Source organism: Choloepus didactylus, chromosome 1 (assembly GCF_015220235.1).
Source record: "Choloepus didactylus isolate mChoDid1 chromosome 1, mChoDid1.pri, whole genome shotgun sequence".
Taxonomy (NCBI): domain Eukaryota; kingdom Metazoa; phylum Chordata; class Mammalia; order Pilosa; family Megalonychidae; genus Choloepus; species Choloepus didactylus.
In genome coordinates this window covers 188,740,653-189,894,085 of record NC_051307.1, presented here as the reverse complement: position 1 = coordinate 189,894,085, position 1,153,433 = coordinate 188,740,653, and the positions used below count along the sequence as shown (strand labels likewise).

At 39.7% G+C, this 1,153,433-nt stretch overlaps 11 protein-coding genes, 1 long non-coding RNA gene and 6 pseudogenes across 36 annotated transcripts in view; 9 read left to right on the top strand and 9 right to left on the bottom strand.

Moving 5' to 3' along the window:
- Positions 1 to 61,040, bottom strand: part of ITGA9 (integrin subunit alpha 9) — a 398,613-nt gene extending 337,573 nt beyond the window's left edge. Inside the window, exons 1-6 of the mRNA XM_037847329.1 lie at positions 60,856 to 61,040; positions 43,972 to 44,099; positions 42,579 to 42,685; positions 34,494 to 34,617; positions 14,155 to 14,222; positions 7,312 to 7,441 (exon numbers count right to left, since the gene is read on the bottom strand). Coding sequence (XP_037703257.1) covers positions 7,312 to 7,441; positions 14,155 to 14,222; positions 34,494 to 34,617; positions 42,579 to 42,685; positions 43,972 to 44,099; positions 60,856 to 61,040 — 742 coding nt within the window. The remainder of the gene's footprint in view (positions 1 to 7,311; positions 7,442 to 14,154; positions 14,223 to 34,493; positions 34,618 to 42,578; positions 42,686 to 43,971; positions 44,100 to 60,855) is intronic.
- Positions 31,140 to 31,979, bottom strand: LOC119542522 (40S ribosomal protein S6-like). The gene has a single exon (XM_037847332.1). It carries the CDS (start codon positions 31,932 to 31,934, stop codon positions 31,185 to 31,187), a length of 750 nt encoding a protein of 249 aa, XP_037703260.1. The 5' UTR covers positions 31,935 to 31,979; the 3' UTR covers positions 31,140 to 31,184.
- Positions 61,041 to 71,888: 10,848 nt separating the features above from the next.
- On the top strand, positions 71,889 to 72,672 carry LOC119528058 (annotated as a pseudogene).
- Positions 72,673 to 95,459: 22,787 nt separating this feature from the next.
- C1H3orf35 (chromosome 1 C3orf35 homolog) lies at positions 95,460 to 96,005 on the bottom strand. The gene is given in 3 exon segments (XM_037825784.1): positions 95,460 to 95,666; positions 95,668 to 95,744; positions 95,747 to 96,005. Coding segments are annotated over 3 exon segments (405 nt in total). The 5' UTR covers positions 95,868 to 96,005.
- Positions 96,006 to 126,430: 30,425 nt separating this feature from the next.
- Positions 126,431 to 250,673, bottom strand: GOLGA4 (golgin A4). 9 transcript variants are annotated; one of them, XM_037847247.1, is made up of 26 exons: positions 250,376 to 250,673; positions 239,700 to 239,789; positions 232,829 to 232,927; positions 228,967 to 229,032; positions 223,842 to 224,156; positions 221,313 to 221,360; positions 219,127 to 219,183; positions 204,274 to 204,372; positions 203,808 to 203,925; positions 202,485 to 202,675; positions 202,089 to 202,172; positions 199,718 to 199,865; positions 189,024 to 189,202; positions 173,563 to 173,694; positions 171,579 to 171,734; positions 165,894 to 170,134; positions 165,204 to 165,325; positions 164,634 to 164,764; positions 159,157 to 159,270; positions 157,230 to 157,250; positions 156,996 to 157,064; positions 154,853 to 154,928; positions 140,145 to 140,248; positions 133,359 to 133,445; positions 128,755 to 128,819; positions 126,431 to 127,141 (listed from the first exon to the last, which is right to left on the bottom strand). In XM_037847247.1, the coding sequence occupies exons 1-25, from the start codon at positions 250,445 to 250,447 to the stop codon at positions 128,790 to 128,792; spliced, it is 6,849 nt and encodes a 2,282-aa protein (XP_037703175.1). In that variant the 5' UTR covers positions 250,448 to 250,673; the 3' UTR covers positions 126,431 to 127,141; positions 128,755 to 128,789. The 9 variants fall into 9 exon arrangements, with proteins under 9 accessions (XP_037703175.1, XP_037703183.1, XP_037703191.1 ...); XM_037847255.1 differs by having other exon boundaries at positions 202,485 to 202,672; XM_037847263.1 differs by lacking the exon at positions 128,755 to 128,819.
- On the top strand, positions 249,653 to 254,515 carry LOC119542504. The gene is made up of 3 exons (XR_005218486.1): positions 249,653 to 249,972; positions 250,323 to 250,487; positions 251,333 to 254,515. It is a non-coding gene; the product is annotated as an uncharacterized LOC119542504 (long non-coding RNA).
- Positions 254,516 to 267,309: 12,794 nt separating this feature from the next.
- LOC119528052 lies at positions 267,310 to 268,417 on the top strand (annotated as a pseudogene).
- A 6,045-nt stretch (positions 268,418 to 274,462) lies between these two features.
- Positions 274,463 to 275,264, top strand: LOC119526564 (annotated as a pseudogene).
- A 51,565-nt stretch (positions 275,265 to 326,829) lies between these two features.
- On the top strand, positions 326,830 to 453,680 carry LRRFIP2 (LRR binding FLII interacting protein 2). 6 transcript variants are annotated; one of them, XM_037847237.1, is made up of 27 exons: positions 326,830 to 327,116; positions 356,765 to 356,910; positions 386,105 to 386,191; positions 387,798 to 387,848; positions 394,427 to 394,483; positions 394,582 to 394,626; positions 397,198 to 397,266; positions 400,568 to 400,633; positions 402,188 to 402,262; positions 403,583 to 403,630; positions 404,583 to 404,630; positions 405,064 to 405,120; positions 407,309 to 407,377; positions 409,571 to 409,660; positions 415,736 to 415,780; positions 417,069 to 417,185; positions 420,729 to 420,800; positions 428,325 to 428,495; positions 435,213 to 435,305; positions 437,585 to 437,677; positions 442,208 to 442,309; positions 442,569 to 442,701; positions 444,299 to 444,348; positions 445,823 to 445,943; positions 448,831 to 448,910; positions 449,512 to 449,616; positions 453,347 to 453,680. In XM_037847237.1, the coding sequence occupies exons 2-27, from the start codon at positions 356,821 to 356,823 to the stop codon at positions 453,455 to 453,457; spliced, it is 2,145 nt and encodes a 714-aa protein (XP_037703165.1). In that variant the 5' UTR covers positions 326,830 to 327,116; positions 356,765 to 356,820; the 3' UTR covers positions 453,458 to 453,680. The 6 variants fall into 6 exon arrangements, with proteins under 6 accessions (XP_037703165.1, XP_037703126.1, XP_037703133.1 ...); XM_037847198.1 differs by lacking the exons at positions 387,798 to 387,848; positions 394,427 to 394,483; positions 397,198 to 397,266; XM_037847205.1 differs by lacking the exons at positions 387,798 to 387,848; positions 394,427 to 394,483; positions 394,582 to 394,626; ... (6 more) ...; positions 407,309 to 407,377; positions 409,571 to 409,660.
- LOC119510110 lies at positions 368,519 to 371,258 on the top strand (annotated as a pseudogene).
- A 1,421-nt stretch (positions 453,681 to 455,101) lies between the features above and the next one.
- Positions 455,102 to 513,055, bottom strand: MLH1 (mutL homolog 1). Of its 2 annotated transcripts, XM_037847179.1 has the most exons (19): positions 512,878 to 513,055; positions 510,338 to 510,428; positions 507,673 to 507,771; positions 503,411 to 503,484; positions 501,683 to 501,755; positions 500,439 to 500,530; positions 499,005 to 499,047; positions 498,770 to 498,858; positions 496,719 to 496,831; positions 492,113 to 492,206; positions 488,701 to 488,854; positions 485,400 to 485,773; positions 483,559 to 483,707; positions 465,534 to 465,642; positions 464,001 to 464,064; positions 458,523 to 458,687; positions 457,825 to 457,917; positions 457,443 to 457,556; positions 455,102 to 456,129 (listed from the first exon to the last, which is right to left on the bottom strand). In XM_037847179.1, exons 1-19 carry the CDS (start codon positions 512,991 to 512,993, stop codon positions 455,962 to 455,964), a joined length of 2,274 nt encoding a protein of 757 aa, XP_037703107.1. In that variant the 5' UTR covers positions 512,994 to 513,055; the 3' UTR covers positions 455,102 to 455,961. The 2 variants fall into 2 exon arrangements, with proteins under 2 accessions (XP_037703107.1, XP_037703116.1); XM_037847188.1 differs by lacking the exons at positions 498,770 to 498,858; positions 499,005 to 499,047; positions 500,439 to 500,530; ... (3 more) ...; positions 510,338 to 510,428; positions 512,878 to 513,055 and having other exon boundaries at positions 488,701 to 488,849; positions 496,719 to 496,829.
- A 301-nt stretch (positions 513,056 to 513,356) lies between these two features.
- On the top strand, positions 513,357 to 592,626 carry EPM2AIP1 (EPM2A interacting protein 1). 5 transcript variants are annotated; one of them, XM_037847125.1, is made up of 4 exons: positions 513,357 to 519,273; positions 540,037 to 540,090; positions 567,811 to 567,951; positions 568,128 to 568,209. In XM_037847125.1, the coding sequence occupies exon 1, from the start codon at positions 513,368 to 513,370 to the stop codon at positions 515,294 to 515,296; it is 1,929 nt and encodes a 642-aa protein (XP_037703053.1). In that variant the 5' UTR covers positions 513,357 to 513,367; the 3' UTR covers positions 515,297 to 519,273; positions 540,037 to 540,090; positions 567,811 to 567,951; positions 568,128 to 568,209. The 5 variants fall into 5 exon arrangements, with proteins under 5 accessions (XP_037703053.1, XP_037703079.1, XP_037703044.1 ...); XM_037847151.1 differs by lacking the exons at positions 540,037 to 540,090; positions 567,811 to 567,951; positions 568,128 to 568,209 and adding an exon at positions 519,363 to 520,214 and having other exon boundaries at positions 513,357 to 516,160; positions 519,214 to 519,273; XM_037847116.1 differs by lacking the exons at positions 540,037 to 540,090; positions 567,811 to 567,951; positions 568,128 to 568,209 and adding an exon at positions 591,993 to 592,626.
- LOC119542404 lies at positions 545,523 to 546,204 on the bottom strand (annotated as a pseudogene).
- TRANK1 (tetratricopeptide repeat and ankyrin repeat containing 1) lies at positions 568,369 to 789,059 on the top strand. Of its 5 annotated transcripts, none has more exons than XR_005218462.1 (27): positions 568,369 to 568,676; positions 609,310 to 609,441; positions 613,846 to 613,972; positions 616,702 to 616,852; positions 618,900 to 619,018; positions 621,508 to 621,591; positions 621,808 to 621,946; positions 623,698 to 623,829; positions 637,873 to 638,043; positions 645,617 to 645,778; positions 648,430 to 648,684; positions 650,343 to 650,519; positions 651,199 to 654,093; positions 669,518 to 669,717; positions 670,022 to 670,159; positions 674,315 to 674,461; positions 683,941 to 684,097; positions 687,173 to 687,261; positions 688,826 to 688,929; positions 689,044 to 689,176; positions 693,198 to 693,343; positions 695,391 to 698,440; positions 700,738 to 700,836; positions 710,536 to 710,722; positions 714,735 to 714,886; positions 717,968 to 718,079; positions 788,927 to 789,059. XR_005218462.1 is itself a non-coding variant. In XM_037847084.1 (24 exons), the coding sequence occupies exons 1-24, from the start codon at positions 568,654 to 568,656 to the stop codon at positions 710,634 to 710,636; spliced, it is 8,931 nt and encodes a 2,976-aa protein (XP_037703012.1). In that variant the 5' UTR covers positions 568,369 to 568,653; the 3' UTR covers positions 710,637 to 712,035. The 5 variants fall into 5 exon arrangements, 1 of the variants encoding a protein (XP_037703012.1); XR_005218461.1 differs by lacking the exon at positions 788,927 to 789,059 and adding an exon at positions 720,497 to 724,292; XR_005218468.1 differs by lacking the exons at positions 568,369 to 568,676; positions 788,927 to 789,059 and adding exons at positions 611,671 to 611,842; positions 720,497 to 724,292 and having other exon boundaries at positions 609,305 to 609,441.
- Positions 601,838 to 602,366, bottom strand: LOC119542415 (annotated as a pseudogene).
- On the top strand, positions 765,077 to 823,180 carry DCLK3 (doublecortin like kinase 3). Its single transcript, XM_037847101.1, has 5 exons — positions 765,077 to 765,463; positions 788,927 to 790,803; positions 818,803 to 818,935; positions 820,793 to 820,960; positions 822,589 to 823,180. Exons 1-5 carry the CDS (start codon positions 765,382 to 765,384, stop codon positions 822,744 to 822,746), a joined length of 2,418 nt encoding a protein of 805 aa, XP_037703029.1. The 5' UTR covers positions 765,077 to 765,381; the 3' UTR covers positions 822,747 to 823,180.
- A 29,221-nt stretch (positions 823,181 to 852,401) lies between these two features.
- LOC119526558 (synaptosomal-associated protein 23-like) lies at positions 852,402 to 853,852 on the bottom strand. The gene is made up of 2 exons (XM_037825757.1): positions 853,766 to 853,852; positions 852,402 to 853,007 (listed from the first exon to the last, which is right to left on the bottom strand). The coding sequence occupies exons 1-2, from the start codon at positions 853,850 to 853,852 to the stop codon at positions 852,402 to 852,404; spliced, it is 693 nt and encodes a 230-aa protein (XP_037681685.1).
- Positions 853,853 to 922,215: 68,363 nt separating this feature from the next.
- Positions 922,216 to 1,054,366, bottom strand: STAC (SH3 and cysteine rich domain). Of its 3 annotated transcripts, none has more exons than XM_037847045.1 (11): positions 1,054,016 to 1,054,366; positions 996,792 to 997,074; positions 963,498 to 963,598; positions 961,951 to 962,032; positions 960,767 to 960,882; positions 954,289 to 954,367; positions 946,090 to 946,154; positions 944,615 to 944,703; positions 929,139 to 929,190; positions 928,907 to 929,044; positions 922,216 to 924,006 (listed from the first exon to the last, which is right to left on the bottom strand). In XM_037847045.1, the coding sequence occupies exons 1-11, from the start codon at positions 1,054,124 to 1,054,126 to the stop codon at positions 923,908 to 923,910; spliced, it is 1,215 nt and encodes a 404-aa protein (XP_037702973.1). In that variant the 5' UTR covers positions 1,054,127 to 1,054,366; the 3' UTR covers positions 922,216 to 923,907. The 3 variants fall into 3 exon arrangements, with proteins under 3 accessions (XP_037702973.1, XP_037702981.1, XP_037702990.1); XM_037847053.1 differs by having other exon boundaries at positions 996,792 to 997,041; XM_037847062.1 differs by lacking the exon at positions 922,216 to 924,006 and adding an exon at positions 924,882 to 925,592.
- Positions 1,054,367 to 1,153,433: the final 99,067 nt, after the last annotated feature.

Below are 1,153,433 nucleotides of genomic sequence, written 5' to 3'. Positions count from 1 at the left end.
CTTATTTCATTCAACACTGTGTCTTCAAGTTTCATCCATGCTGTCACATGTCTCAGGACTTCCTTCCTTTTTACAGCTGAATAATATCCCATTATATGTATATACCACATTTTATTTATCCAGTCATCGGTTGATGGACACTTGAGTTGCTTCTGTATTATAGCAGTTGTGAATAATGCCACTATGAACTTCAGGGTGCAAATATCTGTTCAAGTACCTGCTTTCAAATATTGTGGGTATATAGCTAGTAGTGGGATTGCTAGGACACATGGTAGCTCTATACTTAGCTTTCTAGGGAACCACAAAACCATCTTCCACAGTGAATGCACCATTTTTCATTGCCACCAGCAATGAATGAAAGTTCCTACTTCTCCACATCCTCGTCAACACTTGTTATTTTCCATTTTTTAATAGCAGCCATTCTAATGGGAATGAAATGATATCTCATCATGGTTTTGATTTGCACTTCCCTGATGGCTAATGATGTTGAGCATCTTTTCATGTGCTTTTTGGCCATTTGTATATATTCTTTGGAGAAATGTCTATTCAAATCTTTTGCTCATTTTTAAAATTAGGTTATTTGGTTTTTTTCTTGTTAAGTTGAAGGATTTCTTTATATATTCTGTATATTAAACCTTTATTGGATATATGGTTTCCAAATATTTTCTCCCATTGTGTAAGCTGTCATTTTACTTTCATGATAAAGTCCATTAATGTGCAAGAGTTTTTAATTTTGATGAGGTCCCATTTATCTATTTTTTTTTCTTTTATTGCTTGTGCTTTGAGTGTAAAGTCTAAGAAACCATTACCTAACATGAAGTCCTGAAGATGCTTCCCTACATTTCCTTCTAGAAGTTTTATAGCTATGGCTCTAGTTTAATCCATCTGAGTTGATTTTTTTTAACGTGGTGTGAGGTAAGGGTCTCCTTTTTCTGCAACTGGAAATCCAGTTTTCCCAGCACCATTTGTTGAAAAGACTATTCTTTCCCAATTGAGCAATCTTTACTGCCTTATCAAAAATCAGTTAGCCATAAATATGAGGGCTGATTTCTGAACTCTCAATCATTTCTGATTTTAATTATTTGTGACCTGTCTCTTTTTTTACTCATCAGCCTAGCTAAAGGTTTGTCAATTTTATTGATCATTTCAAAGAACCAACTTTTGGTCTTGTTGATTCTATTTTTTTAATTCCTCTTTAATTTATCTCTGCTCTAATCTTTGTTATTTCCTTCCTTCTGTTCCTTTTGGCTTTGGTTTGCTCTTTTTCTATTTCTCCAGTTTTGCAATTATGTCTCTGATTTGAAAGCTTTCTTCTTTTTTAATGTATGCATTAAAGGCTATAAATTTCCCTCTTAGCACTGCCTTTGATGCATGCCATAAGTCTACATATGTGTCTTTTCATTTTCACTTCCTCAAGATATTTGCTAACTTCCCTTGCACTTTCCTCTTTAACCCATACAAGAGTATGTTGTTAGTTTCCACGTATTTTTGAATTTACATTTCTCCCTCTGTTATTGATTTCTAGCATCATTCTGTGTGGTTGGAGAAGACATAGTGTATGATTTTGATATTTTTGAGTTTACTGAGATTTGTTTTGTGACATAAGATGTGGTCTATAATGGATAATGATCCACGCACACTAGAGAAGAATGTGTATTCTGTTGCTGTTGGATGGAGGGTTTTATATATGTCTGTTAGCCCCAACTGGTTTAGAATATCATTCAAGTCTTCTATGTCCCTATTGATCTTCTGTCTAGATGTTCTGTCCATTATTGAAAGTGGTGCATTAAAGTCTTCTACACTAAAGTAGAACCATCTATTTCTCCTTTCAAATCTGTCAATACTTGCTTCACATATTTGGGGGCTCTGCTGTTAGGTGTGTATATACTTACAATTATATCTTTTGGTTGAATTGATCATTTTATCAGAATATAATGACCTTCTTTGTTCCTTGTAACATTTTTTTTACTTAAATTCTATTTTATCTGATATTAGTATAGCTACCCCAGCTCTCTTTTGGTTACTACTTACATGGAATATTTTTTCCACCCTTTCACTTTCAACCTACTCATGTCTTTGAATTTAAGATGAGTTGCTTGTAAACAGCATATAGTTGGGTCATGCCTTTTCATCCATTCTGTCAACCTCTACCTTTTGACTGGAGAGTTTAATCCATTTACATCTAGTGTAACAAATGATAATGCAGGATTTTCTTCTGCCATTTTACTATTTAGTCTTTGTAAGTCTTTTATCTTTTTTTGGTCCCACAATTCTGCCATTAATGCCTACTTTTATATTTATTTGATTTTTTTTTGTACAGTACCATATTGAATTCCTTCTCATTTCTTTCTGGATATATTTTTCATATATTTTCTTTGTGATTACCAGGTGGTTAGCTTTTAATATTCTAAATATATAGCCATCATATTTGATTATATACCAATTTGACTTCAACAGCATATACATATGCTATTCCTACACTCCTACAATGTAAACTCCTACATCCCCCACCTTTTATTGTACTATTGTACTTGTTACAAATTATATATTTACACATTGCATGTATAAAAACATAGATTTAACATTACTTTCATGCATTTGCATTTTAGCAACTGAAAGAAGTAAGAGGTGGAGTTACATACCAACAAATACAATAGTACTGGTATTTATAATTACCCATATGGTTACCTTTAATAGGACCTTCCTTTCAGGCTGAAATATTCCCTTAACATGCTTATAGGGAAGGTTTAGTAGTGATGAAGTCCCTCAGCTTTTGTTTATTTAGGAAAGACTTAATATCTCCCTCATTTTTAAAAGAAAGTCTCACTGGATATAAAATTCTTGGTTGGCAATTCTTGGTTGGAAGGTTATGCCTTCTTGCCTCCATCGTTTCTGATGATAAATTGATACTTAATGTAATTGGGACTCACTCGCATATAACACTTGCTTTTCTCTTGCAGTTTTCAGAACTCTCCTTGTTCTTTGCATTCAACAGTTTGACCAGGGCAGGGCATATTTCTCTTCCAGTTTACCCTGTTTGGTATTCTCTGGGGGTTTTTGATGGGCATATTCACATATTTTGCTAAGTTTGGGTAGTTTTCTGCCATTATTTCTTTAAATATTCCTTCTGCCACTTTCTCTTTCTCCTCTTCCTGAGACTCACAATGCAAATATTGATACACCTGATGGTGTCCCATAGATCTTTAGACTATTTTTGCTTTTTATAATTTTTTTTATTTTCTGTGTGGTTCACAGACTGACTCATTTCAATTGTTTTGTCTTTGAGTTCACCAATTCTTTCTTCTGCTGGTGAAACCCTCCTGGGTATTTTTCATTTCAGTCATTGTGGTCTTCAACTCCAGTAGTTCTGTTTGGTTGCTTTTTAAGATTTCTCTTTATTGAGAGTCTCATATTGTTCATTCATTGCTTTCCTGATACCCTTTAGTTCTTTCTCTGTATTCTTCATCTCCTTGAACATAATGAGGATCATTTTTTTAAAGTCTTTATCTATATGTACACAGTGTGGTCTTCTTCATTGATGGTTTCTGGATTTCCATCCTCTTCTTTTGGATGGGCCATCTTTTCCTGTTTCTTCATTTGTCTTGTAATCTTTTGCACACCGTATATTTTAATATTTTAAAATGTTAACTCTGTGACTTATTCCTGAGATCTCTGTTTCTTGAGTTTGTGTCCAGCTAAAGAGTATCAGGAGCTTACAAACCAAGCAAATCTAAGCAAAAAATGCCTTTACAGTCTTTGCTACTTGGCTTTGTGCTGGCTGAGGCTCTCCTTCAGAGTTTAGCCTCCTATCAAGGTCAGCCCAAGACATATACAAAGTGCAGGATCCTCCCTGAGCTGTGCTCAGTGCTTGGACCATATACCCCTGGATCTTGGAGAACTGGATCTTTATGTTCTACCCTGGCACCAGCAGGCTGTGCCAGTACCTTACTGCTGCCTGCTGCAAGGTTGGGGGGTGGACAATGGTTGCCACCCCAGAGTTCAATTCACTGGTATTTACTGCAATTCACCAGCCTCTTCCTCCCGCTCTTCCCTGGATGCTACACTGTGTTCTACTGGCTCTGCAGTTTTGAATAGTTGATTCAGATAGTTCCTGCCTGTTAATACTTATTCTGATGGAGGGATTGATTCTGGGAGCTTCTTACTCTGTCATCTTCATATACTCTGCCTATCATTTTCTCTTTGGGATATAATTTTCACACAGAAAAATACACCATCTAAAGTACAGCAATTGATGAATGTCTACACATATACCTACCCATGCAACCACTACCCAGATCAAGAAAATGAATATAACCATACCCCCAGAAGATTACCTCATGCCCTTTCTCAGTCAATACGCCACACTCACTTTCTGATCTCTATCACTAATTATTAGGTTTGCCGATTCTAGAATGTCACTTAACATAATATCTGTGACATTCACCCATGTTGTTGTGTAACTGAGTAGTAGTTCATTCTTTTTATTGCTCAGTTGTGTTCCATCATGAGTATAGAATACTATCCTTATTCTCCAGTAGTTGTTTCTAGTTTGAAGTTATTATGAATACAACTGCTACGAAGATTTGTAACAGAGTAATTAAGAATTAACAAATGATTATGATTTCTGAATCATTATATAGATGTTTTTTCTGTCTATATTATAGAATAGCCAAAAGTTAACACCTGAAATTCCTGAAATTCAACTAGTCTCAGCCATGTTTATACTTACTATTATAATAGTTATTCTAACCTAGCCTCAGCCCTGTTTATACTTTTGTAATTGTTATCCTAGCCTGGTCTCAGCCTTATTTATTCCTACTATTGTAATGGTTATTCTAGCCTAGGCTCACTGTGCTTATAGTTGATATTGTAATGGCAAAACAACTCCATCTCCCTTTGTCTGAATCCATAAAGACTCTCAACTGCTGAGACTTGAGGAGACAGACTTTTGGGCCATCTGATCTCCTGCTTTGCACTTAGCAATAAATGGTTTCTCCTTTGAAACCTTGGTGTCATAGATTAGCTGTTAAGAGCATCCAACAGAACCCCTGCATTTGTTTGGTATCACATTCTTGTACATGTTTTATCTCTTGTAATCTCACAATTCTCTGAGGAAAGTACCATTATTGTTACTTCCATTTTAAAGATGTGGAAACTGAAACTAAAAAGTGGTTAAGCAGTATGCCCAAGGTCACACAGTGTGGTTCAAATGCAATCTGTGTGTTTCTAAAACCCTTGTTGCTAACCATTATACCACATGCTCTCCTAGGAGAAGGCAGAAAGAAGCTGACAGTGAATGGATGGATGGATGGATGGGCAGATGGATGGATGGATGGATGGCCAAAGAATGCAAAAAAGAATCTAGAAACAATAAGCAGTTTGGGTTTTGTGGTAATACCATATCAGATCAATTCTAATTTACCATGTGGCTGATTTCTTTCAGACTGGGGCTCAAATTGTCTGAGAGTAACGAGCAATTTCAAAGCCTCAACTGACCTTTGCCAATGCCTGCAGTATATAAGACCCTCTGTTTTGTATACAGAGAGAAACCACAGACTCTAAGGGTCAAATGGTCCATCCATCCTAGACCCTAAAGCCACTGTCCAAACAGGGCTCTCCTGCCTTGCCTTCATTCTCTGACTTAATATCCACTCCTTGAGTCCCTACTATGTACCAGGGACATATACCAGGTTCTGGAAATGTGAGACAAAACCTTCAAGGGGCTCCCAGCCTAACGTGGGGTACAGCAGTGGTGATCCGCGCTGTCTCTGCAGCACACAGGGGAAGCTGCTCGGCATTGAGACTTGGGTCAGAAACCAAGGGTTTAAAGCCCAACTTTGCTACTTACAGCCATGTGACCTTGGCAAATTACATAAGTGCTTTGGGCCTCAGTTTCTTTATTTATAAAATGAAGATACAACTACCTCCTAAAGCTGTTTTGAAAATTAAAAAAAATAATATAGAGGGTCCAACATAAAGAAAATGCTCAATAAACTACAGCATTAAGCAGCAGGGAGGGCAAAATAGCAAAACCCTGAAGGCTCAGAGTAAAAATCTTGGGCAAAAACCCTGTATTTAGAGGGGAAAAGGAAAGTCGGCAACTCTGCCTCCATCTAACAAGAAATTTCCAGTGAATCCCCAGGCAAAATGAGGGTCAGCAGCTTCCCCTGACATGGAAGCAAATACTTCTCTACTACTACTCAAGGAAATTATATTTTTACATGGTAAAATCAAACTATTAAAATTTAAATTACATATCATGAATGTAAAAGAGTATTGTTTTACAGAACTTCCTAAATTTAGCTTCATTTTCAGTCCTGAATTATAGCTTTTTAGGGCAAGGATTAAAGAAAAGAACCTTGTAACTGTCATTTACACAAGAAAAGACAGCCTATCTTTGTTCTTAAATAGGCACAGCCTTGTCCTAGTGTCATTTTTACCTTGTGGCTGCTGATTTAAATTGCATCTCTCTGCTTTCTAGAACATTATAAGAGCTGAGAAAATAAAAGAAACTTTTCTGAGGCTCTAATTATACCTTAGCATTAGGTTGCCATCGTTCATGATAATTTCAGGTTATAATTATTTCATTTTACAACAGTTTTGTGACCAGGAAACAGAAATCCCATCTAACAGGATCCAATTGCACTTTTTGCACCTGACCATTGAATCTGAGTAATTGCTAAAATAAAAAATAAAATGTTTGTTTCCCTAGAGGCTCAACTGTTGGCTTCTAAATTAACTCACATAGTTTTGATTCAGTCCCCTCCTTTCTTCTCTTCTCTACCTTCCATGTGGGGTGTACGTGTTAATTTGAACTGGTTAAAACTATAACTAACTAGAACATTAGATACAGAAGCCAATGAAGGCTTCTTTCCACCAGTAAAGCAGTAACTCATGAGCTTGGTGGTAATCTTGTAATGGAGAAATTAAGAATTAACAAATGATTATGATTACTGAATCATTAAATAGGTTTTTTTTCTTTCTATACTGTAGAATAGCCAAGAAGTAACACCTGAAATTACTGAAACTCAGCTAGTCTCAGCCATGGGTATACGTGATATTGTAATGGTAACAACTCCATCTCCCCTTGTTTGAATCCATAAAAACCCTGAACTCCTTATCTGGGGAGACAGATTTTGGGGCCAATAGGCCATCTAATCTCCCGCTTGATGCTCAGTAATAAACTCTTTCTCTCTGAGACCCCCGTGTCATGGATTGGCTGGCGTGCGCACTGGGCAGAGAACCCCACATGTGTTAGGTATCAAGCGCTCCCAATTCCCCTTTTTCACCTCGTCTCTCTGGGCTACTCACCCAGGTAAGTGTAGCGCCTGTTCATGATCGCGTCATCATTCAGCTTGAAATAGGTGTTGTCCGTGAGGTTCAGCACCTTGACTGTCCCAGCCCAATAGAAGGACCCCGGGGCGCCCATCACCACCAGCTCCTAGAGAAGAGAAATCCAATGGTAAACCAGAAAGGAAGCTGAAGAGAGAATTAGGGGATACAATAAGAATCATGGTCACAACATGAGAACTCAGAATTACATTTAAAATACCTTACCACGGACTTTTTTCACCTAAGCAATTAAAAAAAATTTTTTTTTCAACAGATTCCATGACACTATGGAATCTATTGTACAGATGGGACTCTCAGGATGTGAGATACTGAGCAAAGTGACAACGAGTCAACTAGGATCAAACAAGGAAATGGCAAACAACTGATATTGTCCAAAATCAGAATTCCAGGGAACCATGCTCACGAGCAGACAGCAACACCTCACCCAGCCTGGACTCTAGCCTCATCCTCCAGCAACTCCATCTGCTAGAATCATGCCAAGACAGTACCAACATCAGCTTCGCAAAACTCATGTACTAATCCTCCATGGAAATCCCCTCTTCTAGGGATGGTTCCAAAGCTTGGTTTTCTGGTCCTTACAGCCCAATGCAAACTCAGAACAACAAAAAGAAGAGTCAAGAATGGCCAATGAAGGGAAGGACATAGACTGGGAAGAGAAAGGTCCACAGACAGCAAGAAACAGTAGCACTAGTAAAAGCAGATGCAAGGACACAAAAGACCCAGCCGCCTTCAGCATTTGGATTAGGGACAAATGGTCCTGCACCCCTCAACAGGCCTCAGTACATGTCCGTGTTACAAAACTATCTGATGATAATACCAACGATAATTCCAAGGGCTCAAACATGAGTCAGTCACCTAAGGAAGTGGATATCTCGTCTCACCCACAAGAAGATGCATCATTACTGTGTTAATAAAAGCTGGAAACAACCTAAAAGTCTAACAATTTGGGATACAAAATTATAGTATATCCATTTAACAAAATTCTTCACAGTATTGGAAATACTGTAGAAGATCTAATGACACTGATACAGAGTCACAAAGTGCTATTGAGTAAAAAAAGGTATGCCAAACAATATGCACTTCATCCTGTTTTGTAAAAGAAAACAAGGCATGTATTCACAGAGAAACAGACAGAGCCCAGAAGGACATGTCCCCAGATGTTTATGTTTTCTTCCACTGGGTGATAGACCTATGAGAACCTCTTCTTTTTGATTATCGTATTGTTTAAGGTATGCTGTAATAAGAAATAATAGAAGTGATTTTTCTAGCAAAATCATTCATTTTTCAGTCAACATATTTATGGAGTACCTACTATTATGTATCAGAGATAATGCCAGCTACAAAGATGAAGTCCCTTTGTAGAAAATTCTCAAGATAAAGCAGCCTAGAAATGTGAAAGATATTTTACAAAAAAAAAAATCTATCAGAAAGGGTTAAAATGAACACAATTTCTGGAGGAAACTCCTCAGCTGTGCACAAAATCCCAAGGGTACAGGCCACACAGGCTCCTGGGGCTCCTGAAGGCTGCAGAGGTCCTGCTTCTCATTACTGAAAACACATCCAGCCCCCCACCCCCCCCACCCCGTGCAAGGCCGTTAAAAGTCCCACATGTGCTGTCACATCTCAGAAGCAGATCCTCCCAGGCTGACCCCCTCTCTCTGCAGAGCTGGCCTCACGCTCGGTCACAGCTGCTGGTTTCTGACAAGTCCCTGAAGGTTAGATCCTGCCACAAACATTCTGAAGTTCTGATGACAGTTCAAAAGGTCACAGCTGAATTCCCAGGGTGCAAGGGTCTGCAAAAGCCAGAAACATCTAAAGAGAAAAATTAGAGAAAAGAGAGAGTGTGGGGGAGACACACCAAGAATGGGACGGCAATGGGATGAGAACAATGCTTCAAACAACATCAATTTGGGGAAGAAACTTAAACAAAGAGGAAGGTGTGAGCACAGATGGAACAAAAGCCACCAGATTCCTGCCTGCACGATTTGCTTTGGATAACTGAGGAAGGGGGGGTAAGGATGATGGCTGAGGAATGGTTCATTTAAGGTTCCGAGACCCTATCCCCTGAAAGGAAGCTGCCAATGATAAGCCAGATTCTGTAAGTGGTATCTCACTGTTTTATAAAAATAAACCACTTTTTACACTCAGGACTCAACACAGGGAAAACACTGGTGGTACACGTGTGTATACAATCATTCATCCATCCATCCATTGATTCCCCTTACACTTATCTGTTTTAAGGGACTATGTTAGCTCTAGAAGGGACATGAGAAAGACAGATGATCGGTTCATCAGGAGAGAAGAGGTTTTTTTTTTTCTTCCGGCCTTGAGCTTGGAAAGGGATTTGTAATCAGTGTTCAAATACAAAGGGCACTGAACAACATCGTGAACAGGATCACGCTGTGTACATGGTATAGAGCCCTCTCCAGCTGCAGCTTTTTATAAGTTAAAGCAGCAAGCATCAGCACCAGCCTGGACAGGCTCCTCAGGACACCAGGTGACAGATATGTTGCTTTCCGACAACCTAGCTTAACCCAGGAAAAAAGTTGAAAATTGTATGTTTAGCATATCCTTGCATCTCCTCTCTCAAACATTTTAAAGAGGGTAAGAAAAAATAATCCCTCTCCCCGAATACCTTTAAAAACAAAAGCTCTTCTCTCTTTTTTTAATTTCCTTCTCTTTTTAGTGCCAGCACCCTCTTCCATTCAGTTCAAATTAAACAAACAGGAGCCAAGCCTGAGACTCTCAGAGGTCTGTGTTTCTGAAAATCCCTTGTATTTGGATTTTTCTATTCCCTTTGGATGATGCTTGTGCCCTTTTGGCACTATTCAAAGTGCCAGGAAAATGTATTCAAAGCTTAACCCCCCACCACCTAGGAACAACCAACGCAGATGTCACACACATAAAGACAAGCCTCTCCATAAGCCATAGGCCACCACTGCTTAAATCACGTTTGTGGAATCCTAGCAGTAAACAGTGCAAGCCTTTTCCAAAGATGCACTTACTACTGGGGCATCTGCCTGAAAGCAGGCATGGGCCTTTCTCTGCATGCCACAAGTTGGCATGAGTAGGAGGACAAAAGAGGCTCAGGCTTAGCAACAGAAGTCCATGCTGAACAAACTTCAGCCCAGATGCCTCCACACTTCCACAGGGTGCTCGGATGCTCCAGTTTCCCCAGCTGACATACGGGCAGGGCTCACAAACTGATGTTCTAAGCAGACGAGGAACAATGTCTTCTCTTGCTGCTTAGAAGTATCTATGACCTCTTTTACCCTAATCTACAAAAATAAATAAAGATCCTGAGAAATTCTCCCTTATCCTCAGTGACAGGCTAACACTCATGTGGTATCCGTAACTCGAAGAGCTTTGATAACCCCATGGGCACTGACCTCCAGGTCAAGCAGACGTCTTGTGCCAGAACATTTCTGGGCAAAGTGGTGGTGCCTGCAAGGACATGGGAGCATGTTCAGCTCCCAGTGAAGGCAAGGCCAGAGTGAGGAGGTCAGCAGGAGGGCAGAAGAGGGGAGCAGGGCCTGCTTGACCCCTTCAACCACATTTCCTGCTCAGGCTCAAACAGCTGAAGTTCCAGAAATGAGGAAGGCAGCGAGTTCAAAGACCTCCTGTTCAGGAGGCCAAAAGCCTGGGAACTGAAGTGGAGGCCACGGTCCAGACAGGCCAGGAGACAGCTGGGCCAGGGGTCAGAGGACTGAGCGGCGGTCAGAGGCACTGCCTTCCCTTTCACTGTCGCCCAGCCCCTCTCCCACCATCCCACACACAGCCCAGACTCCACGTTCCTGCTTCAGTGTGTGCGAGCCTGGCCTGGATCCCAAAGCCTGCAGTTTAGACAGGTCCTCCTGCTCCTCTGGTCACCCCAAACTTGCACAGCCCACTGGGTCCTCCCTCCATACCCCCTTCCCTTCCTGTCCTTCTACCAAAACCCTCCTCCCTCCCTGCAGCAGCAATGCCCTCCTGCTGCCTGACTCGCCTGCTGGTGGGACCATACCAACCACCATCATTAAGACATCTGCCCCTTTTTCAGCATGAAGACCTTAGAATGGTCATTGCCCAGATATCCCTGAAGACTGAGAGACTGATCAAATGAAAGGGAGGAGTTCTAACGGAGAAGTTGAGATTTAACAAATGATTATGACTACTGACTCATTATACAGATACTTCTTTTTAGTTTCTAGTATATTAGAATAGCCAGAAGGAAATACCTAAAATTGTTTAACTGTAGTCCAGTAGACTTGATCTTTGATAATGATTGTATAACTACTGTATATAGCTTTTATGTTATGACTGTGTAATTGTAAAAACCTTGTGACTGACACTCCCTTTATCCAGGGTACAGTAGATGAGTAATAAAATAAAGGCATGAATGGGGGAAAAAAAAGTTCTGTGGGAATGCCTTCTCTCCTTTAGTTCTCCATGCACATCTCTGGTTAGTCCTATTTTCCCGTCCTTTCTTCTCCCACTGCCCAACCAGAGGCATCCTCCCTCCAGCCCCATGAGAAGCACACTCAGGCTCCTCAGAGGATTATTGGAATGGCCAAATTTGAGTCTCAAATGTAAGCTGAGTTCCAGTCCCTATATCCAAATATCTTCTAAAGACGTCTATATGCCTGTCCCATCACCTCAAACTCCACGTGTCTAAAAGCGACTCAGCAGTTTACCTCTCCCAGTGGGTTCTTTCTCCCGTGGTCCCCTGTGCACTGAGGGCACCTGCAGTCTCCAGAATCCTGTTTCAAAACCTCCCTGTACCCCACAGTCCTCTGCTCACCCAGAACACTGATACTTCCTTCATATTCCCTAACTCCCCCGATCATCTTTATTCCTACAGCTGTCATCCTAACCAGCTCTACTGCTCTGTGGCTGGACCACATCACAGACTCCTACCTGGCCTTGATCCAGGCCCTCCCACTTCCAAACCACTGGGCACACTCAGCCCAAAGCACCTTTCTTACACCACCACCATCCATCCTGTTGGTCCCCTGCTGATGAAATTACAGTGATTCCCATTGCCTCCAGGATCAAGTCACACCTTACCAGTCCTTCCTAGAGGAACAAAAGTTGCACAATCTAAATGTTTATTGAGATGGAAGAAGAGAGGGAACTTGGCATACAGCAGGATGGTATTTCAAATCAATGGGGATAGGAAAAAACTATTCAACAAACAAGTATAAGAACAACCAACTATACATTTTAGAAAACGATTTGGTTTCTACCATATAATCTATGTAAAAATTAATCTCAGATGAATTAAATTAAAAAAAAAACTATAAAAGTACTAGAAGAAAATATAGGTGGATATTTTTATATTCTTGGGATGGGAGTGGCCTTCCTATGAGAGAGGTCTAGAATCCAGAAAGAAAAAACTGACAGATAGACCAAAAATGAATGTCTAATGCCAGTATGATAAAGATGTCACAAGCAAACTTAAAGGACAAGAAAAGGCTGATGAAAAACAATTGCAACCCATATAAAAGACAAAAGATTCCTGTCAAAAACATGTATTAAGTTCCTAAAATTCGATAAAACAACAAACAAAAAGTACAATGGACTATGAACCTAAACAGGCAATTTCTTGAAAAATACATACAAATGTCCATTATTGGAAAAGGATACAAAACTGCACCAAGAACCAGGAAAGGGACATTAAAACAAAATGAGGTATCATGTTTTTTCCAAAATTAAACGGCCAAAATTTAAAGTGTTGGTGAAAGACTATGGGAACAGTCACTCACACACACCTAGGGGCATGACAACTGGTGGACTTTTCTGCAGTGCAATTTGCCAGCATGTATCAAAATTAAAAACTAAAATACCTTTTGGCCCAGCAATTCCTCTGCTAAAGAACTGTGTGTACGGAAAAGTCTGGCACGTTCCAGCAGCAGCAGAAAGTCACTGTGGCAGGGGTGGGGGTGGGGGCAGTGTATCATATTTATTGGTTTGAGAGCGAAGAGTAATAAAATCTCTGACTTTTCTTTTTTTAAGTTTCCTTTCTGGATTAGATGCTGTATTGCCAACTATCTATTTCCTCTTTGAATCCCTTATTTTTCTCTTTGAACTTAAATACATGCGATGGGAAGCCATGGAGTAAGAATGACCAGAGTTTGTCTTACTGCCTTGAAAGATTCCTCAGGCTAGTTGCAGAAAACAGATGCTAGGAGTTAAGTAGGGACGCAAGGAGACCAATTTGGGACCAGGTATCCCCAGACAATGACAGTAGCTTTTTTTGGGGGGGGGGGGACGGGTGGTGCTAATGGAGGTGATAGTGATGGTGGTGGTGTTACAAAGATGTCAAATTTGGGGTATATTTTGAGGGTTAAAAGGACAGACTTGCACCTATGGCCCTTCAGAATTTGGGAAAGGAATGGTTAGAATTATGTGGGAAACTCTCCCCAGTAAGGAGAGAGGAATGCATGAGGTGATTCTCAGATGCTCAATACATCTTAGCAACTGCCAGCCAAAGGCACAACTCGAGTGAATGCTGTTTCACTCGCACTCCCTTTAATCAACTCCTTCCATGGATCTCAGAGTCACGGTGATTCCTACAGAAATAAGGGTGGCCTCCAAACAAGCCAGCTCCCTCCCCTGACATCTCACCCAGAAGTGGTCTCTGGTCAGCTGGTGCCCTCACCAGATTTAAATAACCCTATTAGATGTGAGGACCAGAATCTACCCCCTCACTGCTCAAATATCTGGGGCACCAGACCCATCTCAATGGGTTAGCAAAACCATGATAAGCCAGGAAATGAACACCAAGAAAGTAACAAAAACGTTCAAAGAGTCGACACCCACCTCAGTGAAGAAGCCCGCTATCCCAGCCTGGCAGGAGCCGTGTTCCTCCCCGTACTTCTTCTTGTATTCTAGACGAAGGAAAGAGAAGCAAACCACAGGTCAGTGTGTGCCAGAGTGTCTGGGGTGGCCAGCGGAGCCTGCCACTTCTCCCCTGGGCCTCTGAGCACTGGGCCCGGGATGCCTTCCAGACTGAGGCACAGAAGGAAAGTCTCAGGAAGCCACAAGACCTCAAAAATCCAGGCTCTGGTGCCATCAGGTAGCGAGGCTGCCAAGTGGCCCAGAGGACTTCCTCCATTCATGGGGGGTGGGAGGCACCGTGGTAACTAAGTGGGAGGCAGGTGACGGTGACTTCACTTACTTCAGAAAGGACAGAGATCCCTCGGAGGACCAAGTTGCTGAAAATATGGTCCAGAAATGGAAAGATGCTGCCATCCCAGTGTGGAATCCCCAAGAAGAAGCCCAATCCTCCCAAAGACATTCAATACAGCTGGAAGCAAGATACTTTCTACCATCCACCCAGAAACCCGTGGACTCTTCGGCCTTACTTTAGCCGATGGGTATGCTACTCCCGAGATCCTCACCATTGTCTTCCTTGCATGGAAGGAAAACGGAAAGATCTCTCCAGATCAAACGAAAACGATTAGATAAACTCTTTTCCTCCACTACTCCCTCAGTTCCCAACACTCCTACCGACAAAGGGGAATAGCTGTTTTATTTTTAAGTTGGCAAGGAAGGCAGGGAGGGAGGAAACTTTTGTTGAGTGTTTAACACGTTCCAGGTGCTGCTTCCATTCACATCATTTCATTAATGGGAGCAGTTATCCCCATTTGTTAACAGGTAAGAATTCTGAAGTTCAGAGAGGTTAAGTAAATTGCCCAAAGTCACAGAGCTAGGAAATGGCAAAGCCAGGATTCCACCCAGGCTCTGACTGTGAAACACCCAATATTTCCCCTCTGTGGCCTATCAAAGGTTTCGAAAACACAAAACCTGGAGAAGTGATTGGCTGTTTGAAATAATTTCATGCATAAAGACAAGGAGATGAGAGACCTTCAGTTCAGGTGACTCAAAGTAATCGCATGTGAAACCGACATTGCTCGGCACTGGCTCCTGGGCTGCCTCCAGGCACCCTCAGGCTGGGGCTCCCCAAAATAACCCAGTGACCCTGTGCCACCCCCAGGCTCTTGGCAGGTCTCTGGAACCAATATAAGTATTGGTTATAATTATATTAAGCAATATAATTAATATAATTAATTATATTAAGCAATATAATTATATTTATAATTTATATAAAATTATTATATTAAGCAATATAATTATGAAATAAATAATAACAAGGGAACAATGAACTTCTGATTGCAACACAGTGCACTTCCTGTAGCTCCGGGTGTCTACTGGAGGCAGAGGGGAAAGGGCTCTGGGGAAATAGAGTAACTCAGTTTCTAACAACACTCACCACAGAGCCTGGTAACGTTTTCCAGTAAGTGGCCATTAACCCGCTGCTAAATTACAATGGAATGTCAATTGAGTTACTTCTCTTCCAAGGAGGGCTAGATCAGTTCCTCCGCCCTGTCCTGTTATTATAAGAACTCAAGGCCTGCCAAAAGCACCCCAGTGACAAATGGAATTCACTTGTTCCGTGCAAATTCTTGCACCAAGGCTGTAAGTGGGGCTTGTTCAGAGTAATAAATAAACCTTGCATCACTGCATGCATACATCTTGCATGATGGCAAGAAAAAATTAAAACTAAGAATAAATCCTGCATCAAATAGCACCTTGGCAAGAAAGATCAAAATGTCCTAATCTAAACAGTTATATTAAACATTAAATCTGAAAGGTTTTGGCTTTTTGCATATCCCACTGTCTCTAGGGATTAACCACTCAATTGTAACTCTCGAAAAAATGGGCATACAAAGGATAATCAGACTCCCAGAGCTGTATGAAACTACAGTGCAAAGAACACCAGTTCAGCCTCATAAACGTATGATGTGAATAGGAATCATGTGGAAATCTTTCATCTTTTAAGGCAAACGGTCTCATGGTCTCTTTGTTGCAGAAACTCCAAAAATGGTAGATAAGAGAACTTCAGTGCCTTTCTCCACTTCATCTCCAATCTGTGCTGGTGTGCTGTGTGCTAGGACCAGGACCCGGGTTTCTGAGGTGGCCATGGACACATTGGGAGCTGGGAGCACCCCACTCCTGTCCCTGGGGAACAAGGCCTGCGTGGTGAAGGCCACCCCAGCACCCCTGCCCCACGCAGTATGGAGGCACCATTTAGCGGCCAGTCCCCCACCTCTCCAGGCTGGACTGCCCCCTCGGAAGTCTGAGAGCCGGGGACACACACGGAAGGAGACAACATCCCACCACTTTGATGCTTCTGAAAATCAGGGGTCCACAACTGCCGTCCCAGGATATTCAGGAGCAAGGAGTCCAACAACATGGGGCCCCTGCCTGGTACCCGCAACCCATAATTCCCAATCAGAAAGCATGCCAGGTTCTGCAATTCCGTGATTAACCCCTTAATCTTGGGATAGGATTGACACTGAACAAAAGTGGGTTTTCTGCCTGATGCACATAACAGCCAGTCTGGGATTTCAAAGAGAGAAAGAATTCACTGAGCAAAGCAGATCAGACCGTCTATTGGCCTAAAAATCTGTCTCCCTGATTCTAAGGAGTTTAAGGTTTTTTATGGATTCAAACAAGGGAAGGTGCCGTGGTTACCATTACAACAGCAAATATAAACAAGAGCTAGGACTAGGTTAGAATAACAATCACAATAGTGAATATAAACAAGGGCTGGGACTAGGTTAGAATAACCATCACAACAGCAAGTTTAAACAGTGCTGAGACTAGTTGAATTTCAATAATTTTGGGTATGAACTTTTGGCTACTCTACAATAACTAGAAGGGAAAAAACAACATCTATACAATGATTCAGTAATCATAATCAACTGTTAATCCTTCACACTGGGTTACAGGATCCAGTCCTAATCCTCCCCCCACCACACCCACTCTGGGGGCAACTGTGGGGCCTGGCAACTCTTGCCTAGGAAAGCTCAGCTGGTGTTATTGGATCAGGCAGTTTCATGGTTCCAGACATTGCACAGTCTTCTAGAACCCCCTCCTCAGCTTCTCCATCCGGGTGACTCTGCAGGTGAAGATAAGCAATGCCCTCTCCCCATCACAAAGTATGTTTATTCATCATAAAGTTTACTAAATACAAAGATGTGTACATTCATGTCCCTGTCTCCAAAACTAGCCCTGGGTTCTCTGTCTGCCCTAAGGATTGTGTGTTGAAGGACCATGTGCACACATGCAGCTCCTTGCACACACCTGAGGGCCCCTGAGGCCCAGGTAGAAATGTGAGAGGAAAAGGACCGGGTGTGACCCTCTTGCCGCTAAGTCCCTGAACTCCCCAACCAGCTTCCCTCTGGACCTTCATCTGGCCAGACGGCTGACCTCCCACCCCTGTCCTTCTCGCTTCCAATCTGTCAGGCTACCTAAACCCGACCCGGCCCAGCTTTAAAAGGAGCTGTGTTCTGGGTAGCAGGAGCCCTGAGTGCTAGACCTTGGGGCACCACTAACCACAGAGGTCCGAGGGTGGTGGTGGGTGTGATCAGAGCCAGCAGGGGCCCACAGGACAGAAAAACCTCCTCTTTTCATCTCTCACGACCTAAAACAGGCTGCTTCTACCTTGGGCAATTCCGTCTCCTCTTGGGCCTCAAGAGTTGGGCAGCATTTGCATTCAGTTTTCATTCTCTGCCCACACCCTGACACGACCCTCACCCACTGTCCTTGAAGACCTGGGAGGAGCCCCAGGCACACGCGCCTATGGGGGGCCTGAAGTTGCCACGCATGTGTTCCAGGCCAGTCCCCTTATGCACAGTGACCTTCTCAGAAAAGCCAGCCCCCTCTGAAGAACTGATAGGAGCAGGCTTCATGGAAACACTTCAGAAGCTTTTCCTGATCATCTACATCTTGAAATACAGCAAGCCAAGGCGGCCCCAAACCCAGTTCTGCTCCCCCCAGCCCAGCCTGTTCCTTTTCAGAAAAAAAAAAGAAAAAAAAATCCTGATTAAGAGGTAAAGAACCTGAGAAAGTACTTTTGTGACGTGGACAAGGCTGCACAGCTGGGGAACTGACCCCACCTGGACTACAGGTGCCTTCCCAAGAGGCTCCGAGCAGACACCAGGCCTCAGCACGCTCCAGCTGTTTTCACTGTTGGTGCTACTATTGCGAGTTAGGAACAACACTACTATTTTAACCTGATCCCTTCTTCACAAAGGAAAAAGTGATAGTAAAAAGGCAGGTTAAGGTTTCTCCCTTAGTCCTCCTTCCAAATGTCCACATACAGGCCTTTCTCCCTGAAAAGTGCATGCACAGGGTAACCTCATACACCCATACCCTAATAAACGATTTTGTTTGCCTGGAGCTGAGACGGCAGGAAAGCCTCTACCACAAAGGACCGGGAAATAGGTGGGCGTGGAGGCCAGGGGCTGCCCCCAGCACAGTGTCTATAAGAAGTTCAGTTCACACACCATCCCTCCATTGAAAAGTCCAGGAAGTGCAGGGTGGAGGGACCCAGGGGTGGGGTCTCCAGTCTCCCATGTTCCCCAGAAGAACTTTTCCAGCACAAGCACAAAGGCTGTGGGGCCTGGCCCTGCACTGGCGGAGCCTGGGCTCCTCCATTCAGTTCCCAAATGCCCCAAGGAGGCAGCCCAGCAGAGAGAGGACTGCTAGTTCCCTCTCCACCTGGGACAAACCATTTCTCTGCCTCAGAGAAGCAGGGGACAACCCCAGGCTTTGTGTGACAGCAGCTTACAGATGCTGTAACAACTCTAACTCTGTTAAATTGCGGGGCACTGAGTCAGGGAAGCAAAAGATGTAGTCTAGCTAGAGGACCTAGAAATCACTTGAAGGAGCAGGGAACAGGTTGGAAAACTGTCTTTCTGTTGTGTGTGTTTGAATTACTTGGCCTGCATCACAGACTTTAATTCATTAAGTCTTATGGCTCCTCCATTCTAAAAATGGCAGTATTTTCCTTGGTTTAGCTGCTGGTTTCATTAAACCCTGTCTAAACAGAAGGCAATTCAGAAAGGAAAGAATACTGGGTTCCAAATGTTCACAATCCACAATTCGATGCATGGAGCCCACACTAATGAATCATAATTCATTCAAGAAGACCACAGATTGGGTGGAGCCACTCCCTGCTCCCTTCCCAAAACGCTGCAGTGGAATAAAACCATCCCACGAAAAGACTGAAATTTAGATACAGCATAACATATATTCTTCCTAATAATTTCTCTTCCTATTATTCATTTGAGAAAGTTTCAGTTTTCAAAGCTAGTCATTTTTTTAACACACTTTTATTGAGATATATACACATACCCTACAATCATCCACAGTGTACAATTATTCACAGTACCATCTTATAGTTGTGCATTTATCACCACAATTAATTTTTGAACATTTTCCTTACTCCAAAAAAATAAATAAATAAAAACAAAAGTTAAAAAGAACACCTAAAACATTCCATCCCTCCCCCCATCCCACCCTATTTTTCATTTAATTTTTGTCCCCTATAAGTAGACTTAGCCTCTCCCTTGCAGTAACAAGCCTCATGAGGGAAAGCCCCCAGATCGAGGGCTTGGCCTACTAAACTGTTAGTCCTCAACATCTGTGAGACTATCAGTTATAACCCAAGTGGGGAAGTCCAGCATTTCCGCATTTTTCCCCAGTTCCTCAGGGGGGCCCCGCAAATTCATTTTTATTCTCTGCCCAAATAACTTTGGGATGTATAGGATTTCACCCCAACCTGTACAAATCCACCAAATCTCACTTCCTACTCAAAGCTCCATGTACTTATGGTGTTCAAACAAACTGACCATACAAGTTAAATTGTTTAGTGTGCTACAGAAAATAATAGATCTTGCACCAAATAAACATGTCTTCCCTTGGTCTCACAGAGAAGTTGAAGTTTTAAAACACAGTCAGTATCATCCTTTACCCTTTGGCCTGATTTACCTTAGTCCTAACCAGATCTGTTTCTTCATATCTCTAATTGAAGTCTGAATTCGTTTTCAGCTTTTTTAACAGTTGCAGTATGAGGTAATACTGACATTTATAGCTGCCGAACTCTAGCTCTGATTACTCTTCCTATTTCTCATTTGAGAAAGTTTCAGTTTTCAAAGCTAGTCTTTTTAACACATCAATTTTTAAATCATTTTCCCATAGTTCCTTAGCTTAGCCATGAATTAAAATATCAGGGAAAAATACCTTTCCAATCTTAAAATATTTCTGAATTTCACAGAGGGGTGGAAAAATCTAAATAAGTGATAATTAAACAACAGTTTATGGTAAAACATAATACGGGCAGAGAGATCACTAATGATAAAAAGGGTATTTAGACACACAAAAATGAAGACAGGATAAAACAATCCTCTATTTCTAGAGACCACTGTCTAAATAGGAAAAAAAGTAAATGATCTAAACAGCTACGATAGGAAAGAAGGGAGAAAACTTTATCTATATAACTGATGATTAAGCTATGGTAAGCATTAAATTGTGACACAATGAACATTTGCACATTGGCGTTTACAGAGGCAGTATTCACGATTTGCAATGGATGGAGGTGGCCTAAGGGTACATCCATGGCTGAACCCAAGGCGAACTGTGTTGTATACATGCAATGGAATACTGAGCACTGCAAGAAGGAAAGAAGTCGTGAGGCATGCAACTAGGTGAATGAACCTTGAAGACATTATGTTGAGTGAAATAAGCCAGAAAGAAAAAGACAAATATCGTACAGCAAATGCTGAGAATTAAATTCAAGAGCATAGGTTATCAGGGAATAGAATGTGGGCAGAGATTGGACAACTGACAATGCAGGAGTGTGGTGTGTTCACTGAGGCTTGTTGTAAAGGTTCGCAGATTAAAAGCTCTTACAGCAGTCACTTCTGTTCCTGAGTTATAACTGTTATTTAAGAGATGTTTATTTGGTACAAAATTTGTATTCTCTGTAGTACACTATCTAATTTAACCTTATGGTCAGTTCATTTAAACAACATAACATGGAACATAGAATAGGGAATGAGATCTTGTTATTCTGTACAGGTTAATGTATTACCCTGATACATCCCAGGGTATTTGGGGGAGAAAATAAAAAAGTATTTGCAAAATCTCCTTGAGGGATTGGATAAAAATGTGGAAATATTAAACTTCCCCACCTGGGGAATTCCTGATATTCTCACAAGCATTAGGGACTTCCAATTTAGTAAGTCAAGCCCTCTATCTTGGGGCTTGCTCTTATGAAACTTATCCTGCAAAGGAGAGGCTAAGCCTACTTATAATTATGCCTAAGAGTTACCCCCAGAGAAACTCTTTTGTTTCTCAGATGTGGCCTCTCTCTCTCTCTCTCAGCCAACTCTGCAAACGAACTCATTACCCTCCCTCCTAAGTGGGACATGACCCCTAGGGGTGTAAATCTCCCTGGCAACGAGGGACAGGGCTCCCGGGGATGAGCCTGTCCCTGGCATTCTGGGATTGAGAAAATCTTCTTGACCAAAAGGGAGAAAAGAAATGAAACAAAATAAAGTTTCAGTGGCTAAGAGATTTCAAATAGAGTCAAGAGGTCATTCTGGAGGTTATTCTTATGCACTAGATAGATATTCCTTTTTAGTTTCTAGTGTATTCGAATAAGCTAGAAGGAAATATGTGAATCTGTTGAAGTGTAATCCAGTGGACTTGATTCTTGATGATGACTGTATAACTATACAGCTTTTATCGTGTGACTGTGTGATTGTGAAAACCTTGTGACTGACACTCCCTTTACCCAGTGTATGGGCAGATGAGTAATATAATAAAGGCAAAAATATGTATAAATAATAGGGGGGATATGGGGTATGGAATGTTTTTGGTGTTTTTTATTTTTACTTTTTTCTTTATTTTAGAGTAATGAAAATGTTCAAAATTGATTGTGGTGATGAATGCATAAATATATGATACTGTGAACCATTGATTATATACTTTGGATGGATTATATGGTACATGAATATATATCAATTAAATTGCATTTTTTAAAAAAAGCAAATTGTATAGCAAATATGGCAAAATGTTAAAACTTGGTGAATCTGGATATCTGGGTAGGGGGTATGTTGGCATTCTCTGTATGGGTTTTGTATTATTTTTGCAATTGTCCTGTAAGTTTGAAATTTTTTCAAAATAAAAAGTTTCAAAATTAAAATTTAAACTTGATTTTAAAAAGCATATCTAATAATGCCAGAATCTTACCATTAAATAAAAGGAAGAGATTTTGAAAGGGGAAAAGATCCTCAGAAAAGTCTAATAATTCTAACCCTATCTATTCATTTTACAGATGAGGACACTTGTGCCAGTTTGAATGTATTGTGTCCCCCGAACGCCATTATCTTTGATGTAGTCTTGTGCGGCAGATGTTTTGGTGCTGATTAGATTTGCTTGGAATTTGCCCCACCCAGCTGTGGGTAATGACTCTGATGAGATATTCCCATGGAGGCATGGCCCCACCCATTCAGGGTGGGCCTTGATCAGTGGAGCCATATAAATGAGCTGACTCAAAGAGAAGGAACTGAGTGCAGCTGTGAGTGAAGAGGAGCAAGCTTGCTAGAGAGGAACGTCCTGGGAAAAAGCCATTTTTGAAACCAGGACTTTGGAGCAGATGCTAGCCGCGTGCCTTTCCAGCTAACAGAAGTTTTCCGGACGCCATTGGCCATTCTCCAGTGAAGGTACCCGATTACTGATGTGTTACCTTGGACACTTTATGGCCTTAAGACTGTAACTGTGTAGCCAAATAAACCCCCTTTTTATAAAAGCCAATCCGTCTCTGGTGTTTTGCATTCCGCAGCATTAGCAAACTAGAACAACAGTATTGTTCAGAGATAGCAAGTGGTTTATTTAAAGCCACACAGCTAATTAGCCTCAGAGCCAGGATTAAAAAGCAGGATTCCTGAGTTCCAATCCACTTCCATCCACACCATCCTATCCACACCATTAGGCCTCACAAAGCACATTTCCAGTGATAACATTCTTATCCTTAAAATATTGCATTTTATTGCAATATATATTGCAATCTTTAAATAGTTCCTTTCACATAGGAATTTAGGAACCCATTTCGTGAACTCCTAAAGATGTCATGACCACACTTCAGAAGCAGAACCAAGCAACCACATGGGCACATAATAACTTATGTTCAACTTCCTGCACATTGTGCCATCTTTCATCTCTCCAAAGAAAGTGACCCTCAACGTGGAACAGTCACACTTCAGCAAGAACCCGGCTCAGAACTGAATAGAAATTCACTTTTGTTGACCAAAGCTTTTACATAACTGGGGCTAAAACATGGAAGGTCCAGATGCTGTTCAGATATTAAAACCAAATGCTTAGAGCAAGGGGAGTTTCAGGATGCAGAACAGATCTGTCTCCCAGCCAAATTTTATCAGGTTAAAGGGGACCTGCTCCCTTCACCTGCTGGGAGTTGTCCATAGTTTTTGTGTCTACAATTGCAAAACTGCAACATGGCATGAAAAGTCTATAGTATAGTGTCCTAAAAATTCTCAAGATAAAATTATGACGTGAAAAAAAGAGTAGATGTTTCTCTGTAATGAGCCCCAGTAACCACAAAGAAAATCAACATCCCAATAGGACAAGTAGCTCCAAAAAAAAAAAAAAAAAAAAAAAAACTGCATTGAATGTAAAAGTCAGCTACCCTTTCTCTGCTTCTTAACAATCCTGACCTTCATCAACTTTCCTGAGCCTCAGTTTTCCCATCTGTCCACTGGGATAATAACAACTTACTCCACAATGACGGGAATATCCATCAAGACCATAAATGATAATGTATCTGGCACAATACCTGGCACCCAGTAGGTGTTCACCAAATATTAGGTGAATCTGAATCTGTTAGATTCTCTGAGAGGAACAAAACACACACCCATCACACAGATACGCAATCTTAGAGAAGGAGAGAACGTCAGTAAGGAAAATATTTGGAAATGCAGTTTAAGCAATCAATAATTCCACATGATGCATGGAAACTCATTTGAAACTTTTGCCTAAGATAAAAAAATTCTCAGCACCCAAGGGAAAGCCTGATGGGGCTCCCTGAGCCCCAAAGAGCCATTGCCAGAGATCTCTGGCCTTCTTCCAACCCCTGTCCTCCCTACAGATACCTTCTCTTTCTCTTCCTCAGGGCCCTCTCTGCCCTAACTGGCCATTATACAGAAGTGCATCCTCTTTTTAAAATTTATTGTGTTTACTTAAATGAGATAATGTTTACGAAGGTTCTTTGGAAACCATAAAATCCTATGTAAATGTAGAGATCTTTAATAAAAATTTATGGGGCTTTGTTCTTTAATTTTTAAATGGATCATCTTAGGCTTTTATGGTTCGCTCTAAAACAAAACAAAACAAAAAACAAAACTAAACTAAACTTAATTGCTTTTCATTTGTAAATGGCTCCTGATTGAATCATATCCCCTACAGAGTCGCAGCCTTCTGCATTAGAAGGGGATAAATTTCCCTCCTGAGAACTGACCAGACTTGAGAGAAGCAAAAGCCAGCCCCTGATACGACAGTGGTATAGAAATCTTTGGAATCGAAGGGCAATTTTAAAGTGCCATAAAATTTGATAAATTCAGACCCAACAATTAAAATCCAAGAGCACTTAAACAAGGCATGAGTTAAACTTTAGCTCATCTACAAAAAGGGGAGAGAGTGCTTACAAAGCAAACAAATTATACAAATATGATTTTCAAAAGTAGTACTATATTTTAGAAATTATAGTCTTTTCAAGAGCTCTTAAAATCATTTTAGTAATTCCCAGCTTTCAGGGTTATTATGTATTCACTAAAGCAGGATCTGAAGACATCATCTGAGAATGTTTGAGTATAATTATTTTACATGAAAGTTAAGCAGAAAATTCATATTTATTGAGTGTTCACTCTGACCTTGGTACTGTGGACACTTTATACACCTCAAATCAACAACTCTCATAGGTAGGTATTATTCTTTCCGTTTTACAGATGGGAACACTGAGGCTCGGGATGTCTCCAGCTAGTAAGTAGGAGTGCATGGGTTCGATCATGGGAATAAGTGAGTGGGGAGAACCAGATTCTGAAAGTTCAGTCTAATACACAATGGTATCCTAATCGCCATTAATTGCATTTCTTTACCAACCATTTATCTTGAAAACTTTGTTAATTTTGCCTGAATTGTACCCAAATTATTCTATATTAGTAAGGTTTAGACACCAAACATAAAGATGACTGTGGCTGTAGCCTCTCTCCCAACAAGCTCAATTCTTGGCTCAGGGGACTGAAGGGCACAGAATGAAAGAAATCTCCATCCTTGACTTTATAATAGGTGCTGACTTACCTTTTGGGAGTTCTAAAAAGTCACAGCTTGGTTAATGAGTAACTAACATTTTCTAGTACTTGCCTCTTTATTTTACAAATCATCTTCCCCATATGTCATCCCTCTGAATCTTGCACTTACACATTCTGATAGAACCAAACGACATACAGCAGTAGCAAAGCTGCTCTCCTATCCAACTAAACTATTTTGACTTAAGCGCGTATGCTCCATTAGTTTATTTTACTTTATGTCCTAAATTCATTTTTATTTCCCATTCCCTCTACATTTCCTGGTTCCAAACAGGATATTGTGGTAGCATTTCCCACCCAGCCAGAAACAGGAAGCACCTGATGAGCTTGTGCCAAACTAAAGACCAATTTTCTAAGAATTTAAAAGCGTGAGCCATTCTGGAAGGGTGTCCACACACATGGAGGCTTTCCTCCATTAAACCAACCTTCCGACAATCTGAGAGCCCAAGTGACCCTCACAGAGACCCGCCAAGAGGCCACCATTACAGAAGTGTGTGGTCTTTCTCAGCACTTTCACCTGCGTTTCCTCATGAGCTCCTCACAATAACCCCACGAGGTAAACGCAGGGGAGGCATTACAGCAACCATTCCACGGAAAGTCCAAGTGGTGTGTCCAAGGCCACAGAGGCAGGAGCGTGGAAGAAAAGCCCTCGACCAGGTCTCCCACACCCCACTCCATGGTCTTTCCGCCATTCTACAGGAAGTGCATCCACTTCCTGTGCTTCCACTTCCTTGCCCTGCCACACCCCCCGACCAACAGTGGATTCCACCATCCATCTCCTTCATGGGCTGCAGACTCAAAGTGGGTCTGCCTTTCCAGTTGTAAAATGGAATGATCCTGCCTTCGTGCCACCTTGTGCTTGGATGCAACTCAAGCCCTTGGAGACAGGTCTGCTAGTACATGCCCTGTCATGGAACTCTCCCCACACAGCTCTCCCACTTTTGAAACATCATGTTCCCTCCCTGTTTTCCTCTATAGGTGGGAAACTTCTTGAGAGCTGGAACTGCGTTACTTGGGTTTTGCCTAGCTGGCACTTAGCACAGTGCCTGATAGGTGCTCAGTAAGATTAAGTGGACTCTGGATTACTCTCGGTGCATAAATCAATCAGCCGATAGTGATTAACACACATTTGCTAAGCGTATAGTACACTGGCACACAAACATGCTTACAAGGATTAACTCACTTAATCCTCTTCAAAGCCCAGGGGCAGGTCAGGCTCAGAGAGATTAAATAACTCATCTGAAGTCACCCTGCCTACAAGCCAGAGAACCAGGACTAGAGCTCTGGCAGCGTGGATCCAGAATCTGTGCCCCTGGCCACCACGCTATGTCACCTCTCCATTGTACAGTCCATGAATAACAGAGTGAAAGAAAAACCTGGCCTTGAGCAAGCCACTCCACCACTCTGGATCTCAATAAAGACAGGAGGCTGGTCTAGGTGACATCTGAGAGCTAAAATACTTCCACTGTATTTGCCAGAACATGATCCTCCACCTGCAACAGAGGGCAGTTTCCTGCCTTGCTGAGGTTTTCCGCATTAAAAGGAAATATGGTTGCCTTAAGAGTCAAAGTAAGTTTAGTTTAGACCAAAAAAAGAGAGGTAGAGATCCCCAAAGCCACCAGAGCACATGCATGCCTCTAACTGTGGCCTGAATCACCCCCATCTGCCCTACTCCTGCCAGTCTGGTCTTCTAGAAAAATCGAGCATCTGCTCCCCTCAGCTCATACAGGGACCAAAAACCACCGGTTGCTCATATACTCCAACATTCCCCACCCCAGCCCCAGCCCTTACTCCTCCCCAGGCTAATGAAAAGAGTTAGGATATGGAAGTGTGTGTGTATGGCCATGAAGAAGGGTCGGGAGAGACACAACCATTTTGCTAACCTATTGGCTAGCTCCATTCAGCCATCAGTAAGTCCAGAAAAAATCAAATAAAAGAGCAGTCCTGGGACTCGGGCAAGATGGCGGCATAGAGAGGAGGGGAAGCTAAGTAGTCCCCCTGGAACAACTACAAAAAACCAGAAACAACTAGTAAATAATCCAGAATATCTGCGGGGGGACAAACGAGACCATCCATTCATCATACACCAACCTGAATTGGGAGGAATGCCTGAGAACACAGCATAAAATCTGTAAGTAAAACCTGCGGAACCAGGTCGGGAGACCCCCTCCCCCATAGCCCGAGCTGCAGAGCCAAGTGGTGCCACAGAGAAGCTCTCTCCCAGCAAGCGAATACAGCTCAGCTGAGCTCCAACTGGGGTTTTAAGTAGCGAGTGTGAACTGCTCACTACAGGTACGCAGCCCCAAAAAACAGACAGAGGCTTTGGGTGACGACTGACCTGGGAGAGCCGGAGGGTTGCCTTGGACTGGGTCTGAAGGGGACTATCTGTTTCTTTTTTGGCTCAGTGGAGAAAGCCCCAGTCATTTTCAGTTTCCAGGGCTGTGACTCTGGGAAGGGTGGAGACACCACAAGCAGAGAGCGAGACCATTGAAATGCTAATGTCCTCCACCTGAGGGGTCTGTCTTCTCTAGGAGGAAAGGGGTGGGGCCCTTTCCATTCAGAACCAGACCCCAGAGCCTGGGGGAACACAGCCATACCTCCTCACACCAGTCAAGAATTATAGGCTAACAGGCGTCACCTGCTGGGCAGAAAAGCACAGTGACCCGAGGCATCAAAGGGTGGAGCAATTTTCTAAGACACACCCACAGGGAAACCAGATACTGAATATTTCTTCCCTCTGGGACCTGAGCCTGTTCTGGTCTGGGAAAACCTGATTTGGATAACCAAGGAAACCATGCCTAGACAACAGAAAATTACAATCTACACTAAGAAAAACAAAGTTATGGCCCAGTCAAAGGAACAAACGTACACTTCAACTGAGATACAGGAATTTAAACAACTAATGCTAAATCAGTTCAAAAAGTTTAGAGAAGATATTGCAAAAGAGATAGAGGCTGTAAAGGAAGCACTGGACATGTATACGGCAGAAATCAAAAGTTCAAAAAACCTACTAGTAGAATCTATGGAAATGAAAGGCACAACACAAGAGATGAAAGACATAATGGAAACATACAACAGCACATCTCAAGAGGCAGACGAAAACACTCAGGAACTGGAGAACAAAACACCTGAAAGCCTACACGCAAAGGAGCAGATGGAGAAAAGAATGAAAAAATACGAGCAACATCTCCGGGAACTCAAGGATGAAACAAAGTACAATAATGTACGTATCATTGGTGTCCCAGAAGGAGAAGAGAAGGGAAAGGGGGCAGAAGCAATAATAGAGGAAATAATTAATGAAAATTTCCCATCTCTTATGAAAGACATAAAATTACAGATCCAAGAAGCGCAGCGTACTCCAAACAGAAGAGATATGAATAGGCCTACGCCAAGACACTTAATAATCAGATTATCAAATGTCAAAGACAAAGAGAGAATCCTGAAAGCAGCAAGAGAAAAGCGATCCATTACATACAAAGGAAGCTTAATAAGACTATGTGCAGATCTCTCAGCAGAAACCATGGAGGCAAGAAGGAAGTGGTGTGATATATTTAAGATACTGAAAGAGAAAAACCACCAACCAAGAATCCTGTATCCAGCAAAGCTGTCCTTCAAATATGAGGGAGAGCTCAAAATATTTTCTGACAAACAGACAATGAGAGACTTTGTGAACAAGACACCTGCCCTACAGGAAATACTAAAGGGAGCACTACAGGGTGATAGAAGACAGGAGTGTGTGGTTTGGAACACAATTTTGGGAGATGGTAGCACAACAATGTAAGTACACTGAACAAAGGTAACTATGAATACGGTTGAGAGAGAAAGATGGGGAGCATGTGAGACACCACAAGAAAGGAGGAAAGATAAAGACTGGGACTGTGTAACTTGGTGAAATCTAGAGTATTCAACAATTGTGATAAAACATACAAATATGTTCTTTTACGAGGGAGAACAAGCAAATGTCAGCCTTGCAAGGTGTTAAAAATGGGGAGGCATTGGGGGAGGGAGGCAATCAGCATAAACTAGACTGTAACTAATAGAATCATTGTATTATGCTTCCTTTAATGTAACAAAGGTGATATACCAAGGTGAATGCAGATAAGAGGGGGGGATAGGGGAGGCATGTTAGACACTTGACATTGGTGGTATTGTCTGATTCTTTATTCTACTTTGATTTAAGGTTATTTTTCTTTTTGCTGCTTCCTAGCCGTCAATTTTTTGTTTCCTCTTTCTTTTGCCTCTCTACCTTCTTTGACTCTCCCTCCTGCCTTGTGGAAGAAATGTAGATGCTCTTGCTTAGTATGAGCAGAATGTTCAATTAGGATGAACTTAAATGTTTGGAAATGAACAGGGGTGTTGGTAGCAAGATGTGAGAATAACTAACAGCGCCGAATGGTGTGTGAATGAGGTGGAAAGGGGAAGCTCAGAGTCATATATGTCACCAGAAGGAAAGTTGGAGGTCAAAAGATGGAAATGTATAAAACTGAATCCTATGGTGGGCAATGTCCATGATCAACTGTACAAATACTAGAAATCACTTCATGAACCAGAACAAATGTATGACAATACGATTAGAAGTTAATAATAGAGGGGCATATAGGGAAGAACTATATACCTATTACAAACTATATACTACAGTTAGTAGTACTTCAACATTTTTTCATAAACAGTAACAAACGTACTATATCAATACTAGGAGTCAACAATTGAGGGGGGTTGGTTAGGGATAGGGGAGGTTTAGAGTTTCCTTTTCTTTTTTTCTTTTTTCATTTTTCACTTTATTTCTTGTCTGGAGTAATGAAAAGTTTCTAAAAATTGAACAAAAATTAAGTGTGATGGATGCACAGCTGTATGAGGGTACCCAGGGGCAAGTGATTGTACACTTTGGATCTTTGGATAATTGTATAGTATCTGAACAATCTCAATAAAAATGAAAATGAAAAAAAAAAAAAAAAAAAAAAAAAAAGAGCAGTCCTGGAAGCCTGAGCTCATCCCAGAGTCACTGTTACATGAGGAATTTGGGTTTCTGAGTTGAGCCCTATATCAATCAGCAGTTACTGCGTAAAAACCCTGAGATCTCAGTGGCCAACAATAATGAGCATTTATTTCTCTTTCATGCATCTACAGATCATGAAAGATCTAGCCTGACCTAGTTGGGCTCAGACTGCAGGTTTGGTTCAGGTCTGTCCCACATGTCTTTCTTCTGGAACCAGCAAGCTACGCAGGACATGTTCTTCTATGGTGATGTTGGAAGCACCCAGAAAGGTGGGCAGAAACATACAATGTCTCTTAAGACCTAGGCTCATTACTCACACACTTCACACCTGCCCTAATTCCACTGTGAATGAGACCCATGGGGCAGACCCAAGCTGAGCCTGCTGCTCTCCTCCACTCATGCTTGCACCAGCTTTCATATTCCTGCCAAGCAAAGCAGAAGGAGAAGACAGGCAGGGCCTGCTCTTCGGAGCACATTTCCCTCCTCTCATGCTTATATCTTTGGGATAGTTCAAACATTCACCCTATCTGTTTTTGTGAGGGTCGTTAACTGGCTTTTTTTTTTTTATTATTTATTTTTTTTAATGTCTGATCTTATTTATTTGTTACTTTTAGAAAATCTTATTTTTGACTGGACTCAGACTTGGAGGTAGAAGCTCTCAGTGAGGACAGCCTACGTCTCTTGGCAATCTGTTCCTGGCGTTTTTCTTTGGCCTCCTTCATTCTCTTGGCCAAAAGTTTAGCATATTCTGCGGCCTCTTCCTTATTTTTCTTAGTACGCTGTTTCTTCAATGCAATACGCCGACGTTTATGCTGCAGAACACGTGGAGTAACAAGACGCTGAATCTTGGGTGCTTTGGTCCTGGGTTTCTTACCTTCTTTGTTCAGGGGCTTTCTCACAACATACTGGCGGACATCATCTTCTTTAGAGAGATTGAAAAGTTTGCGGATTCTGCTAGCTCTTTTGGGCCCCAGGCAACGAGGCACAGTTGTATCAGTCAGTCCAGGAATATCCTTCTCTCCTTTTTTTACAATAACCAGGTTGAGAACACTCAAATTGGCATCCACAATGCAACCCCGAACAGATTTGCGCTTTCTTTCTCCAGTTCTCCTTGGTCTATAACAGGAATGCCCCTTACTCAGTAGGAGGCGGACACGGCCATGGGTCAAGACACCCTGTTTCATGGGGAAACCTTGTTTGTCATTTCCACCACTGATTCGGACAACGTAACCCTTCCACTCTTCGCCCAGAGCGTCAGCAGCAACTTCTGTGGCCATTCGCTTCTCATAAAATGTATGAAGTTTGCGTTCATCGTCCACTTCAATGAGCTTCTGGCAGCCAGTGGCTGGGAAGGAGATGTTCAGCTTCATGCTGAGACAGCCGACTGCCTTCGAGGCGCCACGAAAAAGAGGTTGGCTTTTATTTAACTCTCATTTAAGCTGAAAATTCCAAAAGACAAAGTGATATTGCCACTAACCACTGAGGCACAAAATGGTTTGCTGAGGTCAGACACATGAGAAATTCAAAACCGAACTCTACCATTTACAGTCTGAGTGACTTTGGATAATTTACTTAAACTCCAAGTCTTAGTTTCCTCATGGGTAATGGAAGAGCACTAATTCTGAAGCCGAGCTCTCAGTGCCCCACCCATATCCCGAGTCCTTACCATTTCTGTGCCTATGGCAATAGCCACCACTGACGTCTCTTTGCCTGAGAACTTTCTTTGACCACGGGAGCCCACTCAGCCTGCACACATGGTGGGCCAGAATTCCAGGTGGACAAAGACCCCAGCTCCCTCAGCCCTCAGGCAGGATAACTCTGAGGAATGTTCTATGCTGACTCCCAGAGGTCCCCAGAGGGACTGACCTCCAGCGGCCCACAGTGCTAACTCACTCAAAGACACACCCTTTACAGGTTGCTTCCCCTCCCTTTCTTATTTCCCCATTGCCCTGCTGGTGTCTTCTGGAATATCTTCCAAAATAAATGACTTATATTCAAACCGAAGCAAAGAAGAATACCTATTTTTCAAAGGGTTTTGTGAGAATAAAAGAAGACAACGTGTGTAAAGCCCCCAGACCAAAACCAGCCTAATACTGATCACACAATTGTGTAATAAAACATAGTTTTAAAATATGAGTCATAACAATTTAGTAGGTCAAGCCCTCAATCTTGGGACTTGCCCTTAGGGAGCTCGTTACTGCAAAGAAGAGGCTTAACCTGCATATAATTGTGCCTAAGAGTCTCCCCCAAGTACCTCTTTTGTTGCTCAGATGTGGCCCCTCTCTAGCTAAGCCAACTCAGCAGGTGAACTCACTGCTGTCCCCAGCACATGGGTCATGACTCCCAGGTGTATAAATCTGCCTGGCAATGAAGGATATGACTCCCAGAAATGAGCCTGGGCCTAGCATTGTGGGATTGAGAAAATCTTCCTGAACAAAAGGGGGAAGAAAAATGAAACAAAATAAAGTTTCAGTGGCTGAGAGATTTCAAATGGAGTCGAGAGGCCACTCTGGAGGGCGCAGTTATGCACTATATAGATACCGCTTTTTAGTTTTTATCATATTGGAATAATTAGAAGGAAATACCTGAAACTGTTGTACTGCAACCCAGTAGCCTTTATTCTTGAAGACAACTGCACAACTAAGTAGCTTATGGGGTGTGACTTTGTGATTGTGAAAACCTTGTGGCTCACACTCCCTTTATCCCCACATGGTCCAGCCAGGGTTGGTCAATTGGTGACAAAGAAAGGAAAGAAGGGAAGGGAAGGAAAGAAGGGAAGGGAAGGGAAGGGAAGGGAAGGGAAGGGAAAGGAAAGGAAAGGAAAAAGGATCCTGTCAGTTCTTCTGTGGGGCCATTTCACAAGAACATCCTGCTCACGCCACTGAGGATCTTGGCGAGTTCTCCATGAGGCAGAAAAATGCAAGCATCCAGAGAGCGTTTTTTAAAGCCCACTTTTTGGCGACAACATTCAAAACTTGGGAAAGCCCAGGGAGGCCCAAAGAACATGTGGATTCAACCCCAGTGGAGACTTCTGCCAAAATAAATATGTTTAGGAGAGAATTAAAACCTCAACAGTCCAGCACTCAGAGGGGGAACAGTTTCCAGCTCACTGAATTAGGCTAAGAAAACATGAGAACACAAGGTATGAAAGTGAAGAAAATGACAGCACTTTCGGAGTCCTTAAAGCTCAGCTTCAAGTGGGTTAAGTACTGACGGACTCTCATCCTCAGTGCCCACGTGGTTGAAGGCTCTAAGCAGAGGGCTTGAGGAAACACATTCTCCCTCCAAGACCCCAGTGCTCCTTGGCAAGGAGCTCGTAAAGCCACCTTGAGGATGGGTCCCCCTCCCAGCGTCTGCCAGGGTCCCGGGGACCAAATGACCAGGAAAGTCAGACTTCGGGTGTTATGAAATGACTGACGTTCAGGGTGAAAAGTTTCTGTTGAGCTTATGGTTTGTGAATCCTGGGTCCCCTCTTCCCACCGCCTCAGGACACTGGTCAAGAGGTACAGCCAGCTGCCATCTCTGCAGCCTAATGATCAGCTGGGAGCCACATGGTGAATGTTCAATAAGGACACTGAGGTCCAGAGAGGCATGGGTTTCCCAAGGCCTGCAGGTAGCACCAGGTACTAAGGGCTACTTTTCACTGCTTGGCTGAGGTCCAGTGAATCTCAGTCACTGAAGCTTCATAAAGCTTGATAAGCACCGACCGTGCCTCTGTGGCAGAGGGGGGCAAGGTTGGGGGGGGCTTGGGACCGCTGCCCCCTTCACACCTGCCTCTTTACCTGGGCAGGGGCTTGGGCGCTAAGCAACTCATCTCAGGGCAAGCAGTGCTATCCTCGCACTGGTTTGGAAAACGGGTGGAGCTGGGAGGGTGGGGAGTTGTTTAGGACATGAAGCAGGTAGGGGGAGGAGGGAGGCTCACGGCTCACCTTCATAGCAGGGGATCAGCATCCTGCCTTTGGCCTGCAGGTTGGATGGAATGATGTAGCAGTAGCCGTGCGGCAAGATGTGGTCTGTTTCGTAGTAGATGTTCTTCCAGCGATGGGCACAGGCCTAAAGGGACAGAGAGGGTTCAGAGCAGGACACTTGGCCCTGAGAGGTTATAAAGCAGACACCTGGTAGCGCCAGGTTGTCATGGGGAGGAGAGAGTTGCAGAGGGGCCGGGAAGCCATCTTCTCTCTCCCGAGCCACACCTGTACACCAGACACCGTTCTGGGCATCAGAAAACTGCAGGGATAAGCCCCTGCCCCTGCCCCTGCCCCTGCCCCTGTCCTGTCCTCACAGAGCTTTTATGTTACTGGGAGGAGACAGGCAATAAACAAATGCGGGGATTCTAGCTAGTGCTGAGTGCTGCGATGGAAAAAACAGCCTATGGGATAGAGAACATGGGAGTGGGAAACAGAGTTTTCTCCCATGGTCAGGGACGACCTAAAGGGTGAGAAAGCGCCAACCAAGCAGAGCACACAGGGGAGAAGGCCCCAGGAGGATGAACTATCAGATGCAAAGGACACAAGGAGAGAAAGGCTTAGAGGTTCAAGAGAAAGGAAGGAGGCCAGTGGAGCTGGTCTGGGGTGAATATCATGGGAGGAAGATGAGGTCAGAAAGTGGGGCAGGGACCAGGCCATGGCGGGGGGCCTGTAGGCTACAAGGGGCCACCAGTGGGGGGTGCGGTGGGCGGTGGTTTAGGCCACAGGAACCAACTGTGACTTTAGAGCACATGCAACGAGAAGCCGTGGGAGAATCTTAAGCAGGTGAGTGACATGATCTGAGTTTGGAAAGATAACTCGGCTCCTGTGTGAGGACTGTGGGTGGGCAAGAGTGGATGCAAGCACCCAGGTGAGAGACGCTGCAGGCCTGGACTGGATGGAGGCAGTGGGAAGGAGAGGAGGGGGACTTCAGGATGCTGGCTGGAGGGCGTGTTGACGGGCCCTGGGGAGTGACTGGCTGTGGGGAGAGCAGGAAAGGGAGGAAACACTTCAGCATGCATATTATTGACTAGAAGTAAATATTTATTGACAGTTCTTTTTTTGGAGTAAATTTACGTACAGCAAAACGCATTAATCTCAAGTGTACCATTTAATGAATTTTGACAAACATGCACTCATGTAACCAAATCCCTAGCAAGATATAAAATATTCCGTCTCACCAGAAAGTTCCCTCCTGCCAGGAAGTACCTATTTTTGGCCGGCTGGTCAGGGAAGGCCTTTCTGGGGAGGCAACATTTGGGCAGAGACCTGATGGAAGCAAGAGAGCCAGCTGGGCGGAGACGTGGAGCTAGGGGTTCAGGGCACAGGGCCTCAGGTGGGCAAGAGTTCGGCATGTTTGAGGAGGTGCGGACGGCCGCCGGAGATGGACAGACCCGTTCATCAGCTTAGGAGAACGGCCCCGCAGTGGGCACTTCCCGGCACCCTCAGCCCTGGGCTCACACCCGCGAGGAGACCCCATGAGGCAGAGCAGCTCCCCCTGACAGTGAGGACCAGGTGCAAGCAGCCGGAGTTCAGACCCCGCTCATCCTTCCATCCCAGCCAACGCACCCCTGCTTTACACCCACCAGAGAACACACGCAACCTCACACTGGGACGTAACCGTCGACCCTGGTTATGCGTGTGTGTCCCTGAACATCTGCACACACCCCACAAACTGAGCAGAAGCTGTCTTCATCTCCTAGGACGGCCGTAACAGGGTGTCATGAACCAGATGGCTAGAAATGACAGAAATTTAGAGTTCTGTAGACTAGAAGTTCAAAATCAAGGGGTCAGCAGGGCCACGGTCCCCCAGAAACCTGGAGGGGAGACTCCTGTCTCGCCTTTTCTGGCTCCGGGTGCTGGCCGGCGCTTCTTGGCATCCCCTGGTCTGTAGCTGCATCACTCGACCCCCCTCCGCCTTCCCTGGCCTTCGCCCTGCGTGCTCCATCTCTGTGTCTCTTCTCTTCTCGTGAGGACACCGGCCGTACTGGATTAGGGCCCACCCGTCTGACCTCATACAACTGGAATATGTCTGCAAAGACCCTATTGCCTAATAAGGTCACGGTCACAGGTCCTGGAGGTTAGGACGTCAGCACAGCTCCCTGGGGACTCAATTCAACCTGTGACACAGCCAACCCACTCACCATACACCCCACCCGGCACACTGCCTTTTCCAGGGGCAAATATCACTCATTTCTGTTATCAGTTCACTTCACTCTGGCCAGAGGACACATTTTCTTATAATATTGCATTTTTACATAATCAAAGTTTTCGTACCTAGGTTCATTTCCCTTCAAGCCCACTGTTTCCAAAGGCTGTTAGGTTCAGATGCTTATGGTCTATATTTGACCTCTTCCACAACCCTGGCAGGCGGGAGAAGAGGTGTCCTTAGAAGTCCCATTTTCCGTATGGGAACACTGAGTATCAGGGTCCTCTGCCTTAAGCCGCAGAGCTAGTAAGAGCCCTGAACAGGACTGGAATTTGCGGTTTCTGAGTCCTTATCTCAGTAGAAAGCATTTTCCACCTTGAATTGCCCAAGTCCCGCCTGAGGAGCCATCAACCCCCCCGCCTGGGAGTCCTGGTGGCTGCCTGTTGTCCTTGTGATCCTCCCGCAGGTGCCCGGGCCCCTGAAATAACCACGCTGGGGGCGAAGGGACACCAAGGGTCGCGGCGTGAGTGAGGGTCTGTTGGGGCCTGCTTATCCCTGAGGACACTCGGCGATGAGGCTGCTGCCTGCCATGCCCCTGCTCTTCCTCCCCAACGGCCGAGCACCCCCAGAGGCCCCGACAGGACACACCACGAATGTGCCTCGAGACCTGAGCTCACGCACATGCTGCCTCTTGCCCACGACATTAAACCGCATGAAGCCATCTACTTCCACTCCCGATGCCTGCAAACCAACCTTCATTCCTTCCCACCTGGTGCTTGTTTTGGGGCATGTTCCTCAATAGACTGAAACGATACGGGGCAGGCACGATAAAAATATATCACCAAGCAGGTCATCACTCCAGACCAAAGTAATTGGGGGCGAGGGACTTTCTAAAATACTTTAGTTTTGGCTCAATTTCTGATGGCTTGCAAACTTGAATCACTTAAAATTATATCATTAGCGTATATTCAAGTTTATGGATCCAGTAAAGCCTTGGCTCCTAGGGCTTAACATGTTTTATTGTACTTTTGTGTTGGAGGGCTGTAGCAAGAGGCAGATGTTTATAATGGTGCTATTTGACAGCCAGATGCATGCCAGGAGTTTATAAGGAAGAATCTGCTGCATTTGATATCCAATTTATTGTCTCCTCCTATTTTTAAGTGCCATAAACTGTTTATGGAGTGATCTTGGAACATTCCTAGAAGATACAAATACTGTACTTCACACTGCACTGAAATTAAGGCATTCTGTGTGATCCGAGATCAAAGTACCAAAGGCAGGAAAATAAAGAAAGTGTCTCTGAATATAAATTATAAAAATGAAAGACCATGTTTAGCCCTGATTATCATTATATATACACATATGTCAATCCGACCCTTACATTGTAAAACAAAATCCTAGGGACTGTCTCCAAAGCATTAATGACTCCATAACTCTCTTCAAATGAGTTCTGCCGGGCCAGGGAACAAGGGCAGGACAGGGAAGATAGAGAACAGGAAAAGGGGACCATTCTTTGAAAACAGCAAGACTTGCTCAAACCCCACTAGACTCAAAATAATTACAAGAAAGAGAGGGGTCTAGGACAGCCCCGAACCTTAAAACTGGACATTTTTAAAGTTAAAAGAATTGCTACTCCTCCCAAAAGAATAAAGAGAGGAAGGAAAATGAACAACTTATTCCAAAGATATCTTTTGTCATAGGGAAACAGCATGTCCCTCCTAGGGGAGTCGGGACTGGGTCTCTCCCAGTGGCTCACCACAAAGGGCACACACGTGCCCCTTCCCCAGCATTTGCTGTACACGGAGGGCCAAAGCGTTTATCACAACCCCTCCGGGTCCAGCCCACACAGCCCAGCCAGGCCAGCAGCGTGGAAGCACGGCTGTGAGGTGCTGGGGCTGGGAGGCCACGAGACCGCCCACGAAGCTCCCCCGTCAAGACGAAGAAAGAGGGGCCAGAGGAAGCACAGAGGGGGGCTTCAGGCGTGCTGGGAATGTGATCCTGAGAACATTCACCTCGTGAAAATTCATCGAATTTCAGAAAATTTCATTGAGACTTTGTGTACACTTATGAAAGTACGTTACAGTTCAATAAAAAGTTCACATGCACACACAAAATCGGGAAACAGAATAGAAGGAAATACAAAATGTACACTGTGACTTTGAAAACAAGAACAAATAGGAAGTGGTAAAGAGAAAGAGGCAGCCTGATGTGTAGAAAGGAATCTGCAAGGAGATAGAGCTGGAAAGCACTGCTTCCAGCCAGAAATAATCTAGAAGCTTACATTCTTTGTCATCTGAGCCTGGAAGACTGATGAAAAGCAGAAAGATTCAAACTGAACCAGGCCAGAGAGAAACAGTCAGTGCCTCAATGGATCTGTTTCCGTGGTTACTGCGAGAAGGGATTTTTTTCCGTTTCTTATAATGTGAACTGCATACTGGGAGCAAAGGGTGAGTGTAATAATGAAGAGTAGGCCACTCTTCCCAATATTTATTTGGACCTGGTATCATTGGTTCCCTGGGGAGAACCGGAAGGTCCAAGATTTAAATATGGACTAGGTGGCCAGTCATCGCCTTATTGTCACCTGTCATTTCCAAAGGGCATCTTACAGCAGTTCACCTCGTGCTTTCATCAACCACTCAGAATCGGCCACCAAGGAACGATGACAACCAATTTGGTTTCTTAATTGTTTTAACACTGACACTTGAACCTTATATTGTTCAAACAGATTTTTAGGCACTACTCCTTAGGGACAGCTCCCCCAGGAGTGAAAAAGGGTAGAAAACTTGGTCTGTGCCTTCAGGTAGCTTCCCTAAAAAAGAAAACACATGGATAAAATAAACTATACACATAATATAAGGTAACATAGTGTTTATTTCCAAATGACACAAAAGCTGCCAAGGTCATTCCAACCCTTATCTCCCAGGACCAGAGCAATCAGGTCAGGCTTCATGGAGGAGGCAGAGCCTGAACTCGATCGTGGGGAGAGAACAGGAGGGTGAGGACAGAGATCGTGTGTGCAAACAGCAGCGAGGAAGGCGGATGCTGGCAGATGCTCCTCTCTTTCTCCAGCATCCTCAAAGAGTACCTTATTGAATGGATGATTCAATGGTTGCGTAAAGCAGGGGATAAACAGCTCTGCATGGAATTAATTAGAACATGATTAGCCACAGCACCATTATCCACAAATGCTCCAGCTCTGCCTTCTCGGCTTCCTTTGCTAAACTAAACACCCCCTGGGCCTCACCATGGCTCACATCCCCAGTGAGCCCAGTCTGGATACCGATTTGCAGGGAAGCTGAACCCCTCTGCCATGCCATCAAATAACATGTTCTCAGGCTCAGGGGTTAACCTTCCACAGGGAGAGGAAATATTTTCACAGGAGTAAACTGGGGCTCTAAACTCGTGTGCCGCCACCTCCAGACCACTGCCTCCTCTCTGTTCTTTTCTGAATCGCGACGTCAGGCCATGCTTGATTTACAGAGGATCAACTTCTTCCCTGTCTTTTTGCAGAATAGCAGACAAGGCTTCTGACCCTTTGGGGCCGAGGTGTCCAGGCAGGGTCAGGCTTCCACATCTGGAAGAATCAAAGGCTTGAGAGGTCCAGGGCTGGCCACGACAGTGATCAAAGGACCCGAAGCCAGGACAAACAGGGGCAGGAAGAGGGGGACTCCTGGACCTATGACAGTGTCCAGTTAGGGAGGCCCTGGGAGGCTTAATTTGTGCTGAGGAAAGAAGGTGGAATGTGGATTAACAGCTTCTGCCATCGAGAAGTTTAACACAAAATTGGGCTCCTCGGAGGGGCAACAAGAACATTTTGCCTGAATCCTGAAGGGAAACCCGTTTTCCCTGGAATAAAGTAATATATGTAAAGCCCTCAGCTTTGCAGCTTGTGGTTTAAAGGAAGCCCTCAATAAGTGGCAGCTAGCATTACTATTTTCCCTTCTCGATTTTATGCTCTTATAATGAACTCTTCTAACAGCTTCCAGGAAAAGCCAATGGCAAGAAAAGGTGTGCAAAGCTGGAATACTGGGCACCTCGGCAGGGATGGTGTTTCAACTGGGAAGGGCCAAGAGAGAACCATGTGGAGTGTTAGAAATGTTCTAACACCTTCTGGGGTTTTAGAAATGAGGGTTCACGAGTGTATGCATATGAAAAATATTCACTGAGCTGTACACGTGAAGCTGGGTACATTAAGTGCTCTTCAATAGAAAAGTTGAAAAAGAAAAAAAATTGGAAAAAAGAAAACAAAACCTCTGCCACAGTTAGAAATTCCACTTTTTGTTGATAATATTTAACTTTGCTTCAGATGTGAAGCTCACCACAGCCAGGCCCAAGACCCCTGAACACCCCACAGTCTGTCCTTGGCTTCTCTGTCCCTCCACAAAGTCCACTCCCAAGCAGAAGGCATGGGGTCCCGCAGATCTAAGCATCAGCACATAATCTCTCCATGGCTCGTTTTCCTCATCAGTCACGTGAGGATGATATTAACCTCTCAGGACCACCGAGAAGATTAAGTACAAGCATTTATATATAGAATCTGGCACATAGTAGGGATTCAGTAGTATTAATTTATTCTACAAAAATGCCTATTGAATGGCTACGATGTGCTAGGCATTCTCTAGGCTCCCTGCCCTTTGTGCAGCTGGTGCTCCTTCCCAAAGCGCCTGCCAGTATGTCTGTAAGTTCTCACATACATTTCAGAGATAGTTTCTTTCATTTCTTACATTCTCTTCTCCAGTGAGGTCCAACAAAACTTTGTGCAATGATGGAAATGCTCTCTCTCTGCTCTGTACAATACAGTAGTCAGGGGTTACATGTGCTATGAGCACTTCAAATGTGCTGAGTGTGACTAAGAAGTTGGATTTTTAATTTAATTTTGATAAATTTAAATAACTACATGAGGCTAGTGGCTACTTTTTTGGCCAGCATAGCTCTAGGGGATGGCAAGCCTCAGGGGCAAAGATTTCTTTTTTTTTTTGTATCTCCCCCAAAATCACATAATGGATCAGAATACATTACATGCATTTTGTTAGTGAAATAAATGACTAATTAAAAATAACAACATACATTCCATAAAATATAATACCATGTAGAAATAAATTGGAATGAACCACTGACACACACAACATGGATTAATCTCAAAAAATATTTTTGAGTGAAGTCTTACACAAAAGAATACATGCAGTAAGATTCTATTTATATGAAGTTCTATAAAAAGCAAAAGCAATGCATGGTGATGACAAGCATTTGACAAAATTCAACACCCATTCATGATAAAACGCCACACTCAGCAAATTAGGAATAAAAGGAACTTCCTCAAACTAATAAAGGAAAACTATGAGAAAACTATAGCTGGAGTGGGGGAAAGGGGTAAATGGGAACTCTCTCTACTTCCTGGGCAATTTTTCTATAAATCTAAAACTGCTCTAGGAAATAAAGTCTGTTATTTAAGAAGTTACTATAATAATACAAATCCTAACAGGGGTACTGCCTCCGGGATGGGGACAGTTAACTGGAAAGGGCTACACGGGAACTTTTTGAGATAACGGAAATTTTCTATACCTCGATGGGGTAGTGGTTACATAGGTACATACAATTGTCTAAACCCAAACTGTACTCTTAACATCTGTGCATTTTATGTAAATTATATCTCAATTTTAAAAGGCATAAAAAAGACGTATGAAATGAATGAAATTTACAAAGCATTTGTCGTATACATTTTATCTGTCATTTTTCAATAGTCATAACTCAGCACCCTTTGGCAGACATTAACATTTGACAGAGAAATTAAACACAAAACTATCACCTGCTACCATGCCATCTGGTCTTTCTAACGGATCCAAGTCCTTGATTCCGGGCGTGCCCCTGCCCCACCACACGGCACCGCCAAGCATCCTTACCAGCACACGGCCGTCGGCCTTGGGCTGCCGGGCCAGGCTCACCCCCATCCACTCGTCGTCCCGGTCCTCCCGGCAGGTCTTGCCACAGGGTGTGCCCCGATTCTTTGCTGGAGGAGAAAGAGGAAAGCTGGACTTGGATTGAAGAACGATGTTCTGCTGGTTGCTTTTCAAAGAGTCCACAGCCCAGACACTTGTTACTGGCCGGTGAGGCAAGAAGGAGCTTGCAACAGTGTAAATCAACTCCGTTATCAAAAATGCTATTTAATTCAGCCAACATAAAAAGCCATAGCAAGACTATTTTTGATGAAAGAAGCAATGCGTTGATTTATATTCTAAAGCAAGCTCCTTAATTTATGTACCAGTAACAAACAGTTTGCAAAGCAGTCAGGTTAAATAGCACTAGAGAATATTATAGACACCAATCCTTTTCTGCTAAAGAAAGTCAAGAAGCCTCTTCATTTAAAAAAAAAGAAAAAAAAAAGGGGGAAGATCTTGATGAATAGAGGCTTTGGAGAAAGCGAGGACTTGGAGGGATAATTATCATAAAACAGCTCCTATTTATTGAGTGCCTGCTATATGCCAAACAGTTACTTCTATTATCTCATGCAATCTTTTACAGGTAATCCTTGTAAGGAAGGTATTTTAGTCATGATTTTACAGGTGAGGCAACTGAGGCCAAAGAGACTATGAGACTTTCCCAGTAAGTCCCAGAGAATAACAGGCAGAGCTGGACTCTGAACCCAGGGAAATCCATTTGACTCTAAAGATGATGTATTTTCCACTACAACAAACTGAACTTTTTAAAACATCCATCTTATCATGTCTTTCCCTACTTGAAATATAAAACTTAAAATTGCTTGTCACAACCTCCTACTTTGTACACTGAATAACATCCACACGCCTTACCTGACCTGCTAGTCCCTGGGTGATCTACCCTCAGCCTACCTCGCCAGCCTCGTCTGCTTCCACTCTCCCCTCACTCACCACTCCAGCCACACTGTCCTCACTCTGTACTTCAAAATGGTGCACCGTTTCCTCCGCTTGAAAGCTCTGTCCCCATGCCTGTCCAGCTAACCACTGTGCCTATTCTCAATCGTGTGTACCATTCACTTCCCCAGAGAGGACTTTCCCAAGGCTCCAGTCTAGATTAGATCCACTACCCACCTCCCCTCTGGACTTCTCTTGCTCAATTACTTGCTTTAACGTCTCTTTCACCAGCTAAAATGTAAGGCTCGGTGCTTAGTAAGTAATAGGTACCCAATACATGTGTGTTAGATGAGTGGATCATCTGGCTGCACTGGGAAGAAAAAGAGGAGAGCATGAGGGTGCAGAGCCCCTTTCCACCTTGGCAGTGATGTCCACCCACAGATCTCAGAGTAAAAGCTCTACCCACCTCGAGCCATATCCAGTTCCGTGCATCTCCTATCTGGGTTGGTGTGGATGCGGCACTTAAACACAGCCCCAGGGGACTTCACTGAAGTGCTGTACTTGGAATCCGCCTTTGGTGCGCCCACAAGGACCCTGCATATAAAGAGGAGAGAGCACTCCGTCAGGAGCCAATACCAGGAAAGAAGCAGCAGATGGTTAAATCCTCGCCCAGCTGCAGACTCTGTCTGAATGCTCAGTGGAAAACCATTTCTCAGCGTTTCACTGTGCTGTGGGTGGGTGACAGGGTGGCAGAGGACTCCTACAGTGAACCTGTTAAATCTTCTCCAACCACATTAAAAACTGAAAGGACAGTTGGGAACACATACAACTGACAAAGGGTTCCTATCCAGAATCTATTTTAAAAACTCCTACGAAATCAATAAGAAAAAGTCAGATAAAGCAATAGAATAATGGGCCAGAGACTTGAACAGATACTTCACAAAAGGAGCTATCCAAATGGCCAATAAACAGATAGAAAGGTGCTCAAGCATTTTAGTCAACAGGAAAGTCCAAACGAGATACCACTTCACATCCATCTACCTGAAAGCTAAAACCAGAAAAACTGAAAACGCCAAGTGTTGGCAGGGATGTGGAGCAACTGGAACTCTCACACAGTGCTGGTAGGAATGTAAACTGTCACAGCCACTTTGGAAAACTGTTTAACAGCTTCAAATAAAGCAGAACATATGCCTACTCTCCGACCAAGCTATTCCATTTCTAGGAATATACGCAATAGAAAAGCATACATATGTCTGCCAGGAGACATGTATGAAAATGTTCACAGCTGACTGTGTGATAGCCAAAACCAGAAGAAACCCAAAGATCATCAATGCTAGAATGAGTAAGTAAATTATGGTACAGTCATACAATAGAATTCTATATGGCAATGAAAATCAATGAACAACGTCCAACTGCAACCACATGGATGAATCTCACAAATACAAAAGTGAAAGAAGACAGGTGCAGTAACATTCTCACCGTCTGATTCCATTTATCTAAACTTCAAAGGAGGAGAAATTTAACTGTAGGGTTAGAGGTCAGGATAACGATTACCTTTGGGAAGGAGGAAGGTGAGGGTTGGGATTAGAAAGAGAGGGCTTCTGGGATCATAATGTTCTACTTATCAACCTGAGCAGTGTTTACCCAAATTTGTGATGATAGATTAAGTTGTAGACTTACGATATGCACACTTTTTCTGAGTGTGTTACACTTCAACAAAAACATTGTAAGTGAATAAATTAAAAAATAAGAAATTTAGAGATGTTGTCTCTCCTCTGTCTCCTCTTCTCCCCTCCCCCTACACCCCCCCCTCCACACACACACACTGTGCATTTAGGGGGAAATAGGAAAGCAGCAGCAGTGGTGTGGGATTATAAACTGCATCCTCTATCCCAATGCAAAGCAGAGATAAAACATTTTACAGTCAAACAGCGGAAAGAACAAAGCTCTGCATCCTGCATCTTGAACTGAGAAGCTGCCTTGGGGATGGGGCCTTCCCAGGCTGGAGGAACAGAGCAAGAGCAGGCCAAGACGATAGCAGAGAGAGGTTTGGGCCTGTGTGGGAGAGGGGGGATGTCACAAAAACAATTTGACCTTTGGTTTTATGCATTGTTTCTGGAAAGTAGTCAACAGAAGATCTATAGCAAAGGATAATAAACACCACCAATCAGGCACAGTTTGTGCTGAGCTATAAGCCATTTGAAAAAGGACTTGTACAACACAACTTTAAACAAAATCCGCACTGATTTTCAGAGTAGAAAATTCCAGGCACTACTCTACTTGGGGATAATATGAGCTGTTCCATATCTCTAGCAGCCTGGAAAAAGGGATGTAATTCACCTCAAGCCAGAATTAGGTGCATTAGGAAGTGTATCACCTCCCATTATGCTCTGTGGAAAAGGAGTCCAGCAGGGGTTAGAATGACCCTAGACAGCCTCACATGGGGTGTGACAAGCAGACCCAGGCCTGAGAGCCACCTTCATCTGGGGTCTTGGTCATACACCCAGTCACCCCCATCCTGGCCTCGAATGACACTGCTCCCCACCAACACCCTGGCTGGGCAAAGGGGGTGAACAAAAAAGTCTCTCTATATCATACAACCAAAGTTTGAGACCGTCAAATGGGACTTCAACCAAGGCTGGCAGCTGTCATAAGGGAAAGCAACACCAATCTGGCTCTAGAGACATGGTATTGGGGGTTCATGGGAAGGAACCCCCCAGTGTGGACCCCATCTTAATGCCTACTGTCCCCAGGCTCAACTCCTCAACACTCAGAGCATGAAGAGTCTCTGAGGACACAGAGAGCCAGGGAGATCCCTCCCTTGCTGGAGAGTCTCCTTTCAGGTCAGTCTCGGAGAGTCTGTGCTTAATCTTCAACAAGGAAGATGCCTGGCTGGGGTGTAAGAAGAGCCAAGCACCTAAGCTGCCCTGTGGGCCCCCAGCAAGACTCCAGGAAGCTGCCCCTCCAGCTTCCCACCATGGTGGGCCACACTGCAGAATCCCCAAGCAGAAAGAAAGCTGGAACCCAGCCCTTTGGAAACTTAAGCCAGCACTTTCCCAAACAGACCACACTGCCGCTGTCACCCACACAAGGGCAGTCTGGCCAGCCCTTGGCTGCTTTAACTCAAATGCATGATGACACACACAACAAACCTCCAGTGAGAAGAAAGCCACATTAAGGGATCACTTTCCACCCTTGCTCCTGCGGCCAAGCTTTAGAACCACCGGGGCAAGTCAAGAGTTGCTCCCTATAATGCCAGTTATGTTTTCACAGGTGAGAAGAATTAACGCTTTGACATCTCTAAACTGCAGAAACATCCACAGCCTTTCCACGTGGCGGGTAGTAAGAGCAGGGAGGCATGAAATATCTCCTCCACTGAAAACCCCAGTGGGACAGGGCTGGGTCCAAAACTTCCCACCGACTCCAAATTTACATCAGCACAGTGAATAAATGCTCCTTACAATTCATTTTGTAAGAATCACACAAAAAATAAACAAGTGGGAGAATTCATCATGCACAAAGGAAGGAAAATGGACTCAAGAAACAACAGGCTATTCCTCTATTGAGTCTCCCCAAATTGGCACAGGAACCCTGGGAGGAAAAAAACCTCCAAATTCACAGGCACAATTCACAAGTTACCCAAGGATAAAGGGACTATGGAGAGTTTAAATCACAGGTGTCCTTCCCCCAACCTAGACCCAAGGCAGAGAGGCAAAATTTATATTAAAATCTAAAATGGAAAAGGGACCTGCTGAATCATTTTTCCTTCAAAGCCCAAGGTACTCAGTGGTGCTAACAAAGGTTGATTCAAATCCTGACAATGACAACCTGGTACAAACTGCTAACCAGCTGGTCAGATGAGGTGTTTCCCAAATCCTGTGCTATGGGAAATGAAGCAGAGTTAAGGGTGTGTGTGTGAGTGTGTGTGTGTGCGTGCACACACATGCACGCGCAGGACACGGGGGTGGCACACCAGAGGACGTGCTTGCATCTTGTGTTTACAGAACATCATGGCTTCCTCTGCAGCCCGTCGCTGCTCTTTCCCTAGGCTGCCGTCCAGCAAGACCCTGCTGGAGGCCAGCTGACAAGCGTGTCTTTTCTGAAGTTAATTCAGCTGGCTATTCGCCAGACTGATCCCAAGAGATAGAGGGATCCCAGTGGTCCAGAGTTCAGGACAAGTCTCTGAAAAGATGCCATCTGCTTTTTTTCTCATTATTCTCTGAGTTATAAGGAGACATCCCAGCCGTGTCAGACATCCTCCCCAATTGTCCCTGGCACACTTAACAAGACAACGACAAGATGTTTCCGTCCTCTGTACAGTTTCCATAAAAGGGCCTGAGTGTCTCCACGACGGGCTCTCATTGATAAACCACCAGGCTGGTTCTCACCTTTGCCTGCTACTCCAGGTGTGGTCTTCAGACCAGCAGACCAGAGGACACCTGGGAGCTTGACAGAACCATAAGAATCTCAGCCCCGGCTAAACCAGAATATGCATTTTAACAAACTGACCAGGGGAGTAAAGTCTGGAACGTGCTATATGACCACTTACAATGATTATAAATAATCATGTTCATTTGGGGCTAGTATGAAAACCTCAACCTTGCGTATTTGAGAAGTGAGGCTCTCCTCTTATCTTGAGATAAAGGTGCACTCAAAGATATTTTAGAGTCCTCTCATCAACTCAGAACTCTGGATTTCTAATCATCGTAAGGCCCTGAGCAGTGTGTGGGTGCTGGACTAGGCTCTTCGTGGGCAGTATAGCACATCTTCATAGGAACCCCATGGGGGGACTACTGTCCCCATTTCACAGACAGGGAAATAGATGGGCAGAGGTCACAGGACTTGCCCAAGCCTGCAAAGCGTGTTAAGATACCAAACCTGCACCATGAACTCAGGCAGTCGAATGCAGCCCTATCCTGCCCACTCCACATTGAAAAGAGGAAAAAGCAACCAACAGGTACCAAATCTCCATGCTGGGGCCAGGCACTCACACATGTGGCCTCATCTGAAAAAGCCCAGGTGAGGTTCTTGGGCAGCCTCTGAGATTAGAACTTTGATTTAGAAGCTCTATTAAGTCAAAAGACATACGGGGTTTGGAATAGAAAAGAGACCTTTCTCTTCCCCATCAGACTCAAGTGACCCGAAGGAATTTCACTCACCATCTTGCTTTTCTAAAAAGTTGACATTGCTGGCATGGTGCTAACCAGAGGTTCACTTTTCTTAATGAGCAGTTTACTTACTTATTTGGACATGAGGGCCAATATGTTCCTTTGCCAGTTATGCCCATGGGTATTCTGATTTCTTTCTCAGGGCAATGCTGACAGGCAGCTTCTTGTGTACATTTTACTCAGAGATGTTGAGTTACATGCTGAGTGGCATACCACTAATGAGTGGCCCAGCTGGGACTTGAATCCAGGGCACTCAAGTTCAAGGGTGTACTTTCTCTAGCTCCTCCCCACTGTGGTATGCCCCACATTTAAATGTCCTACAATGGGCTATCTGAAGCACCATTTTCCCAACAAAACCACTTCTTCAGTTGACCTTTATGTCATTGAGCTAGACGCAAAGGCTCCATGCCAGCCACCCACCCTGCTTGAAACCCTTCTTACATCCTGAAAGCTAAACCGCAGGTAAAGTCCCTGGAGAGCAGGTGGCAGAGAGTGGCTGAGCCACAGCTGCTTCCCTGGGGAAGGCTTGGAACTCACAGTGTCTCAAAGTCTCCCTCTCTCCCCACAAATGCCACAGAAGGAATTCCACAGGGCACAATTTCGGCCGGATAGAGGACAGCAACTGGGGATTAAAAACCTTAAACTCATTAGGTTTGCTTTCGTGCATTTGATCCCAAAGCCAAGGTTTCCCCAGGGATTCAAGTTTCAGTTATGAGTTGAATTCAATCACTGTGTGTCCGCAGTGGTGAAGCCCTGGGAATAACTCCACATCCCTTGCTGTGCAGAAGAGAACTGAGGTCCGAGTCGAGGGAGAGCTGGTGCCTGGAGAGCCACCTCTAACAGCACCAAACCCCTCACTCCCAGAGATCAATACTTGCCAGCTGGAGCCATAGAACCTACAAGCCATCAGAAGCTCCTCATATTACATTTGGAGAAGTGAAGCTCCAGGTGTTTAAGGAGTGAATACTTAATGCTTCCTAGGATTTTAAACTAGTAGTTCACCCAGATTCCAAGATTTGAGAGCAAGATACTGTGACACTGGGTTCAAATTCTGCATCCATCATTAACGAGCTATGTGACCTCAGGCTAGTTTCTTAACTACTCTGAGTGTCAGTTTTCCTCCTCTGTAAAATAAAAGGAATAAAAATATACCTAGTAGGGGTTCTTATAAGGTTTAAACAAGATAATGTTTATAAAGAACCTAGCATGGTGTCTGGTGCAAAGTAGGCAAACAAAGAAATGCTGACCAACTACCTTGGCCCTCAACTCCTCCCAGTCCCACCCCTTGACAGCACCCCCAGGAGCGGAGCTCAAAGATCCTTAGAAATGGGAATTTATTCAGACCCTCAGCTGAAATCACAGAAATCTAGGAATGGCCAGGACACTTTCCCCACCAGCAGTAGGTGGTAACAGTGGGCACACATCTCCATCTTCTCTGTATCCATACCTTTTCCAGTGTAGCTTTGCAGCTTCTTTTTGCGGGAAGTTGAATCTGCTGAATTGTTCCCTTTCCCCTTGAATGTGGGCTGGCCCTGGAACCTGCACTGGCAAACAGGATGGGGCAGAAGGGGCATGGTTTGATGTCTGAGTCTAGGCTTCAAGAAACCATGCATAGAATCAAATACTCTTTTGACACCCTGCCCAGCTTGTGTACAAGCCAGGCTAGTTCACTGGACAATGGGAGATAACATGGAGCAGAGATGAACCATCCTGGCTGAAGCCATCTGTGCCTTGAATGTATTATGTCCCCCAAAACACCATTATCTTTGATGCAATCTTGTGTGGGCAGATGTATTAGTGTTGATTAGATTGTAATTCTTTGAGTGTTTCCATGGAGATATGCCCCACCCAACTGTGGGTGATGACTCTGATTGGAAAATATCCATGGAGGTGAAGCCCCGCCCATTTAGCATGGGCCTTGATTAGTTCACTGAAGCCCTATAAAGGCTCAGACAGAAGGAGTGAGCTTGCTACAGCCAAGAGGGGCACTTTGAAGAATACACGGGAGCTGAGAGAGGAACGTCCCGGGAGAAGGCCATTTTGAAACCAGAACTCCAGAACAGACACCAGCCACGTGCCTTCCCAGCTAACAAAGGTTTTCCGGATGCCGTTGGCCATCCTCCAGTGAAGGTACCCGATTGTTGATGCCTTATCTTGGACACTTTATGGCCTTAAGCCTGTAACTTTGTAACCAAATAAACCCCCTTTATAAAAGCCAATGAATTTCTGGTGTTTTGTGAAAAGGCAGCATTAGGAAACTGGAACACCATCCTAGACCAGCTAGCCCCCAAGCCAATGCAGAAGCTGACCACAGATGCATAAGTGACCCCGGCTGAGACCAGAAGAACCACCCAGCTGAACCAAGCCCAAACTGCCAACTGCAGAATTATGAGCTTATAAATGATGGTTGTTCTAAGCCCATGAGATTTAGGGTGCTTTGTCAGGCATCAAAATTGTGGTGAGAAAAAACAGATCCATTGAGCTAGGGCACCTCTGAAGGGAACCAAGCCATGGTACCTCCATTGCCCACCAAGTGCTCCTTGGTCCAATTCAAATGTCCAGCTGTTGCTTTCCTCTAGCTACCTGGTCTCCTTTCTTTCTCCTGAATGAATCTCATCACCAACCAGCATCATAACCGTTTACTGAGGGCCCTGATAAGGGAAAGGCAGGAGGGGTGGAAGAAGCAGCCCTGAAGGAACAACAGTCATACTGGAAGTGTACCAGCCCTTCCCCAGCGGTGTGACCTTCAGCAAGTCCTCCGGCCTCTCCAACCCTCCATCTCCTGATCTCTAAAACAAAGGTAGTAACAAATGTACCACCCCCCTCACAGGGAAGTGGTGAGGCAGGAAAGGAAATGGCAGACAGCAAAGTGCTTTGGGGGCCCGATTTTACAAGACAAGGGCAAGAGCAGACAGAAATCCCAAAGGAAGAGTCAGGTGCCTCTCCTTCCTCCTTAGGAGCCTGATACCTTGGACAGGGGCTCATGGAAGTCAGGGAGGGAGGCATGGCTGACTCTGAGAGCAGCCACATTTGCATGGACCTCAGTGGCTAAGACAAGGGCTCAGAAGTCAGCTCACCTGGGTGCAAATCACAACTCTGCAATTTACTCGCTGGGTAACCCTGGACAAGTGCTTTTACTTCTCTGTGTCTCAAAAGTAATCCCCACTGTACCGGGGTAACTGAGCTTAGAAAGTCTGGCACATGGATACTCACAAAAGGTTGGCAATTATTATTTTTTTTTCACCACCATCCTGGGTGATAATAGGAACACTAGGTTTGAGTCCATAAAGGGAGGGAAAGAAGGGCAAGTCATGCCAGGAAATGCTGAGTTCCACGCCCAACTGGGAAACAGCATAAGCACAGACAGCATCCCATCTCCGTGAGGCCTCAGCCCCCTGGTTGCCCTGTCAGAAAGTGAAGGATTCTCGTGGGCCATTGCCCTACCCAGGGCTCAGGGCTCGGCGGATGCAGTGAAGGGAGGCAGCTGGAGAAGGAGGCATGTGTTTCTTCCCGTTAGCATCAAGCTAACATGAAAACTCATGGTGAAAACCATGCTACAGACTTCTGGAAGAGCTGAGTAAAAACCATGAAGTCTTCCTATTGTTTTCTTAAGATAATTTTCTTCTCCAAGAATACAAGAATAGGTCAATACTTTTTGCATCTACTTTGTTTTTTTTTCTTTTTTTTTTTTTTTTTTTTGGCTAAAATTCTCAACACACCACTCCTTGGAACTATAACCTACCTCAAGTCCAGTCAGACTTAACTGGAGCTGGGGATGGGGGCCAGAGTTTCCCATAACAGGGGTGGTCTCCCACCTGCTCTCTGCTGCTGCAAGAGCAAAGAGAAAAAAGGATGCAAAACTCGAGGATTTACAGTCCCACAGGTCTCCAATTAAAGGAGCCATCTCAGATCCTTTTTGGAAGCAGGCAGGGTGTAAATGAATACACAAACATGCAGAATTATATAGAGCAAGACCAAAATTCTGGAAACCATACACAATTAAGAGTGTATTTTATGTAAGACAGTATCTCATTCATTTCTGTACTGAGTGCAGATACTGACATTTTGATGAATGAATCGACAAATGTAGTGAAAGGAAACTCTTCTAGCATCTAAAGTTGGAAATAAAAAAAAAAATCAGTAGCAGAAGTCAGATCAAAGTGACAATAGAAATAACTACTAATATTCACCAAGGGTTTACTGTGTGCTATGAGTTATGTTTCAGGCTTTGCAGACGTCACCCCATGTACACTCCCAACAACCTTGATTAAGAGCCTTGTTATTGCTATTTTACAGAAGAAGGAACTGGGGCTCAAACAGCTGAAGTTAACTTGCCAAGATCGTACAGCCCTTAAGATTAAGAGGGGCCTGCGTGAGGGAGTGGGGGAGGTCCCAGCAGATGACAGAACCACCCTCTTGCCACCATGCACTCGTGCCTCTCAGCAGCCCCCCCTTTTGTGACACAGAAACCATGGATCTGGATGTTGCTGGGGAATTGGGGACCACAAGGAAGGCTGAGTTATAAAGAACCCCTCTCCCTGAGGCTGGAACATCCAGGCTCCAGAACCCGCCCTGGGGCAGAGGAGGCAAAGCACCCTCCCTGGTCCTCCCACAGCCCTGCCTGGGGTGTGTCCTGCACGACACCAAGTTTGCTCTGGATTTTGTACAGATCACAGCATTTTAACACTCACCAATTGGGCAGGGGTGGGAGAGACCATGTGCACTTAAACACACCAAGGGGTGAGCTGCGATGGAGGAAATCCGTTTCAGAACTTTTTTATGTTTAGATCTTTAGGAATACAAATATTCTTCTCTCACATGTCAGCCACTGGTACAGAAAGTCTCACTCTGGGTTTCTTTAATAAAGTTACAAATATAGGGGTGAATCCTAAATACTGGCCACAATGATTACGGTCCCCCATCTGCTCTCCAAACAGGGCTTCCTAAATAAGTGGTGAGAGCGGGGAGGACACAATGGACTGGATGGGGGGTGGTAGCGAAAGCAGCCCAGGGAGGTTAGAATGAACACATGGAATACTCCAGAATGGCCATCGTTCCTAGATTGCTTCTGTCTTAACACCAGCCAGGGCTGGTGCAAGAGCAGGACCTTCAAATGTCAGTGGCAGAATCATCAGACCACCACCCCACCCCACCCAAGCCACACACTGATTCAGTAGCTTCAGAAGGCAGAATCTCAGCATCCCCCAAAGGCCACCAGTGGGTCATGAATAAGCATCTCAAAAGGTGTCACAGGCAATGTATTGCTACTGCAATTCCACACACTCTCCCAGCAAAGCAGGGCAGTACAGAACTTCATGAGACAGATGCTGGGGTGCACTGGAGTCCCAAACTCAGTCGACCTTTGATTTCTCGAGGCTGGGTGGGCAGAGGCACAGGTCCCAGGCCAGGCTGTCTGTGGGTGAATCTCAGCTCTGCCACTCACCGACCATGTGACTTGGGCAAATAACTCCTCTGGGTCTCAGTTTCCCCATCCAGAAATGGGAAAAACAACGACAGCTACCTCAAAGGACTGCTGAGAGCATGAAATGAGCTAATACGACTAAAGCATATAGAGCAGTGCTTGACAGATACTAAGTACCACTGTTGGTTTAAACTCAAAACAGAAAGCACTTTTTACTCCCACACACACAAAAAAAAAATACAGAAACTGGGGGGCAAATGAGTCTGTGGTTTCAAAAACTCTATTTCGAAAACAGAGTTTTTAAAAATAGAAAAGTCCATTTTCTCAATCTCAGACTCTTTTGCTTCCTGCAGCTCTCTCTGGCAAAAATGAAGGTCATGATAAAACACTTTGTTCTGCCTTGGTTGATCACCAAATCCACTTGGTGGAAAGGATTTATGGTTCACCAGGTACCAGAGATGAGGTCCCGCTGCTCCCTCTTGTCAAGAGCTCACCGACTGCTTAACGGATTCTCCTTTTCTCCTCAATCCCACACCTGCGGCTTCCCTGACGTCACATGAAGGTACCCAACAAGTCAGCTGGCAGCAAGAGTGATCTGGATTCTGCTTCCAAGTCAGTTCCAGTGGCCCCAGAGCCAAATCCTAATGCTCCACACGCTGATCACAGGGGGACGAGCAAAGGCAAGGATGGTTTCTGCCATAGCTGCAGGCCAAGGAACACACTCAGGGCCTTCCTAACAGCAATTCAGATGCAAAAGACTCCACAGCAGCGGCCCGGAGGTACACAGCCAGCTGACAGCCCCCAGCTGTAGCAACTCTGGGATCTGAGCTGAGGCCATGCTCCTCCCAGGCAGAGCCAGCCAGTGACTGATCATGGAGGTGAGAGCAGCGCCTCCCATTTCCGTCCAAAACCCCCTGTTAAGTTGGTGGAGTCTTTAACCAGATCTGCATCACGTCTGAGAGTCTCCCTGCCCAATCCTCGTCATCCTCCTTTATCTTTCACAGGCGTTAACCCCCAACAATTCTCTGGCACCCCTAACTCCATCTTAGCATCTGCTTCTTGGAAGTCTCAAATCGACACGAGTCCCCAGGAAATGTGCACTGGTCACAAAGGCTGGGGTGAGGCCTTGGACAAGGCACATAAGTCTGATGCCTCAGTACCCCAACTGGCAAACTGAAAACCACTCCCTGGGTGATCACAAAGATTCAGCCGAAGAATATTATGCCAATAAAAGCATCCAAATGTCTTGTAGATGCGTGACAAATACTAGCTGATGGAATTAATTTAATTTTTTGGTTTTTTAAGTTAACACATTATTCCCCTGAAAGTAAATGATATCAGAGAATACCATGACTGCTTTTGGTAAACGTGAAGCCAACATTTCCCCCAGACAAATCATAATAGACGTTATCAGAAGGAGACCATTTCCTGAACAGCAGCAAGTCACCAGGGACTCAGAGCTGGCTGAGGCCTAGAGCTTCACACTCTCACACCCAGGGCTGTTAAAGACTGGTGAGAAGAGTCCCCAGCCATTCAGCACTGGATCAGGAAACAGCACCCGCACCTGCTTCTCAAGATCTTCAAAGGAACTTCCCCAAAACCACAAAATGATGTTTTCTGGGTCCCCATTGAACTCGGGCCTCACAAACATATTGTTCCTTCCTGAGAGCTTGAGAAAGGAGGCTCTGCAGGGCAAATGAGAACTAAGAACAAGCTCTTTTCACACCATTTCCAGAAACTCCAGATGGGGAAGTGGAGCTACACCTTCCCCTGAGAACCTGGTAGGGAAAGAAGAAATCAGTCAAGGCCCTCACCACGGAGGGGATGAGGTGGGGCTGCCACAGCCATTTCTGGGTGTCTCCTCACAAAGACTAGCAGGGTCAGGGACAGGAAAATGCTACATCCAGAAATAACCTCATGATTCTAGCCCCTCCACAAAAAAAAAAAACACAAAAAACCTTTTACCTCCACAAGGGCCTCCTTCCTGTCCCTCTAAACCACCTGTGCCTGCTCAAGGACAGGCTCATCCCCCATAACAGATCTTAAATTCTGCCTTATATTTAGAGTGTAGACTCATGTCTAGAGTCCCACAATCTTCTTGATCACCAGATTGTGAGCAAATTTTACATTCTTGAATTCTTAGCCCTTTGCACAGAGCAGACACTCCAATGTTTGATGAATGAAAATCCAAGAATCTAAAGAAGTCAGCCTCTTTGGCTGTCCACTACCAAGCATTTGTTAGATGTAAGCACCTCTGTTTAAGTGATTTTGCTTCTCCATTTATCTCCTTTTGAGTTTTGCAGAGCCTTTTAAGACTGAAATCATCACTCTAGACCAGGACTGTGCAAAAGAACCTTCCATGGTGCCCAACAGGGGAGCCACTAACCCCACGTGGCTACTGAGCACTTGGAATGTGGCTAGTGCAACTGAGGACCTGAATTTTTATATTCTTTAGTTTTAATTTTAATTTAAATAGCAATACATCTGGCAAAGAGAGACTGTATTGGAGAGCACAGCAAAACTGTCTAACTTGTTCTTTTAATTCTCAACCTTAATGCACATTGAGGATGTTATGTTCTCCCTTGGCTCTGAATTTCCTCCTATTCCTCACTGAATGATGCTCTGACAACCTTAACAAAGCAAGAATCCGGGCACGTCTTCCATTTCCAAGCGCTTGCCCTGAGCCTGAGTGCAGCCGCCTTGATGTTTGCCAGGAGATGGGGCAGGAAGCTCGTCACCGCAGAGGAAGCCAGTGCACCCAACCACTTTGGACTCCCGGGTGTCTGGGGCTGAGAGGGAGGAGGGGTGTCAAAGAAACCCACTCGGGGGCCTGGACGCCGACCGGGCTGCATGTATTTATTTCACAAGGTGTTAGGGTTGTCAGCCCTGCAGCTGAGGAACCAATTCATGTCTAGGAGAAGGGAACAGAAATCAGCTTTGTCCATGTTTCCTGACACTTAATGCCACTATTCAAAGGGTACCAGAAAACCCAGGGGACCCAGGCAAGAAGGCAGCTCTGGGAGGGCAGACACTCTCTGGGTCGTGGTAAAGAGGAAATTGAGTCACTTGGATGTTTGCATCCGACTTGATGCAAACATCATCTGTCACGCTGCCCAGAATACTCTGGTCCACCCAGCCAAGGGAACGACTCTGCTGCCCAGATCACAGTGACAAAGAAATCACTCAAGCCAAGCACTTGGAGAGAAGCTGGGTCTGGGCTCCGTTCTCGCTGTGATTCGGCTACAGAAGCTGGACTCACAGTTACCAGGGTTCAGACAAATGAAAGCAAGATCACCCTTGTTGCTTATAGAGAGAACCTCTGATCAATGACAATCTGGGTTTAAAAAAGAACTGATAGAAATGCTGACTTATGGGGATGGAGAGGAAGTTGCTAATTCCACTGCTAGAGCACATAAGTGCATTTCATGATGGGCCCTGGGGGGTCCCTTAACATGGGAACCTTCAGCCCTATACCCGCAGAGTCCACATTGACCTTGGTGCTGGGCTCTCTCTCTGCTCCTTCCAGCACATTCTTCTCGCCCACTTACCCTACATACAACACACCTTTTCCCCTATAAATAGGGTAGTTAATTAGCCTGAAGCAAATGCCTTAAGCTACAAAATACTGAATTAAGAAGCCAAAGAATAATTTTTTATCAAGATGAAAAGCAAAAGATAAAAGGCTTAATTAACGTTTGTCTTCTTTTCCTTTGAAAGTTTGTATTACTTTTCCTTTACATGTCTATCTCTTATCTCCCTTACCCATTTTAACTATTTGTGATTTTTTAAAGTCACTTTTGTGTAGTGTTCTATGCTGTTCCACTGCACTAGAGCAGTTCTTCGGTAAATTATTCCCAAAACCCCAGTGCCTGAATGAATTAATGAACTTTTCTAAAAATCACACTTGAGCTTCACTGGCACTTCAGTAATGCATAGAAAATGCCTTAAAACTTCCATCCTCTCTGACCCAGCAATTCCAAGCCCAGGGATTTATTCTAAGGAAATAATTAAGGATGTCCACAAGGATTTAGTTACAAGGATGTTTATCTAAGAAGTTGTTTATAAACACAAATAATTGAAAACAATCTACATGTCCCTCAAGCAGTGTTAAAACATCCAGGGCTCAGGAACTGCCTGGGGAAGAGACCAACCATCAGTCATTCAGTCAGTCAACAAACCCCAGTGTTGAAAGTTAAGGTAGAGACCTGTAGTAGATCCAGACATCACAGGGCCTGAATCTTATAAATTCAGGAAGGCTACCTTTAAGAAAATTCATGCAAATTATGAATACAAAATCAGGCACAAGGCTTTGGCAAGGGCTGTACAAGTGAGGCACCTGTGGCTTAAGCTTCATTAGCTTCACAGTAAATGAGCCTAGAGAAAGGAGAAAGGAGGAGATGCTGGAAGTCTATTCCTTCAAAAGCCACAACTTTCTAAGACTGGACAACATAATCACCAGAAAATAGCATTCAACATCTAAGGAAAAGGCAAAGAACATTGGGGAGAAGGAGAATGGGAGGAAAATACTTGGAAAAAGAAGCAAGTGGACAGAAAGCAAGGAAATAAGCAAAAACTAAGACAAAATTAAGCCAATGTGAAAAAGAAAAGAAAAAGGAGATTTGTCTTAAAAAGATTTCAGCAGAATTTAGTTGGTTTCTGAAAAAACATGAAGAGAAGCATTCCAATACAAAGAGCAGCTGGGTCAGCACCAGAAGCAGGGAGGGCACCTCTTAGCCTAGCAGCCCAGTCACATGGGTTCCCATGGACACCTGAAATATCCGCCCCACTCCCCACTGCCACCAAGGCCAGCCATCGGCATTACTCTCCAGTTCCACCCCTCCCTACCATTTGCACCTGGTGCTGAGTTTAAGGCCAGACCATCTCCTCTTGCACTCGATAAATCTATTCACAAAACAAGGCTTTTCCTCTTCATCCCCCTTTTAAAGAAAGCAGGCTGAACACTTTTTCCCTGTCAGATACTGTCGACTCTACCTAGTCGTTCTCCACCCAGGAGGCTTTGACCTGTGACCCATCCAAATCCAGGTGACAGGACCCCAGCAGCTCTCCCTCTAGCCATTAAAGAACTCCAGAGCCCACTACCTGGCAGGCCCCAGATGCCATTGCAATGCTTGCTCGGGTGCCCGCATTTCCTTCAGCAGCCCCATTGCCCAAAGCAGCCCTTCTATTTTTGACAGCTCTTCCCACATGCTCTGTGCCAAGGTCCCAGTCTGGAGACCCAGTGTGGGACAAGTGCTTCTGCCCAGGTTGAGTCCTCTACCAAATCCAGAGTCCACTGCAGACCCCAGGCTTGCTTTGTTCTAAAAAGCAGATTTGGCAAGTGCAAGAAAAGATAGCCTGGGCTTAAACTCAGCCACTGGGGTGAACGGGAGGGATGGGGTGTGGAACTGGACAGGAGCTACACGAGGAGTTTAACACTGGCTCCCTTTGGAGGCAGCTCTCCTAAACAGTATAATGGTTAATGAGCTGGCAGGTCATGGAGTCCCCTCTTTTCCAGGAATGCTTGAGTACTCTGATCCACAAACCACCTTTTTCCATCAGCCTCTGTCCAATTCAGAACACAGCACTCTCTTGCAGAATTACATGTTGAGAGCACACGCGTCACCGTGCTCGCCCTTTCAGCACTCACAGAAGTGCCTGCCACTCCCATGGGTGTGCATGCTGGTGACCCCAAAATAAAACCAACCCTGGACTAGATGTCTCCTGGGCCCCCACTGGGAGCACGTCCTTGAGTGGGGGAACGATTCACAGCCTAACTCTCTAACTGATGAAGAAGTGATCCTTGGACAGCTGTTTCATTCCCTCTTGTCCTGAGGATGGGATGAGAGAGGACGCCAGGGTCTCCCTGGGGTTAGGCCCTGAATTTCTGCACCCCTCAGCTGCTGGGGCTTAACAGCCAGTGCCTACCCCCTTTCTTCAGACTCACCACTTGGGGCTCTTAGAGGGGAAATCAGGGAGGCAACTGGATTCCCTGACCTCTACAAAACCATGTTCCTCTCCTAAAGCTTATGGTCCTTGCGTCCAAGTCGGGTGGCTCATGTGAGGACAGTCCCAGGCTGCCCCCCAAAACACTCACTGGCCCCCATCACTTGGGGTCCTCACCCAACCTCCTTCCCTAGTTCCCAGAGACTCTCATCTCGGCTTCCCTAGAGAGCCTGGGGAAAGCAAAGGGGGCCTCTGAGCTCTCCACACACAGCAGTCTCCTCGTAGCGCCGGGTCACTCCGCTTCCTGCGCAGCGGCGCTGGAGAAGCTTGAAATCCGGGAAGAGGAGAACGAGGTGTCACCAAGAGTTCCCCGAAACTGAGGGTCTACATTCCGAGTGCCCAGTCTCCTACAGGCCCTGCGGGGTTCGGGATGCTCTCCGAACCAGAGGCGGCCTCCCGGGAACAGAGGCGGCGAGTTAAATCTGAGCTTGAGAAAAGTTGAACAGAGTCTGGCTGGGAGGCCGGAGGAGGCAACTCCCGCGGTCCTCCCCGCACGCTCCGAGTTCGGACCCCCAGGGGAAGCGCCTGGCCCGGCCAGCCCCTCCGTCTCCGGGCGCCGACCCAGACGACCGCGGGTCCGGGACCCAGGCGCCCTCCCTCCTCCCGCCTTCCCCTCGCGGCCCAGCCGCGCGCAGCGGAGACATTTAAATCGCCCCCTCGGGACGGCGGCGTGGAAGAGGCCGGAAAGGCGGCGGCGGCTAGTCCCGGGATGGGGGCGGCGGCCGGGCCGGGGTCGGGGAGCCGGGAGGGCACTCACCAGCGCGTGTTGTCGTGGAAATGCTCCAGCACCGCGTAGCCGAAGAAGGAGCCGGCGGGGCCCTGGAAGCGTACGGGGCGCTGCGGGTCGAGGTTGTAGGCGCCCGCAGGAATCCCCGCGGCCACCAGCGCCAGCAGCAGCGCGCGGAGTCCCCCGGCGCCCCTTCGCGCCCCGGGGCCGCCCATCCCCAGCGGGCAGCCGCCCTCCCCTCTGCCCCGCGAGCAGGGGCCACGGACTCCGCCGACAGCCGGGAGGCGCCCGGGAGCCGGAGCTCTGCGCTCGGGCGCGGGAGGGATGGGGGCGCCGGGCCGGACAGCGAGCGGGAGGCGGTGGGCCAAGCGGACGCCGAGAGCTAGCGCAGGCGCTGCCCAGATCGGGCGGCGTCCTCAGTCCAGCCGAGAAGCGGGCGCTCTCAGAGCAAGCGGAGCCCCGGCGGGTCGGCGCTGGACTGCAGAGAGGCGCGCCCGCAGGGGGGGCGGCCCGGGAGGCTGGGACCCGACGGCGCGGCAGCGCCCCCTGCGGGCCGTGAGCACCCGCGCACCTCCCGGGTCCGAAACTAATCCCAGAGGTGACCCCGATCCCATTGTGCAGCTTCACTCCGTCTCACACCTATACCAAGGACCAAAGGAATCCAGGAGAAGTTTGGAGCTTACATCCTAACCCTGCGCATCCTCTGTTCCTTCACTCACCGGTGAGATTATCTGTAAACTGCTTGCCTACCTGACAGCCTGCAAATTCTCCATAAACGCTAGTGGCTGTTGCTAATGTTGCCAATAACACCAATAGCCACGTGAGTGAGCAGAGCATCCCTCCATAAGTTGCCTCACTTGGTCTCCTACACGAGTGGTTCCCAATTGTTGCCCCCGGACCAGCAGCAGCAAAATTATCCGGGAACTTTTTTAAAATGCAAATTCTCGGACCCCACCCCAGACTTGTTGAATCAGAAACTCTGGAAATTGAAATCCAGAAATCTGTGTTTTAACAAGGTGATTCTGGTATATGCTAAAGTTTGAGAACCAATACCACATCATGATTGACATTTTTTTCCCCCAAGCAACTCTGCCCTACAAGTCAGTAGAAGGCAGATCTCCCCGCCCCAGAACCCACCATCCAGCTGTTGCATGAGCCTGTTCCAAACACAGCCTTAAGCTGCAATAGCAGATCCCCAAGAAACAAAATGAGAGCTTTGCCTCCTTGCCTCCTGCCCCAGGTGCTCACAAACGTATCAGAAAAGCCTCATGGTCCCAGAGCCCCAGTGACTGCTGGGGATGAGTGGAAGGAAAGAAAAGGAACACCACCATTTATTGAGCACTATATACATGCTATATGTCAAGGACTTTAATCCCTGCAACATCTCTTTAAAGTAAATGCTGTTACCCCCATTTTACAGATGAGGAGAGTAAAGTGGGGAGAGGTTAAGGAACCAACATAAAGACATACGATTATTGTGTAGTAGAGTTGAGATTTCAACTCCAATTCTTCTGATACAATATCTGGACTCCCAGCTGTAGATTGTTGTTCCCACCAACAATCCCATGCCTCAGCAATAACATAAGATCAAAAAAACAATAAAATTGAACAGAGAAAAGTCCCTTTTCCCCAAAATTGCTCCTCCATCTGAGCTGCCTGGTATCACCAATGGCACTTCTGGCCACCCAGTCACCTAAGATGAGCCCAGCACAAAGTTCAATGACTATTTCCCACCATAATCCAAACAGTCCTCTTTCTTGCTCCTCAAGCTCTCAAATCTATCAACTCATCCTCATTTCTACTCTCTAGGCTTCAGTTCAAGCCTTTGTATTTCCTTGACTACATTATTATAATTATTACCTTTTTTGATGTCTGTGAAACCTGCAGTAATGCCATCTTTTTCATGCCCGTTGGTTAATTTGTGTTTTTGCTCTTTATTTCTTGATCTGTCTTGGTAGAAAGTATTACTTTTATTAATCTTTTCAGATAACAAACTTTTAGCTTTGGTGACTTTTTTTCTATAATATATTTACATTTTTATATTTTTCAATTCGATTTCTCAATTTCTGCTTTTATCTTTATTATTTCCTTCCCTCTACATTCTCTGGATTTGCAGTGCTTTTTTTGGCTCCTTGAGATGGATGTTTCAACCACCAATTTTTAGCCTTACTCCTTTTCTACTTTTTTTCTTGAATATGCATTTAAGGCTCTAAATTTCCCTCTAAGCACTGTTTGTGCTGTCTCCCACAGTTCTAATATGTTGTATTTGCATTATCAATCAGTTCAAAATATTTTCTAATTAAAATTGTGAGTTCTCCTTTGACCCAAGCGATACTTAGGAGTATACTGCTTCATTTCCAAGTTGTGGGGGATTTTGTACCCATCTTTTTATCACTGTTTTCTTGCTTTATTCCAATGTTGTCAGAGAAGATACTCTATGTTTTTAATCCTTTCAAATTTGTTGACACATGCTCTGTGACCCAGCATATGATCAATGTTGGGGAATACTCCATATGTACTTGAAAGAATATTGAAGACATTGTTGGGAATGTTGTTCTATACATGCCAGTTAAATCAAGTTTGTTGATAATGTGGTTCAAAATTTCTGCATCCTTCCTGTTAGTTTGTTTATTCTATAAGTTACTCAAAGAGGTGTGTTAATATCTCCATCTATGACGGCAGATTGTCTATTTCCCATTTTAGTTCTGTTATTTTTCATTATGCATTTTTTCTTAATTTTTTTAATAATTTCAAACTTACAGGACAGTTGCAAAAATAATAGAAAACCCAGTCAGAGAATTCCAACATAACTCCCTCCCCCATATCCAGATCCACCAATTTTAACATTTTGCCACATTCACTGTCCCATTGTATCTACCTATCCATCTCTCTATATAATTTACCTTATATATTTCGAGGTTTTGTTTTTGAATACAAAGTTAAGATTGTTTTGCTTCCCTACTGAATTGGCTGTTTTTTTTTTTTTTTCCTCTTCTCATTTTTTTTATTGAGATTGTTCACATACCATACAATTATCCAAAGAATCAAAGTGTACAATCAATTGCCCATGGTACCATCATAAAGCTGCGCATTCCATCACCACAATTAATTTTTTTTCAATTTTTAGAACATTTTCATTACTCCAGAAAAGAAATAAAGATAACAAAAGGAAACTCAAATCCTCCCATACCCCTAACCACCCCTCCCTCCATTGTTGACTCATAGTATTGGTATAGAACATTTGTTACTGTTGACGATAGAAAGTTTAAATACCACTAACCATAGTATATAGTTTGTGATAGGTATATTTTTCCCTATATGTCCCTCTATTATTAACTTCTATTTATAGAGTCATACATATGTTCTGGTTCATGAAAGAGATTTCTAATATTTGTACAGTTAATCACGGACATTGCCCACCACAAGGTTCACTGTTTTATACATTCCCATCTTTTAACCTCCAACTTTCCTTCTGGTGACATATGTGACTCGGAGCTTCCCCTTTCCACCACAGTCACACACCTGAATTGGCTCTTTTAATATTATGAAGTTTGACCACACCACTGTGGTTTCCCTACCTTTGTTCTCTTCTTCGCACTTTTTCATTCTGCAACAGGGATTGGATGATGGTTTAAAAACCTCCTGTTGGTGCCCAACTGCTGATAGGTCAGAGCTAGAGCTCCTTAGCATGACCTCAAAACTAGGGCCTATCGACACGGCCAGCCCAATCTTAGGCCCTTTCCTGCTTCACTTCCCACAGCCCCTACACTGCACCCACACTCAGCTTCTGGCTGTTCCCTAGACATGTCCAGCAGGGGTTTCCACACATCGGTGCCTTCTCCAGTGATGCTGTTTGTTCCAGAAATGCCCCCCACCCTTGTCTCCAGTTGTCAAAATACCATCCATCCTGGTCTTCTGACCCAGTTCTCACCTCACCCACCTGTGCTGTTTCCTCTGCTCATTCTCCTCTGTGCCCCCATAGCACTGTGCACATGCCTCTATCTCAGAACTTAGATCTGATATTTCAGTCAAATATATGAATCTGATATTTGACTCTCTGTCCCTCCTCTTAGACTTTAAGACTCTCTAGTGAGAAAAGAGCATCTTGATTATCTTTGTATCCCCCCCAAGGCCCAGCTTAATGCTTAAACACTGCTCAAAACATGAAAGGCTTGAAGAAAAGCAAACTTCGTAAGAGGATGAGACACCTTGGGGGAGATTATGAAGGAAACTTGTAACTTTCTCTGAGTTTTGGTTGTATGGTGGTAAAAAATGATCCATTCTAATCTTAGGAAACAAAACCCAAGTTTCCATATGTGGCAGAGATTGCTAATAGCTTCGCAATATCCATCCTTCCCATTTTTACTTATTAGCAGAGCTCTGAATGGGAGCTCTAATATTGGAGCATTAATATGTTTAGCTTGAAAAATAAATAAAACTAGTTTCCAGTGATGTTTGCAGACAGGGTGGCCATGGGACAGCATTCTGGCCAATGAGGTATAAGCTTACATTATTTTGGCAGAGGGCTTCTGAGAAGGGGGTGGGCGTGGGGGGTGCTGACTCAACTTGCCTATGACTTGTGTCCTGTGCCCTAACCCCTCTTGCCTGAACTGTGTAGGTCATTGCTAGAGCTACCTTGCAGGAAAAGCCAGGAAAATTGCAAAGATCTTGGCTTTACATCCTAGAGCTGCTGTACCTGACCTGGGCTGCCTTCCTTAGGACTTCTTATTACATGAGAAAAATTAAACCCCTAACTTGTTGGAGCAGCTACTTTTGAGGGTTCCGTCATTTGCAGCCAAACAGTTCTTCACTGATACAGCATCTAGAATGAACAGAGTCTAGAACAGATGCTCCTAACCTAGGGTTTGCACATCTAACCTAGGTAGCTTCAGAGGTTTTTGAGACCCCTTGTGGTGGGCAGAATAATGCCACCCCCCATGATGTCCATGTCCTAATCCCTGGAACCTGTCAATATGTTTCCTTACATGGCAAAGAGGACTTTGTAGATGTGATTAAGGTTATGACCTTGAGACTGGGGTGGGGGTGGGGGGGTTGTGCAGATGGGTCCAATTTAATCCTGTGAATCCTTAAGAAGAGAACCTTTCCCAGCTGCAGTCAGCCAGGAAAAGAGAAATGTCAACAGAAACGGGGTCAGAGAGAGGCCACAGTGTTGACTTTGAAGATGGAGGAAGGGGCCACAGGCCAAGGAATGTGGGCAGCTTCTATAAGCTGGAAAAGGCAGGAAAGCAGATTCACCCCTAGAGTGCCCAGAAGGGAATGCAGTCCTGCTGACAACTTGATTTTAGCTCAGTGAAACCTGTGTCAGATTTCTGACCTACAAAACTCTAAGATAATAAATTTGCATTGTTTTAAGCCACTACATTTGTGATAAGTTGTTATAGCAGCAATAGAAAACTAATATACCCTCTAAAATTGTTTATAAGAATGTGTCTGTTTCTTAGGGAAAGATCCATAGGTTTCAACAGTTTCTTAAAAGGTAAGGCTGACCCAAGAATGGAACCACTGATTTAAAATGCACTCATTTCCATCACCATAATCTAAAGCCTAAAAGTGATATCAGGTGAAACTTGTAGCACTAGTCTTTTGTTTAACAAAACAGTGGCTCCCAAACCTGACTGCAAATGACACCCTGAGGCATCCAGTTAAAAATATAGATTCATAAACTACTGCTCTGAGTGAGAATCTCCAGTGTTGAGGCCCAGGAATCTACATTTTCAAACCTTTCCTCAGGTGATTTGTGAAGTAGTCAGGTTTGGGAAGCACTGTCCTATAGGAGAGATTTGGAATTCTGCATTGTGTTTCCAAACATGTGACAGATTTGACATCAAATTACAAGGATTTAAATCCCAGGTCTGATCAACTGTGTAAAATCGGTAAATCAATGGAACAGTAAAACTTATTAACTAAGTTTGGTGGACTTGTTGGGACAGCATTTTCCAACTGTAAATCTCTAGACATTTATGAGTTATTCATATAATCCGACATCAAGAGTGAGCTCAATTGCCTAGTTGCCAGAATAAGCTCTTCTACAGAGACTTAATATGATGTGTATGCCTCCAGGGTAACTATATGGGGGGCATAACACCTCAAACCTGGCCATACAGAATGCAGATTTGCTACATGATACTGTGTCTTTTGAAAACTTGAAACTCTTTTTCAGTTTCCTGACTTAAAGGACAACCATTGCTCTCCTTTCCTTTATTTTCTCACTTTAAGAAGTAATGTGGAGTGGTGTAGACTGGCAGCATGCACCATCAGCTCACCTATTATTGCCTTTTCTGGATTCTGCCATCAGTTTCCCTAAGGCACACTTGACTTCCTTCCTGTGCTGAAGAAAATATTGACAGCATCGTTACCATAGCAATGCAATAGAAGTGATACGTGTGCCCTCACTCCCTCCCCACCCCACTACAGAGAGGACTATTGAAATGATTGCATGTGCCATTGAAACCCTAGTTTTTCACAAGCATTAAAAAGTCTCAGGATTAATTGGTCAATTTTTTCCCCTTCTTCCTTTCTCTTCCCCCTCCCCTTTTTTTGGCTTATAAATTCATTCCTAAATTTCTGTCTGCATCTCATTATTTCTTAATTGCATAAATACAAGGTCAAAAGCTAGTTATGCTTCTAAGGCTGTTGATACAAACTGATTATTCCAGTAATCTTTAGGTTTAGAATATAGTTTTTCATTATATTTAAGGAACCTTAAAACCTAACAGAAAATACACAGTTCTTCCAGTTGAGAAGGTGGCTAAGTGAGTATTTTTAGGCCCCGTCTTGAGGCATATCTTTGTCTGTGATCCTTCTTCCTGGAGTTCCTTCCCTCTGGTCTATGGTGGGAAATGCTGCTTCCTCCTTGACAAAACACCTTCTAATGCCTTTGTTCGCTCCTCCCCTTAGTGCCTTCGTTTCTGTGCTTCTGATGTTTGTGCCTCAAAAGAGCACTAAAAGGAAGATTTAGACACTTATCGCTGACTATGGGAGTGATATCGTTTAAGAGGAGTGATGGAGCACGTGCACTTCAGCAGGGCAGAAGCCACTGTGAGCTGACCAGGCTGCCAGCAGCAAGTCGGGCACACTCACCATGTGCCTGGCAATGTACTGGGCATTCGACAGACAGTCCATCTCATATAAACCTCACAGTCATCCTGTTAGGAAGAAACATGCTGAGACGTGATCTGTTACCATGGAAATATGCAAAGTGAGGACAGCTTGTATTATAGGCCCACAATCCTTGTCCAAAACTCTCAGGGCCAAATGTGTTTCTGAATTCAGATTTGTTCAGAGTTTAGAAAATAATATGGCATAGCCACCATATATTACAAACCCACATAAAACGAACATAGAAATATGCCACAAAATGTATGAATCACACTTGTGATTGGCTGAATAGAATTCCCTCAAAGACATCTATTTCCTAATCCCCAGAATTTATTGTTTTAGTGTGCTAAAGCTGACAAAATGCAATATAGCAGAAATGGGTTTTCTTTTAACAGTGGGGATTTATTAGCTTACAATTTACAGTTCTAAGGTCATGAAAATGTTCAAATTAAGGTATTAATATGATGATACCTTCTCCAAAGATGGGTTGCCAATGAGATTGGGCTCCTCTGTCAGATAGCAAGGCACATGGCGACGTCTGCTGGTCCTTCTCTCCTGGGTTTTGTTGCTTCCAACTTCTTGCTTCAGTGGCTTCCTCTCTCAGCTTCTGTGGATGTGTCCTTGCTCTCAGCTTCTCTGGGGCTTTTTCCAAGAGCTTCTCCTAATTTCATCTCTTAGCTTCTGTATATGTTTTATCTCTTTATAAAGAACTCCAGTAAGAGAATTAAGACCAACTTTGAATGAGGTGAGTCACATCTCAATTGAAATAACCTAATCAAAAAGTCCCACTCATGATAGGTCTACACCTATAGGAATGGATTAAAAGAACAGGACCTTTCCTGGGGTACATAACAGCTTCAAACTATCACATCTATGAATATGTTACCTTATGTGGCAAAGGAGACTTTGAAGATGTGATTAAGTTAAAGATCTTGAGATGGGCAGGTTATCATGGATTATCCAGGTGAGTCCAATGTAAACACAAAGATCCTTATAAGGAAAATGAGGTGTGATGGTTAAGGTTATGTGTCAACCTGGCCAGGATATGGTGTCCAGTTGTTTGGTCAAGCAAGCACTGGCCTGATTGTTACTGTGAGGGTATTTTGTGAATTTAAATCATTAGTCAGTTGATTGCATCTATGACTGATTACATCTACAATCAACTAAGGAGATTGCCTTCAGCAATGAGCGTCCTCTCATCCAATCTGTTGAAGGCCTTAAAGAGAGAACTGATGATTTCAGCAGTCAGAAAAAAGAATTTCTCTCTCTGCTTCAGCCTGTCAGCAGCTTCTCCTGGAGAATTCATAGAAACCTTCATTGGATATCCCAACTTGTGGTCTGCCCTACATAATTCAGATTTGCCAATCCCCATGGACACATGAGCCAATTTCTATAATAAATTTCATTATATTTACGTAGTCTATCTGGTTCTTCTTTTAAAAATTCCTTTTGTGAATTTTGATAGCCTCTTGCTCCTTGATCATATTTCCAACATCCTCTTTAATTTCTTTAAAGAAATTAAACATATTCATTTTCTTTTCTATTTCCGATAATTCTAATATCTGCAGTCTGCAAATTTGCTTCTGTAGTTTGTTGTTTCTACTCATTCTCACTCACAGTGGCTTGTTTCCTTGTGTGCTTTTTAATTTCTGGTTGCTGTTTCATCTTCCTTGGAAATTTATCATTGTTTAGAATGTATTCCTTCAAAAAAATATTTGTGTTTGCTTCTGGAAGTTGCCTGGGCCACTGCTGATCTGCCACTACTTTAACCTAAATTTCTGGCTAGGATCTTTTTTTTTTTTTTTTTTTTCCTTTGCTATGCATGTAGCATAGAACAGGTTTATGGTTCTCAGGGGCTACTTTTTCCTTTTATTTTTCATTCAACTCAGAGCAAGGACAAGACAGGAAAGACTTCTTAGAGTCTTTCTCTTTGAGGAGGCTGGTATTATCCTAGTTCACCCACTAAAAGGGTCCAGTTTTCTTTAGGGGTCTCTGATCTCACTACAACCCAGCCCCGAGCCCACATTCCATCTACTCTCTGCCACCCCACCCGGGTTTAGCAATGTGGAAAGGACCTCATAACTCTCAGGGACTGGACCCTCAAAAGAGCAATTCTTGCCTCTCTCCAACAGCTGCATGCCTATTCCATTTCATCCCCACTCTTCCTACCACCACCCCCAAGTGTGGTAACCAGGAAAGGTCAATAAGCTGGTGGCTTAGCACAGTCAAAGAACAAAATATCAGCTTCCTTTTCTCATAGTCTCCCACACCCTTTGTGACCAATTATATTGAGTGCCCCTTCAATGGCCTTCAGGAGAAATCCGACAAGTATCCCTCCCCTGGTTACTATACCTGAGACTATGGGTTTTTCTTGCCTATTTATATACGTTCTCATTGAGTTTTTACAGAGAGCTGGCGGTGGTTGTAAAAGACGCTACCTTCATAAAGCCCAGGTCACTATCAAAGTGAAAGCACGTTACAAACCGGGAAGTGGAGCAGGAGCGGTGCACACAGAGCTGTGCACCCTCCAAATGAGAAGGAAACAGGACCTTCACACAACAGGGAAAGTGGAGCGAAGGGCAGCCTACATCACCCATCTAGTGACAAACCCCTGCCCATACAGCCCTGGCTTCTGTGGAGGAAGCCCCTTCCCGTGAAGGGGCTTTGCCAACAGGGGAAAGGAACTGACCAGCCAATAGGTGGAAGAAACTGGTCAACAGCCGGATGACTCTTCATGGTACTTTCAAAGACAGATAAAAATTAAAAGGGCCTAGTTCATTCACACCCCGATAATCGATCTCTGAATGATTGACACTTAGCTGAGTGCACTTCGTGATGTCAATTATTCAGAAGTTGCCTGACTTTATTTTTATACAGAAGACAAACTTCACTTCCACATGGTTTGAAATGCAAAAAGTTCAGAGAAAGGGCAAATACTATCGCCAGACCTTTGACTGGAATAGCAGAGATTTAAGAAAATACTTTCCCACTGAAGTATTTCATAAGTCAAGAGTCTATTATTATTGGGTACAATATTTCCAACCTGTTTCCTTGCTCAAGAAAATTTTTTTCCAGAGATCCAAATTTAGTGAAGCTGATTTAAGTAACAACTCTTGATATTGGAATAGAGCCATGCACCACAATGCCAGGTTTTAAAAACATATTCTCACCTCGATTTAAACATCAGAATAGCATACCACTTGTCAAAACATAAAAATGATATGTCTAGGAGGCAGTTTAGGGTGATGGGTAAGAATGAGGGCTCTGGTGCTCACGATCCCAATTTAGTGAGTTACCAAGTATGTGACCTTGAGAAGTTATTTAATCTCTTGAAGGCCAGTTTCACCATTTGTAACAGGAATCATATGGGGGGGGGGAGGATTAAATGAGATGAGCCACGTAAAGCACATTGCTGAGTGACTGTGGAAAGCAACTGATAAACAGTACAATTATTGTTATACGATTTATTTCACTTTTTTTTTAATAGCTATTTTTAATTGGAGTAAAAGAAAAATTCAAAACACCGTTCTTCAGGTGGCTTCATTTTTAAATGGTTCATTTTAGACCCTTCCTTGGCTTCAAGGTTCAAAACTTCAAGCTTCGCATGCCAAGGGACAGTGGCTGGAGGGGGGCGGCGGGAACCCGCGCACCAAGAGCCCCGGGCCGGGCGGAGCCCAGCGCGCGCCTCCCCCCCCACCCCCGGGCCTCGGCCGCGGAGGCAGCACCGGCGGCGCGAGAAGCGCGAGCTTGGCCCAGGGCCGCCTCGCAACCCGCAAGCGACAGAGAAGGGGCTGCTCCACCACGAGCGCCGGTCGGGAGCTCCTAGGGAGCGTCTAGGCCAGCGGAGGCGGGGAGAAACGGGGTGTGAAGCGAAGCGAAGCGGAGGTTAGGAGGAGTCGCGGAAGAGGGGCATCGGGCGTCGCCTTGATCCCTCAATCCCGGCCATGGCCAAGGACGTCTCCGCGGCCAAGGCCTGCACAGATGTTTTCTACTGCTCTCGTCTGTCAGGAGGTGCTAAAAACGCCTGTGCCGACCGCGGCGTGTGGGCACGTTTTCTGTAGAAAATGTTTCCTGACTGCAATGAGAGAAAGCAGAATACATTGTGCCCTCCGTCGTGGAAATGTGGCTAGAAGAGAAACAGCATATCCTGAGCGAGACTTAGACCTTGAAAATATCATGAGGAAGTTTTCTGGTAGCTGCATATGCTGTGCAAAACAGATTAAATTGTATCGTATGAGACATCATTACAAATCTTGTAAGATGTTATCAGGATGAACATGGTGTTTCTTCTATCATTCCTAACTTTCAGATCTCTCAAGATTCAGTAGGGAACTGTGGGAGAAGTGAAACGTCCACATCTGATAACACAGAAACTTATCAAGAGAATACAAGTTCTGGCCATCCCACCTTTAAGTGTCTCTTGTGTCAAGAATCAGATTTTACCAGACAGCATTTACTGGATCACCGTTAAGGAAAATCACCTATTTCAGATAGTTCTTGTGACATGTCCTATTTGTGTGTCTCTTCCTTGGGGGAAATCTGAGCCAGATTACTAGAAATTTCATTAGTCATCTAAATCAAAGACATCAGTTTGATTATGGAGAATTTGTGAATCTTCGGCTAGATGAGGAAACCCAATATCAAACTGCTGTCGAAGAGTCTTTCCAAGTAAATATCTGAAGTCTGTAGACATCTCTGCATCTTTGTACCTGCAAGTGCCATCTTTAAGGGGAGAACTATGTAAAGTTATCATTTCAATAACTTGAAGTGTACATTAATAAAAGTAATTCTGTCTATTGTTTAGTTTTTTAATTGAAACATAAAGGTGGGCCATCTAACAACTTTATTCTCTTAGTAAATTAAAAAATGAAAGTTATGACATAGCTTTAATGTATTAAAAAAGAATTATATTTCACCAATATAATGGTGAAAAGGGAATCCCTGTTGTACATTTATCTTTTTTGTTACATATTCTTTAATTTTTCATTATTATGTTGCTTTTGAAATTTGGTACAGTTTCACATTTACTTTATTGTATACTTATAAGACAGTAGCAAATTCTGAAAAATGTGATTGATGTAAACATAGCAAATCTGAGCCAGTCATCAGAATGGCAGAGTGGAAACTTGAAGTGTTAAATGGAACAATTCAAAGTAAATTTTTTATAAAACTCATTCTAGCTGAAGAATTCAGCTTTAATAAAATTGTATTTATATAACTTTTAGTATTTTTGAAGACTAGTAAGATTTCTGTAATACATTTAACTCTACAAAAAGTAAAAGCTCATTGTAAAGATGTTTTCTTTTTGGTATTAGGAAATATCAAGAGAAAAATTTATTTCTTTGGTGGGCAGTTGGTAATTTCAATCTTGTTCATTTGGCTAATTTCTAAGCCCAAAATATAGTAAACTGGATGACAGTTCTTGTCCTCAGAATTTTTCAATAACTAGGATTTCTGTTTAGCTAAGATTAAACATTTATTAGATATTTTCAGTTGATGATATTGTATTCCATATATATTTAAGTGAGAGGTTTGGCTTCATTTCTCAGTTTAGAAATTCATTCAAAGTTAAAGATGTATATGTATATATACATACATACATATATATGTATATGTATGTATATATAGAGAGAGACATATATATGCATGCAGTTTGTCAGATTTTATACAGAATTTCCATATAGGGTTTTAAAAATAGACAAGCAATATGGATTGAAGGGCTTATCTAATTTGATTAAAATTTTGTGTGTCACCAAATTTTCAGAAAAATAGTCAAATGCTAAGTGGTCTAGTTGGCTGCTATTACTAACCTTAAAAATTGTGTTTACACACAAACACACACACACACAATACATGTTTATATGGTGCTCATTTGTTATTGTCAAAGATAATATGTGACTAGGAAGTAGATTCTACCAGCCATTCTATTTCATTACTTTTTAGTTAAGGTTTGTCCTTAACATTCATTCATGAGAATCATAAAATATCTGTACTAGAAGGCCCAAATCCCAGAATAAAGGATGAAGAGTGGATTCGCTGACATTCTATATTAATAAACATTGTTTATGTTTTCTTTAAAATAAATAACTAAAAGAATATAAAAGAAAATCTCAGAAGGAGTTTGCTGCTAACGTATATATATTGTATAAAAAGGTGTGTTTTGGTTTTGTTAAAACTCTTGTTGACTTTCTACAATGAACATTTTAACCTTAATTTAATAAAATTGTTAATTTTGGGGAAAAAAACACACACAAAACTCAAACTTCCAGGTCCTCAGGGACACCCTGGAGGAGGGCCAACTTCATGACCTCTGCCACTGGGCACCTTTCTCAGGGTTCATTCTACAATCTAGTAAACTATCAAATTCACATCTTACCAGCTTCCCAGATGTGAACTATCAGATGCAGACTCCTAAAATGTCTTTCTCAGTGATTTCCTCAGGGCCCCACCCATTGTTTCCATAGTCTAACTGCAGTAGAGCTTTAAGGGTGTTACCAGTGTGTGTGTGTGTGTTTGTGTGTGTGTGTGTGTGTGTGTGTAAAGAGAGAGAAAGATTCACTTCAATGTCATTCAGATGCAATGGAAACTCACAAAGAAGTATCCAAAACTGAACATATCAGAAGTTGGCTGCTATAGTGTAGCCTGTCTAAAAAATGAGGAGCAAAGAGTTGGAGGTGGAAAGAAGATGATGTTTTGAGAGAACTAGTATGGCAGATACAGCTTGTTTTCCATATATTCTTTGGGGGGATTTAGTATACCCCAAACTCTAAGTAGATGCAAATGTCTTCAGGGCAGGATAAGTTGCTGAACAAGGATTCTTAATCTAGTTTTCAGAGTGCAAGCTCTGGGCCCTTTCTGCTCTCTAACAATCACATGAGAAGAGCCATCTCTATGCCCTCCCCCAGAAATAGTTCGTAAGCCTAAGGCCTTGCATTAGTTTCCCAGGGCTGCCATAAAAAAGTACCACAAACTGAAATTTATTCTCTCATAGTTTGGACGCTAGAAGTCCTAAATCAGTGTCAGCAGGGCTGTGTTCTCTCTGAAACTTACAGGGAAGGATCCTTCCATGCCTCTGCCTAGCTTCAGGCAGTTACTGGTAATCCTTGGAGTCCCTGACTTGTGGCAACATAACTCCAACCTCTGCCTTCGTGTTCCCACAAGTGTCTTCCCCCTGTGCGCCATCTGCGTGTGGCCTTCTCCTCTGGGTATCTCTGAGCCTGCCTCTCTCCCCCTTACACCCTGAGCCAGGGCTGGGTGAGTGTGTCTGAGCTGGTGATGCCAGGAGCGGGCCACACCTGACTGAGGTGCAGTGGGATAGAGCCCGCGTCCTCACACGCAGGGACCACTGTGGCTGCACAAGCAAGGGTATACGCCAACAGTCTTGGGGGCAGCAGGAGAAAAACATAGCCCTGGTCACACTGCCTGGGACACCAATGGGTTAGAAACCACAGAGGAGTTGTGGCATCCTCTGGCCTCGAGGTGGACATTCTAATTCCAATGGCAAGGTGGGAAGGGCAGGGACTGACATTCGGGAAACAACTAAGCATCCTGGTATCTTTTTTTTTTTTCAATCAGAGAAAAACCTGAGGCTTAGGGAGAGACATTTCTCAAAATAAACAAGAGCTCAAATTGTTTCCCTGACACATTAAAAGGAAACGTGGACAAATATTGCATGATCTCACTGATATGAACTCATTAGAATAAGCAAATTCATGAAGTCAGAGATTAAAATATAGGTTTCCAGGGCAGGGGTGGGAGTGGGGAATGGGGAGATAAAGCTTAATTGGTACAAGAGTTTCTGTTTGAGGCAATGGAAAGTTTGGGTGATGGATGGTAGTGGTGATAGCAAAACATTGCGAATGTATTTAACACCACTGAATTGTAAACTTGAAAGTGGTTAAAATTATTAATTTTAGGTTGTATATGTGTTACCAAAATAATGTTTAAGAAAACCCATACAACTGTTCAACACAAAGAGTGAACTCTAATGTAAACTATGGACTACAGTTAATAGTATAAGTATACTAATATTGTTTCATCAATTGTAACAAAGTTACCACAAATGTTCTAGTAACAGAGAATACTTTGTATATGAGGGGGGAGGTACAAGGGAACTCGGTACTCTGTGCTTTGTACCTGAGTTCTGCAGACCTACAGCTGCTCTAATAGATCTCTGATTTTAAGTTGCCTTTTCTTTTCCCAGAATTCTCTCTTCTTCCCCTTCCAGACCCAATCTGCTCGTGGGATGGAACACCTGTGGTTTCAGATCAGGGCCTCCACACAGGGTGAGCTCTGTCCTGGCGAGGGGAGCCACTCCAGGCTGGGAAGCAGATGCAAGTGGCCAGAGACATCACCCTGAGGTTGTTTTAAAGTATATCCACAAACTTTTTTGGCATTCCTTCCCTTGAACAGTGGAGGATAATTCCCCTCCCGTTATGCATGGGCTGGACTTAGTGACTCCCTTCTAATGAACAGGATATTGTGTGACTTCCATGCCTAGGCCACAAGAGACAGGACACATTGTTGCTCCCACCTTAGTCTGTGTGATTGCTCAGTCAGGGAGGGCCAGCTGCCATGTCAGGAGGACACTCAAGCAGCTGTGGAGTGGCTCACCTGGGGAGGAACTGGGCCTCCCGCCAACAACCTGGACCACCTGCCACCGTGTGAGCAGCCCCCCGCAAAGCAGATCCTCCAGCCCCTGACAAGCCTTCAGATGATGCAGCCCCAGACAACGTCTCGACCACAACCTCATTTGAGGCCCGAGTCAGAAGCACCCAGATAAGCCATTCCTGAATTTCTGACCAATAAAAATGGTGAGAAAATTAATATTTATTGTTATAAACCACTACATTTGGGAATAATTTGTTACATAGCAAGAAAAAACTAATAAGGATTTGGGGATAATTTGTTGTCCAGCAATAGATACATACACATTTCTTTGCCTGATGATGGGGTAATGGGATTGGTGGTTAGAGCACCCACTGGACTTGCATCCACCACAGCTGTCTCAGAGCCAGGCCACACGGAAGCTGAGAGGACTGTCTCCGTGCTCCCTTCCATGGGGATGGCTCTGGGATGGAGGAATTGACCTAGCTCTGACGTGGGATGTGAGACTTAAGTTCAAATCCTGGCTCTACCATTTACCAAATGCTAGATGCGGGGTCAGTTGCTACACCCATTCAGGGGCTCCATTTCCTCAACCTGAGAAAAGATAGTAAGGGTATCCACCTCACCATGAGGACAGATTAAATGGAAATAAACACACAAAAGTAACAAATAGGCAGAGGATAAATTGCACCCAAATGGAAGTTACATTTTAAAGGACATTTAAAGCATGAATAACTGAATTACTGTGGTACTTCCAATCTGCTGCCCAATTTAGTTTCACGTCACCAGGAATTTTATGAAAACTGGGCCTACACAGGCCTGACAGACATGGCCCCTGCTCACCTCCCATTTGCCTCTTAGCTTATCTAAATTACCTTCTAGATTTTGACACTCTGAGATCATTTCCTTATTTCAAATAGCTCAAGAGAGAAAGCTGTAGTTAATTTAAAAGTCAAAAACACTTTGTTGGAAATACCTAGACAGACAGCCCAATTGATTTTTTTCTGTCTGTGTCTGGAAGCAATCAAATTCTCCCCAAATCACAAGAATTTATCAAGGTCCAGCATTTAAAGGGGATGTGCCGATTTGAAACTGTTATGGACCCCAGAAGAGCCATGATCTTTCAATCCAATCTTTTTGGGTGGGATCTTTTGATTAGGTTACTTCCATGGATATGTGGCCCACCCAGGTGTGGTGAAACCTTTTGATTAAATTATTTCCATGGAGGTGTGACCCTGCCCATTCAGGGTGGGTCTTGATTAATTTACTGGAGTCCTTTAACAGAGCTCATGGTGAGAAGGAGCTCAGAGAAGCTGAGAGAGACATTTTGGAGAGAAGCTAAAATATATAATCCAGAGTTTGCCCCCAGGAGAAGCTAAGAGCCGACACAGACCCAGACACTAGGAGTTACAGCCAGAAAGACTTTTGGAGATGCTAAGCTAAGAGATGAAGCCCAGAGTTTGCCCCGGAGAAGCTAAGCGAGAACTCCCAGATGCTTAGAGAGAAATGCCCTTGGAGAAAGAAGCAAGGACACAGAGGAGCTGAGAGAGGGAAGACAGAAGCCTAGAGACATTTTGGAGAAAGCCATTTTGAAACCAGAACCCAGGAGCAAAGGACTAGCAGACACCAGCTCTGTGCCTTCCCAGCTGACAGAGATATTCCGGACTCCATCGGCCTTTCTTCAGTGAAGGGATCCTCTTGCTGATGCCTTAGTTTGGACAGTTTTATGGCCTTAGAACTGTAACTGTGTAACCAAATAAATCCCCTTTATAAAAGTCAATCCATTTCTAGTATTTTGTATAACGGCAGCTTTAGCAAACTGAAACAGGAGACTTCTCCTTAAACCAGTTAGGAGAAATGAGGTAATGGAAGGTGAGCAAAGGCTTGACCCACATCATTTGTGAAGCTGAGGAAGGCATTCAGTGTTCTTGGCTGTACCCAGACAGTCCCCACAGTGGCTGACTCCCTGAGCTCACCCTCTGTTCCAGCAGCCCCCTTCCTGCCCACCCTTCCTTTCACTCTTCCACCAGAACTCCCATTCTAAGGGTCCTGTCATGTACAAGTGTTCTAGTTTGCTAATGCTGCTGGAATGCAAAACACCAGAGATGGACTGGCTTTTATAAAAGGGGGTTTATTTGGTTACAAAGTTACAGTCTTAAGGCCATAAAGTGTCCAAGGTAAACACATTAGCAATCGGGTACCTTCACTGGAGGATGGCTGATGGTGTCCGGAAAACCTCTGTTAGCTGGGAAAGGCACATGGCTGGCGTCTGCTCTGAAGTTCTGGTTTCAAAATGGCTTTCTCCCAGGACATTCCTCTCTAGGCTGCAGTTCCTCAAAAATATCACTCTTAGTTGCTCTTGGGGTGTTTGTCCTCTCTTGGCTTCTCCGGAGCAAGAGTCTGCTTTCAACGGCCATCTTCAAACTGCCTCTTATCTGCAGCTACTCTCTCAGCTTCTGTGCATTCTTCAAAGTGTCCCTCTTGGCTGCAGCTCCTCTTCAAAATGTCACTCACAGCTGCACTGAGTTCCTTCTGTTTGCCAGATCATTTATATGGCTCCACTGATCAAGGCCCACCCTTAATGGGTGGGGCCATGCCTCCATGGAAATATCTCATAAGAGTTATCACCTACAGTTGGGTGGGGCACATCTCCATGGAAACACTCAAAGAATTCCAATCTAATCAACACTGAAATGTCTGCCCCACAAGATTGCATTAAAGAATATGGCTTTTTCTGGAGGACACAATACATTCAAACCAGCACAAGTACATGAACAATAGGCAACACCCACACCAGGGTGGCTTAGCGAAGGGGAAAAGCGTGGCAGGGGCTGAGCCATTGGTCTTAGGCTCAAATCCCAGCTCTGCTCTTAACCAGCCATGGGATGCTGGACATTTCCCCACCTTGCTTGAGGCTCTGTTTCCTCACCTTTAAAAGAATGGATATTTGACATTCTTGTCGACTATTCAGCACCACAAAAATCCTTCCACCACCTTAAGTCCACTCATTCCATGTTAAAAGCCAGAAGCTCCTTTTCACGGCCTCCCTTGCAGGCATGTGACTAGTTTCCACCAATCTGACAGAGCCACACCAGGCTTGGAATCAGCAGCCAGAGCAGGAAGATTCTGTGTGGAATCCATCCTGGTGGAAGTGGTGGAGGACTCAGCCCATGCCAAGAGGCAGCAGCAGCAGAGGTGGTATGGTAAAAACTCTGCTAGCATCTGCAGCACTGACAGCACTGGCCTCACTGGACTGTAAATTGGGACATTGTTCTTGATTCTGTGGCATCCGAGCCTGGGTTTCTGATCTTCCCAGAGATTCTATGGCTTACCTAATTCTTTAATTGCTCTCCTGCTTGAACTAGCCAAAGAGAACCATGTTGCTTGCAGCTAACTGACTCATCCACCTATGACTCCTGGTTGTTGTGAGGATTAAATGAAATAACCCAAGGAAAGTTCATGTCTCTCTTACTGACATAAACTAATTTCCTTTCCATCAAAATTTTCCTTTCTTCTCACTTCCTCTGCCCTAATCCCATTCTTCCAACCAGAAAGAAGGGGAGATGCCTTGCCAAAATCAGGGCAGGAATCCTGACCTTAAAACAGAGCCTTGGCACATCCCTCACTGTAGGAACCGATGTGCCTGGGCATCTCACACACACTGTGTAGTGTCCTCCCTCTGCGTTATGGGTTGAATCATGCCCCTCACAAAGACATGTTCAGGTCCTAATCCCCAATCCTGTGGCTTGAACCCATCTGTAAATAGGATCTTTGAAAACATTATTAGTCAAGGTGAGGCCAAACTGAATCAGGGTGGGCCTTAATCCAATATGACTAGCGTCCTCATAAGCCAAAGAAATTCGGACACAGAAGGAGATAGGCAGGGAGAGAAAAGCCATGAGACGGAGGCAGAGATTGAGTTCTGGATTGCCAGCAAGCCACCGCCAGAACGCTACACCCTTCAGATAAAGCATGGTCCTGCTGACACCGTGATTTTGAACTGCTGGTCTCCAAAACAGAGACAATCAATTCCCATTGTTTAAGCCAACCAGTCTGTGGGGCTTTGTTCCAGCAGCCCTGGCGTCCCTGCCTTGTCCTCACTTCTGCTTCTCAGCTTCTCTCCTGCCTTTGCCCCTGTGCACCTACTGCACCTGGTCCTTCCCAGATCCTGTTTCCCTCCACGAACTCAGACATCGTCTCGGCTGTTGGCAGGGTTTGGCCTTGGCTTGGCCCCATTTTAGGCATCACTGCCTAAAGGAAGGAAACCCTGCCTGCTTTCTTATAAAGTCAGAGTTTAGTAATTAACCACATTCATTCAATTTCAGAAACAAAGCAAAAACAAAACACAACTATCATTTTATGTCAGCTACTTTTAAAATAGAAGATATGAAAAATTGATATGTATTCTTAAGTGGTTGCAGTAAATCATGCAGCGACACTTACTTTTCCTTAGAAGAACTGCAGCACTTTGCTGGATTTAGTGACTTTTCAGTTAACTTCCCAAATAACCACAACTTAACAGCCAGGTCCCCCAATCAGAGGCTCATTGCAAAAGGTGATAAATGGCCACATACAACCCCAGGTAGTCATTCCCAAGATGCACTGCAGGCCCTCGGGGCATCTATATGGGCAACTCCACGGGCCAGGTTGTCTGCCCTGGCTTCATCCATCTCACTGTTAAAAGGGTAAATATATTCTGGCCTCTCCCAAACTGGGACACAATTAAAATATAAAATTGACACTATAATTATTTAAAAAAAAAAACAAAAAAAAAACAGGTATGTTATTTCTTTCTGTGTGTTACATAGATTTACTACAAATACTGATCCTTAAATGAAATATAAATGAGACCAATCATTTGTGATTACCTAAGACCAAATGAAACTCGGCTCATATCTTGTAGGCTCCACACCCCAATTGGAAGGCAGGAAAATATCGCAAGTTGCACGAAGAAAGAAAGGAAACTAGCAGATGCTGCTGATGCCCCATGCAGACACCCTCAGCCTGGGACATTTTTGTCCATGCGGCCTGACTTCCAATAGCCAGGGCCTGTGACTCTTTCTTTGCCTTAGGCTTCCTCTGACCACTGGAGTGTTCTCTTCCCACACACTTGGCAGGACAGAAATGCTGGAGAATTAACCAAGGACAGCCAATGACTGCCGGGAGCTGTTGGATAAATACTTCCAGTCTCTTACCTTTTGGTGGAACAACTCTGAGATGCATGTTCTACACTGACTCGCAGAGGTCGGTAGTGAGATTGAGCCCCAGCTGACAACAATGATTACTTGCCTGGTAACCCTCTTTATTGGCTCCCTTCCTTCCCTGCCTTCCTTCTCCATTCCCTGATTGATATGTTCTGGGATCACTTCTCAAAATTACACTACTTGCACTTGAATCCTTGTCTCAGGTACTGGTTCTTGAGGGAGTTGGGTGGGGCAGTGTACAAACTAAGACAGGGGCTCAAGAAATTCAAATATCAAAAGGTCATTGGAGAGTTTTTGGGCGGGGCAAGATGGCAGACTGGTGAGCTGTATGTTTTAGTTACTCCTCCAGGAAAGTAGGTAGAAAGCCAGGAACTGCGTGGACTGGACACCACAGAGCAATCTGACTTTGGGCATACTTCATACAACACTCATGAGAACGTGGAACTGCTGAGATCAGCGAAATCTGTAAGTTTTTGCGGCCAGGGGACCCGTGCCCCTCCCTGCCAGGCTCAGTCCCGTGGGAGGAGGGGCTGTCAGCTCCGGGAAGGAGAAGGGAGAACTGCAGTGGCAGCCCTTATCAGAAACTCATTCTACTGATCCAAACTCCAACCATAGATAGACGGAGACCAGACACCAGAGAATCTGAGGGCAGCCAGCCCAGCAGAGAGGAGACAGGCATAGAAAAAAACAACACAAAAAACTCCAAAATAAAAGCAGAGGATTTTTGGAGTTCTGGTGAACATAGAAAGGGGAAGGGCAGAGCTCAGGCCCGAGCTCAGGCCCTGAGGCGCATATGCAAATCCCGAAGAAAAGCTGATCTCTCTGCCCTGTGGACCTTTCCTTAATGGCCCTGGTTGCTTTGTCTCTTAGCATTTCAATAACCCATTAGATCTCTGAGGAGGGCTCTTTTTTTTTTTTTTTTTAATCCTTTTTTCTTTTTCTAAAACAATTACTCTAAGAAGCCCAATACAGAAAGCTTCAAAGACTTGCAATTTGGGAAGGTCAAGTCAAGAGCAGAACTAGGAGAGCTCTGAGACAAAAGGCAATAATCCAGTGGCTGAGAAAATTCACTAAAAACCACAACTTCCCAAGAAAAGGGGGGTGTCCGCTCACAGCCATCATCCTGGTGGACAGGAAACACTCCTGCCCATCGCCAGCCCCATAGCCCAGAACTGCCCCAGACAACCCAGTGTGACGGAAGTGCTTCAAATAACAGGCACACACCACAAAACTGGGCATGGACATTAGCCTTCCCTGCAACCTCAGCTGATTGTCCCAGAGTTGGGAAGGTAGAGAAGTGTGAGTTAACAAAGCCCCATTCAGCCATCATTTCAGCAGACTGGGAGCCTCCCTACACAGCCCAGCAGCCCAGAACTGCCCTGGGGGGACAGCACTCACCTGTGACATAGCACAGTCATCCCTCAACAGAGGACCCGGGGTGCACAGCCTGGAAGAGGGGCCCACTTGCAAGTCTCAGGAGCCATACGCCAATACCAAGGACTTGTGGGTCAGTGGCAGAGACAAACTGTGGCAGGACTGAACTGAAGGATTAGGCTATTGCAGCAGCTTTAAAACTCTAGGATCACCAGGGAGATTTGATTGTTAGAGCCACCCCCCCCCCAACTGCCCAGAAACACGCCCCATATACAGGGCAGGCAACACCAACTACACACGCAAGCTTGGTACACCAATTGGACCCCACAAGACTCACTCCCCCACTCACCAAAAAGGCTAATCAGGGGAGAACTGGCTTGTGGAGAACAGGTGGCTCGTGGACGCCACCTGCTGGTTAGTTAGAGAAAGTGTACTCCACGAAGCTGTAGATCTGATAAATTAGAGATAAGGACTTCAATTGGTCTACAAATCCTAAAAGAACCCTATCAAGTTCAGCAAATGCCACGAGGCCAAAACCAACAGAAAATTATAAAGCATATGAAAAAACCAGATGATATGGATAACCCAAGCCCAAGCACCCAAATCAAAAGATCAGAAGAGACACAGCACCTAGAGCAGCTACTCAAAGAACTAAAGATGAACAATGAGACCATAGTACGGGAGACAAAGGAAATCAAGAAGACCCTAGAAGAGCATAAAGAAGACATTGCAAGACTACATAAAAAAATGGATGATCTTATGGAAATTAAAGAAACTGTTGACCAAATTAAAAAGATTCTGGACACTCATAGTACAAGACTAGAGGAAGTTGAACAATGAATCAGTGACCTCGAAGATGACAGAATGGAAAATGAAAGCATAAAAGAAAGAATGGGGAAAAAAATTGAAAAAATCGAAATGGACCTCAGGGATATGATAGATATTATGAAACGTCCAAATATAAGACTCATTGGTGTCCCAGAAGGGGAAGAAAAGGGTAAACGTCTAGGAAGAGTATTCAAAGAAATTGTTGGGGAAAACTTCCCAAATCTTCTAAACAACATAAATACACAAATTGTAAATGCTCAGCGAACCCCAAATAGAATAAATCCAAATAAACCCACTCCGAGACATATACTGATCACACTGTCAAACACAGAAGAGAAGGAGCAAGTTCTGAAAGCAGCAAGAGAAAAGCAATTCACCACATACAAAGGAAACAGCATAAGACTAAGTAGTGACTACTCAGCAGCCACCATGGAGGCAAGAAGGCAGTGGCATGATATATTTAAAATTCTGAGTGAGAAAAATTTCCAGCCAAGAATACTTTATCCAGCAAAGCTCTCCTTCAAATTTGAGGGAGAGCTTAAATTTTTCACAGACAAACAAATGCTGAGAGAATTCGCTAACAAGAGACCTGCCCTACTGGAGATACTAAAGAGAGCCCTACAGACAGAGAAACAAAGAAAGGACAGAGAGACTTGGAGAAACGTTCAGTACTAAAGAGATTCGGTATGGGTACAATAAAGGATATTAATAGACAGAGGGGAAAAATATGACAAACATAAACCAAAGGATAAGATGGCTGATTCAAGAAATGCCTTCACGGTTATAACGTTGAATGTAAATGGATTAAACTCCCCAATTAAAAGATATAGATTCGCAGAATGGATCAAAAAAAATGAACCATCAATATGTTGCATACAAGAGACTCATCTTAGACACAGGGACACAAAGAAACTGAAAGTGAAAGGATGGAAAAAAATATTTCATGCAAGCTACAGCCAAAAGAAAGCAGGTGTAGCAATATTAATCTCAGATAAAATAGACTTCAAATGCAGGGATGTTTTGAGAGACAAAGAAGGCCACTACATACTAATAAAAGGGGCAATTCAGCAAGAAGAAATTCCAGGCATGCAAGGATGGTTCAACATAAGAAAATCAATCAATGTATTACAACACATTAACAAGCCAAAAGGGAAAAATCAATTGATCATCTCAATAGATGCTGAAAAAGCATTTGACAAAATCCAACATCTCTTTTTGATAAAAACACTTCAAAAGGTAGGAATTGAAGGAAACTTCCTCAACATGATAAAGAGCATATATGAAAAACCCACAGCCAGCATAGTACTCAATGGTGAGAGACTGAAAGCCTTCCCTCTAAGATCAGGAACAAGACAAGGATGCCCGCTGTCACCACTGTTATTCAACATTGTGCTGGAAGTGCTAGCCAGGGCAATCCGGCAAGACAAAGAAATAAAAGGCATCCAAATTGGAAAAGAAGTAAAACTGTCATTGTTTGCAGATGATATGATCTTATATCTAGAAAACCCTGAGAAATCGACGATACAGCTACTAGAGCTAATAAACAAATTTAGCAAAGTAGCGGGATACAAGGTTAATGCACATAAGTCAGTAATGTTTCTATATGCTAGAAATGAACAAAATGAAGAGACACTCAAGAAAAAGATACCATTTTCAATAGCAACTAAAAAAATCAAGTACCTAGGAATAAACTTAACCAAAGATGTAAAAGACCTATACAAAGAAAACTACATAACTCTACTAAAAGAAATAGAAGGGGACCTTAAAAGATGGAAAAATATTCCATGTTCATGGATAGGAAGACTAAATGTCATTAAGATGTCAATTCTACCCAAACTCATCTACAGATTCAATGCAATCCCAATCAAAATTCCAACAACCTACTTTGCAGACTTGGAAAAGCTAGTTATCAAATTTATTTGGAAAGGGAAGATGCCTCGAATTGCTAAAGACACTCTAAAAAAGAAAAACGAAGTGGGAGGACTTACACTCCCTGACTTTGAAGCTTATTATAAAGCCACAGTTGCCAAAACAGCATGGTACTGGCACAAAGATAGACATATAGATCAATGGAATCAAATTGAGAATTTGGAGATAGACCCTCAGATCTATGGCCGACTGATCTTTGATAAGGCCCCCAAAGTCACTGAACTGAGTCATAATGGTCTTTTCAACAAATGGGGCTGGGAGAGTTGGATATCCATATCCAAAAGAATGAAAGAGGACCCCTACCTCACCCCCCTACACAAAAATTAACTCAAAATGGACCAAAGATCTCAATATAAAAGAAAGTACCATAAAACTCCTAGAAGATAATGTAGGAAAACATCTTCAAGACCTTGTATTAGGCGGCCACTTCCTAGACTTTACACCCAAAGCACAAGCAACAAAAGAGAAAATAGATAAATGGGAATTCTTCAAGCTTAGAAGTTTCTGCACCTCAAAGGAATTTCTCAAAAAGGTAAAGAGGCAGCCAACTCAATGGGAAAAAATTTTTGGAAACCATGTATCTGACAAAAGACTGATATCTTGCATATATAAAGAAATCCTACAACTCAATGACAATAGTACAGACAGCCCAATTATAAAATGGGCAAAAGATATGAAAAGACAGTTCTCTGAAGAGGAAATACAAATGGCCAAGAAACACATGAAAAAATGTTCAGCTTCACTAGCTATTAGAGAGATGCAAATTAAGACCACAAGGAGATACCATCTAACACTGGTTAGAATGGCTGCCATTAAACAAACAGGAAACTACAAATGCTGGAGGGGATGTGGAGAAATTGGAACTCTTATTCATTGTTGGTGGGACTGTATAATGGTTCAGCCACTCTGGAAGTCAGTCTGGCAGTTCCTTAGAAAACTAGATATAGAGTTACCATTCAATCCAGCGATTGCACTTCTCAGTATATACCCGGAAGATCGGAAGGCAGTGACACGAACAGATATCTGCACGCCAATGTTCATAGCAGCATTATTCACAATTTCCGAGAGATGGAAACAACCCAAATGTCCTTCAACAGATGAGTGGATAAATAAAATGTGGTATATACACACGATGGAATACTACACGGCAGTAAGAAGGAACGATCTCCTGAAACATATGACAACATGGATGAACCTTGAAGACATAATGCTGAGCGAAATAAGCCAGGCACAAAAAGAGAAATATTATATGCTACCACTAATGTGAACTTTGAAGAATGTAAAACAAATGGTTTATAATGTAGAATGTAGGGGAACTAGCAATAGAGAGCAATTAAGGAAGGGGGAACAATAATCCAAGAAGAGCAGATGGGCTGTTTGGCGTTCTGGGGATGCCCAGGAATGACTATGGTCTGTTGATTTCTGATGGATATAGTAGGAGCAAGTTCACAGAAATGTTGCTATATTAGGTAACTTTCTTGGGGTAAAGTAGGAACATGTTGGAAGTTAAGCAGTTATCTTAGGTTAGTTGTCTTTTTCTTACTCCCTTGTTACGGTCTCTTTGAAATGTTCTTTTATTGTATGTTTGTTTTCTTTTTAACTTTTTTTTCATACAGTTGATTTAAAAAAGAAGGGAAAGTTAAAAAAAGAAAAAAAGAAAAAAGAAAAACAAGGAAAAAAAAAAGATGTAGTGCCCCCTTGAGGAGACTGTGGAGAATGCAGGGGTATTCGCCTACCCCACCTCCATGGTTGCTAACATGACCACAGACATAGGGGACTGGTGGTTTGATGGGTTGAGCCCTCTACCACAGGTTTTACCCTTGGGAAGACGGTTGCTGCAAAGGAGAGGCTAGGCCTCCCTATGGTTGTGCCTAAGAGCCTCCTCCCGAATGCCTCTTTGTTGCTGAGATGTGGCCCTGTCTCTCTAGCTAAGCCAACTTGAAAGGTGAAATCACTGCCCTCCCCCCTACGTGGGATCAGACACCCAGGGGAGTGAATCTCCCTGGCAACGTGGAATATGACTCCCGGAGAGGAATGTAGACCTGGCATCATGGGACGGAGAACATCTTCTTGACCAAAAGGGGGATGTGAAAGGAAATGAAATAAGCTTCAGTGGCAGAGAGATTCCAAAAGGAGCCGAGAGGTCACTCTGGTGGGCACTCTTATGCACACTTTAGACAACCCTTTTTAGGTTCTAAAGAATTGGGGTAGCTGGTGGTGGATACCTGAAACTATCAAACTGCAACCCAGAACCCATGAATCTCGAAGACAGTTGTATAAAAATGTAGCTTATGAGGGGTGACAAGGGGATTGGGAAAGCCATAAGGACCACACTCCACTTTGTCTAGTTTATGGATGGATGAGTAGAAAAATAGGGGAAGGAAACAAACAGACAAAGGTACCCAGTGTTCTTTTTTACTTCAATTGCTCTTTTTCACTCTAATTATTATTCTTGTTATTTTTGTGTGTGTGCTAATGAAGGTGTCAGGGATTGATTTGGGTGATGAATGTACCACTATGTAATGGTACTGTAAACAATCGAAAGTACGATTTGTTTTGTATGACTGCGTGGTATGTGAATATATCTCAATAAAATGAAGATTAAAAAAAAAAAAAGGTCATTGGAAAAGCAACAAAAAAATCTACAAGGATCTCCATTAATTGTGGACAGTGCTATTGTTATTTCTCCCATTCTCTGGTCCCTCTTACCTGATTTTTTGCAATATTCCACCAACATGACACTTTCAACCTTGTCCATGAAGGGCTGTCATCCTCAAGTCCATGTTAATAGCCCAGCTTGAAAGAGATGAAGTGCAAAGTAAACTCATCAGTGAGCAGAAGTTGGGATCTTCTCCCTGTTTTCATCAAGGCCAGAGCCCCCAACTCTGTATGACATGGTAACACCAGCCTCCTTATGGGGCCAGGTTCTCAGATGACAGGCTTAATTTGCCCAAATCCAGTAGGAAGATGCACCAGACAGATGCACAGGATCAGTGGGAGGTACAGACTGCACAGGACACACTTTTCCCACTGGGGATCTGTTCTAGTTTGCTAAAGCTGCCATTATGCAAAATATCAGAAATGGATTGGGTTTTATAAAGGGGATTTATTAGATTACAAATTTATAGTTCTAAGGCCATAAAAGTGTCCAAATTAAGGCATCAACAAGAGAATACCTTCACTGAAGAAAAGCTGATGGCGTCTGGAACAACTTTGTCAACTGGGAAGTCATGTGGTTGGAGTCTGCTGATCCTGTGCTCCTGGCTTCTGATTTCAGAATGGCTTTTTCCAAAATGTCTCTGGGCTTCTGTCTCTCTTAGCTTCTCTCAGCTCTCTGCTTGGTTCTTCTGGGGTGTTTCTGTAAGCATCTGGGAGTCCTCTCTTAGCTTCTCTGGGACAAACCCTGTGCTTCATCTCTTAGTTTAGCATCTCCAAATGTCTTTCTGTCTGCATCTCCCAGGATCAACAAGCATCTGGGTCTGTGTTGGCTCTTAGCTTCTTCTGGGGGCAAACTCTGGTTTACATATTGTTCTAGTTTGCTAATACTGCCGAATGCAAAACACCAGAGATGGATTGGCTTTTATAAAAGGGGGTTTATTTGGTTACACAGTTACAGTCTTAAGGCCATAAAGTGTCCAAGGTAACACATCAGCAATTGGGTACCTTCACTGGAGGATGGTCAATGGTGTCCAGAAAACCTCTGTTAGCTGGGAAGGCACATGGCTGGCGTCTGCTCCGAAGTTCTGGTTTCAAAATGGCTTTCTCCCAGGAAGTTCCTCTCTAGGCTGCAGTTCCTCAAAAATGTCTCTCTTAGTTGCACTTGGGATATTTGTTCTCTCTCAGCTTCTCCAGAGCAAGAGTCTGCTTTCAACAGCCGTCTTCAAACTGTCTCTCATTTGCAGCTCCTATGCTTTCTTCAAAGTGTCCCTCTTGGCTGTAGCTCCTCTTCAAACATCACTCACAGCTGCACTGAGTTCCCTCTGTCTGTCAGCTCATTTATATGGCTCCACTGATCAAGGCCCACCCTAAATGCGTGGGGCCACACCTCCATGGAAATTATCTCATCAGAGTTATCACCTACAGTTGGGTGGGGTGCATCTCCAAAGAAACACTCAAATCTAATCAAAACTGATAACATCTGCCCACACAAGATTACGTCAAAGATTATGGCATTTGGGGGACACAATACATTCAAACTGGCACACATATCTTAGCTTCTCTCCAAATGTCTCTCTTGGTTTCTCTGAGCTCTTGTCTCCATGAGCTCTCTTAAAGGAACCCGTGATCTAATTAAGACCCACCCAGAATGGGAGAGGCCACATCTCCATGGAAATGATCTAATCAAAAGGTCTCACCTACAACTGGGTGATTCACATCTCCATGGAAACAACCTAATCAAAAGTTCCATCCAACAAGATTGGACTAAAAGTACATAGCTCTTCTGTGGTCCATAACAGTCTCAAATCAGCACAGGATCCATGCCAAAGACTAACTTGCAGGACAGAAAGTTGCTTGTCTAAAAAGAAAAAGAAGACAACATTTCTGAATGAACCTCACATCAGAGAAAGGAAATCAACATTATGGGAGATATTCACTGCAAGCCATGTCCTGGTAGCTGTACTTGCTATCTAATGGTCAGCACCTTTGCCCTTTCCTTGAGAACCCAGATTCAAAACAGGGCAGGAGCATGAATTTCTATACTCCATGCTCCTTAAGGGCAGAGAGCATCTTTATTCTTTTTTAAAAAAAATTTAATTACAAAATTTATAAATGTTTTGTGTATCAAATAACATATATAAAATAAATATCTCTGGGAAGAAATTCCCTAATTTCCCTTGTGATTTCTTCTTTGATCCATTGATTGTTTAAGAGTGCATTGTTTAATTTCCATATATTTGTGAATTGTCCAGTTCTCCCTGTTATTTATTTCTAGTTTCATTCCATTGCGGTTGCAGAAGATACATTGTATGATTTTAATATTTTTTAATTTACTGGGGCTTGTTTTGTAACCTAACATATGGTCTATCCTGGAGAATGATCCGTGAGCTCTAGAGAAGAAAACTCATGCTGCTGCTATTGGGTGAAGTATTTCATATACGTTTGTTGGACTATTTGGTTTAAAGTATTGTTCGTTCAAGTTTTGTATTTCCTTACTGATCTTCTGTCTAGATGTTCTTTACATTATTGAAAGTATATTGAAGCCTCCTGCAATTATTGTAGAACCATCTTTAAATCTGTTAATATTTGGTTCAGATATTTTGGGGCTGCCATTAGGTGCATATATATTTATAACTGCTATGTCTTCTTGTTGAATTGACCCCTCAATCAGTACATTGTGAACTTCTTTGTCCTTCATAACAGTTTTTGACTTAAAATCTATTTTATCTGGCATTCTATGGCTACCCCAGCTCTCTGTCAGTTACTACTTGGATAGTATATTTTTTTTACATCCTTCCATTCACAACCTACTTGTGTCATTGAAGTGAAGGTGAGTCTCTTGCAAACAGCATATAGTTGGGTCATACCTTTGGATTCATTCTGCCAATCTAACTTCTGACTGGAGAGTTTAATCCATTTACATTTAAAGTAACTACTGATAATATAAGACTTTTGTTCTAGTTTGCTAATGCTGCCAGCATGCAAAACACCAGAGATGGATTGGCTTTTATAAGGGGGGTTTATTTGGTTACACAGTTACAAAGGCCATTAAGTGTCCAAGGTAACACATCAGCAATCAGGTACCTTCATGGGAGGATGGCCAATGGTGTCTGGAAAACCTCTGTTAGCTGGGAAGGCACGTGGCTGGTGTCTGCTCCAAAGTTCTGGGTTAGAAATGGCTTTTTCGCAGGACATTCCTCGCTAGGCTGCAGTTTCTCAGAAATGTCACTCTCAGTTGCTCTTGGGGCATTTGTCCTTTCTTAGCTTCTCTGGAGCAAAAGTCTGCTTTCAACGGCCGTCTTCAAACTGTCTCTTATCTGCAGCTACTCTCTCAGGTTCTGTGCATTCTTCAAAGTGTTCCTCTTGGCTGTAGCTCCTCTTCAAAATGTCACTCTCAGCTGCACTGAGTTCCTTCTGTTTGTCAGCTCATTTATATGGCTCCAGTGATTTAATTTAGACCCACCCTGAATGGGTGGGGTAACACCTCCATGGAAATTATCCAATCAGAGTCATCACCCACAGTTGGGTGGGGGACATCTCCATGGAAACACTCAAAGAATTACAATCTAGTCAACACTGATACTTCTGCCCACACAAGATTACATCAAAGATAATGGCATTTTGGGGGACATAATACATTCAAACTGGCACAACTTTCTTCTGCCATTTTGCTCTTTGATCTTTATGTCTTTTACTTTTTTTCCCTCAATTCTTCCATTAATACCTACTTCTATAGCTATTTGATTTTTTGTACACTATGAGTCCCTTCTCATTTCTTTCTGTATATATCTTTCATATGTTTTCTTTGTGGCTATACTATGGACTTAAATTTAACATCCTAAATCTATAACAATCACAAATGATTCCATGTTAACTTTAATAGCATATACATACACTGTTCCTATACCCCTCTGTACCCCCACCATTTTCTTATGCTTGTTACAAATCATACCTCTTATACATTGTATGTCCCAAATAAAGATTTATTATTACTTTTATGCATTTGCATTTTAGAACCTGTGAGAAGTAAGAAGTGGAGTTATATACAGAAAATGAAATACAATAGTACTGGCACTTACAATCTGGTTACCTGTACCAGAGGTTTTATTTCTTTATGCAGCTTCAGTCCACTGTCTGGTGAACTTTCCTTTCAGTCTGAAGGACTCTCTTTGGCATTGTTTGCAGGGTGGGTCTAAAATTCCATAATATAAAAGATGCCCAATGGAGCATTAGAGGCCTGGTTTGCAGTAAAGATCTGCCACTAACTGGGATTAAGTTGCTTCTCTCCTCTGTACCTCAGTTTATTTTCCTTAAAATAAAAGACATGGGCTAAATTGGCAGCCTACCAACTGTTGTCTGCAAAGTCGAGTGTTCCACAGAGCAGTCTTGGGAACTGCTTCTGGAGCTGGGGGGAGGGCAGGCAGGGTCTCGTCCTTCACGTGCTCTGTTATTGTCTTTGTATAAATGACTATTGCTCAAGTTTTATGTCAAAAAGGGTTCTGGGCTCTTAAAGGAAAATTGAAAACTACTTTCCCAAAGGATATGTGGATTTTGAGGTTGCAAATCAAACTCTCATGACAACATTTGGTATAACTGGTCTGCACCCCTGTGCCTCCAAAACCAAGAGGCTCTTCTACAGATGAAAATGTCACCACAAGTTCAGCTGGGTTTGGAGCGATGAGCACCAGTAACAGGCCCCTCCCACCACTAGTCTCTAGAAATAAGACGAGGTATGTTTTTGATGCATCATAATAATGGAAAACTGGAAGGTGTTCCTTATGGATGAAAAACTCGAAAAATCCATGAAATACAGAAGGTAGTCAAATCAGATTTCAAAAGGATGCCTATACTGAAGCACACATGGGAGAGAACTCTTGCAAAAAAGTGGAGGATGTGAAGTAGCTCCAAAGAAACTCAAAGCCTGGACATCCAGAGACTGGGAGCAAAATCAGCTCTGAGAACCAGATGGGGAATTGTTTGGAGCACCAGAATAGAATATGTCAGGCTAACACTCCTTGCCTCTGCTGCCCCTTGGACTAGGCAGCAACAACAGAGGTGTCTGTCTCCATATAGGAGCAAGGAGTGTGAACATTTAGGACGGTGTCCCAGGAGGCTGGCAACCCCAGGGAGCAATGAGGAGCTCTGCCCCAGGAAAGCATCCCCCTGGTGGCTCTGTGTCTGACTCCTCACTCCCCATCCTGGAGGTGGACTGCAATAAACAAAGGCCAACAGGGATCCTAAAATGTAAAGAAATGTAAAGAAAGCTATCACCCTCTCACCAAGAACAGAACCTACACACAAGGAAATAGAGCTGATAGAGTGAGCAGAACTGAATAATTAATATTCTCAGGGAAATTGCAAGATTACCATGTAGTAAATATTACCAATGATTTTTATCAAGAAGTTAATAAAATTTTGATAATTGAAAAAAATCAACATTTAGGCTGAACTGTAGATTGGACTACTGGAAAAAAAAAATTTGAGTTGTAAAATCAAGCCAAAGTAATATTCCAGAATGTAACAAAGAATTTAAAACTATGAAAAATAAATTAAGAGATGTGGAATATGAATTTGACTTTACCAAAATTTAAACTTTCTGCTTCAAAAGATACTGTTAGGAGAATGAAAAGACTAGCCATAGACTTGGAGAAAATATTTACAAAACATTTATCTGTTAAAGGATTTATATCCAGACTATATAAAGAACTCCTAAAACTGAATCATAGGAAAAGAAACAACCAAATTTTAAAATCGGCAAAAGATTTGAACACTTAGCTAAACAAGATACAGATGCATATAAGCACATGAAAACATGTTCGAAAGTATTAGACATTAGGGAAATGCAAATTAAAACCATATGAAAAAATAATTTAAAAATAAAAGAAACAAAAGTAAAAAAAGGAGACAACAACGACAACAAAAAGCATATGAGATACCACTATAAACCTATCAGAATGGCAAAAATTGAAGAGACTGACCCTACCAAGTGCTGGCGAGGATGTGGAAGAACAGAATTTTCATACAATACTGGTGGGAATGTAAAATAATACAACTGCTTTGAAAGTAGTTTGACAATTATTTCTTAACGAGTTAAATATACACCTATCATATGATCCAGCCATTCCAATCCTAGGTCTTTACCCAAGAGAAGAGAAAGCATGTGTCCATACAAAGACTTGTTCACAAAGACTCATAAAAACTTTATTTGTAATAATTCAAAATTGGGAACAACCCAAATGTCCATCTCCAGAGGAATGGATAAACAAATTGTGGCATATCCATTCAATGAATTACTACTCAGCAATATATAGGTATAAACATGCAATAACATGAATGAACTCAAAATAATAATGCGGAGTGAAAAAAGACTGACAAAAAATAGTATATACTACAGGATTCCATTTATGTAAAACTCCAGAAAATGCAATTAATCTATGATGACAGAAAGCAGATCAGTGGTTGGTTAGGGATAGCAGTAGGAGGGATGGGAGGAAAGAATTACAAAGGGCCAGGAGGAAACTTTTGGGAGTGATGGATATGTTCACTGTCTTGATTGTGGTGATGGTATTACAGCTGTATGCATATGTCAAAACTTACCAAGTTGTACACTTCAAATATGTATATCAAGTATACATCAATTATACTTCAGTAGGGCTGATGCTACACACACACGGACACACACTCACTATGGTACTTAATATAGTATTTACTATATATACACATACATATACTAAGTATATGTTCTATATATATAGATATATAATATATATCTATATATATGCTCACCTCTTGTTCCCGTTTGCAGAACAATAACATATGCATTGAGACAGACCTAGGACCAATCCTCCTGACTGCACTCTCATACCAGCTGTGGCCCTTCAGTAAATGACTTATACTTTCTGAGCCTTGGTTTCCTCATCTAGAAAATGGAGTTGTGGTCAGGATTAAATTTGATTGTGTATGCCAAATGCCTGTCACATAGTAGATTCTCGAAAACTTTAGTCTACCAACCACCCCATAAATCAAACCAGTCACAATTGTGGTTTTCCCAAGTGCATGAACTTTATTTTTAGCTAAAGAAACAGGCACTCAGCCATCTTGAGTCCAAAGGTCCAAGGAGAAAGACATTGAAATGCTTAGCACTGCCCTGCATGGCCATCTGCTCTGCATTAGCCAGCGTTCCTCTGTTTATTATTCCTGTGTTACATCTCCTCCAGTTCTTGTGTGAAAAGTTCGGACTCACAATAACCTCTTTATCACATATTCAAAATCTGAGCGTGTTCTGGAAAGTTTACGCCTTTTTCTTGTTGCCATTGTTTTCATGTGGATTCAGATTTCTAAAAAAGGAATCTGGAGCACTTTGCTGGAAATGTTTACTTTTATGTGTAAGCTGTATGTGAACAAATATCATCAAAGAATGAAAATGAGATGTTGGAGGAATCAGAACGGCCCCGCGTGGCCTCGGTGTCATTCCCCAGCTGTGGCTGTGCATGGAGGACATGAGCTCCAGCTGGTGATCAGGAGCCTGGGTCAGGGCTGCCCCCTCAGTCTCTTTCTTTTGGGCACAAAAAATTGAATGAGACTGAAAAGAATAATAGAAATATGCCAAGGTGGGGGTATAGAACAAAAAGTGCAGATAACTCTGTAAAATTAAATCTACCCTCATAATAATATTGGCTGCCATTCACTGAGAATTATTTGTGTGCTATGTTGTGCTAAGTGCTATAAGATTATTATTTTATTTTAACTTCATCACAAGTCTGTGAGTTGAAATCACTGAGGACTCTTTCAGCAGCAAGTGACAGAAAAACCACCTCAAACTGTCTCACAATATAAAGGAATTTGTATTGGGTGATGTCAATTAAGTCAAAATTCTATTCTGGCTTCAAGGGAGACTTGATCCAGCAGCTCTAAAAGATGTCTCCAAAGACCCAGATTCTCTCCCTCTCCTCTCTGCCTTCTGTGATATTGCCTTTATCTTCAGGCTTCATAGAGTCAGCCCAAAAGTTCCAGGCTTTTCCAATGCAGCAAAATGGCTGCAGCGGTTCAAGACCTCAAATCCTCATTCCACATCATTCAGGGAGAGAACAATCTCTGAACTTTGTTCTCTTATTGGTCCAAAATGGGTTATTTGTCTATACCTAAACAGATCACTGAGGTGGCGACAGGGGAGGTGGAAGTGAGGAAAAGAGGTTGATTGGATTAAGCCTTTTGGGGCATGAGTGGGTGGGGTGAGAGCAGGAACAGGGGTCTAAGCCCAGGAACTAGAGGTAGGGTCAATGTCAATCAAAGTCCCAGGCTGAGAAATGGGAAGAGTTGGTTTCCCAAGGAAAATTAAGAATAGGGTTGATCAGAAGAGGGAAAATGAATATGTTGGGGACACACCCAGCAAATGCCCACTACAGTATTCCTTTGTCCATTACAAAAATGTGTCAAACACTGTTTAGGGACTGGGGGTACATCAGGGAATAAAAAGCCAAGAATCCATATGGTAGTTGCTGTCAATATTCCCAGCCCATGACCCCTTGACCCACCTGCAGCTGTGGTAGACAATTCCCATGCACAGGGACTAGTGCATCTCTCTGCTTCTCCACCTGAAGGCTTTCTCTGGCACTGGGAAAGCTTGCTCAAAGCAGCCTGCATGTGCCAGAGATTCAACGCTTTCCCAGGGCAACCTGCAGCCAATAAAGTACAGGAAGTAGAGACAAATACTCCAGTTTCCCCATTTCTGGGTAGGAAAATTCTGAGGCAGGTTTGACAGGGCTTGCCAGAGGATTTCCAAAGGATTGAGCCCCAGTAGCCCACAGCAGTAATGAGCTTATTAATGCATTCTTTGTTCTTTTTGGTTTTTTTTGGGGGGGGAGGGGGCATATGTTGTTGTCGTTTATGCTATTTTATTGAGATAAATTCACATACTATACAAACCATCCAAAGTATACACTCGCTGGCTCATAGTATCATTGGATAGTTGTGCATATATCTCCATGATCAATTTTAGAACATTTGCATTACTCCAGAAAAGAAATAAAAAAGAAAACCCAATTCCTCCATTACTGCACTCTTTTTTTGGTTTTTCTTCCCTTCCTGTCCCTTTCCCCAGCTTTCTCTCATATTCCTTCGGGTCATCTCCCAAATAAGCAACCTGCACCAACGCCCTGGCTCAGTCAGGGTCTGTTTTCAGTGGGACCCAAACTTAGACCAAACCTGGTTTCATTGGCTTAGATTCTGGTGAGGGAAGACAGATAATAAACAAAATAAATGAGCAATCTATATACTGTTAGAAAGAGATACATGTTATGGAAGAATTTAAAGTAGGGAAAGGCATGGAGTACCTGAGTGGGGGGTCCAGAAAGGCCTTGAGGAAAAAGTGACATGTGAATCAAGACGTGAAGCAGGTGTATCAGTCAGGATAAGCTGCGTTATGCTAACCTAACAAGCAACCCCCCAGTCTCAGGAGCTTAAACAACAGTGGTTCATTTCTCACTGAAACTACATGTCCTTTGCAGGTTCACTGGGGACTTTGATTCACACTTCTTCCTTTAGGAACTAGCTGAGGAAACACTGCTGGTTGTCACGGAAGACAGAAAAAGAGAATTCTGGTGAGCCTCATACTGTCAAGTAAAAGTTCAGCCCTAAAAATTTACACATCATCTGTTCCACTTTAAAATCATGACCAGAACTGGTCATGTAGCTCCGCCAACCACACGGGATCAAAGAAGTATAATTCTTCAAAGTGCCTAAAGAGAAGACAGCTGAAAATATTCTGAGAACAGACCTAATAATACCACAGTCCACCTTTCCAATCACCAAACATTCAGACTAAATATGCTCATCCTCTCTCCCCAAGGGGAGAAAACCCAAATTTCCATCCAATCATGGCATCAAGCTCAAAGCGTATTAGGGGCTGATTTAGCTCTGCATCAGGTCTGGCTGTGGTTCTTCTTGATCCAGAGACCTATGAACTAAAGAGACAAGTTAGCTGAACCCATCATGCAATATATAAGGGTGGAACAGGGAGAGGAAAACGATAATAAACAGGCCACTTCCAAAGGGGAACAACAGGAGAAACAGAGCAGACACTGCCCTGCAGTGATTCTGAAATCCCAATGGGCAGCTATTATGAGGGCCTCCCACTTGGAGGTGGGGAACATTCTATGATAAGGTCCTAGTTCTGCCCCCCAGAGTATTGCGCTTTGAGACCCTTGGCCCCCTGCTCCGGGAGATTTTTCCTTCTTCATTATCTTCCTTGGCCATATCTAACTTGGGCACTGGAGAACATGCCCGCTGGCTGCTCTGGGACATAAGCCTTGCACACCTTCTCAGATTCCCTCAGTAGCTTCCTTCAACCCAAATTCCAGGAAACCACCCTATAGATACCCTTCTACAAGTACAAAACAATATATACACAAGGTCATTCATTGCAGCCTTATTTGTAAAAGCAAAAGAATAGAAACAACTCAAATGCTCACCAGCAGGGGTTTGGTTGAGTAAATCATGGTACATTCATACAATAAAATACTAATTCGTCATTAAATAAAGAATAAGATCTCTGTGAACTGGTATGATCTCCAGAATATACTGTTAAGTGAAAAAAGTAAGATGTAGAAGAATGCATATAGTATTCCAACTTTGCATAAGAAAGAAGGGGAAAAAAAGAAATAATATACATATTTGCTTACTTTTGGGAAAAAAAAACACTGAAAAGGTATAGAGAGCATAGGGAGGGAAATGAGGCTTCCTTTTAATATTGTTTAATACCTTTTAATATTGTTTTGACTTCAAATAATGTAAATGTTTTATGTTTTCAAAAGTAAATTTAAATCAGGAAAAAATTGTAAACTCGCAGACTGAAGGTAGAAGCTACAAGGATTTGGCGACCATTAGATGCAGTGTGCAAGAAAGAGAGGAGACTAGACAAACTAGAAAGATGACATTGACTTTAACTGCTGTGGGATGACTGTGGGAGAAGCAGATTTGGGGGACAATCAGGATCTGGTCTTGGATCACGATGCTGTGTAAACATCCAAGCAGTGATGAATAGGCAGTTGGATGTGTGAGTCTGGGATCGGAGAAGTCCAGGCTAGAGACCTACATTTGAAAGTTGTTGGCAGGTAGCTGGTGAGTAAAGCCACAGGACTGGATGAGATCACCCAGGGAGAGTAGAAAAGAAAGAGGAAAGGCCTTTAGACTGAACCTTAGGGCACCCCCAACTCGTGATCAGAGAACTGAGGAACCAACCAAGAAAACTGTGAATCTGTGGCCAGTGGGGTAGGAGGAGAATGTGGGGAGACTGGGGTGCTGGAAGCCAAGTGGGAGAGGGTTTCTTGGGGAGAGAAAGTGATCCCCTGGGTGGACTCAGAGAGGGAACCAGACTGACCATTGGCTCTAGCAAATGACCTTGTCAAGAGCAGTTTCAGAGGAGTAGGGGGTTGAGGGGTGGGGTGAGGCAGAATCCCGACCAGACAGGTTTTAAGGGGGAATGAATGGGAGCAAACAAATTGGAGATAGAGTATAGTTATCTCTTTTTGAAGAGTTCTTCTCTAAGAAGTAGAAACATGAAGTAACAAGTGGAGGGGAAAGTGGAGTCAAGAGAGAATTAACACTTTAAGATAGGAGAAATAAAAGCCTGCTGTGTGCTGATAGAATGAGTGATCCAGTAGAGAGGGAAAAGCTGATGATGGAAGAGAGAAAGTATATATAATTCATCATGAGGGAAATGATGCCTCGGGAGGCAGCTACTAGAGGTTGGAACCCTAACTTGCCCAAAGTCACAGAGCAAGAAATGACCCACACCTCCAACCCTACTGTGTCCCAGAATGAGCACAGCAGGGCTCTGGCTCTGCCTGAAAATGGCCACAGACCTCTGAGCGGCTTTGGCCTCACCACTGTGGAGACAGGCTGCCGCACAGGGACAATAAAAGCAAAACCACCTCCATTAATCAGTGCACAGGATTAGATATGAATGACTAAAGCCTTGCCAACAAGCTTCAGCTATGACAGCTGACCAGGAAAATCTGGAGGCTCTTAAGCAAAAATGCACCTATGAGAGCTTATGCGAAGCCTATCTGAAAGTGCGGTCACATAGCTCGCATACGCAGCCGTCTGGGCCAAGTTCAGAGGACAGAGGACCCCACAGAACCTGCCGCTGCCAGAAACAAGAGCAGCAGACAGCAGACTGTAAAAACCAGAAAATGTGATAGTTCATGGATGAACTCTTTCTCTCCTCTTTCTTGCTCATAGTTGTGTGATATGTGCATTGATCCAATGCAGCACAGCATTTGTGAAAATGGCCATAGGTTCTTTTCCCTTCCTATACCCATGACACTTCATAGGTGTCTCACGAAGAAGGGGAGTCTGTTTACACATCCCATGAATCTGTGCCAACTTACAACTTGGTTTGGCCAACAGAATGCAGTAGAAATGATAAGAATGTGGGATCAAGAAGACTTGCACACTCTTACTCATTCTTGGAACCCTGTTAGGCTTCCATCTGAACAAGCCCAAGCTAGCCACCTGGATTGCAGGAGATCATGCAGGGCAGAGACACACTATCCTAACTCTCTAGACCAACCAGTCTCAGCTGACAAAGCAGTAAATGCAGTTGCATGAATGAGTACAGCTAATATTAGAAGACCCACCTGGCTGATCCCATCCCAAACTGCCAACTCACTGTGCAATAGTTGCTATTTTAAACAGCAAACATTTACTTATATACCCAGTTAATGTCTACAGGTGACCAAACAGAATTCAGTCCCTGTTGGTTTACAACATTTTGTTGGAGAAGGATAGTTCAGTGAGACTTAATACATCAATTTTTGGTGTTGGCACAAGAAAGTGTGGGCTGAGGCTAGGCCTGGGAATGGAAGGCAAAGCCCCAAAGAAAGGAAGAGCAAGAGTAACAGTGTGCCCAGAGATGCCCAGGCAGGATGGCATGCTATGCTACATTCCAGAAATCAGCCCTGCAACCTCATGCCTCTGTCCGCCAGCCTCAGCACACACACACCAGGCCTTGCGGGAATCTGTGTGCCACCTCTCCCTGAGGCAGTACCTCCTAGGAGCTCACACAACCAATGCAACCCTCCTCAAGAGGTCACAGAACCCCTGTCTACATGAGTTGAGTCTCCATGGTTCTGCCTCCCTCCACAAGGACTCGGAGCAACCACAGGCACTTCCTGCTTCTGCACAGAAAACATTCTAAAGATGAGTAGCAAGGAGGAGTGGGCAGAACTCAACATGACTCCCTTACATATTGGGGAACAGGTGAGCTGCTTCTCCCCTTCTCCCCTACTAACAGAATACCCATATATTTGGGAAAGAACTGTACCCAACTGAAAGCCTACATATTCCAAATCCCTCTTGCAGCTAGGCTGGCCATTCATTCATTTCTTCAGGACTTATTGAACAAGGTATCAGGCAAGTCCTAGAGTGTGGGGTTGCCCTCATGGGGAACCCGATTCTAGTGAGGGAAGAGGGTTACAATAAATACATGCCCAAGAAAAAAATCTAGGAGAGTATAGCACATAAAGATGACTGGTTTGGAAATACATAGAGCAGTTTGCCTATCAGGAGATCAAGGGTGCTATTTTTTTTTGTAAGGTAGTCAAAGAAGGCCTCTCTGAAAATGTCATATTCAAGAAGATATCTGGCAAAGAAGAGGGAAACACAATAAAAAATATCCAGTAGAAGAGCATTTCCTCTGGAGATAACAGCAAGGGCAAAGGCATGAGGTAGGAACATGCCTCAAAGAACGGGAAGGCAGGCAATGTGGCTGAGGCAGAGTGTGCAGGACAGAATGCTAAGAGGTGAGGTCAGAGGGGTGATCATGTAGGGCCTTGCTGGCCACTGAGGGAGCTTTATTCCCAGAGAAGGCATCCTTAGTGGGAGAGGTTGAACAGAGAGTGACATGGTTTGCCTTCTGTTTGAGAAGGATCGCTCTTACTGCCATGTTGAAAAAGACTGCAGGGTCAAGGACAGAATCAAGGAGACAGTGGAGGAGGCCACTGTCATGATTCAGGTGAAAAATGAATGAAGGTTTGGATCAGAGTGATAGCAGTGTAGGTAGAAAGAAGTAGTTAGACTCCAGATATATTTTGAAAGGAGAGAAAATGGGATTTACTAATGGATAAAAATGTGGGACATGAGAGAAAGAGGGGAATCAATGGTGATGGCAAGGTTTTGACCTAAGCAAGTAGAAGAATACAGTTGCCATTTACTAAGAAGGCAAAGACTGAAGGAGGAACAAGTTTTAGAGGGAAGATTAAAAGCTCAGTGATGGATATGTTAAGCTTGCGATGCCCTCTTAAACATCCAAGTGGAGATGTTGAGTAGGCAAATAAGTAAATCTAGAGTTTAGTGGTGAGCTCTGGACTGGGAATTGTCAGTGATAAGGAACAAATGTGGGGTTCTCTGCCTGATGTGCCCAACAGCCAATCTATGTAACTGAGGTTTCAAAGAGAGAATTTACTGCTACACATGAAGCAAGAGATCAGATGGCCAGCCTATCTGCCCAAAAATCTGTCTCCTGGAGTCTAAGGAGTTCAGAGTTTTATGGATTCAAACAAAGGGGCAGGGACATCATTACCATTACAACAGTAAATATATACAAGGCTGAGACCAAGCTAGAATAACCATTTAAATAGTAACTGTAAACAAGTCTGAGACTAGGCTAAAATAACCATTACAATTGCAAGTATACACAAGGCTGAGAGGAGGCTAGAATAACCATTATAAAAGCATAAATAGGGCTGAGACCAGGCTAGAATAGTTAAGTATACACAGGGGTGAGACTAGTTGAGTTTCATAATTTCAGGTATTAACTTTTGCATATTCTACAATATAGAAAGAAAAAAACATCTATATAATAATTCCATAATCATAATCATTTAATTCTTAACTTCTCAGTTACACCAGCACTTAGACGATATTTGAAGCCATGAGACTGAATGAGTTCACCTGGGAGTGAGTATGGCTAGAGAAGAGAAAAGACTGGCAATGATCCCTGGGGCACTTTAAAGAAGCTGAGGAATGAGTTTACCAGCAAAGGAGACTGAGAAAGGAGTGGCCAGTAGGTGGGATGAAAAACAAAGAGAGGAATGTCCCAGAAGCCAGAAGTACATATTGGTCAACTATGTCACATGCTGTTGATAGTTTGGGCAAGATGAGTACTGAAAATCAACCATTGGAATTGGCAAAATGGAGGTCACTGATGACCTTGAGAAGAGTCATCTTAGTGCAATCATGAGGATAAAGCCCTGCTTTTAGTAGGTTCAAAAAGAAAGAACATGCAAAAGTCTGGAGACAGTGAGTACAGGCAACTCTTTCAAGAAGCCTTGAATAAGTAGGAGTAGAAAAATGGAATGGACATTGAAAAGGGATGTGGGACAAGGCAGACATTTGTTGTTTTGCTTCTTAAGATGGGATCTATCAGAGCATGTTTATAGGCTGATGGGAGTGATCCAGCACTGGCTTTAGATAAGAACATAGAGGGTTCACCCATGGTAACAGGAGAGAAGGCAGAGTTTATGGGACAGCAGAAAGTAAGTTCATAAATATGGTGGGGGAAATAAGGCAGTTCTCCAGTTGCTTCTGTTTTCTCCCTGAAATAGGAAGTACTGTCCCCAGCAGAAAGTGAAGGAGTAAGAGGTGTTAGGAGTCCAAGAAGAGACATGTATGTTACAAAGATACCCTTTTGTTGCTGGATTGGGTTCCTAGGTTCCTGGCCATACCGTGAGAAAGAATTCAAGGGCACAACACAGATCAAGTAAGCAGTTAGAAAGTTTATTGAGTATGCATGCAAAAAGAACATGCGGGCACTCTCACAAGAAAAGAGTGGCAAGTGGCCCTGGTGCTTTGGGGCAGTCTGCTTTTATTTATTGCTTAGCTTTACTCACTCCCCCTCCCCCCTCCTTGTTCAGGGCTCTTTCTCCTACTATCCCTTCTCTCCAGGATGGCACTTGGTGGTAGATAGTGCATCTGGGCAGATTGGCTGCCACTGGGTGTTTTGCATAAGTGGGTAGCCCCACACAGGATGTCTGATTAGGAGCTGCCCTTGCTTGAGAGCTTTTTCACAGTATCCTCTCTCCCCTCTCAGGTTCCTGTTCTAGCCTGACTCAGTATGAGGGTAAATGGACAAAGAAATAGGATTAGATGCAGCATCAAAGGCACATTCACAGTCAGTGATCATGAGCAAGTGAGCATGGTTCAGTGGATTTCTCCAGTCTCCTCCAGCTTCCAGGGTGCAGGCGAGGAGTGGATGGAGATTGGATATAATGAAGATTGGGGTTTGTACAGATGAGTTCAATGAAGAGAGACAGACAAGGGAGTTGAAGATGTATGACAATAATGGTGGGTAACAGAATCTAGCTGGATATGGAGAAGAATGAGGAAACAAATGATGGGATGAGGCTGGTTAAAGGATAGTAGTAGAACAAATGGATTGTACGTCTATCCTTTAGTGTTGAAGAATTTGGGAGTTGCCTCAACAGATGGAGGCAGTGGGTTGAGAATAGGAGGCATGGAAATTATGGAGGGGTGCAGATGGCATGAGCTGCAGAACTCAAAGATTTTAAGAACCAGACAGGGACAGCAGTCTGGAAGCAGCAATGAACAAGAGCAATGTCAATCCCATCTTCAGGCCCATGTCCAAGGGATATGGGAAAGAAAACAGCTACCCCATCCCCAACCATGAGAAAGCAGCAGGGGAATCAGAGGCCCTAGAAGAGAGAAACAGTTTTGTTTGTTTGTGGGTTTTTTTTTTTTAAATGCAATTTTATTAAGATCTTTTCACATATCATACAATCATCCAAATTGTACAATCAACTGTTCACAGTATCATCACATAGTTGTGCATTCGTCACCACAATTTTTTGAACATTTTCATTACTCCAAAAAATAAGAGTAAAAATAAAAGTAAAAAAGAACACCTAAAACATCTCATACTCCTTTTTTCCCCCTATTATTCATTTACTTTTTGTCCACCTTTTTTCTACTCATTTGTCCATACACTGGATAAAGGGAATGTGGGCCACAAGGTTTTCATAATCACACAGTCACACCATATAAGCTGAGAGTAACAGTTTTACTTAAAGCAAGAAAGCTGAAAGAAGGCTCAGTGCAGATTGAAGATATCGGGTATTTTGCTAATGGTTTAATGTGAATTTGAGATGGCCCAGTTGAAAGTTTTGGAATCACTAAGTCCTGGGTACAACTCCTGCCTTCTCAGTTATTGGCCATGCCGCTTTTGCCATACTTTATGACCTCTACGATGACCCAGTTTCCTTTCCTGAATGATTTTTTATGTAAACCTACAATATCTCTAGTATGAAATTATGATTTTTTTTTTAAAGGTAGGGTCTCATGGCACCCTGGCTAGCTCCTTCCCCATACCTCACCAGCTTGGAACAGAGCTAACCTACACTCCCACTGTGGATCACTTGTCCAGGTTCTGGAAGGAGCAGTATAACCTTTATGTACACATTGGGGGCATATATGTCTGGCCCAATTGGTCTGGTGGTAGCCTGAGGGACTCACCATCCCAGAATATGCTCTGCGTGTAGAAGGCAGCTCACCAAACACTCCTACATAATGCTTTTGGAGATCAATCAAGTTTGCTGCCTGGGGCAATGGGTTGCTGGTTGTAGGACATACAGTGTGGTATCTGGAACCACGAGGAAACTGTTTCCTAGGGAAGAGAGGACATTCAGAACTGTGCAAATGGAGAATTCCTAGGGCCATGTGCACATGCCCAAAACAAGACTTATAGGCAGTAAGGATTGGGAAAGCCCTTAGGCCTTGGCCTGTGGTTATTCTCTAAATGCATATGGGTAAGCCCAGAAGGAGAGCACTTGCACAGGTCAATCTGCAAAGACTGGGAAAGTTGTTTTCTTTTTTCCCTTCTTTTTTTTTCTTTTTCCCTGTTAATTCCTAGCATTCAAGGAAATGTCCATGTAATACTAGCTGAATACAAGGTTAAGAAACAGACACCTTGGAGCCTAAATTTCAGCAATGACATATTAATATTTCTAAACGTCTAGGTTTCAACAAAAGATCACAAAACATAGAAAGAATCAGGAAGTGATGGTTCAAGCAAAGGAGAAAATTAAAGCATTAGAAACCATCAACAAAGAGGACCAGATCTGGGACATACTAGACAGAGACTTAAAAACAAAAAAAAAGGTCCTAAATATGCTCAAAGAGCAAAAGGAAAACATGGACAAAAAACTAAAGTAAATTAGGAAAACAATAGATGAACACAAAGAGAATATCAATAGGGAAATTGAAATTATGAAAAGGAACGAAACAGAGCTGAATACCATAGTAACAGAAATTAAAAATCCCCTAGAGGGGTTCAACAGCAGTTTGTATCTGGCAGAAAAAAGAATCAATGAGCTTAAAGATAAGACAATTGATATCATCCAGCCTGAGGAATAGAAGGAAGAAAGAAGAAAAGTGAACACAGCTTGAGGAACCTGTGGGACACCATCAAGTGTACTACTATATGCACTGTGGGAATCCCAGAAGAAGAAAGAGAGAAAGTGAATATTAAAAGAAATAATGGGAGGCGGGGCAAGATGGCAGACTGGTGAGCTGTATGTTTTAGTTACTCCTCCAGGAAAGTAGGTAGAAAGCCAGGAACTGCGTGGACTGGACACCACAGAGCAATCTGACTTTGGGCATACTTCATACAACACTCATGAAAACGTGGAACTGCTGAGATCAGCGAAATCTGTAAGTTTTTGCGGCCAGGGGACCCGCGCCCCTCCCTGCCAGGCTCAGTCCCGTGGGAGGAGGGGCTGTCAGCTCCGGGAAGGAGAAGGGAGAACTGCAGTGGTAGCCCTTATCGGAAACTCATTCTACTGATTCAAACTCCAACCATAGATAGACTGAGACCAGACACCAGAGAATCTGAGAGCAGCCAGCCCAGCAGAGAGGAGACAGGCATAGAAAAAAAAAACAACACGAAAAACTCCAAAATAAAAGCGGAGGATTTTTGGAGTTCTGGTGAACAGAGAAAGGGGAAGGGCCCTGAGGCGCATATGCAAATCCCGAAGAAAAGCTGATCTCTCTGCCCTGTGGACCTTTCCTTAATGGCCCTGCTTGCTTTGTCTCTTAGCATTTCAATAACCCATTAGATCTCTGAGGAGGGCCCGTTTTTTTGTTTGTTTGTTTTTGTTTTCGTTTTTTTTTTTTTTTAAATCCTTTTTTCTTTTTCTAAAACAATTACTCTAAGAAGCCCAATACAGAAAGCTTCAAAGACTTCCTATTTGGGCAGGTCAAGTCAAGAGCAGAACTAGGAGAGCTCTGAGACAAAACGCAATAATCCAGGGGCTGAGAAAATTCACTAAACACCACAACTTCCCAAGAAAAGGGGGGTGTCCGCTCACAGCCATCATCCTGGTGGACAGGAAACACTCCTGCCCATCGCCAGCCCCATAGCCCAGAGCTGCCCCAGACAACCCAGTGTGACGGAAGTGCTTCAAATAACAGGCACACACCACAAAACTGGGCGTGGACATTAGCCTTCCCTGCAACCTCAGCTGATTGTCCCAGAGTTGGGAAGGTAGAGCAGTGTGAATTAACAAAGCCCCATTCAGTCATCATTTCAGCAGACTGGGAGCCTCCCTACACAGCCCAGCAGCCCAGAACTGCCCTGGGGGGACGGCACTCACCTGTGACATAGCACAGTCATTCCTCAACAGAGGACCCGGGGTGCACAGCCTGGAAGAGGGGCCCACTTGCAAGTCTCAGGAGCCATACGCCAATACCAAGGACTTGTGGGTCAGTGGCAGAGACAAACTGTGGCAGGACTGAACTGAAGGATTAGACTATTGCAGCAGCTTTAAAACTCTAGGATCACCAGGGAGATTTGATTGTTAGAGCCACCCCCCCCCTCCCTGACTGCCCAGAAACACGCCCCATATACAGGGCAGGCAACACCAACTACACATGCAAGCTTGGTACACCAATTGGACCCGACAAGACTCACTCCCCCACTCACCAAAAAGGCTAAGCAGGGGAGAACTGGCTTGTGGAGAACAGGTGGCTCGTGGATGCCACCTGCTGGTTAGTTAGAGAAAGTGTACTCCACGAAGCTGTAGATCTGATAAATTAGAGATAAGGACTTCAATTGGTCTACAAATCCTAAAAGAACCCTATCAAGTTCAGCAAATGCCACGAGGCCAAAAACAACAGAAAATTATAAAGCATATGAAAAAACCAGACGATATGGATAACCCAAGCCCAAGCACCCAAATCAAAAGACCAGAAGAGACACAGCACCTAGAGCAGCTACTCAAAGAACTAAAGATGAACAATGAGACCATAGTACAGGAGATAAAGGAAATCAGGAAGACCCTAGAAGAGCATAAAGAAGACATTGCAAGACTAAATAAAAAAATGGATGATCTTATGGAAATTAAAGAAACTGTTGACCAAATTAAAAAGATTCTGGACACTCATAGTACAAGACTAGAGGAAGTTGAACAACGAATCAGTGACCTGGAAGATGACAGAATGGAAAATGAAAGCATAAAAGAAAGAATGGGGGAAAAAATTGAAAAAATCGAAATGGACCTCAGGGATATGATAGATAATAGGAAACGTCCAAATATAAGACTCATTGGTGTCCCAGAAGGGGAAGAAAAGGGTAAAGGTCTAGGAAGAGTATTCAAAGAAATTGTTGGGGAAAACTTCCCAAATCTTCTAAACAACATAAATACACAAATCATAAATGCTCAGAGAACTCCAAATAGAATAAATCCAAATAAACCCACTCCAAGACATATACTGATCACACTGTCAAACACAGAACAGAAGGAGCAAGTTCTGAAAGCAGCAAGAGAAAAGCAATTCACCACATACAAAGGAAACAGCATAAGACTAAGTAGTGACTACTCAGCAGCCACCATGGAGGCAAGAAGGCAGTGGCACGATATATTTAAAATTCTGAGTGAGAAGAATTTCCAGCCAAGAATACTTTATCCAGCAAAGCTCTCCTTCAAATTTGAGGGAGAGCTTAAATTTTTCACAGACAAACAAATGCTGAGAGAATTTGCTAACAAGAGACCTGCCCTACTGGAGATACTCAAGCGAGCCCTACAGACAGAGAAACAAAGAAAGGACAGAGAGACTTGGAGAAAGGTTCAGTACTAAAGAGATTCAGTATGGGTACAATAAAGGATATTAATAGACAGAGGGGAAAAATATGACAAACATAAACCAAAGGATAAGATGGCTGATTCAAGAAATGCCTTCACAGTTATAACGTTGAATGTAAATGGATTAAACTCCCCAATTAAAAGATATAGATTCGCAGAATGGATCAAAAAAAATGAACCATCAGTATGTTGCATACAAGAGACTCATCTTAGACACAGGGACACAAAGAAACTGAAAGTGAAAGGATGGAAAAAAATATTTCATGCAAGCTACAGCCAAAAGAAAGCAGGTGTAGCAATATTAATCTCAGATAAAATAGACTTCAAATGCAGGGATATTTTGAGAGACAAAGAAGGCCACTACGTACTAATAAAAGGGGCAATTCAGCTAGAAGAAATAACAATCGTAAATGTCTATGCACCCAACCAAGGTGCCACAAAATACATGAGAGAAGCACTGGCAAAACTAAAGGAAGCAATTGATGTTTCCACAATAATTGTGGGAGACTTCAACACATCACTCTCTCCTATAGATAGATCAACCAGACAGAAGACCAATAAGGAAATTGAAAACCTAAACAATCTGATTAATGGATTAGATTTAACAGACATATACAGGACATTACATCCCAAATCACCAGGATACACATACTTTTCTAGTGCTCACGGAACTTTCTCCAGAATAGATCATATGCTGGGACATAAAACAAGCCTCAATAAATTTAAAAAGATTGAAATTATTCAAAGCACATTCTCTGACCACAATGGAATACAATTAGAAGTCAATAACCATCAGAGACTTAGAAAATTCACAAATACCTGGAGGTTAAACAACACACTCCTAAACAATCAGTGGGTTAAAGAAGAAATAGCAAGAGAAATTGCTAAATATATAGAGACGAATGAAAATGAGAACACAACATACCAAAACCTATGGGATGCAGCAAAAGCAGTGCTAAGGGGGAAATTTATAGCACTAAACGCATATATTAAAAAGGAAGAAAGAGCCAAAATCAAAGAACTAATGGATCAACTGAAGAAGCTAGAAAATGAACAGCAAACCAATCCTAAACCAAGTACAAGAAAAGAAATAACAAGGATTAAAGCAGAAATAAATGACATAGAGAACAAAAAAACAATAGAGAGGATAAATATCACCAAAAGTTGGTTCTTTGAGAAGATCAACAAGATTGACAAGCCCCTAGCTAGACTGACAAAATCAAAAAGAGAGAAGACCCATATAAACAAAATAATGAATGAAAAAGGTGACATAACTGCAGATCCTGAAGAAATTAAAAAAATTATAAGAGGATATTATGAACAACTGTATGGCAACAAACTGGATAATGTAGAGGAAATGGATAATTTCCTGGAAACATATGAACAACCTAGACTGACCAGAGAAGAAATAGAAGACCTCAACCAACCCATCACAAGCAAAGAGATCCAATCAGTCATCAAAAATCTTCCCACAAATAAATGCCCAGGGCCAGATGGCTTCACAGGGGAATTCTACCAAACTTTCCAGAAAGAACTGACACCAATCTTACTCAAACTCTTTCAAAACATTGAAGAAAATGGAACACTACCTAACTCATTTTATGAAGCTAACATCAATCTAATACCAAAACCAGGCAAAGATGTTACAAAAAAGGAAAACTACCGGCCAATCTCCCTAATGAATATAGATGCAAAAATCCTCAACAAAATACTAGCAAATCGAATCCAAAGACACATTAAAAAAATCATACACCATGACCAAGTGGGGTTTATTCCAGGCATGCAAGGATGGTTCAACATAAGAAAATCAATCAACGTATTACAACACATTAACAAGTCAAAAGGGAAAAATCAATTGATCATCTCAATAGATGCTGAAAAAGCATTTGACAAAATCCAACATCCCTTTTTGATAAAAACACTTCAAAAGGTAGGAATTGAAGGAAACTTCCTCAACATGATAAAGAGCATATATGAAAAACCCACAGCCAGCATAGTACTCAATGGTGAGAGACTGAAAGCCTTCCCTCTAAGATCAGGAACAAGACAAGGATGCCCGCTATCACCACTGTTATTCAACATTGTGCTGGAAGTGCTAGCCAGGGCAATCCGGCAAGACAAAGAAATAAAAGGCATCCAAATTGGAAAAGAAGAAGTAAAACTGTCATTGTTTGCAGATGATATGATCTTATATCTAGAAAACCCTGAGAAATCGACGATACAGCTACTAGAGCTAATAAACAAATTTAGCAAAGTAGCGGGATACAAGGTTAATGCACATAAGTCAGTAATGTTTCTATATGCTAGAAATGAACAAACTGAAGAGACACTCAAGAAAAAGATATCATTTTCAATAGCAACTAAAAAAATCAAGTACCTAGGAATAAACTTAACCAAAGATGTAAAAGACCTATACAAAGAAAACTACATAACTCTACTAAAAGAAATAGAAGGGGACCTTAAAAGATGGAAAAATATTCCATGTTCATGGATAGGAAGACTAAATGTCATTAAGATGTCAATTCTACCCAAACTCATCTACAGATTCAATGCAATCCCAATCAAAATTCCAACAGCCTACTTTGCAGACTTGGAAAAGCTAGTTATCAAATTTATTTGGAAAGGGAAGATGCCTCGAATTGCTAAAGACACTCTAAAAAAGAAAAACGAAGTGGGAGGACTTACACTCCCTGACTTGGAAGCTTATTATAAAGCCACAGTTGCCAAAACAGCATGGTACTGGCACAAAGATAGACATATAGATCAATGGAATCGAATTGAGAATTCGGAGACAGACCCTCAGATCTATGGCCGAATGATCTTTGATAAGGCCTCAAAGTCACTGAACTGAGCCATAATGGTCTTTTCAACAAATGGGGCTGGGAGGGTTGGATATCCATATCCAAAAGAATGAAAGAGGACCCCTACCTCACCCCCTACACAAAAATTAACTCAAAATGGACCAAAGATCTCAATATAAAAGAAAGTACCATAAAACTCCTAGAAGATAATGTAGGAAAACATCTTCAAGACCTTGTATTAGGCGGACACTTCCTAGACTTTACACCCAAAGCACAAGCAACAAAAGAGAAAATAGATGAATGGGAACTCCTCAAGCTTAGAAGTTTCTGCACCTCAAAGGAATTTCTCAAAAAGGTAAAGAGGCAGCCAACTCAATGGGAAAAAATTTTTGGAAACCATGTATCTGACAAAAGACTGATATCTTGCATATATAAAGAAATCCTACAACTCAATGACAATAGTACAGTCAGCCCAATTATAAAATGGGCAAAAGATATGAAAAGACAGTTCTCTGAAGAGGAAATACAAATGGCCAAGAAACACATGAAAAAATGTTCAGCTTCACTAGCTATTAGAGAGATGCAAATTAAGACCACAATGAGATACCATCTAACACCGGTTAGAATGGCTGCCATTAAACAAACAGGAAACTACAAATGCTGGAGGGGATGTGGAGAAATTGGGACCCTTATTCACTGTTGGTGGAACTGTATAATGGTTCAGCCACTCTGGAAGTCAGTCTGGCAGTTCCTTAGAAAACTAGATATAGAGTTACCATTCGATCCAGCGATTGCACTTCTCGGTATATACCCGGAAGATCGGAAAGCAGTGACACGAACAGATATCTGCACGCCAATGTTCATAGCAGCATTATTCACAATTGCCAAGAGATGGAAACAACCCAAATGTCCTTCAACAGATGAGTGGATAAATAAAATGTGGTATATACACACAATGGAATACTACGCGGCAGTAAGAAGGAACGATCTCGTGAAACATATGACAACATGGATGAACCTTGAAGACATAATGCTAAGCGAAATAAGCCAGGCACAAAAAGAGAAATATTATATGCTACCACTAATGTGAACTTTGAAAAATGTAAAACAAATGGTTTATAATGTAGAATGTAGGGGAACTAGCAATAGAGAGCAATTAAGGAAGGGGGAACAATAATCCAAGAAGAACAGATAAGCTATTTAACGTTCTGGGGATGCCCAGGAATGACTATGGTCTGTGAATTTCTGATGGATATAGTAGGAGCAAGTTCACAGAAATGTTGCTATATTAGGTAACTTTCTTGGGGTAAAGTAGGAACATATTGGAAGTTAAGCAGTTATCTTAGCTTAGTTGTCTTTTTCTTACTCCCTTGTTATGGTCTCTTTGAAATGTTCTTTTATTGTATGTTTGTTTTCTTTTTAACTTTTTTTTCATACAGTTGATTTAAAAAAGAAGGGAAAGTTAAAAAAAAAAAAAAAACAAGGAAAAAAAAAAAAGATGTAGTGCCCCCTTGAGGAGCCTGTGGAGAATGCAGGGGTATTCGCCTACCCCACCTCCATGGATGCTAACATGACCACAGACATAGGGGACTGGTGGTTTGATGGGTTGAGCCCTCTACCACAGGTTTTACCCTTGGGAAGACGGTTGCTGCAAAGGAGAGGCTAGGCCTCCCTATGGTTGTGCCTAAGAGCCTCCTCCCGAATGCCTCTTTGTTGCTCAGATGTGGCCCTGTCTCTCTAGCTAAGCCAACTTGAAAGGTGAAATCACTGCCCTCCCCCCTACGTGGGATCAGACACCCAGGGGAGTGAATCTCCCTGGCAACGTGGAATATGATTCCCGGGGAGGAATGTAGACCTGGCATCGTGGGACGGAGAACATCTTCTTGACCAAAAGGGGGATGTGAAAGGAAATGAAATAAGCTTCAGTGGCAGAGAGAATCCAAAAGGAGCCGAGAGGTCACACTTGTGGGCACTCTTACGCACACTTTAGACAACCCTTTTTAGGTTCTAAAGAATTGGGGTAGCTGGTGGTGGATACCTGAAACTATCAAACTACAACCCAGAACCCATGAATCTCGAAGACAGTTGTATAAAAATGTAGCTTATGAGGGGTGACAAGGGGATTGGGAAAGCCATAAGGACCACACTCCACTTTGTCTAGTTTATGGATGGATGAGTAGAAAAATAGGGGAAGGAAACAAACAGACAAAGGTACCCAGTGTTCTTTTTTACTTCAATTGCTCTTTTTCACTCTAATTATTATTCTTGTTATTCTTGTGTGTGTGCTAATGAAGGTGTCAGGGATTGATTTGGGTGATGAATGTACAACTATGTAATGGTACTGTGAACAATCGAAAGTACGATTTGTTTTGTATGACTGCGTGGTATATGAATATATCTCAATAAAATGAAGATTAAAAAAAAAAAAAAGACAGAATGCTGAGCAAAATAAGCCAGGCACAAAAAGAGAGATATTGTATGTTACCACTAATGTGAATTCTGTGAAAAATGTACAATGTTTTATACTGTAGAATGTAGGGGACCTAGAGATACCAATTAGTGGAGGGGGAATGATAATCTAATAAGAACAGATAAACTATGGAGGGTAATCTCAATGTTATGGGAATGCTCAGGAATGATTATGGTTTGTAAACTTTCTTCGATATAGTAAGATCATGTTGGAAGCAATAGAGTTATTTTAGGTTTTTTTTTTCTCTTATTCCTTTGTTTTCTTAGGGGTTGTTAATTTTCTTGGGGTATGGTAGGAACATGTTGGAAGCAATGTAGTTATTTTAGATTATTTGTTTTTCTTACTCCTCTGTTTGGACATGGTTTATTAATTTTCTTGGGGTATGGTAGGAACATATTGGAAGCAAAGTAGTTATTTTAGGTTATTTGTTTTCCTTAATCCATTGCTTTGTTTGAAATGTTGTGGGGTTTTTTTGGTTGTTGTTTGCCTGTTTGTTTTTAATTTTTTGATAAACAAAGTTAAAAAATTGAAAAAAAATCAGTAGAAAAATGAGAGTAAAAACTAAATGACAAATAGGGTGGGATGGGGGGATGGTTTGGGTATTCTCTTTTCACTTTTATTTTTTATTCTTATTCTGATTCTTTCTGATGTAAGGAAAATGTTCAGAAATAGATTGTGGTGATGAACGCATAACTATATGATCATACTGTGAACAGTTGATTGTATACCATGGATGACTGTATGGTTTGTGAATATATTTCAATAAAACTGAATTAAAAAAAAAAAAGAAAAAGAAAAAGAAATAATGGCTAAAAACTTCCTATATTCAACAAAAGACATGAATATACACATCGAAGATGCTCAACAAATTTCAAACAGGATAAACCCAAATAGACCCATGCCATGGCATGTTATAACCAAACCTTTGAATGTCAAAGTTAGAGACTTGCGAAAGCCACAAGAGAGAAGCAATGTGTTATGTACAAAAGAGACTCAGTAAGATTAAGTTCCAATTCCTCAATGGAAACTATGGAGGCAAAAAGGCCTCCATGACATATTTGAAGTGCTGAAAGCAAAAAAACTGCCAACAAAGAATTCTATATACAGCAAAACTATCTTTCAAAGATTAGAGAGAGAGATTAAGACATTCCTAAGTAAACAAAAGTTGAGTGAGTTCATCACTAGACTGGCCCTACCAGAGATGCTAAAAAGAGTGCCACAGGTTGAAAGGACAATATCCTTGTTCTTAGGAAAACTACACAGCAGTATTAAATGTTCAAGGAGCATGATGTATAAAACCTACACTCATGTGTTCAGAAAATGGATTGATAAATAATTAGAAAGACAGATAGATGGAGAGATGGATGGATGGATGGAATGATGTGGCAAATGTTAAAATGGTGGATCTGGGTATTGAGGGGATAGGGGTAAGTTGGAGTTGCCTATAGGGGGTTTGTATTACTTTCGTAACTGTCATGTAAGTTTGAAAGTATTTCAAAATAGAAATTAAAAAAAAAAAAAAATGTAACTGAGTTAAATATGCTTTTTGTGTGAGGTCTTATGTTGACCTGGCTAGCAATTAGGGTATGTATACTGACTCCTGTAGCTTTTGGTGTAAGAGGTTAAAATTTCCTCTGGTGACCTTGTTTTTTCCCTCCTGTTGTCTTTGGGTTTCTCTAGAGGCTCCTTCTTAAATAGAGTCTAAGTCTTGTCGTTCTTTTCAGCTGTAATTCCATTATACAGGAACTCTGTTGTATATGGTAGTAAAATGTAGGGGGAGTTCTATAAAATGTAAGGGAAGTGTTCTATAATCCTATGATCAGGTCTCTGTCTTTTTGTGAACCTGTGCACCTTGGCTGTGACCTTCACGAGTGTTTCTCACCTGTTTTTCCCACCCCTTAGTCGAGACAGGAAGGCTAGAGGTGGCGGGAGTGGGTTTATTCCCTTTCCCCAGTTTGGTTAGGCTCTGGAAAACCAAGTTATTTAGGCTCTGGTAAAATAGTTTCTTTTGAGGTTGGTCCTTTGTTAAAGAGCATAAAAAGAAGCACAAGGGAATATTTCTTCACAGTGAGAACCTGATGGGTCTCCCGGAAGTAAAACTCATGGAAGTGTGGGGGCCCATACTAAGGTTGGGCCTTTGGGAGTTTTTAATTTCTTAAGCTAGTTCAGCTTCAGTCTTTCAATCTTTTTACTCATCACAGCAGAAACTGAAAGTTTCTTCCTGATGTTTTAACATTTCTATTTCATGGGGTGCAATTCCACTTGCACTTCTGCTGTCCCTGTCTTTCTCTCTCTGGGATTTGTTTCCATACGTGGTTTGAAATCTTCTCTGGAATGATTCTCGATGAGAGTTGCAGCGTCCTTGGTTGTACAGGCATTCCTAAAGGGCAGCTTCTTGTTTGCTTATGCTGGGAGTCTATGGACTCCAGAACAGTTTTCATGTTTCTTTCCTTGCTTGGAGTTCCTGTATGATTTTGTGTTCCTGTATCACTCAGGTGGTGTGAACTTCACATACTCACACACTACAAACTGAGCATCAGCTCTCTCATGGAGAATTCTTCTTCTATCCACTGAACTGGGCAAAGTCCAGCTTCTGTTTTTCCAGAACTATATCTGGTTTAATGGAGGGACAGCAATTAGTGGCTCCTGGGTTTATGCAGGAAGTTCAAGTCTAACTTCCCACCTCATAAGTGTCCAAAACCTTGTAGCAGATACAACTGGTGTCCCACTCACATCCTCTTTGCCTCATCTTTGATTTCCACCATTAACTGCTATGCTCCATGTGGACTTAGGTTCACTTAGTTACAGAATGGCCTCAAGCATACAGTCCAGGTTGTGTGAGCCAGTTCATTTCCTCCCTCAGGCACATCATAGGCCTGTGCTGGGGCAAGATCCAAGGGCCAGATCTGGAGCAGACAGTATAATCCTCTGGGGCAGCTGTAAGCAGGCTTTGCCCAAGAGGTGTTTACCAATGATAGTCAGAGAGCCCTGGAAGCCCAAGTAAAGGTTCACCCTGGGAGAATATAATCAAGGGTCAGAACAGAAGGGCAAGCGGAAGACCGGGCAAAGCCAATGTAAAAGGGTCAAGTTTAGGCCCAGTGACCGGGACTGCAACTCTGGTTAAGGCTGACATAGGTAGTAACCAGTTCAAGGTGTCCATTCTCCTTGAATACTGGCAGTAGGATTAAGGAGCAGCTGGCCATCTTGCAGACCTAGGGCAGAGCTGCACAGTCCCAGATTGTCCCAAAGTAATGCAGAAATATGGTCATTTCCAGGAAAAATAGAGAACTGATGTCAATACCAGTTTGCAAGAGCAGGATATCCTGATTCTTCTCCAACACACACACAGCCATGGCTAAAAGAGGGACTCCCTCTTGAACCCCTCCACCAGGCGAGAGCCCAGAGAAGTCCTGGCTGCTCCACGTGACCATTAGCTCTGGCCTGCAAATACCAGAACTCAGCCTCACACAGCTCCTCAGGTGTCCCTGTAGGATGAGGCGACAGAGAGTAGGAAATAGATCCAATCTGGGTGGATTCCTGTAAGGGCAGGAGAGGGTAAGGAAAGGACCCATGCTCTCAAAGCAGGGAAGCAGGTGGTGAGGAGAGCAGGGGCTAGTGAGGCCACCCAGAGTGGTGAAGTACCCCCTCACAGTCGTTGCATGTCTCTTCTATGAGTCTTCCTCATTGTCTCCCTCTGGGCAGAACTTGGGCCCAAGTTATGGCTTAGGCTGTTCTCTGTGACACTGGCAGGGGTTGGTTCCAAGTAGTATTGATCACAGTCATCAGCATTTTGCCCATTGTTGTGGTCTGGTTTCAGATTTGTTCAATTTGTATCTTACCTGGAGGTTTTGTACGATGAAGCCTTTTAATATTCAAAAATATCACAGTCTCATGAGCTGTTAACAAGAGACTGGTGCTAACCATTTTTAAAGTTCTTTCCATGTTTAAAAACCATTGTAAGCGGGAGGGTGGGGCAAGATGGCAGCATAGAGAGGAGTGGAAGCTAAGTAGTCCCCCTGGAACAACTACAAAAAAACAGAAACAACTAATAAATAATCCAGAATAACTGCAGGGGGACAAACTAGACCATCCACTCATCATACACCAACCTGAATTGGGAGGAATGCCCGAGAACACAGCATAAAATCTGTAAGTAAAACCTGTGGATCCAAGTCGTGAGACCCCCTCCCCCATAGCCGGAGCTGCAAAGCCTCGTGGTACCAGAGAGAAGCTCTCTCCCAGCAAGCGAATATAGCTCAGCTGAGCTCCAACTGGGGTTTTAAGTAGCGAGTGTGAACTGCTCACTACAGGTATGCATCCCCAAAAAACAGACAGAGGCTTTGGGTGACGACTGACCTGGGAGAGCTGGAGGGTCGCCTTGGACTGGGTCTGAAGGGGACTATCTGTTTCTTTTTTAGCTCAGTGGAGAAAGCCCCAGTCATTTTCAGTTTCCAGGGCTGTGACTCAGAGAAGGGTGGAGACAGCACAAGCAGACAGCGAGATCATTGAAATGCTAATGACCTCCACCTGGGGGCTCTGTCTTCTCTAGGAGGAAAGGGGTGGGACCCTTTCCATTCAGAACCAGACCCCAGGGCCTGGGGGAACACGGCCACACCTCCTCACACCAGTCAAAAATTATAGGCTAACAGGCATCACCTGCTGGGCAGAAAAGCACAGTGACCCGAGGCATCAAAGGGTGGAGCAATTTTCTAAGACACACCCGCAGGGAAACCAGAGACTGAATATTTCTTCCTTCTGGGACCTGAGCCTGTTCTGGTCTGGGAAACCTGATTTGGATAACCAAGGAAACCATGCCTAGACAACAGAAAATTACAACCTACACTAAGAAAAACAAAGTTATGGCACAGTCAAAGGAACAAACTTACACTTCAACTAAACAACTAATTCTAAATCAAATCAAAAAGTTTAGAGAAGATATTGCAAAAGAGATAAAGGCTGTAAAGGAAACACTGGGCATATATACGGCAGAAATCAGAAGTTCAAAAAAACAACTAGTAGAATCTATGGAAATGAAAGGCACAACACAAGAGATGAAAGACACAATGGAAACATACAACAGCAGATCTCAAGAGGTAGAAGAAAACACTCAGGAACTGGAGAATAAAACACCTGAAAGCCTACACGCAAAGGAGCAGATGGAGAAAAGAATGAAAAAATATGAGCAATGTATCCGGGAACTCAAGGATGAAACAAAGTACAATAATGTACGTATCATTGGTGTCCCAGGAGGAGAAGAGAAGGGAAAAGGAGCAGAAGTAATAATAGGGGAAATAATTAATGAAAATTTCCCATCTCTTATGAAGGACATAAAATTACAGATCCAAGAAGCGCAGCGTACTCCAAACAGAAGAGATATGAATAGGCCTAGGCCAAGACACTTAATAATCAGATTATCAAATGTCAAAGACAAAGAGAGAATCCTGAAAGCAGCAAGAGAAAAGCGATCCATTACATACAAAGGAAGCTTAATAAGACTATGTGTGGATCTCTCAGCAGAAACCATGGAGGCAAGAAGGAAGTGGTGTGATATATTTAAGATACTGAAAGAGAAAACCGCCAACCAAGAATCCTATATCCAGCAAAGCTGTCCTTCAAATATGAGGGAGAGCTTAAAATATTTCCTGACAAACAGACAATGAGAGACTTTGTGAACAAGACACCTGCCCTACAGGAAATACTAAAGGGAGCACTACAGGGTGATTGAAGACAGGAGTGCGTGGTTTGGAACACAATTTTGGGAGATGGCAGCACAACAATGTAAGTACACTGAACAAAGGTAACTATGAATACGGTTGAGAGAGGAAGGTGGGGAGCATGTGAGACACCACAAGAAAGGAGGAAAGATAACAACTGGGACTGTGTAACTTGGTGAAATCTAGAGTATTCAACAATTGTGATAAAATGTACAAATGTGTTCTTTTACGAGGGAGAACAAGCAAATGTCAACCTTGCAAGGTGTTAAAAATGGGGAGGCATTGGGGGAGGGAGGCAATCAGCATAAACTAGAGACTGTAATAGAATCATTGTATTATGCTTCCTTTAATGTAACAAAGGTGATATACCAAGGTAAATGCAGATAAGAGGGGGGGATAGGGGAGGCATGTTAGACACTTGACATTGGTGATATTGTCTGATTCTTTATTCCACTTTGATTTAAGGTTATTTTCCCTTTTGCTGCTTCCTAGCTGTCATTTTTTTTTCCTCTTTCTTTTGCCTCTCTACCTTCTTTGACTCTCCCTCCTGCCTTGTGGAAGAAATGTAGATGCCCTTATATAGATAACGGTGAAGGTGGTGAACACATAAATGTATGACCATGCAGAGAACCATCGATTATTTACTTGGGATGGAATGTATGGTGAGTGAACAAAACCTTATTAAAAAAAAAAATGGGTTGATGACAAAACCTTGAGGGCAATATACTGAGTGAAATAAGCCAGACACATAAGGACAACTATTGCAGGGTCTCACTGATAGGAATTAATTATAATATGTAAACTCATAGACATGAAATATAAGGTACCAAGATATAGGACGAGGCTTAAGAATGGGGAGTGGTTGCTTAGTATGAGCAGAATGTTCAATTAGGATGAACTTAAATGTTTGGAAAACAACAGGGGTGTTGGTAGCAAAATGTGAGAATAACTAACAGCGCCAAATGGTGTGTGAATGAGGTGGAAAGGGGAAGCTGAGAGTCATGTATGTCACCAGAAGGAAAGTTGGAGGTCAAAAGATGGGAATGTATAAAGCTGAATCCTATGGTGGGCAATGTCCATGATCAACTGTACAAATACTAGAAATCGCTTCCATGAACCAGAACAAATGTATGACAATACAATTAGAAGTTAATAATAGAGGGGCATAATAGAGGGGAAGAACTATATACCTATTACAAACTATATACTACAGTTAGTAGTATTTCAACATTTTTTCATAAACGGTAACAAATGTACTATATCAATACTACGAGTCAACAATTGAGGGGGGTTGGTTAGGGATAGGGGAGGATTAGAGTTTCCTTTTCTTTTTTTCTTTTTTCATCTTTCACTTTATTTCTTGTCTGGAGTAATGAAAAGTTTCTAAAAATTGAACAAAAATTAAGTGTGATAGATGCACAGCTGTATGAGGGTACCCAGGGGCAAGTGATTGTACACTTTGGATCTTTGGATAATTGTATAGTATCTGAACAACCTCAATAAAAATAAAAATTATTTAAAAAAAAAACATTATAAGCATTTTAAAATTATTACTCTACAACTACCCTTAGAGACAGATGCTAATGTTTTTCCTATCCCCAGAGGCAGTAAATAGATGCCCCTCCAACAACCTGCTGGGATGGTGTAAGAGGAGGCCTAGTGGCGATTCTACTGAGATCACTTCTGGCAAGGGTAAAGAGTCAGTCCTCTCCCCCATGGTGTCAGTAGAGGCCACACAGGAGCAGTAACAAAGCACTCCTACCCCTCCCAGCCAGGATAGTATCAGCAGAAGCCTAGTAAGACACAGAACTTCTACACGCACCCAGCAGTAATGAGGAGCCCCTCCTCCCTTCTTGAGTGTCAATGAAGAGCAAATGGGGAGCCTGGACTTCTATTCCGACCTGGCAGTAAGGAGGCAATGACCCCCTTTGCCTGTCAGAGCAGTTTCAGAGGAAGTCAATTAAAACAGAAGGTTTAAACAACAAAAAGAACTAAAAAGGAGCTCAAATTAAGGTGAGAGAAATTGTTATTACTGTAGAAACAAATGGCTCATGGATGTAAGGAATACCGCTGCACCCTCCGCTCCCCACTTTAGGCATTACTATCTCAATTTATCTTTGACACTTCAAATTGGGATGAAGACTAGTTGTGAAGTGTAGTGTTCAAAGAGCATACTGACCCACAATGTTCACCCATGAATCATATCTTTGGAATGTTAGGGGAAACGGTGTCAGGCAAACCTGGCAAATAAAACTGAAATATTTAGAACCTCTCACACTGGTCCACTTGCTTGGTACACCAAAGGCTACTGAGGGGAAAAAAGGATTGGTTCTGAATTGTTATTTTGTATGCTTACAACGTGGACAGAAGGCTTACTGTGGAGTAATGAAAGTGACAAATTGCATATAACCTAAATGTTCAGCAGTAGAGAAATTGGTTAAATGATGGCATATGCATAGGATAAAATATTATGGAGCAATCAGAGATAGTTTCAAATAACTTCACCCTAAATAAAGACATAAATGTTACACATATATATACATACATATATGTGTATGTATGTTTATGTATATAGGGTCTAGTCTTCCATCCATCCATCCACACTTTGGAAAAATACTCCATGCTTAAATGTAGCAAAGGAGTGAGAGTGGTGATTTCTTGGGGAGGGGGGGTTCTGGAAAATCATATTCTTTTAAGCATATTTTCCAAATTGTCTACAATGAGCCTAATTTTCTTTCAGAATAAGCAAGAAAACAAAATTTAAAAATTTGTTTGCATTGCTGATTCAATCATGTCCTCCACAAAATCATGGTCAAATCTTAAGCTTCAGTCCTGTGAATGTGAACCATTTGTAAACAGGATCTTTGAAGATGTTATTGGTTAAGGTGATGCCTAACTGAATCAGAGTGGACCTTAATCCAATATGTCTGGAATCCTCATAAGCAGAGGAAATTTGGACACAGCAGTAGAACACAGAAGGAGAGAGGTAATTATGTGACAGAGGCAGAGACTGAATTATAGACTGACGGCAAGCCACCGCCAGAATGCTACAGACTTCAGAGAAAGGATGGTTCTGCCAACATCCTTACTTTGGAGTTTTAGCCTCCAAAACTTGAAACAATAAATTAATTCCTGTTGTTTAAACCAACTAGTCTGTGGTTACAGCAGACCTGGCAGTCTTTGTTACTGCAGATCTGGTAACCTAAGACATTTGCTTTTTCAGAGATAAAGAAAAAATCCGTCTGAATACAAGGCTTTAGCCTACAGCCTTCTGGCCCCAGTTTGCTGTGGAGGGTGAGGAAGCTACAACTGAGCCATACCCTTCTTTTAGGCCTTGTGGCAGGGAAAAGCCCTTATAGCCTGTAAGTGTTAGTTATTCCAGATGCATGAATTTTTGTGGCCAATGGATTTGAAAGAAAAAATGTAAACACTTATAGATTAGAATTGATGGTCTTTTAAGTTAGGAATGCCTATCAACAATTATCAATAGGCAACAACAAGGAGGCTGTCTACCAAAATTCACATGCATCTGATCTGAACAAAATGATTATAAAATTAATCTCAATGAAATTTTCATCAAAAACTTGCAAAAGTAACATTTTACCAGCATCTACCGTCTATCAAAAGTGAAATGCTTGTTTCCTGGCAATAAATTTACTGCATCAACCTTATTGTGTGCTACATTCATGAGGTCTTGGAGAGAGCCTTGGGTTCAGAGCCCCAGGGTCTAGAACTAAGCTCTGGGATCATAGCTTTCTCTGTAGCTTCCATCTACACCCAGACATCACAAACCTCAGTTTCTTTGTCGGCTAGTATCAATTAGAGAGTGGAAGGGAAAGAACTCGGCAAATGTAATAACACAATGCAAACGACGTGTGTCCTATAACTATCGTTGGAAAAACTCTGTAGTTTCCCAGGCATCAATCAAGGACACAGTTATTGTAGAGGATCTTCATGAAAAGTTCCTAGATGGGCCTCAGACCGTGACTTGGAGTACAATGAAATATTTATCCTACTAACTGGAAAAATTAGCATTGAGAGAATACAAATTATTATTCTTGATCAAGGTAAGCTGAGTCTGCTGCACTCTTTTCTGAGGGATGCCTGCAATGAGGGAAAATAAGCATATTAATTACATAATATACACTTGAATACTGACTGATTCCTGCTCCCCAGCCCCATGTTTAAAATCTAGCTTAGTTGCTTTTTCATGGATTGGCAAACAATGGTCTGTGAGTCAAATCTGGTCAACCAACTATTTTGATAAATGAAGTTTGACTGGAACACAGCTCATTAGTTTATGTATTATTTATAGCTGCTTTTGTACTACAATGGCAGAAGAGAGAGGCTGCAACAGAAACTGTACAGTCCATAATCCAAAAATATTTACCATCTAGCCCTTATAGAGAAACTTTGTTGACTCCTCTTTTGATATGCTTATTTTCATTAAAGGTTAGGGAGAACTCTAGTAAGATGTATATGGATAGCACCAAGAGTCCACAATTTCTACCCTCTACCCCAGAAAAAAGATAAAAAAAGTATAAGAAGTGATGCCTATTATTAGAAAACCTTCAGTAGAACAAACATTTTGTAGATTTAAGAAAACCTTGATTTAAAAAAACCCTCTTTCCTTGCTGAAATAGTAGCACCCCTCCAAAGGAGTCAACCCTCCCCTCAAGCTCCCTACTCTCTGTAACAATGTAAGATACACCAGTCTGCCTGGGTAACTGAGATTCCATCTGAGGCAGAAGTTAGATAACACCTAGATAATATTAATCATTCTCTGGAGAATAAAGGGATATGAAACCCTTTGAACAGTTCCTGTCTCTTGGGGTCCAGATATTTTTCTCACCGAGTTTAAAAAGAAAGTGTGAACTACTCAAAAGAGACAAGGCAGACACTGTAAAGTATTTCTTATTTCCATACTTCTTTTAACTTGTTTATGCTAATTTTGAATGCAAAAAAGATCTTTCCAAATGCTCAGCATTTAGCTATTCTAACAAATAACTCCTCACTATATTCACCTAGATGGATTTAAAAAAAAAGATCCTTGAAATGTAACAAAATTAGGTTTCAGTGCCTAAGAGATTCGAAATAGAGTTGAGAGGTCATTCTGGAGGTTACTCTTATGCAAGCTTCAGCCAGATATTACAAATTGCCATGCTGCGTCAAGCCCCAAACAACAGTATTCCTGAAAACCCTAAAGAAAACCCAAGGCTCTATCTAAGACTCCACAAAAGTTTTCCTTATTAAGTTTATTTTCCAGAAACTTAAAACCTACACATTGTTCCTATGCCAAATAAGCCCTGAAACTTAGAGATATCAGTCTCTCCCAGAACATCAACCATTTGCATTCCCCTACCCCATAATGGCAACACCCCTTTTCAACATGAAAAAGAATGCCACAGCCCAAATATCCCTGAAGATTGAGAAAATGATCAAATCAGAGGGAGGAGTTGTAACAGAGAAGTTAGGATTTAACAAATGATCATGACTACTGAATCATTATATAGGTATTTCTTTTTAGTTTCTAGTGTATAAGAACAGCCAGAAGGAAATACCTGAAATTAAGGAACTGTAACCCATACTATACTTTGAAATTTGTCCTATAACTACTTGTTAAACTGTATTTTGAAATTTATCACTTTTCTGTATATTTGTTATATTTCACAATAAAAAAATGTTAAAAAAAATTCTTGACCATTTTGAAATAGATTTCAGCTTAGGAAGAAGCACAATAAGCAAGTTTCGTACAGTAAATAAACTTTATTTATCTGTTCTTCCAAGATGACAATGCTAACACTCACAGGTCTGCATACAACACAGTTTTGTATTGACTATTTACAATTTACAGTAGTATTATTTTCCTCTGAAAAATATAAGTACAAAAGCTAAGTAAACAATAAGGTATAGCCATTTGAAGTTATCAGATGTCATAGCTTAAAGAATTAGTCTTTTGCAAATATTCAACTAATCAATCTGGATAAAACAGTCAATTATATGCTCTAATTTATCAGAAAAAATCCTCTAAGTTTCACCTCAAAATGTATTGCACAAGTCTTTAAAAAAACCACCCTAAAAATAAATAGGAAAGGCAAGCAGTTCTTTAAAAAGAGGGACAAAGAATAGAAGAAAGAAACATTAGGTGAGTCCAGAAATCAGATTAAGTTATTCAAAATATTTTTTAAACAACACAAAATTCTTCCTAACAGACAAGTGAAGAAAAAAGAAAGGGGGGAGAAAAGCTGTCACCATTTCCCCACTGCCTAACTAATTTAAAGGCAGTCTGTGATTTATCTGTAGGCCAATGTCAGATTTTTCTTGGTCTTTTAGCTTCAGGAGGGACCCTGAACAACAGTTTCGTTCTCAAAGAATAACAAATGTGGACAGTTTTCCAAGCAGCAGGCTCACCCAACGTCACCTCCCCATTTCTTCAAGATGAAGATCGGAGCCATGACTGGAAAAGGAAAAGAAGAGGATAAAGGAAAAAAACAAAACCAAAAACCAAAAAAACAAACTCGTTCTTGGAATGATTCAAATTGACAGTATTTTTAAGTGAAATTTGGAACTGCAGCCTTTGACCATGGATTGAATACCACCAGATCATAATTCAGGAGTAAACATGCTGACTTAATAGAATTCCACAAGGATTTAGCTCTTCAGACTGGATTTAAAGAGGAGAAAAAGCTCTTCCCCATATGTTGATTTTTCTACATATTGCAATTCTCTCAGCATGATGTGCATGGTAAGCATGACGTGCATGGTAGCAAAAGACAAACAGCATTTTGGTGTGAAAAACTAGGCTTCATCTCAGATTAACAAACCATAAAACACTATGAAAAACGAAATTAAAACCTTCCTAATAAGGCTTCTCAGATTAAGATGCTAAAAGTCAGTAGTTAAACAGATCAAGCATGAGGTTAAAAATGCCATAAAAATAAATAAGATTAAGTATTAGAGACAAACTTTCCATACATATTGAATGGAAAGAGAAAAGAGCTTTAAAGTCTTCTCAATTTATTAATGAACGAATATGATCTATTACTCATGATAAACTCCCAGTGCTGTGTAATTTATAAAACTAGTTCAACTATCATCTTTGGTCTAGAAACCTAGAGATGATAAGAAAAAGATGTTCTGTTATATTTAAATTCCTTTGTCAATTATTATTTTGAAACCTTAGCTTGAGCTGTTGTTGGAAACAAATCTATGCATGATTCCATAATGCTATACATAGTCAACGTCACAAAAGACAAAAAAGGCTGGGAGAACTGTTCTGGTTTAAAAGAGACTAAAAGGATATGACAACTAAATGCAACATGTGACCTTTGAGTGGATTCTGGATTTTTAAAAATTAAGACATTATTTGGAAAGCTGGAAAATTGTAATATTTTATAAATATATATAAAACATATACATGAGGGGAGGAGTGTTTAAATGGTAAAATGAGAGGCCTCCATTTTGTTCAAGTAATATGCTAATTGGAGACAGCCACATTCAATTAAAACTGGCTGCTTAAGTGTCAATTCAGGACAAATGTTGTATCTTGTGTTAAACTGTATGATCCTGGGAAGTAATAACACTGCATTTATTTTTGAAATGACCTTAATAATTTTCATTATTTCAGACTAGCCTCAACCCTAATTAATGCTTTTACATTATTTTTAATTCTGGATTTGTGGATCACTTCACTTTTATCCAGAAACTGATTTTTCATTTTTCTCTTACACATCTTTATTACTTTCAAAGACCATTCTTGGGAACTTAAAAACAAAAAGGAATATAAAATGCATAAGACTTTCTTGGATCCTTTAATAAGATTTCAAAGAGCACTTTTAAACTTTCGACTACTACTTAAAGAACTAAAATTTCCTAAAATTATATAACTTTTTTACTGGTGGTAGTGATTATTAATCTATATATCAGAATTAATGGAAAATAACTATATTAAACCATAGCATAATTACATGTTCATGAAACAAAAGATCAAAAGAATTCCAGTGAAATGGTTAATATCATGCAAAAGAGTTGATTTTTGAACAAAAGACATAAGACATATTCTTCACTCACCCAACATGCTACCTAAGCACAGACTGACGGTTTACTCAGAAGATACCACTGCGAGGTGAAGTAAACTACAAAGCCAGGAAGAAGAAAAGCTTATTGGGTTAGTTTTAAGACTTAACATGGATCATATGTGTATATGAGGTTTAGAGAATTAAACAGATTGTATTTCAGTTTCCCTCAAAGCTCCCCAAATCAAGGGAGTATAGGCAAAGTATAAGGCATCTATAATACCTTCCCCCCATCCTAAGTAAATATAACACCACATAACTGAGAGTTTATTTCCAACTTTACCTTATTAAACAATATAATTAAAAGTGTAATTTGCACTTTAAGTACATATTTACATACTAGATAAATTAGGGGGTGATTATTTGCTTTACAAATGGATCTCTTTCATAATTCCTTTAAAGTACACCTTAAAATTTGATTTACATAATCTCAATTTACCATCAAAAATTTTGGGGAAAGCATTCATGTATTTGAAATGCAATGTATCTATAATATGAATTCTTATTTCTACATGTCACTTTTATCACTGAAAAACTGCCTTGTAATTCAACGGTATGTCAGGAATGATTTCAAGAATGGTGAAACAAACTGAAATTGCAAAGCAAAGGAACCCAATCCCAAACATAGTTTTACTGTAGCAAACCTTCTGAAATAAATTGTACATCCTATTTTGAGACAGTCATAATCCAAAATTATCAAATAGCTTAATGTTTGCTTTAAAATAGCAGCAGCAGCAAAGCAAAACAGGGATTGTTTATAAAATCTTAATCTAAACTTGGTTAGTGTGACCAATCTCAGAAGCATCATTTTGTTTCTCTTTTATATTTAACATGAAGTTAGTAAAAAGCAACGAAATCAAAAGAAAACTGGAAAATAATTTGCAACATACAATGCAACAGGGTTAATAGCATATAGGAAAATTTGCAATGTGTACAAAATACATGTATATGGATGTTGCCTGTATTTATGCTTGTAAGTATTGAAAATATTTAAGCTCTAAAAGTGTTGAAAAACTGAAAACAACACAAGTGTCCATGAATAAGAAACTGGTGAACTAAACTATAGGACATCCATATAATCACACTTACAGTCAGCCATTAAAAAGAATGAGGTAGAATAATATAAAAAAGTGAATTTAGTTAAAAGAAAAAAAGAAGCTGTTGAATGGTACATATTGCATATTCTCATTATTATGAAATAAAATAACTGATAAAGGAATAATTATAAATATGTATTTATAAAGCTTAGAAAACCCGGGGATATTCATCAAACTATTAACCATGATCTGATCATGGTGGAAACAGACTGGAAACTGAAGATCATGGAGATCTGACTATCTTTCTACATAATACATTTTTCAAATGTTTTGATGTCTTTTTGCAATGATCTATCACAGAATTCTAACAAAATCAGAGTTAAAAATCAACTTTTGAGATAATATACATTTTATATGAGGCAATATTTTTCACCATCCTTCAGTTTTATTTGCATTTATTTCCTGAATCAATTTCATATGCATCTACCGAGCCCAAATAAAGGGAAAGGTAAACCTCACACCGGACTAGAAAACTTCAGTATTTAACAATGCCGAAAAGTTATGAAGATTTTTAGTAATTCAGAGGAAATTTTTAAAATTCCAACCAAAAGCATAAAGATGACAAAAAAAATTAACTTAATTATAAGAATGGTCTAAGGCAGGGACTGATCGAGATCTGGACACAACATAAGGGGGTCAGTCTGAAAGCAAAGCAGAAACAAAGTCAACAGAAGATCAGCTTATAAAAAATTATTAGAGTGAATGGAAATAAAGTCAAGCCAAATCTTTTTCATTAAAAAAAATTTTTTTTTCTTTTAAGGGAGTCATTATGAAAATAGCCAGCTATTTTAAATGTGTCATTAAGTTTTGCTGGTACTCTAAAGAGAAAAAAAAAAGTATTTCTAGGAACTTTTTAAAAAGATATTTCTATACAGTAAAGGAACCTCTCAATTCCAGGAGATGATTTATCACCCAATTACAATAAACTGTCTTAACGAACTTATCCTAAACAATAAATAATATTCTCCTTTAAAAATATCTGATGGTGTACTTCTAGGGTTGTTTTATTCCGCAGAAAAACAACTAGACAAGTCAAAGATTTTGTATTAACTCTAGTACCTACCTACCCTGTTATTCAAATATCCAGTCTACTCTGGCTATCTAAGCTACGTAATCTACAACAAAATGAATATCAGACACAATAAGCTAAAAACTTAGAGGAGAAAAAAGGCTGTTTTAGGGAAGACAAAGGTATGCGCATATAGTTTTCTTTTTAACTTCTGCCTACAAGGCAATTTTTTTCCACTTGGAACAAATCTAAAAATGTTTTAAATTTTACAATTAATTTAATATTTTAGAAGGAAATAAACCTTAGGGGTAGCATAATCCAACACCTTCATTTTACCAAAAAGGCCCAGAAAGATGAAAAAGATTTGCTCATTCAAGTATTGAGCTGCTGACATCTAAGCTCTCACCATAGCAATGCTGAATGTGGCTGGCTCTCCAAGAGCTGCAACTGGAGATGGAGACATTTTTTAAGCTGGTGCTATTCCTATAAAATGACTTGACTGTCCTACTGAGGTCTTTCGTTTGTCTTATACACATTATTAGCTCACCTTTCCAAGTCTCATTTTTCTAGGAAAGACTGACTATTTCTACATATTACTACATGGTGGCAAGGTAATCATCACCTGCACCCTTATAATTAACACAAAATCCCAGTGCTGGCACTGTCCTCTGGTTCTCCACCAATCCTAACAAGATTGTTTTGATAGTCACATTCTACCAGTGAAGAAACTGAGGCTCTGAGACATGCCTGAGGCTCCATAGCATGACAATGAAGGACCAGGATTCCTTCTCTCCACACCACAGCCCTCAAATAAACCAGACCTTAATGATGCTCTACAATTAAATCTCACTTGAGAGATAATGGTTTCTCATCTAAGAAATATATTCTGGAGATTAGATTAAGCTCTGAAAACCCTTATTAAGTAATAGATGTTATATTCTGTAATAGGATTTTTCAAATAAAGAGTATAAAACTCACTAGGGGAAGGGAAGGTATGGTAAAGAGTTGATAGGAAGAAAAACGCTATACCAGCACTCATGGAAAGCTTTTGATCAATGCCTCAAAGAAAATGTATAATTATCAGGGTCACAATACAAAGTTTTCAGAGTGTATTGCCCCTATAATACCAGCTAAATAATTCAAACAAAAATGTGGGCTGCACAGTGTCAGCACAAAGTGCAATCAAAAAAAATTTATAACCAGAAATAACTATCTGGAGGTATAGCAATGCTTTTCAGGACACTAGAAACCAGGGAGAAATGCTTTACAAAAAACAACTAAACAATAACCAAAATAACTGGAATTGTCACAGAAAAATAGGTATATAACACAATTTACAAAGAAGCATTGGGACAAAGGTCAGGAAAAGCCAGGAATTGGTGACTGAAATGTGCCTGAGGCACAAGGATCCTTTCAAGGACTACTGACTCTGCAAAGGTCAGAGGATGGCACCAGGATACTGAACCTGGAGGGGAAAAGCCTTCCATCTGGGCCATCTCCAAAGATGTGACTGAGTTCCATGGGTTAGAACCAGAACAAACAGGTGGCCACCACAGAGAGGGAAATTTGGGCTCAAGATAAACAAGAACTTTTGTTAGAAGCACAGCCTGTCAGAGAGAAAATGGATGATCTGGGAGGGAACAACCTAATGCCTTCTTCCTTACCACTAGAGATTCTCAGATACAGGCTAAACCACCACTGAGAAGAGTCTAGCCTCCTTTAGTGAGGAGAGAGAAGGGAGAAGCAGCACATGGATCATGAAATAGGTAAAGAAATTAGAAGGACTGTGTAGAGGTGCTACAGGCCACTACCAAGATAAGAAAAGGAAGCAGAGGGAGAGAGCTTGGGGCAGGCAGGACACAAATTTCACAGGTTTCACCTTTTGCTTACAGTGTATCATCTTCTTACAGAATGAATGACCCATGGCACACAGAAGTTAGACATGGACAATTCTGTATAAATTATAAAGTGTATTTGTCTTATTTTCCAATCACTGCTGACTTCATGCAATGGGTTTTTAATAATTCAGTTATCTGTATACATTTCTCTTGTAGGGTATGTCAAAAGCTCAAAAATGCTGAAATTCTTTCATCCAGAATTACTGTATTTGGAAATCAAGTGACATGAAATAAGGAATGCCATATATAAAACATTTAACCTCATGATATAATTTGGTTTAAGAAATTATTACTGGATATACCAGAATACCTTTCAATACTTTCCATAAACAGCACAAGTTCTGGAAGTCCCATAGAGCATACAGGGGAGGGAATCTCATATGTGCTGTTAAGTAAGATTGTTCTTTCCCTTGAGTATCCATTCACATTTGCCCTTGGTTAAACTTTCTTAATTTGCAGATTCACATTTTTCAGACTACAGTAAAATAAAAATTTTTTAAATTTAAATTTCTTTTACCAATTCAAAGTCATTGTGAAGAAGATAAAGTATGGGTGAGATAAAGTCTCTTATTTGTAGCCTACTTTTAAAGCTTACCATTAGTCGAGCATCTTCTCTTTCTAGAATCTTCTGAGTCTGATCATCAGGGAACTTCAGTACAGTGGTTATAACCTTTGCCATGGTCTACAAGGAAAATGAGAGATGATCACTAATAGACAGTGAAGCAGATGAAGTCTTAGCCCATTCTGACACGTTCTGCTGGTGGGATTCTTTAGTGCTCTCAATGGAAGCCACGATCAAAGAAGTATGATGTGAAAGTATTTAATCAAGGAAATAACAGCCAACACTAAAATTTTAATTTGAAAGACATCTCACAATTGCTGGGCTGATGTTAAGAACAGGCATTTACAATAGCATGTAGCTATATAAAGTTCTAATGCTCTTGGCCCTTTGTCTTATTAAGATGAAACTTCATTACTCTTTCATTTTATAAGGACTTTTCTTTGTAGAAATCTATCTAGTAAGTGATATATTATCAAAATATATGCTCAAATAATCAGAATTAGATACCCTCAAGTTCAGCTTTAACTAAATCACATCATATATCTCATAAACACAGGCTACTGCATGAACATGAACATGCTTAGAAGATATTTTTCGAGACATGCAGCACATCAGCCTAATAGAAATACAAATTACATTTTAAATAAACACAAGATATGTTGTTTGGTAGAAAACATGATGAATCAAACATTACACATGGTGGCTTGCAAAACAAGATCATAAATTGTGCAGATCTAAATAAATATACCGTAAGTCAGACTGTCAATCATAAGCTCGTGGAAAATTCTCCTCAAAGGCTGAAACTCCCTATTTTGTATCAAGATGAGATGTTTTGAGGGAGACAGAGAGGAAAGAAGATACCACTTATGAAATACGTAGGATAACAAGTTCAGTGCTTATATACAAAATCAAGTGGCAGGGCTCTCCTGGGAACTCCTACAGTAGTTCGACACTAACATTCTCTGTCATGGTTAAAAAGACTGTGTGTGTGTGTGTGTGTGTGTGTGTGTGTGTGTGAGAAGGGGTGGGTGACACTAACATTCTCTGTCATGGTTAAAAAGACTGTGTGTGTGTGTGTGTGTGTGTGTGTGTGTGTGTGTGAGAAGGGGTGGGTAAGGGACCCAGGGAAGTCCATCAAGGAAAAGATGACATAATAGAGTTAACCAAAATTTTTGGAAACTCCAAGAATAAAAGGAACTAACATTTTAAAAATTTCTATTATGTGCTATGCCTAAGCAAGGCACTTTATCTAGTACTTATTTCAACTAAGAGATCAACTAATCTTCTCCTAAACCACAAACTCCACAAAAGGCAAGATTTAATTTCAGCCCTCTCCTTCTCTTTATCTCTACCTCTGCCATTTTGATCAGAAGGATATCACTTAAAACAACTTCATTCTTGAAGAATTCCAAAGGCATTTTACAGAAACCCTCAGCCTTTAAATTGTATTGCCTAGACAGAACAGAATTTTGTACTAACTTGAAGTCTAGAAACCAATTACACATATGGCTGGAAATGGCAAGAGAACTATTAACTAGTTAACTATTTCAGTTTTTTTTTTTTTTATTAGCACTTTAAAGCAATTTTAAATGGTTTCTGTTATACTATCTATGAAGATTACTTTTAGGAAGTACAAAATTCTAAAATTCTTAGAGTCACAGTAACAGATAACATTTCTCTAATTTCAATAGCTTATAAAGTTCAAAGTACCCAAAAGTCCACTTACATTCACTATGAAACCACATATAGATGTACACTTAAGAACGTTTGTCCAAAAAAACAAAAAAAGAAGTGACTTGTTATCTGTTCACATTCTAGACAACTGTTAAATGGGAAATTCACCTCTAAATCCTTCAGCAATCCAAAATTTGCAGCTGATTGATTACCCAGTAAAAACTTAACGCTCTTCCCTGACTTGCCAGAAAACACTTTATGGAGACACCTAGGTTGTTTGCCACAACACATTCTCCATGACATCCTCCTTGATCCTCCCACAAGAAAATACGAGGACTCTATAGCTGTCTTACAGCCTTTATTAAATCCTGCATCACAGGCTCTGGGGAGTAAGGAAAAGTTTAAATGAGCCACCTGGTTTATAAGTGACCTATCCTGCCAGTTTCTCCTTAGGGAGAGGCTTCCACAATTAAGCCAGGAATGAGAAACACTTTACTGAAAGGAAAATGGGCTGAATAACAGCATCCATAACAGCATGATGGATCAAAACCCAAGAAAAATAAAGTATAAAGACAGAAGAAAGGAAAAGAGCTTACTCAACACCACATTGCAAGAATGTGTGTCCCATATTGGTCTCCTTTAAAAAAAGTCATCTGCCCCATAAAATAATGGACACCATGAGCAAAAGCAGATGAAGAAACACAGGTAGGATGACATACAGATCTGCTATACAAGAAACAACTGCAGATGATGATCCAATCACAAAGGCCACAACATTTCTGGCTCATCCTAAAACCACAACCTGGTCTCCATTTCAAAATTTTGTAATGTATAGAAAGTGGGCAAATCAGAAAAAAGGTATGTATAAAAACAGCACTGATCTTGTCAACCCCTGCTCAAAAATTTTGAGGCTACCCCCCAATGTCTACAGGTAAAGCTAGGGAAGCACTTTGGGCAGTCCTACGTGGAGTCACTTCCACCTCACAGATCTAATGTTTTAGTTGAACCAGACTACCTGTCATTCCAAAAACCCACACAAATTTCCTGCCTTGGACCTTCTGTCTGCACTACCACTTCTGTCTGAGCTCATCTATCAAAATTTAATCCCTCCTCCTTTAAAGAACTGTGCACACAACACATTCTCCATGATGTCCTCCTTGATCCTCCCACAAGAAAATATGAGGACTCTATAGCCTTCTTACAGCCTTTATTACATCCTGCATCAAAGTATGGTCAACTGAGAAGAGCTCCATTTTCCCAGTATATGGTAAACTCTTTGAAGTTAACTATGGTGTCAAATTTCATTTTTCTATCCATCATGGTGATAAACAAAACACCACAATAAGTGCTCAATAAATGTACAGTAAATTACACTTAGTATCTGCTACCATTCTCAATATTTACCTGAAAAATGTGATGCTAGAAAAGTACAATGAATGCTGAAGATAAAGACCAGAGAGGACTCCTCAATACAGATTTGCAGCCAGTTACCAGATGGGGCTGTCTGTGCCAAGAGGACATCTCATTCAGCTGTCTCCCCAATCACACCTTAAATTTAACTACAGGGCCATGAAAGCACATGCTTACACCTGGCTGAACTGGCACCACCCCAGAATAACATCTTGTACTTGTGCCAGGTCTTTCTTCAGGGGGACTCAAACCCCGTACACATCTCATCCCACATACGTTCACCACATCCAGAAGAAGCAGGTTGAGGCAATTAGGCTCTTCATTTCATAGATCAAGAAAAGGTTAAAGAATTTATTTAGCAATAACACTGGGACCATAGCTTTGGATTTACTGATGAACTAAAGTAACTAAAGTTCTGAGAAGCTTTTTTTTTTTTTTTTTTAAGATATGCCCTTCTCTCCCCATCCCCCGCAATAAGGAGGTAACTTTAAACCATCTACTGTACCTCAGGTACAGGCTGCCTTCCAAGAAGGAATTAATAGAGAATGCTCTATTTCATTAGCTTTGTTTTAAAAAGATAAGGAGAAAATTAGTTTTAGCTAATTTAATCTTTGAATTAAAAAAAAAAAGTCCTTAAAAGAAAAAGACTGTGAATTAATATATCACTCCTGTGATCCATGTTAATGATCATACTAGGTAATACTTTAATTTGAAAACTATTTGATGCAATAAAATATGATTTCTACAGATATTAAGGATTCAAATGACTTCTAGCACTATATCTCCTGGTGTTTAGCTGGATCTCCAAGTTATAAATTCATAATATTCTCTTTATATATATATGTATTTTTTTTTGCTGTTTCCATTTTTTTTTTCATTGTGAACTTTATATACATAGCAGTGATAACTTTCAATGTATTATTTCACAAGTAGAGAGAAATCACAAAGAATGTCATGGGTCACAGCTCCACAACTTCAGCCATTTCCATTATTGTAAAATATAATATACACAAAGAAAGTTGTTGTCTCTTGATGTACAGTTCAACAAGCAGTCATATAGGTAATTTCAAAAATTGTTATGGTTTACAGTTCCACAGTTTCACAATTTCTTTCCTTATTATGCAATTCTAGGTATACACAGAAAGGTGAAGATCTTTAAGGAACAATTCAATGAGCAGCTACAGAGCAAATCCCAAGGGATGCTACAGGCTACAGTTCCACCATGTCATTTACCTCCTTCCAGCCATTCCAACACCCCAGCATCCAAAAAATATATATATAATTACAAAAAGTTTCAGTATTCATAGACCTTTGCTCAATCTTATCTTGTTTGTTGCTATTCCTTCTTCTCAATTTCTTTCTCCATCTTCAGGGGTGTCTAGGCAGTGAGTACCCTAACTTGTTCATATTAAAAGGGGGTGTCGACCTGAAACTCAGAGCTAGAACTTGGCAGATACAAATGTCAGTATTGGAACATATAGCAACTGTTAAAAAAGCTGAAAAAGAGTCCAGACTTCAACTAGAGATATGAATGAAGCAGATGTGGTTAGGACTAGGGCAAATCATGGTTAGAACTAGGGCAAATCAGGCCAAAGAGTAAAGGACAATACTGACTGCGTTTTAAAACCTCAAATTCCATGTGACACCAAGGGAAGAGATGCTTAGTTGGTGCAAGATTGTATTTCCTAAACAATTTAACTCATAGAGTTTGTTCAAATACCATAATAACATGGAACTTTTAATAGGAAGTGAGACCTGGAAGGTTTGCATATGTTAGTGTGAAATAGTGACACATCCCAAAGAAATTTGGGCAAGAATAAAAATATATATGCAGGGCCCCCCTGAGGAGCTGGGGGAAATGCAGAGGTGTTGGGCTTCCTCACCTGGATTGTTGCTGATGTTCTCACAAACATTGAGGACTGGCGGTTTCATGTGTCAAGCCCTCTATCATGGGACTTGCCCTTATGAGGCTCATTACTGCAAAGGAGAGGCTAAACCTGCTTATAATCGTGCCTAAGAGTCTCCCCCTGAGTACCTCTTTGTTGCTCAGATGTGGCCCTCTCTCTCTAGCTAAGCCAACTCTGCAGGTGAACTCACTGCCCTCCCCCCTATGTGGGATCTGACTCCCAGGGGTATAAATCTCCCTGGCAATGAGGGATATGACTCCCAGGGATGAATCTGGCCCTGCCATCATGGGATTGAGAGGATCTTCTTCAGCAAAAGGGGGATGCGAAATGAAGCGAAACAAAGTTTCAGTGCTGAGAGATTCCAAATGGAGTTGAGAGGTCACTCTGGTCAGCATTCTTATGCACTATATAGATAACTCTTTATAGGTTTTAATTCATTGGAATAGCTAGAAATAAATACCTGAAACTATCAAACTGCAACCCAGTAGCTTTGACTCTTGAAGACAATTGTATAGCCGTGCAGTTTACAAGGGGTAAGTCTTGTGGATTGCAGTCCTTTTATCCATTGTATGGATAGATGAGTAGAAAAATGGGGACAAAAAACTAAATGAAAAATAGGGTGGGGGAGATGATTTGGGTGGTTTTTTTTTACTTTTAATTCTTATTTTCACTTTTTCTGGTAGAAGGAAAATGTTCAAAAAATAGATTGGGGTGATGAATGCACAACTATATGATGGTAATGTGAACAATTGATTGTACACTTTGGATGACTGTATCGTATGTGACTATATCTCAAGAAAATTGAATTAAAAAAGGGGAGGGTTGTCGACAGTACAGGTAAGGGGGCCACATCTGATAGTTGATCTTAAAGAGGCTGTTGCCTCTGGATTTTAGGACTTGTCTGGTATAGGAACAGCCTAGTGGATTTAATATATTTTCTTATACCCATGTTTTAGACTTTAAATAGATTTCCAAATCTATCCCTGAACTGGCTTAGCATCACCACCCCACACACGCCAATACTTTAAAACACTGATTACTTTCAAGAAAAGAAAACTCATCATCCAATTCTGAGTCAAGGTACACCAACAATATAAAAGTCCATGAAGGTAAAAAGTTGAAACAATGCCAAAACAGAAACTGCTTGAAGTGAAAAAGTTTGAGGAAGGACTCAACAGTTTTTCTAAAGCCAGTCAATTCAATTCAAGATACATTTATCAAAATCCAATTTATATAAGACTCTTTTAAAAAACACTGCAGGGGATACATATAAGACAAGCTCCTACAAACTCAAGGACCTAATGATAAGTTTAACATTCCAGAAAACAAATTAGCCAAAAATTATTCATTACATGGAGTTGTAATTTAAAAATGATTAATAGCCCATATGTGCAAGGATGATTTTCTTTCAGTGACTAAAGGAAAATACTTCCAAATCTTCCCAAGTAGCCATTCTTAATTATGACCATTTCTAATACTATCCATAATATCCGAAAGTCTCCTTTAAAATGAAATCTGATCTCCTAACTTTAAGATATTAAGTCAAAAAACAAAAACTAAACCATATGCTTCCCAAACCATTCTTAAATTGATAAAATTTTAATTTTTAGTATTTTACATCATCAAGAGCATTTTTAAAATACAAATACATGCAAGATCTGCCAATTCTCTTTTGTGTACTAAGAACAATAACACAGTAGCTTACTGTCTACTATCAGCATGTATGGTCTGCTAATAGTAAACATATGGTTTCAATGTATATACTAAAAATGGGACATATTCTCTGTTAAATTAAGCCATATATAAATCTCCAGACATGATTTTATACCTTAGTCTCACGACCCATCATATACTCAAAAAGCACTTTTCGCAAATACTCAAACTCGGTAGGTTCTCCAAAGAGCGAGACATCAGTATGATGTAAGTTGCCACCTGTCAAATAAAAAACAGACCAAATTGTAAAGACACCCATATAAATTATTTATTGCTTAAAAATTAGACAAACTAAAAAGCAATCAATGGAACAAAGAGAGGAATCTCTCTTATATGAGCTACTACATCATATTACATATTTATCATGTCAAGTGTTGTTATATATTATATTATACTGTATTGTATTGTTATATATAAATTAGATTATACTATATTAGATTACATTACATATACACACTAAACATTTCTCTTAGAAGAGAAAACAAGAATTATTTTAGCAATTTTATTTCTCACATTTTTTTCTTTTTCTTTTCTTTTATTGGCATGACAATTTTAAAAGGCTATTCTAAGAAAACATGAAAATTCCTTAAAATTGACATTTCTCTTCTAAATATTATATGATTAGCTTCAAATATTCTACATGACTAAATTCTTCAAAATTGTTTTTATTTAATTAAGAGTTTAGTGTCTAAGAACAGTAGTCTAGTTTTTCTAGTATTTCAAATCTAAAATCACTTAGTTTAAATCAGGTTTTAAAAACTCTTGAAACTCAGGACAGATAAAAAACCCAAAAATGAGTAAAATATTAATACCATTATACTGGTATTTAAATATTTTGACCCAACATTTTATAAAAGACTCATAAAAAGTTATAACTCATCTGTTTTTTTCAAACTTCATTTCAATCAAAAATTAAAATAAATACACTAGAGGTATGTGAAGTCATAATTTGATGAACTTTAATCTGAATAAATTCATAATAATGCATTATGTGAAATCTACACCTACATTCAATTCCAGCAGTATGGCACACTGGTACTGTGAAATGCTTTTGCTACCATGACACATCCATACGCTGCATAAACATTCTAAGGTCATGAAGAATCCCTAAAGGGAGGGCTGCGGGAATAGAGGAAACTGAAACCACAGAAGTAAAAGGAAAGCAGATTGGCAAGCTAGAGATGCCTAGGGGGTAATATCCCTTACTGAGAATTTTTAACCAACCAGAGACTAGGGGAATCTGCCTATCTGAAAAGGTATTTATTAGGAAACCTGTCTCTGGCTCTGATCCAAGTGAAAAAAAGAGAGCTCCATGAAGAATATACAACCATGAACTTTAGGGTCCAAGGTTCAAAGTTGCAATCTTTCAACAAAGAACCCTAAAACTAAGAAAATAAATTAGTTAAAGGATGGTTGTACCCCTGAGCCCTAACAGAAGCATAGAAAAATCCTCTCTGATAAATCCTCAATCTAGGGCCCTTCAGATTACCTACCACAGGTAATATTCAGTCAAATGAGCTAATAATAAAAAATCACCACAGAATAGAAAGCAAGGCACCATGACCTACAATCGGCAGAAACAATAAACAACAGATTTATAACCCCCAAAGGCCCTGCTCTTGGAATTATCACATGCAAAATATATATTAACTATGTTTGAAATATTTAAAGAATAAAATACAGTATTGGAGAAGTAAAACTATTTGCAGATGACATGATCGTATATAGAGAAAATGCTAAGGAATACACTTAAAAAACTATTAGAGGAGGATCTAAGATGACAGCATAGAGAGGAGTGGAAGCTAAGTAGTCCCCCTGGAACAACGAAAAAAACCCAGAAACAACTAGAAAATAATCCGGAATAACTGCAGGGGGACAGACGTGACCGTCCACTCATCATACACCAACCTGAAGTGGGAGGAATGCCTGAGATCACAGCATAAAATCTGTAAGTAAGAACTGTGGATCCAAATCGGGAGACCCCTCCCCCACAGCCCAAGCTACAAAGCCTCATGGTGCCAGACAGAAGCTTTCTCCCAGCAAGCGAATATAGCTCAGCTGAGCTCCAGCTGGGGTTTTAATTAGTGAGTGTGAACTGCTCACTAGGAGGTATGAATCCCCAACAAGTAGACAGAGGCTTCAGATGACGACTGACCTTGGAGAGCCAGAGGGTCGCCTCGGACTAGCTCTGTTCCTTTTTTGATTCAGTAGAGAAAGCCTCGGCCATTTGCAGTTACCAGTTCTGTGACCCAGACAGAGGTGTGGCACAGGCAGAGAGAGACCATTGAAATGCTAATGACCTCCCCCTAAGGCATCCATCTTCTCTAAGAGGAAAGGGGTGGGGCCCAGCTCTACCACCTGCCTTTCATTCATAACTTACACCAGTCAAGAATTATAGGCTAATCTTTGCATCAGGCAGAGAGCGCCCCTGCACAGTCCAGCAGCCCGGGGCTTCCCCTGAGGGATGATGAGCACTAGTGACGTAGCACAGCCTTCCTCAGCTGAGAAGAGGGGCCCGGACGGAAAACCCAGGGACGCTACGTCAATGCCAGTGGGTTGTGGGTCAGCGACAGAGAAAATCTGGGGCAAAACTGAAATGAAGGCTTAGACTCTTGCAACAGCCTTGAATCTCTGGGATCACCTGGCAGGTCTGAATATTAAAGCGGCCCTGCCTCCCTGACCACCCAGAAACACGCACCACATTCAGGGCAGACAGCTCCAACAATAAACCCAAACTGAGTACACCAATTAAACCCCACAAAAATCATTTCCCAACACACTACAGAGACAGAGTTGGGGAGAACTGACTTGAGGGGTATAGGTGACTCACAGACGCCATCTGCTGGTTAGCTGGAGAAAGTGTAAGCCACCAACTTGTATTTCTGAAAAATTAGATTTGTATTTTTTTTTTTAACAACTTGAAAGAACCTTATCAAGCAAAGCAAATGCCAAGAGGCCAAAAACAATGGAAAATCTTAATGCAAATGATAAAACCAGACAATATGGAGAACCCAATCCCAAACACCCAAATCAAAATATCAGAAGAGATACAGTACTTGGCACAATTAATCAAACAATCACAATCGAGGAACAAAAACATGGCACAGGATATAAAAGACATGAAGAAGACCATGGAACAGGATAAAAGGGACATAAAGAAGACCCTAGAAGAGCATAAAGAAGACATTGCAAGATTAAATAAAAAACAGAAGATCTTATGGAAATAAAAGTAATTGTTGGCCAAATTAAAAAGACTCTGGATACTCTTAATACAAGATTAGAGGAAGTTGAACAACGACTCAGTGTCCTAGAGGTCCACAGAACAGAAAATGAGAGAACAAAAGAAAGAATGGGAAAAAAATCAAACAAATTGAAATGGATCTCAGGGATACGACAGATAAAATAAAACATCCAAATTTAAGACTCATTGGAGGCTCATAAGGGGAAGAGAAGGGTTAAAAGTCTAGAAAGAGTATTCAAAGAAATTGTTGGGGAAACTTCCCAAACCTTCTACACAATATAAATACACAAAGCATAAATGCCCAGCGAACTCCAAATAGAATAAATCCAAATAAACCCACTCCAAGACATATTCTGACCAGACTGTCAAATACTGAAGCGAAGGAGCAAGTTCTGAAAGCAGCAAGAGAAAAGCAATTCACCACATACAAAGGAAACAACATAAGACTAAGCTGTGACTACTCAGTGGCCACCATGGAGGCGAGAAGGCAGTGGCATGACATATTTAAAACTCTGAGAGAGAAAAATTTCCAACCAAGAATACTTTATCCAGCAAAACTCTCCTTCACATTTGAAGGAGAGCTTAAATTCTTCACAGACAAACAAATGCTGAGAGAGTTTGCCAATAAAAGACCTGCCCTACTTCAGATACTAAAGGGAGCCCTACCAACAGAGAAACAAAGAAAGGAGAAAGAGATACAGAGAATTTTAACAGACATATATAGAACCTTACATCCCAAATCACCAGGACACTCATTTTTCTCTGGTGATCACGGATCTTTCTCCAGAATGGACCATATGCTGGGACATAAAACAAGCCTCAATAAATTAAAAAAAAAAACCACAACAAAAAAAACAATTGAACATATTCAAAGCACAATCTCTGCCCACAATGGAATATAAATAGAAGTCAATAATTTTTGAATTGTAACTCCACTATTTACTTCCTACATGAAATAAAATACACAAACTCTAATGACAAATCAGTGGTTTTGAACTCAATGTAAAATATGTAATTTTTGAAAGAACTATATAAAGGTGGAGGAATGGAGGAGTATAGGTAGTTTATGCATCCTATTGAAATTAAGTTGGTATCAAAGAAAAACAAGATTGTTATGGATTTAAGAGTTTAATTTTAAGCCCCACAGCAAACACAAAGAAATTATCAGAGAATATGACCATAGAGATGAAAAGTAGAGTATGGGTTAAGAGAAATCGGGGAAGGGGCAATGGGGAGTTAAGAAATTAGTGTAGGGTTGATGTTTGAGGTGAAGGGAAATTTCTAGTAATGGATGGTGGGAAGGTGATAGCATTACAACATTCTAAATGTGATTAATCCCACTAATGGAATGCTAGGGAGGGGGTGGAATGGGAAGATTTAGGCTGTATGTATGTTTCCACAATTGAGAAAAAAAAAAAAAAAAGTCTAAATAGATGACAATTGAATGCCAAAGATGACCCTGGATGGGATCTGAGGATGGAGGACAGGAGGCTCAAAGGGACACAGTTAAGACATAAGGAAAAGGAAATATAGAATGTAAGGTTTGTATCATTGTTGAATCTCTTGCACTTCTTAGCTGCACTTAATGGGATTGCATAAAATAATGTTCTTGTTCATGGGAATTGTATATGTGAATTATAGTGTTTGTTCAAGGATGTGTGAAGCTAGCTCTCATATGTTCAGAAGACAGAGCAATAGATGATGGATGATAGATAGGGAGAGAGGGAGGGAGGGAGGGAAAGAAATAGTGGTGTGACAACATGTTAAAGTTAGTGGATCGGGTGGGGGGTCAGGGAATGCTGGAGTTCTGTGTATGGGGTTTGTATTGTTTCTGCAACTGTTCCTATAACTTTGAATTTATTTCAAAATAAAATGTAAAAAAAAAAAAACTATTAGAATAAACAAGTTCAAAGTTGCAGGATACAAGATCAATATACAAAATGCAAGTACATTTCTATATACTTGCAATGAACAATCTGAAAATGAAAATAAGAAAACAATTCCATTTACAATACCATCAAAAAGAATAAAATACTTAGGAAGAAATTTATTAAAAGAAGGGCAGGACTTGTACTCTGAAAACCACAAAGGTTAGTGAAAGAAATTAAACAAGTTCTAAATAAACGGAAAGAATCCAATGTTCATGCATCAGAAGACTTAATATTGTTAACATGGCTATAATGTGAAAATTGATCTACAGATTCAACACAATCCCTCTCAAAATGTCACCTGAATTCTTTGCAGAAATTGATAAACTGATCCTAAAATTCATATGGATATTCAAGGGACCTAGAATATTCAAAACAATCTTGAAAAAGAAGAGTAAAGTTAGAGGACTAACATTTACCAATTTCAAAACTTACTACAAAGCTTTAGTAATCAAGAAACCATGGTACTAGCGTAAGGAGAGACGTATCAATTGATGCAAAAGAACTGCAAATCCAGAGATATACACATACATTTACAGACAACTGATTTTTGACAAGGGTAACAAGAGAATTCAATAGGGAAAAAGTCTTTTCAACAAATGGTGTGGTGAAAACTGGATACCCACAAACCTCACACAATATGCAAAAATTAACTCAAAATGGATCAAAGACATAAATCTAAGAGCTGAAACTATAAATCTCTTTCAAGAAAACAGAAGTAAATCTTCCTGACCTTGATGAGTAATGGTTTCTTAGATATGACACCAAAGGCATAGAAAAAAATTCAGCTGATTCTCATTATTGATGGTAGTTATGTTCGATAAAGTCACTGCAAACAATGAATTAACGAATAATAAACTGCCGCTCCTGGGGGAATTACAGGGTTAGGTTCCTTAGAGTCTCTGACCACAACATTTTTGTCAACCAATTAATATATAAACGTGTTTTATGTGTGCTTCTGTTTAAAGACACCTTATTTAATACATACTGTTTATTCATCAGCCTTGAACTTAACAGCCAACAGCAAAATAACTCGTGCCTAAATGAAGCTTTTCTAACACATAGATTTTTCTCTCCAGGTAACATCACAGCTTTCTTGCTCTCAGGAACACTAGGCAGCATTTCAGCACTATGCTTGGGGGATATTTTAAATAGCAAAATCACTAACAAAAAGCACAAAATTGCAAAAGACATGCATTAAATATACTGCAAAAAGGACACTCATTTACAGTATAAGAGCTGAACGTGGACGATTGCCTTGTTCGACCTAGCTGGAAACTCAGATTTTTCAGCACTTTGTGCATGCTCATGAATGACTGCGAAACACCACAAGTATTGATTTTGAGGTTACAAATAAATTTTAGCAAGAAGGCAAATCTGCAAATACAAAATCTGGGAATAATGAGGACTGACTGCAGGTAAACAATTTCATCAAAACTAAAAACTTTTGTGCTTCAAAGGCCACCATCAAGAAAGTGAAAAGACAACCACAAAATGGGAAAGTATATTTGCAACTCACATTTTGGATAAGGGACTTATATCTAGAATATATAAAGAACTCTTACAACTCAACAATAAAATCACATATAACCCAGTCTAAAAATGGGCAAAGGATATAAACGGACATTTCTCAAAAGGAGATACACAAATGGCCAATAAACACATGGAGATGCTCAATGTTCAGCAAAATGGTACCTTAGCTAAGTTGGAGAATTTGCGAATAACTAGCAAAATTACCTAATATATTATTAATATTCCATTTAAATGGTATATATACCATTAGATCCAGCAATTCCACTTCAAAGAGCCATCCCAAAGATACATTAACAAATAATACAGAATGACTGTGAACAAAACTATTCATTTCAGCACTATCCATGATAGCAAAAAGTTGGAAACAATGCAAATATCAATAATGAACTAGTTGAATAAACTACTTATAACCACATAATGTAATGCTTGATAACAGTAAAATGCAATGAGGAAAATCTCTGTATCCTGCTATGGAATGATCTCCAGAATACATTCCAAAATGGGGGAAAAATATAATTCAGAGCAGTGTGAATAATATGTTACCTTCACTTAATGATGTGAGGAAATACAAATATATCTGTGTATTTGGGAGAAAGAAGAGAATTGTAAGATTAAAGAGTGAGACAGGGAGCCTCAAAGATATTGGCAGTATTCTGGATGATGAGTTCTTAGGTGTTTACTAGTCTTCATTCTTTACATTACATGTATTTGTATGTTTGGAATATTTCATTTGAACAAGTTTATACTTTTAGAAATAGCAATTCACTCAAACCACACTTTGCAAATACAGAGTTCCAAGAAGTCTGCATGTGTATGTGTATGCCTATATGTATTACCATTATTTATTTTCTTTTCAAAATGTATCATCTATATCTCACACTGAGGTGTTTCAGTCCCCCACGTCTACACAAATGCAAGAGTTTATAATGCTTTACCACGTTCCAGAAAATAACTGACTTTTATTTTAAACATGTAGATTATTTATTTATAGCCATTTTCCAGAAGAAGTAATTAATACTGTTTTTAAATGCATATGGCTTTTCTTGCCTTCTCCCAAACAGTAGTATATAAAAGAATTTTCTTCCTCCTCTTATTGTTCTTACTTTGGGTTTTAAGCAACTAGAGTGGAAATTAGTTATTGTTCAAATAAAGATGCTTGCCAAATTGTCTACCTAGTGCTGCTTATGAGTCCAGATGAAGTAAATTCACCTGGGTATTATTTAGCATTTTCAATACCAATACAAAATTTATAACTGTAAAATCCATGTAACTATCTTTAACACAATCTTAATCCACCAAGTCTGTTACAGATAACTATACAGTTTGAAGCAGGCCTGCTCAGTTTCTTCAAAAAATGTATAAAATGCCTTTTAGAAATGTATTTATTTAATTAGAAAGTAAAAATAGAAAGCAATTTTTACACTTAAAATGACATCTAAGAATAAATGTAACAAAAGAGGTATGAGATTACTACTCAAAACAATAAACATTATTGTCAGAAATTTAAAAAGACCTAAATAAATACTGAGCTACCATGATTATGAACTGGAGACTCAACACTGTACAGAAACCCATTCTCTAAAACTTTTCTATAAAGTCAATGCAACCGTAATAAAATCCTACCAGGTTTTTGTGTGTGTATGTGTAAAATTTGTCAAGATGTTTCTAAAATTTATATGGACATTCAATAAGCTAAGAATAACTAAGCCATTCTTGAAGAAAAACAAAGGGGGAGAGTCTCCCCTATCAGATATCAAGATTTCTCATGGAGGCATAGCAATTATAAAAGTGAATTATTAGAGCAGGCAGAGATAAACTGATCAACGGAAAAGAATAGAGGACCCAGAAGCTAACTCAGAAAAATATGGACATCTGATGTATGACAGCGATAGTATTGAAGACGAGAGGAGAAAATATGAACTCTTCAATAAATAGTGCTTACCCAACTAGTTACCTTTATGGAAAAATATGAAACCAGACCCCTATGTTACATCAAACACAAATATCAATTCTAGATGAATTAAAAACCAAATCGTGAAAATAAAACTATTAAAAAAATTTTAAGAAAATGCAGGAGAATATTTTTGTGGCTTTGGTAATAAGAAAATTTCACTAAAAAGACAGAAAATGTATAAACCAAAAAGGAAAATATTGGTTAAAATGACTATGTTAAAATTAAGAACTTCTCAAAATACACTCTAAGTCAGCATCTAAAATAAGTGGGGGAAAAACAGACCTTTAATAAGTGGCATTGGAATAACTAGAGAACTGTAAGGGAAAACAAAAAACCAAACGTCAAAGTTAGATCCACTCTACAACTCTACTATTTCTCTTTGGAGAAATTCCAAATGTATCAGATATTTAAATGTTAAAAAAAAAAATTGAAACCCTAAGTACTAGAAGAAAACAAGGGTGAATTCCTCTATAATGTGGATCTGGAAAAACCTTTCCAAATTATGACTCAAATTCAAAAGCTTTATGGGAAAAGACCAATATATCTAACTATATAAAAATAGAAATAATGAAAACAAGTTTCAAAAAAAAAACCCACCATAAATAAAATTAAAAAGGTACAATTGAACCTATAATAAGACATCTTCCCATAAAAAAGAACTCTAGATTCAGATGGCTTCACTGGTGAATTCTGCAAAATATGGAATTTAGAAATTTAGAAATTTAATAATTTTAATCTTACATAAACTCTTCTAGACAACAGATTCATTTCATGAGAACAGCATAACCATAGCAAAGAAAAAAAAGACAATGAACAGAAAAAATTCTGTAAACCTATATTCTGAAGGGTTACTAGCCTTAATTATAATTAAAATTCTCCTAAAATTCTCAGTGTTGTCATAATAAAAGAGATGCAAAATCATTCTATACTGAGACACTATTTATCACCTATCAGATTAGCAAAAATCAAAGTATGACAACACACTATTGGCAAAATTGTAGGGAAATAGGCATTCCCAAACATTACTGATAGGAATGCAAAATTATACAATAGCTAAGGAGGAGAATTTGGGAATATCTAGCAAAATTACCTAATATATTATTAATATCATTCAAATGGTATTTATACCATTTGATCCAGCAATCCCATGTTAAAGAACCAGCCCAAAGATACACTGACAAATAACACAAAATGACTGTGCAAAAGCTATTCATTACAGCACTATCCATGATAGTAAAAAGCTGGAAACAAATAAACATCTATCAATTATGGGTTGAATAAACTAGGTAGAGCCACATAATGGAATGCTAGATGAAAGTTAAATGCAATGAGGAAATCTTTGTATTGTTTATGGAATGATCTTCGAGACGCATAGTTAAGTGGGGGAAAAAAGTAATTCAGAGCAATGTGTATAATACATTACCTTTATATAACAAAGGAAGAAAATACAAACAAATACATATTTACATACAGTTTTTTTTTAAATGGAAGGCTAAACCCACGACTTTACCACAACTGGTAAAGTTAGTTATGTTTATGGAAAGGGAGGGAACAGAATGGAGGGAACAAAGATGGAAATTCGGTTTCTGTGAATAATCCTTGTTTTATAGTTCTGACTTTAGAACCATGTAAATGTTTTATATAATTATTATAAAATAAAATTAACTCAAAATGGAAAAAAATCAGCACATAAAAATTGAAAGCAAAGTGAAACAAATATATTTAACCACATATTAAATGGCTGACTAAACTACAAAGAAAAGTATTAATTCAAATCACTTTTAAACACAGTAAGTACATATCCCAAGTAGAGTATATCCTAAAAGACAAAAAGAATTGAAAATAAATCATACTGTTTCATTGATCTGTTGATAATATTGATATTATTTTTCTGAAACTATTGCATGTATAATATATACGTACCTATTATATATGCATATATATACATACATACACACACACATATATAATTACAAATAAGCCATTATATGTTAATGTTGTTAGGAGCATAGATTTTTCAGCATAAGAACAATGAGATATAAACATAAAATCAATGTGGAAATGTTAGTATGAACTCAACATATTTTTCCTTGAAAACATTTTTGATACCAGAAATCAAGGAAGTATTTAGAATGTTTCAAAAAGATACAAGAACCAATCTGAACAGACTCTCATGAGTTGAAGAGGGTCAGTTTGAATATCAAAAAGAAAATTCCAGCAACTACATGGAAAAAAAACTTAAAAATCCATACTTTTATCATAATTCCAAACAAAAATAAAAACAAAAATTCTCATTGTTCTCCTTTGGAGGATGCCCAAATATTAACTCATAATTCTGAAAACTGGTAAATAAAGAGATAGAATCAAGCATTTATCCTGCTTCCCCTGTATAAGACATACCTCAAGGTAACCAAATGATAATATAGGAAAGTTTCTATTTATGTAGGAATTCCAGCTAACATATGCACAAGAAAGGGCAGAATCTGAATATCACCACAGCACAACCCCTAATGAAATAACAGATTAGATAAACAATCACCAATAGAAGCTAAAACCACAATAAATAGTTTAAAAGGAAGGCATTATTAATAGAAAGAAAAACACCAAATAGTAGAAGATCTTTGCAACACATATAACTGACAAGGATTAATATTCAGAACTTAAAAATAACTCCTACAAGAGTCTAAACTTGCATGTAATGGTACCTAAGAGTCTTCCCGAGTACCTCTTTGTTGCTCAGATGTGGCCCTCTGTCTCTCTAACTGAGCCATCTCAACAGGTAAACTCGCTGCCCTCCCCCCTATGTGGGACCCGACTCCCAGGGGTGTAAATCTCCCTGGCAATGCAGAATACGACTCCCGGGGATGAATGTGGACCCGGCATCGTGGGACTGAGAGTATCTTCTTGACTAAAAGGGGGATGCAAAATGAGACGAAATAGTTTCAGTGACTGAGAGATTTCAAATGGAGTCGAGAGGTCATTCTGGTGGACATTCTTATGCACTATACAGATAATACCTCTTAGGTTTTAATGTATTGGAATAGCTAGAAGTAAATACCTGAAACTACCAAACTCCAACCCAGCAGTCTGGACTCCTGAAGACAATTACATAATAATGTAGATTACAAGGGGTGACAGTGTGATTGTGAAGACCTTATGGATCACACCCCCTTTATCTAGTGTATGGATGAGCAGAAAAATGGGGATTAAAAACTAAAGGACAAATGGGGTGGGATGGGGAGATGATTTGGGTGTTCTTTTTTCACTTTTATTTTTTATTCTTGTTCTGGTTCTTTCTGATGTAAGGAAAATGTTCAGAGATAGATTGTGGTGATGAACGCATAACTATGTTATCATATTGTGGACAGTGGATTGTATACCATGGATGATTGTATGGTGTGTGAATGTATTTCAATAAAACTGAATTTAATAAAAAAAAAAATAACTCCTACAAATCAATAAGAAAATAACAGTAATCTAATATTTAAAAGGAGGTAAATTATATAGATAAGCATGTCACAAAAGAATAAATATACATAGCTAAAATGAATGAATGAATGAACAAGCAAGATGCTCAACATGATTACCAATAAGAGAAATGCCTCAAAATCACGAGATATCGTTACACACAAAATATTAGATTAACAAAATATTAAAAGGCCTTAATATATCTAGCACTGGTAAGGAGTTGGAGTGATGAGACCTCTCATCCATTGCTGGAGGAAGTTGATATTAGTATAAACATTATAGAAAACAGTTCGGCTTAACCTAGTAAAGGATATTTACAAAATTATTCATATCCTATGACTCAGCAATTCCACTCTTAATTATATACTCTAGAGAAAATCTTTCACTTGTGTAGTAAGAGACAAGAATGTACAAAATTAATACAAAAGAAAAGAGTGAACAACAGCTATACACAACATGGATGAATCCAACAAACCCTGTGTAAGCAGAAGAAACTAACAGGGCACACAAGAATATCTATAGTTTATGATTAATTACATAAAGTAAAAAAAATGCAAAATCTAACAAAATATTGTTTGGAAGTATATACACAGGTTATAAATGATGAAGTACAAGAGAATAATTAACATAAAGTCAGGGGAAAAAAAAACCAGAAAGCTATTGTTATGGAGGTGTACACAGGGGCTTCTAAAGAACTGGTAATGTTTTATTTCTTACCCTATAAGGCAGGAACTCAGATGTTCCTTTTATTCTTACTCTTTAAAGAGGTAGCCAAGTGGAGGGATTAGTGTGCATATGCAACCAGTCTTCTTGGGTGGTTGAGAGGATTAAATGAGATGATAGATAAGACATGTTTGAATAGTGCCTGACATTTATTATTATAAATGTGTTAGCTATTAAATAAACAGTACGTGTGTTCATTTTATAAATTAAAACTGAGAAAAAACGGGAAATTATGAATGAAACTCTAAAGTTGAACTAAAAAAGAGAATCCCCCCAAAAAAAAAAATTTAAAAAAAAGCACCCAGTGTTCTTTTTTACTTTAATTGTTCTTTTTCACTAATTTTTATTCTTATTATTTTTGTGTGTGTGGTAATGAAAATGTTCAAAAATTAATTTTGTGATGAATGCACACCTATATAATGGTACTGTGAACAACTGAACATACGCTTTGTATGACTGCATGGTATGTGAATATATCTCAATAAAATTGAATAAAAAAAAAGAAGTGGTATTAACTCTGGAAGGCATTCTTATGCACTATACAGATATCCCTTTTTAGTTTTTAGTGTATTGTAATAGCTAGAAGGAAATGCCTGAAACTGCTGAACTGCAACCCAGTAGCCTTGATTCTTGAAGATGATTGCACAACTATATAACTTACATGGTGTGACTGTGTGAGTGTGAAAAACCTTGTGGCTCACACTCCCTTTATCCAGTGTATGGACAGATGAGTAGAAAATTGAGGACAAAAACTAAATGAAAAATAGGGTGGGACTGGGTGGGGCAGGGAGGAATGCTTTGGGAGTTCTTTTTTATTTTTATTCTTTTTGGAGTAAGGAAAATGTTCAAAGATTGATTGGGTTGATGAATGCACAACTATATGACAATACTGTGAACAGCTGATTGTACACCATGTATGACTGTATGGTATGTGAATATATCGCAATAAAACTGAATTTAAAAAAAATTAAAAAAAGAATCAATACCATTCTCTATGCGCTGCTGAACACCAATTCAGCATAGTAACATGCTGAGAACCAAGTAGTTGATTTAGCTATGAGGAATAAACTTTGCAGCAGGAGTCTTCTCTGGAGTGAGTGACAGGAAACCTCAAGGTTGGCTTTCTCTTCTTTCAGAAGAGAAGTTTGGAAAGAATTCAAAGCAAGCCCTTATTTAATTTAATTAAAATTTTTATAGTATCACGTTATTTCTTAATTAGTAAGAGCTTTCAAAAACATACAAGAATGCTAAATAGCTTTGATTGATGCTCTGGTATCTCATGATAAAGTAGAAAGCTTTAGAAAAGATTTACCAAAATAAAAGTATTCTTAATGCAGTGAGGCACTGAAGCTCAACTTTAGAGAATGGATTGTTGTCATGAGATCACACAAAGATCTTGACTATCTTAAGGGAACCACTACATCAACACTCAAGCTCATCTTTAAAACCCTTTGCAAGTGGCATGTTATTCAAAGTAAGACAGAAATACTTTCAAATCAACCATCCCTACCTTGAATATAAGAATTTTTAGGAAATTATTTTCTCCTTAAGCCCCAGTTTAAAATTAGTAATTACAGCATTATTTTAAAAGAAAATAGGAAACATAAAATATATAATTCTGTGAATTTCTGTGTGTATATATGAGTGAATACAGGGGATTCCAGAACATGTTTTTGCATACATATAGAAAAGAATCTGGAAAATATCAAAAATTGTTAACTGGATCCATCTGGCAAGTGGAAACTAAAGTGGGAATTTGCAGTTTTTACTTTCACACATCTGCATGTATTGTAGCATGTACTGACACATGCTATAACATGACTGAACAGTGATTTTAATTTTGGGTTTAGACTGCTATCGTTCTTTCCCCCCAAATAGCTGTTATTGGCTAATTACAAACGTTAAGACATATTCATTGTAAAGAACATAGATTAACAAAGACAAAAATAAAAATCATCCATAAATCCCATTCTTACCTTTATAAGGTATCCCTACAGTTGTTGCATAGACATTCTTCTCATACTTCTTCAAACGGTCTTCTAAATTGTGAATCTAAAAAATGACAAATATCCAAAGCATATCGTAAGATTTGTATGGAAACAGTATGTAGAAAAAAAGGACTGCTGTAGCCACTAGATTTTATAAATGCTGAAGACAGAATGTAAGCAAATAGAATTAATATAAATGGTTTCTTAGATAGGATGCCAAAAGCATAAGCACCAAAAGAAAAAACAGATAAATTGGACTTCAGCAAAATTAAACATTTTTGTGAATCAAAGGATATTATCAAGAAAGTGAAAATACAACCCATGGGAGAAAATATTTGGAAATCATATATCTGATAAGGGCCTGATATTCAGAATACATAAAGAATTCTTACACTCAACAATGAAAAAACAGACAACCTAATTTTAAAATTGGCAAAAGACTTGAAAAGACACTAATCCAAAGATAAACAAACGGCCAACAAGGAAAAGATACTATGCTCAAAATCATAAGTCATTAGGGAAATGAAAATCAAAACCACAATAAGAAACCACTTCATACTCTCCAGGATGGCTATAATTAAAAAACAACAACAACAACAAACAAAAGCAAACAAGTATAGGCAAGGATGTGGAGAAATTGGAACCCTGGTCAACTACTGATGGGAATGTAAAATGGTCTAATCCCTGTGGGAAAAAGTTTGGCAGTTCCTCAATAAATTAAACATAGAATTAACATATTACCCAGCAATCTCATACCTAGGATATATCCCCCAAAGAAGTGAAAATATGCATCCACACAGAAACTTGTCAACAAATGTTCACAGCAGCACTATTCACAACAGTCAAAAAGCAGAAACGCAAATGCCCATTAACTGATTAACGGATAAACCATATGCGGTGTATACATACAGGAAAATGAAGTGCTGACAATTGCTATGACATGGATGACCCCTGAAAGCATCATGCTAAATGAAAGCAGCCAGACACAAAAGGCAAAATATTGTATGATTCCATTTATAAAAAATATCCCAAATAGGTGAATCCATAGAGATAGAAAGCAGATTACAGGTTGCCAGGGGCTGGGGTGAGGGTTATTGGGAAGTGACTGCTACTTGGTACAGGGTTTCCTTTTGGGGAACTAGATAGCAGTATTTGCTGCACAACATTGTGACTGTTTTAAATGTCACTGAATTGTACACTTAAAAATGAGTAAAACAGGCAATTTTATCTTATGTGTATTTTATCATAATAAAAAAATTAAGACAAAAATTGTTAAGCTAGGACAGTTTTGAAGACTTAAGGATGTTAAAGAATTTTAAAGCAGTAATTTTGAGAATGGATGGGAAAAGCTAAACCACTTGGGAAACAGAAAAAATAAAGCAACACTGTGACTTAGTACCTGTCTTTATGAATTTTTTTTAAATTTTATTATGAAAAATTTTAAATATAGAAAATATAGGACAATTAATGCCAATATATCCATCCATCACCCAGATTAAATGATTATCAAGATTGTTGTCTGTATGAATTTTAAGGGAACTGGAAAATCTCTGGAGATTTGGACTTCAAACTTAGCCTGTTGACCCAAGTCACCATTCCTCCAGTCTGTTAAAAAACTTTACTAATGATCGTGCACCACAGATACACATGTTCAGATGTGTGCACAATTATGCATCCTTGTAGGTAAACACATCTGGTCCTATTCAAATTAAGGTACTGGACTATATACGGACAAATCAAATTAAATCATAACAATTTAACGACTAGGAAAAAATAGCAAAAAATGATGTCAGTGTATTTACCTTCTGATAAAACCAAATAATAACTTTTTAAAACTAAAGTTACTATAAATTATACAAACACAAACTGTTATCCAAAATGTACAAGCCTAAAAAATAACAGGATGTAAATGTTCTTGTTCAAATATATGTGATCAAGAATGTATAGAGCTATCCTCTAAAGCATATAGATTTGGAAATAAAATTTCCTGTGTAAGACAGAAGGATTTCACAGCCAATTATTAAATCAGCTGTTTTTTTTTTTTTTAAAATGAGCAAAGTGAGATCCAAGTACATATTTACATAAATTAAGGAATTTAGTTCAAAATGAAAGGCATCAATTAGACCCGTACCTGTTCTCTGAACTCTTGCTCTTTCAACTTTGAGTCATTGATAAGAGTAGTCTTCTGTGCTAGCTGTGTCTGAAAGAAAAAAAATGCATATGGATTTCATCATTGCCTGAACACATTTCTGTACTGTTTAGGAAATTCTGTCTTGTTAAAACAGTCTCTCCATGTTTAAGTTAAAACACAATGTTCCTGAAAATGCACTGCCTTCAATCAAATTCAGTGAAGTACTAGTCTTACCTGTAGCTCCATAATTGTTACCTGAAAATGGAAAAGAAAAAAAATATGAGTGTACATTAAAATCTACAAGTAAACAATAAAACAGAGCAACATGAAATCACAAGGATCAGCGCTATAGTCTTAAGAATGTGGTCAGATTTGAGATAAGGCAACTCTAAATATTTGCTTTTAAGCCTGGTTTATTTTTGTTATACGAAATTATAACAGCCTAACTACACAGAAATATAGGTGAACACAAAGAAAAGGGACTGAAAGTGTACTTAACTAATTCCTAACAATGGTTACAACTTGGGAAGGGGAGGTGCCCAGCAGGAAGGGCTTAGGGAGATTTTCATTCTTTATTCTGCATATTTCTGTATTATCTGGTTCTTTCACAATAAGAATATATTCATGTATTATTATTAAAAATTTTTAAAAGTTAAATATATTTATGTCTATATTAAGCATATATGCTCTTTAGAGAAACTTCTGCAGCTCTACTTCTGGGAATCTACTCTGAGCTATAATCACGAATTGCTTTTCATGGCATTCAATACCTGTATGCAATTCAAGATACCCCAGAAGCACCAAAAGATGCTCCGGAAGGAACAGGATAGAAATTTATGAAGAATAAAATAGAAAAAAATTTTTTTGAGTAGAAAAAAAAATTAAGGATATTTTCCTTCCTTCCTTATGACACAAGGTAAAGGACTCAAAAGATCTTCTTAATGTTAATTTGATAATGTTTCAAATACTCTATGGCATTCTGGCACAGGTCAAAATACATGCAGCCCTAATACATATTTTGATCATAAAGAAATGCTCATGTTAGTAAAATAAATGTATTCTTCTCATACGAAGTACTATTTAATAGCATCTGGTATAATCAAGTCATGACAGCTAGGCTAAGAAAAAAAAAATCAAATCTAAAACAACAGAACTATTGCTAGTAGCTATTAAAGAAACAGAGAAACAGTACATTTATCTTTTTCAGTGCTTACAAAAGAGGGATATGTACCAAATGGCACAGCATAGCAAAGCCCCGGCTTCTCTGAATTTTGGGAAGGTGATCCATATAATTGGTTGTCTAGAAAACATTCTGTAATGAATCCTCTACAACTCTCAGGCAAGAAGTCATTAACAGTGTCCACCTACTTTCCCAAGACCTTCATGACAGTGTTATGAAAAGACCATACTAGATGAGTGAGAACATTTAACGAAGTAGAACCGTATTTTGTCAGGCTTCTCAAACCGGGGTCAACAAGCTCTATGGGTGTGGTCTTCGTAAGGCAGACAGGGTAAAAGGAAGCCAGTGTAAACATGGCTCATCTTTCATAGCATCAATTTAACTTAAAAATTGGGATTATAAAAATGCCTAGACATGCAGTGCCAGCTTTTTTTAAATTTAGTTCACTTTTCTAAAATAATTGCATTGCCTCTGCATCTGGCCCATTAACCAAGGAGAAAGGTAGAAATTTCTTGACGGCAAATACTTAAAACATCACTTTTATGTGACTATAAATTAGGATATGCTATACAGCAGTACATAAAATTTACATAAATTTTTAATGCAAAATATACAACTCTAAAAATATCATACTTGCTATGGACCATTTCTGCTTATGTGCCAGGGCTATGAGGTTCACTCTTCCCATCTCTTCTTTTCACAGAAAACACTGAGAAGCACCAGTATACAGAAATGTTTAGGCTTCAAAGTCTGGAAAATTGGGTTTAAATTCCCACTGGAACATTATTTGTGTGCCCTTGAACACTTTATTTAACCTCTTCCAACCTTAATTTCACTGTCTGTAAAATGCAGGCAAGAATAGTTCTCTTGCAAGGTTTTTGTTAGGATCAAACAAAGTAAACACAAGTTAGGAGGTGAGTAAAATAATGGAAATCACAATGTTTTTAAAAATCAGATGAAGCAAACTCAAGTTTTTCTTACTTTATCATTGCTAGGATTCTCCTCCTGTTGTAGCCTTGGCTGACATTTCTTCTGCAGTTCCTCAAGTTGAGTCTGAAGGTCCATTACTTTTGCAGTCATTTCTTCTTCACGAGCCTTTAGGATAAAAAAAGTGTTAATAAGCAAACATATCAAAAGAACATTTTAGAGAAGCAACACCGTACAGAGAAAACTACCTTTACAAGGAGAAATAAAACCTGAACAGTTTTTGAGACACACTGTTTTTACTTTAATTCATTAATGTGCTCTAATCACTTTCCTTCATGCCCCATTTTTAACCCTAAGTCCTTTTTAATGTTGCTCACTATTCCTAGGATATTATTTTTCCCACTCGCACTTCCTCTGTTTTCACCCCACGAAGTTCACCAAGCAGTATCTTTCCCCTTAAATTTGGGGTCCCAGGTTTAAGCAACAACTCAGTATATACAAGTACTTGCAAGAACTACAGTACAGAACTTGTGTTCAATGACTTTGACTAGAAATTTTCTATATAGGATTTAATTTCCAGAAAACAGAAATTAAAATAAACAAATAGATATTTATACCCAGCACTGCTCAACCAGCTGGCAACTTACTGATCACAGGAAGTTGTGGAGTTTTGTTTTGTTTTTTTTCCCCAATCCCTTTGGAAGGGCTGTAAAATCAAGAAATATCTTAGTCTAGGTTCAGCAAACCTGCACATCTCCTAAATATCTGTCCCCAAACCACATCAGATTGGCTGAGAGATTTCAAATGGAGTCAAGAGGTCATTCTGGAGGGTATTTTTATGCGCTATATAGGTAGCCCTTTGTAGTTTTTAGTCTATTAGAACAGCTAGAAGGAAATACTTGAAACTGTCGAACTGCAACCGAGTAGCCTTGATTCTTGAAGACGACTGTATAACTATGTAGCTTACACGGTGTGACTGTGTCACTGTGAAAACCCTGTGGCTCACAGTCCCTTTACCAGTGTATGGACAGGGAAGCAGAAAAATGGGAACAAAAATGAAATGAAAAATAGGATGGGGTGGGGACGTTTTAGGTGTTTTTACTTTTATTCTTTTTATTTATTTATTTATTTATTTATTTATTTATTTTGGAGTAATGAAAATGTTCAAAAGTTGACTGTGGTGATGAATGCACAACTATATGATGGTACTGTGAATAACTGTACACTGTGGATTATTGTATGGTATGTGAATATATCTCAATAAAACTGAATTTTAAAAAAACCACATCAGAGGTACTTTACTAAAACATGGTTTTGAAAAATAAAATTGTTACTGTCCAATGTGTTAGTAACCACTGTAATTTCTCCATTTGCCCTGAACTTTGCAAAAGTAGGCAAGGTTGTATTAGAAAAAGAAATATGTGACTGATTGGCCCAATGATCCTGTTATAAAACACAGCATACAAATTATCCTCTCTTCTGTTTTGATCATCCTAGTAAGAGGCTGTTGCCCATCCTTATATTCCCTCATTCTTTATCTTGGCAAAAGCCATGATTTATTACACAGAGCAACTCAGACCTCTCCTCACTCTTATAAATCTTGCAATATCCCTTGTGCCAAAAGAACATTTGGAATTGGAATATTGATCTGACCTGAGTAACGAAGACAAGTGTTTGCTGAGTAAGAGACATTAACAGGAAAAACAAGTACAAACAGTTATCTGATTTAAAGGTGCTGACTTGCCAGAACCAAGAAACATCATTTTCAAAGTCAAAAAAACACGACCCATAGTACAAAATAAGGCAATGAAGTATGGGACACGTAGAAAATATAACTTTAAATACCACTTGTCATGAAACTTTCTTAAACTAACTGAAAAAGCACAAACCCCTTCTTACAACACATGCAAAATAAAGATCTCTTAACTAACTTCCTTATATATCTACCCAATGAAGCACACACTTACCTGGCTGCCACCCCTAAAACATCTTCAACCAATTTTTGTAAATATATTACTGCCCTCAGCTTTGGTTTATTGTTTTTATTCTATCTCAGCATTTTCCTGTGTGGATGTCTGTGTCAATATGGTCTAAATTCCTTTGAAGGGATCACCCCTGAAGGCCATTTATTCAGTTAGGCCCTGATTTTGATGACAATTAGCTATATCTGACATTTATGTTGACAGTTGTAGGATGCCATTCTAAAGCAAGCTGTCTAAGAATTAGAAGAGAATTATTCAAGTGTTATTTCTAATTTAAGAAAAACTGTAATTTCCTTTGTAAAGGCTTTCTAGTCCTCTTGGAAAAAAAAAAGTAATACTGATTGTAAAAACTTATTGGTAAGAAAAGGAAAACCAGTTAAATTGAATCTTTATGCATATATTCATGGAAATTATGTTTTAAAGACCAGTTATTATGCCAAAACCAAATACAGACTACATTAAGATGAATCCAGTTTTGCATCTCGCATAGCTTTAGAAGCTATTTCCTCTCAGTGAGATTGCTCTGAGGTAGAGATTAGGCTATTAGGTAAGTGCTCCTACTTGTGGGTACCTAATTCTTCCTTCGAGATGTCACCACCCTCTCCTCCCAAATGAATTCTCCCCCGCTCTACCATGTGTCATTTCCTTCAAATTTACCGAGTGTCCAGCAGGTGACAGGGACTAAGATGCTTCCAGTCTAGCGCAGACACATTAATACATACACACACACACACACACACACACAAGTATGTAAATATGAGTGTATATCCAAAATTACATGTTATAAGTAACAGAAATACAGATGAGTTTCAAAGGAACACAGATCAATTAATTCTACTTAAGGGTTTTAAAAAAATCTAATGTAGAAAAGCATATTCAGCTAACCTTTTCAGTAGGAAAAGGGAAAAAATAAGAATATATTTCATTTTTGTTTCTAAAGGAAATACTGGAATGGCTACATAAGAAACTAATGGTTATCTGCGGAGGGAAACAGGATGGGACACAAAACTTAGAAAACAGGGATGAGCGCCATTTTCATTATATATCATTCTCCAAGTATACCTGTTAACTTTATTCTGGTCTTTGAAGTTTTGAATACATTTGATTGAAAGAATTTTTTTCCTAATAAAAGTTAAATTTAAAATTTAAAAATAAAAAGCCGAGAGAGTGGGACGTTCAGCTTCCGAGTGGGGACCTTCGTGTTGTGCACGACGAAAGAGCGAATTCAAAATGGGTGATGTTAAGAAGGGCAAGAAGATTTTTGTTCAGAAGTGTGCCCAGTGTCTGTTTGGATGGAAGACAGGTCAGGCCCCTGGATTCTCTAATACAGATGCCAGCAAGAACAAAGGTATCACTTGGGACCTGTTGATGGAGTATTTGGAGAATCCCAAAAAGTACATCCATGAACAAAAATGATCTTTGCTGGCACTAAGAAGAAGACAGAAAGGGAAGACTTGACAGCTTATCTCAAAAAGCTACTAATGATTAATAGTTGGCTACTGTGTTATTTATTACAAAACAAATATTTTGTGACTTTTTACATGTACTGTATTTAAATTGATCTCATACACCAGAATTCAGATCATGAATGGCATTATTTTTGTTGGACAGTCCTGAGTTAAACTAGATCAGCTTATAGTTAAATGAATATGATCAAGCTTTTCAAATTTTGATAGTAATTCTGGTTTGGCAAGTGCTATCACTATTTCCCCCTTCTAAAGGTTTAACTGGACTTGAGTCTAAGGTGAACTAGTAATGTTCAACTTTTCACAAAGATGGTGAATGTCAATTCACAACCTATAGGAGACTGGTTTTACATTTAGATTTATATAACTGGTTTTATGAATATAACTCCATCACTGTTTCATAGAACAGAGCAAGACTCACCTGGTTTCAGTTGGTGTTCATCATCAGCCTGTTTAAAGGCAGGTGCTGAAAATAAGCTAGCTATGTCCATTTTATCTTTCTGGTCTTAACTGTGGAAATCTAATTAAAATTCCCTGTATCTGAAACGTTGCCTTTTAAATAACAAAAAGCATTTTGATGTGGTTTATGTATAATACCAAATAAAAAATACTGAACACTTAAAAAAACAAAAAAAATAAAAAGCCAAAGAAGATGGTGACATTTGCATTAGTTCATGACCTATGAAAATGTAATCTTTAGGTAAGAGACAGTAAAGCATAAGCAAAGGTAAAATATAGTAAAGAACAAGCTAAACTTGCGTTTAGCTAGAACACAGACTGCACTGGAGCAAATACATGGAGACAATGGGAAACCATTGGAGGTACTCAGGAGAAATGATCATTCTGCAATTTTAAAATGGGAGAATGAGAGAATACATCTCAGAATCAAAGCAAAAACAGCATTTCCTAAGATATGCTAATATCTTTTTTTAACAATATTTGATTTTTAAAAAGAAATTCTTCAAGATAGAGTAATATTTGGGGTATTAATTACAAAGCCAACCCTAGATCTAGCAGATGAAAGTCTAAGGCTGCACTGTACAACAGTGTAGCTAATAGTGATCCTTGAAATGTGGCTAGTGAGTACTTGCAACATGGCTAGTCCAAATGGAGATGTTATAAGTAAATACACATTAAATTTCAAAGAACAAATACAAAAAAAGTAAAGTTTTTTGTATTTATAAAATATATATATTTATATATTTTATGTTGAAATGATAATATTTTGGGTATACTGGATTAAATAAACTACATTATTAAAATAAAGTTCACCTGTTTTTTGGTGCTTTTTTTTTTTTAGTTTCTTCATATGGCTACAAACAATTTAAAATTACTATGTGGCTCACATTTGTGGCTTGCATTACGGTTCTAATGAACAGTGCTAGTCTAAGGCATAGTAATGAACTGGGGTAAGAGTCCACTCATCTCTCTTACCCATCCTCCACTTCCTGCCTACTTGCTTTACTATGCCAAGCCTGAAGCTTGGAGGATCGTTTCCTCAGTTTCAATAACATACAACAGATTTTCAGAGGAACAACACTAAAGGACCCATTGTCACTTGCCTCCCTATTTTCTTATACCCCTCCATCTACTCACTTCTTCCATTACCAATTCCTCCACTCAGAGGGCAGCCAGGAAGGTTTGTCACGAACCTGGGAAAGTACGCCATCTGCTACCCCACACATCCAGAGACAGAGAAATAGTTCACAAAAGGGAAACCATTACTTAAATTTCACCCAAGCACAAAGTCTCAGTTCTTATTCTGGGTCTCTCACAATTCAGTCTAAATCTGTGAGACAGAGAAGAGAATCCATTCTTCCCTTAATAACGCATTATTGCTTCAATACCAGCAACTAGGACTGTACTGCCTAGTTAGCAGAATCTGGTCAGGAAGCTACAATTCTGGCAGATGAATCAGCATACAGTATAGAAGTACTAATTTGGACAATATTAAGGGGGGAAAACACCTCTCTGTATTAGAAAAACTGTAAATCTGACAGCCCAAGATTCTTCAGCACTACCATGAAATCTATTACAGCTAAGTTAAAAAAAAAAAAAAAAAGAGAGACAGAAAACAAGGTACATCAAGGATTTCTTCATATCTTTTGGCTGTTCTTTTTAGATCATCTTCTTTCTCTGCAATTTTTTTATGTAACTGAATTATCTCTTCTTGATGGCTTTCCAAAAGTTCAGCCTCCACTTCCTGGGCCTTATCTAATAAATAAAAAATGGGCACACACAAGATAACACATTAAGCAAGAATTAATATCTATATTTCCCAATTTCAGTAACAATCCTCATTCCAACTTAATTTTGCTAAAACTGAATTTTATATAAGCATTTACAAAATGCTTACTGAGACATCCAGTCCAACAGTGATCAAATGACCAAACATAACCTCTCACAGAGCAGAAAAGTCTTTACAAGGTAATTAATTATCTAATATTTTAGGTTTCTTTCACCTGTTCCTCCTCTGAAGGCAAGCCATCTCAGGCAGTGCAGGCCCATGAGAGAACTCTCTTGAACAGGAATTATTTTTCCTCCAGTTTAACTACTTCAAGCACTTAGCTCAAGTGCAAAAGAATAAGCTTATATTATAAATAGTTTCTGCTGATTCTTATGTGTTCCTCATTGAATTTTGGATTTTACTTACCAATGGTTTCTTTTATAGTCATTTCCAGTTCCTGTTCCTTCTGAGCTAACTGTGTATTAAATTCCCTCATCAGCTTTTTTAATGTGGAATTGTGCTTCAACTCAAGATCTTCCTGCTCCTGTCTGAGTAACAAAAAACGTAGAGTTAACTACTGCCATACGAAGAAGTTAAAAAGAGTTACTTGATCTTCAAAACCATGCATACAGTATGATCTCAGTAGTATAAGAACATTTTTAAGGGCATATGTGTGTGTGTGTGTGCGCGCGTGCGCGCGCGTCCAGGTGTAAAAAACTTGTGGTAGAATATGTCAACTGTGATTACCTCTAGGGAGAAAATCCCTGGGGATTAGAGGGCTTTTCCTTTCCAATTAAAATTTTTCATCATATGTATCTATGTTACATAATAATAATGCCAATGACAAAAATGATAAAACAAAAAGAATAATTATTTGTATATGTTCCTAATAACCATGATTTTGCATGAAAGAAGAGGTTTTCCCCTCTAAACAATGGCCATGGAATCACATTTTCTCTTGCCCTAAATTTTAATTTCTTATCAGTATTTTATTTAGTAGACATACATTTAATACTTTGGGTAGGTAAAGCTCAAAATAACTGCATTAGGCATACACAAAAAGAACTTAATTAATGAGGACTGCCTTAAAAATATTCATCCTGACATAAAACTTACTTGATTTTCTCTTCCATTTCTTCTTCATATTCTTTCTTTATTATATCTAATTCTTGCTGATGCTCCTTACGCAACATTCGAAGGTCTTTCTGCAATTTAACGATCTCCTTGCCCAGCCTTTGCTTCTCCTTCTCTGCCCCTGCTAATTTAAACTCTAGGTCATTGTGCTGGGTTTCTGCAGTACTAAGCAATTTAGGTTGGACCATATGTGATTTGGACTTGTCTTTATCACTTTCTTCCAAAACTTCTGTGGGTTTATTTTTTCCATCTATCTGTTTTTCTAAAGCCTGTAATTTTTCATGTTTTGAGGTCAACTCTTCCATTTCAACTCTATGTACTTCCTTTTCTCTTATTAAGCAGGAATCTAGCTCTTTTATCCTTTGCTCCAAGATCTGACAGGTTAGCTCCTTCTCCTGGAGGGTTTTCTGTACATCAGCAAGCACATTCTCCAAATTTTGCTTTGCCCCTATGTTATTTCTACCTCCCTCTTCTTCCACATGCTGTGATACTATGAAGGAATATTTCTTGTTTTTGTCTTCAAGTTCTTCTTGAAGATGATCTATCATAACTTGATCCTCATGTTGCTTTGCTTCAGCATGTTCTAACTTCAATAAGAGCTCCTGGTATTTGCACTGCATTTCAGAATGTGAAGAAATTGCCTCTTCTTTTTCCTGCTCTAGCCTCTGCAGTACTTTTTGTTTTTCAGTTAAATTTCTTTGTAAAACATTGACTTTTTCTTCACATGCCTGTTGCACACAGCCTAGTGAATCTGCTTCTTGTTCAGTACATGCTGCCACATTTTTCACTGATCTGGGAACAACTGATGTTTCTGATTGTGGTGAACTTTCTGCTGACTTAAGTTTTTCTTCCAAGATGTGAACTTCTCTCTCTCTTTCCTGCAATTTTGTATTTAGCTCACTCAAATGACTTTCTGTATCTTTTTTATACTGCTGCTCTTTCTCTTCCATTTGGGCTAACAACTGCTTCTTGATGGCAGCAATTTTTTGTTCAGCCTTTCTCTTCAGTTCTGCTAATTTTGCAGCACTTTCTAACTCAAGTCTATCTTCCAGTGCCTTTAACTCCTCGTCTTTGCTTTTCACACTTGAATTCATGTCTTCCAATTCCTTTTTCTTAATTTCAAGTTCAGATTTCAAGGAAGACACTTGCTTTTCAAGACTTAAGAACTTTTCTTCAGCTTCTTTAACCCTGTTATCCTTTTCTTCTCCTAATTCTTGAACATACTGAAGTTTATGAACCAATTCTTTCTGTTCAACATCCTTTTGTTGATTGCAATTTTTAAGAACTTCATTTAAGGACTCAATTTCTATTGTTTTCTGAGTAATATGCTCCTCTAACTCCACAATTCTTGCTGTTTTAGTTTTTAACTCAGTCTCTAAATTACATACCATTTTCTCCATCTTGCTCTTTGTATCTTCCATTTCATCCTTTAAACATTCAAATTTTTTGTTCTGCTGATTAAGGTCTTCCTTCAGTAAATTTATTTGCTCATCCTTTTCACCAACTTCCTTTGTTTTCAACTCAAGCTGTATCTGCAACTCTTTAATAGTATTTTGATTTTGTGTAAATTTTGACTGTGCTTTCTTCTTCCATTCTGAGAATTTATTGGTGCAGTGATCTACCTGCTCAAGAGCAGAAATTTTCTCTTTATTCAGAGTATCAACTTTCAAAGATAAATCTTGCATCTGATCCAGCAATTCACGTTGTTGTTCATCATAACGTTTACTTAGTGATGAAATGCTTGCTTCTTTTTCAGCTAGGCTGATACTATTCTGAAGTTGAACGTTCAAATCACTTAGCTGCTTATTAAGACTACTGATCTCAGACTTTTTTTCTCTAAGTTCTTCTTTCATCATTGTGACAGCATTGATGTTTTCAGATAACTCTTTCTTCAGTTGTGTGATACAAGACTCCTTTTCAGAGGCAGCCTGTTGCTGATTGCCTCCTTCCTTCTGTAAGGCTTCTTTTTCTGTTACAAGACCTTCAATTTCAGCCTTCATGCTCTTAATCTGATCCTCTTTTTCTTCTAACTGATGGGTAGCCTGTTGAAAAGAACAATTTAGTGTATTTTGCTCTTCTGTTAGCTGTGTAAGTTGTGCTTCTAATTCAGAAACTTTGCTGGTTTGAATAAATAGTGTCTCCTTAATTTTAGTTGTGTGAAGTTGACAATGAGAAATTCTAGAGAGAATGACATTAATTTTACTGTTACTAATATTGAGTAGGTCATTTGCTTTAGCTTGTAATAAGGCTTCAGCTTTCTTACAGTAAATATCTAGCTGTACTGCTACCTCCTCAAACAGTTTCTTGAATTCTAAGCTTTTGCCCTCTTGGCTTTTCTCACTTCTTTCGTGTAAAGATTTCAAACTCTGGAATTCATCATCTGTGGTTCTCAACTTGTCAGTTAACTCAGAAATCTTATGCCTATCTTTTTCTGCCAGTATCTTCAGTTCACTTAGCTGCTCTTGAAGAACACTATTTTCCTTCACAGAATGATTAAAGTCAACCTCCAGTTTTTCAAGTTGTGCTTTCAGTTTAGTTTCATTTTGTGAGAGAGCACTCACATGAACAGACTTCTGCTTTAATTGTTCCTGTAATTCAGTTAATACTGTATCCTGCTTAACACCTTCTTCCTTCAACCATGCCATTTCCTTGTTCATTTCTTCTTTTTCACATCCAACTATGAGGATCTTTTGCTTCAGTTCTGCCACTTCTTGTTCTTTTTCGTGTAAATGGATTTCATGTTTTTCCTGAAGTTCTTCAGCTTGCTGATTAAGTTTCTGTTCCCAGGTTAAAATGACATTATTGAGTTCTCGCTGATGCACCTCAGTAAGACTTTCTATTTGCTCCTGTTGGTTTGTTTCCAGTCTTGACACTGCATCATTGATTCCAGCTGAGTTAGCCTGTGCCATTTCCAACATTCTGGCATTGAACTGCTTTTCTTTCTGACTAAGTTCTAAAACAGTATTTTCAAGCTCTTTTTTAAGTTTGGCTTCCTGATCCAACAATTTCTTCTTTAACGTTTCTTGCATCTCCTTTGCTTTCTGCTTATTTTTTTCCATTTTTTTTTCTTGATTTTTAAATTTAGTTTCATATTCCTCATGCAAGATACTAATGCTGTCCTCCTTGGCTGACAATTTCTGTTTGAGCACCTCAATTTCTTTTCTCTGTCCTTCTCTCATTTGCAAAATTATATTTTCCTTTTCTAGCAAGATTTGCTTTGTCTGTTCCTGTTCTATGGTATTATCTTTAAGTTGGGACTCATAGAGTTGGGTTAAAGATTTTACTTTTTGCTCCATTTCACTACTCTGTTTTTCAAGTTGCTGCATTAAGTCCCGCACCTGGACTTTGTAAGTATCTAACTCAGTATTAACAACTTCCTTCTGTGTTTCAACTTCAGCTACCTGTTCAGTAAGAAGAATTCTTTCTGTTTCCAAATCCAACAACTTCTGCTGCAACTGGGCCAACTGTTCCTCATATGCTTTTGTCTGTTCATGTGAGGTACTCTGGTATGACTGAAAAAGATCTAGCTTAGCAGATGCCTGCTGGAGTTCTCCTTCAGACCTTTTAATATCTGCTTTTAAATTTTCCACATGAGCCTGGTGCTCTTTCAAATGCCTGTCCTTTTCCTTCAGAAGAAGCCCAAGTTGATTAATTTCATCTTTTAATGCTTTCTCAGTTCTCTGCATAGACATCTCTTGTTCTTTAATGATACTGTCAACTTGCTGCTGGTGAAGATTTTTCTCTTCATCCAGCTTGGCCTCTAACTCTTGCTTCACTTTATCTGCTTGATCCTTTAGTGCACAAAGTTCTTCTTCTAGCTTGTGATGGGCATTTAATACTTCTGACAATTCAGAAGACAATGATTCCAGCTCTGTTTGCTTTATATCAAGCTTTTCTAAAGTCTTTTCATTCATCTCTTCTATGTGAGCCTGGAAGAGTACCTCTTTGTCTCTCAACAATGTTTCCTTTTCTTGTTCACACTTTTCTCTAAGCTTTTCCATTTCAATATGATGCTGTTGCTTTAAGACTAGGAGTTTTTCAGTCCAAAGATTATCCTGCTGCTGCTGCACACTTTCCAATTCTGTCTTGTGTTTTTCAACCATTACTGTTATTTCTTTATTGTGTTTATTTTTTTCAGCTTCCAAATGAATACCCAAATCTTCTGATTGATTTTTGCTTTCTTGCAAGCTTTTTTCCAAAGCACTTTCCAATTCAAGAATTCTCTGTTAATGAAAACAGACATATTGTTATTGAAGTACATATTTGTTTTGTTGTAGCAATGATATACATGGCACAATGCCCACCACTTACTTAAAGATCAAAAGCCAAATATCTATATACCATACTGAATACGAAAAAGAACAAAGAATCCTTCTGTACAAAAGAAATTATACAATGAAGAAGTGAAAAGATTCTATTTTTAACACAACTCATAATTCCAGATTCTTTTTAAAACTATTTGAACAATTATTTCAACTACCTGTATTTTCAAGAATATTCTAAATGAATAGTCAAAAAGTAGTAAATCAAAAACTAAATAACAGTAATTGTTGGTAGAAGATGGATTGTTTTCCTCTGTTTTTTTTAAAAGGCCTACAACAATATTCTAGTGATTTCATATTTTTTTTTATTTTGGAAGAAAAGTAATATATGTAATTTTTTCACCCCCAAAATTATTATTTAGAAATTTTTTTTTTCAAAAGAAGGAACTTAAACAGATTTTTACCAAAGATTACTACTATCTTATGAAAATACCAACTTTGATTCTGAAGGGAAAATAATTTTAAGTAAAGCAGAACCATATAATGTGAGAGCTGGAAAGATACTAAGGAATCACTGAATCCAATCTCTTGATGTGACAAGTGAGGAAATTAAGGTACAACCAATTTACAAAGCTAGCAAGTAGAAGATCTAGGTGTCCTAAGTACCTATTGCCAGCTACCATACTACTATTTGTAAATGTTGGAAATGGGAAAATAAAGCTAGTTTAGAACTGTGGATAAGAAATGTGACTGTTTCACAGAACAAAAAGGCTAAAATCAGAGAAAAAAGGCCAAAAAGTCTAAACAACACAAATCTGTTTATTCAAAACAGGTAGTACATTTCAAATATTGCTGAGGGGAAGGACCAAAGGGCCTTAAAAATGTATATACTGAGACATATGTACAAGTATGTTTATTAGAGAACTATGTTCCACATAGAAAAATTGAGAAAAACTTAAATGCAAAAGCAGGGCACTGGTGTAAATAAACTGTGGTATATGCAGAGAATAAATTATGTCCAGGATGTGGAGTGAGATGAGGCTAGCAGGCAGGAATGTGTCAGGGCAAGTGCTGCCTCAAAGTGAGTTCACTTCCTAGAGATCAGGATGAGTAAGTAATGGAGTAAAGATGCTGCAAAGCCTGAGAGGAAGCTGAGTGAGTGGCAGGCAGAAATACAACCACCTAAAGGCAGAACTGGGACCATCATGAAGCAAATACAGAGCTCAGAGCCAAAACAGCTCCCATGATTAGCTCTCACTATGTAAAAATGAAGTGCATGTATATATAAAGCTAATTCAATAAAATAAAAGCTTCTGTATGGCTTTATACTAGCTGGAGAGACAATAATAGTTTTCATACACAAATAATTCGACAGCTCTGGAACCTGGATATTACAAAAACATACAGTTCTATAAGTCTCTGCTTCTTGCTGAAGGTCCCGAAGTTTATTCTCACTTTCTTTGAGGATTGCTTTTTTCTGCAACTCTAACTCTTCCAGGGCCAAAGATTCTTGTTGTTCTTTTTCTTGAGTGATCTTCAGATATTCTGATTGACTCTTTTCCTGTGCCAAAAACAGTAATACCAATTTAGACCCACATAAATCTTAAGCATTCTGAAAATACTTCCAGAGGAATCATTTCATTTGATCTTTACCCTGGCCCCGTCAGGTAGGCAGCATCATCACCTCTCCTGTCCTATGCGCTAGTCTGCGAAAACGAGGCAATATAATATGGCTTGTCCAGTGTGGTCTGGCCAATTTTTGCCACAATTACTACTCAAATAAAAAATTCCATTCCAGTGTCCCCACTAAGTCTTTTTCCATTACTTAAAATGTTTTGCAAAACACCACTGAATGTAAAAGGTCACACAACTGTTGCTACCTCTTCTGTGTACTCTGATCAAGATCTAGAAACTAGATTGTCAAGTTTATGTAATTTGTGAGAAACACCTCCTTATAACAGGGAACCCCACATGGAAAACTAAATCAAAATCAGAAAGTTACTTGTGACTACATGGATTACACTGAGGAAATAGCTATAAAACAATGCCTATATTCTCTTTTTAGATACCTGGGTTCCTTTACCACCCCTTCAATCCTGACAAGCTTCTCCTTTAGTTTCCCTTATTAAATATTAATATTCACATTAATAGTTTACTGTTTTGAGAAGAGAAGCTCTAGAGATCACTTTTTTTTTTTTAATAAGAAATTCTGTTTTGAGATAAATTCAAACTTAACAGGAACAGTTGCAAAAACAGTACAAACCGCATACATAGAACTCCAGCATACCCCAACCCCTCTCCCCTGATACCCCAATCCACCACCTTTAACATCCTGTCACACCACCATTTCTTTCTTTCTTTCCTTCCCTCCCTTCTAGAGATCACTTTTAACATTTGGTGGCTTTAGACTCCAATTAAGGATGTACTTACTTATCTATACCTACTGCTTAGGGTTCACATTGCCAAGAGCAGTATTTTCAGATCACAGATTAGTCACTGAAAAGACATACTCTGGTGAAGCATACTGCTTGCTTTAAGGAAAGATTTTGTACCATATTATAAGTATGTAAAACTGTTAACAAAATATTTGTTATAGAAACTAATAGAATTAGAAACTAATTCTATTAGTTTCTATAGTTTCTATAGAAACTATAGAAACATCAATTTAAAATATAATTTTAAAATATAAATTTAAAATATACTACCAATTTAAATATATATTTAAATATATTTAAATAAATATAATTTTATTATATAAAATATATAATTATATATAATTATATATATAATGAATATATTTAAATAAATATTAAATATACAATTTAAAATATACTATCTTATTTCATGTAATCTACACTTTAAATGCATCTCTATATGCTCATAAACATAAAAAGGAAATCTTAATAGCCTGTTGAATTTTGATGATCAAATCAAAGCTAATTTCCTTGAGAAATTAAGTAGAAAGGGGAAGGGAAGGGGACAAGCACACAACATACACGTGTGTGTGTCTTGTGCTCTCTACTTGGAATATAACTGAATATATCAATTCCTAGAACACAGTATTAACAAGGACGGTGACCTAGTCTCAGTTTCCGCAAACGCCAATTACCAGTGTGAAAAGCCTGTAATAGGTCTTTACAACAGGCATTTTTAGCACCATTCCATTTTACTTATATCCCTCTTTGTTCCTTAATTTCCATGCTCCTATTTATGCTACTGTTTTACAGTTTAAGAATCCTTGTAAACTGCTTTGAATCCTTTCTGGACCAACATGGAATATAAATAAATGCCCATATATATGTGAATTTTATGACTACAGACTAAACCTCTAACCTCAGACAATCCAACGCTGCAAATCCATGTTCCTATTTGCAAAAGAGGTAACTTACAAGAGCTACTCTCATTTGTTCCTGAAACTCCCTTTCTTGGGTTTGAAATTTCTTGGTCAGTTCCTGTTCTTTGCTGGCTAGCTCCTTTTCATGAAGCTTCTGTAGTTTAAGAATTTGTTCTTCTGAGGATTTCTGAAAATCAGCCAAAGAGATCAAGTAAAAACACTCATAGTAAAATATGTAAAGCCACAATTAAATCATAAATACTTTATTACATTTTAATTAGCTACCTAGTAACTTGTTAGGAGGAACAATCAGAACATCTTTCCCACAGAAATCAAAAGTAACTAAAGCTTCAATAACTAAAAGAAAAAGACAGTGATTTTTGCTCCTCATTTAAGATACGAAAGCTGCTGCTGCAGTAATTAGTCCTATGGGACTGAGGTTCTATTTCCTCATCTTGCAGGTATGTTATGTTGTCCACTAGCAGGAGAGGTAATCAGAGCAGACGGGATAAGGATACTCTCTGAACAGGCACTTCACTGTAGTAAAGCTGTTTTGCCTGCACCAATCTAATTATGCCATAGTTTTCCAGGAACATACTATTTATTAAAAAATCATGGCCCTTGTATACCTAGCAGCATTATTCACAATTGCCAAAAGATGGAAACAACTCAACTATCATCAACAGATGAATGGATAAACAAAATGTGCTACTGTACTATATATATACCTACAATGGAATATTATTAAGCAGTAAAGAGGAATGAAGTTCTGATATATGCCACAACAGGGATGGACCTCAAAGATATCGTGTTGAGTGAAATAAACCAGACACAAAAGGATAGATGTCGTATGATTCCTTTTATATGGAATGTCTAGAATAGTCAAATTCATAAGAGTCAGAAACTAGAGTAGATGTTGCCAGGGGCAAGGGGGAGATAATAATAGGGAGTTACTGCTTCATGGGTACAGAGTTTCTGTATGGGGTGATGAAAAGATTTTGGTAATGGATGGTGGTGATGGTAGCACAACATTGTGAATGTAATTAAAGCCCTGAATTGTATACTTAAAATGGGTTAAAATAGGAAATTTTATGGTACATTTATTACAGTAAATATATAAAAGTATAATTTATACTAATTAGCAATTATATCAATATACTAATGTATTATTAATTATATTAATATGTAACAATTTTTTAAGTATTGGCCTTGTTCTAGAATAATAAGACTCAGTCTTACAAAAATGTCAAACCTCCCTAAATAAGTATATAAATATAATATAATCAAATAAAACTATCAGCAGAATGGAGAGGCAGTCACTAGACAAAAATAAACACATAAGAATAGCCAATATATTCTTTCGAAAAATAAGAATGGGAGGCTACCAGATAGTAAAATATATTATAAAACTAAAGTAATAACAGTGTAATTCCAGTACATGGTCAGGCAAAGCAATGGAATAGCACAGAGAATATAGAAAAATACTATGTTTAATATTATAATAATTTAGTATGCAATAAAGATAATATAACATATCAGAGGGGGGAAAATGGATTATTAAACAAATGCTTTGGAGACAACTTTGTAGTCATCCGGAAAAAAATTTAAGTTGGATTCCTACCTCACTCCTTACACCAAATAAATTTCAATTAAATCACAGATTTAACCATGAGAAATGAAAGTATAAAAGTGCCAGAAAAGAATTTTTTTTAATGATCTCAGGATTAAGAATGTGTTTAAAGCAGAATACAAAATCCAGACAAGCATTTAAGGAAAAGGCTCATAAATTCAGCTACTGGGAAAAGAAAAATTTCTGCATGGTCAAAAGTAAAAAATCACAATGTCAATAAATAGTAAACTGAGAAAAATTATTATAAAAAATAATAAAAGCACCCTGTGAGAGAGAGGGAAGATGGTGGCATAGAGAGGAGTGGAAGCTAAGTAGCCCCCCTGGAACAAGTGAAAAAAACCAGAAACAACTATGAACGATCCAGAATAACTGCGGCGGGGGGAGGAGGGCGGCAAACGAGACTGTCCACTCATCATACACCAACCTGAATTGGGAGGAATGCCCGAGAGCACAGCATAAAATCTGTAAGTAAAACCTGAGGATCCAAGTCGTGAGACCCCCCCCTCCCCCACAGCTCAAGCTGCAAAGCCTCGTGGTGCCAGAGAGAAGCTCTCTCCCAGCAAGCGAATACAGCTCTGCTGAGCTCCAACTGGGGTTTTAAGTAGCAAGTGTGAACTGCTCACTACAGGTACGAATCCCCCAAAAATAGACAGAGGCTTTGGGTAACGACTGACCTTGGAGAGCTGGAGGGTCGCCTCGGACTAGGTCTGAAGGGGACTATCTTTCTTCTTCGGCTCAGTGGAGAAAGCCCCAGCCATTTTCAGTTCCCAGTGCTGCGACTCAGAGAAGGGTGGAGATAGCACAAGCAGAGAGAGAGACACCACTGCAATGCTAATAACCTCTCCCTAAGGGGTCTATCTTCTCCAAGAGGAAAGGGGTGGGGCCCTTTCCATTCAGAACGAGACCCCAGAGTCTGGGGGAACACAGCCATACCTCCTCACACCAGTCAAGAATTATAGGCTAAAAAGGAGAAAAAAACGCACAACTTGCAGCCATCTCCCTGGCGGGTAGGGGATCTCCTGCCTGGGGCTGAATCCACAGCACAGAGCCACACCAAGAAACCCAGTGTGACAGGAAGTCTTTCCCACAGCACCACTCACATGCCACAATATTGGCCGTGGACAGTGGCCTTGAATACACCCACGGCTGATTGTCCTGGAGCTGGGAGGGTGGAGCTATGTGAAGGGGGAAGTTAACGTGTCCCATTCAACCATCTTTGAAGTGGGCTGGGAACGCCCCTGCACAGCCCAGTGTCCCAGGGCTTCCCTGGAGGCCGGTGCACACCTGTGATGTGGCACGGCCCTCCCCACCTCACCAGAGGTCCTGGAAGAGCACAGCAGGGAAGGGGAAACCACTCGGAGATCCCAGGGAACCTACACCAATACCAAGGACTTTTGGGTCAGCGGCAGAGAACAGCCTTAAATCTCTGGAAACACCTGGGAGGTTTGATTATTAAAGCTGCCCTTCCTCCCTAACTGCTCAGACACATGCCACTCATTGAGGGCGGACAGCACCGACAACACACCCAAATTAAGTGCACCAATTGGACCCCGCAAGAATCAGATCCCCATGCACCACAAAGACAAAGTTGGGGAGAACTGACTTGAGGGGAATAGGTGACTCATGGACGCCATCTGCTGGTGAGTTAGAGAAAGGGTACACCACACCAAGCTGCAACTCTGACAAATTAAAGATGAAGTAAAGCAAATGCCAACAGGCCAGAAACAACAGAAAATCTTAAAGCATATGATAAAACCAGACGATATGGAGAACCCAAACCCAAACACCGAAATAAAAATATCAGAAGAGACACAGTACTTGGCACAATTAATCAAAGAACTACAGACAGGCAACAAGAGCATGGCACAGGATATAAAGGACATAGAAGAAGAGAGTGGCACAGGAAATAAAAGACATAAAGAAGACCCTAGAAGAGCATAAAGAAGATATTGTAAGAGTAAATAAAAAAATACAAGATCTTATGGAAATTAAAGAAACTGTAGGCCAAATTAAAAAGACTCTGGATACTCATAATACAAGATTAGAGGAAGATGAACAACATCTCAGCCTCCTTGAGGACCAGAGAACAGAAAATGAAAGAACAAAAGAAAGAATGGGGAAAAAAATAAAAAAAATCGAAAAGGATCTCAGGGATATGACAGATAAAATACAACGTCCAAATTTAAGACTCATTGGTGTCCCAGAAGGGGAAGAGAAGGGTAAAGGTCTAGAAAGAGTATTCAAAGAAATTGTTGGTGAAAACTTCCCAAACCTTCTACACAATATAAATACACAAAGCATAAATGCCCAGTGAACTCCAAATAGAGTAAATCCAAATAAACCCACTCCAAGACATATTCTGATCAGACTCTCAAATACTGAAGAGAAGGAGCAAGTTCTGAAAGCAGCAAGAGAAAAGCAATTCACCACATATAAAGAAAACAACATAAGACTAAGCAGTGACTACTCAGCGGCCATCATGGAGGTTGAGAAGGCAGTGGCATGACATATTTAAAATTCTGAGAGAGAAAAATTTCCAACCAAGAATACTTTATCCAGCAAAACTCTCCTTCAAATTTGAGGGAGAGCTTAAATTTTTCACAGACAAACAAATGCTGAGAGATTTTGCTAATAAAAGACCTGCCCTACTTCAGATACTAAAGGGAGCCCTACCGACAGAGAAACAAAGAAAGAAGAGAGAGATAGAGGGAATTTTAACAGACATATATAGAATATTACATCCCAGGTCACTGGGACACACATTTTTCTCTAGTGATCACAGATCTTTCTCCAGAATGGACCATATGCTGGGACATAAAAACAAGACTCAATTAAAAAAAAAAAAAAGAATTTGTTCAAAGCACAATCTCTGACCACAATGGAATATAAATAGAAGTCAATAACCATCAGAGACTTGGAGAATTCACAAACACCTGGAGGATAAAAATGAGGAGGAGATGAAAACATTCCCGGATAATCAAAAGCTGAGGGACTTCTTCACCAATAATCAGTACTGTAAGAAATGCTAAAGGGAGTTGAGCAGGCTGAAAGGAAGGGACACTAAACAACTGACTGAAACTACATGAAGAAATAAAGATTTCCAGTAAAGATCACATGGTAAATATAAATACCAATACTACTGTATTTTTGATTTATAACTCCACTATTTACTTCCTATAGGATCTAAAATACATAAACTGTAATGATAAATCAGTGGTTTTGGACTCAATGTAAAATAGGTAATTTTAGACAAGAACTACATAAAGGTGGGGGAATGATGAAGTATAGGAACATAGTTTATGTGTCATATTGAAGTTAAGTTGGTATCAAAGAAAAACAAGATTGTTATAGATTTAAGATGTTAAATTTAAGCCCCACAGTAAACACAAAGAAAGTATCAGAGAATACGACCATAGAGATAAAAAGTAGAGTAAGGGTTCTCAGAAGTGGAGGGAAGGGCAATGGGGAGTTAAGAAATGAGAGCAGGGTTTCTGTTTGAGGTGAAGGGAAACTTCTAGAAATTGACAGTGGGAAGGAGATAGCATTGCAACATTCTAAATGTGATTAATCCCACTAATGGAATGCTAGGGAGGGAGTGGAATGGGAAGATTTAGGCTATATATATATGTTTCCACAATTGAAAAAAAAAGAAGTCAGTCTAAATAGATGACAATTAAATGCCAAGGATGATCCTGGATGGGATCTGAAGATGGAGGAGAGGAGGCTCAAAGGCATACAGATGGGACACGAGGAAAAAAAAAAAAAAAAAAGGAAATACAGAATGTAAGCTTTATATCAATGTTGAATTTCTTGAACTTTTTATCTGCGCTTAATGAGACTGCATAAAAGAATGTTCTTGTCCATGGGAAAGGTATATGTGAATTATATTGTTTGTTCAAAGATATGTGCAGCTTGCTCTCATATGTTCAGTGGACACAGCAATAGATGATGGATGATAGGGAGGGAGGGAGGGAGGGAAGGTAAGAAAGAAATGGTGGTGTGACAGGATGTTAAAGGTGGTGGATCAGGATATTGGGGAAGGGGGGTTGGGGTATGATGGAGTTCTATGTATGGGGTTTGTACTGTTTTTGCAACTGTTCCTGTAAGACTGAATTTATTTCAAAATAAAATTTATTATATTAAAAAAAAAAAGCACCCTGTGCCTAAAGGGCTAATATCCACTATAAGTAAAGAGCTTCTACAATTTAATAAGAAAAAGACCAAAAGACCATTAGAAAAATGAGTCATGGATTTGGCCAAGCAACTCAAAGAGAAAAACCATATTCATCATAGTTGTAAGAGATATGCACATTAAAATCACAATGATATCATTTTTTTTCACTTAAAGAGTTTGAAAGGATAAAATAGTTAGGCAACACCATCTTGGAGGGGGGAACATATTCTAACACATTGCTTGTGAGAATCTGTTCTCCTTAGAGCTTATAGCAATTAGGCAATATCTTTCAAAATTAAAAATACACTTAATTTCTGTCTGAGTAACATTCCACTTCTAGAAACCTATCCTAAAGAAATACACGTGAGCAAATATGTATTAAGGATAGTCATAATTTGCAATAGCAAAAAATGAAAACAACCTAAATATCTATGAACAGTTATTCAGTCTCCCACTGATTGACATTCATACAATGGATGGGGCTTTCATACACTAGCATCCCAAGTACCTTTGAAACAAGACGGAGAGCTCTTTATCAATGGATAAGAAACAATCTCCAAGAGAGACAATTAAGTAGAAAATGCAAAATATAGCACAGCATATATAACATCCTATCTTTTGTATTTAAAAAGGAGAAAGGATACAAAAACTAAAAGAAATTATATACAGGACTATCTCTAGGAGTGATATGCAGAAAACAATAATAGAGGAAACTGAAGGGTTAGAATGGGAGAGAACTTTACTTTTTACTAAGTACTCTTCTTTTTATCTTGTTATTTTTATATAAATATGCCATATTATCTTTCCAAATAATATCATTTTTAAGTTGTTAGGTACCATGGTGACATTATTTATTACATTATGACTGATTTTTTAAAAAATTAAAATACAGTCACTTGGTTATAATTAAGGCCTTGTATATCCAGTAATTGTCACAAATAATTTTTACTTTGAAAGGCGTCTATAGTTCAAAAGAAAATATACATATGAAAAGAATATAATTTACTCCTCATTCTATCTGTATGCACAATATGATCATTTGTATAATATTCACTATGTATTCATATATATAAGCACAGAATCTTACCAGGGAGTTGCAAAAATATACACTGCAATTGAAATCCAAGCCTCAAGTGCTCAGATTTGTATGTTATCTTGAACGAGTGTAGTGGCCATAATCAAACATCAAGAATATAAATGGAGAGGCGGGGCAAGATGGCGGACTGGTGAGCTGTATGTTTTAGTTACTCCTCCAGGAAAGTAGGTAGAAAGCCAGGAACTGCGTGGACTGGACACCACAGAGCAATCTGACTTTGGGCATACTTCATACAACACTCATGAAAACGTGGAACTGCTGAGATCAGCGAAATCTATAAGTTTTTGCGGCCAGGGGATCCGCGCCCCTCCCTGCCAGGCTCACTCCCGTGGGAGGAGGGGCTGTCAGCTCCGGGAAAGAGAAGGGAGAACTGCAATGGCAGCCCTTATCGGAAACTCATTCTACTGATCCAAACTCCAACCATAGATAGACTGAGACCAGACACCAGAGAATCTGAGAGCAGCCAGCCCAGCAGAGAGGAGACAGGCATAGAGAAAAAAACAACATGAAAAACTCCAAAATAAAAGCGGAGGATTTTTCGAGTTCTGGTGAACATAGAAAGGGGAAGGGCAGAGCTCAGGCCCTAAGGCGCATATGCAAATCCCGAAGAAAAGCTGATCTCTCTGCCCTGTGGACCTTTCCTTAATGGCCCTGGTTGCTTTGTCTATTAGCATTTCAATAACCCATTAGATCTCTGAGGAGGGCCCTTTTTTTTTTTTTTTTTTTATCCTTTTTTCTTTTTCTAAAACAATTACTCTAAGAAGCCCAATACAGAAAGCTTCAAAGACTTGCAATTTGCGGGTCAAGTCAAGAGCAGAACTAAGAGAGCTCTGAGACAAAAGGCAATAATTCAGTGGCTGAGAAAATTCACTAAACACCACAACTTCCCAAGAAAAGGGGGGTGTCCGCTCACAGCCATCATCCTGGTGGACACGAAACACTCCTGCCCATCGCCAGCCCCATAGCCCAGAGCTGCCCCAGACAACCCAGTGTGACGGAAGTGCTTCAAATAACAGGCACACACCACAAAACCGGGCGTGGACATTAGCCTTCCCTGCAACCTCAGCTGATTGTCCCAGAGTTGGGAAGGTGGAGCAGTGTGAATTAACAAAGCCCCATTCAGCCATCATTTCAGCAGACTGGGAGCCTCCCTACACAGCCCAGCAGCCCAGAACTGCCCTGGGGGGACGGCACTCACCTGTGACATAGCACAGTCATCCCTCAACAGAGGACCCGGGGTGCACAGCCTGGAAGAGGGGCCCACTTGCAAGTCTCAGGAGCCATACGCCAATACCAAGGACTTGTGGGTCAGTGGCAGAGACAAACTGTGGCAGGACTGAACTGAAGGATTAGACTATTGCAGCAGCTTTAAAACTCTAGGATCACCAGGGAGATTTGATTGTTAGGGCCACCCCCCTCCCTGACTGCCCAGAAACACGCCCCATATACAGGGCAGGCAACACCAACTACACACGCAAGCTTGGTACACCAATTGGACCCCACAAGACTCACTCCCCCACTCACCAAAACGGCTAAGCAGGGGAGAACTGGCCTGTGGAGAACAGGTGGCTCGTGGATGCCACCTGATGGTTAGTTAGAGAAAGCGTACTCCACAAAGCTGTAGATCTGATAAATTAGAGATAAGGACTTCAATTGGTCTACAAATCCTAAAAGAACCCTATCAAGATCAGCAAATGCCACGAGGCCAAAAACAACAGAAAATTATAAAGCATATGAAAAAACCAGACGATATGGATAACCCAAGACCAAGCACCCAAATCAAAAGGTCAGAAGAGACACAGCACCTAGAGCAGCTACTCAAAGAACTAAAGATGAACAATGAGACCATAGTACGGGAGATAAAGGAAATCAAGAAGACCCTAGAAGAGCATAAAGAAGACATTGTAAGACTAAATAAAAAATGGATGATCTTATGGAAATTAAAGAAACTGCTGACCAAATTAAAAAGATTCTGGACACTCATAGTACAAGACTAGAGGAAGTTGAACAACGAATCAGTGACCTCGAAGATGACAGAATAGAAAATGAAAGCATAAAAGAAAGAATGGGGAAAAAAATTGAAAAAATCGAAATGGACCTCAGGGATATGATAGATAATATGAAACGTCCAAATATAAGACTCATTGGTGTCCCAGAAGGGGAAGAAAAGGGTAAAGGTCTAGGAAGAGTATTCAAAGAAATTGTTGGGGAAAACTTCCCAAATCTTCTAAACAACATACATACACAAATCATAAATGCTCAGCGAACTCCAAGTAGAATAAATCCAAATAAACCCACTCCGAGACATATACTGATCACACTGTCAAACACAGAAGAGAAGGAGCAAGTTCTGAAAGCAGCAAGAGAAAAGCAATTCACCACATACAAAGGAAACAGCATAAGACTAAGTAGTGACTACTCAGCAGCCACCATGGAGGCGAGAAGGCAGTGGCACGATATATTTAAAATTCTGAGTGAGAAAAATTTCCAGCCAAGAATACTTTATCCAGAAAAGCTCTCCTTCAAATTTGAGGGAGAGCTTAAATTTTTCACAGACAAACAAATGCTGAGAGAATTTGCTAACAAGAGACCTGCCCTACTGGAGATACTAAAGGGAGCCCTACAGACAGAGAAACAAAGACAGGACAGAGAGACTTGGAGAAAGGTTCAGTACTAAAGAGATTCGGTATGGGTACAATAAAGGATATTAATAGAGAGAGGGGAAAAATATGACAAACATAAACCAAAGGATAAGATGGCTGATTCAAGAAATGCCTTCACGGTTATAACGTTGAATATAAATGGATTAAACTCCCCAATTAAAAGATACAGATTCGCAGAATGGATCAAAAAAAATGAACCATCAATATGTTGCATACAAGAGACTCATCTTAGACACAGGGACACAAAGAAACTGAAAGTGAAAGGATGGAAAAAAATATTTCATGCAAGCTACAGCCAAAAGAAAGCAGGTGTAGCAATATTAATCTCAGATAAAATAGACTTCAAATGCAGGGATGTTTTGAGAGACAAAGAAGGCCACTACATACTAATAAAAGGGGCAATTCAGCAAGAAGAAATAACAATCGTAAATGTCTATGCACCCAATCAAGGTGCCACAAAATACATGAGAGAAACATTGGCAAAACTAAAGGAAGCAACTGATGTTTCCACAATAATTGTGGGAGACTTCAACACATCACTCTCTCCTATAGATAGATCAACCAGACAGAAGACCAATAAGGAAATTGAAAACCTAAACAATCTGATAAATGAATTAGATTTAACAGACATATACAGGACATTACATCCCAAATCACCAGGATACACATACTTTTCTAGTGCTCACGGAACTTTCTCCAGAATAGATCATATGCTGGGGCATAAAACAAGCCTCAATAAATTTAAAAAGATTGAAATTATTCAAAGCACATTCTCTGACCACAATGGAATACAATTAGAAGTCAATAACCATCAGAGACTCAGAAAATTCACAAATACCTGGAGGTTAAACAACACACTCCTAAACAATCAGTGGGTTAAAGAAGAAATAGCAAGAGAAATTGCTAAATATATAGAGATGAATGAAAATGAGAACACAACATACCAAAACCTATGGGATGCAGCAAAAGCAGTGCTAAGGGGGAAATTTATAGCACTAAACGCATATATTAAAAAGGAAGAAAGAGCCAAAATCAAAGAACTAATGGATCAACTGAAGAAGCTAGAAAATGAACAGCAAACCAATCCTAAACCAAGTACAAGAAAAGAAATAACAAGGATTAAAGCAGAAATAAATGACATAGAGAACAAAAAAACAATAGAGAGGATAAATATCACCAAAAGTGGATTCTTTGAGAAGATCAACAAGATTGACAAGCCCCTAGCTAGACTGACAAAATCAAAAAGAGAGAAGACCCATATCAACAAAATAATGAATGAAAAAGGTGACATAACTGCAGATCCTGAAGAAATTAAAAAAATTATAAGAGGATATTATGAACAACTGTATGGCAACAAACTGGATAATGTAGAAGAAATGGACAATTTCCTGGAAACATATGAACAACCTAGACTGACCAGAGAAGAAATAGAAGACCTCAACCAACCCATCACAAGCAAAGAGATCCAATCAGTCATCAAAAATCTTCCCACAAACAAATGCCCAGGGCCAGATGGCTTCACAGGGGAATTCTACCAAACTTTCCAGAAAAAACTGACACCGATCTTACTTAAACTCTTTCAAAACATTGAAGAAAATGGAACACTACCTAACTCATTTTATGAAGCTAACATCAATCTAATACCAAAACCAGGCAAAGATGCTACAAAAAAGGAGAACTACTGGCCAATCTCCCTAATGAATATAGATGCAAAAATCCTCAACAAAATACTTGCAAATCGAATCCAAAGACACATTAAAAAAATCATACACCATGACCAAGTGGGGTTCATTCCAGGCATGCAAGGATGGTTCAACATAAGAAAATCAATCAATGTATTACAACACATTAACAAGTCAAAAGGGAAAAATCAATTGATCATCTCAATAGATGCTGAAAAAGCATTTGACAAAATCCAACATCCATTTTTGATAAAAACACTTCAAAAGGTAGGAATTGAAGGAAACTTCCTCAACATGATAAAGAGCATATATGAAAAACCCACAGCCAGCACAGTACTCAATGGTGAGAGACTGAAAGCCTTCCCTCTAAAATCAGGAACAAGACAAGGATGCCCACTGTCACCACTGTTATTCAACATTGTGCTGGAAGTGCTAGCCAGGGCAATCCGGCAAGACAAAGAAATAAAAGGCATCCAAATTGGAAAAGAAGAAGTAAAACTGTCATTGTTTGCAGATGATATGATCTTATATCTAGAAAACCCTGAGAAATCGACGATACAGCTACTAGAGCTAATAAACAAATTTAGCAAAGTAGCGGGATACAAGGTTAATGCACATAAGTCAGTAATGTTTCTATATGCTAGAAATGAACAAACTGAAGAGACACTCAAGAAAAAGATACCATTTTCAATAGCAACTAAAAAAATCAAGTACCTAGGAATAAACTTAACCAAAGATGTAAAAGACCTATACAAAGAAAACTACATAACTCTACTAAAAGAAATAGAAGGGGAACTTAAAAGATGGAAAAATATTCCATGTTCATGGATAGGAAGGCTAAATGTCATTAAGATGTCAATTCTACCCAAACTCATCTACAGATTCAATGCAATCCCAATCAAAATTCCAACAACCTACTTTGCAGACTTGGAAAAGCTAGTTATCAAATTTATTTGGAAAGGGAAGATGCCTCGAATTGCTAAAGACACTCTAAAAAAAGAAAAACGAAGTGGGAGGACTTACACTCCCTGACTTTGAAGCTTATTATAAAGCCACAGTTGCCAAAACAGCATGGTACTGGCACAAAGATAGACATATAGATCAATGGAATCGAATTGAGAATTCGGAGATAGACCCTCAGATCTATGGCCGACTGATCTTTGATAAGGCCCCCAAAGTCACTGAACTGAGTCATAATGGTCTTTTCAACAAATGGGGCTGGGAGAGTTGGATATCCATATCCAAAAGAATGAAAGAGGACCCCTACCTCACCCCCTACACAAAAATTAACTCAAAATGGACCAAAGATCTCAATATAAAAGAAAGTACCATAAAACTCCTAGAAGATAATGTAGGAAAACATCTTCAAGACCTTGTATTAGGCGGCCACTTCCTAGACTTTACACCCAAAGCACAAGCAAGAAAAGAGAAAATAGATAAATGGGAACTCCTCAAGCTTAGAAGTTTCTGCACCTCAAAGGAATTTCTCAAAAAGGTAAAGAGGCAGCCAACTCAATGGGAAAAAATTTTTGGAAACCATGTATCTGACAAAAGACTGATATCTTGCATATATAAAGAAATCCTACAACTTAATGACAATAGTACAGACAGCCCAATTATAAAATGGGCAAAAGATATGAAAAGACAGTTCTCTGAAGAGGAAATACAAATGGCCAAGAAACACATGAAAAAATGTTCAGCTTCACTAGCTATTAGAGAGATGCAAATTAAGACCACAATGAGATACCATCTAACACCGGTTAGAATGGCTGCCATTAAACAAACAGGAAACTACAAATGCCGGAGGGGATGTGGAGAAATTGGAACTCTTATTCATTGTTGGTGGGACTGTATAATGGTTCAGCCACTCTGGAAGTCAGTCTGGCAGTTCCTTAGAAAACTAGATATAGAGTTACCATTCGATCCAGCGATTGCACTTCTCGGTATATACCCGGAAGACCGGAAAGCAGTGACACGAACAGATATCTGCACGCCAATGTTCATAGCAGCATTATTCACAATTGCCAAGAGATGGAAACAACCTAAATGTCCTTCAATAGATGAGTGGATAGATAAAATGTGGTATATACACACGATGGAATACTACGCGGCAGTAAGAAGGAATGATCTCGTGAAACATATGACAACATGGATGAACCTTGAAGACATAATGCTGAGCGAAATAAGCCAGGCACAAAAAGAGAAATATTATATGCTACCACTAATGTGAACTTTGAAAAATGTAAAACAAATGGTTTATAATGTAGAATGTAGGGGAACTAGCAATAGAGAGCAATTAAGGAAGGGGGAACAATAATCCAAGAAGAACAGATAAGCTATTTAACGTTCTGGGGATGCCCAGGAATGACTATGGTCTGTTAATTTCTGATGGATATAGTAGGAACAAGTTCACAGAAATGTTGCTATATTATGTAACTTTCTTGGGGTAAAGTAGGAACATGTTGGAAGTTAAGCAGTTATCTTAGGTTAGTTGTCTTTTTCTTACTCCCTTGTTATGGTCTCTTTGAAATGTTCTTTTATTGTATGTTTGTTTTCTTTTTAACTTTTTTTTCATATAGTTGATTTAAAAAAGAAGGGAAAGTTAAAAAAAAAAAAAAGGAAAACAAGGAAAAAAAAAGATGTAGTGCCCCCTTGAGGAGCCTGTGGAGAATGCAGGGGTATTGGCCTACCCCACCTCGATGGTTGCTAACATGACCACAGACATAGGGGATTGGTGGTTTGGTGGGTTGAGCCCTCTACCATAGGTTTTACCCTTGGGAAGACTGTTGCTGCAAAGGAGAGGCTAGGCCTCCCTATGGTTGTGCCTAAGAGCCTCCTCCCGAATGCCTCTTTGTTGCTCAGATGTGGCCCTCTCTCTCTGGCTAAGCCAACTTGAAAGGTGAAATCACTGCCCTCCCCCCTACGTGGGATCAGACACCCAGGGGAGTGAATCTCCCTGGCAACGTGGAATATGACTCCCGGGGAGGAATGCAGACCCGACATCGTGGGACGGAAAACATCTTCTTGACCAAAAGTGGGATGTGAAAGGAAATGAAATAAGCTTTAGTGGCAGAGAGATTCCAAAAGGAGCCGAGAGGTCACTCTGGTGGGCACTCTTACGCACAATTTAGACAACCCTTTTTAGGTTCTAAAGAATTGGGGTAGCTGGTGGTGGATACCTCAAACTATCAAACTACAACCCAGAACCCATGAATCTCGAAGACAGTTGTATAAAAATGTAGCTTATGAGGGGTGACAATGGGATTAGGAAGGCCATAAGGACCACACTCCACTTTGTCTAGTTTATGGATGGATGAGTAGAAAAATAGGGGAAGGAAACAAACAGACAAAGGTACCCAGTGTTCTTTTTTACTTCAACTGCTCTTTTTCACTCTAATTATTATTCTTGTTATTTTTATGTGTGTGCTAATGAAGGTGTCAGGGATTGATTTAGGTGATGAATGTACAACTATGTAATGGTACTGTAAACAATCGAAAGTACGATTTGTTTTGTATGACTGCATGGTATGTGAATATATCTCAATAAAATGAAGATAAAAAAAAAAAAGAATACAAATGGAGAGTCAGTAAAGGAACAGGATTAAATGGGCCTGGCAACAAAGGCAAAAATGACAAGAGGGAAAACAGGCAAACCAAAGCAGAGAAAAATGGGTGGAGAAGGGAGCTAAGAGTTGAGAGAGGCACGATGATGACATTCACATTTCTGAAAAAATGGAAATCTATGGGATTTGAAAAACTCATTAATTTTGAAAAGAGACCCTTTCAAGAAGCTAATTTTGAAAATGAGGTCTATATATATTTTTTAAAGTAACCAGAACATTAAGGAATAATGATCCTTCAAAACATTTAGAAAGAGCCAATCTAACCCCTCATTCACTTATTGCCACATTCCCGGAAGCACACATTAAGGCAAATGCCTACCTAGCCAGGTTTTACAGAGGATAAGCTACTAGAGCAGCCTACCTTCAAGGAGCCTAGAGTCAGGGAGCCTAAAGCAGGGAAAGCACATCTCAGTTTATGGTATGAGCCACTGGACAGAAAGCAAAGCTTAAAAGGATTCAAAGAATTACCTAGGTATTAAAATCATGTCTCTAGCGAAGTGCTGTTTTGCTATAGCCTGAACATCTTGAAACAGTCATGATTGATCTAAAGTACAAATTAACTCTTCTTTACAGTCACAGATTGAAGGAAAAACATCAGACTTCAGTTTCAAAACTGTTGTACACATTTCAAACTAGAATTATTCTTACTTTCATTATATCAACAACCTCTTGTTTCACCCGACTCAATTCCTGTTGAAGACTGATGCGTTCCTCCTCACTTGTTTTCTCAATAGCTTTTATTTGTTCATCCATTTCTGTCTTCATTTTTTTCCGTGCTTCTTCTGTTTTTTGGGCTGTACTCAAGGCTTTTTCAAGTTCCTCAAAAGCTATAATGAAAACAGTAGAAAACAAGTATCTCAAGAAATACTATCATTTGACTAAAGTGTTTTACATTCCATTCTTGGGAACTAAAAGAAGCAGTAGCACGACAGGTTAAACTCTGGTCATGGTTTTAAGTCAAGAGAGATTTCTCAGTTTTTCAATGAAGTCACAAGAAATGTCCAGTCACTGAAACCAGTGTGTCATTGAGTTGTGGGTTTGGATTTCAAGACTGTCTACATGAGCCTAAGTGCAGAGGTTTGAAAACAAACAAACAAACAAACAAAAAAACAATAAATTACTAAACATTTCCCAACTCTCCCCACCGGTGTCCTAATGAATATAAAATCCAAAGAAATGAAGATTTGTCCCTACTTCTGTACTTTATACTTTCAATTGTTTTTTGTTTGCTATACAGTTCTTAACTTATTATCAATAATTATGTAATATTATTGTATACACATTAGGACATTTTTAATAATGGAAAAATGATTCTTTAGCAAATCTTATTTTTAAAAGCCTCTTAACCATATTTTTAAAAAGCAGGATAATTTTTTTTTTTAACATTTACTGGCTGAATTACACATTAAAACAATGTATTCTGAAATAGTGTATTCTGAAATGAGTTTCTAACTAGGGCTATTTTCAGTTAACTAAAAAGAAAGCTTTGCCTGATACAACAGTATATAGAAAGGCACTACCAGCAGGGAGTTCTTGAATGAGATTAGTAAAAATTCAGGCCCTGCAAAATCAGTCAACTAGGTTAGAGTAAAAAGGTCTTTAAGGAAGACAAACAGCTCACCCAGCACCAAACAAAATCAGACAGGATGGATGCAACAGCTGGTAACTTGGCACCAAGAAATATTTATTTGTGCTTATGTATATGTATGTATATATGCATGGGTAGGTATGTAAGTACATATGTGTATATACAGGCATGGGTGTATGCATGTGTGCAGATACACACACATATTATTGGCATAACAATACCTTGAGAAATCCTACTGCTATTGTCATCTTCAATTATTTCCTTTAGTCACTCACTGAATATAAAACCCTATACTTCCCTTTACTACAGAGATGTACTATAAACAAAACATCAATTTTCAGGATGGGTTTTTATCCTATTGAGAAATTTAAGTCCAGAAGAGACAGTTCATTGTCATGTAAGTATTTTCACTCCCAGTAGCATATGTGGGAACTCAGGAAACTTTTTAATTGACCCACAATTTGGCTTAACAGAGAGTAGTTTGGGCATGGGAATTGCATATCTATAGACAAAAATCTGTTCTAAAACATTTTTTAATGGCAAATTTCACTAAGTACACAAAAAGGCAAAATTCTGGTAACAACTAGGAAATACAACTTGCTTTGTTCAATGTTAACCAAAAAAAAACTTCTTTGGTAATCAGATATTTTTTAAATTTAAAAAAAAAAAAAAAAAAAAACCTATCCAATTTATTCACTACATATGCCCAAAGCATAAAACTGATGTTCAAATAAGTTCTAAGTTTCCAAGAAGTGTTAATTAGCGGAAATTATTTTTCAAGACTTTAACATTACTAGATTTGACTGCAGACACCAAGATGGTAATTTTTAGACATAAATATATTGAAAAATAAAAAAAAAAAAAGGAAAATGTCATTTTTGTTTTATTCAGACAATCTTGTACTACAAATTCTAGTGTCAAGCATACAGAAATAACCCTTGCTGGTAACAAAAAACTGGTTTCTTCACTTAAAAAAAATCAGTCAAGTAAAGTGACCAGTTAAGGGAAAGAGATTATATAAGAGTGCCTACTGCTTAGTTTGTGCTAACCTTAAATGAGAAAGGAAAAAAGGGAAAAAGAATGACTTTTTTTTTTAATGTTTGGATGTCATCAGCATCATTGTTGTTATTATGCAGAATGTAAAATGTGCTTCAGTACTTCTAACCACTTCACAGAAATATCTACGACAGACTCTGGAGGGCCTAAAGATAGTTTTCAAAACTTTTCCAGCAAAATACAGTTTAAATTAAAGTCTTCTGTCAATTAAGCAAAATAAAACAATACTGGATATAGTCAAAACCAAAAGAATTTTCCTTGTTTCTATTCTTAAAATTCCAGAATCCAGTACAGTATAAAAATAAATGTGCTCTCACTTTTTCAAACCTAAGAAAAAAGCCCCAAAGTTCCTAGATATAATTTTCTAGTAATTAAGTTTTCAACCACATTCAGTAAATTTTAAGATTATACTACATTATATTCTAATTTTAGTGTTTAATTCACTAAAAAAGTTTTCCTAATTTACCTGATTATCCATCACATAATGATTAACGGATAGATCTGATTCCATAATTTTAATCTACATTTAATTCTTCTCTCCCTCTTTCCACCACCCTTTGAGATCTTTCAATTCAACATCCTCATTCAAATGCAATAAGTAAGGCATACAAATTTTCCCTCAGATGATAAACCAACTTAAATACATAGGCTTGACGATAGATGTAAAATTGGGTTTAAGGGACAGTCTTTATCTTGAACTATATCAAAAAAACAAGAATGCTGACAGTGATCAAGATCAGTTGAGCATTAACATCTCTTACTAAATCAGAATTTCTAAACCAATCAATAACTAATGACTTATAACTCAACGCATACATAACACACATACAAAAACTTACTGCTTTCCATTTCCATTCTGCTTTAAGGAAATTTAAGTACTAACCAAAAACCATTAAAACGTATTGCATATATCCTCATACAAAAAGCATATTTCAAACTTATTCTGGATTCTATGCGGTACCACAAATGAAGCCACTTCCTTAAAAGAAGTCTGTCTCCAATAGTGAGTCCCATTTCAATGTTTAAGGAGGGTAAGTGAGAGTTTACTTAATAATAAGACATGTCTCACCTTCTGATTTTATGTTACCAGGTAGAATAAGTGGTATCCACAGTCTATACATTCTAAAATTTAAATCCCTGCTCTTTCCCAATGGAAACTATTCTAGGATTTTGATGTAAATACTAAAAAAGTATGTTCTGAATGTCCGCACAATTTATCTTTTAATTATCAACAAAGGAAAAGTGAGTGAAAAGAAAGAAAGCGTGCATCAGCCACAGCTTACAAGTCTTCTGCCAACATGCAAGAGTGCGCGGGAAACCACAGTCACAGCATACATTAACAGGAAAGCTAAGCACGAACTGCCCAATTGCTGACGAATGTTGCAAGAACACACTGTGTTCTTCCAAGGCAAAATTCAATGTATCTCAGGCAATTTTTATTTAAAACAAACAAACAAAAGAAAAAAACAATTTGAAAACACCTCTAGGCAAAACTGAAATTCTATCTATTACAGAATTAAGATGATCAAAAAGTTAATGAACCTTGAGAACAGTACTCTGTTGGTTAAGTTAATGTGGGGCAGGCCTTTTTTGTTAGCTCCTCTTTCCACTTCAGATGAGGTTCATTCAGAGCCACCAGAATTATACAAAAGGACAAATGCTCAATACAAGAGTTCTATCAGAAAGGCTGACCATCTATAGCTCAATAATCCAACCATTCATTCATCAAATACTTATTTGATTTTTACCATCTGCCAGCATATCCCAGGAATAGGGTGATATAAAGAAAATGCTTCATGAAAAGACAGCTGAAGTAGTAAGGAGGAGGGTGGGAGCATAAAAGAATTAAACCTTAGGGGTAAAGGTTGAAACTGCGTGTTAAAACTTCAACTTCCACGTGAGACCAAGAGAAGAGACGTGTATTTGGTGCAGGATCTATATTTTCTAAACAATATAACTTCTACAGTCAATTTGTTCAAACACTACAATTACATGGAACTTTTAATAGGAAGTGAACAATGGTAGGTCTGTATAGATTAGAGTGAAATAGCAACACATCCTAAAGTAATTTGGGTGGACAATAAAAATATATATTCAGGGCTCCCCTGAAGAGCTGAGGAAGGATGCAGAGGTGTTGGCCATCCTCACCTGTATTGTTGCTGATGTTCTCACAAATGTTGGGGACTGACAGCTTGATGTGCTGAGCCCTCTGTCTTGGGGCTTGCCCTTAAGAAGCTTGTTGCTGCAAGGAGAGGCTAAACCTGCTTATAATTATAAGAGTCTCCCCCTGAGTGCCTCTTTGTTGCTCAGATGTGGCCCTCTTTCTCTAACTAAGTCACCTTGGCGGGTGATCTCGCTGCCCTGCCCCCTACATGGGACCAGACTCCCAGGGGTGTAAATCCCCCTGGCAACACGGAATATGACTCCCAGGGATGAATCTGGACCTGGCATCGTGGGATTGAGAACATCTTCTTGACCAAAAAGGGGATGAGAAATGAAATGAAATAAAGCTTCAGTGGCTGAGAGATTTCAAATGGAGTCGAGAGGTCACTCTGGTGGACATTCTTACGCACTATATAGATAACACTTTTTAGGTTTTAATATATTGGAATAGCTAGAAGTAAATACCTGAAACTAGCAAACTCCAACCCAGTAGCCTTGACTCTTGAAGACGACTGTGGAACAATGTAGCTTACAAGCGGTGACAGTACGACCGTGAAAACCCTGTGGATCACACTCCCTTTATCCAGTGTATGAATGGATGAGTAGGAAAATGGGGACAAAACCTAAATGAAAAATAGGGTGGGATGGGAGGGTGATTTGAGTGTTCTTTTTAATTTTTATTATTTATTCTTATTCTGATTCTTTCGGTTGTAAGGAAAATGTTATAGATTGGGGTGATGAATGCACAGCTATATGATGGTACTGTGAATAGCTGATTGTACACCATGGATGATTGTATGATATATGAATACATCTCAGTAAAACTGAATTAAAACAAAACAAACAAAAAAAAAAAACCTCATGAATGTGAAACCACCACGTTGTCCCCCACACCTCCACCCTCAACCCAGGCTCTGGGATCCACTCCCGAGGTCTCCATCTCTGGGGTCAGCAGCACCCTGCCTGCCCTCCTGCCCTTTCCCCCCTCACCTGGAAAAAAAAAAAAAAAAAAAATGAATCAACCCTTAGGTAAAACTTAGAAGAATGAGGCATTTGCTTTGCCACCTCACTACCTTTTTCTTTTTCTCTCCTCATCCTCAGCAATATTACCAATCATAATAACAAATGCCAGAATTCTGAGGTCCCAGGTAGTATTAACTGTTTCACTGCACTGTCCCAGAGGACACTCTCATAAGGCTAACAAAATCCACCTTTACTCCCACTGCAGTAAATAAACAAAGATGCTAAAGTGTAGATAGGCTGCCAATTTCTAGATAAGCTGCTGATCCTAAAAAGCTGATTAATGACACAAGAATGAACCAGGAAGCCAATGCCTATGTCTTCATCCCAGCAAAAAAGCTACTAATGCATACATATTAAGCTAAGAAAAACACAGGTAGTACAAAAGAATGAATGAAATGCAAATCAACTGAAAAAGCAACAAAATGAATTTTGTCTGTTAGAATTCCCACCCAAACATCAAGCTCCTTTTGTGACTAAGAGCAAAAGTCTAGAGCAGCAGTTCTCAAAGTGTGGTCCAGAGATGTTGAGAATCTTAAAACCCTTTCAGAGGGTTGGGAGGTCCTCCCTTTTCCAAACACACATCTGCAGAAGGCCAGATTTTTTTCATGTATTTCAACCAAAAAATTGTATCACAGCAGACAGAATGCAGAAACAGGCATGAGAAACTAGCTGTCTTCTATTATGGCCAAACAATAATGTAAAACAATGACACTTCTCACACTGAATTTTGTTTGTTTAGAAAATATTGGTATTTTTCATAAAAATATATTACTTAAGCTAACATATATTGGGCTTGTAATTGTTTTCAAATGAATTAAACAAATTTTTAAAAAGTTCTCAGTTTTAATGTCTAAAACAATAACTATCAATATGTATAACTCACATAAACAAAAGCTCTTTGGAGTCCTCAATAATTTTAAGAGTGTAAAGAGGTCCCTGAGATCAAAAAAGTTTGAAAACCACTGATCTAGAGCTTACATGAATGAAAATTAAATGATGCCACCACTCAGTGTCATAAACCAGATAATGCAATACTTATGTACAAAATGGAGCTTCAGAAGTTTAACAAATATCACGTTTGCAACGAAATTCTTTTCTTTAAGCTACTTTCCAAAATACATGACAAGAACCATTATATAAACCGGCTATATGTTGACCTTAAAAAAATTTACAAATTATCTGAATTTTCATGCTCTCCTTACATTAACCATGCAAATTTGCTTATCAAATATCTTGAAATAATCAGGCTAATCTTGAAAAATATTAGGTTAAAGCTAAACAAATTTAATTACATTGCAAATATGATCCTGTAGCAAAGAAATGTGTACTTCCAGTTGCTGATGCTTTCCAGTAAACAGTGACATTGCCAGGAACATAAATAAGTGCACGGTGAGGACGACTATCTAAATAACTGTATGCACATGGCTAGTAAATAAACAACGTATATTGCTTGAAAATGTAATTTCATTTAAAACAATAAATTTTTCCATCAGGTATTTAGTGCCAAAATATTTATCTATTAATTATCTCACATGGCATTCTTAAATTCTACTTTAATTTATATTTTATATTGCCTGAGAGACATGGAATTTTCTTTGTAAAGCTTACTCTAAGTACCCATGATAAGAAAAAAATAGCCCTTACCCCAGTCCTGTTCATACAAGGCTTGGGAAAGGCACCATGATTCACTTATTGGCATGTGTGGATGCACAAAAATAAGATATTTTGTAAGATTTAAGACTCTAAGGTAACTTTTTTACATAAATTATCAACAACTAACACATATGACTTACTTACACATAAGACTTTGGTCTTGTTAAAAAAAATGCATAAATCTTACACATTATTTAAATACATAAACTCTTTTAAAGGGTCCTTCAAACATCTAACAAATATGTTCCACTGAATGTCTTTGGTTTCTCCGAATGAATACTAAACTTATATCCTGCACAAACACAACATGGCAATAAAAAAAGCAACGTCATGAGTTAGCCCAAGTTTTTAAAAGCAGCCAATCATATCAAACCAAGAACTTCAGCAAAGACACGGTACATGAAAGGTAAACAGGATTTACAAAAGTTAGTGGGCTCTGGAAACTTTCTTAATTCAAGCAGAATATTTTGTTCATTTTGCCTAATTACAGAGCACTTTAATGGGGGCGGGGGAGGCAACACTGTGAGTAGTTTCTTTTTTATGGTAAAGGCTATATTTAAATCACCTAAAAGGTAATGAACCAGAAAGACTAGAAGTCTGTGGGGTAAGAATTTATCCTGAGAAAAAAATTCAAAGACATAGAATAAGCTATATCACAAAATTGTTATATTATTCATGATAATAAGGTACAAAATAATCTTCATGTTGATCAATAGAGAAATGGTTACGTAAATTATATCCATGCACTGTGACACAGCCATTAAAATATGTTAGTACTTTAGTAACATGTAAAAGTACTAATATAATGCTAAATGAAAAGAAAAAGGACTATACAAAATTGTATGTATTATATGATTACAATTATATAAAAATCAGGATGGGAGAGAAGATTAAATGGAAGTGTACAGAAAAAACAGTTCTATTTTCATTTTCTCTATTTTCTGTTTGATAATAGATTGCATTAATTATCAGTAGACATCCTCCAACCCTTGCCCTGGTTAAAACACACCTACACATAAACAGGATAGCAAAGATCTAGTGTGAATTTTAGCAGCATTAATATTCTACATTGGTGCTGCATTTAGGATATAATTTTCTAGTATAAATTTCTAGTAATATTACCTAGCACCTAAAATGGAGCATTATGCACTTAAGCGAAATCACCAGACTTCTCCAAGTTTGAAATCTGGTTCCTTGAAGATGGCCATCTGTTCTTAAATAGAATAGTATTTCCTAGAAAGGAATACTGTCAACAACTGTAGTAAAGTGCTCGTAACAAACACATTTATTTTTGGTTTTCTTTATCCACCAAATAATTTTAACAAAACAAGAGTGTCATAGTATCACACTTCAAAAAACATGGCTAACATTTCCACTAGAGAGGAGAATATTACTTCTCCATAGTACTACAGGTTGATACACCATCCTGAAGTAGGCAGGTCACCATGTTCAAGTAGTCTCATTATTTTATGATAGAATTATTCTTTATAAAATCAAAGACATTCAGATTTCCTTTATCCTTCAACCTATGGCAGATATCACAGTTCATCTAGAAAAACTAAGAACAGCAGTACAACGGATTTCAAAGAAAAGTATGGGGAATGTAGTTGAGCCAATTTTGAGGTCCAGAATAAGTGAGTCAAAGGAAGAAGTTGTCTACTAATGTCCACATGTTGAGAAATACAATATCAGAGTTAATTTTTTTACAGCTGAAAAGGATTTAGGAGAGTTCATATTCTTTGTTAATTTTTTGCATAGACACATTTACATCTACAAATCCTAACGACTGTTAGCTTTTGACATTAACATTTCTTCTACATGCCCAGCTATGTGTTTAACCTTCGAATTTTAATTCGAAGAAAGAGAAACACAAATATTTAACAAAGCATTTGATTTCTAAAGAGCCAGATGATGTTCACACAAAATTTATGGAATTCCTACTTCCTTTACATTGACCTTTTACTTCTAGTACTTAATTGGAGTTTTTCTGTCAATTGGCATATGCATAGTAACCATCTAAGAACCATTTTATAATTGAACACTTTTGTTCAAACTCAATTAAGACCATGGATGAAATGCAGTTGGTATGTAAAACTAGTTTCCATTATAGATTTAAAAGGTAATCTCTATATCTCAACGAAACTTAACTTAAAAAAAAAGGTAATCTCTTCCACGTGAAATCAGTCTATTACAATTTTCTATCACAGCCCTCAATAATTATGACTTCACAGATAATTTTTAAAATATTTATAAAAGTACTTATAATTGAGTGGTCCAAAATCTTTCCAAAATGAATGAATACACTAAATAACATATTAATTTTATATTAAGTGAGAGGAAGGGGTAGTAACAAACAAGATATATTTATATAATAGTTATATAATATTTTTGGATGCTGGGGTGTTGGAATGGCTGGAAGGAGGTAAATGATGTGGTGGAACTGTAGCCTATAGCATCTTTTGGGATTTGCTCTATAGCTGCTCATTTGAATTGTGCCTTGAAGGTCTTCACCTTTCTGTATATACCTTGCACTGCATAATAGGCAAGACATTGAGACTGTGGAACTGTAATCCATAACAATTTTTGAAACTACCTATACAACTGCTGTACATTGAGAGTTGACACCTTTCTGTATGTATGTTATATTTTACAATAATGGAAATAACTGAAGTTGTAGACCTGTGATATTCTTTGAAATTTGCTGTCTAACTGCTTGTTAACTTATACTATGAAAGTTATCACTGTTATGCATATATGTTAAAGTTCACAAAAATATATATATACATATTTTTAAAATGTGTGGTTTCAAATTCTGACAGCACACTTAATTTGTGTATGAATGTAAGCAAGTTACTGCTATGTTCTTATATTTTCTCATTTGTAAAATGAGTATAACAATTGTACCTATCTCACAGAATTGTGAGAATTAAATACAAGTAAATATACAAGTAAAGCATTTACAATAGTGCCTTGTATAGATTAATTGCTATTTAAGTGTTGACTAGCAGCAGTAGTAGAAGTGTTAAGTAAATGTTAGCAGCAACATCAGATAATACGCTGCTGCTAATAGCACTACCATTACTACCACTGCAAAATTGAATCTTTTGGAGAAGTTAGCCCCCATTTCTCTGTTTAGGCCCACTCTATTCACTATTTAAGAACCAACTCAAAACTCGCATTCTCAATGATGTGAATGCACCAGTTCATACTGCTCTCTCCTCTTTCCAACCTCTCTCCTTTCTTAGCATGACTCAGTATTGTGCTTCCTTGAACACCATGCTGATTTCTCTACTTTAATCCTAGCATATGTTGTATCAAAACATAATCCTATTATGTATAACACTGCATTGTTCATGTATCTCTACTATATATTATACTTTTTGTTTACCATAGAGCATCTATAAGGTAGCAGTTATTTAATAAATACCATGTTGCAACTAACTGGAGAGTGGCGAGTTGTAAACCTGAATTTTGATACTCTAAGGCAGAGGTCAGCAAACTTTTTCTGTAAAGATAGAATATATTTTAGGCTTTGCAAGCCACATATGATTTCTGCCTCCTCCTCCTCCTCCTTCTCCTCTTCTTCCTTCTTTTCTACCTATTTTTTCTTTTTTTTGTCAACCATTTAAAAATTTTAAAATCATTCTTAGTTTGAGGGCCATACATAAATAGGCTGTGGGCCAAATTTGGCCCACAGGCCATAGTTTGCCAGTCCCTGGGTCCTCTAAGGAGCAGTTCAGTGTCTTCTAAAGAGTATCTATAGTTACACATTTTATCAATATTTAACTACTTTTTAAAATGTTGATCAAGCACTTTGACTTTTGAGCTCAAACAATACAAGTAACTCCTGAGTTCTCACCAGCTCTTTCAGATTTTTCTTTCTGTTCCCGTAATTCTTCTCCCTGGGTAGTCATCTGTTTGATGCGATTACGAAGTTGAGCAATTTCTTCTTCTTTCATTTCCAGGGTTTCATGCATCTGACGTTTTGTCTCTGCTATTACCATTCCCTGAACAGAATTGCAGATTCTGTAAGTATTTGCATGACAAAACTTCATCATCAATAGCAAATATCAAACTTATAAAAAAGGCAGAAAAAAATATATTTCTTACTAAGTACAGGACAAGACATATTTTATGTTTCACAAACTGAAGTGTGTGTTCTGCTCTGTGTACAATAACTTCAGTTACCTAGCATGTTATCAGAGTATTTTTTATATAAAGAAATTTTTCATAGTACATTTAATCCTTACTCATTAAAACACATTTTAGTTAAAAGATTCACTTTACAAGCCTTTTCTATAAATGTACTATAATTTTTCCTATCTTAGTAAACCATTTATAATGAGCAAAATACAGCTTTTTGTATTTTGCTCAGGGACATCACGAACTACAATTATTGATGTGCTGTAACACAGGTATAGCCTCAGAGGCTGCTGAGAGTGTACAGTGACAGCTGTCACACAAGATAGACCAAGACTGCAGTACCAATCTACCTGGCTTTTCTCTCTCTTTTTGTGACTGTCTGGTCCCACTACCACTCCTTAGTATTGTCAGTGAGGCACCCCAATTCCTCCACACTGCTAGTTGCTACTCTCTTCCCTCTCTTTCGATAATCTACACTGGAAATGAAGGTCACTAGGGGGAAAAAGATAATCAAATAAGTATACATTAAATCAGTCATTTGGGGTTAACAAAAAAATGGGTGGTTCAACCTGTCTCATGAAAAGTAAACAGTTTAGGCTTTGTGACAGCTATTTTATGTCTTAAGAAGATTACTTTATGGCCTTAAGAAGATTACCTTACTTCCAGAGTTTGCCAACCTCTCTTTAGAGTATGACTTCAGATGGCTAATATTATCAGACAGTTAACAACTGGGTAAGTGGGTAAGTGGGGCATTGTTAATGAAATTTGAAAACAAAATTGTGAGCCTTCAGTATCTTCAACAAACAAATCACAAGGGGAAAAAAGAGAGGGAGAGAAAGAGGGCAGTCAAACCTAGAGATTAGAAGAAGTCTTAGTCATATCAACCAATTGCAATGAAAGAATCTTATGAGACAATAGGGAAAATCTAAAAGTGACTAGATAGTTGATTACATTAAGGAATTACTAAATTTTTAGATGTGACCCTGCTCATTTTTTAAAACAAAAGTCTGTTATTTTAAAGATATATTAAAATACCTATGGAAGAAAAGATAAGATTTCTTGAATTTACTCTAACACAATCCTGAGTTGCAGAGGATCATGGAGGTTGGGGATGCATAGATGAAACAAGGGTGGCCATGGACGATAACCTTTGAAGCTGGGTGATGTGTTCATGGGAATTCATTTTACTAATCTCTCGAGATACTTTTTAAAGGTTTTAAGTTTTCCAAAATACTTTTTTTAAAAAAGTTGAACTTCATGAAGGTTGTGAAGTATAATCTATCAAAATGATATTACAGAAAGAATGAGAAGATGGTCTATAGTTCATTCCAATAGCAGGATGGCTCTGACATGTTCTTAATTACATAACTACCTAAAATACCGTAATACATTGCTATATTTATATTGTTATAAAGCAGTGTATTAAAGGAAAAGTTGGATGGTACGGAAATAACTGGGAGCTTCAAAAAAGGTCTCAAGAACTTGAGGCTGGAAGACTTAGGTCAGAAATGTTTGAACATGAATTTTTCAGCTGTCTTTCTTACCACAGCTATAGCTGGGGTCTCCACTGTAAATTGCCAATGGTAAAACCCATCCCTTCCTCAATCCTCCAATCTCACCTAGAGGTTCTAAAATTCATTTGCATAACTTTTGCTTATGTTAATAAATACATTATCACGTCTTTATTTTTTAGTCACCTTTTCTGAGAGATTAATCTGTTTCCATTATATCTGAAAGAACATTCTTATACCATTGACATTTAGTGATACCTTGGCTATAAATAATTTAACTTTTTTCTGAAAAGTTGTTATATATACTACAAACATGAATTTCTTTTACAACAGACATTCTAATCTAAAATCAAAATGCTGCCTGGGATCAAGACATCACAGACAGAGAATCAGCTTCACATGACACAAAGGTAATGACAATAGTTAAATAAAACCGGAAACCAAAACCAAAAGATTTTTCAAGGAAGTAGCTGCAATAATCTTGGAAAGCAGAAGTCTGAATGCTTCCAACTGCTTCCAAAAGTGAATTTTTGGGCCCCCTGACAAATTTTAGTATCATAAGCTTTATTGTTTTACCTTATCTTGTTCAAGCTGTTCAATTAAGTTCTTTGCATCACGCAACTGAGTGATAAGTTTAGTCTTCTCAGCCATATGAAGCTCCTAAAAAAATTTTTAAAAATTCATTTTCCATTTCTAATAAAGCTTCTCTCCTCATATGAGAACTCTAAACATTCTATCTAATTTAGATTCTTCTTATAATCTAGTAGAGGAGAACAGTATACAGGAAGTCTCAAAAGTAAAGTCAATGCTATGAAGGGAGGAATTCTACAGCACTCAGGAGCCCAAACAAGGACACTGTCTCTATCAAGTCTATGGAGGATGGAAAGTTTTTCCAAGGAGGTAGTCCACGCTAGAGCCTAAGTATCTAGCTTTACAGGGATAAATTAGAACAAAATTCATTTACTCTTTTACCTTCATCTTTTCTAGTTCTTGAAGTCTTTCATCTAATTGTTCTTGCAGTGCTTCTTTTTCACTTGTTAACAGTGTACATTGTTCCTTATGCGACTGAATTGTTTCCTTACAACGCTGAAGTAAATTCTCTTGACGTTTAACTCTTAGCTGAAGTGTTTCCAATGTTTTAGAAGAAGCTCCATCCCCCACTACTAACAAAAAAGCAGCATGAACAGAGGCAGTCAGTAAAGAATACGAGGTCTTCCTGGGAATAGTCTGTTGGTACACAGGATTGTCAACTTATCCCAACACTCTGCTATACTCTGAACCAGGTTATACCCTAACCATAACCCTAACCCAGGGGACCCTGGTCCATTAATAATTTAGCACCCTTCCAAACCTCTACTCTTTCATCATGTTTGATCTTTATTTGAAGAAAAAGCTGGGTAGTGCATTCACCTCTTCTGTGATTCACTCCATCCCAAAAGACATGTAATACTCAGTAGTTAACTAACATTAATTGAATCCACCCTCCCTAAAAAGACAGTCTGATGAAAATCTTTTGTTGTTCAAAATTGCCCCTTGTGGGTCTTAGCCCCCAAAAGGATTAATGAACTATTCCCTTCAACCACATTCTAATTAGTGTTCTGATTAGTTCTGCTCTCTCCATCTCCTTACATTTATGAGTGATGTTTTCACACCCCAGGGGAATTTCAGGACAAGTTATAGTTTGGTTGCTCAGGCCCTTTAATCTAGTGCTGGCTGGACCAAAAGTTTATCATAACTCTCTTTGAGCAAAAGAGCTGGGGAATAAAAACTAAATTTTTCACTAAATGTGTACCTCAAAGCCTCAGAGAATAGGGAGGCCCATGACTGAATTTTAAGACAAAATTTATTCCTTCTGTTCCAGTTAAAAAGCAAATATAGGGTAAATACAGGCATCTTTGAATGCAGAAGTGCATAAGCAAAACTGATTAAAAACGAAAATATCCATAACAATTACAAACAGCATATTCAATAATCTGAGCAGAACTGACCTGTTGGTATGAAATCTAACACTCTATCAATAAAAGTATAAAATAAAGGAATTTCAATTATAATGAAAATATGCTACTCACAAAATGAAACTTCCAAATCTTAAAACAGTTACTTAGTTATTTTCTCTGGAATAATAACAACACAAAGAACCAAACGACAACAAGAAAAACCCTTGCATCTTTCTATAAATGTTAGGTTCAAGGACACTTTACTTCTATCTCAGCCCATGTCCATCAGCTCATGCCCTGGAATCTGTCAACATCCTCTTCTAGTTTTAAATCAAACTTTTGACAGGATGAAGCTTACCTATTGGCTCTACATCACTCTCTGCATTTTCTTTAGTGAAGCCTTCAGCCTGGGGAAGTGGTTTAGGTAAATCAAGATTCATTGGGCCATTTCGTAACCGATTTTTCAGGAGAGAAACCTAAAGAAAATTTACTTCTCATCAGAAAAAAATCTTGAGAAACTATGGCTTTGGTACTTTCTTTAAAACAGAAAGAGTACAGACTAAATATCTCTTTTGCTACAGTGGGAGGAAAATAAAAATAAAAAATTTATTTCCTATGCAGTTGGTTCTTATATTTGCTATTATCAATAACACAACTGAAAGACACAATGAATCAAAAATTATCTCTAAAGTTAACCAAAGAAAAGCAAAGAGTTTTAAAAATAGGCTATTTTTTTAAAATATCTGGAACCTATTAGACAACCCATCAAAACCCCTCTATTTATCTTTACCCCAAAGTTCCAATACTTCTTTTTAATCTTTTACCTGAGTCTGGAGGACACTGATATACTGATCTTTCTCCTCTAAAGATGCATCAAACTCCTCTTGGAGATGTTTCTTTGCTTGCTGGTCCATTTGGAGCTCCTAAAACAAAGGATTTTATAGTTTTCAGGATAAAACAGAAAAAAGAAACTTGAAGTTTTCAAAATTAAGAACAGGAATCAATAACAGACTTGCATTTCTCTTAAGATGTTATCAGCAACAATAATTAGAAAATAATCAGAAAATACTAATGAAACATTAGTATTCATACCAATAAATAATTTTGTTCCTTAAAGAATAAAATGATCCATGGGAAAAAAAAAGTAAGTTTCTGGAGGGATAATAACTGACTGGTTGATAATAACGTGGAAAGAATAAAAAATTAATTACTTAAAAGTAAAACTTTATCCTACTTTGAGATATCTTACTACTTGCTTTATCTTATATTCACTTGATCTAAAACTAAATTGTTATATACCAAACAGATACCCAATACAGCCTTCCTCCTCCCAATATGTGAAAGTGTTCAAAAGCCAAAATCACAAGCTTCCTCGTCTGAAAAAGGAAAAGGTGAACCAACTGATCACCAAATGATAAAATTTCAAATTCCTGAAATTACTTAAAATTCTGCTTTCTCTGGATCATTAATGAGTCATCCTAACTAAAACCAACGATCTTTACTTCTCTGCTATTCCAGCCACCAATAACTGCCTCCTTAATTCTTGAGGCATCTGCTTTCCATGGTTTCAGGACTCCCAGTCTATAGTCTCCTCTTATAGTTTCCCCTCTGCCGTTCACTGATTCTATCAGTGTCTACCCCTCTGGGCACAATCCTGTGTCTTCTGGGCTTCTCCCTTACACTGTTTCCTTTGGAATATTAACATCTGGTACATTTTAGATACCCCTAGTTTCTAATTCCCCAAACTCAAAAGATTCAAGTCACATTTCACTCCTCTTTTGTTGACCCCCGCATATAATCAAATTCTTTCAATGTTTTCTCTTCAATGTTTAGGTCCTTTTTCCACAACAATAATCACAGGCCAGATCACTATAATTTTAGATGATTAATTTACTTCTAGAGAGATTTCTTACCTCAAGTCTTCCTTCTGATTTAATCCATCCCTCACACATTTGCAGTTTTCCTCAAACAGTATTTTCAAGGACTTATAGCAACTCCCTCTTCTTGCACTGTTTCAAATTTATTAATTCTCAAAAAACTGAAGGTCTGGCACTAACTGTCCACTATTCTCCCCCACACCCACATTGCCTCAAGATCTCTAAGCACATTCTCTACTGCTTCTCTCACTAAAGCTTCCTGGCTTGACATCCTTTCCACAGCATTAGTTTCTAAATGCTGGTTTTCAGATAAGGTCATTCCAGGAGGATGTTTTCACCAATCCATGGTAAAATAACAAACAGAAGGCCAATGTTGAGAGTTTTTCTTAGATCTAAATTTCCTTCATTTAAATAACTACACTTCTTAATTTAAAAAAAAAAAAAGCCAAAAAATAAATAACTAACTATACTTCAGTCTGAGAATATATTCTTTCTAAATTTCGTGGTATTAAAACGACTTTTTTTTTTGTTTCATGAAAGCATGACATTAAAAACACCTGGTTCCAACAACTTACTTTACAGAAATAGAAAAACCAATTACTAAATTTATTTGGAAGGGTAAGGTGCCCCAAATAGCCAAAAATGTCTTGAGAAAGAGAAGTGAAGTGGGAGATCTCACACTACCTGACTCTGAAGCATATTACAAAGCTACAGTGCTCAAAACAGCATGGTACTGGCATAAGGACAGATATACTGATCAATGGAATCGAACTGAGTGTTCAGAAGTAGACCCTCCCATCTATGGACAACTGATCTTTGATAAGGCAGTGAAGCCGAAGCAACTGGGAAAGAGCAGCCTGTTCAATAAATGGTGTTTGGAGAACTGGATATCCATTTCCAAAAGAATGAAAGAGGATGTCCATCTCACACCTTATACCAAAATTAACTCAAAGTGGATCAAAGACCTAAACATTAGCACCAAGACCATAAAACTCTTAGAAGAAAATGTAGGGCAGTATCTTAAAGATCTTGTGAAAGGAGGTGGTTTCTTAGACCTCACACCCAAGGCACGAGCAACCAAAGAACAAACAGACAAATGGGATCTCCTCAAAATTAAACACTTTTGTACATCAAAGGACTTCGTCAGAAAAGTCAAAAGGCAACCTACACAATGGGAGATGATATTTGGAAACCACATATCAGATAAGGGTTTAATATCCCGAATATATAAAGGAATCCTGCATCTCAATAACAGAAAGACAAACAATCCAATTAAAAAATGGGCAAAAGACATGAACAGACATTTTTCTGAAGAGGAAATACAAATGGCTCAAAAGCATATAAAAACACCTGGTTCCTTGAAGGAGGGTGGACCCTTAATCCAATAAGACTGGTGTCTTTATAATAAAGGGAAAAAAGACACAGACAGAGAGGAGAAGGCCATGTGAGGATGGAGGAAGAGACTAACGTGATGCAATTGCAAGCCAAGGATTGCCAATGAACACCAGAAGCTAGAAGAGGCAAGGAAGGATTCTTTCCTCCAGGTTTTAGAGGGAGCATGGTTCTGCTGATATCTTGATTTTGGACTTCTGTCCTCCAGAACTATGAAACAATAAATTTCTGTGGTTTAAAAAAAAAAAAAATTAGTTCCTGGTTCCCTATCCTCAATGTCTTTATTTGGAGAAGTAAAAGCTGGCAGCCCTATAACAATTCTCCTTTCCCCTATTTGTTAGAGAGGACTGGAAGGGAGTTTTTCGGGCCATGAAATTCAAAAGTCTGGAAGCAATGTCTTCCATGGCTTTGCACAGGCCAATTCATTAGCCCAGAATGGTCATACATCTCTTTAAAGGCAATGCAGGTCCTTTACTTTCTTTAAAATTAAATTCTTCCAAATGATTTTCCACAAGTACTATCCTGGACTCTGTTACAAAGCAACCCTAACAGCCTATTAAACTCCTCAATTTATACAATGGTTTTCACGTTTTACATGTTTTCATCTTCTCATCTAGGTAAGTTCTTGGATACAATGGTAGTTGCTTGTCCCTTTCTTCCCTTTCTTCTTCCTACTGCTCTATACTATTCAGCCAATAAACATTCTATACATAATAAAAACCAAAGTTACAAACATCCTTAAGAGTTGCCTATTTAGATCCCCATTATACTCCACAGGCTGGTTAATCAATCACCTAACACCTCCATGATAGGGATCTTCCTAGCTCCAGAACTGCGTCCACTATTTGGGGTGACTTCCCACTGTTTGAAAAGTTCTTCCTTACACTGATTAGACCCTGGGCTGGTTTGAATCTATCATGTACCCCAGAAAAGCCTATGTTCTTTTAATCCAATCTTGTGGGGGCAGACCTATTATGGGTGGGACCTTTTGATTAGGTTGTGTCCATGGAGATGTGATTGCTCATTCAATCCTCTTACTGGAGTCTCCCATGAGAGGATAAAAGGCAGAGACATTTTGGAGACAGCTCAGAGAAGCCAAGAGAGAAAAAGCCCAGAGACATTTTGAAGAAAGCCACAGAAACCAGAAGCTAAACCCAGGAAAGAAGGACCAGCAGACTCCGGCCATGTGCCTCCCCATGTGACAGAGGAACCCCAGATACCATCAGCCTTTCTTCAGAGAAGCTATCGTTCTGTTGATGCCTTAATTGGGATATTTTCATGGCCTTAGAACTGTAAATTTGTGAACTAATAAACCCCCATTGTAAAAGCCAATCCATTTCTAGTATATTGTATTCTGTCAGCTTTAGCAAATTGAAACAGACCCTTAGGGTCACCCAAAACAAATCTAATCCTTCTTCCTTGTGACAACACTTCAAACTCTGATGTTAGCCAAAATCAAACCCTGGTTTTTCTCTCAACAAACTTATTTGTTTCCTCATTTCAGCAAATGGTATCATCATGTGTTGTTCAGGCCAAAAACCTTGGAATCACCTTAGATCTCTCTCTCTTCCCCCCACATCCAATCATAAACAAATCTACCTTCAAAGTATGTGGCAAATCTGACCATTTCTCACCACCTCTATGACTACTGCTACTACTGTTACAAGGGTTTCCTAACTGGCTCCATACTTCTATTCTTATTCCCCTATAAGCCACTCTACACCAAACAGTGAGAATCTCTGACTACTCCTTAGTCTAATCTCTCACTCATCTTTCATACCTTTATGCTTGCTTTATTTTCTTTTCATAGAACTTTTCACTACCTGATATTGTGTTATGCATGTACGATACACGTACGTATGTATGTCCTCCCTATTAGGAAAGCTTCATTAGGTCATTTTGTTTTATACACCTTTAAATATCCTGGACGGACGGATGGATGGATGGATGGATGGATATTTACCAAATAAATAACAATGTTCTCTAGTGTTTTCAACTAACACATCTCTGGCTTTTCCAACTCTCCTAAGAGGACATGATTTCAAGACCCTTCACCATTCTGGTCATTTTTAAAAAAAATACATTATAGCAACTTAACTAAATCCTTTAAAAAAAAAAAAAAAAAGTGACCCAAGTATTGATTTTAAAATTCATTATCTTTTTAAGGGAAAAAAGCTGCATGTTGCCTACTCAAGGAGGAAAATGTATGTTCAAACTTTACTATCATCTGACAGTTTATATAATAAATCATTTTGTTAAAATTTAAGCCCATGAAAGAAAAGTTAACTTTTCCCGAAAGCAACTTAAACTATATTTCCAGAGCAGCTTTAAATCAGTAATGATTTTAAAAACATTTTCAACTTACTTTACTTGTCACTGAATAGAATCAATAATACTCTGTGCTAGTTTGAAAGCCATAAGGACCACACTCCACTTCGTCTAGTTTATGGATGGATGAGTAGAAAAATAGGGGAAGGAAACAAACAGACAAAGGTACCCAGTGTTCTTTTTTACTTCAATTGCTCTTTTTCACTCTAATTATTATTCTTGTTATTCTTGTGTGTGTGCTAATGAAGGTGTCAGGGATTGATTTGGGTGATGAATGTACAACTATGTAATGGTACTGTGAACAATCGAAAGTACGATTTGTTTTGTATGACTGCGTGGTATATGAATATATCTCAATAAAATGAAGATTAAAAAAAAAAAAAAAAGACATAATGCTGAGCAAAATAAGCCAGGCAGAAAAAGAGAGATATTGTATGTTACCACTAATGTGAATTCTGTGAAAAATGTACAATGTTTTATACTGTAGAATGTAGGGGACCTAGAGATACCAATTAGTGGAGGGGGAATGATAATCTAATAAGAACAGATAAACTATGGAGGGTAATCTCAATGTTATGGGAATGCTCAGGAATGATTATGGTTTGTAAACTTTCTTGGATATAGTAAGATCATGTTGGAAGCAATAGAGTTATTTTAGGTTTTTTTTTTTCTCTTATTCCTTTGTTTTCTTAGGGGTTGTTAATTTTCTTGGGGTATGGTAGGAACATGTTGGAAGCAATGTAGTTATTTTAGATTATTTGTTTTTCTTACTCCTCTGTTTGGACATGGTTTATTAATTTTCTTGGGGTATGGTAGGAACATATTGGAAGCAAAATAGTTATTTTAGGTTATTTGTTTTCCTTAATCCATTGCTTTGTTTGAAATGTTGTGGGGGTTTTTTGGTTGTTGTTTGCCTGTTTGTTTTTAATTTTTTGATAAACAAAGTTAAAAAATTGAAAAAAAATCAGTAGAAAAATGGGAGTAAAAACTAAATGACAAATAGGGTAGGATGGGGGGATGGTTTGGGTATTCTCTTTTCACTTTTATTTTTTATTCTGATTCTGATTCTTTCTGATGTAAGGAAAATGTTCAGAAATAGATTGTGGTGATGAACGCATAACTATATGATCATACTGTGAACAGTTGATTGTATACCATGGATGACTGTATGGTTTGTGAATATATTTCAATAAAACTGAATTAAAAAAAAAAATTCATTATCTTTTTAAGGGAAAAAAGCTGCATGTTGCCTACTCAAGGAGGAAAATGTATGTTCAAACTTTACTATCATCTGACAGTTTATATAATAAATCATTTTGTTAAAATTTAAGCCCATGAAAGAAAAGTTAACTTTTCCCGAAAGCAACTTAAACTATATTTCCAGAGCAGCTTTAAATCAGTAATGATTTTAAAAACATTTTCAACTTACTTTACTTGTCACTGAATAGAATCAATAATACTCTGTGCTAGTTTGAATCTATTATGTACCCCATAAAAGGCCATGTTCTCTTAATTCATCCCTGTGGGGGCAGACCTATTGTGGGTGGGATCTTTTGATTAGGTTGTTTCCATGAAAAGGTGACCCTGCCCATTCAAGATGGATTTTAATCCTTTACTGGAGTCCTTTAAAGAGAGCTCAAGGAGAAAGAGAGAGAGTTTAGAAAGAAAACGCCCTGAGAAAAGCTGAGAAAAATCCTGAGACATTTGGAGATGGCCATTGAAACCAGAAGCCAGGAGAGAGGATCAGCAGAATTTGCCATGCGCCTTCCTATGTGATAAAGGAACCCCGGATGCCATCAGCCTTTCCTCAGAAATGGTATCGTCCTGTTGAACCCTTGATTGGGACATTTTCACGGCCTCAGAACTGTAAATTTGTAATCTAATAAATCCCCACTGAAAAAGCCAACCCATTTGTAGTATACTGCATTCCAGCAGCTTTAGCAAACTAAAACATGCTCCCTCCAGTTTAGTTGCTTTAACTAGCCTCTTTTTAAGCCACAATGACATTGGAGTATAACGTGATTTTTGTGAAACATTCCCTCCTGTTGTTAAATATTCTTTTAAAACATAATTAAAATAGTTATATAAATGAAAACGTTATGAAAATAGATAAGAAATTATTGCTAAGGGTTATCTCTGGAGAGTAGAAGTGGGGTCTTGTTGGGAAAGGGAGATTTACCTTTAAAGTATTCTCTTCTATACTATTTGAATATTTTAGTACAATAATAATTAATGTCTGTATAATATTACATTCTAGGGATATAATAACTAATTCAGTAATTTTCCTACTGTTCTACTCTTAGATTGTTTCCAGATTTTTACAAACCCTAGAGTTAGTATTTTTATGCATAAATTTTTACAAGATCTTCCTGATTACTTCGTTAGAGAAAAATCTGATGCGTGGAATGTATCTAACACCTTTAATTCTGTTTCACTTAATATTTTTTATCTCAGCCTGTGATAGTTAGGTTCACATGTCAACTTGGAAAGGTAATGGTGTCCAGGTGTCTGGTCAAGCAATCACTAGCCTAACCATTACTGCAAGGACATTTGTGGCTGGTTAATAAATCAGAAGGCTGGTTTATTAAATCATCAGTCAGTTGACTGTACCTGTGACTGATTACATCAACCAAGGGCATGTCTTCTGCAATGAGAGAATTCAGTCAGCTGGATTTAATCCAAGCAGTTGAAGACTTTTAAGAGAGAAAGAGAGAGGACCTTCACTTCTTCTGTGGCTAGCCAATGAAGCATTTCCTAAGGAGTTCACTGAATACCTTCATTGGAGTTTCCAGTTTGCTGACTGTCCTATGGAATTTGGACACATGCATCCCCACAGTTGCATGAGACACTTTTATTTAAAATCTTATATTTACAGATTATCTCTTGTTGGTTCTATTTCCCTAGAGAACCCTAACTAATATGCAACCCTATGTCACCCATTATATTCAGTGGTGATTTCAGGTTACAAAAAATAAACCCTTCCACCCAGAGGGTAGCTCTATGAACAGCAATTGCCTAAAAGAATTGCATATGGGTCAGCCAAGAAAAAGTACATGCCATGCACTGACAGAAGGAAAGAGAATGGAGAAAACATCCAGGACAATGACTTCATTTATTTCCCATTTAACTGCTCTTCAGAGGGAAAAAAGAGAATTCTATCTACTTAGAAGAACTCATAACTTGCATGGTTACTTCTTCCTCATATATGAAATTCCTGTTTAAAACGTGTTCACGTTATACAAGCAAAGACAATGACAGGCAGAGAATTACAGGGTATCTTGTAGAAAGGTTTATCATTTTTCTTCTTTATCAGATTCACTTTAAAATAACTATATGCTAGATACTGACATAAGATATAGCATTTGCCTATTAGAGCTGTTGTTTTGTTTTGCCTTCCAGAAAATACTAGAAGAGATGTTCATGAATTCTACTCGTGCATATATCATAAACACATGGGAAGAAATAAAATACTACAGAATTCTTTTTGAATATCTTAATATGGCAAAATAAAGGTATTAGAGTCCATTTTGTTGGTCTAAATTAAAAAGTACTAATGAAACTGTGTATAACTCCTATTTAGACCTTAATCCCAAAGAATAAAAACATTTTATGACTTATGTACTCTGTCTAATCTAATTAAAAGGTAATCATGGTTTCATGGATTATATCATTTAGTTGAAGGAAATTTTTCTCTTCATGGACAAAATTTAAAGTATCCAGAACTATGGTTTATCTACTTGGTATTTACATATAAATTACTGAATAAATTTTTCTTCATATAACCGGAAACAAATGTATCATTCAGAAATACATTTGGGCTACTATAGAAGTAGTTTAGATACGTGCCAAGCATGCTTTTATTATATGGCCTCTAGACCCTTGGTTCTCCTCCTTTCTCCTGTTAGTTGTCTCCTAGCATTTCACTGATTTGTCAGTCAGTGATTTGAGGCAGTGGTAAGCAGAATAAAGGTCCCCAAGGATGTCCACATCCTAATCCGAGAAACCTATAAATATGTCACCTTTCATGGCAAAAGAGAATTGCAGATGTGATTAAACTCAGGACCTTGAGATGGAGAGGTTATCTTGGATTATCTGGGTGGGCCCAACCTAATCACACAGGTCCTTAAAATCAGAGAATGGTAAAAGATGCAGCATTGCTGGATATGAAGACGGAAGGAGGGAGCCACAAGTCAAGCAATGTGGGCAGCCTAAAGAAGTTGGAAAAGGCAAAGAAACAGATTCTCTCCTAAAGCCTGAACCCAGCCCTAATGACACCTTGATTTTACCCCAGTGAGCCCAGCGTTGAACTTCTGACCTACAGCACTGTAAGATAAAAAATATGTGCTATTTTAAGCCACCAAGTTTATGGTATTTTGTTGCAGCAAAAGTAGAAAACTGACACTAGTAGGCAAATAATAATTAAAAAAAAAAAAAAAAAAAACAACTAAAACATTGATCTGTAGCTCTGGTATGTATTTCCTAAGAAAGGAAGATAAAAATACAGACCAAATTATAAATTTATACTACAGGGTAAAAAAGATCTGTATTCCTTCATCTCTACCTTTCCACCCAACCTCTTGCCAGCTCCCAGAAAGGGGAGGTAGAGTTGCAAATCTGACTGGCAGCATCTAGGACATTCCCAGAGCCCTACTTTCTTTCAAAGTTCAGTCCATCTGATTCTTGCCACAGATCTCTGTAGGGCATGCTTTTTGGCAAAGTCTCTTTCACAATTTTCTAACTCCCTCAAACCTCTAAGTGAGTAGATAAGTAAGGCTGAGGGCATGATAGCAAAGCTAGTCCTTTCTCTTTCCCCACTGATATGCATGAGAATGTTGGTTCTGTAATTTAAATTAGGGAAAAGATAGATAGGAGGCCTATCTTTACTAAAAACCAGCACTGAGGACTATCCTGTGGGTGCTTACCCATCTATTTTAAAAAGTGCAAGTTTGTTTCCATGTGACTATATTTTCTTGAGCATAGCTCCCTCAGCCAGAGACCTCTAGTAGAGAAGGGTTGAGAAGACGAAGCAAAAAAAAAAAAAAAGGTATACTTGTGTTGCTAGCTGTAATACCATTATAAAACCCTTCAAAACCTGATGCCTAACCTCTAATGCACCTCTTTGAATTTCAACCATACCTGCTCTCCATAGGACATATAACTAATCATTTACTATATAAAATTTGGGCCACTAATTTCTTACCAGAAATAGAATATACCTAAATCCTAATTAAGACCCTTCATTTATTCTCAAAGTACAAGACAAAGGGCAAAAAAGGATACAAAATGAAAACATACTAGCTCAATAGAAAAACTTCTGGGTAAAGTGCCATATTGTCCCTCTAAAGAGGATGCCTTAGCTATTATTCTCACTCCCAACAACCTCCCCACTGCATGCCCCTCCACACCATCCATGCCTGCTTTTCTGAGAACGCTACAATAACATTATCTTCCAAGTTAAACTAGAAATGTGGAGCCTTTTGACAGACTTGAACTTAATGTTTTTTCTTTCTCTATCCCTTCAAAAATGGGTATAAATTCTTCTGAAGTGTTAATCCAAAAAACATTATGCAAATTTTCAATAAGGAAGGATAATTGTAATTATTTGTCTCATTGAGACCAATGCTTGGTCTTGTCAGTATAACAAAAATAAACTACCCTGGTTTTCAAAGTTATGTTTGGAATGTTTTAAAGGATTATTAGGGATTTTGGCAAATTGTATAATCATTCTTTCATATCATCACAAAAAATTAAGAACTTTGCTATGTAAAAAAGGTTGTTGCAAAAGACTAGAAATCAACATATATCAAGAATAAAAATTAATAACGAATGCAAGAATTTCTTAAATGATTAATTCTGATAGATAATCCAGGCAATAGTCAGCCATTAATAATAACAACAAAAGATATTCTCAGAAAAATACACCTGGTCCTGGTGATATCAACCATTCAAGGGAGATAATCTATACTCCCATGTTTTTCTTCTTCTTTACCTATAGGTTCCTTTTGAACCTATCTACACTTTTAACATATACTATATATCTTAGACTGATAAGTTCCATAAATCATATACTGTTAGAATACATAAAATACTGAACTTTTTTTTGATTGCCCTAAAGCTATCTGTTTCAAACTTCTCAAAATAAACCTGGTTTCAGTAATATAGTAACAAAAGTAGCAAAAACAAAAACCCATGAAGACCATCTATAACATCTAAAACAGAACAAAAAAAAACAAAAAATCATATTCCTCATTAACACCAAAATAAAATAGATGGGAAAAAAAAAAAACTACCAATAACAGTAAAACATGAATGCTATTGGGATCTTTATAAGAGAAAGCAGACGAAAGGAACAGTATATCAGATGGACCAAAGAACAGAAAAACTCCAAAAGCCACCAGGTACTCAATGAAAATTGCAGCAGGCTAATTTGAAACAGAGCTCAAACCAGGAGTGGTTTTGTCCACTCCAACAGTAGTGAGTACCCGTGGCCCACAGTAAGGCATAAAGGAACTAGAACAGGCCAGCCCTTATGAAATCTCAAAAATGATTTACCAGAGCTCCTCTCTAGGCGAGGGTCCCATACAGAAGAGAAACTGCTAGGAGTGGAATCAAAAATTGAGCAACATAGGATCATAGAAACGAAGAAAAGAGAATGTCTGGGTAAAAGTGGGGATGGGATCTCGACAGGTGAACTCGCTGCCCTCCCCCCTACATGGGACCCGACTCCCAGGGGTGTAAATCTCCCTGGCAATGCAGAGTATGACTCCCGGGGATGAATGTGGACCCGGCATCATGGGACTGAGAGTATCTTCTTGACCAAAAGGGGGATGCAAAATGAGACGAAATAGTTTCAGTGGCTGAGAGATTCCAAATGGAGTCGAGAGGTCACTCTGGTGGACATTCTTATGCACTATATAGATAATACCTCTTAGGCTTTAATGTATTGGAATAGCTAGAAGTAAATACCTGAAACTACCAAACTCCAACCCAGCAGTCTGGACTCCTGAAGACAATTATATAATAATGTAGATTACAAGGGGTGACAGTGTGATTGTGAAGACCTTGTGGATCACATCCCCTTTATCTAGTGTATGGATAAGTGGAGGAATGGGGATAAAAACTAAAGGACAAATGGAGTGGGATGGGGGGATGATTTGGGTGTTTTTTTTCACTTTTATTTTTTATTCTTGTTCTGGTTCTTTCTGATGTAAGGAAAATGTTCAGAGATAGATTGTGGTGATGAACACATAACTATGTTATCATACTGTGGACACTGGATTGTATATCATGGATGACTGTATGGTGTGTGAATGTATTTCAATAAAACTGAATTTAATAAAAAAAAAAAGCAATGAATGAGTGTTAAAAAAAGTAAATAAGTAAATGAACAATGAGGGGAGGACAGGAATGGAATGTTTTGGATGTTCTTTTTAATTTTAATTTTAATTTTATATTTTTGAGTAATGAAAATGTTCAAAGATCGATAGTGGTGATGAATGCACAACTATATGATGATACTATGAACAACTGATTGTACACTTTGGAGGACTGTATGTTATGTGAATATATCTCAATGAAATTGCATTTAAAAAAATAAAAGGATGCAAAAGTGAAAATATTAAAGATAGGCAAAGAACCAACAAACAAATAACATGGCTCCTTGAAACAGAAAACCAAGGGAAGGGAACAAATACTAAAAATTATAATGCAAGGAAAATTTCCTAAAACAAAAACATTTTTGAAGTTCATAATGAAAAAGCATGCCATGTACCTGAGAATACCAACCCAGAACAACCAACATAGAGACATACATTCTAATAAAACATTACTGAGCTTCCAAATGGAGTTGAGAGGTCATTCTGGAGGTGACTTATGCGTTATATAGATATCGCTTTTTAGTTTTTAGTTTATTAGAATAGTTAGAAGGAAATATCTGAATTGTTGAGTTGTGGTCCAGTGTCCTTGGTTCTTCAGGGTGATCATGTGACTGCGTGGCTTATATGGTGTGACCATGTGATTGTGGGGACCTTGTGGCTCACACTCCCTTTACCCAGTACATAGACAAATGAGTAGGAAAAAAATGGGGACAAAAAGTAAATGAACAATATGGAGGAGGGGGATATGGGACATTCTGAATGTTCTTTTTACTTTTATTTTTATTCTTACTTTTATTTTTTGGAGTAATGAAAATGTTCAAAAATTGACTATGGTGATGAACGCACAACTATATGATGACACTGTGAACAACTGTTTTACACTTTGGAAGACTGTATGGTATGCGAATATATTTCAATTAAAAAAAAGAAAATAATGGGGGAGGAGGGGTATGGGATGCTTTGAGTCCTCTCTTTCACTTTCACTTTTATTCTTAATTCCATTTTTATTTCTTGGAGTGATGAAAATGTTCAAAAATTGATTTGTGGTGTTGAAAGCACATATGATGAAACTTTGAACAATTGTTGTACACTTTGGATGACTGTATGGTGTGTGAATACATCTCAATAAAATTATACTAAAAATAAAAAAATTTAAAAAAATTACTGAGCTTCAAAGAAAAATTGCTTTGGACATCTTAGAAAAACAGCACCTGACTTATCAGAGACAGAAAATTAGATTATCATCAGACTTTTCTACAGCTATACTTCATTCCAAAAGAAAATGGAGAAATACACTTAAAATACTCAAGGAAAGAAAAATGTGAGCCAAAGATTTTAAACCCAGCAAAACTAACCTTCAAATATAACAAGACAAATTATTGTCAACATGTAAAAACTCAAGGAATACTGTTTCCCTGAGCCTTTCCTAAGGAATCTACTAATGAGCTTTAGACAATAAAATAACTAGAAATACACTGGCAGAAAACTGGTGGTAAGCATTAGATACACTTGTAGAATGATGACACAACAGGGTTAAAAGGGAGAAAACAAAACAAGTATATATATATACACACATATATATGTAATGGCTTAACATGTAACCATACAAATATAGAAAAACACTTTTAAGGGGGGAAGAATGTGAATAGCACACAAAAAATTTAACTATTTTCAGTAATCTTGACTGATGGTGGTGGTCTTATTGTTATTCTGAGACTGTTGTGCTTATAATATTGGGATAAGGCAAATGAGCAATTTTGATCTTCTAGTTTTATTATCAAGTTCTTCAACAGATAAATTACAAGGAAAAGAAAGGATGCAGGAGATTGTAGCTTTAAAGAGGCTTAAAAAGTATATCAAAATCTTTTAACACGGGCAAAACTATAGTGTCTAGGGATGCGCACATAGGTGTTAAAATTTTAAAGAGACAAAAGGAGGTGATTATTATAAATGTCAGGATAGTGGCTACTTCTGAAGGGAGACATTGGGCTGTGATTGGGGTGGGAAGCATAGAGGGGTTTTTGGTGTGCCTGGCAACATTCTATTTCTTGACCTTGTTAGTGTTTACACAGATGTTCACTTTATACATGTAAACCATATATTTGTGTGTGTGTGATTTTCTGTATCTTTTATTTTACAATTAAAAGATTAAAATATGTTTATGATAAGTGATATAGCAGACATATAGCATGCTGTCTTCCAACTAGTACAACCCAACATACTCTATCCTTCTCAGGACAGGATAGATGAAGAAATTAGTAAGGAATGATTCTAAATGATAAATATATACCTAGATTCTAATAATTCACTGTAAGAATTACCCCTCAAAAATTACAATGTTTGTAATTTTGAGCTTATTTTACCAAAAAGATTATTGGTTAAGAGCAGCAAAAAGAAACCTGAAATACCTAATAGAAGGGTTAGTTATACCTTGGAACTGCAACTGACTATTCATATAGACAAATGATATTACATTGCTAAGTAAGGCATTCTTATTCAACCAATTCCACAACAACATCTATCTCAGGAAAACCATGCAAATAAAAATTGTCAAAATTGATCTCTGGTCTTGTAGGCTGAGCTGGTTAGTTATTACTATAACCAATGAAATGCATATGAAACTACCCAGCAAACACAATAGTTCTGATAAATATAAGAGACTTACTATTTTCAAAAAACTAAAAGTACTAACCATTAAACTTACCTCTCTTAATTCTCCAATTCTCCGAAGTGCTTTATCCTGACTCTGACTTAATATACCCTTTAATTTAAAAAAAAAGCTAGATCAAACTTCATGACATAGTAAAGCAAAACAAGTCAAATCGAAAATATTATTTTAAAATATTACAACTGTTTATCCAAAAATAACATGAGGATGGAGGTGAAAACGTTAAGAATGTGACTGATTATGTTAAAAATCAAATTATGGTGTTAGAGAACACCATATATCCTAACTGTAGTACTGGTTACATAAATCTATACATTTGTTAAAATTCAAAGAGCTGTAAACCAAACAAAAGGTCAATTTTACTGTAAGTTAATTTAAGAATAAAATTTTTTTAAAGTTAAATCAAATTCCAAATGTAATTTATTTCACTGTAGCCTATAATGTATAGCCTATAATGAGAGGAATATCTCAATTACCAGCCTATTCTATAGGTTTTTTGTAACTTAGAAAAACAAAAGTCCTTTTCTATATTTAAGAAAAATGTCCAGAAGAAATTCAGAAAACGGACTGTTGATCACTAGTAGAGGAAATTAAACCAGGAAAGTTATGGTCTATGAAAACAAATTAACTGTATATTCTTGTACAACATAAATACACAAAGGTAAAGAAATGAGGTAATCTGAATATGGTGGTTTCAAGCTGTATGCACCCCAGAAAAACATGTTAAGTCTAATCAATTTTTTTGGGTGTGAACGCATTGTAAAGGACCTTTTGAGGAGGTTACTTCATTTACTGAGCTCTTACAGTGTGCCTAACATTGTGGTATATTTATTCCTTACATCTCTCTTGTTAGGGGCCAATAGTATTATCCTCATTTTGTTTAGGTGAGGAAATTGAGGGAGAGTGATGTGTTCATTGTTGCACAGCCTGTGAGAAGGATAGCTGAATAAAAGTTAAGTACACGAACAGCATTGGTAATAGGGTTAATTTTAATTTCATTGGCTCTATTGAAAGGATGTTTGCTTATTTAACAGAGGTTTCTAGGCAGGCACACACAGGTATGTATACTCACGCAGATATAGTCTGGGACTTAACACCCACAATTCTCTACTGCCACCTAGTGGTAGCATTACTTAAGTACATCTATAACTAAAACTCCATAGGCAATTAATAGAAATACAAGAAAAGTACCCAACAGAACTTAGGGATAAGGTGACTTTTTAAAGAATTTGTGGAATATTAATAACACAATGGATTAAATCAGAACTACATCCCCCCAGCTCTATGGACCACACATTTAAGAAAATATTATCAAACTAAAACTCTACTTGTTTGTAATAATAATCTAATTTCCAAATAAGCAATAAATAACTGATGAACTTATTATATTCCAGACTAAAGCCAGGAAATTTAATGTTGTACTTAACAGAGATTGGTATTTATGGATTAATTATCTAATAATAAGAAATTAGGTACATGGGGAAATTAATTTTACCAAAATTCATGTTACAAACTCCTTTTTAGTTTTGTAATTAGCTTTTTTAAATGGGATAAATACAAAACTGTTTTAAACAGCTCTTACTTTAAAAAATAAGGCTATATTTTATAAGTAAGACAGCAAACTGAAGGCACAGTTTGAACTGGAGTGGATGTTTCCCCTTAGCTCTGACATGTGAATTATCACTTGGAAAATCTGGTGGGAAATTTTTGACCACCAAGGGGTCACAGAATGGGACTATGGTGGGACACCCAAAAGAGCTTTAATAGCTTCTCCCCACATACTTAACTAAGAGCTTTACAAGCAGCAGCCTCAGGAAATAGTTATTTTAGAAGAAAGGCTGCTTGGGTTTAGAATCTAATACAATTAAAAAAAAAAAATTTAGATGTTTGTAGATATTTAAAATGTAGGCAGGAAAACACTGGATGTCCCTTTACCACTAAAATAAGGAAGAAACCTTCAAACTGAGGCACTAGGAAACATGTGCAAAAGGCAAACATGCCTTAAATCCAAACCTCTTAAACATTCCAAGGATTCATTATTCAACCGGGGTAAAATCTCTGTGGTCCCTCACTCACTGTCTTTATCAAAATCTTCAGTAACGGTAAAATGGGATTAAATATTTTGATTATATTCAGAATTACAAAAAGTATAAAAAACTACTATAAAGATCCTTTCTAATTCTAAAATTATGAGTCAATATCATAGCCAATAAATCACTTACTTGAAGCTTTTTCTTCTCTTTCTGAAGAGTCTGATAAGCTGTAACAAGCTAAAATTTATAAAGAAAAATTTTTCAGTCATTCCTAAATAAATTTAAATTATTCTAAAGTCTGTTAAAAGATCTCTGCTTTCTATGAGTCAAAAAACAAGCAAATCAGAACTTAAGAGTCCTTTCACAGACAATTCAACCTAATTAGATGTATATACAGCTGAAACTAAATAGCCCAGTAATGTATTTCTGAAAAATAAAACATAACTTGACTCTATAAATAAAGATGTTACAGCTCTGTTTACATGACCTCACATTAGATAAATCTCTTTTTAACTTTCAGTGACCTAATTTAGAGGTGGGGAGTAGAGCCAACTTGCCTAAAGGCTGGAGGCTACTCAAAATAAACCAGCACTATCAGCAACAGCATTCACCTGGAAACTTATTAGAAACAGAAATTCTTGGGCCACATCCTAAACTTACTGAATCAGAAGTGGGAAATATACAGGAAGGTGCAATACAGGAATCTGTGTTTTAACAAGCTCTCCAGGTGATTTTTTGCTTTGAGCTATAGTAAACCATGTAATCAATCTAAGTTCCTTCTGGTTATGGGATATGTGTCTATGGCTCTGTAAAAAATATTAGGAAAGTGACTCAACCAAAAGGTGAAAACTAGCAATTCAAGTCTTGAAGAGATGTTTAACCATGTAAACTAAATATTTAAACATTTGAGCAAAAATTGATGAAATTATAGATTAACAAATCCTTTTAAATCTATAAATTATATACCTTTACTCATCTGAAGGCTAAGCATATGATTTCAGTGAATTATACGGACTCTACTTTAGAAGCACTAGTGGTCTCTAAAGCTTTGCCATTTTCCTTGGAAGAAAATGTGTGCCTCCAAACACCTCTACTGATACTTTGAGTGCAGGTAACAATGGAAGATGAGTTCAGCAACAGAGATAAGAATACTGAAAACAAAATTCTGCCTAAGACCAGGACCCTCATCCTTCTTATTACTTTAAGACCAGATAGGAAAACGGTAGAGGAGTAAGCCAACAATCAGATGTCACAGCACTATTCCATCCTAGGTACCTATACAGTGGCAAGGAAAGGTAGAGACAAAGGATAAGGGCAATCTGCCTGACCTTTTGACAAAAAGGAATATGATTTTTATCATCCCTAGTCAAGCTGCTAGACTCTACCTGAGGTAACACAGAAACCACCAGAAAGTCCTAGAATCAAATCCTTACCCTGCTGCCTCTTGACCTTAAGAAGTTATTTAATCTCTGAGTCTCCCTCGCCCTCATCTACTACAAAGGATTGGGACAAAATAAATGGCATTTTAGGGAGCTATTGCTTAATGGGTACAGAGTTTCTGTTTGGGGTGACGAAAAATTTTGGAAATAGTGATGATGGTTGCATAACATTGTGAATGTAATTGATGCCACTGAACTGTACATTTAAAAATGGTTTTAAAAATTGTTAAAATGGCAAAATTTTATGTCACATATTTTAGTGGAATACAAAAATTTAAATGTCACTATAAATATAAAATGCACAGTGTCTGTACTTAAAAGATGTGGGCAAGTTAGTGAAAATAACATAAATCTAAATAAAAAAATTCAAGACTATTAACTTTGGTGAAAATAAAAAATTAAAATTAAAAAAACTTTTAAAGGAACAAGTTGCCAGATTCCACAAATGCCTCATAAGATATTTTAATGCTCCCTTTATATATCTGGGTTTCAGCTTACCCTGTAAATGTTAGACTAATAATTCCTTCCTATCTTGTCAGCACTTTATAGTTTTAAAAAATATTTTGTATTTTTTATCTTTTGTTGTTGTTGTCTTCAGCTGGGTAAATATATATTCTAGTCAAAATTGGAAACAGAAGTTACAGCTAACTTTATAAACTAACCCTGAACTTTAGTATTCATTAATTAAAATTAACCACAATGTGCTCTCCTCCTGAAGGACTGAAAAGTGAGCAGGAACAGGGCTACTTATCTTCTCTCTTAGACCAACAGGAAGCATCATCCTCAAGGGGTTTAGCAATTAAGAGATTCACCTGAAGCAAAAGTTTAACTGTAGATACAATGAGAGTTAACCAAATTTGTGAGATAATCAGACTACATAAAACCTAATTACAGTCAGCAATTATGGGAGTCCAGTTGGCAGAAGAGGTCATTTTTGGAGCCATGACACTTAGGGGAAAGGATATAAGGAGGAAAGAGCACAAACATACACTGGGTGTCAAAGTAGCCTTGGAGAGAGGGACCAAGGAAGGAAAAGAGGCATAGAACCTGAGAACCCTAGAAGGCTACAGACAACAACCATCTCCAAAATTTACCAAGATTCTTACCAAAGGGCCTCTGAACCACAATAGATACTACCACAGGCTACCTACCATTAATAACCAGGGTATCTAGGGAATCGAGAGTTTAGTAAAACACAGTAGTAAAAGTAATAGAGCAAAATGAATTAGAAAACAAAGGGAAGAAATTTTCATACAGGCAAAAACAGTCATGCTCCTACCTCAGAATATTTTCCTCTGTAGGTACTTAAGCTTCGTTCCATTCTTCGCAACCGGTGAATTAGCTGTTCTTTGCTGAGACTGTCTGAATTCCCCATGGAGTCCTCAGCCTCACTTTCCATATCAGAAGGTGGATCAAAGGCAGCAGCAGAATAGTCCAGATCAAGCCGATTCAGGGACTCTCTAGAAGACGTTCGTACCAAAGACTCTTTAGAAGAAGATCGGAAGAGGGATTCCTTTATAGGACTCCGAAACAAAGACTCCATGGAAGGTACTCGAAGCTGGAGCTTCTGTGCAAAAGACTGAGTGTCACCTGACTGCAACCAAAACCCAACAGAATATGAGGGTTAAAAATATATACATTTAGATTTTTATTACTCCCCATTACTAACAATAGTCTATTAAAATGAAGTGCTCATAAATTCTATTTGTATTACTGAAATTTTACATAATACTTTGTTTTCTGAAAAAGCACTGGACCTGGAATCAGAGGACTGGAATGCAGGTCCCAGGTCTGCTACCTAGCAGAGGAATGACCTTCACTAAGTCACTGCCCTTCAGTTTGCACACCTGTAAAATAAAAGGAAGCCATAATTTCCCAGCCAACTCCACAGGTGTGCGGTAAGGATTCATCCACTGCACTGTAAGATCCTTGAGGGCACTGACCATGTGCGTCTCCAGCACATACCCACTACCTAAAATGTGGGTATATACTGTAAAGTGTGAAGTGTGGGATTGAATTCAATGAGCTTCATCTGCAAGGTCTTTATGGTGGTGGTAATTAGTGATCACTCTATCAATAAAGAAGGGGAAGGGGGGAGGTAAGTATAATGAGCTCATTTTGTTAAATAGGGGAATATGAAGCTGAATTGACTAGCGATATTCAACTCTGCTCTACTTACCATTCTGTTTACTGGGAATAAAAACAAGCATTAACAAATCATGGAGGCTAGATGAAAGGTCTGGGCTGGAAGCCCTGTGCACAGATTACCAAGTCCAAATTTAGAAACAGTTATAAAAAAAGCTGTTAAGTTAATTAAGTTTAATAAAACATTTATTTGAATAATAATGAAAAAATCTTACAATATAATTCAACAAACTATTCTAAGCAGCATCACTGTGCACAGGTTACTGCAGCCAGTACTTAACAGTTATTTCCTAGAAACATTAGTGCAACAGCAGGGTCACCTGCAAGGTCTCAAAGATGCCAGGAGTGAAATGCTCAGGGAAGATTCAGTTACGTGCAGATAAAGATTGCAGGAAATAAAAGACCCTCTTTAGTATACAATTTTAAAAAATCAAAACAGAAACTTTTTATTCATGGATTTTAGAGTTTTAATAACAGTATTAGACAAGATGGGAGTAAGTAAAAGGGAATAACATGTCCCACCCCCTTCATATATATCACAGGTTGATTAGAACAGTAACAATTGGAAACAACCCAAATGTTCACCACTAGAGGACACATTATATAAATTATTCTATATGGAAGGAGTTTCAAGATACATTATTAAATGGAAAAAGCAAGGCTATGAAATACTATGCGTATTGTGAATGCCTTCTGATTTAATTATATATTCTTTTATACACACACACACATACACACATACCTTTAGAACCAGGTCATGAAGGACAAACACCAAAAGTTAACAGTGGTTCTGAGTGGTAGGATTTTAGATTTTTTGGTACCTTCTGATTTTTTTTCATAAAGCGCAAGTTTTAGCTTCATAATCAGGGGAAGGTCTTAGGAAAGGGAGGAACCCTCATGTTCAAAAACTTTCGGAACCAGTTTACTAATATTCCATTACCTGCTACCTCTGACCCATGAGAAATGTGCCTTTCAGTTCATAGTAGATACTCTTCTTGCAAACTGCCCTAGGACAAGCAAGTGAAGCAAGTTTGAACAACACTAGAAATAACTGTTATTTTAGAATCATCCAGATACTAGTGACCAGTGTCAAAGACGTATCTGCAGATGCTGATAAGCTTACTAACTGCCACATTTGCTACGTTTGGTAGTAACATTTTGAGTAGATTAATTCAGCCTTTGGGCCATCATGTCAGACTGCCTAAGCTCAAATCTCGGCTCCACCACTATGTTCTACATGACCTTAACCAAGATACTCAATCTCACTACTCCTATTTCTTCCTCTGTAAGATGGGAATGATAATAACAATACTGATGATAAAAATATTACTAATAGTAAAAGAAATCAAACTGAGAGTTCAGAAACCAACCCTCACATTTATGGCCAACTGATTTTAGACAAGGGTGCCAAGTCCACTCAATTGGGAAAGAATAGTCTCTTCAACAAAGGGTGCTGGGAAAACTGGATGTCCGTATGCAAAAGAATGAAGGTGGACTGCTATCTCACACTTATAACAAACATCAACTCAAAATGAAAAAAAGACCTAAATATAAGAACCAGAACTATTAAACTCCTAGAAGAAAATTTAGGGAAGCAATGGCAATTGTTTCTTAGACTTTCCACTCAAAGCATGAGCAACAACAGAAAAAATGAGATCTTATCAAAATTAAAAACTTTTGTGTTTCAAAAGACTTTATGTGAAAGTAAAAAGACAACCTACTCAATGGAAGAAAATATTGGAAACTACATCTCTGATAAGGGTTTAATATCCAGAATATTTTTTAAAAATCCTACCACTCAACAACAAAAAGACAAACAACCCAATTTAAAAATGAGCAAACGACTTGAACAGACATTTTTCCAAAGAAGATATAAAAATGGCCAAAAGGCAGGGATGAGAGCAAGAAGGGTTGGGAAGGTCAGAGTGACTTTGATATTTACACCAGTTAGGGTCTGAAATTCTTTTTGTTCCGTTTAATTTTTCTTTTCCTGCAGTTGGAGTTGTTTTTCTCTGGGGTCCCACACTGTAAGAGTAGTTTCAGGATGGGGGAGGGAACAAGTAAGGGGCTGTGTGTGAGGAATAAGACTGGCTGTTGGGTCAAGAGAAAGAAAAGCAGCTGAGAAAAGAGATAAAACAAAATGGAGTTACTATGGCCAACAGATTTAAAATGGAGGCAAGAGGTCATTCAGGAAGTTATTCTTACGCACATCTCAGCCAGATATCACAAACTGCCAAGCTCAGTCTATAATTTCTCAGTTGACATTTCGGGATCTGAAGCGACTGCCACCTCTACTCTGGAGCCACTACTGGAGTCAAGCAAGGATTCTGGAAGGAATCCAACTCCCCCTTCCTTCCACACGCAATTATACTGAGATTCCTGGGAAACAGCAGCAGCAGCATTCCCTCTACCTTCCTGTTGCATTCCAGGTCTGGAGTACATTCACATCTGGATCTCCATCCCATTTTGTGTCACGTACATGGTTTCCATCCTGGGCAACTGCATGATTCTTTTTATCATTAAAACAGAGCCCTCGCTCCATGAGCCTATGAACCCTTTCCTCAGCAAGCTGGCTCTGACCTGGGTCGGTCCCTTTGCATTCTCCCTACAGGTGTGGGTATCTTTTGGGTTGGAACACAAGAGATTTGTTATGATGCCTGTTTTGCCCAGCTCTTTTTCATTCACTGCTTACCCTTCCTGGAGTCTTCTGTGCTACTGCCTATAGCCTTTGACCACTTTGTGGCCATTTGCCGCCCTTGCACTATGTTTCCATCCTAACCAACACAGTCATTGGCAGGATTGGCCTGGCTTCCTTCAGCCAGTGTAGCACTCATTTTCCCATTGCCTTTTAAACTCAAGAGATTCCCCTATTGTGGTTCCACGTCCTCCCACATTCCTACTGTCTCCAGCAGGGAGTGATGAAATTGGTCTGTGCAGACATAAAGGCCAACAATATCATCTTTGGCATGTTTGTCATTGTTTCCACAGTGGGTATAGACTCACTGCTCATCCTCTTCTCCTACGCCCTGATTCTCTGCACCATACTATCTATCACCTCTAGGTCCAAGAGACTCAAAGCTCTTAGCACGTCTCTCCCACATCTGTGCTGTACTCCTCTTCTACACTCCCATGATTGGCTTGTCCATCATCCACCTCTTTGGGAAGCAGGTACCCCATCTGGTCTAGGTGCTCATGGGCTTCGTGTATCTTCTATTCCCTCTCCTGACGAGCCCCACTGTCTATAGCATGAAGACTAAGCAGATCTGAGATCGGGTGACCCTAGCCTTTTGTTTCCAGCTGGGACCACTCTTTGAGGCAAAATTTCCTTAAATGTGCCTTAACTCTCCTCTCTCCTTTATTATATCTAGCATGCAGAAAATGGAGAATTTTATTTATTTACTCAGCAAATATATAAAGAAATAAACAAGATATATTCACAGCCTTTAGAGAACTCTCACCCTGGTCAGGAAAACATCATAAAGCAGATTGTGCTTTCCAAAAATTGCCACAGAACTATTTCCAGTTCCACCTGCTTTTCTGGAACCTTGTGACTTCCCCAACAACAGATGGAGTCTATTTCTTCTCCCCGTATAAACGAACTTTATAAGTGCCTCAATGAATTCAATGTTGTAGAAGTAACTGTGAAATTTTTAGACCAGGTCATAAGTTTTTTCACTGGTTCTGTCTCATATTTTAAAATGTGCTATTTATGTTAATACGCAATAGGTTCATTGTTTTATTTCAATTAATTAATAAATATTTAATGAAAAAAATGGCCAAAAGGCACATGTAAAGATGCTCAACATCATTAGCTTTTAGGGAGATGCAAATCAAAACCACAATAAATGCTATTTCGCACCCACAAGAATGGCTACTATTAAGAAAACGGAAAATTACAATAATGAGGAGGATGCAGAGAAACAGGAACATTTGTTCATTACTGGTAAAAACGTAAAATGGTGCAGACACTGGAAAACTATAAAGTCAGAATATATTTAAAAGAAGACTTTTCACTTCACTGCCATTAATTTAAAAAGTGAGTTATAATAGAACCTCACACGACTAATACACACCTAAGAACCACTTTCATTTAAAATTTTTTTCTGAGAAACAATCAACAAACTTGTATTTATCATACATACTGAATCAAATGTATGGGCATCACTGTTTCAACATGAAGTGAAATACTAAAAAGTAATACAGACTGACCAACACTCTGAAATGATTTGCTATTCTTTGAAATAACATTGGTAACACACCTGCGGAGTAGTTGGTTCACTTCCATTAACAGTGTCGGGAGATTTCGTGACATGGACAGATGCATTCTAAGAAAAAGAAATAGATATCATAAAGAAAAGGAATAGAAAACTAAAGTTTTAAAAGTGTTAAGAACAAAGGCAAAGTACCAAGACCTATTAGATACATTTATCTATTAAACAAAATGAGTTATTGTTCATTTATTAGAATGTTTTCATGCAAGGCAAAACTAGTATGGTAAGTATTTTAGAAATTCCATTTTGATGTAATATATGTAAATAAATAGCAAAATATTAGTATGAAGCAAAATTTATTTCAAGCCAATCACATACCTCTCCCTATTATAATGTTCCCAGTTTTTTCCCCATAACAAAATTAACATCAGGGATTCAATTAACCAAATTCATTCAAATACAAAACTATCCAGAAAAAGCAGCAACGTCATTTGCCCCCTACAATAAAATAATATTCAAATTAAAATTATTTGGGCTAAGCTCTGGAAAATATCTTGGTAACAAGAAACTGAAATGCCTAAATCATTTGAAGCCAGCAATCTAAGTGAAATTGTGTGGCTATTTTCATAAAAAAATATGTCATTAAAAATATCTTCTTCCAAATGTGAAAGATTTTTGTTTTATTCTGTTGGTATGACAATTGCTCCAAGTTAAGCCAATATTCTACTGATTACATCATTATATGCATAGGTTCCATGATATAGAAGAGGTTCTGGAGATTCAAAATTCTATATTACATTCATAATATACAATGTCTAATTAAAATTACTGACAGCTATAAAGTAGCCCATGATAAAATAATTTCCATGTAAAGAAAAGCATTCCACCCAATACTAGGCACTATGTTTCAGTAACTTGGTAGTTACATAGTGCATTTTCTCCTCCTTCTACAGCTGACCAAGAAATGGTCAAATATCTGACCTTATTTATTCTTAAATGTAAGTGGAGAAAGTGCTCAGCTTTGCAAAAGTATTCTCAAATATTTGAACTCTGATTGGGATTTGATAGTAAGAATTAATAAATATTAGGTGTGATAAACCTACTTTGGTTATATATTTTTAATCTTTTATCTTTTGGAGTTGTATACCAAAATATTGGCAGATGAAACATCAATTTCTGATATTTGCTTCAAATAATCTAATGGTAGGGGTGAAGGGGGGTTGCATTCAAGGGCAGGGAGGATGTGATGGGCTGAGGAGAGAAGGTGGGCTGTTACATAATAGATTAAAACAAGATTGGCCATGAATTATTAATTGTTGACACTGGGTAGTGCATATTGGGAGTAGAGGGGATCCACACTACTATTTCCACTTTTGTAATATGTTTGAAATTTTTCCCTAATAAAAAGTGTTTTTTTTTTTTTACAAGTTTCCTCTCCCCCTTCTAAAAGAAAAAAAAGTTCTCAAATTTTATCAGTTCAAGACATTCCTACAAAGTTACATAGGGAAGAAAGGGAAGAATTAACTTTTATCTTCCTGTTCTCTGCCACTTCAAAGTATTAGATATTGTATACATGGCATATATTTGTGTAGCATCACAATTAATACCTTCTAGCTCTGAAAATATACTATACTACACACTATAAAACTAAAAATATAGAGATCAACAAGTCTTTTCGCCAGTAAATACCCTGAAAAATAATAGGCAGTTAAATCATTGGGAAAAGAAAAGAAAAGTCTCCATAAAATATTATTTAAGACTGGGAAAAGGGTGGCAAGAGGGTACATATTCTGTTTTAATTAAATAACAAATGACTGTGGTCCACACAAAAAACGTATTCTAAAATTGTCTGAAAATACCATTCTATCAAACAAGCACACCACGACATTTAAAAACCTTCACTCTTTGCATATATACTTTAATCTATGTATTAAAGTATATATACAGGCTTTAGCAAACAGCTAAGAGAAGTATTGGCCTAAAACATCCCATAAATTTAAATTAGGAATCTCTGGAAGCAAAATTAGAGACTTTGTCACTATCTGGAATGCTTCTTCATTTCTGCCTTTACAAAAAAAAAGTTCACCTGTCAACTTCCAAATGCCCCTTCTTTTATGAGATTTCATATGGCTTCTTCAAAGAGCTAACACATTCCCTCTGCCTGTATTTTCTCTCATGAAGACTTAATTTTTATGCATTGCAAGTGGAAGTTAACATCTTTGTCTCCATACTAAGCTATAAGCTTTAGAAGGGCAAGAACCCTACATTTTCATCTTTTACCCAGGATCTAACATTTTACTGATTCGTAATAGGGGTTCAAATTATGCTTGTTAAATGCTTAATACCTTAGGCAGTTAGTTTCTTCATTACAAGACCTCTGCAGGCCTTTTCCCAGAGAGAAGTCTAAGTTACCAATACTTTCTCCTGGAGGCAATGCTTAGATAACAGGAAAACCCTTCTGAAGTGCATTTAACTTTTAAAGCACACGCAGGTTCTCTGCTGAATTTGTCGTTAGTTACATTTTATTCAACCTTTCAACAATCATTTTTTGACTGCTGAGCACAAGGAATATAGCGATTTTGATAAATCTGGAGTAACGAAAGGCTTTTGTTTTGTTTTGTTTTTTAAACTGAATTAAGGAAAAGAGTCAGCAGCTAGTAAGAAATTAGAACCTTACTCAATTCTTATTCTGGTATAGCTTATGCTATGGTTTCCCTTAGCTCCATAGGAAGAAATAAGTTTTCATCTGAACAAATACAAAATTTAAATAAGAGTAGAGAAGACTTTTAGTCTACTTAAGCAGTTCTAAGTGTCCACTTTTATATTAATAGCATTTTTTGACAACAGAATAGGTCCTCAATGCAAATTATTTTTATGAACTTATGACAGCAGGCCTAGGAGATGCTCTCCCTTTTTTTTTTTTTTTTTTAAGTTTTTTATTACTACTATGTGTAAAGCAATATCATTTTATGTTTTTAGAATAAGTTGGTAACTCCTCCCTGGTTGGGACTCCTAAGTCCCTCCCAAAGCAGTTTTGAAAATAGTGAGGTACTTGTAGCCAGAGCCAAGGAGAGACCACTTTCCCTGAGACTCAAGCTAAGACATCACTGGAAATCCAATGTCCACTCTGATCCACTTTCTTTTCTAAAACCAAGTTTACCATGTAATTTAGGGCTGATACTGGTCCTATTCATACAAAGTCTTAATCCCAGTTTGGTCAATGTCTAATCTAACACCATAAACTATCCTTACTGTATAATCAAATTTTAATTTGCTAAATTAAGAACTTACCAGATATTTTAAATAGGGATAAAATCCACCTTCCTGAGGTAAAATTATATAAAATGAGATTCAAATTTTTATAAATTCAGTCAGTTAAAAATAATAAGGCAAGTAATTATTTCCTTTCAGATTTGTAATACATAGATTGGTCCTCTTCCAAAAGAAGCTGCAATTATTTGTTATAGAAGCCACTTACCTATTCTACGTTGCTTAATATGGATTTACATAACAATGCATTTTCCCCTAAAAATGTAGGTCACATCTTAAAACATTCTAGGCCTCCTACCAAAAAGTAGAACACAGATTTCTAGCAAAGCATGTCATTTTTAGTTAATGAGCAAACATTCCCTTGGGAGAAAACATAAGCATTTAGACCACGTGAAGGTAGTCTTCACTACGTTAATGAAAACGGTGTTATTTTCTTGCTGTTAAAAAAGCTACCAAGAAGCACACCAGCCATCAGAATTCATCAATTTACACTCTGATTTTTTAGAGCAGGGTTAGCAAAAGGGCACAGAAAATGCTCTGAGAGATGGTAAGTGGCAAGCAACATGAGATTTGCTTCTAGAATTACCAAATTACTTTGCTTCCCCACAAAGGGAACGCAGAAAGCGGTGGACGGACTCACCACGCTGTCAGTCTGTGTTTTAGGCTGTTTGGAGGAATCCAAAGCAAAGATAGTATACTCAGAGAGAAAAGCAGGCTCTGCTATCATCCCGGCTAGTAGCTGTCTCATTCAGTATAATAAGCAGGGGTATAAAGATAAAACAAATGATGAAAAACAAATCATAATGGCATGTTGCAAAGTGTTCTCACCACTTTGGCACACATAGTACTATAATGGTCTCTTGGGTTTGTGCCACCATTACCACCACACCATCCACAGAAATAATAAATTGGTCAGAAAGGTTGAGAATAGGGATGAGTTGATCAGTTTAGGATCTCAAAGACCAACTTATACACAAGTTGCTCATTGGTACATAAATGATATATGCAACAGGCACCACAGCACAAAGCATGTCTGGCAATTTGGTTTAAGAATCCATAGCAATAAATGCAATACACAGTAAAGAACATAAAGCCTTAGTGTAATATCCATAGATATTGAGCCATTCATTTTTACATATTGAAAAAGATAGCACGGAGATTTGTAGAGACACTAGAACACATAAAATTTTGAATTATCATTTACTTGTACTTACATAAAAAAAAAATTTTCCTCCAAAATACATACAGAAGACTTTTGAAATGGTAATTTATATTATTTTAAGGAAAATTGCTGCCGTACTAACTAGATCCTTTGGTATATATTCTCTTCTGTGCTTCAGTTTTCTTTCAGAAATTGTATACTACATACCAAAACACTAACAACCATGATTGAGATATATAAGAAATTATAATCAAAATGAGCTTTTTGATAATGGTGGTGACACATTTACACATGATAAAATTGCATTGAACTACACACACGATGAGTACATGTAAAACTGGTGAAACTGAATAAGCTCTGTGGATCTCAGTTTACCAATGTAAATTTTCTTGTTTTGAGAGTATATAATTATGCAAGGCATTACCACTGGAGTAAACTGGGTGAAGGGTATACAGGCCCTCTACATTGTTTTGGTAACCTCTTGTGAAATTCTAATTATTTCAAAATAAAAATTTAAAAAAGTGAATCTTTTGAAAGATGAATTTGGTAGTTAATATATGTTGTTATAATAAAGAACCCATATCAGAAAATAAAATGCCCACAAGAGCTTAAGATCTTACATTTGTCATCTCAATACTATAGGGTTATGGATTCTTGCTTAGAGCCATCACTAACTCCGTCATCTGGTCCTATGTTTGAGACCATCTCATAGGTAGGACAAACCTTTAAGCCTTTTTTGTTTGTTTTTCTATGTTAATAACTGGTACTCAGATAGGATTCAAGAACTGACTTTATAATAAACTCTAAAATTTAGTATTATTCGTAGCATGCTAAAATACACTAAAAGCCTATTTGGCTCTTGGGAATCATCCTAGCCAAGTTTCTACTTTGCTGAAGATCTTCCTCTCCTTGAACTCACAAAGGTCATGCTTTCAATGTGATCTGAAATCCTAAATTAAAAAGCTACACAAATTCACTCTTCTTAGGCTTCCAAAGTTAATTTTTGAAACACTCTTGCCTACACCTTGTAGCCCATACTCAACAGGAAAGAGTATATTTGAAAATTTAAGAGAAATGCACAAAAGCTAATGCCCAGTATAGAAAAACATGTTGACCAACATTTCAAAACGTGTTACCAAACAGCCCCCAGTCCAAGTAAAAGCAGAGTATATGAAAATTACTTTCCATTCACAGCCGCCTCAAAGCCTTTCTCCCTACTTGTCCTTGTCATTTGTTTCTTATGCCTGTCAAAGTCTCAAAAGCACTGGTTTTCAAATATTCTCACTAAAACATCTCTCACTCTGTTTAAATTCTGATCCAAATCTGCTAAGAATCTAATCCACCTCATCTTTCTGGTCTCCCACTGAAGCCACTATTAGGGTTAGTACAACCGAAGAACTTAACATTTGCTTACTGAAGGCTTTCAATCCATTCTCCATTTCAATCCATTCTCTTACTCTCACCATATGAACATGTATTTCTTTCCCTTTAATCTCTGTCCTCTCTGTGTTTTTAGTAAGATTACTTAGTATTCTTTTCAAATTCCATAATTTTCTCTGAAACTGGGACCAGTCTGAGTTTTATTCTGAATTACACTTTTATTTCCATTTTTTCTAATTTCTAATTGGATTTCTAATTGGTTCTACTTCATATTTCTCTAATTCTAGTCTTGTTTTAGTCAGATTGTTTTTTCTCAAAATTTTCTGTTCTTTTATAGAAAATTATTCCTTTGTCTTACTGAGAAACTTGTTTTAAAAGCTTTTGCAGGCCCGAGACCCCTGGGTGACCGCCACATCTATGGCCCAGACCAAGTATCAACTGTTCCTAGCAGGTCTCATGCTCCTCATGGGCTCCGTCAACATGCTGTAGACCAAGTGAGAGGACTAGTTTGTGGCGAGGGCTGCAGAGGCAACAAGGAACACAACTTTCAGCATTCCTTCCTCCAGGCAGTGGGCATGTTCCTGGGAGAATTCTCCTGCCTGGCTGACTTCTACCTACTCCAGTGTGAGCTGTGGGGCCCTAGGATTCCAGCGTGGACCCACAGCAGCCCCATATGGTACTGTTGTCATCTGGGCCCTGAGCCTGGCACTCGGCAGGAAGGCCTTCCACCTGATGCAGATTCTTGGCTTCCTCATCCTCTTGGTGGGTACTGCCTTCTACAACAGGCTGCATCACCCACTGCTGACCTGCCTGTCCAGGACCCAGGCCCCAGCAGAGGCAGGTGAGCATGGGAGACTGGTGAGCTGCCCCAGGACTCCCATCAGCGAAGTGAGCTGAGCCTCTCCAGGGGGACTCTGCTCCCCCTGTATCCTCTTCCCTTACCTGGAAGCTGCTCAGCCTGAGTGCCCTATTCCCGGGGGCCTGACCCTGCCATGTCCCCACAGACCCTTGGGGCAGCTGCTTCCACAGAAGATGAAACAATACCCAGGTCCTCCTCCTTTCTCACCACCACCTCTGGATATGTGACCCAGTCCACACCATCCCTCCTGTAACACTGGGGCTAAGTCAGGAAGCCAAGTTGCACTGATTTGCAACCCTAATACTTCCCCTGAATCATGAGCTAGATTTGGTTCTCCAAAGAAGAAAAGTCAGTGAAAAGTTCAGAGCAGAACTAAGCACTGTAATTTCTAAAACTTGCAAGCTAAAACATCATGATATTCCCTATTCCTGCATGCAGATCTGGGTTCCAGCCCAGACTCTGCCACAGTCCTGGTGTTTGCTCCCTGCCTGTTGCCTAGTCTCTCTGGGCCCTGGTTTTCTGCCCTAGGAAATAGATGATGTGTGATTCAGCAGCAGGCTGGGATCCAGAGCACATCTGAACCTCAGGTCCACCCCCCCCACAACCTGACTCCACAGAAAACCCTCAAAGGTGATGCGAATAACTGCCATTTAGAATAATTCCAGTATCCCAAGCATTGTGCTAAGTGCTTAATAGGCATTCACTCTCCTAACAGCCTTTAGAAGTGAGGACAGATGAAGAAATTGTGTCTCAAAGAAGGTCACATGACCTCCGCAGGTCTCACAACTAATAAGTGGTGAAGCCAACATTCCAGCCTTGGTTTGTCTGATTCCAAACCTGTGGCTCCACCTACCAATTTCCCGTGGCTGGGATAGAAGCATCTTGTAAAGGTATCCTCCTGGTAATCCCATCCCGAAGAGAAGGGACTGGTACCAGGAACCCCAGATTGTTGAGCAGCTCTAATTCCAGGGTTTCTCACTCCTTTGGCAGTTCTGATAGTCTCAAACCATTTTTCTGAGCAACAAATCAAATGTTCTCCTTAAACCAGGTGCTGGACTGGGGGAAAATGTGGAAATATTAAACTTCCCCACCTGGGAATTAAAGATATTCTCATAAGCACTGGGGTCTACCAATTTAGAAGGTTGAGCCCTCAATGTTGGGGCTTCCCTTATGAACTTTGTTACTGCAGAGGAGAGGCTACAGCTACTTAAAATTTGCCTAAGAGTCACTCCCAGAGATCTCTTTTGTTGCTCAGTTGTGCCTCTCTCTTAGGAGCCAACTCTCAGGTAAACTCATTGCTCACCCCCTACATGGGACATGACTCCCAGGGGTATAAATCTCCCTGGCAATGTGGGACATGACTCGTGGGAATGAGCTTGGTCCTGTTATCATGGGATTGAGAAAGCCTTCTTACACTAAAAGGGGGAAGAGAAATGAAACAAAATAAAGTTCAGGGGCTGAGAGATTTCAAATAGAGTCAAGAGGTCATTCTGGAGGTTATTCTTATGCATTATATATCCTTTTTTAGTTTTTAGCGTACTGGAATAGCTAGAAGGAAATACCTGAAACTGCTGAACTGCAACCTTGTAGCCTTGATTCTTGAAGATGACTGTATAACTACATAGCCTACACTGTGTGACTGTGTGACTGTGAAAACCTTGTGGCTCCCACTCCCTTTATCCAGTATGTGGACAGATTAATAGAAAAATGAGGACAAAAAGTAAACAAATAATAGGGAGGGGTTGGGGGGCATGGGATATTTTAGGTGTTCTTTTTACTTTAATTTTTATTCTTATTCTTTTTTGTGTGTGGTAATGAAAATGTTCGAAAATTAATTGTGGTGATGAATGTACAACTATTCAATGGTACTGTGAACAACTGATTATACACTGTGGATGACTGTTTGGTTTGTGAATATATCTCAATAAAATTGAATTAAAAAAAAAAAAAAAAAACAGGCACTGGGGAAAGGGAGGCATTTGCCATGCAAAGCCCTCAGGTTGTGGAGGAACCCAGCTGGTTATGCAGTTGGTGGGGGAGAGGGCCTGGTTCTCCATTCTACCAGCCCTGAGTGACAGGTGCCCCCAAGCTTCTTTGAGCTATGTTAAGTATTGCAAGGAGATGGAGGAGGGTAGTGAAGACTATGGCTACAGGTCTTAAAACTTGGGGTCTTAAAATGTTGTTTTGAACTTTATTTTAAAAAAGAAAGGCAATCTGCCCCCCATCCCAAAAAAAAAAAAAAAAAAAGCTTTTCCAGACTGCTCTAATATTTTAATTTCATTTGAAGTAAATTTATATCCCAACTCCTGATTTTGATTTTACTGGCTGTCTTCTTAGCATTTTCTTTTTTTTTTTTTTGAAATTTTTATTTATAGACTCCTTTTAAGGAAGACATCATCTTTCTACTCTCTTGTGTTCTTATCCCTCCTTATCTAGACAATCTGATTAACTGGGCTCCAGTTTGGGATTTACTGCCCTATGGCAATGCTGGGTTTATCACAGACCCAGTCACTAAGCCAGTGTGAGGTCTGAGTCAATTCTTGGTCATGAGGGTTCGCTAGAGAACAGAACTTTCCATAATGGGCCACAAAGAGCTCTAGGAAACAGTTTGCAATACCTTTTCTCAATTTCCTTTTACCAGTAAGAGGAACCCCAACTTAGGCCTTTGCTTGTGGAAGTAGATATGGCTTCAGCAGCATAGAATACTTAGAGTCCTCAACCAGAGTTCAAAGAGAAAATTAAATCTTAATGCCTACCACCAAAGCATCCATTGCATCGAATGATTAGCTTATCTCCTATGCATCTAGCTTCATACCTAATCCTTGGGAGAACTGAGAAAATAACTACTCAAATCATTTTGTGTAAGGCCTAATTCTTTCACAGAACCCCAGATGCGAGCGGCTTAATGGAGGCTTGACCTGACTTTTGTCCCAACCCAGAGCCCTGCAGAACCAGGGCTTCAGTTGCTCTCAACCTATAGAGACGTTTATCTTGTTTATGAATCCAGATATGCCTCTTTTAAATTTTATGTGCCACATCTATGTATTTGAAAAAGAAAGGGAATCTCAAAAGCAAACCCACAGCACAATCTGACCAAAAGTTTTCCAGTTGAGGATTTAGCACATTAGGTGGCACAGCACTGTGATGGATTATGTCTAATAACCAGCAGTGCTCTCCAGTAAAAGAGCTTCTTTGAAATTCCTTGAGAAACTATTACTTATTTCCAGTGATTTTTGCATTTCTTTTTACTCATAGGAGATAAAAACTTAATTTTCATCTCTCATATATAATATGGGTGGGTGAGGGGAACCCTAAAAAAATTAGTGCCTTAAAACATATGTAAACTCCTCTGCCTTGAAGATAGACAGTCCAGACAATGTTTTATATAGCTGTTAATAGCAACACTTACTATTTTTTATCAATTAAACTCATTTCATCCTTAAAGTGGTAAAACTGTAAAGAAAAGGAAGGAAATGAATACCAAAAGTCACGATAGTGGTAATCCTATGGGGGCAAAGAGGGAGGAGGGAGGGTGAAAGTGCGTAAAAGTGCTGGCAATGTTCTTTTTCTTCACTGGAGAGTAGTTATATAGGCATTCACTTTGTGATAATTCACTGATGTGTATATTTATTTTTACCCACTTTTCTGTCTCTGTTTTATATTTCGCAGATGTATTTAAAAAAAAAAAAAAAGATTGAAAAATCTAATCTGAGCTATGGTGCCAGGAGTTAGTTATATAGTATCAGGTAAGTTATTTCTCAGTTTCCACTCACTTGCTTGAAAAATGTAGGGCTTTATTCCCTATGATGCTATATTAAACACAGAAATTAACCAATGCCAAAGTATTCTGAAAACTTAAAACATTAAATGGAGAGTATATTATCCTCTCAAGTTAAGATTCTTAAAGAAAACATATTTTACAAAAGCATACCTGTTATTTGGAAAAAAAAAAAAAAGAAAGAAAATTATGCTACTAATAAAAGCAATATCTAGGTAATACATAACTGACCCACCAAAATAACTTCCTATTTTGTTATCAATAGTAATCCTACATTTTAGATTAATAAGCTTCTGGTGAAAGATTTATTAGAGAAGAAATTCCAAACTGACCTCTCTATTGGGTGTACCTTCATCAAGCTCCTCTGAAAATGAAGATGTCCTGCTCCTGGTTCTTGTTGGTGTTGAAGAATTGGAAGAAGCCTAGAATGAAATATTATTGCACAAATTAGAAAGATGACACTGACTAGTATATTACATACCAGGTGCATGTTCTCAATCCATGCCTGAAGAATGGAGGAAAAAGAAAGGAAAAGAGCAAAGGTATGAAAAGCAGAAAAGGATAACTAAAACAAATCAAATAGAAGACCCAAGCTACCTACTGGGTGTTTGTCTCTTTCTGCCACCATCTTAGTCCAATTAATTTTTTGAGGGCTGTGTGTCCTCATATATAAAATAGGGTTGTGATGATACCAAAAAATAATATTAGGGGAAACTGAAACTAGGTGAGAATGTATGGAAATAACCTGTACTATCTTTACAATTTTTCTATAAATCTAAAATTTTTTCAAAATAAAAAATTTATTTTTAAAAAACTAAGGTTGCCAATTCAATCTTTAAGGTCCCTTCCAGCTCTAACATTCAATACTATAAAATGCACAGATAAATAGCACCTCCCCCCACCCCCCCATCTCTCTAATCAAGGGCCTTGCTTTGAACCTACCCCGTACAACCCAGCTGGATAATGAGATGCCAGACCATTCTGTTCTATGAAAGACAGCATGACTCTTATAATACTCAATACAAAAACACTCAAGACAAAGGGTCCAAATTTTAAACTAGAAGTTTGAGTTTGCCTCTAAAGTGAGCTAAAAACAGCCCTAAAAGAATAAAGTCAAACTTCAAGAACTCTCACACCTCCAGCAAAGTACATCTGAATTCACATACATAGAAATGAATAAGTATTCATAGAAATGAACACAAGAAAACTAGTGTCCTACTACTCTTTCATATTCTGTGCAAAAAAAATAACACACATAAAAGGTACTTAACAAGTATCTGTCAAATAAAAGAGTGAATGAATGAACAAATAGAAATCATGGTCTATCAAATCCGCACATTACTGCTGTGGAGAGACTGGAACTGAGAGGTCATGAGGAATAGCAGAAAAGGAACTATACAAAAGGTATTTTAAAGTGCTTTTTATATGCCAGCACTGTTTGGAATGTACTAAACAAAGTAGATAAAATCCCTGACCTCATAGAATTGAGTAATTAAAAGAATATGATACTGAGCCAAGATAAGACAAATACATCAGTAAGAGAAAGGCCAGTTTGTCTATGTGTGTGTGTGTGTGCATGAATATATACACATACATATTTAGTTTATCATAAACATTTTAAATCAGGACAGCTATTCAATAAAGAGTGTTGGCAGAGAGATGCCAATCAAATCCTTACTTCATACTTAAGCTTACATTAAAAACTTAATGTTAAAAACAAAATTGAAATAATAAAATGCAAGTCTATTTCTATAATCTCTGAATGGGAAAGAGATTTTGATGATAAAAGCAGAAACCAAAAAGAACTGTTTAAGTGGGAGGAAGGAGATGGCATCTACAAAATACCACAAAAATTTAATAACCTTTTTTTTATAAACAGCTCTTATAAATCCATTAGTTAAAACTCAAAAAACTCACTAACCCAATCTTCTTTTCATCTAGGGAGGTGACCTGAGCTCCACCAATCAGACCCACCCACATGAGACTGAGTCACAAGTGAGCAATGTGAGAAAACAGACACACAAAATTAAAGTTCATCATCTGTGGAGCAAGAAGATAGAGCTTCAGTCATCCCATCATGAGCTGTGCAGTGGAAGCTGCAGTGCTAGTGCCAAACTGAGGCAGTGCAGCATTCTTATTAGAACAATACCTACAGTGCTGCTGGACATTGCTGAGCCCAGCCCTCATGGAAGTTCTATAAACTACCTAATATTCTGTAATAAGCTTAACTAACTAAACTGAGTTCTGTTGCTTACAACTAAAAATTCTGGCACACACTCCTCCTAAAAGGTGAAACAGAAAAATCAAGACATGATAGATGAAATTAGCTATGTGAAGAAGCCACCTTAAGGGATAAGATATCCCCCTCCCCACCCAAAACAAAGTGGGAAGATTAAAGACTTAAAACTTAAACAACAAAACGGTTGAATGTGAAACAAAGCTGAAGCTTTATCAATGGTTTAAATGTCTAGAAAATGTATGTATTAAAGTCAATATTGTAATTAAAAAATGGGAAGAGAAAGAACAGGACTGGACAGTGTTTATCCTCAACTGAGACTAAATTAAAAATGTTCACAGCACTTCAGAAATAGCTTTCAATGAAGTTGAGGGAAATTTAATAAGCTCTTCCAAAACCCAAAGTGTTAATTTTCAAACTAGGACAACCAGTCCCTAGGTTCTCTGTAGGTGCTTCAAAGGCTACCACCACGAAGGGGAACAGCTCCAAAAGGCAGCCCCCAAGGGGATGGGAGTTTGGGGGGTAGGGGGAGTTAGAAAAGTAATGGAAGTACCGGAAATGTCCCTCGACCAACCAACTCTCTCTACTGTGATTGTCATCACCAAGAAAATCTTCTGGTTATTCATTCGTTCAGCTCTCCAATTCCCAGATATCAGGAAAGGGCTACTCTAACCAGTAACTTTCCAATCACTGGGAAAGTAGACCCCCAGCACAAATTTTAAAAATTGGTATTATGGCTTATATATGGCATATCTGGCTTTATGTGAGTCTAATCAGTCACTAAGAGCTTCACTGGCTTGGATGCACTGAGAAAATCAAATTTTGAGGTTTACAAAGTTGAAGAAAAAGTCCTAGAACACAGTCTCCTCAGAAAAGTAATACCCAAACCAAATTTTTGCTGATTAACCCTCATGGCCAATCTGATGGCACATTTCTACACTGTTTGTCAGGAAACACGATAGCATATTCAGGTTCACAATATTTTACTGCCCAACAACTGATTATTAAATGGCCAAAGGCCTTTGTGCTAGTTTGGAGCTGTTATGTACCCCATAAAAGTCCAGGTTTTTTTAATCCTTTCTTGTGGGGGCAGACCTATTGTGGGTGGGACCTTTTGGTTAGGTTGTTTCAATTGAGATGTGACCTAGCCCATTCAAGGTGGGTCTTAGTCCTTCACTGGAGTCCTTTATGAGAGGCTAACAGGCAAGTAAAGCAGGGGAGTATAGAGAGAAATGCCCAGAGACATTTGGAGACAGCCAATGAAATCAGAAACAGGAGAGAAGGACCAGCAGATATCACCATGTACCTTCCCAAATAATAGAGAAACCCCAGATGCCAGCAGCCTTTCCGTGGAGAAGGTACCGTCCTCTTGATGCCTTAATTTGGATATTTTCATGGACTTAGAATTATAAATGTGTAACCTAATAAATCCCCACCAAAAAAGCCAACTCATTTCTGGTATGTTGCTTTCTGGAAGCTTCAGCAAACTAAAACAGATCATGGTACCAGAGAAATAGGGTGCTGTTATTTGCAAATACCAAAAATGTTGGAATGGCTTTATAAATGGATAAGGGGAAGATTCTGGAAGAATTTTGAGAAGCTCAATAGAAAAGGCCTAGATTGCTTTGAAGAGACTGTTAATAGAAATATGGATGCTAAACATACTTCTGATGAAGTCTTAGACAGAAATGATGATGTGTCTGCCAACTGGAAGAAAGGTGGCCCTTGTTTTAAAGTGGCAGAGAATTTGGCAAAATTGAGTCCTGGTGTTGGGTGTAAGGGAGAATTTGAAAGTGACGAGCCTGGATACCTAGCTGAGAAAATTTCGAAACTAAATATGGAAATATGGTTTCTCCTTGTAGCTTACAGTAAACTTCAAGGGGGAAGGGCTAAGCTTAGAACTGAACTCTTGGGTACAAGGAAACCAGAAACTAATGGTTTGGAAAATTCTGAGTTTCCAGAAAATGAGTTCCCAGAGAACAGAGCCCCATGTGAGGATTTAACCAGTCAGCCATCTCAGAACAAATCAGGATTGGAGATGGAGTTATCCAAAAAGGATCTGTGAGAAGTCCTATTGTCTGACAGTTGGGACCCCTCTGTGCTACATGCTAAACCAACAAGTTTGTTGTGAAATTTGTATAAATGGAACAACTGTCAGCCTGGACTAAAAGGGACAGACTGAAGGAAAACTGAATTCAAAGGCAGAACCATGGAAGCTGAGGTCTGGAATCAAGAAACCTCAGGCCAGGAAAGCGGACCGACCCTTGCACACGGAGAGGGTGAGTTTGCCCCAGAGGTTGTGGAGAGCAGCCTTCCTCCCTGTTGTTCAGGAAGAGTGCTGCCACCCCAGGCCTCAGAAAGGGTAGAGCACATTCCCCAGCGATTGGGGAGAACCTGGCCACAACACCACTGTTCAGAGAGGGGTGAGCCTGTGCCCCAGAGATGGCAGAGAGTCCCCTGCCACCCAGATGCTTTAAAGGGTGGAGCCGAGAACAAAGTGTTCTCCCCAGTGCTTGGAAATGTTGAAACCCTCACCCCACTGTTTGGAGAGAGCAGGGCCACTGTGTAAGCCCTGGGGAAGAGTGGGATCACTGCTCTCTCAAGCCCCAAGGACAAAACATCTTTCCAAAGATGACTCTCAGACTCTGAAATCTAATGGAGCTTACCCTGCAGGTTTTCGGAACTGTTTGGAACCTCTGACCCCCGTTTTCTTTCCAATATCTACTTACTGAAATGGAAACGTTTATCTTATGACTGTCCCTCCTTTATATATTGGAAGCAGATAACTAGTTTTAAGTTTCACAGGTCCACAGCCAGAGAGAATTTTGCCTTAGGACAATCCATGCCTGTAACTGATTTTGAAAAGATTTTACACTTATTTATTGTTGCTGAAATGATTTAAGGCTTTTGTGATATTGTGATGAAATGCATGTATTTTGCATATGGAAAGAACACGTCTTTTGGGGGTCCAGAAGGTGGAGTGTGCTGATTTGGAGTGCCATGTACCCCACAAAAGTCCATGTTCTTTTGTTTTTTTTTTTTTCAACACATAAACATTGTTTACTCTTTTTAACATTTTCCAACTTACTCTCTGGGTCAAACCAGATTCACTGGTTTTCCTAAATTTGTTAAATATTGTTTGCATTTCTTCCTTTTTTTTTTTTTAAATCTTCGTTTTATTGAGATATATTCACATACCATGCAGTCACACAATACAAATCGTACATTCGACTGTTCACAGTACCATTACATAGTTGTACATTCATCACCTAAATCAATCCCTGACACCTTCCTTAGCACACACACAAAAATAAGAATAATAATTAAAGTGAAAAAGAGCAATTAAAGTAAAAAAGAACACTGGTGCCTTTGTCTGTTTGTTTGTTTGTTTCCTTCCCCTATTTTTCTACTCATCCATCCATAAACTAGACAAAGTGGAGTGTGGTCCTTACGGCTTTCCCAATCCCCTTGTCACCCCTCATAAACTACATTTTTATACAATTGTCTTCGAGATTCATGGGTTCTGGGTTGTAGTTTGACAGTTTCAGGTATCTACCACCAGCGACCCCAATTCATTAGAACCTAAAAAGGGTTGTCTAAATTGTGCATAAGAGTGCCCACCAGAGTGACCTCTCGGCTCCTTATGGAATCTCTCTGCCACTGAAGCTTATTTCATTTCCTTTCACATCCCCCTTTTGGTCAAGAAGATGTTCTCCATCCCACGATGCTGGGTCTACATTCCTCCCCGGGAGTCATATTTCACGTTGCCAGGGAGATTCACTCCCCTGGGTGTCTGATCCCACGTAGAGGGGAGGCCAGTGATTTCACCTTTCAAGTTGGCTTAGCTAGAGAGAGAGGGCCACATCTGAGCAACAAAGAGGCATTCGGGAGGAGGCTCTTAGGCACAATTATAGGGAGGCCTAGCCTCTCCTTTGCAGCAAGTCTTCCCAAGGGTAAATCCTGTGGTAGAGGGCTCAACCCATCAGACCACCAGTCCCCTATGTGGGTCATGTTCTTTTAATCCATTTTTTGGCAGCAGACCTATTGTGGGTAGGACCTTTTGGTTAGGCTATTTCAACTGAGATGTGACCCAGCCCATTCAAGGTGGGTCTTAATCCTTCACTAGAGTCCTTTATGAGAGAATAAAAGGCAGATAAAGCAGGAGAGCATAGAGAGAAACATCCAGAGACATTTGGAGACAACCACAGAACCAGGACAGAAGAGACAGCAGACATCACCTTGTGCTTTCCCATGTAACAGAGGAAACTTGGATGCCAGCAGCCTTTCCTCAGAGAAGGTATCTACCTCTTGATGCCTTAATTTGGACATTTTCATGGCCTAAGAACTGTAAATTTGTAACTTAACAAATCCCCATTGAAAAAGTCAACCCATTTCTGATATATTGCATTCTGGCACCTTTAACAAACCGAAACAGCCTTAATTTTTATATATATGTGCTGGTTTGAATGTATTATGTCCCCCAGAAAAAGCCATATTCTTTGATGCAATCTTGTAGGGCAGATGTTTTAGTGCTGATTAGATTGGAATCCTTTGAGTGTTTCCATGGAGTTGTGATCCACCCAACTGTAGGTGATAACTCTGATGAGATAATTTCCCTGGAGGTGTGGCCCTGCCCATTCAGCTTGGGCCTTGATTACTGGAGCAGTATATAAGCTCAGACAGAAGGAGTGAGCTTGCTACAGCCAAGAGGGACACTTTGAAGAAAGCCCAGGAGCTGCAGATTAGAGACAGTTTGAAGATCGCTGTTGAAAGCAGACTCTTACTCCAGAGAAGCTGAGAGAGGACAAATATCCCAAGTGCAACTAAGAGTGACATTTTTGAGGAACTGCAGCCTAGAGAGGAACATCCTGGGAGACAGCCATTTTGAAACCAGAACTTTGGAGCAGACACCAGCCACGTGCCTTCCCAGCTAACAGAGGTTTTCCGGACACCATTGGCCATCCTCCAGTGAAGGTACCCGATTGCTGATGTGTTACCTTGGACACTTCATGGCCTTACGACTGTAACTGTGTAACCAACTAAACCCCCTTTTATAAAAGCCAATCCATCTCTGGTGTTTTGCATTCCGGCAGCATTAGCAAACCAGAACAACACATATATATAAATTAGTCACTGTGGTAATTCTAAGATAACCCCCAATAACCCTAGCCCTACAAATATGAGGAGATATCACTCCTATGATTATGTTATATTACACTGTCAAAAGGATTATGCACGTATATTTAAAGTTACTAATCAGTTGACTTTGAGTTAATGAAAAGGAAATCATCTGGGTGGGTCTAAGGTAATCACCCAGGCCCTTTAAATCGGGATCTACAGGGCAGAGGCAGAAAGCAGAGATGTACTCCTGCTGGCCTGGAAGAAAGCAAAATGACTATGGAAGCCACATGTCATGAAACTGAGCGCAGACTTTAGGAACAGAGAGTGGTCTCCAGTTTAAGCCCAGCAAGAAATGTGAACCTCATCCCTTCAATCATGAGGAACTGAATAGTCCCACAACTACGGGAACATGGAAGAAGAACCTGGAAGATGAGAACATGGCCCAGATGACACTTCAATTTTAAGTCTTGTGAATCCCTGAACAGAGAACTTTCCTTTGTGTAGCCACAACACCCTATGGACATGACATCACACTGGGAGTACCTGTCTCCCCCATGGTACAAAGACTACATCTACCATTCAAAGCAAACGCAACACTGAGCAATAGCACTGGCACATAGCTACATTGTTAAATAAGTAAATGCTCTACAATTACAAAGTACTTTCAAATTAAGTGAGAGGAAGAGGTAGCAACAAACAAGATTTAACAAAGGTCTGTGAATACTAAAACTTAATATAAATATAAATATATATATAAATATATATATACACACACACACACACACACACATATATGATGTTGTGGTGTTGGAATAGCTAGAAGGAGGTAAATGACATGCTGGAACTGTAACCTCTGTAACATCCTTTGAAATTTGCTCTACAGCTATTTGTTGAATTGTGCTTTGAAAGTCTTCACCTTTCTATATACAACCTATATTGCACAATAAGTAAAGACCTGAAACTGTAGAACTGTAACCCATAACAATTTTTGAAGAAAGGCATATGGCAGACAGCCAGGGAGATTACAAAATAACTGCAAAAAGTAGACCAAGAACAGACAAACAAACAAATCCTCTTGAGTAGGTAAAGGGAAACTGCATTTCACACACCATTAAATCCTTGACAGCATGGTGTCTGCAACACAGAATAATTTATCCTCAAAAATGATGATCCTGAGTCATCAAGAACAGGTAATATTAATCAAATTCAAGATCCTCTGCTTAGGAAACCGGGATCATGCAATCCGTTGAAAAAAGATTGTCATCCAAAAGGGTTTGTTTGTTTGTTTGAATTCATGCTTGAAAGAAATCCTTAACTTTCTGAAAACAATTTTCCAGAACTTCTCATTCCTTACGTTTTTAAATAGCTGAGGATCTGTGACAAGAATAGAATCAAGTTTCTATCAGTAGTTGAATACCAACAATTTATTTTTGCGTTCCTAATAAATATACATATTTTCAAAAATGTGAATTTACCAGAAAGGATGGTTTTAAACCTTAGATATACACAGGGATTTTATTTGATCCAGACGCACTATCTCACCAGAGGTTGGCCACTACAACAACACTAAACTGTAGAAACTGGAAACTTTCTTAGCCTATAACTAGCTTTCTTCTCATTATTTCTAAAAACAACCTCTCTTTCTTACTGCACAAAAGCAATTCATTTTCATGAAGAAAAACTAACATAGATTTAAAAAAAAATACTCATAACATTTCACTAGCACATTAGAATATATATTTCCTAAACTACTTTCATTATCTGTGTATATAGATATATGTATTTTTTCCACAAAACTAGGATCACACTTTACATGCTACTTTTTAATCTATCTTTTAACACAAATAGCTTTTCATGTTAATTGTACTTTTCTGTGGGCTCTAACACTCACTGTATGTTACTAGCCAAGTTACTTAACCTCTGTGAGCATCACTTCATCTATAAAAGAATAATAGTAGTATCTACTTTCTAGGTTTATGTAAGAGCTAAATAAAATAACCCATGTAAAGCACTTAACAAAATGCCTGGCACATAGTAAATACCCAATAAATGTTAACCTTTTAAGGCTGCATAATAACCCACTGCCTGGTACAATTTATTTAACCAATTCCCTACTGTTGTTAAAACATTTTTAGTTAGTTTTTACCAATTGTAACAACATTGAAATTAAAGTTAATGTAGCTAAGCCTTTAATATTTTCTAAATTATTGTCTTAAAGTGAATTTTTGGAAGTGAAATCCTGGATCAGTGATATTTTACACATTTCCAAATGTGCCTTATATTCACTAGCATGCCCATTTACCCACATTCCTTGTCTCTGCCTCATTTTAAAGTTTGTTTGTTTTTTTTATTTCATAGCTAAGAATGTTTTGGAAAGTTAAAAAGATTGCAGTAGATGATATGAAAACTAAAATCTTTACTATTTAAATTTTGATCACTATTTGCACTTGAGATAACGAACAAGCCTTCAGAGTCATGTTTCAATGTTTTTCTCAAACACTGTTTTACTCTACACAAGCTTTAAATTTTAAGAGAACAATTTCAATTTATTTCAGAATAAACCCAGTGCAATGGTAGTTTAAATACAAAATATATGTTATGTTAAAAAAACTATTAGGAACAACTAGTAAAAACTCATTAGTCAAAACTGCCTTTACTGTAACGCAGGCAAAGACCAGAAAGAGATTTGCTCAATCTGTTGAGACAGAGAACGGCTGAGAAGAAATTTGGCAGCCCTTCACTGATGAGACCATGTGTTGTTAGCCCCAAAACACACAATCATTGCGTGCTTGTGAGAAACTGCTTCTTTAAATTAACACTACTAACACGCCCCCTTTTCCCTGGAAACTGTCATTTCCTGAAGCAATAGCATTCGTGAAAAAGAAACGTAAACACTGTGCGCAGAGCAGCTAGTCTCTAGAAGCACAGGGAGCAGGGCTGTGGACAGCGCACAAGGCCTGCCGGGCTGCAGAGTGTCAGCCACTCCATGCGCCGCGGATCAACCAAGTTATGCGAAGCGACTAACTCGTGACAGCCTCGGGCGCTGGATACTGGCCACGCCGCCACCTCTCTCCGGGTCCCAACGCTCATGCAAGCAGCCTGGTCCCAGACGGCTCGACCCCCGGCCCTCGCCTCTGAGCCAGGGTTTGGGATTAGGAGATCTCCGTCACGGGTCAGGAGTCTTGAGGGATCCTAATTCCTCGTACTTAACCTCGGGTCGGAGATGGCAGAGGGGATCTCAGTCAAAGGTCAGATATTACCCGGGTTTTCCCACCCCGCCCTTACCCCCGGGTCGGGGTCTCAGACGGGTGGAGGGAACCTCCGATACGGGTCAGGAGTCATGCAAGAACTGAAGCCCTCGCACTCATCTCCAGACCGGGGTTAGGCTTCAGAGGGAAACTTTAACAGAGGTCAGATGTCACGATAGATCCGGCCACCGCCCTCCACTCACTCCCAAAGTTCGGGGATAGAGAGACGTGGGACAGGATTCCGGAGCGCCTGGGCCTAAGTGAACTCACTCCTGGTCCGACATTTGGGGGCGATCTGAAGGTTAAGGGTCAAGGGTCATGGAAGAACTTCCCCTCTTGCTCATTCCTAGCCAGATTAAAGGAGTGACGCGAACTGGGGGGAAGAAAGCAGAGATCACTGTACCTGACTAGGAGACAGCGCCTGCTGGAGCTGCTGCTGCTCCTCGCTGATCTTTTGCTTTAGTTTCTTGAACATGGCGCAGCGCGGGGTCCTGAGTGTGAATGAGACCTAAGCGGTGAGTATTCGGGGAGTCTACAGCAGAGACCACGGGGGCCGAGCCTCGTCGTCTCCTCCTAGGGCTCCCGGGCGGGTTAGAACACTCGTCCTGCGGGTGTCGGCGTCGCCGCCGCCGCGTCTCTTTCTTCCGGGTGCCACTGGCTGGCCTCGGCCCCCCATCCAGCCCTAGCAGCGGCGGCGGCGACAACGGCAGCAGGTGAATGGTGCTCTCAAGGCGCCTGCGCGGCCTACGTGGAGCTCGCCGAGGGAGCTCTACGGAGCGCTGTAGGGGACAAACACGAAGCCGGCTCCAGCACATGCGTGTTCGGGTGTCGATCCTCGACATGGGAGAGTGGGGGAAGGAACGTATTTCTCCGCGCTCCAAACTCTGGGCACAGAAATACCCCTCGAGAATCAACGGCCGGAGTGGGGTCTAGTCTGAGCACTGCCCTAATGCTCACCTGGGCTTTGGCGCTGCGAAGATGGGCGGGGAGAGTGCTGCGTCTGTTAAAGGCTGCGGGGCTGCCTTGCCTAGAGGGAAGAACCGTGTATGTGGGCGACCAGAGTGGGAAAAGAGGATTACTGAGGGAAGCTGAGGTAGACCCTGAAGGTGATGTAGACTAGTTCAGTATTTATTGTTAGGATTCTATCTTTAGTGCCTAGTATTCCCGACTGCTCCGCTAGGGTCCCTTCCCTGGACTTTTCCAGGGGTCAGGAAATGCCTGAGACGAGGTTTCCAGGGTCCAGTTATTGCAGGCCAATAATATAAGGCTTCAGTCGTTTGGACACCTGCCTTTATTCTGTACTTCACAGAAATTATATATATTTACGTATTCATATAGCAATCTTTGTTTCTCATTCTAGGTGCCAGGGTTCTATGGATGCTACAGTGAATAAAACGAAATACCTTCCCATAAAGACTTCACGTCCTAGTGGAAAATACATATTCCTAAAGATACCAAATTCACCCTTAACGCCTTCAATCATTCTAAGAGATTTTAATGTTTATGTGCCTAATTCAGCCAAGAATCTGAACTTTGGCCATCTGTGGACCCTCAAATCCACCTCAGTAATTGACTTCTGCATGTTATACCTTTGGCATCGTCTGAAATTGCTTGACATTGCCTCAGGTATCAGAGCTTGAAAAGTATACTCTGATTTCCACATTTTAGCAAGTTTTATTTACCAGCAATCATAAGAGCAAGCTGCTTCCTAAGATTCCATAGCCTGATCCCTACATGTGTTAGAACTGGAGTGGGTCCTAGTCTAACCATTGCCCTGACACATGGCCTCAGTCCTCTCAAATCTCATAGTGAACACATTACCAAGAGTTTCTTTTCTTATTTTCTCAAGAGTCCTTATCTCTCAACAGATTGTAAAGTTCATAGGCCTTCAGTTAATACCGGACTCCAGATGTCCAATGTGCATTTTCACCCCAGCATTCACAATTACATATCAAAGTTCGCTAGTTTTATATCTATACATATGTATGTGTATATATATCTGCGTGTGTGTATATATACATATATGTGGATCCTATCAAAGCAGGCTATAATAAATAACAGATGAATAACAAAAGATGTGAGATATCATTTAGAGAAACGAAAAGATCAGAGGAAGACTAATTATGTGGGGGAAAAAAGGGATATCCTCGCTAAGACAAAAAAAAGAGGGTGGATGGGGAAAAGGAGACAGGGTTGAAACCCTTCATCACATTTAACCACAATTTTGTTGACACATTAAGCCTCTTCACAGTGAGCCTATCTGCTTGAAGCCTCTACAACATTCACAGTCTAGGGTTTCTATTCTTAGTTAAACCTATAAATTACTCTTAATTCTTCAGCCACTTTGGATGCCACAAAATTGGATACAAATCACCTTCTGAAGGCTCTGGCCTTGGCCGACTTCTCAGAGTCCTGCACCAACCCAGCCTTCGCACTCTGACTACCCCTGTGTTCCGTGTTAGTATTTGAACTCCATCTCCTGACTATTGCCCAAGGACTGGCACACCTCACTGCAGAGCAGAAGTTCATTTGAAATGGGCTTGCATCCCAGTCATAATGATCAAGGTCTCATGTGAATTCCCAAGAGAACTAATACACATCTTTATCAACACAAAGAAACAATCTTCATTATTGTAGAACAAATCATATTGTCATTATTTTTCCACTCCTTCCAAAAGCAAATAACATCCCCATCTTCATGAATCAGGAAACTTTCAGAATATCAAAATCACTAGGGACTATGCCTCAGAAAATAGTTTTATATTACCAACTTTCTAAGCCTCAGGTAAAAAAAAAAAAAAGATATTAAAAAAGCTTCTAGTGGACAGTGGATTGTATATCATGGATGATTGTATGGTGTGTGAATGTATTTCAATAAAACTGAATTTAATTTAAAAAAAAAGCTTCTAACCAAAAGAACCAATATACAGTTGAAATCTTTAACTTAGATTGCTACTTTCTGATCACAAATATCAGCCTTTCTGCATCACCACACAATTCCCTTTCTTACTCCTCAAGAACCCTAGTTCCTGCCAACCACGTAGTGGTTAAGAGGATGGTTTTTTATGTCACCCTGATTTGGTTTAAGTACAAGTCATCTACATATTAGCTCTGTGACTTTTAGCACTCAGATAAACCACAGAGTGCAAAGTCAAACGCCTGAGGAGAGCAGGATGGTTATGATATGATGATAGAGTAGCAAACTAGATGCAAACCTCTTTAGAGGCATTTTTAAATTGCCGCAACAAAACGTCTCTTAGAATAAATCCAGCCCACAAACCAGATTGTGACCTCTGAGTCTTAATTCTCTGCCCTTCATTCTCCTTATCTGGAACATTTAATAATTCATAACGTTGTGAGGCCCAAAAGAGATGATGTGTACAGAGTGTATAGCTAATAGTAAATGATACTTATAATTCTAAGAGTTTTATTCTCTTCTTTTTTGTAAACACTCTCCCTGGGTAAATACCATCCTCTATATTTTGAGAGTTCTACCTAGATCTCTCCTTCTGAGCCCCAGATTATAGCCTCTCCACTAGGTTCTCAAGTCTGGGGGGACAAGAACCATACCTGTCATCCAACTCAGTCAGTATGCATTGTAATTGCTCAGGACCAAATTAATATTTTTTTCAGGTAACACCCTAAAATAACTCTTCTAAGTTTTTCTAAACAAGAGCAAACTTATTTGGCTAATTTTTAAGGAAAAGTTTGTTAAGAATTAGGAGGCATCTTTCTTGTCTGTCATTTTTCTCTTTATAGTGCTTTAGAGTGATTGTTGGAAAATATTCATTTCTGGATGCTCCATTATGTTTGACCTGTCCAGAAATAGGCATGGGCCTGGCTAGGAAATAATACCAAATAGATGAGATTACTTATCTAATTAGTTTTAACATATCCAACTATCTATTGGACATCTCCCCTTAACAGCCCAGAGGCACCTCAAAATTCAACATGCACAAAACTGAAATCATCCACTGTTACACTCCCCAACAGCACCACCAGACTTGTCCCTTCTGTGTTTTCTTTTACCATGTTGCTTCTCCCCTTCACAAGCTTGTTCTTCCTTCTGTATTTTATCCCTTGGCTGGTATCATCTCCATTTGCCCCATTGCCCAAGCCAGAAATTTGGAAGTCAATCAAGACATCCCTCTCTCATTCATCACTCATAGCCAGAGAATCACCGAGTCCTGTGTCTTGGACTCTGATGTATTTCTCATATTCATCCTCTCTTTCCTATTCACCCTGCTGCAAGATAATTTGACTCTCCATTATTTCTCACTACATAAATGGTCTCCGAGTTTCCACATTTGCTTCTCTCCAATCCACCTTTTATGTAGCAGATCTTATGCTCCTGCTGAAACCCCACCACTGGACCCCTTGTCCTGCAGGATGGTGTTCAAACTTGCAGGCAGCACAAGAAGCTCTCAGCAACCTGGCTCTTGCTTTCCCTCTTGCCACAACATCTCCACACTTTATACATCACAGCTCCAAAATGTCAAACTACTTGTGGTTCCCTTTGCACATCCTGTTGTTCCATACCTCCTCGCCTTTTTTTTTTCCTTAATTCCACAAGTTATATATAATGGTTGTGAAAATTTTAATGAGCACAGAAGTATACTCATTGTCTTCCATCCTCCATGCCTTTATACTTTTCTTCCTTTTCTATTTTTCTTGTCTACTTTTGATAATGCTGCTGAGTTGTCATCTCCTTTAAGCTTTCTCTGACCATCTGCCTCCACCCCCCACAAATCCCCACCCACATATCAGTGGAGTTCATCATGCTCTCCTGTAAAAAAAATACATATTTTTGTATGTAACAACAGTATACTCATTACAACAAAGTCAAATAAAGGTATAATCCTGTCCTTCCAAATAGCCTCCATTAATAATTCCATTCTTGTTCTTTCAACTTTTTATTTATTTATAAAAATATATAGAAACATAAGTTTATTTGTATATAAATATGTTGGTAGTTTTAATTGTTTTATTTTACAGAAATGGAGCATACGTACTTCACATCTTGCTTTTCTCATTATGTCATGAATATCCTTTCTAATCAGTACATGTATTTCAACTTCTTTAATGGTTGCAGAGTATTTTATACTATGAATGAAATATAGTTTAAAATTTCCAAACTGATAAACATTTAGGTTATCTCCAGTTTTTTGCTATTAAAAATCAATATTATCATGTTGCGTGAACTAAGCCAGACACAAAAGGTCAGATATTGTATGGTTTCACTTATAAGAAATAAACAGAATATGCAATTCATAGAAACAGGAGCAGGGAGAGAAGGAATGGGGAGTTAATGCTTAATGGGTACAGACTCTCTATTCAGGGTAATGGAAAAGTTTTGATAATGGATAGTGAAAAGTTTTGATAATGGAAACTTTTGATAATGGATAGCACAACATTGTGAATGAAATTAATAACACTGAACTGCATACTTGAAAGTGGTTAAAATGGGAAATTTTGTGTTGCATATATTTTACTTTAATAAAAAAATTAAGAATAAACAAATGTTTAAAAAACAAAGCAAACAGTTTTTATAAACATATCTTTGTGTATTTGTGATAAGTTTCTGTAGAAAATAGATTTCTGCAAGTGTAATTGAAGGATTCATCCAATATGTATGGTTAATGCCAACTCATCTGCAAAATATATACAATTTACGTTCCCACCAAGGTATGGGAAATATTTATTTCAGAATGTTTTTCATTCTTTGCCAATCAAATTGATGGCAAATGGTAGTTTACTTTTGTTCTAACTCCCATTTCTTTAACTATAAGCAAAGTTAGTATTTTAGTCATATGTGTATAGATTGGTATAGTTCTTTCACATTGTATTAGAAAAATCACGCAACCCAGATAATAGGTTTTCCTTTCCCCTTAAGGGACAACTCTTTCTAAGTATATATTTGGAAATAGAATGTTCAATTTGATCACTTGTTCTACTTTGCTAATGCTGCCAGAATGCAAAACACCAGAAATGAATTGGCTTTTATAAAAGGGAGTTTATTTGGTTACACAGTTACAGTCTTAAGGCCATAAAGTGTCCAAGGTAACACATCAACAGTCGGGTGCCTTCACTGGAGGATGGCCAATGGCATCCGGAAAACCTCTGTTAGCTGGGAAGGCACATAGCTGGCGTCTGCTCCAGAGTTCTGGTTTCAAAATGGCTTTCTCCCAGGACGTTCCTCTCTAGGCTTCAGCTTCTCTCCAAAATGTCACTCTCAGTTGCTCTTGGGTCGTTTGTCCTCTCTTAGCTTCTCCGGAGCAAAAGTTGGCTTTCAAAGGCCATCTCCAAAATCTCTGTAAACTGAAGCTCCTTTCTCAGTTCCAGTGCGTTCTTCAAAGTGTCCCTCTTGGCTGTAGCAAGCTCGCTCCTTCTGTCTGAGCTTATATAGTGCTCCAGTAATCAAGGCCCACGCTGAATGGGCAGGGCCACACCTCCATGGAAATTATCTCATCAGAGTTATCACCTGATAACCCAACTACAGTTGGGTGGGTCACATCTCCATGGAAACACTCAAAGGATTCAAATCTAATCAGCACTAAAACATCTGCCCCACAAGATTGCATCAAAGAATATGGCTTTTTCTGGGGGACATAATACATTCAAACTGGCACATCACTGATCTTCCAAGGTATGTGTTCTTCTCAACATCTCTCTACTTTGCTAAATCTCCACTCCACCGTGGGATACCTCCTCATTTGTTATTGATCTCAACTTGGAAATTGTGGACTGCAGTCTTCCTGGATACCTTGATGCTATGCCTAAGGGACTTTGCAGAATAGGCATGGGGGAAAAGTTGAGATTGGAGGAGGTCTCACATATCTGAATGGTGTCAGCTCTTATTACTATCCATTACAGCTCAATTGAAGACATACAGATTCATCAAAAATTTTATCAGAAGGCTGAGATAAACTAAAGAAGTTACAGTATGTTAAAGAATTTGAAACTATATGCTAAATATAACTTTTCTCATAGCTGAAAGGAAAACTCTCCAAAAGGTATATCTTTAACAAGATATAACTTGAAATTTTTGGTTCCCAGGCCTTAACCTTATTCCTTTGTCTCCATTCACAGGCATCCCTCTGTAGGAGCATTCTCTTCTAACTTCTACAGTACAGATAACTACTAACCTTTAAGAAAACTCCACCTTTTACCCACAGGGATCTTGCCCAAGTTTTGGAGACTGAATCTCAACCTCTCTCTCTCTCTCTCTCTCTCCATCCCTCCCTCTCTCTCTCCCTTTCTCCTCCTCTCTCTCCCTCTCTCTCTCTCAATTTTACTGTGGCAAAATATATACAACACAAAAATCACCATTTGTATTAGTTTCTAAGCTGCTAAAACAAATACCATACAATGGGTTTTCTTAACAACAGGTATTTATTGGCTCACATTATCCGAGGCTATAAAGCTTGCCTCTTGGAGTCAGTATCTTCTGGCTGGCTGGCAATGCACGTGGCTGTGTTTTCTCCATTCTCTTCAGGTTCCATTGACTTTCAGCTTCTGGTTGCTTCCCGTAGCTTTTTCTTCCATGTCCAGTTTCCTTTGCTTACAAGGACTTCAGCCATATTGGATTGAGGCAGTCTCATTTGGTTTGGGCACAACTTAACAAACAACATCTTCAAAGGTCCTATTTACAAATAGTTTCACACCAACAGGACTAAGGATTGGGACCTGAACATGCCTGTTGTGGGGGACATGATTCAATTCCTAGCACCATTTTAACCATTTTTAGCAGTACAGTTTAGTGGTGTGCTGGTGGTTTGGAGCTGTTATGTACCCCACAAAAGACCTTGTTCTGTTAATCCATCCTTATAGGGGCAGACGTATTGTTGGTGGGACCTTTTGATTAGGCTATTTCAACTAAGATGTGACCCAGCCCATTCAAAGTCAGTGTTCTGGTTTTCTAAGGCTGTTTCTTTGAGGAAAAAGGCCAGTGGCGTCTGGAACACTTCTGTCAGCTGGGAAGGCATGTGGCTGGTGTCTGCTGGTCCTTTGCTCCCGAGTTGCATTGCTTTCAGCTTCTGATTCCAGTGGATTTCTCCTTAAGCTCTGTGGGTTGTCACTTAGCTTCTCTGGGACAGACTCTGGGCTTCATCTCTTAGCTTAGCATCTCCAAACATCTCCCAGAACACAGTCTGGGTATGTGTCTTCTCTCTTAAGGACTCCAGTATACTATTTAAGACCCACCTTGAATGAACGGTGTCACATATCCATGGAAATAATCTAATCAAAAGTACCCACCCACAATAAGTCTACCCCCACAGATTGGATTAAAAGAAAATGGCCAAAAAGCTTCCCACAAATAAATGCCCAGGACCTGATGGCTTCACAGGGGAATTCTACCAAGCTTTCCAAAAAGAACTGACACCAATCTTACTTAAACTCTTTCAAAACATTGAAGAAAATGGAATACTACCTAACACATTTTATGAAGCTAACATCACTCTAATACCAAAACCAGGTAAAGATACTACAAGAAAGGAAAACTAGAGGCCAATCTCCCTAATGAATATAGATGCAGAAATTCTCAACAAAATACTTGCAAATCAAATTGAAAGGCACATTAAAAAAATCATACACCATGACCAAGTGGGGTTCATTCCAGGCATGCAAGGATGGTCCAACATAAGAAAATCAATCAATGTAATACAACACCTTACCAAATGAAAAGGGAAAAATCAAATGATCATCTCAATATATGCTGAAAAAGCATTCAACAAAATCCAGCATTCTTTTTTGATAAAAACACTTCAAAAGTAGGAATTGAAGGAAATTTCTTCAATATGATAAAGGGCATATATGGAAAAACCCACAGCCAGCATGCTAATCAATGGTGAGAGACTGAAAGCCTTCCCTCTAAGATCAGGAATGAGACAAGGGTGCCCGCTGTCACAACTGTTACTGAACATTGTGCTAGAAGTGCTAACCAGGGCAATCCAGCAAGACAAAGAAATAAAAGGGATCCACATTGGAAAAGAAGAAGTAAAACTGTCATAATATGCAGATGATATGATCTTATATCTGGAAAACCCTGAGAAATTGATGACATGGCTACTAGAGCTAATAAACAAATTTAGCAAAGTAGTGGGATACAAGGTTAATGCACATAAGTCAGTAATGTTCCTATACACTAGAAATCACCTGACTGAAGAGACACTCAAGAAAAAGATTCCATTTTCAATAGTAACTAAAAAAATCAAGTACCTAGGAATAAACTTAACCAAAGATGTAAAAGACCTATACAAAGAAAACTACATAACTTTACTAAAAGAAATAGAAAGGGACCTAAAAAGATGGAAAAATATTCCTTGTTCATGGATAGGAAGGCTAAATGTCATTAAGATGACAATTCTACCCAAACTCATCTATAGATTCAATGCAATCCCTATCAAAATTCCAACAGCCTACTTCACAGACCTGGAAAAGCTAGTTATCAAATTTATTTGGAAAGGGAAGATGTCTTGAATTGCTAAAAACATTCTAAAAAAGAAAAACAAAGCAGGAGGACTTACACTCCCTGACTTTGAAGCTTATTATAAAGCCACAGTAGTCAAAACAGCATGGTACTGGCACAAAGATAGATATATCTATCAATGGAATTGAATTGAGAATTTGGAGATAGACCCCAAGATCTATGATCAACTGATCTTTGATAAGGTCCCCAAAGCCACTGAACTGGGACATAACAGTCTTTTCACCAAAAGGGCTGAGAGGGTTGGATATCCATATCCAAAAGAATGAAAGAGGACCCCTACCTCACACCCTAAATAAAAATTAACTCAAAATGGGTGAAAGACCTCAACATAAGAGATAGTACCATTAAACTCCTAGAAGATAATGTAGGGAAACATCAAGACCTTGTATTAGGTGGTCACTTCCTAGACCCTTCACCCAAAGCACAAGCAACAAAAGAAAAAATAGATAAATGGGAACTCCTCAAACTTAGAAGTTTCTGTACCTCAAAGAAATTTGTCAAAAAGGTTAAGAGGCAGCCAACTCAATGGGAAAAAATATTTGGAAACCATGTATCTGATAAGAGACTGATTTCTTGCATATAAAAAGAAATCCTACAACTCAAGGACAATAGCACAGACAGCCCAATTTTAAAATGGGCAAAAGATAGGAAAAGACAGTTCTCTGAAGAGAAATACAAATGGCCAAAAAACACATGAAAAAATGTTCAGCCTCACTGGCTATTAAGGAGATGCAAATTAAGACCACAATGATATACCATCTCACACCAAAATAGAATGGTTGTCATTAAACAAACAGGTAACTACAAATGTTGGAGAGGATGTGGAGAAATTGGAACTCTTATTCATTGTTGGTGGGACTGTATAATGGTTCAGCTACTCTGGAAGACAGTCTGGTAGTTCCTAAGAAAACTAGATATAGAGTTACCCTTCGATCCAGCAATCACACTTCTTGGTATATACCTGGAAGATCTGAAAACAGTCACATGAACAGATATCTGCACACCGATTTTTATAGCAGTAATATTCACAATTGCCAAGATTTAGAAACAAGCCAAATGTCCTTCAACAGATGAGTGGATAAACAAAATGTGGTATATACAAACGATGAAATACTACGCGGCAGTAAGAAAGAACGATGTTGTGAAACACATGACAACATGGATGTTCTAGTTTGCTAATGCTGCGGAATGCAAAACACCAGAGATGGATTGGCTTTTATAAAAAGGGGGTTTATTTAGCTACACAGTTACAGTCTTAAGGCCATAAAGTGTCCAAGGTAACACATCAGTAACCGGGTACCTTCACTGGAGGATGGCCAACGGCATCTGGAAAACCTCTGTTAGATGGGAAGGCACATAGCTGGCATCTGCTCCAAAGTTCTGGTTTCAAAATGGCTTTCTCCCAGGACATTCCTCTCTAGCAAGCTTGCTCTTCTTCAAAACGTCACTCACAGCTGCACTGCGTTCAGTCTCTTTGAGTCAGCATGTTTTATATGGCTCCACTGATCAAGGCCCACCCTGAATGGGTGGGGTCACACCTCCATAGGAGTATCCCACCAAAGTCACCACCCACAGCTGGGTGGGGCATATTCCAAGCAAATCTAACCAGCACCAAAACGTCTGTCCCACAAGACCACAATGATAATGGCATTTGGGGGACACAATACATTCAAACCGGCACATTCCATCCCCTGGACCCCAAAATGACATTATCTTTCCAAATACAAAATACATTCATTTCATCACAATATCACAAAAACTTAAACCATTTCAGTAACAAAAGTTAAGTACAAAATCCCATAACTCCTTTTCCAATCTTGGCTTGTACTGAAATGGCGGCTGGGTTCCATGTTCGGTTACATCCTCATGTTGGGCTGTAGCTTCTGGGATTCCACCCCCTGGAAGCTCGTAATTTTCCAAGCCATCAGCTTCTGGTTTCTTTGAACCCAAGAGTTCAGTTCTAAGTTTATCTCTCTTCGTTCGCATTTTACTAGAAGCTGCAAGGAGAAGCCAGGGTATATCCTCCACAGGTAGTCTGGAGATCTCCTCAGCTAAGTATTCCAGGTTGTCACTTTTAAATTCTTCCTTCAATCTGACACCAGGACTCAATTTTGCCAAATTCTCTGCCACTTTAAAACAAGGATCGCCTTTCTTCCAGTTTGCAACAACACATTCATCATTTCTGCTCAAGTCCTCATCAGAAGTATCTTTAGAGTCCGTATTTCCATAAACAGTCTCTTTAAAGCAGTTTTGGCCTTTTCTATCAAGCTCCTCACAACTCTTCCAGAAACTCCCCCTTATCCACTTAAAAAGCCGTTCCAACATGTTTGGTATTTGCAGACTCAGCAGCAAAAGCACCCCACTTCCGGTACCAAAATCTGTTCTAGTTTGCTAATGCTGCGGAATGCAAAACACCAGAGATGGATTGGCTTTTATAAAAAGGGGGTTTATTTAGCTACACAGTTACAGTCTTAAGGCCATAAAGTGTCCAAGGTAACACATCAGTAACCGGGTACCTTCACTGGAGGATGGCCAACGGCATCTGGAAAACCTCTGTTAGATGGGAAGGCACATGGCTGGCATCTGCTCCAAAGTTCTGGTTTCAAAATGGCTTTCTCCCAGGACATTCCTCTCTAGCAAGCTTGCTCTTCTTCAAAACGTCACTCACAGCTGCACTGCGTTCAGTCTCTTTGAGTCAGCATGTTTTATATGGCTCCACTGATCAAGGCCCACCCTGAATGGGTGGGGTCACACCTCCATAGGAGTATCCCACCAAAGTCACCACCCACAGCTGGGTGGGGCACATTCCAAGCAAATCTAACCAGCACCAAAACGTCTGTCCCACAAGACCACAATGATAATGGCATTTGGGGGACACAATACATTCAAACCGGCACAATGGATAAACCTGGAAGACATAATGCTGAGCAAAATAAGCCAGGCACAAAAAGAGAAATATTATGTTACCACTATTGTGAGCATTTTACGAAAAATGTAAAATAAGTGGTTTATAATGTAGAATGTAGGGAACCTAGTGATAGATAGCAAATAGTGAAGGGGGAACGATAACCTAATAAGAACAGATAAGTTATTGTGGGTAAATTTAACATTCTGGGAATGCTCAGGAATGACTATGGTTTGTTGATTTCTGGTGGGTATGGTGGGTTGATTTCTGGGTTATAGTCTGTAAATTTTCTTGGGGTAGAGTAGGAACACCTTGGAAGCAATGTAGTTATTTTATGTTATTAATTTTTTCTTATTCTTTTGTTTTGGTTTTGTTTGAAAATGTTTTTTTAATTGTCTGTTTTTTAAAAATTCTTTGATAAAATTAATTTTTAAAATGAAAAAAAAATCCAATCATTTTTTAAAGTAAAAGTCATGACCTTGTAACATACAAAGAATTAAAATCTATGACAACAATGACATCAAGGACCGAAAGTGGATGACTGGAAATATACTGTTGAAAGGTTCCTACATATGTGAAGTGGTATAATATTAATTTAAGTTAGACTGTGATAAGTTAAAAATGCATTTTGTAATACCTAGCACAGTTGCTGAAAAAACTAAATACAAAAAAAAAAAAAAAAAAAGATATGGCTAAAAAGTCAATAAAATATATAAAATTCAATCCAAAACTACTCTAGTCATTAAAAAGAAGGTAGCAATGGAAAAAAAAGCAACATACTTCAAATGGGTTCAGCAGAAAACAAATAGCAAGATGGTAGGCTTAAATCCAACCATAACAAAATTACATTAAATATAAATTCATTAAATGATCCACTTAAAAGACAGAGACGGTCAGAATGGATTTTTTAAAAAGCAAGATCTAACTATGGCTGTTTAAAAGAGATGCAATTTAAATATAAAGACAAAGGTAGTAAAGGTATGGAAGAAGATATGCCATGTGTCACAAATCAAGCATTGCCCCACCACCCCCAACAGTCTCTGAGATTTACTGATTTTTCAGAGGTTAGTTGGAACCTTGGGGGAGAGTGGATGCACATGGCCTCATACAAGGCAGCTTCCTTCAGCTGAGGACAATAGACAGTCAGATATGAGCCATCCACAGCAGACACTACCAGCAGTTGGACAAATGAGTGTTTCAATCCTGAAACGCCTGGACAGCACACCAGAAAGTACACTACACTATGCAAACACAAATCATAAGAAAACTGGTATTGCTATATTGATATCAAATGAAGTAGAATTCAAGACAAGGAGATTACATGGACAAAGAGAAACATTTCAAAATAATAAAAGGGTCAGCTCATCAAAAGACATAAATCTTAAATTCATGCCCACCTAATAACAAAGTTTTAAAATATATGAAACAAAAACTGGCAGAACAGAAAAAAGAACTTTAAAACATACAATTATATCTGGAAATTTTAATACACATCCTTCAATACTTGATAGAACAAATAGATAAAAACACTGGTAAGGATTTAGAAGATTTGGGTCAGCCAACTTGTACCTAACTAACCTTCAAATTTTACACCCAACAATTGCAGAACACAATTCTATTTGAGTACACATGGAACATCCATCAAGGTAGATCATATGGTAGATCATAAAACAATTGTCAAAAAATTTTAAAGGATTATTATCATACATTGTGTTGTGAGACCACAAGACAAGTCAATTAGAAATCAAAAACAAAAGGCTACCTAGAAAATCCCCAAATATTTGGAAATCGAGCCACTCACTTCCAAATAACTCCTGAGTCAAAGAAGAATGCATAAGGGAAATTATAAAATATTTAAGCTGAAAGAAAAGTAAAACAGAGCATACCAAAATTTGTGAGCTACACCTAAAGCAGTGCTTAGAAGGAAATTTATGGCATTACATCCTTATTTTAGAAAAGAAGAAAGTTTGACGATCAGTAACTTAAGCTCCACCTTAAGGAGCCAGAGAAAGAAGAGCAAATTAAAATCAAAATAAGTAAAAGGAATGAAATGATAAAGATAAAAGCAAAAATCAATGAAATAGAAAGCAAACAATAGAGAAAAACTAATAAAATTTTGATTTTTTAAAAGATTAATAAAATTGATAAAACCTTAGCAAGACTCATTAAGAGAAAGAGGGAACACTAATTATTGACTATTTTGCTAATAAATCCAACAATGCAGAAAAATGAACAAATTCTTTGAAAACACAAATTATCAAAACCCAAATGTCCTGCAGTCAGTGAATGGTTAAATAAACTGTGGTGCATCCACACAGTAGACTGCTACTCAGCAACAAAAAGAAACAACTACTGATATACCCAACAACCAGGATAAACCTCAAGTACGTTTTGCTGAGTGAAAGAAGCCAGACCCAAAGGCTATGCACGGCATGATTCCATTGATATGGCATTCTGAAAAACGTAGAACTATAGGGAGGGGGGACATATCAGTGGCTTCCAGAGTTTTTGAGGTGGGGAAAGGGGTTGATGACTAAAGAATAGCACAAGGGAATTTGGGGGTGATAGAACTGTGGTGACACGTACATGCATGAGTCTATGCTGTTGTCAAAACCCAAAGAACTGTACACAAAGAGTGAATTTTACTGTATGCAAATTTAAAATAAAAATTAAAAACCTCATGCCCAGAGAGGTTAAAAATCTCATCCCAAGTAACGCAGTTTATACATGGCAGCATTTGAACCCAAAGCTTTCATGACTCTAAAGCCCATGCCCATGTCACCACTCACACTGCCTCTTGATCCTTTACTGTGGAGGCAGAGACTCCCACTGACATTTATTTCTCTATGCTCTCCATCTCTTTGCTCCAAAATGGTGCCCAGTTTGATACTCAAGTTTCCTCACAGATAAATATTCTTTCTTGGTTGCAAAAAAAATATTTTATTTTACACATTCAGAACACTATCCTCAAATGTGGAAATGCTAGTTGTGTTGCTCTTCACGTAACCAGATATCAGATTTCCCAACACTTTTATCAGCTGGGGGAATTACATATATATATAATTTGGCATTCTGAAAAAGGCAGAAATATAGGGAAAAAGGCAGAACTATATATAGAGAGAGTGGGTGGGGAGAGAGAGAGAGATAAAGACTTTGGTTGTAGCAAGTAATGAAGATCTGGAGCAGATCAAAATGCTTGTGTTACTATACTGTTTTAATGCATGTCATCAGAACACTTTAAAACATGTTATATTTTTAATATTTAAATTTTCAAGAAAATGCCATAAGGCTATGTAAATTAAAGTTATAAAATAGTTGGAAAACCTCCAGAGGAAGAAAGTCTACACATCAGAGTCTCAACTTAGACCATGGCTCATCCTGGAATTTAGCCAACTTTTCAGCCTGTTGTACTTCCCATCTGGGGCCTTTTCTTTAGAGAACTGGGTGGGTGGGGGGAATACTCATTGTTTTTATGTAATTTCCACTGTAGGCAAAAAATAAGTAAACTAAGAGAGACATAAGGTGATACATTATTATTGTGACGGATAGGTACAAGGAAGAGCAAAAAATGACTTGCCCAGAGTAATATGATCTCAGCGTGAGAACAGAAACTGATCCCAAGCTCCTTGCCCTTTATCCTGGTCTGCAACTTTAATATGTGTAGCACGTCCTTCTCTTTGAGACATACCCCGTTAAATTTTTTAAGGCTGTTCAATTTCATTTTAACAGTTTTGCGTTTGTTTACCTGATAGGTCCTAGAGATACACAACTAACGACTCAAAAATTTAATGAGTCATTTGAAGGAAAACCCAACACTGGGCTGAGAGATAAATCTTATTTCAAGAATGAGGCCTCTTGTTAACAGAGATAAGGGCTGAGGAAATTGAGGTGAGAAGGTGTCAGATTCCCTACTCCTTACCAAGTAACTGCCTGCTAATCAGACTCCTAAGTAAACAAATTCACTCTGGCAAACATTTGGGTTGTGATTAAACAGAGCACTTGTCTCATATTCAAGATATTGGGTGGTTCCTCCCACACATAGAACGATGGTGTAGCACAGTGAATAAGCACATGGACATTAAAATCAACTGACTGGGTTCTAATCCCAGGTCTGTAATGCAGGAAATTGTTTAACTTCTATGTTTTAGTTTCTTCATGTGTAAAAGGAAGACATATAATGTAGCTACCATTAAGTTCCTATGAGGATTAAATTTGTAAGTCAACAAACAGTATTTGAATAATAGGTTGATATTTGAAAAAAATTTCCTCACTCCTTAAGTCAATATAAATTCCAAAGATTTAACCCTAAAACATGAAATTATTAAAGTACTAGAAAAAAACATAGGAGGATTTATTTTGACATCTTGAAGTTCTGAAGCCCTTTCTAAGTATAATGCAAAGTCCAGAAATCATTAAAATCATTGTTTAATTTATCAAGCTATATAAAATCTTTTTAATTCTACATGCCAAAAAGGATGCTATCATATAATGAAATATTACACAATTAATTGTTCTACAGTAATCACATGACAACCTGGATGAATCTTACATAATGCTGAGCATTAGAAGTCAGACAAAAGAATGCGTACTGTATGATTCCATTACGAAACTAATCAGTGGTGTTAGAAGTTGAGAAAACATTATCTTGGGTGGAGAAAATAGCAATGAGGAGGGGGGTCAGAGAGGAGATCCTGGGGTGCTGGTAGTGTTCCATTTTTGACATTGATGGTGGTTACAAGGATATGTTTGAAATATTTGTTTCCTGAGTTTGGTGGTGGATACACAAATCTATATGTGTATTAAAACCCATGGAGAGTTTCCCCCTGAGCTGAGACCTAGATGAGCAGCAAATTCAGGTTCTCCAGCACTGCAGTGATGGTCACTGGCCTGAGTTAGAGGCTGACTGAGACAGCTTCGTGCCTCAGATTTGTTCACCTACAGAATGCTTTGATACCCATATTTTTGTAGCATCTATGAAGAACTTCTTTTATGATAGTTGATATCTGGCATACTTAATGCAGTTGTCTGGCCAAAACAAACAAACAAACAAACAAACAGCACTATAGCAGAAAGATATAATGAATGTGAAGCCCAAGAGCAAATAGATAAAGTCAGAACACAGGAGCTCACAGATCTCAAGATGGAGATTCTGAAGTTGAGGCTAAATTACATATTCCAGTAATGGTGGATGGCAGTTGAGGCTAAATTACATATTCCAGTAATGGTGGATGGAGTAATTCATTGCTTGGCACCACAAGAAGGGCAGATTTTTCTAGATATGATATTTGGTTCAGGAGGACACACAAGAGCCATTCTACAGAAGGAGTCAAATATTCCTCTCTATGTCCTAGATAGAGACTCAACAGCTTATGCAGTAGCTAAACAGCTTTCAGAATTGTATCCTGAACGGATCTGAGCTATGCTAGGCCAGTTCTACCAGCCAGAAGCACTATTAATGAAAGCTGGAGTACAGCCAGAGACTTTGGATGGAGTCCTTTTGGATCTTGGGTATTCCTCCACGCAACACGATGATCCTGAAAGAGGTTTTTTTCCCTTTGGAAGGACGCCCCTTGGACATTAGGATGGATGGTGGCAGGTACCCTGACATGCCCACTGCTGCTGATGTGGTGAACGCTTTAGATCAACAGTTGCTTGCATCCATCCTGAGAACACACGGGGAGGAAAAGCACACCAAAAAAAAAATGCTTCAAAAGCCTTTCAGGCATGCAGCCTCTATCCCATGACCAGAACCAGGCAGCTTGCCTGCATCGTTACAGGTGCATTTCCTTCCTCTGTGATGTATGCATGAAAAGACTTGCTCCAGTGATCTACACATATTGCTACCAAGATTTCCCAAACTTTTTGCATATTTGTGAACAATGAACTTAATGAACTCTACACAAGACTGAAGACAACTCAGAAGTTTCTGAGACCTGGTGATTGCCTTCTAGCCCTTTCCGTCCATTCACTAGAGGATCGCATCATGAAACAATTCTTGCTTGGTCTAAGAATGGCAGAAAGATTTAATGTAAGTTCCAGCAGAAGGCAATACAAACATCAGGATTGGGTTTTGGTCAAGAAAACAAGGAAGGAGTCTCTATAGGAAAGGATCCTTTAATGTGGAAATTAATACACAAGAAGGTGCTTACTACAGAAGTTCAGGATGTACAGGACAACCCCAGAGGAAGCTCAGCCAAACTCAGAGAAGAAAGTTACCATCATCTGATCCTTTAGATTTTCCACACAGTTTCTTTAATTTTTTTTTCTGTGGTGTTACTGAGCAACTTAATATAAGAAAGTGTGGGAAAGTTTGAAAATTGAAGCTATTTAGGACTTTTTTTCTCAAAAAGAAAATGTAGGAAAAATTAACATGACACAGAAAGTTCAAATCAGGGAGCATCATTTCAGGACTGGAAAAATGTGTTTATCTTAGAATTATATTTGACTTTGGGAATGCAGTCTTTTCTATGACCAGGAATTTTTTTTTCTTAAATACTATGTTGTGTTTATGTTATCTAAATGTGTAGAATCAAGCTGTCAGAGATAAGAGATAATATAATCATATCTGCATATGCTAAATTCTGAATTTAGATATTCAAATTTGTAACAGACTCTATGGCTTAAATAATAATGATCAATGAATTTTAATTTCCCTCTTTGTGAATAATTAATTACTATCGTAGCTATCTCAAATATTAGCACCATATACCTTTAAAATTTTCAGGTATTATTTTGGAAATGCATTACACTGATAAATTTCAATGCTGCAATTTTAGGGTTCATTATTTTAAAGGGATTTTTCAGTACAATACAGGCCATGTTTTTACACATTACAGAGCAAAAATGTAGAATTTCTCTAAGAGCCTTCACAGAGAAATATTTTGCAGCACTTTTATTTAAAGTCAATTGTATCTATTTTAATAATAGCTTTAGAATGCCTTTGATAAATAATAAATCCCCCTATTATTTGGAAAAAAAAAAGGTGGGGGTAGGCGGTGGGGAGTAGAGACACTTCTGGGATAACCATCACAAGGGCTGCTCAGGGGGGATAAGGGGTATGGGATGGTTTGGGTGTCCTTTTTTAGGTCTTTATCTTTTTTTCTTTATTTTGGAGTAATGAAAATGTTTGAAAATTGATTGTGGTGATGAATGCACAACTATATGACAATACTGTGAGCCGTTGATTGTGTACTTTGGGTGGATTATATGGTGTATGAGTATTTCTCAATAAAATAGCATTTTTAAAAAGTGTATTCCTAGATATACATAAACATGTTGGATTGAGACTCATGATTTTTTAACTTTGAAAATGGGCAGTTTCATAGGTTCACCATGTGTATGTGTATTTGTAAACACACAGATATTACAGGAAATGTCTGGAAGAACACATAAACCAGTAATAGAGATTCCCACCAGTGAGGGGAACTAAGCAGCTGGCAGTGTATCAGTGGCAAGGAGACTTAACTTTTCCGCCCTTTTTACATTTTCAATTCATATACCAAGCATGTATAAACCATTCAGAAATTGATTTTAATATTCAGAAAAAGAAGTTGGCAAAGGAGTAATACCTTCGAAATTCTAAGGAGAAATTACTTTCAACCTTGAAAATTGAAGCAAATAATCCATGAATCCTCTATGTGTCCATATATGCTCAGAAAGAATATTGAAGGATCCAACCAAACTTCATCACGGATAGGTTAACTCTGAAAAGTGGAATACATCAGAACAGAGGGAGTGTAGATTTCACTCATTACTTTGTGTGTTCCTACATGTTTTGAATATTTTAAATGAGTATATAATACCTTTATTTAACCAAGATGTGTCTGAGCCCCAACTTTGGGCACTGTCCCATCCCTGCTTCAGTCTCAACGGAGGATATTACTTTAACTGAATCTCTAAAAGAAAATGACTTCACACAACAGTGAGAAATGAATATTTTACTCTAGAATCTAGAATTCCTAGAGTCTAGATTTTCTAGGGGAAACAAAGGGCATGGTTTACGTTGTATTCCAAATAATCCTATTAAACATATCTTTTCACCCCAAGTGCTGCTCTCTGCCCTCTGGGTTGCTTTCTTAACCCTCTCTACGCAGATGTCAGCCTTGATTGGCTTAGCTTTCTCCACTTGGTGCAGGGACTTGGGCCATCTCTGTCTCTCCCTTCCTTGAAGCAGACCTCTTAGGTCTGCCCCACCTCTCTCTTGCATTCCTCTGCAATCTTACAGTCCTTAGTTCAGGAGAGGCCATTATTACAAGGAAGTTGATCTTAGCAAACAAAAGATCTGATTCCTAGGTACTGCCTCCCTAGGAGGCAGGAAGAGAATTATAAGCAATAAGAATTATAAGGTATAAATTTTTTCTGTCATCATTAATTGTGAAAAGGTCCCAGATGTAACTTTTTTAAAAATTAAAGATAAAAAATACTTTTAACTGACACTTTTCTAACCATGGGAATTTGTTTTTTTTATCTTACCAGGATTTCTGGGTGCTAGGAAATTTAAAGTCGATAGGGCATTATTAAAAGATAAGGCTTGAGTTCCTCAAAAAATAAAACATAGAATTACCATACAACACAACAATCCCACTTTTAGGTATCCACCCAAAATTATTGAAAGCAGGGTCTCACATGTTCATAGCAACATTATTCAAAATAGCCAAAAGGTGGAAGCAATCCAAGTGTCCATCAACAGATGCATGTCTAAACAAAATGTGGTATATACATTATTAATTACCCTGAAAAGGAATAAAATTCTGATACATGTCACTACATGCTCACTTAGGTGACGTGAAATAAGCCAGGCACAAAAAGACAGATTTTACATGATCTCATTTATGTGAAATAATTAGAATAAGAAAATTCAGAGAGACAGAAAGTAGACTATAGTTTATAGATTATGGTTTACCAGAGTCTGAAGAGGGGAAGGGAATGGGGAGTTATTATATTGGCTACAGAATTTCTGTTCAGGCTGATGGGATTGTTCTTGTAATGCATGGTGGTGATGGTAGCATAATATTGTGAATATAATTAACACCACTGAATTAGATCACTGACTACCACTTGAGCAGGGTTAAAATGGGAAATTGTATATATGTACCATAATAAATTTTTTTAAAAAGAAACAGGCTTGAATTTCCAACCCACCTATAAAAATGACAAGAGTTCCTCATTTGTAAGGGGCTGGAATGCTCATGGCTGCAATTTTCAGACCTTCGGAGGACAATGAATATGTGTTCCCTCCTGCTACCTGCGTTAAGTACCCCAACAGCGGTCCACATCAGTTCCCATGATAACCAGAAGAGTATTGGGCCATCTCTTCCTCAGACTGGGCAGACAGTTGGTGCCTCAATGTCATCAAAAGCTCCACCCACCCCACCCCCAGGCCAACGCTGAGCAACTTGAGCTTGTGAAAGGCGGGGAGGATTCTTTTCCCAGAACAGTGCTCTCATCCCAGATTGCTCTCCACACACCAGGTGGGCAGCTCCCCAATGGGGCACACCCAAGGACTGGCAGTTCCAGATTCAACACCCAGAGAAGCCTTGAGCCACCGTGGTTGCTGGGAATCTTTATTTGTGAAACTTCCTGTCTGCCCTGCTCTCACAGGGCAAAGGGCAGTGTCTGTCCTTTAAGGTACCACATAATTTTTATCTGCTGTCTTAGTCATGGAATGCTCTACCGGTGATGGAATTTAACATGCATATACAAACACACACGCAATATTCTGGATAAAAACATTTTATTTATTTCAGACTTTGAAACTTCCATTTTCATTACAGGGTCATCTTACAAAAATCATATTCGGTAAACTGTCATCTCTAACTGTCCCAGAACTATGTGATTCCAGAATTCAATTCTTTCTTCATTTGAAAGGGCACTATTCAGAGTGTACTGGTGTGCTCCTTGAACAGTCTTTGAGAGAAAAAGACAGTCTCTCTTGTATCTTCTCCTATTATGCATGAGAGAATTGCCTGTCCTCCCTGGGCCAAGGGACAGATGCCAGGGCCAGCCATAGTTGAGCAGTGTGGGATGACTGTGAAAATATTGACATTTGACAACAGGCCCTTACTACCAACTGTGACAACTCAGCAGCTGGCCCAACCAGCCAGGTTAGGGATGCAGCCAAAAGAAGCTGTCCCCCAAGCTGTCCCCTGATGCAGAGCTCTGATTTATTTGTGGCTTACTGACAACAACCAGAGAGAACTGCTCATGTGCAGGGAGATGGATTGTCCTCTGTAACCTACACTTTTCTCTAGTCATAGAACTTTTCCACAACCCCCCCCATATAGAGAGCTTTAGTTTTCAAAGGAAACCACTGTTAGAGTGATGTGTAGATAAAAGTTTACCAGCATTAATATACTGCCTTTGACTCCTGGCCTCAACTGCAAAGTAGTCTACCAATTTAGTTGGAATTTGCCTATTTCTCAAATATTCTCCTTCACGCCATCCCTGTTTTCTAATACCTTCATGCATGAGTCAGGGTGCAATCAGGAAAACATAACCCATACCAGGTAAAGGGAACTAGTTATACAGATGTTGGAAGAACCAAAAAGCTAGACAGGGGATTAGCAAGAGCAGGAAGCTGCAACCACCCTTAAGGTTGGAGGAAAACGGGCCAGAGAAGGGGTTAGCAGTAATAGGACAGGAACAACAAAAGTGGTCTCCCACAATAGAGCCACCATCCCTCCTTGCAACCTCCAGTGTTCTACCAGTGTTTTCCACTGGCAGCACCCAGTGGTAGGGAGGGGAGGCTGGGAAATGCAATACCAGGGCAGAGAGTGAAGCTGAGAGCAAACAAATGATTGGCACACTCTGAAAATATCACTTTGGCAGAAAATGAGAAATCAATATCCTCTACCTGACCTGACTACCTCATGTAGTACAAAACTCACAGAGCAAAGGGGTCAGGCACCATCACCAAGATGGGACCAATGGTTTTGCCCAGTGTTTACTTAGAGGGCCCTTGTAAAACTAGTTTTAGAAAATGTTAACAATTGTGAAATAAAGAAAAGAGGGAAGAAAGAAAGAAATTTCATGCATTCAACAATTTAAATTGGATTTTAAAAGATATTTTTATATTTTATATATATATATATATATATATATATATATATATATATATAAAAATTATAAATAACTGCATGCCTACTGTGCCAGTTTGGATACATTATGTCCCCCACAAAAGTTATGATCTTTAAACCCAATCTTGTTGGGTGGAACCTCTTGATTGAGTGTTTCCGTGGAGATGTGACTCACCCAACTGTGGGTGAGACCTGATTAAATGATTTCCAAGGAGGTGTGGACCCCGCCCACTCAGGATAGGTCTTGATTGGTTCACTGGATTACTTAAGAGAACTCAAGAGCTGACACAGATGCTTGCTGATGCTTAAGATGCCTGAAGATGAAGACAGAAGGACATTTGGAGGTGGTAAGCTAAGAGACGAAGACCAGAGTTTGTCCCAGAGAAGCAAAAAGAGGATCCCCAGACGCTTAGAGAGAAATGCCCTGGGAGAAAGAAGCAAGGATGCATGGGAGCTGAGAGAGAGGAGCAAAGACAGATGACCAGAGACATTTTGGAGAAAGTCATTTTCAAACACAACGGGAGCAAAGGACCAGCAGACGCCAGCCCCGTGCCTTCCCAGATGACAGAGGTGTTCTGGACATCATCGGCCTTTCTTCAGTGAAGATGTCCTCTTATTCATGCCTTAGTTTGGACACTTTTATGGCCTTAGAACTGTAAATTTGTCACTTAATAAATCCCCTTTATAAAAGCCAATTCATTTCTGGTATTTTGCATAACTGCAGCTCTAGCAAAACTAGAACACCCAAGTGCCATACACTGTGTTGAGCACCAAAGTTTGACAATGATCAAAACAGACACCATCTCTTCCCTCATGGATCCTACCGTCTAGAAGGGGGAAAATACATTAATAAAATGATCGCATAGTTAATTGTATGATTATAAGGTGAAATAAACGCTATTAAGGAGAGTTAGGTAGGCACTATGAGAGTGTGTTAAAGGGAGGACCCTGACTAGTCTTGAGGGAGGGGTGTAGGTGGGGGAAGCCTTCTTTGGGCAAGTGTTATTTGAGGCGTCGGCCATGACGGTGAAGGCGTGCATTCCTGCAGAAGGACCAGTGCTGCCAAAATCCCCGAGGTGGGAGGGAATATGAGTAGAGACTAAGCGACGCCATATGTGGCTGGTGAGGTAGGTACCGGCCAGGGCCGGCAAGCCTTTTAGTCATGGTAGGGATTTTAGACTTCATCTTAAGGGGAAAGAGAAAACAGGGGTGTTTTTGGCGGAGGTTAGATAAGATCTGATTTACATTTTCACAGGAGAAATCTAGCTGTGCTTTAGAGCCGGGCTTCTCAAACTTTAATGTGGGTATCTGCCCTTGTGGCCCGAACCATCAACAACAAAAAGTGCGTGGGAGCACGGCGGGAGCACGAACCAGAGCAAGGACACCACCCCGGCGCCGCGCCTCCTTGCCGCCCCGCACCCCGACCCCGGCCCCGCCGCAGCCGGGGTGTCTCACAAACCCGAGTTGAACGCGCAAGTGCCCGCTGCCGCCCTCAACGCGGCTGGAAGTGTCCATTCTTCCCCTGCCGGCGTGGCAGCGTCCTCACAGTACCGCGCCACCTGCTGCCTGACTGTGGGCCACCATCCCTTGACTATACCCAAGGAACCGAGAACAGCCAGGCACCCCAAAGCAAATAGGCTGAACTGCTAAAGCGAATACGCTGAGCTGCTGGCCATCATCGGAGAGTTGGGAAACGAGATCAGACCCGCATACTCCGGCGGTGAGCAAGAGTGCAACGGAGAGACTAAGCCGAGGCATCATTCACTCTAGAGGACTGGGTCGGGAGTGCTTGGCTGAAACAGAACAGAATGCCGGACCTTAGCCGCCTTGTTAGCTTTGAAGTTTTTCCATCCTTTTACAAGATGAGGACTTGCAGTTCATCTCCCCTGTTCCAATGACACCCTTGGTTTCAAAATGTTTTAACACTTTGTTTTTATTTCTCCAGTTTTCCGTTCCATAGTTCACTAGGCTCTGAACCTATAGGTTTTAAGCTTGAGAAAAGATTTTGTACTTGACTAGGATTTGTGTTTTGAATAGTTAGGAAGTACCCAGGTTTTTTTTTTCCCTTAAGCATTGATAAAAATAAATAAACAAATACATGGAAAAAAAATTACCTATCATCAAACTGTAGTTTGCCTCCAAGATACCTGTATCTCACTTTAATCTTCTCTTTTGAATACATTTAATTACCTAAATTATTCTTTGTTTCTTAGGATTCTGTATTTAGTAAATACTGACTTTACTTAGTAGCCAGTCCCAGTTTGGCAATACAGCGTACATTCTGCTTAATATAGCTTTTTTTGCTTGAGCAAAAACAGTCATGCAAATGCTCAAGCGAATGCTCAAACAACCTAACAGTCATGCAAATGCTCAAGCAACCTCTTATATCTAACAAGGACCCCCCAAAATTTTCTTACTGAGACTATGTATTGAGTTCTGTGTTTCCTGTAAGTTATCAAAATGTCTGGAAAAAATGATTAAAACCATGTGCATCTTTGTAAGTGTTTATTATTTGAGGTAATAAAGCTTATTTTCATTAACAAAACAAAACAAAACAAAAAAAACTTTAATGTGCATACAAATACCTGAGGATCTTGTTAAAATGCAGATTATGATTCAGCAGGTCTGAGTTGAGGGCCAAGATTCTGCATCTCTAACAAGCTCCCAGATGATGCAGATACTGCTAGTCTATAGACAACATTGAAAGCAAGGGTTTAGAGAACTGAAACGGAGACTTTTTTTTTTTTTTAATAGTTGGGCATTCATCACCAAAATTAATTTTTGACATTTTCATTACCACAATAATAAGAATAAAAATTATAATTATTCTTATTATTATAAATAATAAGAATAAAAATTAAAGTGAAAAAGAGCAATTAAAGTAAAAAAGAACACAGGGTGCCTTTTTTTGTATTGTTTTGTTTTCCTTCCCCCATTTTTCTACTCATCCATCCATAAACTAGACAAAGGGGAATGTGATCCATATATGTTGCAGTTTGCTAATGCTGCCAGAATGCAAAACACCAGAGATGGATTGGCTTTTATAAAAAGGGGGTTTATTTGGCTACACAGTTACAGTCTTAAGGCCATAAAGTGTCCAAGGTAACACATCAGTAATCGGGTACCTTCACTGGAGGATGGCCAATGGCATCTGGAAAACCTCTATTAGCTGGGAAGGCACGTGGCTGGAGTCTGCTCCAAAGTTCTGGTTTCAAAATGGTTTTCTCCCAGGACGTTCCTCTCTAGCAAGCTTGCGCCTCTTCGAAACGTCACTCACAGCTGCACCGAGTTCCTTCTTTTTGAGTCAGCTCATTTATATGGCTCCACTGATCAAGGCCCACCCTGAATGGCCCATGCCTCCATGGGAATATCTCATCAGAGTCATCACCCACAGCTGGGTGGGGCACATTCCAAGCAAATCTAATCAGCACCAAAACGTCTGCCCCACAAGACTACATCAAAGATAATGGTGTTTGGGGGACACAATACATTCAAACTGGCACAGTATGGCTTTCCCAATCTCATTGTCACCCCTCATAAGCTACATTTTTATACAATCGTCTTCAAGATTCATGGGTTCTGGGTTGTAGTTTGGTAGTTTCAGGTATTTACTGCTAGCTATTGCAATTCGTTAGAACCTAAAAAGGGTTGTCTATATTGTGCATAAGAGTGCCCACCAGAGTGACCTCCCGGCTCCTTTTGGAATCTCTCTGCCACTGAAGCTTATTTCATCTCCTTTCACATCCCCCTTTTGGTCAAGAAGATGTTCTCCATCCCACGATGCCGGGTCTAGATTCCTCCCCAGGAGTCATATTCCACGTTGCCAGGGAGATTCACTCCCCTGGGTGTCAGATCCCACGTAGAAGGGAGGGCAGTGATTTCACCTTTCAAGTTGGCTTAGCCAGAGAGAGAGGGCCACATCTGAGCAACAAAGAGGCATTCGGGAGGAGTGAAAGGGAGACTTTTGAGCCTCAGTAAAAGACGATGAGAAAGATTTGGGAGGTAGCCAGGGAGAGGGTAATGACCCAGAAAGAGATAAAGGAGATAAAAAGTTCCTGAGAGCAGAGGAGGGGATAAGGTTTTGGGCAATAGGTGGGACTGGCCTTAGGCAGAAATAGAGTCAGATGCTCTATAAAAATGGGAGGGAATAAGAGAAGACATATGCAGAAGGTTTAGGGTCCAATAATTTTGCAAAATCTTTTTGGTCAAAGTTAAAGAGATTTCGGTTCCTATCATTCCTTAACTTTCTTTTCTTTCAGAAATTTCAGTATGCTAACATGCATTGTGAATCAACCAGAGGTTTTCCCAATCATAATGGATCACAGAACGCCTTTTCATTGAGCACCCAGGGGATTGATTATACCTTGGAAAACACTGACACCAAATATGCCTGGACTTTCCTGTACTATGAGATCTTATGTAACTGTACTTCACAATAATATTGTGAAGATAAATTTGTAAAATATATATGTCATAACCATATCCATAACCAGTTGTTAGTATAGAGATTTAAAAAAGGGCAAGACACAGGTTACATAAACAATATAGCCCAGGTGGCCATCTAAGGAAGTAGAGCAGCTGTTGTCCAGGAGACTTCCCAAGGTGGCATTTAACTTCTTGCAGAATTTACCAGAGCTCTAAGTTTTGCAGTCTCAAAAACTGATTTTCTCTATCAAGCAAACAACTGCAGGGCAAGATATCATAAAGCAATTTTTGTAGTATATTTTGTGCCCCAGGGATTCCCTTCACTGACTCCAAAACCTCCAGTTAAACTGAGACCAGGCTTTTCTTAACAATCATAAAATCAAATGGTATCAGACTATTTTTGCATTTTTAATACTTGAATAGGACACCTCAAGTTTGAAATTTCATTTTCCTTTAGAATACAGTCACAAGATCCACCTGGTCAATCCTTTTGTCACAGTTCTCTGTGTGTGTGTGCATGTGTTTTTAAGTATAAACTGAATGGTGACATTTAATTGCTTTATGGACCATTGAATTGTTGGGCATAAAATGTTTTTTAATTGGCATGAGATAGTTCCTAAACTGTCAAACTAATCAACTCAGACCAGTCTTTTGCAAAGGCTCTGAAGCCTGTGATTTAGGGTTTACTCCCCAGGGGACCATATGAAAGGGAAAAAACACTCCCTTGGGTGACATATCCTGCAAAGTTTCTTATTATTATGAACAGAAACGCCCATCCTTTTAATATCTGCTATTTTTTGACAAGTGATGTTTTGTGCTGTCATCTAAGCCCTAGAGAAGCAGGGTAACATGAAATCTTGGGGTCACATGGGTTTCAGCAAAAAGGTTATCATGATAGAGGATCATGTGACCAAAAGAAGCTCCAGAAAAGTTTGAGAACTTGGTTGGAGGGTGGGGAAGTGGAGAGGGAAGGTTGGATATACAGAAAACACTCTGCTCTGCAGGAATTTTGACCATCTATGCAGGAAATTCCGATTCATCTTCCAATACTGACTAGACTCAGCAGCAGCCAAGGCTGACAGGCAGTTCACTAAGCACAAGAGGAGTTTTTTCCAACCAGGTAGTCCCTTGCCCCTCAAGCAAATGCCCTCCAGGTTTGTTATGGTTCTATTCATGCAACTTGTGGTCCCAAAACCACTTCCTGGAATTGTAAAAGCGCTGCCAGAATAAATGTTTTTCATCCTTCTAAGAAAAAAAACTGACAGTGCTCACAGTTGACAACTTATGCATTGGACTCTCTTTTGAATGATTAAAAAGGAAAGGGTTTGGTGGAATTTCTGATGGGGCATGTGTTATTTCTCATGCCACAGTTTGTGAATTGCAATTGTGGTTTCCCATTTAGTCATTGTAACTGGGCAGAACTTTAAGAAAACTATATTGAAAAAGATCAATAAAAACATAAAGAATGGTAAGCAGTTATTAAAAAAAAAAACCATGATTTTCTCAACACACTGAAAACAGACATACCTTTTAGGAGCATGTGCACACGAACCAATGTGTCAAAATAGGGGCATAAGTTAAAATGTATTAATTTACAACAATGACTGCTGTACTTGTCACATGAGACATCACAACCTCATTCACTCACTCCTGAAGTATTTATTGATTGTCTATTATATGCTGAGCGCAGTAGCACAGCGCTTAGGCATTGGCAATTCAATAATGAATAAGACAAAAGTGGTCCCTGCTTTCCTGAAGCTTACATACTAAAGGCAGAGATAGACCAAAAGCAATTAACAAAATAATTGCAAACTATAGTAAGCATTATAATAGCTAATTTTAGCTTATATTTATTGAACTTTTAATATGTGCCAGGTACAATTTTAAGTGCTTTAAAAGTAGGGTGTCACTTAATCATCACAAAAACTTTATGAGGCAGTTTCTATTATTATTCCCATTTTGCAGATGAGAAAACAAAGGCAGAGAGCACTTAAATAATTCGCCTAAAATGACCCCGCTGGTAGGTAAGACAGCCAGGATTTGAACTCAGCCCAAACTTTTAGAGATCGTGAAATAGAGAATGACAGAGTAAGAGTCACTTTAGAGTCTGAGGAGGTGACATTAAGGTGAGACATGAAAGATGAGAAAGAACTTGATATGCAAAGAGTCAGGGGAAGAATCTTCCAGGCCTAGGGAGGACCATACACAAACAATGCAAGGTAGGAAAGAGCCCGAGTGTGCAAAGAATTAAAAGAAGACCCATGTTGCTGAAGTACTTGCCTGAGGGGAGGAGTGTTGAGGAATATATTTGGGCAGGAGTGAATCGGAGAGGACCTTGTGGGCCATGACATTGAGTTGAGATGGTATCTTTGTGTAATAGGAAGCACTGACAATTTTTGTTTTGTTTTTGGTTTGGTTTGTTTTGGCTTTTTTTCAATGAAGGTTATTTAACAGGAAAATTTCATGATCCAGTTTATCCTTTAGGATGTTCATTCTGGCTGTTAACAGAAAATGGATTTTAAAGGGGCAGAGTGGAAGAGGATGTTAGAACTCTTTATTTAGCAAGTCTGCAGTATTCCCATAGAGGAGTTACCCAACACCTTGACCTTTTGGTTTCTTGACTTCCTCACTCCCGCTGATCCCTTCTTCCACATAACCTCAGTTATACTCTGGGCCAGTGCTACTCAAACACTAATGTACCTATGAATCATCTGATTTAGCAATCTGTGGTGGGACCTGAGATTCCACATTTCTAAAAAGAGCCCAGATGATGCTGATGCTGTTGGTCTAGGGACTCATTTGAGCAGTAAAACCTTAGACCTTATCATTACCTTTCAAAATTCAATTTCAATTATTTATTCTTTCACTGTAACTCTACTTTCCAGTTCCCTCCCTTTAGTACCACAGAAACAAAAATTCTTCAGCCATATTACAATCCCAATCACCCAAATGGCTTTTCCCTGTTCACCATCCCCTCATGGCCTCATTTTTCTCTATACCCAGTTTATATTTTATGAGCCATCTCATTAATCGTTCCCTTGCACACATTCACAAGAAGATTGCCCTCTTTCCTTCTATCATACTCACTTGGAAAACCCCAATCCCTGATTAATTTGAGCACCCTGCCTATTCAACTCCTGCACCCAAGCTGCTGAATGTGGCTAGCCAAAAACACACAACCATGTGGACTTGCATCACTCTAAGTTCAATACCACAAATTCCAAATGGGCCCTCGGTATTGTGTGACAATTCTACAAAATATCGCTAGTTCATTCCCTTCCCATTCCAAATTTAACAAACCCAAAACAGGACTCTTGGTTTTCCACCTCCAGATGAGTTCCTCTCTAACCTTTCCCATTTCCGTAATTGGCAATACCATCCACTCGGACATTCAAGTAAAAATCAAAGAGTCATCCTTGACTTATCTCTTTCCCTCACATATTATAACTAACCATCTGCCATCCTATTGTCTCTGCTTTCAAAATATATACAGCAAATAACCACTTCTTACCTCCAGCATTCCTGGCCCAGGCCACCATCATCTCATGCTCAGATTACTGTAATCACTCCAACTTTCACTCATGCCACTCCTCAACCTTCCATAGAGCAATCTTTTTTTTTTTTTTTTTAATTCAGTTTTATTGAATTATATTCACAAACCATACAGTCATCCATGGTATACAATCAACTGTTCACAGTATGATCATATAGTTATGCGTTCATCACCACAATCTATTTCTGAACATTTTCCTTACATCAGAAAGAATCAGAATAAGAATAAAAAATAAAAGTGAAAAGAGAATACCCAAACCATCCCCCCATCCCACCCTATTTGTCATTTAGTTTTTACTCCCATTTTTCTACTGATTTTTTTTTCAATTTTTTAACTTTGTTTATCAAAAAAATTAAAAACAAACAGGCAAACAACAACCAAAAAAAAAAAAACCCCACAACATTTCAAACAAAGCAATGGATTAAGGAAAAAAAATAACCTAAAATAACTACTTTGCTTCCAATATGTTCCTACCATACCCCAAGAAAATTAATAAACCATGTCCAAACAGAGGAGTAAGAAAAACAAATAATCTAAAATAACTACATTGCTTCCAACATGTTCCTACCATACCCTTAGAAAATTAACAACCCCTAAGAAAACAAAGGAATAAGAGAAAAAAAAACCCTAAAATAACTCTATTGCTTCCAACATGATCTTACTATATCCAAGAAAGTTTACAAACTTTAATCATTCCTGAGCATTCCCATAACATTGAGATTACCCTCCATAGTTTATCTGTTCTTATTAGATTATCATTCCCCCTCCACTAATTGGTATCTCTAGGTCCCCTACATTCTACAGTATAAAACATTGTACATTTTTCACAGAATTCACATTAGTGGTAACATACAATATCTCTCTTTTTGTGCCTGGCTTATTTTGTAGAGCAATCTTTATAAAACAGAAATTATACCAATACTTCCACCTGTCCAAACACTCCAATAGCTTCTCATGAAAACAGAATTCCTTCCCGTGGTCTACACCTTACATGATCTCGCCTTGGTTAAACTTCTTCTGTATTTCCAGCACCTAGAATATTGCCTGGCACATATTAGATGCTTAATAAATATTTTGTAATGAATGAATGGATGGATGGATGTTTGAGTAAATGAACGAGTCAGAACAAGGAGAACTAGAGAGTCTAAAGACAACACAACAAAGACATTCTATTCAATGAACAAAAACACTGGTCTTTGGCTAAGACCCCCTCCAGTGTTGGGACAGGCATTGCTAACCCTTGCCTCTTTGCCTCTCCCTCTTCCTCGACTTCCATGACTGACCCACTGTCCTTCTGAAGGCACAGTCTTTATTTAGATGTGTTATTAGTCAATTATAGTCAAGTCTGACAGTCTGGCAGCCATTTGGTCTTTTTATAGTGACTTTGCACATTTCTATTCCAATCTACTGTTCTTAAAGTTTAATTATTGAAGGTCAATATTATTTATTTTCTGTCAGTGCTCTGTAAGAAGGAACTTAAAGACATCACACATTAGTTTAAAGTAGATCTTTGTTCAGGAACTGTCCTTTGATTTCTCATTCTCAATCATAAAAATGAAAGAAGAGGTTCCTATGGCCTCACAAAGCCTGTCCCTTCCAACACCTCTCAGTTTGCTGGGGAGAAGGTGATTAAACTTTTGTGAATGCAAAGGAGTTTCCAGAGAGAAGTGGAAACCCAACCCTTTCACTTTGGGGGTTCAAAATACAAAGACTTCTGGAATGGATCAGGATAATCCTGAACAATGTTCCCAGGTTTTCTGGGATCTAAAACAGAGCTCATTATGAGAGTCTAGACTGTTGATGCTGGCCCAGCAAAGGGGTCAAGGGGTTGATGGTGGAGAAATGGTCTGTTCCAGTAGGGTTGACCCTATATCAACCAGTGAAGTTGACTGGAAAAATGAAACAGTTCTGAGCATATTTGTACCCCAAGCTGGTGAAGTAAACCGTATTAATTTTAGCTTTATAATTAGGTTCTTGGGTAAACACAATATAGATCACAGTGTTGTCAACAACTAATTATCTAAAATTAAAATTGTAATTGCTCTGAATTCTTGGCCAAAGAAGAAAATAGATGTAATCTGGAGAAAGCAAGAAGAGAACTAAGGTGAGGCAGCAGTGGTGCACTTGAAATCCACATCTCAATCTGAAAGACTCATAGAATCACAGACCTCACAGTAGAAAAGTTTTTAGAGATCACTTCATTCCACTCCCATCTTGCATGAATTCCTTTCACGGCACTCAGTCAAATGCCAATCTGGGTGCAGTTGCTATTTTGACTAATCTAGTCATTCTATCAAAAAGTGGAAATAAAGTGAATCTGAAATGATTTGTAAATGAATCTTGCTAGCTCCTGGTAATCTGCTTACTTTGCCAAGAGCTTATATACCACCAACTTTATATCTCATTATAGAATTTTGCCAGGAATTGATATCATGTTTGCAAATCTACACTTTGCAGAAGTCATCTTCTTCTGTTTTATGAAATCTGAGATAAAATGGCCAATCTCCAACCTTTAGCCATCAGTGCTATTCTCCACAATTCCTTAGAGATTAGCGGTTGCAATTTGGTTTTCTTCCCTGCATGTCCTCAGTCCCTTTGTGCAAATCATTGATGCTGTTTCTAACTGTTGGCACCCTTCCCTTATCTCATGGATGAGTATGCAATCCAGGCTAGGTACTTATGTGGTGTAGTCATTTTTTTTATTGCCTACCCCAAATCCATCCATCCCCATTCTTTCTTGCCAACAGAACCTTAATCTCAAGTACCTAATCTTAGAGAAGGTAAAATCTGTCCCTAGTCTGGGGACAGGTATGTGACCCATGTCTGGCCAATGAGAGAGAAAGAAAAGTCTGCAGAAGGCTTATGGGAAAGATTTTCCTCCATGATTAGAGGAAGATTTATGAAAATAAATTCTCTGCCCTGTGCTCCCCCATGTTTCCTACTTTTGAACATGGTTGTATGATAATGTGATACTTAGAGTGGTTGCAGCCATCTTTGACTATGAAGGGGGGAACCAAGAGAATAGTAGAGACTTTGATCCAGAATCTGACATGGTTGAGCCAGCAATCACCTACCTCTAGAATTTTTATGTGAGAAAAATATACCCTTCTATTTTTTCTTTTGTTGCTTGTGCTTTAGGTGTGAAGTCTGAGAAACCATTGCCTAACACAAGTCCTGAAGATGCTTCCCTATGTTTTCTTCTTAGGAATTTGATAGTTCTAGCTTATACATTTAGGTCTTTTATGCGTTTTGAGTTGATTTTGGTATATGGTGTGAAGTAGGAGGTCCTTCTTTTGCAAATGTAGATCCAGTGTTGCCTGCACCATTTGTTGAAGAGACTATTCTTTTCCAATTGAGTGCTCTTTGCCCCCTAGTGAAAAATCAGTTGGTCATAAATGAGAGGCTGATTTCTGAGCTCTCAGTTCGATTTCATTGGTTTAGGTGTCTGTCCTTGTGCCAGTAACATGCTATTTTGATTATTGTAGCTTTGTAATAAGTTTTAAGATTGGGAAATGTGAGTCCTCCAACTTCATTCTTCTTTTTCAGGATGGCTTTAGCTATTCCAGGCAGTCTCACTGCTATGTATATACCTAAAAGAATTGAAAGCAGGGACTCAAACAGGTATTTGCACACGGATGGAATTTTGATTGAGATTTCCCTGAATCTGTAAAATCCTTTGGGTAAAACTGATGTCTTAACAATATTTAGTCTTCCAATCCATGAACATGGAATGTCCTGCCATTTGTCTTAGGTCTTCTTTTATTTATTATAGCAATGCATTGTAGTTTTCTGTGTACAAGTCTTTTCCATACTTGGTTAGAGATTTATTCTTAGATATTTGATTCTTTTAGTTGCTATTGTGAATGAAATTTTTCTCTTACTTTCTTATTCTGATTGTTCATTGCTTGTATATATAAATACTACTGATTTGGGGGTGTTGATCTTGTATCCCACCACTTTGTTGAATTCATTTACGTGAATTTATGTGTGTGGCTTAAACAATGAGAAAATTTAGTATCTTGCATGTGGAAGTCCAAGGACAGCTCCAAGGTAGGATAATTCAGCGTCTCAATTGCATACTCAAGAGATGTCCATCTTGCTGCTTTGTCACCCTGATGGGCAAGGTTCATTTTTGATTTAGAGTCCCCATTATTGTCACAAGATGTTCTGGTTTGCTAAAGCTGCTGGAATGCAAACACATCAGAAATGGATTGGCTTTTATAAAGGGGATTTATTAGCTCACTAATTTACAGTTCTAAGGCCATAAAAGTGTCCAAACTAAGGCATCAACAAGAGGATACTTTCACTGAAGAAAGGCTGATGGCATCCAGAACACCTCTGTCAGCTGGGAAGGCACGTGGCTGGTGTCTGCTGTTCCTTTGTTTCCGGGTTGTGTTGTTCTCAGCCTCTGATTCCAGGGGCTTTCTCTTTAAGTGTGTGTGGGTTCTCATTTAGCTTCTTCGGGGCAAACTCTGGGCTTCATCTCTTAGCTTAGCATCTCCAAACGTCTTTCTGTCTTCATCTCCAAGCATCTGGGTCTGCGTAAGCTCTTAGCTTTCTTAAGGACTCCAGGAAACTAATCAAGACCCACCTTGAATGAACAGGGTCACATCTCCATGGAAATAATCTAATAAAAAGGTCCCACCCTCAATTGGGCGGGTCACATCTCCATGGAAACAACCTAGTCCAAAGGTCTCACTCACAATAAGTCTGCCCGCACAAGACTGCATTAAAGAACATGGCTTTTTTTTTTATGGGGTAATAACAGATTCAAACTAGCACACAAGGGCTTTGCCTCAGTGCCAGCCTGTACAGCTGGATAAAGTCACATCCAGGAGAAGAAAAGACTTTCTTTTCCTGTGTGTTTTGTATTAAGAGCTAGAAAATCTTTCCCAGAAGTCCTTTGCAGATGTTCCCTCTGTCTCATTGAACAGAACTGAGTCATTGGCCACGTCTATACCAATGCCTGCAAACGGGAATGGGAAAACCATGATCGCGTTTGAACAATCAGGACTTGTCCCTGGGTGTGGCCAGACTGCCCTGAAACACATGGCTGAGCAGAGAAGGGTAGATATCTAAATATAATATAGCGTTCATGTGTGTAAGGGTGGGGGAGCTGGATAAAATGGATGTTGGTGGGACAACCACATTATTGTTTACAGATTTCTTTAGGCCAGCTTCCCCTACAATATGTTATGTGAACCACCTGGTTAAAATCACTTAGAGGGCTTGTTAGATTTTTAGGCCTAAAACACTCTCTGACACATGGCAGGAGCTTACCAGATGTGGTTGGAAGGAAGGGAGAGAGGGAAAGAGGGAGGAATGTTTCCTTCGGAGACCTGCTGATTTAGAATCTCCTCAGACAGTTTTTCTGCTCAAGAATGCTGGAGAAACACGAATTTAAGCTGAAAACTTAATGAATGATTTAACTCCATTCCCTTCATCACCAATCTCCTGGAAAAAGGGGCTCAGAATGTGACCGTGTTGCCATATGTATGCCTCTTTGTGCTAACACTCTGCCATGTTAACATGACAAGATTGTCTATCAGTTGCATTTAACATACATTATTAATATGGCTTCCAGCTTCACTTGCTGAATCCACGATTCCTGTTACAGCACTTCATGAAAAATAAATGAGTGTGACAATGGCTTCCACTTTTGGTCTAATCATATATTGAAAAGCATTTAAGAAGACATATGTGAGAAGCTTGTGGAAAGCAACATCTGGGACCATTTTTTAATGCAATAAAAGTTCTCAGGGGCAATTTTGGCATCTGGAAAGCAGCTGCCACCAACAGTAAAGGCTAGCTGTTTATCTTCTGGATTCTAACTGGAGACTGATATAATGCTCACCCTCCAGTTAACTAACATCAATCATCAGAGTAAAGAAAGCCTAGGTCATGACATACTGTCAGAGGAGGGACATGTTGCTGAAAAAATCAATGATCAGTTTCATACAATTCATTGTGAATAATTTGACTATTTTGACAATTGCCTGGCTAACTTCTTCACTGAATGTCTAATAAAAGTTTCAAACTTAATATTTCCAAAAAAAAATTCTTGATTGTACCATCAGCCTGGATGCTCCCGACTTAATTTTTCTCCCTTCCCTGTCCTGCTGCCTGGGTCACCTCCCTAATATGCCTGTCCCCAAGTCCTTGCTTCAGGCTCTGCTTTTGAGGATGCTCAAACAAAAATAGATGCCATGAAGAAAGCAAAGATTTCTTAAAATATCACTAGAACACTATTTCAAAGAAATTATGAGTATAACAGGCGAATTGACACATACTTCAAAAGACAGCCATGGTTAAGGATGTACAAGAAACTGGTAACAGCATTACCAGTGAGGGGTGAGAAGGGGACTTCTTTCCACTGCACCCCTCTGTAACTTGAACACTTTGGCCTAATTAAGAAAAATAAATACCTATTTTTAAAATGTAGACAGACATAGTGACTCTGAAGTCAAGTACCCAGGTCGAACCATCCCAGCACAGAATTTATGTCCATACCTGTGATCTGTGAAATAACCTGCATTTTGGAGAGTGTGTTCAAAATCTGGTTGTCCCTCATCCCTGGAATCTCAGCTCAATGACTCATCATAACCACAATTCGTTTTTAAGTTGCTTTGTAAAAAGAGCCCAGTCATGTAAAATATCTTGAACTTGGTGGAAAGAATAACAAATGAATAAGGATTTGTTACATGCAAAGTGCCATAGTTTAATGAGGGGAGAAAAAGTCTACCTCACAGTCCAGAGGTAATTAATGCAATGGGTTTCTACTGTGGTTTCTAATGTGCAGTCTCACTGCCCTCAAGGTTTTGGGTCTTTGGTCTGGGAGCTACTGAGATGGTGGAAGGAAATAATTACCTTGGAATAAAGCAATGATTCTCCACTCCAGGTTGTATGCTGCAGGTCAGTGTTTCCCAAAGGGTGTGTGGGACAACATATCTCTGGGGGTACGTGAGGTGAGTTTAGGTGGTACCTGCTCTTTCCTTACTATGATCTGCTGCCTTTCATGGCTGTTTCCTGTGTCAGGACCCTTTTCATCCATCTCTCTTTGGAGGAAAGGGCTTGCCAGTTCTGGACAAGGACGGTGGAAAGAAATACACTTTCAAGCCTGCTCACAGCGATGGTTCCTTCTGCTCATGGAGACTTGGGGAGAGAAGTTCATACAGGACACTTCAATCAGAGTCAGAGATGAGGGAGAGCTCCCCTGCCCCAGGAACAATAGATGTGTGAGCACTGGGGTTGATGGTGGTGGAGGGAGAAACCTTGTATAGTCCTCTACAAATGATGAAGTTCAAGCCAATCATACACCACTCTTTAACTCATTGGTTGACTGTATTCCCTAAATTATTGTCTGTCACATCCATACCTCCTGCCAAGCCACCAAAAGGGTCAGACTACTGGATGGTATTCTTGAGCTTTCAGCACTGGTCCCCTAACATTGCCTACTTAAGTACATGGGTTCCAGGCTTCCTGCTGATCTCAGACTCATGTTTCCATTGAACCTTGGCTGACTCTCTGGAGCTCTGGCCTCAGGCCTGCTCCTGGCCATTTTTACCCAAGGTTCCCTCTGTGGTGCTGAAATGGGGGCAGGAACAGAATAGAAACAGGCACGCACAGTGAGCCAGACCTCAGAAGAGTCAAATATTAAACCTTAACCAGTGATCAAGTGTCAAGAATAAAAAAGGAAGTTGAAAGTCACCAAAGAGTCATCTGTAGACTCCTCAGGTCTGCAGATAATGACATTATCTAATATAACTAATCTGCTCAGTGAGATAGCAGAGTCTGGATTCAAAGAGAACTCAATTGGTTAGAATGTGAGCCCTGGACAGTTGCATGAAATTTTAAAGGAATTAAAGAGCTTTTGCTTTTGGCATCACCATGCCATGAGCACCGATGGAGGAGGTTTGGCTTGGGAACAATTTTGTGTGAAAATATCTTGGGGTTCAGTTGAGCACAACCTTAGTATAAGCCTAGACTATTAATCCTGGGCTTTGCTAAAAGAAGAATGGGATTTAATGGTCCCCTTGAACTATACACAAATCAGACCTCATCTGGGATATGTGGGTCCTGGTCTGGGCATAACCATTGGGATGGGATATTGACAAAAGGTATAGGAAGAAAGATGCTCTGCCCGGATCCTCTTTCCTGGGCACCCGTCCCCCATCTGTTGTTAGTCTTGGCTGCAAACAGCTCATAGCTGTAGCCTGCTCCTGAGAATTGCTCTTGCCCAGATGGGAACCACTTTACTTAGGGTGTTTATCTTCTAACTCCCCTCACCCTCAGGGTAGCCCAGAGCCAATGACTGAGTGACATGGAGTACAAAAGACTGAACCACTTGCCTCAAGATGGGAGAACTCTGTGGTGCCATTCAGGCTCCAGAGCTCCTCGTGGGAGTTAGCCTCCAACTGACAGCATATCCTTGCTTAGCTCCATTCCCGGCCCCATCTTGCTCCCCTCACTTCTGTACAGGTTTCTGGGATAAATCACTTGCACCAGAGCCCCTGTCTCAAAGTCTCCTTTTAGGGCACCTGACCTGAGAGAGAAGTACAGAATGACGAGGGCTCTGGAAATCACATCATTTAAGGAGAGATGAAGGAGCTGAAATATTTAGTCTAGGAAAATAGAGATTTGGTGAATAGGATAAGCCACTGCCTTCAACTTTTTAAAAAATTAGAAAGTAGGACAGATGAATAGAAATTTGACCAAGACAGATTTTGGCTCAGTTTAAGAAAAAAACTTTCTATTAATCAAAGCTTTACAAAATAGGTATAGCCTGCCTTGCAGAGTAATCAGCCTCTTGCCATTGTAAGTGTTCACCCACAATCCAGATGGCCAATGGATGGGATGTAATACAAGGAACGCCGGCATTGCCCGGTGATTTGTTGGGCCAAAACAACACTGTAGTTGTTGTTATGCCAACTGACCACAAGATGGCGGCAGCAGAGAATTTACCAACAGGCGATGACCAGAAAGTTCTAGTTGTTTCCATAGATTTGATTCAGAACTTCAAACTTTATAGGAGGCATTGTGCCTACCATTATAAGCCCTTAGAGATTTATGACACGCAAAACTTGAAAAGTGAAAACATTTTCCCCAAATCATGTATTTCACTGTTGAAAAAATATGGAATCTCTTAAAGGTAGAGAAAAACCCTGATCAATGAGGTTATGCTGTATCATGGTAAACATAATTCCTATTTTCTGATGACAGTGTTATTTCCGTGTAGTCACACAGGTTTCTAGGTCCAGCTGTTGTGTACTTTCCAAGGGAGGGAGACTGTGTCTAGAATAATTTCAACAATGAGGCTGAATGTTAGGCCTCAGCATGTGCTGGCCTATAATGCACACAGAAAAAATTCTCCACCCTGCTATGCCTCTTCCTGCACTGACCTCAAAATCTATAAACAGAAGTCCCTGCCCTGAGAACTTGATTAACAACTCTACTGTACTGGGGGACCCAAATATACCTGTGATTCCGTGAAGCAGATTGTATCAGAGTTCTTTTGCTGTGCTGAGGTCAGTTGACCCCACTGGGCCTCCCACCCCTGCCACATCTGGTCCCTATCTGTGGGCCAGCCTCTAAGATGGCTCTCCAATGACCGTTTCCTGTTGGTATCCATGCCCTTGTGTTTGCCCTGTCCATACCAAATCACAGCTGGTCTGTGTGACCAACAGAATACTGCAGAAGGGATAGTGTATGTCTTCAAGGCTAGGTCATCAAAGACATTTGCAGCTTCTGCCATATTCCCTCTTGGATTGCCCATGCTGGAGAAAGTAAGCTACCATATTGTGAGGACACTCAAGGAGCCCCAGGGAGAGGTCCATATGGGGAAGAACTGAGACCTCCTGCCAATAGTCAGCACCTACCTGCCAGCCAAGTGAGTGGCCCATCTTGGAAGTTAAGCCTTCAGATGACTGCAGACCCAGCCAACATCTTGATTGTAACCTCATGAGAGACAGCAGGACAGAACTACCCAGGTAAGCTGCTCCTGAATTCCTGACTCACAGAAGCTGTGAGATAATGTTTATTGTTGTTTTAAGCTACAAAGTTTTGAGGTAATATGCTATGCAGCAATAAATAACTAATATGACACAGAAAACACCAGCTTTTCTGGACATGTTAGCTCTTCTTCTCAAACATTTTCCTCTTTATACTGTGGCTGTTGTCCTCACCATTCAGTTAACTAATAGTATCTACCAATTTTGACACCCCCCCCCCCCCCGCCCCAGACATTTTCCAGGTCTTGTGTTACTGAATCACCCTGCTGTATTTGCAGTGGGGATCTTCTTGAGAATCCCAACTCCCTGGCTTGCATGCTCTGGCTTTCATTCCCTAGCTTTCATGACATAGCACCATCTGCTTCTCCCAGTTTTCTAATTTAGGTCTTACTTCACAAGAGGCTTCTTCTTGATGTGCCATATAAATGTTGGTGTTCCCTCAGATTCTGTACTTGTTCTCTTTTTTTGACCCAATTCCTTGTGTTGTCTTGCTGCTCCTCTAGTTCCAATGACCATCATTCGCAGATGATCACCAAATCCACTCTCCAGCCCACATCCCTTTCCTGAGTTTTATACCCTTAAATCCACCTTTCCACAGGCAGTGGTATGCTGGAGTCAGCTCACTGGTTTGCAAGAGCCAATGTACAGATCTTTTCCCAACTCTGTGTTTAATAAATGGTCACATTGGTAGATGAAATATGACATGGTGGGAGTATTTACACTATGGAAATCAGTAAATACTGCAAATCAGGGCTTTCCCCATAGGAGCCAGTTGATAAGCATTTACCAGTATATCACTGCTCTACCAGATGCTTCCACCTTCTGTGTCCCACAGCTCAACTCAACATGTGCCAAGCTGAATTTTATTTTTCCATTCATTCACTTAGAAGTATTTATTATGATTTTTCAGATTTGTGGAGGTTTGGAATTGTATGTACCCCAGAAAATTATGTTCCTAAAGCTAATCCATTCCTGTGGGTTTGGACCCATTGTAAGTATAGGATCTTTTGATGAGGCTACTTCGGTTAAGGTGTGACCCACCTCATTCAGGATGGGTCTTAATCCTCTTACTGGGGTCCTTTATAAACTGAATACATTCAGAGAGAGAGAGAGAGAAAGCCATGGAAGCAAGAAGCTGAAATCAACAAAACCTGGAAGAGAAGGGAGAGACCAGCAGATGCTGCCATGTGCCCTGCCATGTGGCAGAGGAGCCAAGGATCACCAGCAGCTGGTCTCCAGGAAGAAAGCACTGCCATCTCAGTTGCTGGCAACTTAATTTTTGAAGTCACTCAGACCAAAGGCTTTAGTGTCATCTTTGATGCTTCTCTTTCTCTCACATCCCACATTCAAGCAAACCATCATGAAATCCTCTTGCCTTTACCTTCAAAACCCCAAATCTGAACACTTCTCACCCTGAACACCTCTGCGACCACTACCCCTGTCCAAACTATCTGATCACCCAGATGACTGCAACAGCCTCCTGATAGGTCTCCTCCCTTGCTCCCTACAATCTACTCCCAACACAGCAGCTGGAGTAATTCTTTTACAAACAGGAGTCAGATCATGTCACTTATCTGCTCAGGACTCTCCCTCCAAAGGCTCACTATTTCATTCAGAGTAAAAGCCAAAGTCCTTACAGTAGCCCACAAGGTCCTACATGATCCCCCTCTTTATCTCTCTAACCTCTTGCTCACTCCATTCCAGCTACCCTGGCTTCCTTGCTGTCCCTTACACACTCCAGGAACGCTGCTGCCCTTGGTGCCTTTGCACTGGTGTTTCCTCCTGTGGAATCTTTTGCCCAGATATCCCTGTGGCTAATTCCCTCACTTCCTTCAAGTCCATGCTCAAATGTCACTTTCTCAATAGGAGCTTCATTGACCACCCGACAACATGTAACACTTTCATCCCAACACTTCTGCTATTCATTCCCCATTCTATTTTTCTTTCTGTTTATAGCCCTCATAACCTTCTAACATATTATATCATCTATTTATTTGTTATGTTTATTGTTACTGTCTCTCTCCCCCACTAGAATGTAAATTCCACAGAAATGGGGGTCTTTGTGTTTTGTTCTCCCATATAACCCAAACCCCTTTTAGGATTATTGCAGACACACTCTGAGACTCTTCCCGGGGCTTCCCCTCTTCCTGGAGGGCACTGTTCCCTGGACGATCCCTCAGGGAACATATAGCCAGGAGATGACAAGACTGCCTGTTTGTAACTGAATATGAAGAACAGTACCCTGGATTTGAGGCAGATGAGGTAGACGTGGGGCTGAATGACCTCTTCCTATCTCCATGATCTTGGGTAAGTCACTGCACCAAACTGAAATTTAGTTTCCTTAAATGTAAAATGAGGTTAATAATATTTGTCCCTCCTGCCTTGCAGGAGTGTCGAGGGAAGTGTGGCCTTATATCTTAAATTCTTATGCCTTGGTTACCCAAGGAAAAGACCCACTTCTTAGCACATGGTGACTAAGAGGCTGTGCCCATGTTTGCCAACTGGCTTTGTGATAAAATGTCAGCTCTGGTGGAGGGCATATTTGCATTTAAAACTCTGAGATCCTAAGAGCATCTGGACAAGGTGGGGGAGGGATGAGATTATGGTGTTACAGACAGAGTGGACCATAGTCACAAAGATTGAGGATGGTTTGTGTGCCACAGTCAGGGGTGGATGATATGGGAAAACCAGACTTTGAGAGGATGGGCCACTTCCCAGAAGTCCTCACAGACTCTTTGTGGACCCCAGGTCTTCTAACTCCCAGGCCTGCACTTTCTCCACCACTCCATCTTCTTGAAAAGAATGATCAATGAAATTATTTTCATAATACAGTTGCATTTCCAGTCCTGTTCCCCAGGCTTACTGGGTACTTCCTGGATCATCACACTCCTGTGAACGGTGTGGACTGTATCTGATTCCAATCTCCAAGAGCCCTATGTGCTGGTTTGAAGACATTGTGTACCCCAGAAAAGGCCATGTTCTTTTAATTCATCCCTGTGGGAGTAGACCTATGGTGGGTGGGACCTTTTGGTTAGATTTTTTCAATTGAGATGTGATCTATCCCATTCAAATGGGCCTTAATACTTTTACTGGATCCTTTATGAGAGCATAAGAGAGATGAAACCAAGAGAGCTCACAGAGAAAAAGCCCTCGGAGGAGCTGAGATAGAAAGCAACTGAAACCAGAATCGAAGGCAACTAAACCTGGGAGCAAAGGACCAGCAGACACCAGCCATGCGCCTTTCCATGTGACAGAGGAGTTCCAGATGCCAGCAGCCTTTCTTCAGTAAAGGTATCCTCCTGTTGATGCCTTAATTTGGACATTTTCATGGCCCGAGAACTGTAAATTTGTAACTAATAAATCCTCATTGTTAAAAGCTAGTCCATTTCTGGTATATTGCATTTTGGCAGCTTTAGCAAACCGAGACACCCTATCCGAACAGGAAGAGATCCCCAGATCACCTGGCTCTTGCCTATTGCACAGCCCTGTGTCTTAGATCACATATCCCTTTTAACACAATGGTGAATCTTTATGCCTGCTGGATCTTTGCTTTTATGATGTCTTATTAGCTGTATCTAAGGATTTACTAGTCTATAATTTTCGGCTGGGCCCCAGTGACATTCTGAAATACAATTGTGTGTTTTGTGTGTGGGTGGGTGTGCATGCAGGGATAGTCTGTGGCTTTGAACCTGAAGTCAGTTAATAATTGACTATTAATAATTTGGATTATAATAATCACATTTTATTGATAAAATAACATTAGCTATCATTTATTTCATGCTTATGATTTGTCAGCCACCATTTACGCTGAGATAGGGAATGTATTATGGGTGAAAAAAATTGATCACACAAAGTCAGTGATGAAGTCAGGACCGAAACATCTCATCCTCACCACCTCTGCTACCACTACCCCTGTCCAAAACATCACTGATCACCCAGATGACTGAAACAGCCTCCTGATATGTCTCCCCACTTGCTCCCTACAATCTACTACCAACACAGCAGCCAGAGTAATTCTTTTAAGAACATGAATCAGATCATGTCACTCCTCTGCTCAGGATCTTCAGACTTTATAGGAGGCATTGTGTCTACCATTATAAGCCCTTAGAGATTTATGACACACAAAACTTGAAAAGTGGAAACATTTTCCCCAAAAGTCTAGGCCATAAGGTCCTCATTATGGGGTATGTGCTTGGAAGATCTGTGAGCAGGGACATAAGTGGACATATGCACACCAGTGTTTATGGCGGCAGTATTCATGATTTGCAATGGATGGAGGTGGCCTAAAGGTACATTGGCTGATGAACAGAATGGTGAACTGTGGTGCATACAAAATTGGCTACAAGAAGGAATGAAGCTGTGAGACATGCAACTAGGTAAATGGATCTTGAGGATAGCATTTTGAGTGAAGTATGCCAAAAATGAAAGGACAGACATTATAATGCCCCTCTAATATGGGCTAACTATAATGTGTAAACTCTGAGAATTGAAGCTTAGAGCATAGCTTATCAGGGGAATACTCATTGTAATGGTCCCTAGATTGTAAGCTCTTACAGCAGTCACATCTACTCCCGAGTTGTAATGGTTACTCTAAATCCTGAGATGCTGAGCTCCTTGTGTATAACCTGGTTGTTCTCTGGAACTTTGGGTATCTGTGTGATACCTGAGATTCAGAGCTAGAGCTTGGCAGCTATGAATGTCAGTATTAACCCAAAAGGCAACTGTTGGAAGAGCTGAAAATATGTTCAGACTTCAATTAAAGATATGAATGAAGCGGATATGGTTAGGACTAAGGCAAATCAGGCCAAAGCGTAAAGGATGATACTGGGTTTTAAAACTACAATTTTTGTGCAGTACCAAGAGAGAAGATGTTTATTTGGTGCAGGATCTATATTTTCTGTAGCACACTAGATAATTTAACTTGTACGATCAGTTTGTTTGAACACCATAGGTGCATGGAGCTTTGAATGGAAAGTGGGATTTGGTGAGTTTGTACAGCCTGGGGTAAAATCCTGATACATCTCAGAGTGATATGGGCAGAGAGTAAAAGTGTATCTGTGGGTTCCCCCGAGGAACTGGGGAGAAATGTGGAAACGTTGGAATTCCCCACCTGGGTTATTGCTGCTTCTCTCACAAACATGGAGGACTGCCAATTTAGTGGGCTGAGCCCTCAATCTGGGGGCTTTCTCTTGTGAGACTTGTTGCTGCAAAGGAGAGGCTAAGCCCACTTACAACTGTGCATAAGATTCTTCCCCAGAGAGCCTCTTTGTTGCTCAAATGTGGCTCCTTCTCTAAGTCCACTTGGTAGGTGTTCCGGTTTGCTAATGCTGTGTTTTGCAAAACACCAGAAATGGATTGGCTTTTATAAAGGGGGTTTATTTGGTTACACAGTTACAGTTTTAAGGCCATAAAGTGTCCGAGGTAAGGCATCAACAATTGGGTACCCTCATTGGAGAAAGGCCATTAGCATCTGGAAAACCTGTTAGCTGGGAAGGCATGTGGCTGGCGTCTGCTTGCTCCTCCATTGCATTTCAGCTCCTCTCTCAGCTCCTGTGTGTTCTTCAAAGTGTCTCTCTTGGCTGCAGCAGCAAGCTCCTTTTGTCTGAGCTTTTATGTAGGGGTCCAGTAAACTAATCAAGATCCATGCTGACTGGGTGGGGCCACACCTCCATGTAAATTATCCAAACAGAGTTATCACCTACAGTTGGGTGGGTCACATCTCCATGGAAACAACCTAATCCAAAGGTTCCAACTTAATCAACACTGATACATCTACCCCCGCAAGATTGTGTCAAAGAACATGACGTTTTGGGGGACATAATACATCCAAACTGGCATAGCAGGTGAACTCACTACCCTTCTTCCCCCTACGTGGGACATAACTCCCAGGAGTGTGAATCCTTCTGGCAACATGGGAAATGACTCCTGGGGATGAGACTGGACCCAGCACTGTGGGATTGAGAAAATCTTCTTGACCAAAAGGGGGAAGAGAGATGAAACAAAATAAGGTTCCAGTGGCTGAGAGATTTCAAATGGAGTTGAGAGGTCACTCTGGAGGGTATTCTTAACTTTTAGTTTTTAGTGTGTTGGAATGGCTAGAGGGAAATACCTGAAGCTGTTGAACTGCAACCCAGTGACCTTGATTCTTGAAGATGATTGTATAACTATGTAGCTTGCACAGTGTGACTATGTAATCATGAAAACCTTGTGGCTCGCACTTCCTTTATCCAGTGTATGGACAGATGAGTGGAAATATTGGGACAAAAGTTAGATGAAGAATAGGGTGGGATGGAGGGGATGGAAAGTTTTGAGTGTTCTTTTTTGCTTTTAGTTTTATTTTGGAGTAAGGAAAAGGTTCAAAAATTGATTCTGGTGATGAATGCACAACTGTATGATGGTGCTATGAATAATTGAATGTACACTGTGGATGACTATAGGTGTGTGAATATATCTCAATAAAACTGTATAAAAAGATAAATGAATAATGGGGCAGAGGAGGGGAATGGGATGTTTTTGATGTTCTTTTTTTATTTTAATTTTAATTTTGCTTTTTGGAGTAATGAAAATGTTCAAAGATTGTGGTGATGAATGCGCAACTATATGATGATACTGTGAACAACTGTACACTTTGGATGATTGTATGTTATGTGAATATATCTCAATAAAATTGCATTAAAAAAGTGAATATATGTGCAAAAAAAAAAAAAAAGTCCATGCTATTCCTTCCAAATAATCACCACATCCTCATATTCTCTCCTCCTCCATAGTTGTTTCTCTTCAGTAATGCTTCCTAGGTCTTTGAGGCCTGAACACACTAAATGGATGATATTTCCTAGCACAACCCAATTCCTTGGCCCATCTGCAGCTTTTAATGTGCCCTGCCCATTAAATATGCACTGTCAGCTCGCTGTAAGTCCACCTGCCCTGCGGCTCCCCCTGACTATGGCATAGCAGGGTGTCCAACACCGTCATTTGGATCCAAGCGGACTCTAGCCGGGGAGTCCAGAATTGGACTTTGGGATCCACTTCTTTCCACTCTTCCTGATGCTGATAAGAGACCCTGGCTCATTGTTGAGTATAACCAGGGTGAATTTCTGCTTCGTGGGGCCTTCCCTCTCCTAAGGGAAAATTTGCTTCTTTTATTTTTCATGTTTCTTCCTCAGAGAGGAGAATGTTTGCTTCCCAGGCATCAAACATAATCTTCTTTGATGAGTTTAGGCTTGGCATCACAAATTCAAATGCACACAGACAGAGAACAGGCAAGTGATGTCAATTATGATTGACAATAGGGAGTGGCAGAGACTATGGTAAACAGGAGAGTCGAGTCCTATGTGACCAAAATCATACTTTTAAAAAATACCGCATGGGCCAAGTAAACGTCATCTGTGAACCCTCCAAGACCAGTGAACCATCAATTCAAGGCAACTCTCAGTCATTAGAAACAAGCCAGGGAGATTTGTCAACGTCTCACTCTTTACTTGGAAGCATGTCTCCCTTGAGACTGTGTGAATGTCCGCTTGAATGGAGGGAAGGGAGAGAAGGATCCTACTGGAATAAATATTAACAAATACCAATATTAATGTTAAATAATTAAAATATTATCCTGTTATATCTACATTTGGTTCAAGTAGAAACTTGTCTTTGGCTAAGCTACATAAAATTGCCATAGAGGCACAATTACTAAGGCTCAAACAAAAGCTGCCTTTGACTATTGAGAGAGGAGAGTCTGAGTCAGAAGGAACAACTTTCTGATGAATCTGTGAACTGTTCTGAGTCAAACTAATCAGGCTTGTGTTGTGTTACCCTTTCTTTATAACCCATATTTCATTGATTTGAAATCTGATCATCTCTCCTCTGACTCCCCACTCCCTACTGCTTTAACATATATGCAAATACACTACATATGCACACACACATAGAGACAAATCAGAAGTAGAAAATTACATGCTAGGGAAAAGAAGGCTCAGAGAGATGTGAGAGCCTTCTTGGACAGGACTGGAAGCAAAGAGAGAGATGCAAGAGGATGATGGCCTGTGGAAGGAATTTAGCTCTCCCTGTCTTCAGGAATCTACAAGGTCTCCGGGAAATATAGCCATGGGTAACACATTAGCTCCTCAGCAGAGCAAATTTCTGGAGGAGAAAAGGATGAGAATTCTTCCCAGCAACCTTCTTAGTGATGCCAAGGGAATAGGAAGGGTAATCAATTAATTTTTCTCTCAGGATTCAAACTGATATTACCCTGCAAGGCTCTGTGTCATATTTCCAAAGCCATGCCAGGTTAGGTCTGGATTTTTAAGGTTGTATTGGTTTCAGGGAAGGGAAATGGACTTTGACTTAAAAAGGGAGAATTATTGGAAAGTTCTTAGGGGCTTTTTAGCAAATCAAAAGGAAAGCTGAGTAACCATAGTCTCAGCAAGGGAAGGAACTCAGGCCAGGAGTTCATAGTTCTTCTGCTGCCACTGATATGATTCTGTTTCCATGTGCCCAGGCTCTCTACCTTGGGATTTAACTTGGGTTCCCTAGAAGCAGTGCCTGAGATAGGGATTCCTGGTGCAAGTGATAGAATGAGGGGAAGCTCTCAGGAGAAATGTGCAAGGGAATGCAGGTAGCAAGATGGGGCAGGAGAGGGAGCTAAGCAGGTGTAGCCTCAGTGTGATCCCATGATGGGCTCTGAAGAATGAATGGCATGAGTTATCCCACCTTGAAGCAGTGGAACCTACGTTTTGGACTCTCATATCCATCAGTCATTAGTTGTGGGCTGCCTCCAGGGGACGGGTATAACCTTAAGTACTTTTAGGCAAGCTGATTCAGAAGGAGACAGCTGAGAGCCCTTAGCAGCCAGCATTCACAGCAGGGATGGGGGTGGGGTATGGATCTGTATTCACTGATGAGGCATGAAAGGGCACCATTCTTAGGCCAGAAACTTTTAGGAATTTCCGCAAGATTAAAAAGTGATTCTATCCTTAAACATGTATGCAGATGTTCACTGCGCTGTTATATAAAGACAAAAAGTAGAAATAGCTTAAATTCCAAAAATAGAGAACTGTGCAAATAATTATTGAACATACATTAATTTTCTATAAGCTATATTTACTGGCCAGAAAATTTTCCATAAGAATTTGTAGAGCTGAGGAAAAAAGATTGCAGAACAGCATATATAGTATGAGCCTATGCAAGCAAAATTATACACCTAGATCTAGATGTTTTTATTTGCATGAAAATTTCTGAAAGATGTTGACCAAAATGTCAGCAGTGATAGTCTCTGAATGGTGGGATTTTGGTGGGATGATTCTGTTTTTTTAGCAGTTTTTTTTTTTTTGAGATACATTCACATACTGTACAATCCATCCAAAGTGTACAATCAATGGCTTCTAGTATAATCCTAGAGTTGTGCATTCATCACCACAATTTTACAACATTTTCATTATTCCAAAAAGAAAAGCCCCATACCACTTAAAATGGAATCAGACAATGTGTAGTACTTTGTGTCTCATTTCTTTTACTTAGCATAATTTTTTAAAATTATTATTATTGTTTTCATTAGAGAGGTTGTAGGTTTACAGAAAAGTCATGTAAAAAGTACAATGTTCCCATATACCCCCCTATTGTTGACATTTTGCATTAGTGTGGTACCTTTGTTACAACTGATGAAAGAATATTAAAATATTACTGTTAACTATTATCCATCGTTCAGGTGTATTTTTCCCATATGCTACCCAATTATTAACAGTTTGTAATAGTGTCATACATTTGTTATAATTCATGAAAGAATATTCTTATATTTGTCTATTAACCACAGTCCACCATCCACAACAGGATTCACTGTGTTATACAGTCCCATGTTTTATCCTCTAGCTTTCCTTCAAGTAACATACATGACCCAAAACCTCCCCTTTCAACCACATGCACCAACATAATTCGGTGCTGTTAACTGCACTCCCAATAAGGTGGGGTTATCTTTACTTTGTTTTTACATTCTGAATTATTTAAATATGTATCATCATTTTTAAAAGCCTCCAGAATTAGGGAAGGACTCATCAACTTGTTCACGCATATGAAGGGAAGCATTCTGCGAAAATCAATAGACTATATGGAATTTACATATTTTATTGTTATTTGTAAATTGTATGCTTTACAACCTTTATATTAATAAAATTTATATAACATACAAGCTTTTTCCCCCCTGGAGAGCCAGTTGCTAAACATAAACCAGCACACCTCTGAGGCAGAGAGTGAGCTTATATTGCAGAAACACAAGAGTTTTTCACCAAATAACAAGTCTGCCAGAGGCTTCTTCCCTGGGCAATTTTCACTGGCTACCTCATCTCGCAGAGAGACTCAATCTCATGTTTTTCCCTTGCTCCTCTCCTTGTTCTCAATTCCTCTTCTTGCCTCTCCTCACCCATTCTCTAAAACTATTTCAAGAACTATGAAGTCTTCTCTTGTGTTATACAGACCTGCTCATCATCCCCGCACCCACTGCCAACCTCAGCTCCACTCTTGGGTTTGCCAATCCAGGTTCCCGCAGGACCTCAGCGGAGCAAATGGCCCTTTCATTTAACAGGGTCCAATCTGCTTAGGGTTGCAAACTGGAATTCTCCGTTCCTCAATCTAATAGGGTATATAAGGAATACCTGTAACTCTTAAATGGCACAATTACTTTTTTATGATGGTTATGTTTTATTGTGGTAACATATAAAATTGGTCATTTTAACCATTTTTAAGTGTACAATTCAATGGAATTAATTTTACAATGTTATGCTAAGTACCACCTTCCATTACTAAAACTTTTTCATCACTCCAGAAACTCTTACCCCTTAAGCAATAACTCCCCCACATCCCTGCCCCCATAACCTCTAATTTTCTTTCTGTATCTATAATTCTCCTTATTCTAGACTATTTATGTAAGTGGAATCATACAATATTTTTCCTTTTGCGTGCAAATTATTTCACTTAGCATAATTGCTTTTCAGGAGTCATCCATGTTGCAATGTGTTTCAGAACTTCATTCTCTTTTTATGGCTGAATTGTATTCTATTGTATGTATATACCACATTTTGTTTATCCATCATCTTGGGTTGTTTCCACCTTTTGACTATAGTGAATAATGCTGCTACGAACAATGGTGTACAAGAATCCATTAGAATCCCTGCTTTCAAGTCTTTAGGGTACATACCTAGAAGTGGAATTACTGGGTCATATGGTATAATTATCTTTTTTTTTAATTTTAAATTCAGTTTTATTGAGATATATTCACATGCCATACAATCATCCATGGTGTATAATCAGCTGTTCACAGTGCCATCATATAGTTGTGCAGTCATCACCCCAATCTATTTTTGAACATTGTCCTTATACCAGAAAGGATCAGAATAAGAATAAAAAATAAAAATAAAAAAGAACACCCAAATCATTCCCCCCCATCCCACCTTATTTTTCATTTAGTTTTTGTTCCCATTTATCTACTCTTCCATCCATACATTGGATAAAGGGAGTGCGATCCACAAGGTTTTCACAATCACACTGTCACCCCTTGTAATCTACATTGTTACACAGTCGTCTTCAAGAGTCAAGTCTACTGGGTTGTAGTTTGATAGTTTCAGGTATTTACTTCTAGCTATTCCAATACAATAAAACCTAAAAAGTGTTATCTATATAGTGCATAAGAATGTCCACCAGAGTGACCTCTCGACTCCATTTGAAATCTCTCAGCCACTGAAGCTTTATTTTGTTTCATTTCACATCTGCCTTTTGGTCAAGAAGATGTTCTCAATCCCATGATGCTGGGTCCAGATTCATCCCCGGGAGTCATATCCTGTATTGCCAGGGAGATTTACACCCCTGGGAGTCAGATCCTACATAGCGGGGAGGGCAGTGAGATCACCTGCCAAAGTGGCTTAGTTAGAGAGAAAGGGCCACATCTGAGCAACAAAGAGGCACTCAGGGGGAGACTCTCAGGCACAATTATAAGAAGGTTTAGCCTCTCCTTTGCAGTAACAAGCTTCATAAGGGCAAGTACCAAGATAGAGGGCTCAGCATAAATAAACTTCTAAAAACATATAGCATACTGTATAAAAGTGCATAATTTCCAAGTTTACAGCTAGGTGGATTTTTGTAAAATGAATCATCAGTATAATAAGCACTTTGATCAAGATAAAGAACATTACCAGAACCCCATGCCCTCTTCCACCCATTCCCTAGGTAACCACTATTCTGACTTCTAGCAACATAGATTAATTTTGCCTGTTTTCGAACTTTAAATAATTGGATTCATATAGTATATGCTTTTGCATCTGGCTTCTTTCATTCAACATCATGTTTGTTAGATTAATACATGAAGTTCATTTGCATGGCCGGAAAACCTTTCATTTTATGAAAATAGCACTATTTATTTACCTATTCTAATGTAATAGGCCTTTGAGTTATTTCCAATTTGGGGCTATTACAAATTGTACTGCTATGAATATTCTTGTAATTGTCTTTTAGTGAACATATGTACACAATTATGTTGGGTATATATCTAAAACTGAAATCTATGTCATAGGGTATAAATGCATTCAGCTTTAGAATATATTGCCAAAGAGTTTTCCAGAATGGCTGTACTTTTTGATACAGCTTTTAGCAATGTATGAAAGTTCCAGTTGTCCCACATCTTCCAACATTTGGTAGTCTTTGACATTTTAGCTCTTCTGGTGGATATGTAATATTATCTTGCAGTGCTTTAATTTGCATCTTTCTGATGACAAATGAAGTCAAGGACCATTTCATATGTTTATTGGTCATTTGAATATCCTCTTTTGCTAGGTCCCTATTCAAATCTTTTGCCATTTTTCTATGTGATTAGCTGTCTTTCCTTGTTGATTTATGAGTCCTTGGCATATATATTTCTGACAAATGCTATACATGTTTATGTATATGTATATGTATATATATACATGTATATACATACATATATACATATATATTTTCTCTCACTCTCTGGCTTTCTTGCTTTTTTATTTTTTTATAAGCTTTAAAAAAATGAATACAAGCTTTTATTTTAATATAGTCCAATTTATTAATTTTTTTCCTTATGGTTCACATTTTCTGTGTCTTATTTAAGATATTTTTGTGTGTATCACAGTCATATAGATAGCCTCCTCTTTTTTTAAATAAAAAGCTGTATTATTTTATCTTTCACATTCAGAAATACAATTCATCTTGGAGTTAATTTTTGTATTAGGGGTTGAGATTTGATGTTTGTTTCTTTGTTTTTCCTTCACTTGGAAATCCAACTGACCAGGTACCTTTCATGGACCAAAATAAAACAAAACAAAACAAAACAAAAAACCCACCCATTCCTAAACAGACTACTTCTGTGCCATTTTTGTCATAATCAGATAAAAATCAGATATAAAACATGGTCTGGGTCTATTTCTGGACTCTCTGTTCTCTTCCATTTATCTATTTGTCTATACTTTTGCCAATATTACAGTGTCTTAATAACTATACTAGGTCTTAGGATGATCAACTCATCCCAGTTTGCTTGGGATTTTCTGAGTTTAAAAGTCTTGCAACCCAGGTAAGCCCTCAGTCCTGGGCAAACTAGGGCAGTTGGTCACCTCAGTAGGTCATATATCGACCTTGAATAAGTAACATAGTTGAATTCACTTGTTTACTGTAATAGTTTGTAGATTCTTTTGAGTATTATATGTACATATTGCACCATCTGCAAAAAATGCTAACTTTTTTCTTCTTTTACAATCCTTGTGCCTTTTATTTCTCTTTCTTGTCTTATTGCACTGGCTGAAACTTCTAGTACACAACGTTGAATAGAAGTTTTGATAGTGGTCACACAATCACCTTTTCATTTAGTCCTCTGGAAGGTACTGTTTTTTAACTCAAAGAAATGATTCTGAGGGTAAGAATTCCATGCACTGTTGCCAGTGAATAGTTTTATGGCAAGTGGATCTACTTGTTCCCCTCCTTTTACACTAACATATAATGGAATTACTCCTAACTGAAACCTGATGGAATGACTTGTTCCTATTCACCCATGTGGTGTTGAAGTTGGGATTACCCCCAGGTTTCCTGGCAAATTCCCTGTGAGCACTTCTGTTGGTTTTCATCTGACTGGCATCCCTTCCCCTTTCTCATTTCCTCTTTATTCCTTCTCCACTTCAACCAATGGATTCCAGTGAGGCTGCCAATCACTGGCAGCAGGGCCATGAACTAGGTCCATCAGTTTGCTTTTCCTCAAAATTTGAAACTCAAATGGAAGGCTGATAAAATTTCCTCATGGTGGTGTCCTGAAAGCATGTCCAGGACTCCTGATGCTGAGGACCCAGTAATCCCCAGTTTCCTATCCTTCCAAAAGTTGGATGTATTAGTCAGGGTTCTTTAGGGAAAGAGAACTGACTGTGTGTGTGTGTGTGTGTGTGTGTGCATGTGTGCGTGCGCGCGCGCGTGTGTGTGTAGTAAATAGTAAGAGGTTTTTTTTTTTTTTTTTAATAGGAATTGGATCATGCAACTGTGGGGATTGGCAAGTCCAAAATTCTATTGGGCAGGCTGCAAGCTGGGAACTCTGATGAAGGTTTTGGTGAGTTCTCCAGGAGAAGCTGGCTGGCTGAAGTAGAGATGGAAATTCTCCCTTCTGACTTCTGAAATGATCACTCCTTTTAAGGCCTTCAACCGACAGGATGAGATGACTCATACTGCTGAAGGGTATCTCCTAAGTTGATTGTAGATGTAATCAGTCGTAGATACTATCAACTTACTGATGATTTAAATCCACGAAATATCCTCACAGTAACAATCAGGTCAGTGCTTGCTAGACCAAACAACTGGACATCATAACCTGGCCAACTTGACACATGACTGAACCATCACACCAGGGTACTCTAGTTTGTTCCTCAGTTTGGAACTATCTACCTGTTATATGTTCATTCAAATTAATCCCCTGTCTCCCTTAGCCAAGTTGGTTTCTATTGTATGCTAATCAGGGAATTAATACACTCCCTATTCTCTTTAGTCTGCCACCATCATTGAGCAAAATGAAAACATTTCTTAAGGATTTAATTATAATCTATTTATTTATATTTTGTTTATTTTATAATTTTCTTAATTATCTCAAAACTAGTAATTGCATTTTAAAACCTTAACTCTGAATTTCTCTTATTGCATATGCATAATTTGAATCCATATAGTTCAGGATTGTTTATCCTGAGAGAGAGCTAGCAACATAGAAAAATATTTTTATTCCTGACACTTTGAATCTTCTGGTCCAGAGGTTGGCAAACTTTTCTGTAGAGGGCTAGATAGTAAATATTTTTTACTTTGGGGGCCACATGGTCTCTCTTGTAACTACTCAATTCTGCCAAAGACAATACATAAATGAGTGGGTGTGGCTGTGTTCCAATAAATAGACACTGAAATTTGAATTTCACAATTTTCATATGTCATGAAATAGTCTTTTTATTAAAAAAAAAAAAAACTATTTAAAAATGCCCAAACTTCTTACCTTGCAGGCCAAACAAAAACAGGTGGTGGCCAGTTTGTTCCCTGGGTCACAGTTTGCCAACTTCTGACCTAGTCCCTTGATTTATTATACATAATTGAACAAAGAAAATATTGACTTATGAAATTGAGGTTACAAAATAGAAGCCATTATTTATGGAATATAGTAATGTATTTGTCTCCTAAATTGATGAGCATATAGTCAAGACAAGCATATACTTATAAAATATTAACTGGATAAAATCTCTTATTCTCAGGAATTCCTATGTAACACAGGAGAATGCAGAAAGATCATACCATATGCTAAACTTCTCTGTTGTTTTTTCTTGACAATCTAATTTTATAATGTACTTGTTAAACGTTTATTGTTAACAGAGCATCAAGGAAAATAAGGGTATTTAAGATACAAATCACCTAGTCACTTACAGTAATGATGAAGCCTTACATTTGTATAGCAATTGATAGTTTACAAAAATGATAATTCTATATATTATCTCTTATGATCCTCACAGCAACCCTGGAGTTATGCAGTCAAGGTATTATTATTCTAAGTTAAAGAAGAGTAAACTGTCACACCTCTGAATCATAGTCCGCACTGTCTCCATAAAATATAATGATACAATCATGCAATTGAATAACTGAGTAATGAGTAAATCCTGCTTCACCAGCTGGGGAACATGCCGGCTCTCACCACAGGAATGTCCCTGGCTTGTCAACTCAAGTCCCACGTGCCTAGATAAGTAGGAAATCCAGACTTCCCCTTTTCTCCTCCTCACTCTATCTTCTTCCCCCATAAGTCTAGGAATCATGGTAATCATAACCGTGGTGCACATAACACAAAATTAACCATTTTCACCACTTTACTATGTACAATTCATTGATACTAATTACATTCATAATATTGTATTACCATCATCCATTACCAAACTTTTACATTCGAAAACAGAAACTCTGTACCCATTAAACAATAACTCCCCAACCCCCCCACCTCCAGGTAATTTGCGATCTACTTTCTGTCTTTATGAATTTGTTCATTCTAGGTATTTCATATATGTGAAGCCATACAGTATTTGTCCTTTTGGCTTATTTCACTCAACGTGATGTCTTCAAGTTTCGTCCATGTTGTCTCATATATCAAAATTTCATTCCTTTTTATGGCTGAATAGTAGTCCATTGTATGTAAATAGCACATTCTGTTTATCCCTCACCTAATCTTGTTTTATCTGTTCTGCCACTTTCCCCTCCTTCCATCTAGAGTAATTTCAAGGAAATCCTGTACACCATATAGTAATTCATATACTGAAAGTAATTCAGTATATGCCTCAAACAGGTAAAGACTTTCTTTTTTCAAAATCACAACCACAGTATCTTTACGATACTGAGAAAATTAGTAATAATTAATTGTGGTTCCTTAATATCATCTAATGTCTAGTCTATATTCAAATTTCCCCACTGTCTCAAAAATGTCTTTTTATAGTTGATTTGCCGGTTCAGAATCTGCATTTGGTTGTTATGTCTCTTAAAACTCTCCATTTATTGCAGTAATATTGAGGTTTTTTTTGGGGGGTGGCAGAATTACTTCATAGGCAATTCAGCATGTCTTCAGTTGTACCACATCAGGATGTTTATGAGGTATGATATATGATTGCTCAACTTTTAGTGATGTTAAAATTGATCAGTTGGTCCAGGTGGTGCCAGCTTGATCCATTCATTATATCACCCTCTATCAATCTTTCATTTAATGGTTTTAGCAACCATTGATTGCTACTTAGATCTGTTATTTCATTAAGGGGTTCCAAAATGATAATTTTCTAAGTTTATTATTTTTTCTACATTTATGTTGCAAATATTTTATGAAAAGGAACTTTGCCTTAACAGCTCTTTGGCTATCCTGAAATACAATTTGTACATGAAATACAATATAAATGTTTGATTCTTCCCCTTTATTTTCCAATTACCATTATCATATAATTAGCAAGTTACCATAGCAACTTCCAAAGGTGGTCAGCATTTTTTTTTGTTTCTTAGAATCCTTATAACCTTGTGGATTTTAACTTCATTGATGCAATAAGTGATTAGAATTTATTCTGTAGGCAATGGTGAGCCACCACAGGCATTTCCTAACTTTTAAACATATCACATATCTACAAATTATAAAAATCAAACAACAAACTTACTTGATTAAAGAAGGCATCCAATCCTGAAGAACTAAAACGTGAGATCAAAATCTCTAAGCATACCTAAAAATTTAGGCATAACTTTAATAATAAACAATTTCAGGATTCTGTACTTGTTCTCTGATTTTCTTGTTTTCCTTCAATCCGTTTATTGGCCTTCAGTTAATGAATATCTGGTTGTCTGATTGAGGCTGAAGACGCGCTGCTTCTGGCACACCTGATTCCCATCTTTATATCATTCAAATCACTTATCAATCAAACCTAAATTTCCTATCACTAGCATTTGCATTTTCATTTTTATAAAAAAGGGCAACATGCAATAAAATACTCAAATAATGGAATACTAGTATGTGGACAACAATGGGGATGCTGCTCAAACTGAAGCACTTGCCCCTCTCATTCAAACATGTGTGAGTTCAACATGCTTGTCAGCTGATAAACCAAAGCCTGAATCTAATGTGTAAAAGGAGGTTCAGGTGTTGGACAGAGAAAAACTGCGACATGCTATATTGTTGCCACTGACTTACTTGTTATGTCACCAGTAGAAGGTTAGTTCTAGGAGGCCAGGAGCCATACCTGCATTGTTCATGATTATTTTAAAATCCAGTACCTCCAGTACATGATTTTTAAAAAATGAAACACAAATGATGTATACAGGGCAAGAGAAAAATCAATGATAGTTTTGAGCAGTTAGAATTATAGATCATTTTTTTAGTAAAACCTTTTGCATATTTTGACTGTGGTGTTGGTATTATAAGATATTTTTCTTTAAAATTAATTTATCAGATTACAAATGTAATACATTTCACCTTTGAATATCTAGAAAAGCAAAAATAAAATTAAAATCACTGACAATTCTACCTTTAAGGTTAACACTTGGGTGTCTTTTCCAGTATTTTCTATGCATGCATAAATATTAAACAAAATTGGGATCATCTAGAACATCTTGTTTAGTAACTTATTTTTTAAACTTTAATTCTTTATTAGAGAAACTGTGGGTTTATAGAACAATGACACATAAATACAGGATTCCCACATTCCACCCTATTATTAACACCTTGCATTGGTGTGGAACATTTGTAACAATTGATGAAAGCAAGTTTTTTAGCCTCATTCTATATCCTGGTAACTTATATTTCAGGTCTATAAGTTTACATATTATAATTAGTTCCTATCAATGAGACCTTGAAATACTTGTCCTTATGTGTCTATCTTATTTCACTCAATGTAGTGCCCTAAAGTTTCGTCACCAACCCATTTTTTTTTTTAGGACAGTTTTGTTCACACATCATACATTCGGTCCTAAGTAAAAAATTGATGGTTCCCTGTATAGTCACATATTTATGTATTCACCACCATTACCTCCATCTATATAAGGACATCTCCACTTCTTCCACAAACAAGGAAGAAGAGTCAAAGAAGGTAGAGAGAAAAGAGAAAAAGAAAAAAATAGAGAAAAACAAAAAACAAAACATGACAGCTAGGAGGCAACAAAAGGAAAGATAGCATTAAACTAAAGTAGAATAAAGAGTCAGACAACATCACCAATGCCAAGAGTCCCACACACACCCCCCCCATATGCATTTAGCTTTTGGTATATTGCCTTTGTTATATTAAAGGAAGCATAATGTTTCTGTTACTTACAGTCTCTAGTTTGCTTTGATTGTATTTCCCTCCCAACCCCACCCTATTTTTAACACCTTGCACTGTTGACATTCATTGTTCCACCTCACATAAAAACATATTTGTACCTTTTATTACAATTGTTGAGCACCCTAGGTTTCACTGAGTTATACAGTTGCAGTCTTTATTTTTCCTCTTTCCTTCTGGTGTCCCACATGCTCCCAACCTTCGTCTTTCAACCATCTTTGTTCAGTTTACTTACATTGCTGTGCTACTATCTTCCAAAACTGTTTTCCAAACCTCTCACTCCTGTCTTTTCCTTTCTGTCTACAGTGCTTCTTTTAGTGTTTCCTGTAGAGCAGGTATCTTGTTCACAAACTCTGTCATTGTCTGTTTGAGAATATTTTAAGCTCTCCCTCATATTTGAAGGACAGTTTTGCCAGATATAGGATTCTTGGTTTGTGGTTTTTCTCTTTCAGTGTCTTAAATATATCACACCACTTCCTTCTTGACTCCATGGCTTCTGTTAAGAAATCTGCACATAGTCTTATCAAGCTTCCTTTGTATGTGATGGATCGCTTTTCTCTTGCTGCTTTCAGGATTCTCTCTTTATCTTTGATGTTTGATAGGCTGATTATTAAGTGTCTTGGTGTAGGCCTATTCAGATCTATTCTGTTTGGGGTATGCTGAGCTTCTTGGATCTGTAATTTTATGTCTTTCATAAGATGGGAAGTTTTCATTGATTATTTCCTCTATTATTGCTTCTGCCCCTTTTCCCTTCTCTTCTTCTGGGAGACCAATGACACATACATTTCTGCATTTCTTGTTGTCATTTAATTCCCCGAGACGTTGCTGATATTTTTCCATTCTTTTCTCTATCTGTTCTTTTGTGTGTAGGCTTTCAGGTGCCTTGTTCTCCAGTTCCTGAGAGTTTTCTTTTGCCTCTTGAGGTCTGCTGTTGTATGTCTCCATTGCACCTTTCATCTCTTGTGTTGTGCCTTTCATTTCCATAGATCCTGCCAGTTATTTTATCAAACTTTTGATTTCTACCTTATGTACGCCCAGTGTTTTCATTATATGCTTCATATCTTTTGCCATATTTTCCCTAAACTTTTTGAATTGATTTAGTATTAGTTGTTTAAATTCCTGTATCTCAGTTGATGTTTAAGTTTGTTCCCTTGACTGGGCCATAACTTCATTTTTCTTACTGTAGATTATAGTTTTCCGTTGTCTAGGCATGTGGTTTCCTTGGTTACCCCAATCAGGTTTTCCCAGACCAGAACGGGCTCAGGTCTCAGAAGGAGGCAATAGTATCACATCTCCCTGAGGGTTTGTCTTAGAAGTATGATGCACCCTGTGAAGCCTCAAGTCACTGTGCTTTTCTGCCCAGCAGGTGGTGCCTGTCAGCCTGTAGCTCCAGACTGGTGTAAGGAAGTGTGGCCCATGGCGGTTTTCTCACAGGCTCTGGGGTCTGGTTCTGAATGGAAGGTGGGTAGTAGAGCTGGCCCCCACCTCTTTCCTCTTAGGGAAGATACCCCACCTATGGAGAGGTCATTATCATTTGAATAGACTCTCTGCCTGTGCTACCTCTATGCTTGTCTGGGTCAGAGTACTGGGAACTGAAAATGGCTGAGGCTTTCTCCACTGAGCTGAAAAAGGGACAGAAAACCCCCTTCAGGGCTAGTCCGCAGCCACCCTCCAGCTCTCCAAGGTCAGTTGTCACCGAAAGCCTCTGTCTGCTTGTTGTGGATTTGTAGCTTGTATTGAGCAATCCACGTTTGCCAGTTAAAACCCCAGTTGGAGCTCAGCTGAGCTATATTCACTTGCTGGGAGAGAGCTTCTCTTTAGCACCACAAGGCTTTGTAGTTTGGGCCGTGGGGGAGGGGCTCCCTGCTTGGATCCACAGTTTTTACTTACAGATTTTATGCTGCGATCTTGGGTATTCCTCCCAATTCAGGTTGGTGTATGATGAGTGGATGGTCATGTTTTCCCCCCTGCAGTTATTCTGGATTACTTACTAGTTGTTCCTGGTTGTTTATTAGTTGTTCCAGGGGGACTAACTAGCTTCCACTCCTCTCTATGCTGCCATCTTAGAGCTGGATCAGTAATTTACTTTTTACATCGAAATACATGGTACACATTATCTTATGTCCCCTTCTTCTACAATAGAATTTTTAATGACTACATCCCATGAGTATTTCATTATTATACTTATTTCTAAATTAACCAAACCCAAATCTAATTTCCAAAATATGAAACTCTGATGAACAGGACTGTACAGTGGTGATTCTGATCAGGATTGTGCTTATTAATAAAAGTTGGTCATTCTTTGGCATATACAGCTCAAATATATGAAATTAACTTCAATAAGTATTCATTTAGTGTGGTTTCATTTTCTGCTAGTCTTATGATCAACTTGAAGTAGGCCCTGGTAGAGAGAACATTATGTCTGGTGTCCAGGAAAGCAAAACAGAAAACCTAGAGGTGCCATCTCAAATTCTAGAACTTCTCTTTACATATAAGTTAGCTATTTTGCATCATATTTTGAACTACAATGTTAAAAATGCCATATAAGATAGGCCAAACATCATGTGGGAAAAAAAAACCTGTTAGTGTAGAAAGGAATGCAAATGGTGAAGTTGAAAAGAAGTGTAAGAGAAAACAGATGTATGCTAGATAATTATACCTTTCACTATTCTATACTGTGTAGATGTCCTTTTGATAGAAGATGAACTTAAGCTGATTCACTGTCACTTGCTGTTGCAGTTATTTCCTAGGTATTTTAGTTAGCAGCCACCCTGCCCCCAGGGTATTGAGGGCAAATAAATACGTTTTGAGTGGCCTAACTATAGCCAAGAACTATAAGACAAGCTACTACCTGCAATACTGGTGGGTGTATCCTGGAAAAGTGCTGAAATACTGACCCTTCCAGCTGGTTAACTTTTATACTCATGCATTTACTTTTCGTGATGTTCACTAATCAACTGGAACAGAATATATGGCTAATATATTTCCTTAATGACGAAGGGAAAAATGCAGTATTGTGTATAGAACTGGAAGATATTCAAAGTGAGTGCCATGGGATCACTAATTTTTAAAAGCTTGAGGAAGGAACAATGTTTAGGCCTTTGAGTTACTTGGTGTGATATGTATTCTTTTATGACCATCAGTACCCATTTTCTCACTTCGGTGATAGTACTCCACTTTTTTTTTTTTTTCTGGAGAACCACTCTTCTCCTATAATCCATGCTCTTCAGGTGAACCAGGGGTGAAGCATATGACTCACATCTGGCCAATCACAGCACAGAATTTTCCTGGTTAATTTGTAAGGGATGGGAAAGTAACCCGTGTTGATTCAATTAGTGAATCCAGGGACTACTGGGAAGGATTCTTCTTGCTGGAATTGGACTGGGGTGGATATATACCTGAAGTTTTTGGGAACCATCTTGCTACCAGATGAAGTCTGTGTATAAAGCTGATATGGAGAAGAGCTGAGTCTTTATTTATTTATTTGCAGAAGGCTCCTATTTGTCTGACTTGAAATAGGTAGGAGTAGAAATAGACTGAAAATTTTAACTCGACTCTTATTTTCACAGGACAGTTAGATGTCTAACTTAAATATTTATAAGAAAATTGATGCTTTATGAAAACAAATGAAAAACTCTATATTCAAATAGTTTATTGTATTTTATGAGCATTGTTAAAATGCCTAATAAGGATACTAGCATAGTAGAATGTATAAAAGAAAATAGACCTTTTCTCAAGAAACTTATAATCTGCTTAGGAAGACAAGGGTAACATTAACAACAACCACCAGCTTTAAGAACACAAGTGAATTGCAGAGAGTACTACATATAAAAATTCTGAATGGCAATATGAAGTAACTTAATAACTATCTAGAAACAAAAGCCGCCTAGAACAAAAGCATGAGTGAGCATTGCCATATAATTCTCAAGGCACTGGTCCTTATATTCCTAATCTTTAGGAGGTTTCATAAATTTTTATCTCTTACTTGGATGTTTCTTCTGAATCACAGACTCATATATTCAATCACCTATTTGACATCTTCACTTAGATGTGTGACAGGCATCTCAATCTCACCTTGTCCAAAAATAAACTCCTAGGCTTTTCCCCAATCTGTTTCCTACACTGTCTTCCACATTTCAGTTGGTGGCAATTCCATCCTTCCAGTTGGAACCTCAGGGTTACCTTTTACTTTTCTCTTTTCCTCACACCTCATACCATTCAACTGGCAAATCTTGCTGGCTCTATCTTCAAAATATATTCAGAATCTAATCACTTCTTACTACCTCTATTGCTACCTGAATTATTGCAATAATCTAACTGGTCTCCCTGCTTGTACCCTTGCCCCTCAAAAGTCTATTCACAATACAGCAGCTAAAATAGTCCCCCTCATTTTATTATGAACATTTTCAAAATTACAGAAAAGTTGAGAGAATTTTACAGTAACCACCTGTATACACACCACCTAGATTCTATTAACAGAACAGTCCTTTCAAAAATGACAGGTGGTGTAGCTTCTCTGCTCAAAACCTCATCTCAATGAGAGAGGAAAAGCCAATTTCTTACCATGGTCTACAAGACCCAGCAAGATCTGGTACTCCATACCAGTCTTCCCTCTCACCTATTGCCCTTTAGACACACTGGCCTTGTTGTTCCTCAAACATGCCAAGTACATTCTTGCATGTACATTGTAGGGCCTTTGCACTTGCTGCTCCTTTGCTTTTCTGCTGGGTGTCTGCATGATCTGCCTTTCTCACTTTCTTTAGGTCATCTCATTAGAGGACTTCTCTGACTCTTCCAAATATTAGATCGAACTATATAACCCTAATGTTTTTCTGAGGTAAAAAAACAATATTCTTTCATTGTTACCCTGTTCGAACATTCTTCACAGCACTTATCATCATCTCATGTACCGTTTGTCTGTCTGTAACTAAGATCCTCAAAGATAGGGAATGTCTGTTTGTCCACCTTTGTGTCCTCAGTGCCCAGTCAGTACCTGGCTCACAGTAGGCACTCAGGAAATATTTCTTGAATGAATTCTTCACACTGAAGCCAGTCTGATTTTTTTAACTTTTTATTTTGAAATAATTTCAAACTTCCATGACAGTTGCAAAAATATACAAACCCCATACAGAGAACTCTAACATACTCCCACCTCCCCAGATTCACCAATTTCAACATTTTGCCACGTTTGCTGTATCAGTTTACCTATCTATCTATCTATCTATCTATCATGTATCTATCTTATGAACATTTGAGAGTATGTTACACATATCATATTCCTTGAACACATAATACCTTCCTGTACGTTTCCCATCACCAAGGATATTCACTGACATTATCACCTTAAGTGCAGTTATCAAGTTTAAGAAATTTAACATTGACATAAAGCTTACATTCTATATTTCAGTTTTTTCTTATGTCTCAAAAAATGTCTTTTTGAGCCATTTCTCCTAAAATCCTTGATCTCATCCATTATGATGTATTGTATTTAATTGTCATTCTCTTTTGGCACCCCCCCTTTTTAAATGTGGAAATATATAAACAACATAAATCTTCCCATCCCAACCCCTCCCAAGCATACCATTCAGTGGGGTTAATCACATTCACATTGTTGCCAGTACCCTTCCCATCATCCATTACTATATCTTTCCCTTTATCCCAAAAAGAAACCCTACATTCATTTTGCATTAACTTCCATTGCCTCTGCTCCCCACAGCTGGTAACTTGTAGCCTACTTTCTGTCTCTGAGTTTTCGTATTCTCTGACATTTTCTTTGTGGTTACCATGGGGCTAAAATTTAACATTCTAAATTTATAGCAATCTTGTTTGCTTTGATACCAATTTACTTCAATAGCATACATAAACTATGTTCCTATACCCCTCTGATCCCCCCAACTTTATGTAGTTCTTTTTACAAATTACATAATTATACATTTTTGAATCCCAAACCATTGATTTCTCACTACCTGTTATGCATTTGCCTTTTAGATCCTGTAGGAAGTAAAAATGGAGTTACAAGTCAAAAATACAATACTATTGGCATTTATATTTATCTAAGTCATTATCTTTACCAGAGATCTTTATTTCTTCATGTTGCTTCAGCCAATTGTTTCGTGTCCTTTCCTTTCAACCTGTAAAACATTTTTTAGTATTTCTTCAGGGCCAGTCTAGTGGTGACAAAGTCCCTCAGCTTTTGTTTGTCTGAGAATTTGTAGTTACTTCCTCATTTTTGAAAGACAGTTTGCTGGGTATAGAATTCTTGGTTGGCACTTTTTTGCTATTAGCACTTTAAATATCTTCCGCCTGTCTTCTTGCCTCCATGGTTTCTGATGAGACATTGGCACTTAATCTTATTGAGGCTCCCTTGTATGTGACATGCTGCTTCTCTCTTGCAGCTTTCAGAATTTTCTCTTTATCTTTGGCATTGAACAGTTTGAGTTATATATATATGTATATGTATTTTTATTGAGATTGTTTACATACCATACAACTATCCAAAGATCCAAGATGTACAATCAATTGCCCAAGATACCATCATACAGCTGTGCATCCATCACCACAATTAAAGTTTTTCAATTTTTGGAACATTTTCATTACTCCGGAGAAGAAATAAAGACAAAAAAAAAAAAAAAAAGGAAACTCAAATTCTGCCATACCCCTAACCACCCCCCCCATTATTGATTCATAGTTTTGGTATAGTACATTTGTTACTGTTGATGAAATAATATTAAAATACTACTAACTGTAGTAATAGTTTGTAATAGGTATATATTTTTTTCTTATATGCCCATGTATTATTAACTTCTAGTTATAGTGTCATAATTTTTTCTAGTTCATGAGAGAGATTTCTAATATTTGTACAGTTAATCATGGACATTTACCACCACAAGATTCACTGTTTTATACATTCCCATCTTTTAACCTCCAACTTTCCTTCTGGTGACATGCGTGACTCTGAGCTTACCCTTTCTACCACCTTCACACACCTTTCAGCACTGTTAGTTATTCTCACAACATGCTACCATCACCCCTGTCCATTTCCAAACGTTTAAGTTCACCCTAGTTGAACATTCTGCTCAATAAGCAACTGCTCCCCATTCTTTAGTCATTCTATATCCTGGTAACTTATATTTCATATGTATGAGTTTACATATTATAATTAGTTCATATCAGTGAGACCCTGCAATATTTGCTTTTATGTGTCTGTCTTATTTCACTCAATATAGTGTCCTCAAGGTTTCTTCATCAACCCATTTCTTTTAAGATGGTTTTGTTTACACACCATACATTCTGTCCTAAGTAAACAATTGATGGTTCCCTGTACAGTCACATATTTATGTATTCAGCACCATCACCACTATCTATATAAGGACATCTCCACCTCCTCCACAAAGAGGGAAGAAGAGTCAAAAAGACAGGTAAAAGAAAAAGAAAAGAGAGAAAAAAACACAAAGCATGACACCTAGAAAGCAACAAAAGAAAAGACAGCACTAGCCTAAAGTAGAACAAAGAGTTAGACAACATCACCAATGCCAGGAGTCTCACAACCTTCCCCTATTATCCCTCATATGCATTTAGTTTTGGCATATTGCCTTCATTCCATTAAAGGAAGCATAATACAATGTTTCTGTTAATTATAGTCTCTAGTTTGCATTGATTGTATTTTCCCCCCAATCCCACCCTATTTTTAACAACTTGCAATGTTGACATTCATTTGTTCTACCTCATGTAAAAACATATTTGTACCTTTTATTATAATTGTTGAGCACCCTAGGTTTCACTGAGTTATACAGTTCCAGTCTTTATCTTTCCTCTTTCCTTCTGGTGTCCCACATGCTCCCAACCTTCGTCTTTCAACCATACTCACAATCATCTTTGTTCAGTGTACTTACATTGCTGTGCTACTATTTCCCAAAATTGTTTTCCAAACCTCTCACTCCTGTCTTTTCCTTTCTGTCTGAAGTACTTCCTTTAGTGTTTCCTGTATAGCAGGCATCTTGTTCACAAACTCGGTCACTGTCTGTCTGAGAATATTTTAAGCTCTCCCTCATATCTGAAGGATAGTTTTGTCGGATATAGGATTCTTGGTTGGTGGTTTTTCTCTTTCAGTATCTTAAATATATCACCCCACTTCCTTCTTGCCTCCATGCTTTCTATTGAGAAATCTGCACATAGTCTTATCAAGCTTCCTTTGTATGTGATGGATCGCTTTTCTCTTGTTGCTTTCAGGATTATCTCTTTATCTTTGACATTTGATAATCTGATTATTAAGTGTCTTGGCGTAGGCCTATTCAGATCTATTCTATTTGGGGTACTTCTTGGATCCATAATTTTATGTTTTTCATAAGAGATGGGAAATTTTCATTGATTATTTCCTCTGTTATTGCTTCTGTTCCCTTTCCCCTTCTCTTCTCCTTCTGGGAGACCAATGACACATACATTTCTGCTTTTTGTTTTGTCCTTAAGTTCCTGGAGACATTGTTCATATTTTCCCATTCTTTTCTCTATGTGTTCTTTTGTGTGTAGGCTTTCAGATGCCTTGTTCTCCAGTTCCTGAGTGTTTTCTTCTGCCTTTTGAGATCTGCTGTTGTATGTTTCCATTGTGTCTTTCATCTGTTGTGTTGTGCCTTTCATTTCCATAGATTCTGCCAGTTGGTTTTTAGAACTTACAATTTATACCTTATGTACATCCAGCATTTTCATTATATGGTTCATATCTTGTGTCTTATCTTCCCTAAACTTTTGAATTGATTTAGTGTTAGTTGTTTAAATTCCTGTGTCTCAGTTGAAGTGTAAGTTTGTTCCTTTGACTGAGCCATAACTCGCTTTTCTTAGTGTAGGTTATAGTTTTCTGTTGTCTAGGCATGGTTTCCTTGGTTACCCCAATCAGGTTTTCCCAGACCAAAATGGTCTCTGGTCCCAGAAGGAAGAACTACTCAGTATCTGGTTTCCCTGAGAGTGTGTCTTAGAAAATTGTACACCCTGTGAGGCCTCAGGTCACTGTGCTTTTCTGCCCAGCAGGTGGTGCCTGTCAGCCTGTAATTCCAGACTAGTGTAAGGAGGTGTGGCCCGTGGCTGTTTTCCCCCAGGCTCTGGGGTCTGGTTCTGAATGGAAGGCAGGTAGTAGAGCTGGGCCCCACCTCTTTCCTGTTAGGGAAGATAGACCTCCTAGAAAGAGGTCACTAGCATTTGAATACTCTCTCTGCCTGTGCTATCTCCACCCTTGTCTGGGTCAGAGCACTCGGAATGGAAAATGGCTGAGGCTTTCTCCACTGAGTCAAAACAGGGACAGCTAGTCTGCAGCTGCCCTCCGGCTCTCCAAGGTCAGTCTTTACCCAAAACCTGTGTCTGCTTGTTGTGGATTTGTAGTTTGTATTGAGCAGTCGACATTTGTTAACTAAAACCCCAGTTGGAGTTCAGCTGAGCTGTGTTCACTTGCTAGGAGAGAGCTGCTCTCTAGCACCCCGAGGCTTTGCAGCTTGGGCCATGGGGGGAGGGGACTCCCAGCTTGGATCTGCAGTTTTTACTTACAGATTTTATGCTGTGATCTCGGGCATTTCTCCTAACTCAGGTTGGTGTATGATGAGTGGATGGTCACATTTGTACCCCCACAGTTATTCCGGATTATTTACTAGTTGCTCCTGGTTGTTTATGAGTTATTCCAGGGGGACTAACTAGCTTCCACTCCTCTCTATGCTGCCATCTTAGATCAACAGTTTGATTTTAATATGGCGTGGTATGGATTTATTTGGGTTTATTCTGTTTGGAGTTGGCTGAGCATCTTGGATGCATATAGTCATGTCTTTTGTTAAATTTGGTAAGTTTTCAGCCATTACTTCTTTGAATGTTGTATCTGTTCCTTTCTTTTTTCTCTTTCTGGGATGCCCAAATGTGTATATTGGTATGCTTGATAGTGTCCCACAGATTCGCGATGCTCTGTTTACTTTTCTTCATTCTCTCCTCTTTCTGCTCCTCAACTGGATGATTTCAATTGCTTTATCTTCAAGTTCATGTAGTGTTTCTTCTGCCACCTGCAGTCTGCTTTTGAAATCCTCTAGGGAATTTAAATTTTCTGTTATTGTGGTTTTCACCTGTTTGGTTCAAAATTTTCATCCGTCTATTGATATTCTCTTTATGTTCATCAACGTTTTCCTGATTTCCTTTAATGCTTTGTCCGTGTTTTCCTTTAGCTCTTTGGTATATTTGGGGCCATTTTTTTTTTCAAAGTCTTTGGTATGCCCCAGGTATGATCCTCTTCATTGATGATTTCTAATGCTTTAGTCTTCTTCTTTGCCTGGGCCCTTGCTTCCTGTTTCTTTGAAGGTTTTCTAATCTTTTACTGAAACTTGGGCATTTTGATGTCTTAATGTGCTATTGCTGGAATTTAGCCTTGAGGTATCTGTTCCTTAAGCTTATATCCAGGCTATTATGACAGGCCTTTCCTTAAATGCTAGGAGTGTGTTTAAGTAGCTTTTTTCTTGATTCAATGTTCACCCTTTTACTGCAGTCCTTTAACTATTTCCTGGAGCTTTGAGAAAGATGTTTCTGCTAGTTCTTCCTGGTTGTTCAATGTGGGGGGATGGAGCCCTGAAGCTTCTCATTCCACTACCTTGATTGGGACCCAGAGTGACCTTTGGAAAACACAAATCTGATCATGTCACTTCCACTAAAAACTCTTCAATTGGTTTGCACTGTGTTCAGAACAAAGATAATAATCCTTACTGTAGCCTATAAACTCCTACATGATACACACCTACTTAGCTCTTATCTTCCACTTTTCTTTTCAGTCCCTGGGACTCTGCTCATTGCACCATAAGGTCTTTACCCTTCCTCCACTTCTACAAGTAGTTTACTCTGAGGTCGTATAAAATGTTTGCTCAAAGATTCTCTTCCTTGGAAAATCCATTTGATACCCCAGAATGGGTCAAATCCCATCTCATTTTTGCCTTCATGACACCACATACCTATCCTTAGTAATATCTCTTACAATTGTAAAGTTACTTTTATTTGTGATTATCTATGTCCCTTACCAGACTGAAAGTCTCATGAGAGAAGGAAACACAGCTTTCTTTTTGCTTTCCACTGGATCCCTAGCATTTGGGAAGTATCTGGCATATAGTAAGACCACAATACTTATTTCTAAAATGTATTAAAGGAATAGAAGCTTTGAGACTGTTGTTCCTCGAGGGCAGAGATCCTGTTTTGTCCCTGTTATTAGCATCTACCTAGGTGCCTATCACACAGTTGATGAACAACAGTTTGTTAAATGAACCATAATCCTGAAGATGCTTTATTACATCTCTTGATTGTGACTGGGCATCATACATAATTGATACCTATACCAAGTCCCAAATTCTCCCTTCTCATCAACTTTTCCTGACCACTAAGACTGAAGAAAGTAATTAACACTTTTCTTTCCTTTGTTTATTTTCTCATGAAAATAAACACAAAGGGTGATCTGCTCTGGGTGGAGAAGCCATTAGAGCCAGAATTAGCCATAAATGAGATTTTTTATCTTAACAACCTATACATCATGTCATTTTCATTTGGATGGATGTTAAGAAACTTTTTTTCATCAAACAAGGAACCTTGCATTCTTTTTTCTTTTCTTCTGGCAGCAATCTCTTTGAAAATATTTCAGTGGTCAGAGGATATATTAAAACACACATGGGCTGGTTTGAACCTATTATGTCCCCCACAAAAGCCATGTTCTTTTAATCCAGTCTTATTATGAGTGGGATCTTTTGATTAGGTTATTTCCATGGAGATGTGGCCCATCCAACTGTGGGTGAGGACTTTTGATTAGATTATTTTCATGGAGATGTGACCCCGCCCATTCAATGTGGGTCTTGATTAGCTTACTGGAGTCCCTAAGAGAGCTTAGGGGCCAACACAGACCCGGATGCTTAGAAATGCAGACAGAAAGACATTTGGAGATGTTAAGCTAAGAGATGAAGCCCAGTGTTTGCCCTGGAGAAGCTAAGAGAGGACCCCCCAGCCACTTAGAAAGAAATGCCCTGGGAGAACAAGCAAGAATGCACAGGAGCTGACAGAGAGAAGCTAAGCGAGACAGAAGCCCAGAGACATTTTGGAGAAGGCCATTTTGAAACTAGAGCCCGGGAGCAAAGGACCAGCAGACGCCAGCCACGTGCCTTCCCAGCTGACAGAGGTATTCTGGATGCCATCAGCCTTTCTTCAGTGAAGGTATCTTCTTGTAGATGCCTTAGTTTAGACACTTTTATGGCCCGAGAACTGTAAATATGTAACCTAATACATCCCCTTTATAAAAGCCAATCCATTTCTGGTATTCTGCACAATGGCAGCTTTAGCAAACCGGAACAACACACAGGTTGTATAAATTTACAGGTTTATTAGGGCAAGATGACATGAAACAGTATAAGCACAAAAAGCAAAAACCTTACAAATGAATCACTTTTAATTCCACTGACCCACAGAATTTTAAAATAAACTTATAACTCCAGACGAATACCTTGGCAAGCTCATTAACTTTGTCATTTGCTTATCTGGGAAAGGTAGAAGAGTCAAATCAAGTATAATAGAAATGAATTCTAGTAGAGGTAATTTTTTGATACAGTGAAACACAATAGCAAACTAAAACCCAAAGACAGCAAGATATTAATTTCCTTGCTTTAAAAATGTACTTTAGGTATGTAAGATGCTATCTATGGGGGAAACAAGGTAAAAGGTACATAGGACCCCTCTGTATTATTTTTACAACTTCTAGGAGTCTATAAATATTTTCAAACAAAAACCTTACAAAAAGAGAGGGAGAGAGAGACAGAAAAGGGACCAGCATGAAAAAATATAGTAAGTCTTCAGTGGCAGAGAGATTCCAAAAGGAGCTGAGAGGTCACTCTGGTGGGCACTCTTACGCACACTATAGACAACGATTTTTAGGTTCTAATGAATTGGAATAGCCAGTAAATAGCTGAAACTATCAAACTACAACCCAGAACCCTTGAATCTTGAAGACAATTGTATAAAAATGTAGCTTATGAGAGGTGACAATGTGATTGGGAAAGCCATATGGACCACACTCCCCTTTGTCCAGTGTATGGATGGATGAGTAGAAAAATGGGGGCAAAAAAGAGAGAAAAAAAAAAAAAAGACGCCCAGTGTTCTTTTTTACTTTAATGGTTCTTTTTCACTTTAATTTTTATTCTTATTATTTTTGTGTGTGTGGTAATGAAAATGTTCAAAAATTAATTTTGGTGATGAATGCACAACTATATAATGGTACTGTGAACAACTGAATGTACACTTTGTATTGACTGCATGGTATGTAAATATAACTCAAAAAAATTGAATTAAAAAAAAAAGTAAAAATTGTAGTAAGTCTATACAGAAGGGAATTTAAGAAAGAGAACTTGAAATGAATACAGTTTAAGAGTTGCTCATTGTCAGGTTTCCAAAATCTTTTAAGGAGTTAATGAAAATTATGGGAATTTATGTGGGAATTAAAATAAAATGCTTCCAACTCTCTCTACCCCCTGACCCTTACTAGTAAATATATTAAGCTTTGAAAGCGGCCCTCTACTTTTAATGTTTGAACTAATGGTGTTTTCCCAAGATGTGTACAGAGTGAAACACAGTATTGGGCTTGCAAAAGACAACTTAGTTTTGTGAAAACCACAAATATGAGTGTTTGCTTTTGAAAAAGGAAAATTTTTATTTCTTGATATCATCAATGAAAAATGTGAAGGATGTGATATGAAAGGAACAAAAATGTACGAACCCTACCACTTCATTCCCCCAAACTGTATAAACACTTGAAAAATTTTCCTTCATCTATTAATATGTCTCTAGAGGAGCCAACCCACACAGACCTTGGGGCATTCACATGTCAGAATATTCCATGAAGATCTGGAAACACTTATTTTTGGCAGAAAGAAATCACTTAATGTGAAGGGAAAGATTGCCCATGAAATAATTCAGGGTAAAGAATTTAGTCAAGATCCCCTTGCAATGATAAAATGTTTTGGTGTCATACTTCGTAACATTCTTGGGAGCATTCGACCCATACATGATATTATGAACTCTTAAAACAAGCTGGGTAGTTTTTCAGTGACAAATGGACAGCAAATATTCTAGAGAGAGATACAAAAACAGAGAAATTTCAAAATATAACATACCACTTTACCTTAAATTCATAATAAAAATCCCAACACCAACACAGAAATTTTTTTTCACTGGACACTCTGCTCATCTTCCCCTCTTAAATATTAAAGTGGTAGATGGTATAAAGGAAAAGGGGAATTAGGGCCACACATGTATGAATTCAAATTCCAGCTCTTCAGCTACTAGTTGTGCTACCTTTAGCAAGTCACAATCTTTCTGAACCTCAATGTCTTTGTTGCTACAACGGGTATAAAATCCATTCTCAAGGTAGGTCCTAGTATTGAAAGAGATAATATATATAAGTGCCTAGGAGAATGCTTTGCGAATAGTGGCTACTTAGTCAATATGAACACCTTCCCAGTTTTCCTACAAGAAAATGCAAAATATTTATATCTCTATTTGTTAGTTTGGCATGAGCAAAAATAAGAGACTACAGACTAAATTAAAAAGGCAAGAGAATCTAATCCTAATATATCCAAACAATCTTTCCATTACCTATGCAGTTACATACAACTAATATTCAATAAACATTGGGTTTACTGGTAATAGTCAGGTAATTCATTGTTACCTGAATAGGTACTCTCCCTTGCAACTTTAGTTTTTACTTTGTCTTCAACTGATTTGGTAAGGTATCTTTAATCCTTTTGTTCATATCACAACAGTGCATGATCTTACGGGAATATAAGTTACTCTTGAGCCCAGGTAAAAATCACCATTTTAATGTTTACTCACTGGAGAAAAATATTGACATGGAAAAACAAACAGTAAAAGGTTAAACAATTTGTCTTTCAAAGCTGTTGGGTATGAAAATTCCCCCTGGGATGAAGGATCTGTTGATATCTCATTGGCTAGAGACCAAAGTTCTCCAAATCATGATTTGAATCATCCGAATCAGGGTCATCGTGTTAGTGCCATAATGCTGGCCCACGAGGGTGAGCAAGCCTTCTGATTACGCAGAGAGAACAGACTGCACAGAAGCAGCCTTTAGAAGGCTTTAGAGACAGGTTCTTAACATAGAATCCCTGGGCTTCTTCAGCGGTTTTGGAACTCATAGTCCCTGACCGTAAAGTTGAGTCTTTAGTGTATTTTTCCCATTAGGAGGTTGCTCAAATATCACTTCTTCCTAGAGGGTTTTTCTAGCTATCTCATCCAGCCAAAGAGGACTCGTCCACATTATCTCTTATCATCCTGTATATGTCCTGAAGACTGTAACCACAATGTCACTACTTCGTTTGCTTAAGTCCATTCACCTCACTATAAGGTACGCACCCCACGAGTAGGACCCTTGTTTTTCCTCAGTGCCTTGAATCTGGTGGGCCTCGATAGACACTTCTGAAATTAATGACAGGTCCATCTTGTCTATCAGATTTCTAAGGACTCTATACTCTCCTACTTCCAAGCATTCTTCTCCAGAAATCAGAAATTACGCGCATTTTCATTTTGGAAACAAGGCTTTCAGCATTTCTACCACACCCATCTACCCACTCACCCTCGCACACACATTTCCTCCAGTCACAATTCGCACCCGGGCCACTTATCCAAGGCCACCCGTCGTTTAGAGGAGACAGGGGCAGGTGAGGCCTTGAAAGGGCACACGTTTCAATTAACCTTACCAGCCCTGATCCTGGCGGCGGAAAGATTGGGCAGAACAAGGCCAGCCGCGGAACCGCCGGCCCAGAAGATCCACCCTCTACGCGGCTCCCGGCCTCCGCCCCACTGGGACCCAAGCCCCGCCCCACCGCGGTCGCATCCCGCCGCCCTCCCTCCTGCGTCCGGAGTTGTTCGCAGTGGCGAAGCAGAGGGGCTGAAGCTTCGCCACACGGTCGGCGGACAGCTCGGTACTAGACAGTCTACTTCACCTGGTCCACCTCAAGCCCAGCCTGCAGCGAACGCCGCCCTTGAGCCGCCACAATCGCCACAACTACTTCCGGGTAAGCGGGTCGTCGACCCTGTGGACCCGCCCCTCCTCCGCCGCCTCCGCCTGCCGCTTGGACTGTGGCTTTTCCCGGGGGTTGGTTGTAGCTGCGTTAGCCGCCGCGGGGAGGGGAACGCCGCTGACCCGCTGACTAACCGCCGGCGCCGTAAGCCGCCGCGTTCATTTGGGTCCTCCTGGCCCGGACCCGGGACTGAGTCCGCCTGCCGCGCCCCTTGTCCTTCGCTCCGGCGGGCGAGCCGCGCTCCGGCCCATCCCGGGCGGTTCCTGAGCCGCCGTCCGCGCCCGGAGACAGGTAAGGGCCGCTCTTGCCGCGGGTTCGAATGGGAGCCGGGAGCTGGGCCCCTTCCCCGCTTCCACAGCCCATTGGGAACCCGCGCCACCGCTGACCCCTGGGGGGGCTGGGCTTCCCTTGGAGACTGGCCGGGCCAGCACCCCATTCCCTGGTGGGCTCCGGGATCGGAGTCGCCCCCTGCCTGTCGCGTTCTGGAGCATCACGCCTGATTTCTCACGCACACCCTCCCTCTGTACACGGCGAAGGTGTTATTTTCATTATACGAGAAATTAAATTGGGCAGCTGTCTCTCTGCCTCTAGTGTCCTCCCCAACGCCGCACTCCCTCCAGCTCTGTCCTGGGGCGTGCACCCAAGGGAATAATGACTGGCGGGAGGAGGGCGTAGCATTTTTACGTTTTTTCCCCCCTCCTTGACCCGAAATGAAGCGCGGCATAACTGGCTATTGGTAGGAGGGTCAAGGTTAATGCTTGACTAATATATGGGGTGTTATTCACATCCAGATTGTTAAGTTATATAGCTCCAGCCTTGCTTGGCTTCTGTTGTCTGTGGATATCCAGCAGGAAGCAGGAAGACCTAAGGAAAACCACTTCTGTTTTTTCCTTAAGGGGAAAAAAGTTCAAGTGTTTGCTATAATTTTTCCGTTGTGGGAGATACAAATATCAGGCTGCTGACACTTGGCTAGGGAAATGTTGTATCTTAAACTTTACTGTTTGTGGCCCGTTTTCTTTGATAGTTGCCGTTTAATGACTCAGCATTTCTGCGGTAAACAGAAATTGTAGAGTAGGTTAATTGATCAGAAGACGTATGAAAGGATAACTGGGTTGCCATTAATTTTTTATGTTATCCAGTGGGAAAAGAATGTGGATGTAGTAATGGAACTAGAGAGATGGAGAGAAGGGTATGGATGGTGAGTTCTTCAGTGTTTATAATGAAATAATATTTTTTCAAGATGACATTTTTTGGGGAGCAGGGGTGAATCTGGATGGAAAAGTGCAATTCTTTGAGAATGCGAGTTAATTGGACAGGGACTCCAGGCTTGCTGTGGTTTGAATTCTTATGGAAATCATTCCTGTTGAACCAGCATCATGCTGCTGGTTAACAAATAGAGATGATGACCTAGTATTATACTCATGTAGATTAAGAATTTTGGAAAGTGTGATTCATTTAGGAAATTAGGTCACTCTGTGAATCATTGATATGGATCTTAAAATTGAAATAGAGGATAGCTAAAAGTTTGTTGCTGCCTTTTAATTAGATGCCTTCGCTCATTTTATAGGGAGTATTGTATTACTCTGTGTTAGGTTTGTTGGTGAATATTATTGTCAGTAAGTATGGTAAGGATATAAAAATCTAACTTTTTCACTAAGTTTATATTTAGAGTAGTATGTTATTTCTTAAATGGATTGACGTAATTTTACCCATTTTTTTGCTAGATGTAGGAAGATAACTGAAGGTACCTAGAAGCAAAATGAATGTCAGTGAAAAGAAGTGCCGTCATTATTAAGTAGGATACGACAAAGTTAACACACATGCAAAAAGTCTTCTGAATGGAAACCATCACCCATTTTGCAAATCTGTCTTTAAAAATGTGGAATAGCTAACTGTATTGGGTTCTTTTTAAAGTTCTATTATAGTAGAAAGTGTATATTGAAGTTATGACTTAGTATTGGAATGAATTTATATTAAACTAGAAATAACTTGTTGCTAAAATGTAATTTGATCGTTTTGTGGCTTTTAAAATGTTAAGCAAAATAACTTTGAATCTCAGAGTTCTTTATACTCTTAGCTCTGTTTTTCTTTTCCTTGTTTTTGGAATTCATCTTATTTTATCTTGATTTTCATTTATAAAGAACTATATTTAGTTGATCAGTTATCAGTTAGTTACAGAATAATGGCAAGTTTACCCTGTCTGTTCGCTTATCAGATTCCTCTAATTTTTTTTACTAGATTTTGGCATTTCATTTGCTTTGGATTTCCACGGGCTTTTCTTATATAATCAGAGTGTTTCCTAATGTTGCTTTTGATTTTTGTCCAGCTAATATGACTTAAGAGTTTCAGTTACCAGTGAACAGAGGTTCCCTTTTGGAAAATCCCTTGTGGAAACCACCATAACTGACGGTCTTGGTAGGCATATATACAGGGGAAACCTTGTTTAGGTCAGAATTTAAGCATCTCCATAATGAAGGAAAACAAGTAATGTGGACAATATATTTGCAAAGTAGGTTCCTTCTCTCTCTCTTAAAAAAGGAAACAAATCTTTACTAGGTATGAATTTAGTGAGAGGATGGGAGATACTTCTTCCTGAGTTCTTTGTGAATTGTTTACTCTGCCCCTAGTTTGAAAAGGAACAAAATTGATGATGTATATATAAAAAAAATTATATCCCTGCTGGGAATGTTGATGAGAAATAAAATCCTTTAAGCACTATGTATTGCACCTACAAAATAGAGGCTATTACATAGCCTTCTCCTTTATCTCTGGAGAATCTGTATGTAAAGATGGTTCCTTAACAGGGACAATATACTACTTCATCCAATTTACAAATAAAAAAATAGACTCTGTGACCATCATTCAAAAACCAGTTTTTAAAACTTCAGAAGAAGGGTTTCTAGTGGAGCAGAATTGACCCTGTAAGTAAAGTAACTTTTCCCTTTTCCCCTCTGGCAATAGATAAGACATCTGTGGAAATTATTTTTTGTGTGTGTGCTACACATTGCACTTTCACTTTTAAAACTCTTTGGCTGAAAATGTATTAGGCTAGATTTAAAAAGAAATTAAATGCTGGACTGAAAAATTGGGTTTATCATATGGTATACCTTTTCATTTGTTCTATTATTTATTTATTTTGGTGGGGTGTGGAGAAACAATTCTATTTCCTGGAGGAACTCTGAGATTTGCTCCATATATATGCTTTTGTGTTGTTCTAGTGGAGGGAGAGCAGTAGATAAAAGTTGAGTTAGTTAGGAAGGGGGAAGAAATGGTATATATATATAGTAGGGAGGATGTACACTCTGTGAGTTCAATAGGTATTTATGGGCCTTTTATAAAAATGATAAAACATTTAAAAAGAGAATGTTATATAGCAAAAAGGAAATCTCCTTTCCACAGTAAACTTCCAGTCTTTCCTTATTCGCACCCCCTATTCCAAGCAACCAATGGTTTCCTGTGAATCCTTTTCCAAATTTCCCATTACATATAAAACCACAAGGTTAGGACAAATGTCCTATACTTTTCCTTCTTACCCTTAATATGTCTTTGAGATCTTTTCATATTAGCACATTGTCCATCTCATTTTTAAAAAAGGCTAGATGTACTGCCTGGTATGGATAAACCATAATTTATTTCCCTTCCCTATTAACAGACATTTAGGTTGTTTTTGCTTGCTATTATTACAAATTTCTGCTATAATGAACATCTCATAAGTCTTTATGCACTAGTATGTATAAGTATTGTATATTGGGTAAATTTCTGAAAATGTGACTGCAAGGTTAGGACTTAGGTTGTGAGAATTTAAAAGTTTATTTCAAATCTATATTGGGCTTCATTTTATAACTTCTTTCTCAGGCTTGGAGGAGAAAGGTGCTCTTAATTACTTTGTATTCTTTATCCTCTCTGTGTTTTGAAAAATACTGCAAATGTGTTTTATAAAGCAGTTTTAAACATTTTGACAATTTTTTAGAGTGTCAGATGGTTTATTTTATTTGCATTGGCAAAAGTAAAAATATTGTAATTTGAAGACTGCTGCTATCATAGACTACTTCATTTATATTTACAAATAAACTGCTACTGCTTGTAGTATGTTGATTGTTTAGGATTTAATATACCAGTTGAAAACATTGTATATACTTTAACTTCTTGTCCTGCTGACTGCTGCTACCCTATTATTACTCACAAGAGAAATAAATAGCCCACCTTTTTTCTTCCTTTACCTTCCACATCCTAATGTAGTTGTAATTAAATAAACCTCTCTGGAGCTTAGAATCCAAAAATCCTTTTGCAAGGCAGAGTGCTGTTGATAGAGGATTAATTTCCAAGGCAGGAAGTAGTTACAGATTCTGTCTTTATTTTGCAAAGTGTTTGTGGGAAGAAAGAGGAGGTATACATTTTTTATTTCAATTTTCTACAGATCACTCAAGACTGGGATAAAGTTCAGGATCCTTTGCCCTTTTAAAATGAGAGACTAGAGAAAAGAAAAGGGCTCAGGCTATATTGTGATGATGAAGTTGGAACTTGTGAGTGGTGGTTTCACTGGCTGGTGCCCAGGATCTATTTTGAGGTCCTGTCAAAGCTGGCCTGACAGAACCTACCACATAACTGTAATATGGCCTGGCCCCACTGCAAGTCCGGAAGGCCTGTGGTTTAGGAAAAGTGGCAACCACAGAAGAGCGAGCTCTGAAAGGACATTTGCCTTCAGAAGATTAAAGCTAACTAAGTTTTTGGGTGAAAATTTGCATGGTATGCATATCTTAAGATCCAGAGACCTTCACACTTGGGACTGGGATCAGGACACTTGGAATGATGGGCTGTTTTACTTGGGAATTATTTTGAGCTCAAGCAGATAAATTAGCCTGTTTCCAAATTTTCATTCTCTTCTTCCCATAGTACAGTACAGTGTCATGTCAGTTTTACTGAAGTTATATTTTTAAACTCTTAGTTATCACTGGATATCTTCCAGTATAGCTTTTGTGCTCTACCATGTGGTTTCTTATGAAAACCTTGGTGTTCTCTATTGAGGCTTAGTGAATGAAATGCTTGAGTTTAAAGTTCTTTAACTGATTTTATTTCTTAGGCTAGAAAGCTGTTAAAGAACTTTATCACTCACTCTTTTGACCAAGGTCCATGCATTTAACTGTAGCTTTTATTACGATTAAGATTGTTTAAGAATTTGGCATAGAGACTTAATTTACAGAAGTAATGCCTGCAGACAGATTCCTGTTCTTTTAGTTTAGATTAGGTAGGGACTCTAGGAAATGTAATTTTTTCTTGCCCCCAGAAATTTCTTTTGTTAGGATTTGGTGGTGGTGGTGGTGATGATGATGATGATGATGGTGAGGAATTTAGGATTCAGTGTGAGGAGAAAAAGAAAAATAATGTTTTCCTTTCTTCCTTATTCCTGTTATTTGATCTATTCCTGTTATTCTATTATCCATTCCCTGTCTCAGCCTCCTTCTCCAAAAAAAGGGGGAGTGTGAACAGAGCAGAGGAGGGAAGGTGGAAAGAGGTTGGGAAGAGCCTTGTAGTGCATATCAAGGCATTTTAATTTTCTCAGAGGTGGAATATTGAAACCCTTATTAAAAAGAATTATGGGGGTTCAGTATTCCTAATCCTTTGTTAAATTCCATCTTGTCCGTTGCTGCCCCTTCCTCTAGTTTAATAGCTGAAAGGAAAGAATTGAAATGGTGTAACTGTAACCCATGGCATCCTTTGAAATTTGTTCTATAGCTACTTGTTAAATTGTAATTTGAAAGTTATCACCTTTTTGTATATATTTTGTTTCACAATAAGGAAATAACTGAAACTATGGTACTGTAACTTATAACATTTTTGGAAATTACCTATTTACTTAAATCATACTTCGAAAGACTTAACCTTTTTGCATGTATATTTCACAGTAAGGAAGTAACAAGCTGTGGAACTGTAACCCATAACATTCTTTGAAATTTTCTTTCTAACTACTTGTTAAATTGCACTTGGAAAGTTATCACTTCTATGTATATATGTTATATTCCGCAATAAAAAAATATGATACAATAAAAAAAAAAAAGGACAAAAAATCATGGGGGGGTTGGGGGAATATTCTTAAGACTCAGAGTTCATCTTTTTTCATTGTTTTCATTTTGAACTCTTGTATACCTTAATGTTCCTTCATTATAAACATGAAATTTTCAACTGATTTTGATATAACAGATATCTTTACTGGTTTAGGAAACAAATTTAATTCTTAAGTTACATGTTCTGAGTACTTTGTTATTCTGTATCTCCCACTTTCTTGAATAGAAACATTGTAACAGCTAGAAATAATCTTCTGACTCTGTTTTGTAAGTTAGTGTGCACTGTATGTGCAGAGGACTAGAATGTTAAAATATTTATTTCCCTGTTAAATGGTTTAAATCGTGTATGTTTTAAAACAAACTATACAATTAGTAAGCCTACTTGTTGCTATTTTTAAAAATTATGCATTCCTCCTTAGTGACCCAAGGATTATTGAACTAAAGATAGAAAAAAATTCAGTTTTACTTTTATCTAGATATAGATAGCACTATAAATAGGTGTACAGTGAAGGAAATGAGAGAGTTACTGTCCTCATTTTCTTTCCAAACTCACCCTTTGCAGTCCACCCACAGTTTTGAGAATTGTGAGACTGGAAAAGGAGTGAGCAGGAAAAGAAGGGAAAAATCATAGCTGATATTTATTGAGCCCTTACTAGTAAGCTAAACTTTACATGCATTTTCTCTTTATTCCTTTTTTTTTTTTTTAAATGCGCTAATTCAGAAGTCTAGGGAAGTGACTTCTCCAAGGACTCTCAACTAGTCAGTGGAACAGCTTACACTCAAATTTGGGTCTATGACTCCAAAACCAGGACTCTTCCCACATGAAGCAGTTTACACTCATTTAGGGATAAGTATATATTGACTATTATTTTTACCTGCTCCTTCCAATCTCTTTTTTTATGAGAGATACCAAAGGAGACTAGAAATGAGGAGATTCTGATATCATCTTAGATGTGATGGTGATAGATTGACGTCTTGTGTTTTCTTATATTCCCTGGAATATATCTTAAGTGATAAGGATGATTACATAAAGCAGATGACTCATTAATTAGGATTGAGTAAAATTGCTGCTTACTATGTTGAGTATTAAGCTCAGTTTATAGGGAAGGTAATTTTTAAAATTCCAGTTGGTTTGCTACTATGCAAAAGCTTCTTAAATCTTAATGATGATTCTTTTACTTTAGCAATTCTACTTCCATGAATTCATTCTAAAGAAATTCATAATTGGGTAAGTGGGCAAAGAGTTATGAATAAATAAGTTCATTGTAGCTTTATTTCCATTGGCAAAATACTAAAAACAATCTAAATGTCCAACATTAAATAGATGAAATATTTCAATGCCATTACAATTTGTAAATATATATATTTTGATGTGGACAGCTGTTCATTTTAAGTTTAAAAAGCAGGTATATTAGTTTTCCATTCTGCATAACAATTTACACAAATTTAACAGCTTAAAATAACACACATTTATTATCTCATAGTTTCTGTGGGCCAGAAATTTGGGTATGCCTTACTGGGTCCTCTGCTTAGGGTCTTACGAAGCTACAAATCAAGGTGTTGGCTGGGCTGAGTTCTCACTTAGAGAAACTGGGGAAACCTCTGCTTCCAGGCTCACCCAGGTTGTCAACAGAATTAATTTCCTTGTGGTTGTAGGCCTGAGGTTCCCCTCAGCTCCTTGTGGCAACCAACATGCAGTTCCTGCCCACATGGCTTTTCCCACTTTGTGGTCATTTACTTCATCAAGCTGTCTATAGCCTGCTAGAGTCTCAAAACCTAATCTTATGCATGGGAGTGACATCCCATAAGCTTTGCTATATTCTGTTGGCTTCTTAGAGGCAAGTCACAGGTCCCACCCATATTCCTGGGGTGGAGATTACTCAAAGGTGTGCACACCAGGAGGCAGGGATCACTGTGTGTGTGTGTGTGGGGGGCGCTGCAGGGTGTGCACCTTAGATTCTGTCCTCCACAGCTTGTTACAAAACAGCACATATTTTATAAACCCACTTTTGTTTTAAAAAATATGTATATATGCCTTTGCAATTAAAATAAGAGTAGCTTTGGACAATGGGAATTACTGGTTTTACTGTAATGTTTGTATTTCCTCATTATTTTCTCCTACTTCCCCTCCCCACAATATTCCAATTTTGAAATTTTAAATCAATATTCCATGTTTTCATTATGACTAAGTAAATATCATGTATTTCTCAGCCAAGTAGTGTATCATGATTACTTCCTTTCGTCTTGTGTCATGTTTAGTTTTTCCAGGAGGTTAAGAGTTAGCTAATTTTTTTTTTATTATTTGCTTAGCTTTCTATTTACCTATTGATTACTTTTCCCAAATGCTCCAACAGATTTTTCCGATGTCTGTCCTGTCTATCTATATATCTAACTTATTATGAACAAAATAATTATTGTGAAATATAGAGGAATATAAAACAAAAATACAGTTTTAGGAAGAATAGTAAAATGAGCATTGTGGTCTCACTACCTAGGTCAAGAAATTGACTATTATAATTATTGTAGAAGTTCCCTGTATATAACCTTTAAAGGCAATTCTTTCCCTCCAGGGATTCCCATTCCCATTTTACAGATAACTTAGGGAACATTCCCACCCAATTTCCCACCCCCATCCCCAGCACCTATGTGAATTGCTTTACCACCTTTTTGTGTCTTTTAGACAGGGTGGAGTAACCTGCTTTAACAAACAATCCCGGAATCTCAATGGCTTAACACAATAAAAGTATGTTTCTCACATTCTCTGTCCTCTGTGAGTTGGAAAGCAGCGGGCAGAGGGGTTGTCTGTTCCACAAAGTCATTGAGGGGCCTAGGCTTCTTTCATCTAGTGATGGCCATCCCCTTGGGCCTTAGAGACTTCACTTTTGTCCTCTTTCCATTCCAGAACTCAGTCAAATGATTGCATTTAACTGTAAAAAAAGGCTGTAAAATGTACCATAGTTGTGGGATTCAGGCAGAAAAGGGAAACAGCAGCAGGTTTTTGAAGGAACTTTATCAACATGGAGTCAAGATAAACTATATTCAGATAAAAATTTGTATCAGGCTCATCTAATGTTAAAAAGAGGTCCCCCAAACTGGGGATTTTGGTGATGTCAGCTCTCTCTTGCATTTCCTGAATCATAATGCCTCAGCCCTCCATTTTGTCCCTTGAATCACATTGCTTCAGTCTGTACCTTTCTTCTTTGGATATCTGTTATCCTCCTGGGGACTGACCCCCATGCCCTTCTTCCATGTTGGATTTCTTATTTCCTGTATGTCAGATCTTCCATTTTCTTGGTTTTCTCTTTCGTTTGATGAAGCATATCTTCTAGTAGCTTATTGACAAATGGTGTAGAAGAGGTAAAGTTTTGAGATCTTGCTTGTCTGAAAATGTGTAAATATATGTGTATATTATATAAAAATAATCAAGTATGGCAATAGAATGGTTTGGCAGGGTATAGGTTAGTTATTAGTTGTCTGTAATTTTCCTTCAGGTGTTTTGAAGGAATCACTTCATTTTCTTTATTTCTAATATTTTGGAAGTCTGAAGCCATTCTGATGTTCCCACCTCTGGAGGCCTGTAAAATTTTCATTTCTCCCAGTGTTTGAAATTCTTTATGATTATTCACTATGACATACCTTGGTGTGGACTCAGGATTTGTGTTGAGCACTTGGTGGGCCCTTTACTTTAGGAAGTTGTTTAATTTATGATTTATTCCTCTCTTATTTCTCTTTTTCTTGTTATTTTGATGTTGGTTCCCTCTAGGACTGATACTTTAACCTTCTTATATAGTTTTCCTTTCTTACTTTTCATCTTTTTGTCTTTTTTCTCTATTTTTGGGTGATATCCTCAAATTTATTTTCCAGCCATTTAATGATATCTATATGTGTATATGCATATTTATTCTAATTAGGAGTTGCATTGTCTTTTAATGCAAATTTTTTTTTTTTTTTTTTGCCTTTAACTTTTATAAGTATTTTTTTGGGGGGCAGATTTTATTGAGATATATTCACACATCATGTAATCCATCCAAAGTATATAATCAGTGGTTCACAGTATCATCACATAGTTGTGCACTCATCACCACAGTCAATTTTAGAACATTTTCATTACGCAAAAAAAAAAAAAAAAGAGAGAGAGCGAGAGAAAACCCAAAACACCCCATACCCCTTACACCCCTCCCCCTCATCATTGACCACTAGCATTGGTGTGGTACATTTGTTACTGTTGATGGAAGAATATTAAGATATTACTGTTAATTATAGTCCATAGTTTGCAATAGGTGCGTTTTTTCCCCATATACCAGTCTATTGTTAACTCCTTGTAAGAGTTTCATACATTTGTTCTAGTTCGTGGAAGAAACTTTTTGTATTTGTATTGTTAATCACAGTCATCATCCACCACAAGATTTACTGTTATACAGTCCCATGTTTTAACCTCTGGCTTTCCTTCTAGAGACATACGTGACCCTAAACTTCCCCTATCAACCACATTCACACACAATTCAGCACTGTTAATTATATTCGGAATAATATGCTGCCATCACCTCTATCCATTTCCACACATTTAAATTCAGCCTAGTTAAAAATTCTGCACATCTTAAGCAGCTGCTCCCCATTCTCTAGCCTCATTCTAACTCCTGGTAACCTGTATTCTAGATTCTATGCCTATTGAGTTTATATATTATAGTTAGTTCATATTAATGAGATCATACAATATTTGTCCTTTTGTGTCTGGCTTATTTCACTCAACATAATGGTCTCAAGGTTCATCCATGTTGTTGCGTGCTTCAGAACTTCATTCCTTTTTATTGCTGGATGATATTCCATTGTATATGTATACCACATTTTGTTTATCCAGTCTTCGGTTGATGGACATTTGGGTTGCTTCCATCTTTTGACAATTGTGAATAATGCTGCTATGAATATCGGTGTGCACATACCTGTTCGTGTCCCTGCTTTCAGTTCTTCTGGGTGTACGCTGAGTAGTGGGATTGCTGGATCGTTGACAGCTCTATGCTTAGCTTTCTGAGGAACCACCAAACTGTCTTAAACAGCGACTGTACCTCTCATGATATTTTTAATTAAAAACTTTTTTTAGTTGAGATAGTCACGTCATAAATGTCACCCCTATGAAGTGTACATTTCAGTGTGCAAGCATTATCATTATCTAATTCTAATTCCAGAACATCTCCATCACTCCAAAGAGAAATTTCATTCCCATTAGCAGTCCTTCCCTCTCTTCCCTCTCCCCAGCCCATTGCTACATGGAGAATGGGGACCCTAGAAGGAGCACGATAGGGGAGTCTGCAGTTTTGCTTAATAGTTTGGCTTGTCCTGATGAATCAATGTGGCTGAATAAAACAGCCCTAATGAAATAATTCCCTTATTATTTTTTTTTTTTACTAAGAGCTTTATTGAGATATAATTAGCAAACCATACAAATCAGCAATTTAAAGTGTACAATTCAGTGGTTTTTAGGTTTTTGAGAGTTGCACAACCATCATCACAGTTAATTTTAGAATATTTTCATCACCCCCCAAAAAATCCAGTATCCATTAGCAGCCATCCTGTGTTTCCCCTCAAACTTCCCTGCAGCACTAGGCAACCACCATTCTACTGTTTATCTCTATGGATTTGTCTGTTCTGCACATTTCACACAAATGGAATCATACACTATGAGACCTTTGTATGTAGCTTCTTTCACTTAGCATAGTGTTTTCCAGGTTCATCAGTGCTGTAGCATGAATCAGTACTTCATTTCTTTTTATCCCTGAATAATATTCTTTTGTGTGAGTATACCACATTTTATTTATCTTTTCAACAGTTGATGGCCACTTTGATTGTTTCTGCATTTTACCTCTTATGAATAATGTTGCTATGAACATTCATGTACAAGTTTTTGCATGGATATACATTTTCAGTTCTCTCGACCACCTAAGAGTAGAAATGCTCAGTTCTGTTGAGATTTGAATTTCTGCTATCATGTTTTAATTTCTAAGAGCTTGTTTTTATCTCTGAATACTTTTTCTTCATTTTTTAAATAGCCCACTGTTCTTGTTTCGTGGTTGCAATATGTTTTCTAAAATCTTTGAGGTTATTAACAAGAGTTATTTTTTAAGTTGATCTTCTCCCTGCCTAGTTTATTTTCACTGTTTTTTTTTTTTTCCTGCTGTTTTTTCTTTAATCTTCTGAGTTAGTGACTTTCACAGATATCTTGGTTGTTTGAGAGTGACTGGGAGCAGGGTGGATGTGCTATCCCAGATTTCAGTATACTGAGTTTCACCTAACAGACATACTGACCCCAATGCCTACCCTCTCCCTTCCCCATAGCCACTCTGGCCTCTAGGAACCTCTTGTATCCAGAAGCACAGAGGATGAAGTGGTAGAAATAGTAGCCTGGTTATGGAGAGGGGACCTGGAGGTCCAACTGCTTCATATAAAAATTTTCAAATGATCCATTGTTTGCCTGGCCCTCACAGTTCTTTGGAGAGGTAGATGACTTGCTTCTTGTTGGATTCACTCTCTAGAGGCACTTGGGTTGTAACTTTCACTGTTCTGCAAAGTCAGTTATCTTTTCCTAACTTATTTTCCGCCTTTCAAATAGTTATTGAAATTGCCTGCCTCTAGTTGTCTCCTTTGTCCTTGTGGGTTTATACCTTTTTCTTCCCCCATGTACTTAACATTTTAGTGGGGTATAAAAAGAAAATGAGATAACTGGTTAATCTGATATGTTTAATTTGAACTCAAGAGCTTTTATTATAATAAAAGTATTTCTTTTGGAGGAAACATTAATGATTTCTATTTGGAATTATTTTCATATGTGTATATAAGTTATGCTTTCAATACTGAATTTAAAAAATTAAGCTAAGAAGTTAACTGAGTTGAGCCGTTTGTTTAATTTTTTAAAATTAGATTTTTGGGAGCCTTAGCTTGTGTGCCAATTTGAATGTATTGTGTCCCCCAAAACACCATTATCTTTGGTGCAGTCTTGTGTAGGCAGACATATTAGTGTTGATTAGATTGTAATTCTTTGAGTGTTTCCATGGAGATGTGACCTGCCCAACTGTAGGTGATAACTCTGATTGGATGATTTCCATGGAGTTGTGGCCCCACCCATTCAGCCTTGATTAGTTTACTAGAGCACTATATAAGCTCAGACAGAAGGAGTGAGCTTGCTACAGCCAAGAGGGACACTTTGAAGAACACACAGGGGCTGAGAGACCGGAGCTTCAGCTTATAGAGACATTTTGGAGAAGTCGTTTGAAAGCAGACTTTTACTCTGGAGAAGCTGAGAGAGGACAAACACCCTAAGAGCCACTAAGAGTGACATTTTTGAGGAGTCGAAGCCTAGGGAGGAACGTCCTGGGAGAAAGCCATTTTGAAACCAGAACTCCGGAGCAGACGCCAGCCGCATGCCTTCCCAGCTAACAGAGGTTTTCCGGACGTCATTGGCCATCCTTCAGTGAAGGTACTGATTGTTGATGTGTTACCTTGGACATTTTATGGCCTCAAGACTGTAACTGTGTAACCAAATAAACCCCCTTTTATAAAAGCCAATCCATTTCTGGTGTTTTGCATTCTGGCAGCATTAGCAAACAAACAGCTTGTTTATAATAAAAGGCAAAAAGAAAACAAAACACCTGATTTAGTGATGAAGTATTACTATTTTTCCTTCATTCATTCAGCATTTCCTGAGCATCTCTGTGTGGCACATACCTGACATAAAAAACATGCAGTGTTTCATTACTGAAAAACTGTGTGTGGGGTTAGGGTGGGTGGTGAAGGGTGAAGGATGGTGAGGGGTAGAGGATGAGCAGGTATGGGAGTAGGGAGATCAGTTTTCTCTTTATTTTCATAAAAAGGAGCCACCAAGTGCTGGTTTCAAGTCTTTTACCAGCAAAAGTGATTGGATCTAAACTTATTGCATGTGCTTCTATATTGGCATGGCACTTGGGTTAGCTACTCTTACAACTACAATGTTCTCCCTACTTTCTTCTCTAGTCTTTCCCCCATGAGTATTGTACTGCATTGTATTATATCTTGCTCACTTCTTCCTTTTAAGCACCTGATTGGTATCTTGACTGCCATTTCAGCCTTTGCTCTTTCTATCTAAGACAAATTTTAGTTACATGAACCTGACCAACATGGCTCAAGAGAGGAATGATACTGGCATCTTCCTTTCTGCAACAAAAACCTTTTCCTTCCACTTGTCTCTCTCTCTTTTTTTTTTTTTTTTTTTAAAAATGTGTGGGCTATATGGGTGTAGGGTGAGTCATACAGATCTTCAGGGAAAAGTGAAAGTTTCAAAGGATTTTGCTCTGATAAAAATCTGTAGACTTGAAATTTGGTGTTTTTTTAATGCATTTTTTATTGTGAACTTTAATATGTGTACATAACAGTGATAACTTTCAAAGTACAATATGTTCAGAAAGGTGAAGACTTTCAAAGCACAATTCAACAAATAGCTATAGAGCAAATTTCAAATGATGTTATAGGTTATAGTTCAATCATGCCATTTACCTCCTTCAGCTATTCCAACATCCTAGCATCTAAAAATATATATATATTTATATAAAGTTTCAGTATTCATAGACCTTTGTTAAATCTTGTCTTCTTTGTTGCTATCCCTTCCTCTCACTTAATCTCTTTCTCCATCTTCAAGGATGTCTAGATAGTGAGAACCCTAACTTGTTCATATTGAAGGAGAATGTCAACTGATTGTTGGTCTTAAAGAGGCTATTGCCTCTGGATTTTAGGACTTGTCAGGCATGGGAACACTCTTGTGGATTTAAGTTTCTGAGAGATAAAACTTATGAGTGAATCTTTTATAGAATCTCAGGTAGGGTCCTAGGTTTGGGGGACTACTTTTGGTAAGGGCCTGGCATACTGTGGCCATGTGGGACATCTAGCTGGAGCTTGCATAAGAGAAACCTCCAGGATAGCCTCTCAACTCTATTTGGGATCTCTCAGCCACTGTGACTCAGCTTGTTACCTTTCTTCCCTCCTGTTCTGGTTTGCTAATGCAGTCGTTATGCAAAATACCAGAAATGGGTTGGTGTTCTAGTTTGCGAATGCTGCTGGAATGCAAAACACCAGAGATGGATTGGCTTTTATAAAAGGGGGTTTATTTGGTTACAGTTACAGTCTTAAGGCTGTAAAATGTCCAAGGTAACATACCAGCAGTCGGGTACCTTCATTGGAGGATGGCCAATGGTGTCTGGAAAAACTCTGTTAGCTGGGAAGGCACATGGCTGGCGTCTGCTCCAAAGTTCTGGTTTCAAAATGGCTTTTTCCCGGGACGTTCCTCTCCAGGTTGCAGTTCCTCAAAAATGTCACTCTTAGTTGCTCTTGGGGTATTTGTCCTCTCTTAGCTTCTCCGGAGCAAAAGTCTGCCTTCAACAGCCGTCTTAAAACTGTCTCTCATCTGCAGCTACTCTCTCAGCTTCTATGCAGTCTTCAAAGTGTCCCTTTTGGCTGTAGCTCCACTTCAAAATGTCACTCTCAGATGCACTGAGTTCCTTCTGTTTGTCAGCTCATTTATATGGCTCCAGTGATTTAATTTGGACCCACCCTGAATGGGTGGGGTAACAACTCCATGGAAATTATAGAATCAGTCATCACCCACAGTTGGGTGGTGCGCCTCTCCATGGAAACACTCAAAAAATTACAATCTAATCAATACTGATACCTCTACCCACACAAGATTACATCAAAGATAATGGAGTTGTGGGACATAATACATTCAAACCGGCACAGTTGGGTTTTATAAAGGGGGTTTATTTGGTTACACAGTTATAGTCTTAAGGCCATAAAGTGTCCAAGGTAAGGCATCAACAGTTGGGTACCTTCACTGGAGGATGGCCAATGGCATCCGGAAAACCTCTGTTAGCTGGGAAGGCACATGGCTGGCCTCTGCTCTGGAGTTCTGGTGTCAAAATGGCTTTCTCCAAAATGTTGCTCTTGGGCATTTTGTCCTTTCTTAGCTGCAGCTCCTCTTCAAAATGTCACTCTCAGTTGTTCTCAGGTCCTTCTGTCTGTAAACTCCTTTATAAGACTCCAGTGATGCAATTAACACCCACCCTGAATGGGCGGGGTAACACCTCCATGGAAATTATCCAATCAAATGTTTCACCCACAGTTGATTGAGTCACATCTCCATGGAAACACTCAATCAAAGGAATCCAATCTAATCAACATTAATACATCTGCCCTCACAAGATTGCATCAAAGACCATGGCGTTTTTGGGGGCATAATACATCCAAACCCACACACACACACACCCCTCTTGGTCAAAGTAGGCATTTTCAATCCCTCACTGCCAGAGCCCAGCTCATTCCTGGGTGTCATGTCCCATCTTGCCAGGGAGATTAATTTCCCTGGGAGTCATGTCTCTCGTGGTGGGGAGGTTAATGAATTTATTTGCGGAATTGGGCTTAGAGAGAGAAAGGCTACAGCTGAGCAACAAAAGAGGTCCCTTGGTGGTGCCTCTTAGGCATACTTATAGGAGGGCTCAGCCTCCTATTTACAACCCTAAGTTTCACAAGAGCAAGCCTCAAGTTGAAGGCTTGATTTATTAAGTAGTGGGTTCCTAATTTCACCTAATAAATATTCTATCCCAAGGTAAAACGGTCAGTTTCTTACATTATCTTCACTTAGTTGTACAGTCCTCATCACTCTCAACTTTAAGCAATTATCATAATATAATACATCCCAGAGCTCTTATCAGTTGCTAATTATTCATCCCTAGTGTTAATATAGTGTTGGTAAGATATTTCTATTAAACATAGTCTTTAATATGTAATGGGTAGTTGTTCCATATACCATTCTGATGTTAACCCTCTGCACCAGTGTTATACCTTGTAAGTATATTATGCTAACATTTTTGTAGGTTTGTGCTGCTCCTCTGTGGGTTACATGCCTTTAAACAACCATTTACGAACATGTTTGCCTTTCAGTGAGTCACTGATACTTATAATCCCATCAGCGAACCATAGTCACTCCTGACCATTCCCATACCATTAAGTTCATCCTCATTAGCATATCTGTACATATTTGATTATTGTTTCCCCTTCACTAGCTTCTGTCTATCTCTAGGTCCCCTATAGTCTACATTATAAGATACTTATTTTACATTTTTCACAGAGTTCACATTAGTGGTGATATGCAATATGTCTCCTTTTGTGTATGGCTTATTTCACTCAGCATTATGTCTTCAAGGTTCATCCATGTTGTGTTCACAACCTCATTCCTTCTTACTGCTGCATAGTATTCCATGGTATGTTTATACCACATTTTGTTTATCTGCTCATTTGTTGAAGGACATTTGGATTGTTTCCATCTCTTGGCAATTGTGAACAATGCCCCCAAGAACATCAGTATGCAAATATCTGTTTGTGTCACTGCTTTCAGATCTTCTGGGTATGTACTGAGAAGTGAAATTGCTGGATTGTAGGGTAAATCGATGTCTAGTTTTCTGAATAACTGCCAAACTGTCTTCTTGAGTGGCTATGCCATTATATAGTTCCACCAGCAATGAATAAGAGTTCCAATTTCTCTACATCCTCTCCAGCATTTATAGATTCCTGTTTGTTTAATGGCAGCCATTCTTACTGGTGTGAGATGATATCTCATTGTGGTCTTGATTTGCATCTCTCTAGTAGCTAATGAAGGTGAACATTTTTTATTGTGTTTTTTAGCTATTTTTATTTCCTCTTTGGAGAAATGTCTTTTCATATCTTTTACCCATTTTATCATTTGGCTGTTTGTACTATCGCCATTGAGTTGTAGGATTTCTTTATATATGCAAGATATCAGTCTCTTATCAGAGTCATGGTTTCCAAATATTTTCTCCCATTGATTTGGCTGCCTCTTCATCTTTTTGACAAATTCCTTTGGGGTGCAGAAGCTTTTAATTTTGAGGAGTTCCCATTTATCTATTTTTTCTTTCATTGCTTGTGCTTTGGGTATAAGGTCTAAGAAGCAACCTCCTAATACTAGGTCTTGGAGATGTTGTCCTACATTGTCTTCTCCAAGTTTTATGGTACTGTCTTTTATATTGAGGTCTTTGATCCAGTTTGAGTTAATTTTTGTATAGGGTATGAGGTAGGGGTCCTCTTTAATTCTTTTGGATATGGATAATCAGTTCTCCCAGCCCCATTTGTTGAAGAGACTGTTCTGTTCCAGTTCACTGGATTTGGGGGCCTTATCAAAAATCACTTGACCGTAGATCTGGGGTCTGTTTCTGAATTGTTATTCGATTCCATTGATCAATATGTCTGTTTTTGTGCTAATACCATGATGTTTTGACTACTGTGGCTTTATAGTAGGCTTCAAAGTCAGGAAGTATAAGTCCTTCCCCTTCTTTTTTCTCTTTTAGAATGTGTTTAGCAATTCGAGGCTCCTTTCCCTTCGAAATAAATTTGATAACAAGCTTTTCCAAGTCTGCTAAGTAGGTTGTTGGCATTTTTATTGGAATTGCATTGAATCTGTAGATGAGTTTGGGTAGAATTGACATCTTAATGACATTTAGGCTTCTATTCATGAACACAGAATATCTTTCCATCCCTTTAGGTTCCCTTTCTTTCAGTAAAGTTATGTAATTTTCTGTGTAGAGGTTTCTTTTGTATATCCTTGGTTAAGTTTTTTCCTAGGCACTTGAGTTTTTTAGTTGTTATTGTGAATGAAATCTTTTTCTTGAGTGTCTCTTCCGTTAGGTCATTTCTAGTGTATAACAACATTACTGACTTATGTGGATTAATCTTATATCCTGCCATGTTGCTGGATTTGTTTATTAGCTAAAGTAGCTGTGTCATCGATTTAATCAGTGTTTTCAAATATAAAATCATACCATCTGCAAATACTGGCAGTTTTACTTCTTTTTTTCCAATTTGGATGCCTTTTATTTCTTTGTCTTGCCAGATTGCTCTGGCTAGAAGTTATAGCACGATGTTGAATAATAATGGTGACAGTGTGCATCCTTGTCTTGTTCCTGAATTTATAGGGAAGGCTTTCAGATTCTTACCATTGAATACTATGTTAGCTGTTGGTTTTTGATATATGCCCTTTATCATATTGAGGACGTTTCCTTCAGTTCCTGTCTTTTGAAGTGTTTTTATCAAAGAAGGATGCTGAATTGTGTCGAATGCTTTTTCAGCATCTATTGAGATGATCACTTGATTTTTCCCTTTTCATTTGTTAGTGTATTGTATTACATTGATTGACTTTCTTATGTTAAACCACCCTTGCATGCCTGAAATGAACTCCACTTGGTCATGGTGTATGATTTTTTTTTTAATGTGTCTTTGGATTTGATTTGCAAGTATTTTGTTGAGAATTTTTGCATCTCTATTCATTAGGGAGATTGGCCTGTAGTTTTCCTTTCTTGTAGCTTCTTTATTAGAGTGATGTTGACTTCATAACAAGTTAGGTAGTGTTCCACTTTCATCAATTTTTTAAAAAGATTTGAGTAGGAATGGTGTCAGTTCCCCTGTGAAGCCATCTTGCTCTGGGCTTTTATTTGTAGGAAGTTTTTTGATGACTGATTGGATCTCTTTACATGTAATTGGTTTGTTGAGTTCTTCTGTTTCTTCTCTGGTCAGTCTAGATTGTTTATGTGTTTCCAGAAAATTATCCGTTTCCTCTAAATTATCTAGTTTTTTGGCATACAGTTGTTCATAGTATCTTCTTATGATTCTTTTAATTTCTTATATGCAGTGTCAGATTGGATCTGTCCCCAGTCTTCCCCCCAAAATCACGTGCCCAATGTGGCCTACCGTAGGGATGCGAGGTAGGCACTGGGTACCCCAGCGAGTTCACTGTGTGTGGTAATACAGATCTGCTGACTTCCAGTGGTGCTCTGTTTTTTCACCGGCCAACAGGACCTGGGCTTGTCTTAGAGCCCTGCTTTAACAGTTGGGTCTTCTGTATTTCCCAGCCAAAACAGGGCCGGGTTTCCATACAGGGAATGTACACCAGTTCCTGTGGTCTTAAGAAAGGGTTTGGAGCATCTTTTTAAAAGTGTTTCAATTCTGTTTCACTTTCTGGAATGTTCAGCAGATGGTACTGTTCGGTAATTTAATTGTCCCCAGAAACTGCTTTGCCTCCCAGCACAGGCTGTGTCTACATAGGTGAGCTGAAACTGTGGGATTCTTATGCCCTCACTTTGTTGGCCAAAATCTGGGTTGATGTGGGGCTCCACCTGTGGCAAAGTACTCCCTCAGGTGACCCAGTACTCCAGCATGTCCTCAAGGCAAGGAAATGACCACCAGCTCCTGCTTCCCCCAAGGGTAGGGCAGGGCTTTCAGACCCAGGGCTGGAAACATCATCTCTGTCCACGTTTTCAGTCTCTTTGTTTCTCACTGTTGTGGGCCTTGACATATCTTCACCTGTCCCCCTGGTCTTTAAATGGTGGGGGTATGTCTCACTGAGATTTTATAGTCTGTGTTCCTGGTGGGAGGGGTCCTGTCTGCTGATTCTGTGACTTTCCCACACTGAGACCAAGTAAAGGGTGGGGGAGAGGACCGTCTGGTCTGGGATGGAAGACTCCTTCCTAATATTTCTTCTCTTTGTTCAATTAGACATTGGTCCTTCTCCAGTCTGTATCCTCCTCCAGTGTTTCAAACAATTCAGAACTGTCCTTTTTTTCATTGAATCTCTGGAGAGAAGTTTTCAGTAGCTGCTTATGTCGCTGTGTTGATGACATCACCCTGCCTGTTGATTCTTGAATTGGAGTTTATATTTATATCATTTTAAGGTTAATCCAATGGTGCTTATTCTATTTAGAAGTAGCAGAGTGGTTTTCATTTACTTAGAACTCCATTAGGTCTGTGATAGTGATGGTTAATATGAAATTTGTTAGAAAAGTATGCTTTTATGAGAGATTATCAGTGTCTTAGTTTCCTATCTGCTACTACAAACACTATACAGTGTGTTGGCTTAAACAATGGGAATTTATTGGCTCATGGTTTTGATGCTAGAAGTCCAAAATCAAGGTGTTAGAAAGGCAGTGCTTTCTCTGCAAAGACTGGTGTTCTGGGGTTAGCTGTCAGAGATCCTTGGTGTTGGCTTTCCCATCACATGGTGATGTTCCCTCCTTTCTCTTCCAGGTTCCCTTGACTTGCAGCTTCCTCATGACTGTCTCTCTCAATTTCTGTTTTTTTTTTTTCTGTTTATAAAGGACTCCTGTAATCTGGATTAAGACCCAATCTCATTTGGTTGGGCCACACCTTAACTAAAAATAACCTCTTCAAGAGGTCCTGTTCACAATAGGTGCATACCCACAGGAGTGCAGATTAAGACCAAGAGCAGTGTCTAAGTTTCGGGCACATAACCGAAGCCACTGTCATCAGCCATAAAATTTTATGCAATTACTACTTTGCAATTACTCTGACAGACTAAATGAATCTTCTCCTTTATCAGCTTATTGATAGCTTCAAAATTGGTTGTTCTTACACATATTTTCATACTATGAAATAGCCTCTTAATGAAGCTTTTAATGTAAGTGATTTTTTTGATAAAGTGGTTATCAACAATTTTTAACATTTGGAAAAAAGGGAAATTCCTTTTTTAAAATGTATTGCCTTTATTGTTCATTATTCACGTGTACAAAGTTTTATCTACTTGGAGACATTATTTACATGCCATTTTTGTCATCTTTTTGTAACTTACAGATATGATATCCAACTTTTCCTGTCTTTTCTAGTTTACTATTAGTTTTCTAATGCTGCAGTCATGTTTATTGGCCTTGACTTAATAATTTTTTTTTTTTTTTTTGCCAGTCTTGGCCATTGTCTGTTTTGTGTTTTGTTTTAGGGTAGGTTAAAAAGAAATTGAAATGATCCTCTTTATTCTGTAATGTTTTTCTTTTGTTGCATTAAGTTTTAAGTTTTATTTTTGTTCACATCAGAACATAGTTAATAAGAGTATTTTTAATAAAGTTCACTTTTGGTGAGAAGGAGAGCCTAAGGTCTAAGGCTAATTTAAGTTTTTTTTTGTTTTGGGACTTAATTCTGGTCATTCTGTTTTATTATCAGTAGCAGAGGTTAGTTACACCTTTTTAATGTTAGCTTTGTTTTATGTGTGTGGTGGTAACATATTTAACATAAAATTCGCCATTTTAACCATTTAAAAATGTACAATTCGGTGAAGTTAATTATTTTTACAATAATAATTTACCATCACCACCTTTCATCATCCAAAACGCAAATTCCTTACCCATTAAGCAATAACTTCCCATTCCCCCTCACCTTAGCCCCTGGTAACCTGTAATCTACTTTCTGTCTCTGTGATTTTTGCTTATTATAGATATTTCATTTAAGTGAAATCGTCCAATATTTGTCCTTTTATGTCTAACATGTTAGTTTTGATTTTCTTTTCTTTTGGGGGATGAAGTATTTCAGTAATGATTCTGTATATCTCAAAAAGAAAACACATACTTGTGCAGTTATGCAGGATGACTTCCGGTACCCCTCAATATTGCTACATATCTAATCCATTGGAATTAGTGTAAAATGCCTCCCCTATAAGTATGCAGGTCTGGTGTTGGGATTATATTTGTGTTTGAAGAGGTATAGTTCCCCACTCAGCTACAGATTAACTTTAGCCAGGGGATTTACTTCTGAGTTTTGCTTGGCCTCCTTTTTTGCCACTCTGATTTCAGGTCTTTTTTTTTTTTTCTTGGCATCAATTACAGTCTCTAGGAACTTTCATATCCATTTAATCTTCAAAATGACCACAGTGACTTTGGAGTAAATTTAATAAAAGAAGGATAAGACTTGTACATTGACAATCACAAAACATTGTGGAAAGAAATTAAAGAAAACATATGTAAATAGACTGACACGATCATGGATTGGAAGACTTAATAATGTTAGATGGCAATACTCCTGAAGTTGATCTGCAGATTTAATGTAATCCCCCAGCAAAATCCAAGCTGATCCTAAAATTTACATAGAAATGCATGGGTCCCAGAAGAGCCAAAACAACCTTAAAAAAGAACAAAGTTGGAGGTCTTACTCTTCCCAGTTTCAAAACTTACTACAAAGCTACAAAGAACAGTACATAGACATATATATCAATGGAAGAGAATTGAAGGTCCAGAAATAAACCCTTCAGTTATGGTTAATTGATTTTACTTTATTTTATTTTTTTGCTTTAACAAAACAGATTTTAGTTTGTTTTTCATTCTGATAAAATATATACTACCTAAAATTTACCATTTTATCCACTTTCAATTTTACAATTCAGTGGTGTTAATTCCTTTAGAATTTTGTGTCACCATCACCTCCATGCCAAGACTTTTCCATCACCCCAATCAGAAACTGTACCAATTGAGCATTAATGATCAATTGATTTTTAATAAGGGTGCCAAGACAATTCAGTGGGGGAGAGAATAATCTTTTCAATAAATAACACTGTCACAACTGGATATCCATGTGCAAAAGAATGTAGTTGGAACCCTACCTCGTACCATGTACAAAAGGGAACTCAAATTGGATCATAGACTTAAATGTAAGAACTAAAACTTTAAAACTTTTAGAAGAAAACACAGGAACAAATCTTTGTAACCTTAGGGTGGGCAATGATTTCATAGATATGGCAAAAGAAGTGACAAAAGAAAAAATAATTAAATTGGACTTCTGAAAACTGAAAAATTGTTGTGCTTCAAAGACACCATCTAGTAAGTATATGTAGAAGTAGTATAAGTACCTTTTCTCTGATCTCTTTACCACTTTCCTTTTCCCATTATTCTCTTTTGCCTATTTGTGGGATAATGAATGTATTGTAGATAGTGCCTTGCAAATTCTTTGTAGATAATTGTTGAATAAGAGAAAAATGAAAGGTATATATTTTGTTTTATAAAAAATTTTACTAATTTTAAAACTCCTTTTATATTTATTAATTGGGTTTTAAGAATCATGTCCTTATTCCATGCTTTCCCATTTCTTCCTCATTTTTGGTTTTATCTTTTTTCTGTTATCTTGGTTTTTGTCTACCCTAGTACTTCTGCTTTCTGCCCCCCATTTCCTGCTTTATATCACACTTTTACATCTCTGTCTGTACTATTTTTTCACCCTTCCATCCTCTGAATGTTATGTCTTCCCATCCCTGAGATCTTTTAAAAGGCATGAGAAGAAGAGCCATTTGAATAACAAAAAGTTGCTTGTTTCTCAGGGGTACTGAGAAGGCAGTTGTTGTCAAGAGTACATCTTCCTAATTTGGTTTCTGCACAGTTGATGAAGTAGTATTACAAAGATCATGTTGAACAGACAGCCCATTAGAATTGATTACTGAGTAACATGGTCAGCAAGGAAGGAAGTACAACTACTAGCATACAGACTTACGAATAGAGGAAATAGAAAGGTTATCAATTGATATCAATATTAGCTTTAATTGTTATCAATATTAGGATTAATAATGTTTATTCAATATACCAGACTTAAAAAAAAAAACATTTTTGACAATTCTTAGGACTACTGAATATGGAAGTAGAAGGAGTGATTATATAGTTTCTCACTGACCAATTATAAGGCATTCAACTTGTGGTTTATAAAATATGAGTTTAACTTAGCCATTATAGATTCTCACATTCTTCCACAATTTACTTTGTGTTGAGTATCTCCTTTTCTTTGTAATGCCAGTTCCTCCAGTTTTGCCTCATATATATTTTTTTCATTTTATACTTTGCCTCAATTTCTAGATGTACCTTTTATTCTTTCTGTGGGTTCTGTTAATGATTTATTAATTTTTTATGTAATGGTCTCATCTAGACATCTGCAGGATTGATGTCCTAAGCTGTAATTCAAACTTTTTTCCTTTTTTCTCTTTTCTTCATTCTTTTCTCTGTTCTTTTCATTTATTCTTTCTTTCTTCTTTCCTTTTTTTTTTTTTTTTTAAAAATTTCTCTCTGCTCCAGGAATTAGGGCCATTCTATCTCTTGCCCATATTCTTCATTTCTAACATATATATAAATCTTGGTATACTTCAGTGCTGTGATTACCTCTGCCTTCTTTTTCTTTTTCAAATTGAGACTTTTTAGTTACAATTCTTAGTTCCCTGGCCTTTTTTTCACCTACTTGTCCACCCTTCCCACCAGTTATTTTTTTCCCCAACACTTTATTATAAAATTTTTCAAACATACAGAAAAAATGTGCTGTGAACACCTGTGTACCTACCACCTAGATCCCACAATTAACATTTTGCTATACTTTATCACCTATCTCACCACTCCATCTTTTTTTTTTAATGCATTTCAAAGTGAGTAACAGATAACAATACACTTCAACCTTAATATTTTAACATGTGCATCATTGACTAGAATTCAATATTTTGTTTACAGGTTTTTTTTTTTTTTTTTTTATCTTTTGGGGCAAAGTTTACATAGAATGATGTACACAAATCTTAAGGGTATCATTTAATGATCCTGTCTTCTGTTTCCTTCTCCGTTAACTGTGTTCTGGTAAGGGGACTAGCACTCATTGTAAGTCCACACTTCCCAAACTATTATTAATTTGTGTATTCCTCTGGATTTAAAAAAAAACATTCTTTGAATAACACAAAGTACCTTAAGAATTTTTCCTTTTTAAAAATTTTGTTTTTATTATGTAAGTGTGCTACACAGTAATATGGTTACAGATATTTTTATTTTTCCAAGGTTGTTCCATGCTTCAGCAAAAATTCTTAGCATGACTGATGGTGTCACATAATATATGTTGGAGGAAATAACTTGATATTTTTGTTTTGTTAAAAGTATGAGATTATAAAAAAAGCAAGGATTGCCCTTTTGTCAATTTCATAAGGTATTTAAAAAAGGTAGTTAATTCAGGACATTGTAAACATTTATGAAGTGCTTTATAGTTTGTCAAGTGTCTGAATCTGTCGTAACTCATTTAAGCCTCACATTAACCATGTTAACCATATTACTTCTGCTCTTTGGATGAAGAAACCACGGCTTAGGAGGAGGGAAGGGCAACACAGTAAGTAGTAGTATAGTCATTTTAACTCTGATCCTTCATTTTAAATTTCATCTTATGGCTTCAACTCCATTCATGCTGCTTCTAGTCCAAGTGCTATTCCAGATACTTCGACTTCTGAATAACTATTTAGTGTTCTGTTGTGCAGAGTAGCATTAACTGTACTGCCAGCTCTTATGCAAAGATATATCATCACAGTGTTTTGAGTTCTCCATGATGCAATGCTTAGATATGGGGAACTGCATCTGTCAGGATTCAAGCAGGCATAGAACTGTGTCAGTGTGCTATATTTAGAATGTGACTTGCTGATACTATAGGCACATTCTGTTCTCATGAAAGTGAACAACAGTATTTTATTTGAAATTCCACTTTTTAAGGGGCAAATTGCCTGTTTTTTTTGGACATGTTTTATATGAGAAACTCATTGGAGAAGAGAAAGCCTTAATAATGTATGTATATGTTTTGGAAGGTTTATATTCTACAATATCCTGAAGGTACTTCCCTTCTTTCCCTAAGTAGACAAATATTTAATGGCAAAACCATCTGGAGAAAATCAACTTGATATAGTCTGGGTAAATGTCTTGACTATGTTGGTAGTTTTGTTACTGTCAATTGATGTAAAGGTTTAGTTCTTCTAGTTGGTAAGTAGCACTAAGGAAAAGCTGGCAGCAATTAATATGTCTCCTGAAGAAAAATGTTCTCGAGGAAACTGTGGGATAGAAATTTACTGAAGTCCATTAGGATCAGAAACTGGAAATAATCTATTTGAGGTTGCCTTTGAGTCTACGTTTTATTTTTGTCATTTTGTTGAAAAGCAGTTTCCCTTTGGCTAGAGTAGGAGTTGTTTTTTTTTCCCCCCACAACTTCAGCTATTTCCATTATTATAAAATATAGTATACATACAGAAAGGTGTTAACTTTTGATGTACAGCTCAATAGGTAATTTCAAAAATTGTTATGGGTTACAATTCCATAGTGTCAGTTCTTTCCTTATTATGCAATATAGGGTATGCATAGGAAGGTGAAAACTTTCAAAGCACAATTCAATGAATAGCTGTAGAGCAAATTTCAAAGGATGTTATAGATTACAGTTCCACCACGTCATTTACCTCCCAGTTATTCCAACACCCCAGCATCTAATATATATATATATATATATATATATATATATATATATATATATATATGAAGTTTCAGAATTCATAGACCTTAGCTAAATCTTACCTTGTTTGTTGCTTACCCCTTCCTCTCACTTAATCTTCTTCTCCATCTTCAGGGTGTCTAGGCAGTGAGCACCCTAACTTGTTCATATTGAAAAGGGTTGTTGACATTATGGGGAAGGGGGCTGCATTTGATTGTTATTCTTAAAGAGGCTGTTGCCTCTGAGTTTTAGGACTTGTCTGGCATAGGAACACTCTGGTAGATTTAATTTCTGAGGGATGAAATTTAGTGAGTGAATCTTTTATAGAATCTCAGGTAGGGACCCAGGTATTTGGGTACTACTTTTGGTAAGGGCATGGCATATTGTGGCCATTTGGGATTAGACTAGGAATTTAATTTCTTCTAAGGTTTACACTTATCTCTAATGAAGAATATTCTGGAGTAATTAGAAGGCAGATTGCATAGGAACTGAAAACCTTTGATTTTTATAATTTTACAATATTTGGTAAGAATATCTGCCTACAGAGTACAAATAACATACTTCTTTCCAAAGCACCAGATTGTTCTTTGAATTAGGTAGTGGTTGATCTGCTTGATGTGCAACTGAAAAAGGTGACAGGACCTTGCCAGTCAGTCATGTTATACCTAGGTGCCCAAGATAGGTAGGAAGTTCTTTCCATTTCCTGCTTATCCTGTGCCTCTGTCCTCCTCCCTGTCCTTTCTCACAAGACCATCTAGTCTGGATGTGGAAGCAGTTTGGTATGTTTTTGAGGCAATTTTAAGAAAAGATGATTCTTTATGTAAATCTGTGTGCTAGGAATATCCTGGCAAGTCTAAGGCATAGGCAGTGTTAGTTGAGAAAGAATGAACATGGAGTATGAGGAAAGAGAAGAAGGAGAAGAAAGTACACTGAAAAGTGCCACCAGCAGTGCCTTTAGATAATATGTGTCAATTCTGTAGCTTGTTTTGCCTAATTTGAGCGTGATCCACTTGGGGCCAGTTTATTCTTTGAGCCTTGAATCTGAGGAACTGAATGTTTCTATTTTTAAATGCATCCCCTCTTGCAATTTTAAAGAATCAATAGAAGAAAAAAAAATGTATCCATAATCCTACTCTCCTTACAAAACCACTGTTAAACTTTTGATGTACTTCCAGTCAAGTCTTTTTTTTTCCTTCTGTAATTATTTTTACATGTGCAGAATTAGAAAATGCCTGTGTTTTTGTCCCTTGCTTCCATGAAATGTCTTTCAGAGTGTTTTTGGAAAGTTGGCTGAAGGACAAATATTGGATGATACTTATCACCAATGCGTTAGGTAAATTGTCATTTCAGTCTGAAAAGGAAGTTTGTATTACACGTTGCTTATTTCGTAGGTGGCTAATATTTATATGTACCATTACTGTTAGGGAAGGGAATGATGGGAAATGTCTCAGAAAACACCTTTGTGCTCTTCAGGAATTCTGATTTGTGGCAGGAGTTTATTGGCTGCTTCTTCCAGACATAAATTCTTTTTCTTATTTCCATTTACATTATACTTATATCCAGGTATATTTTCTATGGCCAAGTAATAAGCCATCTTCAGTTTTCATTCTGGTTGACAAACATAACAAGCTAGCTCTGGGGAAATCTGAAATGATGTCAGGTAAGATATTCCACGGCCTGAATTTTCACTGGAGAAAGCTTTTTTGGGAAGCCTCAGTTGGTAGTGTGGTTCTGTTTTATTTTGCCTGAATCAAGTAAATTCTAGTACATTAAAGTAAGTTATAGTTTTAGTGTAGCTAATTTCTCTTAGGACAAACTTAATTGAATTCCTTTGTGATTCACACTCTAATGAAATTTTACCAGTTTATTTTGTTAAAGCTAGGAAAAATATTTTTTAAGTTAATGGGGAGTAGCTAAATGAGCTGAACTTCTCAGGAATGTATGTACGACAGGGGAAGTGATGCAAATTGGCATGTATTCTCTCATGGGAATCTGTAATCTCAAATACCACATGATGGAAAGATTAGATATTCTTTATCACCCTTGTTTTTCTCTTCTCTCTTTTGTAAAAATGGGTCTATTTAGTAGTAATAATTATGAAAGTGGTCCATAGTTGTATTCTTCTTAATCACCAGGTTATGTCAGTTTTGTTCATCACTATATCTTCGGCACCTCCGAAGTACCTGGAAATAGTAGGTATGGACAGTGTAAATTATTGTTAATTGCAGAATAATAAATCTTCATTTGTTCTTTTATGTGGTAATGGTTTAATTGGATTTGTTTCTTAAATTACACTAAAAAAGCAAGGTTACCTTTGTAACTTTAAGGCTCTCTTTTAAAACTTCTTGAACATGCTCTCCTGAAGCTTTAGACTAATGACTTTTCTAAAATGTTTTTTTTTTGTTCTGGAATGGAAATAGATTTTAGAAATAGCTGTAACAATCTTAAACGGTTAAGTAGGATTACTGCTGACTGCGGTTTTCTGAGGCTAATAGTATCACACATTTCATAGGTCACTGTGGGTAGCATGGGTGAAACAGGTAGGAGCTTTAGTAATTAGTATCCATTTAAATATTCTAAAATGTATTAGAATAATTTGATAGTAGGGAAAAGTATTTGGTGACTAATCTCTCTAAGGAGAAATATAATTCCTCTTTGTTAAAAGTAAGTATATATGGCTGAAGTTGTGGTGGTGGGGGAAGTAAATATATAGATAAGCATTAAAACTGCACAAACACCCTAAAATATTGTCTCTGTTTATTTCAGGGCTGAAACCGGAGTGACATCACTTTTCAGAATTAAAAGACGATTAAGAAAACAAGATGGCGACTCCTGGCCCTGGAAGGAAGAGAACACCTGTAAAAGACCGATTTTCTGCAGAAGATGAAGCTTTGAGTCACATTGCCAGAGAGGTGTGTCTGGAAAACCGCCTTTCAACACTGAGATGCACACATGAGAATATTTTTAACATGCTAGGGGGAGAAATATACAGACATTTATTCACTGAGCTAGTTTCAGAATGCTTACTTTGAACAAGATGTAATGTCTGGCCTTCTCTAAGATTCTATATTAGAATAAGTTATAGTTACTGTCTCTTTCCATGAATATCTGTTCAACTCATCTAAAGTTAATTTTTCATTTTATTTCTGTGTTATTTGAGTTTCAGATACTTGTCTGAATGTATTGAAATTTATATGGTATTTAGAATATCTAAAATGTGAAAACAGTATTATAGAAATGCTCATTGGGTGATAATGGTTAATAAATTCCAGGAAGTTCTTTATGAGTGTTGACAGAAACAGTCTTTATTTGATATATGTTCAGATTCAGTGTCTTAGCTGTTGTTTTTTGACATAGTGCAATGGTATTTTTGCGATTAATTCTTTTAGCTAGTAACAGAGCTTGTGGGGCATTTATATTTCAGTTTGTTGGCAACTTGGAAAAAACGAAAAAAGGAAAGGGGTGTCACATATCGAATCAGATGCAGCATTTCCTGTTGCATATTGGAAATTCGGCTGGGATTTCTTAGTAAGGTGACTTCATTTCAGACTGACTCCTGTCTGAAGCTGCAGACTTGACCATAAACTAATCTGCTACAAGAATTGCTTAGAGCATTATTAAGTTACATTCTTTTTTTAAAAAAATTCATTTTAAAAATTATAGAATATAACTTACATACATAGAACTGATAACTTTCCAAGTGCAATTTAACAAGTAGAGAGCAAATTTCAGAGAATGTTATGGTTACAGTTCTACAGTTTCATTTATTTCCTTATTGTGAAATATAACATACATGCAAAAAGGTAATGTCTTTCAGAGTATGATTTAACAAGTAGTTATATAGGAAATTTCCAAAAATGTTATGAATTACAGTACCATAGTTTCAATTATTTCCTTATTGTGAAATATAACATTTATACAAAAAGGTGATAACTTTCAAATTAAATTTAAGAAGTGACTATAGAACAAATTTCAAAGGATACTATAGGTTACAGTTCCACCATTTCAGTTCTTTCCTTCTAGCTATTCTAATACCCTAGTGACTAAGAAGAAGAAAATTATATGAAGATTCAGTGTTTGTAATCTTTTGTTAAATTCCATCTTGTCTGTTGCTAGTTTAATCACTTTCCCAGTCTTCAGGGATGTCTAGGCAGTGATCACCCTAACTTGTTCTTTCTGATAAGGGATGTTGGCATTGTGGGAAAAGGGGACACATCTGCTTGATGTTCTTGAAGAGGCTATTATCTCTGGGTTTTTGGATTTAGCTGACATAGGAGTTCTCTGGAGGATTTAAGTTTTCTGAAGAATAAACTTAGTTGAGTGAAACTTTTATAGTGTCTCAGATAGGGATCCAGGTATTCTTTAGGGTTTTTGGGACTACTGTTGACTTGGGCTTATCATGCTGTGGTCATTTGGCAAATCTAGCTGAAGCTTGCAGAGGAGTAATCTCCAAGACAGCCTCTTGTCTCCCTTTGAATTCTCTTAGCCACTGAAACCTTATTTTGTTGCCTCTCTTTTCCCCCTTTTTGGTCAAACAGGCATTCTGAACCCTTTGATGCCAGGGTCAGACTCATTCCCAGAATCCATGTCCCACATTGCCAGGGAGACTCATTCATCTGGGGGATTCTGTACCACTTTGGGGGGAGGGTAATGAATTTATTTGCCAAGTTAGGCTTAGAGAGAGAAAGTTCACATTTGAGCAACAAAGTGGTTCTCTGGAGGGTGACTCCTAGGCATGATTGTAGGTGGGCTTTGCCTCCCCTTTGTAACCATAAATTTCACCAGAGTAAGCCTCAAGATTGAGGTTTTGACTTATAAAGCAGGGGGTTCCTAAGTTTACGTAGTATATATTATGTCCACAGTAACCCATCCATATCTTACATTATCATTACTTACTTGTACAGGCTTCATAACTCTCCATTTTAAACAATTCTCATGACCCAAAACACCCTGTAGCTCTTTTCAGCCCTTAATTATTTGTCCCTGGTATTTGTGTGGTACTAGTATGATATTCCTATTAATTATAGTTCCTAGTATGCAAAAGGGAAGTTATATTCTTTTGATGAGAATTAGTCCTTCATCACTTCCTCTTTGTTATTCTTAGTAAATAACTCATTCAGTACAAGTACTGTTTCCTTTTGACATATTACACAGTCTTTTGAGCCAGCTCATTGTTTCCACCCTTTTAAGTCATTCAGTTAGCTTCTGAAATTAGAAGTCAAATTGGTAAGAGGGTATTTGAAGCAAAGAAAAGTTATCTGAATACTGATGACAAAATTGTGGTTTTATTTTAACAAAATTACTTTTACTAAAAAGATCTGTGAGATGAAAAGGTAAATATTAATGGGAAGATACTACTTTTCCACAGTTTTAAAGTTTTGCATTAATGTAGCATTTTGGAAGCTACATATTTTAGGGTGAAAAATTGAAATTATCCAGTATGTTTACTTCCAGAATTGGAGGAATTTATCCAGATTTCTGTAAGAGGAGAAAATGGCAGTACCTTCTAGGCTCCTTTTGCACTGTCACTAAGTATTTGAATTCTTTTTTTTGAGGGTGTGATGCTCCTTTTAAAGAATTGGGTAGGATTCTAACATCAAAACATTCATGAGTGCTTTCTGTGTATCAGACACTATTCTAACCATTTTACATGCATTAATTCATTTAATCCTTACATAATTCTGAGATTGGTTTTATTATTATCACCTGTGCCGGTTTGAATGTATTTTGTCCCCCAAACACCATTATCTTTGATGTAGTCTTGTGGGACAGACTTTTGGTGCTGGTTAGATTTGCTTGGAATGTGCCCCACCCAGCTGTGGGTGGTGACTTTGGTGGGATACTCCCATGGAGGTGTGACCCCACCCATTCAGGGTGGGCCTTGATCAGTGGAGCCATATAAAACATGCTGACTCAAAGAGACTGAAGGAGTGCAGCTATGAGTGACGTTTTTAAGAGGAGCAAGCTTGCTAGAGAGGAACATCCCAGGAGAAAGCCATTTTGAAACCAGAACTTTGGAGCAGACGCCAGCCATGTGCCTTCCCAGCTAACAGAGGTTTTCCGGACGCCATTGGCCATCTCCAGTGAAGGTACCCGATTACTGATGTGTTACCTTGGACGTTTTGTGGCCTTAAGACTGTAACTGTGTAGTGAAATAAACCCCCATTTTATAAAAGCCTATCCATCTCTGGTGTTTTGCATTCTGCAGCATTAGTAAACTAGGACAGATTTTGGTACCAGAGAAGTGGGGTGCTTTTGCTGCTGAGTTTGCAAATACCAAACATGTTGGAACGGCTTTTTAAATGGATAATGGGGAGTTTCTGGAAGAATTGTTGAGGAGCTTGATAGAAAGGCCAAAACTGCTTTAAAGAGACTGTTTGTGGAAATATGGACTCTAAAGATACTTCTGATGAGGACTTGAACAGAAATGATGAATGTGTTGTAAACTGGAAGAAAGGCGATCCTTGTTTTAAAGTGGCAGAGAATTTGGCAAAATTGAGTCCTGGTGTCAGATGGAAGGAAGAATCTGGAAGCAACAACTTGGAATACTTAGCTGAGGAGATCTCCAGACTACGTGTGGAGGACGTATCCTGGCTTCTCCTTGCAGCTTATAGTAAAATGCGAGCAGAGAGAGATAAACTTAGGACTGAACTCTTGGGTTCAAAGAAACCAGAAGTTGATCGCTTGGAAAATTACAAGCTTCCAGGGGGTGGAATCCCTGAAGCTACAGCCCAACATGAGGATGTAACCAAACATGGAAGCCAGCCGCCATTTCAGTACAAGCCAAGATTGGAAAAGGAGTTAAGCAGAAAGGATTTGTGGAAAGTCCTATTGTCTGATGGCTTTGACCCCTGCATGCTTCATGCAAAGCCAACAGAATTTTTGTGAGATCTTTATAGACGGAGCCATTGCCGGTCTGGACTGGAGGAGACAGACAAGGAAAAAAATAAAGGAAAAATCTCTTCAAAGACAGAGCCATGGAGGTTGAGGTCTGGAGTCAGGAGGTCTCGGGCTGGGAGAGCGGAGCAGCCCACATGCATGGAAAGGGTGAGTTTGCCCTGGAGGTTGAGGGCGGGCTTTCCGCCTCGATGCTCTGGAAGAGTTTTGCCACCTCAGGTCCCGAAGAGGTTGGAGCACATTTCCAGGGAATTGGGGAGAGCCTGGCTGCCACCACACTGTTCTGAAGGGGTTGAGCGTGTGCCCCGGAGATGGAAGGGAATCTGGGAGCTGCCCCGAGGTTTGAGGAGGGTGGAGCCGAGAAGGTGGTCTCCCCAATGTGTGGAAATGTTTGGAGCACTCACCCAAGCGTTTGGAGAAGAAACAGCTGCCAAAAGGCCCTTGGGAAGGGTTAGGCTCCCGCTCTCTCAAGCCCCAAGGATGCAACATTGTTTTGTTAATGACTGTCTGACTTTGAAATCTAATGGAGTTTGTCCTGCAGGTTTTTAGGAACTGTTTTGGTCCTGTTAACCCTGTTTTCCTACTGTTCTCCTTATGGCAATGGAAATGTTTATCCTATGAATGTCCCTCCTTTGCGTATTGGAAGCATATAATTTGTTCTAAGTCCACAGATCCAAGCTAAAGGAAAAGTATGCCTTAGGACTGACCACGCCTATATTTGATTTTGATGGGATTTTGTACTTAACTTTTGTTACTGAAATGGTTTAAGTTTTTGTGATATTGTGATGAAATGAATGTATTTTGTATTTGGAAAGATAATGTCATTTTGGGGTCCAGGGGGTGGAATGTGGCCGGTTTGAATGTATTTTGTCCCCCAAACGCCATTATCTTTGATGTAGTCTTGTGGGACAGACTTTTGGTGCTGGTTGAGATTTGCTTGGAATGTGCCCCACCCAGCTGTGGGTGGTGACTTGGTGGGATACTCCCATGGAGGTGATGACCCCACCCATTCAGGGTGGGCCTTGATCAGTGGAGCCATATAAAACATGCTGACTCAAGAGACTGAAGGAGTGCAGCTAGGAGTGACGTTTTTAAGAGGAGCAAGCTTGCTAGAGAGGACATCCTGGGAGAAAGCCATTTATGAAACCAGAACTTTGGAGCAGACGCCAGCCATGTTGCCTTCCCAGCTAACAGAGGTTTTTCCGGACGCCTTGGCCATCTCCAGTGAAGGTACCCGATTACTGATGTGTTACCTTGGACGTTTTGTGGCCTTAAGACTGTAACTGTGTAGTGAAATAAACCCCCATTTTATAAAAGCCTATCCATCTCTGGTGTTTTGCATTCTGCAGCATTAGCAGACTAGAACATCACCATTGCACAAGAAGATGAAGGTAAATTTCCCAAGGCCACACAGCTAGGAAATAGCAGAGCTTGTATTCAAACCCTTGAAGTCTGGCTCCAGAGTCTGTGCATTTAACTACTCACTGTACTATACTGTTTTAACCATGTTTTCAACTTCCCCATTAATAGCTTGTTTTTCTTAACTTTTCATGACTTTGAGAGTACTTTAACATTTTCTTGGTTCTCATAAACCCCTATGAGTTAGGTAGAATAGGTATTACTAGATATTATTATTTGCCTTATTTATAGGTGAGGAAACAGATAAGGCTCAGACAGAAAAATGTATAAAAGGTATCAGAGCCAGGGCTCAAATTCAGCCTTTTAGGGCCATTGTCCATTCCACTCTTACCACCCTTCTTCCTGAAGGAGTGGGCTTTGGAGACTTATAAAGATGGCCTTGAATTCTGGCTCTGATTGCATAATTTTATTAAGTAACTTCTCTGAACTTCAGTTTCCTCATTTATAAAGTGGGGATCCAGAATCGTCAACTGTAAGTGAAGATTAAAGGAGATGATGCATTTAAACTTTTAGCACAGTGTTAGGCTTGCAGCAGGCTATTTTGTTGCTTATTAATAAGTAGAAATAGAAAGTGAGAACAGAGGAGAAAGGTGAAGTAGTCTCCTTTTGGTCTCCTTTTGTAAAAGAAATTGATCAAGGTAGATGTTTTAAAACATAGCTGACCATCAGAATTTCCCAGGGAGCTTTTTCAGTGTACAGATGCTTAGGCCTTACCCCATACTTGCTAAATCTGAACCTATGGGGGTTGGACTTAGAAATCTGTATTTAAAACCACACAGACACGTGCGTGTGCACTTATTCACTCACTTCTTCCTAAGGAGTTCTGATGTCCAGTCAGGATCAGGTTTGGAAATCATGAGCCAAAATATATGGAAGGTCCTTTCCTGGATGAACAGATTTTTTATACTTATAGGTCGTTTTTTTCTTGTATATTATTATTTTGCTATGAAATAACAGTTTTAATCCGGTTATTATATTAAAAGTTATAATAAAGTTCTTATTACAAAAAGGATATAAAAAGCCAATATTACTATTTTTATTTCTGTCTTCAGTTTACTAACTTGGTCAAAAGGCTCAGCTTTAATCTGAAACTTGAAAGGGCCAGTTTTTGTTGTAAAGTTCAAGATGTAATTTGCACAATGAGTGTCTAGTGTGGGATAGAGTAGTTTTAAAACTTGAGAGGAAATCTGTTTAGCAATTTTAATAGTTCTTTTATGTGTTCCTGGTGGTTCTTTCGCTTTCCTCTGTAGTTATCATAACCAGTTATTAATTGTCCATTCATACCCTGGATGGTTGGCATTCACAGATAGTCCCTAATCCTTACTTTCTCCAGTGGATCATCTCCTTCACCAAAAAAACATTTTGTTAAGTTAGGAATAATTAAAAAAAAAAAAACCAACAAAATGTCGTGTAACAATAAAAATGACAAATAGGTTAGTTACATCTTTTTTTAAAAAGTTAAATCTTAAAGAATTTATCTTTCCTCACTTCAAATTGTTTTTTAAAGTAGTCAGGGAATGTTTTTTCACCTGCTTCCTTTCTGCTCAGATTTCCATGCTTTTCATTTGGCCAAAAAGCAGGCAACCAGAGCGAATGAGGAGGAAAAGAAACAGAAGGCACAAACTGGATAATCTACGCACTAAAATATGGTGTTGAGTGCATTTTTAGAAGATGTTGAAATGTTTGAAGACTGCTCCAGAAAGGCAGGGATGTGGGTGGATTTAGAAGTCCTGTCAAGTCTGTAAGAGGCATGTCGCTGCTTTGCCGAGGGAGCACTTGCTGTCGCATCTCTCATAAGAGCTCAGAGGAGCAGATGTTAGAAGAGGTCTTCAGAAGACCCTGCTAGGTGCTTACCATTCTTGCTTGTTGGGCTTTGATTGTTCTACATTTTGGGGGAAATTCATCTGGAGAACTGACTTTCACTGAAAATTACCTGAAGGTACAGACTGAGTGTATCAGATTGGAAACTCTTAGGCATCCAGTCTCTAAAAAGAAGAAATATGTGAAAGTTCTTTGTAAAGGCTGAAGCTGCTTACGCTGCCTTACCACAATCTGTATGGTTAGTGTTATGACAGTGTAACTCTGAGAAGAAATAGAAGCTTCTTGAAGGGTTTACTAACAGTCTTTTTAAGGCATCAGCAAAGCCTGGCATATTACTGCTTTCCTTGTTGTAGAGCTGAAATTATGAAGAAAACATGTTTTATGCACATTTCTTCAAATGGAAGTCATCAGATGTTACTTATTTTTGGACTGGATGATCTGAGGTTCCTTCCATCTCTAAAATTCTATGGTTTCTTTCAAGGTCCATGTCCCCCCAAAAATTGAAGTTCAAATGCATAGTTCTCTGAAATCTAAAGAATAAATGATAGAGAAATTGATAATTTTTTTATAGGAATTGGAGTCTAGCCAAGGAAATGTCCAGTGACTTTCATGTTGAACAGAATTTACATGTTAACATATTTCATGTGCAAAAATACTTGTAATAACAAGGAAGAAGGGAAGCATTGTGGCTGTTTTTTGACGTTCTGTCGTTGCCTAGAACTTTGATTTTCATTTTGCTGCCTATGGAGGGAACAGCCATTCCAGGCATTCTAGGAGTGAGAGAACCAGAAATTTGTGTTTTTTTTATTATGGATAATCAGCCAGAGGAAAGGGTAGACAGGGTAGACTTGTGCTTAGTGTAAAAGAGTCTGTCCAGCATTATTACTTTAGGGAATAATAGCTGACAGAGCTAATGATTTTTCATAGTGATTTTGCTACTTTAATTGAGTAATTCAGTTTTAGGTCCTCACAAATTAAGGATAAACTCTCTTGGCAAGGATGGCTGCTGTTAAAAATGCAAAGAAAACTACCACGATCAACAGTAATTATGGGATTTAATGCCATCTTTCATTTTAAAATATAGCTCCTTTAAAAAAAGCAATGTCATTCATTAAGTAAATACTTACTGAGCCCTACTCTCTTGTGTTAGGTCTGGAGGATATGGAGTGGACAAGACTCCATTGCCTTTATGGAGCTTAGGTTATAGAGGGAAGATAGACACTAAAACTAATTATCCAATAGACTGTTAGTTCCTTGGTTTTTCAATAATGTCTGTATTTAATATGGTATTTCTTTTTTTTTTTTTAATCTTAAACATTTTATATTTTTTATTTTAAAAATATGAGTCTTCATTCACTAAACTTGGAGCAATGCCTTTTCTTCAAAGATGAGTCCACTGTTTAAATTCCCAATTGTTTTTCTTGTGTGAACCAGGATTTTTTGCCTATGATTTTCAGGTTCAGTCTATTGTTGTGCTACCATCTCCCAAAATTGTGTTCCAAACCACGCACTCCTGTCCTCTATCACCCTGTAGTGCTCCCTTTAGTATTTCCTGTAGGGCAGGTGTCTTGTTCACAAAGTCTCTTCATTGTCTGTTGTCAGAAAATATTTTGAGCTCTCCCTCATATTTGAAGGACCAGCTTTTGCTGGATATAGGATCTTGGTTGGCGGTTTTTTCTCTTTCAGTATCTTAAATATATCACACCACTTCCTTCTTGCCTCCATGGTTTCTGCTGAGAGATCCACACATAGTCTTATTAAGCTTCTTTTGTATGTAAGGGATCACTTTTCTCTTGCTGCTTTCAGGATTCTCTCTTTGTCTTTGACAGTTGATAATCTGATTATTAAGTGTCTTGGCATAGGCCTATTCATATCTCTTCTGTTTGGAGTACGCTGCGCTTCTTGGATCTGTAATTTTATGTCTTTCATAAGAGATGGGAAATTTTCATTAATTATTTCCCCTGTTATTGCTTCTGCCCCCTTTCCCTTCTCTTCTCCTCCTGGGACACCAATGATACGTACATTATTGTACTTTGTTTCATCCTTGAGTTCCCGGAGACGTTGCTCATATTTTTTCATTCTTTTCTCCATCTGCTCCTTTGTGTGTAGGCTTTCAGGTGTTTTGTTCTCCAGTTCCTGAGTGTTTTCCTCTACCTCTTGAGATCTGCTGTTGTATGTTTCCATTGTGTCTTTCATCTCTTGTGTTGTGCCTTTCATTTCCATAGATTCTACTAGTTGTTTCTTTGAACTTTTGATTTCTGCCGTGTATATGCCCAGTGTTTCCTTTACAGCCTCTATCTCTTTTGCAGTATCTTCTCTAAACTTTTTGATTTGATTTAGCATTAGTTTAAATTCCTGTATCTCAGTTGAAGTGTACATTTGTTCCTTTGACTGTGCCATAACTTTGTTTTTCTTAGTGTAGGTTGTAATTTTCTGTTGTCTAGGCATGGTTTCCTTGGTTATCCAAATCAGGTTTTCCCAGACCAGAACAGACTCAGGTCCCAGAGGGAAGAAATATTCAGTCTCTGGTTTCCCTGCGGGTGTGTCTTAGAAAATTGCTCCACCCTTTGATGCCTCAGGTCACTGTGCTTTTCTGCCCAGCATGTGATGCCTGTTAGCCTATAATTCTTGACTGGTGTGAGGAGGTATGGCTGTGTTCCCCCAGGCTCTGGGGTCTGGTTCTGAATGGAAAGGGCCCCACCCCTTTCCTCCTAGAGAAGACAGAGCCCCCAGGTGGAGGTCATTAGCATTTCAATGGTCTCTCTCTGCTTGTGCTGTCTCCACCCTTCCCCAAGTCACAGCCCTGGAAACTGAAAATGACTAGGGCTTTCTCCACTGAGCCAAAAAAGAAACAGATAGTCCCCTTCAGACCCAGTCCAAGGTGACCCTCCAGCTCTCCCAGGTCAGTCGTCACCCAAAGCCTCTGTCTGTTTTTTGGGGATGCGTACCTGTAGTGAGCAGTTCACACTCGCTACTTAAAACCCCAGTTGGAGCTCAGCTGAGCTATATTCGCTTGCTGGGAGAGAGCTTCTCTGTGGCACCACGAGGCTTTGCAGCTTGGGCTATGGGGGAGAGGGAGTCTCAGGACTTGGATCCGCAGGTTTTACTTACAGATTTTATGCTGTGTTCTCGGGCATTCCTCCCAATTCAGTTGGTGTATGATGAGTGGATGGTCTCGTTTGTCCCCCCACAGTTATTCTGGATTATTTACTAGTTGTTTCTGGTTTTTTGTAGTTGTTCCAGGGGGACTACTTAGCTTCCACTCCCCTCTATGCCGCCATCTTGCCCCGCCTCCTCGGTATTTCTTTTTTGTCTTGAAAGCTGTGATTATCAGAGTATGTCACAATCACTGGCTTTCTTAGAATTGTGGAAATATAGAAATATACAACTGTGTTAACTACTTTTGAGAGCAGTATATGGTAATATGAAAGAGCGCATGCCAGGGAGATTTGACTTATGTGGGGGCTTTGGAAAGACTTCCTTGAGGATGCACCCTTCCAAGTAGTGTAGAAAAATGAGTGGAATTACTTAGGGGAAGGGGGGTTGTGAATATGGGGAAGAGCTTTCCATTAAGAAGGAGAATGCGTTTCAAACTCTTAAGGCTGGAGGAGCTAACATTTAATGAGCTCATATTGTGTATTAGGCACTCTTCTAAGTACTTTAAATGAATTTAATCTTCAATACAACCCTGTGATGTGGTGTATTATTATTCTCATTTTATCGATGATGAATTGATGAAGGCATGGAAAAGTAAAATAACTTCCCTAAGGTCACATAGCTAGAAAAATGTAGAGCTGAGATTGGCACCTGGACTCCTACATTCTTAACCATGGCGTGTCCCATAAGATTAATATAGTAGTATCCCAGACAGCAAGGAAGAGAGTAGCCAGAGAGTTAGGTAAGAGCCAGATTATATAGACCAGTGGTTTTCAACCAGGGTGATTTTGTACCTAGGGAACATTTGACAATGTATAGAGACATTTTTCACTGTCACAGTGGGGTTGGGGTGCTACTGGGTAGAGACCAGGGATGCTGCTAAACATCCTACAGTGCACAGGAGAGTCCCCTCTGCTCCCCACCCCACCCCCACCCCCAATTATCTGGCCCAAATGCTAATTGGGCCCAGGTTGAGACACCCTGTTATAGATCCTTACAGGTCATATTTAGGGTTTTGGTCTGCATCCTACAAGAATTGGAAAACTTTTGTGAAGCAATGAAGGGTTTTGTGTAGGGGTATGACATGATCAGATTTGTGTTTTAAAAATGATGGTTTTACTGTAGGTAGATTATATCAGAGAGGGTCATTAGTGGATGTGGGGAGGGAGAGAAGTTGTGAGGCTTGCCGAGATTATAGTGGCCTGGCTTAGGGAATTGACTGTGGAGATGGTGAGAAGTGATTGGATTGGAGAGGTAAGTATTAACGTGCTCATTGAGTGACAGTGAATGAGTGGAAGAGAGGGCACTTTTTGGCTTGTGCATCTTGGTGGATGGTAGGGAACACTAGATGGGGAAAAAGGTTTGGGAAGGGAAGATTGTGAATTTATATTGCCATATGTTGTATTTAAGATGTCTGTGAGGCATCTAAGTTGAGATTTTAAAGAAGCAGTTCTGGGGATATAGATCAAGAACTTGAGGGGGGGGAAATAAAAAGAACTTGAGGGTGAGGTCTGGCTTGTGGGTAAACATTTGAGACTTGTGAGCATGTTGAAGTAATTGAGTTCATAAATGTGGTTAAGTTTGTCTAGAGAAAGAGGAGAGAGAGGGTAAAGTTGAAGATAAACATCAGTCCTCAGATTGAGCCCGAAAGAGCTCCAGGATTTCAAAGTCAAGTCTCCATTTTAGTTCTGACTCTTTTTTGATCATCCTGTGTGTTTGGTTCAGATTGTTCTGTTTAAGTTGGCGTGCACCCAAGTTGAGGACACTGAAGGCAGAATTACTTTTATTTGAAATACCTTTAAGTGTTCTCAGTATTGCTATACAAAAATTCATAAAAGATTATGATATGTGAGTTATTTTTTCAATTATGAAAGTGAGTTTTTTTCTTTCCATTTCTACCCAGTTAAAGAATTAAAATCCCCCCTTTGTACTTATTATTTTTTAATAGACAAATCTTTGAAAGAACAAATTTAAGTTGTGGTGTTCAGTCATTTAGGATTCTTTTCAGTGGCATTGGTGCGTGAATTTAGCAAACTCTTGTCAAGTGCAGACCTCTTTCTCTGTTTTCCTCATTTACCCACCTGAACTAAGGCAAAGGAGGGTGGGAGATGTGGTTAGGCAGCATTCCTCTTGCACTGCTTCCCAATGCACAGCCTGGCCCTGGTCTCTGAGGCCAGAGCTACTCTCAGTACTCTCACTCTCTTGATTTGTTTGTCAAACCAGACTTAACGGAGGACTATTGAGCCCTAAGAATTATTTTTGTCTCAGTATGACTGAAAAATATTTGGTATAATATTCACTGTCATCTTTGCCATTCCTGTGAGTTACAGGAATTTGGAGTAAAAAAATTCACTGTAAAATAGCTATAGTAAATAGCACAATATTGTTAGCCTAAGTGTGAAGACATTGCTGGCAACATCTTTCTTTTCCTAGAAATATTTCTACTAGACCTGGGATTCAGGTATGTCGTTGCAGATGCAAAGTCTCAATTCTCTGCTATTTATTTGGTTGTATTCAGACCTCAGTAATAAAGTCCTTAACCTTAGATTTCTTATCTCTTTCCCACATATTTCTGTTATCAAAAGGTCTCAGAATAAAGTTTGTCAGCAGCAGGATGGTGGTAGCTGTGGCGGTAGCTGCAGAAGCTGAGCAGGCGACTTTGGCTGTGGTACTCCAGGAAGTCTAAGATGGTGGCACTGGGGAGGTGAGGGTGGGCCTGTGGGAGGAGCAGCGCTATGGGCTGTCGTTTGGACGGCTGGGGCAGGCAACATCACCGTACTTCATGTAAAGCTCACTGAGACGGCAGCTGGGGCTCTCGAGACCTACCAGAGCCACAAGAATTTAATTCCTTTTCAACCTTCAGTTCAGTTCCACAGGCTGCAAGCCTTGTCAAAATCCCCAAAAATGATCCCTACAATGAAGTACATAGCTTTAACTTCTATCTGTCAAATGTGGGAAAGGAGAACTCCGAAGGCAGCTTTGACTGCATCCAGTAAACATTCTCCAGCTCTGGAGTCTCCCAGCTCAGTTGCCTGGGATTTATACAAGATAAAATAACACTTTGTGCAACAAACACCTCGTATCAGATGACACGAGAAAGAATGACCCAGGCAGAGGAGGAATACCGAAACTGTAGCACAAAAGTTATCAAACCTGATGGACCATATGTAGGGAAAAGAGTACAAATTTGGAAAGCACCTCAGGCTGTTTCAAATGCAGTGCCTGAGAGGAAAAGGTCAAATCCCATGAACCCTGTAAATACAATTCGAAAGACACACGGCAGCAGCAGTGTTTCTCAGTGGCCATCTAGGGACAGAGTGGTTCACTTACTGGCACTGAAGACCTACAAGAAACCTGAGCTGCTTGCTCGATTGCGGAAAGATGGCATCAATCAAAAAGACAAGAACTCCCCCAAAGCAATTTCTGCAACAGGTAGCCAATCTGAATCCTGAGGATCTCTCATATACCTTAAAAAATTATGTTTTTAAAGAACTTCAAAGAGACTGACCTGAATTCAGTGAAATAGACAGATGGTCATTGGAGTCAGTGCTCTCTAGGATACTAAATCCATCTCAGAATGCTGCTGGCACCAGCCATTCAGAATCTCCCCTATGTTCTAGTAAAACACCGCATCCTTCTCCTCAGAAACGGCTTTTGGATTCAGATTTCATTGATCCTTTAATGAATAAAAAAGCTCAAATATCTCACCTGACAGAGTATCACCAACATTGAATGGTCATTTGAATCCCACCAGTGAAAATTCTGCTGTAGGTCTCCTGCTGCTCTCTGCAGCTGCTGCCATCCCACCCCTTCAACCCACCTGCCTGTCTCAAATCCTCCTCAGACTGTAACTTCTAACTTCAATTCCCCTAGCACTACAGAAGGCTAACAATTTTGTTAGCCTAAGTGTGAAGACATTGCTGGTAACATCTTTCTTTTCCTGAAAATATTTCTACTAAACCTGTGATTCAGGTACGTCATTGCAGATGCAGAATCTCAGGTCTCTGCTGTTTATTTGGTGGTATTCAGAACTCAGTAATAAAGGTCCTTAACCTTAGATTTCTTACCTCTTTCCCACATATTTCTGTTATCAAAAGGTCTCAGAATAGAGTTTGTCAGCAGCAGGATAGTGGTCCTGTGGAGGTAGCTGCAGCGATAGCTGCAGAAGCCTAAGCAGGCGGTAGAATCTATGAGGACTAGCAAGACAAATATACTTTTAGGACTTCTCTGGAAACCTTACCTCCTGGTTCAGTTCTGCTAAAGTATCCAAAGCCTTTGGAAGAAAAAGTCCAAAAGGAAATCTAAAAAACACAAGGAAAAGGACCTAATGAAAAAGCATGACATTGAGACTGTTGAGGAAAAGGAGGACCTTAAAAGAGAAGAGGAAATTGCCAAGCTAAATAACTCCAGTCCACATTCCAATGAAGGAGTTAAAGAGAGTTGCACTGCCTCTATGGAGCCTTATTTGATAAAATATATTGCTGTTGTCTCCTATGAGCAATGCCAGAATTACAAGGATGATTTCAATGCTGAGTATGATGAGTACAGGGTCTTGCATGCCAGGATAGAGACTGTAGCTAGCAGATTTATCAAACTGGATGTGCAATGAAAGTGCCTTTCTCTAGGCTCAAAAGATTATCAGAATGTTCATGAAGAAGGTTTATAAGAATATCAGAAGATCAAACAGTCTAGTCCCAATTATCATGAAGAAAAATATAGATGCGAGTATCTCCATAACAAACTGGCTCACATCAAAAGACTATAGATGAATTTGACCAATAGCAAGCAGAGTCATGGCACTAAAACTCTGCTGGGACCAGAAGATGTGAATAAACTTAAGCTTATTTATTTAAATTTCCAAATGAGTTGCTCTAAGATTCTAAAAAGATGAAACTGACTGTTGAGAAAGTTTCAGTATTAGTAAACTTGAGTTCTTTTTTTTCACTTTACTTTGTCTTTTCAATTTTGAAGCTGCTTTTTCCAGTCCTTTTTTCCCTTTAAAAAGACTTGGGTTTGTCAATAAGAAATGATTTTTTTTTAGATAGATATTGAAAATCAAGATATTGGAAATCACATCATTTCTCTCCTCCCCCCTCAAAAACTTGTGTTTGTCATTAGAAATGACTTTTTTTTTTTCCTTTTTAATTTTTATTGGGATTGTTCAGATACCATACAATTATCCAAAGATCCAAAGTGTACAATCAGTTGCCCCTGGGTACCCTCATACAGCTGTGCATCCATCACCACACTTAATTTTTGTTCAATTTTTAGAAACTTTTCATTACTCCAGACAAGAAATAAAGTGAAAGATGAAAAAAGAAGAAAAGAAAAGGAAACTCGAATCCTCCCCTATCCCTAACCAACCCCCCTCAATTGTTGACTTGTAGTGTTGGTATAGTACATTTGTTACTGTTTATGAAAAAATGTTGAAATACTACTAACTGTAGTATATAGTTTGCGATAGGTGTATATTTCTTCCCTATATGCCCCTCTATTATTAACTTCTAATTGTATTGTCATACATTTGTTCTGGTTCATAGAAATGACTTTTTTAGATATTCGGGACCCAGTGTCCATACTTCAAAGTTGTGTGCGTTAAAAAAAAAAAGTGATGTGCAAAGTGAAATGTTTTTGGATAAACAGAAGCCTATTTTCTGACCTTTCTTTTCTTTTTTTTTGGCTTTTATAAGGGGGTTTATTTGGTTACACAGTTACAGTCTTTTTTTTTTTTTAATCTTCATTTTATTGAGACATATTCACATACCACACAGTCATACAAAACAAATCGTACATTCGATTGTTCACAGTACCATTACATAGTTGTACATTCATCACCTAAATCAATCCCTGACACCTTCATTAGCACATACCCAAACATAACAAGAATAATAATTAAAGTGAAAAAGAGCAATTGAAGTAAAAAAGAACACTGGGTACCTTTGTCTGTTTGTTTCCTTCCCCTATTTTTCTACTCATCCATCCCTAAACTAGACAAAGTAGAGTGTGGTCCTTATGGCTTTCCCAATCCCATTGTCACCCCTCATAAGCTACATTTTTATACATCTGTCTTCGAGATTCATGGGTTCTGGGTTGTAGTTTGATAGTTTCAGGTATCCACCACCAGCTACCCCAATTCTTTGGAACCTAAAAAGGGTTGTCTAAATTGTGCGTAAAAGTGCCCACCAGAGTGACCTCTCGGCTCCTTTTGGAATCTCTCTGCCACTGAAGCTTATTTCATTTCCTTTCACATCCCCCTTTTGGTCAAGAAGATGTTCTCCGTCCCACAATGCCAGGTCTGCATTCCTCCCCAGGAGTCATATTCCACGTTGCCAGGGAGATTCACTCCCCTGGGTGTTCTGACCTTTCTTAATGCAAACTCTTTGCCTTAAGTGGTAGAATATTTAGAAATTTGCAGAAAATATATATAAAAAAAAATTAAAACATTGTTTTGGAGGGTTAAGAAATAGAAAAGTGTATATGTTTGTATATAGATATACATACACATATGTATATACAGGCTGACTTGATCTAACAGTAAATCTTAGCCCTGCAAGTTAATCCCCCCAATGCAATGGTTGCCTTAAGGTGTTTGCTAGTTTGTGAACATAGTGTGGTTAATCAGCTACACTGCTTCCCCCTTGATGACGGCAATGGGAAGCACACTGTGGCCTATCAGCGTCTGAAGTGTGTGCTCCACCTGTGTGTGTTCAGAGGTTGTGTGGATGTGAGCATGCATGAAGGGAAAAAAAGCTGCTACTCTTAGTAGGCCAAACGCTCAGGTTAAACAACTGACGAGTGTTACTATCGGTTTTTTTTTTTTTTTTCTGTCAGATTGCTACTTCTGTCGTGGAAGACAGAAGCATTTCCATTTCAACAGTTTGTCAGCTTTATTAATGTTAGGCAAAATTGATGTTATGCAAATGAAACAGATCTACAGTTTTGCGGCAAAATTATAAAATTAAACATTTAGGTAACCTCTTTATATACTGCTATAAAGTATTTTTTGAAGAGAGATATGTAAAGAAGCTATTACCTACATGAATTGTATATTTAAAGATTTTTTTTCATCCTGGGTGCCAGGAATATAAAAAAGAGCAGATATATTTAACGTAACATACTGTGATTCATCAAACAGCACAAACTTTCATTTCATGGAGATTATCTGTTGACTCTGATTTAAACTATCACTTGTTTTATCATGTGGGAACATAAGTTATGTGGTCAAAAAATGTAAGGATTTTGAACTAATGTTAATTCAAGTTGTGTTGTCTTATAATATTGTCTTTTCAAAGTGCTGCCAGTTGAAAAGGGAAGCATTATGTTAAAAATCTGCTTTGAAATTTTTGCCAAAGTTTTGGTAGTATCTTTAATAAAGATGTTTGTCTCCAGCTTCCCAAAATAAAGAGAAATAATAAAAAAAGGTCTCAGAATAAAAGAAATATACAGTTTTCTGAAGAAGTCAGAACGTGGGTTAAAATCCCTTGATGTTATCTGCTACACGCTGGTGTTTATGCCTAGAAAATTTTGAATATTTGGGTCTTAACTACTAAAAGATTAGTAAAAAAGTGGTTAAGCATAATTACATTGTAAGATCTAATTAAGAAAACTGGAACCTAAGATTTTGTGGTAAAGGGAAGTTGCTAGGAAATGAACTAGTAATTTTTTATTTGTTAATTTGATAAACCATGGCAACACAATAAATATTATGTCTCTTGATTTGTCTTTCAGTGTTCTTTGGCCATGAATGTCACAGAACTATAAACAAAATTAAACACAGTGAACTGAGTCTTAGTTACCTGAATTAGTCCTTTTCCTTGAGTGTTTCACTTACTAGAATTTAGTATTATTTTAAATCTCTTGAAAGGCACAGATTATACCATGTTTCTATTTTACTCATCCCAGTTGCATAGGTTTTATTTTAATGATGTAAGTGCAGTCTCAGAATTCCAGACTTTCTTGCCCCAGTTTGGTGTATTTCTATCAAATTAAAATTTTTAAAATTTGCCTCCCTTTAAAACTGTTACATGAAAAACAGTAGGACAAGAGTTTAAGAGCTAGAGGATTTCCTTCTTTTAAAGACATTTGAAAGTACGTTTTTATGTACTACTCTTTTTGAAAAATGTTAAATGCAGAAATGTTTTGTTAATAATGTAAGTACCCATGAGTCCACCACCCAACATTAGCATATGTCAACATTTTGTCACAATTGTTTCAGGTCTTTTCTTAAAGAAGATAGATAGAAAGGAAGAAAGAAAGAAGATATTATAGACTAAGTTTAAGGTCCTGTGTTTCACTCCCAGGCTTATTCCCTGTCCCCCTTCCCTGTCCACGTAGGGAACCACTGTAATAAATTCAGAAAGTACCCAGGTGAAAAGCCTGGGTTGAACTAAAGATTTGCAGACTATCAACATCATCCAGGGAGATAACATAGAATGAAAAGAGCACGAGACCAAGCCTGGAAGCTAGCAGAGAAAAATGAGCCCAGGGGAGGATACTGAGAAGAGAGGTTGGAGAGTTAAGAGAAAAAACAGGAGAATCTGGTATTATAAAAAGCCAAGGGAAGAGAGTAAGAAGGAATGAGTGGTTGGTGATGTCAGGAGTCCAGAATGAACAAGTGAGCTAAGAATAGAGAATTTCTATTGAGTTTGTTGGAGGTCATTAGTAACCTTTGCATGAGCAATCTCAGTGAAGTGACTTGGGCAGAAGCCAGGTGGCACTCAGTTGAAGAGAGTGGGAAGTAAGGGAGAACACTTGACTAAAAAGAAAAGACAAGGCAGAATTGAACCAGGGTGATGGTGGTAGTGTTTTTGTTTTAAACGATGGGGAAGATTTTGAACCTACTTATGATGAGGAGAAAGAACCAATAGAGGGAGAGAGTGAAAACATAGAGTAGAGATGGGATATTTAGAGCAAGGCCATTGGGGAGGATGGGGTTCAAATAGCAGGGGGGGAGAGTGTGTTTGAGGGGTGGGTGTTGACCTTGAACAGCAGGAGGGACAGCTTTTGAAGTTGGGAAGGGAGGGACATTGACACTGGGAAGTATGTTGGTGGCTTGGGAGTTTGTAGAAGGAATGCTTCTTTTAGGCCTTTGTTCTAGTTTGCTAATGCTGCCAGAATGCAGAACACCGGAGATGGATTGGCTTTTATAAAAGGGGGTTTATTTGGTTGCACAGTTACAGTCTTAAGGCCATAAAGTGTCCAAGGTAACGCATCAACAATCGGGTACCTTCATTGGAGTATGGCCAGTGGCATCCAGAAAACCTCTGTTAGCCGGGAAGGCACGTGGCCAGTGTCTGCTCCAAGTTCTGGTTTCAAAATGGCTTTCTCCCAGGATGTTCCTCTCTAGGCTTCAGCTCCTCAAAAATGTCACTCTTAGTTGCTCTTGGGGCATTTGTCCTCTTAGCTTCTCCAGAGCAAAAGTCTGCTTTCAAAGGCTGTCTCCAAAATGTCTCTGAAAGCTGAAGCTCCTCTCTCAGTTCCAGTGCGTTCTTCAAAGTGTCCCTTTTGGCTGTATCTCCTCTTCAAAATGTGACTCTCAGCTGCACTGAGTTCCTTCTGTTTGTCAGCTCATTTATATGGCTCCAGTGATTTAATTTAGACCCACCCTGAATGGGTAGAGTAACACCTCCATGGAAATTATCCAGTCAGAGTTGTCACCCACAGTTGGGTGGGGCACATCTCCAAGGAAATACTCAAAGAATTACAATCTGATCAACACTGATAACATCTGCCCACACAAGATTACATCAAAGATAATGGCGTTTTGGGGGACATAATACATTCAAACTGGCACAGTCTTGCAACTCCTGTCATGAAAATATTGGGACACTGCACATGAGGAGAAATGCTGAAATTATAGGAACTGGGAAATGAAAAGACTAACTGCTGAACTGATGAGTTTTTTCTTTTTAATGTTGTGCTTATAATTTACTAACATTTAATTAAAAAGAAAATGTGTTTTGATGATGGGCACCTAGACAGTACACTAAAGCCATGAGCTACAGTGCATGAAATGACTTTGCCAAGCAACATTTTATGATGCAGAGAAATTAATCATTCTAATAATGAAAGAACAATGGTTGCTTCCATAGTCAGTTTAAAATCTGTAGAGCAGCAAATAAAAGACCATAGTGGATTAAAAGGGGGGAACATGTAAATTGTTTACTTTAAATGTAGCAAAACACCAGTACCTGGTCTGGAGGCAATGCAAAATGAAATTTAAAAGTCATGTTTCTCTCTCTCTCTCTCTTTCTGTGAGCTTTTTTATTTTGAAATAATGTAAAACTTACAGGACAGTTGCAAAAATAATACAAAACCCATGCATTGAACTCCAACATACCCCCTCCCTATATATCCAGACTTACCAACTTTTAACATTTTGTCACATTTGCCTTATTATTCTTTCCATCCATCCACCTACCCACCCATGCACCCACCTATTTATCTATATGGATATCTGTCTATTTTCTAAATATGTGAGAGACGGTTATATACATCATGTTCCTTGAACACGTAATACTCCCATGTCCATTTCTAATGTAACCACCTTAAGGACAGTTATCAAGTTCAAGAGCTTTAACACTGATAAAGAACTTACAGTCTATATTCTAGTTTTTTCATATTCTAATAATGTCCTGTTGGGCCTTTTTTCCTCCATTATTAGTTCCAGTTCAGAATCATGGCTTGCAGTTGATTGCATTTAATTGTCAGTATCTCTTTAGTAGCACTTTTTTAAATTGTGGAAATGTGTAACATGAACTTTCCCACATCACCCACTCCCAAGCATACCATTCACAATGTTGTACTACTGTCACCACCATCCATTTCTAAACTTTCCCGTCAAACCAGATTCCCCATCCTTCCCACCCAAAACCTGTACTCTACTTTCTGTCTCCATGAATTTGCATATTCCCATATAAGTGGAATTATAAAATATCTGTGATATCTTTAAGGTTCATCCATGTAGTAGCATGGATCATAACTTCATTCTTTTTTTTTTACAGCTGAGTAATATTCCATTGTATGTACATACCACAATTTATCAATTCATTGTTGATGGACAGTTGGGTTGTTTCATCTATTTGCATGTGGATATACAGTTTTCCCAGCACCCATTTGTTGGAGAGATTATTCTTTCTCTATTGAGTGGGCTTGGCACCCTTGTCAAAAATCAGTTGGCCATAGATGTGTTTATTTCTGGACTCTAAATTTGATTCCATTGGTCTATATGGTTATTCTTTTGCCAGTACCACACTGTTGTTTATTTGTTTTCTTTTCCTTCCTTTTTTTTTTTTTTTAATTATTAGAGATGTTGTAAGTTTACAGAAAACTCATGCATAAAATACAGAATCCCTGTATACCACCCTATTATTGTGTCCTTGTATTAGTGAGGTATATTTGCTACAGTTGATGAAAGAACATTTTTATACTTGTGTTCTAGTTTGCTAATGCTGCTGAAATGCAAAACACCAGAGATGGATTGGCTTTTATAAAAGGGGGTTTATTTGATTACACAGTTACAGTCTTAAGGCCATAAAGTGTCCAAGGTAACACATTAGCAGTCGGGTACCTTCACTGGAGGATGGCCAGTGATGTCCAGAAAACCTCTGTTAGCTGGGAAGGCATGTGGCTGGTGTCTGCTCCAAAATTCTGGTTTCAAAATGGCTTTCTCCCAGGATGTTCCTCTCTAGGCTGCAGTTCCTCAAAAATGTCACTCTTAATTGTACTTGGGATATTTGTCCTCTCTTAGCTTCTCTGGAGCAAGAGTCTGCTTTCAATGGCTGTCTTCGAAATGTCTCTCATCTGCATCTCCTGTGCTTTCTTCAAAGTGTCCCTCTTGGCTGTAGCTCCTCTTCAAAAGTTTACTGTCAGCTGCACTGAGTTCCCTCTGCCCATCAGGTCATTTATATAGCTCCACTGATCAAGGCCCACACTAAATGGGTGGGACCACGCCTCCATGGAAATATCCAGTCATCCCCCACAGCTGGGTGGGGTGCAGCTCCAAAGAAACACTCAAGGAAATTAATCAAAACTGATAACATCTGCCCACACAAGATTACATCAAAGATAATGGTGTTTGGGTGACACAATACATTCAAACTGGCACAACTTGTATTAAAAACTGTAGTCCATGGTTTACATTAGGGTTCACTGTGTTGTACAGTCTTTAAAGGTTTTGCTTTTTTTCCTTTTTTAATTTTATTTTAGTAACATATATACAACTTAAAATTTCCCCTCATGACTACATTCAAATATATAATTCAGTGCCATTAATTACATTCACAATGTTGTGCTACCATCACCATTACCATAACTTTTCCATCAACCCAAATAGGAACTCTTTTCAGGCATTAACTCCCCTTTCCTTATGCCCATCCCAGACCCTGGTAACCTCTTTTCTAGTTTCTGACTCTGTGAATTTGCTTATTCAAATTATTTCATATCAGTGAGATCATATAATATTTGACCTTTTGTGTGTGGTTTATTTCACTGAACTTGCTGTCTCCAAGGTTCATCCATGTTGTCTGTCACATGTATCAGAACTTCATTCCATTTTATAGCTGAAAAATATTCCATTATATTTATACACTACATTTTGTTTATGCATTTGTCTGTTAGTAGACACATGGGTTGCTTCTGTCTTTTGGCAATTGTGAATAATGCATTATGTCCTCCCTTTCATTTCTGATTTTGTTCTTTGAACCATTTGTTGTTTAAGAGTGTGTTGTTTAATTTCGAAATTTGTGAATCTTCCAGTTCATTCATTATAATCAGATAAGGCACATTGTATGAATTCAATATTTTAAAAATTTATTGAGACTTGTTTTGTGACCTGATCCAGGATCTGTGTTGGAGAAAGACCCATGCACACTAGAGAAGAATGTATATTCTGCAGCTATTGGGTGAAGTATTCTATATATGTTTGCTAAGTCTTGTTGGTTTATAGTACTATGCAAGTTTTCTATTCCTTACTGATCTTCTATCTACATGTTCTATATTTTTTATTACAGTCTTATTGAGATATATTCACATACCCTACAAGCATCCACAGTGTACAATCAGCTATTCACAGTGCCATCATATATTTGTGCATTCATCACCAGAATGAACTTTTGAACATTTTTCTTACTCCCCCCAAAAATAATAAAAATAAAATTATAAAAGAACACCCAAAACATTCTATCCCCCCCAATCCCACCCTATTTTTCATTTAGTTTTTGCACCCATTTTTCTACTCATCTATCCATACACTGGACAAAGGGAGTGTGAGCCATGAGGTTTTCACAATCACACAGTCACATCCTATAAGCTACTTAGTTATGTGGTTGTCTGTGAGAATCAAGGCTACTGGGTCACAGTTTGACAGTTTCAGGTATTTCTTCTATCTAATCCAATATACTAACAACTAAAGAGGGATATCTATATAGCACATGAGGATGCCCTCCAGAGTGACCGCTCAACTCCATTTGAAATCTCTCAGCCACTGAAACATTGTTTCACTTCACTTCCCCCTTTTGGTCAAGACGATTTTCTCAATCCCATGACGCCGTGTCCAGGTTCATCTGCAGGAGTCATGTCCCACATTGCTGGGGAGATTCATACCCCTGAGGGTCAAGTCCCGTGTAGTGGGGAGGGCAGTGAGTTCACCTGCCATGTGGGCTTAGAACGATAGAAGCCACATCTAAGCAACAAAGAGGTTCTCTGGGGGAGACTCTTAGGCACAGTTATAAGCAGGTTTAGCCTCTCCTTTGCAGTAATGAACTTCATAAGGGCAAGCCCCAAGATCAAGAGCTTGGCTTTCTAAATTGGTCATCCCCAATGCTTGTGAGAGTGTCAGTAATTCCCCAGGTGGGGAAGTCCAACATTTCCGCATTCTTCCCCAGTTCCCCAGGGGTCCCTGGAAATATATCCTCATTCTCTGCTCAAATTACTTTGGGATGTATCAGTATTTCACACTAATTGGTACCCATAGGCCATCTCCACTCATTGCAAATCATGAATACTGCCTCCATAAACACCAGTGTGCAAATGTCCACCCAGGTACCTACTCTCAGATCCAAGCATATCCACCATAATGAGGCTGCAGGACCTTGTGGCACCCACATGCTTAGCTTTTTGTGGAACCATCACTCTGTCCTCCAGAAAGGCTAGAACAGTAAATAGGTACATCACTCTCTCCATGTTTTCTCCAGCACTCTTATCCCTATTTATATTTTTCCTACAATTTTATAGAGATGTATTCATATAATGTACAATTATCTACAGCGTACAATCATGGTATCATCATATAGGTGTGCATTTATCACCACAGTCAGCACTTGAGCATATTGATTACTACAAAAAATAAGTGTTTAGTTTTTAAACAATTAATAAAAAGTAATAAATAGAAAAATAAAATATCATACAATACAATAGTAAGGTCAGACAACATCTTAAACTTTTAACAATCATGTTTGATTTGATACTAACTTAACTTCAGTAGCATACAAAACAACTTTCCTAAACCCTTATCTCCCCACCTTTTTATTGTTACAAATTATATCTTTATATATTGTATGTCTAAAACCATAGATTTATCATTACTTTTTATGCATGTACATTTAGAACCTGTAGCAAGTAAAAAGTGAAGTTAGACACCAGAAAATATAAAGCGATAATAATAGCATTTACAATTATGCATATGGTTACCTTTATCAGAGGTATTTCTTTACGTTGTTTCGAACCACTGTGTAGTGTGCATTTTCTTTCAGTCTTAAGAACTCCTTTTATCGTTGCTTGTAGGGCAGGTCTAGTAGTAACAAATTCCCCCAGCTTTGTTTATCTGGGAAATTCCTACTTTACTCCTCATTTTTGAAAGACAGTCTCACTGGATATAAAATTCTTGGTTGGCCTTTTTTTTTTTTTTTAAAGCACTTTAAATATTTTATCCCACTGCCTCCTTGCCTACATGGTTTCTGGTGAGAAATTGACACTTAATCATATTGGCTTGCCCTTGTGTATAATATGTTGCTTTTCTCTTACATCTTTCAGAACTATCTCCTTGTCATTGGCCTTTGATACTTTGACTACTATATGTCTGGGCATGGTTCTCTCTGAATTTATCCTGTTTGGTGCTCATTATACTTCTTGAAGGTGTATATTCCTGTCTTTCATTAAATTTGGGAAGTTTATTGACATTGTTTCTTTGCCTATTCCTTCTTCCCCCTTCTCTCTTTCTTCTTTTGGCACTCCCATAAGCATATATTTGTACACTTGATGGTGTCCTACAGGTCTCTTAGGCTCTGTTCACTTGTTTTCTTTTTATTTATTTATTTATCTACCCCCCCCCTTCTTTCTTCTCCTCAGCCTGAATGATTTTAATTGTCTTGTGTTCAAGTTCATTGATTGCTTTTTCTGCCAGTTCCAATCTGCTCTTACAACCCTTTAGGGAATATTGCATTTCAGTTTGCTGAAATACACCAGTATTTCTGTTTGTTTCCTTTTTAAAATTTCTAAGCTTTTATTGAAATTGTTATATTGTGCATTATTATTTTTTTTAATATCCTGTAGTTCTTTGTCTGTGTTTTCCTTTATCTCCTTTAGCTTATTAAATATCTTTTTTTTTTTTTTTTAAGTCTTTGGCTGGTATGTCCAAAGTCTGGTCTTCTTTTTTTGATGTTTTCTGAATTTTTATCTTGCTCCATTGGATGGGCATCATTTCTTGTTTCTTGGTTTGTCTTGTAACCTTCTGTTGCACAGAATGTTTTAACTCTGTAATTTGGTCCCAAGCTGTCTGTTCTTTAAGTTTGTATCACCCAGTTATATGACAGAGATTTCTTTGATTGTCAGAAGTTGACAGAAACCAACAAACCAAAGCAAAAAACACCTTTCACAGTCTTTGCCAATCGGCGGTCCTTTGGCTACTGCTTTCCTTCAGAGTTTGTCCCTTTTATCAAGAATGTCACCTTGAAGTGAAAGTGAAATACAGGGTCCTCTCTTATCTTTTCTTAGCCTGGGTGTTGTCTTGGGCTTGTGCTTGCTAGTGATCTTCAGAATTCCTCTGTTTAGAGGAATCTGAATGTCCCCTGTACTCCCTCTGAAATAGATTTTCCCTCCCTCCTGTGGGCTCTATTGTATGTTTTAAAGCCTATAATCCTTTTCTTCAATGCACTTCAACATAATTGTTTCTTACATTGCTTTAACTGTTAGCAATGTGATTCTGCCTGTGGGGCAAGTTCTTGGAGGGGGAGACAAGTGTCCTGGTTTTGGTCTTTCATGCTACCTACCACTGATAAATTGACATCAACATACAGGCATGGTTACTCTGCTCACTCTGGTACAGGGCCAGGGACCCACAGTGGTAGTATAGGCTGACTCCACATAGTTTAAGGTTGGGGTTGGGGGAGGGACTGCATTCCATGGGTTTCTTTTACCATTTTTTAAAGCTGCATCTTCTTGGTTAGGCACCCACCCAGTTACTGTAACTTTCTAATGTTTTCTGGAGTTTTGAGAAAGATAGCATTGCCAGATTTTGCTAGTTATTCAAAGATTCTGTGGGGGAATGGCACCCTGAAGAATTTTAAGCTGCCATGTTCATGGCTTAGTAGTCCTTATGTATAACTTTTAAAACGCTGCCAAACTGTTTTCCAAAGTGGCTGTATTCTTTTATATTTCTGTCATCAATTTATGAGGGTTCTCATTTCTTGGTATCCTTATTATACTTGCTGTTGTTTTAGTTTTTATTTTTTTTTAATTTTTATTATAGCCATTCTAGTGGGTGTGATAAGGTATCTTATTGTGGTTTTGATTTGCATTTTTCTAATTACTAATGATGTTGAGCATCTTTTCAGATGTTTATTGGCCATTTGTGTATCTTAATTGGAGAAATAGGTATTTAAATCCTTTCCCCATTTTTAAACTATATGTTCTCTTATTGTCTTTTTCTGTGTCTCGTGTTCTCTTGTTTCCTTACCTTTCAAAAGAGTGTAATACAGAATTGTGATGATGAGGGAACTGTCCCTAATGTAGAAGTATACAAACCATATAGTACCTTATTATTTCTTTTCCCTAGAAGTTCCTTCTTAGTGATCATTATACCCTTTCTTATTATTAGTTGATTAAGTGAACATTCTGCAAATCTGAAACTAACCCAAAGAATTTGTTCTAGAATGATCAAAGCCCATGATTTTTGCTGTCATATTGTTTGTTCATTTGTCCAGGCATTTAGTGAGGAATTAACCCTATCCAAATATGGCTTTCCTTTTTACTACTCTAAGAAGAATAAATTTCGATATCTGTCCAACTACTTATTATATACTTTAATCAGCCTTAATGTACCTCCTATTTGAAAGCATAATAATGAGAAGAAGTAACTATTGTAGTTAGCAGAAGGAAGATATAAATCAAAGTTAGGTTGTGGCCACAAACAGAGGAAACCACTACAAGATAGAAACCGGGAGTGAGATTTTTTTTTTTTAAGTTTCATATGGTACATCAGACTGTTTCTTTGTTTCACTTACATGATACTCTTGCCCATGGCCTGAAATTCATTTGCTATTTAGTAGACATTGAGACGTGAAACTAGTTTGGTGATAGAGCATATAATTTTAATACAATGTAATAAAGCCATAAGTGGGAATGGGGGAAATCTATATAGAAGGGAATATTTGAGCTAAGAGAGAAGGGAGAGCATCTTCTGCCAAGTCTGAAAAGAGAGATTTAACAGAGCATGGTGGATTCTGGGAATGGAGAGAGATGGGATACAGCTGTTACATGTGGGGCAAGTAGTGGGAAATAAGGCAGGGATATGACTCTGAGGAACCTTATTTTTATTTTTGCTCTTCTTCTCTCTCTTGTACTCTTCTCTTTGTGCTGTTCTCAGGGATTTGTGCTTTAACTACAGGCAATGGGGAGCCAGTGAATGATTTTACAGAGTAGAATGAGATAATCAGAAATATGTTTTCAAGGGCTAGTTCTGGCAATCATGTAACCATGTAGCAGATGAATTATAGGTTAGATTGTGGAAGCAGGTAGATGGATTTTGAGGCAGTTAAAATAGTCCATGCAAGAGATAAAGAGTTCCTATTCTATTTTTCCATTTATTTGAAATGTGCAGAGCAGGTAAATCTGTAGTCAGAAGGTAGATTAGTGGTTGCCAGGAGCTGGGGAGAGGGGAGAAACAGAGAGTGACGTTATGAATTTGGGGTTTCTTCTTGGAGTTATGAAGATGTTCTGAAATTATTTAGTGCTAGTTGTAACTTTTGAATATGCTAAAAACCACTGAATTGCACACTTGTAAATGGTGAATTTGATGGAATGTGAATTATATCTCAATATAACAAAAGAGAGAGAGATGAAGAGTTCCTGGAAGTGAGAAAATATAAAGTGAAAATGGATTTGAGAGACACTCAATGATAGAGAACTGTTAGTACTTGGAGACTAAATATTGCACTGTCCAGAATGAATTAGAGGCTGATTCTGAAATTTCTAGTTTGGGTGATTGTGTTGCTAGAGAAAGAAATTACCAAAAGAAAGAGCAAGTTTGGAGAGATGTAAAATGAATTCTGTGTGAAATGTGTTGAATGTGTAATCAAGGCAAGCAGTTAAAAGACCCAGATTTCAGGAGAGACACTGGGACTAGAGGAGGAAATGAGCCTATAGAAGTTAACTGAAGAAATCAGTCAAACTTGATGATTGGTGAGACCCCACCCTACCCTAAAGGTAATGTCTTCTTTGCTCCTTATCCTCAAATCTGTGTAGAGGTTTTTGTTGTTGTTGTTGTTATTGTTTTATGTTTATGTATGTTTTAAGCTGTATCTTTATATTACTTTTCAGGCAGAGGCAAGGCTGGCAGCAAAACGGGCTGCCAGGGCAGAAGCGAGAGATATACGGATGAGAGAACTTGAACGACAACAAAAAGAGGTAATATAGAGGAAGTTGGGAGAATAAGCCTAGTTTTATCCTAGTCTAAAAAAAAATTAATACTCGGTTAATTTACTTCTGATATTAATCTGGTTCCATTCGAAACACTGGGAATAGTATTACCTGATGTATTTTAACAAACCATTCTATATAAGCAAATCAGATGCAATATTTTTTTTTTTGAATTATATTTCAGAAAACTTTTAAGTCATCTCATGTCCAGAAATTTTAATGACATATGCTATAACTCAGCTTACCTGCTTTTATGATGTCTTGAGGAAAGACATTATCTTACATGTTTCTTCTTGTGGCAGATGCTGGTACTTACATATTAAACTATTTCACAATCTGTACAGTACAAACTGCTTTAATATACTCTTACCTAATTCCTTGACCTCTACTTTTTTTTAACTTAAATTCAGTCTTATTGAAATACATTCATATACCATACAATCATCCATGGTGTACAATCAACTGGTTCACAGTATTAGCATATAGTTATGCATTCATCACCCCAGTCTATTTTTGAACATTTTCCTTACATCAGAAGGAATCAGAAAGAATAAAACATGAAAGTGGAAAAGCACACCCAAATCATCCCCCCCATCCTACCCTATTTTTCATTTAGTTTTTGTCCCCAGTTTTCTACTCATCCATTCGTACACTAGGTAAAGGGAATGTGATCACAAGGTTTTCACAATCATGCTGTCACCCCTTGTAATCTGTTGTTATACAATCGTCTTCAGTAGTCCAGACTACTGGGTTGGAGTTTGATAGTTCCAGGTATTTATTTCTAGCTATTCCAATACATTAAAACCTAAGAGGTGTTATCTATATAGTGCATAAGAATGCCCACCAGAGTGACTTCTCGACTCCATTTGAAATCTCTCAGCCACTGAAACTATTTCGTTTCATTTTGCATCCCCCTTTTGGTCAAGAAGATATTCTCAATCCCATGATGCTGGGTCTAGATTCATCCCCAGGACCTTGACCTCTACTTTTAATTTGGGATTCTGACTCTTTTTAGGAACCCCCCTCCCCCCCAAAAAAAAAAACCGAACACCCATACCAGCACTGATGTTGACTTGGCTCTGAAAATTCCCATAAAAAGTACTCCTCATATTTTGGTATAGAGTGGGAAATGCCTGTAGGACATTATTAAACACTTTCTTTTGATGAAGGTGATGGGTCTTCTGGTAATGAGTTAAAGAGAAATTTACAGAATCTGTATTGTCACAGCTCAAAAACAAAAATAGTTGATATGTTACTATTTTTTTTTACCTCTGATGGTGGAATACTGAATGCAATTCTTGGCTTGTAATGAAAATATGGAAATGCATTGCTTTTACACTCCTAAAATTTAAATTGTAAGGGGAGAAAAAGTTACTAAATATAAATTCTATTTAGGGTTCTCAAACCTATGGAGAACCATGTATCTATTATTGAACATACTTAGCTTAGTAAGTTTTCATATTTTGACTTTGTAACTTAGTTTGTGTATTCTATCATTGCTCTTCAGAGCAAATATATGTGATTAATTTAAGAGTTTTGGGAGAAAGCAAAATATTGGAAAACTGTTTAGTTTATGAAACTTTTGCATTTGTAGCACTCTCATCATTCCTTTGATCGGAAATGGGGACAGATTCACAAGTGGCTGGTAGGCCAGGATTGCCTGTCATGCATGCGTTTATCAATTGCTGAAATAATGCAGTCTTGAAGTAAAACATTGACTAATAGTTTGCAAAGTAAAAGTGTTTGGCATGTGTGAACCTAAGGGTCACAGAGTGTCTATTTTACCTACATTGGATTAAATATGTACTTGGAATTTAACCATTTTCTTTTTTAGTTAACAATCTCACATTTATCTCACGAATATTCCTGACCAAGAAAGATCAAGTAAATTAATATTGTTTTCCTTCAATGGATTTGTTCTTTTCTCCCTCAAATCAATCAATTTCTCTTTCTGCTTTTATATTACTAAGTCAGCAAGGTCTTTATTGAGAGATAACCTAAGTCTTTCTTTCATCTCCTCTGAAAAATACTCTTAGTTTTTCAGTTCTCTTAGCTCCTTTTCAAGTTTTCTACATGTACTTCCAAATTTGTTAGCTACAGAATCAAATTGTGAACCAGTAGAATATTAAGTTATTATGAATAATTAGTAAATTTGAACTTTTTTTCAAATTTAAGTTCCTCAACAATCTCCTATTGCAGGGATCTTAACTTGGTATGTGAATGGGTTTGGGGATGGGGTGGGGCATGAAACCTTAAAATCCCGTTCAAAATTTTGAATTTATGTGTATTTTATGGGAAGTATACACAGGCATTTTGTCATCAGCTTCTTAAAGGAGTCTGATTCCTGTGAAGTTAAGAATGAGTATCTAATTGCTGCTAACCAAGCAATTTTCTTAAGCAAATCCCTTGTATAGCAGCATTTTAAGGTGTAACCGGGAATTAAAATATTTATGACTGGAATAACTTAATAAATTTAAACTTTCCCATAATCCTTATGGTGATATTTTTTAGAAAAGAGAGAAAAAGATGTTTGGTTGTATAAAATTAAGAAACCGTTCTTTTATGTGTCTTGTTACTTTGGGGTGGAATCTGTCCTTTCTTTTGACAAAAGCTACCCTAATTAGATTTATTTAAAGTGTCTTCTGCATGTTTCTGAGTTAATATTACTGCTGATGCAGTAAGAATGTTTCATGTGAATAAAAGACTGCTTGCAAAATTTCCATGGAAATATTAGTTTAATTTGTCCTTTTAATGGTATATTATAGTTCTAAGATTAACTAACTCAAGATTTTAATATCTTAGAGCATACAGAAAACATTAAATAAAAAGAAGAGCCTACATTAAAAGTCCAATGTTTGATTCCCACATTCAAGGACCATGAAGATAAACATATCATTTTTTAAAATCTCTGGGAAATGTGTGCATTTCAGGCATGAGTGTGCTAGATTTCCATGGAAGGATGAGCAGCTTGGGTTAGAGGCTTAAAATGCAGAGGGTGGCTATCCCAAGTGTCAAGTGATGGCTAGGTTTTGGGCATGCAGGGAAGGCAGGATCTCATTTCAGATAGGAATCATTATCATTTCTAACCCCTTCTGAGACTTGCTTTTACTCCTTTCAAACTGATGCTTCCTCTCACTTTTTCCTTTTCTTATCCTTGTCTCTCTGGCTGCTTTCTGTCTGTGAGCCAGTGGTAGAACTTGGCTTGTGACAGTCACAACATAAAATATAAATTGCTAATAAGTTTATATAATAAGTTTTAAAATAAACAGTGCATATGCAAAGAATAGGATTGCCAGCTACCAAAAGAAAGAATCTTCCTATATTAAAAATTTCCAATAATTTTAGTACTTTTTCGTGTGTGTGGGAATGAGAAGTTGGGGATGAGAATAAGGAGGCAAGGGCAAGAGGCTGAGCATTGGAGCTAACTTTTGAGTGCATACTATATCCGTGCACCTATGCGGATATTTTTACAAAGGTTTTCATTTCACCTTATAAGTATTACTGTCTGCATTTTATAGTTAAGGAGATAAGGGATTGGCAAAGTAAACAACTTGCTTAGTCATTGGCAAAGCCAGAATTTGAAGGTATGAGAGAACACTATAGGTGCTAATGAATTGGAAGGTGAAGGGACCAGGAGGAAAAGAGCCCATATTTTCCTTGACCTCCAAATAGTTTAGCCAACTTTCCATGAGCCTAATGATTCTCTTTTTAAACTGGATGTCTTATTCAGTAGCATGTTGGTGACCAGAAAGAGTAAATGCAGTTTCTGAAGTTTCCTGATTTGAATCTGAAGGAATGGTTCCAACCCTCACTTAATAAATATTTGTTGACAGAGAAGATTACCCATGTGTATACATGGGGCTGTGGTTTTCTTTTAATAAAACTACTTCATCCTCACTTCAAGTGGGCTTCAAAAGAAATTTTATTAAGGTAACATATATATAAAACATAAAATTTGCCATTAAAATTTTTTAATACAGTTTTATTGAGGTATATTCACATACCCTACAGTCATCCACAGTGTACAGTGTTATTCACAGTACCATCAGATAGTTGTGTATTCATCACCAGCATCAATTTTTGAACATTTTCCTTATTCCAAAAGAAATAAAAATAAAAGTAAAAAAGAACACCTGAAACATTCCACTACCACCCCCATCCCACCCTATTTTTCATTTAGTTTTTGTCCCCATTTTTCTACTCATCTGTCCATACACTGGATAAAGGGAGTGTGAGCCACCAGGTTTTCACAGTCACATGGTTACCATGTAAGCTATGTAGTTATGCAGTCGCCTTCAAGAATCAAGGCTACTGGTTTTCAGTTTGACAGTTTCAGGTATTTCCTTTTAGCTATCCAATACACTGAAAACTAAAAAGGAATATCTGTATAGTGCATAAGAATGCCCTCCAGAGTGACCTCTCCACTCCATTTGAAATCTCTCAGCTGCTGAAACTTTATTTTGTTTCATTTCACTTCCCCTTTTTGGTCAAGAAGATTTTCTCAGTCCCACAATGCCAGGTCCAGGCTCATCCGTGGAAGTCATGTCCCACCTTGCCAGGGAGATTTAAACCTCTGGGAGTCATGTCCATGTAGTGGGGAGGGCAGTGAGTTCATCTGCCATGTGCTCTTAGAGAGAGAGAGAGGGGGCCACATCTGAGCAACAAGGAGGTTCTCTGGGGGAGACTCTTAGGCACGATTATAAGTAAGCTTACTCTCTCCTTTGCAATAACAAGCTTCATAAGGGCAAGCCCCCAGATCGAGGGCTCATTCTACTAAATTGTTAGTCCTCAAAGTTGGTGAGAATATCAGTAATAACCTGGGTGGGGAAGTCCAACATTTCTGCATTTTTCCCCAGTTCCTCAGGGGGGCCCTGCAAATATATTTTTATTCTCTGCCAAAATTAGTTTAGTATGTATTGGGATTTCACACTAACCTGTTACGAACCTACTAGATCTCATTTCCTATTCAAAGTTCCATGGTATTATGGCTTTTGAATAAACTGTGCAAATTAAATTATTTAGTGTACTACAGAAAATATAAATTCTGCACCAAATAAACATGTCTTCCCTTGGTCTTACACAGAAGTTGGAGTTTTAAAACACAGTCAGTATTGTCCTTTACCCTTTGGTCCGATTTGCCTTAGTCCTAACCAGATCCTCTTCATTCATGACTCTAATTGACGTCTGAACTCTTTTTCAGCTTTCATTTAAAATATTTTAAAGGACAATTCAGAGGCATTGATTATATTTACAATGTTGTGCTACTGTCACCACCAATCATTACCAAAACTTTTTCATCATCCTAAACAAAAACTGTGTACCTATTAAGGAATACCAGGCGACTTTAAAAAACAAAGAATATGTTTCATTTCTGTTAATTTAACTTAAATGTATCAAAACATAATTTTCCAGAAAGTCTTTGACAAATGTACACATATATTTTAAGACATTGTCCTGTTCATTCAGCCTTGGGCCCGTTAGTACTAAGAACTAATCCCCAGGTAATGAAAATACAGGGTTTTCCTGACTGTGGGAAAGCAGAATACTCTGCCTTGTAATTGGTATGTAAGCACACAATTTGCTGAAATATTTTCTATTTGGCCATCGGGGCTATTAATTGAAGAAAAGACAATTGGCAATTTAAATACTAATCTAGAAATACCTGGGAAATGAAGCTGGCTGTTCTTACAGAGAAAGGAAATCTCTGTGTAAAAACCAGTATACGTTTGCCATTTTCTTCTTGCTTTTTCTAGGTATTCAGTGTAGATTTAGCAGTGAGTGGATGGTATTTTTATGGTTTCAGTGTTCTGAAGAGTTAGAATATCTGAATGCTGGTCCTAGCTTAATAACATTGGGCATATTACTTGATCATTTTGTTCTGCAATTTTCTTTACTGTAAAATAAAGGGATCAAACCAGATGATCTCTAAGGACCTTTCAATTCTTAAAAATATTTGTAGGGTTGCTACCCGAGTTTTTCTACCAGGGTTTCCTTCTATTTTCCTCACACTTGCCACCATGCAAAATTACTCAGTGTAGGAGTAGTAATTAAGAACTACCCAGAAGCCTTGCCTTTCTTTTAAGAGTGTTGCTACTTGCAGACTCTTGGTAAACTATGGGTTTTGAGCTCTTCTGAAATAATAAAAAAATTGCTTTTAGCTTGCCTTACTGTTTTACCTGAACGTATATTTGTCAGATAGGTTAGAGAAGTACTATCTAGTATTCTGGACACTTGTGGATCATTAAATTTAAATTGATTAATAAAATTAAATGAAATTGAAAGTTTAGTTCCTCAGTTGCACTTCCAACATTTCAAGTGCTCAGCCACGTGTGGTCATGAGTATCATGTTAAATAGCACAAATATAGAACATTTCCATTGTCACAGAGAATTCTATTGGACAGTACTTTTTGTAAAGTGTTGTTTATGGCTATGTAATAAACTGTATTCTCTGTTGAAATTAACTGATATCTGTGGCATTTACATTTTATTTGTAGTCTTCTGAAGTCTTTTTTTTTTTAGCCATTTAAAGAGTAGGGTTAAAAAGAAAACTTTAAATGTGGAGGTATATCAATATTTAATTAAGTATTTTTATTTAGAATTACTATTACTATTATTTTTAGAATTATTTTTATAATAGGCCTAATTGAAAATAAATATGAATTCATCTTTGGTGAGATGTGTTCTTTAGAGATAAGTTTTTAAAAAGTGCTCTTGTGTGGTAGGTGGAATGGAAAGAAAAGGTAGAATAAAGGGACAGGACCACCTGAACTATCTTAAGTCATGTCTGTTACTGTAGTTCCCCAAATAACACTTGGGGGGAATGTAGAATTAACCTGCCTATGTAGCAGAAGGTTCTTTGAACTATCCAAGCTAACTAGCCTAGAACTTGTTACCACTTAGTAAACTACCCACTCTGTGGGCTAAGGCATGTGCTCCCAAAACTTTTCTGGTATTGCTTGATTATCTAAAAGGTAAGGCATTTGTTTGTTCTTGCAGATTAAATGTGTTTTTGTATAACAAAAAGTGTAAATAAGCGATGAATTCCTAAATATTTCCTATAGGAAGTTGAATCATTTTCATATTGATGCTTATAAACAGACTTCAGGACAAATTTCATCAAATGCATCGGTGCACACAGTAGATGTCAACCAGTATCTTTTTGGAATTATATTCAATGATGAGCCATTAAATTGTGATGTTCCAGCGGAATTACTGTTTCAGTGTTTGAAATGAATGATCAGGCATAGCCATATCTATTTGTTCTCACTTGTATAATGATCATGCTGGATTGCCATGGGTTTAGGGACATTTATTCATTTTGGAAAAGATAATGTTGATTAGCAGTGAATCCAGTTAGCCAGTTGAACAGTTTGCAATGTTGATTCTTAGTCAATGCAAATTACTTTAAAACTCCGGACTTTGAAATTCTGAAATACCAGAAATTCCTTACAGTTTTGATTTCAGGTGACTCAGGACTCAGTGCTCCAATGCTAACAGCAAAATATGGGAAAGTTTAGAATGCATTTAATTTAGTCAACTTTCAGGCTTTGATTAGTTTTTCTTTTCCTTTTATTTTTTTTTTTAACCATCTCCATAAGGCATGGAGATAACTTGACCAACTCTAAAATATTTATCCAATTTCTTCTAATTGTAAGTAGTTTTAATAACACACATTCAGGGGCTGTTGCATTTAGCCACCCCCACCCCCACCCACCCACTCCACCATAACATGGAGAAAGAAAAAAAAAAAGAAAAAGAAATTGTTTGCAGTGAGCACACAATTAAAATCTAAAATTTTTAAAGCAATACACTATCTCCTTAAAATACGTCTGTAATAAAATAAACATCTCCTGCCTTGCATACACTAATGTTCACAATGAAAAAAAAAGATAAAAGTCTATGTCTAATGCTGAACTTAGCTCTGTTTAAGTACACATGCATATTTTTATCTTGCTATTTTCAGCTCTGTTGGTCATATGTAGATGATGTCAGCAAGTGTTAGAACATACACACACCTGATAATATTGCCAAAAATACTTACACTTTCCTTCCAGCCAAAGTATATGGCTACCCAAAACTCAGGTCTTGAAGTTAAGTTGCCCACACCTGCTTGCTGTATAGAAAATGCTGCCCTGCTGTTAACTCACTGTTCTTTGCTTGGTTGTTCTGAAAACAACCCTCTGTTCAGTGATTAACTCTCCATGTACTTTCTCCTTTCCCAGGAAGATTCTGAAAGGGCCAGGTATTCCCACCGGTCCAGTCATCATCGTCCTTATCTGGTTTGTAATAACCTCTAAACTTGCCCCTAATGCTTTTCATCATTGATCTAAAGTAGTCACTCACCAGCTTTCACTATGTTTGTTTTTATTTTTATCAGGGAGTTGAGGATGCAATGTCCCTTCGAAGTCTTGGCAGTCACAGGGTTGGTATTTTAAGTTGCTTGTACCACAGTAGCAAAGCTTATACATGTGAGCTTTCTGCAGTATCCTTGTCTAAATAATCTGACCATATTCATTTATTCTTTTGTCTTTTCCAAAAAATAGAAAATATTGGAAAAGTCCTTTCATTGGAGAGTGATGCTATCTCTCAAATAGCATGCTCTACAGCAAATCAATATTAAAATTCTGAATAATTTCATCTATTACTGTATGTGTGTACTGTCTTTTTCTATAGAAGGATCATTGATTTTGGAAGATTACCAAAAATGATAAGATTAATTTTATAGCATAATATCTGCTTGGCTTTAACATTCATATTTAAAAAAAAATGACAGTCGATTAAAAGGGAAATAGCTTTGGGTGACTAATTATAATTCTGTTACATGGAAAAATTAAGCTGTTGATTTGGAAAATCCCCTGCTTGTCATATGTATAGGAATTATGCTTGACATACTGATTAACATTTTGTAGAATGGCCCAGGTTTTTAACATATACTGCTAATCAAGGTAAATGAGGAGTTGCTCCTTTAAGGCTTGCATATTGTACTGAAACACTGATCTCTCTTCTTAAATAATTGTGCTTTAAATCTTAAAGCAATGCTTTTAATTTACATGTTGAGGTACACACACACACACACACACACACACACACATACACATACTTATATATAAACTTTTCATCTGTAAAGTGTTCTTTCATGTTAAGGTCTTTATTTGTTAATTTCCCATGTCTAGTTTTCTTCCCACCTTGTATAATGTATATAAATATGCTATAATAAGCTGAATGTGTTCTGACATACTAGTTATTGACATGCTTGTATTCTTAAATAGTCCTTCACTTGGGTTATTTTTCCAGTTGATGAATGTATTCTACTGTCTTTTTAGAGTAAGTTAGTAAATTAATTTTTGAATCATAAACATTTTGGTTAGTTACAAAACTTTAAATTTATAAGAATGTTGACAAATCTTTACAGAGTTCCAATATGATTAGTAGTTTAAAAATGGTATACAGAAAAGTTTTAAGCTTTTATTCTCCATGCTTGTCCTTGGAGTTATTTTTGTGTTTTTGTTTGTTTGTTTGTTTTTCTTTAAATACTTTGAAAAGAATCATATAGGGAGTTAGTCATTGAAAGCTTAAAAGTTGGGTGTCAAGGACTATGAAAATAATCCTCCTCTTTTAAATTTGTGACTTTTTTCCTTTGCTTTCCATTATAATGTTCATAGTGTGAGTTTTCAGTTTTGCTGAAGCTGGTTACTTGTAAATTTGTATGTAGCTCCAGGGAAACCAAGTTTGACCTAATTTAGGAGTCTTTAAAACAAACCTGTAAGCAAATACAAAAAAGTAATCAGCAATTAAAGTTATAGAGGAATTATTTACTGGAGATATCTATAAAATAAAAAAGATTGATTTTATTTTTATGGAAATTGTATCATTAAATTTAAGACATATGTAGAATGCTCATAGTTTTTATTTCATTATGGAAATTATGGCAGTTTGTCCTAATGAGAAAAAGTGTAAACCTCCAATATTAAAAAAAAAAAAATCAATTATAAAATTAAAGATTAATAAAAGTTTTACTTCCTAGAGAGAGTCTAGTACTTTACTATTTGTGAATGTTTATCCAACAAGCTTTAAATATTCAGACTTTCTTGAAAATACATGTGAAAGTTAACTAACAATAACATTGTTTAAAAGAAATGTAATTGAGATAAATTTTTTTGTTTCAATAGATATTGATGTTTTACATTTTCATCAGATTATTTACTTTAAAAAATAACTTTACTCTCCGCTTAGCTGAATATCTAGCTATCTTTTGTTCTCTGTAAAAATAAATGTGGTGGCCTAAAACACTGACCTAAATATTTTAGTGATTTGCTATGTAATTATTTCTCTACCAGTTATTTTTTTAAACTTTACTTACGAGCCAAGTATTAAAATTCCTAACACTTTAAGTTCAACCTTATATTTGATGTATGAATATTAGCAGTACCTGGATGTGAGGGAGATGTATTTATGGTTTTGTGTCCCATTCTTAGGTCTTTGATCTTTCCTTTGGTCCAATTAACTTTCAGGTACTACCTTTTTGGAAAGGTGAGCTCCCAGAATTTATTTGGGCTGGAAATGGTAGGGTCAATAGTATAGATATTCTTTTTATAAAAATAAGGACAAAGGTAGTTTAGGGGTGTCAGTGAATGGTGGAGTGGAGAGAGTAAAAATTCGATGAAAGCCCTGAACTTAGAATGGAAACAGTCTATATTTATGTGATTAGACTGAAGTGTGGAACATTAGTGGCTGCCTCACAAATGCTTGGTCATTCTTATATGCTGTAATACAGAGAGTAGAAATCCAACCTTAGAAAATGAGGTGACATTGAATCACAACAGTAGGATTATATTGTTATTTCTCACTTGTGGAAATTTTTAGTGCTGTATATATTTAGTTCCTATTCTTGTATCAGTGGCCTTAGTATAATTTTTAAATTAATTTATTTTTGTTAATATGTTTGCAAATTGTGTTTTGTCATTTCCTTCTACACTGTTTAATTTCATTAAAGAACCCATCCAAGGATATAACTGGTACACACTGGAGCCGAACCAGTACACCCAAAAGGAAAGACATTATGGTGTGTAGCCCAGAAAAAAATGTGTGCTGTTACGTATTATGTATTCACTCTTTGTTAACGCTCAGTGTCTGGGGGGGTGGGGGGAGGTGTTTGAGAAATAGGTACATACTAATATAAATTAACACTTGGTGAGCTTTATTTTCACAGCCTGTTTGCTGTACTTTCTTTTTATTTTGTTTCTAAATGAAAACTTTCAGTCAAGTTTCTCTGAGAGTTAAAAGAGTTTTTAAAAAATATGATAATAGCAAATTTGGAAGTGTTTTTGCTAGATCCCTTAAATATTTTCAAATTTCCCTCCTTTAATGAATCATTTTTTAAAAGTTTTTAATAGACTTTATTTTTTAGAGCCATTTTAAATTTACAGAAAATTAGAGCAAATATACAGTCATTATACATTTTAGACAATTTTGGATAAATTAGATTTTGTCATATATGCAATAATAGCACTGTTTATTGCTTTTTTTTTTTTTTTTTTGCTTCAATACTTTTTTGGTATTTCTTATAATTTTCATTAAAGTTTATACCACTGGTAAATTGTGTCACTTACCCCTAGTATTATGAAATAAATTATTTGAGGTTTCTGCAGTATCTTTTGTAAACTACCATCTCATTGGACATGAAAAGGAGGGGCTTTGTTCCCTCTGAATTATTTTATTTTAATGTCTAATTAGAAAAAGATTATATAATTTGGTCTTTTAGTGTATTTTAAGCTTTTTAAGATTGCAGCCTCTGCAGCAAGAAGTACTTTTTATATCATGTTGCAGTACACACATGCAGATATATGTGTATGTGTTTGCATGTACATATAAGTATATAAAATATTATTGAAACTAAAGTTTCGCAAAATAGTATTTACTCTTACTATGTGCTACATGCTCTATTTTCTATTTCATTTTTTAAAATGCTGATTGAACACATTAAATTGATTTGAAGAACTACTAATGGGCTACAACCTATAGTTAAGAAAATGTTACTTTAGAGAGGTTTTTAAATAGTGCTCCCTGAAATCCTAAATGGGTAAGAGTTGCAAAAGAAAGATATTTTTACCAAGCAGTAGATATTTAAACTACCTGAGGAACTTGTTCATTGCTTTGTTTTATTAAGGATCCTACATGAAATGTGGGGTTTCTGGTCTTATAATAAATTTTTTGTATTTTTCCTTGATTTATATTTAATATCACACTTGTGTGTATTCTGTGCATTCTCCACTTTGCTTTGACCAAGTTCCTCATTTTGTTCAGCATTTTTAGTGGGTAAAGTTTTCGAGGAAGGATATCTTTCAGATGTATGCCCATTAGCAGATCCAAGGGAACTCGCCCCATTTTTAATGCTTTTTTTTTTTTTTTTTTAATAAGTTAGACCATGCCATTTATGGGCTCTTGCTTCCTTGTCTGTCCATGCCTTGCTTTTTGCCATGTTTCAGTGATGGAAAATGATGATAATAGTCACAGGAATAAAAGTAAAGCATTTTTTGACTTCAAAATGCTTCATCCTTACATTTCTTAGGGTATATCATGCTTAGGTATTGAATTCTCTCACCATTATTGATTATGAATTCTGTTATATAGTTTTAGATACATATGCAGTTTAGCAATAATTTCTACTAGGGAAGAGTGGGGGAAGCATGTTCTTTAATTAAAGAATATTAAGAGCCATCACATTAATAATTTTGGCTTTTAAAGTGCTAGATTTTTAATAATTTTGCAGATGTTACTTTTTCCTCTTTATAATTTTGAATTTGGAATACAAGCCATTTTCACCTTTTTCTGAAATCTAGTATGATACGCTCAAGGATAAATCCTCAAGACTTTCGTCATTAGTACGTAGTGCATGACTTTGTGTTAAATGTAGCATTTTCCTTTATAAGCACCTGATGATGCTATCCTAGACTATGACTAACTTTCACAGGTTTGTTATGATGTTTTTGGGAAAACGTGTGGCTAACAAAGTAAAAACTATTGTTTTGTAATTGTATAATTTATCATTCGAGTAGTATTTTTTTTTCTTTAGAATTTAAAGATCATATGAAAATTATTTGCTTTCCTCTTCAAGGCTGAGATTTATAGTAATATCTTTTCATAAAATGTTGAGCCACCCAGCTAACGTATACACATTGACCAGGATTTCTTGTTTCTAATAGTTTTGGATACACACTGTACTGTAGTAGCACAAGCCTAACTGTGTTTCATGTTATGTGTCACAAGCTAGCAGATGGTGTTAAGTTGCTAACAGAAAACACCAGCAATCACAGAGGACACCTGAGATGTCAGTTATGTCTGAGCATTTTGGTTTGATTTAGTTTTCTTGTGGTATGTCATGTTAGCCAAGAAAATTAAGCTGTAGCATATTTTTTGGGGGGGTTAATACTATGTCAGTAGGTTGCCTGAGTTTCTAGACTTTGTTGTAACATCTCTTAAAATGTTCAGAGTAATGTATAGAAAGAAAGATATGCATATTCAAAAAAATGAATTTATAATTATTAATATGGGATCTGGCTGCACATATGTGAGATGTTTGCCTAGAGCAGACACTATTGTTTTTGGCAGTTGATGGTAGGACACTGCTAGTTGCACCCTGTCATTTCAGGTGAACAGTACCAGTTGTGTTCCAGTTGATCTGTTTATTGCAGTCTGTTATAGTCCCATATACACTTGTTTCTATACTCATAGCAAAAGTTATATATTGAGATTGTCATTTCTTCAAAGGAACCTTATATATAAGGTGATTGTCTAGTGATGCTGCTACTCCTCTGGGCAATCCATAATGACTTGGCTGTCTTCTTCCTGAGCAGCACATGTGGGATCACTATCTTGAGTTAAGAGTGCTCTGTCTGGGGCAGTGCATATTCTCTATTCTCTCAACTCTGGTTGATCCAAAGGATTGTTCTATGGCCTTTTTTCCCCCAGGGAAGGAAGAGTATAGAAAGAGTTTGACTGTTTTGTCACCTATACCTTTATGAAGAAGATAGATGTACTCAAATGAGATGTAGGGTGAAGGTACCCACAAATATCCTGCCTGGCTCTGAGTTCTAATTAAGTTTTCTCTAGCTGGCCAGACACTGAGCTGGATTCTGGGCAGAGGGGGAGGTGAGGGGAGATGCAGATATGTATTTAGAGAGGCCCCATATCTTGGCAGTGAAGTGCAGTGAATTGTTTACTAACAGACAGGGAATAAATTGCATGTAGACTTCTCTGTATCTCATATGGACACTGTATGTGTATTATTTTAAGATTAATTTTAAGTTATTTTAAAAAATTTCACTGTATGGTCATTAAAGTTAATGTAAAATATTCACTTCCAGAATCATTCTTACAGTTCCTCTTGTGGAATGAAGAGGAGATCTTCTGGTTCACATAAAGATCTGCTGGTTAGTTCTGTTGTATTTCATATCTTGTGCTGCTGTAAAATTCACTGATTACTTTTAGGGGACTCAAGAATTATGACTACTTTGTTGTGCTCCCAAAGCAATACTGAAACTTGATTATGTAATGGAACATGATTTCTCAGAACCTCATTAAAAATAATTTTGTTTTTATTTAGAAGATTTAATATTAAGTTAACATATGCCAAGCCCAAAGGCTAGGGTTAGTCGGGTATTATAAGAAGCTCATTAACAAGTTATTTTCATTTTTGAAATGTCTTTTGGAATAGACTTCAAGAAAAGATTTATGAGATTCTCATTTTTAGTTTAGAAATTTGATTTTGGTTTTGGTATTAAAGGCAATCCCAAGCTCACAAATAGGTTTCTTCATTCTGGAAGTTTGTTTATATGTCAGATTTTGGGAAATTTCAATGTATTTTCTGGTAGAAACAATGGAATATGTGATGGCATTAGTGCCATGCTAGCTTGCAGATATCTCTTTAACCAATAATATAATTAAACTGCAGAACTAATAGTGTTCTCCATTTCAGCCACATTACTAAACATTTTTGTGGGGGGTAAAATGTCTCCAGAATCCCCACGTGGGGCACTAGGGATACCTTTTTCCTGCAGTCCCAAGCTGTCTGCTAATATCAGGGTTTTTTGGGGGAGAGGTGCTCTGACCATTGATGGGGGATGTGAAGAGGTTTGGGAGGCTTTGGCTGGTAGGAAGGAGGAGGAACGGGAGCATGTAATGGAGAGCACATTAGCTAGAGGCCCTCAAGTGTGGGGTATTTGGAGATCTGGGGACAGATGAGTCATAGCACCTTAATGCGGGTGTGTTTGGGGCGGAGGTGCAGCAAGAGAGGTTACAAGTGGCAGGGTGGCTCAGATTGCAGTGCTGTCAATGGAGGAGTTTTAAAGTCAGGAATCACCTAATGTTGCTTAATCTTGAGTAAGAAAGATGGCTAGAAAAGTTGGAAAGGGAATTTGAAAGATGATTTTCTTCTTATGTAATCAGTGTATAAAATTATGTTCATTTTTTGCTTTGTATTGAAAATGAAGCTGCCATAGATGTTTTAGAACAAAACATATTTCATATAGCTCTTTTTTTGTGGGGGGAGGGGGAAGGGTATTTAATTTGATAAGTTTATTTTGACAAATAATGGAACTAGGAGAAGTTTGGAACCAAATGTGTATTTAATCATTTCAGTGGCTTTGCCAAATGGATTATAACACTGGATTTTTCAAAGACATTCCTAAGTATGACATGAAAATAAATCAGTTATTTCCATTTCATTTTGACTAAGGATTTGTTTTGTTTTTAAAGTAAAAGAAGTAGTAGAGACTTGGTTTGAAAACAATTCAACTTTAATACCAGTCTTTTTTTGAAAGACTTGAAATGTTATTTTGACTAACATGATTCAATGTTTTAAAGACATTGTTTTAGAAGAGAAGGTGCGTGGCAGTATCAGAATTTGTGTTTATGTGTTCAGAGTATTGTTGGTGTAATATCAACGTTTAATCTAAGAAAAATGTGTTTAATTTTGCTTTTTGCAGAGTGGCCTATACTATGACCAGAGAAACTACAGTAGTCTTAGACATAGCAAACCCACCTCTGCCTACTACTTTCGGGTTTGTCTGAAATTTTTTAGCTTTATGTTATTTGTTTAATCCAATTAACACTTTTCTAATCCCCCCTTTTCCATTTGGACTAATTAAAACTAATCTGTTTACGTAGTAGCTTTTGGTAACTAAATTCATATAGTCGGTGTGAGTGCATTTTTAAGAAGTGTGAACTACTGAATTACCACTATTGTGAGTACCATTTTTTCAGTGTTTTAAATGAATTTTTCAAACATAAAAAAATTCAAAGACTTGTACATGAATACCTCTTATATTGCTACTTGGATTCTACAGTTATCATTTTACTATATTTTCTTTGCCACACAATTATTTATCTGTTGTTCCCTCTATCTGTTCCTTTATCCACCCATCAGTATGTCTCATTTTTTGAAGCATTTCAGAATAAGTTGTAGGCATCAGTTCACTTCCTGGTGTGTACCCTTTTAAGAAAAGCTTATATGTGAAAATCTAAACTATAAGATGGGTAAATGAGAAGAAGGTAATTAGTTGTTTAATGTTAGGATCTTTTGCTTTTCAAGGCATTTAGAATACCATGTATTTAAAACTAATACATTAAATATACGGCATGCAGTACATTTAAAACAGTTCTATTTACAAACCTGTCTACACAACTTTGATACTCTTGTTTTCCATGTCTGATTAGGTTTGGTGAGAAAGAACTGAAAATTGTGTCCTAAGATGACATCAGGAAAAGAAAGATTTGTTTTTAAAAAATGCTGTGCCCTTTTGGTGCATGGAATTCATTGGGACTGGTACAATTTATCTGATTGATTAAACTAAGGCACTTTGCCAATGGCTTGTTTTGAAATGTAGGTTTTCTATATCTATTTGGGAAAGAGTGATTATGGCAATAACCCACAGCTCATTTTCTTGGCTCCCCAGTAACCAGACTAAGCCCATTAGGAGTCTGTCATGATGAGATCATTGAAAATATCGCAGGAACTGCTGTTGACTGAAGGACATGGCTACTGTCTGCCACGCTCCTTTGTGCCATGGCCCTCTTTTCTTAGGTTACTGTCCCATCTCCAAATAGTAAAACAATAGTATTCAAAGATGAATACGACATAAATATATTTATGAGAAACTGTACCGAGCGTTTTTCTTTCTTACCCCTTAAAATTGGTATTAAAAAGCATTCTTAATGACTTAAGATTTTCTCATGTTATGTTTTTAACTACCTTAAGCACTCAGGAATTGCTAAGGAATTATGAAGTATGAGATCATAAACTTAAGTCTTAGTATCTCATGATGTGAGACCAATTCTCCTTTGTTTTTTGCTTGCTTACTTGATTTTTTGTTTCTTAACAGTCTTCTTCCCTGTACAGTGATCCTCTGGCAACATCTAAGAGTACCAGGGTTAGTACTTTCTAAAGGGTGGGTTGCTTTCATAGCTACCAGTTCTTTTCTTCAGATTTAATAATGCACTTTTTTCATAGGCCCCTACTGCAAATTCTGGTCTGCTGAGAAGTGCCAGTCTGGTTTGTATCCCCCTTCCAGCATGTGCTATGCTGGTGGTGCTGAGTCTGGCTTGATAGCTTTTCTCCAGAATACTCAAGGACACATGGCTCTTTTTGCTGTGTCTACTGCTGAATGTGTTGCTTGAAAAACAAACTTTAGGGTAGGAAAAATAAGCATAAACTTCATAGAGGTTGGTAGCCCCTTGCTTAGAAATCAATTTCTTATAGAGGAGATAAATTTGCATGGGTTGCACCACACTTGCATACTTGTGACATGGCTGCCCATGCAAAGGATGTCATGTTTTCCTTTGGGACAGCCTGTTGCTGTGACCTTAGCCATGTTAGTGCTAGGCTCTAATAAAGCAAGCTGACTAGAAAAGTGAAAACAATAGCTCTGTGTAATGTTCGAGTTGGTTGCTTTCAAGCTATTGTTTGTTGTGTTGTGTCCTGTTTTAGACATCAAAGCCTGAGGCTTTGTAACTTATGTTATTGTGATGGTGGGTAAAATGCTTTTTGTACCTCAGTTTCTTTTTCTGCCTTTTTTTTCTCTTTTGAGAGAATAAATTCATAAATGTTAGTTCTAGTTTTGTAACATGATGATGAAAGGAAATGCAGTAACCAATGGTGCTTTTTTTTTTTTTTAAATGAAGTGTGAGCTTGAAGTTATAATGAGACTGATGCAGGGATTTATGTACATAAATGAGTTATCTCCAGAGTCTTCACCTTGGGAGACTTAGCCTTCACTTAAGCCCATTCTTCAAAAAATTTTTGGAACTCAGTACTGCAAAGAAGTTATGATATTTTCAAAATAACTTTGCTAATAGATAAATGATGTTTCCTTTGTCCTTTAGGTGTCATTGTACGGTGGTGGATTATATAACCCTTATGGTTCTCGAACTGTAAGTCTTACCTGGGGAAGTTGGTGAAGAGAGGGTTCTGTATAGGTGAGCAGTTTACTTAGAAAAAGAGTCATTTAATCTGGCTTTAAATTACTCTAAAAACTAATCCATTCATTCAGCTAGCGAATTGTCACTCTTACCCAAGCTGTGAGAACGTGCTGCTGAAAATCATGGCTTAAAGTGTGAGGTGAAAACAAGTGGAGAAACCTATTTTCTTCCTAATTAGTTCCTCAGGAAGAGGATGAGAACAAAGTTTTTTGTTGAATCTCCTTCTCCTCTCCCTCCTGCTGTAGGTTAGTGGATCTTGAGGGTGGGAGTGAGGTGGAGTTGCAGACTACCCTGGGAACCACGGGCAGAGTTAGGTCCAGAGTCACTAATGTATTCCCAGCAGGAAAAGGAGCTCATTTTAAAATCTTTCTTGAAAACTTTATAGCCATCTGAATACAGTTATTACTCATCAAGAACAAGTTCAGCCCGAAGCAGTCCTGTGGTGAGCTGCCTAGTCTCTCTGCATGCTTTATAGAAACTTCTTGGTTGTTTTATTAATCTGTACTCACAGATTAGAATATTAAGGATGTGGTGTGCTGCACTGCCTTGTGTGTGGGTTATGGTTTTCCCTCAGTACACAAACTCAATCACGAATTTGTCTTAATTGGCATTTTCTGTATGGGTGTGACTTAGCACGTAATCTGTTTAATGAGTTCAGAGCCAGTGCCATTAGAACTTCTTTAGTTTTTTATTTAATTGTCATGCATGTGAAACTTTTTGTCTTTTCAGCAGTAATAATTCAGTTTATGGGTTGGCTACCCTGTGATTCTCCTTTCCATCTTTGCTTCCTGTATTGTGCCAATTCACTCGCTTGTCAGCACTTCTATCAATGGAGAGAAAGGAAAAGAAATAGAACAAGTCAACTTTAAAAAACTGTTATTATATGTAGACAAAACTGGGATAATTCTAATCACCTAATTTTCTGGAGTATAAAAATGCTTTGAAAAAATTTCAAAAGTGGTATTAGCTTAAGGAAAATCCAAAGTAAAAGTCCCCTGACCTCAATTTCTGTTTCCTAAATGCAACCTCTGTTCATCCATATCCTCCCAGAGACAGTTTATGCGTATATGAGGGTCTTTTATTTTGAACACAATTGGATTCGTATACATAACTGCTCTTCAGCTTGTTTTCTTAAAATATCATAGACTTCCTTCTGTATCAGTACATACAGATTTATTTCATTCTTTTTTGGGGGCATTTAAGAAGAATTTTATAAAAATAAGCCATGACCATTCTGCTTTTCACTTAATATTTCTTGGAGATTGTTTCGTAGCAGCATGTTGTTTTTAATGACAATGTATGATTCCATAGCGAATAGGCTTTTCATTTTCAAAATCACTCTCCTGTTGATAGACATTTAGTTTGTCAGAATTTTACTACTACAAACACTTGTACAATGAATATTCTTATCCATATATATTTTCATGTGCTTATCTGAGTAGATCTGCATGATACATTTCTAATCACAAAATGATAAGTTCAAGCAGTACATGCTTTAATTATGATGTGTATGGCCAGATTGCCCACGAAAAAGATTGTACTAATTTACATTCCAAATAGGAAATGATTACTTTAGTAACTACCTTGTTATTCTTGACAGGATCAAAAGTGGAGAAATTATTAAAGCAGTTTCTTAATGGTCACTAGAGGTTACTTTATGGAGTGGAATAGCTGAGTTATATGGGCTTTCTTTTATATAAATATTTGGCTCAGTTACTCTGCCATTTCTGAATGGCACTTCTCAAGAATGCCACTCCTAGATTTAACAAAAAATCACACTGAGATGTTTAAGGAGTTAAAGATTTTCACGTAAGGAGAAAGTTTGCTTTAAACCCACCCTTTCTTGGACTGAGTAGCATTTTTAGTGTCCAAGTGTAGTGGTCCCTTGTAAACAAAATTGCAATAATATTGTACCAGTCAAATGTAGAACCTAGTTCTCATGGGCTGGCCAGATCTTGTTTTATTTGAATGTTGTATTCAGAGTTCTTAGTGATGTCAGAATAGTTTCTTAGTGATGTTAAAATGGTTTCTTAGTGATATCAGAGTGGAGATAAATTATACATATCAAAGATGAGTCTTCTGCCAGTGAAAAAAGGAAGATAACTGCCCTGTGTGGGGTGATATTAGAAATGTCTTCACTAGTTGAATAAGAATGAATAAAGAAAAATAAGAATCATTTCATTGTCCTTTCTGGTAGGAAATTCTGCCTTTGACTTACAGCACTTTAAAATATTCTTTTATTTTCTCTCCAAAACGAAAACATTAAATATATTTCTTGTTAAACCCAGTGGGATCCCAAAGGGCATGGAAGTATAAAAAGCATAGCATCCTTATCTGTTTTTGTCTAGTTTACTAATGTTCCCCACCCCTTTTCTTTAACTTAAGTAAAAGATAAGGTTCTATTTTGTTCTTTGTGCTTTTAGGAAATGTCTTTTGCTTTATAATGACAGTTCATTATATCCTGAAACAGATTTTCTGTTTAAGGTTGCACAATAGATTGTGCTAATTATAAAGCTCACTCATGTAGAGTTATTTGTATGCTTCCCATAACTTTAACTAATGTGCTTTCAGTCAGGTAAGATCTGTCATGAAATTGCATCTTTTTCATTATCTGCTTTTAATATTTATAGTTTATCAATGATGACGCTGAGAGCATTGCGTCTTCTGGTCAAGCCAGTCGTGGGCGAAGGGAGAGTGTGGTGAGCCTGGTTTGCATGCAAACAAATGTGGAGATTTTAAAAATTGCAACAATGTATGATTACATGAAATCTGTTGGAAAGTGAAATATGCATATGACAAGATAAGCATTTTCCTCAAACCATATGAATAATTTGCCTGTAAATATGTGTTTCTGAAAATATATACACTCAGTGGACTGTTTAAGCTTTTATTAATAGCGTGCCTCTTCTCACTCTCATGTGCAAATTGTATTTGAAAAGTTTTCACTTCTTATTCCTTGTTGCTGTTTTATGCACATGCCAAAATCAAAGCTTTTCAAGCATAAATTAATGCTTCCAAGTTGTGCAAAACTCATAACAAGTTGCTATCAATAGTTTTCTTTATGTTGTATTAAGTTTAACCAGTGTTTATTCATACTCTTAAGACCTGTGAGCTTTTTATAGAGTTGCTGATAAGAAAATTTTAAAATTCTGGTCTTTGAGTAATTCAATTAGAGTAATAATTGAAAAGGCACTGAATATCCATGTTAGAATACAAATTACATAATTTGGGGCAGTTCATTTGGGGGAGCTGGAAATTTTACTGAGAGCTAACGACACTTTTATTATGTTTTGGGAACTGATTTGAAAATTACATTCATGAGGATGTTGTGTGAGCTAGAAGAAAGAACCCTAGAACTAAGAGACTATAATTCCTTTAGGGAAAATAGAAGGCCGTTTAATTCAAGTCTTGTAATGTGAAAGACTGTAAACCTGAAATTTTCAGAGAAGGGGAATACCAAGTGTTTGTAAGATTTGTTGCCCAAAATTCAGTGATCTAATTAAGGCATTGTGGTCCTTTCTCCTTCAGATGAAGGAGAAAAAACAAGACAGGACACCTGAAAGCACCTTGGAAAGTGATGGAGTAGAAAGGGCAGGAACTTTAAAATAATGATGCCTGGCTTGAACCCATTTTTACCTATTGGTTGTGTGCATGGCATTTTCTTTATTTGTACAATGGGGATGTTAATGACTATCTTTGTAGAAGATTAAAAAAAGTACCTATCAAAATTCTGAGACAGTAGGTGCTGATAAATATTACATATATGTAAATCTAAATTGTTTTACTATTATATGAATAAAAATACTGTTGCTTGATTGTATTAGCTCTCCGAAAACATTCACAGTTGTAATCCTGCTTTGTTTCTGTAGATGTGCTTCTGAGTTCCCTTCCTGGAATGGAAGTTTTTAAGCAAGGCAGACAGACAGCTGAGATAAGGAATAAATGAGGCAAAGCATGTTGATTTATTAATTCAGTATATGTTTATATAGTACCTGTTATTTATGAGGTACCGTGTTAAATGCTGGGAGTAATGAGGTAGACTAGAGATTTATAACCTCATGGGACTTATATCCTAAAGAGATAGAAAATAAGCTAGTGAAGGAAGGTACAAAAAGAAAATCCTGCATTTGTGAAGAGAAAAACCAGAGTGATGTGATAGAGAACGTTGAGGGGGTCGGTATGTGTGTGGGTGACCCTTTGGATGGGGTGGTCAGAGAAGGCTTCTCTGAGGAAGTGACCTTTGTGCTGACACATGAAATGTGAGATGAGGGAGCCAGCTGCTTGAAGAGGTGGGAGAAGAGCTTTGTAGGGAAATGCCAAAGTCTGGGGTGGGAAAGGACGGTGTGTTTGGGGAACAAAAAGAAGCCAGTGGTGGTCCATTTCCTTCATTGATTTGTGTTCCTGGTTTTGGTGAATATAAACAAGAGAGAACTGTAGAAATTGTGCAAAAGGTGCAGTACCCTGCAAGTACCCATTCAGCATATATGTGCTTAACAAAGTTGATCGTTAAAACAGCTTGCACATTTTGTAAAGTATAGTGGAAGCTTTAGGTAGATGGTATCCTAGAAACCGTCCTGTAGAGGGTGATGCATGTTTTAAACCTGGGAAACTTTGCTGGCCTTCAGGCAATAAATAATCTCTAATAGCATAGAACTCCGGTTAAGATGAATAAAAGAGATCATTTTGGGGGGTTGTGATTTTATTTAGGAACTCCTTTCCTCCCTGTCTTTGTCACTCTCTGTAGTAGAACTAATTACAGCAGTTTCCTCATTTCGTGATAATTTATCACAGACCAAAATTTAAAAAGCCTTTTTTTTTTTAATATCAGGGTTCTTATCTTTGTCTTCTCTTTTCTTAACTTTTAAAGCATCTCATTTTTTTTTGACTCAAAGGTTTCTGCCGCCGATTATTTTAGTCGCTCCAATCGTAGGGGCAGTGTTGTTTCTGAGATGGATGACGTCAGTATCCCAGATTTGACCAGCGTGAGTGTATTGCATGGAGTGGTTATATTGTCTCACAGCTTGTGACTAATGGCTAATATATTTACTATTTTTAAAACAGGAACTTAATTTACTGCTAGGAAATATTTATTTGAACATACTAACATAAAATAGTTTTTTTGTTGTTTGCTTTGGAATGTACTTATTGATATATTCTGATTAAAAAAAAAACTTTTTCTGTGGAAATTTTCTCCATGGAACCCGTCACTGGCTCCAACAATTACCAATACTTTGCCAATGTTATTTCTTCTATTTCTTCCCATTTCCCTTCTCTTTTTTTCTGAATTATTTTAAAGCAAATCTCGGACATCTTGTCATTTCACCCATATGCATCTCTAACTGAGAAGAATTTTTTTCTCAACCACCATTCCATTAAAAATAATTCATTACATTTTATACCCAGCCTGTATTCAGATGTTTCCACTTGGTCTTAAAAATTTTCTTCCCTTTTGGCTTTGGTGAATAAAATTCTAGGTAGATTTTGAAATGGTGCTTAGTAAAAGTAAAATTTATAGCAACTGGGAAGACTCTGAATAAATTTTGAACATTTAGATTAGGGCATTGTTTTGAAGAAAATCCTGTCCATTGCTTTCACATACAACAAGAACTGAATGAAGGAAATACTGTCAAGTAGAGGTGCCGTGGGGCATTTGTCTTAACGAAGGAAGTCCAACTGGCAGATCAGGAACTGCCTGCTTTACCTGAAGTCACACACTGATTTCCTTTTTGTGACACCTCCCTTTCTTGCTGGCATTAGTGTTGTTTGGTTGTGGACCAGCACTGTCTTGATTATCCAGCACCTTGGAGGGAATGAGAGGCAGTGTTTCGAAACAGAGAAGTTAGACATTTGTTTTTGTTTTTTTTTTTTTTAGCCTCAGAATTCATGCTTTTTTTAAATATTCATTTTATTGAGATATATTCACATACCACGCAGTCATACAAAACAAAGCGTACATTCAATTGTTCACAGTACCATTACATAGTTGTACATTCATCACCTAAATCAATTCCTGACACCTTCATTACCACGCACACAAAAAAAGTGAAAAAGAGCAATTAAAGTAAAAAAGAACACTGGGTGCCTTTGTCTGTCTGTCTGTCTGTTTGTTTCCTTCCCCCATTTTTCTACTCATCCCATCCATAAACTAGACAAAGGGGAGTGTGGTCCTTATGGCTTTCCCAATCCCATTGTCACCCCTCATAAGCTACATTTTTATACAGTCGTCTTCAAGATTCATGGGTTCTGGGTTGTAGTTTGATAGTTTCAGGTATCTACCACCAGCTACCCCTATTCATTGGAACTTAAAAAGGGTTGTCTGTATTGTGCTTAGGAGTGTCCACCAGAGTGACCTCTTGGCTCCTTTTGGAATCTCTCTGCCACTGAAGCTTATTTCATTTCCTTTCACATCCCCCTTTTGGTCAAGAAGATGTTCTCCATCCCACGATGCCTGGTCTGCATTCCTGCCTGGGAGTCATGTTCCACGTTGCCAGGGAGATTCACTCCCCTGGGTGTCTGATCCCTCGTAGCGGGGAGGGCAGTGATTTCCCCTTTCAAGTTGGCTTAGCTAGAGAGAGAGGGCCACATCTGAGCAACAAAGAGACATTTGGGAGGAGGCTCTTAGGCACAGTTATAGGGAGGCCTAGCTTCTCCTTTGCAGCAACAGTCTTCCCAAGGGCAAATCCTGTGGTAGAGGGTTCAACCCATCAAACCACCAGTCCCCTATGTCTGTGAGCACGTTAGCAACCATCGAGGTGGGGAAGCCCAAGACCCCTGCATTCTCCACCAGCAAGTCAAGGGGGCTCTGCATATTATTTTCCTTTTTTTTTTTTTTAAACTTTTTTTTAAAATCAACTGTATAAAAAATTAAAAAAATAAAAAAAATTTAGAAAAACATACAATAAAAGAATATTTCAAAGAGACCATAACAAGGGAGTAAGAAAAAAACAACTAACCTAAGATAACTACTTTACTTCCAACATGTTCCTACTCTACCCCAAGAGAGTAACATAATATAGCAACATTTCTGTGAACTTGTTCCTGCTATACCCATCAGAAATTAACAGACCATAGTCATTCCTGGGCATTCCCAGAATGTTAAATTTACCCACGATAGCTTATCTGTTCTTATTGGATTATCATTCCCCCTTCCTTAATTGCTCTCTATCACTAGTTCCCCTACATTCTACATTATAAACCATTTGTTTTACATTTTTCAAAGTTCACATTAATGGTAGCATATATTTCTCTTTTTGTGCCTGGCTTATTTCACTCAGCATTATGTCTTCAAGGTTCATCCATGTTGTCATATGTTTCACGACATCGTTCCTTCTTACTGCCGCGTAGTATTCCATTGTGTGTATATACCGTATTTTATTTATCCACTCATCTGTTGAAGGACATTTGGGTTGTTTCCATCTCTCGGCAATTGTGAATAATGCTGCTATGAACATTGGCATGCAGATATCTGTTCATGTCACTCCTTTCCGATCTTTCGGGTATATACCAAGAAGTGTGATTGCTGGATGGAAGGGTAACTCTATATCTAGTTTTCTAAGGAACTGCCAAACTGACTTCCAGAGTGGCTGAACCATTATACAGTCCCACCAACAATGAATAAGAGTTCCAATTTCTCCACATCCCCTCCAACATTTGTAGTTCCCTGTTTGTTTAATGGCAGCCATTCTAATTGGTGTGAGATGGCTTCTCATTGTGGTCTTAATTTGCATCTCTCTAATAGTTAGTGTAGCTGAACATTTTTTCATGTGTTTCTTGGCCATTTGTATTTCCTCTTCAGAGAAATGTCTTTTCATATCTTTTGCCCATTTTATATTTGGGCTTTTTGTACTATTGTCATTGAGTTGTAGGATTTCTTTATATGTGCAGGATATCAGTCTTTTTTCAGATACATGGTTTCCAAAAATTTTTTCCCATTGAGTTGGCTGCCTCTTTACCTTTTTGAGAAATTCCTTTGAGGTACAGAAACGTCTAAGCTTGAGGAGTTCCCATTTATCTATTTTTTCTTTTGTTGCTTGTGCTTTGGGTGTAAAGTCTAGGAAGTGGCCGCCTAATACAAGGTCTTAGACATTTGTTTTTAATGGCAAGATAATTATTTATAATTAACACTTAAGTGATTGTGTCTAAATTGCTCTGTCCACTTAAGTGTGGTCCCTTAAGCTTTCCATTTTGTTGGTTCCTGAACCTGGCTGTGCAGCAGTCCTGTCTAGCCCTGAGTTAGATCAAGGAATCTGCATATGAAGGTTTAGAAGACTGTCTCAAGTCATTCTCCTGAAATATTGTCCATTTTATTAATTTGCTTAGCAGCGTCTTTCTTCAAATGGACAATTAAATTTTATTTATTGTGTACACTTTTTCTCTTAACTTGAATTCTGTCAGCCTCAAATTGATGATGTCTGACCTGGTGGTTATGCCCTTCTTACGTTTATCCCATGGCAATTTATTTCAGTAACTACTTAGAAGTCAAGATGTTGACAGTTTTTCAAATTTCCCCTTGTCTCTGCTAATTAAATATGACCCTGTAACATAAACAAGATTCTCTAAAGCAAGGGTTGGCAAATCTAGCCAGCCTCATTTTTTTTTACAGTCTGCAAGCAGCTGTTGGTTGTCATATTTTAAAATGATTATGTAAGTACCTATGTAATCCTTAAATTTGCCTCTTGGCAATGCCTTAAGTATTTACTGATTCTCTGTTAGCGAATAACTTCTCTAATCTTATTTCTTTTAAAGTGCACTATAACTCAGTCCACTGTAGACAAGAAGTGGACTTGATGTTGGTGATTTCCTCCCTATATGCACATTTCTTTAGAAAGATAAGCTGGAAACAAGTGTTTTCATGTGCAATATCCTGATTTTAAAATACTGACAATGAATTCAAAAATTTAAAAGACACATTCTGGTTACCCTTTTGAAGGCCAAATGTATGTTTATAGGCTGCCATTTATAACTTCAGAGGTAGGAGGTGCTGAAAAAGGATGCCAGCCCTGATTTGGCAAGATTAATTATACAATATTTATGGTTGCTCTAGTCTCTTGTTTTCTTCTGGGATGTCTTCCTTTCTGTTCCATAGGGCAGGATAGAGTAAAGGAAAAGAATGTAAATGTGCCAATTTAAGTTTTGCTGGTTGTTAAATTATTATTTAAACCCATGTCTGAGTAGAATCCTCAGCCAATTTTGCTTTAGGAGATTATTAAATTTAATTGTTCTCTTCCTTTCAGTGGTTGGGGAATCAGATATTCTGTTATCTGCTTCTTTCAAATAAAATGTTTGAATAGCTTTATAAAGTCAGTGTATATAAATTATAAGTTGAAGGATGAGAATCCAATGACTACATGAACAAACTACACTATAAATACTTTATTAACCATAATACAACTTTATCTCTTGATATACTTATTAAACATGATTAAGTTTTATTCCATTCAAAAGATTTTTCATCATTTAGCAGACTCTTTGGGTCACTGCATTGCAATTATGTGGACCTCTTGGCTATTAGAGTTCCTGGGGCTTTTAGACTACTAGGTTTCAATTAGCTTTTTGTCTAAATGGAGCATAGCACCTAATACAGTACAAGTCTCACAAGTGAGAACTGAAGAGTCTCTGGCCAAGTCACTGCAGCCAAAATAACCAGACGGTGGCAAGGCTGGTCTAGGTATTTTTTGCTGCCTTAACAGTCCCTGAGTTTGGCACATGATCAGTTTGAGTTGCGACCATTGGGAACTGTCAGAAGATAATGAAAGTGTAGAATCCACATTGGGAAGATTTTCTGATCTCTTCTCTAGATTGGGCTGGGAAGGTTGGTCTAGGAGTTGGAGTCTGGGTATATTTTCATTTAGTTAAAATTGGTAGGTAAATAATATGAGCACCGTGGTTAAAAATCACAAAACCATGGTTTGGAACTCACATTCAGTGGTTGGGTTCAACCTTCAGCAAAATCTTTTCACCTCTTGAGTTTTTCTTCCCTTAACTATAAAGTCAGGCAGAATTTTGGACTAGACCTTTAAGGGTCCCTTCTGAAAACTTTCTGAAACAGCCTTAAGACCTACAGCAGAAGATAGATTAACTCAATTATGTTCTCCAGATAATGGGACAGTATGCAGCTGTTAAAATAAATGAGGTATGTTTATAAGTACAGATGGGGTATGATTTATTGATTCATTCATCCAACAAATTTTGAGTCCTTTCATTATTAGGAATACAGAAAAAAAGAAGACAGATATAGAACTTACATTGTAGACAGAGATCAGACAGGGAAATGAATAAACATCATAGTGTCAGGTAGTGATAAATGCCATGAAGAGAAATGAAGTACTTTCTCTGATTTCCGATAGGAAAAAAAGGTGAAGAATGTGTGTGGGACACTAATGTTAGAATTCTTTTTAAAAGATGGGTGTTGCTTGCTCTTGGAGTAAGGGATTGGAGGTAAGGGCATGGCATGGTAGGAAGAGGCCTACTTCTCATACCATTTTATGCTCTTTGAGTTTTTTTTTAATCATGTGTGCATGTACTTCTAAAAAAAAAAACCAAACAACCAGTTCCTTAATGCTGTGGGGAAAATATTTTGATGATATATTTAATATGCTTTATTCTAATCTGAACTTTTTTGGCTAATTGTAATAGTCTTATCTATGTTTCCTGTAATGGAATGTCCTAATAATGTTTAGAAATGAATTTTTTTGGCTTTTGGTGTTGTCACACTTTTCCTTTTGCTGTGTTCAAATTGTTTTGTTTTAAATTTGTGGTGCTAAAACTTTATAGTTTTATTTAGGGTGTTTTAAATACCATGAAAAGAAAATCTATCTAAAAGTTCTAAACGTTTGAGTAAGCAGAGTTTGTTTACTCCATGTCTTCCTTAGGATAAGAATTAAAGTTCTTGATATTTTGTCCTGTTATCTCAACTTTTCTTTCAGTTTTAGTATGTTTACTTTTAGGTTCTGAACTTCATTGAATTCAGAGAACTCAAGTGAAGTAGCTTCTTTTTTTCCCCTAAAAAATCAACATGCTAAGCATGTTTCCTGATTTTTATCTCTGTTCTTTTCTAGTTGGATGAAAAATCTGACAAACAATATGCTGAAATTTATACAAGGGTGAGTATATAAATTCTGAAGAGAATTAAGTTCTCAGGGTCAATTAAACTTACTTTCTGCTGCTATTTCATTCTTTATTTTACTACAATTGGATTGATGGAGTTACTCTTCCTTCCTTCATCTATTTCTTGTCTTTGGCACCCACCCTACCCCCACCGCCCCAAATTCCTTCAAAGTTGAATCATGTGAAACACTGAAAAGAGAAAGTCACTGCATTTTATTTCCTTGAAGGTCACCTCTTCAGCTTTTGGCTTCTCTTGTGATTTTCATTCTTCTAGAAATGATCCTGAGAAAAAGCCATTAAATATTGAAAATGAAGAGCCTTTGGGAATGGTGGTGACAAACTTTGAGGTTTTTTTCTTTATAGATAAACTATTTCTAAATAAATCTTTTCTGGGAGTTGCTTTGTGTTAAAGTCTCTCTCTTCAAGAAGTATTTTTAGAAAGTCATTTAGGGAAATGATTTGTAAGGATTAATTTTACACCATTCCCAAGATATCCTGTCTCTGTCCAATAGAAATACAAAAGGCACAAATGTAAGCCACATAGGTAAGCTTAAATTTTCTAGTAGCCACATAAAAAAAGTAAAAAGATACAGGTAAAATTAATTTTAATAACATTTTATTTAACCTGTCTTATCCAAAATACTATTTCAATATGTAATCAGTATGAAAAATTATTGGTGAAATATTTTGAACTCTTTTTTTCTGTATGAAGTCTTTGAAATCTGGTGTGTATGTCAAAACCAATTTGGACAGCACAGATCCATGCCATTTATTAATCGGTAGCATAGCCTAGTATTTAAACTAATTGTGGGAAGAGGAGTATTAGAAAAACAGATTCTTTAAGAAACAGCTTCAGGAACTAAATAGGGAGACTGCTAATTAGCATACTAATTGTAAAGTACTAAAACTGATTGAAATTAATCTGATTTTCTCACTCCAGTGTTGTTTACAATATAGCAAAGATAGAAAACAACTTCCACAAAATCCAGTCCCTTTTTTAGTTATTAATGAATTCTAGATTTGGATAAGGAGTTTGAGTTGATGTGTTACGCTTGGTATGCCTGGGCCCTTCTCTGATACCCTCTCCTGGAAGCCAGTCTGAATTGCCTGTAGACTGTACTTGGGCCTTTTCTGTCCACATGTATTAGTCTATCCATTTGAAGCCCACGTCTCCTTTCACCACTTTCTGGGGCACTCTTGACCATTCTGTCCTATTTTAGTTTCCACAGCAAACATATTTTTAAAGAAACAAGACTTAGATATGTCATATTTCTTTCTCTCCAGCCTTCATCTCGGAATTCTGCCTCAGCAACAACCCCTCTAAGTGGAAACTCATCCAGAAGAGGAAGTGGGGACACCAGCAGTCTAATAGATCCAGATACCTCATTAAGTGAATTGCGGGTAAACCGCAGTTTTTGGTTTGTTTTTTAAAAACACCCTTGTGCCTTGTTTGTAGTATAAGTAACTTTTCGCATTTGATATGGTTTAGAATAAAGGAGAGGGGTATGAATTCTTAAAAAAAAAAAAAAAAAGTTAAAAATGTAACTCAGGTGTTTCAAAACCTGAAAGGAAGGAGATTAGTTTATTCTTTCTTTTCTTGTTCCTGAAAATTTGTTATTGGAATCAGTTCTGCTAATTCACAAATGTCAATAAAACTTTATAATGTATGTTAAAGTAATTCTCTCATAAATAATTGGTCATATTTTAAATGGAAAATATGTGGATGTACAAGGAATGAGACCATGAAATTATTAGTCTTTGGGCAATTTATGGTATTATTTGGCCACTCAAATATAGTCATCTCTCAATTTTCTTTGATAATAGAAGTATAATAATATTTGGGATAACAGAAATGCCTGGAGATAATGAAAAACTCATTTGACCTGTTAGTTGGGTCTCCATCCTTATTAACCCTTTTATTGAAAGGCGGTAACTTGTAAAGTGTATTTGAATGCCTATTTGCTGAACCCGCTATTTTCTCATAATGGGAGGAGAGGTAGCCAGAGAAACTGCCTTCATTCAGCATTTATTGTGCACCTGGCCCTGGAAATACACAACGCAGTAAAACATGTTCGGGCTTTAATGTCTCATAGGGAAGACACACTTATAAAAACTATTAAACCAAGTGGTGTGATACTATGGTAGTAGCAAGAATAGGGCTGTTAAGAGAATTCAGGGAAGTATCATCTAAATTGTACTAGGAGAAGAGGCAACAGAAATCTTTTCAGAGAAGGTGACTCTGACCTTAGGTTTGAAGGAAGAATGAAAATTACTCTTTCTAAAGAAGATTGGGAGTTGGAAATTGGGGAGGAAGACTTTCTCAGAGAGCTACTTTCATAGAACAGGAAGAATATCTGTATAACAAAGTTGCCAGAGAGTAGGATGAGAAGTGAGGAGGACTGGTGGGTGAGAAAGAAGGCTGTAGATATAGGGAAGGGCTAATTCACATAGCACCCTTGTATGCCAGCCTAAAAGAAACCCAGCTTTACCCTGATAACTGTGGGATGTTAGATAGGGGAGCAGTACCATCTGATTTGCATTCTTAAAGATAACTTTTACCATAGTTTGGAGGAAACATTGGAGGCCAGCAGAACAGTAACCCAGGTCACGTGTAATGAGGGTATTGCACTTGGGCTGGAAAGAGGCAGGGTGTGCTTCTGAGAGGAGTTTTAGAAGGCCAAAGACAGAATGGTAAGACTTGGTGACCAATTTGTTATGAGGGTGGGAGGATAAGAAGTAGTAGGAATCACAGATGTCTTTTAGGGTTCTCACTGGGATGACTAGTTTAATCACAGTGCCATTCCTGACCGCAGGGAATATAAGAGCAAGAAGTGTCAGGGAGGGAGTGGAGGTGATGAGTTCTGTTTGAGCTGCATTGAGTTTGCCGTCTCCACATGGTCTCAAGGTGGAGGACTGATCCAGAAGGCAGATGAAGAGTTAGGAGTCATTCTGTATTCCTGTGGGAGTCGAGCCATGAGAGACTGATACTTCTTTCTCACGCAGTTTCTCTCACATACTACACAAACACCAGGTGAAAGAGAATGCTGGAAAGAGAAGAGATACAAAGATGGAGCCCTGGGGAACACCCATATTTCAGAGTCTGATGCAGACTGTGAGAGATCCTGGAAGGCTGGAGAGAGATTAGGGAAATCATTAGTGTGGGTCACAGAAGTCAAAGGTAGGCAAGTTTCATGAAGGAGAAGGGGGTGGTTAGGATTGGTTAAGGGAGTGTGCAGTGGTGAGGCTTGGGGAGACCAACTGCAAGGTGCCCATTAGTTTCAGTAGAATATTGATAGGGCCCGAGCCCAGCCTGCTGCGGCTGAACAATGAGGATGAATTGAACAAGTCTGAACTGTGAGGGGAGAAAATGTCAAAAGCTTGCTCTGAAGTGCATAGGGGAGGACAAAAGAGTTCATTTGGCAGTAGCTAGAGAGAGGAAAGAGAGGCTTTTGTTTCCTTTTAAAGGTAGGACTGACGATGATTTTGATTTGTTGGATTGAGGCAATTAGAGAGAGAAGTTGGAAGTTGGGGAAGGAGAAGGGATGACTGACAGAGCGAAGTGCCTGAGTGGGTGGGCCCTGAGGCCAGGGCTCAGATGGATGGGCTTGCCTAGACTAGAGGTCTCCCCTCCGGCTCACACAGTAGAGGTAGGGACAGGGTAACTTTGTATGATTATAGGCAGGGTAGGAGCAGGAGTATGGCTTGTGAAATGGGCTGCTTGTGAGAGTGGGTTGACAGGTAGGAAGGGTGGAGAAAGTTTGAAGCAGAGGCTGTAGAGGAGAGCTGACTCAGGCCAACATGGCCACAACTTTGAAGGTGTCGGTATTTATTGAATTCTTACTATGTACCAGGTATAAGGGCTGAAAGTGCAAAGATGGATAAGATAGACTCTTGCTATAGTCTGCAGGGTAAAAAGACACTAGGACAAAGCATTCCAGCCTCAGGCTTAGCTTGGTCTTGCCACATACTTGTTTTTCTTCCTTGAAAAAATGATCTCCTTGTATGCCAGCAACTGGCTCCTAGTAGGCCCTCAGTAAGTGTCTCTTAAATGAATCAATGAGTGAAAGACAAACAAATCTACCAGGTAGGAACAAAGTGGGCAGGGAGAGTATAATACTGAAAATGTATATAATTGGCCTTTGATAACTGATCTTACCTCTAATTACAGATTTGTATTTAGGACCCTGCTCCAGTTATATCTTACCTAAATTGAGTATCCAGAATAGACCTTACATAGTAAGGTCAGGTACAAGGGAAACAATATTTTCCATTAAAAATTTGACTAGTTTCACTTTTCTTAAAAAAATTATGGTAACATGTGAAGCAAATGCCTTTCTCATCATTTAAATGGTAGCCTCACAATGGAATATCTCATCTGACAGTGTGTTCCAAATGTTAATGTTTAACTCCCCACCCCTTACTCCCTTTTTCCTGAATTAATTGTGGTAAATAGCCGAGTCATTGAAAGATAATATTGTTCAGATCCATTTGTTACATTTTAAAAGACTTCTATGTGACAGCAAAATTTGCTGCTTATAGTTTAGTATATACTTTACATATTCAATATGATGTATTATGCTAAAATTATGTATTTAAGTGATTTATAAAATTTTAAAAATTGAATATAGAAAATGTTATAATTCGTATACCTTTTTTCCATATACAGCCCCATTCCCATTTGCTAATGCTGTTTTCCACAGAAGGTAAAGCAAAGAAAGTATTTAACAATTTAGATTGATTACTCCAGATCTTCCTCAGTCCCATTGTCACCTGACCTCTCTGCCTCTTTTAGTGGCTTAGAGTGAGAGTTATGTTTGTGTACTTTGATTTCTCTGCTTTTACTCTGGAGTATACCAAAGTAGTTCGTATTTCTGTCCGAATCTTTTGAGACATGATAATGTTTGTGCACGGTTTTATGCAATGGTTCATTCCTATGTCCTGCAGGATATCTATGACCTTAAGGACCAGATACAGGATGTAGAAGGGAGATACATGCAGGGGCTTAAAGAACTAAAGGTATCAGGGCCCATTCTGCAGCCCAAGCATGTTCTTTGTACGCAGAAGTGTTGGTAATGGTGATTTCACAAGTTCTATTAACCCCACTGCACAAGGCTTTACTAACAGTGTTTGTCTTTCAAGCGTGTGCTTAACCTGCATAGGAAAGGCAAACTTCCAATCTCTGCTTATGTTTAAATGTTTACTATAATTTTTGGAATGTTCAGCAAAAGAAATACCTTACAGTTTTTAAACTTTATAAAATATTTACATGTCCCTTATGTCTTAGCCATACAACACTGAATTGGAAAAACACCTAAAAAGTATTTTAAGAATATTTTTGATGATATTTGGGCCACAAAATTCTTCCAAGCTAAACGAAAAACTATTACCTATTTCTCTCACCAAATTCAGTCTCTATTAAAGGTAAGAGGAAGAAGCAACTAAGAGAGCATTATAAATATCCCTTCTGGAGGTTGGGGCCTGTGTTTTCTTTTTGTTTAGACCTTTTACCACTAGGTTGAAAAGTTACACAGATCCAGTGCCTTAAAGAATTTGGAGGTAAATTTAAGCGGGCTTTATCTCTTCCAGCAAGGGTGACTACCAGTTTTCAGTATAAGTGTCTTTGTAAGGCAGACATTTTGGTTGTAAATGCCACTTGGTTATCATTCTCTTTTTTTCCCCATGTTTTATTTTGAAGTTCATGCCTAATATTGTGAGGAAACCAAAAGTTTCTCTGGGTACATGTATGTCCCTATTTGAAAGGGAAATGTCAGGCCTATGAAAACATGAAAGCAAGGCATTCAGAAAGTTGACTCAGAATATGCCCAAAGGACAAAGCATAGACCTCATGGGCAAGATGTTCTTGCATCCATGGCATGATTTGAAGTAGCCCAGCCACCAGCCAAAACCTTCGTGCAGGTGGCCGTGGTCTGTAAGGAACTCTTAGTTAAAATTCAGGACAGAAAAGGGTGGGAAGTGCCCGTGGCGGTCAGGGGTGGGCTGGAAGCTGCTGCTATGGAAGCTATGAAGTTTCAGTAAACATCAGAAGAATTAACAGCGTTAATTTAGTGCTCATTTAGTCTGCTTACTCTTCAGGATTTAATCCCCCTTTTAAGGTCTTAGATTTTTGGAAATGTCTTGGATCAAGGGAACTAATCCAGTACATCAAATAAATATTCCCACATTAAAGTCTTATATATAATGTAATGTATTAAGGAAACAATCAAGTAATTCAGAGGCATTCTTAACTAGCCTCTTTTGTTTTGTTTTTCTTCAATTTTATTGAGATATATTCGCAAACCATCCAATTATCCATAGTGTGCAGTTGTTGACAGTACCATTATATAGTTGTGCATACATCACCACAATCAATTTATGAACATTTACATTACCACACAGAAAAAGAATAAGAATAAAAATTAAAGTAAAAAAGAAAACCCAAAACATCCCAAATGTCCCATCCCTCCCTATTATTCATTTACTTTTTGTCCTCTTTTTTTACTCATCTGTCCATAACTGGATAAATGGAGTGGAAGCCTCAAAGTTTTCACAATCACGTGGTCACACAGTGTAAACTATAAGTTATACAGTCATCTTCAGGAATATAGGCTACTGGGTTGCAGTTCAACAGTTTCAGGTATTTTCTTCTAGCTATTCCAATACTAAAAACGGATATCTAAAAAGGGATATACTATAAAAGGGATAATGCATAAGAATATAATGCATAAGAATAACCTCCAGAATGACCTCTCGACTCTATTTGAAATCTCTTAGCCACTGAAACTTCATTTTGTTTCATTTCTCTTCCCCCTTTTGGTCCAAAAAGTCTTTCTCAATCCCGTGATGGCAGGGTCAAGCTCATCCTTATGATTCATGTCTCACGTTGCCACGGAGATTTTTATACCCCTGGGAGTCATATCTCACGTAGGGGGAAGGGCAATGTGTTTACCTGAAGAGTTGGCTTACAGAGAGAGTCCACATCTGAGCAACAAAAAGAGGTTCTCTGGGGGTGACTCTTAGGCCCAATTTTAAGTAGGCTTAGCGTCTCCTTTGTTCATAAGGGCAAGCCCCAAGATTGAGGGCTTGGACTTCTAAATTGATAGCCCTCAGTGCTTGTAAAAATACCATTAATTCTCCAAGTGGGAAGTTCAATATTTCCACATTTTCCCCAAATCCCTCAAGGGTGCTTTGCGAATACATTTTTATTCTCTGCCCACATTACTCTGGGATGTATCGGGGCTTCACACTAACCTGTACAAACCAACCAGATTTCACTCCCTATTCAAAGTTCCATGTAATTATGTTATTTGAATAAACAAACCATACAAGTTAAATTATATAATGTGTTACCAAAAAATATAGATTTTGCACCTAATAAACATCACTTCCTTTGGTCTCACAAAGAAGTTGAAGTTTTAAAGCACAGTCACTATAGTCCTTTACCCTTTAGTCTGATGTACCTTAGTCCTAACAAATTCCATTTCATTCGTATCTCTAATTGAAGTCTGATCTCTTTTTTCAGACTCTTTAACATTTGCTGTATGGGGTAATGCTGACATTCATAGTTGCCCGACTCTGGCTGTGAGTCTCAGGTGTCACACAGATACCCAAAGTTCCAGGGACCAACGAGGTTATACACAAAGAGCTCAGCATCTCAGAATTTAGAAATGGCCATTACAACTCAGGAATAGATGTAACTGTTTTAAGAGCTTATAATCTAGGAACCTTTACAATAAGCCTTTCCCTGATAACCTGTGCTCTCAGATTCAATTCTCAGAGTTTGCACATTATAATTAGTCCATATTAGTGAGGCATTATAATGTTTTTCTTTTCATTTCTGGTTTATTTCACCCAACATACTTTCCTCAATGTCCATTCGCCTTACAACTTCACTCCTTGTAGCAGGTCAATATTCCATTATATGTATATACCACAGTTTTGTCATTTGGTTCATCAGTGGATGTACCCTTAGGCCACCTCCATCCACTGCAAATTGTGAATACTGCCACCATAAACTCCACTGTGCAAATGTCCATTGTGTCCCTCTTTTCAGTTCTTCTAAGTATATACCAAATTACAGGGTTGCAGGATCTATGACAACCCCATGCTTAGCTTCCTGTAGAACCACCACACTGCTAGCCTTTTGTTATATTTATTTTTTTGTTGTTGTTTTTTCAATGTACTATTTATTGCACTATTTGAAGGATGCAAAAATAACATTAAATGTATGTAAGACTTTGAAAAGATAAGATCCCTTTTCTCAATACATGCCAGTATATAACTGAACTTGACTTCAGGTTATATTTATCCTTGAAATGACTCTTAAATGGAAGAATACTCATTAAGATTAAACATTTAAAAAATATAATAGGTGACCAAGCATGGTTATGTGATATAGCCTGTTATAAAGGAATGCTGGGTCATCACTGCTTAATGACATTATTTGTGATAAAGCATGTTAGTCTTTGGTGTAATGTTTTCTCCATTATACTCCCCATGATTTCTACACTTAGTATTATAGTGTTTACCACATGACATACAACTGTATAGTATGTATATACTGCTACCTAGAAAATATAAACATACAATCTGAAAGCTACTCACCAAACTATTAGCACTAGTGCTTCTGGGGAAGGCCTGGGATTAGGGAGAGTGGTCAAAGGAAACTTTTGCTTTATCTCTTTTGTTTATTTTTCCCCCAATGAATATGTCACATTTTGCTTAAGTACTTTTAAAAGCAGGCTTTATTTCAACTGGGAGATAACATTTCAGAATTATTAATAATATTCTTTAATAACTCTAGGTTTCACCACTTATTGACTATGTGACTGACCTTAAGTACTTAGCCTAGCCTCCCTGTCAGTTTTCCCATCTGTAAAATACAGAAGATACTAGTACTTACCTGATAAGAGTTTCTGAAGGAGTTAAATGTGATAAGGCACATAAAGGGCATATAAATGCTTAATAAATGTTTGCAGTAATTATTAGGTATTAATGCTGTAACATTAAACAAGAACCTACCTGAATTAGCCAAGAAAAAAAAATGTTTAACCTTATGAAGTTCCCATAACATGTACTTGGTTCCATGTTCTGTGGATGAGTATTGAAGTACAAAAAGATTTTGGGTTGCTGGGCAGTTGGTTAGGCTCACTGGTTAAGTCTAACTTCTACCCAGTCTCAGCACTCATTATTTTAATTTGTATCTTCACAAAATTAGAAATTACTAGATTTTAAAAGCTTTAGTTTTAGCAAAAGAAGGCAAACTCATAAATGTTAAATTCTCAGAAGCCAAGGGTCTGTTCATTTATAAAAAAGTAGGAAATAGAAATTCCCATTGAGCATTTGAGAGGTAGGACCTATTATTCCTCAACATACCTCCATCAGGCTACAAGTACCATATTCTCTGCACCCTGATTAATCAGGCTATAGGGACCTCATCCTACTTTAGCACTCACTGGTGTCCTACATGATCTTGATGTAGCCAAAATAGACCCAGCTTTGGTAGATTTTGTCTCATAAGAACCAGTTCAGGCTCCAGTTTCTTGACGGTCTCAGCCAAAATTGATATATCTGTCACTCTTCTTAACTCATAAAGCATATACTGCTTTTACTTACACTTGACATATAATGAGCTGATGTTTATTGACTACTTAGCTTGTGCTAGGCACTGTATTAAGTATTTTATGTTCACTATGTCATTTTTCACAGGTTTGGAAATGTTGATTAATCTTGTATTGTTTCATATCCTATTAACCCAAGTAGTTTTTGAGATGTTGAGGACAAGAACTCTGTCTTATACAGTTAATTGTCTGAAATAAGCACTTGATTCATTTTATTAATTTTAAGTGTAAGACCTTTCATTCAGTGGTATGCAAGCACACTAATTTTTTGTTGACTTAGTGATTTTGACCTTCCAGAAAATGTTCTTCCCACTACCACTGTATGAGGGTTCTGATTTTTGCCTCAACTTCAGTAATACTTGTTATTTTGTCTGTGTTTTAAATTATAGATTATAACCACCCTAGTGGGTGTGAAGTGGTATCTACTTTTGGTTTTGATTTGCATTTCCCTAATGACTAATGATGTGGAACATGTTTTCTTGTGCTTTTTGGCCTTTTGTATATCCTTTTCAGAGAAATGTCTGTTCAAATCATTTGCCCATTTTTTAATTGAGTTGTCTTTTTATTATTGAGTTGTAAGAGTTCTTTATATATTCTGGATACAAGTCTTATATCATATACATGATGTTCCATATATTTAGATGGATACTTAAGATGTATCTATTGTATGGATTGACTTTTTTTTTTTAAATTTCATTTTATTGAGATATATTCATATACCATACAATCATCCATGTACAATCAGCTTTTCATAGTACCATCATACAGTTGTGCATTCATCACCCCAATCTATTTTTGAGCATTTTCCTTAAACCAGAAAGAATAAAAATAGGGATCAAAGATAAAAGTAAAAAAGAATACCCAAATCATCCGCTCCATCCCATCTTATTTTTCGTTTAGTTTTTGTTCCCATTTTTCTACTCATTCATCTGTACATTGGATAGGGGGAGTGTGATCCACAGGGTTTTTACAATCACACTGTCACCCCATGTAAGCTACATAGTTATACAGTCGTCTTCAAGAATAAAGGCTACTGGGTTGCAGTTTGTTAGTCTCAGGTATTTCCTTCTAGCTATTCCAATACACTAATACCTAAAAAGGGATATCTATATAGTGCATAAGAATGCCCACCAGAGTGACCTCTGACTCCATTTGGAATCTCTCAGCCACTGAAACTATTTTGTTTCATTTTGCCACAGTGCCGGGTCCAGGTTCATCCCCGGGTGTCATATCCTGCATTGCCAGGGAGATTTACACTTCTGGGAGTCAGGTCCCACTTAGGGAGGAGGGCAGTGAGTTACCTGCCATGTTGGCTTAGCTAGAGAGAGAGGGCCACATCTGAGAACAAAGAGCTTCTCTTGGGGAGATTCTTAGGCACAATTATAAGTAGGCTTAGGCCCTCCTTTGTAGTAACAAGCTTCATAAGGGTAAGCCCCAAGACAGAGGGTTTGACATACCAAACTGTTAGTCCTCAGTGTTTGTGAGAACATTAGCAACAACCCAGGTGGGGAAATCCAACATTTTCACATTTCCCCCCAGCTCCTTAGGGGGGTCCTGTAAATATATTTTTATTTCTGCCTGGGTTACTTTGAGATGTATCGCTATTTCACGCTAACCTGTACAAACCTACTAGATCTCACTTCCTATTCCAAGTTCTATGTAATTCTGGTGTTTGACTAAGCTGACTGTACAAGTTAAATTATTCACTGTGCTATAGAAAATATAGATCCTGCACCATATAAACATCTTTTCTCTTGGTCTCCAATGGAAGTTGATGTTTTAAAACACAGCCAGTATTGTCCTTTACCCTTTGGTGGCCTGATTTGCCATAATCCTAATGAGATCCGCTTCATTCATATTTCTAATTGCAGTCTGGACTCTTTTTCCGCTTTTTTAACAGTTGCTGTATGCACTAATACTGACATTCATTGGACTTTTAACTTTCTTGATGTGGTATTTATTGTTTGCAGCATGAGCACTTAATTTTGATGAAGTCTGATTTATATATTGTTTTCTTTGGTTGCTAGTGCTTTTGATTTCATATCTAAAAACCTTTGTCTACCAGAAGGTCATAAAGATTGACACCTATGTTTTCTTCTAAGAGTTTTATAGTGTTAGCTCTTACATTTAGGTCTGTGGTCCATTTTGAATTAATTTTTGTATTAAATTTTTGTATTTCTAAAATTTATATTTACCATCATTTGTTGAAAGAAACTATTCTTTCCCCATATCAAAAATCAGTTGATCATAGATGTAAGTGTTCTGGACTTTTTCTAGTTCATTGATCTTGGTTTGTTAAACATTTGCACTAATATTTTTAAAATTTATTTCCATAAGTGATTACTTTTCTATGTGAAATGTTTTTCTCTTTAGCTTTTATAAGAAAAATCTGAGTTTGTCTGAAATTTGAATAATTGCCTGCAAAAAATGTTTTCACATTTACAATAGTAGTATTGTGCTGAAAAAGAAATTACTGAAAACAAGCATTAAGAAAGTAGGAAAATTCAAATAAGTATGGAGTTTATGTGTGCAAAGAGAGGCTGCATTGTGTATTACCACTGCATTCTGAACACCAAAAAGCTTGTAAAAAAACTACAAGAGTAACATTTCTGAAAATAGTGATGATTCTTGATTTGCTAGTTCTTAAAACTATATCTGTATGTCACCGGTACACCTTTTTACCTACAGTGCTGCTTGATTTGGAGAGCAGAGAGCACATATAGTTTTAGAAAGACATTATTGGCTTATGATTGTCTTCCTGTTTTATGTGCATGTTACTAAACAAGGAGTTCCCCACACTGCTTGTATTTTGCGAAAATGCATCTTCATGTGTTTGTGCCAGTGCTAGTATTTCCTGTATGTATTGCATTTAGAGAATGAACATATTCTAGATATCAGGCTGGTAATTTTGACTTTCGTTTAGGAGTCTCTGTCTGAAGTGGAAGAAAAGTACAAGAAAGCCATGGTTTCCAATGCACAGTTAGACAACGAGAAGAACAATTTGATCTACCAGGTAGATACCCTCAAGGACGTTATTGAAGAACAGGAGGAACAGATGGCAGAATTTTATAGAGAAAATGAAGAAAAATCAAAGGTAATTGCCCATCATCATTCTCTTGGGTTGGAAAGTAAGTACTTGCCATTTAAAAAGTGATGGGTTGGTGGAAGATTGCAGTATACCTGGAAATGATGTTTCACTGACAACTCAGTGGTCCAGGGAAATTGACTGAGCACCATAAAATAGCAAGCCTTGAAATAGTTTCCTTTTTAAATTTTTTAAAATTTTATTTTATTTTTTTAAGGAAAACCTTATGACCTTCTTTAGGTTTCTGAAAATAGAATACAACTCAAGTTTTATCTTTATCTTCTGTCTTCTTAATTGGGGCCATTACAGTGAATTACTTTTCTTCCTATTTTAAGTGGCTGGAATGCCACACAGTTCCAAAGACTCTTATCTTAATTAGATGGTCCCTTTTTGTTTTTTTTTTTCATTTTTTTGAAAATAAACTACTTCTAAATAGTTCAAGAGGATCCATTTTCTAAGTGCTGGAGAGGAGTCTTTAACCAGTTACTGAAAAACAGTTATGTGGAGAATGTGCTGAGAAATTGATAGATGTTTTCTTTAAGGGTTTGCAAACTATATTGTTTAAAAAGTGTGGAAGGAAAATAGAAGCTACTGTCTAAGGTCCAGATTTGCCTTTCCCTTTGACAGTTACAGAAACAAATTGGGTTCTTGTTCTGGTTTACTAAAACAAATTGGGTTCTTGTTCTGGTTTACCATTATGCAAAATACCAGAAATGGATTGGCTTTTATAAAGGGGATTTATTAGTTTACAAATTTACAGTTCTAAGGCCATAAAAGTGTCCAAACTAAGGCATCAACAAGAGGATACCTTCACTGAAGAAAGGCCGATGGCGTCTGGAACACCTCTCAGCTGGGAAGGCACGTGGCTGATGTTAGCTGTTCCTTCCTCCCGGGTTCTGGTTTCAAAATGGCTTTCTCCAAAATGTCTCCGGGCTTCTATCTCTCTTAGCTTCACTCTCTCTCAGCTCCTGGGCACCTGTGCTTCTTCTCTCAGGGCTTTTCTCTCTAAGCATCTGGGAGTCCTCTCTTAGCTTCTCCGAGGCACACACTCTGGGCTTCATCTCTTAGCTTAGCATCTCCAAATGTCTGTCTGTCTGTATCTCCAAGCATCTGGGACTGTGTTGGCCCTTAGCTTTTCCTGGGGGCAAACTCTGGATTATGTTTTCTCCAAAACGTCTCCCTTAGCTTCTCTGAGCTCCTCTCCATGAGCTCTCTTAAAGGACTACAATAAAAATCAAGACCCACCGTGAATGGGCAGCTTCACACCTCCATAGAAATAATATAATCAGAGTTCTACCCGACAAGAGTGGATTAAGAGATCATGGCTCTTCTGGGGTCCGTAACCACTTCAAACTGGCACAGTTCTCTTAAAAGCTTGTTGGACTTGGACTTTTTAAAGTGTTGATAACAGCCTAAGCAGAGGACAAATGGATATTGCTGCCAGAAATGAGTTGCCAGTACTTTGTCAATTTAGAGAATCCAGAGAATAATGTAGGAAGTCTGTATTGATGAATTATTAGAAACAACAATGTGGATTTGCACAAAATGAAGGGAGAGAAGCTTTTAATATATCTCTAAGGGACCAGCATTATTATTGTAGTCTTCATAGGGATTTTTTTTTTTTTTAACTTTTCTGAGATGACTAACAACATTTTACTATGGATTTTAAGCATAAAAAAACAAGCAGACAAAGCTGTATAATGTACCTTCATGAACCTGTCTCCCAGCTCTCCAGCAAGCATCAGCTCATGGCCAATTGTGCCTTTCCACGTCTTCTACTGGCATATTATATGAAGCAAGTCCTAAGCATCTCACATTTTAATAGAATTTTGGTATGGCTCTCTAAGCTATATGAAGTCTATTAAGAAGTATAATCACAAGACCATTTTCACTCCTAAAAATTAGTGATTCCTTCATATTATATATCCAGAATTTTAAAAATTTCAATTGTTTCAAATGTCACAAATGCTTTTTTTTTATAGTTTTTTTCTTCTTTTTTTTAATCAGGATCCAGATAAGTTCCACATGTTGGAAATAGTTGATATGTCTTTTAAGTCTCTTTTTAATTTATATGTTCCCTTCTTCTGTTCTCTCCTCTTTGTAATTTATGTGATGATGAAACTAGGTTGCTTATCATGCCAGTTTCCCACAGTCATGGATTTTGCTGTTTTTAACCCCCCGGTGCCTTTAACACTTGCCTTTTTCCTCGTATTTTTCTAAGTAGGTGTTTGGGTCTAGAGGCTTAATCAAATATAAGTTCAATTTTTTTGGGCAAGTCTACTTCATAGGTGGTACCTTTGTCTTCCTTCAGGACTCCCAGATATATGGCTTTGTCTCTTTTTGTAATGCTATGCTAGATGCTTTAATCGCTTAGTAGATAAAGGGTTGCAAAATGGGATATTCAAGTTCTGTCATTATTGCTTTGTTCCTATTCTCTTCTGTTCCATTCTAATCTATTCTGTTCTACTCTACTGTATTCTGTCCTGTTCTGTTCTGTTCTATCTTTAGCAGCTTTATTGAGATATAATTCATATACCATACAATTCACCTATTTAAAATGTACAATTCAGTAATTTTTAGTAAATTCACAGATACGTGCAATCAACAGTTTAGAACATTTTATCATCTCAAAAATAATCCCTATACCCTTTAGCTGTCACCCCCCCATCTTCCCATTTCCCATACTTCCACCCCACCCAGCTGTAAGCAACTGCTAGCTACTTCATGTCTGTACTGAGTTCCCTATAGACATTCATATGAATGGAATCTTTTATATGTGACCTTTGTGACTGGCTTCTTTCACTTAGCATAATGTTTTCAAGATTTATTCATATTGTAGGATGTATCAGTACTTTATTTCTTTGTATGACCAATAATATTCAATTGTATGGATAAGACCACATTTTATTTATCCATTTGGATTGTTTCTTCCTTTTGGCAATTATGAATAATGGTGCTTTGAACATTCATGTACAAATTTTAGTTGGACATATGTTTTTATAACTAGGAGTAGAATTGCTGGGTCATGTGGTAATTCTTTGTTTAAACCATTTTAGGAATTGCCAAACTGTTTTCAAAAGTGGCTGCACCATTTTACATTCCCACTAGCAATGTGTAAGAGTTCGTTTTACCATACCCTCACCAACACTTGTAATTTTGTCTGTCTCATTTATTATAGATTATACCCATTCTAATAGGTATGAAGTTGTATATTTTGGTTATGATTTGCATCTTCCTGATGACTGATGATGCTGAATATGTTTTCATGTGCTTATTGCCATTTGTATATCTTCCTTGGAGCAATGTCTGTTCAGATCCTTTGCCCATTTTATGACTGACATTGTAAGAACTCTGTAATAGTTCTTTATGTATTCTAGATATGTTTATTATCAGATATATGATTTGTAAACATTTTCTTCCATTCTGTGGTTTTTTTTTTCAATTTCTTGTGTTTTATTTATTAACCGAAGTATATCTTTAAAGAGAATCTTCCCCTTAATTGTTATTACTTAGAAGAGACAGTTTATAGAGAAAGGTAAGATACAGACATGATTATTTGTGTTTATTTACGAGTTTTTAAAAAAACTGGTTCTTTAGCATCTTCTAATAATTTTTGCTTTTAAAAATATCATTATAAAGTCATTAATTCAAGCATTTGATGTTTTTAATCCATTGCAGCTTTTATTCATATTGATGCTTAATAAGAAAAATCAATAAAAATCTACCTTTGGCTAACATGAGCCTCTTCAGATTGATTCTTAAGTACTTTTGAAATGAGTGTAGTTACTTTGAAGAGTTTCTCTGTTACTTGGCAAAAGATCTTCCAGGATCATTTTGTACATTTCCTGCCCCAGACCTGGAATCAGCCACTTCTCCAAGGAGCTCTAGTTTCCTTTCAGTGGAGCAGTATATATGTGTGAACTGTGCTTCTTGCAATGTTTATAGGTCTTTTCTGGGAAATATGTCTGTTTTTTTTTAAGACAAAATACATCATGTGTTCATGTTCATACTTCCAGTTCAAATTCAGGACTCCTAGGGTTTTTGCATAACCTCTTCTATCTAACATCTGTATCTTCTTTTTCCCACATTACAATCCCAGTTCTCAAAGTCACTGGGGATGATAGTAATTAGGTTATATTCTATTCTCGTTTTATCCCACATTACCAAGAACAGCAGTACCAACATTAACACCAACAATGTAATTACTGAAAATAGTTAAAAGTTGTTTTGTTTTTATTTGACTTATTTTTTTCAATAGGCTGTGAATAGTTAAACTATTGCTTTTTAAAAAAAATTTTTTTTTCTTTATTTTAGAAGTTGGTTTACAGAACAACCTTGCATAAAACAAAGGATTCCCATGCACACACACACACACACACACACAGACCTCACCACCTCACACCCATTAAATGGCTGCTGTTTACAAAAAGGCAAATAACAAGTGTTGGAGAGGATGCGGACTAATAAGAACACTCATTCACTGCTGGTGGCAATATAAAATGGTGCAGCCGCTGTGGAAGAGTTTTCTGGTTCCTCAGAAAGCTAAGTGTAGAACTACCAAATGACCTGGCAATCCCAGTACTAGATATATATCTCAAAGAACTGAAAGCAAGGACTTGAACAGGTATTTGCATACCAATGTTCATACTGGCATTATTCACAAAAACTACTGCTTTTTTTTTTGTTGTTTTTTTTTGTTGTTTTTTTTGTTTTTTGTTTTTTGTTTTTTTTTTAAATCTTCATTTTATTGAGATATATTCACATACCACGTGTCATACAAAACAAATCGTACTTTCGATTGTTTACAGTACCATTACATAGTTGTACATTCATCACCTAAATCAATCCCTGACACCTTCATTAGCACACACACAAGAATAACAAGAATAATAATTAGAGTGAAAAAGAACAATTGAAGTAAAAAAGAACACTGGGTACCTTTGTCTGTTTAAAAACTACTGCTTTTTAAAGTTACTTGAACTAGTTCCTTTCTCTGTGCTTATACCACCAATTGGATATGTAGTTAAGTTGCTTGCATTTTATTTTCAATAATTAAGAATTGTTTTTCAAATTTAAATTTATTTTTAATTATGTAAAATATTTACATAGCTCTTAAATCTACAAAGAAAATATATTTAAAAAAGTCAACTTTCTGTTTCTTTATCTCTCCTACCCTATTTTCTTCTTCCTGTAGGGAATTTTGAAAATTTAATTTAATGGTCTATTCTTCCATTTTTTAAAATCTGACAAGATACATATACATACATACATATATGTATTTCTTAGAAAATGGTAGCATACTATAAATGCTGTTTTGTGCCTTGATTTTTTATCACTTTATGATCGTAGTATATAGAGATTGTCCTCATTCTTTTTTTCTGCCTACATAGTTGTGTGATATACCACAGAAAATTCTACCAATTCCCTATTTATGAACCTTTGAGTTGTTTGCAGTCTTTTGCTATTACAAATAGTTCTGTAAAACTGAGTTGGCCTGTTTCCTTTCTTATAGTACTTTCCCTAGCTTATGTTATCAAGTTTTGGGATTTTTAATAGTGTTTTGATGAGAATGTTTTTTTAATTTGCATTTCTCTTAGTATGAGCATCTTTTCATAATTGTTGAGAGCTATTTTCATTTCTTTTCCTGTCAACTGTCAATACTTTAGCCAGTTTTTTATACAGGTAAGAATTCACTCATCTTTTCTAGTACATATATGGTATTTTTCTTTTCTTTCTTTCTTTTTTTTTTTTAAACATGTACATCTCTGATTCATTTGGAATTTGTCCTGGTGTATGAATGAAGTGTGGCCCCAGTTTTTTCTTTTTCCATATAGATATTTAGTTATTCCAATACTGCATATTTAAAAGTCTGTCTTTTTCTCATTCAGTTAGATGCTCTTTTTTTGTTGTTGAATATATTTGTATATGTAATTGGTTCTATTGTGGATTTTCCATTCTGCTCCGTTAGTCTGCATTCATGTGCCAATACCATATCATTTTAATTACAGAGGCTTTATAATGTTTTTATATGTAGTAAGACTAGCTTCCCTTTCAATGTGTTCCCTACCCACCCCACACTCCCACCCCCCACCCCAGCTCCTAGCTATTTTTTCTTTTCTTTTTCCCTCAATAAATTTTATAATCAACTTGTCTTGCTCTGAGGCAAAAAATACCCCACTGGTATTCTTATTTAGATTCCATTAAGTGTATACATACAGGCAAAAACTGACATTTTTAAGATGTTGAGTCTTTTTTTCCAAGAAGATGGTATGTTTTTCCATTTGTTCAAGCTTATGTCTAAAGTTTTTCAGGAGTGTTTTATATAATTTTCTTCATAAAAGTTCTGGATATCCTGCAAGTTTACATGTATGCATTTTAATTATTTTTTATGTTGTGAATGGGGCTTATTATATCTTCTCTTTAGTTTTTGTATCTATGAAGGTTATCAAATTATATATATTAACTTTATAACCTTTTACTTTAGACATCTCATTGTAGCAGTTTTTCCATTGACTATTACAGATTTTCCAGATATATAATCATGTGAGATGAAAAATTTTAATTTTCGGAACCTTTCCATGGAATATAGAAGTTTTCTATGTTACTAAATATTGACACTCTGGGTATGTTTATGGAGGTCATACCTAGCCTCTGTGTTGTATTGTAGATGTTTAAATTTATTATGTACCATGGCTTGTGTAAACTGTATAATTTGTTTAATAACAGGAATTGGAAAGACAGAAACATATGTGCAGCGTGCTGCAGCATAAGATGGATGAACTTAAAGAAGGCCTTCGTCAAAGAGATGAACTTATTGAGGTATGTACACAAACCATGGAAATAGTTAATTCTGAAAACAATTGCATTGGATTGGGTGAGGGTGTATGTTGGAGGAGGGGAAGGGAGTTAAATGCCATAAAAAGTTACTTGTCTCTTCACATTTGGCTGTATGGTAAAGTTTCACAAACTTGAAACATAAAGGAGGGCTTAAAATATCAAAACTCTCCCTTTTAATAGCAGGTGTTTTTAAAGTGCCTTTTATTCCTAGGCATATTCTTCACTAAAGATATTTAGGAAATAGGCAAATGAAAAAATTATAGAATAAAATTATCCTTTGCAGCTTAGCAAATGCTATCTTTTGGGACATGATTCTTCTGGAATAATAAGTTTGCTTTTCATTCAGGTAGATAAATTTCTGAGGTGGGTAAATGAGAAGAAAATGCCAAGACACTTTATATACAAAAAGGCAAAGGTTGGCCAGTGCTGAGATCCAGCTTTCTGTTGGTTGAGGAATTCTTTGTCACAGTATTGGCAACTTCTTAGGAGTGGAAAGGAGTATAGTCGACAAAGAAATACTTGAAAGCATTTGTCATCCTTTTTTGTGCATACCACCTTGCATGCCTTTCTGTATTTCTGTTTTTCTTCTCAAGGTTGTTGTTTTTCATAAATATGGATTAAGTTTTGGGATCCTGCTCTCTTATCTTGGTGTGGTTATCATGGGAGTTTAGTGGGTACTTAGTATTGATGACACGTCAGTGATATCAGGAAGGGCAGTTCTTAAGGATCCCGGTGGAAACACCTTACTCACCACGGTATCTTCACTTTGACCTCTCCAACTCCCCTGCCTTGCTTTTTCCTTCTGGCTTTTCCTCTTCCCCCACAGACCTGCCTCACTTAATCATTCACTCTGTCAATGATGTAAAAAGCCATTTAATAGAAGAGAAGAAATGACTTTTCTTTTTGTATTTGTGTTATTTTTATATTTGTGTTATTTCTCTACATTCTTGAGCATAATTGAATTGTCTGTAGCCTGCTGAAAGCAGGTAGAATTTGTGAATTCTAAATGTAGATACAGATAACACTTTGGATATACCAGATTACAAGTGAAGGTAGTTGTCTTAATTTTTCCATATATGGCAAGAAGCATATTATCCAAATTTTTATCCTGGTTAAAAAAAATTATACAGATTCCTTTCCCTTTTTGTCCTTTTCTCTTTTTGTGTATAAATATGCCAACCACTTCTTACTTCTTTTTTTAAGTAAAATATATAGTTTCTTTTATGACTTAAAAAGTGATGAAACTGCTTCGGGGGATGCTTCTCAAATTCAGTTGCTTAAGTTAGGGTTGATTAAGTGCTCTAGGTTTTAATTTGATAATTGCATTTAAGAGGAATTGTAATATTTGATTTCTATTATTATTTGTTAACTGTAGTTTCTTTAAAAAAACCAGAGCACTGAGAATGCAGACTTTAAACACCTTTGTTTTAGGTATTTTCTTATTTAGAATTAGCATCATTTAAATGTTAGTATTCATATTTATATAAAACTGAAAGAGTTTGCATATGACAAATAATGCTTTTTATACTCACATGGTAAAGCAGGTAAATATATGAGTAAGAACAGTAAGAGATAATATTTTACCAATAACTCATAAGAAAAAAAAACCTGTAAAGTATAATACAGTATAAATTGAGCATCGTCGTCTAATCAGAAGAGTTCTTTTTTTGGAATTGATAACTGCTAAATTCTAGTTTTTCTAAAAACTGATGTGACTGTTCCTTTCTAATTCATGATGTTTTTGCTATCATGGTTTCTCCTAACAGAAATTTGAAATAATTAAGCCAAGATATGTCTCTCTTGTATTTTTAAATTCTGCTTAAAAGAATAAAATTCAAAACTTGTTCTCTACAATAAGGGATCATTTGTTCATAAGCAAACCTGAATTTCCTTCTCTAGAAATATAAGTTGTCCCATGTTTGGAAAGAAGGCATTTACCAAAGGAAGAGTACACATATGGAGCTGTGTGTACACAGAAACCCTTGCTGGCTTGCTGCCACATAGCCGTGGCTGTAACAGTCATTCCCAGTCCCCTGCTTACTTCCATAGGGGCAAGCCAATGGGAGTCATGTCACCATGACTCTGAATGTCATCTTTCCATTTAGCAAACAACTCTTGCCTTTCTGGTTTATTACTGACTTTCCTCTTTTGTTAAGTTTCTTTATAAGCTTTATTTTATTTTTTTCTGTTTTCCTTCCTTCAATCTCCTCCCTTTTATCATTTTGCTCTTTTATTACTTCTCTTCCCTTCTTCCTCTGCAGGAGAATCAGCGCATGCAGCAGAAAATAGACAACATGACAAAAGAGGTGTTTGACCTCCAGGAGACACTTCTTTGGAAAGATAAAAAAATTGGGGTATGAGATGATATTGGGCTTTGGTCAGAAGCTCATTAATGAGTAGTACACCAATATAATTACACTTAGAGATTCCTAAAATTCTGTCATTTTGATTATTCTCGAGTATTTAGATAGTATGAAATACGAATAAGCAAGAGAGAGAACTTCACCTGGGGGCTAGGACAAACAGACCTACTTGATACTATATCTGAGAAGAACCTTCTTTCTGGGCTTGTGAAATCTACGAGTAGGACCTTCAAGGAAGTTGTTCTTTACTTTAGTGTTCTTACCCAGAAGTAGCCATAGGCATTCAGACTGTGAGTAACTTGATATCCTTACATTACAAGAATTTGGATAAGGAGCAAGAGGGTGTTGACTGGATAGGGAGTGGGTGTAGGGGTGGGGGGAAAGTTATTAGCATCCCATAAATCCTTGGTGAGTAAAATAGGAAGAGTTTAAACTTAGTTCAATTACAGAAGTGGTTAGGAATGTCAGATTTGCCTGGGCTGCCAGATTCTGACACCATCTCTATGTATAACATCAGAACTCCCCAGCGCCGGGACCCAGATAAGGAAAAAGTCTTCATGGCCTTTTTTGCTAAGCCCTTCAGGTTGATTCCAAGTATACTGGAGGTTGAAAAAAATTCCCACCGATTCATCCTGTGTGGCCCTTGCCTGGCAGCCCCTTTTCATAACGTGATGTCTCTGTCCTGGAGAAGGAGAAACATGCAGTCATGGCTGCCACAGGCTGCTGTGGAATTCCTTTAGATCCTAATGTCTGGGAGGTGGAAACAGAGAGAAGGAAATTCTTGGCCTAAGGACACAGTTAGGAAATTTTGTTCTGCCTGACATTAGGTGGGGTAGGGAACAGTTGGAAAAGATTGCCGAGAGCACTGGTGATAGAAATGCCTCACTGTGCAACATCTGGATCATACCTTTCTTTGTTAGACCCTTTGTGTGAAGCCCAGCCAGAGGTCAGCAGTATCCATTCCTTTTCACACTTCCGAGGACTCCATCCTCTCATTAATAAACACATGGGAAAACAAAATTAATTACTTCTTAAGGATTTGTTGGGCCAAATTTTCAAACACAAATAAAGCTATCTTTTAGAATTTCTAAAATTTCACCAAAAATGAGAAAAATCTGATGTTTAATTTAACCTCCAGCCTTCAGGGAGGTCAATAAATAACTTAGAAATTTTGAAATTCTGATTGTGAAATACTGATTTTATTTAAATTTTTACTTGGAGAATTGAAAGTGAGAAGTGAAAAACTGGGTGGCACAAGTAGGCAGTTTATATAGTAAAGTTAAATCTGGCCATTATTTAGGATGCAGGCTTTTTTAAGGCCCTTACATAATTTTCTTTAGTATAGATCTGCATGTCCATGATTTCTAATGTACATGATTATCTTACTATTTTAAATTTATTGTCTTGGACCAGACATAGAACAACCCTAAACTTCCCAGTCTAACAAAATAACTATTGAAGACAAAATTTTTTTTTCTCTAACAAAAAGATATGCAGCTGGTCAAGATAAAAATTATTTGCCCTTATAATTTACTTGCCGTTTATTAAGTGAGTAAGTGGATAAATTCATTCTATCTGATACACAATAATGATTTTTTAATTAAACTTTTTGAGATTATCATAGATACACATTTAGTTATAAGAAGTTATACAGAGAGATCTTGTGCACCCTTTACCCATTTCCCCCCAAATGTGTCATCTTGCAAAACTGTAGTACAATATCACAACTAGGATTTTGACATTGATACAGAACATCTCTTGCATTGACCTTTTAGAGCCACATCTATTACTTCCCCTCTCCCTGGCAACTACTAATCTCTCCTCTATTTCTATAATTTTGTCATTTTAAGGATGTTATATAAATGCAGCTATATAGTATGTAACCTTTTGGGATTTGCTGTTTTTACTCAGCATAATTCCCTTGAGATTCATCCAAGTTGTGTGTAGTGATAGTTCTTTCCTCTTTTGACTTTTAAGAGATGCATTTTCAATACGGTTATTGACTATCTAAGGCATCACTTTTCTCTTGCTTCATTTTCAAGGTTTAAATTTAGTAACTTAATGAACGAATATGTCCATTATCCCCAGGTTGAAGTTCAGTTTTCTTTAGTTCTTCCTTTTTCTTAGCTCTAGTCCTACTGTAGTTCTACGCACCAAGGAGCCACATGTAGAATAGGCACATACAAAGGACCCGAGTATCTGTATAGCCTAGCATAAGACTCACTTCCATTCTGAATAAAGATATCTGTGCCCCTGTGCACTTATGTGGAGAATTAACCTGGTGCCCAAAAGTTTAGTCTGTTATATGTGTATCCTGTAGGCTTCTTGTGCTAGAATTTCAGGTTAGGTCAGGGGGAAAGAAGTATTTAGATCTTCACAAACCTGCATTTTTTACCCTAAAAAAAGATTTACTGTGGGCTGTTGTTGCTTACAGACACAAGGGTAGTCATTATATGGGTAAGGTAGTACAAAGGATTTTAGATCCAGTGTGAATACATTTGATCCAATTATAAGGTATTTCAGTAGTCTTCAAACTTTGTGGTGAAATGGGTGAATTTATAGGATGTATTTTATATTCCCATCTATAATTATGGGAAGATGAAATTAAAAAGTCCAAAAGTAAAAATAAAATCCAATGTCATAAGATGTGGAAGAGGAGCAAATGGCATGTATTAGCATTTGCTGGAATTCCTAGTTTCAAATTGGTCTGTTCCTAAGAGGTCTTTTATAGTCAGTGGTGGTGTTTATATAAAGCATGTTGTGATGGTAAGCATTTACCCGGTTAAGTGTGGTGATGCATGGCATAACTATACACGCAGATACCGGTAACCAAAACTGTTAAACACACTAGAGAATAAAGTGACTGCCAGCAGATGGGAAAGTATTGCTTGTGCTTTGGTGTCCTTCTGTTTCATTGGTTATTAATGTAATGGAGTGTTAATACTAATTTGAAATGTTAGAGTAAATGCCTTAAGGCGCTACAAATTCAGATTCTTAATTTACAGGCAGACTAAAGACATATAGTATGAATGTAAATTGTTGAAAGGAAGTTAGATACTGATGTTACAGTTTGGATATGTATGGAGTAGGACTCACCCTACAGATTGCTCTTCCAGCATCATCTGGAATGACAATAGGAGAATATAAATTGTGGCCCTCACTGGGCTATGATATAGAAAGAGTATGCAAGGGTTTTAGAACCAGACAACTGGATTCAGTTAGTTGCTTTGCCACTTTCTGTGACTTTGGGCAAAAAATATAACCTCTCTGAGCCTCAATTTTCTGATCCGTAAAATGGTGATAAGTACATTGCAGGATGGCCCACTTCTAAACTGAACAGGCATGTTACCTGTTTTAGTTTAACTACTTGGATTAATGAGAAAGCTAGCAGAAAACATTAAATATGTCAACAAATTTAGAGAAAGGCTTTTTCAGATAGTCTAGCTATCAGGTCCCTCCATAGACTATTTAAATTCAATTTATTTTACATTCTAGGGTATTTAGTTACTTTATTTAGTTAGAATAGATTTGATCTGTCACTGATAACCAAAGTGTGTTCTGCTTCTATAACTGTTCTCAGTTCTAACAGTTGTGAGATTGAGGAAATGACAGTGACAATACAGATGAGAACACCAGCTTGCTTTTATTGAGCCATCCCTGTTGTCTTAGCCACTTGAATCTTTACACGGATTATTCTTTTAATCCTACACCTTTGAGGTGGGTCCTGCTATTATCACTTCTGTTTTACAGATGAGGTAACTGAGGCACAGGTAAGTTAAGTATGTGCCAGGACTCAAAAGCCCAATTTCAAAACCTATATTCTGTTTTCCTCCAAAGGTGCTCTGTATTTAGTCAGTTTTATTTTTGTTCTTCACATTTAGAAGGTAAATCAGAAAACCATCTGACTCTTAATTGAATTTAATTAAATTTACAGAAATGGATACTTGAGTATCTCTTTGGAGATTTGCTATTTTGAATTATGTGGTATTTGAGGAGTATTTTGCCATACTACTTAGAGAACAATCACTGCAGCCAATTATTTAATTAAAGTACACACTTATATATGCTGCTTTTCTACTAGAACCATTTTTTATTAAAAAATAATAAAGTATGTGAATAAACTATTTTAGTTAAACATGAAATGTGCTCTTCTGTTCACCAAATAAAAATATACTGAGGTCAGTATAAGCAAAACTATCTTAATATTGCTGTTGTGTTCATCTTCCTTTTCCTGTTTTTTTCATAGACTAGAAAAGAAAGACTTGTTTTCTTGCCTGACACATTAAGCATGTTTTGCCCCATTTACACAAAAGAACCAGTTTTCTATTAAAAGTCTGTCCTGGAAATGTATATCCATATAACTTTGCATTTCCTTCCATATCTAATTGCTTGCTTCCAAGCTTCTAACTGCTTCCTTGCTTTTTATGCTTTTATCTTTATGTGAACTAAGTACTTCTCTGCTACCTTTCACTTGCTCTTTTTCTGTGCCATTCTTTCCATTGCTACCCTGCCTAAAACCAGGCCCTAGAGCAGCAGAAAGAATACATTGCCTGCCTTAGGAATGAGCGAGATATGCTCAGAGAGGAGCTGGCTGACCTGAAGGAGACAGTGAAGACAGGAGAGGTATGTTAGCATCTACTGGAAAGGTGCAGGTCCCTCACTGTTTTACTCTCCTTTCCTTTCATCCTGTTATCTTTCCTAGTCTGAATACAAATAACAGTGTTCATTCCCTTATTCAGATTGGGTAGACTTAAGTCATTTTTCTTCTACAGAGCCATATTCCATCTAACTGTGGCATGCATATATTTTTGCACAGTCACCTCATGGAGCATACTGCTTCCTTGTGGACTTTTTGTGATGGTGGGTTTTTTCTTTTCCACAGAAACATGGCTTAGTTATAATCCCCGATGGCACTCCCAATGGTGATGTCAATCATGAACCAGTGGCTGGAGCCATCACTGTTGTATCTCAGGAAGCTGCGCAGGTCTTGGAGTCAGCAGGAGAAGGGCCTCTAGGTAAGACACTGGTTGTGATGTTAACTTGGGTTACTGTTGCCCTATTGGGCTTCCAGCTTGTTCATATCATGGCTTAAAAAATAAATATAACACAAGGGTTCTCTGAGCCTAATACAGATCCTTAACAGGGAGGAATCTGGGCACACTGTCTTCAGACATCCTGGACCTTGAGAAATCAGCATAACATGGCTAGAGAGGAAGTATAACTATAAGCCTCTGGATGGTAGCACCGTGGTGTGTATGCACATTGCTTTTTCACTTAAATACACAGTTTCTGTGAATAAGATTGTCCAGCGCACCCATCCTAGGGAAGCAGTGGGTTGGTAGAAGACTTGTCAAGTATGTTTTAAATTTCTTTTTCCTAGAGCATCTGGTTTTATGTTCTGCTACTTATCCCACTGTTCCGTAGCTCTTTACCGTCCTGTCTTAAGGCAAGAAACAGTCCAAGAACACAGATATCAGAGGAATGTGATTTCTAGATGTTTAACCCTTTGAAACTCTTGACAGCTCTGACCCCTCTCTCCAGGACACCACACAGATGTCATTCATTGCCTCCACCTAGAATCCTACTGTAGAGGAAGAAAATTGGCACAGATATAGGCCGTATCACCAGTTCACTTCCTTTTATTAAAAAATGATTTTTTTTCTTTTTCCATCTTGTTTTCATATATGTGTATATTTTCCTAGAGTAGGTTTCCTGTAAGAGTGGGGCAAAATGAAAATGAAAAGCATTTTGAAAAGTCAATAAGCACATTCTCTCATGTGCACAATTCCAGAAATGTAATTGAAGAGAACTTTGATAAAGCAGTGGATGGTAGGCTAGTGAGACATCTAGAGAGTGGAATGATTTTAGGGCTTTCAGCAGCTCAGTTTCCTCTGCCGGTTTGGAAGGTGCTGAAGAAACCAGAACTTATATTTGGCCCTGATCCCAGTTGGTTGTGGGGGGCGTTTGGACAGGTATCAGTGCTTCTTTCACTGATCTACAGGTATCTTCTGAGTTCAGGGGTCCATTTAAAGGCAGGTCTGGGAAGAAGCAGCCCTCATCACAGGCCAGGAGTAAGCCCAAATGATTGTGCCCCCAAGCCTCAGATTAGCCCTTGGCTGCCCTTATCTTCGAGTTGCTGCCCACCCCCCCACCAGCTTTTATGGTAGTCTGCTTCTCCCAGCATCGTGTTCCTATTTTCCTTGCTTCATCCCTTGTCTTACCTCCTGTATTTTATTCTCTTCTGCTAAGGCCTAAGGCCTGTGAGAGTTCCCTTGGAATTTAAATGGTGTCTGCTGGTGAGATCTTGCACATTTTTGAAACAAGGAAATGATCTTTGTACTTCAGTTTGTCTTTAAATGGAAAATCACAACTCTTGGGAACTAATGTTGTATTAGGTGCCCTGATAAATATCAGTTGTATGCAAGTATGTGTTGAATAATTAAGTACTTTTCCATAACACTATTAAAGCCTTTCTTTTGATATTCAGAACTCTAAGTAATTTAATTTGCTGGATAGTATTTGCTATTTATATGAATTTGAAGAATTTTTCATTGTTTGTAACTCTACCTCATTACAAATTTAGTTTACATCTTTTTTCATTTGTTTTTTTAGATGTAAGGCTACGAAAACTTGCTGGAGAAAAGGAAGAGCTACTATCACAGGTAAAGGCCTTCTTCTCACTGGAAGGTAATATTGTAACTGACTAAATTATATGGTAAAATGTGAGCAAACTGAAATGTTCTCTAGAAAAAAGTGTGCTTATTTTGAACATTAGGACTCAAGTGAGATTAAATTTGCGATTAAATTTATCTGATTTAAAACGTTACTGGTAAACTCTGAGCATATGGGGGAAGTTTTTCCAAGGGAAGTTTTTTGGTGAAGGTATATGTGGCTGGGTGTTTTGTTAGGAACTTTCAGTGTAGGTATCTTGGTCTGTATTTTAGATTAGAGCGTCCTACACAGAGATGCCTTTCAGTTTTCTGCTGGAGGGCAAACGCCTAGCTGTCTGCATTCTGGAAACCAAGGGTGTAAAGAAGACCTTGAGGCCTCAGCATTGAATACAGATCTGTTCACCTAATCTCCCTGTCTTCCATTTATTAAGGACTCCTTCCCCAACCTGGGCTGGGTTTTTCCCAATCCAGAGCCCCTTATAATTTTTTCTATTTTATTTTTTAAACTAAAAACAAATAAACAAAAACCCACAGCTTCATTAGGTTATAACTGATATAGAATAAACAGTACATATTTAAAGTATATAACTTTATAAGATTTGCCATATGTATACATCTGTGAAATTATCACCACGGTCAAGATAGTGAACAAATCCATAACTCCCCACAGTTTCCTTGTGTTCCTTTGTAAACCCTCCCTCAACACCCTGCACAGTCACCATTGATCTGCTTTCTGTTCCTGTAGACTAGTGTGTATTTCCTGGAGTTTTATATAAATGGAATCATACAGTATGTACTCTTATTTTGCCCGGCACCTTTCACTCAGCAAACTTATTCTGAGATTCAACCATGTTGTTGGCGCAGATCAACAATTCTTTCCCTTTTTTTGCAGAGTAGAAATTACATTATATGGATGTACTACAATTTGTTTATCCACTTTCCAGTTGACGGATATTTGGGTTGTTTTCAGTTTGGGGCTATTATGAATAAAGCTGCTATGAACATCCTTTATTTTGAGTAAAATAAAGCAGGTTAATTATGTAACCAGACTTAAAATATTTTCCAGTTATTTTTGTACCTAGAAAAGCTTCTAAATAAAACTATTTCACCTGTCTTTAAACAAGAAAAATCTAATTGCCCTTGGACTTTTACATTTTTAGTAGAAGTAACAAAAAATACCCAAAAGATTTACTTTTCCACAGACATATAATAAAATGTCTATTTTTTATTGGGGCACCTGGGCCTGGGACTTGCTTCTTTTAATATTTGTTCATAGCTATATGTCTAGCACCCAGTACCATTTATTTCCTGTAGTAGGCAATCAAGAAAATGTTTTTTGAATGAACGAATGATCTGTGTGGTTGATATGATAAAGCTCTGTCTTGTCCTATCATTTGGCCATAGGGCCAAGCATCTCCAGTTCAGAGGCTGGATCTTGCTGATGAACCTTTTATTTTCCTTTCAGATTAGAAAACTAAAGCTGCAGTTAGAGGAAGAACGGCAGAAGTGTTCCAGAAATGATGGCACAGTGGGTGAGCTGGCAGGACTGCAGAACGGCTCAGACTTGCAGTTCATCGAAATGCAGAGTAGGTACTAGGGGACAGGCCTGTCCCAATTTGTGTGTATGCTGTGTCCCAGGAGGAGGATTGTAAGCAGGCTGCTGGCGTCCTATAGGACTCCACTTTTTTTTCTCAAGTGGAGTCACATTACAAAGATTGGATAGTTCCCGGCTATTCCAAAATAGCATTTCTAATCAGCAATATAGCTGATTAGAGGCTTCTGCTAGCCTGTATACTTCAGGGGCTGATGAGGATTAGGTTATTGCTTTCTTTCCTCTTCTAGGCAGAGTGATTCCTAGGAACTTTTTGAAATAATGACATGCCTTTGACATCCCAACACTATCCTTCTCCATGCCCCGACCCCCAACTTTATTATAAGCTCCTATGCAGCACCCACCCCACTCCCCAAATTTCAGTATCTGTGAAATTTATCTTGGATAATTGGAGGAACATACGTGGAACTGATTCACTCTAATGTGAATGGTTGAGTAGTTTCTTAAGTTTCCCAGAAGTATTCTTGTTAACCCAAATGAATCTTTATTAGATGGAATTTAAAACAAGGCCACAAAAAAGTCTAGCCTATTCATTTACCCAGATTATTCCAGTTTTTTTCCCTTTCTACTTTTGACCCTATTATTATTTAAAAATGCCTACCACATTCATAGTAATTCGCATAGGAAGGGTATTTTAGTAGCTGTTCATATAGTCTTTATTAGAGATGATATATGGATAATTCAAAGACGGGAGACTTTTATTTTCTCCTTTTTGAATAGTCACTTTTCTGATAACTGACTTGAAAAGGGCATGGTAAGAGGCAGGCTTGACTAGTTAAGACGATCCTAGTAGAGTCTGTACGTAAATAGCCTCCACCCATCTCAGAGACAGGGCAGGGAATAGATCTGAAAGAGTGGCCTAAGGCAACAAATTCAAAAGGAATCATATTGAGCGGGGGGGTGGGGAGGTGGGGGTGGACTGGACTGGCATTTATGTGTGAACACTTCCTAGGGCAGGTAGGCATTAGAGAGCTGGTGACTACAAAAGGGAGGGAGAAGTACCCAGGCTGGAGCTGCAGAACAAAGCGAGCTGAGCAGAACTGTGGAAGGCTGGGCCTCGTAGGTAAAGACACAACAGGCAGCTTCCCTGGATTCTTGCTTCTGGATAGTGCCTTGGCTGTTACACATGGTATTTTGGAATGAGATTTCAAAACATGCAAAAACTGGCTGAGATAAGGGATTTACGCTGAAAACAGGAAGGAATGGCTGGTTTGGAGATTGAGATGGTGTGCCGGTTTGAGTGTATTGTGTCCCCCAAATGCCATTATCTTTGTGGTCTTGTGTGGGGTAGGCGTTTTGGTGATGGTTGGATTTGCTTGGAATGTGCCCCACCCAGCTGTGGGCTATGATTCTGATGAGATGTTCCCATGGAGGCATGGCCCCGCCCATTCAGGGTGGGCCCTTATCGGTGGAGCTATATAAATGAGCTGACTTGGGGGGAAGAAAGAGAGTGCAGCTGGGAGTGATGTTTTGAAGAGAAGCAAGCTTGCTAGAAAGGAACGTCCTGGGAGAAAGCCGTTTTGAGGCCGGAGCTTTGGAGCAGACGCCAGCTGCCTTCCTAGCTAACAGAGGTTTTCCGGACACCACTGGCCGTCCTCCAGTGAAGGTACCCGATTGCTGAGGTGTCACCTTGGATGCTTTGTGGCCTTAAGACTGTAATTGTTTAGTGAAATAAACCCCCGTTTTATAAAAGCCTATCCATTTCTGGTGTTTTGCATTCTGCAGCATTAGCAAACTAAGACAGATGGAAACAGCACATTCTGGTAATCAATAGGTTGCTGGGAATAATTAAAAAATAAGATCCTGATGCTTTTATAATCCCTTTAGTTTTAGGGCAACAGTAACTGTCCAGTTAGAAAAACCTCTTGCAGTGAAGATTATATAGGTAGTTGTAACCTTAGTCATGAGGAAATTTGGAAAAGTTCTTAAATTAGGTAATTTGAATTTTGCCTTTGGTAGGTTAGATTAGGTTTATCTCCTGCAAGCCGTATGATTCCTATCCTATAATCCTTTAAGAGAGGGAGTTTTGTTAAATTTGGGTTGCTGGAGGGAATTTTTAATCTCCCTTTTCATTTTAAAACTTACTTTAAGTGATTTACTTCTTAGGTCAGATGTATGTCTAATGATTTATAGCTCTACCCATAACATTTGCATATTATTTGAGAAGTATTTCAGCTCAATTCAGTAAATACTCATTAAGCATACACTGCAAAGTACTTGGCTAGGCACAGAAGTAAACTTCAAGAAGGCTAAGACAGGTTCCCTCTCCTTATATACACATATAATATGATAAATTTCATAAAAGAGAATGCAAATGAAATATAACAAATGATGAGGTTTTATTAACTATGGAGAGAGATGGAGGAGGAGAAAATTGAGCACAGCCTTGAAGTCTGGTCAAAACTTAAAATCAGAGGTGAGGAGATAAAGGCACTTGAGGTGTGAGAGAGCAGGAGCAAAGCCTGGGAGGTGAGAAGGTACAGGACTGAGTTCATGGAACTGAGAGAGCCTGGTTCAGGGGGCACAGAGGTTGGGCCATAGGGGCTTTAAATAACGCTGGGAGGGGCTGCTGCTGTGCCGACAGGGCTCTTTTGTCAAAGCTGTACCCACACCTATCACGGAGGAAAGAATGAATTTTCTTGTAACTCGTGGTCCAAGGGATATTATTGCAACATAAGTGTTAGAACTTCTAGTAGTATACTCAAACCAGAACCTTTCTGCCAGAAGATGCTGTGGCTTTATGTGCATTTGTGGTTTGTAATCTCAGACTTCATGTTCCTCTCCTGTGCAGTATAGCATGTCACTGCCTGATGGTTCATACCTTCACTTCTGAGAATTCATATTATCATCATCTCTTCTAGGAGATGCCAATAGACAAATTAGTGAATACAAATTTAAGCTTTCAAAAGCAGAACAGGATATAACCACCTTGGAGCAAAGTGTAAGTACTACTTCTTTATAGTACCAAGTGATTTAATTCCCTTTAAAACATACCTGCTTCCTCCCTGTAAGGGGCTAACCTCATAAGTGCCTGGGTGTCCATGGGCTGCCTTTGCAGTTGGATTATAAAAGTGCTATATAAAAGGAAAAAGCCAGCAAAGAGCACCTAAGAGGGTAGGGGGTACACTGCAAACTTCTGTTTTCTGTAAAAACATAGGAAACTGTATCTATAATTCTATTTTTAGTAGGTGTTTCTATAGAATTCAAGAAGATGGTATAACAAAATCCCTTACTGTATATTTTAAAAACTTTTCCTTTCAGGACTCTTCCTGTGATGTTGCTTTGGCACTTATACAACATGGTCATCATTAAGCTTAACATGGGAAATTGGCCCCCTAATGACTCTACAGCTGTAATCCTCTCTGGGGATACTGCTTGATTTATAAATAGCACATGGGTTCCGAGAGGGCCTATGACTCACCCTAAGGGGACTTGTTAGTATTAGAGCACTTGGAATTAGTAATGACGTATTTCCATCTTGGCTACAAAAAGTGATGGCTCCTAGTGCCCAATACCAGAGGCCTATGTTCTCATATTTACAGATTAGCCGGCTCGAGGGACAAGTACTGAGATATAAAACTGCTGCAGAGAATGCTGAGAAAGTTGAAGATGAACTGAAAGCAGAAAAGAGGAAGCTACAACGAGAGGTACTTGTTTTAAAATGTACATTCCTATGTGAAGTATTTAAACACTGGGTCCAATTTTAAGGAAACAGCAATGGAGTCGGTTACTCTTCTATGTGTTGGTTTTTTACTTAATTTTAAGTTTTTGTCAGTTTTTTTTTTTTTAATTTAATTTTATTGAGATTGTTCACATACCATACAATTATCCAAAAAGCACTCAATTCTCCATGTACATCATACAGCAGTGCATCCGTCACCACAATTTTTTTTTTCAATTTTTAGAACATTTTCATTACTCCAGAAAAGAAATAAAGACAAAAAAAGAAAACTCAAATCCTCCCATACCCCTAACCAATCCCCCTCCATTATTGACTTGTAGTATTGGTACAGTATATTTGTTACTGTTGATGAAAGAATGTTAAAATACTACTAACTGTAGTACATAGTTTTCAGTAGGCATATTTTTTTCCCTAGATACCCCTCTATTGTTAACTTCTATTTATAGTGTCCATGCATTTGTTCTAGTTCATGAGAGAGATTTCTAGTATTTGTACAGTTAATCACGGACACTGTCCACCATAAGATTCACTGTTTTACACATTCCCATCTTTTAACCTCCACCTTTTCTTCTGGTGACATATATGACTCTCAGCTTCCCCTTTCCAACACATTCACACACCATTCAGCACTGTTATTCTCACAATAATGTGCTACAGTCACCTCTGTCCATTTCCAAACACGTAAGTTCACTCTAGTTGAACATTCTGCTCATAAGCAACCGCTCCCCATTCTTTAGTCTCATTTTATATTTCATGTCTATGAGTTTACATATTATAATTAGTTATTATCAGCAAGACCATGCCATATTTGTCCTTATGTGTCTGGCTTCTTTCACTCAATATAGTGCCCTCAAGGTTTCTCCATCAACCGTTTTTTTTTTTAAAGACGGTTTTGTTCACCCACCATACTTTCTGTCCTAAGTAAACAATCGATGGTTCTCTGTATAGTCATGTATTTATGTATTCACCACCATCTATATAAGGACATCTGTTTCTTCCACAGAGGAGGAAGAGTCAAAGAAGATAGAGAAACAAAACAAAAAGAAAGAAAAAAACGTGACAGCTAAAAAGCAACCAAAGGAAAGATAGAATTAAACTAAAGTAGAAAAGAGACAACATCACCAATGCCAAGAGTCCCATACCCCTCCCTTATGTCCCCCTCTTATAGGCATTTAGCTTTGGTGTAATGCCTTTGTTACATTGAAGGAAGCATAATACAATGTTTCTGTTAACTATAGTCTCTAGTTTGCACTGATTGTATTTTTTTCCCCCAATACCACCATATTTTTAACACCTTGCAAGGTTGACATTCATGTGTTCTCCCTCATGTAAAAAGATATTTGTATATTTTATCACAGTTATTGAGCACCCTAGGTTCCACTGAGTTACACAGTCCCAAGTCTTTTATCTTTTCTCTTTCCTTCTGGTGTCCCCCATGCTCCTAATCTTCCTCTTTCAACCATACTCAAAGTCGTCTTTGTTCAGTGTACTAACATTGCTGTGCTACCATCACCCAACACTGTGTTCCAAACCTCTCACTCCTGTCTTTTCCTATCTGTCTGTAGTGCTCCCTTTAATATTTCCTGTAGAGCAGGTATCTTGTTCACGAGCTCTCTCATTGTCTGTTTGCCACAGAATATTTTAAACTCTCCCTCATATTTGAAGGACAGTTTTGCCAGATATAAGATTCTTGGTTGGTGGTTTTTCTCTTTCAGTATCTTAAATATATCACACCACTTCCTTTTTGCCTCCATGGTTTCTACTGAGAAATCCGCATATAATCTTAGCAAGCTTCCTTTGTATGTGCTGGATTGCTTTTCTCTTGCTGCTTTCAGGATTCCCTGTTTTTGACGTTTGATAATTTGATTATTAAGTGTCTTGGTGTAGATCTATTCAGATCTATTCTGTTTGGGGTACACTGCACTTCTTGGATCTGTAATTTTACGTCTTTCATAAGAGATGGGAAATTTTCATTGATTATTTCCTTTACTATTGCTTCTGCCCTTCTTCTCTTCTTTTCTCCTTCTAGGACACCCATGACACATACATTCATGCATTTCATGTTGTCATTCAGTTCCCTGAGACGTTGCTCATAATTTTCCATTCGTTTCCCTATCTTTTCATGTGTGTGTAGGATCTCAGGTGCTTGTTCTCCAGTTTCTGTTTTCTTCTGCCTCTTTAGATCTGCTGTTGTATGTCTCCATTGTGTTTTTCATCTCTTGTGTTGTGCTTTCATTTCCATAGATTCTGCCAGTTGTTTTTTTTCAGACTTTCGATTTCTATCTTATGTTCACCCAGTGTTTTCTTTATAGCCTTCATTTCTTTTGCCATATCTTCCCTGAACTTTTTTTTAATTTGATTTAGCATATTTCTTTGAAAATCTTTAATAGATTGTTTCATTAAAATGAAACAATATCTCACTTGTATCTTGATTGAGGTGTAAGTTTGTTCCTTTGGCTGGGCCATATCTTCATTTTTCCTAGTGTAGATTGTAGTTTTCTGTTTAGATATCTGGTTTCCTTGGTTACCCCAATCAGATTTTCCCAGACCAGAACGGGTTCAGATCTCAGAGTAGGGTTATATTCAATTTCAAGTCTCCCTGCGGGTATGTCTTACAGAGTGACAGACTTTCCTATGAGGTCTCTAGCTGCTGTGTTTTTCCTAAGCTGCCCAGCAGGTGGCACCTGTTAGCCTATTACTCCTGACTGGTGTGAGGAGGTGTGGCCCCTTTAGTTTCTGTTTTGCCTGTTTTCCCCCAGGTTCTGGAGTCTTAGTTCTGAAGGAAAGACTGGTAGTAGAGCTGGGCCCCACCTCCTTCCTCTTAGGGAAATCATCACCTGCATCTGAATAGCTTCTTTGTCTCTCTGGCTGCTATCTCCACCCCTGTCTGGGTCAGAGCACTGGGAACTGAAAATGGCTAAGGCTTTCTCCACTGAGCCCTCAGGTTGAGAGGGAGAAAAAGGGACAGAAAGCCCCTTCAGAACCAGTTAATGGCCCCCTAGTTTTAGTCATTGGCCAGAGATAACACTTGGTCTTATGGGCACCATCTCCCAGGATAGCAGAGTCTTCTGGTTTTAAGGTCCGTCATCACTAAAAGCCTCTGTCTGATTGTTAGAGATTGGTAGCTTGTATTCAATGGTCCACATTTGTTAATTAAATCCCCAGGTGGAGTTGGGCTGAGCTATATTCGTTTGCTCCAGGAATGCTGCTTTCTACTGCAGCGAGGTTTTGCAGCTCAGCCTGCCGCTGGGGGAGAAGGGGCTCCCACGCAGTTCTGCAGTTTTTACAGATTTTATGCTGCAATCTCAGGCAGTCCTCCCAATCCAGGTTTGTGTACGGTGTGTGGACAGTCACGGTTGTCCCCCAGTAGTTATTCCAGATTATTTATTAGTTCCTGGTTGTTTATTAGTTGCTCCAGGGGACTTAACTAAATTTCACTCCTCTCTATGCCGCCATCTTAGCTTGTCTCCTCATCAATTTTGACTTTTTCATATCCTTTCTGTGATTTAAACAAAGGAACAAATAATCCTCAGCATCATCGTGTAACACTTCCAGGTGACTAAAAAAACAAAGGCTGTGGGATCCTGTGCAGGACCATCATTAATGCAGGGCTTCCCATTACCAGAAAGCTGAAAATAAAGTAACACTGTTTTGTTTCTGACCATGTGAAGTGACTGAGCTCTTCTTGTCTCCAGTTACGAACAGCACTGGACAAGATTGAAGAGATGGAGATGACCAACAGCCACCTGGCCAAGCGGCTGGAGAAGATGAAGGCCAACAGGACAGCGCTTCTGGCCCAGCAATAGGGAGGCCACTGTTGGACCTGTGTGCTGCTCTTTGGGGCCTAGCCCAGAAGGACTGACTTTTTTTGTCCGTCAGACACAAACCCCTTTGAGTACTGTTTTTGTCATTAAAATAGCCACCTTTGTATTTTGTAATTTATGAGAGAATGAAACAGGTTTGAATCTTCGTGAATGAACACTTTGGATGTTTTGTTTGTAGTTTGATTCTAAACTAAGAACTAACTGGTCTATGCTGTTTTTATTTTCCATTTCCATGGGTTTAGAATCAAGTTTACTCACCATTTTCCCCCAGCTGCATCAGTGACTGGGCACTCGGAGGTCTTGGCACTGGTTCTGGAGGACAGTGATTTTATGAATGCTGACGATAGTTGCTGGAGACATCAAGAAATACAAGTGCCTTCTCCACGGTGCAGTTCAGACTCCAGTGATCTCCCGTGGTCAAAAGACATTTATCCTTACTCAGATTGCATTTATATTTTAGTGAAGAAACAAGTTCACAATGGGAAAAATATGTTTCACTCAAATTTATATGTTTGGAGGAAAAAGCCTTTTTGTAAAATACTTAAATTTATATAAGAAAACATTAGAAAAAATATGGGGAGTGTATATAAAATTCACTTTATTGCATGGGACAGGGGAATTCCAAGACCTAGTACTCTTAAAGTAAGAGTAGGTCCTTATTCTTCAGTATCAACTGTGCTGTACTTTGTAAAGTATTTCATTCATCTGCTGCTTACATGTGGAATGAAAACTGAGACAAGCCTGAAGGGGGAGAGGGGCAGGGCAGGCAGGTGGGACATCTGCCTAAAGATTCTATTAAACGCACCCTTTTGCTGACCACAATTGGCTTTTACTACATTGATTTTGTTACAGGAGCCTTTAAAACAAATCGTAGCAATCACATCCCTTCCTATCCTGCCCCTCTTATCCCTCCTCAAGGAAAATTAACTTGGTATATAGAATATTTTCTTTTAAGAACTTTAGTTTCATCTTCAAAGTTAACCTGTTCAAGAGGTTTTATTGAGTGCAGCCAATTTGCAGGATTTCTGATCCTTTTGCACTCAGAATCAAGGTGATTTTATGGAAATGATTAAAGTGTTTACACAGAAAATGGGGAAAATCTAATGAATTGAGACCACATAAGCCAATAAAACCAGACTTGAAATTAAAGATAACTAAAAAGTAAATAAAATAATAATTATTCCCTTATTTAGAAAAATTTATTAGGCCTTTAGTTTTAAACTATGGAAACCACTCTCCTGAATTGATGTGATTTCCTATAAGTTTTCTTTTCTAGAAGCAACAACAGCTATATGTGTGTGTATAGGAGGGTGTATGTGGGATGTTCTGAAATAAGATTATTCTAGAGTTTCACAGCTGGAACCAACACTCCTCTCTTCCTGTTCTCCACCCGTGGTCAACTCAGCCTGTGTTTTCAGGGTTCATGGAATCTCACTTCTGAGGTACCCTTTTCTACTTTATGGCAGTTCTTTTAGAAACTGGTATTGCTTCCTTCTGTGGCACAACAAATACATGTCTTCTACAGGGACACTTCTGTCATCCCAGAGAATTTTCTGTCCTTGTCCAATGAACTTTCTTCATTTTTTTCTCCCCCATGCTGAACACTGCATTTCTATTGATGCAGACTAATAGTAAGGTAGTTTATTTTGTCACAGTTTACATTTGTATTTTACATCAACCTTCAAACAAAAATACCTAGACATCTCTTTCCCTTAAGCTGGTAGTACTTAGAGCCATTAACAAAGTGGGCAAGTTAAAAAATCATGACCAATTACAGTCTGGATAAGGATGATTTTTTTCCCTCAAGAATAGAAATCCTACTCATTTTTTCATTAAGAATAAATAAATTGGCTTTGGTTATTGATAATACTAACAGATTATTAAGTACAAGCTTTCTTCATAGTGCCACCAGAGCATCTTATATATTCAGGATCTCTTTTAAAAGGTACCTGAACAACATAATTAACTATTATCACATGATAATAGAAATTTAACAGAATACAGAAAGGATCAAATCAGCATGATCCAGGAAAATTTTCAAGGCCTTTCAGAATTTTCTTTTTTTTTTTACTAGAGAAATTGTAGGTTTATGGATAGTATTCTGTTTGTGTGCGTTTTTGTATTTTTTTCTATTTTAAATTTTTTTAAATTGATTTTTTTTTTTTTTGATGGAATTCTTAATGGTGCTTTGCTTGTACAACACCTTATCAGATGCCCAGGAGGCTTTCAGTCCTCTTTGGGGATTCATAAACATGATGATTTATACACTAGGTAAAAATCAGCCTAGAAAAACTTTCACATATAATGAAATTAAATATCTAAGAAATCATGTTAGGACATATTTGACTATTTATTCACAGTCAATCTACTAAGCATGCAGAAATGCTACTAGTGAAAAGGCAAACATGAGTCTTCGTCATTAAGTCCTACCAACATCAGGATACAAAGGAAGAGCAACATACTTCTTGGTCCATACATGACCAGGGTCAACACCTCTCAAAGACTTTGTATAGATCAGGCAGGTTAGCAAGTTGCAAGATATTTCCATCTTCTGTGAAGTGTTTAGGAGGCAGAAGGTGTGAGCGGAAGGCTTTATAGACAATGTGTTCCACAGTCCACTTCCAGGGGTTTGGTGTGGAACCAGGCACATCACTCTGGAAGACACATTAGATGTCATAAGCCTCAAGGTCTGACTCTGAAGTCTCCCCACTGCATCCCAAAGTACAGTGGCATGCGCTGGGGCCTGGAAACTCTTGATGGCTTTTAATGGGCCATATTATCTAGGGCTTGTGAAATGGCCTCTGTAGGCCAGCCTCTTAGGCCCTAAATACAAGAAATGAGGTTTTTAAGAGGGAGAAGCAGCAGCCACTGCTTTTTTAGAACTTTTCCCCATGAATCCCTTGTTTCTATTCAGGGAGAATGTGTTTATTTCAGCAGGATCTAAAATAATGTCTGATCTTGACCATAATGTTTGGATGGCAACAGTGGGAAGTACGTTCCTAAGTCAACCAATAAATTTGGGGTTTGTTTACAGTAGCCCTGTTTAAAAAGCTCCACAAGTAAGAAATGAAAATAAAAATGAGGATTATTTTGCTTCAAACTTCCTCTCATATCTTTAAATGTTAGTTGACTCACGTACAAGAAAAAGTTTTTTCATCTATCCTCCCTTCTGTGAGGTAAACTTTCTCAGTAAAAGAAATGCTTTCAGCACAGTGTGGTAAGTGTGCTGCCTTGCCTCCTCCATCAGAGTGAGTGATTCCTAGAGTCTTGCGGCACCAATACCCAGGACTGCAGGCTCTGAGCATGCCAACTGCCCTCTCAGCTCCCTCACCTGGGAAAATGGAAAATAACTTATCCTCAGAGGATGACTGGCAGCAATTAAAGAGATAGTTATGTATATTAAGCGGCTACCCTTTGATTCTTAGATTATTTCACCCCCTGCCCTCTCACAGTTGTTCACTGACAGGCCTGTCATCTGAGTGGAAAAAGTGACACTAAAGCTTTAGTTAAGCCCAGGCGTTTTTTTGCTTTAAGCTGACTTTCCATAAGAGGAGCTGGGGGTCTGACCAGCACAGCCTTGTTTTCCTGGTGGGGCAGTGTCTGGTACAGGGTAAGGCAAAAACCAAAAGAAACTGGGGAGACTGACCCAGAATCTAAAGACTCTGGTTACACATTAGGGGCTAACAAAGGGAGACAGGGACTTACCAGCCTTGGACAATCTAACTCAACCTCCAATTCCCCACTGTGATGGCTTATATTTTTACATTTGACAGTTTCTGAGAGCACTGTGGAGGTACTTTTTAGATCCGCAGAAAGAAAGAAAATGGATGAATAAAGGCTGATATTGTGTTTAAAATCTTGTTATGTGCAGTGAAATCCCAGAACTTGAGAGGTGGGAAAGTTTCATCTCCTGCAGGTTGTGTGAGGGCCTGCCCAAGTCCTGGGGTGCCACTGTGCATCATAGTACCTGCTGGCTTGAGAGGGTAGACTCCTCACATACATACTGCTTTCGGATGGAGTAGAACATAGCACATTCTTTACTGAGGCTTTCAAAGCATTCTTTTTCTTCATCCCAGTTCACCTGGTTCAAAGAGAAAATTCAATACCTCAACACAGATATGTCTTTAAACATTTTCATTTCTAAATGGAGGTCACTAAATAAAAAACTAAACACAACTTTTTAGGCATTAAAGCTGTACTTTGAAACAACTGAATGTTCTTGGGGAAGAAGAAGTGGGGATGAGAAGGGCCCTTTAACTATTTTTACCCCTTTCAATCTTTATCATTTGTAAATGACTCCTCCCTCCAGCACACACACGCATACCCATATGACTGGCCTGATCACTCACCTCAGTGGCTAGTCGAAGTATGAAGACAGGCAGTCCCTCCAAAGGGGGTACATAATTGTCAATCAGAAGGGGTAATCCAATCAAATTCCCTTCCTACCGTGGGAAAAAAAGCCAGACAGTAAGGGGACAAGAAATAATGCTGTTCAAGTTTAATTTACATCTAATTTAAGCAAACACATTTCTCCAGTGTTTCCTCCAGGCTTTGTCCTCATAACTGCAACTCTGGGTGACCAGATGCTTGACTGGGTTGGGCACTGGGGGCAGGAGAGCTAAGTTAAGCACTTAAAAAGAGCTTTTCATCCTGACATGCAGCAGACCAACCTTTTCTTTGGATCCACTCACCGTCAGAAGAAAACATCAAGGTGGAAAGCCCCAAATCTAAAAAGGCTAGAAGGAAGAAACAGGAGAGCCAGAGGTAGGGCATAATCTCATTAACTATGGCCTGCAGGGAAAGACTGTGGGCTTCACCTCTCCCTCCTATCTCTGTCTTTCACCCTGCGAACAGGAATGGGCATGAATGAATAACTGAATGGTTGTGTAAACTAGAAATGCAAATGGGAGGCAGAGAAGATGTCACATATGTCACAGGCTACTACCAAAGGGAGGCCCATCCTTCAAATCCTGATCTTGGACCAACGACAGACCTTGACTCTTGTCTGAAGAGGGTTAAAACACTGGTACAAGAATGGCTGTCACACCTCATCAATTTCCAAAGAGAAATAGTCAGCAAGCATCTCAGCCTTCTTCTTCAGAAACTCAACAATGTATTCAGCAAGTCCTTCTTTGGGACCATCTTCCTCTGTCCAGCCACTCTCAGGACTTTCTAAGGCGAGCATTGCGAGGTCAAAGAGCGGTGCTGGCTCCTAGGATGGAGCAAGAACATTAAGGAGCAAGTGTTAACAGGCATCCAAGCCTGAATTTACTTTGCCACAAGACCATCAGAATGTCAGGTGAGAAACCACAAATGTAACACATTCTCCATCTTGCCCAAAGAAAACCCATAATAAAGCCTCTTCCTCACCAAAGGCCATTTCAACAGAGAGGTGATAGATAAAAACTAAACAGGTGGGAAGCATGAGGCTATGTGGAGGTACTCCCCTACCCCCACCCCCACCCCTGAAGCCTGTAACGACACCACTTGCGTATTTCTAGGAAATCACTAGGCAGATCATTTCTTTCTACACCTCACCCATGACCGAAGTATAGAGAAAGGAGAGTAAGTTGAATCAAATGACATTTCAGATAAATCATCTGATGAGGAAGAAGGTTGGAATCCATGGTAAAAATAAGCTATCTTGCATTTCTCTCTTCCTTTCAGTGTTATTGCTGACACACATTTTACTTTTACTTTTACATTTGTTATAAACCCATAATATATTATTTTTCATAATGACAGAGGAGTCAATAAATCAAAAGGATGTAACAATCCTAAATGTTGATGCACCCAACAACAGAGCTTTAAAATACATGGAGGTAAAACCAACAGATCTGCAAAGAGAAACAGACAAATTCAAAATTATAGTTGGAGGTTTTAATACTCTTCTCTCAAAAATATGACAGAAATGTAGTAAGGATAGAAAAGACATGAACACCCCTGTCAACTTGATATACTTGACATTTATAGAATAACATTTTGGAGAGAAGCTGAAGCCTAGAGAGGAACGTCTCGGGAGAAAGCCATTTTGAAACTAGACCTCTGGAGCAGACGCCAACCACATGCCTTCCCAGCTAACAGAGGTTTTCCAGACACCACTGGCCATCCTCCAGTGAAGGTACCTGATTGTTGATGTGTTACCTTGGACACTTTATGGCCTTAAGACTGTAACTGTGTAACCAAATAAACCCCCTTTTATAAAAGCCAACCCATTTCTGGTGTTTTGCATTCCAGCAGCATTAGCAAACTAGAACACCCTCCTACCAAAGCCAGATAAAGATACCATAAGAAAAGAAATTTACAGACAAATATCTCTTATGAACACAGATTCAAAAATCCTAAAAAAAGAAAAAAAAAAAAAACTAGCAAGTTATAAGAATTATACACCATGGTCAAGTGTGACTTATTCCTACTAAGCAAGTTTGGTTCAACATAAGAAAATCAATTAATGTAACACACTGCATTAACAGCATGAAGGAAAAAAAAACAAAACCATATGATCATCTCAATCAGTGCAGAAAAGGCATTTAACTAAATACAGCATCCTTTCTTGATAGAAACATTTAGAACACTAGGAATAAAGGAAATGTCCTTAATATGACAAAGGCATATATGAAAAGCCTACAGCTAACATCCTACTTATTGGTGAAAGACTGAAAGCTTTCCTTTTGAGATCAGGAACAAGACAAGGATGCCCACTGTCAACAATGTATTCAACCTTGTACTAGAAGTTCTTGCCAGAGCAATTAGGCAAGAAAAAGAAATAAAAGGCACCCAAATTGAAAAGGAAGAAGTAAAACTTTCCCTATTTGCTGATGATACGATCCCATACACAGAAAATCCTGAAAAATCCACAACAAAGCTCCCAGAGCTGATAAATGAATTCAGCAAAGTGGCAGGATACAAAATCAACACCAAAAAACCAGTAGCGTTTCCATACATAAGCCATAAACAAACGGAACAAAACAAATCAAGAAAAAACATTCCATTCACAACAGCAACTAAAAGAATCAAATATGTAGAAATAAATCTACCCAAGGATGTAAAGGACTTGCACACAGAAAACTACAAAACATTGTTAAAAAAAAAAAATTAAAGACCTAAATAAATGGAATGAAATTCTGTATTCATGGATTGGAAGAGTAAATATTAAGATGTCAATATGACTCAAAGCAATTTATGGATTCAATGCAGTCCCAATCAAAATGCCAACAACCTTCTTTGCAGAAATGGATAAGCCAATCATCAGATTTATATGGAAGGGTAAGGAGCCCTGAATATAGCTAAAGCCATCTTGAAAAAAAAAAAGAATGAAGTTGGAGGATGCACACTTCCCAATCTTAAAACTTATTACAAAGCCACGACCATCAAAACAGCATAGTATGCGCACAAGGACAGACCTATAGTCCAATAGGATAGTACTGAGAGCTCAGAAATCAACCCTCACATTTATGGCCAACTGATTTTTGAGAAGGCAAAGACTACTCAATTGGGAGTCTCTTCAACAAATGGTGCTGGGAAAACTGGATCTCCATTTGGGGGGAAAAAAAAGAACCCCTACCTTACACCATATAACAAATCAACTCCAAATTGATCGAAGACTTAAAAACTAAATAGAAGAGCTAGAACTCCATCAACTCCTAGAAGAAAACATCGGGAAGCATCTTCAGGGCCTTGTGTTAAGCAATGGTTTCTTAGATTTTACACCCAAAACACAAGGAACAAAAGAGAAAATAGATAAATGGGACCTCATCAAAATTAAAAACTTTTGTTCCTCAAAGGACTTTAAAATGAAAGTAAGATGACAGCCTACACAGTGGGAGAAAATATTTGGAAAACACATATCTGATAAGGGTTTACTATCCAGAACATAAAAAGAAATCCTCCAACTTAAAAATAAAAACACAAAGAACATAATTAAAAATGGGCAAATGACTTGAACAGATATCTATCCAAAGAGGATATACAAATGGCAAGAAAGCACATGAAAAGATGCTCAACATCACTAGGCATCACAGAAATACAAATCAAAACCACAATGATACCATTTCACACCCATTAGAATGGCTGCTATTAACAAAATGGAAAATAGTAAGTGTTGAGGACGATGCAGAGAAACAGGAACACTCTCATTCATTGCTGGTGGCAATGTAAAATGATGCAGCCACCGTGGAATAGAGTTTGGCAGTTTCTCAGAAAGCTAAGTGTAGAACAAGCATACAACCTGGTAATCTCACCACTATGTCTATACTCAAAAGAATTGAAAGGAGCAGCTCGAACAGATATTTGACACCAATATTCATTGCAGCATTATTCACAATATGTTGAAAGACAGAAACAATCCAAGTGTCCATCAACCAATGAATGGTTAGAAAAAAATGTGGTATATACACACAATGGAATATTATTCAGCCGTAAAAAGAATGAAGTCCTGATACATGCAACAACATGGATGAATCCTGAAAGCCTCATGGTTAGTGAAATAAGCCAGACACAAAAGGACAAATATTGTATGATCTCAGTGATTTGAAGCTGTTAGAATAAGGAAACTCATACAGTCAGAATCTAGAATACAGGTTACCAGGGAATGGGGTAGGGAAAGAATAGAGAATAGAAAGTGGAGACTTAAAATGTACACAGTTGCTACTTGCAATGATGGAAATGTTTTAGTAACAGATGGGGGTGATGATGGCACAACATTGTAAATACAATTAATAACATTGAAATATATACCTGAATTTGATTTAAGGGGAAATGTTAGATTATATATATGGTAATAGAATTTAAAAAAAAAATTCATGGAACTACATGGCACAAACAGTGTACCCTAAGTTAAACCATGGGCTTTAATTAATAGTACAATTATCAAAATGTGCTATCTTCAATTGTAACAAATGTTCCACACCAATGCAAGGTGGTGGTGGTAGGGTGGTATATGGGAATCCTGTATTTTATGCATTAATTGTTCTGTAAACCCAGAACTTCTCTAATAAATTAAAAAAAAAAAAAATGGTGCAGTTGCTGTGGAAAACAGTTTGGCAGTTCCTCAAAAAGTTAAATATAGACTAATCATACAACGGAATAGTATTTAGCATTAAAAAGGAAAGAATCTCTGATACATGCTATTACATGGATGAACCCTGAAGACATCATGTTGAATGAAATAAGTCAGACATGATGAGACATATATTAGATGATTCCTCTTATATGAAATAACTAGAACATGCAAATTTACTGACAGAAGTACAGATTACCAGGAATGGGGGGAGAGGGGATGGGGAGTTAATGCATAATAGGTGCAGGGTTTCTGTTTGGGATGATGGGAAAGTTTTGGTAAGAGATGACGGTGAGGGCAGTACAACACTGTGAATGTGATTAGACCCACTGAACTGTTTACTTGGGAGTGGTTGAAGTGGGAAGTTTTATGTTGTACATATGATTCCACAATTTTGAAAAGAGAGAGACTAAGGAGACAATAACAATTAAACACAATACATGATCCTGGACTGGATCTAATAATGGAGGAGAAAAGGCTCAAAAGGACATTTTTTTAACATATGAAAACACTGGAAGGTAGACCGCAAGCTTTATATTAATGTTAAATTTCTCACACTTGATAATTGTACTTAAGGTGGTTGTAAAAGTGAATTTTCTTATCTTAATAAAACTAAATTGGGGAAAAAAAAGTGAATATTCTTGTTCTTAGAAAATATACATGGAAGTATTAAGAGTTCAAGGAGCATGATATATACAACCTACTTTTAAATGTTTAGAAAATAGAGAGAAGGACTGGTGGATGGATGGATAGATAGAACAATATGGCAGATGTGGCAAAATGTTAAAAGCTGTTGGTTCTGGGTTTCTGGGGGTGGGGGTGGGCGGTATGTTGGAGATCCCTGTGTAGATTTTTTTTTTTAATTTTTAAATTTTTTTTATTTTTTATTAAATTCAGTTTTATTGAGATACATTCACACACCATACAATCATCCATAGTATATAATTAACTGTCCCCTGTGTGGATTTTGAATTATGCAACTGTCTAGTACATTTGAAACTCCTTTAAAATAAAAAGTTAAAAAAAAAAATAGTATCTTTTTGTAGAAAATGTCAAATAATAAAAAAAAAGACAAAATACAAAGATAGGTGGTACAATTTTAATTCCAAATTAAAATTAGGCATAGAAAAATCTAGAGGAAATGAACTAAAATTGTTAGTAGGGGTTGTGTTTTGGTCACAGGGCTTTAGAGAATGTTTCTATTTGTATTGCTTTCCAAATTTTCTTAAGTAATTATATTTTAACTTGAATAATAATCAACATTTTAAAAGTTGACCACCAAATGAGTGTTCTGCTACTACAATTAAAGCTATTTTCATATGCAAATCATAGAATATGGAAACTATCCTAAGCATAATTAGAAAAATGTAATAAATATACCACAAAAAAATATTAGGGTAGAGCTACTATTTTCAAAAATGAGCAGCTGTTGAAGTTTCAGAAGTTGGGAGCAGAAAATAAACTTACCGATAGCCTCAGGACCCCAAAATTGGCGAAATCATAAATGAGTATCTGATAGAACAGTTCTTCACTGAAAATAAAAATGAAGCAACCTTAAGGAAAAGCTGAACTCATGCTTGACAGCCAAGCAGTAGGGAAAAAAAAATAGAATTAACCCCCAAAACATGGATGGGACAAAGAGGTGGGGTGATTCTGCCTTGCAGTAGAAACTAGCAAACAGTCTAACAAGATCTTCTACTCCTCCAAAGAGCCGGGATTACTTTGTGTGCTGCAGTCTAAGATTGGCTAGCCTGCCTCCACACACAGGTTTGGGCTAGGACTAAGTTCTGGGTTGCTATCACCCATGCTCTGTTCCTACCTCTCTGGTGCTGTAAACAGTTGTTGACATCTTGTAGTGAGATTTAAGGAGTTTTTGTTTGCTTAATTTTTCTCTACTTACAAAGAATCCTATAAATCAGTTTTTTACAACTCATCATTAAAAATGATGTAGAATATATAGATATGACAGGTAGACTTCCTAAATAATCAAAAATGGACCTAAGGCAGAATTACACTTCACTGGTATATGGTTTAGGGTGATGCACAGCAACATTCCCAAAACAGCTATGCTGTATACCATATACTGAAATCCTTACCAAAGGAAAAAAAACAAAGAAAAACAAAAATAGAATCGACATAAATGCCACATTTATATGGTACTTTATAGGTCTTCAACAATCTGAACCATATAGGTCTTGCTTAAAGACTTCTTTTCATGATCAAAAGTAGACAAAGCATCTGCAACATTGCATTACAGATGGGGAAACTGAAGCGTTCAGTGAGTAACTGCCTTGTCCCAGATCAGAGTTTAAAAAGTGGTAAAGGAAGGAATTGAATCTAGATATCAAACTCTGAACCCAGTTCTCCCCTTATGGATTTTTACCTTCTCATTGGGAAAGCATTCACATTTATTAATAGCTGAAATTCTGGGACTGGCCTGTATTTGTTTGTGTGATGTGAAGGAACCTGAATACAACTATTATTTGGAGGTCCCTGGAAACTGTCAAGAGAAACGTAGGCAGCTGTGCACTGGACAAATGGCACTGCTAGGATCACCCTTCCTGTGCTGATGAACCTCACTGGCTTGTCTGATGGGGGGAGTAAGCCTCTGCTAAATCCCCAAAACTGGGAGGAAAGGAGGTCTCACACACGCCAGATGCTTACATTCTCTAACAGCTCTGAACCCTCAACATCCAGCCCACAGCAGCAGCATGGAGTAACTATAGCAGCTAGCATTTACTGAGCACCTATCAAGGACTAGGCTTCTCATGTTATTTCCTATCCTCATAAAAACCTTCAAGTTAAGTTTAACAGGTGAGAAACCTGAGGCATAGTTTAGGAAAGTAACTTGACCACAGTAACATAAATGGTAAATGATAGAACCTGGATTTGAAGCCATCATCTGACTCCAAAGCCTGAATCCTTTCCAACTACCTCATGCTGCTTCTCCCTGGACCCTTCTTCTAGTGATTCTGTTTTTTTATTTACCCCCTGATTTACCTGAGTTTGGTGGTATTGAGAAGGTATAACTTGGTCTGATACTGTGCCAAGGCCCACTGAGGATTCACGCAGCCAACAAAGGAGTGGTTATTCAGCATCTCTCGGAGAGCTGGAAATAAAAAATAACAAATTAACAGTGGAATCCCACTGGCACCTTCTCAGATCCAGAGCACCAAGCACCAGAACTAGAGACAACAAGCAAACAAGGATTTCTGGACTGTACCCCCCTGCTGAAAACAAATATGAAATGAAATATAAAGTCATCTTTTAAAATGCAACAATGAATTGCCAAAAAAATAAAGAATACTCAAAGATCAAAATCTAAGACAAGCAGGAACCAGAGAAGTAATGAGAGCACTTTTTGGGTAAAAGCCAGCTTTTAACCAAAGACACCCGAGGACTCTCAGGTATCATGAACTTTACTTTTTATAGGCTCTGAAGGTATGAAGAACAGGAGACAAAAGCCTAGGGTGGTCTGAAATGGACAGCCTAATAGGAGACCACTTCCCCAACACATGAAGCTGAGACACCAAGGCCACAACCTCAGTGTAAAGGAATAAAAATATTACTATCTCCCATATTCACTCTCCTCCCTTTTAAAGGGCAGTAAACAGAACTGCTCACCCACCTCAAGCCTTGGTGCTAGAGAAAAGAAAAAATTATATCCCTGAGAATTTGTAACCATAAACAGCTTTTTCAGCTAGGCAGGTCACCTGAAAAATTTCAAGTGAATATTTTTAGTTTAAAACAAAGGCTGTTCTGGTTTGGATATATTATGTTTCCCCAAAAGCCATATTCTTTAATGCAATCTTGTCGGGGAAGATTTATTAATCCATCTGATTACGGTGTGACCTCTTGACTGAGTGTTTCTATGGAGATGTGACTCACCCAACTATAGGTAACACCTCTGATTAGATTATTTCCATGGAGGTGTTACCCCACCCATTCATTCAGTATGGGTCTTAATTAAATCACTGAGTCCTATAAGAGTTCACAGACAGAAGGATCTCAGCACTGCAAATGAGAGACATTTCGGAGATGGCCATTGAAAGCAGACTTTTGCTAACCAAGGGTTCGCCTGGGAGGAACTTAAGAGAACACCCCCAGACACTTGAGAGAAGCATCCTGGGAGAAAATCATTTTGAAACCAGAACCCTGGAGCAGACGCCAGCCACGTGCCTTTCCAGCTGACAGAGATTTTCCAGACGCCATCAGTGGTTCTTCAGTGGAGGTACCCTGTTGTTGATGCCTTAGTTTGGAAACTTTTATGGCCTCAGAACTGTAACTCTGTAATCAAATAAGCCCCCTTTATAAAAGCCAATCCATTTCTGGTATTTTGCATAATAGCAGCATTAGCAAACCGGAACATGGGCCTACTATTCTGTTCCTTCAGGACCTTGGAAGAATCAAATGCAAATTCTCTCTGGAGAAATTCAGCTTCAACTCAGGCTTCCAATAATTCCTCACAGATAAAGAAAGGACCAAGAATTATCAGTCAAAAATTACAAACCACACAAAGAAACAAGGCCCAAGAATTAGGATCCAGTAGAAACCAGAGCATCAGAACTGCAAAGGTTTCAGAGATTGGAAATATCAGCAAAGAACATCAAATAAATATGTTCAGTATGCTTAAGAAGCATTAAAACTATTAGGAAGCACTAAGAGACTATCAAAAATGATCAAGGAGATTGTCAAAGGAACCAAATAAAATTTCTAAAATTGAAAAATACAATAATTGCAATTAAAAATCAAGATAGATTTAAAAACAGATTAGACAAAGTTGGAGAGGAAATTAACTGGAAGACAGATCCAAAGAAGTTATCCAGAATGCAGACAGAGAGACAAAGAAATGGAAAATAGAAATAGAATATACACAATATGGAAGATAAATATGTAACTCAAGTGCCATAAGGGGAGCAGGAGGAGAGACAATATTTGAATACTATGAAGACAAAATAACTGAGAATATCTGAGAAGTGATTAAAGACACTAAGCCTCAGCTCTAAGAAGCCAAACAACATCCGTACCTGACACACTGAGATACTGCAGGACACCAAAGAGACCTTAAAAGCACTCAGACAGAAGTGAGATTGCCCATAAAGTAACAAAATAGTTGAATTTTCAAGAGCAACAGAAGCCAGGCAATGATAGAATAATGTCTTCCATGTGCAAAGAGAAAATAGTTGCCAATCTAGAATTTTATAACCAGGAAAAATGAGAGATTTCAAATGGAGTTGAGAGGTCACTCTGGTGGGCATTCTTACGCACTACACAGATATCCTTTTTTAGGTTTTAGTGTACTGGAATAGCTAGAAGTAAATACCTGAAACTATCAAACTCCAATCCAGTAGCCTTAACTCTTGAAGACAATTGTATAACTATGTACCCTACAAGGGATGACACTGTGATTGTGAAAACCTTGTGGATCACACTCCCTTTATCCAGTATATGGATGGATAAGCAGGAAAATGGGGACAAAAATGAAATGAAAAACAGGGTGGGATGGGGGAATTATTTGGGTGCTCTTTTTTACTTTCATTTTTTATTCTTATTTTTATTCTTTCTGGTGTAAGGAAAATGTTCAAAAATAGATTGAGATCCAGGGAAGTGAAATCTCCCTGGCAACGTGGAATATGACTCCTGGGGAGGAATGTAGACCCGGCATCGTGGGATGGAAAACATCTTCTTGACCAAAAGGGGGATGTGAAAGGAAATGAAATAAGCATCAGTGGCAGAGAGATTCCAAAAGGAGCCGAGAGGTCACTCTGGTGGGCATTCTTACGTACAATATAGATAACCCTTTTTAGGTTCTAATGAATTGGAATTGCTAGCAATAAATACCTGAAACTATCGAACTACAACCCAGAAACCATGAATCTTGAAGAAGATTGTATAAAAATGTAGCTTATGAGGGGTGACAATGTGATTGGGAAAGCCATATGGACCACAGTGATGAAAATGTCAAAAATTAATTTTGGTGATGAATGCACAACTATATAAGGGTGCTGTAAACAACTGAATGTATGCTTTGTTTTGTATGATTGCATCGTATGTGAATATGTCTCAATAAAAATGAATTATAAAAAAATAGATTGGGATGATGAATGCACAACTATATGATGGTACTGGGAACAGTTGATTGTACACCAAGGATGACTGTATGGTATGTGAATATATCTCAATAAAACTGAATTTTTAAAAAAAGGATGAAATAGACAGCAAAACGCTTGAGTTTGCCTTCAAACGTCCCACTAAAGGATGTACTTCAGGAAGATTATGCAAGGTATAAGCGAAAGAATTAAGAGCAAATAATATATGGGTAAAACCAAAACTGATAATGATGTATTGTGGAACAATTACATATTCACATGGAAAATGTGAATCTCATCATACACAAAAAAATCAATTCCATGTGGACTAGAGACTTAAGTGTAATTACTTTGAAAAGCCAATATAAGAGCATATCTTTAATTATCCCAGAGAAGGGAAGGAATTCTTAAATAGGATGAAAAAGTCAATCTATAAAAAAATCAGATTAAGTAAATCTGCCTACATTAAACCTCAGAGCTTCTGTTCACAGAATAAGTTTTCATTAAAAAAAGCTAACAGATGAGTAATAAATTGAGAAAAGATATTTTCATGTAACTGATTACAATCTATAATATATAAACAACTTCTAAAATTAGTTAGAAAAGACCAAAATTCCAACAAAAACTTGCAGGCACTGAATAGGAGAGGAAATATACATACCCAACCTTATTAGTAAACAAGGATATACAAATAAAAACCACCATTAGATACCATTTCACAATCACCAAACTGGTAAAAAGTCTGGGGAAAGAGTAGAGCAACTGAAATTTCTGTACACTGTTGGTGGGCATGTTAAATGAATGCAAACCCTTTGGAAAACGTTTTGGCATCGTTTTCTTAGGTATATGCTCTAAGTGAGTTTGCTAGGTATATACTCTAGAGCAGAGCTTCCCAGCAAGTGTGCCAGATATCGATCTACTCATTGCGGGAGTAATGGGGAATTGTGGGGAGCATTGTGAGAAGGGGATAGGGGTTTAGGCCATCTGAATTCTCCAAATAGCCTTCAACGATAAAATGAATGAATAGACCAGCTGTGTATTCATGAAGTACAATCTGTTATGCAGAAAAAGCAAAACAGAGCCATATGCAACAAGATGGATGAATCTTAGGAAGATAAAATATACAAATACATAAAAGTAAATTACAGAAAAATATATATAGTATAATCTCACTTAAATAAAATTTAAAATTTATAAAACTAAATAATTTTTTTAAGGATACACATATAGGCAGCAAAATTATAATAAAAAACTAATAACCACAAAATTTAGGGTAGTAGTTTCCTCTATGGGACAAGGGAAAGGGATGGTATTGAGAAAAAGTACAAAAGATTTCAAAAGTAATGGTAATGTTCTGTTTCTTAAACAAGTGTTCCTTTATTTTTTCTTTAGATTTTACAAATATCTTATAAATACGGTTTTGCATTTACCAATATATCTGTATATATTTCTGTATGATTTTTTTTTTAATGAAAGAAGTAAAAATACCACCCTTGTGAACCATAAAAAGGGAGAGGGAAGGGATTGGAGGCAACAGGGCATGGGTATAGGACAGCAAAAAGCTAATACATCACAGTTTTACTCAACTTTTACATATTTTTAGCTTGGGTACCCAAAGTGAATCCTCAAATTGTTACCTAATTTCTGCAACAACCACCCCTGCAAATAAGAAAAAGCGTATTTTCTTCATTTTAAAAAAGTAAGCATTCCCCCGTTCCCACTGGAAACTCAATGTGTCTACAGAATGTTCTGTGTAGGTGGGAAATTATTATTTTAAAGGCTGGAGAACATCAAATAATCTTGAATAATGAGGCACTGGAGGAAACAGAAAGCAGTCTAACTAATCCACTAAAAACAGGGTCAGAGATTTTTCCACACAGATTTTTCATGGAATGCTGTGACGCATCCATAGCTACTGAAATGCGGCCTTGCCAGCAAGGGGAGGGAAGGGAGGAGGAGGCTGTTCACCAAACACGGGGCTTTCAGACTTACTGTTTCATCCAGGCAGTGAATGAACAAAGACTGACAGGTCAGGGTTCTCTCTACCAGGTTTCATAAGGTTTCAGGGACCTCTTCACAGCTTCTTAATAGGACTTAAAGGGCCTGCATTTCATTCCTACTTTAAATGTCCCCAAAACACTAGAAGTCTGTGGGCGTTTTCCCTCTGTTCTGCCAACAGCAAAATGGGACAAAATCCTTCGGCACTTCAAAGCTAAACCAAACATCTGAGCTCACAACCCAGGCCTTGGGTCTCAGTGTGTAGCAAGTAAAGGCAAGCCTGAAGTAAGGGCAACCAGTCCTCCAGTTCCCATTGACCATTTACAGAAGGAGCAGATCCTGTACCCTGCTGAACTGCCTTCTGGCACCCAGTACACCAGCCTATGGTATCTTTGCTGTTGCCTGAGATGATCAAGAAACCCTTCCAGCCCTCTCAGGCAGATCTCATCAGCCCTCTCTGGATTCTGGCTGGACTGGGCCTCTAAATTTGTTACAGTATTTCTGTCATTACACCTTATGTTGTAGCCAGTTATTTACTAGCCAATCCTCCCCCTACAACATGGTATCCTTCAAGGCAGGGATCATGGCTCTTTCATCTCACTTTCTAACTTGGGGTCTGGCAAAGAGCATTTTGTACAGAGAAGATACATGATAAATGTTTCGTGACTGATTTCAAGAACCAAAAGAAACGGACATCTGGTGACAAACCATACAAGAAGATGTATATTTAGACTGAGGACTACTCACCAAAGACCAGGAAAATGAAATTAAGTAGTGAATATGTGGAAGCAAATGCTTTTTACATTTAAATGAATATAGCAAATAATTTATGATATTCCTTGCCCTGATTATTAATAGATCAAAATTATGGGACCAGCAATGAGTAAATTCAGTCACCAATAATCCCTGAGATGAACCTACCATGGAATGCTTGACTGGATGCTGGGTCTTACAAAATTAACTTCATTTGTAAATTGAATGGGTGCTTTCTAGGAATGTGGTAAATCTACCAGATTCAAGAAAGTTGCCGGACTGAACGTTCAACTTGATGTCCTTTCAGAGTAAAGATTTAGGACTTCAACCCCAGGCTGCAATTCTCCCTCATTCACTCTGTCCTTCAGCAAATACTCACTGAGCATATAAGCCAGGCACCTATGGGCACCAAGGATGAGACAGTGAGCTGAAGAAATACCTTGCACAGACAACACTCTGATCAAATAATCACAGAAATGAGTGCAACTAAGAATGTCATTAGAAAGAAAGTATTCTTAGTTCTTTCCTGGGCCAAGGGTATAAATCCACCAGGAGGCAGACTGTTGGTCTATTAAGGTGAATAGCTTACCCCAGCAAATCTGGTCTTCAGAGAAAACCCTGTATGGAATTCAACTCAAAGACAACTAGCTTCCCCCAGCTTGGGGCTAGCGGTAGAAGCCCAATTCTTACAGGAAGGGCCCATGACAAAGGCCTCTCCACTTGAACAGTGCCTCGGAGCTGACAAAGTATGCCCACAGTATTTTAGGTGTTCATCACAATAGCTCCCCAAACGGCTGTATTAGTAGCATCATTTTATAGATCAGGAAAATGAGGCCCAAAAAGGTTAACAAATTTCCCATTTGGCTACTGAATGGTACAGCTGGCAGGACCTTTAGACAAGTTCTTCTGGTTCCAGAACAAGTGCTCCTTCCACTCCCCACATCACAGACCCTATGCCAGATGACCAAAAACACTGGCCTCAGTCTCAGGGATCAGAATAACAGGATGTGTTTGTCCCATAGGCAACTGACTTGGTTTTGCTATAAATATTAGGCTAGCTTTCCTGTGTGAAGGCCATGCTACTACAACCTACCATCACACAAGGCAGGCACCTGGGCCCATTTTTGATTGTTGGGATGTTCCGACAAATCTGTCCTTTCCATCCTCCATTTTGTTTTCCTCATCTTTAAACTAGGGATAAAGCATCTGCATTCCTCCCTCACAAGACTATTGCAGAATTAAGAGAGATAACATGTATGAATATACAATTTTAGAACATTTCATGTCATTAACTTAGCATCAGCAATGGACTCCAAACCTGACCAAACTCGTGCAGGCTAGTTTTACATTACACTGAAAACAGTGGACGCTACTCAGAAATTTACTGAAATTCCAACTTTAAACATCACGCTTTGTGTGAGGGATACAAACACTTAAAGAAAACTTGGTAAATTCCAAATCTGAAGGAGTTTGCCAATTAAAACTACTATAAGGATGACTTCTAAATAAATCAAGTAACAGCCCAACAGCCCACCCTTTCTGTATTATTTTAAAATTGCTTCAAAAGCTTCTAGTTTGAAAGTCAATAAATAAGGACGAAAGCAACTGAAGCAAAGCTTCATGGAAAGAAAAATTAGAAGTCAATTGGCAGTCACTTTTACAACTGGAAAAATCTTAGTAACAGGAAGTTTTACTATTCCCTGTATAGTTTTCCCACAAGTAGACAAAGGTTCAGAATATTAAAAAATAATAATAATAAAAAAAAAGAGGGAATGAACAAGGAAAGGCAAATTGAAGCCCTCCTGAATTTACTCAGACAAGTAGTAACAGAGACAGAAAAATATTTTAAGAGGACCGTTGAGCTAAAAGCAGTTATTTTATAAGGTTAAGGATTAGTGGGAAAGGTCCCAAGAGGGTTAAATGAACACTGGATCCAGTCAGCCATTTCAGTGAAGTCAGGATTGGAAAGGCAGTTATGCAGTAAGGATCTGTGAAGGTTCTATCATCAGATGGTTTGGACCCCTGTGAACTGCACACAAAGGCAACAACGTTTTGTGAAATTTGTATGAGTAGAACCAAGGCCAGCCTGGACTAAAAGGGACAGAGAAGGGACAAATTGAAGGAAGAATGACTTCAAGGGCAGAACCATGGAAGCCAAGATCTGGATGAAAGAGATCTGCTTGGTCCAAGACAGCGGCCCCACCCATTTATGTGAAAAGGGCAGGTGCATTTGGAGGGGGCAGGCCTTACACCCTGTTGCTCAGGGAGCAGCTAGAAGCTGGAGAAGCCATGAGAGGCTGCCAAGTGCCCTGTCATGTGACAGGAAAGCCAAGGACCAAGGATTGCCGGCAGCCAGTCCCAGAACGCCACAGCCATCTGGGAGAAAGCATCATCTTGCTGGAGCCTTGATTTTGGATTTCTCCTAGGCTCAAAACTGTGAGCCAAAAAATTCCTGTTGCTTTAGCCAACCCATTGCATGCTATTTGCTTTAGCATCCAGGAAACTAAAACAGGTAGTAAATTCCTCCTTAGGTATCCATTTCTTTTAAAAGTTAATCCTAATTGTTACATCTTAAAATACATTTTGCAATGTGAAATACATTTTGCAAGATGAAAAATGAAAAGACTAAATTACGTAGATTCAAGTGCAGAGCTGTCTGTACTTGGGGCATTACAGTCTGGCTCATACGGAGGGGTCAGGATTGTTGTTATAGTCAAGTCACTGTTACACATCTCAATCACAGGGTCAGGTCATCCCTGGGAGGTGACTAGCCCCCTTTTAACTCCTAAAACCATAAAGTTAGTTTCAAAGTAACAGGGACCAAAATATTGTTCTATACTCAGATATCTACAAAAGTTAATTCTAAGGAAAAAGATAATCACTTATTACTAAACTTTATGTTTAGGATATTTACTGACTCCTTACTCTCCCCCAAGAGGTAGTTTTTTGTTGTTGTTGTTGTTTTGTTTTTTAAATCTCTAATGAGCACAACCTTTACGATGAGTAAAATTAATCTCATTTTAGAAAAATGAGAAGAAAGAAAAAACGGGGAGGGGGGGCAAGATGGCAGACTAGTGAGCTGTATGTTTTAGTTACTCCTCCAGGAAAGTAGCTAGAAAGCCAGGAACTGCGTGGACTGGACACCACAGAGCAATCTGACTTTGGGCATACTTCATACAACACTCATGAAAACGTGGAACTGCTGAGATCAGCGAAATCTGTAAGTTTTTGCGGCCAGGGGACCCGCGCCCCTCCCTGCCAGGCTCAGTCCCGGGGGAGGAGGGGCTGTCAGCTCCAGGAAGGAGAAGGGAGAACTGCAGTGGCAGCCCTTATCGGAAACTCATTCTACTGATTCAAACTCCAACCATAGATAGACTGAGACCAGACACCAGAGAATCTGAGAGCAGCCAGCCCAGCAGAGAGGAGACAGGCATAGAAAAAAAACAACACGAAAAACTCCAAAATAAAAGCAGAGGATTTTTGGAGTTCTGGTGAACACAGAAAGGGGAAGGGCCCTGAGGCGCATATGGAAATCCTGAAGAAAAGCTGATCTCTCTGCCCTGTGGACCTTTCCTTAATGGCCCTGGTTGCTTTGTCTCTTAGCATTTCAATAACCCATTAGATCCCTGAGGAGGGCCCGTTTTTTTTTTGTTTTGTTTTGTTTTTTTGTTTTTTAATCCTTTTTTCTTTTTCTAAAACAATTACTCTAAGAAGCCCAATACAGAAAACTTCAAAGACTTGCTATTTGGGCAGGTCAAGTCAAGAGCAGAACTAGGAGAGCTCTGAGACAAAACGCAATAATCCAGTGGCTGAGAAAATTCACTAAACACCAAAACTTCCCAAGAAAAGGGGGGTGTCCGCTCACAGCCACCATCCTGGTGGACAGGAAACACTCCTGCCCATCGCCAGCCCCATAACCCAGAACTTCCCCAGACAACCCAGTGTGACGGAAGTGCTTCAAATAACAGGCACACACCACAAAACTGGGCGTGGACATTAGCCTTCCCTGCAACCTCAGCTGATTGTCCCAGAGTTGGGAAGGTAGAGCAGTGTGAATTAACAAAGCCCCATTCAGCCAGCATTTCAGCAGACTGGGAGCCTCCCTACACAGCCCAGCAGCCCAGAACTGCCCTGGGGGGACGGCACTCACCTGTGACATAGCACAGTCATCCCTCAACAGAGGACCCAGGGTGCACGGCCTGGAAGAGGGGCCCACTTGCAAGTCTCAGGAGCCATACGCCAATACCAAGGAATTGTGGGTCAGTGGCAGAGACAAACTGTGGCAGGACTGAACTGAAGGATTAGACTATTGCAGCAGCTTTAAAACTCTAGGATCACGAGGGAGATTTGATTGTTAGAGCCACCCCCCCCCCCTGACTGCCCAGAAACACGCCCCCATACAGGGCAGGCAACACCAACTACACACACAAGCTTGGTACACCAATTGGACCCCACAAGACTCACTCCCCCACTCACCAAAAAGGCTAAGCAGGGGAGAACTGGCTTGTGGAGAACAGGTGGCTCGTGGACGCCATCTGCTGGTTAGTTAGAGAAAGTGCACTCCACGAAGCTGTAGATCTGATAAATTAGAGATAAGGACTTCAATTGGTCTACAAATCCTAAAAGAACCCTATCAAGTTCAGCAAATGCCACGAGGCCAAAAACAACAGAAAATTATAAAGCATATGAAAAAACCAGACGATATGGATAACCCAAGCCCAAGCACCCAAATCAAAAGACCAGAAGAGACACAGCACCTAGAGCAGCTACTCAAAGAACTAAAGATGAACAATGAGACCATAGTACGGGAGATAAAGGAAATCAAGAAGACCCTAGAAGAGCATAAAGAAGACATTGCAAGACTACATAAAAAAATGGATGATCTTATGGAAATTAAAGAAACTGTTGACCAAATTAAAAAGATTCTGGACACTCATAGTACAAGACTAGAGGAAGTTGAACAACGAATCAGTGACCTCGAAGATGACAGAATGGAAAATGAAAGCATAAAAGAAAGAATGGGGAAAAAAATTGAAAAAATCGAAATGGACCTCAGGGATATGATAGATAATATGAAACGTCCAAATATAAGACTCATTGGTGTCCCAGAAGGGGAAGAAAAGGGTAAAGGTCTAGGAAGAGTATTCAAAGAAATTGTTGGGGAAAACTTCCCAAATCTTCTAAACAACATAAATACACAAATCATAAATGCTCAGAGAACTCCAAATAGAATAAATCCAAATAAACCCACTCCGAGACATATACTGATCACACTGTCAAACACAGAAGAGAAGGAGCAAGTTCTGAAAGCAGCAAGAGAAAAGCAATTCACCACATACAAAGGAAACAGCATAAGACTAAGTAGTGACTACTCAGCAGCCACCATGGAGGCAAGAAGGCAGTGGCACGATATATTTAAAATTCTGAGTGAGAAAAATTTCCAGCCAAGAATACTTTATCCAGCAAAGCTCTCCTTCAAATTTGAGGGAGAGCTTAAATTTTTCACAGACAAACAAATGCTGAGAGAATTTGCTAACAAGAGACCTGCCCTACTGGAGATACTAAAGGGAGCCCTACAGACAGAGAAACAAAGAAAGGACAGAGAGACTTGGAGAAAGGTTCAGTACTAAAGAGATTCGGTATGGGTACAATAAAGGATATTAGTAGACAGAGGGGAAAAATATGACAAACATAAACCAAAGGATAAGATGGCTGATTCACGAAATGCCTTCACGGTTATAACGCTGAATGTAAATGGATTAAACTCCCCAATTAAAAGATATAGATTCGCAGAATGGATCAAAAAAAATGAACCATCAATATGTTGCATACAAGAGACTCATCTTAGACACAGGGACACAAAGAAACTGAAAGTGAAAGGATGGAACAAAATATTTCATGCAAGCTACAGCCAAAAGAAAGCAGATGTAGCAATATTAATCTCAGATAAAATAGACTTCAAATGCAGGGATGTTTTGAGAGACAAAGAAGGCCACTACATACTAATAAAAGGGGCAATTCAGCAAGAAGAAATAACAATCGTAAATGTCTATGCACCCAACCAAGGTGCCACAAAATACATGAGAGAAACACTGGCAAAACTAAAGGAAGCAATTGATGTTTCCACAATAATTGTGGGAGACTTTAACACATCACTCTCTCCTATAGATAGATCAACCAGACAGAAGACCAATAAGGAAATTGAAAACCTAAACATTCTGATAAATGAATTAGATTTAACAGACATATACAGGACATTCCATCCCAAATCACCAGGATACACATACTTTTCTAGTGCTCATGGAACTTTCTCCAGAATAGATCATATGCTGGGACATAAAACAAGCCTCAATAAATTTAAAAAGATTGAAATTATTCAAAGCACATTCTCTGACCACAATGGAATACAATTAGAAGTCAATAACCATCAGAGACTTAGAAAATTCACAAATACCTGTAGGTTAAACAACACACTCCGAAACAATCAGTGGGTTAAAGAAGAAATAGCAAGAGAAATTGCTAAATATATAGAGAAGAATGAAAATGAGAACACAACATACCAAAACCCATGGGACGCAGCAAAAGCAGTGCGAAGGGGGAAATTTATAGCACTAAATGCATATATTAAAAAGGAAGAAAGAGCCAAAATCAAAGAACTAATGGATCAACTGAAGAAGCTAGAAAATGAACAGCAAACCAATCCTAAACCAAGTACAAGAAAAGAAATAACAAGGATTAAAGCAGAAATAAATGACATAGAGAACAAAAAAACAATAGAGAGGATAAATATCACCAAAAGTTGGTTCTTTGAGAAGATCAACAAGATTGACAAGCCCCTAGCTAGACTGACAAAATCAAAAAGACAGAAGACCCATATAAACAAAATAATGAATGAAAAAGGTGACATAACTGCAGATCCTGAAGAAATTAAAAAAATTATAAGAGGATACTATGAACAACTGTATGGCAACAAACTGGATAATGTAGAGGAAATGGACAATTTCCTGGAAACATATGAACAACCGAGACTGACCAGAGAAGAAATAGAAGACCTCAACCAACCCATCACAAGCAAAGAGATCCAATCAGTCATCAAAAATCTTCCCACAAATAAATGCCCAGGGCCAGATGGCTTCACAGGGGAATTCTACCAAACTTTCCAGAAAGAACTGACACCAATCTTAGTCAAACTCTTTCAAAACACTGAAGAAAATGGAACACTACCTAACTCATTTTATGAAGCTAACATCAATCTAATACCAAAACCAGGCAAAGATGCTACAAAAAAGGAAAACTACCGGCCAATCTCCCTAATGAATATAGATGCAAAAATCCTCAACAAAATACTTGCAAATCCAATCCAAAGACACATTAAAAAAATCATACACCATGACCAAGTGGGGTTCATTCCAGGCATGCAAGGATGGTTCAACATAAGAAAATCAATCAATGTATTACAACACATTAACAAGTCAAAAGGGAAAAATCAATTGATCATCTCAATAGATGCTGAAAAAGCATTTGACAAAATCCAACATCCGTTTTTGATAAAAACACTTCAAAAGGTAGGAATTGAAGGAAACTTCCTCAACATGATAAAGAGCATATATGAAAATCCCACAGCCAGCATAGTACTCAATGGTGAGAGACTGAAAGCCTTCCCTCTAAGATCAGGAACAAGACAAGGATGCCCGCTGTCACCACTGTTATTCAACATTGTGCTGGAAGTGCTAGCCAGGGCAATCCGGCAAGACAAAGAAATAAAAGTCATCCAAATTGGAAAAGAAGAAGTAAAACTGTCATTGTTTGCAGATGATATGATCTTATATCTAGAAAACCCTGAGAAATCGACGATACAGCTACTAGAGCTAATAAACAAATTTAGCAAAGTAGCGGGATACAAGGTTAATGCACATAAGTCAGTAATGTTTCTATATGCTAGAAATGAACAAACTGAAGAGACACTCAAGAAAAAGATACCATTTTCAATAGCAACTAAAAAAAATCAAGTACCTAGGAATAAACTTAACCAAAGATGTAAAAGACCTATACAAAGAAAACTACATAACTCTACTAAAAGAAATAGAAGGGGACCTGAAAAGATGGAAAAATATTCCATGTTCATGGATAGGAAGACTAAATGTCATTAAGATGTCAATTCTACCCAAACTCATCTACAGATTAATGCAATCCCAATGAAAATTCCAACAACCTACTTTGCAGACTTGGAAAAGCTAGTTATCAAATTTATTTGGAAAGGGAAGATGCCTCGAATTGCTAAAGACACTCTAAAAAAGAAAAACGAAGTGGGAGGACTTACACTCCCTGACTTTGAAGCTTATTATAAAGCCACAGTTGCCAAAACAGCATGGTACTGGCACAAAGATAGACATATAGATCAATGGAATCGAATTGAGAATTCAGAGATAGACCCTCAGATCTATGGCTGACTGATCTTTGATAAGGCCCCCAAAGTCACTGAACTGAGTCATAATGGTCTTTTCAACAAATGGGGCTGGGAGAGTTGGATATCCATATCCAAAAGAATGAAAGAGGACCCCTACCTCACCCCCTACACAAAAATTAACTCAAAATGGACCAAAGATCTCAATATAAAAGAAAGTACCATAAAACTCCTAGAAGATAATGTAGGAAAACATCTTCAAGACCTTGTATTAGGCGGCCACTTCCTAGACTTTATACCCAAAGCACAAGCAACAAAAGAGAAAATAGATAAATGGGAACTCCTCAAGCTTAGAAGTTTCTGCACCTCAAAGGAATTGCTGAAAAAGGTAAAGAGGCAGCCAACTCAATGGGAAAAAATTTTTGGAAACCATGTATCTAACAAAAGACTGATATCTTGCATATATAAAGAAATCCTACAACTCAATGACAATAGTACAGTCGGCCCAATTATAAAATGGGCAAAAGATATGAAAAGACATTTCTCTGAAGAGGAAATACAAATGGCCAAGAAACACATGAAAAAATGTTCAGCTTCACTAGCTATTAGAGAGATGCAAATTAAGACCACAATGAGATACCATCTAACACCGGTTAGAATGGCTGCCATTAAACAAACAGGAAACTACAAATGCTAGAGGGGATGTGGAGAAATTGGAAGTCTTATTCATTGTTGGTGGGAGTGTATAATGGTTCAGCCACTCTGGAAGTCAGTCTGGCAGTTCCTTAGAAAACTAGATATAGAGTTACCATTCGATCCAGCGATTGCACTTCTCGGTATATACCCGGAAGATCGGAAAGCAGTGACACGAACAGATATCTGCACGCCAATGTTCATAGCAGCATTATTCACAATTACCAAAAGATGGAAACAACCCAAATGTCCTTCAACAGATGAGTGGATAAATAAAATGTGGTATATACACACGATGGAATACTACGCGGCAGTAAGAAGGAACGATGTCGTGAAACATATGACAACATGGATGAACCTTGAGGACATAATGCTAAGCGAAATAAGCCAGGCACAAAAAGAGAATTATTATATGCTACCACTAATGTGAACTTTGAAAAATGTAAAACAAATGGCTTATAATGTAGAATGTAGGGGAACTAGCAATAGAGAGCAATTAAGGAAGGGGGAATAATAATCCAAGAAGAACAGATAAGCTATTTAACGTTCTGGGGATGCCCAGGAATGACTATGGTCTGTTAATTTCTGATGGATATAGTAGGAGCAAGTTCACAGAAATGTTGCTATATTAGGTAACTTTCTTGGGGTAAACTAGGAACATGTTGGAAGTTAAGCAGTTATCTTAGGTTAGTTGTCTTTTTCTTACTCCCTTGTTATGGTCTCTTTGAAATGTTCTTTTATTGTATGTTTGTTTTCTTTTTAACTTTTTTTTCATACAGTTGATTTAAAAAAGAAGGGAAAGTTAAAAAAAAAAAAAAAAAAAAAAACAAGGAAAAAAAAAAGATGTAGTGCCCCCTTGAGGAGCCTGTGGAGAATGCAGGGGTATTCGCCTACCCCACCTCCATGGTTGCTAACATGACCACAGACATAGGGGATTGGTGGTTTGATGGGTTGGGCCCTCTACCACAGGTTTTACCCTTGGGAAGACGGTTGCTGCAAAGGAGAGGCTAGGCCTCCCTATGGTTGTGCCTAAGAGCCTCCTCCCGAATACCTCTTTGTTGCTCAGATGTGGCTCTCTCTCTCTAGCTAAGTCAACTTGAAAGGTGAAATCACTGCCCTCCCCCCTACGTGGGATCAGACACCCAGGGGAGTGAATCTCCCTGGCAACGTGGAATATGACTTCCGGGGAGGAATGTAGACCTGGCATCGTGGGACGGAGAACATCTTCTTGACCAAAAGGGGGATGTGAAAGGAAATGAAATAAGCTTCAGTGGCAGAGAGAATCCAAAAGGAGCCGAGAGGTCACTCTGGTGGGCACTCGTACTCACACTTTAGACAACCCTTTTTAGGTTCTAAAGAATTGGGGTAGCTGGTGGTGGATACCTGAAACTATCAAACTACAACCCAGAACCCATGAATCTCGAAGACAGTTGTATAAAAATGTAGCTTATGAGGGGTGACAAGGGGATTGGGAAAGCCATAAGGACCACACTCCACTTCGTCTAGTTTATGGATGGATGAGTAGAAAAATAGGGGAAGGAAACAAACAGACAAAGGTACCCAGTGTTCTTTTTTACTTCAATTGCTCTTTTTCACTCTAATTATTATTCTTTTTATTCTTGTGTGTGTGCTAATGAAGGTGTCAGGGATTGATTTGGGTGATGAATGTACAACTATGTAATGGTACTGTGAACAATCAAAAGTACGATTTGTTTTGTATGACTGCGTGGTATATGAATATACCTCAATAAAATGAAGATTAAAAAAAAAAAAAAAAAAAAAAGACATAATGCTGAGCAAAATAAGCCAGGCAGAAAAAGAGAGATATTGTATGTTACCACTAATGTGAATTCTGTGAAAAATGTACAATGTTTTATACTGTAGAATGTAGGGGACCTAGAGATACCAATTATTGGAGGGGGAATGATAATCTAATAAGAACAGATAAACTATGGAGGGTAATCTCAAGGTTATGCGAATGCTCAGGAATGATTATGGTTTGTAAACTTTCTTGGATATAGTAAGATCATGTTGGAAGCAATAGAGTTATTTTAGGTTTTTTTTTTCTCTTATTTCATTGTTTTCTTAGGGGTTGTTAATTTTCTTGGGGTATGGTAAGAACATGTTGGAAGCAATGTAGTTATTTTAGATTATTTGTTTTTCTTACTCCTCTGTTTGGACATGGTTTATTAATTTTCTTGGGGTATGGTAGGAACATATTGGAAGCAAAGTAGTTATTTTAGGTTATTTGTTTTCCTTAATCCATTGCTTTGTTTGAAATGTTGTGGGGTTTTTTTGGTTGTTGTTTGCCTGTTTGTTTTTAATTTTTTGATAAACAAAGTTAAAAAATTGAAAAAAAATGAGTAGAAAAATGGGAGTAAAAACTAAATGACAAATAGGGTGGGATGGGGGGATGGTTTGGGTATTCTCTTTTCACTTTTATTTTTTATTCTTATTCTGATTCTTTCTGATGTAAGGAAAATGTTCAGAAATAGATTGTGGTGATGAACGCATAACTATATGATCATACTGTGAACAGTTGATTGTATACAATGGATGACTGTATGATTTATGAATATATTTCAATAAAACTGAATTAAAAAAAAAAAAGAAAAAAAAAAAAGAAAAAACGGAGGCACAGAAAGGTAAAGTCATTAGTTGCACAGTAGCAAGTGGTAGAGCCAGGATTTGAATCCATGGCTACTTTGAAAAGCTGTGCACTTTCAGCACACCACACCCCATCTTGGCCACAGAATAAGAATTTTGCTGATTATTACTCTGCTTTTAGTAAGACTGGAATGAAATGAAGATTATTTACATGACTGCTTTATTCAGACTCTTATGGTATAATGAAGATACCAATTAATTCTAAACAAAATGAAAAGAGGCTATTTTTTTCCCCTTCTCTCCCAGCTGAAAATTGTCTTTAAGCTGCTGCTGCTGCTATGAGTTCGTAAAGGAAGGGAGGTTTCCTCAGCACACTGTAGTGGCCATCCTGACAACATAAATACTTTCTGCATTTCCAAACACTTAATGTCAGCAGTTCAGGCACTTGGAGTGTCCCAGGGAGACCTCCAAACTTACGTACTCTCATGCCCCCGCTCATTAATTTCTTCCTGGAGATTCAAAACACTGGTGAGGTTAATAATCCTTCTCCGGGGAGTACAGGCTGCTGTCATTTCCTTTCGGGAGTCATCTTCCACCATTTCTACATCAGAGTCTTCCCGTTGTCTCTTTCTGCAATGAAGAGAAGGAACTGGCAGATCATTACCTTTCTTTTTCTTTTATGTGCTGCATTATGGAGAAAGGAGCAGCCTCTCTCTGATGGTGCTATACACCTACAGAAGGACCTGTGCACTGATGGCAGGCCAGTAAGATCAGTCTGTTCTCCTGAACATTATTTAATAATCTTCAGGATTCTGGAATCTAACTCAGACCCTTAGAACCGCAAAGCCTTGGGCAAGTGAACTGACCTTACCATGCCTCACTTATTCATTCCTCTCTCTATCCATCCACGGGATTAATGCCTGGCACAGGGCATACAGCAATCAACAAGACAGACAAAGTGCCTGCCTTAATGACATTTAGTTTCTAATGGGGGAGTAAGACAGCAAACTGAAGAAAGATAATTTCAAGTAGTGGTAAGTGCTATGAAAAATGTAAAACAAGGTAAAGCAATGGAATGATGGGGAGGTAGGAGGAAAGGGAACCTTAGACTCAATGGATGAATAAGTCCTCTGGCAAGAGGTGACATTTTAGCTAAGACCTGACTGACAAGAAACTTGAACATTCACAGGTAGAGGAAATACGAAAGGGTCAGAAGGGGGCAGTCATTTCAGGAACAGCCAAAGGAACATGACGGGGAGGGAGAGTGGTGGGCTAGAGGAAGGGCAGGGAAAGGGATTTAGTTTTATTCCAAGTACAAAGGGAAGCCATTGAAATGTTTTCAGCAGAGGAGTAATACAATCTGATTTGTGGTTTAAAAAGATTCCTTTGACTGCTGAGTGGTAAATAACTTGTGCTGTTAGTTCCTCAAGCGATAAACAAAAAAACATACTACTTTCCCTGCAGGGCTGTTAAGAACATTAAATGAGATAATTATGTAAAGCATCTAACACATAGAAGGTGCTCAATAAACATTAGCTTCCTTAATTCCTCTTTGGAAAACTTCCTCACAGATCATCTAACTAGTTGATTCATTTCAGAACTGAGCAAACTGGTACCCAGAGAGGCTAAGAAACTTGTCCAAGTTCAAATGGCCAACTAGTGCCAGGGTTTTGGTGGTCAGCCACGAAGTGGACATACAATCTTGGGCAAATAACTTAACTCTGAGTTCCAAGGTACATATTAAGAAAAGAATACACACATGACAGATTTCAATGAGTTGACTTCTGTAAAGTACCTGCAAAGTGCACACTGGAAATACTCAAAATTAAATGACGGTCTTTACTATTATTCCACTTAATATTACTTAATTATTATTCTCTAGCTGTCTCTTACCAATAGCTCATGTGCTTCAAGGAGTTTTACAAATTGGATTGAGAAAGTGTGTTTCTTTGGAAAGGAGTCAAAGCAGCTTTGGGAGGATAAAAAAGAATCCTCTGGATATTTTAGGCTTCTCTCTCTAGCCATTTCTGGTGTTAAAGCTTCATCAAAATTGCTTACTAAAAGTAAATATTTAATCTTCTGATTTTTTTCTGATGTACTTTAAACTAATGCTTAGAATCATGGATATTTAAGATTTTAAAGGACACTGGGGAGGATATCTCTAAAGCCATGGCCAAAGGCACATAGTGGACAAGGTCACAGCTATGCCACAGTGGAAGCAGAGGGCAGAGGCAGAGAGAAGGTGCAAGTGGTTCACGAAAAGTAAGGCAGTTTTACTAAAGAACAAAGGAGGCAATGTGCACTTTTCCCAAAGGGCCATACCTGGGGTTGCCTGGGCTGGAAGTGGGCCCTCTCTCTTCTGATGTTTCTGAAGTCCTCTTTAATGCATCTCCTTCCAAGCCCTGATTCTTGGCAGACATTTCAATAGGAGCTGGGAGCTCAGGCATCTCCTCATCTTGCTGTGTGGCCCTGCCACTAGAATCATCTATCTTATCTTCTAGGACCATGGCCGTGGACCCATGGGACAGGTGCTTGCTCACAGGCTGCAGAAAGGCATCAAGTTTCTGTTCCCGGGAATCTGTACGTACCATCTGGTAGGCATAGACCTTGTCACTACTTCCAGAAGTAGATGAAGTCACACCCATTGTGGATTTAACCACCTCCCCAGAGGGACCAGCAAGTCCTGGAAGCAAAGTCTGTATCAAAAAAGAAGGTAGCGGGAAGATTCAGAATACAAAGTACAGAAGTCTAGGTCCTAAAATGGAGCAATACTGCAGAAAGAAGCTACGACCAGGCATAACTACTATTACAGAATTATCATGGGGCAATTCTGACCAAAATTTGGAGTATAAAATAGGAAGTTATACAAATATAAAATTCAAGAATTAAGCAAAATACTTATAATCTTAAATTTGGTTTGAATTGGAAATACCAGGTTCTTATAATTTTGTCCATTTTAAAATATACTTATTTCCTAGCTCTGTTGACTAAAAAGGCCTAAAAGGAATGACCCTAGTGGTAATGAGAAACCCTACAGTCCAGGTTATAGAGCCCACTAAAATGAAACAGGGCTCCTCAGAGAAATGGCTGATTCGGTGCCGGGGCTGGGAAAGTTCAAGATGAGCTCGCAACATCTTATCTTACCGGAAACAAGTAAACTATCAAAGACTAATGGGATTGGGTCAGAAGGACAAGGGAACCAGATTGAAGGGAATTCCGCTGGCCTAAATGGGATAGTTTGAGCATTAAAAAGAAAACTGACTACAACTGATTAAACTACATTATGTTAAAAGCTCTGAAATAATGACATGGGTGGGGGGAGAGTAGGAGGGAGGGAGGAAGAAAAGGAAAGAAAAATGAAATTAAAGTCTTTCGACACCACTGGAGATCATTCCGAGGGCACCAACTCATTCCTTTGAAAATTGATAATTAATGGGATAAAATTTAGCATTTCCAGAATGAGCTGTATTTTAGGATAACCAGATAACACTAATGAATGGGGGAAAATTCTTCAATACAGAAGAAATGAAAAAATCAGAAAATCATTATCTTGCAAGCCTAATGAACTAATTGATTTAAATAATGATCATCAGTGAATGATAAAACCATTAAGCTAAAGGTCGATGGGGAACTTCACAATGAAGGAATCAGGCTGTCACCACCTGAACCCACTGATGATCTTAACATCACTAAAGTGCTGTAGTAAGTCATTACGCACCTCCTGCTGGAATGTGATAGAAAGTATAGGGCACCCTAAGGATTCTTGCAAAAAAAAAAAAAAAAAAATTTCTTTTGAGCCTGAATCTAATGATACTTCTAGATTCAATTTCCAATTTACAGGAAATACAAGGATTGGAACTAAGTTAAATGACACTAAGGAGCAATATTATTCTACAGAACACCTGTACTTGGTTTTCAATAAGCCAATGGAAACAACAATAACAAAAAGGGGTAATTTCAAATCTCTTAAAAAAGATCTAAGAGATATAACAACCAAATATGGGTGGAATTTTCTTGGATACAGATTTGAACAAAGCTACTATAAAAAGATCTCTTTTGCACAAGTGGAACATTTGAATATGGATCAGATATTAAATAATATTAAAGAATCATTACTAATTTTATTAGGAATAAAATGGCAGTGTGGTCAAATGAGGAAAAACATACTCTCTAGGAGACTGTGAGTACCTCTATGAAGGCAGGAACCCGCCTTTGCTGCACCCCCAGCACCCAACAGATGCTGACTCTTGGTGAGGGAGGCAGGGAGACAGAGGAGGAGGAGCAGTGAAGGGGCACTGACACTGAGTCAGCAACAACAAACATAAAACCAACCAAGAATTATTAGCATTTCCCATGTACCAGATAATGCTCCAAAAGCTTTACCCACACTAGACACATTAACATTCACTGGGGTCTGTGTTCCCTCATCGCCTCCGCATGCACTGTAAGGATTTCTTCCTTTTCACTTCTACCAGACTGTGTGCTCATGTTGGTACCAGAAACCAAAGGAACAAGGGTTGGTTTCCAGGCAGTAACTTGCTTCTGCTTCATGTGCCACATACCCCTTTCAGGTGTCACCAACAGAGACCCGTGAGTTCTCACCACCTCTCTGCCCCAATAATCTCCAAGTGTGTGTATTCCAGGGGTGGTGGTGCTGCCCCAACTGGGTTTAGTCTCACTGCTTAGTGTCCATTCTACCTCCCACCTAGCTTTTCTCCATGGAGGTAACTGTGGATATTCTTATGGGAAGCATTTGTTCACCTGGTAATTTAAAAACAGTTTTCTGTGAAGTAGGGCCTCATTGAAGCCCACTTTCTGCTTGCAAGAACCAGTGTGATTTAATGGTTAGTGCTCCCATTTCTATAGTTTCAGTGTCTGTTGTGCTTAAGATCATGATGAATACTTCCTTGCCATGAATAAACAGCTGTACAGAATCACATCATCCCAGAACTGGGAGGGGATGTTGGAGAGCAAAATATCCAAGCGGATTCTTTAACAGATGGGAAAGTTAAGGCCCCGGCCCCAGCCCCAGAAAAGGGAAGTAACTTAGAATCATAAGCATTTAGAACCTAGATAATTATAAGATGAATGGTGCCAGGCCCTCTGCCAGACACTGTCCATTCACTCACTGTTCACTTACTGCTCCCAACTGCCCTCAGGTGTGGGGATGACCAGCTCCTCTTTAATGAGGGAGACATGGAGGCTCTGGGAAGGTTAGTTGCATGGCCAGGAACCCAGGTCTATCTGACACAAAAGCCACAGCTCTTTCCTCTCTGCCTCCCCAGGGTACAGCCCCTCCACTCTGCCATGTGTACACGGGATCAGCCTTCTCCTGAACACCTCCAGCAGAGAATGCATTGCTCAGGAGGGGTGCTATTGCATTTTCAGACAGTCTAAGATCCCAGATGGAGGCAAAGTGAGGAGAACCCAGGCCCTGACTCCAGGCCCAAGGATAACAGCACAATACCTTCACAGTTAGGTTCAAAGAAGGAAAGGTTACTATCAAAGAAATACTTGCAAACTCCTAGTGCAACAGGAAAAAATCTGGACTTTCATGTCTGATGAGGCAAATTTCAAGGTGGCAAAAGCACCAGACAAACAGCTGGATAAGAACAGCCCTCACCTGGGTGAAATACATCCTGGAAGAGTTGGAACCCAGGAGCTTGCTCTCGATGTGCTGCTGTACCCGCTCCAGGATGCTGTCCTCATGCAGGAAGTGAACCTCGTGCTTTGTAGGGTGCACATTGACATCCACATTCTGGGGACTGATTTCTAAACTGGCAGAAAAAAAGATAAACAATTACCTTAGATGGTCAGTAGGGGAAGCGACGGAAAAAAACTCCACACCCGGTTTATGTGGAAGCCAGAAGAATTGACACAGTGGTCAAAACCTCAAGGTCTGATCTGAGTAACTGGGTTCAAATGTTGGCTCTGCTACTTAAAAGCTGTGTAGTTCTAGGTAGGTTACATCATCTTTGTTGTGATTTCCTGGTCTGAAAAGCAGCGATAACAATATCAACTATATTACAGGTATATGGTGGGGATTAAATTCATGCAAAGCATTTTGCATGCAAATGTCACATATTTGTCAGCTGTTATCATCATCATTCTAGAACTAGTGGAATTTCCTATAATGCGACCTCAGGCAAGTCACTTAAGTTCCGGTTTTCTCATTCATAAAGGAAGGGTAACCATACACCTGGCCTCTACTTTTCAGGATTAAATGAGGATCAAACAAGAACATATGCAAGAGAACTTTCTACCACTAAAATATAATACAAGTCAGTTTAGAGACTGTGCCATTTATCAATCTATTGCCTCTCAGTTCCAAATTCATCTTTCATTGCCTGCTCTGTGAGAATGGAGCTTTGTAACATGATGCTTTGTCATTAGAGGGCACTGGAGGGACAATAGAGGAGGAAGGGTTTTCTATGCCAGGTTCTGGCGAGCTCCTCGGCAAAGCGTGCGGTTCCTTTTTTTTTTTTAAATTAGATAAGTTGCAGATTTACAGAACAATCATGCATAAAATACAGGGTTCCCATACACCGCTCCACCACCACTACTTGCACTGATGAGGAAAATTTATTACAATTGATGATAGCACTTTTTTTGGCAATTCTATTTTTTTAAACAGTAGTTACCTTTGTTATAATTGTTGAAATATTATTAAAGTAGTACTATTAACTATTGTCCATAGTTTATGTAGGGATATTTCCTCCCCATATTCCAAACCTATTATTATTATATTTTCATGCATGTCTTTATTACTCATCTACCCACACACTGGATAAAGGAGGTGTAAGTCACAAGGTTTTTACAATCACATGATCAAAAGATGAAAGCTATATAGTTATACAATCATTATCAAAGATCAAGGCTATTTGATTACAGCTCAATAATTTCAGGTATTTCTTTCTGGCTATTCAAATACACTGGAAACTAAAAAATTATGTACATAATGAATCAGTAGACATAATCATTTGTTAAATCCTATCATCTCAGTTATAACTCCTCTCTCTCATATCATTCTCTAGATCTTCAGGGATTACTGGGCAATGACCATTCTACTTCTTCATGCTGAAAAGAAGTGTCAACCTTATGGGTAGGGGAATGAAACTGGTTGATGTTTCTGGAGAGAATGGTACCTCTGTGTTTCAGGGCTTATCTGGCATAGGAGCCATCTTGAAGCTTTTTGTTTCTGAAAAAGTTTTAATGAGTAAAGTTTTTATAGAGTCTTAGATGGAGCTAAGGTTATTCTTCAGGGTTTTTAGGAATACTGTTGGTTGGGGTTTGGCATACCGTGGCAATTTGCAATATTTGGCTGAAGCTTGCATAAGAGTAACCTCCAGAATGATCTCTCAACTCTATGTGAAATCTCTTGGCCACTGAAAGTTTAGTTGGTTTCATTTTTCCTCCCCCTTTTGGTCAAGAAGGCATTTCTGATCCCATGATGCAAAGGTCAGGCTCATCCCTGGGAGTCATGTCCCATGTTGCCAGGGAGACTTATACCTCTGGGAGTCATGTCCCACGTAGAGGGGAGGCTAAGTGTGCAGTTTTTTTGCAGTGCCCAGTAGCACATGGCACCTTCTTGTGGGCAGCTTTCCCCAACCCATCAGGTGGCTGTGCCTCGGAGTACTGCTGGGGGAGCACCTTATCAACATTTCTACCATGTAGGGTGCCACAGCCATGTCCCCTTCAATAAGATCTGAAGAAAGGGGTGGGTACTGAGGATACTCTTCCTTGGGTGCTCTACATCAGCCTTAAGGGTAAGGGCTGTTCTATATACCTGCTGTCTCTATTTCCTTTGCTCATATTAGCCAATCCTCCATTACTCCAATCCCCTGTGGGCAATTCTTTAAATTAAACTTTTCCCAGTTCAAATTGCTGCATGGTTTCTATCCTTTATTTAGACTCTACTACAGAAATGAAACAAAGTGATAACTTGACCAGTTTTATTATCTAGCAAGAGAAAACATGAGGGAGTTAACCAACAATTCTACACTGAATCTAAAAACTATCTTTAATCACTATGGATGCAGTGAATCAGAAGCCAGGAATCAGAAGCCAGGAGTCAGCCTAAATCAGAGGAGCAGACAAAATGACAGAGAGATCACCATGGGACGGAGGATGGCTGGAAAACAACAGACCTTTGGGGAAAACAAGCCCTGCCAATTCCTTGATGTTTGACATCTAGCCTCCAAAACCATGAGACAATAAAGTCCAGTTGTTTAAACCAACCCACTATGTGTTACTTGTCATAGCAGCCCTGGAAAACTAAGACAAGGGCCAAGGGTTTCAGACTTAAGACATTTTAACATAAACCATGCCCTGTACAAATATAGCCCTGTTACTAGGAGATTGATCTTTTGTCAGGCTGTAATAAAAATGCAAAAGATGTGAAATGGATATGCTAGTAGCAGACACAGAAAAAAATGGAATGAGTTTCTCCATATATCAGCCCATAGGCTGTAAATTCCTTTGGGGCAAGGGCACCTCACATTTATTTCTATATTTCAAACACCTACTATGGGGTCTGACCTGTCTAATAATGCTCAATATACGACTGCTGTATTATTTATGTGAACCTTTGAGAAATCAACAGGTGGATAAGCTAAAGTAAGCATCTCCATAGAGTACAAGACTGCCTTTCAGTCATGGAGACAAAGCCACCTCATTGTAGCTAATTCAGCTTCCCAAGTTGAGTCTAGCAGTTGAAGTAATATTCAGAGCCTCCTAGGCACATCTGTCATACACTGCTCACAAGGCCTTCAAGGGCTGACACATGCCACTCACCTTTGTATCACCAACACAGTGCCTGGCACACAGGAGGCTCTCAGGAAGGTTCTGTTAAATGAGTGCATGAATAAAAGAAAACTAGGCCTTGTACCTGCGAGAAGGGACAGAACATCCTTTTGCCAGTGGTGTATGGGGTTCACTCTGATGGGCTTATCCACAAGACCCTGTTTCAAAGAGGAGATCCCCAAAGAACTTCTCTTTCTTGTGAGTCTTGGTTGAGGAGGGTGGTGCCGCATTACCTGAGGTACAGGAACGGGTGTGTGTTTTTCGGCAAATACGCTGCATACACCGCTTCTACTGCTTTTTTCAAGGAAGTTGATTCTACCAGACGATCTAAAAAATAAAAAGGAAAATGACTGGCTCACACTGTCCCGAGGGATGAGATCACAGGCACCCATTCATCATGCCATGAAATCACCTCAGGAAGAACATGTTTGGATTGACATCCTCATCTGACCCTGCTGCTGATTCCCAGGAAGGGAGAGCCTCCTGTTACCTGTCACCACCTCCTGGCATCTCACTGCAGGCTTTGGACTCCTTCCTCTCACCCAAGTAGAAGAAACATGCTAGGGAAATAAATTCTGCCCCCTCACTTCCCTATCCCTCAATCAGCCCATGTGGATGATCTTTGCCCTTGCTGGGCCCTGTGAGCATACTGAAGTCAGCTCTTAGACTTTTCATTTTGCAAACACATACTTGTTACCTATCATATGTGCCAAGTGCTGGGAGACAATATCCTGGTGAATAAACTAATTCCAACCCTAAGTGGTAAGCCCCATCACAGAGGTAAGGGTGTGTGTGTATATGTGCACATGTGTGCTAAATGGTAGGAAATGGAAGCAACTAATTCTGCTCAGTGGGTGTCCAAATGGGCAATAAAGGATAAAATGAGTTTTCCAGGCATGTCAGCAGTACAAACGTCTGAATGTGTGTTTAAAGTAATTCAGGAAATGATGTCCCTTTGGAGGGGTGGGAAACAAGAGGGGTTGAGAGAGAAAACTAAAATCAACGGAAGATCTATTTTCAGAAAACACAACTCTCCTTTTTCCTCAAATTTCAGATGACCTGCTGATGATCTGTTGTCCCATGTTGTAGCCAAGGATACATCATGCCATTTAATTTCCAATGAGAAGTGTGGCCACTGATTTTATCAATGAGGAGACTATTATTCTTTGAGTGCTTACCAACCAACAACCCCTTCAATAAGTGTCACTGAACTCCATAACAGATGTCCTGACCACCCAGGTCTGGAGGAGGAGGCACCTGACAAAAGGACAACTGGTCTATCAGCTGACTCCTGGACAAGGAGGAGCTGTGAACAGAGTTCAGTCCAAAAAGGTATCCCATAACTGGTAGAGACCAAACAGCTGGAGCCTGTCTGCTGAGATTTCAGAACTTGAGACATGCCAAAGGATGTGTCCCTGCCAGCTGAATGAGTCTGCACAATGTGGAGAAAACTGAATGACATGTCTAAGAATCTGACGTCTCTTTGGTAATGGGAACTTGGCATCTCAAACAGATTAGTTAATGTTAATACAAAGACCAGGTGGTAAACAGCCCCACCAGACACACTGCTATGGGCTACTCAAACAGCACTTCCACTGAATTTTATTCACTTGTCTAGGCAGATGGCACTTATACTAATTTTTGCTTGTCTACCCTGTAGCCAGCATGTGTGCTTTAAAAAAAAAAAAAAAAAAAAAAAAAAAAAAGCAGGTATTAGTTATTCTTCATTGTTAGGAAACTAACAAATGAAGAACATTTTTGAGGCTTAAAGCAAGCTTTGTTGTATAGAATCTTAATGCCTTTCTGATGAAGTGGAAAAAAAAAAAAAAAAAAAATACAAAACAGCTTGTATAATGGTTCAGCCACTCTGGAAGTCAGTCTGGCAGTTCCTTAGAAAACTAGATATAGAGCTACCATTCGATCCAGCGATTGCACTTCTCGGTATATACCCGGAAGATCGGAAAGCAGTGACACGAACAGATATCTGCACGCCAATGTTCATAGCAGCATTATTCACAATTGCCAAGAGATGGAAACAACCCAAATGTCCTTCAACAGATGAGTGGATAAATAAAATGTGGTATATACACACGATGGAATACTACGCGGCAGTAAGAAGGAACGATCTGGTGAAACATATGACAACATGGATGAACCTTGAAGACATAATGCTGAGCGAAATAAGCCAGGCACAAAAAGAGAAATATTATATGCTACCACTAATGTGAACTTTGAAAAATGTAAAACAAATGGTTTATAATGTAGAATGTAGGGGAACTAGCAGTAGAGAGCAATTAAGGAAGGGGGAACAATAATCCAAGAAGAACAGATAAGCTATTTAACGTTCTGGGGATGCCCAGAAATGACTATGGTCTGTTAATTTCTGATGGATGTAGTAGGAACAAGTTCACTGAAATGTTGCTATATTATGTAACTTTCTTGGGGTAAAGTACGAACATGTTGGAAGTTAAGCAGTTATCTTAGGTTAGTTGTCTTTTTCTTACTCCCTTGCTATGGTCTCTTTGAAATGTTCTTTTATTGTATGTTTGTTTTCTTTTTAACTTTTTTTTTCATACAGTTGATTTGAAAAAAGAAGGGAAAGTTAAAAAAAAAAAAAAAGAAAAAAGACAAACAAGGAAAAAAAAAAAAAAAAAAAGATGTAGTGCCCCCTTGAGGAGCCTGTGGAGAATGCAGGGGTATTCGCCTACCCCACCTCCATGGTTGCTAACATGACCACAAACATAGGGGACTGGTGGTTTGATGGGTTGAGCCCTCTACCATAAGTTTTACCCTTAGGAAGACGGTTGCTGCAAAGGAGAGGCTAGGCCTCCCTGTATTTGTGCCTAAGAGTCTCCTCCTGAATGCCTCTTCGTTGCTCAGATGTGGCCCTCTCTCTCTGGCTAAGCCAACTTGAAAGGTGAAATCACTGCCCTCCCCCCTACGTGGGATCAGACACCCAGGGAAGTGAATCTCCCTGGCAACGTGGAATATGACTCCCGGGGAGGAATGTAGACCCGGCATCGTGGGATGGAGAACATCATCTTGACCAAAAGGGGGATGTGAAAGGAAATGAAATATGCTTCAGTGGCAGAGAGATTCCAAAACGAGCCGAGAGATCACTCTGGTGGGCACTCTTACGCACACTTTAGACAACCTTTTTTAGGTTCTAAAGAATTGGGGTAGCTGGTGGTGGATACCTGAAACTATTAAACTACAACCCAGAACCCATGAATCTCGAAGACAGTTGTATAAAAATGTAGCTTATGAGGGGTGACAGTGGGATTGGGAATGCCATAAGGACCAAACTCCACTTTGTCTAGTTTATGGATGGATGTGTAGAAAAGTAGGGGAAGCAAACAAACAGACAAAGGTACCTAGTGTTCTTTTTCACTTCAATTGCTCTTTTTCACTCTAATTATTATTCTTGTTATTTTTGTGTGTGTGCTAATGAAGGTGTCAGGGATTGATTTAGGTGATGAATGTACAACTATGTAATGGTACTGTAAACAATCGAAAGTACAATTTGTTTTGTATGACTGCGTGGTATGTGAATATATCTCAACAAAATGATGATTAAAAAAAAAAAAAAAAGAAAAATGGGGACAAAAAACTAAATGAAAAAATAGGGTGGGGGGGGATGATTTGGGTGTTCTTTTTTACTTTTTTTTTTTATTCTTATTTTCACTTTTTCTGGTACAAGGAAAATGTTTAAAAAATTGATTGGGGTGATGAATGCACAATTATATGATGGTACTGTGAACAACTGATTGTGCACTTTGGATGACTGTATGGTAAGTGAATATATCTCAATAAAATTGAATTAAAATTTCTACCAAAAAAAAAAAAAAAAATACAAAACAGCTTAAAATAATGTATCTATAAGGCAACTGGCCCTGTCCTCACTGTTTCTGTACTCTTTTGAACAACTGCTGTAAAACATGAATAATTTGAGAGACATTTATAGCTGGTTATTGCTGTAAGCGGCAGGGGGAATATACCATTTCCAATAGCAAAACAAATCAAAAATGTAAATACATATGTAAGTATGAATTGCTTTAAACAATAAAATTAAAGGGGCTATATGATAAAAATGATAAACACTGAACAAATGGAAAGATGCATCTTGCTTCTGGATGGCAAAAATGAAAAATTGAGTCAAGACTGTATTTGGGATTATTTGTTGCTCTGTCATTGTCTCTCAAAACCTTATTTTGCAATTAAGTAAAAAGAAAAAAGCAAAATGCAAAATAGTATTAACTTAATAAGTAGCAATCATGTAAACAACATAAAAGTTGAGAGATAAGAATTGGAAAGGAATTTGAGAAAAATCCAAGTTCATTTGGTTAATTTCCTTCCTGATTTCCAGTACTACTGCTTATATCATAATTTTCCTTCTTTAAAAAGTAAAATCTCAAGGGCTTAGTGCTCAATTTCTTTACTTTAATGGCCTTATCTGTACTCAAGATACCCCTCCACCTATGTCCTGCTGTGCAATTTCAACCCATAGACCTTGATCTAAGGTGAGAACAAAGCTCTGCCCAGGACCTGCTTCTAGAGGCTCCAGATGTCAGTAGGTGAGGAAGGTGTGCTGGCTCACAGGGTCTGTGATCCCCTCTCCTGGGCTTCCTCTGGGAGACGAACTAGGCTCAGCCACAGTCAGCAATGAGCACATCTCAAGAGGGCTGAGCACAGACTTAGGCCAAAAGGTACAAATGCTTCCTCATCAAATCATACTTCAGAACAGGTTTCCCTGACTGTAATCACACCCGCGGATTAGAAATTTTTCCGTGGTAAAATTCCCTGTGCATAGATCTCTCTACTTGGTTCTTTTTCACTTACGATTGATGAAGAGTAAGAAGATGCACTTCTTCACCGAATAATTTGCATTGGATATGTAGCCATTCATTTTGAAGGCTAAGGTTTTATCCTCACACCCAACTTCAATTAATTCTCTGGTTAGAAAAGAAAAATTTTGAGGATTTGAAACACTGGAAAACTTAAACATTATAAAAGAATCAGAGCTGGAAAACTCAGTGCTCCTCCACATAAACTAACTGCCAAATAAGAAACCCACAGACTGTTTGCTGAGGTCCTCTGGGCCCAAGCATCCATGAGTCCACTTACCCAACCACCTACCCACCCAGGCAGTGTTTTCAAGCTCTTAAGCACTGCTCTAATTGCCCTTAATAACCCTCTGGGTCCTTATTTTACCGAGACCATATGTATCTCTGTAACTAAACCTCAAAGATAGGATTCCAAGGTTAATCAACTTTCCTGAATTCCTTACTATACCTCATAGAACCACAATGGAGTGCAAATGTGGTATTCCCCTAAGTGGGTTTATTGGGGAGGGGGTTACTAGTTGAAAAGGAGGTCCTCAACAAGCCACACTCATTCCTGCTTCAGGGCCTTCATGAGGGTTGGTCCCTTTGCCTGGAAAGTGCTAGACCCAATCCCTGTTCAGCTAGTTAATTCCTCCTTATCCTTCATATCCCGGGAATTACATCCTCAAATAGCCTTCTCTGACTATACCTCTCCCTGATTCCTTGAGAGATTCTCCCATTGTGCACTATATTTTTCCCTTTGAAGGATCTGGTACAGTTTACTAATGAATTGAATAATTATTTAATGTTTCTTTCCAACTAGGATATGGGTTCTCTGAGGGTATGAATTATTTTTGCTCTGCTCATTACTGTATCTCTACCATGTAGCATAGCACCTAGTAAATAACAGGCACTCAATAAGTGTTTGCTGAATGGATGGTGGAAGCTTTACAGGCAGTAAGAAGCACTGTAAGTCTGAGTGGAGGGTATGGCTTGCAGTATTTTCCACATTCACTGAACCACCAAACCCTTTCTTCTCAAAGCATCTCAAGAGGCTGGTGTTCTGGAAACACACTTTGGGAAATGCTGCTCCAGAGGATTTCTGATCTCTTATGGTCCCTAAGAATTTCATAACAATGAATTCTGAGACTTAACAAGCTTTAGCAGAGGAGCTCTTCAAAGTTAAAGTAGTAGAATAAAGCTCTCCCTTCATCCTGGGAGCACGGTAAAACAAAAAATTAATCCATAAGTACTTAACTAGGAAAAAAAAAAAGTGCAGTTAAAATCAAATTTGCTGTTTCCTAATTAGGACTTGATTTTGCTCAAAGAATGAATAATTTGATGAAGACATTCATCTGAGTATCCCCCAGCATCCAGTACAGGCTTAACACATAAAAGGGTCTCAGTATTTTCCCTCTCGGATTCATAGGCACTTTGGGCTTTATAAAAGAAACTTCTTGAGACTTAGCTAGGAATCCATGGCGGAAATGGTGGTTTTCGCCTACAGTAGGGAATGCACTGGAATGTCCTGGGAATCTATAACAAGTAATTTTCCCTCATATGCTTTACTTGACAATAAAGACTAATGAGACATGCAAGCAAATCTGCCTCACCATCAGACAGGGAAGTCTTTAAGGGCAAGAAATGTTTTAATCATCTTTACATCCCCACTTCTGGCACAAAGCCTATAATATGGGAGGTAATTAATAAACATTGAATGATAAATGAAATCCTGAGGTGACAATGGAAATATGAAAAAAAAGGGGGGGGGACCTTTGAGAATGACGGAATTCTACCACACCACGAATATTTTGAAGATAAAGTCCTAGAAAGAACCCATCAATCCACAGTCCCCAGAGCATCTAGGAGATAACATGCATCCAGGAGGTATTGATTACATGAAATAATGACTCCACTACTAAATCTGAAACATGAAAATAAGCTTGCATATTGATGAAAGAAAATTCTTAAGGCAGATGCTATCTTAACAGATTCCAAAACAATGTTATGAAATGATAAACCAAGACATGGAACTCGAAAGGATTTTTATATAGGGTTTCAACATACCGGCTAACAGCGTTGCCAAAGATGGAGCGAATATTGTCTACAGTTGTGGCATTAGGCAGTGTTCTAACATCAGCCACTGTCTCACTTTGCTGATAAACAAACAATAGAAAATACTATGACTTATAGTCCACAGTTGTGATTAGAACATCAGAATCTTATCTCCACAGTCAAGCTATAATAATTTCCTTTTTTATTTTCATAATGCAGAACCATCCCCTATAAATAAAAAACTTACTTTTTTAACTGAGAAACTAATGCCTGAATTATGTATTGAATACCTAGGAGAGAGAAAAAAATGAGTCAAGAGTGTCCAAATGCAAAATACATCTCAGAGCTCCCTTTTAAATACATTTTTGGAATTCAGTGATCTACCCAAAGACATAAACACACAAAAATATCTTGACACACCATATCTTACCCAAAGGAAAATAAACCAGGAAAGACTTCATGGAGATATCAATGCTAAATGTCATTAAATCAAACCAAAAATAGGGTTCCTCTTTGCTTTTATGGGTTGCTGACCATACGCAAAGGTATCTATCACAGCATGATCTCACTCTTTCTGAGTGCCCCAACCAGCTTTGGATTGTCTCAAGGACATTTTTAGAATCCAGCTTTAAAAACCCTGCACTTTTTGGTTCTCTCCCAGAGTCCCTCTGCACTCTTCCTTTCCTTGCCCATTTCTACCCCATCTTTAGGTCCAGTATCTCCCAGCCTTTTCTTGGCTGGCCACTATTTATTGCTCCTTCCTCCAAGTGCCCCATGAACTGAAGGATTTTATCTAGCAAAATGTATTTATTCAGTAATAATTAAGAATATTTTACTTTGTCACACCTAGAACCAAAACAGCAAACCAGAACTCTTTATTTTTAGTAGGTAATGAACATTCCCACATTGATTTTTCAATACCAGAGAAAAGGAAAGAAACTTGATGTCTACACCTGTGCCATTTTATTACAGGCAAATGTTTGAATCACGTGAGATTTTCTGGAAATACTGAAAAATAGTCAACAAATCCCTGCTATAATTCAAGGATTGTGGGCTCAGAGACACCACATTACATTTTCATTTCATGGACATTACATTTTCATTTGCCTTGAAAGCCTCACCTTATTTTGGTAACAGCTCCTAATCTTCCTTTGGCACACTATCACTCCCACAATCACTCAATGCCCCTGTAATAAGACTGCCAACCAAGAGGTCTTGTCCCCACAGAAGTAGGCACAGGACCATGTGACCCAAGCTATGCCAATCAGATGCACTCTCCCAGGAAAATAGTCTCCTAAGCACAGTTAGGAAAAGAATGAAAACAACTGGAGCAGAGCTGCCACCCTGGTTCTTGCCTGCAGCAACGAGCAGCTGTTCACAGCTCCTTCCACTTGGTGAATAACTCTTAGCCTCTCAATAAATTCCTTTTGGGCTCAAGTTAACTAGATTCAGTTTGTTATACTTGCCACCAAAGAACCCTCACTGATATGAGACCAAGTGCTCTTTCCTGAGAAGATGAGAGAAAGCTCAGAACTGGTGACTAAACCTTGATCAGAAACAATCTGTAGGCTATTGGTGTTGTTCTCTGTCTAGCTCAGCAAATAAGTTCAATTTACAAGCGCTGGAACACATTCCTTTGATGAAAGATCTCAAAGATCCACTCCCAGATTTAGGACTGTACCTGCCGACAACTTCCAAAATTTTCCCATACTCTTCACTTGGGTTTTTTAAAGCTTTTCTCCTCGTTGCTATGTTGTAAAAAAGGTCCTCCACCTGAATAGAAGATTAATTTTTTTCTTGTAATTCATAGAAATAAATGGAAATAAAGACCCAAACTATCTACCTAAAGCTGGAAATAAGGCAATAAATCCAATTATATTTACCAAGAGCACAGTTCTAAGCAATGATGGAGAAAGGGGGCAAAGGAGAGAGCAGCATCAACAAAGGAATTACAGGATATTTTTCCTGCATCTAATATTCATTTATTCATTTATTCCTCAAATATTCATTGGGGATTAGCTCTGTCAGGCTCTCTGTTTTGTGCTGGGAATATGAAATCAAGGCAGTTTTGCCGCTGAGAATGCACACTATAGTGGGTAAACGTAAATTTATGATTAAAATATCACATGGAACTCAAAAATATTGTTCAAACTAAGAATAATTTTAAAAGTTCAGAGGTCATTATTGGTTGGTGGGAATCACACTGTGATCATCCTGGTACAGGATCCCTCTTAACATGCGTTGCAAAGCATACATTCATTTCAGCCTCCTCCTGCCTCATCAAGCCCAGGGACTAGACAGGATAGAGTGTGCTTTGCGGAGATGTGCTTTAGCCAGGAGTCTCCACCTGGGGGTGGAGAGGTGGGATGTATAACACAATAGCAGGATGCTTTATGGGATTTCAGAATGGGAAGAGACCAAATGTGACACCACAGAAATAAGGCAGCATAATGGAATTCCTCCCAATCAATGATACAATTGCATTACTCACCAAACACCCTTTGAGACAGGTGGGCAGACAGTTTTTGCTCCATGTGATAGGTGAGAAAAATGAGGTTAAGGGTTAAGTGATTACCTCTGACACACAACTGCTGAGAGACAAGGCTTGGACAGTAACTCATGTCTTCTGGAGTCAAGCTTACTGTTCTTTCAATGCCAACAACTTTGCCACCAATTTCTGCCACCCCAAATAAAAGACTCCCTCATTAGTTCCTTAAAAAATAATGAGGGAGAGGGCTAGGCTGCCATGCCACAAGTGTCAATAATCATTGCTCTCACTTAAAAGGGTGATATCTTAGGGTTTCTATTAACTAGTAAAAAATCATTTTATTAATATTCTGAAAACTTGGAGGCAATTTTAGTTTTATTTCAATATTTATATGAAGCTCTTTTTCAAAGACTTACACTCCTGTATACTATTCTTACCGTGATTTGGGTCCCCTGATTGCCAGCACATGGCTTAGGAGGCGCTTTCAGCTTTCCATCTGAATAACTTGCTCTAATTAGAAAATATAAGAAATTATCAATATCTTATAGAAACATAGATTCTTATGCAAAAGGTAAAAATAAATAACAATGGTTTATAGTATAGCCATACTGTATACTGTTTTAATTACCATTTTCATTTTCCCCTGTATTTTTCTATTGCCATACCTTCCATTTTAATTGCATATACAAAAAAAAAACCTCTATTCCTTACTTCTAGCAAATGTTATTTTTTAATTTCTAAGTTCTGGGCTACAAACAATAATCTTGCCACTGCCTAAGGAAACAGTAAAATGTTTTCAGTTATTTGGCTATCATTTATTGAAGAGCTACCATATGTGAGACCTGTGAAGGCCCTGGAAATCAAGAAAGGCCTTGCAGAGCTCTTGATCTAGCAAGGGGATAGACTTTTACCTCAAGTGTAAAACAATGTGCTAAGTTATCAAGAGAAGGAAACATTCGGCCTGGGGTGGAAGAAGGGGTTGAGTGAAAGCTTCACAGAAGAGATAACAATTCATCTGGGCTTTAGGGAAGAATAGTTTCTGATGAAAAGAGTAGGAAAGACCACTCAGGAAGGGAAAACCATGAACAAAAGGAGAGAAGCTCTAGAACATGTGGTAGCTGAGGATGTGTGGAGAAAAGAGGCTGGAAAGATAGAGTGGGTGCACTTCGGAAGGGCCCTGAATGCCATGATGATGACCCTGGGTTTCATCCTGCCATAGAAGGAAGGGGAGCCACTAACTGTCACAAGCAGGGGCATGACACAACCCCAGAGGCGAAGAAACTGAACTTGTGTCCCAGGATGTAAAAGCAGATATTAACTCACAACTGTGTCCCCAGTTTGTGAGCGGGGACTCTAACTACCTCAGCCCACCCAGGTCCTAGGGCAATTGTATTTCACATAGAATCAAACTTCCCAGCATCAGCACAGTCTACTCTGAAATATTCTACCCTCCATGACTTCACACATTTGTCTGGTAAAGAATACTGAGAAACAGACAGAAAATGCCTTTTGTTGAAGCAATTTGCCGTCTTAATTGACAAACAATCTGTATGGTAAAAAAAAAAAAAAAATACATTTCTCACATTTGGCATGAATTTGGGTACTCTTGCCTGTCTCTGATTACAGAATGGCTGGTACTTATAAAAACAGTGGTACAAGTTTGATTCAATGAATTCGGTTTTTGTTTCATTCATCAACCTCTGAAAACTGTGCCTATAGCACAACAGCCCAGCAGCCACCTGAGGGAAGGCCACCAGCACAGGCATGTGCACGTGGCAGGGAGTTAGAGGCTCAAAAGCAGCCATGGAGCTGTGAGCCGCCAGCACACCAGCCTCAGAGGTGTAATCAGCCCAAAGTCACACCCTACTGAAGCCAGAGGCTGCAGGAATAAAAGCAGCAACTTTCATTTACTAGGATACCTACATGTAACAGACATCTTGACAGGCACTTATACTTTATTAAATGTTATCTTTTAAGAATCCATGAAGCAAAATTGTCACCTAATAATCACCCCTGTGGGTTATCAACTAATTCATAAGGAGGAAAGAAAATTTACCCAAGATCTCAGCCAAAAAAGATAAAATTGGTATTAGAAAAAGATTACTTAGATAAGGCAAAAAGTACATTTCAGGTAGACTATATAAGAATAAAAGTCAGCACTATACCTGTATGCACACTTTCCATCAGCAGTTTTGGTTGTAATAGTAACGTGAGCCACGTGGCTTATGCTGGCCAAAGCCTAAAGAAGAAAAGATGGCTTGAAAGAAAAACTCACTGCTGGGTCACTCATTGTTGCCTCATTAAAAGAAAAAGGTATCTCAATTTCTTCTTCCATTTTGTGTTCACAGGTGACAATGGGCACTTTGCTCACTTACTTTGATGACGTAGGTCTCTTTATGCTTGCTCTTCACAATGTGAAGGCTTAAATTCAGCAAATTACACAGCTGTTTCAAAACCAAACACTTACCCCCAGTACTTGCATTAGAGAAGGAATGAAAGCAAGCAGCTCAACTTGAGGATGCTGCTGTGCATCATTGCTGAAGGGCAAAAGTTAATGGTTTAGAAACAGATCAAGATAGAGAAAATATGCATTTTTTTTTTTTTTTAGTTCCTTTAAGACTTCAAATTATAACTGTTATTTCTTTGGGAGTGAAATCCAAATCCCAAAGTTCTAGGCATTTTCTTTCGAATATAAACATTCTAGAACCACATATAAATGGTTAAGATGTTTTTCTAAACATTATTTAAAATAGTAAAGGAAAAAAAAAGAAAAAAAGAAACAATAAAAGACCGGGAAACAACCTAAATGCCTTATAATACAGAAATGGTTAAGTAGAGAAGGGTATATACACACAATGCAACTTTATTTAGTATTGTATCTCCAACTATTTACTTGTCATCTCAAATGCAGTATGTCCAAAGCTGGAGTCCTCATTTCCTACCCCCAAACTTTCTCTTTCTGAAGATCACAATCAAGTGAATCCATCCTTCCAGTTATCCATGCAAAAACCTCTTTAAATCACCCTTGCCTCTGCTTTCCTCCCACACTCCAACAGCAAACCTTTTAAGATATACTGTTACTATGTCCAGAATCCGACTACTTCTTAACATTTCCACTGCTACCATCCTGGTACAAGCCATCATCTCTCACTTGGATATCCGCAACAGCCTCGTAACTAGTCCCCTGCTTCAACCCTTGGCCCCTCCAGTCTATTCTGCACATAGCAGCAAGAGTGATCCTCTTAAAATGGAAGTGGGATCATGTCGCTACTCTGCTCAGACCTTCCAACAGCTCCCAACTCTCAGAGTAAAAGTCAAAGTTCTTCCCATGGCCCCTCACTCACACTCACCCATTCTAGCCACACTGGCCTCGTTGCTTGTCCTTAAACATGCCAAACAGCTCTCACCTCAAGATCTTTGTACTTGTTGGCCCCTTTGCCTGGAATGATTTCCCCCCAGATTTTCATAGAGCTGTTCATCAACTTGATTATTATCTTACGGAGAGGTCTTCACTGACTACCTTATTTGAAATTGCAACCATCCCAACCCACCTCTGATACACTTCTATCTCCTACCTTACCCTGCCTGATTCATCTCCAGAGTATTCACTGCTATTTACTTATTTATCAACTGTTTCTTTCCACTGCATGTAAGCTTCATGGGGGTACGGTTTTTAAGTATTTTGTTCAGTAATGTATTCTCAATACCTTGTAGATGTTTACCGGTGAATGAATGAATGCAGCTATTAAAATGATGCTCACAAAGTACTTATAACAAGATGGCAAATTCTTATGTTACAATGTTCAGCTTAAAAATAGCAGAATATCAAATTGAATCTGTAGTATAATTACAAGAACAAGGGGAAAACTATAAAGTCCAAAAGGAAATATACCAAAGCACTCATATATTAATAGTAATTGTTTTCAGGTGGTAGAACCATAGGCATATTTAACAATAGTCTCAATAATTCGTCTTCTAATAATTCTAAGACTTTGCTTCAGAAATGCATAACTGAGTCACTCAAAATAGATAATGTTGTACATGATCGCTCAAAACTGGTTTATATAAGCAATTATGTTTAGAAATGTAAATTTAAAGTTACACGATTAAGACAAAACAAATGATTAATGGATGCAGGGTCTCTGGGGTGACAGAAAAATTTCAGTAATGTAGGGTGGTAGGACAGCACTGTATGATTAATGCCACTGAATTTTATGCTTAGGAATGACTGAGATGGGAAATTTTACTTCGTTTATATGTTACCACAATTTAAAAAAAGAGAGACTAAAGAGATAATGACAATTAAATACAATACATGATTCTGGACTAGGTCTAACAATGGAAGAGAAAATGTCCAAATGGTTATTGGGAGAATTGTAAAAAGTGGAATATAGACTAGAAGCTTTATATAATGTTAAATTGCTTGAACTTGATAACTCTACTTAAAGTAGTTACATAAGTAAATATCCTTATTCTTAGGAAATATGCATGGAAGTATTAAGTGGTAAAGAAGCAAGATGCATACAACCTGCTCTCAAATTCTTAGAAGATAGATGGACACACAGAACAGGGAAAAAAGGACAGGACAGGACAGGACAGGACAGGAAAGGAAAGGAAAAGAAAGGAAAGAATATAATCACGTACATTGCAAAATGTTAAAAGTTTGTTAACATGGTTATGTGGGTAGGGGGTATACTGGAGTTCTCTGTATTATTTTTGCAACTTCCCTTAAATTAGAAATTATTTCAAAATAAAAAACTTAAAAGTGTAAATGATTTTCAGACCTGTGTGAGGAAGGACATTAAATATATGCAGTACTGCATTCCTACATAATGCCAGTAAGAGAGAGTAACACAAAACATAGCATGGCAGATGGTCCTGCTGCTTCAGGGGTCCTTTTCACCACAGTGGAGCAAGTGGACAGGAGCACAGAATGTGGAGTCAAACTACCCAGGTTCAAGTTCCACTCTACCACTTTCTAGCTGTGTGCTCTGGTCATGCTTCTTAATCTCTTTGTGTCGGTTTCCTCATATGTAAAACAGAACCATGGCTGGCACAGAAACCCTCAATAAATCTTCCCTGTATAATTACAATGAAATAATAAACCCCAGGGATGGTCTACAGCCAGGCTAAGGCTCCAGGAGACCATGGGCTTAGAAAATGACCCATGGAATTGCAAAGCCAGAATGAAATCACTTTGCTAGGGCTTGACCTGAGGCACACTTAAAACCAGAATAAACAGCCTCTTTGAAATTGTCCACACCTGGAACAATCTGGGGTCACTGTGAGCCAGAGAGTATTTGAGACCACCCTGGATTGATATAAATTATAGAGGTTGAGTCACAGCAGCCTTTACTTTTTTAAAATTAAAGAAACACATGCACAAAATTTAAAAAAAAATTTTTTAAACTACAAAAGGCCTAAATTGAAACGCAATAGGCTCCTTTACCTTCCCCACCTTCACTTTCATTTCCCCAAAATAACTACTCTAAACAGTTTCTTTGGTTCCCCAGAGCCTCATGAAAAGAACGGAGCCCTGCCTCCACCTCCATATTAGCCCAATGAGACTCATGTATTTTGACCTGTAAGAAGATAATAAATTTGTGCTGTTTTAAGCCACTAAGTTTGTTGTAATTTTTTTCAGCAGCAGTAGGAAACTAATACAAGCTGTTTTAAAAGTATGAATATATTTTGACCTAGGAATGTTATTTCTATAAATTTACCCTAATTTATACCCTATATATCTCTGAAAGATAAGGACTCATTAAAAAAAGTCATAATATTTTTATACCAAAAAAATTAAGACTAATTTCTCCTTAATACCATCAAATAGTCAATCTGTGTTCAAATATCTCTGATTGTCTCAAAAAAATTTTTTTACCCTTTGCTCGAGCCAGGACCAAAGTAAGAAGTATACATTGGAACTGGTTCATATGTTCCTAAATCTCCTATAATCTATAGGTTCTCATGCTCTTCTCTCCTTTTTTTTTTCCTTGCAGTTTATTTGTTGAAGGAAACAAGTCTTGTCAAGCAGCTTGCCAGTCTGGATTCTGCTGACTGCATCCCTGCAGTACCATTTACTATGTTCCCTTGCCCTATATTTCCTGCATGTTTGTACTTAATTCTAAGTATTGATCAGACTCACATTTGCTCTTCTTGACAAGAAAACTCTGTAGGCAGGAGTGTCTACTTCCACCATCAAGAGACACAAAATGTCTGGGGAGGGTCTCTGAACATAAAATGGGTCTTTGGTGTAGTATTTATGAGCAAATCTCAGTCTTGGAAAACTGAATTTAAGTTTATACAGATTTACATTTATTTAAAAAAAGTATATCTTATGTACCTCTGTTGGGAAACATATACTGACAAATGGCAGTCAATGTCATCACAGGAAGCCATTTATGCATTTCCTTAATTCCCAGCTTACCTCACCCCGAAAGCCATAGGTAGAAATTCTGGCTAAATCCTCAAAGGACCGCAGTTTACTCGTAGTGAATCTCTCACACACAATGTCCAGATCTTCCTTCTAGAAGATAAAAAAAAGTAAGTAAATAATTATGTTACTCATTTTCCCTTATCTTTTTGGCTTTCCCTTTTCTTGATTTAATCCAAGAAGAAATTCCTCTTAAAAGAGGTTTTAAATTAGCAGGAACTTCATCACTTGGTGTTCAGAACACCACACTGTCCTGGTTCCTCCTTTGTCACTGGGTTGCTCCTTCTCAGTTTCATTTGCTGGTTCCCCCACTTGTAGACAGTGGAGTAACCCAGTTTACCAACCCGGGACCTCTTTTCTACCTACACTCACTCCCTTGATCCTATCCAGGCTCACAGACAATTCCCATATTTTTATCTCCAGCCCAGACGGCTTCCCTGTACTCCAGACTCACACACACATCTTACTAAGAGGCATCTTAAATTTTACATGCCACAAACTAAGCTTCTGCTCTTCCCCCAAACCTCCTTCTCCTAGTGTTTTTTTTTTTTTTTTGAAGTAAGCAGAATTTTATTTATGAACTCTTCAGAGATTATAAACACAAATAAAATATCCTTTTAAAAAGTGTTCCAGATCAAACTGAAGGCACATCATCAAAATAAAACACTGTGACATTGAGAATTCTTTGAGGCTATATTATTTTCACATTACTTTGTTTTTAATCATTTGAACGTGTGTTACATTTTAAACATTTATTAAAGACATGAAATAATGTAGTATTTGTTAAAGCACAATCATAAAATAGAGGAATTTAAGACAAAGATTAAATCTGCTTCATACACAGGATTGGGTAACCTTATAAAAAAAGAACATTAATCTTTCCCAAAAAACGTTTGCTAGAAATAGGTCCCATGTTTAGTGTTTAAAAACAAAAAGGTCTTCTCTTTAGAAAAATCAAGACATCATTTGATTAGTAAAGCCTATTCTTCCCCTCAATTTTATAGTTTGCTGTCTTCATGTAGAAACTAAATTTATGAGATAAGGGCAAATTTTGTTATACAAAAATCTTAGGAACAACAAATTACAAATATTCAATTTTTAAAAAACAAAAATGTTTTCTTTCCTAAAATGTAAACATCCAGTAAATAAAACACACATGGTATTCCAGGTACAGAAACACTGGTAATTCACTTATGAAAGAGATATATTTCGGTATACTTGGTAGCAGGATTTGTGTTTAAGTATAAAGCACTTCACCAAAAGAACCAGGTCATTATTATTTAAAAGATCCACTTTTTCACCCAGTCCTTATTTGAGCAGAAACACATCAATTCTGTAGAATTTTGGCTACAGGACCATGCCACAGGAAAGGTCTTAAATATTTAAAAGTTGTTTGGCTACAGAAAAAGTTTTCTTGAAACTTGGAGACAGCCATTCATCACTTTGTACTTGAAGGCATTCCTCAGTGAACTTGTTCCCTAAAATCTTCAGAGTAAAGCGCAGGATCTGGGGTCCTGGAAGGGGTTGCTCCCAGCTGGCACCCGGACCAGCAGGCCATCCTTGCAGGCATTCTGCACGCAGTACTGTTGATGCTCTGCAGCCTCCTGAGACTTTGATCCTCTCCACGCTGGCCTCCAGCTTGAGCTGCTCCACCAGGCACTGCAGAGCGTTCACTCTCTCTCCTATTGTCTTTCTCATCTCAGTAAATGACAACTGCTTTTACCATTTGCACAAATTATACTTTGAAGTCATTCTTGACTCCTCTTTCTGTGACATCCCACATCAGCAAATACTGAGGGCTCTGCCTCCACAATCCACCCATAATCTCACTACTTCTTACATCTCTATCACAAAATCAAACTGGTACAAGGTACCGCTGCCACTCTCCTGATTGCTGCCAAGAACCTCCTGACCACTTCTGCCCCCTCTCTCCAGTCTATTTCTTTTAGAGCAGACAAAGCAGTTCTTATAAAACTTGTCAAACCATGTCATGTCTTTGCTCAAAACCCTCTAATAGTATCCCATCTCATTCAGAGTAAAAGCCAAAGATTTACAATGGCTCACAAGCTCCTATGTGATCAACCCACTTACCTCTCAGACCTCATCTCCTGTTACTTTTCCCCTTGCTCACCATGCTGTAGACACACAGGCCTCCTTCCTGGTTCTCAAACAAGTTAGGCATGCTTCCAATTTGTGGTCTCTGCACATACTGTCTTTCTGCCTGGAACATTCATCCTTTAAATAGCTTCACAATTTGTTCCTTGACCTCCAGCAGCTCTTTGCTCAATTGTCATATCCACATTGAAGCCCTCTCTAAACCAACCAATTTAAATCACGTCCCTCCTCACTCCCTGCTTTAATATTCTCCATCTCACTTAATACCATCTGATATATTATTTATTATTTGTTTATTTCCCACCACTAGAATGTAAGTATTTTTTTGGTCTGTTTTATTAACTGTTATATCCCCATAGTCAATAGAATAAGTCAACAGCTATTGTTGAGATGACTACTGTCAACAGCAGGTACTGAGTTTTTCAGTCAAAAAATCCCATCTGCAAAAGCCTAGGGATTCCAGAACAGGAAAAGGTTCTGCCTCTTCCCATAGATGGATCACATGAAGCACACAAACAACCTGCCTCTCTGAGGTTTTACTTACCCTGATCCCAGTGCCATTGTCTTGGATTTGAATCAACTTCAGGCCTCCTTCTTTAACAACCACTTGAATACTTGTGGATTTTGCATCTAAACTGGCAAATCAAACACAGAAAATAAATTATACTCTGCAACTATTCTAATGCACATATTTTAATCTGAGCCAAAAGATATTGAGCCAAGCAATAAAAATGTCCAGAGAGTGCTGATTAATGTGTTATTCCTATGTCTTGCAGGCTCAGTAACTACAATGTATATATGAGTTTATACGTTGTGAGAGAGAAGCGAGGGGGAAGGTGGAGGTAATCATTTCCAATAGGACACTCAGCACTATCTCTGATCCTCTAGAAAGGAAAGTGAAGTCAGAAATAGGATTGCCTTTTTTACCCTCTTCTCAACTAATTTTACCATCTGTTACTTCACCTTTATTCAGCCTCATGTTCCCAAGTGATACTAGAAAAACCTCATGAAAAAAAAATTTAAATGGTTTTCTCTACAGCTCCCTTTTCTCTAAGTAAATATATATTAGAGAAAAGAAAAAATGGCAGTGCAGAAAGTCCTTTAAGAAGTCAGTAAATCTTTTTTACCTTCAAAGAGTAGCCTACATACATACAGCACCTGTCAGAAAAAACAAATGAAGCCTGGGGCAGCCTAACAAAGAGAAGTCAGAGACTCCCCACACAGAAAATTCTTATTCAAAAATAAGATAATAAGTTGCTTGAATATTAGAGATCTTTCTCTGGACCCCTGAATTTCAGTGTTATTAGGTATCTTGAGAAACATATTAAAAAGAGGGTAACTGGACTCCATCCAAAATCTCTGCAGAATGAATTATAAGCCACTGAGCTAATATATTTAGTTTTGTTGTACAGCATTCTGACACAATGTAATAGTAGGCTGAATTGTTCTGTCAGTCAATTCTAATACCGTAGAAAGGAAAGCCAGCCATTAGGGACTTTACTTTCAAAAGGAGAAAATGTATCCAAGTATCCAACTTCCTGCTTCTTCTTTTGTCTACATTCTAATTCTCTTACTTTCCCTAGCTCTTCTTTGACCTACTGTTCTTCAGGTCCCATTATTCTGAATGACTGTTTTTGGTTTCAAAATAAATCCCTTGACCAGGACTGGTTTTCTTTCTCTTGACCAAACTACTAGCCTTATTCCTAGCAAGAGGGAACTGGCTCCCTCCCTTAACCTGACTACCTTGAAACTAATTTTGCAGCTGTGTGACTGCAGAGACAACTCGGAAAGCAAGAGAAAAAAGAAAAAAAAAAAATGGAAAAAGGACAACTTCAGATTTTACTTAAGTTGACAATTACAGATTCTACAGTAAATATTAACCTCACCCTTGACTTCCCCGTCCCTTCTCCCCCTGGCTACCCAGGCACCTGAGATCCCTAACTGGGTACTAAGGTATAAGATATTTCTTATCTTCCTCTTCCTTCCTCCCTCAGGTCTTTACAGGATCCAGGTGGCCTAATTATCACAAAGGAAAACATTCCACACCAAGTCGTCCTAATGCAACCTTAGTAAACCCCTCACCCATCCCTGAACCCAACCACCCTATAAATCACCCATTCCACTGATCAATCCTCCATTATCATCTTCCAATCCTTTCCTCCAACCCACTCCCAGCCCTTTAAAGGCTGGCTGTCCTTTGTTTCCACGGAGTTGAATTCTACTCTCTTTATCCTGCTCTAGAAGTCCCTGAATAAAGTAATAACTTGCCTGTCTAACACTGTCCTGTGCAGCACTTCCCACTCCACCCCAACACCTTCTACAAACTTAATTCCATTCTTCATTGGAGTTTTTTTTTCCTTCACTTAATGCACAGACTCCATTAACACCAAATAAGTTTAACCCAAAGGATCTGACAAAACGTCTAGGTATATTATGGGCATCAGCCTTTTTGAGGTTTAGAGTCACACCCACCTTTCTTTTCACATCTTTTTAACCTTCCATATTGTTTGCGTGACAGTTCTAAGCTTTAGAATTCACAGGTTGCCCCATAAAATCAAATAACTTCTACGCGTCCCTCCAAAAGGTAAAGGACAGGAAAACACTAAGTGGGCTCATTAGTTTGGCAATAGAGAAATCACAATTAAACCCAAAATCCATCGTCCTGTCCTAAAAACTAGACGATTTATTTTGAATAAAACTCACAACGAATTGTGCTCTTGAATGTATACGATAATTTCTCATCTGAAGAAGGAAGTGAGATTTTATTTTCCCATCGCAAACCTTTATACATTTTTAACTTTACACCTTTTGCATGTCTCCCTTAGTTGACCTCACCATTAACGCGTCTTTCTATTTGTTTCCCAAACAACCCCAGAAAGGACCTCTCGCCGGCGCGCTCAGAAAACACGCGGTAATGGAGAGGAAGACAAGGCCGGCGCGGACCCAGGGTCTTCGCGACAGCCGCCGCTGCGGGCATGAGTCGTATATGCCTCCGACCCGGGAACGGAGGCGAATCTGCGCCATCCTTCGGAGCGGCCTGTTAAGTCGTAGTCTCCAAGTGTGTCGGCCCAACTCCCTCCGTACCAGTTCTCAATCATCTCCTTGATGGCATTAGCCGGCCGCTGGATAACTTCCCCCGCCGCGATACGGTTCACTACTGTCTCGTCCAGCCGGCGGATTACCCCCGCCACGAGCGACATCTTGGCCCCAAAGGAGCTCAAGTGATGTTCAAGATGCTCCCGGGAATGCCTTCAGCCAATCACTTCAGCGCTTCCTGCTCACGTCCTTCCGGCAACTCTGCCTACACCGTTCTGCCCCACCCTCCCCGGCAGCGCAGCCTCGGGGCCATGGTGCTATGGATTGGGTGGCTTGAATGCCAGTCAAGTTTGTCAGGGGGTTCTGGGCCTCTTCGTCCCGCCCTATGGTCCTGCGGCCCACTAGAGTATATGCGCTTGCGCATTAGAAATCACTGCCAGTTCTTCCTATTGGCTAGTTTCTGGGAGGTACGAATACGAAATCTCCAGCCAATAGGAAAGGAGATGCGATAGCAGGCGTGTGTCTCCCTCCTGAGGTGATGTGTCGCAGAGCGGAGGAGGGTGTTTGGCCCTCGCTTCTGGTCTTCTCTTCTCCTTGCAACCTTTCCGAAATCGGGCCCTCTCTTGTGGCCTCCAGCAAAATGTGGATGACGCCCAAAAAAAGCAGGATGGAAGTTGACGAGTCTCGGGTTTTCCGACCCGAGTGGACCCAGCGTTACTTGGTGGTGGAGCCTCCGGAGGGAGACGGGACTCTGTGCCTGGTCTGTCGCCGCCTCATTGTAGCCACCCGTGAACGCGACGTCAGGCGCCACTACGAGGCCGAGCACGAATACTACGAGCGGTATGTGGCGGAGGGCGAGCGCGCGGCCCTGGTGGAGCGTCTGCGTCAGGGTGACTTGCCCGCTGTCACCCCGCTCACTACGGAGGAGAGAGCTACTCGTGCAGGTCTCGGGCTTGCCCGCCTGTTGGCTTTGAAGGGTCGCGGCTGGGGTGAGGGGGACTTTGTTTACCAGTGTATGGAGGTGATGCTGAGAGAGGTACTGCCCGACCACGTAGGCGTTCTGGAGGGCATTGATTTATCTCCCGAGATCACAGGGCAGAGAATCCTGAGCATTGACAGGAATCTACGTAGGCAGCTTTTTAACCGAACCAGGGACTTTAAATCCTATTCCCTTGCCTTGGACGATCAAGCTTTTGTGGCGTATGAGAACTACCTCCTCGTCTTTATACGCGGAGTGGGCCATGACATGGAGGTGCAAGAAGAGCTTCTGACCGTAATCAACTTGACTCATCACTTCAGTGTCGGTGCGCTCATGGCGGCAATCCTAGATGCCCTGCAGACGGCGGGGCTTAGCCCTCAGCGAATGGTTGGACTGACCACAACCCACACTTTGAGGATGATTGGTGAGAACTCTGGATTGGTCTCCTACATGAGAGAAAAGGCTGTAAGCCCCAATTGTTGGAATGTTATTCATTATTCAGGCTTTCTTCACTTGGAACTGTTGAGCTCCTACGATGTGGATGTTAATCAGATCATAAATACCATATCCGAATGGATAGTTTTGATTAAGACCAGAGGCGTTAGGCGACCCGAGTTTCAGGCTTTATTAACTGAATCTGAATCAGAGCATGGTGAAAGAGTTAACGGACGATGTCTGAACAATTGGCTCAGAAGAGGGAAAACTTTAAAACTAGTATTTTCCGTAAGAAAAGAGATAGAAGCATTCTTAGTTTCAATAGGGGCAACCACAGTCCATTTCACAGACAAGCAATGGCTTTGTGACTTTGGCTTCTTGGTGGATATTATGGACCACCTTCGAGAACTAAGTGAAGAATTGCGAGTTAGTAAAGTCTTTGCTGCTGCTGCCTTTGACCATATTTGTACCTTTGAAGTTAAGCTGAATTTACTTCAGAGACATATTGAGGAAAAAAATCTAACACACTTTGCTGCCTTCAGAGAAGTTGTTGATGAGCTTAAACAGCACCTTAAAGGAGATCAGAAAATATTTGATCCTGACAGGTATCAAGCGGTGATCTCTTGCCTCCAAGAGAAATTTGAGAAGCATTTCAAGGACCTCAGGTTCATTAAAAAGGACTTAGAATTGTTTTCAAATCCTTTTAACTTTAAACCTGAATATGCACCTATTTCAGTAAGGATGGAGCTAACAAAACTTCAGTCAAATACAAACCTTTGGAATGAATACAGAATCAAAGACCTGGGGCAGTTCTATGCTGGATTGTCTGCTGAATCTTACCCTGTTATCAAAGGGGTTGCCTGTAAGGTGGCATCCTTGTTTGATAGTAACCAAATCTGTGAAAAGGCTTTTTCATATTTGACTCGAAACCAACACACTTTGAGCCAGCCATTGACAGATGAGCATCTCCAAGCCCTGTTTCGGATTGCCACAACTGAAATGGAGCCCCTTTGGGATGATCTTGTGAGAGGAAGAAATGAATCTAATCCATAAGCTTTTGCAGTAAACACTAAAAAACTCAACAAGAATTCAGTTCTAAAGCCAAAAATTGGTTTGATTTTTTTTTTAATTTTATCAAAAAATTTAAAAAAAAAGAAAACATTTCAAACAAAACAAAGGAATAAGAAAAACAAATTATTTTAGGATATTTGTTTTTGATTTTTTTTTTTTAAGTTTACTAATTTGGATTGTGGGAAAGCACCAAATTGATCATGATTCAGATTCTAACAGTTGCCTTTTTTTTTCTTTTTTTCCTTTCAAGGGCAGCATGGGACTGAAACATGAGAACACTACCTTTTTTAAAACCTAGTTTAATGACAAAGTCATTGTCTTTTCCGTTTACCATATAATTGTTTTTTAAAGAAGCTTAGTACTGATAATGTCAGTTGAATTAGAGTATATTTTTAAGGTATCCTGAAGATATATTCCAAAAATGTTAGCTCTTATTTTAACAATGTGTTAAAATTCTCATGCATGTAGTCTGAAATTATCAACTGCTTAAATGTATGTTTGGACCAATTTGCAGAAACTTGCATAGCAAGTTCAAAAAGATTCCAAAAAGGAAGAACACACATACATTGGAGATATTTTGTCTATCAAAATGGTTGACTGTTTTTTTTAAACGAACTTTTTTTTTCAGTCCGAAGTAAATAATGACCGAGTTCCTCCCTTTTGCCCCTGGCCCCACCTACCCCGGTGCTATTGAATTTTAGTCAGAGGAGCAAGAATTATTTTTAAGTTGCTGGTTTAGGAGGTTTCCTGCAATTTGGAGATCAGACTAACCAATTATAGGAGGTTTCCCCTGGATTTTTCAAAATCAAGGGCTTGTTGTATCAGCTTGCTTATTAAAGGATTACGGTAAGTATAGAATTGGTTAATGGTTGCCAGTTAGTAATTCTTTCTTTAACCCATACAGGAGTTTGGCCTTGTCCTAAAAGATGCCCTAATAGATTTTAGCACTCCAGGATCAAAAGGTGTGAGATATTTTAGCATATTTGTTCTATTATGGATGATACTGCTTTATAAAGAAATCTGCTTAAAGGGAACCCTATATTTTAAAGTGGTATTTATAATATTAGATTTTGTTAGGTGCTGGAAATGGATTTATTCTATTCTAGAATTTGAAACTGTCCCACGCATTTTATATTTAAGACAGTGCATAAGTAGAAATATTGAAAAGAAGAAGCCTTATTCACAGGTTGTAGCAATTCCATATTTCCAGTAAGACATCTGCTTAGTGCTAACACAGTGATTTTCAAACTCACATTAACCCATGAAAGGAAATCATGCAGTAAAGCCTAATATATAAAATTATCTTAAAAACAGGACCCAAGTTATAGATCCTCTCAAGTACAATTAGAAAATTATTGTGCTGAAGTCCTGTCTTAATTATTATTATTATCCTGTGGTCACTAATCAAGCAAATTCAAGGAACCAGGATACAACCAGTCCAGAAGGAACTGATGCCAGAGCAGTCAAAATAGATTCAAGAGCCTAACTACCAAAGTTGTCAGTGGTTCTCAACCAGAGGCAATATCCCCTCCCTCCAGAGTTTGTTGGGAACTGTGGGGTTGCATTTTTTTGGTTGCCATAATTACTGGGGGGTTCTGCTGGCATTTGAGCCTGAGGACCACCCCACCCCCACCCCCACTGTGGTGCATGAGACATTCTGGCACAGTTAAGAATTCTCTCTTTCAAAATGCAAGTAGGGCCCCAGGGGGAGATTATTTTATTTCAAAGGACAGCACATATTACCAGTAGAAACAAAATTAGAAGGGAAGTTTGGGCAAATTGACAGAATACTTGAGAGGTAAAACTAATTAGAACATTCTGAGTTTGGCTCATAGGGTTCAATAAAGTTTCCTTGATAGGTTCCAGGAGCTCACAATAGCATTTAGAAATCAGAAATTGGTGTTGAATCACATTAAAAGGTTATACATAATTAGTTTTGGGCAGAAAAACAAGCGTTACATATTCCCAAGATATTTATCAGGAATGGTCAGGTTGAGATTTTGGTAACGGAGTAAACTTAAATATCTGGAAAAACAGTAAAAAAGATTCTAGAAAACAAACAAAAATCTACTGTTAATTTCCTGATAGTTTGGAGTGTTCTCTTTCAAGACAAGTACTATATTACATGAGTGATTGAGAGACCTAAAAGCTGCTGTGCTGCTTTCTAATCCCAGTTCCTCAAATATTGAAGTACATTTTGTGAAGTTACAGTATATGTTTCGCTTTAGGTAATAATAAAATTAGTTTATATCATATAGTCACTGAGGGTAGTGGGGGTATAAGCCAAGAATTTTAAATTGACCCTCAACAATAGAGAACTTGTTATCAACTAGTCTTGTTTGTTTAAAAAAAAAAGTGTATACTTTACTGTTTTCTGCATTAAGTAGTTCTGTAACTGCATGTCAGTCTTTTTTTATATTGTTACTGGTTCTGTTGTGTCAGTGAATATAGTAAAAATAAGCACCATCTTACAAAAACTCCTATGTCCCTACTAGTTACTGTCTTATATCTCCCATCCCTACTAGTTTTCTTGAAAGATTTGTCTTTATTCCCAGTCTCCCATGTCTCCACTCAAACTGTTCTTCCAAGGCCACTAAACCCTTGTCAGTGTTCTTACCCTGCTTTGATATCACTGAAAACCTTCCTTGAAATATGTCCATACTTTAGCTTTGGAAGATGCTATCCCAAGGTAGGCTTTCTCAGTCTTCTTTGCAGGAGTCTGTTTCCCTTAACCATCTGTGTGTTTCTTAGAATTTTTTATTTCGTTTTAGGTTGTCTTCTCATTCTACATCATTTCCTAGCTGCCCTCTTCTTCTGTGGCTTCAGTTACACACTGTATGTTAATGACTACCAAATTCATATCTCCATTCTAGACCTTTCATAATTCATATATCTACCTCTAACTAAAACAAGTCCACTTTGTTCTCTCACTCCTCACTTTGATCTTGCCACCAACCTGCTCCTCCTCTCATGTTCTCTTCTTTAGTAACTGACATTAACAGCCATTTACTTGCCTTTGCCCAAGCCAAAAATTCAGTCATCCTTGACTTTTCCCTCTTCATCCTTCACATCCAGTCACAAAGAAAGACCTTTCTGTTTGTCTGCTGTCTAAATTCCAACTCTCCAGTGCCACTATCCTAATTCAGGCCATCAATTTATCTAAATTATAGCAACAGCCTCCTCACTAGTTTCCTTTCCCATGCTGTAGCCAGATTGTTCCAACAGGTATAACTGGCCATACGATTTCACTGCTTTCACCATTGCTCCTAGGATAAGATGCAAATATCTACTCATATTTCAGGTTTCAGTTTAAATGTCATTTCCTCTAGGAAGCCTTCATTGATGCCCTCTAGATTAGGTACCTTACTATGCGGTCCCTAAACACCCTGTTCTTTCCCAACATATACTTAGCACAATTTATTGTGACTGCTTATTGCTTACTGCTAGACCTTATCAGCCTTTCTCACTGTTATATCTCTAGAGCTTAGCACAGTGTCTGACATTTCAATAAATGTTTGGATGAATAAATATTTGTGTAGTGTTTTATGATCTTTGAAGCTTTTTCACAGTCTTGACCTTTACAGGGGCCCTGCCTTAGGCCATTCACTGGGTAGTTGTCATCCACATTTTACAAGTTAAGAAATGAAACTAAGTTCTTTGTGATTGGAGACCTTATCTTTTGTATTGTTTTAATTTCTAAAGTTTAACAGGGCTTGTCATATGGCTGAAAGATTTTATGCAAATGTTGTTGATGAAACAAACTTAGATTGCAATTTGCCCTAGTAAACATATAAGTACTAAAGCCAGGATTCAAACCCAGGTATACTCACATATTGTAGTATTTGTCTTTACCTCTGCAATATAGAAAAAAGTCTTTATTTTTCCTTTAATTTCTAAAGGCAGACTTTCAACAGAACCTTCATATAGATGGAGAGGATTGGACAACTAAGTAAACTAAGGTAATACTTCAGTAATTAAAAAGTTGGATTCTGTATCAGGAAAGGGTATTACAGCTTAAGAGCTAATATCCATTTTTTCCTTCTGTAAGTATCAACCTGAGAAGAAAATGGCATGCTGTTTTATTTGCCACTTTCCTGTTTTCTTGCTCTTTGGGGAATTAAAAGTAAGTAAATTTAACATAATATTAGGAGAATGACTCGGTCAGCCATTCTGGTCACTAGATAGTCAGATCACTTGCCTTCCTTTTGCAGAATGCCCTCATCACCTCCCCAGGGCAGATGACCTAAAAGTCACAACTAATATATATATAGATTTGCTATATTTCTTTGCATTCTTATTCCCATGTCTCTCTCAACTTAATTTCTGGGTACCTGGAGCCTTTCAGGCTTAGGTGGGAGAGCCACACTCTTAGGCTCTTTTTCCTTGAGCCATTTTGACCAATTTAGGGGGTTTTCTAGTGCTACAGTCTTAATTAGATTATTATTCTGAGGCATTTTAACCATTTAGAGATCTTCACAGTAGGTATAATAAACATCCAATGATTTGATACTTGCTGCAAAACTGAGCTTTAATCAACATATGGGTTAAAGGGTCTCTCATTTTTTTCTTACTATTTGTAACTGATAAGCAGCCTCATCCTTCCCAATAAGTTCTTGAATTTGTGAACTTGATTCCTTTTCATTTCTGCCTGCAAACTGAACAGTTCTCTTCTGAATTTATTTTTTTTCCTGTGTATTTTGTTAAATGCAGCCAATAGCACAACCACAAAGTATTTAATTTTCTTCTTTTTCTTTAGTAAAGATTAGATCATCTGCCCTCTTAAGTTTTCTCAACGACAGTTTTGCCGCTCTATAACATGCATTGCCACTTTATAAATTATTTCTTCCATCCTCCAATAGCAGTTTCCTACATGCCTGTCAACTAATCACTAAGCCATTGTTCAATATTTTAATTTTTTTTTTTTTTTTTTTTTTTTTTTAAGTAGGGAACCAATTTCTGTATTAGGATGGGCTAGGTTGCCATGTGGTAACAACCACAAAATCTCAGTGTGTCATGTAACATATCCATTGCATTTTAGCTTGGGAGTTTGCTCTAGGTCAGGGATTAACAAACTACAGCCCACAGGTGAAATTTATCCTGCTGCTTGTTTTTATAAATAAACTTTTATTGAAACACAACCTTGCCTATTCGTTTACATACTGTCTATGGTGCTTTCATTCTGTGATGGCAGAGTTGAGTTGTTGTGACAGAAACTATGGCCCACAAGTCTAAAGTATTTTCTGTCTGGCTCTTTACAGAAAAAGTTAACTGAATCTGTTCTAAGCTGTCTGCATTCTGGGATCCAGGCAGACAAAACAGATACCATCCTCAGATGGTGTGGCTGCTCACTTTGGGAAATGAAAAAAGAGGGTATAACATATCACCTACTAGAAATTTAAGCTATTTCATTGGCCAAGGCAAATCACATGGCCACACTGAAGCTCAAGGAGGGTGTAATCCCAGCAAATCCCTAGGATAGATGAATCCCTCCAAGCTCCTGGGAGGGAAACCGGAAATATTTGAAAGATATGGCTTGCTTTTTCAATCTCTTAGTGGTCCTTTAATGAACAGAAATAATTTTAATGAAGTCCAGTTTATCCATGTTTTTCCTCCAGGTTAGTGGTTTTGGCATGTGAAGAATCTTTGCTATCCAGGGTCATGAAGATACTGTCTTCTGAAATTTTGATAGTTTTAACTTTCACATTTAGGTCTATGATCATCTTAAGTTAATTTTTGTATATGGTATGAAGTAGTGGTTCAAGGTTTATTTTTTTCCAATATGAATATCCAATTGACCTAGCATCTTTTATTGAAACAACCATCCTTCATACCCTGAACTGAAATGGAGTTTTTGTTGTAAACCAGGTGGCCGTTTTAGTGAGAGGCTGTTTGTGCATTGTCTATTCTCATCTAATCTTTGCCTATCCTTGCACCAATACACCCAGTGTTAATTACTATAGCTTGATAGCTGGAAGTGTGAGTCTTCCAGCTTTATTCCTTTTCTTCAATATTGACTTGTTTACTAACTCCATAGAAACTCTAGCAATAAACAGCCCTGTTCCTAGCCCAAACCCAAAACCTAACTATCTCTAATCCTACCTATAGTCCTAACTCTTATCACTTACCCTAACTTTAATTCTACGTCTAGCTCTCACCGTAACACTAGCAATCATCCTCACTTGAGGCTTAAAGGTAACACTAACTCTTACCCTAACCCTCAAACTAGCCTAGATTTAACCCTGACTTCTACCCGTAACCCTGTCTGTAATCCTGTTCTTAACCAAAGCACTAACCCTAAGTCTAGTCCTAAATCTAACTTGCTCTAACACTAACCCTATCACAAAACCTTAATCTAGTCTTAAACCTAAAATTTACCCTAAACATTCTTCCCAAAAACTCACCTAACTCTAAATTTAGCAGTAACCTAATCTAGTCCAAAAACTCAACTGTAATCCCAACCTTAGATCTAATGTTAGACCTAACCCTCACTTTAGTAGTAATCCTAACTCAAGTCCTAATTTTAAACATAGCATTAACCCTAACTCAAACCATATCTCTAAATCTAGCTTGAAAGCTAATCCTAGAATTAGCAATAATTCTCTTTCTTGACAGGCCCTGAACTCCAATTCTGTCCTCCTAGTTCTGTGGGACTGCCAAGACTCAGCTTAGCTGATTTCAGGCTCTCAACTACTGCTTTCAATTTGTCAAATATCTTGAGTGGGAAAGCAGCACCAAATATTTGACTCACTTCTCTGGGTTTTCCCTATTCTGGTATGCAGTCCTCTCCAATTTCTTGCTTTTTTATTTTTTTGGTAGCTCTCATACCTTCAAATAGTTTTTGTTTTTGTTTTTCTTTTTTAGCTTCTGTTCAGCAGTTCTGCTTATTATCAGTGGGGGAATTAGTGTGAAACCAGCCAGACCACCCTTACAAGAAGTGGACATTTCTGTCTATGAATGTATGTCTGGATGTCTTTATGTGCTTGCTGAACATTATATTTGGAGAATAGTTTGTAGAAATACTTTGAGGCCTAATACCATGTTATCTTCCAGAGAAGGCAGTAGCACCCTGGGGTCATCTTAATCCAATTTCAGGGATTAAGATTATTCTAAAATGAGCTTTTTAATAGGACTCTCTACACCTGGTTCACCTTTTTCTTAGGGTACAACCCTCCTGTTGTGCCCTCAACATAAAGTGCAGAAGTTTCATCAGGGCCTCCATCTTCGTTATTTAGCTTCACCTAAAACATTCTAGTTCCAATTTAAAGCAAGCACTATAATGCATATTAAGCAAGTGCTATGTAAGTGCTACAGTTCTTATTAATTCTGCATGGCTAATCCATTACTATAACCTATTGGCTTGGCTCTATCTTCAAAATATATCCCAAATCTGACCACAGCCACCCCCACAATGCTACCCTAGTCCAAGGTATCCTCATCTCTTGTCTGGATTATTTCAAGAGTCCCCTAATTAGTCTCCCTGCTTCCATACTTCCCTCATACAGTTTATTCTCTACACAGCAACCAGAGTGATCCTTATTTTAAAATATAAATACTGCCAGTGTGGATGTATTATATCCCCCAAAACTCCATGTTCTTTAATGCAATCTTGTGGGGGCAGACATTGGATTAGGTTGGAACCTATTGGTTCAGTGTTTCCATGGAGATGTGACTCAGTCAACTGTGGGCAAGATCTTTCATTGGATTATTTCCATGGAGGTGCTGCCTCACCCATTCAGGGTGGTTCTTAACTGAATCACTGGAGTACTTTAAAAAGAGCCACACAGGCCCAGATGCTTGCTGCAGATGAGACACGGTTTGAAGACGGCTGTTGAAAGCAGACTTTTGCTCCAGAGAAGCTAAGAGAGGACGAACGCCTCAAGAGCAACTGAGAGTGATATTTTGAAGAGCAACTGCAACTAAGAGAGGACAAAATGCCCCAAGAGCAACACTTTGGAGAACACCATTTTGAAATGCAACCTGGAGGCAAGCAGACACCAGCCACGTGCCTTCCCAGCTAACAGAGGTTTTCCAGATGCCAATGGCCTTTCTCCAGTGAAGGTACCCTTTGTTGATGCCTTACCTTTGACAATTTATGGCCTTTAAACTGTAACTTTGTAAACAGATAAACCCCCTTTATAAAAGCCAATCCACTTCTGATGTTTTGCAGAAGGGCGGCATTAGCAAACCGGAACACAGACCATGCTACTTCTCTGCTCAAAATCCTCCATTGGCTTTGTTTATCCATTTTTTAATTGGATTGTTAGTCTTTTTATTGTTGGGTTGAAGGCTTTCTTTATATATTCTGGATATTAAACTGTCCCGGCCCGCGGGACGATCAACGGAAGCTCCAAGTCCTGTGAAGGAAGAATGGTATGTGACAAGAGACATGAGGAATGACAGCAAGACAGGTTTCTGATCAAGCTGCAAAATTTTATTGAGAAGGCTGAGCATATATACTCTAGGGTAGGATGGGGGTGGCTAGTAAGGACGGGTGGCGATCTAGGATTGGCTGCTGCTGTTGCTAGGGTGGAAGGCAGATGTAGGGGGATTGGCGGTTGCTGTTGCTGGGGTGGAAGGCAGATGTAGGGTTAGTGCTTTTGGCGCGAACCGCTTCCGTAAAGAAGGCGGAGGGCAACCCAAGCTGTTGTTGCATCGGCCCTGGCGGCCATGTTTCCGTCATTGCTGAAAAGTGGACTTCATGCATGCTACCTTAATCGCCCACAACATCTCCTCCCTTTGTTTTTCAAAAGGATGGAGGAAGAATGCTGATTGAGCATTCTTTTGGCATTAACCTGCTGGGGGAAGTAGAGGCCTCATTCCCCAAGTTGTTTGTGGCTCTGTTTTTCTGGGGAGGGGGATTTGTGCAGAGCAAACCCCTATGCAAATGAGGCATACTTCTCAAGGAGCTCGAAAATGGCCTTTAATTGTTTTGGCCCTGCTTTGCAGTGCTTTGCCTTGCACCCAGCAGTACCAATCAAGGCACACGCTTGAAGCATATTTTCAAGTTATATGCTGCTCCCGTAGGAGGGGGCCTTTCACCCGTAAGGGTGGGTAGCAGTTAGTTAAGCTGGATTTATACCTTGGTCAGCGAGGTGAAGCCGGTGATAGTGCACTTGAATAGGCTTGCCTAGGGCAGAATCAATTTGGTCCTTTACTAGCTGTATTATTCTTTTGATGGCCCAAGGTGCAAAGGATATTATAAGGAGTATGGTTATTAAGGGGCCTAGTATAGGGAGGAGGTAAGGAAGGATTCCGTCGAACCCCCAGGAGGCACCTCCTTGGGTTTCCCGTTCACGTTTGCAGTTTGCAATTCCTTCCCTAAGTTTGGTCATGAAATCTCTAACTACGCCAGAATGGTCAGCGTAAAAGCAACATTCCTCACCTAGTGCAGCACAAAGCCCTCCTTGCTTAAGGAAAAGTAGATCTAAGCCTCTCCTGTTTTGGAGAACAACCTCCGATAAAGATGTAAGGGATTTCTCAAGATGGGTGATGGAGGTTTCATTGCGGGCTAAATCTTTGTCTATAGCAGCTCTTAGGTGGGAGAAGCCTTGGCGTTGGAGAATGATAGAGGTGGTTCCGGTGCCTAGGCCAGCAATACCTAAAAGAGAGGCAATAGTGACAGCCGTGACAAGTTCTCTTTTGTTTCTTAGCATGGTTGGAGGCTGCGCGTCCCAGTGTTGATAAAGGTCATTTTCTTCATGGTAGAGGACACGGGGCAGCACAGCCACTAAGAGGCACATTTCCTTTGTTTCAGTGAGGGCTCTTGCTGAAACGCAAGGAGTAAGCCCCGTGGAAGAGCACAGCCATTTTGCCCCTGTTGGGGGAATATAGAATTTACCTTGCGATGGAAAGGATGACTGTGCACAGACCTTTTTTAAGGAGGGGGAAACGTTACCAATACAATGCCCAGAGTGGATAACGGATTGCATGGTGAGGCCGATTTTTGTTGTATTCCAAGGACATTGGGGAGGATTGTCTTCGTTAGAAATATTAAATGAGGTATTAAGGGCTACAGCGTCATAAAAAGGGGGGTTGACAGAGAAACATAGCCAACAACTGCAAGTAAGGTTAGGCTGGGAGGAGTTTAGGGAGAGAAAGGTGGCTTGGAGCACTGTCCAAAGTGAGTTATAGATTGGCTTAAGCTCTATGGAAGAGCTTGAGGGTGACAATGTTGGGTTGGTAGTAGAGGAAGAATCAGTGGAGATGGTAGTAGAGGAATAATTGGCGGGTTTGCGAGGAGGGGTAGTTGGGGGCGGGGGAGCGAGCACTACATTTGGCCCAATGGCGAATGGTTTTTGCTGTACCGCTTCCTTTTTTATTATGATAAGACTCCCTGGGTCGACTCCTTCCAAATAGACTCTGAAGCCCCAGGTTCGACCGATTAGCCAGGAGGGATCAGTAGGGAGCTGTACGGTGAGATTTAGTTTTTGACAATTATATTTATCGTAATAAGGATTGATGGAATGGTCACGGGGCTTGCAGCCAAAAGGGGCCCATTTTAAAGTTAGGTAATGATCAGGGGCGTAAGGCTTCCAAGTAGTGGCTAATGTTTCACACCCCCAGTATGCACAGTAGTATTGGTTGGGAGCATTGCAGTACTGTTTCCCAGGGTTTGAGGATGGGCACATGTAATATTGGGCCTGGTTAAGGCAAGGTGTGCCCTCCGGGAACAGGATTAGGTCACAGGCGTAAACAACGAAGGAAGGGCGTCCTGCGGTAACGTGGGTTTGCACAATCTTGGAATCTTCCCATCGTGCCAAGGTCCATTTCCAAGGCTGGTGGGGATTGGGACTGTGGATAGCGGTACCTGGGTCATTAAGCACACTCTGCAGGAGAAAATGTAAGGTGGCAACCTTAAATGGCAGTAGGCTTAACAAGGCCATACTAATAGGGGTTATAGGTTTCTTCTGTTAAGGAAAGCAAGCTAGCAGAGTGAAGCACCCTACAACGCACAAGTACGTTATAGCAAGCAGGATTCTTTCTAACGGGCTTCAATGTTCTGGGGCAACAGCTGCCAATCCGGCTGCAAACAGCAAGGCCAGAGAGCCAATTAGTAAGAGCCAATAGTTCATGTGGCCTTAGCGATGGGGCAAACCTGTAAGTTGGGCTTCTCTTGGTTGCCGGCTGCACGTAGGTTGGGCGTGTTCTGGGCAGGCTACAGCAAAGTTGGCGACGTGCTGGAAGAGAGAAAGAAAAATTTTTTCTCAGGGAGGGGTTTGTTCCCTGGAAAGGTTATTGTTAAAGGGAAGGGGGGATTTTGGGGCTTGTTCTGACAGTGGAGGATTAACATGTCTAATTAGTCTTTCTGGAAGCCAGCGAGGACCCTCTTTTTCTTGGTCATATATGCAAGCAGAGCCTCGTCCCCAGATGATAACGGGGTCGGGCCCATTCCATTTTGATGTTGAGGGGTCGCGCCACATAACGGTGGCTTGCTGCGTTTGTGTTTTGGGATGCCAGTGTCTATCAGCTGCAGAGTGTCCTTCATTATCCAGAGTTAGGAAATTAAGAACAAAAAGAGCATGACGTAAAAGATCTCAGGGGCGTTGTTTTGTGAGATTGAGAGTGCTATCAGCTAGACTGCACAGGGTATTTTTTAGGGTGCGATGTGCTCGTTCTACTACTCCTTGCCCCTGGGGGTTATATGGTATTCCCGTAGTATGCTTGATTTGTAATTGTTGACAGAAGGTTTGAAAATTTTTGCCAGTGTATCCAGGTCCATTGTCTGTTTTAATGAGCTTAGGCTGGCCTAAGATGGTGAAACAATGTAGTAAATGAGAGATAACGTGTTTTGAAGCTTCTCCTGATTGTAGGCTAGCTTGAATGAATCCGCTATATGTGTCAACACAAACATTTATATATTTGAGTTGCCCAAAACTGGCAAAGTGGGTGACATCCATTTGCCAGATTTCATTTGGGATGAGTCCTTTTGGATTGACTCCCAGGTGAGGGACTGGCAATTGGGTTACACAATTTTTGCAGGTTTTAACAATTTCCCTTGCTTGTTCTCTTGTAATATTGAATTTTAGGCTGAGAGTGTTTGCATTTAGGTGGTGTTGAGCATGGGCTTGGGAAGCTAAGGTTAGAGAATCGCAGAGATTGGGGCATATTAACTGAGTGGCAGCGTCTGCTAGCGCATTGCCTTTTGCAAGAGGACCCGGTAGATTTTGATGGGCACGGAGGTGCCCCACGAAGAAGGGGTGCTGTCGTTTGAGAATTAGTTTTTGTAGCTGTGAGAATAAGGGGACTGCATTGGAGGAAGGTTTGATAAATGGAGTTGTTTCTAATAGCAGTATAGACTGGGCTATGTATGCGCTATCAGTGTATAAATTAAAAGGTTGGTTTTGAAGGTGGGAAAAAACCTGCAGGACTGCATAGAGCTCGACAAGTTGAGCTGAAGTATAGGGAGAGCACACGGAAAATGCTTGACCCTGGATGACATATGCTGCGGTCCCATTTGCTGAACCATCAGTAAAGACTAAGGTAGCAGAGTCTATGGGTTTTGCTTTAGTGACCTTTGGGAAGGTAAATTGATGGATTTTGGTGAACTGAATTAATGGATCGCCGGGGTAATGGTTATCAATATTGCCTGGAAATGAAGAGCATGCGATAGCCCACTTGTCATCGGTTTGGGAGAGCCAATGGATTTGATCTTGAGTGTACGGGACGATAAGGGAATCGGGGTCTTTTCCAAACAATTGGCGACTAGTTTGTCGGCCTTTAATTATGAGGGCAGCTATAAGAGAAATGTATGGCGAGAGCACTTTTGATGGAGTAGCGGGGAGGTGAACCCAGAGCAATGGGTGGCCTCGCCCATTTGGCTGTTTTAAATTGGATTGCCAGAAAACTCCTGTAGGTGTGTGAGTTGTAGCAAGAATTATAAAGATTAAAGGTTGGTGGTAATTTATTTGATAGCAAGTTTGACTTTGGATAGCTTGATTTATGATGGTAAGCGCTTGCATTGCCTCTGGAGTTACGCTTTGGGGAGAGGAGGGGTTTGCGTCTCCCTTTAAGATATTATTGAGCGGCAGAAGAGTTTCGGTGGGCAGTTTTAGGTAGGGGCGAAGCCATTGAATGTCCCCTAAAAGTTTTTAGAAGTCATTTAGCGTTAATAGATGGGAGGTTCGCAGTTGAATGCGGGGTGTTAAAACTTGCTGGTGCCAAAGCTCGAACCCTAGATAGGAAAAGGGGTCCGAAGTTTGCACCTTGTCAGGAGCTATTTGAAGACCTCTTGCTGTTAAATTTTTTAGAAGGTCTTGAAAACAAGAGTGTAAGTTGGAGATGTTTGGACCTGCTAATAGGATATCATCCATGTAATGAAGGATGTAGATTTGTGGCCATAGGTGCCTGATGGGGTTAACAGCATCTGCAACAAACTTTTGGCATAAAGTTGGACTATTGGCCATACCTTGTGGCAGGACCTTCCATTGAAATCGGGGCATAGGGCCTTGAAAGTTGATTTGAGGAACACTAAAGGCGAAATGTTGCCTGTCTTCTGGGTGAAGCGGCATGGAAAAAAACCAATCCTTTAAATCTATAACTATTTTGTGAAAACCGATAGGGATAGCAACTGGCGAAGGGAGACCAGGTTGTAGCGCCCCCATGGGCACCATAGCTTTGTTCACAGCTCGTAAATCCTGTAACAGTCTCCACTTGCCTGACCTTTTTTTTATTAAAAAAATGGGAGTGTTCCAAGGGGACTGAGTAGGCTCAATATGTCTGGCGTTAAGTTGTTCCTGTACTAACTCTATCACCGCTAGGGTTTTTTCCTGAGTCAGGGGCCATTGATCAACCCATACTGGTTCTATGGATTTCCAGGAGATTTTTTCAGCATGGGGTACAGGGATGTCAACGGCCCTCAGGCTAAATTTTGGGAGAGCCCGAGTCCTGTTCTAGCTGTATTAGGTGTTATAGAGATGGGCTGTCTTATTCCTTGATTAGCTTTGCCTAGGCCTTTGCCAGGGAGAAAGTTCATTTTGAGCATTTGAGCAGTAACTGTATCACTAGGGCTGCACATAAAAACTTTCATTTGGGCTAAGACATCTCTACCCCAGAGATTAACGGGGAGATGGGGAATTATATATGGTATAACTGTACCAGTGTTGCCTTCTTCATCTTCCCAAGTTAGGGTTTGTGAGCTTTGTAGGGGATTTGTGGCTTGTCCTATTCCCTGTAAGTGGGTGGCAGCGGCCGTGAGAGGCCAGGATTTTGGCCAGTGGTTTGAGGATATAACTGTGGAATCGGCTCCTGTGTCTAAGATTCCTTCAAATAGCTTGCCATTAAGTTTTAGTTTTAAGGTGGGCCGATTATGGGATATTGGTTGCGCCCAAAAGATGTCGGAGGATCCAGGGCCCTCTGTGGGGCTCTGGAGTTTTTTGAAGTTGGAGTTGACATGCTGAATGGGGAGTATTATAAGTTGTGCTATTCGAGTGCCAGAGGGAATAGGGATAAGATTGTTTGAGGTGGCTGCGATTATTTGTATTTCACCTTTAAAGTCATTATCTAGTACACCTGGGATGACTTGGACTCCGCGCAGGGTGACACTAGCTCTCCCTAGAATGAGACCAAAGGTATTTGGGGGTAAAGGTCCATAGACTCCTGTAGGTATGAGGAGAGGGCTGGTTTCTGGGGTTAATATTGATTCGGAGGCGGTACAGAGGTCCATTCCTGCGCTTCCTGCTGTAGCTCTCCATAAGTCTGAGATATGGCAGCGTGGTTTGTGGTTGGGAGCGCAGGGACTGCGACTGGGGATGGTTGAACAAACCGTATTGCCCCTGGGTTCGTTCTGGTTGGGGCCTGGGGCCGGCCCCATTGGGAGTTTCCCTGGGGCTTAGGCTTAAGGGGTTGGCCATTTATGTCTGTTTGAGAATGGCATTCAGACGCCCAATGGAACCCTCTCTTGCAGCGAGGGCAAATGGAGGGCGGCAATACGGGCTTGCTGGTAATGGGTGAGGGGGAATAGGCTTGTGGCTTGGGGCAGTTCTTTGAAAAATGGCCGGGCTGTTTGCAGTTATAGCATGTGGGGGGAGGTTTTGTTTTTGCTGTGAAATTTTGAAGGGCCGCGCCAATGGCTATTCCAAGAGTTTGAGTGGGCCTGATGCCAGAACAGAGTTTTATGTAATTATTAAGATTGGTATTGCGAAAGGGGCGGATTGCTGCTTGGCAGGCAGCGTTGGCATCTTCATAGGCCAGGTGTTTAATGAAATCACTCTCGCTTTCGCTGGCCCCAAATAGACGCTCAGCCATATTTTGCAGGCGGCTGAGGAAATCGGTATATGGTTCATCGGGTCCCTGTCTTAATTTAGCGAGAGAGGCAGTAGCAGCACCCTTTTGTGGAAGTTTTTTCCATGCTCTAAGCGCGGCCGTTTGTATTTGTGCTAGGAGGCCTGGGGGGAATTGAGCTTGCTTGTCATTTCGATGGTAGGGGCTTTGACCTAAAAATTTGTTTAATGTCCATTTTTTAGAGGTGGCTTTACGGACATTACGGGTGGCATACCTTTTGCAGTGCTCTTCATAATCGGATTTCCACAATAGGAAATCGCCGCCGGACAAGGCAGCTCTGGCTAATTGGGACCAATCGTTAGGAGTAAGTTTCTTTTCACTGAGGCTTTCTAATAAGGTGAGCGTGAAGGGGGCGGTAGCGCCATAATCATTCACTGCCTTTTTTAATTTTTCTAAATATTTTAAACTGAGTTTTTTATATTTAGCTGTTGGGGTAGTACTAGCTTCCTCTTGCTCCTCTTCATCAGAACTGGGGGGGTTTGATTGTTCCTCTTCCTCGCTTTCGCTACTAGAAGCGCCATTTTGGGAGCTAGTGGCGCCATTTTGGGAGCTAACGGCGCCATTTTGGGAGCTAGCGGAAGGGTTTTGGGTCTGACCACGTGTAACTGGAAAGGAGTAGGTGTGGTGAGCGCAATGGGGACGTGGTGAGTGGGCATTTTCCGGGAGTGCAAGGGCAGCAATGCTTTGAGTTGCTGACCGGAGGTCGGCGAGCAAATTGGCGGCTCGCAGCCGCTCTTGATTAAAGGTTTCTTTAAAATTATCGGTGTGTAGCCGGAGATTTTCTGCGGCCTCTTCTAGCGCATGGAACTGAGGCAGGGACGTAACTGGATAAAAATGAGGATGTGGTTTTGGAAGACTGGGTGCGGTTGGAAAATCTGGTGTATAAGGGGGAGGCCGAAATGCAGGAAGGACAGTCTCCTCCGAAGGGGGAGGGGTTTTTACTTCTGTTTCGATTAGGTGGGGCGATAATCCGGCTTGATTAACCGGGGTGCCCGGTCTATTTTCATCTTGGAGCTGTTCAGGCATATCAATAGTAATCGAACCGCAGACTGAGGCGGGGCGAGAGTGCTCTCTTAAAGCTTCCTCTCCTTTTTTGCAGAGGTCTTGAATGTCTGGGGCTGAAGAATGGACTTTTAAAATTTCATGAATTAGATTCCAATAAGTGAAAGCAGTGACCGGGACCCTTTCAGGGCCGAAGGTTTGGTAGTAGTCTTTTAAGCAATCACCGACCCTTTGCCAGCATCGCTGGTCTATGGTACCTTCCTGGGGGAACCAAGGGCAGGTTTTTAGTAGGAAATTGAAGAAGTGTGTGAGATCCTTTTTCTTAACTCTAGTTCCTCGTGCCTTGAGCGATTGTTTGACCTGACTAACATATAATTCGTGTTGGGAAGTTGCTTGTCCCATGGTGGGGACGGGGGCCTACCTTTTTCTTTTTCTTTTCCTTTTCGCCGGCGCTGGTTGACTGCTGAACGGATCTGTCTCATGAGCGAGTTTCTTCATGGCGATCCCGGGTATGGTGAGTGTGAGAGCTCTCTTCTTTAGCGCGGCGTTCTATCCTTCACAAGGCTCGAGCCCCACGTTGGGCGCCAGTTGTCCCGGCCCACGGGACGATCAACGGAAGCTCCAAGTCCTGTGAAGGAAGAATGGTATGGGACAAGAGACACGAGGAATGACAGCAAGACAGGTTTCTGATCAAGCTGCAAAATTTTATTGAGGAGGCTGAGCATATATACTCTAGGGTAGGATGGGGGTGGCTAGTAAGGACGGGTGGCGATCTAGGATTGGCTGCTGCTGTTGCTAGGGTGGAAGGCAGATGTAGGGGGATTGGCGGTTGCTGTTGCTGGGGTGGAAGGCAGATGTAGGGTTAGTGCTTTTGGCGCGAACCGCTTCCGTAAAGAAGGCGGAGGGCAACCCAAGCTGTTGTTGCATCGGCCCTGGCGGCCATGTTTCCGGCATTGCTGAAAAGTGGACTTCATGCATGCTACCTTAATCGCCCACAACATTAAACCCTTATTGAATATGTGGTTTTGAAATATTTTCTTCCATAGAGTAGGCTGCTTTTTTGCTTTCTTGACAAAGTCCTTTGAAGCACAAAAGTTTTCAATTTTGATGAGGTCCCTTTAATTTTTAAATGTCTGCCAGCTCTGACCCTATCAGAGTTTCTGCCCTTTGGGCTTGAAACAATGGTTCAGCAGTCCCTGTCTGGGGTGGGCTAAAGCAGCAGGACCCAGTGGTCTAAATTCGCAAACCAAGGACTGTGTTCTTCACTCAGTTGTGCCCCTGCCTGTTGTTGGGGGAGGAGGGCTTCTGCATTCCTCTCTGCCTGCAGCAGCAGCCAGCCAGGGACAAGACCCCAGGCTGCTTGCCTCAAGAGTGGGGGATGGGCACAAGCAGCCATGGTGGAGTGAGTTACTCACAGTTTTTCACTGCATTTTTCCAACCTCTTCCTCCCACTCATCCGTGGATACTGCACAGTGCTCCCCTGGCCTCTGGAGCCCCAGAGCAGTTGTTTTAGACAGTTCCTGCCTGTCTACTAGCTGTACTTGGAGGAGGAGCATGTGCCCTGTAACTCCCTACTCTGCCGTCTTCCCGGGAAATTCCCCCCAATTGACTATTTTATTTGACTATTTATTTAAAGTGATTTCTTTATATAACATATGATCTTAGCATGTGTGTGTGTGTGTGTATGTATGTGTATATATATATATATAAAATGTTTCCATTATATAGCCATGACATGGGACAGAATATATTGCTTTACAAATCCATTATTATACTGTAATTTTTCACTAGGACTTTTTTTTTCTTTAACCTCAAAAATAACTAATTGTTTAGAATTGATAAAATTGCACACTTTTTTGGGTACATTTTTTAAGCCAGTGATTATGATCTGTGCTTCTACTGACACTGCCAGATTCAAGAACAGGTATCAGAAGCAAACAAAGAGTGTAGGTTATTTTGAGACCCTTCCGTCTCTCTACTCTTGTTCATACTTTCTTCCTGTATAGATATTCAGGCATGACTGGGCACTATGTTAACTAGACAGAACATTTTGCTTATTGGCTTTAAATTTTTCCTGAGTAAGAAACATATTATCCCTTAATCAGCTTCTTTTGCGATGTCTATTTACACTAAACAAAGTCCTATTCCAATTAGCTTTTAATAATAAGCAAAAGCTCTGGAAATTAAATGTTGTTTGAGGGATCATCCAGTTACTTTATTGTATTTTTGAAGTTATGGCACAGTGCAAACAAATATTAAGGTTATTAGCTGTGCTGATTTGGATGTATCATGTCCCCCAAAATGCTATGTTCTTTGATGCAATCTTGTGGGGGCAGAGGTATTACTGTTGATTAGGTTGGAACCTACTGATTGAGTGTTTCCATGGAGATGTAACTCAATCAACTGTGGGCAAGACCTTTGATTGAATAATTTCCATGGAGGTATTACCCTACCCATTCAGGGTAGTTCTGAATTAAATCACTGGAGCCATATAAATGAGCTGACAAACAGAAGGAACTCAGAGTAGCTGTGAGTGACATTTTAGAAGCTGCAGCCAAGAGAGATACTTTGAAGAATGCAGAGGAGTTGAGAGTGGAGCTGGAACACAACCTGGGATCAGCAGATGCCAGCCATGTGCCTTCCCAGCTAACAGAGGTTTTCTGGATGCCATTGGCCTTCCTTCAGTGAAGGTATACTTGTGCTGATGCCTTCATTTGGACATTTTCATGGCCTTCAGACTGTAACTTTGTAACCAAATAAACCTCCTTTATAAAAGCCAATCCATTTCTGGTATTTTGCATAATGGCAGCATTAGCAAACAAGTACATTAGCATGTTTATCAATTTATTGGTATTCTTTAATTGATCAACCAAATAGAAGGAGTAAAGTAAACTACTGAAGTAAGGAATTAGGAATTCTTTTTGTCTCAAATATAAGCACTATGAATTTGGGCAGCTTATTACCTCTATGTCATCATCTGTAAAAGGAGAAAACTATACACAAATTAATAATAATCACTTTGTTATAAACTTATTGTGTCAGATGAATGAGATAATATAGATAAAACATTTAGCAAAATGCATTGTGTGAAGTAAGTATATCATAAATATTTTAAATGGTGGTACAGGCCAAATCTCATAACAAAATGATTTAAAAATCTGCCTGATAAAGTAGATCTTTAAAATTCAATGGGTAGTGACAGGGGAGGTCTAAGATGGCAGCATAGAGAGGAGTGGAAGCTAAGTAGTCCCCCTGGAACAACTGAAAAAAAAACAGAAACAACTAGTAAATAATCCAGAATAACTGCAGGGGGACAAACGTGAATGTCCACTCATCGTACACAACCTGAATTGGGAGGAGTGCCTGAGATCACAGCATAAAATCTGTAAGTAAAAACTGCAGATCCAAATCAGAAGACCCCTCCCCCACAGCCCAAGCTACAAAGCCTCATGGTGCCAGAGAGAAGCTTTCTCCCAGCAAGTGAATATAGCTCAGCTGAGCTCCAACTGGGGCTTTAATTAGCAAGTGTGAACCACTCCCTACGAGGTACGAATCCCCAACAAGTAGACAGAGGCTTTGGGTGATGACTGATCTTGGAGAGCCAGAGGGTCACCTCAGACTAGCTCTGTTCCTTTTTTGACTCAGTGGAGAAAGCCTCAGCCATTTTCAGTTCCCAGTTCTGTGACCCAGACATGGGTATAGCTCAGGCAGAGAGAGACCATTGAAATGCTAATGACCTCCCCCTAGGGTGTCTATCTTCTCTAAAAAGAAAGGGGTGGGGCCCAGCTCTACTACCTGCCTTTCATTCAGAACTTACACCAGTCAAGAATTATAGGCTAACAGGTGCCACCTGCTGGGCAGAAAAGCACAGTGACTGGAGGCATCAGAGGATGTACCAATTTTCTAAGACACACCCTCAGGGAAACTGGATACTGAATATTTCTTCCTTCTGGGATCTTAGCCCATTCTGGTCTGGGGAAGCCTGATTGGGGTAACCAAGGAAACCATGCCTAGACAACAGAAAACTACAACCTACAACAAGAAAAATGAGGTTATGGCCTGGTCAGGGGAACAAACTTGCACTTCAACTGTGATGCAGGAATTGAAACAACTAATAATAAGTCAATTCAAAAAGTTTAGGGAAGATATGGCGAAAGAGCTGAACCATATAATGAAAACACAGGATGTACATAAGGGAGAAATTGAAAGTTCAAAAAACCAACTGGCAGAATCTATGGAAATGAAAAGCACAACACAAGAGATGAAAGACACACTGGAAACAGACAACAGCAGACCTCAAGAGGCAGAAGAAAACACTCAGGAACTGGAGAACAAGGCAACTGAAAGCCTACAGACAAAAGAACAGATAGAGAAAAGAATGGAAAAATATGAGCATCATCTCCAGGAACTTAAAGACAAAACAAAAAGCAAGAATTTACATGTCATTGGTGTCCCAGAAGGAGAAGAGAAGGGAAAAGGGGCAGAAGCAATAATAGAGGAAATAATCAATGAAAATTTCCCATCTCTTATGAAAGACATAAAATTACGGATCCAAGAAGCACAGCGTACCACGAATAGAATAGGTCTGAACAGGCCTACGCCAAGACACTTAATAATCAGCTTATCAAACATCAAAGATAAAGAGAGAATCCTGAAAGCAGCAAGAGAGAAACGATCTATCACATACAAAGGAAGCTTGATAAGACTATGTGTGGATTTCTCAATAGAAACCTTGGAGGCAAGAAGGAAGTGGGGTGATATATTTAAGATACTGAAAGAGAAAAACCGCCAACCAAGAATCCTATATCCGGCAAAACTATCCTTCAGGTATCAGGGAAACCTTAAAATATTCTCTGACACACAGAGAATGACCGAGTTTGTGAACAAGAAACCTGCTCTACAGGAAACACTAAAGGAAGCACTACAAACAGAAAGGAAAAGACAGAGTGAGAGGTTTGGAAAACAATTTTGGGAGATAGTAGCACAGCAATGTAAGTACACTGAACAAAGATGACTGTGAATATGGTTGAAGAGGAAGGCTGGGATCATGTGGGACACCAGAACAAAAGATGAATGATAAAGGCTGGGACGGTGTAACTCAGGGAAACCTAGGGTGCTCAACGATTGTAATAAAAGGTACAAACATGTTTTTACATGAGGTAGAACAAATGAATGTCAACATTGCAAGGTGTTAAAAACAGGGTGGGATTGGGGGGTAAATACATTCAATGCAAACTAGAGGCTAGAATTAACAGAAACATTGTATTATGCTTCCTTTAATGTAACAAAAGCAATATACCAAAGCTAAATGCATATGGGGGGGGCGGAATAGGGGAAGGGTATGGGACTCCTGGCATTGGTGATGTTGTCTGACTCTTTATTCTACTTTAGGTTAATGCTATCTTTCCTTTTGTCACCTTCTAGCTATCAAGTTTTTTTGTTTTTTTGTTTGTTTTTCTCTCTTCCTCTTGCCTTTTTCTTTTGCCTCTCTGCCTTCTTTGACTCTTCCTCCATCTTTGTGGAAGAAATGTCCTTATATAGAGAGTGGCGATGGTGCTCAATACATAAATATGTGACTATACAGGGAACCAATGATTGTTTTCTTAGGACAGAATGTATAGTGTTTGAATAAAACCATCTTAAAAGAAATGGGTTGAGTGAAATAAGACAGACACATAAAAGCAAATATTGCAGGGTCTCACTGATATGAACTAATTATAATATGTAAACTCATAGACATGAAATATAAGTTACCAGGCTATAGAATGAGGCTAAAGAATGGGGAGCGGTTGCTTACTATGAGCAGAATATTCAACTAGGGTGAACTTAAATATTTGGAAATGGACAGGGGTGATGGTAGCATGTGATGAAAATAACAGTGCTAAAAAGTGTGTGAAGGTGGTGGAAAGGGTAATCTCAGAGTCACGCATGTCACCAGAAGGAAAGTTGGAGGTTAAAAGATGAGAATATATAAAACAGTGAATCTTGTGATGGACAATGTCCGTGATTAACTATACAAATATTAGAAATCTCTCTCACGAACTAGAACAAATGTATGTCACTTTAACTAGCGGTTAATAATAGAGAGGCATATAGGGAAAAAATATATGCCTATTGCAAACTATATACTATAGTTAGTAGTATTTTAACATTCTTTCATCAACAGTAACAAATGTACTATACCAAAACTATGAATCAATAATGGAGGGGGTGTGTGGTTAGGGGTATGGGAGGATGTGAGTTTCCTTTTTTTTTGTCTTTGTTTCTTTTCTGGAGTAGTGAAAATGTTCTAAAAATTGAAAAAAAAATAATTATGTTGATGGATGCACAGCTGTATGGTGGTGCCGTGGGCAAATGATTGTACACTTTGGATCTTTGGATAGTTGTATGGTATCTGAACAATCTCAATAATAAAAAAAAATTCAATGAATAGTGCATTGAAGAAACAGCCAGTTTTAACACATTATAAAATTTGGGGACAACCTCTTGGATTTCATTTTGTTGGTGGTGGAGATTTCAATTATTCAGTGTTCTCAGTTTTCCAGTGAAGTATACAGAAGTATAAACCAGGGCCTTTTCCCACAAAGAGTTTACAGTCTGGGTAAGGAACAAGAAAGACACCATTTAACTTAAGACAAATGATCCCAGGAGGTAATGCATATGAGTGTTTTGCAAAGTACAAATTTCTATACAAATACATAAATAAGTACTGTTTCCATGGTACTTTGGTTATATTTAAAAGGACCCTGAGAAAGAAAAAATGCTATTACCAAACAAAACTAGTGGTCCATCTAACTCAAATTCCTTTCCAATAGCACCAAAGGAAGTTACAGGGGGAACAGAGTAACGGTCAGATAATTTTTAATCTGTAAACTTATCCAAAGCTTGAAAAAACCATCGGGAGTCTTAGGGATCCCAGTAATCAGTGAATGGGGTAACTATATCTCCATAACATACACAGGCGTATTACAGAATTTTTCATGCGAGGATATATGAGAAGTTAATAATTGCACGTCTGACTTCCTGTCTTTTCCCTCTCATATCTTCAATCACGTGTATCACATGACAAAGAGAAGCAGTTGGAAAGTGTTAAACTCTAGTATAAGACAAAATCAGAGTTAAAGGCAAATGTTTAACTGGTCATGTTCAAATACCAAGCTAGTCAATGAGAGTTTTTGGTTCAAAGAGTCAAATATTCTGCTTTCCTGAATTTCTCCATTAGTTTCTCATCTGGTGAACATTTTCACATTGTACTTTGCTGCCACAGACTAAGTAGGTATACATTTTTGAGTGTTGATTTATCACTGAAAGATCTGAATTAGGAAACTGGAAAAGAAAAACCAATATGCATCAATGCATTTTTAAAAAAATCTGTTAATGAAAAAGGAACCAGGTGATAGTTTCCAATGGGGGCAACATTCTCATGGAGGTACTGTAAGGCTAAGTCTTTCCACTTTATTTCTTGTTCTTTAACAAATTCTGTGGTGCCACCATTGTCTTGCTCAGGTTCAGGAAGCTCACTCAGTGGTATTACAACATCCTCATAGGGCAACTTGTCTTCTTGCCAAGCATCATCAATCAAATCCAAGATCCTTCCATCTCTCTGTACCTCACTGTCCAGTCTCCTGCAGTCCTGATCTTGTCAGATTAGCACCTGGCTTGCCACAGCACCTGTTTCTGCCAAGCCACTTGGATTTTATTTTAAATGGAATTCAATTTGTATGAACTGCTGACCAAACTATGAAGTAAACAAAATGAGATAATCCATGGATTTGATATATTGGGCAGTATACTTAAAATATGTTGCATCTTCATAATAGTGATTTGCATCTATCTAATGTTTTCTGTGTATTGTGTTATGCCTGTGGGCATCAGCTGGAATGAGAGTATTTCAAATTGGTGATCCAGAATAGGACTGTTGATAAACAAACCACTGTAACATTAATTGGTAATAGAATTTATTTCATAATCTCATAATGTGTGAAATAGATTATTTTTAGATCCCCAGTATAAAATTGTTTTCTCACGAGATAATTATAATTGGATCTGTGTGTAACAAATTTTGAATATTTTATGTTATTAGTAACACCAGTGTAACACAGGAGTTAATAAGATAGAAATACAAATGGATTTTCCTGTTTTTTAAACTGTGGCTGCAAATGGAGAATTGGTTCTGTAACTGGTCTTTTTTTCTTCTTTATTAGAGAAGTTGTGGGTTTACAGAACAAACAAGCATAAAATATAGGATTCCCATATACCACCCCACCAAATACAACTTGCATTGGTGTGGAACATTTGTTACGATTGATTATAGCACATGTTTTTCTTTTTTTTTTTATAGTACTGTTACAAATTACTCAGTTAACGCAAGATATAACTACAATAACTAAATATGCTATAGTCAGTGGTTACAGTCCCCCTTATTTTTGTTCATTCCTCAGTCTTCAGGGATTTGGGATGATGACCACTCTGGCTGCTTCAAGCTGAGGAGGCATGTATGTATTATGGGGCAGAGGAATGGAAATACTTTACTTGCCATTAAAGATACTCCTTGCTTTTGGGATGGGACTGATCCATCCTTATCCTTCTGTTAATTGTGCAGGGCAGGCCAGAAGAACTGGAGAATGGGAGTTGACTTCCTACCTGCTGTGCTTCAGGGCTCAGCTGGGTAGGCACAATCCAGAGGCTTTAAGTTTCCAAGAAATAAACTTAACAAATAACCCCAGTTGATTTTTGACAAGACTGCCAAGTACACTCAATTGGGAAAGAATAGTCTTTTCAACAAATGGTGATGGGAGAACTGTATATCCACAAGCAAAAGAATGAAGGACAACCCCTATCTCACACTATTTACAAAAATTAACTCAAAATGGATCAAAGACCTAACTATAAAAGCCAGGACTATGAAACTCCTAGAAGAATATGTAGGGAAGTATTTTCACGATCTTTTTTTAGGCAATGGTTTCATAGCCTTTACACCCAAAGCACAAGGATCAAAGAAAAAAATAAACTGGACCTCCTCAAAATTAAAAACTTCCATGCATCAAAGGACTTCATCATGAAAAGAAAAAGACAAGCTACTCAATGGGAGTAAATATTTGGAAACCACATATATGATAATGGTTTAATATCCAGAATATATAAAGAAATCCTACAATTCAACATCACCAATGTTAAGGAAATGCAAATCAAAACTGCAATGAGATACCATCTCACAGCCACTAAAATGACTACTATTAACAAAAACAGAGAGTTACAAGTGTTGGACATTATGTGTGGAGAAATAGGAACACTGATTCATTGCTGGTGGGAATGTAAAATGGTGCAGCTGCTGTAGAAGACAGGCAGTTCCTCAGAAAACTAAGTATAGAATTACCATATGACCCCCCAAAATTGTCACCCAGCATCTTCTTTATATCCTTCATCTCTTTTGTCACATTTTCTTTCAACTTGTTTATTTTATTTATAAGATTTGTTTGAAAATCTTAAATAGTTGTTTCAACTTCTGAATCTCAGGTGTTAGTTTGTTCCTTTGACTGGGTTATATCTTCATGTTTCCTGCTGTGGCTCATGATTTTTTGCTGTCTAGGCATCTGATTTTCTTGATTAGTTTTTTCTGCAGGGTGTTTTCTCTTTTTTGCCTAGGTTTTTTTTGTTGGTTGTCTTTGATCTCTATCTTTTTTCTGTTTATGTTGCTGTACAGTTGTCAGTTTTGCTCTGTTCCCCAAGTCTTCCCCCCAAAATCAGGCACCCACCATAGCCTGCCACAGGGATTGGGGGGGGGGGGATAGGCACTGGGCACCCCAGCAAGTTCACAGTGTGTGGTAATACAAATCTGCTGGTCTCCAGTGGTGCTCTGTTTTCTGCCAGTCAGTAAGACCTGGGTTTGTTTTAGAGCCCCGCTTTAACAATTGGGTCTTCTGTATTTCTCAGCCAAAACAGGGCTGGGTTTCCGTGCAGGGCATGAGACCAGCTCCTGTGGTGCTAAGAAATGGTCTGGAGCATCTTTTTGAAAGATTTTAATACCCTTGCACCTTCCAGTCTGTCCAGCAGATGGTGGTGTTCAGTAACTTAATTGTCCTCAGACGCTGCTTTGCCTCTGAGCATAGGCTATATCTACACAGGTGAGCTGAAATTGTGGGATTCCTATGCTCTCACTTTGCCAGCCAAAGTTTGGTTTGATGTGGGGCTCCACCTGTGGCAGAGTACTTCCTCAGCTGACCCAGTACTCCAGCCATCCCCAAGGCAAGAAAATGGCTGCTGGCTGCTGCGTCCCTCAAGGATGGGGGAAGGGCTTTCAGACTCAAGGCTGAAAACAGTCTCTGCCCATGTTTTCTCAGTCTCTTTGTCCCTCAGTGACCTGGGCCTTGAAATGTCCTCCCCTGTTCCCCAGGGGGACACTACTCAGAGATTTTATAGTCTGTGTTCCTGGTGGGAGGGGTCCTGTCTGCTGATTCAGTGCTTTTCCCTCACTGAGACTGAATGAGGGGAAGAGGAGAGGACCAGCTGATCTGGGATGGAAGATTCCTACCTGGTATTTCTTTTCTTTCTGCAATTCAGCATTTGCAGGGTCCTTCTCCAGTCTATATCCTCCTCTAGAGTTTCAAACAATTCAGAATTGTCCTTTTTTCATTGAATCTCTAGAGAGTTTTCAGTAGCTGTTTCCATCACCATGTTGATGACATCACCCCTCCATTGTCTTTTGGTGCTGCTGCAACAGTTACGACAAAGCTCAGGCTTCAGAATAGGGTTGCCTCTGGTGTGCTCTCCTGTGACAATGAGACCAATGAAATCTCCAATGCCAACTCCCATCAACAGATTTGGAACCCAATCAAAGATGGACTGATCATCCGCAAACCTGTGTCTGCCCATTGCTGGGCTCCATGCTGGAAAAATACCTCAGCCACCTGAAGGGCAGGCATATGGGCTTAGGTAAGTGAATGGGAACTGCCAGTGCTTGAATGCCTGAGAAAGTAGCCTGGACGAGAAGGATGAGAATTCTGCACCAACTGCTCAGATAATACCATGACTCTAAGAAGATTGACCACCACATCTATCATAGCCTGTACCCAAAGAGGAAGAGCAACCTATACTTAGCCTCCAATGGAACCACCACACTGCACCATTCTCCTTCCCTACTAATAGTGAATACATATATCTCTCCACATCTTCTCCACTTTTATCTTTCTGTTTACTTTTTAAACAGCTTTATTCACACACTGTACAATCCATTCTAAGTGAACAATCAGTAGCTCCTGGTATAATCCCAGTTATGTACTCACCACTACAATCTATATAAGAACATTTTCATTCTTCTGCAAAGAAAGAAGAGGAAAAAAAATTAAAAAAAAAAGAATAAAAAATAAAAAGGAGAAACAACAACAAGAATCCCATACCCTTCCCTTACATACCCCTCTTATTGACATTTAGCTTTGTTATATTGCCTTTGATACAATTAATGGAAGATTATTACCATGTTAATGTTAACTATAGGCTCTATTGTGCATTGATTGTATTTTTTCCACATACCATCCCATTTTCAACACTTTGCAATAGTGACATGCACATTTTCTCTCATGTAAAAACTCTTATATTTAATCATCATCATTGTCCACTCTAGTTTCACTAAGTTATACAGTCCCAGTTCTTATCCTCTATCTTTCCTTCTGGTGTCATACATGTCCCCTAACCTTCCTCTTTCAACCATACTCACTCTCAGCTTTGTTCATTATACTTACAATATTGTGCTACCATCGGATGATATTATGTTGTCCATTTCTGGACCTTTACAATCAATCTTGTTGAACATTTTGTACTCCTTCGGCATCAAATGCCCAATCTCTACCCTCTTTCTGTCTCCTAATATCCTGTGTTCTTAACTTTAACTTTCAGAGTTTGCTCATTATAGTTAATTCATATTAGCGAGACCATACAGTATATCTCCTTTTGTTTCTGGCTAGTTTCACTCAATCATATCCTCAAGGTTCAGCCATGTTGTTGCATGCTTCATGACTTTATTCTGTCTTACAGCTGCATAATATTCTGTTATATGTATATACCACAGTTTGTTTATCCACTCATCCATTGACAGACATGTGGGCTGTTTCCTTCTCTTGGCAGTCATAATGCTGCTATAAACATTGTTGTACAAATGTCTGTTCAAGTCCCTGTCTTCAGTTCCTCTGTTTATATACCTAGTAATGTGATTGCTGAATCATATGGCAAGTCTGTATTTAGTTTCCTGAGGAACAGCCAAACTACCTTTCAGAGCAGTTGCACCGTTCTACATTCTCACCGATAGTGAGTAAGTGTACTTCTTCTTCCACATCCCTTCCAATACTTGTAATCTTGATAATAGCCATTCTAGATATCTTACTGTGGCCTTGATTTTCATTTCCCTAATAGCTAGTGAAGTTGAGCATCTTTTTATATGTTTGTTGGTTGTAATTTTATATAATTTGTTATAATTATAATTTTTATAATTTGTTGGTTATAATTTTATTCTTGATAGTCTTAATTAAAATAAATTTAATTGCAAAAACAACCTGTCAGAATAATTCAGTATGAGATGTTTTAAATAAACATGATCAACTTTACAAATACAGTAATCATAATACTCAAGCCTAGTATCATGTCTTTAATGTATTAAATATACACAATAAAATACCCCCTACCTTGAAAACTTTAGATGCACTTTCCATTTTACCAAATACAAGGCTCACAAAAGCCTATAATAAAACTTCTTAATTGTCTGTTCACATGTCAAGTGACAAGGACAAACAATAAATTAATTCTTAAAAATATCTATGAATCAGTGCAATTTTCTGTCTGAATTTGATAAGCCACAGACTTTTAAGGAATATTTAAAGGCTGAATAAAATCTGATGGAAATGAAATTAAATAGGGGATTTGGGAAGAAAACAAATAGTTCAATATTAATAGTGCAGTACTTTTGCCAGGTTCTAGGTTTCCTGTGCACAATTAAGTTGGTGTAAAATCTAAAAACAAAAATATTCAATTTAGCAAACTGACATACCATCTAATTATATCAGATACCTGATGAGAGTGCCTTTTAACATAGTTTCTTCTCTCTTACATGGAAACTTTAAAGTGAATCAAAACAAATACTGCAATGCAGTGCTTTGGAAAATATAATTGCAGAAAAGTCCACAATAAGGAATAACTGGTGGTATGGTAATATGAAATTGTACGGAAATCTGAAAGGTAAAAAGAGATGTAATGTAAAATGTTAAAAAAGATAACTAGATAGGTTTTGCTTCAAAAATACCTAAAGCAAAAATACAGAATGATAAGCTCACTACTTTTATGAATCTGTTACAACTAGTAATTGGTGCCTTTTAAATATTCATTCTTTCAGCACTTATTTTTGGGGTGCCTGTTGTTTGATAGGTACTGCTAGACAGCTATGTGCACACTGATGAATAAAACAAATAAGGTTCTCTGTAAAGAGAGAAGCCTTGGTTTAAGAAGTACTCATTATACCCTTACAAATTTAATTAAATATGGCTTTTGGGTGTAAAGAGAAAAAATTACTTCCAAAAAGTTAACTTTCTAATTAAGAGTGCTTATGTATCTAAATAGCAAGCCAATATTGGATTATATATACTTAGAAACTCAAATTTGCTAACTAACTATGTCAGTTGATGTGATACCTGTGTCATACATTGTATTGCCTTAGAATTTTTCCCAAAGTAAAATCTTACCCATAAAACTTTTTAAAACAATGAAACAAACATTTCATCTATTCCTGCATATCTAGTCTTAGTAAAATATGGAACAAGTTCCAGGTTTCTAACCAAACACATTGCATATATGAAACAGGTGTCCTAATTTTTGTGTACCACCACCAATGTGTCATCAAATCTGGGGAAAAGCAAATGTGATTGTATAGGTGAGGTTGTTGTAATTAATCTTCATCGTCTCTTTGAAAAGGTATTATCTGAATTTCTTTGGCTGTCCTCTCGGATCATGTTCTACTACTTGCAGCAATTATTCTTCATGACATCAAATCAAATGGTCCACCTGTTACATCTAACAGCTCTCCTCCAGCTTCAGTAACAATAATGCCAGCTCTTGCCATATCCCAGCAGTGAATTCCCATTTCATAGAATGCATCTGCTTCTCCAGTTGCCACAAGGCACATATTAACAGCTACTATTCCAGCACCCTGGATCCCATGAATGAGAATGGAAAGAAGCTTTTCCATATTAAAAAGAACAATTCTTACAGTCTCCAGTGTGCTGGAAGAGCCAAACTCTATCACCATGAGTGACTTTGTAATACCTTCTTGTTGTGAAACTTGTAGTTTTTGACCATTACAAAGTCTTCTTTTCCTTTCCTGCCCAGTATACATTTTATCCTCCAAGCAACTGTATACAACTCCAAATTCCATCTTTTTATTTACAAAAAAGCCAATCAAAACAGCTACAAAAGTTAGTTGTTCCATCAATAGGGTCAATGATCCAGGTGGGTTGTCAGTTAAGACACTTTTTTCCCCAGCTGCCACAGATTCCTCACCTATAAAACTTTCCAGCTTGTCTTGATAGAGTTATTGCATAATCCATGCATTCCTTCTAAGGATCAGCCATCTTCTTAGAGTACGTGGAGAGGGGGCAGGAAGGGGTGTCTCGCTGTTCTGCCCCAGAATAAATCAGACTGCTTGGCTCTTCCGATGGGAGAGGGGATGCCCAGGACAGGAGGTCCTGCCTCTTTTTTCATATGTTTTTGAGCCATTTGTATTTCAGCTCAGACACTTCAGAAAGGTGTCTGTCCATGTCTTTCATCCATTTTTAAAAAATCGGGTCGTTTGTCTTCTTGTTTTTGAGTTGTAGGATCTCTTTCTATATTCTGGATATTAAACCTTCATCTGATATGTGGTTTCCAAATATTGTCTCCCATTGAGTAGGCTGCCTTTTTACTTTCCTGATAAAGTCCTTTGGTGAGTAAAAGTATGTATTCAATTTTGAGGAGAGCCCCTTTATCTATTTCTTCCTTGATTGCTTGCCCTTTGGGTCTAAGGTTTAGCAAACCACCTCTTATCACCAGATCTTTAAGATATTTGCCTACATTCTCTTCTAAAAGTTTTATGGTCTAAGCTCTAACGTTTAGGTCTTTGATCCATTGATCCATTTTGAGTTAATTTTTTTAATAAGGAATGAGATAGGGGTCCTCTTTCATTCCTTTGTATATGGATATCCAGTTCTCCAAGAACCATTTGTTGAAGAGGGTGCTCTGTCCCAGTTGAGTTGACTTGACCACATTATCCAAGATCAATTATCTGTAGATGAAAAGATCTATTACTGAACACTCAATTGATTCCATTGGTCAGTATACCTATCTTTATGCCAGTACCATGCTGCTTTGACCACTGCAGCTTTGTAGCTTTTAAGTCAGTAATGAGACCTCCCACTTCATTCTTCTTTCTTAAGATATTTTTAGCTATTTGGAGCACACTGCCCTTCCAAATAAATTTGATTATTGGATTTTCTATTTCTGCAAAGTAAGTTGTTGGGATTTTAATTGGTGTTGCATTGAATTTGTAAATAAATTTGGGTAGAATTGACATCTTAATTTTATTTGATCTTCCAATTCATGAACATGGTATGTCCTTACATTATTTCGGTCTCCCTTGATTTTTTTGTGCAGGTTTTGTAGCTTTCTGTGTATAGGACTTTTATGTCCTTGGTTAAATTTATTCCTAAATATTTGATTCTTTTGGTTGCTACCATAAATGGATTTTTTTTTGCTTGATTTCCTCCTCCTATTGCTCCTTACTAGTGTATAGAAACACTACTGATTTTTGTATATTGACCTTCTATCCTGCCATTCTGCTGTACTCATTTATTAGCTGTAGTAGCTTTGCTGTAGATTTTATGGGATTTTCTTCATAAAGGATCATGTCATCTGCAAACAGTGAAAGTTTTACTTCTTCGTCTCCAATTTGGATGCTTTTTATTTCTTTTTCTTGCCTAATTGCTCTAGCTAGACCATCCAGTACAATGTTGAATAACAATGGTGACAGTGGGCATCCTTGTCTTATTCCTAATCTTAGAGGGAAAGCTTTCAGTTTTTCCCCATTGAGTATGATGTTAGCTGTGGGTTTTTCATATATTCCCTTTATCATATTGAGGAAAATTCCTTCTATTCCTATCCTTTGAAGTGTTTTCATCAAGAAAGGATGTTGGATTTTGTTAAATGTCTTCTGCATCAATTTAGATGATCATGTGGTTTTCCCCTTTGATTTATTGATGTGATGTATTACATTAATTGATTTCTTGTGTTGAACCACCCTTGCATATCTGGAATAAAACCCACCTGGTCACAGTGTATAATTATTTATAGAGCTGCTGGATTCAATTTGCAAGTATTTGGTGGGGATTTTTGCATCTATATTCATTAAAGAGATTGGTCTGTGATTTTCTTCTCTTGTAGTATCCTTGTCTTTGGTATTAGGATGATGTTGGCTTCATAGGATGAGTTAGGTAGGTTTCCCTTCCATTCTATTTTTTAAAAGAGTTTGAGCAGGATTGGTACAAATTCTTTCTTGAATGGCTGGTAGAATTCACATGTGAAGCCATCAGGTCCTGGAGTTTTCCTTTTTTGGGAGGTTTTTGAAGACTGATAAATCTCTTTACTTGTGATTCATTTGTTAAGGTCTTCTATTTCTTCTTGAGTCAGTGTTGGTTTTTCACACTTTTCTAGGAAGTTGTCCATTTCATCTAAGTTGTCCAGTTTGTTAGCATATAGTTGCTCTTGGTGTCCTTTCATTATCTCCTTTATTTCTGCAGGGTCGGTAGGTATGTCCCCACTGATTTCTGATTTCATTTGTTTGCATCCCCTCTCATTTTTTTTTTTTCCTTTGTCAACCTAACTAAGGATCCATTGAGTTTATTGATTTTCTCAAAGAACCAACTTCTGGTTTTGTTGATTCTTATTGTTTTCATGTTCTCAATTTCATTTATTTCTGCTCTAGTCTTTGTGATTTCTTTCCTTCTCTTTGCTTTGGGGTTAGTTTGCTGTTCTTTCTTTAGTACCTCCAGGTGAGCAGTTAAGTCATCAATTTTTGCTTTCTTCTTTTTTAATATAGGCATTTAGGGCAATAAATTTCCCTCTCAGCACTGCCTCTGTTGCATCCCACAAGTTTTGATATTCATTTTCCTCACATTATTTACTGATTTCTCTTGTAATTTCTTCCTTGACCCACTGGTTGTTTTAGAGTGTGTTGTTTGGCTTCCATACATTTGTGAATTTTCCAGCCTTCCACCTGTTATTGATTTCCAATTTCATTCCATTATTGTCCTAGAAAGTGTTTTGTATAATTTTGATCTTTTTAAATTTATTGAGACTTGCTTTGTGACCCAACATGTGGTCTAAATTGGAGAATGATCCATGAGCACTCAAGAAAAAATGTATCCTGTTGTTGTGGGGTGCAATGTTCTCTAAATGTCTGTTAAGGCTAGTTCATTTCTCATACTATTAAAAATCTCTGTTTCCCTAAAACCATCAAAACCTCTGTCTAGGTGGTCTATCTATTGATCTGAGTGGTGTATTGTAGTCTCCAACTATTACCCTAGCGGTGTCTACTTCTGTCAGTGTTTGCCTCATGTATTTTGGGGCACTCCAGCTTAGTGCATAAATATTTATGATTGTTATGTCTTCTTGTTGAACTGTCCCTTTTATTAATACATTGTGCCCTTCTTTGTCTCCCCACCAGTGTAAAGTGGTATAGTGCCTTTAATTCTCAGCAGACCCTATTCCTGCCAGGGGCATGGTTGAGAGAGAAGCTGAGGCAGAAGGCAGGCTTAAACAGTCCCTGTTTTCTAGCTTCTGGGGTCTAAATTCTCTGAATGAGAGCTGCCACTTGTGCTGTGACCTGCTCCCCCTTTCTAGGGGAGGATACCCCTTTAGGTAATTATCTCCTTCACCTGACTAGTTACTTTGTCTCTCAGACATACCTTAATTTGCCTGGGGCAGTGCTGACAACTGAAAATGCCTGCTGCTTTCTTTAACGGGGTGTTCAAAGTGAAAAAAAAAAAAAATCCTTTTCAGAGTCAGTACCCAGCCCCCACATTTGCCAATTAAGACCTGGAGTTGTTCCCAGCTCTATATGCCCATTTTGGGGGGCACAGCCTTTTTCCAGTATTCTGAGCTCAGCCAACTCCAAAAGCTTCTGTTTTTTTTTGTTTTTGTTCTTGTTTGTATCAGCCCCACCTCCTCTCTGCCAGAAAGAGACCTCCGGGTTCTTTTTATACTTGCTCAGGGTTTATCTGTGCTCAGAGCTTGTATTCAGCAGTCAAAATTTGTTATTAAATCCACAATTGGAGCTTGGTTGAGCTACCTTCCCTTGCTCTTAGTAGAGAATGCTTCTTTATTCCCATGGGGCTGTGACTCCAAAACAGCCTGCCATGCCAGTGGGGAGGGGCACCAGCCTCCACAGCTTGGGAGACTTTACTTACAGTTCTGTACTGTGATCTTGGCCCTTCCACCCATTCCTAACTGGTATACAATGTGTATCTGGTCACAGAAGCCCCCCAGTCTTTGTTCCAGACAGTTCTGGCTATTTACTGGCTGCCCTAGAGGAATTAATAAATTCTATTCCACCTTACACCACCACCACCTTGCCCCACCTCCTCCCTCCATTTTCATTTGTTTGATATTTTCCTTATGATTATGTTTGGGTTAAACTTTTTTTTTTTTTGACAAGAATACAATATAAATGTTGTGCTCTTCTATGTTATGGATAAGCTCCTTTTGTAGTTTTTCTTCCCCAAAGTTGGAACCTTAGTTCCTTTCAGAGGGGAGTGGTATTTTAAAATACCATTGGTATTCTTAAATCCATGGTGTTGTTTGATTTAATATTGATGTGTCTAAGTATGGGTCTTTTTCTTTCTTTCTTTCATTTATATCTGACAGTCTGGGTCTTTTATCTTGTAGACTTCTGTCTTTACAGTTTTCAGAGATTAACTTGTTTAATTTCTTTGATCTTTTTTTGAAACTCCTATTATTTGAAAGTTGGACTTTTTGGATCAATCTTTTGTTTTCTCTTTTTTAATATAGTTTTCATCTTTTTACTATTCTTTTTACATCTATATCACTACAGTCTGAAAGGCTTTATCAACACTATCATCCTTCCTTTTTATTGAATTTTCTATTTGTTTCAACTGTATTTTAAATGCCAAGAGATCTTTCTTATTCTATTATTATTATTTTAGAGTGAGCAGATAGAAAATTTATTAGATACACACGTGAGAGAACATGTGGGCACTCACAAGAAAAGAAAGGTCAGAGGTGAGAGGTCCTCACCATGTTGGACAATTTGCTTTTATAGATTAGCTTTACTTACTCCCTTCCCCCTTCCTTGTTCAGTGCTCTTTTTCCAAACCACCCCACCCTTCTCTCCAGGATTATTCTGTTATTTTTAATAGAAAATTTAATTGAGATAATTGTAGACTCACATGTGCTTGTAAGAAATAATACAGAGAGATTTCATAAACCTTTCATCCAGTTTCTTCCCATAGTAACATTTTGCAAAGCTATACTATATCATAACAAGAATATTGATAGTGATACAATGCACCAATCTTCTTCAGATTTCCCATTTTACTTGTATCCTGTGTGTCTGTGTGTGTGTAGATCTATATAATTTTATCACATGTGCAGGTTCATGTATCTATCACCACAGTCAAGATATTTGACAGTTTCATCACCACCCCCAGGATCCAAAATGGCACATTTTATAGCCATATCCACTTCTCTCTCTCTCTTTCCTGTTCTGAACCCTGGTGATGATTAACCTGTTCTCAATTTCTAAAATGTTGTCATTTCAAAAATTTTTTGTAAATAGAACAATACAGTATGTAACCTTTTGGAATTGGCTTTTTTTCACTCAGCATAATTTCCTTGAGATTCATCCAGGTGGTTGTGTGTGTCAGTAGTTTATTCCCTTTTATTGTTGAGTAATCTTCCATTGTATGGATGTACCACAGTTTAACCATTCACCAGGTAAGAATATATGGCTGCTTCCATTTTTTGGCAAATAAAGCTATTATGAACATTTGTGTACAGGTTTTTCTGTGGACATACATTTTTATTTCTCTGGGATAAATACACAAGACTGCTGTTCTAGTTTGCTAATGCTGCCAGAATACAAAACACCAGAAATGGATTGGCTTTTATAAAAGGGGTTTTATGTGGTTACACAGTTACAGTCTTAAGGCCATAAAGTGTCCAAGGTAACACATCAGCAATCGGGTACCTTCAGTGGAGGATGGCCAATGGTGTCCAGAAAACCTCTGTTAGCTGGGAAGGCATGTGGCTGGCATCTGCTCCAAAGTTCTGGTTTCAAAATGGCTTTCTCCCAGGATGTTCCTCTCTAGGCTGCAGTTCCTCAAAAATGTCACTGTTAGTTGCACTTGGGGTATTTGTCCTCTCTCAGCTTCTCCGGAGCAAGAGTCTGCTTTCAATGGCCATCTTCAAACTGTCTCTCATCTGCAGCTCCTGGGCTTTCTTCAAAATGTCCCTCTTGGCTGTAGCTCCTCTTCAAAATGCCACTTCAGTTGCACTGAATTCCCTCTGCCCATCAGCTCATTTATATGGCTCCACTGATCAAGGCCCACCCACAATGGGCGGGCCAGTACTCCATGGAAATTATCTCATCAGAGTTATCACCTACAGTTGGGTGGGGCACATTTCCATGTAGTCACTCAAAGAATTGCAATCTAATCAACACTGATAGGTCTGCCCACACAAGATTACATCAAAGATAATGGCACTTGGGGGACATAATACATTCAAACTGGCACAAGTGCAATAGATGGTTTATGTGGTAATTGCATATTTAGTTTTATAAGTAATTGTCAAACTGTTTTCCAGAGTGGGTATACCATTGTACATTTCCACCAGCAATGGATGATTGATCCAGTTTCTCTGCAAACTTGCCAGCTTTGGTGCCTCAATTTTTCATTGTAGTTATTCTAATAGATGTGTAGTGGTATCTCATCATGCTTTTCATTTGCATTTCCCTGATGATTCATGATGTTGAACATCTTTTCATGTGGTTACTTACCATCTGCATATCCTCTTGGATGAAATGTCTGTTCATGTCCTTTGCCCATTTTCTAACTGGATTGTTTCCTCCTGTTGAGTTTTGAATATTCTCTCTATTAGCTAGATACTAGTCCTTTGTCTGCTATGTGTTTTGCAAATATTTTTCTCCCAGACTGTAGCTTGTCTTTTCATCCTCTTCACATGGGCTTTCACAAAGCAAAAGGTGTACTTTATCAATTATTCCTTTTAAAGATTTTGCTTTTGGTGTCAAATTGAACTCTTTGCCTAGCCCTAGATCCTGAAGATATTCTCCTACCTTTTTTTCTAGTTGTTGTATAGTTTTACTTCTTACATTTAAGTTCATGATCCATATTCAGTTAATTTTTATATAAGGTGTGAAGTTTAGGTCGATGTTAGTTTTTGTTCTTGTTTTTGCCTATGGATGTCCAGTTACTACAGCACCTTTTGTTCAAAAGGCTATCATCTTTCCTCCACTGAGTTGCTTTTGCATCTTTGTAAAAAATCAGTTAAGTATATTTGTGTTGATCTATATATGGATTCTCTATTCTGTTCCATTTATATATGTCTTTCCCTCTGCCAATAACACACTTTCTTGATTATTGTAGTTACATAATAAGCCTTAATGTTGAGTAGAGTGATTCCTCACTTTATTCTTCTTTGTTAAGATTGTTTTAGCTATTCTAGGGCCTGTACTAGTCTGTATTCTAATATAAATTTTACAACAAGTTTCTCTATGTCTACAAAAGCCCTGTTGGGATTTTGATAGGAATTGGGTTAAAACTGTAGATCAATCTGGAGATAATTGAATCTTCAATATGTTGTTTTCCAATCTATCAACATGGCATGTTTCTTCATTTATTTAGGTTTTCTTTGATTTTTTTTCATCAGCACTTTACAATTTGAAGCATGCATATCATGTACATGTTCTATCAAATATATAAGTATTTCATTTTCCTTTGAGTAATTGTAAGTGGTATTGTATCTTAGATTTTGGTTTCTGCATGTTCATTGTTAGTATTTAGAAAGGTGATTGATTTCTTTTCATGATTTTCCTTGCATCCTCTTTTATGGAAGTAGTATCTCTTCATTATCTTTGACAACTCTGATTATTATTTTCTTAAACTTTTCATTTTGAAATAATTCCAAGCTTACAGTAAATTTGCAAAAGTAATACAAACTCCACACAGAGAACCTCAGCAACCCCCATGCCCATTGCTGCCAATTATAGCATTTTCCCACATTTACCATCCTCCCCCATCTCTCTTATCTATCAACCATGTGTCTATCTATTTTCTGAACATTTGAGACAGATGGTACACATCATTCTCCTTGAACACATAACACTTCTATATATATTTCCTAAGAACAAGGATATTTACTTATGCTACAACCTTTAGTATAGTTATCATGTTCAAGAAATTTAACACTGTGTAACATTTACAGTCTAACTTACAATTTTTCATATGTCCCAGTAATGTCCTTTTGAGTCTTTTATCCTCCATTATTAGATCCAGTCCAGGATCGTGTATTGTATTTAACTATTATTGTCTCTTTAGTCACTCTTTTCTTTTTTTTAAATTGTGAAAACATATGTTTTCCCATTCAAACTACTCCCAAACATACCACTCAATGGGATTAATCACATTCACAGAGTTGTGCTACCCTCACCATCAACCATTACAGAACTTCCCCCAAACAGAACCCCTACACCCATTATACATAAACACACCATTTCCTGTCTCTGGTTACCTGTAGTCTACCTTCTTTCTCTCTAAGTTTGCATATTTTAGCTATTTTATATAAGTGGAAACATAAGATTTCTGTCCCTTTGTGTCTGATTTATTTCACTCAACATGATGTCTTTAAGACTCATCCATGTATTGGCATGTATCAGAACTTCATTCCTTTTTAAAGCTGAGTAAAATTCCATTATATATAGCTGTATACTACATTTTGTTTAACCATTTATCCGTTGATGGACACTTTGGTTACTTCCACCTTTTGGCTATTGTGAATAATGCTATGAACATTAGTGTACAAATAGCTGTCTGAGTCTCTGCTTTCAATCCTTTTGGGTATGTACCTAGAAGTGGGATTTCCAGGTCATATGGTAGTTCTATGTTTAACTTTTTGAGGAACTGCAAACTGTTTTTAACAGCAGCTGCAAGATTTTACATTCCCAGAAACAATGTATGAGGGTTGCTGCTTTTCTGCATCCTCTTCTATTTATTTTTAAAAATAATAGCCATTCTAGTGGGTGCTAAGTATTATCTCATTGTGGTTTTGATTTGCTTTTCCCTAATGACTAATGATGTTGAGCATCTTTTCATGAGCTTATTGGCCATTTGTATATCTTCTTTGGAGAAATGTCTATTCAAGCCTTTGACCATTTTCAATTGGGTTGTTTGTCCTTTTGTTGTTGAGTTGTAAGGAATTATTTATATATTCTGGATATTAAGCCCTTGTCAGATATATGGTTTCCAAATATTTTCTTCCATTCTGTTGATGGTATTTTTATTTCATTGACAAAGTCCTTAGATGCACAGAAATTTTTAATTTTGATGAAGTTCCCTTACCATTTTTTTTTCTTTTGTTGCTCATGTTTTTCATGTAAAGTCTAAGAATCCATCGCCTAATTCACGATCCTGAAGATATTTCTCATGTTTTTTTCAAAGATTTTTTATAGTTTTAGATCATATGTGTGTGTGTGTGTGTGTGTGTATGCTATTGATCTATTTTGAGTTAAATTTTGTATATGGGGCATAAGGATCCACTTTCAATTTTTTACAGATGGATATCCAGTTTTCCCAGCACCATTTGCTGAAGAGACTGTTCTTTCCCCATTGAGTGTACTTGATTCCTTTGTCAACAGTCAACTGGCCATAGATGTGTGGGTTTATTTGTACTGTCAATTCTACTCCATTGGTTCATATGTGTGTCCTTGTGCCAGTATCTCCCTGTTTTGATCACTGTAGCTTTGTAGTAAGTTTTGAAATCGGGAAATATGAGTCCTCCATCTTTGTTCTTTTGTTTCATTATGGTTTAGCTATTCAGGCCCCTTGTCCTTCCATATGAATTTGATGATTAGTTTTTCCATTTTTGCAAAGAAAGCTTTTAGAGTTTTGATTGGGATAGCATTGAATTTGTAAATCACTTTGGGTATTATTGACATCTTAATGATATTAAGTCCTCCAATTCATGAGCAAAGGATCTCTTTCCATTTATTTAGGGCTTCCTTAGTCGCCTTCAGCAGTGATTTGTAGTTTTCAATGTACAAGGCCTTTACATACTTTGTTAAATTTAGTTGTAAGTAAATAGAATTGTTTTCTTGATTTCCTTCTTGTTCATTGCTGATATGATATATAGAAACATCACTGGTATTTATGCATTAATCTTGTAACCCAATAATTTGCTGAATTTGTTTATTAGCCCTAGTAGCTTTCTTATAGGTTTTTCCAGAGTTTCTATATAGAGGTTACGTCATCTGCAAATAGTGAATGTTTTACTTCTTTTTTTCCAATTTGCATGCCTTCGTTTCTTTTTCTTGCCTAATTGCTCTGGATAGAACATCCAGTACAATGTTGAATAGTGATGGTGATAGCGGGTATCCTTGTCTTGCTTCTGATCTTAGGAGAGCATCCTGGATATTTTTTTTTTTTTCGGAGTCTTCTCTGGAGCTATTTGTTTATTAAGAAGCAAAGCATATCTGCATAATTAGATGTTTATCAGGAGGTATGTTGTTCCTTTTTTTTTTTTTTTTTCCATTTTTATTGAGATTGTTCAGATACCATATAATTATCCAAAGATCCAAAGTGTACAATCACTTGCCCCTGGGTACCCTTATACAGCTGTGCATCCATCACACTTAATTTTTGTTCAATTTTTAGAAACTTTTCATTACTCCAGACAAGAAATAAAGTGAAAGATGAAAAAAGAAAAAAAGAAAAGGAAACTCTAAACCTCCCCTATCCCTACCCAACCCTCCTCAATTGTTGACTCCTAGTATTGATATAGCATGTTTGTTAATGTTTATGAAAAAATGTTGAAATACTACTAACTGTAGTATATAGTTTGTAATAGATATATAGTTCTTCCCTATATGCCCCTCTATTATTAACTTCTAATTGTATTGTCATACATTTGTTCTGGTTCTTGAAGTGATTTCTAGTATTTGTACAGTTGATCATGGACAATGCCCACCATAGGATTCAGTTTTATACATTTCCATCTTTTGACCTCCAACTTTCCTTCTGGTGACATATATGACTCTGAGCTTCCCCTTTCCACCTCATTCACACACCATTCGGTGCTGTTAGTTATTCTCACATCTTGCTACCAACACCCCTGTTCATTTCCAAACATTTAAATTCATCCTGATTGAACATTCTGCTCATACTAAGCAAGAGCATCTACATTTCTTCCACAAGGCAGGAGGGAGAGTCAAAGAAGGTAGAGAGGCAAAAGAAAGAGGAAACAAAAAAAATGACAGCTAGGAAGCAGCAAAAGGAAAAATAACCTTAAATCAAAGTAGAATAAAGAATCAGACAATACCACCAATGTCAAGTGTCTAACATGCCTCCCCTATTCCCCCCTCTTATCTGCATTCACCTTGGTATATCACCTTTGTTACATTAAAGGAAGCATAATACAATGATTCTATTAGTTACAGTCTCTAGTTTATGCTGAGTGCATCCCTCCCCCAATGCCTCCCAGTTTTTAACACCTTGCAAGGTTGACATTTGCTTGTTCTCCCTCGTAAAAGAACATATTTGTACATTTTATCACAATTGTTGAATACTCTAGATTTCACCAAGTTACACAGTCCCAGTCGTTATCTTTCCTCCTTTCTTGTGGTGTCTCACATGCTCCCCATCTTTCTCTCTCAACCGTATTCATAGTTACCTTTGTTCAGTGTACTTACATTGTTGTGCTGCCATCTCCCAAAATTGTGTTCCAAACCACACACTCCTGTCTTCTATCACCCTGTAGTGCTCCCTTTAGTATTTCCTGTAGGGCAGGTGTCTTGTTCACAAAGTCTCTCATTGTCTGTTTGTAAGAAAATATTTTGAGCTCTCCCTCATACTTGGAGGACAGCTTTGCTGGATATAGGATTCTTGGTTGGCGGTTTTTCTCTTTCAGTATCTTAAATATATCACACCACTTCCTTCTTGCCTCCATGGTTTCTGCTGAGAGATCCGCACATAGTCTTATGAAGCTTCCTTTGTATGTAATGGATTGCTTTTCTCTTGCTGCTTTTAGGATTCTCTCTTTGTCTTTGACATCTGATAATCTGATTATTAAGTGTCTTGGCATAGGCCTCTTCATATCTCTTCTGTTTGGAGTACGCTGCACTTCTTGGATCTGTAATTTTATGTCTTTCATAAGAGATGGGAAATTTTCATTAATTATTTCCTCTGTTATTGCTTCTGCCCCCTTTCCCTTCTCTTCTCCTTCTGGGACACCAATGATACGTACATTATTGTACTTTGTTTCATCCTTGAGTTCCCGGAGACGTTGCTCATATTTTTTCATTCTTTTCTCCATCTGCTCCTTTGTGTGTAGGCTTTCAGGTGTTTTGTTCTCCAGTTCCTGAGTGTTTTATTCTGCCTCTTGAGATCTGCTGTTGTATGTTTCCATTGTGTCTTTCATCTCTTGTGTTGTGCCTTTCATTTCTATAGATTCTACTAGTAGGTTTTTTGAACTTTTGATTTCTGCCATGTACATGTCCAGTTGTTCCTTTACAGCCTCTATCTCTTTTGCAATATCTTCTCTAAACTTTTTGAATTGATTTAGCATTAGTTGTTTAAATTCCTGTATCTCAGTTGAAGTGTACGTTTGTTCCTTTGACTGGGCCATAACTTTGTTTTTCTTAGTGTAGGTTGTAATTTTCTGTTGTCTAGGCATGGTTTCCTTGGTTATCCAAATCAGGTTTTCTCAGACCAGAACAGGCTCAGGTCCCAGAGGGAAGAAATATTCAGTATCTGGTTTCCCTGCGGGTGTGTCTTAGAAAATTGCTCCACCCTTTGATGCCTCGGGTCACTTTGCTTTTCTGCCCAGCAGGTGATGCCTGTTAGCCTATAATTCTTGACTGGTGTGAGGAGGCATGGCCGTGTTCCCCCAGGCTCTGGGGTCTGGTTCTGAATCCATCCTGGATATTTTGATATTCTAATTAGTTATTTCTGGGACTTACACTCAGAGGTATCTGTTCCTTAAGCTTGTATCCAGCTAGTGTTATGAAAGAGATATCCTTGAATGCTAAGAGGTCAGAGAAAAAAAAAAAGAAAGGAAAAATAGAAAACATCTTTTCCAGTATTTGCAGATTGGCCTCTACAGGTGCTATCTTTCAGAGCTTAGCTGTCCTAATAATGAGATTAAATGATAGCCCCAGGCAAAAGCATAGGGTCCTCTCTAGTCTTTCACATACATATGTCTTGTCCTGGGCATATGTGCGTGGTCTTAGGAATTCCCCCATTTGCATAGACATGAAAGTCCTTACACCCAGAGGAACAATGTTTCCTCATGGTCCAGATGCCACTCTGTGTCCTACAGCCAGCTCCCTTTTGCCCCAGGCAGCTGAAATTTGACTGTTCTACAGTTTTCTGTAGGAGACCTCTGTGAGCCACCTCCAGGCACAGGGTGAGCTCTGCTATGTTAAGCCTGCACTGCAGGTCCTGGTTCAGTCTTCAGGCTGTCCCCCAGACAGAGTGGCACTGATATACATGCACCCTAGTAGGTGCACAAAGATTACTCTGCTTCCTCCAGAACTAGGACCAGGGACTCACCCTGGGAGCATGGTCCAGTTCCATGTGTAGCCAGTGAGGGGATGGGGGAGAGGCCAGCATTGGTGCTATGAGGTTTTCCTGCCATTTTTTAAGATGTCTTTTTCTTGATTTAGTACTTGCCCTGTTACTGTAACCCTTCCATGGTTTGCTGGAGCTTTGAGAAAGATGTTTCTGATAGTTTTTGATGGTTGTTCAAAAGCTTCTGTGTGGGAATAGAGCCCTGGAGTGTCTCAACTGCCATCTTGGTCAGAGTAGGGCCTAAATTCTGTTTCCTTGTTTGTATGTTTGTTTATCTTCTGTTTCCTGAATCATCTTTATTCCCTCTGAGGTCATTTTTTTTCCTGTTTATTTATCTCAGCCTTTTATGTATAGATTTTCCTCAATGTGTGGAGTTCCTTAGCTGAGTAGTCTTATCTAATACTGAAGGGACAGGAAGGCTGGCTGAGTTGGCTCTGCACATGTGCTAGGCTAGTTCACTGGGATATTTTGCTTTTGAGTTAATTGGCAAGTAGGAGGCCAAATGCCATAATTGGGAGGATATCAGCTAGGATGTATCAGCTAGAATGGTGTGTACAATACATCCTTTCTAGCTGACATCTTGCCACCATGAAAGTAGAATGAGACACTAAACACACTGTTCTGAATCTCACACAATCTCTGAGCTTTTCCTTACATGAACCAGTCCACCTCCTTCATATTTAAGCTCATTTGAGTTAGGGTCTCTGTTACTTAAAACCAAAATCATCCTAACAGAATCATTTTTTTTTTCCATTTAACCTGAAATAAACTTTTTCCCACATTATTATAAAGTGTCCATTGATTTTATATAGCTAATGGTCCAGGGAAAGTATGAACAAATTTATTTATTTTGAAATTGTTTGTTAATTATCAGTAGTGAGTATTTTATGGAAATGGGGTTATGGATGACTTTTTAAACACTCAATTTTCTGAAAAAGTGACAAAATGTTTTTAGAGTTTTAAACAAACTTGCCATAAGATATAATTTTTACATAAATTATTAAGCAGAAATTTTTTAAGTACCTGCAGTGTGTAAGACCTGGTGGGGAAAGCAAAGATGTATACAGCTCTGCCTTTAAAAAGTTTACAGACTAGTAAGGAGGAAAACACGGGGACAAGGAATAAGCCTGGTGGAGGAGCCTGATAATGGTAGAATGGGTGGTGTATGGCCTTTCTTTTGCTTGGCCTTAGCTTATCTAAAGAAAAATCAATGTATGATATTTAAACGTCAAAATTAGACCTCTAAACCTGTTAGGCTTGAGCACAGTTTCCGCTTGCATTTGAGGTAAACCATGAGCCTGATGGCTTGATGTGTGACCACACATTCCTACCACACGGTGGCAGCACACCAAAATGAAGGGAGTTGCTCCTGGGGTGGCAAGTCCCTCCAGGAATGAAGCTGGGGAAAAACAGCAACAATGATAATATCATCATAGGAAAAAAATTTTAAGAAGTTCAAGATGGCTGTCAGCAGGTTGCTGTAAGTACTTTCCTATCCTTATCAGCCCACCACCTCTTGTCCCCAGATGACCCGCTCCCCATAGTTCCCCTTTAAGAACCCTCCATTCCAATCACTTGATTTTATTTGTTGTCTTACTCACCACCCTACCACCCTCACTGTGAGGGCTTACCACAGGCTTTCTCTCCTTAGAGCCTTTAGTTTCATTTCCAGATTGTTCTTCCTTTGTTATCCCCCTCCTCTATGAAAATCAGTTACCCAAACTCAAATACAAATTCCTTGGCTAGCCTGCTGAATACTATTTTGCCCCATTCTTATGCCCTTATGATGATAAACTTATTGTCACTAATATAAATTTGGAACTATATCCAGTAGCTTCATGACATTGGTTTCATTACTGATATTTATTATTTATTTGTTCATTCCACAAACATCATGCCAGCTAAGTGCCAGGGGGCTGGGAAAACAGAATGAACACGATGAAATCCTATCTTTCAAAGTGCTCACTATCTAGTAGTCAAGGCAAGTAAACTGTTTAAAAATAATGTGATAAGGACTGTAACAGAGGAATGAATAAGGAGCAGTGAGCAGGAAGTAGTGAAAATGGGAAGGCCGGGCTGGGAGAGTATGTCAGTCCAGGCTTACACATAGGAAGTGATGGTAGAGGTGAATCATGTAAGGGCTTCTGGAATTTGCCAAATGGGAGGGGGTGAGAAGGCCATATCAGGCTGCAAAAATAGCATGTGAAAACACTGTTAGCTCCTTGAAGGTCTGGAGTTCAGTGAGGTCAGAGCAAATCATGTATGGGGTAGCTCTGGGACTTACCTCAGCTGCCAACTAGACTTGGTAAAGGTGTTTACTTTTTATTAGTGCTAATAAACTTTCTTACCTATCTGGTTTGTCTGCGGCTGGATTTTATTTGGTGGGCACTGTATTAAAATCCCGAATTAATTGAGCAGGAATTTTTCACATAACAAAATCAAGATTTCCAGTCTCTATCAAAAAATCAAAAGATCTTTCACAACAAGCCCACCTCTCTATGGCAACAATCAGCTGGAGCTACTTTAGATGGGGCCTGGCTGCCCCAGTTTGCTGCCAACCTTGCCTCTCCCTGGTACTTACACTTGGACAGACTTAATCAGTTGCAATACTTGCCTAGCCCCTCTAGGCAGCTTAATTTGTGATCTCTGCTTTGATAACATTTAGGGATCCCAGCTACAGGGGTTTGCTGGGATGCATAGGAAGCCTGGAGACAGTGAGGAAGGGAGGAAGGATGGTAGCTAGAGCTGATCCATCTGCTGAGGTTGGTTGCAGTGAGGGAAAAGCAGAGGTGCTGCCTTCCTCAGAGTAATAGGTCAGGGCAAAGGAGGAGAAATGAGGCAGCAGTACCTTCCTACATCCAGGGCCTACACAGGAGACAAAGACAGTGATGAACCAATATGCCCAGGACTCATCACTTGGACATTAATCCTGGTCTGTGAGGGTGAGAGTGATAGGCCCATCCCTAGCTTTTGTGGGGCCAGAGCAATAGTACAAATGGAGATCTGCAGTTCACAGCCTGTCTCCTTTCCCTTCCCACCTCCAAGTCTTGTCCCACGAGTATACATGAGTGTACATGCATGTGGACACCCCAGCCCACAAGTTCAAGTTCTGTTAACAACTCATATCTTCGGCTACAGCTCCTCCTTGGCCACTCTTTAGGCTTCGGGGTACACACATTGGAAGCTTGGTCCACCCTCAGCAGGAAAGACTGACTAACCAGGCCTGGCCAGACCCAGAAAGCTGATGCAGGGCCATTTGGGCAGGCAATTAAAGGCTTCCAGGCACCTAGATCATTGTCTAGAGGAAAGGTGTGGGCTCTGATTGCAGACAGCCCTTGGGAGGGGAGTGGTTGGAGGATAGAACTCCAGGGCTCGCATGTTTTTAGGAACAGAGATGTATTTGGTTTTCCTTAAGTAACAGGGTTACTTGCAATCCTAGTAATAGGGTTACAGGCAGTGACAAATGAGATAAGACTCACAGGTTCACAGATGCCACCTTTTAGCTGGACCTCTTGCAGTTTGGGAATAAGGTGGATGTTTCCTCAGGATAGTTTAGTTCTCACTGATTATTGCTAACAAGAGTTTGTTGATCCTCTAGCAACAAGATGCTCTAGTCTCTACCTGCTTCTACTACTCTTTCTGTTTTCCCAACCAACAGCCTTTACTATATGTCTCTTTCTATACCTGATGGTTCGGGCTGACATGGCCCTTCTGGCTCCTGTGGCTGCCCTCTCTCATTGTTTTTCATCTTCTCCCATTACCAGTTGCCATTGATCTCCAACCTAAACTTTAGTTCAAATCACCAAGAGATGGTCTGGTCCATCATATTGCTGAGGTTTCAGGTGAATTAGAGCTTTCTTACCAGTTTGCCTCAGGGGACACTGACTAGTTTGCACACAGGCTGTTCATGGGATAGGTGCTTGTCCACCCTGGTCCAAGAAATTTGTATTAGTAGCCTGGCTGCTAAGGCAAATATCAGGCAATGGGTTGGCTTAAACAACAGGAATTTGTTGGCTCATGTTGAGAGGCTAGAAGTCCAAAGTCGGGCATCAGCAAGGCGATGCTTTGTTCTCAAAGACTAGCTGCCAGCTATCCTTAGGTCCTTGGCTTTTCTGTAATATGGCCTTGTCCTTTCCTCTTTAACTTCTGGATTCTGTTGACTACCAGCTTCTGCTCCTCCATGTGGCTTTGTCTTCATAAAGCTTCCAGTAATAGGATTAAGGCCCAAGCTCATTCAGTTGGGCCACTCCTTAACTAAAAATAACATCTTCAAAAGGTCCTATTTACAATGGGTTCACACCCACAGGAATAGATGAAGATTAATAACATGTTGTTTTTTTTTTCCTGGGGTACATAATTCAACCTACCACAAAGTTGTATCCAAGCTTGTGGTATTGTGGTACAAAACGAGACCAGTTATCCCAGAAGCAGCATCCTGAGGTGGTTTATTAGCAGGTCGCTAAGTTCAGGATAATTGTCCATTGCTCTCTCTAAGACAAGGTTTCCCCAACCTCAGCACTATTGACATTTCTGGTTGGATAACTCTTTGTTATGGGGGATGTTCCACTCATTGTAGGAGTTTAGCGGTATCCTTGGTCTCTACCCACTAGATGCCAGTAGCAATAGCCCCTACTACCCCAGTCTTAGCAATCAAATGTACTTCCAGACATTGTCAGATGTCCTGGGGATGGGAGTGGCAAAAACATCCCTGATTGAGAACCACTATTCTAAGAGTATGGGAAGCACCAGGAGTAGCCCATCCAGGTGGGTGTGGTTGGGAGTGTGAGTGTGAAGGCTACTGATTATATATTTGACTGTCAGAGCTGGCTTGGAGGCTGAGAGAGATGGCTCCTGCTGAAGCAGTGTATTGGATAGAGCCTAAGTAGGCTCAGATATGAATAGCGGTGCTCAATCAAGTTGGGGAAGAGTAGCCGAAGTAGAGTATCCTGTGCTTTGTTTTGTAGCTGCATAGATTTGAATGAGCATGCTTACTGATTTACATCTCTTTGTGTATATGCTTCAGAGACTATATAATTCTCTATATGGGTGTAGGTATCTGTATGAGAGTGTAATCTGTGTGTTTCAAGGTTGGACTGTAAATAGTCCACACTACCCCTCCTATGTTATCAGGATATATTAGTGTCATATATGACACACTTACTTGGTATTCTCAACATGTTACACAGGGTAAGAATCAGCTTTATTGAAGCTGAAATGAAAACCTGAATTTGCTTCAGGTTGTTTTTTCTGTTGTATAGACTCATCTGCCTCAAGGCATATGTAAGACCTCTGAAAGTCTTGGATGAAGTTCTTCAGCATCACAATCCAGGATGGACTGAGCTCAGGGTTCAGGAAGTGCAGCCAACCCCATTCTGAGCTCTTCTGTATTTTGTATTCTCAGGCCTTTAACCAACTGGTTGTACAGAAAATTGCTTAACCTTTAAGCTGGTACATTGTTGGTGAGAATGTAAAATGGTGCAACCACTGTGGAAAGCAATATAGTTGTTCCTCAAAAAGTTATACATAGAATTACCCTATGACCCACCAATTCCACTTCTAGGTATACACCAAAAAAAAAAAAAGCGAAAACAGGGTCTCAAACAGATACTCATACACCAATGGTTATAGCAGCATTTTTCACAATAGTAGAAAAGTGGAAACAACCCAGGTGTCCATCAGTGAATGAACAGATAAACCAAATGTGGCACATACACATAATGCAATACTATTTGACCATAAAAAAGAATGAAGTTATGAGACAGGCTGCAACATGGAGGAGCCTTGAAAACATTATTCTCAGTAAAATAAGTAAGACACATAAAGACAAATATTATATGATATCACTTATAAGAGATGACTAGGAATAGCAAATTCATGGAGATAGACAGTAGATTAGAGGTTACCAGGAAATGGACAGTGTGGAAAGGGGAGTGTTTGGAAAAAAAGAGTGAATTTTCTGTAACATGGATTATATCTCAATAAAGATTTAAAAAATATCTGCAGACATAAGAAAATCATGAAAAAGAGAATTGGGGTTTTCCAATAAAGGTATGCTCACAGAATAGAAAGACCTCTTAGAAAATCAAAACACATGATCAGAAATGAAGCATTCATTAAGAAGAATTTGGAGATAAAGTTTAGGAAAACTCCCCCAAAGTAGACCAAAAACGACAAAAAAGATGAAAAATAGGGGAGAAGTGATATGAAAATTATGGTAATACATCACAGAGATCAATCCTAAAAGTCCAATATGTGAATAATAGGATTTTGAAAAAAAAAAGGAATTGGGAAAATGGAGAAGAAATAAAATAATCAAAAAAATAAATCAAGATAACTTCCTAGAATTGAAGGGCTTGAGTTTCAAAACTGTAAGAACCCATCCAGGACCCACTGGAATGGATAAATGAGCCCAAGTCGAAACACATAATTGTATAATTTCAAAACATTGGGGAAAAAAAGAAGATTCTTCAGGCTTCCAGGGATTAAAAAAATGAAAAGAGATCACATAAAAAGATCCATAATTGAATATTTTTGAAATTCTCAACAGCAGTAGTGGAAGCTAATTAATATCTTCTGTATTCTGAAGGAAAATGATTTCCAACCTAGAATTCTAAACCCAGTCAAATTAAATCAAGTGTGAGGTTTTCATATAAGCCCAATTTCAAAAAATTTACCTCACATTCATCCTTTCCTAGGAATCCACTGGAGGATGAGCTCCACCATAATAAATGAGTAAAACAAGAGGCAGGATCCAAGAAACAGTGACCCAAAAAAGAACAGAAACAAGTGGTTTCGCCAAAATGTTAGTGAAGGGAGGGTCCTTTAACAGCAGCTGTTTGCAGGTGTAGAGGGCAACCATGGAGCAGGTCAGAAGGCTACAGGCTTCCTCAGAAAGATGAAATTGATGTAATATTTGATGCATTTGAACAAACTGAGAAAAGATTTAGGCAGTTGGAGGTTTTCGGGTATAGAAAGTGATAAATAGGAGGAAAACTCATATTGTTTAGGAAAGGAAAAGTGTTTAGGAAAGGAAGAGTGATAGTAGTTTATTACATGGCACAATTGTGAACAGAATTTACATAGTCATAATAATGTAAACACTGAATAGTTTTAATAAAATTATGTAATAATCATATTGGGAGTGAGTGGATGGGAAGTGTGCTCATGTGGAGAGAAAAGAGAGAGGACTGGGGGCTAAATTCTCATTTTAACATTTGGGCCAACTCAAAGGAGTTTTTGCTTCCAAAAGGCCTACCCCCGATGAAGCTACAAGAAGAGGTGACATGGGCCTTTCCTAAATATAGAATTGGGAGATTTTGAGAAAAGCACTGAAGAAAGGATATGTAAAGCCACCTAAAAGTGAAAAGACCAAGGATGTCTGGGAAATGGCAAATAGCCCCAATTATTTCGACTGCACTGATTTCCAAACTTTGCAGCACATTATAATCATCTGGGTAGCTTAAAAAAAATCTGGATGCCCATGTCATACCAGTAAAACCAGACTTTCTGAGAGTAGAAGCCAGACAGCAGTATTTTTAAAAGATCTCTAAGTGATTCCAAAGTGCAGCCAGTATTGAGAACCACTAGAGTAGAGTGTGTGAGGAGGCTAAGACTGGAAGGGCAGGATAAAAAATGATTGCGAAGAGTTTCAAATACCCACTATGGAATCTGGTTGCTAACAGGTACTGGGCAGCGATTGAAGTCTTTTGAGCTAGGAGTAAGGAGTAATGCAATGTGATGTTTTGGTACGATTAATGCACAGAACAAATCCAAGGAAGTGAGACCCCAGAAGCAAGGAGATCACTAGCTAGACTAATAGACCAGTAGTCTTAACTCGAGAGAAGTACATGGGATAAGTGAATTAGATGTGTCCAAGGTGTCACCAAATGCATCTGAATGAATAAAATGGTGAGAATATATTCAAATATATAAATTTGCTTTCTTGAAAACAGTATTGTTCCTCTCGCTTCTGCTGTATGGTGCCCTCTCCCCGCTCCTGGGACGCGCCCATCCTGGTGGTCTCCCAGAAGGCTGCGAGAACCACCAGGAGGCGGTATAGGCAAAAGCTTTGTCCCAGGAGCTGGAGGCGGGCTTCGCTCTCTACTTGGTGGGCATCCCTGGAGCCTGGGAAAATAATCCCTGTACCAGAGAAGCTGTAAGGATCAAACAGAAGTGCTGGGCGAAAGGGCGTGCAGCCCATTGCGCCAAGAACAGAAGGGGATAGGATGGCCTGAGAGCCCATTAACCATTCCCCAACTTTTTCAGTCATCATTGTCCTTTCAGGAGGGAAAGGAACACGGCAAAATCTTTACTTTGTTCTTTGCTCAGTATCCGCCTGTGGTGAGAGATTTACTCGACTGTAATCGTCATGAACACGGTTATAATGGTCAAGAAGTCCAGGTTCTCGTTGTCGCTGGTCTCTTCACTCTTGAACTCTCAGCGTCCCCAGAATGGAGCATTGACCACAGTGTAAGTACTAGATATTCGCCAAATGACTTAAGTAAAGAGAAAGTGGACCCTAATGGGCACGGTGTTGGGTGACCCGCAGGTTTGTTATAGTTTCTTTGCCGATGGAAGGGGGGCGGGGGACAGGGAGAAAAGCCAAGTCCAGGCCGTTAGCTGATTATTTTTTTCGATTTCCCCAGTTGCGGCGGGCACCACCTAAAGAAAGCAGCATTCTCTGATGACCCAAAATGTCGAAGGAGCGTGCGTGTGTGTATTCAGTCCCTCGTGGTAACCGGCTCGAAGCGCTCGGTTTTCAAAGGCGGCCTAGAGCCACCCCATTGGAGCACTCACATGCATGATGTGAGACATCGAAACGCCTCTTTAACACAGTAACAAACACCCCCTCCTACTCAGCGGCGACGTGCACGTGACAGTTTTTGGGCTTTCCAACTACGTGGAAACTTGGAATAGGTCTGCGGCTGCACAAAGCCGGGGCGCCGGGGTCCCTGCGCCTCCACCCCGTTCGTCACCGCCGGGGAGCCGAGCAACAGGGAACCGGGGGCCCCGCGCGCGGCGCTTGCACCGCGACACTCCTGCTCAGTGCTCTGGCGGCCGCAGCCCGCCCAGCGCTTCCGGGCTTCCGCGAGCCCCGCTGCGCGCGCCCGCCCGCCGGGGAGCGGCTCCCGTGGTGGCGGCGATCCGGGTGCGGGCCCTGCGGCCTAGGGCATGTGGGACCCGCGGGTATCTAGGTGCGTAGCGGGCCCGGAGGCGGCTCCGGCTTTCCGGGATCCGCGCTCCTTCCCTGCGGGAAGAGGCAGAGCGCGGGGCCTGGCGACACCCGAGGCGGCGGCTGAGGGGGTCTCCGGGTCAGCCACTTGGGGTGCGCGGCCATTCAGGTGCAGACTTAACCGGACCGCGCGGGGTCGGGCGCTGGGGACGGCTCCGACCTCCCCGGCCCAAGGGGACGGGGGCAAGCACGGCGACAGGACTGCGGCGGCGCGCGGCCTGACTCGCCCCTGTACCGGGGCATCAAACCCGCGCGGCTCTCTGCCCGTCTCCCACATCCTGTGGGAACAATGGGGCTGCCAGCACGTTGCTGATGAAAAGACCAGCGGACGCGCCCCCGGGGCAGCACTTGGAGCTGGCAGGCGCCGGGGTGCAGCGGTGCGCGGGAACCGTGCTTGGCTGGAAGGTTGGGATTTGCTGGGAACTTGGAGATCGCCGGCGGTTTCCAGTCAGGAAGAGGTTCGCGTTTCCAGCCCTCCGCTGGCTTCTCTCCCGCTCTCGGATAAACGAGTATGGGGGCTGGGTAGTAGCAGAGCCCAGGACTGGGAAGCGGAGTCCTCTGGAGGCCCAGCTCAGCCCGGAAAAGCCCAGGCTTCCGTCTTGGAGAGGTTTCAAACGTGGGCTTCGAGCCTGTTGTCCAGGAGGCGCAACCTCCTCACCCCTCCGCCCGCGGAGAGCCCTATACGTTTGCAGGGGCTGAGACAGCGCCTGCAGGGCGGGCCAGTTCTGCTCGCAGCTGGAGATGTTTCTGGGTGGTTGTAAGTTTTTGTGCCTCCTACGGAAAATTTTTAGCGAAGTGTGCAATTTGAAAAATAAAGAAAAAAATTTTTTGAAGAGAGAACAGCTAGGCTCTGAGACCTTCAGTTCTCTGACCTACCCCAGCCTAGTTGCTGTTGGCCCTTCCCTTAAGTGGGAAGGAGGAGCAGAGCGCAAGGGACCTTGCATTCCCGTCAACCGGATTTTCTCGGGCTTCTCAGCCTCTTGTTGATCCTACTCGGTTCCAGGCACTTTTTTTCAGGCAACCGGGAAGAATTGTTCTTTTGGTGAGCATTCTCTTTTGTGCTTTATTGAAAAAAGCACTACCTTATAAGGAAGATCAGAAGTTTGTTCCAGCTTTTTCCAGTCAGGCCTGTTTTATAGGAAGTACCCTTTGCTAGGCTTTGCATCATCTGCAAGGGGCTGGAGGTGCAGTGCATTCGCTCTGCATTCACCCTCAAAGTCGGATCCCACTGCCTCTTGCGGGTGGGTTTCTCAGTCTTTTTTTGACCAAGACCCATAATAGAGACCCACATACATACCTAAGTATAAAAGTGAAACAAGAGCTACATATTATATTTATTTTCTCTACAAGGAGAGGCACATAATATTTTCTATACTGTTTTATTCTATTCATCTATTCTATTCTATTCTATTCTGTTCCGTTCCGTTCCATTCCATTCCATTCCATTCTTTTTTTAAAGCTGATCATAATCCGTTAATTTGATTTTTTTTTTTTTTTTTTTTTACCAATTAACCATGAAAGACTTTGCTTTAGTTGGCAACTGCAGGCTCTCTTTGGGGCATCCCCAGAGAGGCTGAGGAGATGGCCAGCGTTTACCTGGGACCTGGCTCTGGAAGGAGGGAATTGGTATAGGATATATGAGGGAGCCTGAAATTCATACTTGTATAAGGATTTTCATACTTGAGTAATGAGATTACCATAAGGCCTTGCTGTGGGGTTCAGACCAGTAATGTTTGAAAAGGTTCTGGTTACTATGGTTCCAGCTCTAGGTCCATACCCAGCCCGGCATGCTGCAGTTGAGCTCAGTGGAGCTTTGTGTGAGTCCTGGGGAAGTAGGGGCATAATGGCTCCTTGCCATCATGCCTTTTTTTGGAGGAAGGAAGAAGGAGGGTGCTGCAAGGATACAGCCAACTTTGGAATCATAAATTCAGAAGGGAATTCTTTGAGTTTCTCTTGGAAGTTCACAGTTGTAGTGTCAAGAGCTAGACCATGACAGTTTTACAGATAAGGAAACTGAGGCCCAGAAAGGCCATTCATTGCCTGCCAGTCATTACCAACTAGTTAATGGAATTCCTGAGATTAGAAACCCACCCTCTTGTCTTTCCAACCCATGGCTTTTGGGGACAAAGTAGAGACTTCGTCCTTGGGGAATTCATAAACTTCTCTTTGCTCATTGGTTCTGTTTTCCTGTAACCACTACCAAAGGCTTGTTTCCTTGGTATATACCCTCTTATTGTTTATCTTTGCTTCTTGGGTTGAAATTCTTTTAGCAACCAAAGTAGACTTTGCAGGTCCCATGTTTGGGATGGAAAAGGGATTCTGAAGATTTTTAAGAACCTACATGGAGTTGGGTCATAGGCCATTGCCAAGAATGTGGCATTGCTTTTATTGACTTTGAGGAATGATCTCTCCTCTGCCTTTCCAGAAGGGGTAGTGGAGCTGACAAGCCAGTGCTTTGCCCTCAGTTTTCTGGCCAGTGACAACAGCTGAGTGTGGGCTCACAGCTTTTGTAATAAGTTTCCTTGGAGTGCAACCTGAGATTCTTGAGGCCAAAAATACCCTGTTCTAAGAAATCTGTACAAGAAAGAGGAATTTTGGAGAAATGGACAGTCTCCTTAGCAAAGATGATGCTTTAAATTACAGCACAGTTTAACGGTGGGGGCAGTGGCAGTGGCAGGGAGGACTGTTGAATTTAAACTTAAAATACATATATATATTGAACCAGATAAACAGGCATCTATGGAGCCCAAAAGTGTCACAGTACCCAAACCAAGAATAATGGTCTTCCTTTGGTAAGTGAGGTGGTCCTTTCTACCTGTCCAGATATTTTTCTTAGACTTGAATTTCGTAAGTAAGAATTGCCTTGTTTCATTGTTTTGTTGGAACTCTGGAAGGATGGATAATCTCCATCCATGATTCCTGGACCTAAATTAACTCCGTCCTTTGCCTGGGTGTCGAACCTCAGTGTGAATGCCCACTCTGCCCTCACCATGGCATGCTTGTCTGAACACCCATGAGCCTGGAAAGCTGGAAGGACTCCCTCTGTGTCTGTCTGATCCAAGCCCAGTCTAGGTTTAGCTATATCTGTGTTTGAAGTTCCAGTGACATTTAGGTTGGGGTGTTTTTCTTTTTAATACTATGTTCTTCTGTCAGTCGGGGTAGTGTCAGGTCAGAGTCATTTAAGAATCAACACAACACAGTGAGTCAAAGTTTTAAGTAGAAAGTTTAAGATTTGTTAGAGGAAGATAGCAGGTGGGAGCCAGCAAAAAGAAAGAAAATGGCTCTGGCTCTCTTTCTGAGAGCTGCGTTTTTAAAGAAAAAAACCGTGTTGGGAGGGAAGGGTGTCTGCTGAGTGGTGTCCTGTGCCTTGACTGGGTGAGGGCTTATCAAATTCTGAGCTGATTGGTTGCTAGGGTTCTGACACACTGCTCTTCTTTGAAGCACAGCTGCATTATCTTTTTGGAGGGAGCAGGCCTTTTCTGCATGCTAATGGTCGTTCATCTTATAGACATATCTGACCTTGCTTTATCTGCCTCTTGGGAGTTGAGGCACCACCATGACTGGAGTTTCTAAACAGCCTTCAGCCCGTACTTTATGGCACATCTGGTTTCTATGAGATAAGCTGCGGGTCCCCTGGGTCAAAAATTCCTTCTATATGTTAGACTCTTTTTGTGGGATCTGACATTCTTGCCTTTTACTTTTAATAAAATTGGCAAAAGTTTGGGTTGAATTTGGGTTAATGCTTTAACTTAGCTCGAGGCAACCTTTGGAGGGAGCAGGGGCATCACATTCTTTCTTTAGCTACTTCCGGCTGAGTGGGGACGCAGTTGGGGGAAAGTTGCCTGGAACCAAGCTTTAGCATTATTAAATTGATGTTTGGGATCTTCCGCTGTAACGGGCTGATAGTGATGCTTTTGCTTTGGCAGGAGCAAATTCTCGAATTTTTGTTGTAACAGGAGTATGTTTTCGGAATTTTGCTGGTTAGTCACGGCTGCTATTGACCTATTGACAGATTGAATTAGACATTGTAAGAGGCAAGGAACAAAAAGGAAAATTAATATAAGGATAATTAATGGCCCAATGAGGGGGAGCAGAATAGCTTGTACGGGCATAGAAAAGAATGAAAGAAAATTTGAGAGAAAGTTTTCTAACCAAGAGTCATCTACATTTGCTAGACTGTTTTTTATTATGTTTATATTTTGTTTTAGTGCTCATAAGTTTTGTTCGACTTGTCCTGTATTATTGGTGTAAAAACAACAGTTTCATTTATTATTGCACAAGTTCCTCCTGCTGTTGCAGTTAGAACGTCTAGTGCTCTTCTATTCTGTATGACTACTTTAGCTAAACTACTTAAAGATTGTATTTATTTTTCTAATGTCTCGATAGTGGCATTCCATGTTTGTTGTAGCATTCGGGATATATTTAGAATGGAGGATTCTAGCATAGGAATACCAATGAACCAAAAAAGGCTACGATATATAGTGTGACCTAGCCCTGGGTGTTCTAAAATTGGATTGATGTGTCCTTGGTTTGGATTTAGCATTTGAGTTTGTGTTTCAAAGAGGTCTAATTCTCTACATTTTCGGGTTTTCTTGAAACTCATTTCAAGAAAGGATCCTAAATTAGGAATTTTTCCTGAGCAGGCCATTTCAGCAGGGGCTAGGATTTGAGCATTGGGAACTAGTGTGGCAATAGTACAAGTTCCTGTCCACCTTTCTGGGAGTAGCAAGTATGCTATATCTCCGCACAAGAAATAATACCCGGTGCCTATGAGAGAGAGAACTGTTGAAGATCCTTGGAGGCAGACATAACAGGAGTAGTAGGGGAAAAGACAGTTTGGGGGTTTAAGTTTTCATTTCCATTAAACTGTTCATTTATGCATAGAGGAGAAAAATGAGGTTTGCAGGGGTCTCGCTGACTGATTGGACTTTGGTGTATCATGTTGCAGAAAAGGAGTTGAAAGAGATTATGTCTTTTTGGTATCTTTGGGAATGAGGTATTGGGAGTTTGGGTCAAGGTTGTTTGGGACAAAAATTTCTATTTTCAAAGCCCTTGCTGCAGTAGCAGCGAAGGTGCTGGGGTTTATGGATATTATTTACTATTTGGAATAGAGCTTGGGGAGACTGGTTAGGGTCATGACTTAGACATAGACATTCTTCTGATGTGGGACTATGCTTTCCTAAGTTCCATAAAGGTTTCTTACTTATATTCTCAGTAAAATGATTTTCTGTTAAAGAGTTGCCCTGTGCAAGTTCCTAGGCCGAAAAGTGGGGTGTTGTTTAAGGAGCTATTGACTATGATTATGTCTTCGATGTTTGTAGCATTTCGTATGTTAGATCCCCAAAATAAGAAGCTAGTATGATTGGCATATGTAGTATGGTTATGTGGGTTATTAAGTTCCCATTTAAGTAGAGTTAAAAGTTAAAATATGATTACAGAAGGAAGTGTTAAGGTGCCCTAATATAAGGGCTTTAGGGTCAGAGGAAACGTGAGAGAAGCACAAATAAGGTTTGTCTTCTAGTTTAGGTACAGCTTCAGTGGGGCCGTGGCCCCTCTGTTTGGGATTTTGGTGCAAGGATTTAAATTATTTTTCAGACAAATTTTTTGAGGGACATTGATCATTATAATAATGTAGTTTATATGAAGGCTGATTATCAGAGTAAAGTAGTTTAAAACCATAATATTGAGGGGTTATGGTAAGTAGTGTTTCTGGGCTCACTGGAAAGGCAGAGATAGAGAGGTGGAGTGTATAGAGTTTGGACATATCCAGCAGTTGGTCCTATTGATGATTGTAGCAATGCTTTGAATGACAGGTGCAAATGGATGTTGAAGTTGAGAAGATAGTTGTATTGTTGCAGTTAAGAACATTGTAAGTTGGAAAAGCCACATCGTGGAAGGGCGTTAATTATGCAAAAGATCAGCTATTAGGAGGATAAGAATGAAGGAATATAAGGTGTTTTGATTGGAGTGTATTCTTGTAGATTTCCTTGAAGCCAGAGATCAGTAATGAACTCTAAAAGAGTGTTTAGGGTGAGACAGCCTTTGAGTGATGACCAGGCTAGGTTATTAGAGATTAGTTGCAAAAAGGTGAGAGCAGAGGAAAAATTATGCATGGGGTAATGGGGCTGAGTGCCACCAAATTAGGGTAAAATTAGTTTTTGGGAAATAGTTAAGACGGATTTCTTCTAGTAGAGCTAAAAATCACCATGTGAAGAAGGAATGCAAATGTAAAAATAAAAAATGCCAGGCCGCAGATACAGCAGGCTGAAGTACTCATCCTATGCTGGGCCGATTTTGGAGATTTTAAGCTTGAGTGTTCCAGTGGGCTGATTTTGGAGATTTTAAGTTTGAGTCTTCCAGTAGGCGTGCATGAATATCGCTGGTTGAGGTCCCTCGTTGGGCTGATTATGATCTTAGGGTTCGTTTTAGCAAGTTGTTGAGTTAGTTTAAGCCTGGAGAGATGAACCCAAAATGTTAAGCCTGACAATTTAGCTGCTGTTGGGGTGGTGAGTAAAACTATGTATGGTCCTGTCCAAGAGGGGGTTAAAGATTTTGGTTGAAGACTTTTTAGATATACATAATCACCTGGGGATATAGAGGATTAATGGGATTTTGGGTAGCTTGGGGAAGATTGGTATTTGCATAATCCCTGGGAGTTGCCCGAATTTGAGTTAAAATGGGAAGATAGTCTCCATAGGAGGAGACTGGGGAGGGAGGTTGCCAAGCAATAAAGGCCTACCATACATAATTTCAAAAGGGCTTAACATATGGGGCTTACGTGGGACACTTCGAATTTTGAGAAGTGCAATTGGTAAAAGTTTAAGCCAAGGTAATTGAGTTTGGGTCCTTAACTTGGTTAGGTGCATTTTAAGCATGCCATTCATTTGTTCCACCTTGCCTGATGATTGAGGCCTGATGATGTTGCCACTGTATACCTAGGGCTTGAGACACCTGTTGTGTAATTTGGGAAATAAAGGCTGGGCCGTTGTCCAACTGTATGGACAGAAGGAGGCCAAATCTGGGAATTATGCTTGTAATAAAACAATGGTTACTTTGAAAGCTTTTTCTGAGATGGTAGGGAAGGCTTCAACCCATCTTGAAAAAGTATCTACAAAAACTAAAAGGTATTTAAACTTTTTAATGGGTGGAAGGTTAGTGTCAATTTGCCAGTCTTATCCAGGGTCTGTCCTCTTGCTTGATGAAAAGGATAAGGGGCTGGTTTGAGATTGCCCTGAGGGGTGGAACGCTGACAGATGGTGCATATTTTTGTGATGTGCTGGAGTTCTGAGTAAAGGTTAGGATGACTTAAGTTTTAAGATAAAAGAGGCTAGCGGCTTGGCGCTGATATGGAACTGGTTATGCAGGTCAGTTATAATTTTTCGTGCATGCTGTTGCAGCAAGACTACTTTATCATTTATGTAGAACCATCCCTCATTGAGGGTGGTGCCAAGCTGGGCTAAATCTGTTTGCTCTAAGGTGGAATAAGCAGGCGCTGGGGTGGGCATCACTAGAAGCTGAGTAGGGGTTTGAGCTTGTCTTTTTGCTTCTTTATCTGCTTTGTTGTTACCCATTGAAATGGGGTTTTTCCCACTTTGATGATCCTTACAATGAATAACTGCTACCTGGGAGTTTAAGGATAAGAGTTTTATTAATAATCAGAGAATTTTTAGAAGTAAGATATCCTCTCTCTTTCCATATAGCTAGATGAGAATGAATAATATGGAAGCCATATTTAGAATCAGTATAACTGTTAGTAGGGGTACCCGTGGCTAATTTGAGAGCTTGAATGAGGGCTATAAGCTCTGCTTGCTGGGAAGTGGTGCCGCGGGGTGAAAGTCTGGACTCAGTTACTTTTTTTTTTTTTTTTTTATTAAATTCAGTTTTATTGAAATACATTCACACACCATACAATCATCCATGATATACAATCCACTGTCCACAGTATGATAACATAGTTATGCGTTCATCACCACAATCTATCTCTGAACATTTTCCCCACATCAGAAAGAACCAGAACAAGAATAAAAAACAAAAGTGAAAAAAAACACCCAAATCATCCCCCCATCCCACCCCATTTGTCCCCCAGTTTTTATCCCCATTCCTCCACTCATCCATACACTAGATAAAGGGGGTGTGATCCACAAGGTCTTCACAATCACACTGTCACCCCTTGTAATCTACATTATTATATAATTGTCTTCAGGAGTCCAGACTGCTGGGTTGGAGTTTGGTAGTTTCAGGTATTTACTTCTAGCTATTCCAATACATTAAAGCCTAAGAGGGGTTATCTATATAGTGCATAAGAATGTCCACCAGAGTGACCTCTCGACTCCATTTGGAATCTCTCAGCCACTGAAACTATTTCTTCTCATTTTGCATCCCCCTTTTGGTCAGGAAGACACCCTCAGTCCCACGATGCTGGGTCCACACCCATCCCCGGGAGCCATACTCCGCATCGCCAGGGAGACCCACACCCCCGGGAGTCAGGTCCCACACTGGGGGGAGGGCAGCGAGTCCACCCGTCGAGATGGCTCAGTTAGAGAGAGAGAGGGCCACATCCGAGCAACAAAGAGGTACCCAGGGGGAGACTCCCAGGCACCATTACATACAAGTTTAGACTCTCCTTTGTGGTAATGAGCTTCATAAGGGCAAGTCCCATGCTCGAGGGCTCAGCACATCAAACCGCCAGTCCCAATGTTTGTGACAACATACGTTAGGGGATCAGCATCTCAAAGTTTAGAGATAGGCCTTACACTTCAGGGATAGAGTTAACTGCTGTAAGAGTTTACAATCTAGGGACTATTACAATTATCGTGTCCATGTTAGGCTATGTTCTAAGATTCAATTCTGAGTTTACACATTGTAGTTAGTCCATATTGGTGAGGCATCATCCCTCTCACCATGTTTTCTCCAACACTTTTACTCCTATATATATATTTTCCTACAATTTTATAGAGTTATATTCACATACCATACATTTATGTACAATCAGTGTACAATCAGTTGTTCATGGTATCATCATAAAGTTGTACATTTATCACCACAATCAGCATTTGAACATACTGATTACTACAAGAAAAATTGTTTTTTTTTTTTTTTAGCAATAAGAAAAAATGATAAAAAGAAAAATAACATGTCATACAATACAATATACTACTAAGGACAGCAAATAACACCACTACCAAGAATCCCATATTACTCCCCTATATCTCCTTCTCATATACATTTAGCATTGGCGTATTGCCTTTGTTACATTTAATGGAGGTATATTACAATGTTACTGTTGACCATAGACTCGAGTTTGCTTTGATTATGTTTTTTCCTGAATACCATCCCTTTTTCAAATTTCTACATGGTTGACATTCACTTGCTTTCCCACACGCAAAAACATTTTTATGTTTGTATATTTAGTAACAGTCATTGGCCACTCCAGTTTTTGCCATGTTATACAGTCCCAGTCTTTATCATCTATCTTTACCTCTGGTGTCATACATTCTCCTATCCCACTTCTTTCAGCTTTACTCACAGACATCTTTGTTCAGTGTACTTACAATACCGTGCTACCATCGCACAGTATTATGCTATCTATTTCTGGATCTATGCAATCAATCCTAAACATTCTGTAGTCCTTCAGCATCAAATGGCTGATCTCTGCCCTCTTTCTATCTCCTGGTCGCCTGTGTTGTCAGCTTTTAACTCCCAAAGTTTGTTCATTAATGTCTGTTCATATTAGTGAGACCATACAGAATCTGTCCTTTGTTTCTGGCTAACTTCACTCAACATAATGTCCTCCAGGTTCATCCACATTATTACATGATCCATGTCTTTGTTCTGTGTTACAGCTGCATAATATTCCATCATGTGTATATACCATAGTTTGTTTATCCACTCGTCCTTTGATGGACATTTGGGCTGTTTCCATCTCTTGGCAATTGTGAATAATGCTGCAATAAACATTGGTTTACAAATGTCTGTTTGTGTCTTAAGTTTCAGTTCCTCTGAGTATATACCCAGCAATGGAGTGGCTGGGTCATATGGCAAATCTATATTTAGCTTCCTGAGGAACCTCCATACTGTCTTCCAGAGTGGTTGCACCATTCTACATTCCCACCAACAATGAATAAGTGTGCCTCTTTCTCCACATCCTCTCCAGCACTTGTCATTTTCTGTTTTTTGGATAATGGCCATTCTGGTAGGTGTGAGATGATATCTCATTGTGGTTTTGATTTGCATTTCCTTAATAGCCAGTGAAGTTGAGCATTTTTTCATATGCTTTTGAGCCATTTGTATTTCCTCTTCAGAAAAATGTCTGTTCATGTCTTTTGCCCATTTTTTTATTGGATTGTTTGTCTTTCTGTTATTGAGATGCAGGATTCCTTTATATATTCGGGATATTAAACCCTTATCTGATATGTGGTTTCCAAATATCATCTCCCATTGTGTAGGTTGCCTTTTGACTTTTCTGACAAAGTCCTTTGATATACAAAAGTGTTTAATTTTGAGGAGATCCCATTTGTCTATTTGTTCTTTGGTTGCTCGTGCCTTGGGTGTGAGGTCTAAGAAACCACCTCCTTTCACAAGATCTTTAAGATACTGCCCTACATTTTCTTCTAAGAGTTTTATGGTCTTGGTGCTAATGTTTAGGTCTTTGATCCACTTTGAGTTAATTTTGGTATAAGGTGTGAGATGGACATCCTCTTTCATTCTTTTGGAAATGGATATCCAGTTCTCCAAACACCATTTATTGAACAGGCTGCTCTTTCCCAGTTGCTTTGGCTTCACTGCCTTATCAAAGATCAGTTGTCCATAGATGTAAGGGTCTACTTCTGAACACTCAGTTCGATTCCATTGATCAGTATATCTGTCCTTATGCCAGTACCATGCTGTTTTGAGCACTGTAGCTTTGTAATATGCTTCAAAGTCAGGTAGTGTGAGACCTCCCACTTCACTCCTCTTTCTCAAGACATTTTTGGCTATTCGGGGCACCTTACCCTTCCAAATAAATTTAGTTATTGGTTTTTCTATTTCTGTAAAGTAAGTTGTTGGGATTTGAATTGGTATTGCATTGAATCTGTAAATCAGTTTAGGTAAAATTGCCATCTTAACTATATTTAGTCTTCCAATCCATGAACATGGTATGTTCTTCCATTTTTTCAGGTCTTGTTCAATTTCTTTTAGCAGTTTCTTATGGTTTTCTATGTAAAGGTCTTTTGTGTCCTTGGTTAAGTTTATTCCTAAATACTTGATTCTTTTGGTTGCTATTGTAAATGGGATTTTTTTCTTGATTTCCTCCTCTTGTTGCACATTATTTGTGTATAGGAACACTACAGATTTTTGCGTGTTGATCTTGTAGCCTGCTACTTTGCTGTATTCATTGACTAGTTCTAGTAGCTTTTCTGTAGATTTTTCTGGATTTCCTACATATAGAATCATGTCATCTGCAAATAGTGAAAGTTTTACTTCTTCCTCTCCAATTTGGATGCCTTTTATTTCTTTTTCTTGCCTAATTGCTCTAGCTAGAACTTCCAGCACAATGTTGAATAGCAATGGTGATAGTGGGCATCCCTGTCTTGTTCCTGATCTTAGAGGAAAAGCTTTCAGTCTCTCCCCATTGAGTGTGATGTTAGCTGTGGGTTTTTCATATATTGCCTTTATCATATTGAAAAAGTTCCCTTCTATTCCTACCCTTTGAAGTGTTTTCATCAGGAAAGGATGTTGAATTTTGTCAAATGCCTTTTCTGCATCAATCGAGATGATCATGTGGTTCTTCTGCTTTGATTATTGATGTGGTGTATTACATTAATTGATTTTCTTGTGTTGAACCAGCCTTGCATACCTGGAATAAATCCCACCTGGTCACGGTGTATAATTCTTTTAATGTGCTGCTGGATTCGATTTGCGAGTATTTTGTTGAGGATTTTTGCGTCTATATTCATTAAAGAAATTGGTCTATAATTTTCTTTTTTTGTAGTATCTTTGCCTGGTTTTGGTATTAGGGTGATGATGGCTTCATAGAAAGAGTTAGGTAGCTTTCCCTCTTCTTCAATTTTTTTGAAGAGATTGAGCAGGATTGGTACTAATTCATTCTTGAATGCTTGGTAGAATTCACATGTGAAACCATCTGGTCCTGGGCTTTTCCTTTTTGGGAGCTTTTTGATGACTGACTCAATCTCTTTACTTGTGATTGGTTTGTTGAGGTCATCTATTTCTTCTTGAGTTAATGTTGGTTGTTTATGCTTTTCTAGGAAGTTGTCCATTTCATCTAAGTTGTCTAGTTTATTAGCATATAGTTGCTCATAGTATCTTCTCATTATCTCCTTAATTTCTGCAGGGTCAGTAGTTATATTTCCTTTCCCATTTCTGATTGCATTTATTTGCATCTGCTCTCTCTTTTTTTTGTTAGCCTAGCCAGTGGTCCATCGATTTTATTGATTTTCTCAAAGAACCAACTTCTGGTTTTGTTGATTCTCTCTATTGTTTTCCTGTTCTCAATTGCATTTATTTCTGCTCTAATCTTTGTTATTTCTTCCCTTCTGCTTGCTTTGGGGTTAGTTTGCTGTTCTTTCTCTAATTCCTCCAGGTGAGCCCTTAACTCTTCAATTTTTGCTCTCTCTTCTCTTTTAATATAGGCATTTAGGGCAATAAATTTCCCTCTCAGCACCGCCTTTGCTGCATCCCATAAGTTTTGATAAGTTGTGTTTTCATTGTCATTTGCCTCGAGGTTTTTACTAATTTCTCTTGTAATTTCTTCCTTTACCCACTGGTTTTCTAAGAGGGTGTTGTTTAGCCTCCATATGTTTGTGAATTTTATGACCTTCTGCCTTTTATTTATTTCCAACTTCATTCCATTGTGGTCTGAGAAAGTGTTTTGTATAATATCAATATTTTTAAATTTGTTGAGACTTGCTTTGTGACCCAACATGTGGTCTATACTAGAGAATGTTCCATGAGCACTTGAGAAAAAAGTGTATCCTGCTGTTGTTGGATGTAGTGTTCTATAAATGTCTGTCAAGTCTAGTTCATTTATCATACAATTCAACATCTCTGTTTCTTTAGTGATCCTCTGTCTAGATGTTCTATCCATTGATGAGAGTGGTGTATTGAAGTCTCCAACTACTATTGTAGCGGTATCTATTTCTCCTTTCAGTGATCGCAGTGTTTGCCTCATGAATTTTGGGGCATTCTGTTTTGGTGCATAAATATTTATGACTGTTATGTTTTCTTGATGAATTGACCCTTTTATTAATATATAGTGTCCTTCTTTGTCTCTTTTAATTGTTTCACTTTTGAGGTCTAACTTGTCTGATATTAATATAGCTACTCCCGCTTTTTTCTGGTTGTTGTTTGCATGAAATATCTTTTTCCAACCTTTCACTTTCAGTCTATGTTTGTCCTTGTGTCTAAAGTGAGTTTCTTGTAGACAGCATATAGATGGGTCCTGTTTTTTAATCCATTCTGCCAGTCTGTGTCTTTTTATTGGGGAGTTTAATCCATTTACATTTAGTGTTATTACTGTAAGGGCAGTACTTTCTACTACCATTTTGTTTTTTGGAATTTATATGTCATTTCTTATTTCTTTCTCTCCTTTTACCTTTCCTGATAATCTTCATTTCTGCACTCTTCTCCAACTCTCTCTCTCCTGTCTTTTCCTATCAGCCTGTAGCACTCCCTTTAGTATTTCTTGTAGTGCCGGTCTCTTATTCACAAACTCTCTCAGTGTCTGTTTGTCTGAAAATGTTTTAATCTCTCCCTCATTTTTGAAGGAAAGTTTTGCTGGATATAGAATTCTTGGTTGGCAGTTTTTCTCTTTCAGTATCTTAAATATATCATGCCAATGTCTTCTTGCTTCCATGGTTTCTGCAGAGAAATCTGTACATAGTCTTATTGACTTTCCCTTGTATGTGATGGATTTCTTTTCTCTTGCTGCTTTCAGAATCCTCTCTTTGTCTTTGACATTGGACAATCTGACCAGTAAGTTTCTTGGAGTAGGTCTATTGGGATCTGTTCTATTTGGGGTACGTTGTACTTCTTGAATCTCTAATTTTCTGTCTTTTATAAGAGTTGGGAAATTTTCAGTGAATATGTCTTCTATTACTCTTTCTGCCCCTTTTCCCCTCTCTTCTCCTTCTGGGATACCCATAACACGTATATTTGTGCGTTTCATGTTGTCACTCAGCTCCCTAAGACCCTGCTCATATTTTTCCATTTTTTTCACCATCTGTTCTTTGTTGTGTATGAATTCGAATGACCTGTCTTCCAGTTCACTGATCCTTTCTTCTGCCTGTTCAAATCTACTGTTGTGTCCCTCCATTGTTTTTCACCTCCTCCATTGTGGCCTTCATTCCCATGAGTTCTGCCATTTGTTTTTTTAAGTTTATGAATTCTTCTTTATGGTCAGCCAGTGTCTTCTTTATATCCTTCAGCTCTTTTGCTATATCTTCCTTCATTTCATCAAATTTATTTAGCATTAGTTGCCTCCACTCCTGTGTCTCAGCTGAGCTATTAGCTTGTTCCTTTGGCTGGTCCATGTTTTCGTGTTTCCTGGTATGGCTTGTTATCTTAAGTTGTCTAGGCATCTGATTCTCTTGACTAGTTTATTTTGGAGCTTGTTTTCTGTCTTTTACCTAGTGGTTTTCTTGTTGGTTGGCTTTGTTTTCTGGCCTCTGTTATTCAGTTCAGCTTATTCTAGACCTCTAACTTAGGTTCTATTTAGTTGATCAGAATTTTTCCCCTCTTGTTTTTTCTGTTTCTTGCTCTGCCTCTATGTAACCTTTTTGTGAGTGGGTCTCCTCAGATATGGTCAACCCTAGTCAGATTTTCCCAGTCTAGTGAGGCCCAGGTCTCATTGGGAGGGTATGGAGTTTTCCTGAGAATGAGACCCTCCTATGAGGCCTTTAGAATTGGTGCTTTTCCTCTCCTGTCAAGCAGGTGGTGCTGGCCAGCCCGCAGCTCCCCCACCAGTGTAAGGATATGTGGAGCCTTTAGTTCTGGTGACTCTGATCCTGTCGGGGGTGTGGCTGACTGAAGCCGGAATCTGAATTCCAGCCCCTGGGGTCTGAATTCCCAGAAGGAGGACTGCCAGTTGAGCTGGGCCTCCCTCCACTCTCCCAATCCTCAGAACTCCAGTTGTCTCTCAGGGGCACTATTCCCTTCTCCCCTCTCCTCTTTGGGGCCTCTCCAGGTAGATTCCTTGGTCAGCCTGAGTTGCCAATTAAAGACGGGGCTGGAGGCCTTCAGTAGTGAATACGGAATTCAAAGGCACTGTGGGTACTCTGTCTCCCCTCAAGCCCAGCCTAGTCCCTCAACCTGGGCTTTCCGATAGAAAATAACCACATATATTAATTTTTTATTAAAAAAAAAAAAAAAAAATTTGTAAACAAAACAACAAAAACAAAAAAGTAAAAAAAAAAAAAAAAAAGAGTCTCTTTTAAAGGTCTTTCCCCAGCCTGGAAGTTTTGTCAATGTCAGAAAGAGCATTTAAAGATATGCTTTGGGCTATTGTCTGATAATTACTCTCCAACCGCTTCAGTTCCACCCCTGCCAGGGGCTATTGAAATGCAAAAAGATAAGGGATCAGTGAGAAGCCAGAAGGGACAAAATGTAAGGGAAAAAAAAAATGGCTTTTTTGGAGTCTGGGAATGGGTGCCTGCTTTTATGTGCCCCCACTTCTTGGAGCCCAGCCCTTCTTTAGCACCCCAGCTCCCAAAGTTAGTTAATTAATTTGTTAATTAATTCTGCAGTTGAGGCTGGGTTGAGCCTCCCTTCTTGCCCTCAGCAGATTGCTGTTTTTTGGTTTCCCCCCCCCCCCCCTTTCAGGGAGCTGGCAGCAAGACAGTCTGTGAGGTCTGGGTGGGGAGGGGCGCCAGACCCCTGGTCCGGGGAACTTACAATGTTCGCTGCGATCTCAGCTTTTCCTCCAGTTCCAAACTTGTGTCCAATGTGTGACTGGTTACTGGAGACCACGAAAACACTGTTTCATATAGTTCTTGGGTAATTGCCAGCTGCTCTAGGGAAGAGACGAAATTCTGCTCCTCACCACTCCGCCATCTTGCCCCGCCTCTCTCAGTTACTTTTTGAGCAGATACTATGGCATATGCGGCTTGTTTAGAAGGGTCTTTAAAAGCACTGCCATCAATAAACCAGGTGTTAGCTGGTAGAGGTAGAGGAGAATCTTTTATGTTGGGAAATGGGTAGAGAAAATGATCTATAGTTTCTACAGTTATGTCTAGGTTTTTGGTGCTTTGGAGGAGTAAGGAATTTTTCTGGGTTAGGAATTGTAGGTGAATAGGATATTGTAATTTGGGGGTTATAAAAGGAGCTGTGCATGTAAAGATTGAATACGAGAGGGGGAGGCGCTAGAGATATCTTGGAAAGTTAAGAGAGAAGGGAGGTTATGAGAAGAGAGGACAGACAATTGAGCATATGGCACAAGTTTAAGAGATTCTTGTATGAGAAGTGCTGCAGAGGCTAAGACTTTGAGACAGAGTGGCCACCCTAGGAAAAGGGAGTCTAAAGCTTTGGAGAAATAAGCAATTACACGAGTGACCCACTTGTTTGGGTTAACACTCCAAGAGCAAAACCATTTTTAGTGTCTGCATATAGTGTAAAAGGCTTGTTGGGGTCCGGAAGGGTTAAGGCAGGAGCTTGTGTAAGAGCTGTTTTGAGCTGTTTGAATGAGTGTTTAATAGTTAAAGGATCGTCTAGCGGGTCCCAGAGGTCTCCCGCAGTGGCTTGATACAAGCTTTAAGTTGTAAGTCCAAAACTGGTGATCCAATTTTGGAAAAAATTGGCTAAACCAAGGAAGGAAAGAAGTTCTTGTTTGGTTTGGGGGAGAGAAATATTTACAGTCATTTCTTTGCTCTGAGTGGTAGTGCCCTTTTTGTTAGGGGAGAGGGAAAGTCCTAAGTAAGTGACTTGTGGCTTAGAAAATTGCTCTTTATCTTTGGAAACTTTATATCCCTTCTGTTGTAAGTAGTTGAGGGTGATAGTGTGTTCTTGCTATAAGGCTTCTAACGGAATACACAGCAGGAGGTCATCTACATACTGAAGCAGCTTACTGGGATGTAAATTTAGTGTTTGTAAGTCAGAGGCTAAGGCTTGTCCAAATAGAGGTGGGCTCTCTCTAAAGCCTTGTGGCGAGACTGTCCATGTTAATTGCTTAGAAGTTTTGGTAAAAGTGTCTGGCCAAGTAAAAGCAAACAGATTTTGAGAGTTGGGGTGAAGTGGAATAGTAAAGAAAGCATCTTTGAGGTCTAAGACTGTATAATGCGTAGTATTCGGGGGAATTTGAGAGAGTATTGAATACTGATTAGGAACTATAGGAGTAATAGGTATGGTAGCTTGGTTAATTGTCCTAAGATCTTCGACTAGCCTGTAAGTGCCGTTTGGTTTCTTTATTGCTAAGATAGGTGTATTGGCTGGGGAGGCCGCTTTTCTAAGGAGCCTGGAGGTTAATAGTCTTCTAGTTATGGGTTTTAGGTCCATGAGAGCTTGTGGGGTGAGAGGATATTGTGGTTTATTTGGATATTCTCCAGATTCCTTGAGAGAAATTTGGACAGGATCATGATGCTTACTGATGGAAGGGGTGGAAATGTCCCACACCTGAGGATTAGCTTTTTCTAGCCATGAGGGCAGAACTGTTTCCTCAGGGGAAGAGAGTGTTTCTCCCACAGATAGGAGCAAGACGGTTTGAGCAATTTATCCTCATACTTTATTTCTGATAATTGAATGGTTGCTTTAAGTTTTGTTAGAATATCTTGCCCTAATAAAGGTGTGGGACAGCTAGGAATTATTAAGAAACTGTGAGAGAAGTTGTAATTTTCTATGCTGCAGGCTAGGGGTAATGTTTTAAGGGGAACCGAGCATTGACCTGTAGTACCTACAACTGAAATAGAGGAGGGAATGAGCTGCCCTGAGTGCTCAGGCAGGACAGAGTATGTAGCGCCCGTGTCTAAAACAAAAGAAATGCGCCTACCTGCCACCTTTAAGGTTACCCTGGGTTCCATGGCGGTGATGATCACCGTGGGGGCAGTGCAGGAGCCCGGGCCCTGTCGATCATCTGTGTCTAGTCCGAGGAGATCACCCAGTTCTGGAGCTGGTGACAACTGTTCAGGAAGAGATGGCCACCTGAACCCCTGGTAAGAGGCCGTGGGACAGTCGGCCTTCTAGTGATCTGTTTGGTGGCACCGTGGGCAAGGACCCAGCGGCGGGCCTCGCAGTTGCTGAATCATTTGCTGACAGCAGTGTTCGGCCCAGTGGCCTGTTTTACTGCAACGAAAGCACGGGCGGGACAGCACTTTTTCGCGCTCTAAATTTTGATTTTTATTACCACAGTTTAGCCTCGGCTGCCTCAAGGCATTGGCAAGGAGCAAGTAATGGGCATCATCTCTTTCCCGTCTGACCTTCTCTCAAGCTGCCTCTCTTTCCTCTCCTTCTTTTTCTTTTTGTTTTTGTTTTTCTTCTTTTTCCTGTTCTTTTCGTTTTTCTCCCTGTTCTTTTTCTTCTTATCTATTGTTAAATACTTTAAAGGCTGTTTTTGTAAGTTCTTGCTGGGATTCTTGTTCTATTTTTTGAAGTTTTTTTCGAATATATATGACTGATTGGGTAATAAAGTGGGTATGAAGAATAAGTGCTCCTTCCACTGTGAAAGGATCAATGTTGGTATATTTTAGAATAGCCTCATTGAGCCAGTTTAGAAAGGCGACGGGGTTTTTGTTAGCCTCTTGAGTAATTTCAGAAATTTTTTCATAGTTAACAGCTTTAAAGCCTGCCTTTCTCATTCTTTCAATAATGCAAGTAAGAAAATGTTTCATTTTCTTTTTATCTAGGGATTGGTCCTGATAGTCCCAGTTTGGATCTGCTGTGGAGACTGCATTTGTTCCCTGCATGCCTTGGAGAGAAATGGGGTTTTCTGTGAAAAGTTTATTGGCGTGGGCTGTAGCTGCAGCCCAAATGCGATCTTTTTCTTCAGGAGTTGTGGTGGAAGTTGTAACAATATAAACATCTTGATAAGTTAAATCATAGGATTGGGTTAAATATTTGAATTCTTTTGTAAATTTGGTTGGATCGGTTGAGAAGGACCCGAGCCGTTTCTCAATTTGGCTTAAGTCTGAAAGGGAGAAGGGAACATGAACTTTCATTATGCTTTCCCTTCCTGCCACCTCTCATAAGGGAAACAGACCCTTTGATGGGGGATTTATTATAGGTGCTGGACCATGGGATCGAGCGAAAGGAGGTGAAAAGGGTTGGGGAGTTTGGGTAGAATCTGGGAGAGGGGGACAGAAGGTGGGAGCTAAGGTAGGAGAGGACTTATTAGGGGCAGGGGTAAGTTTGGGAGGAGAAGAAGAGAGAAGAGAAGCGGAAGAGGTTGGAGAGGAATCAGGAGGGGGAGTATCTGAGGTAAGAGAGGGCTTATTAGGGATGGGGGTAGGTTTGGGAAAGGAAAGGTTTGAGGATGAGGGGGGTGGAGCGGAAGGGGTTGGAGAAGAATGGGGAGGGGCAATATAGTCAGGAAGGGGATGGTCCACAGGGTCAAAAGAGCAGAAGCTGTTCAAAGGCTCTTCAGGGTTAGGGGTTTTTGCAATTTCCGTAGAGGGGGAAGTGGAAGACTTGGAAGATTTTTCATGAAAGAGGAGGATTTGGTGGGAGGCAACAGAGTGGCACAAACATGGCTGGGACCGAAGAGTCCAGAAAGCTTGAGAATAGGGCGCTTCAGACCATTTGCCGTTGCGCTGAATAAAATTATCAAGTTCAGCGAGAATTTGCCAATCAAAAGTGCCGTTTTCTGGCCAACGTTTTTGTTGTTCTAAAGGATATTGCGGCCAAATTGTATTACGGAAATGAGAAAGTTTTTTTGGTTTTACCTCCCCTTCTAATTGAAGTTTATTGAGATTGAGGAGTAAACATCCGAGGGGAGTAGATTTAGGAGGAAATGCAGTTTTGGAGTCACTTAAAAGTGACTGGATATTACTCATGATTATTTAAGAAATTTAAGAGGCTTGATGCTTGTTAGGGAACTTTGCTCATGGGAGGCTTACGGAGATTGCCTGTGAGAGGCTCATGGTTCCCCCGCTCCTTTGGAGGCTTACAGAGGCCACCCAAAGCATTGCTCAAGTGAGACTAACAACCCAGATCCGTACGATCCGTAACAACAACAAAGCAGGCATCCCCGGTTTGTTGTTGGGGATCAGGAAATTGCGTGCAGTCTTTCGCCCAAGGTGTCCCCCGAGTTACTTTGCTGCAGTGGGGAAAAATGCTCCCAGAGTGTCAGAGAGTTTTGACTGAGTGCTCAGATTTTTTAGGCTTACGAAGCAGGGCGCCGCGTTACAGCAGGCCAAGGTGTCCCCGGGACTCTCGAGGGGAGGATCTGGGCAGAAAGACGTCACTTACTTAGGGCCGAATTAGTTGTAGATAGTTGAGAGCCGTGAGGGTGAACTGGTATTGCGTCAGGGTGGTTTGAGTTGATGGACTCAAGCCGCTGAGTGCATGGAAACTTGAATTACTGTGTAGTTCGGGGAACGGAGTCGACTGGAAGGCTGCCCTGTTGCCCCGAGGGGCCGGGAAACTCAAATCTCAGTCAGTCCTCTGAACAGGGTTGATCTAGAGGCTGTCCTGTTGCCCCTAAGGGGCCGGAGACTCAGGCCTCAGTTGAACCTCCGTCCCGGGTTTTGGCACCATATGTCAGGTCATAGTCATTTAAGAATCCACACAATGCAGCGAGTCAAAGTTTTAAGTAGAAACCTTAAGATTTATTAGAGGAAGCAAGCAGGTGGGAGCCAGCGAAAAGAAAGAAAATGGCTCCGGCTCTCTTTCTGAGAGCTGCATTTTTAAAGAAAAAAACCGCGTTGGGAGGGAAGGGTGTCCGCTGAGTGGTGTCCTGTGCCTTGATTGGGTGAGGGCTTATCAAATTCTGAGCTGATTGGTTGCTAGGGTTTTGATGCACTACTTTTCTTTGAAGCACAGCTGCATTATCTGTTTGGAGGGAGCAGGCCTTTTCTGCATGCTTATGGTCGTTCATCTTATAGACATATCTGATCTTGCTTTATCTGCCTTTTGGGGGTTGAGGCGCCACCATGACTGGAGTTTCTAAACAGCCTTCAACCCATACTTTATGGCACATCTGGTTTCTATGAGATAAGCTGCGGGTCCCCTGGGTCAGAAATTCCTTTTATATGTTAGACTTGTTTTTTAGGATCTGACAGGTACTACTTGGAAAGGGGACAGGATTCCTAGCCCTGGAAAACAGTCATGATATTTTTGAAGGAACAAGGCTAGTAGCAGAACATAGAAGATTTAGAGAATTGCAGCTCCATACTGGGCAATCTTGATTCTTTGATAAAGAATGTTTGGATTGCTGCCTTGAACTGGAATGAGCTCATCCTTTTTGTCCAGCTGTGGCCTCCAGGGCAGTTTTCCTTGGTCACCTTTGGGCCAGCTCATCCTCTGCCCATCAAAGTCCACTAAACCTGGAGTTTCAGGACTGATGACTTCCAGGACTCACAGGGTCAAGTCTAAACTCATTGGCCAGGAACTAAGGGTTCCCGTAATCTACCCCCATACTTTCTAATCTGCCCTGTCTTCCTCACTTAATGTCCTACTTATTCTCACTTCTTTTGCTTTTGCTCATTTTTCAAGTTAGGTCAGCTCCTCAGATAATTCTGAGGGCCCTGTGTTGGGTATGAAGGATGCAAACTTCTAACATATAGGTGCTGCTGATGGTGGTAGAACAGAGGTCAGTTCTGAGCTGTGCCTAGACAGATGAACAGAACTTCTAGCTTGAAGACTGGGGGTTCCAGGAGGGAGGGAAAGACATTCCAGGTGAAAGGAGCAGCTTATTTAGAATAATGGTGAACAAAAGGACTTGTACTCCAAACATCAATACAATAATAATAAAAGTTGATCCTGTATCAGGCTCTATGTTAAGTGTGTTCCATATAGTATCTTATGTAATTCCCACAGGAATACTATGAGCAATCCCCATTTTACAGATCTGTATGCACCAGAATGGAAGCTTCATGATGCAGCAGTGTTTTTTGTCAGTCTTACTCATTCACATATCTTAATCATCTAGCACAGTGTCTGATACACTCAATAAATATTTGTTGACTGACTGACTGAGGAAATGGTAATACTGTCCCTAATTTCCAGTATGGAAACTGAGGTCTGGGATTAAGTGAATTGGTCACCTGTTATCAGGCCTGGAAAAGATTAAAGTGGGACTTGATCTCAGGTTTCTGGATTCTTTCTTCAATGAGTAGAACACACTCATATCTTTATATTCTCCTTTGGTGCTAGCCTTAGCCCTGTTGCATTGGTGTGTAAAGGTATGTGAGTGGGAGGAGGGACCAGGTGAATATGAGATTATGTGACTACAACATAGTGAGCACATAATATTGGAGAATGTTGGAAAGGTAAGTGGAGTGTGTGTGTGTTTGTGTGTCTGTGTCTGTGTTAACAGCTGTGTGTTTTATTTAGAAGGTTAACTCTGGAGGCTGGGAATGTGGATGAATATGTCTTTCAGTCTAGCCAAAGTCCACACTTTTGTCAAAGCCCATATGCTTCAGGAAACTGTCAGCTAGTGTCAGAACTGGAGCTAAAACTCAGGTCCTCCAGCAGTGCTAAGGGGCCTCCCTTCAGAGTGTGTGCCCTTCAGAGGTCCCTTTCTGGGGAAGGCTGATTTGTTTATGGGGGTGCCCGGGTGCCTGTAGACCCTCCCCATGCAACAGTAGTTGGTGTTTCAGCCTCTGATGGATTGACTTGCCTTCAAATTGAGGGGGAAGCAGATTGCATGGGTCTTGGAGGTAGGAGGTGGAATAGAGGCCATTAGTTAGCATTCAAAATATTAGAGGACATTTGGGGAGGAATCTGGAGGAGGGGATAACTGGGCTTCTATTATCCAAACACAATTTTTCCTTTGCATGAGAAAGCACTTTTGTTCAAAAGGCTGTCACATTATGGCCTGGTGCCCTACTTGGAGCTGCTTATAACTTCACAACCATCTCCAGCTCCCAGGTCCTCTGAAGGAGAAGAAGACCAAATGAGGGGAATATGGGGGTTGTTGGACATCCAGCGTTTAACACAATACCCAAGACAAGATTTGTGAGCAACTTGCAGCTGGCCAATGCTTAACTTCCTCATTTGTCTTGAGGCAGTGGGCAGAATGCCAGCTTCTTTGTTCTTTTTCAGTTTTGCTTTTGCAGGGATTTAATTTTTATATTAAAGGCTAGTCTTTCTGTTTTTCCTAGTCACCTGCTCACTTTGTTTATCTCATCTCTTCTAGGGGTTGTGAACACAGATTTTGGTGTCAGACATGGATTTATACCCTGCCTGGAGACGTCCCCTCACCCTGATTAAACTTCTTTCCTGACCTTAAAATTAGAATAAATAATAGTACCTCCCTCACTGCATTGTTAGGGACATTCAATGAGAAAATGCCGGTAAAGGATTTAGTACAAGGCCTGTAATAAGTGATCAATAAATTTTACCTGTTATCATGCAGGTGCCTCCGACCAATCTCATTCAAATAGCGATATGGAAAAATGCCAGTCCTTGGCACATTGAAGAAAAATTGTGTGACCACCTTTGGCTACAAACTGGAAAGGAAGCCTCCTCAGTCCCTGTGCTTTGGAGGTCAAGTGACTGAGGCTGCACTTCAGAACCAGGAATTGAAATTGATCCATCTTTGCCTTTAGCAGTATTTTTTGATCGTCTTTCTATGCCTACATTTTCCTTGGTCCAAGACGAAGATATGGTGTAAAGCTCTCAGCTTGTCATTTCTTGAGAATGGCTTTCTTTAGTCTGAGTTTATGTTCTTTATTTTGTGAAATCATGGGGACAGTAGATGGTATGCTTTTAAAAAAATGTTCTTTCTTGGAGAAATTAAAAGTTGGCAATGCTATTTAGGCTCCCTTCAATATATATATATTTTTTGTGTGTGGAAATGTTACTGCTTGCCATGTACAAAAGTCTGGAAGCTAGTGATTTATGGTATTATTCTCTGCTTTTAGCATTTCAGAATCTCTGGGACTATAATTGCATGCACGGATATATGTAGTCTTGTTTGCTGACCATTGAATTCTGAACAGAGGCTTATAAATTTATAAATATCTTTCGCCTTTGTTCCCTTCAAGTAGCCAACAGCATTGGTAATTTTATTGTAGATGGAATTGTCTTGTTTCTGGTTTATACTTTGCATAGGTGGCTTTTGTTAAATTTCTGTGTCCTTCTCCAAGGGAACATCTGACAGTGCAATATTTCTTGGCTTTCTAGGAGAGGCTTAAAAGTTTGATACCACCAGTGAAATCATCTAGTCTGAATTAAACCCCCCAAACCTTTTTTCCTTTCCTTTCCTCCAGCCTAATTATCTATGTCTGATAAGTGACAGATCTGATAAAGAAACAGACAGAAAATCATTTATTCATATAGCAATGCTGGGCCCTCTGGTTGCAGAAATGATAAGACTTAGTTCCTGCCGTAAGAGCTCAGTCTACTGGGGAAAGCAGGAAAACAAATAATTGTCTAGCATGGAGCTGTTGACACCTAGCGCAGGCCTGGAACATAAGGCCATATGGGAAATATATGTCAAAAGAATGAGTAAATCATAATTCAGGGTTTTAAGTGGTATAAAAACTGAATGCAGGGACTTAAGGCGTTCTGGGGAGCAGCAGTGCCTGTGGCCCCTCACCCTGCTGGGGAGGGCATGCCAGGGAGGTAGTAAAGTTTGCAGAGGGCTTAAAGTATGGGAATGGAGAAGGGTCCAGAGAATCTGATGGTGCCTTGGGAAAGAACTGATGTGCTTAGAAATCATGCTTGAGAGGCAGGCAGGATGGGGGCGGGGGCGGTCTGAGTGATCCTGGAGGTTTTTTAATCTGGGAGCAGCACATGATGTGATGGATTTCAGGACCATATTGCTGTGGTGGTGAGAAGGTCAAGCTGGAGCTGGGTGAGGCAGGGGAGCAATGAGAAGGACAGTGTTTTATTAATCCACATTAGTGAGAAGGGTATATGTGAACCCAGTTTGGGGACAGTTTTCTGGGGCCTATGTGCCTCTTATGGGAGATAAAGCCAAGGGCAAGGCAGGGAACGGTTTACTATATCTGACTTTTTCCTGTCATTTCCTAGTTATGACACTACAGATGCTTGTACTTTGATGCACAAGTTGATATTTGGTTCAAGTCTTTGTTTTCATGCAAACCGGGAATGGCTCATTAGGATTTGTTTGGAGTGTATGAGCATGTGGCCCCGTAGAATGAATACTGTGGAAAGGATTCTGAGCCCTTATCAAGTGCTGCAGAAAGGAATACTGTGCCTGGAGATGTCCAGGGTGGGGTGCTGTTGGGACACACATATTTCATCCCTGCTAGAGACCCTTGTCTAATAGGAAGTCATGAAGAGGAATGAAATAGGCGAGCATTCTCACTTGTTTCCTTGATTTCTTCCTTTCTAATGAATGGAAGAAAAAAAAAAAAAAACAACTCAAACTCTTAGGCAAAAAGAGGAATGTTCTGGAAGGGTGCTGGATGTCACAGGTAATTAGAGGAGGAGCAGGAGGACAGCTAGGCCTCTGGGGCAAAGCCTCTCTTTCTGCCTCTCCTCTTTCTGGCTGTAGGTATCATTCTCTCACCTCACAGTGGCTTCTTCTCATGGTGGGAAATAAGGCTGCATTCCTCTGGAGCTTCCTATCCCACACAGCTTCCACCACCAGAGGAACGTTCCCCCAAGTTCCAGTTCAAAAATTCCCAGGGAAGGGCTCTGGCCTGCAGGCCTGGCATATAGAGCACACAAAGCCTCAGGGGCCTACTTCCTTGCATGCTGGGGTCTCCCTGAGAAGGGCCTTTGTGGTGAGCTGAGCAGCAGGCCCCGAGTGTGGCTGTCCTCCAGCTGATCAGGTGATAAAGGTGTCTTAGGGCGGGTGAGCAGGTGCTGAGCCCTTATCTCAAAGCCTTGGGTTTCAGTTTTTCTCAACCGTAGCTGCTTAACTAGTAGTTTCAGGGAACCCCTCCATGAAAATAGACAAATACTAGGGCTGTGTTTTTACCAGATGTTTTCTATTTGCTGGGTAAACAAAGCAAAGGTTCTGTAAATGTTACAGGGGTTACATTCAACTAGCATGTAGGGATTGCCACAGCCGGTGACATTAATCTGACCGATCATGGACCAGGGTCAAGACATGAATTCTAGTCCTGGTTTTCCTGCCCACCCACAGAGGGTCTGGACCAGGGTGCTGGGGTGGAGGTGAGGAGGAAAGCCCTGGTTTCACCTTTTGTGCTCACTATTATATGACCTTAGGTCTCTGAATCTCTTCAAATCTTGAGTTTTCTTTCTTTGGAAATTTTGGTCTATCTCATTTTACTAAATAATTTCTAATTATATGATTCTAAGGGTGTATTCAGAGAGGTAAGAATCCTGGTTTTCCATATTTAGCTATAAAGTAGACACAGTGATGCCTACCTTTCAGGGTCGTTGAACTCATACATGAAATGGGTCCATAATTTTCAGGCCAAAAGGACTCTCTTTCAGCAGGTGGTAGCCACGAAGCACTATGGGAGGAGCCAAAGGAGTGTTTGCTGCGAGGGCCTGGTAGTCAAGGAGCTTACAGTCTTGAACAGTAATGGAATATGGGTCTTGTCAGGCCCTGCAGGAAGAAATATGGTGAGCAGAAGATACCTGAGGTGGGGTGGGGGTAGGCGGAAAGGTTAGGGCACACATGTCATCTCTGATAGAGACCTTTGTCTAATGTGAAGTCGTAAAGAATCTCCAGAAATCTCTCAATAGATCACATGTATACACTCGCACACACACACCGTTAAGCTTATTTAGCATGTTCATGTGTGTGTGTGTGTGCATGTGTGTATATCCTTAAAAATACAAATGGGGCCCTCTTATAATATTGTCCAACTTGCTTTATTCATTTTAGTTGCATATTTTGACATCTTTTCCTCTTAATTTATATAGCTTTACCTCATAGTTTTTACAACTATATAGTGTTCTGTGTTAAGCTCTACTACACTTTATAAAACTTTTCTTGTGGTTGGACTTTTGGATTTTTATCTAGCTTTTGCTTTTACAAAGAATGAAGCAGAGAACATCCTCATGTACTTAAACAAAGTATGTCTGTAGAATAAATTCCCAGTAGTGAAACTGCTATCTCAAAAAGCTTTCTGTAGTTAAGATGCTGTACCACTTTATCCTCCCATCCCCAGTATGTGAGAGTGACTGTTTCCCAATAATCTTATTAAACTATTTATGGGATCTTTTGATATACAGGAGTTTTTAATTTTTTATGGATTCCCCATGTCTGTTACTCTCTTTATGGCTCCTGCTTTTGGCGTTATTAAAATAACCCTCTCACATGTGAAGATTACATGAACTTTTTTTTTCCTTTGCTTTAATACTTAAAAAAAATTTACATATTTCAATAATCAAAAAAATATAGAAAGGTTACAATGAAAATTCTCCTTCCTCTCTCCCATAAAGGTAAATAACTTTATTTCTGGAGGATCCTTCTAGAACTTCTTTATGCCTATAAAGTAAATGCAAATATATATTCCTGTTCAAATAAGCCTTCCCTTTTTCACAAAAGGGATCATAATATACACACTGTTCTGCACCTGCTTTTTCATTTAGCTATATATAGTACACAGAGAGCATCTTCATTTTTTTTTTTTAACATTTTCACATTTGTGTAGTAGTCCATTGTGGGGGATACATTATAATCGACTAACCCAATCAGTGTACTGTTCAATACAAATGTATACATATGTAACCATCACCTCAATCAAAATATAGAACATTTCCATTCCCCCAAAAGTTCACTTGTGCCCATTTGCAGGCAATACTCTCCCTCCCTAGGTAACCACTGTTCTGCTTTCTTAGATTTGCTTGTTCTTCACATAAATGGATTCACAGTTTATGCCCTTTTTGTCTGGTTTCTTTTGCTCAACATAATATTTTTGAGATTCTTCATGTTGTATGTATTAGTTTATTCCTTTTTATTGTCATGGTTTCTTTTTTACACTAATGTACTATCGTCCACTTGGAATTATTTTGTTATAGGATGTATATTAGTTCTCTATTGCTGTCATAACAAATTATCCTAAACTTCATGGCTTAAAACAGCGCAAATTTATTATCTCACATTATGTAAGTCATAGTTGTCTCAGCTAGTTTCTCTCCTTCAGGTTTCACAAGGCTGAAATTAAGGTGCTGCCAAATGGGCTCGTATTGGGAGGCTCTGGGAAGAATCTGCTTCCAGGCTCATTCATGTTGTTGACTGAATCCAATTCCTTATGACTACAGGACCCAGGTTCCTGTTGACTTGCTGACTATGAGTAGGGAGCCTCTTTGATTTTCTTAAGGCCACCTGCATTCTTTGCCATGCTGCCCCTCCATCTTCAAAGCCAGCAGTGGTGGATCAAGTCCTTCTCATGCTTCAGATCTTCTGCTGAATTTCCCCTGCCTTTTTTCTTCCACTGCATGCCATGACTCCAGCCGGAGAAGTTCTGTGCTTTTAAGGGCTCTTGTGATTAGATTGGTAATCTAGAATAATCTTTTTAAAAGTATGTAACCTTAATTACATCTTAAAGTTCCCCTTTGCCACATAATGAAATGTGTTCATGGGTTCTGGGGAATACAACATGGACATCTTTGGGGGGCCATCATTTGACCAACCACATGATGTGAAGTAGAAATTCAACTTCTTTTCCAGACATTTTATCCAGTTGTACCAACTTTTTCCTACCTGTTTAAAGAGTTACCTTTATCACACATGGGATTCTGTTCTAGCATATATATACTTCTGGATTTTCTGTTTTGTTCTATTGCTCTGTTTACACTTTGTTAGTAACATACTTTAAAAATTAGATGTTAGAGGAAGTTCTCACTTGTTACTTTTCTTTTTATTAAAAATGCTGTGGCTATTCTGGGTTGTTAATTCTTTTAGATGAACATCTAAATTCATCTTATTCATTGGTCAGCTGAGCTTCTAAATAATTAAATAATTCTTTCATTATTTCCCTTAAACACCTTGTTAGTTTTTTTAATTGAAATTTTGTTGAATATATATATATATATATATATATATATATATATATATATATAAATTCATTAAGTTGGGAAGAATTTGACATTTTTTAATAGTGGATTCCCCTAAACAGAACATGTTGGATATTTTTAAAATTCAAGACATTTTTTTCTGAATAAAGTTTTGTTTTTTTTTCCTTTCATATAAGCTTTGCAAATTTAAGGGTGTTAGGATGTTTTATAGAGAATTTTATATGTATTTTTAAAATTAAAAATTATCTTATTACCATTGTTTTTCTTTGAAGAATCTGTGTCTGCTTGGGTTGGACAGATATAAGTTATTTTAGTCTTGTATTAATGTAAATCTATAAACATCAAATTAAAACAATGCCAAAATAATTAACCTTACTAGGAGTCCTGCCTCTACTTTCTTCTACATAGTGAAATGTTCCATCTGTAATCTAGAATTTAATGAAAAACATGTTTTGAAGTACATGTTTGAAGGTTAGAGTGATAAAAGTCTGAAGTTGAGTCAAGTCTTAATATGGACATCAGGGGAAACATAGAACTCTAAAGCTCTCTGTATTGAAAATTCTGAGCAGCAAGCCAAGTAGGGATCATTCCAATAGGAAAAAAGGCTTTATTCCATCCCCTTCCAAACAAAAAAAGTGGCTTTGTGAAATCACATCCCAAAACTTTCTTCATGCTTGTTTTGCAAGGCCAGTAGCAGTTTTATTGGTCTGTACATTGGTTTTGCAGGTCTTTGCTCACTTTTTCAGGGAATAAGGTGGATGGAAACTTAGTTGTTCTCTATTTTGGGTGAAGCTATGGAGTAATGAACTAGTTCCCAGTTGTGGTTCTGTGGGCCTTAAATAGGGGAAGCCTGGGGGGAAAGATGGGCCTAGCTTACTCAGCACAACCTAACCCCACATTTTAGGCCAAAATATGGTGCGGAAGTAATTCCAAGGAAACTGAGTTCTCGACGCAGGTGTTATTAATCTATGTGTTAGATGCTGTGCGGGATGGAAAGTCGGCCTGATGGGAATAGGATAGTGCAAGGAGCACTGAGATACCCAGCTGCTGGGGTATAAACTCTGCACTTCAAAAATTGGGGAAACAGCTCTCAAATATCTACTGCTCTCAGATACAAGGGGATAAAGGCTAAATTTCTCACTTAGTAGAAAAATCATGTTTTAGATATTGTACCAGATTATTTTATCTGGAACTGCACTGTCCATTAAAACTTTGTGTAGTGATGGAGATAGTCAGTGTCGGCACAGTCCAATTCAGTAGCCACTAACCACATGTGGCTATTGAGCACTTGAAATGTTGCTAGAATGACTGAGGAATTAAGTTTTTAATTGTACTTAATTTTAATTAATTTAAATATAAATGTAAATAGCTACATTTGCTTAGTGGCTACCATATTGTACAGCGCAGAATATTCCAAATACACTAATAGAGACAGAATGGCTTTAAGTAACAGAAAACCTGATTTAAGCAATAGGGATATTTTTTGGCTCATTTTGGCACACCCACAACCCCCTGCTAACCTCCTCTTCCTTGTCCACCTATTATAGAGCTAGATACTCGTTTTCCCAGATTCCTGTTTCTGGCCAGTGAAATATGTGGGGAAGTCTGCTTAGAGGCTTTGGGAAAGTGTTTCTGTTTTATGAAAGATATGAATGGTAGCAGAGAGCCAGATGGTTCCCCTCTTCCCTTTCTTCCTGCTTCGAATGTAATGCCTGCAGTTTTAGCAACCATTTTCAACCATGAGGGCAAGCATAAGGGCCCAAAGCCAAGTACTTACGATGGTATCGCAGAAAGATGGAAGAGCTGTGCTTTTATCCCTGATTTTAGATTGTGTGATAAAATGACCCCTACTGTTTCAAGCACTGTTAGTTATGTATGCTGTTATTGCAACCAAGAGTACCCTCACTGGTGCACTCATATAAATGGAAGTCTAGAAATAGGACAGGCCTGAGGATTCTTTCAAACCAATGGCTCCCACATGTTTTTCCTGTGAATTCCTAAGTTCTGTCTGCTTCATTTGAATACTGATCCAAGAATTGGTCATTGTAACCAAATGTCAGTGCTTTCTAAGGTATAATTTCACTAATTGTTTGGGCCAACTTTCAAATGTCTGCCATGAAAGTTTAATTTGTTTTTAGTTTTTATAAAAACATTATCTGGCATCATGCTATCACCAGAATTGAATGAAATTTCCCTAGCTACTTGTTGGTAAAGCCTCCTTGGGAAATGTATTTCTTGAGCCTATTATAGTTTGTATACTGTGTAGTTGAGTGATGGAGGTTTGGTATCCAGGTCAGAGTCCACTCTTCTCCCTGCTCTCCAGTAGCAACATTATTGCTAGGAAAATGAGCTAAAGTGAGTGGCATATTGCCATTTAGTGGTTACTTATTAAAAACACAACCAACAAACAACCCTGTAGTTTAAGATTGGGTCTGTTTGGCAAATCACAAAAGAGGACATTCACATGGCCAATAAACTTATGGAAAGGCATACAACATCATTAGTCATCAGGAAAATGTATGCTAATTAAAACCACAATGAGATAACAGATTGACTAGAATTTAAAAGATCAATGCCCAGTTTGGCAAGTGTTGGCAGTTTAAACTCCCAACACCCTGCTATTGTGACCATAAATTAGTCAACAGTTGGAAGACTGACAGTATCTACTAAAACTAAACAGTACACTTGCTCTTAGTCCCAGAGATTCCACTTCTAAATTTACATCCAAAGGAAACAAGGACATCCATGCACTGCAAGACATGCACAAGAATGTGCCTAACAACTTTATTCGTAATAACCTAAAACTGTAAACAACTCAGATGTCCACCAACAGGTTAGATAAATAAATTGTTACATTTATAGATGAAACGCAACACAGCAATGAAAGAAAGAAAAGAAGTGAACTACTGATGCATGCAACTACATAGATGAATGTCACACATATAATGTTTAGGGTAAGAAACCAGACCCAAGAAGCAAAATTAATCTACGGTATAGAGGTCAGAATAGTGGCTTCATGGGTAGAGATGGGTAGATGGGGAAAGTGCAAGAGGGAAACTTTTGGGGGCCTGGGAATGTTCTACATATTGATTTGGGTGTAGGGGGTTACATGGATGTAAAGATTCATTGAGCAGAATAATTAAGATTAGTGCATGTTATGCGCAGTATTATATGTTTTACCTCAAAAAATATGTAACAAGATTGGAAGATTGGGCCTGTTTAAGGTAATGGGAGAGGACAGATCCCTACTATGTACATTTTTATTAATATTGCTTGGTAATTGCTGATGTATGTTGCTTGAAGATTTGACAGTAAGCCCCAATACATTTATTGTATAATGTAATTTTTTTATGGTCACTGAAATTATACTTTGAGCACTGCAAACCACATGCATGTGATACCTTCTAGGGGATGAGTTGTATTGTCATCTCGTCAGTGGGTCCATTACTTTAGCATGGCGTTGTAAGTTATTAATATCTCAGCTGTCATTAGTTTCCAATACTACCACGAAACAGGGAAGGCTTTGACACCCTCTTTTGTGTTTGTCAATGTAGCATAGTGCACGTAAGGAAAAGAAATAATTGTTGCATCAAACATGATGTCAAAACAGACATACGGCACAGACTCCTTTACTTTGATGTATTAGTATTTCTTTCTTTTTTTTCCTGGGTTTTGTTTTGTTTGTTTGTTTTGTTTTTTAATAAATGAATGGTAAAAGTTTATTACCGAATGGAGAAGAGAAACATGTATACAAGAAAGGCTATGTTCTTTTTCCTCATGCATTACTTTTGTAATAACGTTCCAAATGACAACTTTGAAGATATTTGCAAGGACAAACTTTCTTTTCTTAACATGTGGCCATTTACTATGTGGTGGACATTTTTTCATAGAAATCATATACTGCAAACTCATATTCTTATAGCTCACAGCAAGCATGTGTTAACAGAGAAGATATACTGCAATATATTATTAAAGTGATACAATTTTGTGGCTTTTAAATGTTTAATTACTTGATTTGAACAGGAGAATGGAAAAAAAAAACACACAAAAATTATCAAGACAGGCCTGGCTTTAAGATTTTTTGTATTCAATTCATTCTACTTTCACATCATCTCCAATTAGCTGATACATGGATATCCATCAGCACAAATGAAGGAATAATGTTTGTTTCCAAGGCATTATATGCTCCAGTGGCAGAAACTGGGTTAATGTAGAATTTATTTTCATGCTCAAATTCTTCAGATTTGTGTATGTGTCCTGATATAAGAATGTCCACCTCAAACTGCCTCTTCAACAGGGCTAAGCAGGCCATATCTCCCCATGGAATAACTTGATGTCCGTTGATCAAACCAGTTTTGAACTGTCCAACAGTCATAACTTTCTGTTCTGGATAATTTAAATTCTCATCGGAGTCTTCTCTTATATGAAACGTTACCAGCCAGAGTCTCGAGATAGTCTCAACTTTCTTTGGTGCAAAGGTTTCCAGTGCAGAGAATGTGCTGAATCTTTCCTGGTGCCAGCAATTTTTAAAATTTAGCAGCAAATTGTTGCACTCATGTGGGATGTGCAGATCTCCTAATACCAACACCAACATCCTGTCAGACACCACAACTGCCACTGCCCTCTTAGGCACCTTGGTGACCAGTTCTGTTTGTTTTTAACCCCTTTCCTTTCACCCCTTACTTTCCTCTATGGTAGTGTTTCTTAACTTTTTTTTCATTATCGTGTCCTCCCCACAAGGAACATTTTCAGACAATTTTTCCTAATATAACTACCCCTCATGGAATTTTAATACTGCAGGTATACTGTAATCTGTTTGTATGTATGTATGTATATTTGTGCTTTACTCAGAAAAAGAGTACAAATTTTCACCCCTCAAGAACCAATTTTCTACCCTTTATATGCTCCAGGGAAAATGACATATAGATTAATATATACCAGGGCAGCCCAAAACTGACTAAATGCCCTGGCAATGAAAGAAACAGTTCTTGAAGAAAAATTTAAGCCAAGTGCTGCTCATCATTTATTCTCCCACTCATCCTTTCCCCACCTTCCTTCCATTAAACAACAAACAAACGAAAAAGAAAAAGGCAATATTCCGACTTTGGTTAAACTAGACAAATGTCTTTCCCCAAACTGGTGTAGGGGTGCCTCCTCCCTTCTAGACACGGAGAATGGTTCTCTGTGACCCCTCCTTTCCTCCTCCTGCTGTTGCTAAAATAGTGTAATGGGTTTTTCATGTCATATTTGGTTCACAGGGTATATTTTCCTATAGAATATATTTGCATTTGGTAAAAACTTAGAGCACAAATGACCCATTCTCGCCTTTGTCTATTTCCCAAATTTGTGTACTCCAAAGAGTATATGCTGGATCCCGTTAGATGCAGTAGCATCAGAGTGGTTATTCTCAGGAGGCTAGGGGTGTGTGTGTGTGTGTGTGTGTGTGTGTGTGTGTGTAAAAAGAAAATCCAGTACTATATCATCAGAACCCCCTGACATCTAGCACAGTGCCTAGCATGAGGCAGATGCTGTGTAAACATTAGGTTTGGAGAATTCCAAAAGTTACATCCCAGTGGGAGGAACATATGTGTTGGGTGATTGTGTGAAAATTTTGCCAAAAGAACCATGGATTTAAAAATAGTGAAGAACTCCCACATATTAGGAACATAGTTATTTATGATGCTTACTTTTTGTTGGGAGTATGACTTTTAGGATGTAAATTTTATAGGGGCAGTTCAGAACTGGACTTGTCAACTGGTATTAGAATTGCCATCTTGACTTTGGTGTTCATGTAGTTGGGCATAAATTAGGCTGTAAATTAAGGATGAGTATCTTAAAGTTGATGAACAAAAGGAGTCTGTGGGGAAATTTGAAATTGAAATTTGGGAAATTAAGGTTACAGATTGCTTTGGTCCCCTGAAATAGTACATTGCATCGTTGTTCACTTCAGCACTGGATTTTCTGGAAAGGAGGGGCAGTATATAGAACACAATTTAAAGATGGAAACAACTCATTATAAATCAGTTTTCCCTAATCTGTATAAATGAATTAGAATACAGTATATAGAAAAACATCTAAAAGTCACATTCGGTTAGGGGGAAGCATGGATAAATTCAGTTGGTTGTATTTTACTTTATGGTGTACAACTTTGTAGCGAACAGCAGTTTGTGGCGTTTTTCATTTCTTTATATGTAATTTAACGTTAGAAATAAAATACTTAACAAACAAAAAGGCATCTGCTGGGCCAGAACAGGCCTGCGTTTATAGTGGGCTACTTGAGTGGGCTTTGGTGGCTTAGAGCAGGTGGGTGAGAGACTGAAAGCTGAGGTGTGGATGGCGAGGGATGCGGTCTTTTCTTTTTCCAGTTAAACACCCTGGGTGGGGAAGACTTGGGCTCAGCCCTTCATATTTTTCCAGAGGCCTTTGGAAGGATTTTAATTAAATTTCTTCAGAACATCTCTACCCTTCTCCTCCCTGTTATCTGCGCATCTCCTTGCCTAGAAAAAAAGAAAGAAAAGCAAAGAAAACAAATCAGATTCCGCAGAAAGGTTGCTGACTCTGGATTCTCAGCCCAGGCTGTCTGTGGCTGCCTTCCTGTGGGGAAAAGGAAGGAGGTGGTTTTATGAGTGGCTGTCTCTGGCCACAGCTTGGAACTGGCTTTGCTTGTCCCTGACCCCAGCATTCCACTATTGATCTTGAATCACTGACTGCTTTAGGGGTCTTTTGAAAGGATTAAATAAAAACCCACAAAATCCCCCAAAAAACAGAAAAAGTAAACAAATTTGTTGTCAAAAATTCAAGTGGTATCAAGGTAAATAAACTTTGAAGGTAAAGCCTTCCTCTGCACCTAGCTCCCAGCAACGGGCCTTTTGCAGTTTTTGTTCTTTCTTTCTGTAAAGAATTTCATGTGTATTTATACAACAAGTATTATAAACCGCAGCAACCTGTTACAGCTCTGTAGGCTGCTCTGCAAACTTGCTTGTTTCAAAATCTACTCCATCTGTTTGCATTTTCCTTTCTTCTGCTTCCTCTGGGTGTAGTCAGTCAGCCCATGACATCTTGCAGCAACTGGACCTTAAATTCTCATGGGGACACATAGTGAAACTGACCAAAAGCCAACAATGAAACTATGAAACTGTCTTTACCGTTCAGCTTTTGTACCACTAACAAAATGGAAAGTGGAGGAGAGTGAGTGTTGTGTTCCAGCCAATACTTTAGTGATTTTACTGGGTGCTGACTTTTGAGCCTCTGTCTTGCTCTTTAGAGAGTAGTTTAGCTCTTCAAGTCAGGTCGTCTGGGTTTGAATTCTAGCTCTGCCACTTTCTGTGTGGCCATGGCAAATAGCTTAACAATTCTTTGCCTAAGTTTCCCTATATGTAAAATTGTGACACAATTGTGCTTTTTTGTGTGTGATTTTTTTCTCCTTTATTAAAGGAGTTGTGTGTTTACAGAACAATCATGCATAAAATACAGGATTCCCATATACCACCCCACCACCAGCACCTCACATTGGTGTGGAACCTGTTACAATTGATGATAGAAAATTTTTATACCTGTACTGTTAATTAAAATCCATGGTTTAACTTAGGGTTCACTGTTTGTATAGTGTAGTTCCATGGATTTTTTTTTAAATGTTTTATTCTCTTACCATATATACAATCTAACATTTCCCCTTTTATCATACTCAGATGTATATTTCATTGCTGTAAGTTACATTCACAATATTGTGCTACTATTACCACCATCCATTATCAAGACATTTCCATTACTCTAAATAGGAACCCTGTATATTTTAAGCCTTAACTTCCCATTCTCTAGCCTCACCCCGTTCCCTGGTAACCTATATTCTGGATCCTGACTCTATGAGTTTGCTTATTATAATTGTTTCAAATCAGTGAGATCATACAGTATTTGTCCTTTTATGTCCGGCTTTTTTCACTCAGCGTAATGTCTTCAAGGTTTATCCATGTTGGTGCATGCATCAGGACTTCGTCCCTTTTTATGGTTGAATAATATTCCATTGTATGTATATTCTATATTTTATTTATCCATTCATCAGTTGATGGACACTTGGGTTGCTTCCATCTTTTGGCAATTGTGAACAATGCTGCTATGAACATCGGTATGCAATTATCTGTTCGAGTCCCTATTTTCAATTCTTTGGGGTGCATACCTAGTAGTGGGATTGCCAAGTCATATGGTAATTCTATACTTAGCTTTCTGAGGAACCGCCAAACTGTCTTCCATAGCAGCTGCACCATTTTACATTCCCACCAGCAATGAAGGCATATTCTGTTTCTCTGCATCCTCCTCATAGGACTTCTTGAAGGAATGAAATGACACAATGATGTAAGGCACATAGTAGGTGCTCAGTAAATATTTAGTTATCGAAATATTAATTATGATAGTTATTACCACTTGTATTTGACAATTTCATTTTATAAACAGACACAGTTGTTCAAAAAAAAAAAAGATCCAACAACTGAGCCGTATGTGTTCTAAGGCAGAGATTAAAGTATTCTTCTGTATAATGTGCGTGTAAATCTTATTAAGAGGCAAAAAGCCTTCTGTGTAGGTGTCAGTCCCCTCTCTTTGATGTGATTATACCTCCAAAAAGCAGAAACATAGGTGGGCAAATACATTTGATATTTGTTCTATAACATTAAGAGCTCACTGTTGGTTTCTCAAGAGTCTGAAAACAAACTCTGAAGGGAACAGTTTTTTTCTGTATTTGTAAATACAGTGAAAACATTTTGTTTTTGTATTCTTCTATTAAACCCTTAAACAGTATCATTTTAATAACATTATGGTTTGATTATTAAGGAGGTACATTGTAGAGCAATTGGAAATACAGAAAAGCACAAGATGGAAAATTAAACCCCTGCCTAATCTCAGTGCTGTGATTGTTAACATTTTGGCATATTTTCAATGCATTCTATGTACTTAAGACTTAATTTGGGGCTATAAGACTTTTTTTATAGCCTGTATTTTTCATTTACCAAATTTACTCCATGATTACATGTATTTTTAAAATAACTGCATGGTGTTCTACCGTACATATATTCTATAACTGACTTAAATCCTATACACATTGTGGAACATTTAGGTTTATTTCCAGTTTTTCGCTGAGGTGAACATCCATTGACTAAATGTATCTGTGATGTAGTGTATTTATGACAGCCCCCAACATTTGGTAAAATTCTCTTAATTATTTTCCAATTATATTTTATTGTTTTACTTTTCATTTCTTTGATAACTAGTAAGGATGATCTTGTTTATCCCCCCTCTATACATTTAGCAATTACTTGTATTCTCTTATGAATTGTCTGCTTAGGACTTTTACTTATTTAGGTCAGGGTGGTGGTCATTTTATGCAGGGGAAGGTATTTATAAAGGAGGGGCATTAACCCTTTCTAAGCTATTTTAGTGATTCTTCTTCCTAGTTGTCTGATTATGGCAGTTTAAAAAATATTTATTGGGTAAATGGTGAACAATATTTGAATGAGAAACATGTCTTTACTCTCTATATATCAATTCTTTCTATTTTTTGTATGTTCTTCTCAGTCATCCCTCTATGGATGTGAGTCACACAAAAGTTTATTTGATGAAAAACGTAGGTGGAGTTTTGTATTCTGACCATTGTTTAGGAATTGTGTGCCTCAATCTGATACACCTCTGCCTAAGTAATGCAGCGCAGTTCGGAATCTCCTGTTCCCAACACAGTGGGATGGTTTAACGTGAGCTGCCACTTAGAGCTGCCTCCTATCTTTCCCTTGCCCTCAGATTTGGAATGATAAAAATAATGAGAATTAGTATCTCTCCAAGAATTATGTTGGCTAACAGGACACCCAGTAGATTTATGACCCCGCAGGTACGTGGCATATGTGAACACCTGAGTCGTCCTCATATTTAATACCCTCCCCACCATCTTGCCTTTCCGATTGCCATTCTGGGAGGAGGAAATCCTAAGGGGCATCTTTTCTGACCCCCGTTTTCCTTCTCTCCTTGGCAGCTGCCTCTGGAGGCTCTCCAAGGCTCTCTCCGCTCCTCCTGACTTTGTTCTACCAGGCACTTCTCTTCCACTACCCCCACGCCACAGCAGATCAGTAATGTGCATCCTCTCTGGGTCTGACATTCAAATTGTTACACCATGTTTGTTTAAGCACCTATTATGTGCTAGGCTATACATAGGGCTACAAATATGAATAAACAGCGTTCATGGCCTGAAAGAGGAGACTGCCCATCAGGGACGGGGACGAGTAAGCAGGCAGTGGCAGTGTCAAGTGACAAATACTTGGAGAGGCTTATTTTAACGTGTTTTAAGAAGGGAAGAGTGCAGGAGAGGCAGCAGTAGTGGCCCTGTGTCCTAGCTACTCGTATACTGAGTCCTTCAGAACTGCACTCCTCCCTGCTCCACTGTCCAGGAGAGTGGTGGTAGGTTCGGAGCCATTCAAGATTCCACACAATGCAGCGAGTCAAAGTTTAAGTATAAAGTTTACGATTTATTAGAGGAAGAAAGCAGGTGGGAGCCAGCAGAAAAGAAGAAAAAGATAATGACTCCTGCTCTCTATCTGAGAGCAGCATTTTTTAACGAACAAAGGAACCCACATTGGGTAGGGTGTCTGCTGTGATGTTCTGTGCCTCGATTGGGTGAGTGCTTATCTAGTTTTGGGCTGATTGGTTGCTAGAATTCTGAGACAATATTCTTTTTAGGAAAGCAGCTGCATTATCTAACTGGGGAGAGCAGGCCTTTTTGGTTGTTTATTTTATGGGCATATCTGACCTTGCCTTACTTGCCTTTGAGGCGCTACTGTGGCTGGGATGGCCTTGAACAGCTTTGAACAGCCTTCATTCTTTAGTCTATGGGACACCTGTTTTCTTGTGAGATAAGCTGTGGGGCCCCTGAGTTAGAAACTCCTTCTACATGTTAGTTTCTTCTTCTGGGATCTAACAAGTGGAAGGACTGAAAACTGAGTTTTGCTTGTACCTATAGGTGATGTGGTATGGTGGGCAGGAGCAGAAGCTTGAAATTGGTCAGATCTAGGGACAGAACCAGGGAATTCCTTAGAGGATCCTTAGACAAGTGACTTGAATCTCTTTGAGCCTCAGTTATCTAAGCAGTGGGGACCAGGGCTCCTTATGGGCTGTGGTGACAGGGAAATGAGAGAGTAATAATAGTGCCAGATACAGGAACAACAGCCACTTCTCAATTGCTCGCCACCTGCCAGATTTATGTTGTCTTATGCATGGAAATGGTCTCTCTCAGTGCCTAGTAAATAGCTTATGCCAAATAAATGGAATTGTTCTGACTGTCCCTGAGATCAGAAAAGAACTGAGAAAAGAAATTGTCTTCTCAGACACTCTGTCTGGTCGCCTGGTGGATGAGGGGTGGTGTCACGGTTTTTCTTCTGTAGGTGGGAGGGGCCAGAAAGAACAAGCTGCCTCCCCAGACTCCAGCAATGCAGATGCACAAGAAGGTGAACTTCGTCCCTTGTGGTGCTCTGTGGGCCCGGGCAGCTAGGCTCCCCTCTGTTTCCTCACAGGATGGACCCAAGAACTTATGCTGAGCTGTTGAAAGAATCTGGCAACCAGGATTTTAAGAATGGAAGCTTCTCTTTGGCCATCAGAAAGTACGATGAAGCCATCCAGATTCTCCTGCAGTTATACCAGTGGGGGTAAGTGTTTGGATCCCTCCCACCCCCGGCTTTTTTTTTTTTTTAGTAAATGGGGATTTTCTTATAATTTCTTAACCATGTTGCCTTCTTTCTGTTTTCTTTCTCCCTTTTATTTCCTATTTACCTTCTCTGCATCGTGAGCTCAGAAACTGAAAGGAGAATGTCAGTGTTTTAAGAGAAATAGAAAGTGAAACACAAGGGACTGCTGATAAACATAACAAAACTTCCCCTTTTCTCTGGTTAGGAAATCAGAGCTCCTGGGGATAGCTGATGCTCCCAAACCTCCTGTTGTCATTCATTTTGTCATCTTGATTATCCATGCCATATACCCCCTACCTGCAAGTGCATTCTCCTGGGCAGGGAGCTCCCCTTCTCTTGCACGTCGCTTTAGCTTCTAGTAGAGCAGCCTTTAACAATCATTTCGGTCTCCAGACTCCTTTATCCTATTAACAGTTACTGAGGATCCCCAAAAGCTTTTGGTTATGTGGTTTGTAACTATCAGCATAGTCTTAGAACTTAAAACTGAGAAAATATAAAAATATGTATTTATTAATTCATTTAAAAATATCAATAACAAACCCCATCTTTTCCCAAACAAAAAACTTAGTGAACAGAGTGGCATTGTTTTATTTATTTATTTTCAAATCTCATTAATGTCTGTCTTAATAAAAACATCTGGCTTTGCATATCAGCTTCTGCATCCAATCTGTTGCGATATCATGTGTCATGTAGCCTCTGGAATACTCCTCTGTATGTATGTGAGAGAATGAGGGCAAGAAAGGCACATACTGTCTTAGTATTGTTGCTGTGTTTGTCCCCTGTTGCTGCTGTAACAAAGTATCACAAATTTAGTGGTTTAAAAGGACAATGAAATCAGTTTCAAGGTGTTGGCAAGGCTGGTTCCTTCTGGAGGCTCTGGGATGATCTGTTCCCTTGCCTTTTTCAGCTTCTAGTAGCTGCCTGTATTCCTTGGCCTGTGGCTCCTTCCTCCACCTTCAAAGTGCATCACTCTAATCTCTGCCTTCATCATCACATCACCTTCTTTCCTGTAATGATATTGACTTCTGCATCATCCCTTTTATAAGGACTCTTGTGATTGCTTCATTTTGGGCCACCCCAGATAATCCAGGATAATCTTTCAGTCCCCAAATTGTTAAATTAATCACCTCTGCTAAGTCCCATTTGCCATATATTTTAACATTCACAGGTTCTGGGGATGTGAACATTTTGGAAGCCATTATTCCTACCACGATTGTGAAAATAATTTTGACCTTCTGGACCACCTGAAATGGTCTTGGGACCCCCAGAAGTCCCCAGGTCATACTTTGGGAACTGCTGTAGAAGAAGCGGCAGAGGTTGGCACCTATGAGGTGCATGTACCCCAAGCTTATGCTGAGAAATGGCACCGATCAAATCACTGAAATATGGTGCCCACCTCCCACCTCCTACCTCCTACTGGCTAGTTTATTTGAGTTGACTGTGAGTTATTGGCTTGGGTGTGTGATTTTGCTGATCTGCCCCCTCCTGGTACGTATCAGAACTGTGTCAGAGCTGGGTGCAGAGCACCTCGTTCAGGGCAAAACAAAATTTATTTTTCTTAAAGAGATGGTCATAAACTGATCCCACACCATGTATACTCTTACTAGCTGTGAGATCTTGGGCAGGTTAATCAACCTTTTAAGCTTCAAAATTTTCAACTATATGATGGCTAATAATGGTACTGAAGTTAGAGGGTTTTTGTGAGAATATATCTGTATATGAGCCAAGATAAGTAAAATGTTTACCACAGTTCCCTCCACGTAGTAAGTTCTGTGTAAGTGTTTGCTGTTGTTCATATTTTAATTCTATATGTTTAGCCATTTTGGGATTTGTGGAAGGGGGAAGGGGGAAGGGGGAAGGACAAGATGGAACTAGGGGTGGAGGAAAAGAGCTGAGTTGTGTGATGTGAACATCTTACTCAATAGGAACAAGGCTCTTTAGTCCTCCCCCTCATTCCAGGTAGGCTGGGTTCTCCCAGGCTGCCACTGGGATCCTCCCACACCCTCCTACCCCTGCTCTAGGCCATGCTGAATTTTTTAGTTTTGCTTTGGGTAAACCCAGCTTTGCCTCCTTGTCCCTCCTGGACCTTGTACCTTAGCTCCAATATCAGGGCCCTTGCCATACACTTTGTGTTCAACCTGCCTTGTACCCTTGTTCCAGTAATTGAGCCCTTGTCTCGCTTGTCCCAAGGTTCTTGGTGGCTACATCCTGACCCTGACGTTCTGTCATGGAGTTTGGTCCCCATTAATGGGGCTTCTGCTTGGACCGTCACATGTTGCCTTTCCCAAGACCTCCCTGATCCTACTCCCCCTATCACCTGCTGCCTGCCTTCCTGTCACCACCGCCTGACATAGGGCTTCAGGTACATGTGGTTTACTGCTGGTGTGCTCTCAGTAGAAAGGGAGTGAGGGAAGCAGGATGGGGCAGGAGAAAGTGCAATGAACAGAAATGATGTCTCAACTGGAGTCTGTTCAGCCTGATACCTCAAGGAGCTCCAGTGCATGAGATGCACTACAGAGTGGATCTCACTTTGGAGCAGGGGGGCCAACCTTTTGATTCTCATGTCAATCATTCATTGGTTGTGGGCTCTCTGACCCTGGGTGTTATCCTAGGTTGTGCAACATAACTGCTGGGGAGAAGGCAACTTCCACTAGGCTGAGAGCAATTCTCTGCAGAATGGGGCCGCTTAGCTGCAGCCAACACCCTCTGCAGCTCTGGGAGATGTGTGCACCAGCCAGGGGACCCGGGCTGGGCATCACAATGTCTGCCATGCTTCCGCTCACGGCTCCCTTGCCGGTCATTCACTGCCTGCCTCACTGCCTCTTGTGTGCTCCTGGGGCCTTGCTTCCTCAACTAGTGGTATTGATAGGTGGTGAGAGAAGCAGGACACAAAAACCACTGCGAATGGGGACAGTAGGAGAGGTGATTTCTACTTTATTTTATTTTTGGGCTTATCTGCATTACCTTACTTTTCTACAGTAATTTGTATTATTTTGACAATTAAAGCATTAAGCAAAAAAGAAATTTTTCCCCTGTGTGTCTTGAATTCCAAGACATGTCTTCCTTCTTTTTCCAACCTGGTTGCAGCAGTACTACTCCTGGACTCAGGCAAGAGGGACCCCTGCCCTGGGCCTCATGCTTTAGAGGGCCCCACCTTGGTCTTCCCCCAACAGGCGGGAGTGAGTGGGCTAGCAGCCCCCCCCCCCCCCCACCGAGCTCTTGCCTCCCCTTATGGTTCATGCTGTGGGCACCAGGACCCCAGAATACCCTGCTTCCAGGGTCTGCGCAGTTCTCTTACTTACAGCCTATTCTGAGGGATGGCCAAGGTTGGAGGTGTGGACAGAGCTTGGAATTGTGCCCCTTGGAGTGCAGGATGGAAGCTGAGGTGGAAAGAAAAGCCAGGGTGGGCAGAGGTCAGGCCTGGCTCACCCTACCCTGACCCAGGTCCTAAAGTTCTCAATTTTTGAAACTGGCCCTCCAGTTATTATGAAAGTAGCAGGATAGAACATGTTTTATTGAACAGCTGTTAAGCTTGATTTATGGTTTTCAAACACTTAGACGAGCATTGTTCAGTAGGACTTTCTGCGATGAAGGAAATGTTCTATAATATGAAATGTGGCCACTGAGCACTTGAAGTCTGACTAGTACAACTGAGGAATTGAATTGAATTTTTGATTTTATTTAACTTTAATTAATTTAAATGGCTTCAAGTGGCTAGTGGTTACTGTATTGGATAGTACAGACTAATCACATGACATGTGGGCCTCCATTTGTAATCTGGTGCTAGGTTCTGCAAATGTTAGGGTGGTCCTGCCTATATAATTGACCAGGGCTTGCCCTGTTCCTCTCTCTGGTGGTTCATGGGAATCATGTGGTCACATGTTCTGAAAGGGCAGGAGGCCCTCCCTGTGATGCGCTCTGCATCCATTCAGTGCAAATAGGCTTGTGGAATGGTCCATACCATGTCTGAACTGTGCTAAGGCTTAGTGGGAACTCCCATCCTCCCTACCCTTAGGACCATGTGTCATTTTAATAGCATCTTTTCTGATGGTCTCTAAAAAATAAAGAGAAAAATCTGTGGAGGTCAGTGGGAGGTGGAACCAAGGTGTTGAGAACACTTTGCATTAAAAGGTGGGAGGGAGCTGAAGAATTGGGAGTGGGAAAGGACAGATTTGTAAATTGCAAAGGCCCCAGGCTTCCTAGGTTGCTGCTTGGGTTAGATCTGATAGGCATAACTGGGACATTTACTGCCAAAACCCCTTTCGGGATGGCAGCAGCCAGTACCAGGATGGTGACCTTCAACAATTGTTTTCTGCATTTGCAGAACGATAGCTTCACAGACCATTGGTTTGTTCTTGCTCACAGGGTTCCCCCGAGGGATCTGGCTGTGCTGCTGTGCAACAAATCCAATGCATTTTACAGTCTTAGGAAATGGAATGAGGCGTTTGGCGCTGCCAAGGAATGTCTCAGTTGGGATCCAACCTACATGAAGGTATGTGCCATGGTAGCTGGAAGTGGCAGTTGACACCTCTTCCCTCTTAACCTTCCTCCTTCGTTTCCCTTTTTTTTTTTTTTTACATTTTATTTTGAAATAAATTCAAAGTTATAGGAACAGTTGCAAAAACAATACAAACCCCATACACAGAACTGCAGCATTCCCTGACCCCCCCATACCCCGATCCACTAACTTCAACATGTTGTTACACTGCTATTTCTTTCCCTCCCCCCTCCCTCTCTCCTTCCCTCCCTCTCTCCCTATCTGTCATCTGTCATCTATTGCTCTGTCTTCTGAACATATGAGAGCTAGCTGCACACATCCTTGAACAAACACTATAATTCACATATATAATTCCCATGAACAAGAACATTATTTTATGCAATCCCATATTTTTTTTACAATGAAAATGCTGGGAGAGCTACTCATTCGGCTCTTTGCACTTTAGACAGGTGCCCATAAGGCTATGTGTGCATTATCTCTAAGGAGTAAAAACGATGTTGGCTGAAGGGTGAAATGTGTGGGTAGGGTAGAGCAGAGCCTGGCCTCTTCGGGGGTGGAGTGCAGTGGAGCTCATAGTAGAGCTGTGATGTAAATACACAAAAACTTATAGTCTGTTTATGTTCCTTTCTGTTCATAAACTTCATGTTAGTAGAGGATTGTTTCAAATGCAAGCTGGGCAGACATCATGACACTGATTCTTCAGAAGGCATTCTGTATAGTAGAAATCAGCTGTAGGGAAGGAGAGGCCAATAAGATCCTCTAAGGTTGTCAATAAAGTTTGATAAGTGATCGTTTGATCATATTTTAGCCAAAATACCCAAGTTCCACTCTGCAAGTCACTGTCACCATTCTTGATGCCTCAGAGGAAGACAAAAGAAATGGAAGACACCAGCTTAGCCCTTCAGTAATTCACAGTCAAGCAGTATAGAGGAAAGCATGCATGAAAGATCAGAGGAGTTAAATTAAGTAGCAGTTCTGAAGCCCTCTGAGACAGCATAGATTAAATGCCAAATTAGTGGTGTAGACAATTTATAGAAAGCCTCCATAGTAAAGTGGAAAAAGCACAGGCCTTGCTGTCTACTGCTATGCTGTGTACTGGTTCCGACAGCTTGGACAAGTTACTTTTCTCTCGCTAAGCCTTAATTTTCCCAACTGTTAAATGGGATAACACCTGTCTTAGAGTTGCTCTGAGGATTAAGAGACATTAGGTAAAGTTGTTGGCACTCAGTAGATAGGAGTTTTTGTCATCACCACCACCACCACCACCATCAAATGGATGGAACTTGGAAATAGATCAAATGTCCTCAGTGGTTTACATTTTGTATATGACTGCTAGAAACAGAACACAGTGGAAAAGGGGCAGGAGAAGTGACCTGTATATCACTCCAACCTGAAAGATTTAGATATTTTACTTTTTAAGTGGGCATTGACTCATTATACCTCTTCTTTTGGAGGATAGATACTCGAGTCATTGATTAAGTTTGAAAATGATAATGTATTCCTGAAGAATTCCCCCGAGAAGGCATTTTGGATTTTCCCATCCTTCTGAGGTCTAGGGTGGGAAGTAGATGAGCTATACCCACTCCCAAGGGGTGGGTGCTGGGGCTGTGCTCAAGGGGCTGAGGGGGTCCTGGATGATGCTTCTGAGGTCTTGAGTGGCCAAACCTGCAGGAGACCCTGGCTGCACAGCAACCAGGCCATTCCCCCATTCTTACACAGTGCTCCTGAGTGTCTCCTTCCTTCTCCATCCTCCCTAGTGCCCTCCTGCCAAAATAAAAGATGAAACTCAAATCTGAGAAAGGCAAAGAAATGGGAATTTCTGTTTCAGCTTACCTTGTTGGAAACAAAAGAACATTTTTTTTTTCCTTTTTCTGATTGTTATCTGAGGTCTTTAGGCTTTCAAATGAAGGTTAAAGCAAATCTATAAATTATCAGAGATTTGGTATTAAGTGGAATTTTTAAGTGCTTGCTTTTTTATGAACCCAGTTGGTATATACCTTATGTTATTTTAGACAGAAAATTGTTTTGGTAGACCCCTGATGCTGAATCAGAAGATCAAAGTGGGTAAGGAAATACTTTATTCCTACTTGAGAGTCCTACTAGACCAATTTCCTCTATTATATAGACAAAACTAGACCAATTTCCTCTATTAATCGTTGTAATTTTACATGATCCTCTTTTTACAGAAATCAAAATTCTTTTGCCTCTGGTGCATATTGCCTGTAGTGTGGAGCTCAATAAATCTCAGTGTTCTCATCACAATTTTTTCCTACATACCCAGGGGAAATTGAATTTACCTTGATTAAAAGGAGCAGGGAACAACTTCGTTTACATGACAAGCTCATTCTTTTCCCGAACACCGTAGTCATAGATCTTTCATTCCTCTGTCCTTGCTCAGGCTGTGATCTGAGGTGTAAATAAATAAACCATACATATAATTGGAACCAAGCTCACTTCCTTCTCTCCGTATCAATATTTTAGATGCTGTATAAGTAATGGATTTGAAAGTGATTCTTTTCTCGGTGGCTAAAAAGTAGCAGGAAAAATGTGACACAAAATGTTACATGGAAGTCCAATATCCAGTGCTTGTTAGAAATCTCTGTTTACATAGGCCTGAGACTTCTAGAGTCAGATTTTCCTGTTCGTCAATCTTGCCTTTCCTTTTAACAGAAGGTTAGAAAAGATGGGGGTGTGTTATAGCTTTGCTTTTTCTCCCATTCCAGGGATACTACCGAGCTGGTTATTCCTTGCTGCGTTTGCTCCAGCCTTATGAAGCTGCTCGCATGTTTTTTGAGGGCCTGCGACTTCTGCAATGTAACCGAGACCACTCACAGGTTGCTGATTTTCTTGTTGGAGTCTTCACTGCTATGGACAGTAAGTCAGAACTGGGGGAAACTATTTTTTTAAGTCCTTGTTATTTTATTTGACTGGCCAACTGCAGGACTCAGGTTGCTAGGGAGATAATTTCAGGGTATTTCTTCGTGGCTGATTTAAATAGTGTGAATAACACTGATCTGCACCTGAGAAATCAGTTTGGAAGCTTTGGTGTCTCATGCCTTTGTAAAAACATCTAAGTTGTTTTGTATAAATGACTTAAATTTTCTAATATTGTTTCAGACCCCTTAAGTTTTCCATATTGCTATTCTTAGAAATTTCCCTGTTTATATTACTTGTTTTTTTAATGTGATTTTTGCTTTTTTCCTGTGATTTTTGCATGTATTCTTCCAATCTGTTGGGAAAATATTCTCGTTTGCAGTAAAAGTAATCTGAAAGGGCAGACAGCATGTGCTGTGAGAGCTGATAACGGGTAGTCTGTGCGGGGCTGTGATGTTCGCTGCTTGGTGAAGCTGTTTGAGCAGAGGACCACTCACTCAGTCTAGGAATGTGACACATGGAGGGACTTTTTGCATTGTTGCATTAGATTATAACTCTAATGATCTGGCCCATGAGATGGCTTTGTTGGTGGTCTGGGTTAGAAAAAACTGGAAAACTGTAAAGCACCAGGTAATATGTTCCTTGTCAGTGAAAAAAGAGCTCTTTTTCTGGTTATCTTAGTGCAGTCTAAAGTTCTGCCATTAACTAGGCCCTTGTTTTTAAATACTGTATTTGATCAAATTTAAGATTGTACTAATTTAAAGTTTACCATTGATTAATGTTCTGCTAGTGAAAACAGCAATAGTCAGACATGTCCTGATTTAAGAGATGTTAGAATGTGGAAAATGGCACATGTTAGAATTCGTGAAAAAAAATGGTATTTGGCTTTCAGAAGTGGGGAACTCACTGCTGACAATAGATTCAACTGTTCCCATATCTATTGTGGGAAAGCAACTCCTGTGGTCTGTGGATGAAATCTTAAAGATTTTGACAAATTTCATACACAGAGTGGGCAAGAGCAATAGCAGGCAGTGGGAAGTGGGAGGCACAGCCGTGCCCCCTGGACAGAGAGGCAGAGGTCTCTTAGAAAGACGCTGGCGAACCAGCATCTTTCTGAAGCAGTCACCCTTCTGCTGATGCTTCCTGAAGCCAGGTTCCTTTTCCTCTTCACCCACAGGCTTGGTCCATCCCCTACCATTTCCTCACTGTCTTCTCTGTATCTTCTAAGAGTCACTGTTCCATCAGGAGCCGGGCTGTAGTTCTGGCAATTCCAAACAACTGTTTCTCAGGGCAGTGCATTTGATACTTGTCTAACACAGTACCCCTATTTGGAGGACAAATGAATACCCACAGCCCAATTTCTAAATTTTGAAAAATATATATATGGAAAATTTGAATCCTTTTCTACATGTTTCTTTTGATATTTACTTATTTATTTGGAAACTGATAACTTTGGAAAAGGTGCCTAGTTACTCTGGACACCTGACCTGTGCCCTTGGATGTCTTCTTCCATGAGTTTGAGAAATGTGGTTGGGGGAATCAGAATACGGACTAGGTTGACAGGCCACTGGTTAGAAGAGTGTGTATTGATTGAAAGAGTTGGTAGATCTGGGTTTGGTTTTCTCATTTGTTATAGTTTCTCATCTGTCAGGTGACAATTATAATTTGTCACATCTTTCTTAAAGGAAGTGTGTTTCAGAACTTCTCTTAAGTTTCTATTTTCTCCTCTGTAAATGGGGATAATACACTGCCTAACTGGTTTGTTTGAGGGGTGAAATACAAAGCACGTATCACTGTGCTCAGCAAATAGAATAGCTAAATGAATCTTAGCTAATGTTCTGCTGTCTAACTCTTAGGGGATTGATTGTATAGGTGCACTTAAAATGAGTGCCAGTCAACTCTATAGAACTTTACACTTTAAAAATGTCTGCCTTTCTGGTATCTTTAATTTCCATTTGTAAGTGTGGTCTTAATTGGAAGGCCTTTCCCCAAATGTTTATAGACTTTCCTCAAGTTAAAATTTCTAAACTATGGAACTTTGTTTTAGGTGACCCCATTGTTTTGCAAAGTTGCTTGCCCTGCTTTGATCGTATTTTCACTACTGGATTCTCAACAGAAGTGTGGCAATCTGTAATAGAAAAGTTGGCAAAGAAAGGATTATGGCCTGTAAGTAAAGGGAGGTGGCTGTATTGAGGGGAAAGTACATTCTTGATTAAATGATTCCTCTCCATTGACACTGGGGAAATGTAATTTACTATTTGTTTGTCTTGATGCCAGAATAACTTTTTAACCGGAACATCATTAAAGATGTAAATCATTGAGTTATATTAGTTAGCTGGTTTCTAGTTTTGTTTTTTTTTTTAAGATAGGAAAAACACTCAGCTTGTGACAACCTCACTCCTTGCTGTGTTCCCATTGCCATCAAACAAATGTAAAGTCCAGATGCTAATGGTAATGTGGAATGAGGAAAATAAACAGTTGCATGTTCATCTTCATAATCCTTTTTGCACTGCATTATCTAGTGTGAGCCTGGATGACCTATCTGTGAAGTTAAGAGTGTTTTTGTGGGCACAGCTAAGTAAGGCTGTAGGACTTGAACCCAGGGCCAGGAATACACGAAGTGGAGGAGAAGATGGACAGAGCCCGGGTTTCAGGGTCACACAGATGTCTCCTGGAATCCTAATCCTCCACTTACATTTTGGGCTAATTACTTCCCCTCTGAGTCTCATTTCCTCATTTGTAAATTGCAGATTATAACTCTGTCTCTTGTGGTTTTGGTGAGGATTAGAAATGATGAACCAAGAACACCTAAAAATAATGTCAGCTAATGTTGAAGACTTGCAATGTGGCAGGCAGTGAGCTAATGCCTGGTATGTGCTAAGTGTCCAATGACTGGTAGTTGTCATTGAGGATGGGCTCTGAGCACTCATGAGCATGCTCTGGCTGATGCTGGGAACTTGGCTGGAAAGGATATGTGGGCTTTCCAAAGTCTGGCAGTTCAGAAACGTCACCAAAAGCAAGAGCAACCCATAAGGACTCTGGATCCAGGCAGACTGAGTGACTTTAGAATAGACAATTCTTAACTTTTTGGAAAGGTCATGGAGTCCTTGAAAATTGAATGAAATCTACGAGACTCCCTCTGCATGCACAGACAAATATGTGTATAGTTTCAGGAGGTCAAAGGGAAACTCTCCAAAGTCCAGCCAGGGGCTTCGTGACATTTACTCCAAATTAAGAGGTCTGAGGACAGGCAGGAAGGATGAGGAAAACAGACTGGACACTTGGGTAACTAGGAGTCAGAAACCCAGGTACTGTTAAAAGGAGGACTAGTATGTTCTGTCTTCGGATAAGATGGTTGGACTAAGAGATCTATCCTGCTTATTTAATCTTTCTGCTTTATTTAAAAAAACAATTTTTTAAATTGTTTTTTAATTCTGTGATTCCGAGTGCTAGGGCAGATCTGTGAGTAGGAAGCTTCAGGCCTTATCAACAGGAATGTAGTTCAATAATCATGCTCAGAAAAAGAATCACTTGTGTCTCCTATGCCCCCTGTGGGGTAGAGGTGAATAGAGCTCCATGGCCCAGGTGGGAAATGAGGCAGCGGGAGCCAGGCAGCTCCTAATAGGGAATGCCCAAGCAGTGGGTTCAACATTCTGCCAGCAGTGGGGTGCAGGTCATTCCCAAATACTGGAGACAGAGGCATCATTGCGTAAATGCTAGACCAGCAATTAGGACTGTCAGAATCCTGAACATGCTATCTGGGGCCTGATTAGGGTAAGCAGTTAAGAGTGAGTGTTAAGCTGAAAGAGACTAGAAGCAAGAAGTGGCCATAGGACAGGTGCCTGTGGCCCCAGGTCCCCAGTGGCTAGGGCATGCCCAAGGGAGGTTGGAGCTGAGTCTGCTGCTGCCTCCTGTGCATAGCCATGATTGGGTCTCCTGTCAGGGCCAATCCAGAGGCTGGAATTCTTAGGCCTCTCAGGATGTGCTACCACTTATTGTCTGTGTGACCTGGGAAAGGTTGCTTAACCTCTCTGAACTTCAGTTCCTTCGGTGAGTTTACATACAGTCAGTGGTTTAACAACTGGCTCTCTGGAAAAAAAACAAAAAACAAAAACAAACAAAAAAACGCAACAACTCTGAATTGTAGCATTCGCCAATTTCCACGGTGTAAATACTCTCACCATGGCCAATTTCAGGCTACTAACATGGTGTTGGAGTAGGGAAGAGATGCACACAGTTGCTTCTCACTAGTTAATAGGAGCCGGCTCCAGCCCACCACTAGCTAGGGTTAAAAGGCCCCAGATAGTTGGGGCTTCTGGAACACTCATGTGTTCCAAAGGATCATTTGGGATGGGCTATTTTAAAGGTGTTGAGTCTTTTGCTTGCTAAGCTTTAAGAACTTTTTACTGCATTGCTACTTCTCTCCAAAATGTTGCCTGACACCAGTGGCTCCTGGCCTTAGTCTTTGAGAAAATGCAGAGAAAGTTTAACCCTCAGCAAGAACAGGAAGTTGGTTAGAAAGACTTTATCATGGCCCAGGATGTAAAATTTGGCAGGTAGCTTAATAAAAAAGAGACGAGACTAGAGGTGTGTTTAAATAACCTATGTGGAGAATGTTACTGTTCCAACTTTTTCTTTTTCTCCCCTCCCGTCAGTCATTTCTACTTCTGTCAGTGAGAAAAGACCGACTACCAAGAAATATCCATGTCCCAGAGTTATCACTGAAAAGTCTCTTTGAGGTAAGGTGGCCTATTGTTTCATTTGGTTTCAATCAGGCATCTTCTGCCTTGTATTTGGGGCCTTCCCCTTTAGCTGCTTCATCACAAATTTATTTATACCTTCACCACAGCTGTTCCATGTTTTAATGGTTACAAATTGTATGGGTGAAGGAATTCGAAGTTTCATATTGCTGTGGTGACTTCCACCATTTTTCTAGTTGTTTTTGTTTTCTCCAGAAATATGTCTTCATTGGACTTTATGAGAAAATGGAACAGATGCCCAAGTTAGTCCAGTGGCTCATCTCCATTGGTGCAAATATTGAGAGTATCGGACCATACCCTCTTCATGCCCTCATGCGACTCTGTATCCGAGCACGTGAGTGTACTCCGGTTCCGTGCCCTCCAGGTTGCCCCTCCAGCATCGGGGGACTGCTGAGCTGAAGTGAAACCAGAATTTAGCTACTCAAGTGTTTTAAAGACAGGAAACAGGAAAACAGCATCATTTTATTTCTTCTGGGACTTTGTAGCTAAAGGAGGCCCAAATTGAAAGGATTCTGTGTTCCTAGACAGATCCAGGCAGCAGAGTGGAGCCCTGGGACCCGAGGAGGGAACTGATGACAGGCAGCTGCTGCTGGGCAGAGCTCCCAGGAGAGCTGTGGAGAGTTGCCTCCTGCTGGGAAAACGCAGCTTTGGTCCTTTTCCCGGTTCATTTTCTTTCCAGCTCTGAGGGCCAACTGCTGTGCTCTAGGATAACAGCTGGGAGAATCCCAAGGGAAACACAGCAGTTGCTGACGCTTTTTGGTTGTGGTTCTTTTAAAGGACTGCCGTTTTCATAAAACTTTTTCTTTGAGGCTTGACTACTTGGCTATAGGATTTACATTTTTAAATATTTTTATTTTATCATTGGCACACTCATACATACACACATACACAAACTTTAGTTAGAAGCCTGTTTTTCTTTTCCAAGAACATGTGGCATTACTGCTGGACATACCATTTTAGAGCTGGCATTGGCTGAGAGATCTTGTCTAGTCTTCATGTTCTATGCTATGTCGTCTTCCCAGAATAGGGGAAGGGTGGCCAGTGTCTTGGGGCCCTGGTCCCTCATCTTTGCTTTATCCGATTTGCCCTACTATTATCTATTTCGTGTATTGGGGAGTTAATAAGAAATTTTATCCTTACAAAGGGCTTGGATAAAACATTTAAAAAATAAAGTGTGATTAAAAACAATTTTAATCCAGTTCTCCCAGTTCCAAATTAGGAGCATGAAATCCAGAGAAGTGTGCCTCTGTTTATGAATGTCATGACTTCCCACTGTGCCTGCTTTTTTAGCTCCTGCAGTTACAGGAGGGTATTGATAAGATCAAGTCTGCAAGTTTATCCCTGATTAGTTTCTCAGAGGAAAACTCTGATATGGTGACAAATGGTGTCTGTTGAGTTTGCAAAAGTGTGAAACTTTCCTCAATCTCAGGGGCCTAGAAAAGTACTTAATATGTGTGTCCTATGGATTGTAATGCAGTAGTGCACAGATCCCCTTCATCTCCAGTGCCCTCATTTCCCAGGTGCAGTGAGTGTTGGCTGCTAACTAATCACAACTGCCCTCTTTAGAAATTTGCTCTTTGCCAACAGCACCGCTTTCCAGTGAGGTTACTCCCCCGACTTCACCTCCCTCTCTGGGGGCATTCTGTAGCTCCTGACGGACTGACATAGGGTACAAAAGGTTGCCCTCCTGCCTCAACCTGGGGCCAACTCTGTGGTGGTGCAGAGCTCCCTGTGGAATCAGGCTGAAGCAGACTCCAGCTGAGACCCCATCCTTGCTTAGCTCCTTCTCTGCCCTGTCCCGTCTCTCTCATTTTCTTTCTCCTGAGAGCTATCCGTTAGTAAATCAGGTTCATTTTCTCTCCAGCTCAGAGGGCCAACTGCTGTGTTCTAGGGAACCTGACCAAATAACTTTCTGTAACTCATCCTTTCAGTTTTTCAACCCGTGCTTGTGTCTCCTCACATCTGTTTTTCATGAGTGGAAAGTATGTTCCCATTTGCTTCCCTTGGTATGGTACCCATTGATTTGCTTTACTGATTATCTGTATGTAGAAAATAAAACCAGTACCACATTTTAATTCCCTCCAGAGGAAAACCATCTTTTCAGGTGGTTAATGGAATACAAGCCTGAGTGGAAAGGCCGCATCAACCAGAAGGACGAGGATGGCTGCACGGTGCTTCATGTCGTCGCCGCCCACTCCTCGGGATACCTCCTCAAGCGTGAGTACCAACCCCAGGCCAGTGCCCTGCACCCCACGAGGTGTGTGGAGGCTGGATCTCGCGGGCATTTTAAACCTACACGAGTGAAACAGTCCACCCTGTGACACGCTCCAGAGGGCTGTACTTCTCCTTGAATTAAATATGATTGGGAGAGTAGCCTGTATGTAGAATGGAGGTGAGGTCAGAGAAGGAAGAAATGCTGGGCTCCATGAGTTTTTAAAAATTTTTTCTATTTTTATACTTTCAAGTTTATTTTAAAAATAATTTTTCTGATATATATCCAAATGAATTGGAAATTAGTTATCTTAAAGTACACAGAAATTACCTATATCCTCTTATAAATGAAACACTGATAAAAGATCACTTAACATTATTTAAGGACTTCAATACAATAGAATTCTCTTTTTCCCACTTTTTAAATTATTCTTTCCTATCAAAGCCAATATGTATTTGACATTTGGGTTATATGTTCATATAAAAACAGACACATTTGTCAAAGTGAGCATTAGATAAAATAGCATACAGTGTCCTTTCTGGATATAATTAAATTTCAGAGGCAAAGTGGGGTCCAAATGGGAGCCTTTAAAAGCTGACTTCCTTATGAAATAAACTAGACAAATAAACATTAAGAATAATCAAAGATGCTAAAGATTAATTCCATAAATCATTCTTTTTGCCTATCCTTTTAGCATACAAGTGCGCACTATGGGTGTTTGTATGAATTAGAATACTTCCAATCAAAATTGTGAACTCCTATGACTAGGGGTATGTAAATTGACAAAAGGCCTGGGGGTAAAAAGATGAGAAGTAATTGGTAAATAGAAGACATCTGTCCATCAAGTTATATGTATCAACTTACTGAAGAGGTAGATTATTTAAAAGTCTCACGGAGCTAAGGTATTGAGTTGGACCTTAAAGTGATGTTTTAATTCATTATTTATTAAGATTATGATTAAGCAAATTAGAATGCTGGCTGTCACTGAATTTGTACCTTAAGGTTAAGCATTGGAAAGAAATGACTATGTTATAAAACGCACACAAAACATTATATTTTATGGTTCTACTATTTTGTTTGTTCCACTGTTTTCATAATTGGGGCAAGATAAGCGGTCCAATTTGTTTAAGAATGTTTAATGTACCCATAAACTGTCTGAATCAAAGATTTTTATTAATTTTTCTGCCAAACACAACATTGATTTCCATCTATAATTATTTTTTAAGATAAGAAACAGTAAGCCAATTGAAAAAAGAGTTGTGGCCTTGAGCATTACACTTTAACACATTGATTAATAGAAAAACCTGGAACATCATTGTAAGGATGTTAATCATTGTTAGCATTCGGCAGTGAATGGATGCAGCTTTATTGTGACTTCTCTAAAAATGCTTTGCTGCACCTAACACACTGCTGGTATGCAGTCTCAAAGTCAGAGCCATTCTCATTATAGGGTTCCTCAATAATGAGTTGTTTTTGTGGGTCATAGCTCACAAGCAGTTCAATTTTCACTTCGCAGTTTTTAATTTCACTACCTTTTCTATACAGATCTCTGATTCCTTTCATCCATACATAGTATATAACCAAATTGACAAAGTCTTCTTTGGTAACCTGCTGGGCAACTTGATTCATAGGATTATCATGCTGCTTCATGCAGTTTTGCCCTCGACCATCAGGAGGGTTTCCTCTCTCGTGTGGATGTTGCGGCACTGTCTATCCTCCAATTATCTGAAATATTTTGATCAGTTACAAGTTTTCTGAAAACTGCTTCTGCAATAAGTAATCAACAGATGTTACCCAGACATATAAAAAGCACTGGCTTGGACTCCTACGCTGCTATCTTGGGCGTAAAGAGAGGCACAGAGTGAGCTCCATGTGCTTTTTCAGTTTAAGTGTCTCCTGCAGGGATGAAGGGCTCAAGGACACGGGCTGCGTCTGTTCCCTCACTCATCACATGGTTAGTGAGTCCTTTATTTTGTGCCAAATCTTGTGCTAGACACTAGAGATAAACTGTGAACCAGATAACAGACATGGTGCTGCCTTCATCGTGCTTAGGATCGAATGCAGGAATCGCACCCTCACAAACCCACCAGGGTCAGACAGGCCACATAAATGAGTGAGACAGGTGCATGTAAGGAAAAGCTAGTGCTTTTGACACCGGCATAACTTGTTAGCCTCTGAATCAGGACAACCATGTTCACTCCCACGCAGCTCTCTGATGTCACTCATTTTTCTTAAAACTCACATATTTCTCAAGTCTTTGTTTTCTGTTTTAAATGGAGACAAGCACATTCGTTTCATAAACTTTTTTTAGGGCAGCTGGGATGATAAGTGGGAACAGACTCTCAGCCTGAGTGGAAGAGAAGTGACAGGCAGTGTGTGTGTGGGGGAGCTTGTATCTCATGCAACTGCCTCCTGGTGCTGATCATGGGAATCAGGCCATGCTGTCTTCTGATTTTTCAAGAGATTTAGGAAATAGGGATTTTTAAAAAATGTGAAATCTTTTTTTTTAATCTTCATTTTATTGAGATATATTCACATACCACGCAGTCGTACAAAACAAATTGTACATTCGATTGTTCACAGTACCATTACATTGTTGTACATTCATCACCTAAATCAATCCCTGACACCTTCATTAGCACACACAGAAAAATAACAAGAATAATAATTAAAGTGAAAAAGAGCAATTGAAGTAAAAAAGAACACTGGGTACCTTTGTCTGTTTGTTTCCTTCCCTTATTTTTCTACTCATCCATCCATAAACTAGACAAAGTGGAGTGTGGTCCTTATGGCTTTCCCAATCCCACTGTCACCCCTCATAAGCTACATTTTTATACAATTGTCTTCGAGATTCATGGGTTCTGGGTTGTAGTTTGATAGTTTCAGGTATCCACCACCAGCTACCCCAATTCTTTAGAACCTAAAAAGGGTTGTCTAAAGTGTGCGTAAGAGTGCCCACCAGAGTGACCTCCCGGCTCCTTTTGGAATCTCTCTGCCACTGAAGCTTATTTCATTTCCTTTCACATCCCCCTTTTGGTCAAGAAGATGTTCTCCGTCCCACGATGCCAGGTCTACATTCCTCCCCAGGAGTCATATTCCATGTTGCCAGGGAGATTCACTCCCCTGGGTGTCTGATCCCACGTAGTGGGGAGGGCAGTGATTTCACCTTTCAAGTTGGCTTAGCTAGAGAGAGAGGGCCACATCTGAGCAACAAAGAGGCATTCGGGAGGAGGCTCTTAGGCAAAATTATAGGGAGGCCTAGCCTCTCCTTTGCAGCAACCGTCTTCCCAAGGGTAAAGCCTATGGTAGAGGGCTCAACCCATCAAACCACCAGTCCCCTATGTCTGTGGTCATGTTAGCAACCATCGAGGGTGGGGTAGGCCAATACCCCTGCATTCTCTACAGGCTCCTCAAGGGGGCACTACATATTTTTTTCCTTTTTTTTTTTTTTTTTTAAACTTTTTTTTCTTTTTTAAATCAACTGTATGAAAAAAAAAAATTAAAAAAAGAAAACTTTCAATAAAAGAACATTTCAAAGAGACCATAACAAGGGAGTAAGAAAAAGGCAACTAACCTAAGATAACTGCTTTACTTCCAACCTGTTCCTACTTTACTCCAAGAAAGTTACCTAATAAAGCAACAAAAAAATGTGAAATCTTATGATTTAAAAATGTTGGCTCAAAATTAAACATGCCTGTGGGCTAGACATAGCCCGCGGCCTCTGGTTAGGAACCTCTCTTCTAGAGGGTCCTCCTAGGAAACTGCATTTTCCTCTCTTTTGTGTGTCCCAGGATGGGACAGTGGGGTTTGTTTTTTCAATGTTGTTTCCCAGTCCTCTGAGTCCCAGTTACCCACATCTGGGAAAAGCTGAGAAAAGGTGTCCTTGGGATATTTTTTTGAGCTTTAATAAAATGTAAATTTATATACCATACAGTTCACTTGTTTAAACTATACAATTCATTGGTTTTTAAGTATATCCAAAGAGTTGTATAACCATCAATCATCACAATCAATTTTAGAATATTTCATCACCCCCCAGAGAAACCCTGTACCCATTAGCAATCTCTCCCCATTTCCCTCCATCCTTCCAGCCCTTGGCAACCAACAATCTGCTTTCTGTCTCTATGGAATTTCCTATTCTGGACATTTCATCTAATTGAAATCATATAACTTCTGGTCTTCTGTGTCTGGTTTATTTCACTTAGCATAAAGTTTTCAAGGTTCCTCCCGTGTTGTAGCATCTATCAATACTTCATTCCTTTTTATTGCCAAATATTCTGTTGTACGGATAAACCATATTTTGTTTACCCATTCATTGGTTGATGTACATTTGGGTTGTTCCCAGATTTTGGTTCTTTTGAATAATGTTGCTATGAGCATTTGTGTACGAGTTTTTGTGTGGTAATATGTTTTCATTTTTCTTGGGAATATACCAAATATGGTAATATGGTAATTGTGCTTAACTCACCAGCAGCATATGATAGTTACAATTTCTCCACACCACATCCTCTTCAACACTTGTTATTATCTGTCCTTTTGATGTCCTATGATTTTAGTACCATCTTAAAGGCTGAAAATGTTTAACCACTTGATCTAAAAAAAAAAGAAACCCTGAATTATGTCATTTTCCAGTTTTCATAATATAAAAACTCCCACTGTGGCTGATTTTGAGCTATCAGCATAAAATCACCAAATGTGGAGTTGGAAAAAGACCTGCAGTAGCACAGTATAATATTTTATTTCCACCATATAGACAAATGTAAAGATAGATACAAAGAAACTTCAGCATAGATAATAGTGAAGTATGGTAAAATAATTAGGAAGTGATGACTTTTTAAAATATAATTTATTTTTTAGTTTAAATAATTTAGTTTTTACCAGTGACTGTGCAGTTGGCCCTTGTGAGTTGGTTTGAGCTGGTTCTAGGCTAACATTACCCTAGTAATTTATGGTTAAAATCTGTACCTCCAATCTCTGTGTTCCCCTTACAAATCCCCACACTCCAAATCCCTAAGAAAAAATATTTGATCTGCAAAGAAGCACATCTCTAGGTCTCTTGAGATCCAGGAGACTTGGGCAGTGTTTGAGTATTTTATGTACATACTTTGCCTTGAACACTAACCTGTACCTACTGATACCTTGGCAAGCATTCCATTTCCTGAGACTTTAGACCAGCTCTGTACAACAGAGATATAATGAGAGCCACATATGCAATTTAAAATTTTCTAGTAGTTATGTTAAAAAAGTAAAACAGGTGAAATCTATTTTTATAAGATATTTTATTTGACCCAATAGATGCAAATTATTATAATTTCTTTGTGTGTCTCATGCAACTGCCTCTTGGTGCTGATCAATATAAAATTTGAGATATTTTACATTTTTTTGTCCTAAACTTTTGAAATCCCACATGTATTTTACACTCTTTTAGTACATCTCAATATCGACTAGCCGCATTTCAAATACTCAGTTGTCTTAAATGACTAGGGGCTACCAGATCGGACCAGCATAGCTTTAGACTTTCTTATAAACACTGAAACCTTGCCAACTTTATGAAACTTGGAAGAACATACATGTGAAGTAAAGCAAGGGGCCTTTCTTTCTTCAGGTACATGTAAGCATGGTCTGGTCCCAGGGCCTCTGCTGAATGAGGCTTCAAGAATTCTCACAGGCTTCTCCTCCTTCCCTCCCTCCCTTTCCTCTTTTTCATCAGGGATTCAATCTTTTACTTTTTATTTTGTAACTTTCTATTTTGAGCTGATTTTAGACTTAGGTAAAGGTTGCAAAAATAGTACAGAGAGTTCCCTTTATAGCTCTCACCTGGTTTCCCGTGATGTTAACATCTTCCATAACACAAAGTTCAATGATCAAAATGAAGAAATTAACATTGAGACAATACTGTTAAGTAATCTACAGACGTCACATGCACTTCACCAGTTTTTCCACTAACATAGTTTTTCTGCTCTAAGATCCCACATTGCATTTGGTTGTCATGTCACCTTAGTCTCCTCCAATCTGTGACAGTTCCTCAGTCTCCTTGTCTTTTATGACTTTGGCCATTTTGAAGAGTACTGGCCAGGCATTTTGTAGACTGTCTACTAGGGTTTGTTTGATGTTTTTTCATGACTGGAATGAGATTATGCATTTTTGGTGATAATACTACAGAAATGATTATGTGTCCTCAGTGCATCATATCACAAGGGTTCACGTTGCTAATATGTCTTATTAGTGATGATGTTAACCTTGCTATTTGGTGAAGGTGTGATCTGTGGGTTTTCTCCATTGTAAAGATTCTATCTTTCCCTTTGTAGTTAAGAAATATCTTGAGAGGAGGTTCTTTGAAACAATGCAGATATCCTGTTTCTCCTCAAACTTCGCTCACTAATTTTAGCATCCATTGGTGGATTTTGTCAGCAACAGTTATTACTGTGGTCTTTATTTAATGTTGATTTTCTATTTCCCTCTTTCCTTCTAGATGTATTACTTGGAATTCTTCTGTAATGAAGAGCTGTCCCTTTACCCCATGTATTTATTTATTCAATTATTTATATCAGTATTGACTCATGGATATTTATTTTATTCTATGGGATAAAATCCAATGCTATCATTATTTATTTTGTTGCTAATATTGTTCCAGCTTTGGCCATTAGGCATCCTTCAGATTGGCCCCTTGTTCCTGCAACAAGTCCCCATTCTTTGTTGAGCACTTTCTTACTTTCTGTCACCTCAAGATCTCCAGGCACGTCTTGTATTTTCCCTACCCCTTCCCTGCAATCAACCACTTCTCCAGGGAGCTGTGATTCCTTTTATTGGCGAATGGTGTTTAGAAACTGAGATTGGGTATGTGGTGTGCATGTTTTGCTGGAGTGCCATTGCTCCTAGGCCTTCTCAGCAGACAGATCTAGGAAACATATGTACATATCCTAACCAGGGGTACACACACATCTGTATGTCCACAGCTGTCTGCCTATACTGATACCTCAGATTCCAGTCCAATACCTTTCCTTATTTGTAACTTCTCTCATCTACAACATATTTGCTTAATTGTTTGGTTCTAGGAATTTTAGACTTGCTAGCCCATATCCCTGTGACAAAGATATTTACTGACTAGATTAGACCATTTATGTCCAGTTCTTTTTTTTTTCTTTAACCTTTTAGCATCCAGTAAAGATATTAGGTTGGTTCTTTTCTTCCCTACTCTCTTTATGTGGTTCTGTTATTCAGTTGTAATACATTTAGGTTTTTTTTTTTAGTGTTTGTATTCCATTTTGGGATTTCCACCCCCAACCCATTCTGATTGGTTTTGTTTGTTTATATTTTGAGTATGTGAAGGCATGTGAAATAATATTACGGTTCTAAGGGTCTGAGCTTTACAGAAAGATATACTCAGAGAAGTGGCATTTCCTCTTCATCTCTGTTACCTCTGTTACCATTTCTCTCTCCTTTTCCACCCCTTTCACAGTCACTGCCTGTAGGAAATCAGTTTCTTTAGTTTCTGGCTATTCTCCCTTGATTTCTTCTGCAGAAAAGAGCAGATACATGTGTCTTTTCTTATATCTCTCTTTTAATTTTTACATAAAGGATCATAATCTGTAGATACTCTTTGGCATTTTGCTTTTCTCATTAACAGTATATCCTAGAAATTACTCCATATCAGTTCATTTGCATAAATGCATAAGAAGTTTTGTTAGATATTGTCAAATTGCCATCCAGAAGGGTAGTACCAATTTGCATTACCACCAGCAATATATTGAGAGTGCCTCTCTCCCCACAGCCTCACCAACAGGGTATATTGTCATATTTTAAAAATTTTGCCAGTCTGATAGGTGAGAATTGGTATCTCTGTGTTGCTCTAATTTACATTTCTTTAATTATGAGTGATTTGAATTTTTTCAAAATATGTTTGAGGACCATTTTTATATCATTTTGTGAAGTATATGTTCATGCTTTTTTCTCACTTTTCTACTAGGTGTTTGGTCCTTTGTTCCTCAGTTTTTTTCTTCTTCTTTTTTTTGTGTTTTGTCCCTCAGTTTTTAAGAATTCTTTTATTCATTAGTTCTTTATCTATTGTATCTGTTATGAATACTTTCTTTTAGCTTGTCAGTTGTGTTTTGACATTGGTCTTTTTTGCCATGTAATTTTTTTCTATTTATATGTCAGATGTTTTAATCTTTTGTTGCCCCTGGATTTGGGGTCAGAGTTAGAAAGCCTTTGCCTACATCAAGGAGGAATTCACCCATAATTTTTTTCTAGTGCCTGGTTTCAGTTTTTACATTTAGATCTCTATTCTATTGGAGTTTAATGTATGATATGAGATAGGAAACTAGTTTTATCTTTTTCCAAATTGCTACCCAGTTCTTTCAATACCGTTTATTAAAAAGTTTTGTCTTTACCCTAGTGATTTGAGATGCCACAATTCTGCACTTTCTGTTCTATTCCACTGGTCTTTGTTTATTCATGTGTTAGATGCCTCTTTGAATAATCTTTTTAAAAACTAGTTTAGAAATTGAAAGTACACTTAACATCCACTAGGCTATAATAAAAAAAAAACAGACAATAATAAGTGTTAACTAGGATGTGGAGAAATTGGAACCCTCTTGCATTGCTGGTTACCAACTCTGAAAAAAGTTTGTCAGTGCCCCAAAAAGAAATAGAGTTGAAGTATATATTGAATTATGTCTCCCACAAAAACATTTTCAAGTCCTAACAAGTCCTCTGGTCCTGTGGCTTTGAACCCACTTTTAAACAGGATCTTTAAAGATGTTATCAGTTAAGTGAGGCTAAACTGAATCAGGGAGGGCCTTAACTGAATATGGCTGGGTCCTTATAAGCAAAGGAAATTCAGACCCAGTCAGCAGGAGGTGTGAGGAGGAGACAGAAGGAGGCAGATGACCCTGTGACAGAGGCAGAGACTGAGTTATGAGCTGCCAGGAAGCCACCACCAGAATGCTACAGATTTTGGAGAAAGCATGGCTGCTGATACCTTAATTTTGGACTTCTAGACTCCAAAACTATAAGACAATAGATTTCTGTTGTTTAAGTCAACCAGTCTGGGATATTTGTTATAGCAACCCTTGAAAACTAAGACACCATATAACCCAGAAATTCTACTCCTGGGTAGATATCCAAGAAAACTGAAAACATATTCATGCAACAACTTGTACACAAATGTTCATGACAGAATTATTCATAATAGCTAAAAAGTGAAAAACTAAAAGTCAATCAGTTGGTAAGTAGATAAACAAAATGCGGTATATCCATCCAATGGAATATTATTTGGCCATAAAAAAGAATGAATTATTGATACATGCTGCAACATGTGAAATAAACCATACATAAAAGGTCACATATTTCATGATTCCATTTATATGAAATATCCAGAATAAGCAAATCCATAAAGACAGAAAGTAGATAAGTGGTTGCTAGGGGCTAGGGAGTTGGGGAAATGGGGAGTGACCGCTAAAGGGTATGGGGTTATCTTTCTGGGGTGATGAAAATATTTTGGAATTCAATTGTGGTGATGGTTGCACAACTTTGTGAATACACTAAAATCCACTGAATTATGTACTTTAAAAGCATGAATTTTATGGTATATGAATTATATCTCAATAAAAAATTTTCAAAGGCAAAAAATTAAAAATGCATGCCCTTTGAAAAAAAATTCAAACAGTTCAAAAGGATATATGATAAAAAGTTAAGTCCCATTTGAATGGAAAACAATGCCCAGAGAATATTCTTTTGCATACATCTTTGTGAACCCATAGGAATGGGTATATGTTGGATGATTTCCTAGTAGAGGAATTGCTTGTTCAAAGCATTTGAAGATTTTATTTATTTGAATAAATTTTAATTTAGTTTTAATTTTAAATTTTAAATAGCTTACAGTAAAAAATTAAAAAAAGTACCAAACATATAGGGAGAGTCTATTCTACCTCTGTCCTTTAGCCACCCAGAAACCAGTGTTACCAATTTCTTATGTTTTCTTAAACAAATATTTTATGCATTTACAAGTAAATATAGTTGATTGTCATTATTTGCCATAGTTATGTTCTATGAGGTTGCTGCAAACACTGAACTAGTGTACACTGAACCATTACTACTAGGAGAAATACAGAGTTAGGTCCCTGTGAACCTCTGGTCACAATATTTTTGTCAACCTATCAATACATACTTTGTTTTATGCTTGCTTCTTTTCAAAGACACCTTATTTCATAAATACTGCTGCTTTGTTAACAGTGAACTCACAGCCACCAGCGCTGTAATTTGTGCCTTAATGAAGTTTATCTAACACACATCTTTTCTCCATATGGCATAGCACAGCCTTCTTGTGCATAGGAGTACTGGACAGCAGTTTAGCACCTTGCTAAATGTGAAGTCACCAATAAAAAGCACAACACTGTGAAAAAAGTGGTACCATGAAAGGACCCTTGTTTACAGTATGAGTGCTGAAACAAGAAGGCAGAATGTTGCCTACTTTCACCTCAGCTGGGAAAATATGCATCAGGCTACTCAAAAGTTTTTGCCCCTTTATGCACGACCTTGAATAACTTTGTAAGCATTGTGAGCATTGATTTTGGGGTTACAAATAAATTTTAGCAAGTAAGCAAATTTGAAAATATGGAATCTGTAAGTAATGAGGATTGACTGTACATATATACAGTTTTAAGAGGTCAGCTTACTGGTATGTACATTTTAGATTTTGGTGGCTATTGCTAACTCGAACCCCAGAAAAGTTGCCCCACCAGTGTATGAGATTATCTCCATCTTGAGTACTTTTTTTGGTACATAGGGAGGCAAGAATCTCCAAATTCTTTAATGTCACCTGATTTTCAAATCCATCATTTGAAATAATTGCAACATCAGTAGGACCTTAGAAATCTTCAGTTCTGTTGGCTTTTTTGGTTGGTGCTGATTGTTATGATGGTCCCACTGGCTGTGGAGCAGAAGCATTTTGACAAGCCCAAGGATGCAGAGCCTTGGGGAATCACCAGAGCAGTGGGGCTTGAAGCCTAGAGTTGAAGGGAGGATGGATTGGGACTAGTTAACCTCTCTTGGTTATAAGTTACAGACACCTCAAATTGAAAGGGAATATTTTGGCTTATATGACTGAAGAGTCCATAGTTTTTGTCCAATGTTTTATCCAGTGTTCAGGAAACTGTCTTACCTCTCAGCTCTTTTTAGTTCTGTGTTATATTCATGCATAAGCAGGCTCAGCAAAAGAGGATACCTTCTGCCAGTGTTTCAGTAAAAGTCCTGGGGTTGAGTCTCAGTGGCCTGACTTTGGTCGCATGCTCCCAATGAACCAATCACTAGAGCTAGAAGGATGGAATGATTTGATTGGCCAAGCAGGGGTGAGGGGTTGTCCCTGGAGCTGGGGGAGGGTGGGGCAATGGTGGCGGATGTAGTGGTGGTGATGGAAGTAGGGTGTGTGCCTGTCTGCTGTCAGCCTGTTAAATATTTCTCATGAGTGATGTTATTTTCATCTCATAAAAAAGAACTTGTAGTACTAATTAAGATCCCAGATGAGATTAGCTACAATTGTTCTTATTTTGGCTCTGTTACTGAAAATATACAAAGGTAGCAATGGTAGTTCCTTGCTTTACTGATTTGTGAAAAAATGGTAATATCCTAACCAACTTTTGAAGAATTTAAAAATTAAGAAGATAATGTCTATTGGAGTCTTGAGAAGGAAGTGTACATATAAAACCAAATTGATGGTATCATTTAATGCTCAGAAGGTAGTTGTCAGCAATTGTTTTTAGTTGTATGGATTTATACCCTATATTATTATAGGATATTATGGAATGTATATTATACATATTACATGTTTAGAAAAAAATAGACTAAGAATGGGAGTGAGGTGCTTTCTCAAAGAAAGTCTAGAGTTTTGTTATCAGGAAAAGGGGGAGGTATGCTGGTCAGGAAAAAAAAGTCTAGTATGGGAGTGGTCTTCAAATTTTGCTTCCTTAACCCCTTAAGAACATTGAAGACCTGTGTACCTCTTCACATATTTTTAAGTTAATGTCTTGAATTTCTTATATGTGAGTATAAATGATTGTAAGAAAAGGTAATTCTCAGAATTTTTTACATGTTGATATTTAAAAATAAACCTATTATTTCACTCCTTTATTTGTATCTAATAGACTATAAATACCTCAGCAATTTGATATCTTTCATCTTCCATTAAAAATTATAGACAAGTTCTTTAACAGTTGAACATATCAAATTGTGCATTCCTGTTTTTGAATTGTATTTCCAGTTTACTTCCTGCAAAGAAGTTTGTCCTAATGCATTTTATGCTCAGAAGTCTTTCAGTCATTCATTGATACTCTTCTGTCACAAAAATACTTACATAACTTTAAATTAAAACTATTTCTGTGATTGTAAGAGTCTAAGGGTTAATTTTTTTCTTGATTGCATTATCACTATAATTGTTATTACTATGGAGCTTATCAAAACAACATAAATATATTACAATTTCTATAAACAATTATTAAATATAAAACATAAAATTTTGGTGGGAGTAGATGGTAGTGGGGATTGTATTGCTTTTTAAAAAGGAGCCTTGTAGGCATCAGTTCTAATTGCCTAGTTGTCACTCCAGTTGATGCCTTGGAGATCAAGAGTTTTTATCTTCTTTGGGAAAGTACACTATAGTAATTTAATTTAGGCCATGCAATAAATCACTACTTAGTGACTTAAGCAACCCACATTTATTAGTGCATAGTAGATTAGAAGTCTGGAATAACATGACTGAGTTCTCTACTCAGTGTCTTGCAAGGCTGAAATCAAGGTGTTAGCTGGGGCTGCAATCTCATCTGGATTTTTGGGTCCTCTCTCAAGCTCATGTGGTTGTGGCAGAACCCAGTTCCCTGTGGTTGTAGGACTGTGGTCTCTGTTTCCTTTCTGGCTGTCAGCAAGGGGCCACTATCAGCCTATGAGGCCACCTACATTTCATGCCCCATGGCCCCCTCCACCTGCAACACCAGAAGTAGAGGATTTTTTGCACATCAAATCCCTCTCAAACTTCAAATCTCACACCTCTGACCTGTAGGACTCATGTGATTACGTCAGAAGCACCTGTCTTAAGTGACTGATTTGGGACCTTAATTACGTTTGCAAAGTCTCATCACAGCAGCAACTAGATTAGTGTTTGAATAACTGCGAGAAGGTGTTTGTACACCAGGGCCAGGAATCTTGGGGACCATCTTAGAAATTTGCCTACCACAGTAGGTACCTGATGGGTAAGAAGGATGTCTTTATTATTTTGTTTATTTTTGTAAAATGAGAGAAGGGCATTTGTGACAGAGGAGATGGGGATGGAGAACACCATGAGCAGCATGATACCTGGAGTAGAGGAGGCTTTTTGGGCTGTGAATTTTAGGAAAGTGTATGTATGGAAGTTGGGTATCAGGCATTGGTTCTTTTAACATTCCGTGTCCATGTAAGTCTTTGTGTACCCCAGGAACATACGTGTTCCATTCTGAAAACTGTTGCATCCATGAACAGAGCCACTTTGATGCTTGGCAAATGGATAACATCAGAGCAGCGAATGGAGCTGGCAGCCAGAGGATTGGAGAGGGGAGGGTAGTAGCAGTAACAACCAAAAGACCCCAAAGCCAAAGCAGTTGCCACTTTCTTCTCCTGTCCCGAGACTGGCTTTTTTTCCTGGAAGAATATCGTGTTTCCTCTCTAGGGAATAAAGAAATCTGAAGTCACAGCTTGCTGTTATCCATACAGCTGTAACTGTTGCTAAGTAACCAGATTCCCCTTCTCCTTGCTTGTCGCCAGGGAGAGGGGAGAAAGGTAGAGAGGCACACTCTACTGAACCTCTTAAAAGCTATTGTCCTTCTTGCTCCATACAGGACTCCCTGCTTTGGGGAGCTGGGTGGACTACCCAGACTTGGACGTTTGGGTTTCATAAACAGAGGGACTGTAGTCCCCTTGCCCGGGCTGCCTGGGCAGGGAACTGGGGGAAAGAGCACTCATGGGGACATCTCCCTATGGCAGGAGCCATGATGATCCCTCCTTCCCATTTTGGTCTGACTTAGGACAAGTGGAGGATGTGCAGATGCTCCTGCGCTTTGGGGCAGACCCCACCCTGCTGGATCGGCAGTCCCGGTCAGCTGTGGATGTCCTGAAGAGGAATAAGAACTTCAAAGCCATCGAGAAAATCAACAGTCACTTGGAAAAGCTGGTTACGTGTTCCAAGGACCCATCAGGTACAGCTTCCAATGAATTAACATTTGGAGGGGGTAAAACTGGTTCTGTGATACTGGATAGAAATCATTTTCCTTTTCTTAGTACACATAGATGGAAGTGTGTCTCCTAATCTTTGGAAAAGTTATTTTCTTTCTTTTAGAAAGATAGAATGGGCCAGCTCTCATTTGGAGAGTATCCATGACATTCTAAGAACTTTATCAGGTCCACCTTTGGACAGGATGGGTGATTTTTGGACACCCAGTACAGACAGTATGAGTGATTTTTTTCCCCCATGTATGCACACAGCAAAAAAGAAAAAAAAAATCAGACAGGAGATAACAAAAATCAAGCCTACTCCCCAGAAATAACCACTGTCAGCAATTTAAAGTATACTATATCTATGCTTCTTGATTTATCAGTTTGGGACAGTATCTAATGACTGACTGTTGTATAAGATAAAGTGCTTGGTGCCACTTGTTGAATTTTGTGTAGTCATTTTATTTGTATCATTTATATTCTATTCCTCAATTCTGAATTTTCCATGCTTCATCTATAGGTCTATTCTAAAAATTGAAAACCAGTAAATGGCGTTTCCATGGTATTATGATTATATAAATGTTACTCTTCCTACAACTAGTTGCATGGCTGGACCCAGAGAAAAGAAAATACCACCAAATGTCTTGAAAACTTTGCTTTTAAATTGGAAGTTTTTCATATGTTCTAGTTTCTAGTTTAATGGAACACTTTTTATTTTCCTTCTCATACTCATACTTAATTCTTGTGACTCATGTTGTCATCTTAGGTTTCTTCTTGCTCTCCTAGAGTATCTATTAAAATAACTTTTTAATGGCATAGGCATGGATAGAAGACTTATGGAATTCTTGCATTCTTGAAAATGTCATCTTCATTGAAAATTTGGCTGAAATAGGCATTGTATTTTGTCAATTCTAAGTTGTACTTTTTCACATTTTCATTGAAATTGTCTTTGTCACATTGTCTTTGAAATTGGGATATAGCTTATAATCAATCACTGGCATGTCGTATTTTAGTTGGCAGCTTTTCTGATATGTCCAACAAATCCAAGGCATCTTAGATTTATAAATATGCTATAAAACCTTGTCCCACAAAACTTTGAAGATATTGTTTCATTGTCCCCCTGCCTTTGCAAGTGATTAGAAGTCTGATATTAGTCTCATGTTTTCCCCTTTTTTTTTTTTTCCATTTTTAGGACTTTTTCTGTCCTTAGAGTTCTGAAATTTTACTGGGATGTATCTAGTTATGGATCCTTAATCATTTGTCTTGCCTGACACTAGTTGGCCCCTTTCAGTCTGTCTGTCTGAGCTCAGGGAAATTATCTTCGTATTATTTTGCTCCCCTACAAAGTCTTTTTTTTCAATATCTGCCACTACTATTAAATAGATGAGGCTCCTGAACTTGTATTTCATGTCTCTCTACTTTTCCCTAATATTTTGTTTCCTCTTTCCTTTCTTCTTTCCTTTTAAGATCTTTAGCTTGGTCTTCAGCTTTTCCATTTATAATCAGCTTGTCCACTGAATTTTTTATTTGAGAAATCATAGTTTTAATTTCTAAGAATTTTCAGTGTTTTGTCTGTAGCATCTTGTTCTTTTGTACATTTGTCATATTCTCTTGAATCATACTTACGAATATTAACGAGAGTTGTATTGTTTTGTTTTTAAGAATCGTCTCTTCTTTTCCCTGAATTATTTCTGTTTCTTTTGGGGTTAATTGACTCACTTTCTTGCTTCTCTTTTGTGCTATTTCTTTCCCCCAATTATCTGCTGATATTTGGGTGGTTTCGTATTTATGAATGAAGGACTGGATTGATTAATACCACGTAGGTGGATAGGGTATATTTTTCCTGCAGTTATATAGATGTGTTTCCCCAAAAGGCCTCCCTCCCTTGAATGGGGGATGTGTAAATGGGCAGCAAGTTGAATGCAGCCTGTAGGGGGTGTGTGTTGAGGTCGGGATGTGAGGGAGACTAGGGATTGTCCCAATTACCAGAAAAAGAAAAATTTTGTGTGAGGGAGATTGAAGCTGCTTTTCATTTGCCACTCCTCTCTCCCTACAATTTATGGTTCATTTTATTTATTTATTTATTTAAAATATTTTTTGTCATTTCTGTGAGACCATAAGAATAAGGGGAGACAACTGTGTTTGCTGAGTCTCTGTTTTGCATGGCTTTTCTTTCAAAGCTGTGACATAGCATGTTTGGTCTTTAAATGAACTCGTTTTAAAGAATTCTGATTTTTTCTCTAAGATAGTGCAATTGTTAAATCTTTATGAACTGTTTTTTGGGAATTCAAAAGTCTGTAATTTCAGTCCACTTTTTGGGAAATGAAAACTAACCAAGCATGTGTCTCTGCCAATGAAATTCCAGGTTTTAAAATAACAGCAACAAGAAATGACTACTAGTTACTGGTAGGAAATGGCTGATTTGCTTGGAAATTTATCTTTTATGAATTCTAATCTTAATTCTTGGAATATTGTTACGTCTATATGTATGCTATATTTAGTGTTATCATCTTTAGTCTGTCATTCATTTTTGTTTAGTTTTTTATGTTTTGATTTTTAAATTTCCTTGTATAATAGAATCTTTGAATATCTGCTGAGATATTTGAAAGCACCTCATCTTCTCATATAGTATGCTGTTCTCCCTTCCTCTCTTGCTCTTTTTCACCAACTTACTCTGTGGCCCAGGTTTGAAACCAAGAGAAGAGATTCATTAGAATCGAAACTTGTCTCTTTTTACATATTAGAATCCAACTGTACTTACTTGGCAGAAAAGTATAGATGAGAGGGAATGCACATGGTTCAGGGTCTGGCCATTTGGCTCACTGTCTTTTTTTTTTTTTTTTTTTAACAGATAAAGTAAATTTTAAATGAGTTAAGACAAAATAAACTTTACAAATAACAAACAATAAAAGGCTCAGTGGCTAAAATAGATGGTAAGCAACATTTAAAGGGGTCAGCACCATCATGGTATCTCAGTTGGCTTACACGTTAAAAAGAAATTTTCAAAGAGCAATTTCACAGAAATTGGGTGATGTGGATGCAATCAAGCCTAAAGCCCCTAATACTCTCATTGGTAAAATTTATTGGATGTTTGATTAGCTTTAAAGTTTTCCGGACCATTGACCATGAAGGCTTCCCTGTCATCGTAGAGTAATAAATTGAAAGACTATAGAAAAACACTGAGTCAAAAAAGTGAAAAAAAAAAACCTGAAAAACGTCGTGAAAGAGTAGGATGACAGTTATCAGGAAGTACCAGCAAATCAGAAGCTTTCTGTATTTCCTAGCACCAGAACCCTTGTTAAATTCAATCTCTGAATATGTGCTGAACATCACTGTCCCTTTAATACATTCATACTTCTGTGAAGAGTTTTTAGCATACATTTTGATGCTAAGATTTTGTCAGTTGCACCAACTTTAAAACCTAAGGTGAGGCTAGGAGATCTTTTTAGACCAGCACCATCCAATATAATTTTCTGTGATGATGGGAATATTCTGTATCTGCTCTATCCAATGTGATAGCCAGGTAGCCACATATGGTTATGGAGCACTTGAAATGTGGCTTCTGCAGCTAAAGAACTAAATTTTTAATTTGTACACAGCACTTACAGACTTTAGCCACAGAAAGGTCTTCCCATCCAGAGCAGTAGCTGAGAAGACAGTGGGAGGGAGTCACAGGAGAGGGCTCTGGGCCATGGGAATGAAAGTGGATCCACTTTTTTCTGTGGACCTTGGCACCTCCCCATCTGCATCCACTTACAGGTCAGACAGTATCCTGGGGAAGAGCTGCCACAGTGGGGTTTATACCCTTGTTCATGACCAAAGAGTCTGACTTGATGGCTCTTGTTTTCTACATCTCCGGTTCTGAGTAAAGCTCTATTAGGACACTAGTTTCTTGCACCCAGATGAATGAACATTCCAACTTTGCAGACTAGGATGAAAGATGCGTGCTCCTTTGGCTCTTCTTGGAGGTCACTGTTCCCCATTTTAATGACAATGCTGGTGATGGTTTCTTTGGATAGGACTGCTTTGGGCATCTTGGTGATAAAAATTTCAGCCTGAAAAAGAAAGGATTTTGCTGAAGATTTCTGCCTTTCTCTACACCAGTGCTTCCCCAATGCTAAGGTGCAGACAAATCATCTGGGAACCTGTTAAAATGCAGATTCAGCAGGTCCAGGGAGGAACCTGAGAGTCCTTATTTCTCACAAGCTGCCAGGGGACGCCAGGGACCACAGTGACCAGCAAGACTCTAATGCTAAATAGCCACAATTTGTCTAGCTGTCTTTACTTGCCTCTCACGGTCACCACCAGGTGGCAGCATGTCCGCTTCTCTAGTGATGTTGCTTCTTGACTCCTCTTTCGTTAGGACCGAGAACAAGATTTGAGCCTTTGTCTTTCTCACAGTTGCTTGTAATCATTTCTCTCTGATTGCCTAGGACATGGTATTTTAGATGAGTTCAAATCCAGGCATTGAAGCCTTGTCTCTCTGGTCCTTCAGTTGGGAGCCAGGTTTCTGCTCTGTGCTCATGCAGCATCTAGCAGGCGCTGCTGGCACCACTCAGTACACGGCACATTCTCTTCGTCTCTCCCATAGACTGGGCCTGTGACTCAGAGGCTATAACCTGTAATCTTCGCATCCCTCAGCACTGAGACAATAAATGCAGGTATGGACAGTGACTTGAAGGATGTCCATAATATTCATTCCTTATTATAAAAGCAATATATTTTTCTTTTAGAAAATTTAGAAGATGTAGGAAAAGAGAAACAAAAAAAATATGAACTCTTGATAAGCCCACCTCCTGGAAAATAAAATTAATATTTTTGTGATTTGGTAATTTAGCTTTATTTCATGCATTTATTGTTATATTTTTTATTTTCTTTTATAAAAATGGAATAGATATATATACTTAAATTGACAAGATTGTGTGTAATAAATTTCCCAGTTTTTCCTTTTATAGCTTGAATGAAAGATTTTGGGCAAAAAAGAAATCTCTCTTTTTGAAATGATTTTTTTATATTTTCGAATACTGAGCACTATTGCAACTTCTGAAGATCACTTTTACTTTTAAATTAATTTACAATCTTTTTATATGTCTGCTATAATATATGCATTGTAGAAAAATTTTAAAATTATAGTCATGTATAAAAACAAAAAAATTACTGTAATTACACTTTGGCATATTTTTATCCAGTCTTTTTTCTTTTTTTTTTTTTAGTACTTACGTAGTCATCTTTCTTTTTTAAGAAATCTAACTCTGCTTTTAATGTACAAACAACTTTGTTTCCTGATATTTATTATGTCTCTTATTTAAGCTTGCAGAAAATTTAGAGAAAACAAAGAAGTTCACGGTAATATACAAGTCATGCACAGTCTTCCTACCAAAGGATTCCATTGTCAATATTTTAGCACATTTTGTTTGGTGCATTTTTGAAGTGTTGCTATTCTCTGGTTTCTTCCTAATGTTTTGAGCTTTCTCTGATCTTCTATAACTTCCTTCTTAACTAGGCTGAACCACATAATCATGCATTTATTATACAGCTGCATCTAATTTTCTCTATTGTCAAGCTTAGTATGTTTCTGTTCAATTTCAAGTGACTTTTGTACTAAACTCATTTTCCAGGGGGAAGTATGATGTTCCCAAAAAGCTTTTAATGACATGGGGCAGGGAGCCAAGCAGTAAGTTTCCACTGGCTTGATAGTGAAGGAAATTCCTCCTTTACTGAGACTCCTAAATTTCTATACTGTGAGTTTTTATTGTTTTCTGTGTATTCACAGGTATTTTAGGAAGAAAGTAGGAGGGGTGAGTCCAGGAGTACCTTGTTATACCTGACATATTTTTTGTGTGTGTGTGTGTTTGTTTGTTTTGTTTTTTATTTTTGCTAAGGTGATGTGGGTCTTCCTTTGCCATATGTTTCCCATTTTCTCTTCCCTGGAGGATGGTACTATACGGATTCTCCCTCTGCTTGGTACCTGCAGGTCTCTTGATTAGAGGGCAATGGACATTTGTCCCAGAGGTTGGGTTTTGCATGTGTGTATGTCTCTGTGTGTGTTTCTGGTGTTGTGACTTGATTTGTTGAAATGTGATCCTGGAGTGTATCAGTAGGTGTAGCAGATGGTGTTGATTCTCTGCATGGATCCCTTTGAACCTCTTTCACCATTCCTGTGTGCTCCCTGACATGGGTGTGCTTTTATTTTTAAAAGCCAGCACCTAAGGCTTGTTCTCAAGGAGTGCCTTTGGGTTTATGGAGCCTGCTTTGCTGATACTCCTTCAAATTTAGATCCTCCAAGGCAGCCTGCAGCCAGTGGCTGCTAGCTGTGAGAGTATAAAAGCCCAGTTCCCTGCTGTGGCTGAGGACAGCTCCGAGGTGTGACTCGCTCTCTGTCGCTCCCCGGTGGGATCAGGCTGAGGCCGCCCACTGTGGGGCTTTGCCTGAGATCGCACCCTTGCTTGGTTTTCTTCCCTCCCCTGGGCTGCTTCCCCCACACACTTGCCCGGACTCTGTTCAGTTTAATTAACTACTTGCACAGAAATCCTTTACTTAGGGTCTGCTTCTGGGAAACCTGACTGAAGATAGGATACCTTTTTTTTTTTCTTTTTAAACCATCCATCTCTTTTTAAATGTTCCCACTTTAGTAGAACATGACATTGAGCTTTCATTCATTTCTTCAAAAACAGGACAGTATTTCTGCTGCGTATCAGGCCCTTTCCATTTGGTGTGAAAACGAATGTCCGGTTATGTTCCCTTATCTGTCCAGTCATATTTCATTTTAACCAAGAGAGCTTTTTCTGAGTACAAAATATGATACCAAATAAAAAGTTTACTCTTTTCCAGCACTCCACCAATGAGTATTATCTAATCACTTCTACTTTCTTAAATAAGTTGAACCAAGGGGGTATTGTCTTCCCTTCTTTGGCCATAGACATGGCTTACTCTTGGATTTTTCCACTTGCCAGTATGATGGAAAAGTTCGTGGGGCTGGCATGTAGTTGGATGTTGCCATTGCACTAAGCTGTCCTGCTATCACGTCCCTGAACTTTTGATCAGTTATCCAGTACTGCATAACAAACCACCCCAAAGCTTAGTGGCTTAAAATAACAAGCATGTACTTCACTTACAATTCTATAGGTCAGCAATTTAGGTTGGGCTATTCTTCTGGTCTTATTCAAGTGTCTGTGGTCTTTGCTGATCTTGGCTGGGCTCTTTCACATTTCCGGGCCTCAGCTCAGACAACTGGGCTGATTCCTCTGTGTTCTGTGTTGTCTCTCATCCTCCAGCCGGCTAGCCTGGACTTGTTTACATGGTGGAGGCCCGGGTCTCAAGACAGCCAAGAGAAGAAACCAAGGCCTCTTGAGGCTCAGGCTCAAAATGGCCCCCAGATCACACCCACTGTATTCTATTGGTCACAGCAAGGCATGAGGCCAGAATCAAAAGAGAGGAAATAGGAGCTACAAAGTCACATTACAAAGTGTATGGATACATGGAGGGGGTGGAAGGTTGCAGTCAGTTTTGCGGCTGCAATCTCTGTATTCAGAAGCACCACCTGATGTTATTTTGCAGGACTGAGCAATGGTGATGGACCCACCAGTGAGAGCGACATTTTTCAGAAGGCCTCTGAGCAACTGGTGAAGTACATGAACTCAGGAAACCAGTCACTGCATAAAAACTTTATGAAGCAAGAAATAGTTCAGAGGTTCTTGCGCCTCCTTTCTTCTCTTCAAGGTAAATTTTCTCACAACATTTGAATGTGTTGGAGATGATTTATGCTCATGAGAACTTTTCTAATATATTTTCTAAAAGTAAATAAAAATAAAGGTAATGCATCTAATGTAAAACATTCAAACAATTAAGGCAGATTCTTCAGTGAAAAAATGTATCAACCTCTGTTACTATTTTTCGAGTATACTTCTAGAATTATACAACCATTTTTTAAAGTATTACAGATGCCTCTCTCCTCTGCAGATATTTTCTAATGTTGGCATATGAAGTTATTAGATAGTTTAATCAGGAAACTTTCACAAAAGATACAAACTGATAATTAGGGATCACTCTAGAAGTCCTAAATAGGTGGTATTTAGTATTGTAAAAATTGATAGTATGTAAAGCATTCAACTTGGACCATTCGTGGGACAGGAAAGCTTGGCCAGAGGAACCAAAAGTGCTTTTCAGAGTATGTAGCAGATTATGGTGGTTAAGGCCTGGAATTCTGCATTCCAGTCTCGCTGCACAACTGACCAAATCTGTGACCTTGAGCCAATTACTTAACCTCTTTAAGCTTCAGTTTTCTCATCCTTGCCTTAGTTGGGGAACTAACTTCATGAGATAATTGATGTAAAGCACTTAGTCCGGTGTCCTGCTGTTAGGGTGGGTAGAGTGAGGCTAGGTTGCAAGTCTGGTCCTTCTTTCTTGGATATGAATGGCTCAAAGATAAATAGCACATTGAAGACTCTAGGATGGGGCCACCTCATATGGGATCTATTAGATGTGAAAACCACATTTAGGGAGACTTTGGCTTTTGGACATCATGTCATCTGACCCATGACTCTTGGAAACTGTCCTCATTTATACTTGGGGTTATGAAGCTAAAACATGGTTTTTGGTGTTTGGCAAAATCTCATATGAGGTACAAGGTAGGAATGGTACTTTTGGAAGGTTCTTCTGTGTGTTTTGGTTGTGCTCCCACACTTTCTTTGTTTCTCTGTGAGTATTTATATGTGTTGGTATGGATATCTTTTTCGCTCTGTTCCTTGCTTTTTATCTCTTCTGAAGGTCTTCCCCCAACTCTCTTCCAGCATCTCTTATCCACCCAACTCTTTTGACTTTTTTTTCTGTCTTTCCCTTTTTCTCTCTCATTAGTTGGCCATAGAATAGTATAGTTACAACTGCTTCTAGTGGAAATGATAGAAAAACAGGCTCAAATTGGCTTAAACTCACAAAAAATCCTTTTTCCTGACTCTCATAATGGAAATACCCAGGATAGATCTGGCTTTAGGCACAGCTGTATTCAGGGATTTAACCAGTGTCAACAGGACCCAGTGTCTCCCATCTCCCAACTCAGCTGTCCTCAGGTCGGCTCCCATCTCAGACTCCCAGCGGAGACAAGACGGCTGCTGGCTGATCCGGGTCTCCAACCTCCGACTTTGTTCAACATTTCTGTAGCTGTGGATCCATCTCTCTCAGTGGTGAACAACAGTCCTAGGCCTCAATTTTGTACGTGATGCGTACCCCTGAACTGATAACTGTGGTCAGGGGGATGGAGAGTCCTGACTGGCTTAGGCCCAAATCATGTGTTCTGCCCCCTCCCTGCCACATGGAATGGTGAGTGCAGGAGGGTGTGAGAGTGCTGTTATCAGGAGATGAGTGGAGACTCTGAGGGAGAAAAAGTGCAAACACCAATTACAAACATTTTATTTTATACTTTCATTTTGCTGATGCCTGTTAAAATAAGATGACAGAACAGTTTGTATTTAAACATTTTTTTCTTACTTAAAAAGGAATATTCATTTAGAAAACTGAAAAATATGGAAAGCAAGAGCTAGCAAATCGAATCATATTGCTCTTTGTTTAGCTGACCCTTGATTTCTTCCCTTCTTCTCTTCTTCTCTGCTTTCTTACTAGAAGGGCTGCCAGACAAAACACAGGATGTCCCATTGAATTTGAATTTCAGATTAACAATGAATAATTTTCTTCAGTATAAGTATGTCCCAGATATTGCGTAGGACATAGTTATACTAAAAAATTGTTTGTTGTTCATCTGAAATTAAAATTTAACTGTCATCCTATAATTTTATTTGCTAAATCTGGTACTCTGCTTACTGAGGATCTGTTGAAAGAGTTTTTCACCTTTAACACAACCATTATCCTGTTTCTAGACATCAAAGATTAGATGGAAATACGTAACATGAAATAAAGAATTGGGGGATAAACTGTCTTCTCAATGTTACCCTGCAAACCCTTGACTTTTGAATTACTCTTAGTATCTCCCAGTATTGCAATGTTCCTTAAACAAGAGATACTCTTGATATTATGCAAAACTTAAGCCAGGCTTTTGCCCTTTGGATCTTAGGAAAATACCCTGAGCTCAAGTGTTCTATCTTAAAACACAGTCATCATTTTGCTCACCTCCTGGGCCAGGCTCTGGACTCTCCATCTGGTATTTCTAACCTTCCAAGGTCAGCGGTTACTCTAACAGTCACAAGTAGCTAAGGAATTTGCTCAAAATAATTACTTGTTTATAGTTCCCCCAGTGCTTAAAAATACTGGTTTGTAATTAATGTTAATTATGTACAAATGTGTTGGGGTTAGTTGGGGTGGGGGGTAGAATAGAAATAATGAACCTTTTCTCAGAGTGTGGTTTTTCTTATTTTTGAAAGAGATCCCTCCTGACCTGGTCTGTGACATTAATCGCGACTGTGCCAGTACCTTCATCAAGTTCTTACTGGAGAAACAGAAATGGCCCGAAGTTCTTCTGCTGCTGACCCGCAAAGTAAGTGGGGAGCCACCGTTCGGAGACTCGCTCATCAAAGACTGCAGTTTCTCAGACCTCGACATCTGTGCCATCATCCCACACCTCAGCAGCTGGGACCACAGGAAGACACAGCTGCTAGGCTGTCTGATAGACAGAGGAGGTGAGCGAGCCTGGGTGATAAACCTTGGAAAGTTGTCCAGATGGGGAGGTCCAGGCCACTGCTTGTCACTGGGTCTTTCACTTGTTTTTCAGGACTCCACTAAATTCTGCCTCTTTCTCTCCTGGTATCTTTTTGTTTGGTAACAGTGATGGGGGGTTAACAGCCTGTGAGTGGGTGTTGCCCTAGATGAACTGTGCCTTTTTTGAATTCCAGTTCCCATTACTGTTTTCTCTTTCCCTTTTGTGTGAGAAACATCAGGTATTTGCGGCATGGCGGGGGGAGTGGGGGGGTGGGGGTGGGGCTTTGCCCTGGTTTAGCCCGCAGTATTGATTTCTTCCTTACCTCTGGCTAGACTTTTCCCTGCACTTGATGTGCTGTGTGGGTCTTGGCAATTCTTGGGGCATTCTTTTCCAATCCATGGTTTGGGATTTGAGATGCTTGTTTTTAAAGCAACAGCCAAACAATCGGTGGGTGGAAACATCTGCTGCTTTAATCAGAATGCTCACACATTGCTGGGTGTGCGTCTGGAGTGTGCAGACGTCTTGCTGTATCTGGTTTTATTTTAAAATAAATTTGGAAACACCAACCTGCTCCCAACCCCCATCCCCACTCCCACTAATGCCATTACTAACTGTGTGGCCTTGGGCATGCTATTTATGTCTTTGTGTCCTCATTTATGAAATGAGGATGATGATGGTTCCTATTTCTTAGGGTTGTTTTGAATTTTAATTTATGGAAGCTGTTGGAAGAGTGCCTTGTATGTGTGGTTTTCTGCTTGCTTTGCCATTTAAGGAGAACTGTCCTTCGTAAGGAATAACATGTTGGTTCCTTCATAAGGAATAATACGTTGGTCCTCATCTCTCTTAGGGCTGTAGTGCAAAGCCTTCAGATGTTGGCTCCACCCATGGCTTTCAGGAAGTAAATACAATGCCTTCTACAATTTTTTTCTCCAAGCCCATGTTTGTTGCTTCCTTTGCCAAGAAACGACAGCTGAGATGGCATCCCTGTTTTATTCCTTGTTCAGGAAGCATTTATAGAGCACCTAAAAGGGATAAGGCACTAAGAACCAAGGCACAGCTACCAAAGGCATGTGTAGTTGGGCCCACAGAGCCACAGGGAAGTGAGTCTGAATGTGTTGGAGGTCAGAGAGGCTGCAGTGCAGAGGTGGTTCTTGAGTTGAGCTAAAAATAAAGTAAAATGGGGGAGGGGAAGTGTCAGGGAAGATGGCAATTGAGGGTAGACAGGCATTCTAGGGGAGAAGCATGGTAGAAGCAAGAATTGTAGGAAGCAGCACCCGTATCTTGATTGCCAAGTATGAAATCCTGCATCCCAGTCAAGTGTTGGGATAACTGTTGTTCCTGTACCCTGCCCTCACTCTAGGGAATGTTAACAATGGGAACGTCCTGCTTTGGGACAAGAAGGGGATCTGGAGAGGTGGGAGGGGCAAGGTCTGCGAACAAGATCTGGGTTTCACCCTGAGGGCTCTGGGAAGCCTTTGCTTTCCAGAAAGGTGGTTGGAGTGGATTGGGAGTAGGGTCAGTGTCAGCTCCTCCCTTGGAACTAAATGGCAGAAGCAGTTTCTCCCTCCTCAGGTGACCAGGCTGCGCCTCTCCACAGGGATGTAGCTCATGAGTGCCCTTCTCTTCTCCCTCTCCCAGCTTTGCCCGAGGGTCTCCAGGAGAGCCAGCAGAGGCCGCTTGTCCTGTGCCTGAAACATGAGGACTTTGAGTTGGCTTTTCTTCTCTTGACCAAAGGTGCTGATCCCCGTGGTATTTCTCTCACGGAAGGAGATACTCCTTTACATGCAGCACTCCACATCTTTTTAGATATAAAAGGTAAGCCCTTATTTTTAAAGCAGTCTTCTCCTTGAGGAGGAAGCTGGATATTAGAACTGATGCTGTGGTTTTTGGTCTTTCCTTTTGAGAAAACCACTGAGCTGAAAAAGGCCTATTCTTGGCCAAGGATGCCCCTGTTTCTTGGCCTCTCACTCACAGGTTGAGGGGGTGAAGTGACTGTCTTGATGAATGACTTGGGTGGGTTAATTGAGGATTCATGAAAGCCAAAGTTGTCTTTCCATAGCTGTCCAATATTTTTTCATTTATTTATATCCTTTTCGAGTTTCCTGGCATAAAGGATCCTGCTGGAATGTTACAAGGTTATTACAGGGTTTCTCAGCCTTGGCGCTCTTGATGTTTTGGGCTGCGTAATTCTTTGTTGTGGTGGGCTGCCCTGTGTATTGTAGGATATTTAGTAGCATCCCAGTTCTGCTCACTAGATGCCAGTAGTATTCCTCCAAGTTGTGGCAATTGAAAATGTCTCCAGATATTGCCAAATGTCCCCGGGGGGCAAAATCACCCCTGATCGAGAACTACTGGTTTAGGTAATGGGTATCAAATACTTGATGAAGTTCAGTGTTCTGAGATGCCCCAGCTGGCATTACTCCCAAAGCCAAGGGCCTTTTGTCCTCTGGGAAGTATGGCTCAGCACTCACAGGGTCTTGTTTGTGTCTTTCAGCTGACATTGGTTTTAACTTCCTCAATCACCTGTTGGATCTGTTCTGGTCCAATCCAACTGAATTTTACTACCTCAACCCCAACATCCAGGATGGCAATGGGAACACGCTGATGCACATCCTTTTTCAGAAGGGCATGCTGAAGCGCATGAAGAAGCTGATAGACCTGCTGGTGAAGTTTGACATCAACTTCAACCTGAAGAACAAGGAGGGCAAAGATGCACGGCACCGGATTAAGAAGAATGATGCTCTGCTCATGGCCTGGAACAAAGCTCTGATGGAGAGCAGGCGGAAGAACCGGCAGGACTCTGCTTCACACCAGGGAAAGCTTGCGAAGTCTGCTGCCCCTGGACACATGTCTCAGCTCAAGTCCCAGGGTTCATTCAAGTCACTGCCATGCGGTGTCACTGTCATAACCCCATCAGAAGAATCTGCGGTCTCTGACAGCTGGGAGACTGTTCCCAATGCCCAGGTGACAAGACAGGAGCCTGGAGCCATCAGGCCACGTTCTCTGAGAGACCGTCTTGTGCAGGACATCATGAGTTTGATTCAGCAGGTGGAATTGGATACATGCCTCCCAGAGGACTATCCTCGGTGCTCTGAGTCTCTGGAAATTGCTGGCAAAGTAGTAAAGAAAGACGAGTTCCAGCAGACTCCAGGTACAGGGAGGTCTAAGTGTAGTGGGAACAATCTGGTCCTCCCTGAGGCGGGGGAAGGACCTGTCCAGGCAGGTCTTGGAGCCACACAGCTCGTTCCTGTTGTTAACGGAGGGAGGGAAGGCAGTGACAATCAGGAGGACTGTAGCATACAGGATATTGAGGCCTGCTTCCAGGACTTTGATAACATGACGTGGGAGATCGAGTGTACTTCAGAAATGCTGAAGAAGCTGTCAAGTAGGGCAATGACCAAGGTCATGAAGAAGAAAATCATCCTTGCCATCCAGCAGCTGGGGAATGGCGAGTGGACCCAAGGCCTACAGAAGCGGCTTAAGCACCTCAAAGGAAGCATCCAGCTATTCGAAGCTAAGCTGGACAAAGGAGCACGGATGCTGTGGGAGCTCGCCATCGATTTCTCTCCTCGATGCAGCGAGAACCCGGAGAAGATCATTGCCACAGAGCGCAACATGCACTCCACAGAGAAGTCGGGACGGGTCTACACAGAAATCATCCGGATCTGGGACATTGTCTTAGATCACTGCAAACTGTCAGACTCCGTCAGGGCCATCTGCAATGCCTACAACCGGGGCTTGTCTTGCATCCTGCGGAAGAAGCTGAAGGGTATCAACAAAGACCAGGTATTTGCCAACATGAAAATCCAAAAGCGAATTCCCCGCTGCTACGTCGAAGACACAGAGACAGAGAAGGGCAGAGAGCACATTGATCCCGAGTACTTCCCTCCAGCCAGTGCAGTGGAGACAGAGTATAACCTCATGAAGTTCCACAGCTTCAGCACCAACATGGCCTTCAACATCCTCAATGACATGACGGTGACAGTGGAGTACCCCTTCCGGGTGGGCGAGCTCGAGTATGCCGTGATCAACCTCAACCCCAAGCCACTGGAGCCCATCATCCTCATTGGGCGGAGTGGCACTGGGAAGACAACTTGCTGCTTGTACAGGCTCTGGAAGAAATTCCACATTTACTGGGAAAAAGCCGAGCAGGCAGGAAGCCCGCTACTGGCCAAACAGATCTGGCTAAAGAGAAGGTTGGAAATGGAACCCAGAGAGGAAGGTTCAGGTCAGGAGGAAGAAGAGGATGAGGATGAGGAAGAGGAAGGTTCAGTTGAAGTGGAAACAGTGGACAGCATAGATGAGGAGCAAGAGAGTGAAGCCTGTGTGGGGGTACCCGACGTGGAGCAAGTGGAAGTCAGCCAAGCAGAAGTGTGTGCCCCAGAACATCCCCACCAACTGGAGCATTTACATCAGGTCTTTGTCACCAAGAACCATGTCCTGCGCCAGGAGGTACAAAGAAATTTCACTGAGCTTTCCAAGTCTACCAAGGCCACGAGTCACTACAAACCACTGGAGCCCAATGTACACAAACTCCAGGACCTGAAGGATGAGAACTTTCCACTGTTTGTCACTTCCAAGCAGCTGCTCCTCCTGCTTGATGCTTCTTTGCCCAAACCATTTTTCCTGAGAAATGAAGATGGAAGCTTGAAAAGAACCATTGTAGGGTGGTCCACTCAGGAAGAGATGACCATCCCCAATTGGCAGGAGGATGAGGAGGAGGCTGAGGTGGATGGCGACTACGGTGAGGAAGAAAAAGCTACAGAAGTTCGCATGGGTGAAAATGACCCCCGGGTGTATGTGACATTTGAGGTGTTCACCAATGAAATATGGCCCAAAATGACCAAAGGGAAAACCTCCTACAACCCCGCACTAATTTGGAAAGAAATAAAGTCTTTTCTGAAGGGTTCTTTTGAGGCTCTCAGTTGCCCCCACGGAAGACTTACTGAGGAAGCATATAAGAAATTAGGGAGGAAAAGATCCCCCAATTTTAAGGAAGATCGGAGTGAGATCTATAGCCTCTTCTGCCTGTATCAGCAGATCAGGTCCCAGAAAGGTTATTTCGATGAAGAGGATGTCCTGTATAACCTGTCCCGGAGGCTATCAAAGCTTAGGGTGCTTCCATGGTCCATCCACGAGCTCTATGGTGATGAGATTCAGGACTTCACTCAAGCTGAACTGGCGCTGCTGATGAAATGCATCAATGACCCCAATGCCATGTTCCTCACTGGGGACACAGCCCAGAGCATCATGAAGGGCGTGGCCTTCCGCTTCAGCGACCTGCGGTCTTTGTTCCACTACGCCAGCAGAAACGCCATCGACAAACAGAGTGCCATCCGGAAACCCAAGAAGATCCACCAGTTGTACCAGAATTATAGGTCCCATTCGGGTATGTCCAGGCCTTGGGCTCACCTATGGGGGAGGGCACTTGGGCACTGACCTGGGGCTGCTTTGGAAGACATGGACTAGCTTTCCTTAGGCTTCTGCCCTGGAGTTAAGACATTAGAGACCTTATGATTTCTGCTACTACACATCTTTTTTAAAACACAAAACTTTTATTTTGAAATAATTTGAATCTCACAGGAAAGTTGCAAAAATAATACAAAAACTATACAGAGAACTCCAGTATACCCCCTACTGAGATACCCAGATTTACCATCTTGTAACATTTTACCACATTTGTTGTATCATTCTTTCTAGATGTCTGGCTGCCTACCTACTTGCCTTCCTACCTACCTGTCTATTTCTAAACATTTGAGAGTATGTTGCATTCATTGTGCTCTTTAACACTTAATATTTCCATGTATATTTCTTAAGAACAAGGATATTCACTTATATAATGATGTTAAGCATATAGTCAATATTCCAGTTTTTTCCATTGTCCCAATAATGTCTTTTTGGTCATCTTTATCTTCTGCTAATAGATCCAGTCGGGGATCATGTATTGCATTTAATTGTCATTGTCTCTTTAGTTTTTCTCTCTCTTTTTTTAAAAATTCTGGTAACATAAAATTATATTATGTTTGACAACATAAAATTTCCCATCTCAGCCACTCCCCAAGCATAAATTCAGTAGCATTAATCACATTTACTGTGTTGTGCTGTCATTACCAAAACTTTTCCATCACCCCAAACAGAAACTCTGTGCCAGTTAAGCATGAACTCCCCATTCCCTACCCCCACTCCAGTCCCTGATAACCTCTAGTCTAATTTCTGACTCTATGAATTCGCTTATATTTAGTATTTCTTATCAGTGGGATCATACAATATTTGCCTTTTTGTGTCTGGCCTATCTCACTCAACACGGTATCTTCAGGGTACATTCATGTTGTTGGCTGTATCAGAATTTCATTACTTTTTACGGCCTAATAGTATTCCATTGTACGTGTATACTACATTTTGTTTATCTATTCATCTGTTGATGGACACTTGGGTCGTGTCTGTCTTTGGCAATTGTGTAATGCGGCTGTAAACATCAGTATGTAAGTATCTGTCTGAGTTCTTGATCTCAGTTCTTTTGGATGTGTACCTAGAAGTGGGATTGCCAGGTTGCTGGGTAATTCGGTACTTTCTCAGGAACTGCCAAACTGTTTTCCACAGTGGCTGCACCATTTTACATTCCCACTTATAATGAATAAGTGTTTCTGTTTTTCCAAATCCTCTTTAACATTTGTTATTTTTCATTTTTCTAATAGCAGCCATTCTAGTGTGTTTAAAATAGTATCTCATACGTTTTTTTTTATTTTGAAATAAATTCAAAGTTATAGGAACAGTTGCAAAAACAATACTAACCCCATACAAAAAATTCCATCATACCCTGACCCCCCCTCCCCCGATAGCTCAATCCACCAACCTTAACATGCTGTCACATCACTATTTCTTTCCCTCCCTCCCTCCCTCCTTCCTTCCCTATCTATCATCCATCATCTATTGCTCTGTCTTCTGAACATATGAGAGCTAGCTGCACACATCCTTGAACATACACTATAATTCACATATACACTTCCCATGAACAAGAACATTCTTTTATGCAATCCCATTAAGTGCAGCTAAGAAGTACAAGAGATTCAACAATGATACAAAACTTACATTCTATATTTCCTTTACCTTATGTCTCAACTGTGTCCCTTTGAGCCACCTGTCCTCTATCCTCCAATTCCATCCAAGTTCATCCTTGGCATTTAATCATCATCTATTTACACTTTTTTTTTTCACTTGTGGAAACATATATACAGCCTAAATCTTCCCATTCCACCCCCTCCCTAGCCTTCCATTAGTGGGATTAATCACCTTGAGAATGTTATAATGCTCTTTCCCACCTTCCATTACTAGACATTTCCCTTCACCTCAAACAGCAACTCCACCCTCATTTCTTAACTCCTCATTGCTCCTTCCCCCATTTCTCTTAACCCAAACTCTACATTTCATCTCTATGGTTATATTCTCTGATAATTTCTTTGTGTTTGCTGTGGGGGTTAAAATTAACCTCTTAAATCCATATCAATCTTGTTTTTCTTTGATACCACCTTCACTTCAATAGGACACATAAACTATGTTCCTACACCCCTCCATTCCCCTACCTTTATATAGTTGTCTAAAATTACATATTTTACATTGAGTTCAAAACCACTGATTTGTCATTAGAGTTTGTGTAATTTATATCATGTGGGAAGTAAATAGTGGAGTTACAGTTCAAAAATTATTGACTTCTATTTGTAATCCATTGTGATTGGAGAATGTGCTTTGAGTATATTCAATTTTTTTTTAAATTTCTTGAGGCTTGTTGTATGTCCCAGCTTATGGTCCCTTCTGGAGAAAGATCCGTGATCACTAGAGAAAAATGAGTGTCCTGGTGCTTTAAGATGTAAGGTACTATATATTTCTGTTAAAATTCTCTATATCTTTTTCTCCTTTCTGTTGTTTCTCTGTTGGTAGGGCTCCTTTTAGAATCTGAAGTAGGGCAGGTCTTTTATTGGCAAAGCCTCTCAGGATTTGTTTATCTGTGAAAAATTTAAGCTCTCCCTCAAATTTGAAGGAGAGTTTTGCTGGATAAAATATTCTTGATTGGAAATTTTTCTCTCTCAGAATTTTAAATATGTCATGCCACTGCCTTTTCGCCTCCATGGTGGCCGCTGAGTAGTCACAACTTAGTTTTATGTTGTTTCCTTTGTATGTGGTGAATTGCTTTTCTCTTGCTGCTTTCAGAACTTGCTCCTTCTCTTCAGCATTTGAGAGTCTGATGAGACTATGTCTCGGAGTGGGTTTATTTGGATTTATTCTATTTGGAGTTTGCTGGGCATTTATGCTTTGTTTATTTATATTGTGTAGAAGGTTGGGGAAGTTTTCCCCAACAATTTCTTTGAACACTCTTTCTAGACCTTTACCCTTCTCTTCCCCTTCTGGGACACCAATGAGTCTTAAGTTTGGTTGTTTTATTTTATCTGTCGTATCCCTGAGATCCATTTCAATTTTTTCGATTTTTTTCTCCATTCTTTCTTTTGTTCTTTCATTTTCTGTTCTGTGGACTTCTAGGACACTGAGACGCTGTTCAGCTTCCTCTAATCTTGTATTGTGAATATCCAGAGTCTTTTTAATTTGGCCAACAGTTTCTTTTATTTCCATAAAATCTTCTATTTTTTTATTTACTCTTGCAAAGTCTTCTTTATGCTCTTCTAGGGTCTTCTTTATGTCACTTATATCCTGGGCCATGGTCTTCTTGATGTCCTTTAAATCCTTTGCCATGCTTTCGTTCCTCGATTGTATTTCTTTGATTAATTCTGCGAGGAACTTTGTTTCTTCTGATAACTTGATTTGTGTGTTTGGAGTTGGATTCTCCATATTGTCTGGTTTTATCATATGCATTGAGATTTTCTGTTGTTTTTGGCCTCTTGGCATTTGCTCTGCTCGAGAGAGTTCTTTCAATTTGTAAAAAAAACCTATCTAATTTTTCAGAAACACTGTTTGGTGACATACACTTTCTCTAACTAACCAGCAGATGGTGTCTGTGAGACACCTATACCTCTCAAGTCAGTTCTCCACCTTGTCCCCGCGGTGTGTGGGGAAACGATTCTTGTGGGTTCCAGCCAGAGAACTCAGCCTGGGTGTGCTGCTGGAGCCGTCCGCCCTGAATGTGGGGCGCTTGTACGGGTGTCCAGAGAGGAAGGACAGCCTCAATATTCAAATCCCTCCGGTTCCCGGAGATTGAAGGCCACCGCAAGAGTCCAAGCCTTCATTTCATTTCAGCCCCAGCCCCTCTCTCTCTTGATGTCCCGCAAACCACCGGACTTGGCGTAGTGTCCCTGGGATCTCCAAGCGGGTCCCCCTGCCCAGCCGCGATCCTCCAGGACCTCTGCCGAGGGAATGCTGTGCTACGTCAGCAGTGTGCGCCGTCCCTCAAGGGAAGCCCCGGGCCGCCGGGCTGAGCCAGCTCGCTTTCAGCCCGATGCAAAAATGGCCGAACGGGGCGTCTCCACACCCCCCTCCTTGCGCAGTTCCTCCTTCCCAGCTCCGGGACAACTGGCGGGGCTCTGGGCTGTGGGCACGGCCCCGGGCAGGAGTTTATCCAGCCCTCCTGGGAGCGAGCTGCTAGTCGCGGGGTTACATTCAGCTTCTGGCTCTTCCCTCCGTTGCCCTGGCCCCAGGGATATCTGCAATGGGCTATCTTCCAGGCCAGACACTGAGAGACCGGCCCAGCCCCCTCTTGCTGTGTTTTACTGTGTAGTTCCCATGATCGCGCCTGCAGCCGCTCCTGGGTTTTTCCCTTTTTTTGTTTTTTTTATTTTTTTTATTAAAAGAGCCCGTCGGTCTCCAGATGCCAAACCCTGGCTTTCCCAGACTGCCGCGCAGCTGCGGGACTTCCAGCCAGCTTACTCATTCGTTTCAGAATACAGACTCCCAGTTTCAGCAAGTATACGGCCCCTGGGAACTAGCAGATCTCGTCCAGCTGGCACATCGCTGTAACCGGTATTCTGGGTCACTCTCTGGTCCTTATCTAGTGTTTTCCACGGAGGTGTTCCTTAGCCCTGTCTCACCTAGCCGCCATCTTGGTTTCTCTCCTCATATGGTTTTGATTTGCATTTGCCTAATGGCGAATAATGTTGAGCATCTTTTCATATGCTTATCGGCAATTTGCTTACCTTTTTGGAAAAATGTCTGTTTCCTTGCCCATTTTTAAATTGAGTTGTCTTTTTGTTATTGAGTTGTAGGATTCTTTATATATTCTGGATATTAAGCCCTCATCGGATATGTGGTTTCCAAATATTTTCTCCCATTCTGTAAGCTATCTTTTTATGTTAGGGATTGTGCCAGTTTGAATGTATTGTGTCCCCCAGAAAAGGCCATATTCTTTGATGCAATCTTGTGGGACAGACATATTAGTGGGGATTAAGTTGGAACATTTGGATTAGGTTGTTTGCATGGAAATGTGCCCCACCCAACTGTAGGTGATAACTCTGATGAGATATTTCCATGGAGGCATGGCCCCACCCATTCAGTGTGGGCCTTGATCAGTGGAGCCATATAAATGAGTTGACAAACAGAAGGAACTCGGTGCAGCTGTGAGTGACATTTTGAAGAGGAGCTACAGCCAAGAGGGACACTTTGAAGAAAGCACAGGAGCTGCAGATGAGCGACAGTTTGAAGACGGCTGTTGAAAGCAGACTCTTGCTCTGGAGAAGCTGAGAGAGGACAAATATCCCAAGTGCAACTAAGAGTGACATTTTTGAGGAACTGCAGCCTAGAGAGGAATGTCCTGGGAGAAAGCCATTTTGAAACCAGAACTTTGGAACAGACGACAGCCACATGCCTTCCCAGCTAACAGAGGTTTTCCGGACACCATTGGCCATCCTCCAGTGAAGGTACCCGATTGCTGATGTGTTACCTTGGACACTTTATGGCCTTAAGACTGTAACTGTGTACCAAATAAACCCCCTTTTATAAAAGCCAATCCATCTCTGGTGTTTTGCATTCCAGCAGCATTAGCAAACTAGAAAAGATTTTGGTACCAAGAGTGGGGTGCTTTTGCTGCTGAGTTTGCAAATACCAAACGTTGGAACGGCTTTTTAAATGGATAAGGGGAAGATTCTGGAAGAATTGTGAGGAGCTTGGTGGAAAAGGCCTAAACTGCTTTGAAGAGCCTGTTTGTGGAAATATGGACTCTAAAGATACTTCTGACGAGGCTTTAAACAGAAATGATGAATGTGTTACTGCGAACTGGAAGAAAGGCGATCCTTGTTTTAAAGTGGCAGAGAATTTGGCAAAATTGAGTCCTAGTGTCAGATGGAAGGCAGAATTTAAAAGCGACAGCCTAGAATATTTAGCTGATGAGATCTCCAAGCAAAATATAGAAGTAGCCTGGCTTCTCCTTGCAGCTTATAGTAAAATGCGAGTGGAGAGAGATAAATTTAGAACTGAACTCTTGGGTTCAAAGAAACCAGAAGCTGATGGCTTGGAAAATTACGGGCTTCCAGGGGGTAGAATCCCAGAAGCTACAGCCCAATGTGAGCATGTAACCAAACATGGAACCCAGCCACCATTTCTGTATAAGCCAAGATTGGAAAAGGAGTTAAGCAGAAAGGATTTGTAGAAAGTCCTATTGTCTGACGGCTTTGACCCCTATGTGCTTCATGCAAAGCCAACAGAATTTTTGCAAGATCTTTATAGACAGAACCATTGCTGGTCTGGACTGGAGGAGACAGACAAGGAACAAACTGAAGGAAAAATTTCTTCAAAGACAGAGCCATGGAGGTTGAGGTCTGAAGTCAAGAGGCCTTGGGCTGGGAGAGTGGAGTGGCCCACATGCATGGAAAGGGTGAGTTTGCCCTGGAGGTTGAGGGTGGGCCTTCTACCTCGATGCTTCGGAAGAGTTTTGCCACCCCAGGCCCCAAAGAGGGTGGAGCACATTTCTAGGAAATTGGGGAGAGCCTGGCTGCCACCCCATTGTTCTGAAGGGGTTGAGCATGTGTCCCGGAGATGGAAGGGAATCCGGGTGCTGCCCCGATGTTTGAGGAGGGTGGGGCTGAGAAGGTGGTCTCCCCTATGTGTGTATATGTTGGAGAACTCACCCCAGCATTTGGAGAGGAAAGGGCTGTCGAAAAGGTCCTTAGGAAGGGTTAGACTCTTGCTCTTTCAAGCCCCAAGGATGCAACGTCGTTCTGTAAATGACTCTCAGACTTTGAAATCTAATGGAGTTTGCCTTGCAGGTTTTAGGAACTGTTTTGGTCCCTTAAACCCTGTTTTCCTTTCAGTTTCTCCTTATGGCAATGGGAATGTTTATCCTATGAATGTCCCTCCTTTGTATATTGGAAGCACGTAACTTGTTGTAAGTTTACAGGGACAGAGCCAGAGGGGAATTTTGCTTTGGGACAGACCATGCTTGTAACTGATTTTGATGGGGTCTTGTACTTACCTATTGTTACTGAAATGATTTGAGTTTTTGTGATGGTGTGATGGGATGAATGTATTTTGTATTTGGAAAGAATATGTTTTTCTGGGGTCCAGGGGATGGAATGTGCCAGTTTGAATGTATTGTGTTCCCCAGAAAAGGCCATATTCTTTGATGCAATCTTGTGGGACAGACATATTAGTGGGGATTAAGTTGGAACATTTGGATTAGGTTGTTTGCATGGAAATGTGCCCCACCCAACTGTAGGTGATAACTGATAAGATATTTCCATGGAGGCATGGCCCCACCCATTCAGTGTGGGCCTTTATCAGTGGAGCTATATAAATGAGCTGACAAACAGAAGGAACTCAGTGCAGCTGTGAGTGACATTTTGAAGAGGAGCTACAGCCAAGAGGGACACTTTGAAGAAAGCACAGGAGCTGCAGATGAGCGACAGTTTGAAGACGGCTGTTGAAAGCAGACTCTTGCTCTGGAGAAGCTGAGAGAGGACAAATATCCCAAGTGCAACTAAGAGTGACATTTTTGAGGAACTGCAGCCTAGAGAGGAATGTCCTGGGAGAAAGCCATTTTGAAACCAGAACTCTGGAGCAGATGCCAGCCACGTGCCTTCCCAGCTAACAGAGGTTTTCCAGACACCATCGGCCATCCTCCAGTGAAGGTACCCGATTGCTGATGTGTTACCGTGGACACTTCATGGCCTTAAGACTGTAACTGTGTAACCAAATAAACCCCCTTTTATAAAAGCCAATCCATCTCTGGTGTTTTGCATTCCAGCAGCATTAGCAAACTAGAATAGGGATGAAGTCCTTTGAGGCACAAAAGTTTTTCTTTTAAAGAAGACCCTTTAATTTTTCTTTTGTTGCTCGTGCTTTTTCTGTAGTCTAAGAAATCATTACCTAACTAAAGGTCCTGAAGATGCTTAGCTTTGTTTTCTTCTAGGAGTTTTATAGCTTGGGTTCTTACATGTAAGTCTTTGATCCATTCTGAGTTCATTTTTATAAGTAGTGTGAATTAGGGGCCCACCTTCATTCTTTTGCATGTGGAGATCTAGTTTTCCCAGCACCATTTGTTAAAGAGACTATTATTTCTCAATTGAGTGGACTTGGCACACTTGTCAAAAATCCATTGGCTATAGATGTGAAGGTTTATTTCAACTCTCAGTTCTATTCCGGGTCCAGATATCTGTCCTTGTGCTGGTACTGTGCTGGTTTAATTACTGTAACTTTGTAATAACTATTGAAATTGGAAAGTGTGAGCCCTTCAACTTTGTTCTTTTTCAAGATGGTTGTGTGTTTCTAGGACTTTGTCCATTTCTTCTAGGTCATATAATTTATAGGTATACAGTTGTTCACATTATCCTCTTATTATCATTTTTATTTCTGTGGAGTCAGTAGTAATTTCCCCCCATTCATTTCTGATTTTAGTTATTTGCATCCTTTCTCGTTTTTATGTTCAGTCTAGCTAAAGATTTGTCAATTTTATTGATCTTTTCAAAAAACCAACTTTTAGTTTCATTGATTCTCTCTATTGTTTTTTCATTTTCTATTTCATTTAAATCCTTGTTGTTTTCTTCTTTCTGCTGACTTTGGGTTTAGTTTGCTCTTCTTTATCTAGTTCCTTCCATTGTAATATCAGGTCTGTGATTTGAGATCTTTCTTCTTTTTTTAGTGTAAATATCTAGAGCTATAAATTTCCCACTCAGCACTGCCTTTGCTGCATCCAATAAGTTTTGGTAAGTTGTGTTTTCATTTTTATTCACCTCAATATATTTCCTAGTTTTCCTTGTGATTTCTTCTTTGATCCATTGTTTATGTAAAAGTGTGGTGTTTAATTTCCATATATTTGTGATTTTTCAAGTTCTTTGTCTTTTATTGATTTCTAGCTTCATTCTATTGTGGTAGGAGAAGATAAATCAGATTTCAATATTTTAAAATTTATTAAGACTTGTTTTGTTAATGAATGTGGTGTATCCTGAAAATGACCCATGTGCACTAGAGAGGCATATGTATTCTACAGCTCTTGGGGTATAGTTGGTTATAGTATTGTTCAAGTTTTCTATTTGCTGATTGATCTTCTCTCTAAATGTTCTGTGCATTATTGAAAGTGCTGTATTGAGGTCATCTACATTAATGTAGAACTGTGTATTTCTACTTTTAAATCTATCAATATTTGTTTCATATATTTTGGGCCTCTGCTGTTAAGAGAGCATACATATTTATAATTGTTATGTCTTCTTGACCCCTTTATCAGTATATAGTCACCTTCTTTGCCCCTTGTAATAGTTTTTTTTTAATTTAATTTTTTTGAGATTGTTCACATACCGTACAATTATCCAAAGATCCAAAGTGTACAATCAGTTGTCCATGGTACCATCATACAGCTTGCATCTGTCACCACAATTAATTTTTTTTTCAATTTTTAGAACGTTTTTATTACTCCAGAAAAGAAATAAAGACAAAAAAAGGAAACTCAAATCCCCCCATATCCCTAACCACCACCCCCTAATTATTGACTCATAGTATTGGTATAGTATGTTTGTTACTGTTGATGAAAGAATGTTAAAATACTACTAACTGTAGTATATAGTTTGCATACGTATATATTTTTTCCTATATGCCCCTCTATTATTGACTTCTGGTTATAGTGTCATACATTTGTTCTAGTTAATGAAAGAGACTTCTAATATTTGTACAGTTTATCACAGACATTGTCCACCACAAGATTCACTGTTTTATACATTCTCATCTTTTAACCTCCAGTTTCCTTCTGGTGACATACGTGACTCTAAGCTTACCCTTTCCACCACATTCACACACTATTCAGCACTGTTAGTTATTCTTACAGTTTGCTACCATTACCTCTGTCCATTTCCAAACACTCAAGTTCAACCTAGTTGAACATTCTTCTCATAATAAGCAACCGCTCCCAATTCTTTTGCCTCGTTCTGTATCCTGATAACTTATATTTCATGTCTCTAAGTTTACACATATTATCATTAGTTCCCATCAGTGAGACCCTGCAATATTTGTCCTTATGACTTCTTTCACTCAATATAGTGCCCTCAAAGTTTCTTCATCAGCCCTTTTTTTTTTTTTAAGATGGTTTTGTTCACATACCATACATTCCGTCCTAAGTAAACAATCGATGGTTCCCTGTATAGCCATGTATTTATGTGTTCACCACTATCACCACTATCTATGTAAGGACATCTCCATTTCTTCCACAAAGATGGAGGAAGAGTCAAAGAAGGTAGAGAGACAAAAGAAAAAGAAAAAGAAAAAGAAAGAGAAAAAACAAACAAACAAAATGACAGCTAGGAAGTAACAAAAGGAAAGATATTAAACTAAAGTAAAATAGAGTCTGACAATATCACCAGTGCCAACAGTCCTCTACCCTCCCTTTTGTCCCCCTCTTATAGGCTTTGGTATATTGCCTTTGATACATTAAAGGAAGCATAATACAATGTTTCTGTTAACTATAGTCTCTAATTTGCATTGATTTTATTTTTTCCCCCAATACCACCTTATTTTTAACACCTTGCAGGGTTGACATTCATTTGTTCTCCCTCATGTAAAAACATACTGGTACGTTTTATCACAATTGTTGAACACTCTAGGTTTCACTGAGTTAAACAGTCCCAGTCTTTATCTTTCCTCTTTCCTTCTGGCATTCCCCATGCTCCTAACCTTGCTCTTTCAACCATACTCACAGTCATCTTTGTTCAGTGTACTTACATTGCTGTGCTACCATCACCCAAAATGGTGTTCCAAACCTCTCACTCCTATCTTTTCGTATAGGTCTATAGTGCTCCCTTTAGTGTTTCCTGTAGAACAGGTATCTTGTTCGCAAACTCTCTCATTGTCTGTTTATCAGAGAATATTTTAAATTTTCTCTCATATTTGAAGGACAGTTTTGCCAGATATAGGATTCTTGGTTGGCAGTTTTTCTCTTTCAGTATCTTAAATCTATCACACCACTTCCTTCTCGCTTCCATGGTTTCTGCTGAGAAACCGGTACATAGTCTTATCAAGTTTCCTTTGTATGTGATGAATCATTTTTCTCTTGCTACTTTCAAGAGTCTCTCTTTGTCTTTGGTGTTTGATAATCTGATTATTAAGTGTCTTGGAGTAGGCCTGTTCAGATCTATTCTGTTTGGGGCATGCTGCATTTCTTGCATCTATAATTTTATGTCTTTCATAAGAGATTGGAAATATTCATTGATCATTTCTTCTATTATTGTTTCTGCCCCTTTTCACTTCTCTTCTCCTCCTGGGACACCCGTGGCATGTATATTCATGCATTTCATGTTGTCATTCAATTCTCTGAGACATTGCTCATATTTTTCCATTCTTTTCCCTATCTGTTCTCTTGTATGTAGGATTTCACGTTTCTTCTTTTCCAGTTCCTGAGTGTTTTCTTCTGCCTTTTGAAATCTCCTGTTGTATGTCTCCATTGTGTCTTTCATCTCTTGTGTTGTGCCTTTCATTTCCATAGATTCTGCCATTTTTTTTTTCAAATTTAAGTTTCTACCTTAGGTTTGCCCAGTGTTTTCAGTATACCCTTCATCTCTTTTGCCATATCTTCCCTAAACTTGTGAACTGATTTAGCATTAGTTGTTTCAATTACTGTATCTCAGTTGAAGTGTAAGTTTGTTCCTTTGACTAGGCTATATCTTCATTTTTCTTAGGGTAGGTTGTAGTTTTCTATTGTCCAGGCATCTGGTTTCCTTGGTTACCCCAGTCAGGTTTTCCCAGACCAGAATTGGCTCAGGTCTCAGAAGGGGGCAATATTCAGTATCATGTTTCCCTGATGGTTGTCTTAGAAAATTGACACACCCTGTGAGGCCTCTAGCCCTGGTGCTTTTCCTAACCTCCCCAGTAGATGGCACCTGTCAGCCTTAGTTTCTGTTTTGGCCCCCTTAGTTTCTGTTTTGGCTGTTTATCCCCAGGCTCTGGGGTCTGGTTCTGCATGGAAGGCCAGTAGTAGACCTGGGCACCACCTCCTTCTTCTTGGGGAAGATATACCCTCTAGGGAGTTATCATCAGCATTTAAATAGGTTCTTTGTCTCTTTGACTCTGCTGTCTACACCCTTGTCTGAGTCATAGCACTGTGAACTGAAAATGGCTGAGGTTTTCTCCACTGAGCCACTCAGGTTGAGAGAGAGAAAAAGGGACAGAAAGCCCCCTTTCAGGACCAGTCCATGGGTGCCAATTTCACTCGTCAGCCAGAGGTAACACCTGGTCTTCTGGGTCCCCTCTCCTTGGACAGGTGAATCTTCTGGTTCTTTAAGATCAGTCTACATAAGCCTTTGTCTGCTTGTTGGGGATTTGCAGCTTGTATTCAGAAGTCCACATTTGTTAATTAAGACCCTAGTTGGAGCTAGACTGAGCTTGTTCAGAGAGTGCTGCTTTCTACCACAGCAAGGTTTTGCCGTTTGGCCTGCCATGTGGGGAGGGGGCTCCTGGTGCATTTCTGCAGCTTTTACTTACAGATTTTATGCTGCAATCTCGGCCATTTCTTCCAATCCTGGTTGGTGTATGATGTGTGGACAGTCACAGTTGTCCCCCAGAAGTTACTCCAGATTATTTACTGGTTGTTCCTGGTTGTTTTTTAGTTTTCCAGGGGGACTAACTGACTTCCACTCCTTTCTATGATACCGCCTGGTTGCCTCCCTCTTGTAATAGTTTTTGACTTAAAATCTGTTTTATCTGATATTAGTATAGCTATCCCAGCTCAGTTTTGTTTACTATTTGCATGGTATATTTTTTCTTCCATCCTTTCACTTTCAACCTACTTGTGTCTTTGAATTTAAGGTGTGTCTCTTATAAACAGCATGCAGTTAGTTAGGTTGTGCTTTTTTATCCATTCTGTCAATCTCTGCCTCTTGACTGGAGAGTAATCCATTTACATTTAAAGTAACTACTGATAATGCAGGACTTTCTTTTGCCATTTCACCATTTGATCTTTCTAAGTCTTATGTCTTTTTTTATCCCTCAATTCTTCTGTTAATGACAACTTGCATATTTATTTTTTTGTAGAGTACCATTTTGAGTCCCTTCTTGTTTTCTTCTGTATGTGTTTTTCATTTATTTTCTTTGTGAGTACCATGGGGCTTAAAACTAACATCATAAATCTAGAATAGTCATGTTGGGTATAATACCATTTTAACTTCAATAACATACACAAATGCTGTCCCTATACCCCACTGTCCCCCCATCTTTTTGTTATACTTGTTGCAAATCATATCTTTATACATTGTGTGTCCAAAACCATTGATTTATCATTAATTTTTATGCATTTGCAATTTAGAAGCTGTAAGAAGTTAAAAGTAGAGTTATATACCAAAAAGTACAATACAGTAATATTGGCATTTATAATTCCCCATGGTTAACTTTGGAAGCCTTTATTTCTTTATGCTCTTCAATTCACCATTTAGTGTCCTTTACTTTCAGTGTGAACAATGTCCTTTAGCATTACTTGTAGGACAAGTCTAGTGGTGATGAACTCCTTCAGCTTTTGATTATCTGGGAATTTCTTAACCTCCCCTCATTTTTGAAAGACAGTCTCGTCAGGTAATTTTTGGTTGGTAGTTATTTTCTTTAAGCACATTAAATATTTCATCCCACTGCCTTCTTGCCTCCAGGGTTTCTGATAAGAAATTGGCACTTAAACTTATTAGGGCTCCATAAATAAGGAAAAACTATAAAACTCTGCTTTTCTCTTGCAGCTTTCAGGACTCTCTCCTTGTCCTTGTCCTTTGATGGGCATGGATCTCTTTGAGTTTATCCTGTTTGGGGTTTGTTGGGGTTCTTGAATGTGTATGTTTCTGTCTTTCATTAAATTTGTGAATTTATCTATCATTATTTCTTTGAATATTCCTTTTGTCTCTTTCTTCTCCTTCTGGGACTCTTGTAAAGCATATATTGATACATATCCCACAGGTCTCTTGTGCTCTCTTCACTTTTTTAAAATTCTTTTTTCTTTCTGTTCCTCTGCCTGGATCATTTTTATTGTCTTGTTTTTGAGTTCAATGATTCTTTCTTCCTCCAGCTCCAATTCCTTCTAGGGGGTTTTTCATTTCAGTTATTGTGGTCTTCTACAGTATATATGTTTGCATCCTTTTAAAAAGTTCTGTCTCTTTACTGAGAGTCTCATATTGTTCATGCATTATTTTCCTGATATACTTTAGTTGTTTATTCATGTTTTTCTTTATTTTCTTGAGCATATTGAAGATCATTTTCTTAAAGTCTTTGTCTGATAGGTCCAAACTCTGGTCTTGTTTATTGATGGTTTCTCAATTTTTATCTGATTCCTTTTGATAAGCCATCAGTTCCTTTTTTTTTTTTTTGTCTTGTGATCTTTTCTTGCACACTGTACATTTTAATACTTTAATTTTAACCTCTGGGATTTAGTCCCTGGGCTGTCTGTCCCTTAAGTTTTTATACATCTAGTGACATGATAGAGATTTCCTTGAGTAGCTGGAGCTAACAAAAACCAATGCAAAGAACACCTTTCACAATTTTTGCAAATTGCCTCTGCATTGGCTGGTGTTCTCCTTCAGAGGTTAGCCCTCCTATCAAGAAGATCAGCCCAAAGTGAAAGGGAAGTGCAGAGTCCTCTCTGTCTTTTCTGAGCCTGCATCTTGTCCTGTATTTTTTACTAGCTCATGGCCTTAGGAATTTCCCTATTTACAGAAATTCTAATGTACCCTCAATTCCCTGTGAAATAGATTCCTTCCCCCTCCAGGGAGCTCTATTGTATATCTTAAAACTGGTAATCCTTGCCCCAGACTGCTTTGACTTAATTGTTTCTTATATTGCTTTAGCTTACCGCAAGCTACTTCTGCCTGCCAGGCAAGTTCTGGGAGGGCAAGCCGAAGAAGGGTTTCCTGGTTTAGTCTTCCAGGCCGATACTCAATAGATTGGCACTTAGTATAGTCCTCACTTATCTGGTGTAAACCTGTTGGAAAGGGGTGATAGAGGCCTTGGTTGCTACCCCAGCTAACATCCAGTATTGCCATTGCCATACTCTAGGCACCCTTGAAAGTGGGCAAAACTATTCTTGTTTCTTTTTACCAGATATACTAACCCTTCATATTAGCATTCTTATAGCTCTAATTGTTTAGATTGCATTTCTGCCTTGTCTCTTCTTTATGAGATAATTTTCTCTAACATGAATATAGATAGGTTGGTAATGAGATCCCACAAAGTCTTAGCACAGCAACACATCTCTGCCTTCATCCACTGCATCCAGGATAATATGGCTCAGGGACAAAGTGATAATCAAATAGGAACTGGAAATAGGCATGCAATTATTATTTACTATCAGGGTTCATACTGCTCAGGAAAAAAGAAAAAAAAATCCAGCCACATGGTACAATATCTTATATGTGTTTTCTGTTTTATCCCAGGAATCCTCAATCTGGCATCTGGAGTGGTGGATTTACTTCAATTCTATTTCCCAGAGTCTTTTGATCGCCTTCCAAGGGATTCTGGCCTCTTTGGTGGCCCCAAACCAACTGTCCTGGAGTCTTGTAGTGTAAGCGACTTGGCAATTTTACTAAGAGGGAACAAAAGGAAAACCCAGCCCATTGAATTTGGAGCCCACCAGGTGAGCTTCTTGCAATTGTGTTTTGAAATAAAAGACATTTGCAATGGACAAAAGGTTGAGAGTCTGAATTATCCCAAAAGGTAGAACTCAAATAGTCCCTGTCCCAGAGATGAATGATTAACTAATGGTAATAGATATTTCCACTTGCCTGGATGACCAAGTCCATGCTGGCCACTTCTCTTTAAAGGCATTACCTGTCTCCCATGGAAATAGGTTATACTTTCCCAGGTTTCCTTTTGTAGAATTTTGTAGAATTTGATGTTTTTTCTTCCCTACTGTTTTTTGTTTTTTGTTTTTTTTGCAGGTAATCCTTGTAGCCAATGACATGGCAAAAGAGAAAATTCCAGAAGAGCTGGGGTTAGCTCTTGTGCTAACAATTTATGAAGCAAAAGGCTTAGAATTTGATGACGTCCTCCTTTACAACTTTTTCACTGATTCTGAGGTATGTCATACAGAATTATTTTCACCCAGTGCATGTGTATGTATGGCTATACTTCTACCCAGGGCAAGAGAATTTGAACCTGAGGATAAGAGAGTTTGTCACAGGTGCCTGTTTGTGTGTTGGAGCATCATCCATCTAGTGTGGGGTTTTGTGTGTTTAGGTGTGAGTTTTGACAGTGGCTGTGGGTTGTTTCACAATGTGTTGTGGCTGGTTCTCTCCATGCCCTGTCCTTCCCTACTCTCTCGTATTCATCTTCTTCTGAATGCCTCGTAACCAAGGACCAGTTTCCAGTTTTCATTAGCTGTTGTTATCCTTGGCTCCCAGGGATGCCCATGTTGGCGCCTGCTCTAAGGAGAGTCTTACAAGTGAAGGCAAGGTTAGCAATGTCCACCCTATGAGGACAGAACTGTGCAAGGTCAGTTCATAGAAAGAGACAACTCCGGGAAGACAAGTGAGACTTGGTTCCTGCCCACTGGATCAGGTAATGCGGGTTATGAGAACAGCCACCCTGCCTGGGAGCCCCTTTTGGCATGGCTTCACCACCACTGCTTGCAGCCCATGCAGACAATAGCAGCAAAAGAGTCCCCGAATGACACACAGTGACCTCTGTGCCAGCCCATTGCTTTGACTTGGCTCCTGAATCCCTGTGATGGTTTTTTCTCTCCATGTCTCATATATTATGGGTAGAGCCACCAACTCAAGTCCATTGTCTTCTGTTTTCTAGCCACTGTTTCTCTTCACCACTGTCTTTTGATGGGGACTCAAGTTGGCTTCTGGGCTGTGTGGTCTCCTTTGGGGACTTAGCTGGCTGTGTCCTGATCCCTGTTATAGACTTCCCACTGCACATGGTGCATGCCTGAAGAACCTGTTTCTCATACCCAAATCAGGAACAGTGTTGGCTTTGACACCTTAAAATCTGTCCTGGAACTAATGCTTTAAATAGAGTCCTTATGTTTTTTGTGTGTGTGTGTGTGTTTTTTTTTTGTTTTGTTATTTTCATGTCATGTTTGCCTTAAGGATACCTACAACTAATATTGCTATGGGTGCTTTACAGTTTATAAAGAACTTTTTTAATACATTATCTCACTGCATACTCCACCCTCTGAGGTATATATATATTTATTACTCTCATTCTGTGAATAAAGCTGCAGAGGGTCACGGAGGAAAAGTAAATTGCCCATAGTCACAATGTAGGTGACAGAGCCTGGAGATGAACCCGGATGCTTTGGGCCCTATATCCCATGATCTCTCAATTGTACTCCCCTTCCTTTTAAAGCCCCACATGGAAATAGGCTTCTAGTACCTTCCTTGATTAATATATCATTGCCATGCCTTATATATATTCCCTTTCTATTGACATTTGCTAATAAAATCAGATGCACTCTCATTAACCCTGGAACCATTTTTAATCTCTGTGGACTAACTTTTTTTTCCCTCATAATACATCCATTGGTCATGGTTGGACTGAGGCTCTCCTAAAAGAGAAAGGGGTAGGACTTTGTTGTTCCTGTCCTTTATTAAGTGCCAGTTTTATGCCTGTGCCAGTAAGAAGCTCAAGGAACTATGGACTTATGGGTCTGTAACTTGTGGTTGGCTCTGCTTTAGAAAGAAAAATCCAGTTATTCTGTCTCACCTTTATCCTGGGAATGGCTAAGGCTGGGATATCTTGACATTATGCTTCCACCAATTTCTCAGTGAGTTGTGAAATTAAAACACTCACAAACTGAATTTTTTGGTAACATCTGCCTCATCCTATGTACACAATAAGATTCCTCAAAGACTTGTCATGTGATGCTTCCAAATGTGCCAGGGAATATACTCAGCCTGTAGTGTGGCTACTCAGGTGGTATTTCTTTCGGGGTGATTGGCTGAGGGCCGCTGACCAGTAATTGTTTTTTGACCCAGCGGAAAAACCGTGGAGAGCTTCTCTCTCTTTTCCTGGGCTCCTATACCCCTTGTTTATGTTTCAGGGAGAACTCTCTTTCTAGCACATGCACCTGGACTTGTGGGGGGTGGGGGTGGACAGGGAGTGCTTGTTGCCCTGGTTGGTGATTTTTCCTGCTAGAGAATTTATTGTTACTTGCTGAACCATATGGTCACCATTTTCTGAGATGGGGAAGGAACTTAGTTTCAACAAACCCTTCTGTTGCAGAATTTTGCTTCACCTTTTGGGAGGGGCAGACATTCTCACAGTCACTCCAAAACTGTGGGCACTTGGAAGGGTACTTGTCGTTTACCACTCTACCCTGGTGGTGACTCCTTTCCTTCATACTGATGGGGAAGCCCAAAGAATGGGATGGGAGGGACTTCGAAAACCTCAACTTTTGTGAATTGTCTATCTGATTTAGGTAACAGCCCCCTCAAAGGCAGATTTGCTGGTAGAATCTAAGCCTTTTCCCTCATAATTATTGTTCCCAACAGAAGAAGTCAGAAGAGTTTTAAATGCTTCTGCTTTTATTGCAGAGGTGCTGCAGGCCTGTATCCTTGCCGTGTTCTCATTCCTAAAAATCTGTCTTAAAAATGAAATATATTTTATTCATCAAAACGGATCAGTCATGTGCCATATGAGCAGCTTTTGCTTCTCATCCAGCAGTTTAAAAATACATTGTACTTGAATAGCCCTTCAAGGTCGACCAGTATGCAACTCATGGTATCTGCCAGGAGGATCCTCTCACATGCCAAACATTTGTATCTTTTGCCCACTTTCTTTGGCAAACTATTCAGTCATTTAAGCAGCTTTATAAGAGGAGTGGCATAAATGTGCACTGAAGATTTTTTTTTACCTTCCAACTACTTAAATTATTATATGATTCACATCCTTTTTCAGAAATGATGATTGATTCTATAAGTTGATTGTAGTATAACCATTTCTATTTAATAGATGGTGTTTAAAGCGTTTAATCTAGTATTTACATAGTTTAATTTATGGGATAGCTTAAAGCAGGTAACAAACTATAATCCACTTAACCTTTGCAGCATTCTTGAAAAGATACATGGGTGGCAAGTAGCACCAGTTGATAATCAGAAAAATAAACTCTAGAAAATTTAGCCACTCCCAAAGACATAGTAAATCTGAAATTTCATAGGAATTCTGGGCTCAAAATACTGCATTTAATTTGGGCATTTCAGCTTCGTCAGAGTCTAAAAACCATGGCTCACCATCTAAATCCAGCCTGCTGTCTGTTTTTCAATGACTTGTGGACTAAAAATAGTTTTTATGTATTTAGTTGGTTGAAAAAAATAAAAGTAAACTAATATTCTATGGCACATGAAAATTATTTGAAATTCAGTTTTAGTGTCCATAAATAAAGTTTTATTGGAATAGCATGCCACTCATTTACGTATTGTCTATTGTTGTTTTTGTGCTACAATGGCAGAGTTGAGTAGTTGCAAGAGAGACAACGTAGCCTGCAAAGCCAAAAATAGTATCTGATGTTTTAGAGAAAAAATTTGCTGGCCCCTAGTGTGCACAGTCACCTTGGATTTTGAGATTTGGGTAAAGGGAAAAATGGGCGAAGTATCTACTGTTTTTCAAGGATTATACTAGACACTTGGCATTGATTATCTCATCTTATTTCCTCCATTTTACAGAGCAGGAAAATGAGACCTAGAAGAGAGTAAACACTTTGTTGAAGGTCACATAGCTAATAAGTAGAAGACCTGAGATATGAATTTTTTCTGACTCCAGAGTCTACCTTGTACAGTGTACCCCATAGCTCCTGAATTGTCTTTCATCCTTGATTTAATAACCTAGTTAGAAAATTCTGCCTCTCATGTCTTAATTGCTGACCCTAAGTGGTGTCTCTTAACCACAATGTGAAAAGGGGTAGGGACATTGGGTTCCTCTCTTTCTACTGCTTGTTGAAGTTCTTTAAGAAGCAGTTAGTTGGATGGAATAACTTTCTGGACCCTTAGTGTTTCTCCTGGATGTGGGCACATGTGTCTGCTTCTCACCTGTTTTGGCCGAGTGTCTGGGGAGTTGTGAGAGTAGCTTCCCTAATCCCTGCCTGTGCTCTCTCCCACCCCACTCAGAGGCTGAATGCCTGGCCGCCATGCCAGCAAAATGTAGGCTTAATTTTCCATGAGGCTAAAGAAGGCTATTTGAATAGTTCAAAAGAATATTCTACTGGTCTTTAATTTGTTGTTGTTGTTCAGGCTTACAAGGAATGGAAGATCATTTCCTCATTTACACCTTCATCATCTGACTCCAGGGAGGAAAACCGGCCATTGATTGAAGTGCCCCTGGAGAAACCAAACTCCTCTCAGGGTCGGTCTCTCATGCTGAATCCAGAAATGTACAAGGTGATTTTCTGCTGTTTGCCTACATATTTATTTGACAGGGAACCAGTAAATAGACTTTGAAGAGATGAGATTAAAAATGGAGCCTTGTACTTCGTGGTTCTCCTGTACATTGATGTCAGGGTGTGGAGGGTGGGAAAAGAAGGGAGAATGTTCCAGTGTTGGCAAACTCCCTTTTTCTTGGCAGAGTGCTGCCTTGATGTGGGGGTGTGGGCACTGTCTGAAAGTGGAAGGGGGCTGGGGTTATGGTCTTTTTATTTATTTTTTTTCTATTCACCTATGGAAATTGAATGTTTTTAATTCTCATTCACATACTTTTTCAAACAGATATACCATGGCCCTCCAGGGTCAGAGATTTTTAGACATTGCCCACAGGGACTCAGAAGTAAAGTCAAGGACTGTTTTGTGGTGGCATGGACTTGCCAGCTTTAGCTGTTAAGGGACCTGGCTTCCCTTTTCCTTTCCATCGTAGTTATGTCACTGAGATGGAGGCCTAAGCTAACTAAAAAGTTCTTTGGAGGGAGGTTGGTGGGAGCCTCATGCAGATTGAGGGTAACATCACAGAAAAAATGAACCAAACAAAACCAAAAAATGTTAGTTATAAAACTGTGTCCTAGTTTTATGTCTCATACAAAGTATAAAACAAATAAACAATGACAGTCCTTAGGTTATTTCTGTAAATGACTAGAAGGTTCTGTAGGAATGTAAGTTAAATAACTCATGCAAACTATTAGCCAGCCACAAATCTGGTTGTTCTGAAATGTGTATTATTTAATCAAGTAACCCCTCTCTGTGTCTGAGTCATAATCCCCTTAAATACATAGTACTCAGCTGGAGGATACCAGCAAGTCATGGGGTTGGTTATAAGTAATTCAATACTTATGATAGTTATAATAAAAGTGTGACCAATTTAATTTTTAAATATGAATTACAGGAAAGTGGCAGAGTAGGGAACTCCAAAACTCCATATCCCCACTAAAGCAATGATTAAACTGGAGAAAACTGCCAGAATCAACTTTTTCACATCTCTGGAATCTAATTTAAAAACTTATAACAACCAGGGGAAAGCGTAATGAAGAAAGAAGCTGCTGATGCTCGGTAAAAGAGCACTGTGGTATTCTAATTTACACATTCAATATCCCGCACTACCCAGTGTGGCAGCAGCTATGGGGACAGTGGTCCATGTTTCTGGTATGGTTTTCTGGTGCTAGAGGGGAAATGCAGTTTTGTTTTTTGTTTATTTTAAAGTTTTAAACTTTATTATGAAAATTTCAAGCATAAAGAAAAGTAAAGAGGATCTTAAGATAAACTCCATGTACTGATCACCCAGATTCAACAGTTATCACCATTTTGCCAATCTTGGTTTATCAATCTGCACCCTCCCCTGCCTGCTGTTTCTTCTGGAATATTTTAAAACAAATACTTCATCTCATTTTCTTACTCCAATTAATGCAAGTATTTTAATATGTATCTTACAGATAACTTCTTAATTTAACAACAGTAGCACACTTAACAAAATTATCAATACTTCCTCAATATTATCTAAAATTAAATACAGCTTTTATTCTCAAAGAATTGTGGATGTGTGATTTGACCTTGTCCAGGGAGAAATCAGCCCAGGGGCTTACTTTTGTTTTGCCCATCTTGGAACTTTCTCAAGCTGGTGTTTGCCAAAAGCATTTGAAGGAAAATATACTAGCTATAGCTGCCTGAGGAAAGGGATAATTGAATGGGTAAGTGGCAGACAGACTGAAAAGCTTGGGAAAGAAGAGACTGTAAAGGAGACACGTTGGGGAATAAGGGGCATTGAAAAGTTCCTTCATGCACTGTGGACTCTGGAAGGCCACACCTGTGACCAGGGCTGGGCTCATGCTCAGAAAAGAGCTGAGAAGACCCAACATTTTCATCCCAAGCTGACTTTTACTCTCTGTACAAGCAGGAAGTGAAGGCTAATGCAGAGTTGTAAACTACTTGGCTAAGCATTGAAGGAGTCCACCAACCCACACACATACAATCTGCAAAGACCAGGAGAGTTTTTCATTTTGTTTTTGTTTTTTAAATTTTGCCCCAGCTATTTGAAGAAATCTCAGTCAAATCAGTAGCTGACCATGGCACTATCAGAACAGAGACTTCATTAACCATATGACAAAGAATACATTCTTTACAATAACTAGTTTAGAAAAGTCACTAAATAAGCAACTACAATGCGTAACAATCAGGAACAACAGATTTTGGGGAAGGTTGAGATCATCTGATTTCCAGATATTCAAAAAGTCCAGTTTTCAACAACAAAAAAATTGTGAGGCATGCAAAGAAAATAAAAAGTATGGGTCATTTACAAGAAAAAAAGAAATGAATAGAAATTGTCCCTGAGAAAGCCCAGATATTGGAATTACTAGAGAAAGACTTTAAATCAAATGTCTTAAATGTGTTCAGTGAGCTAAAGGAAGCCATGGGCAAAGAACTAAATAAAACCAGGGGAATGATTTCTCACCTGAAAGAGAATATCAGTAAAGAGATAGAAATTATAAAAATGAACCAAAAGAAAAAAAATCTAGAGCTGAAAAATACAATAACTGGAATGAAAATTTACTAGAATTCAACAGCAGATGTGAGCAGGCAGAAGAAAGAATCAGCAAACTTGAAAATAGATCATTTGAGATTATCCAGTCTAAGGATCAGAAATAAAAAAGAATGAATAAAAATGACAGAGTTTCAGAGAGTGGTAAGTCATCATCAAGCATACTAACATACATATAATTGGAATTCCAGAATGAGAGGAGAAAGAGAAAGGGACAGAAAGAATACTTGCAGAAGTAATGGTTGGAAATTTCTTGAATTTGATTAAAAAAAAAAAAAAAAAAAAAGAAAATAGTACACATCCAAGAAGCTCAACTAACTCCAAGCAGGATAAACTCAAAGAAATCCACACTGAGACATTATAAAGAAAATGTAGAAAGCCAAAGATTCAAAGATAGAAAGAAATCTTGAAAGCAGCAAGAGAGAAAAGGTATGTCATGCACAAAGGATCGTCAGGATAAGCAGCTGATTTTTAATTAGACATCATGGAGGCCAGAAGGCAGTGAATGACATTTAAATTGCTGAAAAAAAAATGATCTACTGAGAATTCTGTATCCAGCAAAATTATCCTTCAACAATGGAGGAGAAATTAAAACATTCCCAGATAAAATCTGAGGAATTTCATTGCTAGTAGACATGCCCTACAAGAGATGCTTCATGCTGAATTAAAGGACACTCCTAAATGGTAACTTGAAGCCACATGAAAAAATAAAGAACATCACTAACGGAAACTACATATGTAAATTAAAAAAACAATATTATTGTAAAAATGATTTTTTCCTATATGATTAAAAGACAAATGCATAAAGCAATACATATAAATCTTTTTTAAGGGGCATGCAATGTATAAAGATGTAATTTGTGACAAAACAACTTAAAAGGGTGGGCTGAGCTAGATAAGAGCAGAGTTTTTGTTTACTATTGGAAATAAGTTGGTATTAATTCAAATGAGATTATTATGAGTTTAAGGTGTTAATTGTAATCCCCAGGATAACCAATAAGAAAATAAATATGGAAAAAGAAATGAGAGGAGGAAGAAAATGATACACTGAAAAAATCAAGTAAGCACAAAAGAAGACAGCAATTGAGGAATTGAGAAACAAAAAGATATGACATATAGAAAAAGTAGCAAAATGTCATAAGTGAGTCCTTCCATATCAGTAATCACTTTAAATTTAATTGTATTAACTCACCAATTAAAAGGCAGAGATTGGTAGAATATATGAAAAATTGGATCCAATTATGTTCTGTCTACAAAAGACTTACTTTAGATCAAATGATGCAGATAGGTTGATAGTAAAGAATGGAAAAAGCTACTCTGCAAATAGTAAATGAATAGAGCTGAGTGCCTATACTAACATCCAATAAAATGGGCTTTAGTTCAAAAACTGTTATGAGAGACAAACAAGGACATTGCATCTTGATAAAAGGGTCAATCCATCAAGAATATATAACAATTATAAACATATACATGCCTAGCAATAGAGCCCCAAAATATATAAAGTAAAACAATTGACAGAATTGAAGGAAGAAATAGACAGTTTTACAATAATAGTCAGAGACTTAAATGCCCCACTTTCAGCAATGGATAAAACAACTGGCAGAAGATCAACAAGAAAATAGAAGACTTGAACACACTATAAACCAACTAAACTGAAAGAGATATGTAGAAGACTCCACTGAACAACAGCAGAATACACTCTTTTCAAGTGCCCAAAGAACTTTCTTGACTATTGTTTTAGTTTCCTTGTTGCTAAAGCAAATATCTTGCTATGGGTTGGCTTTAAAAGTGGGAATTTATTGGCTCATTGTTTTAGGCTAGGGAAAGTCCAAATCAAGGCATCAATAAGGCAATGCCTTCTTCCTGGAGATTGGTGTTTTGGAACTGGTTGCTGTAAATCTTTGATCCTTGCACATGGCGGCCTCTTCTGGCCTCTCTCTTCTCTTCCAGGTTCTGTTGACTTTCAGCTTTTGGTTGTTCCCTCTGTGGCTTTTTTTTTCTAACTGTGACCTTCCCTATAATCCTTCAGTAACAAGATTAAGACCCATTCTGGGCCATACCTTATCTGAAATAACCTCATCAAAAGGTATTATTGCAAGAGTTCACACTCACAGTGATGGATTAAGCTTAAGAGCATGTTTTTCTGGATTACATAAATCCAAAACGCCACAATTATAGACCATATGTTAGATCACAAAACAAGTCTTAATAAAATTTAAAAGATTGAAATCATACAAAGTATTTTCTCTGACCACAATGGAATGAAACTAGAAATCAGCAACAGAAGGAAAACTGGAAAATTTACAAATATATGGAAATGAAACAAAACACTCTTAAACAACCAATGGGTCAAAGAATAAATCACAAGGGAAATTAGAAAATGTCTTGAAATGAATGAAAATGAAAACACAACATAACAAAACTTATGGGATGCAATGAAAACAGTGCTCAGAGTGAATTTGATAGCTGTAAATGCCTACACTAAAAAAAGAAGAAAGATACCAAATTAATAACCAAACTTTACATCTTAAGGAACTAGAAAGGAAGAGCAAACAAGATCTAAAGTGAGCAGAAGGAAGGAAATCATAGAGAGAAAAGCAGAAATAAACAAACTAGAGAATAGAGTAAAAGAGAATCAGAGAATTGTTTGAAAAGATTGTTCTTTCAAAAGATCAACAAATCAATAAATCGTTAGATAACTGATCAAGAAAAAATGAGAGAAGTCTTGAACTACTAAAATCAGAAATGAAAGACTGGCCATTACTACCAACCTTACAGAAATAAAATGATTGTAAGAGAGTGCTATGAACAATTGTATAACAACAAATTAGATAACCTAGATGGAAAGGTCAAATTCCTAGAAACGAACCAACTACTAAAACTTACTGAAGAAGAAACAGAAAATTGGAACAGATCTATAACAAGTAAAGAGATTGAATCAGTAATCGAAGACCTCCCAAGAAAGAAAATCCCAGGACCAGATGGCTTCACTGGTGAAATATGCCAAACATTTAAAGAAGGGTTAACACCAATTCTTCTCAAATTCCAAAAAATAGAAGAAGGGAGAATACTTCCTAACTCATTCTATAAGGCCAGCATTATCTTGATACCAATGTCAGACAAAGATATCACAAGAAAAGTAAACTACATTAACAACATCCCTTATGAATTTAGATGCAAAAATCCTTGATAAAATAGTAGCAAACTGAATCCAACAGCACATTGAAAGGATTCTACACAATGACCAAGTGGGATTTATCCCAGGAATGCAAGGGTGGATCTGCATAGAAAAATGAATCAATGTAATAAACCACTTTAATAGAATGAAGGGGAAAAACCCAAACACATGATCATCTCAATTGTTGCAGAAAAAGCGTTTGATAAAATCCAATACCCGTCTTGACAAAAACACTGAACAAAATGGGAATAGAAGGGAACTTCCTTAACATGATAAAGCCTATTTAGGAAAAACCTTACATATTTGATGCAAGTCTGAAGGCTTTTCCAGGAATAAGACAAGGATACTTGCTTTCACCACTTCTGTTTAACATTGTGCTAGAAGTTCTAGCCAGAGCCATTAGGCATGAAAAAGAAATAAAAGGCATCCAAATTAGAAAGGAAGAAGTAAGCCATCTGTATTTGCAGATGACATGAGGTCAGTGTGAAGAAAATCCTAACTATTCCACAAAAAGAAATTAGAGCCAGTAAACAAATTCAGCAAAGGTTTGGGATACAAGACCAAAACACAAAATCAATTGTTTTACTGTAAACTAGGAACAAACAACCTGACAAGAAAATTAAGAAAAAAGAATTCAATTTATAATGGCATCAGAAAGAATCAAATATGTAGGAATAAAGTTCACCAAGGAAGTTCATGACTTGTTCACATGAAATCTATAAAACATTGGTGTTCCGGTTTGCTAATGCTGCCATTATGCAAAATACCAGAAATGGATTGGCTTTTATAGAGGGGGTTTATTTGGTTACAAAGTCACAGTGTGAAGGCCACGAAAATGTCCAAATGAAGGCATCAACATAAGTGTACCTTCACCAAAGGAAGGCCAATAGCATCTGAAAAACCTCTGTTAGCAAGGAAGGCACATGACTGGTGTTTGCTGACCCCAGGTTGTGTTCCAGCTCCACTCCCAGCTCCTGCGCATTCTTCAAAGTGTCTCTCTTGGCTGCAGCTGCACTGAGTTCCTTCTGTGTTTCAGCTCTTTTATATGGCTCCCATGATTTATTTAAGACCCACTTGAATGGTTGGGGTAACACCTCCATAGCAATTATCCAATCAAAGGTCTCTCCCAGTTGATTGTGTCACATCTCCGTGGAAACACTCAGTCAATAGCTTCCAACCTAATCAACACTAATACGTCTGCCCCCACAAGATTGTATCAAAGAACATGGCATTTTGGGGGACATAATACATCCAAGTGAAAGAAGTTAAAGAAAATCTAAATAAATAGAAAGGCATCCTGTATTCATGCATTGGAATGGTTAGTATTTTTAAGATAGCAATACTTCCTAAAGTGTTCTACAGATTCAATGCAATTCCTGTCAAACCCCATCTGCCTTTTTGGTAGAAATTGAAAGCTGATCCTAAAATTCATTTGGAATTGTAAGTGACCTTGATTAGCCAAAATAATCTTGGAAAATATAAATTTGGAGGACCCATGCATCCCGATTTCAAAATTTACTACAAAAATCCAGGGTAATCAAAACAGTGTAGTACTGGCATAAGGATAGCCATATAGATCAATGGGATAGAATTGAGAGTTCAGTAATAAATCCATGTACCTATGGTCAACTGATTTTTGACAAGGGTGCTTTTGTGCCAGTGCCTTTCGTTGGGGAAAGAGTAGTCTCTTCAATAAATGGCACAGAGACAACTGTATATCCACATGCAAAAGAATGAAGTTGGAACCTTACCTCATAACAAATACAAAAATTGACTCAAAATGGATCAAAAGACCTAACTAGAAGAGCTAAAACTATAAAAGTCTTAGAAGAAAACACAGGGGAAATTTTTCATGACCTTGGATTTGGCAGCAGAGTCTTAGATATGAGACTCAAAGCAGCACTAGCAACCAAAGAACAAATATATATATATGGGACTTCATCAAAATTAAAAACTTAGTACAGCAAGGGACATTATCAAGAAAGTAAAAAGATAACCTACAGAATAGGAGAAAAATTGCAAATTTTTATCTGAAAAGGGTCAAGTATCCAGAAACTATTAAGAATTCATGCCACTCAACAACAAAAAGACAACCCAATTAAAAATGGGCAAAGGACTTGAATAAACATTTCTCCAAAGAAGCTATACAAATGGCCAATTAACACATGAAACTGTGCTCAACATAATTCTCCATTAGGGAAATGCAAATCAAAACAGTGAGTTACTACTTCACAACTACTAGGATGGCTGTAATCCCCAAACTGGAAAATAACACGTGTTGGTGAGGATGTGGAGATATTAGAACCCTCATACATTACTGGTGGGAATGTAAAATGTTGTACCTTCTGTGGAAAATAGAATGGCAGTTCCTCAAAAGGTTAAATTTAGAATTACCGTGTGAACCAGCAATTCCACTCCTAAGAATATACCCAAAAGATAAAAACAAGGAGTTCAAACATAACCTTGTACATGAACATTCCCAGAAGCAGAATTCACAGTAACCAAAAGATGGAAACATCTCAAATGTCCATCAACTGATGAATGTATAAAGGAATCCTACATGAGGATGAACTTTGAAAACATGCCAAGTGAAAGAAGCCAGACAAAAGGTCATATATTGTATGATTTCCCTACAAATCCATAGAGAAAGAAAGCAGATAGTTTTTGCTGGGACTAGGGGTAGGGGTGGCAGTGGGGAGTGACTGTTTAATGAGTATCATGTTTCCTTTTGGGGTGATGAAAATGTTCTGGACTTAGATAGTGGTGGTGGTTGCTCAACATCATGAATGTACTAAATGGCACCAAACTGTATGCTTCCGAATGGTTAAAATGTTGAATTTTATGTTATGTGTGTTTTACCACAATAAAAAACTAAGGTACAGCAATTATGTAAGATAAAGCCATTCATGAAAATTGGGGGAAGGATAAACAAGAGTGCATAATTATTTCAACATTAAAAATTAAATATAATCAGAGCACATTCAAGTGTCTGTCTTTACTAAGTTGCATGCTCACTTGCCTTTTGTTTTAATTTTTTGGCTGCTAAAAGAAATACCTTACACTGGGTTACCTTAAAAAAAGAAATTTTATTGGCTTACAGTTTCAGAGGCTGGAAGAATTGCTTCCTCCCAGGGTCAGTATCTTCTGGCTGTCAGCAATCTTTGGGGTTCCTTGGCTTTTCCATTACATGGCAGTGCACATGGTGGCATCTTCTCCTTTCTCTTCTGGATTCTGTTGACTTCCAGCTTCTGGCTGCCCCAGGGGCTTCTCTCACTGTATGACTTTCAAGCTGCCTATAAAGGACTCTAGTTAATCCAGGGTAAATCCCTACCTGATTCAGTGGGGTCACACTTACCTGAAGTAACATCTTGAAGAGATCTTATTTACAGTGGGTCCATACACCAGAATGTGGACTGACACCATGTCCAAACTGGGATACACAGTTCAATACACCACACCTTCTTAGGAGGAGAGGGGGAATGGTCGAGTTTCTCATAGCCTAACTAGAGTGTCACTTATCTATGCTACAGGCAGTGAGCTACTGCTGTCTTGCTCACTGTTGTGCTCTACCCTTTTGTGTGTGTGCTATATACTTTTCTAAAATTTAGTTTTTGTATTTTCTCAATATCAGTTGATATTATTTCTCAATATCAACTGTTGAAGTTGACACATCATTTCTATAAACAAAAGTCTCATCGTCTTTGACCTCAATCTTATCTTTAGCTTCTCAATGGAGAGCTGAAACAGTTGTACACTGCCATCACACGGGCTCGGGTCAACCTCTGGATCTTTGATGAAAACCGAGAGAAGCGGGCTCCTGCTTTCAAATATTTCATTAGAAGAGATTTTGTCCAAGTTGTGAAGACAGATGAAAATAAAGGTAAAGTCCCATTAAAATATTCTTGCTTTTAATGGAAGCATGTTTCTCTGAACTATTCTTATGGTCAGGTATAAAGGATTTTTGAAAGCATTTTCTTTTCCTTTCCTCAGTCTCGTGAGAAATGAGAGTTCTTGTTCATTTGCTAAGGTGTGTAGGAGAGTGTGTTTGTAATAGGAGGGTTCACTCCTTTGGGGAATGTTCTGGTTTGCTAAAGCTGCCAAATATACCAGAAGTGGATTGGCTTTCATAAAGGGGATTTTTTAGGTTACAAATTTACAGTCCTAGGACCATAAAAGTGTCCAAACTAAAGCATCAACAAGAGGATACCTTCACTGAAGAAAGGCTGATGGCATCCAGAACACCTCTGTTAGCTGGGAAGGCACATGGCAGCCGTCTGCTTGTTCTTTGCTCGAGGTTGCATTGCCTTCAGCTTCTGATTCCATTGGCTTTTTCTTTAAGCATCTGTGGGTTCTCATTTGGCTTCTCCAGGGCAAACTCTGGGCTTCATCTCTTAGTTTAGCATCTCCAAATGTCTTTCTGTCTGCATCTCCAAGCGTCTGGGTCTTTTTACAGGATACATAAGAGATTCAAACCAGCACAAGGAGGATCTTTTATTCATCCTTTAAAAGTAAGAGCCATGGAAAAGAGGAGGAGGAAATAGGCACTGTTGGGTGAATATAAATTGCTATGAGAGTTTTGACACAGATTGGCAATATCAAGGTAAATAATGTATGTATCTTTTGGACCAATAATTAACATTTCTAATAATCTCTCCTAGAGATGTTCTTACACAAAATCTCAAAGATATATGCATGGGATGCTCATCACATTTTTGTTTTAAAGTCAAGAAATTAAAAACTGCTGAAATGTCCACCAATGTGGGGCAGCTTTCAATGGAAAACCATGCAGCCATTAAAAAGAACAAGGTGGATTTTCATTTACTTACATGAAAAGATGTTCAAGATGTATAGATAAAAAAAATTCAAAATTTTAAAGCAATGTAACTGGAATGATACAGTTGTTAGATGATACATATTATGCAAATATAAAAGCTACATATATGTATTGGTATATATCGGAATGGAATGTTTTTGCACAAGTGTATGTTTACCCACACATATACACACATATACATACACAAACACTTACTGAATTATCTTTCACTGTCAAACCTGATTCATTCCTGAGTCTGGATATCAATAATTAGATTTGTGAGAGTTCAGGTAGTGGGAGACAAGGGACTGTCTGGATCTATTTCATTCCTGAGTTTCACAAAGCAAGAACCGAGAATTCAGATAGTGAGGGATTCATCAGAAAAGTTTTCCGTCTATTCAGTTCCTGATTATAGGTAGCCAGTGTTTAACTTGTGAGGGTTTGCAGAGTGAATATGCATATATATGCCTGTATACACCGGTCATTTCTGAGATGAAACTGTTCCGAATGACCACCTCTGAGCCTAGGTCTAGTGGGTGTGGGGGTGTTGAGTAGATAGAGTAAATATAGATATCTTTTACTTTTCACTTTTACATCCTTCTGTGCTCTTCTGTGCAGGTTGTTTTTCTTAAAGCATTATCATGTATTGCTTTTGTAAGTTACAAAAACGAGTTAGTTAAAAAATGAACCAAGGTCTCTTGATAGGATAACTGAGAAGAGAATTAATTAATAAAGGAGAAAATTGTTGTCTGTCTTGAGGGTTAGCTATTGAGTTGGCTCCTGTAGGCCATGGTTAATTCCTCCAAGAATAGGGGAAGGAGCAAGGCTCAGCTGCTATAGAAAGGTTTGCTGGTTTCATAAGCACTTCTCAGCTGGTTTTATGGAGGCTATTTCTGTTTGCAGCTGATGGCTCCTTTGGGGACCAGGATTAGATGTTCTCTTCCTCAGACCAGACTGAGGTGTGATGAGAAAAGTTGAAGACTTGGAATTAAGAAACCTGGGTCTAATTACATCTCTACACCTGGGTAGCCACATGACCTTGTTCCAGTCCTACTTTCTGTGTGTGTGTTTTCATCTCAACTAAAAGGAAAACGAGTGGGTTGGCCTATCATGGTCATTCTTAATCTTTCTGACTGCTCATACCCTTGTTATTCTCAAAATGTTCCGGCATTCCTTATAAAATGTCAAGATAGGCTATTTCTTTACCTTAAAAGTACAAAATGAAAAAGAATTACAATTAATGTAGTGTCTTAGTGGCATTAAGAATACAAGAGAAATTCTAGTCTTAATTGCGAGGTATAAGGTACATGTAATGTCTTTTGAGAGCTTCTGTTTCTATTGTGCAAGGGAACTTGGGATGAGTGTAGTTACTGTGCAATTTGGGTCTCTTTAATGTGGTTCCTGCATAATTCTCTGACTCTATTCATAGATAATGTGGGGTTTTACTGTGGGAATAATATGTCACCAGGTGCAAAAACACCCCTAAAGCCTGAACCCCTTACTGCTCACTGTCTGCCACTGCCCTGGAGTATTGTGTGCAGAGATGACATTCCAGCACCTTGTTCTAACAATTAGTGTCAGTGTTAACCTAATATTCATTGTCTCTCCTGTGGTTCATGAAGCTGTGGCTTGGAACCCACGGGGAGCGTGGCTCATTGCTGGTGATGGTGCTCTGGGGGCCATGGTGGGGAGGAGTGATAGAGTGACCAGTGACCTAGGGAGGATAACAGAAGGAACCAGCAGTGGGTGGTTGCAATAATCTTTATCCACCAACAGGGAGGTGTCCGATTGTTTAATGTGATGAGGGCAAAAGTCTGCACATTTTGAAATAACAGTAAAATCCTCTCACATTGTCCCTTTCTAAAGCCCAGGCTGGGAGCTTGAAAAGAGCTACTTGGCTTTGGATTTTCAAGAAGGAGTTATAAAAAGCTATCTGTCTTCTTCTGATTTGTAGCTGTAGAAAACTAAGGTAGACCAAAGTTAAAAAACCAAACAGCACCCTTTCTCCCTCCTACTACCCCCACTTCCTCCTTCCAAAACCCGCACCAGCCTGGCTTGGTAAGCTGAAGTATATCTTAAACGAATAGTAGAAAGATAACACAGGTTGAAGAGAATGAATGCTGCTTTTCTTTTTCATTTTAGACTTTGATGATAGCATGTTTGTGAAGACTTCCACCCCAGAGGAGTGGATTACTCAGGGGGACTACTATGCCAAGCACCAGTGCTGGACGGTAAGGGGCTGGACCCGGAGCCAGGGGCTGGGATCCTTGTGACCAGTGGCCTCACCAGGTCTCACAGCCATCACTTTTATCACCAGAACAGGGGAAGGGTAATGGTACTTCTGCTATTTATTCTGAAACATCAAGTCACTCTGCAATGGTGAGAACTCCCTGTCCTGCTCCCTACTCAGTCATGACAAGCCTTCCATTTGGCCAAAGGCCAGTATGTGCTGATAGGTAAATGGAACGGGTCATGGGTTTTGCCCCACCAATGAATCCTTCTGTTTATTTTCATTCCCTCCTGTACCCTATGCTTAGAGAGCCTTTGCTGTTATACGACTACATTTTAAAACATAATCAGATTGGTCCTCTCTTTTATTTTTTAAACTTTAATCAGGCATAGACTTAACTGCCAATCTGAGTCTGATGAGCATAGATTAGGCTTTATCACTAGACTGAGCTGACAGGGGAGGATATGATGGTGAGTAAAATAGGCACATGCAGAAGTGCACAGTTCCAGCCATACATGTGTCACAAATGAGAGACCAGCTGCCACCAGAACAGCTCTGTCCTGAACAAGGAGGCCAAGAAAGCTTCTTTGAGGAAGGGAATCTTGAGCTGAGTCCTATGGGGTGAATGAAGTTAACTAGGCAGAGAAGGGATGTAAGAGCATCTCAGTGGGAGGGGACAATGTGTGCAAAGGCCCTGTGACGGGAAGGAGCGTGGTGCACAGGTCACAGGAATGAATGGAGGCCCGTGGGACTTGGGAAGCTAGAGCAGACGACAGGGGGAGATGCTGTCCTGTCCACTTTATCAGCGAGCACCCTTAATCCCTCCCTTACACATGCTGAGACCTAATCTTTGCATGCTGGGCAGAATGTGACCTGTCTGTCCCCCTAGCCTGTTCTTTCAGACACAGTGCCAGCATTCCTGTTTTAGAAAAGGAGCTTTCTGCTGGCAGGAATCAGGGTGCAGACTGACTCTCCTTGACACTTGTCTGTCCACCTTCTGGTGGTTAATATGGATCTGCATGTCCCAAGAATCTGGTCACTTTTCTTCTGGGATGAATTGAGACACCATCTCTATCTTCATTTTTACCCCCAGTACATGTACTGTGGCTATTCTTCCTACACTGTGAGGATGCCATTGTAGTTACCAACTAGAGAAAAACTGTGTTGAAGCCCAGAAAAGCCACTGGGTGACTTTGGGCCAATTGCTCCATGTCCCTGACCTGAGGATGCTGCTGTATACAGTGAGAAGGATGCTACTTCTCACATGTGGCTGTTGGAAGATTAAATGAGGGTGTTACTGTGGTGGTCTGGAAAAATATATATTATGTACCTTTTTCGTGGCTTTTGGGTACCTCCAAAAGTAGTCTTTGAGTGTGAAATGTTAGCTGGTTGTCCCTGTGGGGCTTTATCCTTTGAGACTACTTTTGATGGCATCCCAACACTTTCCTGCTTCTCCCCCTCAGATAGGACTGGAGTGAGACTCAGTGCTTTGTCAGTGGAAACATGTAATGCATGCTCTAACTCTTGTTCTGTATGTAATCTCCATTACCATTTGCCTATTCCAGGTTGCAGCCAAGTGTTACCAAAAAGGAGGAGCAGTTGAGAAGGAGAAGTTGGCACTAGCCCACAACGCTGCCCTGAACATGAAATCCAAGAAAGTCAGCCCCAAGTAAGACTCTTGGAGTCACTTCAGTAGTCCTCTGATGAGAGCAGCAGGTTAAATATATTGTTAAATGTTGGGTCAGCATTCCAGGGAAGTTTTGTTTTGTTTCCCTCCTCTCAGGGAAAAGCAGTTGGAGTATTTGGAACTGGCTAAGACCTATCTGGAGTACAGTGAACCAAAACTGTCCCTCAAGTGTCTGAGCTATGCCAAGGAGTTCCAGCTCTCCGCCCAGCTGTGTGAGAGGCTGGGGAAGGTATGGCCCCCAGCCTGCTGCTGCTCCTGGAGGGACTGGGCTTTAATTGAGCAGATTGAGGGTTAGGTCCCTCAACCTCTGCTTGTGGCAGGATGGGCTCCTGTACTCCAAGGAGGGAGGGACTGACCCTGTGGACTGTATGAGTAGCCCTTCCTCTTTCTGCTTATTCTTAGAAGGCTCTGAAGGCAGTGTGAATATGTGCGTATGTCCCTGTCTGTGTTAATGTTCAAAGCCTGATGTTAACCACCAGGAAGCCAAATGTTCAAATCAAAGGGCAGATGGGTTTTAGAATATTCCTGCCTTCTGTTTCTCTATTTTTACAGCCTGGCTGAATGGCTTTGCATTTATGTGACAATTATCTATGCTCCCAGTAATTGCTCTAGAACTGTCCCAAATACGGTAGCCACTAGCGCATGTGGCTATTTGAATTACAATTTAAATTAATTAAAATGCAATAATATTAAAATTCAGTTCCTCAGTCTCACTAGCCATATTTTAAGTACTCAGTGTTTAGAACATTTCCTTCATCACAGAAAGTTCTGAGGGACAGAGGTGCTGAGTCTACAGCACTAGAGCACAGCTACTCACAGAGTGGTCAGCAGGCTGGTCGCAGGTTGTGAACTTTCATTTGTCTGCGTCAAGATTAATGCGAGTAGACATTTTCATAGCAGTTTCATTGTTGTGACATCCAAGTGGTGATGGTTTTCCTAGCAATTCGTTTTTATTGTATGGGTCATGATGGACTGAAAATTTGAAACAATCTGGTCCTTCACTGCAACTAGTTTGAGAAGCTGTGTTCTAGGTAGAGTTAATTGGAGTGCCTGGCAGAGGGCTCCTGCATTGCCCTGCCACCCCCTTGTGGGGTTTTGTGACCTTTCAGTGGGAAAGCAGGATTCCATGTCTGTGTGGGAATTATGGTAACTCCTGGGATCCTCAGAGTCCCCTGTGCACTGGGCGGGGTGGGAATGGAACCCACCAGGGAAGTTTGGGGTGTGACCCCTAGCCAGTCTCTAGAACTTCAGTGCCCTCAAAATGTGGAGGCCACCCTGTGCCTGGGGACATAGCTCTTCTTCCCTTCTTCTTCCACAGGCTTAGCCACTGGTAGCAGCTTCCTTTACCTTCTCTCACCAGAACACTCTAACAGCTCTAAGCCCCACCCAGGGAAGACTGCAGTCCCTTTCTCTTCTGAGGCCCTCCCTGGAAACATGCACAGTGCTTAGCCAGTGTTGGATCTCTTGTGGTCATCTCACCAAACTGACCTGCGTGATTCAAATTGACCAGCATGGCAGCAGCTTTAGGCAGGATCCTTGGACCATATTCCAGTGTTGATTCCAAATGGACTGCTCCTGATTCCAAATGTTGCTCCCCCAGGGAAGATTTGTTCATCAGGGTGCCATGGAGTGTAAGATTTCTTTTCATGGATTCCTGTGCCTTACTTGTTCCCTCCCTTTAATCAGGCAGCAGCATTGATTTCCCTGGAAACCTCTGGAGGCCCTTGCCTCTGGAGGGCTGGTGGGGCCTCCTCACAGGGGAGAGTGGGTCAGAAGTGGGGAGCTGCCACTTAGAGCCAAATTGGGTGCACACTTAGCACCTAACGAGGCCTTGTCACACAAGGATTTTTCTTCTGAGTAATCAGCATTTTCAAAGAGAGGAACGAGATGGGGGTGATTAGGTACTGATTATGGGGTTTTAATGATGTGGCTCAGATCTGTCTGGGAGCACTCCAGTCTGTGATGTCCATAGAAGAATCTCCCACCTGGATCTTGTTTCTATTTTAGCACTTCTTGAAGCTTGTCTCATTAAACATCACCCAGCTAAGACTTATTAGAGGGCTTGGCACATGTATTTTCTTTTGTGTCATTCTGAGTTTGTGTTCGTTTTGGACCTCAGGTGCAGTGAGTAGAATTAATTAATTCATTCAATAAATATGTAGAATGCCTACCATGTGCAGTCAAAGCAGAAGAGCTTCCATTTCTAGTATGGGAGAAGACAGTAGATAAGCAAATAGTCTAGATATGATGTCAAGGGTGATGAGGACCAAGAAGAATAAAGCACGGTGAGAGCCTAGGGGGTGTCAGGTGTTGCTGTTGTAGATTGGGGGTGGGGTGGGGGTGGGGGCGGGAACTGTTTTGAGCCAAGCCCGTGAGAACAGCTGCTGGAGGGCATCACGGCTGAGGAACAGTTAGGGCAAAGGCCCCAAGATGGGGATGCATTGGTGAGTTTGAAGAACAGCAAGAGGCCAGTTTGATCAGACAGAGTGGTGTGTGCGCACACGTGCAGAAATGGTAAATGAACAAAGAGTTTGACAGGAACAGATCATGAGGGGCCTTGTAGTCTGTTGTAAGACTGGATTTTGTTCAAGTGTGATGGGGAGCAGTGGAAGGTTTTGACTGAGCAGTGACGTGAAACTACTTATTTGGATGCTTTGTGGAGAGGTCTGTAGGACAGCAAGAGTAGAAACAGAAGGCCCAGTTACGAGAGTCTAGCGGTGGCTTAGGCTGAGATGATGGGGCTTGGACTGGCATGATGGTGGTGGAGTTGGTGGGAAGAGGTCATGTCTGGGAAATTTATGAAAGCTGTGGAGCAGACAGGGTTGGCTGATGGACTGGTTGGGAAGGGTGAGAGGAAGAGTTGAATATATGCCTCTGTTAATAAGAAACGCCACCACCAGTGGATGCGAAACCCCAATTGTTCTTTTTCATTCATCTTCTTCTTCTTTGTAACCAGTCTCTACTGCCATTCTCTTCTCATTGTCAGCCATTCTAATGCATTTAATATGTCTTTATATGCATGCATTTTTGGAGAATAATGATATTTTTTATACCTATATATTTTAAGCTTATCTAAATGATATCTTGTTCTGTTTTTTGTTGTTTTTTTTTTGTTTTTTTTTTTTTTTTTTACTTTTTCCATATCCTGCTGTAGTGTTAGGATTTGATCATGTTTCTGACTGCTGATAATATTCCAGAGTAGACATCTGTGGCATTTGGCTTATCCATTCCCCTAGTGATGAACATTCAGGCTGGTGCCACCTCCCAGCTGCCACACAAGACTGTGGCAGAGCACATCTCTTTACAGTCCCTTATGAGGCTTTTATGAGGTATTACTAGGAGTGGGCTTGCTGCCCTTGGGATATGCATGTTTGATTTTACTATGAATGGCCCCCTTGCTTTCCAGAAAGGCCTGAGGATTCTGTTTCCCCATATCCTTGGTCATGTTCAGTAGGTTCTGATTTTCTAATTTTTGCAAATCTGATGGATGTATTTCACTGTGTTTTTAATTTGCATCCTCTGATTACCAGTAAGGTTGAGAGTCTTCATTTTATTTTGTAGTCATTCATGAGATGCCAGTTTGTATCCTTAGCCTAGTTTTCTGTTGTATTTCCAGCAAAGTCTTTTTCTTGTAGTTGCAGGAATCTGTTTTATGTCCTAGACCTGCCCAGTCTAGTAAATCAAAATTAATCAAAATTAAATAAAATTAGCAATTCATTTCCTCGGTTGCATGAACACATTTTAAGGGCTCAATATTCACATGTGGTGAGCAGCTACTGTATTGGACGGTGAAGATGTGGAGCATTGCTATTGTCACAGGACGTGCTATTGGGCCATGCTGGTCTAGATGTAAATGTTTATCTTCTCTCTATTAACTTTATTTTGTGTGTCCTTTGTTAAATAACTTTGACATAATCAAGTCTATCAGTTTCTCCTCTAAAGTTTTTGTGGTTTGGATTTTGTTGATGACTCACATAATCTCAAGGTCACAAAGATATTCTCTTACATTTTTCCAGATTGGCTTTCACTTTTAGATCTTTAATCTATTTGAGCTGACCTTTGTGTACAGTATGAGGTTGGGCTTTTTTTTCTCCATGTAGAGAATGTTTTCCTAATATTATCTGTGTTTTTGTGTTTTTCTCTAGATTCTAACAAATATCAGACGTGCAACCATCATATTAATTATGGTATTGGATGTTATAAAAGTTACGTTATATATACTCTAAAAGTAAAATCTTACTCTATCCTAGGTAAGAGATGCTGCATATTTCTATAAGCGAAGCCAGTGCTACAAAGATGCTTTCAGATGCTTTGAACAGATTCAGGAATTTGATCTAGCACTCAAAATGTACTGCCAAGAAGAGCTTTTTGAAGAAGCTGCTATTGCAGTGGAGAAGTAGGTGGTTTTATTCTCTCCCCCCTCCCTCCCTTCCTTCTTTCTTTCCCAGGTTCTCCTCTCACTTTTCCCAGAGGCAGCATGCCCTGGGTGCTTTATACTGCTGCTTCTATGGTGGCTTGACCACATCACCCTTTGTCCACTTAAGTAGTGGCCTCAGGGCTGGGTCAAGAGCTCCTTGAGAGCAGGACTCTGTGTCTTCTCTCTTAATAAGCTTTGACACTGTGTCATTAGTAGAGGGGACTGAAGAAGATGAAAGGTGTGTTACAAATGTGTATATGACATACACACGTTCAGGACCTTTTGTGTCTAATGACAGTTCTGTCCTCTCCACCTTTACCTGCTCAGTTGACAATTTTGCTGATATGTAGATGGATCAAGGTAAGAACTCTAGTGAGCAGGCAGGATTTTGCTTCAACATGATCTACTGGCAGGAGCCCAGCCGAGCACTTACCATACGTGTATGTAACATGTATGTACACATGCCCTCAGTTGTAGGTATGTAAGCTTTATATATGACCCATGAAAGAGATTCTCTGGTTCTGTGGTTCTGCTCAGTGGGGACTTGAGTCAGCTCTCTGTCCCCAGAAGAGTGGACCACGGATAGGTTCTATAATTTCCTTGCTCTCTACTAAATTATACATGTTGACAAAAGGAACACAATTGACCCATGTGTTCAAACTTTGGATCCTTATTTTTTTCAGTTAACTGAAATTTTCAGTTATTCAAAAAAATGCACACAGTTTTCACAAGGTGAACACACTTGTGTAGGTAGCACCCGGATAAAGAAATTAATTTTTATTTTTTGAAACGAAAAAGTAAGTGTCCAGTAATTGAAAATAGTCCTTTATCAAAGGCTCTGGGGTCATTATATGTATGATGTATGCAGTGGTGTCAGCTTGGCACTTAATGGGTACCTGATTATCAGGGTTCTATGCTGTGGCACTGTGATAATTGACCAGACCAATTGCTTGTGAGTTCATATGACAAAATTGAATTAGAAAGATTTTAATGGTGTATTAAGTTGAGATCTAATTGTAGTCTAAGTATTAATGAGAGCCTCGCATTAGATTTATCTGAGTGTCCTTTGAACACTGTGTATACTAGATATAGAGTTCAATGCTAATTGGCCTGACTGAAAATGCATTGAGGACATTTTAGAACCCAAAGAAAATAATCAACGCCAGACGATCTCAGTTCTTTCATCCACTGGAGATGAAGGGCACTCACTGGAGTTATTCGTCCTCCAAGTAGCTTCTTCCAGCTCTCAATATCAGAAATAAAATATCTGGTAGTCCCTTAAACCTGCTAAAAATGCTCCACACTCCATTAGCCAATGCTTGTATGAGAAGTTTAGTCCCTTCCTTCATTTTTGTTTACACACCATTAAGGAGGGCCTGTTGTACTGGGAAATCTGTTTGTAGGATAACGCTGAGGCATCATAAGGTCCTTGGGCATTTCTCTGGCTGTGAGTATTACATGAATACACTGATTTTGATCGGTAGCATAAGGGCTGTCGCTCAGAGCTTCACTGATCTCATACTGGTTCAACCACATGCTCACCTGGCAAAAGAGGAAAACCACATGTTGGACAGTAAGAGGAAGACTGATGTCATCACTTGTGTGTGTATGGCCCCCATCTTTGTTGTTTCTCATTAATCACATATTAAACCGAATAGGGCTGTAAACACAAAATGATTATCATGAGTTTATGGGTGTTTAAGGGATTTTTTTCAGGGAAAATTTTGACTCTGCATACATTTTGCTCCACAGGTTGACTTTCAAACTTAACACTTGCTTGAGTTGCAACTCCACTAACTTTCATTAATTAAGTGCACTAATGCCTGGTCTCTTTGGCGAATATGGAATTTATTTTATTGGTATAAAATAAAGCATTTATAAAAATTCTTTATCAGTTTAGGTCCTATTTTGTAATTTGTATCTGCAAGTGGGAATTTTATCTAAGTTGCTCTGTGCTGTATTTTGGAGGACTATTTCTTTTGGTTAGGTGATAATAAGTTGACATTTGTGTTTTCTGCCGTTGTAGGTATGAAGAAATGCTAAAGATCAAGACTTTCCCCATTTCTAAACTCTCCTATTCTGCTAGTCAATTTTATTTGGAAGCTGCTGCCAAGTATCTGAGTGCAAATAAGATCAAGGAAATGATGGCTGTCCTCTCAAAGCTAGACATAGAAGACCAGCTGGTGTTCCTGAAGTCTCGGAAACGGCTAGCAGAAGCTGCAGACCTGCTCAACAGGGAAGGTCGGAGAGAGGAGGCTGCTCTGCTCATGAAGCAAAATGGCTGCCTCCTGGAGGCTGCCCGGCTCACTGCCGACAAGGACTTCCAAGCCTCATGTCTCCTGGGGGCTGCCCGCCTCAACGTGGCCAGGGATTCCAACATAGAAGATACCAAGGCCATTCTGAGAGAAGCCCTTGAGCTCTGCTGTCAAACCAACCAGTTGTCCGGCATTGCTGAAGCCCAATTCCTACAGGGGGTAATCCTGAAAGATTTTCAGAAGCTCGAGGATGCCTTCTTCAAGTTTGACACGCTCAACCACTCAGCCGGTATGGTGGAAGCACTCTACAAAGCAGCCAGCCAGTGTGAGGCAGAGCCTGAGAAGGTCTTGGCTCTGGCTCCTGGGGGCTTGGACGTCCTCCTCAACCTGGTCAGGGCCCTCAAAAAGGTGACTACCAATGCTGAGAAGGAAATGGTCAAATCTTGCTTTGAGTTTTTTGGGATTTCCCAGGTGGATGCCAAGTATTGCCAGATAGCTCAGAATGACCCTGGGCCCATATTAAGAATAATCTTTGACCTAGATTCAAACTTGAGAGAGAAGAAAACAAAAGACCATTTCTTGATAATGATGGACCAAGTGAAATTAGCACTGAACAAGCACCTTTTGAGCAGACTGTGTCAGATTGCACAGAGCCTGCTTGGAAAGACCTATCCAGGCATGTGCATGAGGTTTATTGTGGGCTTAAAATGTGAGGATGAAAACTGTGAGAATTTCCATAGGCCTTTGCGGCGTTGTGAGGCCAAATGTTTGGTTCAGTCAAAAGCGCACCTGGTGGCAATCAACGGCTTGCTTTTGGAAGCCAAAAAAGTATTCCCTAAAATCTTAGCTAAAGAACTTGAAGAGATTGATTGTATTTTGTCTACAGATATGTATGGCCTTTGCAAATCCTTCCTCAATGCCGTCTTCCCTAAGCATTTCCACCAGAGAGTCTTATCAGAAAACCCTATGGCATGCAAAGAAATCCTCAAACCAAATTACAAATCTTTCCGATTCCACAGGTTAGCTTTGAAAGAGTACATCCACTTTCTGTTTCAGAATGAAAGGGCACGAAGCCAACGGGAATCTACAGACCTGTGGCTGAGTGCCATGCAGGCTTTCCTGCTCTCCTCCAACTACCCTGAGGAGTTTGAAAAGTTACTCCGCCGGGAGGAGGACAGCTACAACATGGAACTCAAGGCTCTAGAGTCTGAAAAAGAGGAAAGGGGCAGGGGGAGAGGCAGCAGAATGAAAGGCATAGAAGGGAAGTTTGGCATGCTGGTGCCCAACAAGGACGATGACAGTTCAGAGAAGACCCACCTGTGCTTCATCCGGCTGCTGGAGAATTGCATTGATCAGTTCTATGTGTATAGGAACCCTGAAGACTGCAAGAGGCTCTTCTTCCGTTTCATGAATGTCCTTGTCAAGAGATGCAAAGAGCCGCTCATCCCCAGCATTGGGAACACAGTGGCCTTGTTGGAGTTCCAGTTTGTCCACTGTGGAGTGGTCCTGGCCCGCCTCTGGAAGAACACCATCCTGTGCCTCCCCAAGAGCTACATTGCACTCTTGCACTATTGGGAGTTCCTGTTCAGCAAGAAGGACAAGAAGCCCGGAGATGTGTTCTCCATCATTCAGGAGTACAAACCCAAGGATGTGACAAGAGCCATTCAGGATTTCCGATTTCACCTTTCCTACCTTGTCAAGGTGCTATGTGGCTATGAGAATGTGAACTTCAGTGTCCTGCTTGATGCCTTTGGTGACATAGACTGTGTGGTCTCTGGTGAGGCAGAGCGGACACTGGTGCTGTGCTTGGTGATGCTAGTGAATGCTGAGCAGGTCCTGCAGCCATACTGCAAGCCTCTTCTGTACCGCCACTTCCAGGAGATCGAGACCAGTCTGCAACTGATGAGCGTGGACTATCCAAAGCAGGTTCCCGAGAGGCTGCTGAAAGTGGTGAGGCAGGTGTTGATGGCAGTCAATGTAAAGTCCGTGGCTGAGGCGCTGCAGGACCTGCTTTTTGAACGGGATGAGGAATACCTAATGGACTGCTACTGGCGGTGGGACAGCACGCACACCAAAGGGTCTGTGGTCCATGGCCTTTATCATGAAGAGGTCAAACTAAGCCGCTTGCTCTGTGTGGACTCTGCGGACTATTTGGCTGAGCCAGAGTGTGAGGTCGATCACGATGAGACAGATGAGCTGGTATTAGAAGACCGAGACCACCTCCTTGCTGCCATCCTTTCCCAGAAGGAGCGGAAGGCTGCTATCCAGCGGAAGTTGAGAAGAGCGTGCTTGGTGGTGTCTCTGTGCATCACCTGGAGTAGAAGGGTGAACGTCCTGACCAAGCGCTTCAGGGAGGAGCCCAGGGAGCCCACTACTAGCAACTTCAAAAAGGCCGATGTTGACAGGACCCAGTGTGACCTGTGTGGAGTGAAGTTCATCCGTGGTCCTGAGAACTATTTCTACCCCAGTAAAGCGTTTGAGGGAGCAGCTTCAGAGTCTGTGGCCCTGTCTCAGGCTGAGCTGGAAGGAAAGGAGGGCCAGGAGAGGAACAGTGAGTCTTACGAGCAGCACATCTGCCTAGAAGGCCACCAGAAGCAGCAAGTGGCCTACCAGAAGTACTCCGAGTTTTTCCTTGAAAAGGTGGACCCAGCCATTGACGAAGGCAGGCTCGTGGTACAAGACATCGAGCAGAGCACGTGGATTCGCAGTCACCTGGGCTCGAAAGAGCACAGCCACATGCTGCAGAGGAAGGTCCAGGAGAACATCAAGAGGGTTTTGGATATGGTGGAGGACCTCTACCGGCGGAAGGCCTGGGCTGGAGGTAAGGAGATGTCAGAAATAGGGGCCCAAAGGGTGTCAGGAGCTATTCATAAGCCTGGAGTTTGAGAACACATGTCAGAGTCAGGAACTCTGTAGTGATGTCTGGCCAGGGGATGGTAGAATCTTAGCAGAAATACAAGTGAGGAATGTGTGTTTTCAAAGTACAGCAATTGTTTGGACCATTACCTCCTTCAATTAAGAATTTGTGAATATCTTGGACTGAGCTGGTTTTCCCTGGTACAGATGAGAAAAGGGCTTGCTAACATTCTGTGGAGAGGATCACAGGGAGAATGTTTAAGGCCTTTAAGGTTCTCTTGATTCATTAATTCAGTGAGCATTTCTTGAGCACCTATTATGTCTTGAGCTGAACCCTTGACTAGGATCTGGAGGTGTGTAGCTGGTCTCTTTCCTTCAGGAGGGTTGATATCCTTAAACCATACCTCATATGAACCTTTAATAATAAAAAAATTCTTATGTGGTCTTTGAAACAGATTTCCCCTAGCTTCCTTGCTAGCTATTTCTTGGCAACATTGAAAAGAAATTAGGTTTTTTTTGTTTGTTTGTTTGTTTGTTTTTTCAAAGAGAGAAAGAGTTCAATGCTACATGCAAAGCAGGAGATCCAATGGCCTATTGGCCCAAAAATCTGTCTCCCTGAGTCTAAGGAGTTCAGGATTTTTATGGATTCAAGCAAGGGGAGATGGAGATTTATTTTACCATTACAATATCAAGTACAAACAGAGCTGAGATTAAGCTAGAATGACCATTACAATAGTAAGTGTAAACAGGGCTGAGACTAGGCTATCATAACCATTACAATATAAAGTATAAACAAGGGTGAGACTAGTTGAGTTTCAGTAATTTCAGGTATTAACTTCTGCCTATTCTATGATATATATAGAAAACATCTATGTAGTGATTCTGTAATGATCATTTGTTAATGCTTAATTTCTCAGTTACAGTTCCTTCCTTTTGTCTTTGTTCAGTCCTCAATCTTGAGGGATATCTGCTGGGCAATGTCCGTTCTACCTTCTTCATGCTTGTTCTAGTTTGCTAATGCTGCTGGAATGCAAAATGCCAGAAATGGATTGGCTTTTATAAAAGGGGGTTTATTTGGTTACGCTGTTGCAGTCTTATGGCCATAAAGTGTCTAAGGTAGATCAGCAATCGGGTACCTTAACTGGAGGATGGCCAGTGGTGTCCAGAAAACCTCTGTTAGCTGGGAAGGCACTGGAGTTCTGGTTTCAAAATGGCTTTCTCCCAGGATGTTCCTCTCTAGGCCTTAGCTTCTCTCCAAAATGTCACTCTCAGTTGCTCTTTGGGCGTTTGTCCTCTCTTAGTGTCTCCGGAGCATAAGTCTACTTTCAAAGGCTGTCTCCAAAATGTCTCTGTAAGCTGCAGTTCCTCTCTCAGCTCCTGTGCATTCTTCAAACTGTCCCTCCTGACTGTGGCAAGCCAGCTCTTTCTGTCTGAGCTTATATAGTGCTCCAGTGAACTAATTCAAACCCACCCTGAATGGATGGGGTCACACCTCCATGGAAATTATCCGATCAGAGTTATCACCCACAGATGGGTGGGGTGCATCTCCATGGAAACAACCTAATCCAAACATTCCAACTTAATCAACACTAATATATCTGCCCCCACGAGATTGCATCAAAGAACATGGCTTTCTCTGGGGGACATAATACATGCAGACTGGCGCAATGCTGAAAAGGGGCATCAACATCATGGGGTAGAGGAATGAAGCTGGTTGTCATTCTTGGAGAGACCGTTACCTCTGGGTTTCAGGGCTTAACTGGCTTGGGAACAATCCATAGGCTTTAAGTCTCTGAAAAATAAACTGTCCTGCCGAGACTCCAGAACGTCAGGCAGTCGAACTCCTTGCTTCTTAGGAATCTTTGTCCCTTTCAGCTTGCCAAATTGAAACCAAACAAAAGGAGTGCGTTCTCTGCCCACTGCACATAACAGCTAATCCATGAGACTGGGGTTTCAAAGAGAAAGTTTAATGCTACTCATGAAGCAGGAGATTCGATCGTCTATCAGCCCAAAAATCTGTCTCCGAAAGTAATGTTTTGTATAAAATTAGTGAAACTGAATGTCAGTCTAGCATTTGTTTGTAGTTTAATGATTGATCTTCTGAGAAATTTGTGGTGGCAGAAGAAGGCTTTGGGTCCTTACTGTCTTCAGGGGAAGCACAAACAGAGACTGGGACTAGGCGATTTGACTCTGTACTTGGTTTTCTTGTCCTGGGGACTGCCTTCTTACTCAGAGCCCATGTTCTTTGGTTTTTTTTTTTAGCGGAGGAGGTGATGACGCGACTGGTCAACATTCTGATTCCGTCAGTCAGGGATGCACGGGAGTGGTTGATGAAAACAGAGCTCCACTTAACGGAGGAAGGTAAGGAGTTCTTTATTCCAGGGACAGGAAATGCTTTGGGTCTCATGGTTCTTGTTACTGCTGGCTCCCAGGAGGATCTGAAGCGGGCTGCCAAGTGTCGTCAACCGTGGTCACTCACTGTCTAAGAACCCCACCCCCAGTGAATCAAATTATTGGCAAAGTGGTTCTGAATTTCTCCTCTGTACTGTGACAGCTGTTATTCTGGGCTCATGTTAGTTGCTAAAACCCTCTTTGCTAATCATGCCCTATTTGAGGATGACTCAGTCACTATGTATTCTGAGTATAGTGATTCCCAAGGATGTATTGCAAAGCTATCTTGATAAATGTTTGTCTGTGTCAATCATTCATTTAAGTCAATGAATATATTAGTGTCTAGTATGTATCAGTACTGTTCTAGGCCTGGAAATAAAACCGCGAACAAAACAAAATCATTAGGGAAACTTGCATGCATCTTCCTACAGAAGGTTATGGGCTTGTGTATGATGTATCACGTTTTGTTCATGAACATAGATGCCTATAGGGTAAGATTACTTTAGAGAGTTAATTGGCAAATGAGTTGTTAAAATAGCTGTGATTGGAGGTAGGGGCTGCACTGAGGTACCTGGGGGAGTTGGAATTTGGAAATCAAACGACCAGAGCATAGTTTTGCTTGTCAGCACCAAAGCAAGGGTAGTGAAACCAGGAGGCCAAAGGGAGACTATGGAGGCTAGAGGTTTGGAAATCAGACAGTCTGGGTAGAAGATCCCTGGAATTCTCATTGTCAGGAATAAGGGATTTGAAAAGAGAAAGCCAAGGACAACATAGAGAAGACAACAATAGACATAATTCTGGAACCATGAGACCTATCTCACCTTTGTTCTTTTTTTCATTTGACTGCAGCAAATGGATTACATGGGTCCTCAGTGGTAGAGGGAGAAGCCAAAGGGGTGGAATGTATTAGAGAAAGTAAATTAGCATTCTACATTTAATTCCAAACTTATAGGAGTTCTCTTCTATTTTATGCACTGGGATGGTAGACTGCATTTCTCAGACTCACTTGTAGCTAGGGTTATATGTGTGAATTAGGGTTCTGCTAATTAGATACACAAATAGCAACAACACCATGTTTTCATCTAATGTAATGCAACTGCCCCTCAGATAAACAAAAAATTCTCTCATTCTTCCCCACATGCGGAAGCCCAAAGGCCCAGCACTCACTGAATCCATCTTTTTCAGTGTTCATTTTTCTTCTAGTTTAGTCACAATCCCCCTTGAAATCTTGAAATCTGAGCAGTCTACGGTATATCATGCAGAACTATCTGAAAAATGGATTCAGATTTTTTATTTCTCATTCGGTTGAATCTTAGCGAACTCTTCATGAAGCCATGGATGTGGACTAAGAGAGAGGTGGCAGCACTGCAGGAATAAATCAAATGGCAGAGTGAATTTAGAATTTAGCCTGATTTTATAATACAAGTCATGTGCTGCTTTCCTAGTGGCAGGGCACACGGTATATCCACTTGTCTGTCACTTTGGAGGAAGTATCCTGACTTGCCTCAACTTTTTGGACCCAAAGAGGTTTCTTTGAAGTTTCAGGCCTCTGAATTTCCATGAAGTTTATTCCCCATCTTCTGGCACGCATGCCTTAGCCAGTTGTCTTGGTTTCCCAGGGCTGCCAAAACAAAACACTACAAACTCAGTGACTTAGAACAACAGAAATGTATTGTCTCACAGTTCTGGAGGCTGAAAGTCCTAAATCAAAGTGTCAGCAAGGTCATGCTTCCTCTTAAACCTGTGGGGGAGAATCTGTTCCATTCTTCTGGAGCAGCTTCTGGCGGTGGCTTGCCGGCAATCCCTGGTAGTCCCTGCCTCAGTCGTCACATGGCGTTCTCCCTTCTGTATGTGTCCCAATTTCCTCTTCTTATAAGGACGCCAGTCATATTGCATTAAGGGCCCACCCTACACCAGTATGACCTCATTTTAACTTACCTAATTCCATAGCAATGACCCTGTTTCCAAATAAGGTCATATTCTGAGATACTAGGGATTAGGACTTCAACATCTCTTTTTTGGGGGCACAATTCAATGCATAACACCAGACAACTAGGGTTCTTGCTACTTCCTTCTCACCAGGTCCTATCAGCCTGCCCTATCAATGTAGTAGACTGTTGTGGTATTCTGTGTGATACGATGATCAAGCTACTGCTGACTGAATTATTGCAGTGAGCTGGAGAGTTGATGCAGCCCTGATGATAGTGAGGGTGTACTGTCATGTGAAAAGCAAACTGCTTCTGCTTATGAAACAGAAAAAAAGTATCCTCCAGGTTGATAGCATGTGCTAAGGGTTGTGTTAATTTTCTTCTGTATGGAGACTATATCTGTTACAGTGCCCACAGTTAGTCACCTCCGATAATCCACACTCATTCTCCAAGATCTGTGCTCAGCCTAGACTGAGCAATTTAGTTGAAGAGGGATGTAGTAGAAATTCCCTTCCCCATGTTTCTCAGGTCTTCAATTGTGCCACTCATCTCTCTGATTCCCCCCACCCACTGCTGTAGTATTGCCTTTGGAAGGGAGGAACAGTTCTTCAGCTTTCCACTTGGCCCTGCCTGCCCTGATCGGCCTACTCCCTGGGTCAGGGAGCCACAATTGTGAAGCAGCCAGATGCTGGATATGTCCTTTCCAACTTATGCATTTGGAACTTGGGGTTAAACGCAAGATGGGTTAACAGGCCCTCTGGACTGCTGTGAAGCAGACTTGATTCAAGATTAGTCTCCATAACCTCCCCCGAGTGACCAGTGGTCTGGGAATTTTTCTTGCCCCTATTCACATTTACTCAGTAATGCCACAGACTCTTTTATGGCCATAATGTGTCAGTATTGCAGACTACTTCATTGGTCTCTCTTTCAAGGGTCTCTGGGTCTCTAAACTGATTCAGCTCTTGGAACTTGTCAAGGAGCCAAGATTCCATTATGAGGTGTTGCTGACAGGGCGGCGCAGGAATGAGACACAGACACAAAGTTAGGAATTAAGGGAGCAGGGGGCCCACTGCATCTCGTGCTAAGTGAGCGATAATGCACCTTTGCTCCAGCTATTAATTTCAGAAGATAAGGGAGTATATGCTAAATGTCCTCAGGCATGGGAGAGCCCACCAGATAGCTATGTTTACATCCTGTTGCATATCAGAAGGAACAATCTAGGTTTAGGACAATGGTAAACATTGTCATCATAGTCACAAGACATATATCTTTACAGGGCGTGCCTGCACAGTGTTCCATGCAGGCCTGCGGCTTAGCATTCCAAGCCACCACCCTAGATACGGCTCAGGCAACATGGAAGACTCGGTTTCCCACAATGGGGACTCAAGTCAGGCCTTGTTTTTCATTAGGTAGATCGAAGGTCCCTGAAGCTCAAATCATGTGTTACGCACACCTTGTCTCTGGGGTAAAGTGATGCCCTTGGCCTCTGCCACTCTGGCACCCTCAAACTCTCTGAAATCAGTGCTCATTGGATTATCTCCCACCCTCATCCCCAACCTACCATGCAGCCTCTGCAGTGCTTTTCAAGCATCCTCAGGTTGTTATTAATGCCTCAGTGGGAGAAGTGCTTCTGAGGTTCTTAGGGGACATAGTTAGGGGTTAGAATAATAAATCCTCTCCAAATTCCTTCTCCCTCCATCTGTGGATTCCTTCCTGGACCAGAGGGTGGCATCTTTCTCAACTTCATTTAAGTGTGCCATAAAGCACATTTTTTAATAAATTAAAATGCTTGAAGCAGTCAGGAAGAACTTTAACATTGAAATATGTGGTCAATAGAATCTGAACAGAAGGCTTTTGAAGCTGAAAGCTAGTAAACCTGAATTAGCCCTAATTCATGGGGTAGAGTGACACAGGATTGTTCAAAACTTCAAGAAACTTTCCAGCCATTTTAGAGCTTCAAGGTAGAATTAGAGGCCTGTAGTGGTTAACCCCAAAAGATATGTCCACGTCAAATCTCGGGAACCTGTGAACATGACCTTATTTGGAAAAAATGTCTTTGTTGATGTAATTAAGTTAAGGATCTCGAATAAGACCATCCTGGATTATCCAGGTGGGGCTTAAGTCCAATGACAAGTGTCCTTATAAGAAACAAATAGAAGAGGGGCGTACAGACAGAGAAAAGAAGGCTGTGTGAAAGCTGAGGCAGAGATTAGAGTTAGGGAGCCATAAGCCAAGGAACTCCTGTAGCCAACAGAGTCGGGAGAGGCAAAGAACAGATTCTCCCCTAAAGCCCTAGAGGGAGTGCAGCCCTGCTGACACCTTGATTTGGACTTCTGGACTCCAGAACTGGGAGAGAATAAACTTCTGCTCTATTAAGTCACCTAATTTATGGTAATTTGCTACAGCAGCCACAGGAAACTGATACAGGACATTTTGTGTTTAATTCTGTTGAGAGTCTTTGCTTCTTGAAGTTCACAAATAAACGAAGAAGTCTAATACTCCTTAATTAGTTTTCCAGCAGGATCACTCATTCCCTTCGCTTATTTATCATATTCATATATTTATATATTGGCCTTTTTAAGCCAATGATAATCCTCATTTATGGGAGCATAAACAAAACTTATTCCTTGTTCTTATGCTGAACTTGTTCCTTGGCTATATAACATTATACAGTCAGAGTTATCCTGCCAAATTCTGTATAATCCAGGATGTCCAGTTGCTATCCGTTCCCAGCTGGACCACATTTCTTCTTTAAAAAAAAATTTTTTTTTGTTAGAGAAGTTGTGGGTTTACAGAACAATCATGCATAAAATACAGGATTCCCATATACCATCCTGTTAGTAACACCTTGCATTGGTGTGGTACAGTTGTTACAACTGATAAAAGCACCCTTTTATAATTGTACTATTAACTATAGACCGTGGTTTCACTTAGGGTTAGCTGTTTGTATAGTGCAGTTTCATGGATTTTTAAAATTTATTCTATTACTATATACAACCTAACATTTCTCCTTTTAACCACATTCAGATATGTACTTCAGTACTGTTAAATATGTTCACAATGTTGTGCTACCATCACTAGCATTCATTACTGAAACTTTTCCTTCATTCCATATGGAAACTCTGTACAGTGTAAGCATTGACTCCCCATTCCCTACCCAACTTTGGGTTGATTTCTGAGCTCTCAGTTTGATTCCGTTGGTCTATGTGTCTGTCTTTTTGCCAGTATCGTGCTGTTTTGATTACTGTGACTTTGTAATAAGTTTTAAGATTGGGAAGTGTGAGTCCTCCAACTTCATTCTTCTTTTTCAGGACGGCTTTGGCTATTAGGGACCCATTACCCTTCCATATAAATTTGATGGTTGGCTTATCCATTTCTGCAAAGAAGGTTGTTGGAATTTTTACTGGGATTGTGTTGAAACTGTATTTCACTTTGGGTAGAATTGATATCTTAACAATCTTTAGTCTTCCAAACCATGAACACAAAATGTCCTTCCATTTATTTAGTAGTTCTTGATTTATTTTAGCAATGTGTTGTAGTTTTCTGTGTATAAGTCTTTTTTCATCCTTGTTAGACTTATTCCCAGATATTTGATTCTTTTAATTGCTTTGTAAATGGAATTTTTCTTGATTTCTTCTTCTGATTGTTCGTTACTGGCATATAGAAATACTACTGATTTTTGCTTGTTGATCTTATACCCTCCTTCTTTGCTGATTTCATTTTTTAGCTCTAGGAGCTTCCTTGTGGATTTTTCAGGATTTTCTCTATATAAGCTCATGTCATCTGCAAGTGGGGAATGTTTTACTTCTTCCTTTCCAGTGCAGATGCCTTTTATTTCTTTTATTCTCTTTTTTCTTTCTTTCTTTTTTTTTTTTTTTTTTTTTTGCCTAATTGCTCTGGCTAGGACTTCTAGTACAGTGTTGAATAACAGTGATCAAAGTGGGCATCTTTGTGTTGTTCCTGATCTTAGAGGGAAAGCTTTCAGTTTTTCTCCATTGAGTACAGTTTTATCTGGAGGTTTTTCATATATGCCCTTTATCATGTTGAGGAAGTTTTCTTTTTTCCTAGTTTTCAAAGTGTTTTCATCAAGAAAGGGTGTTCGATTTTGAAAATGCTTTTTCTGCATCAACTGAGATGATCATGTGGCTTTTTTTTTTTCTATCATTGTGTTAATGTGGTGTGTTATATTAATCGATTTTCTTATGTTGAACCACCATTGCTTACCTGGGATAAAGCCCACTTGATCATAGTGTGTAATTCTTTTAATGTGCTGTTGGATTCAGTTTGCTAGTATTTTGTTGAGGATTTTTGCTTCTATATCCATAAAGGATATTTATCTGTACTTTTCTTTTCATATGGCATCTTCATCTGGCTTTGGGATGAGAGTGATGTTGGCCTCATAGAATGAGTTAGGGAGTTTCCTTCTTAATTTTTTGGAAGAGTTTGAGCAGCATTGGTGCTAATTGTTTTTTGGAATATTTGGTAAAATATTTGATGCTCTGTTGTTAGGTGCAAACACATTAAGGAGAGTTATGTCTCTTGGAGAATTGACCCCTTTATCATTACAGAATGCCCCTCTTTATCTGTGATAATTTTTCTTGCTCAAAAATCTACTTTTCTGAAATTAATATAGCTGTAACAGCTTTCTTCTGGTTAGTATTAGCATGGTGTATTAGTCAGGGTTCTCCAGCGAAACAGAACCAACAGGATATATATATCCTGCTCTGATAATTCCAACAACTCTTAGATTTATTCTAGGGAATTAGATCACATAACTGCAGGGGCTGGCAAGTCCAAACCCCATAGGGCAAGCTGCAAGCTAGAAACTCTTTTGTTGAAGTTCTTAGACTTGCTTCTCTAGGGGAAGCTGGCTGACTGCAAATCTTGGCAAGAGCCAATGTTGAAGTTGAGGGAGAAATTCTCCTTCTGACCTCTGAAACCCTCAGTTCTGGCTTCCAACTGATTGGATGAGGCAGTTACCCACCTTGCTAAGGGCAATTGCCTTTGTTGATTGTAAATGCAATCAACTGATTGTTAATGCAAACGCTGTCTATGAAATACCCTCACAGTTACATGCAGGCCAGTGCTTGACCAAACAACTGGACACCATAACCTAGCCAAGTTGACATATGAAGTTAAATACCACACGTGGTGTATCTTTTTCCATCCCTTTACTGTTGATCTATCTGTGTCTTTGTATTTAAAGTGAATTTCTTATAGACAACATGTAGTTGGATCTTATCATTTTAATCATTCTAACTGTCTTTGTATTTTAAATGGTATATTCAGACTATTTACAATTAAAGTTATTGATATGCTTTGATTAACATTTACCATATTTATAACTGTTTTCCATTTCTTGACCTTGGTCTTTGTTTGCCTATTTCTTTTCTTTTTTGTCTTCCACTCTTTTTCTGCTTTCTCTGGTTTCAATTGAGCAATCATTACAACTCTATTTTCTCTTTTTTCTTAGCTTATCAATTATACTTCTCTTTAAAATTCTATTAGTGGTTGCCCTAGGGTGTGCCATATCCATTTACTAATCTAAGTCTATTTTCAAATAGAACTATATTGCTTCATGGGTGGTGCAGCTACCTTATAACAGAGTAAACCCACTTCCTCCCTCCTGTTCCTCATAACAATGCAGTCATTCATTTCTGTTGTACGTAAGCTATAATCATCCAATATATTGTTGCTCTTACACTATTTTGAAGAAACTATTATCTGTTAGATCAGTTAAGAATGAGAAAAATAAAAGATTTTATTTTACCTTCCTTAATTTCTTCTCATACAGTCTTCCTTTTTTTTTTATGTATATAGATCAGGTTTCTGACCTATATTATTTAACTTCTCTCTGGGGAGCTTCTTTTGACATTTATTGTCAGGCAGGTCTACTGGAGATACATTCTATCAATTTTTGTTTGTGTGAGAAAGTCTATTTCTCCTTCATTTGTAATGTATAATTTCACTGGACACAGAATTCTACATTGGTGGGTTTTCTTCTTAATGCACTTTAAATATTTCACTCCCCTCTCTTCTTGCTTGCTTGCTTTCTGAAGAGAAGTCTGATGTAATTCTTATCCTTGTTCCTCAATAGGTAAGCTATTTATTTTTTCTGACTTCTTTCAGGATTTCCTTTTTGTCTGATTTTCTGCAGTTTGAATGTGACATGCTTAGGTGTAGATATTTTGGTATTTATCCTTCTTGGTGTTCTGTGAGCTTCCTTGATCTGTGGTTTGGTGTCTGTCATTAATTTTGGAAAATTCTTCAAGTATCTCATCATTCTCTCTCTCTTTTCCTTCTGATGTTCCCATTACTTACAAGCTATACCTTTTATAATTGTCCAACCTTTCTTGGATATTCTGTTCTGTCTTTTTTCTTTCTTTTTTAGCTTTGCATTTCAGTTTTGGAAGTTCCTATGATATGTCCTCAAGCTCACCGATTCTCTCCTCAGCTGTGTCCAGTCTACTGATGCACCCTCAGAGGGAGTCTTCATTTCTGTCAAGTTTTTGATTTCTAGGATTTCCTTTTGATTCATTCTTAGAATTCTCATCTCTCTGCTTCTATTAGCCATCTGTTCTTTCATGTTGTCTACTTTTTCCATTAGTGCTTTCACCATATTAATCATAGTTATTTTAAATTCCTGCTCTGATAATTCCAACAACTCTTCCCTAGTTGAGTCTGGTTCTTGTTCTCCTCCCTCCTCAAACTGTGTTTTTTGCCTTTCGGTATGCCTTATCGTTTTTTTGTTGGCAACTGAACATGATGCAATGAGTAAAAGGAACTGAGGCAAATGGACCTTTAGTGTGAGGTTTCATGTTTATATGGCTAGAAAGTAGGCTGTGTTTACTGTTTTCTGCAGTTGTAAGTTTCAGAGCCTAAAGTTTCCCCTGGGGTCCTTGTTTTTGTGTCACTCTGTTGAGTCTGAGCCTTGCAGTTCTTTCCCTTGTAATTCCCTGTTACTCTCCCGGAGTTCTGTTGATGTGGTGGTAAGTTGTGTGGGGGTGTGGGGGAGGGCAGGAAGCGTTCTATAATCCTATGATTTGGCATCAGTCTTTTAGTGAGCTTGTGCCCCTGGGCTGTGTCCTTTAAAACTGCTTCTCATCCCCCCACCCCCACCCCTTAGGGTAGACAGGAAGACTGGAGGTGGCTGGAGTTCAGTATTTCTCTTCCTCCTAATTGTTTTAGGCTCTTCTAAAATAGTTTCCCCTGAGGGCAGTCTTTTGTGAGCAAGAACAGACTGCTCTGTGCTATCTCAAAGTGGTTCCTTTTCCCTCCCTCTGCTGGACGCATAAGGGGTTTTTCACCAGAAGAACCTGACAGGGCTCTTGGAGGTAAAACTCAGAAAAGAATGGGAATGCCCCAAAACTGGGCCCCCTGGAGTCTTTAAGGCTCCAGCAAGCCGACACTGAGCCTCCAGCAATTTGTCAATTACTGTTCAAGCATTCCTACCTCAACTGGCTGCAGCAGAGTGTTTCTGTTCTGGAATTCTTTTCCACTTAAATTCTGGTTTTCTTTAATCACCTCTCTCCTTTTTATGGGGCAGTGGTTTGTCCTGTGACCTCAATTCTCTGACAGCTCTAAGAAGGGTTGTTTTTCAGTTTGCTTCTTGTTGGAACAGGAAAGACAACTTCTGCACTCCTTACTTGCCAACTGAAGACCAGGAGTAGAATGTTGCATTTTATAGTGGAGTGAAAACATCAATACTTTGTGATTTGTTTCTGTTTTTTTTTTTTAACAGGTATTGTTCAGGAAGATGATTTTGAAAATGAAGTAGAAGACTTTGTTGAGCTGCGACCTAGAAGGCGTTCGCGGAAATGTGGGAAGCGGAGAAAATGCTAATGTCCAAATACCTGCTGCCTCCTAAACTTTCAGAACATTCCATCTTGACTTAGAATTCCGAGTGCTGGGGCAGAAGAGAAAAGAATGTAAATAAGCATTTTTTTTTTTTTTACTCGGGGTCTGACAGCACCTTTGCTTTTTGTCCTAGTTATATTCCTTTCAGTGGAGGTTTAGGGTCTGATTGCTCCCTCATCTGGTGAGACCTCTTCAAGTGTTTTCCAGGGTAAAGTCTAGCAGTATTAGATGCCCCCAAAATGTTTTCAAGTGGGAGGAGTCACAACTGAAGGCGACACTGGGACTCCTCATTCCAAAGACCCCAGGTTCTCTGGCTCATCACCCATAATGACATGAGTCAGGAGCAGGAGCCTGGCATTTAGAGAGACCTCCACTCAACTCAGAGTTGCCATCACATCGGGCCAGGAAATCTCTCCGGATTCCCTCACATTGCCACAGCTTCGAGGAGTACCACCGGCCACACCCGACCCCAGCCCCGACTCTGGTCATCCCTAAGTCCACTTACAGCATAGTTCCTTCCATTAAATATGTTAGCCTCTTCTCTCTATGGGGACTTTGTCTTCCCCCTTCCCTGATTTTTTGTGACTATTCTTAGCCACCTGTGCAAGTCACAGTTAAATTATCTCAGAAGATAGTCAAGAATTTACCCAGGCTCCTTTGGGTGGTTTCCCATTAGAGGGAAAGACTAGGCAGTATTGCTTGTGGGGTCTTGGCCTGCCTCTCCAAGGTGGTCAGTCCTAACTCTGCCTTGGATATGGTGCACACACATTCCAAAAGCAATCTGTATCCAGCCATGTACTTCTGGTTTACTTGGTTGACATTCTGAAGAGCTTCCACCCGTTGAGCTCACCATGGTGGACAGTAACCTGCAGAGATGCATGCAGGTCAGAACAAGTGGATAGAGGAGGAAGCCAGACTTACTGTGCCGATCTGTAGGGATCTGGCTGCGAATCACAGCCATGTGGCTGTAGGCCCTGCACAAGGAAGAGGAGGGAGTGGTGGGGCCTGTTTGCAGGAAGGCCGTTGCTTCCCCCTCACCAGTACGGTCCCGTTTGGGAAGCCTCCGTGCCTCCGTCATGGTTATTGCCCACCTTTAACCCCAGCCCTCAGCTCAGCTGGTAGGAAAGGTCAGGTTCACACTGGTCCTTGGTTGTTTTATTATCACAACAGAATCAACTTTCTCCCCATGGGGCTGCTTTTGCTGCTCATTGTTTTCACTGTATTTCAAAATTACTCTTTTCTTGAAATGTTTATGCATCTAATTTTTATTAGGTTGTGTTTCTAATTTTTATTCCAGGTATTTTTATAAACTTCACTTTGATGGAAAAAAAAGGAAAAAAAATCAAATCTTGCTGTATTATCACATTTTTATAAAGTTAAATCATTTATCTTACATGCTTGTGTCCAATTGTTTAATTCCAATTTCTTCCCAGACAGAAATGGAATACATCTCAGAGCTGGTTCTTTTCTGGTCCTGATGTTGATTCTGACCAGGGCAGAAAGCTTGCTGTGCTTTCTGAAATTCAAAAATACAGGGACAGAGAAATAAAGGTCAACCCAGGGACTCGCAGCTAGTCAGATGTCTCTTGAGGACCTGCTCTGAGAAAATTCTTTCCAATTTGGACGCTCCTGAGTTTGCAGAGTTTTAACTGGAAGATATTTCAGTGCTGCCTACTAGGACTTACCCCTAACAAGGAACATTGCCTTGGGAGGCAGGAGACTTGGAATCAGATGCTTGTCCTGTCCCTAATAAGCCATATAACCTGGGGCAAGTCAGATCCTTCAATGCTTACTGAGAGCCTACATGTAGTACCACCCTCAGGGATTCATGATCTGCAGTGGGAAAGAAATGGAGAAGTGGAAAAACAGCAGCAAGGGAAATGTGCATCATATGCTGTGGTAACAGCATTTATATACTCCACCTGGGTCTCAGTTTCCCTTCTTGGGAAAATGTCAGGGAAATTGAATGGCCTAAGATCTCTTCTAGCCCTGATGCAGGGTGAGTCTCTAGGCTGTTGGCATGTGTTTGAATACCCTCAGGTCTTTGTGCTATGATCTCAGTATTTGCTTGAGTCAGGGGAACAGGTCAGCTGAGTCTTAGAGAACAAAGTGTCCATTCTGTGCTTCAGAGATAAGCACTGCTTAGTAGAACTGTCTCCAGAGATCCACCCCCAAAGAAAGTTCTTACTTTAGGATCCATCTTCTCACAAGGGTCCTTGGAGTGTGGGTATGAGGTGGGGAGTAGAGGGAAATGAAATTCAGCAGAAGAATCAATAATTCCCACTGATACCTGAGTCCTGGGGCCTAGTCCAGTCGCAGGGGCTTTTGTGTCTCAGGTCTAGCCTGGAAATCCAGGATCAGGGTTCGGTATTTCACTAGGAGGATTCACAGGACCCAGCATATAATAGTCCGGTACATGGTATGATTTATGACACAGCACACTAAGCACAGTAAGCAAAGGGGAAAGATGTCTGGGTGAAACCAGGCACAAGCTTCCAAGCATTCTCGCAGTGGAGTCACACAGGAACCCTCTTAATTCCCCCACAAGTTGTGACAACATGTGTAAAATGTTGTTAAGTGAGGAAACTCATTAGAAACAGTGCCCAAGGATTTTTTTGTGAGCTGGTCATGTAAACATCCTCTGCCTGGCACATGTCAAATTTCCAGACTCTCAGAAGGAAAGTGGGTGTTCAGCATAAACCACATTGTTTGTGCAAGCCATTTAGGCACAGTGAGCCACTTATCAGTTCTGGGAATGGCGGGAACCCTCCTGAAATCCAAGTTCCCAGTCACGGGTCCACCCTGTAAACAGGCCTTTTAAAGGATAGCAGTCAGGCCTGCTATATTAATTCTTTTCTGCACAGGGGGCTCCCCTAAACTGAGTTGCTGTCATAATCACCCTCTGCTAGCTTGCCTACGGGCACTGCTGTGTATCCAGCTGCTGGATAAGCACACATACACCTATTGTCTGTCTCTTTTCCCGGTCAAAGGGATGAATTTTTAGGGAGAGTTCATCTAAAAAACCATCATGAGGAGTAAACTATTTTCTTAACTGCCTCAGACATCGATCCCACTTCCTTACAACCAGTGTTACCCATTCAGGATGTCATTTGGTTCCCTTGAGGCCTGCCAGGGAAGGGGAGAGAGATATATACCTCTGGTGGCTGCTCCTTCCCCTCCTGCCACTAATACACACATACTTTGGCTTGACCACTTCTAGCCAAGAGGCTCTGTTCTCCTCCATTGCTCTCTGTGGACAAGAGTCCAGTCTTTCTATGACTGAAGGAAGAAAATTGACAGGATGCCTAACAGCATCCTCAGCTCTGTGCTAGCACCTCAGTACCTGTTTTAGTTTCATAGGCTTCTCAAAGCAGATACCATGAAATGGGTTGGCTTTTAAACAATGGGAATTTATTAGCTTACAGTTTGAGGCTGTGAGAATGTCCAAATCAAGTCATCATCAAGGCAACGTTTTCTTCCCAAGGACCAACTGCTGGCAATCCTTGGCTCCTCTGCCACGTGGCAAGGCACATTGCGGTGTCTGCTGGTCTCTCCCTTGTCTTCTAGGTTTCATTTCTTTCAGCTTCTTGCTTCCATGGCTTTCTCTTTCTCTCTCTGTATTCATTCCGTTTATAAAGGACTCCAACAAGAGGATTAAGACCCATCCTGAATGAGGTGGGACACACCTTAACTGAAGTAGCCTCATAAGACCCTACTTATAATGGGTTTACACCAACAGAAGTGTATTAACTGTGAGAACATGTTTTTCTGGAGGGCATAAAGCTTCAAACCACCACAGTACCTTACCAAATTGCTGAGGTCAAAATGATGTGACCTTACCCTAGGCCACAGAGCCAATCTGAGGCAGGGCTGAAAACTGAATCTATTTTCTGATGCCAGCCAGCGCTCTTTCCACTAAGGAGTCAGGCACCAAAGTCAACAGCAACTGCCACAATTCTTCTTTCTTGTGGTTGCGTTGCTCTGCCAGTAGCAGTGCATAGAGTGTGCCTGACCCCTGGGCATTGAGGGATCTCACCCCTTTCAACCTCTTACCTGTCTTTTAGCAATAGTGTTTCCCTACAGGAAAGTGGAATGCCTGGCAAGGAGACCTATGCATGTTCTACTGTTTGTCTACCTGGAGCAGCCTGGCCACTGATCCCCAAGGACTGGACAAAGCAGCTTCCCAAAGTAATTCTCAGTGAACGACACACAACAGCCCTGCTCCCGGAACTGAGGTCAGCTTTAGTCTCTCCTCCGTGCCCTCACCCCTCACTACCCTGATCCTGCTGTTCACACACAGGAATCCCATCCCCAACCCTGTACTTCCAAACCTAGGGCTGAGGATAATATAATTCATGTTTCTCCAGTTCCTGCTAGCCTGCCTCAGTTTCCCCAGAGTGATCACTTGCAGTTCAAAATGAGCCCCAGGTTTGCTCATTTTGCCCCAGCTCTGACCACCCCAGGGGACCCTCTCATAGAGCTCATGTTACACTTGCTCTTGGATGTGGTGGAAAGGGAATATTAAGGCTTAAAGGTCTTGGCTGCCATCAAGGCCTCCCACTGGTTGGAGTACATCATTTTTAAATTTCTCCGGGGCTATTCGGGGCTCTCTGTAAGGGGCCGAGTCCAGTGCTTCTGGAGGGTACATGGCTTGTGGGGACATGAGAGTGACGAGGCCAGGAGATGGACAAGACTTGTGCTCACCCTCTAGGCGCTCACAGACCAGGCTTTCCAAGCCTCAACAAGGGGATTGCTCCAGAGGCCCAGGGAAATGGCCAGTGCTATAAACCCAATCTCAAAATCCCAATAAATCGACATCCAGGTTTTATCCAATATACTTATGAGGCATTTCACTTTTACTTTTAAAATGTCAACAGTGTTGGACATGCGCTCCCCATATTTCCATCTGATTTCAGCCTGGCTTCAATAATCCTGGGATTTAATGGTCTGACAATAGTGTAATACACATGGAAGTCAGTTGTTCAAGAAATGTTACATTTTTTTTAAATGAATTTGTAGTATCCTACTCTGATCCCTCTTCCCACTTCGTTGGGAAATTTAACCTAGGTCATCAATGGGGACCCTTTGCTTCCTTGGGGTCTCATAAGTACTAGGAGGCTTGTGTCATGTGGGTAAAATAAGTGAAGCTCCCTCTCTTTCAGTTTGTCACAACACCCTCACCATCCCAAGCTGGTAGGGTTCCTGAGATGATGGGTGACTTTTCTCCTTCTGAGCTGAGGTTGGTGAGGCAGGGAGACCTGGGATGTCTGGTCCAAGGATGAACCATTCAGCCACCCACCTGAAGTTGCCTCACCTCCTGTTGCATCTCCATGGGGTGAATGTGGGTATTGATCATGACACTCCTCACACCTGCCTCACCCCTCAACTGAGGGAGCATGAAGTCCCAGCTATTTTCTTGGAAAGGGGAAAGAAAAATACAGGAAGAACAACCCAAATTAATAGATGAATATTTGGGGGCCATGGTAGGTAGATGCCAAAGAGGGCCATTATCAATCCTTCTCATCCCTGTGTGTCACTCCACCCACCAAGAGGTGAGTCTGTTTCCCCTCCTCTTATGACTTGCTTTACCCAGTAGAATGGAGCAGAAGTGACACTGTGCCAACTCTGGGGTTGGCCTTTAAGATGCCTGGAAGCTTCTGCTTTTCTTTGGAGTGCTCAAGCTGCCACGCAAGAATGCTACTACCCTGTGACCACTGTGCTGTGAAGAAGTGCAAGCTAGCCAGGTGGAGAGGCCTTGTGGAGGAGGATTCATGTGCTGGAAACTTCTTGGACGTTTCAGCCCAATTGCCAGCTGCGTGAATGTGGCCAAGTGGAGCAAATCAACCACCAGCTGAAAACTGCCCAAATTTCTGACTCAGAGAATCATGAGAATTAATAAGTCATTATTGTTTTAAGCCACTAAGTTTTGGGATGGTTTATCATGTGGCAATACATCACTGCAACAAGGGCCTACCCTGTGCTAGTTATTATTAGGCATGTCACACCCATGATATCTAAATCTTAAAACAACTCAAAAGTATAGAGTGGTAATTACTGATTTATGGAATTGTAAGGTGAGGGGTTTGCCTGAGGTCATTGAGCAGGTAGGGGCCAAAGGAGAGCTCCCTGTCGGCGCTCGTGCTATCCCACGGTCTGAGTTGGACAGTAAGGTCTTCAACCAGTGGCCTCCCTGGCCTGGAATCTGAGCGGATCCTAGTGCCCATCCCAGGAACCAAGTGTTTGTCATCTTAGCACCTCTGGACCCTGGCAACTAGCTAGCTGTACAGGGATCTACCGGCAGTGCAGACCTGGTTTCCAGAACAACCTGCAGGAGCATTGGGTCCCCCAGACCATTGTTATAGGGTACACTCCACTCAGCCCTTGGGTTCTCAGTCTCCTGGAGCTCTGGTAGACAACACTGCCAGTTGCCACATAAGGGCAGGCCTGCCTCTAACATTTGGGGAGTGTGTGGTAAAACTAAAAATAGAGACCTCTCCTTCCACTTCTTCCTACCCTTTGCTCCTTTTCCTCCCATGCATGTGGATATTCTAGCCCACACATTCAAGCTCATTCCATATATGCACCGCCCCACCCCCACCCCCAAACAGCTGCCCTTGGCCACTCCATGGACACAATGCGTCTGTAGGGAAGAGGCTCAGGGCCATTTGGGCAGGGGGCTCCTGGGTACTGAAGTGTGATCTGGAGGGGGCCGTGGGTGCATACTCTTTTTTGCAGGTTTGGGGCACAATACTTAGCTAATCACACTTTTCTTGACCATTTCTCCTCAGGCATCTTTCTCCTTCAGGATCCTTGAAGGACGGGGATCTGACATTCATAGATTCTCTAGCCATCGTGGTATCATCATGATATTCTCAACACCTAACCTCTCCCCCTCTCTTTCTCTTTCTTACTTACACACACACACACACACACACACACACTAAATTCTCCCTAGCCTTCTCCAGCAGGCTGCTCTGGGGTCTGACCTTGAATGTGTTCCTGTATCAATACCATATACCATGTACTTGCTGGAAAGCCATATCTCTTGAGTTCATGATCCAGAGGCTGGGTAAATGAATGCAGCAGGTAACTGTTCTCCTTTCTGCCACAAATATATTTCCCAGGTAATTGAAGTGGGCTTTACCTGGTCTGGTCACTCTCGATCTGCTCTTGAGAGTCTGACTCCAGAACAAAAGGCAAGGGGGGCGGCAGGAGTGCAGTCTCCCCACCTGGCAGCCCCCATCACAGTTACAGAGTTTAAGAGTTCAATGGAAGCCTCCCTGTTTAACCTGAGACGTTCTAATTCCTCATTGCAGGAGAAAAACTGGGTCTGCCAATGCCATTCGACAGCTGATCCTCACTCCCACCCAGCACCCAGGAAAATGTGTTTTCCCACTCAGTGTGGAGGAGGGAAGAGCCATCAGCAAGGTACCAGGCGTTCCTTAGGTGGATTGTTGTTTAGAAACCTGTTTCCTGGTGCTGCACAATTCTAACCCATATTCAGAATTCCATGTTCTCCACCTCAGTCACAGGCATCTTACCCTTCTCTGTGCTGAATATCTGATAGGATCTTTCTGGGGCATGGAACCAGGGCACTGAAAAGTCTTTTGAAGTGAGACATAAGATGAAGATTCAGATTCTTAGGCTGGCTGTGTGAATTCAGACACGTTATTTAAAGTCTTGAACCCATTTTGGGCATTTATAAAATGGAAATAATAATACCAACCTTGTAGCTTGGTTGTGGTTGCTACAGATAGGGACGCGTTGGGCATTTTAGTAGGCACTTGACAGGCACTGTCCTCTCTCTCTCCCTGCTTCCCTTCCACAGAGAGAACAAGAATGAAGGGTCTGGGAAAAGGTTTCTGGCAGGGATCCTCTTCCAGGACAGGGGGGTGTGGTCAGGAGTAATGAAGAGCTCCAGGGACAAGGCTAGGTCAGCCTGCTGCTGCCCTTTATGCAGATGGGAGCCTTTCTAAGAGGCTCTTGTTCCCAAAGGCCCAACTTTCTTTTAGAGACTGAGACTATTTTTAACCCAAGCCCTAGTGATTCTGCAGGACAGCTGTTTCAGGGAAATATGTAGGCCAGTCTGTGATTTTTGGAGTCATCATTACAAAGTTTGGGAGTGGGATGGGGGAAGAGAACTAGAATAACTCTGGAATTTCCGGAGGCATCCACAGAGAACTATACCTACCATGCAGAAAAATGCAACCCAAATTTACTCTGTGGCCACTTGAGTATCTGGGTGAGGCTGAGCAGATGAATGTCATTTTGTTGCATTTCAAATCGAGTATCAGTTTACTACCCCCTTCCTGTTCCCATTTGCCTTACCAAGTCACAATGGAGAAAATATTGACAATACCCGTGTTAGAGAGGCTGTAGGGAGAAGGGCATCCTTACCCACCATAGTGGGAACAAAATAGATACAACCTTCTGGAGGGTACTTTGACAATATTTATTAAAATTAACAATGGTCCTCTCACTCTTGGATCCAGCATTTCTACTTTTAGGGATTTCTGTTAGAGAAACATTCCCGTAAAATTCCCAAAGAAAGGAGTATAAGAATGTTCACTTCAGTAGTATCTAGGAGAATGTTAAATTGGAGACCCCAGTTACTGAGCAGGGCATGGCTGAATGCCATGAACACATTCAGTTTTCAAAAGGTTCTAAAGGTGATGACATGGAAATATGGCAAAAATAAATCGCTCACTGAGAACTCAAGTTGCAGAGGAGGCTGTATGATCCAATCCACTTTTGTGAAAATAAGTAAAAATTCACATTCACATTGTTGGTGGTGGTGACCTTGAATATTCTGTAAGAGTTGCATTTTTAAAGATAGTTTGGATTATATTTGTGGTCACAAGAAACAATAAAAGTATTTTTAGAAATCAACATGGAGAGGTGCAAGAGGGCAAATGTTTGTTGCCCAAGGAGGTGGTCAGAAAAGAACTCCCTTAACCCACTCAGATGTTTACAAAGAGATGTTAAGAAGTGATGCTGTGTATTTCATGGTGATGATAACCCCGTGGGAAAGGATGTGCTTCTAGATGCCCCTTGACATCCCACACAGGTCTCGCTTGGTCCTGCACTTTTCATTCAAATGACCCATGTCTCCAGCCAGGCTAAATAAGAGGGAACTTTGGCTTCTAAGGTCCTTTACACCTGGAACTTTATCACCTGGTCTTTTTCTGTCCTGCTCTTAGTAATCATGGCTCATCGGATTGGAGGTGGGGGGCAGAAATACTTCAGCCCAGGTGGAATTAAGCCAGTACAGTTTAGTTCAAATGAAATGCAATGTGGGAATACATCTGAGAGGGAGTCTTTGCCAAGGAACAGACACTGTTTTGTCTACCCTTATTACAGGAGATATTTTAAAAAACAAAGTGGGAGCCTAGAATCTGAACGGGTCTAAAAATCCCTTTTTCCTCCTTGTCCTGATGGGAGTAGGCAGGAGGAGGCAGGTCCACGCAGAAGGGGGCAGGGGAAGTTCTGCTCAATGGGGAGGGGGCTGCCTATTTGGCATAAGGTGAGGAGACTCAGAGGCCTTTGTTAAGTCTATTACTCCATCAGAGATAGCCAGGTAAAAGCATCAGCTTTTCTGAGAAACACTTCAGAAATAATGGGTTTGGTTGATTCCATTTCTACCGGCTGTTAAATCACAGAAAGCAGAGCCTGTGATGGTAAAATTTTGGTTGAGCAAAGGGGGTCAAAGGACTGATGTGGTTGAACAGATCTGGCTGCAGGTGCCAGTGCGCTTGGATGTTTGCTGGTGATGCGGGAGCATAAAGGCTGTTCTTTAAGGGTCTGTCTTCTGCCTCCCTTTTGTCTTTTCTGATCCCATTCCCTAGACATATCCACCACTCCTGCGGCCTCAGTTTCTCTGCTGTGTTCATGACTTCACAATCAAGCCTTCCTGCTCCAGTACATCTTCCAAGGTCCTGCTGGGCTTCTCCATCCCCATTCCACTGGCATTCCAATCAGCGTGTCCAAAACAGAATGTTCTGTACTCTTCTTGCTGATTTCCCTTCAGGACCACCCTCCTGTCTGTCACTGAGCCTCAGAAGAAGCTGGGTGCATCACTCCACAAGACTGTGACCTCCCCGAGGGCGGGAATGTGGGCTGTGCTACTGCTGCATCTCCCATGCCTATGTGTTCATCTCTTAGGAGGCCCCCAAGGACTAAATGGAGACCAAGGGAAGGAGTCTCTAACCCTGTTTTATCCCTATGGCTAATTTCTGACCAATCACTGAACCTGAGGGATTGCTCAATTGTACCCATTCTTCCTGCAAACATTTATTGGGCACCTACTATATGCTCTGACCCCATTTATCAACTGAAACTAAGCTGGGTGCTAAGAGTAGATATTAGGACTGGCCTCAAAGAGCAGGCTCACACTCACCTTCCCCCACTCTTTGTCTCTGCTCTGACTCAGGTCCTCATTCCCTCCCATTTGGACCATAGCACCCCATCTTCCAGGGCCGCACAGCCTTCCCCCTCAATTGTGACTTAAACATAACTGTTGGCTTCTTAAAGCTTGCATTAACTACCTCATTCTGTGACTCAGAGGCATTTACCTCAGGCCTCAGGGTGCCCCGGTGCTTCTGCCATTCAACCTCTCCACAGCCCACATCCCACTGCACCTTCCATACCCCCAAGGGACTGGTGTTTCAGCCTCCCCCACCTTTCCTAGGTCTTCCTGAAATGTACACATTCTGAGGTTTGAAACCATTTGTACCCCAGGAAAGCATGTTCTTAAAGTTAATCCATTCTTGTGGGTGTGGACCCATTGTAAGTAGGATCTTTTCATGAGACTACTTCAGTTAAGGTGTTACCCACCTCATTCGGGATGGGTCTTAATCCTCTTACAGGAATTCTTTATAAGAGAATGAAATTCAGACAGAGAGAGAAAGCCACAGAAGCAAGAAGCTGAAAGCAATGAAACCTGGAAGAGAAGGGACCAAAGATACCACCATGTGGGAGAGAAGTCCAGGATTGCTGGCAGCTAGTCCTTGGGAAGAAAGCATCACCTTGATGATGCCTTAATTTGGACATTTTCATGGCCTCAAAACTGTAAGCTTCCAAGCTAATAAATTTTCCTCATTAAAAGCCAACCCATTTCATGGTATCTGCTTTGAACAGCCTAGGAAACAAATACATGTACTTTCCAGCTTCTGCACCTTTGCCCAGTGCTAGTTTCTGTCTGGAAGGTCTTTCCCATGAGTCTTCACCTGTTGAAATCTTTCCCTCCTTTAAGACTCTTCTCCAGGCCCCCACCTCAGGTAGACTTCCCTAACCTCCATGTGGAAATCAACCTCTTTTTTGAGGGTAAGGGGGACTGATGCTCTTCTCCCCAGCATGTGGTCTCTATTGCATATTTTAGAGCAAAAGATAAACATGGCTTTTGGGTACATGCCTGCCTCCTTCTAGATTGTGCGCTTCAATATAGTAACCACTACCCACATGTAACTATTTAAATTAAAATTAAAATTAAATAAAATTTAAAATTCAGTTTCTCAGCCACTTTAGCCACATTTTAAGTGCTCTGTAGCCACATGGGGCTAGTGGCTACTCTTCTGGACAGAGCAGTATAGAATATCTCCATCACCACAGAAACTTCTATCGGACTACACTGCTATAGATCAAGAGCTCTTGGCATTAAGTGTAGAGCCTGGCCCATGGGAGGTGCTCAATAAATGTTGATTGAATTGAGTCAAATGTAATGTTTTGGATGAAGTAGGAGAGTTGGAGGACCATTAAAAAATCAATGTTTGGAGACCTTGAATCAGCTGACTCTGAGGGGCAGAAAGAAGGGGAGAGAAGAAAGGAAGGCCTGTGGACTGAGCACCTACCATCCCTAGGCCTAGAGTATAGCTCAAACATTTGGTGGAACTGATGGAGTCGGGGTGGGGCACATTGTGCAGACAATTGCTATTCTAGACACATTTTCCAGTCTGGATGAGACACATTTTTGGCTCATAGCTTAACACAGAATCAGGGCCAAGAGTGTGCACTTGAGTGGGTGCATCTGAGATTGTCAGTGTTTGAGCGCTGTCTTCTTTGTTCTCTCTCCCGCCATGCTCCCTTGCCCTGCCCAGCTGGACAGGCATGCTCCCTGATGAGCCAGGCCACCCTGAGCTGAACTTCTGAAAGGGGCAAGGGAGAGTGCAGAAAATGGGATGCCTATGGTGAGAGGAAAGAGAGAGGCTCTTGGCCCTTTTCCAGCCCAAAACTGGGGCTGTGTGTCAATCCCTTGCAGCAACAGGGAGCTGGTTTCTCTGGGAAACCCAGTCTGCAGGTCCTCCAGCTGTGAGGGAGGCTCTGAGTTCTGTAAGGCTCAAATCAAGTGGATCATCTCCCCTATCAAACTCTGTTGTCTTCCCCATCAATGTCTCCAGGAATTAATATCACTGACACTTTGACACCCAGGAATCAATTTATTCATGGTCAAAGAATTGGCACTTTTGTTTCATGTCTAGAAAGTTCATGAGAAATCTAAGCATAGAAACCATAGCCTCTGGGTGGAGTACCCACTACCCAGAATTTGGTAACAAAGTATCTCACAGGTATCATGGTACTTAATCTTCCTGACAACCATGAAAAGTAAGCAGTGTCCTATTTTGCAGGTGTGGAAACTAAGGTGCGATGAGGTTAGCAACCTGCCCATGGCTGCATAGCATCTAGGCTTTTCTTTATTAAGTCTCACTTCTCAGCACACTGCTTTGTACCTTGCTAGCATGGTATACACACAAGGAATATTATTTGCTGCCCTTGCTGTGTCCCTGATAGCTCTCACGTTTTCCCTCCTGCCAGCCAAGACTGAATCCAGTGCACCCCATCCTGGACCTGATACAGTATCAGGTACCACTGACTCCCCACAATTCCAGTTTAACCTTCACTTAGCCCACCACACCCCAGCATCATCAGCCCTAAGCAGCACCAGCACAGATGCTTCTAAAGAAAGACAACTACCAGGCAGACCAAGGAAACTCTTTGCTGCCTAACAGCCTGTCCACCCTCCCAGCTTGGTATCCCCTGAGACAGGGCATTGCTTGCTTGCTTTCTCTCTCAGGCTATTTGCAACCAAGCTTAATGAAGCCAGTATTAACTTTTCTCACCTCAGAGACACCTCCTTCCTCACTTCTCCTGAGCAGTCCCATCTACTTAACTTTTCTTCCCCTCATCTCCTACGGCAACTTATTTTTTCCAAAAACTGACACAGCAATATTTCTGGTCCCATATGCTCTACCAGCACTTTGACATTCCTTATCAAGAGATGAAATTTATTTTTCCCTCTTCTTGAATCTGGACAGGACTTTGTTACTACCTTCAGGAATAGAATATGGCAGAAAGAAAACTGCATTATTTCCAAGGCTAGTTCATAAAAGGCAATATGGCTTCTGCTTGGATCTCTCTCTTGGGAAAACAGCCACCATGCTGTTAGGAAGCCCAAGCAGCCATATGGAGATGTCATGTGTACATGTTCCAGCCAGCTACACCTAAGGTATCAGTTATCAGCCAGCATCATCACTGAATACATGGGTGAGCAAGCCTTCAGATGAGTCTAGCCACTAGCCCTCAAGCTGCCCGGCTGATGCCAAGTGGGGTAGAGATGAGCTATGTTTCAAGCCATACTCAAATTGCAGTTCTGTGAACAAAATAAATGTCATGTTTTAAGCCAATGTGTTTTGGAGTAGTTTTCTTTTCTTTCTTTCTTTTTCTTTTTTTTTTTTTTAAATGCAGCTATAGTAACTGGAACACCCCCAATGGACTTTTAACCCTAATAATTAATAATAATTCATGCATCCCTTTTCTGATTTTGCTGGCATCTAGGCCATTTCTTTCCAGGATCCCTGCAGAGCACATACCTTGTTAGGATAAAGCCCACAAAACCACAGGCACTATAACCTTGATACCATCCCTACACTGACTAGCAATTGTTGTGTAACCAAGCACTTTCACAATCCTTTATTATTAGAGCTCACAGGTCATGAGGCTGGGCTTGGATGATCTTGGCTAGGTTTGCCCATGAGTCTGTGAGTCATCTGGGGGTTTTGCTCCAGGCTGAGCTTGGCTGAGCCATCTTAGCTAGGCTAGATCTGCATCATACGTCTCTTATCCTCCTCCTGGAACCAGTATTCTAGTCTGGGCATGTCCTTCTCATGGAGATAACAGAAGCACAGCATGCAGGCTGAAACACACAAGGTCTCTTAAAGCCTAGGCTTAGAACTGGTACCCCATCACTTCTGCCTCATTGTATTAGCCACAGAAAGGCACATGGATGTCAGAGGCTGGGAATTATGTCTCACCCATAGTGGGAGGACACTGAAAGTTTCCTGTGAAAGGCACAGTGTATGGATACCAGGAAGAGTGAAGAATTAGGGTCATAAATGCAAATCTACCACTTTTTGCAGCAGCTGCTGTATCTGGAGAATTTGTTCTGGTCCTGGTTTTGATTGGTCCTCAAGTAACCACCTCTTATTATTTACCACTGAGCTTAAAACAGCTGTTTTGGAACAAATATTTTTAAATAATTTCTGACTGGGTTTCTACTGCCCAACCTAATAATGCTTGCTCTGGTTTGTGGAGCTGCCATTATGCAAAATGCCAAAAATGGATTGGCTTTTATAAAGGGGGTTTATTAGGTTACAAGCTTGCAGTTCAAAAGCCACAGAAGTGTCAAAACTAAGGTATCAACAAGAGGATATCTTCACTTGAAGGAAGGCCGATGGTGTCCAGAACACCTCTGTCAGCTGGGAAGGCAGATGGCTGGCATCTGCTGGTTCTTTGCTCCTGGGTTGTTTTTCAAAATGGCTTTCTCCAAAATGTCTCTGGGTGTCTGTCTTGGTTCCTTTCTCTCAGTTTTTCCAGGGCAAACCCTGGGCTTCATCTCTTAGTTGAGCATCTCCAAGCATGCTTCTATCCACATCTCCAAGCATCTCTAAGCATCTCTGATTGTCAGCAAGCATCTCTGTCTGTGTCGGCTCTTAGGTTCTCTCTTAAATACCCCAGTGAACTAATCAAGACCCACCTTGAATGGGCAGGGCCACACCTCCATGGAAATAATTTAATCAAAAGTAACACCCACAGTTGGGTGAGTCACATCTCCATGGAAACACTCAATAAAAGGTTCTAACCTAATCAAATGACTAATAAATCTTCCCCCACAAGATTCATTAAAGAACAAAGCTTTTTTGGGGAAATAATATATCCAAGTTGGCACAATGCTTAAAAGCAGAAATGAAAGAATCAGATCTTTTCCAAGTAATTTAACAACATCCCAGAACAATGCTCAAGAATATTTTTAAGAATACAAAAATATCCAGCAGCCATAAAGCTAAATTCATAATATCCAGCAACCAATTAAAAATATTACCAGGCAGGCAAAGAGGAAAGTTATTACAACCAATCAGGAAGAGAAAAAAATCAATCAAAACTGACCCAGAAATGACAGAGTTGAAAGAATTAGTAGACAAGGACATTGAAAGAGTTATTATGATTGTATCCCATATGTTCAAGAAGCTAGAGGACACTGAACAGGGAGACATGGAAGATATTTTTAAAAGACCCACATAAAACCTCTAGAGATTAAAACTACAATATGTGAGATGAAAAATACACTGGATAGGATGAACATCAGATAAGACACTGCAGAAGAAAAGATTAGGGAACTTGAAGACATTTCTATAGAAACTAAAGTGAAACACAGAGGAAAAAAACACTAAGAACAAGCACCAGTGAGTTGTGGGACAACTTCAGGCAGTCAAATATAACTATATTTTAAGTCCATGAAGGGATGAGGGGACTGGAAAAATATTTGAAGAATAGTGGAAAATTTTCCATATTTGATGAAAACTACAGATCCACAGATCCCAAAACCTCAACAAAACCCAAGCACAGAAAACATGAAAAAACTCCAGCAAGGTACATTATAATGAAATTATTTTAAACCTGTGATAAAGAGAAAAACTTAAAGGTGGCTAGAGAAAAACAAGACACATTATGAATAAGAACAGATAAGAATGATTGCATATAAGGAACAGGTTAGAATGGCAGCATATTTCTTTTTGGAAACAATGCAAGCTAGAAGACAGTGGAACAACATCTCTAATGTACTGAAAGAAAAAAACTGTCAACCTGGAATTCTATTTGTATCATAAATAACTTTAAAAGAATAAAGATGGGGACATCAGCAAAAATAGCAGAGTAAGGAACTCCAAATTCTTCCCCTCCAGAAAAGCAATGAAAAAGCAAGCAAAAACTGTCACAATTAACTGTTTAGAATTCTGGAAATTAACCAGAGGTTTACAGTAACCCAGAAAATACTTATTCAAGAAAAACGGCCGATTCTTTGTAGGAAGAACAAACTTTATGGTGTTTTAACTTGCTCTAGTCCCATCCCCCAAATGCCCTGGGTGACATCTGTCAAAAATATTTACAAGCTAATGTCTTTGTTGCTGCTGCTTGAAGTCATAGATAACACTTGGGACAAACAGAGGACTGACCGAAAAGCTTGAGAGGAAAGACTGGGGAATAAATTATCCATAAGGGCTTTTAAAAGCTCTGACATATTCCTGGAAAGATAAAAGGACACATGCATGCTGCAGGCTGTGCACATGCTCATGAAAGACCTGAAGAAGACCCTAAGCTCTCATCTCCTGCTTGCCTTCAGGCTCTGCAGAAGCAGGAAGTGAAGGCTAACACATAGTTGTAAGCTGCCTGGGTAAGTGTTGAAAATGTGCTCCAACCCACATACAGAGCCCCTTGGCAAAGTCTGGAAGAATTTTTGGTTCCAGGCATTTAAGGAAATCTGTCTAATCATTTGCAGACCACCAAACTAATGGAACAGATTGCAGGGGCCATACATGACAAAGAATACAGACTTTACAGCATTAGTTCAGAAAAATCACTCAGTGAACAAACCATGACAGCTACAATAAGCATCATCAACAACAAATTCTGGGGAGGGGAGGGAATCAGATTTCCATAGTTGCCACATTGTATATTCAAAATTCCAGTTTTCAACAAAAAATTACAAGGCATACAAAGAAACAATAAAGTATGGCCCATTCACAAGGGAAGAAAAGAAATAGAAATTTTCCTTGAGGAAGCCCAGACATTGGATTTACTAGACAAAAACTTTAAACCAACTGTCTTAAATATGCTCAGAGCTGAAGGAAGCCATGGACAAAGAATTATAGGAACCCAGGAGAATTATGTCTCACCAAATAGAGAATATCAATAAAGAGATAGAAATTATAAAAAGGGACTCAATAGAAATTTGGTAGCTGGAAATGAAAAATTCATTAGAGGGATTCAACAACAGATTTCAGCAAGCAGAAGAATCAGCGAACTTGGAAACATGTCAATTGAGATTACCCAGCCTTAGGGAACAGAAAGTAAAAAGAATGAAGAAAAAGACACTGAGCGTCAGAGACCTGTGGGACACCATCAAGTGCACCAACGTATACATAATTGAAGTTTCAGGAGCGGAGAGAGAAAAAGAGGCAGAAAAAACACTTGCAGAAATAATGGTTGAAAACTTCCCAAATTTGATGAAAAATGTTGATCTACACAACCAAGGAGCTCAACTAACTCCAAGTAAGGCAAAGTCAAAGAGATCCATACCTAGACACATGTACTCAAACTGTCTAAAGACAAAGACAGAGAATGTTGAAAGGAGCAAGAGGGAAGCAACTCATTACATACAAGGGAGTCTTAATAAGATTATCAGCTGATCAAGATGTGTTGAAAGGGAAAAAAAAAGTGTTGAAAGGAAAAAGAAAAACCTGGCAGCCAAGATTTCTATATTTGACAAAATTATCTTTCAAAAATGAAGGAGAAATTAAAAGACATTCCCAGATAAACAAAGCTGAGGGAATTCATTGATATTAGACCTGCTATATATGAAATGCTAAAGAGGGTCCTTCAGCCTGAAGTGAAAGGACACTAGACAGAAACTCAAAGCCATGTGTGCTGTTGAAGCTGTTAGGTATCCCAGAAAATGCCATGTTCTTTTAATTCATTCCTGTGGGTGCAGATATATTATGGGTGGGAACTTTTGATTAGGTTGTTTCAATTGAGATGTGACCACCCAATTCAAGGTGGGTCTTAATCATCTTAACTGGAGTCCTTTATGAGAAGATAAAAGGCAGAAAAAGCTGAGAGAGCTTCCCGAGAAAAGCACCAGAAGAGCTAAAAGAGGACCCAAAGGACACAGAGAAGAAGCCACTGGAACCAGAGCTGAAGGCAACGAAATCTGGGAGAGAAGGACCAGCAGACAGCAGCCATGTGTCTTCCCATGTGACAGAGGTGTCCCAGATGTCAACAGCCTTTCATCAGAGTCCAGCTATCATCCTGTTGATGCCTTAATTTGGACATTTTCATGGCCTAAGAACTATAACTTGTAAGTTAATAAATGCCCATTGTAAAAGCCATCGCATTTCTGATATATTGCCTTCTGGCAGCTTTAGTAAACTGAAATACCATACAAAGAATTAGAACACGCGTAAAGGTATTTACATAGATAAATATAAAAGTGATTAAAGATACTGAGTTAGTAATCCTCAACAAATTTGTTAAAAAGACTAAGTACCTAGGGGAATCTAAGCCTAGATGGGGAGTCATGGAAAACTTCTTTGAAGGGATAACTTTTAACTGAGATATAAAAGATGAGCATAAACAAGCCATGGCAAGAACTGGGGAAAGGGTATTCCAGGCAGAGGGAACAGCAAGTTTGATGGTTAAAATGTGTCTGTTTAATTAGGTTATGGTGTCCAGTTGTTTGGTCAAGCAAGCACTGGCCTGATTGTTACTGTGAGGGTATTGTGTGGATTTATATCATCAATCAGTTGATTGCATCTATGACTGATAACATCTATAATCAACAAAGGATTCTGCCTTCAGCAATTAGAGGAGTCTTATCCAATTAGTTGAAAGCCTTAAAGGGAGAACTGATGATTTCAGCAGTCAGAAAGAAGAATTTCTTCTCTTCTTCAGCCAGCCAGCTTCTCCTGGGGAATTCATCAAAACCTTCATTGTCATTCCTGCCTTGTGGCCTGCCCTATGGAATTCCTATAATAAATCTCATAATATTTACATATATATATCCTGTTGGTTCTATTTCTCTGGACAATCCTTACTAAAACAAAGGGGTAATGGGAAGGGCTTGGTGTGTTCCAGAAGCAAAAGGAGGCCAGTGTGGCTGGAGGATAGTGATTGCTGGGAAGAATGGCACGAGATGAAGTTAGAGGGTAAAATAAAGGCTGCATCATGCACTGATGGGCCAGGGTGAGACGTTTGGATTTTAGGAACAATGGGAAGACACTAAGGAGAGCAGGAGTAAGATGTAACCTGGTTGATGTTTTAAAATATCACTATGGGAGACTTGTGGACAATGCATGGCAAAAGTTCAGGAGCTATTGCAGGAGTCCAGGTGAGAGATAATGGTGATGACAGGAAAATGGAGGGAAGTGAAAAGATTTAAAATATAGTTTGATTGGAACTTGCAGGAGTTTGCTGAGGCACTGGAAGGGAAGGTTGTCCAAGAAAAAAAGAAGTCAAGGACAACTCCTAGATTTTTTACTTGAGCAGCTGGGCAACTGATACTGACTTTAAATTTAATTGTTGTGTTTTTATTGTAGAGATTTTAATTTTTTTTCAAATCTGCTATGCATTTTTTTGAGATAGTGAAAACATTTTATTTAATAAAAGTTAAACATGCAATATTGAAATTAACAGCCTAAAAATCACCCTCTTCCATTAACAGGAAGACCTTTTTCTATGCATGTATTTGGCTTAAACTCAACTCAGGATAATGGTGATGTTCACGTATACCAACAAGAGCTGACAACTTGATCTAGTTAACAAAAATTATAAACTCAGCTACTTGCAAATAATATACAGAGAAATTATGATCAGATTAAAGCACAAGAAATACAGTAAATTTTTAAATGAAGAAAGCGTTGAGTATTCTTATTCATTAATTTAGCCTTGTTTTTGTTTGTTTTACAAAAATAGTATCTACACTGTATACAGGGCTATAAATTAGCTTTTTGCTTTCCCATATAAATATTACAACATTCAAAAAATGGTACCACTACCAGAAGTGAAAAATCAACACAAGAAAAAAGCAAACATCAAAAAAGCTATTTAAAGTCTGTGTCTGATAATCCCAGAATATGAAGCTCCTGTGGGTCTATTTCTTTATTTATTCTTTTTGTTTGTTCTTGTTGTTTTCTTATCTCCTCCTTTGATTGATTATATTTGATTATATACCAGAAAAGGCATTTGAAAAATTGTTTGTAGAAATAATTTGAAGACTAGAATGATGCTATTTTCTTCCAGAGTGGACTTTAATTGGGTTTGGCTCAGGCACTTGGGGCTCTAAACAATCCAAGATCACTGTGATCCAGTTTCAGGGATGGAACTTTTTTGGCTACCTAGAAGACTTCTGTGGAAGGGCTGTTTTAACTACTGATTCACTCACACTCCTGGGATGTAGCCTTTTGGAGTCCCAAACCAAAGCCCGGGATTTACCAGTGACCTCACTCTCTGTGAGCTCTAGACTCCATTTTGTGTCCCTAGTTCCATGAAGGTGCCAAAATGCAGTTCATCTTCTCAGCAGGCTCCTTTGGAATTGGCATATGTTACCAGAAGAAAAGAGACACCAAATTCTAGGCTCCTCTCCTTGGATTTCTGTCTTCTCTAGGATCTCACTAAGTAATTATACACTAATCTATTAGCTTCTATGGCTTTCACACTTTAGAGGTTCTGGACAACTGGGAGGGTTGGTCCTCTCTGCACAAGGATCTGAGTCTGATGGTTGGGCCACATAACATCAGAACTAAAACTCTCGTATAAGGAGAGAAAGAAATGTTTCTCCTCAATCTTTTTTTTTTTTTTATCTTCATTTTATTGAGATATATTCACATACCACATAGTCATACAAAACAAATTGTACATTCAATTGTTCACAGTACCATTACATAGTTGTACATTCATCACCTAAATCAATCCCTGACACCTTCATTAGCACACACACAAAAATAAGAATAATAATTAAAGTGAAAAAGAGCAATTGAAGTAAAAAAGAACACTGGGTACCTTTGTCTGTTTGTTTGTTTCCTTCCCCTATTTTTCTACTCATCCATCCATAAACTAGACAAAGTGGAGTGTGGTCCTTATGGCTTTCCCAATCCCATTGTCACCCTCATAAGCTACATTTTTATACAATTGTCTTCGAGATTCATGGGTTCTGGGTTGTAGTTTGATAGTTTCAGGTATCCACCACCAGCTACCCCAATTCTTTAGAACCTAAAAAGGGTTGTCTAAAGTGTGCATAAGAGTGCCCACCAGAGTGACCTCTTGGCTCCTTTTGGAATCTCTCTGCCACTGAAGCTTATTTCATTTCTTTTCACATCCCCCTTTTGGTCAAGAAGATGTTCTCCGTCCCACGATGCCGGGTCTACATTCCTCCCCGGGAGTCATATTCCACGTTGCCAGGGAGATAGACTCCCCTGGGTGTCTGATCCCACATAGAGGGGAGGGCAGTGATTTCACCTTTCAAGTTGGCTTAGGTGGAGAGAGAGGGCCACATCTGAGCAACAAAGAGGCATTCGGGAGGGGGCTCTTAGGCACAACCATAGGGAGGCCTAGCCTCTCCTTTGCAGCAACCGTCTTCCCAAGGGTAAAACCTATGGTAGAGGGCTCAACCCATCAAACCACCAGTCCCCTATGTCTGTGGTCATGTTAGCAACCATCGAGGTGGGGTAGGCCAATACCGCTGCATTCTCCACAGGCTCCTCAAGGGGGCACTACATTTCCCCTCAATCTTTGAGAAGATTCAGGCAGTCAGCAAACATACCAAGAGGCTGGCCAGGTTGGCAGTGCCCAGTATGCTGACTGATCATCAGTAGTACTAGAGATTCTCTGAGTAGTACCACTCACACATTCCTCCACCGAAGCTGAGGAAACATATCTAAGATGCTCGTGGTTGTGGGTGTGTCAGAATTGAAAAGAGGGCAGGAGGGGAATCCCTCCTGCTTGATACAGGTCTCCATGCCTCAGAACAGTAGGGTGACCCAGGGAGAGCTCCTGCTGCAAGGTGCTTCTATTTGAGCAACAATTTTCCAGACGTGGCAAGGGGACCAGGGAGCCCAGGGAAGCTACAAGGGTCAATCAGGCTGAAGGGAGAGTGTGAACAAGATAGACTTTCATTGATCTTTCAGGCCATGATTGGCACAATCTAGTGCTAAGCATTGTTGCTGTTAAAATAACGTTTTGACATTATTGCTGTCAAAAATATGTTTCAGTCTTATCTTATTTCATGGACCAAGAATTAGGACTGCTGAGTCTAACCCCTCACAAGTGTTTCTCTTCCTCCCTCTCCTTTAAAGACTTAATAGGTGAGACTATTCAGGTACTAAGATGCTCTGGGTGAAGAGCTGATCTGCTTAGCAGAAATTGGCTGTGCTCACCTTGGCTCTAAGCTGTCTCCCAGGTTTGCCTGTGACATAGCTGGGGTTGCTTGGCAACAGGGCTCAGAAGGCAACAATCTGCTGAAATGACAAGAGGGATCCACCCCCACTCCACCTGCACTCCCCCAAGGTGCTTCTCTTCTTCCCTTTGGGATGAGAACTGTAGTTGTCAGATGTGGAGACCAAGGCTGTGCCAGAGCTATTGGAAGGCCCACACTTCCTAGCCCCCAGTCACTCTCACAGCTTTCTGCTCTGTTCACCTTATAGCACTTACCATCGTTAGAAATTGTCTTATTTGTTTTCTTCTTTATTGTGTGTCTTCTCTCACTGGAATGTAAATTTCATGTCTATTTTATTCACCGCTGCACCCTCGGCACCTTGAGCAGTGCCTGACCATGGGGCCCCAATGAATATTTCTTGGAAAAATAAATGCACAAATAAGGCTCTTGTGTCCAAGACTGAGGTATGGGGGTGGAGGTGGCCTCCAGCCTAGGTGGCCCTCCTTCCTTTCTTGACTGCGGGGAGAGGATAGGTTGTCAAGTCTTTAAAATGTGAGGACCTATTAAAAAAAAAAAAAAAAAAGAGAGACAGAAAAGAAAAATAGGTAGAGGCAGGAGAGGGAACACCAGAGGTCAGGTGCAGGGAGCTCGATTGTCCAGGATGTAGTGACCAAAGGCACAAGGGTCAAGACTGGGGCAGTTGACATTCTGCAAATAGTTCTGGTTGGCTGCTTGCAGTGCTTATTTTACTAGTATTCTCAGTTGTACTGGACTCTCGTGCTTCTTCTCATCACCTTCTACTGGAATAGATCCCAGGTGCACACACGTTTCTACTTTTCTCCTGAGCAAGGTCCCGTAGAGAATTTAGTGCCTATAATTGGCATGCTGACCTTCCACGACCGCTGGAATTCCCCAGACAAGTCTGAGGGTGTTTAGAGCAGCAGCTCTCTATCACAGCTAACTTGGGAATGGTCTTAAATTCTAGTGTAAGATCCCTTGTATTCTCAACTAAGTGCTACCTAGCATTGCAGCTGTATCACAAAATGTCTGAAAGTACCTTCTTCAATGTACCTTTGTAGACAGACAACCCACACCCTCCTCACGCTTTGGCAAGAAGGGACGGTCATCTTTCCTCTGACCTATGGGGACCCAAGGTTCTCTTTCAGATTTTGTTTATCTGAAGGGCTGTGATAGATACTGCTTGATCTTTTCCATTAGTGAAAGCTGGTCTATCCCAACACTGCTCCTAACAGGAAATTCATAAGATATTATTGCTGTCAAAAAAATGTTTCAGTCTTATCTTCTTCCCTGGGCCAAGCATTAGGACTGCCAACTCTGCACAACATAAACAGTGAATCCCAAGTTAAAACATGGCTCTAATTAATGGTACAATTATAAAAAGTAATTTCATCAACTGTAACAAATGTGCTACACCAATACAAGGTGTTAATAATAGGGTGCTGTATGGAAAGCCTGCTTTTTATGAATGATTTTTCTGTAAACTCACAACTCTTCTAATTAAAAAAAATAAAAAATAAAAATAAAAAAGAAATTGATGAAATAAAAGAAGCATCAGAAGAAAAACAATAGAACAGGGGTTGATTCATGGCAAATGTTCATTTTATTTGTCAAATTTTAAAATTTGGGTTAGTGTAATACATATAAAGAGAAATAAAAATTTTTTATACATTTTTATTGTGAAATATAACATATATACAGTAAAGTGATAACTTTCAAAGTATGATTTAACAAGTATTTAGACAGCAAATTTCAAAGATATAAAACATGTTTTAAATATTGTAACCATTTAATTTCTAAGTGCATTCTTAAATTTTTTATATCAACCTGTGTACGAATAACCAAATGAAAAGGATGAAATTTAAAAATAGTGATCCTTTTCAAATGTAACTCTCATGCGTCTATCATACATGACGCAGTGAAATTAATTACTTTAGCATGAAATACATTTTAATACTAAACATCATCTCATTTAATTACAATGGTATAAAAATATGAAATTAAGTTGTTATCAGGGACATTTATATAAACTCTCTTCATTGAAACAAATTTATGCAAACCTGAACTATGGATCAATAAACATCAAATCATTTGGAAGAATGTGTTTCTTTTCTGAGCCAGAAAATGTACTTTATCTCATCTTCAAGAAACCTATATAATAGTTGTTTTTTTTTTTTTTGGCTCATATCCCTAAAGTACCCTGTTTAGCTTATTTTCCATTGCTTAGTTTGCAGGAGTTGAAAAAAGTTCCCTTAACACAGTGCTATTTTTAAAACTTCCCTTGGGATTTAGGGAGAGAAGTCTAATTTCCTCTCTGTAGCTTCTGTGGAGGAGAGGTGAGCCTCTTAAAAAGAATCTTTAGGTGATACTAAACACTTAAAAAAAAAAGTTTTAGTCTTATCTTCTTCTCTGGACCAAGAGTTAAGACTGTTGACTCTGCCTTCTCATGAAAATGAGGCCAAGTCCTGTAACTTGGGCTACAACGAGAGTGCACTAGGCATGCTCCAAGCAGAAACTGTGTGATCATTTCAGGAATAGGAAGAACGTCTCAAAGTCTTGAGTTCCTGCAGATTCATGCCTGATTGCTCTCTAGATTCATTAAGCTCTCAGTTGTCACTTTAATACAAATGTTTGTCTCTTTATATTACTACATCTTTTCCCAAATTCCCTGGTTCTTCCTTTTTCTCTTCTTTCACATTCTACATACCAAGTGCTCATAACTATCTCAGCACAGAATCCTCCAATTGTCCAGTTACAGCATGGCCTCCTCAGAGCATGAGCTCAGAGCAATTGTGTCTGTAAGAGCCTGCTACCAGGCACACATTTGATAACCACCTCATTTTGTTATCGTAGCAACCGTTCATAAGACATGGCAGATAAATCCCCAGAACTCCTGGGATGCACTGCTTTTGCACTTTTGGAAGATGGTTTTTGGCTCAACACCCATGACCCCTCCCTCCACAGGGTGGGGAGAGAAGAGCGTGTTTGCTTTATTGGGTGTTGAATGATGACTGGCGGGACTCTAAAGGAAGCGTTTTTGCCCCAGGTCACATACTTGTCAAATCAGAGTGATGACTTAGAGGTGTTTAGATTTTAGCATTATCTATCCCTTGAGTCAAACAACATACAAAACACATTTTATGAACATTCATTGTAAACATGAACACTTCAAACCACCCACCTTTATCTGGCTTGTTGCTCAGTCTCAGTTTGGATCTCTCTCTTTGGGAAGATTATGCCATCCCCAAAGTCTGGGTATCTTCATGGGGAGGAGATCAGGGGTGCAAAAAGAAGTAACTCATTGTAAGGAATCAGAGCTGGGAGGGGGTCATCCACATTGAGATAGCTCAGTGTGGGATTTCAGAGCCAAGCTGGGCAAGGAGGGCATCTGAAGGGGTCAGTGTCAGTAGTAGGAGATTAATTACAAACTGGGGGATTTATTGATCAAATAAACAAATATATTGAGGATAATAGACACAGGTTTTGCACTGTCGGAAAAGGGGGGGAAACTAGAATGAACTCTGTGGTGTTAGATTATAATTGGAGGTATTAGTGTTAAGTTATGGTTTTTAATTAATGGAAATAGATATTGACATATAGATATAACGTGTTATGTACACAAACACACACACACATACACATACACACATTCTCTATCTCTGTTTACTGAAAGGACCTGGGAAAACCTTGCCCAGTAGCAATGAGCACAAATAGCATGAAGATCTTGATTTTTACATACCATTCTCCATTTCCACGAGATCCTTTTGAAGAAATGTTTGCTCTCTGATTTCCATAGTGCTCTCATTTTCTGTGTACCTGACAAAAGAGGCTCATGAGGAAACTCAGCATTTTTAAATGCCCACTGAGTATGAGGCATTGTATAAGGTACATTATCAGTGTATCTGGTACACTAAACAATCATGGCCCATATTTTAAATTTCTTACTACTAGCTTAAAGTAATAAGCAGGGCTTGCTCTGCTCTTTATTGGTCCCTAATAGATAAAGGAAATTCTTAAGCCCAGTTTCACCCGTTCCCTAATGATAAACAAAAACTCCCCCCAGGTATATGGGAACTCTGTATTTTCCACATGATTTTTCTGTAAACTCACAGATTAATAAAAATTGTATATTAAAAAAAAAAAAAAACTTCCCTGCAAGAAACCTGCTCTCCAGAAGAAATGCATAGCCCTTCTTTTCTTGTTCCTGCCTCACATTTCTTCCTTCTTCCTTTTTTAGAAATTAAATTCATTGAAGTATACTTTACTTATGGTAAAATTCACCCTTTTTAGGTGAATTCAAAGTGAATTTAAAATTTACCCTTTTTACAGTTTTGCTATGAGTTTTGACAAATATATTCAGTTGTATAACTACCACCACAATCGAGATACAGAATATGTCCATCACCCCTAAAAGTTCCCTTTGTAGTCAATCCTCCGTCCCCATCCCTTGTCTGATTCCTGTCCCTATTGCTTTGCCTTTTCTAAAACGGCATATAAATGGACTCACACAGTTGTAAATTTTTGTCTCTGGCTTCTTTCATTTAGCATAAGGCATTAGGAATCATCCATGTTATCTCATGTATTAGTAGCTCATTCCATTGTAGTAGTATGCCATTATGTGGATATTTCTAGTTAATTTATCCATTTGCCAGTTGATGGGCGTTTGTGGTGTTTCCATTTTGGGGTGATTATGAAGAACACTGTTATAAACATTCAAGTACAGGTCTTTGTGGTTTCATTCCTTTTGGGTAAATACCTAGGAGTGGGATTGCTGGGTCATACAGAAAGTGTATGTTTAACTTCATAAGAAACTGCCAACCTCTTTTCCAAACTGGTGATACCATTTTGCATTCTCACCTGCAATGTACGAAAGTTCCAGTCTTTCCACATTTTTACCTACACTTAGTGTTCTGCATCTTTTCATTTTACCAATTCTGATTGTTTTGTAAAGGTCGCTCACTGAGGATTTAATTTGCATTTTCTCAATGAGTGAAAAGGGGACCATCTTTTCAAATTTTAACGGCTATTGGAAACTTATGCAAGAGCATGTCACAATCATATTTGCATTCTAAGAAAACCTCTTTGGCTTCTGAAATGGAATAGATGGATAGAGGGGAAGAATCAAAGCAGGGATATGAGTTAGGAGATTATGGCAGAAGTCCAGGCAAAATGCGATGATGGCTTGGACTAAGGGCCGTGGTAGTTGAGATGGAAAGATGTAAATAGATTTGAGAGCAATTTTGGTGGTAAAATTGACAGAACTTTGTGATAGATTAGATGCAGGGGCTGAGAAAGAAGGAGCCACAAATATTGTGGCTATAAAATCTCCAGTTAACCTATCATCTCTTTCTATATTTTTGGATTTGTTATGATTATACGTATTTTCTTAAAGGTTTTTTTTTTTTTTTTTTTTTTACTTTCAAAAGACTGAAGAAGAAAATTTTAATTGAAAAGAGAAACATACCTAATATGCTAATTGCATGTGACCTTTTTATTATTCATTTTTTTTTTAATCATCATTTTATTGAGATATATTCACATATATTATTCATTTTTAATTTGAGTTTTCATTCTTATTCTCTAGGGTTTCTGAATTTGTTAGTTTCAGATGACTCAAAACTGAAGCAATGCAAGGACCTAGATAAATATTATGTTGGTGGTGAGAGAGTTCTCACAAAGACATGGCTCTTCAGAGACTGTTGGTCTGGCTGGTGGGGTAAAGCACTTCAAGATACTTTTTATCACCTGATCTTTCTCTGGCTTGTCTTCATGCAGCTTCTGGGAGGGATGCAAATCCTGTGGGAATCCAAAGGATCATTCAGGTTCTTAACTGCACCCATGTGGCTGGCAGCTCAGCCCCAAAGCCTGAGCTGAGGGGGCTTTCTGTGAATACGTTCCTGGGACCTACGGAACAGTGGGGCAAAGAGTGGCAAACTCGGGGAGGAGAGCAGCAACATGATTCCTGGCAAATCTCAAACTTGCTATGGCCGTGTGTCACTGTCACTTCCTTTGATATTATTTTAGATTAGCCAAAAATTAATGTGTCCTTCCAAGGCATAAAGTCTGATCTTATCCAGGACAACAAGCCTATCCCTGTCTTTCAACAAGGGAAGCAAGTGATCTTAGGCCTCTGTCCCAAGATGAGCACGGTAGACATCCACAATCACCCATGGCACTCTTGTCTACAGGGTTTATGTTGGAATGGAGATTGTGGCACAACAAACCTGTCTATGAATTTTTCCTTGAGTCATTTTCTCAGAGGATATGCTTTGTTCTTCTAACCTGGGTCTTATCAGGCTCATGTAGGCTGAGCAGAAAGCAGGCTTCTTGGGAATCTTATTAGCTATTTGCTGGAATGTCCCCAAGTCATGTTGGATGTTCCATGATTTAAGGCCTGTAGGAGTCATTGGCGTCTATTAACAGAGCAGTATAATTTTTATGTCTCTGGAACATGTTTTTTCCATTGAGCTATGTCTCGTGTGCAATTCTCATGATGCACTGATGCCTTTTCATTGAGAATTGTGAGTTTTACAATGAGCTCCCCCACTTGCAGTGTTAAGTTTCTTTCAGAGTTTCCTGTTTTAGCCAGAAGTTTTCCTCTAACATTTTCCTAGATGTAAAGAGAGCCAAATTTCATCTCATGACATTCGCTTGGAATCTAACCACCAACTAAGGGCTGAAAAGTGCATCTCTCGAAGCTCAGAAACTGAGCAATATGCACACACCTCAAATTCCCACTCAAATTCTTATAGTGATTGTGACTTTAGGTAACAGGGAAGGAAAGGTGAAGATGGGATGCCAAGAAGAATGGGGAATACAGGTTCTTCTGATTCTAAGATCTTGATAATCAAGAAATTTCAAAGACACAGACTATGGTCTTCAGAATTAGATAAAGCTGGGTTTGAATCAAGCTGTGTGGTGTTAAATAAGTTACTTAAATCCTGTGTAAAATGGAATTAATTGTGTCTATCTCATATCCAACTTGTGGTTTTTCAAGGTCAGCTAAGACAATGTTGGTGAAAACCTCTAGCATCATGTCTAACAAAGTAGGCACTTAGTAGACATTAGTTTCTTTCATCTCTCTGTGCCTAAGATTATTTCCCTAGGGCAGGGTCTTCAGAAAATTTCTGAGAAAAAGAGTGTAACATTTTTGCAGACTCTTAAAGCTAATCACATTTCAAAAATTGTACCACTATAAAAGCAATGCTTGTGAGTGCCTGTTTCACCACATTTTTGTCAGCATTGAGTTCTATTGGGCAAAAGGAGGGTCTCATCTCACTGCTGTTATATTGTTTTATTCTCATGGTATTATATTACTTTGATACCTACTGCAGTTGAACATTTCACCTTACCTCTTTAATATCTGCTAGACTTCTAGGTTACCTTGCCTTCCTTCTAGATACTGGCACTTACATAATACCGTATCTTCAATAAGTTCTCATTTCAAATTTTTGTGTTATCAAAAGTCTCACTGTGCTCATCAATTAACTTTACAGTGAGTATACTATCAATTTGAATGCATAGAATGAATCCTTACCAAGAAGATTCTGCTCTTGTTGGTTTTATACATTAAGATTCTATGTAAGATTTAAGTTGAAAAAACTGTTCTGCTGAAAAATAGGTTTGGAAACTGCTGATGTATGCCAAAAATTGCTGTCCTACCACTTCCTCGCCAACCTCCCCAAACTTCTCACCTTCTGACAGCCACTAAGGGGGTTGTAGTGCTGTCACCTTAGTCTGGGACAGAGCTCACATAGCTGCTGCCTTGCCCTTTCTTGGGGTAAATGAGGCAGAGTGGTGGGAGAGCTGTCCTCCTTAATGTGAAGTCTACAGACCAGCATCGTGGGCATCACATAGGAGTGAGAAATGCAGAATATCAGGCCCCACCTGCTGAATCAGAATCCATATTTTAGGAAGTCTGAGGAAGGGACCCAGGTTTTCATATACATTTCCTTGGCAAAAAAGAATGGCAAAGTTTCATCCTTCCCCTAACACCACTGCTTTGGCACCTGCTGCACAGTGTCCTGTACATACTTATGGCTATATCTAGATTTAAACCCATATAATGAGTTTCCTGGAAACCACATGCAGTGACTGCTGCTTAAATCTCATTGGCCAGATCTGTGTCATATGGCCCTACTACGTGCAAGGGAGTCTGGTAGGCTGAGTATTTTAAAACTGGTTACATGGTCTATCAGTTAGAGATTTGGTTAGTAAGAATGAAAGGAAGAATGGACACTGGCCAGGACTGGATACTGCAGTTATCAAGGCATGCCATCAGGAATGTCTGGCCACATTATCATTGGCGTTTGAGGAGGGAGGCTTTCTGGGACCAATGACTTGCTAAATCTTTTCCATCACACTACTATACACCTTGGCTAAGTGTGTTCATACCTACTATTTGCCATCTGAGAATGTCTACCTGTCAGATGTTGGGGTAGCTCACACACCTTGCATTTCTCTGCATAAGCAGATGTAGAACTGGATGCTAACTGTTCATGCTGTTCGCGCTGGCAGTAATTCCACATACCCTATAATCTTTCATTAGCAGGAATTGGAACTTAGAATCTGAACAGCCTCCAGAAAGCCTTAGCCTCTGTAGTGGATGATATTTCCCCCCCATACAGATCCCATTTACCCACCTGGTGCCACTGTTACCCAGCTACTGTGAGTGTTGGCTACTAGCAGCTCATAGCTGACCCCTTCTCCAGAGAATTGCCTACAGCCAAACAGGTGCTTACTGGCCATGGAGCTTTTGTCACCCCCACCTCATAATGGCAGATCATAATCAATGTGTGACTGACACGGGGGTACAAAAGGACAGCCTCCTCACTTCAAGGTGGGACTAACTCTGTGGTGCAATTGCTGCTTCTGTGCTCCCTTAGGATCAGATAAAGCTAGAATTCAAGTGAGACCACACCTTTTTTTAGTCCTTTCCTTTTCTCTACTTGTTTCCCTTCCTTCCTTTCCCTTAAGGATATTCCCTCACTAATCAATGTGCACTGTTTCTAGACAACTAGAGAGCCTCAGAACCCATGGGTACACTTTTCTCACACCATGAGAGAATGGGAAGACCTTCTGTTGGGGGATGGAAAGCCTGTCAGGGCATTCACCATGATGATAATCTTATGATGTGAGATAGAGCAAGTAACTCTATAGCCTTTTTTTTTTTTTTTAAATCTTCATTTTACTGAGATATATTCACATACCATGCAGTCATACAAAACAAATCGTACATTCGATTGTTCACAGTACCATTACATAGTTGTACATTCATCACCTAAATCAATCCCTGACACCTTCATTAGCACACATACACACAAATAACAAGAATCATAATTAAAGTGAAAAAGAGCAATTAAAGTAAAAAAGAACACTGGGTACCTTTGTCTGTCTGTTTGTTTGTTTGTTTGTTTCCTTCCTCTATTCTTCTACTCATCCATCCATAAACTAGACAAAGTGGAGTGTGGTCCTTATGGCTTTCCCAATCCCACTGTCACCCCTCATAAGCTACATTTTTATACAATTGTCTTCAAGATTCATGGGTTCTGGGTTGTAGTGTGATAGCTTCTGGTATCTACCACCAGCTACCCCAATTCTTTAGAACCTAAAAAAGGTTGTCTAAATTGTGCATAAGAGTGTCCACCAGAGTGACCTCTCAGCTCCTTTTCGAATCTCTCTGCCACTGAAGCTTATTTCATTTCTTTCACATCCCCCTTTTGGTCAAGAAGATGTTCTGCGTCCCACGATGCCAGGTCTACATTCCTCCCCGGGAGTCATATTCCACGTTGCCAGGGAGAGCCACTCCCCTGGCTGTCTGATCCCAAGTAGAGGGGAGGGCAGTGATTTCACCTTTCAAGTTGGCTTAGGTGGAAAGAGAGGGCCACATCTGAGCAACAAAGAGGCATTCGGGAGGAGGCTCTTAGGCACAATTATAGGGAGGCCTAGCCTCTCCTTTGCAGCAACCGTCTTCCCAAGGGTAAAACCTATGGTAGAGGGCTCAACCCATCAAACCACCAGTCCCCTATGTCTGTGGTCATGTTAGCAACCATCGAGGTGGGGTAGGCCAATACCCCTGCATTCTCCACAGGCTCCTCAAGGGGGCTCTACATATTTTTTTCCTCATTTTTTTTTTTAAATCAACTGTATAAAAAACAAAAAAAATTAAAAAAATAAAAAATAAATAAAAAAAAACACACAATAAAAGAACATTTCAAAGAGACCATAACAAGGGAGTAAGAAAAAGACAATTAACCTAAGGTAACTACTTTACTTCCAACATGTTCCTACTCTACCCCAAGAAAGTTAACTAACATAGCAACATTTCTGTGAACTTGTTCCTACTATACCCATCAGAAATTAACAGACCATAGTCATTCCTGGGCATTCCCAGAACATAAAATTTACCCACGATAGCTTATCTGTTCTTCTTGGATTACTGTTCCCCCTTCCTTAATTGCTCTCTATTGCTAGTTCCCCTACATTCTACTATAAACCATTTGTTTTACATTTTTCAAAGCTCACATTAGTGGTAGCATATAATATTTCTCTTTTTGTGCCTGGCTTATTTCGCTCAGCATTATGTCTTCAAGGTTCATCCATGTTGTCATATGTTTCACGAGATCATTCCTTCTTACTGCCGTGTAGTATTCCATCGTGTGTATATACCACATTTTATTTATCCACTCATCTGTTGAAGGACATTTGGGTTGTTTCCATCTCTTGGCAATTGTGAATAATGCTGCTATGAACATTGGCGTGCAGATATCTGTTCATGTTACTGTTTTCCAATCTTCCGGGTATACATCGAGAAGTGCAATGGCTGGATCGAATAGTAACTCTATATCTAGTTTTCTAAGGAACTGCCAGACTGACTTCCAGAGTGGCTGAACCATTAAACAGTCCCACCAACAATGAATAAGAGTTCCAATTTCTCCACATCCCCTCCAGCATTTGTAGTTTCCTGTTTGTTTAATGGCAGCCATTCTAATCAGTGTGAGATGGTATCTCATTGTGGTCTTAATTTGCATCTCTCTAATAGCTAGTGAAGCTGAACATTTTTTCATGTGTTTCTTGGCCATTTGTATTTCCTCTTCAGAGAACTGTCTTTTCCTATCTTTTGCCCATTTTATAATTGGGCTGTCTGTACTATTGTCATTGAGTTGTAGGATTTCTTTATATATGCAAGATATCAGTCTTTTGTCAGATACATGGTTTCCAAAAATTTTTTCCCATTAAGTTGGCTGCCTCTTCATCTTTTTGAGAAATTCCTTTGAGGTACAGAAACTTCTAAGCTTGAGGAGTTCCCATTTATCTGTTTTTTCTTTTGTTGCTTGTGCTTTGGGTGTAAAGTCTAGGAAGTGGCCGCCTAATACAAGGTCTTGAAGATGTTCTCCTACATTACCTTCTAGGAGTTTTATGGTACTTTCTTTAATATTGAGATCTTTGGTCCATTTTGAGTTAATTTTTGTGTAGGGTGTGAGGTAGGGGTCCTCTTTCATTCTTTTGGATATGGATATCCAACTCTCCCAGCCCCATTTGTTGAAAAGACCATTATGACCCAGTTCAGTGACTTCGGGGGCCTTATCAAAGATCAGTCGACCATAGATCTGGGGGTCCATCTCCGAGTTCTCAATCTGATTCCATTGATCTATATGTCTATCTTTGTGCCAGTACCATGCTGTTTTGACGACTGTGGCTTTATAATAAGCTTCAAAGTCAGGAGTTAGAGTGTCTTTAGCAATTCGAGTCATCTTCCCTTTCCGAATAAATTTGATAACTAGCTTTTCCAAGTCTGCAAAGTAGGTTGTTGGAATTTTGATTGGGATTGCATTGAATCTGTAGATGAGTTTGGGTAGAACTGACATCTTAATGACATTTAGCATTCCTATCCATGAACATGGAATATTTTTCCATCTTTGAAGTTCCCCTTCTATTTCTTTTAGTAGAGTTATGTAGTTTTCTTTGTATAGGTCTTTTACATCTTTGGTTAAGTTTATTCCTAGGTACTTGATTTTTTTAGTTGCTATTGAAAATGATATCTTTTTCTTGAGTGTCTCTTCAGTTTGTTCATTTCTAGCATATAGAAACATTACTGACTTATGTGCATTAATCTTGTATCCCACTACTTCACTAAATTTGTTTATTAGCTCTAGTAGCTGTATCGTCGATTTCTCAGGGTTTTCCAGATATAAGATCATATCATCTGCAAACAATGACAGTTTTACTTCTTCTTTTCCAATTTGGATGCCTTTTATTTCTTTGTCTTGCCGGATTGCCCTGGCTAGCACTTCCAGCACAATGTTGAATAACAGTGGTGATAGCGGGCATCCTTGTCTTGTTCCTGATCTTAGAGGGAAGGCTTTCAGTCTCTCACCATTGAGTATTATGCTGGCTGTGGGTTTTTCATATATGCTCTTTATCATATTGAGGAAGTTTCCTTCAATTCCTACCTTTTGAAGTGCTTTTATCAAAAAGGGATGTTGGATTTTGTCAAATGCTTTTTCAGCATCTATTGAGATGATCATTTGATTTTTCCCTTTTGAATTTTTAATGTGTTGTAATACATTGATTGATTTTATGTTGAACCATCCTTGCATGCCTGGAATGAACCCCACTTGGTCATGGTGTATGATTTTTTTAATGTGTCTTTGGATTCAATTTGCAAGTATTTTTTTGAGGATTTTTGCATCTATATTCATTAGGGAGATTGGCCAGTAGTTTTCCTTTTTTGTAGCATCTTTGCCTGGTTTTGGTATTAGATTGATGTTAGCTTCATAAAATGAGTTAGGTAGTGTTCCATTTTCTTCAATGTTTTGAAAGAGTTTAAGTAAGATTGGTGTCAGTTCTTTCTGGAAAGTTTGGTAGAATTCCCCTATGAAGCCATCTGGCCCTGGGCATTTATTTGTGGGAAGATTTTTGATGACCGATTGGATCTCTTCGCTTGTGATGGGTTGGTTGAGGTCTTCTATTTCTTCTCTGGTCAGTCTAGGTTGTTCATATGTTTCCAGGAAATTGTCCATTTCTTCTATGTTATCCAGTTTGTTGGCATACAGTTGTTCATAGTACCCTCTTATAATTTTTTAAACTTCTTCGGGATCTGCAGTTATGTCACCCTTTTCATTCATTGTTTTGTTTATATGGGTCTTCTCTGTTTTTGATTTTGTCAGTCTAGCTAGGGGCTTGTCAATCTTGTTGATCTTCTCAAAGAACCAACTTTTGGTGATATATATCCTCTCTATTGTTTTTTTGTTCTCTATGTCATTTATTTCTGCTTTAATCCTTGTTATTTCTTTTCTTGTACTTGGTTTAGGATTGGTTTGCTGTTCATTTTCTAGCTTCTTTAGTTGATCCATTAGTTCTTTGATTTTGGCTCTTTCTTCCTTTTTAATATATGCGTTTAGTGCTATAAATTTCCCCCTTAGCACTGCTTTTGCTGCGTCCCATGGGTTTTGGTATGTTGTGTTCTCATTTTCATTCGTCTCTATATATTTAGCAATTTCTCTTGCTATTTCTTCGTTAACCCACTGATTGTTTAGGAGTGTGTTGTTTAACCTCCAGGTATTTGTGAATTTTCTAAGTCTCTGATGGTTATTGACTTCTAATTGTATTCCATTGTGGTCAGAGAATGTGCTTTGAATAATTTCAATCTTTTTAAATTTATTGAGGCTTGTTTTATGTCCCAGCATATGATCTATTCTGGAGAAAGTTCCGTGAGCACTAGAGAAGTATGAGTATCCTGGTGATTTGGGATGTAATGTTCTATATATGTCTGTTAAATCTAATTCATTTATCAGATTGTTTAGGTTTTCAATTTCCTTATTGGTCTTCTGTCTGGTTGATCTATCTATAGGAGAGAGTGATGTGTTAAAGTCTCCCACAATTATTGTGGAAACATCAATTGCTTCCTTTAGTTTTGCCAGTGTTTCTCTCATGTATTTTGTGGCACCTTGATTGGGTGCATAAACATTTATGATTGTTATTTCTTCTTGTTAAATTGCCCCTTTTATTAGTATGTAGTGGCCTTCTTTCTCTCTCAAAACATCCCTGCATTTAAAGTCTATTTTATCTGAGACTAATATTGCTACACCTGCTTTCTTTTGGCTGTAGCTTGCATGAAATATTTTTTTCCATCCCTTCACTTTCAGTTTCTTTGTGTCCCTGTGTCTAAGATGAGTCTCTTGTATGCAACATATTGATGGTTCATTTTTTTTAATCGGGGAGTTTAATCCATTTACATTCAATGTTATAACCGTGAAGGCATTTCTTGAATCAGCCATCTTATCCTTTGGTTTATGTTTGTCATATATATTTTTCCCGTCTCTCTATTAATATCCTTTAATGTACCCATACTGAATCTCTTTAGTACTGAACCTTTCTCCAAGTCTCTCTGTCCTTTCTTTGTTTCTCTGTCTGTAGGGCTCCCTTTAGTATTTCCAGTAGGGCAGGTCTCTTGTTAGCAAATTCTCTCAGCATTTGTTTGTCTGTGAAAAATTTAAGCTCCCTCTCAAATTTGAAGGAGAGCTTTGCTGGATAAAGTATTCTTGGTTGGAAATTTTTCTCACTCAGAATTTTAAATACATTGTGCCACAGCCTTCTTGCCTCCATGGTGGCTGCTGAGTAGTCACTACTTAGTCTTATGCTGTTTCCTTTGTATGTGGTGAATTGCTTTTCTCTTGCTGCTTTCAGAACTTGCTCCTTCTCTTCCATGTTTGACAGTGTGATCAGAATATGTCTCGGAGTGAGTTTATTTGGATTTATTCTATTTGGAGTTTGCTGGGCATTTATGATTTGTGTATTTATGGTGTTTAGAAGATTTGGGAAGTTTTCCCCAACAATTTCTTTGAATACTCTTCCTAGACCTTTGCCCTTTTCTTCCCCTTCTAGGACACCAATGAGTCTTATATTTGGACGTTTTATGTAATCTATCATATCCCTGAGGTCCATTTCGATTTTTTTGATTTTTTTCCCCATTCTTTCTTTTGTGCTTTCATTTTCCATTCTGTCATCTTCCAGATCACTGATTCATTGTTCATCTTCCTCTAGTCTTGTACAATGAGTGTCCAGAATCTTTTTAATTTGGTCAACAGTTTCTTTAATTTCCATAAGATCGTCTATTTTTTTTATTTAGTCTTGCAATGTCTTCTTTATGCTCTTCTAGAGTCTTCTTGATATCCTTTGTATCCCATACTATGGTCTCATTGTTCATCCTTAGTTCTTTGATTAGTTGCACTAGGTACTGTGTCTCTTCTGAACTTTTGATTTGGGTGCTTGGGCTTGGGTTATCCATATCGTCTGGTTTTTTCATATGCTTTATAATTTTCTGTTGTTTTTGGCCTCTTGGCATTTGCTGAACTTGATAGGGTTCTTTTAGGATTTGTAGACCAATTGAAGTCCTTATCTCTAATTTATCAGATCTACACCTTCGTGGAGTACACTTTCGCTAACTAACCAGCAGGTGGCGTCCATGAGCCACCTGTTCTCCACTAGCCAGTTCTCCCCTGCTTTGCCTTTGTGATGAGTGGGGGAGTGAGTCTTGTGGGGTCCAATTGGTGTACCAAGCTTGCGTCTGTATTTGGTGTTGCCCACCTTGTATATGGGGCGTGTGTCTGGGTGGTCGGGGGGGGGGCTCTAACAATCAAATCTCCCTGGTGATCCTGGAGTTTTAAAGCTGCTGCAATAGTCTAATCCTTCAGTTCAGTCCTGCCACAGTTTGTCTCTGCCACTGACCCACAATTCCTTGGTATTGGCGTATGGCTCCTGAGACTTGCAAGTGGGCCCCTCTTCCAGGCCGTGCACCCCCTGGTCCTCTGTTGAGGGATGACTGTGCTAAGTCACAGGTGAGTGCCGTCCCCCCAGGGCAGTTCTGGGCTGCTGGGCTGTGTAGGGAGGCTCCCAGTCTGCTGAAATGATGGCTGAATTGGGCTTTGTTAATTCACACTGCTCCACCTTCCCAACTCTGGGACAACCAGCTGAGGGTGCAGGGAAGGCTAATGTCCAGGCCCGGTTTTGTGGTGTGTGCATGTTACTTGAAGCACTTCCGTCACACTGGGTTGTCTGGGGCAGCTCTGGGCTATGGGGCTGGTGATGGGCAGGAGTGTTTCCTGTCCACCAGGATGAAGGCTGTGTGTGGACACCCCCCTTTTCTTGGGAAGTTGTGGTGTTTAGTGAATTTTCTCAGCCACTGGATTATTGCCTTTTGTCTCGGAGCTCTCTTAGTTCTGCTCTTGTCTTGACCTGCCCAAATTGCAAGTCTTAGAGGCTCTCTGTATTGGGCTTCTTAGAGTAATTGTTTTAGAAACAGAAAAAAAAAAAGATAAAAAAAAAAAAGCCCTCCTCACATATCTAATGGGTTATTGAAATGCTAAGAGACAAAGAAATTAGGGCCATTAAGGAAAGATCCAGGGGCAGAGAGATCAGTTTTTCTTTGGGACTTGCATATGAGCCTCAGGGCTGAGCTCTGCCCTTCCCCTTTCTGTGTTCACCAGAACTCCAAAAAGCCTCCACTTTTATTTGGGAGTTTTTCTTGCTATTTTTTGCTATGCCTATCTCCTCTTTGCTGGGCTGGCTGCTCTCAGATTCTATGGTGTCTGGTCTCAATCTATCTATGGTTGGAGTTTGGATCAGTAGCATGAGTTTCCGATAAGAGCTGCCACTGCAGTTCTCCCTTCTCCTTCCCAGCGCTGACGGCCCCTCCTCCTATGGGACTGAGCCTGGCAGGGAGGGGCACCGGTTCCCTGGCTGCAAAAACTTACAGATTTCGCTGATCTCAGCAGTTTGACGTGTTCATGAGTGTTGTATGAAGTATACCCAAAGTCACATTGCTCTGTGGTGTCCAGTCCACGCAGTTCCTGGCTTTCTACCTACTTTCCTGGAGGAGTAACTAAAACATACAGCTTGCCAATCCGCCATCTTGCCCCACCCTCCTCCATAGCCTTTTAAATAATCTTTCAAATGGGGGATTTGCCCAGATATTGTTATACTGCATTCCATTACTATATAAGAAATTTTACAACAGATAGGCAAAAGTCATTAGTGAATCACTAAAAGAATTTAGATATCCATTTTGACCTATTATTGCAATATCAAGCAAATGAATCCTGTAACAGTAGCATATGTGGTAGCAAATGTGACTTAAAATGTTGACTTCAAATGAGAAAAAATGGAAATAGACTATCCATCCACCCATCCATTCAACAAATGTGTACTCAGCACCTTCTCTGTTCATCACATTTGGTTAAGAATTGGAGTTACAAAGATACATAGGGCATGGTTCCTGCTTTCAAAAGTCTCACAGCCTGGTGAGGGAGAGAAAGACATTTATGAGTATCATTAAGAAACAGTGTGGTTTAACAGCACTGAATTATACATTTGAATGTGGTTCAAGGGAGGAAATTTTGCTAGAATAAAAATTAAAACAACAGCAACATAGGACTGTACAACATAAACTGAATCATAATGCAAACCATGGACTATAGTTAATAGTACAATTAAAAAAGTGTTTTTTTTCATCAATTGCAACAAAGCTACCATACTAATGCAAAGGGAAAAATGTCTTTGAGAAGGGGTTGAGGTATATGGGAACTCTCTATTTTCTGCATGATTTTTCTGTAAACTTACAACTTCTCTAATAAAAGAAAAAAAGAAAAAAAAAGAAAGTGGAAATAGAGAGTGAATAAGGTGCTATGGGAACATGGGAAAGGAGCACTAGACTTAGTCTGTGGGTGAGAGTAGGGGTGCCAATTAAGACTCATGGAGTTGGCAACACTTGTACTGAATCCCAATAGCTGAATAGATATTAAATAGGCAAAAAATGGAAAGAACATTCTAGATAGTGTTTCTATCATAAACAAGATTAATTTTATTTTAAAAATTAAACAGAGTAAGAGACTTTTTTTACTGGCATAATGATGGGTTGTATGAACATGAAATAACAAAAATGCTGGTTAAATACACCAAAAACTTAAAAAATGAATCAGTGAGGTGGAATACATGAGGTCTCAAAATTAAGTGAAAATGCAAATTTTCTCTGGAAGAACTTAAATTCATTCCAGTCCTTAAAGTTTTTCACGGATTAAGTTCTAAAAGAAATAAACACCTTAGAGTGAAAATTCACAAAACACACAAAGAAACAAGCCAATTATGAGTGAGAATCAATTGAAACAACAGGAATCACAAACAGAACAGTAAAAAATTTAAGTATTAGTTTTATTGAACACAATATAATGTAACTATATATAATGTTCAAAGAAATAAAAAAGAGGATTGAAAATATGAACAGGAAATACACAGATTTGGAAAAGATCCAAAGAGACCTTAGAGAAATGAAAAATAAAGCAAAATAAAAACTTTTGAGTTTTTTATTCTACAACTCAGAGTGCAGATTAATTAGTGAATAAATACTGCTGAAGAGAAAATTTAGTGAACTGGAAGATAGCACTAAAAATTATCTGGAATACAATCTGGAGGGATAGAGATGGGAAAAAAGAAAGAGAGGTTAAAAGACATGGATAGTTGAATAAGGTCTAATGTATGCCTAACTGGAATTTTGGAGGAGATAGTGGAGAAAACTGTAGAAGAGACATTGTTTGAAGAGATGACAGAAAATTTCTAGAACATTTGATAAAATATTGATTATGAGATCTAGGAAGCCCAATGAATCTCAACTAAGACAATTAAAAAGAAATTTACATCTAGACACATTATAGTGAATTTGCTGAACATTGAAGAAAAATAGAAGATTTTAACAGAATTCAGATAAAGAAAGCAGATCATATTTAAAAAAAATGGAAATTAGAGTGAATGATGATTTAGCAATAGCAACAATGAAAGCCAGAAAACACTGGAATTAAATATTCTGAGAGAAAATAACTGTCAACCTAAAATTCTACCCAGTGAAACTATTATTCAAGAATGAAGATAAAACATGGCATTTTCTGGGAAAAAAAAAACAAATAGGAGATGAGTTTATTTCTAACAGGCATTTGCTAAAGGAAAAAAATAAAGTATTCCTTTCAGAAAGAAGGTCTGTAACCCCAAAAGGAATGGTGAACAAAGATATATTCATGAGTAAATCTAAATAAATATTGATTGTATAAGACAATAATGGTACTGATTAAAGAGTGGGAATAATAAGCCAAAACTAAAAGACTGGATGACACTATAAGTCAACAGATGATCAGAGTTGAAGTTTGCCTTCAGCTAAATTCCTTATATTGTTTAGGAGGAGCTAAAGTAGTGATTAAATTTAGACTTTGTTAAGAAAAATGTTCAAGTTACAAGGGTAATTTGAAAGTACTGAAGTATGAACTTTGAGTATAAACATAGAGATCATAACTTACAAACAAGTACAGGGAAAATGAAGTAAGAAAAAGAAAAAAAAGACTTCAATCCAAAAAAGGGCAATAAAGGAGGTAAAAATAAACTGAAACTGGAACAACTATAAAGCACATAGTGAGAAAGTAGAAATGAATTTAAATATAAAAATAATTACCTCAAATGTAGACACACTAAAATTTCCAGCTAAAAGAAAAAGATTTTCAGACTGGACAAAATCTCAAAATCCAGCTATTTGATATTTATAAGAAACTCACCTAAGGACATAGAAAGATTTAAATTTAAGGATAGAAAAAGGCAAACACTGACCAAAAGAAAGCTGCAGTATTTACATTAATACCGAGTGAAATATATTTTAAATTAAAAGCGCTGTTACAGATAATGAGGGTCACTACCTAATGATAAAATGCTTAATTCAACAGGAAGATATAATCATTTTAAATTTGTATGCAGCTAATAATAGGGTCTCAGAATAAATAAAGTAAAAAATGACAGATCAATAAGGAGAAATAAGGAAACCTGCTATCATGATGAGAGATTTGAAAAACTGTGACTTTCAATAATTAATAAATTGAACAGCAAAAAATTAATTAGGATATTTGTTCCAGTTTGCTAAAGCTGTCAGAATGCAAAATCCAGAAATGGATTGGCTTTTATAAAAGATTTATTAGGTTACAAATTTAGAGCTCTAATTCCATAAAAGTGTTCAAACTAAGGCATCAACAAGAGGATACCTTCACTGAAGAATGGCTGATGGCATCCGGGTTCCTCTGCCACATGGGAAAGCACACAGCTGGAGTCTCCTGGGCCTCTCATGGGGTTAGCTTCTGGTTTCTGTTGCTTTGTCCAAAATGTCTCTTGGCTTCTGTCTTAGCTTCTCTCTCTCAGCTCCTTTGTGTCCTTGCTTGTCACTCCTAGAGCATTTCTCGCTAGGTATCAGGGGTCCTCTCTTAGCTTCTCTGGAGCAAAATCTGGAGTTCACCTCCTAGCTTCTCTCCAAACATCTTCCTGCCTGCATCTCCAAGCGTTTGGGTCTGTGTCAGCTCTGAGCTCTCTCTCAGCTTCTGAGCCCTCTTAAGGACTCCAGTAAACTAATTAAGACCCACCTTGAATGGGAAGGGTGTGTGACATCTCCATGGAAACAACCTAATCAAAAGATCCCACCCACAATAGGTCTGCCCCCACAAGAGTGGATTAAAAGAACATAGTCTTTTATGGGGTACATAAGAGATTCAAATCAGCACAATATATAAAATTTGAAAACGCAACTAATAAGATTAATCTAAAGGACACGTATAAACAATTGCATTCAATAGTTGGTGAAGGCCCATTCTTTTCAAGGACATACAGGGTATGTAACAAAATTTGCCATATGCTAGGTCATAAAACTTCAAAGGATTGGTATTATGTTGTGAACAGTTAAGTTAGAAACTGTTAACAAAAATATAGCTAGAAAAAAACCCATATATTGAGAAATTTGAGAAAAACACCTCATGGTTTTAAACAACTCCTAGGTCAAAAGGAACCATATTGGAAATTAGAAATACTTAGAATGGAACAAACTTGAGAGTCTTCTGTCACTAATTATGTGTCACTTGCTTTATCAGAAAAATACATTCTTTAAACCATAACTTGAATGTTTTCATTAGCACCAATTTCCATTTGTGCTTTTCAACTCATATTTTCCTAAAAACTAACATAAGTAGCATCTCTTCCTGCAAGGCAATTGACGGATGATAACCTACCTTGTCGTTCTACGCTAGAGATCTCTAGAGATCTGGGGCACAGAGTTCTGTACACATAAAATGAATCCCACCCATTCCTTTAAACACAAGTGATCATGCTGCCAAATGCTGTAGAATTATATAATTATCAGTTTTGCTTGTTAGGTAATAGTGCTTTTTAAACGCTTTTTTGAAAATAGCTTTTTTAAAAAAAGTCTATGTTTGCTACCTTTTCTGAAAATTAGAGATAATCTGAGGGAGGTCTGTCTGATTTTCTTGTTGCTGACATGCTGCAAGAAACAATGTTATTAAAAGTGAACCAGAACAAAGTTAGGATATTTATTTTTCCCCATCCTAATTCTCTCCTCTGACATGGAAGAGTCTGTTTATTTCTCTGGGTCTCATGTTCTCCACCCACTCTCAGTGTAAGTGTAAGGTCTCAAGATTCATGGAACACTTGCAAAATTCTTGAAATGTCCAACAAGGAAGCTTCTATGCAAATGTACAAGACAAAGACAAGGACTACATACAAAAGACGATGAGTATCATCATTCAGTTATGACTGCCCTGCCCTCATATTGCAAAAATAGCTGTGCTGCTTTCTTTTACGTGCTTATTCAGGGATTTATTTTGTGTTTAATGTAGACCACTCACGGGAGTTTGGATCATGCAACTTACCAACTTTGTGTTCAAAAGATCATTACAATTTTAAATATTAAAAAGTATGACATAAAATTGAGACTAATAATAATAATAGTTTCAGATGAGTGAGAGGGAGTCGAGTGTATTTTTTTGCTGCCAGCTTGAGCAGTAGGGCAGGCTGTCTAAAAAGTTGTTTTATTTTCTTATTCTTTATTTCTACTAAATCACAATTTTAGGCACTCAGGATGCAAGATGGTGTTTTGATAGTTCTGTTAGTTAGTTTGGATATTGGAATTGGACTATCACCCAGAAATTACAGCACCATTTCTTCACTTCTTGCTGAAGACTACACATAAAATCTGCTAGGTCAGCAGTTAGATTGCATTCAGAGCCCAGAAGGTGAATGACTGAACTTAGAAGAGGACACTGTCCACACTCCTATTCTACACTTGGTTGCATTTGGCCCAGGAAAGAATTTCTTTCATGGTCTGGAGAAGCATTTGAATGTGGCTTTTACGTATGCCCAAAAGTATGACATTGACTTCTTAGTTTGATGAATGAAGGAATTCAAGTGTTGGGAATAATCCTACTCAGTGGTAGAGTCATTTGTTTCACAGTTCAGCCTCCATATGAAATGCTGATATCATATCTTTGATGCTGACATTGTAGTATTTCAACCTTGAAGTTAATAAGCTCAGCCTTTCCATGATACTGAATATTTACTGATACTTGCCACTTGGGATCAGAGAAGGGGTCTTTTTTTTTTTGCTGTTATCTCAGTGTCATGAAAGGAGATTATTTATAATCTCATCTTCATCCCCAAGATTTACATAAGCACCCCTCCCCTTGGCTACAAGCATACTGGAGTATGGGGAAAGGTAGAGTTGTTCGTGTTGCCCGTTTCTTCTCCTGGCTTGCTGAAAAGGCAGGTACTTTGTGATTTGATTATGTTCGTGATTTTCACTGGCTCTTTTGACTTAGTAGCAGAGGGCATGTTGACCACTGACTGTTCTCTGTCAATAAAGCTATATGTGGCTTGCCCTGCAGAAGCAGTCCTTAACTCTCTGTAGCAATATTCTTCTTTTTCTTCACATGTAGCTGATGGTTGGTTAGCACTAACCCAAACAATCATTTTCCAGTTTACAACACAGCTCATAAAACAATCGCTTCTCCTGGGGCACAAAAGTCATTGAGCACTTCTCCCTCGTATATGTGCCACACATGTGTCAAGAGTTAGATTATATTTTTCAGTGCTTCATCCAAATGTAAGCTGCAGAAGCTCCTGCCACAGCACACATAATATGTGACTTCCTCTACTGTCATTTGACAATGGGCTTTTACCAACAGCTTTTTCTGCCTTCCCTCCAGGCATGGTTGTGTCATGATTTCTATGACTGGTTTTACAAGATTCCAACTCCTGTTTGCTATAAGGCATGCATTTTTGGATGATGTCCCTGTAGTTTTATCTTTCTATCATTAATTAATTAATAATGAATCAGTTTTATGCTGGAATACATGACTTATTCTGGAGGAAACAAAGCAATTGGTTTCTCTATAACTGTGGCTCTGTGTTCTAGCTTGCTAGTGCTGCCATTGTGCAAAATACCAGAAATGGAATGGCTTTTATAAAGATGGTTTATTTGGTTACAAATTTATAGTCCTAAGGCCACGAAAGTGTCCAAACTGAGGCATCAATACAAGGATACCTTCACTGAAGAATGGCTGTTGGCATCTGAACACCTCTGTTAGCTGGGAACACACGTGGCTAACGTCTGCTGGTCCTTTGCTCCCGGATTCTGGTTTCAAATGGCTTTCTCCAAAATGTCTCTGGGCTTGTCTCTCTTAGCTTCATCAGCTCCTGTTCATCTGTTTCTTGGGTCCTTTCTTAGCCTCTCTCTCTCAGCTCCTGTGCATTCTTGCTTGTTCTCCCAGGGTATTTCTAAGTATCCGGGGGTCATCTCTTAGCTTCTCTGAAGCAAACTTTGGGGTAGCATCTACAAATGTCTCCAAGCATCTCAAATTGTCAGTTCCCAAATGTCTCTCCAAGAGTATCTCTCAGCTGTTCTCGGGGTGTTTTGTCCTCTCTTAGCTTCTCCAGAGCAAACTCTGGGCTAGCATCTAAAAGCATTATCAATATCTCTGTTGGCTTCCAAGTGTCTAATGTCTGTGTGTCCTGGTTTAGCATATTCCAGGGCATTTTTGTCTCTCTGCTCTCTGTGAGAGCTCCCTTTAAACGACTCCAGTAAACTAATCAAGACCTACCCTGTATGGGTGGGGTCAAATCTCCATGGAAACCTTCAACCAACAGGTCACACCCTAATCAATAGACTAATAAATCTGCCCCCACAAGATTGCATTAAAGAATATGGCTCTTTGGGGAAGATAATACATCTAAACCAGCACTCTTTGTCACCGTGCTTAGTTTGAGAATGATACAAGAGCATGGATGGCTTCCTGCCACTCTTTAACAGAGTTTCAAGACAGCTTTTGATTAGGATTCAGCAGATTGCTGATCCAGTAATGGGCAGATTTTATATCTTCACTGTTGAACTTTCTATTTGTTTTTTTTTAATTAACCATTTTAATGTGTACAATTCAATGGCATTTAGTATATTCATAATGTTGTGCAACCACCACCTCTAACAAGTTCCAAAACATTTTCATCCATCATCTATTTGTTTTTTTTTTTAAACTTTATGATTGTGTGAAAACACACACTAGTCTCAGCATCATTCATTTGTGCCAGCACAAATAGATTCATATATGATTCTTCTACTGGATTCTTCATTCACTATTTACACTTACAGCATTATTTAGAGTTGCAATGTTTATAATACAATTTTCTTTACCACTTTTAGGCTTCTGTGCTGTACTTACAGCTATGAAAATGCAATGGAAAAAATGATAAACTCATCCCTTAACTGTCAGAACTGCTACTGGAAATTTAAGGTGCTCTATCAAAATTTTGGAGTGAACTTCCATTTTTAAAAATGTTAGATAAGAAAGATTCCCCAAGATCATATTGGAAAAGAATGACACTCTAGTTAGTGACTATGACACAGTGATTGTGCATGACTAATCAGAGTTGGAGGTGTTTCAGGCCAACATGAATCCAGAATTATGCCTAGTATTGTGGTTAAATAGATACTCAAAGATCATCTAGATAAAAGGCAAACTAAATTTGTTTGAGAAATTGCCCCAAATTTTATGAGCCAGGCAACTTCTCTGACATCACACCAACATTCTATATATAATGCATATACTTTAGTGTTATAGTCTAGTTAGTAAACATGACATCTTTTAGAAAAATACAATAATAGAATGACTTATCAGAAGGATATGGTTACTCTTAATTTAAAAAATCAGATTATGGATTGAAGGGGTTCCAGGGGTGGGGGTCACATCAACCCTATTTGCAATGTATCTTACCCTTACATTATCATACCTTCACTTTGCATTGTTTTTTTTTTTTATGTTTTGATGTTTTTGATCATCATTGTATTCCCAGTGCCTGGCACATAATAGATACCCATGAAATGCTCAATGATTTTTTAATGGAAGAATAAATGAATACATCAATCAGGCAGTAAGGTATAGTAGAAGTAGTATGGGTATTGGAATCAAACAGACCTGGATTCCAATTTCACCTCTGCAACTTACTCCCTGTGTGACCTTGGGCAAGTTTTTTAAGCTTTTCAATTCTCAGCTTTCACACGTACTTAAAAACGGGAGATGGCTCCCCAACCTAATAGAGTTTTGAGGTTTAAAAGGAGCTACCCTTTGGGAGAGCTCCTGGGAGGTCATTCAGAAATGTTCATCTCTTCTACCATATTCAAATTCTCTACTTGGTAGAGATTCTGAAAATGTTCAGAGAGGGGTGACTCTACTGAGAGGGTGGGAGATGGAAAGGGTTAGAGTAAACCTGAATGACTATTTTGAACCTGAGAATGAGGAATGCTTATTTTATTCCAGAGAAGTTATCATCATTATACAGGCATATAGATAATTAAATGTTGGGGGCTGGCTCTTCTCCATTTTGTTCAAAGACAGAACATAGAAATGGGTTGACACTGCAGCAGAGGTTAGCAAACTTTTTCTCTAAAGGGCCAGATCATAAATATTTTTGGCTTTGTGGGTCTATGGTCTCTGTCGCCACTATTCAACTCCACCTTTGTAGTGCAAAAGCAGCCAAAGATAATGCACAAATGAATGGGTGTGGCTGTGTTCCAATAAAACTTTATTTACAAAAAACTGTAGTGGGCTAGATCCATATAGTTTGCAGACCTCTGCCCTAGAGCAGCAGGTCTTGCAGCTACGCATAAGAACCAGGGAAGTTCTGTCCACTTTCTCTCTGTTTATCTTTGAGGGCAGCACCCATATCTTAGGTGACCTTATATATTTTTTTAACTTAAGATAAACAGAAAGAATTTATCTGAGGCCAACTGAATCACTGATAAATTCATTTAAAATTTTTGTATAAAATAACTTCAGTCCCTAATTTAGGAATTTCTTTATAGCATTCTCAGTTTCAGTGTGTCTCATGCATAGGCATGTGCCATACATAGACATTTTGCAAATGTGTGTGTGCATATGCATGTTTCTAACTTGGTGTGTACCCATGTCTTATTCTGGAGTCATAGGAGTGGATGTCATTTACTTACTACCTCTTTTTTTTTAGAGCAGTTTTGGTAATTCAGTAGAGATTAAACATATTGTTGTACCATAGTCTAACTTTTTTAGACTCAAGCCCAGTTCAGTTTTCTAGTTATTATATTTAATTACAGGCAGTGTTTCAAGAAATGCTGGTCAAATTTATCAAAGTATCTTATGATACTTGAAATCTTCTTGCCCTGGACCTAGTAAACACTTGAGAATGACGTGGATTTTCCTTTTATTACCATTCCATGTTTGAAAATTGATTAGCAGTTTTGCAAATGAGTTTGTTTTTATTGCTGTGATGAAGAAACAATTATCTGCATTTTGCTTTTACAGTGCTGAGTGCCATATTCATGGGCATCAGGAGGGCACAGATGGCAACTTTAGTAGACATTGGAAATAAACTAATTTGTTTAAAAGCAAAAGCTTGTATCCAGGAAAAGTAACATATTTTAGATATATTCCTTAAATCATATCTCCACAAAGCCACCTTGCAGCTCTCTGAACTAAAGTAAGAGGAGGAATAATATGTATCAATGGCATCCACAGGAAACTCATATCTTATCTTAGGCAATGCTTTTGACCTCTTCTTCCCCTTTGAAACCTTTCACTAGAGCAGACTTGGGTCATCCATGACGAGCTGCCAAACCAGGTAAACACATTTTGGCTGACTTCAAGGCTGTTGAGAATCACTGGGTGGATGAAAGTTACCACTGTCTGGATAATTTGTCAGCGTTAGGAGAGAGCAGGTTGGCCATGATGCAGTCATTTCATGCTCTCTGGCCCACCACATTTTCCTGCCCTCCTGCTTGTAGGGAAGGCAGAATAGTTAATGGCAAAAATGTGGCTTGAATCATGGCTCGGTGGTTTACTTATTGTGAGGAGGTGTTGTGTGAGTAAGGGCTGCAGCGGGGCAGATGGAGCAGTGCATGGAAAGAGACAGTGGCCAAGAGAAACCAAGGAATTTGCACAGGCTGGACTCCAGAGTCTCCATGGGGAGATGGCAGGAGATGAGGATTGAGAGGTAGACAGAGGGAAATGTTTAAGACCTTTCAAGTTTATACTCAGAAGTTTAGATTTTTAACCCCTGGAAGATATAGAACCACTGGAGGATTTTAAATAGAGAAATTATATAGTTGTACAGGTCAATATTTAGAAAGATTTCCTTGATTCCATCCAATAAAGTGGAAGATCTGGAATTAAAGATGGAAAGGATGCACCAATGCAAGGGAAGAGATGGTTGTGGTCGTCCAGATAGGTTGTGATAAGGGCTTGAGCAAGGCAATGGCAGGGAGGCACGGAGGAAGAAGAGAGAGCAGAGGACTTGGTGACTGAATATGGGGTCAATGCTAATTCCCTGTTTTTTTTTTTTTTTTTTTTTTGTTGTTGTTGTTTTTTTTGCTTGGGCAACTGAATTAAATAAGACCAAGAAGAACCCAGTAGGAGGGACAGATGTGGGGGCAAGATGATGAGTTTAATTTTGGATATGATGTTAGAGGTGTCTATGAGATGTCTATGAGGTATTGTCTAGTAAGCAACTGGATTGGACTTGGTATAGAGGAGATAAAACCAAGGGATTGGTTAAGATCAGCCAGGGAGAGTCTCCCAAGGACAAAGATAAAGCCTTGAGAAATAGCAATGCTTAAGGACTGAATGGAGGAAGAAGAACCCACAAAGCAGTAAAAATGTTTTTGCTCTGAGAAAGGATAGAATCAAAAGCAACTGGTGCTGTAGTAGCCAGGAGAGAAGAGAGTTCCAAGAAGGTGCTGTTGAAATGTAGCAGTCAGATGAGAAAAACAAGGACCAAATTCTGTTTACTGAGTATGGCAGATAAGAGGTCATTAGCAATACAGTTAAAGCAGCAATGCAGAACGATAGGGAAACAAGCTAGATTTCAGCAGGTCTGTGGAGTTCACCAGAGGGAATGTAGATGGGGAATGTGGAGTAAGCTCTCAAGAAGCTTACCTGGGGAGGGAAGGAGAGAGATGGCGACATAGATAGATGTTCTATCCATGTGAAGAGAAGAAATATAAACTGTCAATGAGGACAACACATTGCTAATTTGTTTGAACAATGACCTGTATAAGATTCTGAATCTTTCTCTCTTCTCTAAACCTCAGTCTGGAGTAATCCTGGGTGGTTCTGTGAAATAGGGAAATTTCTCTTGGAGTCTCCATCATCCCTTTATCTTTTCTCCAAGCCACTCTTACAAAAAGCAGTATCCCACCCAGGCTTGGCCTCCTGGAAAGGTTTCTAACTTCTTCCTCACCAAAGCTTACCTAGTGTCCTGGATACATCAATTTGCCTGCCATAAGCAATTCTCCCTTCTGGCTTAAAATCTCTTGCACACATCCCCAGAAGAGGCTGCTACCCCTCTTTCTTTAGTTTCTTTCCCACAGAGCCAAGGGTCTTTGGGCCAGGGAAGGGCCTCTACCTACCCCCAAACAGCCAATCCAGTGGCTTGTCATAAATTTAAATGGCCTGGTTAGAATAAATAAGCTGGGCCAGTTATATTCTCTTTTTGGAGAAACCGGACTATGAGATGTAGCAATCATGGGGATGTTTGAGTGTAAGGACAAGAGGTGGTGGCCGGCCTGCCTTTGGATGTCTGTGAGATTTCTTCAGATATTCTTAAAATACCCTATAGTCCCCACCATTTAACCTAAGCTAGCTTAAATGAAATTTGGTCCCTTGCAACCAAAATGGCTCTGACATGTTGGCTAGATGACCAATCCTATTTTTCTGTTCTCTTTAGCTATGCTAAATGAGTTGCTTGGTTAAGTGGCTCATTAAAAGCATTATGTTTCTTCTTTATCTTTTATTTTACATTTAAATGATTGTAAATTTTCAATATTTGTCTTAATATGAATGGACTTATCCTTCATATAAAGTGGTTTCTTTTTTTGAGAGAAATGATGCAAATCATCATTTGGTAAATAAAAAGAGATCTCACTACAGTGGCTTAAGCATAAAGGCTTTATTCTCTCTTAAAAGGAAAGCCCAAAGTCGATTGTTTAGGGATGATGTGATAGCATCATGATGGTATATCTCCATGATGTCAGGGGGCTCTGGCTTCTTCTAGTTTTCTGCTCTGCAATCCTTAGGGATTGTCTTTCATCTTCAAGGTCACTGCATGATCGAAGATGACTGCTGGAATGCCAGCCATAGTCAGCCATTATGTTAGTTGGCTTTTGCTGCAATAATGCTGAGTAACAAACCAGCTCTAAACTCAGTAGCTTACAACAACACGCATTTGCCTTGTTCCCAGGTCTGCAGGTCTGTGAGGTAGCTCGGCTTTAAGCTGCAGGTTGGCTGGACTTTGCTGCAAGTTGGAGTTCAGGTCTACTGCACATGTCTCACATTTTCCTTGGATCAGCAGCTACCTGGGTACATTATCCTCTTGGCAATTGGCAGGAGCATGTGAGCACATTCCAAGCTTCCGTTCAACACTAGGTCCAATAACATCCCATTGGCCAAAGCAAGTAACGTGGTCAAGCATAAAATCAAGGTGTAGGGAAGTACAATCCATATATCATAGAAGGTGGTTGTCTAATTCTATTAAGGGATGGAATGCTCTAAATTGAGAGCACTAATTGAACCTATCACAGATATCATGTCTGAATCCCAGGTCAAAGGAAGGGGGTTGAGAAGCACAAAAGAGTACACCCACCAGCCACATTAGCTCATTAAGGAGCCCTCTGGAAGGTCCCACACAACACTTCCAATTACATTTCATTGGCCAAGAACTTTTCATATGGCCATTCCTGGCTGCAAGGGAGGCTGGGAAATATATTTTTTATATCAGGTTGCAGTGTGCCCAGCTAAAAGTTGGGGTTCTGTTATCACGTGAGAAGGAGAGAATGGGTATTAGGTAGGCAACCAGCAATTTCTTCTACAGTGTTCAACAAACTTCATCATGTTTATCCTCCACTTTGTGATGTAATCTGATAACTTGAGTTAAGGTATTCATTGTGATTGCTGAATGTGTATATCTAATTAACACATAAATGATGATTACCCAGTCAGTAATTAAACACTGCCGGACTGCTGCTTTTGCAAGGAAGAAAACACAAGTTTCTGATTTCTCCTTCCCAGAAGTTAAACCTTTTCCTCAAACTCAGTTTATTTAACTTTTATTTACCCCTAAAATATAAACGATGGGACCAGGAAGAGTGCCTATTAAAGGCATCAGAAAGAAAGTATTTAAGTAGCTCAGTGACACTTGCCTTTGTCATTTGACACACTTGATACTTGTCTTTCCAAGTACACTCTTTCTTCAGGTTTTTGCTCATGTCACATTGTCCGTAAGGCCTTTCCCGGCCATCCAAATTAAAATAGCAGCACTCCCCACCCTTCTTTCTTGGCTTCATTTTTCTCTCCATTTATCAACCATACTTGGTTATTTTACTATCTGTCTCCCCCTACTAAAAGGTGAGAGACTCAAAGGCAGGACATTTTGTCATTTGGTTCACCATTGGTAAGCTGGATTGCTGAAAATGATCCTTGATGATTGTTTTGGGTTGTCTGGACAACAAACCAGCTAGAACCCCTTTCTCATAGTGGCTTCACTGGAGCCATCGCAGCTGTTTTGTGACCCTGAGGCAAAAAGTCTGAGGAGAAAAGGTAATATGCTGAAGGTGGGCAGCCATGTGGAAGCCTGGAAAGAGATTGAGTCCTTAACCATCATCCCTTAACAAGTGAACCAACATGGAACAGCCTTCTGGATTTCCTGTCCTGTGTGAGAAAGACCACCCCTTACATCTGGGAGCTGGCCTGGTACTATTAGCTTGGCCTTGGTGTTCTCCTGTTGAACTTAAACAATTTTACAGAACACCAACACCAGAGAAGGCTACTCCGTGACCTGATGGACCAAGAAGGAAAATCGAGATCAGTCTAATCATGTCAGTGGCCAGGTGGAGAAGTGGGTGTGGTTTTCCTTGTTCATTTATCAGTTCTCAGGAGGGGTCTGGGAGCCAGTCCTTGAGGATGTGGACTTCCTGGGGCTCCAGAATGTATCTGTGGACCTGGAGAACCTCTAAATATGAGCATTAGGTGTGTGGTACTGGGAAAGGTGTAATAATGCAAGGAGCACTGGGCAGCCTTCAGATGGTACCAGGAAGCTGGGAGGTGAGAGGAACGTTTTGCAGCCTGCGATTTGGGGCCACAGGTGTGGACCAAGTGTAGGCAGGTCTCTGAATAGGCGGTGGAGTGGGTAACAGGAGTGCTGTAGTAGGGCGTCTGGGACCTTGGCTCTGCGTGTGAGACAGAGAATGGGATAGAGGAGAGGGAGTGGCGCGGAAAGCCTGGATCTCGCAGTGCGGGTACAGCGAGCACGGCTGGGGATCCCGGGGACATCTTTGGGCTGCCACAGGCAGAGAACGTGGGCGAGGCGCACGTTCAAAGCCTGACCCCGCCTGGCTCCAAGCTCAGCGCAGCGCGCACGGCGGGAGACTGAGCAGAGAAGGAGAAGGGCGGAAAGGCTGGACCCCGCGGGACAGGGATAGGCGGGGCCGCTGATGGGTCCAGGGGTGCATTTCAGCTGCTCATTGGCAAAGCAGGGGGAGTGGGTGTAAGTTCAAAGTCGGGTCCCGCCAGGCCTCCAGAGCCCCGCGCGCCGCGCGCGGCCAGCGCGGGGAGGGCGTCTGTGGCGGGCGCGCGGTTGCTAAGCCCCGCGCCCCCGGAGACATTCTGGGTGGCTGTTGCCGGGCGCGGCGCGACTCTGGGCGGGCTGGCGGGCGGGCAGAAGGAGGGAGAGAAGAGGGAGCATCGGCGCGGGCTCCTAGCTGCTCTTCGCGCCCCGCCTCCCTGCGTCCGCCAGGCCGTCGAGCCGGGTCCCCGCGCTCTCACAGTCGCACCGGGCTCACCCCGAGCCCGCCTCGGCGCAATGCCAGCTGCTGCGCCCACCCCTCGCCCGCCGCCGCCCCCAGCCCGGCCTGCTCCCGACTGCCCAAAGCAGCTTGTCCCCGGTAAGTGCCGTGTACTCCTGCGTGCACCGGGTCGAAGGCGCAGCCCTGATGGGAGTGGGACAACTTCTGTCGTCCGGACTCAGGATCTTGCTCCGTGCGGGGTGGGGCAGCGGTGCCAGTTCCTGCAGGGGTACCCGGAGCGCGCTGTGTGTGTGTGTGTTTGTGTGTGTGTGTGTGTGTGTGCGCGCGCGCGTATGTGCGCTCGTGTGCGTCGACATCAACTGATACTCGCTTGAGGGGATAACGCTGTAGGGAGCTGGTCACCTCACCTTCGACAGCCGGAAGGGCCTTGCTGAGAAATGCACTGGGTCTCTTGAGAGGTGCGCGGGGCCGCTGAAAGAGGAAAGGCGCCAGGGAGCTGACATTTACTGAGCATCTCAGCGTGCCAGGCACTTCACCTAGAGTTGACCTCATTTTATCCTCTCCACAAACCTGTAAGGAAGGTGGAATTATTCCCATTTCTTAGATGAGAAAACCGAGGCTCCCAGAGCTCTTGACTTTCCCAAAGTCACATGACTTGATAATGGTGGAGCCAGGGTTTGAATCCCAGTCTCTGGAGTTCTCTGACCCAGCTAAAAGAAAGGAAATTCTCCTGAGAACTAGGTAAAGAAATGCATGGAAAAACTAAAGATGATTATGCAAAAGGTAGAGGCAGAGCACTTGGGAATTAACAGGGGGAAAAATGAGCTCGTGAAATATCCCGTCAATTAATTTCAAATATAGGACCATATTTACATTCCCTTCTACGTCTGGCTCTGGGGGCGAGGTGTGGGGAGGTGCGGAGAAGACTGTATCAGCGCTGGGCGAGGTGTTGGGGGACACCTTTTCAGAGTATGTGTGTGCTGGGAGTGGGGGTGAGGAGAAGTTGTAGAGGGAACTTGGGTTGTTATTCATCCCTGACAGTTAGTCATCCCACTCCCCTAGCCTCCACTCAGTTGATTCCATTTCCTCTCCTTTACTTGATGTATTGTCCAAGATGACAGCTGCCAAACTGAAGCACTGTCATCACTTTATCTCTGTCTCTCTTCTAGCCTCTTGACTTTAGATCACCCTGTTCTTTGATGATTTAGTTTTGGGAGCTGTGAAATCCACGTTGCTCCCTATGGAGGTGATCTGTTGGGCTAGTGTTGTGATAATGATCACAATGAAAGAGGATCTAGGACAAGGGCCAGGCATTGTGCTTCTGGTTAGAGGACAGGGACCTGAGGAAATTAAAAAAAAGGGGTGTTGGATTTGCCTGACAGCCCAACTTCAGGAAAGCATTTCAGTTTATATTTGGTTGGCTTTGGTTAGTGCCACAAAGTGCTTCACTGGAGCAAGATAGAACAGAGAGGCAGAAAACGATTTTGGAAAGATGCCTGTAACTGCTTTCATTTAGGTTTGAAAGGTCTTTGAAGCAGAGCTTGTGCCAGGTTCTTTTATTGTGGGCTGAAAGAAGCACGAGAAAGGCAAGTACCACTGCATGAGAACTCCATGAGGCCTCAGAATAACTGGGATGGAATCTTAGTGTTGTTATGGTCAGGCTTTGGGCAAGACACCTCTAACGTGGAGAAGAAACCCTCTCTCTCAGGGAAAGAAATACTGGACCATGGATGGTAGCAGGTGCTTTGGTGCTACCCTGTATCCCCTCAAATTCCTTTACCATCGTGGAGCCCACTGGTGCCCAGCATGCCTCCCCTCCTAATGACCAACCTCTGCATCTCTTTGTGGGAGGAAGAACTTGGAGTGCTTTGTCTGTAGGCACTGAGAGCAAGGACTGTCTGGGAATTTACATCTCCCCTGGGGACAGTCCCTATCCAGTGGTTGATGGGGGTTGGGGTATAAATAGCCTGGCTACCCTTGTCCTTGACTAGGGCACTCTGAGGCATGACATATTTTGTTGCCAGAGGTCCATTGTGGAGTTGTGCCAAAAGTGACCTGTGTGTGTCTGCTTGCCTCGCTTCCCTTGCTTGGCTTGCTTCTCTTTCTTGTCTCACTTTGTTACTTCTCTATCAGTTTTTCCAAGGAATACCTTCTAATAAAACAATTTCATGGGAATTCTTATCTAGAGAGCCCAGCCCCTAGAAACATGGACACTTTTCACTCTCAACAATTTTTTCCTCCCGTTGTATGAGAGTAAGACTAGCAGTAAAAGGCAGCCTTTGCCTGCCTGTATGGTGCTTTTGTGTAAATTGCAAAAGACACTCTCTTCTGGATGGATGTAGCCCTGTGTCCAGGCACAAGGATGGGCAAGCAGGGGTCAGTGCCCATTAGCACTCTCAGCTGGGCACCTTTGGCATTGCATGGTGCCTGGACATGCAAAAACAAAATGGAGCTTTGCTCAATTGTCCCAAGATCTCATTTCTTGGCATCTTTCATCCCCTTTCTCCCAGTTCAAGGAAAATTTCCCTCGCATGTTTTCCTAAATATTTCAGGCAGAAGCTTTGCTTTGCTTCACATCAGCTGGTTAAATGTGTTGGCTTTTTAAATAAAACTAGGAAAGGGAAGGAAAGGGGCTGTGTCTTGGCCAGTAGACCCACAACACCACAGACCTCAGGTGGGAAATGGTTCCTGGTCAGGGAGGGTGGCAGGTCTCCACCAGCCTGGCTGCCCAGGAGCTCCCAGGGATCACAGTCTAAACATGGGATCATTGTGCAGGGGCTTGTGATGGGCACTTGCCTGATGGGGTTTTCTTTCCTTGGGTTTAAAGGGCCCACTGAATTTTCCCATCTTTTCCTTTGTTGACCTCCTGTTAATGTCTAAATTTGACCTATCTGATGGTGGAGTGGAGTCCCAAATGTGGGGGAGTACTTTGGAAAGGATGCTTTGTTAACTGCCTGGTAATGTAGGTCAGAAGAGGGAAAGACTGAAGAGAAAGAATGGAGGAGTGGGGAAGAAGGACTCTGCACTGTACTGGGAGTCGGAGGATAGGACCCTATCCCCAGAGTTCTGACCTGGGGTAAGTCACTGAACTTCTCTGGGAACCTCAGTGTCTTCACCTTTATTTACTTAATGACAATAACTGACTGGCCGACCTCATAGGGTTTTTTTTTTTTTTTGATGATCAGAGGGGAAATATTTTCATTGATGCATCAAACAATTATTGAGAAAGCCCACAACTTTCTTTCTCAAGGAGAACTGGCAGTCTCTTAGGGACCATCATGGGTGTACGTGTGTCGTGATGCTGGTAATAAGTGTTGGAAGAGAGATCAGCTCCCGTTCAGTGCCTGAAGGAGCAGGAGGCCTCCCAGAGCCCTGGTAGGCTAAGTGTTCACCCAACTTTGCAACTGCAGGGCATGCAGTGTGTGATTAAGGAGTTAGAGATCTTGAGCCCATCAGAACTGCCTTCACACCATGGCTCTGACACTTCAAAACTGTGTGGTCTTAGGCAAGGGAGCCCACCGCTCTGAGCCTCACTTTCCTCATTGGTCATATGGGCATGATCAAATTGTTCTGAGGCTTTGGTGATGTAAAGCACTTAGCGATCATTACACATGGAAAGTATTGCCATGAAAGTTAACTTTTTGACTGAATAAAGTCAATTTGGGTACCTTGGGCCAGTGCTTCTTAAACATTACTGGGCATATGAATCCTCTGGGGATCTTGTTAAAATGCAGATTATGATTCAGGAGGTCTGGGGTAGAGCTTGAGATTCTGCTTTTTTCCCCTAGCTCTTAAGCCTGTAGATGTTGCTTATTTGGGGGCAGGGGTCACCCTTTGAGTACAACATCCTAGGCCACTCCTCCCCAGGCAAAGTCTGAATCTTTCTCTGTAGGGTCTGAAGAACACTGTGTTTGGGGGGATGGTGGGGAAAGTTCAGCTGTCCTGGGTTAAGCTGTCCTGGAGCTGGGGCAGAGCCTGCTGTGACTTGCTGTTGAGTATGGTGTTCCCATGGGGGTAATAGATCTAACCCAACTTCTCTTAAATGCCATAGGGCCAGCCCCTCCCCCACAGAGGAAGCCCTTTCTGGCCAAATGGTGTCTGTCCCTCCAGTATACTGGTCCTGAGGATGTAGAGCTGAATGAGTCAATGACCCTGTCACAATGTGGTTGGGGTTGGGGTGGGCTAAACCCATGATTATGGCATGGTGAGAAAAGCATTCTGAAGTGTTCAGGGGTGATGGAGATGGGGATAAGCATAAGAGAGTTAGGAAATGGAGTGAATTGCCAGGAATTAAAAGATGGGGTTTGAAGGATGAATCACACCCCGTGGCTGGAGGTAGAGGAGGAGGGCAGAGGAGTTGGGAGAATGGCATTCTAGGCTGAAGGAATACCATCTGCAAAGGTGCGTGAAACAGCTTAGTGTCTTCGGGTCATTGAAGTAAGAGTCATTTGGAACATGGAGGTTGATGAGGAAGGTAGAGCTCAGTTCATGATGCTGTATTAGTCAGGATAGGCTAAGCTTTGCTGCAGTAACAAATTAACTCCATCATCCTGGTAGCTTAACGTAACAAAGGTTATTTCTCACTTACACAGTGGAGAGCCAAATGGTCAGAACCTCTTCCATCTTACAGCCTTGCCATCTGTAATATGTGGCCTATTGTAGTCACCAACTCAGGAAGAGATAGTTGGAGAGCTGCTCTCTGATTCTTTTATGCTGTGGTCTGAAACCGATGTGTTGTTGGTATGCCCACAGTCCATTGGCCAGAACTAATTGTGAGGGGACTGGGACATGGAAGGGAGGACAGTGGATGGAAAGTTCTGTGACCATTACTCTCTCCAACATATGCCCTGTCATGGAGCTTAAGCCTCATTCTGAAGACCAGAGTTTCTGAAATGAGAGTAATATGTGCATTTTTTTAAAGAAAAAAAATTCTTTTAGATTCCTAGTGTTGACTTCAATTATTTTTATACAATGTAATTTAAGTATATAGTAGCATAAAATGTCTAAACTCTTTATACGTAAAGCTCTCATATGACCAAAAAGCCAAAACAAATATATACATAAATTATCAACACAACTACAAATGCAATGAATTCAGAATAACTTCATGACTTTAATGGGGTAAAGTTATTTTTGCTAAAGCAAAATCACGGTTTCTGGTCCTAAGGACGGGTAGGCAGGTTCTTAAGAGTTTGGCATATCATATACTGTGCCCCTGGGTTGTATGATGTCTCAATTCTCTCATTGGTTTCCTCTCTCTACATTGTCTGATTTGCTATTTTCTCACTAGCCTGTGACACTTAAAATGTAATATTTCTTGATACCAACTACATTATAAATGCAAATGTGAATAAATTTGGTAAAATCATGTGGCAGTACCTGGTCATAACATGGTCTTTTAGATGATCCACAATATGTTTCTATTGATTTTTTAAAGAAAAGATTATCACAGAAATGAAGTACAAAGTTAAACAAAACACCATTTAAGAAAACTTGTGGACCCCCTAGAATAGGTCTGAGGATATCTCAAAATTTGAGAAACAAGTGGAAAATGAACAGTGTTTCATGAAGGAGAGAGAGATGACCAACTTCAGGGTTTAGAGAGATTGCCTCGACCCGGGTACGTGGGATAGCAAGCCTCGGGAAGCTTTTGCAGGTTGAGATGTGAGGCGGGTGAATTTTAAGGCAGTAGGTAAGGGGATGGAGTGGAGGTGTGAGACGGAGAGACATTTAGAAGGTGGAATCCACAGGACTTGGAGATGGACTGGATGTGGGAGATGAGGGAGGAGCAGAGGAGTCAAGAATGCCTCCCATGTCCGCGGTTTGGGTGGTTGATGGGTCCACTGACAGGATGAGGGCTAAGGAGATGGAGCAGATTTATTTTACTCTCTGACCACGTGTGCAAGAACAGAAGAGCTCCAGGCTAGAGTTATGTTCAGCCACGTTCAGAATCCCATCTTTTCTAACTGACTTGAGCTTTCCTGAACCAGTTTCTGAGGAACTGCTGCATCTTGTGGTGCCTATTTTTTTCCCGAACAGGACATTTAATTAGCAGTGCTCTTTAAGATGACACAAATGGCTTTGTTAGCCTTTCTGTTCTGTCTGCTGCTTCTGACCTGTTGGAGTGGGTTCTGGCAACATTTTGCCTAATGAAGCATACACGTCTTCTTTTTTTTTTTTTTTTTGGCTTCTATATGTTTGAAGAAAGTGAAAAAAAAACAGAAAACTGTGGATGGTTCTGAGGCAGAAGCTGTCATACCACATAATGCGAATTTAGTTAGCTGCCTTCAGTTTTTAAGAATTCGAATGATCAACTTTCCATTCTGTTTTTTTCTTTTTTGGATAGAGATGCTCAAAATTCTCTGAGGAGAGACCAGATGTTGCACAGGTGAAATGATCTCTAGCTAATTATGTAACATGAACATGAAAACTCTGCGCTTTGGGGAAGTCGAAGGCAGTGAACATGAGCCCACACACCCAGACAAACAAAAGAAACCCAAACACACCACAAAGTGAAAACAAATCCCTGTGGTTACTAGAGTGAAATCTTGTGTTCAAGTTTTCTGCATTAAATATTTTAAAATGTAACTTTATATTTCCTCTTAGTATTAATTATTAACCTGAATGCACTGATTGATGGAAGCTGCCAGAAAGGGCTTTCACTCCCTTTGTTCCCACTCATGACAAATTCCTACTCGTTCTTTGGTCTCAGTAGAGGCGTCATCTTCATAGCAGAGCATCTGAGGCCCTCCAGGGGGGATGTGCAGCCTCCCCTCCTCTGTATCTTTGTGGGATTTCATAAATGCTCGGTAAGCAAGTGCCTGCCCATCTCCCCAGCGGACCACATGCTCTTTGCAGATAGGCACCGACCCTGACAGCAATCTCCACATCCACGCGCTAGTCCCGGGCCCCTGAGGAGAAGCATCTTTGGGCTTCAGCAGTGATTGGGGGAACACGTCTCCCAGCAATAACAGCCCCAGTTTTAGGAGTGTCTCTCCAGGAATCTGTTGTTCAAGACTGTTCGATTTAGTTCAAATGCTGTTTTGGTTTCATATTGGCTGCAACCAGAATCCTCTGGAACTTCAGTCTCTGTCTTATTCTCCTCAGATACCCATGTGCTCCCCTGCTTTCGCGGATGCTGTCAGTTCCCCTGTGCATAGTCCTGGAGCCCTCACTATCCCTGTTCTGATGGCTCCCTCTGCGAGCCTTTGCAACCCTGTTCGAGGACTTTCCCTGACTGCAGGGGCATGGTTACCCATTCTGGGGGCAGGTCAGAGTGCTGAGGAGTTGGTGGCCCTAGAGCAGCGCTCAGCACTAATGGAGGGGAATGGATGGATACATGTCACCATCTCCTGGCCCCTCTGATGACCTGTTCTGCACAGTCTCCCTGAGGTTCCCAGCAGGGCTGAGCCCAGTACCTGCTGGTTCATGCCCTCTGTGCTGCCTCCTGTCTCCTCTCCCCTCCAGTGCTTCCTGGGGTCATCTCCCAAATAAACTCAAATCCTTGCCCTAGTCTCTGCTTTTGGAAGAGTCTGTCCAAGTCCCTTACATTTCCCCCTGGGCTGCGTGTCACTCCTCATGCAGGGCAGTTAAGAGCCAGGGCCCTTCTGCTGTCCCTTTCTTCTGCTCTTTCAGCTGCTTCATTGGCCGCGTGTTTTAGAGGGAGGGTCTGAGATGGAGCAGGGTCTCCTGGGCCACGGTGGAATTCATATGAGCGAGAAACTTGTATCATGCTAGCCGCTGAGACATTTGGAATTTCTCTGTTGAGGCAGCTACCTGACACGCAGCATCAGCACTGTCCTTTTGGGGTGCCAACTCTCTCATCAGCCTTTCTCCATTTCTTCGTCTCGTACTGACACAGAAGAACTCTTGGATCCTTTACCTGTGATCTCCTTTAATGCTTCTCCTCTTTTCAGTGTTTTGATTTAATATTGAAGTAAATTTTATTTATGTGTTTTTCCCCTATGGCTTAGTTTTCTATGCTTAACTTTTTAAATTCACCTGGGATTTATTTTGGTATCCACTTGTGAGATGAAAATCCAAATTCATCTTATTTCCAACTTATTGGCCAATTGTTCCTGTATCGAATAAGAATTATTCTTAGCTTCCAGACTGGTTTTTAATGATCTTTTATTGTGTATTCAATTCTCATGTGAAGTAATATCTATTTGGGGACTATATTTTTCTTTTTCCTTAAATCCAGCTATTCTTGTGCAACTACCAAGACATTGTAATTGTAGCTCTGTAATATATTTTACTGTATTCATTACTCATTACTCGTTTCCTCACTGTCCTCCCTCAAAAATTGTGTTAGTGCTTAAATTGCTTCAAACCTACAACTTACATTTGGGAAGAAATGATCTGTTCAAATTATTAGGATTTCACTCTGGAATAGATAGTAATTTAAATGGCCCTTCTAATTCATCTCAAGATTTTGTAATTTTCCTTCCTGATCTTACACATTTCTTGTTAGAGTTATTCTAGGAATTTTCTATATGTTAAGTTAGAAATGTTATTGATTCTTTCATTGCATTTTCCAACTGGTTATTGTAGTTATATAGGAAATTTTGATATATCTATGCTATGCACATAAATAACACATTCATATGTATATATTTAAATTTAGTTTTTGCCTGATAGCTGGCCACTTTCTGATTATATTTTGAACTAACAACAAGTAAAATTATTTCATGAAGTTCCATGTGCTCTCATTGCCTTTCCAAGTGGCTCAGTAAATGGAGCACCCTATAACTGAAACAAATTCTGGGAGGAAGGAAGGGACAGCTGGGGAGGAAAGATCCAGAAAGGAGTTAGGATCGGGCAGGAATCCTAGAATCCCACCACCATCCAACTGTGGACTTACAGACGCCATGGATACAAACAGCCTGGGTTCATTTCATGTCTTCTCTTTGAGATATAATCTCTCACACATTAAAATTTCCCCTATAAGTATCTCTGACTCTTTGGGGACATCATTAGCCCAAACATTAAAGTCTTCTCTTATGTGATTGATACTTGTTAGTAATAAGTGATTGTATCTCCAGCCTGAGTAATAAAAGAGGACATCAGAGGATGCCAACTCTTCAGTGATGCTAACGGCAGCTCTGGCAGGACAGACTGGTTAATATGAAACCATTAACATAAAACCTTCTCAGGGTCTCATCTTGTGTTTGAGTTAAGAAAACCCAAATTATTGTATTACTAATAAAAAAGAAGAAAAGAAAAATCAAGAAATCAGTTGCTCTAAGTCGAAGCTCCTTTCTCTTTCAGGATCTTGGGGTCAGCTGGTGCCCAGGGATCGCAGACCTCCCCAAGAATCTGATTTATGAGGAAATCCTCAGTACAGGGTTAAGAGTGTGTTGGCTGTTAGAACCTTTTACGGCTGTTCTCTTTAATGACATTGATATTAACTTAGAATTTGAAGGAAATGAACATTTTCTACAAGGACTGCTTAACTGAGATATTTTACTGTTTTTAAGATGGTGTTTCCCAAAGACTTTCTGTCATGTGAAAGAAAACAGGAATCCTTACTTGTATTAAGAAGAAAGGGGGAATAAATAAGGAATCTGAGAATGATTGAGCAGTTGAAATACCTCCCTGGGTCCCATGTTTTCAGGAACATGAGTTCATTTTTTTTTTTTTTTCCAGATTGCTTTGTCTGCATTACAAAGGAAAGACAGGAGTGGCTGCCTGGCTTTTTGTTTTGTTTTGTTTTGTTTGTTTAGTTGCTTGTACTTTCTTCATCAGGAGCACAAAATTGGTGTCTGTTAAGTTGCTGGTTTCATTAGAAAGGAAAGGTGGAGTGTTGGTGTTGAGATGGAGAGGGCTGGCTCAGAAGAAGGACTTGTATCTCTTTATCTTGCCTTCCCCCCAGTGTGCTTATACGGCCATAAGCACAATGTGTGGGCTTTTAAGTCATTTTAAGTGATGATGTTAACAACCCAAGGGAAAACATGCATGATGGATTTATTCTATTGTGTGGAGGGAGTAGAGTTTTAAATATCTACCCATCTCAGGGGGGAAAAAGAGGAAAGTTTTATATTTTCCACTTTGCCTTGAATAACTGTCAAAAATTCTCAGCAGTTTCTGGCTAGCGAGCTGTCTCCATCTGGAGGTTGGCATTGTGTTTTTTTAACCTACAATTAACTCCCAATCCGCTAAAAATTCAGCTAGTAATAGTCATATCCTTTCAAAGCTTTATAAGGAATTTTTTTTCTTAAATGTTCTTACAGTTCTTTTCCTACTCTTGACAATATCATATTTTAGTGTAAAAGCTATAAAATTAGATACCAGGAAATCACTGATGATTACCACAAACTATTCTTTCATTCAGTCACATTTATTTATTGAGTGCCTACTACATGCCACTGTGGTAGACACAGTGATTTTAATTAATTTAAATTGAAATAGAAAATTTAGCCACATGTGGCTAGTGGCTACTACATTAGATGGGGCAGAGATAGAGAGATGGCGAGACAGACGTGAATGCATCAAATAAATACTGCAATTATCAGTGTTGATAAGGGCAAGGAGAAAGAAGCCAAAGCATTAGTGAGTGGGGTGGTTGCAATTTGAGAGAAAGTCTTCTGTGAAGGCCTCTTGGAGAAGAGACATTAGATCACAGACCTGAACAAAGGAAGGAAAGATGTGTCTGAGAGAAGTAGTTTGAAGACATTCCAGGCAACTCTGCATAATTATTTGTCTTTTTTTTTTAAAGAAACATGAAGAAGGAATGCCTTCTACTTCTGAATTTTAAAAATGCCATAAAACAAATAGTTGGTGCTCATTCCTGTTTTAGTGTTTAAAAGCCCTTCAGAATTTTGGGCAATGGGTGTGGGTCTAGATCCCTAGGAGTAGAACCTGAGATGAGGATTCTTGTGCATGTGATCTCCATGGGTGGGGTGGGGTGGGATGGGAAGACTGTGCTCAGAAGGGAGTGAGGGGAGCAGGGTGTGTAGGGGAGGAGCTAAGCAAGAGAGTGGTCTCAGCTGGACACGGGCCTCTACCTGATCCCCTGGCGACACAGAGTTGGCCCCATCTGGGATCAGGGCTGGCCTTTGTACACCTTCCCCCACCCACTCATCTGTCAATCATTGATTATGGGCTGCCCTAGTGGGGGTGAAGTTGGGTATGTAACCTTCTTTATGAAGTGGTTTAGGTCTCCCTTCTTCTTGTGAGAAATAGGAAGTGGTTTAGCAGCCAGTTCTCACAAGAGCTGGTGGATGGGGGCAACTGCCTGGTAAAGGGGATCATGGTAGTGAGCTGATCCTCTAGCATGTTGATGACTGAAGAGCTTTAGAGAAAAGGCATAGATTCAGGGGGCAGAAATAGATGAAAAATCCTGAGCACATAGCTGCTTGGATCACTAGGCCATTCCAACGATTATGAACTCAACCACTAGGCTGTTTTCATTAATACTACTATGAATTTTTTGGACTCCTGCACGCAACACCTGTTTATTACAGGCCTCCCACATGCCTGGCATTGGGTCTGAGTGTTTGGAGTCTCGCCAAGCAAAGCCCATTTATTTTGTAGACTCCATCACTACAAATTACATATTTTTGGCAAGTGCATCGCAAAGCATCCTGAGAAAGTTTAACCACAACCCCTGGAGAAGTCAGAAGCTGCCAAGGCTGACCCCATCAAAGCTCTGAAGACTGCAGAGTCTTTGTTGAAATCTTTGTGATCTCTTGATAGGCCTAGAAGCAGCAGTTGGGCTGTTTGAGGGAACCGTGTATGTTTCTGCCCACTGAGGCTGGCATCTCAACAGAGGACTCAGCCTTGCTTTGGTGCCGCTGTGGCCATCTAATTTAATCACCCCGTCCTTAGTGCTTAACATATGCATGTAGCTTTTTGCCTGTCATCTTGTTGCAATCCTTATAGCCACCCCGTGAGGCCAGGCTGGCGGCAGCTGTACAGGCCCCCATGGTAGTGAGGATGGCAGGGTGCTCTGCCAGCAGAGGTGTGGATTTGCGGTGCCTGTTGGATATTGGATGCCTGTTGCCGTCATGGTACCTTGGCTAGGAAGTAGGCTGACTTCCCTACTTCTACGTTAGAGGAAAACCAAACCATTCCGAATTCCCAAAAGGAAGAAATTTTACACCTTCATCTGCTTTGACCCAACATCACTCTTCTTTGTTTGGAATCTTAGCATCCCTTGGGGAGTTGTTTTTTAGATCATCCTGTCTACAGGGATATCGGGGAAGAGTTCACCTGTTTATCGCCAGTTGCAGGAACAGAGTGTGACTTTATTTTGCCCAGTTAGAATGCTGGCTGGCTTCACAAATAGGACAGAGTGAAACTGTCTAAAGCTGCTTTGCTTAGGTGTCAAGACCCACTGACGAGTCTAAGTCCCATTTCCTCTGGATGACCCCATGAGCTTTGCTTTTATTCCTTGGTTACAAATGATATATCTGTCTGAGTCACTGTTCAGAGAGATTCAGGGTCTGTGGGAGGATTGTTTCAGTTCATACTAACTGGCCTTGTGGACTTGGGATAGTTGCTTACATTCCCTGTCCACAATTGTAGCTGATAACTGAGGGTGCTGGGCTATGGGCAGATGTCCTTTCAATTCTCACACGCAAAGGTTTGCACGGGCTGTTTTTGCATCCAGCCATGCCCCCCCTTAGATTGAATGTGTGGCATTACTTCTGATTACAAAGGATGCATATTTCAGTGTAAGCGATTTGTGAGAATTTTTACCAGGAAATCCAACTAATCGTGTAAATGGCCCTTTCCTAAATATTTATGGAAAGTTGTTCTTTTTTGGTCTGGTCTATGTAAACCTCAGATAAACAGGACACTGGAGCTATTTAGGTTATTTATTTCTTCTTGGGGAGCTTAGTAGTATATGTCTTTTATGGAATCTCTCCATTTCTTCTAAGTGGTCTTATTTATTGACATAAAACTATTCATTACATTCCCTTATTAGAGTTTATATAAACAGCCCCAGTGTTTTCTAAATGTCATCTCTATTGAATATGAATGAATGCTCTATTTCTGGAAACACTTCCTCTTAAAATGATATTACTTGCTTGTTATTTAATTATATGTTCTACTTGGAGATTGTCTTACCAAGAAGTCAAAAGCACTTACAAACCTCTTTTTAAAGAATCTGTGGGCATTGCCTTCTCTGTCCTTGTCCTGTGTGCTAATGGGCAATAGAAGTTTCTGCTGCCTCTCAGGCTTGCACCTGACAAATGAGGGGCAAAAGTCCTCAGGGCAGAGTGCTGACAGGTGGTTCAAATATTACAGGTATCTTTACTTCAACCAAAGATTGGTCCAAACCAAACCATGAGGATGTAGAAATGAGAGAGATGTGGTCAGTCTCTCTAGAAAACAAAGACGGAGGAATTTGCTTTTAGAATTATTTCTGCAGCCTCACCTTTAGGAATGGACTGTGGCAAAGCTCTGTCTAGCCCGGTGTGTTTACAGTGTCGTTATGACACAGACTGCCGGGAGCTGGTGAACTGGGGAGGGCCCTTGGGTTTATAACCTGACGGAAAAGGGAAAATATGAAGTCTTGCAAGCATCTAATAACCTGGAGCGTGGGCCTGACATGGGGATACTTTCAGGGTTCCCCTTTGCAAATGAGTGCACCCAAAGCACCTTCCTGTACAGCACCTAGAAAAGTGAACCTCCACCCAAATCAAGGTTATTGTGAATCTCCTCGCTGCAACAGACAACTGGGATTAAAAATCCAGGTCGTAGAAAACAACAGCTAGGCCCGGAAGCCATCCCCTATTGGAATTTTACTGAGCGAGTGGTGAAACCCCAGAGATGAAATCGTCAGTGAGTTTGGGAGTGTTGGGAGGAAACAATAAACCCAGGGGTGAGGCTAAAAGGTAAGCTTTCTCCAGGGAGAACTGCATAAAGAAACCAGTGTCAGATGTCTCAGAGAAGGAGCCGTGGGCTCCTCAGACATTGGCACAGAGAGCTGCAGGTGAGAGACTCCCTCAGAGAAGAGGGAAGGACCAAGCCACTTTAGAATTTACAGGAGAAAATAGGGGCACAAAGCCGAATATGATGAAATTAACAGAAGGCTGGGCAAGGGCTCCTCTGAAGGAAAAGCGGTCGGAGAAATCAGTCATGGCTATGGTCCCTGGAATGTCCCAGGCCTCCCCAGCCTGGGAGCACATGAGGCCGTGTTAGCATTAATGTCCCGCTAGCCAAGTCCCAGGGGCCCTGCCTGCTCATGTGGAACCTTGGCCAGTGTCCTTGGCATCCCCAGGGCAGGACGTCACCTGCGCTCAGGTACACTGTGGCTCCTGTTCTTCCTCCAGTCGTCATGTCACCCCACCCCGCTGGCCCCTGCTGTTCTTTCTGCTGCGGCTGTCTGGGGATTTGGGGCCTGGGCTGGGGATGGCAGGTGACTGGCCTCTGCTTGCTCTGTTGTACCTCACCACCTGGGTTCCGGAGACTCATGGGACTTTTTATTTATTTCTTAATTTTTTACTTGTTTGTCAAACATGTATAAAACCTCTGCTACATTCAGGCACTATGATAGAGTCCGGAGATGGAATGAAGCCCCTGACCTCAGAGGTTATAGTCTATGGGCCAGATTTGAAACCAGATACATAACATAAAATTACATTATGCCCCACAGGCTTTTGAAACGGAGCTCCTTCAGCTCCCATCCTTAACCCTGTGCTCCAAAGGAGCTCAAACCAGCCCTTCTGCGATTGGGAGTGCAGGGGGCAGATGCAAAGGCGTCCCCTCTTTTGTCAATGCCTTCCATGCCTCTTACCTCCTCCCAGGTGTCTACAGATGCCCGTATACAGATGCCTCTTTCTTCCTCCTTTGCCTATCCCCTTGCCTGTCCTTTTTGGCGACTGGTGAAAATAGATAGTGGAGAGAGAACCCACTAGCTGGGCCAAAGCCACACACTGGGCCCCAGTTTGGATTTAATTGGGTCACACTGTTACATTTAAAGTGCTAATCAAATTGATTCATATTAGTCCAAGGTGCTTTATGATCTGTATTCTTTTGGTTCCACTGACCATTCTGGAAAAGTATGAGATATTCTGTAAGCAGTGCTTCTCAAATTTTAATGTGCATCAAACAACCTGGAGAATCTTGTTAACATGCAGAATCGGAATCTGATTCTGTAGATCTGGGGAAGGGCCTGAAGTTCTGCATTTCCAATAAGCTTCCAGGTGACACTGATGCTCAAAGTCCACTTTGAGTAGTCAAGTTCCAGGTCACTCCCTCCCACATTTCTGTTTGCTGTACTTAGATGAAAACCCTTAATCGTGGCTGGATTTTGGTTATACTGCACTGGTGGTGCCAAGTTTTGATTACATACAAATTACTTATTCACATGATGAAAAAGAAGAGACTGTCATGTTAGAACATTTACTGCTTGAAAGCATCAGTCTTGGGACCACTTTGGCACCCTGTAGCTTTTCTCTAGCTCCTCATTGCTCAAAGTGTGACATGAGCATCCCCAGGAGCTTGTTAGAAACGCAGAATCTCAGGAGTCAGCAAGACTGACTGAATCAGAATCTGCATTTTAACAAGATCCCAGGTGATTTGCATGCACCTTAACACTGGAGACACACTGCCTTGTAGAACACTGTAGATCAGAAATGGGAGGCTGCTGGGTTAGCACCTTTGGCAGGGTGGTCAACGGAGTCAGCTACAGCAGGCAACAGTTCATACCTTGGTCATTGGTCCTCCTGTGGGCTGTCTTTGAGGTGTAACCTGGTATCCTGGGTGTCTTGGGAGAGAAGATAACATTTTCTGGTTAGCATGGAACATGAGGGTATTTTTTGGATAAAACTCACAGAAGAGGAAACGGGAAATGTGGTGTGATGGTAAGATGGGTAGCATGTGCAGGGTAGATCAGAGTGAGTGGAAAAACTGAGGGAGTGAGGACAAGATATATTGGAAGGGGCTCATGGATGAGATTTAAAAGCGAGGAAAGAAATACAAGCTTGTTCACTTTAAAATACACTTGTAAATAAATGAGGCAGTATGTAAAACTCATGGTGACTCCAAAGTGCCTGTGATGGAAAAGTCCATCTTTAGATCAGCAAGTAGCTTAGAAAAAAGTATTAGGCATCTGTCAGGCAGCATATAACAAGGACTGGCAAATATCCCTCACTCAGTGTGGATGTATTATGTCCCCCAAAACGCCATGTTCTTTGATCCAATCTTGTGGGAGCAGAGGTATTAGTGTTGATTAGGTTGGAATCTTTGTATGAGGTTGTTTCCATGGAGATGTGACCCACCCAACTGTGGGTAATACCTTTGAGTAGATTATTTCCATGGAGGTGTGGCCCCACCCATTCAGGGTGGGTCTTGATTGATTTACTGAAGTACTTTAAAAAGAGCCACGCAGGCCCAGTTGCAGTGCTGCAGCCAAGAGAGACACTCTGAAGAATGCACAGGAGCTGACAGTGGAGCCGGAACACAACCTGGGATCAGCAGATGCCAGCCATGTGCCTTCCCACTAACAGAGGTTTTCCGGATGCCATTGGCCTTCCTTTGGTGAAGGTATACTTGTGTTGATGCCTTCACTGGGACATTTTCATGGTCTTCAGACTATAACTTTGTAACCAAATAAACTCCCTTTATAAAAGCCAATCTATTTCTGGTATTTTGCATAACAGCAGCATTAGTAAACTGGAACACTTAGATGCCATGTAGGGTTCTTGTGCTCAGAGGCACTTAGGGAAATTGGCTTGAGTAGGTCAGCAGACAAAAGACTACCCAAAACAATGGCACTTCTGAGATAAGAGCAGGAAGAAGTCTTTACTGTTTCTAATGTCCCAGTTGCTGTCTCTCATGCTAGTAATGAAGATTATGCAGTGAGGTCGGTAATTAGAGATTGGAGTGTCATCAGTAATGATGGCCAACAAATGGCATGACCGCTTCAGGCACAGTGATTATTTTCATTTTAACTTACACTAATTAATTTCTCTAGCTTTGATCGATGCAGACAGTGGCAGATTTTCCAAGTTATGAAACAGTAGCATTTTTTTTTAGGATCTCACAGCTTTATTGAGTGATTCATGAATTGGGTAGCACCACGTTCAGGAAGTAGAAGGAGGCTCCACCATGGGCAAGGGGAAGCTCAAGTAGAGCAAACGCAGAAGCAAGTGAGGAAATGTTCTGATTGGCTGACGTGAAACAGTGGCATTTTTGAGGGTTAGTGAGAGGCTCCATTCCAATTTTGTATTCATTTGGAAACCCTTCTTGGGATGTTTGCATGTTCAAGTGTAAGTTGGCAGATGTTTCTTCTGCCTCATATCTGCATATGGGCAAATTGAGTTTGTTGTCAAACAGCCCCTGGAAAACACTCAGGCCAAAGATTACTCAGGGAAAAGGAAAATTATTTCAGCCAGTCCTTCCACATCTTCCACAGAACAATAGGTGCAAATAGTCTCTCAGCCCTGGATCCTGAGGCCACAATTGATCAATTTGGTGAAACCACCCAGAAGTACAAAGTTAATAACAGAAAAATATGTTAAGGGGCTCTTCCCTGCTAGGAAGGGGAGATTGACAACATGCGGTTAGATGTGCTTTCATTTTACAGTCACTTTTTGTTGTTGCTCTATTGGATATTACCAGATATTTTTAAATACCAATTTCCATTTCTTTTAGTACACATAATTTGTAAATGCTCAGTGTTTGTGTATTACTTATGTTCTATAGCAATTTCACTGTGATTCTCTCATTTCTTTTTGTAATATATTATTACAGGTTTTCCAGCAGCAAAGGTGAGAATTCCAAAGTTAGTATTTACCATAGATATTTTCTTTTTCTTTTAGTTAGACATATTGCTTCTGATTTAAAAAAAAGCAGTATATTATTGTTATTGTTTTTTTTGACCTTAAACTCGGTGAATAGCAACCTACACAAAGCAATGATAAGTGATTAGACAGGAAACTGGGTTAAGGTGACTTGTAGTCGCTTTGGTAGTCTTTCCAGCAGAGTGGGTGTAGAATTGACCACTGTGGGATCAGGTTTTGTTAATTCATTTGAATTGCCACAGCAGAGGGAGAACGAGATTGCTGGGAGCCAAAAAACCCATTAGAGGTCATAACGGCAAAATGCCTGAGCAGACACTCAGTCTATTGGCTTCCACGAGAGTCACAGAGGCCTGGGATCAGTGAGCAGGATGTCTGTTTATCTCCCTGGAAGAACTGTATGCTTAGGATTGCTCCATGCTTCTTTTATTAACCCATCCCTACCGGTATTCTATTTCATTCGCTACCTGGATGGCAAATTCATCCTGTTGAGTCACATTTAGCATTGTATTCTCTTTGGCCTTGAGATGTGTATGGATTTGGGGGAACCCAAGGTTCCAAGACCTGCTTTCTTTAGGAGGGGAAGAAATCACAGTTTGAGTGCCCACTTTATGCCGGATAGTGTTCTGGGCACCCTCAGTGTGAGTGAGGTATCACTGCTACCTGGCAGATAGGGAAACTGAGGCTCAGAGAGATTATGTAACTTTCTGAGTGTCACATAAGTCATAAGAGCCTGATAGAGCTGGATTTAAACTTAGGTCTCCCGATCCCACATTCGGTGTTCTTTTCACAACACTAAATTAAGGCTTTCTCAAATGTTGAAGAAATGTACTGCTTTCCCCTCTATTAGTCTTTCCATATAAGCACTGCTTTGGCAAATTTTCCTTGTGGTAAATGGATGTCTGTGATCATGTTTTCTTTTCATCTCATTTATTTAATCTATTTAGGAGATAGGTGGTGTGATGTCTACCAGTACTGAAAGTAGTAACACTCAATTATTTACAGTGAGAGCTGGAAGACTGAGGCTAGCTAGATATTTGGGTTTGATGTTAGGGTTGGGAACTGGTTTCCCAAATCTCAAGAACATGCTATATGTGTTAGGGTGCTATGAATGTGTTCAGCCTGGCGTAGGGGAGTTTGCACAATCCATGCTCTCTCTTTGGAGAGTTTCCAGTTTAGTTAAGATGTCTTGGAAAATATTTACACATATGAAGCAAAACTAATAATTAGCCAAGATGAGCAGAAGACCAGACCCGGTATTCCGCCCCCAAGGGCTGACCTTTGGTCTCAAGTGTTCATGCTAAATGTTTGCTCCCTGAATGAACAGAACTTCAGAGGAGGGAGCGGGCACTGTGGACTTGGGAGGTCAGGGGAGGTTTTGTGGAAGATGTAGGTCTTAGGCCTTACAAGATGGAGAGGCTTAGGTGGATTGAGGGAGGGAGGGTTGAGTGGGGTTAGGATGATAGATCGGGGCCACCGGAATGTGGAGGGCCTATGTATCGAGCTGAGGAGTTTAGGTTTGGACCTCCAGGATGGTAAAAAGGGGCCACTGTAGGAGTGCCTTGTTGCAAGTGTTGCCCTTTCTGTTGTATGCGTGGGGTCAACTGGCATGGAGGAGAAACCTTATAAACATTTCTGTTTGGGGCATATGAAGCAAAAGCAGCAGTAACATCAAGTTGAGGCCAATTATGGTGCTGTAGTATGTATGTAGTATGTATGGAAAAGCCAGGCCTTACGAGGGCACCTTTGCTTTCCCCCCTTCCTGTGTCACTTCCTCGGAAACGGCTGACTTGGTGACTGAGGAATGGGAATTGGGATGTTTAATTTTTACTGCCTAGGCCTTCATAAACTATTTACTGTTGATGTAGGGGCAGAGTTGAGATTATTATCCTAGATTATATAAGGTTGAGCCATATGAAATCTCCATTTTTTTTTTGGAGGTCGACATGGGTGGAACAGCTGGCAGTGTCGTAGAGGTCAGTCTAATGGATTTTGTAAGTAAAGTTGTTGCTGGGATGAGTGGACGCAGGCTGGCCTTTGGCTCCCTGGTCAAGTTGCCTGGAGTAGGGTCTGGGACGCTGCTGCTTACACTGAGCTTGAGTCCTGGGTGGTGAGACTGGTCTTGGAGACTGGGCCCCGGTTCAGGGCTCTGCTGTGCTCTTCCCGTCCCTGATGTTTCCTCTCCCTGGCTACAGACTAGGCATTTGGAGTCTCTTTATTTTTCATTTTTTTCCTTTTCTTTTTAAAGAAGTAGAGAAAAATTTGTTCCGAACTAGGGATTTTTAAAGGAGGAAGGAGGGTGTGTGGAAGAAGGGGTTTGGAGATAAAAATATGTGCATCCTGAGGTTGTGTTTTTCCTGACGCTCCCAACAGCTCGATGCAGACAGAACTGGAAGTACCAATTCCATGGCCCTCAGTTGGGTTGAGGAGGGGTGGGGACTGAGTTCTCACTTTCACCCCAGACTGTGGAGATTCTGAATGAATTCCTGAATTCCTGGGCAGGAGAATGAGCATGCTCCAATGTTGGTGTGGTGGAGGCCAAGCTGCTCTGCCTTCACATCCTTAGTGTCCTCACCCTGGACCCGGGGCTCCTTGGTTAGGGATGGATGTTCAGATTGCTCCCCTGACAACCAGGAATCGGGACAGGTCAAGAACTAGAGTTTGCTGAGACAGGCTGAGCACAGCCATCCAAGAGATTATGCTGCTTTGCCCCAACTCTCCTGCCCCTACCCCACATACTGTGGGGCCAAGTTGTCTGTCATCACACCCAGATGCCACAATTTCACTGTTTGCCATCTTGAGGCCACTGGTCCCAACATGACTTGTAGCCCTGTCATCCTAGGGCACCACTCAACATATAAGGCTTTCAGTGTCTGTCCTGTTCCATGCCTGCTGCCGTACGCCTTGCTAACAAGCCATACTGGACCTTTCTCTGGGGCTTTCCTGAACCCCCTTCCATGCTCAGCTCTCCTGTATCCCTAATGTAGACACTGAATGCTTCTTTGTCCTCTTGGCTCTCCCAAGGATCCCTCTCCTCTCCCTTCCCTGGAATAACAAATTCTTCTTGTCTAGGGGCCATGAATCTTAAGGCAGTGATTAGAATTAAGCATCCCAGGGCTGCTTCAGAGCTGTTATTTCTCTTCCCTCCTATAGGACTGGACCCTTCCTTGGATGGCTTATATCACCCAGTGGTACAGCTTACCCCTTTCCTCTCACTGCCGTCTGGCGACTGACTAGACATCTCTCCTGTCTTACCAGCATCCTCTCCACCCTGAGTCTTACCATCATCCGCCGTGACCCCATTGTCTATGTAGACAGCCCATGCAGCCCCTGCTTTCACAACTCCTTGGCTTCTCTACTCAGGTGGCCTCATCTCATCAAATGTTGAAAGCCAAACTCAACTCCTGTCCTTTGAGCACTCTTGGCCCCATGTTTTCCTGGCCTCCTTCCATTTGATTTGCCTCTTGATGCCTCCAGGTTTTCCTGGTGGGTCTGCCCCACTCTCACCTCAGCCAGTGATTGATCCCTTGAGCCTCCCTAACTGTTTTAGTTTTCTGGGGCTACCATAACAAAGTGAAACAAACTAGGTGGCTTAAAGCAACAGCACTTTACTGTCTGACAGATCTGGAGGCTGGAAGTCCAAAGTCAAGGAGGTATCGGCAGGGCCGTGCTCCCTCTGAACCTGTCGGGAGAATCCTCTCTTCCTCTCCTTATGTCTGGTGTTTGATGCCCACCCTGGGCACTCCATGGCTTGCAGCAGCAGCACTCGAATCTCTGCCTCTGTTGGCATGTGGCTGCCTGCCCCTGTGTCTGTGTGTCCTCTCCCCTTCTTATAAGGACACCATCACATTAGATTAAGGACCCGCCCTGTTTTTAGTACGACCTCATCTTAACTAATCCCATCAGCAATGACTATTTCCAAATTAAGGTCACATTCTGGGATCTTATGGGTTAGGACTTCAACACATCTTTTTGGGAGACACAATTCAACCCATAATACTCTTTTACCCACGTTTGCTTGGAAAAGCCCCAGCCTTGGATATATGGCCAAGTCCCTTTTTTGTGTGTCTCTACTGAGTCATCTGAGGAAATAATCGGGACTCCATTCAATTAGCTGACACATGCATCGAGAGCTCTACTCTGTGTGAAGCACCATTAGGAAAACGAAATGAGAACCCCAGTCCCTTGGTACACATGCATTTGACACCTTCCCTACATTCTTCCTTAATTTTTTCAGTGCAGGACACACAAACTAGTATTACTGCTGTAGATCTCTCTCTCTCTTTCTCAGCGTCAGTTTATCTGCGACAGAAATGGAGACAGAGATTAAAGAGGCTGTGAGAAAAAGAGGGGTAAGAGATGTCTGCAAATAAATAGTTTAATGGTAAATGGGATTGTAAGGTCATAAATTTATGGCATGTGGGAAGTTCAGTACCAGCCACTACTTTGTCATCTAATCCAACACCTGTGTCTAGATGGAAATCATCTCAGAACAGATTGCATTTTATAATTAAAAAAACAAAAATCATCCTGTGTAAATATGCTGGGCCAAACTGCCTGTCCTGGCATAACTGGAGTTTCTGCTGTCGTTGATTCAAATACATTTGAAAGTAATTATTTTTAACTTTTTTTTAAAGGAAGCATAAATGGCAGATTCCTATGTGTAGGATATGACACATAGATCCTATGGGGTAACTTTAATAATTCACAGCCCACTCTCATGGTTTTACCAAGTTATGCATTCTATCATTTTCCTGTTTTCCCTCCTGACCCAGACAGAAATAGGGAAAAACTGAAGCACTTTTGCCTCAGCTGTTTTATTGTGGCTGGATACAGGTGACCAGGAACTACAAAGTCTTGTTTTATTCATGCACATTCTCATTACTAAAACTTTGACGATTAATCTGATTTGAGTTCTTTCTTTCCTGTTTTTTAACAAGGAAGGAAAAAAACCATCTGGAGGAGAAAGTTTCTATATCTAGACTGAAATCTCCTTCAACTTTCTCATCCGAACCCATAATGCTAGACAATCTCAATCAGAGCTGTAAGAAATGCCCACCCTATCATGTTGATTCCTGAGTTCTTGTGGCTATAGGTGAAGCTGTGTACGCTAGAATTCTATTTTGTTGATAGATTACTTCGCTGTTAAAATAAGGTTATAATATAAACTATGTATTAAGAGAGTAAGGACAGTATTAATAACTGGCAGTTGCTATGTACGTACTGTGTGTCAAGCCCTCTGTTTAGTGAGCTATAATCATTTACTCCTCCCAAATTCTGAGAAGAATGTAGTTATCATCCCTACTTTATAGATGAAAAAACTGAAATGTAAGTAATTTGCCCAAGTTCACATAAATAGGAATTGGCTGTGCCAGGATTCAAATCCAGGTCTGTCTCAAACGCTGTGATCATATCCACTTTACATTCTGCCTCATCTCGAGTGAACTGGAAGTCAAGCTGAGAACTGTTCTCAGCAAAGAGTTGGGTAAGATTTGCATTTCCTGGGAAGCAAACCTTGGGCCATTTATCTTAGCCATAGATCCTCGACGGTCTGTGCACTCTAGGGTAGGGGGGTTGTGCGCCCAGGGTCGGGCCTGGCCTAAGGGGCCCCAGAGGCCTAGAGGAGTCACCCCAGCCCAGTGCCAACTCCATTCTGCACTCCTGGTCTCTCACAGAAGAGTCTGGGGATTAGACCTAACATGTAATAGCTCCTTGTTTCAAGTAGACACTCAGAGATCTTACTGAGAAACTGTAATAGTAGAATCAATAATCTTTAGAAAAGTTTTGGTGAAGGGCAAAGCTTTGAACTCACCTTGACTAATATTTTGGTGTCCCTTTCCTGTTGCAGGACATCGAGCCCTGTGTGACCATTCTCTAAAATATTTAAGCTCAAGAATCACCAAGCGGAAGCTTCAGGGCACATGGCTGCCTGCTGGCCCAGGGAATCTGGAGAAACCGTTCCTGGGGCCACGCAGCTCCCTTGTGCCCATGTTCAGCCCTCAGAACGGCCTTCCCTCTGTCCAGGCCGAGAGCAGCCCACTGAAGCCCAGAGTGGTGACCGTGGTGAAGCCGGGCAGCCACCCGCTCCGGAAGATCACCCTGCTCCTCAACAAGCGGTCGGTGCAGACGTTCGAGCAGCTCATAGCCGACATCTCAGAAGCCTTGGGCTTTCCAAGGTGGAAGAATGATCATGTCAGGAAACTGTTTAACCTCAAGGGCAGGGAAATCAAGAGCGTCTCTGATTTCTTTAGGGAAGGGGATGCTTTCATAGCCATGGGAAAAGAACCACTGACGTTGAAGAATATCCAGGTTGCTGTAGAAGAACTGTACCCCAACAAAGCCCGGGGCCTGACGTTGACCCCGCACAGCCGGCTGCCTTCCCCAAGGCTGAGGAGCAGACTTTTTAGCAAGGCTCTGAAAGGGGGTGACCCCTGTGGGGAAGCCGAGGTTGCCAAGAGCTGCACTGGGACTGCAGGGTCCAAGGCAGCCATCAGGCTTCAGGGGAAGACCCCTGTGGAGCCGACGCCAGAGGACAAGGCAAGGAGCCAGAAGAAGTGGGTGAGGGGGAACTGGGAGCCTGAACCCGGTGGCAAGCCGCCCAGGGATGCCACTGTAGAAGAGAGGCCAGTAAGCGGGGAGAAGCACCTCGGGGTGGAGATCGAAAAAACCTCGGGTGAGATTATCAGATGTGAGAAGTGCAAGAGAGAGAGAGAGCTCCAGCAGAACCTACAGAGGGACAGGCTGTCCTTGGGGACCAGTGAGCTGGACATGGGGAAGTGTCAAAGGTACGACGTGGAGAAGCTGGTGAGGACGAGAAGCTGCAGGAGGTCTCCTGAGGTGAACCCCCCTGGGGGGGAGGAGCTGTGGAAGGGCGACGGCCACAGGGCCAGTCTCAGGAATCCCACCCAAGAGCTGAGGAGGCCCAGCAAGAACAAGGAGAAGAAAGAGGACGGAGACCCGGAAGTTCAGGAAGGCCATCCTCAGGTTGCAGCCAAGGCTAAGAAGGAAGCCGCAGGAGTTCAGCCGGTCCCGGAGGAGGGGCTGCGGGCACTGAAGACAGACGCCAGGAACGCTGGCCGGAGTAAGCGCGGGGGCTGGCTCCTGAGAGAGCGCCAGGCCGACGCCGAGAAGCTCCCCGGGGCACGAGGGGATGAGGAGGAGGCAGAGAAGGAGAAAAAGGCGTGTGGGCCAGGACGGAGAAAGACGGTTCTCAGAGACGACGAAACGACCAGGGTAAAAAAGGAGCCCAGGCCGAGGCCGGAAGAAAACAAGCCAGATCGGCCGCCGGGCCGGGGGCCGCGCCCCGTGGGCATCATCGCAGCCGACGTGCGGAAGCATTACGAGGCGGGCCGGGTCATCGGCGACGGGAATTTTGCGGTGGTGAAGGAGTGCAGGCACCGCGAGACCAGGCAGGCCTACGCCATGAAGATCATCGACAAGTCCAAACTCCAGGGGAAGGAGGACATGGTCGACAGCGAGATCTTGATTATCCGGGGCCTCTCTCATCCCAACATAGTGCAGTTGCACGAAGTGTATGAAACCGAAACGGAAATCTACCTAATCCTGGAGTACGTGCAGGGAGGGGATCTTTTCGACGCAATCATAGAAAGCGTGAAGTTCCCGGAGCGCGATGCCGCCCTCATGATCCTGGACTTGTGTAAGGCGCTCGTGCACCTGCACGATAAGAGCATCGTCCACCGCGATCTCAAGCCAGAAAACCTCTTGGTAAGCCTTGATGTCGCTGCAGCGGGAGAGGGCGGGTTTAAAATGTGCGATAGAATAAATATTAACCGCCTCATACTCTACTGATCTTACCCACTAGGACATTCCCTTTATATATTTTTTTTACTAATTGTTCCAGTATTTAACACTTTGGTTGTAGCTCATAAGTGCTGAGATAAATTGGTTTTGGTTAAATTTATTGAATGATAAACCTTCCAATTGAAATAAGATAGAAAACGTTTCTTCCATGCTGGGAGAAAAGTACTTTACTTTGACAATAAGCCTGTGGACTTAATTTCTTGGGCGTTTTGCACGTCCTCTGGCCCAGAGGCTGATGATGCTTACTGTTGGCAGCTTCCCCTCCAGGCTTTACCCCCCACCTCCACCCTCAGTGAAACACCCCTCTGGAACTTTTGAAGATATCACCTTGTCAAGGGGCCTCTGTGTGGAGGGGACAAAAGGCTAGATCTAGAGCCAGAAGTTTGAATCCTGGTCTCCTCTTTGCTGGCTCTAGGATAGGTCCTTTGTCTTCCTGTGCTTTATTTTCTTTGTTTATATTAGTGTCTGTTTCATAAGGTTGAGCGAGGATTGAGTGTGAGAAAGAGAAAATCAGCCCCTGAGAGCTGGAGCTTGTCTGGAACTCACATTCTTGGCAGTGGTGTTCTGTTGAATATAAAAAATTTCGTAGAATAGCCACATCAGACAAGGCTGTTCTGTGACCGTGATGGATTGAGACAAAAGCAAGACCCCTCATAATAAGGTCTGAATGCAGACAAAGACAAGAATATAGTCCAAACTACAAATATGGCCACATATCCCCCTTCTGGCTACTGTGAGTGACTGTCACACTTCATTCCTCCTACTTTCTAGATAAGAATTACTAAGATACCGATCATGGAATTACCTCAACTTCCTGATAGCATCCAATCCAGAGCAAAGCTCTGCTTTCTTGAACCCTACCCTAAATTACCTTACATAGCCCAAATCCTATAATGAGTCCTTTAAACTCCCCCTTGCTTAGATGCTCCACAGAGCTCAGCGGTGTGCATTCTCCCTTGTTGCAATGAGTAAACAGTTCTGACTTGTTCAACTAAAAGTGTTCCTGGTGATCTTTGGCTGGAAAGCACACCTCACACTGTCACTTTCAGGCATCTTTATCTGATTTTGTTCTTCATAGCCCTAGTCACCACTTTCTATATTTGTTCTGTATATAATATATATATAGAATAAGTATAGATAAATTCTATATATAATATATAGATGAATATTATTTATATATTTATATTCTATATAGATTAAATTATTCTATATATAATATACATCTGATATCTATTATATCTAATATATATTTAATATATATCAATATATATTAGATATATAATAGATATATTTATTTATCTATTATATATCTCTATAAGATGTATAATATTATATATATAAATATATATCTAATATATCTGTATCTAATATATATCTGATATCTATCTATATTATTCTATATATAATATATAGATGAATTATTCTATAGTCATCTGTTTTCTTTCTTCTCTTATTGGGAAAAAAGTTTCATGACAACAGGGGCATTGTTCTAATCAGACTGCACCCTGAAACCTAGAACCCTTATGTTGTGTGGTAGACCCTCAATAAATAGTAATTGAATGAATGAATGAACAAAGACCATAGCATGCTGCCCTGGAAATAGCATGCATTCCATCAGTGGCCACTGCCATTATTATTATTATTATTATTATATTAAAAACAATTCTGATATTAATGTGGATATCATGAGTAAGCAAGAATTATCTTCAAAACTGAATTGCTGCAAGTAAAGCAATAATGAATGGAGACAATGATCTAGAAGAGCCACCTTTTTTTGGGGGGGTGGGGGTGGTGGTGCAGGGATTTAGCCTATTTCTTTTTATTTTCATGGTTCTGCATCCTCCTGGAAACATTATCCCAGTGCATTCATTTGTCTGTAAACTGTTCCTAAAAGCAGAATAAACACTAAATGAGTCAAACTAATTATCTGGTGAAATGAATTCTGTGTTGACCACCAAGTCAAGCAACCTTGTTTTTGCCAAAATTCATAGAATTGCTGAAGTAATTAGACGGGTTGCCTAAATTGTCTGAATTATCATAAAATAATTCTTCCTTTGAAAAATTTCATTTCTGCCTTAGCTGGATATCCTTGTCCTTTCTTCGCTCACTTTTTAAAAATTTATTTAAAAAAATTTTTTTTAAACAGAAGTTATAGGTTTTCAGAAAAATCATGCAGAAAATACAGAGTTCCCATATACCCCTCTAATTAACACTTTGCATTAGTGTGGTTCCTTTGTTACAATTGATGAAAGAATATTTTAATTATACTATTAACTATAGTCCATCATTTATAATAAGGTTCACTGTGTTGTATAGTCCTACGATTTTTCTTTTAATTTTTGTTCTAGTAACATACATACGACGTAAAAATTTCCCTTTTTAACACAACTTACATGTATAAAGTTGGTGTTTATATAACCACTTACATATATTCAGTGGTGTTAATTACATTCACAATGTTGTACTACCATCACCACTATCCATTGTATCTGTCTTTTGGCTCTGAGCCCAGATGTTCTTCATGTGTGATGTGCTGAACAGTGTTTATTATGGACATGTTGTAATTGCAACAGAGCTGTGTTTTTTAGTGACTCCCTGATGTTTTCACTGAATTATCTAAGCAGGAGAGATTCTTATAAGGGGCCTGGGTCAGCCTTGGGCTGAATGTTTTAGGCACGTGTCTACTAAAGCATTATAATGATTACACAAGTATGTGGAACAAGATCATTTGCCCTATGGGGTCATTTTCTTCTGGGGATAGTTAGCTGAGATTGCCTTTTCTCAACAAGGTCCTGTTAAGCCATCTTATCCCTTGGACAACAGAGTCTCTCACTTGTGTTAAGGGATGTATTTCTCAGCAGTTTTAAAATGGAGAAAGTCAGCACCAGTTTGGATTGCATGAAGAAGTTTGCTTGAGGAAGTAGAAAAACTTCAAGGATAGTGTTTAGTGTAGACAAGCTAACTGCCTCTGAGAATTCATTTTGCAAGTCTTCATTCACTTAAATGTCAGTACATATGTGCTTTGTGTGCTTAGGGGCAATGAAGCGCGTGCGTGTGTGTGTGTGTGTGTGTGTGTGTGGGTGCACTTGTATGTGTGTGTATGTGTGTGTATGTGTCAGAGGCAAAACTGCAGAGTCACTATTATTTCTTAGTCTAAATATGTGAATTGTTTATTGGTGTTGAACATAACTGATACTTGAATCTTTTTCTGTTTTCTGATTTCAAGGGAAGTCCTTTCCCTTTTTTTAAGTAAAAAAACCTTTTTTTGTGTGTGGTAATATGGCTCCTTCAGAAGCCACAGAAAGCTATATATTTGAGCCATCTTTTGTGGAATAGATTAAAATATTTTGTCTTGTGGATAATTTGTCAGCTTGCATTTATCAAAATAGATAGGTCTGTCACATTTGTAAAAAATATTTTTCCTTTTTCTGGGTGATTAAAATTCAGTATATTGTTACTTCAGAAGTCTAAATGTTGTCTAATGCTAGTGATTTTTGCTTCTTCAGACAAAGATCAGGACAGTGTTGGATTTGACAGTTGGCTCATCATCTGGGCTTAGAAATCGGTTATCTCTAAACTTATCGATAGTGATAATTGTATTGCAAACTTGGTCGGCCTCCTGAGACTTAATTTTAGTAAATATCACCATGGTGACGGCTGTCCGTCAATTAATGCTCATCAGTTGCCTTTAATTTAGTGTTTTGCACTTGTATTGAGCTTTTTTTTTGTCAAATGAATTGTCAAACCAATTGTTTCTTCCTTTAATAGATGGCTGCTACCTGTGTTAAGATCTGTCTGGCTGACCTTAGGAAAGTGATTATATTAGAAATAACTCTTGATTACATGGCTGATTGTAACTGTTGCTGCTTTTAGAGACTTTCCAAAATACTAAGAACTCTTAATGACTATAGGAAGCTTATCATGTTGTTTTAATCAACAGAAATGTTTATATCTGATAACTGGACCCAGGAGTAAAATTTTAGGCCTATATTATTAAGTTTATCTGTTTCTACTGATCACATTTACTGATAAGGTGCTCATTCTTTTCTTCCCTTAGGATTATTTAGACTCCTGAGATCTTAGAAAAGAAGTTTTAATTATGAGAATTTCCAACTTGCAGAAAGATCGGTGTTAATTGCTTTTCTGCCAGTCTTTGCTCCCTTGGTGGGGTTGGAACATACTGTGGGTGTTGGCAGGGCCCTGGGGAGGGAGAGGCGGAAGCAAGCAGGAGCTGGAAAAGTGAGGCTGATCAGAGAGCAGCTCTAACAGGATGGAAGTGGACAGGCCAGGTTATTTAAGGCCAGTGAGGGATATTACATCCGACAAAGAATGCCGGGCAAGCAGGGTGGGAGGAGAGATGGAAGATGGAGCAGGGTCATTTAAGAAAACCTCTCCCAGAATAAGTGGAAAAGAAGGAATGGATTACTACTCTGGAATCAGAACTGAAGGGAATAGGATGGATAGACAGACTTGGCAGACATATAGTGCAGGCATTTCCCCAGTCTCCCAACACAGGTGCTACAGCTCCAGGGCCCTTGGAGACCCTTGGAATCCAGGAGAAATAGTGGTGGGACAAGTCACAGCTTCCCCCAGGACACAAAATGTACCCTCTTTCTGGCCTCTCATTGGTTCTGGGAAGGAATCAGACTTGTCTAGATATTAAACAGCTGAAAGTGACTAGGACAGAGCAGTGAATGATGCCTCCAAGTGGGGCAAGGAAAATCTGGAAGAATAAAAAATGGCCAAGCACATGCCTTGCCCATTCCACCTCTAAAATAAACCTGTCCAGTAACTTTTTCATCTCCATTCCCTAAGTTTCTTTTTTCACAGCTACTTTGATAACAAGAAATGTCAGTGGTTCTATAATACAAAATTCTCCCTGTTCAGCAAGACTTCTCTTGCACCAGAAAGGTCTTGCAAAGCTCTTAGAGGGTAATGGTCTAAGTATCCATAATGTATTTGTATATTGGTTGTACTACTTTAAAAATTGATAAAAATTATGAAGTAATTAAGAAATATGGATATCAGTATTACATGAAAGCACTAAAGAAAAAGTATGGTGATATAGGCCTTGTTTAGGTAATTGGCCAATTTTGATCAAGTCAGTTAAGAACATTGGTACATAATGGAGAAAATGCATCTCAAGAGTGTTTTCTTCCTGGAAACATCTCTGTTGTGATTTTAGGTTTTTACAAGTGAGGGTGGCTCTCAGTATCCATTTCAGCATTTTCCAGGAAAAGAAAAAGTATCCACACAGTCAGTTTAGCCAGATATTGTCAAGAGGCCACAAGTCTGAAATTTTTTAGTCTTTAAAATTCTAGATACTGGGTCATCTTGATAATTGTGGTTTTCCCCCCTCCTTCTGTTAATTCCTTTTGAAACAGCTATTTGAAAGGGTAGATGTTTAATAATTTACTGCAGACAGTAAATTGTCAACAAAGACAACCTTAAAGCAGGATTCATACTTATCAAACTCAGTTTATAAGTTTGATATCTATATTTTAGATATAATATGATATCTATATTTTAGAATATCTTCTAAAATCGTGATTACATTTCCCCCGGGAGTCTTAAGTCCAGCTCATTTAATAAAGGTAAATAACAACAATCTCCTATTGTCCTCTCACTACCCATGTTCACATGTGTTAGCACTACCCTATGAAAGTGTACTCTTGTGAGCTACTTGAGGGCTTGAGGTTAAGTTCTTAGAACTCTTTATTTTCAAAAAGTGCCCTTAGTCCAAGGAAGCAACAGGAAATCTCTCCAACAAGTTTCCAAGGTCTAATGTCTAGCTGTCTAATTGCAATAACATGAATCCCTCAGGTTCTGTTTCAGTTTCTTCCAGACATCCTATATGTTAGGGGTTAGTTAAGGGCACAGAGAGGAAGGAAGGCAGGAGGGCAGGAAGGGAGGGAGGGAAAAAGGGAGGGAGGGAAGGACGAGGAGTGGGGGGGGGAGAGAGAGAGAGAGAGAAAGAGAGAGAGAGAGAAAGAGAGAGAGAGAGAGAGAGAGAGAGAGAGAGAGAGAGAGGAAACTTCAGCCTTGACCCTTACTTCTTTCACCTCCTCATGCATTAAACCATGCCAAGTAGATTGTAACATTCTGCAGAGATTTTGATGAAGGGCATTTTATGAGGACATGGATAAACTGTTAATCCTCCTCTCTCTTTAATTGCTAATGTACCATTACTGTTAATCCTCCTCTCTCTTTAATTGCTAATGTACCATTTTTGGCAAGGATACTCTGCTTTTCAATATTTATACAAAACTCTTAAAATCCCTTTTAGTCAGCTGTATAGAATATATAAAATCAGGGATAAGGGATTATTTTCTAGGAATCTCACCTAGGCTGCACCCTCAGGCATTTGGCCCAAGATGCCTGCTTGAGACGGTAAATTTCCTAAGAATCCTTTCTGATATTTTAATCTTTTTAGATCTCAGAGCACCACCAGGGCCCCATGAATAGTTAATGAGGACCACAACAATATAATTCTATTTGTAATAACTTGGCTATTACTGGGTAGGACCTTGACTGTGGGAGTTTTGACTGATAATGTGGATGGGCATATAATTATGGGCTTGGTGCTCTATGTAGGTTCATTATTTTTCCCAGGAGGGGGTTGGAAGCAGGAACATAAAGATGTGTACCCTGTGAAGATAAGTCCTGTGTCTGCATCCAAAAGAGTAGAATGAATTGTGAGGGCTGAGGAGAGTGTAAGGAGAGGAAAAGAGCTCCTGGACTGGCTCTCCTTCCAGCTGCAATAGGGCTCCCTGACTAAAGGTGGTGTAAACCAGCACTTCTAAGACTTTCATGTGCACATGAATCATTTTGGCTTTTGTTAAAACATGGATGCTGATTTAAATCTGAGGAAGGGCCTGAGATCGTGCATTTCTGATAAGATCCCAGGTGATGCTGATGCTCTGCAGAGCAAGCTTTGAGGAGCAAGGGTTCAAACAATAAAATCATCTAGTTATGGCTCAAATGATAAAATCCTCTAGTTATCTCACATAAGAAGCCTGGAGATGGGGCTGCTTAGTACAGCAGGTCCAAGATGTCAGGGCAGTTTTTGTCATTTCCTTCAGGGTCCCCAAATGCCTATCACACTCCAACCATCACATCCCCACATCCATGTAAAAAGGCAGGGAAAGAAGGGTCAGGCTTTTTGTGCTGTTCTTCTTTTTTTAAAATGGAGGAAAACCTTTCCCAGAAGCTTCTGGGTATACTTCCTGTTCTATCTCATTGGCCAGAACGGGTCACCTGGCCTCCTTGAACCGACCGCTGGGAAATGGGTATGGGTGGCTGTGGTTAACTTAGCCTGATCGTAATGCTCTGTGTCTCCTGAGCATTGGCTGCCTGAGGGCTGGGCTGAATGTGGGTTCTGTCATCAAGGAAGGGACCCATGGGAAGGCAACCTGCAGAGACTTCCTATAACTCAAAGTGGTCTGAGCAACCCCCGTGCTGGGAGACAAAGGTACTAAACTCTGTATCCAGGCTTCTGTGCCTCATAGGGCAGGGTTAGGCCAATGGGGAGATGGTGACTGACATGGTCGGGCCCTGCTGGCCTTTTCATCTTTGTGTGCCAGCCACTTAGGGAAAGTTTGCTTAAGCACAGATGGGCCTGCAGTTAGGCTCTCTGGCCAGTGCACTTTCCTGCTGTAATGGCTTAAGCTTTGGCCTCTGTTCCAGGCCTGCCTCGGGGTCCTCAACCTGATGCAGTGGGTGGGGTATGGGGAACTCAAATACACATTTTGCTAGAATAGGACACTTCCTTGAGTTGTTCATATGTGTTTTCTCTTTGGATAGTTTTGTCTTCCCTGACTCTGCCAAGGTAGCCAGGCCCTTTGGTGCCCCGGTTTCGGCACAGAAGTGGAACCTGCCTGAGAGCTATTTCCCGAGCTCACTGAAGACTGTGTATATCCTGAAAGGGGGCTGAGGGGGAGACTCCATTCATGCTGTGGCCCCATCTGGGTCCCCTCAGGTGTACGATGACTTCTGGAGTGGCCTGCCACCTCCTGCTTACCCCTCTCCCCATCTCCATTATGGGTCATAGGGATGTTTTGAAGTCCTCCTTCACGGGTTTTGTGTGTGTGTGTTGGAGGGCGGGTGTCTCCTGGTGTGGGTGCATCTGGGAGGCACCAAACTTCAGGAAACTCTAGACACAAAGCACCTGCCAGACCTCTGTTTCCAAAATCGCCCCAAACCTCACAGGTGATTCTCCTGGTTCTCTTGCCACGCCAACTTCATGCAAAAACCCACTGACCCTTCTCATCCCATGGGGACATGGCACCTGCAAATGCTTTCCCTTCCTCTCAGCCTGCTTTCATTCATCCTGCTCTGGTGGCAGAGAAGCGCACCTGTTGCTCTTGTTTGCAGATTCTCCCAGTCCTCTTGCTCTGGCCCTGGGCAGGTCTCCTTTGACTGTGGCTGCTGTTCCAGCTGGGGCTGTTGCCATGGTGAGCCAGGTCCGCGACCTGGACATCCGGAAGGGGTGGGGTCTTGGGGACCGGGCTCAGGGACAGGGACAGTCCTCGCCCTTTATACCTTCATACTATCCTGTCTTACAAAATCTGCTCATAGGGGAGCTTATTCAAAGAGCTCAGCAAAGAATTACTGTGTGGTTCAAGCCACTTTCCCGCCCTCCTTTATATGTTTCTCAAATTCAGATTTTCACGTGCCAGTTTGTCTCTTACATGCAAATCAAGTTCCAGCCACGTTCTGTGGTCAGGGTGGCAGGTAAAAGCCGTTTCACTCTCGGGGTACTTAGGTGTGGCAACATAATGGTGAGGTTTCTTATATTACCTTAGATAAAAATTTAATTTTAACAAATGTAAGTGATTCAAAGTTGTGAAGGATGGAATAAAAAAGATAGTCAAATTCTTCATTTCCTTTTACTTAAATGATTTAAGGGGACCAAGTTATACGTGTGATAGTAGCAAGCATGACACTGCTAGCCAGTTGCTGTTCCAGGCCCCTTACATGCGCTGCCTGCTGTATACACCCTGTGCTGTAGGTACTCTTATCCCTCTATAGGGGAGGAAACCAGGGCACAGGGAGGTTGAGTAACTTGCCCAGAGTCACACAGCAAATAAGGAGAAGTGGGATTTGAACCCAGGCAGCATCTGTGCTCTTGGCTGTTCTGCTAGGTTAGAGCTTGGCTGAATTTAATCTCGTATTTGCTGACCCTGAATGCAAACATCGAGAAAAAAATGGTTCCTTTGTTGTTTCATGGCTTCAAATCTTGGTAGATTATAGCATGACAGGAAGTTAGAGACCCTCTTCTTCATCATATAGTTGATGAAATAGGCTCAGAAAAGTCAAGTTTGAGGCTATATGGCTCATTTGGTATAAGCAGAGATAAAACAAAGACCCAGGTGATTTCAATCTCAGTTCTGAACTCTTTTGCTAAATACATGTCAACAGTTCTGTTACTTGATTTTGGATTATATAATGTATTTCTTGAGAAGGTTCAACATTGATTCCTTAGAGACTTGTGTGTGGGTGTGGGGTGGGTTCCCCAATATCAAGGAGACTGAGAAGCTGATCCTAGGGTCCATCACTTTGTGTGTCTACACAAAGAAGTAGAAAATATGGAAATCATTTACTCTTTAGACCAAGCCAAAATACATTTGCTTTTACATATCCTTCCAGAGTTACTTCACATCTCTCTTTGACCAGTTGGTAATTACTTCAATATGAACCTGATGATTATGGCCTTATCTCCACTGGTCTGTACCAAGGTTCTCAACTTTGGTTCTGTTGACATTTTAGGTGGGATAACTCTTTGTTGTGGGGTGCTATCCTGTGCATTGTAGGATGTTTAGCAGCATCCCTCGCCTCTACCCACTAGAAGCCAAAAGCACTGGCCCTCCCTCCAGTTATCACAACAAAAATATCTCCAGACATTGCCAGATATCCCTAAGGGGGCAAAATTATCCCCGGGTTTACTACCTGGACTTTGAGGCACTGATGCACTGTGACATTGACTTTCCTTGGTGCTCCTTCAGCCCATTGCCTGTGCCTGGTTAGAGCACCCGTTACCTTTATTGTCATTTAATTTTGACATGATCTCTAGTCATGTACTTTACATTTTCATCAAATTCTTACATCAACCCTATAAGGTAGCCTTCATTATTATTTCCGTTTGCACATGGGAAACTGAGGCTAAATTAAATTAAGGGAATTGCCTTAGGCAACCCTCTACCCCCATCCCCAGCTACACACGTGCCTGACCTCAGAGCTGGTGTTGTAGTCTCTCTGCCTGGTTCAGAGTTGATCGGCCCAGCTGGTGAATGAATGGATGCTGAGTGGTAGATGTTTCTGGGGTTGTGTTTGATAACAGCCCATATAACATCACCACCTTGTTGTTCAGTGAGCATCTTAAACTCACAATGCCTAAAATGGATTTTACCAAAACCCGTTCCTCTGCCGGTGCCCCCCAACCCAGGAAATGGCCCCATCATCACATGAACATACTGTGATGTCTTCCAACTTAAAAAAGCCTTGATTGTCTCCACATCCTCCTTCAGCTTCTGCCCCATTTACTCACAGTATCTCCTTTACACACACACACACCCTTGAAAGAGATATCTATACTCCCTATATGCAGTTCTCCACTTTGCAATAGATCAAGCTCCAATTAGGCTCTCATCCCTATCATTGTTCTGAAACTGCCCTTCTCCATCAGACAGCTGACACCACAGTGCCACAGTGACCCAGCTGCTCAGGTCAGAAACCTCAGAGTCACCTTTGAGTCCTCTGTCCCCAACCACCACATTCAGTCCATTTTTAGGTCTTGCCTTCAAGACTTTAAGATGACCATTTCTCCCTGTCTTCACTGCTCCCACCTGAGATTAAGCCTCCATCATCTCTCACTGAGACTACTGCAGTTGCCTCCTCACAGGTCTTCTGCTTCCCCTACGGGCCACTCTCCTCACAGGACCCCCTTATCCACAGTACCTAGCATGGAACCAAATGTAAACAAGATCCTTCTACTCCTCTGCTCAGAGCAGTCATTGGCTTCCAATCACACTAAAAATAAAAGTCAAGATTATTTATTTCCATGAACTAGAAGATCCAGCATGCTGTGGCTTCTGACTTCCTCTCAAAGTCCCTCTCCATCCACTCACCTCCTCACTCACTCTGCTTTTGCCCCCACTTGCTGTTCCTATATTGTGCCAAGCATGCCCCTGGGCCTTTGCGCTTGCTGTTTCCTCCATCTGAAAAGCTCACTCCTCAGAGTGTAATAAGGCTCACCCCTGACTTTCCTCAAATGTTACTTCCTCAGCAAGTACTTCCTTGACCACTCTATTTAAAATACCACCCTCTGCAACTGTCTCTCCCACTGCTGTCCAATAGAACATTCTGCAATGATGGAAATGTCCCATATCTACATTGTCCATTACAGTAGCCACTAGCTACACAACACTTGAAATGTAGCTTGTGTGTCTGAGGAACTGAATTTTAAATTTTATTGAAAATAAACAGGCAGGCCCTACTCCAGTCAAGATGGTGGAGTGAGATGGTTCAGGATTTTGTCCAACAGGAGCTTTGAACAACCAGCAAGTGCTGGTAGAGCCATCTTTCTCAAAGTTCCAGAAAACAGTTAAATGGCTGTAGTAACGGTGTGAGCGCCGAATCAAGAAAAAGACTACTTAAAAGCTGTGGGAGCTCATGCCTGGCTGGTCCCTCCATTGCCCTGTACTGACTCAGTGTGGAGCTGGCCCACTCACCCAACTGGATCCCTGGTCCCAGTTCTGCAAGGAGCATAGTAACTCTCATGCATGAACTGGAAGCGTGTGTGTCTGGCCCAGTCTGTCGGGTGGTAGCCAGACGTACATGTTGCAGCATATTTTAATCAAACTTAACTTTAAATCAAATCTAATCATAGAGTTTAATCTCTATGCAAGAGAGAAGCACCGTCTCATGTACAAGGGAGCCTCTATAAGATTGAATGCTGATTTCTTACCAGAAACCATGCAGGCAAGAAGACAGTGGGATGACATACTTAAAGTGCTGAAAAGAAAAACAGCCAGCAAGAATTCTATATCTAGCAAAACCGTCTGTCAAAAATGAGGGAGAGATTAAGACATTCCCAGATAAACAAAAGTTGAGGGCATTTGTCACCACTAGATCAGCTCTATAGGAGATGATAGAGTATTCTGCAAGTTGAAAGGAAAGGACACTAGACAACAGATCAAAGCCATATGAAGAAATAAAGATCTCTGGTAAGGGTAATGACAGGGGTCATTATAAGTGCCAATATATTGTGTTTTTGGTTTGTAATTCCACTTTTTACTTCCTCTAAAATCTAAAAGGCAAATGCATAAAACGTAATGATAATTCAGTGGTTTTAGACTCATAATGTATAAACATGTAATTTGTGACCAGAGTTATATAAAGGAGGGGGACAGAGGGTTATAAGAATATAGCTTGTGCTTACTATTGAAGTTAAGTTATCAAAGTAAATGAGATTGTTATAGATTTATGTGAAATTTAAGCCCCATGCTAACTACAAAGAAAATACTGGAGAATATGGAAGCTCACAGAGACAGAAATTAGAGTCCAGGTTGTTAGGGTAAGGGTGCGTGGGGAATGCAAAATGGGGGTAGGGTTTCTGTTTGGGGAGATGAGAAAGTTTTAGTAATAGAAAGTGGTGAGAGTACTGCAGCATAGTGAACATGATTAATCCCACCGAATGGTGCACTTGAGAGTGACTGAGATGGGGAAGGTTATGTTGTATATATGCTCACACAATAAAAAAAAAGAAAAAGAGCCTCTAAAGAGACAACGGGAATTAAAGGGATGGGAGGAGAGGACGGCTTATGAGGACATTATTGGGACATATGAAAGAATTGGAATATAGACTTCAAGCTTTATATGAACATTACATTTCTCAAACTTGATAACTGCAATTAAGGTGAATACATAAGTGAATATTATTGCTCTTAGGAAATGTACTTGGTCGTATTAAACGTTCAAGGAACAGGATGTATCAAATGTTCAACAAATGGATTGATAAACCAATAGACTGATAGATAGAAGGATGGATAGATAGATTGATGGATTGATGGATGGATGAATGATATGGCAAATGTGACAAAATGATAAAATTGGTGGATCTGGGTCTCAGGATGGGGATAGAGGTATGTTGGAGTTCTCTGTATGGGGTTCGTATTATTTTTGTAACTGGAATGTAAGTTTGAAAGTATTTGAAAATAAAAAGTTTAAAATTAAAAAAAAAAGCCACATGTGGTTAGTGAATACTGTATTCGACCACACAGCCTTTATTCCACTTTATTTTCTTTCATAACCTGACATTATATATGTATTCATCTTTTGTTTATTGATAGAAAAGAGATTCCGTAAGAGCAAGAACGTCATCTGTTTCATTCACTATTTTATCCCCAGTACCTAGAACAGAGTGCCTGACACATGGTAGGCTTCTAATTAGTATTTGTTTAATGAATATGAGATGTTAATTAAGTAGTAAAAAGCTGGCACGATCGTAGTCACCAAAGGCATAGCATGTGACAGGTTCTGGGAAGGCTTTGTCTCCACTTTTTTTCAGTCATTCTTTTGGATTCTAGTATCTTTGAAATCTAAATTATTTTAAGTATTAGCACGTCAAAATGCATTGGTTTTTAAGATAATTTCAGTCCTTATAGACAATTGACAGTGGATCCTTGGAGGGACAAGGTCAGACCAACCATGAAAAATCAAATAAGAAGTTAGAAAAAGAAATAAACCTTGCCCAGTTGTCAATTTTTCTTAGCTTAGCAACTTGCTGTTTGGTCTATACTCTGCTGCCATCTTGTGTTCTGAAATGAAAATTGCAAGACCACATGAAATTGATAGAATATTGAAGAAAGGGAGGCTGTAAACTGTTCCGAAAAATTAAGATTTCTCTTGAAGCTTTGAGATCATCCAGATGTTATCTGAATGCTTGTATAAATAATATGGATCACCTGGGTTCAAAGCAGCATGGCTGGAAAGGCAGGGGATGGATGCAGATGGATCAGCAGTCATTGCAGTGCTGTATTAATTAATCTCTAACACGCTTTCAGTTGGACAATCAGCCAAAAACGAGCTCCAGAGGAAAAAAGACAGAACAATGGGTTCAGATAGACCACACTATAGAGAAATGGAGATGTGGGGTGTGTGCTGTGGGGCTATGAGAGTGTGCTGGGTGGGCCCGCAAACAAACCTGGGCCCAGAAGGGTTTCTGTGGGAGGGCCATTGAAGTGAAACATTTAACAGGGCCAGTGGCTGCCTTGGTGGACCCCCAGGCTGGGTCGGTGGAGGTGAGAGTCCCGAGGTGTGTGATGTTCAGTCCTGGGCATCCTCCTTCAAAAGAGGGGTAGGTGAAGTGAGCCTCATCCAGGACTTCACTGTGCACACAGAGCACTCCAAGATCCTGTAGTAATGCAGATCTGGTTCAGTGGATCTGGTGCAGCCTGTGAGCTCTAACAGGCTCCCAGGTGATGCCGATACTGCTGGTCCAGGATTGTGTTAGAGGAGCAAGGACAAGACGGTAACAGGCCAAGAAGCCATGGCATACAAAGGTTGGCTGGAGGATCCTCAGATGTTAGGGGATTGTGCGCCTTGTTTCCCATCTCTGGATGTGGCATGTCCTTATTCAGTGTCACCCTAGAGGACTGAGGGGTGGCTGGGTGGGTAGGGGGGTCAGAATTCCGAATCCACACAGGTGTGAATGTCCTAACAAATTAAGTGGACTGCTGCACACGGGTGTGAAATGCCCATTTTGAGATTTCGGTCAGGTCATTGACAGTCTTGTGGGAGGATATTTTAGCCAAGATTCCTCTTTGGGTGGAGGTTTTGAATTTGATGGGCTCAGAAGTCCCAAAGATCCTAAGAGCAGGGATTATTCCAGGAGGATGTCACTCATTTAGATTTCAAGGATTCAGATGGGGACTGTTCTGAAACCAAGAGTGGGAGGTGCCTGTTGAAAAAAAAAGGAAACAAAATGCACACAGTCAGTGCATGATATTAAATGTAATTAAGTTGAACTAAATGAGAAGCCTCAAGTCACACCGATAGCACTGAAGGTTGTTAAATAACTCCTGACCGGAGGAGCTGGAGACAGAAGAATTATAAAACCCCAAAAGACTAGTGGTACAATTTGGAAGGGCAAGTGATGCTGTAAATCTCAAACTCCAACTTCCTGTCCCTCAGGGTTCTACTGTCCCTCTCATGCTGTTGTTTTGTCACTTCTGGGATGATCCTGAGATTCAAAGAGAATAGCTAAAAGAAGAGGAAACAAGAGGTGGCATAATATATTTTAGAAAGGTCCATAAAATAATTTAAAAACAGATTTGGTATTCTGAAATGTATCCATTGGTATTTGGAAATTTAACATAATGAAATTTCAAAGTAAAAGACTGAGTTTCCAAAAGATTTGATCTGCTGCTACCTCGGTGGTCCCAGGTTTTGGAGTTGGGGGTTTCCATGAGGGAGAGAAGGCTTCAATTATTTCACATAGAAATACATATTTTATTGTCATATATTAAATCAGTCAGGTGCTTTTAATGCCAATCATTTGGTTGGGAACATTTACAAATATTGGTGATGGACATATTTTTTCAACAATTACCCAGCAAATGTGACCTCACAATTTTTTTTCCCTTTCCTTTCAAGTTAGATCTTCTAGCTTAAATTATTCTGATAATTACCCATGTTGTCCCGTCTCAGGCTGTCTTGATACACAGATGAAAGGAGAATCGTGTTTTAATTCTAAATCTACGGCTTTCCATTCGGTTAGGTTAATTATGCAGACATCAATTAGATCTCCTGGCAGTGACTCAGGAACAGTAATTAAGATGTCAACACACTGGCAGGAACCAAAGCGAGTGTGGGAGAAGTCCGTCTTTTCTGGGGGCACCATAGGAATAGCCAAAGTTAGGATAGCTGCTGAAACTATCCTGTCTGCTCTCTTAGGGTGAATGCCCCTCTGGTCCTGGGACCTCTTGGCAGCCACATGCTTTGTCCTTTATGTTGGGAGGAAAGGGTGCCAGGCAGTTTGCGACTACATGTTTTGGGAAGCCCAGGAGGTAAGGAAAGGAAAACATTGAAGAAGGAAAAGATGTCACATCTGAGAATCTCTCTTTCAGAGCTCTTTGTTTAGAGATTATGCTGGCCTGCTTTCTGGGGTTTTATTAGAACACACAAAAAACTCTTCCGGGGTCCCAAATGAGGTTAGAGGGATGGATGGAAGGCAAGGCCATTGGAAGGGTTCAGAACACCCTCCTGGTATGTAGCCAGCTCCTTCCATGCCTGCAGAGACCCGGTTGTCAGATGTGGCTGCCCTTGATTGCTGGAAAGCAGGTCTGGCTCAGAGAGTTGAAGGCAGGGCAGATATTGCCCAGTAGGCTTAGCATCCTATGCCACAGGGGATAAAGAGGCTGGGAGAACTCTGTCTGGTGTCTTTGGTGTCTTGTCTCTTGGTGACCTGAAAACTTCTGTCAAAGATTGGGGGGTGGGAGGTGGGGGGGGGGATGGAAGGAAGGGAAGCTACTGCTCTGGGCCTTCCTTAGCATTCCCTGGCATTTGGAGGACAGAGCCTCCTTTTGGGTTACCCTTGGGCCTTACTTATTTGGGTATCAACTAGTGCTGAAGGAGCCTGGAGTTTTGATCTGGGCCCATCATTTAACCTTTCCCTAAAGAGGAAAAGTGCTTCCGTGTTACAGGGGTACCAATGTGTCTTTTACTTCCTGCAAGATATGCTAGGTTTAACCCTTCTTTGTTTTTGTTTTTGTTTTTGTTTTATGTGTTATATAACAACTCTTTAGTTCTATTCTTTGTTGCATGGTGACCTAGATATTTTTTGCTGAGCTCACCACTTTCTTTTAGGTTAGGACCTAACTCTTCCTAGCAAGCATCTTCTAAACTGCAATACCTTGAGAACGAAGCAGGACAGGGCATATATTAACTTGGCGTGGGAAATGCGTTATCAGAGATCAGAAAGCCAGGCAGCTGGGCTTGCTTTGAAGGAATGAGACACAGGTCAGTTCAGTTTTGCTGGGGCAAGGAGGGAGACTTGAGTCTCTGAATTCATTGTTTTCCTTTTTCTTTTTGGGGTAAAACATACATAACATAAAATTTACCACACTAACCATTTTAAAGGGTACAACTAAGTGGCATTAAGTACATTCACAAGGCTGTGCAACCGTCACCACTCTCTGGTTCCAGAACTTCTTCATCACCCTGAACAGAAACTCTACTCATTAAGTAGTCACTCGCCATGCTCCTCTCCCCCTGGCAACCACTAATCTGCTTTTTGTCTCTATGGATTTGCTTGTTCTGGATATTTCATATAAATGAAATCATAGAGTATGTGATTTTTATGTCTGGCTTCTTTTATTTAGCATTATGTTTCCAAGATTCATCCATGTTGTAGCATGTATCAGTATTTCATAAGTTTTTTATCCCTGAATAATATTCCATTCATGGATATACTACATTTTGTTTATCCATTCATATGTCAGTGGACCCTTGGGTTGTTGCCACCTTTTTGTTATTATGAAGGGAGCTGCTGTGAACATTAGTGTGCAAGTTTTTGAGTACCTATTTTAAGTTATTTTAGGTATATAACTAGGAGTGGAATTGCTGGGTCATATGGTGATTCTTTGTTTAATTTATTGAAAAATAACCAAACTGTTTTCCATAGTAGCTGCACCATTTTGCATTCTCACAAGAAATGAATGAGGCTTTCAATATCTCCACATCTTTACAAACAATTCTTATTGCTTATCTTTTTGGTTATAGATAGCAGCCATCCCAGTAGATATAAAGTGGTATCACATTGTGGTTTTGTTTGTTTATTTGCTTATTGCAGAAGTTGTAGGTTTACAGAAAATTGTGCAGAAAATACATAGGTCCCATAAACAAACAGTTTTTCCTATTATTAACACTTTGCATTAATGTGGTACATTTATTAAATTGATGAAACATTATTATAATTATACTATTAATTATAGTCCATAATTTACATTAGGGTTCACTGTGTTGTACAGTTCTATATTTTTTTTAAACTTTATTTTAGTAACATATATGCAACCTAAAATTTCTCCTTTTAACCACATTCAAATCTATAATTCAGTGGTGTCAATTATATTCACAATGTTATGCTACCATCACCACCATCCATTCCCAAAACTTTTCCATCATCCCAAAAGAAACTCTTTACCAATTAAGCATGAATTCCCCATTCTCTACCCTCATCCTGCCTGCTGTTAACCTGTATTTTAGTTTCTGACTATATGAATTTGCTTATTCTAGTTGTTTCATATCAGTGAGACCATACTGTATTTGTCCTTTTGTGTATCAGAACTTCATTCCTTTCTATGACTGAGTAATATTCCACTGTATGTATATACCATATTGTTTTTCCATTCCTCTGTTGATAGACTCTTGGGTTGCTTCCATCGTTTGGCAATTGTGAACAATGCTGCTGCGTATCTTGGTGTGCAAATGTCTGTTTGAATCCCGCTTTCAGTTCTTTTGGGTATATACCTAGAAGTGGGATTGCCAGGTCATATGGTAAGTCTATACTTAAGTTTCTGAGGGACTGCCAAACTCTTCCAGAGTGGCTGCACCATTTCACATTCCCACTAACAATGAATGAATATTCTTATTTCTCCATATCCTTTCCAGTACTTGTTATTATTTTTTTTAATTTATTTATTTTTATTGAGATTGTTCAGATACCATACAACTATCCAAAGATCCAAAGTGTACAATCAGTTGCCTATGGCATCACCATACAGCTGTGCATCCTTCAACACAATTATTTTTTTTCAATTTTTAGAACATTTTCACTACTCCAGAGAAGAAACAAAGACAGAAAAAAAAGGATACTTACATCCTCCCATACCCCTAACCACATCCCCCCCCTCCATTATTGATTCATAGTTTTGGTATAGTACATTTGTTACTGTTGATGAAAGAATGTTAAAATACTACTAACTGTAGTATATAGTTTGCAATAGGTATATATATTTTCCCTATTTGTATATAGTTTGCAATAGGTATATATATTTTCCCTATTTGCCTCTCTATTATTAACCTCTAGTGATAGTGACATATATTTGTTCTAGTTCATGAGAGAGATTTCTAATATTTGTATAGTTAATCACGGATATTGTCCACCACAAGATCCACTGTTTCATACATTCCCGTCTTTTAACCTCCAACTTTCTTTCTGGTGACATGTGTGACTCTGAGCTTACCCTTTCCACCACCTTCACACACCTTTTAGCATTGTTAGTTATTCTCATTACATGCTACCATCACCCCTGTCCATTTCCAAATATTTAAGTTCACCCTAGTTGAACATTCTGCTCATAATAAGCAACTGCTCCCCATTCTTTAGCCTCATTCTATATCCTGGTAACTTATATTTCATGTCTATGAGTTTACATATTATAATTAGTTCATATCAGTGAGACCCTGCAATATTTGCCTTTATGTGTCTGTCTGATTTCACTCAATATAGTGCCCTCAAGGTTTCTTCATCAACCCATTTCTTTTAAGATGGTTTTGTTCAAACACTATACATTCCGTCCTAAGTAAACAGTCGTTGGTTCCCCGTATAGTCATGTATTTATGTATTGAGCACCATCGCCACTCTCTATAAGGACATTTCTTCCACAAAGACAGAGGAAGAGTCAAAGAAAGCAGAGAGGCAAAAGAAAAAGGCAAGAGAAAGAGAGAAAAACAAACAAACAAAAATATTTGACAGCTAGAAGGTGACAGAAGGAAAGATAGCGTTAACCTAAAGTAAAGAGTCAGACAACATCACCAATGCCTGGAGTCCCCTACCCTTCCCCTATTCCGCACCTCCCCCCCCGGATATGCATTTAGCTTTGGTGTATTCCTTTTGTTACATTAAAGGAAGCATAATACAATGTTTCTGTTAATTCTAGCCTCTAGTTTGCATTGATTGTATTTTTCCCCCAATCCCACCCTGTTTTTAACACCTTGCAACGTTGACATTCACTTGTTCTACCTCATGTAAAAACATATTTGTACCTTTTATTACAATCGTTGAGCCTCCTAGGTTTCCCTGAGTTACACAGTCCCAGTCTTTATCCTTCGTCTTTTGTTCTGGTGTCCCACATGGTCCCAGTCTTCCTTTTTCAACCATATTCACAGTCATCTTTGTTCAGTGTACTTACATTGCTGTGCTACTATCTCCCAAAATTGTTTTCCAAACCTCTCACTCCTGTCTTTTCCTTTCTGTTTGCAGTGCTTCCTTTAGTGTTTCCTGTAGAACAGGTTTCTTGTTCACAAACTCGGTCATTGTCTGTCAGAGAATATTTTAAGGTTTCCCTCATATCTGAAGGATAGCTTTGCCGGATATAAGATTCTTGGTTGGTGGTTTTTCTCTTTCGGTATCTTAAATATATCATCCCACTTCCTTCTTGCCTCCATGGTTTCTGTTGAGAAATCCACACATAATCTTATCAAGCTTCCTTTGTATGTGATAGATCGTTTCTCTCTTGCTGCTTTCAGGATTCTCTCTTTATCTTTGATGTTTGATAATCTGATTATTAAGTGTCTTGGCGTAGGCCTATTCAGATCTATTCTGTTTGGGGTACGCTACACTTCTTGGATCCGTAATTTTATGTCCTTCATAAGAGATGGGAAATTTTCATTGATTATTTCCTCTATTATTGCTTCTGCCCCTTTTCCCTTCTCTTCTCCTTCTGGGACACCAATGACATGTAAATTCTTGCTTTTCGTTTGTCTTTAAGTTCCTGGAGATGATGCTCATATTTTTCCATTCTTTTCTCTATCTATTCTTTTGTGTGTAGGCTTTCAGGTGCCTTGTTCTGCAATTCCTGAGTGTTTTCTTCTGCCTCTTGAGGTCTGCTGTTGTATGTTTCCAGTGTGTCTTCCATCTCTTGTGTTGTGCCTTTCATTTCCATAGATCCTGCCAGTTGGTTTTTTGAACTTTTGATTTCTCCCTTATATACATCCTGTGTTTTCATTATACGGTTCATCTCTTTTGCCATATCTTCCCTAAACTTTTTGAATTCAGTTATTATTAGTTGTTTCAATTCCTGCATCACAGTTGAAGTGCAAGTTTGTTCCCCTGACCCGGCCATAACCTAATTTTTCTTGGTGTAGGTTGTAGTTTTCTGTTGTCTAGGCATGGTTTCCTTGGTTACCCCAATCAGGCCTCCCCAGACCGGAATGGGCTAAGGTCCCCAAAGGAAGAAATATTCAGTACCTGTTTTCATCAAATTGTCAAGGATGTGTGGGTTTACTTCTGCACTCTCAATTCTATTCCATTGGTCCCTATGTCTGTTCCTGTGCCAGTAACTCACTATTTTGATACTGTAGCTTTGTAATAAGTTTTAAACCAGAAGTATGAACCCTCCAATTAAATTCTTTTTAAAGATGGTTTCTGCTGTTTGGGAATCTTTACGCTTACATATAGATTTGATGATTAGCTTTAACTTTTCTGCAAGGAAGTTTGTTGGAATTTTGATTGGGATTGCATTAAATCTGTACATCATTTTGGGCAAAATTGACATCTTAATGATATTTGGTCTTCCAGTCCATGAATATGGAACATCCTTCCATTTATTTAGGTCTTCTTTGATTTCTTTTAGCAGTGTTTTGTAGATTTCCATGTATAAGTCCTTTACATTCTTGGTTAAATATATACCTAGATATTTGATTTTTAAATTGCTATTGAAAATAGAAATTTTTCCCTTTATTTTCTCTTTAGATTATTCATTAATAATGAATAGAAACTCTACTGATTTATGCATGCTGATCTTGTACCCTGCCATTTTGCTGAATTAATTAATTAGCTCTAGTAGCTTTGTTGTGGATTTTTCAGGATTTTATGTATATAGGATCATGCTATCTAGAAATAGGCAAAGTTTTATTTCTTCCTTTCCAATTCCCTTTTCTTGCCTAAGTATTCTGATTAGAAATTCCAGTGCAATTTTGATAATGTGGTGACAGTAGACATCTTTGTCTTGTTCCTAATCTTAGAAGGAAAGCTTTCATTGTCATCATACTAACATCATTGAGTTTGATGTTAACTGAGGATTTTTCATATGTGCCCTTTATCATATTGTTCCTTCTATTCCTGGTTTTCTAAGTGTTTTTATCAAGAAGTGGTGCTGAATTTTGTCAAAACCCTCAGAGCTGGGTCCCAGTAATCTGAATTTGCTAATAAAAAACCGCAGTCTGTGATTAGCCATGTAAACCCTGTTCTTGGGGAAGAGGATTTTTATGCTCCTGCTGTCAGCAACAGCTAGTAGGGACTGGTCTCTTGTCACCCAACCATGAAAGTGGGGGATGGATACTGGTAGCCGCCATGTAGAGAGAGCAATTTACAGTTCTTTACCATAATTTATCAGCCTCTTCGTCCTTCTCTTCCCTGGATGCTCTACAGTGTTCTTCTGGCCTTTGGAGTTTCAAAACAGTTGTTTCAGACAGTTCCTGCCTGTTTAAGAGTTGTTTTGACATAAAGACTGAGTCCTGGAGAACCCTACTCTGCCATCTTACTTGGAAGTGTCTCCCCTGTGTTTTTGTTTTCATTCATCTCAAGATGTTTCCTAATTTACCTTGTGATTGATTCTTTGATCCACTGATTGTTTAAGAGTGTGTTGTTTAATTTCCATATATTTGTGAATTTTCTGGTTCTTCCTCTGTTATTAATTTCTAGCTTTATTCCATTGTGGTTGGAGAAGATACATAATTTGATTTCAATATTTTAAAATTCAGTGAATCTTGTTTTGTGACCTACCATATGATCTATCCTGGAGGGTAACCCATGTGCACTAGAGAAGACTATGTTTTCTCCTACTGTTGGGTGAAGTGTTCTTAAATGCCTTGTTAGGTCTCGTTGGTTTACAGTATCATTCAAGTGTTCTGTTTTCATATTGATCTTCTGTCTAGGTGTTCTATCCATTATTGAAGGAAGTGTATTGAAGTCTCCTGCTATTAATATAGAACCATCAATTCTCCCTTCAAATCTGTCAATATTTGCTTCATATGTTCTGTGACTCTGATATTAGGTGCTTATTTACTTATAATTATTATGCCTTCTTGTTGTTGAATTGACCATTCCATTGATATATGGTGACCTTCTTTGTCCATTGTAACTATTTTTTTTACTTAAAATCTATTTTATCTGATATTAACACTGTTTCCCCAGCAACTTTGGTTGCTATTTGCATGATATATATTTTCTCCATCCTTTCACTTTCAACCTACTGTTTCTTTGAATTTAAGGTGAGTTTCTTATAAACAGCATATAGTTGTGTCATGCTTTTTAAAATCCATTGTGACATTCTCTGCCTTTTAGCTGGAGAGTTTAATACATTTGCATTTAAAGCAACTACTGATAATGCAGAACTTTCTTCTTCCATTTTGCAATTTGATCTTTGTGATTCTTATCACTTTTTGTGTTCCTCAATTTTTCCTTTAATGCTCTACTTTTGTATTTATTTGAATTTTTTTTTTTTTTTGGTATTGTACCATTTTGAGTTCCTTCTCATTTCTTTCTATATGTTTTTCATCTATTGTCTTTGTGGGGCTTAAATTTAACATCCTAAACCCATAACAATCACTTCTGATTTGATACCTACTTAACTTCAATAGCCTACACAATCACCGTTCTTATACTCTACTGTCCACCAACTTTTTGTTGGAATTAGTACAAATCTTATTTTTATATCTTGTATGTCCAAACTCATAGATTTATCATTACTTTTTATGCATCTGCATTTTAGAATCTGTAATAAGTAAAAGTGGAGTTTCATACCAAAAAATTTAATAGAATAATAATGGCATTTAAAATTGCACATGATTGCCTTTACCAGAGGTCTTTTTTCTTTACTTCACTTTGATCTACCACCTAGTGTCCTTTCCTTTCAATATGAAGAACTCCCTTTAGCATTGTCTGAAGGGAAGGTATAATGGTGATGAAATCCCTCAGCTTTTTTAAATCTGGGAATGTGTTAATCTCTCCCTAATTTTTGGAAGACAGTTTTGCTGGATATAGAATTCTTGGTTGGCAATTGTTTTCTTTCAGCCCTTTAAACATTTCATCCGAAAGTTTTCTTGTCGCCATTGTTTCTGCTGAGAAATCAGCACTTAATCTTATTGAGGCTCCTGTGCACATAAAATACTGCTTTTCTCTTGCAAGCTTTCAGAACTCTCTTCTTCTCCTTGGAATTTAACAGTCTGACTATTACATGTCTAGGCATGGTTCTCTTTGGGTTTATCCTATTTGGGGTTCATTGGGCTTTCTGAATGTTTATATTCCTGTCTGTTCTGGTTTGCTAATGCTGCTTTTATGCAAAATACCAGAAAGGGATTGGCTTTTATAAAGGGGGTTTATTTGGTTACAACATTACAGTCTTAAGGCCATAAAGTGTTCAAGGTAAGGCATCACCAATAGGGTAGCTTCACTGAAGGATGGCCGATGGCTTCCAAAAACCTTTGTTAGCTGAGAGGGCACATAGCTGGCATCTGCTTACTCCCACTTTGCATTGGAGTAGCAGAAGTCTACTTTCAATGGCCCTTCAAAATATCTCTGTTGGCTGCAGCTCCTTTGTCTGAGATCTCATAGTGCTGAGGTAAACTAATCAAGACCCAGGCTAAATGGCTGGGGCCAAACTTCCATGGAAACATTCAATCAAGAAGTCATACCCTAATCAAAGGTGTCACTCACAGTTGGGTGGGTCACATCTCCATGGAAACAACCTAATCCCAATATTCCATGAGATTGGATTAAAAGATCATGACTTTTTCTTTGGGGACATAATATATCCAAACTGGCACACTCTCTTTCATTAAATTTGGGAAGTTTCCTGCCATTATTTCCTTGAATATTTCTTCTGCCCCTTTCTCTCTTTCCTTCCTTCTGGGACCCTCATGTATGGGTAGGCTTGATGGTATCCCACAGTTCTCTTATGCGCTGTTCACTCTTTTTCATTCTTTTTTTTTTTTCTGCTCATCAGCCTCAATCCTTTCAATTCTTGTCTTTGAGTTCACTGATTCTTTCTTCTTCTAGCTCCAATCTGCTGTTGTAACCCTCTAGAGAATTTTCATTTCAGTTATTGTGGTCATCTTTTTTTTTTTTTTTTTTTTCGATTCTTAAAATTTTTTTTATCTCTTTATTGAGATTCTTATATTGTTTTTTCATTATTTTCCTGATGTCACTTAGTTTGTCTCCATGTTTTCCTTTATCTCATTGAGCATACTGAAGATCAGTTTTTAAAATTCTTTGTCCAGTATGTACAAATTCTGATCCTCTTTGTTGATGGTTAACAAATTTTTGTCTTGTTTCTTGGATGGGCCATCATTTCCTGTTTCTTTGTATTATAATCTTTTATTGCATACTGAACACTTTAATATTTTAATGGGTTTACTCTGGGATTTAGTTCCTGAGTTAGCTGTTCCTTAAGTTTATATCCAACTAACGATATGACAGAAATTTCTTTGAATACCAGGAGCTAACTAAAGCAAACAAACCAAGCAAAAGACACACTTTTCATAGTGTTTGAAAAAACTCTGTTGGCTGGTGCTCTCCTTCAGAGTTTAGTCCTTCAATCAAGAAGATCATCCTGAGGGAAAAGTGAACTTCAAGATCTTCTCCATCTTATCTGAGCTGGTGTCTTGTCCTGGTCTTGTGCTCACTCGCAGCCATAGAAATTTCCTCATTTATGAAATCAAATGTCCCCTCTACTCCCTATGAAATAGACTCTGCCTCTCTCCTGGTGCTGTACTGTGTATCTGGAAGCTGGTAATCCTTTGTCCCAGGCAACTTGGACTTAATTATTTTTTTTATACTGCTTTAGCTTTCAGCAAACTGCTTCTGCCTGCAGGGCAAATTTTGGGAGGGTGAGCCAGGGACAAGTTTCCTGGTTCAGTCATTAAGGTTGCCACCCAATAGAATGCCACTGGCATGCAGGCATTCCATCATGCATGTAGAGGTTACTCTGCTCCCTCCAGAATAGTTCCAGGAAACCACAAGAGAAGCACAGGCCAGCTCCTGACTGTGCCAGTGAAAAGGTAGCAGAGGGGCCAACAAGGGCACCAGGAGCTTCTCCTACTGCTTTTAAAGTTGTGCTTTATTGATTTAGCACTAGTTCAAATACTACAACCCTTTAACAATTGTCCAGAGTTTTGAGGAAGATGGCTGTCAGTTTTTCCTAGTTGTTCAAAGATTTTGTGAGGAAATGGCAATCCGGAGTGTCTCATGCTGCCATCTTGGTTAACCAGAAGTGACATTGTGGTATTGATTTGCATTTCCTTAATAACTAATGGCACTGATTATCTGTTCATGTGTTTGTTGTCCATTTGTATATATTCTTTGGAGAATATCAATCCAAGTTCTTTGCCCATTTTTAAATTGGGTTGTTCGTCTTTCTGTTGTTGAGTTTTATGAATTCATCATACAATCTGGATACTAGACCCTTATGATGTATAAGATTTGCAAGTATTTTCTCCCGTTCCATGTGTTGTCTTTTCACTCTCTTTATACCATCTTTTGGTACACAAAATTTTTAACATTGATGATGTCTAATTCATATCTCTTTTGTTGCTTGTTCTTTTGTTGTCATACTTATTTAAGAAACCATCACAAAATCCAAGGTAATGCTTTGTCCCTGTTTTTTTCTAAGAATTTTATAGTATTAGCTCTTAAATTTAGGTCTTTGATCCATTGTGAGTTAATTTTTGTATATGTGTGAGATAAGGATCCAGCTTCATTCCTTTACATGTCGATGTCCATTATAAAGTGAGAGTAGCTGTGTCTTTTCTTATTTTTAAAATGACTGATTCTACCTTTCCCAAAAACCTGGAAGTGTGTGAATAGAAAAAATAATAAATAATTTCTTTCTACATTTCTGCAAAATATTAATGGTTGGAACCCAGTTCAGTTTAAATAGTCAGAAAATAATCTTAGTTCATAAGCATTAATTTTTTTAGCATTTGTGATACACAAACTAGGGTGACTAACTCATCTTGGGTTACCTGGGATGTCAGTTTTTGAAACTGGAAGTCTTACATTTCAGGAACCCACTCAATCCTAGACAAACTGGGATGAGTTGTGCCAACACTTTCCTAGGTAAGTTATAGACATCGACTAGAACTCCCAACATAAACCTATTTGCTGGAAGTTGCCACTGACCACTTCTTCTCTTTTCTTCACAAATGAGGAAATAGAGGCTTAGATGATTAAAGAAATTTGTTCAAGACTATCCAGCTGCAAGTTTTGGAGTTGGAATTACTCCGTAACTCCTGGTCTGTTTAATTCTCAACCCTCCACCTCCCTGCCCCATTAAGGCACAGTATTTAACAACCCTCCACAGAATATTTGCCTGTTTTTTCTTCTTCATTGTAATTCTCAGCTCTTTTTCCTTTCTGTTTTTCCTCTTCCTAGCCTGTGCATTACCCAAAGGCATTTTCTAGTTTGCACTAAAGTTAGCTTCTGCTCCAAGTTTATTGATCCTAGTCTAACTCAGTGCTGTCCAATAGAACTTTCTGCAATGATGGAAATGTTCTCTATTGGTATGGAAGCCACTAGTCCCGTTGGCTATTGAGCACTTGAAATGTACCTAGGGCACTAGAGAAAATGAATTTTTAATTTAATTTAATTTAAATACATTTAAATTTAAATGATCTAAATAGCTATCATATGAGATGACTTGGTAAATCTAACTCATTGGTTCTTTAGGTGAAAATGTGAGCACCTGTCACAGAGAACAAGTTGGATTTGTCAGCATAGGGCTAAACTGTAAGCGTCTGTGGTTTATTGTTTGCCTATCCTGACCTTGCATGTTTATTGCCTCACTAATTTTCCTTCTTTGTTCTCATCACACTTGGTGATTTGGGTATTTTGTTTCTTTACAGGTTCACCGAAATGAGGACAAATCTATCACCTTGAAGCTAGCTGATTTTGGCCTTGCAAAGCATGTGATGCGACCCATATTTACTGTGTGTGGGACTCCGACTTACGTTGCTCCCGAAATTCTTTCTGAGAAAGGTACATGCTACACATTGTTCTGTGGAACTCTAGCTCATTTAGCAACAGATGTTTTATGTTCACTGTTTTATATTTTGTATTTTTCAATATGTAGCAGTCAGAAATCTCAGAGTTAACACTAAGTTTGAACTTTAGTGAAAATACTCGAAGCAGGCTTTCTTGACCAAAACATGAGAACTTTTTCCTCATCAGAGCTTCCCTTATTATAGAGGCGTGTTTGTGTGTGTGTGTGTGTGTGTGTTTCTGTGTGTTGGCAGGACAATGAGAAAAAAAGACAATAGAGAATTGAGTGGGAGATCTCAATTAAGCAAGGCCATTTGTACCACTGATTGAGCCACCTCCAATGGGAGAGAATTGAAGCAGTCATTATGATAATTGTTTAAAAAGTTTTCACCAACCTTGCATTTAAAGGAAAAATGAGACCCCATTTCCCCCATGAAAAATATTTCTTACCTGTCTAGGTATTGTATGGGGATCCAATGAATTAGCGACATACTCTGTAAAGTATATAAAAAGGAAATCACTATTATTATTATATTGCTCCAAATATATATGAATGACTGTTTGGCTGCTGTGGTACTCTAAGAAAAACCGGTTTACCTAGCCTAGGAAGATGGGAAGGTTCTGGGTGGGTTGTCAGTTTGGTGGTATGGAGAGGGGAGAGATAGTTTCCTGGCAGTAGAAGCAACAAGGAAGCTAAAATGAGGAGCTTAGAAAATGCATGGAGGTTGGGCAGTAGAGACCTTGGGAAGACTAGGTTCTGTGCAGCAGAGGGAGGTACAGTTGGCTGGATAGTCTGAGGCTAGATTACCACAAACGGGAAGACTGGGACAGGAATTTGGACTCAATGGGGACAACATAGTGGTCATTGCAGTGTGGTGACACTGAGATCCTCAGAAGAATACTGAGGGGCCATGAGCTATTTCAATGGAGGCATTGATGAAATGGATAAGAGAAGAAGAAAAGCAGATAGTCAACAGGAACTCTTAGGGAAACCACAGTCTTGATGGTAGCACTAACTTAAATAGGGCAATGGAAAACAACTCCTTTGGGAGATGGGGATAGGGTGAATTAAATAGGGGATTGATTCATTATATAAAGGGAATACTAAGCCATTAGAAAGAATGCTTTTGAAGACTATTTTGTATATGTGAAATGCCATGCTACAACATTAAGCAAATAAAATATGGTATATATACTGTATGATCCTGATTTTGTTAAAGAAAGTATAAATGTGTATGAATACAGCTAGTAAACATCAGTCTTTTCATAATCTTAAAAAAGCCAGTACCTTATATTCTTAAAATGAGAGAGAAGGCAATGAATGGATAGGAAATAGAGACTGCTGTGTAGACCAGGGCTTTTCAAACTATTTCTGGTGAAGGGCCAGGTTACAAAATTTCCAGTACACCATGGTCAGTACAATATCTGGTTCCGCTGCACGTGATCAGAACACAGCTCACACCACAAGCAGCTTACCACATGTTTGACAACGCCTGAGCTGGTTTATACCCTGTTCAATGAGATGAGTTCATTGATCATGTGATTGGATGTCATGGCCATGTCTAATTGCTGTAAGAGCTTCTGAATGCTTACTTTCAATTTCTGTGCTTATTTTTGTCACAGGTGGACCAACCCTTGAGTAACATTGGTGTAGACCCCAGGTTTATAAGGATTGGCAGCCAAGGGAAGGTGTGATTGGGCAGTAAAGCACTGCCATGTGTTTGGAAGTGGCTCTTGCTTAGGGAGAACTGAGGGCCTCTGTGACCCAGAGCTGGGATTCTCCACTATTGACCTCAACACATTTTACCCAGCTTGGTCTCAGGCTCATTTGTTGCCTCTGTCTCTGCTGCACAGGTTATGGGCTAGAAGTGGACATGTGGGCCGCGGGTGTGATCCTCTATATCCTACTGTGTGGCTTCCCTCCCTTCCGCAGTCCAGAGAGGGACCAGGATGAGCTCTTCAACATCATCCAGCTGGGCCACTTCGAGTTCCTTGCCCCCTACTGGGACAATATCTCTGATGGTGAGATTTGGGGCTTCCACAGCAGGATGGAAGGGAATGTAGTTATTAAAACACTTTCATCTCCAGCTTCTGTCTCCTCACTCGGGGTTGGAGGATGAGGGAAGGGAAAAGCTTCATTTTTTCCCCCTTAAATAGGGGAAGGACCTGGGTGGCTAGCTGCAGGTGGAGTGAGAGTCTGATCGAGGCAATGGCAACTTGGGAATTGGACTAATAATCATTTTAGAAAGTTCCGTGTGGCACTATCCTTAGATTTGGGCATAGATAGATTTTGGAGGGCCCTGCTCTGACCATAACCCTTCTTACAGAGTGGGGAGATTATGGGGCCAAGAGGAAGTGTCTCCCAGAGCCCAGACCCCCCTCTTCTGGACTGCCTATCCAGGACCCCAGAATTTCCTGCCCAAACAGCCCAAGCACACCTCTAAGGTCTGTGTGGCCTCTTTCCTCAGCCACCTCTTCCTGTGCCAAATGCTGCGGTGGCAGGAGGGTGGGTGAGTGGTACAGTGAAAGCCTGGACTTGCTGGCTGTTCTGTCCAGTTGTCCATACCTGTATATATGGGTCTGAGAATTCTCAAATTTAAACCTGTCCCTGAGGCCTCTGGGTCCTTTGGGGACCTTGAGGAAGTGATGGCAGTGTGGGTGGGGGAGCTGGGGGGCACTTTGTGAGCAGAATTGGCCCATCTTGAACTGGGTCAGGTGGGAGAGACCTTGTGACCCCTGTGCTCAAGAGGAGGCAGACAGTGTGTATGTGTTGGGATGGTGGGTGGGTGAGCAGCTGATCCTGAGCTGGAGATGCAAAAGATAAGCCTCAATAAAGATAAAGAAAAAGTGGGTGTTTTTCCTGTGGATTTCTCTAAAGATTAGAAGAGGAGGCTCAGTGAGCCAGCCTGGGAGAGCCAGCAAGCCAGAGAGATATCTTTTCCCCACCCTGCCTGCCACCTGGCCCACCAGTTGTCATCAGATCTCTCCAGAACCAGTCATGGATTTGGGCAGAAAATGAAATTAATTTTGAATTTTCACTATTTTCTACTTTGGTTTCTTTACACATATTTTTCAGTTTTGTCACGATGAAGACATATTTATCAACTCAGGAAGACTGAACATATTTTATCTAACAATTTGTTAGTTTAATTTAAAACTTTTCAATATGTAGCTATATGGTATGTGGCTGCTTTTTGTTCCGTTGCCCCTGGAGCCATGCATGTTAGGGGTGGCCTGGACTCCGTGACTAGAGAAATGAACAAACATCCTCCAGAGCCACGCTGTCCAATACAGTAGCCACCAACTATATTGCAAACTAATTAAAAGTAAATTTACATGCCAACTAATTCAAAGTAAACTAAAAATTTACATGCAAACTAATTAAAAGTAAACTAAAAATTCAGTTCCTCGGTTGTACCAGCTGTTTTTCAAATGTTTAATAGCCACGTGTGGATAGCACAGATGAAAAACGTTTCCATCATCACAGAAAGTTCTATTGGACAGTGCTGTTCTAAGAATACAAAAGGGCCTTTTAGCCAGCCCATGCTGCTGCTAATGTGGATGTTGTGTTTTTATTTCAAATATGGGGAAGGCAAATTCAGAACCATCTATAGTCATCTCACTTTTCCCTCCTCCTCTCCCTCCAACAGCTGCTAAAGATCTGGTGAGCCGGTTACTGGTAGTAGACCCCAAAAAACGCTACACGGCCCACCAGGTCCTTCAGCACCCCTGGATTGAAACTGCTGGGAAGACGAGCTCGGTGACCCTGCAGAAGGAGGTGTCTGCCGGCAACGAGGGCCACCTCTGAAGCCAGCAGAGGCGGCGAGCGGAGGAGACATCGTAGTTACCACCTCAGGCATCTGTTCGGCTGCTGCGTCTGCTCAGGGATGGAGAAAAGGAAGGAAAGCTGAGAGAAAAACAAAGAAAGGGGCTTCAAGAGATAATTGGAGAATTGGGACTAGGAGAGACGCTCAGTATATTTTAATGCATATTTTAAAAAAGAAGCCAAGTCTTCACATATTTTTAGATTTGTATATTTAAAGTCTTCAATACATTTTTTGGGGGGGAAACAGTTGTCACCATTGAGAGATTTTTTGGTAATTACCATGTGTTTTGTTTATTCCTGTAATCAAGTTCATGATACACTACATGAGTGGTGCTTCCTAGGGTCTAAACTCCCCTTGTGAGATTAAGAAGGTGAATCATGGTCTTTCTGGGTTAATAAAATGTGCTCTGAATGAGGTCTGTCATGGTCTGTCTCCTGATTACTTCTTACCATGCTGGTGATGAGAACCAGGGAGTTAGAGTTCAGACACGTCTCCTGAAATCAATATGACTACATATGAACATTGTGATGGTTGCTTGATTAATTGACAAGATCTGCTTATTTAGGACATACTGAACTGGATAATAAGAAACCCACGAATTTGGTCTCTAGTGTTTCAGTCTTAGTGAAAATCAGATTTAGCACAGTCAGAAAATGGAAAGAAGAAATCACTGAATCATTCGTGCCCCTTCAATACCTACTTATGCTGCTTCATAGCCCTATTTTCCCTGAAGCCTGAGTCACTTCCTATATGACGCTAGGTGCTCAGGCTGCAACTGGGTCAACATTTTCAGATCATGAAGGAGCCATTTAGTGTGTGAATACATCAGAAATACAGTAAATGGATTTACACTGGTCTCGAAGGAGCTTGAAGAGTTTAGGCCCATTCTTAGCTGCAGGGCATACATGGAGAGGGCACAGAACAAACTTTCTCTGTTATTTTGTTCCTGAGTGCTATACTGAAATGTTTGTCTTTTCAGATGACTCTAGGAATACGCAGGAGCTGAAAGCAAAACATAATCCTGACATTTCACAAATTGACCTTTTTAGGTTACATGTAACCTGGTCATTAGGCCACAGAATCAGTTAAAAGTGTGAGCGTCTCACCTTTATTTTACCTTCCTTTTCACTTTTGGAATCATCAGGTTTTAGGAGTGTATGAGTTAGGGTCCAGTCAGGAAAGCAGGACCAGCAATAGAGAGTTTAGTGTACAGAATTGCTTAAATACTTGTGGTAAAAGTACCAAAGAGGCTCTGAAGTAATTTAGAGGTAGTAACTGCAGAAAGTGGCTTCCATTCCTAGGTGGGAAAACCAAGGGACAAGGTTGGGTTTATCAGAACCTATAAGCTTGGAGGAGAAACCCCACTGTAGTAGACACTGTAGTGTGCTGCCCAGATCCCTCTACAAGACCAAAGGGAATAAACTGTTGGGAGTACGGCTTTCAGCTGTCAGCCTCCTCTGGAAATTGCCCTTGGGTGGGAAGAGTCACCTCACTCAAGATCCAAACCCCCTCCCGGGTCAGGCTGCATTAAGTGACTCATCCATGTAGGACATAAAGGCCTGACCCCTCTCCCCCAACTGGAGACAACACTGAAGGGCCATCCCGGCTTTAAAGCTCCTCGTGGGGGTTTGCTGGGCACTTGGTTGAGACTGCATCACTGCCCAGCTTCTTCATTGCCCATTCCTACTTCTTTCCCTTCCCTTCCAAAGGAGGTGATTCTGAGACTACTCCCCAGTAAACCTCCAGCACGCTAATCTCCATTTCAGAGATGGCTTCCCAGGGAACCAAACCTGTGATATTGCCTAGAAATGTAAAACTGTTGCAAAAAGGTACTAGCTGGTACTTTACCTCAGGAGCTCAGAGAAGGAGTTCTGACATGCTGTTAGATTATTCTTTGGTTGGGGCTGTCACTTACTGGGTTGGAGGCCTATTTCAACAGAAGTTAGAGGCAGAAAGAATCCTTGGGAGTGAGCTGTTTTAGTGACAGCTTTTAAAGGGCTCAGAGAGTCTGGGGCCCTTAGGCTTCTGCCTGAATGTTCTTTGGAGACTAACTTGTAGAATTTGGAAAAATGATGGCTTCTACCTCCTGCAACCCATTTTGGCAGGGGATCTCTACTCGTGGGCTTATGATGGGCAACAGAAGTAGTGCCATCATTGACACCTTAGAATTGATAAGGCTCAGCCTTTTATAGATGGACAGGTTAGTAGGAGAGAACTGGGCAGGACCCTATTTGTGGAGGGACAGAATCTGTGGCCATTTTTGTGTTCTACCACATCACCAAACCAAACCAGTTACAGGCACTGACAGAAGAGGATTCAACCATGTCAGCAAACTAGCAGACATAGGAAGACTCTCTACATTCTAAAATTGGTTAGAGCATGCCATAGGCACTTTGGAGTAAAAGAGGAATCTTGGTCTTAATCATGCTTTGGGGTTCATAGCCTTTTGCAAGTTCACCTTTTTTGTTTGTTTTATTGATCTTTCCCTAATGATTTGTCCTTGGGTTGCATTTCTGTCTATACTCTAAGTCTGCTGTATTAGCTAACTCTTGCTGCATAACAAAAACTGAACTGTTTAAAACAATAATAATGTATCATTTCTGATGAATTTCTGGCTTGAGAATGTGGGCTGCGCTCAGCTGGACAGTTCTGGTCTAGGTTGTGTTTCACTGTTCTTGGCTGGAATAGCTGGGGGGTAGCTGGGGCTCATTCCATGGGTGGCTTATCCTCCAGCTGGCTAGCCCAGTCTTGATAACACTGTGGTGGAAGGGCTGCTAGCATGAGAGTGGAAGCTGCAAGGTCTCTTGAGGTGTAGTCTTGGAACTTGCACAACGTCACCTCCATTGCATGCTACTGACTAAAGCAATTCAATTCACAAAGCCAGCTTAGATTCAAGGAGTGGAGAAACAGGCCCCATCTATTGATGGGAGAAGCTACAAAAAATCTGTGGCCATTTTTGCATTCTACCACATCCACCTTACCAACCCACTTACCTTTCCAAACCTGAGTCTCCATCTCTTAACACTCATGGTAGAGGAGCAGAGGCTATTCTGGGGAGGGGGGAGGGGTTGCTTTCCCATGCACCAGAGAAATTTCATTTGTGCATTCAGTCCTTTACTCGGCAAATAAGATTGAGCACTTGTCGTGAGTCACGCACTGTACTAGACCCTGAGAACACAAAGCTGGGTATAACATAGTATCTACAGTTAAGGCACTCAGCCTTGTGGGGGAGATAGGCCTGTAACCTGATGATTTAATGCTGTATGTTAAAGGCAATGAAGAAGATGTGCACAGTTTTATAATCTATTATAATTAATAGTGGCCATTTAGGAGTCCATATGAGGGGCCAGGTGCTGTACCAGACTCTTGAAATTTTCTCTGATAATCTGCAAATAACATCATGATACAGGTATTATTACATCCCAGCATCTTTTGCATGAATGATCATAGCCAGAGTGAAGAGTTAAAATGAAACTTAATCACATCACCTTCAGCTTTCAAAGGCTTCCCATTACATTTAGAACACAACCAAACTCCTCAGTAGAGCTGAACAGGAGCTAAATGATCTGGCCCTTCCTACCTCACCGATTTCCTCTCCTCCCATATCTCCCATTGCTCGCTCTGCTTTAGCCATACACACTTTTCTGACTTCTCAGATAGCATTAATTCCTTATCCTGGGGCCTTTGCACTGGCTGTTTCCTCTCTGCAATGATTTTCCTCCAGCTTTTGAAGTCTCTGATCTTGCTTATTTTGTTTGCTTACTTGTCTAAGTCCTTCCACCAGAATGTAAGCTCCAGGAGGGCACTGGTCTTCTCTTTCTTGTTTCCTGATGTATCATCAGCACCTAGAACAGTGCATAGAAAATTTCAGGTTCACAATAAATATTTGTTGCATGAATGAAGAAACTCCTGACTAAAGTGATAAGGAAACCAAGGCCCCAATCACACAGGTGGTAAATGGCAGAACTGGGACCTGAACCCACAATTATCCAAGGCCATGGATCTTTCCTCCATGCCACCCTGCCTGGGGAACCTGGAAAAGCACACCTCTCCTCTTTTCTGTACCTTGATCCCAAATTTTATGAACTTGCCTTTGGTTCCGGTGTAGGATCACTATGTCCATCCTCTATGGCAAACACTAATGGTTGTGTTGTCATGAGATAGAATCTCCATTGCTGTTATTCTTTCATTCTAAGGTGGGTACTTTTTCACACTTTTGCATTTCTTAAATTGGAGTGCATTTTACACTTGATGAATACTTAATATAGTTTCCTTTTCCCCTCAAAAGCTCTTATTAAACCTAGGGTATATTTTACAGTTGATGGTGCCCTACAATCTGGAAATAAATTGCAGCAAAAACCCTGTAATTGTTTTCCAGAAAGCAGTGGTACTTGGAATAAATAGTGGAAATCTCTCTTTCCCTTGGGTTGTATTCTTTCTGTTTTACACAGATGCTGTACAGAGTAGCACAGATACTTATTTTGTTATTAATGGTATATTGTTTTTCTCCCTGCCTACCTTCCTGATAGAATCTGGGAATCGAATAATAAAAGAACATAGAGATATATCTAGATTTGTTCTGACAAGTTTCATATCACTGAATATACTTGGAGAAGAAAATTTGACCTTAAGAAAAATTACATTGAGAAATCCAGCAGCTATCATAAAAACTGTGCAGCACAGAGAAAATGATGCCTCCTCTATTGTACTACCCATGTAATTTATGTCAACAGAAAACCAATAACTTCATCATGATCTGAAAGTAAATTTCACATGAGGGATCTTGGGCTCTTCCCTGATCTGACAGCGGGAAGTCTGCCACATAAATTCTCAACAACAACTTCCCACAAGAACTTTGGTAGGGGGTGGAGGATGGGAAATGAGCTGGCTCTCATTTCTTATCAGCCCTCACCGAAGGCTCCCAGGCATCTGACAGAGGGGATTTATGCAGGAGCATCATGGAGGTAATTCTGGAAACAGAAAATATGATTTTAATAAGCATTCTTCCTAGAACTAAATATGTCTTTTTAAATTGAAATGTTTCTCCATCAAATGTAGATTCAGCTAGTTTTAATGCAAGGTGCTTAATTAACTTTTTGACCCCAGTTTCCTCCTCTGAATATGGCAGGTGGTAACAGCATCCAAAACCTCAGGTGTGCAAGAATTATCACATAATTTTGTTTTCTATACATCTAATTACAATTTCACTGTGTAGCCCCATCCTGCTGGTTGGTGGGCAGAGATCTCATCCATCCTTTCCACACTGGGTCACAGTTCTGGGATCTCATGAGTACCAAATTATGGGGAGCTTCCTTCACTCATAAGGTTCCATGTGGTTACTGCCGACATACCCACTGCACCAGCCCTGTGGTTCTCTGCTACTTACTTGCTATGCCTGGGCCTGGAAATCTTTTGTAGAAATTCCTACAGCCTTATCGCTGTGGACACATGGATTATTTGTCTTTGGCGTCTTGACCCCTCAATGGGTTTCTACTAGGTCCCCAGGGCTCTGGAGCCTATCAAATTCTTTCTCTACTTCTTTCAGCCAAGAAAAATCTATACGATTTGGGGAGAGCCCATTATTCCTTTATCTTTTCTCACTTTAAACTCCTTTCTCTCTCCCCGTGTCCATTACAAATCCTCCAAATTCTCCTTTGGGCAGGGCTGGGACTAGGGTGAGGTGAGTGAGTGGGTTCTTCTCAGCCACAAAATCTAAGGGCATACCATAAAACTCAAGACGATCAGGATAACTAATATTGTAATGCAATATTTCTAGAAGTCAAAACAAACGCAAAAAATGTCAGTTTTAAATAAAAGACCAATGCCATGAGGGGCCATATTGGAGCCTGAGGCTAACAGGAAAATATACCCCATATACATGTTTTCATGTATTTTTGTAATGGCTAATTTTTTTCCAAACCATTAATGTAGTTGAAAAATATGGAAATATTGAAGAGGAGTTATAAGGACACTCACAACACTATTTTGAATATTTTATTTATACCCAAAATACAAAATTTATTATAATTTTACTCCAGTTTATGTTTATGTTAATTAAAAATTATTTAAGATGGCCACTTGGTCAGGAGAGATTGTTAAACAAGGCATTCTCTAAATTGAAAATGAGATAAGTAAAAGAGTAGATTTGGAATGTATTATTGATGAGTTTGCTCCCATTAAAACCAGGGACACACATTTTCCCTTTTGCTTCAGACTTCAATGTGGCTTAGTATGACACTGTTAAATCTTGTCTTTATCTAACAATTTGGTATTTTATTCACTGTGGATTTTTGTATTTATTTTGATTTTTAAAAAATATTGCATTACAATATTATTTATCTTGATTACTGAGTTTTTTGGTGCCCTCTTAAATTTTGCTGCTGAGGTGAGTGCTGACTGGCCTCAAACTAATCCCGGATGTGGATTTGGGAAACAACAACAGTGGCTTCTCTTTTCTGTCTTGCCAGGTACCCTGAGAACCAGCTTGAATTGAGGGAAAGAGGAAGGAGAAATTAAGGGAAGACAATCCATAAATTAATATCTTAAGACAATATCTGGCCACATGTAGAATTCGAGTGTTGGACTCCATTTCAAGGGCTGTTCTAGCTCTCATGTCTTTGCTTCTAATAGTATGGAGAGGATGAGACTGTGGTTGGTATTATGGATATATATACCAAATGGAAGATACCTGCTTTTTTAACCATCTCAATCATCGTCAGCAATTAAAATTGCTTTTCAGCTCAGATTCTTGGCTATGGAGATGCGTTCCACAGACAAGGGCTTCACTGGTTAGAAAAAACACAGCAGAAATCATAGTGGTCCATGGCCTTCTGGATGTCCTCTTGGTTTCATTTTCCTCATTTCTTTGAGGCTCAACTACTTACTTTCTGGCTGTGGCCCTGGGCTGCTCTGCATTTTGCACTCATTAAAAAACAAAAACTAAAGCAATTTTTGAAGAGTCTTCATGCCTCAAAATGAGATCTGCAAAGTTTCTATTTTTATCAGAGGTCGAACTTTTGCCCAATAGCGCCAGCACAGCACTAAGGAGGGGGAGGAGGCTTCAAACCTGAAGGTGATTCCTTTTATTGAGTTTCTCTTTTTAAACATCCCCTCAGGGGGGAAACAATCCAACGTCAGAGAAACAATACAAGGTGGTGAAGAGTCAGCTGAGCTGTTCCCCATCCTGGAATCCCAGGGGCCTGTGCCTTTGTAACTGGGAGGCAGCTGCTTTTAAGCTGACCTGGCTTGGCTTTTTCAGCCCTCGTAAAAATCGTTCAAGGGCCGAACATCGCTGTTTTTCTCCCTTTGCTTTCTCGCTTGAAAACAAACAGAAGCGCCATGGGACATTTTGTCCCACATTTGCTGCTTCCGCGTGTTTTCTTTTGCCAAGCTCCCAATACAGGCTTCTCTTTCACGGGCTCTGAGTGACTGAACATTGTTTCACTCGTTTTGTTTCATTGCTAGTTCACCTCATTCTCCGACAGAACACAGGCTGCAGCCGCGTCTCATCCCAACCCATACCCTTTCCCTTTCTTCTGCTCGATTCCTCTTAAAGCACTTTTCCTAACACAGGTATCCATCTAAACTGCATCTTCATCAGAAATCATGAGGCGGCCAGAAAGACAAGCAGGTTCTATCAAGGTCCTCAGGTAGAAAAGGTGTTTACTGAAAGGTCCACGGGAGGAATCTCACGGAAATGGTGGTAAGATGAGAAGTTCACCCGGCACTGACTCTCCAGGCTCAGTGTCTTTCTGGGACCAAGCAGGCTCTTAGTTAAGCTCTGAACTGGGTGTCTACTCCTTTTTCTCCTCTGTTTCACCCCAGCTTTCTCGGTCTTGCTCCTTAACATTACAGGTGTCGTGGTGCCCCTGGCACCAGACTCTCCGTTACCTCACAGCTGGTCAACTCTGACCTAACTGGCCCAGGCTCTCCGTGTTTCATTTTCAAGTCCCTGGGAGAGAAACTCTGATTGGCTCAGCTTGGGTCAGATGTGCACCTCTAGTCCAATCAGCTGTGTCTGATGGTGGTGTCAGGTCACATGGTTCACGGGGCTGCCCCTTTCAGGTGAGTGTCGTTTGGGGGTAGGTTATCTAAGAAGAGGAGGTGTGGAGTGGAAGGGAAATGATTGGCATCTTCGGTACAGTCCTTAAGTGCCACTTTGTGCTTTCTGGCCATCACTCTGGGACACACCCCTGGTAAGCTTGTCTTTTAAGGACGTCTATCCCCTTTTGATGGTCTGACTCCCGGGTCTTCTCTCTTTTGGGCCCTGATGTTGATATACTGCACGGGAGAGGCCTGCCCCATACCAAGATTAATTATTAAAATTTCTCCTCTGTATATTTTTAGTACTTTCGGAGATTTTTATTAAACATTTAAACGTTAAATATTTCATGTATCCAGAATTTACTTTATTTCAAGGAATCAGGTAGGGATCCCAGCTTTATTATTATTTTCTCCAGTCATCTGGACACAATTTATTGACTTACCCATTTTTTTTTTCATTTAAAAGAATACCTCGTTTATTATATACTGAATTTTTGTATGCAGTAAGTTATATCTAGACTATATTCTGTTTCAGTAACCTGTTAATCCATGTGTCAGAAACACAACATTTAATTACTATAGGCTGCTTCTTTTAAATTGCTCACTTTGAACATCCTGGATTCTTCTGACTGTTCATTCTCATAGATGTACGTTATGGGGCAAGTCATGTGAGAGGCTGTGGGGGTTTTGCTGTTTGTGGAAGCAGGAGGCACCTTAGCATGGGAGTGCCATCTTGGTTGAGCATTTTCTGCTCCGCATCTGCCTCAGCAGCCCAAAGCTTCCAGGACCAAGGTGCGCTCACCTCCAGCCTAGCTGCCCTCACAGGAGCCATCTTCAGCAAGGCCCGTGTGCCATGCAGGTCACTATGTCTGCATGCAGTGCAGGGGCCAGATATGAGGAAAGCTGAGGTCACCCTAGGAAGAGCCCCATTCCATCTGCCCTTGGCAATAGGTCAAGGGGCCGTTCCTATAGGACTTTGCTCTTTGGGATCCCATCACTTAATTTCCAGTGTACCCTTCTTTGAAGCCAGTGCTGTGGTTGGTGAAAAGACCAGCACTTCTGGTCTCCTCTTTGTGCTCTATCAGTTTCTAAGTTTTAGGCATGGGGTCGCTGCCCTTCTTTTTCTTTATAAGGGCATTGTTCCGATGGTCTGGCATATGTTTTACTTTTTTAGGTTATCACAGAAATGAAAGCACACCCAACCATCTCACAAATCTTAAGACTTTGAATCCCCAGCAAAGTCATCCAGCTTGAAATGCACTGAATTAAAGTATTTTTTTGTTGTTGATAAAAGAAGAGAAGGAAAAACCAGACTTTTTGCAGCCTGGGCAGCAGGTGGTGCTGTTGACATTGGAATCACATCTGGGCCTGCAGTTCTGGGTGCATTGGTCTGCTAGAATAGAAAATTTGCTGGTGTTGCATTGCAGTGGGTTTGTTGTCTTTTAGTCTTTTAAAAATACTCCCTTTGCGATGACCTTATCTGGGCCCCGTCAGCCAGGTTTAGCCTGATGCAGCACAGGCAAGTGACTAAGTGACTGGGTTTTGGTTCTTAAGCTATGCTCTTTTATTGTCTAGGCTGTAAAGCTGATGGTTTTCTGGGGGACCTTTATACCCTCCCTAGACACAGGGATAATGGCTTCTCATAACGTAGTCCACTCCAGGGCACATGCTTGAAAGCTAGCGGGTTAATTCTAGTGCCAAGGCAGGGCATTGAGTCCTTTCTGCTGTGGTCTATGACCTGTCTAAAGGGCTTCTAAAAATTCAGTTGTGGTAATTTTACCCTTAGCAACATGGAAATCTTAGCATGCTTTTCTTTTCAACGGTCAAGACTTCATTTTCAGTTTGCTGTGTGGCCTCACCCACTCTAAAGCTTGGTTTTGCATTCAGAAACTTAGAGCAACAGTATCATAATATCATAGCATCATAATCTATTTAGCAGAATCATATGATTCTAAAACACAGAATCATAATATTTAAGATGTGGAGATCACCTTGTCCACTGTATTCTTTTACGGTTTAACATCTGATGCCCAGTGAGTGGAAATGAACTTGCTCAAGGCAACACAGTGGATGGGTAATAGAACTTAGATCTTTTGCCTCCCAATCCAGCTCTTTTTTTCCCCCAAACCAAAAAAGGATAGTTTTTCCTTACTCTAGCACCAGCTCTAGGTACTTGGCCATGTGGACATAGTATTGGGGGCTGCTCACCTTGGTCTGTCCTGCCCTGGCAATTCCTAGTGTTAAGAATGATTGAGCCCACACTCCAGAATGAGAATATTATATATATTCAGTCGTCATTAACCTAGCCCAAATACATATTGTACTAAAGTATGGAAGTATTGCTAATTCTATTTTAATTTTTACAGTAAAATGTCTTTGATGGCATGTGTATTTGTCTGTTTTCAGATTTTAGGGACACTCATAGAAGGTATTGTTTTTTTTTTTTTAATGAGGTCTAATTATCATACAATAAAATGCACTGAACTGAAGTGGTCAGTTTGATGAGTGTTGATAATTGACTAATTGCTTTTTGAGAACAAAACTGACTATAGAACTAAGTCCTAAAAGGGTTGGAGTAACACAATTTATATCAGAGAGAAAGAAAATTGCTCCCTGCTCCCTTTATATTATTGGGACTATATCTGGAAAGGGAGAAATACTGACATTTCAAAGACTTTGCCATTTCTCCTGGGCTTCTTAAGGGTTGAAAGCCCCCAACTTCACTGGATCTCCTACAGCTTGTGGGGAGAGGATGCTCTGGCCAACTTTATTTAGGTCTTAAAGGACAAGGTGACCACAGACAACAGGTATAGATGTTAATCAGAAGTTCCGATCTGCACTTCTGGGTGTCTGTCACTAAGGACTGGGGTCACCCTTAACTAATGTGGACATTGGCAACGGGCCTGTCCTGGTCCACTAAAGGCCCTGCAGTGTGGCTCCAGGCTTTAATTGCTTGGATTTTAATTTCTTACTTGTTTTCCTCCTCATCTCCATTTTATATTTTCTCCTTGTTACCTCTATTTCTAGTGACAGGTTTCTACAGAATCTGTTCTTGACAATATGTTTGGAGTGCTGTGAATGTGAGTCTTTAATCTGGGGTGTGCAGGAAATATCACTTTTTACATTTCCTAATGCGGAAGCCCAGTTCTGCCGGGTTGACAGGAAATTCCATTTCAGATGTTACTGTGGGCATCTCTCCATCCCAGGGTTGTGTAAAGGTCCTGGGGTCGTTTGCAGAGATAAAGCAAAGGGGAGTCCTCTCCAGTCATTGGTCGTGGGCCCACATTGGTTGATGCTGGGATACAGACACTGTCCCAGTCCTTCGGGCCTGTTCGGGTCCAGCTTGGAGCACCAGAATCTTCAGTGAGGTCAGGAGCTGTGGTGCCTTGGGTCATTGGGTCTAGACCCTTTGCCCAAGACCTTGAGGTCTTGTGACCTCCCAGAAGTGCTGCCCCCATGACTCAGGGGACTCACGGGATTCATGGATATTCCCAACATCAGGGATTTTGCCTGGAACTCCCTCTTGATGTCATAGTTCCCTGCTTTCCACTCAGCCTCTGGGACACCCAGTGTTTCCTCTTCAGCAGCCATTACAGAGGCAGGAGGAAGACGAGTTTTGACCTCAAGGCGCTCTGCATCTTGCTCTACAAAACATACCCCAAGGCAAAGAATTACCAAGGCCACTTGACAGAAACCCAAGGAGGGAAAAGCAACATGGAACAAAACATAGGTTAATATCTCAAAAAAAATATTTTGCCAAATGTTTACAATACCCAGTGGCCTGCTTTGCTTATGATACTCCAGAGTTCTCGCTTGCTCACTTTCCCAGAATGTTTTCTGTCCCCTTTGTCTGCTGTATTTTCTCTGGCATGAACAGTTGCTATCAGGGCAGGGGTTTTATGAATTTCTTTTCCTGGAGATAGTCACTTCCTGTATTCAGTGAACATAAATGACAAGTACGAGGGCAGCACCATTCATCATATCTGAAGTATGGGTCTCCAGGGCTATCATTGTTTAATTACCTACCCTCATTCTTGTGATTGCAGTATGATTGTTGGGTAGATCTGGAATATTTGCTCCTTTTGGAGTTTTAACACTGAGATGAGCATTCTCTTAAAGGAGGAGTCAGCTCTGATGTATTTGAAAGTGGCTTGGAAAAGGTAAAAAGAGGCTGCTACATTGTACTGCTGTTCTCTGCGTAATTTGGAAATTATAGATATACATACCTGGTCACTGGCATAACCATGAAAGATCACATTCAAAGGTTGCCCCCTGCCCCCATTTCCTGCCCTTTTGAGGTCATTGAAGGAGAGGAGAGGTGGGTGGACAAACACACACAGTGCTGCATTCCATGAAGAGCTGGCGCATACCAGCAGCTCTGGTTCTGGCTGATTTGATGTCTGATGTACCCCAGTGAAGAAAATGAATAAATTGCTTTATTTCAAATTGAATTGGGGTTTGGCTGAGGTTTTCCTAATATGCTCATTACCAGGGCCAGAAAAAAAAAAACATTGACAATGGAACAAGAGTGAGCAGATAAGGGAAAAAAATTAACGGCAGAGTGAAGCTTTGAATTTCAAAGTACACCCTTTGGGTTCAGGTTTTGCTGTCTTTTAGGCTCCTCAGAGCAGAACATCACCAAGGGGCCAGCAGATAGTGCTGCAGGCAGCATTTGCATCCCCCCTCCCACATGTGAGAGATTAACTTGGAATCTGTATCTGGGGCATCTGTGTGTCTGGCTTGGAGAGCTTGGTTCTCATCAGGGATTGGCTGAGTGTCACTAGGCCCAATAATGCCTGGTCCTGGATCCTGCTCCCTGACCCTGTCCTGAGGGGTTTGTGTTATATTGGCTTCTGCTAAATGCTGCCCCTGACGATCTGGGTTGGTAGCTTTCTCATTTTCTGCCCTGCTAGGTTTAGTCTCTCCAAATGGGATATTTCTGCCTGACAAGATAAGGATTGTGTCACCATAATGAGATGTTCTTGCTCATGGCAGTGAACAGCCTCCTGGACATGCTCTGACATGTACAGCCCTGTCTCTGATCCTCACACAGTCTCTACTTTAGCTTTAGCCCATCCCAGAGGTCAGGGAAAAGAGAGGATGGTGGACCGAGGCCAGGCATGGGCTGGTGCTTGGAGAAGAGGTGGGAAGTGTGTCAGGGCACAGTGAGGGATGAGCCGATGGGGCTGTGAAGGGGAAAAGGCTCAGATGCGGGTGATGCTCAGGGGGGGTGGCGGGTGGGGCTTTGACCTGCACTTGGGAATTAAAAAGAGTGCTTTTACACTTTCATAAGGTCCTTTTTCCTATAGAAGCTATAAAAGACTGGATTAAAAATGTCCTAACAGTTAGAAGGGCCTTGTCAGATTGCTGCTTTGGAGTGTCCTGACTTGCTCAATGGGTGGCTTCAGCCACAAAGAACATCTCTTCCCAGATTAACCATAATGCAAGCTGAACAGCAGCTCCTGTAATGAAATCTCTTTCTGGATGATGGGCTGGGGCATGGAGCAAGTTGTGAGACTGTGGCCACTCTGAGGGCTGCAGAGTACTTGGGGCTCATTTCTGCCCAAATCTCTATCCATGATAAAGAGAAAGCTAGGGTTTGAATGTCAGCCCAAGGGACAACTCACTCTCTGTCACTCACACACATCTAGTAGCCCCAATTCCTGGCTTAGAGAAGCAATAAATGCTTACGGTTACCTTGTCCAAATTTACTTAGAACTAGCTGTCATGAAGAGGAGATAAGGTCTTGGGACTGAGATGTTCAAATTGTACATTTTTTTTTTCTAATAACAGAGTTGCTGACAGTTGTGAGGTCTATACCATGTTAACCTTTTAAAAAAGTTAAGGGTCAGCCAACATGTTAAAATCAGAAAACTGAATTGTGTTAAAGATGCCTAAGGCATTCTATTGGTTCTGACTTCAGAAACTTGAGTTTTCATAGGCTGAAAAATATCAATTTGTTTTAAAAGAATTTCCTTTTATATGATGAAAATGTTTTATTCTTATGCACTCCAAAAACCTTAGAAAAATATAGGTTTGGAAATTGTGTGTGTGTGTGTGTGTGTGTGTGTAAAACCATCTAAAATTTTGGGGTATCATGTTTACTTTTCTAGGGCAGTTTGTCAAGTCCCTAAGATGGGTTGAAAGTTTCCTAGAACCTTTTAGAATGCTCCTAATTTCTAGGAAAAAGCTTGTTTTTTCCTTCCTGAAGTTTAGGGAGAGTTAGTCCAGGTCAAATACTTAGGATTGAGTCTGAGCACCTTCTCTTACCCAGAACCATGCCTTTTCCACAGTTGTTCCTAGCACTGTCCTGTTCTTCCCTTTATAAGAAGAGAAGAAAATTTGCTTCCTAACCTTTAGTCTCATAGATTCCCATGATTGATCGTTAACTGAATAGCCTCCTTGACAATATATACCTGGAATTCTTGGAGGAAAATATGTTGAGGGTATCAGTCAGCTACTGCTATGTAACAAGCAACCACACACACACAAAAATCTCGGTGGTATACAATAAAAAGCACTTATTTAGCTCATGCATCTGCAAATCAGCTGGATATCTCTGTTGATCTTGGCTAGACTTGCTCATGCATCCAGAATTGGCTGGAGGGCGACTGATCTAAGTGGGTCTTGGTTGAGTGGTTCTGCTTTGGCTGCAATGACTGGAGAAATTTTTCTTCTCACTGTAAGTCTGTGGGTCACTTGAGCAGTATCTCTCACCCTCCCTGGACCAGCAGACTAACCAGGGCATGTCTTTCTCATGGCAGTGGCAGAACCGCAAGACAGTAGGCCCCAAAACAAAAGCATATTTCAAACTCGTTTTGTGTCATGTCTGTTAACATCTCATTGGCCAAAGCAAATTTTATAGCTTATCCCAAGGTCAAGGGGTGGGGAAATGCATTCCACTTTTGTCTCCATGGGGGGACTGCAAAATTACATAGTAAAGGGCATGGATATAGGAAAGGGTAAAGAATGGCCCCCAAAATGTAATCTAACACAGTGTAATTCTGCATTGCTCAGAAAATTTGAAAGACTTAGCATTACCTTTAGTCTGGCACTTGAGTCTATCCTTTATCTTTCTCTGTATCCTTCTTTTCCATTACCTTCCTATAAACATCCCCCCAGCACACAGCCAAACATATCTTAAACATGTCCACTGCAGCTAGGCAGCCTTCTCTGGTTTTTGTTTGCCTAAGCCCTACCTTTGCTTTATGGTGGAATGCAGATTCCACTTCCTCCAAGCAGACACAGCACTGGGCCAACATCCTGTTACAAACTTGACTTTTTAATCACCTTTCCTGGCTGCTGATCTGGGCTTAGAGCCCTTGGAGGGCTGGACAGGTCTACTGTATCTCTGAATCGTGGATATCTAGCTTCCTGCCTGGCATGCAGGAGATAGTAAATATTTTCTTTCACAGGAGTGAGGTATGAATAAGGAAGGAGAAAAGAAAGATACTCTTCCAAAATCTTGGAGGAGCTAGAGCTTCTGCCTCAATCAATTGTCAGGGTAGTCCCCCCTGAACCCCCATCCATTTTTTCATGCCCACATTGGAGACAGGGAGATAGGGCACAGCTGAGACAGAGCAAGACATCACATCATTTCAAGTCCTTTCATCCTCCAGGATACCCAAAATTGATCATTCTTTTGCTCTAATACCTGATTCTCAGACTCACTGATCTGCTTCTATCAGTTCATTCAGGCTTGATTAGGTGATGAGATAATTGGCTTATATTAACTGGGTAATAAAATACGTATTTATGTATTGTGAAACTTAATCTCCTCATGATGTCAGTCTTGTCCTACATGTCTTATCTTAGGAGGTCTGTTCACGTTGCTCTCTTCCTTGGAATGCCTTTACGTTCTTAGAAGTCAAGGTCCAACTCAAACTTTACCTCTTCGTGGCATCTTTCCTAGAGTCAGGGAACTCAAATCTTGGCTCCATCACCGTTTGGGTAAGTTACTTACTTTCTCTGACTCTTAGGTTATTCATCTCTAAAATGATTCTGCTTTTCAAAAGACTAAATGAGATAATGTACAAAGTGTTTAAACTGTGTCTCACACATAGTATACTTTGAACATACCCTTATGTTACAGAAAATTTCATACACACCCCAAAGAAGACAATAACGAGCTTCCATGTACTCAGTGCCCAGCTTCAACATTTGTCACCATTTTTCTAACCTTATTTCATCTATCCTCCTATTTTTTATTTAGCCGGAGAACTTTTTATTTTTGTTTTTTTAAAAAACTCTATTTTATTGAGATACATTCACACACCATACAATCATCCAAAGTGTATGATCAGTTGTTCACAGTACCATCATATAGTTGTGCATTTATCACCTCAATTTTTGAACATTTTCATTACCACACACAAAAAATAATAAGAATAAAAGTTGAAGTAAACAATAACATCCAAAACACCCCATCTCCTCCATCCCCCCATTATTCTTTTAATTTTTGTCCCCATTTTTCTACTCATCTGTCTATACACTGGATAAAAGGAATGTGAGCCACAAGGTTTTCATAATCACATGGTCATACCGTATAAGCTATATAGTTATACAATCGTCTTCAAGAATCAAGGCTACCGGGTTGCAGTTCAATGGTTTCACGTATTTCCTTCTAGCTATTCTTTTTTTTGAATTTCAAATTTTATTTAATTTTAATACTTTGTAATTAATTTAAACTTAAGAACTGAAGCAGTGTAAAATATTTTCCCATTAAGGAAACTATTGTTCCAGTAGTATTACATTTCATTTCAGCCATTGAAAATTTAACCTCCCAAAGAAGGTGTGTTCTAAATGACTTTGAAGACTAACAATAAGTAAATAAATAAAATCTCATTAATAACTTAAAATCTAATTAATTTTTATATTTATTATATTTTGAAATGGTAATATTTTGCTAAATTGAGTTAAATATGTATTAAAATTAATTGCACCTCTTTCTATTTTACTTTTTTTAATGTGGTTACTAGAAAATTTAAAAAATACATGTATGACCCACATTATATGTATATATATATATGCATATATATATTTTTTTACTCTCAAAATATGATTTAACAAGTAGTTAAGAGCAAATTTCAAAGAATATCATGAGTCACAGTTACACAACTTCAGCTATTTTCAATATTGTAAAATATAACATACATACAGGAAGGTGTTGACTTTTGATGTACAGCTCAACAAGCAGTTACATAGTAATTTAACAAATTGTTATGGGTTACAGTTCCACAGTTTCAGTTTCTAGCTATTTTAATACACTAAAGACTAAAAAGGGATATCTATATAATGCATAAAAATAACCTCCAGTAGCCTGAGAACTTTTAAGCAAATCTGACACATCATGTCATTTCACCCATAAACACATGTATAGACTCTCAATAAGTGTTTCCCTGTCACTTACCTTTTCCAGCCTTCATAGCTCTCTGGGCTCCTAAAGCCTTCTAATTTCTGCCCAGTATATCTAGCACCTAGTTATGTAGCTTTCCCTTGTGTTTTCTTTGTTTCCCAAGGGGATGGTGAATGAGAGCCAGAGGATTCTGTTTTGCCTTGCCCCTATGTTCAGTTATGTACCTGTTGTGATAATAATTATGGTGGTACAAGACATTGTGTTTGAAAAAATAAATAAGACAGGAAGGTATGTGTTACAGCAGATGATGCTGATGTGTGGTAAGAATCAGTTGAAATTTATGCTTGCAGAATGAACCGGATTATTGGCTGTTGGTATACCAACAGGGTTGGGACTGTTATCAATACACTTAGCCCTCAATTGTAGGTTGATAAGTGAGGGGGCTCTACCATATAAGAGCAACTGGAATCCCAGGGAAAAAGGAACACATTTCATAGGGTGTGAGACCTGAGATGTGACTTGGAGAGTTCCGGGTAACACAGCTGAGAGAGGTCAGGATGGCCTTGACACTCACATCTCCAATCTTCTGTGTGTTACTCTTGTTTTTAGGTCTGTGCTCTGTGGAGCCTTGGGCCTTCTCAGAGGAGCCTTAGATGCTGCCTGAGGTCATGAAGTAGGTCCCAAGTAGGCTCCCCTTCAGGGCCTCCATCTCTGCTTATAGGTTCCCCATAAAAGGTTTCCATGGCCAAAAAGGGTTTGCGAATCACCGAATCCCATTCTGCCATTTGATAAAATGAGTGCGTCTCCCTTCTTCTTTACATTATCATAGAAACGTATTCAGAAACGGTGAGCAGAAATGTGTCTCGGAAAGAAAATCTTTAGCAACATTGTTTTTCAGTATTGTGAAAATGGCTAGGTGACCCAAGTTCAACATTACTAATCTCTTGAGTCTCAGTTTCTGCATCTGTCAAATGGGGATTAGCGCTAGTGCCAGGACACTTGTAGCAGAAGCCTGGGATGCACCATAGCCCCTAGACCATCTGATATCAGCGTGTCCCTGCTGGACAGTGCCTTATACTACTTTGTCAGAGTCCCATACTGAGCACATTGAGAGCGCAATTCAAGGTGTCTCTCTGCTTTGTTATCTCCAGAATTTCTCTGATGTTGTCAAAACCTCAGCCACATGCAGGTACAACCCCCAAAATGCAGAGGAGTTAATGCCCCAGGGACTACTCTCAGGTAAAGGAGACTGGGAGTCAGTGTTGAATTCTCCACTCTCTCCATCTTTTGGAGGCACAGCTCTGAGATGTGTCCTATATGTGTCCTCAGTAGGTACACAGGAGGATTGAATTCCAGTTGCCCACACAGGTAATTAACTTTTACTGGTGTCAGTGTCCACCAGCCCCAAACTACAGGACTGTATCTGAAATAAAATAAAGTTGGGTTTATTAACTTGTTGCAGCAAGGTAAAACATATATCATGGGGAACTGTAAGAGGGTGTTAAGGGAAGCTTTTTTTGTTTTTTAGGATGTGGACTTCTGCTGGGTAATTTTCAAGAGAGTTTTAGGAAGTTTTTTTTTTTTTTCTGACTAGGGTGCCATCAGGAAGTGGTTGGATATTTTCACAATTAGAGGCAGGATTAAGAAAGTGGAGCTAGGGTTGTCACTGATAAAGAAGCAGGACTCACTCATATTAGAAAAAGGATGTTTGATTATTTTTGTGGTTTTACATTACCCTTGACTTTGCATTTAATCATGATTATGGAGTGATCTTGTTTTTGTCTTGTTATATCATTATGTGGCCTTGTCTGATTTATTTGATATTCTGTGGAAATTGTTCAGCACAGAGTATTACATCTCATTGTTAGTTGTCAGCTCCAGTTGCCAGCTGTTAATACTCTTATCCAATTTATATTGGCTTTCTTCCTTTTCCTCTCTCTCTCCTCATGCCCTTACTTTTGCTTCCTGAGATCACCTTCCTCAAAACTGCATGCACCAAAGTCTCAGATTTTGCCCTCTTGAGCATCCAAAGTAATACAAGACTCTTTTCAGTGGCCACAGCTTGGTGGCTGGAATATCTTATAGAATCCAGAAGCATGTCTGGCTCCCAGAATCTTAAGGTATTTTTTAATGCTTGATAAGCATTGCACGGTGGGAGTCTGCATGCAGTCATTTCTTCCCTCCCTTGGAATTATTCACTTATGAATGAAACAAACCAGAGGAGCATTTCATAGGCCTTCCCAAGTGGTGCCACCTGCCAGGAGTGTTATTAGGAATGAGTCCTCCTGCTGCTGTGACTTCATCTTTAATTCAGAGATGGTTAACCAGGAGGTTCCTGCCCCATTTTTCTGTTTGGCTTCTCAGCATCTTGTGACACTCAGCAGCATCTGGACATTTAGCATTCGGTCTTCCCCATGTCCAGCATGTACAGATCAGACAAATGTTCCCATTCACAAGACACACATCACCTCCATTGGGAGGTAGGCAAGATGTACTCCAAGGTAATAAGAAAAGGCAGGTTGTCAGTGGGTGGGATTATTATTATTTTATAATTAATAGACTATTTTTAGTACAGTTTTAGATTTATTAGATTAATTGAGCAGGTGGTACAGAGAGTTATGCTATCCACTCTACCCCCACACCCTTCTCCCTCGAGACAGTTTCCCCTATTATTAATATGTTGCGTTGGTGTGGTACATTTGTTACGATTAATGAACCAATATTGATACATTATTATTAACTATTGGCCCTTGTTTACATTTAGGGTCACTCTTTGTGTTGTACAGTTCTACAGGATATGACTAATGCATATTGACACCACAGTTTCATACAGAACAGTTCTATCACCTGAGATAGATTGAATTATGTAATCTAATTTAGACTTGTTCTTAATCCACATTCCTGTGGGTGTGAACCCATTGTAAATAGGATCTCTTGAAGATTTTATTTTAGTTAAGGTGTGGCCCAGCTGAATGTGGTTGGGTCTTAATCTGCATTACTGGAGGCCTTATAAAGAGAAGGAAACAGGAAATGAGAGAGAGAGAAAGCCACAGGGCAGAGCAGGAAGCAGGAAGTCAGTGGAACACGGAAGAGCAAGGATACAGTTCTGTCATGTGACATGAGGCAGGTCACGCAAGCCAAGGAGCCCCAAGGATTGTCAGCAGCCAACGAGAGAATGTTGTAGCCTTTGGGAGAAAGCATCGCCTTATACTGATGCCTCAATTTTGGACATCCAGCTTCAAAACCATGAGCCAATAGATCCATCATTTAAGCTGACCCTTGAGTGATATTTTTCATAGCAGCTCAGGAAAATGAAAACGCCACCTAAAAATCCCCTGTGCCTCACTTATTCATCTCCTGTCTCTCCCTTCCTCTGTCTTGTTAAATGGATTAGGAAAGATATGATAACATTCTCTTATCTGCAGTATTAACCAGAACAGCTTTGCCTCTGGACTGCTGTTTCAATAGGAAGGACAAGAGAGCTCCCTCCTACAGGGTTACCTGTATCCTGCAGGGTTACGTGGAGAGTCATCTTAAATGAGACAAAGCATGCCAAGAGCTCAGAACTTGGTAGGAGGCTCAGTACAGGCCACCTCGCTTCCCATTGCTCTATCTTGGACTAGCTGAGACTTGGCAGTTGGAAAGAAGGGTGAGGCACACCAAGAAACCCACTATTTTCCTGTGACAACTTTTTCCTGCCCACATCCTGAAAGGATAAACAACAGACTTCTCTGGCTCCAGGCAGGGGAGGGATCTGGAGGGAAATTTAATTTTCTTTATGAGCTTAAGGGAGTCAGAAGCTAAGACTTTCATTAATCATCATGAGAATACTGGGTTAACCAATTGCTCATGGGCGTCACTTGGCCTGAACTGTCTCCTGGGGACAGGCCATTTAGAACAACCCAAATTAACCCCTCCAGATTGGTTCTGACCCACCCTGTCACCACTTGCTGAAGGCTGGCTCCCTCCAGCGAGGACCCCCTCCTTCACCCCCAAATACTGGCTCCCTTCTTCCTTGATGCAGACTCCGTCCTCTGGCAGGATCTTGCAACAAAGACATTTCTCTTTAGCGCCAGTTTTCATAATACAGATTGGAAATGATGTGATAGATAATTAGGAAGCTTGGTTTGCACCATGGAGACAGATATTGGTTCTAGCACAGAGCTTGCTCCAGGAACAGAGGAATAAAGTTTTTGCTCACAACTCAAATACTTTGTTGGAGTGGCTCCATGCTTGGTTTATCCTAACAGTGGTGGGTCAGTTAGGGTCCTGCAGGCAGCAGATGAGGAGCATTTAATGAGGGGGTGTTTGCAAAGGTGTAGGCAGGGTGAAGGACACCAGCAATGGATGGTGAAGCATCATAGGACCAAATCATTGGGAAGCCATTGCCACCTGTGAAGGGCAAGGGGTGGGAGTGGTGATGGGAACTTAGCAAGAGCTGTAGCTGTTGGAGAGCTCCCAAAAGGAGCTGTGACCTTAGGAGGAAAAACACATATACTGTCAAGCTGTTGTCCAGCAGGAAGAAAGGAAGCCAGGGAATAAATACCCCAGCATCTCTCCCCTGTCCTTTGGTTGCTTGTTGGTTCCTCAGTTTACCCAATCCAACCAAAACCCAGCCTTCTGGGGCCCATAACAGGTCTGAGAAAGGTGGACAGGAGCTGGAGAGGGGCAAATGGAGAATATCCAGCACAAGCGGATACAGGCAGGATCAAGATGACAAGAACATGTTAGGAGCTCATAGTTAATCAGCATACTAATAGTGAAGGAAAAACATAGGCATTAGCCTTGTGCAATAGCCAGGTGAAATCAAATCCTACATTAGCTCAATGTTTGATTTTGCAGCTAAAGAATATAACTGTAAGGAATGACTTTTATTAAAATATCTACAGAAAAATAGTTTGTGAATCTAAAATTCTTTAAACCCTGAAAATATTTTTTATATGATAGTTTTATGTAATTTGAGATTTCTTCATAATTTTCTTAACACAAATCTGCCTGTATTTGGTTATGTGAAGTTTCTTTGAGTCAGTAGTTTCCAAACTAGTTTTGTGAGATGCTTTGGAGCAAAACAGGATTTAATGGCCAAGTAAATTTGGGAAATGCTGGTTTGAAAAGACTGTCCTTTCTCTATTAAACTGTTTTTACTCCTTTGTCAAAGATCAGTTGGCTGTATCTGTGTGGGTCTATTTCTGGGCTTTCTGTTCTTTCGCATGGATCCATGTCTGTATTCTTTTGCTTACTCTAGCTTTATAATACGTCTTAAAATTGAGGAGTGTACATCCTCCAACTTAGTCATTCTTTTTCAGGACTACATTGGCTATTCCTTTTTCTTACAAACATTAGACTCAGTTTATCAACAACTACAAAATAGTTTGCTGGGGTTTTGATTAGGATTTCGTTGACTCTAAAGATCAAAATGGGAAGATCTTAAATCTATTGAGTATTCCAATCCATGAACATACAATAACTCTCCATTTATTTAGATCTTCTTTGATTTATTTCATTAAAGTTTTGTAGTTTTCTACATATGTAGTAACATATTTTGTTATATTTATACCTAAGTATTTCATTTATTTGAGTGCTATTGTAAAACTTTAGTAATTTAAAATTGCAGTTGTTTATTGCTGGCATATACCATGTATTTTGATCTCAGCCCATCCCGTGCTTTTTCCATTGAAACCTGTTGTCCTCTGTGAGAATCAGGGGGCAAAAGAGCCTATGTTCTGAGGCATGAAGATAACATCTGGTGTTTTCAAGGTTATTGGGGTACAAGGCGGGCACCTTCCTTCTCTGAGCTGTTGGAAGGCAGCCTAACCTTGGCCCTTGAGTTCACCTTTTTAGAGGACCAGTTATTTTATCACCTTGTGACATGGACTTGTAGAAATATTTTTTCCCCTTAATTTTTATCAGTTGTGGAGAACTTTAGCACTATATGGAAAGTAGTGGTTGCTGGTTGGCTATGTCTGGATACTTTTCTCAGGCCCCACATTTTATTCACAGAATTCAATCAGCTTGGTTTATACCATTGCAAATGCTACTGAGGTTTATGCTTGCTTATAAAATTTAACTTTAAATTCATTTCTCCAAAACAAAAACACATTGGAATGGAATTTAGGGGCAAATTCCCCAGAAACAGAGCTCCTGACATAGTTTCATGTACCAGTGATTTAAGAAGGAACAGATCCAAGGAGAAGCCGGAGAGGGAGTGGGGGAAGCTAAACAAGGGTGTTATTTCAGGGGAAGTCCCTGCCTAACCTAATCCCGAGGGGAGCTCTGAGGTGTAAACCACACAGCAGAGTTCCTCCCACCTCAAAGTAGGGACCTGGGCTTTTTTTGCGCTTGCTCCTGCACCTGAACCTGTTACCCCTGGCCGTGTGCCACCCCAGCAGGATGCAAACTCCCAGGAGCTTCTGACTTTCTCTGCTGATCTGGGCAATGCAGCTCCAAGTAGGCCAAGGGTGGTTCTCTGAAGAGGTGGCAGGTGTGCATATTAGGAGTGAGGAATGCATGGCAGAGGTGGGACATGCCAACCAATGAGGGGATCCGAGGGCATCTGGGCAGAGCACCGAGATAGCAAATGTCCCCGCAGAGTTGTAGGTCTTGACAGGTGAATGGTGGGTAGGTGCATTCTACCATTTTCATTTCTCTCTCCTCATCTGAGCTCCCACTCCCAACTTCCTCCCCCAAACCTGTACAGAAAAGACACATTTACCATATGTTTCTTTGCATGTTTCTCCTGGAGAGAAATTGTCAGTCCTCTGCTTCCTTTTATTTACAAGGTTATACGGTGGCCCTTTTCACCTCTCTGTGTCAGAGCTCATTGTTGTAGCAGATGAGCCTATTTCTTATTCCAGAAGGTGATGATTTAGTTTTCAATTAGCCATGTAGTTTGATACCATTTTACTTTAATAATCACCTCCCTCAGGGGATTGGAAAGTAAAAAGAGAGAAACTAAAACTCAAATGGGCCTAAAATTCAAAAGCCTGATTACTGGGGTCATATTATATATTGACTTCTTCTAGGAGGCATTTGCCTTAATGTGACTCATTTAAACTGGGAACATTTTCCGAAAAGAAGTCATAATTTTCAGTGATGTCATGAGTTAATTTCTTATTGATTTTGGATGGTGAGAGCAAAGGCACATTAGTGATCAATTCTAAAGCTAAAATTAGTAGCTGACAGCAGCGGACACACGATGACTCCTTTTCTGTCTGGGGTGAGGATAAGGAGGAGGCAGGACCTCCCTCTGCTTTCTTCCCCTCCTTCTGCTCTTCCCTTCTGCGTGTAGATAGGACATTGACACAGGTGGCTGGGGGACAATCCACCCATTTCCCTCTCCTCAATATATGTTAGGGTGGAAGCCCAGCTGTAGTCACTGCCTTTGCAAGACTACAGCTTGGCGGGTCCCCACCATTCTCCTTGGTGTTTCAAGTGTTCTGCAAGCACAAATGAACACATGTATATGTTATACTGACACAATTCTAATGCCAAGAAGGATTGTTCTCTTAAGTACATGTCCAAGACAGTAGGGATCAGTTTAAGACTGTTTTTCGCTTGTTTAAGTAATCAGACCTCATTTCACAACTCTGCCAGTGAGCAGTCCTCCAAAGGCAGTTTTAATGAGTGTCAGTTGACAACTGTAAAGCTTTTATATTCCTTTGATGATAAAGTTAGCAATGCCACGTTATCAAAATCTGTATTAAATGGGCATCTAATCCAATTAAATTTCTTTCTTTTACTAATCACTGCTACACCTACTTGTAACGAATGGTTGCAAGCTGATATATAGCAAGTGGGATCCATGTGCAACTGAGAGGTTTCCCGAGACTTGGGACTTAAAGTTGTAAAACTGGGAAATTCCTGGGGAAACCAGGACTATTTAGTCACCCCGGATCCGGAAGACACCATAACTTGCAGTGTGAACTGGGCACTGACTCCAACGATGCAGGTTCCTGAGTTCCTTGTGACAAGACTCCCCTGGGCTTTTGGATGACTCAGTTCTTTGACAACTTTCTTCCATTCAAATGATGACAACTTTGTGTGAGAGGATTCCACATTTACTCATACATATTCGGATGCAGAAAAAAGTTAACCTCTTTATTTCTCTTATTACAGATGCAACTTTCTCCTTCCAGGGAACCTTCTACCATGCCAAGGAAAATGAAATGCCAGACTGACTGGATGGACTTCCCTTCTCTTCTTGTTGGGCATGGACTCCCTCCGTCACATCCTCTTCTTGGCTGAGGCAGCATTTGCCATGATTTCTTCCTTCAGGCCATACAGAAGATGAGAGGCTGGCAGAGAAACTGGCTTCCTGCCTGGTAGGGAGACATATATCAGGAAGTACTTAGAAATGTTTAACTCATTATATTTGTCCATTCAATGGGCCATGATAAATTTTTGTTCTTTGCCTGGACCAAATCCAATTATAAATATAACAATGTGGTATAAAGGCATAGATCTCTGCTGGTATTTTATTACTGAGTAGCGTTACTAGAAGGAAGCTAAGACCAAGGAACATTAGAATGAAGATGTTGGAAGATTCTTCTACCTCACTGAAGAATATCCCCCTTCTGGCTTTTAGGCAGGCACAGCTGCAGTTGTCTGCACTGTGAACTAGGACTTCACTGTTCTTAGGATGTTTCTGAGCTTGGCAAATTGGCACAGGGCCCCTTCTTCACACTGCCACCATGAAAGCATCTTAACCTTAGTGGCATATCAGTTGTTATTGATACAGAACCTCCATCTCTCATTGTCTGTAAACTGGTAACATGAATGATTGTAATTTTCTCCTCCGATGGAATGAATGAATAAAATTTCACACTTCCTAGAGAATAACTTTAAAAGCTGTTTCTTTAAGAGACAAATTTTAAAGTTAGGCAGTTTATCATCCTAGTAGCGACAGTTAAAGATATTTTTTAGGAGATGTTCACCCTTCTCCCTGCCGCTCACTACCCAACCTATAAAACTGCTAGTTTACATCTGGCATCTTGTTTTTCTTGCTTTTACATATTTAACTTTCTCTTTTGGTAACAAGCACCTTTCAGAGGAGATGATGTATGAATTTTGGACGTAAGCTTGACAAGATGAATGCTTCTAATGACCCCTGTTTTTCAAATGCAAATTTGATATTCAGAAACCCTTTCCTTTGTGCTCTTTGACTCTAGAAGCATTTTACTACTTCTTTTTGAAGCTTTTGTTCTCCCCTCAAAAGTTCAACATGTGTTACTCTAAGAATCAGAGTTAACTACATGTGCTATTTGAAAGCAGCTATGTTTTCTCAATAGATACCCCTTCACTAAGCCAATCATAGGATGTTAAGGGTACCTAAGCCTGTAGTCATTTCATTACCAGGAAAAAACCAAACATCTTAGAAAAGCATTTGCCCTTGATTTTGTGCTTTTGTGTGAAGATCCTTCTTTTAATCCAAGACTGGAGTATTAGTTTTTTTTTTATTGCTGAATATCAAATTGCCCCAAACTTAGAAGGTTAAAACAACACCCATTTATTAGTCCACAATTCTGTAGGTCAGAAGCTCAGCCAAATCTGGCTGGATTCTCTGTTCAGGGTCTCGAAGGCACGTTCTCATCTGGAGGCTCTGAGGAAGAATCATCAACTTCCAAGCCCATTCAGGTTGTTGGCAGAACGCAGTGTGCTGCGGTTGAAGGACAGGTCTTGTTTTCTTTCTGACTGTCAGCCGGGGGTCACCCTCAGCTTCTAGTGGCCAGTCTCAGGTCCTTTCTACATGTCCTCCTCCATCTTCAAAGCCAGCAATGGTGCACTGAGTTCTTCTTGTGCTTTGAATCTCTCTTCTGCCATCAGTAAAAGAAAATTCCGTTTTTAAAGGGCTTGTATGATCAGGTTAGGTCCACTGGGATAATCTTCCTTTCTTAATGTCTACTGTGCTGTATAACATAACCTAATCACCAGAGTAATATCTTATATTCACAGGTTCCACCTACTCTTGTTTTTTTGTTTTTTTTTTTTTTTTCCCTTAGCAGCTATCGTTTATTAAGCTCTTATGTTTGCCAGGCTGTGTTTTAATTGCTTTATAGATGTTACCATATTGAGTCTTTGCAACAACTCTATGAGGGCAGAATTATTAATCCCCATTTTACAGACAAGAAAAGTGAGGTAAGTAAATGGGCTTACAGTTACTTAGCCAGCAAGTGTCAGAGCTGAAGTATATCCAGACAATATGGTACTTTAAAGCTTCTAACCAATAAACTAATTGTGGGGGGCAGCATATTGATATCCTCAGGACTATTTTCTTTAGCCAGATCAGTGTTAAAAAATTTTTGTTTAATGCTTTTGGAAAAGGCATTTAGGTATAGCATAATTCCCATTGTTATACACCTTACTTTAACATTTACTATCACTTGCCTGACCCCTGAAAGAATTTGAATTTTGGAACCTGACCAAGTCTTTGTGTATGTGTCTACTTTTCTAGATAGGATACTCAGAAAATACTTGAGGGTAAGAAAATTAGACACAGATAAGCAAAAGAAAAAAAAAAAAGAAGTTAGCCTTTTAATCAAGGGCCAAACTATCTGTTCTGGCATGAAGGATTTCTATTACAGAGAACCTCAGTCTTGCTTTTAAAAAATATTTTCCTCTTCAGCCTTTGAAATTTCCTAGGGTAACTATTTCTTCTCCAGGAAGAGGGTTACAGTTCTTACTCATAAACATTATTCTTTCAGTCACTAGGGTATTTAACCCAAGTGAACAAAATACTAGTTAGTAATGGTTTTAACAAGCCTCATGAGAAATCACAAAGAAAATCTCTGTCAGTATTTTTCAATAAAAACTGGAAAGGTGTTAAATGTAGCTTTTCTTTGGAGTGCTTCTTGACTAACAGACTTTTGCTTTATTCAATTTGCCAGCCACTGTTCAAGTTGTTAAGTAAGAGCTGATAAAATTGTTGCCCCTAAAATAATAGTCACAGGAACATGTTAACTATTTGAAAGAACAATTCCACTGGTAAATCACAAAATTTAATTGCAAGAATCAAGCAGTGTTAACTGGTCAAACCAGTACACATTAATAACTATAAAGTGTGTGGATGCTGATTTTTAAATAAAGGTGACAAATACCGATCAAATTCTCATAACACTGTTCAGGATCTAAACAAATGTGATTGGGATGTGGTTTAATACATAAAGCTAAAGAGAATGACAGTGCAATCATCAGTAATTAAACCAAAGGCATAATTTTCCAAATCACTTTTAGTTAAACAATAAATTCTAGCTTTAAAAAAAATCTAAAGCTATATAAAGTTCAAAGCAACCTATTTTTCTACCTGAGATAAAAGTAAGTTTCTTTTTTCCTACCTAAACATAATTCTTGGCATTGAGGTAAATCTGAATTCACTTGATAAGCTTTGTCAAACTTTTTCAGAAAATTTTTAAGCCCTGCTCAAGAGAGAAACTCTCATGTTACACATATATATTTACATATTTTTTCTTCAAAGACTAATGATAAATCTATGAGGTTGTAGAAACTGTAATGGGAACATGATATTACTACTAATATGAAAATAAAAAGTTACTCATTTATACAAAGTGTTTGTGAATGCAATATGAAATGGGATCAAAGAATCTATGTACATAGATTAATCACTAAGAGTTCAGAAATTAAGCTAACTTTAAGAAAACTCATTCTTTTCCTCATTTTGGAGCAGAGGCTGCAAAATTGTGATGCATAGCGAAATATTGCATATAGAAGCTCCAAAACCAAACATTAGCCTAAATTGGCAAAAACTGCAACTTGAATGAAAAATTAAACCCAATTAAACTTTTCGTGTAACTCTGCAACTTTTGCTTGCAGGCCTGAAGGTTTTTACTGACGTGACAACCCCTTAGTTCTACCTGCCTCTATCCCCACCCCCCAACCCCACCAAAAAAAAACCTTCCTTCTTCATGACTGTCTTTGGCAATGCTTCCAAATCTTGAAAGCAAGAGGACCTTCTAAAATAAATGAGGATGAAAAACAACACTATGTGTACGTATGAAAACCAATCTTAAGAGGTTGAACAGAGAAAGAAAATACTATAAGAAAGCAGCCCAGTCTACCCTCTAGAGAAAAATAGAAACTAAAAAAGTAAGGGGGGGCTGTTCTGGCCCTTCCTCCACATTATCTCCTGATTACAATGGTGTGGTGCCAAAATTTCAAATTCTGAAAAGGCTTTGAAGGATGAGCTAGGGAAGTGAATAAATGATAAACAAGTACAGCAGTAGCTTTAGCTGTCAATGAGTTTCTTTGCTCTGGCATTGGCAATATCAATACGATCTTTGTTGGTGTCAGCCTTTTCTGTGATCCGATGTATTTGTTGATTTTGAGCCTCAATCTCATTGCCCATGTCCAGGGCCATGTTTTTTAGATTTCCCAGGATACTGCCGACCTGAGCCAGGTTCTCCTCCATTTCATCTTCTCTGGCATTGTTAGTTATATGTTTAATGTATCCTCTAGAGGCTGCTCCTGTGGCTGCTTGCTGAGGCTGACTATTTGTCACCTGGCTTGGCTGCTTCGATATTCCATTGCTAGATGAGTTGTATCCACCATCACCCCATGTTGCCTTATAGGCCTTATCAGACTCAAAGTTCTTTGTCCTATTACATGGGCAGACACAAAGTCCACAGCACTTGTTGAGTTCTGTTAAAGTCTTTTCTGCTTCCCTCATGTCTTTATTTATTTGGTCCATACCTTCTTCAATGCGGTTTAGTTGTTCTCCTTGTTCATCGAGCCTAGTGATCGTTTTTATTCCTGTACTCTGAGACTCAATGGCTAAACCCAGGATTCTCCTTGTAGTTTCCAGAGACTCATTGGTAACCTGGTGAGCCCTCAGCTCAGATCATCCATGATGAATCAGAGTTCTTGATAGGCAGAGAAACTGAAATGTGGATATTCAAGCGGCTCCAGCCACTCCTCTCCCGGCCACCGCAGCTCTGACACCCCCACGGAAGACTCCACCTACTCTTGAAGGGGAAGTGTTTATACAATGGTGAGGGTTATTAGGAGTCATCTTTGAATTCTGCCAACCACTATTGGTGATAATGGTTAAATGTGGTGCTGAGTTTCTTTGTGCACTCAAGACCTCATGGGTCTTGGATCTCATGTTTAGCTCTACCGAATATGATAGTAGAAATAACAGTGTTTAACTTTCATAAAATAGAAAGGTTATAGAACTATCATATTCTGTCTACAGAAAAAAAAAGAGAGAATGCAAGAAAGGAAAGAGTGATGAACTTCAAATCTTACATTCCTCTAAATTACTTTTATGCTCTTGGAGCTTAACAAAAATGTCACATGACTACTGTGTACTCTTTATGCTGACTTCTTTGAGCTGAGAGACCTATTACTTTGTCTCTCTGCTTTCCCTTCCTAACTTTGTGACCCTGGAAAATCTCTAGGTTTCATTTGGTTCATCAGCAAAGTGAAGATAACCATATTGCACTTTCTTAAAGACAGGCAACCTTGAGGGCCCGTCTTTGCTCTAAAATGTAGGAATTTGGATGGACTGAGATATGAAGGATTCACTCACATGGGAGCACAAAGCACGTATTGGGTGTCTGACGCATGTTGTGCTTTCTCTCAGGGTCTTGCCGGGTCGAGGAAGCTGATGGGTCCTGTGGCCTGTTGTGGGATCCTCAGGCAGTTTCCATAGGTGTCAGGCCATTCTCCTTCTTTCATCTGGAGAAGGGAAACTTCTAATTACCTATCCTGAGTTTTTCATCTTTTTCCAAATCATATTTACATTGTAAGCAGAACCTAAATGCAAGTCCATTTACCAAGCCATTGACATCTGATGGGCAGGAAGCAAAGTCCAATAGACGAAGACATTTTTCAGTCTACGAGTGACATACATGGTCTCCAGAAGAATGTTCAGAGCAGTTAGTTATTTCAGACTAGCGTCACTTCCTATAATCCAGAAATTAACTTGCATGGAGACCAGGGAGAGGAGGTGGGCTTCAGCTTTCCCTCCTTGGTTCCACCTCTTAACTGATTTTCTCTCAGTCACTAAGGCACTCTCCTCAAGAGATTCTCACTTTCCACACTCCTTTTAGGTACCTGAGTTTTTAAAACCCTTCTGTTTCCTCAGCCCACTTGCCTGCTGTCAATCATTCCATTCTGTTTAATTTGTTTTTTTTGTTTGTTTGTTTTGTTGGTTGGGACTTTGGAGGGCAAAGATTCATAAAGGTAGAGGAAGAGATGAAGAAAGTAATTTGCTGGTCTTTGGTCAAACATTGCAAGATTATCAGAGTTTTATGTTGTTAAGAGTGGCTTAGCAAAATTCCTGTATATCATTGTCACGTTTCAGAGCCCCTGTTTCTTCTCTAAATGTGATTTGAGGTGTCCCTTCTGTTAATCATGATTGGCACTTGCCTAGTCCTAAAACTTAGTTGTTTTGGGCTTAGGTTGGGAGTGTTCACTTTTGTGACTCAAACTTTCCTTTGATTAGGGGATATAATTTTATTCACAAACAAGCTTTGGTTGACAAAAATTAGGTCACAATTTGCATGTACCATTGGATGCCAGTAAATGGTATTAACAGATTCAGGATGTTGAAATCATAGCTTTTTTAAATTGATGTTTGAAGAAATGGGATCAAATTATTCTAGACTATTGTTACATTCATAGGGTCCCATATTAACATGTTTATTTGGATTGAAAAATGAAGTCAGTTTCTTGGGACAGAAACTTTCTTTGGTTTGATGTGAGGATTGGCATTGCCGTTAGGTTTTAAGAAGATCATTTACCATATATTTATCTGTTTGCTAAAAGTTTGATTATAACAAAAAAAAAAAAAACACATTTCCCCAAAAACATTTTCTTATCACAGTTGTATTAAAGTTAGCAACACTATGGTTTTCTTATCCCTTTATGAATGTATTAGGTTAAACATGGTGCCTGTAAATGAAAAAGTATGAGCTATAGCCAGGTATGATAGGTCTTGATAAATCCTCTTAGGTTTCAGAATTGCAAACATAGAATACATAGAATGACTTTATAATAAAACCTTTTTCAAAACACTGGTTTCCAAATTTTTTGCTTCCAGAAAAATTGAAGGAAGTCTGAGTCAAGTTGTCAGCAGGTAAGTCATTAGAAGTAGTTTTTTATTGTGGATCACTATATGATGTTTGGCATATAGCAAAGGAGTTCAAATAAATAACTTTGCTATAAAAATCTTTTCATTTCTACTTGTTTATATAAACAAGGTTTCTCAATGCTTTTATCTTTAAAAAAGAAAGTTAGTTAAATTAATGCTGAATCCTGCTTCATTTTTTATATTTATCCACAGATACAGGATCTAATTTTAAAATTCCATTCATTAAGAGATGCATTTCCAATAAAATTTATTTTTCATATTTAATACTTAACAAACTGTGGTATATTTTTGTTGTTTTTATATTTGTGTTCTAATAATAATTCTAATGGTAACTCAATCAGAAGGAAGTTTTTAAACATTAAATGATAGATTGATGTTCTCAATCTTCACTTGTTATCTTTGTAGTAATTCCCTCAAGGGAGTACATTTCTCCACTCCATTGATGTTGGGCTTGACCATGTGACTTGTCTTGACCAATGGAATCCTAAAAGAGATGGTGGAAGCAGAGGCTTTCAATATGCTTGCATGATTTGATCTGTTCTCTTGAACTTATGCCTTCCACTCTGGTAAAGAAATGTCCAGGAAGACCACTGAGCCAAGAATGAAGAAATAGGGTACAGATCTAAATCAACCCAAAGCCTGGAGCCAAGTGTAGCTGACTTGTTTCCTGAAGCAGAGCCACCTCCACTAATTCACAGACTCCTGAGTGATAAAACTAAATATTTGCTATTGTGGCCACTGAGATTCTGGGGTTGTTTATTATGCACCATTATTATAGAAAGACATGTCTAGTGAACTTAGAGATATGCACCAAATGAAATAAACAAATTAAAATTTCTAGATGCATACCTGTTTTGTGGTAGAGAATAATATTAGTGTGATCAATAAAAGGCTTTCAATAATAAAAGCATAAAATTACATTAGGATAAAACTCTTTGGAGAAAACAGAATGAAAATGTAAGTTCAAGAAAAAGAAGACATCAAAAGACTTGAAAAGAAATGAAACAGAATAAAGTTTCAGTGGCTAAGAGATTTCAAATGGAGTTGAAAGATCATTCTGTAGGTTATTCTTATGCATTATTTAGATATTTCTTTTTAGTTTCTGGTGTATTAGAATAGCTATAAGGTATACCTGAATCTGTTAAACTGTAATCCAGTAGACTTGATTCTTGATGATGATTGTATAACTATACAGCTTTTATTGTGGGACTGTGTGATTGCAAAAACCTTGTGACTGACATTCCCTTTATCCAGTGTATGGGCAGATGAGTGATAAAATAAACACAAAAAATATATAAACAATAGGGGAGGATAAGGGATATGGGATGTTTTGGGTGTTCTTTTTAATTTTTACTTTTTTCTTTATTTTGGAGTAATGGAAATGTTCTAAAATTGATTGTGGTGATGAATGCGCAACTGTATGATGATACTGTGAGCTGTTGATTGTATACTTTGGATGGTGTGCCAGTTTGGATGTATTATGTCCCCCAAAATGACATGTTCTTTGATGCAATCTTGTGGGGGCAGATGTATTAGTGTTGATTAGGTTGGAATCTGTTGATTGAAGGTTTCCATGGAGAAATGACCCAATCAGCTGTGAGTGAATGTTTGATTGGATTTTTTCCATGGGGATATGGACCCTGCTCATTCAGCTGGGGTCTTGATTTGATCACTGGAGTCCTGTATAAAAAGCTCACAAACAGAAGGACCTCAGAGCAGCTAAGAGTGACATTTTGGAGAGCAGCTAAAAGAGACATTTTGGAGATGGCCACTAGGAGCAGACTTTTGCTGAAATTTGGAGATGCTAGCCCAGAGTTTGCTGCGGAGAAGCTAAGAGAGGATAAACGCCCCAAGAGCAACATTTTGAAGAATGCACAGGAGCTTAGAGAGGAGCTGGGACACACCTGGGATCAGCAGACTCCAGCCATGTGCCTTCCCAGCTAATAGAGGTTTTCCAGACACCATTGGCCTTCCTTTGGTGAAGGTATACTCATATTGATGCCTTAATCTGGATGTTTTGTTTGCCTTCGGACTGTAACTTTGTAACCAAATAAACCCCCTTTATAAAAACCAAGCCATTTCTGGTATTTTGCATAACAGCAGCACTAGCAAACTGGCACAGATGGATTATATAATGTGTGAATCTATCTCAATAAAATTGCATCTAAGAAAAGATTCTTAAAGAAGAGCTTGTTCATGTATTTTTAAAAAATGAGCTGATGTTTGATGTCAAATCATCATGATACTTAGTTTCCATTGGAAACAATTAGTGATATAGTGGTTTGATTTTAAATACGTCAGTGCTCATTGGATGCTGAAAATTACATCTTTTGTAATTATTTTAACTTATGAACTAAAATGTGTGATTAAGTACATCATTTTCCAAAATTATCTTAGGGTGTATGTGAACAAGAACCTTGAAGGCCTCCACCACAGATAAATACAGCTGGAGGGTATCTGAAAGACTCTTTAGCCCAACTCCTTGTTCTACATATGAAGCAGGTCAGTGTGTTTGTGTTTGCTCCACTATCTCCCACCCAACTGACTATTTCATTTGTTAAGAAAGAGAGATAAATGAAACTTCAATTATCTGTATCCTTGCCCTATGATCTACTGATAGTACCAAAAAGGCAGTGTTTCATATGAAATTTGGCAAGAGTATAGGGGAAGGGCTTAATTTACCTAAGAAAGGAGACATTTCAGAATATTCTGTGACTGAAACCCATGTTCGATCTTATCAGTTCTCCCATTCTGGATATTGAACTTCGCGGACTCTATTTAGAAAACTCCCTAGGACTGAGAATCTTAAAGTGGGGAATGTGAGGCTGTGGGCTTTGTATGGCTAAGACCATGATCAACGTCCAGGAAATGCATGATTCCTCTCACTGGGATAGCAATTTCACGTGACCCAAAGCTTCTTAAATACTATATGCTAAATTAGGCCTGGACGTATTGTAGAATAGGAGGCAACATGGATAATAAAAATTTAAATATAACACATAAGGCTTCTAGGAAATTTTGAAATTATGGTAAGACCCAGCAGCTGTGGCTCCAGGACCCTTGGGTGTATGAGTTCACTGTTCTCTGCGACTAGGAGGTTTTCGTTTGAAATGTTTGAGGAGCCTGTGCTAAGAAATTCAGCTATTTAAGGTGGTCCTTGTTGCCATGCAGAGAGAAAGTATTCTAGGAATCTTTGATGCCTAAATTTCATATTATACAGAGGTTGTCCTTGCCTTCCTGTCCTGCTGCTGGGTATTTTCCTGAGGCCATTCTGGATGTGGTGTTTGAGAGGAGTTTGCAGTTTGCGGAACTTTTGGAGGGTTTTTCCCTGGCCAACATTCAAAGGGGATCTGTTTTTCACTGGGTTACAAGGAGGTCAATATCTCATTAACAGTGATGACAGATTGTAGAGACTCTAAGAGAGCCTCATGCCAAATGTTTAACAACCCAATATGTTTATGAAATCATTTAATCCATAATCATGGCATGTAATGAAAAGGGCTCGTGGCTTGGCATTGGCATTTGTAAGGCGGACGCCATGATATGTTTCTGTGAATTATAGATTCAGCAAACTGTGTAATTTATGAGTCATGAGAAAAAAGATTCATCTGGACACTTCTTGAAGCTCATTGAGGCAAAGGGCAACATCTTTAGTCAACCCAAATATAAAAACCGTGCTATTTGAGTTATTTTGCTGTTTTGTACAATGTCACGTTCCTCTGTTCTTTAGCATTCTCTGATGGATTTGGGAAGCAGAGGGGTAACACTCTTTTCATTGTGGGTGATTAAAAATGTTTTATTTTCCAAAGATGCTTTAGATGTGGTGCAGTTATTTTTTGTTACAATTCAGGTACAACAGAGAGGTGACTTTGAGGGTATTGCTTGTGTTGACCTTCAAAAATTACGAGTTACCTTTCATCAAGTAAATTAGGAGGCACAATAAGACTGTGGAAAGAACATTGGAATAATTTTTATGGGACACCGGGTTTTCCCCATCATTTTTCATAGTGGAATGCATCTCCTCCCTGTCCTCTGACCACACTGATCTCTGTTTCATTGGGTCATTAACTGTGCCCATGAGCCATTTATTCCTTTATGACCACTTTAGAAAGGCCCCATGTGTCAACCTCCACAGTCTCATATCTGTGTTGTATTTGGAACTGCAGATCAAATTTAATACATATTCAACAAATCTATGTCTACTATGAACTTTGGTATCTTCATCTGGAATGTGGTGATACTAAGATCTAATTCTTAGGGTGGTCATGCGGATTAGATGTGTCAGTATATAGGAAGCACCAGCACACTGCCTGAATCCTGAGCACAGTAGATGCTCACTCAAGATCAGTTTGCGTGGCCCATCTCCCCTACCCTCTGACTGTTTACACTAGAAGGCTTTCCCATGGTAAGGAAAGAGTCCTGGTGTGCAACTATATGCTCTCTCAGTTTTTATGGATGTAGGATGATGCCCAGATGTGAACTTGTAGGTTGCACATCAAAAGAACCAGGGAAATATTGGCTGCCTATCACTGTTGAATGGTTTACACACACCATCTTCTCTTCCTATTCCATAACCTTTAAAATCCACATTTTGAGGAAGAATTTTAGCTACTCTATTGCTTCATGTACATTGCTCTCTACAGTAGCATTTAAAAAAAAAAAACTTTGGATTTTGAAATAATTTCAAACTTACAGGACAGGTGCAGATATAATACATTTGCCATAGCATTTTATCTATACAATTCTGCTAGATTTTGTATTAGAGCTAAGATATGTGTGTTAAAAATACTTTCTGTGAACAGCCAGAATTTACAAGGACCTGCAGGCCTGGCACTTGAATACAATTTTAGTTTTTACACAACTGCCTCCTCCCCACTTTTTTTTTCTCTTTATCTATATTTGACATCTTTGAGTGGTAGGGCTGGGACTGGACACCTGAAGTTTACACTTAACAAACCTTGGGGTGACTTTGATATGCACAAGTACATTTCTTTCTGGCACAAGAAGATTGTCTCATGCTCATGACCTAGTCCTGGGATTTATAAAAATAGAAATATTAGGCCAATTATATTTTCCAGAAAGAGCCACTTCCCCTATTATCCTTAGGGAAATGCTTAATGAGGTATACAGATATGATGATGATAATGTTCATTTCAGCTGTGTGTAATGGAAAAAAAAGAAAATTATAAGCATCCGTAGTATTACTGAGATTTCAATCTCTTTGTAAACCAAGCAAAAAAATCCAGTTTGAATGCCAGTCTTGAAGAAAACTCTATGAAGCCACATCAGACCTGCCGACTCCTTTCAAGTGCAGCATCAGTCGTGGCCTCAAGGAAATTGTCAGTGGCAGAGCCAGAGGGGAAAGGGCCATATCTGTAAAATATAACATTTACTCCTGGCAACAGGGACCCTCTTAAACAGTAGAAAACCATAGAGCCACTTCTATCAGACATTCTTAGTAATAACTGAAAAGAGTAAACTCATACATCTGGTTGAGGGGATGTAATCTGGAATCACGCCGACATTTTCCACCCCAATTTCAAAATTCCCTAAAATCTTGTTTTTTCTTTTTAAAAATTAATATACATTCTGAATTTTACTCCACAAGAACTCACCTTATTTTAATATTTAAGAAGTTAGATGTTATCTCTACTAAGTACAATTGATGCATCCAAAAGCAACATGTGCTGTATTTATCCTGGGCTTTGAGGAGCTTAGGGCCTTCTGCTGTGGGACCGGTACCCCAGTTTAAAGCATGACATTGGGTGCAGTTTCTCCTTAACTATGCATATTCTCTGCCATCCTATCTTAGAAATAGCTGCTGTGATGATCCCTGAGGCAAAGGTAGCTACTCATGTGGTGGTAATGCTAGCTATGCAGCATGTTGGGGAGCAAAGGGGAGTCTCCAAGAGTTAGTGAAGAAGGAAGATGGTGTGAGTGCTCTCAGGACAGCTGAGACAACCTGGCACATAGGCAGTGGCCTGGGTCTCTAGTTTTTCTTCAGGTGAGTCTAATCTGCCATTAAACTTTTGTTGATTGCATTTTTCTTTTATTCTTTACTTCTATTTTGTTCCTTTTCAAAATTGGCTGTGTGACTTTTTATAGTTTTTAGGTCTTTTCTAAAACTTTAAAACTTGGCTTTGATGTCTTCGAGTCAGTGAGCCTAGCCTGATAATTACAATATATGAAATCTTTGAGAACCTGTTTGTGTGATCTGTTTCTGCTTTCTGCTGGTTCTTGGTCATGGTCATTCCTTGTGAGTCTAGTTTTCTTTAGTTATGTGCTGTACATTGCACCTTAAAATTTGTAGGAATAATTTGATTCTTAGAATGGTGGTTAGCTCCCTCAGGAGGAGGTTTCCTTTTTTTGTTTGTTTGCTATTATCTAGCAAATGGAACTGTCCTCTGGGACCACCTTAATCCAAGTTCAGATCTTGAGGTTCTTTGGAGCACCCAGATGATGTATAGCTGGGATGGAAGTCATTTTGTCTACTCTGACCCTAAAGTATAGTTATTTTGAATCCCAGCTTATATTAGGAGTCTCTGACTTATATCCCCACTTCTCAGTCTTTTTCTTTAGGATTGATAAATGACCTCTTGGCACAGTGGCTTTAAGTCCTGGGCTCACCTCTCTGATTTTCTTGTCTTCTCCTAAGTTTAGGTTTGGTAATGCCTCTTTTCTTTTTGCTCTTTGATGCTTTCAGGAAGATTAAAAAATATTTTTTGCCCAGATTTTTAGACATAGTTGGCAGGAGAGTTGGTCTCAGTGACTTAGATTGCCATTATAAGAAGCAGAAAGCCCATTCAAAAATTTTGAGCAGGAGATGACACAATTTGTTTTCATATTTTAAAATAACACATTGGCCTTTGGGTAGATGTTGGAAACAGGGCAAGAGTGGCCCCAGGGAGACCAGTAAGGAGGTTCTGCAGTTGACTAGTTGGGAGATGAGGGCAATTTGGATTAGGAGGATTGAGATAGAGATATGCAGAGAGATTTATTTGTAAGATCTTAGACTATAAATGAGTGATAAGGAAAAGGATGTCGAGGATGAAGAGGATAAGGAGTCAAGGCTGGCTTCCAGAATTTGGCTTGAGTAACTCAGTGGAGATTGTGCCATTTACCAAGAAAGGGGAGGCTGGCCATTTGCATGCTTGCCTTTACATGCTTTCCCCACCCTACCTGTGCTCTGCTCACCCTCACAAGATGCTTTCTTTCTCAGGCTTCTTTGTCAACTAGCTTTTGGTAGTTCGGACCAATGGAGGCAATGACAGAAGTCTGATTAGCAGGAGGAAGGGAAAAGCTAGGGGCATTTTTTCTCTCTCCATCTGCTTCAGGTAACTCCAGTAAGGGTTTTGTCTCTTTTGTGACTCTAGCTTCTGCCAGCCATTTCCTCCCTTCATGGGCCCAGCTCTCGGTAAATGGTATTGGCTTCTGGAACCTGATAATTTCACCGCTGCCCCTTTCCTTCTAGTCCTGCTGGTGATGATGACTTCCTGCTGTGGCTATCAGTGGGTTGCCCCACCCTTTCCTGCTTGGCCTATCATCTCTTCCATCACTGTGTTTTGAAAGACCTAGAGTGATTTCTGTTTTCCTGCCTAGATTCTAAGGGATACAACTAGGTTAAGACAAGGTTAGTTGAAGGAAGGGGAAAATAAAAAGTTTCTTGAAATTTGAGGTATTTTGTAGATACCAAAATGGAGGTGTCAAGAAGGTGGCTGGACATGAACCCAAACTCAGGCAAGAGGTGAAGGGATACAAATTTGGGACTCATTAGTATTTAGGTGCCATGTAAACCTAGGGAGAGAATGTGGAATGAGAAGAGGAAGAATCTAGGATTGCCTTGGGTAATTCTGACATTGAAAATTCAAGTGGAGGAAGAGAAATCTACAAAAGGAAATTTGAAGAGATTAGCCAGGGAAGTAGGAAGAAAATCAACCAAGTGTGGGGTTGCTGAAAAGAAGAGGAATTTAAGAAGCAGGAGAGGATTTTTCAAAGTATTATGAGAAGTTGAGTAATATGAGAAGAGAAACATATCCACCGAATTTATCAGCAAAGAGATCTCTGATGTCCTGGGCAAGAGCAACCTTATGGGAGGGAGGTGGATTGAAGGGAGTTGAAGGAAAACAAAGCCAACCCCTTTGTGAATGCTTGCTACAAAGGGACATAGAGATTTTACCTCTCTGACTGCCAGTTATTTCTCCAGCTTGGCACTTGATCCCTTTGGACTTGTGACAGTCATAAAGTTGAAAAGGATTCATTACTGCTGGAAAAGAACTAGAGGATGCCCATCTTTGGCTGTGAGAGGTCTCTAGGGCTAAAAACAGGGCCAAAGCATGTGAGGTTCTCAGTTCAGAAACTGAATTTCTTGACTTTATCTTCAATAACAGAAATAGCTGATATGTGAGACAACTTGGGTTTTCGTGGCAGTATTTGGATAGCAATGTTACAGCCTAGAATAGGTAAGTGTGCTGACAGGTGTCTTTGACCTTAGAATACTCTCTCAGCTTGGCCACTAAGATGCAAGTGTGAGAACATTGTACTTCCCACACTTTAAGCCAACTCCCCCACACTTTTAGCTTTTGTTTAGAAAAGTGTTTCTCAACCTCTTACTCATTATCGTTCCCTTAAGGAGACTTTTAGACATTTTTCCTAATTGCTCCTCTCCCTCCCCTTATGCTTTATATGTAAATTAAATAATTTTTTTTTGCTCCTTGTTTTATTTTCTCAGCTGCCTAAACAAACACCATACAATGGGTTGGCAACCCCAGAACACCATGGTCTCAAGGAAGACAGCATTGTCTTGCTGATGCCTCAATTTTGGATGACTTCTAACTTCAGAACTATGAGCCCATAAATTCCTGCTGTTTCAGCTAACTCACTATATGGTATTTATTTTAGAAGCTGAGCAACTGTAACAGTTTTTGGTACCAAAAAGTGGGCTGCTGCTATGACAAATACCTAAAAATGTGGAAATGGCCTTGGGATTGGAAAATGGGTTAAGGCTGGAAGAACTGTGGTGTGCTTGATAGAAAATGCCTAGATTGCATTGAAGAGACTTTTGGTAGAAATACGGATATTAAGGGTACTTCTGATGAGGCCTTAGAAGGAAATGATGAATATGCTATTGGAAACTGGAAGAAAGGCAATCCTTGTTATACAGAAGTGGAGAACTTGGTTAAATTGTGTTCTTATGTTGAATTGAAGGTAGAACTTGTAAGCGATAAACTTGGAGACTTAGCTGAGATTTCCAAACTAAGTGTAGAAGGTAAAGCCTGACCTCGCCTTGAAGGGTATAGTAAAATGTGAGAGGAAAGAATAAGCTGAGAACTGAACTCATAAGCACAAAGAAACCAGTGATTGATGGTTTGGAAAATTCTGAACCTACCCAGATAGTGCGCTCTGAGACTAGGGCCGTAAGTGTATCTATCAGGGACCTCCCTGAGCTCTCAGGAAGTGAGTCCCCAGAGCACGGAACTCCACGTGAGGATTTCACTGAGTGACCCTTTGCTAAAGAGGGTGTGGGTGAACCTGGATCCAGTCAGACATCTCAGTGGAAGTCAGGATTGGAGGTGTAGAAAGCCAGGTAGTATCTGTGGCATTTCCTTCTGTCTGATGGTTTGGACTTGTGGGAAGCTGGCAAAGATTTTGTGAAGTTTATATGAGGAGAACCACTGCCAGCTTGGACTAAAAGGGGCAGAGAAGGGATGAACTGAAGGAAGAATAACTTCAAGGGCAGAACCATGGAAGCCGAGGTCAGGCTGAAGAGATCTCCTCAGGCCAAGAGAAAGGTCCCACACATATGGGTGGAAAAAGCAGGTATGTCCTTGCGTTTGGAGGGGGCAGGCCATCTGTCTCAGAGGTTCGAGGGGCAGGCCTCATCCCTTATTTTTTAGGGAGAATGCTGCCACCCCAATGCATGGAGATGGTGAGACCTGTGCCCTGGCATTTGTGGAGAGACCGGCTGCCATCCTGATGCTTGGAGAGGGTGAATTTCGCCCTGCTCTTTGAGGAGAGCATGACCACTGCAAAAACAATTGGGAAGGGTGGGGCTGCCACTCCATCTGGCCCAGAGGACAGAACATTGATCTATGGATGAGTCTCAGAACTTGAAAACTAATGGAGTTTTCCCTGATGGGTTTTGGAAATATATGGGAGCTGTGATCCCTGTTTTCCTTCCAGTTTCTCCCTTCTGGAATGGGAATGTTTATCCTTTGTCTTCCTATCATTGTATATTGGAAACAGATAACTTGTGTTCTAGGCTTCACGGGTTCATATAGATAGAGAGGATTTGTGCACTGGGACAGACCACACCCATAACTGATTTTGATACTACTTTGTTCTTAGCATTGCTACTGAAATGACTTAAGGCTTTTGCGATGTTGCAATGGAATGAATGTATTTTGCATGTGGGGAGAACATGTCTTTTTGGAGTTCAGAGGGGCAAATGTGATGGATTGAGTTGTATACCCCAGTTTGGCCATGTCCTTGGTTAGTTCAGTTCTGGTGGGTGTGGACCCATTGTAAATAGGATCTCTACTTAATCAGGTTGGACTTTAATCTGGTCCTTTCTAGGCAGAGAAAGTCAGATGAAGGGAGAAGTTGGAAGAGGCCACCATGTGACAGAAAGCCAAGGACCTAGGATCGCAGGCAGCCAGCCCCAGAACACCACAGTGTTTTGGGAGAAAGCATTGCCCTTGCTGAAACCTTGATTTTTGGACTTCCTCCAGCCTCAAAATGATGAACCAATAAATTCCCATTGTTTGAGCCAACCCATTGCATGGTATTTGTTTTAGCACCAGGAAACTAAAGCACTCTGCAAAAACCAATCCTTGCTTGTGAAGTATAGCATAGTTTGGCATAATAATTTTTTATCATCTATGGCAGAGATCAGCAAACATTTTCTGTAAAGGGTCAGATAGCAAGTATTTTAGGCTTTCTGGGTCCCATATAGTCTGTCACTTTTCCCTCTCCCTCTCCTTCCCCTCCCCCTCCCCCTTCCCCTCCCCCCCTCCCTTTCCCAAGTGTGTAGAGGGAGTGGTTTGGAGACTAGGGTCTGATAGACTTGAACTTGTATCTGCACTGACCTTCGTCTAGCAATATGATCTTGGACAAGTCATTTAACCCTTTTGAGCTTTGGTGTCTTTAACTGGCAAGGTAGATAATAATAAAATTGTCATTCAGGATTGCTGGGAGGATTTCTATGTACTAATACAAGGTACCTGGGTTAGCAACTCTGTAGTTTTCATGCCCTTTTTCTTTCCTTTGCTTTTGACGTGACTGAACTGAAGACATTCTTAAGGGTATTGTTGTAAATTATGTCAGAAAAGCCAATATGTGCCTATTTCAGAAAACAATTGGTAACAAACTGTTTCTATAACCAGGGCACTAATGAAATTCAGGAAGTGTTTACAAAGCACCTAGTGGAAAATAGCCACCTAGTATGTCTGCTATGGGAAGTCTCAGGGGCACCTGGGAGTTCTCATTTTTAAAAGTATCCCAGATGATTCTGATGCAGTTTTTACACAGACCACCCTTCAAGAAACACTGCCTTACTATTATTTGGAAAGAATTGGCTGAGATTCCAAGATCTCAGAAACACATAGTTATTCTAACAGGCTTTCTGAGATTTCAGCAGCAAGAAAAAAATGCCAGAACTAGGTTTAGGGGGTCTAACTCGGAAATCTAACTGGACCCCTTACTGGGTGACTGGTAAAGACCAGCTTAAACATATTCCAAAAGGAAACCCATTCTAGCTTGATCCAGGTCTAGGTTGACATTCTAGGGTGCTCCATCTGGCGAGTGGGTCTAGTGGATAAAGCTGGCCCAAACATCATTTTGGGTAGTCTGTCTGGTTTGGGCAAGTTCTTAGACAGATGGGGATTCAGGAAATGGGACTGAAGTTAGGAAGACCTACCTAACCTGGAGAGTTCCTCCATATTCCATCTGGAACCATCGGTTTGGGGGATTCACCCTTAGAGATTCTGATCTCCTGGATTAGGATGAGAGCTGGGAATCTGCGTTTTAAGGCATCACCCTTTCCTTCCCCTTTCTCTTTCCTTGTCCTCTCTGGCACATGCCTTGAGAAACACTGCCCTGGCAGATAGGAAGAGAGATGCCTGGAGTGGTGTTTTCACCTTTTGGTGCTTGCAGTGCCTGAACAAATGCTCAAACTTTTGGCAGCACGCTGTGATGGATGCTAGGACTCAGCCTGACACTGGCAAGACAGCAATCACTCCAGCAAAATTCCTACCACTGTACAACAATGTCTCAAGGGATTTTAAAAGAATCTCATCCCCCACTGGTCTCTGGTTTGCCCCTCAGAATCTTGCATTACTTAGGGGGAAATTTCTCGCATCCTTCCTTTCAGTCTTGTTTGACTTTATGCTGTGCTTCCTACCTCTTATTCCCAGAAAATTGTGTTGCCCCTGTACATTGAGTCACATATGTTTTAGCAATTCAGAGTATTATCTGATAGACAGAAACATAACAGTATGTATCTTCTGTTGTGGCAAGAGTAATTCTTGCACAGCAATCAACAGTTAAGGACATACTTGCCAGGTAGCTGATTTCTGAGGCACATGGGTTGAGAGCCTTTGGCATGGAAAGATGGGGAAGGGGGAGATCTATAGAGTGCCAAAGTGGGAGTTGAACCTCACAGAGACAGATGGGCACCATCCAATGCTAGTAAAAGAGCAAAATGTTTCTATAAATGCCATTTTCACATAATTCAGTGGTTGTGAACAATTCCCCAGCCAAGTAAAGGTCTCAGTTTCTTGCTTTGCTGATGTTGTGTCATGTAGGAATATATGTCTCACATATGCACTGGCTCATTTAGCAGTTGGGTTGTTACAACAATGCTATAACTACCAGCCAGTGGGGCTGGCTTCAGTAGTTAGAGGATAACTTGAAATGAGTCATTCGAACTCACTTCTTCTCCTCTGGAGGACTGCAGTTTATCCCTGTGTTTCTCTATCTTTTGTTTGCTGTTGAATGCACAATGTGTTCTTGTTAATTGGGTATGTCTGACTGAAACGCTGTTTTCTGCTGTCGTTATGAATGTAAAATGCCAACTATTATTTAATTTCAAACAAAAGTACACTCCTTACAAATGAATGTGAAGCAAATGTATGAAAGTGGAATACTTTTAAAACTGTTGAAAGACAAATTGGAGTTGTTTGCAGATTACAGCATTTTATTTGGGACATCAGAAGTTTTGCTGCAGCAAGGAAGCTGGATCATTTGCAAAAATGGAAGCAGGTTTGAGCTTTGAGGATAGCAAGGGATTTTTGTAGACATAAAAAGGAAGTTAGCTTGAATCCTATTGATTGGATGGGGGTTTGCCTGTCCTATGGGCCAGGTTTAGGGCAGGTGGGCTTTATTTTTTATTGGGCCAAAGGTAACTAACAAGAGGCTTGATTGGCTCTCTGGGTTAGCCACCTTGTTGGGGATTTCAAATATCAAGAGATTTCAAGAGGAAACTCAAGAGGAAGTTCAAAGAGGAAGTAGGACATTTTTTTTTTCTTTTGGTGGTTTTGTGTGTGTGTGTGTTTTGGCTCCAAGGGGTTCCCAGAGCTTTCTCTATATAATTTTATTGAAACTAAAGACATAAATGTCTGTCGTTATTTTTCCATCAACACAGTTTTAGAGGCATAAAACATTTTCATGCATTGCCTCAAAGATGCTAAATTTTCATTGGCCTTTGGGTGAATCTCCAGTATTTAAAAGAGGCTATTCCTGTTTGTTTACCTTGAGCATTTGCAGAATGAAGTAGTGACAGGTCAACTTTTTTGGTCCTGTAGGCCAGTGTTACTCAAGTGGGGTCCAAGAACATGCCAGTAGGCAACTGTTTGTTACTGGTCCATGAGGAGATGAGTACAGAAATGGAGAGGACACATTTCGAACTACAAATAGCAATTTGAATTGCTGCCTCATCCAAGCAATGATCAGTGGCTCTGTCCAAGTGAATGGAGTATAGATGCATTCTGCTGACGAACTTGCATGGTGAACCACATATGGCATCAGCTGCAAACTATTCATGTGCAGTAGGGCCACACTAAGAGTAAAATGAATGTCTCAAGCTTGCTGAACTTGCTTTAAACTTTCTTCTTCCATTTCTGCCAACATCCCACCATGGGATTGGTTTCTGCTGTGAATTATTAAAACAAAACATAGAAATCATTTAGCTATACATTATTCCATGTGAATAGTGTTGTCACTCCAGCCAAGATAGTAAGCTCATTTGTTATATAGAAGCTTTGAATGCTGATGTATCTGGTGTTTGCTCGAAGTGTGATCATAGGTATTTAATGAGGGGAACAGTTAACAAATAATTTTAGTTTAGTTATGAGTGTGGAATGACAAAAAGTTATGACTGTAATAGCGATGGTTGCTATGCACCTTTCAAAGAAGAACCAGCACAGATTTTGTTCTTTTCCCCCATCATATTTGTTCTGATTATTTTTATTGATGTATTGGCATATTCATGGTATGTAATTTTGTATCTGTTGAAAGCAGTAAAATTTTTGGACTTGTATTTTGTTTGCTTCTGTTTTTAGTTTCATTTTTCTAGTAATTCACTTTTATTATATTTTATGAAATTTTATAAAATTATTTATAGAAGGCAGAGTCATCTTAAAAGTGCCACATCCAATCCCTGACTGTTTTTCTCAGAATGGACCATAAGGTCGCTTTTGAACTCTAGAAGAGAACAGAGTACTGGATGGTGAGCAGTGAGACATTGTCTCAAACCATATTCTTTTCAGTTTTAGTTTTGTGACTGTGGATGTGGCTAAATGCCCATCATGATGGGCTATTGGCAAGTTGATTACCAAGTAATAGATAAGAATGCACATGGACAATGTAAAATATTTATTAATGTCATTGGTCCATTTTCCTTGGCCATCTCAATGACTGAATCAAATAAACATTGAGGCCAGTAAGTCAGGAGCCAGCTCACAACAGGGATGGAGCGGGGCTGGGGATTTGGGGGATGGCTAGAGGACCAAGGATGAAGCATATGGGTGAGGACTGGGGTGCCCACTGCTGCCTCCTTGTAGGTCGATGGGCCAGATACTGGAGCAGAACCAGGGAGGGGGAGCAGGGGACAAAAACCTGATCTAGTGATACCTTCCATATTTTAATTCTGCAAATAGTCTTGGAAGGAGCTCAAGCTTCAAAATGGTTAAAAACAAGTACATACGTATCACAGCATGCACATTATCCATTGAATGGAACACCTGGGGGTTAGCTGTCTTCTCTATGGAATTGAAATAAAGGTTTTCTGGCAAGGTGCTTATACCAAGTGCAGTCAGAGCTTAAAATAGCACATGGTACTGTAGGGAGCAGGAGGAGGGGTTGTATTGAAGTTTGTTTGTCTTTGAATTCTTGTTAGGGCCTCAGTAAAACACAAGGAGGGAACGTTTTTGCAAAATCCAGGAAGTTACAAAGTATTTTTATTCCAGAACAGTTCAGCTAGTGCTAAAATGTCAACTAAATCAACAGATGGTTAGCTGATTTTCTGTGCAAATGCAATGATATAGCTTCAAAATTAAAAAGACTGACAAATCCTATATACATCTATTCCGTTTCTTCATTTAGAGATATGGGATTGTTTTTTTCACGTCAATTTTACAGACATTTTTCTAGCCCCTCATTATATGCTTGGCAGTGAAGTAGCCTTGGGGTTGGGGTACCTGGCATAATTTTCTACAGTTCCTGTGTGTCCATCTGGATTATTATCTCAGCCTTTCATCCATCTCAGCTGATGGGTGATGTAGTTTTTAATAGTGTTGCAAATGAAAGAACTGGGAAACAGGAAACGTGTCCACAGTCACTAAGGTAGGTATGGGCAGAGCTAGGACTGGAATTCAGCTGTTCTTGTAGCCATTGAAGGCTTATTCATTGGATAGGGTTGGCCTGGGGTCTGGCTCAGATACACTTGACACTGCTTAAATTATCAAGTCATAGAAAATCACTTAGTCTCTAGGAAAGTCAATACAGACAGGATATACTAACAGAAGCCAGTGTGTCTTATTTATTGGTGTTTAGACCTAATCTGAAGATAGCAAGGGAGCACTAGAAGTCCTTATCTCTAACAGAGGCAGGGCAGGGAAGGTCAGTGAATTATGATAGAGATAGAAACAGCCAGGGGCACTGGCCTGATTTTGGTATCTTTTTATTTATTCTTGACAAATGTGATTTATGAATCCCAGCTCTTTTGTCCCTTTATGGAATGCAGCTAACAGCTTCACACCCTGACACCATAATTTTGTTCTAGGCCATTCTGTCTACTCTTGTGCATTTCCTGATCACACTTATAATATATTTGTTTGTCAGTTCCATAAATCATTATAGATAAGCAAATCCTTCTCTTAGCCTTTTGGAAAGATAACATGACCAACATTTTCTGAGCATATTCTTGCCAGGCTTGCTTTGGAGAGATGAATGTGGCTGTCTTGATGATGCATCACTAAACAATAGCATGATTTATGAAGGTGGAGAGGAGCTTGTTCATTGTGGCTTGCCCGGAGACTTCTCAAGTGTCTTCTTTTTGGAAGAACATAGTGAGTTGTCAGAAGACATCAAAAAGATTTTTTGACAAAGACCTTGTGGTCAGGGTTTCTTCAGCTGTTTCCAAGGTGGGGTGGAATGTGAAAGTTTTAATACAGTCACTTGAAATATCTAGATATTCTTTTTGGGGAATGTGAACCTTATACATTTTTTGTATGCTTAATATGACTCTGCCACAAAAGTCGCTGTCAAAAAGCCACTTTCCAGTTCTCAAGGATACATATTTGCAGTCTGCCTCTAGAATGAAGGGAATTCAACTAAAATACAGAGAAGAAATGGAACGTACATGGCCTGCGGGGGTTACCCTTTCCTATAGCGTGTTCATGGTATTACACATCTAAAGAAAGGATGTATCAATAGAAAGCCAGGTCCAGCATGAACTTCAGAGAAGGAAAATGTGTCAGGGTTGAGACACAGGCTGTGGAGTTAAGCAGGGGTGGGTGGTAATCCCCATTTGTTAGTGGAGTGGACTTGGGTAAGTTGCTTATCTTTAGTTCACCTGTTTTGCTTCCTTGTTGTAAGGACTGAAATAGAAAATAACCTGGCTTTTAAAGAAGCATTTCATTTTCCTTTTAGGTATAGAGAATTGTAACGATCATACCTACCCCTCAATTGATAGCACATAATTATCCTTATTCCCTGCCCAGCCTCTCTTTTATTATTTTATTTATTGTCCCTTTCATCTCCCATTCCCAATCCCATTTCCTGCTCTCAACAGGCACCTCCTCTTGGGTATCTTTCCAGAGACTTACCCTTCCTCTGGTTCTGTGGGAAATTGGAAGGCCTGCCTCCAATTGGTCTTCAAATCATCTGACCCGCTGTCCTGTATTCATGAGCTGGTGTGCCGGTTTGAGTGTATTGTGTCCCCCAAATGCCATTATCTTTGTGGTCTTGTGTGGGGCAGAAGTTTTGGTGTTGGTTAGATTTGCTTGGAGTGTGCCCCACCCAGCTGTGGGAGATAATTTTGATGAGATGTTCCCATGGAGGCGTGGCCCCACCCATTCGGGGTGGGCCTTGATCGGTGGAGCTATATAAATGAGCTGACTTGGGGGAAGAAAGAGAATGCAGCTGGGAGTGATGTTTTGAAGAGGAGCAAGCTTGCTAGAGAGGAACGTCCTTGGAGAAAGCCGTTTTGAGGCCGGAGCTTTGGAGCAGATGCCAGCTGCCTTCCTAGCTAGCAGAGGTTTTCCGGAGGCCATTGGCCATCCTCCGGTGAGGGTACCCGATTGCTGATGTGTTACCTTGGATGCTTTGTGGCCTTAAGACTGTAATTGTGTAGTGAAACAAACCCCCGTTTTATAAAAGCCTATCCATCTCTGGTGTTTTGCATTCTGCAGCATTAGCAAACTAAGACAGCTGGAGAGCTATCTTTATAATTTAGTTCAATATACATAATCCACAGAATGTGACCATATGCTTCAATGTTGGAAGAAAGTGGTTGGGACTTTCTTTGTTTCAGACTATACATGCTTTTCTTCTTGTTTTCCTTTCCTTTTTCTTTTTCAGGGGACATCATGGAGTTTTTGTTTTTGGTACACATTCACTTATGTTTTTCATGTAGACATGTAGTATTTTTATAATGCTCACTGATTTTTCTTTTTGATCTGGATCTGGTCCTCATCATTGGTTCCATTCCAGGACTGTGCACGTTCTGCCTGGATTCCATTAGCAGGCTGATGTGCATAATTTCTGGCACAGTTCATCTGAGGTCCCTCAGTGGAAAAGAAATGGAATTTTCTACTACTTAAAAAAAACATTTTTATCTCCACCACTCTTTTTCTTTTTAAAAAATTGAGTTAATGACAAGCTTCATTCCCCATTATCTACTGCTGTTAGAACATACGGGGCTTTCCATTTTGGGGACCGTGCCTCAGCAGACTGTCAGTATACCCCTCACTTCCTCTCGGGTGGTTTTCTTGGAGTTGTAGAATGGAATCAGCTATAGAAAGAAAGATCCTGATGTGGGGGGCAGAGGGGCAGGTAATGGAGGTGGGTGGAGACTGTACTCTGACTGCCACAAACCCAGCTAGAGCAGCCACAGAAGATTTGTTTTATAAACCTGAGGCTATCAGCAAATAAAGTTTCACAGTTTTGTTTCATTTTAATTATAGATCCAGCTCCCTAAAGTGATCCTTTTCTTGCCTTTAATTCTGTTTGATTTGATGTTTACATTACTTCCATGCTATTTTTTTTTTTTTTTGACCATAGCTTAATTTTTAGCCTCTCTAGGTGCCATTTGATTTTCAGTGTTCTTTAAGTACAGCATACATTTGGGTTTATGTTTTAACCTGATTATTGAGAATTTGTCTCTTTTGGTAGGGGAATTTAGCTCATTTCATTTGTTGTCCTTATCTAACTACTAAGCCTTCTGACAGCTTTCTTATTAGTCTACATGTTTTATTTACTTTTTGTTTTCTCAGTTATGTACAGTATATATCATGCTCTTAGTTTTGCTCTTGGTTATTGTTCAACTTTTCTGAAACATATATATCTCTATTTCTCCAATTTCAAAATTTGAGATAAACTCAGTGATTATAAGTCCTCCTTCTGTGATTCTTGGGATTGAGATTGCTTCCATTTCCCTCCCTCACCATACCCATCCTCCCGAGCTTTGATACTCTAATTTGACATCATAAATCAGGACTGTTATTACCGTTGAGTCATTTTCCTTACTTTACATATTTATAGTTTTGATCTTGCTTTATGTGAACATCAAAACAGAATGCATTTCTGATTTTGTAATTTTAGCTCCTGTACCATTTTCTTGTATGACACATTTGCTTTTTGAATTTTTTCCCAGTGTGCTTTTAATCTCAACTCATATTTTAGCCTGTTAATTTTCTAGCTTATTTTAAAGTTTAAAGATAGAGTTAATACATTCTTGTATTTTAGTGAGAGTACAAGTCAGATCACATAATAAAATTTCCTTTTGTATCTTATACAAGCTTCTTTCAATTGTTTGTTTTTTCTGTGAATCATGCAGGTGATAAGGGAAAAGGGTGAAAAATGGCTTCTAGGCATTCAGCTTGAGCAACCTGGTGGATGGTGATACCATTTGAATATCTCACTTTGCACATGTAAGTTTGAAATACTTCGATAATCTTCTGGTGATGTCAAGTGTTAAGTATTAAGTTTATAACTCATGAGAGCTTTTAGAGCTGGAGATGTATATGTGTCGCCTGTATGTAGGTTATTTAAAACTACAGGATTCTCGATTATATCAAGCAAGGGTATTGTGGAGTGAGGATATTGTGGGAATACAGCTTCAGGGCACAAACTAAACTTTCAGCAAAGGATCCCTTTATTGTGCAGAATAAAGAGTCCAGAAAGGGCACACTCCTTGTCACATGGTACAAAGAGTCCAAAGGAGCAAGGAAGAAGTCCCATCTTGGAAAACTGTCTGGGTCAGGGTTGATGGTCGGCAGCTGCTCTGCACCCCCCACTTGGCGCCAAGAGGGACCAATCTATACTTTTGGAGGGTGGTTTTCATCTACCCTGTGGGGAGAAGGCCCTGCCGTTGAGAATTCTTGTTCTCATAAGCATTTGGGGCTGCCTGTTCCCAGTTTTGGGGCCTTTTCATTAAACTTAACATCTCCGCCTGCAGATTGCAGAATGGCACACACTAGAAAGGGTTGTGGGGTTGCAGAAGGCCGCTTAGCGTGTTTGTGACTTCCCCAGAGATGGAGGTGGCGGTAGGTGAGGTCTGGCAATGACTGTTTAACAGATGCTTGTGACTTCCCTAACAGATCTAAAGAGAGAGGAAAAGACCCAGCCTTGCGAAATGCCAACATTTAGAGTTTGGATAGAGGAAGAAGAGTAAACAAGAAAGCAGAGAACAGGCCGATTATGTAGGAGGAAAATTAGGAGATAGGCTAGATTTGCTAGAGTAAGTAGGATTTACCCAGCGAAATATAAAATTGAACACAAACTGGATGGAGTAAAATGAACAATCATCTCATTAAAATTTGGAATATCAGGGAAAAATTAACCTGTCTACTCTCTAGCATCTCTAATTTATCCTCTGATAATAGGTAGCATAATGGTGTTAGAGTGAAGGGTAGACATATGGGCTTAAAAGATTTTATAGTGTGTCTAAACATCTTCTGGCTCTGGAACAGTGTACTGGTCACCCCCGCTAGCTAGCTGAAGCAGAAGAGGAAGTTGTTGAATGCTTAGAGAATCAGGCTTGGAGGCCGTACAGTCAGGAACAACCAAAACTTTGTTCTCCAGGACCAATAAGGTAGTCTCATGTTGGTGGGACACTTGCTCCACAGTTCTCACTGAGCACAGTGAATGTGAGACACTGTAGCTAAATACTCTGTCATTATGAATTCTAAAGTTTGAGATTTCCTTTCTAAGCCCCTCTTCCTTTTCCAATCCTGTGCTGCGTCTTTTCTTATCTTGCTTTCTTCTTTGAAATCTTGTGGGGCTGTGTCTGGTTCACTTCTTTGTGTCCTAATTGTGAGGGAGACAAGGAAAGAAAGTCCCTTGGTTTCCGTTTTACAGAAGTGGGTCTCACAATGTGGAAATTGCCAAAGTATAGGAGGGGTGTTCAGAATATGCTGCCAGCCACAAATATGACAAATATAGAAGATAGCATGAATTCCAATAAGGCCACCTAAAGCTGCAATCATGGGAAAGCTGAAGACTGCCTAAGAAAGTAAGTGCTGATCCAGTTCTGTAATCATTCTTCCCTCATGACATTTCAAAACTAGCAATTGCCCATTTTGTTAAAAAATAAAAATAAAATTCCTGAAAGTTAGATTTTTAAAAATATGAGACTAATAAATAAGCATATTTATTTTGTCTTTTATAACTTGCCTTACTGGTCTTTTCTCTGATCCTTTCAAATGTCATTGTCTGGAACAGATTCAGAGATGGTTATTTGAATGCAGGAGGCTTGTGGGAAGTGCTCTTGGGAGCGACACCTGCAAAAGAGAAGGAATTGGGCCTGGGGAGTTGAACTATTATGTGGTTGTAACACAGGGCTAAGAGGGTCCCGTAAGAAGCTCTGGAGTTGGGATAGATGTTCTGTGAGGCGAGGGGGTCAGAACTTAGTAGGCCAGCACTTAGTACTCCTGCACCGCTGGAGGATGGATGTCTCCAGGGCAGAGGCACAACTTTGGGAAAAGCTATGCCCTTTGGCTAAGGGCAGTTTCTCTAAAGCTAACGTGGCTAAGTTGTCATCAGCCAACACTCCTGGCAGGGGGGGAAGTGTTTACCTTAGTCCTGAAGGGGAGATCTGGGTAGTGCACCGCAGAATCCTCTATAATCATATTAAAACAAATCTACAGTACAGATGATATATGAAATATGTACTGTATAGTTGAAGTAGTCCATCAGGACCAGGAAGGAATGTCCAGTTTCTTGTTCAATCAGAGCTAAAACAATGGAGATCTCTCCTGCAATATTGCAGCCAGTAAGTTTCCCTTTTTCTCTTGCCCTCACGCCTGTGAAAATTGAGTGAGTCAATGGGGTACCAAAATTCCAGCCCCACCCAACTGCTTCATGAGCTACTTGCTTACTGTTTCTCACTGCTCTGTGTTCACTAGGTGTTCAATTGATATCTTAAACTGACAGATTTACAGCATGATTCTTGCAGAGACTGGGAACCCTCCTCCTTTTGACTGTCCTATTTTATTACAGAATTGAAATCATGTGATCACCACTCACGTCACCTCCTTACTCTATTAATAACACCATCATTAGCTCAAAATCATTCCTGACTGTTGTGGTAATGTTTGGAAACTTAAAAAAAATTTAATCTTTAGACTGAGGAGTTATCTTTTGCTTGGACCAGAATGCTTTATGCTCCTGGAAGTCTCTGCTTTTAGTCATAACAAACGGTGTGAAAAAAATTATTTTTATGCTTAATATTATTCTTTTATGTTTTCTTTTAGCAGCTCAACTATGAACCAAACCCTGAAATTAGCATTCTTTTAAAAGCACCAGTCCGGGACATTTATCTTGTTTTCTGTCTCCAATTAGCAGCTGTTCCTCTAGGGAAGCACAACTTTGGAGAACGAAAAGAAACATTTATTGCGCATCTATCATGTGACAAATACTATTAACTTAAATCTTTCCTGTTATCCCAAAGGAACGGGATGACCCCACTCTCCTAAAATTTAGTTCTGATGTTGATGCTGATGACACTTCACACACCAAGAGTTTGAGAGAAAGCTTCTTACTGACACGAGGGACTGCTGGGGAGAGCTGGGTGGGGGTAAGAGGGTCTGACCTTGGGCAGAGCAGATGGAGTGGGTGGGCTGGAGGGTGCGACCGGGGAAAGGTTCCTGATTGAGAGAGGTTTAAATTTCCTACCATTGCCAAGGAAAGAGTACCCACTTGGACTTTCTTATAAACCTTTCCAGATGTGAGGCCAAAAGGGAATGGAGGCTTATTTCACTCAACTTGATGACTTCAAGGTTCATCCATTTTGTCAAATGTATCAAAATTCATTCTTTTTTATGGTGGAATAATATTCCATTGTATGCATATACCACATTTGGTTCACCAGGCATTGGTTGAAATACGGCAGACGCAAAAGGACAACTATTATATGATATCTCTTGTGAAATACCTAGAATAAACAAATTCATAGAGTTGGAAACTAGAATACCAGTTACCAGGGGCTGAAGTAGGGGTATGGAATGGAGAGTTAATGCTTAAATTGCACAGTTTCTATTTGGGGTGATGGAAAAGTTCTTGTAATGCATAGTAGCTATGGTATGGTTGTGAATGTTATTAACTGCACTAAATTATATAATTTGAATGTGGTCAAAAGGGGAAATTTTAGCTTGTGTATGTGTTACTAGAATAAAAATTTTTTAAGAAAGGGAGGGGAGGGTGAAGCTTAAAAAGAAGTTGGTGGTCAAACATAAAAAATATACACAGACTCTTCATGACAAAGCCTGAGATGCAGTTAATATTAGCTCTATTAAAAAAAAAATGAGGTCACTAGAGGGTCACAGAGACAGTGAATATGGGGCAAGAATTCACATGCTGTGGTATTTCTAAATCCCATGATATATAAATATATGTTATGCCATATTAGATTTGTAGACTTTGGAAAATTGTAGACTTGGCAGAGTTATAGGTACCACTTTCAAAATGTATGAGCATTTCTTGAACTATAAGTATTATGTGTAATGGAGCACCATAGTTAAATAAGTTTGGAAAATTATGGTTCAAACCAAACAAGATAGGTTTTTCTTTTCTTTTAAAACAGAATTTTTGAATTGTGAATCTTCAAGAAGAGGCTATAGTATGCAGAATTCCCCAAATTTAGTTGACTGTGAAATCACCTTTTGCTTAGGAACACACTTTTGAGAAGTGCTAGTTACATTAATTCTACTTGCAACAAAGGCCTTGACTTTAATGTGCATGGAGTTAAGAGACCTCCATAAACTGAATCTTGATGTCCAGATAATCCTCCATTCCACTTTATTATTTTTAAATTGATATAACTTTTCTCTTATAAAAATTCATTTTCGTTAGATTTGCATAAATGAAAGATCAAAAGCATCCACAACCTCATGATTTTTAGATCATTATCACTGTTAACACCTTGATGCATACAATTTCAGAGCTTTAAAAAATGAATATAGACTTATAATCTCCAAAATATGGTATTATACCTTAATTTGGTACCATGATTTTTCTCTGAATAGTTAAGGATGAACAGATTGGCATTTTGAAACTATTCACTCACAATATTATTTAAAGTAGTATGTATGCATTGTAATTGTTCAATTGGTTCCATATTATTGGACATTCAGGTTTGTATATAATATGTTACTATTAAAGTTTTGCCATAAGTAAAAACAATTCTGTGATGAACATTACTGTAACTATAACTTTACATGCACTCTTAAGGAAGACTTTAGGATAAATATTGGGTAAATAAATTAAACTCTCATGCTTCAGTTTTCTCATCTGTAAAATGGGGATTTTTTCCCATTCCTTTTTATATAACATTTTATTTTGAAATACTTTCAAACCTATGGGACATTTGCAAGCATAATAGAAACCTGATACAGAGAACCCCAACACACCCCTATACCCATTAGATACCCAGAGCAACCAACTTTAACATTTTGCCACATTTGTTATATCATTCTTTTTCTATCTATCTATCTATCTATCTATCTATCCATTCATTTGCTGAACACTTGAATCAAGGTTGTGTACATCCTGTTCCTAGCACACTTAATACTGTCATATATATTTCATAAGAACAAGAGTATTCACTTTTGTAACCACTTTAAATGCAGTTATCAAGTACAAGAAATTTAACATTGATATAAAACTTATAGTCTATCTTCTAATTTTTTCATATTTCCCCAAATTTTCCTTTGAGTCTTTTCTCCTTCCTTGCTAGATCCCATCCAAGATCATGTATTCGTTAATTGTCATGGTCTCTTTAGTTGCCCTTCGTTCCTTCTTTCCTTCCTTCCTTCCTTTCTTCCTTCCATCCTTCCATCCTTCCCCTCTCTCCCTCTTTCTCCCTCTCCCTCACCCCCCCCCCAATTGTGGAACAAGTACACAGCATAAATTTTCCCAATTCAGTCACCTCCAATCATACCATTCAATGGTATTAATCATATTCTGAATATTGCAGTATCCTAACCCTTCTCCATTATTGAAACTTTCCCATATCCCCAACCAGAAACCCAATACCCATTATGCATTAAGTCCCCATTCCCCAACCCTTGCCCCTGGAAACCTGTACTCTAATTTCTGTCTCTATGAGCTTGCATGTTCCCTGATATTTTCTTTGTAATATCCATGGGATTTAAATTTAACATTATAACTCTGTTACAACCTCATTTACTTTGATACCAACTTAACTCAATAATATACACAAACTATGTTCCTATAATCCTCTATCCCTGCACCTTTATGTTGTTCGTGTCATGAAATATGTGTTTATATATTGTGAGTCCCAAACCACTGATTTATCTTTATATTTTATGCATTTGCCTTTTAGATTCTGTAGGAAGTAAAAAGAGGAGTTACAAACCAAAAACACAATAGTACTGGAATTTAGATTTACCATGTCATAATGAAATAATGGCTGGAGATATTTATTTCTTCATGTGGCTTTGATCTGTTTCTATTATCTATTGTCCTTTCCTTTCAACCTGTAGAACTCTCTTTAGCATATCTTATATGGCTGGTCTAGTTGTGAAGAACTCTATCTTATTTTCATCTGGGAATGTCTTAATCTGTCCTTCATTTTTGAAAGACAGTTTTGATGGATATAGAATTCTTGGTTGGCAGTTGTTTTCTTTCAGCCCTCTAAATATGTCATCCTACTTCCTTCTTGCCTCCATGGTTTCTGATGAGAAATCAGCACTTAATCTTGTTGAGGTTTTCTTGTATGTGATATGTTGCTTCTCTCTTGTGGCTTTCAGAATTCTTTCTTTATCTTTGGCATTTGGCAGTTTGATTTTAATATGCCCCAGCATTGGTATATTTTGGTTTATCCTGTTTGGAGTTTGTTGAGCATCTTGGATGTGTGTATTCATGTTTTTCATTAAATATGCTAAGTTTCAAGTCATTATTTCCTTGAATATTCTCTCTGACCCCTCTCTCTTTCTTCTCCTTCTGAGACTCCTCCAATGGTATATATTGGGGCACTTGGTGGTATCTGACAGGTTCCTCAGGATCTGTTCACTTTTCTTCATTCTTCTTTCTGCTCCTCATACTGAATGATTTCAATTGTCTTGTCTTCATGTTCATTGATTCTTTCTGCTGCTAGCTCCAGTCTGCTGTTAGCTCCAATCTGCTGTTGAACCCCTCTGGGAATTTTTAACCTCGATTACTGTGGTCTTCAGCTCTGTTTGGTTCCTTTTCATAATTTCCATCTCTCTATTGATATTCTCTTTGTGTTCATCTATTGTTTTCCTCTAGCTTTTTGAGCATATACAGGACCATTTTTAAAAAGTCTTTATTTGGTATGTCCCACGATGTCCTCACTGTGGGTTTACAATGTTTTAATTTTCTCCTTTGCCTGGGCCATCACTTCCTGTTTCCTTGTATGTTTTGTAATCTTTTGTTGAAACCTGGGCATTTTGATATTTTAATGTGTTGTTTCTGGAATTTAGACTCTGATGTGTCTGTTCCTTAAGCTTGTATCCAGCTAGTGTTTTGACAGAGCTTTCCTTAAATTCCAGGAACTAACAGAAAAAAAAAAGAAAAAAAAGAGAACACCTTCCCTGTTCTTTGAAGATTGACCTGTGCAAGTGATCTCTTTCAGTGCTTATCCATACAATGAGTTTAGAGAATATCTCCTGGCCAAAGCATAGGAGTCTCTCTAATCCTTTCTGTGCATGCATCTTATCTTGGGCATGTACATGTTGCCCTAGGAATCCCCACATTTCTCAATGTCCTGTCTTCCCTAGGAAACAGTTTCCTCATGCTTCTGGGCACTGTACTATATGTTCCATAGCCAGCAATCCCTTGCCCCTGGCAGCACAGCTTGACTGCTCTCCTGTAGCATTGTGTAGGAGAGTTCTATGAGCTGCCTTCTATACACATAGCAGGTTCTGGGGTAGTGAGTCTCTCAGGCCACCAGACAGATTGGGCCAGACATACATGCTCTTAGTATATGTATGAGTGTTACTTTGCTCCCACTAGAATTGGGGTCAGGTTCCACACTGAGGTGAGAGGTGGGGAAGTGGCCAGCCAGGGTACCAGGAGACCTTACTACTTTAAGTAGCCTCTTTTTTTTTTTGAGGATGGGTTTTATTTTCTTTTCAAAGGTCAAATGCTATTCGAATAGAGAAGCTACCAAAAACCTGAAATATGATTATAGCTACCAATAATAAATAATGTCAGTCTTTTTTCATGTGTGAGTTATAAAACAGTTCTGAAAACAATTCTGAAGTAGGAGTCACCAAAAAAAAAAAAAATGGTTTAGTAGAGCAGGAACACTAGAATAAAAATACAGACATTCAAAGCAATACTCTAATACTTTGGATTTATCAATCCTGATATGTCCTTTTAAAAACCTCATTATTTTCAAATCACACATGCATGTTCTGAAACCAAGAGACTTTGACATAAAAGAAATCATTCCCCTGAATCCTCATCTGTAACATGAGGTGGAGAAAATAGTTTGCAAAACACCCAGATGTTCTATGGTACTATATTTTATCATCAGAGATAGAATAAAAAATAACATTGACCTTCCATGTCACCAACTCCAGAATTTCACTCCATATCTTACCCAATCTATCAGAAACATTTGACAGGTTGATCACATCCCCAACTTCTTATAGCATTTACCTCACACTTCCCAGAGTCCCCTCCATTAACAATTCTCCTCCTGCCTCATTGCCACTGTTTCTCAGTCACTGTTTCTGGTGACTCCCCATCTGCTGATGCTCTAAACATTGGAAAGCCCCAGGATTCAGCCCTCTTCTCTTTTCCTAGTACTTACTCTCCAACAGATCTTATCTAATGCCGTGCCTTTAAATACTGTCTTTATGCTGATAACTCCCAAAATTATATCACCAGTCCGAATTCTCTGCTCAGCATCTCTGCTTGGATATTTAATCCAAACCACATTTTTATTTTCCATACCCAAATCTGGTCCTTCTACAAATTTCTGCAGTCCATTAAATAGCAACTCTAGTTTTCCAGTTGTTTATGCCAAAAACTTCAGGACCATTCTCAATCCCTTCTCTCTCTCTCTCTGCCTCACATCCATCCTTCAACAGGTGATAAGTCCTTACCTCTGAAGCACATCCAGAATCCAAGTACTTTTCACATCTCCACTATGACCACCCTACTTCAAACCATCATCAACTCTAGCCTGAGCTTCTGAAACATCAGCCTAATTGATACTCAGGCATCCAGTCTTGCCCCTCTACAGGCAATTTTTTCACAAAGCAGACAGGGTCAACACTCCCTTTAAATCAATAGACAGATCATGTCACTCTCTGCTAAAATCCTCTAAGGCTTTCCCATCTTGCTCAAAGTCAAAGTGAAAATACATAAATTGGCTCCTCGGCCACTTATCTAAGCTTACCCCTGTACTCTCACTTCACTCACTCTGCTCCAGCTGTAATGAACTCCTTGCATTTTTTTTTTTTCTCCATCTCAATTACTTTTTTTTTTTATCTTCATTTTATTGAGATATATTCACATACCACGCAGTCATACAAAACAACTCGTACTGTCGATTGTTCACAGTACCATTACATAGTTGTACATTCATCACCTAAATCAATCCCTGACACCTTCATTAGCACACACACAAAAATAACAAGAATAATAATTAGAGTGAAAAAGAGCAATTGAAGTAAAAAAGAACACTGGGTACCTTTGTCTGTTTGTTTTCTTCCCCTATTTTTCTACTCATCCATCCATAAACTAGACAAAGTGGAGTGTGGTCCTTATGGCTTTCCCAATCCCATTGTCACCCCTCATAAGCTACATTTTTATACAACTGTCTTCAAGATTCATGGGTTCTGGGTTGTAGTTTGATAGTTTCAGGTATCCACCACCAGCTACCCCAATTCTTTGGAACCTAAAAAGGGTTGTCTAAAGTGTGCGTAAGAGTGCCCACCAGAGTGACCTCTCGGCTCCTTTTGGAATCTCTCTGCCACTGAAGCTTATTTCATTTCCTTTCACTTCCCCCTTTTGGTCAAGAAGATGTTCTCCGTCCCACGATGCCGGGTCTACATTCCTCCCCGGGAGTCATATTCCACATTGCCAGGGAGATTCACTCCCCTGGGTGTCTGATCCCACGTAGCGGGGAGGGCAGTGATTTCACCTTTCAAGTTGGCTTAGCCAGAGAGAGAGGGCCACATCTGAGCAACAAAGAGGCATTTGGGAGGAGGCTCTTAGGCACAACCATAGGGAGGCCTAGCCTCTCCTTTGCAGCAACCATCTTCCCAAGGGTAAAACTTATGGTAGAGGGCTCAACCCATCAAACCACCAGTCCCCTATGTCTGTGGTCATGTTAGCAACCATGGAGGTGGGGTAGGCGAATACCCCTGCATTCTCCACAGGCTCCTCAAGGGGGCACTACATCTTTTTTTTTCCTTGTTTTTCTTTTTTTTTTTTTTTAACTTTCCCTTCTTTTTTAAATCAACTGTATGAAAAAAAAGTTAAAAAGAAAACAAACATACAATAAAAGAACATTTCAAAGAGACCATAACAAGGGAGTAAGAAAAAGACAACTAACCTAAGATAACTGCTTAACTTCCAACGTGTTCCTACTTTACCCCAAGAAAGTTACATAATATAGCAACATTTCTGTGAACTTGTTCCTACTATATCCATCAGAAATTAATAGACCATAGTCATTCCTGGGCATCCCCAGAACGTTAAATAGCTTATCTGTTCTTCTTGGATTATTGTTCGCCCTTCCTTAATTGCTCTCTATTGCTAGTTCCCCTACATTCTACATTCTAAACCATTTGTTTTACATTTTTCAAAGTTCACATTAGTGGTAGCATATAATATTTCTCTTTTTGTGCCTGGCTTATTTCGCTCAGCATTATGTCTTCAAGGTTCATCCATGTTGTCATATGTTTCACGAGATCGTTCCTTCTTACTGCCGCGTAGTATTCCATCGTGTGTATATACCACATTTTATTTATCCACTCATCTGTTGAAGGACATTTGGGTTGTTTCCATCTCTTGGCAATTGTGAATAATGCTGCTATGAACATTGGCGTGCAGATATCTGTTCGTGTCACTGCTTTCCGACCTTCTGGGTATGTACCGAGAAGTGCAATGGCTGGATCGAATGGTAACTCTATATCTAGTTTTCTAAGGAACTGCCAGACTGACTTCCAGAGTGGCTGAACCATTATACAGTCCCACCAACAATGAATAAGAGTTCCACTTTCTCCACATCCCCTCCAGCATTTGTAGTTTCCTGTTTGTTTAATGGCAGCCATTCTAACCGGTGTTAGATGGTATCTCATTGTGGTCTTAATTTGCATCTCTCTAATAGCTAGTGAAGCTGAACATTTTTTCATGTGTTTCTTGGCCATTTGTATTTCCTCTTCAGAGAACTGTCTTTTCATATCTTTTGCCCATTTTATAATTGGGCTGTCTGTACTATTGTCCTTGAGTTGTAGGATTTCTTTATATATGCAAGATATCAGTCTTTTGTCAGATACATGGTTTCCAAAAATTTTTTCCCATTAAGTTTAAGTAGCCTTTTTATTAGTTCGGTGCTCACCATGTTACTGCAGTCCTTTAACTATTTTCTGAACCTTTGAGAGAGATGTTTCTGCCAGCTTTTGCTGGTTGTTTAAAGCTTCTGTTGGGTGACAGAGCCCTAAACTGCTCACTCTGTCATCTTAATTTGTGTGGGCCTCTAAAATGGGAATTTTAATAGTATCTATCCCATTGAGACTTTATTATGATGAAATCAGATATTCTGCGTGCATGTTGAAAACATTGCCTAGCTCTTACTTATCACTCATTATTATTTTATTGTCATATTTGTAATCTACCAGCTGTACTCATAATTGCCTTTATTCATCTGGTTTTTCAGATGCTGGTGAGGGATTCCTCATCTCCCACTAGGGCATATTCCGTGACAAACAGGGCTTTCCGCTGTGTAAGTCTGAGGTCTCCACAAGCCCTAAGGAGTGGAAACTGGGGCGTTGTAACTGTTATGGGGTACATATCAGCATCACATGAGTCAGCAGGGACTGTGCCAACAGGAGAATCCTCCAGTCAGTCCCATGTCATATTTTTATTCAGCCCCCAACTCAACAACTCTAGGTTTCTGAATATTAAACCCTGAGAAATACAAGTATTAGGTGGGTGCCCTGCCCACTTTGGCCTCTGTGTCTTTGTAAAGGGAGAAAGATTGTGTGCTTGTGGAGCACTTTCCTCTATTGGTGCAGACTGCCCTTTCTTACCACAACTGACAAAACCAAGTTGGGATGTGCCATGAAGGCCTATTTCACCCTCAGAGACTGGGCCACTCCTGAGTGTGTTCTGAAATATCACAGTGGTGATGTGTGGGAGGTCATAGCAATTCTGAATGTAACTAGACTTGCTACACTGGGGACAAATGGAGGGCACATTCTCTGACTGGAGCCCCAGGCTGGCTGTAACATGCTGCTGTCTGGGGCAGAGGTGTCTCTTATTTGCACTCCTGGGCGCCTTGTCAGATACCAGATGTTTTGCACTAGATTACACTGGCCTCATCTCTGGTGTCCCAGGTCTGCCTGATGGTTTTCCTCCAATTCTGTGGTTCACTGAGCTTTGCTTAGACCCATGTATTCATCCCCTAGATTTAGCTTTACATCACTGAGGAATTTGGATGGCTCCTCAGGTCTTTAGTCAAGACCATGTCTTAACAGAAACACTTCGCTCTAAATCACTTCAACACTGAACTGTTCCACCTGGACCTGACTCTTTAACCTGCTGTCCACCATGCTGCTGTCTGGCTCATGGTAAGTCCTTCCTATCTGAACAGAGGACTTCTCTCTTTCCTGTCAACATGTGGCTTGATCAGTGGCTTAACCCCCTTGGATGCTCCCTGTGTCCTTTGCTTCTTTTTGTGTGATAGCTTCATGCTTTTCTTCCTGCAGAATGCTTCAGACACCTTTCTGTGAACTAACAGTTGGTGGCCAAGGAGTAGATGGTTAAAACATGGCAACACCACATATACAGAGTCAGGGGGAATGTTCCAGTTTGCTAATGCTTCCGGAATGCAAAATACCAGAAATGGATTGGCTTTTATAAAGGGGGTTTATTTGGTTACAAAGTTACAGTCTTAAGACCATGAAGTGTCCATCAACAACAGGGTACCTTCACTGAAGGATGGCCATTGGCATCTGGAAAACCTCTGTTAGCTGGGAAGGCATGTGGCTGGCATCTGCTTGCTCCCAGGTTGTGTTTCAAAATGGCATTCTCCAAAATGTTGCTCTTGGGGTGTTTTGTCCTCTCTTAGCTGCAGCTCTTCTTCTAGATGTCACTGTCAGTTGCTCTTTCCTGGCTGAAGCTCTGAGCTCCTTCTGTCTGAGCTTATATAGTGCTCTAGTAAACCAATCAAGGCCCATGCTGAATGGATGGGGCTATGCCTCCATGGAAATGATCTAACCAGAGTTATCACCTAGAGTTGGGTGGGGTGCATCTCCATGGAAACAACCTAATTCAAAGGCTCCAACTTAATCAACACTAATATGTCTGTCCCCACAAGATTGTCTCAGAGAACATGGCATTTTGGGGGACTTAATACATCCAAACCAGCACAGGAAGAAAGAGATGTTCTATGAAGAAGGGGATGGTCCACAGTAGACTCTCCCTTATTGATCACTAGAGTGGAGATGCTTTTAGGTAGGTAGTAGAACGAGTGCTGACCATTTAATCAATTTTGCTGCAGTAACAAACACCTTCAGTATCTCAGCAGAATAAAACCAAACCTTTATTTCTTGCTGACACTGAATTCAGGGTGAGAGGTGGTGTGATTCTGATGGGCTTTTCTGGGCTCCAGGCATCTTCTCATTCCAGAATTCAAGTTAAAGGAATAGCCTTTATCTTCCATGTTGTTCTCATGCAAGAAGGTAGGAATACTGGAGGCCAAACTAAAGGAGGAAGATCACTTAAAATTTCTGCTCACAAGTGTCGAATATCATGTTTGTTCACATTCCACTGACCCACTCCAGCCATGTGGCCAACATATCAGTGGGGTGAAGAAGTGAATTCTGCCAACTGGGAACCACTCAAAGTCACAGGGCAAAATGCATTGATGAGTGAATCTCTTATTGGGCAGGAAAGCAAGTGTGAGAGATGGGAGCTAGGACAGGACAGCACATGGGGGATTCTTTTCAAGGAACTTGACATCTAGGGAAATGAAGGGGTAGTAAGTTGTGAGGGGGGCAGATCAAGGTTTTTTTTTGTTTGTGGAGGAAACTTTCTGTGTAGAAATAAAGCAAAACCACAAGGGAGAATAAGAACTATAAAATAATTTAGTAGTTTTAGCCCTTATTGAATCAGAAATTACTCTGTGAAGCCACTTTCCATTTTCAATCTCATCAACCTACAACAGCTTCATGAGGCAGGTACTATTATTATCTTTATTTTTTCTGTGAGGGCTGTGAGGCTGATGTTATGTGTCTTACTTAGTCACAGAGCAAGTAAGTGGCAGAATTGGTGCTTCAGCCCAATAGATGGACTGTAAAATCTTGATTTATTTCTTATTCACTAGATGAAGGTTATGGAGACACACCTCAGTGTCCTCTCCCCTCCAAAGAAATCCAGTAAGCATGCAGGTGGCACCTTGCACATCCTGGTGCAGATGGTAAATGTTTGAGGTCATTGTCACACAAACATTTTGCCCTCCTAACTGCCTGCACTCCAGGTGTGTTATAAGTGTCAGGTAGTTTTGCAGTGAATGCACTGGGCCTTTGGTAAGGCCTTCTGCATCTCAGCTAGATGTAACCCAAAGAGCCGGAACTCTTGGCGATTGCATCCAAATGTTGCTTTCTGCTAGAAAACAAAGTCTACCTCCAGCCTCTCTGGAGACAACGGAAGTAGCTTTCCCACCAAGGGTTGGGTTTACTGTATTTCTTGGTGGATTCATTGACATATTTCTTTTTATTTAGGGCCAAATATGCTGAAAGAAGAGCTTGCAATTTTATCTGCCAAACATGCATAAGAATACAAACAAAACTCATGTTTGCAAGCTCCAAAGAAGTGCTTCTTATCCCTTAAGTATCTTTTGGAAACCATCCAACATCACAGTGTATAACCTTTCTGAACAATTCTCCATAATTGTGTATACAACAGATGTGTTTTCACAATTGCATGAATGTCTTTAATTGTGTTTGATTACATGGCACACTTTTTTCTACCCTCTTGAAGTAGCCTCCTAGATTTGATACAGGTTCCCATGGAGTAGAGTTTTGTACAATGGAATTTTCTAATTGGAGCTAGGGTGAAAGGAGAGGGAGGAGAAACGGAATGGGCACCAAATTCTGAAAAATAAAAGAAACATCCAAGTGTAAATTGTTACATCCCACTGTGCTTTCCCCAAACAACTCTGTGGGCAGAATAGAACTGGCATCTTGGCCAGATTCCCTCTGGGTGGTAAACTTTTGCAATGCTAAACAACCTGTGGTGCTTAGAATCTTGCTGGGTAAATTTAAAGTTTAGAAGTGTTCCTTAGGCAAGACAGAAGAATGTGCAGAAGTGTATTTCATACTTTCCATTCATGTCTCCACTGCTCCCAATATCCGTCCCCACCTTCTATGTTGGGGATGGAGGTAAACAAGGTTTGTGAGTCCCTGGACATCAGATAGTGATTTTTCCACATTGTATTGTTTGGATGGGGGTTAGGGAGAATTTCCAGGATCAAACAAGTATTACTCTGCACTAGACAAACAGGAGTAATGGGTTGGCTATGGCAATTCATGGTCCTTAGTCAGAAGACAATGGGTGGGACTACAACCGAGCACCGTCTTGGTTTACTCAGAGCTCGCCAATGCTGGTGATACAAGCTCAAGCTCTGGCTGAGGCTTTCAAATTCTCTGTCTTACTCTCTTAATTCCACCAAGGCTGTTTCCCTCCTTTTTCTGATGCTTTGTGTCTCTTAGTATGGTCTTTCAGGCAAAGAAACTTGCTCTATCAGAACACAGCTCTACCTTTCTGACCTGTGCCCTTGGCTATCGCTCTTTTGGATAATATTTGAGTATTTGTAGCTTTTGCTTGGATTCAAGCAAGTGTATAAATACAATCCATCTTTTTGGACTTGGGGAATGAAGAAGTTCAGTGGGTGGAAGAGGAGAGCATGTATTAATTCTTTGAAATATATGCCACTGCAATAAAATACCATTTATGCATGCTGTGCACCTAATGAACCAGACATGGCATTAAGGGGAGCCTCAAACATTTCTCCTCCAACAGACATGCAAGGCTTATATTATTGTCCTACTTTAACCAAAGAGGAGACGGTGGGTCTGAAACAGTCAATCCTTTCCAGAATTGGCAGTTCAACTGGGTATGTCTGAGTCCAGAAGATGTGACTTTCTGACAATAGACTGCGTCACTTTGGAATTACCAGGACCTTTCTTCCTGCCCATTTTCTTAGGTCCCCAGTGATCAGTGACAGGTCCTAGCCTATCAAAGACTGACCTGATAATAATCATTTAGAATGTGATGTTGTTGCTACTATTCCTGCTTGAGACAGACAAATATTACCCTTGGAGCATCTCTTGAGTGCTTAACCCACAACCAGAAAGGAGAAGGCAGAAAGAAACAAGTCAGAGAATCACAGACATGAAACATGGTTTCACAATTAAAGTTAAAAGAAGCTGAGGCTTCAGTTGACCCAGAAATATTAAACACACCCTCATATGCCAGTGGGGATTTTTTCCTTTTTGGCATTTTCCACTGCAAACAATAATTTGCAGAAGAAAACCTTGCCCGTAATTTAAGCAGACTTGAAACTCAAATTGGATCACTTCATGGAAAATCAGTTGTGAATTACATCTTTATTAAATACATGTCCATGAACATGTAAAACTTACCAGATGAGGGAACATATTACCCATTAGGTATAAATTCTAGAAGAGTTTGCATCATTGCTTCAGAGGAAAGACAAAGAGAATATATTAAAAATCCATTAAATAAGACAAGGGTCAATACATGAAGGAACAATCTTCATGCTTGTTTAATTTTTAAATTCTGAAGTTTATGATAGCACGTTGATGGTTGTTTCTTTGGGAGGTGAATAAATAAAGTAGATTGTTATCAACAAGGTCTGGACAATGAAGTTTTTATTTTATTTTTTATAGTTTGCAAAGTATCAAAGAATTCAGCTGGAGTTTTTTGCTTGGAGGTTCACAACATGACTTTGTGAAGCAGAAGTAAGCATTTGATTATTTAGTGGAAAGTACAGAAATTATCTGAGGACAGTTTCCAAATTCACCAATAGCTCAAGAAACTCAAGAAACTGTAAAAACAATTTCTTAAAATGAACATCTAGTGAATGAACTAATGCTACTTGTTTGATAGAAACCAAAAGTACACATATTAAATGTCTGATAGGTGTCAGGCATTGCACCAGATACTGCATATCTGGCAAAAATGATTGGATGCAAAGCAACTAGAAAGAGTATGGGTCTCACACTCACATAACTATAGATTCATAATAGCACTGTAACTGACTGTATGAGCCTGGGGGGGGGGTTGCTGACCTTTTCTGAGTCTCAGTTTCCTTACCTATAATCTAATTTGTTGACCTCAAGTGTTGTTACGTGAATGGGGTGAGATGAAGTAGAACTAAGGTCAGCTGGGAAAGAGAAGGTGCTTAAACAAGATTTGGGTGGGAGGCTTTTCACTGTTGGGAGATAAAGGACTACAAGATAAGGAATGGTTATCCTTCCTAATAAAGGGAAAGCTTGAGAAATAAGACAATCTTAAATAAGTTAGGATTTGCATGCTTTGGGGAGTGAGATCTAGAGCAAGTGATGTGTGTGTAATCCGATAATAATAAAAATGACTGTCCCAATAGTAACAAAAATGATAACAAACATTTACTGAGCTCTGCATACCAGGATCACTGATAATTTCCGGGAGACCTTTACTATTCGTTCCCCTCATCCTCAGTCACTGATACTCAACCCCTTCCCCAGCTGGCATATATGACATGTCCCTGGAGTGGTACATACTATGTTCAGGGGAGATTTTTCAGTCTCCTGTGGACATAATGTTGTTCTTTTTAGACCCATATGGGCACCTCTTACCCAACTGCCCTCAGTCCAGTGCATCTTAGAAATGGGGGAAGAACGTTCCATAGTCAGACTCAGGTGATCTTCTGTTTTGATTTTCTCCTTCCTATGGCTGCTTAGCCAACTCTTGACCAAGACTTGTACATATGAAACCTGTTGACCTGGAATAACTAAGTTGATGTGCAGAGAATGGAAGGAGATATGGATATTGAGAGTTTGGGGGTGAGAAGAAATGAGTGGCTGAGGTAGGAAGGAGGAAAAGATCATTAAAAGTAGGACAAGGAATTGTGTGGCCTTGATGTTGGCTGGATTGTCTACATGGATGTTGAAGTAACCAAGGACAATGACAAGACTCAAGAACAAAATGAATGAGAGAGGATGCCTGAGAAATCAGGGGGTGGCCACAAAAAATAGCAGCAGCAGGTGGTATAGGCTTTTGGCATGAATTGCAGAGAAGCTCAAGTTTTTGGAAGTAAAGGAAAAAGAAAAGGTCTGGAAATAACAATGAGGAGCTGAAAGAACACTCAACCAACCTCATTCTTCTAGTACAGAGAAACTTGAGGTATAGGGAGAAAAACACAGCCCCCTCCCAAGAAGACCATAGGAGAAGCAGTGCCTTAGATTGTTAAAGACTTATCATTCAGGTATATAAAGTCGGGAAGGAGACAAGGAGAGGAGAGGGGTTTGAAATAAGCTAGATTCATTGGTTATTCAAGTTCCCAGAGAAGCACACAGCATGCTGTGCAGGGCTACTGGGGGAACTAGATGCAGGGAACCAGAGAACCAAGGGAAACTGTGGGCTGCAGCCTTTTTGGAGTCTAAGTTGGGGCTTTAGCTTTTGGGCAGTTGTGATGGTTGGGTTCATGTGTCAACTTGGCTAGGTGACCCAGCTGTCTGGTCAAGCGGGCACTGGCCTGACGATTGCTGTGAGGATATTTGAGGCTGGTTAATAAACCAGCGGGCTGGTTTGTTGGATCATCAGTCAATTGACTGCAGCTGACTGATGACTCATCAAGGGGCGTGCCTTCCACAATGAGAGAATGCAATTGGCTGGATTTGATCTGGGTGATCAGTTGAAGGCTTATAAGCGGGACGGTTAGAGAACCTTCACTTCTTCTTCGGCTGCCCAGTGAAGCATTTCCTGGGGAACTCGTCGAAGTTGCCGGTTCGTTTCCTGAGGAGTTCATCAAAGTTGTCGGTTCGTTTCCCGAGGAGTTCATTGGACATCTTCCTTGGAGTTGGCAGTTTGTTACATCTCTCATTGATTCTGTCTCCCTAGAGAACCCTAACTAATACAGTAGTCAAGCATGATTAGTGATTATTTGTTTGAATTTGGTGCCCCCACAAAACAGGACACCAGGGTGAGGAGGACTTAGCCTACCTTATCTCATGGAAGGGTGAGTTGGGCCAATGTGATGGCAAAAACATAAAAATGGTGTTTTGAATTTGAGAATAGTAAGCAGTGTCCTTGGGTTCAGCCAGATTTCAAGTGTAAGGAGCTGAAGAAAACTTCAGTCCTTGGCTTTACCTTAACACTAAAAGTTCTCACCACTTTGGCATTTGACATGCAAAAAAACTGAAATAGAATATTGAATCCATTTTAATGTAGAACAACAAAATTTCCATTTATCAGAAAATGTTGATAGAACATGTATATCAGGTCTAAGGCACCAAATTACTTGTCAAACAAATTTCTTCTTATCTATGGAGCTAAGTATAAGTTAGAGTTTTCTTAGGTGAATCTTCAAAAGCGAATCACTCCTCCATCAAGTTGAGGGTTCTCATATACATAGTCAATCATTCAGAGGTTCTTAAATCCATATGAATATAGCTTTTCCTTAGAAGAGTATCAATTTTATTTTCTGAAGATATATCAGAACTAAAGAATTTTTTAAAATACCTTGTTTGGAGTCTTTTAAAAGTATTAAGTTTTGATGTATTATTTTCTTCTCAAAATGGCAGTTGGATCATGAAAAATGCTGGAAGTTAGTGAAAGGGAAGTCCTGATGTGAATTGTAAGAATAAGCCGCAGCATCCTACAGGGAAATAGACACTGAGCTGGGCGCCTGCTTGTGTGGATTGGCAGGTTTGCTACAGGTTTGCTGGTCCATCCAGTTGGCCAAACAGGAGAATAGGCTGTTGCATCAAGTGGGCCTCAGGGACAGAGTGGGACCATTGGCTCAGTTGTCATCATGTGGCCCCAGGACAGTAGAGGAACTTCTTTAACTAGGAAACGGGGGGCATGTATATGGTTGGTATTTTCTCACTTTGTTTCCTGGGCAGAAATCTCCCTCATAGAGCTGTCCAGAACAAAGCCCTGCACCTGGCATCCCCATCCTCTCCCACTCATTTCAGTGAGGGGCAACTTGGGAACTGAAGAGGACCTGAGACATGATCTATATTCAATATGGAACCACCACATGGGAATCCTACCTTCCTTTCATTTTAACAAAACCAAACCAAAACAATGACAAAAACAAGCAACACCCAACCTAGGAGAGTTGGCCTCAATAATGGCTTGAAGAGGAATATACACAAGAAACAGAAGGTAAGTATTCAGGAAGATGCTCCTGTTGTGTTACAGCATCTCATATATGAGAGCCCACCATAAAAGGCTCTCGGTGTGGATGGCGTTTATGATGGGCATCATCCCTGCGGATCAGTGTCTCCAGCATTGTCACCGTCCAGCTGAAGACAGATGTTTCCAGAGAACTAACTTACATCAAAGACACAGTTTACGGGAGAAGCATCAGGATGCTTTCCTTTCTTTTGTGGTCATCATCTCTCTCCAAAGAATGGTGTGCCTGACAGTCTCTCTTTTGGATGAACGTGTTTTAAAAAAGTAGTTTAGATTCATAGATTCATTAGAATGAGTTAAAAGCCACCTCAGTAAAACCTTATTTATGGCTAGGAAAATGAGGGTCCAGTGTTTTAATGGTAGGACTAAGAGGACTTGATTTTTCTGCCTTTCCCTTCCTGTCACCTCATTCTTCCCCCCACGGCCTAGAATGTTCTTTCTTCTGGCTTCGATGATTCTTACTTCAAAGTTGAAGCAGAGTTAAAACATGAAGCGATATTTCTGTTTATAGAAATATAGAAATAAAAGTAAATTTTATTTCAGGGAGTCCAATGGAAGCCAAATAAATACAAACGGGAACATAAGAGTGATTTTACATCTACCAATAATGGCCTTTTTGAAAGGAGAGAGAATTCATCAAATACGGTATATAAAATGTCCTTAAATTGTTTATCACAAACTTTTAGGGAAGAAAACAGAAATGTGATCTGTTTACTGGGTCTCAATTTCCGTATGAATTTAAACTGCTGTGGAAAATAAACTTCCAAAAGCCAGTGGCAGGTCAGATGTTTCTCAGCATTTACTACCCTACCCAGCTTATCACATGGTTATATCTTTTGTAGCAAACATATTGTACTACAATTGTAAGTGAATTCTGTCTGAGTTGCTGAGAACTGATATAAGGTTTTACTTAAAAATATCTTTTACTTCTGAATATATATAATTTTGTAATTACTGTCAAAATGCTTATAGAAGGTTCATTCTTAATGCTTAATAATTATAATAACTTATTTTTATTGAACTTGTACTATGTCTTAAATGTTTTAGAGTTTTTGTGGGATTCAAATGAATCAAAAATTATTAGGATCTATTTTAAGTGTCCTGTTACCAATTTATACTTTTCATAAGTTATAAAATAAAGGAAATTGATCCATTTTTCTAAGTATCTGGTGTACATTGTAACTCACCCAAAGGCTCAGATAATTGATCTTTTTCTGATAGAAGTCAAGGATATCTCAGAAAGGTAGAAAGAAAAGAGGGAAAAAACCCAAACTACCTGGAGTTTCATCTTCTCTCCTGGGCAAGCATACCTTCATATTTCACTTGCTCTATAAAATCATTCATATATGTTGATGGGCTTTTTTAGGCTGAGGGGTGAGTTATGAAACAAACTAAGAAATTATTATTTTTCATAATGATTGATTAATTCTTAATGAAATTGTGGATCAGTCAGAGAAATTAGGATTTGAGCAATGTGCAAAAATAACTCCTAAGCTGTGGTGACTCAGTATGGGGGTCAATGGGGAATTTTGCAACCCCAGAAAACGGTGACCCTTGGAGGGTCAGAGTGAAACCCAAAGGGCATAGATGTAAAGAGCCTTCTGCAAGAGAAAGCTTAAACCTTGGCCTATCTGCCAGTAGTATCATAGCTAATGAGAGAACAAGAGAGCAGAAAAAGCATCCGCATGAGATCTGAAAACGGGGTGTCAGGAGGAAGCGTTGTCTAAGCATAAATGTTTCAGTCTGCTCTGCCCCCATGTTGTTCATGGGCATGTAAGCATCAAACATTAGGATTTACCTCAAACTTCTCTTTTCCCTGCTTCTCTGTGCAGCACACAACCTTCTGATTATAGTTTAGATCTCCATGTAAATTTGTATGGGAAAATGTGTCTACCTGTGAATGTGAATATTAATTTTAGCAATCACCATTTATGGAATGCCTTCTGTTGCGCCAGTATTATGTCAAGCACTTAATATGTGTTATTTTAATTTATCCCACGTCAATCTTATGAAGTAGTTATTTTCACTGTTTCCCTTTTACAGGTCAGGACATCAAGGTTCAGAGGGGTTAAATCACTACCCAGTACCAAACTTTTGTAAAGGGTAGAGCTGAGAATTGAAGGCAGGTCTCTTTGTCATCAAGGTCTGAACTCTTATTAACATCTGGGTGCTCTGATTTTTCATTGCAAAGTAATTAATTATCCTGGTCGCTTCCTTAATCACTGGTGAGGTTGATCTGAGTGAGTCCACAAAAGACTGATCAGCCTTGGGGATCAGGATACATCTGGGTTTCTGAATCCACAAAACTGAGGCATGGGGACTGGAAAATAGTGATCCTGGAGAGCTGCCTGCCTGCTTAAGCTGCCATCTTTCCTAGAAGAAATTCCAGATTTGCCCTCTCTCTTCAGAGGGGAGAGAGGGCAATCTCCAGAGGGGAGCTATGGCAAGTAAGGAAGAAAATTACTATGGCAATGTGTTTGTAGTTCCCCTGTAGCAAGTAACAACAACAAAATAGTTATTTGCCCTCAAATCCACAAATGCTCCAAGTTTATAGTTTATGTATTTACTTTGGAGGTCTGTCCATGTCAGAAAGAAGAATAGATTTTTCTCATGTAGAATGCCAGAGCAAGTCCTCTAGAGAAGTTTCTGAAGCCCAGTCTCTCTGTACTTGTGCATAAATATAAGTGCTTTATTTTGAGTGCATAGGGTGCTGTTCAGAGGTGCTAGACCATCAGTCTAAAGTTTTCAAAATGTCCTGTTTAGCTGCAAGGGAATTTGAATGGCTTTTCCTCTCTCCAGGTATCTCTCCTCTGGTCAAAGAGCAGGAGTCACCAGAAGGATGAGCATCCTGCCTTGCAATTTTTCCAAGCATTTTGTCCTTGCTGGTAGATGACAAACTCAGCCAATTGCTTAGCTGAGGCTTAATTGGGTCCAAGTTACTTTTCTTTTCACTGAGCAGTGCTTGTCATATAGAGGGCACCCAATAAATATTGGTTTAAAGAATGACAAACCAAGAATTCAGGAGAGAAGAGAAAATGGAGGAGAGGAAATAAGATAAGAAATGGAAGTAAAATATTTATCTGGCTGAAGAAAGGCACAAATTTTCAGGCTGTCATTTTCTACCTGGTGCTAAGGAAGATAAACTTAATTCATATAGAGTCTGGTGAAATTGTATAACTTTAGTGAGAAAGAGGAAGACCTGCCAACACCTGTGAGCCTGATCTATTCCCACTGAACAACATCTTGTGGACCTGACCAGGGGCCTTTCTGTCATCAGCTGCAGGTTTGCATAGTCTGCCTCTCATGCTGATTTCATCCCTCAGGGTGTGTTTTACCTGGACTAAAAGAGATGAGTTCCCCTAAGGTGACCCTCAGTATTGTAATTACCAAATGCCCACAACAGGACTAGAAACCAAAAATTAGGAAAAAAGGATAAGGGAGCAGGATATCATATACTCTGCAAATAACAAAAATTGTTTTTAAAAATTATTATTATAAAAGCAATATCATGGAAAATCCCTAGGCTTGTTTCTGGGAAGAGTAGTTGTAATTTTCTCTATTCCTCCCACAAAGTACAACTAAAAACCCTGACCTTAAATATAAAGCAAACCTAAGAAGATTCTGAAAGATGGAGAGAAGAAAGTGAACTGACTAGGAACCTTGGGGCCTGAGGAATGATACAGAGATGAATTCCCTGAGTTTCCCTTTTGCCTTGTACATTCTAGACTTGTAGTAGAAGAAGCTGCCAACTTGGAAATACCAATAGGTGCAGACAAAAAAAAAAATAAAAATAAAAATAAAAATAAAAAAATAAAAAAAAACCCCTGCTCTTTATCTAAAGGACAGGAATGAGGTAGCCTAGGAAGACAGAAAACTTTTAGACAATGGCCACAAAAACAGAAAACACCACACACAGACACACATAAACCGTCTCCTGACCCACACCCATGTCAGCAAAGGCTGAGTGGGGAGCCTGGATTTCCATCACGCAAAGCGCCTGTAACAAGGCACCCTAACCCCCCTTCCATGGCTGTGTCAGAGAAGGCCAAGCAGGGAGGTGGGACTTTCATCACTGCCAGCCGGTAATGAGGGGTTCCCCTCTACAAGGGTGTCAGTGCAGGTGGAGTAGGGAGTCTAGACGTCCGTCTTCCCCTGGCAGTGACGCATTGTCCCTCCTTCTCCCCAAGGGGATTGTGCTCTACTAGGCTTCCATGGGCACAACCCCCTAAGCAAAGAAATAGAAGATATATAGAAGAGCCAAATGGAAATTTTAGAACTCAAAAAATAAAATAACTGAAACAAAAAGGTAGGTAGATGCGCTCAACAGCAGAAAGGAGGGGAGCGAAGAAAGACTCAGTGAACTGGAAGGTAAAACAATAGAGAGTACCCAATCTGAACAACAGAGAGATAATAGACTGAAAAGAATTCATGCCCTTGGAGACCCAGAAGGGAAGGGGAAAGAGAGCAAGGCTGAAAAAATACTGAAAGAAATGACAAGAGACATAAATGTATAGATTCAAGAAGATGAGTGAACCCTAAACTAGGATCAACCCAAAGAAATCCACAGTAAGGCACATCATAATTAAGCTTCAGAAAACTAAAGACAAAGAAAGAATCTTGAAAGCAGTCAGAGAAAAATGACACTTTTCCTATGGGGGGAAAACAGTTTGAATGGCGGAAACCATAGAGGTCAGAAGAAAGTGACAATATTTTTCAGATGTTGAGAGAAAAGAATTGTCACCTCAGAATCTTATACCCAATTGGAACATCCTTCAGAAATGGGAAAATGAAAATATTCTCAGATGAAGGAAAACTAAGAGAATTTGTCAGCAGCTGATGTACCCTATGAAAATGGCTAAAGAAATTTCTCTAAAAAGAAAGAAAATGATATAAGAAGGAACCTTGGAATATCAGGAAGGAAGAAAGAACAGAGCAAGAAAAAATATTGGTAAAATACAATGGGCTTTCCTTCTCCTTTTGGCTTTTTTAAAATTATGTCTAATGGTTGAAGCAAAAGTTATAACAGTGGGTGGGAGAGGGGCAAGATGGCGGCATAGAGAGGAGTGGAAGCTAAGTAGTCCCCCTGGAACAACTACAAAAAACCAGAAACAACTAGTAAAGAATCCAGAATAACTGCGGGGAGACAAATGAGACCATCCACTCATCATACACCAAACTGAATTGGGAGGAATGCCCAAGAACACAGAATAAAATCTGTAAGTAAAACCTGCGGATCCAAGTCGTGAGACCCCCTCCCCCATAGCCCGAGCTGCAAAGCCTCGTGGTGCCACAGAGAAGCTCTCTCCCAGCAAGCGAATATAGCTCAGCTGAGCTCCAACTGGGGTTTTAAGTAGCGAGTGTGAACTGCTCACTACAGGTACGCATCCCCAAAAAACAGACAGAGGCTTTGAGTGACGACTGACCTGGGAGAGCCGGAGGGTCGCCTTGGACTGGGTCTTGGACTATCTGTTTCTTTTTCAGCTCAGTGGAGAAAGCCCCAGTCATATTCAGTTTCCAGGGCTGTGACTTTGGGAAGGGTGGAGACAGCACAAGCAGAGAGCGAGACCACTGAAATGCTAATGACCTCCACCTGGGGGCTCTGTCTTCTCTAGGAGGAAAGGGGTGGGGCCCTTTCCATTCAGAATCAGACCCCAGAGCCTGGGGGAACACGGCCATACCTCCTCACACAAGTCAAGAATTATAGGCTAACAGGCATCACCCACTGGGCAGAAAAGCACAGTGACCCGAGGCATCAAAGGGTGGAGCAATTTTCTAAGATGCACCTGCAGGAAAACCAGATACTGAATATTTCTTCCCTCAGGGACCTGAGCCTGTTCTGGTCTGGGAAAACCTGATTTGGATAACCAAGGAAACCATGCCTAGACAACAGAAAATTACAACCTACACTAAGAAAAACAAAGTTATGGCCCAGTCAAAGGAACAAACGTACACTTCAACTGAGATACAGGAATTTAAACAACTAATGGTAAATCAATTAAAAAAGTTTAGAGAAGATATTGCAAAAGAGATAGAGGCTGTAAAGGAAGCACTGGACATGTATACGGCAGAAATCAAAAGTTCAAAAAAACAACTAGTAGAATCTATGGAAATGAAAGGCACAACACAAGAGATGAAAGACACAATGGAAACATACAACAGCAGATCTCAAGAGGCAGAAGAAAACACTCAGGAACTGGAGAACAAAACACCTGAAAGCCTACATGCAAAGGAGCAGATGGAGAAAAGAATGAAAAAATATGAGCAACGTCTCCGGGAACTCAAGGATGAAACAAAGTACAAGAATGTACGTATCATTGGTGTCCCAGAAGGAGAAGAGAAGAGAAAGGGGGCAGAAGCAATAATAGAGGAAATAATTAATGAAAATTTCCCATCTCTTATGAAAGACATAAAATTACAGATCCAAGAAGCGCAGCGTACTCCAAACAGAAGAGATATGAATAGACCTACGCCAAGACACTTAATAATCAGATTATCAAATGTCAAAGACAGAGAATCCTGAAAGCAGCAAGAGAAAAGCGATCCATTACATACAAAGGAAGCTTAATAAGACTATGTGCGGATCTCTCAGCAGAAACCATGGAGGCAAGAAGGAAGTGGTGTGATATATTTAAGGTACTGAAGGAGAAAAACCGCCCAACCAAGAATCCTGTATCCAGCAAAGCTGTCCTTCAAATATGAGGGAGAGCTCAAAATATTTTTTGACAAACAGACAATGAGAGACTTTGTGAACAAGACACCTGTCCTACAGGAAATACTAAAGGGAGCACTACACGGTGGTAGAAGACAGGAGTGCGTGGTTTGGAACACAATTTGGGGAGATGGTAGCACAACAATGTAAGTACACTGAACAAAGGTAACTATGAATATGGTTGAGAGAGGAAGGTGGGGAGCATGTGAGACACCACAAGAAAGGAGGAAAGACAACGACTGGGACTGTGTAACTTGGTGAAATCTAGAGTATCCAACAATTGTGATAAAATGTACAAATATGTTCTTTTATGAGGGAGAACAAGCAAATGTCAACCTTTCAAGGTGTTAAAAATGAGGAGGCATTGGGGGAGGGATGCAATCAACATAAACTACAGACTGTAACTAATAGAGTCATTGTTTTATGCTTCCTTTAATGTAACAAAGGTGATATACCAAGGTGAATGCAGATAAGAGGGGGGAATAGGGGAGGCATGTTAGACACTTGACATTGGTGGTATTGTCTGATTCTTTATTCTACTTTGATTTAAGGCTATTTTTCCTTTTGCTGCTTCCTAGCTGTCTTTTTTTTTCCTCTTTCTTTTGCCTCTCTACCTTCTTTGACTCTCCCTCCTGCCTTGTGGAAGAAATGTAGATGCTCTTGCTTAGTATGAGCAGAATGTTCAATTAGGATGAACTTAAATGTTTGGAAATGAACAGGGGTGTTGGTAGCAAGATGTGAGAATAACTAACAGCGCCGAATGGTGTGTGAATGAGGTGGAAAGGGGAAGCTCAGAGTCATATATGTCACCAGAAGGAAAGTTGGAGGTCAAAAGATGGGAATGTATAAAACTGAATCCTATGGTGGGCAATGTCCATGATCAACTGTACAAATACTGGAAATCACTTCCATGAACCAGAACAAATGTATGACAATACAATTAGAAGTTAATAATAGAGGGGCATATAGGGAAGAACTATATACCTATTACAAACTATATACTACAGTTAGTAGTATTTCAACATTTTTTCATAAACAGTAACAAATGTACTATATCAATACTATGAGTCAACAATTGAGGGGGGTTGGTTAGGGATAGGGGAGGATTAGAGTTTCCTTTTCTTTTTTTTTTTTTTTTTTCATCTTTCACTTTATTTCTTGTCTGGAGTAATGAAAAGTTTCTAAAAATCGAACAAAAATTAAGTGTGATGGATGCACAGCTGTATGAGGGTACCCAGGGGCAAGTGATTGTACACTTTGGATCTTTCGATAATTGTATGGTATCTGAACAATCTCAATAAAAATGAAAAAAAAAAGTTATAACAGTGTATCCTGTGCTCCTAAATGAATGTAGAAGAAATATTTAAGACAATTATATAATAGATGGGAATGTAAAAGGATGTAAAGGTAGGTAAGTTTTCTATACTTTGCTAGAACTTTTAAAATGATGACACAACTATATTGTGAAAAGTTATGTACCTATACCTATAGAAACATTAAAAAGGTGATATAAATAGATATACTTTCAGGCACTACAGATAAATAAAAATGAAATTCTAAGAACTGTAACCCACAGGAACATGGAAAAAAAAAAAAAAAAAAAAAACCCAGAGAAACAAAAAACATAAAGACCAAAGAGAAATAAAATGGCAGACATAGACCCTATAATATCAATAGTAACATTAAAAGTAACTTGTCTGAATACACCAATTAAGAGATAGAGACTGTCAGAGCAGATTAAAAACCTGATTATGTATATGCTATCTATAAGAAAGTCACTTTAAATACATTGATACAGACAGTGTGAAAGTAAAAGAATGGAAAAAGATATATCATGCAAACATTGAAAGGAAAACAGGAGTGTGTATATTAATATCAGATAAAGTAGACTTCAGAGCGAAGATAAATACTACAGACAGAGTGGGACATTATTTAATGATAAAAGTGTCAATCAGTCAAGAAGGCATAGCAATCTTAAATGGGTATGCACCCAAACAACAAAGCTGCGATATATATGAAGCAGAAATTGACAGAACTGAAAGGAGAAATAGACAAACCCATAATTATAGTTCGAGACTTCAGTGTCCCTCTCTCAACAGTTAGGCAATCAGACTGATGATCAGCAAGGATATAGAAGAATTCAATATCACCATCAACAAAAGGATCCAATCAACATTTATAGAACACTCTACCCCAAACCAGCAGAATGAACATTTTTTCAAGTGCCCACAGAAGTATGCCAAGATTGACCATATATTGGGCCACAGAAACCTTTACCCAAATGTTTATAGATGATTTATTCATAATAGTCCAAAATTGGAAGCAGACAAAATGTCCTTCAATGAGTGAATGGTTAAACAAACTGTGGTACATACATAGCATGGAACACTACTCAGCAATAAAAAGGAACAAACTAATGATATACACAAAAACCTGAATAAATCTCCAGAGAATTATGCTGAGTGAAAAAAGCCAATCCCAAAAGGTCACATACACTATGATTCTATTGATACAATATTTTTAAAATGACCATATTATAGAAGTGGAGAACAGATTAGAGGTTGCTAGGAATTAAAGTGCAGGTTTAGACTGGAGGGAGTGGGTGTAGCTATAAAAGGGCAACATGAGGGATCTTTGCTGTGATGTAAATGTATCTTGACTGTGTCAATGTCAGTACCCTGATTGTGCTATTGTGCTATGGTTTTGCAAGCTGTTACCACTGGGGGAAACCAGGAACACAGGATCTCTTAAATGTATTATATCTTATAAATGCATGTGAATCTAAATTATCTCAAAATAAAAAGTTCAATAAAAATACCCCTCCCTCAAAGTAATACTGCAAATTTTAGCTTGGCAAAGCTAAGTTTAAGTGGCATAGACCCACATATAATGGCTCAAACACAACAGAAGATAATTTTGTGCTCATGCAATAGTCCAAAGTAGGTGTTCAGTGAGCAAGTATTTCTTCCCCATATGATAATTCAGGGACACAGTTCCTTCTCTCCCGTGGCTCCACCATACACTAGGGACTTGTATAAATTATTGAGGCTGCATCAGCATGTCTGGGGGAAAGCTAGTAGAGAAAAAGGAGATCATGGAGGTGGCCCTTCACCTCTGAAAAGCACTGACCTGGAAGTGGCTGACATTTCTGATCACATTCGGTGGAGAAACTAGCCATCTATCCCCACGGAGGACAGGAAAATGAGTATCTGTCAAGAATGAAGCATCTGAGGTAGAACAACTGTGGGCAGGGACATATTTTAGTGAACAGGTAGCCTTTTCTGCCCAAAATTGGAAAAATTTCAAGCACTATGGAAATAAATAAAGAAGAAAGTGAATGCCCTGACTTGGTTGTTTCATTCTTTCTACCCCTAGAGGACACTATTTGTAATAGTTTGCAGTATCTGTGTCCAGACTTTTCCTGGGCATTTGTACAAATAATCATAGATAAATAGACTCCCACAGAGAGACTCACCAAAATAAGTGCATGCTCTACAGAACATTGCACAACCCACTCTTTCACTTACCAATATGTCTCTCTCTCACACATGTGCACGCACACATGCATACACACTTTAAAAAAATGCCCACATCATATTCCATCATAGAGATGTACTGTACTGTTTATATTTCTATTACTATAAAACCATTCCCCTTTGTCCCATATTTGGACTGTTTCCAATGTTATGCTTTTATAAGTAACAAATAACTTCGGGCAAAAAGCTGTTTCTCTGTTTAATAGTTTTTCCACTTATAACATTAAAAAATAGGATTCCTGGGTCCAAGACTACTGGGATTAAGGCCTGAAAGTTTCATTTTTTTCACTCTTGCCTCTTTTTTGGACCCCTTCCTAAGTTTCTTGTCAGCTAAGTTTCCTTCTGCAGAAGTCTATCAGATTTACTGAGTTCACAGAGCCAAATTTCATTCCTGAATCTGGTTTGAATTGTATTGTTTTAATTCTTAGTTGTGTTTATGAATCTCATATTAGTGGAAAATAGGCATAAGACCTGTTTCATTCTTTGAAAATTGCAGTTTTCCATTCCCAGGGAAAAACAGTGTAGAGGAAGTGATTCTCCAATCAAAGGCATATCCCTGGGATCCAGTCATCTTTGCCTCTGTTCTTTAAAGTCTGCAAACGGGGGGCTGTTGAAATAATTCATAGATGCAGTTTATGCTTCTTGGATTAGAAAAGTTTCAAAGAATTTAACAATTCCTTCCAGGGTGACCACTTCTTTTGAACTCACAGATCATGTTGCAAGTTCTAGCTCTAGGGCTTCTGGTTCTTCCAGCTCCAGATCCTGGTTTTGGGATGAGTACGACTTTCTTCTTAGTCTGATATCTTGATTGATTAGCTTCACATTGAAACTGTTATTACTGTTCCACTGACTCCATCAACAATCTTGTTATGGTCTTTCTGATTTCTCTTCCCTGCAAAGTCAAATTCTTTTCTTTTCTCCTCAATTTATGTCATGGCTCCCTTTCTTTGTGTAAAAGTCAAAAAGCATCCTGGGATTTTTTGTTTTTTTTCTTTTTTTTGCTGTGGGAGTTTATTTACAGCTTAGAATGTTTCACTGGGGCTGCCCCTGCTCCTTGGTCCTTTGCCTGATATTCTCAGCCTCCCCGCTTCCCTTCCCTGTCTGTGTCCTTCTGTGTGCTTTCCACCTGATCGCTTCTGTTTACTATTAATGGGTAGCAGGGAATAGGACCCCTGGAAGTCCTCAGTGGGAGATGGCAGGGGTCTGGGTTACCAAGAGGGGTCATAGTGGATAGCTATTGGGCAAGTGATGTGGTCCAAAGAAATGCACATGTGATTTGGAGCCAGAGAGTAACCCAAGCCTAGGACGGCATGGTCAAACCTGTCTGTTCATGCACATGTGTGAAGTAGACAATAGAAAGTAGAGAAGCTAGTAAAGAAAGTAGAAAGGGAATATTTGGATAATCAGAGTAAAGGAATAAAGAAAATTACCAGGGACTTTAGAGAGGTCCAGAGAAGGGTGGAGGAAAGTTTTATGAAGATGAGTTTCTAAAAGTCTTGAGAATGCTTTTTTTTTTTTTTTTTTTTTTAAGTGTAGAGACAGCATCCAGACTGCATGACAGGAAGAAACCAATGAATAAAAAGTTCAAACTCAGCTCTGGAATCCTACTGCCTGGGTTCAGATCCCAGCACCACCACATGATAGCTAATTGACACTGGTCAGCCACTTTTTTCCTTAAGTTCTTCACCTGTAAAATTGGGATAATAATAGCATCTCCCTTCCAGGACGTTTGTGAGAATTGAATGAGATAATACGTATGTATCACTCAGGGTTCAGTCAGAGAAGCAGAACAACTATAAGAATATAGGAAACAAATTTTTGTAATAAAGATTAGACTCTGCAATTGTCGAAGATGGTGGAGGCATCTCTGCTGAGCTTTATCTCTGAATCTAATGTTGAGCCTCAAGTTACGTTAGGTCAGCCAGACAAGCAGTTAGACAAGAAGTTTGGGCATGGTCTAGAGCAAAGACAATCTAAAACCCATGAGGATTTGGAACTGGAACTTCCCACTTCCAACCTCAATGCTGTGACTGACCTGCAGAAGAAGCTGGCACCCTTCACCAAGATATTGTATGTGTGCTTGGAGAAGCTGAAAGAGGAGATACAGGACAGTTGTCACTGACAACATGAGTGAGCTGCCGTAGTGCCTGGTGCCTCACACTGACCTTCAGAACTTATAAAATATAGCTGCTGCTTCACTTCCGCTTTTCAAGTCTCATGCAAAATTTCTCTTGTGACCTACGCTGACACGGAACCAATCAGGGAAAGGAATTCTAGGAAATGTAGTTCCAGTTTGGCTCAGCTGTTATAGTACAAAAGCCTAGCAAGTTACCACAACCTGTTAAAAACTGAGCACATAGTAAGCAATAATAAACATTAACTACTGGTACTGTTGGATTCTGAAAAGAAAGAGGCAGAGGGTGTCTGGTCTGAGAAAACCAGCAGTAGGAAGATGGGTGATGGTCTCCAAGAGTCCACTGGAGGTGCCTGTTTGAAATGGAGGTGGCTATGCCATGGACTGGAAATGTTTCTTCTTCCTGTATGGTCTCCGACACAGGTAGGCTGGACCCCTTGTCTTCACATAGCTGCTGATCAAACCATTCTACCCTTCTCTGTGCACAACGGACTCCTTCTTAGCCCCCTCTTGAGCTCTTCTTTTCTCCTGAGAAGAGGCTCATTGTAACCACAGGAATTTATCGCCAAACAGAAACTTTGTGTTTTCCACGACAAATGCCCAAACATCCCGCCTTTGGAGTCCTGGGTTATCTGTTTGTGCTGACATCACTGACTCAGACTCTTTACCCAATTAGGGCAGCCCCTGCCTCAGCACCACCCAAACCCTCCATATCTGTCACTCTCTCAGCCACGTTAGGAGAGAATGACAGACTGTCTTTCTCCAGAGAACCACAGCCATGCTCTCTGGGGATCCCCGCTGACACTGTGCACTCCCACGAAACACTGGTTTTCGTATATAAACTGAAAGCGTACACATAAGGAGTGGAGAGTCCATAACGAGTCCTCTGATTTATTGCCTCCACGCCTCAGTTTATTTATATGGAAGATAAGGTTCTCAAGCACCTTCCTCAAAAGGATATTCTGAGGTTTCACATTGAAGACTTGACATTTATTAACCAGGGTCATATGAAAGCCCCGATTTAATCTCCAAAAAAATGCTTTGAGCATTTCAGACATAGGGACCATATAAGCATAAGAATTTTGCCTGTATCTTTTGAAGGAGGCAGCAGTCTGTCAACAGGGCACGGGCCAATTCTTGGTGCATTCTGCTTTACGGTTGTTTCCAGACAAGTTTAAGTAGAGAATTAGAGAGAAACAGCATACACTGCTCTGGTTTGTTAACTATGCATATCCTGAACAAAGGTATTCTGAAAGTATCTACCATATATTGGAGTAGAATCCTTTTAGCCAACAACTTCTTAACAGCACAATACCACTCTTGGGAGACCACAGTAAACATTTTTGAGCCTCTGATAGGCCAGTTGCTACACTGTAACTTTCCATAAATATTTTTAATTTTCTCAACAATGCTTCCAGGTAGGTATTATTATCTCTGAGGCTCAGAAAGTTTTAAGTATTTTGTCCAAAACCACAAACTAGTAAGGAACTAAATCATGATTAGAATTTAGGTTGTTTATATTTTTAAAAATTCCATACTTTTCTCACTCTTTCATCAAATGCTCATAATTGCATTATAGGTCAACAGCTATATCATTAAACATTGGTTATTTACCTTCCTTTTGTGATGAGGTGACAATATAAGTAAAATAAAGATAAAATAACCTTTTAAAGAGTATATTACATTTTAGAGTACACAACTAGATTTATCCTGGATTTATATAAGAGCAAATAATGTAGTCACTGTCCTCGTGTATTTGTGAAACAGGCTATTGTATTCTCCTTGGAAGAAAGATTATTCAAGTGGGAACCCAAAAAACAGCTGAATTCTTGTAAAGCGAAGGCCAAATGTGCTCAGTGCTGGGAAACTCCGTTGAAGAGAAAGCAGAGACATTATTTAAAAAACACCTACTTGTGCAGTAAAGTCACAGAGTTTCAGGTCATTCCGTTTCTGCTGTTTGGTCAGGGATATAATTTCTATTTCTCCAAGAGTGAAAAATCACCAACAACCACCAACAATCCCTCATTGTTTCTTGTCTGTGGCATGTTGGGAAGGTGACTTTCTGAAAGTTAGTCTATTTTCCATAATTACCCAAATCTCTTATCAGAAACATAGTAAAAAAAATTATGTACAGCACCAGAAGGTATTAGTAAGCAAATGAGTGTGTATTTCCATGACATCAATGGTCAGCCAAGGAGCCAAAATAGCAAAACTTTCAGGAAGAAATGTTAAAAAATTACGTGGGTGCAGTGAAGGGGAATTTCAGTTGGTTTGACTCTGTTGCACATATCGAGGGTGTGGGAGGGGGTCCTGAGATGCTGAGGATGGAGATGTGTCCCCTTGGGCAGGTAACAGGGAAGAGGTCTGGAGGGCAGAAGCCCTGGGATCTCCTCTCGTGGACTGTTCTAAAAGGAGGCTTTTCTTGGTAGCTAGTGATGTTATTTTTGTTATTTTCAATTGTAACTCTCATCTAAGCCCCTTTACAGAGAGTGGGTCTTGTCAAAAAGAAGACTCCTTGTCCCGTTGATCACTTTGGTGTGCAAAGTGAAGGCTTTGTTTCGCTTAAAAGATTGAAATGAATTTGGGGCTCCTGGGAGCAAGGTAGGAGAAACAGAGAGGAGCAGGGAAGGAGGAGGCCATAAGCTGGTGGAAAGCTATGCTCTAGGACTCCTCTCTGGACCTCTTTGCTGATATCTTCAGGTCAAGTCTGTTAAACTCAGCCCATGATTGATGTGAGTGGGCTTCTTGTAGACCATGGTCAGGAGACCAGATTTTGCATCCATCCCGATACAGTGCAGTCAGAAACAGCTTGCAAGGGTATAGAGAACAGGGAGACAAAGGGGGGCCAAGAGAACACAAGTCTTTAGGAATTTTTAGAGGATGTGATAGAGGCTTTAGAATTTCTCAGGCCATGGACTTAAGACTCCAAAGCAGTCCTCTCTAGATTCCCAGGGTGGAAAAGACCCTAGATGGAACAAATTCAATTTAATCCAACAAACAGTTATTGAACATTCACTAAATGTAGAGAGCTGTTCTGGGTGCAAGGAAAATGGAGATCTAACCATGTGTTCCACAATGTGTGCTGAGTACCTACTGCATGGCTGATGCTTCTGAAACTATGAAAAAGATAATCCTGTGGTAGTTTGAAGCTGTTATGTACCCCAGAAAAGGCCATGTTCTTTTAATCCATTCCTGTGGGTGCAGACCTGTTGCAAGTGGGACCCTTTAATTAGGTTATTTCAATTGAGAAGTCACCCACCCCATTCAAAGAAGGTCTTAATCCTCCTACTGGAGTCTTTTCGGAGAGGAAAAAGTCACAGAGAAGCTGAGAGAAAGCTCCTGAAGCCTGAAGCTGAAGCAACAAAACCCAGAAGAGAAGAACCAGCAGATGTCGCCATGTGCCTTGGTGTCTGATAGAGGAGCTCAAGCTCTCTGGTAATTGGTTTTCAGAGAAGATACCATCCTGTTGATGCCTTAATTGGGACATTTTCACAGCCTTACAACTGTAAATTTGTAAGTTAATGAATCCCCATTGTTAAAAGCCAGTCCATTTCTGGTATATTGGATTTCATCTGCTTTCCCAAACCAAAACAAGTCCCTTCTCTTAAGATGCTTATAATTTTGTAAGAGAAATAAATGAGCAACCACCTAGTTTGCAAAGAGGAATGAGGTAGGAAGTTCTGTCAGGGTATAGAACATCAAAGAGCAATCAATTATAATGGGTAGGTTTAGAGATGTTATTCTCCCCACATGCAAGATGTGTGTTTACAGATATGTTTTATTGAGCACTTACTATGTACCATAACCTATGCTAAGGTCTTTATATTTCAATCTCTAAACAACTTTATGAGATGGGCATTATTTTGTATCTATTTTATGGATGAGAAAATGGACTGTAGGTTCACACAGCTGGTGAGCATGAGCCAATCTGAGTGCAGAACCTATACCTTCCCTAATCACTACACTGCACAGGACTAGAACAATTTGTGAGAATATCTGGGTGAAAGGTTCACAGTTTGTCCTTCTGGGTGCTAATGTGTCTTACAGTTCAGCTAAAACACTGACTTAATACACTTCTACGAGGGAAAAGTTACAGAGAAGCTGAGAGAAAGCTCCTGAAGCCCAAAGCTGAAGCAACAAAACCCAGGAGAGAAGAATTACTCATAATTTAAAACTTAAAAATCATAATATGCTAACAAGTCCTGTTCTTTTCCCCATTCACCCCACATAACATGAGCTGTCTCTAAAAGCGGTAGAGATGGGTGGGTAGATACACATTGTGGAGGTAACTCTGTCAGCAAGTGCTCTTTAAAATTTTTTTTCCAGCAGTAGTGGTGGATTTGCAACATCAGATCCAAACCTTGTGACTGGGCTTAGAGCTGTAGTTCCTTGCCAAGGAACAGGACAAAACCAAGTCTTGAATTTGATCTCTTTCTTGGTGGACTTTTCTGGCTGATTTAATCTGCTGTCAACAGTGATCGTGGTCATCTAGTGCCCGTGGATGTGCTGAGATGGGAGATTGTGCTGGTAATGACAGATGGGGCTAGGGACATCAGGGAATGTCAATACTTCATAATTTTTTTTTTAATTTATCACAAAAACAGTGTCCCTTGATTTCTTTCTGCAATGCAATCCATCTGACCATTCTTCCCTTAAGGAGTTTAAGAATCTATTCACTGAAACAAATTTTTAAAATTACCACAAGTCAGACATTAAGTAATAGATGCCAATGAGTGATTCTGGTTAGCGCAGTGTGGTTTCAGAATAGCTTGGTCTGGGGTATGGACTTGTTCCTGTAGACTTGGGGGAGAGATTGGAGGTTTTTGAGCAGGGAGGCCACAGGATCAAAGCAATACCTCTGGAAGAGGAGTCTGGCTTTGAGGTTGGCTCTGAGAAAGAACCACCACCATGAAAGGCTTTGCATTGGTGGAGGAGCTGTGACCACGTGGTGCTGTGTGTTGCTGCCAAGCAGCCTAGCTGACCTTGCTTTGCAGCCTCTGCTCTCCCTGACTCATCCCTGGGTCTCTTGTTGCACTATATGACTTTAGCCTCTGCTGCTTACTTACAGGCCTCCTTCATTTCTAATCTGCCCCTTCTCTTGTTTCTAGCAGTGTCTTCCCTTCTGTTTCAGCTCTTCCAGCACCAACTCTGTTCCCACCCAACCCCCACTGGAACCCTGCAGAAGACTGATTTCATCCATATTTCATGATGCCCCATAAATCTCTTCTTGGATTTCTTCGCCAACCCAAATTACCCCAAGCATGATATATTCTCCTTGTTTCCCATTATTCTTTCTTGATTAGAAGTCTTTTCCAAAGACTCTTCCCCATGCTGTATCAGTTACTTATTGAAGTATAACAAATTATCCTGCAATATGGTAGTTTAAAACAACAGCCATTTCATTAGCTCTTGATTCTCTTGGTCATCAAATTGGGCTGGCCTCAGATGGGAAGTTTTGCTGGTCAGGTCTGTGGTCACCGTGTGATGTCCAGCAAACTGTGTGGTCTAAGATGGCCTGACAGGTTTGGTGGTGGGTGCTGGCTGTCGAATGTTCTACTCTAGCAGGTTAACCCAGGCGTCTTCACCTGAAGATTGAAGGGATCCAAAAGCAATAAGTTGAAGGGTTAAACCCCAATGTGCAAGTGCTTTTAAAGTATCTTCTTGTGTTCTATTTGCTAGTATCTCATGGGGCAAAGCAAGTCACCCGGCCAGGCCCAAAGTCACTGTGAGAGGAGACTACACCAGGGTCTGGACCCTGGGAGATATGATTTATTTGTAGCAGTACTGGTGGCCAATCTACCATACATGCTGTTTAATTTTCACGTCTCTGCATTATGATCAATAAGTCATTCTACTGATGCTCTACTCTTTCTGTCGCTATACACATTAGGGAAAAAACCCTTCCAGTCATTTATTCTTGATAACTAGCCTCTTGAATAACTTTTGGACAGCCTATTTTTTTTTTTTTTTAAATTCAGTTTTATTGAGATACAGTCACATATCACACAATCATCTGTGGTGTATAATCAACTGTTCACAGTACCACCATATAGTTGTGCATTCATCACCCCAGTCTAGTTTTTGAACATTTTCCTTATACCAAAAAAGCAAAAATAAGAATAAAAAATAAACATAAAAAAGAACACCCAAATTATCCTCCCTCCCACTCTATTTTTCATTTAGTTTTTGTCCCCATTTTTCTACTCATCCATCCATACACTGGATAAAGGGAGTGCGATCCACAAGGCTTTCGCAATCATACTGTCACCCTTGTAAGCTACATTATTATACAATCATCTTTAAGAGTCAAGGCTACTGGGTTGCAGTTTGATAATTTCAGGTATTTACTTCTAGCTATTCCAATGCATTAAAACCTAAAAAGGATTACCTATATAATGCATAAGAATGCTCACCTGAGTGATCTCTCAACTCCGTTTGGAATCTCTCAGCCCCTGAAACTTTATTTGGTTTTATTTCGCATCCCCCTTTTGGTCAAGAAGATGTTCTCAATCCCACGATGTCAGGTCCAGATTCATCCTCTGGAGTCATATTCCACGATGCCAGGGAGATGTACATGCCTGGGAATCAGGTCCCACATAGTGGGGAGGGCAGAGAGTTCACCTGCCAGGGTGGCTTAGCTAGAGACAGAGGGCCACATCTGAGCAACAAAGAGGCACTCGGGGAGATTCTCATGGATTGCCTAATTTTAAATTTACAAATTTTTTAGGATGAACTGAGAGGACCTCCTCCTTCTTTCTGTAGTCAGGGGAGAAATCTGGAGATTTGGGAAAAGAAATTTGGGCAATACACCTTCACTGTCATGAAAATTAAAGAGAGCATGTAATGTTACAGCAGGAAGGGAGAAAAATACTACTTTAAAATGATAAGGTCAGGACTATTAGAACACAAGGAGTAGGGATTGCTATAATAGTAGAAGGAATGGAAATTTCTTACGTAGAACAGGGAAGGATCTTTCAAAGGCAATTGGCTCTTAAACACAAAGTGCATTTGATTCTAGGTATTTGGATAGAAAACAAATTGCAGCTCAGGGTGGAAAAGCCCATTATCTAACCATCTTCTTATCACTGGGCCAGAGCTCCTCTTTGCAGTCTTTCTCTCCCCTTATCACACAAAGCCAGCAGTCACTGAAACAAAAATTCACTCTTCCTATCTGAGAGCAATAGAAATTGGGAGGAGGGAAAAATATCTGTCACATGCAATTTACAAGCCACAAGAAAGGTGTTATTTATGGAAGAAGGCTGGGTTATTTCTATAGGAACTGACTTGTAGTCTCTGGGTGGTGCTGGCAATGGGGGCAGTGGAAGAGAAAAGGATTAAAGAGAAATGGCTGAGGCGAGAAGTCCATGTGAGAGACTTTTCAGAGGTCTAGGCAATGAGACTTTGCTTCTTGTGTTAAAAAGGAGTAGGGAATTGCTTTTAAACCAATCAACTGAATCAAAGAAAAAATAACTGCTTAAATCCTTATCAGCGCCCAGTTAAAGTCCACCTGAGATGTGTGTGTGTGTGTGTGTGTGTGTGTGTGTGTGTGTGTGTGTGTATCCTGGGACTTGTTTGCCTTCCAGTTAGGACCTGGCAGCAGCAGCACCCTCCGTGTAGCCTTCAGGTGGCAGGGGTGATATGCCCTTGATCGCGGCCCAGCTGGCCAGACTGAGGACTCTTTCCCCTCTTTTCTCATGCCCAGAGCCTTCCTTGGGCTACTATTTCCTGGGAGAGGAAGGAGCTTCCTACACTAGTTACTCACTACTACCATGCTATGTGGATTTTTCCGGATCTCTCTAGAAGGCTTTTTCTGCATTATGGGAACTCCTTCTTTGTTCCCAATCTGTTTTTGAAGGCCTTGATCCTCCTTGGCAACATTCTCAAGGCACAACCTGGCATTGGGTTAGACATTTCCCATCATTTCTTCACCTTCCCAAACAGCAGTGTCACCTATTGGTGCTACAACAAATTGCGGCAAATTTCGTGGCTTAAACAATGCCAATTTATCTTATAGTTCTACAGGTCATAAGTCCTATTGGGTCTCACTGGGCTGAAATCTCCTCTATGGCCTTAAAAGATTTGTCTGTGTTCTGCTTGAGTGCCCCATCAGCAACACTAAAGCCTGTTGGAACCCGATGGAGGTAGCGGTTGCCCAATGTTGTGAATACACTAAATTCCACTAAATTGTACGCTTTAAAATGGCTAATGGTTAGTTGTGTTATGTGAATTATGTTATGTCAGTTAAAAGAACAAACACAGGATAAAAACCCCTAAAGCCCTCGGGTAACAGGACCCATCCTTCCTTCAAGGTAGATTAGCCTTAATCTGTTCTTTTACCTCTTTTTACTTCAGGTGGTCTCCTGAGGATCTCACACCATGAACTGTGGGCTTTTAAAGTATTTCCTCCTTCTAGCAGGTGCACACAGAGTGCTGATAATTGCCGCCTGCTCAGTCTTGCCACATTGCCAGGGACCTCGCAGTGCCTGGTGGCGCCCTGACAGGTCCCCCCACCCATCCGAGTCCAGTTCTGCTTTCTCCTCTGAGTCACTGGACCCTCATTGTCCCACTGCTCTTTCTGCACAGTACTTGGTAAACCTCAGATGGATGACTCTTCTGGGATTACAGGTAAACAGTTCTTGGTTCCTAGAGCCCACTGATTTCTTTATTTCCAGCATTGTCTCCACAAGGTTTGCTGTGCACTATTTCATTGCATCTAATTTTGTGGTTACTATCATATGTCTGCAAGAGGCCTAGATCCTGTAAAACTAATTTCCTCATGTTTAAGGTTTTAACCTTCTATTTTTTTATTTTTTTTTTCTGTGATGAGAGGGGAAAAGCAACTTTTGCAGCCTCAGGTGTGAGCAGTTGTGTGTTTCTGATCTCTCTATAGCAGGAAGGCTCTTGTGAAGTGTGTCATGGGTGTGACAGGAATCTACTTGATTGGGCCCAAATTTGGTTAACCAGCAGGTTGTCTGTGATTTGTTTTTACCTTTGCTCCCATATTGTGAAGAAGCATGTGTGCCCATTTGGATATATTATATCCCCCTCAAAAGCCATGTTTTAATCCAATCTTGTGGGATATTTGGATTAGGTTGTTTCCATGGAGATATGACTCACCCAACTGTAGGTGAAACATTTTGATTAGATATTTCCATGGAGGTGTGGCCCCGCCCATTCAGGGTGGGTCTTAATTAGATCTCTTAATTTAAGAGATGATTGGGAGCCTACAGAAATGCTAGGAGAAGACTGAGATGCTTGCTGATGCTTAGAGATGCTTGGAGATGCAGACAGAAGGACGTTTGGAGATGCTAAGCTAAGAGATGAAGCCCAGAGTTTGCCCCGGAGAAGCTAAGAGAGATCCAGAGACATTTTGGAGAAAGTCATTTTGAAATGCAACATGGGAGCAAAGGACCAGCAGACGCCAGCCACGTGCCTTCCCAGCTGACAGAGGTGTTCTGGACACCATTGGCTGTTTTTCAGTGAAGGTGTCCTCTTATTGATGTCTTAGTTTGGACACTTTTGTGGCCTTTGGACTGTAAATCTGTAACCAAATAAACCCCCTTTATAAAAGCCAATCCATTTCTGGTATTCTGCATAATGACAGCATTAACAAACTGGAACAGCATGTGTATTTGTTTCCATTTTCATGATGTTTTAACCTTTGTTATTTGATAATTAATATTTTCTGGGGTTCTAGACAGGGTTGAGTGGGATGGGTGGGGACTTGCTGGATGGATTGATCTCCTTGGGCCATTTCTCTGGGGATGAGATATGAACCTCTACCCTCCTAGGAATGAGATGTGACGTGAATAAGTAAGCAGCCCCCACTTCCCATTTCCGCACCACATCCCCACTCACTCCCAGTCCCTCCTCACCAGCACCGAATTGTCTACCAATACAGCTAATATTGCACAAATTCTCCAGCATGAAGGGAGCATACTGCTGGGAACATTTATATTAAAAAGTTCAAAAACATTTCCTCACCTCCCCAAAATCTAATTCCACCTCATGTTCACAAAATATCTTCCCTCATCATCCATAAACTCTATTGAAATTAAAGTGCTTCAAGTGTTAGAAAACTTAAAAAGAAAGGAAAAGCTGCCTTATCACTTCCAATCTAAAATTGCCGTTTTGGAAAGTGAAGAAATTTTTGCCATGAGAGTTTGAACTTCTGTAAACTCTGTCCCCAGTGCTGGAGGATTCCTTAAGCTCTTCCCAGCAAACATTCTTCTCTCATCCCTCCTCTGGCTCACTTCTTACCCTTCAGATTTCAGCTTTAAAATCACCCCCTATCTCAGTTTGCCGGGGCCGCTGTAACAGAGTACCACAGACTAGCTGGCTTTAAAAAACAAAGTTATTTTCCGTCTCATGGTTCTGGAGGCTAGAAGTGTGAAATCAAGCTGTTGGTAGGGCCCTGCTTGCTCTAAAGGGGACAGTCCATTCCATGCCTCTCGCCGACTTCTGGTGGGTGGCAGCTGGCCGTGGCGTTCCTCGGCTTGTAGCGGCATAGCTGAACTCTGCCTCTGTCACGTGGTCGGCCCTGTCGCTCTGTGTTCTGAATTCCTGTTCTTATAAGGACACTAGTCACACTGGGCTAAGGGCCCACCTGAATCCAGTTTGGCCTCATATTAACATCTTCAAAAATCCTATTTATAAATAAGTTTGCATCTACAGGACCGGCGGTTTGGACTTGAACATGTCTTTTAGGGGAGCAGAATTCAATCCAGAACACCCCCACGGTGCTTTTCAGACTCCAGACAATGTTAGGTGCCCCATCACATGTTCTTGTGGTTCATGCACTTTATTTATTGTAGAAAATTATATATAGTCACATATTTTCATTTGTACTTATTTAATTACAATCTTTCCCAGTAGACTCCAACAAATATTTGTTGATTTCATTGCATAAAAATAACAAGTGAAATAACCAAAGGAAAATGTATGTCTTATAGCCAGCAGGTTGTGATTAACCATGTCCAGATTTGGACACCCTCAGGTATATGAATACATTTCATCAGTTCATTGTATGATTTTCACTCTCACCATTCACTCTACAGGACCCATTAGTCCCCTGTGTGGCACAAACTGAAGCTGGGATGCGTTCCCACCCTCAGCCTCAGTCTCAAAGACAAAGGCATCACTGGCCACATAAGCCCTGGATGGAGTAGAGGGAGGGAGTCTTGTTCAACAGATATCCAATATGGTGGATCCTTCTGGCAAGGTCATTCCCATTGTGCTTCTGGCCCTTTCAGGCTCTGTCAGCTGAATACTATTAAGCCTTTGGTTCCTGTCATCACAGAGCAAACTTCCAGTTACAAAGGGCATGCCATGTACCTCAGAGAGAGTCTAGGGGTCATAAATGCCAGGTGTTGTACAAAACACACAAAAGAATGGCACCTGAGCAAAATCTAAGAGACAGTTACACAGTTACAGGATGTCATTAAACTACTTTCAATGTTCTGTCCAAGTTATTTTAAGTTTTTTTTTTTTTTTTTTTCCCTGTGTTAAATCTGTGGAGCACACCTGCTCACTCAGTTTCTTGGGGATGCTATTTTGGGCAATGCTGAAATTCTTTTATTTCTAGGTTTATACTAGCCTACTCCTTGTGGGTCAGTATTTGCTAAAGCTATCATGGCATGTTAAAGCTACTATTTCTCTCAAGTTTTTCACCCCTTGAGTACACAGTTTCCCAGTTTTTCTTACTTCCCTGCAGATTCAGATTCCAGGGTAAAGTGTCTTTTAGCCTTAATTTTCACTATAATGTGAGCTTTTGTCCTTTTCAATGCCTCATAGGCATGTTAGTGAAATGTAGGAAAAGGCTGCATTGGGTCATTAGGTAGACACTATTACATGAAAATTCTCTACCACTGCTTTTCTCAAACTATATTCCTTGAAATGTTGTTCTGTGAAATTTAATAGGTACCCAGCAGTTCTAAATCTCCTTTTTGGAGAGTCATCATGAACATTAGAAAATTAAGGGCTCTGAGAAGTTCTGAGTAAAGAAGCCGGGTTCACTTTATCTAAATATAAGCTTCTATTTGAACACAGAGCATCTCTGCCTGGGCCTGGATCTTGGCTGGGGCTTGCCAGTAGTTTTCCTTCCTGGCTATCTTCTCCTTGAAGCAGCCATTTAGCTAGACCAGAATGAGGTAGGAAGCATTCCCTCTGCTTCCATTTTCTGCAAGAGATTGTAGAGGATTGGTATTATTTCTTCATTAAATGTTTGGTAGAATTTACCCATGAAACCATCTGGGCCTGGTGCTTTCTGTTTTGGAAGTTTATTCATCAGTGACCCAATTTCTTTAATGGAAATAGGCCTATTCGGATTATGTATTTCTCCTTTTGTGAATTTTGGTAGATTGATGCAGGGTTGTGGTTTGCTCAATGACCTCAATTCTCTTATGGATCTAAGAAGACTTGTTGATTTTCAGAAAAGTTCAATTTTTTTCTCATTGTTATGGCAGGAGTGATGACTTCCAAGCTCCTTACATGTTCGTCTGGACACTGAATGTCCCTCCTTCTATTTCTCATTGTAACCTCTGTTTGCTCCTTACAGCCTTCCAACCTTGAAATAGTACAGACATATTCTTTTCTCTACCATTTATTCATAGCAAATATAGACAGAGCCAAAAGGAAAATTGAGTAGATGCCAAATAGTTAATGGAAGGCTGAAAGAATTAGAAGCTTTGTCAGAAAAATAGAGTTAGCTGTCACTTGCCAGTTTAATTGAAATATGCTTAGGGAGACTAATGCTTCTGTCACTGTCAAGCAAACATGACCTATTATATCTGGCTAACATGGCCCCCCATTCACAGGGCAATGTTGGGTTAAACAATGTTCTCTGCCTCTAAGTCTCTTCCACTTTTTGAGGATGACCAACTCTCTTCTTACTGGCCCTCTTCCACTTGGACATGTATCAGATCTTGCGGACTTGAAGCCACTCTGCTTTCTTAAGGAGACATTGCATGTGAGTGCTCTGATTTCACTAGTGGTGATTTTATGCTTTAAATCACTGAGGGACACTTATAACCACACTTGGTTCAGGGTCCCTCACTAGGTTCCCAAATTCCACCTATGCAAGTCATTAAGAAGAAGAAAGGAACAACTCAATGAATTTGTCAAACACTGATTGAGCAGCCACTGTGTGTTATTAGGATTTAAAGATGTGTTTAGATTAGAAGATAAACAATGTATCTTCTGTATCTTTAATATGCTTGTAATATAATGGGGGAAACACAAACATACAGAAGTAATAGTATGATAGGCTAAAAGTGCATAAACAAGATTATGACAAATAATGACTATTAAACAAGGAACACTGTGTTATAAAATCTGTATTATGAAATACTGGAGTGAATACTGAAGTGAGTAAGAATAATGAAGCAGAAGTGTGCATATGACTTGGTAAGATTTCTAAGACTTTTTTTTAAGTATATCCCTCCTACTCCCCCCACAAAAGCAAATTGCAGAACAATCCATGTATTATGGTTCCATCCATGTAAAAATAAACTCTTACATATGTAAATATGTATGCAGATACACACTCACAAATGCAAGAAAATGGTCTGGAAATATAACACAGTATAGATACCTGTGTGGATAGAAATGAGATTGTGTAATTTAAAAATGTATTTTAAAAAGGATGACCTTCTTTTGATTTTCCCCAAAACCTCCATTGTCTTATTTCCAGAACTTGTTTCCAACCAACTCTGTGTGTACCCAAACATTACTATTTGCTTATGCATAAGGATTTAGACTAAGATGGTGAAAACCCACATTTTAGAAGGGTGAAATCTCAGAGCCAAAAAAGCCTCAATGGTCATCTCTTCCTGCCTCTTTCCTTGGATAAGCTCTCAGACCTGACCCGTGGTCCCACGGCCCAGCACAGTTCAGCACTTGATGGGTCTGTTAGCTTGGGAGTCTGGGATTCTGTTGCAGATTCCCTTTTTAATGAAGTGCCCCTTAGGAATGAGACGCTCACGGCCTTCGTCATTCCATCAAATGGCTGGGAAGGTCATCCTTACTGCGTGGACACCTACTCACTGTTAGTAGACTCCCCTTTGGTCTCGGGTCTTCTGTTTGGAAAGGCCTAGAAACTGCTTTATCTTCTGCCTCATATCCTTTACCAACTTTCTCTTCTTTTTCTTTGACTTTCTTTTTCTTTCAAAGAACAGGTTTTCTGTACCCATGATTAACTTTGTTGCCTTCTTGTTTTTATTTCATGAAAGATGTCTTAACCTCTTTTTGCTGAATTACTTTTTTGTGAATGGTGTGTTCCAGATGGGTATCCAGAAAGAGAAAGTAGGACAGGAGTACAACAGAGCTGTACCTCATTGTGGATTAAGAACAAAAGATGACAAGTAAGTAAAAAATAACTTACAGATGAAGCTCCTCTTGAAAAAATCCCCTAAATTACCCTTCAGTAACTGGGACTTGAATCCTTGAAAGCCCAAAGGCCATTAATTAGTTAATTTTGTTTCTCTTTGTTTCCTTGGCTATGATCCCGCTTTCTCTGGGATTGTGGGGTTTAAGATCTTGTTGGAAAGGTAGAAGAGAGTACAGCAAGAAAATTTTCCCTGCTGAACATGTAAAATTGTATTCGTGCAAACTAAATGTGAGTATGATGTGACACCACTGTGCCAAAAACTTCAATGGATATCCCACCAGAAAGAAGAGATCAGGACACATGTTTTTTTATGCTCCTTCAAAGCCACTGTGTTGTCTTTATTAAATGGAATTAGAGCCAAGGCCAAGAGTGTTTGTACTCTGGCATTTAATTTTACAGAAAGGCAGTCATATTATCCACCCTGGCTCTCAAAGAATCCATTTAGACCCTCTACATCTGGTTTTACATGTCGTATCACAAAAAGGGAGGAAATTCTGGATGCTGGCTTTAAAATGAGAGTAAGGCATCCAGACTACTGTCAAATCAAAAGCCATCCCATCTCAGCTCCCAAATTCACACTGAGCATTAACAAAGAAAATGGAGACTAATGATGCTTTAATTTGGGAAATAATGCTTACATGCAAAGAATGTATCCACGTAAATCCTTAAAAAACCAATTGCTCTAATGATTTTATTGCTCTGTAACAAAATATATCAAACTGACATTGATTCCAAGGTCATTGTGAGTTGAAGTTTAACCATATTAATGACAAATAGAATGCAAGTTTGAGTACTAGAAGGAGACTTGATGAGGAAGGCATCACAGTATATTGCATTCTTGTAAACATTATACAAGTACGGAATAATAGAGATTCCCCTAGTTGATGCTAAATAGGTCCCAACTCCTCTGCCTTCAGAGGGATGAAGCATTAAGGATTCTTTTCCATTTTACATCTGCTAGGGTATAATATGCTGTCCTAAAGAAGGATGGATTCCAAGTTGGCTACATTTCTTCTAAGGTGCTATTGTTAGTTCCCCAATGTATTCCTGGTTCCCTGCAAGGTGGGGAAAGTTCTGGAGGATATAATGCGGGAAACTCCAATATAGAGGATGTGAAATGAAAATGGAACTTATCAGTGAGACTTTTGCCACATTTTCTTCCCTAGCTTTATCTCCTTGGGGAAACCAGACTTCATGGCCTTTGTGTGTTGACTGAAAGAACATAACTGAAAGGGCTGTATAATATTCAATAAATAAGGGCTTTTATCCCCACTTGCTCCTCCCCCTGTATATCTACACCTTGTTTCTTGCTCTGTTGCCTCCCTGATCGGTAAATAGAGCAGCAGGAAGGACCACCTGTCAGCAGTCTTTGCATCTTCACAGTTGGTGCCATGTCAACTTAGCCCTCATGGCTACTGCACACTCCCAGGACTCACTTGGAGGACAGGAGAGAAAGAAAGTATCTGCTACTCTGAACAGCACAATTGCAAAGTAAGGGGGTCCTGGAGAGCACTGGAATTGGGGGGCAGGGGCTAGGAAGTGGGCCTTCCTGATGCTGTGCAGAGAGACTGCTCAGGGTCTGAAATGTGCCGGCTATACTGGGGACAAAGGCCTGGAGCCAGAATGACACTTGGCTGCATGTATCTGAACCTTGCGTGGGGGCCGCTCTGCAAACTGGAGCCCACCTCAGCGGGTTACCTTATACCACATGGACAGGGAGGGAGTTCAGTCCCGGGGGACAGCTGTGGTATACAGCCCTGCTGCAGCTGCCAGAAGTGGACCTCGGTGCTTCCGGCAGACTCTCCTCAGCCTCGCCCCCGCCCTGCGCAGCCTGGATATGTGTCTGTTTTGTGGCTGTTACTCCACAGTCTTGGTTCCTCGAGTCTCGTCTCAGTGTTTGCTGGGTGGCCGGGTCAGTGCGACACATCCTCTGGGTTGACACAGTGTGAGATGAGGCGGACGGTGCGCCAGCAGAGCTTGCCTCCTGCCCAAGGAGGAGGGGCCGGTGCTCAGATGTTTTCTAGGACATCGAGGGGGACGAGGCCTCTCTTCTTTCCACTGAGGACCCTGATAAAGCCATCTTGTTCTTCTTCAGAAGTCACACAGATCTGAATGCCAAGGAAGAAGAAAAAAAAGACTTGCGTGTCAGCAAGAAAGAAGCTAGAACCTGCAGCTTGAATCATGGCTGACTGAAGCTGCAGGGGCACTGAATTGGAAAAGGAGAATTAATCAGTGCAGAGATGGATTGTCCTTTTAGGCTTTTAGGCTTTATCTGAGTGATGATGATTGCTAAGTACCCATGATGTCACTGGGCACTGTGCTGGGGCGTTGCCAAGTGACTCACATCAGGAGGGAGATGCTGTTACATCAAGCTTACAGGCGAGAACATTGACATTCAGAGGTGACTTTGCCAAAATTGCATAGGATTTGGATTTTATGTGTGATACGAGATTCCATGTTCTTCCCACTACCTATGCTCCCTCCAACTAATAAGCAGTAATTGAAATTTTGCACCTAAAATAATTTTGGACACTAAATTAAAGAAAGTTTTGAAATTTGTCTTAATAGATTATTTGAATGTAAATTTAATAAGTTATTTGACTATAATATCTTATTATTTAATAGCTTATATTGAATTAATAAATGATTATTTAATAGATTATTTGAATGTACATTTTCTTTCAGATGGCTGACATTTTTCAAAAATTGTTTATGACATTGATGGTAAAGACTGAAAATAGAGAATGTGTTTAGGGATAAAGAGACATTGATGCCTTCTGTTGGCCAATCTCTAATTGTAAAGTGTAAGTAAAAAGACTTTAGTTTTCACAGAGCTACAGGATTTAAAATGAGACAATGGTAATGAGAAGGTCATTCTGAAACTTTAGCTTTTATCACAACACTTGGGGGGACTGTAAAAGAGACTGATTCCCACCCTCTGTCTCTCAAGGGGGGTGACTGTCAGCTCAACTCTGAGGGCAGAGAATGGGGGGCTTGAGATGTTCCTTGGGGAATATGGCCTGGGGATAGGTGCAAGTCATTGAGCAGATACTCTGCTTCTGGAAATCAACTTGGCAAATTTTAATTTGCCTTCTGGTTTCACTGATTTGTATTTTAATAACATAAAAACAATGTTTAATCTCAAAAGGGGAAGAACTAGGTTATTCTGAGAAAAAAAAACCACCACCAAACATGTTAGCAATATTATTTAATAACACTTTCCAAGAAAGATGAACATACTTCTTGAATTTATTTCATTCAAGACTCTCCAAATATTTTGGAATGGGAAGGATACAGTTGAGTAAATGTAGAGAAGTTCAAAGCATTGGCATGGAATGAAGCTAGGAAAAGCACTATTTGCTTTGTAGGGTGTGAGTAGCTTTAGAGATGGGATCTCAGGCTGATGATGAAGATTCAATAAAGATTGATTTGGTAGAGAGCCCACACGAGCACTATTTGTTTTCAAGGGGTCCCTCTGGTTCTAGGAAGGACGTCTTACAACACTTGCCTTCCCTGGGAGCCAAGCTGTATAAAGGGTTCTTTACTGTGCAGAGTTTGGTCCACATCGTCCTGGGCAAATGGCTCAGTGGAAAGCATTGCCCTGAAGTTTGCAGACCTGGGTTTAAGTTCCAACCTGGCCACTTTTCAGGTGCCTTGAGCAAGACACTTAATCTCTTTGAACCTTAGTTTCCTCCTTTATAAAACAGAAATAACCAATAATTAATCCATAAAATTCATAGGCAGTTGAGGGACATCAAATAAAATGCACGTATATAAGCTTTATAAATGTTATATAATATACATGTATGATATTATAAAATAATGTCAGTAATAATGGTTATACTTACAATAATCATTACTATGACAAGGTCCAAGAGAGTATTAATTTGTTCTTTCTTTCTCCAACCAAGGGCTGGATATAAAACGTTCTCTCTAAAGGGGCAGACTGCAAAACAGATGATCTCCATCCCAAAAGGTTTGCCATGAGCGATTTGCAGAGAGGGAGGCAGAGTGGTGTGGGCGATCTGCCAGGGGTGAGGGGATGGTGGGGTTCCTCAGGGAGGGTGTCATTAAGAGGAATCCCTCAAGTGCCACTGCTGCCCATAGGAAGATGATGGCTTTTCTGTGCCTTTCTGGGCATAGCACGTGGGCAGGTGATGAGTTGGGCAGTACCAGCTGCAGGGACAATGTGCAACTTTGTGTGAAAAAGGAAAGATCAAGAGATTTAGGCAAAGAGTACTTCAGCCAGAGCACTGATGGCTTTTAATCTCTGTCAGCATAAAATTTGTTTGCATGGGACAAGATTAAGAAGAGGGTGGTGTAGTTTACAAAGTTCAGTCTGTCTTAAAGTGGATGTCTCATGTAACCAATTTGTGTAAAAGGAAAAATGCTAGTTTCAACTAATAGAAAAAAGCATAAAAACCACAGTGAAGTCATAAAGCCCTGTGACCTAATTTCCTAAGGATATTAGAGATTTTAATAACCAGAAATCATTAGATGGCAAACACACGTGGGGGTACTTGCATTTATATAAGCAGCAGCTTTTTCAATTAGATACAGCACTAGTGGGATGTGGTAATGTATGGGTACATGTATGTGTATGTGTGTGTGCAAGTACAAATCTGAGGCCCAGGAAAACCAGAGCAACACTGCACCTTTCCATTATTAGGTTCAGAGATAAGGTTAAGCACTATTAATTTTACTTCTTTTTAAATCAAGTGTTTTTTTTTAATACTATGGGAGTAATTTAAATGAAGGAAAAAAATCCTTAAACCTTCCATTTTTTTTCTTTTCTCTCTTATGTTTCTATTTTCACTACCACTATATCATTAATATTAACCTTATTCCTTCACTGTTTATAAAGCCATCATTTATCACCCTCTATTAAAGCTTCCTCTTTTGTGATCCATCGTTCTCCTAGGGGCCATCTGGGTGCCATGGGATTCTGAGATTCAGACTGGCCTATGGCGGGTGAATTGTGGTGGCGGCAGTGGTTGGGTTGTGGTGAAGGGGTCTTTTAGGGCCCTAGTTCAGGTCTGGCACTCCATCTGGTTTATTAGGGTTCCAATAGTAAAAATGGGGCTCAGGCCCTATTTGTATTTTTCCCTTTTGTGTTTTCCTTGGAAGAGAGGTGACTTGGATGTGGGTCTGGATTCCAATATTCTATCCATAATGTGATCATAACACTATCAAAATGGCCTTGGTTCCTAACATTTTCTGCTGATGAAAATGTTACCATTGGCTCACTCATCCATGGTTGTATATTTGCAGCCAATTTTTATCTTATGAACACCACTGTGAACATCTTTTGGGCATGCAGTATTTTCCCCTGTATTTTGCATGATTTTCTTAGGCTATATTATAGAAAATGGAATTACTGTATTCATGGGGGTGAGCGATTTCGTGTGGCATCAAATCACTTTCCCAAACGAGTGGACCAATTTATCCCGGTAATTATGACAATGCCAATTACTGACCCCACCCCCAACCTTTGTTAAAAATATAGGGAAAATAAAATTCATAATTATTGGTTTCTCATTTTCACTTACTTTTTATTTCTTTGAATATAAAAGAGGTTGCACTATTTTTAAAAGAGCTTTTCTTATATGTTATAATTTTTTCTTTTAGAGATTCTTTTGAATAACCATAAACAAAGGGTAAATATTTATTTTTTGAGAGTGTATCTGTTATTTTAAAAATGATCTCAAGTAATTTACAGCCTCCTGTGGCATATAAAATGGTTCATCAGGTTGGGTAAAAAAAAATTATTACATGTCCAATATATTAATAAAGCAATGACAGATCTTCTCATGGGACCTTAAAACTACCATTGAAGGAAATTCCAAAAGAGATGCTGAAGATATATTTTGGGCAATTCTATTGAAAAAGGATAATATTAAAAATATTAATGCATTTTTCATTTTTTACTTCCTTTTAGGGTGAGCCTCACCCACATTCAACCAGAGGATTTATTGCCATGGGAAGACTTAGAATAAACATAGCATGAATGCAGTAGAAAAAGAGGAAAATTCAGCTTTTGACTTCCAAAATTGGAATCTGAAGTCCATTGTGAGACTTTACTGGGAGAGAAAAGATAGTTCTAATTTCTCATTTCTGAAATCTTCCTCATGTATATTAAGAGCAAACTTGGAGGTGTGAGCACATTATTTTACTCTAAAAGATGGTATAGGATATGCTGTGACAGGAGTTGCAGCCAGAGTAGAAGGCTGTAGGAAGCCCTCTGTTTGCTGGAGGAAGACAAAGAGAGGAAGGGTGGGACAGAGACTGAGTTGTGAGTGGTCTACCTCTCTGGCATTGTCAACATTCCAGGGGTGAGGTGGGGGAAGAAGAAGCAAGGAGCTTGAAGACATAAGATGTGGGAAAGTTGAGAGCATCACCGAGTACTCGACATGACACTGGAAGGTAGTATCAGACACTTGTAGATTAGATGTAAGGAGACATCCAGGACATGGGCCCGCAATAGTACTCTCTTCCCCATGTCTCATCTATGTTGATGGAGTGAAGTGAAGGTGTCGTAGGTCCAGTGAACAGGCTTAGAGGCCAGACAAGGAGACCTCAGAGGGTTTTTTGTGACTGGAGACAAATGTTATGAACCATGGAATGCAGCAGCAAATAGCAACAAAGCATCCCCAAGAGACCAGGGGGAATTAACCAAATATTGGTGGACACCACGATAGAGCCCAGATTAGAGAGGCTGGAGGACAATGGTACCTGGAGAAAAGCCTGGGGCCAGACATCCTTACCCTGCGCCCATGTTATGTAGATTTCTTCTGGTGAACAGATACCACCAAGTGAGCTAAAATTTTGGTTTTGCGTGTTTTGATCCTACTACACTAATATTGGAAAAAGAGTATCTTTTCTCAAAGTGAGTACTTTGAATATGAAAAGTATCATATTCACTCATTCAGATTTATATGTATTGCTATGCTTGTTAAAATGACTATTGTATTTTAGTCATGCTTTGTATGTCTCTGTGTATTTACTCACCTGATTCTCTTTCAGTGTTATCTGTCCCTGTTCCTTACACCCAATGAAGGTTCTAACACATCTGAAGATCTTCTCATCTTGTTGGACTCTCTGAACAAAGTTGGCTGGAAAGAATCCAATCCTGTCTTGAATTTTCCCCTGAAAGGAAAAAAGAGGTAGGCATCCACACTTGTAACATTTGTTATAATTACCAATGACTTTTTTTTTTAAGGAAAAAAATCCAATAACTTACTTTCCACCAGTCTTCATTGGAGTCCTCTAGAAGAGTAATCATGTCTCCTGGCCTAAAATGAGGAATGGATGATTTGGGGGCAGGTGGAGAGGGAAGAAAAAAAAATATGGCACATCAAAATCAGATGTAATATTTTTCGTTTATTCATTATTATAATTATTCATTATTATAATTCATAACCATATGAATTATTTCATTATTCATATAATCCTAAAAATAAGTAGAAATATAATAGATATGATTTGTATCAGTTTCTTCCCATGAAAATAGCCTTGGGCAAGAGAAAGCATAATTTTATCTTCTGTGTTTTAAAAAATAACATTTCGCTTTATTTTTACATGTAAATGATCATATTTACCTTGCAAAAATCACAAAATTTGGAAGTTGGTGAGTTTCAATAGGCAAGTCCCCCTTCTTATTTTTCCCACAAATGCTCCTCCCATGCTTAGAGCAGACCAGTAAATGGTTTCCTGTGTATTTTTCTAGACCCTTTTCTATGCATTTATGTTTATATGTAGAGATGCTTATGTACTTTTCTGTTTTCTTTTGTTTACTATTCACATCAAGAATTAGTAATTATCTTTATCATCAACCAACTCTTCTCAGCACCTTCTAGAAATTTTGCGCACTTTTGCTTACTTCTACTTCCTTGCCTGCCTCCTTTTATGCTGACATAATCTGGAATTTTAGTTCTATATTGATACATACAGACACACACGCACATGTGTTTACATCATTCATTGAGAATTACTTGGGCTTAATTCAAGATTTGTGTGTTTCTGTTGTTGGTATCGTCAATGTGATGGCAGCTATCTGCCACTTACTGTCTGATTCTCACATTCGGGTGTGTGTGTGAGTGTGTTGGAGTGTGTTTTAATTCCTCCTACTCAGCACTTACTGGAGCTTCTACAGTCTGAAGACATATTATTTTTCACCTTGGGAACATTTTGCCTACTATTTCTTTCATTGTTTTTTTCCCATCCATTTTTTCTCTTCTTTCCTTCTTGAACTTCTAGTCAATACATGTTGAACCTTCTGGGTCAGTTTTGCACAACTTTTGTCTTTCCTACACATTTCTCACTTTTTTTCTCCATGTTCTTAAATTGTAATCAATTTTATCTTCCTAATCATGAATTTTGTGTTCAGCCATGTCTGTTCTATTATTTAACATAATTCTAAGAATTTTTTAAGAAAAAAATACTCTAAAGATTCCTTATTATTTTCTGTAAGTTTCTCATATCCTCTGGTTTCTATTGTGGGTGCAATATTATAATGGATCTTTCTAGGATATTTATTATATTTTTAAAATAATATTTCTTTTCTTTATTGAATTATTTGTTTCCTCTGGAATTACTTGGTCTGCTGTTTATCTTATTACTTCTCCTTCATATCAAGGAATTTTCTTCAACATGTGCTGTTTCTTGGTTGTCTCTTTATATTAATGAATGAAAACTGAGGTGGATAGGTGTGGACAGCTGGGTAGGTTTCTCTGTATTTGTAGTGGGTCTCTCTCCCGAGTAAGAGGGCTGATTATGGACCCTATTTAAGAGAGCAGGGTGGGCCAATTGGCAAATTTTGCTCTTGGGTGCTTAAAGTATAGCAGGCAAGCAGGCTGGGGTCTCGTGCTGCTAACCCAATTGCTAAAACAAGGAGGGCTTTCTTAACCTTGGTGAAGGAGAAGGTCAGCTTATTTATTTACTTTTTCTGAATAGAGCTTCCTTTTCCCTTTTCCATGCCCCAGGTCTGGAGTACAGAGTTATCTCAACCCAATTCTGCTTCTCTCTCAGGCTTCTGTGCCCACCTAGGAATCCTTCTCATTCACAGGTTCCATTCTTTATAATACAGATTTTGGTTTAATTCTGGAGTCAAATAACATTGCTGCCTATTGCTCATTATAAGCAGTAATGTGGTGTCATGACTACAGTTCTTTCATTGCTTTGTGACTCTGTATCTGTCATTTATTGCCTCAATAATGCTGTGTAACAAATAACCACAAAAGGTGTTGGCTGGGATGACTGGGATGACTAGGCCCTGCTCCATGGTTCTCATATCCCAGCAGACCAATTGGGACATTCATGGCAATGACAGGGGTTCAAGAGTAGCAAGTTCAAACAGGCAAGACATGGGAGGCCTCTGGTGCCTAGGCTCAGAGCTGATGCATTGTTTTATTGGCCAGAGCAAGTCACATGGCCAGTCCTGACCCAAGGGGCAGGATAACAGGCCCCACCTTTGTAGTGAGAGGAACTGCACAGTCACATGGCAAAGGATAGTTCCTGAGCATTCTTTGGTCACTGGTCATCTTCACTGTTTTCAACCCAATTCCATTTTCCATAGTCATCAGGAAATCCCCCAAATTTCTGGTTCTCTGATAACCTCTTTTCTTGTTTTCTACTGTTACGGATGCATTCTAACATTTTAAGAGTTTGGTGCAAGAGAGGGAAGTAGATTTGTGTGCTTATTTTGCTATTCTGATTCAATCTCCTCTGCTGTCATTTTCAATTCTCAGTTAATATCTATCTTTTTAGGGGATTCCAAATATAACAGGCTTGTTGCACCTGAAGCATTAAACACAGCTGGCATTTTCAAATTCAACAGTCACATTTCACGCTGATGCTACAAAAAGTGAGATGGCTGAAAATCACTCTTTCCCGGGTAAGGGATTTAATTAATCAGCAAGGATGAAAGTCAATGCAGAAACATCTTTTTGGCTCCAGCAGATTTTATTTAACCTAATAACCTGAGAAACCATGTGTTATCATCAAACACAATGACTTTGCTGATGGTTGGGTAGAAGTTGAAAGGAGGGCATGAAGCTGGAGAGTGCAGGTGGGATACCTTTTCCTAAAGGTGAGAGAGGATGCTGGCGCAATCTGACCCTCTCTTTTTATAGTCTAGAGAAATATTCTACTGTGCCCAGAGGTGCACAGTTCCTGAGCACGTGACCTGTGCTTACTATACTACACATGAGAATGAGGTAGTCACGGGAATACAAGCTATAATTTTATGAGAAATATAATAGTCATACTCCAGATAGTGTGATGAAATTCAGTCTTTACCCATAGGAGAGATCCATCAGGACCAGAAATTGCTTGGTGAGTAATAAGACTTAAATTCATCCATTCATTCCTTCATCTATTTGTGTATTTACCCACTCATTCATTATTATTTATAGAATGCTGACTATGAGGGAATCATTTTACTAAGCATTGGGTATACCTTGGTGAATAAATCCCTTACAGGAGCTAATATTCTAGAGAGGAAGATGGATAATAAGTAAATCTATAACAAAACATTTAGCAAATATATAAATTGCAATAAACATATGTATAACTAATAACTGTATAATTTTCAGTTGTCTAAAGGGCTATGAAGGGAATAAACACGATGTGGTCATAAAGAATAAAGGTGGACTCCTGTTTAGAGTGTTCACCAGACTGAGACACCTAATGGATCTGTTTCACTGTAGGAGGATCTTGCTCTAGGGCAGCACTTGAATCCAAGAGATCAACTCCCTAATGTCTGGGGCAGCAAATCCCTGGCTTGGGAAAGTTGTGCTGTCCCCATACCCCATGCCGGACCTCACCCATCAATCATTTCATTCTTTCCCATTGAGCTTGCACTCAGAATCCCTTTCAATGCTGTGTTGTAGGGACTGGATCTGAGTAGGCCCACAAGGTAAAACCACTCCACCAACCCTGGGGCTTAATGGCTAAAATTGTCCTGCCCCCATTTGGTATTAGGATGGACATGGCTGCTACTTGATTTTTGCCTCCTGTTGCCACTTTTCATGGAATAATTTTTTCTTTATTCACGTTAACACACTTCAGGCATGTTTGAGGAAAATTCTGCTTTGTCTTAACACTATTCTCTTTCTTTCAGGCCACTTTATGTTCCTGATCCATTATGTACAGACTTTACAATTTAACCCTTTTTTTTTTTCCAAATTCTGGGGGACCAACTTGTCAGGCCCCTAAATACTTAAGAAAGGTTTCCTTTTATTAATTCAATCAGGTAAAAACTCTCCTTGCACTATAACCTAGAATTATATGCCATGATACAAAGTATAATGCAATTTATGAACAATAAAAGGATGCCACCAGAGCACCAGCTGGCTTTTTACTTTTATTTGCTGAGTAAAATTTGTCTTAGGCCTAGGGGAGGATTTTCAAATTGGTATATCATGATTTATGGAAAGTCAAGAAATGGTGAGGAAGCTGTTGGATAACAACAATAGGGACAAAATAACAAAAGCTAACTGTAGAATTATACTCAATAGAAATGGTGAGGAGGATGAAGAGTTTATTTTGAGTATATGTGTGTTTGTATGTGGGTGAGAGAGACTGGTAGTTGCTATCTGGGTTCATTCTCAGTCCTGTGCTTCCCCCATTTCTCAACTCTCCACTTGGGCACTGGAACCCCTCTCTTCTATCACCAAGTAAACTGGCATCAGGGACTCAGAGCGTAATGTGCACAGAGCGTATGACTGATGAAGCTGAGCCTGTCTAGCTATATGGAGCTCTTCTGCAAGGTGCTACAAAGATGGTTTGATCTTCTATGGGTAGGAGCTCTTGGAGGATGGGGTTTGAGTTTTCCTGATGTGCTCCTGCCCTGCCTCTCTCCACTTTCCATGTAGAGCATGGATTCCTTGGAGTAGCTGTACTGGGCCCTCCTTATGGGGTCAATGCCCCTGGGAGACACGTTCTCCACAATGCAAGACACCCTGAGACCTCAGACTTGTCCTCTTTTGGGAAGCACACAGACAAAGCAGGCTGCTCTAGTGTCTTCTTTACTTTCTGAATGTTTTGGGTAAACTGAATATTTTGGAATTAAAAAAAAAATGTCTTTTCTCACCCATCCATATCTGCCCACTTAGTCAAAGGAAATCATGTGACATTCAAGTAGGTTTTGAATGCTTATGACATGTTAGGTCTTGGTTGTGCCCTAGGAGTACAAAGATGAAAAGATTTCTCTAAGCATCAGTTTTCTTATTGTAAGGTGAGGATAATAATAGTACCTATTTCATAAAGTTTTTTGAGGACTAAATGAGGTAATACTTGCAAAACCCATCATAAGCCCACGAAAGATGGTGGCCATTGTGCTAAGACAGAGTCACTGCCCTTAAGATGTTTGTAATCTCAAAGGGAAAAGACATACAAGCTGGTGACATACAGTAAATGTCATTGTTGAGTGAGAAGGGATATATGATGGTGGTGCAAGCAAGGGTGGAATTAATCCCAAATAAAATCCCAAACAAATATGGCTCTTGAGCCTTAGCTACCTCAATTATATTTATATTACATATACATTCATATATTGTAAACATATTATACTTATATAATTACAGCTATTAGATATATGTACACATACATAGTGAATATATAGTGAACTATATTTACTTTACATAGTAGCTGTATGGTTTAAATGAGAAAACGTGAAAATCTTATGTCATACAATAAGAGCTTACTAAATGCTAATCTCCACCTAAAACTGTAATTTTCACTTGGAAATTAGATCTAGTGATCATTACCTTTTAAGTGATTGATCCCTTAGGTTTATGGTGGGTGGTGATGGTGGTGGTTAAAGAAATAATCTTTGAATTCTTGTCTTAAGTGGCTTTAGATTCTAACCTTTGGTGTGATTCAGAGCTTTGGAAAAGCTTTTCCCTTTCTTCACATCTTTCTCCCTGCCCCACCGCACTCCAATCCAGGTAATTACCATAAAGTCAAGGGAGAACTCTGGGGCCTGAGGTAGTATTTCACTGACCGGGTAGGTGGCTGGTTGCAGTAGAGACATTGGCAGGGTTGAAGATAGCCAAATAGCCTGGAGAGGATGGCAAGGTTCATTGAGAGAAGAGGGCATCACCGGTTGCATTTTATACACAAGAAGAAAGTTCAGAGATTCACCACTTGCAGGGTTTGAATCCACAATTAACTCCACTAAATCAAGCTGCCTCTTGCACTTCCTCTCCAGTGCCTTGTCAAAACTCATCAGACTGTCATTTTATTCTGTGGGTATTTTGAGCACTCTTTAATATTTCTTGCCCTTTCCCAGTCATTAGGCAAAGTGAACCCCAAATCAAGCATACAGTAACCATAGCCACTCAGCCAAAATATGTCCTGAAAAACTAAAGCTAAGGGGAACCAAAAAAGAAGCTAGCCAAATGACTCCGTTAATTTTAAATCTGCTGCTTGATTTTTCACTAGATCCATTTCTCAATTTCCATTCCCATGTTCCAGAATCTATTACAGTCTGGGCACACGGGTAATAACAAGGAACTCCTGACCTTGCAGATTGATTTTTCCTTAAGCCTGGTGTCTGAAAGACTGCTGGCACTTTCCCAACCCATAGACTAATGCAGAGAAAAAGCATTCAGTTAAAGGACCATTTGGAAGGGATTTGGTAAATGTTCTGAACTGTCATGGATCACGTACTCCAGAACCTAATTGAGAGAGGCATTTGAGGGAAAGGGAGGCTGCTAAATACATTAGTGACATTTGGGAAGATCTGGGTTTCTTTACACAGTGCAGCATCAGAACATAATATGCATCAGAGACTTTTCTCAAATAGCCTTAATTGCATTTTGATGTCCTGGTGACTGTGAAAATTATTTTTAAATCAAATTGGTGCATTAGAATTACATTCGGTTTTAATTAAGTTGATGCATTTGCTAAGCAGTAATGTACTTAGAGAATGGAATTGAGACACCGAGAGAGTCTTATTCTGTCTTGCTCTGTCTCAAGGGCTTTCTTATTTTATGGAGAGTTTATAAAATCTTACAGGGTGAAGATCACTAGAACATAAGTCACAGGTCAAAAAGCCCAATGCAGATGAGTGTATAGAGCATGGACGAAGAATCAGGAAACCTGCATTGCAGTTTTGGGTCTGTACTTTGGCCCACTGCATATCCTTGAATAAACCACCGTTCTCAAATCTGGCAGATAATCAGAATGCATGCGAGCATTTAACAATACAGATCCCCAAGTTCCAACTGGGATTTGGCACTCTAGGACTGGGTGAAATTCAGGAATCTCTATTTTAATAATACTTTTCAGGAGATTCTTATGGCTTGTGACAAGTGGCTTAACTATTCCAGCAGTTTTCTCCCTAGTAAAATATTACCTGCTTGTCTGAACTCACAGGTTTGCTACAAGTACCCAAAAAGGATGAAAGAAGAAATAAGATTATTGATCTGGGTGTCCAGTGTACTTCACCCTGCCAGGTCATCTTCCCTTCCATATTTTACATCACCCGAAGTTGTAGAAAACTGATAGTAATGCAAATGATTATTGTCCATAGATATGCAAGCGAATTGTGCCTGCTGGAATGCAGTCAATTATTATCTTGTGAGTACCCACCAGGTTTGCATCTATTTGTAAACTCATGTCAAGATTCCCAATTGCCTGTATGTATATGATGCTTTAGAGTCTCCTTTGGACCAGGTGTAAGACTGTATGATCTTACTGGTTCTCTCAATTTATGCATCAAATAAAATTTTTTGATGTGTCAAAATTATCCTTTTATAAGAGTCATGACTTTACCTTAAATTAAAAAAAAAATCCTATAACAGATTTGACTTTTCATGAATGTACCCTATAGATCACAAGCTTCCTAGTCTTAAGGACCAGACTTGAGAATCCTAATAGACTTGTGATGTGATGTGAGTGGCCAACATGGGATAAATTAATATGTTTTCTGAATCTGCTGATTAAAATATAATTGCAAACATCATCAAAGAAGAAACCTACCGCATTCACCACAGGATGGAGAATGTGAGATAGGAGAGAGAGCAGTGGACTGGGGGTCTTCCCCTCGGGTTCTGGCCCAGAGCCCCTACTTTTTACTGGTGAGTGATTGGGCAGGTATCCTTCTCTCCGGGATTGATTGTCCTGCTTTCCCAGGGAGGTGAATTCTTGTCACCTTATACAATAGGTGAATTCTTCTTATTTTTTGACAGGGAGGGGTGTCATTGATTGATAGAAATGAGAAGTGTTCTGAAGATTGGATCCTGTTCTTTAAATCCAGATTTTTAAATCCATCATGTCATTTCTCTTCTTTTCCTGACAGGCTATTTAGTTCCTGATACTTATATTCACTAATATTTCATTATTTTCTTCACATCCATCTCTTTTTTCCCCCCAAAAGGTCTTAGGTGACTTAAAAATAGTAAAATAATGATTTATATCAGAGCAAATAATAACAACAATAATAGTAATAATAATAAAATATGGCTAAAGAAAATCCAAATAAAAATTGAGAAGAAAGACCAATGAGAAAATTAGAATGTTGCTAACTTAGTTATCAAATTTGCCGCAGAGCATTCTTGATGCCAATGGCAAAGGGGGACTAATCAGTTAGTTCTTTTTATTAAGGAGGAGGAAGCATATCAAGGTCCTCCGTAGACACACAACTTCTGGAATTAAATTCTAAAAGCCTTACTCAGATGGACCTTTACAAGGGAACATTAAGTGATACATGGCTTCGGTCTCATGGCTTTATACATTTATACATTTATAAATCTATAAATAGCATTGTACATATACATTATAGCATTTATACATCAGTGGCCCAGGAATTGTTATGTCTCCCAAACCCCGAATTAAAAAATACAAATGCTTACTAGACATGCCTACTCAACTTGTCCAAACTCAACATATCTAAATGAACCCCTGATATAACCCCCAATACCTGCTCTTCCTGCTGCCTTTCCCATCTTGTGTTCAACTCCAAAACCTGGACTCATCTTTGACTCTCGTGTTTCTCACACCATCATCAACTAAGGAGCTTGTAAAAATTGCAGATGCCTAAATCTCTTCCCGAACCTCCTAGGTCAGACCTGTGGGCCTGGACATGAGTATTTTTATCAAACTCCCCAGGTGACTTCAATTTCCACCATAGAACACTAGAGGCATCATCATCTAAAAGATGAGAAATCAGATGGGAGGATAAAAAGCAGGATAAGAAGGGCCATTTCTCCATATCCCTGTTGGGTGGAGCCAGTGGAAGAGCTTGAATTAGTTGTGCTTTTTTTAAAAAAGGTGTACGGTATCCTAACTATCAGAAAGAAAAAGCAAAATTCCACCCTGGGTTAGGAGGTCAGGCAGAAGACAAGGAAGCAGCAAGTGAAACTGAGAAGGAGTGTCCACTGAGGCAGCAGGAGCCCTGTGGCTGAATGGGGCCTAAAGCCAAGGGAAGGGGTGGGTAGTAGCTCACTCACTAGTAGAGGAACAGGTGAGGCTGTAGGGCGCAGGCACATAGTAAGCCATGAATGAATGAGTTTGTATTTGTTCCCATATCAAGTTCCTCATTTGGATAATTGAAGTCCCCATCCGTCTTGCTTTCAAAAATTTTCTTTACACTCCATTTTCACCTGGAGGTTGTCATCTTCCTTAAAGGACAGCACAAGTCCCTAAAGAAGGCTGCACAGTTACCTATGAGCCTGCTGCGCTGGTTTGGAATGTTATGTACCCCTTAATCCATTCTTGTGGGTGGGCCCTATTGTTGGGTGGGACCTTTGATTAGGTTGTTTCCATGGAGATGTGACCCAGCCCATTCACAGTGGGTCTCAAGCCTCTTGCTGCAGTCCTCTATCAGAGGATAAAAGACAGATGAAACTCAGCTGAGAGAAGCTTAGAGAGAAGTCCAAAGACATTTTGGGAAAGCCATGGAAACCAGAAGCTCAACCTGGGAGAGAACGACCAGCAGACTCTCGCCATGTGCCTTCCCACGTGACAGAGGAGCCCCAGATGCCATCAGCCTTTGTTCAGAGAAGGTACCGTCCTGTTGATACCTTAATAAGTACATTTTCATGGACTTAGAACTGTAAACTTGTGAACAAATAAACCCCCATTGTAAAAGCCAATCCATTTCTGGTATTTTGCATTCCAGCAGCTTTAGCAAACTGAAGCACCTGCTGAGTCCCATACCTCCTTATAAGGCCTCACCCTCTGCAGTTGCTCTGACTCTGGTCCTCAGTGCATGCTAGAACATCCCTGGAAGGCATGGAACAGAACTCTGCTTCAAGTAAGGGATCACTCCCAAGAATAAACATTTGTGGGGCATTTTCAAAGTGACACCCTGGAGGAGCTTCTGATTTGTGAATATCCCCAAACTGTCTGCAAAATGGTACATTTTTTGGGGGGTCCTTATCTTTGATCAAATTCTAAAAAGGGTACAAGTCCTCCCAAAAGATAAAGAACCATAAATTGTCTCACTGGAGTATGAACCAAACAGCCCTGCATACATTCATTAAACATTTCTGAATTTTAAGACAGTCTTTTCAGAAATAAGAATGAATGTAGTTACCTAGATATGCTCCTGTGATGAATTTCCACTAACCCATTCTTCCCTTATCCTTTCCTCACTGGGAATGTGACTTCACAGGCACCCATGCCCCTCTTTCTGGAAGCCTTGGCTTTATTGTGATGCCACCTTCTTGCAAAACCTTCTCTGATCTCCTATGGCTGCTCCCAAGGCTGCCCCGTCGAGGTGCTCATGAAGCATCCTGGACTCACCACACCCCCAACACTCCTCACACTGAGTTGTAACTTCTTTCCTACTCTTCTGCCCCCACCCCTAATCCCACAATCACTTGAGCTCTGAGAGCAGGGCCTGTTAGTTGTCCACCCAGCTGAGAGTAGATGCTCAATAACCATGTGAAGAGTGGTGCATAGATGAAATAAATCAAGGAAAAAGCGATAAAATCATTTTTAACTCAATTTCAAGTGGTGCTTTGAAAAAATAGAAAAGATAAATTCAGGCCATCCAAAGGTTCTTGTGAATATTAGCTAATAGATGAATGGTTGCCTGCTTTCGTTTGGATTGGTCCATGGAAGTTCTTGGTGGACATATCATCCCCACTCATTTCTCGGAGACTAGCTGCTTCCAAGAGACTGGTGGATTCATGAATCTATTTCCTTATTTGGGATCACAAAAGAAGTTATGTTTTTCTTTAAAACCCTCCCAAATTTAGACATTTTGACACACATTGATGTAGCAATTAGTTCCTTTCTTAGAATTTGATGGTATTGAAAAAGCAGTTCCCTCTTTTCCTTTCTTGGCTCATACGCTTTTTATTCCCCCTCTCTCTGTGTCTCTCTTCTTTGTTCCTCTTATAAAAAATGTCCATTATCTTATAAATCTGTTTGGGGAGAACTAATAAAAATAAAAATAACTTACATGTGGGAGGCCAAAATGACTTCTTTGGAATAGGCATTATAAGGTTACTAAAATATGCATTTGTACCTTTAAACCTTTAATTCACCCTTCCCACACCCCATCCTTCACTTCAGTGTCCCCAAGATGTTTCAGGGGTTTGTGCTTATTTGGAGTTATTTTGATTATTGGAGTTATATTCTGATTATTTACATGATATAGCAACTCAGCAAAGCCATAAAAGTTATTATTGATTTAAAAAAGGTGCCTTGTTGTAAATAATAATCGGTGGCTCCAAGACTCTGTTCTGAAGGCTTCTGAACCCAAAGGCAGTGACGATAATGGTACTGGTTACATTATATGTGTTGAAGGCAGGATGTACATTCACCAAAAAGCTAAGCATGCCTTAGCAAACGTTTACTAATGTTGATGGATGTATGTGTGAGCACATGTGAATGAATGTGTGTCAGAGTGTACATGAGTCTGTGAGCGTTTGTACATGAAAGTGTGTGTATTTGGTGGTGGACGGTGGGTGGGGGTGGACAGGAGGATAGGGGAAGCAGACTGCAGGAAAATTTGTGCAAAACCCCTTGGCAGGTGGTGGCGTGGGCCTTTTGAGGAAGGAGAGAGGACCAGTATAGATGGAACAGAGAGAGTGAGGGGAATGGTGGCAAAGACAAAGCAAAGAGGTCACTGGGATGAGACTGTGTTGGGCCTTGAGGTTCCCATAAAATTCTGGTCTTTATCCAAGAGCTAAGGGAGAAGACTGGAGAATTTTAAGCCAAGATGTGCATGTTGTGACCAGACCTGAGGCAGGCAAAATGATTATCTCCTTTTACAAGTGAGGAAGCAGAGGTCTGACGGCTTGTATAACGTTTCCAGGTTTCATGGGGGTTACGCAGCTAGTGAGGGGCTTGGCTAGGACTTAGCCCAGGTTGGCTGATATCAACACCCACGCAGTGCTGCCCTTTCACAGCTCTTCAAACACTTTTTTAAATCTTCAGTGGATCCATGCTGATAGCACACTCAGTCACTCCCCCACCCCCAGCTCCCTATCATTTCTTAGTTCTGAAAGGAAACATCTACTTCTGGAGTATGAAACAGAATGGATTGGAATTAACAATAGGTACCAGATATTGTTATCTTATTTAATCGCAGCCATCCTGTAAGGGCAGGCCTTATTATTCCTGTTTTTAAGATGAGAAAACTGAGTTTCAGAAAGTTAGGTGATAGGCTGTATTATTAGAAAGTAGAGGAGCTGGATTTTGAATCCCATCTGTCTGACTCCACAATTTAGACAATCTCAATTACACCGTACTATTACTTTAGTGTAGTTTCTACCCACAAAAGATTGGAAGGGAGGAGTGGGGGCAAGGCTAGAAGCATGGAGACCAGGTAGAGCCTGCTGGAAAAAATCTAGGGAGAGATGAAGGTGGGTCTGGGTACTGTAGATTTTAGGCAACTAGAACTAGCAGGAATTGAACAGCAATTTAATTTTATGTACAAGATAAAGAGAAATTTCCCTGTTGGGTGGCTTGAGGCCTGGGCACATGGTGACATCATTTGCCCTAAGGGCCGAGTTTGTAGGAGGGAGAGAAGGGAAGGGCTGCATGTGCCATCTACTCCAGAGGTAGGCAAGTTGGGAAGGGAAGCTGCAGGTCTGTGGAGAGCTCCAGACCGTTGGCCCTTGGAGAAAAAGCTTTTCCTATTCGTGAACAGGTATGTAACAAATGCTGCAGGAGTGATGGTTTAGGGTTATGCTGCTCTGATCGATGTCATATTCATTTCATTCCCTGTTCTCTCATTTTCCTTCTCTTCCCCGAGGACAATGTACACTGTGGGTTCCCTGATTGGCATGTGGTGGATAAGAAAGGCATTTTATTTAAAAGATTTTTTTTCTCCTTTATGGTTGGAGGAGAAAAGATAATTCACAAAGCACCAGTTCATTTGAAGAATTATACCAAATCCTCAGAACATTGCTTTCCACATGCTAAATCAAGTGCCCTGTTTTAAAAATGGGAACCTACAATCTCTTGGAAAAAAACGTAATTGTGATTTATCACTCCAATCTTGGAGTCTATACAAGGCAGGCCTTTCACTCCTGGGAATGAATAGTCCTGTTTGCCTTGCAAATGTTTGATTTGTGACCAGACAACTTGACTTTTAGTGGCCTGCAACCCTACTAAGATAAGCACAAAAAGTTATTACTATCACCAGGCAGCTGTATGACATTCCTCAGCACCCCGTAACATTCTGTATTTCTCTGGAATTATATTTTCATCTGATGACTTCAGAATAATCTTCTAACATAAAACTGTGGGACTGATACAATAAGAAGTTGTTAAATATTAAATTTTAGACACCCAAATGACATCCTCAAGAAGGGCTCAATATTTTGTACTGATTGCAAAGTAAATATGCATCATGGTTGTCTCCATTGGCAGTTAGAGAAGCGTCAGCTGAAGGCAAGATCCCGTCCCAGCAACGAATCCTAGGCAGGCAGGCTCTGACTCACGGGTCTTATCAGACCTGATAGAACAGGGCTTCTACTTCATGAAGGCCACCTCCTCCTCCCACACCAGTGCCAGAACTGTTCAGGTAGTGTTTACCGCTATGGACAGTGAGTTCAGTGTGGCAATTCTTACTCAACTGTAGAAAAAACTCATATGAATAAGAGCTTAATTGTCTGAATAAAGCTAAGGAGCCAGGATTTGGGACCTGAACTCTGGTCTGGAAAGCCTCAAGAATTACTTGGAAGCAGACCTCAAACTAATACCGGAGCAAAACTGACCTTGGGGTATGAGCCAGGGGGGGTTGTGAGACTTCAACAGGATAAACAAATCTGCTGTGAAGTCTCTCTGTGAGGGTGTTGCATCCACCACGGGGGGTGGCTGAGCTGTTGAGTTGACCCTGATGCCACGTGGGACCAGGGAAACCGGGTCTAATTGGAGCTTTTCAGTGCTCTCTCCTTTATAGGCGTTTTGGGGAAAATGGGAGAGAAGGATGAATTCACTGAAGTGGGAAAGCATAGTCAGGCAAGTGTGAGAGACTGTGCTTGAGAAATGGCCCAAGCCTGAAGATGTGGAGAAACAAAAAAAAAAAACTCCAGGATGGAGAGGCAAGGCCTTCCAGGAGTCATATGAAGGGAGTGACTGGTGATGCACAATTTGGCCTGCATGGCTTTCAGACCAGTGGAGAACACCCCCAAATGGGGGCTGTTTCTCCAAGGCACTGGTAGTTACATAGTTCTCACTGCTACTTATCTCTCCATTCTTTTCAGAAGCGGAAAGAACCAATCTTGAAGGGCCCATTTGGCTTTGAAAAAGCAGCCTCTTTTATCCAGCTGTAGGGGTTAGAAAACGCCAAAACCTTCTCCTGAGATTACTCATATTTTGGGGTCATGAATGGAAGGGGTAAAGCTTTTTCCTTGAGATAAGCCAATGAACACCACTGGCATATTATGGTAAAAACCATAATAACTACCACTTACTGAGTGTTTATAAAGACTAGGCACTGTGCTATATGCTGTATGTGCATTAATCATTCCCTCCTCACAAATCCCATTAAAGGAAGAAGTCATTATTATTCTTTTATAAATAAGAGAATCAGAGTAATAAGATGTTTATAATGGCTTAAGCTCACACAGCAAATTAGGATCTGAACCCAAGACAGACTTCAGCTTGTCTACCCCTGAAACATGAGGAACCTCAATCTGTGGTCAAGGGAAAGGTTCAGATTTTACTGATGTCCCAAAGTCACCTTATCCTCCCCAGTGTTTTCATTACCATGAAGTGGGATGCTTCCTTGTTGATCCTGCTAGTTTCAGTTTGATTCTGCAATCAGTGTTAATTTGGGGATTGAATACATTTGAGTTTGATTTCCTATTAGAATGTATAGAATGCGAAGTGTGTTTGATACTGAATCTTTGTGCAAACGCCCATTAAGCAGTTCTGTTGGCTGCCTACTAAAGCAGTGCTTCTCAATGTGCTGTCTCTGGCCCAGCAGCACGGGCGCCAGCAGTGAGCTTGCTAGGAATGCAAATTCCCAAGCCCCACCCCATATGCAAATTAAAAAGCCCCACCCCATATGCAAATTCCCAATCCCCACCCCAGAACAAGTGAATCTGAAATTCTGGGCTTAGGGCCCAGCAACCTGTCCTTAACACAAGACCTTCAGGTAACTGATACATGCGGTAGTTTGAGAGTAGTTTGCCCTGAAGTGTTAGGAGGCAGCAAAAATTGACAATTTTTTTTCACCTGGAAAAACACTGACTTTTGAATGTTCTCTTTTTGTTACTTTTTTTTCTCTTCAAAAAATACTTTTACCTCATTTCCAAATCTTCATTCTCCTGTGGTACAAATCTGTACAAGGCAACATAGGTGTTCATTTGTAATAGGTCTTTGGAAAGAGGTCCCTGAAAGAGAAAATTTAAGAAAAATGAGAGGAAGAAGGAAGAAATGGAGAGAGGAAAGAAAGAAAACAGAAAGTGGAAACTTAAATGTGATGTAATTTCATTGTATGGCTCTTAAGTGTTAAATTATCTAACCGTTATGAAAGATTTTCTTTCAACTTTAGGTTTAGCTTTAATTCTTGGCTGAGTTTTATTTCATTACAAACCATTTGGAAATAATTATTTGGAACTCTTTGCCAGAAACACTGCAAACTACAATTTTCTTCAAATGAAATTTTTATTATGATATTCTTGAAAAATGATACAGGCTTGGCCCCAGACACAGGAATATTCTTTTTATAGGAAGAGGGGAACACCACATAGTATTTCATAGCTCTCATCTCCTAAAACTGACTTTTTATCATTTAGCCCCAAATCTGGTAACTAGAATAGCAAAAAGAATTGAGTATAGTAATATGGCAATTAGTTCATTAATGTTGTGAAGAAAGCATAGACTTTGGTGTCAGACTGATTTAGTTTGTATCATGGCACCACCATTTCCTGGTTATGAAACCTTGCAACAATGACATTAAAAGCTACCATTTTTGAGAGATTAATCTATACCAGGCATTATATTATGTTCATTATCTAACTTGAACCTCACAATAACCCTGTGAGTGGATTCTATTGTTGTGCTCATTTTACAGGCTATAAAAGAGAATCTTGTACATATATGTTAGCTATTATTATTAATTAAATAAATGTTAATGTTATATAAATGTTTGTACTTTATAATATATAGTAAATTTAACATTATAAAATATATAATTGTGTAATGTAGCTAAACATATAATTAATATAAGATATATATGTAACATAAAAGTTGCATAAAACTATATGTATCCTTTATACCCATATTGTACTCTACTCTTTTCTTGTCTATCCATGAGATGCTGTGCTGTTCAAAGCTCAGGTACTCTATATTATTCTGTCCTATTCTATTCCATTCCATTCCATTCTATTCATTTTATTCTCCCCACCTCTCCCTTATCTATCCTATCCCAATAATATATATACCTAAACATACAAAATATAATAAATATATACTTATATGTGATACAATATACTCATAATATATAATTACATAATTAACATATATATATTAAGTGTATGTAACATACATAAGTAAAACAAAATTGAACTATGCGATACTTATCCTTATTACCTCTTATGCACTGTGATACTTTTGTTCCAGGCTATATTTGTTATGGTACATTATGCTATATTATTCTTTTTTATTCTTTAAAAATGCTGGTCTGGGGCCATGGAATTGATTTCATGCCCCACTTAGGTTGTGACTTGCAGTCTGATCTAAGGACTCCTGTCTGGTCTGTCTTTTGTGATGCTCACCTGGTGGTTTATGTTCTTTGCCTGATTTCTGAAATCGTCAGTGCCATTTTCTGGATACGTAAACACTGAAGGAGACAAGAGAAAGCAGGAGTTTTATGAACCCAGTCACCATGTGTTGGGAACATGCTCGAAAGAAGTCACTTTTCTACTCCATATCCATGGCTTCTACTTCACTATGCAGTGCCTTTTCCTCATCCTTTGGGGGTCACCTTCTATGTAAAGTGCTCCCTGCCTCCCCATGCAGCAGTCTGCCCCACCTTCTTTGCATCCCTGCAACCTTGTAATGACTCCAGGCTAGCACTCATCCTCCTGCATTGTTTGGCAATTGTGTGTTCAAAATTTGGTCTCACTTGGTGGTGTTCTCATGAGTAAAAACCATGACATTCATCTTCATTGAATGTATCAAATTATGTGTTAATGCGATGGTAGGTGAGGCACGGTCCAATGTAATTATATTTTAATTACTGTTTCTAAAAACCAGATTCTTTTACATTTACTATCTCAATTCTAATTTCTTAATGATATCTATATTCTGATTTGCAGTTTAAAGTTTTAGTTTTAGGCTTCAAATGTTTCCTTGGTCTCTTACTGTTTGGAATAGAAAAATAAAACAGCGGGTTTTCTTTTTATTTGTTCTTGGTACGTATAACTCTTCTTTTTGTTATGCGGCCATGCCATGGTCTTCACTAAAGAACAAGCCGTTTCAAAACGGCCAAAGGGTTTTCACTGTCCACAGATACAGCTGTGGGAAGCCCATTAGGGTACAGAAGCCCTGCCTTACCTAGATTGATCAGTCAGACCTGCCTGGGTGATGGACTCAGCCTTATCATTCTCAACACATGTATCTTCCTTAAACAACTAAGTGGCAAATTTTTCCAAATTTATACAACAGAGTTGTGGTGTCTAATTAAGCCTCCCATTTAGGTGACTTGACATTTGAACACTAACACATTGCTGCTTTATTCTTCCCCATTTTCCCCTTTACGTTATCAGGGAAATACGTAGAGGAAGGGAAACACACCATGGAACGCTCTATAACCTATTTCAGTTAGTATGTTGACAGTCTTCTCTTGTCCTTAAAACAGATCCAACATGAAATCCCAATACATCCCAGAGTGATATAGCAGAGAGTAACGGTGTATTTGCTGGGCCCCCTGAGGAACTGGGGAGAAATGCAGAGGTATTGGACATCCCCTCCTGCGTTATTGCTGGTTTTACTGCAAATACTGAGGACTGTATTTAAAAAAAGTAAATGAACAATGGGGGGAGGAGGGAAAGGGGATGTTTTGGATATTCTTTTTATTTAAATTTTTATTTTAATTTTTGGAGTAATGAAAATATTCAAAGATTGTGGTGATGAATGCACAACTATTTGACGATAACTGTGAATAACTGATTGTAAACTTTGAATGGTTGTATGTTATATGAATATATCTCAATAAAATTGCATAAAAAACAAACCTTTGAACTTGGGAAAAAAACAGACCCAATAACTCTATAACTTACAAGAACCCCGATAAACATACCAATGCTTATTAAATAGCTCTTCTCTGCAGCTTATAGTTCTAGGGCATGTGGAAGCAACTGCATGGTCCTTGGGAAGCCAGAATGCAGCTCTTGGAGGAGCTCTGGTTTGCCAGTGACTGGACCTCCTCTGCCTCAGTATTTGGCCTCTCAAGTTCGTGCTGACCAGTTTAAAAACAGTAGAAACCAGCAACACTTTTCTCTGGTATTATGTGATTATCTGAAGTCCTGGTGAATATACTTGAATCCATAAGTATAAAACTGGACACTTCTAAAAGAATATTGAATAGCTGAATTGAAACATGACAAGAGACTTTTCAGAGAAAATTCTTGATTGGGGTTAAAAAGGGGTGCTAAGTGAGGTGTATATGTAATGTTCAGTTTGGACTGATTTTATAATTTCACAAAATTTTAGCTTTTTATTGAATATCCATCTGGCCATCTGGTTGGAAATGTGTAACATTTTTGTGAACTATGCTGCAAATTAGTTGAAGTGATACCAAATGTGTTTTCAACTACATGGTTGCAACCAGGACTGCAAGATTAAGCAAAACAATTTTTAAGATCTTTTCCTACTAGCCATTTCCAAGACTGATTTGAAGAAAGAGGACAAAAGAAAGGTAGCAATTTTACCAAAAACACACCATATATTTTTTATGTTTGGTTCTTTAAAGTCATTTTATTAAAGATAATTTCATCGTTTGTTTTACCCTTGACAAAAATTCAAAGACATTTCCCACTGTGTGAGTATATTTTCTGCTGTTACAAAAGGAGAATTAATCTTAAATTTTTGGCTACATCCAAAAGGAATTTCATTATTTTCTTTTCCATATTTTTTTCTCTTTTTATTTTGAAGTCATGTGAAGCTCAAATCCAGCACAGTGTATTACAATGAGATGATTATTTATTGTTTTTTTTAAACAAGTTAATGCAGTAAGTTATATTACTGCATTATCTAACATTGGCCCAAATTTATGTTCTTGAAATAAGTCCAACTTGCTCATTATGCGTTATCTTTATAAAATATGTTATTGGTTCAGTTTACTAAGATTTTGTTTCAGATTTTTGCATTTATATTCAAGAGGGAGATTGATCAGTACTTTCCTTTCTCATACTATCCTTGTCTGTTGTGAGGTCAGTACTATACTAGCCTCATAAACTAATAGAAAACTTTGCATCGTAGTCAGACAAATATGTTCTGTATAATTCTTTGAAATGCATTTTAAAATCTCTCACTATGAGTGGGAATGTCTATTTTCCTAATAGTTCTGTCAATTTCTCTTTGAGTTTCTGTCATTTTGAGGCTATGTATTAGGAATATGGAAGTTTAGTATTTATTTCTTTTGAAATGAACATAACCATGTAGTGATGCTTTTTTATCTCTAGTAATGCTTTTGGTCCTAAAAGTCCATTTTTTCTCACATTAATATAGCTACATCATCTTTCTTTTGCCTAACATTGGCTTGTGGTACTATTTTTAAAAAATTATTTTACTTTTAAACTTGCTATATACTTATGTTTTAGCTATTTATAATCAGGATATGTTATTTTAAGAATCTAGTTTAGGTTGTGCTGAACTGGGAGAAATTTGTCTAAACATTCAGTCCTCTGCAATGCTGGAAAGGGAATCTTCTATGATTTTAGAGACTTTTACCGGGCCCTGATACTAAGTGTGTGTTACAGAAATGCACCATAAATATTTGCATCTGTAATTTAGGAATTGTCCACCGGAGGGGAACAAGAACTAGGGGCACCTGCCAATAGCTAATTGTCCCATTAAAATATCTCCCTCTTTTTATCAGTGACAACTCAGAAGTTGATATATAGAGCCTGAGCATGCCAAAGGCAAGCCTAAGCTTTCCAAAGTGAATGTGTATTTTTTTCATTCTGGACTACATTGGCTTTAGTGCAAAGTGAAGTAATATTGAGTTTTGCAATATCCTCAAGTAGAGATGATTAATCCAGTCCTTTTTTGAAGAATATTTCTAGGAATTTGTATTACTTATGTCCCTTTCCCTCTGCTTCTCTTCCAGGAAAATTATGATCACATACAGTCATACTGAAATGCAATTTTGAAAGCAGCCACTAACATCATTTTGGCATTTTGAGCTGAAATAAGCAGCCCAGATTTTATTTTGCCCTTTGTTCATTACCCTGCTCTGAGTAAAGTTCCTAGTAGTTAAGCCAAAGGTGAAGGCCAACAACTTTCGCCATCAATATTTCTAAGGGATCCAGGAATAGAGTTGGAAAAAACAGCCAGACACACTCAGACTTGCCTAAGATCTTTTATAAGAGATAAAGTAAAGACTGTACTCTTAGCAGTAAAGAAATTAGTATGAATTGTACCCTTTTCGAAGGTGGCTTTGAAAATATTCCTCAAAGGATTTGACATAACATCTGGCTGGCAGAAATAATATCTGCGTGCACTGCATATATTTTTTTTAGGACATAAATGAAACATGTAATACAGAAGTGGTTGTGGCCAGAATCCTGAGCACTGCTTACAAAAAGCCAGCACCTTCCTTGTCATGATTATGAGGAGACCAGTGGGAACTGGGACCACAAAGGAGAGAAGCAGGGTGCTCTCTCTATGTTGTTTCTCAAACTGCATGGATGAAGGATTAAAACCAATCAAAGGAAAATGTTTTGAAGCAAACTGGTATATAATTAATCCCCCTATTTCTAAGAGTGCATTGTAAAGAAAGCTATTGCTGATCAAAGGAATTGTTAATAGATCTCCAAGGCTTCTTAGAAGTTTGTTGCTTGCTAATTCCTTTCAATAAATCTCTTTGAATATGCTCTGAAAAAGCTTCTACATTTCTTATGGCTTAACACAAAAGAGATGGCAAATAATCAACTTTGCAACTTTAATTAAATTACCCTGTGCCTTGGTTTCCTTACCTGTATGGTATGTGCTGTGCGTGTTTGTGTGCATGTGTGTATGCATTGGAAGTCGATTGGGTTGGACTAAATGATCTCTAATCCTGTTTCTCAAACTTAATTAGCATATGAATTATGGATTCATATGCAAATTCTGATTCAGAAGGTCTGTGTCTCCCAGGTGATGCAGGCTGCTGGGCCATGGACCACACTTGGAATAGTGAGGCTGTAAGTGTCATCTCTAATACTTTATGATCTTGTGATGACTTTATTAATAGCAGCCATGCTTCACATTGGTGATTCCTGAATATGTGTCTCAACAATGTAAAATCCTAGTTAAGACCACCTTTCAAGAGAAGAAATACCCGGCCATATTGAGGTCTTGACTGCTAAAGGAATGGGTGGGCAACAGCATCATAGAACTAGAATCAGCAGGTTTTGAGGACAAGCCTCATGCACAATGTGGAATGGTTTTCAGTAGTACAAAAAAAATATGCTATCAGATTCTGAGACTGGGCCTGTCTTTTCGTGTATTTTTCCTCTCAATTATCTATCACAGAACCCAAGTTCCAGCTCCATCATTTTATTTGCCCTTTTTGCACAAATGCCTTAAACTTCTCCAATTCCTTTGTGGTCTTTCGTCGTGCTATTCCCTGTTCTGGAATGTTCAACTCCTCCCCCATCACTATCTGCATAAACGCACTCATACATTAAGGCCTACTTCAGATGCCATCACCTCTAGGAATTCCCCTGGTAAAATGTAACCTTCCCTCCTCTGTGGTCACATACAATTACATGCTTTGGGACTTAGTTGAACTGTCTGAACACATCTCTTCTTCTCTCTGTGCAACTCCCCTACTGGCTGCTCCCACATGCTGTTCATCTTATTCTCTCCCATAGCAACTTGAATATGATACCTAGAGATGGTACATGTGTGGCTATAAGATTCTCTGGAGACACTGAGTTAAGATGACTCCTTGATAATAAAGTATATGAAGTGAATGAGGTCGGCAAGCAGGAATCTGTGTTGAAATAAAAGTGCTAATATAAATCGCTAAGTGTTTCACTCCTTCATGCAGCCGACAGATATTCACCAAGTGCCTCCATGGGCACTGGGAGTGCGGTAGTGGACAAGACAAAGCCCCCCACTGTCACCATGATCATGCATTAGTGGATGGAGACAGTAACAAAGAAACAAGCAAAAAACAACTAAAATCTTGAAAGAAGGCTATAGCAGCATAAGGGAAGAGAGAGGAACAATGTGATGGGGTGCTATTTTATACAACGTGCACGGAAGGCCTTTCAGAGAAGGAGATCACTGTGCAGACATCTGAAGGAAGGGAGGGAAGGAGTCCTGCAGTATCTGGGGAAAAGTATTCCAGGAAGAGGGAAGAGAAACAAGCACAAAACCCCTGAAGCGGGAGTGACTGGGGTGCTCAAGGAATGGCCAAGAGCCAATGTGGACAGTGCTGGGAGAGGCGGAGAGCAAGGTGACCAGTCAGAGAGGGAGCCAGGGGCCAGAGTGATTTTGGGGGCTTGTAGGTGAGACAGACTTGGTATTATACTTGAGTGACATAAGGGGTCTCTGGAGGCTTGAGTGGTGTCGTGACATAATCTGATACATTTTAAAGGATATTCTGGCTGCTGTGTTGAGACTCGACTATTGGAGGAAGTGGAGGAAGAGTCAAATCAGCAAGAGCATCTGGGCAACTATTCAGTGGTTCAGAATGAGATGATGGTGTCTGGCCTGAGGTGGCTGGGGGGAGGAGTGAGCAGTGGTCATTTGACAGGCATGTCTTCAAGTTGCAGCAATCAGGATTTGCTGACCGATTGGATCTGAGGTGTGAGAGGAAGGGGAAGTCAAGGCTGATGCCAAAGGTTTTGGCCTGATCAACTGGGAGCATGGGTTGCTATTTACTGAGCAGGGGCAATCTGGGAAGAGCTGGTTTGGGTGGGTGAGTGGGTGGGGGAATTAACAGTACGTCTGGATGTGTTAAGTTTGCGATGCCTGCTCCTCACTCACGTTGGCCATGTTGAGTAGGCAGGTGGCTATAGGCTTTCAGAGTCAGGGAAGAAGCCAGGCTGAGATAAAGTTTGGAGGCATCAAGATATGGATGGTATTTACACTCACTATCTCATTTAAAGATCACAACAGTCCCATGGATTCAAGATTTTATTATCTTTATTTTAGAGATGAGGAGATAGAGGTGCAAAGAGTCTAGGTCACTGCTACAAGGTCACACAACCATTAAGTGAAACCTGGCAGACGGCCTCCAGGACAAGAAATCTGTCCAGTGACATTAGTGATAAGGAGACCATCAGTGATGCTGGTGAGAGGAGTGTTGGGAAGGATGAAGCGGGAAGTCAGGGGATCAGGGCTGACCAGACTTGAAGAATTAAAATGGCAGGTTAGTTTCTTAGGCCAGTCTCTGGTGGGTTAGTTCCTCAGATGCTGAAGAACTCAGGGGTTGCTGACCAAATTCAACTGCAGAACCTAAAATGCTGGATAGACTTGCGCCGGCCTGACCCTGCCACATTACTGCCCCACGGTGAGTCACCTCCTGGAAGCCAGCTCTCTTCAATTTGTCTCTTTAAACACACTGCTGAGTGCTCCGTGAATGTCTGCATTGATCTGAAAGCACAGTTTCTCACTTTTGATACCAAAGAATCCTTAAGCTAGCAGTGAGTTTTAACAGATGTGTGTCGGCTTGGCAAGGGGGGCCATGGGGAACACTGACACTTATTTAGGAAGGAGAGTTAGGGGAGGAAGCTCGGCATAAGCTGCCTCGTGGGGGTCACAGAGTCACCATCCTTACTGGGGAAGAGACACAAGTGAGTTAAGTCCCAGAGCTGAGGAAGTGTAAGTGAGGCCTCTTAAGGCAGCTGCTGACAGAGCAATTATGGGGTATTGATGCAGAACTCCTGTTATCCCAGTATGGAAGAGGCAGTGACAACTAGTCATGTGGGAAATCTATTCAAGCCAGCACATTCCCATGCTTCAGCACACACGGGTTAGAGCTGGGAGGGATCACTTCTTCCATGAAAATGCATTCAGCCTATGGTAACAACAGAAGTGAGGACCTGCAACCTTGAGAGATTATGAATGACCCAAAGGCAGGTTTTGTGACCTACTCACTTTTGGTGATGATAGTATGTTTTTTTGATTACTGAGTGACAACTAAGTAACTGGCAGGAATGCATCCATACAGCATGGCTATGTTTCTTTAAGCCCTGGTTTAAAGAAGAGAGGTGACTTTTACTTTAGCAAACAACAGTACGTACTTAGCATTTCGTAAATATTTTAGAAAGTATTTTAACAAGGGCTTAAGCTATTATAAGATTAAAGATATCAATAAAGAATGTTTGGCTGGATTATGCATATTAGCTTTTGAGCGTCTTAGTTATTTCTGCAGGGGAAGGGCCAAGTGCGAGTTCTGCTCACTGACAGGTACTTCAGGTGTAGCACAAAGTGGCATCTCTGTATTGTGGTTTGTTGTTCTAACTGAGGTCAGTGGGGAAATGAGGCATTAATAAAAAGGTATGGAAGTGACTTCTACACCCCAATATAGCTAAGTACATAGGGTAGGAGCAACCAAGAGAGAGAACCCAAAGAATGCTATGATCAAATCACTGAAATTGATTAGAAATTATGCCCAGATCCCCATCCAGAATATTGAACACTTGTCTGGGTTGAATTTCTGAGTAAGGGGAGAACGAAGGGGGACTGGAAATCTACTTGCACTGCGGCTCACATCTGGGCTGGGGCAACGCCCGATTCCCCATTCCCTCACTCACCACTGTTGCTGCGTTTCCGCAGGTCATACCCGTCTTCTGGCCCGTCAGCTTCTTCGGGAACCTCCACAAGATCTGAAGTCTGGGAAAAGAGTGTATGACATGGAGTGAGCAACTTTTCATCCGTGGACCAGTGAGCAGAGATTTTGATGTCAGTAAGAGAGCTGAGGTGGAATCTGCATGACGCTGTCTTGAGAATGAATCACTGCTCTCTTGTCTGATTAGCTAACTTCAGAGAGGATGTGCCTTCCTCGTGGGCACCGTACCTCCTTTCAGGTGTCTGTGCCCAGCAAGGGGCTTGAAACCTTGTAGGTGCTCAATAAGCAATGAATGGGTGTCCAGAGACACAGGCTTCTCCCCAGGAGTAGGCAGCAGAGGGAAATCAGAATTACTGCCCATATCCTGGCACTTAAAATTTTCCAGAAAACTGTAATTCTTTCTATAGGTGGTTTTAAATTATTAGTCATAAAGAACAAGATGCACTAGTGAGGGATGCACTTTCTAGGTATCAGTTAAATGCTGTTTCAATTGTTGCAAAACTCAATTGTTTTTAAAATACATATTCTGCCTCTCTCTTTATGATAAGTCATCATCGTTCTCCCACTTATGTTTATAGACCTACTACTATTAATAGTAACAACAATAATACTAGCAGTACTCCAAACAGCTAATGGTTACTATTATTTGTAAGTACTTTATACATATCATCTCATTTATTCCTCACCATAATCCTATGATAAACCCATTTTCCAGACAGGAATCTGAAGCCCAGAGAGAATCAGTAACTCTGCTCGAGGTCCTGCAGCTAAGAAGTAGTGGAACACCAGGCATTGTCTCTAGAACTCGCTCGTAGGCACTGTGTTTTATTCTGTGGTGGCTGCAGTGGCTCACTGGGGCTAGTGGGAGCTTTCAGTGGTCAGCACACAGGTAACATGAGGCTGGCCATGGTGGGAATATTTACACCATGGAAATTGGCACATATTACGAGTCAGGGTCCCTGTCGCAGCTGGTGGTAAAACATTTACCAGCTCACCCCACTGATTGCCTCCCTCAAATGGCCAGGTGCCCCAGCCCAAATGCTTCTGCCTGCCTGGCTCCAGCCTCTGCAGAAGAGGAATCGGAGAAATTTACTCAAAGGAGAGTAACTGCTTTTTAAAAAAATTATTTATGTTTCTGAGAGGAAAAAGTTCCTAGTTTTCCTAGGCAGCTCTAGAACACTTTAAAAACACCCTCCAGAGACTATTTTTGTTACAATTTAGCTTTAAGATTTCTTCAGCCATTCTTGCTTTTATGACACACCAGAAAAAACGAATGTCATAGGGTCTCCAAGTCACCCACTCCCTGCTCCTCTGGAGCTCACTATTTCTGCACAAAAGTTACTTTGCCAAGAATTGTATTTATGTTCATTTAATCTTATGAAACTGATGATTACTCACAAAATAGCCAACCAACTCCTAGAAAGATTTTTGAATTTGGTTTCCACTGGTCTTCCCAAGGCCATTAAACCTTTTATATTCTAGAACATTTGAAAGCACATTAAAGAAAACCTAATGATTTAGAAACAGCCAGGCATGACTTCTCAACAATGTAAAGCGAATGCCTCCACAGCCCTGGAAGAAAATAAACCTGTGGGACAAAGCTTTGCTGTGTGGGAATATGTTTACTTTAGGTCCAGCAATACTGACAGAATGGCAAGAAGCTGAAGTTTATTACCAACTGACCATGTAGGAAGGAAGCAAAATCATTTCAAAGCACCAGCCGTTTCTGTTTTCTTCCACTGAGGCAAGTTAGATTTTGGTGGAAGAGTGAAATGACAGCTACTTGAGTCCCATTTGATTCTCTTTTTCTCCCTGGAGCTCTCAGAACAATGCCCTCACGGAGAAAAACCCAGTATCTATTGATGGATGGAACCAGTGCCCTATAACTTGACTGTGATGAATGGGCACCTTCTTGATATACAAGAAACCATGTCCTTTGCCCCTAAAACCAGTCTGTAAGGTTCAGATCTTGCAAGAAACAAAGCTATTTTAGACATAAAAGCAAACTGGACATCATTAAACTGTCCTGGGGATGGTCTTGCTGCTTCTTAGGTGTAAGAAACAAAAATATAGAGGCCGAGCTGTTCACAAATGCCACCCCCAGATTTTCTAATCACTGCGGAATGTTTGTGAGGATTTTTCCTTGTCACGAGTTTGGCAGAGCGCAGAACCACAGGAACAGCCACCTGCCGCTGACGTGGACAGACCACGGCCATCTCTGGAGAGCCTCCCCTCTCCTCCTGCATCTCAGGCTGGCTTCGCAGTTGCCCTTCTACCAATTCCAGCCTCATGCAAGCATGGGACAGGCTTGCAAGGGGTGTGGGGTGAGAATGTATTGGCTCTTACCAGAGACATGAGAAAGGCCTGTTTGGAGTACAGGTCAAAGTGGACAGAGGACTCTCTGCCCTGGCCAGCGATGTCTGTGCTTTTCACTTTGGATTGGTGGTGTTCTCTACCAAACCTGGAAGGATGAATGGCTACAGGCTGAGAGCTAGCTCTATGTGGCTTTGGGGAAGCAACTCATTGGCAGCAATGTTCCCCCTCAGTCTCCTGAGAAAGGAAACATGATGTGGATGTGGGTGAAGAACATGACTAGCATTCTTGGGCCTCTGTCCCAAATTTCAGATCCAGCCTGGTGGCCACTGTAAATGTGTGATTCAAAAGCTGTTCACAGAGAGATGAGACAAGCAAGAGAGAATGTGAGAAAGACAGAGGCGGTGGCATGGAGGGGCCAAACAAACAAACTTGTGTCTTTAATTTAACTCGGTGTTTCTTTAGTGTTCATCACAATCACCTGGAGGATTTGTTGAAACACACTGCTGGGCCCCACACCCAGATGTCTCATTCTTAAGTCTGGCTTGGGAAACCCATCTAACTGGTTCCCAGGTGTTGCTGAGGCTGCTGATCTGGAGACCACATGCTGAGGACCACTGATTTACCTCATTGTCAGCTTTAGGTCCTTGTTAGAAGGTTAGAGAGTTTGAGGAGAGGGAGAACGGTCATTCAATCATTCATCATTTAGCACATATTTAGTGAGAAGCTATAATGGACCTGCACTGTATGTGTCAGTGGTTCTTAACTTGGTGTGTATCAGAATCACCTGGAGAGCTAAAAAAGTCCACAGAGGTCCAGCCTCAGAGGACAGGGCTCATAAAAATATAAAGTTCTCTAGTGGATTCTGATATCCACCAAATTTGTGAATCTCCAATATAATGCAATGAAAATAAAGATATGAACAAAGAGTCCTTGCATTTAAGAGGCCAGTCTAGGTTAAAGAGGGGATTGGAGAAGATGGAGAAAAATGAAACAAAAAAAAAGTGAAACTTACCAAGCAATATGCAAATTACTATGATTAATGAACTGATTGCTATGGGAGTCCAGGGAAAGAGACCCAACCCAGACCACTCAGAGAGGTGGCATCTGCAAAGGCTCAGTGACTGGAAAGAGCACAGCTATGCAGAGAACCACAAGCATTAAGTTTGTCTGGAGTTTTGGGTGTGAGAAATGAAGTGTTATGTGGTCCCCTGAGGGTCCTGGGGAAAGTCTGCAAGTATTCCTTGTTAATTCTTCCTTCATTCACCAAGCACTTCCCAAGTGCCCACTATGTGTCAGGCCTGTAAGAGGCCTTGGTGATAATGACATTAGTAAGGAATGGGGCCCATTCCTATAGCTGCCCAATATCTAGTTCAGGAAAGAGATGCAAAAGCAGGTAACTATAATGCAATCACTTATATATGATGAGAGGAAATACAGAAGGCTTGTGGGAGAAGCAACTCACCATGTCTGCAGAACTCAGGGCACTCTTCATAGTTTATGTAAAAACCAAGCAAGGGTCTTAAAAATTTTCAACAGGAGAGAACAGCATGTTTAAAGGTATGGGAATGTCAAAGAGTTTGGTGAGTTTAGGCAAAGGTAGGTCTATAGAGTCATGTTGGATAGGCTGGTGATAACTGGTCTCATACCCAAGGCTAAAGAGTTTGGCTATTGTCCTTTGTCCATAAGCCAGTCAATAGAATGTTTTAATTAGGAAAATTGCATGAGATCTTTTGTTAAAGGATGATAAATCTGGAGGTATTGTTAAGGGCAGATGCAAAAGGAAGAAGACAGAGCAGTTTATTCCTTTACAAAATCTTGATGAGGGATGATGAAGTCAAATCTCCAGCATTGGTAATAGAGAAGAGGGGAGAGTTGCATTTGACACACATATCTGAGTTCTGAATTATAGCACCTAATGACTAATTGGACATGAGTTTAGTGTGGACATGATGATTTGAGATATATGTAGGGCTCGTCTAACAGTTGAGCAAGAGGTTAGGACTGGAAATATCTAAGGGAATCATCGGCTTAGCGATGGTGGTTAGACAAGAAGAATGTGAAAAAGATCAACCAGGAAGAGAACAAGGAGATCAAACAAGAACATACCCAATTTAAACTTGGTTTCAAGGACAAGTCAGAGGAGAAGACAGGCCTAGCAGAAGGAGAACAAAGCAGAACCCTTGAGTGAGTCAGGGGTATTGACCAAGCCAGAGAATGGGCCCCTTTTAAAAGGTGGCTCTGGGAACTGCTCTTCTCAGATAACACATTTGCCTTATTAATTGGTTATACCTTTGTTTAACTTCAGAATAATTCAAGTTCAAAGAAAACTCAGCTAAGGCCTAGATGCTTAATGAAAATGAAACATAAACAACTTCCATTTATCGAGTGCCAATTAGGCCAGACCCTGTGCTAGAAACTTTACATATATTATTATTGTCCAACCCATGTAACCATGGCATATTTATATATAGTATAAATTCTACTCATATGTACTTTGTATATTTTCATCACATTTAGCAGATCTCTATCCTTCTTTCAGTAAATAAACATTGCCATTTGGACTCCCAACTTGATTTATAGCCTCCCTAGGGAAATCATGAGAATTCAAGTATCTTAAAATATCACAAATTATACCCTTGCTCTTTGAGGCAATGCCTACTACACTAAACATTTTCCATCTTTACCAGGAACCCCTTCAGCACTCATATGGCATTGTATAACAATATCTTTAACACACATTTGTTACGTATTTATTCTTAAATAAGTAGGATAAAACATAAAGTATAGTTTTAAAAACTGCTAAATAATGTCACCATTGCCAGCTTTCTTCTCCATTGATTTGGACTTGAGAAATAAATTGTGAATTCTAAGGATAAGGGGCCATGTTTTCCACTTCCTTTGATCCCCTACAGTGGTATAATCTGTGAGTTTTTAATTTATATTTGCTAATTGAGTAAAAGAACTAATTGACATCAATTTTATGTACAGTAAGGAAAAAGAGCAAAAAGTATTTTGAGTTCCTTTGTCTAGTGGGATGCATGATGCACAGTGTTTTCAATGAGCTTAAAGATTGCTTCTAGCATAATCCTGTAGCATCAGTCAGAAAACCTACAAACCTACCTACTCACCTCCCTGACCTGCATATCTACTCTCTATCTACCTGCCACCTAGGGTTATCCTGTGGATTGACCTGCGCCCCGTGAAGGAGCTGAAACAAGTCAGCCCCTGGATGCCTGACCCATCACTGAGGACATATGTCTCATCCATCCAGGGGGTAAACCCCACCCTTCTTCCCACAATCCACCCTAACCACTTGATGCTGAGAGGGTCCAGCAGGGCAGGGCATTCAGAGGCTCATCTGTGTCTTGTCAGAAAGCCCCAAGTCTAGCAGGGGCCACGGTAATGAAATGATAACTGGGCATAAGCTACCCTAATTGGCAGTGTGGGCTGGGAGGTCTTTGTCTCTTTGCAGGAGGGATGGCGGCCTTCAGCATGGGCTTCAGAGTTGTATGGTAATTCTGGTTGGTACAGCCAGAGATGGGATGATAACAGCAGGTCACAGAGATACATGGACCAGCCACTAAGGAAGTTTTAGAACAAATAAAACTTAGGAGAGGTGTTTGGAATGGTTGAGCGTCCCTGGAGAAAGGCCCCTCTGAGTCACAGGTCAAGTGCCTCTGAGGAGGGCAGTTTTTAAATGAAATCAAGGGGTGGCCTTTGTCTTAGACATAAAGGACTGAGAAAATGTCAGAAATAGCTGTACCCTTGAACTGGGAGGAAGCTGGAAGAATTGGCAATAGCTGGGATTCCCCTGCTTCTACACACTGTGGGCCAAACATTGCTATATGTTGATACCGTGTTATCTAATATCGGTGGGAGGGTGAGGGAGAACACGGGAAGAGTCAAGGGCCATGAGGCCAAGGGCATGGTCTTTGAGGAGGAAAGTAAAATCATCCCTGGTGTTGGCAACAGAAAGTTAACCTTTAGTGGCCCAAAGCAAACTGGATTTTCCTTTGGAGGCTGCTTGACTCAGGAGGCATCTAGGTGAACCCCTCACACTGAAGTGGCTGAGGCTTGCCCTGCCCAAGATGACCGTGGAAGGATCCGAGGGAGGGAGAGGAAATTACAGAGGTTCTGTGAGGAGAATCAGAGCCACTGCCAGAGCTGCTCTTCTTCGTTCTCTGGGCTAGGGAAGTGCCGAAGCGGAGGGTCTCATAGACTGGGTCCACCTTATTGCCACAGGCTGCAACAGAAGAGAAAAGTCATCTGAGAGAAAGGTTTCCCCAATTCCTATCAGGAATCCAGCCACTCTCTGACCACATCTCCTAGGTTAACAGCACCTGAGAAGTAGATTCAGTGCAGCAAACCCACTAGCCCTTGGAAAAATGGGGCTTTTGGTGGTCAGTGTTTCCTTACTTACATGACTCCTCCCAACATGTTCCCATTTGCCAAGGGCCTCCACTGCACCCAGCACTCCCACTGGAACTCTCTGTTCCCAACCTCTTCTTGAGTGATTGGTTTTCCTGTTTGATTATCCATCCCAAGGGTTCCAGTTCAAGGTTATTCCTAGAGACCAGCTTTATTTTCTCTAGTGGGAGGTTCTGCTCACCAAGGTAAAGAGTCTCGAGACGCTAAGTACTCACAAGTAGGAAAGTGTCTTGGAAAGGATTTAACCTCAACAGGTCTCATGAATTTCTAATTAAGATCTTTCTAGTTTAAACATTTCTAGTTTAAAACTTGCCAGTTAAAAAGCTATTCCAAAGGTAGAGATTTTCAGATTAAAAAATAGAAGTAAATGGAAAGATATTGTTAAAGAAGAAAATCAAACCATAAATATATATAAAACATTTGTTTTTTGTCCTCATTAAAAAGTTTCTACTAAGCATTGGTCTATAATTTATATTTATTTTTATAACAGTTAAGAAAAGCAGCAATCGCTGTTCTCATTTTTATAGGATCTGATAGGCTGAGTAACTTCTTCAAAGACACATGGTTGGTCAACGGAGGAGTTGGGCTTTGAATCAGGTCTGTGGATTGCCACATTCCATAGTCTTTCCACTCTACTATTCTGTTGATGGGTGATGTAGCATAGCAAGAGCCTTTGGGACTTGGGTGTTTCAGAGCATCATTAGAGAGAGGATGAAACTGCCTGGAGAATTTGGTTTACCATATGTTTTCCCTCACAATCAAAACCCAAATAGCCACAAACACACACAAAGACACCCTGCTGGTTCTGCCACCGGGAGAAATCAACCACTGATGCTGACTTTGCTGCTCAAAATCCAATTCAACCCATCAATGCCCAACTCACCAATGGGCATAACTTCTTTAATGCATCCAAATTGTTCCTGAATGAGCAAGGGGGAGCTGTAGTAACGTCGAAAACCCTTTGGCTGGAGAAAGAATGAGAAAGAGAAGGGGTAATGTCACTGATTAGAGGGAGAAAACAGCACAAAATCTCTAAAAATGAAACCAAATGGTACTTCCAGGGATGTCTCCCTGTCTTGAAGCTATGCTCCATCCAGAAAGCAAGCCCCCTGCCTGTCGCTTCCATGCCCTGCTTCTCCCTCTGAGGCCCATGACAGCCTCCCTGTGTCTGGTATCCTTGTTATCTTCCAGGATACAAATGGACTGATGTGCAAAGAAAAGCAGACCTCAGGGGTAGATGCAAAGGCCCTTGCATATCTGAAGAGCTTTACTCTGAATCATTTGCTCTGTACTCTGGACTCTGTTCTCTCTTCATTTTTCTGACCTCTCTTCCAAGGTCTTTTGCCTTGGATTGTGAAAAAAAAAAACACCATTAGAGGAGGAGGAGAGAAGCAGGGAAGCAGGGGTTTGAGAGAAGATACTGCCTATCAGGGTAAGGAGATGAACTCTCTAAGAATCCGGACTTCTTATTTCCCAGTGTTGGAAGGGAACATAGAAGTCTATAGTTCAGATTCTACTAGAATCTCAGCATCCTTTGGAATGTCTGGCAAGTGTTGCTATCCTTTATTTGACCTGGCGCTTACTAACCTTGGAGGCAGGTTTCTGGGAACATTATCTCTGATTGTTAAGACTTGGTACCCACTGATTTATATCTTCTCTCTGGAGCCACAAGGACAAGAAAATGCCTCTTCTATGTGACATGTCTTAAGTGTTCGAGGACAATTATCATGTACCGTCTAAGTATTCTCTAGGATAGACATTCCTGGTTCCTTCTACAATTCTTTGGCCATCCCAGTTTTAATAATCCTCAGAAGTGTTCTTGGTTGCATTTTTCAATGTGTAGCACCAGTGAGTGAAGCTCTAACACCTTAGATGGCATGATCATCCACAGAATCCCACCTCTTGTGCAATCCCACCTCCCTTAGTTTGGCCACCAGTCTTCTGTTAAAGTGCTGTAGATTTTTAACATGCTCTCTACTTTTGGTGGTCACCTCTAACCCACTTGTGACACCCACTGAGCGGGCAGCCAATGAAGGATGAGGGTGACCAACCACCCCAATTTACCTGGGACCGAGGGGATTCTGGGACGTACATCTCTCAGTTTTAAAACCTGGATAGTCCCAGGATCTGGATAATTCACTGCTAAAACCGAGGAAGTCCCAGCCCAGAATGAGTTGGTCACCTTATTAAGAAGCCCAAGTACTTTTCACATGTGGGGAATTTTACATTAAGCTGGCAAAACTCCCTCTCTGCTGGATTACTTACATCAACTAAGAAGTCAAGTTGGCAGGCTAGAGCTTCCAGGGCTGCCTTCCTGGTGCCCAGTTCTCAGGGCACTGCAGGTACAGAGTTTGGAGGGAACCATCTGTCCAGGGCAAACAAGTGCTCTAAGGAAGGGTTCTGGGGCTCAGTCATGACATGAGCCCTTACCAGCTTGCCCATGCACCGCTGGGGTGCTAGGCCATCCATGCACTTGTGGTGGATGCTCATCTTACAGGCCTTGCAGCGCAGTCCATGCTTAGCGTTGGTCCCTGTCAGACACACAGTGAACTTTGGTTAGGATACAACCTCCTCTTGCCTTGTGACCAGTCTGAAATCACTGAAAAAGAGATTGCTGCCACAACCCAGGCAAGTCCTCTTCTCTGTAGCTTTTCAATGAAGTTTTCAAAATGGACAAAATATAATGGTAGATTCTTCTACCTTCTCCCACTTTTTCTATCTAAAAAGGTATCAGCACTGTTTCTCCCCATTCCTTTCCTATTCATTCATTAGTTCAGAAAATCTCAGCCTCCTGCACTTGCATTGTTCTCTCAGTTCAAGCTAGCGAACTCCATTTTCTTTGCCCGTCATATAGGTCATTGCTGCTACTCTTCTATATGCTGTACTGAGTAGTAGAAGTACTGAAATTTCACCCATTTTCTTCTGTCTTCTCGTTACAGTGTCTGAGCTTTTGGACAAACTCCCAGGAAAGTGGCCAGTGAAGGCGGGAAGGGGGAACAGTGAGGTCTGTGTGAGTGGAGTTGATGGTGTTCTAAAGTGGAGAGGGAGGGCTTGATCTGACAGCAACCCTTGCCTGGGGGAAGAGGGGGAGGTGATGAGCAGAGATGAAACCACAGCTGCAGAAAGCAAGGAGTCATTTAACTTCCTGGGACAGGGTTCCAAAATGGGGTGAGAAAAAAGATGGCAGAGGAGGAAAGGAGAGGCAGAGAGCCATCCTGACAACTGTGTTGCTATAGCAAAGCCCAAGGCAAGGGTATTGAGAGGCATTGGGGAGGAAAGACAGGAGGTTGGTTTGTGGGAGCTCTAGGAAAATGGCAGCTTTGCTGGGCACTTGCATTCATCATTTTAGAAAGTGGTTGGATGGAGGCTAGGAGAGGATAATGAGGTGGGTCATTTCTATCTCCATTTAGGTCAGGACAAGGGAATGCAGGACAAAAGATGCTAACTGTCTGACATGCCAAAGTAAGATGGAAGGCTCCCAAGTAGGTCTCAAAAATGAAGTTCCAAAATGGAATTTATAGCCCTTAGCTGACAAGAACCTAAAATGCATTGGGAAAGAGAAAGACAGACGGGAGATTGGATGGAGGATTTCTTCATAGATTTGCTGAGGCACTATTATTCTAACCCCCACCCTTCTATTATAGTTGGAAGGATGGCATGCTTCCTTCTCTTCTCAATCCTAAGAGGGACTTCAAGGAGATTATTCTGAAAGTGTCCCCTGTATCCCCTGGAGTCTGTGGGACACATGGCTGTGGCCATACTCATGCATGGGAAATTCTAAAAGTGAGAGATGTGAGTGACCAGCCATTTATCAGCCTACCGAAGAGAGTTAGTTGTGTGGATAAGGCTTGCGTTCCTAAAACTTGTTAGGGAAAAGAATGTATGAGTACTCTCCATAGATCGGATGTGGACCATGTGGAATGTTGCCCCCAAAAAAACCACCTGGAGAGGGAGTGGGGTCCCAATAAAGTAAGTCTATTTAGAGTGGAGATACAGAAATTATTATGTCCTTGCAGCATGAGACATGCGGCCACAGGTGCCCCACTCTATATCACAACTGACTATATACAATGAGGATATCCCAAGATTATATGTAAAATCCACCCTCTTCTGCTCCATTGTTTCCCTATCCAAGCCAACATCATCCCTTGTCTGGACTAATTCCTAATTGAAATGCCTTCACCTGTTTTTGCCCTCCTCCAATCCAAGGTCTGTGCATGGCCAGAGTACTCTTTCAAACATGTAATTGAATCACTCTCTCTCTTGCTTAGAAATCTTTCAGTAGGCTCTCTCTGCCTTTCTGATATCATACAAAATTCTCACCATTGTGGTGAGGTTTTGTATGATTTGGTAGAAGCCCATCTCTCCAAGTTTATCTCAGGCCAACCCCTATTGTTACTGTGCTCTAGCTACATGGTCTTTAGTACAAACACAAGCTTCAATGCACAAACTCTTTAGTTCCTCAGGGTTTTACACTTGCTGCTCTATCTGCCTCGAATGCTGTTAATACTATGCTTCACCTGGTTAAATACTCCTGGCCCCTCAGATCTCTTGTCATTTTCCATGAAGTTTTTCTGGGCACATCTTGCCTCACCCGTCTACACTATTCTTGTTCTGTTATTCTTTCTCCCAGCACTCTGTCAGTATCTTCCACAGCATTTATGCCAATTATTTATTTGAAGTTTGTTTTTGTCTGTCTTTTCCTCTGGACTGTGAACTCAATGAGGCTAAGAATTGTCTGTGTTCATTTGCTACTGTATACCCAGCTCTGAGTACAATACCCGACTAATAGGTATTAAATGAGTGAATGAATGAATGAACAAATTTTTTCATAGTCACACATGTATTGAAACAGTGGTGACTGGTTTTAGATAATTTATTGAAGTTGATTCATTAGCCATGTGAAAATAATATTCAATAAATGAAAAGGGACTTGAAGGTCACCTATTTCAATTATTTCATTTTACAGATGAAAAGCCTGAGAGTCCAAGCAGCAGAATGACTTGCCTCAGGTCAAAGGAGGTCTTGCCTAGTTTCATGCTTTCACTGCTTGACCCAAACATTTCTCCATTAATTTGGGTTGTTTACTTTACAAGGAGATGTAGTTGGGGCTAATTAGATGGTAAAATAAAGGAGTACAAGGACTTGACATTCAACTGAAAGAAGCAACAGGCAAACCCTTGAATGGTTTAAGAATCAGAAGCAGGCAAAATATTGGAAACCCTTCAGGAAGACATCATTTAACACAAAGAATGTCTGCTGTTGGAACCATAGACAGAAAGTCAAAGTGACACACTGGCACACCATGAACTTGTTGGGTATGTGTACATGTTCATAAATACTAGTCAGAACATCCCTTCTCCTTTTCAAGAATAACCATCTAGCTGGAAGACCCTGAAATGCCTTCAAAAGACTGAACTTTGAAAACAATCATTTATTTTTTGTTTTCAAATTAGAGAATGCTATTTCTGCCTGTGGTAGTTTGGAGCTGTTATGTACCCCTCTAAAGGCCATGCTCTTTTACTCTGTTCTTGTGGGTGCAGACCTATTATGGGTGGGATTTTGATTAGGTTTTTCAATTGAGATGTGGCCCAGGCCATTGAAGGTGGGTCTTAATCCCCTTACTGGAGTCCTTTTTGAGGGGATAAAAGACAGAAAAAGCCGAGAGAGCACAGAGAGAGAAAAGCTCTGGAAATGCTAAGAGAGGACTCACAGAATCTTCAGAGAGGAGGCCGCTGGAACCAGAAGCTGAAAGCAACGAAACCTGGGAGTGAAGGAGCAGCACACTGGCCATGTGCCTTGCTCTCTGACAGAGGAATCCCAGATGCCAGCAGCCTGTTTTCAGAGAAGGTATCTTCCCTTGATGCCTTAATTTGGACATTTTCAAAGCCTTAGAACTACAAATTTCTAAGATAATAAACCTCCATTGTAAAAGCCAGCCCATTTCTGGTATATTGTATTCTGGCAGCTTTAGCAAATGGAAACAGTGCCCTATGTAGGAATGCAAGTAAGTTTCAAACAAGGAATCTATTTCAATGTGTGTTGGACTCTGAAATAGCATCATTATGTATTAAGGCATATTTTCCTTCAGACCCCAAACATCATAATTTCATTTTTCCTTGTCTGTTCTAATGTACTGCACTATTTTGTATGAGTCAGACCACACAACAGTTATTTGGTTTTAGATGTTCCAGTTTCCATTACAGAATAACAAGAGTGATTGAAGGGGAAAGCCTCTGAGGCTCAGAGAGTAGTTCAAAGGAATAATTTACATCACAGCAGCAAAATACGGAGGAGCCACTGATAGTCTGACTTGTTCCATTACTAGTGATCTCCATCACAAAGGCATTACTACTGTGACCCTCATGCAAGAGGAGAGTGGGAAAACATGGTTTTAAATTGAATCTGCCTCATACTGGCACTTTAAACTTGAGTGAACTACTAACATTCCTCTGTTTTATGAACATGGCATCATTTCCCACTGTGGTTTAGTGATCTGTTCATACAGAATCAAGAGTTGAAGCTCTAGTGCATGGAGAAGTATATGTGTAGATGTTGGGAAAAAATATCAAAGATTTTTCTGAATATGGGTGGCTGTATTGACTCTACTGGGTGATATGTTCTTTTTTTTTTTTTTAACGAAACTGATTACATATCTCAATAAAATAATGGGCCAGATTCATTTTGATAAGATTTTGACATTGAGGAATAACTGAAAAGTTAGGATTTAAGTGATGATTATGATTACTGAATCATTATATAGATATTCCTTTTTACTTCCTGGTATTTTAGAGTAGACAGAGAGAAATACCTGAAATCTCTGCACTGTAATCCGGATGCCTTGATCTCTGATAACGATTTCATAGCCTTTATCTTGTGCCCTTGTGATGGTAAAAATCCTTGTGACTAAACTTCACTTGTACCAATTTTATCCATTTTTTTGATTTTACAATCTTAAGATCACTAAAGACAGCCCCTAATGTTTATTAATAAAGGGCCATGGGTAAGCCCAGAACTAACTCACCCCAATTCCAAAGTTATCTTGATAACCAAAGCTGGATCCAACCAAAATGGGCCCACACGGCATGCACAGTAGCTTAGACTTTAACCTATAGGTGACCTATACCTCATTATAACACTAAAAATCACACCCATCATCATATTAAGGCTGCCATTTTCTTACATACATTCTGTGACTAAGCATGTATTCAAACTGCACATGCTCAATAATTAGATCACCTCTAATTATATCATCTGGAGCCACTGTGGTCATTATTCTAAACCTGCCTGTCTTTTGATACTATAATACTATCAGAATTACCACAGTTTGGAAAGACAGATTTGGGGGCTGATAGGCCATCTGATCTTCTGCTCCATGCCTAGCAATACACCCTTTCTCTCTTTTAGACCTTGGTGTATCAGGAATTGGACATTTGAGTGCACCAGGCAGAGAATCCACTGCCTTGGTTTGGTATGAGAGGCATTGCTTAGGCCTTAGGCAAATCTCCTATAATATCAGACCCAAGCAATGGTTTATGATTAAGATCACTTAACCACAGAAATAATTTGGAGAATGAATAAAAATAAACTTTTATAGGGAAAGAAATGGAATCATAATACAGTACGTGAATCAGCAGTACTGATTGGTTATAATGGTTACTGTAATTAGTTTTTTCCAGATTGTTCAACTATAGAATTCCTCCCATAATTTATTTGATTAGATTAATGTAAATTAGGCAATAAAAGAGACTCTTTATTATGATTTGGGGGAAAAACTTAAAAATCTTTATTTGTATAAAATATGAACATTTATAAATATGTTAATAAATATTTCTTGTAATATATAAAATATCTATAAATGATTCAATGTTACATACAGACAAAGCAACTAAAGACTTCCCAGGCCCTGTTCTTATAGGCCCCCTCAATGCCCACCAGTATAGCTCCAGTGCTGGGAGGGAGAAGGCAAGAGGTGCTCTAGGTATCTAGGGTGTGCAAAGCCTAGAAAGGGCCAAATGCTCATGTGGAAGAAGATCTCAAAGCCAGAAAGATGAGAGCCAAAGTGATGAGTGAGTTTTGGGTGCCTGGGCAGACCAGAGGTATTTAAAGGGTTAGGTCCTATGCAAACAAGAGTAAAGATAACAGGGTCAGTATCTTTTAACTGAAGTCTATAACAAAACTGCTATTGGATAATAAAAACAGACATGATGCAGCTGTCATTACTCATGAGAAGTTTATCCTTGAATTTACAGAGCATAAGGAATGAAAAGGAATTATAAGGAATCAGTCCCATGATGGAAGCCCTGATTACGTTCCTCCCTTCATTTTCAACTTGCCCGTCTTGGTCTCCTTTGTTTTCCCAGATCGTTTGTGGTTCCTCACAAGTAGTGGCTACGTAATGCCTCCTGATGGTTGTTCACATTGTCTCCTCTGACGTTCTTGTTCAACGGGTATTTTCCAAAGTCTCCCGCACACTCTCTCCCTCCCTTCTTACCTACAGAACTAGCCACTTCCCTCTGTCCTCTCTTTCCAGAGCACCTTTCACAACAGGTTGCCCCTCCTCCGCAATATGGGACTTGGACATGGAAGGGTGATTTTGAGACAAGAAAGAATGAGCAATGATGAGAGCAGGAGGGTCCATGTTATGTCAGTTGTATTTCTGCTTCTAGCCAGATGTGAAGAACAGCAGTTGGAATAATCAGCAGCAAATTATTTTTGTTCCTTTAAATTGAGGTCATTTCTCTTGAGATTTTTCACCCCTGGGTCCCCAGTAAAGTGCCTGGCAGAGAGGATCATCAGAAATGATCAGCCTATTCAGCTCCGGGCCAGGGATGTGCCCCGGTTAAAAGAATGTTAGGGCTCCACCCCATGAATAAATATGGAAAGAACTAGATTTCATCTAATGCCCACCTGACTTCCGGGGGTTTGTGGGACCACAGTATTCTAGGCTGCCTGCAGATCTTCACTGTGTGGCCTCCTGCCTGGCTGGTTTTGCTTTTCAAACCATTGTCCCAGTGTGACTGTATCCTGCTTCATTGGGGCCAGAACTCTCCAAGCTCCTGAGTGACCCTACAATCCAGGCCCGATACTGTTGGATCAGGGGCTTGCCTGATCAGGAAGCTGGCTGAAAGCTGACTCTGGGAATCACTGCTCTTTCTCTGCTACTAGGTTCTTTACACCCTCCTTAAAGCAGATGTTGTCCACTATCTAGACCAGTGGGCTGTGATCCTTGACTTATGATTTTGCTTGTGGACTCCTCCCAGCTAACGGTTTACACTGGCTTCTACTTCTTTGCTATGAGTTCCCCTCCTACATCTCTGTACCACCTACGAGAGCTTTTGTGAACTCTTTGTTACCTTAACAGAGATGCCTCAGATTTCCATTGTGTTAACCTCATATATATTACTCCAAAGTGCCTGCCATTCTGTAACTAAACAGACCTAATTATAGGAGTGCATAAGCATAACAATTTAGCCATGGTTTCATGTACTGATGTAATGAAAAGCAACTGACTCAACACATATAAACGATGGCCTCAAAGATCACATGGAATTTTGCTTTCTGGGGAAGAAATGCATAAATTCTATAGCTTTAGAGCTTTTATTGAAAACTTGCAGCTTCAAAATCTAAATAATCATGGAATGACCTGGAGAAGTCAATACTCTATACAGAATTAAGAAAATACGTGCCATGTATTTCCATTACTTTTACTCTCCTTCTCTTTGATACTAAGTAGTAATTCTGGAACCAAATGAAGCAAGCTAAGTCAAATGGAGTTAGTGGGCATGATTTTGTCCATTTCTCACTTGGGCAAAGGGTAAGCTGAAAGAAAAATAAATGAATGGAGGAAAAATTGACTAGAACTAAGACTGAATATATTTGTCAGTGAATAACCACACACACACACATATCTACACACAATATTTGAGAGGAAAGTGTGTTTACTAGAAGTTAGAAACTTGAATTCCCATCTTTATTCTTTGGGAAAGAAAGAAGGCAGGAAGGAATTAATGATTATTATGCTCTTGTGCACTGTGCTAGGCAATTTCCTGGATGTTGCTTCATTTTATTAGTGAATGAACAGCATCTATTACAACAGAATATTATTTTAATGAGAGGAGTTAGAAGTATCTGGTAACTTCACTGGTAAAGAATGGACAAACGTTGAATTGGCTGAGTATGCAACTCACTATCTATGGAGCTCAGTATTGGAACTTTTCTTTTAAGATCTAAAGAGAACTGAGAGGTAGAGATTTTAGTTTCCTAGTTTTACAGATAATGAACTGAGGACCAAGGATATGCAGCTAGTGAGGACAAACAGAGCTAGGGTCCAAGTCTGTAAAACTCTGAAGCCCACCCCCGCCCCTGGCCTTTTGCCAGCTGCTCACACAGATCTCTACCCCTGCCTGGGTGAGATTTCTTCCTCTGCAACTGAGAGGGTAAAATTTAAGAGCCTTTATGGCCCTCTTAGTTCTGAAAATCTTTGACAATGATAAAATAAAAATGCAAGTGTGTAGCCACTATCAATGAAGGAGAAGTAGCACAGCATTTCTAGGCACTAGTCATTTTCCCAGGAAAATTCTGGGACTGGAACTGTTCCTTTTCCAATGCCCTCTTTGGAAGAGGCATTCTAATCATTTATATGGTGGGTTACAAACAGGCTCTTACAGTTGACAAATGTGAAAGGGAATTCTCAGGATGAGTGGCCTTTGTAGAGTTGTGAGTCCATGTAACAGATAACGTGTACGGGATTACTGGGTCTACTGATCTACAGCCCAGTGCAGGATCTTGAAACATGCAGAATGCAAGTGTGGGAAATGGAGAGTTCTTCCCATTGTAGACTTTACCACCAAGTCCTCTAAGCTGGTGATTACTTCCATTATCAATAATGTATTAGGAGACAATGCTGGCAAATGCTTTAGCCAATATAAGTGTACACTGCTGTTTCTAGTTTTGATATGCATTTGTTCGAGGCCTTTTTTTTTTTTTTTTGCTTTGAAAATGACATTGATGAATAGTTCTTTAATAAAAGCACTGTTTTCATCTTGATTTATTCTTTTAAAAGGAAGAGTGGAGCCAGCATAGAGTAGTATAAAAAAGTATGGATACTAAAGTATGAAAGTAGGATAGCTATTTTACAATTTATTAAGACTTCTATGCATAAGTTGTATTCTATTTTTATGTTCATATCTGGATATGTGTGTTTATATACACTTTGGGCAAAGCATTTGCTCTCTGACCCTCTTGTCTCCTCTTCTGAGAAAGGGTGTCAGGAGCATGAAATGGGAAAAACAAGGGTCTCCTCTTTATAAACGGTCCTAGTTTTACCAGGCAGCTATGACAAATACCACAAAATGGGTTGGCTTAAACAAAGGGAATTTATTGGCTCACAGTTTTAAAACCAGGAGACATCCAAAAACAAGGTACCGGTAAGGCGATGCTTTCTCCCCAAAGCCTGTAACATTCCGGAGCTGGTTACACTGATTCTTGGGATTCCTTGGCTTGTATCCCTGTCTCACGTCACATGGTGCTGTCCTCTCCTTTCTCCTTGGGTCACTTCTGGCTCCTCCCCACGGCTTTCTCTGACTATGTCAGAATCTCTTCTGCTTATAAAGGACTCTGATAACTCAGATTAAGGAGCACCCTCATGCAGCTGGGCCACACTTTAAGTAAAATAACATCTCCATGAGATACTCTTTTAAATGGGTTCATAAAGGAATGTGGATTAAGATTAAGCACATGCCTAAATTTGGGCACATAATTCAATCTACCACAGAAACCATAGCTTATGATGTAAATGTCAGAGGTGACATGGTTAGAAAGTGCCTCACCTCCTTCCCTGAATAGTGACTTTCCCAGAGGTCCTGGTTTCCACATTCCATAAGGCTGAACTGAATATACTAAACTCAGGATTCAATTAGGCACAACCTTGTATAAAGCACAAGTCTATAAATATCACTGCACTATCTAGTGTGTACTATATTACAAATTCCTCTTATATTTCCATGTACAAACAAGTAGGTTGATCCTTGCTTTATAAAAGTTTACTGCAAATACTTTTTGAACATGAATGTGGCATAAAATATTTAATATATGTATCATTTATAGGAGAATTTACTCCATAGTTCTTTTATAAATAAGACCAATATTTATTCTTCAAAGTATATGCCTATTGAAATAATCTTTAAATATTTGTATAAAAACAAGACATCTTATTTTTGTATTAATGTGGCAAATTGCTTGCGTAAGGAACTCGAACAACCCGAGGCAGGCCAAATTGCTAAAAGTTTTTAGAGCCATGCCAAAAGAACAGAATTAAAACTACTGATTAAAGTGTGTTGGAACTCAGCATGAACCATATTGATTCCACAGTTTTCTAGGAATATGTCCACAGTGCAAAGTCCGGCCTTCTGGTGAGATTCTCTAGGGATCTGCATTGAGGCACTGCATCAAGAAAGGTTTGAGAGTGAGGAGAAAGTATTAGAGAAAAGAAAAAACCCAATGGATGTGTACTCTCATCCACACTGTAGAAAAATGCGAAATTCAGATGTCAAACTTCACATTTCAGATAAGATTAGGATTTGGGAAGCTCCACCAAGAATTGTGGAGAAGCTGTCAAAACTGGGAATGTCACCTCTCCTGACATTGGTGGGCCCCTCTTTTGACCTTATTTGCCTCTGTGATCTTCAGGGAAATAGGGGAGAAAAAAGAGGTAGGCGGTTGGAAGGGATCAAGGCACGTAGCCTTCTTGGAGCTTAATTATTCTCAAGAGGGAGACGAGACAATTAAAGCCACTCTTGTGCTTATTCTGTGGTACCAATCCCTCCCACACCGAGCATGCCACCAGAGACTTTTCAAATGACATTCCCCACAGCATCAGAAATGCTTTATTGTCATTTAGTGCTGTATTTTTAAAATGTAGTTTGGGGCTAATCAAATGAAGACTTAATTAGCAGGAGAAAGGCAGATAGCTCCCACCTCCTTCTTTGGCAGCAGAGAAGAGGATATCTCCAGAACAAAACCTGTTAGCAACAGGCTGGTTGGCCATAAAGTTAGGGGTATTTTTCTTTTCTTTTCTTTTCTTTTCTTTTCTTTTCTTTTTTTTTTTTTTGACTGTTGAGGAATTAGATCAGGGGTCAACAAGGATTTTCTAATTTTTCTCAATAATTTAACAATGTGAAAACCATTCTTGGCTCATCGGTCATACAAAAACAGGAGATGGGCAAGAATTAGACTATAGCATTGACCACTTAAAACCTAAACCATCCATATTCTGGCTTTCCTGACAAGAAGTCTTTTCACATCATGTACCTCATATTTGCTTGGCACCTTTAAATTTGACATGCTCTCTGTCTTCAAAGAAAATAACTCTGAACTTGGTTTTCCTAAGAGGGTAGGTATATGTGGAGTTGGCTTGCCTGGTGTGAGGTATTGTGGCACTCTGCACTTTTCAGAAGAGATGAAAAGTGAATTCTGATTGCAAGGATAAGCCCATCTCCAAGTCTGTCTCAAGTTTTAGACATCCTGTCAATGTTTCTTGTGTCTTTCTTTAGACACTAATGCTGGCATCTTGTTTCTCTGACTCTTGTCCTAAACACAATATTAACCTTTGACGGCTCCTTCTGAACATCTTGGATTTTAAATATTTGGCAAGTCAAGAGCTAATGTTAATAATGGTTAAAAACAAAACTAGGCAATGTGTGAGGAATTTTTTGCACTGAGTCAAGCATTCTAGCCACAATGAGTCATTCTTCAAATTCTGGCAAGATCAGGTTCTGGGAAGATATCATTCTCAACAGGTCATTTTCGTTAGCATTTAAAATGATATTTTTGGTAAAAACCCAGACCTGTGCTGCTTGCAGTTCAAAGAACACGAGTTTTGGAGCTACATACCCCTGCGTTCAAAACCTGGGTCCAATATCTACCCTTAATGGTGCAAGAAGGAGAGAAAAAAGATAATAGTCTAATAACTGAGGATGAAATTGAAAGAAAAATTTGTTCAGAGGACCTTTTCCCCCAAAAGGTACCTTACCCATGCAATTTTAAGGACAGATTTTATCAAATCATCAAGAAGAGATATTTCCCATCTTATTAAACTCCAAGAGAAAACAAAAAGCTTCTAAATTAATTTTATAAGACTATACTAAAATAAAGTCAATTTTTGCCAAAGAAGGGGAACTACAGATCAGTATTATTTATGAATATAAATGCAAAAATCCTAAATGAAATTTTATCAAAATAAAGTCCATTGTGTGTAGAAAGAGGAGTGTGACACTTCCTTGTTGGGTTTATTTCAGGAATATAGTTTATCATTAGAAATGGTTATTAAGCTAATGAATCACATAATTAGACTTATAATTCTGACTTAAACTATTAGTAAATGTGGGCTAATATAATAAAGGGTGCAATCTGAAATTAGTCTCTGCTGTACTTAATGGGGAAATACTTGAAGCTTTCCCTTGCATTTCATCAGCTCTGCTCTCATTAAGGTCACCAAAGACCAAAACATGGCTAAATCCAGTGGTCAAAGTTCTTCCCATACTTGATCTACCAGCAGCATTTGATAAGGCTGATCATTCTCTCCTCTTTACTGTATTTCCTTTCTTGGCTTCTAAGATAACATTTTCTTGGCTTACCTCTTATCTTACTGTGTCTCCTTCGCAGTCTCTCTGCTGGTCCCCCCTCTTCTACTCAGCCTCGTAACATGGGAGAGCCCTATGGCTCAGTCCCTGATCTCTTCTCTTCTCTATCTATCCCTACCCTCCGGTTCTATCATTAGGTCTTATACCTTTAAATACTATTTATATACTGATGACTCCAATATTTATATCTCCAATTTAGACACGCCTCTCAAATTCCAGACCTAGTTATATACCTGACTGGTTGACATTTTTCTGTTTGGCTATCTAGTAGGCACCTCAAAATGAACATGTCTGAAAATGAATTAGTGATCTTTCCCCTAACACATACCCCAGAACACAATCAACGTGCAGCTTCCCTATCTCAGTTGATGGCAGTGCCACTCTCCCAGTTGCTTGGGCCAAAAACCTTGGAAGCGTCCCTATCTCCTATTCTTCCCACACAGCAAAAAATCCTGTTGGGGACTTTCAAAATAAATCAAGAATCTGGTCCCATTTTTATTTCTTCCTGCTGTAACTTGATCTCTTACCTGAATTACTGTAGTAGTCTCTTAACTGTTCTCCATGCTTCAACCCTTGCTCCCACCCCACCAAAATTTGTTCTTTACATAGCAGCCACAGTGATGCTTTACAAACATAATCAGAGCAAAATCCTGAAATTACTTTCCGCCTCACACAGAGTAAAAGCCAAAGTCCTTAGAGTGGGCTAGAGAGTCCTACGAGATCTCTGAGATCCTCCCTTTTTACTTTGCTCCACACTGGCTACCTCGCTGTTACACAAACACACCAGGCATGCTCCTGCCTTAGGCTTTTGTCCTAGGTGTTCCCTTCACTTGGAATGCTCTTTCCCCAGTGTTATCCCACCTCCTCTACATTTTGCTCAGATCTCAGTTTGTCGACTGCTTAACCTGACCACTTCATTTAACGCTCCAACCCGCCCCACGCTTCACACTCCTGATCTTTCTCACCTTGTTTTACATTTTTCTTCTTCCCATATTACTTATCACCTTAGAAAATTCATTTATTCATCCATTCATCCATCCATCCATCCATCCATCTGTCCGTTCATTCACCATCCCCCCAACTAAATGCCAGCTCTACGAGGGCAACGATCTTCATCTGGTTTGTTCACTGATGTATCCCAAGTACCTAGATTAGAGCCTGGTCCCTAAGCGACACTCCATAAATATTTATTGAATGAATATCTGCATAGGTCTTAAAGAAGACAAAGATGGCTGATGTCATCAATACTCAACATGCTATTATTAAATAAGAAAGTAAAAATATGTACTGAAAAGATGCCAACTTTCTCCAAATAGTTCTGCAAATTTATGAGAATTCCAGTTGAAATCTCACTGGGATTTGGGTGGAAGGGGGGTGCTTCACAAAATGATTCTAAAATTAATCTTGAAGAGCGCAGTAAATGTCCAAGAATAGCCAAAACATTCTTGAAAAAGAACTTATTGCAAACCACAATAGTAATTAAACGAGAGAACTACTGGTACTGGAACAAACAAACAAACAAAATGAACAATAATGTGAACCGAAAACTGAAAAATAAGCTCAAGTATCTTAAAGAATTTTTCAAGTCAGCAGCGAAGGAGAAATTATTCCACAAATACTGGTGGGTCACCTGGCTAAATATTTGGGGGAAATATCAGATACTTATTTCATAGAATATTCTACAATAAAATTTGGAGGGATAAAATATTTTAAGTAAAAGTTGAAACTATTAAATTATCTGGAGAAAATATAAATGCCAGCTTACATATTCTTGGGGTAGAGAAAACTGTTCAAAGCACCACTTTTAAGAGACAGCAACATATCAAAAGCTTGATAAATTTGTTTATGAAAAAATACTAACATTAGTAAAAAATGAAAAGGCAGATAAATTGGGGAAAACATTTGTGTATTTAAAGGGTATTAACTGGATTTATAAGCAATTCTTTCAAATTAGAAGGAAACGATGAATAACCTAAAAGTAGGTGCTCCAAAGGCATAAACTGACAATATACAAAAGAAATGGAATTGAAAGCTAAGCATTTAATAATTGGCAGACTTAATTAATAATCAAATAACTGGGAGTAAAAATAGCAAGATATTCTTTCAGTTTCCTATCAAATGTTCAAAGATTAAAAAAAAACAAAAGCCAAAAAGATACCATCATTGATTAGATATGGGGTAATGGGCAATTCTCACACACTACTGGTGAGAGAAGACAGTACCATTGTTGTTAGGTTAATTTGGGGACATGTATCATAAGCTTTAACAAGTGTCTAATTCTTTGATGCAGCTATTTCCATTTCAGAGAATTGGGTCATAAGAATATAACTAATGATATTTGCAAAGATTTAACTTTGTAACTAATACTGAAAAATGAAAAACATTCAAAATATCAACAAACGGGATTAGTTAATGAAAGTTTGGTGCATCTATATTACAAAATACTTTTTCAGCCATTGAGATAATTATTAATTATTGGTCACAATATCATGATGAAGTGTCAAAATCAGAGTAAAAATAATCAAATGATTAGAAAATCTCATTTAAAATGTGCATGTACATGTATGTGAAAAAGTTTTGCAGGACATCTACCAAGTTGTCAATAACCTTTCTGTCTGGGTGTTTTTTAGTTTTAGTTTTTGTTTATTTGTATTTTCTCATTTTTGATAATGAGCATATTTTCCTCTTGGAGCAAGAAATAGAATATTACATACATATTTTTGAAAGGAAGTGTTATTATTTTTAAGGAATTATAAAAATAAATTCATGTTGAAAAGAGAGGACTCACTCTGGCAATTGTGGTTTTGGAGTCCCCATTGTTGGGAATTTGTGATTGAGGCAGAGAGTCCTACGGCTCAGGAAAATCAGCTGCAGTAACTCCTCTGATCTCCACTCCCCATGACAGAGGCCCTGGGTAGCGCAGATTGCTTTGTGCTGGACGCCAAGTCCTGACGTCAATTAGCCCGGCCCAGGCTTCCCACTCGATCAGGCGCTGCAGGCGTGGGGCATGCTGAGGGCACCAGCATGCGGCAGGCCTGTGTTTTTCTTTCCTGGAACAACATGCTTCCTGGCAGGGCCTCTCCTCTGGGTTCCTCAGAGCACCTTCTATAGAATATTCTGCTGCAGACTTCACATACTATGCCAGGTCAATTGCCTCTCAGTTGGCAGGGGGAAACTGCCCATCTCACTTCTTTTTTCTTCAAAATTTTTGTGGATACATTTCTATGCTTTACAGGTTTCAAACATTCAATTTTTTAAATCCAAGTTTTCCGACGTATGTAGACCAGCGTTTCTTAACCTCGGCACTACAAAGATCTGAGGCCTGATAAATCTTTGATGCGGGGTTGTCCTGTGCGTTGGAAGACACCTAGCAGCATTCCTGCCCCCCACCCACTCGCTGCCAGCAGCACCCCACCCCCTCAGCTGTGACAACCAAAAACGTCACCAGACATTGGCAAATGTCCCCTGGGGTTAGGGTTGCCAGATAAAATACAAGAAGTCCAGTTAAATTTGAATTTCAGGTAAACAACAAACAATTTTTTAGTATGAATACGTCCCAAATATTGCATGGGACAAGTATATCCTAAATACTGCCTGGGATATACTTATACTAAAAAATTAAGTGTTTACCTGAAATTCAAATTTAACTGGGCATCACATATTTTTATTTCCTAAATCTTAAAACTCTCCCTGGGAGGCAAAATCACCCCTGGGTGAGAACACTGATCTAGAGCTCTCTTTTATAGCTGAGGAAATATAGGTTTTGCATGGGTGGGGGGGCCTTGGTCTAAGGCCACAAGGCTAAAAGGATGCAGAGAAGAGATTTAAACCCAGGTATCTTGATTACAAAATCATCTTCTTTGCTCAGCACAGAACTCCCTGTCTTTATTTCTGAAAGGCTGAAAACTGTAAGATCAAGGGGACCAGAGTCACTTGACATGGGGACTGTGCCCGGGGTGGCCAAGAATTAGGGACTTTGCATGTAGTTTCTCTTATACAATAATTCCTTGAAGTTATCTAAACTCCCCATTTAACCGACAGAAACTTGAGGACCATAGAATTTAAAACAATTTGCCCGGGATCACCCAGTTAGTAAGTGGTAGAGTTGTTATCTGAAGCAAGTCTGATTTAATCCATGCTTGACACTGCATCTCTGGGATGGTGTCCTTTGCTTATTTTTAAATTATTATTATTATTTTTTTTACCTTCTAGTTATATTTTCTGGTTTACCTTCTAGTTATATTTTCTGGTTGCAGAAAAATACCAAATCTTTGATCCATCACACTGGGAAATCAAGGACAAAGGGATGAATTAGTCCATGCTTTAAATCCTACTATTTCTGAGCAAAACCAAATAGTGAAATTACCTGATCTGCCTTTTAGAAACAATGTCTCCCATGTGGGGAATCTACCAAAAGAACAGAGGCAGGGGATTACCTGGATAAATCTGTAGGCTATATCATCTGATATATTAAGGCCTCTGACACACTAAGAGTTGAATTGTTATTTTTCTTTTAAAGAAAAGATGGCATGTTTTGGTTCTTTGTACTCAACAGGGAGCTGCTGCTGAGAACTGAAGATGAGATTTGTAGCAAGTGGTAAATTTCTATCTGTCCTTCAATGCCCAGCTTAAAAGCCATCCTTCAAGGAACCTTCCTTGACCTCTTCCTTCTCAGGAAGAACTACTGTCTCCTTGTTTGGGTTTCCCTAGCACTTTGTATATGCCTCCTTTCATGTACTTATATGTGTATACCCAATTGTCTACCTCACTGCCCAGTACTTATTAAATATCTGTGGAATGAAAGAAAGAATGAGATGATTATCCCTGCAAGAGATAAAATTAGAAATCTTATAAAAGTTTAAAATTAGCTATTTCCCTTAACTTATCTGTGTATCACTTTCTCACCCAGATTCTAAGGCAATATCTCCTTCTACATAACTCTGAGCTGTAATGCCACAGTACTTAGATCAGGAAGATACTCAAAGGGCTGTCCATGGACCAGCAGACTCTCAGGCCCCAACCCAGACCCACTGAATTATGATCTGCATTTTAACAAGCTTCCCAGGTGATTTGTGTGTACATTAAATCTTTGGGAAGCTCTGCTTTAGAGATTAGTAGTACAGGGATAACAAATACATAGCAATTGTGTTGAACACCTTCATTTTGTGTACATGGCAGACTTCGCTAATCAATCACAGTAGTTTTACCACTGAGCTATAGCACAACTTTAGAAGCTTCTATTAGCACTCACTTTCAATCAATCAGTATGGGTACCAGTTTGCCCTCTAAGATCTAGTCAACCCTCTCATTTTACAGATAAAGAAACTGAGACCTTTCTACTGAGGCCACTGGTATTCAAATACTATCTCTGGACTCCTGGCTAGCAGTGTTCTCATCACATGATGCTAGGAAGTTACGCAGACATAGCTCAAATCAGGCCTTACGTTGGCCTTCTCTTTCTCACCATGCCCAAAGGAGCCCTAGATCACCTGTCATTGTCCTCACAATGTGGAATAGTAGCAAGAGCTTGTGCTTCATAGTTAGACTGATGACAATGCATCTTAAACCATCCCTAAACTTTAGATATTGCACAGCAGAAAGTTTTCTGTTAAAAGAGAGGAAACGGAATATATTTTCCATCGCTGTTGAACTTTAGTCTTGGGACCTTGACTAAAAACAACCCAGTACATCTCCCCTACCCTGAATTCAATTAGATCAAGATGGTTTCCAAATTTTCCAGGAAATGCAATAATAGAATAATTTACCTGTGACTTCTGAAATGCCATCAAGCAAGCAAAAAGGGGCCATTACAAAAAATGTGAAGACTCCTAGACCATCTTTCCCTGCCTATAATTCTGCACTCTTTGTCACCGTACATCTTTTCCAACCCCTCCTTAGCTTAAAAAATTAATGGCATTCATTGTTTATAAATGCCTCTGTTGATCTTTCCTATTTCGGTTCCTGACTGTGAGTGGAAAAACTCTCTCTACTTCCCCCACCCCTCACCCGCACTGGGTTTTAAAAATAGCAATGGGAGTTGGGTTGGCTCAGGGCCCTGGGCTTGGAGTCCATAGCCTTTGCCCTCTGGGTCATCAGTTTGCATTGTAATACCATGACCAGATAGCTTTTCTTCAGTTTCGTATGTTTGGCTTCAAGTTTTGAGAAGACTGGACCATCTGAATGATCACTTTCTCATGACCATCTGGGAAATATTTGAACTTGAAATCCTTGACCCTGGTATTTAATAATTTGTGCTAGTCTGCCTTCTACTAGTCTTCTCAAAGGTCTGCAGTTCTTCACAATCTCATTTGCTTGCTTCAGAATTGTTCTTCCAGCTCAACAAGTCTTAGCCCCAAGTCTCCAAAGAATGAACTGTCCAAACCATGCTCAACACCTTCCCTCTATCCCCAAAATACTTTCATAGGTATCTGGCACACTATTAATATCAAACTGCCTTTCATAATTAAAGATAGCTTCAATCAGAGTAGATATTTTTTGTTTCATGGTTTTCGAAGTACTTTTCACATGTATCACTTTGTTTAGTCCCCAGTATATTCCATGAAGATAGTAAAGTTATCAGTCTCATTTACAGATACTGGGAGTAGGACAAGGTAAGAAAGTTGTCCATGGTCACTTATTTACTAATTGCAGAGCTGGAATGTGAATATTGACCCTCTGACTTGCTGCACCATTCTACCTCTTTCCTGGCTCTCGCTTGTGGGTCTGTACTTTGAATGTTTGTGCTGATTCACTTATAGACATTCAATAGTGGCATTGACAGTGACTGCCAGGAGTAGTAAACAAAGTTTCACTTTCTATAAACCTGATAGGACAAAACCCTCTGTTTGCCTTTGTTAGCTACTGGAGGCTTAGGATAAGCAAGCCAAGTGAGGGAGCTTGAATGTAATTCTTCATGCAATGAGGTAGTGTCGAACATTCTTGAAAAAAGCAGCAATGCAGTATCAGTTTGCTTCCCTAAGAGGTTTGGCCGCAGTATATAAAGTGGATGAGGAGGTAAATATGGAAAGAAATAACACAGTTTAGTAAGTTCTTGAAATAGTTCATGTGAGATGTACTGAAGTCTGGACCAGGGCAGGAGCAGTGGGAAGAGAGGAGGGGTCTGATGGCAGAGAAGTCACCGAGGTAGAGTCGACAGAGTGTGGTCATGGACGAGGGGGGCAGGCAGGAGTCAAAGATGATCCTGAGAGTCTGCCAGGCAGCTGAGAGGATGCTGGTGCCATCTGTCCTAACTGGGAAAGGGCTCAGTGAAGTGGCAGGTTCTATGGGGGAAGGAAAAGCTTTGCTCCATTGTGGACATATTTAAGCATTTAGGCAGTGACAGTGCATCTGGGCAGCAAAGTTCTGGCAGTGGGAAATGAGAGCTCAGACCTCAGGGGTGAGAGCAGGCCTGCGGGAGCAGCACATGCCCCCTGGAACAGAGGCTGGATGACAGGGGAGGTGCAAAGAGTCTTCAAAGTTACTACTAATGGAGCACTACTGTTTTGGGACATTAGCTTATTTAATTCTTATAGCAAATTTATCAGACTGGTATTTTTTATTCCAACTTTCACCATGAAATAATGGATGCTCAGAAAATGTTCCCTGAAATTCCCTTTTCAAACAGGGATATCAGGGTAATCTCAGGCAAGGTGAAATAGTCCTTGCGGGTGACAAGAAAGTCAGGCTGGTCTATTGTTCCTCCTAGTTTTAATGACATGTGAGTCTTGTTACTTCTCTTTACGACATTTTACATGGAGTGAAGATGGTGCCTTGATCTGAGATTGCAAGGGATTAGGTAGGGGGTGAAAGGGAAGTGAGCTCTTTAAACCACATTCCTGCTTTGTCAACAGAAACACACATTTCCCTGAGTGTGTGTGTGTGTGTGTGTGCGTGCACTTGTGTGCATGTTTGTTGAGGGTGTGTGCAGGGAGGCTATAGGCTTCTGGATTTTCTTTCTGGGTAAGTTGAGCATGTGATAGAATGATCTACTATTTGTTTCTCTGGATGGACAACCAGATAGTATTTGCTAAGCTAGGAAGCAAACACTCTAATAGGATTTAGTTGTGTATTATTCTTTCCCCATCCTCTGTTCTTAATATCTGGGTCACAATGTACAGGTGTCCCCCAAAGACACACACACACACACAGATCCTCTCTCTCTCACACACACACACTCACACACACCTGCCTGACACTTTGATTCCCAGACACACAAAAAGGATTCTCCTACCTTTTACTACTGGCCTAAATCTGTTATTTTATGAAGCAATATCCACAGTGGCTGCACAACCACGGGTACTATTCTGAAGTAGGTCAGTGGAACGTTCCTGTTACGGAAGCTGAATGGAAATGCAGGATACGCATGTTCTAACAGGTCTCTATCTCCCTCGTGTTTATTAACAGAGACAATCTATTCCTATAGGTCCCTAGCCTCCAAACACAGAATGAATCATGGCTCAAAAGGCAGGCAACCTGTCAGCATGGGTCTGCCATGGCTTGATCTGTACATCAAGAGGAAGACATGGATCAGCAATATCACAGTCAGGAAAAGGTTCTTCAGGTTCAGGTTTAGAAAACTCTACAAGGGCATCCAGGATTCATATTAGTGTCTAATTTCTGCCCACCCCACCCCCAACTCCACCATGAATGATTTCTCCTTCTCTCCTTCTGCCCAGAGGCATCTTTTTTTTTTTTTTTTTTTTTTTTTTTTAATTTCTTCCTGATGGAACAGGGAAGAAATTCACGAAGCACAGTGGTTCTCAGACAAACATGGACATATATATTTGCTTCAGTTGTTATTAAATAGCATCTAGCTGGTGACCCCTGGGAATCACCAAAAATTTAACAAAAGACCACCTTTTCTGCACTGAAAAAACTTCACTTCTTTCTCCCAAAATATAATTTTTAAAGGCCTCTAAAATACAAATCTCTTCTTTGGGGCAGGAAAATCATTACTTTTCTGAAAGATCATCTCTACATAGTGGTTCAACAAATCAAAGCACTTACAAAAAATCATGATCTGTAATTTAAGATGAATAATCTCTTTCCTTTGGCTAAAATTTAAAATTACTTTTTCCCAAATTTGACCATTGCAACTTCAGCCACTTACTAGTAAAACAAACAGTTTACAGGAAGGAAATTCCATATTTTCCTTCTTACAATGATAAGACAGCTGTTGTGTCTAGCAACTTGGGAAATTTTCATTTTTTGGAGAGCTAGATGTGCATAAACACTCTCCCTTCACCACTGGGTCTGTTTCTCATTTTAAATAGTCTGGAGATGTTTAAAGGGTTGGAATGGAGGAGGGAGGTTGTTTCCATGTCTTCTTAATATCAGCATATATGCACATTAAGAAAGACATATTTAAGAAAATATATGGAAGTATGACCAAGATTACTGAGCTGAAACAACAGTTCCTCAGGTTTCCTGATGTCCCCAAACTGGTACGCAAAACGGGGTTCAGATATTCTCCCATTAGTGACTTGTCTTCAGGACATCCCAGGCTGATCACCTGAGGGAGTGCGGGGCAAGGTGTGGGATGGGCTTGGGAGGCTGGTGAGAGCACCTTGAGGGCTGACAACCCACCTCTTCATTGAACACTGTAGAGTCTGCCTTGGAGGGAGGCCCATCAGGTCTTCAGCTTAAGGTGGCAGGGTCCTTCTCAAGTCCTCTAAATAACTTCTACTTTTTTCTTTGCACCTCCCAGTGCCCTCACTAAATATGAACACGTAGAGGTTACATTTCTTCATTGGCGCCCCCAGATCTCAGCACAAGGTCCAGCACCTAGAGTCGTGCAATCATTTATCAATGACTGATTAAATATTTTTGAGGTTATCTGTAGTTCTACCTTCTTAATTCTGAAGAATCTGCTTTGCACATAATCAAAGTAATCACAACCATAATAATATCTCTCATTGGTTGAGTGCTCATTTGTTTATTCACTCACTCATTTAATAGATTCCTATGGAACAACTACTACAGGACGGACGCTGGGCTCAGTGCAAAGGACACTGCAGAGACCACGGCCCACCCTAAGCCTCTGCCATCCTGGGATTTAGGTTCTCATATTTGCTGTTTACCTGGTGTACATGAATACATTCCAAAACCTAGTTCCTCCACTCCTTGTAAGAATGCCATAAGAAGAGTATTGTCCCCATTATTAAGATAAAGAAATTGAAGCTTGAGGGATAAATGACTTTTCCAAAGACACAGCATTATTGCCCGTTATTGCCTATTATTGAGTGGGTTATCGTTGCCTATTATTGCTTTGGTTGATAAAGAAATGATAAAGCTCCATGGAAAAATGCAGAGAAAATTATATCATGTCTCTCAGCTTAGCTCTCTTGAGGTTTTAAAATGGATCCATTACTGTTTCAACATACATTAAATGTGACTAGAGGGAAAGGAGCAGAGTGTGATCCTATAGGGGATAAAGGCATGGTACATCTTTAATGCCACATGGTCACTGGGAGTATCTACTGTGCACCATTAACTGCTCATTTTTCTGTTCCACATTGTTAGTACCAAATCTTAAGCAGAAGTAAGCAAGAGGTCACCAAAAAAGGAGAATCCCTTGATTCCTGATAAACCCATAGAAATACTATGTGGCACCCTTGTCTTCTGTCTGTTGGTGTCATGGATGAAAGGAGGAAGGAGAGGGGTCTCTCTGGGATCTCTCTGGACAAATGTAGTTTCCTTCTGCCTGAGGCAATGACTCTCAACCCTAAGCTTCCTAATATCCTCACTGCTAAAAGAGATGCCAGACCCTCCAGGGAGTAAAAGGCACAGGGTCTATTTTAAACAAGAGCCTCAAAACACTATGAGTTACCTTAGGAGTGTTGATGATTTAAGGAAATATTCCAGATAGCAGAAATATACAAAATACACTGGAGTGAAGAACAGACTTAAAAAAAAAAACTGAGGATTTGTTCTAAAATATCACTGACTTCTGAGTTGACCTGGTAACTGAATTCTCCATTTCCCACCTTCCCACTGAGCCACCCATGGAAACAAAGTATTAGGTCACATCAGCACAGACAACCAAGAATAATTATTGAATTGTAAATCTAAGACAGAGAGAGAACCTCTATCTACTAGGAGGCTGAGATGGATTGAGAAAGGAGAAGGGGTTTATTCATGCTTGGAAATAAAGCAGTGATGTCTGGCTGGGAGCAGATGAGACAAGCTTCCATTCACCACCCCTCCCTTCCCATCCAAGGCTCGGCCAGGGCTGCTCCTGGAAGCTTGGCAGTCCTTCCTACGATGGGGAGGCTGCTTTCAGAGACGGCCAGGGCAATTCCTCGCCCTCCCGCCTCACTGTTTGTTCTCTTGGTAACTTCTGCAGACTACAGATTCTGTTATGTAACCGTGTGAGACGGTGGTGAATTGCATCATGGGACATAAGGGCAGCAGCTGTGGAGGGCTTAGAGCAAGAGGAGCACGGAAGCCATGTGCTCTGGGGACCACAGCCTTTCACGTACCACTGGAGATGGACGAGCTCTCCTTGTTCAGTAACAACTTATCAGAAAACAACAATGTGGAAACTAACTTTGACAAAAACAAGAGTGGTATTTTTGTCCTAAAGATGCAGAGGGAAGACATACTTGTGAAGGGTTATATGATATTAAAAAAAAAAGACAATTAAAGACTACATCTGCTTTTGGTTGACAAGAAAATACAAGAGAAGCAGATATTATGGTAAAGGAGTCAAAAGAAGAAGAGGTAATACTTAGAAACTGGAAGAGAGTGTGGGGAATATTGGGAAGAAAAAACTTAAATTTCACAATCAAAATCCTTACTAGAACCAGCAAAGAACAGAACTGACACTGCAGATGATTTAATTGCTAACATAAAACAGCAGTTCCCAGAATTTTTGATTTCATAGACTAGTATCGAAAGAAAGAGTGTGCTACTAGCTGCAGTGAAAGCAGACTGGGTAGGACAACAATGCCATGGAATATGGCTGAGGGGACTTAAGCAAAACCCACATGAAGCCCCGAGCTGTACTCTCCTCACCAACCTGCTCTCATCTGCAAGAGATTCATTAGCCAAGAACGTGGACAGAGGACTGGTTCCACCGCAATTTACTCCCTTATGCCTTTGACACCCATGTTGCCTTCTGGATCAATATTACTCTTAAGCAACTGAGAAACAAACCAAAAATGAGAGCATAAGAATGGAGAAGTTACACAGTAATAGAACTCGTGGTGAATACTGAAATCAGTTAAAGCTAGAAATGTTGAAACAGATATAACAAGATAAAAATCTTGTTATAAACTGTATACATGTCCTAAAATTTATTTTCAATTAAATGTACAATTTGTAAAAAAAAAAATTGGAATAATAATAGAAGTTGGAATTAAAGAGAGTGCCATATTTAATTTGCAAAAACAAAAAACGGAAATACTGTCAGTGGGAAGGGCAAAGGGATTAAAAATTTGTTAAGCTTATCTGGAATAAGGGAGGAATCAAAATATCATATCTTGAAAACGTAGAATAAAGAATGATTTTTGAAATGATCTTCTAAAATGTGGGAGCTTATAAAAGCAAATAATACATAAATCACCTGGCAAACACACACACACACACACACACATACACACACACATGCACAAAGGAAGGAAACACAAAATAGAATATCTATAGCAATAAGACAGAAAGGAAAGTCAAATATTTCACACATACCAATGAATTCAAACCCACAGACTGTTTTAAGCTGGCCAAAAAGAAATCTGAAATCTAATTACGTTTATTTTCAAAAGAAGCACAAGTTAAGGTAGATAAAGGCATATCATGCAAATATAAAAAATATAAAGTGGAAATGTTATAAGAGAGAAATTCATGGCAAAAGTATTAAATGAGATAGGATGTCATTCACTTGAATATGAGTATAATTCACAGTACAGATATCCCTGTCATGAGTCTTTGGGAACTGTAATAACATTGCGTTAAAACATGCAGACCAAGGGAGAAATGAAGAGAAAGACCATAGATGAGGCACATTTGTGTCAAGTTTCCTTTTGGGAAGACTGGGGCCTTGATATAACCAGGGGCCACCCTGGGAGGAATTGGGAATTTTTCCATATTACTCTATTTTTTTAAAAAACTATCTTATTTTTGTGGATTAGCACTTCGAAGGCAGACTGTTTTTGCCCTATGTTTTAAGAACTTACTCTGCCAGGTGCTGTGCTGTGTTGGCTGCTGTGGGACAGCCACATAAATTAGAGCATGATCGTGTCTTTAAGGAACTTAGCAAAATCAAGACTTGACATGAGAGTTCAGAGACAATAAGTGATCACCATGCAACTGGTGGAGGAGAGAGCATTTTAACTGACTCCTGATAGATTTAGAGTTGGAATAATTGGAGAGATGGAGCAGGAAGGAGAAGCATTCCAGATGGAAGGAACAGCAAGAAGCTGGGGCACTGAAGATGGTCAAGAAAACAGCAGCAGGACCTCCCACGGAGAACAGGCTGCCTGGGGAGAGTGGTGAGAAGTTTGGCAACAGGAGGAGGCCTCCTCACCTCCTCTCATCCTATCTTCTCTTTTGGCAGCAGGATAAAGATTTTTACACATTGAAGTGATGCCACGCAGCTTCCATGTGAGGCTCCAGGAGCACAGCACTAGCCCCTACCAGATGTTGCTTCCATTTCTACGTGTGACTCTAGGATCTCTCCTTCCTCGGAGTCCACCAACGTTAATTTCTGCTCAATCTTTGCTGGGAGGAACGTGGTTCACTTTTTCATGCAAGTTATTTTCAATGAGAAATTTATTAAGAGTAAATGGTACTTGGCAGCGAGCATAAAATTCCAGGAAAGTAATAGAAGATGCTGGCTGAAAAGTATTTAGTGCTCTTTAGTTGAAAGGTGCTGGGTACCAGCTGCATGTTAATTTGTGTCATTTATAGTTGATAATCTCTATGAGGACATTGGAACTGGTATTGAAATCTTAATAACACTTTAATGAATTTGCATTTGCAAGCATTAGGAAGTCTCTCTGAATTGTGTACATTAGAGAGATACATACCAAATAGGGTTCAATAGCAGCCAAGAAGAATTTAGGAAATTAGGAGAGAGAACTCCTTAGTTACAGTCCATTTGCCCCACTGACTGTTCTCCACTGATAGCAACTGGGTCACTTTCAGTATGGCAGGATTTCAAAATACTTACGTTTGTTATGAATATCCAAAGGGAGTATACATATTTTCCAAACATATATTTTACCATGGAAAATCCCTCTCCCCAAACTGATGGGGTCTACTTTTAGAGGTACTTTAGGAAGTTCTTCCTTTTACTGTCTTGAACTCTGAATCACTGTATTGTCCATCTTTGTGCACTTGGGACCCACAGTGAGTTAAAATCCTCTTCCTGATGCGAGCTCTTCAGCTATTTGAAGACAATTTTTGTGTTACCCTAAGCCTTCTCCAGACCAAATATTCCTAACTCCTTCAAATAGTCTTCATCTGGTAGGGTCATCTTCTTATCCAACTGTGTTTCAGTTTTACTTATTTTCACTTAAAATTCTGTGCTCAGAATCAACATGCTGCTCACAAGGTGGCCTGATCAACAAAGAATAGAAAGAAATTGTTTGCCCTCTGTTGGGCTGGGCAATTAACAATCCCACTGGACAGACCACTCAATTCTGGGTCTTTTATTATGCTGGACACACGCCATGAACCAAAAGAGAGTACCTGTTTGAAACATTAAAAAACAATGACAACACTGTTTGGGAGATCATTTGTACTTTCTTATTTACAATCTGTACAGTCCCTAAAAGAAATCCCTAACTGAATAACTGCCAGCATATCTGAGGCTCAAATCCATTCTGAGAATACACAGACTTGACATTTGCTTTTCAATATTCTCTTGGACTTCTGTTTGGCCTGTCCAACCATGCAACAACTTAATTGGTCAGTGAATATTGCTTTGTCTTTTTAGTTTTATGTGTGTTTATGTGTGTGTGTGTGTGTGTGTGTGTGTGTGTATGTTATTGATTCAAGGTTTGGTGAACTGTTTATGTTTTTTTTCCTGAGCAATGGGATGAGTTCAGGATAGATTAGGAAACAAGCAACACAGAGCACAGTAGAAAGGTTCTGGATGCAGTGTAATGTAATATTTTCTAAAGTTATATTATTTGTTATAATGGTAATACAACGTTATAGATACTGCACTGACAAGGTCAGTCTGCATTTTTCATTCATTCCTAGTGTAGGGTGTTTTTATACCATATCTGGTAGCATTAAAGTATATTTACAGCAGAGCAGATGTTGTTGATTCCTTGTCCAGATCCCAATTATCATGCAGGTATAGCAATTTCCCAGCTGCTGTGAGTGTTGATGGTTAATGTCTCACAGCTGCCCTTTTCCCCAGAGAACTGTCCTCAGTCAAATGGGATCTTCCTTGCCTGGGATGTTACACTCTCACCACCTCCCAGGTACAGCCATGGCTGATGACAGAAAGACAAGGGCATACAAAAGGTCAGCACTTGTCTCAATGTGGGACCACTTGTGATGTAATTTGTGCTTCAGAGCTCTGTGTGGGATCAACCTTAAGCAGACCACATCTTTGTTTAGCTCCTTCTCCAGCCCCACCCCAGCATTACTTCACTTCCCTTCTCCTGAGGACATCAACCCAATCATGTGCCCAAAAATCCTCATCGTGGACTATTCTTCTAGAGAATCTCACCCAAGACCAAGCCCATCATTATTTTGCCAATTGTTGTCACTTGGACATTTATGAAAGTGAATGCTTCTTTGGACTCTGCAAAGACTGTCTGTGGGAATTCGAAATTTTAGGCAATTAAATCCAGCCATCTTACTAAACACATGTTTGGAAAATATAAAACCATTTAAGTATGTTGGTGACTTCCAAGTAGACGTCAACTGAAAACGTTTAGTTAACGTAAACATGGTTTTGGAATGTGGGATCTGCCACTCGGATTTTCACTGCCTGTAAATAGAAGGAGTTCTTTGGAAAAACCTAATTACTTGATGGAGTGAGCTGGTGTCACTCATAGAACATGCTGACCTGTTCAAGTCTTTCAGTGATACGCAGATTACTATAAGGAAACGCAATACTCTCTGGAGATGCAACCTGATATGAGTCACTGTAGACTCATTCAATGTAAGGATAGAGTATCATGGATGGAATACAATTAAGTGGTGCACAGTGAAGAGGAGTCCCCATCTTAGTTTGTCAGAGCTTCTGTGGCTCTACAAGAATTTACTGGCTCACAGCTTTAAAGGCCAGAAGTCCCAAATGCAGGTGTCAGCAAGGCCATGCTTTCTCTGGGAGTCGGTAGCATTCTAGTGATTGCTTACCACAGTCCATGGGGTTCCTTCACCTGCATCTCTGCCTCCATCACATGGATATGTCCTTGCTCTCCTCCTGTGTCTTTCTCTGCTTTCTGGCTTCTCTTTATAAGGAATCCAGTAATATGAATTAAGACCCACCCAACCACACCTAAATAAGATCTTGGAAGATTCCATTCCCAAATGAGTCCACACCCTAATTCACCTTAACATATTCAAAGACACTATCTTCAAGTGGATTCATACCCATTCGCTTATTAAAGTGAAGAATGTGTTTTTTGTTGGGATATAAAATTCAATCTACTACAGCTCCCCCAGCCCCCATCGTCATGACCTAATGATGCTAGAGTCGCTTTGCTTGGTGGAGGAAGAATGCTCAGCTAACCAAGTACAAGAGGCAGCTCAGAATTCTTTCTGCCTAAGGCATTGTTGACTTAAAAGCTGGGGCATTCCAGCATTGGGCTTCCAGGCACACCCTGCTGCCTGTTTCTATCATATCTCCATTAAAGGTTGGGTCCATCATCTTTGGCTTGCATAGGTGACCAAATTTGCTGGGAAGAGATAAACTAAAGAGGTGAACATAAGGGGTAGCAAAGCTTGAAGGAAAGATTAGATTAGCCAGAGGGCATGCCACAGTGTCTGCCTAATAGGGGCCTGGAAGGGGAGGAGCATTTTCAGGTGTCAGGTCCAAGGGTGAAGTCTGAGTTGGCAATAAGGAATGAGTTATAGAGTTAAGGAGCCCAAGAAATCAGACACCAAAGGGCAGTGAATGTGGCTGGGCTCCTGGTCTACTTTAATTGGTCACCGGTCTTGTGGCTTTATTGGTCACTGGCCTGTCCAGCTTTAAGGCCAGGGTCAGGCAGTATGGGTAGTCAGGTAAGGCACAAATGTTAGGCCTTTTAGCTCCCACTCTGAGTGCCCATTCCAACCTAGAAATCCTAGACAGTGAGTATGTCACATTCATTTCATTTTTAAAGAAATAATTCATCAGCTAGAAAGTGAAACAAATGAGATTTGATCATTCTTGGCCATCATTTTATGACCTTTGGTTCTTAGTTAAGAGGGAAAAAAAAAAAACAAAAACAGCTTTAATATCTTTCCTGAAATGTCATTCTAAGGGAATTACAGCAGGTGGTCTTTCTCCAGAATCTAGACTATGAAAATGACCTGTGGCTTGAAGAAAACAAATCTTCAGGTAATAATATATGTGGAGACAGGAGGCTCTGTGTAACCTTCAAAATATTCAATTTGTTTCCTTCAAGATCTAAGGTTTGACGGGAAAGAAAGCAAAAGAGGGCAGATCAATATGTGCTCCATTATCACCAAATTAAAAAGCCATATGCATTGATTCAGGAAGTTAAAACAGTTATCCGCCCTCCTGATGCCACTGCTTCCTTCTGCCTTTTCTTTCTCCCCTTTCCATCTTGCCTCACATTGTCTCTCTAACCTTTCTCATTTCCTAGGAGCCTACTATTGGTTTACTTTGTTTTCATATTTGAAAAGAGCAGCACAAATTGTTGACTCTGTTTTTTCTTTCAAGATAAAGAAGCATCTACAATATAAATTTAATTTTGATAAGCGGAAAGCATGGTGTCATTCTCTTTAGTACAAGGTATCTTTTTTGTGTGATATACAAAATGAAGTGTTTTCAGCATTGTCACTGTACTTGAGGTGTACCTAGAATCCTCTTTAGGGTGATGACTGTGAAATTCCTCAGAGGTGAACTCATTTCCCTTATTCTTTTTAAAAAACACATGTCTTCACACTCGTCACAGTGAGATTTAAAATAGAGACTTACCATCACCTATTTAAAGGTTATAATTAGTACTGCCTTGAAAAGGTCTGGTGGAAATTTGTGTGGAAACTGAAAGTGACCCGTCAGATCAGGTGCTAGGCAGACGCAAAAACTAAGTTTGAGGCCAAGTTGTCAAAGCACTCTGGACATGGAGCACGATGAGATCCCACCTATGCTGAGAGCTGGATGCCAGGCACTGCTTCCAGATGGAGAAGTGAAGCTGAAGGGTGGTAGCTCCAAGAGTCATCAAAGTCCCAAATGAAAAAAGAAACAGGTCAGCAATCCAGAGACCATGTAAGCACTGTGGTAGACGGGATCATTGACACCATTCTTCACCCCTCCCAGTATCCACATCCTCTGCCGTGTGGCTCTGCAGTTTCTACTTCTAGAGCCAGAGTGGACTCTCCTCCCACTGACTCTGGGCTCAGTCACATGACTTGCTTTAGCTGTTGGAGTGACAGCAAAAGTGAGAGTGTCACCTCTAGTCCAAGGCCTTTAAAAGCTTTGCATGTTTCCATTTGCCCTTTCCATGAGAAGAATGTGTCTGGCTTGCCCAGTTCAACGAAAGTGTTAAAGAAGTGTGGAATAGAAAGAAGATGCCGTACCCAAGCCCAGGATGGGTCAATCAAAACCCAGCTGATGTGAAGATGCTTGAGTGAGAGTAAATGATGACTGTTTTAAGTGAATGCTTTTGGGGGTAGCTTGTTACACCGCATTTTTGTGATAACCTTTGACTGATACATACATCATTCTTAAATGTAGCCTGTTTGAAGGAAGGACATGTATAGCAGTGATTATAAAATGACAGTGTGAATAGATAACGGTATTTGAAAGACAAGGACAGGCGTTGGGTATATGGCTGCAAGAGGGTCTGACATTGTTCCTCATTTTGAATAGTCCACTGCTTAGAATGGCCCTTGGGGAAGGAGGAGAATTGCGGAACCCTGCTTTCCGGACCATATTGGAAACTACTGATATGTCCAAGTTCAATGATGACAGACACTTACACTGGCCTCTTGGGGAAGCAAAACACATTCCAAGCCTCGTTTCACAGATTATTAGACAATTAGAGTTAGAAAAGACCTAAGATGATCTAAGCCAGACAGATGTTAAACTATTCTCTACTCACAGGGCAACCCACTCAATTACAAGTCAAGTGTGTCTGTTACATGGTTAGGTTCTCATTGAAATCTGCCTCTTAACTCCCACACCTTGTTCTTATCTTTTAATTCTAAAGAGTCTCTTGATTCTTCCAACATGGCATATTAACACACAGCTGCTAATCCTAAAACATTTCCACACCAAACTCCCAGAGTTCCTTCACAGTTTTATTTTCACACACCATCCACCATTCTGATCACCCTCTTCTAGATGCCTCTTGTTTGTCGATACCCTCGTAAAATAAGAAATGCAGAATTAGAGATAATCCATAAGGTGTATGGAAGGCATTTTGTGCAGAGGAAGGGCTAGGGAATCTGACCTGAGACAACTGACTACTCAGAAGAGGAGCCAGACAACAGGAAAAGAGCCCTGAAGGGGAAATGGTGGGGTTGTGAAGGAGGGGTGTGTCAGAGTTGTTAGGGTAGAGGATCCGGAAGGGCGGTGGTTAAAAGATACATTAGCTTTCTGCCGAGGATCACATGGGCCCTGGTCCCAGCTGTAGAAGCCAAGACTTGATCTTAAAAGTGTTCTTCCCCTGAAGCAGTCACCGCGAAGGCCCAAGGGTAAAGCCTCCAGGCTGCACGTGAGCAGGAGCCACAGGCTGATAAAGGCCTATCACCCAGACCCTTGTTTGCATGGGCACTGCTTTCTCCTCAGTGTTCTAGGGACTTGGCTGGCTAAATATTCGGGGTTCAGCACTACCTCAGAAAGATGGTACATGGCTGGATCAGCCTTGGCTTCTTTTGATTTTCAGCCTCATTTTCCTTTCTCAGTTCCAGCCTTCTGCCCGTGGACTGCTCCCATTCCTTGAGAACAAACATGGATCTGTCTCCTTCCCTACTTTCTCTCTCAATGGTTGGTGATTATTTTGTCAAGTTACCAGGAGGTGCTGCTATTCTTGAAACAACTGGTTTAAGTTCCTTCTGACTCCTACTTAAATTTCCTTTAGGGTTGCCCTCATCTGTTAGGTTACTGGGTTTCTGACATGGGAGAGACAGAGGAGGTGAACTGTGGACTCCCTGGGCACATGGTTCTGAATGACCTACATTTTCCTTCTAGCTGGGGCATTTTATAGTCATTCTCTGGTTCTGGGTTGACCCTTCAGACTCTCAGGCTCCCACCTTTTCTCCAATTGACCATGAATGAGCCATTTCCTGGGCCAGAGTTGCTGTGGAGGCTGACTCTCCTTTCCTACCAAGTTCAGTGCTTCCCTGAGGCCCCCTTGCCTCAGAATCATCCCCCACTTCCCATCAGACCTGACCATCTGGGTCATTCACCTGTAACTGACCAAGCAAAAGACTCCCTCCCCAGGCCACCCCAGATAGACATAAACCACAGGCACTGTAGTGGATGCTGAAGGGCATCACCCAAATCTCCCTCCAGAACGGAGACACTCATTCCCCCAGATGCTCAGAGTGTCCCATCCAGTCCCTCTCTGCTAATTGCTCTTGGCCAAATCTTCTTTCAGATTATGCCCCTCCCCAGGAGCTTCCCATACACAATGACAGGCCTTGCAAGAGTATTAAGACTCAGCCCTCTTGACCAACATGAGATATATCTACAGGGCTTTAGAACTCACCGTGGGATCTGCTGAAGCTTTTGTTTCAACAATATCGCAACCCAACTTCTCTCTTTGCCCAGTTCTGTTTCCCTTACTTTTTCACAAACATTGCTCCCCAATGCACTCCCCAGTAAGGCTGCATGTAGATCTCTGAGGCTCAGAGCCTATTTGTGGGGAACCCGGCCTGTGGCATACCCCTCTCAATCACCTTTCCAGGGGCCACTGGACCTGGAGGAAGGGGCAGGGGGTGGCCTTACCCACAATCATGTGGTTGCAGACATCACAGAAAGTGGGCTTCTTGAAGATGTATTCCTGAAAGGCATGGACCTTGCCACTGCTGCTGCTTGGGTGCGGGCCAGCCCTGGTAGGTGTGGACGCCAGGCTTCCGGGAGCAGGGAGCGGGCTGGAGCCGGGGCTGACCTCAGCCAGCATGTCTGCTTGCAGCTTCACGTCGCTGTTGGTTCGCTGGAAGAAGTTGTCAGCGCTTTTGCTCCGTAAACTCTTGGTCTTGAAAGAAAGTGATCGTTTTAGTTTCTGGAGCTGCAATGCAATGACAGAATAGTCTCTCTTACGATCGATTGTGCAGACTCATGCTGTGGGGGTGAGGTATGCTCCGTGCACTGTACAGTTCCCACTGACAAGCTGCATCCCCAAGGAAGAGCGGATATATACCTGTGTGAGGTGATGTCAGTGCCTAGAAGAGGGAATTTAGCAACCTCCATTCCAAGCCAGGCAAACAGGAAAATGTCCCGTTTTGCCTTTGCGTCTGTTCCTGCTATTTCTCCTCTGCCTTCTTAAGGTCCTGCTGATGTGCGGTCAAAATGTGCCACAATGTTGGGTTTTTGACTTCCTCTACCTTCTGAATTTGAATCACTGGAAATATTAAGCATATGGACTTGGGGCTCTAAGGCTGAGTCTCTAATGCTGGGCCTTCAGCTGGTCCAGTACCTAATATCACATTATCCTTTTGACTTTCTTTGCTTTTCCCCCTGACCCTCCCCTTGTTTTCTGGCCATGGTAAGCTAAATCATTTCTTCTTTGCCTTTGGGGCTTATGAAGAGGCATCAAAATAGGTTTGCAAAAGAACTAGCTTTTAACTTTGACACTAACAGTGTGAGTTTGAATCTAGCCTGTACTTCTAATCCAGTCTTCACACTGAAGCTAGCAGGATCTTTTGGAAACACAGGTGTGATCATGTCAGCTTCCTATTTAGAATCCTGCAAAAAGTTTTCTTTGTTCTTAGGTTTAAAGATAAAGCACCTTGCCATGGGCTCCAGGGACTGGCAGATTCTGGACTTCATGACACCTCCAGCCAGAACTCACATCTCTGTTTACCTTATTCTGTCCATTCCAGCCACTGTGGCCTTTAAAATGTCTCTCTCATTTACTAAGTTTCCTTTCATCACCATCTTTTGTGAATGGTTTACCTTTGCCCAGGTAAATGACATGAACCACCTACCAGCTGCATGATCTGCAGCAGGTCACTCTACCTTTAAGGTAGTTTCCTTTTGTAATTGAATAGTCCCTGGGATTTTTCTATTACCTTGGTATTAATGTCTCTGACCCAAAGCTGCAGACAAAACGGTACTAAGTACTCTATTCTAATAAGGTCCTAATCAATTATGGTCAGTCACTCCTATAGGACATACAAGATGAGCAGACTGGCCTTGCACCTCTGCCTCAATCCTGCAATTTCCACCTAAGAAGAGCAGGTAGATGTGGTGGCCATTAATGCTTGGAGGTAGACTATGAAAATTCTCCAATTCTTTCCCCTTCCCCTTATCCCTTCCTCTTTGCAATGTTACATGGCAGCCCCTCCCTCCAAAGATGGAGTCTGTTTACTCCTTGAATCCGGGCTGGATTTGTGAATTTGGCCAATAAACGATGGTGGAAGCACACAGTTCCAAGCCCAGGCCTCAATAGGTCATGCATGCTTCTGCCTTCCTTCTTGGAAACCTGCCCAGCTGCCAAGTGAACAAACCCAAAGTGTCCTGAAGGATGATGAGAGACCAATGGTCATCATCCTCTGTCACTTCAGCCAGACCCCAGAAGCAGAGCTGCCTGCTGACCTGAAGCTGGCTGTGGACACTTAAAGGAGGCTAGCTGAGATCGTAAAACCTGTCCAGCTCAGTCCAGCTCAAATTGTCAACCCACAGAATTATCAACTAAAGTGATGATTGGTGTTTCAAAGTATTAAGTTGGGTATCTATTGCTGGTACCCAGCAACAGACAGCTGATACAGCACAGTGCTGCTGTCTCCACCTTTGTGTCACGTGATAGGATTGTACTTCTCTATTTGAAGTTGGCTGTGGCCAGGTGAAGGCAGATCTTCCTTTCAGGGAGCTGTACAGTGGGGAGGTCCTGCAGGACCCTCTGCAGAAGCCCCATTAGGGCCATAACTGGGACATCACCATCCAGAAAGGGTTAGCCAGGGAAGCAGCACTAACCGACATAGAAATGTCAGAAACAGTGGGCTGACTAAGACTCTTGTCTCTTTCACTCTGTCCTAAAGTCCAAACCCACCAAAGGAGCTAGAGCTGCTAAAGAGGGAGGAGGGGATGCCTCTAAGTTATTTTAAAGGTGTTTGTTACTGTCCCACAACCTAGCATATCATGACTGATACAGGGGAGTGGGGCCCTGAGTCCTCAGAGGCATAGAGTTTATTTAAAAGAGGACATCTCCATCTCCAGAAAAGTTAAGTGAGAAGGAGTTATGAGACAATCACTCCTTGAGACTGAGCCACATTGAGATGAGGTGCTGGAAGCAGCAAAGGAGCAGAGCAGACCCCTTTTCAAGTCTTTCAAGCTATAAACTGAACTGGCACTGGAGAGAGGGAGACTTAATTAGGAGGTGAGATGGGAGTTTTATTTTAGACAGACTTTTAATAAAAGTAACCAGGAAGTTAAGGAATCTGCTAAGATTTTGTCCTGGTGTGCAACCCAGGGGGAGGGAATTTTATCAAAGCAAATACCATCACATAGGAAAAATAAAACCATTTTATGCTTGTCTCTCACTGAGTTCAGTTGGTTCAGTAAATTGACCACCTTTGTCTCAAAAATAGAACAATAACACCTCCCCTGATTATACTGGGGCATTGTTGTGAGGGTCATAGAGGATAATGCATGGCAGAGCTCTCTGAGAATGCCACCTGATACAAATGGAAGGAGGATGAGGGGGTGTGGAGCTGGGCAGAACAGCAAGAACAGGGAGCTAGCAGCATGGAGCTGAGCTAAGTGCTTCACCAGGTGGTCCTTCTTAATCTCCCAACCATTCAATTTAGAAGTTGTTATTGTACTCCTGGAGAAATGGGGGCACAGAGAAGTTAAGGAACTTGCCCAAGGTCACACAGCTCCTGTGAGTCAAGGGCAGGACTCAACATTAAATTAAATCTGCCTTCCTCCAAACCCTGTGATCCTTCCACTGCCAGTGAGTCTTGAGGAGATGGATGAGGGGATGGAAGGGAGCCCCCGATCCCCCACCCCTACCCCCCAGGGGCAGGGAACTGCTTCTGGAGGGGATGAGGGTTAGAGGGATGTGAAGTACAAAAGTAAATCTGCTTTTTGGGGAGCTGCTTATTCTCTTTTGTGTATTTTAAATTTCTTAAAAATAATAAAGGAGTATGTCCTCTTTATCAAAGGGGAGTATCAAGCATTACCACATGACCTGCTGCTGCCAGGACAGGGAAGGCAATGGGATGACACTTACACACATCCCTTCTCCTCCATCCTGTGCTCACATGCTTTACTTCCCCCTCCAAACCCTCCTGTCACACTTGGTATTCTGTGTTCCTTGGGAGTTGAGTGTGATGGCAGGAAACCTGCAGCATTTCCTTGCTCTCTGGGATGTGGCAGGAAGTTGTGTCAGGTCTTGGGAGCTTGGCAGCCTCTAGAGTTGGGAAATTTGCCTTGGAAACCAACATGACATTTTATGGAGAGCTTAAAAGAAATGTCTACAAGTTAAAGTCTTAACAGTAGACCAAGAAAGGAGCATGCTTTCTCTAATTATCCCTAAAAGAACAGAGGCTAGATAGGAACATATAGAACACAGGAATAGAAGAAAACTCTGCTAATCAAAGAGGTCACAGAATGATGAGCTTCCAAGAATTCCTGCCACAGCCCAGCTCCATTATTTATTTTAGTAATGGCAACAAGAAGAGATATTCTTGAGTACCTTACCATGTTCTAGAAACTACTCCATGTACTTTACCAGCAACTAGCAACTCTATGAACCATTCATTTATTCAATAATTCATTCAATAAATATTTATGGGGCTATTATTATGAGCAAGGCATGGTTGTAGACTCTGGGGTTACAGCAGTGAATAAAGAATAAAGTCCTTCCCCTTAACGTTTGAAGTATAGTGGGTGGAAATAGAAAATAAACAAATTCCAAAAAGATATATAAAATAAAATTGGTAAGGATAAGAGGCACAAAGGAAAATAAAATCAGAAGCCAGCTTAAGAAGATGACAGAAGGCTCCTCTGACAAGTGACATTTGAGCAGGGACATGAAGTAAGGGTGTGAACTACTCTGGAGAAGAACACCTTTGGTAGTGGGAAAACCAAGAGCATGTGTGAGGAAGTCGGTGTGTCTAGAGCAAAGCAACAAGGGGGAGACAGCAGGCAGAGAGGCCAAGGGCCATTTTCATGTTGGGCCTTGTAGGTCATAGCAAGGGCTATGGAATTTATCCTAAGGGGGATGGTTTTGAGCAGGGAAGTGGCAGTGAAGCATCTAACTTTTATTTTAAAAGGATCACTCGGGCTGCTGTGTGGAAAATGGACTATAGAATGGCAAGATGGAGGTAAGAAACCAGTGTGGAGATTCTTGCAATAATCCAGGTGAGATGTATTTTTGCTTGGTTTAGTACGGCTACGGTGACACGTAGTTGAACTTGGGTTACATTTTGAAGGCAGAATCATTTGGGTTTGTTGTGAGATTGGATGTGGAGTGTGAAGGAAAGAGAGGAGTCAAGAATGATTTCAAGGTTTTTGGTCTAAGCAAACAGGTGAATGGAGGTGCCAAGAAAGAGCACTGGAGAAGCAAGCTGATGTGGGGCAGTGGGGTGGGGATCAAGAGCTGAGTTTTGGATAAACGAAGTTTGAAATAATTATTTGTAGGCAATGAGATATATGATACTAGAGTTCAGGGAAGGTCCAAGCTGGTGTATTAAACTTAGGTGTCATTAGCATACAGACGTATTTAAAGCCATGAGACTAGATGGAAGCACTATGTAGCTAGTGAGTACAGACAATGAAGAAAAGTGATCTGAGGACGAAGCCCTGTAGCACTCTAATATTTGGGAGTCAAGAAGGACAAGCAAAGGAGCCTGAGAATAAAGGGCTGGTGAGAAAGGAGAAGAACCAAGAAGAGGGGTGTTTTTTAAGCTAATGGAAGAAAATGATCCAAGGAAGAGAGAATAACCAACAGCATTAAATGAGTCTTGCATGTCAAATAATGTGAAGTTTAGGGGTTGGCCATTGCATGTGGCAATGGGAAGTCACTGGGGACCTTAACAGTAGCTGATTCAGTTAAGTGGTGGGTATAAAAACCTAACTGACAAGATTTCAAGGGAGAATGGCTAGAGGGGAAGTGAGTGGAGGCAGTGGGCCTGGAGCTTATTTAAAGAGTTTTACAATAAATGGGATCCGGGAAAAGAGGCAGTAGCTGCAGGAGACATAGCATCAAGGGAAGGTTTCTTTTTGTTTTCTATTGTTTTAAACTGGGAGATGATTTCAGCATGTTTTTCATTTGATGATGCAGAAGAGAGGGGAAAAATGCTGGAGCAACGTCCTTCAGTAGGTGAGGGGAGGTGGGATACGGTGCATGAGAGGAAGGGTTGACTTTAGATTGGAACAAGGCAGTTTATCCATTAGGAGAGAAGCGGGTAGGTTGTAGAAATGGTGCTGGTTGGACTTGGGTGTTCTCTTTTGATTGCTTCTATTTTCTCAGGGAAAACAGAAACAAGTTTATCTCCTGAGTGAGAGGAGTATGGAGGGGGAGGGAGGAGATGGAAGTTGGAGGAGAGAGATGTAAAAACATTTCAGAGAGTGGGAAAGGGAATGGACTAGAGCAATGCAGTTGTAGCAGGCTTGTAGAGGGGCACAAAGGATCCATTGTAAGTTATTACCTCATTTTACAGATGAGAAAACTGAAACTCAGTAACTTAGTCAAAGTTAAATGGCTAGGAAGTTGCATAATGGAGGTCCACATACAGGTCTCTCTGACTCCAAAGCCCCGTGAGCCAAATGAACTTTCATGAGAAGGTTTCCACCCTTGGCTCCCTTAGTCAAATTCCTCTGCCAAGTGTGTTTTATCTTCCTGGTGGCAGCTGGAATTTTAGCAATAATCCATTTGGTTACCGGGTTGAGCAACACTTCTATGGCAGTTAATTGAGGAATGCAGAAATCAAATGTCTTTAAAGCAATGGGACACAGAGAAATACAGCCTGAAGGCGACCATGATGGCATGCATTATTTGCATTATTGATTTACCAGTCTGTTCTGCCGTGGCACATAAAGTTAATTAACCAGCATGCGCTTGATCATTTCAGCCAGGATCTAAAGTCCGCACTGCATGAGCAAGGGGTGGTTCTGATGCAGCTGAGTCTCACGAACACTGGTGGTAAATCCGGGGGCACAGCCACCAGGTCAGTTCAGTGTCCTGCTAGTTGACATTTAACCTTAAAGCTGCCTCTTTAGACACTTCTTTGGCTATTTAAGACTGCACCAATAATGCACTGGCCTTTACTTTGAAATTGAAATAAGGGAATCAAAGAAACTTCGACAAGCAAATGTCTCTTCTTTAATTCTCATGTGTTCTACATCTTTGATTTTAAGATGAACATTTTTTCTTTTTCACATTTTAACTTTTCTAAAAGGTATATTTTCAAATGAAATGCTCATTGCTTTCTCTTTTTTTTTTTAAAAAAGATACTATTAGACCAATTAATGACAGCTAATAATTGAGGAAATAAGTTATTTGTCATGCTATGATGTAACAGCCTCCAAGCATTGCCTCTGAAACCCAGCTCTGTGCACGCTCCATCAGCCATGCAGTTTCACTTAATCTACTCCAAGTTTGGCTGATGCTGTGGTTTGTCAGAGCTCTTCTCACACTCACTCCAAACATTTTACCTGTGGTTCTAAGGGCAGGGGAGTGAGCATGGGGTTCTTGAGAAATGCAGTACATACGAAGAGGACTAATTTTCTCACTGACAATTTTACCCATCCACAGTCTGATTTCTCATAAGATAAGCAAAATATATTCCACTCCTAATTTGCTTTAATTTGGATGGTGACTTCAAAGTCAGAAATACTCTTCTGCCTGCATCTACCTGGCTCTGTCACAACTGACTGCAAAAACCAGTTGTTGATGAATATATTGGTAAAATGACAGATACTGAATAAGTCCAATTGCTAGCTCTGTCACCAATGAGCTATGTGGCCTTGGGCAAGTCTTGCAAGCTCCTTGGCTTGGATTCCTTTAGCTGTGAGGGCATGAACTTAAGGGCTGCTAAGTACCGTCCTAGCTTTGACAAATCAGCAGTGTGCCAGTTTGAATGTATTATGTCCCCCAAAACACCATTATCTTTGATGCAATCTTGTGTGGGTAGATGTATTAGTGTTATTAGATTGTAATTCTTTGATTGTTTCCATGGAGATGCAACCCACCCAACTGTAGGTGCTAACTCTGATTAGATAATTTCCATGGAGGTGTGGCCCCGCCCATTCAGTATGGGCCTTGATTAGTTTACTGGAGTACTATATAAGCTCAGACAGAAGGAGCGAGCTTGCTACAGCCAAGAGGGACACTTTGAAGAATGCACAGGAGCTGAGAGAGGAGCATCCTGGGAGAAAGTCATTTTGAAACCAAAACTCTGGAACAGATGCCAGCCATGTGTCTTCCCAGCTAACAGAGGTTTTCTGGACACCACTGGCCAACCTCCAGTGAAGGTACCCGATTGCTGACGTGTTACCTTGGACACTTGATGGCCTTGAGACTGTAACTTTGTAACCAAATAAACCCCCTTTTATAAAAGCCGATCCATTTCTGGTGTTTTGTGAAAAGGCAGCATTAGCAAACCAGAACAAGCAGTGAGGGAACAAAAAAAGCTTTGAACAGTCTCCACTTTTAAGAAGTGTAAGATCTAGTTGTGGAGATAAGATAGCAGTGCTTAAAACTATTTGAGGGTGACACAAGACCCTATATTTATATTATCAAGTGATAAGTGGAGTGTTTTGATTGCTGCCTACTCTGTCAGAAAACAGAGCTATCAATGAGGGTTGGAATAATCAGAGCCATTCTTTTAAATCTTGTAGGATGAATTGACTTTAAAACATGTAATTCAACTGTTTGAGTGCTTTGATGGCCTCCTGCTACCATTATCCCTATCCCCTTCTAGATTACATCCAAGCTCCTTAATGTGAAATGCAAGACCCTTCATGATGGATGGGGACACCCACTGTCCAGCATTATCTCCTGTCATACTCTCCTCTACCCCAGGCACAACGACATGCTAATTGCAGCCTTCAGATTTTCAGTGCCTTTGTTCGTTCTGCCTGCAAGTTCCATGTCCCCTCCAACCTGCCTGGAATATTCCTGATTCTCTTTTACTGCTTCAACCTGTCTCTGGAGTCTTGCCTGCCCCTACCTGCAGGTAGATCTGACTTTCGCTTCTGTGCAGCCCCCAAGGTGCAGCATGGACAAATTGTCAATTAACCTTCTTGCCTTCTGCTTAGGCTCCCCTCCAGACCATGAGGCTACTACCAAAATGTAATATAGTGTCTTACACATAGTAATCATATTAATTATGCCAGTAAATAATTACTGAACCCTAATTGCACATCAGACTCCATCCTAATGGTTTTACAGGGGTTATTGTTTGATCTTCATGCCTTCATGAAGGAGACTATTACTATCTCTATTTTACGGATGAGGTGATGCAGGCAGAGAGAAGTTAAGTAAGGTGCCCAAAGATGACCCGCACATGTGGTAGAGTTGAAGTTACAGTTTTGAGTTCAGAGTGCAGGCTCTTAACCTCGATACAAGTTTATTAACTGACTGACTGAAAGACTGATGGACTGACTGAATAAACAGGAAGATATATATAGCCAGAGATGATATTTAGATATGGAAAAGCAGGACTGATTATAGCATGAGTAAGATTTGTGGGGTCCCTGCAGAATGCATGAAGTGCTTATAGGGCTGTGAAGATTGTAGTTGTCCAGTAAACCCTTACTGAAAAGCCTGCCCAGCTGGTGCCCTGTGTGAATTGGTAGGTGGGAACTAGCATCGTTTCAGGAAGTATGTGTGAGTGTGTGTGGATGGGTGGGGGAGCTCCAGGCAATAACAGTAGCCAGGCAGAAAGGGCATAAACAGAGTGGTCATCCAACAGCGATCCACTGCAGATTTTCTTAAAGATGGAAGTGAGCCTTGATGACGGCAGTAAAAAAGAGGATTAAGTTAGGGTAGAATCTGGGTGGCCAGACGGGGAGAGCGTAACATCAGAGATGCACTGAAAGGGACAAATTGGCAAGCTACCCCTTATGCCCTGAGGCTACATGTCATATCTTCTACAAAGACGTTTCTATGCTGCTCCCAAGTTCACGACTGACAGAACAGGAACAATGTAGTACCAAGGAGATTATGGCCACCTCACACCTAGTCCTTATCACCAGAGAAATTCAAGACCACCAATTTCCTTAGACCCTGTCATTCTTCTTTCTGAGAGTCCCAGATATTTCAGGATTTTTTGTCTTGTCCTGTAAATAGTCCTTATCAATTTGTAGTGACATTGGTTAGATTTTCTTCAATGGCAAATGGCAAGAAGATAATATCTCACATTTTTGTTACAGTAATACACATACACATATAATTTCTATTTAACATACTTTTCCATGAAACAGCTCTGTGGGTGCAGTAGGGAAAATATCCCCATTTTATAGATGAAGAAAATGGGACAGAAAGATGCTAAGTGACATGCCTAAGGTAGACAGAAGATGAGCTGCTGGAGGACCCTTTCAAACCTGAGGCTCAGAGGACATGGGGATGGGTGGCAGTGGAGAGTTTGAGGCTTTGGGGTCAGACCGACTTTACCACCCTTTCCAGCTCTGCTGTTCTCCTATAGTGTGAGATAGGAAAGTTATTTAACTTTTCTGAGCCCCAACTTCCCAATCTATACTATGGGGATAACAACCCTTCCATTGCAGTCTCGTTGTGAGGATTAAATAAGATAAACATCTAAAGCCCTCAGTGCACTGCCTGACACACGGGCCATTCAGTAACTGCTATCTTCTGTGGTCCCCACCACACCTCTGCCATTTCCAGTCAACATGTGGTTGAGGAGCATTGCTTTTGTCCTTTCCCCCACATGTGCATGTTAGAGTAACAGTTTGGGGACAGCCAGCATGTGGGTGATAATGTATGACAAGTTTCAGAGCATACTCTTCAGCTCTGGAGTCTGGTCAGAGAAAGGCTTTGCCTGACCAGGAGGCACAGGGGAACTGAGAGTATTGGTTCTGCATGATCTGGCCAAGTGCCTTTCCCGTCAGGTGGAAATCACACTGGGCTGTCTGATCCTTGTGCTACCAAGTTGTGGAGAGTCCTTTCTCTGAGTTTGGCTGCTGCTGTTGCTTTAATGAGAGCCAGGGAGAAGGACACTGCCCTAGGGACCACACTGTTTTTATCTTTCCAAGAGGAAAGACAGATCTAGGCTCTAAGAAGGTTAATGAAAAACAGAAAATGGAAAAATGATGACTGTCTAAACAGTCTCTAGGGAAAATGAGGAGTTCAGAATATAGATCCTTCTAGATTCTGATTCATGCATTCCATGGTTTTACCAATTAAATGGTAGACAATAGAACAGAAGTATCATGCCTTGCAAATAGTTGGTAGTCAATAAAAGCGTACTGAGGTGAAGTTTGTGCTCATAGAGCTATTAAATCCAATCACAAAGAGCTTCGCTGAGGACATTTCTATAGTGTTCCTAATGTCACACATGACAACTATGCCTATCCATGTGCTCCACTGGGCAGTAAGAACAGACACCTGGGTAGACTTCCTTGTCTATGCTGTTCTGCCTGGAATGTCCTTTTTCACCTTTATTCCTGGAGACCTTCTGATCATCAACTAAGTCTCAGTTCCAGTATTGTTCCTCAACCCCACCCTAAGTTTTCCCTGACAATTACATGTAACATTCAATATTCTATGCTTCCAGAGTATTTTATCAGTCCACCACAACCTGTAGCAGTACCTCACTGCAACCAACATCCTGCATACTTATTTTATACACTGATGTCAAGGACTATTATTTTTATCTTTGTATATCCAGCTCTCAGGTATACGTTTTGGCATGGGACGGCAATCTGAGTTGAGTATGTTGAGTAAGTGATTGAATGAATGGATTTGGCTGTCTTACACGTCTGAATTCTCTATATTTGGTAGGGAAAAAATGAAAGAAGAATTATCCTTTTAATCTTCTAGCCTAAAATAATCTTCTGGCCCAGAAGACTCTTTGAGTCTGCCTTCTTTAATCTTGAACCCCCATTTCCTGCCAGTAACCAAGGTCTATCTCCTTTCCCTTGAAAACGTCTCCTGTATTCCTCTCTCCTCTCCAAACCATACAAACACTCACCCATTTCAGCTGTGCTTGGGCCTCCACTCTCCCTCTTTATCATGTATTCTCACAGGCCTATTATCTAAGAGCCTGGGTCAAGCAGGTCTTGGTTCAAGGAACCAGGGTGGACACATGATTGTATCAGGCCAGCCCAGTATGAGGGAGCAGAGGAAAATGGATTAGCGCATCCCTGTTTACCCTGAGGCCTGAAACCAAAGGAAGCTTTCCACTCCTTAAGTTCAAAGAGATGAGGGATAGGTGGTGGCACAGACTCAAGGCCGAAGGGCTACAGTGGTGGTCAGGCAAACCAAGAGTACATTTGAGACCCTCATGGGCAGAGAGAGCACGCTATGAATTCTGAGCAGGTTTTGACATATTCCCCGACACTCCCTGACCTCCTCCTGCTGGTGGATGAATCCAAGGTGGGTGCATGGTGGGACTTTGGAGTGGATTCTTACAGAGAAAGGCCTCTCAACCAATGACCTCTGTGCCCTTGACAGGCCCCAGGAGGCAGTCCTCCAGCTTGTTTTCTCATTTTATCGACTCTAAGTTATAAGGAGCATTACTTATAAGACATAATGTTTTATCCAGTTTATCAGGCCTCAAACCTTGGAATCATCCTTGAATCCAATTTCTCCCCCACATTTTATATTATTAGCCAGTTTATTAGCCAATCTGTTAGTAAATGAGTGTTTCAAAATATATGCAGAATCCACCCCCCTTTGCACCACCTTCACTGCCAGCATCTCAGTCCAAGCTAACATCCTGTCTTGCTTGGTCCATTGCCTCCTTAAGGTCTCCCTGCTCAGCTATATCAACTATATTCACTTTTCTTGTTCCACTATACCATAATCTCTGCAAAGAGGCCAAGAGTGATTATTTAAGATAGAAGTCAGACCATCTTACTCCTCTTCTCAAAACCCTCCTATGGTTTCTCTTCATGCTTATTATAATAAAATATAATGTCCTTCCAGTGACCTACAAGACCCTGCATGTCTGACCTTTGGCCGTTCTTCCCACTCTCCCACATGACTCACTGTGCTCCAGTCCCCCGGCCTCCTTGCTGTCCTGCAAACTCATGAGGAGCACTGCCACGTCGGAGCCTTCGTTCCTGCTGCCCTGTAGAGCTGCAAGCTCTTCCCTCCTCACAGTCTGCCCATCCCTCACTTCCTTCAGGACTGTACATGAGGTTCATCTCATAAGACAATTCCTTCCCCCTACTCTTATCACCCTCCCCTCTTCGGAGCACTCACTACAAACTGATTTCATTTTCTTGACATTTTATTTTGAAAATACTTAAATCCACAGAAAATTTGCCAGAGGAATTCCATGAATGCCCATATGCCCTGCACCCAGATTCACTAATTATTAACATTTTACAGCATTTGCTTTTTATAGTTCTTTCTAGCATTTGGAGAGATTATTGCAATTGTTGTTGCTATTACTATTTTCATTACTTAACTGTTCGGGAGTAAGTTGCAATATGATGATGCTTTATCCCTAAGTACTTAGGCATGTATCTCTCAAGGACAAAGATATTTTCTTACGTAAATGCAATGCAATAAATGAACATTGGTGCAATACTATTAACTCATATACACTTTATACTCAAATTTATTCATAGCATGAAAAAAAATCAGCTTCAGGATTCAATCTAGGATTATGCATTGCTTTTAGTTTTCATGTATTTTCAGTCTTGTTTAATCTGGAGTAGTTTCTTAGTTTTCTATATTTCATGGTATTTCCATTTTTGAAGAGTACAGAACAGTTGTCTTGCTAGAATGGACCTCAATCTGGATTGTTTGATTTGTTTGATGTTTCCTCCATGATTAGACTCAGGTTACACATTTTTGGCAAAAATACCACAGAAGTGATGCTGTGTCCTTCTCGATGTATCATATTGGAGGCATATACTATTGATTTCTGACTTTATATTATATGCTCATTTATTTGTTATCTGCCTCCCCAACTAAAATATAGGATCCTTAAAGGGCAGGGATTTTTCACTCTCTTTTAGTCACATCTGTATCTCAGAACCTCAATCTTGGTTGAATGAATGAATCTAGGTGTGACTGACTCAAAAGCCAGGTGAATCTAGTGTAACCAGCTTGTTTTCCCAAGGCAGGACCAACCCAGGCTTGGACTTAGCAGGGATGTTTGTGGAGGGGAATCAAGAAGGAGGCTCATGGTGGGAAAAAGGGAAACAGCAGTGAGTTAACAGCCAGACTTACATTTTGCTTTGGATGAACTGGCACTTACTGCATGAAAATTAGACTCATGACCAACAATGAAAGCCATGAGATCTGCCCAAAACGTTGTCAAGAAACAATGAACAGAGACCCAACCAAGCATGTTAGAAGAGTGTGATGGAAGAAGAATAAAGCTAATAACTGAGAGCATCCTCCTAAATTTAGTCCATTTAATAAACAGGTGTTGCCATCTCTTATTTAAAAACTCATTTTCATATACATTATATAATTTGATCTCAAAACAGTGGCAGAGTCAGAATTTGAACCCAAGCTTCTGAGTCCACATTTAGTGACATTTCCCATAGCCTGGTTCTGCTGTTTTCTATTTTATAACCTCAAGAAAAACTTACTTACATCTTGGATTAAGTCAATTTATATGATAAATACTTTGTGTATATCATACACTGAGTATCTTCCCTGACTTTTCGTTTTCAAATATCTGGGGAACACCTCTGAAGCTACACATTCGATTTACAGGAACTTAGTACTTGGTTTTCAATTAAACAGTTTACAGCTTTAAAGGCTGCTTGGAGAATCACAGCAGCAAGCAGAGTGGAATCAGCGTTAATTCCAATTCTGTTTAGAGCCTCATCTGGTGCTTTCTTTCGTTTTTACAATTTTTCTAGCTAAAGATAAGATGAGGACAATTTCTCTTGTCAAATGAAAAACACAGACTTAGCTTCTTTTCTGATTATCAAGAAAAAGACACAGTTTTTTTCAAATGAGGAACAACAACATCATCAACAACAAACACTACTGATTTTAAACATTAGCTATTAGGTGTTAGAGAATTATTCTGAATTTCTCCATTCAGCAGAATGTGTATGAACAGAGCCACCCAGCAATAAACTGCACTCTTTATTTTGAAATAATTTTAATCATACTGAAAATTTACAAGATAGTACAGAGTTCTCGGATAGATTTTATCCACATTTCCCTAATGCTAACATTTTTCATAACAATAGTGAAGTGTTTGAAACCAGGAAGTTAACACTGATATAAAATTATTAATTAATTTACAGACCTTATTAGAATTCTGCCACTTGTCCCACTGATGTCCTTTTTCTGGTCTGAGATCCAGGCCAGGATTCCACATTGCATTTAGTTGTCATGTTTCTTAACCTCCTCCAATCTGTAACAGATACTCCATCTTTATTTTTCTCTTGTAACCTTGACCTTTTTTGAAGGTTACTGATCATTTATTTTGTAGAGAGGCCTTCAATTTGGTTTTTGTGTCATGCTTTTTCATGATCACATTGAGTTTATGCATTTTTGGTAAGAATATCACAAAAGTGATGTGCTCTTCTCAATGCAATCATATCAGGAGGTGCATGATATCCATATATCCCATTACTGATGATGTTAACTTTGGTCACTGGGTTACGGTGATAATTGCCAGGATGCTCCATCGTGATGTTTTTTCCCTTTGGATTTTTCTCTTTGTATTTAATGAATATCATGTAGGTGAAATACTTTGAGACTATGCAAGTATCCTGTTTTGCTGTTCTCTAATTTTGACATCTGTTGATGATTTTCGTCTGCAACAATTTTTAGCTGATATTTGCCAAATGGTGGTTTTCTATTTCCATCATTCCTTTTACATTTACTAATTAGACTTCTATGGCTAGGAAGAGCTTCCTCACTCCTCTGTTCATTTATTTATTCATCCAATTATTCATTTCTATGGACGGGAGTTATTTGTTTTATTCTATGGGTTATAATCTGCTACTATCATTATTTATTTTGTTGTGAAAATTATCCCAGTTTCCGTCATTGGGAGCCCCTTCTTGTTGATTCCTGGGTCCTTTTGGACATGTTGCAATCATTTTTTGAGCACTTCCTTACTCGCTGGTTCTGTAAATTTGTCTAGGCTTCTGTTACATTTTCTCTGTTCTAGTCTTAGAAGCAACCATTTCTACAAGGAGCCCTGGTTAGTTTTAGTGGAGGATGGCATTTAAACACCGAGATCTGGGTAATAGACATGCTCCCTGCTACTGGGGTGTCACTGATTCTAGGCTCTGTCAGTGGAAAAGAGCCATGAAACACACTAATGAGTACTCACACACCCATATATACATCGACATTTATTTTTATAGCAATAGGTCTGTATATAGATTAAAAATCATGAGCTCATATTATGCATTCCTTTATTAAAATACAATTCATTTTTCTCTGGCTGATATGCACATGGTTGGCTCTAAAGCCATTGCCCTTTAAACTGGTTGGGAAAAAATACATAGGTCAAAAGAGAGAAATTGGAAAATAAGTCAGGAGAGAGAAGCTACCTAAGACAGAAATCAGGTAATTACTTAATGCTTGTTAAATTAAGTGGGTGGGGGGATCTTTGCATTTTAACAAATATTTATTGACTACATTCTGTTTGTCATCTATTTTACTAGAGGTAAGGGGAAGCAACAGCATGCCCCTTCTCCGAAAGTTTACTCTTACTTGGGGAGAGGCAGATAAATGAACAGATCAGTACATTCATTATATGGCACTAAACTCAGTCTTGTAAGCCACAAAAAATTATTAGGAGTAAAGTAAAACTTACAGGATAGCTGGATGACTTGGAAGGGTATTTTAGGCAGATAAACAATTTATGAACAAAAGAAGGAAAATGGAGAACAGCATAGGAAGGGAACCTCAAGTTCAAGGCATCAAAGAGTAGGCAGGGACCAAAAGGGAAAGGAGTGTGAATACACAATTTCTTAAGGGTATTAAGCAAAGGAAGAACTTCTTCACATTTATATACTTACATTTTAAAATCTTAATAGTAATAATACTTATAATGGTAAAAAAAAACATACACTGTAAAAAGGAAACTTACTAAAAAATAAGTTTTCTTCCAACATCAGACCCTTGGTCCCACTTAGAGTTAAACTTCCATTAACAATTTCTTCTTCCAGGTATGTTCTATGGATATACACGAAGAACATGTATATAATATCTTCTTTATAAAACCAAAAATGCGAGGGTAGTATACACATTTTTCTGTGTCTTGCTTTTCTATTTCACAATTTATTTTGTGGATCTTTCTTCATTTCCCAAAGCCTCTGGCAGATAAATGAAGCACTGGGACCATGTTCTTGCTAATGGAGTATAATGAGACGATGTGCATCACTTCTGAAACTAGGCCTAAAGATCAAGTGCATGCCTGCGCCATCCTCTCTTCCCCTTTCACAGTGCTGCAACACGGATGTCATGGAGATTCTGCTTCGACCCTGGAGATTATGACAATACTCTAGGGGACTGCAGAACCATGTTTTGGATGGAAATGGGTCCCCTGAAGACTATAAGGAGCAGAGCTGCCTTGCTATCCTAAACAGCTGATCTTGAAATCTATGAGACAGAAATAAACGACTATATTTTCTGAGATGCTGGATATTTGTTAGGTTTCTTTGTTACAACAACCTATCCATATCCTCACTAGCATATTTTCTAAATGATACTGTAATGAACATTTTGCATATACATCTTTCTTATACATACAAAGATATCTAAGAGCTACAGTCCTAGAAGTGGATTTTCTCAGCCAAATATGCTTTTTTAAATTCACAGTCCCACTAACAGTTGGGATAAGAAGGTGCATTTTTCTCCACATCTTGGACAATACCTGTTATAATTAATTTTTAAGATATTTATCAATTTCACTGATTAAAAAATGACATGTAAATGTCTAAAACTTCCAATTTCTTTAATCAGTAGATTGGAATATATTTTTAGATGTTTTTAACACAATTTATGAGGTGTCTATAGGCAGAAACTAACTGCTCACAATTTGTACATTTTTTTCTAGTAATTTATTGAGATTTCCATTGATTTGTAAACATTTTTGTAGGTTTATAAAAACTTTGCATTTGTGTGTCAAAGTTTTTCTCAGTTTGTCATTCACCTTTGACTATGCTCACCGGATGTGTTTACAGTAGAAGATTTAAAATACATATGGAGTCAAATTTATCAACAGTGATGATGACAAGGGCCATCATTTATTGAGGACTTACAACTGCTTATTGTATGTGATCCCTGAGGTGGTTTTATCACTCAACTACTCATGTATACTTGCACTGACCTCTCTTCTAGCTTAAGCTATAATGCAAGTATTCTATCAACATTAACATGAACATCAAACTGATCATAGGAGACTGTTCTCACTTTATTTAGACGTAAAGTTGAGATCTTGAAAAAACTCTTTACATTTAGAAATAAACATAAAACACAACCAAATATATAATACCTGTGAAAAATTCTAAAACATAAAATGATTAAAGATGGTAAGACTCAGAGTAAAGGAACATAATTATGAAAATGCTTACTACTGGAATAAAAAGTACATTTTATGTATTCTCTACTTTGTTCTCTCAATAAATTTGAATAAATATGACCTCTGAAAATAAGAAATGACAGCTGAGATGATCAAACAAGTTTAGAAAGACAGGGATCTGGAAGAGTTAAGGAAAATATCTGCAGCAACCAGTAATACTGTAGTATAATTAAAAGCAGTAGGAAAAGTAGAAGTGAGAAAGACTAGGACTCCTCAGGAAGGGACTGGGTGATGTGGGGAATAAGTTCGAGAAGCTCTCAAAGAATGCAAAGTAAAGACACACTAGGTTGAAAATTATTAGAGAAGATAAAAGATATAAAGAAATAAGTGGATCCTGAAGAAGAGTTCAGAATGACTAGAGCAAAAACATTATTCAAAAATATCATAAGAGAGGGTTTCTGGCTAAATGAGGAAAGAAGACACCAATCTGTCAGTGGGGGATCACCATATGTCAGGTCAGCACTGCCAGAGTGTTAAAGCATCAGAGGTAAAGATGGACATTCAACCATATAAGCCGGAAAGCTGTTTACCCCAAAGAAAGAAACCTTAGACTTCAAATTTTCTTCCACAGTAAGAAACAACGTAAGACAAAATTATGACCCAAGTACTCTGAACCCAGAGAAATAACTATTCATGAGCAGAGAAAAGAAAAACACTGGAAAATATGGAAAACATGAGGCATAAAAGAACTTGTGTTTGAAATAATTTAAACCTGGTTAAGTTAATATAACAGGTGTAAATACAGTTCAAAAAGAAAATTCACCTGTTATGAATACGAAATGAAAGAGATGACATAGAATTTAAAAATGTTTTAACAGTAATACATATACCATGAATTACAGCAACAAAACAAGCGGTGAGGAAGATGGGGAGGAAGTCAGGTTGTGTTAATTTCCTCATTGTATAAAAATGGAGGAAAAGTAGCTACAATGACAACAATAATGGTATTAGTTACAGCTGATGCTTGAGTCCTTCGTCTCAATGCTGGTCTCAGAACTTTTTATTTATCACTTTTTAATCCTCCAGTCCACCTATCAGGAAGATGCTAGCATCATTATCCTCATTTTACAGGAAAGGAAACAGGTGTGCTCTTTCATTCCCAACATTAGTAATTAGAATAATTAGAATAAGTGTTAGGAAAATTTTAAAAGCAGTTATTAGTAGAGTTTAAAAATTGGATTGTTATCAACATACCAGAAAAATAAAGAAAAATAAAACTGTTCATATAGCACAAACAGTTGTTTTTTTTTTAAAGAATGAAAAAGAAGAGCAAGAAGCATGAAAAGCTCCAGAAACAGAAAATAGAATGTCAGAACTAAAATCAAATACATGACAGTAAATGTTAATGGATTATGTTTCTCATTAAATAAATTTAAAATACAGTTTAGATGAGCCACACCTAAAACCAAAATGACTCAGAAAATTAAAGGAGAATGAGCAAAGATGTAAGTGACAAATGTTGACAAGGGAGAGGGCTTTGCAGTATTAAAATCAGAGTAGATTTTAAGTGGAACAGAGTGGGATGTTAGTGGTGAATGGTATAATCCACAACAAAGTTTAAAAAACTATCAACTGTTTGCACCAAATAACATGACATTAGAAAATGTAAGGCAAAACTTTTAAAACTGTGGAGAGAAATAGAAAGAGAGGAATCTGTAGAGAAATACTTTGACCAAATTCTTTCAATCCATGACAAATCTAACCTTGTAAAAGAAAGTATAAAATATATGAGCAATTGAATTTTAATGTTGTTTTAATAGAATTTATTAAGCTCTTTACATTTCAGTAAATACATTTCTCTTCAAGTACATATGAAACATCCACCAAAAATTACCTTATAAAGGAGTCATCAATGACTTCCTCAAAATAAACTATTATACAGGCTGTATTCTATGAAATACACAGCTATAGAACAGGAATTTTAAAACCAAAATGTACACAACATTAAAACACCAAACCCATTGGAAATTAATCCCATCTCCTCATTTAGTATCTCCTCATGTACATACACACACATCTGCTTCTATGTCAGAGTACTCAGAAAATAATGAGAATTATAATTTTAAAAATTTAAGAGATATAATCATAGCTGTATTTGAGTGATTTTAAAGCCATAAAGCGTTGTACGAAAGAATGAAAATTGGTGAACTAAGAATGCAACTCAAAAAATTATAAAAGAACAATGTTAAGGAAATCAGAAGACAGTGTTTAACAGATTAAAGCAGAAAGTAATGAATTAGAAATTGAAAATCATAGATGAGATAAATCCTAGTTTATTAAAAATATTAAAAGCAGAAAAAACTTTACTCAGTCTACTCAAAAGGAAAAGAAAACATCCCTACACATGCAGAACATTTAGAATGAGAAAGGAGGTATAATCAAAAATGCAAGTGACATAAAAATTTGGTTTAAAAGATAACTCTCTAAGAAAATATAAACTGCAAAAATTAATTTAGAAATGGTGTAACAGCTGGTTATCCCAATTAACACAGAAAATATGGAAAATTTTTTCTAAATACTTGCAAAAAGGTGCCTTGACCCTAACGTTTCATGAGCAAATATCTCTAAAAATTTAAAGAACACATAAATTCTATAATACTATATAAACTCTTCTACCACATAGATATAAATGGATGGCTTTCCAGTTCATTCTTTTTTTTTTCAATCTAATATAAATACCAATGCTAGAACCTAGTAAAGAGCATGTGTCCACACACGTACAAACACTCATACAATACAACCCAATTCCATTTATGAATCCAGTGGGAAAATTTCTAAATAAAATAACAGGAAAGAAAATAAATCCATATATTGAAAGAATTATATTCTGGGGTCAGATAGTGTTGATTCTAGGAACAAAGACTATTGTTTATATTATTCTGAAAATTCTAGCCTAAACCAGTAAAGCAAAAAGTACAAAACTGCAAGCATGTGTAAATAAAGCATATTTTCCCAAATCTTTGAAGAATAAACATAAACTATTCTGACTGATTCCCCTGAATCTGTCCCTGGATATGCCACAGAAGCAGGAAGGTGGTTGAAGCTAACAGTTTTAGAAAAATAGAGAAACCAATAGGCCTTTGGGCTCAATTGTATGGGAAACAGCTGAAACTTAGAAGAGAGTTGAACATCATGGGATACACAGGGAAACACTTTTGGTTGGGCTCCTTTCCTTTCCTACATGGCTTTAGGAAACTCATTGGCCCACATCCCCCATCAATGCAGAGCATTAAGCAGCAGTCACGTGAGGTTCCGGGCACACTGAAGGCTGTGGGGTAACTTCAGGGCAGCTCTGGATGCCTGTTATAATAGAGAACAGATACTGGGGCAGGCAAAAATGCCCCAAAGTTCTCCTTAGACTCTGCTCTACGTCTGGGCTGCAAGGCAGCTCTTGCCAAAATAGAAGTGCCCAATGTGGAGGTGCAGGGAAGTTTCCTGAAGAGCAGGACTACCTGGCTGGGAGAGGAGGGCTGCAAACAGGCTCTGCCCTGTATTCCCCACCCCATCCCCAATTCCCCAGGAGGCATGCTCTACAGATTGGGTTTTTGCAGTCTCCCATCAGGTACAAATTACCTATCAAGGCAGCAAATACTCCCAGGACACTATTAGCCCACAGGGAAAAATAACATGACATAGAGAAGACAATTAATGGACCAGCACAGAAGAAGAATTTAACAAAGTCATAATAAATATCCTTGAAAATTAAGGGACAGTGTTAGAAGCATGATGTAGGAATAAACAAGACGTCATAGAGAAGAACCAACTAGAGTTGATGTGTATAAAAAAATAGGAGTTGATATTAAGAACCGAAGAGAAGAGTTGAATAGTAGCAAGGACACCTTTTGTGGAGACAATTTAAATGTTTTATTACAGGGCATATAGAAGACCTGACTAAAAAGAAAGGCATGCCACATTTGGGGATGATATGACCTAACATTTTTACTATGTCAATTCTTTCCAAACTAGTGTAAAAATTCAATGTAACTCCAACAGGATATTTTGAACAAATTAACATCATAATATAAAAGTTATCCTACAGAATAGAGCCAAGGCAGTACAGAAAAACAGCAAAGATGATGATAACCTAAACAAATTTTAAGACACACTAGAAAACCACAGGAATAAAAAAGTGTATGGTATTTGTGCAGAACCATAGAGATCAATGGAATTGAATCAAACTTTGAACCCAGAAATAGGTGTGTGGGTATGTGTAGAATTGTGTGCATAAAAGAATGGTTTCTTGGGAAAGCTTTATCATGACACACAGACAAACTAGATTCCTTTCTTGTGCCACACACAAATCTACAGTTGAATTGAAAATCTAAATATGAATGAATAAATATAGCAAATGAAAATGTAAAAGAGTATCTTTGGCACCTTGGGTAAGGAAGAATTTCTTAAACAAGATCCAGTAATCACAAACCATAAAAGAGAATATTGATGGATTCTGAAACATTAAAATGAGAATTTCTCACAAGTGCTTGACAATGATCTATGATAGGAGTGAAAAATGAACACCTGTGGTAATAAGCCACTGAGATTTTGTTTGCTTGTTTGTTTGTTTACAGCAGCTTTTGAACTATTATAACTAAGAAATCAAAATGGAGATGGTTGGTCTGTCTTGTAGCTGGTATTAATCAAAGGAGGTTTGGCAAGATGCTGGAGATTTCTGTTTGGGTAGAGAACTGTAAATGTCTAATAGTGAAATGGTAGATCAATACTTAGGATTTTAATTAAAATTGAGTAGGTTACTTTTCTAGAAATGAAAACTTTCCTAGAAATGAAAAGTTTCTTTCCAGAATTAAGAACTCAAGAGGCAATTTTGGTTATTCTCACTTAATGTAAGGCCCCTGAGTGCAGAGTTTGTTTTGTACACTCCTATCTCACCGGTATATGGAGTTGTACCTCCCAACATGGAGCCACTTGTCACATGTAGCTACTGAGCACTGAGAATGTGGACTGAGATGTGCTAAAAGGTAAAATATGCACCTGATTTGGAAGACTCAGTGCAAAGAGAAAAAATGAGTGTAAAATATCTCAATAGCAATTTTTTATGTTGTTTACACATTTGAAAGGATAATATGTTGGATATATTGGGTTAAATAAAGAGACTAAACTTCACCTCTTTCTTTTTACTTTTATTAATGTGGTGATTAGATAATTAAAAATTACACATGTGACTCACATTATATTTTTATTGGACAATACTTGTCTAGAACAATGACTTGCATATTGCAGGTGCTAAAAAATGTTGAACAAAAGAATTCATGAATGAATTTGTTCAAGGGACTGTTTCAATCAGCAAGTTGATTCACTTTCTACTTCCATTGTTCAGTCTTATATCCCTGCATATAACTTGAAATATTCTACCAACTGAGAAAAGTGTGGCTTCAGTGAGGAGGGCTAATTTAACCATTCCCAAATGTAAAAGAATGGTGAACAATATGAATGTTTGGAAACAGCTTTTATTTATGGAGCAGTTACTGCATGGATAACAGTTTACATAGACTCCTCTCATTAAACCCATCTTACAACCCCATGATTGATTTTTAGCCCCATTTGTAGATGATGGCACTGAGGGTCAGAGTGTGTAAGATCATACTGCTATTAAGAGGGGAAAAAGGAAATCAGTCTTGTTAATTCTGACCAAGCCAAATATTTACAGCTAGCCTAATCTGCCCACATCTCTCCATCTGGATTTCAGTCAAAATTGACCAGGAGAGTGCACCTTCCTGCCTTTGAGTTCTTGTTCATGCTGTTCCTCTACCTAGGAACATCCTTTTACCCCTTCAGGAAGCCACCCACTATATCAGGATTTCTAAAAGCTGGAACTTACTTAATTAAATTTTGTATTTGTTTCTTGTCCATGTCTTCATTAAAATGTGAACTCCATGAGGGCAGTGATATTTTCTGACATATTTGCTGTGGAGACCTCAACAACTAGTGTTGAAATGTCCGGAACACAGGAGGTACCGAATAGATATTTGATTCCTGGATCAGTGAAGATGTCTATTATTCCAATCAGAACTATTTGCTCCTTGGGACTCTCCCAAAGCTCTGCTCAGGCTCCCCCCGCCCTCCCCGGTCCCCACAGGATTATATATTATTGCATGGCAGCCTATTAATTGCTTATCCAACTTCCAGTCCCCACTTCTCTTTTTCTTACAAAACCTCAGTTTGCTTGGAACAGTAGTGAGTTCAGCCTTCCTTACAGCTTGAATGGCCAAGTGACACAGTTCTGGCCAATGAAATGTACACCCAATGTAGATTCCTCCAGAAAGTTTTTCTTTCCTGATAAAAGAGGGGATACCTAATTGGACTTGCCTTTCTCTCTTTCTTTCCAGTCCTGAACATATGCATGATGTCCAAGGCTACATCAGCCCCTTGCCATCAAGCAGCAATAAGCAAGAGGACAGAAACCAACAGGCCAAAAGGGGCAGCAAAAACAAGGAAGGTCCTGATGGCCTCATTGAGTAGCTGAATCAAGGCCAGCAATTTCCTTCCTCCAGACTTCTTGCTATGTGAGAAAAACAAACCCGCATTTGCTTAATTTTTTAAGTCGGGTTTTCTGTTACTTTTAGCCAAAATTATCTCTAATCTGTAAAGCCAATATCTTTAACCGCTTATAGCACAGATATACTACACTCCCACGCAGATTTTTTTTGCAAATATGAAATATTATTGTATGAAACTAAAGCATTGATTTATGAAGAAATATGGAAAAACTTAGAGAGGCAGACTGCCCACAATAAACAATGGGGTCAGGAATCATCCAGGTCTTCCCAGACTTCAAAATCTGTGCTCATGCCAGGCCTGTGTTGCCTCGTTACAGGGTCTGGGTGCAACTTTGTTGGCAAAATATTGCCTGCCTTTTCAGGGTACTTCTGTAGCCACTTTACAATGTCCCCCAGCCACACACTTTGATTATGGTTGTTCTCCTAAGTTGAGAGGTTCTGTGTGTTTGCGGAAGATCAAGGAGCTCAGGATAACTGGAGCAAACAGAGAGAGGGAGAGGAGAAGGTAAGGTTACATATGCACAGTCTGGGTCACATTGGACCTTGTGGGCCTTGGTGAGGACTTCGAGTTTATGCTCAGTGTGACGGAAAGTCGTTGCTTGACTTGGAGTCACGTGAATAGTAAAAGGATCACTGGTTTACATGTAGAGAAATGGAAAGAAATGGTTGAGTTCTGAGCATATATTGAAATTATATTTGTGAAGATTTTTTTCAGTGGTTTGGATATGGGTGTAAGAGTAATCAAGGATGAGTCTAAGGGTTTTGGCCTGAGTACTTGCCATTTGAGCAGCTGCTGTTTACTCAGATGATGGGCAGTGGGAAGAAGCATGTCTGGTGGCAAGAGGGGTAGATATTGGGCCATTCCTTTTGATGGGCTGATTTTGAAATGACTATTAGATATCTCTGTGAAGAGATGCTAAATAGAGTTTAAGTGCCCTATTTACAGTGCCAAACTTCACACCAAACTGATTTTCTGAGCCTGAGGCCAGAGGGCAAGTATCAGAGTGAATCCTATGGGTTATGAGACATGTTTGCTGATGAAGATAAAGAACACTCCAGAATTACAAATAAACAACCCAAGATTTTAGCTTTTCAAACTCAGTTTGCTGCCGAACCCATCAATATGCTACCAAGAAGACTGGTTTTATTATTTGTTTGGTTAACTGTCTCACTCTGAGAAATGTGCTGATTCTATTTTTTTTAAATTCAGTTTTATTGAGAAATATTCACATACCATGCAATCATCCATGGTGTACAATCAACTGTTCACAGTACCATCTTATAGTTGTGCATTCATCACCCTAATCTATTTTTGAACATCTTCCTTACACCAGAAAGAATCAGAATCAGAATAAAATATGAAAATAAAAAAAAACACCCAGATCACCCGCATCCCACCCTATTTTTCATTTAGGTTTTGTCCCCACTTTTCTACTTATCCATCCATACACTGTATAAAGGGAGTGTGATCCACAGGGTTTTCACAGTCACACTGTCACCCCTTGTAAGTTATATTGTTACACAATCGTCTTCAAGAGTCAAGGCTACGGGGTTGGAATTTGGTAGTTTCAGGTATTTACTTCTAGCTATTCCAATATATTAAAACCTAAAAAGTCTTATCTATATACTGCATAAGAATGTCCACCAGAGTGACCTCTCGACTCCATTTGAAATCTCTCAGCCACTGAAGCTTTGTTTCATTTCATTTCACATCCCCTGGAGTCATATCCTGCACTGCCAGGGAGATTTACACTCCTGGGAGTCAGGTCCCACGTAGCGGGGAGGGCAGCAAGATCACCCGCCAAGGTGGCTTAGAGAGAGAGGGCCACATTTGAGCAACAAAGAGGCACTCAGGGAGAGACTCTTAGGCACAATTATAAGCAGGTTTAGCCTCTCCTTGCAGCAACAAGCTTCATAGGGGTCAGCCCTAAGACAGAGGGCTCAGCACATCAAGCTGTCAGTCCCCAATGTTTGTGAGAACATCAGCAACAAGCCAGGTGAGGAAGTCTAACACCTCCGCATCCTCTCCCAGCCTTCAAGGAGGCCCCGAGTATATATTCTTATTCTCCACCCAAATTACTTTAGGATGTGTTGCTATTTCATTCTAATCTATACAGATCTACAATAGCTCACTTCCTTTTCCAAGTTCCATGTAAATGTAGTGTTTGAACAAACTGACCTGTAGAAGTTATATCATCTGGAAAATATAGATCCTGCACCAAATAAACATCTCTTCCCTTGGTCTCACATGGAAGTTGAAGTGTTAACACACAGTCAGTTTCAACCTTCACCCTTTGGCCTGATTTGCTCTAGTCTTAACCAGATTTGCTTTATTCATATCTCTAATTGAAGTCTGGGCTCTATTTCAGCTTTTATTTTTTTTTAAACAGTTGCCGTATGCATTAACACTAATATTCATATCTGCTGAGCTCTAGCTCTGCATTTCAGGTGTAACACAGATACCCAGTGTTCCAGAGACCAATCAGGTTATACATTAAGGGCTGATTCTATTTTAATGAAGATATTACAGAGAGCTGTTCCCCTTTAAAATCTTCTCCAAAGCAAACAAAAAAAATACACAAACACACTTATAAACGTGGTTGTCATGCCACCACAGCAATGTAAACAGTGGCAAAGGGTTCTGGGTTGCTGATTGCCCAAAATGGCCAAGCTGCCTTGATCTGAATCCTGGTTTTGGTTTCTAATAGCTCTATGAATCTTTTCGAGAGTGGAAAATATAGGCTATTGAGATCACTCAGAGAGATAATCTCCATAAAGCTTTTAGCACAGAGTCTAGAACATAGCATCAACCCAATAAACATTAGCTATTACTACTTACACCCACTCAACACTTCATACATATGCACAGACAAGCTGCTTATGCACACACAAAAAGTAAATCTACATATACAGTACATGCTTGCATATATATGGAAACTGCCTTACATTTTGACATTCTCCCATTCCTGTCTTGTCTGCTCTTGCACTTGATAACATTTCTTTTTAAAGCTTTTCAAGAATGGAAGGATTATTTTCTCTTTCTTCCAAGAGCTGGCTGTTACTACCTATGCCTGCCATGGTTCATGGCTGTTCTCCCTGAATGAGTGACAAATATCCTCAGCAAATCACTTTCTCTAAAAATAGTCCATCCCAGATGATCTTCAGCTTCAATTCTCATTTCCACACATCTTCAAAAAGAAAAGAAAAATTCCATTCTTTTTAGGGACTTACTGCTAATCTAGCACAAGCATTTTGACTCAATGAAAATGAACAAATCTTTCAAGTTCTGCAAAATACCCTAGTTTTGCCTCATCTATTTATTGGATTTATATAAAATAGAAACGTTAAGACTGACAATTCTTTGGACACTGCCAGTTGAATGTTCATTCTTTTGGCTTTATGAGGCCATTTATCTGGAGTATTTTACCTTGATAATCTAATGCATGGGTTGCCTTCTATAGTTCTTTCCCAAATGCATGGGAAAGGACTGAGTGAATACAAGATACCTTTCAAGTTACAGTCATGATGTAGAGTCAGCTGAAATGCTCTTCATACTATAAGTCCAACTACTCAGTCGATGGATGCAGTATCCCAAGAGTTCATTCAGTTTACATCATCTACACTGCTGGAATGCATGTTTATGCAAAACAGAAACAAAAACAAAAAACAACAAAATGAAACCAAGACTTTGAGAGTGCATTCTGTAAGAGTACATAGATGCTCTATAAGGGTACACGGACACTGTCAGCCCAGTGCTAATGGAGCCTGAGCATTAATTCTATTTACCTACTTAACAACCTTGAGATGCATAAACCAACTAAATTCTGGTTTGGACCACTCTGCCCCACTGATTTGTATTGGAAAGGTGTGTTCAATCAAGGTCTTAATAACAAAATCATTAATGGCTCCTCCAAAGCCTGTTATTGGCACAGTTACTCTGGATTTTCAAACTTGGGAGTCATGAATCTGGAAGACTACAGAAAATATTTTAAATCTATATTAATATGCTTCTACACGCTACTCAGTAAAATCAGGGGCAATGGATTTTGCAAATTTCATGCTAGTGACCTTGACATAATTACCTTGCCAGTGGCAGCTTCTCTCTAAGTCATTGCTATTGTTACCATCATTTTCAACACTATTTCCAACTATAGTATATGACATAAGAGAACCATAATATTTTGTATTGTTTCATTGTGCCTTGGAGTGGGTGCCACAAGACTGATATACGCAAACATACCCACAATAATTTAGGTGCCTGTGATTGCAAGTATCAGGAAACCCATATTCAACCTTGCTTAAACAAAAAGGATTCCATCTCATATAAGAAAAGAACCTAATGCAGGGAGACTCTAGGTATTATTAATTCAGCAGCAGAATGACATCACCAAGGACTCAGGTTCTTTCCATCATTTTTCTTTGCCTTCCTCATCCCAGCCTTAAAGCTGGCTTCCCTCATGGTCAAAAAATGGCTGCCTGTTTGCAAATATTCAGTAGCAAAAGAGTGATGGGTGTCTTCCCTTGCAACTGTTTTTTTTTTTTAATTAATTAATTTTTAAATATTCATTTTATTGAGATATATTCACATACCACGCAGTTATACAAAACAAATCGTACATTCGATTGTTCACAGTACCATCACATAGTTGTACATTCATCACCAAAATCAATCCCCGACACCCTCATTACCACACACACAAAAATAACCAGAATAACAATTAAAGAGAAAAAGAGCAACTGAAGTAAAAAAGAACACTGGGTGCCCTTGTCTGTCTGTTTGTTTGTTTGTTTCCTTCCCCCACCATTCCACTCATCCATCCACAAACTAGACAAAGGGGAGTGTGATCCCCATGGCTCCCCCAATCCCACTGTCCCCTCTCATAAGCCACATTTTTATACAATTGTCTTCAAGATTCATGGGTTCTGGGTCGTAGTTTGATATTTTCAGGTATCTACCACCAGCTACCCCAATTCATTAGAACTTAAAAAGGGTTGTCTATATTGTGCATAAGAGTGCCCACAAGAGTGACCTCTCGGCTCCTTTTGGAATCTCTCTGCCACTGAAGCTTATTTCATTTCCTTTCACCTCCCCCTTTTGGTCAAGAAGATGTTCTCCATCCTACCATGCCGGGTCTACATTCCTCCCTGGGAGTCATATTCCATGTGCAACTGTTTTTATCATCCCAAGAAACCTTTCCTAGAAGCTTGCCAAAAGATTTTCCTCAAGTCTTATTGGCCAGAGCTGTAACACATGTTGTTACATGTTCTTCCTAAACCAATCAAATGGAAAGGAGAATGAAACCACCATGACTGGCTTAAGCCAATCAGGATTTGTTTCTTTGGTGCTTGGGTGGTGTAGCGGTAAAACAAGTTCTTAAATGTTATCCATTCCTATGGGTGTAAACCCACTGTAACTAGGATCTTTTGATGAGGCTACTTCAGTTAAGGTGTGACCCACCTCATTCAGGATGGGCCTTAATCCTATTACTGAAATCCTTTATAAATGGAATGAATACAGGGGGCAGGGGCACAGAAATAAGAAGCTGAAAGCAGCAAAATGTGGAAGAGAAGGGAGAGATCTGCAGACACCACCATGTGCCTTGCCATCTGGCAGAGAAGCCAAGGTTCACTGCTGGCCAGTCTTCAGTAAGAAAGCATTGCTGCGATGATGCCTTGATTTGAACATTTTCCATAAATAAATAAATTCCCATCACTTAAGCCAAACCATTTCATCTACCCAAATAGGGAAGTAGGGTAGCCTGTTTCATCCTTAAAATGTCACGTATTGCTTTGAACAGCGTAGGAAACTAAAACAGGCAGAGACCTGAAGAACGTGGTCATATAGAGAAGGGTGGATACTAGGGCAATATTAGTGTTTTATTCGAAAGGAGAAATATGGCTATGGAATAGGCAACCAACATTGCCTGCTAAATATACAGAAGCCCCCGGTGGAAAATGACTGGACTAGTGATAAAGAAAGGGGAGATGAAGGAGGAAGGGGAGAAGAAGAAGGGGAAGAAAATGACAAGGACTTAGGGAGCCAGGCGCACATGCCCTTATAAGCCCTTCCCCTAGAACGTGTATGGGATAGTCACATCCTTGATGAGGCTACATTTTATGAATAAGGTAATGGGAAAGTCACTCCAGTGATTGCATTATATTATATAAGAATCCATCCCAGCAGACTGGAGTGAGACTTTCCTGTTGGCCTTCAACAAGTAAGCTACTATATTGTGAGAGAAAGGGACAACATGGCAAGGACTTGATGGTGGCCTCTAGTTTCTGAAAGCATCCCTGGTCAGCTGCCAGCAAGAAAACTAGGACCTTAGCCATATAGCTAGCTGCAAGGAAATGAATTCTTCCAACACCCAGTGTGCTTGGAAGATGACTCAAAGCCTCAGATCAGATTGAAGCCCTGGCCAAAATCTCAATTTCACACTGGTAAGACCCTAAGCAGTGGATCCAGCTAACCTATATCCAGACTACTGACCTATAGATACTATGAGATAACATTTTGCTGTTTTAAACTGCTAAGTTAGTGGTAATTTATTACACAGCAGTAGATAACTAATATACCCACTTTATTATTGGACTGTAGGGTGAGTGAGAAATTAACTACTTTGTGTTAAGCCACTGAACTCTGGGGATTCATAGCAGTCAATGTTACCTTAACTAAATATATTGGCATCAACAAAGTTGCTCATATAAAGGTAGTAGAAGACTGTTCGAATGTGCAGAGATTGCCCCTCTGGAAGTCTAGCCATGGAGATGGTCTCCCAGGGCTGGCCTGCAGCATGGCAGTATCTCTAATGAAATGAATTCTGAACAGCTGTAACAGATTAGTAGTCATCCCCATATTATAGCACTTTTCATTTAAGGGATCTGGCTTGCTCCTACTCATTAGAATCTGGGCCAGATACCTAAAGCATGTTACCTCTGAGAACCATGAGGACTGTCTGTCATATTTATGCCACAGGAAAGCCTTGTATTTCTGGCTTGCTCTAAGCTTTTTTATAAAACCAGCACTGCTAATAGCTAATCTACCCAAATAGGGAAGTGGGACACAATCCAGCCTGTTTCAGCTTTAAAATGTCACATAAATTTTTTTCTGTATATATACCATTATACAGCTGTGCATCCATTACCACAATTAATTATTTTTTTAAATTTTTGGAACACTTTCATTCCTCCAGAAAAGAAATAAAGACAAAAAAAGGAAACTCAAATCCTCCCATACCCCTAGACCCCCACCCCCCATTACTGATTCATAGTTTTGGTATAGTACATTTGTTACTGTTGATGAAAGAATGTTAAAATACTACTAACTGTAGTATATAGTTTGCAATAGGTATATATTTTTTCCTATATTCCTCTTCATTATTAACTTCTAGTTATAGTGTCATACATTTGTTCTAGTTTGTGAGAGAGAATTCTAATATTTATACAGTTAATCACAGATATTGTCCCCCACAAGACTCACTGTTTAATACATTCCCATCTTTTAACCTCCAAATTTCCTTCTGGTGACATAAGTGACTCTGAGCTTACCCTTTCCACCACCTTCACACACCTTTCAGCACTGTTAGTTATTCTCACAACATGCTACCATCACCCCTGTCCATTTCCAAACATTTAAGTTCACGCTAGCTGAACATTCTGCTCATAATAAGCAATCACTCCCCACGCTTTAGCCTCATTCTATATCCTGGTAACTTATATTTCATGTCTATGAGTTTACATATTATAATTAGCTCCTATAAGTGAGACCCTGCAATATTTGTCTTCATGTGTCTGTCTTATTTCACTCAGTATAGTGCCCTCCAGGTTTCTTCATCAACCCATTTTTTTTAAGATGGTTTTGTTTACATACCATACATTCCATCCTAAGTAAACAATTGTTGGTTCCCTGTATAATCATGCATTTATGTATTCAGCACCATCTATACTCAGCCACTATCTATATTAGGACATCTCCATTTCTTTCAGAAAGAAGGAGGAAGAGTCAAAGAAGGCAGAGGGACAAAAGAAAAAGAAAAGAGAGAGAGAGAGAGAGAGACAGAGAGAGAGAGAGAAAGAAACATGACAGCTAGAAAGCAACAAAAGGAAAGATAGCATTAACCTAAAGTAGAATAGAGAGTCAGACAACATCACCGATACCAGGAGTCCCATACCCTTCCCCTATTCCCCCCACCCATATGCATTTAGCTTTGGTATATTGCCTTTGTTATATTAAAGGAAACATAATACAATGCTTCTGTTAATTATAGTCTCTAGTTTGCATTGATTTTATTTTCCCCCCAATCCCACCCTACATTTAACACCTTGCAATGCTGACATTCATTTGTTCTACCTCATGTAAAAACATATTTGAGGACCCTAGGTTTCCCTGAGTTATACAGTCCCAGTCTTTATCGTTCGTCTTTTGTTCTGGTGTCCCACATGGTCCCACCCTTCCTCTTTCAACCATATTCACAGTCATCTTTGTTCAGTGTACTTACATTGCTGTGCTACTATTTCCCAAAATTGTTTTCCAAACCTCTCACTCCTGTGTTTTCCTTTTTGTCTGCAGTGTTTCCTTTAGTGTTTCCTGTAGAGCAGGTATCTTGTTCACAAATTCTGTCATTGTCTGTTTGTCTGAGAATATTTTAAGCTCTCCCTCATATTTGAAGGATAGTTTTGCTGGGTATAGGATTCTTCATTGGTAGTTTTTCTCTTTCAGTATCTTAAGTATATCACCCCACTTCCTTCTTGCTTCCATGGTTTCTATTGAGAAATCCGCACATAGTCTTATCAAGCTTCCTTTGCATGTGATGGATAACTTTTCTCTTGCTGCTTTCAGGATTCTCTATCTTTGATGTTTGATAATCTGATTATTAAGTGTCTTGGCGTAGGCCTATTCAGATCTATTCTTTTGGGTACGCTGTGCTTCTTGGATCCATAATTTTATGTCTTTCATAAGACATGGGAAATTGCCATTGATTATTTCCTCCATTATTGCTTCTGCCCCTTTTCCCTTCTCTTCTCCTTCTGGGACACTAATGACATGTACATTCCTGCTTTTCATTTTGTCCTTAAGTTCCTGGAGACATTTCTCATATTTTTCCATTCTTTTCTCTATCTTTTCTTTTGTGTGTAGGCTCTCAGGTGCCTTGTTCTCCAGTTCCAGAGTGTTTTCTTCTGCCTCTTGAGATCTGCTGTTGTATGTTTCCATGGTGACTTTCATCTCTTGTGTTGTGCCTTTCATTTCCATAGGTTCTGCCAGTTGGTTTTTTGAACTTTCAATTTCTACCTTATGTACACCCAGTGTTTCCATTATACAGTTCATCTCTTTTGCCATATCTTCCCTAAACTTTTTGAATTGATTTAGTATTAGTTGTTTAAATTCCTTTATCTCAGTTGAAGTGTAAGTCTGTTGCTTTGACTGGGCCATAACTTCATTTTTCTTAGAGTAAGTTGCAGTTTTCTGTTGTCCAGGCATGGTTTCCTTGGTTACCCCAATCAGGTTTCCCTGACCAAAATGGGCTGCAGTCCCAGAAGGAAGAAACAGTCAATCTCCGGTTCCCTGAGGGCGTGTCTTAGAAAACTGGTACACCCTGTGAGGCTTCAGGTCAGTGTGCTTTTCTGCCCAGCAGATGATGCCTGTCAGCCTGTAACTCCAGACTGGTGTAAGGAGGTGTGGCCTGTGGCTGTTTTCCCCCAGGCTCTGGGGTCTGGTTCTGAATAGAAGGTGGGTAGTAGAGCTGGGCCCCACCTCTTTCCTCTTAGGGAAGATAGACCCCCTAGGGAGAGGTCATTAGCATTTCAATGATCTCTCTCTGCCTGTGTTATCTCCCCCCTTGTCTGGGTCAGAGTGTTGGGAACTGAAAATGGCTGAGGTTTTCTCCACTGAGCTGAAACAGGGACAGGAAGCCCCCTTCAGGGCCAGTCCACAGCCTCCCTCCTGCTCTCCAAGGTCAGTCATCACCCAAAGCCTCTGTCTGCTAGTTGGAGATTCATAGCTTGTATCGAGCAGTCCATGTTTGTTAATTAAAACCCCAGTTGGAGCTCAGCTGAGCTGTATTCACTTGCTCATAGAGAGTTGCTCTGTAGCACCATGAGGCTTTGCAGCTTGGGCCATGGGGGAGGGGGCTCCTGGCTTGGATCCGCAGTTTTTACTTATAGATTTTGTGCTGCGATCTCGGGCATTCCTCCCAATTCAGGTTGGTGTACGATGAGTGTACGGTCATTTTGGTCCCCCCACAGTTATCCCAGATTATTCACTAGTTGTTCCTGGCTCTTTACTAGTTGTTCCAGGGGGACTAAGTAGCTTCCAGTCCTCTCTATGCTGCCATCTTAGAGCCTCCCCTAAAATGTCACATAACTTTTTGAATAGACCCAATGGCTCTCATTTAAGTGAGCATCTATTATGTTCCAGGTATTGTGCTAGTAATCTATATATACTTTCTCATTTAATGTTACCACTATCCTGAAAAGGAAGTAATATCAATCCTATTTTACTGATGAGGAACATAAGGCTTACAGAGTCTAAATAATGTACCCAAGATCACAGCTTCTGAAGGGCAGAGCCGGGAATCAAACCCAAGTCCATGAGACTCATTCATCTGTATACAAATTCATTTGCCACTCATCCAAAAACTCAGTTTCCAGGTCTCTGTTATGGAAAGATAAGACCTCGTGGTGCCTAGATGGTGCCTCAATCAGAGTAAGGGACCTGGCAATTCTCACTGTGTGGGTGCTGTGGCTTTGCTAAGGCAGCCACTGGTAAATGTACTGGAGCTTTAGTAGCCAAGAGGGAGGAGGTTGGGGGGTAGGGGGAGAGGATAGGGGGATACAAGGATGGGGAGAACAATGTGACGGCTCTGCTTGCACCAGGATCTCCCCAAACCCAGCAAGCCCCTTAAAACACTTTCCATGCTTTCCTACTGCATGGCTTTTAAAATAAAAAACCAATATAAGATCTTTTAAAAGTTTCAAATATTGTGAATGTATTTATAACAAAGAAAGAACATTACTTTATATCATCTCTATCACCAATCTTAGTACTCTCCACAGAAACAATTGGTAACATTTGGTGCGTTTAATTCCAGAACAATTCCTGTGAATTTGCTAGCATACACTTTCTTTTACTTGAAAATTTTTACCTATCTATCCATTCACCCATCTATTATTTATTTTCTTTTTCACATAAATGGAATTACCCTATACATTTTGCTCTGTGGCTTGCTTTTTCCGTATCAGATTGTAGGCCTCTATATAGACTTTCGCCGTTAATATTTTTCGATGCTATGGATATAGTGTACTTAGTGTCATGGTTATAATATTGATGAAAATGTGAGGTTGTTCTAAGTTTTCTAATTACAAGCACAGCTGCAATGAACATTATCATTCATATCTTTGGATGAATAGAGGCATCTGATAAAAGTAATATAACAAAAACTAACATTTCTGGGTGCCTCTATGGGTGGGGCATTGTATTAAGTGCTTTACAAATGTTATCTCATTTAATTCTCACAATTACCCTTTGAAGTAGGTTCCATTATGATTCCAACACTTTAGATGAAGAGAGTGGGGGTTAGAGAGTTTAATTAACTTGCCAGTAATTCTTCTGGAAGGATAGTGGGTTTAGCTTGCTAATTTTCATTAAAAAGTCCAGTTGTGATATGACTGAAATTCATTTTAATTTAGTATTTATTTAATGTACACTGACATCTTTACAATATTGAGTCTTCTCATCTAAAAAAAAAAAACATTTATTTAGATCTCCTTGTCTTTCCATAATATTTACATGTTCTCCTTCACATTGGACCTACACATTTCTGGTTAAATGTATTCCTAGGTATGTCTTAATTGTTGGTAGTGGTCTAAGGAAAACTCAATGGATTTTGTGTTTTGTATTTTAAGTTGGTACCATATAGAATTGTCTTATTAGTCATAACAGTTTCAATTGAATATCTTAGTCTTTTGTACCAACTGCTACTGGCAATTTTGTCTCTTCATTTCCAGTATGTACACTTCTTATTTTGCCTGTCCTGGGGCTTCCAGAACAATGTTGAGGAACACACCCCAACTTTAAGGGAACTCATGATTCACTGCTACATGGTATGGTTGCTGCTAGTTTTTCCAGTGGATGTCCTTTAATAAGTAAATAAGTACTATCTTATCAGGAATTCTTTTTGAAAATGAAGAATTCCAATTGATTCTGCATCAGTAGAGTCATAGGCTTTTTCTTTTGCTTTCTGTTACAGTAGGGGATTACATACATTTCTTTATGTTGTGCTGCCCTTGCTCTCTTGGGCTACACTATCCTTGGTTATTAGAGATTCATTTTTAATAAACTGCCAGCTTTGCTAATGCTTTATTCAGGATTCCATTTGCATCTATGCTCTTTAGGGAGACAAGTTGATGATACTCTTTTTCAGTCATTCTAATGACTTGATTTTGGATTCCAAGTTCAATGTATTTTTTTCCTTCTTAATTTGAAGAAGTGGAACTCTCCCTAGCTTTTACTTTCAGTCTGATGCCCTCTGATTCTCATTATAAGAAGGTCACCTGCTTTTTTAATTTCTGGAAACTTGTAGGGTTTTTCTTTATCCCTATAGTTTAGAAATGGTATCATGATTCTTTCAATTTTATATTTCATTTTTCATGTATCATTGTTACATTTTTGCTTTTACTGCTTGGCACTTACATTTTATTTGCATTGTTCAGCACTTATTGTGCCCTTTTTGTGTTGAATATCTAAATTAAATTTTCTTCTATTTTTTCATTTTCTTAATTTTCTTTTATTATTTTTCTTAATTATCTCATCATCTCCATTTTATCTTTCTCTCCTACTGGAGATAACTGGTTGACCTCCTGTTTCTATTTTCAGTATCTCCTGATCTTTCTCTCACAAATTGCCTGTCTTTTGCTACATGTTTCAGGATATTTCCTTACTTTATATTCCACTTTATTGATTCAGTTTTTAGATTTCCTCATTCTATTTTTCCAGCCTTGCATTTTTTTCATCTTGTTTATATTTTCCAATTCATTCCTATGATTTGATTGCCCCTTTCTTAAATAGAAACCTCTTCTTTTGATATGCACCCAATACTTCTTGGATCTCCCTGAAGACACCAAATAGAAAGTTAAGATTAATCATACTTCTTATGTTCTCTCTCGTTCTCTGGGTCAGTTTGGTTTATGCACCCTTGTCCTTCTTTTTCATGCTTTGGTTGTCTGTTCATATTTATGGATGAAGAACTAGCTTGATCAGGATAGATGGCTGGGCTGGGTTTCCTCTGCTGATGTCTGAGTAGACTGCTCCCTGAAATCAGCCTGGACTGGCAGACCTACAGGCAGCCTTTGCTTTAGGATATGTGGGTGGGAGCCAAACAAGCAGGAAGAAGAGCCCCACAAATGCCACTGTATAGAAAGCTTTACTCTGGGAGTTGAATGCTTACATGTATTTCATTCCTGGATAGAACTTCCTTTTCTGTTCATCATGATTATTATTATTATTTTCTTGTAGTTATTATTTTTGGAGTCTGGAATTATCTTGGGCTCTGCAATTCTGTCTGGCTCCTAAATCCATTCTGAGTGACCTCCCAGGCTAATGCTCTAGCTTGTTTGAACAGAAATTCTGACACTTTAGCCTTGGACATAAGCCTGTGCTTCTAACTCTTTGCACTCCTTGGGAAATGAGGAGGAATGACTCTTTGCACTCTGGTATTGCAGACAGCCCTTTAATTACTGACCTGGGGAACTGCCCTGGATTCACTCTTACTCTTTATATATGTGACTGTTAGCTTGGAAAGTGTCTGGAGCTCCACTGGGAGCAACAACCAACTCCAGAATCTGCTTCAGACTAGTCTACTCTCATCAGGTTTCTCCATTCATGAGTTCAATGCCCTCTGCTTCACATCTTAGACAATTTCCTTATATTTCTGGTCTGCTGATGTTATCTTTTCTTGTTTTCCCACCGTTATTGATGCAATCTTTTAAATATATTTTCAGTTATATCAGTGGGATTTTGTGAGGAAAGGAAATTAAATACACATGCCTAGCTGGTTTCTGAAGGGTAGGAGCAGGGCTGACCTCTTTCCTGGGCAAGTTATCACCTCTGTCTTTTTTTATCATGTATTTTTTTAGATCAAATATTAACCTATCACAAAGGAATATTTGTAAGGATTAGAAAGATGGGATTTAAAATGCCTGGGTGAATAGGAGGCAGTCAATAAACAGGAATTCAGTAAATGGCACTTTCCATCATTTTCTTCATTGGTTACAGGGAAATAATATGCATGCTGCTTGATGGACCAATGGACCCTGCAACGCAGCCCTTCCCTTCAAAGGAGGGTTCTTAGATTTGCGAGCCTGTTATCACAAATACCACACACTGGCTTTGACCTAAACAGGAAATTTATTGGCTCACTGTTTCAGAAGCTAGAAGTCTAGCTCCATTCCAGGGTGGAAGTGTTTGGTTGGCTCTCCTTCCTGTCACATGACGACATCCTCTCCTTTCTCTTCCGGGTTCTGCTGACTCCTGGCTTCCGGTTCCTCCCCCTGGCTTCCTCTGACAACAGCTGACTCTCCTCTGCGTGTAAGGAACTCTATAAATAGGATTAGGGCCTGTCCTCATTCAGGTGGGCCACACTTTAACTGAAATAACATCCTCAAGAGCTCCTGTCCACAACAGGTTCACACCCACAGCGCTGCGCGTCAGGCCCAAGAACACAACCAAGCTGAGGTACGCTATTCAGTCTGCCTCCGCACGTGAGAGCTCACGGCCCTCAGCACCCAGTCCCGGCTACGTACAAATTGGGGGCCCTGGGAAGTTAATTAACGTCTGTAAACTTCAGATTCTGTAAAGTGGGCATAAAAATAGGATTTGTGGGGATGGGAGGAAGGTTTGCGGTGAGGGATAAATAAGATAAGGCGTGTACATTGGTCAGTACATTTAGCTTTCCTCTTTCCTCCTGGCCTTCTACAGCCCTTTCCTCACTCCCTCTCTTTTCTTTCTTTCTACTTCAACCTCCTCCTCTTGGGTTTCCACTTTTATTATTATTGTTATTGCTGCTGTTATTGGACTAGGATCTGGATAACTTACTAATTCCATTATTCATCTAAAAGCTTTTTATTGAATGTTTACTATTTGTTTGGCCTTGTGGGGAATAAAATTTGAAAACAGATGTTTTTTCCTACAAGGCATTACTGCTTTCAAGAATGTGGAATGTGGAAATGCAGATGTGGGGAAGTTAAAAAAAAAAAAAAAATCCTACCAAACAGGGACCTTAGAGCCCAAAATGGATAGAATATCTCAGTGTAGGCACAGGTCAGCAACGTGAGTGCGGGCAAGCCGCTTCACTTTACTGAGCCTTCGTCTCCGCAGATTCCTCATCTGTAAAATGAGGATTAAAGGAGATGATGTATATAGATTACCTTGCATGGCAAGTCCTCAGGAGTGTTCGTCCCCTCCCCCTTCGGCTTTCCTTGCTCTGCAAGCTCTGCAATGGAGACTTTCCTGCAGGGCCGGCTTCACCTGCAGTCCCAGAGGGCCCTGCACTAAAAGGATCCTGCTCCTGGTTTAATGACTGTTTAAACAAGGGGTCTCCATTTTCATTTTGCACTGGGCCCCACAAATTATGTAGCCTGTTCCGTCTCACTGACAATTCACTGAAGAATCGGTATTTCTGCCTTCCTAATAGATGAAGAAGCAGATTCCCAGGTGCCTGAGGGCAGCAGCTGCGGAATCCTAAGGCTGTCTGTATCTGCAGCTCTCCCTGCGTCATTCTTACCCGAGTTCCCAAAGCAGCCAGTGCAGACTTCCTTGGGTTCCCTACAGCATTTCTAACTATAGCTCCAGTTTGACACACTTGCTATTTTCTATCTAGGTTCTTAAGGCAACTTTCTGCAAGGTTTTGGAGATGATGCAACGTATTGCCTTTCTGTTAATGACTTTTAAAGGAATGAGCATTTTTCTGAACATAAGAAAACCTCTAGAAATATGCTGGAAAAGGCAGGCTTATGCTGTGGATGGACTAGAGTGTGTCCTCAAATGTGAAATCCCTGCTAAGGAAATGCATAGCTGGAAGGTTCCCTCTTGCCTCCTTCGTGACCCTTCACTGACCATCTGTTCCTTTATTTCCAGAAGGGACAGAAATTGGTTTTCACAAGTCAACATGACTCCAAAATTTATGTATAGAAACATTTTTAGAGGTGCAATCTCCTGGTTCTTTTAAAACGAACACAAACGTTTGTTTGGAGGTTTGAGCAAGTTAATCTCAGCTATAATAAAGCTGACCTCCTTTGCCTTCTTTAACCAAATGCACAGCAGGGGAAGAAGACATGGGATGTGGGAGGGAGGAAGAGGCTGGGCCATCTCAGTATGGTCCTGGCCCCTCCCTTGTTGCCAGCTAAATTAATTCTGGCCATCTCTGGGGTGACAGAGGCTATCTCCAGAACCCTTCCATTTCAAGGGGACATCTGCAAGCCCTCTTGGGTCAGGAGAACACCTTTTTGTAATTAAAACCTAAACAGTAAATTAACCAGATAGGTGGTAAACCCATGCAGAGAAGGTAGGTAACTGGCATGGATTCTCAAAGAGTGGCCTGGGTACCAACAACATCAGCTTTACCAGAAACTTGTTAGAACTGCAGAATCTGAGGCCTCAACCCAGATCTCGCAGATCAGAAACTCAGGGCATGGGGCCTGAGAAACTCTGGGGTGGGGCCCAAAATCTGTTTTTTTAACAACCCTCTAAGTGATTCTGATGCACATTCAAGTTTGCAAACTACTGCTCTATGGCATTCTTTGAAGGTTATCCCAAGATCTCTCAACCCAATATATATGCCTAAACTGTCCTGTGGCTGTGGGTTTTAGTGTTTGCTGTGTAACTGGGAAAATAATCCCTCTCGGCCTCAGTTGCCTCAACACTAAAATCATGGTGTTGTCTTCAGTGATCTCAAATGTTCCTTCTATAGTATATTTTCTATGTTCTAAGATTCAAAATTTTATATTAACACTCTCAAATAATTATATAACCATGGACAAATGATCATTTAATGGTAGATGAGCAGATATTTCTATCTATCTATCTATCTATCTATCTATTTTCATCTGTCTTCCTGAATCTGGAATGTAGTAGCACAGGTTCTGGAACCAGATGTCCTGAATTTAACAGTTATCACTGCTTATCATCTGTCAAATAGGGAAATTGTTCATCTTGCCAGGGGGTGGAACAGTGATAAGGAAAGTGTTTTAGTGTGGGGGCAGGAACATGGAGGCCTCCAAAGGACAGTCACTATTACTTGATTATTTTACCCCCTTTGACCTGAACATTGCCACCACCTTTTTTTTTTTTTTTAAAGCACATTAATCCTTTTCCTATCCCTTATCCATTTTCCTCAATGTTTCCCGAAGCACTAGAGCAGGAACAACTCCACTTGGTGGTGGTGGTGGGGGGTGCTGTCTGAGGCACAGATTTGGCAGTGGCTGGTTAAAACTCATTAAACCTAGAGGCATGATCCAGGCTGACTTGGTTTTTCCATGATTTCAAAGTCAGTTGGGAGAACATTTTTAAAAACCTGTAAACATGTGAAACAATTTAATTAAAATTGAGTTGGTTACTCCACAGCCAGAGTTTCTCAGGGGTCAAATTATTCCAGGTTAAAGCTTGGCCATTTCAGGGGACAAGATTGATAAAGAGTTGTCTTAGATGGGCAAGGCAGCTGAACCACCTGTCCTGTGGTCACGTGGGCACTTCAAATTGGGCAGCTGAAATCTTGGCAAGTGGTGTCCCAGCACTCAAAATGCTTCTTTTTGAGGGTCGTGGTGAAGTGTAGACGATGCCATTGGTATCTCACCAAGTTCTCCTTGCTCACTCTCCTTCTGCTATGTGATTAGGTGGTGTTTCAGGAGGCTAAGCATTCAGTTCCCATGGCCAACAGCCCTGATATGCTTATATCAGATGTCAGTCAAACTTTGTTTCTAATGTAGCACCATTTTTTTGAACCCAAAATTTTAACAAAATTGCTAATTCTAGAGCATGGAAAAGGGAAACAACTGCTCTGACTGAAGCAGTGCAGGGAGAAACCCACTGTAGAGGGTGCTGGCATTTGGGACCCCACCCAGATTCTTTCTATTGGGGCCCTTGCACCCATCCCCCAGATGCTTTCTTCAGAGAACTACCCTTAGCTAATAGGAACTGCCTCTCCTGGAAGATTATGCAATCTTCCCACCATTCCTGGGGCCACAGCCAAAGATCAACTGATATAGTGCAAAAGTGTCTTGCCATACTGCCTGTGGTACAGTTTGTGCTCCAGAGCCCCACTGGATCAGGCCAAGGCTGGACTTTACCTGAGACTATACCCCTGTTCAGCCTCTTCTCCTGCCCTTTCCTATTTCCCTTCATCCCTTATAGGTTTCTTCTAAGGCTACACACTGAATAGATTACATGCTCATGAACCCTTCTGCTTCTAGAGACTCCCCTTAAGGCAAGGGGTAGGATGTAATAAAAATCTAAACTTAATACCTTCTGCAGCAGCTATAGCAACTTACATATAGGAATCAGGCTTCCTCAAAGTTGGACCTATCTGATTTGATGAGCATGACATTGTTTCTAGTTTTTCTTTCTTTCTTTTTTTTCATTTTTGGCATATCTTCATAGATAATATTAGAATAGCCTTATCTCATCAACTGGAAGGGGACATTTTAGTCTGACCATTGGGAGATGAGGTCAAAGTTACTGCTCTCCTATGAATCTTTATTTTTTCTCAGCTACTGGGACAGGTCTTCAGTCTCATTTTCCAGAGCCTGGGACCCAGGCACATGGACTCAGGGAGTTAGATTCAGGCTCTCTGTGCAGCTGCCAACCAGGCTAGGGACAAAACTTACAAGTGAAGGTCCATCCAAGAGCAAGAAGGGGTGCCACCATTAGGCTAGATGGCTTGGCCTTTTGTTAGTGGCTCCACATCCAAAAGTTTAAAATATCTCCCATTGTCAACACCATAGTTTATTACAAATCAGACTATCAGATTGTTTTATAGCTGGCCTTATGGCAAAAGTCACTCTGTAGGCAGTCTACAAAAGAAACTGTCAAAATAATCCTAGCCACAAGAGCAAGCAAACAGATCACATACAAACCAATGTATATTGTTTTCTCAGATAAAGTGGTAACATTTATGAAATTCTAGATCATTTGGGTGATCAGAATAGGACTGAAGTTTCTCTCTCTGGCAGGAAGACCATTCATAGTGATTAAACATAACATTTGAGAGGCTCCACTCAGGTGAGTTGTGGTCTGACATGAAGCCTCCTGATTTTACTTCATGTTCTTACTTGTATTACAGGAAGAACCATAATTGTAAAGTGACTTTTTTCTTCTTTTACTCTTTTTATTTTTCCTCATGCACCATATTCATGGAACATTTATTTCTATCATTTTCACTTACAGGGTATAGCCTTGTAAATGAAAATCCAATGTATAGGTTTAAAGAAATCTACTCAGTAAATTTGACAATAATAGGAACACTGTATTTGGGAATTTATCTTTTCAAATGTTAATTGGAAGGTTAGGTTAATTAGGAATGATCACCAGGAAATTGATCAGCACATGAAACATCTAATAAAAATGTGTTAAAGAAATATCAGTACTTCAGCTTAATCGAGTAGCCTTTAAACAAGAATTTAAAAATATCAAACCTATTGAGATCTCAGCATCTCACAAACTGATTTATAGAAAACACAGCCAGGGACTGGAAAATATAAGCAGAAAGACTGATGAACAACCAGACTATGGACTGAGTAAAACAAACAAACAACAACAATAACAACCACAAAACCCTCTGTTTACTTCTCTGATAATCCATTAGGCTCAGAGTCTATTTTATTTTAAGGAACATGAAATCCCAACTAGCCTAATGACACTTTCTAATACAAAAGCAAGTTAGATAAAGCAAGTTAGAAGCTTCAAGATATACTGGGAAGAAGATAGAACACGGTAAGAATCAGACCCAAGAACTAGAAGAGCCAGCAGCATTTAGTGCAAGAGAAACACTGTTCTACACAAGCAGTTCAATAGCTGCTGTTCAAAATGGCAATCCTGAGTAATTAGGAAAAGAAAATTGCAAAAAACAATACAATTGCCTTGAAATTTACAAAGGATTTGCAGCTCTGTTATTATATTTGAATGATACTCAGTTTGGTGCATTTGGCTTTTGAAAGCATGAAAATGTGAACTAGATCATAGAAAGATTTGAAAGCAAAATTCTCAACAGGGAAATGCCTGGAGCATAAAAGGACATGTTCTTAGTTATCAGGAAAGCTTAACACTCAGGATGATATATTTTCCTGAGAGTCCTTTGCCTGATAAGGTTTCCCTGTACTTCTTTGAGATTGAAAAAGCACCTTTCTCCCAAAAAATGGAACTCCAAGAAAATGTTTCTGGAAAAAAGTAGTAACTAACTTTACATATTAGTAATCATAATGTGTTATCAGAAAATTGGCTCTAGAATTTTTCAATCATAAATGTGAATGAAAAGATTTGTTACATTTGTACTATGTGGTTTTATACTTATTTTTCCAAGGAACCTCATCTCAAATGTCTTAATGAAAGTCAATAGGAAAATAATAGTCCAATAAATAGAGATCCAATTTATAATTAAGTCTTACTAGGTATAATTAGGTCATATGTAACCTTCTTGATGAAACTTGGGTTCAATATCTACTAAAAAAATCCAGCAAAAGAAATCAGTCAGAAAGTCTCATTAGACTTATTAAATTAAAGTCCCAACTTACTTATAGAGTAAGATTGGGGAAGGGGGAACTGACTTCTGCCAAAACTATGATTAGAAAGGTTTTGCTACTACAGCTATAACTATTTGTTACCTGAAAGACTTCCTGACTGAAGGAAATTATGCCAACCCAAAGTCTTTCACCTGGTTTTTAATTTTGTGGAGACATGGCTCATGTTTACAGAGGCCGGGAGTCAAAGTGTTTTCTTATTGGATGCCTCTGGCCCTTGTTGCCCATTTTTAGCCATGGGGAGATTTTAATATAGATTACTACAACAGCAAATCCTTATGACTAAGGGTTGTCTGACAATCTACATCAACTAAGCAAAATAGAAGAGAAAAGCCTCAGTAAACAGGGAGGAGGTTCACAACCTTAATTCTCAATGATTTCATTTTCACCTCATTCCATCCAGCTTCTTATCACCTCCACTGCTAACATTAGCCTTTTGCTCTCTTTCCTTCTTACCCCACCCTTTGGAATTCTGTCTGTCTCCAGGTTACTGGCTCTGATATTGGGGTCTCTATTGAATTATTCTGACCATCCACTCTGACTGAGTAGTTTCCACCAGATAAGGATCGTCCTCGTTGAACCCAGAGTCCACTCCTTGTGCAGACGGTGAAGGTGAAGAGGGCTCCCTGAGTAGCAACCAGGCACTTCTACTTGAAATTCCTCTCATGCTTGTTCTTTTCTCTTGCTTCCCATTTCCCTCTCTGTCATCTTCTTAAGTCTGGATTGCAGGCTCTCCCCATGCCAATTCATCTTTCATTTCACTGTTAGAACATTAATGGCTCCTCTTAACCTTGACCCTTCAGCTCTAAATCTCTGCCCAGCTTGCAAGGTCTTCAGCTGATCTCTTCAACTTTGTTGGCAGATTCTCCCCGGTATGCAATGTCAGTCAAGCTAATCATATTGTTTCCATCTTTGCAAGGTTATCCATAAGATTAAGTTCATTGCCCTTCTTCTTGGAAGCTTATTGTGACTGCTACGAATTTAGGTTTGCACTGGACATCATGGATCACAAGGGATATATTCATCCCTTTTGATTCTCCCTTCAGCCCTTTGCAGTTAGGAGTCATCCTTGATTCCTCTCTCTCCCTCTTCACACCATATTCATAACAAGTCTTGTTGATTCTACTTTAAATTGTGTTCTAAAACTTACCACTTCTTAAATCTTCCACCATCTTAGAATGGTCTAAGACATCATTGTCTCTAATCTGGACTGCTAAAGCTTTCTAACTGGCCTCCTTACTTTCACTCCTGCATATGCCCTAATCCCACTGCATATAACAGTCAGTGTTATCACTGTAAAATATAAATCATGTCATTTACTCCCCAGATCCTCCCCTATCCCTGCTTTCTCCAGTGGCTTTCTCTCCTACTTAGAATAAAATTCAAGTTCTTTAGCATGGGTGGTAAGGCCTATAGGATCTAGGCAGCACTGTTTATTAGAATATTGTGCAGTGAGGGAACTGTTCCATAATCTGTGGTGTCCAATATGGTAGCCACTAGCCACATGTGCTTACTGAGTCCTTGAAATGTGGCTAGAGTGACTCAGGAACTGACTTTTAAATTTTAATTAATTTAAACTTAATATAGTCACACATGGTTAATGGCTACCATATCAGACAGCTCTCTGGGCTTATCTCCTCTTATTTTCCATCTTAACTTAGCAAAACAAGCACTCTGGGCTTTCTTGCTGTGCCTCAAGCCAGCAAGCTTGTTCTTACCTCAGGGACTTTGCCCAGATCTCCCCCCACCAAAACGAAAATGCTCTCCCACCACATCTTCACATGGCTCATGCCATTCTGGTTTCTGACTCAAAGGTCAGTTTTTCTTAGAGTCCTTCCCTGTTCACTGTATGTAAAATAGCTCCCCATACCACCTGATTCCATATTGTGGACATTTAACACGGCCTGAAAAAATTACGAGTTTTTTTCAAGTTGTTTATTATCTGTCTTCTTTATTTCTTTGAAAGGTAAAGGCACACAATAGTGGAAAACTGGCTTTAGTCAGGGTTGAAGTTTCCTTGGTGACTGAGAACAAAGGGATAGGGGCAAGGGAGTTGTGGGTGTTTGCAAGGGAGTAATTGCAATGATGCAAGGGAGGAAATGGAGAGCCTAAAGTGGGTGAAGGGCAGTGAAAAGGAGGTAAGCTCAACAGTTTAATGGATTTTATGTTCTATTGGGGTTGAAATATTATTGGTATAGAGGTGCTAGAGGGAACTCGATAGAAGCTTGAAAGGGATATTCTGGAGAGGTTGCAATTAGTGTAATGAAAGATTTTGGAAATGCTCATGGAAATGGGTGGTGAGGTGGAAGAGACCAGATTACAAGAGGAGAAAAGTTTAAGAACTCCAGAAGTCAGTAAAATACCAAATAGTTTTGGAGTGAGTGAGAGGGAGCCTGGAGCTACCATCATGGAGAAAGGAGAGCCCCATCAGGGTTGGTGTGTGACTGGAACTAGGACAAGGACTAGCAGCACTGGGTAGAAGAGCCTGAGAGCACGGATTTGAAGGGGAGGTGGAGGGACAATAAGCTGGAGCATCCTCCCCAACCTCAAAGGCTGAAGGAAGAGAATACAGCCATCTTTTGAAAAGCTTGCAGGGAAAGGACTGGGTGTTAGAGTGAGAAAGGCAAATAAGAGAAGAAGTTGAGGATAGAGAGGAGTTTGCTTAAGAGTGAATTCCAGAAGGCAGAGTGAGAGAGTACTGACCACTGAAGAGGGTGGGAGATGGGGTTAGATTAGCAGATGCACAGAACTGTATGGAGATTAAACTGTGAGAGAGGAAGGGGACCCTGCAGCCTTGTGCTTCTTCTAGTGATTGACATAAGTGAGAAGAGGGACATGATGAGATTCTTTTCCATGGTCTCCAAGTTACCTTGTTCTGATAAAAACCAACAGTGTTAGGGGAAGGGAAGGAATATGAGGGCCTTGTTAGGGGCACACCAAACTCCACCTCCTCCTTTCACTCCCATTGATGTTTGGAGGGCAAGGAAACAGTGGCATTCCTGGGAGCTGAAGGTGTTCTGGGTCTCTCCTTTTATTCTTGTGTCAGGTCTCAGTCCTTCAGGTCGTGATCACAGCTGCTACCAGACCTGAGGAAAACAGGCTGACTGAAACTTCACTGTGGAGGTCATTAGGCACAAGCAGAAGGTACATGTTTCCTTTTCCATGTAACCGAAGCACTCTCTGGGGTTTGATAGAGGCATCTTGTCTCCTGTCTACCTGATGCCCCACACTCTACTCTCTGCTGTTGGCTCAGGTGCCCTTGGGGTCATTAAGGATGACTCGTGGTCTTCTGGCTTGGTTGACTCCATGGATGACACTCATCCATGAATGAGTGCCCAAGAACAGAATGGGGCTGACATCTGAGTCAAGAATGATGGATTTATTTCAGGGTATGTTGAGTTTAAAAATGCATGTATTGTATTAAGACAGGTTGTCCAAAGTGCAACTGTGTATATTGGTCAGAAGCTAAGAAGAGACATGTCTGGATTGGATTCTGAGTTGGATTTTACCAGCTGGTAGATGAAATAATAAGAATAGGTAAGATCTATCCCAGTTAATTCCCAGAGAGATAATGGAGAGAGAGAAGGGCTGAGGGCTGAGAATAGAATACTGGGCAAGACCAACATTTGAAGGAAGGGTAGAAGATAAAGAGATAGCCAATGGGACCAGAGAGAAACTGATGTAGCAGTAGGAGGGGAACCAAACAAGTGTGAGAGATATAAGGAGGGAGCAGGGAGTTCTTTCTTTGGCTGAGGTGGAGATGTGAGTATAAGTATGTAGCTCTCTTACTGCCAAAAGCAGATCTAAGTGACCCATGGAAAATAAAAGTAGAGAACTACAAAAAGAAATGCCCATAGGATGGAAGCTCCTAGGAATCCTGCTAGAGAGAAGGCAGATGGGATGAAATTGAAGGAAGGTCCCAGAACTGTCCTATAAAAACCATCTAGAGATGTTATGAGAATTTAAATGAAGTGGATTATTTCCTAGCAGAATACAAATTTAAAAACCTGATTCAATAGCTAGAAGTAAATACCTGAAACTATCAAACTGCAACCCAGTAGCCTTGACTCTTGAAGACAACTGTACAGCAATGTAGCTTACAGGGTGACAGTGTGATTGTGAAAGCCTTATGGATCACATTCCCTTTATCCAGTGTATGGATGGATGAGTAGAAAAATGTGGACAAAAAACTAAACGAAAAATAGGGTGGGGGGGTGATTTGGGTGTTCTTTGCTTTTATTTTTTATTCTTATTTTCACTTTTTCTGGTACAAGGAAAATGTTCAAAAAATAGATTGGGGTGATGAATGCACAACTGTATTATGGTATTGTGAACAACTGATTGTACACTTTGGATGATTGTATGGTATGTGAATATATCTCAATAAAATTGAATTAAAAAAAAACCTGATTCAAGCCATATTTTTTTAAAAAAAGAGTAGAATAAAAAGTGGAACCATGTTTTCAAAAATTATTTTTAAAATAGGTTTTAGGTTTGGGTTCTAAAAACTGTTCCACAGGAAAAAACAAAAACAAAATGAACAAATAAAAGCATGCACAGACATTTTCCCAAATCATTTTTTTAAACTTTGCATAGTCTTAAAAATAAAATTTGACCAAGAACACAAAAGTGACAGTTACAGACAAACCTCCTTTATGTATATAGATATAAAAATAATAAAGATTGCCAACTGAACCCAACAGTTTATTAAAAGAAAATCCCATGGCCAAGCAGGACATTTTCCAGGAATATAAAAAGAGTTTAATATTAGTATATCTATTAATATAATCCATCACATAAAGAGGCCAGAGGACAAAGAAAACATCACATGACTATCTTGATACTTGCCAAAAAGTCATTTGAAACAATTCCACATCCATTCCTGATGGAAATTTTTAGTAAGCTAGGAATAGAACCCAACTTTTAACATGAGAAAGGCTGTCAATCCAATCACAAACCTAGGTGGGAAGTCTGGAATTTGTGTAGAAGAGAGTCTTAAGGAATGATTTAGTTGGAAGTAAATTGGTGCAGAAAGGGCTCTTAGGGGATAAGCTAGTTGGAAATGGATTTGTCTTTAAGTTGAATTTGCTGCGCATCATATTATTTTTCTCAGGCTGCATGTGTATTTGCAGTGGCTTCCAAAATGTCTAGTGGGATTCAGAGGAGCTAAAACCACTCTTTAGTGCCAACATGCACAATATCACACTTAATAGTAAAATATTGGTGGCATTTAAATAAGTCAATATTAGTTACCATATTTTGGGAGTTCTAATGCAATAAGCCCTGCCCCTTCCTACCCTATACCCCACAAAAGGAAATAATTATAGTTAGAGTCACACAATTATTATTGTAGAGAAAGTGATTAATAATAATAACTTACATTTACTTACTATGTGTCAGGCACTCTGTTAAGCGCTTAGCATATAACCCTCACAGCGATGATGCAGGAAGGCATTGTTATCCTCAGTTGAGAGAAAGGGCAATGGGTGCAGGACAGTGAGGGGCAGGGAAGTGCGTTCAATGGCTTGTGGAATTTGAACACGGCCCGCCTGACTCTAGCGCCTGTGCTCTGAACCAGTAAGTAACACTGTATTTCGTTATTAACAGATAAGAAATGGAATCCAAAAGATCTTAGATTACTAAAATAATATATAAACAAATTTCCTATACAGCAACCATCACTCATTAGAAAACAGAAAAGAGATGGTTCACAAGGGTAATCCAGAGTATAAAATTGCTGAGAAACAGCTAACAGAGAATTGGGCAGGAAGTATTTGAAGAAAATTCCCAAGAATTTATGAGAGGAATAATAACTAAACAGTTAGACTATGTTCCTGGATAAGAAATATCATTATTATAAAGTGTTCATTAAAATGATTTTTAAAAGTTTCATATAATTACTTTCAGAATTTTTTTTAAAACTTGATGGAAGAACAAAATGGTGAGTGTAACTAACTAAAACTCTAGAGAGGGTACTTGTTTTATCAATCACAGTGGCTATTATAAAGCTACAGTAATTAAAATATAGTAATGCAAAAGTACAGTATAATAGTAAATGTAAAACTATAGTTTCAGATCATTACATCATAACAGATGATCTCAAAAGAGGACCTAGTACCCTTTACCACTTATTAATAAATGTGACATTTCAAATCAGTGAAAAAAGGATGAATTAGTCAACAAATGGTTATAGAAATATTGGCAAGTAATTTGGGAAAAAATTCGATTCCAAGTGGATTAAAGTGATAAAAGTAAATAAGTACATATTAAGGATATAGAGAAATATATAGCTTAATATTTTTCTGCTCCCAGAGTGGAGAAGTCCTTCCTAATTTTAAAAGGAAAGAAGAAATCCCAGGTAAATAAATTTGAGACATGTAACAATATAAAAATGGAAATCTTCTATGTAAAAATATAAACAAAATTGAAAAACAAATTCCAATATGGGAAGATGTTAGCAATGTATATGAAAAGACATAGCTTCAGTGTTTTTAAAGAATTCTTACAATCAACAGGAAATGGATGTACAGTCTGTTAAAATGGACAGAGACATAAACAGATAATTTACAAAAGAAGAATGACAAATAATAAACATATAAAAAATAATACTTCCTTGTGAATAAAATGCTAATTTAAACAGTAATAAAATTTGTTCTTCAATTTTGCTGATTTAAAAGGCAATGATATAACCTTTCTTGAGGGCACTGTGTCAGTGAGAATAAAAGACCTTAAAAGTGTTTATATGTAGATCTAGTGATTCTACTTTCCATGAAACTGGTCATAAATGTATACAAATATTTATGCCTCAAGATGTACATTTTAGTATTTTTAAATGTGTGGATGCTGGGGAGGAATCTAGAAATGCAATCAGAAGGATTGATTAAACATAATGTGATATAACAGTGAAGTGGAATATCATGCCATCTTTAATAGTCATGCTATTTATTATCTAAGAGTATGGGAAAACCATCTATGTGTGACATTAGGTGGAAGAAAAGCACAATGCACATTTATGCATACACTATTATGCCAAATTTGTTTAATTGTGTGTATGAATTAAATAAATATATGAAAGAAATACAGTAAAAATTTTAACAATCCTTATCTTTGGACGATTGAAAGAGACATGATTTTTTTTCTTCTGTATATTTTCTCTGCTTTCCAATTTTCTACTTTGAGTACTTATTACTGCTATATTCATGAAATAATATATTCATTTATAATAACTTATAAATAATATATTCATTTATAATAACTTATAAAAGGGACACAGTCAGTCTTGTAAATTCAGCTGCATCTGAGTAATGCTTAAAATTATTTGGCAACATGGAGGTCACTGGTGACTTTTGCCAGAGACATTTCTTTGGATTAAAGTATGAAAGGGAAATTAAGAAGAGGGAATAAAGATAAATGATTCCTTCAGGTAGCTTGGTTGGAAGGGAAAGAAGGAGATAGGAAAGCATTAAATCTTGCTTCTTTAACATTTTACAATCTTTATGGTCTAGCCAGTGTTTCTCAACTTTAGCTGCACAACAGAATTGGAACCCTTTTTCAAAGATTGCAATTTTGTTGGTCTAGCCTATGACCTGGGCTCCCAGGTGTTTTGAATGCAAAGCCATTTTCTTTCCTTTCTCCCCTAAGTAGAAGTTATATTCTTGATCAGTAACAGCTTCTTTAACTAGCTATTTGTGGATCAATTGATCTATTTTTCTTTCTCTTTCACCAAAAGATGTGGATGTGCTGGGCAAAAAGTAGGCAATCAATAAATCATTATGATGGACATAGAAACTTTTCTAGGAGATGCAAAGCATGTGCTCATAGTTAGGATTTTCTTCTTCCTGGATGGGATGGTGGTCCAGGTTTAGGCAGGATCATCCCAGAATGAGGAGGAATCCTGGCTCATGGCTCTACTGGGGCAGTGAGTGGCTTATATTGCCCTTTCAAGATCTAAGTCACATGCTGGTGGGTCTACGGCTTATCTTCTTGGAGATGCAAAATAGCTGAGGTGACATCTCACTGCAGTTTACAGCTTAACTAAAAGTCCAAATGGAGGGAAACTCAGTTATACCATTCAAATATTTGTGGTTACTGAAATGATTTCAATGATGACATATGGGGTTAGCTAGTGACAAAAGTTATCCAATTTGAAGAAAGAAAAGAAAATAAACAGTGCTTTATGCTTACAAATGCTTACAACATATTAGGTGCTTTACATACTCTCAAATCTTACCAAAAAACATGCCAAATTGGTATTAGCATCCCCATTCTACAGATGAGGAAGCTGAGACTCAGAGGTTAGGTGACTTGCTCATGGTCACAGAGATAGCAATTGATGTAAAGAGACTTGAATTCTTGTCTATTTGACCTTAAAATCTATAATCCCTCCACACTATCAAAATGTGACTTGGGTCATAAAAATAGTGGCAAAGGGCATCCATACCAAACCTTCACATTAGACCCTAGCAAGCTTTCTATATTGTCAATAAGTGAGGAGAGACGACATTTATTTAAATAAGAAATGCTGAAATGTGAATTTTTTCTTTGTATGAAACGGTCTCTATCAGGCACTTAGAAAATCAATTAGGCTGTGGTCTTTCTGAAATAGTGGAAAGATAGAGGGGTGAGGTTCATCAGTAGCTTTCAAACTTTTCAACTCAACAAATTTTAAGAAAAAGAAAAAACACATAAACTACATTGCCGCTTGTGCTTCAGGAGTTTTCTCTGAGGACATTGTACTGTGGTATCCAGGGACCAAGAGAGGGTTCTTAGACAGGGGATTGCCAATAACTATCTGTGTGATCTTAGCAACTAACTGCATCTCTCTGGGTCATGGTTTCCTCAATAGTGACAAAAATGTACATTTAAATATTTTTTGAAGGCTATAGACCCTTTGTGAATCTGATATAAATTATGGATCCTCTCCCCAAATAATGCACAGATGCATGTACATGACATTTTTGCATGTAGTTCTGGTGAGCATTTCAAAGACTCAGCAAGGGAAATGGACTTCTGAAGATATTTTATCTGTTCAGTGTGTTGGATCATCATCTCTCTCCTAGATGGTCTGTTGTGGCCCCATTTTCCAGATGATTCTGTGATATTTCATTTAATTACTTCCATAAATACATTTTTGGGGAAAGAGTATCAAAACAAAGCACAAAGAAGCTGGACAATAATTGGTCTTTAATCATTTCACATGATAATGTGGCTCAATTTAAAATGAGAGGACCCATACAATTTCCCAATGTCTTTTACTGGCATGTAAAATACTTGGGTTACAGAGTTCGGATGTAAAACCATGCTCAAGCAGGAGAGGAAGTCAAAAGCTTGGGCTTCAAGCCACATTGCCTGGGTCCCTGTCCTGGTTGCCTTGCTCAGCTAGCTATATGATCTTGGGCAAGCCTCTTAACCTTTCTGTGCTTCTGCTTCCCTATCCATAAAATGGAAATAATAACAGAATCTCCTGCTTAATGTTATTATGAAGATTCAAGTTTTGCCTGACATACAGTAACATTCAGTAGATGATCACTATTGTTCTCTCAACTATGCAAATATAAAAATAGATGTAAAAAGACATACACTCTAGATCAAAATGTTAACAGTATGTTTGGATTGTGTAACAATGCATGATTTTTTTGTTCATTTTATTTTCATCTAGACTTTCAAATTTCTACAGAGTATCTGTTACTCTTATAATCAGAAAGAATATTTTAAAATTAAAAAATAATTTAAAAAGTCTTCTTGAAAAAGTTTAATGGTCAGAGGGGCCTGAACCTTAGTCAAACCCAGGCAGTATTTTGACAGAGTGGGTCAGAGGAGAGTAAGATGGAATGATTACTAATACCTTGTTCACATTTTCCTCACCAGGCTCTCATCTTCAGGGTAGAAGGATCCATGGAAATCCCAGTGAGCTTCAAAATGTGGCATTCCTAGCACAAAATGAATTGAGCCTATCTCTGTTCTGTTTCATGCCGTTCTCCTTCCTTACCACACATTCCTCTATACCAGCAGATTAGCCTTTGAGGGATAGGGACCTCTTTGAGAACAGCAGGAATAATATGGCCCCTCTCCCAAGAAAAATGCACATCATGGCACAAAACTTTGCCTTCAATTTCCTGGGGTTCATGGACCCCATAACTCATCTCCACTGATTAAGAACACCTAAGCCATGATCACAAATTTAGGAATGTATGTAGACCACTTTGGAAAAAAAAAAAACTGACATGTACAAATCCCAAACCATAAGACAGGCAAACTGGTGGCTAATTACAGGCATGACATATGACGTTTTTGCTTTGCCAAAGAATTTACCTTAGGATGCCTATAAATAGCAAACCAATACATTGTATTGGAAACACGCCTCTGTTTACTCCAATGCTAGGTCTTTTCCAGAACACACCTACTGTAGAGCAATGGGTTCAATCCAGAAAGTTAACACCAATTTCACTCTTGAATTTAGCTACAATCATTGACACAGTTCTACATCATCTTTAAAATGGCTGCTAACTCATATCCCCTAGGTGACTGATGGTCAATGACGGACAATGATGAGACGCCTAGAAACTGCAGGTCAAAGGAGAGGTGGTACATGTGTGTTGGTTATGAGACTGCTTTGGAGTGTACCATCTGCAGTGAGATGGATCCCCTTTTCTTATCTCAGGGGGGAAAGAATAAAATTGACTGAATTCTTACATTGTACCAGGATGAACATAAGATCATCTCATGTAATGCTATTCCTCACAATGATTCTGGAAGGTGAGGGAATTCTCCCTCATTTCCAGATGAAGGAAACAAATTTTAGAAAGGTTGACATGCATACCTCATGTCAAACAGCCAAAGATATTTATCAGAAAAAAATGAAAAAATGAAAAATGATGCAAAATGCTCTCTGAGTATGATCTTTGATGATTAACTTTTGGAAGTGTACAATTACTAACATCACACCAAATCCCAAGAGCCATTTAGGCTGTGATTCTGATCCTGCTGATTTTGTCACTGGCTTCCAGGGATGTGTCCTGAAGGGAGCAGAGAATTGTACTTTTCTTTGATCTGCCCTCTAAACTGGGACCCCTCTTTCTTTTGCTCTTATATAGGGACTGCCCTACATTCCAGGGATTCCTGGGGAACTCACAAATCTGTATAAAAGAGCCAGGAGCCCTGCACTTAGAAGAATTCATATAACTACAAACTCCATCTTACGATTTTCATTCCTGGCTGAGTTGCCATTTGGCACTGCACTACTAGCAGCTACACTTTACTTGATCTTCTTCCAAGATTTCCAAACATGTGCCTGGCACCCACGGGAGAGTTTCAGAGGAAGTGTAATAGTGACAGGAGAAGTGCTGCGGGGCTGGTTTCGTGTATGTGTGTTTTTGTAACTCATAAAAGCAAGTGTAAGTTCTTAGAGTATTAACTTCCACGAGAGGAATATTAACTTTCCCGCGAACACGGTAGTCCCCTTTACCTACTTTTTCTGAAATGAGTGATAATATGTGAAGTTAGGCATGAGACCTATTAGGCAAAGGGTCCTTGCGACCCATGAGATACAGACATCCTTTGCTGGCTCAGTGCCCAAGCTTTTCTGGAGGATTTTCCCTCAGCTCTCTCCAACCTTAAGCCTTCAGAAACCTCCTGATACCTATACGCATTTTGGGCATAAGGAGGTTCAAAGCACAGAACAACAAGCCAACACCACCCAAGAAAGCGAGTTCTGAGCCTGAAGTCAACGTGAATTGCGTGTACACGCAGGCTAGAAGCCTACAGCAAAGCCTCGGGTCTGTGTGGGCGAAGAGGCTGGGTCCATAGGACGTGGTCCAGCACCGCTGGCAGCGAGTCCTGCTTAACGATCAAGTCTCAAGGGAGTGACAGTGCCCTGGTCGGTCTAGGGACACATTATAACCCCCAGCGCAGAGCCAGTCCGGGGGAAACAAAGGTGAAAAGAGAGAGGGAGAGAAGGAGAAAGAGTGAGTTTGCATTCTCTTGGGGCAAGTGTGCGCGGTACCTTGGATTCCTGGCCGCTGGAGGATGCAGGAGAGGGCGGCTGCTCGGCGTTCGCCGTCTTCTTGGGCAGCCCGTCCACGCCGTCCTCGCCGGCGCAGCTCGGAGGGATCATCGTAGCTGCGCGGGAACGGTGTTGGGCTCGCGAAGGAACAGCGAGCCTCGCCTTCCTTCGCCGCGCCCTCTCCACCGCGCGCTGTGGGTCGCTCAGCTCCGGGTCCCGGGGACTGCCATCCTCGCTGAGGCGCCGACGTGCCCTCCTCCGGCCTCGCCCCCGCCCCGGCCCTGCCCACCTCCCAGGCACTTCCGCGGGCGGGGGGAGAGCGCGCCCCGCCCCGCCGCGCCCGCGGCCACCTCGCCGGCGACGGCACAGTCTTGACTGCCACCCGATAGTGGGCGAGCAGGCTCGGGCTCACCCGGACTGGGGAGATGGAGAGGCGCCTTCGGGGCGGAGCTGCGCGGCCAACGCCAGGAGTAGTGAGGGCAGGCGGGAGGTACAGCGCTAGTGAGAGGTTCTGCTGGGAGGTTCCTTAGGGGGGGATCGCGAAAATTCAGAGCAAGACGGAATGACTAGAAAACAAGTGAATGGTGTGGCCAGCAGGGACCACCTGCTCCAACTCTCTCATTCCTTACCCCAGGAAACACCAACTCTGAGACTGTGACTTAGCCAAGCAGTATAAGGTTCAGTAACCAAAAGCAGGGAGCAGAGCAATTCAGTCTTGGTACAAAGGGAGAGGTATTGCAAAATGTGTGTGTGTGAGAATGAGATTAAGTTTAGCTTTCACACAGGGTGGGGGCAGCTCAGGGGAATGGCAGAGGGTCAAGAAGCCAAGCTATAATCAGTGGCCAGTCCTCCTGTTTATCCGCCCACTGTCTTTGCAAGGTGAAGACTGACGGGGACACCTGTCCCTCATTTTATTGTACATTTATTGTGCTAAGCCCTTCACACTCCTTACCTTATTTAATTCTCACAGCCACGGGTATGGGGCTATTTACTAAAACTTCCATGTTATGGATGAGGAAAGTGGGGTTTAGGGCGGCTATGTAATTTGCTTTAAGTCACTGAATTATAAATGGTGGTGCTGGGATTTATACCAGTTTGGTTTCAAAATTCGTGCCTCATGGCCTTAAAGCCCCAATCCTAGGCTAGTCTTCTGAAGACTAGCTGGGTGTCGCAGTACAGCAAGTTCAGAGATGTTCAGAGAGGGGCAAACAGGTGTGCCTTATTGGATCTTTTGGAAACATAGAGATGACGCTGGATAAACGGACAGAAAGATCCAGTACTTGTAAAGATAAAACCTCAAGGTTCAGAAAAAGAAAATACACCTGGATATTATAAAGACTTTTTTACATTAATACAAAACTTCCTCCTGAAATTTCTAATGGAAAATTGTAAACTTTTGTTCAGATTTTTCTTGATTCACTGTACATGTTTGCCAAGGCCAGCTCTGTGGGTGTGTGACCTGCACTTGGTTTAAACCTCTGCTGTTGCTGTCTTGAAATCATTAGTAATTTTGAACAAGGAGCCTTGCATTTTTATTTTACACTGGACCTTGTGAATTAGGTATCTGGTCCTGCGTGTCTGCTCAGTTGATATCCTTTGGAAAGAACCTATTACTCTATATTCTAGGCATCAATTGAAAGCTCCCATTCTAAGTGTCAGCCTCTTACTTAGCTGGCATTTGGCTATCACAGTGTTCCAAATGCCTCTGTAAGCCTTGGTCTCTCCTTTGACCAGGCTGGACTGACTAGTCCAAACTGCCCCAGCTTTTTCCTCCTCAGAACACAATTCCTGATTGTTGGATAGAGATAAAATTCTAAAAGCCCCAGTCACAATGGAAATAACCACAGCAAGCAATGACAGGAGCAGCAGTATCAACATATCTTTATCAGGTATATAGCAGAGAAAAAGCATAGATTAAGTTTGTTCCAAAACTTAGACCCTGGTAAAAGAGACAGAGACTCAGCAAATCACACATATACACAGGCATACATACACACATTTAAATGAACCGTGATAAAGTACAGTACTCCAGTGAGTGTGTACAAATAGGCAGCCTGAACTAGGGTGGAACCAGAGAAAGGATTTCTGAGGAAGTGAAGCCCAGTTCCCCTGTCCCACTAAGGGTCTATTTGCAACTCCAGTCTTGGTGAGCAAGCTCATCATGGCTTATAATAAGGACTTTTTCATCTTTGGATTTTCTTTATTTTTTTTTTTAAAGAATTGAAGAGCATACGTTAGATGTCACCCTTAATTACAGTAAATGCTTAGCTCTGATTAGCTTTAGTGGTTAGCCAATGACATGTTTGAATTCTGTCTGAATAAAATTTCAAAGAAACTAATACATCTCTCCTCTTCACCCCATCTCTATCCCAGTAGCAGAAACCTTCAGTCTTTTAATTAGTAGCTATTCTTTCTTGGGAACTCTGGAATTACCTGCAGTTTCCTGGGCTCATCAAACCTTTGCTCATGTGTCTCTTTCACCAAAAAACCTATTTTGTCCCCACTTTTTGTTATCTAGCTCACTTCTCTTAGTCTTCAAAAATGTCTTCAAGCATTTATTCTTCTTGGAATCTCCTCTCTTGACCCCATTAGTCTGATTTTGATTCCCAAACTCCATGCCATGTTCCCATGGCATCCTTCACTAAGGAATCAGACAGAATTGTCTGCCCTCTAGGCTGTGAGCTCCACCAGGGTGGGGGCTGTGTGTTCATCTTGTTTCCCCAGCAGCTGATACTATGTTGGTTAAGCTCGTGGAAGGAGGCTGCCTTTGCAGCCCCCCTCAGCTCTGAGATGGCCTATGTCGCTGTTACTCCAAGTGCCTCCACACACTGAATGGGCAAAGACCCTGTGGTGCTTCTAGAACAATGGGATTTAAATTCAAACCAACTCCTTGATATTGAAGATTTTGCTTTTATTGACTTAAAAGAGGATCTTAAACTGAAAGTCGTTGTTGACCGTAAAATGTGGGGCTCATTGTTTTGCGTGAAGATAAGAGATCTGCAAAAAAAGTAAATTTTTGGGAGCAGGGATGGAGGAGGATGGAATGCAGCTTAGTCTAGACTCTGAAGGGAGAGGGCTGCTGGCAGAAGTGGAAGGTGTTATATCACGAGAGGATGCCTTGAGGCTTGGGTCACAGGCACTGCTGCTTTGGGACCTAGGTGACCATGCCTGATTGGGTCGTGGAATGATGAGAGTCCTCTTACATTGTTAAAGCCAGCCTGGTACTGAGAGGACATAGAAGTGCTCATGGCAGTGTATCAAGAGGACTGATTGTCTCCATGTCCTAGGGAATCAGTGGATGATGGACCAGCAAAGTGATTCCCAGATGATGCCTGATGAAGCACGGATATCCCTGAGCAGGTGTGGACTTTTCACAAGCACATGTTAGATACTCCCTGGGGACTCCCAAAAATACTGGGATGAGACTTCACAGAAGACCAGAGGCCCTGCATTAGAAGGTGCAGTGACATTTTAGCTATTCCTCTCAAGATGACCTCACTTTTACTGTAGGCTGGTGAAGCCTGAGGAAATTCAGGTTGTAAATAATTATTCTAAGTTTGAAGTCCTTAGCATGACCCTGTGATTTTTGCAGATTCCCTTCATGGTCCATTTCACTCTGGCTGCTGGATAAATATCAAGCCAGCAGAAGCCTGAAATATGCAGGAATTCATCTCCACAAACTTGGACTGGACTCTCCCACTCCCAGTTCATTAATTCATTCATTAATTTGTAAAGAGGGCAAAACTCTCCTCCTGGTTGCCTGCAATTGCCTTTCACAGTAAACACTGCTGAGCAGAAGAATGCATAATGCTTTTTAACTTTTTCTCATTGCTTTACTCCAAGTTTGAATAAAGAGACTGGATTTTCATTCTGTGGATCTTGGCTTCTCCAAGAGCCAATTGGTAAAGGCAACTTAAATGAAACAGCCATACTTATGAAAGGTACAACAAAGAAAAGCAAGGACAGGGAAGAGGGAAGATAATCAGAATATCTAGAAAATGTAGTACTGACGAAGATAACAGTGAGAAGGTTTCAATAAAGGGATGGTTCTCAATGTCTGATGCATCAGAATCATCTTGGATAATGATATATAAGAGAAGATCATAGTGTTTGGCAATTAGATAGTTGGTAATAATAATAGTTGGCATGTACTGGTCATAGTTCTAGTTTGCTAGGCTACTAATAATGGGAATTTATTAGTTTACAAATGTACAGTTCTGAGGTCGTGAGCATGTCCAAATCTAGGCATCATCGAGACGATACCCTCTTCCTGAAGACTGGCTACCGGTGATCCTGGACTCTGCTGTCACATGACAGGATACATGGTGGTGTCTGCCAGTCTCTCCCTTCTCTTCCAGGTTTTTTTGCTTCCAATTTCTTGCTTCCATGGCTTTCTCTCTCTCTCTGTCTGCATTCCATTTTCTTATAAAGGACTCCAGTAAGAAGATTAAGACCCACACTGAATGAGGTGGGACACATCTTAAGTTAAGATCCCACTCACCAAAAGATCCTAACTTACAATGGGTAAGGAATGGATTAACTTTAAGAACATAATTTTCTGGGGCACATACAATCTCAGACTACCACAGTCATCTGCTATATGATAGATATTTTATGTATGTTATTTCATTTAATCCCTACAAAGCCTACGAATCTTACATCACACAGTGCGCGTGGAAACTAAGACTCTAACCCAGATACATCCCACTCCAGGGCTAAGTTTTTGGCTATTCTGCTCCTGCTCTGCTGCCACCTCCAGCAGAACCCAGAGTTGTTGAAAAGGCAGCAGACACTAATGTTAAGAAGCGATGCAAATCGAGAGTCTGAGGCATCATAGAAGATACAGGGAAAGTCCTCAAACAATGAAGACTTGCTGATTTCATACTTTTATCTTTAAAAGGAAATACTTAACAGCTCCAACACTTTGAAGCTGATAGCCAAAAAATCAAGACAAAGGTAGGCAGGAGGCACAAGCCAAGCCTCATATAGCTGCTTGCCTTCTGATTTGAGATCTATCCCTCTTCTCTAAAACCCATGAGGTAGAGAGGGACTTGAATATTTATTCCATGTTTAGTGGAACGGCCATGAACTTTAATCCAAACATACTTAGGTATGGATCTAGTTCTTCCACTTAGAAGCAGTGAGATCTTAGACAACTGCTTTTATCTCTCTCAGCCTCAGTTTCCTCGAATCTAAAATGGGACTATAATCCTTACTTCATCAGGTTACTGTAAGGATTAGAGGAATTAATGGGCCTGACATTATTCTTATTATAATTGGCTATACAATTTTGAGCAAAGGTGTTTGATTTGAGTCGGCTTTTCTGTTCTTCACAGCTGAATGCATATGCAATATCACAAGTGTATCTCTTCTACATTTCTAAAATTGTTAATAGCTCTTTTCTGGGGAGTTCACAAACAGCAATACCTAACATTTATTGTGGATAGATATAAAGTGAGTCTATCTTACAGATTTTGATCCTTTTACTAGTAATTGGCATTTAATTTTACATGAGTTCATGGTAACAATTTGAGGCATATGAATCAGTTCACCCTGGCCTTTTTGTTTCTCAAAATGTCTAGCCTATTCCCTTTCCCAAGCATTAGTGCTTGCTATTCTCTGCATCTGAGAATCCCCCACCACCACTCCTCAGGGCCAGCTCTCCTAGCTTTCAGGCCTCAATGCCTACTGAAAACACTGTGTTTATCTCTTTCTTATTTGATGTCCTCTAGAATGTAAGCTTCAGGAGTTCAAGGGCTTCATCTCTCATCTCTACCATATATCCCTAATAGGTAGATACTCATACAGTAGTTGATCCATGAATATTTCTTAAATGAATGGGTGAGTGGATAATAAAATGTCAGTGCTGGAGGGAAACTTTAAGAGTTAATGAAAAACTATTTTGTAGAGGAGAAAATTGAAACTCAAATAGGTTAAATACTTGCACAAAGTCACTTAATTAATGAATCAATATATTTATTTGCTTACCTATCCCAATTGTCATTGCTTTATTCAACCTTAGAACATACGAGCAAGCTACCAGTTGCACAAATTTCTTTTCCAAGCTTTCAAATTCATTACAATAGTATGCATAGCATTTCCAAATACTCTTTTTCAAACCAATAGCTCTATCATTGTTCAAGCAGTATTCAAAAAGATTACTGAAAAAATTTTAAATCATCTAAAATGCCACCACCCACTAAAAATATTAGCATTTTGGTATACCTCCTTCTAGGAGCATATGCATATGTGGGTATATTTTAAATTTATATTTATTTATATTTACATAAAATGTTCTCAAGACACTAAGCTGTCTTTGTAATCTCTGTCCCCTTCTATAACATGTCATGGAGATAGCTCCATGTCAATAAATAGAAGTATACATCATTTTTAAATGACTGTGTATATTCCACTGTCTAAATGCACTGTGGTTTATTTATGAAGGATCATTTCTACTTTATGCTAGGAGTTGTTAGAGGTAATTATTAACTAACTCATCTCTTTACTTCCTAAACATCAGCCTGGCAAGGTAAGTACTATTAGACCTATTTTTTAGAGGTGGTCAGAAGTATGAGAGGTTTTATGACTTCCCTATTGGGATAGGGTACACAGTAGGGATTCTGGTCCACATCTTCAGACTCTAAATCTCAGGCTCCTCCCAACATGCAAGCAAACTGGTAACTCAGGGTAATCACTGCTCTGTAGGAGACATGCACAATACAATTTGAGAGCACTGGGGAAGCATAAGTTCCACCAAAGGAAGAAGATGTTGGGGAGAGTTCTAGTTGAGTATCAAGGGTGACAACGATTTGTCTGGAAGGATAAGGGGAAGCAAAGAATCTTGAGCAGAATGTACAGTATCAGTACAAATATGGAAGCGTGCTTGTGCAGAGCTTACTCAGGCTTAGTTCCGAGAATGCCACGGTTTTTTTTCTTTGAGGGTGACGTATACTGATCACATGGACAATGCTTGAAAAAAAGGGAAAGTTTGGAGCTGGAGAAATTATTTGAATAACAGTTTTAAGTACTTTTACAAATGGCCTATGGGGAAAACATGGGTCTCAAGTCAGCCTAGGAGAATACAGAGAGAGGAAAAAAAGCATCAGAAGGATTCCTGGAGGAAGAGAAGGTCACAGAGTGAAAAAGAGCCAGAATTCAGAAAGTTCTGAGAGACACGTGTAGAATCCCCATGTCTAGCAGTCAAATAGGTGAGCTCTGGTTCTCTCTGGGCAAGAGCCCCTTCCTCATACAGGGCCTTAAAATTCAAACACATGTAACTTACACATTTATAATCTCTAAAGAATTATGAATATTTGACTTATGCTCTGCTAATCATGATGAATTTTAAATACATTCCTAAAAGTGAACAGTAGGACCAATTTTCAAAACAAAGGGCAGAAATTCCATCAAAAGCAGGTTAACAGTCCCTGCTTTTTTGTCCACAAGGCTTTGCACTTACTTTGAAATATGTTCCAAAAATTTATAGAATCATGCTGGTGGCAAATGAGTCTTAAAACATCTCTCAATATTTTTCCAGGGTGGGGGTTATCTTACTGTTTTGTCCTTCCGCCTCCTGTATCCCTCCATGTTCCTTCAATTTCTCACTTGGCAGCCACGAGCCATACATCACGTGCTTGACAATGGGTCTGGAAAAGATGACTCAGGCCTTAAACCTTAAATGCCGTTTTCTTCTCTCTGTCACTGAGGTGAACTTACCCATAAAACCTGGATTTACGAAACATACCTACATTTCATCTGCCTTTATTCATGCATAGTTGGCCAGAAAAATTGGGATTTTGTCTCCTTAGTTAATAATGATAGCTTATCAGATACAGGGTATAGTGGGAGACAGTATTGACGGGGTTGTTACTGAGGCAGACCTTCAGGGGTGGCTGTTGACTGCATCTCAGTCCCCTTTTTCCTCTCTGAAATGCCAAAGTCTATCAAGCAAATGGCCAGTTACTTCAAGGAAGCCCAGCCTGGGTATATATTACAAAGAATTACAGAGCTGCCTAAAATGCAATAGGAGTTGATAATGTACAAAATGAGTTAAGCACCCAGATCTTTTTTTTTTTTTTTTTTTTTTTTTAATCAGCCCTAGATGCTTTCTTTCAATCTCCTTATCCAGTAAGTCACCATGCCTGCTGCTTGTATTTCTTGCATGGTCATGGGGGTAAGGAGCTAGTATCCAGCTTAATATATTTGAGATCATTTTAAAAAATAAGGTAGAAGTATCTAAATAAATGATGTTATTAATTATCACTCATTTATTTGTCAACATTTAATGGGACCTACTACGTAACCAGGTACTTTATCATTTCCAAGGATACATAGAGATATATGTATTTTCCATGACCAAGGGAAATTTCAGTTTAGTGAGGAAGGCAGATTTGGGGGATAAATAAAAACCCTGAGTATGAAGAGAGGACCATGGGAACCTGGGTAGGAAAGGACTTATTCTACTGAGGGGCCAAGGGAAGATTCACCAAAGGGAAAAATTAACAATGAAAATTAAGTAGCAGTTTTCCAAAGGAAAAAAGGAAGTTCATTTTTGGCACCTTAAGAATGGTATACTTCCCTTCTCATGTTTTCTGTGCTATGTTGTGAAGGATATTTCTGGGTATTTATTTTTGTGACTTTGGGTATGAGGGGCCCCAGAATTGATTTATTCATGACACTACTAACATCATCAGTCCTTGCAAAATCCCTTTTTCATTTAATTTCTATTCATCAATTATCTCTCCTTTAACTCCAATCCTCACTCAAATTTTTCTCCCCTCTATGACAAGCACCACATTGTAGGCATATTTGAAAAACATGTGGAATTAATTTATGTGCATAAGTGTTTTAAATTGTATAAAATATATTCTAGTACAGCAAATTTTCTCTTTCTCTCTTATTTAAGGAAATATAGTTTTAGCTTTTTTAAAATAAAAAACTCCATTAGTATAAAATACAAATATCACTTAAAATTAGTGAAGACTTATGTTGTTGGATGTAATATCTTTCATTGTTATTTAGAATTCCATTGTATGAATCTATCATGATTTATTTAGTCTACTCTCTGCTTATGGACTGTTGGGCTATTTCCAATTTTTGCCTATAGTGATACAGTGCTACTATTAATATTCTTGTACATGACTTTTGATGCTAACATGTAAATCCAAATCAAGAGTTCTAGTAGATCTTCTCCTTGAAACTGTCATTTTAATTTTACCATGTGACTTTATTTGCCTTGTCTTGGTGACAACTGAAGTTGAATACCGTGTCAGGTGTTTATTGGCCATTTGGATACTCTCACAAACACTGAGTGAAAGAAGCCAGGTAATAGACAGTACATGTTGCATTACTTAATTTATATGAAGTTCAAAAAGAGGCAGCTAACTTCTGGTGTTAGATGTCATGACAATGGCTTTCTTTGGGGAGGTGGGACAGTTTATAATTGGGAGGAGGCATTTATGCCTTTCTAAGATGCTAGGAGAGTTCTGTTGCCTGACTTTTGGTGGTAGTAATTCATTGAACAGTACATTTACTATTTGTTCATTTTTCTGTCAATATGTTTTAATGAAACATTTATCTAAAAACTTGATAAGATGCAGATAAACAACCCAAATAAAAGAGAGTATTTCTTCTGCTTCCAAAACAAACAAACAAACAAACAAAAAAAACAAAAATGGAATAGACATAATTTTCCCTATTTCTCCCCACTAAGGACAACTAAAAACCCTGGCCATTATGTATAAAACAAACATAAGAAGACTCAAGGCAGACTTCAGATTTCAAGAGCAGGGATTTCACAGAGAAGGCACAAATGACCAATACTAATAAGTAAACAAGGAATATCACTATAGACCCTGCAGACATCAAAAAGATAATATAAGAATTCTATGAGCAACTCTACAAATGAACATTTGATAACTTAGATGACATGGACCACTTCTTTGAAAAACACAAACTACTGCAACTCACATAATGTGAAACAGATCATTTGAATGACCCTACAACTATTAAGGAAATTTAATTCATGATTTAAAAACTCCTAAAAAACAAATCTCCAGGCCCAGATGGTTTCTTTGGAAAATTCTACCAAACTTTCAAAGAATTATCACTAAGTCTACATAATATCTTCCAGGGACTAGAATAGAATACCTCCCAAGTCACTTTATGAAGCTATTTTTATTCTGATAGCAAAACCAAACAAAGACACTGCAACAGAAGAAACCACAGATTAATATCCTTCCTCAACATAAACGCAAAAATTCTTAACAAAATATTAGCAAACAGAATTCAGCAATATATAAAAATAATTATACACCATAATCAAGTAGAGTTATACCACAGAAGCAGGGCTGGTTAAATGTTGGGAAACCAATCAGTATAATTCATTGTATTAAATGACTTAAGAAGAAAAAAATCACAAGCTCATATAATTGATGCAGGAAACATTTTTGACAAAGCTCAAATTTGACATGATAAAAATCTCAGAAAACTAATAATAGAAGGAGTTTTCCTCAACTTGATGAAAAATCATCTATAAAAATCTTAGAGGTAAAATTCTCCCTATAATCGGGAACAATACACTCTTATTACTCTTATTTAACATAATTTAGCATAATGTTCTAGTCAGTGCTACAAGAGAAGAAAAGAAAAGACACACAAATCAGAAAGGAAGATTTGAACCAGTTTCTGGTTGCAAATGACACAGTTGTCTATGTAGAAAATTGCAGAGAAAAAAAATTATAAAAAATCTCTTTTAACTGATAAGTGAGTTCATCAAAGTCATGTGATTCAAGATAAACATACAAAAATCAGTTGTGTACCTATATATCAGCAATAAACTAGCAACAAACATATTGATGCTGAAATTAGTTACAAGTACAATAGAATTTATAATCACTCAAAAAATAAAATACTTAGGTGTAAATCTAACAAAACATATTCAGGGCTTTTATGCTTGAATTAGCTATACAATGCTGATAGAAAAATCAAGGAAGAGATGAATAATTGGAGAGACATATTGTGTTCACGGATTGGAAGAAAGAACATAGTAAAGTTGCCAATTCTCCCCCGATCAATATACAGTTTAAATCAATTCCTACCAAAATCTTAGCAAGATATTTTGTAAATATAAGCAAGTTTATTATAAAATTTATATGGAAAGGCAAAGGAACTAGAATAGCTGAAAAAAAAATTGAAAAAGAGGAATAAAAGTAGGAATTAGTTTACTCTGATTTCAAGACTTACTGCAGTAATCAAGGCTGTGTGGAATTCAGAGAGGGACAGACACATAGGTAAATGGAATGGAGGAGAGAACCCAGAAATACACACACACAAATATGTCCAACTACTTCTTGACAAGCATGTGAAAGCTATTCAGTTGAGGAAAGATAGCTTCTCAGCAAATGGTGTTGGAGCATTTGGACATCCATAGGCAAATAAATAAATAAATTAATTAAATAAAAAGATCTTTGCCTTAAGTCTTATACTTAAAAAACTAACTGAAAATGAATCATGAATTGATATGTAAAACATAAAACTATACAATTTTTAGAGAAAATACAGGAGAAAATCTTGGGTACCTAGGTCTAGGCAAAGAGGCTGCAGACTTGACACCAAAAACATGATCCATGAAAGGAAATATTGGTAAATTTGACTTCATCAAAATTAAACAAACAAACAAGTAACAACAACAACAACAAAAACTTTTGCTCTGGGAAAGACCTGGTTAAGGGTAAAAACACAAGTTGTACACAAATTGTTTACAAATCATATATGTAACAAATTTCTATCTATAACGTATAATTAACTCTCAAAACTTAATAGTAAAAAATGAAACAATCTACTTAGAACATGAACAAAAGACATGAAGAGACATTTCATCAGAGCATACATTTAGATGGCAGATAAGTACATGAAAATATGTCCAACATTATCAGCCATTTGAGAAATGCAAATTAAAACCACAATGAGATATCACTACATTTATTCAGAATAGTGATAATAAAAAATAGTGACATCACCAAATGTGGTGAGGATGCAGGAAATCTGAATCACTTAGATTGCTGGTGGGAATATAAAATGGCACAGTCACTCTGGAAAACAGCCACTTTCTTAAGAAACTAAACATGCAACTACCATGTGACCCAGAAATTTCATTCCTGGGAATTCATCTCAGAGAAATGAAGATGTATATTTTCACAAAACCAAATTTTTTAACAATTTTATGTATAATAGCCCCAAACTGGAAAACAAAAACAAAAGCAAAAACAAAAACAAAAACAAAAAAACAAAAAAGAAAATCTAGGTGTTCTTCAACAGCTGAATGGTAAATAAAATATGCTATTTCTGCACCATGGAATACTACTTAGTAATCAAAAGAATGGAGTTAGTGATAATAATTTTTTTTGAGTGTAAAAAATCAATCCTAAAAGGTTACAAAATGTGTGATTACACTTATATAATATTTTGAGTTGACAAACCTATAGAAATGGAGCATAGAATAGTGGTTGCCAGGGATTAAGGGGAGAGAGGTTGGGGCAGGAGGAAAGTCAGTGGGGCTTTAAGAGGCAATACGAGGAATCCTTGTAGTGAGAGAAATATTCTATATCTTTACTGAATCAAGGACAATATCTTGGCTTTGATATTGTACTATAATTTGACAAGATGGTACCATTGGGGGGGTGATTGGAAAAAGGGTACATGGGCTCTCTCTGTATTACATTTTACAACTGTATATGAATCTACAAATATATCAAAATCAAAAGTACAATTAAAAACACAAAAGTGAGTGAAGAATAAGAATAGCCAGTGCATAGATGAGACTGTCTAAAGAATTAAAGTATATTAAATTCTGCTCAGTTTTCACTTTGGGCTAGAAAAATGAACATCAAACATAATGTACCCACTTTCACCCATTAACTCCATAAAAATAAAAAGAGCAGTAGCACTTATCTCCAGGGAGAATGTGAGAAAATCAACATCCTTATGCTAATTGCCCCAGCCTCTTGGAAAATTAAATCTAGCAATAGCTACTCAAAGGAATAATACAATTGACTTTACAACCCCGTTTCTGGGAATCAATCACATAGAAATCAAAGCTTCAGTACATAAAGAAGAGAGTAGGGGTAAAATAAGAGGGAGAATATTGATTTTTTTCCCTTTATATGGTTTACTGTCTATAATGGAGGCTTCCTGATGCTGAAGTATAGAAGATAAATAGACTTGAGAGATGTAAAAAAAAAAAAAAAAGTGTAATTTCTGATTTCAGCTCCAGCTTGTAAAGAGCCTGAAAGTCATCGCTCCTATCCCTACAACAAGAAAAATGCTGAACAAATTGAAAATCACAACTTTTCTTTAGATACATCAGAGAATTGAGGTCACAGGGCAAACTACTACCCAGAAATCTGGAAAGAGGTAAACACAGAATCACAGCAAGTTCAGCTTATCTGTAACAAAATTCTCTGGAGCCATAAACTGGTAGGAAGATGCTGTTGGTCATTTTAACGACTTGTTAGAGGTCAAGAGTGGATAAGCTTGAGAGTGAGAAACTTCTAGGGACCCAATCTTAGGGGTTCCCCCACATTGACAGGCTTTACCTCCAGATACCCCACCAGGTTTTCATGGTGCAGATCCTATAAAAGTTCCCTCATGTTTTGGCCAGGGGGAGGGAAAAAGTAATTATTTTGAAATACGTTCATAGCAAAAGCTAATGCTCCAAGGGAAAAAAATTTTACCAGAGCCTTATCTGACCTGGGGGAAGGGGTATAACATATTTCCAGCTCCCTTTAGGCTTTTTGTCTCATCTAAGGGGGAAAAATAAGCTAAGAAGCACCTGGGATGTCACATCCCAGGGACACGGATCATTTTAAAGCCTGTAACTTAATCATAGGATTATAGAATTCCTGCCCTTCCCTCACATTTTACCACTGCATCAACAGGGCTCCAGTATAATAGCAGTGGATTACAGCTGAAAGAGTTGTAGAGGCAGACTCTATTTAAGGAGATTTTTTGTTCCCCTACTCTTCACCAACATTGGTTGCTATCTGACTTCCTAATTTTTGCTATTCTGATAGAGTAGTGTCTTCATTTACAGTGTTTTTCGCTAAACAGAAATCTTTTAAATTTGATATGGTGCAATTCATTCAGTTGTATTCCCTGATGGTTTGTGAATTTTTGTCTTGTCTAATAAAATCTTTCATACCCCTAATAAGAAGATATTCATTCTATATTGTCTCCTCATAGCTTTGCAGTTGTACTTTTTTTTTTTTTTTTTCTCTTTTTACATTCAGCCTTTTATCTGTTTGGACATTATTTTTGTTTCAGGTGTGCTTCTTGGACATGGCTTTTTCCCTAAATTGTGAGCATGTTTTTTCTTGAACCATCTACTAATATTTTTCTTCTTTTGTTACTGATTTGTAATGTTCTCTCCAATGTAATCCAAATTTCCACACGTACAAACTCTCAGTAGTCTGTTTCACTCATCTAGTTCTCTTTCTCAGCACTTGTGCCACCCTGCTTTATTACCACAGCTTTGTAAAATTCCCTAATGCTTTTAGAATAAGTCCAATTTTTGTTCTTTTCTTATAGAATTGTCTTAAATATTTTTGACTGCTTCGGCTCTCATTTATATTATAGGATAAGTTTGTCAAATGTTCCCCAAATCTTGCTACAATTTTTTTTTTTTGAAATTGCATTGAATTTATAGATCAGAGAGGATTGACACTTTTACAACATTGTCATTTCATTTATAGATATGGCATGTATTTCCAATTATTTAGGTCTACTTTTATGTGTCAAATGTTTTCCATAAGGTTGCTATGCATCATGAATTTTGTTAATTCCCACGCAAAGTAGCGTTTGTGTTATTTTTGTAGGATATCTTATTTCCTATTATATTTTCCAGCTGGTTACTCCTGGCACACAGGAATTTTAATGATTTCTTAGAAATTGAATACTTTCTTGTTATTTTATTGAACTTTGGTATTAGTTCTATAGCTTGTTTATTGGTTATCTTGAATTTCCTAGGTTGATAATCATATCATCAAGAAAAAAAAAATGATAGTTTTGTCTCTTTTTTCTTTATGCCTTTAATTCTACTTCTTTTCTTAATATATTGGCCAGGACTTCCATACTACCTTGGGTGATAACAGCAATAGGGGTTAGGATTGTTGTGATCTCAATATTAAATATATGTATGTGTGTGTGTGTGTGTGTGTGTGTAATTAAAGTTTCTTTATTAAGTATGTCTCACCATAAATTTTCATCAGGTCATCTCTACCAAGTAAAGGATAATGTAATATATTCATAGTTCTTAAGGAAGGAAGGCAAAAGCCTCCTTTGGCACTGCCAATTGCTCTTTGTGACTCTACTTACTCATGACCCAGCAGCTCTCCTGCTTTCCTGCTCTCTCTTGCACCATCATTGTATCACCTTCCCAAGGACACAGGGACAGGACCCAGATTCAGTGGAATTTTAGTTTAGTTTCTTGGGAATCTTATCCTTAGAGATTGAGCTGGAGTTTTGGCCTTTCTGAGGTGATGGGCAACAGACCCTCAAGAATTGGATGGAATGACATGAGGAAATGGGGTTACTGAAATGGCTTGAAAGCACCAGTGATGGGAAAGTGCCAAAAACCAGTTCAGAAGATATTTGATTTAGTCAGCCTTATTGAAGTAAAACTGACATGGAAAAAAAATTCACTGATTTAAAGCATATAATTCAATCACTTTAAGATATAGAATATTTTCATTTCCTTAATGAAAAGTGATGGTCAGCATCTTTTATGTGCTTGTCATTTAATATATCCACTTTTATGAAGTGCTTCTTCAAATCTTTTGTTCATTTTTTATCATGTTGTTTGTCTCCCTATGTTTGAGTTGCATGAAGGTTTTTATGGTACCAATATGAGTCCTTTAATCAGATATATGTTTTGTAAAAGTTTTCTTCCAGACCATGACTTGCTTTTTCATTTTCTTTTAGCAGTGTCTTCTGAAGAGTAAAACTTAAAATTTTGATGAAGTCAAATTTACCCAAATTTTTCATTTTTCTTTCAGATTTCCTGTTTTTTTGTTTTGTTTTGTTTTGCATTCTATTTGAGAAATCTTTGCAAAACTCAAGGTCACAAATATTTTCCAAGATAATCTCTGTGTCTCCAAGCCGCACACAGATCCAATGGTGAAAGGTGAAAACATTATAAGATCAGGGACTTAAGCACAACCTCTTACCAATCAGTATCTGACCATTAAATGGCACTGACCCAGGGCCAACCCTAGCAAGCCAGACTTAAAGATAAAAATGAGGGAAAAAAATTCAACAGGGATATTAGCAGCTGCACGGGTTGAGGGAAATGGACTTGACTAAACTGGGCTAAACACGATAACTAAACAAACAAGAAAGCAAACAAACAACAACAAGCTCTGGATGGAAGGGTGAGGAGGGGATCAGTACCCAGAGTTGCTACAATATATTTCCTAAAATGTACTATTTTCAACAAAAAGTTATGAGACTTAAGAAGAAATATGGAAGTGTGACCTACACATAGGGAAAAAAGCAGATGATAGAAATTGTCTTTTGGGGTTCAAATGTTGGACTTAGTAGATAAAGACTTCAAAGTGGCTATTATAAATAGGGTCAAAGAACTAAAGGAAACCATGCTTAAAAAGATTAAAGGAAGATCTGATGACAATGTGTCATCAAATGGAGAATATCAGTAAAGAGATACAAATTAAAATAAAGAACCCAGTGGAAATTTGGGAGCTGAAATGTACAAAAACCAATTAATAAAAATTTCACTATAGAGGTTCAACAGTAGATTTGAGCTGGCAGAAGAAAGAATCAGATAGAAGATAGCTATATAGATATTTTGAAACTCTGGGGTTTCTTTGATTCCTATTGTCTTTGGTCTTCTTGTTTTTCTTATCTTGTCTATGGCAAAGTTCCCCTAACTAGTCTCCCTCCAGTCTCTCTGCTATTCCACATGGCTACCAGAAGTTCCTTTCTAGGGCACAAATCTGACCACAAGACTTTCTTGTTTAAGATTCTGTTATTTTACAAGCTCTTCAGATCGATATATGGCTTCTGCCATATAGTCCACTAGACCTGTGTATATATTTCCAAACTAATTCCACTCACCATTCTCTTTGTACTCATTATCCTCAAAATGCTTTGCTCATCCATTTTGTTGCTGTGAATTCCTATTTATCCATCAAGTTGCAGGATAAATGGCATCTCAGCACCATCTTGGTCTGCATTCCTAGGGAATATTTTACATGGCATTAACTTTAACACTTACCATAATATATTGTACTCATTTGTTTGTATTTTTCACTAATCAGTGATTTATTCCATTAATCAACAAATATTTATAGATAACTCACTATTATTCCACACTGTCTAGAACTTGGGAATACAAGGATGATGAAAATAGACATTATTCCTTACTCTCACAGGGCTCACAATATCACATGACTATAGATAAGAAAAGAAGCCATTATAATATGGTGTGAGAAGTGATGGATTAGGCGAAGTGTGGAACATGTGGTTCCCTACAGCAGGGGCAGCTAATACAGACCTAGGTAGTTAGGAAAGGCCTAAGGAAGCAATGTCTCATTTGAGTCCTGAAAGATGGCTTACGTTAGTGAAAGAGTAGAGGGTGAGGATGGAGATGAAAAGTGTTCCAGACACAGGGACCAGCATCTGTGAAAACCCAAGAGTAAGAGGTTGCGGTGCTCCTGACTGATCCCTGCCTTACTTAAGGCAAGCACAGTCTCTTAACTCTTTGTTTGTCATTGGCAATTGACTCAGGGTAGGAGAAATTAGCTTAATGTTTATAAGATGAATGAATGAGCATACATCTTAAGTTTTGTTCTCCTCCATCAATGAATATAAGTATATTCAAAGCACTCACTTTTCCTTTGCTTGAGGAACTTGTGGCACTCTCTCTCTCCTCTGTAAAGGCATTCCTCATTTTATTACGTTTTCCTTTATTGTGTTTTACAGATATGGTCTTTTTTTTTTTTTTTTTCAAAAATTGAAGGTTTGTGGCAACCCTACATCAAGCAAGTCTATTCAGTGCCATTTTCCCAACAGCATGTGCTCCCTTCATGTCTTTATGTCATATTTTGGTAATTTTAGCAATATTTCAAATTTTTCATTATTATTATATGTGCTATATAATAGATTATATGTGTTATATAATAAACAGATCTGTCACCTCTGATCTTTGATGTTACTATTGTAATTGGTTGGGGGCACCATGAACCATGCCCACATAGGATGATGAATGTAATTGATAAATGTTGTATGTGTTCTGACTGCTCCACCAACAGGCCATTCCCCCATCTCTTTCCCTCTCCTTGGGCCTCCCTATTCCCTGAGACACAACAATTTTGAAATTAGGCCAATTACTAACCCTATTATGGCCTTTAAGGTTTCAAGAGAAAGGAAGAGTCACATGTCTCTCACTCTAAATGAAAAGCTAGAAATGATTAAACTTAGTGAGGAAGGCATGACAAAAGCCAAGATAGGTCAAGAGTGATGCCTCTTGCACCAAACAGTTAGCCAAGTTGTGGACGCAAAGGAAAAGTTCTTGAAGGAAATTATAAGTGCTACCCAGTGAACACACGAATGATAAGAAAGTGAAACAGCCTTATTGCTGATATGAAGACAGTTTTATTGGTTTAGATAGAAGATCAAACCAGCTACAATATTCCCTTAAACAGAGGCCTAGTCCAGATCAAGGCTCTAACTCTCTACATTTCTGTAAGAGGTGAGGAAGATGCAGAAGAAAAGTTTGAAGATAGCAGAGGTTGGTTCATGAGGTTTAAGGAAAGATGTCATTTTCAAAGCATAAAAGTTCAAGGTGAAACAGTAAGTGCTGCTGTAGCAGCTGCAGCAGGTTATCCAGAAGATCTAGCTCAGATAATCAATGAAGGTGTCTACACTAAACAGCAAATTTTCAATGTAGTAATCTGTCTTGTACTGGGAGAAGATGCCATCTAAGAGTTTCATAGCTAGAGAGAAGACAGTGCCTGGCTTCAAAGCTTCCAAAAACAGGCTGACTCTCTTGTTAGGGGATAATGCAGCTGATGACTTTAAGTTGAAACCAATGCTAATTTACCATTCTGAAAAATCTTAGGGTCCTTATGAATTATGCTAAATCTACTCTGCCTGAACTTTACAAGTGGGACAACAAAGCCTAGATGAATGCACAACTATTTACATGTTTGACCGAATATTTTAAGCCCACTGTTGAGACCTATTGCTCAGAAAAAAAGATTCCTTTCAAAATATTACTGCTCATTGACAATGAACCTGGTGACCCAAGAGCTCTGATGGGGATATACAATGAGATAAATATTGTTTTCATGTCTGCTAACACAACATCCATCCTGCAGACCATGGATCAAGAAGTCATTTCAAGTTTTAAGTGTTATTATTTAAGAAATATGTTTCATAAAGCTATAGCCGCTATAGATAGTGATTCCTCTGATGGGTTTGGGCAAAGTAAATTGAAAACCACCTGGAAAGGATTCACCATTCCAGATTCTGTTGAGAACATTCATGATTCATGGGAGGAGGTCAAATATCAACATCAACATGAACATGAGTTTGGAAGAAGTTGATTCTAACCCTCATGGATGACTTTGAGGCTTCAAGGCTTTAGTGGAGTAAGTAATTGCAGATGTGGTATAAATAGCAAGAGAACTAGAATTAGAAGTGGAGCCTGAAGATGTGACTGAATTGCTGCAAGCTCATGATAAAACTTTAATGGATGAGGAGTTGCTTCTTATGGATGAGCAAAGAAAGTGGTTTCTTGATATGGAATCTACTCCCTGTGAAGTTGTTGTGAACATTGTTGAAACAACAATGAAGAATTTAGAATATTACATAATATTAATAAAGCTGTGGCAGGGTTTGAGAGGACTGACTCCAATTTTAAATGAAGTTCTACTGTGGGTAAAATGCTATCAACCAGCATTGCATGCTAGAGAAATCTTTTGTGAAATGAACAATCTATGTGGCAAGCTTCATTGTTATCTTATTGTAAGAAATCCCCAACCTTCAGCAACAACCAACCTGATCAGTCAGCAGCCATCAACATCAAGGCAAGACCCTTCACCAGAAAAAAGATTACAACTTGCTAAAGGCTCAGATAATGACTGGCATTTTTAGAAATTGAATATTTTTAAATTGAGTTATAGATATTATTTTTAGACATAATGCTATTGTACACTTAATAGACTACGGTATAGTGTAAATATAACTTTTATATGCACTGGGAAACCAAAAAATTCATGTGACTCACTTTATGATGTTGTTAAATTTATTTCAGTGGCCTGGACATGAATATGCACTATCCCCAAGGTTATGCCTGTATCTATTTTCCTACTTATGTAACTATACATCTACCTATTTATCTTTCAGTCAGAGCTTCTAAGATATTTATCTTCAGATTCCTTAGAACTCCAGAGAAGCCATTCCTCTTTTCCACATCCTTTCTCTCTTCTCCTTTTGTTTCTTCTTTCTTCCTGGAACTGACCCCAATTTGCAGAGGCCAGCCTCAGCAACGGTCAGGGTCCTGATAGGGGGGCTGGAGTCGGCGAAGGAAGGAGACAGACACCTTGTTGTATCTGGGTACGAAGATGGAATTTTCGACCAAGTAGAGCATCAGAGCTTTATTTTTATAATTCTTTGTAACGTAAGCACTAGCATTCAGGCATGCAATACTAGAACATTTTAGCTAAATCTCAGACATTATTTATTTTTACACAATGATCAATGGACTAGCAGGGACAGGCTTCCTGGAGCGTAGTGAGACACAGTGTTTCGGCACAGGCATAACAGTTTCTGTTATCCAGTACATCAAGCAATCTATAACTATTTTTGTGTTCATGTTTTTGAATTTGTTAATCATTACCTTTTTGTTTCTTCTAGACAACTCTTTCAAAGCTTGGAGGTTCAGGATGTAGAGGCTTAATAGAACCACTTTCAAGCTGCACTCTATAATAATACCAGTGCCATATTAAGTTCTTACAGTCCCAGACAGAGAAAGGTCTATGTAAAGTTCAGCTTAACTCTCTTTTTTGGAAGTAGGCTAATAGTCTTCTCACCTCAACATTGTCTAATTCCATTTTTGTTTCTGGCTGTCTAGGATCTTCATAAATGCATTTCCACCCCCAACATGTTTTTACCTAACCCCGCTGACAGTCTTTCTCTTGCCTCGACTTTCCAGGAAGGGGGATTTCCACCTTAGTTGACAGGTGGCCAGTGGGAGTGAGCAGAAAGGGTGACCTATTGTCTTTTAAGAAAGGAGCAGGCGTTGTCACTTATGCTGAAGCTAATGCAGGGTAAGCTGTTGGCTCATTAATGTAGCTAGGTGTGGGAGCATTCCACCACCACAGAGCCCAAAAGACGCCAAATGAGAAAAAGAGGCAGTATGAATATAAGAAACAGCAGCAAGAAACAAACTCCTTTTAGGCAGGAGTCATAGGTGCCACTTAATGCTCCGCCTTGTGGAACAGTCACCACGACACGTACTGAAGGCCCAAGGACCTTGCCACTAGGTCCCAGTGGCAGTCCCAGACTGTTGGGGTTGTAAGAGACCTTGAAGAGGTACATGGTCCATTTTCCTTACTTCACAAATGACAAAAGTGAAGAGGTGATGAACTTTCCCAAGGTCATCCAATCCTCTAATCTCATGCATTCCACCAAGTAACAGCTTCTGTCTTTTTACAATGTCCTCTCCTCAACCCACAGCCTTTGATTCCTCAACATTCCCAGCCACTAATGTGAGAAATAAAAGAAACTAAGCACTTGTTGAGAGGTGGGAAGTTAAGACTTTGCTTTCTGTGGGTCTTTGGAGAAATTTTTTTAAAACTATGTATTCATGTTGCTTCATAAAATATCAACTCAGAGGCAGCACTGCTATTTCTCTCTAGGCACTGTAAATGCACAAAGTATCCACTAGCCAAATCTCATCTTCCATGGGTGACTGTCTCTTAACTAGACATAACTGCTGACTATAGCAGCACTATCTTTGACTTATTCCTTGGCTCTGTTGTTCTAAGTGTTGCCATGTCCTCTCCACTAGTTCCCAAAGCATTTTTAAATTGCTGTGTCATCTATTTTAATTTAAAATTTTCTTGCCACTTAGCTACTTGGGGGTTGAATGGCCCATTTTCTTGCTTCCATTGCATTTCAATGCACCCTGGAATGTCATGAGTAAATTTTGCCCAGGATAAGTAAAATTAATATTGTTGGACAGGAACAGAAACAACCAGTCTGTGTCTCACTGGGTTCTCTAATCATAATCTTATACTGTTACTGCATAGGTACCACCATGCTCTAGTTTTCCACATCTTTCGTGTTTCTCCCACAGTGGGTCCCTCTTACTTGCTTTCTAGGTATAATCAGATGTGGAGTGCCACTTTTACACACCACTCAAGATACAGTGTGTGTGCATGTTGCACTTTGCAGATATGTTTAGGCACCTTAATTAACCACATGTCCCTGGCAATGGTCTTCAAAACCAGACTACATCTCACCTGACCTCACCTCTTCCTTGGACCCATGGGTCATATAAGTGTTTAGACCCAGACAATCTGACATGAGATCCACATAGAATCCCTCCACTGTCAAACTCTGTCTCTGATGAGGGTCCTATGGTAAAGACCATTGTGATCTATCCATAAACAGTGACCTGAGCCAACCCATTCATCACAGGAAACATTCAGCAAGACCAAATACACTACCCAATAAGAGCAAGAATGGATTGAGTGCTTATTATGTGCTTTCCTATGTGCGGTCGCAGTTGATTCGTCTGGGGGGGGGGTGGCGGCCGGTTGCTAAATCCTAGGCTCTCAGGATTGCTCGGAAGGTACCGGCGGCGGGGGCTCTTTCCCGGAGGCGAGGGCGAGGCGGGGGACTGGGCCCGGTCCCCGGCGATGGCGTGCAAGGTGTGGAGGGCGGCGAGAAGGAACAGGCAGGACTGAGAGGGCGCGGAGGTTGTTTGAAAAGGGGCGGGAGTTGCTCCGGTAACGAAGAGGGTGGAGGATGCGGGTAAGGCACGGGGGGGGGTGGGGGGGGGTTTCTCCGGCAAGCCCTCCCCAACGGTTGTACTTTGGGGTGAGGAAATGGGGCCTGCATTTGGCTCCACTTTCTCAGGCCCGGGGGGCCATGGGGGGCGCTACCACCCGTGCCCCACTACCTTTCCTAGGGGCTGATCAGTTCCCCTGGCCCAGGCCCGCCAAGTCGGAACTCGATAACAGTGTCCCGCATTTCCCCGTTCTTTTCTAATTAGAGGAAGAAGCTTACCGGAGAGATCCGCCAAGGGATGAGGGAAAGGGGAGGTGGGGGAAGGGATAGGGGTAGATGGTAGTCAGAGAGGCTGGAGCTCGATGTTGGTGTGGCGCCCGGGCATTCGAGAGGGGCCTCGTTGCTTGCGGGATGGACGAGGGTGGCGACGCTGCGGAGGGTCAGCCTCTTCAGTGGAGGCAAGTTGTTGATACTGGACTTGCACAAATGATGAAAAGACAGCATTGGCTTGGTTCTTAGCAAGCTGGACAATTCTGCGGATAATGCAGGGCCCTAGGGTGAGAGCTAGAATAATCATTAGTAGGGGGCCGAGGAGAGGGAGGAGGTATGGGAGGATGGGGGCAAAGATGTGGGACCAATAGTTGGCGGCTTCATGGTCCCTTTTGCGTTGTTCTAGTCCCTCTCGGACCTTCTTTAGGCTGTCTTCAGCGAGACCTGTAGAATTGGCATATACACAGCATTCTTCTCCTAGGGCGGCGCAAAGGCCTCCTTCTTTGAGGAGAAGAAGGTCGAGACCTCGGCGGTTTTGGAGCACTACCTCAGAGAGGGAGTTAACAGAATTTTTAAGATGGGAAATAGCGTTTTGTAGGTGACGAATGTCCTCGTCAACGGCCGCCCGGAGGTGAGTTAGGGCGGAGCCTTGACTGGGTAGCGCAGCGATTTCGGTGCCAGCGCCTGCAAGACCTAGGAGAGAGGCGAGCGTGAGGGCGGTGATGGGCTCTCGCTTTTGCCGAGGGGCAGGAGCTGCAGTTCTTTCTAGGCGGAGGAAGAAGTCTTCCTTGCTGTGGTATAGGACCCTAGGGATAAGGACAATTAGGAGGCAAGTTTCATGAGCTGTATTAATGGTCTGCACGTTAAGGCAGGGGGTAAGTCCTGTAGAGGAGCAGAGCCATAGGGAGGAGTTGTGAGGAATAAGAAATTTGGCAGAGCTGCTGGGAGATGAGTAGTTGGCACAAGCTGTGAGGTTGGGAGAGTTGTTTAAGCGAGGGCGGATGCATTTTCCTGTGGAGGAAACTGAATGAAAGGTTAGGGGGACGGTTGAGGTATTCCAATTGCATTCCGAGGGGTTGTCTTCTGCATTTTCTGAAAAGGAGAGGTTGGAGGCGACGGGCTCATACAGCGAGGAAGAGGTGGAGAGGCAAAGCCAACAAGAGGAGGTAAGATAGGGGTGGGAGGAATTTACCGAGGTGAAGGCCGCTTGGATAAGGTCGAGGAGGGGAGAGGAGTAACGAGAGGGGGGCAGAAAAGGTTGGGGTGGTGGTGTTGGCGATGCGTTGTTTGCAGCTGAGGTGCGGCTGGTTGGAGCTGAGGTGCGGCTGGAGAGCTGTGGAAAAAGGGGGTTAATGACTTTATTGGGGCCAATGCCCGAAGATGAATGTTGAGCTGCTTCCTTTTTTATGAGAATAAGGGATCCTGGGTCGGACCCTGCTAGATAAATTCGGAAGCCCCAGGTTCGACCCATGAGCCAAGACGTATCGGTAGGGTTTTGTACGGTGAGCATTAGCCTTTTAGGACAAAGGTACCTGTCGAAATAGCGATTGCCTGAGTTTAGGCAAGTATAAGGGATTACTGTAAGATTTAGAAATTTGTCAGGGACAGAAGGTTTCCAGCCAGTGGCTAATGTTTCACACCCCCAGTATGCACAGTAGTGCTCATAGGGGGAATTGCAGTATGATTTTCCAGGATTTGAAGATGGACACATATAATAATTTTGTGTATTTAGGCTGGCTGGATAACCAATAGGTTTTGGATTAGGAGGGGGGAACAGATTAGTGGCATTAAAAACAAAGGAGGGGGATCCTGCTGTGGTAATGCAAAGAATTATTTTGGAGTCTTCCCAACACGCAAGGGTCCACTTCCAAGGCTGGTGGGGGTTGGCCTGGGTAGAAGAGGCGAGGGTTAACATGGCTATTAGAAGAGAAGCTATGCTTGGGTGAGGGTTGTAGAGGTGTAGGGGGCTGGCTTTTGCCTGTCTGTATAACCCGTCTTCCTTGACGGCCCTGCGAAGCTGCTTGATAGTATTTGAGTCAATGGGATACCAGTCGTACGGTTTCTGCGGTGTGGGGGTAAGGTTAAGAGGAAAGCAGCGAAAAGCACGAGAGAAAGGAGGACGCGCTTGCAGAGGGCCTGGCACGGGAGTGGGGGTAGGGGGAGCGTTGTCCCAAGGGTTGCCTTGAGGTGTAGAAGGCAGCCAGGGGTTGTTAGTCGGCAGGGTGGGAGGAGTGGCGGCAGCTGCCGGTAGCGGCTCCGAGGGGGAGCTCGCCGAAGGGGGAGGCGGAAGTGGGAGGCTCCAAGCGTCGCAAGATGGCGGCGTGGTAGGCGTGGCTAAGACACAAGATGGCGGACTAGCTCCGCCCTGTGAAAGGGCGGGGTCTAAGACATAAGATGGCGGACTAACTCCGCCCTGTGAAAGGGCGGGGCCTAAGGCATAAGATGGCGGACTAGCCCCGTCCTGTGAAAGGGCGGGGCCTAAAGCATAAGATGGCAGACTAGCTCCGCCCTGTGAAAGGGCGGGGTAAAGCGCATGCAGTTTCCGGCCTGGCTTAGGGCTGACATCATCATTAGAGCACTTCCTCCCCTCAGTGGAAGAAGAAGGAGGAAGTTCGCCATTTTGGAGAGGCTTAGTATTGCTTTGTTTTTGGGGGGCGACTTCGAGTGCGTTGTTAATCTGCTCGACTAAGGATTCTGTGTCCGAATCGTGGTTCACATTAGTATCGCTGTCTGAATCTGTTGACTGGGTTGATAGGGCCTCCTTGGATTTAATGGGGCCTCGATCAGGGGGGAGGGAGCCTTGAAGGCAGGAGCGGACGGTTATTAAGGTGGGGAGCAAGCCGGGAGGGAAGCGCTTGCTCTCATGTTCCATGGCGTTGGTGACCCGATCAATAAGGCGATTATAAGTAACAGGGTCCCAAAGATGGCAAGTGGTGAGCCATGGGTTAAAGGGCAGCAGGAGGTCCCAGTATACTTGCAGCTGCCGGACAGACACCTTACAGCGATGTGTGTCTAGGAGACCCTCTAGAGCGCGAACTTGAGGTGCTTGGCGTGCAGATAGACGATTACCCATAGCGGAGGGAGAAAAAAAAAGGGGGGGTTGATGTTGAATAAAGAAAATGAGGTAAACTGTGGCCGCGAGGCCGAAGGAGACGGCGAGAATAGAAAGCAGGACCCTCTGGTAGCGAGAGCAGTTTGGGGGGAGGGGCGGTTGCAAAGAGGCACACCATGCCAAACAAAGAAACAAAGACACAAAGGACCACAGCAAAGTAATGGAGGGGAAGAGGGAGAGTGTCAGGAGGAAGAGTGTCAGGAGGAATGGGGGACATAGGAAGAGAAGACGAAAGGTAGTCGGGGGCAATAGCCGGGTTAATACGGGAAAGGAGGAGCGGCCCGGGCGCGGAGCGGCGAGGGAGAGGCGGCTCCGGACGTGGAGCGGCGAGGGAGAGGCGGCTCCGCGGGGCGGTGAGGGAGAGGCGGCCCTTACCTTGCAGGTGAGGAGAAGGGGAGTTGGAGAGGCGTCCGGGCGAGCGGGTGGTTTTACTGGACCACTGTGTGGAGAGGACCAGCCCCACGTTGGGGCTAGCTCAGTCGGTAGAGCATGGGACTCTTAATCCCAGGGTCGTGGGTTCGAGCCCCACGTTGGGCGCCAGTTGCGGTCGCAGTTGATTCGTCTGGGGGGGGGGTGGCGGCCGGTTGCTAAATCCTAGGCTCTCAGGATTGCTCGGAGGGTACCGGCGGCGGGGGCTCTTTCCCGGAGGCGAGGGCGAGGCGGGGGACTGGGCCCGGTCCCTGGCGATGGCGTGCAAGGTGTGGAGGGCGGCGAGAAGGAACAGGCGGGACACGTTTCTTTGAGGGTGAGGAAGCCAAGAGAGTTTATTAGGGGAGAGTACAAGCTTATATCGGGCGGTTTAGAGGGCGGGGTAGCTGTAGAGGTTAAAGGCTTGGATTGGTTCTGAGAGGGCGCGGAGGTTGTTTGAAAAGGGGCGGGAGTTGCTCCGGTAACGAAGAGGGTGGAGGATGCGGGTAAGGCACGGGGGGGGGGTTTTCTCCGGCAAGCCCTCCCCAACGGTTGTACTTTGGGGTGAGGAAATGAGGCCTGCATTCGGCTCCACTTTCTCAGGCCCGGGGGGCCGTGGAGGGCGCTACCACCCGTGCCCCACTACCTTTCCTAGGGGCTGATCAGTTCCCCTGGCCCAGGCCCGCCAAGTCGGAACTCGATAACAGTGTCCCGCACCTATGTATTATCTCATTTAATTTAGGAGGGTATTGTTATTATTTCCACTTTGCAGGTCAGGATCTTGTGGTTCAGAGAGGTGACACATTGTGCTCAAGAGCATAAAGCAAATAAGTTGAGAATTTTTGATCCCAGAGCCATGCTTTTGTACATTATATGGCGTCTAAATTGAGCACTCTGCTAGGACGCAAACAGATAAGTGGGAAAGTTGTACATATTCTCTTGACTTAATCTTGCATTTACAAGTGCACATGATTAGATCCTGTGGTATAAATTAGTTTGAACATATTGGAGGAACTGATGCTATGATCATAAAGAAGATTTCCATGGGTGAGCTCCCTTGTTAATCATCTTGGTCTTGTTTTCTTTTTGGCCCTGACACATGTGCTTATGAGCAGTCATGTTTTAGATTCAGAAGGAACTCAGAATGGAGATTTAATAATGGTGCCTACCAGGGAACAGCCATTTGTAAACACGTTCTTGAAGATTCTTTTGATAGTTCTATTGTGAAGGATGAAAATGTCACCTTGAGCAGGGCTGTCATCACTCTCAGGATAACTACCATTGAGCAGGAGTACTGAGGGTCAGCTGGCTCTCAGTTCACATGAACTTGTGAAATATTAGCACCTTGCTAATTGTAAAAAGAAAAAATTTCAAAACATAGGTATTACACAATAATTGGTGCTAGTTTAAACTTATGTCAATTTCTGACATCGGCTGAAATATAAACACTCATGGCTGTTAGATATCACTCCAAGTTACTTAAAAGAAATTAAATCTATTCTATTGAAAGAGGAACATTCACATGTTTTTATAATTGTGTTCCATTAGTACAGAATTTTAATTTCTAGAAAATTAATTCTGTTCGATTTGATGTTCAGGATGGAGAAACAGAAAGTATTGAACCACTTAGTACTTAATTTTTCAAGAGGCCATTAGCAAACCCACATATTCTTCCTGTGATATAGTTAAGTATTATTTTCCCCATGGAAGATGACTCAGGAAGATACATGCCACTGAAATCACAGAGAACAGAAAATCCAGTGACACAGCTTTGTCGTGCAAAGGCAATGGTTAAAAAAGAAAAAAAAGTTGAATCTAAGAACAAAATCCACAAAAACAGATCACTTCATCAAATAACATTTTTCAGTTTATAAAATCTATTAACTGATGTATGAGACACCTAGATAAGCTTAAAAGTCAAGCAAACAAAATATCCCCACTATTTACTTTTTAAACCTCTCCCAGGAAGTTGTGTGTTTCTAGTAGTTACAGAACTTTCAGCATCTCATAGGGCTGCCACTGACTTCTGGGTGAATTAAATTCTGGGTATAAGCACATGATCATACTATTAGCCACTATTTATCTAGTGGTCCCTGTGTTCTAGGCACTATACTAAGCACTTTATATATGGTATCTTATTTAATCCTGACATCCACCTAGGAGGCAGGTATTATCTTTATTTCCAGGTTACAGAAGAGGAGAGCCAAGTTTAAAGAGGTCAGACAAATCATCCAGAGTTACTGAGTATACCAATTAGTTTTAGTTCTGAAATAAACCACCTCAAGATGTTCTGCTTAGGATAGCAACGATATTGATTTCAGAGGACTGTGGGGTGTGGCTGAGTTGGGTGGTTCCACTCTGTTCTCTCTGGACTCACTCATATGTGTGAAGTCATCTACCAGGTCTTGCAGCCTCTTATCCTCCAGCAGGCTATCTCAGGCTTGTTCACATGGTAGGCTCAGCATTCCAGGAACCAAATCGAGGACAAGCCTCAGTGTTCAAGTGCTTGCCAAACCTTTGGTTGTGTCACAAAGCAAGTTACATGGCAAAGACTAGATGGGAGGGGTAAAGAAACAGACTCCAACTCTTCACTGGAGGGTCACATTGCAAAGACGACTAGAAGGACTTGTGACTGTTTATTTTGCAATCTGCTACAATCGCTAAGTGGCAGAGCCAGACTTTAAACACTGATTCCAAAGCCCATTCCCCTAATGCTGACCCAGCAGAGCTTCTTGAAAAGGGATCACTTCATAACTTCAAAGATACTGTTCCACTTCTTGGAGGGACTTTTTCCTTCTCCTTATTTTGTAAGCCCCCTACTTATTCCTATTAGTGAAGTCTTCTTCAACTCCTAGTAAGCATTATTTCACTCTGTACACCACTATTCTGTGCACTCATCTACCAGAGCATTCATCACTTTATAATAAAACATTTATCATAATATATTGTTCACTCTCTAGACTAGGGAAGAGATTATGTCTAATTATTATCTATAGCCCTGATGCTTGGCCCAGTCTGTGCCCCAGAGTATGTGCCCAAAATTGCTCATTGAAGAAAGTCATGATAATGTACCTACTTGAAATCAATACATTTTACTTTTTGATCCCCAAATTCCAGAAAAGCACTCCATTCCTTTCTTATTTTATGTATCCCCAGCAATATCAGCAAGGCTAATTTCCAAAAAAAATTAAAATTAGGTGTACAGAGCAAGAAAGGACTTTTGAGCTGACTTCACATCCAGTTTAATAAGGTCAGAGATGAGGTTCCCAGCCTGCCTATCTGTACTTGTTTAAAAGGATATATTCTATACCCCAAAAGAAAAAGATTCTCAGAAACAGGAGCCCACTCCTTCTTTCTTGGAAATTTAGTAGTGCTGCTGTGAAGTTCTGCCTGAGGACCCCATGACTAAATTTAGAGCCATCACTTTACTTGTGTTTTCCTTTTTTATCAGTAGCTAATGTAGGCTCTAGGATGCCTCCTTGACCATTCCAGTTCTTTTCTTCCAGTAAACTCAATGACCTCCTTCATGTCCCTCTGGGCCTTACTCTTCATCTCTAGACTATTGGTTGAGTTGCACACACTCTGTGTGCACATCATGTGCAGACAACGGAGTGAGGATTTGGACAAGCACAGAGGAATGGGAAGTTGGTGCAACTCACACTAGATGGTGAAGCAAATATGATGTAAGTGAAGAATACTCATAGATCAGCAACTTTTTCTTCAGTGTTCCCAATACCACTAAAAAGTTGGTAGAATGCCAATCCATCTACATTCCCCAGGTTAAATGGACCAATATTTATTCCAGGCCTCTTATACACAAAGAAATTTTGTACTCCACACTTGCCAGCTGGAAGACCTTGGGCAAACTACATGAACTGTGGGCTTCAGTTTCCTCATCTGCATCCTATGGCTGACAGTCCTGTGGTGAGAGTTGGACAGTGCATGTATGTAAGGCCCTCTGCACCTAATCCATGGGATGCCTCAATAAAATGCACTACTACTATTATTACCATTATTAGTATCATTCTCTCAGTGTAATTTGCAAATCTTGGCTTAACCTTCTGTATTTTATTATTTTTGAGTTAAAGCTATTTTTAAAGACCAGATTAAAATACATGGAAATCAAAAGAAAGAAACCCCAAATCTCCTACTACTTTTAGCAAATTCAGTTATTTTCATTTTTCTTTGTTTCCTTTCAGCCCTTATTTGTACACATCGGTCTTTTTTTTTTTTTTTTTTTTTTTGATATGTGACTTTTAAAAAAGTTTTACTTAGTGTTAAACCCTGAAGCATAATTTAATCACCTGAATTTTAATGGTTTGGGTAATTATAGCTAGGAAGGTGGTGTTGTCATCTATAATGTTACATAGTTCCTTATGTTTACATAATGCTTTGCAATTTATGAAGAGCTTTCCTATATACGTTTTTAATAGAGAAATCTTGGAATATTATAATAATAAAATGCTAATTATAATAAATAACATTTTTGAGGGCTTACTATGTGACATTCTTACCATTATTCTAACCATCTAACCTCTATTCTAACTATTATTATCCCTATTTGACTCTCAGGGAGGTTAAGTTACTTAGCCAATCTCACAGATCCAGCAAAGAGTTAGATATTCTGGCTATTCATCCAGTCTTATTTCCACTCTACCCTGCCATTCTAGAAAACCACAATTGATGGGTTTCAGTTCTGTCGTGGCATATGTTTCCATTGGGATGGACTCCGACATTCTGCAATGTAATTTTCTGTGTCATTTTCCTTCACTTGGATGTTTTAAAAGCTTGCTTTGACAACGCTTGGGTACAGCATCTTATCTCAGCAGGTTCAGTTGGTAAAACTAACTATAGATGCTTATAATCCCTAATATTCTATATATTAGAATAATATATATCCAGTGATTAAACCAAGAGCGGGTAAAACAAGCATCTTAGCAGAAAATCAAGAGGAATCCTCTATCTTTCATTTTAAAGATGAATGCTCTTCTATTGGTATCATTCCATAAGTACATTTCTTTTTCTTCTGGAGAACACTAAATCCAAACATCACCATGCCAACCACTCTTTCACATTCAGTCTTTTCCTCTGGCACTGTTAAAACCCCACAAATCAGAGCATTTGTCACCCTCATCTAAAGGGTTCTAGACAGGAACTTAGAGTTGTGATAGCTACCAACATAAAACTAAAAGATAACTGTCAAATGGCATGGCAAAAACCAGCATAGCAAATCTATGCACTGCCCTAGGTCTCTCTCCTTTTTGGTCATATCAGGTCCTTCGATAAGGTGTTCTCCACCATCATCCTTCCCTCACTGATTCTATTCCTGTTTCCTGATGTATTCATCCAACCACAACTACCTACTTTGTTAATTAGCTAGCTAGTTGGAATTTTTAAAAAAAATTCTATAAGTATCATCACAAAGAAATCCCATGTGAATATCCTGTGTGCCCATTTTTCTTATTAATATAACTACATTAAAATGCTATTGAAGTTCTTTACACATTTTTTTTGTGTAGGTGACTGAATTATGTTATTCATTCATTGAATACATGAGTAATGCCTAGAGGAAGATTTATAAAATAGCATAAATTAAAAAAATATATGTAACTTCTAAAACTGAAGCCAAAATCCTGGCAAGTATTTGGCCTTGTTATTCCTACTTTATGATCATTACAGACTGGCAATTTTAGAGTCGACCTTTATCTTTTGTTTGCAAGAACCATGGAATCATTAAATTGATCTGACTTTTTAAGCTTATTAATTTGAAATAAACACAGATAAATGTGGTATGATAATGTTAAAACAATAGAGTGTAATATATTAAAATGACATGCTTCACTTTCCTTCTCTTGCATATTTTGGAAGTTCACTTGGCCATGCTTGGGTACAGTATTTTATCTTGGCAGGTACAATGCTGTGGTGCCCCAAACTCTTAATGCTATTAATAAGAAGTTATTTTATGCTTAAATATGTATTAGCTTCTTTATATTCTTTGCCTATAAACTCACAAAAAATATGTAATTCAGGTAATCCTTTTTTACAGTTAAGGAAATTAAGATTTAGTCAGTGACTAAAACTGCTCTCTGAATTGATATCAAAGAGTAATTCAGTTCTCCATTACCAACATGTGTACAGAAAACCCCACTTGCTTAATTAACTGTCATATTTTATTTTATTTGACACTCTTTTCAGATCTTTCTTTCATCTTTCTCTCAAGTTTGCACAGACAAGACATATAACATAAATATAAGTTGTAAGTAAAAATATTAGTAGTAAACACCCACGTACATACATTTCAGCTTAAAAATAGAACATTAGCAAAGACTTCACTGTCTCTCCCTCAAACTACTGCTATGGCTTCATGAGGAGTTTCCTATGACCAGTTAATGGAGGATAAAAATGGTGGGATCTGCAAGATATGCTGGTTCCAGTCTAATAAGAATCTACATTCAAACCCCTGCCAAGAAAGATGTTCTCAGGGGCAGAACATTGGATGGTACATCTAGTTTTCATCTTCATGTGGAAGATGAAGAGGGCTTTCTGGATAGAAGCTAATGATGTGAATTATAAAGAACAAGACTAGAAAACATTGGTGACAAAGAGCTCAATTGGAGAGAATGTGGGTGGACCTCTTGGAATGGTCACCGAGTATGAAGTCATTTATATTCCAGGTCAATGCACACCAGGGTCAGGTGGACAAAATGACCTATTCTGTGGATGTTGGTCAAAATCTTTCCTCAGTTACCTGGCACATGCTTAAAGAGCTCATGGACAACGTGGCCACGCAGCAAGGATAGAGACCATTCAGGGCTCAAAAACACATTCTTCCTCTTGCTGCAACTTCTCTGGCTTCCTTCACAGCTGAGTGCACAACTAGCCAGCAACTTGGGCCAACTCAGAGACATTTGGTGGGGGAGCAGTTGTATGCCTGGTAGAAGGTTGATAACACTGGGCCCCTCCCATCATGCTGAGGGCAGTTTGGGTCCTCAGAGGGATAAAGAAAAATTCCAGGTATACATTTACCTTCTCTGTCCAAAGTGCTTCTCCCAGCACCAACGTTTGTGGATTTACAGAATGCCAGTGCTGTGATATCCCCCACGACATTGCTACTGACCAAGAAACACATTTTATAACAAAGCAAGAGAGGCAATAAGTCATGTTCATGTATTTTACCTGTCTTGTCATATGCCCCATTACCCAAAAGCTCAGTGAAGGAATTGGTGAAGAAACAACCACCTGTGAGGTTGGGTGTTATCCTGTGAATGCCATATATGCTGTAAAACAGCTGCCAATATATGGTACCATCTCCGCCATAACCAGAATGCACAGGCCCAGGAACAAAGGTTCAAGTGGCTTTTCTCACTATTTAATAACTCACTTGTAGAAATTTGTTTCCCATTCCTGTAAATTTAAGCTCAGAAGGTTTGGAGGCCTAGTGCCCAAGGAGGATTGCTCTCATCAGGGAACACTGTCATAGTTCTGATAAAATGGAATTTGAGGCCTCTCCAGCCATTTGATCTCCTTACAATGCTGAACCAACAGGCAGAGTGTGCCTACAGGCCGCAGTGGTTAATTCTCATTGCTGGGGAAATGATGTTTTCCATTGCACAGGAGGAGGGCCAAGGAGGGCTATGTTTGCAACCCAAGGAATTCATTGGGATGCCTCTTAGAACTCCCTTGCTCAATAGAACTGGTCAATGGAAATATGAGAGAACCCAATGAAGAACTCAGTTCTTGCAGGTTTGGGTTATTCCACTAGGTCAAGGAGATGCTAGCAGAGGGAAAGATGAAATATGTAGTAGAAAGGGCAGCCCAAACTTTGTTCATGTGACCACCTATTGCTTTTCGCTATTTAACTGTTTCTCCCCTTCCCCACCTTGAACTTAAATGAAATACGCCAGTGGCAGCTAACTTTTAAGGTTTCAGAGAGAAATGTAGCTAATTGACATCGCCAAGGATAATGTGGTAGCTATTGGTACCTCATGTTTTCCCTGTGTTGGGGTTTCAAAATTTTCTACACAAGGGAAAATACTGGATGTGTTGGCACAAAAAGGATGAGTTCATGGGTGCATTGGATTAGCTTCCATTTGTTTCTCATAATCTACTTTTACCTCTCTCCATCCTGCCCTCTGCTGGGGAAGGATGACCTATATGGAATTCATCAGTGGTCCTCCGTTCCCCATCTAGAGTTGTCAGATAAAATACAGAGCACTAATTAAAATCCAAATTTAGGATAAACAATGAATACTTTTTAGTATAAGTATGTATTATACAATATTTGGGATATACTCAAATTAAAAATCTATTTGTTGTTTATCTGAAATTCAAATTTACCTGGGTACCCTGTATTTTAAATTTTCTAAATGTTGCAACTCTACTCGCACTCCATTTGGTTTCTGGCTGAGTTCCATCAGTAGGGAGCTCTAGTTGGAGATTGAAGGGAGGGAGTAAAGGGACTTCGAAATATTTATTTTCCTGGCTCTCTTAATGTGAGGTCACCTTGGGCTGACTCTCTTCCTCAAGCAAAGCTTACTGGTCCTCTTTAAACAACATTCTCTGCATGACTCTCTCCTAAGTTCTTGGTATCACTCCTCACCCTTGTCCCTGTAAGTACCACTCCTTCCCCTGTCCCTGTAGCCTTTTGTTGCTGAATCATCTCTTGTGATTCCCTCATACCTCACATATAGCTTTTTTTTTTTTTAATCTTCGTTTTATTGAGATATATTCACATACCACGCAGTCATACAAAACAAATCGTACTTTCGATTGTTTACAGTACCATTACATAGTTGTACATTCATCACCTAAATCAATCCCTGACACCTTCATTAGCACACACACAAAAATAACAAGAATAATAATTAGAGTGAAAGAGAGCAATTGAAGTAAAAAAGAACACTGGGTACCTTTGTCTGTTTGTTTCCTTCCCCTATTTTTCTACTCATCCATCCATAAACTAGACAAAGTGGAGTGTGGTCCTTATGGCTTTCCCAATCCCCTTGTCACCCCTCATAAGCTACATTTTTATACAACTGTCTTCGAGATTCATGGGTTCTGGGTTGTAGTTTGATAGTTTCAGGTATCCACCACCAGCTACCCCAATTCTTTAGAACCTAAAAAGGGTTGTCTAAAGTGTGCATAAGAGTGCCCACCAGAGTGACCTCTCGGCTCCTTTTGGAATCTCTCCGCCACTGAAGCTTATTTCATTTCCTTTCACATCCCCCTTTTGGTCAAGAAGATGTTCTCCGTCCCACGATGCCGGGTCTACATTCCTCCCCGGGAGTCATATTCCACGTTGCCAGGGAGATTCACTCCCCTGGGTGTCTGATCCCACGTAGGGGGAAGGGCAGTGATTTCACCTTTCAAGTTGGCTTAGCCAGAGAGAGAGGGCCACATCTGAGCAACAAAGAGGCATTCGGGAGGAGGCTCTTAGGCACAACCATAGGGAGGCCTAGCCTCTCCTTTGCAGCAACCGTCTTCCCAAGGGTAAAACCTATGGTAGAGGGCTCAACCCATCAAACCACCAGTTCCCTACTCACATATAGCTTTGTAGATAGTCTCTTTGTAAATTAATCCTCCTTAAATTATTTCACTGAAGGAACCCTGATAGGACTGATAGAAACAAAGTCCTAAGTGCTTAAAAAAAAATTGATCTTGTTGCATGGTGAAAGATGAATGCAATTTAATCCAACAGTTTCTTATTTATTCCAATACCATGCTTTCTCTTTGGATTAAATTGAATCTCTGATATATTTAGTTATGGGGATGAGTCTACATCCCCATGGAACTTATTGTTAATAAAGATGTTGAGTGGGAAGGAAAATACCTTTTAACTCATCATTATTTCAGCTGTTTTACGTACATTTTCTCTAGTAACTGTCTTAATGGTTCAATGGAGAAGGTGTTCTTAACTCTACAAATGAAAGAAATGAGGCTCAGAATGATAAATAGGAAATTTTAAGTGTCTTTCCCAAAGTCTTCCTACAAGGGCATGTCAGAGCCCTAGTTATAATGAGACTTACAAGCCAGGCAGTGTTCTAGCCAAGATTTACTGAGCACATGCTATGTGCCAGGCATTGTTCTTAGCACTTTACATATATTTACTAGCTTAATCCCCCCGCCCCCAAACTCCAGGGAGGTGGGTACAACTATTAACACCATTTTACAGCTAAGAACACTGAGGCACAAAGAGGTTATATACTTTTCTCAAATGGTCTTGTAGGCAGGAATTCAGATGGGCTCCAGAGCTCATACACCTACTGTTACAGTTTGAATTCTGTCCCCTAAAATGATATGGTCAAGTCCTAAGCCCTGGACCCAAGAATGTGATATTTGAAAACAGGGTCTTTGAAGATATAGTTAGTTAAGATAAGGTCAAACTGGATTATGGTAGGTCCTAATCCAAAATATCTAGTTTCTTTATAAGAAGAGGGAAATTTGGACACAGATACAGGAGACAGGTGAGAGGGTGGAGGCCATGTGATGATGAAGATAGAGATTGAAGTGCTGTATCTGCAAGCCAAGGAACACCAAGGATTGCTGGAAAACCACCCAAAGCTAGAATAGGCAAGGAAGGATTTTCCCCTAGGTTTTAGAGGGAGTATGGGCCTGTTGACACCTTGATTTTGGATCTTTAGCTTTCAGAACTGGGAGATACATTTCAAGTTTGTGGTACTTTGTTAAGGCAGCCCTTGGAAACTAACATACCTCCCCATCATGCACAGTATCGTGTCTTGCCTTAAGAAAGAACTGGTCTTGATCTTGTGGGCCAACTTAAAAAAATGTGATGTAGGTGTCTGGAGAAGTGGTCTACATGGTGCTGGGCAAAGGGTCTGCTCTTCTGCCAAGGAGAACAACTTTGTAAACTCAGTTGTTCCTTGAGTTTGTCTCCACAGGGGGATAGGTTTTCTCTGGTTCCAGAGGAAGCAATAACGGCTGAAGGCCTCATTTCATCCTGCCCATCAGAGCCTTGCACAGAATTGGCCGTTGCCAACAGCTCTCCCAGGAAGACCTTGCCCTCTGAGCTTATTTCTCACAATCTGGCTGCAGAAAGTTTTGCACTTCCTCTTGACCCCAGAAAGCCACCAAAATATGGAAACTTTGAATTTTTCCCTGAACTCCCACTTAACCCCTTCCTAGCGTGGAGAGAGCATTTTCTTTCTAGCAATATAAGACAGTCCAATTAAGACAGACAGTTAAGGGAGAGAAAAAGAGAAGAACACAAGAGGGAGGAATATGGGAACTTTTTGGAATTAATAGTATTGTTATTTTCTGAGGGCATAATCATCTACTTAAAAAGCACAAGAGAACTAACTTAGAGACAATTAGAACTCATTAGAGAGTTTAATTGGGAAGTTTGTTAGAAAATTAAAGTGGAAATGGCAATAGCTTTTTCTTTACCTGTAATAAACAAGAAATACAGTGCAAAAAAAGCACCATTCACTAAGCAAAAATAATTTTTAAAATATTAAGAAATAGACTTTATGAGATTATCAAGATCTTGTATATAATGAATAAAATAAAATAAGACAACAGAACCTACTACACACCTGATACACACACTAGGCACTTAGTCTATAATTGTTGAGTCAGTTAAAAGAAGAAAAATATGAGATTTTAATAAATGGTGAGAGGTTTGTGTTTCTGATACTCAGCATCTACATGAAGACATATTACCATGTGGATGCTGAGTATTACTAAAATAATTATACATTTTATTTCCAGTACTCTGATGCTTGAAATTTTGGCAACTTTGAACTCAGACAAGTCAATTAACTCTCTTGAGCTTCCATTTCCTCATCTTTAAAATTTTAACTCATTCCATGAGGTTGTCCAATGACTAATTCAGAAAATTGCCCATGAATACTCTTCTTATAATGTGACAGGTCATATGCACACCCTTTTGTAACAGAAGTTGGATCTGTCGTCAGAGCCATGCCACTGAAGAGGAACGCTAGGACGAGATCAACACTGACAGCTTATTATTTACTGACAGGGGCTCAGGCCCTTCTCACACACTGCCTCCAGTCCCCACACCATGCAGGCAGTGGCGAAGCCAGCTTTCAGACTCAGGCTCTCTGACCCCACAATGTTACTGTGTTTAGAGGAGTATAATTATGTGGTCAAATATTTTTAACCTTAACTTAGGAGAAAAAATGAACAGAAGAATTTGATAGCTCTACGCAGAGAATCCAGTTGAAGCATACAAAGCACCTAAACTATGATAGCCCCCCCAACCCCCACCCCGCCACTGCCCCCAACTCCTGTCCTAATTGGCTCAAGATCCGAGATTTCTCTGGTGAGCACTTCCTTGGAGTAAAAAAGCAGTGATCCCTGAAAAAAAATGGAGCACATCAAATGCAGGAGGGTTCCAAATTAGTCTTGAAACTCTGAGCTGATAATGTAAATTGCTTTGGTAGACCACCTAAAGGGAGCTTTCTTTAGAAAGTCTATTTTTAGTTCAGAGCCCCAGAGCAACAAAGATCCAGCAAAAAAAGACTGTGTCTGCTTGACAAATGATGGAATGCACACACCCTGGGTAGGCCTTTCCTTCCCATTTTTCAGCACCACACTGGTAAGGATTAAGTGGATGCCAGGGAAGGACTGTATAGCCTCAGTATCTGACATACTCGTGACTCCAATTTTCCTTACATTCACTGGCAGATTTCTCCCTTTTAAGAGATAGGGAAGGAGTGGGGAACTTCATAGTTGATGCACCTTCGAAGCACCTGTTGACATTTATCTGCATAGCTGCTGACATTTATCTGCATAACTGCTGTCCTTTTCAGGGCCTTGGGTGCTTCCTCCTTAGCCAATGAAGGACTACTGCTTTCCTCTTTAAAGGGCTGTGCTTCTCCAAACCGTTCATGTTTTCCATTACCACCCATCCTCCCACCCTATATCACCCTAAAAGGAAAGAAAAAAGAAAAAGACGTGAAGGAACATAATATAGGTCACTCTTTCTTGCCTGGACTATTAAAACCTCTTCCCAGATGGTCTTTCTTCCTCTCGTCCTGCCCATTCTTCTGAAAACTGCCGAAGGGATATTTCCAAAACAAACCGACCAGGCATCTCCTGCAAGTCTATGAGCTTCTCAAATGAGGCAGTCATCTTTGTGTCCTTGGCTCTGGACCCAGTGCCTGGCACATAGTAGATGCTGAACAAATGTTTGCTTGATTGGAATAGGACTGAAGGCCTGTCTTCCATTAACGTGCATGAGAAAGCTTTTTCCTAAGCCTAAATGGAGGTTTGTGTGTGAACCCCCACCACCCCAAATTTCCACTGGGTGTATGACTTCATAATTAATCCATAAAACGCTTTGCTCTGCAAGTATTTCCCTGGAAAGGAGTTAAATTATCTAATAAGGCTTAAGGCCAGTGGAAAGAAGTAAGTTAGAAAATAGCTGAGCTCTTTGGAATAGCTTTCCAACACGTGAGAGGTACTCTAAACAACCCATTAGCTAGAGATGTCTTTTAAAAGTTGTTTTTTGAAATTGCTGTTAGACATTTTTTTGACCAACGAAACATCAGCAACAGCAATTTCACATGGTTGAACATAATATTTACTGGGAGCCCACTATGTGCAAAGGCTCTGTGCCAGGGGGTACAGTGGGGATTAAGGCAGATTCTGTCTCTGCCTTCGTAGAGTTCACAAGTCTCCCATATAACAAGTGCATTGATCTTTATGATAGAAAAATCTCAACTGCTGTAGAAATATATAATGAAAGGAGATGAATGGGAGGGGCTAGGGTGGGGAGGAATTGTGACAGTCTGCTACCTGTTCACCAAAATCCAGATTTAACTCTTCTTCCTGGGAACACAACTAGACTACATTTCCCAGCCTCCCTCGCAGTTAGGCATGGCCATATGACTGACTTCCAACCAATGGAATGTGAGATGGTGTGATGTGATATGTGCTGTCTCCAGATTTGGCACATAAAGTCTTCCACTTATGTTCTTCCATATTTTAGCTCCAGTCCAGCTATCATGGCAATCTTGGAAGCCCATGTGCTGAAGAAGCTGCAGACACATTGGGCTGTTTCTTTGAACTATCCTGCTTTGGACTGTTACGTTAGGGTAAAACACACGTCTACTGGAGTCGAGCCATTTTAGCATCAAAGTGTATTTGCTACAGCAGCTGCCTTTACTCTAACTAGTACAGGGGACTAACTTAGTTTAGGGAGGTAAGAAGAGGGCTAGTGGAAGTGACATTGAGTTACGTAAAGGTATCTAGGCCAAGCCTGAGAACCAGGGTTTGCAGGCTGCAGGATGACATGTAAAAAGGCCTAAGGAGTCTTTTGAGAACTGAAGGGAGCCCAGTAAGTTTGGGTAGCTTGATTTTTGCTTAGAAAGGAAGATTGAGGCGAGACCTTGTAGGATCAGATGGTCATATTTAGGATCTTAGTCCTTATCCTGAGAGAGCTAGGGGAATATGTGAAAAGTTTTAAGCAGTGGAGTGGCCTGATGTTATTTAGAACTATATGTAAACATTCTGAGGAAACACTTACATGTGATTTTTATCCCTGAGTAGCTATGGTCCTTTACACTTGCTCTCATATACATTTTCCTAACCCTGGGAATGAGTGTGCTTGTGAAACACAGTCAAATTCCTTTCTCCTCTTGTACCAGCTCCTCTTCTCTCCTGCCTTGCTGATTAGGAGTATGGGTTTTGTGAGATTTTAGAGCAAAGGAATAGGACAGCTAGACCTTTCCAGTAGGAGTCACTTTCTCAGGCACACAGAGCAGCAAGCCAAGGAAGACAGATGCAGGCATTTGCCTGTGTTGTCTTGGCTTCCATTCTTCTCTTCCTTTGTCTTCTTCTCAGTGCATACATTCCACCAACTTTTAATGCCTGGTATAGGGAGATGGTATTCATCAATTCATTCATTTATTCATTCACATAACAGCACCTACTATGTGCCAATAACCATTTTCAGCTCCATGAATGACATAATGGTGATGTGGCAGGCAAGGACTTTGGTTGGCATTCAGTTCTCATCCTCTGCTACTTTCCCCCTGGGTCACTGGCCTTTTGTTACACTAGCCACCTCACTGTTCCTTAAGTGTGCCATCACACTCCCATCCCAAAGCACTTCATCTTTCCTTCTTCCTGGAAAGGTTAGGGAAATGTGTGGATGGGCAAGTGTAGAGGACCACAGTCACTTAGAGGAAAATATTATGTGTAAATGTTTCCTTAGAACGTTTGTATATAGCTCTATATGCAATAAGGTCATAGCCTCTGGTTGCCCATTAAAAAAAAGGATCATATGTTATCATTCCTGTCAGTATGTGTAGTGGAAACAAATACAATCAGGAATCCAACCAGAGAAGGACTTCTATTTTAGATAGATTTGCTAGGGAAGATGTTTCTGAGCAAGTAACATCTGACCCAAGACCTGAATGGAATGAGAAAGAAGGGTATGATGACATCTGGAGGAAGCGCCCTTCAGCAAGGGGGCCAGTGTAGCAAGAGGGCAGTGAATTGGAGGAACCTGGTAGACAATAAATTTAGAATGGCAACTGGAAGCTGTGTCCTGAAGGACCTCAGAAGAAATGCTAAGTTTGGATTTTACTGTGGGTGAGAAGCAAAGGATTTGCTCAACATGAGCAGGAGAATGGCATGGTTTTATTTATGTTTTTAAAAAGATCACTTTGGCTGCTGGGAGGAAGTCAGACTGTCTTTATGTGTGTAGTGAGCTGGGTAGCAACACGGAGACCTAATGGAGGGAGTACACTGAGGTAGTCAGGGGTTTTTTTAGTTTGTTGTATCTTGTTAGGTCTACTTGTTACAAAACTAAAGGGCCTAACCTATATTAGAAGGGGTCAGAAAAAGCCTTCTGGAGGAATTGATACTTGAGTTTAGAACTGAAATGTGAATAGGAATTACCTAGCAAAGAATGAAAGGAAGTTTTCCAGGCAAAATGAACCATAATTATGATGTCCCCGAGATGGGAAAGGCAGATGTGAGTTTTAGTTCCAATTTTATATATATTAGTTATGTGACCTTGGGTAAGTCACTTAAACTAAGCTTATGTTTTCATCTATAATATGAAGCAATGCTTAAATTTACTCTACAGGATAAATGGGAAAATAATCATTGTGAAAAAAAAAAACTTGGAATATAAACAGAACAATGGAATTAAGCCAGAGTTTGCTATTTGCCAGCTTAAAGTCATGCCCAGTGGCAAGGGGAGGCAGTGGAGATATCCACAGAGGGGGTTGAAATGATGTCAAAGAAAAGCTCTTGCAGTCATTTCCAAAATATTATCTAGGACCAATTCCTCTCTCAGAAAAGGGAAGGTAAATTCACATTTCACTTCTCTTCTGTATATTAAATAACTGTGGCCCCTGCTCCCAATTACCAGAATTAATCTTACTATAAGATCAGAAATGTATAACATTAAATCAAGGGCAAATTGCATTTCCCTGTGGAAAGCTTAGGAATAAATTTGAATGAACAAATGAGATCATGCACATGGTGGCATGCATTCTTCATTGCTCACCATATATCCACCCCCAACCCTTCTTCTTTCTTAACAGAACCCCAGTTTTGCTTAGGTGTTCTAGTTCACCCCATGGCCATGCACACTAGTCCAAGGAGTGAGGTCTGATCGGTGTAAATGATTGTTCTTGTCAGTGATTGGTTTAGGCCATTGAGAGGATCCTGCTGGAGGTAGAGCTTTTGCGAAGGTTTTTTTGCTCTTAAGAAAGACACATTAATAAGAGATAGTCTCTTTCTCTCACTGAGTGTTGTCATATTTAGACTTGACGCCTAGAACTGCTAAAACTACCTTGTGAAAATGGAAAATCAGCCTGGGGATGAACTTGACACTCTGGGTGTTAGAGCAGAGAGACAGAAAGATTGGTGATTTTCAGGATATTGTACACCCTCATTCTTAACACAGGAGTGCCTGGCCCCCTGTGGCCTATTGTTTAAGCCACTTCAAGTGCAGATTTCTTTCATTTGCTTCTCAAACATTTCTAACCAATACACCCTTGGATAGGTACTATTAAGGTAAATCTTTACTAAAATAAATCTTATATATGTAAAATATTAACAAAGGAGAGGCTGGTAGTATATTAGGAAAAAACAAGGAGCCCAAAGTTGTTTGTTCAAATCCTGCTTGTTGGACCTATTAGATTTGTGACCACAAGAAAGTTACTTGACCTCTCTGTTTTCGTTTCCTTATCTATAAAAGCATTATGAAAATGCCCTCACTCAAAGAATTTTCTGAAGTCTGAATGAGATAATGTAAATGAAATTTAAATTGTAAGGAACTATTATTAGTACTTTTATTACTCAATGAATTATTCAAATTTTGTGAACTGGGGACAGTTTTACCCTAAATTTAGTGCATGCAATTGGGCATAAATATATTAATTTGCTATGCCTAATATAGATATGGGAAAATAAAAAATGAAAAGTTTGCATTATTTGGAGAAGTTTCTAATACATCATGCCATGTCTCCATTTTGAGGGACCATAGAGGAGATTATTCTCAGTTTTCAATATTGTGTTCTTCTGGACATGTTTTCTCTCTCTCTGTCTCTCTCTCTCTTTCTCTAATCTTTATGAACCTTGTGCACCTTGTAATTTTCATTCATTCTTTTCCTTTGTCACTGAGAGTAGAATACCGAATTTGCATCTTATCCACTTCTAGCGAGAGCTGGGGACCTTACGGCATGAGTTTGAATACAAACTTTGTCTGTATTTTATGTTCCTGTTTGATTTTTTCCTTTGTCCTGATTTCTTCATCTATTTTATCCTATTGTTTATATTTCTGTAACTTGTCTCAAATAAATGAGTGAGGTAGGTTACATAAATTCATACTCATTTGACTTTCTGTTTTATTCTTCTTGCCCTCTCTGGATTTGACCAGCCTTACCATGTAGCAAGGGGCAGGGAAAACAACCCAATTACTCTTACTAATACTCTGCTACCAATCCTACTAAAACTGGTCACCAGGAGAACAGTAATCTGTTTTCCCCACCAAGCTCTTTCTCTGCCAGCTATGCTGATAATATTACAGGCAGAACAAATGTGGACACAAGACCATATAATTTAATATTTTCACTGAATTAGACCAAGACTGCTGGGACCAACTACAACAGTGGTTCTCAACCAGGGAGGATTTTGCCCCTAAGGAGGCATTTGACAATGTCTGGAGACATGTTTTTTGGTGTCAAAACTTGGCGGGGAGGTTAGGGGAGGAGATTTTCAATTTACAGTTAGGGGTCACGACCGACCTTGAGCAAAGACTTGAAGGAGGTGAGGGAGTAAACCTTGTGGAGGTCTGGGGGCAAATGTTGGTGACATAAGGAACAATCAGTGCATACCCTGGGGCAGCAACATAGCCAGCGTGTTAGAGGAACAAAGGAGACCAGTGTAGCTGTAGTAGAGTGAAAGAGAAGAGGAAAAAAGAAAAAAAAAAAAAAAAACTTATCAAAAATACCCAGGGGGAAAGAAGGGGGTAGGCAGTGGTGGGGCTCCTGGCATCTAGTTAGTTGATAGTGGCCAGGGTTGTTGCTAAACATCCTACCATGCACACAAAAGCCCTCCACAACAAAGAATTATCCTGCCCAAAATGTCAGTAGTGCCGAAGTTAAAAAACCCTGAGCTACAGGTATATTGTACCCAGAAGCTCTAATAGGAATTCAGCCTCAAATTAAGTCTTTTTGTGCTTAACTCAAAGTATTCTCTCCAAAACCTCATTCTTTGTTGGAAAAAACATCCCAAACTCCTCCCCAGATATTCTCCAAGGTTGACCTGAGTAGACCATATGTTCCACCTCTAATTACCCCATACTATATTTACAAGTGTCCCCCCTCCTACCATGACTTATTAGATAATCATCAACCCGGGAAAGTCTCATTGCCAGGGTAACAGAAGTGCTGTATACTTAATTTGGCCTCAGTTCAACCCTCTGCTTCCTTTTGTCAAACCCAGACAACTCTTGGCTCACCTCATTTGTATGATCACCAAAACGAAGACAATTTTTAGTGCCCTTTCCTTATTTTGTTCCTTTTTTTTTTTAAATGAGGCCCTAGTAACTATACACATTCCTTTGAATTCACTGACCCATTTCCTTGAATTCAGTTTTTACTTAGTGGCCTTAATTTCTTTCCCTCCTCCAATTAATTAAATTCCCCATCTGATTATCACAGCCCTTTCAACAGAACTTGTCTTTTGCATATGTTTTATAAATTTCTCCTTATTAAAAAAAGAGTTTATGATTGTTTATTGTCTATTCTTACCTGATTTTTTTTTTTCCTATAGGGTATGATACTAACAGACTCCATTTTTATGACACAAACTGTTAACTGCTAACTGACCCCCAGTATCCATTCTTCTCCTGCCTTTTAGTAATAGAACCCCCTGAGTATTCACTGGTCTCATGGCTGCCCAGCTATAGACCACCTTTCCCAGAATCCCTTGCAGCCTGGTGTGGTTATGCTACTAATTTCTGGCTGATGAGCTGTACAGGAAGTGAAATATCCAAAATTCAGATGATATCCTCTGAGATATAGCACTTGCCATAGTCTTCACTGTGACCTCTTCTTGTTGACTAGAGTGTAGATGTAGAGAGCCAGCTTGAAGAAGAGGAGAGCAGCCTAGAAAATGGCAGAGCAAAAAGGTCAAATATCCCAAGCTGTGTTTTATATATGACACATTAACTAGGCCTAGTTGCTGTATAATAAAGCATTATCCCTTTGCCGCTCTAAATAGCTTTGACCTAATTCTTTTTTCACTGTTCTAACTATTGCCGTGTTAATGCCATTTTTTAGTACATTCTTTATCATTGTCTTAATTCTTCTAATTTAATCTTCCTTGCCATTTCTATCTGGGGACTAAAAGTCAAATTTTTTTGTTACATTTCATTTCAGTCCATACTATTGTGTCAATGGTAAGGTTCTGACCAGGACTTAAATTATTCTGAATGAACGAAATATTTGTAGGCTGGACACTTGTGACAGGCACTGCAAATTATGTCATTTCCCACACATCATGCCCAGTGTTTCTTCCACTAGCAGCCTCTTTATCATCCACTCCAAATTAATCCACAATTGTTGATCAGCTGGTTTTATACCAATACTCCATTGTACGAGGAAGTGTACTGATGCTTGCAACTTACTTTGCAAAGCATTAAAAAAATAAGATGGACTGTTTAGATATATAGAGGAATGAAGGATAGATATGTGATAAAGCAAATATAGTAAAATGCTAATGGCAGAATCTAAGTATGGGTGTATAGATATTCACTTTAAAGTTCTTTCAAGTTTTCAGTATGCTTGAAATTTTCCATAATAAACTTTTGGTGAAAACTCTATTGTAAAGTCATATAATTTGGGTATCCAATTCATAGTATATTTGATGGTCAATAATGGAAATTTGTTTGTGACTCACAATAACTTTTAAAGTCATTTTGAGCTATCTTCCTCCCTTTTTAGCATCTCCTTCATCAAAATCAACTTATTTCATATGATTTTAATCATTATTCTTCATTTTTAAAAATGATTCATTTGTCACTATTTAACTTCCATGGCTCCTGTTTTCTGGTTGGGCCGTGTATCTCTGAACTCATCCTTACTTTCTTACGGTATGTTGATTTTTCCTGTCCCAGGTTTCTGGTTTTTATTGTTGTTGTTGCTGTTTTGTTTTGTTTGTTTTTTTACTTTACTTGTTAAAAAGATGACTTTCTTTCCATAATTTGAACTTTTTGTTTCCCTCTCAGGTGACCCAATGACGTGTGAACTGATGCCAAAATTATAAAACCCGTGTGTGGCTGTGAGGAATTCTTAGCAATCTCCAACCACACTCCTACAACTCTGCATTCACTCGTGTGTACAGAAATTACTCAGAACTGACCACTTCTGCTTCTTCATTCTCTTCCTGGAGGTGGGGGCGAGAGCTGGAGTTGCTGGGGAGTGGTCTGCAATCAGGAGGAAACTGTTGCCTTTCCCTATCAGAAGACAGATCCTCAGTCTTTTGATAATTTATTTTCTTACTAACACTTATTTTAACATTGTCTGAAGAATAGTGAAGCCCCTTATTTTAGGTCACTATGGATGGGTTGTTTGAATGATTGCTGGAGAGGTTTACAGAGTTTTGAGTGTTCTGTAATGGTCTTGTTCAGTTTGTTCAGGAGCCAGAGCACAGCACATTTGTCTTTGCTGGTGGAACCCAGCCCAGGTCCTTTTAGGTTGTATTCATCTGCCTGCTCCTTTCCCTGCAAAGTGGCAAACTGGCAGGCATAGTCGACACTATAGAATCCAGTAGGGTAGATTATGTCTGGAATCTGAGGGATTCAGTGGTGCATCTCTTGTTACTTTCATGCCAGTGGCCACTGGGCAATTGATTACCCACTGTCTGACAAGGGTACGACAGCTTAAGACTCAGTCCCCCTGAGGATGAGATTCTGGTTCACTTCACTAGGCAAGCAACCCAGGCCACCTGAATATATTTAACTCCCACTGCTGAGTGGGAGTTAAATACATCTAGAATGGGTAGTGAAGAAGGGCAATGATAAATATCAGTTTTGGCCTTGAAACATGTTGCAGCTACAGGGACTGTAGATTTTTTTTTTCACTAATCTTTTTGCTTTCAGATACTAGGCATCGTGTCTGTCTAAAACCCAAACTAAACTCTGTGACTGGTTAACTGTTCTTTCTCAAGGGAAAAGTGATAATATATTATATAAAAAATGGAAGCCCTATATATTGTAGCTCTAGAACCAGATAAAATATTAGAGCATGAGCAGATCTGAATGATGCAAGGGCTAGATTCTATAGGATGCCTCTTGAAGAGCCACCATAGATTTCTCAGCCTCACCATGCTCCAGGCCTTTGAGAACTGCTACTGAAAGGGATGCTGTACCATACCGCTGGATCCTTCTGACTCTATCTTGCTTCCTTCCCTCCCTTTTTGGTGATGTTTTCCAGGAGCACTTCAATTTTATATTCTGTGTTAACTTCACCTTTAAAAGATTAATGCCCACAAAAAATAACAATACGCCAAACATAATTTTAACATTTCAATTTGGAACATAAGATAAAGAATTTCTTAATATTAGCTTTCCAAGTTTTAGTACATGCATATTTCCACCACCTATTACTTTTTTGGTTTACATGAAAAGATTTTAACATTGTGTCTGTGCCAGTTTGGATATATTATATCCTCCAAAAAGCCATGTTCTTTAATACAATCTTGTGGGGGCAGATTTATTGGTCTTTTGATTAGGATGGAAACTTTTGATTGACTATTTCCCTGGAGATGTGACTTACCTAACTGTGGGTGACATTTTTGATTAGACTATTTCCATTGAGGTGTCTTGGTTAGTTCACTGGAGTATTTAAGAGAGAAGCTAAGAGCTGACACAGACCCAGATGCTTGCAGGCACTTAGAGATGGTTGGAGATGCTAAGCTAATAGACGAAGCCCAGAGTCTGCCCCATAGAATCTAAGAGAGGACAAAATGCTCCAAGAGAAGCTGAGAGAGACATTTTGGAGAAAGCCATTTTGAAACACAACCGCAGGAGCAAAGGACCAGCAGACGCCAGCCATGTGCCTTCTAAGCTGACAGAGGTGTTCTGGATGCCATTGGCTGTTCTTCTGTGTAGGTATCCTCTTCTTGATGCCTTAGTTTGGACACTTTTATATGGCCTTAGAACTGTAGATTTGTAACCTAATGAGCCCCCTTTATAAAAGCTGATCCATTTCTGGTATTTTGCATAATAGCAGCATTAGCAAACTGGAACAGTATCCAAACAGAAAATGTTTCCAGTTTATATTTGTAACCCCTGGCCTGTATATATAACCTTTTATTAGAGAAGCAGCAGAATGTGTGGCTTCAATATAAGATTCTAAAGCAGGGTAAAAGAGGGGAACATTCTTTCCATATTTCAGCAAGGAGAAAATCAAGTTGACAACCATTGTTCTAAACATACAGACATTTATAAATGCCTGTCCTATATTCCCTTCCCACCTCTTTTTGCTCTGATGTAAGTCTCCTCTTTTCAAAACAAATCTGTAGATGAATTACAAGAAATAATTATTGAAAACATAAACAATTCATAATTTATAAAAATACAACCAATTAATAATGCCACTCTAGTTAATTCTATCGTGCTCACTGCAATTCACTACACTTGAGGACTGTAAGCCACTTTGGAAATAATAAAAACTTAACAGTTTTCAAAAGTCTTACACATCTAAAAAAAAAATCTAGCCAAACATTGCAATGCAATTTTCCTAGCCAAGTTACATATACACACTTGTTTCACAAAGAAGTCATAGAAAAAAAGTAGCTTACTACTAAAAAGATACAAATGTTATATTTTCACTTGAATAAACTCTGGTAACTTTGAAAATTATCCTTTAAAATTCAGTTTGCTATGAATACACTTGCTATGAAAATACTGTTTCAAGCCCCAAATTAGATGCCTGCAAAGAGAGAGATTTGAACCATACTGTGATAAGAGATTAATTGATTAATGTTTTAGTTAAAATAAACTCTTATTATTACAAAATATGTTCATTGTATAAGCTTTTTTAAAATCGACTTGGTGGAAGTATAATGTATATACAATAACAGTCACACATTTCAAGCATACAGGTTGATGACTTTTGACAAATACTAACTTCTTGTAGTCAGTACTCCAATCAAGATGTAGAACATTTTCACTTCCCCAGAAATTTATCTTGTGCCCCTTTGCAGTCCATTATATAAACTTGTTGCATGGAATTACCTTTACAAATTTCTGGATAACCAACATACTATCCAATGTCACACCAAGTTCCACAATTTTTCTGGCAAGCTGCCTCTTCTTCAGCTTATCCTCAATTAGTGAAGCCAGAGGACCCCTTAATTTTTCTTGTGCTCCCTTTCCCACCTACATACTTTGCCTTTGCTATATATTCCCTGTGTGTTTCACAGAGATTTTTCTCAGTTGCCTTTGAAGATATAATTCTTTTTTCCAAGACAAGCTGTCTCCTTAGCTTCCCCTTTCATCCTCTTAAAGCTTCACCCACTCAGTGATCAGCCTTAAGCCATTGAAGCAAAACCCACGTAATCGAGCAGAGATTCTAACCTGTAGGCTTATAAATTACCTTTCCAGAGCAGGTGCCCACTGCTTTTCCTGACACACCTGACTAGGTTGGCAGTTGAGGACATATGGCCCCAGTATGGTCTCTCCTTCCCAGTAGCTGCGGTCTCCATCCTGCTCACAGTCCTTCCCTCCAGGTGAAGGGGGAGGGAAGGAGAATGAGCTTTTCTTTTTCAGGTCCTTTAAGGCTGCTTGTGGGTTTGGTATAGCTCCCTCATTAATCAGCTTACCGCTATTTTATTTTTATTTCTTTGCTCTTATGGTGGAATAGTGTCATGGGCAGGGCGGTGGTCTGCCAAATCCCTGTGAGCATTCATCTCTTCCCAGGACTGTCCTACTCTTCCTGCTATCCTGGCTCTCACCTTGACCTAATCCTACAGAAGGGACATGTTTCCCTTTAGGCCAGCTTTCAAGCCATTGCCATCCCCTTTAGGCATTAACTCCAAAACTATAATCTGAAAGAATAATCTCTGACCTTTCTCTGGGTTCTCTTGTTTTATCCCCATCCCCATATCCACACCGGGCCTTGTAATCAATCAAAGGTACACTGACTGAGTGAAGCATACCTTGGACACACTTCATCTTGGCTGGGGTGGAGCCCATTCTGATGGTTTCATGCCAGCCACTGTGTCTGGCCAGCCACTTTCTCCTCAGCATGGATTAGTCAAACTGTGCAGCCAGTGGAGAGATGGGGTCACTCCATGCTCATAGGTCAAAGTGTGGATTTCCTGCCCACCACGCCTTTGGGCCTCTTCCTCAGTTTGGGTTGGCCAAGCTGTGCCTCCTTTAGGATAACTGGCAGCTAGGTTTAATCTGACTGAGAGCAGGGACATCTTCCTTTCAGTCTTGTGCCCTTTGGGTGACTCAGGGTCTCTTAGCTTTCTAGAAGCAGAAGTTGAGACAGGAATCTGTGATTTAATGAAAAGGTTCAGAAAAAAAGCCTGAGAGGGAGAGACTGAAGCAAAATGAGAAAAAGGAAGGGACTGAGCAAGGACGTGGAGTGATCCACTGGGAGTGATGGGGGAGACTCAAAGTTGTCTTAGGGCAAGTAGAAGGCGGCCTTCTGTACCATGTATCAGTGATTCATTGGCCCTGGGGTGCCCCTGGGGAAGGACAATGGGGCACATACCCACCGAGTTTTGTCCAAGGGCAATTATTCTGAACAGGGGCAGCCCCTACTCCCAGGAGGGAGCCAGAATTGGGTATATAAGCCTGGCAAAAGGGATCTGAGTGAGGCACAATAGCATCCACCATGCCTTGGTTTTTTGACCCTCTAAGAATACAAACAAGAGTAATGTGATTGCTTAGGGCATAGGGAAATTTGAGCAGAGCTGTCAGGCAAAACCTGCCTGTTAGTGCCCATCCCATTTACAACCCTGGGCAGGCTGGGGCACTGAGATAACACAGGATGCTCATCTCATCACTTGGCTGTTTAAGCAAACAGTTGGGAGGCAAACTCTCCAGCTGTGCCCAATCTTTCACGTCCCCACATGTGGGCATGCCATGCCTGTGCTCCCCAGGCTCCTTCCTCTGAGCTGGGCCATCGTAGGGTGCTGATGGAGGTCAAGCATTTAAGCACATTTCCAGGGAGAACCACATGCAGCTAGATAATTGTTTACAAGAAGGAAAGCTTAAACCAAATGCTCTGATCGAAATATATTCTTTTTTATTCAGCTAAACCTGAAAAGTGCTGTAAATGAGCTGCAGGAAGCTGGTAAGGGGCATGTCTGCTCTTTACTTTTTGCTTGTTCTGTGGTTCAGGCCACAAAATGAAATGCTGGAGTCCGTTTATAATGTCTTTCCCTTGATCTTTGTTGTGACTCTGAAGGAGGAAATGGACACTTATGAGAAGACTGCTTTGTGGTAGCTCCTGGGCTGAGGAACTGAGAATGAGAATGTTCAAACAGCTTGTCCAAGGACAGACAGCTAACACCAGAGCCAAGACTCACCCAGGTCCAAACCCTGAGACTTGTAGTAAACTATGCTGCCCCCTATTAGAAGTAAAGAAAAATTAACAGTCTAACTAAGCTTATTCCCAAAAATCTGTCCCCAGATATCTACTCAGTGAAGAAACTATATACTTTCTCAATCAAGGCACATAGCCTGAAAAGCATGAGTATAAGGCAGGGGTTGGTAAACTTTTTCTGTGAAGAGCCACATAGTAAATATTTTAGGCCTATGGGCACTATGGTTTCTGCTACAACTACTCAGTTCTTCTGTTGTGGCCCAAAAGTAGCCATGGACAGTGGGTGTGTCTCTGTTCCGGGGAACTTTAAGGACAATGAAATTTGAATTTTACATAATTTTCACTTGTCACAAAATATCCCTCTTCTTTTTATCCTTCCTCATCATTTCAAAGTATAACATTTACGGAGAAGAATTGATTTGGTCTGTGGGGCACAGTTTCCTGATGTGTGTGTGTGTTTCTATCTATCTATCTATCTATCTATCTATGTATCTATCTAGAGAGACAGAGGGAGAGAGCGCGCGTGCTTGATGGTACTTTAAACTTCTTGCATCTAGAGAAGATTTTCGTCCTACTGCATCCTCAAACTCAATGCATTACCCGGTAGTGAAATATCACTGTAGAATATAAATAGGAACTATAAAACATGGTAGCAGCAATAGAAAAAAAAAAAGTAATGAATGGACAAGTTAAGAATGAAAAATGGGATAGCTGAACTGTTAGGACATAATTTACCATGCCCATATACATGTGTATATCAATTTGTTGAAGCAATAGCCTGTTTATGCATGATACAAGTTCAATTTAAAACCTTTCTCAAATAGCACTTGTAAGTTCTAAGAATTAATTTTTCAGAACAGTCATTCAAATATCAAGATTTAACAGAGATTGATATCATGTATGTGTAAGGGGCAAACACCTTTCATGTGTTCCAATTATTTTACTGTTTGGATAGTGTTTTGGAGTGGGCTAAATGGCTGAAGAAAGGAGGTCTTGCCTTTTAAAAAAAAGTTTATAAATGACTGAGTGACAAGTGTTACCAGTAGATGGGAAACCATTTTTTTTTCACATTTCATGTCCAAAGAAGTGAATTAATGATAATATTGCCTATGTTTATGTAGTATTTCATTATTTACAAAAAGTTTCCCCATAGAACATCTCATTTAACTTACACCAAGTTTTGCTAAGGTAGGTGCAGCACTAATTTAACAATGAAAACCGAGGCTTATAAAGTTTAAGTGACACATTTAGTAACTTGTATTTAGGACAAGAACACAAATATATTCTGATTCTTAGTTCAGTATTCTTTCCCCTACACTTAGTAATGTTTCTAGGTATTACAAGAAAAGGAAATTCTATAGTCAAACTATTTGAAAAGTCCTGGGATAAACTGGCATTTCCGATTCAGGATTTTCCAGAACCATCATAAGATAATGTGCAGTGTAAATTGCCCAAAGGAGAATACATGATGCAGTCTTTCCCAAATTTATTTAGCCCTAGAATACTTTCTTCCCCCTCCTTTCTAGTTTGCTAATGTGCCAGAAGGCAAAACACCAGAGATGATTGGCTTTTATAAAAGAGGGTTTATTTATTTACACAGTTACAGTCTTAAGGCCATAAAGTGTCCAAGGTAACATATCAGCAGTTGGGTACCTTCACTGGAGGATGGCCAATGGTGTCCGGAAAACCTCTGTTAGCTGGGAAGGCACATGGCTGGCGTCTGCTCCAAAGTTCTGGGTTAAAAATGGCTTTCTCCCAGGACGTTCCTCTCTAGGCTGCAGTTCCTCAAAAATGTCACTCTCAGTTGCTCTTGGGGCATTTGTCCTCTCTTAGCTTCTCCGGAGCAAAAGTCTGCTTTCAACGGCCATCTTCAAACTGTCTCTCATCTGCAGCTACTCTCTCAGCTTCTGTGCATTCTTTAAAGTGTCCCTCTTGGCTGTAGCAAACCTGCTTCTTCTGTCTGAGCTTATATAGTGCTCCAGTAAACTAATCAAGGCTCATACTGAATGGGTGGGGCCACACCTCCATGGAAATTATCCAATCAGAGTTATCACCCACAGTTGGGTGGGGTGCATTTCCATGGAAACAAACTAATCCAAATGTTCCAACTTAATCCCCACCAATATGTCTGCCCCCACAAGATTGCATCCAAGAACATGGCTTTTTCTGGAGGACATAATATATACAAACTGGCACACCCACACAGAGTATTTTCTGGACCAGAGTTTCATAGATGGGTCTTTGGGTGACATAGGCCTATACAGGAGCCTGTAATAGATATCCAGTCAATGAAGGGAACCGCCACTGGGTCTCCTGGTAGGAAATTCCACAATAGTAACTTCTGTCTTCAAGAAAGAGACTTAAAAAGAGAACAGGGTGATTAAAAGCAAAATTTTATTTCACAAAATGATAGTTTAATAACATCTAGAGCTGATTTGATTGTGTATTTTCGGGAGTTGGCTGGTGTTTGATTTCTATAATTGCCATTTCCTTCCCAGCCACTCTGCGTATGCATCCAGCCTGGCTCCAGTCTGCACATGTTCTCCATTGTTGACTCAAAGTCCTAGGAGAAGAGATAATACACAGCAACTCTTGAAAACAATTTGACTTGGGATTGACAATTTCCTGTCTCTGCCCAGAATTGTGTCCTATTTCCATCCATCAGCTAGATATTATTTTATTAATGTTCACTGAGGCATTACCATGTCCAAGCACTGTTCTAGGTACTGAGACTACAGTAGTGAATAACATGAAGTTCCTGCTGTATTTGCTGCCTCTCCCTAATTGCTTGCTAGTTCCTTCTTTGGCTTCCTCTTTGCTCCACCTCGCTGCCCAGCATACTATTAAGCTAGTCAGATAGTAAATGAGTTTATTCTTTTGTGCCCACTCAGGGTAACTGATGGTGGTTTCTTAGAGCGTGAGTTTTTAATGGTCTTCAAAGCTATGTCAGATTTTAGCAGTGAAGAATGCCATGATCTCCCATGGGTGATGGGGTAGGGGAATGGCAGTATTCATGTCATATTTCAGCTACGACAACACCAACTGTTCCAGTTTGCTAAAGCTGCTGGAAATGCAAAATACCAGAAATGGATTGACTTTTACAATGGGAGTTTATTAGTTCACAAATTTAGAATTCTGAGGCCATGAAAGTGTCCAAACTAAGGCACCAACAGAGGATACTTTCACTGAAGAAAGGCTGATGGCGTCCAGAACACCTCTGCCAGCCTTTCAGCTGGGAAGACATGTGGCTGGCGTCTGCTGGTCCTTTGCTCCCAGGTTACATTGCTTTCAGCTTCTGATTCCAGTGGCCTCCTGTTTAAGCATCTATGGGTTCTCACTTAACTTCTCCAGGGCAAACTCTGGGCTTCATCTCTTAGCTAAGCACCGCCAAATGTCTTTCTATCTGCCTCTCCAAGCGTCTGGGTCGGTGTCAGCTCTGAGCTCTGTCTCTCTCTCTTAAGGACTCCATTAAACTAATGAAGACTCATCTTGAATGGGTGGGGTCACATCTCCATAGAAACAATCTAATCAAAATATCCCACCCACAATAAGCCTGAACCCACAAGACTGGATTAAAATAACATGAATTTTCTGGGGTACATAATAGACTCAAACCGTCACACCAACTTTCTGATTGATGCTAATTATGACTATTTTTGTCTGGCCAAGAAAGGACTGGCTAATTCTTTTATCAGGGAAAGCAAACTCCAAAAACCCTACAATTCATTTAACTTATTGATAATCTCCAATTTTCAACCTAGACAAAGACATTTTGTGAGAAAGAATGGGGGAGGTTAGTACTTTATTTGCTGAAGTGTTCTTCAAGGAGATAAAAGCTGCTACTTATATCTAAAAGGTGAGTCACCTCTGTGTTGAAGGTTTTGCTGTTTAGAACTGGAAGGCAGTTGAAGGAATAATTCTAGGAATATGGTGGTTAAGAGTCTTGGTCAAAAATAGATTGGGCAGAGTACCTTAAACCCACTAAGCCCATGTGCCCGTATCTATAAAATAGAATAATAATAATAATAGTTTTTCACAGGCTGGTTGTGAACATGAAATGAGTTGATGCTCTTAGCCCAGTGTCTGCTACATGGAATTGCTTAATTCTACGTTATTGCTTAATTGTTTATAATTGCTTTGTAGCCACATATCATTCACACACATGCACACAAACACACACACCAGAAAATCCAATTTCTTTTTAGAAGTTGAAGAAACAATTCAGAGACGTGAAATGATTTTCTCTAGGTCACACAGCTGGCAAGAGAGAACTGGAATGCAGAGTTGGGTCTTCTAAACCCAAGGGCACAGTACTATGTATCAGAACCAGAAAAATAAAAACAAATCTCCATTTTGATATTAAGGTCTGAATGAAAACTAGAAGATCCTGGTCCTTACCTAATTTTTATAAAATAGAGTAAACATCTGGATATTGGGGAAGAGTTGGATGACTGGCTGATATTTTTGCTCACATTGTCTGAGGGATGCATCGTAGTCTTTGATGAGATCTATATGTAACTCACTGCATTACTAACCCACTCATTTCAGTTTAACTACACAATTGGGAGAGTTGGAGCTGTGCCATTTTGCCAGAAAATGATTAAGACAAACACTAAGAATATTGTGAACTTTACCAGAAGAATCAATTCCTCTAACAAGGAAGTGAATAACTATTGATTTTTTTTTTCCTCTAATTGAACTTGGAGCCCTGATAGCTTTCATAAGTGGTGGCAGTTTGCTTTCAGCAAATGTATTTTTCACTTTGCAGTGGAGCATACATGTTTTCAAAAGTCTGTGTCACTCCTTTTTTCTTTCTCATTCCCCCCAGTTCTTGAAGGTTAGCATAGAAGCTATTAGACATTTGCTATTTGTGGTGACGTATGTTTATTAGGACTTTTGTTGCTCTGAGTGGACAATCTGTCATTCCTGCAATATGTAATTATGTGGGGGGTGGAGAAACGTTAGACTCATGGAACAGGTGATGCCCAATGAGAAGATGGCTAAGATATAGTTAAGGTGATTAGGGAAGGAGCAAGGCAGTCATTTTCAATTCAAGATGCTTACATGGATGTGCTGCATAATTTACAAATAAGACATAAACTGGCAGCATTCCTGGTGGAAGGTGAGCACCTAAGCATATGAAAGGTGCTGATTTGAACAGGGGTCTCTCCTGTCCATTGCTGCTTGAGGCCTCTGGAGGAGGATGGCCTCTCTAACTGGGTGTGGCCCATCTTTCATAGGTACTAGAAGGCATGACTGGAGCATGTGAAGCTGGAAGAGAGCTGGAATCAAGAGAGTGTTGTTGAATCTCTCTTCTCCCATACAAGCCTCCCAGCTAGGAGGTAAAAGCATGGCTGAAGCCTTTTGTTTGCTTACCTTTTTTTTTGTTTTCCTATATTATTTTTTCTGACTCTAAGGTTAGTTACCTCTAAAAGCCTCTGTATTTTTCCTTCTTTTTTAAAAAAAATTTTAGTCATCCTGAAGGCATTACAAGAATCTAATCCTTAACCCCGGGCTCTGTACCTGGGGCACTGACCCCAGCTCTGTTGTCCACCCCTTCCAGCACTGTTGGTATCTCACAACTGTGAGGATCAAGAAGCCTCCAAAAGGCTTGTAAGGGGTGGGAGTGGGGTGTTGAGTTGTAAGTCAACACTGTTGCAAACTGGGAAATAGTCCCAGATCTTACCAGCTGAACTTTAGCATTTAAGAAAAAAATTTTTATTGTAGAATATAACATAAATACATAGAAGTGATAACTTTCCAAGTGCAATTTAACAAGTAGTTTAGTTTTTATGTTTTGCTTTATTTTTAAACTGAGGTTGTATTAGGATTAGAATGGAGAAGCAGAACTAGTTGGAGATATATAAGAGATTTATTGCAAGGTATTGGCTTACGTGACTGTGGGGGCTGGGTAGGCTAGTCCGAAATCCCTGGTGCAGGCTCTCAGGAGCCACAGGCTACAACTTTCAGGCATGAGCTGAAGCTGCAGTCCAAAGGCAGAATGTCTTCTTCTTCCAGGAAATCTCAGTTCTTCTCTTAAGACCTTTCAACTGATTGAATCAGGTCAGTCCAGTTTATCTAGAGTAATCTCCCTGACTTAAAGCCATGGACTTTAATAACATTTACAAAATATCTTCACAGAAACACCTAGACTAGTGTTTGATCAAATAACTGGGACTATAACCTAGTCAAGTTGACATGTAAAATGGACCATTACAAGTGTATTTTATTATTGAGGTATAATTGACATGCAATAAAGTGTATGATTTGATTCATTTTAACAATTATATATGCTTATGAAACCATCACCACAATTAATGAACATGTCCTTCACTCCCAAAAGTTTCCTGGGGTCCTTTCATACTCTTTCCCTCCTGACCCTCTTACCATTCTTAATTCAGCTGCTCTTTGTCACTCTAGATTAGTTTGCATTTTCTAGAGTTTCATATAAATGGAATCATAAGTATGCACTTAAGAGATAATAGAAATCTTGAGAATATTTAATATTAATATGAAAGATGAAGGTATATAATTCCTTTCATTCTGGTTTTCTTTTATGATCCTCTCTGGAATTTTAAAGGTTTATTCATATCTATTTCTAAATAATTTATCTTTTTATTGTTACTGCAAATAGAATCTTTATTTTTCTTCTATTATATTGTCTTTTTGTTTTTTGCTCTGCTTATTAAAATACATTTTATGTGTGGATTCTGTAACTTATAAAATTTCATGGGTTTCTTTTTTTCCATGCATATCTTTATTTTATTACTCATCTACCATACATTGGAAAAGGGGGTGTCAGTCATAAGGTTTTTACAATCAAATGGTCATATGATAATTCTATATAGTTATGCAGTCATTATCAAAGATCAAGGCTACTGGGTTTCACTTCAACAAGTTCAGGTGTTTCCTTCTGGCTATTCTAATACACTAGAAACTAAAAAGAAATATCTATATATTGATTCAGTACTCATAATCATTTGTAAAATCCTAACTTCTCACTTACAACTCCTCCCTCTCATTTGATCATTCTCTCAGTCTTCAGGGATATCTAGGCATGACTGTTCTAACTTCTTCAGGCTGCAAAAAGGTGTCAGCATTATGTGGTAGGAGAAGGAAACTGGTTGATGTTCTGGGAGATACTGATACCTCTGGGTTTCAGGGCTTATTTGGCATAGGAAAAATATGGAGCATTTAAGTTTCTAAAAAACTAAACTTAATAAGCAAAACTTTTATAGAGTCTTAGATAAAGCCCAGGGTATTCTTTAGGATTTCCAGGAATACTGTTGGTTTGGCCCTTGGCATACTGTGGCAATTTGCAATATCTGGCTGAAGCTTGCATATGAGTAACCACCAGAATGATCTCTCAACTCTATTTGAAATCTGTCAGCTCCTGATACTTTATTTTGTTTCATTTCTCTTCTCCTTTTGCTCAAGAAGGCATTGTCAATCCCATGATGTCAGGGCCAGCCTCATCCCTGACAGTCATGTCCCATGTTGATAGGGAGATGTATGCCCCTGGAAGTCATGTCCCATGTACGGGCAGGAAGGTGGTGAGTTTATTTGCAGAGTTTGGCATAGAGAGAGAGGCCACATTTGAGCAACAAAAGAGGTTCTCTGACATCTTCTTGACCAAATGGGGGATGAGAAATGAAACAAAATAAAGTTTCAGTGGCTGAGAGATTTCACATGTTGTCGAGAGGTCACTCTGGTGGGTACTCTAATGCACCAAATAGATAACCCTTTTTAGGTTTTAAGGTATTGGAATAGCTTGAAGTAAATAGCTGAAACTATCAAACTGCAACCCAGTAGCCCTGGCTCTTGAAGATGATTGTATAACAATGTAGCTTACAAGGGGTGACTGTGTGATTGTGAAAGCCTTGTGGATCACACTCCCTTTATCCAGTGTATAGATGGATGAGTAGAAAAATGGGGATAAAAACTAAATGAAAAATAGAATAGGAATGGGGGGGTGGTATATTTGGGTGCTCTTTTTTACTTTTATTTTTTATTCTTATTTTTACTTTTTCTTGTATAAGGAAAATGTTCAAAAAATAGATTGGGGTGGTGAATGCACAACTATATGTTGGTACTGTGAACAGTTGATTGTACACTATGGATGATTGTATGATATGTGAATAAAAAGAAAATAAAAGAGGTTCTTTAATTATAAATTGGCTTAGCTTTGCCATTACAGAAATAAGTTCCACAAGGGCAAGCCTCAAGATCGAGTACCTGGTTTATTAAATTGGGAGTCCCTAATGCTTGAGAGAATATCAGAAATTCACCAGGTGAGGAACTAGAATGATTCCACACTTTTTCTCCAGTTTCTCAAGAGACTTTGCAAATACTTTTTCATTTTCTGTCTAAATTACTCTGGAATGTATCAGGGTGTTATATTAACCTGTACAGAATAACAAGATCTCATTTCCTATTCTAGGTTCCATGTATTAGGTTGTTTAAATAAATGGACCAGACAGGTTAAGTTAGATAGTGTGCTACAGAAAATTAAAATTTTGAACAAAATAAACATGTCTTCCTTTGGTCTCACCCAGAAGTTGAAGTTTTAAAATACAGGCAATATCATCCTTACTCTGCATTCTATTTTACCTTAGTCCTAACCAGATCAACTTCAGTCATATCTCTAACTGTAGTCTGATTTCTTTTTCAGCTTCTTTAACAGTTGCTGTATGGAGTGTTCGTATGTATATAAGAGCTTTTTATTTGATTCTCCTTGTGTTTTGTAGTTATACAGACAATATCTTCAAATAATGATAATTTTGCCTTTCTTCCCAACATTTGTATTCCTCATTCAATCTTCTTTAATGGATTTGGCTAAAGTGTCTGGGACATGCATTCTCAACAGGTGTGGTGTCAACCTCAAGAGGTTGAAAATCGGTTCTTTGTAGGGTGAAAAATCTTAATCTTTTAATGTATAAAGTACAGATATAAATTCGCACTTTGTATGCAGATGTGTCTGTGGTAGTAAAATTAAATGGGACACCAAGGGCTCAGATCCTGGTTTCCAACATCATTCTCCAACAAAAGGAATTAGGGCTGCATTGAGAAATGGCTGGTTCTAGCACTGGGGCAGAAAAAGGAAGTAGATCTGGAGCATTTAGTAGTGCCCCAAACTAAGGAAGTTCTCAAAAACAATAAAAACCACCACAATGATGGGGTATGTCACAGGTTCACAAAAGCCACGGGAAAAATTGGAACAATTTGAGCAACAAGATAAGCAAATTAGTATTGGATTTTAATTCAAAATGTAGCGTAACTATCCATGAGTCCATACTGATTTAAATAAATGATTGAATAAATTCATAAATGGGGGAGAAGAGACAAATCTCCCATGTAGAAGAATCCCAAATAATTTATGTAGATACATCCCCTGCAAGGAGGTGGCGCATACCACCCCAAACCAGTGTGGGCTGCACACAGTGACTTGTCTTCCAAAGACTACAGTATAGAAAGGTGGGGATGGGGAAGAGTAAATTTAAAGTGGAAAACCTAACAGGCTCTACCTCAGCCAGGTGATCCAGGTCAATGTCAACAGTGATGAGTCATGTTGATACTAGGGACTCTAGATATGATGTGTGAAAATGGTACTTCACCTCTGTGGTCTTCCTTCCCAAAACTCATAACCCCAGTCTAAGCATGAGAAAAACACTAGACAAATCCCAAATGAGGGACATTCTACAAAATATCTGACCAGTACTCAGATATTTTTGTAAGTCTGAGAAACTGTCACAGGCAAGAAAAGCCTAAGGAGACATGACAACTAAGTGTAATGCGGTAACCTGGATAGGATCCTAGAAGAGAAAAAGGATGTTAGGTAAAAACTAAAGAAATCTGAATGAAATCTGGAGTTTAGTTAATAATAATGTATCAATATTGGTTAATTGATTGTGACAACATATGAGAAGTACCTTTTGCTTCAAATCCTCACCAACATTTGCTATCATGAGACTTAAAATTTTTCCAGTGAGATGAGATGAAGATTGTACTTCAATGTGGTTTTAATTTACATTTCCTTTAGAGCTAATGAGGTTGAACATTTTTTCTCCCATGTGTTTATCAGCCACTTGGATTTGTTCATCTGTGAAGTACCTGTTCATATTTTTGTACATTATTCTTTCTTACTCTTTCAAAGTTTTTCTAATTCTGAATACCATTTCTTTATTCATTATGGGTCTTGTGGTTATTCTCTGTTTTTATTATGTGAAAATTTTATTCTTAATGCAGTTTATTTGTTTTTCCATTTGTGTTTTGTTCTTTTTACTATCTTAAATTCTTTACTGCCCAGAGACCTATATTGACTTTCCCAAAAGTTTCACTATTTTCCTTTGATATTTGTATCTTTAATTCACTTGGATTTGTTTTTTTTAGTAAATTATGGGATTAGGATCCATTTTCTATTTTTATATAGTTATCTAAATATTCCAGGGCCATTATTAAATAGCCCATCAGTTCCCTACCGATTAGATATGTTCACACTGTAATAACTAAAGCATCCATATATGTGAAGGTCTGGATCTGGGCCCTCACTTCTCTTCCACGGTCTGTCATTCTGTTCTGTTTGTCTTTCTTTTACTTTTTCCACATGGTCTTAATTATTATAGGTTTACAATCTATTTTGGTATTTAATAGGGCAAGTCTTCTATCATGTTCTTCTGCAGAATGTATTGGTTGTTCTTGCCCTTTGCTGTTCCATTTAAGTTGTGTAATAGCTTATGGAGTGCTCCATGTAAATTGCTTTTGGTGATCAGAATTGTATAAAATTCATTGGCCAGTTTGGGGAGAATCAATGTCTTTATAACTTTGAATGTTCCTATTCAGAAGCAAGATATTTCTCATGATATATTTAGGTCTTCTTTAATGTCTTCCGTGAAGGTTTGAAGTTTTACTCTGAATATGATTTAAACAACTTGAATATTTTCCTAAGTACATTATATTTTTGGTGTATTTATACTTTTTTAAAATTTCACTTTCTAATTGTTATGGTATACGTAAGTGTGATTCACTTTTGTATATTGTCTTCATAGGTAATAATCTTGATAAAATCTTTTTTTTTATTTTAATAACTTTATGTGTGTTTTGAGTTTTTTTCATATTCAACTCCTAGCATCTGCAACAGTGTTGATATTATGTCTTTTCTTCCAATCCTTGCACATTTTGTTTCTTTTTGTTTACCTTATGGCACAGACTAGGACTTTGAGTAAAATACTAATTAGAAAAGATAATGACAGCTATCCTTGTCTTGTTCCTAATCCTAGAGGAAATGCTTTTGACATTTTAGCATGAAATATTTCCTCTAATTTTTTAAACATAGGGTTTCCTTTATTTTATTATCATTAAAAAAAATTTCACCATGAATATGTATTTCATTTCATGAAACGGTTTTCCTGCATCTATTGACATGGTCTATGTTTTTATTTTTCTCTAATACGTTGTTAATTACACCATTTGATTTCTAATGTTCATACTTTTTTAATGTAAGCTTTATGTCCATTCCACACATTTTGTTATGTAATATTTAAAATATATTCACATATATTTTATACTTTTATTATGATTTATTTAAATAATGAGTAATTTAGAAATGATTCTTGTTTTATATGTGTGTGTGTGTGTGTGTGTGTGTGTGTGTGTGTGTATTTACCTTTTAAAAATTATTTTCTAGCTTAGTTGTTTGGTGATCATAGAACACACCAGTTCCAATGCTGCACATTATTGCTGAGATTTGTCTTGTGGTATAAAATGTAGTTAATTATTGTTAATGATTCACATGTAGATGAAAACAATGTGTAGTATCTAGTTCTATATATGTCTGTGTCTATTTGATTAATCTTATTAACATTGTTGCTCAAATTGTCTTCTTATTTAAAGTTTTTTTCCTTAATCTATTATTGAGAAACTAATGTGAATATCTCCCATTATTAAGAGTTTGTTAGTCTCTCTTAGAAGAACTATTGATTTTTACTTTATATATTTTGAGCCTATGTCAACAGATAAAGTTTGCCTTGACTGGCTAAATAGATAAATATCTATAAAATATGGAGGAAACTAAGTAAAATTATCTTTAACCATTTTCCATATAAAATTAGTTTTCATCTATTTAATCTTATTCAAATTAAAATTTTATTTTCAGAACTGTAATTCAATATATATTGTTCAAAGACTCAAATCCATGGTAATAAAACAGGATTAATCCTTTTATGCAAAATTACAATATATCAACCTATAAAAAAAAAGTCACCAATATTAAAATGATAAGTTAACAAAACCACCATTGCAGTTATGGACTAGCACAAATCTCTCAGTCTATGATAAAAAGATTAAAAAGAGAGTTTATGTACTTTTAAAATAAAAGAGTGAAAATACACACACATAATACAAAGACAAAATTCTGCCTCCCACAGACAAAATGTATTTTTTCCAATTGTTCATAGCACACTGATTAAAAAAAAAATGGGTTATGAATTAAACCACAAGAAACCTCAGTAAATTCTAAAACGTAGACATAGCACTAGGACCACCATATTGCAGACTTTATCACAGTGTGCAAAATATAACATAAAATATGTGAGTCTCTAAATGAAACATATATTTTCTATGAGTTATTGTAAATGGGCTAAACATCTGGACATTTAAACAATGCACTCATAAGTAATGTTGTATCCAAACTGTAGTTAAAATTTCAATTATATGATAATAAGAAAATGTATTTTCCGTCTTCTCCCTGAATTAATTTAGGAGATTTGTTTGGACTTTTCAAAATTAGTTGTTCCAAATTATGTGTCTTAATTTGTTCCCTTGACTGAACCATATCTTCCCGTGTCTTGTAATTTTTTGCTGATGTCTAAGCATCTGATTATTTTGATGTATTAGCTCTGAAGTTCAGTTCCTCCTTCTTGCTTAGGGTTTTATTGTTGATTGCCTTTGTGTTAAGGCTCTTCTTTGACACTTGGTCCAACCTATTCTGGACCTCTAGAATAGCCCGTGTTTAACTTTACAGGTTTTCCCAGCTCTTCTGCATCTGATTCTTGACCTGGATATGTGGTACAATTTTTAAAATTGCCTTTATGTGTGCAATTGTTTCACCTCTAGGAGAAAGCGTCCTTTCTTCTCTGGAAATCTTGACCTGTTTTTTGTTTTTGTGCAGAATTTTCTCCCCAGCTCCTATGATTTGTTTAAATTCTCTCCCTCATTCAGTGCGCCCTTTTCATTACACTTTCCAGTTCTGGGACCCACCCTGTCTTATAGCAGTTCAGTCCCCACCCCACCCCCTTTTTTTTCCATGAGACTTTTCTGCCTCTGTTTACTTCTCCATTAGAGTATCCTGCTCCAGGGAGCCAGATGGGGTCAATCCAGAAAGGTCTGTTTTTTGTTTAGGTAATCTAGCAGCCAGAGCCTGGGCTAAGTGTGTGCACCTCTTGCCAACATTCTGCCAAAGTTTCTTTTTTTTTCCTGGCTGCACTTTTGTATGCAGTGTTGCTTAGCCACTTGTGTTCCATCCTGGGTCTCTGTGGAATTGATTCCTGTGCCTGGATATGCATGGGGTTCTAATCCACTGCTGTGAGTAACTGTAGTCCACATCCATGATGGGAGGGACCCAGGCTCTGCTGCCTGTGTTTGACTCTCAGGCTGCATGGGATTGAGTGAGGGGAATGGGTCTGGACCAGTGGGTCTGGGATGCAAATTTCCTACCTGATTTTGGAATAATTTCTTCCTTAAATGGTTTGTAGAATTAACAAATGAAGCCATTGATGCCAGGATTTTTTTGTGTGTGGGAAAGTTTTGAATACAAATTTAATTTCTTTAATAAATGTAAGGCTATTCCGACCATCCATTTCTTTCTGAGAGAGCTTTGGTAATACATATCTTTTAAGGAGTTTGTTTATTTCATCTAAATTATTGAATTTTTTGGCATAAAGATACACATAATATTCCATTATTATCCTTTTAGTATATGTAGACTATACACATAATATTCCATTATTATCCTTTTAGTATATGTAGACTATATGGTAATTATCAATTCTTTCATTCATAAATTGGTAATTTATGCTTTCTCTCTTTTATTCCTTTTCAAATTGTGTAAATATTTAATAAATTAATAATTAATAATTTTATTTATCTCAAAAACTAACTTTTAGTTTTACTTTTTTCCTATATTGTTTTTCTGTGTCTATTTAACTGGTTTCATTTTATCTTTTTTATTTCCTTTCTTATATTTATTTGGGTTTGATTTGATTTCCTTATTCTAGTTTGTTAACAAGGGGTCACTGATACACAATGCTTCTTTTTCCTTTGGCATCTGTGCTGTGTATGTCACTGTAGATACTCCTTTATTGAAATCCCACACATTTTGATATGCTTTGTTTTCATTTTCATTAATTTTAAAATACATTATACTTTCTCTTTTGATATCTACTTTGATGCAAGTGTTATTTAGAAATGTGTTATTTTGATTTCAAATATACAGGAATTTTCCAGTTATCTTTTGGTTTTAAGTTCTAATTTAAATCTCCTGTGGTCACAGAAAATACATTATATGATTTGAATCCTTTAAAAGTGATAGAGTTTGTTTTATAGTATAGAATATGGTCTATCTTGGGAATTGTTCTGTGTGCAGTTGGAAGATTATGTATTATGCTGTTGTGGGGTGGAATGTTCTATAAATGTCAACTGAGTCAAGTTTGTTGTTACTGTTTTTCAAATTTTCTACACTCCTACTTATTTTCTGTTACTTGTTCTTCATTTAGTGAAGAAGAATATTGAAATATCCAACTATTATTGCATGTTTGCTTATTTCTTTTTGCAGTTCCATCAGCTTTGTTTCAAATATTTTGAAGGTCTATTACACAGTGTGCAAACATTTGAAACTGTTATGTCCTCATGATTTTTAAGGTCTATTACACAGAGTGCAAACATTTGAAACTGTTATGTCCTCATGATTCTTAATGACCTCTCTGTCATTAAGAAATGACCCTGTTTATTCCTGGTAACATTCTTTGCTCTGAAATCTACTTGGATATTAATATAACCACTCTTGCTTTCTTTTGATTAGTGTTTTGATTAATATTAACATTAGTGTTTTATTTTGATTAGTGTTAATTCTTTTGATTTAATTAAAATAAAATAATTTTAATTTTCACTAATTTGTATCTTTAAATTAAAGTGTGTTTCTTAGAAGCAGCATATCATTGAGTCTTGCTTTTTTTTTTTTTATCCAATGTGACAACCTCTAACTTTTAATTGGGGTTTTAGATCATTTGCATTAAATGTCATAGATATAGTGACGTTTTAAACTATCAACTTGCTATTTGTTTTCTTTTTTGGCCCATATGTTCTTTGGTTCCTTTTATTCTTCTTTTGGACTAATTCACCATTTTTAAAATTGTTTTATCTCTTTTGTTGGTTGATTATCTCTAACACTTTGTTTTATTATTTTATTGGTTGCTTTAGGCTTCATAGTAGACCTCTTTAGCTTATCACAGTCTAGCGTCAAGTGATTTTATATCACTTTACATATTGTATAAAAAGCATATGCTTCCGTTTACCCTCTCCTGGCTTTTAAGTTACTGCTGCCATACATCTTACCTGTACATATGTTATAAATTTGACAATATATTGCTGTAATTTTTCTTTAAACAATCAATTTTATCTTAAAGAGATTTAAATAGTAAGACAATATTTTATGTACTTACCCAGGTAGTTACTATTTCTGGAACACTTCTTTTCTTTTGGTACATCCATATTTTCACGAGGGGGACTTACTTAACCTTTCTTGTAATGCAGGTCTGCTGGTGATGAATTCTTTCATCTTTTGTATATCTGAAGTAGACATTATTTCATCTTCATTTTTGAAATTTTTTTTTCTGGGTATTGAATCTACATTAACACCTTTTCTTTTCATTACTTTAAATATGATGCTCCACTATCTTCTCACTTAATGCATTATTTCTATATCAGTTTTCTATTGCTGACATAACAAATTACCATAAACTTAATAGCTTAAGACAACTCAAATTTATTATGCTGCAGTGTGTCAGTCAGAAATTCGGCCTGGGTCTCAATGGACTAAAATGAAGTTGTCAGCAGATTGTATTACTTTCTGGAGGCTCTAGGGGAAGTTTCCTACTCAGTTGGGAAGTTTGCATAATTCAGTTCCTTGTATTAGTAGGAGCAAAGCTGCCATTTTCTTTCTGATATTAAGCTGAGGGCTGTTTCTCCAGTTTCTAGAAGCAACTGCATTCTGTTACTCATGGTCTCCTTCCTTCAACCTCAAAGCCAGCAATGACAGTTGAAGTCCTTCTCTCTCCAGTTCTCTCTGATCAGTTGGGAAAGCATCTGTGCTTTTAAGGACCCTTGTGATTAGATTGGGCCAACCCAGATAATACATGAAAATCTCACCTATCTCAAGGTCTTAACTTTAATCACATTTGCAAAGTCTCTTTTGCCATTGTAAGGTAATATATTCACAGGTTAGTTCCTTCAACACCCAAGGGATTAGGGGGTGCTATTCTTCCTACCTCATTTTCCAACAAGAAATGTGCTGTCATTCTTATCTTTGATCCTCTGTATATGATGTCTTTTTCTAGCTCATTTCAAGATTTCTCTTTATCACTGGTTTTGAACAATTTGATTATGATGTGTTTTGGTGTAATTTTTCCTCATATTTCTTCTGCTTGGAGTTTGTTGAGATTCTCAGATACATGGTATTATAATTTTCATCAAATTTGGAAAATTTTCAGCCATTCTTTCTTTAAATATCTGTTATTTCCCCCTTCATTCTTTGTATCAAGATGTTGATCAATAATCAGAACTTACTGGTGTTATTTTCCGTATTCTGATGTTTTATCTTTCTGGGCTTCATTTTGGTTGGTTTCTGTTGCTATCTCTTCAAGTTCACTAATCTTTTTTTCTGCAATATCTAATCTGCCATTAAACCCATCTAGTGTATTATTCATCTCTAGAAGTGTGATTTGGATTTTTAAAATATTTTACATGTATCTTCTTAACTTTTTTGAACATCTGAACTGCAATTATTATAACTTTTTAAAACATCCTTGTCTACTGTTTCTAATATCTATGTCAGTTCTGGGTCAGTTGTGATTGGTTGATTTTTCTCCTCATTATGAATCATATTTTCCTGCTTCTTTGTATACCTGGTAATTTTAGATCAGATGTGATCCATTATGAATTTTACCTTGTTGGGTACTGGACATTTTTGTTTTCTGATAAGTATTAAGTTTTATCCTGGAACACAGCTATATTACTTAGAAACAGTGTGAGCTTTTGTATCTTGCTTTTATGATTTATTAGGTGGAACCAGAGCATATTTAGTTTAGAACTAATTATTTCCCATTACAGAGCCATTACTCTTCTGAATATTCTACCCAGTACTCTGTGAATTATCAATTTTTCCTGTCTTCTTGGTGGAAGGTCATAATTTGTGGTCCTCTGAGAGAGAGTACCTCTTTTCCCTCCAGTCCTTTAGGTGGTTGTTTCCCAGCCTGTGATGGTTAATTTCATGTGTCAAGCAAGCACTGGTCTGATTGTTTCTGTGAGGATATTTCATAGATGGATTTGCACCTATAATCCACTGATTTCACCTATGCTGATTGCATCTACAGTCAACAAAGGGGATTGTCCTTAGCGATGTGGGACATCTACTCATCCAATCAGTTGGAGGTCTTAACAATTAGAAATGAGGATTTCAGAAATCAGAAAGAAATTCTGCCTCAACTTCAGTCAGCTTTCCCTGGGAAATTGGGATTCAACTTTAGCATTACCTTTATTGGAGTTTCCAGCCTGAAGTCCGCTCTATGGACCTTGGACTTACCAGACTTCAGAATCACCTTTATCAGAATTTCTATCTGGCAGCTGACCTATGTATTCTGAATTGATGCACCCATGGTTGTGTGAGAGCCAATTCTATATAATATATAAATCTCTCTTTCTCTATCTGGTTGGCTCTGTTTTTTTTCTGTAGAACACTGACTAATACAGGTTTTGATACAGGATAGTAGGGTGCTGCTATTACAAATACCTAAAAATGTGAAAGTGATTTTGGAATTGGCTAATGGGTAGAGGCTGGAAGAATTTTGAGGCACTTGATAGAAAAGCCTATATTGCTGTAGGGGAGGTGTAGAGAAATTTTCTATCATCTTAGAAAATATGTGTGTGCATGTGTATAATCATAAAGAGAAAATTGACAGAAATATGGGCATTAAAAATTAAAGGCTCTTCTGGTGAGGCCTTAGACAGAAATGCTGGAGGAGAGGTGATCCTTGTTATAAGGTGGGAGAGAATGTGGCAAAATTGTGCTGTGATTTAAAATGAAAGACAGAAATTATAAGTCATGAATTTGGATATTTAGATGAGGCTATTGCAAGAAAAGTGTAGAAGGTGGAGCCTCATTTCTCCTTGCTGCTTATAGAAAAATGAGAGAGGAAAGAGATAAACTGAGGACTGAACTGTTAAGCACAAACAACCAGCAATTAATTGATGTTTTGGAAAATTCTGAGCCTATCCAGAGAGTGTGCTCTGAGACTAGGTCTGGAAGCAGTTCTAACAGGGCCCTCCTTGTGTGTCCTAGAGATGAGTCTCCAGAGAAAGGGGTCTGCCCAAGGTTGTGGCTGACCAGCTGTTTTCAAGGAAGATGACTAATGGATTCAATCACCTTCTCTATGGAATATTTTTTTGTTTGATGGCTTGAACTCCCATGAATTGCATGCAAAACTATCAAGGTTTTTGAGATTTTTTTTTTTTTTTTGTATGAGCAGAAATGCTTTACTAAAAGGGACAGAGATGGAAAGAAATGAGGGAAAAATGACTTCAAGTACAGAGTCATGGAAGCAGAGGCCTGGGTAGAAGGTATTTCCTCAGGCCAAGAGGGAGGGTCTTCTGTGCCACCCTTTGGACAGGGAGGGTCTTCTGCCTTGGCATTTGGAAAGGGTAGGCCCAGCCTGGTGTGTGGAGGAGGCAGACCTTCTGTCCTGGTGTTTGGGGAGAGTGTAACCATCACCCAATGCTCAGAGAGGGTGGAACCTATACTCTGGTGTTTGGGGAGATGGTGGGCTGCCACTCTAGCAGGCTGGAGGACAAAGCATTGATCCACAGGTGACCCTCCAACCTTGAAATCTAATAGTGTTTGCCCTGCTGGGTTTCAGACTTGCTTGGGACTCATGATTCATTTTTTTTTCCTTCCAATTTCTTCCTTCTGGAATGGAAATGGCTATCCTATTTTAGAAGCAGATAACTTATTTTCTGAGTTTCACAGTGCTCTGGTTTGCTAATGCTGCTGTTTTGCAAAATACCAGAAATGGGCTGGCTTTTATAAAGGGAGTTTATTTGGTTACAAAGTTACAGTCTTAAGGTCATAAAGTGTCCAAGGTAAGTCAACAACAGTAGGGTATCTTCACTGAAGGATGGCCATTGGCATCCGGAAAACCTCTGTTAGCTTGGAAGGCACGTGGCTGGCATCTGTTTGCTCCCATGTTGCATTTCAAAATGGTGTTTTCCAAAATGTTGCTCTTGGAGCATTTTGTCCTCTCTTAACTGCAGCTCTTAGTTGCTCTGAGGTCTGTCTGTGAACTCTTTTAATAGGACTCCAGTGAACTAATCAAGACCCATCCTGAATGGGCAGGGCCAAATTTCTATGGAAACATTCAATCAAGAGATACTCTAATCAAAAGTGTCATTCACAGTTGGGTGGGTCACATGTCCATGGAAACACTCAATCAGAATGTTCCAACCTAATCAACACTAATATGTCTGCCCCCACAAGATTGTATTAAAGAATATGGCTTTTTCTGGGGGACATAATATATACAAACCACCACACACAGGGTCACATATGGAGAGGAATTTTGCCTGAGACAGACCACACCCATATCTGAATTTGATGAGGTTTTGGAGTTAAGATTGTTACTGATAAGGCTTAATTCTTTTGGGATACTGTGATGAGTTGAATGTAATCTGCCTTTGGGAAGAACATGTCTTTTGGGGACCCAGAGGGATCCCCACAAAATGCATGTTCAATTCTTAACCCATGTTTCTTCGAGATGAACCCAGTTTTAAATGGGATTTTTGAAGACGTTATTAGTTAAGGTGTGGACCCCTTTATGAACAGTAATTCAAAAATCCTATTTAGATGAGGCCAAATTGAATCATGGTGGGCATTTCTTCCTGTGACTGGAGTTCTTATAAGTGAAGTAAATTTCCACACAGTCAGTAGAATTTACTATGTACCAGAAGTCAGAAGAAGCCAGAGAATGAGACAGAATGTGATAGAGGCAGGGATGCAAGCCAAGGAACCCAAGATTTCATCAAGCCAGCAACAGAAGGCTGTAGACTTCTGGATAAATTATGGCCTGTTGAGACCTTAAATTTGGACTTCTAGCCTCCCAAACCATGAGATGATAAATATCTGTTGTTTAAGCCAACCCACTGCCTGGTATTTGTTACAGCATCCCTGGCAAACTAAGACACAGCCTCTGGTAGTTTTTTCACATGCATGTGCTGATCAGTACTCTGCTGAATAAGTGCTAGGTATTCCCCAGAGGTCTCCGAGTCCTGTTTGTGTACCTATCTCCTCTCCATTACTCTGACCTACAAACCCTAGCTGCCGTGTTCTCCCTAGAATATCAGACCCATCTCCTCAACTCAAGGAGTCTGTTGAGTTCTGCCTGGATTTGCCTCCCTATACATGGACTGGAACCTCTCTCAAGATGGTAAACTGGGGCAATTGTAGGGCTCACCTCATTTGTTTCCTGTCTTTGAAAGATTGCTGATTTTTGTTGCTTGAAAGTGTCTTGAAAATTATTTCATTTATTTTGTCTGTTTTATTATTTTTCTTGTTTTTGTTTGAGGCAGGAGGATAAATCTGCTCCCTATTATTCCATTTTTTTCAAGAATCAGAACTAATCCTACCAATATTTAAAATAATCGTCATCTACAATTTTCTTTTATAGAGCCCTGTGATCTATTCCCAGCCAGTACATCTATGAATCCATCAGTCTGTTTGTCTTTATGAAACAGCATAAGTCTTAGCTTTTTAAATGCAGTGAAAGTACAATATGAATGTGAAATTGACTTACCTGTCACGTGCCTAAGGTCATTAGGACTGTCAGCAGAGTATTTCAAAGATGGAGGAATCAGTGATCTTTCAGGAACTATGATGGAGGAAGTCCACAGAAAGGTTTCTTATTATAGACATTATATCTCTTTCAGCATCACGATTACAACATCCATTATTGTCTTCATTGGAACATCTCAGGTCCAAGCTAGCATTGACATTTTGCTTATTAGTGAATATGCATGTTTTAGTAAATATGCATATACATGGAAATATGCTCTGTGTTCTGATCTAAATACCATCAAAGAAAAAAATCAGAATTTTTCTAATATCCAGAACATGAGAGTATCTTTTTTTCTTTGCATTCTTCAGTCCCTCATTAAAGTCCTTCAATTTCTATTATTTCTTCAATCCAAATACCACTATGCCAGTGTCCATCTCCTTAGACTGTTGCTTTCAATTTTAGGAAATACTGTCACAACCCCCTAATTGGTCTTTGCCTTGTCATTATCCCCAATGCTCCTCCTTTGAGAGTACTATTAAAAGGCACAATTGATTGTATCACTTGTTTTAAGCTTTGATGGACTTCTGGTGTAGAGTTGGGACTTTCTTTTTCTCTGCTTTGCAGTCGTAAAAAATTAGGACAAGAAGTAGAAGCACATACCCCATCCTGGGGAAACTAAGATACATCTGAAACCTCACACCACAAATAGGCAAAGCAATTAAAGTATAACGGAGGTGTGGGAAGATTCAAAGACAATGGTCAGAACAATCCAAATGAGAACAGTTGCTTATGTATGTGTTAGGATATAAAACTAACAAAGTACAAAACTAACAATTTCTTGTTTGCAACACCAGGGTGTGGGTGCATTCTTATGGAGTCGGAAATATTGTTTTCAGGGAACAAAATCAGTATGTTAATGAGACAATTTTAAAAAAAGGAAACTCACAACATGAATTGGTCACAGGTACCAAAGCTTGGTTTGCTGGGATGAAGTTAAATCAAAAAATTTGCATCCACCTGCACAAGACTTTGTTTCATAAGAAAAATTTCTGAAAGCTAAAGACATGACCTTTTTAATCAACTGCCTTCTTCTAGCTGGTCTGGGAGGAATTAATCTCATTCAAATGTGAGCAATAAATAAAAAAGGACCAAAAACAGGTCTTTTACAAAATTACTACCAAAGGAGCAAAAAAACAACAATGGAGGATTGAAGGAATGGGAAAAATGCAAATAAAATAAATAGTATTTCCTTAAAAATGTTACCATGGAACAGATGAAAACTGTCACCAAATTTGTCTCTAAGTTAAAAAACACCAGTGAAGCAGTGTTTCTCTAAAATGAGGACACAGGACAGTTGAAAGATATGAGGAACAGTAGGCAAGACAATAGAAAAAGACAAAAGGTAAGCAAAATAAAGGCAAGAAAAAATCAGTAAGAAAAAGACAGTCACTCCAATTTAAAAATGGGCAAATGATCTGAAATGGTACTTTAAAAAGCAGGACATCCAAATGGCTAGTAATCATGTGGAAAAAGATCTACCTCAGAAGTAATCTAGAAAAAAAAAATTTAAAACAACTAGAATAACTAAAATGAAAAAAGCTTCAAAATACATAGCTTTGTGGAGGCTATGTAGAACAAGATGAATTTTCTTTACGTTGTTGGTGAACATAAATGTTAAACTACTCTGGAAACCAGTTTGGTGTTATATACTAAAGGTAAAGATAGTGTATAGCTATCTCTGATGGTCAGTGGTGGTGTTTAGCAATATTTATAGTTTTTCTTACTCTGAACACTTGGTAGAATTCTCATTTCCACCTGCTTTAAGTTAGGTATGGCCATGTAACTGGCTTTGAACAATGAAAAGTGAGCAAAAGGAAAAGCACAGATGCCTTCAAGAACCAATGCAAAATTTGCCACATCCCATTTCCCCTGCCACACCTTCCAATGAAGGAAACCTGAGCAGCCTAGGCTTCATGGAGTGCCTTAGCTCCCCTATTAACCCATGATAGACATCTGGATATGTAGAATGGGTGAGAGATAAACCTTTGCTGTTTCAACCACTATTTGAGAGTTATTTTTTGCCATAGGTTAACGTGGATCATCCCTGACTGATAAACATCCCCTATCACTTAGCTATTCTCTCTAGTTATGTCCTGGAGCACCAACCTTTTTTGTATCATGTGCTCTTTGGCAGTCTGGTGAAGCCTAGGGAGACCTTCTCAGAATAACTTAAAAAAATTCAAATGCATAAAATAAAATACTATATAGGATTTATAAAGGGGAAAGCAATGAATCAGAATACAGCTATCAAATAATAAAACAACACATCTGTGCTATAGTAAAATTTTTCATCTTTGTTAGCATTAAATAACATTTATTTATGGGTCTAATAACTACCATGTTTTAAAAGAAAGAATGACAACAAATGATATTTTGAGACATCTGCAACTGTAAAATGATAGAAAATATCTGTGACTCCTGTCAGGGACAAAGTTGAAAAATTACATATGACAAAGTTACTGGTATAGGTAGCGTGTTTTTCTTTTGCCTACACGTGTAATTGAAGGAAACATTACATTTTAGTTAGGAGTTCGTGAAAATGAAGGTGTGATTTTTTTTCTCATTCAATTCATGAATGCTCTGAATTCTATTCATGTTCCCCTTGGTTAATTACCTCTATCTAGAGGAAGATATGTACATCTGCACCAGGATTCATTTAGAAGAGTACACTTCACAGCTTTGCTTGTAATATTCAAAAATTGGAAAGAACACCAATGTCATTGAAATATAAAATAAATAATAATAGTACATTCATACAATGGAATATTATTTGGTAACAAAATGAACAGTCTCCTGTTGTACCCAGTTGCATGAAATAATTTAAGCATATACACTGTGTGACTTCTTTTATATAAAATTCCAAAATAGGTAGAGCTGAATTATAGTGTTTAGGTTGCCTACATAGGTGCTAAAATTACAAAGAAAAGCAAGGGAATGAATACCTAAAATTTGAATAGTGTTTGACTCTAAGGGGGAGAGATGATGTTGAAATTGGGAAGAATCATGTTTGGGGGCTCTGGGTTTCTGGCAAAGTTCTATTTCTTGACTCAAGTGATGGTTATATAAGTTTTAATTTCAGAGTGATTAATGAAGTTGTACATTTATTTTCCATGGTCTTTTCGCCTCTGTGGATGTGGTTTTTTTTTTTTTAATAATTAAATTTTTTTAAGAACGTTTAAATTGTATCAGAAAACAGAAATATGTTAAGCTAACATTTAAATGCAAGAATTGATTCTTCTGGAAAAAAATAGTAAAATTGAGAACCATTAGCTAATTAACTTTAAATTAAAGAAATCAGAGGAAAATGCAAAAATACCCCAAATAAGAAATGATAATGGGGAAATCAATACAGATACAGGGGAAATTAAATGAATCTTTGGAGACTTCTTTACACAGCTTTATGCAATAAATCTGAGAGCCTAAAAGAAAGTGATGATTGTCTAGGAAAATATAAATTATTGAAACCAAACCTGATGGAAAAAATTTGAACAAGTTCATTATTATAGAAAAATAGAGAGAAGTGTCAAAGACTACTTCCCCATGAAAGCACAGATGGTTTCAGAGGGGAATTATGTCATACTTTAAAGGAAGAAACCATTCCAGTGATATTTAAATTACTTAGGATACAACAAAGAAGGAAAGCATCTAAATTATTTTTATAAAGCGGATTAACATTGTTTCAAAAGTCTGCTAAAGATAGTACAGTAGAAGAAAGCTACAGACCAAAATCAGCTACACATATCAGTACAAATGTCCTGAAGTGTTGCAAATGAATTCAAGTATGGTTGCTGTACTTGACGCTTCAGCAGATATATGAAAGGCAAGTCATAGACCTGCCCTCAAGCAGCCTACAATTTAGAGTTAGGGATCAAAGTAGAAAAACAACTTTACAACATAGTGGGGTAAGATAGGGACAATCAGAGAAGACCTGTATATTGCTAAGGGGACTCAAAGGAAGACACTGGATATTTGGTTTGGGAATAGAAATAACATCTTGGAAGAGCTGCTGTTTGAGTTGCATACCCAAGAATCACAGCTTGGGGACTCATTTCTGGCTTTGTTTTACCCAAGTCCAAATCCCAGCTCTGGGATTCAATTATTAAACTAATTAATTAGCCCATCCTCATATTCAAGCTAATTTTTAGATTCTGGATGGCTAGAAGAACAAGGTGTCACACTAGTTTATTCTTGTGGGAACCTACTGATTTCCTTTTATGAATGTAAAAGGGAATAAACATAGCACAATTCTTTGTAGCTCCTTCCATCAAGAGCCAGTCTATTTTTCCATCACTGAATCTGGTCTGACCTTGTAATTTTCTTTGAGTAACAACATGTGGTGAAAATGACAATGTGACAGTTACATGCCTAGTCCTCAAGAGGCCTTGTTCTTGGAGACTTGTAAGCAAGCCTGGGCCATCCTGCTGGAAGGTAAGACCATGTGGGGAGAGGAGCCAGTCATCCCAGACATCCCGGCCCAATCCCAGACATGTGAGCCAACCAAGCTAAGCATGGGCTATATGAGGAAGATACCCAGTTGGTCCCGGTCCAAACTGGCAACCCACAACATTGAGTCAAATAAATGGCTGTTGTTTAAGGCCACTAAGTTTTGGGGGTATTTGTTATGCAGCAAAAGTTAATCAATGCAAATAAGGATTAACAAGCCGAAGGCAAACTCCTCAGGTGGAATTGTGCATTTCAGTAATTGATGTTTGGGAATGTACTAATTATAAATTCATGTTTAACAGAGCTTGGAGAGTTGGAAACAATGTTACATAATATAGTCTTAATATATTCAATTAATGGCTTCTATTTTTCAAATATATCTTCATGTGGAACTGTCATTTAACAAAGGGGCTTTATACTGTCTGATTTAGGTCTCTCCCTTCATAAATAGTACCTAACTGACTCTGAAAATTATATCCCATAAAATTAATAACAGTAACTACCTCATCTATAGCCCCTTAATGTTTCAGTCCTTTTTCACTTACTTTTAAAAAATTACGTTTTCAAAAAAATCCTGGGAAATTTGAGCACTTATTATCCTCATCTTTTCAATGAAGAAAGTCGTGTCCTGAGAGAGGTTAAGTAATTTTTCAAGGTCTGCAGAGCTAGAAAGTATAGAATCAGACCTCAAACTTTGTCTTTCTTGATTTCTGACCTTTAAAATGGATAATCCAGGCAGAGGATTGTGTACAGAGGAAGGAGGAGAGTGAATGTTACAATATAGTTTCCTTGAGACTATGACTCAAGTTAAAAAGACCCCAAGTTCAAGTTCAATGTCTCATGTCCTTGGTGGCTCCTCTAATTGGCTACAAAGACATAAAATCCCATTTGGAAGCCCTGATCATGATTGCTCCCTAACATCCCAACTTGAGATGCTGGGACCATGATGAGCAGAGGTGGAGGTATGGAGAATGCAAACTTCTGGGAACCAACACAGAACTTACACTTTGGCTTCCATATTGTTTGTCTCTGGAGCCTCCTTACATATAGCCATTGTGTATATGCTCAGAGCTGCAGTGCATTGTGGGAACCAAGCATCGACTGAATTGACAGCAAGGAGTTCCGAGAAGTGTTTAAGTTTACTGGATGATCAGGATTACACATGCTGGAGCCCCTCAGTGGCTGGCAAATCAGGACAGTTGATCACTCTTGTTTGAAGGAAGTTTCTTGATATCTGTGAGAGCCTCATTGCTCTTACCAGCCCCTCTGTATTCAAAACCGAAACTCAATTTTATTTATCTTTCAGCCTTGTGAAGTAGCAGCACACTTAAATACCAACAGTCAACTGTGCTTTTGCCCACAGGTCATGGCTTTATTGTTTTCCTCTTTTCTGCATGCTTGGTTCATCCTCCAACCTTGACATTTTATAGGCACGAATAGATGGGATCAGACTGGGAGCCTTTTATTTGTGAGGAGGAGCTGTATTTTCAAATTATTTTGTATTCTTCTAAGTGCCTGGCTGTGTGTGAAGCACAAAGGTGATTGACTTACATGAACAGTTCTCATTAAGACTGTAATGCATACAAAGCTATTCAAATGTGAGTCAGAAAATCCGGTTACCACACTAATGAACGGTCAGGTTTAGATCAAGACATTTGGCTTCTAGAGCTTTAGCTTTCTCAGCCATGAAATCAGGGAGTAGGGTTGGGTCTCCAGGGTCCCATCAGGTCTGACATGCTCTAATTCCAGCAACTCCTGCAGGGATGAGTCACTTTCCAGACCCTATGGGCACCAGAGTGAGTAGCAATTCTCTGCTATGACAGAAAATAATTTCTAGGTTCAAATTATATTATTTAATTTAGTTTTTACACTCGTTACTCATATGCCAGTAATTCACATTCAGTGATGAAACGAGAGTATTCAGATGTGAACAAAATCATAACTTACATTTCTGTAGTTCAGATATGAGCAATGTTAAAACTGTTGAGTCCATACTTATTTCTAATCACATACATATTTAAAACAGGATTATAATGTACATATTGCCCTAACCAGCTGTTTTTCTTCCATGTAGTATATATAGGCTCTATGTTGAATGGATTCACAGTATAATATGGATGCCCCATAACTGATTAAACCACCTGTCTTTGGTAACACAAATAGGCTGTTGTCAATATTCACTCTCATCAGCAATATTGTGACAAATGGGACTGGGTTTCCTAAATTTGGAAAGTAAATATTTTAAAACTAGAATGCTGAGCAAAGCTTTAAAATATAAATCTGCATTTTATATGCATCATTTTGCAGTCACGTTAGCCACATTTTCCTAAATTCATGTCTGCAGTGGAACATCAGAATTTCTAAAGACAATGAAAGGTCTAGACCCCCTATTGAATCTAATTAAAGTGAGGGTCTCTGGGGCAATTTTTGGATGCACAGTTAGCAAAAGCTTGGAGAGATAACATTTGTTTAGTATGTTTGTTTATTGACCTAATTAGAAAAGTGCAAGAGAACAAACCACACTTAAAACCTTGTCCCCATTAGCCACAGACGATGAAAGTTTCCAAAACCCTAAAACACACTCTAAGATTAAAACAAACAAACAAACAAACAAACAAAAAATCCAGAGAAATAATGTCTTGCGTCATGTCCAGACAAGCAGCAGAATTTCATTTTAGTCATGAAGAAGCTTTAGAAGACTATAAGAAATGACTTAAGCAGGAACTATCTCTGAGGAGAAACCACAAAATCTGAACATAAAAAGACTGAGTGACATAAAGGTATGACACAGTTGCTTCATAGGTTGTTGCAAATGCTTCCCTTGTATACCCTGCAAATCATTTGCTTTCCTATTAATTTTGATGGATTTTCAAAAAACTGTCCATCCTACATATAACAGGTTACATAAAGTTTTTCACTTGTGCTTCTTTTCAATACCTTGAGTCAGGTCTAACATAAAATACATGGTCTCATCTCTTTCTTGCTTGTCTCCTTCACCAGAGTGTGAGGATCAATGTGTTAATTATTTTGCTTTGTCTACATCTGACAAACAGGGATAATAATAATGGGTAGTTTTTAATATGTATAAGACATTGTGCTAAATGATATGTGTATATGGCAGGTTATTAGTTGGCCTACTTTTCGTCCTGGAGTTTCCTCTCCATCCTTGGTTATTAATGGGTAACCAGGATTTGTGTTTCTCTGCCTCATGCATCTTTGCTGGATAGAAAGCAGATGTAGATATCATTAGCTCTTCCTAATGATCAAGCTTTGAGAGCTTGTGCCTGCAGTCCTGGATGGTGAGATGAGAGGGTGAAGTGATCTTGAGGGCAGAAAAGGAGGGCGGAGAGAGAGATTCCACTTCTCCATCCTGGGACCATTGAAGATAAGTTAGTGGTTAGGTGATCCCACGAGTAGGAAAGACCCATGTTCCATGGGTAGGATAACCAACTGTCCCACGGAGTTGTTGGGGCATGGGAGGCTTAGTTTTAAAGCCAGAAAGTCCTTGGCAAACTGGGATTAGTTGGTCACCTCAGATGGGGTGGAGGTATTCTCAGAGAAGCCTTGCTTTCATGGGAGAGCCTGTGATGTTTACCTGGAGGGAAGAGGTGATGCTAGGTAGGGGCTCCTACACTTGACAGATTCTCATGTCCCATATGCTACCCGGAAATAACAGAGCTGCTGGATCTGAAGACACCATTAAGTCTGTGACAAGGGGAACCTCAGGAGAAACCAGTATAGATGATTAGAGACTTCTCTGATGTCTTGGTGTTAGCAACTGTTTGTTCAGCTCTTGTGCTGGGTACTGTGTGGTGGACTAGGGTTGTGGGGATAGCTAACAAGTCACTACCCTTGGAAGACTGGGAAAGACAAAATAGAATTTACTTTATGTTTTGGCAACAGCTGCAGTCATAAAAGAGGGAAGCATCTAGGGCACGTTGAGTAGGAGAAAAAGGTACTGAGTAAACCATCCTGGCAATGATGATGTCATTGGGTAGATGGTCAGCCACAACATCTGCATGACTATGTGTGAGGAAATAAAGAAAGGATAGGCACATTCATGAATTCTTCAAGGAGCTTGCAACTTAATGGGATTACAGAATACATATACATCAATGACGTCATAATTTCAAGGTAACAAATGCAGCCCAGATTGATATAATAAGAGCAGAATTCCTCAGGTGCCCCAGATGGTACCGTCAGGATGAAGTGAAGTGAATGTGTCTCCATAGAGAGAAGTTTTGAATCCAGGGGTCCTACATGGATAGAAAGAGATTGGAGACATGATTTCTAGTTTAGGCTGTGTGAAAGTGAAAACAAATTGAAGGAACAACTTTTGTATAGTCTAGCAGCCTCCCTTCTCTGGGGGTGTACTTGGACAGAGGAGACAACACCTGGAGGATGGGGTATAGGGGAATGAGACAGAGGGAACTGATTATTTCCTGCCAACAGCATAATTTGGGGCCACCAAGCCGAGGTCTCTTCAAATTTTATTCTAAACTTCAGGCAACATCTTCACCTTCACTCTCCAGACCTGTTACTTTCAAATTTTGCTCCAAAGATTCTGTCTCCAGGTCTTACTCTCTTGCTTCCATCAGAACCATTGATATTTGTTAGGTTTTGTAGATTTTATTTGGTCTTACTGAGGTTTGAGATGAGGTTTTACTTTGATTGAGTAGTTCATTGTTAAAGGAAGTCTGAAATCCACCACACTAGACAATGACTCTACAGTCCTTGAGTGCAGAAATAGCTGCTTGTCATCATCCGTGGCCAGTGTAGAGCCTGGCACTGGAGAGATCCACAACCGTCATGGGAGTGAATGGGGCTGGCCTAGGTACATTGAAGTCGGTGAGAAGTCAGAAGAAGAGAAACACACAGGCTTCACGTCAATCGCTTTAAACAAGCTGATCATACTTCTCAAAATTTGTAATAAAGTGCAGCGCACTGTCCCCTGACAGACGGAGAGAGCTCTTCATAAACAAGGCAGCCACTTAAACACATTCCTTCCACACGAATTACCAGCCAGGATAGGCTTCCTGCAGAGCAGCTCTAAGGATCTGAGAGGGCCCAACAGTTGTGTTAGGAGAGCTCTTCCCCTCAGAACAAGCTGCTTCAATCATATATTTGTTTGAGGAAAATGTACTGTGACTCACTGAACTGAATGATGTAAAAACTTCCTATAAATCTTAGAACTTCCTCTCCCTCAATTCTCCCTAAAACACAAATTGACACTGGACATGTATAATAGTTTAGGGAAAAATAAAACACCCACCTGTGCTATCCACCTGTAACTGCCCGGGGTAGAATGAGTTGATCCCATCTTCGATCTTCTGTCCCTTTGTGTTCACACCTCCATGATGGTACTTTTCTCATTGTAGATAATTGTTTGGTTGGTTCTGCCTCCCACATCAGCCTGTGGGCTCCACTAGGGCAGAGGCAGGGTGGAAATATTTAATAATTGCCTGTGGTGATAGTTTATTATGTTATCTCCTTTAATTTAATCCTTTTAAGTGCCCTAAGAGGTAAGCATTATCCATAACCATTTTGCAAGTCAGAGTTGTTAAGGAGCTTCTGCAAGGCAAGTAGCACAGCAGGAGTTGACTCCAACTCCAGCTGTTCTACTGCAAGGCCCCACCTCTTTCCACCATCCTTGAGGCTTTATTTTACTCCTTGTGGAAAGAAACAAAGAACACCCAAATGAGTGCAAATAAATGAAGAACACCCAAATGAGAGCAAACCAAGTTTATTCATTCAGAGTAAGGAAATCAGCTACATCACATACGTGTGACAGAGATTCAGAGGAGGCAGAGGTGTAGGAAAGTGGGAACAAGGAAGATTTTAGGGTGTCCTTATTAGAGGCTGTTGTCACAGGAAGCTGGAGGTGGGCTGATTAGAAGCAGGACATCCTATATAATCAATTAGGGGAGAATATTTGGCTTTCTCCAGTTGGTCCTAATTTGGAAGCAGGGACAAAAATTAAGGAAGCTGTCAGTTATTAACCATGTCCTAGCTATTTTGGGTCAATTTTTATAGAGTTTGTGGTTTGACTTCCTGGGATGATTGCTGTAGGTAGTGGCCAACTTCCTGAACTAATTGCGGCAGGTAGTGGGCAAGAGTTTTCTTGTCTGTTTACTGCTGATAGTGGATCCGAGTTTTCTGGCCATTGTCCATTTGTATATTTAATCTTACATTCCTTCTATTCTCAGTGCCCAGCCCAGTGCTTGTCTAGGTTTGTAGGGAGTTACAGGATGTTTAAGTGATTTCTATCTGAAATTCTATGAGAAGTAGGTGGATAGCATAGAAGTAGATATAGGGATTGGATATTCGTTAGTGGAGATACTTAGAAAGAGCTGCCACTGCGAAGGGGAAATGGAATGGGGTAGCGAATCATGGAAAGCGGAGCTGGTATCTTTGGCTTTGGAAACTTTTAGAAATGCAAATTTCAGTGGTTGTGTTATTTTCTGTAACAGTACACCATTACCCATGTATACATGATGAAAATGGAGACAGGGATTGTGTTAGTAAATGTGACTAAAGGGCAGGAGATTAGGAAATTGATGACATATGTAAGATTGGGTTTGAAGTGGTAAAACCTGAAGGTGAAATGAATGAAACCTGAGGTCTCATCTTTATAAGGCAGTAAGAGAAGTTAGAAAGGGCTTAAGAGAGAGGGGAAAGTTAAAGAGTTCTAGATGTGACAAAGTGCAGTGAGTTTGAGGAACTCCTGAAGCCTTAGTAACTAATAGAGCAGGAACACTGGGGTGTGGTAATTCAAGATTTCAAAGTTGACTTGATGTGATGAAGAGGTCCAGACTGTGGCCAAGGGAGTGTGTTGCTGACAAGGAGTGGAGGGGAGGTCAATGAGTTAAGTCATTCAAAGAACTGAGAAGTCAGGCTCTTGAATGAATTATCCAGGTAGACACTGAAGTCACCCAGGATGATGTCAGGACTTGGATGGAAAGGAGGTGCTGTAAACCAGGTACAAACTCTTCAAGGAAAGGCTGATCAAGCATCTGTTCAGAAGCAGGAGAGAGGAAGGTAAATTGCCTGAGAATTTAAAAACAAGAGGAGCAGATATTTTACATAAAAATGACATTGGAGAGGAAGATGTCACTGATCTCATTTCTCCTGAAGTCAAGGTAGGAGGGGTGTGGGAGAACCAGACAATGCCCCTTTGAGAACTTCAGATAAGAGATGATGAGAGTTTAAACTGAGGGGAGGAGGAGGAAAGAATGAGCCTAAGAGATAGTAAAGGGAAAGGGTTTATACCTGAGGGAAAGTAAAGAGAATGATGGATGTTAAAAGGTCAGAGAGTAGTGTTATGTCCTGAGACCAGACACTCAGGAGGAGGAACAGATTGGAATCAGTGTATCTGGTGTGTTCCAGAGTTTGGTTAGGAAAACAGTCAGAACAAGCATCACAGAAATAAGGCACTTAATATCTGTTCATCACCATGTTTGACCACCTTAACTTTCCAGGAGGAATGACCTCAGCTCTAGACAAATGAATATTTGTTTCTGGAGCTTAGGAAAGAACTCTGCATTAGAAAAACAGGTGGGATGAATCATCAGCAAATTGGTCAAAGATGAAGCATGAAAGTGAGAGAAAGAGGAAAACACTGAGATGAGACTTAGTGTCCAGAGAGATGTGAGGAGCCATCTTGGTACAGCAGGACAGAGATCAAGAATAAAGCTTCAAGGAGGAGCCTGTGTCCAGCAGTGCCATGCTCTGAGAGGGTCTGTGAGTCCAGGTGCCTGCAGGAACTGAAAGAAAATTATCAGCCAGGACACGCCTCCTCCTGGAAGTAGCAGACTACTCTGGCCTTCAGTTTCTCGTCTAAAATTATTCAGTAAGTAGGTTCTGGGCCTGATGTTCTTAGCAGATTCCTTCCAGAATTTACAATGCTAAGAAAAGGCAGCAATATCAGCTGTTTGGATTTATACCTGCTTAATTCCACTATGAATCTCTGGTTCTGATGAAAAAGCATTTGAAAACATGGCCTGATCTTTTCCATTCTGGTAAAGCCAGTTCATTGCTGCTTGCTTGGTATAAGTTCCATGTTAAAAGTTCACTCTGGGAGAAAAAACTAAGATGGTGGCTAGGTGAGACAGGGCAAAAAACACCTCCATGAAAAACACTAGATAAAAACCAGAAAGTGACCCAGAATACTGGTTACAGCGATGCGCCAGCTGGACGAGTTCTACTAGTTCCACAGGGGCTGTATACTTGGTGAAACCAGGAGTCTGCATTCTGAAACGAGTGAGTAAACTGGCTGGAAGACCTGCAGCCACGCGGCATTGTGGGGAAGTCAGGGCTTGGTGTTTGGAGACCGACTGGCTCTTTAAAAAAAAAAAAAAAAGAAAAACCCAGGAGCGGCTGCAGTTGTGGGAGTGGGAACCATGCAGTAAAACACAGCAAGAGGGGGCTGGACCGGCCTCTCGGTGTTGGGCCTGGAGGATAGTCCGCTGCAGATACCCTCAGGGCCGGGGGAATGGAGGGGAGAGCCAGAAGCTGAAAGAAACCCCGTGGCTTGCAGCTGGCTCCCCAGAGGGCTGGATAAACTCCTGCCCGGGGCCGTGCCCACAGCTCAGAGCCCCGCCAGTTGTCCTGGAGCTGGGAAAGAGGAACTGTGTAAGGAGGGGGGGGGGGTTGAGACACCTTTTGGCCATCTTTGCTTCAGGCTGAGAGCGCTGCTGCATGGCCCAGCGGCCCGGGGCTTCCCTTGGGGGACGGTGTGCACTTGTGATGTAGCATGGCATTCCCTTGGCTGAGCTCCTGGAGGATAGTGGCTGGGAGGGGGGACCCGCTTGGAGAAACCAGGGACACTATACCAAGTCCAGTGGTTTGTGGGACAGTGAGAGAGAGGGTCTGGGGCTGAACTGAAATGGAGGCTTAGACTCTTGCAGTGGCTTTGAATCTCTGGGAACCTGGGGGATTTGAATATTAAAGCTGCCCTTCCTCCCTGGCCACCTGGACACACACCCCACATTCAGGGCAGATGGTTCCAGCAACACACCCAAACTGAGTTCTCAAACTGAACCCCACAAGAATCATTTCCCCACACACCATGGGAACAAGGTTGAGAACTGACTTGAGGGGTATAGGTGACTCACAGACGCCATCTGCTTGTTAGTTAGAGAAAGTGTACGTCACCAAACTGTGTTTCTGAAAAATTAGATTGATATCCTTTTTTTTTTTACAACTTGAAAGAACCCTATCAAGCAAAACAAATGCCAAGAGGCCAAAAAACAACAGAAAATCTTAATGCATATGATAAAACCAGACGATATGGAGACTCCAACTCCAAACACACAAATCAAGATATCGGAAGAGACTCAGTACTTGGCAGAATTAATCAAAGAACTACAATCGAGGAATGAAAACTTGGCAAAGGATTTAAAGGACATCAAGAAGACCATGGCCCAGGATATAAGTGACATAAAGAAGACCCTAGAAGAGCATAAAGAAGGCATTGCAAGAGAAAATAAAAAAATAGAAGACCTTATGGAAATAAAAGAAACTGTTGGCCAAATTAAAAAGACTCTGGATATTCATAATACAAGATTACAGGAAGCTGAACAACGTCTCAGTGTCCTAGAAGTCCACAGAATAGAAAATGAAAGAACAAAAGAAAGAATGGAGAAAAAAATTGAAAAAATCAAAACAGATCTCAGGGATATGATAGATAAAATGAATCATCCAAACTTAAGACTCATTGGTGTCCCAGAAAGGGAAGAGAAGGGTAAAGGTCTAGAAAGAGTATTCAGAGAAATTGTTGGGGAAAACTTCCTCAATCTTCTACACAATATAAATACACAAAGCATAAAAGCCCAGCAAACTCCAAATAGAATAAATCCAGATAAACCCACTCCAAGACATATTCTGATCAGACTCTCAAATACTGAAGAGAAGGAGCAAGTTCTGAAAGCAGCAAGAGAAAAGCAATTCACCACATACAAAGGAAACAACATAAGACTAAGTTGTGACTACTCAGTGGCTACCATGGAGGTGAGAAGGTAGTGGCATGACTTATTTAAAATTCTGAGAGAGAAAAATTTCCAACCAAGAATACTTTATCCAGCAAAACTCTCCTTCAAATTTGAGGGAGAACTTAAATTTTTCACAGACAAACAAATGCTAAGAGACTTTGTCAATAAAAGACTTGCCCTACTTCAGATTCTAAAGGGAGCCCTACCAACAGAGAAACAAAGAAAGGAGAAAGAGATATAGAGAATTTTAACAGACATATATAGTACCTTACATCCCAAATCACCAGGACACTCATTTTTCTCTAGTGATCACGGATCTTTCTCCTGAAGGGACCATATGCTGGGACATAAAACAAGCCTCAATAAATTAAAAAAAAAAAGTTGAATATTATCAAAGCACATTCTCCAAACACAATGGAATACAAATAGAAGTCAATATTTTTTTTTATTTTCAAATAAATTCAAAGTTATAGGAACAGTTGCAGAAACAATACTAACCCCATACAAAGAATTCCATCATACCCTGACCCCCCTCCCCCGATAGCTCAATCCACCAACCTTAACATGCTGTCACATCGCTATTTCTTTCCCTCCCTCCCTATCTATCATCCATCATCTATTGCTCTGTCTTCTGAACATATGAGAGCTAGCTGCACACATCCTTGAACATACACTATAATTCACATATACACTTCCCATGAATAAGAACATTCTTTTATGCAATCCCATTAAGCGCAGCTAAGAACTACAACAGGTTCAACAATGATACAAAGCTTACATTCTGTATTTCCTTTACCTTATGTCTCAGCTGTGTCCCTTTGAGCCACCTGTCCTCTATCCTCTAATTCCATCCAAGTTCATCCTTGGCAATCCATCATCTATTTAGACTGTCTTTTTTTCTTTTTAGTTGTGGGAACATATATACAGCCTAAATCTTCCCATTCCACCCCCTCTCTAGCCTTCCATTAGTGGGATTAATCACCTTTAGAATGTTGTAATGCTCTTTCCCACCATCCATTACTAGAAATTTCCCTTCACCTCAAACAGCAACTCCACCCTCATTTCTTAACTCCCCATTGCACCGTCCCCCATTTCTCTTAACCCGAACTCTACAATTCATCTCTATGGTTATATTCTCTGATAGTTTCTTTGTGTTTGCTGTGGGGGTTAAAATTAACCTCATATCCATAACAATCTTGTTTTTCTTTGATGCCACCTCCACTTCAATAGGACACATAAACTATGTCCCTATACTCCTCCATTCCCCTACCTTTATATAGTTGTCTAAAATTACATATTTTACATTGAATTCAAAACCACTGATTTGTCATTAGGGTTTGTGTAATTTATATCATGTAGGAAGTAAATAGTGGAGTTACAGTTCAAAAATTATTGACTTCTATTTGTATTCCATTGTGGTCAGAGAATGTGCTTTGAGTATATTCAATTTTTTTTTTTTTTAATTTCTTGAGGCTTGTTTTATGTCCCAGCATATGGTCCCTTCTAGAGAAAGATCCGTGATCACTAGAGAAAAATGAGTGTCCTGGTGCTTTGGGATGTAAGGTACTATATATTTCTGTTAAAATTCTCTATATCTCTTTCTTCTTTCTGTTGTTTCTCTGTTGGTAGGGTTCCCTTTAGAATCTGAAGTAAGGCAGGTCTTTTATTGGCAAAGTCTCTCAGGATCTGTTTGTGAAAAATTTAAGCTCTCCCTCAAATTTGAAGGAGAGTTTTGCTGGATAAAGTATTCTTGGTTGGAAATTTTTCTCTCTCAGTATTTTAAATGTCATGCCACTGCCTTCTCGCCTCCATAGTGGCCACTGAGTAGTCACAACTTAGTCTTATGTTGTTTCCTTTGTATGTGGTGAATTGCTTTTCTCTTGCTGCTTTCAGAACTTGCTCCTTCTCTTCAGTATTTGAGAGTCTGATCAGAATATGTCTCGGAGTGGGTTTATTTGGATTTATTCTATTTGGAGTTTGCTGGGCATTTATGCTTTGTGTATTTATATTGTGTAGAAGGTTTGGGAAGTTTTCCCCAACAATTTCTTTGAATACTCTTTCTAGACCTTTACCCTTCTCTTCCCTTTCTGGGACAGCAATGAGTCTTAAGTTTGGACGTTTTATTTTATCTATCGTTCCCCTGAGATCCATTTCTATTTTTTCAATTTTTTTCTCCATTCTTTCTTTTGTTCTTTCATTTTCTGTTCTGTGGACTTCTAGGACACTGAGATGTTGTTCAGCTTTCTCTAGTCTTGTATTGTGAATATCCAGCGTCTTTTTAATTTGGCCAACAGTTTTTTTTATTTCCATAAGATCTTCTATTTTTTTATTTAGCCTTGCAATGCCTTCTTTATGCTCTTCTAGGGTCTTCTTTATGTAGCTTATATCCTGGGCCAGGATCTTCTTGATGTCCTTTAAATCCTTTGCCATGCTTTTGTTCCTCGATTGTATTTCTTTGATTAATTCTGCGAGGAACTTCGTTTCTTCTGATAACTTGATTTGTGTGTTTGGAGTTGGATTCTCCATATTGTCTGGTTTTATCATATGTATTGAGATTTTCTGTTGTTTTTGGCCTCTTGGCATTTGCTCTGCTCGACAGGGTTCTTTTAATTTGTAAAAAAAAAAAAACCTATCTAATTTTTCAGAAACAGTTTGGTGACATACACTTTCTCTAACTAACAAGCAGATGGCGTCTGTGAGTCACCTATACCTCTCAAGTCAGTTCTCCACCTTGTCCCCACGTTATATGGGGAAACGACTCTTGTGGGGTCCAGCCGGAGAACTCAGCCTGGGTGTGTTGCTGGAGCTGTCCTGAATGCGGGGCACTTGTACGGGTGGTCAGGGAGGAAGGAAAGCCTCAATATTCAAATCCCCCCGGTTCCCGGAGATTCAAGGCCACTGCAAGAGTCCAAGCCTTCATTTCATTTCAGCCCCAGCCCCTCTCTCTCACTGTCCCGCAAACCACCGGACTTGGCGTAGTGTCTCTGGGATCTCCGAGCAGGTCCCCCCCGCCCAGCCGCGATCCTCCAGGACCTCTGCTGAGGTAATGCTGTGCTACGTCATCAGCGTGCGCCGTCCCTCAAGGGAAGCCCCAGGCCGCCAGGCCGAGCCGGGTTGCTCTCAGCCTTATGCAAAAATGGCTGAACGGGGCATCTCCACACCCCCCTCCTCACACAGTTTCTCCTTCCCAGCTCCGGGACAACTGGCGGGGCTCTGGGCTGTGGGCACGGCCCCAGGCAGGAGTTTATCCAGCTCTCCTGGGAGCGAGCTGCTAGCCGTGGGGATTCTTTCGGCTTCTGGCTCTCCGCTCTGTTCCCCTGGCCCCAGGGATATCTGCAGCGGGCTATCTTCCAGGCCAGACACCGAGAAGCCAGCCCAGCCCCCTCTTGCTGTGTTTTACAGTGTGTTTCCCATGATCGCACCAGCAGCCAATCGCACCTGCAGCCGCTCCTGGCTTTTCCCCTTTTTTCTTTTTTCTTTTTTTTATTAAAAGAGCCCGTTGGTCTCCAGATGCCAAACCCTGGCTTCCCCGGATTGCTGTGCGGCTGTGGGACTTCCAGCCAGCTTACTCACTCGTTTCAGAATGCAGACTCTCAGTTTCACCAAGTATACAGCCCCTGGGAACTAGCAGATCTCGTCCAGCTGGCACATCGCTGTAACCGGTATTCTGGGTCACCCTCCAGTCCTTATCTAGTGTTTTCCACAGAGGTGTTCCTTAGCCCTGTCTCACCTAGCCGCCATCTTGGTTTCTCCAGAAGTCAATAATTTCTGAACTGTAACTCCACTATTTACTTCCTTCATGATATAAAATACACAAACTCTAATGACAAATCAGTGGTTTTGAACTCAATGCAAAATATGTAATTTTAGACAACTATGTAAAGGTAGGGGAATGGAGGAGTATAGGAACATAGCTATGTGTCCTATTGAAGTGGAGGTGGTATCAAAGAAAAACAAGACTGATACGGATTTAAGAGGTTAATTTTAAGCCCCACAGTAAACACAAAGAAATTACCAGAGAATATAACCATAGAGATGAAAAGTAGAGTATGGGTTAAAAGAAATGGGGGAAGGGGCAATGTGGAGTTAAGAAATGAGTGTAGGGTTGCTGTTTGAGGTGAAGGGAAATTTCTAGTAATGGATGGTGGGAAAGGGCATTACAACATTCTAAATGTGATTAATCCCACTAATGGAATGCTAGGGAGAGGGTGGAATGGGAAGATTTAGGCTGTATATATGTTTCCACAATTGAAAAAAAAAAAGACAGTCTAAATAGATGACAATTGAATGCCAAGGATGAACCTGGATGGGATTGGAAGATGGAGGACAGGAGGCTCAAAGGGTCACAGTTGAGACATAAGGAAAAGGAAATATAGAATGTAAGCTTTGTATCATTGTTGAATCTCTTGTAGTTCTTAGCTGCGCTTAATGGGATTGCATAAAAGAATGTTCTTATTCATGTGAAGTGTATATGTGAATTATAGGGTTTGTTCAGGGGTGTGAGCAGCTAGCTCTCATATGTTCAGAAGACAGAGCAATAGATGATGGATGATAGATAGGGAGGGAGGGAGGGAAAGAAATAGCGATGTGACAGCATGTTAAAGTTGGTGGATTGGGGTATCGGGGGAGGGGGTTCAGGGTATGATGGGATTCTGTGTATGGGGTTAGTATTGTTTTTGCAACTATTCCTATAACTATGAATTTATTTAAAAAAAAAAGTTCACTCTGAGCTATACATCTCTGAGTTTAGCTAAATTACACACACACACATACATTGCGTGTGTTTATATATATGTATATCTGTGTACGTGCATACACACACATCACATATAAATAAAAAGAATATGATTCCTTCACACCCATCATATTTCCCTGCTTCACTATGCCATTAGGATAATTTGGTTCTAAAATAAGAAAGCATTAGGAATCTATTTTAACAGATTTCATAGACTTTGAAATTCTCATTTAGGGTATATTTTTAAATGCACTCAATCATGTAATTATATCCACAAGTTACCTCTTTTTCTATTGCTTGATTCCAAGTTGAACTTTCCTGTTCCTGTGTGTTCCTCCATGATTCTGAGGACATGCAGTCTCTGCAATTCACTTTATGTAGTTGTTTAAAAATCTTATAAATTGAAAACACCCTAGTATAAAAACTAAATATGAAGATTCTGGTGCTACACACAACTTTCATGAGCTTTATATAAAGAAATGACAAAGATTTGTGCCTAATCCTCTGAAACATGGTTTCTTAATCTAGAACTACTCTGAAATATTATGCTTTCTTTTATGAAGGTATGCATATCTGCATATTCTTGGGAGGAAAGCCTCTGGCTTTCACTGGATTCTCAAGGGGTTCATAAATCCCAGAACAATAAGAGCCCCTCAACACTAGGAGACACTGCTGGTATGGACTTTAGTGATTGGTCTATCAGAAAAATCTTCTGCTGTGTAGGAGCTGGGAGAAACCATGGTCTTGGCTTTGAGAAAGGACAGCCTAGCAGGGCAGACAGATAAGTAAGTGATCTACAAGTTAACAAGTACCTGATGGAGTTATGGATTGGGGGTTGTGGGAACATGTAGCAAGCATAAGTTTCCTCTCTCTTTGAGTAATGCATATTTGATTTATCCTTATTTAAGGCATAACAGGTAAAAACCAATGGAAAGCGCATCACTGATACTTAAAGGACTCCTTTGTCTTCCCATTCCTCAATTCAAAATATCTACCATGATTGTGTCAGCAACCATCATTGTTAAATCTAATCCTTACAAAAATTAGCATTTATTGTTGTGTTATAAAGACAATATTATTGAGTTTATTGAAGAAGAACATCTGGAAAGGAATGAGGTAAGAGTCTCTGTCGACTGATAAACATCCCTGGGACCCAGAGACCCAAACCAACCAGAAGGTCCAAAGCAAGCAGAGCTTCTAGCAGCAACATCTCAGTGAGGACAGAAATGATCTAGATGGTCACTGTCCAGTGCAATGGTTTCCAACCTAGGCTGTACTGCAGAATCAGCAATGGCGATTTTAAAAAATGCCTTTGCTCAGGCACCCTCCCAAAAGCAGGAAAATGAGAATCTGTTGAGTATAGTTCTTTGTCCTCACTATTTAAAAAACAAAACAAAAAAACCCAAACAATTGCCGACTTGACTTTTATGTACAGTTAAGGATGAGAATCATTGGACTAGTACAATGACAGAATCTAGTTCAACCACACAGGCTCGGATGTCCTTCACTTAGACCCCAAGGTGTTGCTTCTGGAATATTTCCCATTTTATCCCTATCCTTTTCTTCTTGCACTTTCCAGGTTTCCCTCAATATGACAGTTTGCATCTCTATTGCCTGATAACTTTTCTCTGGATGCCAGCTATGCCTTACTGGCTGGATGTCTTCCCAGACCTTGACTTGGTCTAGTGGGTACATAAAACTCAAGGCTGTCACATGCCTGGCACCTGTATGCACAAAATGCCTGCCCACCCCAGGGCAGAAGTTGCTAATTGAACACTGCACTCTTTTACCCTCCTGTTTTCAAGTCTAGTCTGAACCCTCATAAGAGATGAACATTTTCCACTCGAGGTCATGTTAAAATTTGCAAAGCCTCCAGGACAGACCTAATTCATTACTTTCTGAACTTGGAGTACCACTATGATCAGAATTTAACTGAAGTCAATAATAGTGAGATGTTACAAGGACAAGAGAGGCTTTAACATTCAAAGGGAGTAGGACAGTTTCTTTTTCTGCCACGGGTAAAGGGAAATACCTCATCGTATCACATATAGTTGTATTTTTAGGATAAGAACAATACAAAATGTTAACAGCCAAATATATGGAAATAATGCAACAACAACAGCATTAAGGACTAGGGCACACAGTGCAGTAGGAGGAGAATAAATGAAAGTCTCCTTGGAAGAGAAGAAACCATCCAGGAGAGCAGTGATGCTGTGGTAGGAAGCCTACTGGAAACAGGCTGTCTATCAGGAGCAATGTTCATTAACTTCCTGTGACTATCTGAGAAGGTGGACCCACTGTCAACCTGGGGAGAGGGACCTTGCTGAAGGCAATGCCAACTCTCTTTCTCTGTTGAAACATTCATTGGAAGAATTTTCTAAGAAGTTCAATTTTGTCCATGTTATCAGTGAGGAAAATGAGACTCAATTATAGACATAGCTTTTCTGAGGTCACTGAGTGAGTGAGGGTCAAAGTAATCAAGTGTTTTGTCTTGGAGTCACTGCTATTTTTATTGCCATCTTCCAGTTTTGGTTTATTCTAACACTTTAGCCTATTCAAATGTGCAGCCTCCAAATATACCTATAGAAACGATATCAAGGAAACTATGCTTTATTAAATCAGAAAAAATAGTTATGTGGTGGAAAGCATTGAAATTCCATAGATACAAATGTAATTTTTAAGTTGCTTATACAATATGAGAGCTTTAAATGTTTTATAATTTTTGATAAGGAGGGTACCATTAACATGTAATTCCCCAATTCACCAAGTGTCCTCTTGATTATAGAAAAGATATCTCTCTTAGAGGTCTGTTTCTGCAGTGTAGCCTTAGGAGTCATTTAAAAAAGTGTAGCCTGGTTTTTCTCTCTCCCAATATCCTGTGAGTCATCTAACACCCTGTAATAAATCCTTGTATGCACAAAGCCTTAGTGGATTCTGTTTTTGGCAACGGAACCCTGGGCCATTTGGCATATCACAACAATATTTGGATAATTAAAACAAAAGGCAAAGTCGGATGAGTCCCACTATTCATCCCTCTATAAATATGAGGATTATGTATTTTAGGAGTTTGCACCTACAGAAAATATTACACAAGGAGTTGAGTTCACAAGTGAACACAAGGTTTTAATAATTATGGTTGACCTTTAAAATAAGACAATACACTCAGCACACTAGAGAAGATACTGTTTTGAGACCTTAAAATAGTAATAATTGATATTGCATAAATCTTTTCCATTTCCCATTCCTTGTTTCAGTTCCTTTTCACACTGGCTTTCCTTAAAGTTTCAGTGAGACATGTGCATATATATGCATATATGTATGTGTATGTCTCTATCATCTATCTATCTATCTATCTGTCTATCTATCTATCTATCTTATCTGCCCATTCATCCATCTCTTCTTCCTATCTATCTATCAATCATCTATCTATCATCAATCTTTATATATTTGAACTCCTAGCATCCACTTGTGCATTGCAAGAAATTCTTTTCCCTTGGTTTTACATTAAAAGTATTTATTGTCTTTCCTATGTTAATACTCAGAGTTATTAACATTTTACTTCTTGATCTCAGGTTTTAGAGAACCAAGTTTAAGGACATGACAAAAAGAAAAGCAAACCAAATATCAACGTCTATGGGAATAATTTAAAAACCAACTACTTCACTCCCCACTTCCCTTAGTTGTAACATCTGATTCTTTCTTCCTATACTTGAGAGCAGCACACTTCATACACAATTCTCCCTCCTCATTGTCACCATCAGAAAGTGCCCAGGATCCACAGTTGCCTTCTCTTGTATTTCGCTGTCTTCCAATTCTTCCTGGCAAAATCTTCTATTACTATGGTGCCTACTACTTCATGCTCTTCTTTCCAAAATCTTCCTCCTCCATCTCTCACTATTAGTAAACATTTGATAACCCAAAGAAAGTGACTAGCAAATCAAGAATACTGGGACAGAAATTGTCATTTTAGAGAAGTCATTTTTTAAACTTCTCATTTTTCAGAATTTCATATGTGATAGCAAAGAGGTAGATTTATTAGCAGTAGCAGTAAATCGTCAATGGAACAAAAATAGCATTAATTCTACCTCCTGGGGTGTTCAATGCAAATTTCCTGCTGTGGCCAAGCAAATGTACTGACAATGGAGGAGAGACTGCTAGCTACCTTAGCAGACCTCTTTAAACTAATAATAAGATGTAGAAATAAGTTTTTGCAAGTGTATTCAGGTCAGAAGTCTCAAACTCAATTACCGTGGGGACTACAAGCATAAATGTGTTTACCCCCAGATGAAAGATAAAAGGAGGGTGTGATTCTGTTTTCATTTGTTCCTTTAATGGTTCAGGTGAAGGAGGTGAGAAGCACTGGTCTATTTGCGCTCAACTACCCTCTTTTGCCTTCTGAGTCAGGTTCCTTCAGCCTTTCTGTCTGTAAAACTTCCTCCAAGTCCAGTATCAAAAAGTAAAGTGATTGTCAAGCTTATCTAAACCTGCAGAGCAGAAATGTGGAGGGAAGCCATCTTCACATCACATTTCATTGATTTCAAGACAAATATTTTAATTTTTCACATTAAAATTTTTTCTTCCAGAAAATATTGCAATAAATCAGCACATCTTACACTTAATGATGCTTTAGAATAGAGGGACAAATCTTGTTTACTCAGTAAGAGAAAGTGACCATTCTAAAATAAAGGGGGGTGATGCAAGATGTTACTGGTAATGAATAAGGGAGGTAGGAACAAGAAGGGAGAAGACTTCAGACAGAACTGAAATATTTCTTGTAAAAACTTTGCCACTGATTCCTGGATCACAGAAACAACTCAGATAATTCTGTTTGGCTGCATTTCCTTCCATTTTATGAGTCTCCAAAAGGAAGTTATATGAAGGAGGCATTTGATGTGAGCCTACGAAGAGGATGGCACTTCAGTCTTCCTAATATTACTGGACTAAACACAATATATAGAGTTGGAGAGACTTTGAAAGTCATCTAATCTAATAGCATCATATATTGGAAGCCTTATAAAGAGAAGTTCTTCGGGAGGAGCAAGAAACCAGAGGTCAGTGGAAACCAGAAGAGAAAACCACACTGGAAGGGATCAAGGAGATTGCCGCTTGATAGAAGGCAGAGATGCAAGCCAAGGAACCCCCAGGATTACAGCAAGCCAATACTGCAATGCTACAGACTTTGAGGAGAAAGCGTAGTCTTGCTGATGCTTTGATTTTGCACTTCTAAGCATCTTAAACTATGAGCTAATAAATGCTTACTGTTTAAACCAAGAAGTGTATGCCATTTGTCATGGCAGCCTTGCAAACTAAGAAACCCCCTCCTCCACACAATATTATCTATTATATATCAAATTTCCCTACACAGCCATCTGATTTTTGATGAGGTGGCAGAGACCACTCAACTGGGAAAGAATTCTCTTCAACAAATGGTGCCGGGAAAACTGGATCTCCATTTGCAAAAGAATGAAGGTGGACCCTACCTCAAACTATTTACGACAATGAACTCAAAATGGATCAAAGACCTAAATATAAGGGCCAGAACTATTAAAACTCCTAGAAGAAAATATAGGGAAGCATCTTCAGGACTTTGTGTTAGGCAATGGTTCTTAGATTTTATACCCAAAGCACAAGTAACAATAGAAAAAAAAAATAGATAAATGGGACCTCATCAAAATTAAAAAACTTTGTGCATCAAAGGATTTTATCATGAAAGTAAAAAGACAACTTATTCAATGGGAGAAAATATTGGGAAACCAAATATCCAGTTAGGGTTTAAAATCCAGAATATATAAAGAAATCCTTCAATTCAGCTACGAAAAGACAAATAACCCAATTAAAAATTGGGTAAAAGATGTGACTATGTATTGCTTCGAAGAAGATATACAAATGACCAAAAATCACATGAAAAGATGCTCAACATGACTAGGTATTAGGAAAATACAAATCAAAACCACACTAGAATGGCTACTATCAGACCAAAGGAAAATTACAAATGCTGGAGAGGATGTGGAGAAATAGGAACACTCATTCATTGCTCATGGGAATGTAAAATGCTGCAGCTGCTGTGGAAGACATAGTCTGGCAGTTCCTCAAAAAGTTAAGTATAGAACTACCATATGAACTGCCAATCCCATTTCTAGATATATACCTAAAATAATTGAATGAAGGGACTCAAACAGGTAATTGCACATCGATGTTTATAATGG

What these genes read in the sequence shown, in the direction of transcription:
- TRANK1 (XM_037847084.1), top strand. Translation starts at nt 568,654, where the DNA reads ATGTGGGACCCGCGGGTATCTAG. An exon ending in GTGTTCCAAGGACCCATCAG is followed by an intron (nt 638,044 to 645,616) that starts GTACAGCTTCCA and finishes GTTATTTTGCAG; the next exon opens with GACTGAGCAATGGTGATGGA. An exon ending in GCTCCACTTAACGGAGGAAG is followed by an intron (nt 700,837 to 710,535) that starts GTAAGGAGTTCT and finishes TTTTTTTAACAG; the next exon opens with GTATTGTTCAGGAAGATGAT.
- MLH1 (XM_037847179.1), bottom strand. Translation starts at nt 512,993, where the DNA reads ATGTCGCTCGTGGCGGGGGTAATCCGCCGGCTGGACGAGACAGTAGTG. An exon ending in ATTTTGGAAGTTGTCGGCAG is followed by an intron (nt 499,048 to 500,438) that starts GTACAGTCCTAA and finishes TCTCTCTCCTAG; the next exon opens with GTATTCAATACATAATTCAG. An exon ending in CTTCTTACTCTTCATCAATC is followed by an intron (nt 492,207 to 496,718) that starts GTAAGTGAAAAA and finishes TTTATTTTTTAG; the next exon opens with ATCGTCTGGTAGAATCAACT.
- LRRFIP2 (XM_037847237.1), top strand. Translation starts at nt 356,821, where the DNA reads ATGGCGACTCCTGGCCCTGGAAGGAAGAGAACACCTGTAAAAGACCGA. An exon ending in AAAATGAAGAAAAATCAAAG is followed by an intron (nt 428,496 to 435,212) that starts GTAATTGCCCAT and finishes GTTTAATAACAG; the next exon opens with GAATTGGAAAGACAGAAACA. An exon ending in AGCAGGAGAAGGGCCTCTAG is followed by an intron (nt 442,702 to 444,298) that starts GTAAGACACTGG and finishes TTGTTTTTTTAG; the next exon opens with ATGTAAGGCTACGAAAACTT.
- DCLK3 (XM_037847101.1), top strand. Translation starts at nt 765,382, where the DNA reads ATGCCAGCTGCTGCGCCCACCCCTCGCCCGCCGCCGCCCCCAGCCCGG. An exon ending in TCAAGCCAGAAAACCTCTTG is followed by an intron (nt 790,804 to 818,802) that starts GTAAGCCTTGAT and finishes GTTTCTTTACAG; the next exon opens with GTTCACCGAAATGAGGACAA. An exon ending in CTGGGACAATATCTCTGATG is followed by an intron (nt 820,961 to 822,588) that starts GTGAGATTTGGG and finishes TCCCTCCAACAG; the next exon opens with CTGCTAAAGATCTGGTGAGC.
- EPM2AIP1 (XM_037847116.1), top strand. Translation starts at nt 513,368, where the DNA reads ATGTGTCGCAGAGCGGAGGAGGGTGTTTGGCCCTCGCTTCTGGTCTTC.
- STAC (XM_037847045.1), bottom strand. Translation starts at nt 1,054,126, where the DNA reads ATGATCCCTCCGAGCTGCGCCGGCGAGGACGGCGTGGACGGGCTGCCC. An exon ending in GCGGAAACGCAGCAACAGTG is followed by an intron (nt 946,155 to 954,288) that starts GTGAGTGAGGGA and finishes TGTCTCCTTCAG; the next exon opens with TGTTTACGTATCCAGAAAAT. An exon ending in AATGAAGATTTGGAAATGAG is followed by an intron (nt 929,191 to 944,614) that starts GTAAAAGTATTT and finishes TCCTCATTTTAG; the next exon opens with GCCAGGAGACATGATTACTC.
- LOC119526558 (XM_037825757.1), bottom strand. Translation starts at nt 853,852, where the DNA reads ATGAAAGAAGGAGAATGGCCTGACACCTATGGAAACTGCCTGAGGATC. An exon ending in CCATCAGCTTCCTCGACCCG is followed by an intron (nt 853,008 to 853,765) that starts GCAAGACCCTGA and finishes GGATGATCTGAG; the next exon opens with CTGAGGGCTCACCAGGTTAC.
- GOLGA4 (XM_037847247.1), bottom strand. Translation starts at nt 250,447, where the DNA reads ATGTTCAAGAAACTAAAGCAAAAGATCAGCGAGGAGCAGCAGCAGCTC. An exon ending in TCAGTGTCCTCCAGACTCAG is followed by an intron (nt 203,926 to 204,273) that starts GTAAAAGATTAA and finishes AATTTTCTTTAG; the next exon opens with GTTTCTCTCCTGAAAAATCG. An exon ending in AGGTTGTTGATATAATGAAA is followed by an intron (nt 173,695 to 189,023) that starts GTAAGAATAATT and finishes GCTGATTTTCAG; the next exon opens with AAATCCTCAGAAGAACAAAT.
- LOC119542522 (XM_037847332.1), bottom strand. Translation starts at nt 31,934, where the DNA reads ATGAAGCTGAACATCTCCTTCCCAGCCACTGGCTGCCAGAAGCTCATT.